The 1,153,433-nt window shown below is 40.6% G+C and overlaps 3 protein-coding genes across 18 annotated transcripts in view; 2 read left to right on the top strand and 1 right to left on the bottom strand.

Annotated features, from left to right (window-relative positions):
* Positions 1-1,749, top strand: part of DMRTA2 (DMRT like family A2) — a 3,282-nt gene extending 1,533 nt beyond the window's left edge. Inside the window, exon 2 of the mRNA XM_071436705.1 lies at positions 1-1,749. This exon is cut by the window's left edge and continues 13 nt beyond it. Within this exon, the coding sequence (XP_071292806.1) occupies positions 1-871 (871 nt within the window). The 3' untranslated portion in view covers positions 872-1,749.
* Positions 1,750-163,786: 162,037 nt separating this feature from the next.
* On the bottom strand, positions 163,787-228,755 carry ELAVL4 (ELAV like RNA binding protein 4). Of its 7 annotated transcripts, none has more exons than XM_071436699.1 (7): positions 228,630-228,755; positions 206,221-206,461; positions 183,688-183,791; positions 173,526-173,679; positions 172,937-173,162; positions 171,509-171,547; positions 163,787-167,270 (listed from the first exon to the last, which is right to left on the bottom strand). In XM_071436699.1, exons 1-7 carry the CDS (start codon positions 228,675-228,677, stop codon positions 166,943-166,945), a joined length of 1,140 nt encoding a protein of 379 aa, XP_071292800.1. In that variant the 5' UTR covers positions 228,678-228,755; the 3' UTR covers positions 163,787-166,942. The 7 variants fall into 7 exon arrangements, with proteins under 7 accessions (XP_071292800.1, XP_071292798.1, XP_071292805.1 ...); XM_071436697.1 differs by lacking the exon at positions 228,630-228,755 and adding an exon at positions 228,196-228,331; XM_071436704.1 differs by lacking the exon at positions 228,630-228,755 and adding an exon at positions 226,161-226,256.
* A 35,488-nt stretch (positions 228,756-264,243) lies between these two features.
* LOC139594494 (BEN domain-containing protein 5-like) lies at positions 264,244-1,150,116 on the top strand. Of its 10 annotated transcripts, none has more exons than XM_071436694.1 (13): positions 281,254-281,477; positions 310,935-311,059; positions 311,210-311,263; positions 483,930-484,024; positions 618,297-618,513; positions 732,199-732,235; positions 944,131-944,220; positions 968,781-968,895; positions 1,004,759-1,004,870; positions 1,055,641-1,055,793; positions 1,069,636-1,069,798; positions 1,136,264-1,136,360; positions 1,147,747-1,150,116. In XM_071436694.1, the coding sequence occupies exons 1-13, from the start codon at positions 281,297-281,299 to the stop codon at positions 1,147,868-1,147,870; spliced, it is 1,563 nt and encodes a 520-aa protein (XP_071292795.1). In that variant the 5' UTR covers positions 281,254-281,296; the 3' UTR covers positions 1,147,871-1,150,116. The 10 variants fall into 10 exon arrangements, with proteins under 10 accessions (XP_071292791.1, XP_071292795.1, XP_071292793.1 ...); XM_071436692.1 differs by having other exon boundaries at positions 732,196-732,235; XM_071436690.1 differs by lacking the exons at positions 944,131-944,220; positions 968,781-968,895; positions 1,004,759-1,004,870; ... (2 more) ...; positions 1,136,264-1,136,360; positions 1,147,747-1,150,116 and adding exons at positions 264,244-264,366; positions 807,760-807,893; positions 809,530-809,905; ... (1 more) ...; positions 820,611-820,824; positions 824,615-824,813 and having other exon boundaries at positions 281,355-281,477; positions 732,196-732,235.
* The last annotated feature ends 3,317 nt before the right edge of the window (positions 1,150,117-1,153,433 follow it).

Raw genomic sequence — 1,153,433 nt, 5'->3', positions numbered from 1 at the left:
GAAGTTCGAGCTGTTCCCCAAGACGCTGCTGCCGAGCCGCGCCGTCACCCCGCAGCAGGCGGGCGGGAAGCCCCTCTCCCCGGACGGCGAGTCCGTGCCCGGCACCTCCTCCCCAGATGCTCGCCACGGCTCGGGCTCGGAGAACGGGGACGGCGAGTCCTTCCTGAGCTCCCCCGTCTCCAAGGGCCCGAAGGAGGGGGAGGAGAGCCCGGGCTCCATCAGCCCGCTGGGCTCGGACTCGGGCTCAGAGGCGGACAAGGACGAGCAGGACCCGTCGCCCTCGGCCGGCGGCCGGCAGCGGACTCCCATCGACATCCTGACGCGCGTCTTCCCGGCGCACAAGCGCAGCGTGCTGGAGCTGGTGCTGCAGGGCTGCGGCGGGGACGTGGTACAGGCCATCGAGCAGATCCTCAACAACCGCGGCCCGGAGAAGGGCCCCGAGGAGGGCTGGGCCCGGGACGGCGCCTTGCAGGGCCTGCCGCCCACCCCCGCCGCCGCCGCCGCCGCCGCCCACCACCGGCCCTTGATCGCCGGCGCCATGGCCCCGGCCATCGGCACGCTGGGCAGCCGCTCCGCCTTCTCCCCGCTGCAGCCCAACGCCACGCACTTCGGGGCCGAGGCGGGCGCCTACCCCCTGGGCACGCACCTGGGACTGAACCCGCTGCGCCTCGCCTACTCGGCGCACAGCCGGGGACTGGCCTTCATGACCCCCTACTCCACGGCCGGGCTGATGCCCACGCTGGGGTTCCGGCCGCCCGTGGACTACGCCTTCAGCGACCTGATGCGGGACCGCTCCGCCGTGCACAAGGAGCAGGTGTACTCCGGAGGGCTCTACGGGCCCATGGTCAACAACACCCCCGAGAAGCAATAGCGGCTTCCTAAAGCTCGTCTGTGTAGAGGTAGCTAGGTAGGCACGGGTGGACGGACACGGGGGGCTTGCTCTCCCCCCGTGCAGGCGGTGGTTGCGTGCAGAGCCCGGCGCGGACAGGCGTAGGTGTGTTAAGGTGATACAGGTGCACTTTCATTGTCCAGACATGAGTCGCTCTTTGTTGCTTATGGCCATAAGCATGGATCTCCTCGGCGCGTCGTGGGGTGTGCACACACGCGAGCGCTTTTTTCCACAAACACATACATATATATATATATGTATACTAGCAAGTGTATAATGTTATAAAATGGAAATCTAAGTTATTAATGTAACTCGTAGGTGAACTCGGTATTAACGTTAAGCTAAAGGTTAGGCAGCGCATTGTAATACTTACCAGGCATATAGATGAAACATTGTCAAACTGAAAACCTTTTCCTTCCCGCCCCCAGAAACGTTGCGGTCTGTATATAACATTGGAAAGTAGATATATTTGTAACTGTCCGTAGGACCCTGGCGCCAATGGTGTATGATGGTTTAATAAGCCTCCTTCATTTGTGATCTGCAAGAAAATTGCTTTCTTGTTCCGATGTAGCAAACTTCTTGCTGTTTCTAACAGGTAATTCTGTGTTTCCATTTCATAGAAATAAATGTTATTTTCTATTAAAAAAAAAAACAGTCTTATGAATGGCAAGTGGTATTTTATGAGACGATGGAAGTGTGTTTTGGGAAATTCATTTGACAAGTACATTCAATATTTAAAGGAGTTTATGCAAATAGTACAAACATGTTTACTACATTTTTATCATGGTCAAACTAGATATTCTTCAGATAAATTTATAAATAAAAATGAAGCATACAAGCAAGAGCAAATTCCTTATCAACTGAAATTGTCAAATACGTTTATTTCTGGTTCTGATCTTTTTCTTATTTCTGCCTGAGGAAAAAATCCCCAACAAACCCTACAGAGGTGTAAATTTAAGCAGGATTTCTCACTCCAATATCTGATGTTTTTTGTCATATTTAGGAAATTTGGAAGTGTTGCAAAGAGAGCCCTGGTTAAATCAAATCCCACCTTGCGACCCGCGGGTTGTGTAGCAGCACTGAGGTTTTACCCCTCGTATCTGAAATGGGATTGTGCCTTTCCGTTGTTTTTGTGTCAAAATAAGCAAAGGGATCTATAATAATGACGTTTTTTCAGATTGTAAAGGTGTGTTTGCGGCAGAGGTGGATGAGTTAAGATCAGTGCAGGGAAGGTTTCAGAGCTGTTTTCGGAGCTGTGTGTCCTTCACTCTCATCCGAGGGTAAAGGCTACTCGCGTGGCTTTTTTCTTTCTTTTTTTCCCTCTCTCTCTTTTTTTTTTTTTTTTTTTTTTTTTTTTTTGGCAACGGTGCCCAAATGTTCTCGGAGATCAAAAAGTCTGAAAGGCTTTCCTGCCTCTATTTATTTCTGCACTGGGACGAGCGGGGGGCAGCGGGCGTGCCCCCGTGCATCCCGAGAGGCGATCCCGCCCAAGGCCGGAGCGTGACTTTCCTGCCAGGCCTGGGAGTGTTTGGCCCAGGAAAACTATTACTCACAAAGAACAAGTTCAGTGCATGGTTGAATTAAGACTGTAAAAGCTCCTAAAGTTGGTTGGTATGGAAACCTAATCCCAGCGAACCGCTCCGTGGCACAGCTGGACTGTTTACTTTCTCACTTCAAATATAACTGTGTAAACATTGGCTGGGAGCTGCCAGCGCGGCTCCTACCAACCAGTTAATGTACTGGTGGGGCTGGGAGCACAGCGCTCCCGCCGCAGCTCCGGAGGGAAGCTCCTGGGTAAAACCAAATTGCATCAAAACGCAATTCTTCCATCCCGCATGCCATTGATCAACTTGGATACAATTTTACAATTTTCTTTAAAAAAAAAAACCAACCCAAAACTCAAAACCAAACCCAAAACAAAACCCCAACAAAAAAGTAAGTGAATATTGCAGATTACACCTAGGCAAATACTTTTGACCCCGGTCCATCCTGGGAGCAGCCAAATCAATATCGCAAGGGAAACTTTTTAAAGTCTCGTGTTCCAAGAGCGGGTGAAACTTAATATTACTACAATAAAACGGTTTAATAAAGAAGGGCTTTAATAGTGAGCTAATTTGATTGAGTTTCCTAATTCCACTTTAATTGGAAAAGGAGTTGTCTGTTTGGTTATAAAGTGCTAGGGTTATGTTAGACTAGGGAAAAAAAAAAGATGGACCTTGAGCATCTGAATAAACTTTTTTTTCCTATTTTTTTCCCTTTTTTGGTTGGCAGCTGACTTTGTGCAGGATGGGTTTCCATATCTAGGATTATGAACGGGCTACAAAGAGCTGCTACTTAAAGAAATCAGGTCGCCACATTTCTCCTATTCTAGCCCTGTTGAGAAGGGTTTAGGAGCTGTTGATTTAACTCAGCTCCCCTTTTAATTATAAAAGCCATTCTTGTGTAGTTGGGCGAGCAGGACAATTTATCAGAATTGTTGCCGTGTCTTGGAGGTTGGCTTGAGCTTGGATTTATACGGCCGACAATGGGGATCACGACGATTAACTTTCGTGTGGGTAGTTTAGGCAGTTGGATTGGGGGGGAGTAGGAGGAGAGAGAGGGGGGTGAGAGTTTCTGATAAATTATCGTACTGAAGTAATTCCCATAGATTAAAAAAAAAAAAAAAAGAAAAAATCCCTTGGGTTTGGAGCTGCCTCGGAGAGGTTCGTATACAGAAGCCTCTGGCAGAACATAAAATATTCAGGTCCCTTTTAGAGTAAAATAAAATGCTGTCACTTGAATAAAAATCGGCGGAACGGAGTATAAATTATTTGTGAAGCAGAGAGGCTGCGGGCGAGCGCTCGCAAACTTCCCTGTTAATTAAATCTTAATCCACGGGTCGCAGGAAGCGGCGGAGCTGCAGCAGCGGCTGCTGTACATACAGCGGGACACGTTCCAGAGTTATATTAACTGCACTCGTGTTTAATATGAATCAGTCCTAATCCACAGCATAATAAAGATCAAATTAGACTAACCATTTAGTAGCGAAATGACATTCCTTCACCTAAAATGAACCTCCCCGCGCCGTGCTCGCTGCGCGGCAGCCTGGGCAGCGCGGGGCCCGGCCCGGGCTGAGCCCAGCGCCCGGGGAGGGCTTTTCCAGGCCGGCCGCTTTGGTTTCCAGCCTGAGGGGGGAACCCCCGCTACCCTCCCACGCTTCCCAGAGCCGCCTCTTCCCCACCCCTCCGCATTCCCGGCCCGCTGCGGAGGCCCCGGGATGGAGCAGGCTCGGAGCGGGCTGGTGCCGCCGGCCCGGAGCGTCCCCGCTCCGCGGCTGGGGCCAGGGGAGCACCCACGGCAGGGAAGGGCGGTGGTTCTGCTTCCAGGCGGAGCCCCGGGCAGCCAGGGCCGGGCTGTGTTACTGGAGACCGAGGGGCGAGTCCCGACTCTCGCTCCCTCTTTCCCGCGGCCACGGGAGCGCTGTCGCGGCTGTCCCGGGACTCGCCCCCCGTTTCCCAGGCTGGAAACCACCCCGCATCCCGAGGATGGATGGGATGGGATGGGATGGGATGGGATGGGATGGTGCGGCCTTTTGTGCCGGCGCTGAGCAAACACAGCTGCCGCCGGTGGCACCGACGGAGGGAGCGCGGCTCTCACCGTCCCACCCCTCGCCCGCTCCCGGCCGTGCTCCTTTGGGCGGGGGTGACACCGGGTACCCCGCGGCTCCCGGGCCGATCGCAGCGCCGGTGTCAGGCGCACGAACTTCCACGTCCCACCTCTGCCTCTTCTCACGGGGCGGGCATCCCCCCCTCCCCGTGTTGTCATAACGTCCCCATGGCAACTGCGGCAATTACTCCTATGCCGGAACAACAATGGGAAAGTATTTAATATATTTAAATGTGATTAAGCAGGTGGAAGAAACGAGGAGGAGCAGCTCCGTAGGAAGAGCCGGCGGAGGCTTCCAGGGAGCCCCGGGGGCTGCAGCTCTCCCGGGGCAGCAGCGGCGCGTCTGGAACTCAACAGATGGAAGCGGGCGAGGGACGCGGAGTTACACCGGGAGAGGAACGGAGCGTTCCACCCTTTTCTGCTGCCTTTAACACCAATTGAGGCACGTGAAAATTCATTCCGATTTCCATCTCTCGGAATTTCGACCGAAATGCTAACACACCGTTGCAAAAAAATATTTTCCCCCTGTTACTAATCCTTTCCAGTTTTCTCTTTATCTTTCTCTACCTTATTTATTAGGAAGAAAACCAAAAAAGCCCCAGAAACCCGCTGTTAGCCATAAGTTCGGAAAATAAAAGGCACGGGAAAAAAACCCCGAAACTGCACAAAGCTGGGTTGTATCCCATCTCCAAAACGCGCTTACTAGGAATAAAAGTACACTTAGGAAACACCACTAGGAAAAAAAAAAAAAAAAAAGAAAAAAAAAAGAGAAAAAGATAGAATTAATTTAGACACACACTTTAACCTGAAAATTATTCATTTTCAGCCACCACCCCTGATTTCTACATAATTAGGGAATCTATAACCAACGGAAGAGATGCTGCTGACCCAGGGAGCCACGGCCGCTGCCGGGGTGGCGGATGGTGAACAGCGAGAGCCGCTGCCGCCCTTCCCCGGGAGCGGCCGGCAGAGCCGGGCAATCCCCCTTGGCCTTGGATTCACGGTTAATTCGTGTGCCCGGCTGCGGGTTCGGTGCTGGTGCGGGGGAGGCGCTGTGAATGCGAGGGACCTGCCCCGGGGCAGGAAGAGGTTAAAGGGTGCGGGGATGAGCTGCCTCACCCTGGCTAACAGCGATGCGAGCTGAAAGAGCTGGAGAAGATATATTGGCAAGAAATTCTGGCGCTGGACAATGCCTAAAGGTAAGAGAAGGGTGGAGAGGAGGGAAGGGGTGAATTCCAGAAGAGAAGATCAGGGCAAGGGACTGATGGGGTCTTAGGCTCACAAGAGCTGATGGAGAACTGGGATGCAGTATTAAGAGCTGTGGAAATATTTAGGACTCACTAAAATAAGATCTTGTGTCTGTGTTACAAGAATAAGATGAAAATGTGTCAGCTGCTGTGCATTATCTAAAATAATAATATATATAATATCTATATATATCTGCCATTCCTGAGGGAGACTTTAAGGCTTGATTATGCTCTGGGTAAGGTGGCCCTGTGTGGTGGGATTTATATTTTAAAGGAGAAGATGGAAAGTCCCTGATTTCAGATGAATGTTCCCAGGTGCTTTCAGAGGTCAGGAGGCTCCATTACAGGAGCACTCAAACCCTGAGCGAGGGGCTGCTGGTGTAGAACAGTGCTGGGTGCTCTCACAGTGACTCCCTGATTGCTCATGTGGAAGCAAGAACATCCAGAGAGATGAAAATGCTGAAAGACCAGGCTATTACTGATAGCTTTAACTGCAAGTGGCTGTTTGGTAAACATTTCTAACCATAAATAAATAAATAAAGTCTGGTCTGAGGCCTGTTCAATCCAAGATCTGGCATAAGCACGTGTTCCTCTTCACTCCAGGTATGAATTTGGCAGAAGTGGACAAGGGCATGATGAGACACCTGCCTGGGGGATAATTCTGTTTGGAATGCTGTTTTTTGCAGTATTGGATTTACCTGTATGTGGGAGCTAAAGTCTTATCTTAGGTTTTATCTTAAATCCTTGCTAACTCTAAACTACAGGGGGAGAAGCATTGCTTCCTGAAAGCCCTGTTTTGATGGCCTGGAAGAGCAAAATCTTGTCATATACTGGTTTGTGGATTAATTTTCTGTAAGAGATGGTGCTATGTGGTTCCTGACTTCACGCAGAAGCTCTGTAATGCAGATCTGTGAGGGGTAAGGGTGAATCCTTTGGCATGTTCTCAATGTGAATGTTTTTGCAGCTAATACGAATTCAGACAGGTTTTTTATTTTCTGTTTTATATTCCCTCCTTTCTTGTTTTGGATCTTATTAATGTGCTGTGAGGTTTATAAAAATTATGCTTCTAAAAACTTATTTTTTCCCCTCAATACATGAACAGATAAAAAATAAGTGGATAAAACCATAGATAAATTTCAGAAAAAAGATATAGAAATCCCTTGAAAGCAGGTCACCCAAAGTCTTATTACCCATCAATAGTTACAGATCTGCCCTACATATCCTCAGAAAGTATTTGCCTGTTTAACTGGGAAAATATAATAGATGGGCAGGATCTGTGCAAATTTTAGTAGGTTTGTGAGAGCAGGGCAGGCTCCTGGGGGAAGAAGGAAGTGGAAAGGAAACCAGAAACAGAGAGTGGATCTTTTCGTGTGGTCTGACAGGCAGATGGAAAGCATGAATTACAGAGGCTTTCAAAAAGATCTGCTTGGGGTTTATGTTTACAGAGAGATTTAACAAGACTGGCTGGCCTTGAAATGCTGAGGTTGTTGCTGAAATCAGATGTTTGGAAGTGAAGTGGGGTACTAGCCCTGGACCAGAATATCGGAGAGGTTCGCAGGAATTCAACGAGACAGAGGCAGGGCCCCTATAAACCATTCAGCACATCCTGAAAGGGGCTTAAAGGTCAGCAAAAAGGACCTGGAGTCAGGGGAAGGAGGGGACCCCTGCTAAGGGGAGCTGGATCCAGACAGAGACCACGAGCTTCTAAGCAGGAGGAGCAGCAGCAGCAGGAGGAGACAGCGAGAAGGAGCTGGGATTTGTGCAGGTGGGACTCAGCAGTGAAACAGCTTTACAGGGAACAAAGGTAGCAAAACACTGCCTAGCTTCCTTGTAAGGGGGATATGGGATATTGATTTCCTCTCATGGCTTGGGGAAGCCCATGGTTTACCTTGCGTAGGACCTATGGATTTCCTGAGATTTCTAAATCTCCTGCTTGCAAGGTTAGCCATAGATATTTACAGCTAAATGAATGGGGCAAGTAGTGGAGATTATAACTTTGGAGAGCCTTTGCTTTGTAAGGGGAGAGAAGGATATCTTATTCTGGCAGGAGAATCTAATTAAGGGCCTGTTCAATAGGAGTAAATGTCAAATGATCAGGCACACAGGACTAAAATTGCAATGCTCTGTCCAGTGTGCTAGAATGTGTGCTAGGAGATGCCTGGCTTTTTTTCCTGCTTAGAGGGATGAATTATGTTTGATTTCTCTAATCATTCTTTTTATCCACATTATTGAAGCTTTACTTTGACACAGAGAAAGCAATCTTGATGCACTGGGGCCAAGAGTAGGAAAATTGCTCCAGCAGATTTGGCAAGGAACACAGGGCTCCAGCCTCTCACAAAAACCCCTGCCCTTCTCCATGAGAGCTTCATGTGCACCAGAGGGGATCAGAAAGGGGTTCTCAGGGCCTCTTTTCTACAATAATTATATTATAATGCTCTTCCTGTTCAATGGGTGAAAAGGGCATCAAAACACTAATTGAATTTCTGTTTTCAGATCCACAGGAAAATATCTGGGCACATAAGAATGGGTGGTAGCTGGGTTTGGGGGAAAATTAGCCCATCACGTGGTTTGCAAACATAATCTGTTGGCCAAAGCTCACCAGATGAAGGAGTTAACCCAGCTCTAGTTTACTGGGAGTGTAACCATTTCAAAATGCTCACACTCACACTCACCCCAGGCTCCTGGAGAAGCTGGCAAAGGCACTGCCATGTGTGTCACCATTACTGAGGCACTTCCTGAGGGTTACATGGAAGCTCTCTGGACTCTGCTGCCAGACTGAAAGGTTACCTTGCCCTGTCCACATTTCACTTTGGCCTCCTAATCTCCCTCCTGGGAGAGGGCTCAGCTAGTTTTCAGTACCTTGGTCACTGAAAGAAGAAATTGTGTTGTCTTGGCAAGCAAGGAGACTCAGCTCTTGAGAGGGAAATGGCTCTGCTAAGCTGCAGGTCTGTGGTGATGGAGGTGATAAATGATAGGTGTGCTCTTAAAAACAGGGCCAAAAGTGAAGCTAAAGCTGTTCAGGGAGCCTCACAACCTTTTTATTTTACTCCTCATCACTGAAATGTCCAAGGGAAGTAAGTCCTGATAAATTGGGCTGAACTGAACAACAGCAAATGATGTTCTGTAAACTGTGAAAAGCTGAGACTGACCTGGTGAAGTCACTGGTAAAATGTCTGGTTTTCCTGGAAGCCTCAGCAGGGTTGATTCTGCATCTGATGGACATTGATGATATTGGGCAGAGGCACCCTCATTAAGAAATTGCCTGCTGGAACTCCCTCCAGCCATCTGGCATCCAAAATGCAACAGCAAAAGGGATCATGTTGGTGATTTTCAGTAAATGTTTTGCACAGAGCCATCTTTGTTGACTGTCTCTATTGTTTTGCAGATGTTTATGGTATCATGAATCTTTTTTTCAGCCTTAATTGAAAGACATGCTCCCCCAGTTCAAGGGTTAACTTAGTTATAACAGAAAGGAAATTAGTATGAAATTTTTATCCTTAAGAAGGTCTTTGGACAAATCCTCAGATCATATGTTAAATTTGAAATATTTGAAAACTTTTGACTCTCAGGCTGCTATCATGCCTTCATTTTTTCTTTTTCTTTTTTTTTTTTTTTTGCTTTTAAATTTTCATACAAATGTCTGCTTCTACAGTTTTGGTGTCTGAGTTCTGAGCATTGCTCATCAGTTTTGGAAAAACGAGTTGTAGCTGATTTTCTTAAAGGTTTTGAAGGTTTTATGAGCAACAATAACCATGAAAATGTTAGTGGGTATCACTCTGGTTGGTGCTATTTGGGTTTTATTTTCACACATATGTCAATGAACAGAGAGTCTCCTTTCCTCTCAGTTCAGTTTGAGGTGTGGGTGGGGCTCTCAGATGTTACACTCAGATTCTGGACTCCCTTGGGCAGAAGCTGCCTTTGTTTTTTGATAGTCCCAAGCAGAGAATATTGTCTGGAAGCAGGATGCACACAACCAAAGTGCTTCCTGAGGTGGCAGAATGCTGCTGGTGCTCAGTGGGTGTGAGCTCTGGGTCAGTTCTGAGATTAACCTGAAAATGAGATGATTTTGAAGCAGGTAGAACTGATGCTTCAGCTGAGTGTGCCACACTGAAAGTCAAGCATGCTAACTTCTTATCTCCAGTCTTTTGAAAGGTACAATTATCCTTTATTTTGCAGGTTGGTTTGTTTAACTTTCACTGGATTATTCTCATGGAATAAGAATGAGATATTGCTATTTCAGAGCACCACTGGCACCTTGCAAATGCATGAAGCTGTAAGGTTTTGTAGTGAAAACTGCACATGGGTCTCTGAAGATTTGGTTTGTGTACTAAATTCTGCTGCTGATTTACCAACACTGGGTGACCTTGAGCTACACAAAACAATTTATTATTTTTTAAAAAGTGACTATTAATATTGACAGTCTCCAGTTTCACTATGAGACGCTTGAGACTTGAATTGCAGACTTTTGTACTACTTGAGTATTTATTTTTAATAAGGGTCCTAATTAAGTGTGCAATCTCTGTAGCAGGAAAGCTCTCCTGGACTCTGTCCTCATTCATTAAAATGTGTCAAATTCCTCAGAGTTTAGAGCAGAGCTCTAACAATGGCAAAAGAGACCCTGTGTCCTGAATATATACGAACATGTGCCAAAGATGTTTGTTAATAAGTACTTGTGCAGTGACAAAGCCCAGCAAACAAGGGGTACACATTTCCTCACTTTCTGCTTCCCAAGCAGAGCCCCTGACTTCACTCAGGAAGCTGCACTGTTGTGAGACATGGAAAAGTAAAATACCCTCTGCTTTATAATAAGTCATTTCAGCTCTGTCTAATTAACACTTCTTAGTGTTAATTGTAACCCCCTGTTCTGTGTTTTTCAGGGATGATATTTCCCAAGCAGTGCTGATGAAATGTCAGGCAGAGGTAGTAATTTTGTTTTCCTTGCTATTATAACATTGTGCCATAGATATAGTTATATACAGAGATACGTGCCAATCAACCAACAGAGCAAACAAGATGGAGAAGTAAAAATCTGCTCCTTAGAGAATTTCTTAGGCAGACAATGAATTATGAGCTCTTCTCTGCCTAGACAACTTGCAGTGAGAGCAGCTATTCCTACTGGCATTCCTTGCTGTGATTAAAAAAAAAAAAAGAATAATTTTAGATGACTTCTTTTATTAAATCAATAGACTTAACAGGATGGAGAGGTGGAGTATATACATAATACAAATACAAAATATTTTTAATATAATCTGCAGAATCCTGTAGGCTTCTAATATTAATGCTACAGAAATACCATTGGCCAGTATTTGCAGAACAACATTTAATGAACAATAAAGACATTCATGTAGTTGGAAAGGGGAAAATCCTGTTGACATTCTAGCAAACCCATCCACCTTGGCTTTGTAGCCTGGAGGAAATGAGAGGGTGGTGTTAGAAAGAGGAAACATGAAAGTCACTGTTAAAACATCACCCTGGTGCTGACAGCACTGCAAAACTATTGCAAAAGATAATGGTAATGATGATATTGGACTGTTGTGTGTCACTGGTGTTTAAGCTGGATTTCTCCTTTGGAATTCCACTCAAAAATTGAAGGTGGAATTTGCTCTGTGACAAGAGAATGTAGAGAAATTGTGGTCTCATCCAAAAACTCCTGAGTCTGATGGCAGCCAGGAAAGTGTCTGTGATGGCTCCACATTTTATGAGCAGGTAAAACTGAGAGAGAAAGCTGACTGAAAATAAAGCCCAACCAACCAACCAACCAACCTCTCATGATGAAACATGGAAAAGAAAAAAGGCTAGTATGTGAGTGCCAGCTGTAGAGCTGAAAATACAATTTCCAATAACTTCTGTCACATCCTGTACAATTAACTTAATAAGCATTTCACCCTCTTTTTTTTAAATTAGGAATAGTAATGTTCTTCAAACATTACAAATTTCTCCATGCCATCCATGTAACACTTGACCTTGCCAAAGACTTCATGGCCCAGTTCAAATGCTAGGAGTGCTTGGACAAGTTACTTTTAGGAAACCACTGATGTTTATAGCCTTGTGGCTATTTTTTAGGGACTTGTGCTATATTTCTAAACACTGGGGAGGAGAAAGGCTGAAATTCTCTTTCCCTGGATTGATTGTGTTCAATATAACGAAGGAAAAAAATCCAAAACAATGTTTCCCGCCTATATTGAGGTGTAATGAATTGCTGTTGTAGTAGAGATTACTTTAAGGGATGGCAAAACCCCCTCCACTTTTTGACTAAGCCACATGGCAGCTGTTCAATCATTTCAGGCTTTTGCTTTATGTCTAAAGAAATTAACTATTAACAAATGGTCAATTCACAGATCTGTGTTTGAAGATGTGGCTGAGTTCAGTGACATAATCTGTGTGTGTGTGTACACCCACATATATATGTCAGTGTGTGCACATATTTCTATCTATATCCATCCATCCATCCATCCATCCATCCATCTCTCTCTCTCCCCTACCCTTGTGAGTTCATTTACCATTTGTAGTTTCTTTACCAATTAAATTTCCCAACCCAGCAGCTCCCTCTGCATCATGTCATGCATGCTGACTATGTGCTGATTTCAGGTTGAGGATAATTTAGCAGGGCTGCTGATTATGGCAAACTTATTCTCAGGAGATCAATGAGAAATGGGTGTTTTGTGAGGAAGTTTGTTTTGTGTAGATTACAAAGATAATGATACGGACACGGATTAGAATGGGACATTAAAACCAAAACCATTGTGTGTGAGCTCTGTGAAATCCACACTGCAAAGATAGGATGGGAAGTCAGGGAGTAGAACATGTGGTTCTGGGTCTGAGATCCACTTTTAAACTTGAAATACCTGAGCTGGACCTGACCTTGAGAACCCCTGTGTTATTTCATGCACATGAATGTTCTCAGTGACTTTCATACTGACATGTTTCCCATATTTAAACATTTTGCAGCCTATGCAATACAAAACATTTTTTTCCTGTGTGCCTTGGACAGCTCCAAGTATTCACCAAATATTCAGTAATAATGAATTACAATTCCCTTTGTTTCATGTTGATGGTGAAAAGCAGGTGAGTATTAGCATAGTAGCGATGCTGCTTGAACATGGAAAGGTTGTTGTAATCTCAGTGCAGTAGAATTTCTGGTCAAGCATAAATTAATTATAATTAAGAGAAATATGGCTGAAAAAAAAAGATGTGGGGTCTTTTCTTTCCATGAAATAATCTTTCCTGGGAATCTCATGTTGTTTTACTGACCTTGAGGAAGACCTGAGTACCATGCAGCAAAAGTCACTATTCTCAATTTCCTTCCATCCTTCATCCAGCTCTTACTTAGGACCAAGCAGGTTTATACAAGTGTAAGCTATGAATTTGTTATCCTTCTAGAAATTCACCCCAGCTTATAAGGACTTGCAGAAGGGATGCAAAATATGCATATTGAATTTTATCTTATGAGCTGGAACTCTGTCAAAATGAGAGCTGACCTATTTGGGGGGAAGCATTCCTCACTGAGGAAATGTTCTGACAGATCATATAATACAAGTGTCAGGGTTTTCTACCAATAACATGAAAAAGACATGTGGTCATGAATAGTATAAAATTAAGGTATTTGGCATATCTGGTCCCTATAATTTATCTGTTCTGAGTTAAGTAGAAGTTAAAAAGTCAGCTTGGATCATTTTTCCTCCCTCTTTCCATTACACTTTTATTGTTTAGAAGTAATTTTATTTTTTTTAAAACAAGTAAATTGCATATTTTTCCCTTTCTGAAAGAATCACAAAATTAGCAAATTGCATTCTCAGAAAATACCATTTAAAAAACAAGGCAAAAATAAAAGAAAAAAAAATCCTTGAATCAGAATGGCTTGGGTTGGAAGGGACCTTTAAAAATCATCTATTCCAACCCTCTCCCTGCAACAAGCAGGGACATTTTCAATTAGATCAGGCTGCTCTCCATCCATGTAGATAGGCATCTCCAACCTCTTTGGGCAACCTGCTTTGGTGTTTCATCATCCTCACAGTAAAAAAATTACTCCCTATATCCAGTCTGAATCTACCTTCTTTCAGTTTAAAATTGCTACTATAGATCCTATTAAGAAGCCTGTCCCCATCTTTCTTATGAGCCCCCTTTAAAATTTCTTTATATATATATATATATATATAAAATGGAATATTATAGTTGTAATCCAGTGTTTAGTACTGTATGTAAAAATCATTGTCATGAGAATGTTCTAGCCTGAAACTGTATGCCATGTTCTGGGCAGAAGGCTTTTAATGAGTATTTCACAATCTCACCAAAAAAGGATTTAATTTTTGTCCTCCTACAGCAATATTATTTTCTCCTCCACCTATTTTGTACTTTAATTGGCACATCCATTTTTAACAGAATCTCTTCATCAACTCTGTCCTTTGCTCTGGCTCCCAAACCTGCAGCCCTTCTCTCTAAGTTGGGAGCAGATTCCTGTGGCTGCACGTGAGACACTTTTCAAAGTGGTTTCTACCTCATTGCCATTAAAATCCCTTTGGCAAAAGTCCTACCAGGCACAGCCTGCTGTGTCCTGAGATCCAGACACCAGGCAGTGTTGCAGGGTGCTTGGAAGGGCTCAGGAAGCAGCTTCTCTCCTGAGAGGGACCTAAAGAGATGACCAGGAGAATGCAGGGGCTTGGTAACAGTGGTGGTGTCTCCTAATGCTCTTTGTTTTAACAATCACCTCTAAAACTTTAAAGGTGCCTGCTGAGCTCTTGTTCCAGTGCCAGCAGTGGAAGTGCAGAGGTTGAGGGGTGTCTCCTTTGCAAGGAAATGCAGAAGGAAATGTGGTTTGGGCACCTCATTGTGGCTGAGGCAGGCTGGGCTTAAATTTCCTGTGCTGCACGGAGCTCCTATGGGCACAGGGGGAGTTACCTGGGGCACAGCTGTGCTGGGATGTGTGCAGGTGTGCTGGGATGTGTACAGGTGTGCTGGGATGTGTGCTGGGATGTGTGCAGGTGTGCTGGGATGTGTACAGGTGTGCTGGGATGTGTGCTGGGATGTGTGCAGGTGTGCTGGGATGTGTGCAGCTGTGCTGGGTCCTTCTCAGCCCAAACTTCCCTCCCATGCAAGGGAACTCCCAGCTGGAGTTTGAAAGAGAGGAAGGAGAACAATTACTGCACTTAGCAAACCTGAGCTGTGAGTGCTGGCTGAACTTGGTGACTCACTGAAAATCTTTAGTACTGAAAGGATTTTTGTCATCTGAATCCCAGAGTCCTGGAATTCCTCAAGAACCTTAAACCCAAACTTTTGGCCACCTAGCTGAGGAAGAGAAAGCCATCAAGTCTAAAGGTTTGATGAAATGAAGGGAATGACATAGCTATTAAAATATTATGTTTGGAGCAGTCCAAGACCAGTTCTGATTTGTTGTTCAGGAGTCCAGGCTGGCAGCACCAGAAGACAGGCTCTTGCCAACTATCAGCAACTGGAGGCAGCCTGTGTCTCTCAATGGCTTCCAGGATCCAAAGTCTTAAATTTAAATAATTCATGTGGTTAATGAATAATAAATTTAATAGTAATGATTAAGGCAGATGACTCTCTGTTCAGTTAAATGGTCACAGCCAACTGATAAATCTGTGTGGTGCATTCATGCTGCTCTCCTCCCCTGAGTTTGCAGCATTTAGCCCCTGACAAGTTTGTTTAATGCTGTGGATGATTCCCTGTGCTCTCAGACTGTGCTTCCCCCTTTCCCACCCCACACCTGGCTGCAGCAGTGCACCTGCCTTACAGAAGGACAGTTTGTTAATTTATGGTGTTTTGTGCAGAATTTTCCTTCCAGCTGCTGTGGGGGTGCTGTGCTGTTCCTGCTGGTGCTGCAGTTGCTGCTGCTCTGTGGCTCTTTCCAAGGCCAGGCTCCTGCTGGCCCCAGAGCCCATCCCAGGGGAGTCAGGACAGCCCAGCAGGGTGGGAGAGAGGGCAGGGCAGGCTTTGGAGCAGGGTCCCTGCAGGGGTCTGCAACAAGGGGGAAAATTCCCCATCTCTTATCTTGCTCCTCCCTCCCACCCCCACCGTTCAGCCCATTTCCTCAAAGAGGATTTGTGGAGTGTGCAGACCACAGAGCTTTTTTCTTCTTCCTCCTCCTCACCCTGCTCCTCCATTCCATGTGCTGTTTGTTTTCCTGTGCTGCCTCCTGTTTGCTCCATTTGAGCACTGTGAGAGTCTTGCACTGGGTGTTTTCACCAGAGGATGCTGCGGGTGCAGCCTGGGGAGAAGCCACATCAGCTTTTGCTCTCCTGCCCTGGCTGAGGTGTCTCAGGCTGAGAGCTTTGCACAGAGGGAACCCCATTCCATGGGATATCACCCCATGATGGCAGGGAGGAGGAGCTGGGCTTCCTTTCTTCTGCTGACAGCCAGGAATGGGATGGGGCTGACTTTGCTCCTTTGCCATTCCGAGCTGGCTTGTTCATCCCACTGGCTGAGAGTGGCATAAACAAAAGCATTCAGACACTGGCAGTGCTGTTCCTGAATTACTCATGGCAGTGGGAAGCAGATCAAACCCTCTTTTCATGCCTGTTGTTATTTTTTATTAATTAATTAATCAATAATTTTACTTCTGTTGACTGAGCAAAACTCCCACTGAACTGCCTTTTGCAATTAATGGGCTGGAACCATTTGCTCCAGAACGTTGCTTGGAGGTTCCAGCACAATGCTGACAGGATTTGCTGCCTGCTGCATTTAACCTCAGCCTCTTCACCCTCTCCTGGAGCTCTTTGAGGTCAGTCAGTGGCAGGGCTGGTCCTTGGGTGCACCTTTCAGTCAGGCTCCAAACACACAGTGGCTCTTTCCAGCAAAATGAGGTTTTGCCTCAAGCTGGAACGGGCAAATCGAGCCCTCAAACTTCGGGAAATTCTCTACAACTTCCAGTTCTGTATCTCATCTGTTTTTACAGAGCTGTTTCCCTGTTTGCTGCTGTGGCAGGTTGGATCCGGGGCTTGTCTTAGCAGTGTCTTGGTTCTGCTGCCACTGTGTGGTCAAAGCTGGGCTGGTGTTTCAGGTATTCCTGCTCCTCACCCTGGTTTGTGTGGAGCCAGCAGAGTCCTGGCATCCCACACGGGATTCTCCTCCATGCCCCTGTAAACAGTGAGCAGTGACTGAATTTGATGGATTCTTTATTTGTGTTGGAGCAGCAACCAGGGACACCTGTGGCAATAAAGGTCCCTTGGGCTGGGTGGGTCTCAGGCTGGGAAAAAACAACAAACAGCCCCAAAGTCAGCTCTTAATTTGATACTATGCCTGTATGTAACAGGTAAATAAAAGTGACAGGGCAGGGATAAATCTCCAGCAGCTGCTGCTGACAGACCTGGTTGAAATGCAAGCAGAAGGGAAAACTGTTCAGTGGGATTCCATTAATCTCACTTGTGGTAATTTCCAGACACACCCCAAGATGGTGGGGGTGAGTGAGTTCTGCAGACCTGGGTTTTTCAGGTTAAAGAGTCACAGATCTCTTGCAGTCTGCCTCACATGCTGTTGAGGTTTCAAGCAAACCACAGAAGCTTTGCTCTCTCACTGCAACAACTAATAAAATACAGGTGTACTTAACAAGAAAAAAAAGCTTCCATTAGGTTTTCTTGTCAGAAAATCATGCAGTAATCATTTATGTTTTGCCAGTTTGGTAATATCCAGGAGGTTCCTCAGTCATTAACTCACTTGAGTGAATTAGGAAAGTTTTATTGTAGTAATAAACAGTGATATGTCTGTTCAGGGACTTTCAAAGCAAGTGAAATAGAAAGCATAAATTACTCTGTGGTTTGCTTCTGCATTCCTTGTACATTCAGGATTTTCACTGGCTTTGAGGAATGCAGGAGCAAGCCCCAAATATTTGTAAAGAAATCAGGGTGAAAAAAAATTTGCCTTGAGCCCAAAGATTAGAAAAAAGTAAAATGTCAGCACCAGAAATTCACAGAGGGAGGAAATTCTAGCTACTAAGGGAACAGCAGCTGAGAATGTCATGCAATACTTTTATTAACACAGTATGAAAGGCAATTTAAATAAATAAAAAGGCCCATTTCTGCCATTTCCCAAAGCCCTTATTTAATTTAGGTAAAAACAAATATGCCACAAATGTTAAACCCATTTGCAATCATCTGATGACCTCAGATGCAGTCTCAGCTTTGTATTCCACAGTGAGTGACTCTCTCCTGTCTCCACTTTCTGTGCTGCTCCAACCCCAGTGCCTTGGGGAAGGGATCCTTCCTGTGGGTCTGTGCAGAGGCAGAGCCAGCTGGGACTGCTGCCTGCTGCTGGGTGTCACTGAGCACACCCAGGCCCTTCACACCCCCATTGTCACATCTTGTTTCTTGCTGACCCGTTCACAAACTGGTAAATTTGATTATTGATTTTTCTATTAAAAAAAAAAAAAATTATTTATTTATTTTGCACTGGTCTGGCTTGTGGAGTGAAGCATGCAGTGGGCTGCAGATCCTTGCTGGAAACTTGACTGAACTTGGTTGCTCTGACACAGACAAAAGGAGGGGTCAGCAGTAAATCCTGCAGCCTTCTGTGCTGGTCTTAAAGTTGGTTAGAAGCACTTCCAGGGAATTTTTCTGCTATTAGACTTGCTAAATGAACCAAGTTCCAGTGCATTTCCATAATTTATGAGACTTAGGCAACAGGTGGCTGTTTAGGCAGGGTAGTGATAGTAGGATTGTGGTGCAGATGACTGACACACAACATTTGCACGTACTATGATTGCAGAAACCTCATTTCCTTTGGAAGCTGGGCTAAAAATAGAAACCCTTTCCAGTGCCAAACTTTCCTGTCATAACTAGTGGAGGCTTTTTGCCCATTCATGAGTGTGTTGAGCTGCTCATGCTGCCTCTGTGCCAATATGTTTACTTAGCACTCTGGTTATACTTCCACTCAATTGTGTGAAATGCTTTCAATTTATGGTGGCCATGAGGAATATAGGGAATAGAAAAGTGAGTTTATCATGTGGATCACTTTAGCTTGGGTGGTTTTGGTTGTGGTGGTTTTGGTTTTTGTCCTGAAGAAAGCTTTGGTTGTGTAATATTTTCCATTTCACGGTTGTTTAGTGTAAGCAATAAAATATTGTCACCCAGTGGAGGTGACACAGGCCTAAGGCACTGCATGATCAAGGTGGGTCTGTGTGTGCAGGCTCAAAATAATTGGTGGCGACCTTGCACAAGTTTCTCCATGGAATCTCTGTGCCTTTCCCCCTCTGATCCTATCCAGGAACGCAGGCCCAAGGGGGGAGAAGAGGGAACCTGTTCTTTGGGACTTTGCAAACCACCCTGCAGGGCTGAGCTCTGCTGCTGTCACTGCAGCACGGGGGGATTTGGGCTTTGCTTTTTGCAGCCCCGTGATGTGACAGCGTGATGTGACAGCGTGATGTGACACCGGCATCCCGCTGGGCTGGGCGCACCATGGTCGATCTAAACCACTGCAGAACTAACGAAATGTTTCATTCACGCATTGCCCAGGGAGGTGTTTAGGGACGGGATTTCCCAGGGAGATGTTTAGGGACGGGATTTCCCAGAGAGATGTTTAGGGACGGGATTTCCCAGGGAGATGTTTAGGGACGGGATTTCCCAGGGAAGTGTTTAGGGACGGGATTTCCCAGGGAAGTGTTTAGGGACGGGATTTCCCAGAGAGATGTTTAGGGACGGGATTTCCCAGGGAAGTGTTTAGGGACGGGATTTCCCAGGGAGATGTTTAGGGACGGGATTTCCCAGGGAAGTGTTTAGGGACGGGATTTCCCAGGGAAGTGTTTGGGGACGGGATTTCCCAGGGAGCTGGGGCAGCCCTGGAGCGGTGCGGGCTCCGCCGCGCTCGGCCACGAGAGGGCAGCAGAGACTGCGGAGCGGCCGGGCTGGACCCGAGGGTGCCCGGGCTGGCCCTGGGCTGTCCCCGCAGAGCCGCTGCTGTCCCCGGGCTGTCCCCTTTGGGGTCACTGCTGTCCCTGGGATGTCCCCTTTGGGGTCACTGCTGTCCCCTTTGGGGTCACTTCTGTCCCTGGGATGTCCCCTTGTCCCCTTTGGGGTTACTGCTGTCCCCTGGGCTGTCCCCTTTGGGGGTCATCACTGTCCCCTTTGGGGTCACTGCTGTCCCCTGGGATGTCCCCTTTTGGGGTCCCCCCTGTCCCCTGGACTGTCCCCTTTTGAGATCACTCCTGTCCCCTTTCAGGGTCACTCCTGTCCCCCTTCGGGGTCACTCCTGTGACCTTTTGGGGTCACTGCTATCCCCCAGGCTGTCCCACTGTCCCCTTTTGGAGGTCTCTGCTGTCCCCCTGGCTGTCCCACTGGGGCCACACCCGTTCCCCTGGGCTTTCAGCCTTTGTGGTTGAGAACCCAAACCCGGTTTCTGAAATGCGGCCCTTTATTAGAAGTGATTTTTATTTTTTTTTCCTCCTGTGGTGGTGGCCAGTCCGTCCCTGCAGTGAGTCTGTGGTGACATCTCGAGGATTTGTGTCCTTTCTGCTGACTGTGCAAAGAGCAGAATGGAAGAGCTGGAAAGGAGCACATCTGTCTGCACCTGTAAATGGCTGTCACTGTGATTGCAGGGGCTGCCAGTGGCACCAAGCACTAAACAAGAGGCAGCAGGTAGATGAAACAGGCAGGAGATGGGAAATCATCCCATGGGAAACCATCCCGTGTCTGGCATGGTGTGGGCACTGAAAGAGAAGATGGAGTTAATTTCTGACCCCAGTCCGGCAGAGGTCACTGTGCAAGCAACAAACTCCTTTATCTTATTCCTCAGAGTGTGAGAGAAGGAGGAGAAAAGCACTGGCAGATTATGGCTTGTGTGGAAGAACTGATCCCAGCTGGAGTGGGTTTTGGTGGAGCAAGAGAGATTATAGTGGGTGGATTGATTAAATTTTGGACAGTATTAAGGATAAGTAGTAGTGTGGCAATGCAGAAATTCTGAAGGTTTGTGGATAATGAGTCATGGTGATTATTCCCACAGACAGTGCATTGCTCAGCCCTGTACCCAGCATTATCAAAGCACTTCTGTACACAGAAAACACATCACAGACAACATAATCTGCTAAAGGTGACACAACAACAATATGTGTTCACAGTTCTCATACTCTGAGGATTAGTTTGTAACTTCCCTTGGTTCAGTGGGAGTAGGTGTCCTGGTGTTTCTGAAAATCTCTGTGAGTCTTTGTACTTTCACCACTTAAGAACCTCAAAAATCTGCCCCTGGTATCTTCTAACTGGAGATGTTTATATTTCAGTTTGGGAGAGAACCAGCTCTGAATTCTGCAGAAGGGAACAGTGGCAGCATTATTATTGGTGGCATTTATTCTCGCTGAGAAGCTTCAGATTACATTATTTAATATCTGTTTTATCTGTGTTTCAGAACTGATTTTGGTGTTACAACAAAGGCAGACTTGTCTTATGAGAATCAAAATTATACTTAATTGGATTCTGCTTTGGGAGTTTCTGTCAATCACAGAGCTGTGTGAATTGGAAAAGACACAGGATTGCAACAATGATTAACTTCTCCAGAGCCTCTCTGAGTGCTGGGGATCACATTTCATAAAGAGATGTAGTATCTTCAGAATAATTGTATTGTTCTAAAGGGTATCTTCTGAATACCAAAAATAACTTAATTTTCTGTGAAGGCACACATGAGGAGGAGACATTCTTAGACTGAAGGTTGTGAATATTTCTGTATCAGACTTCTCCACCTGAAGCAGCCTTGACTGCCTTTCTCCATGTGTAATTCCTAAGAAAAACATAAACATAAATGGAGAATTCCCTGTCCAGAGAACAGCCTGCCTTTGATGCCAGCCTGCATGTGAACGACCTGTGCATCATCTAGAGGAGGCAGGTGGTAAATTAGCAGCAGGTACAGACTGCTAATGAGTGAATGTTTGTGGTGCTGGAATATTTGAGCTACTGATTGTCAGTACATAGCAATGCTGTGAGCTTTCCCATGTTTATGTAGCCACAGAAAGGAAGCCAGATCCATTTTGCTATTCTATTACTGGTTTATTTTTCTGAGTTGAAGTTTAATCTTCCTTTATTCCTGGCTCTTACAACTGGGTGACAGGAAATACAGACCACTTCTACTTCAGAATATGAGACTTTAAAAGAGCTTTGAGTACTCCAACATATATATGTATATATGTGTGTGTGTGTGTGTATAAAATTTACCTTAAGATTTGTAACTTACCAATTTAACTTTTTGAAATATTGGAAGATTACATTTAAAGAACAGGGTTAGTTCAAAATTCACTGCACTAAAGATCTCTAACCTTGAAGGGCAGACAATAGGAGTTTTTTTTGCACCCCTGTAGACTGTTAGCCAAAGTTAATATTCCCTTTGCTTTTATCTCTAAATTGCATCAACTGTCTCCAGTGACATTTAACTTACATATGTGAAGGGTTTGGCATTTTTAGATTGTCAGGGTGTTATTGGATGAAAAAACTGATTTTGTCATGGGACATCTGTTTTATTGTTAATTAGATGAAATAGGAAAGACATCAGAAGAGTACACACAGAAACTATTTCATAGTTCCTGCTTAAAATCTTACTCTGATCCCTTGAAATTAATGATGCTTTACGGATTTTCACATTTTGATGTGAGTTTCATTTAGGAAGTTTCGGGAACAAATGACAGAGAGTTGTTATCCATCTGTGCCTCTGTCTTTACAATTCAATTATGCTCTGCCATTGTACAGTCTCTCCTTTCAGAACTATCACAAGAGAGAAAACAACCAAGGAGTTCATTTATCATTTAAAAAACCCAATCTAACCATAATAACTTATCATCACAGCTCATGTTTTGTACTCATCAAGGTAAGAAGTGCCCTGTCACAGTGAGTTGATCTTTTTGACAGTTGTGAACTTGTTGATGTTAAGATCCTATATTCTGATGATGACCTGGCTTTCCCCCCTCATTCTTTTTTTTTTTTTTTTTTGTCACATCGTAGTACAAAGGCTCAGGTAGACCAGATCCAGATTTTCTCTGTTTTTAGTCATTCTTAAGGATTTGTCCTGGTGAGAAGGCAGGTATAAAATACACTTCCCAGGGGAGACAGAGAAATTGTAGATTGTGATAACTGGTGATAATATGTCATATTATTTCAGGATGAAGGCAAATGAGATCTCCCATGGGAATAAGAGAGAATAAAGCATTAAAAGCATTATTCATACTGGTGTAATATTGCAATGGTATGGATCATGAGATGAGGGCAGACACCAGATTGAGGTGGCTGCATCTTTCTCACAATAATGCATCTGTAACTTGGGAATGGAGAGCTGGAGAGATTCACAGGAGCAGTGGGGTGTGTGGGGAACTGTTTCAATCCTTCCTGCTCCCTTTGCTCTTGAGCCCTTTGCCAGGGCCCTGACACAGCCTGGAGCAGAATTTGGTGATGGAGAAGCAAAAGATGCACACTGGATTTGGCACAGCCATGCTGGGGAACCCTTCCAGATGGAAAAGGGGGAAAAGCTCTTCTGCAGCTCCTGTCTGGAGAAATGTGAGCTAAAGAATACACAGAGACTTCACAGCAACTCATGGCTGTGGAGCTGGCATTAGGCTATAGCCAAGCTCACTGAATGCTGGTGGGAGAGGGAGATAAGGATGAAACTGGGAAAGTAGAATTTGATTTGGGGAGGGAGAATGGTTTTTAAGCCCCTGAAGTGATGTTAGCAGGGAAGTGAAGGGACTTCAAAAATGCAGTCCTCAGCTGAGTGCAGACAGCTCCTTTTCCATCCTTGGAAATAAAGGCCTGATCTCCTGAAGCAGTTTAGAGGGGCCTTTCCCCCCTGTGTCTGGGGATGTGGCTGCTGCTCAGTGGAAGCTGCACGTCCTGAGCAGCCCTGTGAGATGAGATCTATCCAGTCAGGGCAGGGCTTTGTGGTGAGTGTCAGCAGTGGTTGTTCTGGGGGAATGCAAGAGGAATTCTGAAGAGGAATGCTGGAGTTACCTCTGTCTCCCGGCTTTGATGCTATAAAACCCTTTCAATAATGGAACAAAATCCCTCACCCCTCCCCAAGAGCTTCACAGATCTGGTCAGATGTGGTCTACACTGACCTTGTGAACAGAGATAATGGAAATTATCTGTGCCCTTTAGAGTGAAGGTCCTGGCCCTCCCCTTCACTCAGAGGTGGATGTTGTTATCCTATTCCCAGCCCCAAAACATTATTAGTTTTTCTAATACGTAAATCCATTAGCTAAAAATATCCATCCATTATTCTCAGTGCTGTACCCCCTTCTTCCCCTACTTTTTGTTGTGGAATTCATGCTAGGGATAAACTTGGCAAAACACTTTCATTAGTGTGACTAAGGGAAGCTTACAACTTGTTTCATTAAAATGGGAGCAAGATTGATACCCTTTATTAGCGAGCTGGAGCAATCCCTGCCTTTCCTTCTCAAATGCTCCATATCTGCTTGGTTCTGGAGTGCACAATCTTGATGAATTGTGAGTTAACTTAATGGAGAAGAAAATGTGTGTAGAGCTGGGTGAGGGCAGAAGGGAAAAATACAGATGAGAATCAATGAAAGAGAGAAGAGGCTTGATGGAAAATGAAATGGCACCTTCCCAAAAAAGTTGATGAAGAGAAAATAAACAGGTGGCAAGCAGGCACAGAGAATGGCAAGCAGGCTCAGAAAGGGAGTGTAGGAAGGTACACAACAGTGCTGGGGGACAGATGGATCACAGGCACAAGGTCAGATTTTGATTTTTGAAGAATAGATTGTATGGGAATGTATGGATCAAGGACCTTTGTTCTGACCCACCTTTGCTTAAATTAAGTAAGAAAAGCTCCAAGTGAAAAAATTCTTCTCTTTCCCTGAGGCATAGGATCTAAAATAAACACTAGAAATTTAACTCTATTAGCAAAATATCTCAGACAACTGTTGAACTATAGCACCTTTTCCTGTGATTCCAGACTCAAAAGCAATTGCTCCTGAATGGAAAGATTTTCAGTCTGTGGATTTCTGCTACCTGGGAATGGTCAGAGCTCCATTTTGTTACTCTGCTGACTAAATCAGTGCTATTACTTCTGCCAGGACTGTAGTGACAGTCCAGACTGGCCTGATGGCTTATTAGCTAACCTCTGATTTCACAGTCTGCTGCTGCTCCTGTGTCAGCCAGAAAAGACCTGGCCTGGCTTTCTGAGTTAGAAATTACCAGGAGTGGCTGTTGGGGGTGAGGGGGGAAACACTTGAAAATTGAGCTGCCCTCATGAGGAAATCACTGAGAGACAGAGCAAGAGAGCAGGACCCAAAATACCAACGTGGTTTTGCATGAGAGAGTCAAAGAGCCCTCAGCTCCAGGAGCACTGTGCTGGAAAAGGCATTCCTAGGCCATCCTATTGCTGTTCCTGCATCTTTCTGCTCCTAGGCCATCCTATTGCTGCTCCTGCATCTTTCTGACCTGGAAACCCCATAAAATTTGATTTGGGTTAGGGTTAGATTCAATAAATAAGCCTCACTTGCCTATTTTTATAAAAAGTTAGAGGAAACTACAGTAAACTGAGCACAAGAGCAACACCCACATGACATTGAATGCCAGCGTGCCTGTAATGAGCATTAACACCCAATTTTCAGTGTTCATGTAATGAGCATTAGCAGCTAATTCCATGTTACACATGGAAGTTGTGCACCTCGGGGTGATGTATATTTTTTTGTATAAAGATAAATATTTGTCAAGGAGTTGTGCTGGGACAGATGTTGGTGTAAAGCTGGGGCAGCTCTGTTCCTGAATCAGGATTTTGAGCACTCAAGCCCATGACAAGCTCTGTGTTTGCATCCAGTGCTGGCTGGGGTGTCTAACTTATAAAAGATTAGAAGCTATGTAACAGTTCTTGAGGTTGACCTTAACAAATAAATAGTGGTTTATGTTGGGGTTTTATTTATTTATTCGTTCCTCTTTTGAAAAATAATTTTTTGATATTTTTCTGGACTTCTAAGGCATCCTTATACCTCTCTTCCACATTTTTTACTTCTCTTTACAACCTGGGAACTAGAAATTGCATGTGGTGAGATTCTCATGCAAATATTGTGTTTGAGTACCTGGGAATTCAGGGAAAATACCAAATACCCCAAAGCCATGATAAAATCAATCAGTACTCAAATCAACTAAGAAAAGGTGCAAAAGTTTTAAAAAAAGAGGTGGAAAAGGAAAAAAAAAACATTCCAACCTCCCCAAAGCAGCTGAAGTGGGACTAAATCTTTAATGATGGAGTCTTAGATAAAAGACTAAAATATTTATATCACCTTTTTAACCTGAATTTTATAGCAATGAAGTTTAACATATATCTTCTATTACCTTTGTCAAGTTTATGACTAGCTCTCATTTATGGATCCCTTAAATATGTATAAGACAGTTTTAGTTATCTTGTTTACATGGGTTTTCTCTTTGGGCATTTGTCTCCATCACTGCATAGCATGTTTATGGTAATTTACTATAATACATGTATATCAGAGGCAGTTTAAATGACACTTAGCCTTGAATATATTTAAGATTTTTTTCCTTGTAGCCACTAGGAAGTCAAAAGATATATGAAAAGCTATTAATTTTCAGATGATAGTAACATAAACAATATTAAAACTTGTATTTGCTCTTGGAACAGTGTGAGGGAGAAACATATAACAAATGGGGCATCACACAGGCAGTTATTAAAGAAGTAAATTAATAAACTCAACATTCAATCTTTTCCTTTCACATGTCAGGGATAATGTGGACAGCAGTTTGATGATTAGAAGGAACAAACTGCATCTGATTATTTGGGCTGGCTTTAATCACAGACTTTGTTTAAGACTCCTCATAAACATCTGCTTTCAGTGGGTTTCCTTTCCAGCCCTATGGAAAGGGATTCCCCACGTGTTTTCCTCTGTTACTTCCTGTGCCCAAAGGATCTGAGGGAATTGCCTCTGCCAGGGGGGGCTGATGCTGTGCTGGTACCGTGGGTTTTGCTGCAGATATTCTGGGAGCAGACACAGAAGGAAAAATCCCCAAAGGTGGGAGGCTGTGGATTGAGACCCAGAATTTTCCCAGCTGGTGCCTGAGCTGCAGCAGAGCACAGGTACTGTGTAAAGCTGGGCTGGGCTTTACCTGGCAATCTACATTACTTTCAGCCCCATGGAAAGGGATGACCTGGCCTGAAGGTCACTGGGGGGAATGAACTGCACTTCTGGTTTTTGGGTTTGGGTCCAGTTCATTCCTGATTGTGAGTGCACAAGTAACTTGTATCTATCTCTACATTCAGGCATTGCTGTATGTTTCATCATGGTAGCTGAATTTCCTGAAATACCTTGAAAATGCTGCTGCATTTCTTACCTGCTCTCTTTTTGGTGCTGGAAAACCTTTAAAAATCTGCTCCCTAATCTTACTAATCTAAAAAATACTGCTATTATGGATAGACTATTAAAAGCTGACAACTTGTTGAGAAATCAAGCTCTGGGGCCTTTGATGAAGCGATTGAGGAAGACTTGCAGACATTAGGGAATACCAGAAAGCCCAGCTATTAATAATAATGGAGGCAGAAATCCCTCAGAAATTTCACAAAGACGTGTAGCACTTCCCCTCCACCCCAGCCCACCTGTGTGTACTGTGATGCTGACAAGAGAACATTCACTCTTAGAAATGGTTTCCTTTGAATGCATGTTTAGAGAGAAGTCTTTGAACTCATAAAATTCATTTTTGTTGTTTGTCAGTAAAGGTGGATGCAGCATCCCTGCTGCACGCATGGGAATGTGTAATTGGAGTCATTGAAATTTGCTGTATTGCAAATGCAGAGGGAGCCATCCTGTTAAAGCAACATTTCAGAGGAGGAAGCAAGGAATGAAATTCCTTTTATGAATAAACCCCAATGGCATGATGGTGCATGTACTTTTGTGTTTGCTTTCTCTCTTTGTTCTTTGTTCTTCCTTCAGTGATGCATTTGCATGCAGGCTGCTGGTGATCAGCATGCAGAGCTCCCTACAGCTGAGCTGTGTGCTGGCATTGATCTAGTGCTCTGTGCCAGCTCAGTGGTGCAAGATTTACTTTAATTTCCTCTTCCCTTTGTTCTTCTGCCTCTGTGCTTTAAAGAAAGGCTTTTGTTTTATTACTTCCAGAAATTTTGAGAAGTCCTAGCCATTTTGTACCCAAATAACCGTGGCACATTTCTCTGGGATGGATAATTGCAGAGCTCCCGATCTGGTGGGTTCCACACTTAGGTACCTCTGAAATCCTCAGTTATTAACTTTGGGGAAGTGTGATTTTTGGTTAGATTAAATGGAAAATGAGCATTTTAAAGCAGCTGGAGATTATGTGAAGAAACTTCTGACATGATTTTAATAGAAGGTCTGGAGCAGAAGCATGCACTCTTAGACATCAGAGTTGATCAGGATCATGGAGGGAGGAGAGTGTATGGAAAGGCCCTAGAGAATGGTGTAACATTTGCAACTTGGCCATCCTCTCTTTTTGCACAGTTAACTTTGAGTAGACAAATAATGACAGCAAAAAAACCTCTATGAGTTGGTTTGTCTCCTGTACCCACAAAGAGGTAGAGGTTGCCTTGCCCTTACTAGTTTTCCTTGCCAGAAGCAGCACAGATGTCTTCAAAAAGGAGAAAAACCTCATAAGTGCTGCTGTCATTGGAGTGGTTTTGGAATCTTTTCTGTCTGTGCTATAATTTTGTAGATGTTCAGTGATTCGAGGTATTTTTACATGGGTTGATCCAGGGTCAGGGGTTTCAGCCTTTTTGCCTGCCCTAGACATGGCTTTCTCCAGTGAACTTATTAGGATTAGATCCTCTTAAAGAATTAGCAGAAGTCATTAGTTTCTATTCTTTAACTTCCTTTCTCAACATATATTCTCTGCAGGAGCAGAATTCTGCAGGAATTATGCTTTAATTCATTTGTTCTCCAGCTTGATTTCACAGAGACTATTTTCAAGGCTGCTTTAGAGAAAACTCATGTAGGAAAATTTGTGAAGAATATATTCTTAGGTTGTGTGTTATTTTTGTTCCATTCCCCTCCCACCCAAGTTGTAAACCTTGGCTATCTTTGGGCTTATCCTTATATCACCACTTTGCTTTATTTTGAGATGCTGACAAGCTATTTTAATACCCTTGTGGAGGAAGCCATTCCAGTTGCTCTGCAGGTGTGCAGCAGCTCAGCGAGCAGGGATGCACATAAACCATCCTCCCAGCTTTCTGGAAGGTGCCTTCCACTTTCAGAAGCAGCTCCAGGTGCTGGTGGCCTCACCAGGGACTTGGAGATTTCTGACCTCCTGCTCTGCAGCTGGAGTTCCTAAGCTGTCACCTGGCTTTGGGGGGGGAGTGGGGGAAGCAGGTTCCTTTCCAGTTTGGTTAGCACAGAAACCAGGGTCTCCTGGCACAGCATCCTCCTCCCAGCCTGCAGACCAGGCTTGCAGAGTTCTGCCAGGGCTGCAGCTGTGGGAGCTGCCCAAGCCATCCCTCCCCTTGCTGCAGGATCTGATGAGGACACAGTGGACCATGACCAGAGCTGTGCATCTCAAGGTGAGCACAGCAAGGAAGGTTATTTGCTGGGCAGAGTCTGCAGCACAGGGGGAAGAATGCTGCTTTTAATGAAGAAACTGAGCAGAATTACAAGCAGCAGATTAATTGCTTTCCTCAAAAGGAAAATGTGCTTAGTTTCAAACTGGTTGTTTCAGTGAGCCTTGTATTGTATAACACTCACCTGAGACAGAGGCTGACAGGTTGTCCCAACCTTTAATTGACTAATTAATAGTTATTAATTAGTATTCCCTGCAGCTGTAGTCTCAACCATGAGTTAATTGATTCTGATGGGGAATTAAATGTCCCATGTCAGAGATGAGTGCCCATAACAACATCTGAGGCAGTTATTTTGTGTAATAGACTAAAACAAACCTGCTCTGTGTGTGTGTACATTGGTACTAAATGGCACAAACCTTTGGTTTTGTTTATTTAAACCTATTGCTCCGTGCCTCTTGGATGGTGGGGTTTGTGAACATTTAATGGAGCCACTTCTTCTTACATAACTGGGAGAGAGGGAAGGTTGTTTCCAAACTCTCTTTTCTGATGTGGGATCTGCTTCTCTCTCAAAACTGCCATAAAAACATCTGCCTCTCCAATTCACTTTTGTCACGAGTTAAAATTCTCTGGAGAGGAGAACTAACTGGTAGATTTGATAGTTAAGTATTCCAGCACTGACAGGCTGCAGTATTTCATAGCAGCCATAAGTACCATGGTGTCTGTTCAGTTTATTACGTTAAGAGATTTTGGAAAACAACCTTTAATGGGCGGCATGATTTGATAGGCAGGTGCAGCTGACAGAGCAAACATTAGTTTTTCTGTTCAATTTATGCTGTTTTCTGCAGTGGAGCCCCTGCCAGGCTGGAGCAGCTGGATGACACTGACTTTGGTTAGCCACTGTTGTGCTGTCCAAATCTTGTGGTGCAGTAAAACTTGTGAAGCTGAAGGAAGCCTTACTCAAGGCTTTTCAGCAGAGTCATCCATAGGCTTGTCACTACTCAAATTCAGGCTGTCAGGTTTTATGATAGGATGAGAGCTCCTGGCATCTCTTGGTTCAAAATATAAACATAGTAAATATACATGAATGTATTAAAGGGCACTATCCAAACTCTGATGCAGTGGGGCATTATAGGCAGTGCAGGATAAAATCCTGATTCTGTCAGCGTTGATGGGTATTTGCTAAGCAGTAGAACCAAGATATCTCCAAGGGTGTACAAAGAACATCTGACAGCCAGTCTGCAGGAGGTGGAACTGGCTTGGATGTGGAGCTCCCTGACTGCTGCCATTTTACAATTGTAGAGCAGAATCCAGGTTTTCTCACGGTGCCTGTGATTTGCAAACCCAGAAATGAAATTGCGCAGGTCATCTCCAAAGAGCACAGACAAAATCTTCCTGTCACCTGCCCATGGGATACTTTACACCATTTAACATCCTTGGTTATTGAGGAGAAGTGTGGATGGAGGAGAACCAAAGACAGTTCCATCTTCTCTACAGTGATGATTGAGAGGTGATTGGGGGTGAAGGGAGGTGAGGGAAACTGATAAATGGTTCTGAATTTAATACAATTTAATACTTTAGGCTAAGCCACCAAATGCCTATTTAACATTTAAAAGGAAGAGAGTTGCCCTGCAGGTGAGAAAAAGGGATGCTAAATTATTTTGAAAAATTCAGGTGTCAGGCAAGAATGGGGAAGATTTACATGTTAATGGGATCCTCAGCAGGAGAAGAAACCTTGGTCTGGTGATGGCAGGCAAATAGATGCACCCATCTGCACCTTCAAATATTATCACCTGAGTTTGAATAGTACCACGATTTTTTTTTTTTTTTTTTTTGCAAAAATAAAAATGAGGAAAGATTTGTGTTTGGAAGAGACACCCTGTGAAAGAGCCTCATGTCACTCTGGAAACCTTTCAGTAGCTCACGCCTTCCCACCTGGCCAGACAACAAAGCTGTTTAAGGTATAACCTTGCCTGGTTGAATGCATGCTGGGTTTGGGGACTGACAGCTCAGAGCTGGGCACTGGGGAGGGCCCTGGTTCCTGTGAACTTGAAAAGAAGTGACAGAGACCAAGAGCATTTCTGATGGGACCTGACACACACAGCTGAGCCCAGCTGAGATCGCTGTAACTAAATTGCAGGAGAGTGCTTTGTCTGGTTAGGCTTTATTTTAGACCTTAAACCAGATGGTATTTTCCCCCTTCTCATATTGTATGTTTTTCTTTCTAATTTTTGTACAATTTTTTTCAGTTAGAACTCTTCAGAGTGAGGCAGGTGTCACAGAGAACCAGTGCAGCTTGCCCATCCCATGGCTTGAGAAGATATTCCAGTGTCTGAAGGGGCCTGCAGGGAAGCTGGAGAGGGGTTCTTTATCAGGAAATGTAGCAATAGGACAAGAAGTAATGGGTACAAGCTGAAAGAGAGGAAAATTAGCTTAGCTGTTAGGAGCAAATTCTTTACTGTGAGAGTGGTGAGGCCCTGGCACAGGCTGCCCAGGGAGGCTGTGGATATCCCATCCCTGGCAGTGTTCAAGGCCAGGTGGGATGGAGCCTTGAGGAACCTGGTCTAGTGGGGGGTGTCCCTGCCCATGGAGGGAGGTTGAGATTAAATGACCTCTGAGTTCCATTCCAACCCCTTAACTCTGTGAGTCTCCACCATGTCCTGAAGTACCCTTTCATGGGAATGTATAAAATAATTGTATTTTATAAGTTCATTAAATTTCTGACTCCCATTTACTTCAATAAACTTTGAATTAAACTGAGACTGATGACAGAAGCAAATAGCAATAAGGCAGTCTGCTGTCATCTTTTTACTGAAAAATATTTTACATGCAGGATTCAATAGCCGTGGCAAAAGGTTTTTTTCCCCCTCTGTGTTAATATGCAAAGGCCTAATAAGCTTGCTAAACATTTCCTGCAGAATTATCTGCTACAGCTAATTCAGGCTAGGCAAGGCGCTTGGGCCTGCGGGGAAGCTCTTAGAGGTGTCAAGCATTTTCTGAATCAGATGATTCTCCTTGGTCAGCCAGTGGAAGCCGTGGAGATGCAGTTTCTGGGAGGATTGCACTCCCCAGTTGAGATGTTCAACTTTGTTTCCTTTCAGGAGCGCCGCGAGTCAGCTCCAGGCGGAGCTCAGCGTTACGGCGGAACTAAAACAAACACAAAGCGGAACCAATCCTAAATATATTTGCATCTAGATGTTGGCAGACGTTGTTACGGCTTTCTGTATTTTATGTGCCTTTTTCATTTCCCTGTGAAATATTTTTTGGTGCACTTATAAGGTTTTTAAACTACTTTAAGTTGTTGACTCTTCCACTTATGCTAATGACGCCTCTTGCTCCGCTGCTTTAGTTTTAAGGAGAAAGAATGACTTAAAGCTTTGCCTCTGCCTTGCCTAGGCATGTGCTAGAAAGAATTTGTGCTCTTGGGAGTGCAAAACACCAAGGAAAGAAAGAAAAAAAATGGCTGAGGAACGTTTTTCTTAGTCTGTGGGGGATGTACAACACCGAATTGAGGTTTTGGAGTGACCCAAGAGTTCTGTGATCAAAGTTTAGCTTCACTGTGAGACAGGTTCCTAGCTGAAAACAGAAACCTACCCTTGCCTTGTGCACCTTACTGCAAAAAAAAAACAACAAAGAAAATAAAAATTAAATTGCAGGAGCAGATCCAGTTTGTACACATGACATTATAGACATTAATTCTAAAGTGAATCAAGATAGCTGAAATGCTCTGATCTCATCTTCCTCCTCCTTCAGCTGCCCCAGCAGCACAGACAGAAAACTCAATCCATGGATGGGGTTTTAAATGAGTTTGAACTGACACTAAATTGAGCCTAACCTTTGAATAAGCCCAGAGCTGGTAGGAAGAGCTCCATTCTGTCTGCATTGATGAGTCTAAATGTTTCAGATTTTTGTTAGAATGGTTTAGGCAGTGACAGTGTGGCTAAATAATGTACTTTTACTTCTAGCCAACCTTTTCAGGTCACACTCTTTTCTTTCAAGTTGTGATAGCTACAAGACAGCATTTAACCAATGCAAAGAAAATGGCTAAAATTCTCCCACTCTGCTCTTAAAATAAAGGGGTACCAGGCTTTTTGGCTTATGTGGAATAGTTTGCAATTTCTGGGAAGGGTGCATAAAGAACACTGATTTGGTCATCTGAGTAGGAATGTAAAACATCAAATCTACTCCTGTGATGATGAAATGGTTTCTTGGCAGACTGTTTTTCTTACAGCTTTTAAGGTCAAGTTTAATTAAAAGTTCCAGGTACTACCAGTTAAGGCTTTTTATTCCTTCAGTTTTTGGAGATATGTTCCTAGCCAGAATTCTCATACAATTTGAAAAATGTTAATAATGACTATACAACAAAAATCTGATTTTTTTATTCTTGAAAACCCATTTATAAAATAGCTGAATAATTTGTCATCCATTATTTGCTTGCTTTATTGTATTTCAAACCAAAAGAAATGCTGGTTATTTTTAGTCAGTACTTAGATCAGCTTTTCAGTCCTACAAGAATTAGATGCACAGTACAGATATTTGATGAATACTCTTGTTTGACTTTTTGGCCCTACTTGTATGAGTAAAGTTCCTTGTGCTTGCATACTTCCAGTGTAAGGAGAACAGAGAAATGTTGCTAATTTATAGCAAGCCTGCTGCAGAGATATCTAGCATGCAAGGAAAATATTTCTCTACTAGATAAAGGAGTAAGAGCCAAGGAAACACTTCAGTTACAGCTGGCCAGTGACAAAAAAATTCAGGAAATATTTTAATATAATCCTATTATTAGAAATAACCATGTGAATAATTGGTGATTTTCTAAAAGAAAACAAAACTTTGGGACTTTAATCCTCATATTGAGTTACAGAAGTCTGCAAAAAATTCTGAAAAGATGCAGTTACCTAAGAATCTTAGTGTTTTCAGTCAGAGAGGCTCAGGAAAACTGAGCATTTACTCCATTGGTATGAAGATTTCTGTTTTTAAGGTTAGAGCTGGGAATGCAGATCCCACAGTGTTCACCACTGAATGCCTCCTGGGAGGCAGCAGTTGACAAGTATACCATGATAAAAATTCAGAGGTGCTCGATCTACATGCATACAAAGGCACATCTGAACATCTTGCTGTGATTTCCTCTCATTATAATACATAATATTCAGTTTCATGCTGCTAATAAAGTTCTTCCTTAGATAAAACTATTGTGAACATACCAGGTATGATCCTTACCACAATGCCTCTTTTTACCAATTCTGCAATATCAACAGATAAGACTAAATGTAGGTTATTTGTACTCAGTATAGATTCATTTATGTTGCTAGAAAAGTGCAAAGAAGCTGATATAAATGATAATTCAAGTCTAACGTAGTTTTTTCTTTTATATTAGAGAAGCTTTTTGTTCAATAGAAAAAGTTCTTTATGAACAGGAAAGCTTTATTATTAAATATGCTCTATTTTGGTGCTAATTTATTATTTTTGACATCTTAATTATATCTTGTCCCATAAAGTGCTGATTGGTAGTGTCAAGATTCCTAATCTGTGTCCATAAAATATGTTTCCCATTTTTTTTTTTTTGACTCAATTTGATTTTTGTGAGAGGAGGGTCCCATCCACCCTTCCATCTGCCAGGAGGTGCTGAGCAGAGGAATAAAGTGAAAACCTTAAAAAGGACTCAGCCTTCCAAACAAATTCCTGGGAAAAGGCAGAAACAGCACCTTGCCCCCTTTTCAGAGGTGTGGGGAATAAATTGTGTACAAAGTCATAAGAAATTCTGTACAAAAGGAAGTGCTGTTAGGTGCTAGTTCAGCCATGTCTGGAGTTCTGCTTTATGCCCCAGTGAAAAGTCCTTTACATCCATGAAAATGTGTTTCAGAATAAGGGGAGGACAATAAAAATGAGCTTATTCGTTTCTAAAAGGCTCTATCCCAAAGCAAAGAAAGGTTTTTAAAGAATTTGGCTTGTTCCTGTAAAGAAACTGTTCTACTGAAGTTTCGCAGATCAAATGTACCAGTCTACAGCTGTACAAATTCTCTTTCACAGAGTATGAATGTTGCAATTTGCTAATGTACATTTTGCTTTTCATAATATTCACAAAACCAGTTTATGGTTCAGAACATTCACAAAGCTGCCATTTTTAAACTTTGCTTTTGAACACATGGCATGGTTTTCCCACTTTTAAAAGTAGGGGTGGGTGGGTTTTGTTTCTTTTTTTTTTTTCCTTTGCAGGTGTCTTTTAAATAAGCAGAACACTCTTCAGCCTCAATTAAAGTAAAAGTTTGAAGGGATTATTCAAGCCCTGAATTCCCTGGCCAGGATGCCAAACATTTTTTCTTGTTTTGTTTGTTTTATTCAATATTTCTGGATGCTTCCAAGGCTGTATTTACTGTAACTTTATATCTTCTATGTCACTGTATGTTCTAGTGCACCTGACAGAGTAAATGAGGGATGTAGTAGATAACATCCCAACACTGAGCAAGCATTTCTAGTGTCTCCCCAGGACCTGGTGGTCCCTGTGAGGACCAAGAGTTCAGTGCTGGTTTGCACTTGCACTCACCAGTGCCAAGTGTAGAAAACCCTTTACCACGTTGTGAAAATAACTGCAATGGAGCTGTGTGAAAGCACAGATGAAATATTCACTCTAAACCTGCTCTTGTCACCAGAAAAGATGAACAGCACCTCTCTGCCAATGCCTGGCAAAAGATGGTGGAGCTTTTGAAGCCTTTTACCTTTATTGCTGCTGCTAACAGCAGTAAGGAACCACTGCACCTTTTCCCAGCTCATCCCTTAGAGGAAGATGGCTCAGAGGAGCCTGACTGAGGCACAGGAAACACCTCTAAAGCAGATGCTGCAATAGCAGCTGGGTGGATGCCCCATTGCAGGAACCAGTGTGCTGTTTTAGTGGGCTCAGGGTTTGGATGCAGTTCTCTGAAGCACACGCTTGGGCTGTTTGCTACACTGCTGCCAAGGCCTGGTGCATCGGGATATTGTGATGGAGGGGGGGAAACACATTGCCACAGATGCAGTGGAGTTTCTTTATTTTATTTTATTTTGTCTGCCTGTATTGACTCAGCACCATGGCAGCTGTTCTCTTTTCAAATAGCTTTGTTTTCCTGAGGCATAGTCTATACTTATTCCAGGAAGTTGTAGAGGAAGGCGAGCAAGTAGAGGACTGCAGATGAATTTCTGAGCACAACCATTCTCACACTATTTAGAAGTAAATTTTATATCCATGCATGCTTTTGCAGATGGCCTGGAAAGAAATGGGAAATGGAACATTTTAAGACAGAACAGTGTTGTGACAGAATGGGGTACTGGTATTTCTAACAGTGTTAGTGAATGTGTGAATTAGGCCCTGAGGTGGGATATGCCAAGGGCAAGTGCCCATTTTACAGGTGACAAGTAGAGGTGTAGCAAGTGGTCTGCCCACTGTTTCAGAAAGCCTGACAAAGCTGAAAATAGGATAGACTCAGCCTTGTCCCTAATAGAGAATTTCCAGGGAATGTGAGCTGCACTGGGCTGAGACCTGAATGATTCCATTTCTAAGCCTGAGGCCCCTGAGTGAGGTTTGCTGGGTCTGCTGTAGTGATTTGCACTCTCTTGGCTGTTTGCTTCTCTCTTCCCAAAGTGTAGTAACTTCCTTGCTGAGCTAAATGAATGCAAACCTTGTTGAAAACTAGTAGGAAAGGTCCTTAATACTGGAAAGGTACTTCCTCATCTGCGTGCTACATGCTCCAAAGAAAAGAACCTATGGTATCTAATTAAAGGTTGTTTTCTTATATGAGATTTTCTTTCTCTTTGTAATTTTTTTTTGCTGTTCAGTATTTTCCTTTTTTTTTTTTTTCCTTTTCTGTATGAATGCAGAATTCCAAGAACTTGCTCTTCCTCCTGCTGTGAGAATATATCCCCTCTTGGGGTGAATGGTGAATGTCTACTTGGCACTGAGTTAACTTGCCTCCTGTACAGATGTCACCAACAGACACCTAGTTTGTTAAATACGTGTAGAAGTTGAACATCTTACTGAATCAGGGAAGTGTCAGGCAAATTCCAAACCACTGTTGCTGAGCCCTTAGTTTGAAAGTGGGGAGAAACGTTATGGAGCCTTTCTCAGGTGATTTGTATTCAGTGGATTCTCCCTCAATGTCCTGTTCCATTAATCCTGAGACACTTGTCACCAGTCAGCCAAAGGATTAAGAGAGAAAACTTTGAGTTGCTCAGACTTTCCTAGCCATATGCTTGGCCTTAAAGGATGTGTTGAGTATGAGGTGATTCAAAGTGAAAAGCTCAGCAGCTTTATAATCTCCTGGTCTCTGAAGTCACTTCAGCTGTGGATGCCAGAAGCAGAAGCTCCCAGCCTGGATCATTGCTCTGTGTGTTTGGTACATCTTGCCTCCGCAGCTTTAGGGGTAAAGAGCCAAAACCAAAAGCTCTCAGCTATTTCTTTCCTGTCACAGTGTAAGTACCTGAAAATAATTATATCTCTTTACTGGAAATATTTGGCACAGAGCTATGGCTCCACCATTTAAATTTTCTACAGTTTCATTCCAGACTGCCAGTTCTTTTTTATTACTGCCTTGTTAGCATGAAGAAGTGATGACAATCTTCTATCCTTGCCGTGGATGCAGCCAAATGGCAGAAGAACATTTGTCTGCAAAACCAACTGAATAAAAGTCTGAAAAAACCAATTAATAACAGTACATACCTGACATTACCTGTGGAGCCTGGCCATGCATGCAGCACACTCTCTCAAGGTTTTGTACATTGAGACTAAGGAGATATCTTCTATTTTAACTAAATCCAAATACAATTTTCCAAAATACCATTTATTTCTTAAGGCCTCCCTCTTCATCCCTTTCCAAAATTTCTAGCAGTTCTGCTTTTGTCTTTAGCAAGAGCATCTGTGCTTAATGGGCCTGTGGACAGAGGACAATCTATCTAATTAAAGGCTGATCTTAAGCCATATTCTCTTACTGGCATCACAGAATCACACAGCAAATAGCCTGAAATTTGGATGTGCTTGAATCAAACTCTTGGACAATGCAAGTCTGGATTTTACTTTTTACAGCTGGTCTTTTATCTGTATATTGTTTTTACTCATAAATTCTAAATTGATCTTGACTTTGGGAAAGTCTGTGTCTACTTCATCTTGGGCTTTTTTTGTCTACTCAGACTAGTCCTGAGTGACTGAACATCTCAATTAGCATGGCTGTATGTCTCTGAACTGCCTGAATCCACAGGTAAACAAAAAGCCACAATGATATTGAAACACTGTCATGAAATAAAATGTAGTTTTACCATCTAAAATGACTACTCCCATACCTTTCCCTCCTCTGTGGCCAACTTGCTTTTTTGATCAAAAGCCTCTGGGTTTGTAATGTGATCAGGCATCTCAGGCATTTCTTTGTCCTTCTATTTGCTCAATGTTATCCCATTCTTTATTTTGCTTTACCACAGAAATTAAAAAAACCCCAAACATTCAAAAGGTGTATGGCTTGCCTTGATAATACCTCTCAACATTTGTTTGCTCTCTTGTTTTTCTGTATCTCCCCTCATGTTCTAGATCCATCCAATTTAAGCTGCATGCCCTTAGGGCAGGGCACACCTCGGTGTGGATGAATTAATGTTTGAACTTTTCTATTCACTGCAGCATGTCAAGCACATCCTCTACGGGCTGGCTGAGACCTGATGAGTAGCAGGAAGGTTATAAAGCACTGTTTGAAATGGGTCTCTGTGTGGTCATTAAAGTGCATTCATTGTCTATCTGCCTATCTCTTACTGTTTTTAACTTCAGTTCTCCTTGACCCAAAATCACATTCTCATTTTCCATCAATTTTCAGTTCTCTTTACCTGGCCAGCTTCCTAATTCAATTCTGCAAGAAAATGTTCAGACACTTTAACATTCCTATCTTGAAGAGAGCCTAGTTCTCTAGAGGGCCAGTGCTGACCCTACCGTTTCTTCATTTTATCGGCCTGTGGATGTAAGAAAAAATGGATGGATTCTTGTGCTAGTTTCTCTCATTTGTAGTAACTTTGCATAGTGATTGCTTCTGTCCTGCAGGTCCTCTCTTGAAGGCTTTCTTCTGAAAAAGAGAGTTAAGGCTGCTGACCACAGCCCTTCACATTCCTGCTGTTGGTAAAGTACTGAGAGCTGACTTGGGAAGCCACTGCCCTGCATCTCTGTGATCAGCATCTGACATGCCAGAGCTTCCTTCCTCCTCTCCAGCATCTATTTGCACATCTTGCTCTGTGTGGGATTTTGGTTATTCTGTTTGTGTTTTCCAGCCATCCCACGCCCTGCTGCATTCCTGCTGCTGGCAGGTGCTTTCCTGTTTTCCTACATTAATGCACTATCTCAAGAGTTTCTTCAAAGTGTTGAAAACTACAGCAGTGAAAACTATTTTTCTGTGTCTCAAATTGCATTTTTGAAAGGCTGCATGAAATTAAGGATTTTGTAAATGTGAAGCAATAGCTGCATTATGCAGAGCAGATCTGTGTTATAATTTGTGATGAGGAAAAAGAACCCATGGAAAAAGAAGTCCAGCTTTGCTACCTGATACTTATTGTTATCCAGGTCTGCTAGAACATTTTGATGTTAGCCTACTTAAATGTTATCACTGAAGCCTGTGGGCTTTCACTGTGTTTCTTGGAGCAGGGTGATGTTTTAATTGCCCTTGTGCTTGTCTGATGCTTTGGCCAGGTACTGGCAATGAGAGGAAAGGTACTGATTTGCCAGTGGTGATGCAGTTGACAGCAGTACAATTCTGGATGTCTGCAGAAGAAGTAGAAATTGGGTTTGCTGCCCTTAGGAGTATAAAAAGAGAAAGTTTGTTTTGAGATAAAACCTTAGGATTTGGCATAGGAAGTTGTCCTAGTTTTACTGCCTGCTAAATGGGCTGCTCTTGACCTGTGTCTCCAAATGCCCTCAGGTACCTGTCTGCCTCTCTAATTGCCACAGTTTTCCATCTAAGAAACATTTTCAAAGTGGTCAGAGTTGCTTTCTGGCCTTATGAATGTCTCCAGTTTCTCAAGCTGGCATCTGCAGAGCTGCCTGTAATGCCATCCTACCACTACCAAGCTGTTCCTGCTCCAGCCAAAGCCCCAGAGCCCCTGAACTGGATCTCTGGAACCCAGCATGCAAAAGTCTCTCTGGTGTGCCACTCCAGAAGGGTGCTCAGAGCTGTGCCTGCTGTTCCCTGCTCCAGAAAGAGTAAGGAGAAGTCATGAATAAATACAGAGGTGGGATAAGAGGGGTTTTGTGTGTGCTAAGCCACAGCCACCTGCTGCAGCTGACCTGGCTCGGTGTTGAATTAGAGGGTGGGTGCTGAGTGCATGATCCCAAGGAAGGGGTGGGGGGAACAGGTCTGTTTAGAGCCCCACAGTGTGAAATACCAAATCACTTACTGGAGAACTTCAACCCCTCTCCTCTCCTCCACCCCTTTCCCAAACCTTTGGCACCCAGGCATTGCAGGGAGAGCTGGAGTGCCCAGTGTGGCACTCGAGCATCTGAGCAGCAGCCCCAAGGTCCAGAAATACAGCCCTGGGTGGGAGCTGGGTCTCTGTTGAGAAGGGGGAGGATGAGGATGTTAATCCTGTGTTGCATCAGATCTGCAGAATTGCTTGTGGATTTTCAGCACAAACTGTGAGGGGTTTGTGTTGTACTGGGTGGAGCAGCCTCATACGACAGCCAAATGCTCCCTGTGGTTTTCAAGCTCAAAAAATTGTTGGTGCCTAGCAGATATAATTCTAGACACTCATGTCTGCCAGAAAGCATAGAGAGGAGATGAACTGCTAAATGGGAGAGAATGGGTTTATTTCTGCTTATTTCAACAGAATTGCCTTTTCTGCCATCAACCGAGAAAGAAGTCAGAGCCATTAGATTTTATTTGAAAGGAAAAACTGTAATTTGAGTATTTTATAATTTGAACCAGTAGATGTCAGCAATTCCTTTTGAAATGGACCTGGAAATGCAGCAATAAATGAACTGACTTGTTCACATCCAAACTTCTGTGTGATATAAAAACCTTTGCCAAAAAAATCAGGAACTGTATAAAATACAGCCAACAGATGAGAATGGACAGTGTCCCCGAAGTTCTTGGCAAGAGTGGCGTGAAAAAAAGCTGAAAATCATGGTTTTGCTAGTAATAATAAAATATTAAATTTGGTCTATTTTAAATATGTAGTCTTGTAATATTGGGCCACTCCATGACATGCCTTTCACATTTGTGGAAGCCTGCTATAGCCTTTAAAATGTGAGGGATGTAAAAAATGTGGTTTTTTAAATTTCTTTTTTAGCTTAGGTGGTACAGGAGTACAGATATTACAACTGATCAAAGAGGTTGCTGGTGTCTGACTGGAGCTGGGCATATATTGTTTCAAGTGCTCATGTCTAGGGTGAAAGGTAGCACATGTTCTCCTACCAATTTGATTTTTAATCTGTTACTTGGTGCGTGTTTTTTAGAGGCATAAAGATTGCATCAAATGGTTTTAATCTATTAGTCTGCAAATTGAGCAGTATCACTGAAATCTGAATTGGTAGCCACTGTAAAAGTCCCCCAGTGGTAACAAAATAAAACACATAATGTCCTTATTGCCAGTTTTTCTTCTGTGATGCTAGTGAGGCTAAAATTCATGTCCTTATAGCAGTCCACTCCTTTGACCTTGAGCCAATATCAAAAGTGTTTGCAAAAGCATCTGAAGACGATTCATTTGTTTGAGCTCGAGAGTCAGCAGGGGGAGCTCACAGCCGTGTGCTTCAACCCGGCAAATTCTGGTTATTAAAGACATTTTAAACTAGGCCATTTTATTTACACACATGCACACACTCACCCTCTTAGAAATGGGTATGGCATTCCTGGAGTTTATGATCTATAGCTTGTCAGGCTCTTTGAAAAGTCTCACTCTCGCATCCTCATGCAGACATTCCATAAACAGAGGGGTGAAATGAAAGAATGTTTAGAAACAATCCCAAAATATGATTTTCTTTTGCTTCTTATCTCAAAGCAAAGGGAGGGAACTAATGTGCCCCTACGTCCTGTGGGCAGGAACTGATGCTCAGTTAAGGGATGCAGGATGTTAGCCTGGAGCTCTAAGAATGCTGGATGCTTTGGGAGTCTGGTCATTAAGAAAGACATTTAAATCAGGCTGTTGTCAATATTTTAGCATGAGATTAGTGAATTTAATTTCGTTCTTAATTTGATTGTGGAAAGGTACATTCTGATTCATCTGATTGGATTCATGCTAAGATGCTTCCTTTTTGTTTCATGTGAATAAAAATTAGACTTTTACTGCAGGTCCACAGTGTTTTCTGGAAGGTCATTTGGGTGAGTTAGTGCAAGTCAGACACAGAGTCTGAGATCTTTTCTTCTGCTACAGCCTTGTGTTAAATGGCTGTGCATTATAATATTGAGCATATACATTTGATGTTTAGAGAATTATTAAGAGAAATACAATTTCTTCATAGAGATCTTGAGCCCCTTAGGTAAAGAAGCATTCTTGCTTTGTTCTGGCAGGGGACAGCAAAGTGACTTGCCCAAGATCACAAAGAGACATTGCTGGGAATGGACACCCCATCTCCTCAAGTTTCTCTGTAGGGCTCATCTACAGTTCCATGTCACTGCCTTTGGCAAACAAAGAGATTTTCTCTTTTCTTATGGTCTTTAAGCTTTCAGATGTTTCTTAAAGTATCATGCACTGTTTCCTCAGATGCAGTTTCATTGTAAGTGAGAATGTTTTAACCTGTTGATTGTATTGATTTTTGATGTGGAAATAGGAGGCCGCTCCATTTCAAACTAAATTTCAAGGGCACAAAGATTGTTAGAATGGAAAAGCCACTTAGCTCAACAGAGTTGTTTCTTTTATTTTTATCTTAGTCAGGTATAGAAAGTGTCAGAGAGGTCCTAGCCCTATTTTCTCTGTTCTGGGTGGAATCACAATTGCTTTAGATGCTGGCAGAATTGGGATGAGAGAGCAAAGCTGTATGTGGAGATGTGTGTGCTGTGCCTGTGCTGGGGATGTCTGAGGACATGGCACGTGCCTGCAGTGTCCCTGCCTTTGTGCTGTCCTGCCTGGGTGCTGCTGCTGCTGCTCTGAGCCAGTGACAAACGGGGTCTGTCCACCTGAGGGTCCAGCTGCTACCCTGGAAAGCAGCACCATCCTTAGGTGATTTGTATTCTGCTCTCTGAATGCATTTCTGTCTCCTGTCTCCCAACACACTTTTCTTTTCTTTTTTTTTTTTTTTTTTTCTTATTTAATTGCATCCCCAAGCTAGGATTATGGCTTTTAGGAATTGTCCCTAAGTCCTTTCCTTTGGCTGCATGCTGCATAATTTTTCCATTTAATATGGATTTCTCGCTTTGGTCAATTGCTCCTAGTCCCATTACTTCATAGCAATCTGCATTTGATGCACATTTCCTTTTACAGGCCCAGCCATCTCTCTCAGAAAGTCATTCCCTGAGCCAGCACTCACTGGACTCTGTGGCAATATTCCCATTGTTCAGAGGGAATCTGAAAGCTGAAGCTAAGGATGAAACCCCTAGTCAGCATCACAGGTTAGTGAAATGGATTCCTGCAGAACGTGGGGATGTGGGGGGAGGAAAGAACACTTTGTTTCTGGGCATTTCTGTATCAGAGTTTGTAATTTCTGGAAGAAGCTGCAACTCTTTTATTCCCTGCCCCCAGCAGTCCCGAGGCTTTTGCAGTTGCCTGTCTATACATCCCTTTTGGAGCCCACAGGGAGAGCCAATGAAACAGAGGTGTTCCCTGCATTCTCCCTGGTTATTGTGGCATTCTGCTGTGCCTCAGGAGTTCTCCACCTGTGGAGTGCAGCTCCAGGTTGGTGAAGAGGTGAACCCTGGAGGCAGAGGGTTTCAAGCTGGTAACTGGCAGCAGGTCCTGCCCATCTCCAGCTGCTTCCAGTGACCTCAGCTCTGCCCATGTGAGAAAGACAAAGCCTTATTTTATGATTTTAGGCTATTGAGAGTACAGGAGCAATGGGAGAAAAAGCAACTGTAGCTAGTATAGGCATATCTCCCAATATTAAAAAAATATTCCTGTAATTTTAACGTTTACCCTGTGGCATTTTGAAATACAGAGTAAACCCCCCATGTTCTGTGTGTGCTATCCCCCCTCTGCCTTCCCATAGAAAGTTTTTAAACCCCTGAGTCTCTGGCAGCTGCAGCCTGACAAAATGAGGCTGTTTAGGGTAGCTCCCTCTTTGGCACAGGCTGGAATGAAATGAAATTGGGGAAGGCATCAAATTAAAAAGGGCTCGTTCAAAACCGAGTGCTGATTACCCACTTCCATAAATACATTGGAGCACAAAAAATTTATTGCACTTGCACATACATGCAATCTGCTTTTTGGAAATGGATACAAATACACCCTGAATAATACACTTTTGTGCCTTGACTGGTGGACAATCTGTCTCTAATTCTGCTGAAAAGCAACCTCTGATGGATTTTTCCTTAGGGTGGATGTCCAAGCCTAGTTTTCATTCTTTCCATGGTGGTTAAGAAAATTCAGAAGGTACAAGAGAACTTGACAGAGAGAATCTACTGTAAAATGTAAAATCATAGTGCTCTACAACAAATGAGAAGTGTAAAAGTCATTGGTCTGGGTGCTAAATCACAGAGCAAACTAAATTTTCATAAACAGTATGATGAGTTAAAAAATATAGCAATGCAGAACTGAAATACTTGACATGAAAATTTCTTCTTGACTGTGGTACTGTTATACCAAGGAAATAGGTGTCTATAAAACAAAGACATTCCAAACCTCTTTTCTACAAGCACTAGAAAACTGCTTCTAGTTCTAGGACTGATGACATGGGGGCAATCCAGAGTTCTAAGCAAAGATACCAAGATCTTGGCGAGAAAAAAACACAGTGGGAGAAGTCTGTGCACTTTGTGTCTGTGTGGTTTTTAAATTTTCCCCAAAAGTGACACTGCTTTTTATGAATGTACCAAGCAGAATTTGACAACAGCAGGAAATTAAAGAAGTTATCTCTGAATAGTACATATGAAATATTCTAAAAGAAAGGAAGAAAACAGAAGCCAAATTACAGTGAGACATTGAGCTTTCTAATATCACAGAGAAGATGATATTTAAAAAAAACCCACCAAAGCCCTACAAAATCTTACACAAGTCTATGAAAGACCTCATTGTAGTCTGAAAATTTGTGATTTAATTGCTTCCAGAGCAGGACTAAAATCCCCAAACTTAGGCTTAGCCATACCATATTATATCTGGTTACTTGATGGAAAGAACACTAAAATCTGTTTTCTAAGTAATACACTGCATTTCTTTTCATACTTTAAAAAATTTGTATGGAAAGTATCAAGACAGGAATGATAATTTCTATTGTGTCTGAAAATTTAGTGTAGTCTGTATGGGCTTGCTGTACATTGCTAACAGGGATCTGTGAATGAGGGCAAAAATGGCTGAATATTAAGGACAAAGTCACCAGGCAGTGACAGAACTGGGAACAGGACAAGGGAAATGGCCAAGTCCTTTCACACTTGGAACAAACTGTTCCACTTAAAGGCAAGGGAAGAATAAGCCACTTAAGTGAATTACTGGGTGTGCTATAGGTTCTTTAGTGCAAGTTGGTAACAGCAGAGAAACTTGTTTTGCCTATCCCTGTGTGAAGAGGTTTTACCTGGTATCATCCTCTTTGATTTAATCTCTCTCTCACTGTTGCATTGGGAAGCAAGGGTGGGAATGATGCAATGATTTGTCTGATAGCTGCTGTCACCGTGAAATAAAATTCATTTATTCAGAGGAGCAGCTACCTTTGGAAAGTTCTGTTGAAGTACAGAAGCAGAAAAAATACATTTCTACCTGATTCAAGGATGTTAGCTGATATTTATTAATGGCTTTAAAAATTTCCTTCTTCCTCTGAGTGATTTAAAATATTTGCACAATTGAAGTTTTAAAATTTGTTCTAAATCTTCTGCAAATTATGACTCCATCAGCAAATTTGTTTTCAATTTGACCTGTAATGTCAGGTATCACTGCACTGATTCATGTTCTGCATCCAAGCAAGAAGACAAACTCTGGCTCCTTATTTTTCATTGACATTGTTTAAATGTAATAATTTCCAGCAGCCTGATGCTGCTGTTTGTAATACTGGATGATATTTGAAAGATAATTCAGCTGAGTATCTCACATCCTGCTGGAACCCTCGTGAATTAAATAGTTTCACACTGTAGCCCAAAGAAACTTAATATTGACATGATGGTCTATACAAAAATCCAAGAGAAAACTGCAGTTTCACCAGCTTCCTGTGGATGTAGATATCCATGTTATGCAGACAGAGAAACCATGGCAGATAGTGGTTATTTGTTGATGATCACATTAAATTAGCCCCAAGGGCCAGAAAAGAGCCCCAATCCCTTAATGCTTCCTCCAAAAATTGATACGTGTAGATTTTTAAGAGTTTGCATTGGCAAATGACCATTCCCAATCTCACCATGGATTAATCACTGATCTTGGAGACTGGAATTCAGTGTCTTATTCCTCATTATGCCTTTGGCAGCCTGTTTGGCATGTGACAGAGCACTTTAGTTCTCTAGCAGTCATTTTTTTTTTCTGACTGTAACAAACTGCAGTTAATAATGGTTACTCAGTGTCTTGACATGTTTGAATTACATGGAAAAAAATCTGAAAGAAATACCAGTTGGTATTACTAATTGTTAGGCTTTTATTTTAATTATTGTTTGGATATTGGTAGAAAGTACTTCAAGCTAGAGGAAAAAACCCTTCTGTTAGCAGAATGAAGCAAATGGAAAATGTGACAGACTAAAAGGTGCATTGCTAACAAGGTGTGGTATCTTGAAGACAGCACATTAGTGCTGCTTAGAAAGGATGTTAAGGTATGTCTATATAGGAGACAACAGCACAGAAACATTTGATTTCATATGATTTACATAAAATCTTCCATTTAAACAATAATGAGACTAAAGCAGGAAAAAAATACAGATTTCCTGGTTTCCTTACATCTACAAGGAAACCTGGGCAACAGTAAGAGCTACGAGCTACAAAAACTGTTGTGTAGTATCAGTTATATCATATAATATTGAAGAGATTAGAGAACAGAGAAAAATGATTCCTTGCTGAAGGGTAAATAGACTTTTGATCTGCCAGAGAGTGCTTGAGCAGCTTTCTAGCCTTAGGAAATGACCCCTGATAGGTGAAATAATTTTTTTTTTTTAAACCCATTCCCACATGATGGACTGTGCCCTGTGTATGATCTATTGTATTAGTGATTAAACTCATCAGCATTCTGACACTTCTGGAAGAAGCAGGAGAATAGGACCTGGGAATTGAACTGGAATATTCAGGTCACCTCAACAGCATGCCAGGACCTACACAGTGAGGCTGTTATTTATGAGTACTTGTTTGTGTTGCTATTTATGGGTATTTATTTCATGAGTTCTGGTACAGGTAGTGATTTCATTGCATGAAAGAAAAATCATGTGTAAAAGTTCATTAATCCAGGGAAATTTGCATGCCCAAATCTCATTTGATTTGAATGTAGATCATTGGTACATAGGCTTTTTTTTTAAGGCACTGCATTGATCAAGTGACACAGGACTTTGAAAAATTGAAAAATATATTCACTCATATGCCGGAACCAATGTGCTGCAATGATGAGGTAACTTGTAGTGTCTTTTGCCAAAGTAGTTTCTGGGTGAAAAAGAAGGCTTTTCTCACCTTTATAGAAACATTTGCCTTTTTCTTCCTTTCTTGATGGTGATGCCTGTACACTGGAGAGGATGCTGAGGACACTGGGGAAGTTCTACCAGAAGAAGTTGTTCAGTCAGAGGGCAGAGCACCAGTGGACTTATTGATTTCTACAGTGAGCATAAACAGAAATGAACCCCTGACAGTAATTTGAGAGGGATGTTTAATGTTTCTGGTGATGGTGTGAGACTGGACTCACCAATGTTGTAATTGTGTGACTCTGACTTGTTTCTGTATTATTTTCCAAATGTTCCTTAAGGATAACTGGGGTAACTTGCCATGTCTCTGTTCTGCTGGAAGCTTCTGTGAAATACTTTCTTGGTGAAAGTTTGAAGTTCCTTATCTATTCTGCCATTGTCTAGAGTGCTGACTGTATCTAGGACAGTGCACAGATCTAAAATAAAACCTAAGAAAAGAGGAAGATTGAATGCTTCAGTGAGGGCAGCCTTTCTTAGTGAGGAGAGTGAGGGACAGATAGCCAAAAAGAGCAGTAGAAAAGAGAAGGCAGGAAAAATAGTCAGATATGGAACATTTGAGTAGAAAAGTCTCAGTCTGAACTTTGAAGACGGTCAAAGAAGGGGCTTTGCTGAACACATGGGATTTCATAGTCAGGGCCCTCAGCTGAAAAGTCCCTGCTCTCAGCTTTGCCTTAACCAGTCTGAATTTCCTTTTACACAATTAGCAAGATAGAAACACATCTGAAGAGATGACAGCAGTGGCCTGTGTCTGGTATTTGATACTGGGGTCCAGTGCTAGGATGAATGTCTGCCTGAGTTATCAGTCCCAGAAGTTTAGAATTTCTGAAAGCAGCTTTAACTTGCCTTTTGCTCTTTTATCTACATATTTATGTGTGTATATATGTATTTAGCTATGGATGCATACTAGTTCACCAAAATATGCATCCATCCAACCTGGGCATTGTGCTTTCCTTGTGGTTGTGGATTTCCCCCTCCACCTCTTTGCACCATTTATTGTAGAAAGCTCCTTTGAGACTGAATTCACCTTGCTCATGAAAGATTCCTCTTCCTGCTGCTCTTCGTGCTTGGAGGGGAGTTCACTGGACAGGTTTTATTTCACCTACTTCCCATAGTAATTAATGTATGTTATAAATGACACATTGTAATGCTAGTTTAAGCAAATTTCTATTAAAATATACTGGTGGGGGAAAAATGGGGAAAATAATCCATGTACTGTACAATCCAAAATGAACCCTCCTCTATTTCAAATGCCTTTGATGTGGTTGATGGTAGTGTTTCAAAGGCAGTAGTTGTTAGCAAAAGGGAAGAAAAGTAACAGTGAATTAAAGATTTGAAGAGATAAAAATGGTAATTTATAAGTGAGAAAGACTGATTAGAGATGTTGTTACTTTTTAGTTAATGAAATGACCTATCTAGTCAAATTGGATAATTCCCATAGTGAGATATTTTTTCTTTATTGTCAGTTTAGCAGAATCTCTCTCTTTCCTTAGTGAAAACGAAATGGCAATTTTAGCATTCTTAATTGGTTTGGTTCTTTTCCATGGTAGCAAGTGAACTGAAAAAATACAGCTTATGAACAGGTTATGAACTTCAGTCTAAAGCCTGTGCAATGTCAAGATCAAATAAAAGGTGGCTAATGAAACAGTCTTCAGTTTCTAATTTCACAGAGGGCTGAGGTTGCTTTAAGGTGTAGTTCCTGCATGGAATTCATGCAGTGAATGAATATTAGCAATGAGAAGCAGAGATAATTTGGGGTTGAATGGGGTGTCTGTACTCAGAATGGCACAATGTATAGCCAAAACTATATATTATACCAAATACCATTGAAAGCAATAGTAAAAGTGTAGAGAAACGTTACAATTACTTCTTTTAAATAATCTTTTTGTTCCCAGATAAATCTGCAGGTGAATTAAAGCTAAAGTATAGCACACTTGCAATGATTCATAAGAAAGGTATGCATTTGAGAGGAACAGAAAATATTAAGAGCAAGTTTTTAATGTAGTGACTTTACCTGTGGTCAGAGAGGTGAATTAAGTAAATTTTGCTGTAGATTTTATTGAAGAACAGATAAGTCTGTCTAAAATAAAAGCTAAGATATTGGCAGCCCAGCTGTTCATCTTGGTAACAAGTACTGGTGTCTTTGGTCAGACTTCTGTGAGTTTTTCTTTGTGGCTGTTTTGGCACGTAGCTCATTTCTCTCTGATGTATTAAAAAATTCATAGTAGAAATGATCTCCTCCATCATCTGGAATACTTTGCTCTTGATGGGCTTTTCCTCTCTGCATGTGATACTGAAGTTTAAACCTTTTATTTTTCTTGTCACACCTGGTATCACTGCCTCTGTCCATTATGCCATTCTTTTAAATTCATATAATGGTCTCATAGCTTTGTATTCCAATTTTCTTCCTTCTCCCTTCCCCACACTTCATTTATGACAACCCTTTAAGTTAATTTCTCATCTCATCCAAGAATATGGCACTGCTAGCAACCAGGTTGCTCCATACACTGCCTTTTCTTAGGAGTTTTACAAAGGTCAACAAAGGATTAAACAATTACACTCAAATACAGAAATTGATTCTGGAAACTCAGAAGGGCAACATATTTTTTTGGTGCACATGTGTAACTGATGTTCTCTGGGTCACAATTTTTTTTTTTTAAGATTTTTTTTCTTTCTCTGGAAAGAGAACATTTGAATTTGAGGTGCTTTTGTCACATAATGTTTTCTCCCAATGGTTTGTTCTCAAAACTACCCAATTCACTGTAATTGAGAGTTCTCCACAGCTCATTTTGTAGGGAGCTATCTTGTGGATTCTGAAAAATGAATTGAGTTTCTGTCAACAGGAGGAATAAATGTGCATCTGTGCAGGTAGCCCTGCATTGCTGCATTGTCATAAGCCATTATGGCAATGCTGATCTGGTAAACTTGAGAGAAAGAGCTGTCACCAGGAGCTGCAGAAAATCAGACAGAGAGCAAGCAGTCACCAGCCATCTATTGTCTGTAGTGCTGTGACAGGCGGGCACCTTTAGACTGTGGAAGGAAACTACACTTTTCTAACCTTCACTTTTCTAACCTGCACTTATCTAACCTCCAAGTGCAGGTAGGGCAGCTAAAAAGGCAGATTGTTTCTTTCCCAGTGGTAGAGTCAGCTACGTATGCCTGGCTCTGCCAGTCTCTCACTATAAGACTCAGCAATGCTGTTTCTTTATCCTTTTGGTTTTGATAAAAAAGGAATAGATTGATAATACTGTTTATTTTGAAATGTGTTCCTTGCAGTATTAAAGAAGATTAATTCTACCTTCTTGTTGCCTCAAATACTCATATAGCCATGGGAACTGAAAAGAAAATACCATTTGTATCAATCGGATTTTTTGTAAATGGATTTGTTTTTCGTGTTATGATTTGGCAGAGAGGTGTTGTCAAGATATCTGATTTATGTGTTTTAGTAACCTAGGGAAGGCTCATCACTTCCCTAATTTAACCAGCTGAGAAAAAGTTGATCTGTTTGCTGAAGAGTAGGGGGTTATTTGCAGGTTGGTTTTATTTTATTTTATTTTTTTGGCATGAATATCTGAAAGCACTGCAGCTTTTATAGGGACTGGGTGATAAAGTGTTCTGCACAGTGTAGTATTAACAGAGAAGAAAGGAACTTACACATCCTTTAAAAGACAATTGTTCTTGCTCTTCATTCTGAGTCTCTCTTGGCTGTACATATGAGTGAGGGCAGCTCAGGACCTTTCCTATAAAGGGGCTTTAACTGATGGATGTTAAAAATAACCCTTCTGTAGAACTGTGCTGAAATTCTTACAGATAATTCTTTTATTTTTATCCTTTTTTTTACATGAGAAATCAGATTAAAATCTATTAAAATGTGTTCAAGGGTCTTTTTGTGCTGTCTGATGCTACATCAGCCCCCACCTCAGATACAGAATCAAGAGCTGTGCTTGGTCTGCAAATCATACGAGGCAAGACAGACTTGGAGCGCAAAAAAATATTCTCTTTTTGTCTGTTCAGTGTTACTCCTGACTTCAGGTTCCACTGTGGATCCTAGTAAATAACCCAAGTATTTTTTCATTGCTTAACTTGCCAGAAGTGTAAAAGTATTTAAACAGAAATATTTGAAAAGGTATCTCTGTGTTTTTTTCATGTCTGAGAACTGCAGTTTTTAGAAGCTTTGAGGAAATCAAGCAAATCTGCATAATATGTGTAAAAATGTCTTCTATCTCAGGGCCAAACTGAGACCCACAAAATAAATGACTTTCAGAGTCATGCTGTGACTGGCAAATAAAGTTTTTGGAAAGCCTTGATTACTACTTAGTTGTTTGGTTGGGTTTTTTTAAATGGAAAAACCTAGTAAATGGAGTTCAACATATTAAGAACTGAGCACCTTGGGTTGCTCTGATCCAAAATATTTCCTCTGTCTCTTCAGTGTATAACACTCTGGCATGTCTCTTTCTCCTGCTTTTCTTGTGTTCCTTTAGATTAGCTGCTCATTTGGGAAATGCTGCTTCTACCTGTGTTTGAACAGCAGCTAAAACAGAGCCAGGATCCTGCGTGTGGCATTGATGGATTGGTGCAACAGAAAATCTTACAAAGGTGATAACAGCAGCTGAGGGATTTCTCCTGTGATATTCTTGCAGACTTCTCTCTAGTTTTGATTTACAGGGGCAAACTATTGCCTGATTGCAGTTTGGTGGCTTTGGGGACTCAGTGCTGGGACCAGCAGGGGTTGTGGTGTTGGGGCAGGGGACACCAGCGCTGTCCCCAGGCACCATTTGCCTGCACTAAATTTGCTGCTGAAAGAATGAAGCCATTATTGATCTGTGTGGGTCTTCTCTGCATCCAAGGAATGCTCCTTGCAGCCTCCTCACCATGGCAATGATTGGTGGTGAGGGGCAAAGAGAGAACAGCGTGAAGGATGCCTGAGCCTCAGAAGAACCCAACTGCATCAACATTAGTTTTCCTCCTGTTGTCTTGCCTGACCTGCAGGCCCATTATGGTAGTGACTGATGTCTGTGAACTCGGATTTTTAGCTAAGTCATGGTGTCTGTTCAGTGTGAAGGATTAAGTCATGACCTTCACAGGTAGCAGGGCCTCTTGTTTACACTGCCTCTCTACCCTGGCTGCATTGTCAGGCATCTCAGTCAGGCAGGCCTCACCTCAAAACACAATAAATCATATCTTTACGATATTTGTATTGAATAATATTACATAAAATGTTTTGCTTTTTTTATGGTTTTTGGGAAAAAAACCCATCAAATCCAAAACAAACCCCCAGACCTCAGCAACACACAGCAATTGGTAAAGAAAAATAACAATTAAAACTTCATGGGAAAAAACCAGTCAGAATGTGACCTTGTTGCCTTTGACATTTCTGTTGAGAACAGAAAGAATCTGTGAGCAGTGTGTCATTTATACAGAGAGATGACACCCTGACTTAAACAGGCATGGATGCTACTGTGAGGTGGTTTGGTCAGTCATGTTCCAGAGTATAGAAAATACTCTTTTTTTTTTTTTTAATTTTCAACTTTCTATTTGGATATATATTTTTTTGGCTTGGATAAGAAGAGGATTGCTATGAATATTTATAACAAATCACTCCTATCAGAGGACACATTAAGTCTTGCAGCATAACAAAACTGAATTACCATGAAATAAACTTTCTTAATTAAACCAATTAAATTTCTTCCCAGCATGTAATTTAGAAACTCTGATAAACCCTGGTTGAAAAGGTTTGTTCTAGCCTTAAGCTGGCCTAAGAAAGAGTGAACATCTGGCCTGTATATGAAAGGCCTATTTAGGCCTTAGGCAGTGAGCAAAACATGAGCTGCTGTCCACGGCACTGAACACTTTGTGTGGCCCCAGGGCTTTGCTAAAGGACAGTGCTATCATTAGGGCACAATCAGGTTCATGGAATATGCTGTAACTCAGATAAGTGAGCCCTCAGACTTCTGCCACAGCTCTTGTAGCTGAACGAGAAGTATTTCTGCTTTTTCACATTTTTGTTGTAGTTCTACCAAAACAGATGTGCCTCTTTCTTTTTTTTTAAATTGAATTTACACTTTCTAAATGTTGATATGGGCAAGCAGCCTGAGTTATTAAGAAAGAAGGAAAAGAAAAGACAATCAGAGAAAGCAAAGCCCTTTAGAAAGGACTTATCACCCCCAAGTTCACAATTTCTTGCTTGTTTGGGAGCAACTTTTTGTCAAGAGAGAGGAAACTTTGAAGTAAATGCAGGGACACTTGAAAAATATGCTGTCATCTAAGATTGAAACATAATGTGACAACCAGTATCCTGCTGCCTTAGGAAGAAGCTGAATGTCTTCAATGAGGAGATGCAGTGCCTCAAAAAAGGAATACTTGTACATGGCAAACACAGTGTTCACAATTTATTCACAGAAGAGTCACATACATGTGCACAAAACCTTGTGGTAAGTGAGAGAAGCAGCTCTTACAGCAGGCTGGAGTCTTGCTCATTAGGATGCAATAGTGCTGGGAAAAAAGTCTGTCAGCATGCCAGGAACATTTCAGAGGAGAACTGCTACAATGGTCGGCTCTTCCCTAATCACGAGATGGAAGGGTGAAAATCCTTCTCCTGGTAAATCCGTGCTACATTTGATGAGGAAAGAGGCTGGTTTCTATAAACTCACCTTCTGCTGTTCTTAGAACCATGGAGGTATTGAAATGCAAAATGCCTGGCACTGCCAAGGCTGATGAATGATTTACAAGTATCTTTCATTAATTTCCATCTCCCGGCTTACACTGAGAAATACTGTCTCTCTCACTGTTTCTCAGGATGGGAAAATCATCCTCTTGCTCAGAAACAAACACAGGCTTTTTGAAGAAAATAAGAAATAAATCTTAACGACTCTACTGTTGTCTATTTCAGCTTGTTAAGTTTAGCAAATGCCTGAGACCAAATATGGTTGCATAGTCCAAAACTACTCCTGATGTAGCTTGACATGTCTTAATATAAAAACATTTTGTGTTTTAACACTCTATCTTTTCCCCATGAAATGTTGTCAATGATTTTATTCAGCAAAACCAAGGTCAGTCCTTTGTTGTGGTTTTTTTTTTCCTTATTTAAGAAAGGCTAGTCCTGCTTTGAAGCAAGCTGAAGTAAATACATCACAAACCATTCTGTAGTTTATGGATTCCTGGGCAGCTGTATTTGAAAGCCTTGTATTTATTACTGGTTGGGTCATAATGCTGTTTAAACATTATGGAAGAGGTGGTTTCTCATGGAAAGAAAAAATCTAACATATACTTTGTTTCACTGACCGAATTATTGCAGGAAACCTCATGGATCATAAAATAATTGTAAACTGTCTAATTAAGTCAGCTTTATTAGTTATGGCGGCTTTTGACTCTCCCTCCTGATCTCTTTCTTTTTCCTTAAGGCTGTTGTGAAACACCTTCCATAGAGGAGCTAAGGTACATGCAGGCATCTTGAAATAGAGGCAGATACCTGAAATGACAGTAATTGTAATTTCTATCAAAGATATCTTGAAGAGCACAGGAAATGGTGAAAGGGGGCCACACAGGTAATACTAACAGATGCACAGTAACGTGGCCCAAGCCCCAAGTGCTCCTTGTCCATGTTGGGTGCTCCTGACAATTCTCTCTACCCCTTCTCCCCACTGCCTTGGCTGTGTCTTTGCTTCCCCTCCTTTCTCATTTCTGGCTGCTATTGACTTCTGTGCCCATCATCAGGAAATGTGTCCTTAACCATTCTCCTGAAATGCTTTCACACATCTCAGACCTTTCTATGGGTCCAGTACTGTCTCCCCTGCTAACCTGTACAGAACTACCATGCAGGAAACAATTATTATGTCAGTCATGTGGAAATGGGGGAGTTCAGACAGAGAGAACAGGTGAATCCTCTGATCTACCCAGTAGCCTAAGTCCCACCAAGGTGCAGTTTGAGAAGGCCACAGCATAGTCAGGAACTGTTGTTGTGAATTTTTCTCCTGCAGTTACATCCTGGCTTGGGGTTGAGTTCTGCTGGGCTTTTACCAAGTCTCAAGCAATGGTTTATTGGCCAGACTGCCATCTCCAGCCTTCTTGATCTTTCTGCTTAGTTCTTAAGTCTTCTCAACATTCCAGCTTCCCTTGGCTCTTACTTCATGCTTTCCCCATCCCTACTTAGCAGCTCTTTTCTTCCTTAGTCCCCCCTTTTTCCCGTTTTTCTGTTTTATTTATTTTACCATTTTAAAATTTTGCTGGCTTTCTCTCCAGCTGATGTTGTCCAGTTGTATAATTTCACCTGCTATCCTTACCCAACTGAGACACAGCTCTATTTCTCTGCTCCTGACTGCTCTGCATCCAATTCCATCTCCTTGTTTCTCTCTCTGACAATTGCTTCTGGGTATCATGCCATCAGCTTAGACTTAATTGTGTGCCTTTCTTTCTCCATCTTCTCCTTGCACGTCGACAATGACAATATTGGCACCATCACGGTGACTTACAACCTGAGGCAGGTTGTTTTTTTAAATTGTTTTCTTCCTTGCTGCAGTAGACAAGTCCTGTGTAAAAACATTTACAATTAACTATTGAATACATGAAATTGTGTGAAAAGGGGAGTGAACTGACATGGTGTAGCAGAGGATAGTGCTGTCATGCCACTTAAATTCAGGAGATTATGCCTATGGCAGATGTGGTCAAAGAATTGAAAATGTGTTAAGTATGAGAACTTTAGATATGGACATTATTTAATTTAAGACTTTGGGAGGACAAAGTCAAGTGGTTTGATGTTGCACACAGTGTGGCTCTAAATTAAGCAACATGTAATAATAGAAGAACAGGTATGAATTTGATTCCAGTAGTTCTTGTCCTTGCTAATTGATTCTGAGCATTACATTAGAAAGGTTGTTTTGTTTGTTTTTTCTAGACTTGATCTTCATTTTTTTGAACACAAGCTAATTTCAAATAACTTAAGTTCTAAGCTGTACCTCTGAACACACTCCTCCAGCCTCAACGAGCTGGGTATGTGTTGATAACAAGAACTGAATTTGTCTTGACATCTTGTTTGGAATATTTCTAATCAAATATTAACATTAGCACTGCTACATGTCTCTGTTATTTCCTTTATCTTTTCACTTAGTCCCACAAGCCTTCTCTAGATAAGAATAACACTAATGCATTACTTAAGAGGGTTTTTTTTTTCTTTTTTTTTCCTGGAAAGCTTAAATAATATAGAGCCCAGTGTGAACATACTCTTGTGAAAGAAACATCCTTAAAATGTTCCCAAAAGAGACAGATCCCACGGAGGCTGACTTCACTGGATTACGTATTTGTGTGTCAGCAGTGATACAGGAAGGACTCAGCACTGACAAATAACTTTAACACATACAGCTAAATCACTGTTTTATTGGGATTATGTGACAAAATTGAAAGTAAAGCAGAATGTTTGATGTTGCCATAAATCTTTAATGAATGCTCCATGTTTTTGTGATGTGTCAGACAGCCAAATGCAGGCCTCCTTTCCTTATACTAATAAGGAAGCAGAGATGAATCTCGCATTTAAACTGTGGGCAAAAAAGAGAAAAAAAATCGGAGTTAATTTAGCTTTTCATGCACAGGGAGAGGGCTACAGTGCAGATGGAAGCTGTGAAGGTAACAGGGCTGCAGAGCTGTCTGGGAGCCTGTGGCTGCAGCCTGAGCCCAAGGTGTGTGTGCTGAGCAGCACGGGGCTGCGTGCCTTCACCGCTGCCCTCGCCTCCACTGGGAGGGTTGTGTGCGAGACAGGAGAGCAAAACATTCCCCGTGTCCTCAGACTCTCCCTTCGTCCTCATTTGAATGGATGCAGTGGTGAATTATTTACTGTTTGCCTGCCTGTTTTTGGAGTGCGCGGGCCTGGCTCTGCTTTCTGTCCGTGCCGTGCCCCATCCCATTTTCTGCCTCCTGCAGGAGCCCTGGTCAGGGCTCTGTGGCATCCTGGGGGCTCAGCTGATAAATCTGGGCCTGTGCTGGTGGCTGTGCTGCAGTACAACAGGAGCCTGCAGCCTGGCATGGTCTGTGGAATTTATGGCTGAAACGTCTCAGATATTTCTGCTGACAAGGGAAATGCTCGATGTTTCCTGCAAATGCTCTGGTCCACTAATTCTAGATGTGTGTTTGGCCTGTTGGGAGTTGAACTCAATGATCTTTATGGGTCCTTTCCAATTTGAGGGGTTCTGTGATCTCTCTCCTTTCCCATTTCTGCCATCCACCCAGTCACTCACAGCTGCCAAGGCTCTTTTACCTCTGCTGCCCCATTTATTTAGCAGTGAGAGTAACTGCATGCCTGCAAGAGCTTGCCCGGAAACAAAATAGACTCTCTGATTATAAGGATTGGTGCCCTTCTGAAAGTGATGAGATCATCCAACCTCACAGGACCAGGTATGACTCAGAAGCCACTAAGTGGAATCCTCTGGCCCACATTGTGTAGGAAACTTGACTGAGGAGTGGATGTGGTCCTTGCATCCTCTCACTTTTCTCCTCAGATGTAACAATTTTTGTTCTCTGTTTTTAGAAGCTGTGTATTTCTCCTGCCTTGCATTTTTCCAATTATTTAATTAATGCATTAATTTCAAACACCCTTTGTAAAAATATTGATTTGAAACATCTTTCCAATATAGAGTGTAATTATTTAAAAAAAATTTGGTCATACAAAAGATGTTTTCTTGCATTGTTCTAGCAACATATAAAAGGAGTGGGTTGAATTGAATACGCAGTGGTTTTCACTAGATATTATTTTATTCTTTCAAACAGTGCCCGGCAATATGTAATTTTTAAAAAATGAAAATATTACATGATTTTAACCTTTTAAAGAGATTGTTCTAAGAATGACTATGCCACAATAGATGGAGCAAACCAGGCAAGCATTATACAAATATTTGATAGTCTTTTCTGAGTAAATTTTGTTTGTCTTTTAAACTAAGATAAAGAATACTCTATGTAAGGCTTGGTTGTGCAGGCACCTTAATCTCCTTTTCTTTCAAATTGCATATTACTAATAAGTCCCAAATTTTTTACTGGTAGGTTTTTTAAATTTTATTTGCTTGTACTTGCCAATGCTTTAATGGATTAATAAAATACAAATCCTCATTGCAGTTTAACCATCAGTCATGTGTACAAAAATCCTTTAATGTTACCCTGCCTAGATGCTAAAATAAGGAGGAAATTACATATTTAAAACCAAAACAAGCCAACAGGATTCAAAATTGCATCAGCCTCCATTTGTTTATATGAGCATGAAAGAGAAGAGGGGGAGACTTATCCTTTGGGACTGTAAATGGCACCTCCTGCTGCGGTATTAAATTTACCATTTGCAACCTCCTGTGCTGCTCTGGGGGTAGAGGGTGGTGCCTGACTTCTTGGCGCCAGCGAGTCAGCAAAGGTGTCTGAGAGCTGCAGACAGGAGCTGGGGGTGCTGGCTTAACCTTGCTGCAGCCCAGCCCCACCAGGGACAGCCAGCTGATCCCCCCAGCCCCACCCAGCAGAGCCAGGAGGCTCCACAAGCAGTTTATGGCTTCAATAATTTACATATCCTCAGTTCTTCTCCCTTACCAGTAGCCAATTCGTTGGGGAACATTCATAGTGCTTTGATATATATATATATATATACTGATCAATTAGAGGGGAAGTAATGCGGTCATAGGATGGCAGGTGTGACTATTAACCTTTGTTCTTGAGTTGGATACTTCTGCAAATATTTCTGAGGACAAAAAAATACAGAGCAGAAAGTGGCTGGGTTTTTTTTGCTGTTTTTTGATGCTGGCTTGCATTTCCATAAGCTTTTAGCCAAACACCTGATATTTTGATCATCAAGACTCTGACCCTACAAGCATGTGTTTAAGAGGGTTGAAACGGGACTGTTCATGTGAGTAAACTTATTCACAGACATAAATCTTTGCAGGATTGGGGTACTTAATGATTTAGGACAAAGCACCAGTGAGAAAAAAATGTTTATTCTGTTGCACCTGCATGATGCAGCAGATATTGTGAGAGCACCATTAGCTACTTAACGTACCAGCTAATGACTGGCAGCCTTGGAGGAATGTCTGGGAGTTCTGGGCAGCCTGGTCCATGTGGGTTAATGATTCCAAATGGCTTAGACACTCCAAGGGAGCACTGGAGACAGCTTTGCAGCCAAGCAGAGCTTAAATAGCCCCATATCACAACACCATAGACACTGGAATGACATGAGGAGAATTGTTGGCTTACCCTTGAATTGATATTAATGCAAGGAAAGGAAAAATATCTTGTCTAGCACATGAAAGGCTTTTTTTCCTCCCTCTAAGCACATAACCACAGTGAATCTGCATGTGTTCTGGTGGGTTAATAGTGATATATTCCTACTGCCCATCTAACCCTCCTTTGCATAATTATATTCTTTCTCCCAAATGAGAAGAGAAAACCTATGAAATCTATCACCATGTCACCCACTAGTATGAAAGAGAAGTCAAGATAAGAGTGTCTGTAAGAAACTGCTGCTGTGCCAGATTTTTCTTTAGGGTGTAGCCACAGAAAAATAGGGTGAGAGGAGAAAAGCAAAGGATAGAAAACAAAAATGATCCCGGAATACATCAAAGATACAGCAGAGAAACAAAGAACAGAAGGAAATACTTAAAAAAATTAAGATCAAATGCCAAGTCTAGTTTTTACCACAAAGCACCAAGCTGATTTCTCATAAAATAAAAGAAGTCCCTGAATTGAGAAATATGTGTCTCTCTTAGATTGGATTGTGCAGTGAACAGTATCAAGAACTAAGCAATAATAAATCATCAGGCTGTATGTCAGAGTGAGCACTACAAGATAAACCCCTGTTGGAATTGTCATGAAGGTGACCTTATGAGCAACTATAGAAATACTAAAAAATAAAATAAAACAAACCAACCAACCAACCAAACAAAAAAATTTCAATCTTTCCCTTTAAAACTCTGAAGCAAATCTATTCATGCTTTGTCTTTCACTACATTTGCTATTTTAATTTGCTGTTTATTAAATGAAATATTGGTCTATCTAGGGAACACTGCATGATAAAATTATTGAAGATGCTGCTGGTGCAAAGCTATTTGTAGCAAATGAAACCCTGCTGTGTGCAATTCAGAAGATCATATTGAACAGTCCAGATAGCAGCATCTGTGGATAGCTCTTAAGACTTTAGACTTGCCTTAGTTAGCTTGTTTGTTTTTATCCTGTGCTATTGATCTGAGCTTCATCATATGTGTGTGTGGGGAATGGCTTTTCTGATGCCAGGAGCATATTTGGAGGCAGGTCAAGTGAATTGAAGAGAGGCATAAAATCTGCTGATTCCTAGAAGATGTCAACACATGACAGAAAGAGCCTAGAGAGTGGGAGACCTCTTAAACGGGTATTGACATTGCCCAGGAATTTGCAGCATAAAAGGGGGAAGAGCAGCCCTGTCTGAGGAACAAAGCTTGCACTCTCAGCAATGCCTTTGTGAGCTTTGACAAATAACAGGCTACCCTTGCATGTGCTCTGAAAGGTGCAGTCACTGGGAGTTTTTGAACACTGCAGTTAGGGCTGCAGGATAAATAATGCTGCAAGTACAGAATGTTTTACTCATTACACATGTCAAAACTATAACAAAAAATAAATTCCCACACTGCCAGATAACGTGTCATTCAGACTGATTCAGTACCCTCTGGACTGTGCTGAAAAAGGGATGTAAAAAAAAGGAAAATAAAGAAAGAACCATTTTAGCTGTTGAGGAGAAACAGGAATACTGAGCAATACCCTATTTCTCTGCTACAGGTCTCTTGTGTGACCTTGGGCAAATCATTTATCTCCCTGTACCTCAGTCACTCATCTATGATAAAATAGAAGTAGCAGTCACTTCTCCTCTAATAGGGATTTGGATCCCCAGGATAAATGGACAAGCCTGGATAGCACAGTCATCATGGGACACCGTAAAGAGGATATTTCAGATGCCAAAGTGGCTCCCATCCACTCAGGAGAGCCTCATCTGGCTCTGTGAAGAGCAACTTTGGGTATTTCTGCATTTGAGCCGTGCCTTATCTATAAAGTGGATAAACTGTGTATGGTTTAATTGATCATTGGCTGCAGTATTTTAGCATCTCCAGGGCTGCTTAGAGGCTTGATTAATATTTAAAAAGCTCTTTAGGATCTTGAGATGGAAAGCTTTTATTGAAATAGAAAGAACTCATTGCTACCACTCCTTGAAGGTATTGTTTTCAAGGTTTGCTTTGATATATCTGCAACTAAAGTGTCTTATCAGGAGCCTTGCATCATTGCAGGATAGACTGCAGTCTAAAACCCTTGTAGCATGACATTTTTTTCATCCTTATATTCAATAATAAATGGTTACATGACAAAAACGTCCTAATCAGGACAAACCAAGCTGTGTAGTCTTAATAGAGACACTGTTAAGAGTGAGCTGCTCTTGCACAAATAGCTATTCAGTTTGTACATGTGGGATCTGAGGGAAACCTGTGCTACTGCAGTGTGCTCTGTGCCACATCTGAGCTAACGCCGTGGTATTGTCAAGGACTGATTTAAGGCCTCCCCTGAATTTCTCTGTTCACCTCTCCAAAGAGCCTTGTGAAATGGCTGGCACAGGGTAGGTTGCATGAATCCTACTGTAGCACTTATCTAGTGGCTTTAAACTGTAAGAGGGCAGGTTTGGATGAGATGCTGGGGAGAGATTCTTCCCTGTGAGTGTGGTGAGACACTGGAACAGGATTCCCAGAGAAGCTGTGGCTGCCCCATCCATGGACGTGCTCAAGGCCAGGTTGGATGGGGCCATGAGCAGCCTGGTCTTGTGGAAGGTGATCCTGAGCATGGCAGGGGGATTGCAATGAGATCTTTAAGGTCCCTTCCAACCCAAACTGTTCTATGATCTTTTCAATGTGTCCACAGGATAAGTCTGTTGTTTGACAGGAACTGAGGAATTTTATGTATTTGTCAAATCCTGTGCATTTTTTCTAAAAAGAATTTTTCTCACAGAGTTTAAATAAATGACTTAGACAGTGCATTTGTTGGTATAAATCAATGCAACTGTGACTTTGCAGGCTTTACAAATATAGTTAATATATTATGAGATTTTTCTGTTCAAATAGTAAATGAGTGACAATTTTTGTAAGTGAAATGCCCTTTTCTTCAGTCCAGCTGCAGAATAGACATATCTTCTGCTGGGCTTCTTCCCCACTAGCTACTGATCTCACTTCTAATAAATACTGTCAGGATAGGGGTTTTTTGTTTTAGCTTAGTGAAATAGGTTCTCTTCAAGACCAACTCATTTAGCACTGGACCCACAGAAAATGAATAGAACAGAACAACTGATTTAGATTTATTGTAGCTAAACACTGGGACCTTGGGTGTGGAGAGCCAATGCATCAAGGTTATGGCAACAAAACAGTACATCAAAAAACCAGTCCCAGAGTCTTCTGAAAAAACATCATAATCTGATCCTGGTGGGTGATCTGAGTTTGAAAAGCCAGGCACTGTTTGTTATATATTGGCTGTCTACAGGTTTAGCCTAGTGCAAGGATGGCAAGCAAGTTTCTCCCTGGCTTGTACACCTGTATTCCTTCCCCATGGAGACTATAACATGCAGACAGCGAGGGACAGCATTTTCCATCTGGTTTGCATTGAGTCAGGGGTGAATGAAACATTGAATGGGACTGAAGAACTTGGAAGGGCTCCCAGGTCCCACAGTTTGTGCATAGCCACGTATAAGCATTGATCTTGTCCATTTTTGTCCTGATCTCATTGATAATGTAGCTGGAATTGCTCACTCAGTCTGAAATTCCAATGGAAAAACACATTTTGCAATTCAGGAAGGCAGAAGTTTGCAAGTGTCCATGCAAGGCTGGGAGAGACCACAAATATTTCATAAAAATCTGCACAGTCATCTCTTTCCATGGCTGGGCAGAGATAACTCTTGCATGTTTCTCCTGTGTGTGTGTTTCTCCTGCCTGCAGAACATCTGGCTGAGATGCAGCTGTGCAGCTGAGAGCAGCTGGGGTGTCTGAGATGGGCTCAGTGCCCCCCTCAGCCCCTGTGTCACTGCTGGAGCTTTCTGCAAGCCTCTTCTCAAGGGTCTCTGCTGGGGGAAGCCTCAGAGCCTGCCCTGAGGACCATATTCCAGTGCTGCATTGCCCTTTTCTCCAGGGTGTGTTTTCCCTTGGTCTAACTTCTGCTTGCTGCATTAGCTGTGTGCCTCTTGTTCCCAAGGACATGGGGCATAAATTGGTCTTTTCCTGTATGCAAGATTTATTAATTTATTTATTTATTTACACAGGAATGGCGCTTGCACCCCTTCTCAGGTATCTCCTCTATAGACACAATCAGAATTCTTTCTATATTTTCTAACTGGTCCCATTTTTGAGTTTGCTCTCTGACATTGTGATGCAGTGGGCTCTGCTGTGGATTCCTGTCTGCACCTTTCTGAAGCAGATGGTGACAGTGTGGCAAAGAGAGCAGAATCATTTTGGAATTGTCTTTACAGGCCCGACTCTCTATGTTTCCTTTTGTGAAACAGCATGTTACTATTAATTCATCTTCAGCTCAAATAATTTAAAATTCTAACTATTTTTTTTTCAATTAGAGTTTAAGTTCTTAACTACTTAGTGATTTTACACTCCATGCATCTACAGCTGGTATTTCACAGGTACCATATCTCAAATTGTTTACCCCATTTTTCTGAGCATTTTTCCAGGTTGCCACAATCACTATGAAATCTGTTTCTGTTTTCCTGATAAACTGTCAATCTTTCCAAGTTTCTTGTCATCTGAAGGTGACAGCTACATACTCTGTGATGGTACCATTACAGAAAGTATTGAGCCTAGCAACATTTAGGACAAATCCTTTGCAGAAACCATGCTGTGATCTTGTCCAAGTATGGAAAAATGACAGAGGTAATTTCTCTTTGAGCATGATAATCCAAAGAGTTGTGTACCCAACCTGCAGCAGTTTAATTCATGCCATTGTTGGGCTATCATCTAAGATCACATGGTAAATGTTATTAGATTCAAGGTACAATATTATTAACAGTTCCTCCCTTATCCACAGAGCCCATTATCTTGTTAACAAATAAATGATGGTTTCTTGGCAAGATGACTTCCTGACAGAATCTTTGTTGGGTGTAACCCATTTCCTTATTATCTTGCAGGCACTTATAATATGGTTGATTATTTAATTTGAGAACTTTTCCAGGAAATGAAGCTAATTAATAATATGCCAACTTATTTTAAAAGAATGGAAAATATAATAAAAATCTAATCCTTTCTTCTACTGCAAGTCTACCATTAATTTCCTTGGCTAACCTTTAATCTGAGATCTCCTCTCTGAGAGATCTGAGCTCTGAGATCCCTTCTAACATGGGTTTAAGCAGCCTAGGATAACAGGAGACCTGAATTTATAAACTCCTAACTTACCAGAAACCAAACCAGTGGTTGATGTGATGTATGATTGTATGGCTATCCCAAATTATTTTTAAATACTTATGAGCTCCTGAGTACAACTAGCAGTCAGGCCAGCTGGAAGAGCTTTGCCAGGCTGGTAAGCCCTTCCTAATTCTCTTCAACTCCCTTTTTTATAGCAGTGATCAGTTATTCCCTTGTTTCTTCCAAGGTGACTGGGTGCTGATGGTGTACCAACTTGGTAGATCAAGGAAAAAATATTATCTAGTAATACTTCAAAGCTACTATGCAGATCAAGAATTTACTAGGGGCAGGAAGGGAGCTGACCAAATAACAGATTTTCCAGGCTTTATGTATCAGCCTTTTCCCCATGACACACATGCTGGAAAGGCACAGGGCTGGGCACAGATTCTCCTGGGAAAATGCATCACTGTGGCACTGCTGGAGCCAGACTGAGCTTTAGGAGCTGAACACAGTGGGTTTGCTGTCCTTACTCATGTCTGACTTGACTGCTATCAGAAACTTACTTTTTTTCTGGTAACTTTTTTTTCAGTGAATTTTATCTTCAGAAAAACAATGCAGGGACCTGTCTTGCATTGGCTGCTGCTAACAGTACTTTCTCTGTGTTTTAATAACTTCCTTCTGCTATCTCTCCTCCAATAACTGAGCATCTTCTGATCTATTTCTATTCACTTGGTATAAACATAGTAATGATGCCCATGTATCTTCTTAGTCAAGAGCATTATATACCTTTTACATACATAGAAAACAAATTTTCCAGAAAGGCAGTGATAAGGGTCGTTTTGTGCTGTATGCTATTTAATCTTCCCCATGTCAGCTCTGACCCTTGCCGAGGAATTGAAAAGATGTAAAACAGCAAAAAGTAATTTACCTTCCATTGTTTAGTCCATTCAGCTTTCAGAATCAGATCTAAATGGTTTGCATTAATTACTGTGAAACCTCATGAGGTTTGGAGATCTATCTTTACAGGGTTGCAAAAGATAGAGGCTGTCTCAGCAGAATAAGGGTAGGTTTATTATTTGCCTTTTGGTTACAAACCTTCTCTATTCAAATATTATAAGTAAAACTTTTTTTTTTCCAATCAGCAAAAATTGTTTGAAGTTGCCATAGAGGAAAAAAAAGAAAAGTGTATTTGAAGCTGTAGCCTAGTTCTGGTGAACTTCGCAAGGGTTTAGTGGTTAAAATATGGAATTTTTATGTATCTCTATGTATCTGCACAGAGAAATTTTATTTCAAGAGAAGTCATGGATTGAACACTGATTTCTGCTTCTAAGCTATACTCAATGTGTTTACAGCTCCATATTTTGGGAAAGTTTTCTGAAGACTAATAAAACTGGCAAGCAGTTCAGCATTGGCAAAGTGATTACATTTTAAATGAAATGGACTTTCAGTGACATACTGCTCAAAGTTAGTGGAGACAACTGGCAAATTGAGGGTGGGAGAAGATCAATACATAGAATCTACAGAACTTTGAATCCGTTTTCCGAATTATTGATTGAGTGGAGAATTAAAGCAGAGATGCAGTGAGTTTAATTCTGCTGTGTGACAGGTGGAAAATGGGTACATTAATTAGGGAGCCCCAGCAGGAACGTTCTCAGCAGGACTTGTGGTTGCTCCAGGGAATCCTTTAGTAATTCTGCCTCATTTTGTGTTGTGTTTGATGATGTCATTCTAAAGTCTCATTTTTCTGTGCACTGCACTTTTTAATCTTTAAACATTCTGCCTTGCAGAGCCAGACAATAATCTGTATAGTGGACACGAGCAGGGAATCTGGGCAGAACACTTCTGGGTGTTTTAGGATGGTTCTGTCACATTTCATTCTTCAGAAACCACGTATTTTGATAAAAGCAAACTGCTACCATTTGCTGTGCTTAACAAGCAACAGGCAATCTCTTCTGTAAGTCCTTTTTATTGCAATTCAGAGTTGTCTGGCTTTCCCTCTTACCCGGCAATTCACTTTGCGTTCACTTATAAAACCTTTGCCACTCTCTTGATTTATTGCTTTCTTAATCTGAAATAAATATAACCACTTAAAATAGCCTGTTGCTTTTTTTGGCTAAGGCAAAATATAGCAGATTGAGTGAATGACTACAGGACTCAGGAATGGGAAGTGACAGAACAAGTGCAGCCCATTACCCAAATGTATCTCAAAGATCCAAGTGCTATATTGTGATTTCTCTCCTCCCTGGCACAGATTACCCAGAGGTTCTGGCATGAAGCACGCCCTCTGGGCCTGTGGCAAGTGCTGGGGCTCTTGATGGAAGACAGAAATACTCTGTCCAGCACCAATTCCCATTGGTTTCCAACAGAACTGCTAAGGCAGCTCTGGCTTAAGGAGAATTTGGTCCTAACTGTGACAAGAAATGCAAACAAAAATGAAAATTAACACCTAACGCTGTCATGTAATACAAAACTGCCAGAACCAATCCTAAACCCATCAGAATTTACATTCATTTGGCCTATTTTGAGCATTTTGTGGACATTTTTCCCTTGATTACATTCTTGGTTTCAGTCAGTAAGATTGGTGTCCCAGTTAGAAGACAGGGAGAGGTAAACATAGAGACCTTTGAAGTAAATTACTCCCCTGATTTATTTCTGTCTCACCTCTGCAGGAAGTAACGTTGCTTCAATTTTTCATCATGATGTTTGAAACATTAAAGCCTTAAAGTAGGCATTTAGCTCCCTATTTTCAAAACATTTACTCACAGAGGACTGGGGATTCATGTTTCTTGCCTGAACAACGAGGTGCCTTTCATGAGCTGCAACAAGAGAGGGGCTGAAAATTCCCTGCCACTCTCAGGGCAGCTCTCAGGTTGGGTGTCCCAGTGTCCATGGCTGATGGAAATATTTTGTATTTGATACAGGAGGAGTGGGCTGCCCACATCCAGAGGTGCTTTCATGTCCTGCAGCTTCAGGCTGGCTGCTCTGAAGCTGTGAATGCTGTGGCATTCTGCTCAGACCTTGTCTCTTAAGGTTCAAGGACTCTGTGCAGAACAAGCTTTCCAAGGCTACAGATCTGTGTTTTAGTTTTTAACTTGTCCTAGAGCCACACACATTGCAAATGCTATGGCCACAGCTCGTGGGGTTGAGCTGAGCAATCCACACTGGGGCTGATCTAAGCAGTCTCCACAGTGGGGTAGGGGTGCTGCAAGGTTGGGGTGCTCACAGCTCTAGCACAGCCTTCCAGAGCTGCCAGGGACTCTCCTGCAGCATCATCTGAAACAGGGAGCATGAAAACATCATCTAAAACAGGGAGTATGAAAGCTCTGCCTAGGAAGCAGCCTTGTGAGCTGTGACCTGCAGCCTGGGGTCTGGAGTCCTTTGAGATGCTCCCAGGCTGCAGTCTCAGAGCAGCTTGTTCAGCTTTTTCATCATGATCAGTGCACCTTGAACTTCACTTTGGGACCAACTGAAGTGAGCCCAGGAAACCTTTCCCAAACCAGAGGGCTGTGAGCACACTGAATAGAATGAGACTGAGCAGGACCAAGGGCCATTCTTTCCCCCTTCATGTTGCTGTTTCCTGTGGATTTTTCCCAGTCAATCTGATAAATAGCATGTTTCAGTCCTTTCAAAATGCAATTTTTTTTGAAAGTCTCAAATATTAATCTCAATTCAGTTTGGAACAAAACCTTAAAAGATTTTTTTTCCTTTTTTTTTTTGGCCAAGTGGCCTTTCTTTATATCGGTTAGCTCTATTAATTGTAGCAAATGATCCATAGCACTGCAGTATATCCAGGTAGGTGCCATATGCTGCCTAAAAGGAGCCACTCTGGTGTGTCTCTATTATTTCAAGTTCATAAACAATGTGCTCCTACAGACTTGTAATAGGTGCAGGAGCTCTTTAACAAAAGCTTTGTGAAGTGTGGCTGTAAACATCAAATGCTGTGTAAAGAGAGAGTAACTGTTTTCAGATTTCAATGCAAACTTTAGAAAGACAGGCACAAAAGAAATTTATAACTGCAATGTCTCTAAATAGGAAAAAAAATGGAAGAAAAAGTCCTGCAAGTAAGGAGAGGAGAATGATTAGTATTAAATCCTGCTATTAATATTAGTCTTGTTCATTCAGACTAATATATTCCTAGCAATCCCTTCTGATTTGTACAACATAGGCTGGTATTTATTGCATTGAAATGGTGAAGATATTTTAACTGATCACAAATTAGCATGAATGATCATCTGAGTACACACAGGGCAATGACATTCCATCAGCAAAGTACAGCAAAAGTCAACAACAAAGTCAGAGTCACTTCAGCTTCCAAGGCTTTTCTTATATGGCCATTGTAGTAGGCCATGTTTTCAAATGTATTTCAGTAAAAAGAATTAATTAATTTTGAAAAAAGGCTTATACCTCCAGTATTGCCATCAGAGTGATGTGATTTTTGTCATGCATGCTACAACCTAGTCCTACAAGATGTCAGTATTTCTGTGTCCAATTAGGTAATGTGGTGTTGTGATGGGATTAGTGACTTTACCCATTTTGTTCTAAATATTTTGGTTGAAAAGTTACTGTTTCTTTTGGAACAGTTTTTGTCTCTATGTTTTATATATTTGTGTGGCAATTCTGTACATGAATCACTTTATGAAGAGAGTAAAACTGAATTACATTACATGTGACCCAAGTACAAAGGTTCAAATCAGATTTTCCTTAAACATTGCATTTATGATTATGTTCATGATTATACAGTCTTTTAATAAAATGAAATGACAGGGATATGACATAGTTGAAGCAGGGGTCAGACAATTAATTCACACATCAGACTGTTTTCTCTTGCAGCTTTCTAAAATTCTTCAGAGTCTGGTATGTCTCTCTAATTCAGTGTAACCTGCACATTTGTGAAATGGTATTCATTATGTCTTAATTCTTGTATCCTGTCACAGAGATTATTTTCCTGGCTATATGCACTATAGATTATGTATTTAGCCATGTCTGTCTCCATTCATCATCTGTGGATTGATTCTTTTTTGTGATATATGTGGATGAACCTCAGGACATGTGATAGACACTAAAATTTTGCTTATAATTTTTCCAGAGTATTTATTACAGTTTTTGTTACGTGGTCAGTTGAGGAAACTTCTCCTGAGGATCAGGAAAGAACGAGTAGAAAATTAGAGCAAGTAGAAAAGACAGGATTAAATTCAAAAGGTCTGTGGATAAAAAATTAAGAGAAGGTGTCAAGGAACAATGGATCCAACTTTCCTCTACAGTTTAGGGCATCTACAGAGCCCCTTGCTTGAAGAGGAGGGCAATGGAATCTTCAGGTAGCCAACAAAGGACCAATAAATCAAGGACAAATAAATGCAAGTCCAAGCAGAGGTCTGCTTGCCACAGTGGGTGTCTAGGGCCATCATGAAGAGGGCCCCAAGGCAATTGGGTATTAGGCATGATATATAAATAATAAGGTGATATATTGTAGCCAGAGTTATTAGATAGGCTTTTATTAGGAGAAAAAATTACTTCCTTGAAGTGATGTGACTATAATAAGTAGAGAGATCATGTGGTCTTTGGTGATCAGATCTGCTCTGAATATTGAAAATATTAAGAAATAATTTTATGAGAAACTGGGGGTCAGTCCAGTTTGGAGATCATTCTTAAACGTGGTCTTCTGTGTAGTTTGGTGCTCATTACAGTTCAAATAGGAAAAGCAAACCATACAAACATCTGAAGAACTAAAGTATGCAAAGAATTCACTGACTTTTGACCTTCTTTCTTCTGCAAATGAATACTTTCACTTGCAATTGAAAGCCTGCCAGTGTAGCCTGCTCTATGATTAGCAATGCATTCTGCTGTCAGGGAACTGGCAGCTTTCACCCTCCAAACAAGGGCTTGTAACAACAGAGTAAGGGCACATGCTCATGTTGTTTTGATGGAGCTTCTATTTTTTCTCTGGTGTGTATTGTATCAGTCTCTCTCATCCTTGTCTTACTAATATCATCCTGGTAGTGTCTGTACATTTCTGCAATTGCCTATCCATGCTTACTCTCTTTATGGTGGTTAAAATCCTGGCAGAACCCTATTCATAACAACCCACTTGAGCTGTTCTTGATGGGCACATCAAGGTCTTCTGTTCTTCTACCACATTTTTGCTTTTTTATTACCTTGGATGAGATTCATATAAAAATTTTTAAAAGGCCTTTCTTCGCCTGTGTTAAAACTCAATGAAATATTCCCTTCTGGTCCATTGACCATGTTGCTATGAGTGGACACAATGCCACCAATGAATACTGAATCCTTTATCTCTAATGCTTCAGCATTAAACTTTCTCTGTGTGTGGAAAGGTGCTGTCTCCCTTTCTGCTAACTGTTCACCAGCCATTAGTTTTTCTAATACATTAGGCACAGTTTGGAAGGTTTAGACTCCCTCCTTCTCTTGTCCTGGTGCTGCATATTCATTTCATAATGTTCTCTGCAGAAATCATGACTTAAATGGACTTTGCTTAAGCCCCAGCTCATTTGTACCCTCCTGTATATGAATAGAAATTTTTTCCAATACCATCACCAAATCTTCTCCTTCCTTCTCTCCACCCATTTGTTGGTTTGATTTTGCTCTCTTTCAGGTATATGTAATTTTCAGAAGAGAATGACTTTAATGATAAGTACAAAAATAACACTACCAGTATGTTACAGGAGATTAAGATGGAAAGAAACTTTCTCATAAGACATAAACTTTTTTTCTTAATTTTTTAAAATTTGGAATGGTGCCTTTAAAATGATTTCAATTTTAGTTCCTATGACTCTCTGCACTTTATTCTACCTGCAGATAATAACATGAATCAGAGTATTCTCTAGGGCAATTGATAATCACTGTTTTCCATCTGTCAAAGATGTTCTCCTCTACCTTGTAAGGCCTAAATGAAAGTAAAAATGTTTTCTGATAGAGTTGTGGGGCCAAACACTCCTGGTGGGCACCTGGCCCAAAATACAATTAGCAAAACTACAAGTGTACCAATATAAGACAAGATTATATTAGCAGTGTAAGTTAATAAAAAATGTAAAAAATAAATAAAAAAAAACCATGGAGTTTTCTGGAATTAGAAATGGTACAGCACAGGTAAAAAGTTTCTGCCCTAGACCTGATTTGAGGTAAAATGGAGGATTCACCACCGGCTGTGGGTAATTACAGTGGAAACAGAAATTCCTCTTTGTATTTCTCAAAAAGCTGATCAAGGCTCCCTATGCTCCTCCCTTAGTTCTGTCTCTATCAGATCAGTTCTTTCCTACTTCCCCTTCCAACTTTTTGCCTCCTTCATTTCACCTAAATGGATGAAGAATAAATTGTCCAATAAGGGAATAAACTGAACAGAATTTGTTACAAAAATTCCCCAAAGACATACCATGGCTCCACTTTCTTCATTCACACCTGCAAATCCTGATTTTCTTTGATGGTGCTGAGGAGGGACTGAATCTGACCCTGCCTTTTCATACTCACCTTTTTCAGCATTTCCTTCCTTTCTGGTAATGTAGAGAGCTCAGTTGGACATCTCTGCACAGCTTAGTCTTTCTTGCATTTGTAGTGATATCACGGTTAGCTTCTTCATTTTTTTTGTCATGTACATCCTATCAAATCCTGTCAGGGAGTCTGAAATATCTCTTCCCAATCTCCTTCCTCAGCCCTAGAAAGCCAACAGCAGTAAGGTTTTCAGGGATAAAAAAAGTAACTTAGAGACCTGTCCTCATTCAGGTCTGTTCTGCTGCAGGCCCCACGATCATGGGCAAATAAATTGGACACTTAGTGACATTTCTCATCTCCAAGGGGTACAGATCTGTTAAAGACGCTCTGAGTCTGTAGGATGGCAAAAGTATAAGGTGCAATGAAGATATGAGTTTCAAGGGGTATTATGAAGAAAAAAAAACATTATCAGAGCTTTGCAGTACATCTGCAGTCAGCAAGAAACAGTTAATACATTTCCTGAATCCTGACATTACGAACTTTAAACTTTTATCTTTAGACAACAAAGTATCCAGGTTTTTTATTTACCCCTATCACTTTAGGTTTATGACAGTGCATCGGTGAAAATAAAAAAAAAAAACCTGCAGAGATTATGAGGAAAAGTAAACAATGCTTGGTAATTTCTTGGATTAATGTTCCTGTTACAGGCGTGACTTTTCTTGTGTACAGGATTTTTTAAAAAAGCAGAAGTCACAACATGTACTAAGCATCCATGCAATTAAAGAGTATTCTGTGCCATGAGATAGAATTTTCTTTGTGATATTTTTATATAGCTGGAGTTAATGCTGAATATAATCTACATCCAATCAATGGTATTGTGCATCATCAGATGAAAAACATATTCAACATAACTGCTGTTAGTTCCTGTTTAAAGCTCTAATCAGAGTCTATGCCAACATGTAATCACATTGCAGAATAAATTGTTATAATATAAAGTACGTGGAATAGATAGCAAGACACGCTAAAAGACTGCTTTCCATCTCCAGAAATAATTGCTGAGAGGTTTCCTTGGAAATGCCTCAAACCACATGACCAAATGACTACAGCAGCTATTACAGAGTGCAGGGTAAGGACCTGGCCAGCTCAGGAGCCAGTGAATACAGGCAGGGGAAGGTGCCCAGGAGGTTGGTCCCACCTAATTCTCTCAAGCAGAATCCACCATAAAATTCAGGTACCTCGACACGTTTAAGGATGACTGAAGGATGCAGAGATTCCCAGCTGAGTTCTCTGCAGGTACCTAAACTCTGGACTAGAGAAATATTTTCAGTGATAATGTTTATTTGTGCTATGTGTCTCCTTGATTGTGAATGGTTTATCCCAGGAAATCTGTGTCGTTGGAAAAGACCCTTTTGATGCACAATAATACTCTCCCTGCTTCACTCTCATTCTGCACACTAATGTCCTGTGGTGAGTCCAGCAGCCACCCTTGGCTCAGGGCAGTGTTCCAAGTCTCTCTCCTCTCACCCCCAACCAGAGCTAAGCAGCACAGCAGCCTTTTTATGGCATTTGGTTCCTCCACTCCAGGTTCTGATCCGTCCATCCAGGTGTACAAGAATCCCACTGTCCTCACATGTGCTCTCCTCATTGAAGATGTGCCAGTCTCAAGAGTTTCTCTTTGCCACACAGCCCAGCTTGTCTGAAGTGGGTTGGTTAGCACATCTCAGCTAGCCTGGCTCTCTGTTGGGCTGAAATAGCAGCCAAGCTGACAAAGTAGAGAAGGCAGTAATGTGTGGCAGGGGGTGTGGAGGGCCTGTGAACCAAGCCAGGAGGGTGTGCAGCCAGCTGGGGATGCACCTCGTGGTATGGAGCAGGAGATGGAATGCTCTGCAGCTCCTGTGGCACCAGTGTGGGAAGAGAGGTTTCCTTCTAGTGCACAGCTTTGTGAGCTCCAGTGACAGCTGCGGGACAAGGGGGTGATTTACAAAAAGGCTGAGTTAATTTTATGTGTTTCTAATCTGTTCCCTTTCTCTTGTGCCTCTCCTAAATCTCCACTGCTCCAAAAGCTCATTCTGGGGGAGACCTTTGTAAGAGCCCAGAAGGCATTAAGCCTGGGAGGCAGTCAAGACAATGAGTGTCACAAACTCCTTCTCAAGGCCTGGCTGTTCATACATGCAAACATCTGCCTCCTGCATTTAAAGGCTCTGTGAATGATACTGCTAAACAGAACTATTACGTGGGGATTCTTTAAAAGAGATGAAAAGAGGCAATTTTCCTCTTTACTGTTGCTGTTACCTAATAGCCAGGGGCTTGCTGCTCCCAGTGGGTGCCAGGGTGGGTCACTGCTGGGTTATCCTGTCCTGGGGCTGTGGTTCTGGAGCCGGGTACCACTGTCAGGCAGTGATTTCTCCCCATTCTATGCAAGATGCTGGGGATTTCTGTCAGGCAGTGATTTCTCCCCATTCTGTACAAGAGGCTGGGGATTTCTCCCCATTCTGTCCTTAAGGCCAGCACAGCAGGTGACCTGGTGAGGCACAATGTGTCCTAGGACTGTTGTCCCCTACTGCACCGAGGATCTTTTCCTCACTGTCTTCTCGTCCTTTCCTATCATGTTCTGGTTGGCTCAGCTCTACGAAATTGGAGATGTATGGATCTGTCTTGCTTTTCCCAGAAAGTCTCTGCCCTGCTTTAGAGAGAGCTATCAAGCATGTCCAGTGACTGTCACTCTCCCTTGTCTGCCAGAGCCTCTGGACCCATCTAATTAAGATGCTGTGCTTTGCTCTTGGTGTGTGTGCACACAGAGCACTCAACACAAAAGAAATCTGTCTTCCCTTCACTGCCTCTCTCCTGTTTGGACAAAATGAAAATCAAACTCTGCAGTAAAAACATGAGGGTTACAAAAGTGTTTCTTGCTTCTTTGGATGTTGTTACTATGGAACATATAGACCAATAACAGAATTATGATTTAAACACTCTCCCCACCATGAATCTGCTATTGCACAGTTTTTAATAAAATAATTTGCAGCCGCTCCCAATCAGTTGTGTCAGCAGATTTAGTTCATCTTTGAGGCCCAGCAGGGATGACAGTCTATTTGTTATTAGAGTAATAAATAAACAAGGAACTTGTCAGAGGCAAAACTGCTATGTGTGCCTTTGTAAAATAAATGCTGCCTTTGAATAGACAAATATTTACGGTTTTACAGACCAAAATTGTCATCCTAGCTGAAGGCCTTGTATTATGAAATCAAAGAAAAAAAGATTATGATTTCTAGATCTTTCCAGTGAAGGCAAAGATGGCTCTACCTAATGAAAATAGATCAATAGATTTCATGATAATGAGCAGGCCATTTTAGTAAAGCTGTAGCCCTGTAGTCCTGTATCTTTCTACAGAGAAATTTATGTTGGGTATTCATGTCAGCATGCTATTGGTATAGCAAATATAAACATTTTTTTAACATCACCTTCCATTTCATGTCCCTGAGACTGCACTACATATGTTTTCTGAGGCTTTTTGCAGGAGGTTTTCTGAAACGCTTTAGAGGAATTAGGAGAAAGGATTTACTGAAAATCAATGTGATTCCTGATTCGAGTGCTGTAGAGCCTTTGAAAATCTTCAGAGGAGAATGCAGGAGGCTGGTTTGTTTATTCCAGCCAAGCCTATATGAAGTTGAATGTTCGGGGAATTACTGTATTCTATACAGAACTGGAAAGAAATGTTAAGTTTAAAGTTTATTACACAGCAAGTGATCTTCTATATGACTATTCTTCCGTGGTGGTAAACCAGTCACTGCATCAACAGACAGAAAGAAATACAGAGTTGAGGGGTCAAAACAAGATTGGCAAGGCTCTTAAGAATGAAAAGATGTGAAGCGTGAAAGCAAAAGGATGCCAGCTGTTATCAACTTTTAGGAGTTAAAGTTCCTGCATTTCATTAAAAATCAGGGAGGAAATAAAAGATTCATCAAAGTGAAGTGAAAATTCTGCTTCTCCTAAAAGAATTCCCAGGAGTTCTCAGAAACTCCCAAGATGAGTTAACACCTCTCAGACCAGGCATTATTGTACATTTAATTCAGTCTTAGACAGAACACATTATGTGCAGGCTGCTCCTTGTGGTGCTCAGATCCATCACTGTGTTTATTTGTTTCAGTAAAATATGTCAACCGTGGGCAGAAACGTTGAAATTTGGACAGTTCCAGTTTGAAGTGTAGCTACAGCTCCCAAGTTCTTGATACAAATGCATAGTTTAGTTGAAAGCAGGAAATTAAATGAAAAATGGCATTGCTAGTCATGAATGGTGCTGCTTTTCTGGGGTGATGTGTGTTAGACAGGCGATGCTGAGGGATGAAGAGGTACCAGTGTTACCTGTCCTTGTGCTTTGATATAAGGAATCTCTAACTCTAGCCAGCATGTTCCTTTAGAAAATTATGATTCTCTTAACTTATGCTACCTCTAATGATCTTCATGCTACAATTATATATTTAAAAAAGTGTTCAGAGGGAAGTCACAGCTGGGGGTTGACTTCAAGTTACTTCGTGAGCTGCATCAAATCTCATTTAGAAGCAGGTGAGGCTGACTCAGAGTTTCTCTTCAGGCAAAACTTTGATTCCTGTCCTGTGTTGTTACAGTGGGAGGACAGCCTGAATCTAAGTCCAGGCCTGATCTCACTTGCCTTAATTTGTCAGTGTGACTATCACATTTACCTTGTTTATAAGCATGTAACTGAAATAAGAATTGTTCCTTTTGCATCTCACAGGAACTAAAATGCAGAACTTACTGCTATTAGTTTAGTAGTATTTTTATAAGCTGGATCCATCTTCTGGTGCTGTCATTATAACAGAGTTTATTATGATCTGCAAGCTAAATAGCCTAAGCAGCAATAAGAAGCAAATTAAAAACCCCAGAGCAGTATGATTTCATTCTTCTTCACTGTGATCTAACTGTAATGTAAAGCTTGCTGGGGTTTTTTTTGTTTTAAGGGGAAATAAAATTTGCTCTTCTGTCACCTCGTTTCTCTTTTAAGAGACTACCTCATTGCCCAATTCACCAAAAATAATTTCCTGAGCCCATTCTTTGTGCTGTATCCTGGTGTACACACAATTTGCTGAGATCATTTTTTCTGAGTGTCATCCAGCAAGCCACACTACAACTGTGCTTGTGCCCCACATGGGACACAGAGAAGCAAGATTAACCACCATCTAATTTCTACTTTTGTCATAAATGTTGCCTGTAACACATGGCAGACAAAGTGTGCTCTCTGAGGAGTTTGACACAGCCACTGTCTGGCAGTCTGGGTGGTAGAGAATATATTATTTATCATACTCAATGGGATGAGGCGGGCACTGAAGCTACTTATTGGAGCAGCTGTGAACCCCCAATCTCCTTAATTTTCAAAACAGGTAATTAACTGGAAAGTCATTTATAATAACTACTGACATCTCCAGAAACCACAGAATGGGTTGTTAACTTTGTAGCTTTATTGTACTGATATTTTTGTTGACAGTTCTGTACTGAAGTCTGTCAGGAAAGCACATATTCTTTATACTGAAGGAGAAATATATCTGAACATTTCTGACATGTCAATATTAGCCTTGGACTCACCAGAAGAAATGGTTGCAAGCTGGGTGATTTGGAGGACAGAGCAGAGGGACGTTCTCAGCTGTGCTTATTTTTCAACCACTGTGTGGAAAAATGACCAGAATCTGAGCAACTAGCATTTAATGTAGTCAGAATCTTTCCACGTGCTCTCTTTGGATGCTGAATTGAGTCCTAAAATAAAAATATGCATTTGTGTAAAGGCTGACATGCTGGGAAGGGCAGGGGAGCAGCGGGCATAAGGCTGCTGCAAATAAAAATCTGCTCTGCTTCTCTCCAGCTTAAGGAGAGGGCCAAGGTCCAGGACACTGTGAAGAATGAATTGGTTCTAACAGGGCTGTCATTCCAGATAAGCAATCAGATATTTAAAGTGGTAATGTGGAGAATCATCCTATGAGTCCGTGTATCAAAACTGACTGGTAAATGGAGTCAGTTGTGGCATCCAGGTGCAGAGATAAGGGTCTGGCAAATGCATTAGACAGATGAGAGGCATCAGATCTGTGTCCTTACTTTATACTCTGCTTGACTGTGATAAAAACTTCCATCTTCAGATGGCTATCAGGGAGACTTAGGCTGAATTTTCTGCTCTTCTCAGGAAGGTTGCTCAGGGTGAAAGGCATCTGATTTAAGCAAAAGGTTCTGTTGAACATTTCTGAGCTGTGAGGTGTCTTTATTTTTTGTTTGATTCCTGTGAACAGAAAGCAGAATTCAGCAGAAACCTGAGCATCATTTGTCAAAATACACTTGATATTAATAAACAAACCCCCAACATGTGGCAGTGAGCAGCAATGCAGGCCATCTATCAGGAGATGTTTTTCTTCTAAACTTGGCAGCATTGTTCTGGAGTTTGGGTTTATCTTAGAAAACTACTGTCTGTGGCTGTTAGAGAGCAAGAGAAGTTCTTTGTAACCTCACAAACCACAGATTTATGACACCTCTAGTAATAACAGCAGCTTGTTGGTAAGAGTGATAACAGAAACCAGGACTGTGCAGAAATTTAAAAAAACACTCAGCAATGCCCTATTCTGTGTCCATTGAAGTGGGTCCTGGGAACAGGGTTAGGCAAAGGGGGAATACTTGGAAAAATCCATCCCATTGCAGAAGGCATATGTATGGAGCAAGCATGTTGAGGTGGTGTTTTGTGAGCAGTACTCTCCAAATGCTTATTTTGTGGTCTTAATTTAAAGACATTCAAAGCTGAAAAAGAGAAGCTGAAATAATAATAAGTCAGGACAAAGAAAATAAATCGTTTTCATGAAACATTTAATTGAGAAGTTGAATCTTTGAGGCAGATTCTCCTGCCAACATCCCCCATTCTTAATACACAATAAATGCTGTTCCTCAGAATTTCTGACTCATTTTGTGGGGGCTGTGAACGTGGAGTGGACAACAGAATTCGACTCAGAGATTTTATTTACTAAGTGAAATTCTGTTTCTGTGTTTCTAAGTTTGCCTAATCTAATTGGGTTTTGCCTATTGTAGTGGGAAGCACATCTTCCTTCTTTGCTGAACATAAAATTAGCTTTCATTGGCGATTTGGGTTTGTTTGTATCTATATAAGCTTTTTCTCTAAATGAGTTTGTTCTTTCTAAAGCAAATATCACTCATATTTTGGAGGTGCAGAAAATTCGTAATCTTGTTTCTTCATTTTCCTTATTATGTTGTGTTAATTTATGTATACATTAACATGTATTTGCATGATTTATTCATTTATAGCTGAACATGTTTATTTGAAAAGGAACTCAAAGAACTTTATCACAAAAATGCTAAATTCAACACCATTGACAGAGTGTGTGTTTTTGGACTTTAGCCACGAGAGTAAAACATGGATCTATCATTTCATTTGATTAAAAAAAACTTTCTGAAGAGGGATTTTCTATTATTTAAGTTACTGAGGGTGAAATTCTTCAAGAAAGATGAGGATTTAGGAGAAGGTGTTGAGTTTGAAGGCTCTGCTGCACAAGACATTTTCTGGAGTATTTTCTTCCGGTCCTTGTGTAGGTCTGGCAGATTTAGGGGAGGCAACAGTAGATTAGTACAGACCTAATGAGTGTAAAGTGTAAGGAAGCATTAACTGCTGTGAAACAGAATTCACAAAATCCATCTGCAGCAAACCAGGAAAATAGATTTCTTCTCTAAAAAAGTTGATAAAAATTGAAAATATCTTCATTAAATTAAACATAACATTTGTGAATGTTCAAAAACCTGAAGTTCCTTTCCATTATCCTTAACAATGGAACCAATCTCAAGGGAAAAAAGTAAACTTTCAGGAAATTGTCAGATGGCCAGACCAAAGTCAAAGGAAAGCATTAACTCTTTCTGGGATCCCTCCTGGGATCCAGTCTCCACTGCTCATCAGAGCTCTGACCTTGGCCTGGCAATCAAGAAATCTTCAAGATGTAGCATTTGCTACCATCAAGAGAGAAAGCAGTCCTGGGGTCTCAAATTTGCCACCTTGTCACAAGAACAGAACTATGTAAGAAACTTGTATTTGTAACATAAAAAAGGCACCCTGTCCATTGCAGTATAACACAGCTCTGCCTTGGATTTTCTGTTGTGAATATTGACATTCCCTAAGTTAAAATCAAAGTCAGCAAGACAATGGTGCATCTTTATTATTATTTTTTTTTTAATAGGATTCCTTTTGCTGTAATAGTTGGGCCTTTTCAATTCTTTTTTGCCAAAAAAGATTAAATCACCAATTCAGCCTCTTGTTTCAAATAGTTGAAAAATAAACTAAACTAAAATAATAAAAAATTATGTAGAGAAGCTGAGTGGAAAATTGAAAAATCTGTAGCAGTTCATGGTGCTGTGTAAAATAATTGGCATTAATTGCTGTTTGGAGCAGGAAATAAATGATTTTCGGTTGATATTACATAGAAAATAACTTAATGACAGTGGCTATTAAATGGGTAAAATTGTAAAAAGGTAGTCAATGAAAAATATTGAGCATGGAAAATTTTTCTATTAGGAAAATTTTTCATTAAGTGCCTTGGTATTCAGCATATGGACCATTTATCCATAGTCATCTCCCATTTCCTGATAGGTCATCTCAGCCTGATTGCAGAGCACTGTTAGGGCACTCCTGCACTGTGGGGCTGCATTAAGGTGCTCTGCTGAGACAGAGCCCCTGGGGCTCATGGTGCTCAGGGTCCTTTCCCCAGCCTCACCCCCTGGTCACGCTGCACTTCTTATCCAAAAACGCCCTCCTATTTCAGTTTTGAGATTTCCGGCCTGTACTTGTTCTGAGATGCCATAATAATTATTCACTGCAAAGCTAATACAGGCCTTGCTGGGAAGAAAGAGCATCTAACATCTTTATGTTTTTCTCTCCAAGCCACAGCGCTTCTCTGACCACCCATTATTCTAGGCAGGCATTAGAAGGGAGGCTTTCAAATCCCTGGATTTGCAGAAGCCAGCAGAGCCAGACAGGATCAGCTGCATGGGGCTGTCAACTTCAGAGACATTTCTCTGCGCAGTCCTTGCCACAGCTTCTGAAATAGAGTGGGCAAGATGTGTAGGCAGGGGTGATCAGACTGATTGCAGATAGTGCAGATACAAAGGTTACCCCTGCAGCTATAGGGCTGCAGAGCAGAATGATGTTTCTTGTGTCCTTTGCCTTGGGAGAGAGCAACCTGTGCCTATAAATAGAATCTGCTCCTTTTTTCCAACAGTTGAAGATCCCATCCTTTTCAAAATCAGTTTTCTCTGCTTTACCTCGAGGTCAGGATTCAGTCCTGAACAATTTTGAACAGGAAAAGAGTGTTTTTTGCTCAAGCAATCCAATTTTAAGCTGCTCAGTCTGCAGTTCTTTTCACACATACCCACTCTTCACATGCTCTTGATGATCTGCAAATAAACAAACAAAAAAATCAACAGCCACCAGTTGTGAGTTGGCCAGCCCACTCTGTTGGATTGCACTGGAATTGTGTAGGCACAGGGATATTAAAAGAACTGTGTTGAAAAGGTTTTGTGTATAAGGCTGAACCTCATACAGAAAACGTATGTGATTGTTATTGCACAGAACTGGATTACACAATTAGCTGAGACAGAAATAACAGAGCCTTAAAAAAATTCACTTCAGTCTCATTTACTTTATTCTATGAATCAGAGAGATCCAAGGCCACATAATGAAAATAGGAAAGAAATATCTTATTCCTGTGATGAGCACTAGGCAGCTCAAATTCCTGTCACCAGACAGAGCTCCTCACTGGCTCAGAGGCAGAACAGAAACCTGTAACCTGAAGGTTTGAAATTCCAGGAACAAATTAGAGGCCAGATCCCAGATCCTGCTGTGATCTTGGCTTAGCCTTATTGCTTTTGGAAATCTTGAGTTCTTACAGCATTATGGCATGAAGCTCCAGCAAAAATTGCAGCACAGATGTTGATGTGTAGAGGTGAATTCAGATTAGATTTGGACTGGGATCAGAATTCAGACTTTGTGGGGCTGAAGTATGTAAGGGACCTGTGTTGTGGGTTTGGCCTTCTCTGCTCATGAAAGTCATATTTTTGGATTGTAGCTTTCCTGGATAGGCATCCAAATCAATGTGCACATGAATGATGTACAAAACATGAAAGGCAGCTTTTCTAAAGAGCTCCACAGCCACATTTTGAATGGTGCTGGTGTCAGTAGCTGCCTAACCAGAATTACAGAAGTGCCTGGCCACTCTCTTCTGATTTCCACTGAGCTTTTGGAATTTCATTAAATGTTAGCAGACTTGTTCAGGTTGCTAGAGGACTTCAAAAACAGGCCCTGGCTTGAGCTGGGAGGGCAAGTCTCACCCATCTGTACTGGGCATAAATCTGTGAGTCAGATCTTTCTGCAAATCTTCTGCGTGGGATTTCCTGGGGGAGATCTCTGCGCAGTGTTTGTGGCAGCTCTGGAGCTGCCTCACTGCAAGGGAGGGTGAAGCTGGAAACAGCAGAGTTTAGTGAATGAGTCTGTTGTGTGGGTCACATACAGGCTTGGGGCAAGGTTAACCTTGGAATTGCTGGTGCACGTTGTGATGAGGAGCAGTGTGGGTATCTCTTTAGGAGAGTGGTGGTGTCAATAATCTGATAAAGTCCCTCAAGAAGGCTGGTGCTTGCTGCACTTTGAGCAGGGCAGAGATTCTGAGAAATAAACCTTGTGATCTTTCTGCTTTCCAGCTGCTCCTTTCCACTATATGGTGGAAGGCTGGGCAGTTTCTGGTTTTATTGGGGGCCATTCACCTGTCCTTGGGAGCTGCTGCTGATTAATTTGAATGTGGCTAAGTTAGCTGGCAGACTGATTTCTTTTCTTTCCTATTTCATTTTTTCTGCATTTTCATGGGGTGCAGTATCACTGTAATTCACATGTGAATGTTAGTTTGAATGGTGTTATTGTTGCAAAAAAAGTTTAAGAGGAGCCTGAGGGTGTAGAATATTATTGAAATGAAAGTTTTTTTGAAACTCGTATTTCAGAGCTCATTAACTTACACAGTACTGTGGGGGGTAGGGATCAGTAAATGAACAGTGATTATCTATAATCTCTGTGCTGGTGTCTGCCTTAGCTTCCTGTCTAGCTCTCTATCTAGATAGAAAACCATTTATATAATTGTACATATGGTACCGAGAGAGAATTAATCTATGGAACTCATTGTTTAACACTGGGCAAAAATGCAAGGTCAAAAGATGACTGGACATGTAATCTTTGACTTGAACTCAAAGTCAGAGTGAGAACCAAGAGAGTCAAAACTCATGAGCTAGGCTCCATGGGGAACCAGCAAGGCCAATTTTCAGTTCAGAATTCATCTTTCTTGGGTGGTTGGTTTGGTTCCACATCTGTTTAAAGAACCGCTAAAGGATGGATTTCTTTTTTCTTCTTGTAGATAAATACAAGAAGAAACATACATTTCTTTCTGCCTTTTCATAGAAGAACTTTGATAATTTCTACTGAAGTTTTCCAGCCTTAGAAAACAGAAACTCTAAAGAGTAAAGTTTGAGAAAATTGGTTAGATGAAAAATAGGAAATTTGCCTGCTCCTGTTCCAGGAGTAGCTGTTCAGTTTAGCTCTAACCTGTGGTGGACACAGTATAGGAACCTGTTCAATACTATACAAAGACACCGAAGGACACCTAGACAGAGCAGACTGTGACTCTCAACACCATGAGCAGTATCTCAAGTGATTTGTGGCTTTTCTTCAGCTCTGACATATGGAAAAGGCTGTTTTAGAAAGTGTTCCTGATTGTAAACTTCATTTTGTAAATTATTAGACATAACCTCCCCTCCAACTCACTGCATTTACATTATTCTCCTTTTCCTGCAGTTTTGGTTCCAGCATTCCCAAAGCTATCTGCAGATTTGGGCCTGTGGCTCTGCCACTCTGGGCTCTGCTATGCCTCACCTCTCTTGCTACTCTGTTCTCCCATAAGGCTTTTCCCTCCACTGCTGTTCTGCTTCCTTAACCCAGAATCTCTTCCTCTGATGTTTTGCTCTCCTTGCTCCCTTGGAATTCATCATCTTCTTGTCCTACAGGACCTCTGCTCCCGTTATTTTACCCTGAAGATTTCCTTGTCCTCACTCCAACTCCTGGCAGGATTAGGGAGCACTGTCTGCAAGAGTGACTTCCATCTGCAAGTTTCAGCACTGTATGCCCAAGGCAGGAGGGAAGGGATTGGTTTTTATTTTAAAACACTATTTGGGAGTAATAAGAATTCCCGATTAAGTTTTTCAAATAAAAACTAAGAGTTGTTACAGGGATAACCCTAGGGTTTCATAATTTCTCTTTTTTTTAACATACAGTATTTCACAGTGAAGATATTGGCTCCATTTACACTTCACATTCCCACTCCAAGACTCCCAGAATATGGAATTCCATCCAGTCCTGCAGCATCTGCAGTGCCCACACAGATCACTCTCTGCTGGAGGAGCCACTGCCAGGGCTGGGAAGGACAGGGCTGGCTTTGAGATGGGGCTGGAATCTTTTCTTTTCTCTGACATCCCAGTCAGGCAATGATGATACAGGCTGTTTCTGTGGATTTCTTGTGGAATTGGGACAATTCATTGAAGACATTGGAGGCTGCAAGGGCTGGCAGAATTTGCTCTCTTGAGTGCCCTGATGTCAGCAGTAGCACTGTACATACAAGTGGCACTCAACGTGCTGGTAACTGCGTCTGTCCTCTAACAACAACAAACTGAACTAGTTCCTCTCTTTTTCTTCTTGACCCTTTGACCACTCCAGGCTTTCTGGGTTTTTTCCCTTCCCTTTTCTCATTTTCTTTCCACTGCTGCTGGAAATGTAACAAGAAAATTTCCTTTCTCTGGTTTCGTAGCCAACCCTAGTTCTTTCAATTGCTTTTACTCAGGGCTATCACAACTCCTCACTTTGAATTTTTATTAAAAATGTTGAAAGTGGGATGGGGAGTTTATACTCCTGAGCTAAATTTTGAAAATAAACCTGTGGCAGTTCAAAGCCAGGACAGCTGCTGGTAGCTGCCATTCAGAACTCTGGCTGCCAGTCTGATTTTTAAAATGACTTCTTCCTCTTCCCCTCCCACTGTAATAGCTTCACATTCCACATTGAACCTCAAAGCTGTGATGTCACCTGGGGGCTGTATGTATAGCAAGAGCCAACTTAAACATTACTAGGCTTTTAAAACTGAAAAAAAAGGAAAAATAAGTTCCTTCTTACTTCTTTGCCAGTGAGACAGCAACAGCAGGGCTAAAAAAGAAGACCTGCTTGCTGTCAAATCAATGCCAAGGATGTGAAAATAGGGCCTCCTGTTTTTTTTTTTTTTTTTTGTTTATTTGTTTGGCTTTTGTTTGTTTGTTTTGCTCAAGTTTCTGGTCTGCTTAAAACCAATGTAATAAATTCAGATCCAGTCTGAGTCAAATGTTGGGGCTGGTGCAAGCTCACCAATTGCTGTAGGATGGGCACTCAGATCTGGGGCTGGGAAGGGAAAAACCTCTCCAGCCTTTGTGTACTATTTGCATGCATCTGTTCATACATATCAGGTGCCAAAAATTGCCAAAGCTTACCAACTCCAGGCCTGCTCTCTTACTGGTGAGCTTAGCAGTGCTGCAGTATTTTGAATAATCTCCTTGATGTATAGTTTGCTTAATAGATTTGGTCAGGAATGCAAGCCTCAGATCAGGCTCAGATTTCCTCAGACGTGATGTTGGAGGGTGACAGTGATTAAAAGTAATACTGGAAGTTTCCTTTGAAGTTTTGGTCTGCAGCAGCCTGCAATGCTCATGACCTTGGGCAGCCCTGAAACTTCCATCTTCACAGGGTCAGCCCTTGCCTAGAGGTAATGGCATTGCTCTCCTTGCACATGCAGTGATGAATGAACAGGACTTTGGTGATATTTAAAGCGAGTTTCTCACCCAAGTTCTTGAAGAAAAAAGGGAGTTGCCTTCCTCTGAGATAGTCATAGAATGGTTTGGGTTGGAAGGGACTTTTAAGATTGCTTGATGAAAGGGTAAATAATATTTTTTTGTTTGTTTTCTGAGTCCCCGAACGTAGCTGCTGTTGCAATTATAAAGCCAAATAGTCTCCTTTTGGAGAACTATTAACCATGGCATAAAGAACCAATTCATCAGGAGCCACAGTGTCAACTTGAGTTTGGTAGTGCAAAACAAACAGAAAACTGAGATGCTGTTTTGGGGAGAGGAAAGAACTGCTGTGGGGAAGGCATTACATTATGGGCACCTTTTTCTTTCAACAATAACATTTAATAGCCTTTAAAAGAGCATTTTCCCCATTCCCCCAAGTAATTTCTTGGCAGGGAGTTAAGTGAAAGGAAGGAGTTTTTTTTTCTAAGGGCTTTTATATGATACTAAATAAATCCAGCGGCCTTCTGAACAAGAAACCCCTCCCCTGTGCTGCCCAGACTGTCTCTTACCAGCAGCCCTGGAGTGGCCTGATGGTGTCTGACTGGTAAGTGCTGAAAGCATTTCCAAGCCACACTGAGGGCTGAGCTCTCCGGCGGATGCCAGATGGAACCGGCATCAAGTAATTATTATTATTATTTATTAATTATCCACCTCACTAATGTGCAGAGCAATTTAACGCTGTTAAAAGGCACATTATGAGTGGAAAACAGGAGGCCTTGTCTTGAAGACTGTGTCTATTCTCCAGGGGCAGACACTTCCTTCTAAAGAGAGAAGTTTCTCCTGAGTCGAGGCAGAAAGAGATGGACTTCTGGTCACCTCGAGAGTGCCTCTTCTGCTCCCCCTCTTTCTACAGTGACCTTACAAGCCCTGCTGTCACACATGGTGCAGGGATGGTCTATTGAGTCTGCCCTGCTCTTTTTAAAATCGTATCCCACATGTACAAGGGTCCCTCACTTGCATTTCTCCCTGGATTCCCTTGGTGCCTTCAGGGGAGCAGGTAGAATTTCTCCCTGAATATGGAATCTGGTTCAGCAGCTGAAAGGAGGTGGTAGAACCTGGAGCTGCAGATCAACACTGTGCATTTTTAGAATCATATCCAAGGAAGGAATAAATATAAGCAGCTGTTCACAGAGTGACTGAGAGGTGACATAAAGAGAAAAGACCTTTTCTGGCAACCAAAGGTAGCATCATCTCACAGGGGTCAAGATGTGGGTCCTTTTTCCTTCCTCTGTCCTGTTGTGGCTGATGTAGCTGCATAATTTGGGATTTCTGATAGTGTGAGGCTTAATATTGCTTGCCTCCAATGTCAGTTTTCCCTACAAGCTAGAAGTGTTCATTAGAGCACAAAATAAGTAATGGTTACAGGGGGAGCTGGGATGAGGAACAAGCCATGTTGGGAATTGGAAGGAATCAGATCAGAGAAACAAGTGACAGCAAAAATGTGGAACCTCTCCTGACCCCCTCCTCACACATTTTTTTCCTGAAAACTTCCACTCTGCTCTTTATTCCCCCTGCCCCCACAGGTGCTGAGGGATTTGCAAGGATCTCCCAGTGTCTGGTTTGCAGCAGAACAGCCAATGCTGAGGTTTGAGGAGCTGTTAGCTGCAGCTTTGGGAAACAGGAGGAAGAAGTCAGAAATAAAGAAATAAATCTACTTGTCTGCTCAACATCAGTCTTGGTGTGACAGAGGGCTTTATACTCCCTGACCCAACTGAGACTGACCCTGGTTTGGCTCCTGGGGTAGGGGGCATTTCTTACTGTTTTGGCCTAAACTGTTAGCTTCTCTCAGGGACATTTTTGATTGAGTTTAAAAAATAAACAACAGCACCTAATACTGTATTCAGCCTGTGAACTGGACTGAATATTGTGCTGACGATCCAGTTCTTGACATTTGCATGCCAAGGAGCTATGTAGTGCAATGTGATATTTATTATTCATGCTCTCATGTACCTCATTTTCACTCTGTGTGACAGCACTTCTAGGATCAAGGTTCAGCACACTTCAGTGGACCTGGAGGCTTTATGGTTCTGATGCCTGGAAGCAAAACAGAAAAGAAACATTTGGGAAGTGAGGTGTCTTTTGCCCAATGGGTTTTCTGTGCCAGTTAAGCAGGTCTTTGGTCAGCACGCAAATAGGCACTGTCCTGGGCTCAAGCATGCACCTTAATTAAAAGGATTCAATTAATGCAGACTAATTTAAGATTCAATTTAAAAAGACCTTAGTTAAAGCAATGTGGATAGCTGTGTAGACACTTTGATCTTTCTAAACTAGAGTTTTTTAGCTGAGTTTAAGACATTTAGGCCAATGTGAAACAAGATGCTCACCAATTAGTAACAGGGGCTTAGCTCATCCTGGATAAACTGCTTTAAGTAAATCAGAATAAGCTTGTGGGCAGATAAGGACTAAATAGGTCAGAGACAACTGGTGTTGACTTAATAGATTTGCATTTCCCTCTGAGTTAGTTTAGAGCTGATGCCCTCACACTGTAGGGTGTCTTTGCTGATAGTGCTGTTTTTCAGAGGAGCTATTAAGATGAGTTCCTGACCAACTATAAAACCCCACAAAATAATCTTTCCTCTTTATTTTGGTCTGCTTCTACTTCAAATATAATTTGTGTTTAGGATGTCTAAATTTTAAACCAGTGGCTCTGATGCCTGGTGTTGATCAACAAGTGCACATGAACATCCTCATCCTCATTAGGAGGACAAATCTGCTTTAAGGGAGGAGCTGTGCCAATTCCATTGTCCATTACAGTCCTTCTCTAGCAAATGATGCCTCTTTATCCTGGCTGTGGGACTGGCCCCACCCACTGAAATTGCAGAATATGCCAGGAAAGGCCTGGACTGACAGTCACTGGGGGCATTGCATGGTGTTGATACTCATGAGCTGGAGATATTTTTGTGGGGTTAAATCACAGTGGGTGACAGAGATTCAAATCACATTTTTTCATTTTCTTTTTATATCAAGTAGGCATTTTGCTGTTCTTTTTTAAGCAGATTCTGGAATGGCTGTTTCAGTCGTGAGATGGACCATGGAGTTACACTGCTGCCCAAATATCAGCTAATCTGATAAGACTTCTCCAAAGCAATGGTATGCCCTTATCCTCATTATGTACATGAGGAAATGGAGATGGAGAGAATCTATATCATTTGTCTAAATCTGTACATTAAGTATTTGTCAGCCAGGGCTGTAAACTTGGATCTGCCAGAGCAGGAGACCATGACCTGCCTCAGTCCATTTTTTTTCTGTTGAAAAGGTTATTTGACATTTGCATTCAGCCTGCAAAACGCTTTGGTTCCCGGCAGACATTAGGCAGAATGTAAAACATTGGGCTGAGATGTAAACAAGAGGAATTAAAACCACACACCCAGGGCCAAAATGGGCTAATCTATGTGGGCAAAATTAGATGCTGCAAGCAATCAAATCAAACTCTTGCTTTTTGGAGACACTGGCTTCTTATGTAAGAGAAGAGCATCTGGGTCTGTAGAGTTTAGACAGATTTGGGCTTACTCCTTTCTGACATTGTAATCCCTATATTGTGATTCTTTGTAGACGTCCATGAAGATGGAAAGCTACACCCAGAGATCATTTTTAATTAAGAATAGTTGCTGTTATTTAGCATAGTGACATGGCCAGCGTATCAAGGGAATTTCTAACTTTGTAAGATAGACAGAATTGATGGCAGAAGCCTTTCCTGAAAGCTAATTGTTTTGAGTGTATCCAAAGTTGTTCTTGCTTTGCCCGTGCTGTTAACCAGAGGGTGGAAGCTGGGGAAGCAGGAAGCACTGAGTGCAGCACAAAGGGTTCCAGGGGCACACTGCTCTGCCCACACTGGATTTGCTGCACTTTTGGGCAGGAGCTGAAGTAGCCACAAGATTTCACTCTGCTCGGAAGCAGCTGCCATCAGTATCCCAGGGTCAAGGGAGCAGTCCCAAGACATTGGCTCTGCCAGATCCCTTTCCTGTTTGTCCCAGAATTGTTCCCTGAAGATCCCTGACAACCCCCATGGGGTTCTCCAATAGTGGGGCATTTGGTTAATGGGGTGCCTTTGTGCAGGAGGCAGCATTTCTGTAGGTCACTTTGTTGTGATGATGATTTACAGAGGAAACACTGTTGGGTATTTATCCTTGTTATTCTGAATTTTCAGTCCTGCCATGGCCTGAGATGGGGCTGTGGGTTGGTTATGTCTGATCCCAGTGAACCACTGGGCTTTCACACTGAGATGTAACTCTTAATTGCAATGTAACTCTTAATTTTCTCCTGTTTATATCTATTGCAATTTTTTTTTGTATGTAAGTTTTAAGTTCTCTGCAAGTCCCATGTCCTTATCATGCTTAGGATGAAAGGATTTATATTTTTGAATAAGATTATAGAATGTAAAATAATAATAGTAAAAAGCAACAACAGTAACAATTCTTGTGAGAGTCTGGGCCATGTTGGTAGTCCTGTCACAGGATGAAATTGAAAATTAAGTTCTTCCTTTTTTTTTTTTCCTTTTTTCCTTTCATTCATAAGGAGTATTGGAGCATTTCTAGGGATAAAGAAAAGAAACCCATGTCAATGAGGGGTTAAAAATATTGACTTTTGGTTCTTATAATAGGAAGACTTTCCTTAGTTCTGCAGGCAGGCTCGTATCAACTTTGAATTCAATTTAGGGATTGAATTTAACATGCGTAACCCACTGGGTTTGAAACTATAAAGGGACTTAAAAATGTACAACAGATAGGACCTTAGAAGTCTAAAGGATCCTTCACAAGATGAAAAGTATTTTATGTTGTTTGAGATACAGTAGTCTCTGAATTACACTTCAAAAAGCTTAACACATCCTTAAAATACATTCACAAGGGAAGATAATAATGTACAGTTTTAAATTTAGGCAGTGCATGTTCACCAATAAGGTTTCATCATCTTGAATAATTTAAGCTAGTGTGGATATTATCATTGAACTTACAGAGAAAACTGAAAAATGTGGAGACCCCTGCGTAGTGCTGATGACTGTGTAATGCTGTGAATGGTTGTAAATTCTTTGGGGAATCCACTGATGCATTCTTCTTGTATATTTATAACAAAACTCTGGTATTAAAGTTTCATTTTCTTCTGTTTTAAACTAAGCTAAAACAGGAGTATAAAAGCCATTGAGGAATGCAGAAGTATTACTAATGTTTCAGAAAATGGAATTATTAACCATAACACAATAATGCTCAAGGCCTGCTAGATGTTGCCTACTGATCAGCCCGCCTTGAAATTATGTTTATTTGCTTAAGTGAGTTTTTGGTTTATATTCTGTGAAAACATTTTTTTTTTCCCCCCTGTGCATGAACCCAAAATTGCTTAGTCTGTGTCCTTTTCCCTTGGATGTGATACCATAGCAGCAGCAGCAGCAGCACACGCAGTTGCTAGCTAGGTAGCTTATTATTATGGTCACACTCCAGCACACAGCATACTTGTTGGAAGTTTCCAGAAATATTGCACTGCAGTCATTTTCCTTGCCGTTATGCTAATGGAATCAGGAAAATCAATTGTCCTTAAGGAACAGGGGAATGAGATGTGCTGTAAATGCCACAGGATGAGTGATTGGTTGATTGCAGGGATGGTGATTCAAACACGCCTCATCTCTACATTATCCTGATGAATTTTTATGGCCCTGCCTTTTTTTCTTCTATAGCTGTGGAGGAAGGTTTATGGCTTGCAGCTTTTTAGTTGATTGAATGCAGCTGGCATTGTTGCAGTGCAGAACAAATAGGTACTTTTTCTTTACAGCCTTAAAAGTAGATTGAAGAAATTGCACACCAACATTTTTGCAACAAAAGCATTCTTAAAAATGCAGATATTTTATGAAATTACTTTGCTCTCCTTCTCTACTGTCAGTAATCTTTCTATCAGAATAAAGGACAAAAATTGCTTGAGATTCTAGAGGAACATAGCTCCAATTTTTTATTCTTATCACAAAGAAAGCTAACTAAGGAGTTTCATTAGTATTCATTTTAGCCCAATGTAATTTTCTCCTTCCTAGTAACAAAAAAAGAAAAAAATGTATGCCTGTAACACCACTGAACCAAAGAAGGTCATCCTAAGTATATCAGCATTTTCTGTAACTCTTTCAGATTGTATTCACAAGGTAGTAAAGATAACTGCTTCAGCTCAAATTATAATAGTTCTAGTTACAGAATATAGAACACTATAATATAAAGGGTCTTATTTGATTGAATAAAACAACACCCATGATCAGCTCTGAGTGCTGAGCTGCTGACAGCTAAAGCCAAACACATAACAGCATTCTATTTATATCCAATTAATTTGCTGATAATTTATTCTCCCACTATACAATTTCCACATTACAGACAACGTTGATATGACGTAGGGAACCTTTTTTGGAGGGTATTTTTTAAAGATGGAAACTCAGCTTGTTTTTTCCCCTTTGAATTAGCAATCCTTAAGAGGCAGTAAGATTGGGGTTACAGTATTTCCATATGGAGTTATGTTGTTATGTTATGATGACATTTTGACTATTTTGCCACTACATTTGGCATGTATTTAATATTTTCAAGCCCAAGAGGTCTGTAACAGCTATGCACTGTGACATCTTACTGGCACAGCCATGCCTGTGCATTTTGAGCCTGATTTATAAAACTTTCTCCTTCTTGGGCTGCTCCTGAGCGGTGCCTCTCAGCCACAGGATTACCTGGTGATAGTTACAGGAATCCATGAGAATTCAAGATGAGCTTAAAACATTATTACCCCCCTGCCTAGATCTGGCGATGGTATCTATAGGTGAAAATATGAGCTGTTATTTTAAATACAGGAGGCCTGATTCACCACTGTGTTTAATCTCATATAATAAATTGCATCTGTGCCAAGTGGGTGCAAAATACCACAGCTGATGTGATTGGGGAATTGTGATTTGATCGCCTTTTACACTCAGTTTGCACAGGTGTTAATATCAGCATGTGAGGAGCACTAAAATGAAAAAAAAGTCCTTCTGTATGGAAAATTAAATCCAAACACATGGTATTGTAAGGTTTTGCTTTTACACCTGCATCACTGAAAAGATATTTGGATTGATATTTGGATCAAAATAATTTAAAACCAAGTATCAATGATCAAAAGAAGTGTTTAGGTGTAACAGATTATAGCACACACCCTGAGTAAATGTAGGCTTAAGTAGGACAGAGGTAACACACAGCCCTTGTCCTGTGAATTTCACCTACTGACAGCATTATAACAAGAAGCAGAGGTGCCAGATCGCTGGGCTAACCTGAACAGAGGAAATGAAATATGATTTTTTTAGCATTGTGATGACTCTGTTCACAGATGTCATGGATATTGATGACACTGTGCTTTAGTTTTTGCCGCCAGTTACTGGAAGCAATTTTATTTTTATTCTTTTCATCCTGTTACCTCTGTTATCAACACTTCTCTACAAAATCTTCCCTTGTCTTTTCTTCTTGTTTCAGATACATACACAGATAAAATTATTGTGAATTGTAAATGCTCATTATTGGAAATATATACTTTCCCTGTCTATTGTCTGTCAGATAGATTTGCCAAAATTTAATTTTATACACATAAGATTGTTCTTTCCAGTGTCCTGGTTTCACAATGAAGCAATTTCCACAAAATAATTTATTGGCAATTCACTAATGTGAAATGATAATGCTCAAGTTACTTGTTAGCGTTGATTCTTTTTTAATCCAAAATACGTAAACATAGTCCTGTTAACACATTTGTAGCTGAAATTGCAGAAGTTATTAATCTTCCCTCTGGTCATAATGGCTTTGATGTGATCTGTGTCAGCCATGGTGAAGCAGAAGAGCAGTGGCTGCGTCATGAGGGTTCACCAGGACAGATTCACGTTTTCCACGGCGTGTGTGGATTTCAAGACGGTTTTCATTGATAACGCTCTAAGAATGGCTTATTATCATAGTTACACAGGCAGCCAGCCAGAGTCAGCCTTCCCTGGCTAGCATCAATGGTCTTTCCTGTTTATGTTCTGGTCAACCATCTCAGGGGCTGCAAGGAAGCAGAAAGAAACCATTTTGAATGTTAATGAATGAGGGAAAATCACGGCTCATCAGATTACAGAGCCCATGCTTGCTCATTCTGGTGGGCAGCAGGCAGGAGATGCTCCCACTCTGCCTAGCCAGTGGATGCATATCCCTAGTGGAAGTAAGAGGGCTCTGACAGTCCTGCCTCCTGTGGATGTTTGCATTCTCAGTGCATTTATTTACATTAGGGTTGTTTGTGCTGTATTATGCCTGATTGAACCAAAGTCTCTTGGAGAGCAAAGTGCTTTTATTTTGACATTTTCACGTGGAAGTCAGCCATCACCTCTATAAGGAGAGTAAGCAAGATTTATGATGGGAATATTGATTTCCTTTATACTCTGGTATAAAATATATCTAAGCACAAAAGATAAGCTAGATCTCTTTGTTTGCTCCTTCTTGCCATCCGATGTCAGGACTTGTTGGAAGTGCCGTGATATTTTAAATCCTAATGCAGTGAGGAAGGCAATTTGGGATTGTCTGTACATCTTTATATGTGTAGTTAAAACCCTTAGAGGGTGAGAGCTTCAGCAAGACTGGACAGACCTGCCTGGGGGAAGGGGCAAATGCCTTCCAGCAGCCCAGTGGCACCTGTTCCTACAGCAGCTCTTTGATCTGCCCTTGATGGGCTGTGCAGGCCAGGCAGGCACCTCCAGAGAAGGGAAAATTGTCTGTGCTCCTCTGCTCCACTTCAGCAATGGCCAGGTTGAGGTTTAAGGACAGGTTTATGCCTCTCTCTTTCTGTGTCTGCCATGAGGAAGCTGCAGCAAGGATGGAGCTCCCAGCTGCTGCTACCAGCCCTGTGTCCTATCTAGATACTGCTGGTCTGAGCACAACATTTGGGCCTGATTTTCCAAAAGCTTTCTGTCCATGGTTTGTGTGCAGTGTTAGTCCTGGCCACGCTGAATCTGTGAGCTGTGGCTGACAAACAGCTCTCTTTGCAATGAGAGCACAATCAGCTCAACAGCAAAAAAAAAAACAAAACAAAAAAAATCCAGGATTTGAGTCCTGGCAATTTGGTTCCTTCACCCTTTGCTTCATTCATTATGGGGCTGATTTTTTTTTCCAGGTAAGTTCACCGAGGTAGGAGCAACGTGGACACAAAGTCAAATAATGATGTTAACAATACTGTGACTTTTTGCCATTTGCCAATTTGCAAAAACTTATTGGACGCATTGGAGATAGCTGGCATTAATAATGCACCAACTCCACATTTTCTCCTCCTCTCTTTGGATCTCTCCTTATTACACGTATTGCTTGACCTTAAAAAGAGAATGAGTAATTTTTCCCTGGAATAGAAAATCTTTCTACTCTGGGTTTAAACTGAAAATAGAACCCAGCTCACAAACCAGAAATTCATGATTATATCAAACGTTTATGTATCACAGGGTGCTCTGTGCCTTACTATTCCTTATTGGAAACCACCAACAAAAGAGAGAAATGTCAGTTAACCTTGAAGTAAATTAATTTGGGAACCTAAGTACATCCTTTTTTGACTCCCCTTAGTTAACGTGTACTATGAATAGAGAAATAACAAAACCGTGAGGATCTGATTACTCTAAATAATCCCACTAGGGGGTGCAACAGAGTAAATTATTTCTTTCATGCAAATGTGTTAAACTTGCTGAGAATCAGAATTATTCCTTGTAACCGAGCCAGCTCCAGGAGTGACTGAAGCTCGAAATGTGAAGTATTGTCTGCCTGCTACTCCTCGGTCATCAAGGCAAAGGCATCAAGGCAATTCTGCTGGTAACCAGGCTCTACCTGAGGCAGGGAGCTTTCTGCTGAATTGTTCTCTTGACAAGTCTGTGCTCTGTGCGACAAGGGGAGGACAGAATTGTCCCTGTTTGCTCTGGAATTAGATATGTATATAGTTTTCATATGGAAATATCTGATATGTCTATTTTTCTGAAACAGACATGGCCCTTGTATTTTTTTTTTAATTTTGTGATGCTATGAATGGCAGAAATATCAAGTAAGAGCCATTTGATGTTTCAGTTTTCTTGCTGCTATGTATTTATCATGCTCGATTTCTATGCTGTGCTTTGATGCTGTGCACCCATTTTTTGGCTATAAATGCAGATTTCACATATTGTGTGTGTTCCAACAGAGAAAGAAAGATTTACTGGTATCCTATGCAAAAAAAAAAAAAAAAAAAAAAAAAGGAATTAAAAAATCCAGATATAATTATGCAGTGGCATTCTATTTTAATGAAAGTTACAGATGGATACAGCTTCTGCTATCCAATAACAGCTGATGTGCAGCCAAGGTGTACACTGTACCAACGGGCTAACAGTGCTGAATGATTTCTGTAAAAATTGTCTTTTTTTTTTTTCCCCTGCAGCATTTATCTGTAAAGGAAGTCTTTCTGTTTCTCCTTTTGTTACTGGATAAAAAAAAAATCCCTCAAAGGCCTGTTTATAAATGAAGTGACTTGCAATTTCTTGCTGGATTGATGAAATTATTGACTCATTTTAATGGTGCAGCATGAGTCAAATTCAGGTGCTTTGGCCGAATGTTTGCTTCCAGGATTTCCTTGGTCAAGGGCTGCAGAGGGGTTGTGTGTGGAAAAGAGCAGTTCCTGCAGGTCTTTCTGAAGACAAATATTCAATGAGAGATTGTGCAGATAATTTGGCAGTGCAATAATTGCTTGGTGCGTGTATGTGCCCCTGTTTGTGAGTGCCACTCTCTGAGCCCCTGGCTTTGTATGCCATCAGAGGAAAGATAAGTTGAAATAATGTAAGGGTCTGGCGTAAATTGAAGAAATGTAGGAAATTCAGTTAAAGGCTGAAATGTCATCTTCAATTCACCCCTGCTGTATTTAGTTATTGCAGCACACTTGGTACAGAAGGTCACCCACTGCTCAGAGAAGGCACTATTAGCTCTGATGTGCAGGTACCAGAAGATAAGTGAAGGATGATGTTTTGGCCCAACTTTGGAGTTTTCCTGATTTTTTTCACTTTAAATCAGCCTTTTAATGAAACCTTGACAGGTTTGTCCTATAATTGAGTCTCTCCCTTCTGGACTTTTTTTTGTTTGTTTACAGTAGTTTGCAAGCTGTTTATTTTGCATGTTTGTTACTTCCATGTATTTACGAGTCTGGGTTATCAGGGTCATTCTGGTGGTCATGATGACCATCCCTAAGTGCTACAGAGGTGCTGTTTTTTCCCTGAAGTACTTTAACAAAGATTTGGAATAACCATGGGCCAGTGTTTAACATGGAGCTGGGGTTCCACTGTCATTTGAATGGATATTTATTATTTTTAGAAGGATTCCTTTATTGTGCAGAGCTGAATTCAAGTAATATTAGCTTCTCTGGTGTTCACTTTGTGAAGATGCCTTGCAGCCTGCTCTGTTCAGGGGCTCCAAAGCCGAGCAGGATGCAGTCTTAAGGGAGAACTTTTATCTACCACTGCAAAACATCTGGCTGGGCCAAAGCCCTCTGATCAGTTATGGTGCTTGGAGATCCTGATTTCATCCCAAATCCTCTCATATGCAAATTCCCTCCTAACTGTTTTAGGGAAGACTTTAAATAACCTTTGTCCTCTGGTTCTGGAGGCTCTGAGTGATGGGCAGTTCTGCTTTAAAGGCCAGACTGGGGTGGCTGACCTTGCTTCTCTCAATCAATGAGAAAGGAAAGGCCAGGAGCTGGGATAAATGCCTTGCCCTTGCTCAGGGCAGAAATGAGAAGCCAGGAGCAGCAGTGGAAAGCCCAGCAGCAGCACTTCATACGTGGATGCAGAACATCTGTGCTCAACACTGGGGCTGTTAAACGATGGCTGCTTTATCGTTTATCAATTTCACACTCGGTAATTAGTTTATCTTTCCATTGCTGTTTTAAGAAAGCCTGGCCTCCCACGTTCCTGGCAGCCTTTGCTCACTCCTGCCCTTCCCTGCCCTCTCCCCATCACCTTCAGCCAGGGCAGGGTCAGGGAGGCAGGCTTGGTGTGCCACACATCTGAGGAGCTACAAGAGGGTAACATCAGGAGGGGAGTGAGAAGGTCCTAAAATAGATCTGCTGCCAGTGAAACACAACCTTTTTTCCTTTGTGACCATCATTTTGGGGCTCTTACTCCCTCTTAAGCTTTGCTAGTTCAGCTGCATGTGGGCTGTACAAAACAGGGACAGAAGCAAAACAAACCCAAACAAAATAATATAATTGCCGCTTTCCCAGGCTGGTCACAGGTTATGCTTACAACATGAAATTAATACCTCTGCTCTGTAGTATAAAAAGGGATCTCGTAGGCTTGTCATTTCTGCTTGTTGGGGTAGAGCCAAAGAGTCATTTTTCAGAGGAAGTCACAGAGATTTGTGATTTTGAACTACCTGGTACTCCAAGTTTTCAAACATCTCTTGTCTCAGATGGCATATTGCTGTGCAGCTCATGGTCAGGGCTAAAAAAAAAAATCATCTTGAAAGCTCTTCCAGCTTTTGGCACCTAAATCCTTTGGCATGTGGATTTATTCAGAATAAATTGACAGTCAGAGCAGCAGACCCAATATGTGCTTCATTAAGTGTTTGACAAAGACATGTTAGGCAGTAATCAGTGCATGAGGCTGTTGATGTTTCCTTAGTGGTAAGCAGTGTGGCACTGGGCACCCCAAAAGGTTGACATCTGCCATGAGTGTGCAGAATAACCTGCTGGAGAAGTTGGAGAGGCAGCTGCATCATCTCTGCTGTGGCCATGCAGTAGCCAAGGGCGTAAACTTAATTTTCAGTAGAGATCCTTGGAACACAATGGTGTGGCAAGGAGCCAGCGTGATTTTTGTGGAGCTGTATTCCAGTTATAAGAATGGTACTCTGTCCTTCTGTAGAAGATGGACACAAATATCCTGGCACATATCTCAAATTGCTTTGCTTGTCCATGGGAGGATTTTTCTTTATGCAAATAGCCACGGAGGTGACTGGGAGCCTGTTTGCATGTGGTCTGGTTATGTACCCTGGGGATTTGACCTTTCCACATCAGTCTGACCTGGGAAGAGTTCACTTCACAGTGGAAATGCAGGATCCAAAACATCTTTTAGTGGGTAAGCAAATCCCACTGTGGCCAGGGACAGATAATGATTATACATCTTTGCCAGTAACTAAAACCACCCATATTTGGAAGGCAATGCCCGGGCAAGTGTTTTCTCAGTAATTTTTAATAAAATTAAGAAATGGGCATAGACTGAATTCTGTCAATGTGCGAGCTGCACAGGCTGTACTGTAGATCTGCTGGGACATTCTCTGAGCAGGATGCTCACTTGCAGCTGTGACCTTGGCTGTCACTCCTAGGCAGTGTGTTCACCTCCTAAGGAAGGAAATCTGAACTAGATGTTGGGTGAAGTATTCTGTAAACACCAAATACACATCAGCAAGTGGGTGCATTGATAGGCCACTGTTTAGACAGAGTCCTCTGAGATCCACTTCTGTGCTGAAACTGCACATGGTATCACTGAAGGACAGGGAAGGGCTATTTATTAGATGTGTAGCATCTAAATAAGAAAACATTGACATTTTGAAGATCAGTGCCTTGTGCTGCTATGATTTGTAGGACAAAGCCAAGGCACAGATGGAAGATAGACTTGCAGAAAAATTTTCAGGAAGGAGAAGCCAGCTTTGTCTTGAACAAACTGCATGAAATTCTGTTTCCTTTGAGATAACGTCTGGGACCAAACCTGCTTTGCACATCTGAGAAAGCCTAATTTACTTGCATCACAAAATTCTGATACTATTTAGGATTATTATTAATAGATTTTTAAAAATAAGAAAACCTAGAAGATTTTTGTAGGTGAAGAACTCAGCTGTAGTAACTGGCAGTGGAAACTCTTCATTAATTAGCAGATTTTTTTTAATTCTTATGTTCCTAAGTATAGTATCAATTTTCAGGGAACACATGGCAATCACTTGTATGTTGACATTTCCTAGAAAAATCAGTTGGATACAGTGTAAAAGGAACATTGTCTAATATGCAGAAAATTATTTGTGATTCTCTAAAATTTTAGCTGATTCTCCTAGTGCCCAATCTTTCGTCACACTTTTTCATTTTTCTTAAAAACACAGTTTAAAATAGTTTATGGGGTCTGTGATAGCACAAAAAATACAAATCTTCCCATTGTGTCCATCTTTTGTAGTCCCCCCTGGGAAAGTGGCAGAATTGTTATCTCCACTGTGCAAATGTTCTGGATAAATTGTGTGGCTTGGGTTCCTGACATGCTTGCAACAAGTGATGGGAACCTCATGGCACACCTGTGTGCAAACAATCCTGTGAATTGGTGCTCAATAGTATCTAAATATCAGTTTGGTCTGCCAGAAGTGCAGCATGAATTGGCAGGTTGAGAGAAGCAGAGGATGATTAAATATCTGAATGGGAACACACTGATTGACTTAGAAAATCTGGCTTAGTTCAGGGAAATAATTGGCAGGTGTTTTACCCTGTTTGCTGACTTCAGAAATTTAAGAAATACTGGGAATTTGTGAGATACCTGTAAAAAAATCTGTATGTCACAGACTACAGCACGAGTGCTCAATTCAAAGGCCAAGATGAAAATGGCTTAGGCAGAAGAGTTTGTACAAATTAAGGGGCTTGTTAAGGAATAAAAGTAACTCATGATGGGAGGAAAAAATGGAAGAAGAAAATGTGAGTGTGTGCTTGAATACACAAAGATGAGATCAGATGAAATGCCATGTGAACATTTGCAGGGTGACTGAAGCCCCATTCAGTCAGGAGTGGCAAGGAGGCTTTGTTCAGTGCCAAGTTCACTTGTTGAAAACTGTGCTGTGGGGAAATGAAAATGAAGAAGACATGAAGAGATGTTTTGGCCTTGTGATGACAATATGCACATTTTAATTGTTTGAAAAATCTCATGTAAATCAAGAGCAGTGAAAGGGGTGTAGGCTCAGTTTCAAAAATAATCTGCCTTTGAAAATTAGGTCTTCACACCCAGAAATAGAAATCTGAGGCAGAGCCCATGGAAGCCAGTGCACAGGCTGTCAGCCCCGTCGTTCCATTTGGACCGTTCCATTTTGAAAACAGGAAAATTATGGTGGAGAAGAAATAAAGAGCTCAGTTATCTGCTGCCTTTCACTTTGTCTTGTTGCCTACACAGATGCAGAATGCCAAATTTCTGCTGTTTCTCTGGCAGTGGCTTGCGTGGGCGCTCCCAGAGCTTCCTTTTCCTTAGGAGACCGCGGGACAGAGGAGAATCAGGTCCATGGCCACTCCTGGGGTGTGCAGAGCACAGAGGATGCCATGCAGCAAGCAGAGAGGTAAGTTACCAACAGGCACTGCCTGGGGGTCTGCAGAGCTGGGTGCTGTAGCAGAGAAGGCCTCGTCAAATCAAGGATTTTGTTAAGCAGGAGTGTTAAGTGAGCCAAAAGCTACAAGAACGTTGCTGTGGGCCCCATCTGGGAAAATGCCACAGATGAGATATTGTGGGAGTATGTAAGAGGATAAGTGGTAGGAAAAATGATATCTCAACATATATAAATCCTCAAAAATACATGAGGGTATAAAGTCTTAATATTAATTTCAGCGATATTCAGGGGATTTTTTTAAAGTGGTACCTCTAGGGGTTGAAGTAAATAGTCCCCCTTAGTATAAACATTTGATTGAATTCCCAGTGTGCCAGAGTCATTGGGTATCACTAGTAGTCTGGAGTTACATGAACTGAAATAATGATTTCAGTGTAATCGAATCCAGCTCAGTGCTCCAAGGCAGGAACTGATCATTTGTGGACATTGGGAAGGAAATTTTCCATCCCTGTGCAGAGCTGCTTAGTGGGTGAGGTGCACCATGAAAAATGCTTGTTTGGTTTAATTTGAATTTCTTCCACAGATCACTCATTGGTGATTACCAAGTCCTGGACTCATCTGTTGAGGGAGTCCTTACAAACAATACTCTGGAGATCTTGCTAACAAAATATTAGTGAAAGAAGGTGAGAAAATCTCACCTGTGTTAGTTTTCTAAAAACGAACAGCAATACTGTGGGTCAGACTTTATCCTGGCCAAGGGAACAGGAATAAACCAGGACCTATCTTACACATCTGCATGGAGTATGGGTACACCAAAATCTGGGAATGACATGGGCTGTTCACACACCTTGGAGGACTAGAGGGGACCTGGGTGGAAACCTCTTCCCACCTGAGGCCATTGGCAACAGAGAAACATTCAAGGGAAACTGGGGAAAGGGGACTATGGTTCTGAGGGACTGAAATTTTAAATTAATACAATAATTGCATTAATCTGTTCAGGGGAGCTAGGCTGTAGTGCATCACTCACAGAGTGGTGACTTTTCGTGTTGCTCAGGAAGGGCAATTCCACTGGAGCCACTGAGTGCATTAAGAGCAGCCATAGAGGGAGATTGTGGCCAGCTAATGTATGATCACATCATGCCTTCCTTTTTACTGATTTTCTCAGAGGGCAAAACCTCGGAAGCTAGTCTTGGAAATGCTGTAGACAGCTCAAGATGCTGACCCAACATGAGAGGTATTTCCTCAGGGTATCATAAAGAAAAAAATAAAACCCTCTCTGAAAGCCTTGGCAAAGAGAGGGAGAAAGATCTGAGAGAAATGTAGTTCGAATGGTCCCTAATTTTAACACTGGAGTGTCAGATGCATAATCCAGAAGGACATCTCTTCTACCCAAAAGGGCTTCACATTCCTCCTTTTTTAAAGTCGCATTCTTAGGTGGGTTATTTACAGCATTTGCCTCCCTGAGTGACAATATTCATAAATTCCATGGCCACTGCATGTAAGGAATGTGCAAATTAAGAGGAACGTTTTACACTGAGTCATGGAAAAAATATGAAACCTTTTCACCCCCTCTTTTTTTAAGCCAGAGGTACAGAAATCCTCAGGCACAGGCCTTCACTAGAAATCTTCCAGCCTGGGCCTCTTTACATGGACCATTACTGCATTACTGTAAAATCTCCCATTGATTTCAGCCATTGTGATTTGCTGGGAAGAATACCCTGCTCAGGGTTGTAAACAGCTGTAACCTCCAGGCAGCCTGGAAAGGGACATGGAGCTGGTGAAGAAGGCAGATCCTTCCCCTGAAATGATCCCATGAGTGCATGGATCTACCCTGGTGGGTGGACAGCTCTGTTCCCATGTGGGAATGCCTTTGGGGCAGGGCAGAAGGGGTTGGATGGAGTTTGCTCCCAAGCCAGCTGGAGATCCACGTTCCAGGAGAGCCCCAGCTTGCTAGCCCAAGAGGATTGCTGCTCTGGCTCTTCTGAGAGCAGTCTCAGAAGTGGGTACATTTTAGAAAGTGGCTTGTGCTCTTCCCTGAGCCTGTAATGAGAGCAATCAGGAAAGCAAGATGACTCCTCAGAAACACGTTCTGCTGGATACTGAAGGAACAAATCTAAGCCTTGCATTTATTAATCTCAGTTACATGAGACAGACTAATGGATTAAATGTATTTGTAATGTAGTTGCAGTTAAATTTTTCACTGACCCTGAAGATGATATGCAATTTTCCAAATCTCCCTTGTTTAAATGTATCTTTAAATCAAATATGTTATCTCAGAGACACAAGGAACTGGAGACAGATGTGTGTTTATATCATTGCTCATTATGCAGATGCTGAAGAGTTTTCCAGCAGTGAAACCTTTGAGATGGAGGGTAGAAAACAGTACCCTCAGCACTGTAAAGTGTGCTGTGAAGGAGAGGGGTGTTGTGTGTGGCTGGCCTCAGCTCTCAGCAAGAGCTTTTCTCAAGGAGTTTTGGTGTGTGCTTCACAGATTGCAGCTGTCAAGGAGCACACATCACAAAGCCATGCATTATGGATGTGTCTGTCTTCCGACTCGAGGTGCAGGAGAAGCACAGAGATAAATTAGGTCCTCCCTAAATGAAGGAATGGGTGAGTTTCTGAAGTCACACCAGACAAATTTCAGGCATCCAAAGCACAGGAAAAACCTCTGGTAAAAGGCATGTGGCTTTGGTCTCTACATGGGCACATCTGGAAATTCATGGAGTGCTGCTGCAGATGTTTCTGCAGCCTTGATTGCTAAGTTTTTATAGAGGGTAGAAGTGGGGCTCTTGCCCTTCTGATTGATGAAAGACACCCAGAACACATTAATGCTCTGGAATGAGTCCAGAACCCAAGATCCAGCTGCAAGTTGCCTTTGGCTGATGCAGCCTTAGTGTGAGCACACTGCTGATTGAAACTACCAGCTGGAGCAGATCTGGGAGCAAAGGTGTGAGGAGCACTAACACATCCCCACAAAACAGCAGCTAATCAGCTGACTGTGGCTCCTGCAACTTCTGGTTGTACTTAACCTGTCACAGCCTTACGAGCCTTTCTCTTTCTGGGAGGTGACAAGGCCATCACCCCTGCAGGAATTCCAGTGCCTTGATTTCTGAGGGAGTTATGTGGCTCAACGCTTTTGAGACTCTGAGTTCCTTCAGTTATTGGATTTCAGCTGCAGAACTTCTTGTCAGCTGTGAATCAGATGATAGTGTTGGTATTGGTTAGGAACAGAACACCTCGTGTTGGTCAAAACCAAAGCTTTTCTTCATGTTTAATATCTCTAAAATCTACTTGTATCTTGTTTCAGTTCTCTTACAGTAATAGAAATTATTTCTTCTGTACTGCAGGGCTTGTCACATGGAGAAACATCCCCTTTTCTATTAGTGGTGATGAGAAGTAGTTAGTTCTACAGGGTGGCACCATTTTTGTGGGATTTTCTTGCAAGCCTAGCAAAATGGTGAAATATATTTTCCTCTCTAGGCTCAGAACAGGGCCTAGAAATCAGGTAAACACTCAGATTTCAAAAGCATTCACCTTTTCTTAAACTCAGATACTGCATCAGTTTTAATAAGGTATGTGCAAGCCTAAAATTAAAGTAATATGAGTGTGATTGTTGGCTTTTGTTTAAATCTCTGTGGAACCCCTTTAGATGTAGAAAGATTCTCTTGTAGTAAAGGACATGTCAGACATCATGTTGGAAGTGGTACTGACTGGAGCCCATGTACAAACAAAGGTGAACCTCTCTAATGAGCTCTGTTTTGAAGCTAAGGGAAAAACAAAAATAAGACAGATAATATGTTAATATTTTATTTTCATGATCAAAATCTTATGCACAACTGATTTAAAAATAAATGTAGATGTAAAAATAAATGCATCACTCTTAACTGTCTCCCTTTGTTTTTCTATGGCTTTTCTACCATTTGTAGGATGGAGAGAATTTTTTCCTGTGCACGTGTGGCAAAACCACAATGTAATGTTAGTCTGTGATTAAAGCTGTTGTATGTGATGATAATTTAAATAAAAACATTAATCTATTTCTCACCGTGTACACAAGTGGATCACTATATGCTCTATCATGTTAGCAAAGGTGACAACTTTTCATTCCCAAATTTTAGTGAAGATGCCTTTAAAGTAGAAGTAAACAAAGATATAATATTTTCTGTGTAGCTACAAGGTTTATTTATACACCAGAAACCTTACTGATGTTTAATATTTGCTCAAAAGCCTTCAATCCTAATTTCTACCAGCTAAAACCCCTCAATTGAGAAGGAGTAAAAGTGAACTCAGCCAACAGGCCCACCAGGCAATTTATGACTCTGTTCTGTGTTGCTGCTTTCTATGGGTAACAGCAAATGTCAGCTTGGATGCACTCAGGAAACTCATCTCTTGACCCCAGAAAGAATTCTGACCTGTCCCTTAATGGAAACCCTCTCCTTGCTGCTGAGAAGCGATTCAAGAAGTCTCTGGACTTCATCCTGACATTTCAAATGCATTTACCTTTGCTCAAATGGCCAGGCTGGGGCTGCCAGGAGCCTCCACGCAGTGCTGCGCCCAACACATTAGAGGGGGGTGGTGTGGTGTTTGTTCCTTGGGTAAGGAAGAATAAAACTCTTCTGGTAGCAGAGGAGTGGAGGCTGCTCAGTCTCATGAACAACTTAGCAGGGCACAAGGAAGGATCAAAATAATGTGGCTTCACTGAAGTGAGAGTGCCCCTGATAGCTCCTGCTGCCAGCTGATGCTGCCAGGCCCCAGGCAAGGAGAAAATTCATAAAATAATGTAAATTGGATCTCTCAGAATATTCAAGCATTTAACTTGCTGCCTGTGCTGTTCAAAGTCACAGGTTTAGGCAAGGGCTGCTGAACTGCTGCTTGAAAACACTTTTACATAAAACCAGTGTAACGAGAGATTGCTTGTTGAGGACCTGAGTCTTGTCTGTGAGCTTGGTCTGCATGGATCTATTCAGAATCAGGACTGGCTTTAAGCATCCTTCCAGGGGCAAGAGATAAAAGCTAGAGTTGAGTTTTAAGTGAGGTAGGCAGTGTTATTTATGAATAGAAGTTGTTCTAAGCTGTTTGGAGGAGTTGCAGGGAGTTCAAGAAGGGTGCAGCTGTTTGCATGCATGTTATTGAGGCAGGATTATGTAGTTCTTGAATGACTGGTTGCTTTCCTCTCATGTTCTTTTGCTTGTATTTTCAGAGAACAGAAAAAAAAATCCTTTATAAAAGTTAGCCTAATATTTCTTACAACATTTTTTAACTTGGGCTTTTTCTGTATTTGAACTTCAAAAACAGTGCACTGAACTATCATTTGGTTATAAACTTCACTGTATCACTTCAGTACCATAAGAAAAAACTCCCAACACATGAATACCAATTAGTCCACAGCTGTTTATGAAATGCATAATGGCTGTAACAGATCAATACATTTAACAAATAAATGAACCACAAGGCAACCTGGCAAATATGGGATAAAGAAAATATGACAGCTTAGATTCTTTATAGAGGCATAAACCCCAACTCCCACCAAGAGAATAATAAATAATAAACTTTTCATTTGAATAAAAGTATGGGTTTGGAGAGATAAGAAAATATATGAATTTATGTTAACGCTGCTTGTACCAGACATCACTATGAATATTGAGAAAGTGCAGCTTATATTTTAATCACAGTTATAACTTACATTCACAAAGTATTTGGTTCCCTATGGTCAATTAGGAGGGTAAACATTTTACTTTAATTTTTCTAAATAGATAACTGTAATGAAATATGTTTTTAAATTGCTGTGCTGTTTGTAAATTACTGCAGGGCTGCACCTCTCACTCAAATCCTGCTTTTGAAGAGAGCATTTCTGCCTCAGGAAGGGCAGGAGGGAGATGAAAACCTTATAAAACCTGATCTCTGAATCTTCACTGGATCTGCACTGAAATCTTGACAGTCAGTTTGGCACTGACTGGCTGTCAGCAGGAGCAGCACATCTGAAAATGGGAGAGTCCAGCTCCTCACAAGGGGTGGAGGGAGTTGTACTGAGGCATCTCCCATGAAACTATATAAAAAGTGTTATGAATTCAATCTAAACCTGTTTTTAGCCAAAATCTGCGTTGCATTGTAATGGGATGAACACAAAGATCCAGTTCAACTAACTACAGGATGAACACAAAGATCCAGTTCAACTAATACAGGATGTCTATGAAGTCCTTGCTGACCAAGTAATTGTTCATTCTTGCAAGGAAATCCTCGTGAAGTTGGCTGCTGGTCCAGAAGATGAAAGCTTGTGCTCTCCTTCCCTTCATGCCTATGAATCTAGAATCTTAGTTTGATTTTTACTTGGGGAAAGAAAAGAAAAGCTAACTGCCAAAAGATAACTGCCAATCTACTGTGCACTGCATCTTTTTAGGTTCACTTCATCTCCTTCTGTGTTTCTGACCCACTAAAACAAGCTAATGCCAAGTATTACAGAATGTTCAACACCAGACAAGAAGAACGTGTGCACCACACTGATTGTATACTCTCTGTGATTTAAACATATGCTTAAGCACTGCTGAATTTTGACTTAAATATTTACTCATGCACTAATTGAAATAATTTTTATAAATGGATGCTTTAATCACTATACTGCAGCACAATTCTCTGCCCATGCCAAACAATATGTCATTATTATGATATAATGGATTAGAATTTTACCTTCCCCAATTTAAATGTTCCTTCATTAGGCTGTTAGGAGGAAGGAGATAGGGTTACTTAATTACTGTTTTGAAGAAGTCTTTTTTTTTTCATAGCTATTTTGTGAAAGAAAAATTCATAACACCAGTCTGTCAATTTTTTTTTAGAGGTCAAGCTGTCCCCAGGTGAACCTGGCAGGGACATGCTTCCCTGGGACTAGAGCTATGTCTGGGGTAGGAAATAGATGGTTCTTAGGCTGCAGATTCATGAATCCAGGACAAAACCACGCCAGACTTATGGGATAGATTCCAAAACCAGCTAGGGTTCTTGGTGCTTGGACTAAAAACTGGGTTCTTAGCTGTGGGATTAGAGTGAAAAAGTAAAAGTCATGTGCTTGAGATTTCTGTACAGGGGCTAAAGAGAGTGAAGCCAACAAACATAGCAATGGGAGGGAACTTAAACTAGGCAATAGGCAGTGCAAGTGGAAACATCCAAAACTCTGGCTCTTTTGTATTTAAGGAGTTCTTTGAGGTCTGCAGTCAGTGAACTCTCTGAACAAGGTACAAAGACAGTAATACTTCCTATGCTTAAAATGCACAAGGGGCATGGGAAAGAACAGGACAAAGCAGCAAAAGCTTGTGATGAGAATGTTCTCAGAGTGAAGGAATTCAGGTTAAATTTTGCTCCAGCTGAGGAGATTCAAACATCCACGTCCAACCTTCAATGAGAACATTCTTCCTACCTGCAAATTGGCTATTTTACAGTGCTAGCAAGGGATACCTTCCACATCTCCAACTGAAAGTGGGCCAATGTAAAACCAATTATGCAAGAGTCATGGGGACAGAGAGGGAACAAGCACAGGGAAGTCTGTGACCTAATGGATAGAACTGAAAAACAAGAGTGTGAGGACAATACCAGAGTTGGAAAACGTGGCCACAGATATGCAACACCTTTGACAAGCAGATGCCTAAAACTTTGCATTTTTAGAGTCAAATAAAATTCAGAAAGTATCAGGGTTTGAGGATGCAGTAAATGAAGTCATCCAGGCATAGCAGAGTTATATTATTATAGTGATTAGTTTTCTGGACATCAAAAGAGACAACAGTAGAGCACAACCAAGGGGACTTTATTAACACAAATCTGCAAACATCTCCATAGGAGCACTATGCTCCAGAGTTCTCAACAACCCTAAATATGTATCAAGTAAGTCAAACCCATGCTTTCTCTGTGCCAGGGGAAGTCCAAAAGTTCCTGACCTCATTGCTGGAAGCAAGAACAAATAGGCACTGATTAGACCCAAGTTAAGTGTATTTCACCTGAGGGCTCATTAACTATAGGAGAAAGGGAATTCATATGCCTTTTGAATGTAATAAAACACTGTGCTGGTGCTGTGAAAAAATACTGCCTTGGTGGCAAAAAACTGTATATAATGAGTTTTGTGCTAAAATTATACAGTTTAAGAAACAAATTTCCAACAAATAACAAGTAACAACTATGAGAGCTTACATTATGAAAGTTTGCCATTGCTAATATGGATACCAGAAAACATAGAACAAAGAAAAATGTAGCATAGGGCTAACCTATAGTTTAAAGTTTTGCTCTAATTTGGTACAATGTTCAATATAATCAGAAGTCTGATTAGGAGACATGGAGATACAAGAAAAACCCCCTACAAGCATAATGAAGAGATACCACCAAGTAAAGCTTAATATTGCTATTAAATATAGCAGAAATCAGGAAAAGAGATTTTAAAAATGGAGCAAAAGCAATCAATTAAAAATACCCTTTTTTAAACAGAAAAGAACCCAAACAAAACCAAACCTCAGTAAAGCACAAATCAAAAGCAGTAAAACACAGAAATGTGGGCAGTGACTCATCAGGAAGCTCACCTGAAGGAAAAAATTGATGGCACCAAAAACTATAAGGAGTTCACTATAGAAGTGTTTTGCAGCCATTAAAAACTGTGGTTTTATTAATGCCTGTACAAGTAGCATTGGACTGTAAAAGTTTTAAACCAGATGCAGAAAGAAGATGAGTTTGTCACTGATGTTTACCCATATAAAATTTTAGTGTTTGATTAGTGCTTGCAGCAGCTCTGGATTCACAGATAATTGTTTCTGCATCAGCCCAGCCCAGGATACACAAACAAGTCTTCCAGCAGCTTCACTGAAAAAGCTTAAATGTTGGAATCAGTTTATAAACCCCAGAGTTGATGGACTCAGGAAGATTTCTATGACTTAACAGAATATATTTATTTCTCTGAATCTCTCAAAATACATACTCCAGGTGATTTAATTTTGATATCAAGAAGTCTATTATGTGAGATTCTCAGTATTATAATAAGAACAGCAGTATCTCTGACTGTGCATTGGTATTCATAAAAATAAAGTCCATGTCAGAGGAAAAGAGGGAGATTAAGTAGCACTGAAAGAAAGTGTGAATAAACCAGAAAATCACACAATAATTATATGCTGGGAAATCTCTTACAGAATTTATCTTCAGAATCCTAGGAAGGGGCCTTTAAAGCAATTATAAAGGGATATATGTTTACTTGCATAGTGGATTTAGGAAAAACATGAGATAGACACAAACATGTAGACTCAGAGTAACAAGTTTGTGCTTTGCAGGAGCCATAATGAGAAAGATTTTCATGAGAGGAAAAGAGTGAAACATCCAGACAGAGCCACTACTGATATAAACAAGAGCCAAAGCCCAGAAAGAACTATTTGCAAACCACTAGCCTTTGGCATTTTTCTTCTCCATAGGGAAGAAGTTGGGCACATTAGCAGCCAGATTTAATTTTAATAGATGATCTAAGACAGCTACAAGAACAAGGAGTGCTCAGAAACAAGGTCAAGCAAGATGAAGAGATTTGTAAAATGCAGGTGTTATGACTCTGCACAAATGCATATTAATAAATATGGAAACAGGGAGGGTCAGCTGATCTATTGCAGGGTTTCTAAACATCTGAAGAACGTGATACAGGTACATTAAAAATAGGGAAGAGTCATGATCTACTGGATGCCTCTCCATGGAAATATTTGGGACACAAGTTCCTTCCTTCTTACAGAGAACTCTTTTCTCCATGGAAATTGAATACTTAGCTGACAACTTTCCCCCCTTAAAAACAGTTTAGAAACTCTTTCCAAACCAGGATGAGCCTGATCAACCTCCCTCCTGAGCCAAAGGTTTTCCACTAAGTCTTGGTGGAGATAGAGACAAGAAAGCTTCTGCTGATGCAAACCAATCCGTGTTTTAGGAAAGAATTCCCTTAGGTAAGTGCAAGAAATTCTTGTGAGACGTTTAGCCCATCACAGATTCTGAAAACGAGGCTTTTTCACAATATATAGGTCCAGAGAAAGTGTTCTGTTTTTCTTGGTAGGATCTCTGTGTTTAATTGGGATGTTGGAGAAACATGAAAAATGCTTTCAGAATTGAATTAGCATGTGAAACGACTTTCCTTGTGCATTGGGTTCAAGTGCTTCAAAAACAAGGAACAAGAGAAGACTGTTCATTATAATTTGTTTAATTATTGAACCATTAGTGCCAAAGATTAGGGACACTGAAGAAGTTTAGTAAATAAATGTACTGGGAATAGATATCATATGCTGATTACTTCATGCTGGCTATACAAAATACCAATTTAATGTAATGGAAACCTTCACATGGGAACTAGTTTAGAGGCAATGCCTAAGTTTCAAGTGCCTCCTGAAAGCAATGTCAAAAGGCTTGGATATGGAAGTATAAATACCAAAATGGAAGAGCGGTGTAAGTTATCATATTAGGTTTATGTTTCCAAATTTATCTGTAATGATGTAAACAGATGAAGTTGCCATAGATAGAATGAACATATTTTACCTTAAGAATTGCCTCCTTTTTTAGTAAAAAAAAAAAAAAAAAATTAAGATGTTAATAATTTTTTTTCTATGTTCAACTTGAAAAACGACAGGGACATTGGAATTGCATAGACCATTAATCGATCAATCTGGAGCTATAATGCATTTTTCCTGGGAAAAAATCTATTACAGATTAAAGCAGAATAAAGATGGTCATATATTTCATGCTAGAATTATGTATCAGGCTTTATCCCAAAATTATGGTCCCAAGGAATTGCATTTAATAATTAGGCCATCATAAGGTATAATGAAAAAAGAATCCTTTGCTGAAAAAAAGAACATTTAGACTACTAAAATAAATAGAAAGATCTCTTCAGGGATGAATGATGCTGAAAATAATGTATATCACATTAAAATGTGTACACAATAAGTTAATACAGATTACTTGCTTAATTGAAATGCTTCTGGAAGAAAATAGCAACAGTAACTGCATAAAAAGCACTTCAGACAGAGGATAGCATTTTTGTAATTAAGATTATGTCTAGACCATCTAGTTATGACTGTTTTTTTCAGAGGTAAATCACATTAAGATATTTAGTTATGAAGTGCAGATTGTAAATATGAAACAACAGGGAAAGAATAAAATGCAAAAACTGAAATGAGCAGAAGTAGGTGATAAATATTGGCTTTGCTACTAATCAGGTAGTATAAGTTCTGTGCTGCCTGGTTCACAGAATATTTTTCTCTCTGTATAATAAAGTACATTTTGTTGTGTTGGATGTCTGTCTAAAATGCCAAACAAACTGTCTTTCAGAAAAATTATATGGCACTGTTGCATTTCAATGTGTACTGGAAATCTGACAGGAATAATAAAAAAACCCTGAGACAGGCAACTCAGCTAGGTCTTAAAAGTATGCAGTGGGAATTGGAGTGCTAACAAGATTTCATCTGCTCTTTGTATATGACCTCTTTTAAGACTGAACCTGTGTCTTTTATTAATATTTTTTACAATCCACTTAGAGAAAAAAATAAAGTATCTAATAAGAGGCACTTCCAATTGTTTGGGTATTAAAAAGAAGAATAAAAGGAATAATATATCTTGTCCTGGAAAACATGGCATTATCAGAGGAAGGAATTAAGAAGATGTTAAGGGCTGGTGCTTAGAACAAAAATGGTAGGAAGAAATGCCCTTGTAAGGGAAGAAATGTCCATCTGTAGCTGTCTGTACTTCTGTTCCAAATGTCCTGCTCTGTCTTGCTGAAATGTTCATCTTTTCCTTGAAATCATCATACAATGAAAAGATTATCTGTACAAATAAGCTGTATTCTTTCAATTTATAAAAACCTTAATGGATTTTCTCTGACCATAGAAGATCAATATAAAACATTTTTCTGGAGAAGTCCCAGTCACAGGAGGCTCCATCATAGTTTCTGCCAAAGAGGCAGCATTGGAGACTGTCTGAACTTGCCAGCACAAGGAAAGGGCAGGGTAAACAAAGGTTCCATGGAATCAAGTGTTCATTCAGACCATGGATTTACTGATTCTAGGGAGGTCAAAATTTGACTTCTGCCTACATTGGCAGTATCTTTTTAATATCCAGCTGCAAGCGTCTTTCCAGCACTAAAATTATCTTTAATGTAATGTTTCCTACCCTGGATGAAAATAGTTTTTATAATCTAAAGTGGGACTTGAGCCCAGTATCCCAATATATAAAGCCATTACATTAACCAGCTGAGATGCTCCGTCATAAAAAGATAACTACCTTTACATAAATAACTCCTGACTATGCAAGCAGGGCTCGTCTTTGAAGGTGAGAGAGAACATTGTGGTTTATTATATTATAGGAATGATAAAAATGGTATTTATAGACCAGACTACAATGACCCTCGTGATGAGCATTGAGAGATGTACACTTTAAGGGGAAAAGAACTTTTTAAAGAACTGACATCATCATCAAACAATTTGTGTTTCTCGGTGAATCCACAAGCTGAGAGTGGTGTTTTAATGACTAAAAATCATGAATATTAAACTGGAGAAAAGTTGACAGTATTTAAATGAGCATCATTAAGAGACACATAAATTAACAGGATTTTTAGTTCTTGTGGAACCGCCGTTTCAATGTTAATTAAACAACTGGAGTGCTCTTGTGCATTCCCAGCAAACTGTCCCTAATGTGTTCTGCTGAATATCATTATGGGTGGCTGCCTTGCTGTTTAATTATTTTCAAGCTGATTTTTTTTTCCCCGTTGCTGCAGTGGTTTTATGCTTGTCTTGCATTCAGAAGGCGATGGGGCTTAATCCCAAAGGAGTCTGTCAGTTTGATCTACATGTGGTGCTTATACTGAAATACCCATTTTTGTAACTAATAAAACATGCACATATAGTGTTGCTGCCTAACCCTGCTGAAAAAGCCTCACTATTGACTGCATTATCTTTGTACATAACAACCATTTGATGACTTACTGGGATTTTAGCAGTAGTTCTCTATCACAGTGGTAATCATTATTTATTCCATTCTGCACACGCAGGTGGTAAAGAATATGAATTTAGATATAGAGAAGGGAAGGGAAATAAGCATGAGATCTAGTTATTTTCTAAATGTGAGGAGGAATGCTGCACTGTGTGCTGTATCTGTTCAGCAAATTCACTCCTCAGCTGCTCCTTTCCTGCTACCTGCATTATGCACAGCAGGAATTAAAGCAGGGCTTCTTTTCTAGCTTGGACATTCACCTGCCCCTCTTGGTCCCAGATCTGCAGGGAGAGCAGGCTCTGTTTGACTGTCCTTCAGCAGACCTTGCCTTGTCAATCTCTCTAAGTGGCTCCGCATCCTTCCCCTCCCGAGCAGCTGGACTCCGCCTGGCTCGCCTGGCTCGCAGGCATCCCTGCTCCGTGTGGGGAGGAGACACTCCCCAGATTTCCACATGGATCCAGACTCCATGCTGGGCTGCCTGCTCACCCAGAGCCTGGCCACAAGGCTGGAGGGAGTCTGGCATCCATGGCTACCTCTGCTGCTTCGGTGCTTGTCCCTGTTGCCTCTGCTCTTGCCAGGCGATGCCCCAGCAGGTTCCTGCACCCAGCACACACAGGCAAACACCCCAGGTGAGCTCAATGCTGGTTACATTGCAGCTGTGCCCTCCAGCTGTGGTGTAATGCCATGCCAGGTGTCTACACAGGCTCCACACAAAGGCCCCACTGAGGATGCTCCAGCCTACACAGGAGGAGGATGTGGCTGATTTCTGCCCTTCCTGCCCGGGCAGAACAGCACAAAGACTCCAAATATTCAATGAATGTGTGCTAAGTCATCTGCTGCTGCCCTGCTTCCCTCCCTGCTGCTCTGTGGCACCATTAGAAGCAGAGCACACTGTCTCCAAGTTGTCGCCACGTATTTCTGAAACCCACCCAATCTAAATCTTTCCTTGGAGGCTCTTGATGCATTCCTGCACCGTTGAACCTCACCTGACCAGCAGCCCTCAGATGGCAACATGGCCAACTGCTGGCTGGCCAGCCTGAGAACCACAAAAGGTCTCTGTATATTTTTTAGTCAAGAGAGGAAAAAAACCCAACAGGGTTTTCTGTCTAAGAGGACCCAGACTCAGCAGTTGGTGGTACTTCAATTATTATTAATCTGCAACTATGTAAGGCCAAGGAGTGCAAGTGTTAAAAAAGTTCTACCACCCTACACATCAAACACCCTTCTTCTTCATAAGTTTAAGTAGTATTTTATAATGAAACAAAAATGTCCTCATTGCGGACTTTGAATAATTAATTATTAAGTTAAAAATAAAAATAATGTAAGTATCATTTTTTAATTAAATAGTTTAACCTTAAAAAACCTTATAACAAAAAATAGTTAGCCATTTTATACCTTATTAATAAAAAACTACAAAACTGACTACTGTAAAACTATAATATAAATTAAAAAAATGAAACATTTAAACCACAAGTTCTCATCTCAAACACCTGGTATCCCAACAGCAACAAAAATACAAAAATAACCAACAAAACCTAACATTAATTGGTGAATACACAGCTCTTACTGCTGGGGACAGTGGATTTCTCTGTGGAGCTCAGCAAGCCTTAGAGATAATATTCTTGGTGTTAATGTGTTGAAGTGATGAGAAACAAAGTAGATGGAAATCAAAATTCTGACAGGTTCCTCAGATTTAGGATTATTTTTCACACCAATTTTCTAAGAAATGTGACGGAACATTTGTTGATGGGGGAAAAGTATTTTGCATCCAGACCTCAATTTAATTAACTAAAAGTTGGTTTTGAATGTTATTCCATCCTACCTACTTACTCACAGTTGCCTGTATTAATAGAAACCGTTGATAGATGTCTTTAGGGGAACTTCCTATCTAATTAGTGGATTTTTTATGCTGCATCTTGCCAATAAAAACAAAATTAAAATAACTAAACAAAGCTAATTATGTGGTGCTTTGAAATACCTGTCACAAAGCTGAATATACATTTCCTCCTTCCCCCACTGTACATTACATCAGCTAATAGGTATTCATATATCAGGTATTTCACTTTTTGCTGGATTGCTGTTTTGACATACTTGTTTAGAAGGTGGTACCCAGGTCCTTAGTGAACTGTTCCTGACTGAAGCAACAGGAAACGAGGTAGCTGCAGTTCACGGAACGAGTAATTGTGTGATGCAAACAGTTCTTGGCTTTATTTGTTTAGACTTTTGTCTTTGGAGATCCTCTCCCTGCCCCAAATCTCCAAATAGTTGATGATTAGAGATGTGAGTATTGAATGTTGCTATGAAATAGCACAGAGGTCTGGCTGTGAGATCCAACCTGGGCTACATTTGGTGCCTGATTTAGCATTATTTTGGTTTGAGACCTTGAGAAATGGTGCTCTTCACATGCCTTCTCTTCCATAATGTAAAATAGTCCTTGGTTTGGGACTTTGGTACAAATTTATTAAGATAGATTTCCTGTATTATCTCCAGATTTCTTTCAGATGTAATTCTAAATTTAAGATAATGTGATATTTTTCCAATTTGGCTCAAGTTAGTAACAGCATTTATTTGGAGGTGGATCAGCTCTTCAATGAGTCACCAGTTTAAAGAGTTTGTACTGACTGACCATTCACTGAGGATTTCCAGACTGCAGGGAGGTGGTCAGAGGCCCAGGTGTGTGTGCACATGGATCCTCCTCTGCACTGGCTGTGACAAAACTCATGGAATGCATACTGGGTGTAGCTGCCAGAGTGGGTCACTACATTTCAGCAGTCTGCATATTTTCAGATTATATACCCCAGGAAGCTGGCAGAAATGCAAACAGTTCTGTGTTCTACTCTTTGGAAATACTTGGGTGTGTTGGTTCCTAGGACTGCTTGCACCAGTGGAAGGCTGTAAGTGCCAGCAGCAAGTGCAGGCTGGTGCTGGTGCAAAGGCAAACACAACTGCCCTGGATCAAAATCTTGGCCGCAGATTTTGCAAAGGAGAATGACAAACCTAACCAAAAACCAAAACTCCCATCAGGTCAGCCAGCCAGCAAAACCCAAAGTAATTTAGTATATCAAAATAGGAGGCAGCCTTTCCTTTACACAGAAATCTGTAGGAGGAAAAATAAAGTCCATAATGGAAAACAATATCTCAAGAGTCATGACACAAGCACAGATTTGTGTCCCTGTTGAAGGCTGCACCTTGTATTGAATGATCTGATTCATTTGTGTGTTACAATGGTTACTCTGATGACTCGGAGTCATTTATTCAGTTTTTTTACCTTTGCCTCGTTTTCTGAATTTCTTGGAAATATCTGGTACAGTCTATAAGTTCCTGACTTTCTTTTGTATGAATGAAGAAATACGAACTTTCAAAAAGCCATTCATGATGAAGCAACTGTGTCATCTTATTTTTCTCTGCATTTAACTTCCCTAGTAAATACCATGGAGCACAAAGTGTTATTCCAGCACAAGGCTTTATAAAAAGCAGTTATTTCGTGTTGCTGGGTCCATAGCATGGGATCAAGTACTGTTGTTTCATTGCTAAATATTTTGGAGTGTTTCTGTGTCATTTAAGCACTGCAAATTGCAAACATTTTCTTGTCAATAGGGTCTTATACAGGTGAATGGCCTTGTAAAAGTCACCTCAATGACAAAAACATTTACATGCCTATGTCTGTGTCCCTGTTTTGGATTTCTTCTTTGCTGTCTTTGAATCTTCAATTTACCACCTGCACCCTAAGATGGCTCTGAAGATGCCTGCAGGTTTTCCAGTGGAATCCCATATCCTAATTCTTGCATCTGCAAAGTAAGCCCACACACTTTTCTATCATTTTTCATTCAGTCAATGATATCTTTGCTATCTGTAATCTCTAGACATTAAAAACTACGGACAGTTTGAAAATATATTTTCTTTGTACATAGGAAGTCTGCTGAGCTTTTTGGCTCTGTGAGTAAAATGGACCCTGTAAATGGGTCCTGTGTTCAAAATCTGAGTGCTGTTACATATAGTCTAGTAGATGTGATCAGTAGATGAATCCCCTGAGTAGCATTTAAAACTGGCCTGCTTGCTTGCCCCAGCTGCTGATGCAAATTTTTGGTTACTGAATAGGGGAAATCTGGGTTAGATTATCAGCCCAGTGCATCTGTTCATTTATAACAATATAAATTCTGTACTGGGTCCCATTTTAAACTTTCCATTGAGGTTTCAGTGTTTTAACAAGCAGGGAATGTCCCAAAGAAAGAAGCCAGCTAATAACACAAGGACAGTCTGAGGAATAGGGAATGTTCTGTGGACAGGTAAGCAGGCAGAAGCTGAAGCCTTGCTTTAGTGCTTGGTTTTGCTGATCTTTACTTTTGGACATGAAGATTCTGGGACTAGATGCAAGCCCAACTTAACTGAAATAAAATCAAACCAAACCTGTTTGAGAAAAAAGCTCCTGGGTAGGAGGGTATAGCCAGCTCCCTATCCATTGAAATTCAGGATTTCAACCAGCAGCAATCTGATACTTTTTGCTTCTGCAACTCTGAGCTGCTCCAGCACAAACATCAGAGCTGCACACACAAAATCAGACATAAACCAACTTTTCAAAAATCTTTCTTTGTTCAGAGCTTTTTATGTTTATTTTTCTTGTATACAATGACGATTTTAGTTAAAATAACACTGCGTCGTTTGGCTCAGGTTACTGGATAATTGGGGAGTCTTTAAAGCAGATTTTCAAGTTGAGAGTAATGGAGACAATTTATAGTAGAACAGATGGTTGGCCTTCATTTGCCTGTTGACAGGTAGCGTGTTGTCAGCACTTCAGGTTGTTATCATACAGAGAACAGCAGTTCAGAATCTTAATTGGGACCCAAAAGGATATACTCTACAGTTTTTCTGGGCATTTACAGGCACAGGAAGATATACAAAAGAAAATGGGGGGGAGGAAAAAAGCTGATGTCTACGTATGATTCAAACACGTTGAGTTTGTGCACATTGATTTCAGTGTACACATCTTTTGATGAGAATACAAAAATGGAGAGGCTGCAAGAGGTCAGGAGAGTATTGCTTCCCATGCCAGGGAGTTCATTTCCTCACACCAGTGCTTCCTGTTGTAGCAACAAGAAACAGTTCATTAAAGCATGCAGAATACACCGTGACCAGCTATGCAAACACCTGGAAGAAATTTGTGAATATTGAGAGATTTCTGATTGAAATTTTTTCCACTGTGATTCGGATGTTCACTTTATTGAGCAGGAAGCAGCTGAAATCACGTTCTCTGAGGCAGCAAAATTGTGATTACTTACAAAGTACTTGTCCTAGCAGGAAGAGTGTACAACAAAATCTGCAGCACTTTTCAAACAGCAAGGTTTGCGTAGGTATTGCTAATCAGTCTCTGGCTTTGTTACCTTCATATTTTATTTTATTATGCTTAATTACTTTATTTTATTTGGAGTGCTAAACTCCTCCTGGGAGTATGTGCTTTCAAAAGGTCTATGGCTCCAAAGGGTTTGAAGAAGAAATGCTGGTTTGGTAATGGCTGGGAAAATAAAGTAGGTGCAGGCTGGCACTGGGGTCTGTGGGGAACAAATTCCTCTCATACATGCTGCTTAGAGAGATTCCCTGAAATAATGCCATTATCCCTGAGAATATTGTGAACCTTTGCTCTTCAAATATTCTTTATCTCGTACATCCAGTTATGAACTCCTTTCACACTCATTATTATTATTGAGGGCTAACACTGTGCTTGGCCTGAGCGAGCAATACATAAATCCTGCTCAAAGGGCTAACAAACCGAGGTGGGCTGCTTTCTTGCAGAAATGAAATCAAAGTCTAGATCCATAGCATGGGATTTGAAGCAGGTCACATCCCAGCTGTGATATTTTCCCAAGGAAAGCAGCTTGGTTAAGCATGCAGCCAAACTGTGATCTCCATCTGAGAGGCACATGATGCTGTATTATTTAGGAGTGGAGCATTTTAAAAACTGAAAATCGATCTCTTGCAGCTGCCTTTTTAAATCTTGACACAAAAATGAAAGAAAGCAAACACTTCTAACACAACATTGTTTTTTTGTTTTTAGGAGTAATGAGACATCTGAGGAGATGGTGTTATAAAGCTATTTAAGATTCCATACAGGAGTACAACAAACACCTATTGCCACAGAAAATTCAGGAACATGTGGGAGATGCACACAGGCTGGATTAGAAATAGAACGTCCTCTAGCAAGCTCCATTTTTTTTTTTAATTTTTGTTTTTATTTTTTTTTAGCAAGCTACAAATGCTACTTTCATCCTCAAAAAGAGGAGAGGAAGAGAACTCTGCACTGGCTGAGAAAATGTGAGAAATTCACCCCACTGTACCTTCCCTTGTGGATAACCAGATGAGCTCTGCCTTCAGCACCCAGCCCTGCCCCAGCTGCACTTCTGACAGATTCATTCTGCAGCAAGGCTTGGACACTCACTGTTTCACCCTTGCTAGAGATTATTTTGGCCAAATCATGATTAAAAGGATATTTTTAGCTGGCTTCTGCAGACAAAAATGTCAGAGGATTTGTTTCTGAGTCAGAGATAGAACTTTTGTTTAGAGAGTTTTTCTGGAGCACTCCCTGCAATATTACAGCGTGGAGCTGCTGAGTTTACTGTTTTTGGCTGGTGATTAAGTGGCTGTTAATACTGGATTGAGAGCCACAGCATCCATGCATGGGATCAGTGACACTCAGCTTTAGGCAGAGGAGATGCACCATGAAATTAGCAGGCTTGCTCCCTCTGGAAGCTGTGCTTGCTTGGAAAGATTGGAACCAAAGCTGGGCTTTGATGCCCTGTACAGGTGTAGCACAGGTAACAACACTAACAACTGGCCTGCTTCTCTCCACTGCTGCACTTGTGTGTGCACCTGGAAGGTCATGAGCAGGATAAAAACACCATTTATTGGCTCTCTTTGCTCATTCAGATCTTGGGGACTTTGCTGACCCTGAACTACAGAAATGAGCTGAGCTCAGGTGATAGGAGCAGGTTCTCATGAGGAAGCAAACCAAAGCCTAATGCCATGTCTGTGAAAAATTGGGTTGAGATGAATTTCAAAAGTGCTGTTGATTTTAGGGCTTTTATTGGCCTCTGTGCCATGACTGCTCTCATTGGGTGTGCCTGATATTATTAACCTCCTACACAGTCCTCCCCATCTGACAGAAAAGTGCCTACCTTGCAATCTTTGCCAAAAACTAGTTTAATCTTCGGCAGCTCTAACAACTCTGTGCACAATGTGATGAGGTGAACAGCTGTAGAAGTGAGAGATGTGGGAAATAGACTAATTTCTCTTTTATGGCCAAGAATAGGATGAAGGATCTGTGCTAATTCTAAACATGGTTATACTAAAACTCTGTCTGCTTTGGCTGCTCTTAAGCAATTATTCTCTATCTGATGTTTTATCCTTTGAATTAATCTGCCTCAGCTGCAGAGGTATGAGCAGGTGCTTGAAGAATACCTTGCTGAGAGGGCTGAAAACACAGAGATGGTGATATTTGACAGATATTTCACGTTTAGCTTGCCAGGAGTGTACCATATTCATTTGCAGCTGAACCTTAGGGATACAGTGGAGCTCACAGGTCTTTCAGAGGGGTGGGATCACAACTCCCCATCTGTGACCTGCCAGCCCCTCCTGGCCATGCACAAGGGCCCCTGGCTCCCCCCTTCCTTGGGGAGCAATGTCTGGCATCTGCAGGGATGAGTGGGGTCAGAGAGCCAAAGGCAATGCTTCCCATGCCCTTGTTTCCCACCCTGCACTCCAGGGGAAGCAGCAACACTCTGCCCCTAATTATCCCCAGATAATAATTAAATGTTTTGTTAGTTTCTTTTTTTTTCCCCCCTTTCTTTAAAGGTTTCTCTTTCCCTTCCATTTTCTTTCCTTACTGTAACGTTTTCTTGTAGTACTGGAAAGCATTTCTTCATTGTTTGGATTTATTTCCAAACAGATTAAAAACTGTTGTAGCAGTCAAGCTTCAGTTCCTTCGTTTATTAGATTCAGAAGACAGCAAATTCCTTAAAACACAGATATAAACAATTATGGTAATGCATTCTGATTTTATAATTAGTTTTCATCACAGGAAACATATAAGTTTGGGCTTCAAATTTTTTAGGACACTCCTCCCATCTTTGACTTTGAAGCTCATGCATTTCTGTTCCCAGCCTTGTTCCCAGCCCTTGGTGAGCAGGGACAGAAATTAAACTCTCAGAGGCACCAAAATATGAGAGAAGGTCACAGAAGGACATGGACCTGCTGGAGTGAGTCCAGAGGATGCCACAGACATCACCAGAGGGCTGGAGCACCTCTGCTATGGAGACAGCCTGAGTTGGAAAAGAGAAAGCTCCAGGGAGATCTTGGAGCACCTTCCTGTGCCTAAAGTGGCTACAAGAGACTGGGAGAGGGGCTTTGGAGAAAGGTCTGGAGGGACAAGACAAGTGGCAATGGCTCTAAATTGAAAATGGTGGATTTGCATTAGATATTGGGAATAAATTCTTCCCTGTGAGGGTGGGGAGGCCCTGGCACAGGGTGCCCAGAGAAGCTGTGGATTTCCCATCCCTGGAAATGTTCACTGCCAGGCTGGATGGGGCTTTCAGCATCCTGGTCTTTAGGGTCCCTTCCAACCCAAAGCATTCTGTGATTCTATGAGATTTTTCAATGACGTTTTTGGGCACAGAACCAAGCTGCAGGAGCTCTGCTGAAAACTGAGCTTGGACCCTTGTTGTTTTTATAGACAACAAGAGCTTCTTAATTTTTGTTTTAATTACTTTTGTCTTGCATATCCAGAAGGATAGGAAATGAATTTTATTAATACATAGAGAGTGTAATGATCATTAAAGAATAAAGAAAGGATTATAGTATTCTGGTGCAGTCCTCCCACACGGAACCCTGAAACCTAATTGTAGCCCTTGAGGGTTTGAGCATTGCCCTGCTTAATGATAATTTGTGTCACTGCTCCAAAAAAAGAAGTGGCTGTTAGGGCAGGAAAAAAGCTCTGATGAACAATGGGAGAGATTAAATTAACATGAATGGGCAGAAGCCCCATATGTGGTCACAGGATCCATTAAGACAGGTATTTCCAGGAGAAAGAGGGAATTATTAGGACCATTGTACAAAACACTGATGAGTTCAGGACAATCTCACCCTTATAATTCTCATAATTTTCCTTCAAGGAAAACAAAGTCAAGCTGAAACAGGTGCTGGAAAGGACAGAGGGTGACAAGGGGGAGAGCCTGCCTGACAAGTGGGGATGTGTCTATTCTGTGTATTGAAGTACAGCAAAGAAAGCCTTGAGCTAGCACCTGCCCAAGCTCCTACATCCAGATGGTGCACTCAAATCTGGAAATAGCAGCCTTAGTGTGGCCCTGAAGCTCCACTGAAGCACCCTGCAGTGCATAAATACTTTGCTCAGGTGGAATGATGTGCTGAAGCACCTTTACAGCTTTCTAGAACCAGAGCTGGCTTGCACAGCTCTTCTCCTCAGGCCATAAAACCCAGCCTAAGATCTTGCTGAGCCTGCTCAAGTCAAGACCAGATGAGTATAATTTTTTTCTCTTCATAAGGATAGACACTGAATTGTGTGCATGCTTATTTTGGGAAGGATGAGTGAAGGAGGAAAAGAACCAGTTAAACATGAGGCAAGAAAAGATGTACTTAAACTGGTCATGAAAACAGTGGCAGAGGAGCAGTTTTGCTTTTCATTAGGAATATTGAACCTGGTTTGTAGGAGATGTTTGTTGCCTTGACTAGCAAGTTAAAAGACACCACAGAATTACCAGCTGAACTTGTTCAGCCCCTTGTGGATGAGCACTTGAGTGGCAGCAGATTTACAGCACATGGTTACCTCAGCAAAGCCTGGACATGGGAAGTGAAAATCTGCCTGAAACTACAGAGTGTTTTGGAGACCAAGTTCTAGTCAGCAGGTTGGGGTTCTGTGGTACAGAGGCTGCTTCACAGTCGATGTATATGGCAAAAAGTACAGTGTGGAATTCTTTGTTGGACTCTCCCAGTGCATGATGCTGCCACTGGCTGATGTCTGCTGATGCCCTGAGATCTGTGCTGGAGCACTGGTTTGGTATGAACCAAAGAACTCCTGCATGAATGTGAGCTGACCTCCCACCTCCCAGGCTCTCACCAGTCCTACACATGATCCTGATTCATTTGTGATGGCTCTAAATGAAATTCCTACAGCACAGAACATGATGGCTCCTTGTCTGTGGCAGGAGACAGCCCTGCACAGGAGGCTGCTAGCATTGCACAGAAAGGAAACTCAGCTGGTAGGAAGAATTCTCCTGTGCTGGTGTGTGTGGGGCAGTGAGGGGCTGTGGGGCAGGACCCACCCAAGCACAGTTCAGATGTGCTGAATCTCGGCTCCCTGTGCTTAAACTGCACCAAAGGTAGCAGAGATGCATTTATTTATGTCCCTCTTCAAGGCAATTTATGCAGACCAGAAGAGACAGAGACCACGGAGGTTAAATATTCAGGGTGGGGATTTAGCTGTGTGGATCCTACCAAGGTTAATGGAAGTTGTACCATTAAGTCCCTTCATGTCACTGGGTGAACAGTCAGGAGCCCTTGTACCGTGAGCCTTAACAAGAGTTAGTCACAAGCAGCAGCAGCACTAGAAATAAAACTCATTTGATGGACTAAATGAAACTATTAATTTAAGAACAGCAAGTATTGTTGTAGTTGCTGTTGTGTTCAGAAACTGAGGAAAACAAAGAGTTAAGGAAGAGATCAAGATTTTGTAAGAGGTGATTTCTGTTTTCCTATCTGACATCCGTTTCTGAGCCTTATGATGCAACAGTTTTCAGTATTATCCCTGTGAAGGTGTCACCAAATTCTCTCTTTATCTGCACTTAGAGGTAAGCATGCTGAGCTGTTGGCACAAACTGGGTGTAGTTGAACTGCAGTCAAAACATGATTTTAACCTTGGCTGTAGCATTCCCAGGTGTTCTACCTGAGCTGCTGTTTCTGCAATATCCAGGTGCACAATTCTGACACGTTGGAGCATTGCACCCTGGATTGTTGGATTTCTTTGTGGTGCACCACACTAGAAACAGGAGGGCAGGAAGCTCTTTTATACAAAAAATCATATCTCACTGGGATGTAATGAAGTTCCAGACACCTCACTTGGGCCAATTTGGATCCCTCAAATCTGGAGGATCCTCCAGGAGTGCCTGTAATTGTCCTGAAAATGCTTTTCATTATAAAACCTTTGCCTCTTCAAAAGTGGCTTTTGAGGTCAAGTTTTCCAACAACTCTCTTCTCCTGTGGCAAGATAAAGGTTAAAAAGCCTTTCTACCTCTAGGAGAAAACAGTAGATTATCAGCCTTATCCTCCTCAGAAACATCCAGATAGAGGTCAGCTGAACCTTTATGTGAGTCAGGACTCATTTTCTCTAATATAATCATATGTTTGGTGATGGATTCAAAGAAAATTGCCCAGTACTTGCAGGGTTAAATCACTAATAATGATGTTAGTAGTGATCTGGCTGGCAAAGTATAATTCCCTTGAGATCACTTTCTCAAAAAATGGCAGCAGTGTGCTGTGGTGGTTTTTGAGCAGGCATTATACCCTGGGCTCCATGTGGATTAGGTGACCACTTTCTCATCTAACCCTTTTCTGACACTTAAAGCTCATGTGGTTTATCAGTGAGGTGACAAGAGGGTGACATTCACTGTAGTCTGACCATCCTTTGTCTTTATTTGTCTTCATTACCAGTTTTTGGTAACCTTGGAGGAAGAAGTTACAGGAACTATCAGAACTACCAGGTGACAAATTTGCCAGCAGGCCAGGGTGAGAGCTGAAGAATCTGATCCCAGGTGAGTCCCTGCTCCTCTTGAGTAATGCCCCTTTGCAGGCTTCACTCTTCAGGATGATTTGGGGAAGCAAAAAGGTGCGAAACGGGGAAATCCAGACCCAGGTAATTCAGCTCACGTTTAAAAGGAGGTTTTGCTTGTTGATTAGGTAATCCTTCTCTAGGAAATGCACGGCACCAACTGCTTTTCATGCTAGATTAGTGCTCCTGTGGTCAATTTGCTTTTACTAATGTCAGGGCCCCACGGAGCAGGTTCATCTGTCGCATAGCAACTGCTTCAGCAGCAGTGGAGGTAGCCATGCATAAAAGATTACACATGATGGCAGGGCACAAGTGTGAAGATTTTCAAAATTAGATACAATCTCAGCATGAATATGAACTGCAGAATTGACATGGAAGGATTTTTTCAACTCATCATGTTTCCATATTTATCAGAAAAAGTGATTTAACAGCAGCGCATGTAAAATGAAGGAAATGCAGAGGGCAGTAATTTAGAAAAAAGCAGCAAACAAGCCAGTGTCTGTACACAAATAAATGTAAACAGAAAGCCCCACACACTTTCTGCCAACTGTGAGGCCACCTTCAGTTTCATGCTACAGATGCCCTCAGGAGAGGAGACGATCTCCAGTATTTTATGTACATTTCAAAAGGTCACACTCTGAAATGTCCCACAGTCACTGGTAGGGGCAGGTGAGATGCTTTATGTGGCTTCATTTGCAGAGCACCTCGACAGCCCGTGGGCTCCCACACCCTGCCCCAGGACTCTGCCACTTTTCCTACATTTTCCAGAAGAGCAGAGATATTTTCAGCTTTTACTGTTTGCTTTAGGTCTGGCTTTTGCTTTGTCACACAGATGAGCTTTCTTGGACATTTCTTTTCAAACTACATTCAATCTTCTCTCTTAAAGGAAGGACAGAGGAAGGGAGAGATTGATCGATTAGGCATTTTAAAAGCCATGTGTCTCAAGGACTGTGTTTTGTTGCTAAATAAGGCTTTTCTCCTCTGTCTCTTAAATAGAGCAGAAGTGAGGATTTGAAGATCTTTGTATTTGAAATGCCCTGCTAATTTGACAGGCTACTTTTGCAGGGAAGGTTTGTTTTTGTTTTGTACTTTATTCCCTCTTACTGGAAGGACAAAAGGCTCGGCTCATGCTGCAGAGTTCTGTGGCTGATCCTTTTGTATGCAAGACTAACAGACTTGCCTGAAACAGGAACCTTGGAGGTAAATCAGGCTAATGAAGCAGCTCAGAGAGGCAATGTGCATTATTTTGTATCCCACAATGATTTTAAAGTCAACACTAGTAAGTATTTTGTAGCCTAAGACACTTGTAGGAGATCCAAGGGAAAGCTGTTCATCCAATTTCCTCCATGCTTTCATTTAACTGATAGCAATTAACTCTCTCTTTTTTTTTTTTTTTTTTTTCATAGCAAGCAATGCAGGAACCATTTTATTCTCTGGATAAATTTTATCTAGGCAAGAAATTGTATTATGACAGTTGCTATCCATGACACTAAAATGCTTTTATTAGGACAATTACAGCTCTTTTTACTCTAGGCTGAAAGAGAAAGTGAAGAGCAAGCTTTGCTAGGGAGAAAGCAGTTTGTTAGGAATCGCCTTTTGCTGCAAAGAGATCAGGGTCTTCTGGATTAATCTTTGGATTATATAGATTTTCCAAGGATAAGACAGCTAAGTCATCCTCCGTCTCTAAGGAAGACAGCATTGTAGCTGCTTTGGCTAATCCAAGACAACAGCTTTTCCCTTAGAGGGTGTCAGTAATCCAAAAGATTGGTAGATAAAATAATTGAAGTTCTCAGGGGTTAAGTTTAGAGACTGCAGCCATTTTTGCAAGAGCAGCAGCTTATTAAACTGACAAAGCCACACTTCAGTACCCACTGGCCCTTCCTTAGCTGCCATCACAGCGTTATGTCCTCACCATGTGTTTGGGGCATTCTGAGAGGAAAGCAAAGTGGGAGGAAAAGGCTAAGGCCTTTTAACAGCCCAGGTTCTTCTTTGCCATTTTAAGACTGATAATGCTGTGCAGTTCATCTGGGTTTACCTCTGAGATATCAGAACACACTCTAGGCTGTAAGGGTGAGGGTTATCCTACACTACACAACAGAAAGGCTTTGCTGTCCTCATTTGCAAGTGGGAAACAGGCACAGTGTTTAGCTGGCATCCTTCTCTTATGCTGTACATTCATGGCATAGGAGGGTAGAGAACCTCCAAAACTCGCCCATGGACCCAAGGGCCTCCATCCCTCTGTGTGAAGGAGCTGCAGAGCCCTGCAGGTCACAGCAGCATTTCAGGAGATGTCTCCAGTATCCATGTCCCCTCACATGCTCCTCCTGAAGGCACAGAGCAAATGGGCTGAGCAACCAAAAACTGTTGTTACACCAACACCTCGTTCACATTTGGTCCTGTGAAAGATAAGAGTCTGTCCCAGGGCCCACACAGCCATGAGTCTGTGTTTTGGAAGCACCCTGTTATTAGCCTCCACTCTTTGCAGACACCTACCATATTCAGAGTTCAGTTTTTATAAAATACATGAAATAATTTTCAGCCTCTCCTTACATGATATTGCCAAGGCTTCATTTCCTATATTGCACTTGGACTGGCAGTTTTATCAGACCAATCCTAGCTTTACTCAGAGCACAGCTGGCAACCACTATTCCACTATTTTTCCAAGCAGTCAAGTCCTTCCCTGTCAGTGTGTGAGCAGAAACATGCTGCCATTTTCTGGAGCTATTAAAAGGAGCCAGTTCATCATCCTTCTTCTCTGATAGGAAGGTGAAAGTAAGGATAGGAGTCATATCTTTCTGTCTAGATGTTTTTAAGTTCATAATAATTATGTTTCCACAGCAAAACCCATGGGTTTCTTAAATGTGCGTACATTGTACAAACACACGCGTAAGTGCAATTTTAGAGCTTGAAATACGGATGGATTCTTTCCCTCTTCTTTAAGATGTCCTTTATTCTCTTCAAAAAAAAAAAAACCACACACAAAGAAGAAGATTTGACTGCCCATTTTGACTCAGAGGGATTTGCATTGTCCAATCCTTTAACAACAATCCATGACAGTTCCTGCAGGCAGAGGTGCAATTACGGGATAACTGTGGCCATCATCCTTTCCTACCAGTCCTGAGAGGTGAAGGATGGTGCAGATTCTGAAGCAAAGTGCTTCAAAACCATTTAAAAGAAGGAAAAAAAAAAAAGAATTATCTTGTGCACACTGCCTATTTGCTGCAGTTTACCTTCAGAGTCTTGGTGAGGTAGTAGTACCAGAGTTATCAAGTTAATGTTTTGAATTTGCAACTGTTCAGTCTCATTGTGTTTCCCTTGTACTTCTGGAAGGACAAAAACAATCACAAGGAACTGAGCAGGGCTGTTAAACGGCTTTTTTGACTTTTATCATAACCTCTCAGTCTTTTTTTTAGTGTAAATAGTTCCAATATCTGCAATTTCTCTTCACATTCAGTTTATGTTTCCTCTCAGTAAAATAAAACCATTTTATGTTACCTTAAAAAAAAATCAATAGATTTGGTATGGTGCAGACACTAATGTTAATGTTTGTTCCCAGTATTTGTGACTACTCCTGTTTATCTGTGATTTTATGCTTCAGCAAAACTGTATGCAGCTTCCAAACTCTTCAGCTGCAATCTGGTGGGCTCTGATGGAATTAATTTTGATTTTATCATCTTTACCTGCTCTTAAATATTTACCAGTACACTGTAATCTCTTTTCTGTCCAACACTTTGTTCAAGACATTTTTAAAATTTATTCTATATTTGTTTAGAGTCTGACTGTAATAACAGCATTACATGATGTCACTGCCTTTTCCTTACAAATATTTCAGGTCTAATGGTATGATCACTGAATTTTAATTTTGTGTTTTATTGCTCAGCTTTGTTCATTTTTGGAAACAAAGTCCAGGGCAATTATGATCCCCTTGCCTCCCAGGCAGGTGGGGTATAAACCCAACAGAGTCTGAAATAGAGAGAGTCCATCAGAAATTATGGTTTTGCTACTGTTTTTTCCCTCCCAATTATTGCTAACATAGTTTTCAAATGGTGAAATTGGTAATCCTGCTTGATAATTTTTTTATCTTTAAGTCTATCTACACATTTATGTTCTGTTTTGAAGATTTTCTTATACATATAACTCACTTTCTAGCTCTTCCTTCTTATGTTCCCCTTCTCCTGCTTATACCACTGCTGTGAAATCTACAGAATTTTTTTCTGTATTACTGGATTTCCATGATTTACTCAAGTCTATATTATTTTGGAAATTAATATTATCCATTTTTGGGCGTCTTAATGCAAAAATATAATTCAAGCATTATACATACTGTATAAAATTTGTTCCAATATAGAAAAAATAGGCTTCACTTAATTTTTTTATTGATAATAACATTTTCTTGCTGGAAGGAACAATCAGCCTTTCCATTTTCCCTTACTCTGTTTTTCTCATTATACCTTTTCAGATTAATAGTATTTTGCTATCACCTACTTCCACCTGAGATTCAATGTTTCCATTCCACTGTATATCCAGTCCTACAATTAGCATTTGCTAATTAAAACCACCATCTTTCACTGTTAATAGCCACTGTGTCCTCTTCATTTCTTTGTTCATGTGCAGTTTATTTTTCTTAGTCTGCATTGTTTAAGTACCATGTCAGGACTACCTCAATGCAGATCCAGAGCCTTCATCCATCAGTGACAAACTGAACTGTTTGTTCATCAAAAATTTTTGCTTAACTCCCAGATTCCTGAATGACTATAAGTGAGCTTGAACTCTTTACCTCTCCTCATCACCTCCCTCACCTCTCCCTGGGGACTTAAATCTTGTTTTCAATGCCATCTACCTAAATTCTGGCCCCCACTTCTCAGTAGTCTCTGTTTTTTTCTGTGTGCTCATGGACTCTTCTCTCCATGCTAGCTCAGAAGCATCATGGCAATGGTTGCCAAAAAGGTGCCTAGCACTGGGATTCCAGCCTGGTTCCATGTGAGGCTGCCAGCAGAGACAATGGAAAGAGAAAGACACCTCCAGAGAGCAATTAATGCTACCTGTCTTAGGCACCTGCCTTAGGACAGGCAGGGAGCTCTGCACTGGCAGTGCAGGGAATTCACAGAATCACAGAATCAGAGAATCACACAATCACAGGGTTGGAAGAGACCTTCAAGATCATTGAGTCCAACCCAGCCCCAACACCTCAACTAAACCCTGGCACCCAGTGCCACATCCAGGCTTTTTTAAACACATCCAGGGATGGGGACTCCTCCACCTCCCCGGACAGGCCATTATCACCCTTTCTGTAAAAATTTTTTCCTAATATCCAACCTCTCTTTCCCTTGATGCAGTTTAAGGCTGTGTCCTCTGGTTCTGTCAGTTGCTGCTTGGAGAAAGGGACCAACCCCACCTGACCACACCCACCTTTCAGGAGATGTGAAGAGTGATAAGGTCACCCCTGAGTCTCCTTTTCTCCAGGCTAAACACCCCCAAATCCTCCAGTTCCTCACAGGGCTTGTGTTCCCATCCCCTCAGCTGCTCTTCTTCCCTCCAGGGCCTGCAATTAGCTCAGGTGACCAGCTCTAAGTCAGTGCCTTGCCCTGCCCTGGGTGGCCAAAGGTGGCTGGGATGAATCCCCCCCATTGGGTTCAGAGAATCCATCCAATGATGCAGAGTGTGTTACCCCATGAACCAGTCCTGTTGGCAGGGAGCTGACTGCTCCCTTTGGGATCCAGGCTTTTAGCCACTCTGCAGGTGTGGAAAGGAGCAGGCAGCCCCAGTCCCCATGGACATGGCCTGCCCTGAGCAATCTCACTGCCCAGAGGGGAGTTTGCTGCTGATGCTGTCACTGACTGAGCCTTCCTCTCCCACCAGAAATGCCGGGTTGTTCAAAGGCCCCGTGTGCCCACACGTTGGAGCACAAAGCCTGAGCTGCAGTGTCCACATGTTGGCGTCTCATGCAGCCAATGTGTGTACCCCAGTGGCCTGTGAGGACATTAATTTAATGTGTATTTAATCCTGCCTCCCTTATTTCTAGTCTGTCAAAAAATTTCAAATTCACCTTCAAGCTTAATTTTATAATAACCCATAGGTAGTTTAAATATTTCAGTCAGTTCACCTCCTAATCACCTTTCCTTGAGGCTAAATAATTCCCATTTCATCATTCTCTCAGCTACTCTGCCAGCATTCTCCAGTACATTAATCATGTTGGTTGCCCTCTGCTGTACTTTCTCCATTTTATTTACATCTGTCTTCCACTCTCATGACCAAAATTGGACATTATATTCCAGATTTGGTCTACCACCACAGGGTCTTACATAGTAAAAATGTAATTTTACTGGCTTTGTTACAGATATACCTTTCTTAATGTGTGCTAGCATCTTACCAACCTTCACTGCTGCTGCCTGTTGAACTGAGAGCATGAGCTGGATCAGCCAAATACACCCAGGGCTTTTTCCTCTTCATGTTAACTACTTCATTACCAACTCTTTTTTTTTTTTTTAATGTAGTGCATCTCTGTTAATACCAACATTATTTACATTTTTTTCCTCTTCATGTTAACTACTTCATTACCAACTCATCCTTTTTAGTTTAGTGCATCTGTGCATCTCTATTAATACCAACATTATTTACTGTGCATGCACTAGTTTTCTGTGAAGAGAAAAGAAGAGGATATTGTAATAGGAAGTGAGATATTGAAACTAATCAGTGAATTTTTTTTTTAAACCTGGATGATTTAATTGGAATTTGTCTTCTCTTCTGCTTTATATTTCATGCTTCTTTATGCCCTTCACATTTACATTAGTGCTATGAAAGCTGCCCTATAAACATAAATCTCTCAGAGTTTCAATGACCAGACCTATTTTAGCATTATTTGTATTATTCAATAAATACAGAGAAAATTATTGAAAGGGAAAGCCTGAGGATAGCAGAATAAGAATGTAGAGAATGTTAAAAATCCTGACTAAATTGCTGGTCTGATTTTCTCAGAGGTACAAGCTCTTATTTTTCCTAAAATACCCAAAGAAAATACTAGCAAAACAAACAAATCAACCAACCAACAACCCCCACAATTCATGTGTAATGTGGACAAAGTTTCTGTCCAGGTAAATATGGATGATCCTATTTTCTGGGCAAAGCTAAGACTAATTTTCTTCCCTCAAACATTTTGGCATGTAATCTTCCTAGGATTTCTTGGAACCTTGTATTTAGACAGATTCAGAACTGTGAACCTTATCATAAAACAAGACACTTTGTTCTTAAAAATTTATAAGATACTGATCCAGAGTAAAGAAACAGAATCAAACACCATAGTAGGTAAGTAGAGAGGAGGATGGGTAGAGCGTACCAATTTCTTCTAAATTTCTTATTATTTTAGTGACAGATGATTCCAGTAGTTGTCAGGTTGGGACTTAGGAAATTTGAGTTCAGTTTGAGTTCAATTGAGTTCAGTTTCAGGGCAAGTCATGTAATTTATCTTTGCCTCAGTTTCTCCCTGATGACAGGTTCCCTGTAAATGCTGAGTGCCCTGGATACCACGTTCATGGAGACCATATAACAAAATAAAGGGCTGGGATGACAAGCTCATTGGAATCCCATTTTACTGGAAGTAAGGGCAATGCTTTCATGCAGCAGTTAGACTTAAGTTGCTGATGACCAAATCTGAGACATGGCCAGGAGACCTGCCTGGGTTTAAATAAGCTGGAGGTTAGGACAGAGGTGATTTCTGGAGCAGCCTCCACATCATTAGACCACTTTGCCTCCCCATCATTAAACCAGTTTGCCTCCTGCACTTACTGGTAAAAAAATGTGACTTCCACATTTCTCATGAATCCTTGTAAACAAGTGCAGCCAGAAAGGTATGAAGAGGATTTACAAGGGCTAAAAACATGGGCCAGAATTCCCTGGAGGTTTTCAATTGTAACTAGACATTGAATTCAGAAAAAATATTCTGTGTTCTCTGAGAACAAAGCTACTATGAAGACTTTCAGGAGAAAGTATGCCTTTTGACTGGAAATATTCCAGGTTGTTTGGATAGCTTGCTCTCTTAGAAAAATAGAGAAGGTATGCATATAAAGTTTTTCAGAAACCATCTAGAGTCATCTACTCCTTTCTGCTGCTCAGACTTCACATTCTGTCTTCTGTCCCTGGGTACTGACAGGGTGCCATTGAGGGATATATTTAAGGTACATTTAATAGTTATAGATTTTTAATTGTTTTAGATATTTAATAGTTATGGACAAATTGTTGAAATATGATGCTTAACTGCATTCAGGTGGTAAAGAAAATATCCGAGGAGTCCTGAATTTCTCTGCCTACACTAGGAGCCAATATTTCAATAGCTGTAAACAAATGAAGTAGATGCCACTTTCTGTACATCTGACAAAGCTCTGCTAATTTAGCTCACATGAGGACTTGACTCCAGAGTTTAGACAGAATACATATGATGGTATTTATTTCTGCCCAGAAGGCAATCAGAGGTAGGATTTCAAAACACAAATTGTACTGGCATAATCCATTTAGCTGGGATTTAAGGATTAAAAAAGAGAGTAAGAGAATGACTTGGATGCTCATGATGTAAATAAGATTAGATAATGAATCATTTCCTCATGTGTTGAGAAAATAAGATTAGATTGTTGGTGGTCATGTGAACAGTTTTTCACTGATGACCAAATCCAAACCCTCTGAAAATAATCCTTTGCTTGTCCTCATCTCTCACATTGTATCGTGTTCCTGTTGCTGATAATTTTAGACATCAGGAGTGAATACTGCAGTTTTGTGTGACTTTAGGACATGAGATTACAGAGAATTGGCAGTCCACAGTTTACCACCATTTCTGTTGCTCAATTTTTGCCATTACAGTGAGTTTATGAAGATTGGAAGCAAGCTGAGAACATGGGAAATAATGGAGCTCTGCCACCACTTTCATCACAGCCAGAGTTTATTTGGGGGTTTTTATGTAGTTTTTCTTTCCACCATATGAGGAGCTGAACTCAACCAATTTGTTATGGGATAATAACTAATAGTCCTGGAAAACAACACTTGTTTAGCCATCAGCTAAACCTGGAAAGCAGAAGGAGCAAATGCTTTAGTCATTGAACCTCCATCTTTTATACTTTTCAGTTTTCAGCTATCATTAAACTTTTTTACCAAAGTAGTTTTAAATTACCACATTTATTTCAAAATCCAGCTGAGTTCCTTGGTAAGTGAACCATCAGTATCTGAAAGAATTAAAGTTGATTCACTAAGAGCTCTCAACTTACTACATCAAAGGAACATCACAATTTTCACTATTCATTATATTCTTACAGCAGAGATTCAAAAATTTATTGAGCTGCTTACATTAGGGATTCATGTAAAACATTATAAAAGTATTGCTGATTTTTTTTCCTTTTCTTTTGTAACAATTTTTCTTCCCATACATACATATGGGGCCAGTATGCCATGGCAGATGCATATTCAGCTGCTGTAAATCAGTACAACTCTATTGACCTCCTCCAAGCTACTCCAGTTCTTAGGGATCTGACCTATTAAAAATCTTTATTTCTGCTTTTGCATGCTTATATCCTAGTCAATTTTCAGTGATGGGAAAGGTTGAGATGAAGGAGTAGATCAATGTGAGACCAATTGTTAGAATTTTAACTGTGTTCATTTGTAGAAATAATGTGTTACTGTGAGGTTTATGTAACATAAAACAGTGGGGTCCATTTATGAGATGAGCTCTTATGTGCCACCACAACACAAATAAAACTCTTGCTTTTCTCATCTAGCAGTGGCAGGTAATAAAGGTGAAAGAATAACTGTACAGGAGAGAAGGCAAGCAAAGGGTTTGGAGAATTGTTTACCCAAATCCTCAGTACTGTGGTGATGTGCTTGCATCAGCTCTTTTTTGTTGATTACTTTGTATTTGTAATGGAGTTTTGATGTAGTTGGAAGGAACTGTATTTGCCAAAATCAAAAGTATATTCTACTGAGTAAACAGCAGGAAAATCTTAGTATAGTCTTGTTTTGTAAATGAAATGAAACAATTCCCTTCAAAATGGTGTTTCCTAGTGCACTGAGCCTCCTGTTAAACTGAAAGTTGGGAAATTGTGCTCAGATCTAGTGAGCAGTTTTCAGGGAATTCTGATTTTATGTTTGACATGGTGAAGTGACTTCACCAAAATAACACAATCACTGTACTGCCTGTCACACTCCACTCTAATAGAGCTTTCCTGTCAGAGAGCAGATGGGAGATACCAGTCCCAGAGATAGCCTAGAGGCTCCAGGCTGTGAAGATATTGGTTTAGAACTCTGAATATCCCTTTTCATAGCATGTCATAGTGAGCAACTATGGCTTGTTCCAGTCTTTATTGGTAGCCTGTTCCATATGAATCATTCCTGTGCTTCTGAAAACCATGGCTTACGGGGACTTTGTCAGAGAATAGGTTTGGAGTTTATCTTTCCTGAAGAAATTCTTCTCTTGGACATTTTCATGGAAAGAGATTTTTGGTTCAAACATTTCCAAAAGCAGATCAATATCTGCAAAAGCAATAAAACACCTCAGCTGAAGGACAGCAAGAGCAATTCCAGAGCAATTTTCCCCTTCCAGGAGAGCCTTGGGCAGCAGGAAGCTTGGTGAGGAGCAGTGGATCACAGCAGCACCAACAGAGCAGGAACAGGGCATAGGGAAGGGTAAGAGGCCTGATTGCAAAGAAAAGACAGCTCTAGAGGAAAAGAGTTGTTAAAGCAGGAGTTGATGAATGACATGAGCTGTATGTTTTCTGTAGGGAACTCATTGCTCATGTTCTCCAGGGCAGCTCCTCATGCTGGCAAAGGAAAGGCTTGGAAGGGCTCATGGACACAGTGGGCAGTCCTTCACCCAGCTGGCCCCTGGATCACCAGAATAATCTAGAGGGTATTTCACCTTCTAGAAGAACTTTCCTAATTGTCCCCAGCAGTGCTGTACAACAACTACTCCCAGGTGCTGACAAGTTCTTCCTAAAATCAGGGACGTACAGGAGTCAGAATGTTTTTACAGCAATGTACCACTGCACTTTCAGATAAGATATCTACATGCAGGCAGTGTATCAATGTGTTAATATTCCCTGGAAGAGAAGGCTCTGGGGGATTTGTTTAACTACTCAGTGCCTCTGGGTGCATCACGTACCATTTGGGTGCTTTGTGTGTTCTGGCAGTGACTGGGATATAAACTCAGAAAAACTTTCAGCTGTGACAGCAGCATTTGCTACTTTGCCCCCATGAATAACAGAAAGGAAATATGCCAAGGGTGTCAGAACCTGCTTTTAGAGAAATTATCAAAGAGCTTTTTGGGATGTTCAGGGGCTATGGAGTTGTTCTGTCACAGCGTTTTCTGTGGGGAAGTCACATTGTGCAGCAGGTGTGTTGCTATTGTTATATTATACATTTCTGGTTATCCAGAGTTAGATTAGCAGGGCTGATTTAGGAATCCATTGAAATGAGCTTGCACCTTCCATAAAGGTTAACTTTGACTTGTAAAAATGCATTAAAGATGAACAGTCTTCAGTACTATGCTCCTCAGAATTTTATAGTGAACGAGCTACATGTCATTGATTATTTACAGAGCACTCCACACCATAGTAATTGCAAAGTAATATCAAGATATATGTATCCTGAAGATTGTTGGAATGGAAAAAACGTTACCAGTGGTATTTTGTAAAATAAGTACAGTATAAAGGTCATTGTGGGGAGGTGTAAAATTACGGGATATCTTGACCATGAAATTCACTTGAAATAAGTTCAGAAATTATTAATCTGTCCTTAGAGTGAAATGATGCATTGGCAAATCTGCAGTGAACTGAATTTCACTTAGGTTTTTGTTTCAAGTGGAAAACTGAAGGGAAGAGAAACCCCAGCTGCACAAAGATTTTCGATTTCACCATGTTCCCACAGAAGAACTGCAGTTTTGACAGGGCTTCAGCTTCAACTGGCAGCACGTCCCACAAGAGATTTTTTTCCTTTCCTTTCTTATACAAAGACAGTGTTTAGTATTGTATCTCTGTGTGTTTGCCTGGAGCAATCTAAGGTACTATGGCTTTTCTAATAGCAAATCACATTTGATTTTCATACTGTGGCTGTTCAAGGTTTGCAGTAGTGTTTTAGTTTTAATTTGACAGAAATTAATAAGTTTAAGGAGAAAGATATCATACATCAGTGCTGTACAGCAGTATTGTCACACTTCCTAATTCGTTAGACAATAAGAATAATCTACCACTTCCAATTTAGACTCAGTAAAATAAACACATGTATATTAATGATTTTAAAATATTTTTGTTCAGTCAAGCATGTCTTCTTTATGCAGAATAGCATCAGATCAATAATTAGTTGCCATGCATTTTAATAACAAGAGTTTTTGGTTAGGATTGTTTTTCATAATTTTGCATTTATGTTTGACAAGTTCAGGAACTTGTCTTATTTGAAAGAAAAATATTAATGCAGAAATTACTTCTCATTGTATTATTGCTTGCCAAATCTAATATGTAAATACCCAGTAGAACTCATGCTTATGTTAATGGAGAGAGGATCATAGAAATCTTGTAGACAGAGTCTATTTGTCCCACTTTGTTCCACACATCAGTATTCTCCATGGTACTTAATTATTCAGCGTTTTAATTTTAAATTAAAAATAAATACTGTACACGAATGATAATTTGAGTGAAATGATAGGAAAACATTGTCACAGTGAAATGCAAGATAAGTTTCCTTATGCTGTTCTTCTGGTCAAAAAAAGTGTCATGAAGAACCACTCCTTATATTTCCTGAATTTAACTCTTTGTCATCATTATGGATCTAAAGAACACATATCAGTGACTGGTTATAATGTGGAAAAGAAAAGCAGTTGAAACCATTGTATAGCCAAAGGCACAGTGAAATTATTATTTAATGCTGGATTTATTACCTCTGTGTACATTTTGTGCAGTAGGAGGATTACCACTTTTAGTTAGAAAATTCACACCTGGCATAGGACGATTTTATATATGGATTCTAATTTTTCCTAATAAACATAATAATTAAATGTAATTAATTATCAACAAGCTCATAGCTGGAAATTTTGCCAAGATTTGACTGACCTAGAAGGTTTTTCTGGCTGTAGTTGTTAGGTGTGCTGCAATACCTGTCTGAAACAAGAGGAAACTTTTAATTCCTGCATGGCCATGTCTGCAGAAGTGACCTTCCCCTAGAAAATGGCTTTTCATTTACACTAAATGCAGATATTGACATCAGACACAGTTTTCTAGGGAAAAAAATGCTATGGATATGTGAAAGACCTAAAAACTGACTCCTTTGACTTGATACCAGGATGGATATGAAGCTTGATCACAGAAATAAGCAGCCAGAAGCATCTGGCAGTCTTATTGGCTGAATTTCCAATTCACTTTGAATTTTTGGTGTGATCAACAATGGCAGATGATGGTGATCACTACCATGAGGCTGTCACAACCATATACCCCTCCTAATTATCTCAGAGACAAACTTCCTTATTTTCCATACCAATATGAGAGAAGTAGTGTCTTTTCCATGGATTTAGGTCGTTGTAGCCTTCCATGTAACACTGAAAACAATATTGATTTGTGTCACCTTTCACTTAGAAATTATTTTTTTTAAATTGTTGAAAATGATTTTTTAAAGTAATAAGTATACTATGGTGGGAATGTAGATTAATGCAAGCAGGTGTTAAATTTTATGGAAATATATTTAGTCACTTGCCTCTAGGTTTCAGAACATGTCAAAAGAATCTTATCATAGAAATAAGGCTAGAACTAGAAGGATCTTAATGGGTCACTTTCAGGATTTCAAAATCTTCAGCAGTAAATTTTGAAGGTAAATACAGGTGCTGACTCCTCTTCAGAGTTAGCACGTGCTTGTTCTTCAAAGCCCCACTTGTGTTTAGGTGACTGTGCTGCTACCCAAGTTAGAGAGCCACCAGCAAGGATCCAGATGTTAAAACTCTTGCTTCCATTCTCCCTCAGCCTGCAAACCTATCCTGATTTGTAGAAGCAAACCTAATTTCAGAATTCCTTTACCTCCCTTCTCCCTGTCAGGTACCTGATTTCACTTGTGGGCTTCACCTGCAGAGGAGTGTTTTGTGACCAGGGACCTCCCTCCTTCTCAGCCCAGTTCTGGGATGGTTCCTCTGCAGGGCTCTCTGTCTTCCCTCTTGGTTATGTGTGAGGACAGTTTTCTTTGCTCTCTTTACCTCTCAGATTTTGATTTGCTGTGCTTTGCCACCTTTGCTTTTCCAGACAAGTTTGGACCTGGACCTGAACCTGGACTAAGCTGTGATCCAGTGACTTTCCATCTCATTCCTTTTCAACACATTCCACTTCAACCACATTTTCAAGCTCACCAGCTCGTTAGCTGCTTTTGCACTCCTTGCATTTCCTTTGGGGAGTTTGGAAGATGACCGGAGCTCCAGCAATACACAAACCATAAAATTGCACATTGTTATTGATAATACATGTCAAGAAAAGTCTGATTGTTGCATTGTTAATTCACAATGGAAACAAGCAGGAAGTCAAACCCCCAGTTGTTACTGGTGCTCAAATCACATAATCCTGAACATTTATATTGAGTTCCATCTTGCAGGTAGTTGGGCTTTCTTTTGTTGCACTACTCTTATGGAAGTCTCTTCTAGAACAACTTCTCTCTTATGATTAGAAACCTTCTCCTTAAGTTATCCCATTTTTACTTTTTGCTTTAGTGCCAACAACCATCTGTAGCAGAGATTTTTTTTCCTGTCTAAGGCTTTTTTCCATGTTAAACTGTTCATCCCTTTTTCTCTTCCTTTCACCTGCAATCATGGGGGAGCCTGGGCTGGTAAATCCAGCAGCTACTGTGAGCAAGCTGGGCAAATGCTGCTTGTGCATGAAGGATGTGAATATTTTCTTGCAATAAATCAACACTTAAATCTTCACTTTGAAAAAAGTATCTGTCAGTTCTAATTGGTAAATTTTAATAGTTTGTAGGCTATAATTTAATAATGAAGGGCTGGGAATTCTAAATGAAACAGAAGACAAGTATCAAAGCAAAATTCATGATAGAAAAAAGTTACTGCTAAAAGTCACATTATCCATTTATTATATATGGCCTTGTGGTTATCTGAATAAATATTCTTCTTTGTGTGACAGTGAACAAAATGGAAAGGTTTACTTGAAATTTTGAAGCATGAAAGAATATATTATTTTTTGCCATCTTGTTAATGGAAGCAAGATAATTTTCAGTACAGGGGAGCCAGCTTTCTTCACTTAGAGGACAATTCAATAAAGAAAGGGATAGAAATAAGTCACTTACCTTAGCAACATATTCCTGTTAAGTGGGGCAGCAAATCAATACCACAGGACCAGAGGTATAGGACATTAATCATCTTTTTTAGATGTTACAACAAGAATAGCCTTTTCAGTGGTACCAAGTCCAGGATATAGCTGTGTACTAATAGGACATACTTAAGATTGGAGACATGTTTAATAATTAATTCCTACTTCACAGAGAAACTATAATCTGATTTATGAAGCAGGGTAGGATTTCAGTTAGTTTTGAAATGAGTTACAGACATATCTCACATTAAAGTGAGCTGACCATGTGCATGAGGCTGAAATGGTGGATTCAGTTTTGACTTGGCAGCTATATCTCAGTCCTGCCATTCGATAAATCATTGAATCTGAAACATTGAATATGTTTCCATTCCTATACATGAATCCTGCTAGAAGGTACTTACAGTTACAATCAAGCATTCCTGAGCTTATCTAAGATACCAAATACTAGGAATATTAAAAAAAAAATAAAATTGAAACACATCTGCTTCTCTATGAAACACAATCACTACTGTGGCCAAGAGCACTTGAAATTTTTTATTCTAGGTTTTGATTTGATAGAAATAAGCTATGGATTAATGGGATTGCTTTGGAGACTAAACTGTGCTGTGGGAACAGCAGTGTGGAGCTTTGTGCGTTGCAGAGACATTTCCACTCCTCAAACCTGCAAAGCTCCAGGGCTGTGCACCTTGCTGGTGGTGCCTAGCCCAGAGAAAGGGCTCTGCAAATGTGGAGCCTTGTGTTTAACCTGGAAGTCTGACAAGTGCCTATTCTAGAGAGTTGTTTTTCCCTCTGTCAACACAACCTCCATTAGACTCCACAGTTCAGTTTTAAACTCACAGCCCTACAAAGTCAAAATTACCATGGAGAATGGATGGATTGCCACATCCCTTCTGCAGTTCCAATCAAAGGGCCTGATCCTCAAACGAGCTCACACTTGGAGCTTTGCAGTGGGTCCTGAGCTGTCATTCCTCTGCTAAACCAGCCTGGTGCTGGTGATGAGGGAGGAGGAAATAAAGGCAGGGTTTAACTGCAGACCTAAAAGTGACATTTCAAAGGTGACATTAGAGAAACCCTCTTTTGACTTGCAAGCTTAACACAGAGACAGAGAAGGATTAAATCCAGGAGCTTTGTTCTGATGGGGGACATTTCCAGCTGCAATGACACCTTGCATGGGTGGGTTTAGCTGGATGGATGGGCCATACAGAGCCCTGGTCCAACTGCTCACAGCAGCAGAAGTTTGCTTTCCAATCAACATTCAGCTTCAGTGAATCTGCTGTTCTGAATGTGAGGAGCAATGCTTCCAAATATAAGACATTATTGAAGTCAATAAATAGAAGGAAATTGTGTTACACTGTAAAAAGGATAATAACAAATTTTGGCAATGACTTAGAATATTATGTTTTTCTGATATTGTTCCATTGCAGGTATTTTTACTCAGAGGAAATTATGAAATTTCAAAATGGTAAAGTCTCCCAGGAATGGAAACAGTGATCAACAGGAAGTGTAAGATCCAGAATCACAGAGGTAAAATGGGAATTGAAGTCAACCCAAAAGTAGCAAAAGAAATTAAAAAAAAAAACCCAAACAGTGGGGTTTCCAGCAATCAAAATTAGATGACAGTAAGGAAAGTAACAGTGAGGTTGGCTTGAGGGAGGATGGGTTTAAAGTTGACATAGTTGCTTTCCAAAACTGAGATGGTTTTGTGGCTCTGTGTTCAATTTGGATAAAGGCTCTGAGCTTGGATGGAAGAAAACTGGCTTTATGGGAGTGAGTTTGGAAGGGTGAAAATGATGCCTTTGAGGTGGAAGTAAAATTCAAGGAGTGGTTTCCAAGCATCTGTGTCCCAGCTGTCTGAAGGAGCTGGCATTCAAAACTGCACTTCTGCTTGAAGGGTATTTAGAACTGTGTTAAAGTAGGAGTGGCAAGAGAAATTTCAAATATGATTCCTGTATTCCAAATAGGAAAAAATTGTGTTCTAGTTAAATGTAGGCATATTAACATGGCATCAGTAGCACACAAGGCATTAGAGTGCTTTTGGAAAGCAGAGGAATAGAGAGCATAGCAAATGGCAGAAGTAGGATAACACACAGAATAGGTTTACTGAAAGCAGATTTACGAGATTAACTTGATAATCTTTAGATTATCCTGATCTTTTTAGACAAAGAAAACGGCAATAGATGAGATGTGTATACACTGAGAGAGAAACATCTGACACAGAGCTACATGGGGAATTGTTTGATTGGGAATGATGAAGATTAGGCCCAGGATTGTAAAATAAATAGAAACTGGCTAAAGGAGATAATAACAGATGATGCTGAAAGAGGAAATACCAAGCTGGAGAGAGCTAAAAGTGGAGTTTCTGAAGGCACAGTCTGGGGAATAATATCACTTAATATTTTCATTAATCAACTAGGAACAAAAAGAACCTGCTAGAGAAATGCTGATGGCTGGAGGTGGGAGGGTTTGTCAATAGCAAGGAGGCTGACAGCATACAGAAAACCAGAATATCCTCAGGGACCAGGAAGATATAAATGGGATTACACTGAACAGTTCAAGTGGCAAGGTCAGGTAGCTGGGAACTAATGACAATTTCTAATATAAGGTAAGGCTTGTTGGTTGGACAGATGCAGAAGAATGGGGCATATATTTGGCACTATATCAAAAGAAGCATTTCCAGTCAAGCTGGGAAAAAAATGAATACCTTTTAGAAAGCCATAGTAAGGCTTTTTCAGGAATGTAGTGACCAGTTGTAACCACCTGTGTTTGAAAGAAAGAAATTCAGCCTGGGGAGGAGCAGTGAATAGTTCAATGGGAGAAGACTGATTGTGCCTTAGCAGACTAAAGCCTGCAGAGAATCATCCATAAACATGAGAGGGATGAAGGGGATTGTTTTAAGATTAGACAATATTGATACATAAATAACTGTAAGCTAGTCATCAGTAAGCGACCCTGTATTTTAGCAGAAGGTTTCTAATGAAAGATGGGAGTTTCTGGAAAAGCCTTCCACATCAGCACAGGGGAGAACCCCTGTCAGTATTTCAGTGAGGGAGGTGGGTGTGTGTCTGGGGGATGCAGCAGATGTCTGTCTGCTGTGCACTGGGCTCTGTGACCACTGGACTCTGTCCCATCCTCCTGTTCTCTTTCATTCTGGTCCCATATTCACAGAAATCCAACTCAGCTTTTACCCCTGAATCCCCTCAGGTGAGCCCCAGCACCCCTGGTACAGAGCAGGGTCACAGCAGTTCTGCAGCTTTGGCACACAGGGGTAGCAGGGAGATTCTACAGCCTTAGGAAATTGGGGAAAGGAAAATGTTTTGCCTGTATCCACCTCTTTGACAGTGAGAAATGTGGGAGTTGGGAGGGTGGGAAGCAGTCAACTTTACTGCATAAATATCTGAAATAGAGCTCCTCATAAATGAGAGGTAGGTTTGTCCAGTTATTATTTTGCCTAGTCAGGTCATCACCATTTTAATCCAAAATATTCAGCTGGAAATATCAGCTTCTCATTGACAAAATGCATACTGTCCCCTTCCCCTGCCATCAGAGTTCCTGGGTTTCTGCTAATATCCTTTCCATTGCCCATATTTAATTTGTCTAGCAGAATGAAATCAAAACACGCTGACATTTTCAAGGAAATCAGATACTTCGCCTGAAAGTTTTGATGGAAAATTTTCAAAGAGCCCTGAGGCTCAGGAGCTGCTTGCATCGGGGTGTGGCCAGCTAAATCTGCTGCCTGAATCAGTGGGGGCGACGCCTGAGCATCTCTCAGCCCCTCCGGACCCGCAGGTGATTAGGAGGGAATTTTTAGGTGTTTTTCTCGGAGGAAAAGCTCTTTTCTGGCACACCACGTGCTCCGGGTGGCTCCGGCTCTGCTCTCGCAGCAGTTCTGCCTGACCTTGATGCGAGTGGTGCAGAACGCGGAGCCTCCCCTCCCCTTCCTCCCCCTCGCACTGCGGAGGCACAGGGAAAACTGACCACAGCCTAGCCCTAAACGCTTTATTTTTAACTTTTGCCAGACAACACGTGTACGCGAGGCCAAACAGAAAGAGCCCGAGAATGGGGTGTAAGTGCTTGTCAGTGTCAGCCGCAATCATTGTCAAAGAGGGGCTGGATCCTGCAGCGCGCTGCGCGCACGGCTCGGGATGCTCGGTGCTGCTCCGGAGCCACGGCCATGGATGCCTAGAGAGATGGGAAAAGGCAGACAGACACAGATACAGACTGACAGAATCAACCCCCAGATGGATGTTGCTTGAATTTACCAGAAATTAAGATGCTGAACTGCTTAAGAAAGAGTTCCATGATCTAATTAAGTCGCTTTTATGTCTCCCTTTCTGGTTTATCTTCCACCCTCTTACAAAAAAAGTACTTTTTGTTATTTGCAGATTGAAATTGGCTACGCACTAAATAAAATGTTTCCATTCTTTTGTGCTAGCATTGAAGGTGGTTTTTTTTAAAGAAGAAGAAAAAGCAGTAGGACATAATAATGTCATACATTCTAACTTGCTCTTGCAAATCAGGATGTCATGATATTTTCCTTTTCAATAAAAATGCTATTTATCATTATCAAATGAAGGGTTAATGGAATCAACTCAAACACAAACTCATGCATATATATCTATATAAATAAATACAATATATACATAAAAAAATTCCTCGCTGCTGAGAATGATCAAGCACCTTGTCAGCAATCCATATTATATTCGTTAATTTGATTCCTGCCAAAAAATCACTTAAGTGAGACCTTCTGATTTCTTTCTTTAACGCTTGAAGCTTCTTTCATCTAAGCAATGTTTATTAACCTATTTCTGAAAATCAGCATAAGCACAAGCTATATTTAATTTGTTCTTTTCTTGTGGCTTGGGTTTGGTTGTTTTTTGGTCGGTTGCTTTTTATTTTCCAAATGTGGTTTTATTTATTTTTTTTTTATTCCAGTGTAAGAATCAGAAATTGAGCATTGGTCAGTACTACAATAACCCACTGGTTCAGAATGTAACAGCTGAGAGGACAAAAAGTAAGGTTTATTATATTCTTTTATATTCTTTAGGGGAGACTAATTTTAGTTTAATCCCAGGACTAATAGTAGTGACAGCAAGAAAAGTCTCCTGAAGAATAACACTGTGACCTGATGACTGCAGCGTAGGGCACAGCTTCACACTCTCTGCTCTCTCCCTGTCTTGCCAGTGTCCCCCTTCTGCTATCCTGAATAGCAGCTCTCACTGGGTTCCCATCAGAAGGTGGGTGCAAATCTCCTGAGCTCCTCAGCCAATTTGAAAGATGCATATTAAACGTGACGTAGGGCTAGATAATCTTGTTCATACTTTCACACCAAAAAAATGATGTAAACACCCAGTAATCAATAAACTCTGCAGCAAATCCAGAACAAGTCTGGAGACAAGCAGCCATTATAATTTTCCAGACCTGGCAGACCTGGCAGATGCACCTATCCCTGCATGGAAAAGTGCTGATCCCATTCCTGTGGCAGGGGTTTTGCCGCTGAGGTGAACGTGTCCAGGCTTTCACTCACACTCTGCAGCACCGGGGCTCAAACAAGGCAGACTGAACAAGGCAAACTCACCCCCGTGTCCAGCAGGGCTTGTCCTTCTCCCAGCTCTGCAGCCAAAGGAAAAACGCTTGCCAAAAATAAATTATCTCTTGTAGAATTTACCTGAGGTGAGGTTGTGGCTACAGATTGGTATAGGAAGGAGCTGTCCTCTCTGGACACCCCCAGTATTCCTACCAGGAAGGGTAAATGCGTTTTCCAAGTTGCTGTGAGAAGATGATTGTGGTAGTGAGTTAGTCCTTATAAAAATGATCTGAGAGCTGGAGCAGAGAGATATCCAATAGGAGCAGGTAAGAAAAAGTTTTTTTATTTTTTGACCCTGTTTATTTAGAGAAGCGGATGGCCCTCAGTCAGGGCTTGACATTGCATCCCTCAGAGGAAGTCCTTCACCTTCCTCATCTGGCAGGCAGGGAAATCAATGGGATAACTTGAAGAAATTCAGAGACTGAATCAACCTCAATTTTTCTGAGAACCCAAAATAAATAGGCTTTGCCCCAGCCCCTCAGTTCAAACACATGCCCAAAAGATGTTATACCTCACAAGTATCACTTGCATTTGTATACAGTGGGAAATAGAGTGGGTAATAAATCTTCTTACTATTTATTGCTCTGCCAATATGTATCTTGGCAATATGAAAATATATGCATGCATGCTTATGAATTTTATTTCTCTTCAAAGGAACCAGCTCCTTGTACTAACAACCACAGCTCTGACTTGATAGACTCCTCTTTACCTGGCATGCCTATAGAAATCTCTGGAGAATTAGAATTCTCATTAAGTGCACTGGAAAGCAGAATTTAATCAAATGTACGCCGAAGCTCGCTGTTAAAAATATGCAACTATAAATTGCATTTCTGTAGAAGTTGTTGCAGTCCTACAGTGACCACTGAAGGATTTTTATTTATTGTACCATGAATACAGAATAGATAAAATTAAATTCCCCATAATCAATGGCTTCAATTTACATGTGTTGCTTGTCAAAGTGACATTCTCCAGTCCCCACAAAATGCTATATAGTGTGACATCTCACAAGTCTTCAGGAACATCCTAAGATGAATCTGAAAGATAAATATTGCAGTTGTGAGTCTTTCTGTCATGACTCAAATAATTTTAAAATTGAAGAGATATATTCCTCTAACAATGTTAAAATTGTTCTAATGCAGGAGGATAAAATTGTAGTTTTATTCTCTGTAATTTTTATAGCAGCTTGTAATTTCCATGCACTTGTTACAATTCTCAGATCAGGAAAAATTACAGAAGAAAATGTTTTCAATGGAAAATGTGGTCTGCTGCTCATCTTCCCTGTGAAGAATGCACCCAATCTTTAGAATCCAGGAAGGCTTTTATGAGTTGCTTGATGCTGTGTCAAAGACAGACCATTTGATTTGGATTAGCTTCATTCCTGGAGTCTGAAAAGGGATAAGTATGAGCCCACCTCCTGGTTTCTCCCCAAAACCTGCTTGTCCAAGTACTGATGAACTCATTCAATCTCTTCTGTTTGGGCCACTCACCAGCAGGCTTTGAGAACCATAAAAACTCAGAGTGGAAAATCTGTGTCCTTTGGTTCTGCTCTGAATTGGTTTTAAGTTCCCCAAATGAGATGATTATTCTATGATTACCCCAGGAGAGGTTTTAGAACAAGCACTTGAGCAGTAAAACCCCTGGAAATGCAGGTACCTGAGGTCTGCTGGAGAGCTGGTGATGTGTCACTGTCCCTGAACAGACTGCACTGGGACGTGGGGCTGGTGTGGGGATTTGTACCTCAGTGGCCCTTTCAGGTGCCCATGAAGGTTCATGCTGCCCCAGGCTGCACAGACAGGCACAGATCCACGTTTTCCTTTGGACTGAAATACTGGGGATGCACTCTGGAGGGGTACAAGGCAGCCCAGGGGAGCCCCTGCATGGCTGGTCTGGTGCACGTGGAGGGTGGTGTTACCCCAGGCAGAGCTTAGGGGAGGGTTTGTGCACCTGAGGAGATGTCACAACATTCTGAGTTTATGGGAAAAGGAAAATCATCTGCCTGATGCTAGGCCAGCATCCCCCTGCCTTTCTGTGTACCTTTGGGAATACTCTGAATTCCCTGGCTGCTGAAGGGTCAGTTATTCTTTATGTCAGTGGTTGGTAAAGAACTGCCTGCATCCCTACCCCATCCCCACAACAGCTGGGAAAATAACCCTGCACTTAGGACAAAGAAGTTGTCCACAAAGCAAAGAGAGCAGACTCCCCAGGGTAGGATAAGGGACCAAAATGGCACATCCTGTCCTAAATCCATCAGGCTGGAATTAAGGGGAGGTACAATATCACTGGCAGTACCTGGCTGGAGGGAATTGGAACTGGGGAGAGAGACGTTTTAAGGGGATGAATAAATAACACTAATTGCTTGTGTTTGACACTGAGAAACATTTTGTAACTCTGAAGCAGATTTTGAGAGACCTTTTTTTGAGACCTGTTCTTTTCCTCTTACAGTTAGTGCACAGCCTGTGTGCTAAACCCTGGAGGCTGGTGGGAGACGGGGTCAGGACCAGACTCTCTGTGCAGTCTTTGGTCCTTTCTCATTCTCCGGCTGCCAGGACTGTCTCTGAGACACGGCCCTAAATCACAAACCTAGAGAGGAACAAACCTGGCCTAATGCTGCCTGTGCTTTTGCATCCTCAACGTTATTTGAATCAGAACCCAAATAAACACCTTCATTTTTCAAAGGGAAACTGCTGAAGCACCAGTGCTGTAGCACCTCAGAAGCACTGAGTGCTCAGTGCTAAACCCAGCCTTTCTGGATCAAATCACATCTTTTTAGCTCATTCTCCTCACTCGTAATGGCTGAAATTCTATAATTACAAATTAAGACAAGTGGGCAATGCAGACTTTCAGCTAGAAACTGATAAAAACTCCCTCTTCTCTTAAAATATATTTTGTTCTCATAAAGAGCTGTTGGATACAGCATCACCTCAATTATAATGAAACAGCAATGAAATTCCACATTGGGAAAGGTTTTCTGAGGGTATATTCTCAGTTACTGCTGAAGATTAAAAATAACCTTCTCAAGCAATAAATTGGTTGAGACAGTAACAGGACCAAAATCATAGTGAAATCTAGTAATGAAATATTAATGCTAGCATGTTAAACTGGGAAAATAATAAAAATTCCTTTTGCAGAGCTGTGTGGATCATATTAGTGGTGTCCTGAGCAAGCTTGATTTTCATGTGCAGGGCTTTCTACCCGTGTGCCCTTCCTATGTACAATTCCTCAATTCCTATGAGCAGGAAAGATGACCAAGCTCTTAAGTCACGTAACTGCTTCAGGAAAGCAAAGAAACCCTGTTGGAGTACATGGCAGCAGCTCTCTGGAATTAGAAGGCATGGTGGGAGTGACACAAAAAGAGCTGTCAAGTACCTGGTGCTTTGCTTTACTGCTCCACTAAATGGCCATTGTAGAGCTGTGCCAGACATGTGGGGAAATTTCATTTCTAGGGCAACATTATTTTGCGTGAAACTGAAATAAGATAAAAACTAAGCGTAAAGGTATGTTTGAATTTCAGATTGTGCTTGATCTTTGTGTGCCAGGAGGACCTCCCTTGGATCCTCAGCCTAGCTGCAGGCTTTCTTTCAGGTCCTGGAACCTGCAGCTTTCAGAAGTCAGGCCAATTTAAATTGTGTAGACTGTGCTGCTTTACATAACCCATTTGAATTTAAAAACCTGCAAGGTAAATAGGTACATTCTGCACACGCCTGTCCTACTGGCTCAGGGGCGGCTTTAATGTCACACAATTAAGCAAAGTGGGGAGAGGAAGCCCAGCAAGGTCCAGCCATGTGCCCAGTGCTCTCTGCAGCAGCAGTGGTGGCTGGTGTGGGCCCAGCTGAGGCGACTCCATTCCATCAGTGCCCCTCATCTTCCAGCTCCAGGGCCTCTTGACCCCACAGGGTACCCCAGGTGTTGTTAGCAGTGGTTATTTCCCAGCTGTAGGTGTCTGAATTGAGCTCATGGGTGTAACAGGAGTGTATTTGTTACTCTGTACAGCAGGATCTCCAGGAAGCCAATGCTGGGAGCAAGGCTGAGCCTGAGATGGTCTCCACAGGGGCAAAACCCACAGGGACAGACATAAAGGCCCTGTAACCAATCCACTCTCAGGGAAAGGGATGTAAATATGGATTGAGGCTTTTCAGAAGGGGGAATGGCTTTAAACTGGGAGAGAGCAGGTATAGATTTGCTGTTAGGAAGGAATTGCTTCTTGTGAGGTGGGCAGGGCCTGGCACAGGTTGCCCAGAGAAGCTGTGGCTGTGCCATCCATGAAGTGTCCAAGGCCAGGTTGGATGTGGCTCTAAGCACCCTGGGACAGTGGAAGGTGTCCCTGCCCATGGCAGGGGGTGGAATGAGGTGATTTCTAAGGTGCCTTCCGACCCAAACTGTTTTGTGAGTTTATGACTTTGTGAAATACCACAGGCTTGTTCCAAAGGCCTTCAGAAATCCTGCTCCAGCCTCCAGACCGGGGTCTCTCCTGCTGCCTGGCAGCCACTGAGTTTCAAGGCTGAATTGGCTCCAGGACATCACCACTGTGCATTTTTTTTGCCTCCCTAGGGCCTGAATACTACAGGGGATTGCTGCCCTTGAAGCCTCAGTCAAACCAAACACTGAGCTGCTTTGCTGCCTGTGTGTCAAGGATAAGAAAGCTGAAAAACCATCACAGCAGCCCCCTGGACAGCTTCCTGCCCCTGAGCATTCCTGGAGAGCATTCCTGCCTGTTAACATCACCTGGCAGCCGGGTCCCTCGGGGACAGCCCCCTGGCCTGGATTTGCCCTGTCCCTTTGAGCTGAGCCTGGAAGCCCTTTGAGGGGACACTCCAGGGTGACTCTGCAGAGCGTGGGTGTGCCCTGGGGCAGAGCCCAGGCAGGGTGATCCCAGGGGATGAGGACAGAAATGGAGCACAGAGCATAATCTGTTTTAATGGATCCTTCTGCTGCTGCTGAATAACTCCCCAGTTTGGATTACTTTTACTGCAGGCACGATTAGTTAGCAATTGACAGGGCAGGGGGTATCAGTGGGGAGTCTGCAGCTAGCTAAGAATATGAGCCAAACAAACATTATTTTCCAGCTTATTGGGAGAAATGCCTGCAGAGAGCAGAAAGTTTGTCCCTCACTGTTTTCCTGGGTAGGGGTGCAGTCTTGAAAGTGATGAGACAAACACTTGAGGATGGCTGATAGCACTGGAGTGCAGAAAAAACAAGGAAATGATACTGGATCCCAAGGTGTAGGAAAAAAAAAAAACCACCTGCAAAAGGCAGCTCAATATGAGAGGAAAAGCTTCCTGAAGCCATGTGAAGTCACTAAAACAAGTCTCTGAAATGCTTCAGCACAAATGGTTCTCACCTCCTTCCACCTGAAAGAGCCAGGCATGTTCACAACATGTTTCTTCAGTGTTAGCCTTTGCAAAATGAAACAAAATATACTGGTCAGTGAAGTTAAGGCACCAAGAGTAAATCAGTTCTGTTTCCATCAGGAAAGCAGGCTGGAATAGCCTGTACCACTGAAGCCATCTGTAGCTCCCACATCGATTTTCCTCTCTGCGGCACTGAACATACAAAATCAGCAGGTGCCTTTGAGTGCTCTCTCAGCCACATGGAGAAAATAGATAAAAGCCCTCTGGGCCTCCTGTGTGTCTGTGTGCAACCTCACCTGTGTGACACCTGGCTGTGCCCAGCACAGAAATCAGCACAGGCAGGCTTGGCAGCCTGCTGAATCCGCATGTTTGTGCTGGAGGAGAAAGTGCTGCCAGGAAGCAGTGACCTGCCTCTCTGCAATGATGATGTGCAGAGTCCCAACAGGAGCAGCCTTGTCGTGTGCCAAGCACCTCTGAGACAGAGGAGGGTGTGCCAAATTTGGTAGAAATAAAGCTCAAACTTCTTTTGTTGTTTCCTGTTCTTATGGAAACTGTTTCCCCCGATCCATTGCAAAATGCTGTTTTGTTGTTTTCACATTTCAAATTTCACAACTAGAGTGGTGGCCTTTTCAAGAGAAAATGCCTTTTTAAATGTGTCTGAGGACATGGCAGCTTCTTCACTGCCCCTAATGTTCCATTCACCTGCCCCTGCCTTGCCCAGGCAATGGCAGAGTGCTGGTTCCATCTGAGGCAGTTCCTGGCATGTTCAGTGCCTGGAAAACCCAGTGGCTCCATTTTCTCAATGGCTGAGCACTGGCAGTTCCTGTGTCCCTCCTTTAATTAGACACTCTAAAAACTGAGAACACCATCAAACAAGGTGAGGTCCCACTATTACTAACTAGCAAGTGACTGTATATTTAGATACTAAGAAAAATCCAAGTAAAAACCCGTGAGCTTAAGATCAGAGACAAAAAAAAACCCTTTTATCTTTCTGAGCTCATTTGAGCTCTCAAGTCAGGGAATGAGCCCACTTCCCAAGACCTCAGAGCCAGAGCAGCCTCTGACCTCTGCATTCAGCACTGCTGCCACTGGGCACAGCACAAGCAGCAGAGACCTTGGCAGCCACTATCTGCCCACCCTGCAGTGCAAGGGCTCCCCTGGAAATTTCCTTTTTTTGTGCACCCAGGACATGGCACCAAACCCATGGGAACCCTGGGTGCCTGCAAAGCAGCAGCAGAGGAGCAGGTGCCCCCTCTTTCCCAGGGTGTTTGCTGTGCTGGTTGGTGTGGGGAGCAGGGCAGCACTGAGCCCTGTGTCCTGCAGAAAGCCACAAATGCCAGAGGAGCATGATGAAGCATGAATTCAAAGGTTAGGCTATTTTTTGCCCCTAAGCTCTAAAGGAGGGAATCACTACCTTCTGAGATGGATAGTGTCATTAATCAGGCACTGGGAGTTCAGTCCCTTGTAGGATGCCAAAATCATCTGGACTTTTATCTTCCCATCCCTGCACAGAAGACAAATCCAGGCCTGCTAGTGCTTGGGAAGGGGGTGGGGAAGATGTTATTAGGAGAAAAATTTTTGAAGCATAAACAAAATTTCAGCGAAAGGTTGTTCCCGCCATGACACGATTATAAATGAGATGATCAGCCAGAGAGAACACTTTTTTTTTTGTGGCTTTAGCAAAATTCTGTTTCTGTTCTAATGGTAGGAGTAAAATATTTAAAGGGAGAAGGAGAGGACTCCTTTAAAAATTCCAGATATTTTAATTAATGCCAATAGCATTAAAATATTATGGCTTGAGATTCTTATGAAAAGTCTCTTTTATTCATTAAATTTTCCAGACCAAACATGATTAGAATTCTTAACATTCATGATCTCTCAGCATTGGCTTCCAAAATTAATGGTCTGAGTAATTTCTTACAGGAGATGAACTGAGTTTCAAAATAAATATATTGCAGTAGTAAACATCAGCTTTCTGTAAAGGAAGGATGTGCCACTCAAAGACAACTCTCACGAAAGAAAGCGCCCTCCATTTTCTCTCTCCTGGATTTCCATATTCAAAGGGCATAATGATTGCATTCCTGGAGTAAAAATTCAGGGAATCCATGAACAGAAGCCTCCTGTACCCTTGTGTGTGATTTTGGTGTCACACCTTCCCTCTGCCCCCCTGGGTGCAGGAGGGGCCGCTGCCCAGGATGGCTTTGGGAGCACAGGTGAGTCAGGGATGCTTTTCCCACAGGTGCCTGCTTTGTTTGCAGTGGATTTGGGAGCGCTCTGGGAATGCAGCTGGGCACGGGAGGCTGTCCCCGTTCAGCTGCCTGGATGGACCTGCCAAAAGCTCTGTGGGCCTGGGAAGGGTATTTAACCCAGCCTTCTGCATGGGGTTGCTAAATGTTTGCTGCTCATTTTGGCACCTGATTTCCAGAGTGTGGAGCACTTCCAGCTGCAGTTCCTGCTGGTGGGCTGTGAACCCAGGAGCTGTAAAAGCTGCCGCTTCCCAGCGGGCACAGTGGGATCTCACAGCACTTCCTGGCAGCCTCCTGATGCTGAGACTCAGGATCCTGGATCCCATCCCCTGCCCTGGAAAGCCAGCAGCTCTGGTGGGTGCAAATCACTCTGCCTGCTCCCCTCCATCTCCTCCTTGTTCCAGTTCTGCCTTTTCTCTCCCCATCTCTTTGCCTTTGGGATGGGCTACTCCCTTCTGCACGAGCTGGAGGGCAAGATGAGCCCAGCAGAACAAGATCCTCAGAGCTTTTAGGATTTTCAATGAAAGAAAAGTGTTTGCTGAAGAAGTCAGGTTGGAATTTTTCCAAATGCTTTCACTTGGCCACACTTGCATAGATTTTCATGGCAGTAACAAAAAGGCACATCCTTAATACAAAGGTCACAGATCGACTAAATTTCTACTCCCCTATCCAAACTGTGAGGCCTCGTGGTGCATCTTAAAGAAGAGGATGTCAGTTCTTTTTCTCTTTTACAATTACAAAACAGTGCATTGTTCCCTGGCCTTGCCCTTGGGAATAGCTATATTGTTTTGGCTGAAGCTTTCCAAAAAAAATTCAGCCTGGGGCAGATGCCCAGGATGGAAAAATGACAAGTTACTGGTCAAAATATGACAGTTATAAGCAGCTGAAAATAGAGTCTTGTAATTGGAGATGTCAGACGGTCTTGACAGTAGGCAGAGCTACCAGCCCTCCAACCCTGGGACGTTTGCTCGGGGTTTCATGTGTAGGTAGAGGCAGCGTGTGCACCTCCCAGTAGTCTTGGTAATATTATAAGTGGCAAAAAAAGGAATAGCAAAGTTTTCTGGGTGTCAAAGCATGGCATGAACAGCATTCCTGATGCTGGCAGCTTTGCTGTCTGTTTGCACAGAAGCTGGAGAGCTGCTGTGCCAGCTTAGCACAACCCCAATGCTATCTCCTGGCTCTGGGGCCAGGGGTGGCATCATGCACGCCCCAGCTTCCCTGAGGCTGTGCTTTGAGAGCAGAGCTGGATTCCCTGGCATTTGAGTTGCTGAACTGGAGGTTTCTGGGGCAATTTTGCAGGGAGGGAGGGGAGATCCCTGTGCCCCAGCCCCTGTGAGCAGAGATCCTGCCCCCAGCACCCTTGTGTGGTGTGTTGGGAGAGTATTGGACCTGCTCTGTGTTTGCAGTCAGTTCTTGGTCTGGTGTGTCTGCAGAGACTGGGTGTGATTCTCACAGCTTTCCAGCTTTAGCCACCCATTAGGCTTTAGAAAGCCATTTGACTTCTGTGAAGTTTAGAAGGCTCCAGCCAGAGCTTGCACTTGAACCAGCCTGCCTTTCAGACACTTTCCCAGGAGGGAAATTCACCTTTCCCTGGTGCAGGGGCAACCAGCCAGCCCTGTAGTCAGTCACAGCAGTTTCATTAAGTTTTATATTTAACTTCCCCTCAGCACCTGGGACCAGAAGGAGTGTGTTAGTGTCTTGGAGCTGGAACACTACATTGAATTACCTTGTGGGTTTATCTGGTCATAATAGCAAGAGAGATCCCAGTGCTCCAGTTAAGAGTCTGTCAGCATTTCCATTATAAACCCCTTCGTCTCAAGAGGTTTTAACTTAGCTTTAAAAATCTGTTCCATTGCACAAACTTGGTTTATAACATGGCAAAGAGCAGTATTTTATCTCTTAATATTGAAAATACACACAGAGTCAGTTCATATTGAAATATATATGTGTGTAGCCAAAGATACACTGGGTTTAGGCAGTGATCAACCTGACTGGTGTCTTCTCTGCTTTTTAATTCAGCTGACATGATATTATTGCTCTGGCTATTTTAATAGATAAGGTACTGTGGTTTCACAATCTCTTCCATTACTGGCACACAACGCCTCTAATATATGTTAATATGATTATTCACAAGTGCAGCAGAGTCACACTGGAGGAAGCATAAGAGGTTTGGCACAAAGGGTGCTTGCCCTCCTTTTCCTTTTATTCCAGACACTCATTCAAGGACACTTAACTTACCCTCTGAAAAAGCAAAGCTAAAGCCTCGACCAGCTGCCTGGCAGTAAAGATTTGGCAAATGTGTTTCTTTAAACAAAAAGTTTCTTGATTTCCTAACAGAAAGCAGCTGGGGCAGGGTCCTTCAGAGGAGCAGTGGCTGTTTGTCTCACCTGAAGATCCAACCAAAGGATAATGTCTCTGGATGGGAGGGTTTGAACTCCAAGACAAAAAGCACCATTCCCATCTGACATGGCCAGACAGCAGGGCTGCTGCACATGGTCCCTGTAGGGCTCAGTGAATTGTTTCCAAGGTGGTTTTTTTCTCTTTTTTCCAGACACAGGCTGGCACAGAAAGGAAGCTCCTTCTCCCAAAGGCCCCAGCTGTCCTGAGAGCAGGTGAAGCTTGCTAGACCCTGGGCAGGGTAAGCCTTGCAAGGAGCCTCCACAAGGAGTGTCAAATAAAACATATCCCCTAGACATTTATCTTTTTTACTTCTGGACAAATTGCTCTTTATGTGTTAAGGAAAAATTTTTTTCCCCAGCCTCTCTGACTTCTGAAAGCCCAAGGCAAGGCAGCTCATGCCCAGGAGACCCATTTTCCTGGTATGGTTGCACTGGTGCTACATCTTGGCTACTTTTGCTTTCCATCCCCACCCATATCACACATCCCTCACTTCTTCCTGCTTTTCCCTGATGGGGCTGCTGAGTTTCAGACAGGGTTTGCTCGAGCTGGGATACACCTGCAGCTGCTGCCTCTGGCTGTGCTTCCAGGTGGAGTCAGGACTTTCCTGCTCACAGCTTTCCTCTCTCTTCCCCTGAGCTCCACTTCCCTTTTGCCACTGGTGGTTGGAGCCCTTTCTCACACACGCACTCCCACCCCTTTGACACGGCTTTTTTTCAGGCCTGAAATGTTTAAGATTCTATTTCTCATAAAAAAACGCTGGCAAAAGGCCACACAGGTCTGCGGGCAAGCTGATAGGGATTAATCCCAGTCCCAGGCTGCCAGTTTCCCATCGATAGCCAGGGTTAGGCAGGCAGGGCTGCAAGCCCATGATTCAGCAACTTCCCCTGATTAATCGAGTCACTTGATTTTTTATGCATGCGAGTGTGCCCAAGGCAGCTGCGATAAGTCGGCTTCCAGGCAGAGTGTTAGCAGTGCTGGGGATGTCAAAGGGTTGGTGATATTGATATAAATATATAGAGAGGCGTAGTATTCTGATTAGGTTGTGGTTTTAAATAGTCCTCGGCAGCATTCGTTCCGTTGATAGGATCCTTTCCGCGAATTTCCCCGCTCCTTGCACCTCTGATGCTGCAGTTCTTAATTATGGATACACTTTATCTGAATTAAACATGTAGCAGGCCCCTCAGCATAAATTATACTCGGGGAGTGTGTGCTGAGAGCACTTCCCAGGTGTGTGAGAGGATAAGTGTGTGCTAAGGCAGCACATGCATCTCAGAAAAGGTTTAGGAAATCTTTTCATTTTCAGAAAAACCCCACCCTGCTAAAATCCCTGAGAACACCAACCCAGAGCAATTTTTGTCCGTGGCAGGGGAATGCTGTATATTGTATTTCCTTCCCTGTGGTTTGGGGATGTGCAGGTAGAACTCCAGATGCTGATGGGCTTGGTGGCATAAGTGTGTGCTGTGAGACAGCGTTTATAGCTCTGTTATTGACACAATCAAGGAGTAACCAGGGAAAACGCCAGTGTGCTTTCCCAGCATCCCATTAAAAAAGAAAAGAGAAGGGCACCTGCATTTCAGACATCACTGTCACAGCTTGGTCATCCTAATGCTGGAAAAGACAGCTTTTTTGAGGTGCACAGCTGGTGAGAGTGTGAGGAGCAGGTCCCAGGCTCATTTACAGCCCAGGAGTGCCCAGCAGACCCGGGGGTCAAAGCCAAACACAAAAAAGGCAGAGAAGCAAAGAGTTTGGCTTCCAGGCTGCTCCAGCCTCCTCCTCACACCCACCCCTGTGTTTCACTGGTGTTCCCAGGTCCAGAGGCTTCGCTGCCTTTCTTGGCCAGCAAGGTTTCAGAGCCACTTCCTCAGTGCAGGAGACCAGCAGATGTGACTTAGTCTCAGGTGGTTCTGCCAGGTGTAAAAAAAATGAAGAGCAGTGTGTCAGAAGAACATGGGAGGCAAAATCAGAGAATGAAGGTTTGGCTCCAGGAGGCTCAAAGGGATGCAGCTATTTGTGCTTGTCAGAATTTTTTCATGGCAGCAGTAATTGTTGATGTTTATTTTTCCTCACTTCAGTGGAACAGTGTTTGTTAATAAATCTAATAATAAAACATCCACAACAATTGCCAGATTTGCCAATATTTTTTTTCTTCAATAAACTGACTATGAAAAAAAAGGAATTTTGTTTTCTGTTTTGTTTTGTTTTTCCTCTCTGTAAGAATAGAAAACCTGGGGTAAAGTCATGGGATGTGTAAGGGGCACCTCCAAGAGTGACTTTTCTTGGCCAGGAGAGCTCAAATATAGTTTATACATCTTGCATTGTGAGCTGCAGCATTTATTGCAAATGCACCACTATAAAAAAACAAAACAAAACCCCAACCCTGCTAGAGCTGACTCACAGATGGACAAATTTGTTATTGTTTTCATGATCTTTTGCAATGTGTTTGCAGGTTTCCACAGCCTTGTTTAAATTCAAGGCAAGGACCTTTTTGCACCAACTTTGCAGGATTTAATTTGTGAGTTGTACATTTAATTCTCCACAGCAGATGGTGATGTGTGGGTGTACTGCTGTATATTTGCAACAGATTCCTTATCTTACAAAATTAATTGTCTCATGTGCTGATGTAAAATCAGAATTGTATTGTTCGTAAAAAGCTAATTCTTGCATAAAATTTTGTTGGGACCTCTGCAATTCCAACAAAATGCAAGGAAGAAAAGTCTAAGTGCTGCTTTAAAACAAATGGATTGTGGCAGCCCTAGTCAGTCCTGATGTTCAGACTGAGGAGGTAATGACTGTGTGTGTTTAAAAGTCACTAAATAAAATTTAGCATTTTGGGACTGCCAGGTGCTGCTCTTGGTTTCTAAGGTTTCTGGGGCAGTCCAGCCACACTCAGTGGCACACACGGTGATACCCCAGCACAGCCAAGGCTCCAAACTCAACCCCTTTCCCTTTGCCCAGGAATTTTTCCTAAGCAGGGATTTATTTGTAAATAACTGCTCTTCCAATGGCATTGCTTATGTTACTTTTCAGAGTTTAGGGGATTTTTGTTTCCTCTAATTTGATAAACCCTTGTGTCGTTATGAAAAACCCGTGCTCTGGCCATGCAGCATCCCAGGCTCCTGCCTGGCTTTGGAGGAGAAAGAGAACTTGGAGCATTTCAGGGGAGGTCAGGCACTCAGCAGCCCCATGGCACCCTGTGCTTGGGCAGCCTTGGGTGGCACCAAAAACGTGGCTTTGTCTAGGACAGGGTCACACTGGTGGCCTTGGAAAGGGGGGAACCCAGGGCCTGAATGGCTGTGGTGTTAAGCAGAGGTTCAGGATGGACAAAATAAGGCCAGAGGTGGTGGTTCACCCGCTCCTCCTCCTGTGTGACGGCTACTGGGCCACTGGGATGGCTTGTCAGAAATGGAATTTAGGGAATTTGGTTATTTTCAGTGATTCAGCGGGCGCTGTGGGCCTGCAGGGAGAGTCCCAGTGTGGGGGACCCTGTGCCATGGGGTGGATTGGCAGAGAAGTAAATCCTGTCCCCTCTGTCCTTCAGACTCCAGAGCAAGGCTGGCTCACCCCAAGGATGCCCCAGTGGCAGGATGAGGATGTCACACCTGACAGGGGCCTGGGGGTCTCAGCAGCACGAGGCTGGTGGCTGGGCTGGAGGGCTTGGGGACAAGAGGTGTGGTTCTGGTGACAAAAACAAGCTTCTGGACTTGTTGACAGAGCAGTGCTCCCCTAAGCACATGGGTTAGCTTGCTCTCTGGGACAGGGAATATGAACCTGCTTCAGCTTGTGTTTGCCTGTAAGCAGCAGTAGCTGGGTCTCATTTGCTGGCAGCTCCAAACCCCAGCGATGTGAGACAGGAGGTTTATTGTGGAATGAATAGAATAGAGGGTTTAGGGTTTTATTTTTTGCTACTGCACAAGAAAAAATTTGCAGCTCTGTAATATTTAAAATCTCAGTGAAATTTTAGATGAAGTATTTTAAAATATGCTGGACTGGCATTTAAAAATATCAGTGATACCTTAGGAGTGTGGCAAGCAAAACTTCCAACTGTGTCTGAAAAGCAGCTGTTGCGTGTGTGTGTGTATCCATCTTCCCAGTTATTTCTACTGTGAGTAGAAAGAGTATTTCAGAAAAGTGCTAATCTGGAAGAACCAGTCTGATTTCTTGTCTTTGTGGGTGAGTTAAATCAGGGTGCCTTTGTATGAGCCCTCCTTTTGGGCACTTTTCTTCTTACAGCCCTTTCTAATGCTCAGCTCTGGAAGATTTACAGGAACAGGCTTTTAAAAACACGGGTTTTGTGTTTATAGGAGGTAGAAACAATTCAAGCTTGGTGACTCTTCAGAGTTTCTGTTCTCCTGATCACTCTGGTGCCATTCTGCACGTGATCCCACTGGAATTTCTCAAGCACACCAGTGGCACACAGCATTTCTTGGAGAGGTCTCAGAAGTGCCTCTTGCAGCAGCACCACCACCCCCCATGGCACTGAAGGTACCCCCAAAGCACCTGGGATGAAGGCAGGGTGCTGAGCATGGGCTGCACTGCAGCAATGCCCAGTGCAGCATGCCACAGGCTTTGTGTCTGTGTGTGGCTGGCGTTTCCCTCCTGCAGCAGCCCCTGCTTGTGCCCGGGTGATGTGTCCCCTGTGAGCTACCGAGGCTCAGCTGGAGTGGCTCCATCCCATCTCCTGGGTTTAGGAAGTCAGGTACTTTTAAAAGAGAGATACTGTATTATTCTGAGATGTCAGGGCTTTTGTGAAGTTATGCTGGATTTGATCTTTCATTTTGCTCTGTATGCACAATGAATTACTTCTGTGCAGGGAGCTCAGTCTGCAAGATCTCCGGGGCAGGGAGCGAATCTTTGCTGTCACCACCCTCTGACCTCATCTCTCTGTAGCCACGTCAGTGAGATGGGCAAGGTAACAGCCTTGCCTGGCTTCTGGTGATGGAGAAAGGGTTTCCTGGAGTAGCCCTGGGTGTGCCTCTCCCCTCAGTGATCCTGAGGCGGATCCAAGAACCCAGGCAGCCACCTCTGCCTGATGCAGTGCATCCAGACCCCCCTACCCACCCTTCCCACTGGAAAGGAGGAGCACCAGAGTCCTTGTGTGTTTGGCTGCCACAACCCAGGGGCACCAGGAAAGCTGAATGGCCTCAGTATGGATTTAAGGGTAGCTCACTGCTCCCTTGGAGCTGTCAGATGTTTTTTCCCAACACATGTTCCTCTCTCAGTGTCTAAGGTAAGCTGAAGTGGAACACAAAGTGAATGCACTTGAAAACACCCTCCCCCAGGTGGTTTTCCATTTATGCAGCAGGCTCACTAATTGCAGAAAGAGTGATTACCCTTTCAAGAAGGAAATAGAAACCTTGATTACTTTGAATGTGTGTTAGTGAAATGTGGTTCTGATCCCAGCTGGGCAGAAACTGTGGTTCAGTAAAACTTTCTGAAAATGCTCCCATAGGAGCAGCACGGGGAACCTGTCTGAGACTGTTTTTATCCTGTTCCCATTTGTGATACCCTCAAAAGGGGACTGAACTTTGCATCCCAGATCCCTAAAGGGAGCAGAGTCCTTTCTCTCGTGTTACTGGTGTGCTTCAGCTCACAGGAGCTCAACAAGCTGCTGAATGGGGAAAAAGGTTCTGTGGGAGATGTAAAGACAAGGAGCCAACCCTTAAGTGAAAGTGTGGAGATAATCAAAACTGGCTCCAGTGCCAGCTGTGTTCTGTCTAAAGAGCATCCAGACCATACAGTGGTTTTGGTCTCACTACTTTCTGAAGAAAGGACTGCAGAAAAATTAGGTGACAACCCTAACAAATGCTATAAAGCAGATAGAACCATAGTAAATAGTGCTGGTTATAAAATATCACTTTCTTAAATGGAAAGTGCAGGGGTTGTTTTCTTCTTAATGGGCTGATGCGTGTTGTAAAGTGTATATATGTATATGATCAAAATATGTGTATATACATATATAGGTAGATGGAAGGATGATGTTTTTCAGAGCCAAGTCTTGAAACAGACCAAATTAACCACTTCTGCTTTTTACTATGGCATGGTGAGGTGGATTTAAGGATGAATTGAGCAAGCTGTAAATTTAAGAACAAACTCATTTGTGGCTTGAAATTAATTATTATAACCAACATGGTAACTTAATCTCACAAAAACACGAGTTTATTAATAGGTGAAGGAGCTGAAGAACCACACAGTCCATCCAGCCCTCTGATAGAGTTTCCTAATCTCAGTTACGAAATTCAATGCTGCAGTTTTACAAGGTACATATTCTCAATTAGTGAATGTTACAGAACATAAACATGAAGTGAATATTTGTATTAATGAGATTCAAACAAGTCAACTGAAAGAAGTATCAACTCTAGTTATAACACATGGTGAAAAGAATCAAATTTGGAATGTGATCATATATACTGTTGTACATCAGACAATATGTACACTGTTTCATATTGCATGACATTCATAGCATATTCATAGAAAAGTCAAACTAAATGATGGCTTAAAAACTGTTATCACTGAAATTTGCTCACTATGATTTAAAGTGTTGATATTGACTGAGTTAATATTTTCATTGTGTAAAAATACTGTATATAGTAGAAACCCTTCAGCATCTTCCACATTCAAATAAATGAAAGTTACAGTTTGGTATTTGGTGTTCAACATCTTAAATTAAACGGCCGATTCTTTCTGGCCCTCGGAAGGAAAAACAAATCATGAATATGCTCAATCTGGTTTGACTAGAACGTTTCTCTCTTGAAGACCTTGCTTCTGGAATCAGAGACTAAACCTCGACCTCGGCTGAGGTGCGGCTGGGAACACTAAAACATCTGAACACACTTAAAAAGGTGGAAAGTCCATAGCCATTCTACACACTTTCATTTATTGTCTGGACAATTAAAGTACAAATAATTCAAACACAACAAGGTTATGAAAAAAACATTTACAATACTTTCCCTCAGAAATGATCTAAACTAGCAAGGTTAACATGAAGTCATTCATTATAACTAAAGTATACAACTGCCTGGTCCTAAGAAAGATTTTTTAAATTATTATTATTATTCAGATAGTAAAACACATCGTAGAGAAAAGATTCTGACATGCCTTCCCCACTAATGCTTAGCAAATGCATCAAAACTTTCCCAGCAAACTGCGCTCATTCATAGCAGATGATGTATAAAGGTTTCCCTGAACATTGAATGAGTGTTCCTTTAAACTAAAATCTAACATTGTTAAAGTAAAAAACTGATAAAATTATGATGCAGCCTTTGCTTTTAGTTATTTGTCTACTACAAAAGTTTGCCTCTTCAGTGTGAAAAAACAATACTTAGTCTACATGCAGTTAGTGGGTATAGCATGGAAAAAATGCACAAAATAAGCACAAGTTATAAATAACCATAACGTTTTATTACCATTAAGACTAAACTTGTATTGAAAAGATTTTATATAACAAGACAAGAAAAGCAATAGCAAATTTAACTATCAACTAGATTATGCATAGCGAGTAACTGTTTCTAGTACTCAGGGAAGAGCATGACCCTTTTTTGTTTTAAATATATAACCGTACAAAGCACAAACATACTAAAATGATCAGTGCACTGGACATGGGAGAGCACCCCCTCAGTCATTTTGTTCCCTTAGCTCTGTTTTCCCCAATCTGAATTACATTAAAATAAAGACCCAGTTGTTTTCTTTTCTACTGTGCAGTAAGAAAAAATATTCACAACAAACATGACAATATATCAAACAATATTTCTACACAAGTTACCTTGATACCTCTGTCACTTAAGTATCATAAGAAAACATTTTAAGACATATACAAACAAAACTAGCAAAGTGTTACAACTTATAATAAATTAACCAAAAGAAAAAATAACTTTATATATATATATATTTATATTATATATACACATACACACACAACAAAATGACACAATAATATGCTTCTTCCCATAGTTTAAGTAAACAAATAAGTAGACTAGCCAAACTAGCTATATTTGATTTTGGCCATATGCATCACATCGGCAATTAAATAAATAAGTGTTTCAAGCAACATAAACAGTGTTCCAAATGTGCCAACACAGCCCAATTATATTAGCTTGGGCTATAAAGTGAATTTGAAAATTCTTAACAAATTTAAAGCAAATGTATTTTTTTCTAAACACATTACATTTAACTATGATACTAAGATATGTAAATAATTTTGTAGCACCTACTGCTCAAACCAAGGAAGTTTTTGATCAAAAAATTAATTTTTTTAACTTTTGTTCTGCTGATATCCCATACTGATGACTTAAAGAAAAACCGTCTTGCAACTCATCTCCTTGCTTTTGGGTTTTGACTGTGGGTAACTGCGTGCCTGGGAAGAACACTCTCCCGTACTGTATTTAATATTTTTATTACATGCTATGAAAAGATACGAAGATCATCTGTTTGTAGCCCATCCTTCAAAAAACAATCTACTAATCCAGTTTAAAACACACATCTTGATCTCTAAAAAGTTACCAGTGCAGTATGAACATGACAAAGTTGTCAATTTCCCCTAAATTAGCCAGTCAAAATATTTTTTCTCAAATCCAGATTCTCTTGTAAAAATTCTTTATATTTTATAAAAATAGATTTTTCTTGAAACCCATTTTCAGCAAAGAGACCACCTCTTTGGCAACATTGTTAATGTTATTTAAATTGTTATGTCATCAGGTATCCCCCGTTACCCCATTCCCTAACAGAAGACTGTTTAGTTCACATGATACAAAAGAAAAAAGGAAAAATAAAAAAAGTTGCAAAATTATGTTCTTCTTTTTGCAATTTTTATTGTTCCTCTTTAATTTGTGTGGGGGGTTTACCAATCTGATTCAATCAATGTTTTGAAAAAACAGAAAAGAAAACAAAAATCTTTTTTTTTTCTCGCTTTTAATCCCATTAGTTCGTAAAAATTGTTTTTTGTTTTATTATTTTTTCAAATGAGTGAATGGTCATCTTAAAAAGACCCACCTTCAAGGAAGGTAGTAAAACTAGCTGGCCGGGTAAAAATCCCTGCACATTGTTATCTATGTATATTATATTCAACAACGACAGCTATGAAAGAACATTCAATGCATCAAAGGTTTTTTTTTTTTTCTAAGCATTATAAAATCCTTTCCTGTTCCTCACAGGATATCCAATGTTTTAATACTTAGGCAACACTGGCTTATAAAGTCCATGGTTGAATATAAGCCTTGAAGAGTTTTTTTTTTTTGTTTTGTTTTGTTCGTATATATATTTATATATATATATTTTAGTAAGTAAGGATATGAAATTCAGGATTTGTGGGTTTTATTGGTTTTAAAGGAAACTTGCAATACTCTGTCTCCTAAACGGTATCCATTAAGGCTGGCAATGGCCATGGCAGCTTCGTCGTAGTTGGTCATGGTGACAAAGCCAAATCCCTTGCACTTGTTGGTGTTGAAATCACGGATCACCTTGACATTATTGACCGCTCCAAAGGGACCAAACAACTGCCACAGCACGCTCTCATCCGAGTCGGGGGACAAGTTGTAGACGAAGATGCACCATCCAGTCCCGGTGTGACCAGGGATATTCATTCCCACAAGGCTCGTCATACCATCAATTGTGATCGGAGAAAACCTACCGAGCAAAAAGAGGGGTCTATTCTAAATATATCTCTTGGCACGAGCTATAGGGCTCCAAGACTTTAAAGTAAATAAGCCAATGGTACTGAAGGTTCTGGATCCTGTCCCTGGAAGATGACCACAGAGCCACCCTCGCTCTCTAACTCCTGCTGAAGCGGAGGGGAGCTGTGCTAAATAAATAAAATCGCCAAATCTGGGCATAAATGCATCTCCCTCCAAGGATAAGCCCTGCTTGGATGTGTACAAAGACCTCAGAAAAGAAATGCTTGAGGACAATCTGAGTCAGAGAGGGCCTGCACATACTGTGATAAACAACAGCTCGTAAAAAGGGCCTGTAGAAATTTGCCACTTATTTCCAGCACTGATATAAGTTTCAGGACAACAGAGATCTAATGCTTCATCTCATACTAGTCTGCAGAGAAAAAAATCCAAGCAAGCTTCAAGACCTATTTTAAAGATTAATAAGAAATGCCTTTGTCAGGATTCAGCGGTAACGGTAACTTCTTCAGCTAAAAATACTATTAGAGAGATGTCTTTAAGTGGTAGATTTTATTTCTCCTCCTAACATGGTCCTTAATTGACATACACTGGGGAAAAAATCCAGGTGATAAAGAGTCCTAAAGCCAGCCACATATGAAAGAAGGTTTATGCAGCAATTGTAGAATAAGTAGAACATAAATACAATTAATGAGCACATCACTGATACCTTCATACTCTGAAGCTTCATTTCCATGACAGGCTTTAGGTTCTTCAAAAAGTCAATGCAAGGACTAACTTCCAGAATTCAATAGAGCACCCTACTGTTTCTCCTTCACTGTCCTTTAGGACTTTACCTCGAATATCCCAAGAGAGCAGATAAAGCCAGGAGTTTAGGAACACAGATCCATCATGGGATAACAAAAGCTGGGCAGGATCTATGGAGATCATCTGGATCAGCCTCCTGCTCCAAGCAAGGCAAACTTCCCAAATGAGACCAGCTGGTCATGGCCCTGCAGAGGGAAGCTTAGGAAATCTCCAAAGACAGTAACTCCACTCCTGCAGCCCCTGCTGCAGGGTTTCATCCTCAGTGCGAATGAGTTTCCCTTATGCTCAAGTGGAATTTCCCCTGCTGCAGCCTGTCACTGCTGATTCTTGTCCTCCTGCGTCCGACCTCTGTGGAAAACTTGGCTTCACCTTCTTTCTAAAGCCCCTTGTAGGCAGCTGAAGGCAGCAGTCAGGAGCTAAACTCTACATTTGCCTTTCCCCAATTTCAGCGTGTTCCTGCAGCTTCCCAAGGTCTCCCCAGTGGCAGCCATGGCCAGCAGCAGTGACAGCCCCTGCTCCTCACCAATTTAGTGTCACCCGCTAATGCGAGGAGGGCGCAGCGCAGCCCATGACTCAGGTTATTAATGAAGATGTTAAGCAGCATCAGCCCTCAGGATCAACATAATTTTCCTTTCATCAGTGTGGAAAAAAAAATTGACATGCTTTCTGAAGCTACACTTTGGGATATGTTTTAAAATAACAACTGCACAGAGGAAATGTCTTAAAAATCCAGTTTCACGTGTACCTTCAATATGATGAGTTTCAATACCAGAATGGAATAATAATTCCTCAGGATTTTCTGAGCGATGATTGAAGGAGCAGAGGGAGATACTCTGTTGCTGAGCGAGTTCTTGAGCTCTCCAAAACTTTTTACACTTGTAATAATTTCCACATTTCACAATCTGCACAATATTATGCAGTGTATATTAAATAACCATAAAGGAAACTGCACACTTGATGGTTGCTCACTGTTCTGTTGACGCCTGACGGCACTTTTTATGTATATTCAGGGAGAAAGAAGACACTTGGAATATACATCTTAAGCTGAAGATCATCACTGGGGTGTAGCTGTGCTGTAAATGAGCAGTTCACAAATGCTCACAGCATCAGATCCTCAGGAAGGTTTGCAGACAGTTTATTAAAAATCCATGGCAATTTTCCAACTCAACTTCACTTTTGCAAATCCTTATCTCGACACATTTTAGTTTCTCTCCCACACAGTGAAACCAGTGACATTATCAGAACAGTTCAGCACAGAAAGGCTGGACAAGGCAAATTTCTACTGCTCTTTCCACTGCAGGTGGAAATAAGCATTGGAAATAAGGCACAGCCAGGGCTTGTACAAGGCAACAGATTCAGCTCATTTTGGAATCTGGAAGATGGGACTTCAAGCCCATTGCTGGCCAGTGCTGACTGTGCCAGTAACATACATAAGCCAGCAAACACTGGTTTTCTGGAATGTTTAAATTTAACACTCAGTGAAATACAACACTGAGGACACACCATGCTCTAAGTAAGGATGAAATAAAACCCATACAATGCAAAGCTGTGCGTGTCACAACGCATTATAAGGATTTTGCATTTTAAAGAAATGCTGCCCTGATGCAAAGGGTTAAAGTTTCCTACAGTTCACTGGAGAGCAGCTTTCCCTGGAAACCTTTAGGAGCTATGCAGCTTTCAACTATTTATGTGCCATGAGCACAGCAGCTACTGTAAATCCAACAAAACATGCATGAAACTGGTGCAAGTGTATTGACACAAATACAAGATCACCTATCACATAAGGAGCTTTGCTTCTAGCAAGTGATCTGAAATTAGCCTCAATAAAACCTTTTTTCCACATCAGCATGTCTCTTTTTCCATCAGTACCACACAGTTAGCACAGGGAGAGCCAATCTCCTGTTTCTGAAGCAGCTTCAGAAATTATCAGTGTGGTATTTTTTGTCACCCTGCACCTATAAATTCAGGTTTTGCCAGTGCAGGTACAATTGCCAAGGTTTGCTGAGAGGAGATAAGAACTAATTTAAGATGCCTGCAAAATGACTTTGAACACTGCTGTGTTTTTAGAGTAACACTGCAGACAATGTTGAGAAAGCAGATGTATAACCTATAAAGGCAGGTAACTGCTCTTTTCCCTCTGCTCAGGCTGAGCCTATCCTGCACCACACGCCAGCCCAATTCCAGCAAAGGAGCAACAGCAGCAAAAACCCAGGGAAACCTCCCAGAACAAACCCATCCTTCTGACACTGACCTGCACCTCGACAGACACTCGACTGGGAGTGTTTCCATGTTTCTGATGAGATTTAAAGAGCAAATAAGGTGGGAGAGCACAGGAGAAGAGCTGTATGGCAAAATCAGGCAGGGGTTCTGACTCACCGCATCCCCACCGCCACTAAGGATATCCCAGCACAACCAACGCGCCCAGCAACACCAGCACTGCTGCTGCTGGGGAGAAGCTCTGGTTTGACTTTGCTCTTGTGAGTACTCAAGAGTTCAGAGCTGTACTGAGTTTCTGAGGGGTTAAAAACCCCACCTTACTGTCTGCTACTAGCTGCTGTACAGATATACTTACCATACCTTTTTAGAGGATGAGCCTCAAACAAAAGCTCAAGTAATTTTCAAGTGTGGTGAGTAGAAGATTTCAGAAGATTAAGTAGTACTTTCTCATCTTAATCTGGACATCTTAGGGCAACATCAGGAATAAGACTACACCTTGGTTTTGCTGCAAGGATCGCTTATGCTGATGTTGCCATTAAAAGAAACACTAACAACACATCATCTCAATTTTAGCTACCAAACATACTCATGGAACAGCAGAAATGTTGACAGATCAGCTGAGCTTTCACACATGCGTGCACATACAAACACACAGCTATTTTAAACAAACAAAAAAATAAATTTCAAGGACTGAAAAAAAAAATTTCAAAGTATTAAACCTGTAACAAAAGAAACTTTGGGCTGATTGAGGTGCACACAGCTGTATTTTCAAGTCAAATTTATGATGTCAAATGAGGGAGAAAGATGGTCTAAACTGTAGAGACCACAGCAGCCTAATTCTGATTTTTGACTTAAATTTTCCATTACCGGATCAGAGATTTGTTAAAAAAAATCAAGTTAATAGTTTTGATTCTGGAAAAAGCACCACTTACTTAGCAGAGCAACTGCAATTTCAATGCTTGTAGCTGTGGCACCTAAACCATTTGAGAAGCCCACCTGTAAATAAAAAAAGGTTGAAAAACCCCACAGAACTTGTGCGTGAGGCCTTTAAAGTAACAAAACCAACTGAAGTCCAAACTTAAAAAGAATTTGACATGCTGGTGGAAGAAAAGAAGGGATAAAAAAAATAAAGTTAGTGAATTAAAAAAAAATAAATTGTAGCACCAATCTGTGCCAACACGGACATCTGGCAATCTGTGGAATTCTAATTACCTCTTTACGCCATAGGCCATATTAAGCAAATTGTCCAGCCTGAAAAGAGAAGGAGGGTCTTTGGGTTAATGTCTCACAGATGGCAAGATCGCTCAATGGAACTATTATTAATAGTGTTCCATTTTCAAAGAAGAAACGTTCAACAAGTTTCCCACACATCTAAGGAGCCTAACAACTCCCGGCCTGCTTTGTTAAGTCTGAGGTTGTGCTTAAATTTCCACCAGAGCATTTAAAAGCCTTTTTTAAACTTGTCTACAGTCTAGAGAAAAGCTTAACCTTCATAGCTTGGTTTTAAAAAATGCACTTAGGATTTGTCTTTTTTTTTTTAATAATTCAACTTTTTTTGGTAATTTAACTGCTCACCTTATATTTACAGTTAATTTAAAAATAAAATATTAAGTCCAAAACTGCTGGAACTGGAAAACTTCTTGATAAGCTGCTTTAGTATAATACATTCTCCCCATTTTATTACATATATTTAGCATTAATCCTTCATGACAATCTAAATTGACCACCAAATTTTGCAGAATATAATCATCTGCTTTCCATGGCAGCACAATAAAGTCCTTCTGTCCATGGAATGATTCAGTGATAACCTCAATGGACACAGCTGCATGCCAAAGACACAAAAACAAGTGTAAATTTAATGTATCCAATGACTGACTTTTTATGATCTTTAATTCATTAGCACTTTTCATCACTGACAAACTAAAATTACTTCTGAATAATTCTCTAAAGCCAGTGTGCAACTCAGTTATGCAAATATGTCCAAGTTTTCTTTCTTGAAGGCAGACTTTTTTATTTGAAAGCTGGGTTGCCTGAGAACCATTAAGTATGAAAGTAATAGGAACATCACATACTGCTAACTCTGCCTTATGCATCAGATGGAAACAGTATATTCAGAATGCAAAGCATAAAACATCCCCAAAAGCATCTGAAGACTCACACCAAAGACTAATACAAGGTCTCTTTATACTAAGAGCAGATATCTCAGGCTAATAAATTTAATGATACTCCTGCTGACTGGGACAGACTCAGCTTTTTTCCTGCTACCAATCCACTGTCATTAACATCAAAGTCTAAGCTGCATCAAAACTGTAGTAATATAGCAGAAAATAAAAGCATTACCCAAAAAGAGAGAAAGAACAGGACAGTCACTGCTCATTTGATTACCAGAGTAACTCTATTCTGTCCTCCCTTTTTTCTATGAGCCTTCATGAGATCTGATTGTACAGTACTTCAGCTGTTTTAGTAAATACAACCTGACTACTGCTGTCAGCAGATTTTCCTCCTCATTCTCCAGGAAAGAATATTTAATTTTACAAACAAAATCAGGTCAGCCTACGCAACTAAAGCATATTTTCCTGCACAGCACCTGCCCCACATTGTTGTCACTGGTGGAACCTCAGTTCTTTTCCAGGTTATTACCTGAATCTCTGAGCCTGGTGGTGAAGTGGTCCAGGGTAGCGTCTGTTGGGAGACTGATACAGCTGTGAAAGGAGTGCCTGGCTTGTTTTCTGGCTGGGGTTATTGGCAAACTTCACAGTAATTGGTTCTGTAGCACCACTAGGCTTCTGGCCATTTAGTCCCTTTATGGCTTCTTCTGCCTCTATTCTCTTATCAAAACGGATAAATCCCACACCTCGAGAAACCCCTGGGAAGTAAAAACATGTGAAGAGATGAATATTTGTAGGAACAGCCTCATTTACGCAACGCGCAAACTGAACAGTGGGTTCGACTTCACACAATAGGTGGTTTGCAAATTAAGAGAAGTCCTGTAAAGAAAAATCCTCTTCCTAATCCCAATGATTTTAAGTAAACAATATTCTGTATTTTGATAGTCCCTCATTAAAGAGGCAGCAGTTATACCTCTAGTTACATTTATAAGGAAACAGGCACTGCATTTTACACTATGAATCAAAAAAGCCCAGACGCAGACATTTGCGATTTTGCCACTTCAAAAAAAAAAAAAAAAACAACAAACCCATGCACTTATCAAGAAAAGTTTTCTTTTAACCTGTGACTTGATCAACCAGAATCCGTGAGGTGATGATGCGCCCATATTGTGAGAATAACTGCTCTAATTCTTTCTGGGTCATGGTTTTGGGAAGGCCGCTGACATACAAGTTCGCATCCCGGATGGAGGCTGAACTTGGACGGGCATACGACACCTACGGAGAGAAAAGGAGAGGAGTGTTAGTGAGCTACAGCCACCCTGGGCATTTTGGACAGACAATGTTCCCTTCTTTCACAAGACACAACCCTGCAGTTCAGACAGGACCTGTTCTGCCAAACCAGCAGAGCCAGGAATGGCTGGAGGAACAAAGGAAGAGCTGCAGAGACTTTAAAACAGACACAAGGGTTCTGAAGCGCAGTGATAAAACCCCATTGTTCAGAGGTGGATTAATGTGCACCTTCCCACGCACGGCTCTGTGAATTTGCCCCCACAGGTGTGGGTGTGTGGATGATTTGCCGTAGCCAGCCCCGCACGCTGAAGTTCCCTCATGTTTTTCTTTTCCCCCTCCAAGTGTCTGAAACAGATCAGGTTATTTGCAGAGCGATCTTTTGTGCTCTCTCTTTGTGTTTGCATCCTGAGCTGGCAAGATCTGTTCTGGATGAACAGTAAAGTACTGGTGAAATTAGACTAAATGAACATCTGCTCAGGGAGCTGTAGACTGACACTCATTGTCGGATCTGCAATTTATCACGAGAAGTTCCCTTGCATTATAAAGCCCAGAATCAGACCATAAAATATTATGACCAAGCAAACAAGAAAATCTAGCTGAGGCTCTGCATGTGTGCTGTTGGAAAATTACTAATTCAAGCCTCTTAGCTGCTCTTCTACCTATGAATCAGATTTATAATTATAATAGGTATAAAGGCATAAAAAGCCTTCTGCACTTTTAAAATAATATATACATTTAGAATAAACACATTTAACATAATAAAAACACTTCCTGGATAAAGCCTAATGGCAAATTTTCAGCACAGATCATGAATTACTTTGCAGCACATCTGAAAAAGCATTGGAAACCAAGCTGAATATCCTGCACTTCATTTTGATTTATTTCAATATAAACAGATCAGTACTCTCCTGCATTATGTCTTAAAATGTGTCTAGGAAGGAAGTGGGGGGGGGGGTTCCCATCACGAATACAATACATTCAGCAATTGTATTCCCTTTTTCCTGAGCCTCAGCCTGAACACAGATGATGTCAAATGCATGTCTATGTGTTTTATGTGTCAAAGAGTTGTCTTTATGCACTCCACACCTAAAAATAGATGTTGACTCAACACAGAAAATTATGTTAATGACTAATATTTGCTTCCACAGTCTTCTCTGCATAATAGCAGACAAACTCTAAAGATGCTAGATTTTAAGGTTTTTGGCAATTTCTTTATAACTTACATGTTTGTCCATAACCTTTTAAATCTAACATTTACAGAGAAGGCTGGGGAGAGGAGGTGGAAAATTCAGGGAAAGAAATATGAAATAAGGGTTAGATAAAACATTTGCATCAATAGAGGGAAGCTCAGGCACAAAGCACAAACGCTCAAGCAGAACATGAGGAGAAACCTTCAGGTGCTGAAAGGAAGAAGGATATTGGGGTAGAAATTATTCTGTGCCACAACCCATGAGCTCTTGATGGGGTGCAGCATTTCCATCACTTCCCTGCTGGTTCTGAACACCCCTCTGATGGACCCAGGACCAGAACACACACGGATGGCACCACTCGGCTTTTATGTAACAAGGCTCAATCCAGACCCTGGGGACACCAGGGATAATCACATGGTGCTTTTGCCTACAGCTTGGTTTGGTGCTGGGGCATTTGGAAAAGCAGACTCTCCCTCCCCACTCTGCAAATACCTCACCTTGAGAGGGCACTGTAAGAGTTCAGGCATCTACAGTTTAACCTACTTTAGGAACAACAGCTTAAAAAACATTTGAGAGCCTCTCTGGGAGTGAGGGTAGGGATCTTACCTATTCCTCAAAACTGAGAACAGCAAAATGAATAAAGTTCCTGGGCAAACAGCCAGGGGTTTCCTTTGGGTTTCTCACTCTGGCACATTCATTAACCAAATGCCACGTTACAGGGAAGATGAAAAGTATTGGGATATGCAAAAAACACTACTTCCCAGAGCAATGAGTGCCTGACATTTTATATATATATACAGTTCTACTTACAGAAGGCTCTCTGCTCTTGTGCGCCTTGCAGGCAGGCAGAGCAAGGAGAAGCTGCTCACACTCCCAACCCTCCACTCACAGCACATGTGAACACCTATTGCTGCTCAGGTCTAGGTTTTATTTCCTCCTGCAATCAAACATTCAGGCTGCAGGGGAGCCTGAGCCAAAGAAAGAAGCTGCCAAAAGCAACTCAGCCGTCTTTAATATCAAGGAGAAAAGGTTGCAGAGCTGAATGGACTCAAGGCTAGTAATGTCAATTATTTATCTGCTTTTGAATCTTTTTCATCTTCCCTCTGAGGTCAGCCAATGACAAATCGATTGGTTAGAGTGTGCCATCCTGCTTTCAAGCTATTATTCAGTTAGTGCTGAGGACGGGATGTCTTCCTGTGTGTGAGCTATCAAAGGAAGAAATCGCCCACCCTGACCCTCCATCACACCAGAAGCTCCTTATGCCGTGTGAGTTAAAATGGGAGCAAAAACCAGCTCCCATTTTATCCCTGCAAACCGCAAAGCGCTGCGTGAGGACGCTGCATTAATTCTTTATATTCACACTCAAAAATGATTTTTTTTTTCCCTTCCTTTGCTCACGGCAGTGTTAGCACCCTGTAATGAAACAGAGCGTTGAAAAAGAAAAGAGTATGAATTCCTTGTGGTGGCTAGGATTCCAAATAATGAGCTAGAGAACACCAAGCTACTGTTTGACCCAGGCATTTCTCAGCATTAAAATGTTTGTCCGTTCGTACAACGGTTGAAGGTCGAACCATGGTGCTGGATTTCGCTGCAGAAGATCATTTAGGAGTTCTGCGGTCAAATTTGCAAGGAAGATAATAAAATATTGTAGAATTCATTTAATGGCTTGCTGGCCTCAGATGTTAGTTTCTATAAATACATATATAATAACTATGAAAAACATTTAATAGGACATTTCTCATCTGACATTGAGCATTAGCCAGTGTAAGGGCTTCTCTTCATAATAAACAGCTATCTCCAGAGGCTGCACCACTGTTTCCCAATACCACTGCAGCATCAGAAGGTCCAGCATTTCATATCTTCCATGGCAAAGCACATTTTTCTTCAGGTGCACAGAAAATATCTCCAAGTAATTATCTTCCCTATTGATTTCCTACCTGCTTTCCCATATAGAAAACTTTTTGAAGAATTACTAACCTCGAGACTCTTCAGAACATAAATTGAAGTGGCCTGGCCTTCCCAAGCCAGAGCCCACAGCAAAGGCACCAGAGGCATGAACACATCCCATTTGTCTTCTGGAACAAGCAACAGCAGCCATTTGAATGCTGCCATTTAACCACTTTGCTGCTGCTCCCTGTAAGAGAAGCCTTCAACTCCTGTGCTAATCCTGGACTTCTCAAATGTCCAAGTCCATTTCTAGAAGCCTCCTTGTAAAATTCAACTCTGGTCTGCTATGAAGAGGAGCTGCATCATCCTTTCCTGGAATGACATGCTCTGCCAGCACAGCCACCCTGCCCTGGACACACCTGAGCAGCAACCAAGCAGCTAATTCTGCAGATGCCAACCTTCTCTGAGATGTGTCTTGCTCTGCATCTACCATTCCTCACCTGGAGAATGGAAACCATGCAGGAACCTTGAATGAGGATGCAGCACAGGCACCCAAGGACCACCAAGTCACCCACCCAGGGCACTTGCAGTCCCCAGAACACCTCTCCAACCATGGGCAGCTAAGGGGCAGTCAGTGTTAAGTGACTCTCTGGGCAGCTTTCAAAAAGTCTGTGTAACATTTAAAAATATCAGACTTCTTGGTGACCTTATTACAGAGACTTTGCTTTGTCCTTTTGTGACCCCCCGAGATACAGGATTTCTTGTGTGATTTTTGGGGTGAGTCACTTGGCTTTCTTCTGCTTCAAGTCCAGTTTAAAATGGGGACAACCCTTCCCTCATTTGCTGCCCCTTATCCCACTAGTACAAACTGGAAGAGCTTTAACACAACCACTCAAAAGCCTCACACACAAATAAAGCACAGTCTCACTTGCTTAATGCACATCCAGAACTAGAGGTAAAATCATCTTAGCACCAGTGAACAGGCTATGGCAAAAAGACATTTCCTCGCAACCACTTCCAGACCCTCAACTGTGTCCTAATTTTGTGCAAAACCAGATTTGAGACCCCCTCCTGTGAAAGCTCTGTGCTTTGTCAGAACAAGCAAACACAAAAGCCCTCTGGTCCACAGGCTGAAGACCAGGATCTGGAACACTTTCACATCTGATGCTTGCACTGCTCTGTCCTTTCTCTTCCCTAAGCCCTTGGCTGGGGGATGGAAGGGAGTGACGATGCACTTTACTGTTGAGCGATTCAATACCATTCTACAGAGATTAATTATAATTGCAGGTACAATGGTCTATCCCAACATTTCAGGAAAGACATCCATAGATAATAACCTAGGAACACTCTTGGCTGTATCAAGAGCAAGGCTAAGAGAAATAATTGCTCTGGCTCGGTGGAGTGAAAAGGACTCACTGGCAAAACCAAGGCAGTAAAAAGAAAAATCCCGATTAAGAGAAGATGCATGAAATTAAGAGGCAGAGACTCTCTGGTGCCTGCTGAAAGCAGCAGAACCAAAGCTGAACCTTCAAATGCAGCACTGAAAGGTCCTTGGAGCACCAGTATCATTGCAGGCACAAAGAGTGGAGGAAGGTTTGTTTGTTAACAAGCACTATGAAGTCCAAAGGGTTACACTGACAGAGGCTCCTAAAGAGCAAACCAGGAGTCAACTTCGTTTAGGCTTTCCAGGTCTGTAGCATCTTTCAAGTTTCTGGTCCAAGACTTTGTCTTGGGGAGCAGCAGCCACAGCAAATGACCCCTCTTTGACTAACTGTGAGCTACCATAAAAGAGAACAAGCAGTTAATTTTAGGTGGAGCCATAAAATAGCTACATCCCAAATCTGCAGTTTGTGCCTGTAATGCGAATTTTCAGGAAAGGGGAAAAAAGGGGGTCCAATGCACACAAGACACTCAAAAATGCAAATCCCTCCTTGCTGCAGTCCAACATACTCAGCTACTCCCAGCACCTTCCAACATCCAAACCTTCCATCCCTTCCTCCTTGCAGAGCATCCAAGCTCCTCCTGTACCTTGCCCAGATCTCTCTGTACACCCTCTCCTTACCAGCCAGCCTTGCACAACATCCCATTTCTTCAGAGGGATAGGAGGCTGCAGGCAGTGCCCAGCAGGCTCAGTGGCCCTGGGGAAGCTGTGGAAGAACATGGCTGGAGAACATGGGGTTGTGGCTGAGCATTGCACCAAGGGCACCAGCACCAGAGCTCTGCTACCATCACTGTCAGCAGTCCAGAGCTTTCTGGCTGCCACCCAAATTGTGTTGAGCTCCCCCCACTCCTCCCCAGGAGTCTAGGATGGGGTGCAGGAGATGCAGTCTCTTCCCCAGCACTCCCTGCTGCAACCCCTCCTCCGCGCAGCACGGCTGGAAGGCAATCTTTGTGACAAATGACTTTGTAGGACAGAGAAGTCTGAGGCTGCTGTTATTTGGTTACCCTACAGTGACAGGATGCTTTGTAGTTTTGTGGACAATTACAAGAATTAACATGGACAGATTTAGAGCCCGACAGATTTAGTTTTGTGGAAATAGCTGGCATTTTGAAAAATGCCACAGAAACCAAGATAAATAGGAAGATCTTTCAGCAGTAATGTTACTACTTTATTTTCAGAAAAAGCAGCATTACTTTCTCCCACAGCCTTACTTACTGTATTTTAAACTAGGACCATCCAGACCTATTGATCAAAACAACAGAATATAGCAGAAATACAAAATTTCATGCTATTTACTCAGTTTAACTGAAAATTAAAATAACTAGAAAAAGCCTCTGAGCACAGACGAATCACCTTATCCGTTTGGTATTTTACCATTGGATAGATATGATAGATTTAAAAACTGGAGGTCATCCAGTTGTTTTAAAGGCTCAGAGAACCCAGATTCCTTCTCTCCTCTCTGGGGACATCTCCCTTTGCTCCAGCAGTGTCACAGCATGTACCTGCTCCTGTGAGGGAAGGAAGAAGCAAACCTATTTCTCAGGCAACAGAGAAAAAGGAAGAGAGGGGTGCACAAGACTGCACTTCAGGGGGTCACTGGCTCTTTTTAGATTTCAAACTTCCTTTCAAAACTGTTCTGCCCTTGTTCCAATGAGGCCAGGTCACCTGAATCCCCAAGTAAATTGTAAAACACTTCCTTTGCATCCTTTCAGACGTTGTCCTTTTTTCAGGGCAAAGCAGCAGTTTAAACAATCTGTACCCCATGCATCACACATCTTATTTTCCTTCTGATATTTGATGCAACTGAATTGCCAGGCAATCTTCAACAGCAGCAGTGACCTTTCATATGCTTTTATGGATGGGCAAATTTAATTTCTAAAAATAGATTCAATTTCTGGAATATATATTTATTTCAACACACACTGTCTCTTCCCTCACTCTAAACTGTTTTGCAGAATTATGTCAAGCTTTAGCTGTAAAAATAAAGTGAAGCTTTTCTCTCTCACAAGAAGATGATGCTGCTATGAAATGGCGTAAATAAAATATGCACTATGATCAGCTGAGGAGGAACAAAATGTGTATAACCTATTACCACCAAACAACTCCCTCCAATGCTTTTCCCCAACAGATATTCTGTAAATCGTCACCTCTCAACTTTGACTTGAAAGGGCATCATTGACTTAAATAAAATGCACATAAATATTTTAGCTGCTGGAGTGAAAAGGGATTATTTATCATAACAATGACAGAATAAAAAGAACATTTCTTCAGTTATTTTAGTCCACACATCAGAGTCGACTGTGCCTGGCTGTTCTGCTGATCCTGCTATTAAGCCAGTTCCTCCTGTGACTGCATGGCTGTTTTGCAAAGCATCAGGAGAGAGAGAACATTAAGCTGCCACAAAAATGTTACAGAAGTGAAAAGGACAGCATCTCGGGCCACATGCATAAAATACATATATTATTTTTAAACAGGAATTAAGCCTTGTGGGGTCAAAAAATGAGTGCAAATGCAACTCCCCAGAGCCACCTCATGTTCAGTCTAGGTGCAAGGAACAGCAGAGCCCACGACACAGATGGGACAAAGCCAGCAGGACCACAGTGACCTTGGCAAGTAGAAGTAATTTGCCACTGTAGAAGGCTTTCACAGATTACTCATTTCAACTTGCTTTCCATCAAAACAGCTTCCAAAAGGCAGCCAGAGAAATTCCACCTGGAGGACTGCAGCTACCCAACATACATGGACAGGAGTCAAGGTTCAGCCCATCCATCAATAAGATATTTACAGATTGATTCCGAAGCAAAAAAACCAGCCACATTCATGAAGAAAGCAGAACAAAGTAATTTTCAGTACTTTTCCAGCTCAATGTTGTCCTACTAAATATTTTTTAGTCTACAAAGCTATGTGCTACCAAATTCATTTCTAGATGTTCTCTTGAGAGAGGTTTTTTAATGCACCAATGGTGCATTTTTAGTAACTGTAAAGGGCAACTGCAGCTAAAGTAATTGGGTCTGATAATTAAATATAATATTTCCACATGTTTAAATACTTCAGCCTTACAAAGAACGACAGTGAGATGCTGGAAAGCAGCATGTGGGGGCAATGGGCAAGCGAGGAGGTTCAGCAGTGCTGAGTTCTGCTCCTCAGCACCTTGAAGCCCTTTGGAAACCAGAGATCTCTCCAGCAACACAAATGCCACTGGCAGCACTAAATGCACCTGATTTATCCCTCAGCATGAACACTGGGAAAGCTCCATCCCCACTGCACAGTACTAGGCAAAGCAGACCTAATTTATCAGGATTTCCAGAAGTAAAACATAATTAAAAATATAAAAAAGGCAAGGAGGTAAAGGTAAGGTAATCACATGTGATTCTGCAATGAAAAACTGGGTTGGAAACTACTGATTAGATGTCCCTGGGGCCAAAACTTTGGCTGTTGGCATAGGAGGCTCCCTTGGGTTCGTTTTAGGCAACTGCATAACCCCAACTTTATTTAAAAAAATCCCAAACCCTATGCTTCCTCCCAGCCATAGAAGAACTCATGCAGCTCCTGTGCATGTAGATTAGATCAATCTCTTTGCTTATTATTAAATTTTAACCGCTTTCAAAAGCCTCCCCATGTCCTTTTATTCTATGCTAGTTTACAAGCTATTAATAAACATGCCAACCCCAAAACAAACCACTGAATTTCTAAAATTTATACTGAATTAAAAAAAAGTACCACGAATAAGATTTTACATAGTAAATTCCCAGATAACAAAAGTCTTACTACAGATGATAACAAGGCATAATGGTTTAATTTTGCATGTGAGAAATGTATAATAATAATAATTGGTGTGGGTTCCAGTTTCTGGAGGCCTTTTACTGCATGAGTTTCCTGTAACCTTGAAATATTATGAATGTAATAGCATTGCTCTGGTTCACAAAAAAGAAAAACAGGCAAAGCAGCAGAGGTACTTAGGGACAAGAAATGCAGCTCTTTCCTACGGCTGAATAATGTTCAAAATATACATGTGCTGCATGAAAAACTGATGTAGATTTTTCAAGTTCTACTGAATTCTTAATAAGCATTTTCAAAATATTTTTTCCCCGATAATATGCCTTTAAAAGCAATTTGGAGAGCAACTTTTCACTGCAAGTGGAAACTGCTGAGTCCAAGCCTGCATTTCCACCTGCAGCAGTTGATAAGATGGTAGATTTTGCTGCCTTGCCTTACATATTCCTGTAAGTGTTTCCATTAGCTCTACAAAACCAGGCTGTGAGCATTTTGAGGTATGGCCCACATGCCTGTCTGTGGGCTGGTATCTGGATGGTCTGAGGGAGGTTTGGAAGCAGCCCTTCCTAAGAAATCCATGCAGCTGCTCCACCACTTTCATAACCCTCAGCTCAGCACTTCTGCTCTTCACTGATCAAACATCAGGGGAAAAACTTGCTTGAAACAATCCTTAGAAATACACCAGAATCCAAGAAATATTTTAACTTCAGGGAATACCACTTTGTCCAAACCACAATCTTTAGCCAGACTGCCAAAACCCACAGTACTGGCTACATTACATCGTATCTTTTTTTTGCAAGACACAACATCACTGATATTACTTGTACCAATATTCAGTACAGTAAAAATTCTATTTTTATATTAACACTTTTAGCTTTGAAATACAAATTAACTACAGAAGAAAAATTAAGAAAATGGTGCAAATCAAAAGCCAGCATTCAAAAAAATGATCAAAGGAGTTTCAGATAATTTGAATCTGATCTGCTGTTTGCTCCTGTTCAATTTTTTGATTCACATCCCTTAAGCTGTATTATTTGTCAGAATTTGGGGTGTGGAAATCTTCTGTAAGCTGTTCCAGAACAGCTTTATCAGCCATGCAGCAAAAACGGTGACAGTGTAGAAGCTTGCTTTTCTTGTGAGACCACTTAAGAAGGTCATTGAATAACTAATGGTCTATTACAAACAATGAAATAAGAGACTTCGGTGGGAAGCCTCCAGCTTTTAAAAAAATAAATCAAATTAAGGATGTGGAAATTGAGAAAAAATTTTTTGTTGAGAACAACATATTCTAACTTGTGAGAAACGTGCTTTCAACACCTGATAAGGACAGAAGTGTCACTAAAGGAGAACTCTGTGACAAAGTATTTCCTTTGAAAACATAAGGAAACATGTAACTTGTGAATACACCATCAGGTACTTCACCTGTTTATGGATAATGGTATCACTCTGGCTGTTCTATTCTACATTTAAGCCTCACTGTCATGCTTTAAAGAGCTTCCTGTTACTTTCCCCTCTCTTTAACAATAGCAGCAATTTCGGAGACAAGAGATTTCATCTTCTGCATGTCCGTTCATTGTTCCAAGGAGGAGCTCGTTAACCCCCTTACAATGGAGAATAAAATAGTGATGAAATTGCCAGAAACAGTTCCAACTACTTTCTCCTGTTCCTGAATTGAGCAAAAGGCATTTTATATTGTCTTACCTTTATGGTTTTGGTCTGGAGTCTGAGTCCATTTAAAGTGTTAATGGCTTTCTCTGCATCCTTTGGATCAATGTAGTTAACGAATCCATACCCTAAACTCTGCCCTGTTGAAACACAAGAAATAAAGAAAAAAGGATTCAGTATTTTTCAGCACAGGAACAACTTCCAAGAGTGGAAGCACAATATTCTTAGGCAGTTCATTTCATTCCTGCTTTCCCTTAGAGGCTCTATGCTGTTTTTCACCATTTCTTTATCTCCTTAATACAGGGGGAGCCATCATAACTTTAAACTGCTCCTCTTGAGAGCCTTCTGTAAGAACGAGAAGCAGCAACTCCTCACCCTGCCTTCCCCAGGAGTTTACTGCTAAGCATGTATGAGACTTGACAGCAACAGAACTGTGTAATAGTTTTGTGCTGAGCTCCTAATAAATATAACTGGCTGACCTGCCAGTAACAAGGCCACCTCTTAAAATTAAATAAACACACATGTATAATTTTGCTGCTGTTTGTAAACAAGTCTTGAAGTATTTAAACCACAAAATTAGGAAACTGCATTTTTACACTAACCTTGAAGGAGCTGAGGAACAGAAAACCACCTTTACATCTCTTTTTACTGCTCAGTGAGCAGCCAGTAAATAGGAGAAGGGACAGCCCAAATTGCAGCCGGGCGAGGGACCACATTAGAGCTCCCCTCGGAGCATTCAGGATGACAGCAAACCCAAACAGTGCAACAACTGCTGCTGTGCACGGGATGGCAGGAGGCCACTGCAGCAGCCAAAAGCCTTTCAACAGCTTCTGCCTGCCCAGCCAGACCCGTGTGTGTGTCTGCAGCAGGAACAGAGCCGGTTAATACCTGGGCTAAGTGACACGGGGCTGGAGAGGCCGTGCTGTGGGCACTGCAGGGATCACACACACACACGGGGCTGTGGGGCTGCACAGGGCTGGGAGAACCTGCTCCACAGGGATCTTCTCCCAATTCCCAAGCAGCAGCTTTGCAGCACCGATTCTATTAATGCAACGTGACAGACAGCCGCTTCCAGATCCCTTCCTTCCAGCATCCTACTGAACTTATTTTGCATGTTTGGAAAACACAGCTTTTTTTTTTTTTTTTTTTTAAGGCACATGAACTCAAACACGCACAGATAATCACATTTCAAGAATCAGTAAGCCCAAGCAGGCAGGTGAACCATCCTGTCAGGCTCCCTCTCATACACCCTTCTGTGTATCTGGGCACAGCATGCCAAAAAACCACCTGTCCCTCGGCACTGATGTGCAGGGGATCAAAATGCTGCTGCTCACAGGCAGTGAGAAAGGAAACATGTGAAAATCCCTCCCCAGGAGAGGAGCAGCATTTGTGGAGATTTCTAGCCACGGGAGCAGCAAACAGCGACCCAGCTCCTGCTCACCAGGAGGAAGGGGAGGTTGGGAAGGCAGCTGCACACCAAGTGCCTTGATGTCCCCTGGAGGCACAGATCCTGCCTCCCAGCACAAAGCTTTGTTTCTTTGTCTCCTGGACTACAAAAAAGCATCTGTGTGTTTCTCAAAGTCAGACGCCACCAAAAATACAGCGTTTGCTGTAACACAAATATAGGGAGCGCTTCTGTCTTACAAAATCAGATCAAAGCCCTAAAAGCTGCTAACTATGCAATGGAAGACTTTAAAAATCCATGGAAACACTGCAGTTCATGCCTGAAATGCCCACATGCAGGCGAAGGAGAAGAAATGGCTGTTTTAACATGCAATACAGCCAGGGAGCAATTCCGTCCCATCAATTTAACTTCAGAAAAAAGTATAAAAACATACTCGGTCTTCCTGGAGAGCTGAACTAATCTCAGCAAAAATATTCTTACCCAAGTTACATGACATTAACCAAGAATGACCTGAAGTCTGGCTGAGCACAAAGCCTGGAGCAAAAATACTGTAAAGATACTTTCCCTGCCATGCCTTCTTCTGCTTGCTTACCTGAGGTATTTTATACAGCCCAAATCCCTGTGCCTCTGAACACATCAAATCTTTGATATGTTTAATCCTAAACAATCCTAGGGAGAGGAAAGCCATTCTCTAGGAAACAAACATCTTTTTATGGGGGGAAGGAGACTCAAGGATCAGAGATGGATAACCTGTGTTTGTATCCTTTCCCTATTAATCATCTCTGGGCTTCAAAGGCACATGGAAAGCAGGAGTAGCTGATGTGAGACTGGGATTAATGGCCAATGTCTGATCCTGGGCTTCCATGTCCACCCACTGCTATTGTCAAGGCACACGGACTGACCAACCTCTACAATGTATACACTGCTTTTCAACAATCTCCCATACAAACATTCTCACTTCTGCAAGTACTTACACAAGAGAGACCATGGACAGTAAACCCACAGACAGCACTAGCAGTAGGAAAGGAAACTGAATGGCAATACAAGAAAACAATGAGATCACAATTACATTTTTTTTTTGAGTCCCCCAGTAACATTCAAGTTATTTAGATACCATCATCTCTCTCTACCAAGTGGCAATGGCTAAATGTATTTTCTCCAAGGTAAAGGATAACAAATACCAAAACAAATAAAGTTGGTCTCGTCTTCATGCAGGACTGCAGAACCTGGCTTAATGAAAACTATCACACTGTCATACCATTTTTCTTTCAAACAACAGGTCTGCAGAAACAAGATTTCTTCTTGTTAGTGTATATACTCCTGGACATCAAGAAATATATGAAATTTGTAACAGGATAGCAGGCCTGTTACTCAGAAGCATTTGGTTATGAATTCATATCCCACTGATTGCTATATTAGCTGTACTGTATTCTCACAAAAAGGGTGAATGCTCAGAATTTTGAGCACTGAATTTCTGTTAATTCAATGAATGCCCTTTTATCTTAAAAACTCAAACTCCACACCCTTCACAGCCCATTGAAAGCTCAGTGCAGTTGTTTCCATCAGCAAATTCCTTCTGCTGTGTTCTGGCATAGACCTCACTGTACCAGTGAAGCTGAAAGGAAAAAAAACTTCCCATTAAGAGCTTTCCACTTCAAGGGTCTATTTTGTTTGGTTATTTTGTATTTTCAACAATCTTGCCTAAATATTATCATGTGTTTAAAAATTGACACAAACACCCCAGTCTCAAAAAATTGAAAAAAACCCCATCAGATTAGTTTTTTGTCTGCGAAAAGCTTTATGATGACTGTGGAAAACATCATTAAGTTTTACTGTGCTAAACATTTACAGTTAAGAAGCCAAAAAAATTTATACATGCAGCTAAAAACATGAGTTTCAAATTCCTCTCAAGAGCAATGTACCTTATGTCAGACAAAACAGACTCCAGATACGCAGGAACTAAAAATTGTTACAGGTGAAGAAAGGAAAGGATTTCTTCCAAAATACAGTAAACAGTATGAACTTCCCTATTTTTTTCATCATGTGCTCTTCCTGCATGTACTCCAAAAGGGTAACACTTCTTTGGACACAATCTGGCAGCACAAAGCAAGCAGCTGGACCTCTCAGTGGGATCCCACACAGACACTGTAGTTCATTCCCATGCTACACTTCCCAGGAACAGCACCGTAAATAGTAAATATTTTCTGTGATTTGGAATCCAATAGTTCATCACATGCTGTGATTCAGTAGGTCAGGCAAGAGATATTTCTAGATGATCCTAAAACAACACCTTGTTATCTTGCTATTCCCACTGCTCTTTCCGAATGTTTTCTCTAGCAGCAGAAAATGGACAGTGGACCTCCCAGAATCTGGTAAGGAATAGGTCTAAAAATGAGCAGTAACAGGGCTAGAAGTTACCAAGAACTTGACAGTCTTAAAAAATCAAAACAGGCAAAGCCAAACCCAAACTGGAAATGTACATGTTTTGCATTTGAGAAAGTCCCATTTCAGAGCTGAAACTTACACTTAAAACAAGTAATGAGAAAGAAGATAGGAAAAAAAAAAATCAATTCACCCTGTATAATCTTTAACCATACATCCAAAAACCTGCAACTGTTAAAAAGGCAGTGTCAAAGACCTGCACCTTCCTTTACTTCCTCTGTAAGTCAGTCTACATTGGCCAATTCCATATATATGTTAAAGGTAAAGGGAAAACACCTAGAAAAACCCCTGTAAGTTAGAACAAAAATATAATAGAAAACCAATTAAAAGAAAGGCATAAAACCCCTCTAGTAAAGGTTGGAATAACAAAATACTTTTTTTTTTTAGGTTACTGAAAAAAGATCCCTTAACACTCATCCTGACTCACCAGAAGATACTAATAGTAACAGTACAGAGACAAGAGGCATTATGTACACCTGAAGAAGTATGTGAAGATATACCCAGGTGAATGCTAAACAGGAGCTTCTGAAGTTATACATGTTTAAATTAAATGATCTGGATTATTTGCAGAGAACAGACTCCAAAAAAAGGGGCTAATGGCTCTCTTTTGTGATCAAGAAATTCCAGAAGCCTGGAGGAAAAATGTTTGCACTGGAATTCAAAGAGGGAGGACAGGAGAGCCCATGTACTTACAGGTCCAGCAGTCTAATGCTGAGCAAGGCAAATTTACAGAATATTCAATACTGGACTTCCATAATAAAGAATTAGTGAGGGGGTAATAAAATCAATGTCAATCAAATTAAGTCTATGGAAAACAGATTCTGTCAAACTGAACTGACAACCTTCTTGATGAGATTACAAGTTTGACCTATAAATTTTAAGAATGCCATTTAATCAACATTGATATACTTGGTCTTCTCTAAAGGACTTGATTTGGTACTGCTTATTAATTGACTAAAATAAAATTAACAGGGTACACATTAAACGGATTAAAGAAGCCAACAGATCTCTTACTGGGACTTGTGAACAGGAAATCACGATGAAGACCTGTAGGAAAGCATCTATCTCAGGAAACAGATCTTGGCCCTAAATTGTTTATTTCCACCAGTAAGTGGAAAAAACCCAAACTCCTTGCTTGAGAAAATTGACTGCAGAAAGACAGGAGGAGGAGAGGATAAGTACAAAGAGGACAGAGGGAAAGCACAAAGCAATTTAAGCTCCTCAGTAAACCACAAATACACACATTTGCACAGCACAAAGATTACATCCTGCCAAACCAAGTTAACTGTGCCATACTTTAGGAACGCTGAAATGAAAAGACTGACACAGGCTACATCAAGCTTGCACCACTGACACAAGAGTTAAAACTATTTTTGCCATACAAGTCACAGAATCAGAAATGGAAGGAAAAATTGCTGCTTCTGATCTGCCTGTGCTTTGCTGAGGAAGAGCCCAGTCCTGGTGCATGTGCTCCAAGCAAGACACTGATGCCTTGGTGATGGGGCCATGAGAATTGACCACAGCACAAGAACTCCTTCAGTAGAGATAAGGGGGTCAATCTGCCTACCTGATCAAAAAGTTGTGATAGTGCTTTGAATGAAGCTGGACCTGAACATTACTACATTAGTATTCACCTGAAGCACAAATTGTTGTTTCTTACTAATGTTTACCCACAGAGTTATGTACCCCAAATCCCACTGTTTGGCAAGTGAAACCAGACTAGAAACAATACAGCAAATGCTGTTTTCCTGTGGAAGCCATTTGCTCTGCTTTTTTGACATGGAAGGTAACACAAATTTAAGTACCTACCAACCATTTTGTCAGTTCTACCACTGGAAATTCTGAAGGCTTGATTTTTTTCTGAAAGCTATGCTCTAGCTCAAGCAGAAATTAATCCAGGGAACGTTTTGGCAGGATGTGTTAAGTGCTCAATAACCTCTTCTACTCTGAAGCTCTACAAATACACTGTTCCTGCTGGTTCTATGAAGAACAATCATTGCCACAAGCAAAGCAGAAGCAAACTACATCCTCAGAAAGTCTGAAGCCTTCCTACTGCAGGAAACTATTCTAAGAGCAACTGTGAGATGAGCACAACTTTTAATTGCCCACCTGTGACCAGGTAAGTTAAAAAAATGGTTAGAAACATCTTTTTTATTTGGAAATAAATTACTGTGGAATTAAAGAACTATGGTCCCCACTATAAGCAGCCAGTCACGAGAACAAGGACAGAATGGGACAGCAGTGATCTGAACTGCCTCAAATTGTGGTTTTGTTGTCCCCTGCCCAAATGAAAAGCCTAATTAAAGCTGCCCTCCCTACAGAGAGGCATACCGCGAGCGCCGACACCATCCCTCCCTTCGGAAGTAGGGCACGTCTGACAGCTCATCTCGCATCAGCCAGGCAGGAGTCAGACAGCAACAGCCTTCAGTCACTCTGCCTTGGGGACCAAAAGATAAATAATGCTCACCACCAATTCTCCACATCTCCCCAGATCCATTTTTGCCTGTTCAAACCTCGGTGAAATTCAGGGAAGGAACTGGTCGCAGGGTGAGCTCCTCTCTGTCACAAAAGCTCAGCTCAACTTGCTGTCCACCTGCGGCTCTTCCAAGCAAACCTGCACATAACTCTCCCACTTTTCCCAGTGTTTCTCAAGATTGAGATGCTTGTAATAAATAGAACCTATGGATGGATGGCAGGGAGATTGCTTTCTGTCTTTTAAGCAAGAGAAACCAAAGAGAATTCTGATGTTCAAGGCAATCCTGGCTCCAGCAGGCAGGCCCATTTCAGAACACCACCCTGTGAGCCTTCAAACCAATTCAGAAGTCTTTTAAACATATTCCCGGGATGAAAAGGAATGACTGCATCTCATACAAAAAGCTGTATGAAGTAGAGGATTTTGGAGAAGGTTACATAAATATCCTTGAGATGATATATTCATAATGTGCAAAGAGGGTCAAGTGAAATGACTTTCATGTTTTTTTCTTGTTGTTTCCACAACAGTCACCAACAAATAGAGCTGTTCACCTCAAAAAGGAGGTAAGCTATAGAGAGAAAATTCAGATCAAGAGAAAAGGAGATCTGATCATGAGCCCAGTTCAAAACCTGCTCCTTGTCTGACGCTTTTTTATACCAGTAAATGTCAGCCCCATTCATCCTCCACCACTTTACCAAGGAGAATCACCTGCTGTCACCCCAGCAATGCACACTGCAGTCTCAGGAGAACCAAACCAGAAGGGAAGCATCTTCTGCACACAGTGCTCCTAGAACCAAACAATTAAGCTAAGGCTGTCATTGTCACAATTCACTGCAACCCATCTATGAAGGGTAACTTGTTCTGTGCTTAGTGCAGCTCTATCACAGCACCCATTTAGTCTATAGCTTATTTACAATACAGACTCCTTATGTTTGTACAAATTAGGATTCATTCAATACACATTGTCCATGAACAGCAAGAAAACATTCTCACCCTATTAACTCACTTTTGTAAGAATTTAGGGAAAAATGCACAATCTTTCTCAAAGCAAAAACCAGACAGGCAAGCATGAGTGATAAATCATTTGTTTTTTGCTTTTTGCAGGAAGGCATCTGGGTACAAGATGGAACCTTCCATCAAATTACTATACTTGAATTATCCTTACTTCTTTTGAGACAATCCCACCCCTATACATTAGGAAATGTCAGCTGTATTTAAAAGCAATCCAATCTAGAGCCCCAGATATGCTGTGATGCTACAGTGCACCTACAATTAAGAAGCATGACTTGTCCTTGGCTAAAAACAACCACAGCACTATCCAAGTTCTGTAGATCCTTAAAATACAACTGGAGAGCAAAGCCATGTTGCAGACTAACAGTGAAATGCACTTTGAAAAGATCCCCTCCTAAGAAACATGCCCATAGCTTCACAAAAAAATAAAAAAAGTAAAGCTAACCCCAAACCTCTGGGAAAAATCCTCTATGTTCCACAGCTAGAGCACCTGCAAAGGCTACACAATGACAAAGATCCTCAGAGGGGACAGGATCCCTCAAGCAAACTCTCCTCCCAAGGCATCAGAGCCCTGATACCCAAACAGCTATAGCACTCCCCATCAGGTATCTGCAGAGAGAAAATTCCTATCACTGCCTAAATGCCAGAGAGACTCAACTAAAAGCTCATTCATGCAGGAGAGAGACCTTTTTGGGGAGCTCGAGGGGAGACACAGTGAGGTCCCACGGGAGCCCTGTGCTCACAGGATTTAATAAACTCCAGCCCAAGTGGAAGGGGCTCCTTTGCACCAGGCCTTCCCCAGCAGAGACGCTGCTACGTGATTAAAAAATCCCCCAAAGGAAGCCCTTGCAAACAGTGTGCTACATCCCACGTAAAACTCTCCCTCAGGGAGAGGATAAGAGAGGGAAAATGAACCAGACATACAGACACCACTCACTCAATTTTAATATCTGAATGGGAAGTGCCAGATACCATGACAACAAGCCTAGAAAAATAAAAGGGGAATAAAAAGAAGCGTTGCCCAAAATGTGAAACAAATCCTATAAATGTAGCTAAAGCAAATTATTAGTGCTGGTGAGGTAACTGCAAGCCCTGGACTTTCACATGTCTCTGGGAGGGAGCCACGAGGACCTGGACACAGTGACCTCAAAATCAAAGCAAGACTCCCCAAACCCATCTGCAAGCTCCCCATAACAGAAGGAAACATCATTGATCCAGCATCTTGAGTTAGAAAGCTTGATTTGGCCAGGCAGTGCCAGAGCAGATTACATGAGTTTTGTCTTCTTCTGTAGTTCTGACAAATCTTTTAATGCAAGATGGTGTAATTTAATGTCTTGATTTTCAGAGATGCTGAAGCAGTAGCAGGTCTTGTCTAAATTAAATACCAATTGACAGTAACTGCCATTTTCCAAAATTAGATACAGTAATTATTTTCACTTTAGAATGGCCCCATATATCCAACTCCCAGCACAGAACAAGATGGAGCACCCTTTGACAGCCTGCTGCTGCCCAGCACCACCAGATCCTGCCAAAAAATCCTACCTCCCCAAAAACTTCAAGAAGGCTTCCAAAACCATGCAACTACTCCATTTTACACTTGACCAGCAAGGTAAGACACACCTGCTCGTGAAAATTGTGCCTTACAGACTCCTAAAGGCTTCTATCATTTCAGATGTTCTGCATCTCACCTGAAACAAGGCTTTGCTCTCACGTGCAGACTACAGAGTCCACCCAAGTCAGCTGTGCCACTGCTGTGCTTGAGGACATGGACTAATCTGCCTGCAAAGTTTAAGTGGCACTTGGAGACAGATGCTGCTGACTTGGCTGGAGTCTTCCATGGTTCCCATTACCTTAGCATGGAAGCATTTTACCTCTGAAACACACCTTTCTTCACAAACACCACTGTGGAAAGCACTTTTATTCCTGTTTTGGAAAAGAAAAAACTGAAAGCATCACAATTTCCAGGGTGAACTTGGACAGAGTAACACAGCCACTATAAGAAGGAGCTAAAACTGCAGCTCCCCCCCTCTAAGACTGGAACCTTATCACTGGTCCATTGAGAGTTGTGCTGGGCTAGAGATATCTTGTAAACAACACACACATTTCATGTTCTGTAGAATATATTATCCTCCTTTTTCTTTTTTGTTTGCTTGCTTTTATCAAGTTTCTCTAAATGCAAAACTGAATTTTCAGCATGGGTGTGTTCGTACTACTGCAAGCAACTGATTAAATAGGTTTTGAAAAGCTATTGCTCCTGACATACACAAGACAAGTGAGTTCCATTTCTGAGCAAATATTTGGATTTTGCTCCCCTCAGTTGACATCTCTTGCTTCCCCTTCTTTTCATCTTCTCCTCCCCCTTCCTTCAAGGAGCACACAGCCTCTGAATTAGCAGCTGTTCTGAGAAGAGCAAGGCTGCACTCCTCCCTGCTTTGTCCCAGAACAGAACAGGGACTGTACTATAAAAATCCAGTGTTCTGGGGACAGGCATGAATGGACAAGAAACAGCCATGACTTGTCTATCCTGAACAGTAAATTCAATGCTGAAGAGACGACTTAAACACAAGAATGCAGACATTAGAAACAAACAGGCTAAGTGAAAACAAGATTCACTGAGAAAAAGTGAAAACAAATAGAACCAGGGAAAAAAACTCCTGAATGATGTAGCAGCACATAAAAATGGTTATCAGCAGTGTGAAAAAAAAATCTGCAAAAAGAATTAAAGAAGTCACTGCATTATACTAAGCATGCACTATGCTGTGGGAAGCAGTCCTCATCCCAAACAGGGGATGTCACACTGGGGAGAAAGGACACAGCATCACTGGACAAGCAGTACACAAAGAATGGTAAAGACCACACAACTCCAACAAGGAATGTATGCACCAGAGAAAAGGAAGGCAATGAACTGAAGGCAAATATCTGCAGTCATTACATTTTAAAAATAAGACCTAAGGCTCAAGAGTGACTTAAGATACAAGCTTAGAAATGCTCAGTGCTAAAACACTAAAATATGGTATCCTTTGATGAAATCTGACCAAAGTGAGATACAAAAGCCTATAGATACTTCAAATGTGTAAAGACTATGACTGAAGATGAAATATTGGAAGTGCTGCTTTTAATATTGTTATTCAAAAAAAGATGAAATTACAAGAGGGTAGAAAGAATTACTGTCTGGAACCAAAGAGAAAAGGCACTCCAAGAACATCAGCCAGCAGGTCACAGAAGAGGCACATGCTTCATTAGAGCAGATGTATCTTCCCTCCTGCATATCACCCCAAATGCTGGCACTTCTGAAATTTAGATGAAAGCAGAATGCAACTAAAAATTTAATACTGAACAATGGACCAGAAGCTGAAGGCAAACCAAAAGAAAGAGTGATTATTCACTGTTCAATAATTAGGCTTCAACCAAAGGCACAGTAAGTTCATAGTACAGGGAGCCCATACCATACCATATACACAGTTTTGGTGCAAATGTGCCAAACTTGTATGAGAAAGGGCAATGCCAGACACCTAGAGTCAAAGCTTATGAGAAGCTCCACTAGAAAATTATGGCAGTGAGTGGTAGAAGAAAGGCAAAAGGACAGAACCAGGACAGAGCCTGCACACAGACCAAGGTTCCTACTTTCATGAAGTGTCCGAGAACTGCAGAGTGGAAAGTCCTGGCACAACAAAAATCTTGCTTCATATGCTAGAGATTTTAATAAAAAGGCCAAAAACATACTCTATCAATAAGAAGGAAGCAAGCAGAGAACATGGGAAAGACACAGCCAAGATCTGGAAAAGCCAGTGCATCAGCAAACTTGGAATAATTTCATGTAGAAATGGTGGCAGTAATGCTTCCATTCTAGAGGAAATGGGAAAGGAACATAGAACTGGAAAAAACCAAGACTATGTTTTGCAAAACAAGCATATTAAGCTGGACATAATATTATACTGCAACATCAATATCTGAAACCTGTTTGACTGCAAACTCAAAAGGCCCTGGTAATTTTGTCATGAAATGATTTAATTCAGCAACATTTAAGGTTTTGTACCTCAGCCTCTGTCAAACAGCAAAAAACAAAAGCCATAACAATACTAACAAATTTCACAGTAATTCAGAACAATGACTCTCAATACCTGTTTTCTGTCTCATCAACAGCCTACTAATTAAACTCTGAGCTCTACTAACCACTTTTTCCAATGCACAGAGGCAAGTAATTTATTACAGATTGAAATACAAAATTTAATATTAACAACACAACTCGTGACTGCAGCATTTTTAATCTGATCAGCAGAAACATAAATAAAAGCTGCAACCTGACAGCTAAGAAGGTTAATCTGTAATAGTTAGATTTGCGTAGATGACTTTACACGGCATCTGGAAAGATGCTGAGAAAGGTAAAGCTACTTCATCATATTCCAAAACATGCTACCTATAGAAATTTTGCTATGCACTGAGATACAGACTGCAGGGAGCCTCACCATAAATTTGTTCCAGCTTTAAGACAGAACTTGCAAAATTTTAAAGCAAGAGCAGGAATTTCAGTTGGGTTTCAAATGTTTAAAATATTCCTTTTAGGTACCTGCAGGTAACAAAAGCAATGAAAACCACTTCAAGGAGAAAATATTATGACTTTGTGTGCACATACTACTTAGTTCTATCACTTAATCTCGGTAATTTTTTTGAGCAGAATATTAGCATGAATATGCGCCTCAGTAAATTTTCTCCAGCATAAAAATTCTGCTCTTTTCAAGATGGCAGATTTCTGCCATTGTTGGCTATCCACCACTAAAACCAGTGCAATTTCTGTGATACACTACTCTTATAAAAGGCTTTTCTCAATATTAAAGCAGGAAGGTGGTCAATAAACTTCTTCCTTTCCTTTCCAGTTTGGCAAAATACCTAACCTGGAGCAAGTGAGTACCATGATACTACCAACATCCAAAATGAAGGCACCAGAGCAGCTATTCCAATGCAGCAGAAAGCATAAGGGAAAAATATGTCACCAGTCAAGCTCCCAAAGCTGTTCATCTTTGGGGCTGGGTTTTTGGTTTTTTTTTTTTTCTTTTGGTTAACACAAAGTGGCTTCCAGAGCAGGAAAATGTTTAAAGAAACAGAGAACTGGGCAAAGATATGCACTGGTAAATAGAAATGACACAGATACAGCAAGTAGGAGAACAGAGGAGTCTAAAAAAGGAACTGCTGGAGAATACTTCTTGTTACATGTCCTATCTTCTCATGCCCTACCTACCATCCTCACAGCCAGGAAAGTGAATACACCCCCTCCATCCAGCCAACAGCTTCCCAGGGAAGGAGGAGGCAGCCTCATTTTTTGGGTCCTAGAATTCTGCAGCAGGAGGAGGGAAGCCTGTTGATACCTAACTTAAGGTGCTTCCAAATGTGTGTGAGCACAATTATCTGGAATAGGGCAGCAGGGAGATTAGAGCTTGTACTGCAGGAACAGCAGTCCCTCTAGTACAGCAACAATTAATCACACTGGCAATGCTGCCATTTGTTTGCTTGCAGGTGAGTATGACGCAGCTTTTTGTCCATCTGCTTTTGCAACACCCCTTGAAAACCATCTAACTGGAAAAAAAAAAAGACAGTTTAGGCTCTTGTGAATAAAAGTAGTAAGTGTTCAGCTTTTTGCCCCTCAAGCTGATATATTCCACTGATTAAACAGATGCTGAGAGTCATAAGAACAGCAGTACTGTGTCAGAGCAGAGATCTGCCTGGTCCAATATTCTGCCTCCAGCAGCACCTGCAAGTCAGTTACTTGCACTGAAATTCCTAGCAGGGACAAGCAGCAACATCTGCAAAGTCAGTGATGGATCCTGCTCAGGAATCCAACAACATGCAGCAGTGAGTCAGCCAAAGCAGTGCCAGTGAGCAAAGCCAAATAAATGGACTGGCCATGATGCTTGCTTTCTCTCTTCTCTTTTCATAGAATGAGAATTTCACAGGAATGAGAGTGGAGAGTGACCATTAGATTGTGGCATCACAGAAATGGCAAACATGGTACCTGAGCAAAACATTTCTTAATAGATGTGGAAAGATTCAGAAGGGGCCAAAACAAAACTCGGACTGTATCACAAACAGTTTGAAAAGTCAGAGGCTGCAGTACCCTATCAATGACTATTCCAGGAATGAAGCACAGGACATGAAGAGAATGCTGATGCAATCCAGAGATTTGTTGGCAAAGACTGCACATCAGAGCAACTTCCAATAGCCCAGATTCCCGAGATGGTTATCTGTGCTGACTCTAAGCACAGGACTGCCAGTGAGCTGCACACAAAGGCTGCTGGACTCCCAGCTCAGGCAGCAAGAGAAACCATGTTTTATGCAGGAGAAAAGAAGTGGTGAGCAGTGTTAGGGGTGTAGAAAACGCCCTCTCCATATATCCTTGTGTTTAACAGCAAAATTAGAAGTTAAGAAGTTTTAACTGTAAGTCAGTTTAAAATGGTGGCCTAAGTTTCCAAGCAGTGAGATTGAACTTCTGAAGTTTTCTGAAAGCAAATAAGGAAAATAAAGGATTTAAGGCCGGGCAAGACCTCCATGGAGTAAATATTCCAAAAGGAACTTTGCCCTTGACAAATTGCATATCATTTGACAAATAGAAAAGAGGTTGGCTTGATTATGTAAATGGATCTTTCCTCAAGTCACAGTTAGAGTAACCCCAAAAGCAAAAATCTGAAGGATGTATTCTGAGAGGATGGAAACTGAATGATGACTTTGATCAGTTTAGGGACTGCACATGAACTGAGGTGGTAGAAAACAGAAGAGAGGCAGGAATGCTGAGGACATTCAGACTCCTAGGAGCAGGGGATCCCAGTACCTGAAGGGCTCACATGGACCATTCCCAGAAGCCAAGGTGAAGATCGCCTTGGCAGAACTCTTCTGGCTGAAGAGAAAACAAACAGCCTGCTAGGGGGAACTCAACTGATGATGGATCAGCTCTGCAAGACAGAAGGGACAAGGACTCCCTGGCTCACTGATTCAGAGAATGAGCTACTGCAGGCAGGTCAAGTAACCCCAGTCACGAGTTTACTGAACACCCTCTGAAAGTCAAGAAGAAACTCCAAATGCAGTGTTGGTGGAAATAAGCCTTGTGAAAAGGGAGAGCAGGAGGCAGACCACTTTGCAAAGCATTTGGAGTGGTTTTACGCAGGTCACTGCTGTTCCTGGACAAGCTGTGCAGCAAAGCACAGGGGAAGCAGGCAGAGGTGACAGCCACAGTACAGCCCATAGGTATGGCTGGAGGGCAGCAGGGAATGGAGAAACATTAGGAAAATCAGCCTTGGAGGCCTGACAGGCACCTGGGTGTGCTGTCTGCTGCTGCCCCACAGGATCCTGCCTCAGCTGGGAGTGCCTTGCTAGTGGCTGACAGTCTCCCAGAGCTTTCCTGGCACTCACATTGCTTTCCTCCCCTTTCTCCTTGGGCTAAAAGGAAAGAAAAAGTTACGGAGAGAAGCGGCTGTGCCAAGTGCTGAAGGACAGGGTCCGGGCTTCTGGAGGAGAGGGCAGAATGATCCAAGAAGGAGAGAGAACACCAGAAGTGAAGGGTGGAATGCCACCAAGAGAGGGCTGCACCAGAGCCATTTCACTGGCTGTCCCCTGGCAGACAGCTTCTCTTCAACACAGGTGATAGGAGGGATGGAAAAAAGGCTCAGAGCAGGAGGTAAGCAGACACACCGGGAAGCCTCACAAGTAACCTTGTATCAGGAGGTCATGAGCTCAGAGATGCAGGCCTGCTTGGGCTGGTGAGGAAAATCACCCTGGTAATCCTTCCACACTGGGCTTGATGGGAAGGTGATGGTATTTACTCAAACCAAGCAGCAAAAACTGAAGAATATTCTAAATATGCATTAGAGGCATTTAATACGCTGCAGAAGCAGCTCAGGATTGAAACCAGTGAAGTTAATTAGAAAGCTCTTTTGCAGCACAAGGGCCATATGCCTCCTTGCTCTCTGCCTATTTGCCCCAACACTCATCTCAATTGCTTTTTTCCAATAATCAAGAAATCAAAATTCTTTTGTTCGCCGGCACAGAGTCTGTACCAGGCGACTGCAGAGAAGTGATAAAGAAAATGATGGATGCTAATTTGACCATTTTCCTCAGTGTTCAGCACTGACATCAAACCACACAAAAAAACATTTTAGAGATCCAGCACTGAGACACTCGCTACCATTTCTGTGTCTCCTCCCCCACAGTGCTAAGTTCAGATACTTAATGCAAATGTTCATTAAAATAATCAATATTTGGGGATTGTCTTGAATCTGCAGCCCTTAAAATAGGATATGCAACATGGAAATTACGCTTATCTCTGCTCCAGAACAGAATATACTTCAGGAAATAAGCTGTAAAAATAACCAGGCTATGAAATTAAGATCAATTTATCAAAGGTCTTTAATAACATTCAGAGCCATATATTTAGTCCTTTAAAAATAATTCTAGATTTCAAATTTAAAAGACTCTGAAACATGTCTGGTTTTCCACATATCTTGTAATATTTCATTCTCTGCATAAAATGAAAAAATAAAGCATAGTCTGTATTCCATCTGATGAGCAGAAAGAGTTTTTTCTTTTCAGTTCCAAACTACATTATCTCAGACTTCTGCTTCTCCGGGCACTTGACTTTCAGCTGCACTAACACTGCTCTGACCACTCTTTCTTCACTGCATTTGTCTATGCATTCAACACAAAGAAGTAACTTCCATACAAATCTCCTTTACCTAATAAATACAGTGGGGCCAACGTACAGTCACTTCCTGAAAAACCTAAGGCAATTCACCTAATTTGGTATTATTTTTTCAGACAAAAGAACCCTAGCTGAGTACTTTGCTGTATAAATATTTTTCCTATTTCAGCAAATACCAAGTCTTTTGCTTTCAAGGAAGTCAAATGCAAAACTTCACAGCTTCTTACAGAGATTCCCTATACAATCAATTTGAGGGGCACTACTAAATATGACCTTTAAATGCAATCAAGCCAAATGCCAGAAATATATATTCAATTTATGGTGAACACCACTGCATGAAGCATTTTCCCCCTGTTCTGAAGGACTGTATTAATTCTCCTCTTCTACCAGAGCAATGAAATTGCTGCTAACACTCAGTCTAAGGCAACAAGATCTGTGCCAAATAAATGATCAGAGATTAGTGACTGGTTACCACTGCTTTGCAGAGAATTACTAAAACCCCCTTCCACATCAACAAGGGAATAAACTACCTCTACAAGGTATTTTTCTCCTAAACCCTGTTATTAGGTGGGCTTATGCTATGAGGCATGAGTGTTTACATACTTTCTAAAGAGTTTATAAGTCTTATCTAACATAATCCTTGCATTCCATAATCCTATCTGTTTAATGCATTTTACGTGGGGAAAACCGCTGGAACCAGTAATATCTCAAAATGGAAGGCACTTCCAAAGCACAATCAGTGAATGGACATCAAATGCAGAAGTAGTTTATGCTCAGGTTAGACTTTCATTTATCTCAGATCAGGTACCTTAATGCTGGGTTTCACTGTAAATGATATTAATCTGCATATGGAGCTGGTTTTTTTTCTTTCCACAGGACACTTCTGGCACACCATTTCACAAAATTATTAAAGATAGATGAAACACTGCCAGCCTTTGTATGTGAATTTTTCAGTGAATACATGTTCTATCTGCAGTGTCTAAGCATAAATAGCTGTGAACTATTTCCCTTAAATAAAAATAAATCTTTTCTCCCCTTGACAAAGCAACACAATTTCACTAATATCTCTGCAATTTCCAGCTTAAGTGTTTCACCTGCAAGACTTAACCATGCAATAGTTACCTATTGTCACAAACTGCCTTACCAAAGGCCCATTCCCTAGAACTAAATTTAGCCATTAGTCCCATTTTCACTTTGTCTCTTTACATTATTATGAGATTCCAGAGTCCTCCTTTGACTCCAACCCAGATGGACCCACTGGGACCTCCTGGTTATCTACTCTGCCATGCCTCAAAACCTCCAAATAAAATACATAAAACTTGGCTGCTGCCAACACTGGGCCAATACTAGGTGATGTCTGCTTACCAGGGAAAGCATTCCTGCTGCTGCACATCTGCCATTAGACCCCAGAAATTCTCTCCTGGAGAACATGACCATTCCCACCTGCCTTCTCTCCTGCCTCCCTGGGCATCAGCAGTGTGCAATAAATGGCTTCTGCTCCTGAGGATACAGACCTTCTCCATCCCTTGCTTTCCAAATGCAGATGCTGAAATTAAGGCTGCTTAATTAAGCTCCAAATTTCAGCAAACTGCAAACTTGCAGCTCTGAACAGCATGTTCTAGATAGAAACACACTAGTTCCCCATCATTTGGTTAAATAAAATCTGGGTCTTTGCTTTTTACGGCAGCAGCTTTTCAATATGGGCTTCTTATTTTACAGGAAAGTTGGAAACATTTTTTTCTAGATGGCACACAATACCAACTCAGTGTGGACAAACTTCAGGACTGAAGGAGCAGAACAGCCTTCCCAGGTCAACAATTTATTGGTTTCCACAGAGGAATCAGCACTGCACAGTCCTCATGTGAAAGATACCTTCCTGTACTCTCATAATACTGCATGACTTCTGGTTCTGCCATTTTAGTAGGTTTTGGTTCTTGGATCCTATGCTTGAACATCCCAAGGAGTAAGGAGCAGACAATCCATAACTTCTAGAGAAGGCTGCAGGTAATGCAGTCAGTACTTCCATCTCCCCTTTTCACTCATTGATATTTAAATTATACTTACAATGCCATGATTATTTCTGAACTTCAGTTTTAATCTAAAACTTCAGTTTTAAAACTTCAGTTTTAATCTAATCTAAATCTAAATCTTTTGCATCAGGAATATTATAAATACCTGAAACTAAAGTGAAAGGCTTCAGTCTTTGTACATAATCTTAAAGGAATTGCAAATTCAAAAAAGAACAATTAAAAAAACCCAAAACCAACAGAGTTAACATTCTGGGCAGAGGAACAACAAAGTTCCTGATTATACATGCAAAGAACATAAAATTGTACCACACAGTAGAATTATGCAAACCCTGCCATAACTTAAGGGATGCAAGAACTCTTGTATCAATAAATATTCTGCTTTACAGTGTTCCTGGATCATTTGAAGATGCAAAAGATTTGCAAGCCAAAGATTTTTGGATACAAATCATCTGAAGATTCAAAGAGGTAAGCTCCTGGGTAAGTTACAGAGAAAGAAAAAAAAAAGGAAAAAAAGCTACCAAATGAATTAAAAAAATTAGTAACAAACATCCCCTTCTCCCACACACAAACTATGTCAACAAGGACAACTCAGAGGGCCAGCAGCTCTTACAGTATCTGACGGACACTACACTGACTGGATCTTTTGTTTGCAAACACAGGACAAAACAAGTTCAGCATTTCTTCTCTGAAAATTCCCATGAATTCAAGCCCTCTCCCTCAAGCGATGAAGATATTTGTCACTGGTTTTCTTCAGACAAAATAAGAAATAAAGAGCATCTGCAACGCTCTCTACCTTAGCATTTCTGGTTAGTGCTGAGCCTCACTCACATCCATCTGAAGCCATAGGTTTCCTCCCTGAAGTCACCTCCTCTCATCTAATGCTGTTCTAAAATGTTTATGCCATTTAGCTGGGTTTTTTTTTAACCCAAGTTCCTTCTCATTTTTTGAGCGCAGCTGATTAAACCTGAACAACTGGGTTGTTGGACGAAATATGCTGTAGCTATGAAATGGTACAGCAGGGACCAGTTTCACTGTTAATTTAAAATGCTAGAATTAATTAGGTAGTGTAAATGAAGAATTTAATAAGCACACTTTACAACCACAAGTTCTGCTTTTATTAAACACCCCTGCCAAATGAAGGCAACTATCTTCAGTCTTGTTTTTCCTTGTCTCATTCCCTTAAAATCTCTGCAGTGGAAAAAAAAAAAAAACCCAAACCATTTTTGCTATTGCAACCCCTCCCCCATAATTAAAATGTATGCCTGACTTCCATCTCCTCTCTCAAGTCATTAGCATCTTTAAAAAATGCTACTGTATATCCTGCCTGTTCTGAGAAGCTACCAAACAAAACCCAAGTTTACGATTTTGGTTTTGAATACCAAATTAAAGGCTGTCTTAGAAGCTGTCATTCCTATTCCACTCAGTGCGGTGTACTACCAAATTAGCATAGTTTTTTAGTAAAGGAATATGCTTGTTTTAACATGTGCCTTCCCAAAGCGAGGGGGCAACTTCATAAACCAATTTTATTAAAAACTCCTACTACTGTTCTAAGGCTGCAAAAAGACTTGGAGCAGATGACTGTTCCTGTCATTGTTTAACCAAATTTAAAATGAATAAGAGTTCAGGTAATGAATTTTATTGGAGAGATCCAGTATGTTTAAAAAGATTTTCTATACCTTTTAACTCCTTGGAAAAAAAACATTTCAGAAGACTCAACATTATCCTAAAAAAAAAACCCCACCAACTTTTCAGCTCCTTGACAAGGGAAATAGAATCTTTTACATGAGCCAATTCAATGCTACCTAGCTTCAGAAATACATTTGAGATTTTCTACTATGGTTTTGCCAGGAGAACTATTTAATCATGATTTGGTTTATGACCTTTTCTATTTTTCTTGAAGCAAGCTCTCCCTACAGCTTTTTATTCTGACTTTTTTTTGATTTGCCAGATAATTCAGCCCAGCAAGAAGGAAGCAAACTTACAATATATGAAGACAAACCAGACTTTTAACAGAAAGAACAGCATGTTTTTTTAAAGGCATAACGAAACAGAGCATGCTTAGCTTAGATTTATTAAAGCCACAAAATTTTCAACAGAAACAATGAGAAGTCTAAAAGCAGGCAAAATCTAAACTGCTTCACATCTTCACTGCTAAAGCAATAGCTTAAGAATTCACTGGGTTTTTTTTTTCAATATAGCTTTCACTGTCAGAAAAAAATACTTCTATTGATTTTTAATAAGGAAAAAGCAAAGAACCCCTGAAAAGCCAGTCATTCCTCTTGCAGCCTACTGGCATACCTCCACCCTCCCCTCCCAAAAAAACAGTCCAGGAGCCTAATGAAGGACATGCTTACATGATGATCCAGAAAGATGAGCTGGGGATGACCTCAGTGCATTTCCATTTTGTTACTCTCCATGTTCTAAGAACCTTAAAAACACGAACTGCTTCTGGCAGAGGACTGAATTTGATTTACTAACTCTGAATTCAATGTGAGGAATGAATATGCATCCTCAAATTCACTAATGTTGCACAATGCCTTGATAACAGGCCTGAAAACCTTGGCAGATGAAAATTCTGTTTTCAAAAACAGCACAGATAATTTGGAGCACAATTTTTTTTTTTTGCAAATATGGCTCTTTTGTACTTGTATCACCTCTTAAAACAACACGTAGGGGTGATGTCCTCAAGGCATCTGCGCAAGTTTTTTTTAAAGAATGGTTCCTTTAAAGTATTTTAGTGATCAAAGATTTATGCACCTTGTATGGAAAGAAAAAGCATAGGCAAAAAAAACTACCCAAGAATGTGTCAGAAGATCATATAGCAAATTTCTCATATCTTCAAACAGAAAGACAAAAGCCTGGAGATGGAATGAAACAAAAAGAACACTGTTCCTTGCTGATGAAGTAATGGCTCTCTGTCCAAAGACATTCCCTATGAAAACAACACTGAATATCTTAAGTCTTGAAAATATATTGTAAGAACATCATCGTGAATTTGAGGGATAGACTAAGTAGTAAAAGCTCATCAAACACAAGATGAAAATTCAAGCTAGGCACCCAAGACTCGTGTAGAGGAAGGTTTTGCTCCTGCCTGAAATAACTGAACTAACCTGCAGTTAAATTTTTCAGATTATTTTCAGCCTAGAAGAAAAACAAAGGTCCGTAGAAAAAAAAAACCCAAAGTAAATAAAAGTCAATTCCATTTTTCAATCTTCTTTTCAGAACACCCGAAGCTGTGGCCAAATCAGATTTACTGCAATAGATACATCATGGTCAACGTGCTAAAGAAAGCTCTGCTGGACTACACTTGAGAGGACTCAAGCTGCCCTGCAGCTACTGCCATTTGTTATGTGCCTTGTGTTCAACCAGAGCATTGCTGTGTGTCGGGAAGTAAACAAAAAAGCAACATTGCATGTTGAAAAGCACTAAGCAGATCATGCTAATGCTGCCAGTACAATGGCTGCCAGGATGTTATAGAAGCAGGTATGAAGATTTGCATTTTAATTCCTCATCTTCCCATGGTGCCTCTTCCCACAGAGCACACCCCCAAGTTGCCAGGAGAGCCTCTGAGGGGAGCTGACTCCTTTTTTGGAACCCTTTCCCTCCCAAGGCTGCTGCTCTCTGTGCTAAACATAACAGCACTGGTGATGCACTGAACAGCAGTGAAATTTCAGCTGCTCCCACCTACGGTGTGAGTAGACACACAACCTAGAAAACTAACCTATAAAAGCTGATTGTTCATCCCATCTTGTGCACCAGTGGATTCCTGGCTGCAGCAGCAAGGATGTGGATTAGGCCAGGTGCATCTGCACCCATCCACACCTCCTCTAGTGACAGCACAGACCTCTCCTTGTTGAGGCAGCATCTGCCATGGGAGGCGTTTATTCTGAAGGAACCGACCAATGGGTGCTACTTCATATGAAAAAGGATCACTGCAAACGAAAATGTTTTCGGGGACCAGAGTTAATTAACTATTATCTATTATCTACAGATGTGTGAATGAAATCCAGAGCAGTGTGCTTCAAGTATAGCCCACTGCTGTTCCAGAACACCATGGTCAATAAGCTGTGATGGACATGCAGAACCACCTCACTTTAGAATGTTCTTAAACAGGCTGAAATTAATGAGGGTTTGGTGAAGCTCAAATGGAAGAGTCAGAATTAGGAACCGTCAGCTGGCTCAAGCCATTCAGACGAGTCCATGTTAAATAAAAATGAGAATGAAGAGGAAAGCAAGGCCACTGTCTAAGCTCTCCTGCAAGAAGCTGCACCGTGTGTAACACACATGCAGACTGGCAATGTTCAGATTTCTCCCCCAGATCTGTAGAGGCTGACAGACAAGGGGCTTCTCAGCTGTTCTAGATCCAGTGTGCAGCACTGAAAACAAAAGGCTTGCCCCTGAAGTTAAGCACTGTATCTGCTGCATTCCCTGTGTTAGCACTTGCAAGACAGCAGCACCAAGGTTCTGCTGACCCCAAGCACAAGCTGACCCTTACCAGGCAGAACCCACAACACAAAGCGCTTACCTGTGATTTTGTCTCTCACGAGCTTGCAGGATTCGATTTCACCAATGCTCCCAAAGAGACTCCTGAACTCCTCCTGGGTCATGTTCTGGGGTAAATAGTTGACTATGAGGTTGGTTTTGCTGTCATCTGTAGCAGCCCCTGTCTGCATGGGGGAAGGGCAGTTTCTACTGTTGCTGGAGGGTCCATTGGTTGTATTGGAAGTAGGGCCATTCGACACCTGAGGCTCCATGGTGCTAATTATCTACAGCAAAATAAGAGAAAGGGGAAAAAAACCACCCTTAAGTTTCATAGATACAATAGCTATTTTTAAAGATACTCACAAACGAATGAGTAGGTAGCATTCATGGCCAATTTAGATACTTCAACAAAAAAACCCGGCTTGATTCCTCTGTTATTGTTGCAAAGTAGGTCATGCTAGTCTTTGGCTGTGAGCATATACTAAGATGCAGTTAAAAAAAACCTTTTTTTGTTAATGCGAAGCTGATTTCTGCTTTCATCACGCAGCCATTTTCACAAATGTAAATTTAAACCACATAAATTTAATTATAATTTAAGGTAATAATCATAATTAAAATTATAGTTCCATTAAATCAGATGAAGTAAGTGTATGGCTCTATATGAAAAGGTAAAATATTTTACCTATTTAATAACTGTATCACAGAGTGCAATGACAACAACATTAACCAGGCACAGTCAATCTGCACCATGTCATCACTCAGCTTGCCTTCAATTAATAAACTTGGTGTCCCAAGACATACCATTGACTGGTTCCAGTGATGACCTATATTCTCCACCTGTATTTTCCACTAACGAACTGACACCTCTTTAAATAATAGAGCCCTGGATTCGCAATCTTCACAGATATAAAGGTCTTCAGATATTTACTATAATCAAAAAGGTTTAATCAAAGAAAGGCTTATCAGGCACAGGTGAAGGCTGCAATTATAACAAGCACATCTATCTTGAAACACAAATCTCCAGCTTTCACAGAAGAGACTTAAATAGACCTTTCCAAAAAACGACAAATAAGAATCCAGCTTAACAAAGTGTGTTGCAGGACAGTAGCCCCATTGTCACCAGTGTCACCCGTCACGTGAGCAAAGCTGCCTGCATGTTTATCTGCAGAACACAAGTTTTCATCCCAAAACTGCACAGGCAGACAAAGGAAGCAGAAAAGCCTTGGTACTTCGAGCTTTTTCTATATAATTTGCCTCTACTGTGGGTTCTAGCCCATCTTCGCTGTCCCCAGTGCTGCCAAAGGGAGGGACAGCTTAGCCTCAATCCTGGATAAATTAAAGCAATACAAATGGTGGCTTTTGCTGCCTGCTGTGAGGTTTGTGATGTGCAGCTTCACTGGAATTGAAGATCGTCCCTCAGATGGGCTCAGCTTCCCTCCACCAGACACTCAGTGATGCAAACTGCTGCCCCAGGCAGGAGATTCCACTGCCCAGGGACAGGGACAAGCACGGGAGAACAGAGGGCTAAGGCATCACACACTCTGAACCTGGTATTCTGCTGATCCTGTAATTATTATAATTACTCAAGACTTAATTTGCTATCTTTTTTTAATCCAGGGAGGTACATATTGTGACAAATCAGGCCCGTAATTCAGGAGGATGGGGACACACACCCCCCCAAAAAAGGGTGTCTATTCTAAAATTAACTGCATGAGGGTGGCTCAGAGTCTAAATAGGTTATATTCTGGCCATGTCTTTTTTTAATTGAAATGCTTCAGTGTTAGTTTAATGCCTCATTTAGGAAATAACCCTCTTTTTTATCAATGGAAATAAGTTTTGAATTACCATTATTTTTATTATCAAGCCCAGGAATAGCTACTTGGTTTAACAGCTTTTAAATAAAAAGAAGCCTTGCCACATTGTGCTTAACAGAAATGCCTTAAAACCACACAGCAGAATCATTTTGAAAATAAACTGCACAAAAATAGTCACTTCTTGAAAGACATGGGCACATCCAAACCAGAATCCCCCTGCCAATTTTACCAGCCACGTGGCACCAAGTACTGCTGGCATCCTTGGCCAAGCTGTGCCAGCCCCACACACTCTTCCTTCAAGATTCCCCGTTCTACCCGGCACCGGCCATACTTCCGTCCCTTCTCCAAGCTAATTCCACCCATGTATTTACTCACACGTACTACTTAAACGCTTCAGATGCTGCTAAATCTGTTTAGCTCGGGATTCCAGCTGGAAGATCATCCTTTGATCTCCGCACCTCCGCGACCCCACGGCTCCGAGCTCCGCCAGCAGCTGCTGCGGGGCCGGGGTTCGCACCCCAAGGCGGCCGCGCTCCTGCTCAGCGCAGCCTGCTCCTACAGCCTGCACCCGCAGCCACCCAGCTGAAATTTGGGGGAAAAAATCCCAGTTCCGACGCCAAGGCACAGTCAGAGGATGAGTGAAGCAGCTGACATGGTTAACGGCAGCTTCCCGCCTGCCTTTACATCACCGGACCATATTCTTCCCAATGTAAAACCCCACAAGATAAGCTGCAGTTTTAGGGACTGATCCTGCCCCCCTGGAGCCAGCAGGGACACCACACCTCTGGTTTCAGTTTCAGCAGAAGCAGGACTTCAGCACAACATAGCGAGGAAGGTACAGCATCTATTATTAGCAACAGACTCAAAAGCTATCTATAGTTCCCCGCGGTAGACAATAACCCTGGATCTTTTAAAATCTGTGAAAGAAAACAAAATTCCTAACTGGATGGTGTCCTACTTAGGCATTTTGCAAAAGCTTTTTAGTTAAATTTTCAGCATTCATACTTTCCCCACCAAGCAAAGGAACAGAATTCAACCCAAGACATTTAACACATTCAGAACATTAAGAGTAAGCTGCTCGGTAAAAATCTGTTCCTGAACGAGTACATTTCCTCATATACTTCAAAGTACCTTGGCATAAACTAATTTTGCACCAGGTGCCAGGTTTTCTTCCTAGTTACTCTCAACTCCAATTAGGTTTTCCTGATTTTTTTAATAGTAGAACGGAAAACTAAGGCACTTATTTGCCCTTCAAATTATTGCCAAGTCATAGGTTACTGAAAATCCATTTGCTATATACATATTAAAAAAAAGATAATGGATGGAGAGAAATGTTGAAGAATTATAAAAAGCATTTCTGATAAAGGACTTCAGATTTTTTTTTTTTTTTACTGCATAATTTTAACTCCATTTACAGAGTGATTTCTGTGCAAAAGCAGTTCTGTAGCAGAGCTGGCATTCGAAGCTCTCACAGGCACAAAGGAATAAAACACTTTAGGTGTGCATACTGACTCCTGCCATGAGTGGAAACTCACATTATTAATGGTAACCAAAAGGGAAGCCCTGGCTCTCCTTCCCAGACATTTGGTCCTGTCCCCGACGTGCCCGAAGCTCAATCCCCAGGCAGAGTTCAGTGTGCATGCACTGGGATGTTTATTGCCAAGCACTGGTTTTAATATTAAGTAGCTGTTGATTCCACATCAGTCAGCATATTACATAAGAGGACTATTATTTATTCAAATAGATTTCAACATGACAGTTCCTGTATGTTTTTTTTTCCTCTATCCACAACACCACGATTTAAATTTTTAATTCAATACCTGTATCACAATATGAATATTTTTTAAATCAATACTCCAGTTTCTAGGGCACACAGTTAACTTACTGTGTTTTAATTACTGGTAATAACTTTTTTTAAGTACAGAAAAGTATTGGGCTGCAATTAAATTCTACCAAAATATCAAAGAAAGCTCTAAGTCTGCCTAACTCATCAAGGACTTATCTGGATATAGGCAAAACAAATGATGAAAATTCAAGAGTGACTTAACACCTATGTTAATTTTTTAAAAACAAAATACGCTGTTATCCCTGAAGGTACTCTTAAAGCTCCATAAGCAAGTAAATTTAGCAATATCAGTGCTCTGAGCAACATCTCTTTTTGTAGACCTTTTCTGACCCAATTTAGGCAGTTACTACCGGTCCTGAAATATTACAGTGCAAATGTCATGTGTGATGACATTCACATGCTACTGGTACAAAGAAGCATTTTATTTTTTGGGGGCAATAACTTGCCAAACTCCCAATACATCAATATGATGCTCTATATATAGGGTAATAGCATCTTTGAGGAATAAACTGCAGTTATTGCTAATAGACATTTGATCATTTAGCCACCAATAATCTCAATATTCTAACGCTGACAAATACTATCTGTGATAGAATTTCAACACTAATTTTCTAAGTCACATGTTTCAAATTGTGCACGTATTTCATCAGACTGCTGCTTTAAAAAAAATGACCATTTCCTGGTGTACTACTTTTCTCGCTATGGTAATGTATCAGCAAAGTATGAGGTATTTTAGTTTGACAGATTTCACAAATAAATGCTTTGGGGAAGACAACATAAGCTTTGCCAGTGTTTTGCAAAACACTGCTTACCAAAACGCTTGGTATAAACCTCTCCCACAGAGTATCTGCCACAAATACCCATTAGAGCTACTCCTACATTACTAATGTTTCAGAAATACTTCCATCACATCTTCATTGTTTTTTCAATTAATTCAACTAATTTCAATTTATTCCTGCTAAAATATTAGCTCCAACAATAACGCAAAAAATACCTGTATGTATAAACAGAACTATTACAATTACCAACTATTACAAGCTGGAGTAACTGACACTAATCTTCACTTATTACAGTAAATGTGTGACATCCATCTACCATTACAAAGCACAGTTAATGAATCATTTGGAAAACTACCCACAGACTAAGACAGCCTTATCTCCCTACTGCATGCATAAGCAATAGCCAATGGCTCGGTAAATGTAAATATACATTTTTTTATATTTACAAAATTCCTTCTCAGCAGTCTAAAAGAAGGTCTGCATGTTGAACTAAGGCTTTCACATATGTACAGCAAAAGGAGCTTGCATTCAGCAAATATTCAGCATCCATTCCTGCTATCTGAATTATGTATACTCCACTGACCATAGTCCACAATAAACAAACTAATTTGGTACGTTTTAAAAAAAAAAATCACGATTAAAAATCTTAAGAATAAGTGTTATTTATAGGCACTAAAGAGAAGTGTTTCTAAACACACCAGAAACAATCTTTTCCTGAAATCAAAATCTGAAAAAAATTCTAAACCCCAGAAAATTCATGCAGACATATCCATTTTGAGGACTCAGAAGTCAAAAAAGTTAGCTATGAATAATGAACTGTTCACAGCACCTAAATGCCAAGAAAAAAGATCATGGCAAATTACACCTCATGAAGAATTCATGAGGTCTAATTTTATATTATTTCTAAATGTTCATTAATGAACAAACTCAGAACATTCTCCCATAAAAAAGAGTTTAGATAAATAATGCAAAGCTCTTACTTTATCTAAAAAAGCTCTTTAATTAGCATTGCAAGTTGTTTGCTTTTACAAGTGAAAACAAATGGTGCCATGGCAGAGGTCCCACAGCCATCTCGTGAAAAACGATGACAAAAGAAGAAACAAACAAAACCTCTCAAAGAAAATAAATGTAGATTCACAAAGGTTTCCCTCATACAATGAGGAACAGGCTTTAACTCCCTGCATATCTGCTCTTTTGAATAGAAGTCAGCACAGTACAAGTCTGTTCCCCCAGAACTTTTCTGCAGGTGAGAAATTCCCCATTTACAGGGGCTGCCTGACCAGTCCATGCACAGCCTTGCCATCTGCTGAGCCATGAACAGCCATGCCAAAGCCAGGAGGTTGATCCATGGGCATGGAGCAGAACACACAAACACATCCAGGTCCCTCAGCCCTGCTCCAGCCCAGGAACCCCAGCCCAGTTTAAAATGCACCAAAACTGCTACTTGCTCCATAGGGATTTAGCACATTTTTTTGCAGAATGAGGCACTGGATCACAGAATGTTCAGGACACATCATGCCACCTTCCCATCAGAGTGTTAAAGGAAAGGAACATAAAGTGATTTTAAGCCTTCCTTGGTTCAAAACCACAACTGCAGCCAGAGCAAGAAGCAGGTGCACCTGGACCACACATGGGCTTTTTCTGAAGTGACCTCAGGAGCAGCAAATGATGCTCTGTGTGCAGCTCCAGTACAGATTCTCTTAACTGTAACAACTGTCAAATTTCACTGTCAATTACATTTTTATTAAAGCTTATGTACTGATCAACTAGACTTTGCTATTATTTACCTAATAAATACATCATGAACATGAAATAAAGGAGGAAAATGAAGCTTTTTAGTCTATCTGCCTGGAGGCAAATCCAATACCCCAGAAACAAATCATTATCTAACCCTCCGTATTTTGACATGTTCCCCACTCACACACACTTCTACATGCTACATCTTTACCTTCCTTGGAGTAAAAGTCACATTTAATATTTTAAATATAGAAACAGCTGAAAGTCTCAGCTCAGAAAACTGGCAATCTCTGGCTCTCATGGCACAGATACAGCCGTCTTAACTTGCTTTCAGAGTGAGCTGCACTCAGGTTGAAATGGCGTTCAAACATTTTCAGCAAATTCACATTTATGGGTGCCACGATAATTGTACAGAGCACAGAAGTGATCCAAATGGAGAAGACAAAAATGTGTTCCTTTTAAGATGCAAGCCTCAGTTCAAATAAAGGAGAAATTTTTTTTCTTTAATAGCTAAATTTATCCTGAACCAGTCCATTATAGGCTTTTGCATGAATTTACTAAACCAAAATATTCTGTCCTCAATCTGCAGTGAAATGAATGCAAAGTTTACTGGCAATATTTCTCGTTATCACTGCAGTGCCTGAAGGACATAACCCACAGCAGCACCAAGTTGTGCTCTACAAATGGGCAGTAAGGCAGGGACTGCTGCTCTACCAACACAGTGACAAAAAGCAGGCAAAAACCTGTTACTTTTTATTCGAGATTTCACAGAAGTGAAATAAAAAAAACAGATGAAAGTATCTAGGCAAACTGCTGAAGTTACACAGGAAGCTGTGACAGCCTTGTAATGCACCACCCTACCGTCAAACCTGGCCCACTGATAAGGAACAACTCCTGACAACCTTTTCAAAAACAAAAAGTATAATAATGATGCACCCAACAACAGGTTTTCTGAGAGTTTCAGATAAATGTCTTCCGTTCCCACAAAGTATGGGCTCTACAGTTTTGTATTTTATTTAAAGAGCAAAAGGGAATGAGTAGGGAGCAAAAAGTAGACACCAAAATAAGTTGCAACTACTTCAACATCAATCGCTACTAGTTGAGCAGTAGGGGAAAACACTCTTGGAACTACACATCCAGTAACTACACTAAAGATAGGAACAAAGGCACCATATCCCATCCTTTGCATAATCTCTTACTGTTCCTGCAGGTACTCTGGGGGTAAGAAATTGGAGGAGGAGAACTACAATTATCATTCATAGAGCTCAGCACTCTGCAAAGCTCAGAGGAAACACACAGGACCGGGGAGCAGGTGCACAGACAAGCACTCCATGCACAGCAGTTTCTGGGAAGCACGGCACATTTATAAGGACAACAATATTTGTCCAGAAGCAGAATATAATTATAATTCTGTGTTGTGTCCTGTCTCAGCTCACAAAATGTGAGATGCTTTATGAACTTCTACTGAGCTTTACCTTCAACTATTTCCAGCTTTTTCTTTGCCTCTTGCAAAAATTATCAGCAACTATGCTGTTGGAAACCTCAGAGGTGTTTGGCTCTATTCTTCAGTGTTCTCCCAGTATCCTGTTGAAGCCCACAGCAACAGCACTTGGAAGGTGGTAGGGAAGAAAGTGGTGTAATAGGTGATGAGCAGAGAAGTTCCCTTCTGTGTCTGGATCAGAATTATCCTTGTCATTAAGACAAACTGACTCTTGGAATGCTAGCCAGTTACCCCCTCATTTATTTAAAATGGTTTCACCAGAGTTTATGATAATTTCTACCATTAAATGCAATTCAGACATGAAGAAATGAGGAAACACAGCCTTGATTTCACAGCATTCAAACACCACTACGGAACACAGCTTTGGGGAAAGGCATCACCAAAAACACCAGGAGAGGAAAATGGATGTGTCCTGTCTATTAGACAGGGGACCCAACATGCTCAGGTTAAAAACCCTTCCAACCACTTGGATCCCACAGACTGCAAGAGAGGCTGGTGAAAGGGATGTGTCCTACTTCTGTCCTGGGACAGGCCACCAGTGGCTCCTGCCCACCCGTGTCTCCGGGGGTCACCCGCCGCCTCTGCTCAAAGGGCTGCACTATTTTTGGACTGAAATAAAGACAACACGGTCAGGCTTTCACTTCTGAAGGAACATCTATTTCTTCTTCAATCGCACTTCTACTTCTGCCAAATTCATACCAGGCAACCCTGTGCCTAAAATTTTACACGGGCTTTATTTTAGTAATTTCATCATTCCAGATTGCTTCTTATTCCCTCCTGTCTTTTCACTGAGGCTACTACTTGCTCTCTCAAGATGCATATGAAGGCTAAAGGAATAAAAAAAAAAAATCAAGTCTCAGCAAAAAGAGCTCTTTGATTGACACTCCAAGCCAAAATTTGATGAAACCATCTTCTTCCATGGGCTGCAGAGTTTATTAGATACCACAAAGGCAAGAAGTCTCCCCATGACTGCATTGTCCCTCTTGAAAAAGAGACTGTGACTAACAGAAACCATATTTGAAATCTGTGTTAACAGGGTGCTAAAAAAACAGATATACCACCAAAAACATTAAGGACATGAGGGAAACTGAAATACAGAAGAGGGTCTCTCAAAAGCCTACATATTAGACAGTAAGAACATGGTAGAGATCAACACTTAAGACGGATTCTCAGTCTAAAGGACATGCAGCCTAAAAATACACTGAAATGAAAGCAAAGGAAATTGAGAGTCTTTTTATATTTCTGGTTACTATCTGAATTTTATTTTTAGCTCAGTTTTGTTTCCTAATCACTACTTACTTGTTTGGTTTACTGACTCTATTACTGAGTTAAATATTGCTAATCTGTAACTGAATTCTATTACTGACTTGGGAATATGTATGTAGCACTGCGTACTGACGCACAGATTCCCACGGGGACGTACACGTTCATGAAAGAAGCAGACAGCTGCAAGTCTTCAGCTGCTGTAGACCTGTCACAATTCCACTTTATGCTTTTTTCCCTTTAAGAAAATAATCTAGAATCATTTGCAACCCCAGAGTTTAGTCAGTGAAACCTGTGTTATGAGCCATACTGAAGCCTAAAAGCATCTACTTACCAGAAGGCAAAGCAAAGCAAGGACAGTGCAGGCTCTCCGTGAAGCCTAGGAACATCCAACCCCCCACTGCTGTTATTTCTACTGAAGTTCTAGAAACAAAAAGCTACAATTTTCAGGAGCCCTTAAGCAATTTAATATTCATTAAAGTTCACTGCAATAGGATTTCAGCTCCTAAGCCATAAGCTCTTCTGAAAATGTTGCCCATGTATTTTTCATGCAAAGCCAGGCTTATGTTAGGCAGGAATGGATGGCTTAGTGAAACACACAACCCAACCAAGATGTTTTAAGGCTCTGTCCTCAACAGGATGTTAATGAAGACACACTGCTAAATGCAATTAGGAAACACTAATCAACATGTGTACATCTCAACTGCTGGCAACAGCATCTCTATGGATACTGCAGCTTGCAGGTCTAAGCGAGACAGACCCCAAAATAGAAACTATGATGTTCAGCTAAGTCCTATCTCCATCATTAGAAATCTTTGCCTGCTGAAAGCTATCAGTATTTCTCTTAAAACTTAACCAGATTAAAAATAAAAAATAAATTTACATCTTTACCACAATTCACCTGCTAGTCTACAGCTCTCTATCACACTAACATTGCTAATGGAAATAACCTTCTCATAAAACATAAGCATTCTAACTTCTGTAACATACCCATGGTAGACAAAGTTACCATGAATTACTGAAAATAATACGCCATCACCATCTTAAAGAAAGTGAGTGGATAATAGAAATTCTAAGTTTGAGAAGCTTCTGGGAGCAAAATAACCAGAAATCACCTTTGAGAGAACAGAGGTAGCTGTTTACTCGGTCTCACAAAACTACCTACAAAATGGCTTAAATGAGTATAAGTTTTAAAGTACTGCATGGCATAAATATCTCAGTAATGCTTAAATTCAAACAATCTCATGCATGAAAGCATCTATGCTAAACTCAAAGACTTATTAGAGATTAGGAATATATTCTTCATCAATAAAGGACAAAATATCAAGGACATATCTGTCACAGGTCAGGCTAACAGATCCTTATGTTCTATCCTAGACAAACTATTAATCTCTGTACTACAGAAGAGAAGCATGCCACGGGCCAAACCAAACACCTTCCTTAATAAATGTAAGTTAACAAACATACCCTGAACAGCAAGAAATTAAAAATGCACCAAAACTCCTCTTCAAAAGCTGAGGAGACCTTATGGATAACAATCCCCTGGTTCAAACAATTCTGCTCAAGCACTCAATGGGAGCCCTGCCAAGCTCAGTCCCTGTTCAGGTGCTAGGGGACAGGGGGGAAGACAGACCACCCCAGCTGTCCTGACTCCAAGCCCCACAAATGACATTTCACTTAGATGTCAAAAAGTAACTGGAAATACAACATCCACTATTAGAGATCAGCAGGGGGAAATATCCTAAGAGCCTAAACACACATGAACTAATGGTTAAGTATTAAAAAAGCCAAAGGAACCAAGTTACTGTCCTCTATTGGCTGTGCTTTCCTTAAAACACACAGCGGCCACAGGCAGGCGCTTTAAAGCTGGAGCTGGATCCACTTCCATCCATTTCACCTCAAACAGGCTGGTGACAGAAGTCACACTGTCACTATTAAAACTACTACCTCACCTAAGCACCCTGGCCATGGAGGCACTCAGCCCAAGTGTCCTGGTCCAGCCTGGTGCTGAAATGCTGGAGGAGAACGTGGCTCCTCCAGCAGCCGCATCAGCTACATACGGCTGCAAAGCTCCTTGATCACCTCAGAGAACATCACACAAGTAATATTCACTTTTGCACTTAGCAAAGACTAACGATGGAAATTAAACTCAATTTCTATCTGAGCATTTACATTTGCGAGCACTTCTTTCAGTAGTTGGGTGATGACAAGCACAGACAATAAAAAAAGGATTCTAAAAATATACTACTCTTTTTCCCTGGATTAGTATGTCTACAGTTAAATATAAACTGTGCTCTATAAATTATCAAACACAATGTCAAATTCTGAAGTGCTCTCCGGAATCTCTCACAGAGCACACGAAATACAGAATGATAATTCTGTCCTGGCCCAGTTAGGCTAAAGAACAATATGCTACTGTGCTGGATCACAGAGTTAGCTCCTATCAACGGCCACACTAAAAATGGCCACAGCCACCACTGTAGCTGCACACTGAATTTTTCAGGACCTCCGCATCAAGCAAAGAGTTTAATTCCCTGAACAGCTGCTCTCACAGGAAGGGAATCGACAGCAACATTGTCACAGTATAGCTGGCACAGGCATATTAGGAAGAATTTCCAGCATTCATGCTTTCTGCTAAAAATCAACTTCCCCCTACTCATCTACTGCCAGTAACTTCATTTGGAACAAAGATATATTAGAACTATTTTTATTTAAGAAGCATTTATTTACATACATTATTACTTCTATGGAGTCGTGACTGTGCCTTCTGCTTTACAGAAATAACATCTTTGCCCACAAGATCTTCTGCACATAGTAAAGGAAAAAGTCACCGACCACCATTAAAAGATTAAGAAGGACCAACAGAAGATTAATACAAGTACTGCAATTAACAGTCACATTTATAAGCCCTTCAAGCAGGCAGAAAAGCCAAATACCCCAAATACCTCTGATCCCCAAAGCGGAAAGTGTTAACACTCCGCCACAGTGTAGTGACTTAAATATGGGTTATTTCATGCCGTTGAGTCATGAATTTCATGTTATCTAACATTAAACTGCTGCTGACTATGGGTGTCTATGTATCAGCTGAAGGGGACCGAAAAAAGGCCTGGCCTCCCCTCCAGATTAGCATTCAACTCTTTAAAAAGGTTTGTTAGTATTTTGCCCATGTAGTTTTTTATGACCCTCTCTAATCAGAACTACTAGAACCAGGTTGACTTCCACACACGCCAAGCACTTCATAGACATCAAGAGTCTTTTAATTAATCCATGTATTAACCAAAAAAATCCTCACTGTCAAACCTTCCAATGAACTTCTGTCTAGCAATAATAATTCTCAAACTCAAACAAACAAACACCAGTTTTGCTGTTAAGAACAGTAGGGAAACAAGGACTTCCAGCAACTGTCCTGACCAGCAGTAGCAGAAACTCCATGTCCTTGCTGGGCAATTAGACATAACATTACAAGAGGAGGCAGCTCTCCTTCAATTCTAAATTGTGAGTAAATTGTTGTCTTTGCTAGTTTTCTAGAATGCAACCATGAGAGATTCTTAAAAGGAAGAAAAACAAGAAGGACATGCGTCCTTCATCCCTCATGTCTCTACAAAGGCTTTTCAACAGCACTCAGCCTGGCAGAAAATACTTGGAAGTGCTCAGGAAACCACTCAGCCTCTCCAAAGGGGAGCGCATGCAACTACAGGCCAACAGGTAGGACCGGGGCACAGTTACCTGCTCCAGCAGCAACCTTTAGGGGCCTCTACATGGAGATCAGGTGGGACCTCCTCACCGAGCGTCCCTCAGGAAGCGAAAACCCGGGGAAGCGGTTTGGGTTTCCGTGCGCGGCTCGGCGAGCGCCACCAGGTGCGCGGCAGAGCGGCTGGAGCTGAAGGGCCGGCGCTACTGGAAAGGCTCCAGTGGCGCTGCTGCCCTCTGCCAACACCAACATCACTTACGTGGGCACGGACGCGTTACGTGAGGAACCTTCTCGAAGCACTGCAAGCGAGAGCCACCTCCCATAGTCACGGGCGTCTGCTTTGAAACAAACACACGTTATCGCGCCACCTTCAGCTCCAAGGGTCCCCAGCGCTCCAAAGCTACCAAATGTCACCGCCCTGACGCCGAGAACATGCTGGCGCACGTCTGCAGACTGGGAAGACTACCAGCAGCAGTATATGGAATTTTATAGCAATTAGAGAAGTTTAAAATTAAAGGAATAAAATAAATGAAAGCTTATTTTTCCCCCAGAATTCAAGGACGAATAATTTCCCATCACAACAGCATTGCTGACGCAACTGCGCGTGCCTTAGCAACGAAGGCGTACTACAGCATTTTCTATACATCGTGCCTCTAAATATTGTCAAAGCCAGGTTTGCATCTTACACGGTGCAACTACATTTCCAGAGAGGACACACAAAGGTTTAGCTATCCTTTGTTTTAAATATTTTCTTACTATTCTGTCTTTTCTCCCCATTTAATTAATTAATTCCTAACTGGTTCTCAGCATTTCCTGGCTTGTACAGATTTTCTTAGCCATTGAGGTGAAAGTCCTCATGTAAGGCACTGTCAAGGGTAGAACAATAGGTAAGATGGGCTCTCCACTTCCTCCCTACTTTTTGGGGCTCTAAATAAGCAATAACGCATCAGGAGCTCCATTAGGGCACGCAGATTTTCACTACATAAAATAAAGCTCAGCCTAATATTGCTGAGCTAATTCTTAATGAATTCATGCAAGCAATGTAAATGCTACAAATAAGACAATGTTAGGCAGTTCCAAGAATTAACTGCACTCTTACTATAATCTCATCTGAGAGTATGTAATTTCTAACACTGATGTTCCAATGCTATTGCAAACTCTGAATATTTAAATGAGTAAACAACAAACAAAAGGTCTCATCTTCAGTGCCCCAAGCTATCATCCAAAACTAGTTATAATTAAAGGTGTGAACAACGGAGTAACAAACCTGCAAAGTCAAGGTTCTGAGAAATTAATGGGCATCACACCACTGCACCAGTTCAAATTTATCACTCATTATCTCCCTGACTAGCACAGTGCTGTTTCACATATTAGTGCCTCCTTCTTTCCTGCAAGCCTTTCCTGCCTTTTCTAGATGGCTAATTTTATACAATTACTGCCTCTGACACACTGAGACCTTTTCTCCCCCCCTTTCTTCTTCTTGCTGTAAAGCTAGTGACCTACAAAAGCCCCTTGCACCTAAAATATTCCAGTATTTAAAAAAGTAAAGACTGATCATTTGAGGGGAAAAGCAAGCAAGGAGTCTCTAAGTATCTGTTTCTCCAACATCTTCCCTTTACATTATCTCAAATGGTTAAACGTACCCAAAGGCTAAGGCAAGGTACAGGCACCCTTTAAACACGTTTTATTAGGATTTAATCTATCAATCATACTTGTTGAACTGCAACACCGCCCTCCTCTTCACAAAGTTCCTTAGAAAATTAAAAATGTGCCTTCTTTTAAAGTTGCTCCAAGTCCTACACCGCTGGTAACTGGACATTTACAGAAACGGTTGGGAAGTGTTACATTGCACATATGTCCTTTCCCTCCTCGTGCAAATCCCAGCATTTTCTTTAACATCCATTCAATTGGGAAAGGAAGATGCACATGCACAAAACACAGACACAAATACACACGTACCCATCTCTTCCTCCACCCTACACAGAAAGGAAAAGAGCAAGAGAAGAGGAGTGCAAGGGGGAGGGGTGACTTTCCATCACAGATTAGTGAATTTTGCAAAATCTGGCCTATGCCTTACAGAGGTACCATGCTTTTTAACATCTACTCGCTTATAGTAAAACTGTTTGTGCCCACTTCTCCCCCAAAACCCCAATGACATTGAAAAAATACTGCATTGCAGTATTTGCCAGTGCATCGGAGTGTATCCAGTTAGCTGTCCCACAGACAAACAAATGTACATTTTAATGTGTCCAGGCATGTAAATGAAGTGTGCAGAGGACACAGATTGCCAAAATGGACAAGTGGATTTGTCAAGTTATCTGCATCTCTCTCACCATAATATTCTCTGCCACTGTCCATTTCTTGCCTGGGCTGTTTGCTGAAATTGTTTCCAAAGTCCAAGCTCCCAAAGAAGACACCAAATTCCCCTGCCAGAATATGGGATGCAATCATACCTTATTTCTTCCGAAAAACCTCAGGGTTTAGAGTGGCTCTAGGTTATGTACCAATAGTATGACAATTACTCACAGAAAATAACCTGCATTTAATTAGTACACTCCCAGCATACCAAATACGAAGGCTGAGGAAAAAAAAAACCCATTCCCTGCAAGTTAGAAGATATTATTTAAAAAAAATTAATCCATTAAATATATGTAAGTTTAATGCAACTAGATTTTCTTTCAATAGAGTCACAATATTTAACAGGACCAAATAAAGATGATGAAGACTATTTCAAACCCATTCAAATGGGATTTTTAAGTATACCCCTTCCAGCTCATTGTAACCATCCTTTGTCACAACAGCTCGGGCTCACTTTGAGAGAGCTCAAAAAGGTAAAATTAATAAAGAAGAAGAAAGCAAAGGAGGCAACCAAGCCAGTCACCAGTGGAGAGGCATCCCTGTATCTAACATGGGAACTTGATTATGCTAAGTACATGAGGATAGGATTTTAAACTGATGGCTGGTATTTACATTGCATCAATATCCAATTGCAAGATTGCCTCCTTTCTGACTAGTACACCAAGACAACAGTTTTTAAAAAAAGGAAAATGTCATGTCTAAGGACAACTACATTTTCTGTATCTTTTTGTCTCAACAGAAAGGTTTTACATTTTCATCGTTTAGCATTACTAGCAATCTTAATTCTATTTCACTAACTTAACAGCTATTTTTTCTATAGGAAGATTTACAATGCAATCTTTTACATGCAGAAAGAAAATGTCACTATGTACATGCAGGCTGTATTCATTAATATAATCTTAAAACAAAGAAAAGAGGAAGATCAGGGCAGGAACACGTGCACCGTAAAACAACCATTGCATTATTTTTAAATCTTTGTAGAAACACGAAATTGAACAGAAAATGAAAATGTAACTACTAGCTGATGACTCTTAAAACAAACAATGCAGCTGTGTATAATAAAAGGCACCCTTATTTATTGTCATGACTAAGTTAACAGATTTAGAACACAGTATCTCTGTTTTGGACAGAAGAAAAATTATTTTACTCTCACGTACAACTACAATGCATGTCAGAATGCATCTCTGCACATGCACAGACTGTAAAATACGGAATTTTACACACGCACACACCCCCTCAAGATTTTTTCTCCCCCTCTACATTGTAAAGCAGTGCAGTTTTCAGAGGGCCATTCAATCACTTTTTCACAGAAAGGACTGCAGCAGAAGCAATACTTAAAACAAATTAAAAAGGGTATTTAATTTTTAAAATTCCTACTTCAACCAAGCACTACTATCCCTGCATGAATTCACATTCAAAGTAACCCTGCACCAAAGAAAGGAATAAAGTAAAAATATCTACAAATCCGAAGACAGAAAGAAAGGCGTGTTCTATATTCCTGCTTTGCTTCTTATGCCTCCTGATGTGTGATAGATGAACGTTTTCTGGGCAACCACATTTTTATATCTTTTACGCTACCGTCTATCACTTACTAGTCTACTACGCTTTTTTAACACTTCTAGCACCAACAGCTATTTCCCATTATTGTTTGCCACTACAATTAAGAGACCATCACGATTAACAAAATATTCAGCCATGGTTTAAAAAGTAGAGTTGCCACAAGGAGCCCGACACTGGAAGTGGATATTGCTCCAGCAGATAGAGAACAGACTGTGGCTAAAGGTGGGGCCGGAGACGAAGAGAAGAATAATTTCAGTATTTTTGTCAATTCCTCTCAGTGCCTAAACCCTAAAACATGGTGAACTCCCCTGAACCGATTATTCTGCCATATAACCATCTGATTTTGTAAAATTACCAATATCACTTAACACAAAATCACTGCTTAGGGTAAATTCATTCTACCTACTGTTCTCATAGGGACATTTGCTGGAAAATTCTAAGAAATGATTTGCAGAAGCTATCAGCTGTGGGAGTTCACTATTATATCTCTGTCAACTTCATTCAATATAATTTACATTTTTTTTTATACTGCCTCACAGGATTCCTTGCAATTTTTTGCACGTACAATTTCACAGCAGGGAGGGGGAAGAAAAAAAAAAAGATAACCCTCTTTTGCAAAGGAGAAAGAACAGATGCTTAAAACCAGATTTCTAGAAATCACTGTAAGCCTGAGCCAGAAATGTAATTAACACCTATTTATAAAGAATAATTAAAGTTGTGACTGCCACAAAGAAGAGCAGAGATAATCGAGGTAGCCCCTGCTTCTTTTTTTTTTTTAGGTTTTTTTTTTTACACTGTTTGCAGTATTCCCACATGATTGCCACCTGCTCCCCCACTCAGCTTCCCCTATGCTCGTTTCCCCGGCAACCTTTCATTGGCTTTTCCTCCCAGCTATCGCTTTCAGTTCGGCTGCTCAGTCTAATCTTATTTGTTTTACACCCATCAAAACAAGCAGCTAGACAAAGACAATCCTGTAAGAATGGGAAAAGACCGTCGCTTTGTTTCCCCGGTTATAATAAATATCCGCGGCAAAAGTCTGCAAAACGTTAAATTAGGGGGGAAAGGGGGGGGTCCCCGCGCCCCCCCATCCCGGGGCTGGCAGGAGGGCCGGGTATTGTGCGGGCGGCCCCAGCCCCCACCCGGGTCGCCCCGCTCGGCGCAGCCCCGGTGCCCGCAGTTGTGTGTCTGATCATGCCATTTTGCACAATCTGTAAGGAAAAGCACAAAAGAGGGGACGAGATGAGCACGTCCGGGCTCCTCCGCCAGGAGAATACGGGCTAAAAATAGAAATACTATTTTTCACATAAATGGCTTTTGACTTCTCCCGGCATTTAAAAAAGCACAAAACAACACGGCTCTCCCCCAACCCCCCCAACCCCAGCCCCCACCCCGACACAAAAAAAACACACCCTTGCTTCCATCCATCCATCCATCCACCCATCCATCCATCCATCCTCGACAGCACCGGCTCCATGGGAAACGCGATACCTGGATTTTTAGAGGCGATTATTAGGTTTGTATTTAAGGCTGGTGTAATAGGAACGGAGATTAAAAGGCATCATCGGCCGCCCGCTCCGCCAGGCACACGCGGTACCATGACACCGTGACTGTCAGCAGAGACCATCCGCGCTCAACTGAAACGCAACGTTCAATGGAAACGCTGTGGAGTGCCATCGCAGCTAGGCACGGTAAATGGATGTACAGATACATATGCACACGCACAGGCAGACATATCCCACCGAAAAAAAAAAAAAAAAGAAAATAAACAAGGCTCTCTAATTTTATTTTATGACTCACGATCCGCCGCCCTGAACAAAAGAAATTCGCGAGGCACACGAGAAACGAGACAAAACCCCACGAGCAGGCTCTCCCCGTTCACTTACCATTTTCAAGCCATTCCACTCCATCTGTGATCACAAAGATGGACCCTTACAGCCCCTCACAGAGTCAAAAGCAAAAAGAGCGTTATGTAAAAGCTGACATTCCTTCTTACAGCGCTGCTGCCCAACGATGCAACAAAATCGACATATACTAGGCACTGCAACACATACAAGCCTCCTCCTCTTTTTATGAGGTCACGACAGGAAACTCTTTGAAATACAATATGCAGCATTTACTGAAGCTCATATAAATCACCCTCTTTTAAAATTACCATACCTATTGCGCAGTCCACCAAAAACAAAATTACCAATCTCGAGGCTTTTTTTTTTTAAACATTTCCCCCCCCCCCCCCAAGGATTTTGCTCTGCATTTGTATCTCCAAAATGTCAATGTGGAAATTAACTCTCCCCCACCCTTAAAAAAAAAAAGCCTCTTCTTCCTTTTGCATTTCAGTTAGCCACATACCAGCCTTGCATTAGAAATGAGCTTTTCTCTTTATTCTGAGAGAAATCGCAATTACCTTAAAATGACAAAGTACATCCTTTATTAAAGGATACGCAGACATTAAATATGAAAGAGAGAGAGCGAGAGAGAGGGGGAAAGAGAAAGGGAGGGGGGGAAAGGGAGAGATCATGTACAAACAGATCAGTAGCAGAAAACTAAATTCATGGGAAAACACAGACTGAGAATGATGCAGATTCGGGGAAAACCTGTATGTTAGCTTCTATATCTACCTCTATATAAACCCGCTACGATCAGATTTTAAAACTACTAATACCTACCATAACCATTCTTAATGGCAAATATTGGGTGTCTTGAAAGGCTTCAACTCTTCTAACGGTTTTGCTAAGGTTTCAGGGAATTATTTTATTATTATTATTCTCTCTTTTTTTTTTTTGAAGAGCCACAAAGCACACTGCTAGACGTTTGTGCAGCGAGAAATTATTATCGATAATAAAAAAATAATAGCGGCAGCGATAATAATAATAATAAATAATAAATAATAATAGCTAAGTATATTATCTCGTTGTCTCAGTGTGGTGCTGCGGCGGGAGGGCGGCGGCGCCGGCGGCGGGCGGAGCGCGGAGCGGCGCGGGGCGGGACGCGCGGAGCGGAGCGCGCGGAGCGGCGCGGGCCCTGCTGCGACTGGCGGCCGCCGTCGCCCCTTTACCGCCATTTATGGGACCATCTGTCAGCGGCGCCGCGCGCTGATTGGCCGAGCGCGCCGCGCGCGCGGGGGGGGCCGGCAGCGGGGAGGGAGGGTGTGTGTGTGGTGTGTGTGGGGGGGGAGGCGTTGCGACATCAGGTGCTATTGAAATTAGCCGCTGCCAGATTGACAATGTTAATGATGCGGTGACCTCTACAACAACAGAGACCAGATTTCTGAACTGCTGCTTGTGTCTAGTAATTAAGGCCCGGTTGAAGAAACAACACGCAGCCCCGTTTTTTTTTAAATTTTTTTCTTTTTTTTTTTTTTTTGGTTCCCCCTGTTCCCACCCCTGGGCCCGGCGGTGCCATACCTCGGCCATGCTCCAGTGCCTACATCTCCTTACCTCCTGCGCGCCCCGCTCCCAGGTCCGGCGTATTTTAACCACCTTATCTTTTTCGACAGTTGCTTTCCGGAGAAATGCATATTTAATGATCTGCCTCTAGGCTTAAAGGCACAACAAAAGCACTTTGACGTGCATTTAAAGCTGCATTTATTTTCAGGTACTATTGATTTTAATAATCAACCCATCTCTCCTTCCTTCCGCCCGGTGAGGTTTTTTAAAATACGTATTTTTAAAGGACTGGATTTGATGTTGCTGCCACTTGACAATGTCTAAGGCACAGCAGACACCTCTTTATCGGGCGCTCCCCCCGAACGACAGTAGTATTTCAGAATTATTTTGCCACCTCACTTCATTATTCTTCAGCTCGACAGGAAATAAAACAACAGCAAACTTGGAGCATTTAAAAGAATTTTCTTTTCCAGCCTTCGAGAAACGTGCTTAACTTAACAATGCACACTCATTAATCCTCCCCTTGCTGCCACTGACAAACTAACAAAACTTCACTTCCAACAGCAATATTTTACCCCCTTCCGACCACGGCAAGTTCTGTAAGAATTCTCACAAGTTAGGATGCATTCATTTCTTTCTCTTTACTTGAGAGGTATTTTCCTAAAGCATGTTCTGTACTAAGTAACCAGGCATAGCACTCTGTAATTACAACAAACCTTGAATTTACATTTATCTCAACTAAAGCAACCGAGTATTACCCTACTAATACACATAGGATTGTTTAGTTTCACCATCCACAGATTCATTTCAACAACTAAATACTTTAAAAAAAATTAAAAAAATCAGTACCATTGAAAGCGTTTTTATATGTAAGAGCTGAAAACCGAGAAAGCTAGGATGGGCCACATTATAAGCTCACTTAGCTCTTTCCTAGAGAAAGAAAACCTGACTACAAACCACCAAAACCATTTTCAAAACACATAAATCAAATCATTGTTCTACAAGTTTCATCTTTCTAAAAGTATAAATATTCCCTTCACACTGCTAAGCTGGGGACTGACATTCAGTACATTTTAAATTTCTTTAAACCATAGATACGCTCAAACACACACAGAGACTAAACACACCAATAAAACGTATGAAATGTAGTAAAGCTCATAAAATCCAGCTATACACAAACCAAGCAAGGAGAAAAATCACATTTAAAAAACATCATACAATCTATTTGTGGAATGAGCACTGAATTCAATTAAAATATGAACAATGTGAAAGGCTGCAGAGGATTTCTCTCACCACGCATCTCTCTGAGCACATTTGTAGCTTAGTAAAAACTAACATAGATTAAAGGAGCCTGTAAGATACATTTCCTAACTCAAATTTAGGTGACCCATTAGACTGAACACACAGACATCAAAATGCTACAACAGCTAGTATATTACCACAGATTCCTGTACAAACATACATCAAATATTAAAGTTAGATCTGTAATGCATATTTTTTACTTAAGGTCTCTTCAGGGGTTAATAACACCAGAGAAGGCACCCAGAAATTATTTTTAAGTCTTTTCAACTTCAGCCTACTTCGTTACTATAAATTCGTTGTGCATATCAAGATTCAGCCATTTTTCTGAAACAATAATCGCTCGCTGCTCCTCTCAAAAATTAGCTAATCTTATCCATCTATAAATCCAGGTACTCTGCACACTGACCGCTTTCCCAAAAAGCGCCCCACACACGCAGCCTTCCCGAGAAACACTAAAACAAATGCTCAAACATCCTCAGAGGCCTCTCTCTGGAAAGACAAAGGCAGAATCCTATTGTTGAAAAAGTCAACCTTATTCTCGTGTTTCCAATAGTACCATTTATCTTTCAGGGAAAGGGACTGACCACCGCATCACGGTGGTGACATTTGTAAAGCATCAGATTCTCTATACAGTCTCTCCAGCATCAGCCAGCAAGCCCCTGAGCAAAGCATATTTTTAGTGCAATCTTCCATCCCCACAAAAAGAAACTTGTCTTAAACAGCTAATCCAATATCAAAATGAAATCACAGGGTTGTTTCCCAGCCCCCCCCTCCCTCTCCTTACCATAAATGAGCAGTTTCTTGACTCATTAATGACAGTTTCCCTTAAAAGAAGTGATCTCATATCACTGAGCCCCTCTCCACCACGCATACATCCCAAAGGTTGCGGGTATCTTAGCATCAGTAGCCGCTAGCAAGCTCTCTCATACAGAGCCCAGATGGACTATACCAGAAGCCAATTCAGCGTTAATAACTACCTACTCTGTGCAGTTTAGAAGCCTTACGTGGCATAATGTCCTAGGCAACAGCAGCCGATTGAAACCGCAAATAAAAGACAACCCAATTCTCCAAAAGCATCAAAAGGAAAAAAATAATAAATTGAAGAATGATTTTTTAAAAAAAAATCTCTTACTTGCATAAGATTAAACTGAATCCTTCACCAACATATGAAAAAGGAGAAAAAACAGATGCTGCCCAGAAAAAGTGACAAAATATTACCTCATTATTTAACAAAGCAGCATTAAGCGTCCTGCTGATTTCAAACATCTTGCCACAGATTTTGGTTAAGAGAAACAGAAAGAATCCTTTGCAAGCCCTCTGTCTGCAAAGGGTTCTTCAATTTTCTTGCGCACAACAGAATAGTCAATATGTTATTTCCCTAGAGTTCGCACATTAAAACATCTAGTCAGTGAGCTGAATTTTCCCCTTATCACACTGTAGACTCCTGTTATATGTACTGCTCTCTTTGCAAGATTAGCCTGCCCCAAACATGGCTGTTGTTTAAACTATTCTTTAAAGTAACAGTTCACTCCATAACCACCAGGTGGGCAGTGTACACAGATCCAAGTAACCATCTTAAAGATTTTTCTTGGAATAGCTGCTGGTTGTGATATACAACGTAAATCCCCCCTACACTTATCAAGCAGGAGGAAAAAAAATTGTCACTGTTTTATGCCCTTTCCTCCCCAGCAGCAAGCCCATGAACAAAACCCTAAAATCACTTAGCTTTTAACGCAGATTTTTTTTTTTTTTAAAGGGACCTTAAAATTTATAGAGGAGCTTTCCATTCAGCAAAAGTGGTAAAATCCAATCAGTTTTGAGAACAAAGTATAATTTAAAGGGAAAGCACACCCAACTAACTGGTTTGTATTACAGAAGAACAAAAAATCAGCACTACATTCACAAGAGGGTTCTTTCATGGGAAGACAAAATTCAGCATGTAAATAATTCTGCTAGAAAATATGAACTATACCTTCAAGCAAATTGAAGACAACTTGATAAGATACTGCTATGACTTACTGTGGCTTAAATTCATTTACTAAACCACTGTTGCACGCATCAGAGCACAAGACTGAAATACGTGGAAAGGATCCAGTGTTCAATAGCACCTAAGACTCCCAAGGTATCAAACTGTCCCTATTCCATCATGTCTGCAAGCTATTTAAGTATTTTTTTGCCACTTCATTTAAGGTCAAATACCTCAAGAAATACTTCCATTACTATAAAAAGTACCAATTCACTAAACGCTCTACAGCAACACCCAGAGGCATGAATGAGATTGGGATCTTTGTGTTAGGTGCTGTACAAACACATTTGAAAAGTCATTTCATACCGAAGGATTTACAAACAACATTTACAAGACTGAAAGCACAAAGCAGAGGTGTGAGAAAGAACAATAAAAGAGCATCACAAAATGTCTTTACCAGCTGGGAAGAATTGCTGGAGGAACCAAGGCAATTCTTCCCAGCTGCAACCTGTGCTAAAGCAGAACCCAAAAGGTTATTTGCTGAGGTTAAAGAATAAATGCATTAGATGGACAAAGGCTTCTTTAGATTTGCCACCTACAAAGCGCCATCACCTATTTCCTTTCATTTATAGCAATCCATGCTGAGTAAGTATATGCAGAGTAGTGATTTTCTTTGCTGGCCTTTAACTAATATTAAAGTGATGCAGTAATGACTTAACCTTCTTGAATATGTATTGAGTTTCAAGTCATCTCTTTTTATATGAGAAAGGTTATTTGCATCGATTTCTGTTTGCATGAAATAAGCTTATTTTCTCATTCACCATATGCCTTGAACACTAATTAAAAGTGTCACTTTCTTCTAATGTAAAAACGTAATCACTTAGTAAATAAGTATTCTTGGCTTTTTGGTCTTTGTGATAATCTATTTAAGGACTTTTTATTTCCACGTAACTTCAGTGCTTTGATTACCACACACCCCACTCATGTAAAGAGAGGTGTCTTACAAATGCACATTTTTGTTGGATTTTTTTTTTTCAAATAAAAAGAAAAAAAAAACTCTAGAATTACATCTTTAAGGACCCATACTCCTATTACCCCGAGGCAAATCCATCCAATCAATATGAAACCATTCACATGCCACCATCTGCCAAGCTGTAGAGCAATGTGGCTGGAACAGACCTCTTATAAAGCAGCAGTGGTCTCATTTTCAGTCTATTAGGCAAGCACCAGAGCTCTCGTGTGCAAGGACACAACACTCCAAGTCAGACCTCCTCACACCACTGTCTCCCTGCACTCCTGAACTCCTGTAATTTTTGCTGCTTGAGTTTTCACACTAATCATCAAAGCAAGAGGGAGGAGAAAATGATCAGTAACAGTCCTATTCCACTGCAGCACAAAATAAAGAACTCAATTTAATTCTATCCTAATATGATTATAGCAAACCATTTAAATGCTGCTGCCTGTGAACTACAACCTGGCATTTTCCATCACCTCATTTTCTACTCTTCTGGAGATCTAAGCATTTATCTCTGGAACAGTTTTACTCTTTTCCAAGACATTCCTCTCATAAAATTAACATTTAATTCTTATCAAAGAGTTATTTTGTTATTTGACAGATGGGAGGGTGCAGGTGGATGAGGAACCAAGGAGAGGCATGTGTGAGCAAGAGATGGATCTCGTGTACAAAATGATTTAATAAAGATAACGGGCAGGGAAAGGACATTACACAATGCAAGCACTCGGCTTTGTCCTATGCAGTAATTCAAGAACCTCTGTGGAAACAGCCTCCAGTTCAAGATACCACATCAACACTGTCTTCAGCAACACTGAGCTCACACAGTGCTTTCATCAGAACATCTCATAATAATTTAAAATATCCTCCACCACCTATAACCCCATGCAAATGCACTGCATAACTAACTAAAAAAGTGCACTAGGAGAAAACAGGAACACGAAGGTGTGCAAACCCCTTATAAATATACACAGAAGAAATTAACTAATTTTAAACCCTCCGTGAAATTACAAGAAACTGAAAAGCTAAACATGTAATTCATGTGATGCTGACAGTCACAAACTCAGATGAGAAAGCTAGAGCTGAATTGTTCATGGCATCTAACCCAAAGCCAGATTTCAGCAAAGAGAACAGGAAAGAAAAAAAGAAACCAGCTCAATTAAGCTGACTGCCCTTTGCTGTACATGTGTACAGGAGGTGGCAGGGACTAGGGGGAAGAGGGAAAACCAATGGCTAAACAGGTTATTTACTCACATAACAAGGGGGCTTTTTCCACTGTTACTTGAACAGCTAACAGTTAAGAGTATACATACATAATTTATCTACTGAGTAATTTAAAAAAGAACCAGCAAAATAAAACACCTTACCAACTGCCCTGTGGAAATCAAGCAGGAGTGGGTGATTGAGACTAACCTTGCATGACATTGAAAATGTTTTTCAGGCTCTTAAAGGTTAGTGAATGAAGGTATTTCATGAAACAGAGTTAAATTTTTAAGGCTTCACTGCAAAATATGTAAGTCATGATAATTGAACACTAGCCATATTAAAAAAAAACCCCACAAAATTTCTGAGAAAACACTAGTTGAAAAAGATGACTGACATGGTCCTGAGCTTTTATTAGCTTTTATTAGATGATCCACTCAGAAACACAGGAACCTGTCCCTGCCTCCTACCCTGCCCCTGCTGTGGAACCCACTGACAAGCTGTACAAGCTCTGCTGCCGATGCCATGTTCTGTGTGGTGCAATGAAATTCCTCCTGATGCCGAGGAGATGAAATATAACACACAGGTACCTGGAAAAACTATCACCTTTTGGATCTGAACCCAGAAAAGAGAGAAAGGAAAAAAAAAAAAACCAACCCAGAAGAAGAATCAAGAGTAGTCAGAGCTCTAGCTCCTTAAAGAGCTAGACACTAGATACAAAACAAGACAGAAAGCCTTCCTAAATACTTACAACCCTAAATGAGGAATTTAGATGCACAAAGCTTAGGCAAGTAGTCACAGTTCCCACAGAAATCACACTTCAGCTGCTTTTGCACAAATATGCTATTTAATGTTGCTTGCCCACTTTCTTTTTCATGCCTTATGAGATGTGTAATTTGGATACTGCATAGCTGCTCTAAGTATCACATGCCAATTTTCCAAAGATGTGTGTATTTGCAAACCCCACTGTGGATACTTATGTTTGAACGCCAGGAGACTGGAACAAAACTCTCCAGGGCACAGCAGAGCACAGAGGTAACAAAATGAATAGATGTAAATAGCACTGATGGTGAGAGAAGCCTTAGTAGTGATAGGAACCACATCCTCAGTGCCACAGCTGGAAGCTGGGCAGCCACACAGATTTAGGCACACGTGTGTGGCAGTGAATAACCTCAGCAGAGGATTCCTGGGACTGTCAGGGCACAGGCCAGCCAGGGAAGGGGGCCAGCAGCTCTGCTGCAGTGCAAGAAGGCTTTGGAGAAGATGATTCAGCACCTTCCCAGCAAGTCTGAAGGCCAGCAATGTCCTTGGCCCCACACTCCCAGCTCTGAATTGCTGCTCTGCAACACACAGCGTCTACTTGGTCCCACTATGTCCTGCCTGGCCAATTTTCAACACGTTTTAAAGAACCCACTGTCAGCACCACAAGGTGAAAAGCAAAAGGCAGCATACACTGCAGGTAAACATGTTAACACAGCAGTAAGAATTACTGGTACCTTTCTCCCTCTTCCAGTTCTTTCACTTTTGGCTCAGGAATAGAGATTTTAATGCCTTCAGTCCCCTGATTTTGTTTTCCTCCTTTTAAATTCAGAGATACTAAAAGTTGCATGCGACAGACATCCTAAATCCTACAGCTTGCTTTCCTATCACTACAAGCAGAACTCAATCCTACCTACAGGGAGAGTTAAAACATTTCTACATTGCTGTCAATTTTGTATAATACAGTTAGCAAAGTTTCAACTGAGCACAAATGAAGATGTTTTCAAAGATTTATGACTGCATTTTTAAAATGTATTTACTTGTAAATAATGAAAGGACCTAGACACTGAAGAACTCCAGACTTGCCAGGGAGATTTACATGAGTTCAGCCATTTTTAATGTGCCTATGTATAAGCACAAAAACCTTCATAAAAAATGTGAACAGGGTCTTGCAACCAGCATTGCCTAATTTTAGAACAGTTGATGGATTTGCTTTAAGCCCATCTGTAATACAGTGTGCTATACACCTTGCACTCAGGCCAAATAATATCAATAACAAGAACAAAGATAAAAACCTGAAAGGGGATTAATGTGCTGATGTTTCCAAGCTTTGAGACAGTGATCAGAAAGAGATCTGGGGATGAGTGCGAGGTGGCTGGATCAGAACAGAGGTACAGGAGGAATCAAAGGAGACCTGTGAGCAGCATGCAGAAGGGTTATGTCTCCTGCAACTTGCAATTACACAGGAAGGATGCAGAAGCAGGGAAGATACAAAAGAGAATGAAGACAACAAAAAGCATCAAGAGCTATTAATTGTCCAAATTACTTCTCGTTAAGGCAGCTGGCACTTACACAGAGTATTTTAGTAGCAGCAGGCAGAAGGTAAATAAGTATTACAATTTCATACATTAAAAAAAACCAATCCTCAGTAATTTTTGGGTAGACCCTTTTGTGCAACCTATTCTCAAACCAAGGATGCTGGAAAGGAGAAGAAGTTTAAAATGGCTTTACTAAGCTTACACAAGTGCCAGGACTTTCAAGAAGCTTCCTGGGTACATCTGTTTTATTTTACCCCTTAAGAAATAAAGGTTAGGTAAGCTGCCTAAATAAGGTACCCAAATCTCAGGGATAAACAGCTCCCTCATGAATATGGCTAACACAAGTCTTTAGTGTATAATTTAGATTACAGAAATGACAAATTGATAATAAGGAAGACAAGTTGAAATACAGAGAAGGCAATGGGTATGAAACCCAGAACTGATGCAGTATTCTCTCTTTAAGAGAAGAGCAATGCCAACACTGAACTTTCCATACTGACACAAAATCAGGGAGAGGCTAAAGAAAGACAACTGAAAGAAATCATCTGCAGCTCCTCTTTTTGCCCTCTAGAGTTTCTGGAGCTCATCTCTTGGGACGAGGATGACTATAGCTTTCCTACCCAGGTCTCAGATTTTCATGCAGACCTATGGTTTTCTTTAAACTTTGTCTTTGCAAAGTGTGACATACCTTAGCATGGTATGATTTTTAGCTTCCTTTAAAGTAGGGCAGATGAACAATGGGTATTTTTAATACTGTCCTTTTTAAAAAAAATAAAAATATGCTAGTAGGTATAAGAGTTGCTCTGGTGCCTAACCTTCCTAATAAATAACTTTATGTTACAGTTACCTAGCAATAGATATTTGGTGCTAGGGCTTCAAGGGATTTGTGCAGCCCAGCTGGAGAAGCTGGCAGGTTGGCACCCAAGAGTGAATTCACTTCTGTGCTGAACTGTCTCTTCCACAGCCACAGCTGATTTGTTTTTTCATTGACCAGGCAGGTAGAAGATGAGGCAGCAGCCAGGCTGCTTGTGGTTTCTCCAGTCTGTGGAGAAAAGCTGCATGTGAGAGGATGGGCTTTACCAGTCCTAGAAGCCAGTGTGGATGAATTTACCTCACCTGAGGTTACCCATCTGCTGGGCAGCGACTCTCCCCAGCCCTTTGTACAGGAGGTTCTTAGGAAATGGGCACTTCCAAGGCACCGTTCATCTGTCCTGTTCTACAGATTTCTGAGAGGAAGATAAAGCAAGCTCTTCTTCACTGGCTGCACACTAGGGAGGTCTCCAATGATCACCAGGGGAGCCTTGCTCCAGCAGGAAGTCCACCTTTGGTCAGCCCAGTCCCACCATGGGTTTACCAGGTGACCAAAGCTGATGGTCTCCAGCTGACCCTCACCTAAAGAACTTTGGCCACACTAGGGTCTCAACTCCACAGTGCAATCCTTGATTTAACTCAGCACAGCTGTTCATAAGGACAAATAAGTACTTCAGTGAGTAGCAATTCAAGCAAGGCAAGTTTAGCACAGACACAGACCCACACCAAGGCCAACACTCAGTGCACCCATAACAGCTACACAAAGCAAATCCTGCAAGACTACATTGGTCTGTACACAGAAAAAGCCTAACATCTTTGGAAGCATGTAAACAACTCATCAAAAGGAAAAAAAAACCCAGCAAAGTTAATTTCATGAACTCTAGGCTAGATAATCTCGCTTTCATAACAAAAGCTTTGATTCTGGACCTCCGAACAGCAAAGCCTTAAGAAAAAAAAGGGTTCTAGTACATCCAATTTATGACTGCTGGGAAAAGCAACAATCACATCAAAACAGCTGCTCTGAAAACCTATCCAGCTACAGGCCATCACCCTGCAGTTTAAGAATATTTCACTCCATTGCCTGAACACATTTATATTCTTCCAGGCAGTTTTCCTCATGTTTTATAAGGATTCCCCAATGCAACAACAAACGATCTTTCTTTTAATAGTATCACTGGATGCGTTGTAACCTGCACCTAGGGACACCCTGCTCTGCTCAGATAAAACTTAATTGTTCTTCTGACATCGTACAATGAAGGAACTTTAAACTCACATAATAAACAGAACAGTCCTCTATTTTGAACATTTTCCATAGTTCCATGCCTAAGAAAATTCACTTAAAATGTTCCAAGCAAGCACAGATAACCAACATAGAACTAGTGTACAAAAAAATACGTTTACTTTTTTTTTAAAGGTGTTAAAGGACAAGATTTTATTCTGCTGTGGTGGAGGGTCCTACTTCTGTGGGTAAAGGAAAGCCAGACATCAGTGATGCTGTGGAACATTTGACAAAGAATTTCAACTGCTGGCAACAAACTGCAAAATCACTCCAGCATATTGGTGCCGTGTCTTTCTCCAGACTACTTCCATAATTTTGTGCTTTCTGCCAAAGTAACAGGGCAGTATAGGTGCACACCATAAAATTCTGTGGTTTGGTAGTGGAAATTTCAGCTCATGACCTTTGAGGTTAATGGTGCTATTTAAATTTAAGACACAATGAAGCTATTAACCAATTACTCCCACTGACCTCACTGTTAACTGGAAGACTGTCAACACAGAAAACGCGGCCAATTATTTAGGAGCAATCATCTGTTCAGGAAGCCACCCTCTTCGGCTGGTTGGGAGACTATCCCAGGCTGGAGGATGATGACATGGCTCTATCCATTCCTGCTGCTGTCACTTCTCAGCTGCCACATGGGCACAAAGACTTGGATGCTCAGGAAACTCCTACTAGCACAGAACATTCCTTAGCAACCTGGATGACTTGAGACACACAAAGGTTTTCTTTGCTCTTTCCACTGGCATCAGTCAGGTCTTAGTATGTTCAAGACTCCCCAACACACAGGGCCTGTGCCCACAGCACCAGGTATGAGCACTGCCATGATAAGGACTGCAGCTCTGCACATGCTGCTGACAGATGCAGAATTCCCTCCAGTAATGAACTCCCTGAATTTCATCATTTGCTGTTCCATGTGGAAAGCAGAGCCAACCTCTCCTTCTGTATCATTAGGATCATAACAGTAATTTATTAAAAAAATCTGTCAAAACTAGATGCTATTGCACATTTCATAAGCTTTTAAGTAATGAATGAAGGAAAAAAACATCTCACAGATACAGTCACATCAACTATGCAAACCAAAATAAGACCAGATACTAAAAATGAATGTTGGGAAAAAAACAACATGTAAGTGTATACAGTAAAATCTTGCTCCAAATGCTTCCACAAGACCCAGATAGAAATAATTTTAAAAACACTGCAATCAAGCTTAATGGAGTCTTCACTTGATTCATCTATTTAAGAATCCAGAAAAAAAACCCCTCACAATTTCTACACAAGACACTGCTTGTAAGATTCAGATTAAGATGAACAGGCCAGATGCTCCAGTGTACCAAATTTGCTCCTCAGCATTTTCCTATCCTGCCCACCAACTCAACCTCACCATTCTGTGACAGGGCAAATGCTGAGCATCAGAGCTGACAGGTTAACAGGACAGAGGAAAAAAAAGCACATCAGCCAATGACATTCCCATACTACAAGAAGATCCCAAATGTGTTGTTCAACACTACAAAAAGCAACATAACCTGGCAAAATTTCAAACAGGTTTCCAGTGGAGTGACCTGCAGAGAGCAACATGAGACTCTGGGAGTGAGGAAAGGAAGAAGAGCTGGGAGCATGGCACTGCCATGCACTCCCAGGGTTGAGTGCCCTGATGGGTCCCACCTGCAGCCTCCACCACCAGCCCAGCCCAGGTGCTCCATTTAAGCTCAGGGCTTGGGGACAGAGGGCACAACTCTGAGTTTTCAGTTTCTAAGTAGACCATTTTACCATTGAGAAAGTGGATGGAAAAACAGACAATAGGCAGCATAACTCCAGCTCTTATCTCCAATACTGTATTGCAGGTTGGGATTTTCATCAGACATTTGCAGGGTAAGATGCACAGAGAGGCACACAAGAAGTGAGTGTCTGTGCCACACAGAGCATCCCAGTAGTACAGATGATTGAACCCCGTGGTTCCATGAAGTGTAGTTAGTTCTGGGTGTTAATAACCCTGACTCAGAACTGTTCAGCAATGTACTCTCATTAGCCAGACCATCTGTGTAAAGGGAACAACCTACCCTGTCACAGCACACGGAGCCTGGGGCTGACCTTAATATCTTCCCCCACATACCAGCAGAGGACAAGTGGAGAGAGAGAAATCTGGCATCAGTTTGTCTTTACTGCTGCCAGAGGAAGATATCTGGGCTGGAGAGGAAGTTTCTCACCTCTCCAGTCACTCTGCCAGCTGTGGCAAATGCAAACTGGCAACTGCTCTTCCTCCTAAGGTCCCACTGGTGAAGTGGGAAATTTGGCTGTCCTATTATGACAGGGTAAGTCCAGTTCAGATATCACAGGACTCTGACTTACTGGGAAAGAGAGGCTTCACAGATCATGTGAAACAGTGAAACCTCCTGACATTATTCAGTCAGTGTAAATTATCTGATGGACTGAAAATGCCCAGCATGACATGGAATTATATTCCAAATATCAAGTATTTGTTGCTTCTTGCTCCTTCCTCTGTATCACATATCTGCTAAGACAAGCTGCCTGGTGGACATTCCTGGAGGTTTTTCCTACCTGCACAAAAGTCTGAGATCCTTGAGCTGGCTCCAACAGGAGCAACTTACACAGAAAATTGATGCAGATCAGAGGGAGTACAGGACAGTAAGGATACAGCCCATCCCTGAGTGAAACATGCAGCAACCATCTTTAAGCATGCTGAGGTTTAGTCCTCTCTTTCTAGGCACATAATTCTTCCAGAATCTGCTTTTCTGGCCAACAAACATCATGCTTCCTCCTCAGAACAGAAAAAAGGCAAAACAAACCAATCAGACCCAATCTGCTTAATGTGCTACTTACTTCCAAAAATGCCATTTTTTCCTTCTCTACCAATCTCTTTTCATCTTTGATTCCTTCCCTGCTTTCATCTGTTGTGTTTATTAACTTCCTCTGGCTGGTGCCACATCCAAGGAGAGCTGCAGAGAGCAATCCTGGTGCTATTGCGTGCTCCCTGCTGCTGAGAAGAGCCCCAGTGAGCCCAGGACAAACCACAGTGTGCAGCCCTGAGTGACAGAATTTGAACAACTCTTCCAAGACATAATTAAAGCTGATGTTTTCTTTAGAGCAGTGGAATTCAGCAATGAGTACATTACCAGAAAGCTTGGTATTGTGAACACCAACAAGCATCTCAATTCAAGCAAAAGTAAATTGTCTGGATTATGAGATGTTACCTAGGATGCCAGTAAGGGTATACAAAGTGTTTTATCTCTTCTCATGATGGCATGGCAGAAATCATGTCCCACACATTAAGGCTGCTATCAGGAACCTTGTCCTGTGGAAACAATGCTTTTCTAAGGCTACAGCATCCAGTCTTGCTGCTGTGCAATTCCCAAAGAGATGAGAGTAAATTAAGACCCTTTTTGGACGTTTGATTTTGCAAAACCTAAGGTAGTTTAGCATCTTTGAAAATTCCACCTTTCTGATATCTGTTGAAGACTTGCCAGTGGGTTAGAAATCCATTAAGCAGGGAATACATGAACAACAGACAAGCAGGGTAGAGAAAGGACTTCTCTTGAAAAGCTAGGAGCATAACAAGACAGAAGTGATCCAAAACCAGAAATACTTGAATGAGGAAGAACAATTAAAACTGTTGGCAAGCGTTAGACTTGGATACAGGAGTCTGTATCAGACCAGCTTTGTATCACATCATAATAGGAAAGCTTCCTTTTTGACATACAAAACTCCTCCCATAAAAGTTACTTCTTTTAAGCAATATCCATTTTTATATACCTTTGACAATCTGAGGTTCTGCATAAGCAATGAGCAACAGCTTGGCAAAAGTTGACTTTACATGGGCTACTGCAACTAAAGAAACTGGCAAGGTGTCAAAAATGCATGAATTGAACTATTACAACTCATTAAAAGACATTTAGAATTATGCATCTGTAAGAAGTAAATACAAAAGGATATATAGCAGACATGATAGTTGGGAAGCTCAAGAAATCCACTGTTAATATACTGGACAAAAGAAAACATTGCTATGTAGGTATTTTACTGCAAGTGACTGTTCCAAACTGAAAAAGTCCTAAAAAAAAAAAAAGGAAAAACTAACAGCAGCAAGATGCAATGACTTCAGCTACACAAAGACTCTTTAGCTATACATTGCATGAAAATATGGAGGACAATGGTTCAAATAAAGTCAACTGTGTTGGAAATAGTGCATGAAATCCCAGAAGTGATAGAACTACTAGTCAGTGAAGAAAATGAAAGGAACCAAGTGGAAGAAATCAATCAAGAAGAAAAAATAAGCTTTTTTTATAAAGGCAGGCAAGGGGCCAGGTAACATAGATGGACACACATGCAAAAAAAAAAAAAAACCCACAGAAAAGTAGCTCTCTCTCTAAGTACAGCAAGTGATAAATTCGATAAACTACAAACCTCCAAACTATGGAATGACAGCAAGCAGTGAGGGGTGAAAACCATTTTTCTTGTGCTGTAAAAAAAAAAAACCACCTTCTAATGCAAATGGATGAGCTGATTAACAAAGCTTGCAGAGCCTGTTGTGAAAGACGGGTGAATGGAGAGAACCCGAGGGAGACACTAAGAGCATGTAAACCAAATCAGGGAGCAGCTGACTGCATTCAGAGGGAAGAGGCTGCAGGAGCGCTCAGAAACACGAAAACAAGAATATGACCTAGGCTGCATGAAGCACCAGTAAACACTCTGAAGTGGAGGGCAACAGGAGGCATCTGTTCAATGTGTTCTTCGACTGCTGAAGTGTCAGCAGTTTTACAAATACCACCATTTATTATTAGTAGTTTTTATAACCAGGGGGAAGCACCAGAATGCTTCTTTTTAATGAAGTCACACAAACCCACAGAGAAACTACACTTGTTTTTCAGTACTAAAAACCCAACTGTTGAAAGGTGAGAACTCCCCTTAATTTATGGAAATCCCAAACCCAATCTCCCATGCATTAACTTTAAATCTTTATGGAAACAAAGGCTGCATATTTTGTCTATTGTAAGGATACTGAAGTACCTTTTTTTCTAAAATAGTTTACTATGTCAATGAAATTGCAGATGCTTCTGTGCACTTCAGGGACTTCAAACATTGCATCAATTATCTGAATAAGTAATGAAAAGACATTGTGAATAAAATGGTTCACCAAGCCTGGTTCACAAGTCAATTGCTTTCTGAATCCAGTTATAGACTGTAATATTTTACATGTTATTTCTTTTTGCAAGAGGTTAAGAGTTTTCTATGCTTCTATGCTATACTTGCTGTAAGAGTTTGGAGAGGAAAAAACCCAACAAAACACAAAAGACTGCAGGAAGGACAACACACACTTAGATTCTCCACTACAACCCTCTTTTCACACAAAACACAACAAAGAAGGTTACTGAAACCAGAACTTTGAAGTCCAACCAAGGCAGAAACATGAAAATCCCCTAGCAGATTGCTTATCATTATAGCCCAATCTAATACTTTAAAATTCCACCTTTGACAAACTGGACTAGGTGATGGTACAACACAAAATGTCTGTTTGTTGAGCTCCTGTTTCCAGAGAGTCTCTTTCTGGCACCTGGAAACAGAGCAAGCATAAGGCTGATTATCATTTCCATAACCCCCAAGGAAAACTATCGTGCAAGATGTTTGAGTAAGAGCAGTGCTGTTCGAAGGCAGCATTCATAAACAGAACAAAGACTAAACAAAAGGCTAAACAAGTACATCATAATTAACAACTACCACCAAACTTTTAATTAAGATATGTAAGAAAAATCAAGGGGAGCTAATTAAAAAAACACCAGCATATATACTTTCTTAGAAAAATCTGAATTGGTACCATGAAATAAACAGGCTAATTAGAAGTGACCACAATTATTTTGTCACTGTTTCTGAGTTTAGTCATGATTTTTCAGCTTGCTCTTTACTCCTACACCTTGTTTGAACTCCACTGTTGTTTGAATGCAGGATTCTTCCATCAATTTATTCAAAAACTAAGCAAAAGTGACTAAAATAACACCGAGCTTTAACTCTGTATGGCAGGCATGTTTTGTCATTAGTTTTGAGACACACTCTTCTCTGCCTAGACAGTATCATTCTTGCAGGGCCAGAATTATAATTATTATACACTCCCCCCATTAATGCTGAACAAATCCACAGTTACTACAAATGGAGCCTGATAAAACTGCCACATCAATAATGCTACACTCCACATTTTCCTTTTATCCAGGCAGCTAGACCAGTATAAGAATATGATGCTGTTTCACACAGATTTTACTGTTAGAGGTATCTACTTCCCTTAGGGCCAGAAAGCAGTTACAGATAATAGGAATCTAACTGGCAATATTAAGGTTTTACTTCTCTGCTCTTATATACTACCCTTTTGTGAAAATACATCCATTCTCATTACTTTTGCCATTCTTCAAAACTGTTACTAGGCTGATTTGAACAGTAACAGTTAATGCTGATAGAAACAAGCAAAGAAAAATGCTGACACAACCTGGAGTTATTTAAGAACTTATTTGCTACACATCTATTTCCAGAAAATTAATAAAAAGTTGCTGACTCCCAGCTGTAAAAACCCCAAGTATACCTAGGGAAAAAAAAAAAAAACCCAGAAAACCTGGGTAAAAAAGGAATTCCCAGCCCAGAATGCAAACAGCAAAGTGACTTGCAATTAACAACTTCTGCCTCTCCCCTACAGTGTTGGCACAAAAACCAACACTCCATTGGGATACATGTTAACTCTTTGTGATTACCAAACTCAGGAACCATCTTCCAGGTTATTTCTGCACCTCCACAGAAGCCAAATTTGACTTTTCAAAAAATATACTCTTACATTTAAGAGAAGTCCATGGCCTCCTAAAATTCTGTTCTAATGTATTACCTTACTAATAAGATTACCCTTAAACTATCCAGGAAGAATTGTCTGCCCACAACAGCACGTTTCTCATTCCCACGTTTAAAGTTCCAGACAATGCTGTTCTGCCTGTAGCTTTCTGACTTACAGCTGTAGGGTGTCACCTTTTCCCCCTTTCACAAAACTACTAAATATATAAAGCAGCCTTCTCTTAACTAATGACACAGTACACATCTTCCTTGAAAGTCATTCATTTTAAACTTGTAAATTTCAGGTGTTTCCTCCATATTGAGACAAAAATAACAAGTCCTTCCTGCATATGGCTAAAAAAAGTTAACTGTGTTTCAAACCCCCTTTAAAATTTAGATTAAAATAAACATGCCTGTGCCAGGTAACTCACCAGCAGTGCTGAAATGGAATGCAATCTCCATTTCCTCAGACTATTTCCAGGCTTCTCTACTGCCAAAGCTAGACAAGCACTTTCTCCCTAGTCTACACTTTTCTGTTCAATAGGTGGAATAAAGTAAAAGGCTTATTTCTGTGCAAAGGCTTCTTCCTCTGCATAGCAATAAGCCTCACACTGTAATTGATTTTTTTAAAGTGTCATTTAAATTATTTTGGTATGATTTATCTTTCCTTACTTTTTCCTAAAACACCTCAGAATATTAACAAGGAAATAAATGTAGTAATACTCTAACATCTTCAAACATTATCTAATTTAAAAATCTAATTTACTTTCCATCATTTGGGCTTCCTTACTATTTCAGATGTCACTCAGTGTGGATAGTAAAATTAGACTATCAATTTCATTTTCGCTTTGAATGTGTTGCAGGCTCTGCTTCTCAACCACTAGAACTTCCTTGTTTAAGGCTTCCAATACTGTTCTGGAATTTTTGAATTAAAAAACAGGAGGAACTATTGCTTTGTTTTTATTAAAAGAATTCTCAACTGCTTTCTCTGACCTTTCTTACAAGAAAAGGCCGAGTGCTGGCACAAAACCAAACCTCCAATATACCTGTTAAATAATATTCTGTGGTCCTCTATTAATACAAGGAGATAATAAAAGTCTTAAATAGCACTGAGGGTGCCACTGGATACAACAACCTTCCAATGACGCCAGTGGGAGACCTACTTAAGAACCAATAAACAAATTGAGCAAGTGATGCAATATGAGCTGTCCTGCTCTTGCTTTGGTGAAATTTAAAGGATGATTTATCACCGTAGGCAGCCTTACTGCCAGCCAGCCTCCACAGCCAGTGAGTCTTACTCAAAGCATGCCACTGCACTGGAAAAGAACTCAGAGAAAATATTTAGGGAAATCTATATTCTTTAACACAAATGTTCATTGATAGAATTTCCTTTTGGTTTTGATTTTATGTATGGCATAACAGATGAACAGAAGTTTAAACTCTATCCATGCCAACCTTTTAACACCTGGGAATACTTCATATACCATCAGCCTGCTACAGGAAAAAAAAAAATAATGCCATCAGCATAAAAACAGCACTAACTTCCAGAGTAACTATTAGGCAATTAAAACTACAGTCATGGGTAATGACTTTAATTAAAAACACCTTAATTGTACTCATCACAGTGAAGGGGACTGAGCCTGCAACTTGCATATGCGTCACAGAGTAACACAGGTAGAGAAACAAGGAGAAGCCAGTGGAAGGTGAAGAGGTACAGACAGAGGGAGAAGCCACCCACAGGCAGGGATACCGGGGAGGCCACCGGGAGTGCCCGGCCACGGCCCCCAGGAGCGGCCACGGGGCGCGGCCGCGTCGCCGCCCCGGCGGATCCCCCCCGGTCCCAGAGGCCGCACCCCGCAAGCCCTCGATGGATCAATTTTCATTCTAAAACCTCTAATTTAGGAAACACAGTGCAAAATTACTTTTTTGTCGTTAAAAACAAACAAACAAACAAAAATAAGCCTTTTGTTTAGAGCGGAATGAACCCCAAGCCTTTCGTTTAGGCGGCATCACCCAAACCGGTCCGAGCGCGGCGGGCCCGCTCCGGGCGGCACGGGAAAGGGGAAAGGGTGGTTTAACCTCCGTTCTCCGGGAGCGCTGGCCGGCAGGAGAAGGGAGAAGGCGATTAGGCCGCTGCGCCCCGTCCCCACCGCCACCCGCCCCGGGCTCCGCTCTCTCACCGCGCTCCGGCCGCGCATCTTCCGCCGCCGCGGGACGGCCTCGAGGGGGGCGCGCGGCCGCACGTGGCGCTGGCGCCTACGGGGTCTCCCGCGCAGGCCGGCGGGGCGCTAGGCAGCGGCGTGAGGCGGCACCGGCACCGCCGCCATAGTCCGCTGGCAGCGCTCGGGGGCCGCGCTGAGCGCCGCGGGGACGGCTCTTATGGCACACGGAACCCGCGGCAGCTGTGCGGGCTGAGGGGGCAAACCCCGGCCGCGGAGAGGGAACACGTGTGGGGGGCGGGAGGGAAGAGCCAGAGCTGGGGTTAAGCAGCCAGGAGGGTCCCAACAGCTCCGCTCCCTCGCAGGTGCCTCCCGGTGTGGGAATGGAAATTAATGAAGCGCAGCGGGCAGGGTGAGGTTTGTGTTGATCTCCACCATGCAGGTGCTTTCCCCCTGTTTCTGACTGGGTCCGTGACCCCTGGCTGTAAAGATGTATGAGGAAGAATTTTCAGTAGGTTAAAAAGCCTCTTTTTCAATCAAGGAAAGGATAAGATGATGTGACACAAATGTATGATCGTGTGCCACAAATAGAACATTGTGGGAAGCTTTTCCTTAGACATAAGCTTTGTCCTATATTTTTTCAAACAGTTTATTTTCTTGCTGTGTAGGTCATCCTTAACATTAGGCTAAATTTAGATGAAGATGCACCAGCAGTGAAGACAGTCTGAAGAAGAAGAGCTGGACCTACAGCCTCAGCTGTGGCCTGGTCAGGAACCTGGGGGTGAAATTATTTACCTTTTTACTGACTTCTTTTGTTTCAGGTAGCATGGTTAAAAGTACTGAAATCTCAGATGTTTAAATAAAATAGCTGGAGTCTAAAAGAACAAGGGGCTTCTAGCTTGCCTGCTTTACTTCAGTGCTGCAGGCCATATATACAACTAGCATTAATTTCAAGGGTATTTCTACCACGAAGTGAGGTAAAACTGAACATCTTGGGCCTTTTGAAGATCTGTACCTGAAACTTCAAAACGGGGTCCAATCTCCGCTTCCAGTACGGATGGCAGAATTTGTACTTGTTTATGCACTTTGATTTTCAGTTCTTTGTGTATAAATTTAGCTGTGGGTGGAGTATCCTGAGCCAGATTCATCCCTATATGCTATACATACAAGATTGCAGAAAGGCAGACATGATTCTGTGTTAGATTGACAAGGAATTGCATTTCCCAGCAAATGCTGGATCACAGCCATCTGTTTCAGAAATTAGCATAGCAGCAATTTGTTTGTTTGGCTTCATCTGTCTATTAGTTTGGTCCAAATTCTCTTGTTTTAGAGACATGCTATCACATAGGGAAAAGATCTGTGATACACTCTGTGCAGGCAACCCCTAAAATACATGAATTATTCTAAACAGAGGAGATAGGAAATGTCATTGTCAGGAATCCAGACAAAGCTAAAGTAAGATTATTTGTTTTCCTGTAAACAAGCTTGACTTTCTCACAGCACTCTTATATTAAATCATCTGCCCCTTCCCAGTGTCCTGGTCTCAGAGTGCTTCTCTCCCACCCAAAGTAGTGTTGCTGTACTTTTAGGTGCGCTGGATATTTTCCTTGTGTTTATTTTGACAGAATGATGGAAAATCCTTCCTGACTTACAGCCTCTACAACTTTTGAAGAGGTATTGATACTCTTAAAAACTCAGAAGTCTAGCTGCAAACAACAGTCAGGAAAAGGGCATCAATCCATTAAATGATAAGGAATCACCACATTAGACAACAGCTTTTCTAAAAGCGTTTTACTTTGAACGCTGTATACCCAAGAAAATGACATCTCTTACACAGCTTTTTTTATTTGTGGCATACCCAGGCTGCACTATTCAGGATTTCAGTTATTTACCTAGAAGTTTTAGGTCTCAAGAAAAAAAAATAAATTACTTAATACTCCAAAACTGTGCATCTATTATTTTATAGTTCCTACTGGATCTGGTTACAGTGCAAATGTTTCTCCACAGGTGTAGAGGAAGGTCTACACTGTTGTACAACTAATGATCATTTTCTGGCATTGGCTTGATGATGCAAGTTTGGATTCAGAGGATATTCCTACCAACTCTTTAAAAATGGAACCAAAAATAGTCATAGAAAAGCCTTCTGTACCCTTGAGAAGGGTAAAGACCAATGTAGGTACTATGGAAAGAATATTCTAGGTAATCTGCTCAAATAGGAAGCAATTGTGACTGTTTCTTATAACTGAATGCTGCTAATGCATGATTTAGAGACTACACAAAGTAAAAGATTTAGTTCATTTTCATGCTGCTTCATTTCTTAGTTACATGGTGAAACCACCAACAAAAACACCTTCTAAAATAAGAACTTACTTTTCTCCTTCAGAAAAATGAGTCGTGTGTTGTAGGCAGTGAAAGTGAGGTGAAGTCTCAGCTCAGAGGACGTGAGTTCTCATTCTGCACCTGCGCTAGAGATCACCTGTGTTGCTCTATGTGTCTGTCTCTACCTGAGCACCCTGCTCACCATTCTCCTCCCACAGCCCGCCCCGTTCCTTTGTCTCCTCGGAGCCACCAACAACGGGATCCGCTGGAGCTGGGAAGCCTGGGCCAGATGGAGGGCGGGAGCTGCCAGTGAGAAACGCTTACCCAGGTCACTGCTACAATCACAGCACCCAGGGCAGAGCTGTGCTCGCATCCTCGCCCAGGTCACTGCTACAATCACAGCACCCAGGGCAGAGCTGTGCTCGCATCCTCGCCCAGGTCGCTGCTACAATCACAGCACCCAGGACAGAGCTGTGCTCGCATCACCTGATGATGAAACGGCAGCAGCAGCCGAAGTCAGACGGTGACAACATCTGGTGGCTTCTCTGTGCTGTCAGAGCAGGGTGAGGAAATTGCCCGTTCAGAGGCTGCTTTGTGAATCGATACACGGGTAATGCACACCGCGGTGTTTAGAACAAATAGCAAGTGTCAGAAGTAAATAGTTCTGTATTTTAAGCAATGGAAAGAGAGTGTAAGTGCTTTTTCAGGGTAAGTGTAGAAAGCCATTACAAAGCTTATCTTTGCAACTGACCTATAAAAGCTATAAACACATCAAAGGCTTTGAGGACATCAGATACAAACTTTAATTCTTCCCACAGTCAAAACTCCCATGAAGTCAATGTCCCAGGATCACGACTCTTGAGTATGTTCAGTAATGCTAATGGAACTCAGACTTCCATGGGCAGCTTCATTCACAATTGTAATTTAATTCAGGTTGCAATTTTTTAAATAGTGATTTCTTGTAATGATTTTTCCTCTAAATCGCTCGATGTAAGGCAACACAATTTTTTAGAATAGAATTTCTTGGAGGTTTTATTATTACAGAATAAAAAAATTTAAAATGTAGCAGAAGTACTTTTTATTCAAGACAACAGCCTTTTGTTTACTTTTAGCAGGTTAAGAGGTTATATTTGTGTCACAACTAAAGGCAGGCAAAATTTCTTCCAGGTAAAGAGTCTAGATTTTCATAGCAATCTCAGATCTTAGCAGCAAACAGCTTTTCTTATATTTTTGTCCATCTCTAACCATAATGCATTTACTCAGTCATAGAACCATGAATTTCAGTAATGGTGGCTTTTTGATTTTCTAAAATGGTATGCAAAGATGTCCTTTACTGTAAATACTTAATGACTTAACCTGATATCATAAACTACCAATACAGAGGGGATGAAAATGCCAGTGGATCCCTCTGAATGTTTTAGCCTTAAGGCTCCTGCAGGTTTTATTCGGATTCACAACAGGAATGGGAAGGAGGAGATAAATAAAACATTTGTTTCAGAAAGTAGGTGACTTTGACAGAACACTGATGTAAACCATGAAGCCTTGCAGATCAGAGGAATATTGTTAAGAAGGGAGGCTGGTGAAGAACACTCAACACCAGCCCCCGAGTGGTGCTGATCAGAACAGTTCTGCTTTGCTTTGCTTTTAAGTATTATTGCACCTTCTCTGCTATTCTGTAAAGAATTCAGTTGGTGACTCCCACTGATGTATCACAGTCACTCAAAGATGTTTTTACACCACTCATTGGGTATTTTGGTAAAGGTCTAATCTCATTTGGATTTATTACGATTTATCTTGGATTAAGCATTTATCTGCTAAGGATTATGACCCATACTATGAGGTACTGATGAACCATCAGAGTTCAGGAATGTCTAAGCACATTAGAATGAATCAGCAATATTATTTTTGACACAGTTTTCACACATTATCTTTTTTCAATCAACTTTGGAACATTCATACAGATAAGTATCTAATTTTCCTTTAATACGGGCAGTAACCTGGAAAGCTCTTAACATCCAGTAAGAGCAAAGCTGCATTTAATTAGGAGCAGCTTAAAAGATCAGGCCTCAGAGCCACATGACTTCGTATTCACTCTGCCTTCAACTGTCAGTATAACTATTGATTTTTTTCATACCCATTTAAATATTTTTTCTTAGTTTGGAAATGTATTTTGGTGAGTCTTCCACTGCTATCACAACCTTCTACTTTTTTCTAGTTTGCATAGCCAGGAGTGAAAAAAGGAACAAGGATAAAGAAGAAGAGTATGTTGTTTATATCTTTCTGGACTTTTAAGATATTTTTTTCTGTTTGAAAGTGTTTAAACTGCTTCCACTATTGATATACATGGTACCGCACCTCAGGAAAAGTGTTGGACTTCTCATGGGTTTAAAAGAAGTTAATTTGGCTTCAGTTTGTGGCAAAGCCACCAATGTATGCTATAGTTGCCCCAAAAAGCCTTCTGGTTATTTTCATGCTTAATCATTTTGTATATATATTATATCTTAGAAATTCCATTTTATGTGGTTTTAATTGCACAAATTTGGAAAATTTCAGTTGCCACTTTAAATCTGTATGTTTGGAAGTTTTCCTTATAATTCAGATTTTTTTTCTTTATGATGATACACACAAAGAAGGTTTAAATACTTCCTGGCAGTGTTTTATAATGCTGAAAATAAGACCTTGGATATGAAACTGCACAACTTAATGTGTTTAACCACTCTTAATAAAGGAATTAGGGAGAAAATATATGGTTCATTTCCAGTATACATTTCTACTATTTGCTAAATAGTGTCACATTTAGAATGTGCAGTTCTGTGACAAATGACTACACTGCAGTGTTACTGTTCATTTTGAGGATTGCCGGCAATGCCTGGTTTGCTAAGCAGGGAGTTTGCAGTATGAATGTAGCTGTGAAGAGATGAAACCTCTGAAAGGTTGTAAGGGACACCCATTTCAGTGTGTTTGACTTCACTGCATGGAGTAATGGAATTAAATTTTGGATTTCACAAGAACAGTGCAAAACTCCCATTTCTTTACAGTGTTGGGATATAGCATGCCCTTTTACCAATTTGTATCACAGTTTCTTTTCCAATTAATGTTTAGAGCTATGGACACAGTGATGCGTGTGAAGCCTTAGCTCTCATTTCAGTTAAATAAGGAAAAGACTCAGCTGATGAAAAATTAGATGAAACAAAAGAGAAATGGATGAGCACAGAAAAGAATTGATCTACCATAACCAAAAACATTGATGAATAAGCTGTAAAGAGACATAATCAAAGACAAAATTGTTTTTCAGTACCTTTTCTGAAAAACATTGAATAGAAAATCATCTGGATTCAGAAGAGAAAGGTTCTTTACCCACTTTCACATGAATACGTGTGCAAGGAGAGAAAAATAGTGAGTGAGAAGGGTATTTTCTGCTAATGGGATACATTAACGTTGCCATGGAATTTGGGATCAGCATGCACAGGGTATTGATCTTAAACCTGCTTCTTAGCTACAAGGATGAGGAGGACATGTTAATTTACTTACTTTTGACATCAGCCCAGAACTACACATGTATAGGGAAAACCTAAGGATAGGATGGATGGCAAAGGTGAACTTTGAAAATCCTCTTTCTCAGAACCATAGAATCATTCAGTTGGAACAGACTTTAGGAGGTTTTCTAGTGCAAACTGCTGAGATCAGGGTTGACACTGAAATCAGTTGGTAGAGGACATGATAGAGGCTGCTGTGGGGACCATGCTGAAAGCCTTGCTGAAGGCAAGGTAGGCAACATCTACAGCTCTGCCTTTGTCTGCACATCTTCCAGGGTATCACAGAAGGTCATTAGGCTTGGTCAGGTTGGGCAAACCTTGGAAAAGCCATGCTGGATACTATTTCTAATCACGTTTCTTTCTTCAGGAATGGTTCCTGCAGACTTGCAGCATTATTGTCCCAGAGGACAAGCAGTAGTTCCCTGGATCATCATTCTTGCATTTCTTAGCATGATGGGCTTTTGGATAGATTTAAGTGAAACCAGGCTTAAACTTCACAGTTAAAAGATCTGACATAGTCCACAGTGATACCCTCCTTATACACTGGGACTAAAAAGTCTGTAAACAATTATTGATCTCCACATGCTACTGGGGAAATTTTCCAAGATCAGTGACAGCTGGGAAATCACTGGCATTTTGAAGTTATATATCAGTGATTCACTTTTTTGGCATTTACAGTATTGCATTATGGCAATGAACATACTAGATGTGTATTTAAAAAACCAAACTGCCTTTAGCATTTTAGTATTTTTTGTTTGAGCTGTATTACAGATGAAAATTTCTTGATACAATTCAAAATAATGGGTTTGTTTATTGAATATATATACCCATTAAGAAGAAGTTAGAATGAGGAAAATGCTTCTTTGTGTGAAAATAATTCTACTTTCTCAACAACAGCATCTCCTGAGTTTCTTTGATTCATACCTGATTAATGACTAAACTAGATTTTAACTCCTGTAAACACTGTAGAATGCAGAGAGCTATAGAAAAGTAAAATGTATTTTGCCCTCCTAAATCATTGTTTACACAGCCCTCAGTTACATTTTATTCTGGAATTATTTGCAAGAGAGAGGTTTGGTTTCAAGTCATTGTCCCATAGAAGATTGCCAAAGCCTCTGATCAGTCACTGAGCTGTCATAATTTAAGAGGAGGAGCTGAGTGCTTGCCCACAAAAGGGCACAGCTACATGAAAGGAAAATGTTTATTAGGTAAAACAATGCTAAAATCACCTCTTTGCTGGCAAATAAAAAACGTGTGGTGATCCCAAGCTTGTTCTGTGCTGCTGGGCAGGAAGGACTTCACATTACCACAGTGATTCCTCTGGCTGCTGAGGGATCTGCTGTGACGCATTCCGAAGGATGCTGCATATGCCTTGGCTGGGAAAATGATGTTTTCTTTGTACTGGTCGAGGCTAGAAAAGAAGGGGAAATGGTGGGAGTGGTGACTCGGGTGATCTTTAGAGAAAAAATAATGCAAATAAGAATTGAAGATGAGCTCTGCATACTTCCAGGTTTGAAAATAATTAGTCACAGAGTTCGTAGTCCACTGTCTCAGCTTTCTGCACTGCAAAAATACATTTTAATATAGATTTAAAAATTGGCTAATGAGATTAGCTGGCTAATGTTTTAATGTAAAAGGTATGTCATAGAAAATGACAATCTGAATTGGGAGAGGAAAACATAACAAGCAATAAGCTGATTTGAGCTAAGAACTTTGAACAGAGAATACATTGTTCAAGATATAAATGATTTTATTTTAATTCCATGATAGCATCATTTCATCCACTGTCTGTCTTGACATGAGTCCTGTAAAGGTTTGTATTTTGCCTTCTCAGCATGTTTTAGGGAATGATTTGTGATTAGGAGTAAAGAGACTATTTCAAATGCCTCTTAAAATATGTGGTATTGCAAACAACGGATATAAAATGAGATTCACACACATAGCTTTGCTGGTGGCCAAGAACTGCGTTGCAATATGCCGGAAATCCAAACATCCTCCTACTCCCAGAGCCTTGCTGACAGATCTACAACAACTTCTTTCTCTTGAAAAAGCTACTTACAGAATCAGAATAAGACAGAGAGAAGCCTGCTAATTCTGAGAAACTAATGTAATACATAAAATGGGAGGTTAAAGATTCCTCATCAATATGAAAATCACATTTTTCTTGAAAATTTTACGATTTCAGGTAACATCTAGACTATCTAAAATCCTCACAAAAACCAGAGAGGGGAACGTCATGTCATCTCTGAAAAAGCAACAACAGCAAGCCTTTAGGATTGGTGTCATTGTTGTCTTGTCTAGCCTTTTAGAGCTGCAAATCATTGGTCTTCTGCCTTAGTACAGGGGTGTGTATCAATGGAACTTGGTACAGAAATAGAACCTCAGCTCAGCAGATCCTCCTTTCTTGAAAAACCATTTAAAAAAGCAAACACAAGGGAATAGAAAAACAAGTAACTTTTCCAGGGATGTGTATTTTTAACAGCATGTTTTGCAAGAAAAGCTGTTGTTAGATGCTACATATTTTAATTAGCTGTTTAGAAAATCAGGTTGACAATGTCCTTTAATTAGTAGACATTGACTTATTCCACGTGTATTATGGCACAGTGAATCTTATTAAGATAAATGTTTCTCTCTGAAGAGATGAAAAAAAAATCCACTATCATTTGTTTGCTTACCAGATTGCTCACCATCAATACGGCTGCTATTTAAAATGATGAATTTTAGTCACATATTTAATTAGCTAATAGCTGATCTCACTGTTGGGTCTTGATCCTCCTTACATGTGTTCTTTCATCCTTAAAAAGTCTTTGGTTATATCTTGTTTTTGAAGTTTTCGTTTGAAATTGTCCTTGCAACTTTCAAACCTAAAATGCAATAAATTAAATTATTAAAAGTAAAAATTATTGTGAAAACATTTAAGGTTTTGAGTATAGTTTTATACCTACTGCTCATTTTAATATCTTGCTAGAGGCTGTGAACTTAAAAAAAATTACAAGTTTTTAATGTTAGATTTTCCACTTGCTGCAGGTGTTTAGTTTGTGAGAAGATTATGTGCACTTTAAAAGGCTATAAACTAAGTTAAGATGTCAATGCATTTGTCTGTCACTGCTCAGTCTGCAGCCTTCTCACAGAATTCACATTGTTTGGGGGCCACAGTTGGAAAGAGGCCCATATGCCGTGTAGCCCATACAGTGTCATGATAACTATTAAAAAGAAAGCCTTAATTGTGTTTGCTTAAAAGACATAAAGCTCCTGTGGGTGTCACTGGTTTGGACAAGGGCTCTTCATGGTAGATTCTCTACTTCAGTTGTTCACTGTGTGTGACAAATGGTGCTTCTTAATGCCACAGATTATGTTAGCACCTAGAATGCCATTCAAGGGCAAACATCCCTCCCTCTTCACAGAATATGACATTCTGAGTCACATGGACTGGGAGTCATGCAAGGAGCAGGGAGTTGGCCTTGATGATCCTTATGGTACCTTCCAGCTTGAGATGTTCTATGTTCTGGATGATTTTCCTCCAAACCTCTCATTTTCTTCCCATTTGCAGCATTAGGTCATTCCAACTGCACAAGGAAGATAAGCAAGAAGAACACTAATAAATCAGAATTTTCTTTGTTATAGAGACTTTGAAGGGATTGCTATGGCAGATATTATGTTGCCAAGGAGAAAGGAAGCTGGAGATGCTGTAGAAGGTCCAGGCTGGCCTGTGAATAACCTGGAGGCAGCCTGGGAGGGGTGAGGGAAATCAGGCTGCACTCATTGCAGAAGGTCTGAAGAAGTTCTGCAATATGGGTTTGCAATATGAATTTGTAGCTACACAGGCATGTACCTGCCATGGAATTTGCATTAATTCAAACTTTATATCTATCACCAAAAATTATGAGTGAACTTTCTTTGAAAGGACATTTTGAAATAATACGTGGTCAATGATATGAGTTCCTAGAGGAACTGTTATGGGCCACACAGCTCAAAATAAAGAGAATTTGTTTGCTGAAACCAAAGGGCATGAGGGTGCCTAGAGCTTGGTGGTGCTGGTCACATAAGACACCACCAGACAGGGCTGGACATCCATCAGGCTTGTTTTGCCACTGCTACTTTCCTCACAAACACTGAACAGTAATTAAGTGTCAATATCTATCAAAAACTGGCTATGTTACTTAAAGACCAAGTATTCTCTGACCTCTGGAGCATGTCATTACAAAAAGAAGGGCATAATTGACTTTTTGGATATGCAATTATTTGTTCTCACAGTTGTCCCATAACAGCATGGATTATAAACCTTACATCTTAGTCAGGCAGGCAAAACTCAGTTACCTTAGCCCTGCTGTTTAATTAGTGTTTGCAACTGGACATTGTTTATATCCCAATAAATGTTGCCTGAGTGAAGACTTCCCCTTAACCAATTATACCAGATGCTTTTCTGTGAAGGTCCTAATTAAATAGCATCTATTCTTATGTTTCCTTTAGTCGTGCCTCTTGTGTGGATCTCTGTCAGAGTGCCATGCCACACTGGGACATTTTACCCACATTTCTGTCACTTTCAGGCTCACTGGCTGGCTGCAGCTGCTCCCCTTAAAAGCTCTTGCTTTCTGTATGGGAGGAAGGTCCTGGTGGGCAAGGCTGGTACTTTGGAATCCAAATCAGTTTCTTGCACTACAGTAGAATCCTTAAGTGATTGCTAAGTCACACATGACCCCATCAGGAGGGTGTAACTTCAGGTGGCTGATGGGGTCACTGCTGTAGTGTCCAATCCTGCAGACTCCAGCACAGAATTTTAAGAAAGCTGGAATTTACTTGGAAGCCCTCCTCTACAGAAATTGTCCAGGTGCAGAAACTGTGCCTGGCTTGTGAACAGCTCTGCCCCTCATTACAATTGTGGCACAGTTTCAGGAATGGTCAAGATCACCTGTCCTGGACAGTGCTGTGCCCTCTCCTTAATCAGACCCTCAGTATTGAGCTTCCCTTCTCTTGTATAATGGAACATTTTTTTCTGGCAGGTAAGATTTTAAGAGCTTTTCTATTCTAGGTCCTTTTTCTAAGAGCTGATTCCTAAGTTGCTACCACTTTTATGTGTGCTCAAAATATGAAAAGGAAATCAGTTTCCATTCTCTGGTACAGCAGCCGCTCTCCTAAGTGAGTCAATGAGCTCCCAAATGTAGTATTTCAATGCCACGTGGAAAAGTATGGAGTGAGAGATGTGTTAGTGGGAACACTGTCTCAGTGCCAATCCTTATGGGTCAGAGGATTACAAAATAATGTAGCCCATCTGTGCTTCACCAAATATCTTCATTTAGAAGATAAACATGGTAATGTAACTACATTTTTTACTGTGTACTTCCTTCATCCAAACTTCAAGTGATTCTAATTTCATCCTAATGCCTTAATTTTTAAATTGTCCTTGATTTCAAGATGGATTAGCTAGTAATTACATTAAATTATTTCTGCAGATTCTGATCAGATACATATATACTCATTCATTTCCTTAAGATCTTAATTTGAAGAATTTTTTATCATCTATAGGGTCAGGTTGCAGTGAGGAGCAGAAAGTTTGCAGGCTGGAAGGGTCACTGAATGCAGAAAATATTATGGATACAAACCTTGAAAAGTTTATGTGAGTTTTTCTACAGACTCTAGGTTCAAGGTCGGGGACAGATAATTGGGTGTGATTATGTCTTACTGGATATTCACTTCTCAGCACTGTTATCATAACAAGGGAAACAATTTTGGTAATCATGGTGTTCAGAAATATCTAGAATTTTGTGTTACTTGGATGACATAGAGAGATTAAAGAGAAGATGCTATGTGTTTCATGTGTTTCTCCAAACACATAAAATAGTGATTTTAAAATGTTACTGAGGATGTGGCCTTGGCGTACTGATTCTCTAGCACCACCAAAGCCAGGTCTCTGCCTATCTCACCACAGTCAGGCTGGAGTTTGTGTGGGGAGCGCTAGTCCCTGACCATCTCGTGGACCATCATCAGAAATTACATTTTCCTTAGGGGCATAATGATCGTTTTCTCTTGAGTTCTCATTATTTTGCCATAGCAGGTAGTATTTAGGACTAGATTCACTGAACAACTCTTGTTTTTGTATTCCTGAGGGAATGTTGTTGGCCTCGGTCGGTCCCATATTTTGCTTTACTCTGTACCCTGGATTCCACAGAGAATGTGTCTAACATGTTCTTATCCCTTTCCTGAGCTGATGGAGTGCTGCTATGGGCTTGAGTTTTCCTTACTGTACTATTGTTAAAGGCAAATGTTGATAATATTTTGCACTGCAAGGACTTGTTTTGGTGGCACTGAAGGGCTTGTGGAGTAACTGGGAGTGCAGCAATGTTCCACAGAAGGTGAAAGGTGAACCAGGACCTCAAAGGCTGAAAGTCTCGAGTCCTCACAACAACTTAGCAACGAAAGGCAATCAGCCTGCAGCCCCTGAGTTCACTCCTTGGATTCCTAAAAGGAATAAACCCATCATTGTTCATCTGTGTGGCTGACATTGGCACAGATCTCCTCCACTCCTATCTGAGTACTTGTAAGACTTGTATATGATAGGAGCAAAAGAGAGTTCCTTGCCACTTAGTGTGAGAAAAAAATGCTAGGGAAGACAAGTGCATACTAGGGTGAGCCAACTGTTTACCATGATCTGCTAACAAATGTGAAAACTAAAAATGGCCTTTCTGCACTGGGATTTTATCGTGTATTAGTTGCCATGTGTTAGTGAACATAAGCTTATTGCAGTCTCAAGTAAATTCCTGCCATTTCAGTTTACCTCCTCTTTCCCAGCTGCTACATGTAGTGATTGTCTCTCAGAGATTTGCTGCTCCTTTTTCTGTGCCACTGGAACCTTAAGAAACCATGAATTTATTTTATAAGTATGGAATTTAACATGGTTCCTAAATTAATTATGAATTCTTCTTTTCTCTAAAGAATTAAATTTTAGTTGAGGGCCAAATAATCAGTTTCAAAACAGCAAACAATTGTTAATCCAAAATTAAGTTCTCCTTGTACCTCTCTCATTTTTCCAGATGTTCATTGGCTACATTAAAAGAATTTTATCACAGTAGATACTGAAAAGGACTAAAAGACAGCAGAGAACTGTAAAGTTTATAGATGATTAAAATGCAATGCATAAAATGTGTCTGTAAATATAGACACAGAACTGAGTCTGGACAATGTCCATAATAATATTGAAATATTAATGAAAAACTAATACTTGGATATTAAATATTTCCAGTAAGTATATTAAAACATCACACAAGCATATATTTTAATTTCTAAGTATAGGTATAGTAATCTTTGCCACTGGGACTGGACCAGGATCCTGTAGACCCTTTGGGAACACCTGTCAAGTCACAGACCATGTTTAGCAGCTCCACAATTAGACCCCCCTGGAAAGCTCTTTCCCCACTGAGGGCTTCCAGGGAATTCCAGGGTTCCACTGCAGAAGAGTTCTTTGGGCTCCTCCTCTGAGTGGCACAGAATTCTAGCTTAGCATTATTCTTTGGGTTTGAAATCCTAAACCATCTTGATCCACATGCTCAAATCCCAGGAGAACTGACTTAGCCCTTCACCTTTCCCAGATAAAGTGCACTTTTATCACGTACCTGTGTATACCTTTCTGATGGGAACTTAAAAATGAAGGTTATTTCCTGAAAAGAATTTCAAAGGCTCATTTTTGTACCAGCAAGAGTTTACTCGTGGCCTTGGGTAACATCTCTTTTTCCATTCTGTACCCAGGTGGCTGGCACTGACCTTCCTTCCCTTTCCTAGTCAAATGCAGGGCAAAGTGCACGCTGGCAGCCAAGCCCTTGTCAGCCCTGCCTGGCTTAGAGGGACACTGAAAGAGCAAGGACGTGCACCTGAGAGAGCTCTACACCTTGGTGATCCCTGGCTTTTACAAGCCCAGAAGTGCTTGTGGAAGAGAGGAAAAGCAAGGCAGCATTCCATATCCTGGAGGCACAGGTTGTTCACCTTCCCTGCAGCACAGTCGTCGTTTGCAGCCTGGGTTCCTTTGGGCCGACAGTGTCTCTGTGTAATTACACAATATTGATGCACATCTGTGGCAACAAACCGTTAGGAACAAACAGTTCAAAATATCTATAAAACATAGAATTAAAAAAAATATTTTCAGGTGTGAAATGAGATGATGATTCGCCTGCATGGGCACAAATTGATCCGAGTTTTGTGATGATAGTGTCACTGGTTTCATATCAGTTATCTCAGCATAACTTTTTGATTATTTCTGAAATCATGCACAGAATGAGGGGAGATTCAGTTTGACCTTTCCAGACTTGCTGCATTTTAATTTTTCCTATGCTTAGAAATAATACAGAAAAAAAAGCAGCAGGTAATATTATTTTTGTATAAAGCTCTCTAATTATACTAGGCATGTTCAGAATACATTAAAGGTACTGTCCTGACACAAAAAAATTTACAGTGTGCTTTTAGATATTACATAACTAATGAGAGCAATAAATGCTGGGAGAACGAATGGATCGAGGTTACAATTATAAGATTATAGGATTCCTCCACTATGTGTGCATCGTTTAAAATTCACTTCAATTTTGCTACCTCAGTCTGGGCTTTGGTTTTCATTTTGGCTTTTTCTTTCTTTATCAGATTTAATTTTATCTCTGAGTCCACCGGACCATAACAACCTGGCAAAAAACTGACCAGACTTTTGCTTTTCTTTCTTTTTTTCCTGCTTTTTAAAATTGGGTTGTGCCTGCTCTGCTTGCACAGCCACCATGGATGCCCTGTTTGCATCAGAACCATTTCTATGGCCTTTTCTCTGACAGTAGTCACAGTTGAAATATACTTGAATGCCTGCACTACTTTATTCTATGTGGGGAAAGGGATACAAAAAAGAGTAATTATGTGATTTCTACACAATTACACCTGGATTCTTAGATCCCCACCTTGAAGACCCACAACATGCACCATGCATGTGGTGTGTGAAACAGATGCAAAACTCGTGCTAATGCTCCATCTTCTCCTTCTCATCCAGCCTTAACAGTCACTTACAAATGATTTGTGAAAAATCAATAACGCACCTTACTGGCTTTTTTGTAATGTATAAGAAAGGGCATTTTTTTGCCAATTTTTTAAACACTGAAAATATCAGGATTGTAAAATTGGATTTTTACTGATTTTCTTTGGGGTTTCGACAGACATGTATTGACAGCAGCCACCTCTAGCTGAATCAGAAGTGTTGAATGTATAAGACAAATCATTCGATCTTCAACATATTTGAATTATCCTCATGTTGAAAAAAAAGTGATCAGGAATCTTTTTTCCTTTCAAGTCTTTGCTCCTATGTTATTATTCTCTCTTATATTCTTTAATCACCACAGCCTTGCAGGCTGCAAACGAAAGATAAACAAACAATGGAATATCTAATGTTTCAAATACAAACACAGAGAAAAAAAGTAAAGCATACTCCTCAAGTCCTTATAGATTAAAAATAAGTAGAAAAATGGCACAAATCTGTATTTAGAAAAATAATTTATTTCTCAATATTTGCAATGAAAGGAGTTGTCAGTCACATTAATTTTAATGTAAATTTACCTAAGCTGATGAATCATAACTGAAATATTGTCTAATCTTCCTGATTTTGGCCAGCATTTCCATTTGCATTGCCTCAATTTATTTCTGTTTGCTTATATAACGAGTTTTAAGGGCCCATCCCAGGACCCATAATGAGCAGAGTGGAAAGAGGGGCTGCCTCCAGGCACTGCCAGTCCCACACAAGCAGTGGCTGCCCAGCACATCAGACCAGTCCCCATGACAGACACTCAGCTTGGCACACAGCTGACGATTCATTATCATTCCTTCGGTAGACATCACAGCAGAGGAGATTTTTAGGGAGGGATTTGAAGGAGGAAAATTAAGTGAGTGGGAGTGCGAAGCAGCAGCGAGGGAAAGCATGAAGGTGCTGGTTTGAAAATGTAACAAGTAGAGAGTTATTACTGAATGAAATGTGTGGGGGGAAGCCGTTGGTTTCTCCATAGGCTATTAAAAGATGGTGGGGTGGGAATAAGCTGCAAAGAGCCACAGAAGTGAGGCAGCTTCTGCTTGCCAAGATGCAGAAGGGGGAGGAGGGACATGCTGGAACAAGGAATAGGGCTGAAGCAGCAAATGTGAGGATAACCAGGGCACCAGTGTCTTGCAACAGTGTTCTGTTATTTGTTGTTTTGTAATGTCCAAAATCAGACTGTTAGGGCCAAAGGCCTCTTTGTACTAATGACAACCCCAACATATTCTCAGGTACTCTAAAAATGCACAAATAAAAATAAGCAACTGCCTCTCCTGAAAACCATTTCCCTCATTCTTCAGCCCATAATCGAATTACACCATCCAGTTATCTTTCTATTTCCAAAAGAACTTTCTATATGAACTTTGCAGTCCTCTCTTGTCAAATTATCTTACTGTTTTTGGAAAGACTGCATATCATCTATATTTAACACCACTTCAGCTTGGTGAGGTGACTATAACATAGCATTAAACTCAGACTAAAAAAATGAGTGTGGCATTTCTAGGTTTTTCAAGTGTGTTAACTCAGAAGAGATAATTTGAATGGAAAAAGTGCTTTCCCCCAAATGTCTCTGATTTCAATAGAACTTCTTGCAGGTATTTCAGTTGAGTTAATCGGCTGGCAATTAGATGCAAAAGGCCTTTGGATTAGTATTTGTGGTCACCATAGAAGCGAGTCTCAGAGAAATGTGAATAAAGAGGTCACCCGAAGAACAGATATGGAAAGTCTCTCCACAGGCACTTAATTCTTAGAAATTTACAGATGAAAAATGCTATATGGGTAATAATAGATAGAAATGAAATATGGATGAGGGGACACTAAAGCTGGAATAGCAAGTAGAACAAAGGGAATAAGGGGATGTGGGGACATGGTAAGAAACCAGACTAGAGCTGCAAACTTGGACAGAACTGTTTAAGACCTAGAAATAGGAAAAAAAAATCTCAAATAAAGGAATGAAGTGATCAGGACTATGAGAAATTATTTGAAGGATAGTTGGGATGGGACATGACTATCAGGGAACACAAAAGAAAGAGGAGAAAGATCAGAGTATATGCGGCATATTCTGAAGAGGGAAGTCCCAGGATCATTTACCCAGCAATAGATAAGGAAAAGCAGAAGGCCTGGGTGATTTGCTGGCCTGGAGCAAGGCTGTAAGGAAAAGAATGTGTCTGTGGGGGTGTGTGCACTTAGTGTAGCTCACTGTCAGCAGCGAGACAAATCCACCTTTTTAGTATGCAAGTGACCACCTATAGTTTATAAAGACTGCAGAGAGGAAAGTCTAGAAAATATTTTTGCAGAGCTTGGATCTAGATGACCTTCAACATTCTTCTGTGCCAGGGTGTATCTTCCAAGCGCATCACAAAGCCCCCTTGGTACACCACTTCAGACAGGTATTTCATCATGGAACAGGAATGTGGCTGAAGAAATGTTCAATTAGCTTATGTAATACTAAAGTAAGATACTGAGAGAGAAGAGGAATAGATAAAGGAAAGAGGCCTAAGTGCCACTGAAAAATAAAGGAAACAGTAAAGGAAGTGAAACCACAAAAATAAATGCTGCAAAAATAACCAGAGAACTATGAACTGAAAGAAGAATGAACAAGGCTGCAAAAAGGAGCAGGCTTTCTCTTTTTCAGGGAGAAAGCTAGCAAGTGACCCACAGAAAAATCTAAGTATGTAGAACCTGTAGGTATTGTCCACCTGAGTGTTGTTAAGAGGAGCTGAACTGGAGCAGAAAAGGCACATACTAGGTAGGAAGACAAAGAGGTAAAGTGATGTTTAAATAACAGAACTTAGATGGAGAAAGATACAACTTTACATGCCTTAATTTTTAATCTTGGATTGTTTCCCTGACTAGGAGTCACTAGGAAATGGTTACATTAATTTACTAAGGTCTAAGGAAGCAAACACCTGAGTGCATTACCATAACCACAGTCCTGCCTGTTTCCATTGCTCAGCACTGCTCGTGTACTCCCTGTTCCAGAGTTTTAAGAGCCGCCTGGTTCGGGGTGCATTCAGCCCCACGTCTGCCTGTGTATGCACATAAACACGAGCCTTGATGCTTGTACTTGTAACCCTGCCCTCGTCCCGCGGTCAGCCTCGCTTCCCAGAGGCTGGAGCTGTCTGCGGGGAGGATGCACAATGGAGCTTGCGCCTCAGCATTAGCGAGACACGCATGATCACACCCAGGCTGCCGGGTCCCCCGGGACTCACACACATAATTAGCCCCAGTACACCAGAGCCTTCATGGCCGTGTTCGCCACATGGTGAGTGTCACCCAGCGGGCCCGCGAACACGCGCACACAGGAGCCCTCCCGTCCCCAGCACTGCATTTGCCATATGGTCAGGCTCACCTGCTGGGGCTGGGGCAAGGAGACAGACGGGCAACACTCACACGCATAATGAAGCTCCCCACTGGGCTGCCTTAAGAAATTAAAAAAAAAAAAAAAAAAAAGTTGACATAACTGCCACATGACCAGACTCACCTGCTGAGTCGTGGGGCAGGGTGGGGCAGTCATGCACACATGCATTGGCCATCTCTGCTGGTGCTGCACCTCAGTGCATGGGGCTGGAATCGGAGCAGGAGGGATGTGCTCGCTTCCCCTGGCCCGACAAGAGACCCCGAACCCACACAGGCCGCCGGCCCCTCTGCCCCCTGCTGCTCTGAGCTGTGTGGAGGGGGACATGTAACACCAGGACATCGGACAATAGGAAGATTTCTTCACAGAAAGGGTGATTAGACGTGGGAATGGACTGCACAGGGAGGGGATGGAGTCGCCTGCAGGTGTTGAAGAAGGACTGGACGTGGCACTTGGTGCCATGGTCTAGGTGACATAGTGGTGTTGGGTCTTAGATTGGACTTGATGACCTCAGAGGTCTTTTCCAACCTAACTGATACTCTGTGATAACGAGCCTCTCCTCCTCAGCGCCCTGTGCGCACCTCAGGCCCACACCGACTCCCACGGGCAGGCAGGAGCCCCGAGAGAAGCTCCGGTACCGGCACAGCTCCATCCTCCGGGGCTCAGTGACGGCAATTGCCGGAGTGGCGGGCAGCCACCAGGGAGCAGAAAACGAGCCCTCCTTTCCTCGTCCGACCAGCGCCGGTAAACAGCGGCCGGGGGCGGGGCGGGGCGGGGCGGGCGCGGCCGTGCGGGAGGGAGCCGTGCTGCGTGAGGGGCGGGCGGCCGGCGGTGCTCCCCTCACGCCCCGCCCGCCATCACCGCGGCGGCCGCCGGGCTGGGCGAGGATGGAAGCGGACGCTGCTTCCCGCGCGGGCTGTTCCCGGGCAGGCACTCCTAGGGAAGGCTCTCTCCGGGCAGGATGAGCCCGGGAAGCCGCTCGCAGGGAAGGCTGTCCCCGGGCAGGCTGTCCCCGGGGAGGGCCGTCAGCCCCGCCGCCATGTCGGGGGGGCGCGGGGCTCCCCCATGGCGCTGACGCGCGTTGCCATGGTGACGGCCGGGCGGCGTTGGGGGGGGTGGCGGGATGACAACAAATATGGCGGAGAGGAGCAGGACGGCAGAGACGGGTCAGTGCCAGCCGCAGGCGCCTGGGCGGGGGGAGAGGGGGAGCCCCCCCTTCTCCAGGGGCTTCTGGCGGTAGAGGGGGCCCGGCTCGTAGCGGAGTGCGGAGACGGAGCCCTTGTCCTGGGGGAGACGCGGGGGGGAGCACCTCTGGCCGAGGGCACTGAGGTGGTGAAGGGACCGCGGCAGAGGCTCCTGCCCAAGGAGCTGTGACGAAGGGCAAAGCCCTTTCCCTTGGGGGAAGAGGAGAGTCTTCCCAGGGACAAGGTGGTCGTGGGGAAAGCTCCTTCAGGCAGGTAGACAGGGAAGAGCCCGCCTCGTTCCAGGCCTGCCTGAGCGGGACTGACCCGCTGTGGCGTGGAAGGTGTGAGGGCCACAGGCCGGCTCACCCGGCCGGCGCTGCGGGGCCGAGCCCCGGCGGGGCAGAGGAGGAGGCTGATGGTGGGGCAGCCTGCACCCTGCCCCATCCCCATCCTCCCGCACCCTGCTCCATCCTCCCGCACCCTGCTCCATCCTCCCGCGCAGGGGCAAAGGTGGCGGTGGCGAAGAGCAGAGTAAACCGGCGGTGCAGAGGAGCTCCCCTTACACAAGAAACGACCGCCTGCGTGAATTAGCATGAAAAAAAGAATACATGAAGACACAGGTCTGGGACTGAAACTGCAGCACAAGGCTGGTAGCTTGCGGGTTGACCTGCAGATGCTGCTTGACCTGTCTGGGAGGTGTAAAGTACCCGGAGGCTGCAGAGGGACAGCGAGCAGCACACCTGACAGCTCCCCTCCCTTACACTGTTACTGAAGATTTCTTTAAGGAAGGTGCCAAATGTTATTCTTCCTGTTCAGGATGTATTAACAATGGCTTTAACTGCGTATGTGAGATAAGTTTGTCTGTGAAACTGAAGCTTTGTGTCTCCTCATAAATTATAAGGACCCTCTAGGTACAGGGGTCTTTCCTGTGGTAATGAAACACAGTTAAGGTCTTTTCCAGCCCACGTGAAAACAAAAGCACTCAAAATATATTATGAAAATTAGAGATACTAACATTTGGAAGATGGAACAAAGATGACAGTATTCCTGAATATTTAATCTCCCATAGTACCATACATAAATTATCTGGGTTCCTGAACCAGGAGTTCATTTTCTCAGCCTGCTGTGTTAGCTGCTGCACCTCCACTGTTCAGCCTCAGAAGTGGCTCCAAATAAATATGCATTACCCATAGAACTGATCTTGGATTTGTAGCCATTTAAGGTGAAAAAAAGGGATAAGTATGTCAAATGCTGTTGTGTTCTGGGAAATGATACTACAGAGTCTGCATCTAAGTGGATTGTCCACATGGATCTTGAACTCTGTGTTCAGCCATACTGTTTATGAGCCCATGGAAAAACACTGTGAAGTTTATTGTGTGTTGAACTTGTCCATGAAGCAGGTGATTATTTCCATCTGCACTCTGTAACACTGCCAACACAGGTGATCAGCTCTGCCTGAGCTGTGAATTGGGGAACAGATCCCTGGTGGCCATTGGACTTTGTCAGCTTTCCTGCCTACCCCCTGTACCTGTGCCCTTGTCAGTAACTTCCACATGGAATGTAAATTTCCTGCTACTTCCAGGTTAATTTACATTGTGTTCTCTGCTGTATTGCTTAAACCTGCAGCACCACAGTATTTGTTTTTTAATTTCAGCCTCGCCCAGAACTTTTCCCACTTCTGACCACTAGCTGACTAACCAATGATTTTCTCATAAATGTTGTGTTCCAGCTTGTGCTGAATTCATGTCTAGTTGCATATCCTGGTCCATGTCTGCTTGAGTTATACAGTGCTTGTCTGGCCACTTTGCAAGTTTAATTTGCAGGTCATTCTGTTTTGGAGAAGCCAGATAAGGAATTAAAAATGCAAATAAACACAAAGATAGGAAAAAGACCCAAAATCCTCAGAGAAAAGGAAGCAATCTTGTGATCTTGGCCCACTTTTAAGAAAGGTCATGGAAAGTAGACTGTGAGAAAAAAAGGTGAGATGTTTTGGATTTTTTCTGACTGTCAGCTGACACTAAGTCGACAGGCAGGTTCTTTCCATGGCAAATCCCTCAAAGAATCTCTTTTTTCCTCCCCTTTACTTCTGGGTGACACTGACAGTGTTGTTGAACACATAATTGGGGAATGTTCCTGCTGCATCCTCACTGCTTAGTGTATCTTCATCATGTGTGAGATCTTGAGCAGTCTTTAGGAGATACAGGAATGTAGCTCTGGAACCTGCATTTTGCACAAATGCAAGGAAAATAAAGCCATTACAGAAGGACTGAACATTGTTCAGACAATTTAGCTAGTGTGAGTATGTGATACTTGCTGGATGGTTTTTGTTTTGTTTTGTTTTTTTTTATTTTTTTAACAGCAACATCATGTTTTTGTCAAGGATCAGAACACAAGTAATAACTCTCATCATCTCATCTTCTCATCTTGAAATACTTGCCATTTTTGCATAAGGAAACTGTGTTACAGAGAAATGGATGGTAACTTATTCATGGTTTATAGCAGCACAGATTGCTGTGATGGACCATTCTTTACTGATTTAGTTCAGAACCCAGGTTTGACAAGAGTTGATGTCAGGAAAAATATACTGTGCACTTAGAGATAAGGGATTATAAAAATTAGGTTTCTTCCTAAAGGTTATCTGACAGAGAATTATGCACATCTAGGATGCTTATGACCCCTCTAAACTCTTAGATTTGAAAATACACTGTGTCAAGACATTTTGTAAATTAATTATACTTTATGGAAAATACATATTTTTTATAAAGCAAGAATTTTTTCTTTCAGTTTTATTAGTATCTCTTCCTGTTATAGGGAAGTAAATATATTAATCTATTTTATACTGGTAATTATTTGTACTCTTTCCTTATATACAAACATTTTCATATTCCATTCCTTTTCCCTGTAGAAGATTTTTTGTTGCTGTTTTTGCAAATTTTTAACCTTTTTAATTCTTTTTATTGGGGAGGGGGATTAGGACACACAGAATTGGACAAAGCATTTCAGGAGAGGGATTTCCATCAGTTTTTAGTCTACTGTTATGCCCAGCATTGTTCTCTACATCATGGTTTCAGTGCAATTTCATGTAAAATTGAGACTTAATATGGAAGGTAGATTATCTCACACCTGTCTTGTACAGAGTTCATATTCTGCTGCTATCCTCACTGGACTAGGCAGACATCTGCTCTAATCCATTAAAATAGTTTCTGTATTCTGATGTTTGGTTAGAGTGCTGCAAATCAGCTCATTTTATTCTGAATTAATCATTTTACCATTGTAGTTAGCTCCTTAGTCCTACCTGCTTTCTTGAAAGTGTTTAAATCAGCCTTTTGCAGTAAAGTCTAAATTTGTATGCCCCCTGTTTGGTTTTCCAGGTTGAAACCTTCATGTCTCAAACTGGGAATCCAACATAAAAGCAACGTAAACCTTCACAAATGAAGTTTGCAGGAGGATGAAAACGATTGAGTGCAGTTAGTTACTCTCAGGAGTTTCTTGGTTTGATTTCCAGTTGTTCTGCTCGGCTCATCTTGTTGTCATAAACCTCTGGAAGATACAGGATACAGGAAAAGAACCAGTTTAGTTAAGTTTCTTCAAAACCAGATGAATGTTCTTTTTCCAGTTCTGGAGCAAAGAGGACATTTTAGCTTCAGTAAGGAAGGTTTAGAGTAGGTCATAGTGAGTACAGAGTGCCTGTATCTGTTAAAGTTTTTGACCCATGAACCAGATGAAAGTGTTTTCCAATTTAGAATTTCACTAGTTATCTCATTCTCCCCAGGTTTCTGTTCAAGGCATCTGTATTACCTTCAGAGGACTTGCATCTGGAGACCTGAATGATCAAAGGGTGCAGGTTATCTCTGAGTTCTGTAATAGTTTTCTATCTGAGGCAACTGCATATTAGCCTGGATTGACAGTTCTAATATGTGTTATTCCACAATTGCTGGTCATTTTGTGGATATTAGTATTTCTGGTATTTCATTGTGTCATCATCACTGAAATCATAGTGAAAGCAAGGAAAGGCATGTACTCACAGTACTGGACAGGATATAAATAAATGTCTTTAGACCAAAAATCCTGGTTATCAGAATAAACAGGCTTCCCAGCTGAACGTGGAGTTTTTAATGTTTATTTACATGTCACAGTCGGTACCTTGCAGAGTGGTGTTGGGTCACATTTCATGTTAAGAATGGTTGGAATTTTCAAAGTGTTCACAGCAGTGCTGTGACCTGGCTTCAGGGAGGAAATCTGCAAACCTCTGCTGAATGCTCAAGCCCCACCCAAAGTTTGTGTAGTAATTAGTGTTCCTAAAGCAATTGGTGTTCAGCTCATTTTATTTTAGAGATCTGCATGTGAAGGGGCCAATAGAACAGCTGTGTAAATGCTGCAGTGTTTTCTAATTGATTTCAGTATGATTGTGCTGAGCTGGATTGTTTTGAAGATAGCTTTTCATTATTCTTTCAGAAAAGAAAAGTTATTCTTTTAAAAATATTTAATCATATGTGATATGACAACATTCTAGTATCAGACACATAACTGCTTTCTTTTCAGTGGCCTTAATTATTAAATAAAAAGCCAAACTAAATAAGAAAATAATTGATTTGTCTTTAAATATAGGCTTTTTTGATAACTAATTCACCAGCTTTATCATGAGGAAATTTAAAATAGGAGAGATCAGCTAATTACTTTAACAATAGTACTTAATCTTGGTCATTAAAATAACACTGTACATCAGTGGTACTTCTGATTCTCCAGGTAAACTTAATTTCTTCAATTGAATTAACTTTCCCTAAATGATTTCTGAACTTTAAAGTGTATACAAACAACAGAGCTTATTTTGTAATGTAGACAAGTAACCTGTGGGCATAGCAGAATTCCAGTGTTTGGGTAAAGACACTGCAGCCTTCATGCTGGATGGGATCTGCCCACTGTATCCTCCTATCAACACGAGGAGGCTTCAGGAGTCACTGGAAAACTGTGTGGGGACTGGGCCCAGCCCTGCAGATGTTCACACAGCAGAAAGAGCTGTTTGCAGTTGTTTATAAAATGCTGCAGGATAGATTTGTAAACAAATCTAAAATGGGTTTTGTTCAATAAAGACATTTGCCAGAATTTACTGATTGCATTGGTACATTTCAGCCAGAGCAGTTGGAAGTCCAGGGGACATTAGAGAAAGGTTTCTTAGTAAATCTGAGCTCTTTGTAAGACTGTTAACTATTTCACTTTTAACTGTATAAGGTGAAATATTCATTGAAGTTCTATACAGAAATTAACTCTAGTTGCTGCAGAAAGGTATTATAGTGATCATTAGACTCTGTTGCCAGTAGGCTGCTGTTCAAGTAATTTCCAACGTTTTTCAGTTATCTAGTGGAAAAAAAAAACACCCACTAGAAAAATTCATTGAAGAAGAGCTGCTAATGTATATTTGGTACTTGAAGCTTTGATCATATTTTTGTTACATAATTTGCCATATAAGGAGACCTGAGAAATACTAATGAAGGCTTTATACAGCCAGAAGATATAATTTCAGAAAAAGAAAGAAACAGGAATGTGTTAGGCATTCCAGCTGCCATTTTTGAATGGTTTACCATTTCCTAGCCATATTTCATACATTTTTTTCTTTGACGAATAATCAAAGCTTTGAAAAGTTACTTACCTCAAGCCTCCCAACATTTTTTCTTTCAGTGAAGTTCAAAGCACCCTATTAATTACTAGCACTTGTGAGAGGAGGCTTTTGAATTCGTAAAAAGTAAAATGAGACACATGGAGAATTTTAATAGGTTTTATACTGAAATTTGTAAAACAGAAGTTTCTGCAAGTTTCTTTAGTGTGGCTGTCACTACTTTTAGTAGGCTAAAGTCTCATGCAAAAGACCAGATCAACCTCAGAATGCAGTTATGTGCCCTACATAGCTTTTCTGTTTTTGGAAGAGGAGTTATATAGATTTAATGCTGAATAAAATAGGTTTTTAGAGTCATGTCCCTGTGTTACAACAGAACCAGCTTGATCTCCACATGGGGCCCCTACCAGGACTGGGACACTGAGATCTGCAGCACCAGCCCACCCTCCAGGTGGGACACCTCACACAGTAGCTGTCAGCTGCCCCAGGAGGGATGAACAACTTGTCTACGCTGGGAAATTTTCCTTCCTCCTCTTCCCTGCACAACACCTGCTTAGGGACAGAAGGAAATGGCTGAATAGTCATCGTTACCTTTTTTAAAGTTTTTTTAATGAAGATGTCTGATAACTTGGCAACAGAAAGCAGCAGCCCTTGGATAAAGGAGGTGCTGGAGGACAGGGAGGGCAGTTTGTGCAGCTGTTTCCTGCTGATGTCACCGAGATGCAGCCGTGCTGCTTTGCTCACAGCAGTGCTGCTGATGCAGAGCAGCTCCAGCACAGCCACCTGGGTGTGTGCATCGGGCTCCATCACTCTTGTTTCTGGAGGATTGATCGTGCTGCCCTTTTCCAGAACGATGGGAATCTGTAGAAACCAGCTTAGATTTCTCAAGTGATGCCCGAAGGTTATTGGCAGAGCCTTGATGCAGAATTGCCATGTTTAGATTGCACTGTACCTGAGATAATGAGTTCTTCTGGGCTCAAGCTGTGTCTGGCATTAATCTATAATAGAGGTAAACCAATTTACAATGAATTGAAGTTGGTTATGGGTACACATCAATGTATCCTGTATCCCAGCTTCCTTGTCACATTGTCCCCACAACCAATTTTCTTGACTTTGCCACAGAGGCCAAGACTGCCATTTAAGAAGTACTGTATTTGTTAACTTTGGATTTTTACATAAGTTTCTTGAAGTAATTTTACTATTTGTATGTTGAAATGGTTTGGAAAACTGCTCTACCAAAATAATAATGACTTCCATTTCATTTTGTCACAGACTCTCAAACTCAGAATGTGGACTTCAGTATTAAATCTAGGGCTCTCATCCTGCAAATGTTTGGCAATGAATTTGATGTATTTGTGTATAGTAAATGCTTTTCGTGACTGGTTCTATTTTAGGATAAGTAATGTATAAACGTTAGAGACTAAAACTTCTATGTTTTGATACATATATTTTCTAATATACATATTTATCCCTGTTCTCTCAGAATGGTAAACTAGCTGATTTCATAGTTGCATTATGTCAAAAATCAAGCATAGAAAAGGGAATGGAGGAAAAAGTAGTTGTCTTAAATTATTATTATTAGATTAATAAGCTCTCTAATGATTCCATTTTACTGCTAATTCACAGAGCTGCTTACTTAGCAGTGGATCTCACAATCATGAGTGAAAACTGGCAAGATTTTCCTTTTACATTTTGTTTCATAAGCACCTTGAAAAATGTGTTGAATTTCAATCTCCACTAAAGCAAGTGGAACATCAGTTCCCGTGAATCACCAGAGCAGAGCAGCAGGAATCCATCGCAAAGGGAGCCCGTTTGGATTCATTGCAGCTCTGCTGATGTGTTTTCATTTGCAATAAGCAGCAGAGGCACTTTGCCATTACAGACAACTTCAGTGCTGGGAAGCCTGGCAAGTGACTATCAGGTTTTCATGCATATAAAATGCAGATGAGGTAGTATGGTGTGTTTGATTAATGAAAAATTCCTCAAATAACCTATACAAATCCAAAAGCAGCAGCATTATTTCATGGGAGCTGTCCATGTGAAGTAGGACTGTGAGATAAACTTGGCTCTGTACTACTTACCTACACCCAAAGCCTGTGGTGCTCCAGAACAGCAGATGTTTTGTAACTAGGCACAATACCACTATATCTGCTGGTTATTTTATTTCTGAGCGGTACAAATAAACAGTAATTTGATCTCAGAGCTTTCTCTGTGTAAGCCTTCTTGAAGGTGGAATTTTTGGCTTGTGTTCTGAATATTTGAAGTATTTTGTATGCATTTCATATTCCCATAAATATTGTATCAACTTAGTATTTGCTTAGTTAAAAAAACTGCTGAATATGCTGTATTAGTTAGTAGCGTTCTCTGTAGTTTTATTCCTGTTCTGTTGCTGATGCAAGACAGTTAATAGATCGTTTGTTTTTGCTGACATTTTTTATGTTAGAAAATGGGAATTCTGAAAGAATATTTAATATTTTTCTATACGGTGCTTTGTGAATAAAATAAAACTTCAATGATCAAATTGTTTGGAATGAAATACTAAATTATGTTTTTAAATAAAGGGAATGTGAGTGGAAAATGCTTGGATCAAAGAAATTCTCAATAGTTTAAAATACTACTTTTTGGAATGGACTTTTGGAAAGTAGGGAGAAAGGCTCTTTAAACAAAGAAGTTAAAGGAGTTGTTTCAGTGATTACTATGGCAGTAATTAATAATGTAATTGATTTCAGCAACCTGGGGGAACAAATTATTTCAGAAGTAGTACTAAAATTCCAAAATTATTTTAAATATGCAATAGTGAATAAGAGTCTAACTCAAAAGTGAAGAAACTATGGCTGAAACTACTGCTGGCTTAAGTTTTAACTGGCAGAAGACATCCCTACATCCCTAAACAGCAGGTGAATAGGAAGCAAGAGCCAAGGGAAACAGCGGTTTAACCCAAAGAAGAATACAGGAATGGTGTGTAATAACCAGGACGGAAGCTGTCCGTGCGCCGAGGCTGCCCAAGTTTCATTTACCACACTCAGGATGGCAGCCCAAGCAGCTGCAGTGGCCACCTTTGTTCCAGTCACTTGGGAAATACAAGGTCTTGAACAGAGAGATGGTGCTGTGCAAAGCTGCTGATGTGTTTCCCCACAGGATTTTCTGCCTGCCCTGGAGCCCTCATGGAATGCCCAGTTTCCCATGGATAAAGATTTATTATCACCATAATGATGTTAGTGGTTGAGTCAGAAATTGAACTGAAGTCTCCTGAACACTTGAATTAGTGATAATCAAATATTTAAAAAAAATTTGGACATGTGCATCTGCAAGAAATTTACAGTAGTTGCACTTTAGGTATGAAAAAATTTAAATAGCTGTTAATAGTGGGTTTGGTGTAGTGCCACAGCTGACCTGTGTTGAGGCTCACCAGGCTGATTGCTTGTGAAGAATAGCTGAGAATGAGATAAAAGCCCTATCCAAATTAGAAAGCACAGCTGTATTCCCTCAGTGTAACCCTGGAATAATGTCCACGATCCAGCTTGCCAGCTCAGCATCACGGCCATGCTGCCTGCCTTTGGCCTTCCTGGGATTCAGCAGATAACCTCATGCTCCCACACTGCAGCATAGACATCTCTTTAAACATAAATTTGGCACGTTCCTGTTCAATCAGCAGACATAGTAAGCCATGAAAAGTGCTAGGATTTTGGCATGAGCAGGCTAATTTTCATGAACAGAAAAAGTGCTGTTTATATGCTCCATACTTGACCTTGCTGATATTCTTGAAAGGCTTCCATAGTACTTCATACCTGGTATTTTTACAAGATGTCTTTTGTGGACAAACATTTTGAATGTGATAGTCAGGGCTGAGGAATCTGAAAAGTAGGACAAGAAATAAAGCCTTGGCCTTTTGCAAAAGCTGAAATCAACCTACTTCTTTGTTATATCAAGAATATTTATTACCTATTGAGTCTTTTTTCAGTTTCCCAGCTGAGAATCAGTTGTTCCCCAAGCAAGGAGACACACAAAGTTGTTAACTTGGAGAGATTAAACTTTGTTAGTAACTAAAGGCTATATAATCTTGGGTCAGGGTCACTGCATTGGTTGCTACATCAAAGATGCTTTATTTACATTTAGCTTGCCTCAATGTGAGCTATCTTTAGTTTAGAAATTTATTTTCTCATGACTTCTTCCAGTTATGCTGTCAAGTTTAAGCAAGATAATGTGCTTTTGTTAAATCAGTGCCTCACACCCAGGGCAGCTGAAACATGGGTGTATACATATTATCCAGGAGTATATATGGATTTATACACAGCATATATCCATGAATCTCTCCCTTTCCTTCCACTTCTTCTATGCTCCCTCACATATAACACAAACCCAGGTATATAAAAGCTGATTTGTTTCAGTATTAAATAGCATGGGAAATATTTACAGCATTTTAGGGTGGCATCAGCAAATACTAGTGAGTAACTTCAACCACTACCATCTTTTTCCAGTTTTGTGAGTAATATCGGGTTTTGCCCTTACCTGAAATTTCCTCCACTACAATTCCAAACCCTGCAATTGCCTGCCTGCTTGACTCAGTATTTTTTGCAGGTCACACACCCTCCTTGTCTTTGGGAAATCAGTTGCATACAAATTTCAGAAATATATGGGATGCTATGGAAGAGTTTTGCTTCTCAAAGTTCTGTGGTACCACACAAGGAATTGGCTTTAACTCTTCAGTTCTTTTCCTGCCTCAGAATCCCTAGACAGATTTTCAGATTTTTTCAGATTTTTTCCTACCATTCCAGGTAGGAACATCCCCAAATTTTTTTTTCTTCACCCAGAACTTGAATTCCTGTACTCTTTGCTGGTGTTTCAGCATCTCCTCTCATTCACATGCAGAGCTAATTCTCTGAGCCATCCCTTATTTCCCAGAAAGGGTGGACTTGCTGATACTTTTTTGTGGATGCAACTCTGAGGACTAGTTCAACTCAATAGCTATTATCTTCTCTTTTTTCTGCTAGTTGGTGTTGCATATTATGTACTATAATTTTGTTTACTGTTTATATGTTTTATGCTTTTGTTTGATGTGGGTTTTTTTACTTAAGTATTGCTACTATAGCAACTGTTGCATCATGTGATACCTTTGATGTTATCAAGATACCAAATACTTGTTAAAAATAAATCTATATATCATGAAATTCACTGATCCTTATAATGTTTTTAAATAAACATATTTTCAGTTTATGTATTCAATACAACTGTATTTTCATTCTTTTTTTTCATTTGTGGTAGAATTTTAGTTTAGAGCTTATAAGTGCAGTAAAAAGAGTAATGGATTTTTTTTTTTTTTTTTTTTTTTTTTGCTTGCTGAGTTCAAAGCATTAATTGCTTTTTTGCTTTTTAAAATTTTCAGTAGAAAAATCTGTTCATACCTTCTTGGACACTTTGGATTTCACTGAAGTGATAAAAAAAATTTCATTGCCATTTGTCTCTAACAGAAAGGTATATCCTTGAGGATAGCCCACACTGAGATAATAAATGAGTAGTCTTGAAGTAAAGCTTTTAGGTTGAAGAATGGAAACAAATTTCACATATGAAATAAGTGCAACCCCACACAAGCTGACTTTTCTTCTTTTTTCTATAAACTCATAAGAGAATGCCAGCCCCTGAGAGTGAGGAGTCATTGGGCAGAGCAGTATCTATCTGTCTGCCAAATATCTCCAGTTGAATGTTCCTCATTGGATTTTGGATAGCAGCTATAATTGACCTTGGATTGACAGTTGTATCTCTGCGTGGATCTGGTCTTTTTGAAAGGACCATGCAGTGGAAATTTCTCATCACCTTTTCACACTTGACCAGCCTGGTAGTCAGTGCTTTGTTTTAGGCTAAGCACCTTGTGTACCTTTTTGTCCCTACTTGCCCTGGGCTTTCTGCTCAGCGTGTTGCAGGCAAAGTCCTCTTTGTGGTGCCACTGAGGCTTTTGTAGGCACCCCATGTGTCGCCACCTTTAGTGGTCATTTTGCTTTACATATTCACACATAAGAACGAGATTTTCCACCCTGAGCTTTGCCTCAGACACCAATTCCACACCTTCTGCTACAGTGAAGGAGTTTGAGTCTGTGCAGCTAAAGAGGCATGAGGTATTTATATCTACTTTAGCTTCTAGCCCAAAATAAAAATTAATGGTGGGTTAGCTAAGGAGTTGTGTTAGGAAAGTTGAAAGGTAATATTGTCTGGTAGCCTCTGAAGAAAGAGTAACTTGTGCAATAAATTAAAGACCCAAACCATAAATTTTGTTTCCTTCCTACTATGCGACCAACCACAAGCTCGCTCAAGTCCCTGGCAGTAAGATGGAGTTTATTTCTACTGACTACTTTCAGAACCTGTGAATCTGTACAGATCTCAGAATTTGTCTGATCTCTGCTAAACTACAGTTCATCTTTACTTTGCTTGTTTTCTTGAATATGTATATCATCTCACAGTTTGGAGACAGAATTGACAAGCAGTCTGTTGGTCAAACCGTAGGAGGAAAGTAATTGAAGAGACAATTGCTGCAAAGCTGCTTTATCTCAAATTTGGTTTTTAAATGACAACACAATATTACTATTTTTTAGAACTAGACCAAGCTATATGACAATGCCTTCTTGTGGTAACCAGTGTTTTCCTTGCTGGACTTTTGAAATAGGTAATGATGACAGAATGGGCTCAGTACCCCAGTGTGAGGAGCAGGTGTGGCTGCTGCCATGCCAGGCATTATCTCAAACCCTGGGATTTGTAGTCTAAATACATTTTTCCCCTTTCTTTTCAGATCACAGTGCCTGTGATTTAAGTACATTTCAGATTGACAGCACTCTGTAGTATGTTTAGATTCTCCGGGTCATGCCCAAGCCTTGCTTCGGGATACATGGCTGTGAAGATCAAAATGACAGTTGTGTTTTCTTCTTTTTCTTAGCATTTTTAAGTCAATGGAGCTGGAATTCCAAGTTCCTGACTGCTGCTGCCTGTAGGATTTTTAGAATGGCTACAGAGCATTCAGAATTCATAGCAGAAATAGCTTGTCTTCCTGAATATCAGTGTTTCTGAAGCCTAGGGATAATGATATAAAGCTTTTATTAAAAAAAAAAAAAGTCAAAGAATAAGAGAACATAATCAGCTATTGAGAATGTGGACTTGTACTAAATTCTATCATTTGAAAGAATTTTGCTAAAATGACATTGTTTTCAGGTTTGTGGAGCAGACACTGTTATTGGCATAACTTCCATTAGTGCTGCTTAGCCTAAGTGTGAGTTGAGCAGTGTTCATCTGGAGACGTAGAATGTTTTGGAGCTAATAGGAGTTGCTGTTGGTCATCTGATTTTTTTTTTTTTAATTGCAAACTGTACTGAGAGTTCAGATTCACTTCTTTGTGTGGGTTTCTATTAAAAGTACTGCGCAAGGCTGATGGAGCTTATCTGGGATACCTGGAGACTTTTCCTAGCCCCCGGATGATAGGGATCTGGTTATTAGATCTTTATACCATGGATGTTTCCAGCAGCAAAATGTACTCTAATTTTATTCTAAAATAAGGATCTCATAAGAGAATGCAGGGTGTCTTGATGCCATTTGTAATTAAAGAAAGACTTCCACAAAGGTTCCTTGCAGTTGTTGTAGGTTTTTGTGTTACCTCACCTTTCTAATTGGCTCTCATTGTTAGACAGTGTGATTAGAAGAAAGATGCAGGTTTTCCAGGCAAATTCTCGCTATATTTTTCCATGTCTGTTTTAATGTAGCTGTGCTCTCCTGCCTAATGTAGCATGAGGGTAGCTGCTGGCTGCTTGCTCCCTGGGTTTTCGTGTTTGGCACTTCTGGAAGCTGGGCTTGTTGTTTACCCAATCCAGAGTCCCTGTTACTTTCTAAAGAGGTACCTACCTCTGGAAACTACAGTGTTTAAAGAAAATGTACTTAAATTTGCATGATGTTTATTGTAGCAAATACTGATTTCATCTTTTCCTAAATGAAAAAAAAAAGAAAAAGTTGGCTTTACCCTTTGAATTTAAGAAGGGCAAAGAAACTCTGGAAATTTCCAAACTCTCCCTCCCACGAATCCCAGTCTCCTGGAACTGATTCTATTCATTTTCACTAGTTTGATGTGAAATATATCCACAATGACAATAGTGATGAATGCAGATACCAGAAGACTCTGCCCAGGTTTTATTTTAAAGCCTTATATACTTACAGAGATTTCAGGCGCCCACAGATTTTATACCTGATAGAAAATTACCATTAAAGTTTAATACTGCAGTAAAAGTAAATCCTAGGGATTTGCTGGAGCCTCCTGGAGTTTAAGCTATGAAGAATTAGAATAAAATAGCTATGTGTCTTACAACCCATAAGAAAAATAATTGACAAAATAAGAACTACATTCTGAGACAATTTCTTTGCTCGGTTTTGCCTTTGCTTGTCTTATCTAACCTTTTTTTTCAAAGGAGACTCTGGTCTCCTTAAGTGGAATGCGCAGGATGTACTTCAGTTAATTCTCTTCTTTCCCTTTCAGTTTGTTTCAGATCGAAGAGCCATTTCCCTTCCCCACTAGGTTCTGTCATACATCTTTGCCTCCAGGCAGGAAAATCTGCTGAGGGCTCCCCGGTCGGGAGGACAGGATCTCAGGATTGTCCAGAGGAGCCCAGGGTAGCTGTTCCCTCCATCTGAGGGTGGTGATGTGTTCCCAGCCCCACTCTCTGCATCTGCTGAGCGCACAGGCGTGAAGCCATGGTTTATCATGGACTCACACAGGCTCCTTTTCAGGCAGTGCTCTGGCCTTTTCTCTATCACCCAAGGAGAACATGCCAGAAGGGACGTGGTGCTGTTGTGCTGCTGAATAATGTGGAGTTCAAAGACAGCAGTTTTGCATGTTTAGAGATTAAAGATAATATAACTCAAAATATAGCAACAGTGGGTTCTGAATATTGTAATTACCGTGGAATAAAGAACATGCTAGGAGAGTAATATTGTTAAATGACTATGAATTGCAGGCTATTTGATGATTTTATTCTCATTCCTGGAGGGCTACATTAGGTCAGGAGGAGCAGATGGAAACTTTTTGCTGGGACACAGTTACTTGACAGCTTCCTTCTGCATTGTGTAAAGTCTCCATTGGCAGATTTTCTAAATTGCCAGGGAGATGTAACTCTCTCTTCTGCCTCCTTTTCCTCCACTGTCTTATGGTGTTAGTGCTATGAATGTAATCCTTTCTAGTTTCTTCAGCTTTTTCCCAGTTATCTTCTATAATTTCTAAGAGGTCTGTTACTTTTAGCTGAGACTCAAAAGGAACATTTACCAAGAGGAATCCAGTCTTCAAACATCTCTACTCAGGTGACTCCCTGCTTCCCATTCTTTCAGTTTGGTCCCTGGCAGCTCAGGCACTCATGGTGATTTGCAGGTTTTCCACTAATTTTTTTTGTATCCTTAATTCCACAATGTTTCATTGCACATTTGCAATCTTAACTGTAAGAGGTAAGTATTGATCCAACTCAGGTGAAACTGAGGAAGGGTTTTCCTCTGGCTCCTGCTCTGCACTGGAGCTTGCTCAATGCAGAGGGGTGAATTTTATCAAGGGACAGGATCATAGCCATGCAAATTCACAGATGCCCCTTCCAGGCCTCAGTTTGTCGCTACTGTTCCCAGGCTTTAAGCAAATTGTATCAGCACGCTGGTAAAAAACATCCAGTTAAAATATCCTATGTATCAATTATACACTTAAAGAAAAGAATTTAAATGCCACAGATTGCTGTCTGTGGGTAATATTTCAGTCTAAAACAAATAACCCAGAGGTTACAAATAACAATTTTGCTAAAAAATACTATTATGCATTATTAAATATCTACAATTCTAGATTATGCTAAAGTAAGAAAAGGTCTAAATTCTGTTTGTTCTGTTGTAGTACTTCCCAAAGAGAGTAAGTTCCAAATTTCTTCCAGGGGAAGACTGAGGATTCATATGCCAGATATTAACCTGGATTTGCATATTTTTTAATGTGGGATTTATGTACCTGGGAAAATATGGGTATATGATAGAAAGCCTGACAGACCCTTTAACTATGGTGTCATAATACATTGATATAATTTGTTACCTCAGCTAAGGTGTTTTGCCTCAAGAGGTGGAAGACTTTTATGTATGGAAAGGTCACTTTTAATTAATAAGCTGTTTTCCTCATTCAGGGACAATATGAATTGCTTGTAACATTTGTGTGAAATACTTTTCAATATAAAAATAAAACAAATTGAGCTTTATGTCACATTTATCATTCCCCATAACCCATTTAAATGTCAAAAAAATCAGTGCAGACCAAAAGTCTATTTCTAGAAGCCCTATTTATCAGAGTGAAATAAGATATTATCATCCCATTATCCCATCCCATGCCTTCTGCACTTGAAGCCATACCATTTCTTCATTTTCTATAATACAGAAGATAGTTTTTCTATTGTTAAATATTTCTTGTCCAAGCTGTAAGTAGTGAAGAAAGTACTGAATGTTTCTTACACTATAATATAAATGTATGATATAATATACAATTATTTGCTTGATTTGTTGTACATATCTCAAATGGAAAAAAAAATAGTGTTCTTCTATCCCTATTTGGAAACAAATATTTTGCAGACTACAATTTGTTATGATAATTTTACCGTAAGGATAAAGCTTTCAGTGTATTCAGTACTGATATATTTTGACAAAAGTCATGCCATTGTATGGAAACTTACATCCTTCTATATTTTACCATGAAACAATGCCTCATTAAAAAATATAATTATTCAGGTTCTTTTTCTGAGTTTTGTTTCCTGACAAGGAGGGCTCAGTCACATGGCTCTATGGGTGGGTGTCTCTTCCTTCTAATAATTCTAAAATTTCAAATTTGAGTGAGACTGAACAGTGTGAAAGGTTCTAAGTTCATTTAAGATGCATGAAAATAGGTATCAGGATAGAGGAAGAAGATCCCATTAATGCTGATAGAGAGGAAGATGCTTCTGAGGGTTGTGATAAAGAACCTGATGAGGAATTTAATTCTAGGGAATCCAGCAGGATCTAGAGCTAGAGAATTCCTGTTGAAAGAAGTAGATCCAGCTGAATATTAGACTAATACATACGAGAGGGCTCAGCCACAGGTCATAAACATGCATGAAACCAGCTGGGTGATTTGTTCCTTAGAGAGGCTTTAACAGGTTATGCCATTATTATGTCAAAATTCTTATATACACTTTGAAAAGAAAGAGTTAATTTACTGGTGCAGATGTTAAATGGTGAAAAATTTATTTTATGTAGAAATGTGTGGGGAAGTAGCCTTCTACTGGTTATTATATGTTAAATATATTGTGTTTTATGCTAATGGTTTTTTTTTTCACTTTTACTGCAACAGGCAGTGCCATGGGAAGCGATGATATCATAGCAGGGAACGTGAGCAAGTACATTGTTCTCCCAGCTGGTTACTGTGGACAGCCCAAAAAAGGACATCTTATATTTGATGCCTGCTTTGAAAGTGGTGAGTATTTTCATCATTATGTTACCCAGTTGTAAATATATTAACATTTTAAACTCCATCACTCATCTTTTTATGAAGCGTCTTAATTATAAAGAAGACTTACATTAAATACTACTTAACAAATTCAGCTGATTCCCTTCAGTCACGTTTGACTTCAAGTCAGTCTTCAAATGTCAAAAAAGTTTTGAGGTTTGCTGTTGCCTACAATAAAAATTTCATCAGGTCCATCTTTAACCACAGGTGGACACATAACAGGATTTTATTCTGTCATTATTTATGTGTAGTATTTATGTATTTATGATGTTGTATTTAAAATATGCTATTTCAAATTTTAATTTAGAAGTTTACTGGGGCAGTTAACCCAGTAAAGTGCCAAGCCCATCCTTGCATAATTAAAGAATTTTGAAAATCTGTATGTGCTGTCTTTAAATATATTACTTTGGGTTTCCTGTGGCCTGATCCTATATTGCTGAGGCTAATGGAAGTTCTGCCTCTGATGTCAATAGGAGAATTAAACTTTAGCAAGCTACTGCAAAGTGAAACTGTTTTTACAGGCGTTATAGTTAGCACATTAATTTAAAGAGTAATTTTAATTGCTTATATGCATGTGGGCTATGTAGGTAAATATATCCATGAAAATGTAGCATTGTTTAAATTTTTGTGTTACATACATGTGTGCTACCAGATTTTTAGCTTAAATCTATTATTACTGGCTTTCAGACCTACAGAGCACTGTTAAACACCATATGTAGAAAAGGCATTTGGCAGGATAAACTATAGTTTTCTGCATGGTTTATGTGAGAGGTGATGGTAATGCCAAAACTGCTCCAGTGTCTTGTAAAATGAGCTTTTCATAAAGAGTTACATCCCTTAGGGTAGAATACTGGCTGCCAGTTCCTGGATAAATATTAAATTGAGTTATTTAAGTCCTGTGATTACATTATGTAAAAAGTGCAAATGATGCAGTGAATAATAAAGAGTATTTTTTTAAGGTGTGTCTCTGAAGGTTCAGACAATAGTTCTGTATTTTTAAAAATACTTTGACTGCTATTTTATAATACTTATGTGGGGTTTTTGCATTTTTGTATCAGAAAACAGCTTAAGAAATGAATCATGGCCAAGCTGGGAAATTTACTTTATTGTGCTAAATTTCTCTGCAATGAAAAAAGATCAGTAGCAGTCATCAAATTATTTGTGAAGTATTGTGAGTCATTGCATGATGGTTTAATTCCAGTTTTTGAACAATGGAATTAATTGTATTTTTAAATTAAAATGTTTATTCCGTTCAAAGGTAATGTTCATACTTTACATACTTTGGCAATAATAGAATATGATAGAAGCAGGTGCTATTTGAAATACTGTATTTATTTACATTCTAACATGATGAGGCTGTGATGTTCCTTTGTATATTCAGACACTTCCAAAACACAAGTGTGAATGAAATTAATACCTTCATTTACTTTCTCATGATGACAATGTATTAGCAAGAGTGAGAGTAATATTGTGTACACTTCATATGTAAATTCACTTCATCTTTTGTTCTATGTCAGCCAAGTAATTGCTTGGAGTACCTTTACTGGTCAAAGCAAATTAACTGATCTTGGATAACTTATGAAATTGTTGTTAATAATGAAATCTATCCCACCCTGTTGTCCACACAGTAGGATACAACATTCATAAGATTGTTTTGATGCTCTTTGAGTACCACCTTAAATATAATATCCTATTGAAATTGCCCTTTTCAAAGAACAGATGGTAAAACTGACCCCACCTGCAGTACTGCCCCTATCTCTGGGTTCCCCACAACAAGAAATACAGGAACCTGCTGGAGGGGCCCCGAGGAGGCCACAAAGATGCTGCAGGGGCTGGGGCTCCTTCCCTATGGACACAGGCTGGGAATACTGGGCTCACCTGGCCTGGAGGAGAGAAAGTTCTGAGGAGACTTTTGTGGCCTCTCAGTATGTAAAGGGGGCCTGTAAAAAAGGTGGAGGAAGACTTTTTACCAAGGTCTGTGGGGACAGGGCAGAGAGAAAAGGGTTTAACCTGAGATTTAGGTTGGCTGTGAGGAAGCAATTGTTTACAATGAGGCTGGTGAAGCGCAGGATGCCCAGAGAAGCTGTGGCAGCCCCATCCCTGGAAGTGTTCAAGGCCAGGTTGGATGGGGCTCTGAGCACCCTGGGACAGTGGAAGGTGGCTCTGCCCACAATAGGGGAGGTTGGAACAAAATTATATTTATGATCCTTGCAACCCCAGCCAGTCTATGATTCTAAAACAGAAGTTGTGTTAAATGTAATTCTATGAGTGGCTTTTCTTCTTTTGGCTGCATTCTCTGCTTTCTTGAAAGGTCTGGTTGATAGAAAATACCTATTTTTCAATGACTGTTTTATATTGTGGAAATGGAAGTAAACAGATTTCAGAATAGAGAAGGGGTATTAAACTTGTAGAAATCAGGAAAAAATTTTAAGACATGGAAAAGAAATGCTATTTAATGTGGTTTCATTTTTGTAATTGCTATCATTATTGTATTAAATAACATTGAAAAGTATGAATTTGTTTGAGACAGAGGTGTGTTTTTATGTAGTCTGAAAACCAATGTCCAACTTGCTGTTTTGAAGTGCCATGCTTTCAAAAATTCATAAAAAATAGAATTGGGCACTGAGATTTCTTTTTAGTCCATTCTGTTGTTGAGAGGCAAATAAACTATTTTTGCCATTTCTGACAGATATTTATCTTTTTCAGAGACTTTCAGTGAGTTTCAATGAGAAAGCAGCAATCCATTCTAACACTGCAATTTGCTCAGTATAAGAAACATTTTCTTTCTATGTAGAAATGTTCTTACAAAAAAGGCATTAATTCTTGTCCAGTCCTATGGGCACAGAAAGCAGATTATTCCTTTTTTCTTTGACTTAATGGAAAGCTGCTATCATATCTTTCCTTGGCCTTTTCCTCCTCAGGTTAAATAACTGCTATTTTTTTCAATGGTTCCTTAGTGCTCACATTTTCCGAATTTTCTCTCATTCTTTATTTCCTTTGGCCTATCTCCAGCTGTTTTTATTTCCTCTGGCCTATCTCCAGCTGTTTTCTGCCTTTCTTGATTGGCAGTGGTCCAAGGTGAGCATGATACTCAGATAAGCTGGTGCCAATCCTATGTAGAGTTTATTACATGACATGCCTTGCAATCTATTTACTTCTGCAATGTGACAGTCCAATCTTTTTCACAATAGCATGGTACTGTTGACTTCTATAAAACTTGTGAACCCTTATACTGTCCAGGTCCTTTTCTGAAGGAGCTAAACCAGTGCAGCTGGTGCCTTGCACTTTACTTACCCTTAATGAATCTATTACTAGGGAAAAAATCATTGCTGTGAAATAAATGCAATTACTGCAAATGAAGAAAGGTGCCTCAGCCCTTTATCATATTAATAACTGACAGAGGAGTAAAGAAGATGGAGAATTATCAACTTGCAAGTATGTGAGGAATTTGTGTTTCCCATAGTTCAAGTTCCCATAGTTAATGTTCTGCCTGTAATCTTCCTTGTTATCTTTATTATTATTTAAGAATCTATACAGCCAAAAGAAACTTTTTACATTGATTTATCATTAGCATGAAAGAAACTGATAAAAATTCAGATTTCTTGCATAGCACACCATACTTTTTAGATAATTTCAGTTTTCACGAGAAACATGAGTTAGTTAGTTTCAGGGAAAGATGGAAGCACAGCTACCTATGCATAGTACAAATTTAAAGGAAATAAATGCCACATCTAAAATGTCTACATTTTGTCAGTTGTAATTCTGTTTCCTAATATTCATTAATGCATTAAATTATTAACACAGTTTCAGTTTAGCAGCAATGCACAACTGTACAAATGTTTACCTCTCATCCCACCCACTGTTCTGTCAAAATGGGAATTTTGCACATTATAGTGCTCTGGGTAAAAGGATGTATTGATTTCTGCCATGCAAAGAAGTCCTTCCTGATTAAAGAGGGCCCAGATTTTGATATGAATGTGTCCTTCAGGGAATCTGACATTTCATACTCAAGGTGAGTTGGTATTTCAGACATTTTATCTAAAGGACTTCAAAGTCTAGTTCAGCCAGCTGCCCCTACTGTCTTGTGTTGCCTTCGTGCTTCTGATTTCTGATGGCATCCATTAAGTCAGCAGCCTATTCTGTATTGTGGCTAAGAGCTGTTTTATCTGCTTAGTCATTTTAACTGTAAGAGATGTTTTTGGAGATGATACCTCCAGAGCTGGCAGCCACTTGTTTTTCTGGGAGCTTACATATCTGCAATAGCTTTGCTTCTGCACGAGGTCACAAATTTTTAGTGAATTTAACATGATGCATGAGAAGCTTTTTCTATTTATTTTTCAAAGTGAACAAAGAAAACACAAACTGAATTACTCAGCTCTTAAAAAGCCCCACCTTTCTTCTCATTGTGCCAAGGCTGTTTGCAGGGTGTAGCCACCAGTTGCATTCCTGGCTCCATCACAGAGTGATTCTGCGGTGGGCTCTGGTTGTTCTCCAGCTTTTGCCTCCCTGGGATCTCCATGGAGAGAACTGGCAGATGAAAAACTTGGGCTGACACTGCCAGGGGTGGCTTTGCTGCAGAAGAATGCTGGGGAGGTTCACATGTTCCTTTTGCCTGGTGTCACTGGGCTGCAGTCCCCAGGGATGGGTTGGTTGGTGGCTCTGGCATGCTCGGGGCTGCCCCCCAGTCCTGCCTGGCCTGGGATGGACAGGGAATATGGCAGGGAGCTGGAGTCAGGCTGCAGGCTCTGATGTGTTGTGAGCATGGTTAAAAACCCCAAGCTCGACAGTTTCTGCTGCTTGTGGCTCAAATTGCTTGTTTTATAATTACTCTTGAGAATTGAAGGAGCAGTGTTGGCTCACAGAGGTTTGTAAATCTCAGCATTTACACTGTTAAATACAGGGGCTTTTAATAAGGCTTTGAAAATATATATTTTGGCTTGTTAATCAAATATAATGCTGTTTAACTGTTAAAAAATACTGTGTTTCTTGAAATTAGAAATGAAGCTGCTGTCTGCTTTTATTCTCATTTCAACCAAAAAGTGGAACTCCGCCAAGAGTCATTAAATCTTCTATCCTTTGGATGAATTCTTATTTTTTTTATGAAAAAATGTTATGATTGGGTAATTTCTGTATTGTGGTTTATGTTCAAAAGATTGTAATTAAAGTTTTGTAAAATTTTAGATTCAATCTCAATTACTGTAAGCCTCAAATTATGTTAACTGCTGTACCACCACCTTGCAATGAAAACGATTCACAAACATTAGTTTGTCTTTTCCTGCAGCAGGTTTGTAAAATATTTTGCATTAGAAACCTGATAAAAAATTCAGGGCTGACAGATTGCAAATGATATTAATCAGTTGGAAAAAGTTAAAACTTACAATGTATTAAGAGATCTCATATGACTGAGAAGTACCCTTGTATCATTTTTGTTAAGGTTTTAAATATCCTCCTATATTTCAAAAATAGGATAATGTACTTATAAAACACTTTGCACAACACTCAAAATTGCAATAAGTGATTGTAATTCCGCTGATCTCATTGTAACCACTTAGAGGCGTGAAATAGGCCATTGAGCTTTACCATGAAAGATATCTTCTGAACAAAAGCACAGATAATATAGGATGGATTGCCCTTTGGGGCTGCTTCTGTCCCAGTTGTTAAGACTTGACATGTAACTTTAGAGAGCTAAAATTAGGGGTGATTATTCTTAGATGTGATTAGTGAAATATAGTAAAATTTGATTTGCAAAGCATTTTCTGAAATTGACATTTTTGTTTGTAAAAATTTAAAAATGAAAACTACAACAACACAGATGATGATACTGTTATGTGTCATGCTCAAAGAAGAACTGAAATCCAACCTAGGAAATAGTTGTGTTTTTGCCATCTAACATAGAATTGTAATGTACTTGCAAAATTATTAAACAATCTGACTCTCTGTGTGTCTGTGTTTAAATGAACAGAAAAACCCTTCTTCCCCCTCATTTCAGTAGCACTGTGATGGTATCCTAGAAGAGGAATAAAGCAATACAGGCAAGTGTCATAAAGCCACATCAGTAGAAATAGAAAGTGCAAAAGCTGTGTAAGGATACTTTCTGCCAATGCAAACACTTTTAGTAGTAGGCTAAACTGTGTTTTGGAGCAAAAAATAGTTGATATTCCAAATTTCCTGTATTATAATCTCTCATGTATATCTAGAATCACTAAGTCAGGTGGAACTGTTTTGTCTTTCACTTCTACAAGGATGCTCATCTGTAAAGTAGAAACAAAGGAATGAAAGTCTCTGTGTTATTTCAGTAATGATGTCTGTTTTCAGCCTGCTTTTGGGGCTTCAAGGTGTGTCTGATTAATGAAACATTTTAGTTATTTCCTTATTTTTTGACAGTAATTTATGTCACATTTCAAAGGAAGGCATGAAGTGGTTATTTCTGCCAGTAGGGATAATTTAGCAAATGTTTCCCATTTCTGAACATGTCTCTTCCCTGTTCAGAGCAGTTTTACTCTAGCAGAGTATCAATACCTTTGGACTACTGCAAGTTAAAAGTCAGAAAAATAGTAAGAGCCAAAGATTGATTTTAATTTTTTGTGTGTTTTAATGATGACACTAGGCATAGATTAATGGATGTAGCATGCACAGAGTGCTATCAGTTAACATATATGACATTACTCAGATGTCTCAAACTCCGGAAAAAGCACGTGAATGATTTATGGAATTGATATTAATCTCTTTCCAGTAAATGCATTACTAAAGTTACATGGGAAATTGATGTTACTGCTGTAATGCCAAATTAATTTCTTTCTTGCTAGGTCAGCATTGCAAATGGAACTAAATATTAACCTTTTAAATATCTAAACAGATATAGTATGGAATGCATTTTTACAAATGGAGAGTGCTTGGTGTCAATGTGATGCCAGCCAACACATATGGCATTAGTCAGATAGCATAACTTGTGGAAAATGGATATTAATGACCTATGGAACTAAAGAAAATGCAGGAAGTATTGCTGTAACAACAAGAGTAAAGAATTAGGATGATAATTGCAGTTGTTGTGACAATTATGATTTTTACAGTCAGTTTACCATCTGATTCTCACACTACCTTCTTCAGGACCAATCCTCTCCTCCCTCTTCCCATGTGTTTGTATCTCCTCAGCTGGTATGAAGGCACATGTGTTGATTTGCTCTTTGACTGACCTGAAAGGGACCAGAATAAGCAACTGGAAACAAAAGCAGAAATGTCTGTGATCAGATATTGTAAGCTCACAGCAGATTTACAACAGTCTCAGTATCAGAAACAACTAAATACAGTATGGATCCCTAGTCTGGAAAAAAGGCAACTGAGAAGTAATATGATAAAGGTCTGTAAAATTATGATTTGTAGTTAAAATATCAGTGTTTCCCTGTCTGTTCTCTTTGTACAAAAAACTAAGGGCCATCAAATGAAACTAGCAGTTAATATGTTGAAAGCAAACAAAGGAGAATGATTCCTTACATGTTGTTTAATTAAGCTGTGGAACTTCTTCCTGCAGAACATTGTGGATGCTAAAACTTGACATGTGTCATGCTTTCAATAAAAAAACCAACTGATGAGCCCAGGAAAGAAAGATCAGTTGAGAGCTACTAAATACTGACACCATTTCTGGCTCAGAAGGTTCATAAACTGTGCCTTGTAAATTAGGGAATTATACTGGGAGGTGTCTTCCAATGGTTGTTGTTTTTCTTATACTCCTTTGTAGGGATCCATTTCTGGCAGTTACTGAGCTGGACCTTGATCTCACCTGATAGAAACATCTGATTAAATGGTTAATCACTGTTAGTACATTTAATAATGTTGTGTTATTTTGTAAAAAAAGATTTGAGGTCATAGTGCAAGCCAAAATTAACATCATGCAAAATGATACCTTGATCAAATAATAGGAAGGAAAATCTTACAGTTCTTGTTTCTATTCAAACTGTTTTCTAAGGAGGACAGTGGCTGAAGGTGGTCCAGCAACAGACCTGATGCAGATCTATTAAGATTTTGCACATTCCTGATACTAGATTTCCATCAGATTTAAAAGTTTTCATGGGATTTTTGTAAGCTTCTTCTGTGACAGAGAAGGAATTAAAAAAACCCCTCAACAACAAAGATACTTTATATAAAGATGGCTAAGTAATTTTTGAGAATAAGAAAAAGTATTTTCCTACATATCAGGTTCTGAGATAAATTTTCTAGTTTTCATTTTTCTGGCTCTGTTCAAAAATTTCCATCTGGAAAAATGATAGAGGGAAATACAAGAAAGAATAGCAATGTCCCTGCCAGTGTGAAGGAACATTACATTACACTGAACAAATATCCTTATCTGAATGTACAATCACTGAAATAAATGCAGCTGTGTTTATTTCAGCATAATCAGATATATTTGAATATAAAATCATTGACATAAATGCAGCTGTGTTTATTTCAAACTGCACATGTTAATATGAACATGAATGTGACATCAGGAATCAGGAATGTATAGAGGTATGTATATATAGTGACACAATAGAAGCCTGGGGCAGTTAAAAGTATGAAGGAAAAATGTCTAGATGAGTTTGTGCTGTACCTAAAGATTTTTTAACACCATTGGAAGTCACTAATGAGGAGATGCAAAATTCTTCTCATATACAATCCCTGGATTTGAATAAATCTGTGGTTATTCTATAGAATAACAGGTGACCTCTGCCTCAGTTACTGACTAAGGAAATAATTGCTTTGAATAATTGCTTCTTAAAATAGAGAATCGTGTTAGTTTTGAGTGATTGGTAGGTCCAGGTCAATCTCTTCTGATGGGTGCAGTGCAGACCTTAACTGTACCTTAGGTTTTTATCTGATTTTGAGCCTTTAAAAGAACTGTCAGCCACCCTTCCCAAATTTCATCTTGCTGGGTTCTAAAACCCAGGGAAAATACAATGTAGTGCAGAGCCAGTGGAAAAATTCTGGAGTTGTTTATTTTGCCAGGAATGCTATTTCCTTGCTATTTCCTGAAAGTAGTAAAGTATTCTGCCTTCACTGTCCTGCTTATATGCTTAACCTCTGTCTTTTGAAATCAGAGCCCTTCAGAACTAGAAGAAGTTGAAGTGTTCTTTACTCTGCTTATGCAGATGGTGCTATATAGACTATCACAAGGAGTGGCTGTACTCAGAATAAAAGGGAAAGTAGCATCAGAACAGTAAATATTTGGGAGCTAAGAGGTATTGGAAAGGCTTTATTTTCATCTTGGGAGCACATTGAAATATTCTGCTTGACTAAATAGTGGTATTTTGTTCAGTTAGTTCAGTAACCTGTAATATTATCCCTGTTTTGCAGAAGACAGGAACACAAAAGCCCTGGTTCTTGTCTGCCTAGTGCCTTTTGTAGTGAATTTCAGCTGTGTGAAATGAATGCAAAATGGCTGAGAAACGTTGAGAGTGCTTTGCATCAGATCCATGTGAGCCAAATTCAGACTGAAATGTAGGAAATTTCATATCTTGTACTATGTCTACTAGATTTGATCAAACAGGGATGCTATAAAGAATAGGGGAACAGAAGGAAGGGGACTAAAGCAGAGAAGAACCATTGGAAATGTTCATGTGAGCCCCTGCCCTGGAAGGGCTCCTGCCATGGGCACAGCGGTGCTGAGCTGCTGCTTCTCTGCCCCTGTGTGACCCAACATGTGGTGCTGCTCTTGGCTCAGGACAGGGCTCAGGCAGCACCAGCTGGGAGAACAATGATCCCTGTGCTTCTTTCTCAGCCCCAGATACAGGAATACCTTGCACAGAATCCCAGGATGGTGGGAAGGGACCGCAGTGGGTCACCTTGTCCCACCTTCCTGCTCAAGCACGTGGCACAGGGTTGTGTGCACACAGTTCTGGAATATTTCCAGTGAGGGAGATTGCACACCCTGTCTGGGCATCCTTTTCCAGTGCTCAGTCACTGCACAGGAAGATTCTTCCTCATGTCCAGGTGCAATTTCCTGTGCATCAGTTTCTGCCTGATCCTCTTGTGTCATTGCTGGGCACCACTGAGCAGAGCCTGGTCCTTGCTCTGATCCCTCCCTGCAGACACTGACAGACAGATGAGGGCCCCTCTCAGTTATGTCTTGCCAGGGTTGAACAGGCCCATCTCCCTCAGTCCTTTCTCATTAATCCTACCCTTTGTGTGGTCATGTTTGATTTTTTTCCCAGTGGGCTGAAGACACTGGCACAGGGTGCCCAGAGGGGCTGTGGAGTCTCCATCCACAGAGGCGTTCAGAACCTGGGCAGATGCAGTTCAGGGCAGCCTCCTCATGCTGACCCTCTTGTAGGACTAGACCATCTCCAGAAATCCCTAAGAGATCACTTACAATATTAACACTTCTCTTTTTTTTTGCCCTGAAATTACAATACACTTCAGATAGATTCTGTTCTTGTTCTTTAAATCACTTAAAAATTCTCAACTGCCTGCTGTTCCAAAGTTAACAAGCCAAATTAAGATCTTTGCTTGTTTGAGCTGCCACTCTAATGCAAGAAGAGACAAAACGCTGTGAAATAAACAGTGGTCTGTACTTTTGAAAGAATACTGGCTGGAAAACATACTTCAGAAGAGGTGTTTCATAAACAAAAAGTGTTTTTTATTCTTGGATGGATACTATCTGATTTCAGGAGAAACTATTTTGGAATTTTTTGCTCAGCCTAACAGAATTTGGATACAAGTTATTAAGTGGGAAGCACATTGTTTTGGATACATGCAGAGCTTCATTTTGCATTTATCGATGCTGTTTAGTAACCTAATTGCCTTCTAGGTTCAGCCTTTAGCATGCTAATTTTGATTTAGTGTTTGTATTTCTGAAAACAAACTGGGAACAAACCATAAATTATCACTGTGTGTTCTTTAGACAGCTACTGGAATTCCAGTATCTACTACAATAACATAATGTGAAGGTAAATTACCATAATATATTAAGGGTTATTATTATGTTCTAACAGTTTCTGGTAGAATCACATCTCTTTTTCCTCATCTGAAACTGTAGCTTTTTCATAAGAAGAATAATTTATTCTGTTTAAAAAAAAATTTGGTTTGAATGTTTATTGTTGCTACTGTATTATGTTATGAATAATTCATTTTAGTAGCCTTTTTTAGGATTGTAAGTGAATGTCATATTTCTGATGTGAAAAACTTTTAAGCCTTTATCATGAATGCAATATAAAATATGGAGAGCTAAGGAATAATACATCTAGGTTTTTTTCCTTTTCCTTTTAGCAGTTTGGTGGTCAGCTTAAGAAATTATGTTCACAGTGAGTTTTTTGAATGATTGACTAAGAATTCTTTTTGACACTTCTGTTCCTTTTTGGTCTTTCTTCTCACTTGCAGTTTTTATTATATTAGGATCCAATTATATAGGCTTTACATATATATTTCATATGATGTTAACTTGTATAATGAAACACCTTCAATGCAACATAAAACTGCCCAGGTACCTGCACTGGGCTGATGGTCTCTTGTGTAGGTACAGTTAAATCAGATTGTTTAGCAGTGTTAGCACAGCCCAAAATGTCTTTAGATTGGAGGGTGAGTTCACTCTGGAATTTTGTGCTGTTACAGATCCATTGCTGTCAGAACACCAGAGCTTTGTGCCTGAGCTCTCTGGGGTGATGGATGGTAGCTGTGCTCCTTACTAAAAGTAAAGTTAGGAGGAGGAATGGGGCAGCAATGTTATAATTAATTTATGCTTTTGTCTGAGAAATAAAAGCTGATAGCAAGTTGGAACTTGACTTCTGGTTATTACTGTGTGTATTTCAGGGGCCCTTCTGTTTCAGTAGCTTCAGGGCAATTCTCACTCATCTCAGACACTTCTCATCCTCTTACTTGATTATCTCTATGCTGTCCTGCCTGTTAGTTCTCTTTACTCTCTGCATTTGTGTAAATGTTATTGCTGAAGTATCTTCTTTTGTATGTTGAGAGAATGTTGAGCCTCACTCCTGGAGCCTGTACATTAACTGCTGTATCAAATTGAATCTTGCTGTTATCACATCTAGGACTCCATGTTATTGGTCTGCCATTAGCATTTGTTTTGTTTTTTATTATTCCCATCTGTGTGCTCTTCTTTATCCTTTTGGATTTAGTGATCAATTTATTTCCTTCCCTCATATTTGAATTTCATTTTCATCAGCAAACATTTTATCCATTTTATTTTAGTTAAGGTTGCCCATTTTTACAATTTCCTCTACCAGTATCCCTCCTTGAAAGATTTTTGTAAATCTGCCTTTCCAAAATGCTTCCTATTTTTTTTCTTCTTAAATGTCTTAATTTATATTTATACATATTTAACATTCAAAAGAACTGGGATCCAGAGCTATTGTCCTGATGTTTGTCCTTATTCAGTCTGCATGCTCTTTTGGACATGAAATGTTTCTTGCCCAAAACTCCAGCTGTGCACTCTAAATATTTTCTCTAGCATGGGGGATCTATGTTGACAGATACCAAATCTTCAGTGCCTGGTCCAGGGCAGAAATCTGAGGAAAAATTTCTGCATAACTAGTTGCTGTTGGTTTTGGGTCAGGCCATAAGCTTGTGAAACTTTCTATGAAAGTTTCATGCGGCAAGGGGGCAAATGCTCTGTCACTCAATTGGCCACAGATCAGTGAGCGTGGATGCCAAAGGAGTCAGAAGTGATTGGATGGCAGGAAAAGGAGAACATCCTCAGTGATTATGAGGAGTTCAATTAAAAGTGTCTGTCCCATGTATCTGCAGTGTCACAATGACATCTAGATACTTCTTAGGATGTAAATACGTTGATTTTATTTTCTGTTTAGAATGTTAGCCTAGTTAATAATAACTTTTGCTTATACTTACAGTCCTTTACAGCAAGAGATCACTGTGTGCTCTTCAAGGTACTTTTGTTTTCATTTTATAGTTCCAGAAATCCAAGGCTCCCAGAAGTTTAGAGCTTCAGTGTTACATGGTAGAATCACCATTTGAAGCATTTTGACATTACCTTCTTTGAAGCACACTAATTGGATTTAAGCCCACACCTTTGATTACTCCTTAAAACTGAACAAAGTATGTGTCATCCTGAATCACGGTGGCTAAGATGGACTTTCCTTTGTAGGGATGCTATTTTATAATAGTCTGCCATGCTTCAACAGGTATCAGGAATAATAGATACTATTTCAGATAGAATGTAACAATAACTGATATTATTTCAGCAGCACGGGGAAACTTAAATACTGTTGGAAAAATTGTGTTAGGTTATCTTCTCTGAGTCAGACTAATGAAGAATGAATCAGCTGAGTAAAGAAAGAGGAGGGAGAACAAGCATTATCTTTTGCAACCTATTCAGTTTTGGCTGATTTAACCTAGATGAGGAGAAAAGCAATATTGTGTTCTTTGACAGTTCTGTAACAAGCTTTGCTAACTGATAATAATAACTGGAAGACATATGTTAAATTGTTGGTTCTTCTGAGAAAGGAAGAATGCTGAAGTCAGAAAGTTGTATTATTGTAATTTGATAATTGTGATTTGGTCTTCTTTATCTACATGACTTCATAGTAAGAGCAAATATAAGCTACTATATTCTAACAACATAAAATTCTACAGGCTATGAAGTAGAAAATGTGGGGAAAATTGAGTAGAAATGTGGAGAAAGTTTTGGCTAATTAATATGCAATCCAATGTCATTTTACTGTGGATGTTACATTGAAAAGATAATGTTTGTGAATTATTTCCCATCTTGCAGAAGGATTTCAACACCAAGAAAATCTTACCAAATGAAATAAACTTGTTTATTAATAGTATTCTTAATTAACCTGTCTAGTTCTATAAAATTATCTTGCCCCCTAAAAATTGTTAGCCAGTCATTCCTCCATGATTATTATTGTTTGGTGGATGATACTGGAGGAATGTCCTGGAGTGGTTTTGGTGTCAGATGCCGTGCAGAGGAAGGTGGGGGCTCAGTTCAGTGTGAGAGCAGTGGGCAGTGTCACTGCCCCAGGTGTGACACTCACAGGTGGGGCCACCTTGGACCACGCCCTTGCTGTGCAGCGTGCTCAGGGTGGATCTGGGGCCATGGGTTCATTCCAGGCTGTTCCAGGCCTTGATGAGCAGGAAAATGCAGCAGCAAATGTAAAAATAATGAGAGAAAGGGGAAGAAAGACGCAAATATCCATGTGACCCTGGAATACCTTGTTCTGTACACTGAGGGCAAATCCCTCAATGCTTGTAGAACTGATTTTTGCAGGTGAAATTTTATATGAGCTTAAAAAAATCACTTTGCTAACAACGAAAAATTATGGTTTTTTTTAAATGAAAATATAGCTGCTAGGCCCTGATATCCCCTATTTATATACTTATTAGTAAAAGAGTTTATAAATTGAAATATACAACACCTCTGCCATCCTAGTAATTGTAATAAGCTGCCCAGCTGTTCAGAATTGGAAGTCTTTTAGATTCTAATTATAATTCCCAAAGTATAAACTATTTCCATCTTTAGAGGGGACAGTGGGAGTGCCATGTTTCCTGTGAGTCTGGAATGTTCTAAAGCCAAAGGTGCCTCTGTTGCTGACTGCCTTCACATCAGCAGTGTGACAGAAAGTCATCTCTCAGTTACAGAGATGATGTTTTCCTGTCAGTGTGGTAAAAATATGAACATGAACAGACAGACTTTTATAAAGTTCCTGGTTTTGAAGACTGGCTTTTGAAATAGCAGGTCTATTTGGTTAAAGTTAGTGACATTTGTTAACTTCTTTATTTGAAAGTTTTTCACTATGGATAGCAACATGTAAAATTTTTTTTTACTAACATATTAAATATCTGATTTTTTACTTCCAAGTAAATAAACTAAAGAAATACAGGTTATTGAGGTTAAAGTAGCAGAATGTTATTAAAATGAGGAACCACAAATAATTACTTGCTTCTTGATATGGTAATTGTTTTGTTATGTGAGTTCTTGTCCAGTGTTTCATAATGTATTAAAACTTTCCAATGCATTTAATAACACAAAGATTTTTGTATGGCATAATGAATGAATGTGTTGTAAAGCACATACATATAGATTCAAACTGAAAATTGGAATTAACCATGGATATATTTAAAAAGTAATTTTAATTAACTCTTTAATCTCATAGTTAATGTCCATTATGTTCTAAAGAGCTCATATTATATCAGCAGCTTCTTATATTGTTGGGGTGTACTATTAGAAGTATAACATAATATGTAAAAAAAAAAGCGTGTTTTGTTGTTGTTTTTAACTGAAAATTTTGATATTTCTTTAAATTCTTATGTAGAGGTAAATTGGCACCCCTCTTGAGAATTTCAGCCTAATTTTCAATAGAAATAGTACTGGAAATTGTGTGTAAGTCCCTGCCTTTGAAGAGTCAAAAGCAACATAGGATCTGTATAATTGATCAAGGTCACTTCATGCCCATGAGACACAATAATACAGCTCAACAATCACTGAAAGGTTATTTAAGTACTAATTGCTTTAGGATTACTGATTTTTTTTTTCATAAAATAATTGCTGAGAAAATTTTGACTATTTTGAAAATCTACATATTTCCCTTTTTTTAGATATTTTTTTTTCTTTTTGGAAAAATATGTTCCTACCAAACTCAAACCCAGTGAGAAAAAAAAGAAATTGGAGATACAGTCAAATAAAAAAAAAAATTTGCTCCACTTAATTGGAATCCTAAATCAAGCTTAAGTGGGCGTCTTTGTAGGCTAGAAACTTCTGGATATCAAAGAATTATCACAGAAAAAGTGAGTATATGATGTGATTTGCTTTAAAATCATAGTTTCCTCCACATTTTTTGAGATTCAGATAAAGGTGAAAAGTAATAGCACAGTGGGCAAGAGAGTTCTGTTTTGATTTTTGTTCCTTCATACTTTGTCATTTTGAGTTTTCTGTATTTAAAAGCCAATTAATCTAACTTATTATATGGCAAAAAAAGGCCTGCTTTTTGTTTAAAAGCTTTATTGGCTTTTTGGAATACTCACTTATAAGAAAAAGATCTAGGCAGTTCAATTTCAATAATATGTCTGACTCAGATTCTCATCCCATCCATCTTAAATCCATTTTCTTTCTCTAATCACCTGCACGCCCTCGTCACAGTTCCCAGGCTTGCTTTGCTTGTATGGGAGTTTGCAAATTGCACTTTTGGGACACCTGTATGTCTGAGAGACAAGGGAAATTACATTTCTTTTGTGCCTAAAGCACAGGGGGGCTGTGTCCAGGAGGAAACCAAGGTGCTCCCTACCTGAGCCAACGTGAGAAGCTCCGTGGTAGCAAACTGAAGCGTGAGACTGTAGGAGGATGGAGAAAGGCAGTGCTCTCTTTTTGTCACACTGATCTCTTCAGGCTGTTGCTTAGCAGACCAATTCCACGTCTCCAAATATGTGGAATTGAATTACTTGTGATCATTATATAATTATTGTAACGTGGAATTTTGGGAACGTGTGACGGATGTGCAAGCAACCACACCCTCCAAAAATGGCATTCCTTTGGAAGTCGTTTGCTGTTTGCATGGCTAGAGACAGAACATTAATAGCTTGGCTCTGCAAAAAAATTGCAGAAATAGCTTGGTTCTGCAGAGAAAATATTGCTAAAACCCAAAATCTCATAAAGGAAAGTTACACAATTTTAATGGACATAGAAATGTATTTCAAGGTAGAGCCATACAAATGTCTTCACATATATGTATACTTTATAGATGTGAATGTGAATTTTCATGAAAGTTCCTGTTTGTATGGATGTAGCTTCTTTAAAAGTACTCTCATCTGATTGAAAATTAAGATTAGCATTTAATGGTAACATAATACATGGAATTATAAAAGGTGTATCTATTGTAGAGTACAAATTTTCATTGCTGGCTGCCACTTATAGCAGTCTTCCCTTCGACTTCCTACCTTGCCCTCTCCTTGCCCTTCTCTCTCCCCATGTTTTAGGCATCATTTTCTGATGAAATCCTCATTTTGTGTTAACATGAGGAGTAAAATAATATGTTGATGGCTTGGATATCTGTTGGTGTTCTTATGATCCCTGAGTAGAGAGAGTGATGTGCTGTCACTCTCTCCATAACTCTCCAAGGTTGAGAATTCTATTACATCTTTCAAAATGTCTTTTTACTTTCATCTGAAAATGAAAATAAGTTGAATAAAATCCAGTTTACATTTGAGCTGGGCTGCATACTCACTGCTGTGTATAAAATCAAATTTGATTTCCTAAGGAGTTTTTTCTGTTAATACAACTTTTTTCCTACTTTATGACAATTATCATATATGGTGGGTTTTTTTTTTTTTTTTTTTGTTTTACTGCCACAGTTTGAAGTGAGAGCATTAAGTTAAATTAATTTGACTTTGCTTGGCAAATGGTGATAGTAGCACTTTAACAGCTGTTTGCTTTCCTGGATTGTCCTTGGTGCTGAAATTGCTTTTGTATCTAAACAGCAAAATGTGTTTATAGGGCTACAGAATATGGAGATAAATTTAGCCTGTCAAACAGATATTATTGGGGCTTTTTTTGTGCTGTGTTTCTGGGAGTGGATCCTGACTGCAGTGCTTTAATTCCAGGCTCTGTGTGCCTTTGGACATCTTACAGGAATGTTGTGGAGCTTTTCCCTTTGATTTATGACCTTGCCTGTATGGACTTCTGATCAGATTTTATTCTCATTTAGTGCAAGAGGGGCTAATTATGAAAGTGACAAAGATTCTTTCGTTGTGCTAAAGCTTTTTGAATGACAAAAGGGGGCTTTAAATTAAAATGAACTTTAACAAGGCATTTTCACATTGAAGTGATACACACTCTACCACTGATAGAGTAATTCATTTTCAACCCTTTCTGATTCTATAAACACATTGTCTCACAAGATCAGTAATTTTTTACCTCTCAGGCTAATGAAGAGTGGATGGTAGACCAATGAATTCTCTTTTTGCAGAACTGTTTTGACATTCTTAATTTTTTCTTAAATATCAAAGAAAGGACAAAGAGCTGTGATTTTATTGCATTAATATTAGTAATCATTTATCTGCCAGAAAAACATTTAAATATCACTTGACATTTGCAGAGAAAGATTAATGTTTAATTTACTACAAACATAGAAATACTTTGAAGTAAAAGGAAACGCTTCTGGATTCAGCAAAATAAAAAAAAAAACCACAACAAAACACCCAAACCCCAACAAAATTAAGACAGACATTCAGATATAAAAAAAACCATTGTAACCATGCAGAAATCAAAAACATGTTGGTGCCATCTAAAATGTCAATATTTAAATTATCACTTCTGATTGAAAAAATAACATCAACTAGATAGTTCTTTAAGGTTTAATTTAAGCTTTAGCTAAACAAAGATAAATGAGGGAAAGCAGTTTTCTGTTACATCCATGTGGGTACAGTTACAAAAGCCTGTATAAATTCTAGCATCATTATAAAACCAAATCAACATAATGTAGTTATATTATGAACAGTATTGGCATTTCATAAATATTGGTAAATCTGAAAGTCAAGGGGAACTTCCAGAACAGGCTGGTGTCTGGAGAAAAGGAAAATAGCAAGACACAGGAGTCAGAAAATTGTATAAGTGAAAATACAGGAGTAAGTTCCATTACCTACAGAAGGATCAAAATGCTGTATAATAAAGAGAAAAGTAGAGAAATCACCTTGTTCTACAAAAGAATGCCAGAGTAAGAGCAACAGAGGAGGAGGAGGAGGAGATGAACAGAAAAGTTGTGTATCAGTCTAATCTGATGAAATGGCTAAAAATGTACCCAGACTGCAGGAAAGTCTGTGAATTTTGTCATGGAGATTGTATGGTAAGATACCACTTTTAGGCAATGAAATGATGGGATTAATGTATTGAATGAGAATAACATTTCTAGCCCTCAAACTGTTTTTGTGACTAGATTGATAATGGCACAGAGAATCAAATTCAGTTTTATAATAAACTAAAATAAGACTGTTTCTCGTGCAAAAGCTCTATGTAGGACACACGTTATTCACATTCAGTATTTGTGTGGAACGCCTATCCTTGCAGTACCTTTTTCCAAGGATTTTTTTTTATAAGATAAAGAAAGTTTCAACTATAAATCCAGTAATTTATTATTTAAAGAAGGTTCTTATGCAGGAAAACAAGGTTCTTTTATAGGGCAATACCTGGAACCTTTCCATTAATATTCTTTAATAAAAACTTCTGATTTTATTTACAGCTCTGGTGACTTTTGAGAAGTCTTTGAGAATATAATATAACTGTAGGTCTCTGATTAAGGTTTCCATCTATTAATTTTTATTCAAGTGTCAGTGTGTAGTTGTACTTTGGAAGGATTCCCCTGGAAAAATTGTGATTCTGTGTATAAGGTACCAAACTAGGCCAAATGCAGAATTACAGCATTACTGTGCAGTAATAAATCAACAGGAATATCCTCTCTTGTAGGATGAAAGAACTTCCTTGTCTTTTGCATTACAAGAATTCTCAGGGTCTTTGCAAAATGATGAATATATTGAGTAGGAAGCATTACATAAGTAGCACTGCTGTGATGTACGAAAGAATAAAGAATATGCAGCTTTAAATTTTTTTAACCATTTCTAATACATTTTTGGCACACTTGTGCTGTTAGGTAATATGAGAATGTTTTACATCAGAGGCTGCAGAGAGCAACAGATTTCAGTGGTGTGCACTGAGCATCAGGCCCTAAAAACTCAGAATTTGGGACATGTTTCTGTCTGTGGCACCAGTGATGGTACATCCCACTGTGGTCCTGCAGTTCCTGCTCCCTCATCTGCCTTGGCTGGTGGTTGCTTCCATGGTTAAGGCTGCAGACGTCGTTATAATTTATTTATTAACTCATTCATTATTTATTTAGGATAGCACCCATTATATGCTAAGTGACTTCCAAACAGAAATTTCCCCAAATGCTTTTCCTTTAAGAGCTCTGCTCTGAAAGATGTGGTACAAGCCCAGCCGTGAGAGACTCATTTTGGGAGCGCACGCTTTGTTAAAGAAAGCTGAGTTTCGTGACACTAATGCAAAACCTCTTTGTATTCTGATTTTCCTCTAACAAAGGTTCACTGCCGTGGCTAAATAACTGCCCATCTGTCATTGGAGGCCTTTGGGGAGTTGATAAAGAGGGAGCTGAGAAATCTGTTTTTCTGGGGATTTGGTGGATTTGGTGTAGTGGGTGTGGGATGGCCATCTTAGGGCACAGGCCTCTGATTTTTAAGCACTCTTGACACTCCCTACTAAGTTGCAGCTTTACCACTGCCAGTTGGTGTGTTTACATGATTTTGTAACTTTTTGGAGCATTTTTTCCTGCAGTCTTGGGCTCTGCTGATATTTCTGTAATTTATAAGACTCTCACAGATGTAGGAGAATGAGTCAAGAGCCTGACTCCATTTTATTCATCCTTTACAATTTCCCTACTCGGTGAACATTGACATTTTATTCTTTGCAGCACCAGGTTTTTTAGGTCCTTTAACTGAAAGCATTAGTTTTTATTGAAAAGGGCAATTTTGAAATAAGGCTCTTTGGCTGCAAGTGATTAAATATCAATCTCATTTTATCAAAACTATTGAATTCTTACAGCAAGATTGTATTGTATAATTTCTTAATACATATGTGAGCCTCCTGTTTACACAATGGTTTTTGTAGTATTTTGGGATATCTGTTACTTGTATTTTGTGCTACTTTGCTCATAGTGGTTCTTGAGCAGTCATGATCACTAAATATTCAGGAATACTTGTTGCTGTTTTTGACTGTGCTCTAAACTGGCATCAGCAATAAGACTGCTCTACTTAATGAACCTAAAAAGACAGAAAATATTCCAGTTCTAGCTGCTTGTGTTGTCTCTAAATGTCATTGTTTGCTCTCCTGGTCCATAAAAGAAAGTTGCAAGTGATGTCAGTAGGTGGCCTTTGGCATCAACACATGCTAGGACTTTACAGTTATTTTATAATGTGAAGTCTCTGTAACTGTATCCTCATTGCAGGAGGAACCTCAAGCCTACTTAATAAATTTTAATCCCTCTATTGCCCCTTCCCCTTTGCCCAGACATCATTCAAACACTTGTGACCAAGAAAAATATTTTTTCTGAAAGGAAGAATTCATCCTAAATCTATCCATTGGCAGCACTGCCTGGACTCCTAGAACATGAGAATCTTTTTGTAACTGTTTTTAGTAAAATAATTCATGGCATTGGCCACCTCACCCCTCCTTGTTTTATATTCAATGAATAGGTTTAAGATCAATTATGATTCTCTCATTTTTCAACCAGTTCTTCTTTCTTAAAGGTTTTGAGTTCTCTTAATTTTCTGTGTGGAAGACAATTCTGCCTCCTACTCTAATTCAGATAAAAGTTTTAATTTATAAAACTCCTGTGGGTGTTTTAGTCTAGGCCACACATGATTAATATTTCTGCAATTTAACTCAATACAAAGGAATTAAAGATTTGTTCATTACACTCGTTGGGAACCACTGAGGAGCAGTAACTGTGTTCCCAGGCCTATGGGCCAAATGCCCCCAGGGAATGGATCCAGTGCACCTTACTTGTGTCACCTGGGAGGAAGAGTATTGGAGACAGTGGAACTCTGAATGTGATCCTGAAAAGCGGTGGAAAAGCAGATCAGGCTCTCATTGTTATGAATTAAGATCAACACCAAAAAAACCAAATAAACCAGCAGATATCCATAATTATATACCCCCCCCCCCCCCCCCCCCCCCAATCAATACATTTTATTTTAATGCTTTTTACATAGATAAACAAGAAAAGTGTAAAGCTAGAATTTTCATGTGCTCTCAGTCACAATTAGATTTTATCACATGCTCTGCTTACAATAAAAGCTCAATCGGAGTTTCTCGGCCTCTGTGAGCTCTACATCCTGATCTACCCTTTGCAGAGATGGAACCTGGCCTTCTACCAGCTGCTGCTAAGACCTAAGTCATTGTTCCCATACAATATTTTTCACAAAAACTACTGATCCACTGCTATTTGGATGTCACTATTGATAAAAACATAAAACATGATGGAAACAACAATTTCAACTTATTTAATTGAGGAGGGAAGATAGAAAAGAGACTTCAAGTCTGAAGCATCCAGCTTTTTGAGCCATGTACTTTTGAAATGCTTTGCCAATTTGATATTCTTGACAATTTTTCAAAGGAAATCTGGATTTTTGACCAAAAGAGGAGTCATAAGCATTGCTTTGTTTTTAACAGAAACATCAGGTTTTTAAAAGAATGCTATATTGGTGAAGAGTACGCAGGGATTATCTGCAGAGCATTGATTTAACTGTGGTAGTGAAGATAATATTTTGCATTGCAGAGCTTGATATGTGCAATTTGAATAATTTAAACTATAATTTACAGGTGTTGTATATGTGGTTTTTATGGTATTGTTTTTTTTTTTGAAATCATGCTTTGTGGTTTCAAGTATCTTGAGCTGACATTGCTCTGGGCATGATGCAAAAACTGTCATGGGTTTTCAGATATCATTAGATTTTTTTTTTCCTATTTAGAAATCAAATACTGTTTAGAAGTTCTTTAGGACTTATTGCCAAACTATTTTTTTATGAACTCTTTTCACAGGCAAAGACCATAAAGCAAGTGGGAATTTACATCTGATATTCCTAGATGCACTCCTTTCAGAAGATATCTAATCTTTCACTAGAGTGAAGTTTTTACAGATCTCAGTCCCTGTAGTTCCTGTTCCATTTAGAACATATCAATAAAATTTCTTTGCATTATCATCTCAATGTGTTTTATGATCTGTAAGGATGAATTTCATAGAGGTTATTCCATATTCAACATTTTACCTTATTCTGGGAAATGTGGAGTTGCATGAAATATAGATTAATACTGTTTGGCTATCTTGGACTTGATCCCAGGTTCAACTGGTGAAAATGATGTATATTCCAATCTGTTCCTTGGTTGTTTTTGTTTAAAAAATTTGTATAGATTGAAATGCAGCTGCAAGTGTATTAGTGATTTTCTATTGCTTACTTGTCAAGATTTTTATTGTGTGGATGAAAAATAGCATTTCAAAACCTGGCAGCATATTGACAAAAACAGAAGAGCACTTTGTGTAATTCTCTTTTGAAAAACTACCTCTTTTAGAGACAGAGATTGCCTCAGCTACTTCCATTCATATGTATCTTGATCAATAGATTTATTGATAGCTTTTAGCCAAGATTTAATTCTTTTTTTCTCCTCAGTTCACCATGGTGCTCACTTTTCTGAATTAAGAAACTAGAATTAGGCTCCTATAAGCAAGACATACAATATGCAAGTGCTCTAGGTGTAAAAGGAGGCATTTGACCTTTTGTTGCTAATCTGTGACAGGTGCAGGCTATTTTCTTCCAAATGGTGTTAATTTTCATGTGCAAATCCACCCCCTGAAACCTGCATTCTATATATCCACCACAGGGGAATTGGTGGTCATCATGAGTACTGTAATGGACAGCTGAGAGGGATAATCACTGATATTTCAGCACATTTGTGCTCGCGACTCAGTCGGCTTTAGTGCACTTCTGTTTTCACTGCTTATTAGGGAGGCTGAAGTTAGTTATTCATGGCCGGACAAAAAAAAAAAAAGTGTCTGAGAAAGTTCATGTGCCGGGAACAGCACATTGTTACAAATTAGTTTCCTTTACCATTTCTGGCAAACTCATTACAAAGTAATCGCGCCCTGCGCTGAAGTGCACTTCCTCTGGGACCAATAACTGTAAATAAGCAGGGCTGCAAGCTGGCTGATAAGTTGTTGTTCTGAAGATAACGGTCCTTTTTAGCAGAGTGTTTGACCTTTTTCTTTATATTGCCTCAGGCTTGTCTAAGACCCTCAAGGTCTATTTTTCATCTTAAAAATTCTCTGTAGGCAAGCACAATGTGCGGTTTAAGAAGATTTTAGGATTGCTTAACATATCTATATTTTCTTTTCTAGCATTTTTATGATAATTGTTAGAATGTTTAGTAACTTTAGCTAGCATTTTCTTCAGCAGGTTTTCTTTCTTTGTGTAAAGTACACTTTTTATTGATGTAGGAAGCAATAACATTAATATTTTATGAGGACTAAGTGTGTGTTGCATGATTAATAAAATAGCATCATTGGGCTTTTTTCTGACTTTTAAAGAAACTTGAAACATGCTATTGACCCCTTTCACTATTCACATTTTGAGAGCCTTGCACTAAACATTACTCTGTGAAGTAATTTAAGCAAATATAATTAAGAATGTCAGCTCGAATGATTAAAGGAAAGTATGTCTCCTCTTTTCTCAGTATGCTAAGAGTATTGAACAGAACTGTGACTGAAAATTGAGCATGCCTTAAAAACAAACCCCAAGGCTAACTGAAAGTCAGTTTATAGACATTTGGGAATTTGATTTGTTCACATCTTCCCATCAGTTTAAAAAGATCCATGCTAATATTTCTGTAAAGTAAAATAATAATAGAAAAAAAACCCCCTAAAACTAATTTCAGAGTGCATAGGAGAGAAAATACAAAACATTTTGCAAAGTGCTGGCTATCCTAATAAATTACTTGTTTTACTTTTAAGATGTAGTCTGACAGTCATTTGCATACAGATGTGCACCCACATTATTAAAAAGAAATTTAACAAGAATGCCAACCAGTTCAGATTTTATTGCTCATAATGTTGTTGGTTTTTTTTTTCCCCTTGCAGGTCTCATTAATCAGTTTATTAATCATACATGTACCTTAAATAACATTAATATCTTGTGTTGTATAATCTTAACCCCCAAATATAGTGCTAATCACTAGATATGGAGTGATGAGGCTTTGAAGAATGCTGTATACTCTCATATATACAACTTCTGTATTTATGGAATGGAGTGGTGATGAGTTCACATGGGCATGAACTCAAAGTGAAGTAAAGCAAAGCTGATGTTTCAGTAGTGTGAGACTTTTTCTCTGATTTTAGAAGATACTCAACCAATGAGGTTGTGAACAGACTCTCTCTGATACCACAAGTGACCAGAATAGCAATGCACACAGAATAAGAACTGTGCACACAGGGGTCATACAGTAGTTGTACCATGACTGAAAACTGTTGGTAGGTTCATTTCACAAAATTGGTGCTATCTGGCTTTTTCTTACATTTGTCACAATTTCAGCACAGAAACTGTTGGCTGCAGGTGCTGCAAAGTACAGTGTATGCATTGTGGAATTGCACAGAAATTCCTGGGACACAGAAGGAACTTGCTGTCTACCCACTTATTAAATTGTTTTCTCTCTTGCTATATATTTAGCAAAAAATCGGTTTAGAGGTGATTTGCACTTAAGAAAAAAGTTGTTTATTTTCAGTGTTAAAATGTTCAAATGGCTTAATATCTAAATGGAATGCTGTAATCAATGTTTTAATTCCTGTTCCATAGTTTCTAATGCATGTCACTGTGGGACCTGTGGTATTGGAATATAATTGTCATCCATTAGAATAAATGCATTTCCCATGATTACAGCACTCTGAAGGCAAGACAAAAACTGTGCAGTTTTTTTATGAGATTAACACTGGGAAGTTTAAATCCTTGCTTGGACACCAAGAAATGTTTTTCGGTGGCATTATCAGTTTTCTACAAAGCATCTCTTAAAGTGAGGAGGTGTTTTGTTCCTACAGTTCTTGGCTTCTTTGTACCAAAACTGCTGTCTTGTTTAATGACATTGCTATGTGGGCTGAAATTAGGCTGACAGATTGTGAGCAAAGGCTGTGATATTACAAACAATAGTCTATTGAGCATGAGGAACTTGTTGAATTAGTTACCGGAGGCATTAGTGCTCAGTCCAGCCTCTTTAGCATCTGGAAGACAGAGAAGAAATAGTGGGCTAATGAAATGTCCAAATGACACCAAACTGCAGAGGGCTGCAGGTGACAATGGCAGCTGATGTGTGCCTGGTAAGAGGCAAAAACTAATAATAAACCAATAAACTCACAAAAGGAAAAAAAACCCCAGTGCATTAGCAGGGAAAGGAGTATTCAAATCAAGAGAGAAAACCATGTTGGGGCTCCTGAGGAGTCAAGCACACAGATGATTACATTTTAAGGGTTCTGCTGGATTTGAGATGGGTTTTCCAGAGCAGACTGGATGGCAGTGGCTTCAGCACACCAGCTCTTCACCATCCCTTATTCCCTTGACATCAGTACAATTCTCCAGTGCTAGTTTAGGGATCCTGAGGACCCTGTAAAGCAGTTCTGAGTGGGTCATCTGTTCCCTATCCAGTTCAAGTTAGCTTGATGTTGAAAAAGAAACTGAAATGTGCAAAAGGTCAAAATCAAGGTCTCATTTTGCTCTGTTTTAATTATTCACTTAATAATCTTTTAGTTTCTTATGCCTTGCAGTACAAGTTTTTAATGGTCTTTGAACTTTAAGTATGAATTTAATTGCTTCTGTCTCCTTCTTTGGGAGTACCATCAAAATTTGCACCTCTGCTCTGTGCTGCAGATAACGCAATCCGTATCTGGAATTTCTGGGATTGCTGGGAGGCATGTATAGTAGTTTATTAGTTGACAAGATGGACCTAGCCCACCATCTGTGTTCATGCAGCCTGCTGCCTTAACCCTAGAGAATCTGCCAGGATCACATGCACAGCTCAGGCTCAAGTGAATTCACACACCAAACTTTGTCCGGAGAGATCTAAACCTGTCACCTGTGACACAACTGGAATCTAAACTTTTGGGATGAATACCTTGGACTACCTAAATCCTGAAATATCCAAGGAATATTATTATGCCAGCTATGTCATTTATGCATTAAATTTAATGAAAAATAAACCAAGGAGCAGTGGTGGGTTGGCTTTGCCCACCCAGTGTTTTCTCTCCCCCACTCCTCACCAGGACAGAGATGAAAATGGGTGGAGGTGCAGACAGGGAGACTCATTTATTGCCAGTTAAAATAGGTTTGCATAGTGAAATTCAAAGAGAAACTAAACCAGTGCCTTGTCCCTGCCCTTCCCTGTTTCCCAGGATCATCTTCCTCACACAAGGAGCTGTGCAAGGGGCGAGGGCTGATCCTTCTTTGCTCCCCTCCTCCGCCCTGGGCCTTTTCCCTTCCCAGGGCTGCAGTCATGTCAGGAGCACCTGCTCCAGCCTGGGTCCTCTGTGGGTCACTGCTCCTCCAGGAGACACCAACCTGCTCCAGCCTGGGTCCTCTGTGGGTCACTGCTCCTCCAGGAAACACCAGCCTTCTCCAGCCTGGGTCCTCTGTGGGTCACTGCTCCTCCAGGAAACACCAGCCTTCTCCAGCCTGGGTCCTCTGTGGGTCACTGCTCCTCCAGGAGACACCAACCTGCTCCAGCCTGGGTCCTCTGTGGGTCACTGCTCCTCCAGGAAACACCAGCCTTCTCCAGCCTGGGTCCTCTGTGGGTCACTGCTCCTCCAGGAGACACCAACCTGCTCCAGCCTGGGTCCTCTGTGGGTCACTGCTCCTCCGGGAAACACCAACCTGCTCCAGCCTGGGTCCTTTGTGGATCAATGCTGCTCCAGGAGACACCAACCTGCTCCAGCTGGGTCATCTGTGGGTCTCTGCTTGTCCAGGAGACACCAACCTGCTCTGGCCTGGATCATCTGTGGGTCAATGCTGCTCCAGGAGACACCAACCTGCTCCAGCTGGATCATCTGTGGGTCAATGCTGCTCCAGGAGACACCAACCTGCTCCAGCCTCTCCCCACAGGACACAGGACTCTCTGTCCTGGCTCCCAGAGCATCCCCTTCTCTCCTCTTCCTCAGCTCTCCTCAGGCTCCTTCACCCCTCTGCCTGTGTAGGATTTTGGCTTTCACTGGACACATTTTCACCACCTGGGCTGAGGTCTGGGCTGTGCCATGGGTGAGGCTTTCTGGAGCCATCTGGGAGTGTCAGGAACGAGCTGGAAGGGAAGGGGCAGCACAGCCTCCCCAAGAGCCAGGCCTGCAGCCCATTCCAGCACCTGGGCACGGGCACCCACCATGGCAGGTGACATTATTTGTGTTTGGCAGAGGCATTCTGGCTTTGCAATAGAGCTGTTTTTTCAAATATTTCCAATGCCAAGTGTCTCCTTGAGGCAAGCCCTCAGGAACAGATTGAGAGCGTGGAGCAGGTCTCTGCAGAGGGAAGCAGTGGAGAGAATTTTCTTCTGAAAAGAAGGATGTGGGTAGGAAAGTAGAGGATAACATTAAAAATAGAGAAGATTAAGCATGTTCCATTAGTAAAGCCAGAAACAATTTAGGATAAGGTAGAAATCCTGGAACTGTATTGATAAACAGAATTTAAAATGTCTTTTTCCCTCTTCTTTTCCAGCCCAGAGCAGCAGATCAGCTGAATTTTGCTGCTCATGCTGGTATTGAGCAATGTGTTGCCAGAGAGCAGTCCTATTGACTGCAGTGGGACTTGCTGAAGAGGGAATCATTTAGCTCAAATAACCTTATAAATACACATTAGAACCCAACAGTATATTTCCAACCCAAGAAGATATATCTAGCCCCAGAAATATATCTGAAACCATAAACCCAGGTTTTCAGTGCTACTTTAAAAAAAGAAATATAATTTAGCATGTGAGCTAAAACATGGCCCTGTCTTACGAGATGAGATGGGTTTTGGATTGGATCAGGAAAATGTAAAGTCTTATTTTTGTAGTGGATAAATGAAATGGACAGTCTAAACCCTGTCTCTAAAAATCTTGGCACACTTCAAAGGAAAAATGCCATTTTAGCAATTTAAAAGCACTTAGTGGGTTTTTCCAGTGCTGAACTTCATTTCTATAGCTGGTGTGGTTGCCTGCTGAATAATGCCATAGGGGACAATGTAGCTCTGACTATATTTAAAAATACTATTCCATGAAATTCACTGGGAGCAAGCTGAAGCAAAATCTCATTTGTGTCTTTGGAAGGAAGTGATAGTGGCTGTAAATGGTGAAGGAAAGGGATTGAGATGGTTTTTGAATCACAGAAGAGATGAAGGCTGGACCATCTGTGGGGAGAGAGGGATGCTTAGAGCAACAGCCAGAGGGGCCAGGCAGAAATCTGGGGACTCTTTAATGTTACAGGGACTTGAACTTGAGCAACAGTTGGAAGGAAAGAAGTCCTCACAGGTGGGGACTAAAAGATGTGCTGCGACATCAGTAGAAAAGTGAAAAAAGAATGAAGGAAACAATTAAAAGGATGTTAGAACACATAATTGGAATATTCAGATAAGAGGAGACAAAAGGTCAATTTGATTGAATAATAAAAATCTGTGTTGTCTTCTTTTTGGTGTATTCATATGCATGTAGCTTACTGGTACATATTTTATTTTATGACTACAATGAAGCTTTTAACAATAATTCTGAACTACTTTTAACAATAATTGTGAAGTCTTGCAAGGCCTATTTTACTTGTATATTTTAACCAATGGAGGTAGAAGTTTTAAAAACTTTTTTCAGTGTTGTTCCTGGAGAGTTGATCAGGCATTCATTAAAACTCATCCTGTTTCATCTGTTCTTGGTAGGGAACCTTGGCCGTGTGGACCATGTCACAGAGTTTGAGTATGACCTCTTCATCAGGCCAGACACCTGCAACCCACGCTTCCGAGTCTGGTTCAACTTCACTGTGGAAAATGTGAAGGAATCACAGGTAAGTGATAATAAATTAGATGGTATGATAGCTTCAAAAATTGCTTACTTCAGAACATGTTTACTTAACAAAAAAGATGACACCCCAGGTTTGCAACTAAAAATTTCTTTAAAATGTATCTTTGTTCTTTGAATTTTTTATAAACAAAAGCAGATATCAGCAGGAGTGGGTATGACCATGCTTTTCGGCTATCCAAGACAGGAGGTAATTGCAAAGACATTATAATTTTTGCCAACTAACAGAACTGGTATTAATAATGGCTGCCATGTATTTGTGCTTTTGCATTCTAACCAAATATGTGTGTTAATATATGAAAAAGAAGTCCATCATAGCTGTTCAAATATTATCACTCAAGCCTTCGTTTAATACCTGTAGAACAATGGGGTAGCTGTGCAAACAGGCATTTCCCCAGTGACTTGCAGCAGAGGAGTTGCTTGCCAACGTGTCCCTTGTGAAAGAGGAGGTTTAAATGTGAAGCAAATTGATAGGCAACTGTTTCACTTACTTTTAAAGAATGTTTTTTGCAGTAAAGATGCCCCTTGAGAAAGAAACATCCTTGCTCTATTTTATCACTAATAAAAGTTATATACTAACTTTCACATGGAAAAACAATAATAAAAAAAATTTCATTTCACTTTTCACATGCGCCTTGAATTTTGTTCTGGTGGCCTGCCTTAGTTTATCAGAATCAGTCTGTCATTTTTACTTAATGGAAATAAAGCATATTTAGTAAGAGAAAATGCAGAGGCTTGATAGTTGTATTCCTACGAGACTAATATCTTAATATCCAGCACTGTATCATTCCTGTTACAACTGGAAATCATGAAATTGTTTATCTATCGTCTTGGAGCCTGATACTTTATCAGACAGACCCTTTCCCCTGCTGTGCCTTACTCAACTATGATCAAATTATATAGTCATGAGATGAATGGGAATCTGTCTCAAGGAGGCAAAGAGATCGGGTAGAAAGATACAATATATATCTCGTGCTTACAGGATATTTGTTTTCATGGTTGTCTACATGAAAGAGAATGGTTCCACTATTAAGTTTGACTTGTGAGGTCTGTTTTTATAATGTGTGCTCCTATAATCTTTTTCTCATCTCTCCAATTTCCGTTAAAATGAGACCTGCCTGGACCTAATCTAGTCTGGAACCTTTTTTAGGTCTTTGTACTACAGGCCATGGGCAGCATTAGTCATTGCAGCTCAGCTATATTAAATGAAAGTTAGAAGTTGCTGCATCAAACGTACTGTGTAATGTAATTTGTTTTCTGCATTTTGATTATTTTATGTTTTACTAGAAAACAGTAACAAGGAAGCCCAATCTATTCGGTATTGCTTCAAAATGTTGCACTAATACAAATACAGAGGACCTTTGATCACATTATGTATAAAAGTAGATATTTAATAGCTCTCTATAAATCATTACCGGGGTAATATTGCATTTATTTTTGATATATTATATAAGTAACGTGTGAAGAAGGCACATCAATACACCTATATATATGAGGTCTGGTTTCAGCCTTTTGGATAAAGACTCACAAAGAGTAAGTATTTTTGTTTTTTATATTATCTGTTAGTGCAGAATTTTGTGTTATTAATCTACTGATAAATGAAAAGAAAGACCAGTTAGACATTCCAGCTAATCTTACCATCCATGCATTATTCTATAAGAAAACAGGTTCTTTGCTTTCTTCTGGTTTTAATTTTCTTAAGCCATGGAGCTTCCATTTCCTATGTCTCAAAACTGTTTTATGGACTCCTCTCACTTACAGTGTTGCTTGATTTTTAGCCTAAAGCTTTCCTTTATTTAATCCCACAATTCCCAGTTGCAATTCTGCTTAGTAATAACTCCTCTTGGTACGAATAAATCCTCATCATCCCTGACTAACATTTATATTTCTGTGAATTATAACATTCCTCATCATTTGTGTGTCAACCTAGCTATCATGTTTGGTTCTTTCAGCCCTATGTCCAATAGACCACTTTACCTTTTAAGTATTTTTCCGCTTTGGGGCCTTTGGACTTTCATCAAAGTGAATGTTTCAGTCCTTTGATAATTATCCCAGTTTCCCAAGGAAGTAAGCTTATATGATCACACTGTCTACTTGCTAGCCTAGGTGTTTGTATGGCTGCTGATCCCCTCTCCTCTCTTTTCTCCTTCAATAGCTTCTTAACTCTGGGCCAGTTTCAGCATCACTGGACAGGAATTCCTGTAAGTTTTGGGAAAGCAGGCTGCCAGATGGGCAAGAGACCCATTAGTGTTCCCACTGGCAGACAGGCTATAGTATGAGATCATTTCTTATTAAACATCAGAGAATCCACAGAGGAGATGAATAGGAGAAAGTATTCATTGGAATTTGCATTTTTAAGATACCAGAGAATCCAACCATGAAATCCAAATCCATAGCATTTAGTAATTTTGCTTCTTGCAGAACTTCTTGTTTTTATTATTATTCTTCCTCTTCCAGTTCCTTCAATATTTTCTTTATAGTGCGGAACTAAAATTTAATGGATAATTCTGAGTATGCTAATCCCAATTTACAGAGAAGGGGCTCGAGTCCCTTTGCTCTGTTACTGCCTCGCTGTAGACAGCTGGAAATTGCAGCAGCCTTTTGTTGCTGCATCACTATGGAAACTCAGGCCTAATTTGTTTTTCCCTATCATACAGAAGTCTTTTTTAGAGTGATTGCTTCCTTGCTTCTGTTACGTATGTTTGAGGTTACTGTTGTGCTTCATAGGTAATAGAGCTAAGCTCTGTGCCATGCCAGTGACAGCCCTAATATTTCCAGAATTATTTTTAGAATTTTATTATAAACTTGGTTTATTTGATGTTCACTTCCTGACATTGAAGTCGAACCAACAGACTTTTTTTTTTAAAGTTGGATGTTGATAAATTAATTTCTTCCTCCTTATAATCTGGGCTTCTACTTCATTTTGGGCATCTACATCAACAGACATTTTTTGTTGTCAGTTTTATTTGTACTTTTTTTAACAAGGTAAAAAAGATTTTTAAAAAAGGCTAATGCCATATATTTATGGGAGAAAATGAGCCATCATGTAAGATACCTGCAAGATGTAAAATTTGGTCTTTTGGTCTCCTTACATGGTTTCTGACTTGGTACTCAGTTGGTCTGAAAAGATGTGAGCTATGATTCTTTTTTGTTACTTGTTTGGTGAATTCAATTAACACCAATATTGGAAAAGAAAAAAAGAAACTGATATGTTATATGTAAAGAAAATACATAGACTTTTATGATTTACACATATCCATGAAAGGGAGAGTGAAGGAAATAGGATTTGCTGTGGAACACACGGTCTCATGGGCAAAGCCTCCAATTTCTCTAATTATATACGTGTCACAGGCTGCTCTCTATTCCTGATAATGCTCTTTACTGGGCAGGGGTTGCTTCCTATTCACTTCAGCCATGGCCCTTCAAACACCATCTACGATTTTGCTAAATTTCTTCTCTGCACAGTCGGAAATTGGATGAACAAATTTCATCTCCCAATTGCATTTCAAGTATTTTAAATACACAGTGCTTCAGGTGCAAGATTACCTCTGAGCTAGAATGGCTTTAATGCTATTACTAGCAACAGTGATTCATTTGAGCTTTTTGGGAAAAAAAAAAAATGTGTGTACGTGTGATAAATTATAAAAAATATGCTGGTATACCGATATTGGAGGATTTTACAGGTGAAAAGAATGATTATTGTTTTTGAGGGCCATAGTCAGAAATTCTTCTCAAGTGCTTGACACTCACTGTTCCAGATACTGTAACTACACTGGAAAAATATGATCTTTGTCCTAGAAAATTTTCTTTTGAGCAATTTGAGAAGAGATAAGAGTTAAATACAAGAAAGCAATGAAAGGATTAAAAATATTTGAGGATTTTTGATTTAACACTCAGCAGCCATATTATACCACTAACTAATGCACATCTAGGCCTCATGACAAATTCTGTGTGTGTGTGTACCCTGAGGAGCTCTGCTGTTGGATGAATCATGTTGAGAAATGGTATTTTCACTGAGATTAAAAAAAGAATTTCCAACAGAAGGGGTTTCCTAATAGTGCCAAATTTTGTTCTGTAAGTGTTGATAAACACATTTGGAGTTCTTCATCACAAAGGTACTGACAAAATATACCAAGAAGGATAGAGAGAAGAATGGATATTTGGCAGCTAGGACTTGATCATTACTTACAGTTAATAAATCAATCCAGATTGAGGTTAAAATCAAAGAACCAAATGTTATTTACTTCAAAGGCGTTTTCTCTGTTACTTCAGTTGCTGTTGGACTGAAACTAGAATTTTGACTCATGAATTTTTTTTGGGTTTTTTATGTGTGAGTATGGACCAGGAAAAAGGATAGCCTGCTCTTCAGAATTTTAAACAGGATGCCCAGGTAAGACAGACATTATCATAGCTGGACATTATTATGAATGCATGGAACTGTCACTGTAGAATTTTATGGGTTTTTGTCCTACACTGTTTTGTAAAATAGAAAAGGCTGTAAGATCTCTGTTATCTTTAATTGATTAGATATTCAGGAAATATTTGTTATTGACAGTGGATTTTATAATATGTTCAGGCCTCTTTTCACTGTCCTAAAACAACTCAATGATCCTTAGCAGACAACTGCTTCTTTATGATGCTACAGCTGTGATTGTTTAAAGATATGAGTGATACGTGTATAGGGAGAGATAATGTCTCTCTTTATACCAACTGACACATTTTGGAGAAGCAGGGAGGAAAAAAAGAAAAGCAGGCATAATTTGAGGTACTCAACCTTTTTTTCTGACCTAAGAACTCATTCTGTGCAGTTAATTCCTGCAGAAGCTGCATCCAAAGTAAGATGGAGTGAATATGACATCAAAAGCAGGCTAAAGTTGGAAACAGGCTACCTTTTCACTTTCTTCTTCTTAAGCAGACATGCTTTGCTCTACTGTCACTTGGGGATTTAGTTGCTGGTATCAAGATGCTTTATAACATCTTATACTCTTTCCAGCTTCTCATTTGAGAAGACAGATATTTTCTTTACTGTGTATTAAAGGCTATATTGCATTTACCTAGCTTTGGAAAATGCATATGTAAAAGGGCAGGCTTTTATGAAAGAGTAAAAGAAAGTATGAAAGATTTGAAATTTTCAAGCAAATACATTTGAAGTGAATGAATAAAGCATTTTTTGCAACAATTCCTAACCCATCTTAAATGCATAATTTCTTTAGTGTGTTTCATTGCTTATACCTTCCTAATAAATTAGGTATACATTACTCATTTATTAATAATTTACATTATAATTTATTAATCCTCTTCTGGTCAGCTACTGTAATCTATCCAAATAGCTGTTTATAATAATTTGCAAGGAAAATCACTGGATTATTTGAATTTTCCCTGTTTAGGAAGCTTTCAGCTGCTCCCCATCTTTATGTACACTTATGTGAATTTTTAGCACTCTAGGAAAAGATGTCCAACTCTTCCTGTATTTTGGTATTTTAGTCACCGTTTACACAGGTAGGCAAAACCTGATGTTTTTCACATCCCAGTTTTCTTTTGTCATATGAATTTATTTTGTTTCCTTAGTTCTGATACTTTTCTTGAAAACCATCTATATTTAAGAGGTTAAATGGACATCAGTAACCCAGCTGACACTACCAGCTCACATTCCCATTTTGACTTCAAGGTGTAACTGTGAGTAGCATCACTGCTATAACTTTTCATTTCCTGCTTACTGTAGTGTTAGTATTGATTTAGTTAGAGCAGTATCAAATTTTTATTTGTTTCATATGTGAGTGAAGTTTTTCCTTTTCTCTTAGCTATCAAATAGTGGATTTCAGTTCTTGTGGCTGAACTTGGTTAAAATTTAAACTTTGGCATGCATCTAAGGCTGCTGGGTTTGCCAGTCATTATCATTCATCATTATCATGTCATATCATATCATGATTTATTTTCCCTTGGAGAAAAGCAAATACTGCATAAAGGTTGAAATTATAATCAGTTTTGTAAGATTAAAAAGGAGCCAAAGATGTCTTGAAACATTTTCATCAGGAAAAATCAAGTAAAGAAAATTAATCTCAGAGAACGATTTCAGTGAAAATTCTTTGGTGTTCACTAGCAAATATGACAACAGTTGAGCAAAATCAGGTATGTGTTTGTATCCTTTGGGATTCCTTTTAGAATTTAGAAGCAGCAAAAGTCTGGACTTTAAGTTGGTTTTTGTTTAATCCGATGGCATCCCTGTGTATGACAATGTTGCACTGCATATCCTGCACTGGCCAAGTTCCTTAAAGCTGTGTTTGTGTGCATATGTATATTTTATTTATAAACATGTGCACAGATCTACACCTACCTGCCTAGAAAACACAGGAGGCTGAGGTGAGTGCATTTGGATAATAACTTTTTAGTGACAGCTTTTCTACAGGGTAAGATTATTTATTTGAGTAGCACATGCCCTTCAACTTGGAAAAAAAAAGGGAAAAGAAGGATGGAGGCAGAGTCATGATGCAAATTTTGTAAGACCTTGTGGTACCATAGCACCTGGTAATATGAGCCTGTTACTTTTTGTTAGGGAAGGGCTTGAATTATCTGAAATTCGTATTAAAAATTAAAATGGATTATTTCAAAGGAGCCTTTGTATTTTTAAAAGTAGTTTTACTGATCCCTGGGTTGGAAAGTGGTACAATTTTATCATAAGTCAAAAGTTGCACGGGGTTAGATGATACCTATAGCAGTTGAGGTAATCATTTACTTACTGAGGAAGCCATATGAAATGATAGTTAAATAAGAAACAAAGTGATGACATTTAAAATAGATTGCATGTGTGTCTCAACATTTAAAAAAAGAAAAATCTATTGAACATGGTGCAGTTTTGAAGAAAAATAATGTTACCATTTTGGAAACTTGTGCCTATATTGGTCATGTATAAAATTAGATTTATAAATGATGATTCTTCCAAGTTGGAATCCTTTCAAGTACGTATAATTTTATTTTGGATCGATAATTCAGTTGTGCTTGGAATAGATAGAGGGTGCATGTGAAACTTTGGTAAGTGCAATATAGTGTGCATATCCATGAAATGATGAAAAGCTGTCATGACAGGTATCATCCTTTAAAAGTAATGAATGCAGGTGGGTTGGTAAACAGGGGAAACAGTCAGCATTACCAGAACAACCTCTGTCCTGGTGAAATATTCACTCTTGGCAAGGCAGTGTTAAATTCATAAACTTTCTCTGTTCCAGGTGTCTGTAAGAACATTTCAGATTCCAGTGTTCAGTAATTATTGCACACCTACTGTACTCTTCAGATTTAACACTGCCTTTTGCCTCCAGGAAACTAATGGCCAGGTGTGTTTAATTTCCTATGGTGGTGGCATCTGTCACTCAAAATGTCAAAAATACATTATAGATGTCATCAACAAAATCAGCGCTCTGATGATCTTGATGTCAGTGATGTGACATGCTTACTTTTCTTTCAGTTTAAAACCTTTTTGATTTCTGATTAAATACTCCCTTTTTTAGTTCCAGAGTGAATTGTCTTCCATGCAAATTTGGTTTCATTTTCCTTTTATTACTGAAAAGTCTTTATATCAGAATGTAGAAGCATACATTGAAGAAGTGAAGATGAAATGTTTTTAACTTTCCTGCTTTTAGATTTTTTTTATCTTTTAAATTCAGAATAATTTTTAATTTTTTAAAAATTCGGAATAATCTAGGTTTCCCATTGATTTCCAAGGGAACAAAGTTCCTACAGTGCTAAATGCTGCAGAAAAATTCCATCCTCATCTCAATTAAATATTTTGTTCCTTTGCTTTACTGCTCACAAGTATATGCTTAGTTTATAAAACTCTGGAGCTATCAAACATTAAGATAAGCACTTTCAATTTTTTAGGGAGCAAAATTAAAATGCCATGATTTGTAGATACTTTCCTTTTTGTTTGTTTGTTTGTTTGTTTTTACTGTTAATTGTAACTGGAAAACTGTATCGGTTACCTGAGATATTACATTATATATAATAAAATTATTAAGTTTCTTCCAGCAAAATATATTTTAATTTATCTATTGAAGAAGCTGTGAAATACTCTGTAAAATTACTGTGCATTTTTATCTACTTTGAGAAATTAAGGAAAATTAACACTGGATTTATAAGATGACTCTTAACATAGAGCTGCTGTATTTTACATACAGAACGCTGAATAATCAGCTGAGTGATTCTGATGATTGAGTACAGTTCCCCCAGTTTAGAATCTGACCTGTGCACCCTGGATAGGCAACATCTGCTGTTACACCACAGCTCAGGATGGCTCTGGTAATTTTTTTTGTGATTTGAGAAGCTCCATGGAAGCTTCTAATTTTCATAGTAGCACTACCATGATGAACTGAGGCTCATTACTGTAAACTGATGGCAGCTGTTAATACTATTACAGGCAGAGACTTTTTATTTAAGGGAAACATTAGCCAGTAACTGGTAGATTTCTGACACTGTATTACATAAGGCTTCCTGTTAGGAAGGAGAGCAAAGAGAAATGGATTTGAACCCATTAGTATCAGAATTACGTGTCAAAAAGCTAGAGCAGAGTTCAATTTATTTCTGCAATAAAGTGTAAGCTGGAGATTGACTTGACAATTATTTTACCTTACATTGCTCTGGTTGTTCTGAGATGACTATTCCAACATCAAATCATCTTGTTTGGACATCTTTTACAGAATAACATGATAGTCTAAATATGCATTATGTTATGTAGGAACTAAAACTAGGCAGGTTTTTTCAAGTAGAAATGAGTTTTTTATTACTCCTTTTACTAGAGGATGTATATACAGTGGAACACATTCAGCATAGATTTAAAACAACTGCATGTATTTTCTGCTAAATCTAGTGCATGTTGTTGAATGGCGTTTACATTGTAATAGAAAGGATAATCTTTCTGAAGCTTTTAGTGGCTTGGCATAAGGAATACAAATAATCTGCCCAAAATATTTGTTTTCTTTAAGCCAGTCACTGAGCAGGGTTGTGGCTCCTGTTTACCACTCTCTTTTTTCCCTAATAATTTTCCAAGATAAGAAACAACAAATTGGACAACCACTTCCTAATTATAATTTTCAACTTTGAGAAGAGCAGTGCTACCAAAATTTTTGCCCGCTTAATATATGTATTGTCCTACTAAACACCAAAATGCATGAATTCAGAGCCTCAACCTTGAACATTGTAACAAGCTTTTATTGGAATGGCAATTTTTTCCTGTCTTGAACTGATGGTGCTCTACAGAACACTTATTTAATTTTCTAATTGTGCAGTATAATTTTTGGAGGGTGTTGTGTTAATTGTCCCTCTGAAAATTCTCATGAAGCTTCGCAGAAATGTTTATTAAAACCTTTATAAAAATAGCATTACACCAATGTGCAGATTCTCCCAGCAGGTTTTCCTTTCCCTTTGCATGGTTTCATGCAGGACCGTGTTGTACTCAGGGGTGATGCAGGGAAAGCAGAATTGCAGCTTTGCAGTTTATTGTGTGTTCCTGTTCTGATCTTCTGTGAACTCTGTGGGCAAAACTAATCCCACAATCAGAGCCCTACAGAGTCTTGTGGGGTCCATGGCAGGGCATTCCCTGGCCCTGCAAATTTGACAGTGATGCTGAGTACCTCCAGTGTTAGGTTTAGAATCACCTCAATTGTTAGATTAAACCGCATATCCTTCCTGGCAGGCATGTGGAATGGCAATTCCATGGCTTTGGAATATCCAGGATGAAACTACAATAGCTGTTCCTTGTGGGTTGTCTCTTCCCTATGGCTGCAGAAGGATTTCTTTGAGCCAGAGTTTAGTATAGCTACCTACCTAGGTTATTTAACATGGAGTTATATATATTTATTTTATTGATTTAAAGCCGGTTCATTATAAAAATCAGCCTATAAAAAGAGATGGCATGTATGCAGGGAGATAATTTCTTTTTTTTTGCCAGGAATTTCTCATGCATAGATACAAATGAATTTTCTAAATGTAAATGTTTGGCTAGATTATTCTTCAGAGACACATATTGATTTCTGTTGTCACCCTTCAGTGAGAGTGAGTGTAGGTTACTGGGAAATCCTTTCCAAGCACATACTGAAAAAAATGTAAAATATGATTTCCTTGACAGTTAGTGAAAAGAGACAGAGTAGACGTTAACAAATTAACTGTGTTTATTCCATCCTCACCAGTTTCAGTCTTTCAGCTTCTAAAAAATCAGCTCGTTTGGTGCTTGGAGAACACGGGTCCATATTGCACTGGGTGAGCTGGAAAGCACATTTTGAAATTCATAGCTTAGCAAAAGGGAATCTTTGCATTTCCTCATTTTCCTTTGCAGGTCTAAATGTGGAGTTGTGGCTCTCTCGCCAGAGTGGGAAGTACTGCATAATTTTGCAGTTTAGGCTATTCTATAATGCAAGTAGTATGAGCCTCATGGAAAACTGTGTGTGATGGCCAAGCTTAATCCTAAAATGTGCTTCATTCAGCTTTCTAATAAACCTGAAATTCATAAATTTCTGTGTCTTATAGTGAGTTTGATAATTATGGATTATAATAATTTTACACTTCAGTGCTTAAACCTAAATATTGTTCTACAAATACTTTTTCTTTTTTCTTTTGCTTTTTTCTTTGTTATTTAGAGAGTACAAAATGCCTTCGCGAATACCAGAGTGCAACCTATGAAGAATTTGTTTTTATAACAATATAATTTTTTGCCTATCTAAACAAGTTATTTTAAAACCTAGATAATATTTATATGTCTTACAAGGACAATTAGATAGAAGTGTTGAATAGCTTGTTATGTTTCAGTCATGATAAACGTCAAGTTCACCTAAAAATTAATAAAAAATTATTATTTCAACAGCTATGAAATCTGATCAATTTTTGCTTTCTTGGCATTGCGGTATTGTTAACTTCCATTAATTTTCTTTGTAAATGGTTTAAAAACTATTAGTGTCGTGTCAGGTATAAAGTACGGTCAAGAAATGTTTGATTTTAAAAATACATGTTAATAGATAGGAGATGAGACTACAATGTTGCAGTAAATTACTGTATTTTATAACATTTAAATCATAATTTCTATGTACTCCTTTGCTTGTTTTGTAGATAATATATGTACAGAGTTGGATGGAAAACTCAGCTTCTGTTGTTTCAAGGGAACAGTGATGCTTGGGTTTGTATGTGATTAGTAGTGAAGCTACAAATATTAAAGTTATAAAATGATGTAGTTGTATTTTCTCAAAACATTTGGGAGCATTTTGAATTCCAAGGTTTTTTATGATCTCTCTCTGATGTACTTCAAGGAAGAAAAGCAGAAAGAATTTTGGAAAAAAATTAATCTTTGTGGTAAAACTGGCTTTATAAAAAGCCAAACAAGCAGAGGCATTTTAACATAATTTTCTCCTGACTTAAACAATCTTAATTTTATCACTTTGCCAAACTGTGTTCCTTTGCATGAAGTATGTGCAGGAGATACTTCTGAATTTGCATTTTCATTAGATTTAGCATTCAGCACCTAATGCCATAAATTTGTTTTTGAAACTCTTTAATTCCCCTGAGTGTTCCAACATATTGAATGCTATTTGCTTTGTATTATGTTGGCAGCAAATCTGCAGTGAAAATGCTGTCAATATATATTCATAGCTAACATTGTTAACTAAAAGCAATATTGTTTTTCTATTGTAAGCTGTCACGAATGTTTGGCACCCTGTTGTGTAAGCCAAAAAAATGTCAAAGAAAGAAAAGAATATTTATGAAGAAAAGTGCAGTGATAGTGTCAAGTTTTCTGTATTAAAATACATTCCTTGTTTGTACAGACCTTTACAATTTATGAAATTGTGTTTTGTAGTAATGTAAAGTTAGAATATTGTGAGAAGATGCAGGCTGTTACAGATATTAACTGAGAGGAGCACAGTAAATGATACAGCCATTTTACTTTGTATGTAATGCAATGCTTATCAGGCTGTAAAATGTATTCTACTACACTACAGATTATTTTATTAATAGATGTGCTATATATATGTGGAAAATTAATGAAAAATATTTTGAATTTTTTTCCTGGTTTTGAAGATAAAGAGTATAATTAACAAGAACAAATGCAAACTTTTCAACATTCTCCTAGGGAGTATCCTTATCTTTATGCAAGAAACAGTGATTTTGTTTATTTAAATAGTGTATTCCTTTTCCCAATAATTCATTCTTTTCTAATGAAACTTATATTTTTTGTATCTGCATGCTATTATAAGAATGTCTTAGAACAGAATATTTTAGAGAACTTCTGTGGGGAGAAATGAAAAAAAGAAAAATTCTGTCTGCCATGCAAATAACCATGTTAGTGCTAATACATAACAAATACCCATAAGCTAAAATAAGACAAGTGGCATCTTTTGTGCTACTCTTGCAAGTGTTTTAACCCAGAGAACTTGAAACCTAAACCATGTAAATGGAAACTTCTGAATAAGGTATTTGAAGCATGACCTGGCCACAGGCTGGGTTACTCTGGAATCAGCAGACTTCAGTTGGTGGCAATGGAGAGCTCTGACAAAAATCAGCGTTTCAGCCCCACAGGTGGCTCTCAATGATGCACCAGATTTCCATTACTCTCATCTCACCAAGGTAACATTTTGCTATGTCCACCTAGGTGAAAATAATAATCCCTGTACAGTGAAGTACTGGCAGCCCCAGAAATGTTGGCATTCATGACACTTTGTGTCATTCTCTAGAAAACCTGTTTTCTTTGGGAAACTTTTTTTGGTAAAACTTTAATAGATTTGGACGTTGGTCAATGTAGTTTAAAAAAACCCCAACCTTAAATATTCTGATCTACCATTCAAGAACAATCCTTGGTGAGTTTGTTTGAACACTCTTTTTCATACAGCAGTGTGTTGGTGACACATATTAACGTGTGTCATCTTCTGTGGTCCTGGCCCATGCTGTGAATACATACTGATCATGCTACATGATGCCAGTTATGAATCCTTTTTTTCCTTGCAGCTGATTTCACCCCTCAACTTCAAAATAACCTCTGCTTTCTGTACTGATATTTGCTCTGCTAGGGGAATACAGGTGCCACAAGTGATTTCACGAGGTCCCTGTTATGGACTTGCTATTTTCAAACATTTTCTAAGAAGTGCAAAATAACCAGAGTTTCCATTGACTTTAGTGACATTTCAGTACTATTAGCACCTTGGAAAATTGGCCTTTATATTTCTTGGCACCAATCTCTATAAATTCTCTCATGTGCTTTCAAGTAAAATTATATAAGCCTTCAGAGCTAAGTCTCCCACTACTGTCCAAATTATTTTTTTTCCTGCTTTTTTGCTTCCAATATTCTTTCCTAATTTTCCCAAAGAAAAGGAATCCAAACTAAAAACATGGAATACATTTGATGTATGGAATTGTTCTCTGGGTCTTTGACTGGCATTATATAACAAGGTCAGAGATGTTTATTAATGTTCTAGGTGAATGTCCAGCACATTCAGGTTTAAGAGAGAACATGTCTTGCCCCTCTATTCATTATATTCCAGATTATTCCAAGAACTTGCACATGACTGGGTCTAATGTGTATCTAGAGAGGCAATATACTTGGACAATTATATTCACAGGTGAATAATATTTTTTAAACACAATAAAAAACTTCAACAGTTTCTTAAATGGCTCACTAGATAGGGATTGCTGTTTCAGAACAGGAGGCAGAACTGCATCCTGCAGACAATTGACAAAATGGACTAGCAGTTTTCATCCTTAATTTAATTCTTTCTCCTCAGTGGCAGAGAGATGCACAGTCTTTCTTACATTGTTTATCTTATTTTGGCATAACAGATTTAATCATGACTATATCCATTTTCCACAAAGTGTCTTGTGTCTTGAATCATAGAACGTTTAAATCTTTTACAGGTGTGGGATAACTGTGCAGCTCATCCTACTGGAAAGCTTTGGATTTCTGTGCATTGTGGAAGAATGTGCCTTTCCCCAGTTTTCAGAAATGTTTATGAACCTTTAGAAAGTGCTGTATCTTCTGTCTGGCAGTTAGATTTCTATCACTTCTTGCTATTGTTAGGGTTCCTTTTTATTACTTACTTTATTATGTATTGTACAGGGGGACCTGCTTTGCCATTTTACTTTTTTTACTGTTGTTTTGTTAGGCATAAATTTGATGCTGAAGGAGGAATGAAGATGTGCAAACCCAGTTATTAATCATGCTCAAATCTTTTCCACATGTGTGTCTTGAAACACTTCTTTTCCTTCTATTACCCTTATATGAAATAAAATTGTATTTTTCTTTTTTATGCTTGAGAGTTTTGACTTGATAAAAATGAAGGCTGTTGCTTGCTCCCCTTTGGCAGAAGTGATGTCACAAAAAAAGGAGCAGGACTTTCCTAACTTTTTCTCCTAGCCTGAATTAAGCTCATCCCTGCTGAGGAATTTAGGTGGAGGACTCCTCCAAGATGTGTTACCTGCTTTTTCTTCTAGCAGGGGTGACTCAGAATTCTCTTGAGGATAGCTATTGCAACAACAGTGGAGCACAAAGAGATAGAAATTAATAAAGTAAATAGGAAAGGCAGTAAATATAGACCAGACCATCCTCATTTACTGTTAGAAATAAGAGAGGAACAGTATTAAGGTACATAGATGAGACAAACCAGCACTTATCCATGGTGAAATCTATAAAATGTCTTCGATTGCTCATGGGATCTTTAGATATAGCATTATTTTCTCTATCTTATGGATGACTTGACCACCTTCACTATGAATTTTTCATGATTTTCCTGACCCAGCAGCTCTTGCCTGTGGAGAGAGTAATACAGTATTGATTTGGGTGTTAGGTTTCTGCCTTTTTTGCCATAACAGGATTTTTGTAGCCTAGAAACCTCAATCCCTGATTACTCATTAGTGACTTGAACAACTTTTCTTAGATCTGGAATGTAAAAGAATAATCACTTGGTTACTTTTGTCATAGGTAGCCTTTGTAGTGGAATTTCAGCTCATCTTGGTAATGAGTGCTGTTATTAAGCTTTCCTGATTGAATGGGCTCTACTAGGCCTTCAGATTGTAAAAATACTGTTGCCTGTTAACAATTAGTGTGTTTGCAGCAGAATAACACTGGTGAATGTGTTTATTTAGCAGCATACTGCAAACCAGTGGGATAAGTAGGGGTCTGTCCTTCTGCATTATTCCTGGCATTGATGTCTTGGTGACTTATTTTCTGTGCCTCTTGGGCATATTAGGAAATTGAAAGGAGGCCATGATGTTGCTATTTCTCATTTAAACTGTTGTGGGTTTTTTTTTTTTTTTTAATAAAAAATCCATATCTTATATCCTCAGCATTGCCATGGAAACAAGATTTTTAAAAGGGACTTAACTGAAATTTAGCAGCAGTTTTTATTTCTTTGTGATTCATACTTCATAAAAATGCAAATGTCACGCTAATACATGTTTTACCTTAATATTTTATATTACCATTTTGTCTTAATTGGTCTAATGTTTTTCCTAATTAAATTTTGAGCTTCTTTGAATGATTTTAAAACTGTTCTGTGGACCTATCAAGCTTTAAATTTTGACTATGTGACACACAATTTAAGACACTGTCATAGAGGAAAATCAATCATTTCAACCTGTAGTCACAGGCACAACAAAAGATTTAAAAGATTTAAAAAGCCTTTTGTCCTGACTGGAAATTTCTTGCCCTCTATAATCTTCATTTCTAGTGAAGTATCACAGCAAATAGCTTTTAATCATTTATATTCCTTTGTTTTTCACTTTATTCCCTCTAACTGTGTGAAGTTGTTTAGAGGATAAATTACTGCTGTGCTAAATAAAGCTTTTATTCATAGTTCCCTTAAGAGGAGTGTTCTGTTTATGCAAAGCTACAGTGTGCCCGTTGGTTTACATACATACTTGCATCAACCTGTGTAAATAAACTACATTAATTTAACATTTTATTTGTGTCTAAACATGCAGCAGTCGATAATGTTAGTTCAAACATGAAAGGATATCTGACATTCTCTTCTGAGTGCCTGTTTGGTCAGGCCTCACAGATCATACAACATTTTGCCTTTTAAAAATGAAAGTTAATATGATTAGAGTAGGGATCCTGGTGATCAAGACTGAAACCATAGAACTGTGAAATTGTTTGGGTTGGAAAAGACCTTTAGGATCATCAATTCCAGCCATTAACCCAGCACTGCCAAGCCCACCACTAACCCATGTCCCTGAGCACCACATCTACACCTCTTTTAATTAACTCCAGGGATGGTGACCCTACCACTTCCCTTGGCAGCCAGTCCCAGGGCTGACAACCCTTTCAGCAAAGAATTTTCTTTCTAATATCCAATCTGAACCTCCCCTGGTGCAATCGGTGTTCTGTCACTTGTTGTGGGGAGAAGAGAGCGACCCCCACCTGGCTCCAGCCTCTGTCCATGGAGCTGTGGTCAGAGATAAGTGATCAGTGACAGTGATAGTGACAGTGATAGTGACAGTGACAGGGACAGTGATAGTGACAGTGATAGTGACAGTGACAGTGAGCAGTGACAGTGATAGTGACAGTGATAGTGACAGTGATAGTGACAGTGATCAGTGACAGTGATAGTGACAGTGATAGTGACCAGTGACAGTGATAGTGACAGTGAGCAGTGACAGTGATAGTGACAGTGATCAGTGACAGTGACAGTGACAGTGATAGTGACAGTGATAGTGACAGTGACAGTGACAGTGATAGTGACAGTGATCAGTGACAGTGATCAGTGACAGTGACAGTGACAGTGATAGTGACTGATCAGTGACAGTGATCAGTGACAGTGATAGTGACAGTGAGCAGTGACAGTGATCAGTGACAGTGACAGTGACAGTGATAGTGACAGTGACAGTGACAGTGATCAGTGACAGTGATAGTGACAGTGATCAGTGACAGTGACAGTGACAGTGATAGTGACAGTGATCAGTGACAGTGATAGTGACAGGGATCAGTGACAGTGACAGTGATAGTGACAGTGAGCAGTGACAGTGATAGTGACTGATCAGTGACAGTGATAGTGACATGATAGTGACAGTGATCAGTGACAGTGAGCAGTGACAGTGATAGTGACAGTGAGCAGTGACAGTGAGCAGTGACAGTGACAGTGATAGTGACAGTGATCAGTGACAGTGAGCAGTGACAGTGACAGTGACAGTGATAGTGACAGTGACAGTGACAGTGACAGTGATCAGTGACAGTGACCAGTGACAGTGATAGTGACAGTGACAGTGATAGTAACAGTGATCAGTGACAGTGACAGTGACAGTGATAGTAACAGTGATCAGTGACAGTGACAGTGACAGTGATAGTGACAGTGATCAGTGACAGTGATCAGTGACAGTGATCAGTGACAGTGACAGTGACAGTGATAGTGACAGTGATCAGTGACAGTGACAGTGACAGTGATCTCCCCTGACCCCCCTGTTCTCCAGGCTGAGCCCCCCAGCTCCCTCAGCTGCTCCTCACCAGAGCTGTGCTCCAGACCCTGCCCATCCCTGCTGCCCTTCCCTGGGCTCGCTCCAGCCCCTCAATGTCACTCTTGGCATGAGGGGCCCAGAGCTGGGCACAGCACTCGAGGTGTGGCCCCACAGTGCCCAGGACAGGGGCACAGTCACTGCCCTGCTCCTGCTGCCACCCCATTGCTGGGACAAGCCAGGTGCCCCTGGCCTTCCTGCCCACCTGGGCACAGCTGGCTCATGTTCAGCCCCTGTTGAGAGCACCCCCAGGGCATTTTCCCATGTTCTGCCCTCAGCCTGTAGCACTGCTGGGTATTGTTGTGATCCAAGTGCAGGATCTGGCACTTTGTCTTATTGAACCTCATGCAGTTCCCTCATCCCAATGATCCAGCCTGTCCAGATCCCTCTGCAGAGCCTTCCTGCCCTCCAGCAGATCAACACTCCTGCCTGACTTGGTGTCACCTGTGAACTGAGGGTGCACCCAATCCCCTTGTCCAGATCGTCAAAGAAGAGATGAAACAGAGCTGATTTCCCCTTGGGGGAAACCACTTGTGAGCTGGATGTAACCCCATTCACCACCCTCCTCTGGGCTTTCAACAGGGACATCCAGTTAAAGCCAGTGTGTTTTCCACAATTCTCTCGTCTATGAAGCTGCTGAACCTTGTGATGTTAGAAAGAAGAGAAAATGGTGTGCACCATGTACGCTACTGGCCTCACTTAGAAATTGTTATTACTCACAGCTCGAGCAGTATGGATCACAGATCCCTCAGTGCTGAGCTGTAAATGAATTGTATTGCCTCCTTTTATTGCATTTTTATGAATGTTTTCAACAGGTAAACCAAACAGAAGGAGATTCACGTGAGGTTATCATTTACTGTAGGAAAAAAAAGTGTAGTCACAGGGAAAATACAGAACCATTGGAAGGCTTCTGCCTTGACAATTTTTTTTTTTTTAATTAAAAAGCTGTAGCCAAATAACTTTATACCCCTTAGCCTAAGATTTTCTTTGTACATGCTGAATATTTATTGTTGTGTGTATTGTCCACATTTTACAAGTACCTTATTCTGATTAAAGGCATCATGGATGCACATTGAATGATGAAGAGTCTGAAACTGTATTTGAAGCTCAGTTGCATGCAAATTTTCACTGACATTATACAATACTAAGTATTTATAATAAGTTTTGTGTAAGAAGTAAATTAGCTCATGAGGCAGTGGTTGCATGTATTTGGCCCAACAGTAAAATCCATAAAAAGTTATTTTAGATATATTTGTAGTGCTTAGAGCAAATGAAAAAAAATATTTTTATCATTGAACTTGCCAATTATTTAAATACATTAACCTATTAAATGAATGTATCATCATTGCCTATGCTACAAATGCATTTAAAAGCCTGGAAACATATTGGTCAGGTTCCCAAGGCTGCCCACTCAGATTTAGCTGAGTGTGTATAGAAGCTTTCCTTTGTAAACATACCGAGTCCTGCAGTTTGAGCAGTGTGTTTGCCCATTTTTGCATGCTCAACTTCATGCAGCCTTCTGAAGAATAATGCTTGACATTCTGGATAGGTGGTACTTAACAGGAGAGGAGACAAAATTCTTCAAAATATCATAATATTGAGGGGCATGCATACACAAATGTACTTACAGAAATAGTGGAGTGTCAAATGAATGCATTTGAAAAGTAATTACATCTGACTTTTATACTGAAACAAACAAACACAATTGTTCAACAATGTCTTTCTCCACAGAATCAGTTGCCAGTGTATTAATAATCCCACCTAATTGACACTATCTCTATTTATAATATGTGTACTGTACTATTTCCAATCTTCAGTTTTTCCTTTTTTAAGTAACTGTTGTATCTGCCTCTCTCTGAAGATGAGCAATATCTTTTTCAAGTTAATGAGATTCCTGTTTTACTTAAACAAGATGCATATTCACTATCTTTCTGTTGTTTTAAAATATAATTGCTATGAATATGTTCAACAGTTTGACTTGGTTTCTTCAAATTGAGTGAATTAATTAAAAATTGGTGTTTGCCCATAAAAGAGTGAATGAGCACACTCAGTGCTTGATGTCAGAAATCAGACTGTAAATGAACATAATTATGTTTCACCTTCCTATTTAGTCATTTGTGTGGGCATAAGCATTTAGTTGTTTGCAATGTTATTTCTTAAACAGTTTCATTTACACTTTGGTTTTTGAAGGAGAGAGGGAGGGTAAAAGAAAAGTTAATGACTAGATAATGATTTCTTTCTGAAAGGCTGAGCATCACTTCTAATCCTCAATTTGCAGAACATCAGGGTAGAAAATACTTCTCTGTTGGTATTTTGCTAAGTGTATATTATTTAGAGAGAAATTCTCACCACAGAATGCGAGAGATCATTTTGGCTCCAGGTGCCAGAGTGTTATTCCTACACACATTTATGGTATGGTGTAAGCAACATGATATATACTCTATCTGTATTATAGAATATACTGCTTGAAATATACTGCAGACACTGGTGATGGCTGCCATTTTGTTTAAAATAATCCATATTATGGAGTCAAAACAGCATGGCTTTTTCCCTTAAATTTACATACCAAACACAATAGTCTTTTTCTATTTTGACTGCTTACTGAATGGAAAATGAAATGCAGTTCAGCCAGCACATTGCTTGTTATAATTTTGCTTTTTGTGGGATTGTTTTTCTTGTCCCTAGAGAAACCTAGCATTATATTCATGATTTGGATAGGCTTATTTAACAGTAAGCAGTTGCTTTGTCTCCATGAAGGATTCCATGACCCAACAGCACAGTCAGATAGGAGAATAATTTGGCATTTCTATACAGGAATATTGTCTTGCTACTGAATCAAAAAACCCCTGTGATTATTGTGTGGTTTTATATATATATATCAAATAAAAAAGTACTAAGTGTGGAGTAGGATGTTAAATCAGTTCCTTCTAAACTGAAAAAAATTAAATAGGATGATGAACAAAAAAATCTGCAATTGAAGATTTCAATTTTAAAAGGTTAAAATTGGAGAAAGGACAGAATGTGGGACATAATGAGAACTTAGTGGTTAGTGGCTGAATATCCCTCTGCCACCCTGTCTGCTATGTGAAATATCCAGAAATAATACAATGCTGGACAGGAAGAGAGTTTCTATTGTAGACAGTTGAATACCCTGCTATTATAAATTCCTTAATTTGGCCAGCTATCCTTTAAAATAAAGTATTCCTTTAGCAAACATGTTTGAGATGTTAGTCCTCTGAAAGTTTGAGGCCCTCTAATTTCTCAACTCATTAATAACCACATAAGACTCATTTGTTCTTTTGACAATATTATTCTTAAAACTAACCATCAATTCTGCCTCCCGGGTGTTCATTCCTGTTAGAACTTACGCAGAACAGTCTTTTCCATTTCCCTCTGAAAGTGAGGGATGTTTTTGTGAGAGTATCCAAACAGTCACCAGAGTTTCCCAGTTCAAGTTCATGTGCCTGCATTTACTGGCTCATGTAAAATACCAGGTGCAAATTTTCAGCTTCTTTTACAGCAATGGAATTCTACCTCGGGGTTGAAATAACAGTGTCAGGACTGCACAAAGAATCCTCTGTGCCAAACATGCTCTTTGATCAATACACGAATTCTCTACTTCCATTAATATCAACTGTAATCTCAAAAACATAAGATATAAAGAAGAAAGTAATGAGTATAAACTGTGACCTCTTATTTTCCTTGGAAAGCCCCTGAGCAGTAAAGCACTGGAAGAAATATATCTGTAAGGCTGGTTACCACAGAAGTGTTTTTTCAGGTTTCAGGTTATTCCTCAGCAGGAATTTTATCAAATATGGGAAATCAGTGGAATGTTTTTCTTTCTCGTAATACTGTTTCAATTGACAAAACAGAGGCATTTTAAGCATTGATAACTATTCTTGATCATCTACTAAAATTCCTGAAAGTCTCCCTTTTACACTGTAGTGCAATGCAAGTAGAACTGTTTTGTTCCTGCACAAAGGTGACCTCAGGAACTCATAAAAGGTTGAGTGTGATAATTTTGTAACAACTACCAGAATTCTCCATTTACTGGTCAATGACTTGTCATGGATTAATAAGTAGAATATTGATAGTTGAAGGTACATCTGAGAAAAAAATGCATGAATAGTAAATAAAAATAGTGCAGTGCTTGTTTAGCTGCCATCTTAGACTATGAAAAGCTATTTTTTTAATGACATGAGACACAAATCACAAAATGTAAGATACCACAGCCTGAAAACTGGTATTTCTGTCCACCTTGCAATCATAAAGGCTGTATGACCTCAAGATCAGTTCAAAAGATAAAGAGCTTTTAAAGATAGTTACCTTGTGAATATCTGTTCTGCTGCCCAAGGATACAATTTGAAATTCAATTTGTATATATGGTGTGCTTGGGAAAGGATGAATCAATTATGTGCTAAAGGAAAAAACTTGACTGCACAAAATTGTTGACTAAATTTTACCTGTGTTCTAGTAATAAAGAAAATTTAAAATTTTCATATAAATGTAGCTGCTATTTACATAACCTTCAGGGCTTTTATAGAAATGCAATAACCAAAGGTGCAAAAGTCAGAGCCAAACACACCTATAACAAAAGAGATTCAAAATTGGAGAGAAAACTCCAGTTTGTGCAGCACCAGATCTAAATAATAGAGCTTGATAATAGCATTTGATAATGTTAATCACAACTTGATGATAACGAGTAGTATCTTACACCACACTGAAATGTTGCATATTTCTGGTATCATCCATCCTTTTCCCTCCAAGACTGAAAGTCAGTTTAATGATAGTGTTCAGTGATAAAGTGATAATTATTTTGCCATATTTTGCCAGGTTTATATTTTTTTAGTGGTAGAGGTCAGAAATACCACAATTTGCACTGCAAAGGAAAATATTACCTTAGCTAGAGCTTCAGTGGTGAAAAATAGGTGTTCTGCAATAATGAATTGTATTGAGATTATTTGAAATCTACATTTTTGTTTTTTTAAAGTAATTCCTTTGATGTGATACTTATTGAATGATTTAAATTTCAAATAAATTTCTTTTGCAATATTAATGGTGGGAACTCCCTCAAATTCACAGGATCTTCAGGGTTTTAGACCATAGAAATCATTCAGGTCTCATTTTGTCATATGAAAAGTGTGACAGGTACCCTTTAATGGTTACAGACTTTCCACATAGAAGAAAGGAATTTTTCAGGATCGTGACTTAAATCCAGAAATTTATGCTAGTTGGACACAGCACTATTAATGGCAATTAATGAATTTATTTTTTAAATTTTAGTTTCTTTTTTTTTTTTTTTTCCTAAAAAAACCTCCCCAACTGTCAGAAAAGTACCAGAAAATATGAAAATGCAAACTTTATAAATAGAGTAATTAAGTAAGGGTGAGAGAATTATCTTGGAAAGCCTTATGGAATAATGAGACAAAGTCTAAGGAGACAGTGAGGAAACAGGGACCAGTAGGTTTATGCACTTCCTCATGAACATGTGTAACTACCTTTGAGTTCCTGTTAGAATAATTAGCAGCAAAAGCAGCAACACCAACAATAACTAAAGAGAAAGAAAATGCAATAAAACACTCTACTAGGTGGCTTCCTAATATTAATTATTTCTTCAGATTTTTATATAGGCATAAAGCAATCTATGTAATGTGGTACATAGAAATTCCAAAATGAAAAGGGAAAAAAATTATGATTTCCACTGGGTAAAATGTAAGAGTTGCTATAATTTGTGAGAAGTAGAATGAAAAATCACTGAATATACACAAACAAAAAATAATTACAACCAAGATGAAACTGCTCATTAAAGGACTGCCAGGTTTGGTGATAAGTCTAATTTTATTTGACAATTTCGTAAATGATGTGGGGGAGGAATAGACCTTGAATTACATTCTTAGATTGCACTAAATTGGAAAGTGCTGTATATTAATGAGGACAATAATACTTCAAAGGTACTGGAAGGTTTTAGAAATGTGAATATAAGGTAATAGCATTATTTCAGTTTAGGTAGAAAATGAGAGTATAAAAAGGAGAAGCCCTGAAAAGAAAATTAAACCATAAAGAAAACGTTGACCATATTTTTAAAAACTGAAAAATAGAGACTTTAGAAACAAACAGCAAGTGATGATGCTTTTGCTGAACTAAAGCTATTGGTGATTTAAAAGAGGTTTATTACTTTTCAAAATTGCATTTCTTTTGAAAGTCTTCTTGCAATGTAAAAATACTGACTTAGATAACTCTCACTGTGTTCCATGGTGCAAATTACAAATATATATGTGTGTGTGACATTACAGAGTGATTTTTTCTCCAAATTTGAGGGGTTGTTTATATCTGCAGAAATATATTTGCAGACAAGATACTATCCTGACTTACATTCTGCAGAGATTTGTACCTTGATTAATTTCACAATGAATAAGTGTACTCCAGGTAAATAATACAAAGTTATGAAGTATGTATGCCTTTGTAGGATTGTCTGCAAACTGCTGTCTGCAAAAATAGACTGATAATTTGTCTGCAAATATGTTAATGCAGAATTTTAAGTATTAGTGCCTTCATGCATGAACTTTTCCAATATTTCTTTTAGAAAGTTAAAAAAGAGTGGGCAGACTGCGGGGTGACATTGTAGAATCCTATAACACCCTTGTTATAAAAAATAAAGCAATTTTTATTATGGTATGAGCTGATTTATGAAGCTTGCCATTCAGTCCTGTGTTACATAAGTAATAATTTAAGAAATCATTAAAAATTTAAAAAAATTAAAGAAAACTAGCTAAGGGATTAAATAATACCAAATTGCATACTACATTTCAATTTACCCAATTAAAATAGAATATCACATTCTGCTTTTATTAAAGGAATGCATATATTATTGGTTTACTTCTTTTATTGTTCTGAACATTTACTTCTCTAAAGACATTATCTTACTAAAAAATATTCTCTTATATCTGTTTCTCATTTTCTTGTTACATTTTGCTGCTGCTGAGTTCCTATTTGCTGCCTCCCAACAGTGTTACATATTTTAATCCAGCTCGCATACTGCAGTGATGTTCTGAAGTCACACGAATTTTGCTTAGAGATCTTGATCCTGCAAAAAATTAGGGATGTGTTTGGCTCAAGGATGAGAGATTCCTAGTTAATGTAATAATTGGTGCACTAGGTAACCTCAGTCAAGCTCTAGAGACACCAACTTTAACTCCCAGTCTTTACAGGCTGCATCCTGGTAGACTCCCTGCTTTATTTTCCCACCTTATGCCCATGGAGACTTTTCAGTCTGTTCTCCATCTGTCCATCCCTCGGCCTCATGTAAACACAGATGTGAGTCCCTTGTTTTATGAAGGGACAGTGGAAAAGGGCCTTGTCAGTCTACAACAATTATATTCTATTCAGCAAACCATTTCACAGAATCATGGAATCATAGAGAATTTTAAGGATTACAAGAGACCTTAAAGATCCTGCAGCCCCAGCTGCCCTGCCATGGGCAGGGATGCCTCCCACTATGAGAGGTGCTCCATCCAACACGGGCCTTGAAGAATTTCTTCCTAATATCAAACCTAAATTCCCCCTACTTCAATTTTTACTCAATACTCCTTGTTCTATCACTGCAGTCCCTGACCAAGAGCCCCTGTCTGGCTTCTCTTTAGTTCCCCTTCAATCTCAGCAGCCACTGGAGCAAGGTGTGTCATTCAGGTCCCAGGTCTGCCTATCTGTGGGTGTCAATATGATGTCAGTCCTGTTTTCTCTTGTTGATTCTGGGGTATTCTAGGTTTCCTTTTGTTTGCATTAGAAAAAACATCTGACCAACCATTCAGCAGTTTCCTCTGTGGAACACAGCTTTCATCTGCTTCTTGGTAACATCAGAAGGAGTTTTCTCATAATTGGATCACACCCATGAAACAACATGACAATGGGAAGTGTGGCTATTAAAAGCAAGGGTCAGGCTAGCTTATATTTATCCCATAGGGAACTTCAGCAGCACAATTGAAGTAAGGTAAGACAGTGTGAACTGTAAGATTTAGTGGTTAATCACATGAAACTGTCACAAAGAGGACTCCACTAATTGCAAAACACAAAGGGTGAGAAATGGTTGAGTGTATGTGCTGATCAGCTGTGGCTGTGAGACATCAATAGAATGTATTTATGAAAATAATATTGAATATACATTAAGTGAATGTAACAGTAGTATCACTGAAGGCATCAGTAGGACCTACGGTCTCCAGTTCATGGAGTGTTAAACGGAATTTAGAGAAGAACCAGTACAGATAAAGCTTGTTACAATTACTGATAAGTGCAAAGCCTGTTGTACAAGTAATGACTGATGCTTACTTTACCTAACATCCATAAATTGTGAAAAAATTGTCCCAGTTGTTGTTTTAGTTGCTAATTATCTTCATTAGCAAGATATTCCTTATTTCTTGTGTGTATTTGTGGAGTTCCAGCTTCAAAGCAGTGGGTATCATTATGCCTTTTTCTCTTAGAGAAAATAGCTGTTTATAACTTTCTGGCATTTTCTACTAAACTTCAGCCACATCATCCATTTGGTTTAATAAAAATGAAATTGCTTAAATATCTTTTTAATTATTTTTCCTTGTTTGATTAGTGAAGGAAGATGGATAACTTGCTGCTCATATTATGCTGTCAAAATTGCAGAAGGATTCCAATCCCTATGCAAGAATTGTGGCTGTGTAGCTACACTTCTGACTTTTGAAAATAGAAATGCATGTTTGCTTTCATGCATTTGGGCATGTTTACTGAGTCCTTAAATTCTGGGCAGAGAGCATACAGTGCCTTTATAACTTTATAACAAAATATTATGGTCTCGAAGTTTTGGGTCATATTTATATTACATGACCTAAACTTTAAGGGAAGATGTTAAAATACAATTATATTCTCATTTACATATTAAGCATGTTTACAGTTATCTATATTGTTTTTCCCACCAAATGGCACTAAAGTTAACATGGCTTAGTGTATTGGGATTTTAGAATTGCAGGACTATTCATTCCAAAGCAGTTTTGTGTGAATTCCCTTATATTCCAGCTCAAGTCAGTAAATCAGTGGATTGTTCTTTAATTAGTGATGCCAGAAGGACTGCTGATGGAGATGTTATTCTCTGAAGGTGCAGATAAACTCGAGATCCTGATCTCTGGTGAACATTAAAGCTTCTGGGACCCTTTTCAAAGATAAAAGTATTGACTAAATATATTGACTAGATTTCGTTTTGGTTTTTGTTTCTCATCTCATGGTTTCCTACTGTTAGATAAGGTAGGTTGTGTTTCATGTGCTGAGCACATGCATTAGTAATGGTGCACTACTACAGTTGGAAAGTTAGGCTCAAAATACATGTCAGTCAAAGAGACTTTTTTATAAAACAGCTTAATTTTGTGATGCTTAAGTAGATTCCTGTGTTTCACATTACAGAGTTATATCCTACAGCATTTTATCCAGGACAGTGGAAGATGAAATCCCCTTCCAACCATATTTGGAATACTTCCTTAATTGTATGTCTTTCTTGTCTGAGTATTTTTCTACAATACTACCATCCACATTAATTTCACAGGGAAAAGACTTTCCCGTTAAAAGTCACTCTGATTCTGCTCCAACATATTATGGAAAGCTTACACATATGAAATGCAAAGTTACAGAAGCTTTGGTTCCAAAAAAGATGAAGAAAAAAGGAAAATACGTTCTAATAATGCAAATCTCCAGAAAAACAAGGTTTACTTTTTGTATTAAGTAGTTTAACTCCAGGGATATATGTGCCTGTAAATATATAGGAGCAGAGAACTACATCTTTACCTATAATCAGAGTGTGGAATAAAAAAGGAAAGTGCAGAAAATTTACTCTTCACAAAAAAGTTTTATGTCTTTAACTTTCTCAGCAACAATTTCTTTTAAAATGCTGGTATGCTGTGGTGATTTCACAGAATATTCTCAGGTGGTAGCAAAATGGGTGGAAAATTTCCCATGGAAAAGAAGCCCACCCAAAAGCCAGGTCTTTGCCACCACCAGAGACTGGTCTTCAAGGCTGCTATACTTAAATTAGTGAGGAAGTGCACATTAAAAAAGTGTGAATAAAAATACTCAAGGTAAAAATTCCTGGCAGAGCAAGAGCTGTTTGCATTTGTCTGTGTATACCAGTCACAGAAATACGAACTGCACAAAGGTAGCTTGGGATATGGGAGCAGTCCATGTGTTTCAGGCAGCTGGTGTGGTGTCCCTTCACTGTAAACAGGCACACAGGGAAGTAGAGGAAGTCCTTTATCACTCCACTAAGTGTGTCCAACACTGAAGCTGAAAACTTTTCCTTTATGTAGCAGAAATAGCAACTCACCTGGTCTTTTTAGGCCAGCATCTGTTAGAAGAAACCAAATAATGCTGTCATGGTCACAAAGCCAGTGCTAGGGTATCTAGCATCCACAGGACAGGAAATTCCATAATTCAAGACTTCAGGAGGGCTTCACCCCCACCCCAACCCTAATTTTATCCTATTTCCACGGTCATCTGGTTCCAAAGATAACTTTAAACAAACACCAAAGAAGAAGGTGAGCAATATTTATATTTCATATGTATATCTTTCCTGTGCTGGGCAGGAAGTCTTGCAGATACATGGATTAACCTCCTCTCCAAATGTGTAGGTGACTGGGTTTATGCAGCTTTGGATGAGAGAAAACTTTAAATTGTTGAAACTTCCATCCTTCTGCGTAGATCAAAATAAAGAGTGGTAGAAACATTTAAAAACCTCAGCACGTCCAGAAAGAAAATGAATCTTTTGGCTGAATATTAGAATTTATTTAGCTGCCTCTTTGAGGAGGGTGGCTCCAAGGGGCAATTCCAGCATGACAAAGGACAGCTGAAGGTCACAGCTCAGGGAAGTTATCTCCCACACTGGACATAGAAAACTGAAGAACAGAAGTGGTTACACTTTACTTGCTCTTGTATAACACATTAAATTTATTTTTTATAATCATTACAAGAAAAGCTTTTTAAACTTTGGGTCATGATTGGGAAGTGTGTACACTTCAGTAAAATGGGACAAGACAATGGGTTACTTCTAAGGATGCTGGCTTGCTTGTAACTTGAATAACTTCTTTTTTCCAGTGTGGCTGTTCTAACTTCAGTGTGGCTGTTCTAACTTCATCAGACAGAATAATGCAGAAGTTACTGAGCAGAAATTCTGAACTGAGGACAAGCAGACCCACCCTCAAGTCTGACAGAAAAACATAAGATCAAAATAAGTGACCATAACAGATACTTTTCTCACTTTGCTTGAAACATCAAAAAAGACTTAAATTTCTTTAAGTAGAATTTGGCTGACAATATGATCAGAAGAATGAAGATTGTATATACTTGCTATGGTTACTCTGCTAAAGGAACAGAGAAGGAAAAAAATATTTCTCCCAATTAAGTATTTATAAGATTCCCTGGAAATGACAAACTACTAGCTGTGAACATGGAGGATGTCCATGAGGCTTGCCAGGCAGAGCCAACATGGCAGTGGGGTTTCTTTGGAGGTTAGACTCTGGAAAGCTCCTGGAGAGATTTGTGCTTGTAGCATCACACACTTTGAGTATTCCCACTGAAGTCAATATAGAGGCATCCCAGTGCCAGAGGACAACAGGATAATAAGAGTTTGCATAGTCTGTAGTGATAATTAAATATCTAAACCTCTGATTGACTTTGTATTTAAGAACTTTATAAATGTAAGAAAAGAAATGAGGGGGCTGGAACATGGCATAGTTGTATAGTTCATAGATGCTTAGTCATACTTCTTTTACCTTTCTAAAACCCTTTTGTTCTTCTTTAGCATTTCCTGTTTAAATAATCCTTTTTGTTTGCTCTTTTCTGTTTGCAGTGTAATCCATTTCATTTTCACTTTTCTTCCCTCAAGCATTTGTGAGCTCTCTTCTACCTTTTCCCTCTTTGACCTGGTCTAACAACTGTGTCCTAGCCTATTTCTCAGCTAAGTGAGGCTCAAGGGTATATGAATTCAATTTGGGGCCATCTCTACTCTGACAACAGTGTTGCTCAAGTAATACCATTAGGTCGCTAAGATACTGTACGAGGCAACAGGACATGGCTAATAAATTTTATTTTTTTTTCTGGACAAAGTAACTGTGCATTGGTGTAGCTGATGTTCAAGGAAAGTACTCTGTTATTTATACAATCCAAGCACTGTGTGATGTTCTGCAAAATGCTCATTTGACTGTTCTTTTTCAAAATTGATCCCCTATAAGAGAAGAACCTTTTTTTTTTTTTTTCTCCATGATTCATTTAAACTTGACACATCTTGTGAATGCTGAAGCACTAGGGAGGGTATTTTTTCCCCATCTCTGTTCTTACCAGACATCTTCTGCTTGTCTCTGAAGATGAAAGATTCCCCACAGTAAACTGTAAAAGCAATGTGATTCTTTTTGTTTAACAGAGGAGAGTTAGTGTTAGAATGCTTTTAAGTTTTGCTTGTGGTTAGGAGGTAGATAGGTGGGTTAATTTTGCCATTTTTATAAAACAATTCTGAAGCAAAACAGTTCTGTGAAATCAAATAGATACTGAAGTATAAATTCAACAACAAAATCTGTACAGTTTTAAAACAGGAAGATTTTATAAGTTTTATGGTTGGAGAAGAAATGGCAGGTGCAGAAGGACTTTGTCCTTGTTACTAATAGTATTATCATTAACAAATGATATCATTAGCAAAATGTGTGTATAGATGAGACTATGTTATAGCTGATACAATATTTCTTTGAAAGCTTATCCAGAGAATTGTGTAGTGGCTCACAGTCAAAGCTGTGAAAAAAACCTATTGGGTGGGACTCAGTGGAATTCTATTCCTCATTAGACTTAGATGATGGAATTAAATTTCTATGTGTTGACAACATTCTAGGACAGATTTTTAAGACAAAAAATTAGAATTCAAAATGATCTTTCACTTGGAGAGAGGAAAAAGTATTCTGGACGTAGAAGCAGAAGCCTAGCTTAGAACACGTGTGGAGTAATTTTTTAGCTTTTCCCAGCATGAGCAAGGACAAACTGCATCCTGTTTTGCATAATTCACTTCCAGGAAACTGTGGGCTGGATGGAGGCAACTGAAAGAAGAGTGGAAATGATGATCAGAAGTTGTAGGTGATCTGTAATGAAAAATGGAAGAACTTCAGCTTATTAGAGGGAATATTGAGATGGAACATTACAATTTTGAGTATGTGTGGTCTCTTGTGATTTGGGCAGTAACTAACAAACTTTAACTGTTGTAGCACATTGGAAGTGCTGAAGGAGAATTCAGAGTAGATATTAGGTAGAGGCATTTTGCTGTAAAGGCAGAGAATCCCTGAAATGATATTCCTAGGAAAGATATGGTCTCCGTCATTAGATATCTACAACATGGATTAGACAGGAAGCTGCCCAGAGTGCCAAATTATTTTGTGTGTTAGTGAGATGAAGGAAATGACATCTGAGGCCATTTGCCTTAGAACTATGCCTGTTTTGTTGGTAAATCAAACTTTAATTCATGTTACATTTGTACTAGCTGGAAAAGAGCAGAATCTAGATTTATATCTTGATTACATCCTTTACCTTCTCATTACCTGGGGGAAATTAAATAGTTTGCATTAGAATTGGTTTGCATATAGAACAATGTAAAATATTGACAATGAAATATGTACAAACAGGATAGTGCAACCGTACTTGCATTCAAATTAGCATCCTTTCACATGCTCCTTTTGATAAATGACAATAATAGGGATTAGTTTATAAACCTTAATTCACAGGTGGAAACCTGTTTTACCCAAGAAGTTGAATTAAACAACTTGCTTTTGGGATAAGGAATAAGTTCCAGGATTAGGATAGTTTGGGAGGAGTTCTGCTGAACTCTGTAAATGCTACCTAGCAGTGAACACCAGCTGATATTTAACTAGGTGTGCCCATTGCCAGTGTAAGTCTTGTTGGAAGGGATGAGTGTGCTTTACTGGATAGAGGCCAGGGTAGGCCTCATCCTGCTTGGACTCCATCCTATTTGGTCAAAAGCTTCATTTGTTATTTTATAGGTCTGAAAATTATGATGTATGATCAGCTTTGAGATGATCAAAGCATAATTATGACTTGAAATTAATGGTGCGAGCCATGTGAGCCCAAAAGTTGGGAAGAAGGAAATTGTGTGCTCAGATTCCTTCTTTACCCTCTCTCAAGGACTCCCTAAAACTTTACTCCAGTTTCCCTAATTAGTAAAAGACAGTAGGACATACTGTATTCTGTAAGTACTGTAGACATGCATATAAAATACTGCATTCATCATAGATATTGCTATTAATATTTGTTAAATTACTTTTTCTTACTTATTATTTATCTTGCACAAGCACCTCCAGTTTGGAACTGTTAGTGCTGCTTGTCTCTGATTAGATTTGAGATAATAACTGCAATGATGTAAAATGCCTAAATGCTGGTAGGGTTTTTAGTAAAATTAACAACTTCATAGAAGTTGGCTGCATATAACATAAAAGAAAAAGAATAGCCTATAAAATCCTTATGACTATGGGCATCTAAATTAAGGCTGTTGGCAGAAAGATGAAGTTTGAGTACATATATGTATATCTAGTGATTTAAATGGGTCTTACTGCCAAGGCATTACAAATGAGATTGTCAGTGTTGCAGCAGAGTAAATCAGCAGTATCAGGCAGAGCAAGGAGACTGGGACAAAATTACTAATGGATAAATCTCAAAGAGCTAATTTAAGTCAGTTTTCTTTCAGTGTTAAATAAGAAAGAAGTGTAACCTTTAAGTGTGAGTAAACATGATATATTACTTTTAAACTATCACTAAAAATGAATCAAATTTGGGGAACACCTCTCTTGGGTAAATATGTTGCTATTACATAGATTTTTTTTCAAGTGTCTTCTGGGGGTCTCTTTGCCAAAAGTATGAGTCATATGTAAAGTATTCTATAAGAAATGTGTTTGTCCAACTCAGAGTAACATCTGTGTCTTTACCTTCAGTTTCTTATGCCTATTTCCCTTTCTTTCTCAGTGTTTTCAGGACTTGTCTTCTATCAATCCTTCTAGATTCAAACATCTCTTTTCCTTTCTCTCTTTCTCTTTGATTTTAGATCACTTTTATTCTCTCTCTCCTTTTCCCCCACTGCTCCAGGTTATATATATATATTAAGTATCAGTGCCATAAAACCTAATTGCTTTCTATTTAAGGGAAAAGGGAAAAAAAGAAAAAAAGAGAAAAAATCTGAAACCAATCTACTAGCCTTGAAATAGTTTTCAGAAAAATGCAGCTGTTATGTTTTTAACCACACAATAACACACAAACTTTCATTACTGTAAATTCTCAGGACTGTACTTGAACTGTTTTTGTGAACTGGGTTTTTATCTTTAGACTTTTTTTCCCCTTTAAAAATGGGATTTTGCTCTCAGTTGATGAGATTGGAAATATTAAAGTACAGTTGTCCTTGATTCCTTTTGCTGCTTCTTCATAGTCCAAATTGCCCTTCATGCAGAGCTGAGCTTGTAATATGTACTCTAGATGCTGAGTAAATGCTTTCCCTGACTGTCCCTGGCTTACTCACTCAGCCACTCTGAGTCACCTTCAAAACATCAAGATTATGTGTGTATACACTGTAATAAATAACCACCTGCACTGAGGTAATGCAAATTGAATTTGTTGAAATATGGTCTATTATATTAAAATTTATGTTTCTATTATAATTTTTATTGTACGAAAAAATTTGTCCTGTGTAAAATTACTGAGAAATAAGAACTGTATCCATATATAGGAAGGCTTATCTTTTCTTGGGAACTATTTAATAATGGATTCTTACCCTACACATGTCTACTGCATCCTCTTAAGAACACAGAGCTGGATTTTGTCATTCCTAAAACAAGCCAAGTAACTTAATAATGATGTACTCTTTGTAAATATCTAAAAGAGATAAGAAGAGATCTGGTTTCTTTTTATACTTTAACAATATAATATTTCTTATATTTAACCATATAATATTCTGAATATTTAACCATAATAATATTTCTTAATATTATCAACAGATAGAAAATACACTAATTGGAGGGATCTCAAGAAAAAAATCCACCTGTTGGGTCATTTTAGTTTGGAATCTGTGCAAATGGTGACATGGTGGGAATGAAGGTGAGATGTAGTAAGAACAGAAGGACTTTTTTAATACACAGTTCTGGAGCTGACACCACTCTGGTGCTTTTATTGGGCTGAAACAAGTTAATGACCTGTATAACAAATAGTTATTTTCCTGAATGAAAAAAAAACATTAAAGAAGAAAATTTGAAATCAATTGATAAGTATGCAGGCACTAAATTAGCCTTATTTCATGCTAATTCAGCTTTATTGAATTCATATCACCATCCATAAAAGCTGCCTCTGCTGTTCAAAGTAATACCCAGTATATCTCAATTAGCAATGTGTTAACCTTTCATCCAAACTGGCTAGCAGAGTGAAACTAAATAGATTAACTATCAAAAAAAGGAAATAAAAATCTAAGAACATAAAGAGAAGTTAAAAATATTTTTATTTTTGATTGTAACTTAAAAAATGCCAGTAGAACGGACAAAAAGACATTAAACCATGAGTATGCCTAAGTTTGATAGAATATGCATTTATTTTTTAATGGTTGAAACTAATAATGAATATTTGAAGAACTTGAAATATGTTTGTAATAAAAATGGGCCATACCTGTTGCTAACCACTGAAAGGAATTAGAGCCTATGGCCTCAGCCTTCATTCCCTATAGCTGTAGAAACATTTCTTGGTGTAGTTAAAATTCAAATTCAAATAATAAATTATATTATAAAAAGAATAATTCAAATAGCATAGTTTGTAAAAGAGAGGACTAAAGGTAATGGTCACTTGTATTTTTGTCTTTTAATTGCAATATTTAATCTTTTGGGACAGGACACTAACTCTCTGTATTTTAACTCTCTTCTGTATTTTGTGAGATAATCAGTTCAATACTGAGACATTCTTCTTAATTAATTGATTTTGGCTCAATTTAAATGTAAGAGGCTATGTGGCATTATTTTTTTAATCACATGTAAAAGCACAATAAGAAAGACAGTCCTTGAGGTTTGAACAACATATGCAACAGATGCTTATTGTAGTGTATTTAAACGTGAATTTCTTTTTTAAACATAGCCTAATATCTGCACTGAGTATTGTAGAAGTTAATGGACTAAAAATGCACTATAAATCCTCCAGGGTGGGTGATGTTTCAGAGTTATTGTCTCCATTGATACCTTCATTCTTGAATCCCAAATTTTGTTTCAGGCTTTTTCTGCTGCAGTCTAATTATGACATTAACATTTTTTTTTCTCCTTTACTCACTAATAGAAATTGTGACTATCATGAATGGAGGGACCATATGCTGCTTTGAAAAGGCAGCAGGGACCATGGAGGCAGCTCATAAATGATCTGAGTAAGAAATGAACAGAGACCAATTAAGCTGGTTAGGAGGCCGAAGGTTTTGGAAAGCGAGGATACTAAATTTGGGTCCCTTCAAAAATGATAGAAGATAGAATTAAAAATTAGTGCAATTATTTTCTGTCTTTTTGCTTAATAATTCCTTTGTCACTTGCCACAACATGGCATGGTTTCTTTTCTCTTGTTAATGTGGGACACAGATTTTAACACTGGAAGTTGTTGTGTGTGAGTGAAATTACCAGGATGGGACTGGTGGCCACTCACAATATGGCTTTTGTCACTGAGGAAAGTCTGTGCACCAAATAATGCATGCACAATTACCACATTAATCAGGCTGATCAAAACAGGTGATCCAGTGAATATCTTTGTGCCCACTGCCATTTAATGCTATTCACCCATGTATCTATTATAACTTTTCATTTAACACCACAGGTGTGCTCAGTGCTTTGCAGATATCATGGAGAGGAAGGTTCCTTTCTTACAGAATTTAAATTCAATGTATCCAGTATTGGATGGCAATAAAATGCAGGAAAATCTGAGTGCGTTTTTTTTTAACCACACTTTAGTTAAATTTTTGATCTTTATTTAGCTTTGGAGAGATATTTTGGGAATATATTTTAAGCTTTTTTTTTGAGTCTCTGGAAAGTATCCAATTAGTGAGAAAAGAGGATGTAGCCAAGGAAGGGTTTCCAGATGTAAAGGGTGGAATGAAAAAGTGCCACAGAAGAGAGCAAAGGAACAATTTAAATACCAAAAGCCTGCAGGTAAAACAGTGCAAATGGCTTATTATAATTACATTTCATTTGTAAATGCCAAAAAAGAAATAGTAAATTCAGTATTAATTATATATAGAGACACGAATGGGAAAGATAGAGCACTGACTTAAATGCAAAGGGGAAAATCATATTTACAGTTGGGAAGACATCTGTTTTGAAATAAGGAAAACTCCAGAAAAGAGTTTTCAAAAAAAAAAAAAAAAAGAAAGGAAGATTCTTCCAGGGAACATCTAAATTCTATTAGAAAATCTCAGAGGTTCACACATAGCAAATATGTTTAAAAAGAAAGAAAAGTTTTGGTTCCACTGACAACTGCCTCAAACTTCACACTTGAATGCATGAAGGGGTGTGAACTGGGGTCATTATTTAGTTTATTGCTTTGTGGTTACAGTTATGAAAATAACCCATTATTCTCTTTTCCTCTCTTGTAAAACTGTTTTTTCCCCCTTGGCACAGATGATGAGGCAATGTGACCAGAAATCTGTGCGTGACCACAGTGGCTGGGGCTGGCCAACACTTTTATTTGTGCTTTCCCACGTGTCTGCCTTGATCTTAATGTTTAAAACTCCTTCAACCAACACCATTTCTTCCCCAGATTAAAAAACCAAAACTGGACAAGGCCTGAAACTCCCAAACATGAGGATAATATCAGCAGCACACAACAGTGGCAAAATAATGAAGAAGAGCAGAGATTTCTGCTCTGCCTGGGTAAATGAGACAACGTAACATGGTGTATCTGAATGTACTGCATATCTGAGTATCTCAAAACACTCCACGGATTACAGTGATTCATTGTAATTGCATCATGATATTGCCATTATGTTGCAGTCATGTTATCATTTCCGTAATAAACATTTATCTTAGGAATGCTTGTGTGCACCACTTAATTAGTTCTGGAATAAAGAGTGCCAAACATGAGGTGTGATTCATTAGGAGAATGATAGAATTTGATTTTTAAATTCTAACAATTTATTTTAACTGTTACTTGTTGAAAGTGAAAACAAACTCAAGTTCTATTAATTGAAAAACTGATACAAAACAAGCTTAATTAATGATTGAAAGCTAATACGTATTTAAATATTAGCACAATTAGTTATTGTTGAGTTTTTCATTTCATGTCACTGTAAAATTTAATTGCTAGGCCTGCTCTATTTATGATTTCAAGTTGAACAGTTTGATCTAGAATCTTAACTAAGAAAACACTTTATTTATCAAAATATAGCCAGGAATAACAATTTCACCCAATACCTTATTGCCTGAATTTGACTGTATCACTCCAAAAGAAGTCTGGCTCTAAATTATTAATAAAAATAATTTTAGAAAATCTATTCTGCTATTGAGATGCCAGCCATACAAGAGGAAGCAGGAAAAAAATATTTTTTTAAAAAAATCACTTTAGCTTAAAAGCAAAATATACTCAGTTGCAAGCTAATCACTTATTTATTCCATTCTGCACAACTTTTGCCTTCTGAGGTTTGTCTGCATAAGCCAGTGATCTAACTCTAACTTAATTAGCTTGGTTAGTAGAAGAACTATGGTCATATTAGCTCCAAATATGTTTATAGAGCACTGAGTTATGTGTGAGAACAGTACCCAGAGCTTCTGAGAATTGGGGTGTTGTTCAATTCTTGTAAGGATGATATATAAACCCAAACCAAACAAGCAAACAAAATCCACAAATCCTTATGAGAAGTAAATGAGAACTATTTGGCTTCCTTTGCTCCCAGTCCCTGAGAACCTCAGAAGATATCACATAATGTGATCATAGTGATGCAGGATCACAGGCATGTAGTGTAGAAACTTTTGTTTCCAGACTAGACAATGAATAACTCTCAAACATTAGTCCTATAAAAATAAGAACAGTAGGATGAAGAACCACTTTTCTTATAAACAAGCATAAATGAGCAGCTGTTTTTATGGAAGTGTGTTGGTGATTCCACAAAAGGTCAAAAACTTTTCAAAATAACACAGTGTACCTAGTTTATTTTTGAAGCTTAGGTCTATTTATTTAGATCCAAATTCTTTTCAGACATATACCCAGGACAAGGAGCAGCCACAAGATTCCCTCAATACTATTGATAGACTACTCTGCCTAAAACAAAAAAGGGAGCAAAATCCGTAGAATTTCAGTGTTTCAGACCAGCTACGTAATTTCATATTAATCCAGGAGAACAGCTTGTTCTTAACTCACACACCAATTTCTTCTTTGGGATCTGAAAGTGTTAGATGTGTCATTTTTGTGATCTCAGGTGTTTGAGATCAGTGCAACTGAGGGTAGATTGAACAAACTAATTGACATGCCTTTTCCCCTGGCAGCCTTTGGCAGTCTATTTTTGAATACTGTGAAAGTTGAAGCGTTTTTACTCTTTGGTTACCTGTGTAATGTCCTATTTGGTATGTTTTTACTGAGCTGTCCAAATTTCATAGCAGCTTGCAATTGCTCCTAACTGTGATTACATAATGTTTTCCATCGATAAGAATATTTCAGAGCAAGGGGAGCAGCAAATATTTATATATATATATCATATTCTGTTAATTTTTGTGGAATTATCTAAGTTTTTGATTTTGTGATTTTTTCCCTAGACTATTATTTTTTCAAGTTCTCATGGTATGCAGAACAAAATTTTTTTTTAAAGGTAATTTGATAAGGAAAGAAATTTTAAGGTTAAACCTTAAGTTCAAGGTAAGGTTATTTTGAAGAAGATGTACTCTTGTTATTAGTGGGGTTTGTGTGGTTGGATTGTGTACAAAAAGATGAAATCCCAAGAGAGTTAATTAGACAGTAGATAGGCATGGTATAAGCACAGTATCTAGTGTGATGGAGTCTAAGAAATGTTTCAATAATGCTGTTACATTTATACATTAGAAAGATTCTTTCAACTCTGAATTACTGTGTATGCACCAATATACACACACTAATATATAGTGTATATGCCCATATATATGCTAATTGCTGATATATATAGTTAAGAAAGATATATATGTAGCATTTAGATTAGTTTGCACTTGGGAGAAGATTTCTGTAGATGGTGAATCACAACTGAGCTTCATTCCCTTCTGCCTGATCAAAATATAACTCCTGTAACGAGCACATTTCTCAGTATGCACAGGAAAAATGATAGCTTGTGTTTATGAAGACTTTTAAGGACAGAAAGGATCTATGGGGAATGCAAGGAAATGACCTAGTTACTTTCAACACCTACAAAAGGCATCAAATAATGGCCAGGCTTTTGCAAAGAATGTTCTTTTCAAAATTAACACCTATCAGCAACAATATTTTTCTAGAGTGCATGTAGTTATTGTAGTTTCTGCCTGTAGGTTTTAAAAGTAGTCAAAACTGAGTGCTCTGTGCCTTTATAGGAAAAATAACTATCAGCTCCTTACCAATGATTATAGTTTAGTCACATTAGAACGGAATAAACATTAGAAATCTGATCAGGAAGTGACCTATCCAAGTGTTTTTTGTCTGAGTGTAAGTCTACCCTGTACTCAAGTTAAGGCTCTGCCCATTTTTTTCTGAAAAGACTAGATCATATATTCTTCAAAGTGATAAATGGCTGTTTACTATAGGTAACAGCAGGCTTTATTTCTTAGAGTATTTTTAACATAGAATGACACATGGTCATAATGCCAACCGTCTAATTTTTCAAAGCTTTTCAATGTTATTTTCTCTAAATAAATCACTAAAGCATTTAAAATGAAATGCTAACAGTTTATTTTCATGGTTTTCAAAGGAGTCCAACACTTAAGGCTGAACTTTAATTATTATGTAGGTGCTTAAGTACCATAGGAAATTTGGGTTTAGTACAAAATTATTTTACCATTGTTCTAGGCAGAGCCGTTTCCAATTAATCTTCTGATTTGAAGTCCTGGGCCTTGATATGATAACTTAGATAGTTTCAGCATATTTTGCTATAGGATGTAACTGCTACCAATCTGAACTCTATGCAATTAATTTAAACAATTCTTTTGTTGTTAATGTAAGTGAAAGCTTAGTTCCAGTCCAATCCTTGACAGAGAAGAGCATTCCCAAAAGCATCTGCACTTACTTCAGCCTCATGCACTTGGAAAACAGAGGGACAGAGTGTGTGTCTTGTCCAGATGAGTATTCCCATTTCCTTTGGTCCATGTAAATCACATTTTCTCTATCCTTCTTGTCTTAATTCATGGTATCTGCTTTTATGCAGACAGGAGAGAATAAGGGGCAAAGACTTGAGAACACTCTGTGTCAGTCAAAATAACTAGATTTGATATAAAGGAAGGGAAATGCCACAATTCCTATGGAACAATTTCAGATTTTGATTTATTTAAATTTAGAGAATTGTGGAAACTGTGAAAAAAGGTGTCTGAATCATCTAATTGGCAGGGAATAAGATATAATCATCAATGGCCAATATGTGTTTATCAAAATCTGACTGGAGAGTCCAGGGTCAGAATTAGATCAGAATTAGACCTACAAATTTTCATTATAAAAGAGAATAAACCAATGAAATTAATAGAAACTGGTTTTGGACAATGTCAGACTAGTAAATGCTTTGGCATCTTTGTAAGATGATATAATTTTTGTAAAAAAGCAGTTATTATTACTTATTGTACCACAGTAGTCATATCGGGTGATGATAAAGCTTGATAGGTTGAAGTTTGAAGTCAGGTGCTACTTGTCCTGTGCATTTTCCTCCTTTTAAAATTTTTTTTAAGGTAAGAAGAAAATACTCTCATCTTTGGTATTGGTGTCTGAATCTGAATATTTTTTTCACCAAGGAAATTTTTACTGAGATGTGAGTGACTCACTGGAAGTAGTACTCAAATCTTTGAATATAGGACTTAATTTTTTTTTTTTTTATTTGTGTATGTTTGCATGATGTCAGCAAAGAACATCTTTCTTCAGTGGCAGGTAGTTTTTGAGCATTTAGATCGACAATGCTTGAGATCATTACCATGATTTGAATGAAATTTTAAACACAGGAAGATCAGTGATGAAGAGCTGAGCAAGTAAATAATGGAAGGGATAGGTGTTCATGTCCATCCAGATGAAGGAACTTTGGCATAGGAAAAGGGACCTTGAAAAAACAAGACATTGACTCAAGTCGCTTCATTGATTGTATAAGGTAAAGAAAATATAAGGTCTAGCTAAATTAGAAATGCTCTACAGAAGAGCCACAAGATTGAGAAAAAATTAGGAAACAAAACTTTGAAAATGGGATTTTCAATTAAGTAAATAAAAGTATAAATAGAATGACTGGAAATTGAAGCTGACATTATTTATAACCGTTAGGTTAATTAATGTTGGAATGATTTACCATAGGCCGGTTCACTCTTCATAAATGGCAACTGATGGATATTTTCACCCTAAAATATATACTTTAATTCAAAAGAGAATTAGTACATGCCTTTATTACATAAAGGTTAGATTAGATCATCACCATGATCCCCTCAGGCCTTTAATCTATAAATTTGTGAAATTCTCAAGCTGCTTTGGTTGCTCTGATGCACTGAGACCCTGTTGATGGTCACTGCATATAAATGCATTTCAGTATGGCCACACTGATGTGAAACTATTGAAACATATATCTAGAGCTTATCTCTATTATAAACTCTGGGTTTAATTGTTTTTTCCCACAAAATACACAAAAATGCTAATTTCAGGATCTCACCTTCCCCCCAGATACAAATACTCTCACACACTGAAGATGAAGTGAGCATCCTGGGGATTCTGAGAAGTCATTCACCAAACCCAGCTTGTGTGCCTGCCTGAGATGAAGCACCTGTATGAATAGAAAGTCTATCCTAGACAAACGCCAAAAATAAAATTGTGTTGTTGTATGAATAGAATGGAAGTGAAGTTTTCAGGACTATAAACTCTCAAAATTGAGAATTTAGTAATATTTAATTAGATGTAAGAAGACTGTTAGGTTCCTTTTCTTCAATATTCCTCTCTAGCTACTTCCACAGGAATGTTTAATGTATTTGTTTAATGTAAAATTTTCCAGACATGTTAATTTTGTTATAGGCAACTCCAAAGCTGGTTGAAGGCCATTAGAACTCCTTTATTAACAGCATTACTACCTATCCCACCCATGTATCAATGTATTAGAAAAACTTTATTCTCATTCTTGACAAAATGCTGAAACTATTCAGAAAAACAGTTTGCTTCGAATTCATTACTATTATTAGTTCATTACTATTATTATTAATAACTTAAGCTAAGAGCTGCTCCAGTGTGGTGCTGGGTATCTGATAACGGTGGTTTGTTGTTGTTGTTGTCACTTGCATTCAGCAATGCCACATTGTACTCTCAGATTTGCAGTTCTTTCAAGAGCAGTGCTGCTGTAGAAGGTTCCTCAGTCTTTATTTGTTGCCAGTCAGCCAGGGAATAAATCAGCCTCATTTTCCCAGAACTAGAACTCTCCTTTCTGGAGTCTGTTCAGCTCTTCTACCTGAGTTATGCTTTGCAGTTTCATTCAGCAGAGACTGAAGTGTTGGAGAGTAGTTTTCCATGAAAGGAAACAAAAGATCTTACATGGATCTTTCAGGTAGATGTTCACATATATACCTTCTCACACACAAACACTTTTATGGTATTTAAAACTACTTAGAGGAATTCCTATTACAATAAAGGTTAGGGTTTATTTGTATCGCTATGCAGATGAAGAAATTTAAACAGCTGATTTTAGATTCTTTGGTGCCCTTACTTGTGACTTAATTTGAACCTGTGTGGGAAAGTTGATGTGAGAATGCACCAGCCCAGACATAAATTCACTCATCAGCATTTGACCATAATGATTGATGATAATAGACAAGACTAATGATAATTTACTTCCTTGTCAAAAGAATTTCTCACTCCAGACAGTGGGCAATTAAGACTTTGCAAGGCTGATTTAAGGTTAGTTATTGTGGATTCTTTCACTTAATGTTCTGTTATAATCTTTGTCTTATTTTTAAACAACCAATGTTTGCAACAATTGCTGCATTTGAAAATTGCTTTTCTCTGTAGCTGTTTTTATCTTTTGAATGGAAGCTATTGACTTCTGTATTAATGTCCTATTGAACATATTAAGAATATTTTTCAAGACTATTCAAGTTGCTAGGAAAATATCCATGGAAAATGGATAACTTCTTTTTAACACTCCCCTGTGCATAAATTTTTTTAAAACCTCTATTTTTATTTTGTAAGTAATTTGATACAACAGGGTCTGGTGAAGAGAAAACTTATGGCTGATATAGCTCATCTCTTGGTAATGGCTGCAATATCAAAGTATTACTAGTGTATTAGCAGAAAGTTACATTCTGAAAATTTGGACCTGAGTTTATTGCCATGTGATGAAATTGTGATTCATCACAGGCTCACTGGCATGAAAATGATCAAAATGTTTTCATGCCTTCTTTCTGCAAAGATTTAATTTTCAAACAGTTTTATTTCATAACTAGTGTGAAATATCCATAGTAGTGGTTGGTGGTGTCTGGACTAAAAATACCAGTTCTGACTGGGGAAATGCACCAGACAAATTTGCTTGGATCTTTTGATGAAATGTCCTTGTTAATCCTAAAATTCATTTCACTTAAATGTCACAGTTCAAAGTTTAGATCTCCAGTCTAGATTAGGTGTCTAAACTCCCTGCATGCTTCTCACCCCACTCAAGTCACTCTGAAAGGCTTTTCATCCCATTTTAAAGCAGTCTGTGAGAGGCAGTGGGGTGATGGATGGCTCTGTAGAAGTGCTTGCCTCTTTCCATTCCTCCAGTCCTGGGCTTTTGTTCAGCTCATGTCCAAGCCTTGCCAATTCTTCCCATGCATCTGTCACAGACATTACCTCCTCTCTAGACATGCTCCTAGAACTCTCATTCCACGCTTCTTCCAACATTTGGGGATATGGGAGATGAAGGCTGAATTTAAGAACCCACACTGTTCTCTGCACAAGCCCTACACGAGTTCATGTGACCAAGAGCCTCACTGAACCAAGTGGATGCACTGCTCCATGGAGATTCCCATATCCTCTGCCCTAGGACAGACCATGCCAGTGTTCTGCTTTTCCTTCTGCCACTGGTTTGTGTTTAATCCCAGTGAGGAGTTAAACTCCTCTTCCCTGAGCCACTTTTGCAATAGGCTGCCCACATCTTAGCCAATAAGAAAAAGCTTTTATTTATAAGCCTGGTGCCAGCATCTGAACAACTTGGAAGGATTAAAATATCTCCTCAAAGCCTCAGATACAAATCGTGCAACAATAAAAAATTCCCCAAAGTATGAAGTTAGTCATTTTGCTATTAAGTGCTATATATGTAAAGGACAGACTTTCTGGAAGGACTAACATCTTCTTGACAGATACAATTGGCTGAGTTTGTCTATTCCCTACCTTAATGGATGACACCTGTAAAAAAAAGTAAATCTATTTTTAATGGGATAGTCCCTAAATGACCCAATTTCAGGAAGAGTGCACTTTCATGAATATTTATTTAATATGAAAACACTAAAGTAAACAAGAAACTACATGCTATAAATAAAAAGAGCCCAGAGGGTCAAACAGTGATAGACTGTATGATATGAAAGCTAATTTTGTATTGCTTTATGCACTATGTTAGCAAAACAGATCCCAGTGTGTGGCTGCTGCTGACGATGGCAGCCAGGAGGTCTTTGCTACCTTTGCACAGGCAGCTTCTGTGCACTGGGAAGGGCTTGAAGCAGATACCATGTTTTAAACATATATTCTTGTGTGTTTTCTGTAAAAAAAAAACCCTCCAATTTTCTTCTGTCCTTCTTTAAAATTCTTATTTGTTGTCAGTATGGGTTGCCATTCCAATTTAGAATGTGTTTATTTGGGAGGTGCTTTGGAGAGGCCATGCAGAGACAGGTCCCTGGTTATCCTCCAGATTCTTGTAGGTTAATTTAATTCCATCTAGGTCTTCCTACTCAGTGCAGACTTTTTTTTTCCTGTGGCACAGCAATAGCTGGTGTTCTATAGGGTGTCCTTAGGAGGTGAAACTAATAGCACTGGACAGCATTTGGGGATATGCAATTATTATGTTCCAAACACTTTTAAATGTATTGACAGAATAATTGGCAGAGTGTATCTGGTCTTATTCAACTCTCGCCCCCATCAGATGAATTATGTAGGCCCACAGTGCCATGTTTATATTTTCTTAGGCTGGACATTTTTGTGTGCAGTTTATTTCTAAATATATTGTATCACTAGGGTCTGAAGGTGAAAAGGACCTCAAAGTAGGCCACTAAGTGCTGTCATATACACTAGAACTGGATATTCGCTGTGTGTATACTGTGCTTGCCCTGGACAGGAAGTGGTGTAGGTAATGAGAAGAGCAGCACTGGTGCAGAATGAAAAATCCCACTTGGATATTCATGCCTTTTTCAAAGGCAAGTTCAGAATAATTTAAAATAACAGTTATTTTATCAAGCTTTATCATAAAACTGTATTGTATCCAGAAAGCCAACATAACTAACCTCTTCATCTTTTCTTGAATTATAAGCAATTCTATTTGAGAGATTGCTATAAAATATTATAAGTTTTAATGTAAATTCAGCTCCTTTTTATGTATCTAAGTGCCAATATACCTCATACATGACCATTGTTTAATATAAAGCTTTATTCATTCAATCACATGTAGTTAATGTTTCTGTTTTCTTAATAAGAATAATATACCTTCATTTATGGAATACTCAGCATTTGAAGCTGGGCAACATGAGATATCACTTTCTTTTTTTTTTTTTAAGCAGCACCAAATCATCACTCCTGTGGATTTAAAAAATACCAGTTTGAATGACAACATTTATAGGAAGTGTGTGAGAACTGCTTTCCTACACAGAGACAAGCTATAGCCAAACCATCTGGTTCCAGTGAGACAGTAACTTGTGAACCCACTAAATTCTTGTAGGTTCCCTGTAGCTGCCTGTCCTGTGAGACTTCCCTTGCAGTAAACAAGATATTGCCAATTAGGGTATCACTGGTAACCTACTGCATGCAAGCCAAAGATCTCCACAGTGTTTGTGGGAAGCCACTCTCCACAGGCTCTGGCTGGAGCCACTCCTGGGAGATGGTTTTCTCCTTGTTGAGGACCAGTTCCTAGTCCAGGTTATTTTAGTAACCACATAAAGCAGCAAACGTTGTCATTTTTTTCTTACCTTGAGGACAGAGAGTGTTTTACATGCTATTCTCCACATTTTTAAAATTGCAGGACGTGCAGGAAGAAGACACATTTTAAGAGCTGGAGAAATTGCTTTGTAGTGGGAGATTTAAATAGCTCAATCTGTTTATCTTATCAAAAGAAGATTGATAGGTAACATGATTACAGTGTGCAAGTAAATTCACAGGAAGAAAATATGGGGTATTAAAAAGCTTTTTTTATTCATGCACAGAACCTTGGTAGAAACTAATGCTGGAATCTTAAACCAGATAAAACAAGTTGGAGTGAAGTGCAAATTACCGATCAGAATCATTGTCTGCTGGAGTAAACTCTGAAATTGAGACTCCATGTCTGGTGGTACCTTTGAAAAGGGACTCTGTGCCCTGGCTAAAACCATGCCATTGTGCTAAATAAGAGGGTGAGTGGCACATTTAATGACCTATGAGCTGCAGGAAGCTGTCCTAAACATTTTATGAATACTTCTGTCCTTCCCCTTTATTAAAACTACGAAATGCCAAAATTCTCTTCTGTTGGAGACATATTGAGCCCAAATGCTGAGTTTGTAAAAAACACTTATGCACATGCTGAACCTTAATGGATTCCAAGATGCTCAAAAAAAAACCAAAAAAAAAAAAGGAATTAGGGAATTTATTATTTGCCAGGCCTTTTAATCTAATTTTCACATGACATTTTACAGCTAGAATTCTTGTGCCTGAGTTCACTGCTAGTCAGCTCACTTCTTGCAGCTGGGCATTTGCAGAGAGCCTTGTTTCTTTGTTTTCCCCTAGCAACATGCTTTAAAAGAAAAGACAAAATACTCTTTGACTTCCCTGAAGTCAAAGGCAAAACTCCAACAAGCTATGACAGGGCAAGGATTTCACCTTAATATTTAGCTAATACTTTTGCTTGATATGCACAATGCTTGTACTTCTCACAAAGATTTTAAGATTTTCTAGCTTTGCAGATGGAAGGCCTTGGACTGCACAGTTGTGAATGAAAGAAAGGGCAGATTATGAGATTATCTTCATGACTACAAGATGGATTGCTATGAAAAATATTATGGGATTTTGTTTTGCAGTATCAGAGATTATACTTATTGTCATTTTATTGTCGTAAGGTCAAGGTAGCGCATTAAAATGTAGGACCACAGAGGAATAAAATTTACATTGGAGCATTTGCTATGTCTCCATGCACATTATGAATATTTTTATTTTAAAAAAATCAGCAAAATAAGAGAATTACTTTCTTATTTTACCAGTGTACAACTTTTTCCTAGACTACTGGCAGTTTTTTCATTTTCAAGTCCCTTTTCCCCATCCTTTCTGTCATACATGCTAATCCCCCTTTTTATAACACTGTCTCTGAGTGATTCATTTGTGACAGTCACAGAAGCATGCACTCCAACACCCACACGCAGGTAAATCTGCTGCGGTGATATATTTTAATTACAGATTTAGTCAGAAGTAATTAAGGTTTTATGTCACAGTGATAGCGGAGAGTTTTAAAAATTCATGTGGTTTCAGTCTTTGTGAGCGTGCAGTTTGTGACACAATAGCTTGCAAAACAGGAACGATCCCTTAGTGCTGTTAGATTAATTAATAGAAAGAGAATAAACTTAATGGGGCTAGAAAAGTGCAAAAAATTGTGGTTTTTCCACTGTATATCACACAGATGGAATGGTCGTCCTGGGATTGCGGCGGGGGACAGTAATTGCATTTTAATTACAGTGCTGATGGCTTCTGCTTCCTACCAGATGGAAGGCCCTTTTAAAATAGAGGCACAATAGCAAGCCTCTGCTTATTTTCTCTTCTGATGCTGGCTAACATATAGTGACACAAGACAAAAGCTATTATGGTATGGTTTGATCAGAAAGACTTTATTCAGTGCTATAGTACTTCATAGTAGGAAGAAAATCCATTCTCTGCCAATATTAAAAAGGCTTTTCTTCTGTCTAGAAACTAAAATGGAAATATGCAGGGAACTACCTACTACTTTTATTAGTAACAATCATAGTTAATCACGTTGTTGCTAGGTTGACAATATTTATAGAAGGAAAGAGAGATAACGGAGACTTCCTTTGTTTAGAATGCTTAGCTAAGATGGTTCTCAGGATGGCACTATGCAGAATAGGCACAGGTTAGACTGAAGTTAAAAGATGCAAAGATCACTCTGTGATGTCCTTTATTTTACAGATATTATTGGGAGTTAGCAAACATAAAAGTGCTGATTATTGAGAAACTGATGTTGCAGAGAAGGGTCAGATCTGTAAATAGTGTGAAAATTACATTCAAAGCCATTAAATTACATGAAGAAGCATACCTTTGTAGATGCACATACAGTATTCATAAGTGAATAAATGAATTATATTTAATAATATTTCACCTTTTTGTCATAGTTTAACTGCTTCATATATTAGTTTACTTCAGCAAGAGGCCCTTCCACTGTCATTGCATCTTTGAGAGAATAGCCTCTGGTTTGTTTTTTTTTATTGTAAAGATATATATCAGAATCTTTTGTCTGTGCTTTGAATCTTAAAAAAATGCAGGTACCAATAAATAAATTTCCTTCACAGTTAATGTATAACTGATTTATTAAGCAACTTCTTTGTGCTTGGGTCACTCTCTGTAATTTTTATGGAAGAAATGAAGTAGTTGCCATCCTTTAATGGTACTATTATTTAATACTCATAATTATTAATAAAAACTAGCACATTGTTGCTCAGAAATATGTGACTTCTAGTGCTATGCTGCCAGCAACTCAGCTGCCTGTGGGGCAGTTTCCAATTAACCCACTGGAGCCATCTCTGCGTTGTCAAGGATGTGCTGAAAAAGCCTCTGAGCTGGCAGCTCAAGGTTCATCCTTGGAGAGCGGGGAGATGGAGGGACCTTGGAAGGGCCCAGACAAAGGATTTGGGATGTCCATTCTCTGACTCTCTGGAATCTGAATACTGGTAATAGTGGAATGTCTCCAGCTGGATTATTCTTCATTAAAATTTATTTGCATAGGCATTTATGCAAACAGTATTTTTGCAGGCCATTAACACACCCATACATTTCTTTCATAACAAATTTGTCTATTTTTTTACTGCTACAGTCCAAAAGGTCACTTTGATTATTATTACATTAAAGGTTCAAAAAAATGAATTAAAAAACCGAAGAAGTGAAAACCCAAGTGAAATATTTAGTGATTTCCTTGCTTGGGTTTTCATGAGATTGTAATCAGTTAATATTTTGTAATCAGTTAAAGTGGGAGGGCCTGCAAACCCATTGAGAAAAGGTCTAAGTATTCTGAGTGATCTTGACAGAACTGCAGGAATGATCCAGTAACGAGGAGACCAAAGTGTTATTTTTTAGGAAGGAAAAATAAACCTTGAGTACAAAATATAAAGTCACTGATTAGGGAGTTGCACTATCTGACAGTAGGAGGGCAATAGTGAAGTAAAAACTGAATTTGAATTATTGCAATTGAATGGCAAAACAAGACATATTTTTCTGTGATATGTAATTAGGAGTGTTGTGTTTAAGACATGAGATAATTATTACAATTTCCCTCAGTCTGGTGGTGTTGAAATGGATAACATCTTCAGGATTTATCCATCTTGAAATGGATAAGTCCCTTGAAGTAGGATTTACTTCGAGAAAGATACAGGTAACTTGAAATTTTGGGGGAGGGAAATCTAAAGATACAGTTAACAGTGGTTTGTCATATCTTCATGTCATAGAATTTTACCCACAGCAAAAGATTTAAATTAGATTATAAAGAGCTTTTCTAACTACAGAGTTAGTGAATGGAACATTCTGGGTTGTGAAGCCTCTTTCATTAGAGACTAGATAAAACTATCCTCATAGAAAGGGATGTATGATCAAGATGAAATCACAGGGGTGTGAATGGTAAATATCTGAGTAGTTTTGGTCTTTGTCAGTGTTTATCATAATTTTCTCTTATGGTCCTGCAATTACCCCTCATGGTTCCTTTCAGCTCTTCTTTCCTACGGTTCTTGGATGTTTGGTCTTGTGGACTTCCTCTAATTACCTCAGTATTTTTAAATTTCTGTAAAAATGTAGACCAACAACAGCAAAAGCAAGTTTCATATGGGACAAAACCCATTCTTAAAATCAGATATGAAGTTTGCAAGTACTGAAAATTAGGTTTTCATTGAGAATTTGTAAAAATGTTATAAAGTGTGAGTTTCATGTTGGAGTTTAAAGGGTGTATACAAAATTTTTTGTACTTCACATTCAATTCAGAAAAGCGCTTGTTTGTTGAAGTCAAGAGAAAAACTGCAAAAGTAATAAAGAGATGGCAAATAATTCTGTAAGGCTGTGGTGCAGCAAGAGAAAATGCCTGCTGAAAGGTATAAATAGGCGTGCTGACATCAAATTTAGTGAATTGTTTGTTAAATGCTCCCCTGGGTAAGAATTGATTAAATAATACCTAAGATTGGGAAAGGTACATGGTGATGCCCTGTAAATATTTAAAAGTAAGGGAGAGTATTTTGAGACAATATGGGAAACTATTAAAAACTAATGGAGGGAAATAAAATACTGCCATAGTGCAATTTCAGGAAGTTAAAATATCCAAATACACTAGAGGATGAAGATTTGATAATGAGATCAATACACTTTGCAATAGTTTTCCAAGACTAGTGGTGCATAAAAACATAAAGGTCATAGAACCAGGTCAGAAAAAATGTCTATTACAATCTCTGGTGGTGGGCACCAGCAGATGCTTAAATTACAAAATAAAAGTAGGTGTGACTAAACAGCAGCTACACTAATTAACATTTAAAAAACAGAAACAAATATTAGTAGAAGGTACCCTTGTAAAAACAATGCTGCACTAATTATTTGAATAGGGAACATGAGATGTTTTTTTCCTTCTCCAATTTCAAAACATCTGTCTTAGGAAATGTGATTTCATCATGATGAAAAATCATCAAAATTATCTGGAGTGGCTAAGAACTTACCAGCATCAAGTATTCCCTCCTTATTTAAGGAGGGTTTTACAGGTATATTAGTTCAGGCATTAGAATTACAAAATTTCTCTCACTCTTATTCACAGTCTAGAGAGATGAAGACAGCTTTAAACCTGCAAGAATTAATATGCAATTATTTGTGTGAACTTTGCTATTGGCCATCACAGCACTTGTAAACACTTCATACAATAAATGTCTGATGTTTTCAGTACTTCTGGGCTGAAAATAATTATCATAATATGGCCTCTAATTTTCAATATATAAAATGATATTTCCTGTTATTCTAAGGTAGAGTGCTCTAGCACAAGAAATATTTAAAACCCAAAGGACCATGGCAACATTTGCAGAGGTACTGGACATTTATATGAAATATCTATTTTCATTGTTTTATTGTGTTTCAAATAATAAATAACAGAAGATTCATCTATGTAGCCTAGTAATAGGTGCTAAAGAAATAAGTAAAAAGAAACAAATATTTGACATGTGTATATCCATATTTAGGCAAATTGATGATTTTTGGCACTGTAATAAAATTCTACACTGTAGGGAAAGTTTGCCAGCATGGAACAGAAGGAGTATTGACTTTTTACTATAATGACATTTCTGTCAAATTAATTATAAACTTGGGAAATATTAATCTAATTGAAATAATACTGCTAAAGGAAAAATCATTTAGGTTTTTTTTTCCTGACAGTTCAGTGGTTCACAAAACTTGAAGGACATGAATACAAGAGTATTAGAGAAAATAATTGCTAGTATTATAATCATTTGCATGAATACTATTGAAAAGTAATAAAATGTCTATTCATGTCTTTTAAATATCTATTCATGTCTATTAAAACTCCAACTGAGAGCAATGGAAGAAATTTATCTCTTAATAAAGAATAATAAATAAAGAATTAATTAAAATAATAAAGAAAATGAGCAAAGCAGTAATAAAGAAATATTTATATGATCCTTATTAATTTATTATCAAATATATATTTATCAGCAGTCTATAATATTGTAAATTTTTCATGACACAAAAAATTGCAATAACCAAATTAAAAGGAGGTTCATGCCTAGCATGTGTGTTTTTGTCAAACCAAAGAAAGTGTTCTAAAATAGATTACATCATTTAAATCAAAGAAAATACGAAATACTGTAGGATCCTATATGGTGTTGCACTACAGGAAGGATGGACACTCTTTGCCAGGTTAGTGAATGCTGAAGGCAGATGCACAAACCCAACTCATGCTCTGCTGGGCTGGGTTTAATCCAGGCTGGAAGCCAAAACCTGAGGGAAAGCATTTATTGAGCACAGGATTTAAGTTTAGAGTGGCATAAATGAGCACTTCTGTTAAAGCACAATAGACACACAGAAATTGGAGGACTTTGACAAAAAGTCAGTGACAACACCTTGTTTGTACCTTTGTGCCTTTAGTGAAGGCAATGAGCTAAAAACTCTGAACTGGGTTCTTGATGCTGTTTTCTTTGCAGGTGCAGAAATTAAATTTGGTGCATCTAAAAAGTGTAACAAGGAGAGCTCTTGAACCAAAAAGGTTCCTTTGAGTATTCATGGCATCTTCTGGTTTACATGTGAACACTGACTTAGCAGGCCCTGGAAGTGGATAAAGCAGTCTTTGTCACTTTATTTTGTGTTGATTGTCTAAGTAATGGCCTCATAGGCACTGGGAAAGGATGTTTTTTAGACTGAGTTTAATAAGTGGTTGATTTTTGAAACAACCAGATATTTTACTTAATCACCACACTTGGTGAATAAAAGAGATCCACACTTGGATCTTTCAAAGAGTTCTTGACTGGATTATATGACACAATACAAACATCTATGACTGAATTATTACCTGAGGGACACCATCTCCTTCTTTTGCCCAATGCTGTGGAGGGATAGAATGTAAGAAAATAGTGCAGAAGGTAATCTCACACCTGAGGAGTTGCAGCTATACTCATCACCAAAGTTTAGGAACAGGCCTGCCCTTAACAGGCCAGAGCTGTGTCCAATAAGGAGAGGAGTGCTACAAAAGAGTGGGTTAGCTGGGTGAGGAGAGAGTTGGAGTTTGTTTGTACTGGGAAGAAAAAGGAGTCAGTGCTGCAAGGTGCTGCCCATGAGAAATCACCAGGAAGGTGTGGGACTTTTGAAAAAAGATGACAACACAATGCTGTGCACAATTTACTGGTGGTTTCTTGGGGGACAGACTGAAACCTTTCTGTGCACCACGAGAAAACCACAGAGCTCCTCAGTGCCTGTCACTGCATATTCATTTCCATGCAAGCTATGCATAAGTTAGGTTTCACTTCTGCAAGAGGACTGACTGCCTTGTGTGCTGCAGAGCTCAGTGTCAGCCCCAGCACTGCTCCTCTTGGGTTATCTTCATTATGGGACACTCCCAAGGAAAAGAGAGGGGCAAAGGAAGGAAACCTCTGGGAAGCCACAGGGTCAGCACAACAGGGCTTCCAGACCTGGATTGTTCTGCATCAGGGCACCTTTGGTTCTGTGGAAAGGGACATGGATTTCATTCCAAACAGATGCTGGATGTGGTAAGCATTAACAGTTCATACTTTTCTTGACAAGTGATCTGAAAATGGTTTGAAGTGTAATGTCTTAATGTGTAAACAATCCTGATGGGTCCTGTTGTTGGCTCAAGGCTGCTTTGGCCCTAATAAACTGGTTGGCTGACTTTAATATTAAAATGGGTTTTCTATGCTGCAGGTCTATTAGATTTAGGGAGGGTTGAGGTATCTAGAACCTGACTTGTTTCTCTGCAGGTTCTGTATCTCACCATGTGAAAAAAATTGTGCCACTAGTGCAACCAGCATGAAGCTTGTTTTTCATTAGATTTACAAGATGGAAAATAATTGGTGCTGCTTTAGTATTAACAACTTTCTCATAAGAGACAGTATTCACAGGAAAAAATTGCTTTTTCTGCCTTTGAGTAGGTGGGTAATACTAAAGCAATTTAAGTCTGGTTGTTAACCAGGGAATAAAATTAACCTCACTTTAAAATCTTTGCCATGTTCCAGAGTTGGATGTTGGAAGCAGAGCTCTTTTGCAGCAGTGGCATACTGTGACTGACATTGGCACTCACCCTTACCACAAGTCTTGTTAATCTGGGCCTTCTAAAAATATGAATGTGCTTGATTACCTGTCCCTGTTCAGCCTTATATTTCTGCAGTCTTTCCTAAATTGCAGCTCTTGCTCTGGAAGGGCTTTGTCTGTGTAAAAACCACTGCAAAGTGGTTTGGAATGGAATGGTTTTAAATGTTAGTGATACCTCTGGATGACACATTATGGAGAGCTGTATTCCAGTTGTGTGGCAGTATTAACTCCACACTAGGATCAAACACCTGCTTGTTTGGCATAAAATTTGGTTACCAACTTGGTTTTCTCATTGCCTGCATAAAATGTATGGCTGTGCTATGACTACGTGTTGTTCATGTCCTTCATCACATAGTTCAGATAGTTTAAGAGTTACTCAGAAACTTCTCTCTTTTCTACAAATGTATTTATTTAGGTGTTCATTTGCAAGTTCTCTGTATGTTGATCCGTCACTGAAGCAGGCAACCCTTGTGTAAATGCAGCCTACATAAATAATCCTGTAAATATATAAACCACATTTGTCAGAGAGTAGCTAAATGAACCCTGCATAATAAGAAAATTATAAACTACTTTGTATTAATTGCTAAAATCAGTGATTCTATTTGACAGAGCACTGAACTGAAACTTAGGAGATCATATTCACTGGCCAGAGCAATTTGCCTATCAGCTTGCTTCATTTTCCACATCTATATAATGGGGAAAATGTTATTGACTTCCTTTTTAAAGCAGTTTCAGGATTTAATACTGAATAAAGCCATATGTGAGAGATGCATTGTTTATAATCTACTGAACAGAGCAATGCAAACCCAAAGTGACACTTTGTCTCTAGAAGCTATTTGGAGTGAGGATTTGCAAGCCTTCAGGAGAGAGAATTCCAGATTTATGGCCTTCAAAAAGCACTGATAAAATGTGATGTGTCTAAATGGGGAAATCAACAACAACAGGGACAACACAGGAGTGATTTCCATGATAAGACAAAGAGAGAGGACTGGAGCTCTGCACCCGAGTTGCTTTTGATTTATTTTTCAGTCCGCACAAGAAGTGTTCCATTACATAAATCACATTAAATGTCCATACAGCTTTTGGAAATTTTAATTGTTGACTATATTCTGATTTACCTGTGGCAGATAATTCCAGTGTGCATGTTTTTATTGCAAACACAGGGGTTATATTGCTCTTTTTGGAAACAGAGTGGTCTATTCTGCACAGATTTAGTTCCAAACCCAGGTGTTTCCTGGACTGTACCTCAGTTCCCTACTACTCAAGGGTGCTTCTTTAGCCATCTTCCACAGCACATCTCAGTGGGCTTGATGAACACAAAATGGAAATTATGGTTATGGAAGGCCATGTAATTTTTCCTTCCTGCCTAAAACAGCTTCCTTATGCTTTGACACTTCCTGTTTGAATTCTGCTCTTAGTTTCCCAAGGCCCTTTATACACAAATCCATCATATCAACAGTTTTCTGGTGTGATTGAGTGAAAATCTATTCATGTAGGTCAGCTTCTTGAAATACAGAATACAAGGAGTAGAAATAAAATGAAGCCTGATTACAGTTCCTCTTAAACCCAAATAACCTTCTCTCTACAGTTTCTCCAGAGTATGTGCCTCTTTCAGTTTTTGTTATGGCTGATTAATCAATATTTTCTAAGAAAATTTTTAAGGCAATTTGCTTTTTTAAAAACAATTCTTAAGGAAAATGGTTTAATGATTCTTTATAGAGAAGCCTCTATTCAGTCACACTTTTTTGGGCATAGACCTCTTTTTATCTCAAAGACTGCAGATGCATTTACACTTCATGGCCAGAGTGTTTCTTTATGGACTGTTTCTCTTCTTGAATGTGTCATCTTCCCACTAAATAATATTTGTTACCATGAATGCTTGTAGAGGAGCTTTTCAACTGTGAGGAGTGTCTAAGGAAAGAGAAGCAAAAAAGTTACTATTATTATTACAATACAAATGACAATTATTCAATGCACATCCATAATAAAGTGTGTAAAGAAAGGTGACTTTTTTTGTGTGTGAGGAGCAGTCTACAAACTTAGCCTTCATTACATCATCAGGTCTACAACAATGTTGCAGGAAGATGTCCATTTAGTGTTTATGCAGAAAAAAATAAATTACCAATTAAGTTGTAGCCAGGATCAGTGAGATGAAAGAAAAATGTGAGAGAAATACTTAGTATTAAATAGAAGTTTTAAGCACAAGTCTACGGTTTTGTCACAGTTCAGCTTGCATTTAATTTCTTCCCCTCTTAGTTTTGGAATAGTAAATTATTTGATTCCAGTTACCTTGGTTCATGTCCTATATCCAAATACATCAACACTTCTTTCCTGGCATTTGACATAGTTCTGGAATCCAAGAGTGAACCTCAGTATTTCAGCATTTATTAGGGATTACTCTGTGTGTGTGATGAATTTTGTCTTGCTGGATAGAGTGATGAATATTTGAGTCAATATGCATATGAGATAGGTTATTCATATGCACTGGTTCATATGCAGAACTATAATTTCAAGCTCATTTCTTGGCTTCACTGCATTAAAATTCTCAACCACAGTGTTTCATTAATGGGTTTATTGCCCTAATAAGTTTCCATGAACCCCAGAAAAAGAATAGAAACTGTCATAAGTAGATTTTAAAAGTTTAGGTATAAAAATATGTAGTTAAAATATCTAATTACTGTAGTATTGTGTGCATTGAAGACACTAAGGGGTGTAGAGAAGTGAATTTAAGCTAGTGCTGCTGATATTCCCTTCATAGAGGTTCCAAGTGATACATCCATTATTATTAGAAATAGGTTGGATTCAAATTTCCAGAGCAGTCTAGCTCATCAAGGGCTGAGAAAAAAATAATCTATATCTTATTTCTGAGTACAATTAACACATCCTTACTCATTATTGGCAAAGTGAAGTCTGGAAGAGAGAGGAAACAGAAATCTAAAATGACCTCTTAGACTTCATAAGGGCAGACTTTTGTTTGTTTAGGGACCTGGCTGGAAAAAATCCCATGGGTTATAGCCCTGGAGGAAAGAGGGGTCCTGGAGAGATGGTTGGTTTTAAAGGAATCATCTATCCTGATGAGATAGAAATCAGATAAAGACAACAGGAGTCCTGCATGGGTGGACAGGTTGGTCCTGAAAAAGGTCAAATGTGAAAAGAAAATGTACAAGAGATGGAAGAAGAGTAGGTGACCTGGAAAAAGTAGAGAGACTGTTTGAACATTCAGGGATAGGGTTAAGAAAGCCAAAGCCCAGCTGGGTTTGGATTTGTCCAGGGACTTGGAAGGAAAGAAGTAACCTATCTGTAAAAGGAAGACAAGAGAAATGGTGGGCTCACTGCCAAGGGAGAGATGCAGTGTGGTGATACAAGACACAGGGAAGGAGTAGGAATTTTGACCAACTGCTCAGTGTTTGTTGGTCAGACTGCTTTTCAAGGCTCTCAGCTCCCTGAGGCCAATGTAAAGTCTGGAGCATGGAAGGCTTACCCTTGATGGAGGAGGATGAAATGAAGGAAAACCTAAACCTAAAGTAGATTGTCAGGGAAGTGGATCTAATCAGTGAGCATAAATATCCTTTGGGAGCTGGTGTTGAGGAGCACAGCTGGTGCAGGTCAGTTTGAGGATTGGGGTTCAGACTGAGCTCTGGGTGGAGCCCCAGGCAAGAGGCCATGACCTTGAACTTGATGGTGACACCAGCCCTGAGAGGTGAGCGAGCCCTGAGAGCCATGGCAGGAGCAGGGGACTCAGGAGGAGTGTGGGACTATGAGGGTATAATTTTTTAAACATTTTTTTACTCTAAGTCTGATGGAACACTGAAACTACTTGCCCTGAGAGGGTATGGACTGTCTGTCTCTGAAGATATTAAAAACTTGTCGGGACATGGTCCTTGACAGCCTGCTTTAGTTCACACTGCTCAGGCAAGAGCGTTGGACAAGGCAACCTGCAGAGATCTCTACCAATCTCAACTTTTCTGTGATTTTGTGAATATAAAAGAAAGTACTTTTTTTGCATCACAAAGAGCAGTATTTAAGCGTTTCCCAACTAACAAATCCCTTAATCAAAGAAAATGGACTATTATTCTTTTGTAAATGCTCACCCAGAATAAGAAAGAGGACTGTGCTTAAGAACATTAACTGATGACCTCTTCTTTCTTTATTGTAATTTGTGATAATATGGGATGGTGTTAATGCCTTGAAAATGACAGTGCATTGTGAAAATGCTTTGCATAATTTTATACTTTAAGCAGTAGTGGAGATTTTGTTTCAGTCACTCACATACAGAATTTGCATGAATGTTATGAAATAAATACCACTAAATACTAAATATATTCTTCCCCTGCTCTTCAAGGCATGGCTTCCCTTAAGTACATGCTCTACCTAGCATGTCATCTTTTCCTAGAAACACTATTAATGTGAACAAAAATTTGATATGATCAGGAATCACAATCAATTATTTGATTAGTCTGTAATATAGTTTACATTTAAGAGTCATGTATGGTTGCATTTCCAATAATAAACATTTATAGCAATTATTTACATGAAATATCCATACTGCGTTCCCATACTGCATTTTTCATTAGGTTCCCCACAGAGATGAGACAGTAAACATAAAATTCAAAAATTCATAACATTTTTTTATTAGAAAGCATTCAAGGACCTTCAGCATTTTGACTATGTTAAAACACTCTGTCAGTTCTCTGTGAGGTTACTAAGATTAATTGCCTTTTCTGTGATTCAAAGAGCTTCAAATGTACTCAGTCTGAATGTGAATTTTCTGTATGTTCATACTCGTTGCACAGCAGTAAAATATAAGCTCTTTTGTCCACTGTGCATAAATTTCAAAGTTTATTATAAATCCTAATGTTTTCATATCTCCTTAAATAAAAGCTGAGGACAGGGAGTAAAACAGGGAAGTCAGTGGATGGTGAGGGAGTCTAATTTCCTCTTCCTTTTTTCCTGAGGTTCATATGGTAGTTTCTTTCTGTAACTGTGGATCTGAGAAATTGGATGTGAACAGTTCTGCTGAGAGGAGGGGTCTCTATGTTGGTCCTGATGCCAATTTCACCATACAGAAACTGAAGACAGAATATTTGCTTTGCTTGTATTGGTTGCAGGCATCTAACTTACGTGTTTTACAAGTTGAAGAAATATGTGCATGAATCTAGAATTCTAGAAGACATTAATATTTTTTAATTCATCTCACTTAAAAATCTTTTTTTTTTTACATTTTTACAAATATTTACACATTAAAAATCTTTTGGCACACTGTTTCAGGGTCATTTTGCTTCTTGACTCATTGAAATAAGTGGGAATGAGAAAGTCAGCAAGTCTTTGCAAAGCTAACTTTAAATCCTCAATAATTCTTGTATGGTAGGATAAAAAAAATAACTTCAGAAAGTAAAACAGCCAGGTCCAAATGCTGCTTTTATTTGACTCCTGTGCAGTAAAATTGAAGAAATTGGATAGTGGTCAAGCTTTTAATTATTTTAAGTCATAAAAAGTACATGAGCTGATGAAGATCTTGCAGAAAAATTCCAGTGTGTAGTTGTATTATAATTGACTGAATCCCAGGCCTTGTGCTTGAATCATTGGTCATATTGCCTCCTTCAAATTATGGAAGTACTGTGATTAATTAAATCAATTACTTGGCATCTCAGTCTGGAGGCTGGGAACAAGGGAGCCTCAGCTGAGTCTGTGGATGCCACTGCTGAATTGCCAAAAAAGTTTTTGCCATTTCCTTTTCTTGAGGCCTGATGAGTTAATGCTTCTACTCTCTTGAGAGCGTGTAATCAGTAACAGGCCAATGTTTTAGTGTATAAACAGCATGGATTGGGCAATGTGTGTTTGTGTATTGCTGCACATAACCCCGGGCCATGCAGAGTCCTGCAGTATTTGCTGCTAAGAGTCACCAATTACTCCTGGCTATTCCACAGTGCAATATTTTCCCTCTGTACTTGGTTTAGGCACTGAGAACAAGATTGCATTTCTGTCAGGAGCTGGTGGGTGATTCACTAGAGATAGAGGCAAGGGAGAAGCTTTCCTCTCTTTTCAGAGGCAGTACATGTGATCATGTTAGTATCCGAGCAGGGTTTAATCTCAGCCCTAGTTAGGCCAAGCAGTGCAGTCTCCACAAATATGTGAAAGTGAGCCTGGCTGTATTTCTGGCAGTGTATCTCAGAGAAAAGTATTAGTTAGTTCATCTACAAACTGTTTTTTGCTGTTCCAAACGTAGGCAGGAAGAGTCCAGCTTGCCATTCAAACACAAGGCCGTGTTTACATGGCCAGCAGTAAGACTGATTATCACTTTAATAATAATTTAAACAACTAGATATGGATGTTGCAGAAAGAAAATAAACATGGAGATCTATAACATTATATTTGCCACCCCTTTCTACTGTGTGGTGGATAGATATCCTCAGATCCAGCAGAAGATGGCTTATGGTAGTCAAGGGTTACTCTTCACATTGTAAAACACTGGAGAAAAAATTTAAGGCAAAGTTATTTCTTTGAAACATAGTGGGAGTGCAAAGGAGGAAACTTCCTGTTGTGCTGAGATGCTGTGAAATGCATCACATTTCAAAACACTACCATCTTTCCTATACTTTAAACCCACCATACTTACTAAAAAAAGAATGCAAAAGTTTCAGTATCTCACATGTATAAGTTAGGCTGCCTGCAGTTTTAATTTAACTGTATGATGGGATTCTGCTTTTTCCCATCAGGGAAGAAAAGGTTAAACAGTTGGTTTTGAGCCATGATTATTTGAAAGTCATAACAGGACTGGGAGAGCAGGGATTTACAACCAGATGATACAAATAAAGGGTGGGGAAGGCAGAGGATTAGAAGCGTGGTGTGTTCTTTTACAGCTTTTAGAGTCAAGGTTTAGTGACTTTTTTGAGACTGTGAGGGCTTGGGGATGGTGGGAGCTCTTGCAGATTTAAGACAATATTCTGTCTTGTTAATGGTGACTCACTTGAGGATTTTGAATAAAAACCCATAATTGATAAAAGGAAAAATATGCAAAGTGTAGGTAGGACAAGCACTGGATACAGACTGCACCTCTGAAAAGTGTGAGGACTGGTTCTGGGCTGCCCAAGCAGCCTGCCTTGTGAGCATGCCCTGCTCTACAATCTTTAAATATGTAATCTCACATTGCTCTCACAGAAGAGATAAGAATTTAATGAGCAGTGATCCAGTATTTTGTTTTATCGTGTTCAGTGTGTGGTCCCAGGCTGCAGTATAGGCTGTTTACTATACACTATTTAAATGCTGTGCTGAAGGCAGAATAATTAACTTCCTCATGGGCTTTTCTATAGCACTCATTGTGGTGAGATTGGAGTGTCTTACAATGTGAAATAAATTGCCACCTTAATGCATGTTTGTTGAGGAGAGACTATTTCTGCTCTCAAGCACAGACAAATGTCAGGCATATTGTATGTGCCCAGTTTGAAACATCTGAGACTTGATTTTTGTGCCTACTCACCAGTGCACAATACTTCATTTGATGTACAGCTCCTCTTTGCTGCAGTTGCAGCTGAGGCCATTCAACCATTCCACAACTCTCCAATGGAAAAGCTGAAATAAATAGGGAGCACCTGTGAGAATCTCCCCTTTGAGTTGCTTTCAGTGTGTTTGGAATTTCTGCTGGAGAAAAGCATTCTGTGTAGCTGTGCTCTTATTATGAGTGGGATCTTGTGTGGTCCTGCTGTCAGGTTTGGACTTGGATGCAGTGGTTTACAATGCTCTGAGGAGCCAAATGTTTGGAATTGTTTATCATCTTTACTAAGCTGGGACAGGTGAGTAAAATGATAGAAAAACTTTCAAAATTGCTCAACAATGTAGACTTCCATTTTCAAAAGCACATAACTTGTTTATGAGCTTAGGTGCTTTCAGAAAATTGCTTTCTCTTTTATTCCATAATAAAGATGATGAAATAATAACTTTATCACTGTTATAGGACAAGAAGTCTAATTTGAAAGTGCTCTGCATGTAACTTTTAACAATACTCCAAAATTTAGTTGAAAGCTGTTAAAGAAGCATATCTGAATTAAATAAATGCAATATATCTGCCTTGTGAGCAATGTATGATGGTAATTTATCTATTATGTAACTAAACGGAATCTTTAGAGGAAAGGAAGGTTTCTTGAGAAAACATCATTAACTTTATTGCTGCTAGCAGCACCAGAAATCTTCACTCTTATATTCTCACCTAGAACATTCAAGCAAATCAGCTTTTCTCAGAGAGGAGAACACTTGAGTGAGAAAAATAAGTTTATGACTTGAAAGTGAGTGTTTCACACCATTTTAAACTCTGCATTGAATATATACTACAGAGTGAAGACCTAATAATACAGGCCACCAGGAGTATGGCAACACTGTAGTGTTTAAAACTGATTATTTCTTAAATTGCTGTGTGTAATCGAGTGTATTAACATTGATTACTGCTGACAGCCTAATAGAAAGAAGATATAAAAAAGTGCTTCAAAAAGATGCCTAGCAAAGGATAAAATAGTACAGGCAATACCACTTGTGAAGCTGAAGAACATTTTCATAATTAGTGACTAATTTGTATGATGCATAATGTAAAAATGTGCTTGATTTTAATTCTCTTTATATAGTTTCTTTTTATTTATTCCTAATTTCATGTGCTTGTCATTGCCCTTAAACACTTCTATTTGCTGTGATACTTCTCTGAGGTATTTGAAGAATATGCTAATATAAATTGTAATGTTTTATCATGAAATAAATAAATTACATTAGCATAATGCTCAGTTTGAACCAGCTTTTGACTGTGAACTGACCTGAGATCTCCAAATTCACTTTTGCAGCATCTTTCAGAGGCTGTGGTACTGATCTGACTATCCTTTGTACTTATAGTCTCCTAAACTTTTGAAATGCAATCAGTAACTTGGCTGTACAGTGTAGTTGCAATTAAAGCCTTTCAGAAAAATATAATTCATCTGCTTTATTACATGCTATCAGTCTTGCATTTTATCTGTTAACAATAAACTGTGTTTAATCAAAATATATCCCCTGCAAACATATCTGATCATCATTCAAAGATCTCAATCAATGGGGAAAAGAATTGCTAAACTCAGTAAGTTCTTCCAACCTTTGCTTTTTAATTAAAAAAATTAGCAGTACAGGTTCTTAAGAGCTGGTTCCATGTTTAAAAAGCACTTAGAACAAGGTATTTGTTGTCCTTTGGAAAGGTTTAACATACTGCATTTCAGTCACTCCTCTGCCCTTGCCTGCACTGGCAAAGCTGTGTGTGAAATTTCATCATGAAGCAGCAGCAGCTCCTTGAGAGCTGTGGGTGAGACAGGTCCTTGTCCTTATGCTGGTTTGGTAGTGGAAGAATCTCCCTTGGATAAAGGCCAGAGGATAATTTAAAACTGTTTGTATAGAGAGCTAATGCACTGTAATTCATACTCTGTGAAATGACTTTAACACTGTGGTAACTTCTTGGACTATGCCTGTGTTTAGCCTTTTATTTTTTTTTTTTTAATTAAAGGCACTGAGCTCCAGCAGTTTTGCTGTAAGGTACTTTTAAATCACTTTGGGAATTCACTTTTCAACAACCACTTTAAAACAGAAACGCTGGAACGATGTACAGCCCAAATGTCAGGCTTTCCAGGGTCTTAAGTAGAATTAATGTTGTAGTTCTTATTTTATTCTTTATTTTCTTGTTTAGGCATTCAGGAGTCCAATTTACCCCTTTGCAGCACTCTGGGGAGTCCCAATGTTTAATTACTCATCCAGTATGAACTTGGCATTTCCTACATCTCCTGTTTCTGATACTACACTTAGCAAAAAGTTTGTTCCTTATCAGTTTTTTTTTACAGGTTAAAAAAACAAATTGTAATTTAACATATACACATAAGGCAAAATAGGTGTTTCAGTTCACTTCTCTTATCTGCCCATCCTCTGCATTTACTTGCAGGTTTTATTAGAAACCTGAATTCTTCCATTCAGATGAACATGTTCCCTGTCCAGCTGTACATTAATCCCTCCAATGCTGTTCTAAAACAGCTGATGAGTTTCACAGAGTAGTTTCCAGTGGGGAATCACATCCAAGTTAGCTGGCTCCTGGTACACCTAATATGTGCTTTGCTGATATTTTGTAAAGCCAATCTGTAAATTACTTGCATGCAGTATGGATTGCAATACTTTTAAAAACTATATTACATGTGAGATTAACACAATCAACCTCCCTTTAAAATAATAAAGCAACTTTTTATGAGTCCTATTTTCCATAAAATCATTTTGATTGACTTTTTAAATGTTTTCTCCTTTAATTCTTTATCAATTGAATCTCCTGTCAGCTTTTTCCTCCACCCTCCTGATGGGGTGAACTGGGGTAATCTGCCTTGCCCTTTATTAATATTTTCATGGCCTTCTAAGACTGTAAGAAACTATTTCCCCCTCCCAGAACTTTGTTAAAAGCAGCAACCAGTGGCAGATCACTCCAGCATCTCTTTAGTCCACTGGCCACAAGTTTTTTTAAGAGTAACTGCTTAAAAAGAAAATTATCCAGAGTTACTATAGTTCAACACTAAAGCACAAAAGGTCTGAATAATTCAGATAGATTTAAGCAAAACTGTACAAAATCCCACACTGGTCTCAGATTGCCTGGCCATTGTGGGTTGTGCTGTGTTTTTTCAGCAGTGTCCTCTGTGACATTCAGGACTGGTTCCAGCCCTGAATTTCCTTATGGTTTTCTCTGCTGCTGGAAAATCGAGTGTTTTCCAGAAACTCCATCCAAGATAGCAAATGCCTGTCATGTGTTCTGCTATCTCTAAATCTGCATTTACAAGATTTATAAGAGGCAATTGTTAATTTTGTTTGCTGCAACCAGCTTGCTGAAGAGAAATGGACAAGAAAGGAAATAAATTCAGTATTTGTTGCAGAGTAAAGAAAGTGCAGGAAAGTACATTTTCACCAGTCTTTTATCATTGGGTCTGCTGTGCTCTGGCCTCAGCATCATTTATTCCTGTCCTGGCAGTGATCAGTCTTCTTTTTGGACACCATTAAATTCATTGTCTCTTTTGCTCCTTGCAGACCATTAGGAAATTGCTACAGAATTGCAGTTTATAATATTACTTACCCATGCAATCCCTGCTAAAAAGTTATCTTCATACACAGAGAGAACGTCTTGACTCCGAGTTAATGGCAAAATCATAATTCCATTTAGGTAGTGAAAGGATTTTTCTATAAATCTTAATTCGTTGTCAGGCCCTTGAGTTTTCGAGGAAGAGGAGAAGATGGTTCCCTAATGAAACTGAATTGGCTTTTTTTTTTTTTTTTTTCTGGTTCAGATGGAAATTGTAATTGCCACTGGCCGCTCTTGAAAGTATTTGTTGTTTTTTTTCTGAAATATTCACAATTACAGTGAGAAAAGGATTGCTGCAGCAGCACTGTGTTTCCCAAAGGCTGGTTTAGGGAGTCAGCCTGCCAAGGAAGCTGAACAGGAATTTTAGCCCTAACTCTTGACTTTTCCCCCTTGTGACTCCTCCTTTCTTTTGTGTTTATACCGGTGTTGAGAGAGTATTGATCCAGTCTGTTAGCCCAGGGCAGGGGGCAGGTTTCAGTAAGATGTGGAATTCATTGAAGGAGAGAGGGAGGGATGTGTGGGGAAAAAAATCACAGCAGCAGTTTTGCATTCTTAGATTTTTGCCATATAAAATTTAAATATCAGTAGGTGGCAATTCATATTCTCACTGGAAAAAAAAGTTGAGTTTATTAAATTATCTCAGGTGTAATCACTGATTTCTCATTACAGCTGGCATATTACACTCTCAGGGCCTGAAGCACTAGTCCTTTATCTCTGTTCTCTGAAAATATATTGTTTTTTAAGAAAAAAATATGTGTATCCCATATTAAGGTCTGGGCATATAGTACACTTATAATAGAACAGAATTTTATTTTAAATGTGCCTCTCTTAAAACAGTTTTGGAGAGCCTGAATGAGTCAAACGCTGCAGTTCAGTGCTGCACAAAATCTCTGAGTCACTTTGTGTATTCCTGACAAGAGCCCAAGCAGGATGCTGATTGTCAGAACTGCTCTGGGAAGGGGATGCATTTCCATGCTCAGAGTTTCATCTCCTGCTCCCAGTTAAAGATGCTGAGCTGTTCTTGAGCCCACCTGAGGCGTCACCTGCTGGGGCTGGCACTGCAACGAGCCCAGCCTGGTTCTAATGACACAAGTGCTTTTCCTGGCACTTCTTTCCCCCCACTTTCCCCCTCTGCATGTTTCTGTTTTATTTTGGCACTGATCCTGCAGCTCTGCTCAGACACAGGAGCCCACACAATGTGAGGTAGGTGCAGCAAATTGCGCAATCAGGTCCATTAAATAGAATTGCACTTCCATAACAAAATATGACAGCTGTCATTTAAAGCTGAGAATTCCCTTCCCCAGCAAGCATATTTTATTCTGAGGCAACAGCAAAGAAGATGTTCTCCAATCAAAAAAGACAGAAAGATAGAAACTATAATGGGGGTTATTTAAATCTAGCTTCATCATCGGAGCAAATAAATGGCTTGGAGATGAACTGATTTGTGTGGTTGGTGCCACAAAGGAAGGACAGAAAGTTCCTAACAACTGATCCATGCTTTTGTGGCATTGAATTTGTAAAGTAAAATGGACTTTAGGATTTTTTAAAATTTTAATTATTCCATCTGGTTCCTACAGAAACTCTTCTAGACTGAAAACTCTGTGCAGCATAGGCTTAAATTTCTATGTGACCATTTGTGCTGTGTTTGGATTTTTGGGACATGTTCCAGAACTGACCTGTGCCTGATTATCTGCCAGAAAATCTAAAACAATCATAGGTAGAACATAGAAAGTGAACTTTACTCTGGGTTTTGGACTTAGCATACAGACTGCAAATAAAGCAATTCTGCTACTCATACAGCAAAACTCATAAGCAGAGTTCTAGGAATAGCTTTCATTCCTTCATGTGTCCTTGAATAACCATTGTGAATTGCAGATTATACAGATAATTCTGCATATATGTGTATGATTTTGATGGAAGGCAGCAGGCCAAAATTTGGCTAGCAAGATAAATTCTTAATAGTCAGACAATGCAAAAGAAATTAATATGTGTATAACTCTGGCAAGTTTGATAAGTGTGATAATACGGTAGGCCAAAGGGATATATGGTTGCAAATTGTTTCAAGTATAAAAGCCTCAAGTACAACTTGTTCAAATGGAAGCAGAAAACTTGTCAAGTGCTCTGTAGAGTGAGAAATATTTGCCTGAGACTTCTTAATTCTTCAGAGCTCTCACTGGATTAAGCTTTTGGTGGTGTTCTATAAAAAAAGAGATTTTTTTCCATTCTTCAAAATTGACCTCAAAATCATCAAGTAAAACTCTTCTAATTGAATTGTATAACTTCATGGGACCTTTGCCTGAGTGAGAACTGTGCTGCACAAAGATTGCTTCTGCTGATAGAAGGAAATTACTTATTCCTATGGATACTTTCAGCATCATAATGGGCTTCAATGTGTATTTGAATCTCTCTGAACAAAAGAAAAGGTGCCTGTGTTACTGATGCACCATAATCCATCTATTTAAGAGCTGTGTTTTACTCTGGTCCTCTGTGCTGGGGTCATTTTTGCCTGAGTAGAGAAAAAAGTTTTTGATAGGTGATAGAAAGAACTTGCTCAAAATGGGAGCTTTCATATCCTGGGAGGCCACACTCTGATATGGAAATTGGAATATGAATTGACAACTGTTAGGAGAGAAATACCCAAGGTACAGAACTTAAGGAACCTTGAGCTTTGTTAAAAAAGAATTTATTTAATAATGCAACATTGACTGTCTGAGATTAAGAAGAGCCATTTTGATGTAGTTTATTTTTTAAGATATTCACTTCATACAGCTGCATATTTGTTCCTGTCACTCTCTCCAATATTAAATTTCATGGCTCTAAATGGTATGAGTTTGTTTTATTTTCCTCAGTCAGAGACTTTAATGCTTATTTTATTGATTCATGCTAAAAAAAGGAAACAATGAGGGGCTTCTTCAGGATACTTGAAATCTGATCAATTTTTTTTCTTTTAAATTGGAAATATAATATACCTCTTACTCCAGGATATGTGTCTCTAAGTGCAAGTGGTTGCAGCATACATATTAATTTCCTGTTGTATTTGAATGTACAGGCTCAGCATCCATATTTTATAAATGCTGACACCCTAAAGTTAAGTAGGCTAACATGGCAGTTTTGAAGTAGCAATTTACGTTGCAAGTAAGGCATTATTGAAGTCAAATAAGTGTTTCACAATTTGTGTTATCATGCACATATTTCAGCTACTTGGTGCAATATTTGTAAGTACAGCACCAGGACATGACAGGAGTTTTTAGAGCAGGGGCTGAATTCCTGTCACTTTCTGTCCAATACTGATTTTAACCTTGTACATAAGATTAATATGCACATAATTAATAGATGAGTGACAAAACAAGGTTGAGAAGGCAAACAGAAAGGGATTTCCTTAGATACTGTCTTAGGGTTGTTGGAACATATTTCTACCTTTGTTTTGATTTAATTTTAGTCATTAGGAGAAAGAACATTCAAAAATAAAAGAGATCTTTATTATGTGTCATGGGTAATAAACTAGGGAGGAATATTAGATCAATAGAGAAGGACTCTACTCTAAATTTTTGCCTCTTACATTTGTTTCTGTAAGGTGGAATGAGATATGCTTGTTTTCTGTTGCAAAGTAATTTCTATTTTATACTGAAAGCACTAAAAGAAAGCCAGAAAGGTTTTATGAGGGTTGAAAAAGATATTTAGATTTCAGTTAATTTTTTTGAATAACAGACTGAATGCACATGTAGAACTAGGAGTTACAAATGAGCGAGGGGAGAATTGAGAAGTTCACAAGTGCCACAATTCACAGTTGTTTCTGCCTGCCTGGATGTAGAAGGTAGGTGGGATTTTCCTAAAATGACCTCCTGTGAGCAGCTAAGAACTGAAAGCTGTTGTGACTTTGGAAGGGTCCTGGTTCCCCTCATTTGGTTGCAGTTTCTGGCTGGTGCTTCAGGAGGGGAGGGTGTGGGGTGCCACCCCAGGGAGGGTGGTCAGGCTGAGGGGGAAACACTGGGGTCTTGCTAAATTTAGGTGGCCCAGAAGTAGGGGAGAGGGTGTCAAGGCTGTGTCATGCAAAGGAGATATTCCAGAGAAAGAGTCCCTGGAAATTCCATATAATGGACTCCTAAGTGTCTACCATTGGGACATTTCTACTAGGGAAATGGGATTACATAATAGGATATAGATCTATAATCTTGACTTTTAAGGACTGTTATGCAAAAGCTGCTGTTTAATGCTTTGTTTTTTTCTTCTTGTAGGCTGCATCTTGGTTCTGAGAGTCCCACTTTTTACAGATTGCTACCAAGGCTGCATTCTAAAAGGGTCATAGTTTGAGAATGTTCAAAGTATAATGTAAATGAGAAAAAGAATGTATATCATTCATTGTATCACAAGGCCAGGGTGCTTTTTATTGCATATTCCTACTCACTCTATAAATTCCTGCAGAACTTTTTTTTACCAGCTTCCTTTATGTGTTTCCACACAGCTGCCCACCTTCTCTCATCCTGTTCCCTGTGCTTGTTTCATACTCCTCCTCTCCCCCATTAACTCCCTCCAGACAGGTGCTCTAGGTCAAGAAATGACACAGACCCTGCTGGTGAAATCTGTACTTGTTCCTGGGAGCTGGACAGCCACAGTGCTTCCTTTGTTAATAGGGATTTATAACCACTTCAGCAATAAAAAGTACTTTTAATTTTCTTTTAAAATACAACAGCCATAAATAATTAAAGGTTAAGTAAAGAAATTATTTTTAGACAGGTTCTTCATCATGCAGGACCAAGAGTTCTTTATTCATATCAATTAATGTCAGTATTAGTACGTAAAAAGGAGTAAAGACTATAGTGTCCTATTCTGTTTTTGGTTCTAAAATACCATCCAACTATTGCAAGATGAGCACAGAGATGAATGACTAAGAGTCACACTCTTAGAGCACTTCTCTTATTAAACTTTTAATAAGAACATCAGTAATTTGCACTAATGACTTCTATTTGTATTAGAGAAGACCAAACTATAAATTAGGAAGTAAATTAATATATGGAATAAATATCTCAGACATACTGCATTATGTTGTGTACTTTATTCTTTAATTGAAAATGGTGTTTTAATTTAATTAATAATGATGATCATGCCACAGAATGTGCTTTGGAGTCTGCCTTATAAAAGAAAATAAATTCAAACAATGAGATAGTAACTGTCCTTCAGCACAAAGGGACAGGGCAAGGACCATTTTTTGACCTTTGTGCCTTTCAGCACTTGATGCTATCAATTTGTTCCTGTAAGTGGAGAGATTTCCTAGAAACACAGCAGACATTTTTTTTCTGTGGAATAAGTGTAATTCTGTCAAACTGTTGTAAAAAATTCTGTTTGCAATCCACAGAAATACCCAAGGAATATTTTTTTAAAGCAAATAATTTGTTCTTCTGTATTTTCTATTTCACACTCTTTTGCATAATCTTTTAAATTCTAAAACATTGTGTTTTCTTACTGTTAGAAGACAAAGCATAGTAATAGAATTGCAACTGTCAGGAATACACTTATTGGCAGGAATAGTAAACAGTTAAATTTTTTTCAAAATTTTCCTTCTGAGAGATAGCATTTCTAAGTCCCACAACATTGTTTCAGCTTCTTGCCATGTGGCTGATACAATGAGCCTTACTAAGATTAAGAAAAGCTCTAAAAAACACTGGAGGCTTTTCTTTGTTTTGTGTTTGTATTTTGAATAATAGGTGGCAAGACATGTTTGACATAAGACTGCAGAATGATTAAACCAAGGATTTGGACTGCAGCTGCGCTGATGATATTTGGCAGCTTTATTGACACATTGTATTGCCTCAGGCTCATGGTTTTTGCAGTTTTTCAGTCATTTCTTGCAGTCTGTTTAGGCAGAAAGCACTTAGGCCTGCTTATGAGCTGGGTTTGTCTCCAGCCTGTGTCTCTCCCAAGCTGCAGTGATGAACCAGAGCAAATGGCTCTGCTGGAGAGGAGGAGCACCAGAGTCCAAACTGGGCCTCTTCTCAATGCTTTGCATTAATCTAAATTCTTGTTAGATCAAATATTTCTCTATGAAATGGCCAGATTTTAATTTCAGTTAATCTGATTATTTTCCTTCCCAATTCTTCTCCAAATTTCATTGAAACTCGATTTAAACGCATATTTCAGCTGTAAAAATGGCGTTGCTCTGCCAAGATGTGATTATTGGGGTCATTGCCCTAAAATTCTTGTAACATTTGCAGATCAAATTGTGTTGGAGTCCATCAGAGGTGTGACTTGCCTGGACAGTTCCAGGACAGTGCTCCCTGCACTGCTGTTCCATGGCTTTCCTCAGGTGCCACCTAACACAGTCTGTGCTGCTGCTTCCCACTGTGCCCATGGTCAGGTCCCTCTTCCTGGTCACAGCAGGAATCATATTTAAGTAATAAGAGTATTTGCTATGAAAAAAAAAAGGTTTGATGTGCTAATAATTGTTTTTCTGGCTGCCTTGTCCACATGAAAAGGTTTTTCACAGAGAGTGATGAAGTTGTGGAATGGGCTGCCTGGGGAGGTGGTGGAGTCACCATCCCTGGGTGTGTTTAACAAAAGGAAGGATGTGGCACTCAGTGCCATGGCTTAGTTGAGGTCTTGATGCTGGGTTGGACACAATGATCTTTAAGGGCTCTTCCAACCCTGTGATTCTGTGAATCTTGTGATCCAGACTGTGCTTGCTACTTGAGATCTTTATGGGGTGGGAAGCAGCCCTGAGTGTTTGCATTTCTGACACCTGTGGCTCTGCTGATCACAAGGCCAGTACTGAACCATGGAGGCCACTTTTAAAAATAGCTGTTTTATGCCATGAGGCACAGGCATGTGACATGTCCAATAGAAATCACAACAACTCGGAAAACTGCTGGTGCTGCAAGATATGCAACTGATCCTGAGGTGAGGTTGTGTCATTAGATATATAATTCATAATAAACATCTCATCATTGCTGCTCTACAAAATGGTTTTTACTCAGTGGTTACAAATAAAAATGTCAGCCAGGCAGGTGATTGAAGCTTTTTTCATTTCCTTGGCTTTGCACCGCTTAAACTAAATGCTCATTCTGGTGTCCTGGCTTTATGAGTGATTTTGAGGCCATTTGCTCTGATCTGAATTTTAGAAAGGCAGCTGTTCACTGCTGAGTGGCAATTCTCACTGAGCTTCCCTGTCTCCCTGAAATGTTCAGATCTTTAATGTCTATAACTGTGCAGTCACCTGCCACTGAACCTTTACCTTTTCCTCTTCATTGGCATGTGGGTTATCCCTCAGATGGACAATAATTACACTGAAGGTAACTTTGTGTTCCTGCATCTAAGTCTTGATGTTTGAAGACTTTTAGGGAGTTTTTACTGGCTCAGACCTTTGGGATAATTTCTTGAGGTGAATCTGAGCATACTTTGCCTAATCTCAAAACTTCTTTTTGTGGAACATTCAAAGTATCAAACTATCTTTCAGAAATATTTCTAATCTGTAATTCAAGATGTGAATTCATGTGTAAAGTTTCCTTAAGGATTTTTTTTTTAAATGAAAGTTTTCATTGTTATGAGTATCTTCCAGAGTGGAATGAAAAGAATAAAAATAGTGAGTTTTTTGCATCCACTTGTAGCCTATTAAAAAAATTCACATGCTCTGGATCACAAAGGGAAGTGTGTTGTCAATACCAATGAAGGTTTAAAATTTTTAAAGTTCCTGAAAACACAGATTACATTGGATAGTTTAAACTTGCCTGACAACTTTTAAAAAAGATCTCAAAATGTTTGTACTTCAATCAGAAGGTTTCCATATTTCCTAGATTTATTTAAGATTTTTCTTTGTTTTATATCCTTGCCCACAGTTAAATACTAAGGATTTGGAAGTATTTCCTGCAGAGCATTTTGTCACTTTTATAGTTATATAGCTGATTTTAACATGCAAAGAAAAGTTAGGTGACTTTTTGGACATCATTTGTCCCTCAAACTGCAAAGAAACAGTTCATACTCTTTACTGCCTGATAAAAAAACCCCAGATCAACAAAACCAAATAATCCTCCCTCTTCCCTAACCCAGAAAAAAAAATGCTCAAGTGAAGTATAATAGAAGAAAGCATAAAATCAATTTTCAAATCAGAAATGAACTTTTTGGTCAAATGGCATTTCTTACGTTCCTCTGTATTAAAGCATGAAAGCTCTGCCTCAGTTTTTTCCACATCTGATTGAAATCTGAGTTTGTGGCAATACCCTCACCATGAACTTTCTCTACAGTCACTCTGCTTGGAGGAACTAGATGTGAGATTAATTAGATTTAAGTTTAAGAAACTACCTAGTATAAGGCATTCCCAGTGCAGAAACCTGCAATTCTATAGAACAGATTAATTTAAACAATTTTACTTTATTTGGGAGAAACACACCCCCCCAAAAAAAAAAAAAAAAGAAAAACCACCACCCACAACCATTTTTTTGGAATAAATTTATTTCAGCACTTAAAGAAATGGGAATTATTATTTGAAGAAATAATTATTAGTCCATATCAAAACTTGAGAAGGTATAACTCAAATTTCTTATGTAACAGGATTATCTATGAACTGAAATGTAATCCCTATAATTATTTTCCTTTTCATTTCTAATATCCCTTCCTGAATTATTTAACATGTGAAGTGCCATGGACATTTGTGCTTTTTCAGAACTAAAACAAAACCTTTATTTACTCTAACTATAGTATGTCTTTTAATGAGTTTGGAATATTTGAACTTTTTGAAATCATTAAAATTATATCTTCAAATAAGTAGCTAAATATGAAATCCCACCAAACAGAATGAAATCAAGTCTTTTTAATACAACACAAAATATTGGTTAACTTGAAAATAGTAATCTGATCCAATCACAAACTGTTGACCAAACTGAGAAGAGAGATTTTTTTTGTTTACCATTGGAAAGATGGTTGTGTTACAGCCATTGTAATTGTAGACTGTAACTAAAACTGTTCTGAGATTTGGAACTGTTTTTTGTTAAGATTGAGTGTGCAGAACTAGGGAAATAGTTTATACAAGCTCTAACACACTTTGACAACAGTGGAAGCTTTAAGAACTGTGTTCTTTGCTGACAGGAGTGAAAACCTCACAGGTATATGTTCCACAACATCCTATATTGCTGATGTTTTGACCAGTTAATTGTATTTTTAAAATTATTTCACATGTTTAGTTAAGATAAATACCCTTAATTTAAAATCTTCAGTCAGTTCTGTGCTCTGATCCTTCAGAGCACTGTGAGTGGTGTACCTCATAAATACTTTCCTGTGCTTCCACAGTGAAATTATTGGTAATTTCTGGTTTCATATTTCTTTCATGGGACAAAATGAGCATTGCAAACATGCTTTTTCAGAGATTAATGCTTTTACTCAATAATGTCTGTATCCTCATGAGTCCTCAGCAACCAAGACAGAAGAAAGGGAAAGGCTGAGGTTTGTTTGCTGTGTGGTTGCATAATTATTGTGTGACTAATGGGAAGAATTGTGCTCAGTAGGAGTCATTTCACAAAAATTGGACTTTTGTACAATTTGTTTACTCAGACTGAATTAACTTGCCCTGACTTTAATGTTTGCCTGAAAAGCTATTATTTCTCCTCTTAGTACTGCCAGTTACTGTATTACAGTTATTACAATGTGTGCCTTATGTATTTTCCTGGTGTCAGTCAATGTTTTGGGAAGTTATCTGGAAAGATTTTGAAACCTAGAGCATTCTGCCTGAGGGACTGAAGGAAGACTGATGGCCATGTCTTTGGAAGGTCATTAAGAGGATTTCAAGGATTAAAGCCCTTCTTTTTGTCTGGCTGGAGATTAGTGGAGGAACCTGCACCAGTGGGCATTTGGTGTAATCAGACCTGACTGTGGAGCTCCCTTTGTGCTCTGGAGGCAGCTGGACAAAAGGGGGCTTAGTGCTGAGCCAGAATAGGCTGTGTGCAGGCAGGACTGATGAATTCTGAAAAAAACCAGAGGGCAGGCCTCGGGGAGGAAAGTCTGTGGTCAAGCAAGAGACAAAAGGAGACTTTGTTATGTGCAGATATTGAATCTGTGAGGATGGGCAGAGAACAAACAGAGAGAGTAAAAATAGCACTGGTTTAGTTCATTTTCAAGTGAGATGCTCATCTGTAGCCTTCCCACTTTGCAAATCTAGGTATTATGTAAACAGGACAGTGTGTGCTGCAATGGTGTGAACAGCACAGGAGAAATCACAGGAGCAAATGAGATGCTCTGGTTCTTCTGGTTATTGCCTCAGTAACGACTGAAGTGCAAAGGGCATCTGTGGTGGCTGGGGAGAGGGAGAACTTTTGCCAGATCAGGAGTTTCATACAGGAAACTATGGAAAGAAATGCTGGAAGGTCATGGGAAGGCCTTTAAAATCAGAATAATCTGGAAATAAGAGGTCGGCTGTGGTGCTGAACACAAATGGTTGAACATGACTGCAGAATCACTGAGTGGTTGAGGTTGGAAGGGACCCTTAGAGATGATCTAACTCCAAGCCCCTGCCATGGGCAGGGACACCTTCCAGCAGATGATGTTGCTCCTCTCCAGTGGTGGGGGCTAAGCAGAGAGAGGCTCAGCCTGTTGGGATGCTCTGCAGTGCCTGTGCTCCCACAGGTGGGTGTTGGAGTTCTCTTTTGGTTCTCCTTGTGGTCTCTGCCTGTTGGTGAGCATATGTACAAGAGAAAAAAGGAGAAGCACCTCTCCTGTCTGAGGCAGCTTCCCCAAACTGCAGCTATGTACAGTTTCTGCACAAAACAATCCATTTCAGAAAAAAGGTTGAGTATCTCAAGTTTTTCTCTGGTACAAGCTAGCTTGAAATATCTTCCTCTTCAGTCACTCGACCCTCTACAAATTGACTTGAAACAGTTTTAGAAGTGTTTATTTAACATCCTAGTAAAAGGATTTTTAAAGTTTGTTGTTCATTGTGAATTTAACACTGAAGGTCATTAAGATTTCTGTATCTGGGGAATTCTGGCATATCTGGATTACGGGGACAGTGATATAACTCCCAACAAGTGTGTTGACTCCTTTGTCAACATATTTAGCATGTCAGCTGCTGCTGCACCTTTACCTAAAGCTTAGACACAGCCTAAAAAAGACAATATTTTAACTGGAATGTGTCTTCATTTCCTGCTGAAGCTGGACCAGGGGATTTGTGGTGCTGGGAATTTGGCTGAAGGTCACAGTCGAGAGTCTAAGGAATGTGGTTTGTAGGTTTGTCTTTCTAGGCTGTCCAGAGCAGATTAGCCTGGGCTTTGTGTTCTGACATGGAATTAAAGCTCTAGAAAATTTGGTGTGGAATTCTACAGAATTCATGTCTGTGAAGGAGTTCTTAATTATCTTCTACCTAGAAATGTTTTTCTTTTAATTTTATTTTAATATATTGTAAAAAAAAAAAAAAACCAAACCCCCTCACTTTGAGAGAACTATTTTATGATAATACTGGTAACCTAACTGATAAACATAACTGATACTGGTAGTAGTAGCTGCTAATGCTTAACACCGTTAAAAATAAATTCATCTGTCTTCAGAATAAATGTGCTTTTTCACTTGAGTATTGTCTCTAATAATATGTGCAGTTTTGGCTCATAATGCAACAATCAAAGTTCCAGTGAAAGGTTATCAAGGGTGACAGATCTATTCACATGATTTTCTAATTGAAATCAATATAATCTGTTTGTGTGCCCTCAGTTATGTTCAGTGTAAAATATCCCCAGCCTTAGGTTGGACAAGTAAATAACTAAGTTTTTCAAACATTTATCATTTTAGAGGATGTGTTTTTCCTTGTTTGCTTAAGACCAAAATCTATCAGCTAAATAATCATTCCAAACAGATGCTGTTTATTTATTCTTTCTTTTTCTACTGTTTTCTCATACTTATCTATAAGAAGCTTTACTACTATCTAAAAACTCATAATCTATGAAACCAATGAGAATGGAAAAATTCTCAAGGGGTAGAAAAAGCTACTGTAACAGAAATAACATTTGTGTCATTTTGGAATTCAGCATCCAAATTCACTGCCATCATATTTCAATAAAAGTGAATTTGTATAAGATGTGAAATATAAAATATTTTCATAATCAGAAATTAGTGAACTATTAGCCATAACTCTGATTTAAACTGGATGAAGATATAAAAGGGTGAATATTTCTTCTTCACATACCAGAATTTTTTTATATTCAATATAAAAAAATATGTAATGGTTGTTTCCTGAAAAGGCTTTCAATGGAGCATAGGAACATTGAAAAGGGAACAATTGTTTCATCTGTGCCAGTCCTGCATTTCAGCAGGTGCCTGGTGGGGCAGTAAGTTCTTAAACTTCATCTTAAAACTGGTTATTTTGCTTTGCCACCATGCTTCTATTGGAACACTGTCCCAGAGCTTGTTTGAAAATTAGAACTTCTGAAAAGTTTATGATGATGAAAGGTTTAACTTAATATATTCTTAAGTATTCCTGATTAAATCCTGTGGTTTATGGATGAACAGAATTATAAAGGTGGGGTTCCTCTGAGAACCGGGCTCCTGCCCAAAACAGGGCCCACTTAAAAGTTGGTTCAAATTGTTCATGGCCTTGCCACAGATGTTAGATGAGGCTTTAGTTTGATACTTCCTCTGCCACTGTAAGTTGTCAGACTTATTTCAGCTGCACTAATACTTGTAGGATGTGATACAAAACTCCCCTGATTATGACACACAGACTGACTGGGTTTTCAAGAAATGTTTTCTCTCCCCATTATACCTCTCTTAATCTGGCTTTCTAGAATAGCAATTTGTGTGTGTGTGTTTTGCTATTAAAAGTCTTGAAGGGTGGGGTTTTTTTCTCTAATTACTAAAGCTTTGGGTTTTCCTTATGCATCTGAAAGAGCAGTTTGACTTTGAGCTAGCTCACCAAACAAAAATCTAGATATGTTGCACAACCTATACTGAGGTTTTTGACACTAATTAATTGTCTGAAACATCCATAAACTTGGTGAGAGTTTCAGACAGAATTGGTGCAGGACTATTGTTTTGCAATGATGCTTTGACAAGCAGCCTAGAAAACATAATGGATTTTAGAAAAATCATAGTCTGTTCCATTGCCTGATGTATTGATTTTATTTATTATTATTTTTCTGAGGCATTTTTTAATGTATATATTGAGTGGAGGTAAAGTAGTGTCAATGAAATTAGTATTACTTTAGCCAGAGTATTTTACTTTAAATACCAGGGAAACAAATGTCTTTCATGCATTTGGATTACACCAAAGTGCTTGCTGGAAGAACGATAGAATTTGAGATGTAATTGAAAAATAAAATGAAAGATACTTTCCATAGAATAGATAGGAAATAATGTTCATGACTTTGGAGTATACAAAGCAATAAAAGGCTTTCACGGGTGATTAAATGCTGAAATGAAGCTAAGATGTTTGATCACTGTGCAAGTAATTTATTTCAACACTATGAAACATGATTCCTATTATAAGACAAGATAAAAGAAGATACAACAATATTTGTCTTCTCTTGTGAAGGTCGGGTAGAACAATTAATAATGGAGGGACCAGATGGCTCAAGGGACAGGCAGTGGGCTTAAGATTGTTCTTTTAAATGTGGAACATATCAGTAGTAAATAACCTTTGGTATCTTCTGTTTTCCTACCATATGCAAACTAAGGCAGTTTTATCAGTCCCTTTCTCTTGGAAAGTGTTTGCAGCCTCGAAAGTCTCTCTCATGGCTGGCACACTTGATCCTCTTTCGGCAAAAAGACTAAAGAATACATTGACAGTGTCAACTGGGAGTGAAGGAAATGAATTTATGAACTCAGATTTGTGGAATTAGGTGTGCACAGTTGCCCATATATATTTGCAGACTAACAGACCATGTGTAAACACAGATGTATTCCAGGCTTCGGTTCATCTCACTTAAAATTTTTTTGGCTCACATCCTGCTTTCTTTTGGGGATTTAACTGTTTGAAAGTAGTCTTTTATACAACTGGGTATCCAAATACCTGAGTGGTGAAATACAATATCAGTGTGAAGCCACCACCATAAATCACGTGGGTTGGTTGGCAGAAGGACAAATAGCTTTACAAGTAAGCATATTTTGGGGGGGGTTGTAAATCAAACAATAGAAAAGTTAAAATTTCAAAGCCTCTTGTCATTATAGATGCTGGCAATAGTTTAAGAAATATTTTAATAGTGTCTATTTTAGACAATTTCTACTACTAAAGGACTCTCTTGTTGAACTTTCCAAGTCATAAGAATCTCTCCCATGTCAGTAATCAGGACTGTGTGTGGAATCTTAATGGGCAGTTTTGTACACACTCATATTACTCCTGTACTGTTAATTATTCTGTTATATTTGCATGCATAAATATCTCGGTAAAAATGTTCATTTGCAAGAAAATGAATCAGAAGGCCTAACACATTTCCTTCACCTAATACTTTAATGGGGCAAAGAAAAAGTTTTGCTTGGTTTTGTGCAGTTTATCATATTTTAGTTTGCTTTCACTTTCAATGCAGACGTCCTCAGGTTATAAATGTTGTGTTTCTGTGACTTTTCTTATCTGTTGAAGAGCAAATTTTGCATGTCAAAACCAACCTCTTTTATTTTAAAAAGGAGGATTTTCTCCAAAGCAACAGGCCTTGACACTGACAGTAAGAAGCATTTAACCAAGAAAATGATTGCTTAGTCCAGAAGACTTTATTGTGCAGATTATAATGTCTTGTTATAATGGGAAAGAGGAGTTTTGCTTAACCCAGAGTTCTGTGTTTGGAGCAGCTTCCACTTTCTTCATCTGCCTATCCTGGTAACTATCAGAGCCCAAACTGCTGTAAATAATTCCATGTTTCTTGTATATTCCAAACCTTGGATTTGTTTAAAACTGATGCTGCCATAGCATTGGCTGTTCTAGGTGAGTCATGGAGTAAAAAACTTTGAGGTGGAATAAACCCAGCTTCTGTGCACGAGATCTCAAGATCTATTCCCTCCTAAAAAATTCCAAATGCAAGAAAGTTCATGGGTCAGTCTTAACCTTGGCAGGACAAAGTGATTTATTTTGTGCCTTTTCAGGTCTACCTGGTGCTCTTAGTTGTGTTTGTATATTTCTTAATTTTCTGCCACCTCTGACTTTGGCAAATGATCTGTACATTGTGCAGCAGTGACACGTTCTCTTGTTGGATGACTGATGTATTTTACCTTATTGTATCTCAATGATTTAAAATTTTTTTCCATGTTAAATTGCTTTGAGTGAAGGATGGCAGAGTGAAATGTTGGAGTAGTGAATGTAGGCTTACCTCTGGTATGCAGCAATATTGCTAAATTCTACTGCCATTTTCTAAGTGTGCAGCTCTGGCATTCAGTACAAAGCACTACCTATGAAATATTGAGCAAACTTAGCCATATGAAAATATTCAAAATGCCTGCAACAACTTTACTGAAAGGTTAAACCCCATCTTTAATGCAGTTCTCACTTTTCCTGAAGGCTGAGATAAAAGAAGAAAGGGCAGTTTTCTTGATTCAGTTCACATGGCAACATGTTTATAAACACTTGCTTCTGAACAGAAACAATTATATTTGAAAAAAAAAAATTATTGTTGTGTACCCTTTGGCAAAAAAAAAAAAAAAATCTGTTGCTTAATAACCAGAACCATAATTTTCTTAGGAAAATGCAGAGTGTCTAACAATAGATGGAGGTGAATAATCATACACCTGATATAATAATACCTCAAAGGGAATCTGGGTGATGGGATCCGTGTTTCCTTCCTGCTAGTTTTGCATGAAAGTGTTATCTGGTGATCTACCCAAAGTACCTTTCAGAGCAGCAAATTATGGTAGAGAAATTACCACACAGGCAGCTGGTTCTTGATTGGGAAGGTGGATTTGCATCCCCTGCACAGAGGTTTTGTGGCATTTGCACAAAAACCTTGGAAAGAGCAGCCACTCGCTCTTAACCACTTGCAAGAAATCCCTCAGGTCCAAACTTTCTCGTGGTCCTGAAGCATCAGAGCAGAGATTGTAGGAGAAGGAAATGCTCACTGGTAAAATATTAGCGAGAAGGGAAAATCTGAAGGCTGTATGCAGCATTTGATGGTTTGATTGTGTTGGATTGGCAGTTGCTAGGCTCTGATTTCCCCTGGGAATCTCAGCACTGCCAGGGACCACCACAGGCAGCCTGTGGCTTTCAGGGAAACAGAGTCCTGGAATGTTCTTTTGCAACAATTCTAATTTAGCCACTTTGAGGTCTAATGCCACATTCAGGTTCCTGTGGTAGATGAGGATTTCAGCTAATTTTAGTGCTCAAGGACATCTCTGCTTTCAGTTCTTCCTTCCAGCCTCTAAACAAAGATGACATTCATACTCGGGGAGTTCTGACATTCAGATTTATTCTGAATTTCTAATTGGAAACGACTGTTTCTCAAGGAAAAGTAAAATCCACAAAAGAAGTAAGTAAAGAGGATAATAGTGCAGCGCTGTGATGGTTTAATTAATGTTAGGCTAAGCTTAGGATGTCGCAAATGTCATTTTCTGTTGGCTGCATTGGGACTGAGCTGGGTTTTAGCCCAGAGCAATGTGTGGGCTGTGGGTGGGCAGAGCACTCAGAGTGTTCTGCCTGAGGATCCTGCTGCAGTTCTCCAGTGCCTCCTTCTTCTTTTCCCAACACCCTGTGGCTCAACAGACATTTTATTTTCTTCCTTTTCTACTCTTGCTGTTTCCCAGTAGTTGCCCATGGCTAATCCAGAGGCTGACACTGGCATGGAGACAAGTTTGAGTACCTGATAGAAATATGTGTGTTTAATTAGAATATCTTGGTTAGCTAGTGTTAGTTTTTTGGTGTGATTTTTTTTTTAAATTTTACAGATTTCTTTGCATGTATCTTATACCTAATAATAATTCTTAGCACTTTTACATCATTTGCAATTTCCACAACACTGTACAAATATTGTTTGATTTATCCTACCTGTCTGCTGCAATGCACATATTGAAGTGGCAGCTCACAAGAAAGCTTGGATCCTCTGGGCCTTCCTTTATGCTTTGCCCCTTGCCCTCAGAGATCTATATTTACCACAATCCCCCAAAAATGTTAATTCCTCTCTTTAAAAAAATTGCTGAGGAAGAAAACTGAGCTCATGCACAAATATTTTAATTTTCCCATCTTTATCCTGCTGTTTTACATGCTTTACAAAGTGCTTTTCCTCCCATCTCTATTTCTGATGTGTTTTCTTCCCACGTGAAACCCAAACCTAGTCTCTGATACTGAAAATAGGTATTGCACCTCTTCAAACTTCAACTGTAAACTCTGAGTTAATGCAAAAAACCTGCTCAATATTTCTTCTGGTGCCTCTAAGACATGGGGAGGATGACAAGGCATTCTTTTCTTTTTTTTATTTTTTTTTTCTGGGGGAAGGCAAGCTGCCACAAGAATCTCTGTGGATCAATAAAGCACAATTTATGTAAATCGCAGCAGCTGTCTCCCTTAAATTAAACAAATGGAGCTGGTCCAGCACGCAGTACTTCAGTGGCCCTTTCCATTTTGGGCTTGCTCAAAGTTTCCCTGAGCAACTGAGAACTCTTGCTTCACCTTGGGACTCTGGCAAGTTAAGAAGTGCAATTGCCTGGTTTTTTCTCATTATCTGCAGCTTAGGTCGGAGAGTACCTTCTGCACTATCATTTAGATTAATTAATTCACATTTTCCTGCCCTGTTTTGCCATTCTGTCCATAAAACCAGGTCTCCAAACTACTGTAAAGATAATACAATATGCATGTCATTTCACTTCCATTACTCTTAGGGTCCCTACTAGGCACTGACATCACATTTGCAGCTCTTATTCGTATGTTCAGTTGGAAATCTCATATTTGATTTTAAGATAATCATATTTTCATGAAAGTGCACACAACTTCAGTTCCATCTTAGCTCAGTAAAATTATTTATCATACTGTTATTGGAGTAGAAATTATTGGAACAGCACTGGAAACTTGCCAGCTAACACACACACTGAAGCTTTGAGGTATTCAGTCATTTTACATAATGTGCTGAGGTAAATTTATGTCGACTTTTCTTGCAAATTGTAGTAGTTTTCCAATTATTTTCCCCCCAAGTGAAGATGTTTGAGGAAAAGATTTAAATGTTTTTATGGAATGCTAAAAAAGAATTTAATGTGGAAAGAGAATAAATTTAAAGGCTCACTTTACTGTTCCTTAGATAAATGAGTGGAATACAAAGGAGAATATCTGTGATATGGCTGGAGAAAATAATTTTTCTGAGCATTTCCAGGCTCCAAGTGACTGTTTTGGCTTTTCTGGATCCCAATCCTCCCCTGTATTTTTTTTTTTGTTTCCTTCCCACCTGCTGATGCCTTTCTGTATCAGATTGCTTCTAAGGATGCTCTTTATAGATAAACTAAACACTGCTTTCACTACCTTATACACGAGGTCGTTCTTGGGGTCCCTTTGGACAGTTAATTTTTGTGTTTGAGACACTAAAGAGACTTGAAATTTGTTAGCCTGACCTTACAATCTTGAGCTGGTCATGCCCAACTCAACTTGCAAATCTCTGGTCACAGTTCTGAGCCCAGATTGCAGGATGTGAGATAAACCTTTCCATGTGCCCACCCTTTCCTGCCCTGGGGCCAAGACCCCCTGGTTACAAATGCAGTGGGGAGCAGGAACAGCTTTGCTGCTCCTGCCTGAGGCAGATCATTCCTGGCAAGCACTGGGGATGGTTTTTGTCTGTAGATTCCAATAAATGCATTGACAAGGAGGGATGGATGGCTCATGTCCAAGAGTGACCTCCAAAGTCAGCCTTAACTGACACTGTAGGCATTGATTAAAATAACTAAGGAATATGTAACAAAACACGTGAAACCTAATGTCTTGAAAACAACATTCATAGATGCAACAACGTAAGAACAAAAGGAAGATGGGATGCACAAGTCTTAGAATCTAGGGCCCCACTATAGCAGAAAACATCATAAAGGTCCTTTTAGTTTAACTTCCATCTTAAAATAAACTTAGATCTTTCTAATAATTGCTTTGAGTGATTATATTCTCTTTTCTTTCAGAACAGAATCATGAATAATGAAATAGAAATGTGTGGAAATATTATTAAAACTAACAGTGAAATTGCATTTCTGTTTAATATAAATGTATGTAGCCAACAAAGGGAAAAACATTGATTATTCTTATACAATCTTAAGTAGTTATTTAGGTGCTGAACCTTTTAATAAAGAACTAGATTATTTTTAGAGTGAACGCAAAGTAACAAAACCCCTTTAACAAATTATCCTTAGGAGATTGTTAGAGTTTTAATCGGTTTCTTGTACTTAAACTCATTTTCCCAGCATGATGTACCCTATCTGTGGGAGCTTTTCATAAGAAATTCACACTATGATTAAGGCACCAGCTATTTCAAGTGAAAACATTGTGAAATGTTACTATTGTTTGGGCAGTTGGAACTGAAATGATTGAGTGAAGGATGATAGTTATGCTGCAGGCTAATTACATGGCTAATGTCTTTGCTTTACATATGAATAGATGCTTCTAGAGATGAGCAATAACTGAGACTCCATTATCAATCCAATACAATGCACTTAAATTAGCCACCATTTATGAATACTATTAAAATAAGAGCTGGCTACTGCTTAGTGATGTTGCACTTGACATGTTTTTTGTTATCAGTCTCTAGATGCTGGATATGGTATACAGGGGAGTTTTGACATAGTCAGAGAAGATGTTTTTACAACATTTTGCTCTTAACTACGTATTGATTAAAATCACAGGATTTTTCAATGGGGTAAGAGATCAAAAAAGGCCATCAGAACAAAGGAAAAATGGCATTAGAGGTAATTGTTGCCTTTGCAAATGCAGTATAAATTAAGCATCATTGGTGAGAGGTTTCATAGCCAAACAATGAAGTTCAGTGGAGCAATGCTAATGGATGCTCTGTCTCAACTTTTGATACAGAATATTTCAAGCTGACCGAATTTTCAGCTTTAAAGTCAAAATGAAAGGCATCATCCCATGTCTGAAAGTGCTTGCCATGGGTTTTCATGGATACTTAAGGAGTTATTGTACTTTGTGAAAGGCTTAACACAGATTTTGTGTTAAGCAAGATATTGTCTCCTTGGCATTGCCTCCGAGTTCAGTGTGTGTGGGAAAAACCACAGGAATGTCATGCAGGCAGCACATGGATTAAAAAGAATTAGGTTTTGCTGACAATATGCCTCTTCTAAGTGGCAGCTTAACTGTTTAAAAGCAAAGATTAAAAAGGTGGGATTAATTATTAATTCCTACTAATCACAGAGCTCTTATTAGGCTGCTGTCCCCTTCTCTGCATTTGGGCAGCATGGTGCTCCTCATGTGGGACCCTTCCCATCTTCTGGCAGTAATGCTGGAGCCTGGTGATCTGCAGAGCTGATTGCTGTCTGGTGACAGCAGGCTTTTGTCACCTACTTACACAGCATCCATTCTCCAATAATGTACAATTTATGGACCAAGCTATCAGTCTTCAATACAAACATAATTTATGCAGTGCTGTATAGCTGTGTAAGCTGGAAAGAACACAAAGTGTACAGTCAAATTTCAAATTCTTTATGGAGAAAATGCTCAGGAAAATATTATCTAATTAAACGGAATCAGTTTGTAGCAAGGGCTGAAATTCAGTAGACTTCAACTCCTTGCCTTAGTAGTTAAAAAAACCAAAAAATGGAAGCATCTCAGATATGTTTGAAGCATGAGGCCTGAGTGTGTTCCTTGTTGCCCCTGGCACTGGGCAGAAAAATGTGCCCATAAGAAAAACCAATCAAAATAATTGCTCTATGAAATGGCACAAAGCAAGGAAAGATGCACTGGTGGCATACACAAATGATAGACAAGAACTGTGAGCCTTTCGTTGAGAAAAGAGCTGCTGAACATATAGTTTATACTTTATTTTTTAACTGAAATCTTCATTTAAGGCTGGTGGAAGACAATGATGATTAAATTATCTTTTTAATGTTTATTAGATTAATTGTAGCATTGTGTTTTTGCTTTTTACAGTGAGGCTTAGATGTGTTAAACACATCCTGTTACAATCATCTTGTTTCACTTATGGGAGTTGATATCAATATCAACTGATTTAATTCTGGTTTTTTCCCATCAGTTGTTTTGTTTTTAATCAGTTTTGTGTCGTACTTATAGATAAATATGGCTTGTGAATGTAAGCTTGCTTGCTGTCTGGGATGCCTAGACCACAGCAGCTCCTCTAGAACACAAAGTTGCAAGCACAGGATGCATCCCTTACATCGTGCCTGAGTCTCAGGTAGCAGGTGAATGTGAATAACCTGTGGTATAAATTTCAATGTAGGAGTAAACACAGAAATATTCCCTAACCACCTGCATTTTCTAGGCACACAACTGCTTGCATGAGTTACTCTTCTGTTTTGCCTAGAAATCTATGCAAAGGCAAAGCTTACTATTTTTATTTGACTGGTCAAGAAGGACAGAGCAAATTTGATCCCCTATGACTGCATTCCTAGGAAAGATTATCCATACATTTTTTCCAATAGTTCATGTAGAAAACAAACATTCCAGTGTACTTCAAAGTCCTGCCTTAAGTGCAGATAAGTATTTTCTCCATTTCCATGTAGCATAGTTTAAACCAAATAATATCTTATTTCAGTTTGCAGATAAGTCTCACCTCAACACTGAAAGATGTTCCTTCTTTAATGGATGCCAAACTTGCTGTTATTTTATTTCTTTTCTCAAATGGCAATACAGCCTGTACTGATCATCTCTAAAACCTGTACAGATTTTCTTTGCTCATGAAATTAGAATATATGGGAGTAAATGACCTCTACAATCTTCTGGATGTGGAGGTGCCTCATGCTAGTTAAATGTGATTATTGCTTCTCTTTGTTTATCCAGTAAGGTCACCAACTTCTGTTAAATCAACAGCAAAAATATTTGTGGCTACTGTTTTGTCATGTGCTTCACAACCTTTGTTATCTACATTCACTTTCTTCTCTCAGTTTTCCTAGTAAAATTAATTACTGATGGCCTCCAGGATCCTCTCTTGAAAGGTTTCATGTTTTTACTTCATCATGGATGCAGCAGTGAATGTGACAGTGAAATGCATATTAAAGTTTCAAATAATTTTAAAGCTGGTAGCATTGTGCACATAGTCAGGATAATTGAGCAGAAATATATCTATTTGGCTATCTAATGCACTCCACATATATAGGTTTTCTTTTCCTGTGCCCATTACATTTACAATTGCATTCTTTTGTATCCTTTCCTGCACTTAAGGAAATTGTCCCCACCACATGTTATGCAGCTGTGAATAAATTCCTGGCATGGACAAGCATTTTGGATTATCTGAAATATTTTTGAAAAGTAATGAATTCAATACGAAGCTTAAATTTGTCTGGATTGATTTTCTGACAGCATTGCCAATGATGTGCATTATATAAGTTTTTAGTTATCATTTTGTTATTGTCATTTCCATGTGACCCATATGTGGAGAGAATTATTGTTGGTTCTCTGGTAAGCAATTGTTGGTGCTCATTTTCCTTCAGTTCTCATCTCTTTTATAGGGGATATTTTAAGTTCAAGGACACAATAAATTTTGCACAGACAAAAACGTCACGTGCTGCATTATAGTCTTCGGATATTCCCATCAAATCTATGAAGAACAAACATGGATAATGATATCCTTATTCCATGTGTATAGGTAAAAATTCTTCATATTCATGGAAGAAGCAGTCATGTTGTTCCAGCTCAGATGCGGCTATACTTAGGTCAGATAATTTGCTGATTTTGTGAAGAGCTGCCCAGATATCAGAATTCTACTTAGTCTACTAGCTTTGAGGATCGCTTATCTATATTTTTTTATATTGCCCCTGGACAGCATAAAATTACTTTAGCCAGTAGCAGAATATCCATCCCAACAAACCAACCCAAGGGATGTTCCCTGGATGGTTTCCTGTGAGAAGAGGTTCAGTCTTTGCTGTGTGACAGAGCAGTGGAGAAAGCTCCTGGCCATTGCTGGCTAAAGCATCCATTTAATGACAGACACCAGCAGAGCAGTGCTTTGCATGAACAAGCAAGGAAGTGTCACAGCAGCTCCTTAATGCAAAGGGGTGATTTGTCTGGGGAGCTGGTGTGTTTTCCTACAGAATCACAATATCTGTGATTCATCTCCTCTGCTTCAGAAATACATTCACAGGTCCTATTGGCAAACATTTCTCACAAAGTCTGGAGTGGACAGGCAAGGGTTTGATCTTTGTGCCTGCACTGGATCAATGGAATTGGCTATTCAAATGCCATAAGGTCTTCCTTGCATTTCCTACATTGTAATGCTCCAGAGCAAGACAAACTATGTAGGCTTTTATGGAAATACTTCTCAGCAGAATTAGGATCTGTCAAGGCATGGCTCTTGCCAAGGTTAGCTGCAGTTTTTGACTGCCAGTGTTTGTACTCACTGCTCTCAGCCCTCTAAGCTGAGCAAATCCAAGACCCTCGACATTTCTTTGTATTTTAACTTTTCAAACACCTTAATCATTGTGGTGGCCTCCTACTGCATCACTGGCAGGTTTTCAGTGTCTGTCATGACCTGGGAAGGACCAAAACTAGAAATCTTACTGCTGAACAAGTAATCTTACTGTCTGAACAAGTGCTGAGCAGAATGGGGTGTTTATTTCTCATTTAATTACACATTTTAAAGAATCTTGTTTATTACCTAAAGCTATGTACTGTTGTTGTTGCCTAAGTATTAACTGACACGTTCTAATGCGAACACTTCTTGTGAGTAGATATTGAAGGTCTTTATTGTGTCATGAGAAATATTTTGCCACCTTACAGATGGGGAGCTGAGCCATTCCATGGCAAAGTGATTTTTGAAAGGTCATCTCACACACTGAGTCTGGGAAGCATTCAGGTATTGGCTCTCCCTTTACTGTCATACAGAAAAGGTGCTAAATCACGTGAGAAATCAACCATGCTTTTGATTCATTATTAAAAAAATATAATTTAAAACTATTTGACAGATCCACGTGGTAGAATGGCCTGAGATCTCAAGTTGATCCTTTTGTTTCTGGTGCAGGTTACTACATGAGTTCCTCTCATACCAGATTGACTTTATCTTGTTCTTGTGCTTATAAACCAAATACTTAAAAAAATCATAATATCCAAGTATCATCCTTGTCAGAACACCTTATTCTAGTATCTAAGAAATCAACTGTGACAATTGAACAGTTGCTGCCAGCCTTGCCTGGATCTTAAGGGTGTATAGAGTGTATTCCCAAAACTGCATTGGTTCAAGATTAACTCCTGCTTTTATAATATACGGAGATACACAAAAAATACCAAAGAGAAAGAAAGAAATCTCCCCACACAGTACTTCCTGTGACTGACTGTAAAACTTTAGTTGGAATTATCAGTGTCAGTTTGGTGAATTACTCCACTTAAAATAGAAACAGGTCACATGGATTATAATAAGATTCTAAATGCTTTGGAGACAAGTGCTGAATGGAGCTTCATCCTACAGAAATACACTTGTCTACCAAGAAATAATTAGTTTCAGATTGACCAGAACTCCTGGGCTGCAGCACTGTGCAAAGGAGGGTGGAACATGCCAAACACTTTGGGTGCAGCTCTACAGCACGTTTAACCTTTCTGGCCTGGTTTTGTGGGCTGCAGCCCCATTCTGCTGCTCCCTGAAATGATGAAATACAAGCACCAAGCCTGGTGTTGGACCTGCCTTGCCCTTTTCTCCCCACTGCACAATTCCAGTGCAGCATAAATCATTTACAGTGGTGATTTGGGGGAGTGGCTGTAGTTCACAGGACTCTTTTAGAAATCTTTCCCTAGGTCTTCTCTCTGTATTTTTTGTCTCCCCCCACAAGCTCTGATGGGCAAAAGGCATAAAATGTCCACTGAGTTCCATTTTTAATCTGAGCCACATTTTCTGATACACATATAATTTAGTCATCATCATCAAGAGGAGCTCTTCTTCTCAGAAAAGAAATTGCCATTTTACTGGAAAAAGTCCTGTAAGTGTGGTGAGAGACCACAGCCATCATGCACAGAGGGACAAATTACTACTTGCTTAAGTAAGTTGAACAGAATTTAGATTAAGGAGAGGAGAATAACAACAGGAAATTACTATTGAGAGTGATCACATGAGGAAAAATACTTGGTGAAAATTATTTCCATTAAATAAATGTGTTAGACTCAGCAAGATGTATATAACGCTTCCCAAACAAAGTCAGCTTGCAATGACTGAACCAAATAAATATATATTAGTATGCATTTCTGATTAATTTAATTTAAATGCAAACTAAATAGCCATAAAAATGAATGCTTTTTAGAAATCTCCACTCTGAAAGTTTTATCTGACCAGGCTACAGACTTAGGAAATATGGTTTCAAAATATATAAGTATTAATATTTATATTTTATATAAATTTATATAATATTTTATTATAATATTTTTTGCATTTCAAATTTATTGAAGCTGCTTGCTGGAGGAAAAATATTTTTTGGCCATTTTTTGTAACTTCACTCCAAACCAATCAGTTGATTTTCAGTGCATGAAAGTCAGAGGGAGCACTGAGGGAAGGATTTGAGATGCCCCTTGTTGAGCTGTGTTAGGGTCCTGTTAAAGTCTTATTTGTCATGGAGAATCAATCTTCTAAGAAGGTTAGGGATTGTGAGCAGTAGTTTGTCTTCTATTTTTTCTTTTTTTTTTTTTAACAGATGTACTGATGATAAAATTAGTGTAGGAGGAAACAAACAAGATATTAAGCATGGAAGTGTTTTGGGGGTCAAAAACTTGCCAGTGTCCCACCCAGTACCCCACTTGGCTGAATAAGAGATGCCAACTCTTTTTTCAGGGTCCTCTTACAGAACCAGCACCAGAGCAGCCCTAGGGATGTGCTCTCTGTGCCTTCTGCCCTAGCTGGAATCATAGATTCTTAGCTGGAACCATAGAATAGTTTCAAATCATTAAGTGGGTTGATTTAATCATGTGAATTACAGAATTCCTGTGGTAAGCCCTGACTCCCCCACTGCTGTCCCAGGGCAAAGGCTGAGGCAGCCACCCCTTACTCAAATGTAACAATATCACTTCTGTTTTTACAGCATTACCTCAAATCTCCAAATTCTCTTTAGACTTATCTGAAAATATTCTCAGCACAAGCACCACGTGTATGTCCAGTGCCAGCTATTATTAGGAATTTATTATAATAACAATCATATCAATAAATAATGGCTTTCTTTAGTCACAGTCATAAGATCTGAGCATGACAGTTCTGTTTACCAGATCAGGGGAAGTGAGCTGCCCTCTCAGTATTTAAGGGGAGTCCCAACCCTCTGATTTATTATATTTTGGTTGCCAGAGGCAGCCCTGAGGGCAACATCACCTCCCCAGACAGATCATATTTACCTCTAATCTCAGGCTTTAGCCCAAGATTGGGGTGTTGGTGCAGCTACTAGTGCAGTTGCTTCTTCTGAAGAAGTGATGCTAAGTAGATGGAAGGAGGACTATGGAGACAGGTTTTCTGTGGGCAGGTTGCAAAATGACAGAATCATTGACAGAATGTGCCAAAGGTATTATTTTCTTCATTTAGAAAAAAAAAAAAAAAAAAAAGAAAAAAATCAGCCCAATGCTGTCTTCAAAAAGAAGTGCAGAGATTAAAGGAGAAAGAATCAATGTTTCCATTTTGCCATTACAGAGATATATGCAACAAATTGTTTTGTCAGGAAGCAGGTATTATATTTTGTGTGTTGTTACAGGTGTCTATGTGTTAGAGGAAAATTGTGTGGCTCTCATACTCAAAGCAGGAATATAATCATGGGCTAACAGTCATATTTCTACACTCCTAAAACTTTCTAAAAATCTCTACTCTATGAATATTTTTAGACTGGGTGAAGCTGTAATATAATTATTGAATTGTCTCTTTGCAGCTATTTATAATATCCTGTCTTTCAGCCTGAAAAATCCATGTGTTTGAAGGGATTTAGGTCTTCAGGGATGTCAGCTGTGACTGGGGCTTAGAGAGATATCTATCTGTGTTTAATTGCTCTACTCCTAGACTTGCACAGATGAGTACTGTGGGACAGGACACTGAGTTATTTCTTTCCATAGGTAAGAAGAACAAGGCATTGAGATATTTTGGGGTTTGTTTTCCCCAAGAATAGACAAAAGATAAACATTTCCACAGAACAGCACAGAAGAGAGGCAGGGGGAAGGATGTAGCACTAAACATGGTGCTTGGTAGCAGCATTTGTCATTAGTTCCTGCTGAGTGTGCTTAGTGCTTTAATATCAATTATAATGTTTTCTATTGTAGGGCTGATGAGTTTTGTATTAAGAAATTGCTTTTCATCCAGCATTTCATAGTACTTTACAGAGTTGGGAAATATACTTTCTTTCCACAGATGTTGTGTTTAGAGCTGGGGGCTCTGTTCACTCAAAGTTGCACTGATAATGAATGGATGGTAAATTAGGAAGAGTCTCACTTGAGTGCTGCTTATCTATTTTTTTACAACAGAGATACTTTCTTAATATATTTGTGTATTGTAACATGCAATAACCTACTTTTAAGGCATATTACAACTTCAAAACCTGCACAAGCTGATGAGAGCACTTAGAAAGCATTTATATCTTGCTTTTTTTAGGTAGTTTTGATAAATCTTTCCAGGAAAGTCCCATCTTTTTGTGCTCAGAGAGGGCTTTAAGGCATAATGTTACAAAATTTTTTCATTATTAAAATAGTGCTGCCCACTGCTATAGTAAACTATGAAATAAAATAAGTTCCAATTGAATGTCTTCAACTACAGAGTGCATTCCTTAGTTGCTTTTTTTCAGTTTTCATCTATATGTTCAGTAGTGTTTAAAAACAAAGAGGTTGCATTTATGGTACACTTTAAGGCATGGAAAGCTTTCCTAAGAGGGAAGACAGTTCTGTAATGAACAGCATAACTCCCAAATGCTTAAAATAGTCCTGTGTTTAATGTCTGATCTGACGCGCGTGTATAAAATTAATAATTGCTTGAATTTTGAACAATGAAAATACAGGGGAAATTGCAACATAACAAAGGCAAACTATGCAAGTGAAAGTATCAGCTGGAAGAATAATAGCTTTATTTGACAGTGTTTTGACATCATTGATGTACTGTTGTCACTGGAGACTTTCCTTTCTGTGTTTGTGATATACTATTTCAATCCATATTATCCCAACAGAATCACAAACATTGAAAAGATCTGATGTGTGATAGTCTCTTACTAATATGTGAGTTGACATGTTGATTGCTCTTTCATATCTGGGACTTGTGAGAATTCTGTTTAAAACCAATTCACCAATACCTAATAAAAGATGCACAGTCGACAAAGGGGATACAGGTGTTTTGAAAGTGATTAGCATGTTAAAAAGTAAAGTGACTTCTCCACTCAATTTTGTGGAAAGCAAAAGTAAAAAGTAAAAGTAAACCAAGTGCATGATTGATGATATCTACAGCAGTTCCTGTGTTAAGTTAATGACAAGTTTATTATCCTCATTGAATAGACCAAAAACGCAAATCTGGATGCAAGAGACCTCTTGAAATTTAAAACTTTAAGGTTTCTATTTTTGGAAAAGGTACATAATGGATATAATTATTCCTAGTTTTTATGCATCTCTATCAGTGGGTGTTTTTTTCCCTGATGGGCAGACACTCATCAGGACAAGCAGGTCTGGGGGAAAGGGGAAACACAAAAGCAGTGGGAAAATATTCCTCAGGAAAAATTAAAAAATTAACACTTGCAACTCTCAGCCAAATGGACTGACCTGTCCAGGAAATGTCTGTGCAAGCCCACAGGTCCAACCTGACAGTGTTTGGTGTCTGCTGTGCTCCCAAGTGAGGAAGGAATCCTTCTCTACTGTTTTGCCACTTGCATTTTTCTCTCCCTTGTTGCTTGTGTGAAGCACAATTTCCCCACCACAGCAGCCAGGCTGGGGCATGTGTACAGCTGTATCAGGCTTGTTAGGATTTCTCTAACCATAGTCAATAAATTTTTATGTTTAGACCTGGGTACAGTGATGTGGAGAAGGTCCCTTGGAGAAACATGGGATGAACAGAACTTCCAAGACCAGGTCTGCTTCCACTCAGGTGCCCCTTATGAAAGCAATGAGAAGAAGGAAATATTGGTAGAAGAATTTGGTGCAGAACAGCCACCTGATGACAGCCTATTACTCTTTTGCTAATCTGTCCTGCTGTCACCTTCAATCTCATCTCAGGAGCACAAAAGTGCTGTGATGTGATAAAGCAGGAAGGAAAGATGAAGTGTTCTCTCTTTCCCACAAAGCCTGGTGAGTAAGGACTCTTCAGGTTTTTTATACAACGTTGGTAGAATGTGAGAAAACATGATTTTGAGTTTGAGAAGAACACACTGAAAGGAATTTCCATATGCAGTGATAAAATGTTCAGGATTTTTTTTTTTGTGCAATGGATGTGTATGTCTAGGTCATAAAGAAAGAGTCTTCTTAAAGCTGCTTCCCTTTTTGTTGCCTTTGTTCATCCCTGCCAAAACCTGCTCCTTTGTCTTCCCAGTATGGATTAGAGGTATCAGTGCATCTATCTGAAGATGAACAAGATGATCTGGTTTGCTCTCTACATATTGTCTCTGGAAAATGGGCTCCATTTCTTCATTTAGTTCACTAGTTACTATGTTTCTGGTAAATATTTCAATCCTAGGCATAAAGCAGCAGATGGGAATAAAAATTGTGGGTGCCAGGATGTGTGGGAGAGGAAAGGACTGTTAAATTATGAAAGGGAACGCAGCATTCAAAGAGAATGGTCTTTGTGGGAAAAGGGGTGGACTGGACAAAGTCAAGGGCAGGGCTTAGAATGCACAGTGAGAGTGAAGAAAGATAAAATAAGTGTGAAGAGAGAGGGAACAGATTCCAAAAGCCATTTATATAAAGTTGTCTGTGATGCTGTGGAGGAAAGAGGAAGCGCAGCGCAGACGAGAAAGCAAACAGTGGGTGGGGAGCTGTGCTAATGCTCCTGAGCTGCTCTCGTGTCCTTGGCTGTTCCCAGTGAGTTTGGATCTCTGTGAGGGGATCCCACTCTTCCACGGAGCTGTGCACACCATGTTTTCTGCAGTCTGAGCCTCACAGATTAGGGTGGGTTAGTTATTAACCCAGCACTCATAGTAAGACAGGTTTCTACAACTTCACTTCTCAGATGGTCAGAAATAGCCAACGAATTCTCAGTCTAAATTTAATCATGGCTGTTCTCTTACTCTTGCTTGGGGTTTTCTTTAGTATTAATACTTTTTTTTCCTTCCTTAAATGACAGCTTCCCTGATACATTTTGTATGTACAGGTTTTAATTCTGCCTTTTCCTGGTCTAAGGAGCCCCCAGTGCAGCCTGAGTGGGGGAGGTTGTGCTCAGCCCCACAATCCTGTGGCTGCCCCACAAGGGCTCCCTGGTGGCCAGCAGTGTGTGTTCACTGCAGCATCCACCCAGTCAATCCACTGCCTTTCCATGGCTGGTCCCTTGGTAAAACTCCTCCTCTTGACAGTTCCTGCCATCCTCTATATAATGGAAATAAAACAGGAGCTGACAGTTTCCAGCATTATAAATAAATACCTCATACTGTGAGTGATACACAAATGTTGTATTCCTTTCAGTGGTAGAAGATAAGGCTTTTAGAGTATGTTACCACTGGCATTTTTCCCTGCAACAAAGGGGCTCAGACTGCAGGCTAGGGAATGTTAAATAAATTTCTCAAGCTCTAATGCCATCTATTTTTTTAAACAATGTTGAATTGGAACTGGTGACCTTGTCATTGCAGAAATAGAAAATTTTATTTTACAGTTTCTTCTAGATGTATTAGCAAAAAGTATGTTGTGAAAATGGGCAAAAAAATGCACCCATGTTAAATGCATGGTTTTTTATGCCCAGTCTAATGAAGATACCTCCAGCAATCAGGAGCCACTTAAGTGACAATAAACAAAACAATATCTGATGCCTTTCTGTTCATTCACATCAGTGAAGTTATATCATATTAAAGAAGTAACAAGTAGAACTACCTATGCAGAATAATTCTAGTTTGCAATCCCAAAATTTTCCTCTGCCTTTTTTTTTAATGACAACCTCTTATTCTTCTGAGTATTATTGCAAGCTGCTTTAAGCACCCTATCATTAATCCTGAAATATGTATATATCTTCCTGCATTGTTAGTCAGATGAATGTGCTGTAGCTCTTATGATCACCTGAAGAAAATTACAACTCTGTGAGAAATATTTATATTGTAAATTTTCAAAATATTACATGCTCTCAAGTCCAAATATATAATTGCCTTCTATTACAGATAGAAAGGAGGTGATTTAAAAAGAAAAGTACTTCCAGGAACTGGCAAGCAAATGGTGTCTAAATTTCACGTAATTTATGGGATCTTTTAAATCCTTCAAGCCTTCAGATGTCTGAAGTCTGGTAGATACCTGAGATTTTGTCTCTAGTGTTCTTTCTGTGTCTTTAATCCATTGCCTGCCAGAGCTTCCAAAGTCATTCCTGGCCATCCTAAGCACAACCCATGCTCTGGAGAGAAGAGCTCAGCCCATGATTCTTTAATTTAATTGATAATGGAGGGAGTCTCTCCTCTCAGGTGGTCCTAGGCTGGTGTTTCATGTCTGTTCTTGTTCCTGAGCTCTCCTGCTTTCAGGGGCCTCCCCAAGGGTTCTCCCTGCTGGGAATTGCTGAAGGCCTTTTCCAAGATTATTTTAGGGAATTTTTTCTTGCGCCTGAGGTTCATGTCCCTGCTCCTTAGCTGTGACAAGCTTTGTCTCAGGGCCAAAATCTCTTGGTGGTCCCACACAATGATTGCCTTTTAAATTACAGGGGAAAATGTGTGCCCAGCTTTTCTAGGTGTCCTCCAGCATCCAGACATCACAACAGACACTCCTGGACAGTGGCTGCATCCAGCAGTGCTTCATGTTTGTAGCTGCTAAACTGAACTAGAAAACACCATTGCAATTGTACTCTGTACTCTCCAAAAATCCCTTTTCTGCATGGACAGATGGTAAAATGGTTCTGTTGCTCTCTTATAAACTGCCCTTAATCTCTCCTGTAAATGATAAATAAAACTTCTATCTGAAAATTTTCCTTGGCACATGAAAAAGTTCCCAAACTTGTAACCAAAAATTAAATAAGCAAATGCTCTGATATTAGTCTACAGGATATTACAAGATGTAGTGATGATATTTGAACTAATCTGATAAAAAAAACTTAATGGGAAAAAAGGAAACATTACAGTTTTAGCTTTTCTCTGATGTAATAGATCTGTTCAACTCTAGCAGGTTTTTTATACTTTTTATTGAGACAAATCCTGAAATCCTTGTTCTTTCCTTCCTTAGGACAATCTCCTTTTAACTTCAGTGAGATAATAAGGCTTATGCTGCTTTGTAAAGTACTTTGAGATCTATGCTGAACAAGATTTAAATATTATTGAAAGGGAAATTTGATTGAGTTAAAATTAAATAAGGAACTTCAGGATTCAGTTTATGGAGATTGCTCTTTTTTTTTTCTTTTTTTTTTTTCCTTTTTTTTTAACCACATGGTTCTTTATGCATTCATAACTTCAGACTTTGGTTGCAGTAGTGAATGCTCTGCCTCGTAGGAGGGTGTAGGAGGGACACTTGTGGCTGGCCTTGGAGCAGGGCTATATTCCTGCTCTTGTACACAATCTGCCACTTCATGGATACATTTGCCAGCAGAATTACTTGTTTAAATAATTTACTTTGACATGTGGCTGCACCATTACGAGGAAAATACAGATGCTTTATTTCAGCTTAAGTAAAACCTGCCTCACACCAGAGTTTGTTCTATTAGGTGGGGCCACCAGGGTCAGAACTTTAATGTAGGAGCCCATAAGGTAGATTGCAAGTAATTTTAGTTTCTGAACTTGGTCAAATTCATGGAACATGAATAATGTTGCTTATAGAAATGAAATTTTGTGAAGAGAAAGGCATGTGTTTTGAGAGAAAATGATAAATGAAGCGGAAGTAAAAATGGAAAAAGTGTAATCATATCAGTTTCCTATTGACTTTTATTGAATTAGTCATATCTGCTACTTAAGTGTTTTGTAATCTACTAAAAATGCTTTTATAGTGTAGAAATTTCATTTTATGAGTTTCACATAATGCAATCAAAACATTTGGACTAACATCTTCATGGTAAGAAATTCCATCCACATATTATTTTGCAATTCTTTTTGATGAAAAGTAATGTGTCTAATGTTACACGGAAGTATCTTGACAGAAAATGCAAGAGTTATGTAGTAGCATGGAATTCATCGTTTGCCAGTGTTCTGGGATGAGAAAATAAACTTGTGAAAGAAGTGCTAAGTTTAATCTAACATTGGAATGTAGCTTGACACCAAGAGGATCTACTGCCACGTCCCTTGAAGCTCATGGAAATCCTGTTGTTGACTTAAAGTAAAATCTGCTTGACACTGAAACAAATTCTGTGAGTTTTTCATGCTTCTCAATGCAAAAAGGAAGAGGGAGCTAGAGGAGCGAGGCCACCCAGATCTGGATTATAGAAATGTTGATAGTGCCAGTTGTTTGGAAGAGGAGGAGGAGGAGTGTGGGTGTATCGAGTGCAGTAGCCAAAGAGCTCTGTTGTAACTTGGGAGGCAAAGTGTGCACAGGTAACCCAGTGATGTGGGACTTCTGTCCTAACCCCATTTTCTCACATTGGTGAGGGATTTCCTCCTGTAGCCCAAGTCAATAGAATTTCTTTTCTGTCTCCTGCCATACTGGTGCTGCACTGTCAGCTGATTACTGTGCTGCCATGTCAGACTGAATGAGGGGGACTCACTCAAAAGGAAAAAAATGAATTCACTTGGAAAAGGTTGTCTTCAGTGTTGCCCTAATGTAAAAATAGTTAAATTTAATAAGTGATGAGACTAGATTTCATTGGGTTACACAGACCCAAGCTGGAGGGCAATTGGAAATGAGTTTGCACCTGCCCGCCTGTTGGAAGAAGCCTTCCATTTCTCTAGCACAGCTCTTTTGGGGAGTGGTGGTCTGAAGACTTGGGCTTTGAGGTACAATAATTCTTGCAAATGAATATTTGAAAATTTCCAGGCACTTAATGTGTCTGAGCATTTCAAGCTGTTCTTTGCAATGTTTGTGGAGGCTGCAGCTCAAACTATCCTGGATTCCTGCATGCTCGTTTGCCAGGATTTGACCAAGGATTGCTGCAAAGCCTGAATTGCAGGCAGGCAAATTACATAAGACACTTTATTTGTCTGTCACTGTATCCATCACAGACATGGTTGACTGGGTCAGAATTCCTCCTCTAGGCAGTGGCAGAGGAGGCTGCTGGGTTTGGCTGCGACAGCAGATCTCAGTGGACTGACTTCCTAAGCCACCACGTCCCAGTTGTGCCTTCCATGTAGGGAAAAACATCTGGTTTCTTAAAATGTTCTGGGCCCAGAAGTTGTGTAATGACTCTTTGGAGGACAGGTACATGTATCAAGGAGATCTTTCCTCTTGTTTTTGTGGTGTTGTGGTTTGGGTTTGTTTTGTTTTTTTGAATATCTGCTTTGAATGAAGCAAAAGGTGCAAGATGTCAATATTTAATGAAAGAAAAAAAAAAAGGAACTTGTTAGTATTGTCAAAAAACAACATTTTTTTTCAAAGGGAAAAATGTGGTTTCATGGGTAAATGTCACCTCTTTTAGGTTTGCAGGATGTGGTGACAGTGAGAACTTTGCATGGTGGTACTTAATATTTGCATGAGGGAAAGCTTGGTTTGTGAAGTCTCTGTGCATGACTTGAGCCACTTGAGGTCAAAATAGGAAACAGATCATCTGAAACAGATAGAATTAGAATGATCCTCCATATTTTTGTGAGTACGACCAGAAGCAAAGACATTGTTCCAGAACTAAGGCTAATATAACTTCTTGAGGGCTGTTCTACATTTTATTCCAAAGTAACGCTTCTCCCTATCTTTAATTAATATCTATTTAAACACTATATTTAAATATTTAAATACTGTATTTAAATGTAATAATTAAGATATTTGAATAAATTGAAATCCAAGTATTTAATGTACTTAAATAATACCTTTATTTGCTGAAAGCAGGTTTTATCTCAAATTTTAGGGAATCCATTTAGCCCACAAGAAACTAATTTCTTATTTCTCAAAGTCTTCCCTCTGGAATGAATGCAAATAGGAAGACATCTTGAAATGAGAAAAGGTTTACCTTTGTGTACCCAAAGCAATGGGTATTTTATGCTCAAATGGAATTTTTTCAATCCACAAAGCAGGGAGCTGAGTGTACCCATGAGCACTTAAACTTCTGAATAGACTTTAGGAAACCAGCTGCTGTGTTGAATTCCTGGAGTGCAAAGTTTTAACACGTCAACACACACCAACTAAACACATCTTTTACAGTTTTGTTTAGTTTTTCAACTGATGAGGTTTGGTGCAGTTGTAGTGCTAATATACAAAAAGATTCCAAATGTAAAACCACATAAACTTTATTCCAGGACTTGTTCAAACTAGAAAGAGCATTTTCATTGACTTGGATGGACACTGGATTGAACACAGAATGGATATTTTTGTTTAAATAAACAAGAAACATATGGCAGACAGCTGATTCTCTTTCTGTTGTTTGTTCAGTTAACAGCTTCTTGAGAATCACTACATTTGTTATTAGGATATAGATTAGGGATGAGATTAAATAGTCTTCAAATTGCCCACCCAAGTTTGTTCAATTCTCGGAGGCAAACTGAGTAAATTAAACCCTGAGATTGGAGACCAAGATATCTTAATTCAGAATATTTCTCCTTCCACATCTAAGCTGCTTTCCAGAGACTGGGGCTTTTTTCCCCCCAGTTAGTTAATTCAGCTACTGAATCATTAGAGGTGTTTGAAAAGAACAGCTGAAAACAAAAATAAAATGCATATTATGTATTATTTAGCAAATATTTATTTAGCTCCTGCTAATACAATTCCTTTTATTCACATTGTTTGCTGCAGGTGCAATACATCTCTTTTTCTTGTATCTGCAAAACATTAAAGACTTCTCCCTGTGAAGAATACTTATTATTTTTTTACTATTTTCTTGCCTTTGGCTGCTATTACAATATGGCATCGGTGGCTGATTGTCTTCTGCAGGAATACATTGTGGTTTGCTGCCATATTTTGGTGTCTCCTGGAGCCTGTGCTCCCTGGCTGAGCAGCGGTGCTGGCTGTAGGCGAGCGCTGCGTGGTGACCGAGCGCCGTTCTAGGTGGGTGTTTCAGCAGAGCAGCAGCAGCTGTTATCTCCCTCCAACCTGGTGCAGCATATTAACTATGCCAGCAGTAAACTGAGGCCTGCCTTTAACCATTTTTATTCACAGTTTGTCCCCATTTTGCATTTGTGCTGTCGGGAGATTTTTGTTTTGTTTCTAGAACGACTTCATATCTCAGTCAGCTTTGCTTTCTTTTCTCTTGTGTTCTCTTGATGTTTTTCATGTTGTTTATTCTTTTCCCCTCCCTCAATCATTTCTTTTTATTGTCCTTTTCATTCCTGCAGCTCAGTGCTGTTGAGGAAGAGGCAGTACCTTTTGTCTTGCTGTATGTGTCAAGCCAGCTTAACCTACTGCCGTTTGACTTCTGCATCTTCAGTTTGCTGTCACGCTCTGCTCTCCCTCCAAACTTCCATCGTTCTCCTCCTCCCGAGCAGCCTCTTGGACATGCTGTTTCTGGCTGAGTATTCCATGTGCAGGGAGCAGGCTCTGCCTGCCACAGCTCCCAGCATCACCTGCCTCATCTTTTGTGGTGCTTCAGAGCACCAAGCCTCTTTGATGTACCAGAGGGAAGGGGGGAAGTTTTACACAAGTTTTACACACAGACCTCCTCTCTGCCTTCCATCACTGCTATTTATCATATTGCTGACGCATGGATGGGAGCATTTCCTTTTTATGTTAAGCCTGGTCAATGCAAAGGCACTGGAAAGCAATTTATACACTGCTGCAGCTTGTGGACTGGTATTTTTACAAGTTTGAGACATTACCACAGTTAAATAAACCAGGGTAGCGATGAGGAGGAAAAAAGCGAAAGTGGCTGTAGCAGCTGCACATTTCTGGTAGGGAGAAAGATAATATGGGAATTATGACTTACAGCTTTCTGGGGTAAAATGTGTATAGCTGCAATACCTGAGGTCACAGCTGGGTGTGGACATCATGGTGCACTGCTTTGAAGTGTAGAAATTTATTGACCTGGGGAGGGTCTTTGTCTTTGTCTTTGCCTTGTCCAAGTCATCTGTGACATGTAGCTGCATAAAGAAGTTTTAGATAGGAATAATGCATAGGAAGCTGGGGAAACCTGTTCCAAATAGTCAAGTTAAACCTGCTTAAAGTTTGGTTCTACCCTTCAGTATGGCTTCAGGAATGATATTTATGGCAGCAGGATGATTTGTGCTGATATCACTTCAGTCTGAGGCAAGATGAGGAGCCTGTTCTGATAGCAGAAATGTGAATGTGTATAATTTGGTTTGTGGTTTTTAGTTGGTTTGTAAATATATTAATCATTCAGCGAATCCATTGTGACTGAAAATGAAGATTTGAACACATAGATTCCTCCCAGCAGCCACAGTTTGTTTGCATCTGTGAAGTGTACACCCCTGGCTTGGACTTGTGATAATTGTTTCTTTTTTAAAATGCTTCTCAGAGTGGAATGTAAATGCTAATTGAAATACTTATTCTACTTTGTTTTTATCCTAAAATTGCATCCACTTAGAGAGGAGTTAGGCTTTAATTGTTTAAAATCTGCTATATCAAGCAGTGTAAATTTTTTTAAGGATGTATGTTTTGCTTTTCACTATGAAAGGCAACTTATTAAGTTTACCAGAATGTAGATAATCTGAAGAGATGGGGGGGAGTGTATTTCTCTCCCTCCTATCCATATTGATTTTTTGGAGCTATAATTACTCTTATTTTCTTTTGTAAAAATTACAAACTCCATTTTGTCTGTGTGTAGCTTCCCTGTTACTGCTATGCTCAGAGTCTCCAGCAGGAGTTCTGTGCAGACTGAGGTGAAATTTAGCCTGATGTGTTGGCATATACTACAGTATATTAAACCTTACTGCTTACATCATCATCATAATCAATATTATTTGGTCATTTCACCATTTTTTTGACTGAAAGAGTGGTTTAGGTCTGAATTTCAAGTAGTGTCTTTGTTAACAACAGTAAAAGAGGTATAAATCTTGCATTCAAGCAAGTGCACACTCTTGTATACATTATAAAACATGCTAAAATGTTTATAAAACTCCAAGATGGTGTTTAAATGACTTTATGTGACTTTATCAGGAAGTAGAGCTTCTCCAAGTGAAGGCAGTAGTTGTAATGTTTTTGATTTTTACTACATGTTTTTATTCAGAGAGAACCTCAGAGCCCGGAGAGAAGAAAAGGAGAGCTCAAATTAGAAAGTAAAAATAAATGGCAAATCACTGATCTATTCCAGTGGCTTAGGAGAGTTGCATCTCCCTAAAACCCTTCTTTTCTGTGATGCCTGTTTAAAACTGGACAACAGTGTTCTTCTGCTCTGACTCCTGCCTGGAGCAGTGATCACAAGCATCCTGTCACCTTCCATCCCTCTCCATCTGTCCGTGCTCCCCTTGTCTTGCAGATGGCGAGCTGTCTAGGGCAGGAGCTGGGGTTTTGTTCTCTGCTAACGCAGCACTTAGTGAACAGCACTTGGCACCATGGAGTCCTGGTCAATGACAAAAACTCTGAAGTTTTGTGATGATGAAGCAAGTAAAATTGTCAACTTCATATCCGTTAGAAACTTTGGTTATGTAAATAACTGGTTTCCCCCAGAGTTTTTTTCAAATATTTTACGTTGCTAAATTATTTACGGTAAACACGTTGTCCTACTACTCAGCATAAATTTAAAAGATAATTTTAGCATGGAAAGAAAATATTCATGAAGAGATAGCAGAGGAAGAAAAAAAAGTGATAAATTAATGAAAATACACTGATAATGGCAATGATCCAGATGAGAAATATCTCTCATCTGAGAGTTCATTTGGTACTGTAAGGATGATTTTGCACCTGTATGTATTATGTGCTGCATTTTCCCACCTTTGTGATCCATGCACAGCTCGGGAATAGCGGAGGACAAGGGCATTCTGGAAAGATTTTGGGAAAAGAATTACCTTGAAATGCAGTAGGCAGTGAGGAGCAGGAATGCAGTAGTGCTCCTGGGAGGTCTTAACACCATTGGAGTTTCACTGGGAGCTGTCAGAGCAAGGGGGAAGAAACCAGGGGCATTTGGGGTGCAATAACAATGGATAACCTTTAAAGAATTGTTACCAGATAGAGGCAGCAGGAGCAGACAGGAGAACCCATGGCCCCGAAGCAAGAGGCTGTTCATAGCAAGGTGTGCCATTTTTGACTGCAGAAAACTATAGGCTTGCCTCAGGGAGAGGTCCCTCATGGAACAGGGAAAGGTTGTAACAAGATCTTTCCATACTGTAAATATCACATGTCACCTCCACACTGGGTCTTTTCTCTGCTAGTTTATGTAGACTGAAATGTCAACAACATGCTTCTGCTCAGTTCCATGTCACTTGTACAAAATCAACTGTTGCTAAGAAAAACTGGATTATGGGTGTTTGCCTAAAGATAATCCAGGAGATGATGGCTCTGACCATGGCCCCAGAATCTATTATTCAATGCAGATATAATTTTAACACTTTTAATAGTTTCAACATTTTAGAAAGACAAGAAACTTTAGCATTTTGCAAAAAAAAAAAAAAAAAAAAGGCAGAAATCGTATATTCATTATAAATTCATTATATACTCATAGAAATATATATTCATATATAATCATTATATAATGTATACTCATAATGTAATAGTTTGGGAATTAATATTTATTCCTACAGGAACAGAGACAAAGATGTATTGGCCAAGTAGAAGACATGGATAATGTGTTTGTGCAAATCCTGAGGAGTTTTCAATAAGCTGAAAAATGCTGTCAGTGTGAGCACTCAACAACAGCTCTGCTGTTTTGTTCTATACAGCACCAAAATCCAATATCCTCCCAGAGTCTGACAAGTGTTCTTGCATTTATATCATTATCCTGGATTCTTGCATGAGTATTCTGTTTACTCTGACAGTAATTATAACAAAGTAAGAGGTGGCAGCTCTGACTGTGGTCATGAAGGCTTTCTGTTCCAAAGGATGTTTTCCAAGAGGCAGGATTATCCTTAGTCTCTGTAGGGATACAGCAGTTGTTTCTGTCTTGCTCCAGGGGCATGGAAGCCTTCAGAGAATTCCCACCCTCATGGCACCATTCCCCCATGCTCTGCAAATCTGGCTGGAGCTGAGAGTGTTTATATTTGTGTGTGTTTGTGATTCTGTCCTCCACCTAAGAGTTCAAGTACCCAGAGAAAACATCTGCCTCTGGAAACAAATGAAAAAGATCATCTGTGCTGTGTTAGTCATAGAAATATCTTTTTCTTTGGTTGCTGGACAAAATTCTTTACTGAGCAATGTCAAGGATTGAAGTTATTGAGTTTACTGAATTTCCAATGAAATTTGCTTTTGATCTTGGTGAGGTACAGCCCTTACTTTTATGCAATCAAATATTCCTTAAAATGAGTGCAATGGATGTGTTTTAGTTTCATAAAATTGGTTTCAGGAGGTTTCTGCACAATTGCACTATCAAGACAGATACATGAATGCTAGTTTGTTTGTTTGTTTGTTTGTTTGTTTTTCTCCTTCTTTCCCAGTGATCTGGTAGCATAATTTTGGCCCAGATGAAATATCAGGAATTTTGACTGTCCAAATGGCAAATTATCACTCTCATGTGAGACCCTCTGTGCTGTAAGTGTTGCGTGATGCCTTTAGAGACTGCAGAGAGCAGTTTCACCTCTGCACACTTGGAGGCCAGGAATTTTGCTGTCCTGCAGTCCTTTCATCCCTGGTGACTGCAAATCCTGGGTGTGCACGGGTTGTCAGTGGCACCCAGGCTTGGGAAAATGGAATATGGGACTGGCTGAGTGTGGTGTCAAATTTCGTGGTCTGCCATCAGCACAGTGAGGCAATAGTTCTGTTCCAGCCTTGCTCTCCAGAAAAGCAGGTGCAGATAAAACAATGTGACATCAAAACCTCCCAGCAAATTCTGCTGCTCTGGCAATATCTTCTCTTACCTTGTAGCTTCCTGGTCTTCTTACACATCCAGGATATTTTGGGCATGCTTTGGAGAAACCTGACAAAAGCCTTTGCATGTACAGAGAAAGAGCAGTGAACCTTAATAAAGGTGTGTAGAAGGGAAATTTTGGATTTGTAGAGTTGCTGTCCTCTCTGTTGGGAACTGCAGCCAAGGACAATCTCATCTCTTCATGCCCCTAAACCTGAAAGCAGAAGTGAGACTACACCACAGAAATGGCAGATTAAAGCCACTGCCATGAGTACAGGGGGCACATGTGTGACACATGGAGCTACCAGTGTGCTGTGAACATTGCCCTGATTTCTCAGGGAGCCTCTTATGCTGCCCCTTCATGTACAGAAACAAAGGAATCTCCATGAGGAGATTTAAACTACAATTTACACTAATAGGAGAGCAGAAGGATTTTTAATATTAGTCTGTGGAGGTATTTAGGTTTTAGGTATGATTGCAGACTGCTGTGGATTTTGTTGCTGGTTCATGGGAATCTCAGTTGTTACAAGGGGCTGCTGAAGAATTCACAGGCTATTGTTTTTTTTCTTGTAGGTCTTAAATATTTGCCCTTTAAATTAAAAAATGAGAGAAGGCATTACTCTCATGCTTTGCTTTTTCCTTCAGTGAACTGTGGAAGTTCCAAAATGGAAGTGTACCTATTTTGTGTCTGGGAATATTTGTTTAAAAGCTGTGTTATAGTTAATATAAATGATCTATACCATTCCTCTCTTGGTTACAAACTGTTCACAGGTTTTCAGAATCAAAGAAACTGGAAACAATGGATCAGTAAGATTATTACCTTTATTTTTGGGCTATACTTACCTATACTACCTTTCCCAAAGTATCTTTACGGCTGGAGACAGAGATCTGGAGAAGACAAAGTTCTTTGGAACTAAAAGAGTAGGTTCTGTTCAAGATGACACTTGATCTGGAGTTCTTGGGTTCCTCCTGCTTTTATCTATCCTCCAAAATAAGGAGGTTAAATTTTGTTAGATTTATGGGAAGATATCAGCTCCATATGGAGATATCTCTTTTCCTCTAATGCTCTGCCAAGCAATGCCAAAGGGATGCATCCATCATTAGGCACTAAGAAATGTTTTTGGATCATCATCAGGTGAAAGACTTGGAGGAACCTGGGAATACACTGAAGGTCAGAGCTCAAATATTTGTGTAACTTTACAGTTGACTTGAAGATAGATTAATCCAATGGTAACAAGCAGCACTATATGCCAAATTTATAAAGGAAAGAATATGCACAGTCACTCTCCCCACTGTGAAGAAGCAGCTCATCTATGAAAGCAGCAGATTTAGCAATGTATAGCTCATATTTCAACTCTCTGGAAGATGCATTGCTATTTTTGGATTATATGAGGAAACAGTATTTTCAACAGTTCCCAAACTGATGGTGAAAGGAATTAAGTTCAGGTGAATATTCAAGTAGTTATATGAAGCACCCAAGTGGACATTAGAGGAATGGGGTCATCCATCATTAACCCATTTGCATTAGAGAAACAGAAAAATTTTCGTTGTTTGGGGCCTCTTTTGCACACTCACATATCCAGAAATATGACCAGAATTCTGGGTCTTTTTCTACATAGGCTGATTAATTTACCAGCTCGATTCACAGCCAGTTGCTGGCCGTGAGCCACTAATAATGGATTGCCTATGCAGTAGCCTTCAAAGAGAAAACAAAAATAAATTTTTATTACCACAGCAATTTTGGCTCTGCTATGAAAATGCATTTTACAATCTTTTGTTCTGTGCTGGAGCAGAATGCTTTGTCATCAGGAGGTTATGGCAATAAAGATGTGGTGGGCAAGTGGGACTGCTCTGGGGTTTTAACTGCTCTGGGGTTTTACCCCCCTGGATATGACATCCTCTCTCTGGGTGTTGAGGCCCAAAAGCCTCTGAAGTAAAAATATGAAGTACTCATGTTACTTTATGGGAGGGAGGTGATTAATGTCTCACAAAAAATAGGTAAAATTGCCCACAAAGAGGATGACACATGGATACCTTGAATAAATCTCTTCACATCCTTTCCTCCTTCTTCTCAGCCCCTGATGAATATTCAACATAAAATCTACCTAGAACAGCCTGTTCACATGATATCAAACCAACAAATCAGTAGATCAGACAATATCTATGTTATTTCTAAGTTACTAATCCTCAGTGGTTTCTTTTTTGTTCAAACTTTGCATAGAAAACAAAATAATTTGTAGTTTTTCATATATAATTACCTACGAGTTATCCTGAAAGTGATGCTGAGATTAAATTTCCAAAATATTTTCTTTTTCTGTTCCTGACAACGGTTAATAAGAAACAACTATTAATGGGAAATCTGAGTCCAAACTGGGACCACAGGTGAGTGCTCTCCCTCACTTGTAACACTCTGCTCACTAAGGCAAAGCTCTTTAATTGGTTCCTAAGCACCTAATTTTTATGAGTGGGGCCTAAGTGCTGAAATACAGGAAAGCACGTTTCCTTGTGCTTGCTATCAGCACGCAGGAATATAAATGTAGTTCAAAGAAAATCCTAGAAAGCGTCCTAAATTATTCTTTCTTTGGAAAATGGAAAGCATTATCCTGTAATCTTTATTTTTATCGGAGAACAAAGGGGTTTTCTTTGGGAAAAGCACAGTACTCATTTCTGGTTACTATTAGTGGGAGTTTCACAGAGGGGTAAAGGAAGAAGATGTGACTTCCTTTTTTGGTGGGGGAAAGCTTTGACATTAATGCTACAAATCTCAGAGATATGAGTGCTATGGTGTAAAACACAGTGATGCTTCTTACTGATGTGACAAACTGAACTTGGTATTGTGTCCCTGTCATCTCTATCCTGTTGATTTGGAATCTTTGTAATCAGAGATTCTGATTGAGTTGCATGCAAAGCTGCAAAGTGTTTCTGTAAGGTAAAGCAAAGCAGTAATTTACAAACACCTGGCAACAAACAAGAATATTAAACAATAGCACTGTACTTTTGTCCCTCAGGCAAGATTTATGGTCTTTACAGGTTTATTCTGATGAGTCTTTTTTACCTCTCTTTGAATGAACATTGAAATAAAAGGAATGTTTTTCTAGTTAGTCCATTGTCTTTAGGAAGCAACATAAACTAAAGTTGTGTCTCTGATTGTTCTCTCTTGACATGCAAGACTTCTATGAATTCTTTATTCTGGTCTCTCATGTTTGTATCTTATTTTCATAAAAACAATCATTTGCAGTATTCTGATGATGGTAGGTGTTTATAAAAGTCAAATTACACCAGAATGATATGGATAAAGTCTAAAAAATACCATAAAAGATGGAAGATATCACTTAATTGAACAGTGTCATTACAATTTTTATTTCTAAATAGGAAAAAAAGGGTAAATTGGAATGCCTAGATAAAAAAATTAGTTTAGCTCTTATATTTATTATGGCTATTACATTAAAAATCTATCAATGAAGATTTTATTTAATGATTATAATGGTTTAACATCATATCCTGGCCCATGGTTCAGGGTTGGTGGCATGACTGCAGCAGATACTTGTAGTAAAAATAATCAAAGTTGTAGAAGGCATCATTTAAAAGAAATCCCACTTTATAAATGAGGTGGAATAAGTGATAGAAATAAAGTATTTCACTTACATTTCTCATTTGTACCTGTGTTTTGATGTTTTAGGGTTCTTTTTTTTATCTTTTAAATATATTTGACATGACTCTTATGCGATGCTTTGTTAGTGGTTACCTTTAAAAGATGAAGATATTTGCATTACAGGTTCAAACACGTGCTTTGTATATTGAAATCAAATGGGAGATGTTTCCATCTACCAATGATGGGAAATGGTGCCTTGATGTCCTCGCCCCTGGCAGTTGAGATAAAGAGGAGTTTATGGCTTGTAATAAAAGCTTATGCTAATGAATGAACTTCAGTACTCGAAGGTGCTAAATCCACTTGCCAAAAAAGGTGTCATAAAACTCTTCTTTTTCCAGCCAAGGAGAAATGATAGAACAACTAAAAAATTAACCATAGCTTTAAAAAGCACTTTAACTGCACACACTACAAATAAAAATTCCAACACAAGTCATTTAAATGTTTTATCTATTAAATGGTTATGTATCTAAGGCACAGTTTCTTTCTAAAAAGCTTGAAAAGCCCAAAACCTTTGGCAAGGTATTTTAGGTCTTGATTCTCTCTCTTATGGTATGTAGTTTAATCTGCCTCAAAGGTCTTCTTCACTTCAGTGTGTGCTATGAATTATTCTCTTCCTGTGTGCTGTGTACATGCCATGTCTGACCCTCCCAGCAGAAGGGAAAAAGCATCCAGCAGCACTATTGTCTTAAAAATTGTGATTTTCATGTTTTAGGCACCAAAAAATGCTATAATACCTTATGAATAACGTGATTTTTTTTTTTTTCCTGGCAATTTTAAAAGAGAAAGCAAAGTAAACTCTGGGTGCCATCTGGTAGGATATAGGAGCTGCAGGTAAGCACACTAATAATACTTAATGCTGCTGCAACATGCTGTGTTTTCAGCACTGTAGGCATCAAGTGATGAATTCTCAGAACATTTCCTGTGCTCAAGGTAAATGTTACTAATCTCTTTAAGGAATCTTCTTGGTCTTGCTGAGAATAATACCTATGTGCTTGCCAGCCCTGGAACCCCTAAAATCGGCTTAATATTGTGTTTGTGTTTGCTGAAGTTTGTTCTTTCTCTGGCCAGCCCTTCTTTTTCCTGCCCTTTTCAGCAGCTCAGACTCTGCTTCTTCAGAGAATGCCCGGTGAAAAAAAAAAACCAGACAAAATTAGTTTGGTTTTTTTTTTTTTGGTTTTTTTTTTCCTGATATCTGAGAACCCAGGGAAGTGTTGACCTACTGTCATGGTATAAAGAAAGGCAGATTTCCTTCCTACTGTCCAGACATTGCCCCACAGAAACAATAAATACTGTTCTGTGCATATTTTTATTACAGTAAATATGCAGACATATTTGCCAGGCTGGAATCCCTGCATGTTGCTAAGTTCATATTAGCTAAAAGAGACAGGCAGCAGTAAGTGTAATATATTGTCACAATTAATGTTCTAGCCTGTGACCATGTTTAATTAATTATTTTTATCACACTAGCAGTATGTTTAGTGTATAATTAATTAGCCCAGAAGCACAAGAGTAAAGAAGAACGACTTGAAAACTGATGGTGAAAAGGTTCCTGGCATATCATAGTCAGGCTTGTTCTTTCTGTCTTTCTTCACAGTGGAAGCCCTTGCAGTGTTTTTGCTTTAAAGTAAACAAAATGGATCCCTATGTATTTGCTAAGGAAATTAATGTATCATTTGCTCTGTGTGGGCCAAGGCATTAGTCTCAAGTCAGTGCAAGATGTGTAAGACAAGTGCATGAATTTTTTTTTGGTCTCTGTGTTACCTCTTAGGCAGGAAAAGCATCAGCTCCTATTCAGTATCTGTCAATGCTCCAAGTGGATGTGTTACATTTTTCTCACTTCCCAACATGACAGACATTGGGACTGTGGCTGTGTCTTGGTCTTTCTGGTTCTGGCAGCTGAATTCTAATACTTGCTCGGGGCTCTCTGTGACAAGCACACTCCTTGGTGAGGATGTGAGGAGCTTCCTCTGCCTTGGCACTTCAAAGCGCCGCAGAGGCAGCTCTGCTGCTGCTCCCTGGGGCAGGTGGACAGGGGAGCAGGCCATGCCCTTGCCTCTGTCTCTCCCCCTTGACCTTTGTGTCAGTCTGCTGGAGCTGCTGGAACTGGGGGAGCAGGCTGCACCCTTTCCAGAGCCATCAGCCAGGGCACAGCCTTAAGGACCCGAGGGGGAATCAGCACAGCAGGGCACTGACACCTCCCCCAGGAGTGCTGAGCACAGGTGCCTGCTGAGCTTTAGGGCTGTAATGTGGGAAAACAGACCCTTGTGGATGTAGATTCTGAAGATGTAGAATGCAAAATGCAAGTTGAAACATAAATACAAGTTGAAAACATAAATACTTGAATATCCGCTCACGGTCTGGCACACCAGGAGCGCTGGAATCAAGGGAAATCACCACTTTACAATGTGCTGTGAAAGTTTTTGCTCTGTTAACAATTGGGCCCAAGAAAATGAAATGCTGATTTCACTCTTTCCATTGTGTTTCACTGGGTTTAACTGGCTTTCAAATTGGAGTCACCACTGGATGAGCGAGTCTGTGGTGGTGCCAAATAGCTGCACAGGCATGAAATGTGACATCAGAACGATGCAGTGCCTAAGGTTCCCACTGCAAATGCCACCTGGATTTGTAATTTCCTCCATGCTTCTGAAATCACAACAATAGCATTAACAATTCAAGTCAGGCAGAAGTTTTTCTGTCTCTGAATAGAGATCACTACAATGCTTACACTCTCTAAATGCAGATAATTAGAGGCTGTGGCATAATTCTCTTCTTCCTCGACCTAAAAGCAGTCACAAGTAAAGTCACTGCAGCAATTGGTTACTGTCTCAGAGAGCTAACAGAATGCATTGTGCCTACAGTGAGATCTTGACTTGCATTAATTTGGGTGGCATGATCTTTACATTACTTTTTTTTTTCTTCAATTGCACAGTCTCATGGCAACTGTTATTTGGAGGTGAACATCAGCAGATGTAGGGAACAGTTGTGATAATGTCTAAACAGTAGGCAGGAGTGGAACAGGAATGCCAAATTTTAAGAATTTTCTCTTTTTTTTAGTGTTTGGGGAATAAAGGAATCTATGCTATCTACTTTGCTTATAATTCACTAAAATGGGTCAATGCTTGAGCTAGCAGTTGCTCTGAAATTACAATGACTGACTGTAATTAAGAACTAATTTGTAGTCATAAAAAAGCCAGATAAGGGGCTATCCACTTCATGAGAAATGAATATAATCAGGATAACTGGCACAGCTGGTGGCCATACTCTGTCCTCAGTGAGCACACACAATTCCCATAATTCATAATAGGACGTATGTATCTGCCTCAGAAAGTGGTTACTTAAGAAAATTTCTTTTAGATTTGAAACATGAGAACGTACAGAGTGTGGGGACAGGGCTTGGGGAACAAGGTGCAACCATTTATTAACTATACAACATTAGCATTTTGATAGGTGTCGTGTGAATGAATTGGGTAGATTTCTTTTGGTTTGCCAGAAAATGTCAGGTTTGTTTCAGAGGAGTTGTATTGAAGCTGAATGTGCCATTTTATAAATGTGAGCAGGAATTGACTTCAACTGAAGCCATTCCTTAGTTGTATTTGAATTTGTGGACTTCTTTCCCTTGATATCACAGGCAGAGCTAGCAGCACTACCCTGTAACCTTTTCATTTGTGATATTCAACTAACTTCTGTATGAAAACAATCAGCTTTAGCTTTACTGCAGAATATATATCTATAAAACCCTGTTAACTGTTTTCCATATGCAAAACAGCAATTATGACCTCTTTGACTTAGCACTTATTCTACAGAAATAAGCAATTGCCATTTGGCTCTATTCATTTTGTACTTTGTTTCACACTTTCTTAAGATGTATCAGCAGACTTTTAATTATCCTGCAAATGATTCTATTAAGCATTCTCCTTGCATATTAAATGCAGAAGACATTGTTTTGAGCTTCCTTTTCCTCCTGTGAATAGAATGTGGGCAGACATAGAAAAATCAAATTATTTTACTAAATGAAAACAACCTGAGCAGAAGAAATCATTTTGAATAATGACAGCTTGGGTGAGAGTGTCACCATTTTCTATCAGTTTGCTCTGCATCAAATAGGAGCTCACTTGATGGAATGTTAAAAAAAGATGTGTCTAGTAAAAATAAGCTGTGACAGTCTCTAAGTAAATGTAATAAATCAGGAGGATTTTCAAAGGGAATAAAAAGTGTCATTTATGATGGTTACAGCTTATACGCCCACTATGATTCCTGTACTGGTACAGTTTATACTCTCCCATGGTAGATAAAATTATTACTTGATCTGTCAAAATGGAGTGACAAAATTTTTGTGGGTAGACAGCTTATTTAAGAATAGTAAAGTTCTATTGTGTGTTTGCTATCCTAACTCAAAGTACTGTAAAAAACAAGAAATGAGGGAAAGCAATCATTGTTCAGAAAGTTGAAATAAAATTGGGGAAAAAAAGGTTAGCAGCAAAAGTCTTAATGTTTTATCCCTAGGAATCTGAAGAAATAGTAAACATTCTGTCATCTGAGAACTGATTATTTCAGTACCCTGTGAGACCTAAATTCAAGCAGATTTCCTGTGCTAGAGTGAATTGATAATTCTCAGAAAAAGTCTTTGCTCTGCTGGAAGTGGACTGGATTAATCACTCAGTTCCAGGTGTTCTCTGGAATGGGATTAATTCTGAGAATTGACTGTGGTTCCATAGTGCTGGCTCAGATTTGCCAGACACCCATATGTGACCAGGAAATTCAGAGACATGGAATATTTATGCCGCCTCAAGCACTGAATCATTGTCATTTACAGAAGTTCTGTTTCTCTACTTTTTGAGCACATAATCGAGAAGCTGCCAAGTCATGATGTGTAACTGCTCATGTAGGTAAAGGCATCTAATACTGGAAAGCTTTTAAAACTAGCTGAAAATGTCTCATGGCCAGAATTAAAGTCAGCAAGGTGTCAGAAGTAAATAAAGTGCATATGTTCTGACAGTAAGAAGGAATACTCAGCCTTTGGGATGGGTTGTGCAGGAATGTATTGAATCTGTCATTACTTAAAGACTTTAAATTTTGATTCAGAATACTTCCAACTCCCTAAACTCACCATGAGCTACTGCTGAAACCTGAATAAAGGCCAGGCATACTCTTCTGTACCCTTTTTTCTCTGCTTGCACATTTTGAAAGAAATGTTGTGGAGTTACACTTGCAGTGCTAAATGTGGAGTTGGAGTTCTGTGCTCTGTTAGAAATGGCATTTAGAAGATGAATGCATTTGCATATTTTCTGAAGAAGTGATCACAGTTGAAGGCAAAGGATGATTCCAACATAAGGAATAAGTCCCATATTTCAAAATTGCTACTAATTCCCACTAACCAGATCATACCAGTTCCCACTAGGCAGCTGAAACCCCAAGTGCTTTGGAAGGAGCATGGCTCTAAAAATTTTAGGCTGATCTATAGTGAACTCACTTCACTGACAGAACAACTCCATTCTCTCTGTTATGGCTATTTCTTTAAGGCATTTTCTACTCAGAAAATGCCTTAAAGAAATTTCTACAGCTTCCTAGAGCATTCATTAATTTTGGTAAAGGAAAAGGGGAGTTGTGGGAGAGGAAGCAATCAAAATTGGGAAACTACTCCCTCCTCTTCAGATAAAGGACAAGCTGTAAAGTGACTGTCTGGATTTTCCAAAATGCTCAGTGAGATGCTGCTTTGGGTCTAGCCTTAGTGAAGATAAGCTGGTTTTCATGGGCATCGGCTTGCTCCTACTGCTCATAGAGCTGAAAGAGTGGTTGTGGCAAGTGGAGTTAAACTGGACTTCTTCCCCCAGAAAATGGACATTTCAGGAAAATAAAGCATTCCCTTGCACCAATGGAAAAGTCAGCATAGTGTAGTCTCACTAGGTGGACAGCAAAATTCATGACAAAAATAAGCTGGGGACATCAAACACACCATAGAGTTTTTTTTTTTTTTCCAAGAGCAGAGTCTTCTAAATATAGATTATAGTAATTTACTTTCAAACAACTCATTTTCAGCATCTGACATGTTCATTAACCCCAGGTAGAAAAATTATTGTGGTGCATTAATTTTTTACCAATGAAGACATTAGTCATATTTGCAAGTATCATTAGTGTCTGCCACCGAGGTGGAAAAGTCTTACTGTCTCTCTCCAAATGGAGGATGCATTAGAATGTTAACTAGGGTCTGCTGAGTTCTGTGGGTTATCAGCCCTTGCACGCTTTTATGCATTGAATTTTAATTAGACTTTTCTAAAAGTACATCATTAAAAGACATGTTTTATATGTGAATGGGAGAGGTACGTAATCCTTTGGTAAAATAAGGCAAAATGTACAAGGATTTAGTGTAAGTATTCTGATAGTTCTTCTGACAATATGAAAGGTACAAGTTCGTATATTAAACTGTGTGTGTGCTCAGCAATTATAAGAAGGAAATGAGATCAGAGGTATTAGAGTCCACTGGGGGGGAAGGGAAGGTTTCAGAGGTGCCAGCAACAGCAGGTAGGTGAGGTCAGGGAGACTTGGGCGCTTTTCTTCCCACTGTGTCACGATAAATCCCTTACACAGTGCATTCCTAAAATAAAGGCTGAGTATGGAAAAATGTCTCTGAACGATTGCCTCCTATCTTAGATGCTTTTCTGTAGGTTATTTCTACTAGATGCTCACAAAGTCTTTCATTTTATCAAATCTTTATTTAAATAGTTTTGCTTTGCATTTATCTATGACCTATTTTTTTAATCCTTCAGGGAATAGTCCTTCTAGCTTTTGTTAAAGATGTGATGAAAAGGAGAAAAAGTTGAAACAATGTTGCTCTAGTTAAATTTTTTCACATTTAAAAAATGTTCAAATTTTATTCCCTGAAGAATAAGGCTGTATATTTGCACAGTGGATAATATTTTAGAACATTATTTTTTTAGCTAGAAGGATGAAGGTGTGTCTTACTGATGAATATGACTAAATTTTGGTCAGGAGCCAAGGGAAACTGACATTCCCTTTAGTAGTTCTTGTAAAACTTGTAATCAATTACTCCCTATTTCCCCAGTTCCATCCCCTTTTACTTTCAATGTCCAATTTCTACTTAAATGAAAGAAGGCATGAATGAGCTCTATGCAGAACCTGCTGAGAACAGTCAACAAGTTCACTAATGGGAGTAACATAATGTGGTGGGAGACATACCTGATTCTCTTCTTCCCCCAGACCAGTTTGGTTGGGTTTCTTTCCTGATACTTTTTGGTATAATAAAGGCAACAGTCTGGCAAAAAAAGAGAAACCATTTATAATTCAAAGTTATTTTCTAACTAATCTGTCCATTATTAGTACAGCTGGGCTGGGTCTTGTCTTGCATTGCTCTAAAATTAGGTGTATTGTCTAACTGTGTCTCTTCTCCATTGGAGAAAAGTGGAACAGGAGTCAGTGGAAAGGATCAGTCACTTCCAATGACAATGCTCATTTTCCAGAGTCACAGAAGGCACCCAGATTCCTGGGCACAGGATTCCATCAGGAGCATGACCAGGGTGGGATGTGGTGCATCTCTGGAGCTGCCCATCTCCATGCTGGGCCTGGAACAGTGATGGGTTTTAAATGTTTGGTTTACAGTTATTGTTAGAACAGACTGTCCAGTGGTGTCTGGAGAGTCCTTTCACTGCGTCCTTTCACACACCAAAACCACAGGCATCACCAAGTGGTGTATCAACAGAGCTCCTTAAGTAGGAAATAATTTATTTTTCCCTAATCAGAGGATTGCCCGGTTAGAGTGTGAGAGTGTCCATAGTTGCCTCCACTGCAGGAAAAGAGTGGAATATTAATTGTCCTGGTTTAGGGCATTCCTAAATGAATTCTTAGCTGGTGAATGTTTGGATTATCATGAGGAATGCCTAAATGTTAAATGATGTAGCATTTAGGAATCTGATGGTGTATGAAGCTGATGGCAAACTGTGACACCAGATATAAACCTTGTCTTCAAGAGGAGAATAAATTGTGGATTCATCCTCTCTTAATAAAGACCTCTGTTATTAGGTTTGTAACTTACTAACTTTTTACCACTTTTGTAAAGTATGTTAGATCTTTCTGATTAAAAAGATTTTTTTTTTCATTTTCTTGGTAGTGTAGGTGGTAGCATACAATGTGAAATTCCATGAGATTCTCCAGGGAGATGAAATATTAGAATTGGTAATGCAGTTTGAAAATGAAGACAGGAATGCCCTTTGAGCTTCATGTATCAAAATAAAAGTAAACTTATTAAAACTTTGTTGCATTACTCATGGACTTGCCTTGATTGTAAAAACTTTGTTTAACCAGTATTTAATTTAGTTGTACTACCTAATTTTTTTAAAATAAAGGTAGTAAGTTCTCGTTACTGATTATATTAGTAGTGGAAACTTTAGTTCATGCATCTATTAATCATTGAACATTTGAGTGATTATTTGATCACATCACAATATGAGTAGTTGAATAGGTACAGATGTTGCTTGCTTCATTTCAGTGTTATAATTCAGATTTTTTGAATACAATAATAAGTCCATTTATGAAGCCTTTGTGTAACCATTCTTTTCAGTAGAGTTTTCCTACGGTAGAAGTTTCTAGGAACTGGAAAGCTCACCGAATATTTAACCATTGTACAATTTAATGGCACCTAATATTACATTTCTGGCATTTACACAATACAAAAGCTATTTGTTGCATTTTCATTTGTTTGCCTTTGAGCTCAGCCATAGAGAGTTATTTTCATCTTGAGATAGTTGTATTATTTAAGTACTTTTTGTTTTGATGGAAATTACTTTTGTAGGCAGAAATTTACCGCTTTGACTGCGATCAGGGCCACAGCTCAGTCTGTAACATTCACTGCTGACATGCCTATTTCCTACCTGTCAGAATGAAATACTAATGGTATGTCCTATGAATTCTGACATTGCTTTCTTATTTTTTATAACCAAGGTCACTTTGCTTCAAGTTTACATTTGGCATGCAAATAGCAATGAAACTGTAAAAAGGTTTATTTTATTTTTTTTCTTGCAGAAAATTTGTGCTGATTGTGTCCTATTTTAATATTTTTTCATTTCAAAGAGTAAAACATTGGAGAAATTTAGGTTGATAGATAAGACATTTACTTGTTGGAAAGCAGAAAAAGGTGGTTTTTCATCTTTATTAAATACACATGCTAAATCAGACTGGCTAATCAGCTGGTTCTTTTCTCAGCGTCTATATTACTGCATTCATGTTTAAATGAAACATTTGAAAGGTGTTTAAGGACTATTGTCTAACCCTTACAACATTTCTGTTCACAAAGAGTCTAAAGGAAGCTTTAGTCTCTGTAGGAAAGGATGGTCTCTTAGGGTAAAAGACATTGCATTTCCCTTGAACACACCAAGGCAGGCTTGCATTCCAATTCCCAGGGCCGATTTTCCACCGAATCTTTGTTCTTTAATCATAATTTTCACTATTGTCTGCCGAGAATAATTTCTTTTCTTTCAATACTCAGGAGCAAGAAGCCTTGTTTATGGCTCTGAAGTGGGGAACAATTGCACCCCGGGAAAGCAGAGCCCTTGTTTTGTTTCCCTGCTTGGGTGCAGGGCAGGCAAAGCTTCTCCCATGGCTGCCCTGCATGGAATCTCTCTGGGTAGCCCAGGAGAAGTGACTCAGCTTAAAGTTGGCATTTCTGGGGAGGACTTTCTGGCTGTGACATGTTTTCAATTGCAATTCTCATGATCTTACCACGAGATCAATCTGTTACACTGAGATAATTTTGTGTCTGTTTGGTTTTGTTTTATTCTGGGGTGATTTTTTTGGGTTTCTTTAGCCAGCTGGAATAAGGTTTTTTTTTAGCACTGCTCTGACAAAAACATTCTTGTAAGTTGGGACAATAGGCAGGTTCTGTGTAACAATCTTTTTATTTATTCCAAAACTATGAAACATTGTATTTCCATTGTTCAGAAATGCCAATAAAAGGAGGAGTCATTTTCATGGTATAGAAGGAGCTGCTCTTGTGATGGAAACTCAGCAGCACAGTGCCTAGAATTAGGGTCTCTGGAGCATCAAAATACACCTTAATAAGCAGACTCCTAGGTAGTTTTCAAAAGTCAAGGGTGTGATCTCAAGACTTCCTTGCAGTGCACTCAATTTCAGATCTATTCCATTTTGCAGCAGTAAATTGATGGAATAATGCAGAACACCACTCTCTTTGGCATATCCAGAAAGAAACAAGAGGCTCTTTATACTGATGTGTGACATAATTTTTTGTAATTTTATCCTTATTGGAGAAATTCCCTTTTTATATTTTGAATTGTTAGATTTTATTTTGGTTAGTATCAAAGGATATTTCATGAACTGGAGGAGGCATAGCAAGAAGATCCTGTTACTGTCATCCCTTTCCTTTTGGCAGTCACTGGGACTTTGTGCTGCTTTACAGAATCAGCTCTGCAATACTCTACAAGCTTGGTTACTGAGCCAGGCAGGGTTTTTCAGCAGTCATCTTGGTCTGGGAAATAGCTTGGTTGCTTCAAAATCAAAATTTGCTTTGGTAGATTGAGATTTCCCTGCTGTCAGCAATGGGGGGAAGTATTTGTGGTGGCAGAGCTCAAAGTTGAAGGACACAGACTCTGAGATTTGTCCTCAAATTTGCAGCTGGTGTTTGAACAGCCTTCAGCAAGATCCTGAGTGTCTCCCCTCACAAAGTTTATTTTGTAGGTATTTTTTGTAGTGTTGGAAGACACTGAAGTCCTGCAATAGGATGTACAAAGTGGTATTTTGTTTCCCAGAAAAATTTTTAAAGCCCACAGTCTTTATGTGCTATTTCTTTGTGCACAAGGAATTTTTTTCATCATATCTGATTTCTGTTTCCCTGAATTCAGAGTCTCCATCCAGTTAAATCTAAAAATAAGTAAGAAGCTGAAAGTAAAGAAAAAGTAAGCCTTCTGGACTGTACTTACCTCTGTTATCTAGCCAGAAGTGTAGTTATTAGATTTATTTCCATGTCTGTGTATGATGTGGTTAAGTCTATTGCACATCTATATTTTTAGAATGCCACCTCTCCTGAAGGAAAGCTATCTTTTTTCTTGTCTTTCTTAATTTTCTTTTCTCTTTTTTTTTTCTTTTCTTTTTTGGAGTGTGAGGAAAGTCTGAGCTCAGTGTCATTCAATGGCAGTAGCCTTGCAAGGTGAGAAAATCCATTAAAGGCATATAAATAACCACTTTCCTTTATTTTTTTTGTTTTTTTTGGTTAAAGAAAAAGTCTCCACTTATTTGCCTTTGGAGTAATAATGCAAAAGCTTCTATTGTAATCTGTGTGCCCAGCACTGTATCTTTTCCCTCTCAGACAGAAAGAAATGGATTTATTTTTCTAATCTGCCAATCTAACCTCTGCAATTCTGATGTAGACATTTACCAGAGGTCTGAGCCCTGTTTGTGCTGCTCTGATTTATAGAGAGTTCTCACTGATATATGGCCTTGATGTTCCTCCTCTTCTGTATTTTAGCTGTTGGTGGCTGTTCTTTGATTGTTATTTGTTAAGTCTTGTTACTGCACTGCTCTAATTATAGCTCCCATTATTTTTAGGGAAATGCTGAAATACAAGCTCAAAAGGGGCTTTAGAAGTGCTCAGATAAGAATTGGAGATGTGATAAGTGCTCGTCAACAGGCTACTGGGGCTTTTCATTTGCCATCATTCAAATAATAATTAGAATATTTAGATGTTAAATACATATCTGAGGGAGAAAATCAAATGGAAATGGTTGGGGCTTTAAAATGTATATATATAAATAGAATATAATGCAGATCTTCACTTGTGTGGACTGACACACAGTGTAGAGTTATGTGTATTTTGTCTTTGTTTTGCGGAGCTGTTCTTTACAGGAAGTACTGCAGGCTTTTTATAGTAAATGAAACTGCTAAATATGGATTATGTAGGAGCAGAATTGGTAAAAGACCTGCAGAATGGCTCTGTACTTAAATGCAAAAAGAGAAAGGCACAGTCTAAATTCTCTTAGTGTGGACAGTCTAAGTCATTGCTTCAACCTGGTTTTGATCATAAACAATTGTCAGAAGAACTTTTTGAAAGAGACAACACAAAAGAAAGGAAACTTAGTAATGAAAATGGGGCGACTATAACACTAAATAAATAGTAAATAGAGAATAAAATGAAACATGTACTAGAAATACCTGGAAAAGTAATCATTAAGTGTATGCCAGAATCCATGTGAAGGCATTCCCAGCTTGCCATGTTTCAGGATTGGGAAGGCTGCCTGGGAGCCATACAGCTATCTGTGGTTGCAAAATGTCTAACTTTGCAAGGATGACTCCAATTTCTTTGCCATTTCTTCACAAGCATTGGAAGCAACAGAGATGGCTCTTCTACACTGGTAGTAAGACCAACGATTTGCTATGTTTTAAATGCCTATCTTACAAAACATTTTGCTTTTGTAGCTGAAGCCTTGCTCTCTTGTGACTATTGACTCTCCATGAAGCTCATTCTGCAGTAAATATTTTTTCCTTTACCAATGTAAACGTTCCTGATTTCTTATGCATCTCACCCCCCTCTCTCTATGCCTGGTGATCTTCCCTATAGATCCCTTCTGTTTGGATAACTGTGTGCATCAGATGGCAAATGGTTGACTGCTGGTTTGCATGTTGCTGGGATCAATCCTTCACTGATAGGGCAATGGACTGGATGACCTAAGATATGTCTTTCATCTCTATTTTATCACTGCAAAATGCAAGTGGGCGTGCAAATCCCAGCTCTTTGCCAAAGCCATCTGCTCAAAAATATTATACAAACAGACAAGGAGGGTTTAAACTAATTACAACTTTTGTCTGGTTATGAAAATTATTCTTTGCTACTGCAATCATGTATCTGGGCTTCCTCTAGTTGTGTCTTTTTTAAAATCAGAAAATCTCCTCTGAGCACAAGATGAAGGCTTTGGGTATTTTTCAGAGATTTTTGGATGTCCCCAGTCCACTTTCTCTGGAAGCTGGCAGTTTCTCTGATTGCCAATCAGTTCAATGCACTCATTGTACAAAGACTGCTCATATTTTCCCCTACAATATCAAAGACAGCAATAGGAAAGGCCTAAGCTAGGTTTTCTATTAAATTGTTGCCTTTTTCAGGCTTTTTCACCTTGAAAGGCCTGTCTCTTGGGAAGAGCTAGGATTCACATCAATATAAATTTTGTCTTTGGTGTTGGAAACTCTTTGCTTGCATGAGATGGTGTATTTTGCCTGTGTTGAGAGGAACTTCATTTCACGTGGGCTGGAGAAACTGGACTGAACATAACCTACTTCTAGAGCCTCCAGCAAACCAGAGAATGGTTCCTCTGAACTTCCATGGTCTCCTCTTTCTCTCAGAGCTCGCTGCGCCCATTTCCTATTTCCCGATTTGATCAAGAAATGCTTCCAGGGTGACGTGGGCTGTTTCCCCAGCTGGGATGAGTTGTCCCCTGTTTTGTGTGCCCAGCTGTCCTGGGCAGCCCTTCTGCATGCTGAGCTGTGCAGCAGCCAGATGAGGAGTGAATCCTCCCCCGTGCAGCGGGTCACTGAGCTCAGCTCCGAGGCTGTGCCGCGCTGCCGCCGGCTTTTCGGGTGACAGATGGAAAGCCATAAGCTTTGTCACTAAGTGTTGCCTGAGCCAGTAACAGTTGTATGTGCAGTTCAGGGTGCTGGTGTATTCAAAGTTTTATTTGTGTGTTTTGGTTGTGTTTGTGTGATATTGTAAAAAAGAAAAAAAAAAAAAAAAACGATTAATCTCTTGGCTGGTTAAAGGGAGCTCCCCTTAAAAATAGTAGGGAGGAAAAGGAAAGCTGTTTATGTTAATTTTTAATAGGATTTTTCAGCTTGTTTGGTTTTTTCCCCTTCTTTTTCTTTTGGCCAACCCTTTATGTTTTTTACCTTTTCAAGTAGTAACTAAGAATATTTTTAGCCCTGTATTGTTTCAGAGGCATCAGCTCCAGAGAAACTCTGCATCTAAATAAAAGGCTCACTGTTGTCTCAATCAACGTAAGCTGAGTTTGATCACACTTTTAACACTCTCCAAAGTAATTGCATTATTTTTCTGTTCCATGAGTCTGTATTTCAACACATAGAAATCTTTTGCTATTAAAAGTTCTTTTGGAATGGTTAAATTACTTGTGGTGATTATGTGTATCTGTGCTGCCATTGACTCAGTCTCAGAGAGGCTGAACAGTGCTAAAATCTGACCTTAGAGCAGGATATGTGGATATTTGCTTAGAATGTGCGAGGTTGGTTCATCAGAGAAAACAACCAACGTATTTAGCTAAGTATTGGACAATTTTTAGCATTGTATTAGTACATAATTAACAGTTTTGCAACTAGCTTAATAAACAAACAACAATTAAACTTCCACATATGGCTTACTTTGCAAAGTTACACCGCCATGCAGAACTAATGGGTTTGCCACCACATGTTAGGAACAATTCTGTTATAGTTTAATGAAACTGGTGGTTTGTCTGTTGCAGGAATGGCTTTACATTCTTATCAATATCAAATAAAGTATAGGATGTGGGTTGCATTTTATTGCCTATTACCAGACACCTTGCATTGGGATTTGCAGAGAATTTTAGGGTCAGCGAGAACTTTTGTCTTATGTTTTAATGAGGAAAATTAACTGAATTTGAAGAGGAGTCACTGCACTGTTTGGCATCTTAGTGATAATAATGAGATACGATCCTTATCTTCTGCAGGCTCCATGCCAGTCAAATATTACTCAGCTTGGACATCCTAAAGGTCAAGGAAGCAATCCAGGTTTTCATGGCTGGAAACTGAAGAGCAGCAGGGTAATGTGGCTGGAATGGCACGAGGGGCAGGGCTGTTGGTACCCAAAATGTGAATGAGGCCAGCCTTGTTCCCAAGCACAGGGAGTGTTTTCTGCTTGCACTGCTCATAATTCAAGTGAGAATGGCCAGGTAGGTGGGGCTGAGGGAGGGGCAGAGTTTTCCCTCACTAAAGCCATTGCAGGAAAAAACGAAATACTGCACAGGTTTCTCATGAGCTGCTGCTACCAGGGGTCCTGTCCCTTTGTGGGACACGTTATAAGGCTGCACACACTGCTCTGGAAACCAGCACAGGCAGTTTTTGCTGTTAATGTGTTTTCCCCAAAGTTGCAGCTCTGGTTGGAGATTGCAGCTGCTGAGATTGCAGGTCAGGGCCATGCCCTGCAATGCTGCAGTGGCAGCCTTGTGAAGCTGCATTTGTGTGCAATTCATACCAGTGGCATTAAGGGTTGCTGCACCAAAACCCCTGAAATTCAGGAATTTCTGTGTCTTTATTCCCTTTTTAGTCATAAGTAAATAAAATCAGGAATTTGTGTAGATACACAGACTTTAATGCATTTGAAATGCTTTTTGATGGATTTTTCCTTAATAAACCAATGACAATCACTTGCTTCTCCCATTTGCTGTTCTTAAACAAGTTGAATTATTTTGAAAATGGAAACTTGTCATGAAGGGAGATTTGGTTTGTATTGTTTCATGTGCAAACTTCAGCTTTACCTTTACAACTTCCTTTACTGTTTTATGCCTTATGACATTTGTGTCAGATCTACTTTTGTTTCACAATGTAAGCTATATTCTTTTACTGAATGTCATCCCTCTGCATGAAAGAGAGCTGGACAGAGGTTAGGATATTATCTTTTTGAGGCTAATTAAATTCCAGCATAATCATTACACCTTGCCTATATTTTCTTGTTGAATATAAAACTTGCTTTGAGCAGGAGCTTGGCTGAGATAACCTCCCAAATTTGCTTCTGACCTGAATTACTCTGATTCTATAAAAACAACAGTCGAAGGTGTGTGTTTATTGTAGAAAGAGATGTTTCATTGCCTAAAATTCTGTTTTTGAGAAGTCAGAGTTCATTGTAGAACATTCTGACTTGTGGTAATAGAAAATGAGATTTCCCAGAAGAAAACTGTAACTCTAACATGGACACAGCTAAATACATTCTTCAAATTTCCATCCTCCAGCCTCTAGGTCCTGCATCCTGCTGAAAATACCTGTTCTTCTCAAGGCCATGTAGCTCACAGAAGGCAAACATGTTTTTCTAAAACAGAGGCTTTGCCTTTTAAGAAAAAGGATTGAAATGAAGTGGAAGACTATAATTTAAAAACAAAGGTCTCCACAGTTTCAGGTTGTGGAGAACTCATGCTGTATAAATTTTTTAGAACACCAATATTTCAGTTGCTGAGTTGATGGATGAACTTGGCAGCCTGTCCTCAAACGATCTGGGATTTTTAAAAAAACAAAAACCAGCACCCTTAATGCCAGGCTTTAAACTGTATTTAATAAAAAATAGAGCTGTGTGCAATGTGCTTATTTTGCTTTTTTAGCTATGAGGCCTGTTGCTGCATTCAGCCATTAACTTCTACCTCATTCTGTCAATATCCAGGATTGCAGATACAATAAGCCACCCTGGCTGCCTTCAGGAGGATGCAAACTGAGGGGAGAAAAACAGCCACAACTTAGCCATGCCTCTCTTAACTCTTTCTTCTCTGATCATGTTTATTCTCTCATTTGATCTTCAGAAACTAAAAACTAATTTAAACATGATCCAGGCTCCCTCATGGGACAAGAGCACAGTGAGCACAGTGCTCACAGTCACTGAGGAAGACATATGAGCTTACATCTGGGGTGGGTAAAAGGTCCCTGGGTTTTGTATGCTTAAACTTCTCTGTGTGAAGTCAAAATAGATAATCCCAGAGAAGCAGGCGGGAAGGGCAAGGGAATACGAGTAGGATATGAAGAGATCATGGCCTCTGTTCTCCACAGAATCATTTCCATTTCATTTTCTAAAGCCTCCAAAGAAACAGGTCATCTGGCCTCTATATCTGACAGAATACATATAGAAGGGCTCTGCCTCCAAATCCAAGCCCTTGCCCACTATTTGTTGTTTTCTGTTCATGAGATTCCACAGACCTGCTTATATGCAAATAATTAAAGGTCTGTCTAAAAATGAATGATGCTAATTAGGATAAAATTATAATTATTGAACTTCACTGTATCTTTTGCAGTTTCTATTGCCTTTAAGACTGGGATATGCAAGGGAAAAGTGCAGCAAGCAATGCTTTGGTAAATATGCAGGAAATTTAAAATCAGTAAACTGGTCCTTGATTGTGAATCCAGCTGTGCAATAGTTTCTTTCTTTCTTAAGTTGTTCTGAGTCACAGGCAGTTTCAGTATAAAAATATACACATCAGGCTAAAAATCCACATGCTTTCTTTGCTGCACCAAGTTCTAATATGTCAAATTTTGTGCAGTCAGTCAAGCTACATAACTTTATTTACTGGAGAATACTGAAAGCTAGCTCTCCATGTCAGTAGTCAGAAATAATTAAACAAAAAATAGTTTCACAGAGGGTTTGGGTAAGAAGAAAGCAATTTAATTTCTTTCCAGCTTAGGTTTCATGCTCAGTTAATTACAGAATCGTGGAATCACAGAATAATTGAGGTTGGAAAGAACCTCAGGAGATCTCTAGTCCAGCCTCCTTCTCAAAGCAGAGCCAGCTGTGAAATCAGACCAAGTTGCTCAGGGCTTTATCCAGTCAGATCTTGAAAGCCTCCAAGGATAGCAATGGCACAACCTCTCTGCGCTGTCCTCATGGGAAACAAGTTTCTCCTTCTGTGCCGTCAGATCTGCTCTAATTTCAATTTGTATCAGTTGCTGCTCGTCCTGCTGGGATGCAGCACTGTGGAGAGCCTGGTCCCTCCTCTGTGGAACCCTTTGGAGGCTCTGGGGTCTCTTCTCCAGACGGAGCCAGGCCTGCCCCTCCAGCCCCAGAGAAGTGCTTCACCCCACAGCCATCCCAGCGCTGATCTTGCTCCAGGTGATCAACGCCTCTCTTGTATCTGGAGGGGAAAATCTAGACAAGGGCTGAGCAGAGAGGAATAATTGCTTTGCTACATCCCCTGGCCATGCTCCTGTTCAGATATCCAAGGGTGCTGCTGTCCTTCTTTGCTGCTAGGGAACATGGTTGGCTCGATTGAAACTTCCCAGCCCTCTGTCATGGCAAGGGCTTGCGGGATTTTGCATTTCTCCTTGCTGAGTTTCATTAGGTTCCTGCCTGCCCTTTTCTCCAGCCTGGGTGGCAGCCCTGCCCTTGGACATGCTGACTGATCCCCCAGGTCTGGTCCTCTCCATTTACAAAATACTGCCATGCATTTCTAGTAGAGCCATATCTGCTGCATTTATTATAGTAGAAATAAAACAACACAGTTTAGACTCAGTGTTTTGACAGTATGAATTTTTGTTTATATCATAGCTGTAAAGTTGTGGAACAGAAAGCTTTGTAAAACTTAACTAAATCATACTGATAGTTAAAATACATAAAAAAAATCTGTGTGCCAAATACCTATTTTACTTGGGTTTGATTTTAATTCATATGTCATGCTGTCCACATTCAATTACATTTGGACCCTCTGGGTTGGACTTGTTCTTGGAAAAAGGTAGATGCACTCCTGTCTGCTTCCTGAGTGTGCTAATATGTCATTACATTGGCTGCAAAATGCATGGTGATATCCATTTGTAAAATAGAAATGGAAACTCTAAAAAACAGTGGCTTGGTGCAGTGTCCCGTGGGGCTGGAAAAAGAAGCCAAATCACAAGTCCCATTCCACTGCCCAGGCGTTAGATTAATACCCTTTCTGGCAGCTATTTAATTCAGAATAGATTTAGATCAGAACTTTTGTTTGAACACAGTGGCCATTTAATCATGCCAAAATGTTTCCACTGTTCCCATTTTTTCTTTCATTACATTGTGTGCTAAAGAAATTATAATCAGCAAAGCACTAGAATTATCACCTGGCTATCCTGAATCATAATGAAGTACTGTGTGGCATTTTACTGTTCCAATTCCTGACTTGTGGTTAAATTTGATATGCAGCATACTGAATTCACATTATTGTGTAAATATTCTCATTATAAGCTATAATTTGCTTTTGATCTGAAAAGGTCATAAACATGCCATCAGTTATTTCATAGTAGTATAGAATGATTCGTTGGGATTTTTCTCCACTCAGAATGGGAGGTATCTGCAGGAACTGTATGGTAATGCCTGGCAAATGTTGACTTTTATCAATGGCTTGTGTTTGCTTCACGCCTTCAACTCCTACATATTATAGCAGTGATTGCTGTTTCTGTTTTATTCTATGGTGGTTTAGTATTATGCTGGATATACTACTTTGCATAATGTTATCAAATTCCTACTATTAGGCCTTGGAAAATATTCAGCTCATATTCCAAACTGTTCTGAAATAATGGTAAGTTTAAATCTAATTTGTATTCAATAATTCAAGGTCCATAAATGATTGTCAACCATCAATTTAATGCATCTTTAATTCTGTTTTGAAAAACAAACATTTGAATTTTATCTTTTCCAAGTCCCATCTGAAGCTGTTGTTTTTTTTTTTTTTTTTTGTTTTGACTATTTCTTGCCTTACTATTCCTTCTGGTCCTGTCACAATCTCTCCATGAAATCAGAGTAATGACTGTGGTGCAGCAGCTTTTCTGAGAAAGCACCTTAGCATCTTATGGGACTTTGGGGAGGAATTTATACTCACACTGAGCCAGAAAGGAAAAGATGTGACTTCTTTCTCGCATAAAGTCTTGGTGTTAAGGGAGGTGGCAAGTCAGCAAGAACAGGAAACAGCATTTTTATTATTTCAGTCCAGGTTATTGCAAATTGTAGGTGGCTGCTGCTTGGAATTGTCCCAAATCTGAATGGGTGCTTTATAATAAAGTAGAAATGCAGTACAGGAAGAGTTATTAAATGTAGATGATCTCTGGGGCATGGCAGAGGCATGGATCCTTTGTTTGGATTGCAGACTTCAGTTTAAGTAGTCACCAACATTGCATTTCTATGCATGGAGATTAAACTGTAAGATTAAACAAAAATTGGCCACTTCCAAGGGCTGCCAAAAGCTACCAACAATTAAGGATTTGGCAAAACTGACAAGAAATCTGTATTCCACCCTTTGGGCTCATGGAGGGGAAAGACAGGGACTGTGGGCTCTTCCTTGTGGGAACAGAAATACCAGGTAGCACAGAACTGAACTCATCCAGAGAATTCCTGATGGAAAGTTGTGAGGGGTTCAACGATGGAAAGTTGTGAGGGGTTCAGTGATGGAAAATTGTGAGGGGTTCAGCCATGGAAAATTGTGAGGGGTTCAGTGATGGAAAGTTGTGAGGGGTTCAGTGATGGAAAGTTGTGAGGGGTTCAGTGATGGAAAGTTGTGAGGGTTCAACAATGGAAAGTTGTGAGGGTTCAACGATGGAAAGTTGTGAGGGTTCAACGATGGAAAGTTGTGAGGGTTCAATGACGGAAAGTTGTGAGGGGTTCAACGATGGAAAGTTGTGAGGGGTTCAACGATGGAAAGTTGTGAGGGGTTCCGTGATGGAAAGTTGTGAGGGGTTCCGTGATGGAAAGTTGTGAGGGTTCAGCCATGGAAAGTTGTGAGGGTTCAGTGATGGAAAGTTGTGAGGGGTTCCGTGATGGAAAGTTGTGAGGGTTCAGTGATGGAAAGTTGTGAGGGGTTCCGTGATGGAAAGTTGTGAGGGTTCCGTGATGGAAAGTTGTGAGGGTTCAGTGATGGAAAGTTGTGAGGGGTTCCGTGATGGAAAGTTGTGAGGGGTTCCGTGATGGAAAGTTGTGAGGGTTCAGTGATGGAAAGTTGTGAGGGGTTCAACAATGGAAAGTTGTGAGGGTTCAACGATGGAAAGTTGTGAGGGTTCAGCGATGGAAAGTTGTGAGGGTTCAGTGATGGAAAGTTGTGAGGGTTCCGTGATGGAAAGTTGTGAGGGTTCAGCCATGGAAAGTTGTGAGGGTTCAGTGATGGAAAGTTGTGAGGGGTTCAGCCATGGAAAGTTGTGAGGGGTTCCGTGATGGAAAGTTGTGAGGGTTCAGCCATGGAAAGTTGTGAGGGTTCAGTGATGGAAAGTTGTGAGGGGTTCCGTGATGGAAAGTTGTGAGGGGTTCAGCCATGGAAAGTTGTGAGGGTTCCGTGATGCCACTTCCCAAGCTGGGATGGGAACCTCAGCCCCAGTGTTTGCATTAAACAACACCCCTGAGTCAAACATCTCAGCCAGGCTCTACAACTTGTTTACTGGTGGGTTTTGGGGCTGCATGGTAGCTGACAATCTTTGGGCTTGTTGCTTGTACTTTGTTGGAGCAAACTGTAGGAAAACTCAGAATTATTAATAATCCAGGATTACGAAGTTCGGTGATGCAGTTTTATTTTGTGACTTTGCTGTCTGTCTGGTGAGGAACATTTTCTGTATTTAAGGAGTTTTTCTGAAGACCATCACATAATATGGATTGAATTAGTTTGCATATAGCAACATTAATAAACCCAAATCATACATGAGGAATGACCATTCTGGTGTCTGAAGTCAGTGTCCCAAATTCACATGAATTGTCAGGTTAGCTGAATACACAGGTGCCGTCTTACAAATTTTCTACTCAGACATTTCTCATTGCATGCCCTTGAAAATGTACAGAGAGGTGATGAGCAAGGATTTGAGCGTTACCTGAACCCTCTCCATGCACGGCAGCAATTGACTGATGCCCTTTTTTCCTACCATTATATACACAAAGGAGCAACACTTTCCTCTTCCAGAGTATGTTGAAAAGCATTTTTGGTGTCTTAAGATAGCTACTTTCATGCAAGTTTTCCCTACAACCTCAGATTTTTGATGGAATCTTGGAGGGTGTTCTGTAGATTTAATCTCACCAACACTGAATTTACTCCAGCCAAAAGTGTTTTAAAAATCAAAAGCAAATACATATCTAAGAAAAGTGCCTCACTGTTTCTCCCTCAATTGCAGCACATATTCAAGATTTCCTTTACTGGGATTCTCAGTCTTTTGATGGTAAGGGAGTAGATTTGCTCACTACAGAAGTCACAGCTGAAATTCCAAGGCTGTATTTGCTGTGTGTAGTCCAGGATTTTAGTAATAATGGAGATCAATCAGAGAAAGCCCAAATTTTTCTGGCAGACTTCCTTGGCATAATTTTGTCTGGAAAATCTTCATATGGCTCATAAAAATTCATTTATTTCCACTACTGCCTCATGTGATAGAAAAAACCCACATAAAATCCTTATCCTCAGATGTTTGCTATATATATGGGTAAGAAAGTCTTATAGTTCCCCTGCCTGTTGTTCATTATTTTAGCCTCAACACAGAAATCAGTTAACAAAGAACAGTAACTTTTCATTTTCCTACTTTTATTCAGAAAAAGAAACAAATTATCTCCCTCATTTACATTTATATTTAATCCATGAGGCATCTTGTCTTTTTTTTCCTGAGGAGCAGGGAACAGATTTGTGTCCAGATAGATAGTTTACCAGGATCTGCCTTTGAAGGCCTATTAATTAAAATGTGGATATCTGCCTTCCTGAGTCTGTTTAAATATGCCTTAAATATGTCTTAGCCTTAAATCTGTCTCAGAAGATTTACACTTTTGCTTTTATAAAAATAGCATTAAAAATAATAAAAATAATCATTTGAAAGACCATTTTTATGATAAAGGAAATTATTTTTGTATAATCAACAATGTAGGAACTATCAATTTTTATAACTTTTTCCTGTGAGTGCTTTTTAGCAATTTCATAGCACTGAAGAGAAGGATATTAGTAAAATGCATTGTTGTTGGTTTTTCTCTATGTCTTTTCAGTTATAGATCTGGATGTAGAAGTCCTTAGTATGTCAAACTCTTTCTAAACCAGGTGCATGCTTTTGCTGAAAAGACTCATGATGGCAAGAACTGAGGAGCAGAATCGTGTCAAAACATCCCAAAGTCAGCAGGAAATTCTTTTCTAGTTAGAGGGCCTGCACAAAGCTCAACATTTCAATAGTGCCTCATTTAATTCAGGATGCAAATGAGGATTAAATACTGCCTAGGACTACACGTGGAGCTTGCAAAGTCCAAGAAGAGGGAGAAACTGAAAAAAGAGGTTTTATATAGGCACAAAATGAAGCTGGGAGTAAGTTGCCCAACGTTTAGGATAAAACAAGGTGGTAAAATTTGTTACAAGCAGCCCCCTTTCTTTCTGTTTAAACATGCTGGTAAATATTCCAGCCTGACTGAAGGCAGGAACAAGATCCCAGTGACAGCAGTGGAGCCAGGATTTCCCTCTCTGGCTGAGGGAAGGCATAGATCTTCTTTATTTCTCCCTTTCTTCAGAAATCAGGCTCCAAGGAGCTATTTGCTTTGCATTTGACTTTGCCCATGGGACATCTGATTTTCCCTTCAGCAGGTGGAGATCGGTCCCTTCCTGGCAAGAAGCTTGGAGCTTCCCCTGAGTGTGTGTGTGGGAGTGCCCAAAATAAGTGTGATTTTTCCCTACTATTCTTTGTGATTATGTCAAGGGAAGATGTTTATGAATGTGCTATTTTTATGTGGGGTTTTGTTAAGGATGTGATGTTCTGAATCAATTTATCCCTTTTGACATCAGCCACCAAACTGCAGATTGTTCTGCCAAGGGGCAGAGCCCAGCAGAAACCACCCATGCAGGGAGCCTGTGGTGGACACTGTGCACAAGCCACAGAGGAAAGTGGTGTGGGAGCAAAACTTGTTAGGTTTTGGTTAATTCTTATATTAGCAATTCTTTTAAAAAAATATAATTTGTGGGGGTTAACTCCCTCAAAGTGTTAAAGAAATCTAAGTTCCTTTAAAGGCAATACTTATCCTATTATCAAAAATAAAACTGTGCTTTTCAAACTTACCTTTTGTTAATTTTTTGCTCTTTCCCTTTCCATCCCTTCTTGATCTTCTTCACAATGGCAATTTTAATCTTTTTCTTTTTTTTTTTTTTTTCAGTTCCTCATTTAGCATTTGGGTTGTGCATGATGTTGCCTTTCTGTTTAGGAAATATGAAGCAGTCAGTATTCCACAGCTGCAAAGTTACTGCTGTCTTGAGGCTGACACAGAAACAGACACAGAGCTTTAGTCTGTTTAAATGGAGATTAAAATTTTATGTAGCAATTAATGGTTAACTGGGGGTAAATGATCCAAAATTACCCAGCAGGGTCTTTGTTGAACAGAAACACTGCTTAATGTGCCTTGTTTACTAACAATCTGATGATGAGTGAGAAGACATTTCTACTTGTGCTCTGTCAGGTCTGCAGAGAAGCCAGGCTGTGCTCCTGTGGAACAGCTCAATAGGGACCTGACAAAGCTGTGCCAGTTGCAATAAGATGTGGCATTCAAAAAGGTCAGCTCCTGACTTCAGGACATGACAGGGGATGTGGGGAGAACCAGGTATTTGCTTGCCAGTTTGAGCACTCAGGACTTTCCTGTGCACAAAAGCAGTTTTCATTCACGTTCTGGGCACCAAAAGCAGTGCTGGTGCTGGTTTAAAGCTGCAAGGTTGGGAATGAAACTGCCAGTTTGGGGGAAAAATTTCTTTTGACACTCCCTCCTTGTCTATGGGTTTCAGGCTGAGCAAGATAAGTCCAGAGGCTGCGTCCTGGTGCTGCAGCTGTGGGAATGAAAGAAAATATGGGAAAAGGATGGGAAGGTGTCAACAGGCTGCAACCTCCTGAAGGTGGGATGAGGGAGAGAAGGGGGATTTTGAGAAGTGTTTTTCCAAGCAAACCGTTTTGTTTGGAAAAGTTTGTATTAATGGACATTCAGACTTGAGATTATTGTAGATATCTGACTGTATTTCAGTTCAGACACCTTTCTAAGGACACAATTTCCTATAAAGTCTGTGGATATAAATAGTGGTACTGTAAATATTGGAAGAGGTGAGTTTTGCCAGGAAGTGGTCCAGATCCCCTAAGTCAAATGCTTAAATTTAGAGATGGTGATGAGCTGGTTGTCAATTACTATTTCCTCTAAATAGGAGGTATTTTCTTCCCCTCTTAAGCTAAAATACAGTCCTGTGACTTTAGTACAGCATATGAAATTGTAGAATTTCCCTCCCAACACACACTTTCCACAGCAATCCTCCAAAGTTATCCACAATGAAAGGCTCCAAGCAAATAAGAGTAGGAGTTAAGTCATCTGCTATGCATTAAATGTACAAATACTGAAAATTAAAATCCTATTTGCAGCATGCATCCCAAAAGGTTTAAAGATTGTTCTGTAAGGAAGAGTGGGAAGGCAAATGTCTCTCAATGCATTTTATATATGCTACCTGTGACAAATGTTTCACAGACTTGAGGAATGGAAGGGAAAAGAATCCTAGGGAGGGAAGCAAATTGCTGCTTGGTTTCCAGCACTTGTAGATCTACTTAAAAATTTAAACGGGGAATATATGATATAAGCACTTTAGCTTACGTGATAATAACTACCAGAAATTTTCTGTGAAAATTAAGTGCATAATGTGCACAAGTACCCTGAAAATCCTGGTAAAAAGTTGCAAATAGCCACTGGTACAGAAGCCGAGCGTGGGCAGATTAAACTGCAAGGCGACGAGCCATTTTGCATTTGCTGGCAGGAGCTGGCATCTGTTTTTAGATGTAACATCCTCAGTGTAGCTGAAGAGCCTCTCAGAAAGAATGTTGCTGGGAAGAGCTCCAAGCAAAGACAAAGCCAGGTTTGCAAGATGTGGAAGTAAGCTGGTGTTAGACTTGCACCACTCAGCAAGACCTGCTCTGTGAGGAGCGAGCTCAACGAGGTGCAGGGCTGGCTCAGATTTGGCAGAAACAAGAGTCACTTGAGTTTGAGGTTGTCATGAGCTTTTCCAAATAGCTCATTACGTTTGCAGCTTCCAGGTGGGCTGGATGATAATCTTTGGTCTTTATTATTGCTTCTTGGATGGCTGGGATTTTCCCCTGATGTTCCTCAGCTTGACTGTGCGTGGCAGTTCTGGCATTGTCTTGGGGAAATGGAGAACTGGCAGAGAAGTGCCTGAGCTAAGGAATCAGAACTCATTCTACATGGTGCCTTCACTGACACCACACTGTTAAACAGCTCAGAAAGACAAGATAACACTTCCTTTTTTTTGGCCTCGTTGCCTTGATCCAGTACTCACATGCTGAGGGGGGACTGTCAGAGCCCTGACAGCTGGCATGATGACACACATACACACATCTCCAGAGCTTATTTTTCAAACTAACTCCTCAAAGGGCTTGAGGATGTGAATGACAGTGTCTGCCAGGCTCCACTGTACCTGAGTCAGCACCAGCTGTCTCCAGCCAGAGAGCTGTCCATGATTGTTTATTCTTCTGCAGGCTTTTCTGTATGCAGCGTGTGGTTCACCTTGTGCCTGTGCCCTGGCAGAGCCAGCTCATGAAAAGGCAGTTTGGAATAAAATGGGTAGTGTATTTATAGTTGCTGAGTATTCAGCTGGTAATAAACCTGTCTTAATCCTTGAGAGATATTTCAGTGAGATGACTCTTTGGAACCATCTTGTTTAAACAATGCATCATTCATACAGATGCAAAAGGTGTGGAGAAGCCTCCTCTCTAATCCCATTGGAGTCTGCAGCTACTTACAGCAAGAGCAGAGCACTGACAAGGTCCTCCCTGCCAGCCACAAACCATTCTCTCATTTGGCAAATGGTCATTATTATTATTTTAACATGTCCAGGAAGCTGTGGCCAGCTGCTGAAGGCCTGGGCATGCACAACCCAGGCCTTGAAAAGTAGGTGAGCGAAAAAAACCCCATGAGTTTTGGTCTTAAAAGACCACACACATGATAGGAGTTATTTTCTGCTTTTAGCATGACTACTGCTCATGGGAAACTTTTTCTGGGATGATGGCATTTAAAATCAGAAGATGTGGGAATATTTTCTGTGGGAAGGGTGATATTGAAACTCTACTAAGCACATCACTGACCTGGAGTTCAGACATTCCGCTGGAGATATTTGTGACTTCTCAGCTGGTGCAGTTTCTCTTTGGGAGAGAAGGTTTCTGATGGTGCCTGTTGTATCTAACCTCCAGGGTCTTCCAGCTTTTGCAGAGCTCTCAATATGGTTGATTTGAAAGCCTGGCTACGCTGTGACCTTAATCTTTGATACTCCTATAAGCTTCCACAGATGCAGTTTCAGCTTATTTATTTTTCTGGCTGATACACACTAACAAAATACAACATTTCTTTCAGAAATGCAAATTTTCTGGGGGGTTTTGCAGCCATTTCTTGTAATGTGAGTAAAGTGAGGGGTCTCCCCTCCCTTTTTATTTTTTCCTCTTGGACATCGTCTGGCAAGGTGCAAAGGGAGGCATATCTCATGCAAGTAAGATTTTTGCCATTACAGTAATTAAGAAGAGACTGTAACTAAAAAGCATTGATCAGTTGGGTCATCTCAGTGATAGGGGACTGGGACTCCTACACACTAAGACTTCAGTATCCAGATAGTAAAAAACCAGTTTAGAATGAAAGGCTTTACAGAAAATAAAAGTGTTTGGTTTTTTTTTTTTGGTTTTTTTTTTTTTGGGGGGTCAATTCATATTCTTGTGAAGCATTAGTATCTTTTCTTATAAAAATTACATCTTGAATGTAATATCTCCTTTTATTCTATAGCATGTGATGTAGGTATTTTGTAATTGCTGTGTAGTGGGACTTTATTGAAGTAAATCCACTGCGTCTTGTATCCCACTTACTTTTATTCTAAATGCATTTCCAAAGAGTACTTTTTTAAAAAGTCACTTAAAAGCAGGTGATCAATATTTCTTTGATTCTAACTGCCTGGTACTGATTTAGGTAGTTATTTTTATCTAAAACTCTTCAATCTGCCCATACAACCTAGAAAAATGGCATTTGTGATCGGGGAGTTTCACCTTGGAAAATAAAAAGAAGTCTACAACAGTACTGGAAACACATTTGCTGAGCTGCAAGAATTCTTTCCTGGCTATAGACTGTCCATAAAGAAAGTACCTAATTGTACTAGACACACTTTGGAAACTTTCCCAGAGGAGTAATAGATAAGTTAACGGAGCACTTTTTAATTTTGCAAAGTGCACTCTTCCTTATAATTTACTTAATATAGAAATTTAATGTACTGCAGTTTACTGAACAAATTACATTTAAAGTATTTCAGAGTTAAGTTGAAAGCTCTGCTTTGGTAGCCAGTTGGACTTTATTATTTGATTATCCAGATAAGGACAAGCAGTAACAAAGTTCTCTGTCTTAAGTGGTTCCAGGGATTATCTCTCAACCATTACCACTGTTAAATGCAGATTTTAAATTCCCAGGAAAAAAACCCCACAAAACAACAAAAAAGATACAGTAGTCCTTTCCTGCCTCTGCACTAGCTAATGTTTAGTTTTTGTTTGACTTAAGTCTGAGAGGATTTTGCATCTGTTCCATAACAGCTTTCATAAATGGACTAAAACTTCATTAAATAAAACCCTAAAGTTATAGGAAAACACAAGGATATTAGAAATTAGTATGGGCAGAACCAAATGTCCTCTTTGTGTGTTACTGCAGCCCAGCTAACTGAGGTTCTTTTCCATTTATTTGCCTGAAACATGACAAAAAGCACAATCCTGGATTAGAAGTAACAGCATATATTTTCATTAAGCCATTGCCACAGACCCATGATTCATCATGAGTGATACTTCTGTCCTGCCCTCCTGTAGGGAAATCATGTAATGTAACCCCCTCCCCCTGCATTTGTTCTTCAAATTATGTTAGGGTTTTGTTATCAGTCAACAGGTCAAATGAGTGTTTGTACTTGGAATGACATAGACTGTGGCATAAATTATCCCAGGCTCCAAAGCAGCTCATTAAAAAATTTCATCTAGTACATGGTGGAGCTCTACCCATCTTCTGTGTCAGAAGTAGACTTGTGATCAAAAAATCCTTTTCATGGAGGCTTTTTCACTGGGATGGGCACATAGATCACTTGAAGGAGAGAATTATTTAAACTTTAGGGGAAGCTGATGCAGAGACTAGAAATCAGAACTGTTCTTGAAAATCTTGGTGGCTGAGGAGATGCACTGTACTTCGCTGTTTAAATTTTCCTATGAACAGTTTCTCTGTCAGGAGGAGTTGTAAGAAAACAGGACACCAAAGAAAAGGAAGTATCCCTGAACCTTATGGTGTCTGCTGCTGGTGTGTTCTGCAGATGGGAGTTTGAAGAACTTGATGGCCTGTGGGAGAGGGTGGGATGAGGGAAATACATGGCAGCAGACTGCAGCAGCAGACATCAATAAAACCAGACCATCACATTAAGCATGGAACAATTTCTAGCCAAATTGCCAGGCAGTTCACAGCTTCTGCACTGAGGTGGAGTCTGAGAATCACCAGACTGGAGAATGGCTCAGACATTCCCAGCTGGGAGCTTCCAAAAAAGCCTGCACTGCAATGGCAATGCCTCAAAATATCACCTGCTCTCAGAGGGTCTCACCAGTGCTGTTCCTCTGTGTAGTTTCAGCAGTTCACTGGTGGTTAACCTGATGATCTCGGCTTAACACAGAGCCAATCTGGATGAAAAGAATGTTTCTGCAACTGAAATGTGGAGAGGTTGTGTAGTGCTTCATATCTGCCCTGTGCATGTGTCCCTCCAGGCAAGACATGGGGTCTCTGAAGGGATTTTAGTAGACATCCCTTCCTGTGGTGTACCAGAAAATTCTAGAGATGAAATCTATGGCATGCTGCTGTGGTCCAGGGGGACTAAAGGTAAGCAAATGCCCTCTGTCAACAAAAAACTGAACAATGTTAGGGCAACCTCTATTCCTAATCATTGCTGCAATCCACATTGTGCTAATGGAAGATGTTCAAATCAGTCGAGCTTTAGGCAGCCTTTGTGACAACAAAGCTTGGAGTTGGATGGTAATTGACTTTGTTTTATCAAGGTAGGTAAGGAAGGTGAAAGAGAATTCACTATTAGACAATCTATTGCATTCTTGAAGAAGAAAGAAAATGTCAAATTGGGCCAAAGGAGGATTTGTCACTCCTACGTCTCTTTTACCAGCTGGGAAAACAGAGATGAAATGGCTAAGAATTGGACAATCAATATTTTTTTGATGAAAACCTTTTGAATTCTTGAAGTGAAATCACCTGGTATCCTGGCTGGTGGAGGGACATGGCTTGTGTGTTAATGAGGATTCCAAATGATCATGGGAGCAGGTAGGCAGGATTTTCTTGGTACCTGGATCTGGGCAGTGCTGCTGTCTGTGGATAGACTGATGATGCATCTCAGAGTTTGAATAGCTCTTTGGTGTGAGGCTTGATGGCTGGAGGTGAAGAATGAACTTTGCTTCATCTGGAACATAGCCTCAAGATAACATCATAAAAATATTTTAAGCCTCTGCTTCTTTTAAAAGCGTATATGTGCCGTTGGCTTTTAGTGAAAACACATGAATGGATAAATGGGTAAATGGCTTCATGAGATTAACGTTCAATTAATGGATGATTTCTGCTATACAAAGATTTTTATTAGCATTGTGATTACTGAGAGTAATTAGTCATAGAAGTCTATACTATCATCAAGTTGAAGAACATGACTGGATCTAATTAAAGCTAATGTGAAGAATTGGATATTGCATTTCGACTGGGATGGCAATGCAAAATCCCATGCTCCTGTGAAGCATGAGCTTCAGTGACATCCTGTGGTCAGGACTCACTTTGTTGCATTGAAAGAAGGCATTTTCAAAACCTAGGGATGAAGACATCCTTCTTTCTGCAAACCACATGTGAGGTGTGAGTGTGTGTGGTGGTGGCGCCTTGTCCACAGTGACCTCACTGGGAACCTCAGGGTGACAAACTCAGCTTCCTCCTGGGTCACCTGGTGGTTCTTCAAGGAGAAACAAAAGCTCTTCTGCAAGACCAGGGAGTAGCCAGCTGGAGAAAAGCAGCAGCCAGTGTTCTGACAGGTCCTCAGAAATAGGATTTTATTATTGGAATACTGGAGGTAATTTCTGCCTACAGGTGTGGATTGAGGTAGAAACATAGCTAGATACAGCAAGTTGTTATTATTCACAGACGTGAAGAAGATATTTAAGGTAAAGATCATCATTAATTTCCCTGTAATGACTAATGCTTTATATTCCCAGAGGCCTACCCCTTCTTTGATGAAATACCTGCCAAGCTTTGGCTCACACAGGGTTTTCTGCCTTCTCAATGAAGCTCTGCTTCTACATCCTTCAGAAAAAAAAGATCTGGTGATGTTGATACAATGCATGTGAAGGTGCTAGAACAGAAGTGAGATGAGCAGGTACACAGATCATTCAGATAAAATCATTATCTACAACTGAAATTAAATTATTTTTTTAGGTTAGAAACACTTAAGTCAGAGTTTTATTGTAATTTTTTACCTCTAGCAAAATGTTTTAAAAGACAGTCTCCTGCCTGTTGGGAAGAAATAAGTAAAATTCATAGGGAATTAACTCACAAATAAGGCAATATGTAGATTAAGTGGGCAGATTGACTTTTTGTTTAATAACTCCTATTCCAAGCCATTATCACCAATGAATTTGCAAGGGAAAGGAAATTCCTATATCTTGGTTATGGTGATATAAAAATAATAATTTAAAAAAATGGCTTAGTGTTTGTTGCTTCTTTCATTTTTTTTTTCTTTGATATGCACATAGTTGATACAAACTATCAATGGTTTTGTAGGTGAATAGTGGAAGTCACTTAATGAAACCAGCTTTAATAATCTTCCAAAGATAATCACATGTGCATTCAAAGAAGATTGACTTCTGCCTTTAACATTTACATGAACATTTTTCTTTACATTTCAAGAATACAATGTTGGGACTGGCAATTTGAAAGAATTTTCTATCATTTTGTGTAGGTTGTTACTGCTGCTGAGTGTTAGCAAGTGCATCTCTAATATGCATTTAGAAGTTTTGAGAAACAGAATTTTTAAACATTTTGTCTCTTTTCTAAACAACAATTGTTGCCATCAGCTATTTTTTCTCCCATGCTTTTCTCACAGATCTCCAAGAAAAAAAAAAAAATTTCAACTTCTGTGTATGAAGACAGAAAGGTCTTAAAGACAGACTTGGATATCTAGAAATACCACTCATCTCATGACTATTTGGTATTAAAATCTATGTGAAAGTGGTGGAATGCAGGGTGAACAGATTTGAAGGCTCACAACCCAGCAAATTCTAAAAATCTGCTTGTTCTTTGTTTAGATGGAAATTTCAGAGACTTGATAACACATCAACTACGAGATAAGCTGGAGGTGTGAAACAGCTCAGTCTCTCTACCTCCTTTTCTTTTTTTGTTACAACTCTTCCTTATTTTATTCAGGTGCATTTGCAGTCAGAAGACTCTTATCATATGTGTGCTTATAGTTGAGAATGACACACCTGCCCAGTATCTATGGTAACAAAGGCTCTCTTCAATCTCAGACTTCTTGGTTCTCTTTTCTGCCTTTTCATCCTCTGCAAGAATAGATAATAAAAAAAAATATTTGTGACAGTTTGTTTTAATTTCTCTTACCATTTATAAATTTTCTGTAATAATCCAAGCATCTTGTTACTATAAGCTTTTCTCCATGATTGCAGAGGGTTGATCTTTTGTGGTAATGCATGGTTTCTGTTTTTCTCCTTGGTAATATGATTAAAAATGCAAGAAATAGTAAAATGAACATTGCCTTTATAGAAAAGAATGACAATGAGAGAGTTATGTATAACACGTAGAATACCTATAACTGCGTCAGAGAACTCTGTTTCTAACATAAGAAACTGCAGATCTACAGGGAAATTAATCAAAATGATAAATAAACTCTAGTCCATGTTTTATTATGGAGAGCTGATCCAATGTACTAAGCTCTTTTCTGCTATTGATGAAAAGGCAACATACAATATCAGTTAGCTTGGATCACTCTGCAGTGAATAAATACTTCACAGAAAATAATTGGATTAATAACTTTCTCTTTATTTATAGGCCCTGACAATTAAAAAAAAAAAAAAAGAAGAAAACATAAGGTCTGTTTTTCTTCTTAAACCTCTCGCTCTTTCCAGACTTATAAGTACAGCCAGTATTAGCTAAAGGAAAGGGCTTCAGTACCATCTGTTTTGCCTTGTTCTGAGATTCTTTCAGTGAAATCAGAAGACAGCCTGAGCATATTTTAAGTGGTATTGTTTGTACGTTCTTTTAAATCAAGGTGAAGAGACAAGTCCCCCCGTGGAGTTCAAGAATCACTTAGCAAACCAGATCCTTGTCAGAAAACATAACAATATTCTTTCTTTATAGTGCACTCTATTCAAGGCTGCCTTTCATAGACTACCCATGACATAAGGCTGCTATTCTTCAGTTCCTCCTGCTCTCCTATTTCTCATTTGACAAGCACCTTCCAACAAGTGCAAAACCCTTCACTTCTAAGAACAGGCTTTCTATTAAAATGTGATGTAATCCTCGCTCTGCCCTACTTACAAAACCTCACAGGCCTAATACACTTCCCAAAGGTCTGTGGGTCGGATTTTGTCCCCAGAACATCTGTGTAAATCTCAGTGAGTTGATGGAGTTACTATAGATTTACACTGGTGTAGCAGAGCAGTGCTCTGCTCTATTCAGTATATAATTCCTTAACCACTGCATCATTTTAATATGATGGTTAGGAACGTGATAATTTACTATTTTGTTCTCATTACAACTCATCAAATTTGGATATACAGTATGCTGGGATTTGTGTGAGGGCTTAAGGAGAGAAACAAAATTACTGAAATGCATGTTTTGATCTGAGCCTGTAAAGAGTTTTGCAAATGAAGGTGAATAACTTGGATACAGCTGTGAAAACAAATGTGTACAGGGATTTAAAGACTAATATGGCCAAAGCAACTGACTTGGGAGAACAAACTTTTTCTAGCAGTTTCTTGAACAGCTCTGATCAAAGCAAGGGCACAAACATTCAGAGATGACCTGATAAGGGATGTTGTGACATTAGAAATGCAAAATAATGTTGAGAAGATTCAAATCTGCAGAAACCTTTTAACCTAGAGGCTGAAACACTCGCCTCAGTGGCAGAAAGAAAATTTGGAATCCCTTCCCTGTTTGACCACAAGGCAGTGGCCATATCCAGTGGAGATTTTCCTGAGATTTCCCAGGTTCTAGGACCTAGTTCTAATGGATTTCAGTTAGTTAGTTTCTTAAGGCTAAAGAAAAATACTTTGAAAACATCAGACCCCCTAACCTGATGAAATTTTTGTTCAGCTTTCTGGCTGGGAAATCAGTTATTTTCACATCTGTGTTGCACAAATTATGTCTTTTATTTCTCTCCCACCAGCTAAATCAGCCTTTCCCACTGCAGTTTATTTTCCAGGTGTGTGCAGTGACTCTGGGGAAAGGGTTAGGGCAGGACTGTGCCTCTGTGGGGTTGGGTGTGCTTGGACACCTCTCAGCTGGACCTGCTGGGGGGAATCCACTGCAGACAGGCAGAAGTGAGAGTTGACAGTGTCAGGGCTGGAGCACTGTCTCAGGTGATGCTGCTCTTCTCTCCCTGGAGAGAAATTTACCTCACACAGAGGCTGTTGGAGGCAGAATGGGTGAGGCAGGACAGCATGAAATTTTGTTTGCCACCTGTGAGGAAAACTCCCTTTTCTTCTGTTCAGCCTGTTCTTCAGATGTGACCAACACTGATCACCACCTGATGCTCAATGTCTGGGATTTGCTGACCTTTAAATGGTCAGCCTTCATGTGCTGGTTGACCTTCAGGGCTGAAGAGCAGAGGTTTGTGCATTTAGTTGTAGGTGAACCTGATATGTAAATATATAAAAATATAGAGAAAATATACAAACACTCTCCTTTAATTTCTTTAATTTCTACTTTTGCACTACAGAGTCCATAGAGGGTAGTGATAGCAGGGAGCAGAGGTCGAAAATATTAATAGGATCATTTAATGTTCTAAAAGAGTTCTGGTTTTCAAGGTTATTCTAATATCCTAGTCAATAGTAATATCATCACAGTGTCTTCACGTAATCAAGTTATGCTTAATAAAATATAGTGCTGAATTCTCAAATTTCAAATGAAGATGGAACAGGAGGGGAAGATTGTGATAAAGAAAGTTGTCATCATCATTTTATCAAATAACTTCTACTGAACAATAGTGAGGCTCCACATAGGTTCAGTGGCCTTGTTGCACAGAGGTCACCCAGAGATAACTTGTCCTTCCCTATCACTATTTCAATTATTCCAATTGTTTCCATTTCCTTGCAGAGCTGGCAAGCATTTTAGAATCCATGGGACTTGCTGCTCGGGGGAGAAGAATTCTCTTTATTCAAAGTACAAAATCACAGAATAGCCCAGTTTGGAAGGGAGCTTGATGGGAACCATTTTGTGAGCAATGAGTTTAGACGAGATTATTTAGCACTCTGACCAATTGTATCTTGAAAACTTCCAGAGAGGGGGGACTCTGCCATGTCCTGGGGAGGAGATGGAACATGAAGAGCTATCCAGTTTTCCCCAGCTCTGAAATGTGGGTGTAAAAACTCTCTCTTAGAAAAGCTGTTGGGAGAAACTCCTCCTCTCTTACAAGAAAATTTGTATAGAAGAGGAAAATGAGTGGGGAAGAAGCCGAAGGCTGGAGAACAAAGGAAATGATTATTTCTAAGGGGAAGAGAATGTGATTGCTCAGGAAATAATTACACTTGTTACTTAATAAATAGTGTTCTATTTATTATGTAGCTAGAACTTGTTTGGTGTCTATGAGGAAATAATTGATTTGACTTTTAACACACACTTAATGAGTTATAGAATAGCTCAGAAATCTTCACACTGTGAATGGAATTGTTTTCACAGCAGATTTGTGAAATTCATGAAGATTGGCCCAGAGTTCAAACCCAAAAGTGAACTCCACCCACACTGAAGGTTTATTTGGATCATTCCTCATGCTCAGCCCATTGATAACAATTGGATTCAACCTCCAAGAGGAAATTTTTCTTTCTAAGCTTAGGGGTGTTTGAGGCTGAGGTGCTGTTGTGAGGTTCCCTTTGAAATTTTGTTTTACAACTGGTTTCATGGTGATTGGCAATATCACATCCTATCACAAAGGAGAAAATGAGGGCACTCCAATTGCAGTTTTGTTCTAACTAAATTCCTGATAGATGCACTCAGATATGATTCTATGATTTTATCTTGGTTTAATATGCAAAAGCACATAGAGTGGTTTTGGGTTATTTTTAATTGCTTGGAAACTTCAGCATGCACTGAGTACTTTTGCTGCATTTCTACTCCTCTTTCAGCCCTGTCACTTTAAACAGAAGGGGTAAAAAACAGTCTCATTTGTAGTCTTAAGGGCCTTAAACTTATTGGAGAAAAATGTGACTGTGGTCAGTTACCAGATTGTGAGTAAATGCTGATTCATTTAAAAGTAAAAGAAAATAATCTTTTCTTCTTAACTTCAAATGTGAGGGAAAAACTGGATATGGAGACTTTAAAGTAAAAGGTGCTTTTTATTCTCCCCCTGCCCCCTAGCTGATTCAAGGCTGATTTGTAACTGATAGTCTGTAAATTTTGGGAAATATCTATAAAGACTGAGGTTGCTTTTGCAGCATTTGATAAGAGCCTCTGTGGGAAACAGATAAACAAGAAAATTATTTTTTTCTATCTTGATTGAGTATTAATATGTTGCACAATTTCATAGATGTAACGTGTCTCCATAAGTAAATACTTTCAATCACAAGACCAGATTGTGCCAATAAAAAGAAACCTCATTTTAATGGAACTAATAGTTTGAAATTCTGGGGGTTTTGTTCCCTTCATTTTAAATGAAGCCAAATATAATCCAAGTGGGGGATACAGAGAGTTGGGGAGATTGACTGAAGGAACCAGTGTTTTCAGCATATGGCTACTATAAATACCATAAATGCCATTTTTACCTGCTTCCTGGGATTTTCCTTTGTTGTTTTAGCGCTGGAGGACGTGCAGACCATTGTGCCCACACTGCTCAGACACTGGGTAGGGACAGCTCACATTTCCTGTCTCCAAAGGTGTGGGATTATCCAGTTAGTGGGAACAAATCCAGGCCACAGAAAGGCACCACACATTTGCAGCAGTGGGGGACATTCAACATTTTCAACCAACTTAGGAAATAATGGACTTGTCCATCACTTGGAATCTTTAATCAGCCTGATATCTTTTGTAGAAATACATTATTGCATCAAAAATTTTAGGTTTGATGAGGATTATGGGGTGGTGATATATGCACTGTGGAGGCTAGGCAATAATTTAAAATGCAAAAGCAAAGCTACTCCTTGTATTCACAATCTCAATATATCACCCTTCTGTAACTGTTTTTTTCTTCAGAACAACCAAAATATTCTTTTGGGTAGGATGAGGGCCAGAAAGGAATGCAGTAGTCCAGCTGGTGGGTAACAGATAACAAGATCATAAAAATTAAAGTTATACTTTGGGTAATTAGGAAGTTTGCTTATTCTATCATTAATTGTGCAGCTGTTTAATTTAAATATAATCTGATTCAGAGTGTTAAAGTTTACTCCAAGCTGAATGTTACTGTTTTCCCTGCAGTCTGCAGCATTTTGCAAGGGAAATATAAAATCTGGGAATAAAAGGAAAACAGTATTTTTTGTTTGCAAAATTACATGTTATGCCTATCTATAATTTTTTTTTTTAATAAAAGGAACTTGAAGTAATGCAATTATTTCTACTGGGAAAACCTCTCAGGAGCAAGTTGTACACAGTAATTATGATTTTAGACTGAGCTGACATCTTTACTAAGTTCTGTGTTATCTTACCCTATATTAAGTATGTTCGTTTTTTGAAGTGGGTGTTTCAAATGTCTACTCTTAATTATCACTGTAACTGAAGAGAAGTACAAACTCACAGCCCCATAAATGTGAAGACTGTTTTGATTTGGTTTGTTTTGATATTGTTTTTCACATATAAATCATATGGGCACATCTGCCACTGAAATGGAGATAAACCTCCTGGTGTTATCTTATTTCTTAATTGTAGGCTCTCAGTTTCCAGGGAGAGTGTTGACTTGGTCCTTCCCTTATCATGCCCTCCTCTGCTGTTTACTTGCTTATTTACTGGCAAAGCTGCTTATATTTTAAACCTATCTAGGCAGAGCAAGCTTTAGAAATACACGTCAGATTCGTTTTAATTCAGAAACCATTTTGTTCAGCAGCACATGTGGGCTTGCTCCAATTTTCTATTTCCTTTTTTCCTATTTCACACTAGAGTCATAGAAATGCCTCCTCCAGATAACAGAAGGAGGCAGGTGTTATTGAGAATAGTTTTTTTTTTGTGGAAAAGTGGAACCATTATTAAAAATACTTTCAGATAAATGTCAGTCTTTATACTTGCTGATATTTAACGCACATTTCAACTTTTCCAACTTGGGTATCTCTGGTGTGAGATACTCTTTGAAATGAGGCAGTCAGATACAAGCCAGAGCTGCTTCTTCTGGGATGCTGCTAGTGCTGAAGTCCCAGGCTGAGAAAGGCTCACAGGATTTTGGATCTAAGCTCATATTTTTCATCTGGCTACAATATTATTAGGGATAAAATCCTGTTGCACTGCCTGTGGTTGGATGCTCTTTCACCTTGGCACTTCGTAGTTATTTGGAGCTTCCCACTTGATCATTGCACAGTGGCCTGGGCCACTTCATTTGCAAATATACTTCCAATCTTATGAAGTACATGCAGGTTTTTGTCCACTGGTGGAAAAGCTGAAAATTGGAGTGCTGGAAGCAGGAAGGACTGATGAGGTAGGATAACAATAGGAGAAAGCTGCATTGGCAATCAAGGTTCTCTTTCCTCTCTTTTTCTATCCTGTTTGTCCATTATCAGGGACAAGTAACTGTCCTTATAAATAGTGTTTAATTTGAGGTTGCAGCTTTCAGATATTAGTTAAGACTAATTAACGAAGGGAAGACAGGTTAGTGCTGCCATTTTAGTGCTGATGATGGAAAAGTGGGGCCCACAGATGTCTTATGATTACAAAATGTGCCAGTGTCAGACCCAGGGCTGTGAGATGGGATTGAGCAGCACTCCTGTGAAAATGCCCAGTGCCCAGCCAGCCACAAATTGTCTCAAATTTGAGAAAAAATTGTCTCAGGTTTGAGAAAACATTTTCCCTGCCATAGTATCCTGATTCATTGAGTCCTGCTTAGTGTTATGGGTGGGAACAGCATCCCTGAGTCCTGGTATCCCTTTTTGTGAGTGTTTTAAAGGTTGTCTTCTCCATTTTCCACAGCTGTTATATCCTGTCACAGTTATTTCATGAGTGAGTAGAAAGTGTATTTTGCATCTCGTTTAAATGTGCCAGATAAAATGGGGAAATGAGAAATACAGGTGGATTAAAAAGCAAAGGTTTAACCTTGCAGACAGTGCTGAAGAGAATCTTCCAGATGTGATAAATCCGTGTCGTTAGATGATTTATGTTGCAGTTAGCTGTGCATCCAGGCAGAGAAAAATTAATAGAACAGAACCTGAAAGTTTTGGAAAACAAACAGGAGATAAAAGTATTTGGAAACATCGAAACTGTTTTTTACCACAACAGTAATTTTCAACAATTCGGTCCTGGTAATCAAAAGTGTTCTGAGAAGGAAAAGCAAATTCAGAAGACTCCAGACCTCCAGAAGCAGCAGGAATTTTCAGAGGTTTAAAAGGACCACTTTCCTCAACTACTGCTGAATAAATTTCTAGATAAATTTATAGTAAATGATGCATTTTGCTGAAATTTCTCTCAACTTATATATAGGACAAGTGGAAGAGTGAAATAAGAATAATCTCATCTGTGAGTTTCTGAAGAACCTAAAAATATGCTCTTAGAGGATAAATAGATATTTCAGAAATAGAAGTCAGAGTACAGTGCTTTCCATTTTTAAGGCAGATGTCTGTGACACAGACACTAAATTCAGAGATCCATTCTGTCTGATTTCAGAAACACTTAGGAGCATCTTGTGGCTGTGTATCTGCTAGACCAACTGCAGCAAATAAGTAACAAAGAATTCTGTGTTATGTTGGATACTGGGATTTTTTCCCATTTCTTCTTGCAACTGCAAAGTTATTTAGTATTTGTTTTACTGTAATTTTCAATTACATTCAGACACCCCAAATTATTTAGATTTATTCTGATCTGATTCTTTAGAAGTTTTGATTTGTCAAATGTTTAGGGAATTAAAAAAAAAAGACTGGACAATGTGCAAAGAATTTTCTAGTTTACTGAGGATTTTTTCTCCCTAGTAACGTCCTCTTCCTTAATTTATTTATATTTTATATTTGTCTTTCTAATTAAAGTAGATAAAAAAATTAAACCAAACATTTCCCAAATGGGTAGAAATAATAGACTAGCATAATTAATTTTAAGCATTTAGGTATATTCTTTGCATACAGCCTTCTCTGTCAGTAGCTGTGGTCACTCCATATGGTTTGCACTGTGAAGACCACAGTTTAAAAGTGTTCTAATAAAACCCCATTTCAATTGAAAGTTATTTTCATTGTCTGATATTTTTAATGTGCTCTCCAGTAGGCCAGTTTGCCTGAAATTTTAGTCCTTTTTTAAAGTTTGTATGAAAAAAGAGACAATGTCCCAGGGGAAACAGGATGGCTAAAGTAAGACTTAATAAGAATTAGCAATCACCTCTCAGAGCCTTCTTGTGCAAGGCAGATGACTGCAGGCAGAACACTCCATGCAGAGTGGGGTTACTCTTCCCTCCTCCTGAACCCCAAAATTCTGTGACTCAAACTGCCTCACTTCTCTTGTCCAGACAGAGTTTTACCTGGCTTTATTCAAGGAGCTTTTCCTCAAGCCTCCTGGTGCCTATAGCAATGATGCTCTGGAGCCTGCAGCCATACAGAATCTGTAAAAAAAAAAGATGAGACAGTAGGTATGGTCCTGGGAATTTCCCACACTCTAAAGCACACAGGCAGGAAAGTGTAGACCCTGGAGAAAACACTTCTGCAGATGAATCCTACAGGCTTGGTGCCACTGCACTCAAAAAATGCCTTTCCAGTGGGAATAACACTGCAACTGGTATTTCCACCCAGACTGGGAGCCACTGTTTAAAGTGTTATTGTGCATCCTTTTTCTTAGTAGCACCTCGAGCTATTTATATTTCATTGAATTTAATAGTTTGTTTTCATGCTGCAGCAGATTTGCCAAACAGTTCATTAAAAAAGTATTAAAAAAAGTTGCTGGGGTTGAGGAAGCATTGTGGAAGATGGATTCTTCCTGGCTTGAAGAAATGTAATGTTGTTTTTTGACTATAAGGCAGAATTGATGCATGTTTGTGCTAAAATTACCCACAGTGAAGCAGTTAATAATAGTAACATCAGAGAGATAAAAAGTGCAGTTCACACAGTTTAGAGTTATCACCTCTACCTGTTCGTAGGAGGATATAACACTGCGTTGGATTATATTCTCTTGTTAGGTTGTTAAAAGTCACAAAGGAGGAATACTTTAATGGGATCATTCTGGGTTTTCAGTGAAGTGAAAGAATCACAAAGTGCTTAAATGCCAAGATTAGGGAAAAAAACAACAGAGTGAGATAACTGGATTAAACCCCAGCCTATAGCACAGAGACAATTCTAACTGCAACCTTTTCCTTTAACGTTTCCCTTCTCCCTACTTCTTTCTGGATGGCTTTAGGAGAGTAATTTTAAGATAACTTAGAAATATGCCCAAGTCCATCCTTTCTGAACTCAAAGTTTTGCAGCACCTCATGCAGCACTGGACCACCCACCCTGGGATTCCCATTTTCATCTTTGCATTGTTTTACAGATAGGACTAAACCTGTTTTTTCAGTAATTAGCTTGTAAGCTTTTGTGGCAGGGACCAACTCATTGTTATGTCTCTGTGCAGTGCTGAGTCCAATGGGATCATTGCTTATTATTCAGATCAGAGGCAGCTTAAGGCTTGTCAGCAGTGTAGGCAAAATTGAATTTTGCTGCCCCTGGGAAGGCTGGCGTGGGCAGTAGGGTTTTTCCAGGGGATATGGCAGAGGGGACATGGAGGACTTTCAGTGTTGGGAGTGTCAATATATTTGAAATTACTGCGAGATGTGTGGGGATGCTGCAGAATAAACTATGTTAGCTCCTTTCTCCAGATGGGGAAAAAAATAATTAAAAGCTTGGTTGAAAAGGTACATTCTTCTCCATGGCTCCTGAGATTTCAAAACTACAATATCAATTTTTAAAATAGTTTTTTAGCCTTATATGTCTATTTGATTACTTTGAAGAAGGAAGTGAAAGTGGCTCAGAAATATCAGGTCACCTGCAAGGTAGGGTGTGACCAAGCATTTGAACTCTGAGAGCATGTTATCTTTTGCATCTGATAATACTGTTCACTTACAGAGGCACTAGACTAAATATGAATAACTATGAAAAAAATATGAGTAACGAATCAATTTTAGTTATTTTCCTTATTAGGCATAATATAAAAATATAATATTTAATTGCAGGCATATAACAGGGGTCCTGATCATTTCTTATTGAAATATTACTGATATCTCAGTTGATCAACCTTTAAAACATGATAAGGGTGAGACGTGGCCATGAGATAAATATCTTTATATCCTGTAGAAGTAAAGGTCTTAAAAATGTTCTATCTACAAAATTTTTAGTTGAATATCCAGTGAAGATTGCCCAATTTTAGTCTTATAGTTCTGTGAAAATACAAAAGATGGTCGTGACTCAGAGTTGGCTGGATGTTACTTAGGTTTCTCCCACAGTGCTTCAAAACTTATCCTGTTTCTGATGCTGTCTGAAATCTGATCATTCCTCAGCTTTGAAATAATTCCTTGATTAATGGATAGGTTACACTGTTACATTTTCAACAAGTTCTGTCAAAAATTCAACTCACCTGAAAACAAATCATGAAAGAACTGAAAGGAAGAAAAAGGATTTATTCAGGAAAATGTATTTAATTTCTGAGAACTACCATGGCCTATAGATCTCCATGCATACTTCTGGAGTCTTCAGCTAGGAAATGGCCAATGTTGAAATCCTTTTCTTCTCCATTACCCAAATTTTGCAGAATTTTTATCTCTTTTTCATTTTCAAATACATCAAGGGAAAAGATAGTTCACTGAGGAATGTACAAAAAGGGCTTTGTGGGTTTATTAAAGAAAAGATGGACGTGAAAGTTTAAAAAACTCACAAAAATCTGATCTAAGTAACATATTCAAGCTTCAAAAAACTAAATTTGAAACCTGATAACAGTAGAATCACAAATCTTAGAGAAGAACATGATGTGCCATGCTGTGTACCTGAATGATGAATTACAAAGATTTTTTCTTGTGTCTGCCTCAAGGTACCACGAAGAGGGTGAGGGAGACCTCTCCTTACATAGAAACCTCCCTATTTCTGTGCAGCCCAAACTGGGACCTCCCTTTGTGGCATTGCTCCCCACAAACTGGGATTCCAGTTGGCCTAGTTGTTCAGCTGTCACTCCTTGTTTGTTTTTATAAGCATGAGCCAACATTTCCCAAGCCATGCCCTTGTGCAAAATGGTGCCAGAGAGCCCCTGGTCACGTAGGAGAACAACCCATTTTGGGGTGGTAAGAGTTATAGAAAATGTTCTCTTTCTGATAAAAAGAAGAAAGCTTAGAGAGGAGTGGAGAATGACAGAGAAAAGATGACCTTTTCCAAAGGCACACACTCTCATCTCGCAAAATTGAGAACACAATAAGTGTATTCAAATGATTTCTGGTTCATAAACTTGGGAGGGAGAAGTGTTTTGATTTCTACTTAATACATGGGGTATGTATGTTACACAGAATATAATCACAGGAAATTGATAAATGTGAGCCTTTTGCCTGGCTAGAGCATAATGATGGGTTGGAGGGAAAATATGCTGTACTTGAAATTTTGGGGAAATGGAAATTATTTGGCTTTAGTTTCATATGGTTTCCTTGAAAGACTGTTCATGAAGTACTTTGTGCATAAACGTCTTGTGGAGTGGTAAGGGCTTTTCTTTTCTTTTTGGAAATTCCTTTTAAACTCATTCTTGCTGCAGATAGTAATTATCAATATTTAATAGATTACATACGTGAAGAAGAATATACTTCTTTTACTCTCTTATTGCCTCTTAGATTTTTAATATAATATGGGCAGATATCCACATATAAGATATTTTTTCAAACAGCTACCGATAAAGGCATTCTTACAAGCTGGAAGATAACAATATTAGAATCATGTTACAAAATGATAAAAAAGGGTTCATGCCACATTAATTTATACACATATCTGGATACTTTTGGTATAAGAAAAATAAATGGATGCATTGAAGGTAAAGTAATATTTAATTTAATATGGTTCCAACTTTTCTGTTGAGAGGGTGATTCTCTTGATAGTGAGATTTAAACTCTTATCTCTGCTCTCTGGCTTTGGACATTGCCTTCTATTTGGCAGCAAATGAGAAATTTCAGAGTAAACAGCTACAAGCAAGCAAATATTGTAGACAAACTCAGTTGCTACTGCAGTTCTTCTGTGTAAAAGCTTCTGAGATATGATTAAAGTTGAAATCTAAATGGAGATAAAACAAATAGGCCTAAGCTAAGTCCAAAAGGTAAAGCAGAAGAGGTTTATTTATTTTTAGGTAATGAGATTACAGTTTAAATTGCATTTCATCTCATTAAGGGACTGTTAACGTCTGTTACCTCTTTTTCTGACATTAAGTTACCATATACCACTGATTCCAGCTAATGACTTTTTGAGGGAGACATTTAGGACATTTCCTAGGAGAGGTTAAATTCATTTTTCTACTCCAGGAAAAGATTGAAAATTTTTTTAAACATACCAGGGAGTTAATTTATCTGATTAAAGATTAATTGTGATAATACAGTCCCACTGATTAGGTACCTTCAATGTAAAATTTGACTCCATATATTACAGATTTCTAGATTAAAGATCCTGATAGTCTTTGACCTGGTAGTGACCCCATGTTTGAAAGCAATTTTTTTTAGTAAGGTGGGGACAATTCCATTCATGACCAAGTTCTGAAACTTCAGTTTGGGCTAATTTGATTTTTGTTTCAATCAATTTTTTTTTCTGTAAAATGAATATAACTTCTGGTTCACCATAATGGTGATCCAATCCCTGTATGCAAGTGTTGTACTGAAAAGCACATTCTGGTCACAGGTCAAAGCTGCTTGATTTTCTAAAACCTAGGAGAAGTCAACTTTTACATATTGAAGTTCAGAAATATTAAACTGATATTTTTTGTGGGAGTGAACCATGCAGTTTAAACAGTTATTAATGCCTTTGAAAGTGCTATGACAGAATTCTGTCACAACAGGCCAAAGCATGAAGGTAATTTACTGTTAATACCAGCTAAATCCATCCCTGGTTTCCTGGTGAGTACTTCTGTACAGTGAACATTAAAATAAAAACACATAACAAAGGACAGGACCTTCCACAGGTTCTGGTGAATCCAGGGGTGGTAGCAGGATGTCATACAGAGGCACTGAGCTGAATTTTGCCATCATTCCTCAGATTTTGTTTTTCTAACTGGCAGAGTTTCTATTTTTCTGTAGTCTGTATCCTTTCATTTGGATTTACTCATGGAGAATGATCCCATAATAAAATGGTTATCCATTAGTGAGGCTGAGGGAAACGAGGGAATGCTGAGACAATTGCAAATTAGTTCATAACCCCACCAAACCTGTATTAATGTCTGAGAGTGCAACACTTGCTATTTAAAAGAAACAGAACACAACATAAAAAGGGAATTTGAAATAAAAAAGGTCAAGGAGGAAATCTTTGTGTGAATATTACTCCATTTGTGTGCATCCACTTTCGTACTTGGTAAATTCTAAACCACAAAAATGTTTCCTGCCTCATAATAGGAACTTAGGAGGGACAAACTTTTATTTCTACCTCCCATGTATTTCATGTGATGAGATAGATCAGTGTCAGCCTTTGGCCTGCTGGGGCATATTTAGGGAAAATCTTTCTGCATTATTTAGGATTTTTGGAAAGTGTTCTGGTTTTGTTTGAATCTGATGTTGAAGACAACGATGAGGATATCTGATAATGGTTTCCTTGGGGGTGCTGAATCTGTTTTTCAGCCTTGTCCATGGAACAGGCTCCATCTCACTGTGTGTGTGCAGCCCTGTGTAGTGAGCTGAGCAGATCTGATGTGTAATTGAAAGGAACAGCTTTGTGACTGAGAGTAATGGAGATTAATTAATGTATTGTTATTGCTAGAGAGCTGTTTGTGAGGAAGTTTGCACTTATTTTGAATACAATAGAAATATGGGAGACTGGATTATAATTTGCATGGGTTTGAAGGAGGTTCCAGTTTATTTTCTCTCACTGTTGCATTTTTCCTCCCAAAATTGTTCATTTTTCTGGGCTGGATATTTCTTTCTGTATTTAGTTTTAGTACATTGTTTAAATTCTTGACATCAAATTCTGTCAGCAATTTTTCAGTAATTTTTCCCCTATATATGCAAGGACTGGAATGGCTGGCCAAACAGGATTTGTTCAAGCAAGGATTTCAACCTGGACAAATAATGTAGCTTTAGTATATTCCCCAACAAAATCCCATTATCCTTAAATTATTCTCTTTAGTCAGCTTTGATTGTGTTATAAATACTACACAGATTGAAATACTAGTATAGTAATAATGTCCTATATTAGTAATAATGTCCTATATTAGTAATAATGTCCTATATTAAAATTAGAATTTTTCAGTGATCAGTTCAATTTTTAATTTAAAATATTAAGAGAAAAAAACAGTGGGGGTTTTTATTTTGAACAAATTGCATGTAAAGCATGACTGCAGCAATAGTAGTAAAAGGCAGGAAGCTATATCATTGCTAATCAATCTAGAGAGCTCTGTCTCTTACAGATGTCAATACAAAGTTAAGTGCTAAAATAATTGTAGTGTAGGCTTCCTCATAATTACTGTTGTTCATTTGGTGTGTTGTGCAAAAAAAAGGGAAAAGAGGAATTTGCTTTGCAGTCAGCAGCCGCAAATCTCTAAGGAGAAAGAAAAAGATAGCAGAAGGCTGATAGTCATCCATCATTCCTGACAATTTCACAGCCTAGAATAACTTGACAGAGACCCAGAACAAAATGTTGTTGAGAATTGAATGCTGCTAAGCTGAGTGAATTGACTTTCTGATGTCAAAGCAGGACCTGCTTGAAGTGGCTGATGATTTTCCTTTTCTGACTTCAGAAACACTGACACTGAAAATGCCTGGTGGTGGGAATAGGCAAATTTGGAACCTGAGGAACTGTTTGAAAACTTTCTAGGTGCTTTTAAAAAATTTATAAGGTGATTCTGGTCAGCAAGTGTGTGGGGGAGTAGCACACCTACTCTTAAAGAGTATTTGATCATTACATTCCTCAGAAAGCAGGAATAAGGAGTCAGAATTTTCCCCAATTGTCCTGAAACACAGAATTTTTTCAAGACCTGGCTCATTTCATCTAAATTTGTCTTTGGTGCAGTGCCAGTCTCTCTTTTACAAGCCTTGGGAAGGTAGGCTTAGTTTGTGTCTGCAGAACATGAGGTTAAATTTCCTATATTCGAACCCACATATTTATTTCTTATTTTAGGTTTAAAAATTCTTGCATTTTGTTTAGAATAGGTGCAAAAAATCTTATGATAACATTAAAATGATGTAAGTTGTTACACAGTCTTTATTTAAATATTATTGTTATATGAAGGAGATAATTTTTGCAGCTATTTATTTGGGAAAAAACATATATTGGAAATCTTCCTAAATTATCATAATTAGGGCATTTATTTACCAATAAATATTGCCAGTTTTATCTACTATTCAAAGACTAACCTTCTAAATTGCTTACAGCCATTAAATTGTATGAAGAACACAAACTGCAGGGTTTAAATGGAAAGAGCTCTTGTTTTGTAAAAGACACACTATATTTTAGAAGTGTAAAAGAAATAGAATGTAAATAGGACATGTGGGTTAAGCATGCCATCCCTGATCAATAATGCAAAAGGTTTAGCAGGTTTATTTGTAAACCTAGCAGCACAGATTTAGTCAGAATGGAGCCTTGTACAGTACATGCAGGTATTTAAAGGTTAGGAATGAGGAATTTCATTATTCTGGCAAATCCTCTGCTGTCATTCCCCAATCTCTTTGAATTATTTCCAAATGTATTCTCACTTGTTTTTTTAACTTTTTTTTTTTTTTTACTAATGGCAGTGTTACTACTACAGAGCTTTAGTGCTAATTTAACTCCATCACAAATTGGCACAAGGAGCAAAGATTTTCAAAGTGCCTTGATTCCCAGTAATGATATTATAGCAGCTATCTTTATGTTAATGTAGTTATGGCTGGTATAAAAAGGTTACAATATCAAGCCTGCTAGTCTACAACATTTTATCTGTGTTTCCAGTTTGCTTAAAAAAAAGCAAAGCATGATGTCTGATAGACTGAGGCATAGATCTGGTATTTTACAGCATCCACTGCAACCTGAAAGCAGCACTGAGGGACATAAACCTGAAAATTGGTTGAAAAAACAACTTTTAGTGCATCTTTGTGCTAAAATAAAAACCCAAAGAAACATCCCTCAGACCTTTTGTAGCAGAGCGTGGTCCCTTCCCTCTCCTTCCTCTCTGCCTTCCCTTTCCACCATCACAATGAGAAAAGAAAACCTTAGGCTTTGCTAAGAGTTAAAGAATAATGTATTAATGGAGCAAAAAGGCAGACATTCTCCCATTTGAAATGTACAATTGTTTTCTGCGTGTGCACAGAGGTCTTACCTAAAATATAGACTATCCAAAAAGAGGTTTCTAGGCATAAAATAGCTTTCATTGTCATTTACTGCTCAAAAGTTATTTCTTCAAATGACATAAAATATTTTGCCTCTCATTTATTCTGTTCTTTTTCAATAAATCAAATATGAGAGCTTTGTTGAAGGCAGTGTTCAGTCGAGCTCTTGTATCCTTTTCCTGACAGCTCTGTTGTGTGACTGGGTAGTTATGTACATTTCTGTGGTGTAGAAACATGCAGGGGTCTTTTTTTTATACAGGGACTAAATGTTTAAAAGAATGGAGATATTTGAATTTTCATATCAATGTCAAAAAAAGAATATTTGCAGTTTTAATAATTCATTGTTTTCATGTATTTTTTAGTTTTAGGTTGTAAAACAGAAGTTTGTTTGCAGATTGCAGAGTTTCTACAAATGCTTTTCAAGTGATCTGAGGTTGTCATCTGTCTGACAAAGACATTTTGTGTGAGATATTCATAATTTTGTGACGTTTGTGTTTTGTTTACATTGCTTCAGTAATTCACTTCTGGGACTAAAACTTGCTTTTGAGGTTTAGGCACACTGCAGGATGCCAAAAAAGCATCAGATTCTTCTGTATTTGAAAGCTTTTGGGCCATCAAGAGATCAAAAGCTGCCAGAATCAAACCTGAGATCTGCCATTATAAATAAGGCACTGACAATTCTTATTGTGAGAGGTCCTCCCAGGGGTGAAAGAAGCAAAGAGAAATGAATTGCCCTGACTTTTTCCTAAGAAAAATCTGGCTATGCAATGGTATCTTTCTTTGAGAAACTTATGTGTATATTAGAAAATGGAGTCTGCCATAACATGTTCTGGTGCTGAAATAACCAGTTTTACTCAATTAAAAATCTATTAAGGTTAAAATAAATCTTACAATCCTTTTGTGGTCAGCAATACCAAATTCTGGGGACCAGAGCTGTCCTGGTTTCAAGCTATAATTTACTCTGCTAACCTTGTATTTATATACAGAAACTTACAAAATGCAAAGAAAACATTTCTATAAACATCAAAACAGATTTTTTCAATTTACCAGACCATTTCTCTGGTTTACATTTCATGCATATATAAAGGGTCATGATTCTTTACCAATTCTATTCTATTACTCAAGTCTCAGCAGAAGTAACTAACTAGACTAATTCAACATATTCAACATTGTGTTTGTAATGAAACTTTTTTCTTTTACCAGCTGTGTTTTAGCAATTTTTAAAAAAATAATAAACATGCTGTTAATGTGATTAAACCCTTGAAGCTATTTACAAGAGACTTCATATATGTTTATATCTGAATGTCTTTCCATTCTTCTGCTTGTTTGCTGTTGGTAAGGGCATAATGCAGAACTGCTGTAGTTATCACATTGGAACTCAGCAATAAGATCACCCAAGCAAACATCTAGAACAATGTTGTTTCAAAGCGATCTATAAGAATTGTTCAATAAAGAAAATGTTCCTTATATGTATAGTTCAGCTTTATCTTTATTGATTTGTTCATATTTTTAATAGGTTTTAGAATTGTCAGTGTTCTAGTAAAATATCCTATAATCTGCTTTATTGTTAGGGTAATAGAGTTACAAACTTGGACAAAATTTTAATCTATCCTGCAAGGCAGTTGTTATTTTTTTTTCCTATTGGCATGCTTTTAAAAGTCAATTCCTTGAGGAAGAAAAGGCTCAAAGCATGTGCTGTGAGGAACAATATGAGAAGAGGAATTGTCCTTTCCAAAAGAGGGAACCTGACTCTTTTTTTTGACCCAACTAATTTTTGGAAGATGGGCATTTTTTAACATGGAGAATTCTTCATGGTCATATTTTTTATTTCAGCATTCCATAGGGGCTGGCATGGTACAGGCAAATAAACAGCACTGTTAGAACTGCCTTAAAACACAGGGAAAACACAAGGGCTTGAAGGAGTGAAATAAAAAGCACAAGGGAGTGAAGTAAAAATTTCCCCTTTTTTATGTCTATGTTCTTTCTTACCAGGGCTCTGGTTCATGATGAGCTGTAACCTTTCCTTTAGCAAGCAGTACAAAATACTTGTATATTTACAGAAATGAGCTCCAGGAGGGGATTTAGCAGCTTTTTCCTTCCCAAACCACAGACTCTTACAACAACAACTTCTGTTTGCTTTTCTCTGCTTTTCCTATTTTCTTTTTACCCCTCTTAGACTGGATAATTGAGTCTTTCCACAGTCTGAGTTGCAGTGATTAATTCTGAAGCTTCTCTTTTTTCTTTTGTATAATTTTTTACTTGTATGTGACTTTCTCAGGACGCTTTATTAATTTTTTTGTATTATTATTTTTTTAGAGGCAAGGTTTTTACGTGGTGATGTGGGACTGTACTCTGCAAGTTTATTTGTACTGGAGTCACAGACAAAAGGAGAGGAGATTTGAAATTTTGATGTGAGGGGCCTGTTTATCTCCAGGCTCTGATCTGGGGCTGTGCTGTCACAGGTTACCAGTGCAGTGCTGGCACTGTCATCACTGTCACATTGTCACGTGGAAAGCAGGAAGGTGCCATCTGGGGGAGCCTTGGGTGGCTAAATGTTGCTATAGGACACAAAGTAAAACAATGCAGACACTGGAATCTCCAAGGTAAAAAGGAGAAAGTTTAATTTCTGACTCCAACATTTATAGATTTTCAAAATGACAGTGGATTGGAGGATGACAGTGCCACCTCTCCAACGACACTGGACATCAAATGAACAGTCTGTCAAATTTCTCCTCCTCCAGAAAAGAATGCAAAACAATAAGTTTTTACAGAAAAGCAAGTGAGAAAGTTCCTTACAAGAATGTAAACATCAGAAAGCTTAGAAGAACTCAAAAACCAGGGTGACAGAAAGTTTGCAGTCAGTGCTGCCACAGAGCGTGGATGACTCAGCTCTCCCACCCCAGGGATCTCGGCAGCTGGGCTGGGCTGGACTGTTTAGATTTCTTTGATTTATGCCCAGGAAATCCCTAATGATCCAGAACTAGGACAGTGCTAAGCCGTGTATTTCACCCTCCTGAGACACCCAGTGTGCTGCTCTTGCAGCTGACATCCCAAATCTGAATCACCATTTTATTTCTCACAGTCACGTTTACAGCTTCAATCTTTATTCCTGGCATAACTAAAATTCCTGTTGAATCCAGTGTCAAGCACATAAGGACCACAGAGAAGCATTCTCCCATGCAATGGGAATTTGTGCTTTGGTGACAGAGCACTGTTTCAATTTTGTGGGAAAGTCCTCATTATTTTTAAGGTCATATTAGCATTTTTTGTTTATTGAAAGTCCTCTGCTCCTGCCACTGCATGCACTTTTTTTGTTTGTATTTTCCTGCCTCCCTAGTGATAAGTGGGCTCCTTCCCCTCCCCAGGCTTGGCCACCAAAATAGTGTTTGCAGATTTTGCCTGTGTGATACGTGGTTATAGGCTGGCTGTCAGAGCAGTGTTCATGAGGTGATGTAACTATAGATATAAGTAAAATCAAGGGAGAACTTATCATATGCATTGCAGTAAAAATATGTAAACTGCATTAGTGTTCTGGAAAGCTCAGGGCTTAAATGATACTCTGGAAAATGAGAGATGATCAGCTGTGATTACTTTGTAAGGGAACTGAGGGATGTCTTGGATCTTTGATTACGAATTTTTTTCTTTGCTAATAATTTGTATCTTGTGCTGTTACAATTTTAAAATTCTAGGAAATCTGAAAGGAATTATATTTACATATGGTTTCCAAAAAAAACTTGAGTCTTTTCCAAAATGAAAAAATTGAACAACATAAAGTGTGAAAGATCTTTTTGCAGCATTACGGTTAATATTGAGATGTTGTATTAAAATACTGAGTTATGAGAAGCAATGTTATCAATTTTCACATTTCCCCAGAAGGGTTTTCAGCAACTTTGAATATTCCATCAACCTGGCATATTAAAAGTGCAGAATTTACCTGTTAAAATGCACGGAGCATTCATAGTAGCCTCATAGCAGCCTGCTGTTACTGTTGCTTTGCAGAAGAATAAGCAACCATTTAGAGATGATGTTTTCTCTACCAGGAGGGCACTTCACAGCAGATTTCTACTCTACCTTTTGGAAGGGATCTGAAGGAAAATCAAATCTGTATCATATTGAAAGGGGCTTTGGCTGTACATGATACAATTTTTTTTTAGAAAGATGTTCAGCCCTGTACCATATTTATATCTTTTTGGAGCCTTGTTTTTGATGGAAAATTACCAGAATTTGTGCTGAGACTTGCTTAGTATCTGAGCAATGGTTCTTATAACTCAATATAATATAATAGTTTCAGCAAAGTACCAAATACTCAGTACTTCAAAGCCAATAAAGATGAGCAATCCATTTCCAAATTCCTTTTATTCATACAGCAGATTGATTTACATAAACTAACAAAACAATATTACACTTAAAGTTGATCTGTAACAGTAATAAAAATGTTGCTGCATCACAAAGCTGCAGAAACGTCACTTCCAATCTACAGTGATCACTTAGTAAGGATAAATGGTGCCTATGGGATTTTTGGCAAACCCAGCATCTTTTTCCCATAATTCTAGGCTGCCTTAAATCCTGAATCAGAAATCCACCCATGTTCAGCAAGAAAGTGTGAATGTTTGCTTAACTTTAAGCCTCTAGGAACACTTAAAGTGGAGCTAAATATTTATGTGATTGAGAGCTGTTCTGAACACAGATTTTTTTTATCTGCATTTTAAACTCAGGCAGGGCAAAATGAAGTTTTACCTCTGGCATTTGAAAGCAAAAGGACCTGACTGACTGGACTGCAGTCATACTGCTCACCCCAGTAATGAGAATTTGCCATTTCTGGGTGTTTTTTTCCCCTTTCCAGTGCCAGGGAGGAATGCCAGAAGGGAATGACACCCATGTTACACAAATACAGCACAGGGCAGCTTGCTTTAAGACACTTAACTTTCCTGTTGAAATCCTCCCTGCTCCTTTTGTTTAGCTGTTCTGTTCATGACACTGCCAAAACATGTTTATTCCACATGCTGTGAATCACCTTTGCAAACAGACAGAGACCAGCATTTGAATCTAACGTTCAGCATTTCAGCTCCAGAATGGGATTTTCAAAGCTTTGAGTACAGTTCATGTTATCCCCTTACTATTAGGGTTGGTTAAGGCAGTTCTGAGGTCTTATTCTAAATGTCAAATAGGTACACAAAAACTAGCAGGAATTAGATCAGATTTCCTTCTACTTACCCTTGGGTTTTCTTTTGAAGCACAAAACTTTGAATAGTCTGTTAGTACATGAGTTAGACTCTTGGAGTAGAATTCTAAGCAGTGAAAATTGAAAATACAAGAAATAGTGCTGAAGAACTGTAGAAATCATGAGCATTTTTTTTCAAATCAATACTGCAAGCTCCTGGTTGTCAATGCTAAGATTCCAATGTGCACTAACACATCGATTGCATTTTCTTATAGAAATCAGTGAATTGTGTGAATGTTGCAGTATTGCAAAAGGATTCAGCTAGAAAGAGCAGAAAAAAACCCCAGTATTTGAACACTGTTATATAGAAATAGAATGGATTATTAATTTTGCAAAGGAAAACTAGAGGGTACATGCTATAATAATATCCCTTATTTTCATGAAATTGATAGCATATAGTTTATATTTTCCCTCAAAAAGGGTTTTTTTTTTTTTTTCATCAGTGCTGCAGCTACTCCAGTAAGGATCCAATTCAAATTCTGTCTAAATATAAAGGAGCTGTACAATATGGGAAACCTTTATTCTATTACTATTCAGAGCCATGCATGGAAGAACATAGAAGGTTCAAAGGTTTCATTGTAATAGCTTCTAAAATGCTTGAATTAAAGAAAATAAAGGAAAACCAAGGACCTCCATGAATAACCTGGACACAAAGCCCATCTGTGCTTAGTTGCTGGAGAAGTAAATAGAGAGGGTTTATGTTTGCAAGGCTATGATCATAGTAACATGACCAAGACCACTGGCAGTAATGACCAGGGGCTGTACACATCAAAATGTCATTGTTTTCTAACCCAGCAGAGAACACTGAGGAAAAATACATTGGTGCTGGTTTTTGAGCTCTCCCATGTGTTTTGAGCTCTCTTCTATGTGTTATCATCTCCTTCTTTTCCCCCACAGAATTTTCCCACAAGCTCCAGACAAACATTAGCTTTTAACTGTGAAAAATGCCAGCTGCAAAAATACAAAGTAAACAATTGCTGGAAAAGCTTCATCCAAATCTCTCCCTTAACAGGGTTTTCTTTATCTTCCTCACAAGGGCCTACACTTGAAAAGGCTTTTTCATTCTCATCTTCCAGCCTGGGTATCAGATTCTGTTTGCATGCTATTTAAACTGAGATTGTTACCTTCTGTGTGTTTAGGGATTGAGCAAAGTCATGATCCATGCAAGTATCAGTGCCACTCTGTCATTGTTAGTGCCACTGTCACCTGCTGCCTTGCAGTGTTTTGGGTGAGTGTTCAGCACTCCACCTGCATGCTTTCAGCTCTGCATCCCTTTGGTGTCCGTCACCAGGGTGTGATTTGTAGGGAAGTGCATCCCTTGTTGGTAAGGGAGGCTTTCATTCTGGATCATGGGCTGATTTGCACTTTATGAGGGGCTCAGAGAAGCAGTCTGTGCAGAGTGTGCAGAATGCTCCCATATGAACCAAGTGCCACTTCATGCTCTGCTCTTCAGGACAAACTTTATGCCAGTGCTTATAACCATGGGCTTTTGGTTCTTGCCGTAGTTTCCATATGTGGAAACTTTTTCTGGCCCTTTCCCTTTTCCAAACTGCTCTCATTGTTTTGAAGCCTCCTGTGGGGCCTGCACCATGAAGGGGATATGGACTAGAAAACATTTCATTGATAGCATTATCTTTTTGTACCACCAAGATGTTACTATTATAACCATTTCAAATCCTACAAAACCTTGTAGCATTTCTTCTCACTGGCTAAATAATTTCTATTAGGAAAAGGAAAATGTAAGTCTTTTCAGCTGCTTCCTCTTGAGGGATGTAAGATATCCGCAAATTTTGCTAACACGTTCCAGAACAGCCAGCTGTTACTATCCACCTGCAGCCATAATATTGATTGAAAAGAATATAGAACCTAAACATGGATAGCTTCTGTAATTATGCAGAATGAGTTTAATACATGATGCTACTTCAAATGTCATCTGGCAGTGGCTGCAATGTGGCATGGAATCTATTAGGAAATAATTCAGCTGGTTGAGAAAGTCTCAAAGAAAGACTATGCACTGTTTTCTTGTATTGCTGATTCCTGAAAATATTCATGGATGTGGAAAAAGGCAATGGCAAGACCAACAGGGCTCAGGCACCTGTCAGTTAGCAAATAAAAAGTTGCTCTCACATCCCTGTAGCTCTGCAATTTCCCAGCAATGGAACTAGAAGCCTCTCCTTTGCCAAAGTCTGCATATATATTAAGAGATAGGAAATAATAGAAGTACTTGTTTTTTCCCCCCAAGCTAATTAAATAAAGATGCCTTTGTTATTTTTGCAAAAACTTTGACCTTTTGCTACAAAAAATGGAAAAAAAAATGGCAGGAAGCTTTCAGCTTCAAACCTGTTTTAAATAACTCTGTAGCCTGGTTATATGCCCTGTCAGGACTTGTGCTATTTTCTTTTTGATGAATCAACACAATTCAATATATGTCTTGTGACACATTTGCAATTCTATTGGAGATTTTGGCCCAAGGGAGCAAGGAACAGGAGTCAGTCTAATTACTCAAGTGCTGGCTTTCCAAATGGACATTTCTGAGTTTTCAATTGAAAGTGTCAGATTATTGATGTTCAGATGAAAAGTTAGAACAGAAAGCTGACTTATGATTGCAAGAGAACAGTACTGTTATTCTGTTCATTGAAAAAGTTGCTGTTTTCCAAAAAAAAGTTGAGTTGAGAAAACTTGGTCTCGTAATTTTTAAGTCCAACAGGTCACACAGAGAAGCCAGGTTAGTGGTCATTCCACAGCATGGGATTACACAGGGAGTAGAAATTCCTCTGAAAATCCTTTTGAAAACTTTCTGCTGGAAGAGGAGTTTCCCCCTGCTATAGAATTAGTGAAACCACTCATACAGCTCAAGGGTGCTGGGCTGGCACCAGACCCAAGGATATCTCCCACACACAGACAAATACCACAATAAAGGCTAAACTAATTTAATAGTTACCAAAGCATTATATCAGAGGTGTTGTTGTATTAAAATCCTTTGGGTCTCTTTTTAATGTTGCTCTTTGCAACATCCCAGACTCCAGCATTCCTCTCTTTCAAGTAACTAAATGAAGATCTCTACCAAGGGGAAAACACTAATAATTCACAATCTGTAATACATTTGCTGCGTCACTTTCCTAAAATTTTGTTGTGTTGTAAAGATGCTACAGTTTCCACTTAACAAGACACAGGTGCAGCTGATGAGCAAGGCTGGTGGAGCTCTCAGGGGTCCCCAGCATCCTCCCCCCTCTGAAAGTGAGAATTTATGTTCCCCTCCTGAGCATCAGCAGGTTTTGAAAGCTCCTTAGCTGAAGAGAAAAAGGCTAAATGCTGTCAATATTAAAAACTTTTCCATTTGAAAGGACAAGTGTTCCTACAAAGGGAAAAGAAAAGCATGGCTTATTTTAAAATGTTAGCAGTAATGAATGATTTAAATTTGAAAAGGTCAGAAAAACGCTATTTGTAAGTTCTCATTGGGGATTTTGCAAAGACCTGACTGTTATATTACTTGTTTTCTTCAGCATTGATAACAGTTGCAGGTGACACTTTTTTCTTGCCATTTGGAAGTCCCTCCAGTGTAATTTATTTTTGTACAGCTTTGTATAAGGTGCTTTGTCAGAAAAGATCCTAAAGACCTTCTGACTCAAATACCAAAATGCAGCACTATTTTTGGTGAGCAGGCAGCAATCCCGTGTTGCCACTTTCTCACATTCACAAATGGTGTCTCAAAATCTCACAAGTCATGATTTGGTTCATTTTTCTTTCTTTGTGGTTTTTTTTTGGTTTTTTTTTTTTTTCCTTCTCTCCTTCTGAAGTAGATCTGCCCTTTAAAGGGATGAAAACTTACATCTTTACCTTTTTTTAAAAAAAAGAAGGAAAGGATAACCAAGAATCTAGCCAAGGCAAGAACCCAACTCAAAAAAAGGTGCAGGTTTCAGGAATTCACAAAACACTGTAATATCTAAAGAATCTACAGGAGAGGAAAGCAAGATCAAAGCAGCATAAACGAGGCGGAGCCCCATGGTATCCACCAGCTTTGGATTTTAATGTTCATTCAAAGAAAAGAAGCTCAGCTTAATTTCAGCTGAAAGGTCTTACTTAGTGCCCAGTTGTCTTATTTTGGCTGGTTAAATGAAGAAATTGTTCATGACTGACTTCAAACAATTGGTCCCCAGGTACTTTGATAGCTCATACTGGTAGCATTCAGCACTGTCCACTGAATTGAAATTGTTATGCTATTAATATTAAATATATTATATACATTTAAATATTTAATATATGTATGTTACATCAGTATTAAGAAGCCTGACACTTCCTACTGCAAACCCTATTTTCAGTTAGTTAAAACTTCTCATACTTGTAATGATTTGACACAAAATTTTCTGTGCCAGGTGTCTGCCTCAGGCAGAATTTTGTGGTGTTCTATGGTGTGTTTGTTTTTTTTTTTCCCTTTTAATGTCAGCCAGAGCTGCACATTTATTTCTGTGAGCAGCCAGCCAGGGAAAACCGTGCAAAATAAACCTGGAAGCCTTTTTGAAGGGACCTAATGTGTCCTGATCCTGGGGGAAGGCACTTAACCTTTGTCAAAAGTGTGACTTTCTTTTGGAAACCTCCTGGGAGCTGGGTGAACCCTGTGCTCCCACCAGCCTGTTGGAATATGATCCTCAATGCAGCCATCCCCTCTCAGTGCCTTCAGCTCCAAACCCAAACCACCCTGCTGTGTGCTTGCTCCCCAAACAGCCAGCAGCTCCTTCCAGCACCAGTCAGGAAAACTGCTGGCAACAAGAGGAAAATGTGATGTATTTCAGCCACCTTTCCTCCTTTTATTCATGGCTCATCTTTGTCTTGCTCACCTTAAATATACTGAGCATCCCTTTATACCTGATTGTGCTTTAATTCCTGATGTAAGTTTGCAAAGGACTATAAGGAAAACTAGACATAAATTCAATTTCTATGTAAATTTTAAGGCTAAAGGAGGTACCAAGCTTTTCCTTTGTTTTCTGTCCCAGTGGTTTTGTGAGCAAGATACCTTCAATTTCATACTTATTGCCCATGTTATGGAAAGAGGTCCTCCTCCTCCTTCTCTCAGTAGGCAGAACTTGCCTGCCTTGTCTCATGTTCTCCAACATCTGTCTCAGATTTGGCAGCCCAAGCCCAGAGCCTGAGACTGCAGCAGTTGTCTTCCCTCATGCTGTGAAGCCACAACACATCCCCAGGAGCATGGTTTGACTCGGTGCTCTCCTGAGAGGCTTTTCTGCATCATGCCTCTTCCACCTACCCAAAAATTGCAGATCAGTTTGTGAAAATAATGCAATATACTTAAGATTTTATCCAAAATCTGAAGTGAAAGCAAAGAATTATTATTTCTGGTACAGCATCAGTTTGAACATTGCCTCTTTTAGTGGTATTCATACACTCCCAAATACCCAAGAAGTATTTTTATTGTATAAATTTGCACCATTTTTCTCTGTATTGATGCTCTGGAGACCAGAAAAATTTCTAGGGAATTCTATTCTATTTAATCTAATTTTATTTTCTTGACATTTCTTAAATTCTTGAATACTCATTTTGGAGTATCTCAATTATATTGCTTATAAGAGGACAATCTTCTACATCTCTATAACTGATTTAATAATTCAGAATAGTGATAATTTTCTTGCAAAAGAGTGTTTTAACGTGCTCAGTTTGTTTCTATTCCTTTTGCTCTTTACACTGCATAACTGGTGTGTTAAAGGATTATAAGTATAGACAGAAATTAGACTAAAAATTAGAATGTGCTCAGTTTGTTTCTATTCCTTTTGCTCTTTACGCTTCATAACTGGTGTGTTAAAGGATATAAGTATAGACAGAAATTAGACTAAAAATTAGATCTGTTCAGCAAAACTTTGATTGCTGTATCACAGCCTTTTATGGCAGCATTCAGTTCAAAGCTGTTTGCATACCTTATTGAGCAAGCTGCATATTTTTCCAGCATGTGTATCCAGTGTGCATCCTGTAGTCATTACATTTTTGCACACTCCACTGGCTGAGCTGCATGGACTATTTTAACCATCACCAGGAACACTTGACGGAGTTCAGCTGCTCATTTGAGTGCTTCGGTTTGTGTGCTTTATGACTTCAGTGGTGTGTGTGTGTTGATAAAGTTCTGCTCTGTGCTGTTAAATCTTTGGTTCTGCCAATCTAGCTCGGTGCCATGCTGGGGGAATTGCACGCGTTGCTGAGCGCTCGCTCCGCGCTCGGAGCGCAATAATCGGCAGTGTTTTGTTAAATGAGCTGCATATTTTTGTTTTTATATACATTGCTTACCCAGTTGTGTACATTTGCCCAACTCATTATACAAAATAAGCTTGATTGGAATAAGAACATTCTCTACCAGCTGTCTGCTCTGAGTCAGTATGTAACAAAATTAGCAACTTTCCCTTTCCAACAGTGACATGATTGCATCCAAAGTTTAAGGCAATTGGTTTGGAGATCTTGTTTGTTTCATTCACTCCCTGCAAACATCAAGATTAACAAACCAATTTGTTGCAACTTAATTTGTTTTCAAAAATATGAACAGAGTTAAGTAACAGAGAAAAATCTGAGCATTCTAATAGAGGGAAATGTTTCTATGTAGAGCATAAAGCATGTAGAGACCTGAATACCATTCTGTAACTTAAAGCCATCCATTATAAACATTAGATGGAAAATAACTGGAGACCTCTCAAAGTGGATATTTCATCAGATAAGCAATAGCCTAAATACCTAAAATTACAGACATAACATTCTGTAAATTTAAGTGCATTTTTTTATCCAGAGTTATAAAAATAAGTTCATCTCATGACCACTAGAAAATATCAAAATCAAAATACATGAAAACTCTTGTGCAGGGATATGTAGTTTCCCTACTGCCTTTGGTGCAAAATTGAATTACCACCTTCAAAAAAGTGATTTTCTCAACTTTCTAGTTTTTCATGTCAGTTCTAGTCAAACCTACAGGTTATTTTTAGCTTTTGCTTTTACTGATTGGCAGAATTTGCAGCATAGATGTATGTGCTCCCATTCACAAAACCTTCAGCACCACCTTACCTCAAAAAAACTTAATTTTTCTTGAGTACAGAGCCACTTAGGACTATGCAGTTTACCTGGCCTCCTACCTATACCATATGAAAAGATAAATGTGCCTGGTTCCTGTTTGTGTCCCACTGCTGATTCCTTTCACTTTAATATTCTCACTCCCTATTGCCTGAGCAGACTGCCTGGAAGGTCAAGATTTGTTTTTGCAAAGTTTTACATATGAAAGCTTATTGTTTTTGTCAAAAATTGTTTGATTTTTAAACAGTGATCAATCAGTTCTCAGGCTTCTTGTGGACCATTATGAAGGGTGCCAATGTTATAATTGTTTGCTCTAAAAGAAAAGTGTGAATATAATTTTTAGTGGTTTGTCTTCACTTCTACCTTTAAAAAAAACAAATTTAAAGAGAGATACAAATTGAATGCATTAGTATATTGTGGACTGTTTTATAAAAACTAATTTAGACTTCATATTTTGTTTTCTTGGAATACATCAACATTGGGTATCAAAAGAGTACAACAAATGAGGGATACTGCATTTGCCATCTGAAAAGTCAGTGTTCTCCATGAGATGAGCTAGATCCAATTTAGATTTTCTTAACAGAGACAGAATAAGTAATTTTGTATGAAATGACTTGAAGCAGACAGATGGTAAAGAAAAAGGTTTTGTCTCTGTTTTCTCTTGTCTTCTCCCTGCATTAATTTCCTTTTAGTATCAGTCCATTACCCTTAAAGATCTAAATTCTAGTCTTCCCTTGACCTATTAAATATCATCTTCAGTTTCCCCAAAGTTATAGTTTAAACTAAGATCAGATTTAGAATATTTTTTTCTTCATATTCAAACAACTGATGGCTATGTGCAATATCTGGGTAGGTATCCTGTACACTTCTTGCAAAGGAAAATTCTTCCTTTTGCCAGGGGAAGAGAAATATTCCTATCTTTGGGAAAAAAAAAATCAGAAAACTTTTTTTTTTTTTTTTTTTTTTTTTGCTGCTGCTGCATGAGGGCTAAGAAGGGTGGGGAGCCAAGTGTACCCTTGTCAGTTTGCAGATGACACCAACTTGGATTGGAGTGTTGATGTGCTGGAATGCAGGAAGGCTCTGCAGAGGGGTCTGGACAGGATGGGTTGATCAACCAAGGCAAATTGTATGAAGTTCAAAAAGGCCAAGTGTCAGGTCCAGCCTTTGGCCACAACAATCCCTGTGGTGGCTGGAAAACTGCCTGTGGAAAAATGTTCTGAGGGTGCTGCTCAGCAGGGGCTGAACATGAGCCAGCTGTGCCCAGGTGGGCAGGAAGGCCAGTGGCACCTGGCTTGTCCCAGCAATGGGGTGGCAGCAGGAGCAGGGCAGTGACTGTGCCCCTGTCCTGGGCACTGTGGGGCCACACCTCGAGTGCTGTGCCCAGCTCTGGGCCCCTCATGCCAAGAGTGACATTGAGGGGCTGGAGCGAGCCCAGGGAAGGGCAGCGGGGCTGGGCAGGGTCTGGAGCACAGCTCTGGTGAGGAACAGCTGAGGGAGCTGGGGGGCTCAGCCTGGAGAACAGGGGGGTCAGAGGTGACCTTACAACTACCTGGAAGGAGGTTGTAGCAGGGTGGGGGTCAGTCTCTTCTCCCAGATAACAAACAATAGGACAAGAGGTTTTATCAGAGGTTTTAGATTGTATATTGGGGAAAAAAAATCTTCACTGAAAGGGATGTGAAGGATTGGAACTGTCCACTAAGGGAAGTGATCACCTTCTCCAGAGGGATGTGGATGTGGTGCTCAGGGACATGGTTCAGCAATGGACTTGGCAGTGCTGGATTAATAGTTGGACTTGATCTTGGAAGTCTTTTCCAACTTCAGCAATTCTATATTTCTATCCTATGATTCTTTGAAGCAGTTAGAAGGTTTTCACAAGGAATGCTACCCCATCTCCCAGGTTTCCATCCATCTCTGTAATGTTAACTGCAGCACACTGGACTAGCTCTGCTCGTTTTTTTGTCTGGCTAAAATTCCTACTGAAAAATCAGCGTGCTAAATTAAAAACATATATTTCACATGTATCAATGCAGTGTGAAACAACATGGACATTTTAAATACTTCGAACAGACAGGATATCCATTATCTGAGTCTATGGAGAATACCAATAATTCATAAGCTACACATCTATTGTATATGTTATCTGTGTATATTTTTATGCATCTGGTATAGACAGCACATGTAGGAAGTCTTTCAGAATTTATACCTGATCTCTCTTCCTTTTTTTCCCTTCCAGAGAGTAATTTTCAATGTTGTCAACTTCAGTAAAACAAAAAGCCTCTACAGAGATGGGATGGCTCCAATGGTGAAATCCACAAGCCGACCAAAATGGTGAGTTTTTCCCTTAAAGAATTAATGAGATAAATGTGTTTTACTTGGCACTTGGACCAAAGACCCCATGGTTGAGGGGCACTTTTACCTGAGAGTATGAGAACCTTGATGCAGCAGTGCTGTGAGGACAAGTTCTCTTTGGAACAGATGTGAATTTGAATTCTGGGGGCCTCTGTAGTGCCTTGTTTCAAGTGCCATGACTGAAGGGATGTTCATTTGAGCAAACTGAGCAGTCAGGGCTTGGGACAGATTGTTTTACAGAAACTGTCCAGTTCTTGAGAGAGCAATTGTACCATTTTTTGCCTGCATTAATGTCCCAAAAAAACCCTGCAAATATTATGGGACATGGACTGGGGTCGGTCTGGTTTTGAAAAGCTGCTTGGAATTGTTCTGCCTTTTTTGGGGTGGCTGGAGTTTGGTGGGGGAATGTGAGCTCTGAGCTCTGCCACGTGAGTTGACCTCATGTGAATGAGCAGTGCCTGGTCTAAGGCAGAGGGAGGCCAAACAACCTCATCATCAGCTACATAAAATGTACAAAACGAGAACTCATGTGCATATTAAACATGTGAATACCCATATAGATTGTACATTTTCTCAAAGCAAATGTAATGAAACATCTACTGTGAATAATAATATGTAAATCTAGTGAGTCTGAATGCATGCAAGACTCCCAAGAATTATTTGATTTGCCTTTGCCAGGAGACTTGTTTGAATATGGATAGTGAGGTTAGGCCAGAGGTGTACAGTAAGTTATTCTTGTCAGCCTCCACAGCTGCTACTTTTTATTGGTTAATTAGCAATACATTTGATCAAGCTGGACATTATCTGGGCTTTATGAATATATCTTTCTTAAATGCTTCAACTGTCACAAATTTTCCACTCACAAGATGGAAATGGTGGTCATAAGATTGTTCTCATTGTGTGGCTTCCTCTTCATATGACCAACAGAATGGATATTTGGCTTTTTGTCTAGATGGCAAGGTCATATGGACAAAAGAACTGACTCACAGTACAGTTAGTGGATTGAGTCAATTCCAGCTCAATAGGAACATGTAATAACATTGAAAATTAATTTAAAAAATCCATTGCATTTAGTGTTTTTGTAGCAAAAGCCATGTTAATTGTGTTTACTATTTAACTTCAGAAAAATCTTTTGGGGCATTTCAGGGCCACATTTATCAAGCATATTTTAATCATCTTTCAAAACCTTAGGCTTCTCTCACTGCGGTCTGGTATTTGCAGCTGAGTGTATTGTGTTTTAAGTTTATCTATAAATCAGATATTGCTTTCATACAAATTTTATGCCTTACTTTGGTTTCAAATTAAAGTGTAAATCTTACAAAACAATGCAAAATGGACTTATTTTTTTAGAACATAGAGGCTCCTTCACTATTTTTAAAACCGATTTCTCTTCAATTTCCCTGGAGATCTATTTATTTTTGTGTTTTATATTTTTAGAGGATGTATTTTGCTCCCATGAAAGTGAGGAATGAATAACATTGCCTGAAGCCAGGCACAGTGTAGGCAGCAGGTGCTGAGCAGCTTCCTTTTACAGGGCTACTACCACACTTTAATCCTGTTTCAAAAATTCAAGATGTAATTTTTTTCTTTAAAAAGATGATTATTCTATTAAGATATTTTTATTTTTTTCTAATAGTCTGCATATGAAAACATCTTGCTCTGCTTTGAAGGTGCACATTAATTCATACTGTTATCAGGGACCTTGGTGATATTGGGGTCTACTCAGTATAATTTTCTGTCTTGATGTTAATAGGATTTATGCATGTGTTTGCCAAGTGGGAAAACATATATATTATTTTTGGATATATGAGCTCTATCAGGGCTGTCTTCCATTTGGATTATGCCTTTCACAGTTACCTCTGTATCTGTTTCCATGGCATTCTAGTGCAACCTATAAACAAAATTTTCTCTTTCTCTGTTTGCTGAAATAGGATTTAGCAGCAGTGGCAGCTGCTGTTGCAGCACACAGGTGGCTGTGGTCCTTGAACACGAGCAGGGCAATATCCAGCTGCATTGATTGGATCCTGTTTGATGTTTTGTATGTATTACTCTTCTAAGCAGTACTGGATCATTCAACGCTGCAAAAGTGCTGAGCTCTACATGAGGGGAGGAAGGTGTGGAAGGAGACTATTGGAACTCTCCACCTCATATTAGGGTTTTTGTCAGCATAGCAGTTTTTGTGGGCACAATGTAATTAAATTAGAAAATGGTATATTAATTAAAAAAAGCTGAAGAAATGCTAAAGGTTTTAAAATCCAGTTAAAGGGAAGATTACCAGTAGCCATGGGCTACAAATACTCTGTAGCTCAGGCTTCATCTCTGAACTCCTCTTTATGAAATATTTGAGGAATTAATCATTATTGTGCCTGCATTTGTTCTGTACCAAAATTCACCCAACTTCCTCTGACCCCACTGATAGGCACAACCATGTGTCACACATAACTATTCCACTCCCTTTTTAGATGATCAATTTTTACTTTTAGATGATAAATTGCCTGTTTTCCTTTTTGCATTTGAGAGATATAGGTACATTATCCCTCTTAATAAAAGATGTTCAGGCCTGAGTTAAGGCTTTTTTGATTTAAATGAAAACTCCTTCTGTATTCAGGCTAGAATTTGACTGTACTGCTCACAAACCCCTGCATATCAAAAGTAGATTGGCCTCCAGAGACTGTGAATTTTAATATTTGTTTTGAATGTGGTTATGCAAACATGGCTCCGAGCTTTGCAACACTTTGTGAGTTTGATTCTTGACTCTGGAACAAATTGCTGCCAAGTGCTCTTGAAGTAGAGAGTGTGTCAAACAGAGATCAACGTTTTTGACCTGTATTCTCTTGCCCTGTGGGGTAAGATCTTTAAATGCAGACAGCATCAAGGTTCAGCTCAGTGTTACTGATGTAAATGGAGTATATCACTGTCATCAAAGCACTCTATGTGGACACAGATGTTCTGGTGTTGACATATTCTTCTCTTTTGAAGCAAGGCCAAACATTTCCAGTAATGAGCTACTGGAAAAGAGGAAGCAGTAGGGATATCCTTGAGGGATAAGGAAAAATATAGGTTTCACTGTAAAGAAAAAGATTTCTTAAAAAAAAATATTAAAGCCTGGAAAAAAATTCTGATTAAAATGATGCATATGTTTTCCCCACATTTGGTCATGGACACTAAATAGTAAGGGATTATATCAGTTGTATTAAATTCACTGCATTGAAGCATGGCTCACATATAGAAATACAGCAATGTGTCACACCTTGTGACATCAGTTGCGTACTGGACAAGATAAAACTCAAGATTTTATTACAAACCAAGGAAATAGACTGTGTCACTTTAACATTTTGCTTAAAATTTACTATTGCACCAAGATTTTAGAGAATTGGAGGGTATTTTAAAATCAAAAATTGCTATATATAAATTTTTTAATATAAAACCTTAGTATCATAGAGACCTGTTCTGATTTGCCTGTGTCTGTTTTTCCTGTTTAGTGGATGTGAAGAATTTGAAGGGAGATGGATTTGAGGAAATTGAATTTTTGCTGTGTGTTGTGGACTTTGTGCTGTAATCCTATTTTTCTTTGCTGCTTGATTTAAGTATGACATTATTTTGTTGCAGTTTCTTAATAATGTTTTACACTGAGAGCTCTGTCTTTGGAAGTAAAGGTAGTAAAAAAGCCTGCCATGTGGGCATAGCAGTAGAAGACCATCTAAGTACATATACTGTACTAATTTATTGATTGCACAAAGTTTTACAAGTTTCTCAAAGTTAAATAGAAGAGTGAATTGTTCGAGAGGCAGCAGATTTTCCAAATGATGAAGTGAGCAAATATTCCCTTTGGGCAGAGAACAGCTATAACTCTTGATTATTCAGTGTGAGCATTGCCTCATTGGGGACATTAGTTTTTCAAATTGTGCTAATCTTTTAAAAGTAACAACTGGCCACTCATCACCTTAGGTATTTCAGCAAGATCATGTGCAAAACTCTAATTAGTATTTATAGAACAGCAACTCCTCCCAGTAGAATAGTAGCAGTAGCTGGCAAATATCTGGTTGACACCTGTTAAGTCTTTAGACATCCATTGTATTTTATTCTGCATTTCAAATGAGTAGAGAGCAGTAGGTGAAGTCCCCATAATTAAGGGATAAAGGATAATAAATAACATGGCTCTTGAGTGGATGAACACAAGGTTAAAGGCTGTTCTGCAGTTTTGATGCTGTATCTCAGGAACTGTTTGTTTGTAAGTAATAATGCTAGCTAAAATATTATTGAGCCTTCAGCATACGGAGGATTTATGTCTAGATCTAAATGTGTTTTGTTTATAATGTCAGATTTCAAACTGCTTCTTGGCAAAGCAGCTGCTTTCTTCCCTTTTATCTCACTCAGCAGCGATGGCTTTTAACTGGGTAGGCCCCTTCCCCAGCAAGCACTCTGCTACCTCTGCTGCTAAAACATCTACTGCTAAATGCTCACAACACATTGCTTCTGAAGTGCTTTTCTTTTCCAGCAAACCTGGAAGAACAGAAAAACTTCTGGGTAATTAATTCAAATTTGAATCTTTATGTATCTTGGTAAATATTGTCATGATGAGGAATTTTGGTAGACATCAAGAAAAGCAATGTAAGTTTTATGAACAATACTCCCATATGTTCCATTCATCAGAAGGGGACAAGTCTGAGAAAATCTGAATTTTGAGTAGCTAAAATGTGTTGCTTCTTGCCAAGTTTCTTTAACATTTGTGTCTACAATGCAGTGTTACAATCACTACCATGTCTACCAGGCTGCATTATACATTCTGAGACTTTCAGCAGCATTTTTAGTATGTATTTATATATCTTTAGCCATAAGATAAGCTGTTTGTGAAATGAGCTGTCATTTGTGGTGAAACAGTTTGAGAATAAAGCACTAAATATATATATAGCTTGCTAATCTGAAAGACTAAAACTGCTTACTATAAAATATGTGGCAGGCTGGGGCTAGTGATAACATCACCTGAATTTAGGTGAGGAAGATGAACAAGCTGTTAGCATTACCTGCTTCCTTCCTTGGCCTATTTTACAACTTTGGCTACTCTTGGAGGTTTGTTCTTTTGCCAGCTCTGTGATGTCACGTGTGCTTGCTCCTGCTTTCCCGAGGGATGTGGTGAGAATGCTTTTGGAGGCTCAGGAATGTGTCCCGTGGCACAGGTGGGTGTTGGTGCAGCCCCTGCCAGGGGCAGCTCCAGCTCCTCCCTCATCCTGCACAGCTCTGCACAGGAGCACCAGGCTGGGAGTGGGCCCAGGGTAAAACCAAGATTTCAAGGAAGAGAAAGAGGATTTAGCCTTGGTCTGGGTCATGGCACAGATCCAAAATCAGCTGTACAGCTCCAGCCACAGGAGCAGTAAGGGAGTTGGGAACCAGTGGCTGAAGCAGGGACGAAGGATTGGGATAGCAGCTCCCACAGAAATGCCTTGGGAACTGTCTGGGGAACCACAGCCTTAATTTCAATAACTTGTAGCATTTTATTTGGAGAGCATAGGGGGAAAGGCATTTCAGTATCAACCTTTTGATATCCCAATTTGAGTGAAAAGCAGAAGCTTTGTCTTGGTCTTAGTGCAGCTCTTTGGCAGAAAATAAGATCTTTTTAGACAGGTTTCAGGTTGCCATGTATATTAAAGTGAAATAACTGCCAATCCCTGGGTAAATTAATGTTTGTGTGAATCTTGCAAAATAACAAAAGAAACAGTTCCAACCTCTCTACAAACCTGTAAAAGAAACACAGTCATTTCCTCTTTCCCAGCTTAGCAAAGGTGGTTTTTCCTGGATGTAGAGAGGAGATTCCATGGCACTGTTATTAACAACAACTTTTGTGGAAATAGAGGAGATATTATATTCTCCTGAAACAATGTTTGAGTCAGATCCCAAAATTAATTGTTTATTGTGTAGATTAATGGGATTAAATTTGTGTCAAGAAAGTAAGTTACATTTTATTGGAGGGATACTTCATTGAAAATTTAAGATGGAATTATGTTGGAGAAAACTAATAACAAAGAAATTAATATAAAGAAAGGCAAATGAGTTTTAGGATTCAAAGAGAAAATGAAGAAGTTCCAAAGGCTGCTATGCCATCATGAAAAACCCCAGCTGTTTTATATGTATGTGTGTGTTTCCTCATCATTTATCTAACTGATCTCCTATAAATCAATTTATTTAGATTACAGCAGAGTCAAAAGGCCCCAGCCAGGATCAAGACTTATTGTGCTTAGTGTTGTGGAAACATATAAACAGACAAAGTCCTTTTTTAAAGTTGTGAAAATTTTATGATTGATTTCAGTAAGAGCAAAGTTAGGCCAATACTGAGCACTTCTGAAAACTCCATCCTTAAAGATTTATTCCAAGCAGTAACTGTTTAAAAAATGACATACTGCTTACATAAGAGTCTAAATATTTGATGGTTATAGTATTTACATCTAAAACACCAGAGGCTATGTGCTTTAATACCTCAATCTGTTTCCCATATTCTCTGTCAACATGAGTTCCCTGCATTGATTGAGGGCACTCTGTGATCCCTAAGGTTGTATTCATGAAAGGTTACCCTTGGCACTACTTTATTCATGAAAGGTTTGAAGCCCATAGGAAACAAATGAGTTTGTTCCTGTTAGGTGCATTTTTGTCATCTATAAATACTTAATTACTGGGGTTCTGATGAGAACTTCAAAAAAATCTTAAAAGCATACAGCTGTGTGAAAATAGCTCCCCCATCACCGGTGCAAACCACAATGAAATTTGCAGTTGGGAGATTTTGTGGCAGTTTGAAACAACTGAATTGTAGGTTTTTCACACTACAGTCCATGGTATTGAGTTTAATAGCTGCAAAATATGACCAGAGCTGTGCATTATATCCCATCCTGAAACAGGTCATTCTCTCTCCTCAGGTGATGGGCATTTGGTGGAACTGATTGCATGAAAAGTGTTCACAGAACTGGGTCCCTAACCTTGGCAGGTTTAACAAAAAGTACATAAAATTGAAGCTTTTTTCTCCCTGAAATGAGTCTGTAAGTTAGATAAATATGGGCAGCACTGAGCTCAAAGTAGAGTCAAACTACCAAGAGGACATTGCAGCTTTTCATTGCAATTTTATACTTTGGACTAATGGAGTGAAGCAGAATGAAAATCACCTCTGTTAAGAATGGCATTTATCAGCTGTAAGTACTTAGTAGTAAGAGCTCTACACAGACAAAGCTAAGTGTCACCAAGAAATGTACTTGAAAATCAGACTGTTAACACAAGACTACACAAATAAGAGCCAAAAACTGTAATCAGAAAATGTAACATCTCTTTAAGAATCTTTTAATGGTCTGAAGAGTGCTAGACAAGTTGAATTTAACAAGATGTAATAACCTATGACATAATATAATTGAGAATGCACCAGGACGCAGCACAGGCAGGTTAAATTTTGGCTTTCCTTCACTTAGCCTTGCAACTTTAAAGATCTTTCAACACAGGGTTTTAAAAATACATAGTCCTGTTTAAATTTACATATGACATAAAAGCATAGAATGTGAAATACATCAGAAATACAATTCTAAGCAAAGTTAGGGCTGAAACATCCAGCCTAATATTTTTAAATGTTTGTTTGAATCATTAACAACAAAGTTTTTTATTCATTTGCTGTGAAGAAACAATGTTTAGTGCAGAGGAAAAGGTGTGAACTTCTGATAAAAGTGAGACCCTTATTGGGCACTTGCCTTATATTTGAGGTGGTAAAAGTCAAAGCAATGAGTTCAATTTCTCTTTTAATAGAAAATAAAATAGAAGACAAAACCATTTTGCTGTACTGTGGAAATTGAGAACTGTAGAGAAAATAAGCAGTAAATAAATATGGCAAGTGATAATACAGGATCAGAACATTAAAGTAATAGGTGCTGTATATTGAACTTGGAATCATGGGATTCAACAGTTGTATACAAACCCAAAAGATAAAAACCTGGGTTTTATGCTGTGATTACTAGGGATAAGTTATGAATTAACTTCTGTATGATATGGCACTGGTTTGAGAGAATTAAAATTTAATGATAATACAATAGGGATAAGATCTTTCCTGTATCTTTAGATGCTGAGGCAGTGCTTAAAGTTTGTTTTTTAAAACTGCTTCAAGTAGGATTATTGAATTCCAGCTTGAAAGTGAAACTTTGTCTTCCTGCTTCACTATATTAAGCATCTTTGAGATTGAAAACCTAGCAAGAGCTCTCCTAGTGTGATTAGAATGTATCCAATATTTTTTGGCAGCAAATACTAATTCCAATCATTCTGTCTAGTACTGCTCAGGCAGCACGAGGATAACTGGCTGTCAGATGTTTTGGGTAATGGAAAGGTGAGGCTCCAGGCTCTCAGGGGAAAGCTGGCAGCTTTGCTGACAGTTCCCTGCCTCTGGAAAATCAGAGTGCTGCTGGGGAGGGGATGGGCTGTGCTGGGTGAGTGGTCTGGGCAGGGCTGGTTCTTGGCTGGAACAGAATCCCTGTGGAAACCACGGATCTTTGGCAGAGGGCTGAACCACACAGAGCCTTCATTACCACCCTCAGGTTTCCTTACAGCTTTCCCTGCCTTCTGCTGAGCTCCTCTGGCTGGGATGCAGGGCTGGTTTACCATTATGGGCTCCTGGGGTATTGGGAAGCTGGTCTGGGACATTTCCTGGTACCTGGGGTGGCATTCTCCGGCTGGACATGCCCACAGCTGGGCTGTGCAGGTGGGTGGGGTGAGCCATGAAGGTGGGTGAAGGAGAGACATGCAGGTGGGCAGTGCAGGTGAGCAGTGCAGGTGGGTGAACAGTGCAGGTGGGTGGGCAGTGCAGGTGGGCTGTGCAGGTGGGTGAGCAGTACAGGTGAGCAGTGCAGGTGGGTGAGCAGTGCAGGTGAGCAGTGCAGGTGGGTGAGCAGTGCAGTGGCCACCCTCAGGGCTGTACCTGCTGCAGATGATTCAAAGCAGCCCCTTGGGGAGAACAGGGGCTCTGAGGCAGGAGGGGAGCCCTGCACGCCCCGGCCAGGGAGGGATTCCTCAGCTCCTACACCACAGCAGCGTGTGAGCCCTTATCTGATTTTGTCTTTTAACAATGATGGGTGTGTGGGAAGTGTTAAAAATGTTGACAAAGAAGCCATAAAGTGTTTATTTTAGCTGGACTGCTCTGATGGAAAGAAAGTGCCCCGCGTGTGGCTGGGCTGCGGCCTACCTTGGGGCACCTCCCTTAGGGGCTGCCTTGTGCCCTTTTCTAGGCCTATTCTCAGCTTTTTCCCCATTCTGTGCCCTTGCACAGACACTGCCAAGCTCCATGAGAGGCTGGCATCCCTGGTGAGTGGCTGTGGGACTTGCTGGCACAGCCTGTCCCATCAGAGGTACCTGTGGGTGTGTGAGCAGGGTGTGTGTGCTCACTCTGCTGCCATCTGCCCCAAAACGTGTGGCCAAAGGAACTGTGTCCTGAGAAGCACAATCATGAGCAGAAAGTGTCCTCTCAGCAGCTCAAGGATTAGACTTTCATTAAGGATTGGCTGTTAATTTATTAGGGACTTGTAGCAGGTAACTGGACCTGTAGTAAAATGACATGAAATGGTAAAATTAGTAACTTCCCTAACAGGGAATTGCTGTTGGGATTGGGGAAGAAAATGGTGTTTCTGTTTGTTTTTTGTTTGAAAACATCACTGTTTTTTATCCTTTCTGAGGTGCTGCTGTAAAAATGCTGAATTCATTCTGTGGAGAATTCTTTTGGAATTGTTTATTGGAAATACGTGATACCATTTACAAAATTTATAGGCAGGGACATTTCAGCTCAAGATAAAGAGATTCAACTTAAAAGGATAGATTTACCAAAGAAAGAAACTGAGGAATATCCAAGTTAAAATAACATACTCTGCCTTTTAATATGTGATAAAATCCTCTCCTGATATTTTTCCTAGTGGAATTAAAAAACACCAGTACCCCATGGCTTCACAACCAGAAGTGATATAATGATTTAGCTTTGATAAGAAAAAGAAGTTTTCCCTGTCTGCTATGGTACTGGATACTTTAATGTTCTTATGGTTGTTTTTTAAATGTCATTCAGTCAATGAAGGGGAGTCATGTAGCATGTGTATTTTTCTGTGTAGTTTTTTATTAAACATAATTCCCTGAGCTCTCCTGAGGGACTGTCTCTATCCTGGGGGTACTGGTGGAAAGGATTGTGATGCCAATCCTGCCCAGGAAGTGTTTGGCTTGTTTCAACTCTGTGAACTTGAGGAATGACTCAGCCAGGGGAAAAGTGCTGCTGCATGTGCAGTCAGAAGGGCTTTACCTTCAGGAGCAGCTTCTGTAGCTAAAAGCAAAGATAAGTAGGGAAGGAAACACATTCAGATTCACTGAGTGTTAACCCCTGCAGGGGAAAAGCTGATTCTTGCTTTGAAAGGAGAAAAAAGAAAAAAAAAAAGAGAAATACTGTGTGTGTACCTGGTGAAATGAAGGGTTATTGATTTAGGTGGGAATGATGGATATAAATAGACTTTTCTGTATAAGTTAAAAAAACAAACAAGCTACAAGCCCTGTGCTGTGTGTCACGCTCTTCAAGAATACATGTTTATGTTAACTGTTACATTCCTGCCTGAAATCTGGGGGTTTTAAAACCAGAAAATTATTTACAATCAGAGAGTGTTCACCTGGAGGAAATTTCCAAAAGAGTGGAAATTTCCCAGCTGATGTGAGGAACTTTTAAATCAGAAGTTGACATCTGTGATCTGTGTGGCTGCAGTCTTTGAAAAGACTCTCAGAGTACAGGGAAGTGAACAGAGCATTCTGGATTTGTCATTTCTAATACTCATCAACTTGTTTCTGTGTGCTATGGAAGTACAGAAACCAATAACCCAGATGAATCATAAATGTCTGGGGTGGGTGTGCTGGTATTTTTGTGTAGGGATGCTCCTTCAGCTTGTGTCCCTTTTCTTTTGGCAAAGAATTCCAAGTTTTCACTAAGGAACTGGGCTTTACAAACATATCTGGGTAGAGGAAGTGAAGGAGTGGATACAAAGGGCAAGAAAATAGTAGCCTGGAGTGAAATGTGACTGTGCCTGGGGCCTCTGGATACTAAAATTAAAAAGGGAAATAAATTACATGTTGACTGCATGTTCTTCTATATAGAAAAGAAACAGCCAGTTTAGCCATAAGCAAGGCTGGAAAACTGTATTTTAGTTGTTAGCAGCTGCTGCACAACAGAACAGAGTGTTTGCATTCACAGTACTGCCACTGTGTGGTTTCCCCTGAAATTCTGCAGGTAAGGAAAGCTCTTCTCCAGCAAATTATCAACATACTCCAAGCAGCAGCAGGTGTGGGAAGGAGAGTGATGGCAGTGAAAATGGCATGGTGCATTTCCAAAGGTTTGCTTTTTTAGTTTTAGTTTTGATTTCAGTTTGCCTTCCTTGAAGGAGGGATTTCATGCTTGAAAACTTTCTGCCTTCCAAATATAGGTGTTCAGCACAACCTGATATTTCAATACCCTCATATTTACAGTTGAAACTGAAGGTTTCCTTTTGTTCTTTGTTTCAAAGGTTGGTATACAATTTTAGGTCCAAACCAAACTTGTTATTAGAGTTTCTTTTGAAGGTTTCAGTTCTTGGAAAGTATAGTGCAATGAAATAAAGATATCCCTTGACAGAATCTTGTGCTAACATAAATAAAGGCTGTTTGTAGCTTTAATTTAACATGTAATTAATAAAAGCTATCTCTCTTGAAGCCACCAAAAATGTGAATTAATGTTTAGAAAACCTTCTGGTAAGTGAAGCTGAGATACTTTCTAGCAGATGCACAACATTTACAAGTATCACTAATATGATCTGCCTGACAGCATGAGCCACATGCATGAGAGCTTAATGATCACTAATGCCTCAGTAAAAGCTATTTATTGGAGTATATTTTCTAAGATATACCTTTAAGTAGAGATACTTGATATTTTGAGTTCTAGTGTGCTTCTGTACTAGTTTCTCATGTTGGTATTCTACCATTTTTGCATTGGTAGGGAATTAAAAACACTTTAAAAATATAAAAAAGGCCTTCTGACCCTAAGTGACACAATACAGATATTGTAGTCAAGGTCAAAAAAATATAATTTAGGTTGATTTTATTAAAATATAGATACATAAAATATATCCTGTTACTGTTCTAGTGGTAAATCAGACTTGAATCTGGAGAGTTTTTGAAAAGTACTAATTTTTTACCTTCGCTTTGTGCAAGATTCTGCTGGATATCTTCCATCTTAATTTCATATAAAACAGTTGTAGTTTTGAAATGCTGGTCAACTACTCTTTTTTTCCTATCTACAAGACTGCAACATAGTAAAATGTCTCTTAATTTTTCCTGTTATATCTAAATGCAACAATATATGCCAGAGTTAGAAAATCTGGAAGCTAATTGTGAACGGCAGTGTCTCTGAAATTGTTTTACTTCTCCTGTCCTTCTCCTGTTTAATACTGGATTGCCTTGAGTGTGAGATGTGAACTTCACAAAGCTGGGCCTTGGAAACAAGGATGTTACAGCTGTGAAAATCCAGTAGTGTTCAGAAGCTGGTCATGGATTCAGTTACAGCACAGTAACAATAAAATAAAATAATTGTGATGCTCTTTTTTTTTTGTTTGTTTGTTTTGCAAAGGAGCAAAGTTTTTATTCCGTGAGGATGACAGCTGTAAGAAATAGAGAATGGAAAAAAACCACAGTTCTTGAAATGATGGCACCAGACATGGGCTGCACAACAGAGCTGAACCTGCTCCCCAGTCCAATGGCTAAGAGCTGCCTTGGATAGAGATGAAACCAATTGACTTGGATGGATAAAAGGAAAGTCAGCTGAGGTGGAAGGAGAGCTTTAAATGTAACTCACAGTGACTCATTAGGTTTTGAAGAGTTAGGGTGATTCTGGTTATGTTTTTGGGGTTATAGACTGTGAGGCTGACTTTGGAAACTCAGCCAGCAAAAGCAAAGTGGTTGTAAATTTTTGCTGTTGTGTGCTCAGAGTCCCATCCCAAGATCGAATATCTAACTAGTATTTATTATCACATTTTACAGGAGGAGAGATAAAGGCAAAAGATAATGGATTTTTTTTCAAGGTCATTGTAAGGAGCAGCTTAGGCGCAACCTCAGAATTTTTTCATTTTATTTGTTTCTCAGTTCAGTGATCTGCAAGCAGTAAAAATCCAGTACCAAATTTACTACATTATACTGTTACATTATTACCTTAAAATTTCATGCCCTACATAGGTAGCTGTAAGCAGGTCCAGCTTGGGTTCTGGGGCTTACTTATTTTGGTTTTTTTTCTGGAGATTTATTTGTTTAAACTCCCAGGGAAAGCTTGAAAATTTCCAGGATTTCAGACTTCAGAAAGTGATTTGCTCTTGTTTCAGAAGCATACTACTGATCCTAGCAGATTTATCACACCTTATTAGTTATAAAGGAATATTTATACTCATAATCTGAGAGCTAGAATTTTCCTCTCACAATATTTACATTAAAGTTATCTCTTGCTAGATTACTGAAAAAGAAATCACCCTTCATCACCTCAGAATACTTGCTATTTTTTTTTTTTTTTTTTTATGTTTCAAAGCTGTCTAAAAATACATCCAGACACTCCAAGCTAAGCAACAGAAAGGCTTCCCATAAGTTCCAGAACAATTAAACTCAGTGCTCCCTTCTAAATAAACCATGTGCTGGGTGAGGAGAGGCAGCCTCTTTAGCCCCGAATGTTTGCAAAATGTTCTGCTGGAGCCCTGCACAGGTTTGAACTTTTTCTCAGGTCTAACTGCCAAAAAATCCCCCTGTACTTGGTTTTAAATTTAGCTTTTAGAAGTTTTTCCAGCTAAGTTTGAACTGCTGAAATGAAGGTTCATAACACAAAGGTTGTCATACCCTTTGTGCAAATGGTGCCCTTATAATGTGGCATATTAAATATTTAACATAGTTTGCAGCAGATAAAAAGCAATTTTGTTTAATTTTTCCTAAATATTAATGCTATCAGGCATCTTAATCCTTTCATTATAACAAAAATTTGTTCAAGCTCATTCTTATTAAACATTTTCTAATTTATAATGATATGGATGTTTTTCTTCTGATCCTAATAATTAAGGCCAAAATGCCATTTAAAAGGAAAAAAATGTGAGAGCTGGGAGGGGGAATCTTCATTGGTATATTGGGAAGAATTGCAGGCTAGAAAAATAGCTTTATTTTACCCAAGGATACCAAAGACAATGCCTATCTCTCAAGTAATCCAGCTCAAAGTTTTGGGTCAGTTGCCAAGGAATGAAATAGAATACCTGCAAAATGCTCAGTGAAATGACCTGGAAAATAATGTATAAAGAGGTTGCCAGTCACTTCTGAGTGAGGACCATTCTTCCATCTCTATCTCTGAACTGCAGAAAAAGAAATAAAATTCCTGAATTGGAATTAGTTTCAAATCAACTTTTCTCTGCATCCCAGAACAAAAATGTAGTCAGCAATTATTTATAATGCTAATTAAAGACCTGTTCTAACAGGGTTACTGGAGGCTGAAAGCCCTTGATATGACAGCAAATGTTTTCCATAACCACCCATTGGCATTCAAAGACAGTATAAAGGTAGGGAAAGGATAGGAACAATGAGAAAGAAACAATTGTAAGGAAATATTGTTTAGAAATTGAATATATTTAGGTGATGTTATACTTTAAGCAGACCGATGTGGCTTCACTAATTGCAGTAAAACTACAGCTGAAAAAAAGGGGGACTGCGGCTCATTTTTGTAGTGGATCCAATATCTCTGGGTTGTTTTAAAAAAAAATTATGTTTATACTTGGTTTCCTTCTTTCTCCCATCTAATTTTCATTTATGCACTCTCACAAAAGGATGTTTATAACTATATTTTTTTATAATTATGCAGCTTTTCTTTTCTCATGGAATGACTTTTTAATTTTCAATGTCCACAGCTTTTCAGCTGAACGGAAGAAATATTGCTAATTTGCTTGTATGCAAAGAACTTTATTGCTTTTTTTGGTGGATGCACTTTTTAAAAAAAATTGTTTCTTTTAAATAGTAAGCTGCTTAAAACAGTCTTTGCATAATTCTTGGGTCTGCTGAATCCCATGTTAGTTGATTTTCTGAGCCAATATTACTCATGCATAGGATAATTATATAGATATTTCTGTTGAGAAAGTAAAGAATGAACTTACAAGATAAAGAACTGAGTGTGGTGGCTGTGGGCTTTGTGAATACTATAGGTATTTTCACATCAGGGAAAATCTGGAGAAACCTCTGGATTTAGCTGGGGTAATTTTTAGATTTAAATCAGTGTAATGTAGGCTCCTTTCCTCCATCATATTGTAGGATTTTGTGGTCTCAGGTGAAGCATTCACTTTATTTTGAGAGTTTGCTTGAAGTCAAAGCGGAGCACATTTTTAAGTGCCTTGATGGATGCAGACTTCTCCCAAATGCCAGAAATGCACAGGTGGCCATCAGCCATAAACCCCACTTGCTGCTGTTCCTAAGGAGTGTGTCCCAAACATCCTTTGCCTGGCTGGGATCTGCACCCATGTGTGAGGAGCAGCTGGCTGAGATCCACCTAAAGGCAGAGAGGGATGGGGTTGTAGCTAAAGTCAAACTCTCCAAGGATGGGAAAGCTCTTTTTTTTAGAAAATGGTTCTGGATCACGTGCTGCCTGGGGAAAATTGTGGTTCATATAAAAGTTCCCTTTAATTCACTTCCTTCAGTGGACAGCTGGAACACTCTATTCTCTTCCTGGTAAGATATGTTGTGAACACACCTGCAGCATTTCTTCAGCTGCACCAGCTACTGAAGATTCTGTTGTTCTGCCTTCCTGGTGACCTCAGAAACACTGGCAAGTTCCAGGTATGGTCTCACAGCTTATATTTGTACTAGAAGCTGCCATGCATCTTGGCCTAGGATAACAAACAGAGACAGCCTTGGTCATGAGTGCTGAAATTCAAGGTGAAAGAAGGCAGCTCCCCAGCAGGGTTTGCATTGCAGTCTCTTTTACCAGAACAGATTGGAGGAGTGAGGAGTTTTACCGTCCTCCATAAAGAAATGGAAAACTTCTCTCAGAAATGTGTTGAAAACCAGTAATAAACAAGAGGAGAGAAAGAACAGAAAGTAAAAGGAAGAGATTTGTAATAGTATGAGAAGCTCTAAGGAAAAGAAGGAAATATGCTAATAAATCACCAGTCCTAAGAGAATCATGATGCAAACCAGAACTGTGAAACTGCATGTGTATTGTACAGGATCCAGACCATGTTCTGTGTAGTCACAGCAGAGACAGAAATTCATATTTTCTTCAAGGCAAGTGAAGATTTAGGTCTAAAGGTGAAATAAGGATTTTTTGTTTTTAAATGGCCTAACTAAATAATTATAGTATGCTATTTTATTTTTTTTTTTGGCACTAGTAGATGGACCTCTATACAAGAGGTTGAATCTGGTAAATCGCAGTGGCTTCCGACTGTCAGACTGTACCTGGCAAGCTTAGAGGAAAAAAATTATAGTAAAGGGGAAGGAATAAGTCGACATTAATGTTACATGCCCACATACTAACTTGGCTTAAAGTAGATATGGAAATTGAGGTCTAAAATATCTCTCAATATCGTTAGAAGAGACAGATTTTTAATGTTTTTCAAATAAAAAAGGTTCTTTCAGTTCATGAAGATCTATAAAAGTGTAACTGTACTCTTCATGTAATTGAAACGTTAATTTCCCCAACCTTTCCATGGAATGCTTGAATGTCTCTTATATGCGTGTCTCTCTTCACAAATATCAAGTTTAAAGGAATTTTTCTTGAACCTGTGAAGGATTCTTGAGTTGCAGAAAAACAGGTTGTTACGAAACCCACAGCTCTGTACATGAAAAATATTGTAGTTCTATTTTAAGTATTACTTGGCATATCAAAACCTTTACACTGGTAATTGCATTGTCAATCATGTAGTGTCCCATTACCAAAGAAATAGGTACAAATCCAGCCATTCTTTATTTTCCAATGGCTAAAAAAATGAGCTTTATAATGAGAAAATAATACAAATTATTCCCTTCAAGAACTACCCAGTGTATATTGCTCAATAAAATTATCATAAGCAACAGTTACATCATGAATTATGCTTGAAATATCTGCATCTTCCAGCTTCCTACAGTCTTTTTAAAAACCCTTTGAGCTGTGCTAATGCCCACTGCGTATCGCTTGAAACCTGCGGAAGGTTTGTAGTCAGTACGAGCTGATGTGCTGTTGATCTCTGTTTGCAAGCTGTTTAATGTTAAAAGTTCTGCTGAAGCTGTCAGTAGAAAGACTATGAATAATTTCAAAGACCCTCCCAGGCTTATCTGTTCTGTTGCTTCCAGCATGCTGCTTTTAGTAATGAAACTATAGGTGCTGCCTGGCTGCGGGAAAAGTGACTTTGAAGCAGTTTCACCACAGCTGTGCAAAACTGAGATGGTGCCTGCACTTCTGGATCAATTACCACTCGTTCCTTGTAGCAGTGATACTCGTTTTTCACCAGACAGTGGTGGAAAAAATATTCATATGCATGAAAAATATGAATATTGTTGTATATATGATCATTAATGTCATCCAACTTTTCTTCCTGGAGACCACAGGACTTGTAGGGTTGGTACTTCCTGCAGGGTGTGTTTCCAGTGCTTCTAGGTATGATGTATATGGGTGCTGTTTTAAAAAGTCTGATTCCCTCTGGAGCATGTAAAAGCCATTATTTGATGGAAATTTTGAAATACCTGTTGACCTCATAAGATATTTGCCAGTATCTTGCAAAAATCCTTCTGCTTTTAGTAATCTGGTCTCATCTAAGCTTGAAATAGATAAATTTGTTCTGTTGTTGATGAGAGTCTAGCAAGAAATAGGAGTGTGGTGATTCGGAGTCTGCATTTCCCATAACCACCCATTACATATCTGGTATTCAAATCTGTGGGGAGTTTTTTGTCATTTTGGTTGGTGGTTTCTCTGAGATTTAATTTTTCTCCTCTTTTTTTTTGTTTGTTTCTTTTGTGGATGGGGTTTTTTGTATTTTTTTGGGGGGGGGGTTCTATTATTTTTTTCTTTCTAAAATAACTTTGTTAGGAATTTTCTTACTCAATGGAAGACTTCAAATAAAAAAAAAAGTTTAAACTGTGAAGGGCAAATATTTTAGAAAGCTCTTGGGGCTGTTAGGTAATAGTTCAGTAAAAAAAAAAAATAAATAAAAGAAGCAGTACTGAGGTGGATTGCTTCCTTTTCAGTGAAAGGGTAGTGCAGTAAAAGGTGATCTACTGTTGGAGAGTCTCTACTCGTACTTATTATGGTACCATGGTAACATCAGAATAAGCCACGGAAAATGGGGTAAGCAGCCTGGTAGAACATAATCAAGAGCACACAAACAATGTGTTACAGGGAATCTATAGCAGAAATTACTGACAAATATTGTAGGGTTCTGGGAAGGAACATTGCAGAGCTATTTGGGGAACAGCTGGAGTAGAGGATCCGTCTGTAGTAAATGTGGAAGCTGTTGAAAGAACGCATTGTCTGGGCTGGTGAGAGGAGCAGGGAACATGACCCTGCTGCTACAAAGGGGTGGAGGCATTCTAGGTTGGGAAGAAGTAGAGACCAGTCAGCTTTTGGAATCTGTGAGAGGTGTGATTTCTTCTAGACTTAAAGAAACAATAATTCACTACTGCTCTGCCTGTGTGCTCAACCAGCAGGGCCATAATTAGGTCCTTTCAGTGATTTTTGTGTCTGTCTAAAAGCAGAGTGTAAGATTGTGTGTTGTAGGGGTTTTTTAGGGTAATCAGCTGTCCAGACTGACTCTGCAGTCCCCACAGAAGACAGAGGCAGTCACAAGCATTGCTGGCAGTGCAGGAAGGCACAGGTAGTGTGGCTTCGAGTCTGTAATTGTGAGGGATAAAACTACAGTACGGGGAATATTTGATCCCAAATCAAAAACATCTGACAGGTCAGTATTCCTGTCTGAGAATTCAGCAGTCCCAGATTACAAACCTGGGACCAAGGGAAATGAATGCAAAATCATGGGCATGACTGCATGTGAGACATTAAATAGTGTAGATCACAGCAGACTGTTGTATTTTCATTTTTGACTGCTTTTGTTTCTCACAGGAGGTGTTTATGCACATTGTTTCAAAGGGTTTGTGTACACATTGTGAATTTACTACAACAATGTTGTTGATTTTTGTTCCCCAGCTGCTATGGGTAACATGGGTGTCTTTGTACCACCTGTGCAGCAGGAGGTCCTTCCTTCCTTCAGCTGATTGCAGATTACAGGTTTGGATGTTATCAAATTAACCTTATGAACTGCTTTGGTTATTCTCAAATCAACCTTTTGACCCGCATGTCAAAACTGTTGCAGCTGAACGTGTATGAGCATGTGAGGATTAAGGTGATGGCAAGGCTATCCCACCATTTCGTATCAAAGCCAGCCTGGAAGACATTGCTTATGAAATTGATTGATCTTTCTGTTGTGAGGAAATGATAAGGTTGTGAGACACAGAGAGCATAAGAAATGTTTTGTGCAGAGCAAATACATTAAGTGCAGTGCCCACTCTCACAGTGGTTATTGCATTGCTGGTGTGACAGATTGAAGGACAAGACTGTAGGAGCTCGTTCCCTCCAGGGCCACGGAGGAACATGAGCAGCATCCAAGGTGCTCAGGGGGCTGGCTGATGTTCTCTGCCATTGTTTGTTGCCTTGGAACAGAAATGGAAACAGGGAGAGTTTCCTGTTGACTGGAGGAAGACAAATTTTGTCCTTATTTTCAAAATGGCCAAGAGGTCAGCTGGGGGAGGCACAGGGTAGATGAACTCACTTTGGGCCCTGTTTGGAGCAGGTTCTCTTGGAAGATATCTCTGGGCTGTGAAGAGGAAGGCATTTGGATGCTTAATCTACCTGATTGCCTTCTATTGCCTTTGCAGATGACACATGGGAAAGTGGTTATTTACCTCAACTTTAACAAGGCTTTTGGTATGGCCCTTGAGGATATTTTTGTGAGTTGTGTTGGTCTGAGCGCATGGACAATTAAACAGTCCTCAGGTATCAACTCAGGTATCTAAATGTAAAAAGAGACTCCCAAAATATCTAAGGGAATTCAGTTAGGAGTCTTCAGAGAATGATTCAAAATTATTCAGAATGTTTTCAAGTGATAAAGTCAACTACTGTTTGCAAGGCTGCAAAGTATAAACACTACTTGAATCTTATTTATTAGGAAGGCCATACAATCTCTTTTTTTACACATAGAGCTCAACCCAACAGAAGATAATGAAGAGTATGCATTAAAACTACAGTAATTGTGTTTGTTTAATAGTAATACAGTAACATTAAAACTCCTACTTGTTATCCCTCTTTATTAATAAATAATTACTGCTTTCATTGTTCATTGTTGGTAGTACCAGGCTGTGAACTGGGAGGGCTGGAGGGGAAGGAACATGTTCTGTCCTCCTCAAGGAAGTGGGCAGTGGCCACTGGGAAGGTGACAGACACTGATGGTCTGGGCAGGTTTCCTCCCTTCCTGTACAGTGGCTCAGCAAACATGCCAGGAATTCACTTTCTGCTCAAGGTTTCTGCCACATCAGTCTGCTCCAACCAGATGCTTCAGGTAAACTGTGTAGCACAGGGATGAGGGTCAAGTCAAACACCAAAACAGCTTCTTTGTCACCTTTTCCTGGAGTTGTGGGTGCAGTTCATCATTAAATGGCATTAACAGCACTCTAAAGCTGACATTCCAGCATGTTTACAGCAGCACACACGTTGGTTTGGCAAACGCTTAGAAGCAGGGTTTGGAATGTGGGAATTTGTAATATTGCCTTTATTTCTTCCTTCCATTTTTCCTCATACTTATGGGACCACTGGTGATGAGAGAAACTTGGGATGGATTTACAGTGTGAAATAGTGATGTACTTGTGCTTTGCAAGTCATTGCACTTGTGTCATAGAGGATGTAACAGTGAGCAGAAAGTGGCCTTTCTTAAGGCAATACTTCTTGGAGAGCTGCACTGAAAGCAGTTTCGTTTAAATGAAGACATGGGTGGATCCAGTTAAGAAGTAACTGGTAACTGATTTAGATGAATAAAATAACACCTGGTTCTCTGGACTTGAAAAAAAGAAAATTGGTGAATATTGTAATATCTTTCCTTAAAAAGCAAAAGCAGGGGGATGTAATGGTGAAAAGAGCAGGCAGTGATTAAAAGGATTGAAAGTCTCCAGGAGATTACAGTGAACCATTCTGGAATGTGTGTGTATGTGCTGAGTCACTGGCAGAGAAGCTGATGAACGCTCCTGCCCACCCCAGGGGCTGATCCAGCCACCGCCAGAGCTGTCCCCAGCCCTGGGGCTGTCAGTCACCCAAGCCACAAACCCTGCCCTGCTCACTGTGCTTGCTGGTGGTTCACAGCTGCTCAGCACAGCGTGTGGAATCAGCACCTGACAAGTGCAAACATCCATGCTTGGCTGGCAGGGCCTGGGGATGTGGTGGGAGATTGTATCCTCATTATGTAAACTGTGTTTTCTCTTCTTGCACATACCCAGGGCTGTTTCTTAGCTTCCTGTCAGGTTGGTTTCTTTTTCTCTTTTTCCCTTTTTTTTTTTTTTTTATTAAAAGTTTAAGTTTGGATGTGTTTTGAGATGTTTTGGCATGAAAGATCCAGCATAAATACAGAACTTTAAAATGAAAAGCTGCATGAATATAAGCTATTACAATACTATAAATGATTTATTTTGAAATACACCCAGAAAAAAGATGTGATAGAGCCAAAGCATATAATATCAATGAAAAGGCAATCCCTACCTCTGCATCTCTCTGAGCTGTTGCAATTTGATTTTTCTCTTTTTCCTTTAAATTGCATTAGCAATTCCAGATAGACACTCAGTCTCCGAAAGAAAGGCCCTTGACATTAAGTGTACTGAAAGGTCGTTGAGCAGTCATAGCTTTCTTTTAATTTTAAATGCATTTATCCAAGAAAACGCAGGACTGATACAACATCTGCTTTTCAAAGGGACTCTGTCTTTTAGCTGAGCTGACTGAGGCTTACAGAGGTCAATTGAAATGCCTAAGGTCACTCAGAGTGTCAGAGTAAGGGATGAGTATCTGGAAAACACACTAAAACAGCAACATACATTTTTTTTTCCCAGAAATTGCAGGATTCTCCTTTAAACTTCTGGGTAAACAGCAGTATGGTTCTGGAAAAAAAAATAAAATAGAAATGTTAAAGATGGTGACTCCTGCTGTGCTGATTACTATTGATACTGTGGGTTATTTGTAGAGGATTCTAAAAATTCCTGTCTAGAAAAATGATCAAGTTACATATTGCAAAAGCAACAAATACTCTGAAGGCAGAAAGCTGTGAGAGGGTTTACTGCATTGTTGCCACATACACGCTGCTTTTTCAAACTTGTTTTTTAATAATTTTTCTGTGATTGACTTCAATTAGATGGCACTGTCTAAACTGGCTGATGAGCACACTTATAAGATCAGAGCTATTTTGGGAATGAAAGATCCTTTCCCCCCGTCATTGAGCAGTGAAGTAGGATGCAGTGATGACTGTGATTAGCAGAATACATGCACTCGCACGAGGGAAAATGCTACACTGAGCATGAAGTACAATTTTAGCTTTGGAAATGTGCACAAAAGTGTCTGCAATGTTGTAGTGATATCTTTCACTTCTGTGGCTTTTAACCCTCTGACTGTAGAAATTTTGTGAAGTTTCGCCCAATTTAGTAAATGCTGCCGTAAGTAAAGGGAAAAAATACAAGGATTTGTTTTAGATGGGTGTTGTGCAGAAGTAAATTCTGTTGAGGAAATGTATAGCCTGTCAACACATTTGTGTAAAAATCTCTGAAGAATTACTATGAATTAGAAGTAATTTATGAACAGGGCTTGTAATTCTGCCTTTGTACCTGCCTCGATCTCCCATTGACTTACATTAGCAAGGATGCTTGAGATGTACAAGGAATGCAAGTTGTAAAACTCAGTTGTCAAAAAGAAAGGCAGCTGTGGGATAAGTCATGGGAAGCAATCTTAACGATTAACAAATTTATTTAAAGATTGCTGGGGGCAAAAGCAAGGAACTCTCTTCCAAGTAGTACAGTTGAAAGATAGCATGACTATCTTTCACCTTCATTGCTGACAAAAAGAGCATTACTGTGCTCTGATGGCAAAATAGGAATTCATAGAGGCTAACTTTGTAAGGTCAGCTGGGAAGGGAGAACATGAAGAGGAATACATGGGAAGTACAACTATGCTTCTATTATTACAGCATATTGAAGAATGATCAAAAGAAATGTGACCTTTTCTGAAGGTGACTGATGCATTCATTGCTGGCTTTAACTTTTTCTGCCAATATTCTGATGTTTCATTTGCCATTTGATTCCCCAAAAGGCTTATTTTTCACAGAAAATAGAGTGGATGTTGAAAATCTCGTTTGGGGTTCATCACCCACCCCACCCTCTCAACTACTCAGGAAACAACCTGGCTACTGGGCAAGAAAAACTCAAATCATTATTTCTCAGAGGGATTCTAATGTTATTTGGTGGGACACTTTGTAATCTTGTTGAACATTGCAGTTTTCTGTATTGACTTTACTTTGTCCAGTAAAAGCTCTGGCTGGAATATTTTTCTTCTGCTCCCAAACTGCATGTACTGTGTGTGAAAAATGATTTTGCTGAAGTAAAATACAAACTGATCAATCACACAAACAAGACAAAACTCCCACAGAGCACATGGGAAAAAGAACAATGATTATTTTTGTCTGTCTAGTTAGAATTTTGCATATGCTTGAATGTATCTGACAGGTTGTTTGTGCCTTTTAGAAGATTAAAAAAATATAAATAAATATATGGAGAGAGTTCTAATAAGTACAATAGCAGTTTTGTTTTTCAGACATTTGGGGTGCTGAAACAAATCACAAGGGGCAAAGCAGACCAAGTTGTCTTATGTTGTTCCCTGCAAATGAAGATAAATGCCTTGTTCTTTATCACTCTGGGTTACATTCCTGAGAGAAGGATTTTTAAAATGGATTTTTAACTTTCTATTCATTTTTTTCCTTAGTTATATATGTATTTAAATTATAAAGGAAGTATTTTTAAATTATAAAGGAAGTATTTGAGGGTTGCTGTTAAAGCTGGGCTCCAGCTATGTTAGGCCCTGAAATATTGTGGCTATCCTGAAAAAGACAAAAAAGAGAAAAAATTATGCTAATCCTTCTAGATTATGCTAGTCCTTCTAGGACTAGCATCCTTCTAGTCCCAATAGGTAGACCTATTGGGACTGTAAAATTGCAGAATGTGATTGTAACATGTTTATTGGAGCAAAAACCATAAAAGGATTTATCCCTTTTTTGCTGTAGTTAAGAATTGTAAGAAAATAGAAAATAAGTTTCAGTACCTTATTCCCCATATGGACCTGCACTGCTGTTTTTCTCTTGTCTCCACTGAAATGATACCTCCTTTAGTAGTGAACTTCCTTGTGTTTGATTCCCATGTTTTCTTACAAACATTTCAAGACATCTATGTCTTTGCTTGAAGGGGCATCCATTAAAAGCAGTGGCAAATTTCAAGCAAGTCCGAAAAAATATTGAGTGGGGCTCTAGGGACAGCTAAAATACATGAATCTGCCTGAGTAGCTGTGAAAATCCACCCTGAATGACTATGCAAAGTTCAAACCATCTCTATAAAAAAACCCCAACCAAACAACCAACCTCAACAACTGTCTAGACAAGGTTCTGCTTCTCTGTCCTTCCACCTCTGCCTGGATCTGAGAAACACTTCACACTGGATTTGAACCCTGGAAGTAAATATAGTTTAAAGAACAGAATAACTCTAAAGATGGAAAGTAGGAATGAGGTGAGAGATGTGTCCTTTCCATTGAGATGTGGCCACAGTGTGGACTCTGAGTGAGGCTTCACTAGGGGAATTTATCCAGACAGCTCCAAACCAGGGCCTGGCAGGGTGGTCTTTGGAGAAAGGAGAGCAGATCCACTCAGTTAACAGGGAGGATCTAAGGTGGGATGGAAGAGATGTCATGCCCTGGTCTCAGATATGGAAGGATGGCATGAAGAAAGCTGTGTGGAAGCACAAAAATGTTTTGTGGTGGAAGGCATTTATGAGACAACTTGCATGTGTGTTTGAACTCTTGTGGGTGTTAACTCCAAACCTCAAATGTGTTCAGGAATGCCTAACAAAATGAGTTTTGGATTCAAAAAATTGTTCAGACTTGTTAATATTTGATGGTAGAATTCATCTGTGTCTCCATTCATGTGTGACCCACTTTGTATCCTTTTGGGAAATACATATGGGAAGGCCAAGAAATTGCACATGGTTCTTCTCGTTAGTGTATACACTGAAAATCTGCAGCTTGGGAAAATATATATTTTTTTTTCTTCTCTGTAGACTGCAGGGACATAGCCTTTAAAACTTTCTGCTTCTCTGAGATTTGTGTACATCCAAACATCTGACAAAGTCAGTAAGTGTCAGTAAGTGTCCCTGTGCCCTCGCTGTAACTGCACAAGTTCTGCCTCTCCCTGCCCCAAGGGGTGACTTGCAGTACCAGGTGCTTCCAGCTTGTTTAGTTTCCAGAGTGCTCTTCAGAGAATTTGCAGTGAAGATAAAAAAAAACACAACCAAATACTACTTGTGGAAGTGTTCATCCTCCTCTGGCTGGAGGAGGGAATGTTTGGCAGCCTACCTGTCCTGTGCCCATGGCCAAGCTCCTCCCAGCTGCAAATCTCCAGCCCTGCAGAGAAGCTTCTGCAGAGCCCAGTGGCTGAGCCCCAGGGCAGCTCCCTTCTGCTCCCAAGCAGGGATGGAGAGGAGGTTTCTGCAGATCCCTGTGATTTACAACCAGCACAGCCAAGAAGTGACTCTCCATACAATAACCTTTGGTTTTGTAGAGCTGGCTAAAACACAGTCAATTGAATGTGAAAGAAGCTAATTAAGAAACAGTAGACCAAAGTAGTCATCATTGTAATTTCTTTGGCTTCGGTGAGCTTATTGCATGGATGAGTTTTATTGGAGACGTTATTACTAATACAGAAAGTATGTGCAAAGTTAAGAGTTATGAAGTCAAAGCTGTAATTCACCTGGGAATACTGTTCTTCATTTTCAAAGAAGGCTGAAAAGAGTTAAACATAAAACTTCTACTTTATTTCTCTTGAATCTGGGCAGTTAATCTTGAACTTTTAAAAATATCCTACCTAGTGAGCCAGTTGCTTAGCTTCTGTGAAGAGGAGTTCCCAGAGTGCTAGGTGGCATGCCAAGGAAGCTCTTGCATTAGTATTTCTCTGAATGTAAGTAGTCTGAATTTTTAGCATACTTGCTCAGTCAGAAAAGGATGGAAGAAGCTGCTTTGTGCAACTGTTTCTATTCCTGCACTTTCCATTTAAGTGGCACAGGAGATTTTGTACCCTTTTCACACTGAGAAGGCAGAGTTCTTCATTACAGAACTGCTTTCTCTCTTTTGGTTTTCTGTCTAACTAAATTCATTTATGGTATTCCAGAAATGTATTTTATGGGTGCCTCAAACAGAGCATTGAACTCTGCCCAAGAGCTGCTGTTCTGTGCTGTGAGCCTGAAGGGCATCTTGGCTTCTCAGAGTTTTTGCTTTATTGAGAGGAGCCTCAAGTGCATGGGGGTGATGCATCCCTGCCATAATCTTCACCAAATTTAGTCTCCTATAATGACATATACCTGGATAGAAAGAATAGTCTTGGTGTTCACAGCTTTGGCTCAGATCAGACCTGGAAATTTTAATTAGGGTTTAGATCTGCTTAGGTTTGGAAACTGAAACGACATTGAAGTCTTTGGAAATTTGGTGTCTAATTACCTCTTGGGGTTCTGGGACTGAGTGATTTACTTAAGGTCACAAATGGAGTAGAAACAGAAACTGAGCAGAGAATTCCCAAATCCCAGTCCTTCGCCATTTATCCTTGACTAATCTGGTATCTTGTGATCTAGGTTTCACTTCAGCCAGCTGCCTTCATCAAGTCCTTGGTGTCATCCTACCCTGGGACAGCTGGCTGGAGCTTAATGCAGGAGGAAGTGTCATCTGCAGGTCCTTGTTTATAGCCATGGCAGTATGGGATGCCTGCTGGCAGCTCGGCACAGACATGGACTATAAACTGGGAAAGGACAGCGTCTGTGGATCTCCAAGGAAAACAGAAAGTTTCTGATCAGAGATTTCAGAGTCTGAAACATAGAATCAAACCTGCCAGAATTAAGTGCTGTTTATTTAGATAATAAATGTAGGAGCCAGGAAATTTAATCTCACAAAAACATCTGCATTTCAGTGGTATACATGCAATGGAAATATCTAGGAGAATGAATTAAGAACATGTCCACAGGTTTCTGTGCCATTCCTTGCCTTTTTTTTTTCCTGCATGGCTAAGGGAGACTTGGAATGATTTGCAAGGAAATACTTTTTAAGAAATATAAGTAATGAAATGTAAAAAAAAAAAAATACAAAGTATTGAAAGAATGACTTTTCAGTATTTAAAATCCAATCCTGATATTTGAAAAGAAAATGCTAAGTAATAAAGGGGATGAATTTCCACACAGCATACTGCACAGGAAATTTGCACATGCAACCTTTTATTTGTTTAATGGATTTTCTGTGAACATCTCCCATTAAATGTTTGTAAAACTTCAGCCCAAGAAATTTAGTTATGGAAGCGAAAGCATTTATATTCATTAAATGAGCGCAGACTTTTTGCTCATGATTTGGGTGGAATTTAAAATGATTAATGCAGCTTAAAGTAGTTAGGTGATAGGAATTTTCTAAAACATTTTATCTGTATCTAATAAGCCCTCTTGGGGATACAAGAGCTTATGATGCATATAAGGAAATTTAGAATCAGTTTACTAAAAACACATTTCCAGTTACTTTGTTGGTGTTCTTCCATTGTATCTAAAGGCTTCCAGGTGTTTTACTATCTAGTGAAGCCAGTCCATAGAGAATAGAATCATATAAACACCTATACATGAGAGGCCCAGCCTTTTATTGTAGACCTGGGAGTTGCAGCTGACAAAGGGTAAAAAGAATCCAGGAATATGTTTTAGCTGAAGTTCAGAAAATCCTTCACAGAAACTGAAAATATCTTTAAGTGAATTTGTCTAGTGAGGAGCTCTTAAGCAACATTCTGTAAAATCTTAAAAGTAAATAAAAGCATTCCAGTCAGATTGTGGTCTCAAATCAATCCTTTTAAGGGGCTTTATGATAAGATAACACAAAAAATACTGAATGTAGCTATTTATTCAAATTTTCCAGAGAAGGGAAATTCAGATTTGCCTGAAATTCAATTAAGGACTTTTCCAAGTTTTTGACTGACTTTTAGTGATGGAGAAATCAGTGCGGATGACAGTAATAAATCATTTACTGCATTCATGGTGCAAATTAAAAGTGATACACTTGGTGCTTTAGATTCCTGGTAAATCAGCCTCTGCAAAGTCACCATTGGCAGTATTCAAAGCCAAGCCCCTCTTGGATGGAAAATCAGTGCAGTGGTGTCTGAATTATCCCAGGGCAGACTCTGCAGGTGATGGATGGGAACCAGGCTGCAGGTCCTGAGACACTCAGTCCTGCCTGCGATGAGTCAGTCTGGTGCTGCTGTGAGCAGTGATGATACCAGCTCTGCTGATGGCTGGGGAGCTCTGATTCAGCACTGTCACTGACCTCTCTGTGCACCATTTTTTCCTCCTCTGTCCTCCTGCAGCCTGATTTACAGGGGAAGAAATACTGTAGGCAGTAAGGTGGCAAGTTAAGCATTTGTTAATCCAGTTTGTTGAATACCTGTCATGTTTGTTGTGCATTTCTGACTGCCAGGTATCATTTCTCTGAATTTCTTTGAAGAATTGATTTTAATGAGTTAGAGAAGCCAAAGTTTTAGAGTTGGAGGATAAAAAGCATGAATGAAATGAATAGCTATTCCACAGAAGTAGAAACATGTATCAGTCTCTGGATTCATGTATGAGGTCTATGCCTGTAGCAGAAACTCTTTCCCAGGATAACATTATGATGGAGTTGCTGCAGTTTATGCTGGTCAGTAGATTTAGATTATGAGCATTTGAGTGAACTCTTCCAGTGGCAGGGATTTAACTGGTACTTATCCCCAGTCATTGCAGTGATGCTGGCAGAAATCTGTAGCCTTGACACAGCCTGAAACTCTGTTCACCTCAATTCTTCCAGCCAGTCTCCCTCTCCTCACAAGGACTCACTTTAATGCAGCTATAAATTTTTTAAAGGAACATTCTGAACTGAATGCCACTGCAAATAAACCATTGTGATAGCACACAGCGATGCTTCATTTCTCAAGGAATGATGAAAAAATAGAGTAATTTTCTCTTTGTTAATATGCACTCTATGCTCAAAACAGGAAAAAACAACTGATATGTTTAGCTCTCCGGTTTTACTGCTGGGTACATTAGGAAAGAACAGGACAGAATTGGCAAGGTGGCAGGATTCTTGTTGCCTTGTTTCAAGCCTTACTGACTCAGGGAAGCAGCAAGGTGCTGCCCACCTGGCTGTTTGAGGCGGTGTTCAGCCTCTGCTGTGTTGGCTGCCCAGGTGGCAGGGCAGGGTGTGTGCAGAGTCAGTTGTGCGGGCTGATTTTGGGAGGTGACAGTGAAGTCTCAAATTCTCCTGGACTGTCATGACATGGATGGATGTTTATAAATAGGGTAAACAGAAAATTTAAACTCCTGGAGGCAGGGCAGGAGAGACAGGCTCTGAATACTCGAGGAAGTACTCTTCGATTATTCAGTCAAAACACAGAAATAACAAATTTCAGGTAATTCCTTCTTAGTTGCTATTTGTTTGTGTTTGGTGGCCTACTTTAGGCATAGCATATGTTTAACAGATAATCCTATGCAGAACAGAATTTTTCTACACTTAAATTCAAGGTCACAGAGGTGTTTGTTTCTAAAGATTTATTGAAAGGCCATCCACTCTTTGGGCAGAGAAATTTCTACCCCCTTTTCTGCTGTTAAACGGTGTGATTCTAAATGTCTTCTTGAAATACACACTGCCTATTTCTTTGTAGGTACAGATACTTTTAAAAGATGTCTTAAAATAGGTGCAGGGTGAAGAAATTGTCTGCCATCAGATGAGTAAGACTTGGCGGGGCTTCTCTCTTCCTTTCATCTACATATGCACACCTCTACAGTGATAAAAATATCCTTCTTAAAACCTGCAAGGATCTACTGCTACTCTCAGAAATGTATGGGGCAGTTGTGACTCTTCGTAGCAGTGTAGGGTATAACGTGTGTAGTTCTGCTTCTGTGGGAATGTCTCTGCTGGCAGACTAAACAGTAAAGACTGAACCAAAATTAATCCATGTTAATCTCCCACCATGCTGGACACAAGGACATTGCTGAGGTTTGATTGATGAATTCTGATCCTTGCTTATGAAGTTACAGGAAATAGAATATGCTGGCTTGAAGAAGAGTGATGAATCCATAGGAGTAGAAACAATATGCCCCATACTAGACTCATATTCCCAACTCCAAATGCTCCTTTTCTTTGCATTCCAACATCCCAGATGGCAGATCTCCTTAGCACAGTTTAAAATTTTCAGCTTACTGAAAGTGGTTTATTTTTTTTTTTGTCTTCTTTTCACCATCTTGTCACTTAAGACCCTTCATTTAATGAGTATCTCCAGGGTCACGTTGGGGAATGAGCTGACAGGATGAATGACAGTGTACAAGGACAGGGTGAGAGATTCCACTTCAGTTTACAACCTTGTTGGCACACAGTCCAGAGCATCTCTAATAAAAAGGATTCATAGCTCTCTGGATTTTTCAATTATTGTTTTAATTTCTTTGCTCTCTTCAGTATTTCATCACATGGGATGTTACTCTGATTATCTTTGTTGTAGCATTTTAATAATAAAAAACAATGCCCTAAATTCTGTTCTGTAGAACAGTTAAAACAGCCAAAGGGAAGAAGTTTACTCATCATGGACTTTGACTTTTTCCTGGTCATCTGGACTCAAATAGAACAAGCTGACAGTCATTTCAGGTGTTCTAATACCCACCAATCTATGACCCTTTTCCTCAGATAAAAGGATTGTAATTTTTTAGTCTAGAGACATTATTAGTGATTTCATCGAATCTAATGAAAAGCAGGCATTTATTTTAACTGAGTAGTGATTTAGCTGAACCCTACAAACACAGGCATAGCTGCTGCAATTTACTTTCAGGAACACTTGAGGCTGAGGTCAATGGTGTCCTGCATTATTTCTTGGCAAGTCAGCAATGTGTGCAACCTCTTTTACTAAAAAGAGTAGTCTTATAGAGTAGTATAATGTCTTAGTATTCCACTTCCATCCTTCCAAAAATTTCCCCCTAAGTTCCAATTAATTGTCATCTTCCCTTCCTCTTCTGAAGAGCTGTCACGTTGTGTTGTTTCTGTGAAATGCCTGATAGCCACTTCAGATGTAGGACTCTGTGTTTTGCTTGGGAAGGAAGCCTTGCTGTGGATAAAGGGTCAGATCCACCACCAGCATGTGTCAGCGTGATGTGCTGATTATAGGGAAGGTATTTTAAATATAGCAGGGATGAAACTGAGTCTAAATATTCATGCTTAGGCTATGAAATGAGGCGTGAGTTTTCCTTCCTTTCACCATATATCTGGGGTATTCTGCACTCTGAAAGCTCTGTTCTTATACCTTAGTCATTGTGCCCAGTGTCTTTCCCTCCTAACAGGAGGGAAAAGCAGGGAAAAAGCTTCTATGGTAAGGTAATGATACCAGCACATATATTGCTCACAGAATTAAAAAAGAGGGTTGGACTAAAGTGCATGTCTCCAATTGAGTTATACTGATGTTGCCAAGATTCCTGTTGTTGGCTGCTGTTGAAATGGAAGCTTTTAAAAAGTCAATAAGAAGAGTGCTTTCATTTTTCTTTAGAGAAATGGATAAAACACTTCTGTTTAAAAAAAAATAAATCAGAAGTTTGGTATTCTAGCTATTTTAAAATCCTTCAAAATGGAGCTTTGGAAGAGATATTAGATAGATTTTTTAAGGAATATTGCAAATATTTTCCTTGCCATTTGGTTTATAACCATAGCTTCTTCCAAAGGATTACAAAATATGAGTGACAGAGATGATCAAAATACCTGGATGCTGGAAATTCTGTGTAGCTTTAGGAAATTACTTCACAGAATCAACATTGCATTGTGTTGATAATGTGCTGGAAAGTGAGTCACCATCTTGAATTTCAAATGTAGGAAGAGTAAATTATAAAATCAGGGTTTATTATAGATGTATCCTTTTTTCCACAAACCACAACTTGAGGTGCAGATCCTTTCAAAATGCTGATATATTAAATAGGTATCATTTCTTTTCATGTTAGTGCTTTCCTGAGCAATACTTTGTGACATGAGAATACATTTAGTTGAAGGAAAGAGTGGAGAAGAGAGGTTGTAGTGGGAGATACTCTCTTCTCTGTCTTTCACCTGCATATTGATAAGCTGGCTTTGAGGTATGTTTCCTGTTTGTTTGCAATTGCGAATTCTTACTAAATTGCAGTAGAACATCTTGTCTGCATTTTATAAATTCACAGCCACTCTACTTAAATACAGTTCTCACCCACACAGAGTTTCATTTGCACAAAAGTCATAGCAGCAGAATATCAGCAATTCCCACAGAAATGACAGCCTAAGCCTTTAGTTCATAATATTGAAAAATTTCCCTAACTTGCAACGTTTCCTGAGGGAATGTCAGAGTTGGCATACATTTCTGCTGCTTTTCTCTAATTTTTAACCTCTTATTACAAATGAAAGCTTGTAGGGCTTTTTAACAGGTGGTTTTTGCCTGGGAGTACATGACAGAAGTAGAAAGCCAGAGAACTGTGATAAAAATTAAACTCGGCAAATCTAACTAGTTCTAGTGAGAATGCAGTAGGGAGTTACAAATCCTCAGTGAAAAGAGCTAAAGATTTCTTAATTAAACAGGGATGCAGAATTAGATTTAACTTTAAACTTGAAATTTAAATGAATTTCTTTGGTGAGGAAACAGTGACTTCTTGAATGTCTTCCTAGAATTTAAATCAGAGTAGTTGCTTATTTCACACAGAAGATTTCAAAATCCCAGAGAATAGGCTTTTATCACTATATTTATAAATTGTCTATAAAGAAATATTAAGTGATGATTAGAGACTATAACCCAGGATAAAAACCCAAAAGAAAAGGAATTTACATTTTTGTGGGCTGTGAGTACTTAGTGGCTGCACTGACTTGAACAGGAAACATTTAACATACACCAGGTTTTTAAAACCTCGTGTAACAGGAGATTTCACAGAAGATCTTGAATCTTGGAATCTGCGACCAAAGATTTATAAACACCAGTTAAAAGCAGTGGAAATACTATTAGGAAAGCAGGCAGAGGTAAATTAGTCTTGAAAAAAGGTTTTGGGCAAGTATCTGAAAATAAATTTGGTGTTACCTGTCCAATGGGTTGCATTTATGATTTGTTGCTTCCTTTGCAACTCAGAAGCTGTAGGTTCCCCTACAAATGATACTTCTACCTGTTACCTTTTAGTTATCTGGTAGACTTCTGAAATGGATCAAATGGCATTAATTAAATTTCAAGGAATAAGTAATTGACTTTATAGTTAACCCCCAGAAGTTGTATGGTGGGTACAAGTTAGGCAGGACTGATTCAGCTTTGAGTATCTTGCCACTGTCACCCGAGCGTCTTGGACAATTTTCACCTGTCCAGATTTTTATTAATGTAAATCTCTGCCTTGTTTTCATCAAAGACTGTGACAAAAAGTTTTAAGGCGTTGGGCTTCATGGTTTCAGAGGTCCTTGGCAAAGATCTTCCAGCAAAGGGCCCTGAGGCACTTTATCTAAAAATGCAAAAGTGATGCTGACTGGGGATGTGGCAAGGCCAAGGTGCCTTAGGGAAATGATGGTTCAGTGCTTCAGCAGGACAGCTTCCCTTGGATGATGCCAATTAAGCTGTAGCTGTCATTTAAAGTTGCTGTCTTCTGGATCGCACCTCCTGTGCACAAGCAGGAATCAATCAGTCTCTGGTGCTGTGTTATAAATAAAAATGAAGGTTCATGGTTTTGTAAATGTAAAAAAAAGGTCCCCAAAATGACACGTACCCAAATGTTGCTCATTTCCAATAGTGGCAATTATTTCTTGGGCTCTTTCAGGAGGTACTGGAGTCTGTCATCTCAGAAGTTTCATGTACCAGATGAATTAAACTAAAGCCACCACTTAAACACCTTTATAAGGCTGTGAATTATTTTTAAATTCAGGCAGTGTTATATCAATAAACAAGCATGTAAAAAGCTATAGTGTAATCAGGTTTATTGTTTCATAATAGGTTTATACAAATTATGAATACCAGAGTTTTATTAATTGGACTTTTAATTATCTACTATAGTGAAGAGTGATGTAAAATTACTAATAGCTCTGCTAATTAATATGGGGATTCAATGGTTGTTAATTAAGGGCAAATGGGACAGGGCTAACACAATCCCCTTTTGACTATGATGAATAAAAAGTCAAACCAATAGCTTATTTCCAAATTAACATGATTGATAAAAAGTCAACTCTGAGCACAAGTCATTCATCCTAAGTGAGCTGCAATTTTAATGTTTAGAAGGTACAAAAAAGAGAACATGTCTACAGGCCTTGAAACAAAGGGAAAAGCTGCAAAAAGCTTCAAAAGGCTAAACCACAGATTTTTAAACTTGCTTTTAAATATGTAACTTTGTGCACAGTGAGGCTTTTCAGATCACTTTCATTCCTCACAGATTTAAATAAAGCTGACACATGAATGACTAGCCATCTGTAATATATTCCAGGAAAATTATCATTATTTGACTTTCTTTTCTGTTGATCAGATATTCTGAACATCACTTTACACACTTAAAAAAAGAAGAAGGTGGTGTTGAGGGAAGAGAAGCACCTTGCCAGCAGCTGGTTTATCAGCCTGTCTCTGTGATCATTGCAGTCTGTCCCCTTCTCATTGCTGCCTGCTCATTACTTGCTTTCCTGCGTGTGGCTAAACATTTGAAACTTGTGTTTAAAATATTCATGAAGTCAAATCTGGGTGTGTATCTCTAGAAAAACCTCCAAGACAGAATCCAGAGCATTTGGTGATGTGCTTATGTGACAAATACTGTGGGATGTATTGAGAGTTTTCATGTAGTATGTGAGGTCTTGAGTTTGGCTTCCCCTTTGTGAAGGAGGTTAAAACTTGCATTTCCCATGATGAATGAGTACCAAGGTAAAGAATGCTTTGTTTTGGGATTGTTTCTGCTTCTTCTGCTGCAGAAATGTTGTGTAACAGGAGCAATGAGTACCTAGGACATGAAGTCAGATGTCTAAATGTGGTTTCATGAGCAAATATTTAAGGCAAGTTTGAGCCTATTAGGAAAAACAAAAATTCAAAACATTGAAAGCTACAATTGAGACATGCTGAAACTAGAGGAAAAACAGGAAAACATTTTGATCTTTATGAGAGAGAGATGTATGTATTCTGTTTGACATAGAGTGAGTGTAATTTGCATAGTTGAATATGAATTTAAAAACTTGGGATTGGAAGGAATCTCCTGAAACCATATTGCTTGGTCTTCTTCTATCACAGGCAATTATTTCACATAAAATTTTCACAATCTATCACATTCCAAGTTAAAAGAAGCATCTTTTTCTACCTTTGGATGCTGAGTCTGTGCTTTGGTTCTCTGATAGTTAGAAGCCTCCTAATCCCTAGGCTAAATTTATTCATGACTGGTTTATTCTGATTTTGTTCATGACCATTTGTTTCTGTTCCAGCTCTGATTTTTAGCTTGATTTTCCCTCTTGAAAAAATATTTCTATATACAGGCTTTTTTGACTTCCCAGATGAGGCAATTCATATTGGGCTCTTTTATTTGATAGTTTGGCCCTTCCTAATTCCTGTGTTTTACTTCCCTGCATCTTTTGCAACTCCCTCCTGTACACAGGAACCCAGGCAGGGCCTTGTCAGTGCTTTAAGCAGTCCTGGGAGGATTTTATTTTAAGCTCTTTGGGAAATGAACTGATTGATGTATTCTATCTGTGATCATATTTGCCTTTTTTTTTTAAAGTTTATACATACCATCCTATATATCTTTTTCTTCCTCCCCTTTTCAGTGTCCTGTAGCTCAGGTTCATAATTTTTAGTCTCCACTTACATACCCTTCACTGCACTGAATTTCATCCTACCTCTATTACTTTACACCTCAAGGTTTTTCTTTATATGTGATATCCCAATCTTTTATGTTGACATTGTCTCATTTTTTTTTAATTAGGAAATTTCATTTTATGCTTACATTTTTTGATTATTATTATGAAAATATTGATCTACTAACTTTCATTTTGATAAGGCTAGAGCTTCTTTTTAATGTAAGAATTTGGTAAAAAAATATCTGTGGGGAGTAGTCTTCCCCCTGCTTTGTATTTCAGTAATATCATAATAAGTTACATTTCTAGAGTGAATATTTACTGTGTTATTGTGAAAAGATATTTTTCATGAAACAGGGCAGGAACTATGTCATGTGCAGTTTGGATTTTTGAATGTTTAGCTTTTATAACTGCCAATACATAACAGTACATATATGAAAAGCTATATTAGCAATAACATTTTCTTTAATTAATTTTTCCATGAATGAATTCCTATTAGAAATTCATTCTTACTACACTGTATTATGTTGTGATGCACTTTGGTGAAATTAACTCAAAGAGCTGCTCTTTGCAATTTTAATATTCCGCTGGGTTTTCCATTCTAGAAAACTCATTATTATACATGTACAAAGCTGAAAAGAAACAAGAGAGAGGCATATTGTGTGAATAACAGTCAGGGAAAAGAGACAGCTGGCATGATAATTTTCTAATAAAGCTTAGAAAAGGCTGCTGTGTCTTGAAAAAAATGAGAGTTTTAATTTGAGTATTCCTTTTGTTTGGATTTGCTTTGTACTAAAAAGTTCTGAATCCTATTCACACCTTTTATGAATATTAACTGAAAAACAAATATATCTTGTCAAGCCCTTCTACTTGGTAGGTGCAAAAGAATCAGTGGTGTGTATCCAGCGGGGGATGGTATTTCTTGTTCTTCTTATCCACTTATTCTCCCCCAACCAGACTGTGCAGTTTGGATCTTGGTAAATAGAGATTTTTCTGAATCATGGACAACTTATTAACACATGGAGCCTTTAACCATCTGTGTGCCAACCTGCAGCCTCTAAGAAATGTTTGTATCTTTCTTAATTCCTATCACATGTAAGATCCTGACCTTTGGAGGCTGTGCCTAAAAGCCCACTAGTGGGAGGCTAGGAAGATTCTAGACAACAGTCATAGAAATTAAACATTTCACTTCTGACCTTTGAAGTCTTGTTATTTGTAAGTAAAGCTTTAGGTTTTTTTCAGATATGACATTTTTAAAGACTACGTGCTACTTTCTTAGAGAATTTAAACCAGATTATTTTAAAAAATGTACTAAGTATTTACATTTAATTAGAAAACTCAAACACACAGCTTAGAGAGGCAAATTAAGGTGAAATTTAAATTAGCATGAGGGAGAAAAGTTAATCCCTTAAAAGTGAAAATTGAAACACCAAATTCTGTGCTTGCTGCTACGTTTCAGCAGAGGATGGCCAAGACATCAGGTACCCTTCCCTAATCTGCATTTCTGACTGCTTCCTTGCATTTTGTAAGGCTTTTAGAAAGGTAACAAATGCAGTTTTGAACACATTATTATAGCAGTGTTTTAAAAATGTATTAGTCCTTTAAAATGTTTTCTGTTATTCCTTGGCTTGATGTATTGTTCTAATGTGTTGCCCTGATATTAGATTATCCTAACTCGTCTCTATTTTCATCCATTCATCCTTTTTATACAATATAATGTTATTTGCATTAATGAAGTTACTGCTAATTTATGTCACAGTGAGAAAGGAATCAGGCTTGTTATATCTGGTATCACAGTTCATGAGAGAATCAGTTAATTGCATTCCATTAGTAATTAACATAGAGGAATATGAAATACTAATGTTTTGTAAACTGCACATGTAATAGCCCTTATTCTCAGTAACCACAGGGCTGCAGGTGGCAGAGGAACAAAGGTCTGCACCTATAGGTGGGACCTCTGCTGCTCTTAAATGAAAACCACTGACAATGGTTTTCTGAAACCACTGCATATAGCCATGGACCATGTGCCACTGCTACCAAACTGGAGACATTTATCTGACATTTGGTTTAATTATTAAACAAGTTATTAATTGGTCCCTTTTTTTCTCTCTAGGTTGAGGTTAGTTAATTTAATATTTTTAAATTTTTGTCAGCTTTTGCAGCACTTGAAACATTTTAACTAATTTATTTGTTCAACCTTGTCTTGTGAACTGTGTGTATCACAGTGGGTTGCTGTCACTGGGTTTGGGTTCTCAGAACCTTACCCATACCCAGGGTTGTTTCATCAGGTTCAGTGCTGCAGGTGGGAGGTTATAGCAGAAGGGTCAATTTTAACCATGCTCCTGCTCCACTGGAGGCAGAGATTGAGTGACCCAGCAGGAAGAAATCCTCATGGTAAAGTCAAGGGAGTTCAGGTTAAGAAATCTTTCAATTTAAATTAAACAGTGTGGGCTCTGTTCTGTTAGGAGTGTTTGGAAGCTCCCTGCTAAGAGCCAAAACCACAGGTACATGAGGTAAACAAACACTGGAGCTTCTTTCCCACTTCTTGGTCTGTAGAATTGATGCATATGGCTTCCCCACATAGACAAAGAACTTTTCTTCACATTTCTAAATGCCATTCACAAGTATTTTAAATTTGTTTAGGCATATCTATTCCTTCATTTCATTTAGTCTACTGGAACAAAGATTTTAATTGGGCTGTGATGATGCCAGGTCTTATGGCATTGTGAAAGACTTGAGTTTCATGTGGAAGAGCACTGGGAGTTGGAACACAAGCTGCTAATGGAGTGGCTTTGCTGTTTACAGAGCCATGCCTGGATGTCTTCAGGAGAATTTTTTTGTATGCTCATTGTTTCAGTAGTGTTTATCTGTGAACCTGCTTTGTGGCTGGTCTTGGATAGGTATTTCTTCCCTTCACTGGATGTTGAGATGTCTCTCTCAGGCCTAGGTCCATCCCCATATCCATCCTTTTTCTTGGTCTCTCCTTCTCAGCCATTTCCTCATTGCTGCACAATACAAATCCCGAGACATTTTGTGTGTATTGCAAATGGATTCACTTAATAGATGTTACTGTTTTAAAATACAGTGTGTACAGTCTAGCTGGGAAATGGGAAGTGTTTTGCAAAAGCAGTGAGCAATTAAATTTCAGTTCTTTGCTGGTGGGGACTATGTAGAAGTCCTTTGAATGTCAGAAGACATTAAAAAAAATATCAGCAGCCTCTAGAAGGATCCAGTCCACTCGATCAAGATGTAACAAATTAAATCAGTCTCAGTTTCATTTCCTGCTGTTGTAAATGGCATTGTGTCATCTCCTATGGATAGGTCTGATGAACTCCATACATGGGAAGGCTGAGACCACAGTAGGTATCAAAGTTTGCTGCCAGAGCTGGTTCTGGAATCAGTTGAGTTTTTACTGCCATTTTCATGACCAGAGCAGTGAGGGATCTTGGCTGTTGCATACTTGAAATATGGGGGACTCAGAACTGTCCTCTTCAGGATTTCTTATCTGGGAAATATCTTTATGTAAAATAAGCATAAGCTCTCCTCCCATGTCCTCCTTCAGTGACAGTGGGTGAGGCTGGGCCAAAAATGAGAAGTCCTGGCTGAATATTGAATTGTGCTTAACACTTCAGAGAAAGCACTTGTGGCTGCAGCAATGGTGCACCCAGTGTATTTCCTCACCACTTCATGGCTTCACTGTGTGCTGCTACTGTAAAATCTGGGTGTGAAGTGTGTATTTAAACAGTGTTTCTTTATTTTCCCCAACTAATTTTAGTCTTTGACTTTGAATGACAGTTTATTTGTAAATTAGGAATAAGTGTGAGCAGGAAGGAATGGATAGCCCAGGTGATAGGTAACAGATAGAGAGCCTTTCATTTGTAGCTTGCCAGTTCAAATTTGGCTCGGGTCTGTATTGACAGAAATTCATTATCATCTGATGGTTGTTTGGGAGTCTGTGTGAAAGGAACTGATGGTATTCACATTCAAAAAAACAACAACAAAAAACAAAACCTGTCACAATTACATTCTTTTTGGCAGCTTCTGTGAGCATGAGGATGAACTTCCCTCTGACATCTTAAAGCAGTCTTTCCAGATAAGGCTTCAGGCGAATTGGCAGGACGATGTGAAATTTGCAGACACTGTCCAAGTTTTATCTATCCTTTGTCTAATCAAGGGATCCTAAGCCTGGAAATTATGAGAAACAAAAGTGGCTTCTATGTGACCTCTATCTTTTGCTCTTTCAGGTGCCCAATATGCAATTGCTGCCCTCTGATTGCCAGAGAATACCAAGCATCCCCAGCAGCTGAAAAGAGATAATTTGGATGAGCCACTCTAGCTTTAAAAATATTCATCTGAGAGATTTGCCCTTGGTCAAATGTAAGTCTGCCAGACAGTCAGAAATATAATGGAGGCATTTTTGTCCCTTAGTCTTGTCTGCAGTTTGGCAAAATTAACTACTAAATGCCAACAAACTGCCAAAATCCTGTAGCAAAGGTAGACACCAAATCTCTCAGCAGAGCATTTTCTGAGTGTGGTGATATTTAACTTAATTGGGAAAGTGCAGTATGTCAATATGAACTTTTCCCACCCCCCTATCTGTCTCGCTCTGAGGCAGTCATACAATTTCATTTTAGCAATACAGAAACCTTCAACCACCAAAGGATGTGCCAGCCAAAAAACATCACTGCCAACAATTATATGCTAGATGTGTGTGGGCAATAACATATGCACTTAAAAGGACTGAAAAAGAAGGTATGCATGGTTCTTAGCATTTAATCTTATCTTGAGTTTCAGTGTCTCCCTAAAATTAGAATTAATTTCAAACAGCAAAAAGTCTCTGGAAACAGAACATGTAGGAGCCCTGTGATGAGACAGGAGATTTTCATACCACAGTTTTCTTACTTTCACAAGGGTAAGCAGAACTGTCTCCATCACTCTTTTAAATAATAAAGGCTTTCAGTTTATTCCAGCATTGATTATCTGACCAGTTAGAGTAGAGTACCTTATGGTAATTTTTAAATTTCTACTTGAAATCTCTAATAACCCAAGCATATGTTGATTCCCACGTAGGTACAAAAGTAGGATTTTAGTGGTGACTGGAGTGTGACATGACTCATCTCCAACATATAAAAAATAGGCAAGATGTATTATAAAGGCAGACTTAATGCAAAAAACAAAAAATAGCAAATGTGCAGGATACTTCTATGCATATATAGGGAAGAAAGTGAGGAGATTCAAAAGGTCCTTGATCTACTGGGGCATTTTCTATTGCATTTCTAAATATATTTCACTGTTGATTCAGCATTAACTGGATTCCCTTCTGTCTGTTGAAAGTCAAACTCGGGCCAATTTATATTTTTGGTCATTCAAGATCTAGTTAAAATGTATTTTTAATACCTCCCACTTCAGCCTTCTTAGACAATTAGACAGTCATCCTATAAATTAGTGCTGGGCCAGGATAGGAGAAATGAAATAACACAGGCCCAGTTTTTACTTTATGCAAATAAAAAGGCTTCTTATCTACACCTGTACACCTCTTAGTGTGGCTTTTGTGGATCAGATGGCTGTCTCATTTTATGGAACTATTAATACTGTACCCAATGAAGAAGGTGGACTGATGGCTTGGAGTTACTCATACAGAGAATGTAAATTTATTCGTGTGTGCCTTGTCTTTCTCTTCTGAGTACTCAAAAAGTCATTCTCTGGGCTGAGCTGGGGTATACCACATATTTATTAAATCCAAAGGATACTCTGTAGAGTACTGTGTATATTTTTTATCATCTATTTTCATAAAAGGTACCTTGGCACAGATACAGAGAAGGCCAAGGAAAAAGCAATCATACAGAAGATTTTTTTTTTGTTTATTCCAGTAAAGTGAAGTCAGAGAAAGGTTTTAAAATTTACCCTAGTAATACAATCTAGGATTGATATCCAAGAGGAAAAGTTGGCATTAAACTAAAACCACATGGGTAACACTGTCAATGAATAAATTTAGACTGGAAATTAAAAGATTTCTGAATACTGGAGGAGGGGGATTTTGAAACAGCTGTCCAACAACAGGAAAAATAATTCTACCTCATATTTTGAGACAGTTACAAAATTACATAAATAATGTGTCACCTTTAGTCATTAGAAAATAATGAGTCAAAAGCTATTTCTAGTATAAGCCCAAGACAGGAGAAACAGAAGTTCTTGCTCCTGAATTCTTACCCCTATCTTCTGGATGAACAGCTTAATCAACAGGTGGATATTTTTTTTCTTGTATGGGTCTTTCACAGTAGAATAAGAATTATCCAGGAAAAATGTTTGAGATCTTGTCACAAGAAAGGTTCCTGACAGCCTCAGTTGTTCTGTGGGCAGAGACAGCATTTGTTATCTTGTTCTGGCTGTGCCTGTGCTTGAGTTCCCCAACTGCAGAGCTTGGGAGCAGGTTTCCTTCAGGAGATCACAGATTCTGGCACCTGAGCATCAGGAGCACCAGAGGAACTATTGGCCACTTGTTTGTTGTTGTGTGAGAGGTGTAGGCATGGCCATTCTGTCTGTATTTCCTTCTCGCTATGGTATTGTAATCAAACATAGATATGCTGTAAAAATAACACACTGTTTGCCTGAGTTTAGCTCTGGTTTTAATGCCAGAGTAATTTTTAGCTACAAGCATAGTGCAGAATCCAAATTAATAATCAGCGTTCAAATGCTATGTAATTATCCATGATGTTTAAAGGTTTAGCTTGTGCTGTCAATGGTTTTACATTTTTAAATGTGATGGTTTTTGCGCTCAGTTACTTCTGCTTCCTCAGTTTGTTTTGTTTTGTTTTTTTGGATGCTGCTAGTACATGCAAAATGGAGATTTTACATTTTAAATTTGCTTTTATTCTACAGTTGATTTGTGCTTTCAAAAGTAAAGTTTACCTTTCTAACTTATAGAACTAATAAACTTCATATAGTGCTTACTATCACAGCTATAATTAAAGCCAAATTATATTCAGGTTGTGTTTATGTATTGTGGTTTGAGAGAATCTCTATGCCAAAGACTTTACAAATTCTGCAATTTGTTCTGTTACTAGTAAAACTCCAGCTACAAATATATTCCTTCAGCATTTGACTTTTAATCCTAGTCTATTAAAAGGTTTGTTAGCCTCATGCCTGAGTAACACTGAGCACCAGTCACATAACTGAGTTATTGATAAATGTCTAAACCTGTAAATAAAATGTGCCTGCTGTTCTACTCTGCTGGCTTTGATTGCAGATGCAGCATTTCCCCAGGTGTTTCACACACTCACAAGCTCACCAGTATTCTTTTGTGGTGAACAAACCATAAATGTTTGAAAATAGCTCTAGCAAAATGTCAGCGCTATCACAGTCACGGTATTCATCAGAAAACTAATGTTTACATGTCTGCCACTGTATGCAAAACTCATTTTAAACGATGGATCTGATCAGTGATCCTTTTATCACCTCCATCTTCATCATCAGGGTTGCATATGGTGCTTAACTGGAAAACAGTGAGTTCTGGTTTGCTTCACCTGGTTCCTTATCAACACAAGCCCTGCTGCAAGTGCTGATGATATGAACATCTCTCATCCCTCTGGTCCCTGAAAAGCAGAGCTCTGCCAGCTGAGTAGGGCAGGGTTTGCCCAGTGCCCAGCCCCGTGAGAGGAGAGGGGCAGTGATGGCAGGCTGTGCTGCAGGTAGGGAGCCCTGGGCCTCCCTCTGGCTCTGTGGCTTTCTCTGCTGCCCAAGGTGAGCAGTTGTCCCAGGGCCACTGCAGATGGCTGAAGAATCAGCTTAGCTGTCCGTGGTTTGTGCTCTTGATTGTGCATTCCAGCTTGACGAAGTTCTGTAATTCTTTATTGGAATGTAGTTAGCCAAAAGTATTGAATTAATTTTGTTTAGTTTTATACTGACCACAAGGTCACGGGCAGCACAACAGACAAGTCAGCAAAGTTCATTCTTCCCAGTCATAGCCAAATGTGTTAGAATTTTGTAGTTAAACAAATCTGAGTAGAGTGAAAGGGAAGATCATGCCTACACTTCCATTCCATGGGGACCCTTTAGTCCTTTGTCCTGCTGGTTTCTATTTTGAAAATAAATTGGAAAAATCTTTTAGAGGAAAGACTTTAGAATATAAAGCCTTTGGGACTTTCCAGTTTGAGAGAGAAGCGTAGCTTTATTTGCCTTTAAATGATAAAGTTTATTTTTTTGTGTTTAAGTATTTATAACAACTGAGACTGGGGTTTACAGTATGCAGTGAGGAATTCCATTTTCCAGAATGCCCTGTTACTTTTTAATTGCTTTATGTTTTTAAAAAGTAATAATATAAAGTGCCTAATCATTCAGATTAATGAAACAATCTATGTAGAATGGGCAACTACTTTCTATGAAGTTTGGTTTATATGCTATATATCTGAGTAGCAGCTTTACATCCCATGGCCAACCTTTTACTCTGAAAATTGAAGAGGAAAATAAAATCTTTTTTATCTAAAGAAATGCCCTATACTTGCCCTGAATTTTTACAATCGTGCTTTCCTCCTTGTGTGTTAATGTTTCTGAATTCTTCAGTATTGAAAACACTTTTTCATTGACTGTATTTCTTTGTATTAATCTGGCAGTCCCAAAGCAATTCATTAACTTTAATTAAATTTTTATATTACCTAAAAAGTGACTTTTGGAAAATGGTGTTGGGGGAATACAGGAACCAAGAGGTCATTTCACAAGATTATTACTACCCTGAAGTGCTGCTGAGATTTAGCTTTTGGTTCCTCTACCTTTGGTTTAAATTTAACAGATGAAAAGAAACAATTTGAAATGTCAGAAATCAAAATATGTCACTAGAGCTAGCAGAGTTCAGAAGTACAATAATATATTTGCAATCTCAAAGAGCATTGCAGTGATTTGATTTTTAAAGAAGTATTATACTGAAATGCCCAAAACAATTAAGATTTTCCAGGATCAGTACCTGGAGTTGCTTTGCTTATGAACAGATGTGTAAATCTGTTTGGCCATTGGGCAATTGTTGATAAAAATAAGCCCCAAAATATTGGAAATAACATAGGTGAATCTTGGGTTCAAGTGATTTCCTCACATAACAGTGGTGTATAAGCATTGGAAAGCAAAAAAATAAATTGGAGAGAGGTTGCATAGAATGAGCAGCATTCTGGATACAGAGTACTTCAGCTTTTTTTGTTAGTCTGGCTCAATTTCCTTTCCTCTGTTGTTTCTCTAATAGTGAAGCTGGAATCACAGCTCCAGTTTCTCTCTAAAGCCAGTGTCTGTGCAGTCTGGATAATCATAGAGTATTGCTCATGACTCATCAGTGTTTTAATGCAAAGGTGATTATTGATGAGATCTTGGTGCTCTTGGCTAGTAATTTCCTTAAAGCTTACGTGTTACGCACATTCCCATCTTCGTGACTAGACCCCAAAAATATTTTTGCTGGCAGCTTAAGCCAGGCTCTGATTTAATATTGCACTGGTGCTATGTGTGTGGGGTTAAATTTAAAAACATATCTCTGATGGATGATACACAGGAAAACCAAATCAATGTCAGTATGAATGTTGATTTAACTCATTGAGTTGCCTGATCTCCACCCTGGACTCCAGAGCAAATTGATGGGCATTACCTTTCTGAGCTGATAAATAATTTTGTGACCATTTTAATGCAGATTTCCCATTTTAAAGGGGGATGATTCCCACCTGTATTGCTTTTTTTTTTTTTTTTTTTCTGCAGTGAGAAAGTGAAGGGTGCCAGAAGGCACTAAGGTGTGGGGTTGCCACTCATCCTGATGATCAGCATCTGTTTAGCTCCTTGTCCTTGCTGAGCTCGGGTTTTGGTGGCAGTCACAAAGTGGGCACTGCTAACTCCCAGATATGCTACATCTCCCTGCTGCTGTTCAGTGTCTGACACGGCTGTGTGGGCCAGGGGCTGCTCACCCCTCGTCTAAAACCCGCTGCACTCCTCGTCAGTGCTTTGCGCACAGAGCATCCGGAACCTTTCCAAACCTCAGCCCGCAGCTCGCGAGGGAAAGGACTCTCTCCAAGGCCTCGTTTTGTTAATGTTTGTCCTTTATAAAAAAAAAAATAATAAATAAATAAAGGATGCCGCCTTGATTAGCATTCAGTTCCAAAGGGAGCGGGGCCCCGAGCAGAACGGGAACACAGAGTGATTCAGCCGCACGGAGCGGGCGCGGCGTGGGGAGGCTTTCGCAGCGCCTGCCTGCAGCCGGGAGAGGAGCCTCGCTGCAGAGAGAACAGATGCATTTCACAGTCGCCCGCCAAAGGGAGTATATTATGCTCCCTTTTTAAACTTTCCCAAACACACACCATCTGTTTCACACTAGATACTTACAGCGTTTGATCAAATTAGAAGTCATACTGAAAGGAAAAACTAAGGTTAGCATGGACAGCTTTCTTAAAGCTACAGAAGTCGCAGTTCTGTTCCATTAAAGCCTGAGTGTTAACCTCTGTGAGCTGGATTGAAACATTGCTGCTTAGTGGCACTGCCGATTTCATTTGTTCACTTATCTAGTCTCAATCAGAGTAGTACTCGCAAAAGCAAAATTGAGAAAATATCCTATAAAATGACAGCAGGAGAAAACAAGAATGGTGGACATGGAGTGGCTGATAAAATTGAGTTAAAAGTACTGAAACAGATGTTGGCTGCTTCAGAATAGCTACCATTAGCTATGCCTGACTGCAGAAACAACCTCTGCAAACACTGGAGTTCAAAAATCTTCTGGCACAGGATGGAAGGAGCTAGTTCCTAAATCTGGACTGGGGAAATCACTCAGTGCATACAGTAATTGTATGACAGTGATACAAATGAAACTGAGACAAGTAGAGGAACTAACATATTGTGATAGGATGAGAATAGTTTTAGTGGTCAGAAAGGAAGGTTAAAAAAAAAAAAGACAGAGGCTTAAAGATCTCACAGGTTTTGTCCCTATTTCAGTTCTGAGGTTGTGATTTGCAAAGGTATTTAGTTCTTGTTTCAGCATGGCAAAATGTGGCTTGCATAGCTAAGGCACTGAGGCTCCAGGAAAATCCATCACATCTGAACACAAAATTTAGGCTATTTGGGGTATGTCTCTTTTTAATAGCTGTGCCTGAGGTTTGGTTTAAGATCTCAGAGTAAAGTGGTTTGAGCCAAATCCAAAGGAATTTTCCTGCCTGTCCTTAACCCTGCTCTGTGCTCCTTGGCAGGGCTGGGTGCCAGTTTTACCTCTACTGCAATTTTTATACAAAAACTGCTGTGATGCCATAGACTGAGGATAAACCAGGTGGGCACTGCTAAGCTGGGGGAGCCCTGCCCAGATCCCGGGCCTCAGCTGCTGGCAGTGAAATGTTGTACAGGTCATCTCCTTGTCCTGAGACAAAACAGTGGGAAAACTGAGATATGAATGTGAAGAAATCCTTATCAAAAAACTTTGCTTTAGCTGTGTCAAAATTGTTGTAGTTAAATCTGAGGCATAGTCACAAAGAACATATGTCACAAATTATCTTGTTTTGTTAAGTGTTGTTTGGCTTATTTGAGACAATTCTAAAATAGAAATATAGACATATAAAACACTTCAAAAATAATGCCAGAATGCCATGGAAAAGGCTGTGTTGAAGACATTTCTAAGACACTTTGCAGCCTGAAGTAGAGGAGGAATCTTTTTTTTTTTAGCATCCAAGATCCAGTTATTTCACAGATGTTCATCTTACTTCAAAGTAAAATCTTTTTATGATGATGCTGTATTAACTGCCAGATGTGGATAATTGTTTAAGCCAAACATCCAAACTCTGTAAAGTTCATTCATAACTTCTCATAGCAACCATTCATTTAATGTCTATTTTAGTGAGAGGAGCCCTAATTTAGGGTGTGGTTTTAAGTCATAAATGTTTGTAAAGGCCCCTTGGCCATGAGTGGGACAGATTTGGTGGGCAAATTTGAAATATCTTGATTTGTTACTCTGTAAGAATATTACCTACTTCTTTCTTCTAAAAATAGACAGGCACAAGACATCTTACTAGTTTGGGGTTTTCTTTTAATTATATATGTAGACCTTGACATAAAACCGACAGATACAAAGGAGATTGTTCTCCTCTTCACTACCCTTCTGAAACCAGGAGGCATTGCAATTTCCCATGTGACATCTTGATTACATTCCTTTGGAAGATAGCATTTTTCTAAAAATTAATTTGCTTTTTAAAGATCATTTCACAAGCCTACACTGACATTCCACATGAGCGGAATGCGATACTGCCAAACCAGATAATCTATACCACAAAGTCTTGACAATATCTGCTCGGAGGACTTTGAAAGCACAGAGCTGTGGGGGTTACTCGTGGCCTGTGGGCTAAGGGAATTTAGACCAGCCATGTTGCCAGGATACTCTTTGCTGATTAGGAATTAATTTCAGATCCTTGCTCCCATGATAAATTTTGTACACTTCCACATAGGTATGATCTAGAATATATAAATACTGCAGTGACACCGTGGAAAAGGGGATTGGCGAAAGAACCGTGCACATCTGTCAAATTTTTATCTTTACCTTGAATTATTTTTGAATTAACCTTTCTTTTAATCTACAAGCTTCTTGCTTGAGGCAAAACAGTCTTTACTTCACAAAACCATCTGCCTGGTTTCAAGACTTTCATGTTAGTGGACAGACCTAGAATAAGGCACCATGTAGCGGTAGGCAATTTGACAGGAGCTTTGACAAATTGGAGATAAATTACATGAACATAAAGAACATACCATTGAGTGCTGAGTGATATACTAATTATATTTTTTGTGCTTTATGAGTGAGAGACAGCTAAAACTGAAGGCAAAGTCACCAGTCCCACTAGCTGGGAGGTGCATTGAGAGCATTGCATACTTCATCAGACAAGCTGGAAGTTTGAGTTTAAGGCTTTCAGAAAAAGAAAGAGGCATGTATCAAGGTAAAATTTTGTCTTCAATTTTTGCATATCACAAACCAAGGAAATGAGTTGAGAGTAAAGAAGGTTCTCTATCAGGCAGTGGCATCTGCATAACAAATAGTCTACTCCCATTGTTAATAGTGTTACCACTTTTTTAGTACCATTAAAACTAAAGTCAGCTAGCCTTGTGCAGCAGTGAAACCCAACCTTAAATCTAGTGCAAAAAATGTCAATTATTCTAACATTTTTCATAGAATCATGAAATATCCTGAGTTGGAAAGAACCCACAAGGATCACTGAAGTCCACCTCCTGGCCCTGCACACGTCAGCCCCAAGAACCCCACCATGTGTCTGAGAGTGTTGTCCAAACACTGAATGTCTTGGGAGGGTGTGCTCTAGAATTTCTGGAGGTTAGGGAAGAAAAAACAATGTTTGCAATGTTTATGGATTTTTATCAGAGCTAAATAGCAGACAACTCCTCCTACTCTTTTTCCAGAGCAAGTGTGGCATTAGTGACATCAAACCCAGTATGAGATGTCATGGTAGTGCTTGGGAATTCAGTGGGACATCAGAAACAACTGGTAATGGACAGGAGGTGTCTGAACTGAAAAATAAAGGTTACAATACAACTGTAAACAGAACATATTTATAATATTCACATCATGCATCCTTTCCAGCTGGGCAAGTTTCTGTAATATTTGTACTGCACCTTGCACAGTGAGGCCTTAGTCTGTAATAGGAGCTTCTAAGCACACATAAATAACAGTGTTTCTGTTGCTCACTGAGCAAATTTAACTAAGAATGCTTTCTTCAGAAATGCAATATGGGGTGAACAGACCATGAAAACTGTCACTGGGCTTTTTTTCTATAATCTATCAGGTTTTATGGGCTGTTCCTGTAGTACTGGGTTTAGCTGTAACGTCTCACAGGGGCACTTTTCAAAGATACACCCTGTTTTTATTTGCAATTAGAGCTGTTATCACTCTCCTTAAATAATGCATTTCATAATTTAAAGCAGACAGGGAAAGCTACACAAACATGAACTTAAGTGTATCTCTACAACACTCCTGCAAGGAAGTTCAAAATTATGATATTGTTGTTACTTTCATTGCTAAATCAATGTACCAAATACAGTAATCAAATTTTAGACAGGGGTTGCTAAAGGAGTTTTCACTGAAAATTGCTTGCAGTGTTTGGCATTATGAGTTTGTTTATTATCTAGTAAGCAGTTGGCAAACATTAAAGGTACACCTATTTTTACGACATCTTCCAAGTAGAACATTTCTATGAGATCTTTAAATTTCACAAGCCACTGCTATTAATTTATGAGAAAAGATAACAATGGAGTAAAATGAAAAGAAAATGAAGACTCACTCCTAAGTATACCTGCAGTCCACATGGTATACAGGTCCTTTTCCAAAGGTTGCTAGGGACAAGGAGAATTCTTTCACTGTTTTCACAGAGATTTGGATTTTATCCACCGAGAAAAGTTAGAAACTCTGTATTTAGAAATGTCACAAGGTCCTGCAAGGGATCAAAGGAGAAAAGAATTAGTTGGAATCCTATCTTGTCTCCTTGACACAATGAGGACCTTTAAAAAAATCATTACATTCAAGTGCCAAAAACTTCTGAGGAAGTGCAAATCTGGATGTAAATAGTTTGAAGTGCTTCTCACCTATCTTGGTGGCAATTCCAGGTATAACCTTCACTTAGAGAGGAGAGAATACAAACACCAGAATTATTAAAACATAAATAAAATATCAAAGTCTTGACTCTTCATCTGTTCACAAGTGTCTCATCTTTGTTTTAAAGAATTTACATTTATTCAAATATATATTTTATAATGTATTGATTCAGGGTCAAATTTTGTAATGCTTACCTGAACCTCATTTCCATGCTCAATGTTTAGCAATGCTAAGCAGGGTGTTTTTATTTATTTATTTATTTACTTAAAAAATATTTGGTGTTTGGCTTGGAACTTTCTTCCTAGGGCTGTATGAAATACATTGAACTGGTCAGTGCTCCCTTAAGGCAATATTTCAAATACTATTTTAGAAAGTATCCATAGCAGCAGACAGACCACACACATTTCAGTTCACATAATTTATTGGTTTCCTTCCTTAGTAATTGCCCCTTGGATCTTACAGCTTCAGTGTAAAATCCTAAGGCCCTCTAATAGAGGTCACTCAGTGATTTCCATAGACTTCAGCTAAGATAGCTTAAGCTATGTGTACCTATTTTGCAAACAAATTATATACTGCTCAGTGCATATTTATCTGCACTCACAGAAATGGATCAATTAATGGAATAAGACTTCCCAGAATTCCTGTTTCTCGGGAAAATGTTTCCTGACTTGTTGAGATATTCCTAGATTCTCAGCAACCAAAGCAGTTTAATCAGGCAAATGAGCAAAACTCCCTTCAAGAGTAGGACAAAAGGAGTTGAAACAGAATTTGGGCAAAATTCATACTGAAATTAGTGACCTTTATTTTAGTAGCTGCTAAGTAACAAGGGTGAGGGAAAAGGAGCCTAGAAGTCAATTCCATATGTGACAGAAAAAATTGTGTTTAATTACCATATTCAACTATTGCATTGCTATCAAATCTGGAATGGAGTGTATGGGACTGGTAAACACCTGCCTGGTATTTAAGCTTTTTAAAATTACTTCCCTTTCACTCTTTTAGTGATCACAGTGTTCTTATTTGCCATGGCAGCAGCATTGCCATGCAGACCTGCTGTGGCCTGTAGTGGGGAGTGAGTTTCTTTGCACTGCCCTTCATCCTGTCACAGAGCTGGGAGCTGCTCTGGCCCTTCATTAGGCGAACCTGGCATCTGCTGGCCCCAGATGCCGATCACTGGGAGCATTTTTTTCTCAAGGTAACATATGGACTTTAGCATCCCTGTGTGCTTTACTTGCTCCTTTCTGTGTCTCTCTACTTCTCCACAAGAAGCTGAGACAGTACTAATGTTATTTTCTCAGTGACTTCTTGTCCTGCTTTGTCTCGTTTTATGTGTACCCATCCACGCTTTATTTATGAATACATGGAGAGTTCTTTAGTAGTTGGAAGTGTTCTAGCAAAAGTAAACCATGCCTGGTAAAGCATGTTACTCCTCTCTTACAGCATCCTGGGATATTGAATATGGCAAAATAGAGCACTCTCATCTCTTTGTCATTGCATCAGTTTTTGCTGGGTATGATGTGCCCTGGAGAAAGCAGATGCAAGCAACAGCTGAGGATAGCTAGGTGGGCATAGAGACAAGGCAGATCACAAAGAATTGATGTAAAGGCTGCTCTACTGATCTGAGAATAGCCCAGCTAATATGCTGCTACATTTGTGGGGTCATAGTAGAAGAGTATGGGACACCTGTAAAAAGGTATCATTGATTTATACTGAAATAGGCTAGAGGGAAATTTTTCTGGAATTATTTGTTTGTTGGAAAGTTATGCTGAGTTCAGACTAATTCCTTTGGAACTGCCATCACTGCTGTATTTTAACAATTCTCACTTTTGTTACAGCTGTGAACCTTTCATAGTTTCTTTGTCCTTAGGATGTCAGACATGAAAGGGAGGCAGTGTCATGCTGTTCATGAATTCTAGGTGCCTTGATCCTTGATCACTTTGTTAAATCATTAGAGGGAGGTCCCTCTGGGAATTATCAAAAGTCTCTGAAGAGTCACTTATGAAAATGAATGTACCTCTCACATAACATATATCACTTCCAATCCTGTCTTGAGCCTGGCTTCTCTCTGAAATGTTTCTGAATGTTAATCAGTAATCAGGGCACAGATTGGCACATGCTGCTGGGCTTTGAAGCTGTTCCTATCGTATGATTTGTCACATCCTTAGGAGTACTTTGCATGATTTACATACATATCCTATTAGACTTCCTTGCTTTTAAGGACTGTAGATTTCAGCAAAATACTTGACAGCACCCAACTGTTGGACATTCTTGAAGAGTTTCACATTAGCCAAGTACAAGGTGCCACTTGACAGCTCCAATTGACTAGAGGATTGAGAAGTGGGTTATGTTGCTCATCTCTGTTGTAGCATCACTGCTGGAGAGCTTTTCCAAATGTCAGGGCATATCTGTGCTTCCCAGGCTGGATGCTGTGAGACTGCACCCCAGCTATCCTTCCCATTTGCTTGACAGGAGACATCCCAATATTATTTGCTGTGGAGACTTCAGCACAGCTGCTCCCCCAGGGTGGGCAACTAGTTTTATTATAATGTAAATTTTCTTCTCTCAGAGAAAGGGTGTAAATCACAGGAATGGTTTGTTGTTAGTTGATGTTTCTGTGTAAGCACCGCTTGGCAAAAACTAAAACATACCTGTGCTATCAAAACTGTTTTCAGCAAAACCCAAAATATAGCTCCATACTGGCTGCTATGAAAAAAACTACTCTGTCACAGTCAAAACCAGCACAGTATATTTTAAACTCCTTAAGGAAATGCTTAAATACCTTTGAAATTAGAGAAATCCCTTTCTGTGGTCTAGTTATCTTCATTCATCCAGGGCAGAATCTCTGCAGGTGGTTTTCCTTTTTTTGGTTTGGTTGAGATTTGGGTTTTTTGGGCTTTTTTTTTTTTGATTTGTTGCCTTTTTTTTGTTGTTGTTGTGGTTGAGATTTTTTTTGGTTGGTTGGGGTTTTTGTGTGTGTATGTTTTTTTAATTAGTTTTGTTTTTGAGATTTTTTGTTGTTTTGGTTTTTGTGGTTTATTTGTGGTTTTTGTCTGGGGTTGTGGTTTTTTTCCTCTTTTTTTTTTTATTTGTTTGTTTGGGGTTTTATTTGTGGGCCTTTATGGCTTTAAATTGACAGATGGTAGGTTTAGACTGGATAGTAGGAAAAAATTCTTCAGAGGGCAGGCTCTGAGCAACCTGGTTTAATGTAAGATGTCACTGCCCATGGCAGGAGGGTTGGTGATGATCTTCAAGGCCTTTTCCAACATAAACCATTCTATGACATAAGAAATAAGCTGCAATTCAGAAAATATTAAGGAAGGGAAAAAAAAAAATCTTGTCCTATTTTCAGCAGGGTATTTTTGAAATTTCAATTTTAATTTTCACATTTGTTTTAGACTTTTATACCCATCTTTAATCACTACGAGTGAAGGAACAGTTGAGACTACCAGCTGTAGATTAGTGTTTGTGATGATTTTAACATAACTGAGAAATCAAATTAGTTTTTAGCAAAGTCTAAATTTTAGCAGTTTTTCATTATGTTTACAGCAACTATTTACTCTCACTTCCTGTGTGTATGTATGCATAGGGTTTCAAAATATTTCTAGAACAGAAACTGAACTTTTTGTTATTAATATGACTGCCTGAAGGAAATTAAAAATATCTTTATGAAGTGGTGGGGAAAACATTAAGTGTTGATTAGATAGTGTTTGATTTTTTTTAAGTTTGGGCTGGTGGGGGGAAGAGTCAAAAAGTGAAAATTATTTTGAATTAATTACTGTATCTGTTCTAATATCAATCGTGTCACTTGTGCCTACTGTTAAAACATCTGGAGAATTTCTTAACATTTTAAATCAGTTTTTATTGTGGTCTACATTTACTGACCACTAAACAGATCAGACCTAGCATAGCCTAAATAATTCTCCTCCTTTTGCTGGGAAAACCCTCTGGTAGGTGCCCTTCTAGTCATCCCCTGCAGGAATGTGAACAAATAATATAGAAAGAGGAAATACAGAAGCTCCTGCAGTGGGGTTAGCTGAGCTCCTACTGAGGAGAGCAGTTGCTTTATTTTTGTGCTGGGCCAGCCAGAAAGTGAAAAGGGAATGTGTGCTACCATTTCCTATCACAGCTGGATAAGAAGAATGCCTTCCACAGTTGGGCAAGAGGCATTTACTGAAGAAATTATTCTGTAAGGAAATAAATAATGGGAAACAGACCTGCAGTGGGCATAAGAAATATCTAAAGAGGCTCTTGGGAGGAACTTTCAGCTAGGCAATGTTAGCAGATACAATTATAGGGGATTGTGGAACCACATCTGCCAACTGAAATAACTGGCAGTGAACAAAAGATGATGAGTGAAAGAAAATAACCATTGGCATGGTTGTGAAATGCATTATCTAGTCATTTCCAGCATCTGTAACAGAAAGCACACTCCTATTTTATTTGTGGAAGCACAAGGAAGGTTCAAATCTGATGGTACAGCAGTGAATGAATTTGTAAAATCTGATATTATAACTTTACTATATTGTAAGACATTTGAAAATCAGGTGTATTTGTGTAGTGTCTAGAGTTGCAAAGAAAGAAGATTTGTATACTCAGGAACAGGTTTTCATTTCCCTTTCATTCCCTGGAGTATATATTGAAGAATGATGACTGGTGCATAATTTTATGTCACTGGCTAAGTCTGACCTGACCCTGTCAAACCATCAGGGTCACTTTCTCTACTTGAAGAACCAGTTTCCTCAAAAATAAATATAACAGCACACAAACCTTCCAGTAAGATCTTACCTTTGAGCACAGTAGTTTTCTTTCTGTCATAAATGACATGCAGTAGTCTCAGGTGAATGGAAGCACTGGTGGTACAGGTCTTCAAGAAGTATTTATGGAGAGAGGGGCCATCCAGAGGTGTGAATGATGGCAAAACCAACTTAATTTGCTTGGAAATGCAGTGACCTCCATGGGCTGTATTGGAGCAGCACATGTAGAACAATAAGAACTGAGGAAGGTCAAATTAGTTGATGAACCAGGAAGTATCTCCAAGAATGGGACAACTTCCCTGAATATTCTACCCGCAAATGAGCCACCTTCTGCGAACTGCTTGCCACCAACAGGCTGGCCAAGTCAGGATTTAAACATAATTTATGACATCAGAAGCAAATGTGTGCTAGGAAAAACAGGTTCTCTGCCAGGCTAGAGCTTAATCTCATGAGCGTGTCTCTTTCACAGAGAAGTGAAACACATGAGCAAGCTTTCCTAAATTACACACTAATCTACTTTTCAGTGACTTTAAAATTTATTACTGAAAATACAAATAGCTGCCAGCTTGGAACTAATTAAAATGTTAGGATTAACCTAAGGTGTACTGTTGCCCAGGCTTTCAGCAAATGAGAAAGGCATAGAAAAAAAATTAATGGATGTTTAACTGGTACTGTCATAGAACAGAGTTCTCAATGTAAGTGAAATGTCTGATGACTTCAGTGAAGGAATGGATTTCTTAGCAACAATTAGAAGTTTGAAGAAGTTAGGTGAGTCATGTAACGTACCACATTACCTGATGTAATGATGATTTTAAGAGCTGGACTGGGAATCTGATTATTCTGATTTATAAAAGCAAATGCAATTTATAATGTACCATTTCTTACCAGCTGTGGTAGCTGAGGATCCCTTCACCCCTAATATAATTATTTAATATAGTGGACTATATGTAAAAATACAACCACACAGCAATCTATAAAACCAGAGGAATTACTAGGCCAGCCCAGTTGCCTCCATGTACACACTCAGAGGTGTGGACGTTGCATAGCCTTGATTTGTACACAGGCAAAACACCAGAGTTTGTGTTTGTGCATGGCTCCTGGGCAGATCAGAGGCACTTTCAGCTGGCTGCAGCACACTGCTCCTGGGGCAGGCTTTGTGAAGTCTGGGAATACCCTGCTTGAGACAAGGGTGTGCAGGGGCTGAAATTGCAGAGCCATTCTGGCATCTGGCTGCAAACCCAGCTCTGGTATTTCCAGTGCAGTCAATAAACCACTAGGAACAAATCCCATCTTCTAAAAGCTTCTTGGCCACTTGATCTGCTTTTCTTTTTTTCCTTCTTTAATTCCTTTGGTTTAGATCTTCTACTTTCAAAAGGCTTCCTCCACAGAGCTTCTTCATGGGGAAGACAGAAATCAGGAGTATGGGAGGAATCTGGCTTATTTTCCAGATCAGCAACTGAACCTAAGAGGAAAACATGGTGACTGCTACAAATCAAAGGATGAATTTTGGGGGAATTTAGTTGGAATTTTACAAACTTGTACAGAGAGGAGCAAATTGTGATGATATGAGAGTTTTTGATCTGGACAGAGTTCATGCAACAGTCAAAGGAACATCTAAGTCCAAAGATTCAGTGTGGGAAGCTTTGGCTTAAATCATGAGAGTCATCATAATTTCAACAAGTGAAAACCATTCTTAGTGAGTTATGATTCAGAAAGCTTGAAAAGAAGAAGCTGTCAATCATATCTTTAATTCAGCTAGTTTTGTAGCTAGGGGAAAACTAGCACAGAGCCTTTTAAAATCAATTATTGCTTTCATTTGATGATTTGGCCCCATTGGCAGTTCATTGCTTTTACCTCTGCAACATGTGGCTATCACATTTTGCTTATGTTAGACCAATATTTTTATATTTTAATTTTGAAAACATTAAATGTTTATTCTCTGTTTCTGCCTTGAAGCCACCATGCTTCATTGATGACATAATTTCTATGGAGAAAAATGAGTAAAACATAATGGTTTCAGATGAAGACAAAAACAGAGAAACAAATGAAATTGCTAAAAATCAAAGGACGTGCAGAAAATTTACCCAAGAAAACAGAAGAATCCAGGGTTTATATAGAGAAGCATTTTAACTAAAATCCTTCTCAAAGTTTTCCATTAAGTGTGAGTCTTAAATTTCATGTACTAACTGCCTGGATGCATGTGGCAAAAAAGTAATTGGGTAATAACTTACGAGCATCTGCAATGCATTTGATAAAACAAGTCAGTCCTTGTTGGTCTGAGGGCACTGTGAACAAAGTGAAAGTTCTACATTTTGTCTGGAAAGATGGGCAGTTGAACTTCACTTTCTGCTATTGTATTATTGCCACAATGGAACTATCAATCAGCCAGCCAGACACATTAACCAAGCAAGCCATAAATTCCACAAGATCTTGCAATTGTATTTTTCAGCTTTTTTACTTCTTTTAGCATTCCTGAAAGTTATTGCTCTTTCCCTGGCATCTTCCCACATATATAAAGGTTCTGGCAGCTTTGACCTTCACCATGGACTTTTACCAGGTGCCTTCTATCACTGTCTGAAGTTGCTCTGCATATGTACTGTGGAGCCATCATCAATCAACTTGTGTCACCCTGCACCATTCCCATCTACTGCCTGGTCTCATCCTGGCACTGAAGATTTCAAAAAATACATATTTGACTTCTACTGACCTGAGTTTTAAATCCACACATAGAGAAGTGACCTCCCATTATAAATTATCCATTGTGATAGTTGGCATCTCTGTGACAGGATGGACTTTGTCACCCCTAGCCACTCCCCCTCCTCTGCTTTTGGGAAGTGATGAGCCTCTTGACCAAATGGACCCTACAGCCAGTGCTTAGTGCTTCATCATGTTCCCACATCTGCTGCCTTGTCACTTCTGTGAGCTCTGTCACAAGGCTGGGGAAGGAGGGCTGTTGTGGGCCTTCAGGAAATGTGAAACAATTGATTCCCTTTACTGTGCTACATGGCTATGACTTCTAAGCAGTTTCCTAAAAGGGCAACATAAGAGATATTAATATTAAAGCAGGCAAATGTGCTCTGCCCTTATTGCCAGTCCTGGTGTGCATGGGTCAGGAGTCAGTCCATCAAAAAAAAAAAAAAACCCACAATATTGACTGAAAAGTCATGAGACTGAAACACCAATAATTCTATGAAGAAGAATTAGGGAAATTCTTAGGGGAAAGTGGGAATATGGAGATCTCAAAGGGAGGCACAACTTCCAGATAGACAGGGTGCCTTCCCACTAGATCCCAAACACTCAAGTTCTCCTGTGGGTCTCCTCAAAATCCCATTAGCTCCCCTTTTTCTTCCTTACTCTTTGCAAAGTGAAGGGAATGAGTAATTTAAATTCAGCTTAAAGGGCTTAGTACCTTCCTCAGTGCCCTGGGAGTGTGTCCTTTCATTGAAACCTTGCAATGAGAAGCTGTGCTGAATTTGGGTTCTGAATACCTGTTTCCACCCCCCAAAACTACTGCTGTCCTTCCTTCTGCACAGCTCTTATGCAGTCATGTAGTGTTAGAGCCTTTCTCAAGTGTGGGACACCTGGCTTCAGCTCCTGTTTTTATCAAAATCAGGGTCTCATTCCTTAACTGGGTGTCCAGTCTAGAGGCTGCTTGGGAAGGGAAGGAAAGGGAGAATAATCTCAGCTATCACAGCTTCTCACACAGTGAGACTGAATGTCTGATGGTAGCCTTGCTGCTCTCTGTTGTCACAGAGCAGCAGAATAGCCTGGTTTCCAATGATTTTGGTTTCCAATGATTTTGTTCTAATTTAATCATACTTTAGTGTGAAAAGTAAACTACTTTTTGGGAGCATATAGTGAGATGAAGACTCCGGCTACAAGTGAGTGTTTTCTGATGATTGGGGCTGACAAACTTTGGCTCTTGTTCCTTTTCTCCCTCTTGCAGCCAAATCAACAGAGAGAGCTGAAAGCCTCTTCTCCCATTTCTGTTACCCTTTAACATAAGTGGCTAAAGTGCTTTGAGGCCTTTGCAGCTGAAGTGAACAACTTGTGCAGCTGTGTTCTGCTACCCAGATACTCATCTGAGCCCTCCTGGAGCAGAGTGTGAGTTTGGAACACATGCATAAGCAATAATGCATTAACTATTGCTTAATAACTTCTTAGAGCCTGGCTTCTGTGGAGACACCAGGGAAAAGCTACAGCCAATTAGTTGTAAGAGGGTGGTGGAACAAAGTTAAACTTTAAATTACTGCTGGAAAGGTGAGCTGATAAACTTGAGACTAAACTAGTGTATCAGCACTACAATGGAACTATCAGCTTTGTATAAAACATTAGTATGACAAATTAGTGCTTTGATCGTGCTAGATATAACCATATTCATTTGTTTAATTAAACAATCTAGGCTTCTCTTGGTGTGGGTCATTTAAAAAAAATGTTAAAAATAAAATGAAACACATAATTAAGCTGACAACAGATAAAGACCCTTGTGCAGCAAGTTGAAGGCAGTTAATTTATAAGGAGCCTGGTCCCTGAAGGCTGTGTAGTTTATTAAAGTTACTGAGGCAGAGATGTGATAAAATATTTTATGTAGTGCTTTAAAGGCTAAATTGCTCTGACACTTTTAAAGTCCATGGGATATAGTCAATTAGGATGTCTTGTTATCATGTTTTTACTCATAAAGTAATCTAAACAAAATCCATGGTTATACTAATAATTTCTTAAAGTTCCTAGATTGACCTTTTCTCAAATACTTCACTGTGGTGTGTGCAATGGCCTTCACTGTTCACCCTGGTCATAATGAGACTCATCTGAAACATCACCTCTCTCCCAAAATGCTGAGGTAGAGGTTGCTGGGGATTTAGGTTGGAAACTTGGTCCAAATCTAAAAAAAACCCCACCTGGTCCTGCAGCTCTCCAGGTACAAGGTCTGTAAAGTTCCTGTATGAAGGGAAAATGCTAGTATTGCCTTAGGTATCTGGAGCTGGAGGAATTCTGGTTAGGTATTTTCCAGTACCTTCGTCTGGATTTGAAAATAAAGCACACCAAAATACCTGTGACAAAAGGTGCAGTAGATAATTAAATAAGCACTTGCCTTTACAACCTGCTCTCTTGAAAGATTAGAAATATGTTTGAAAAGGTAATTGCAGTACTGAAATTGTTGTTTTCCATGTTTGGGAGTATGCAAATGTGTCAGCTTTATTTCTGATGTTTCTGAGGGCTGAAGGAGTTATTTCTCCTGTATTTTAAAATGAGATATTTCCAATTTTTTTTTGCTACTGCCTTTTAGCAGTGTTAAATCAAGTCTATCCTTGATCTTTATCAAGGTCACAAGGGCAGCTACTAAATTTCTGTTGGACTTCAAAGAGTTTTTTATGTAACCCTCAGGCTTCTAAAACAAACAGAAAGAGGGGGAAAACCAAAGGATAACAAGCCCTATTCAGGAGAAAGCTAAGGAAAGGCACAATAGGATGAAGGAAAAGGGACTTAACCCAAAACTTATAAAATCTCCTTGTTTTAAATGGACAGAGATTTTGAAAAGGATGTATTACTTTGTACAAGAGACTGGGTGAGGTCAGTCCCTGGCTTTCATACTCCTGGTCATCTCTCTTCCTCAAAATATTTCTTTTCCATTTGACAAAGTTTCTCTGAGCCCTGTGTTTGTCATGCAGTGCTGTGTGATGGAGTTGGAATGCAGTCCCCACTTAAAATTTACTGAAGCATGGGACATGATTACATTTAGCTGTTTCACAAATAGCCAAACCTCCCCCCAAGTATACTTTCAATCACCTTCATAGAAAATATCTGATCAAACAGATATTTTTCCCTGGGTTTTGCACTGTCGTGTGTTTCAGAAGCACGATTTAAATTGAAGTTCTAAATTTCTGGGTTGTCTGTGGCACTGAGGTTTGCAGCTGTCAAAGCCATGTTGAAGGACTGCAGCCAAATGCTCCCTTACAAAATATCCTTATCCAGTGACAGGGGCTGGCTGCTCAGAGATGGGTGACTGTTTGTTCTGCAAGCAATCTATAACTTTACATATTTTTTCTTTTTTTTTTTCCTGAAACTTTTCACCCATCATATTTTAAAATTTATACCAAGTCAACTGTGCCTAAAACTTCACTACTACTCAGAGTTTCAATATTTGCTTCTTACACATGTTTTAGGGCAGGCCTATCCAACACTGAAAAGAGAATGGGAGACACAGATTCGGTGCTAATCTTTTAAGGGAAACAAGATGACATGTGAATGCATTGACAATATTAATGTAGATCTCCTGCCAGGCCTTATAGCCTGTCTCCTTCCAGATTTTGGAGATCTGCATTGCAGATCTGAGGGCCAGCCTCAGATCATAGAAAAATAGCTAGCAATAAGTGATTCCCAAATGAATTTTTGCTATGTCTGCACATTATTCAGCTTTCTAAACTTCTATTACTTCTGACTTTAGGTCAGTTTTGATTTATCATTTCAACTATAGTAACTATGTGATTATAAAAGGAATAAGAAATTTTCCTCTTTGTTATTTCAGTGTGATCAGGAAAAGCTCCTTTTAACTGAAACTTTTTCACAAGTTAATTATATTCAAATATTCTGTGGGGTTGTATCTACTAACCCATAAACATAATATTTGAGAAAAAAGATTAATATACCATGGTTTCAATTTTGTATGCAGGACCAACAAATTATTATAAGTAAATTTCCTTTTGTTTAGCACAGAGATTTTGGAAGCATTGGAAGTTCATGCTTGAATGCTTTTGTGTTTTTTCATAAAAATTACTTTTGCAGATGAAAGTAAATATTCAGTGTCTGAAAGTAAAGGGAGAAATTTGGTTCACTGTGGGATAATGAAAACTGAAAAACAATTATGTTGCTGCAATCAAGATCTCAGCTACAAATAACTAATTTCAGTTCTCTTCCACTGCTCCAAAATATACTGCTTATTGTTCTTAAAATATTTATATGCCTTTGAATTATTTACTGAGCAAAGGATGCTTGCACTCTTTTAACATAGAAGGAGATGGAAGATTATTTCGTGTCAACATAACAGAAGACAATAATAAATCCATAATGTAAATAGTATGCCTGGGAAAAGAGCTGTGTATTATTAGTGTGTGTGTGACTAGATTGCACCTGGGCTTTACTTATGGAAATACCTTTTCTAGCAGTGTGGAAACACTTGGTTTGAGTGAACAAAGTAATCAGGAAAAACTCTTCTGCAGTTGGCTCCTTTTAGAAAGATACTTGAGTAGTCACCTTGTACTAGTTTTAGATTTGATTGCTCAGAAGACTCGAGGATATGGAAACCAGCAAACAATGAATTAATTTCAATTTGTTTCCCATTTCTGTAGAGGTGGATTTGCAATATTAATGTGAGCAGTGTGAGTTCTGACCTTTTCTGTCGTTGTGTTTAGGAATGAGGTGTTAGGGAGAAATTCTTTACTGTGAGAGCAGAGAGACACTGGCAGAGGCTGCCCAGAGGAAATGTGGCTGTGCCATCCCTGGAAGTGTTCCAGGCCAGGCTGGATGGGGCTCTGAGCAACCTGGGATAGTGGGTGGTGACCCTGTCCATGGCAGGGGTTGGGAGTGGATGGTGTTTAAGATATCTTCCAACCCAGCCCATTCCAGGAATAGTGTCTCAGCTTTTCCATTCCTGTCTGGCCATGGGCCCTTGTCTGCTCTATTTCAAATATACTGAAAAAAACCACACCCAAACAACAATTAAAAGCATCCATATAGGAAAAAAATTAGATAGAAGCAGGATAATTTTATGTTTTTCACTTATACCTAAAACATTTTTGCCTTTTCCATGTTTTTCCTTCCCTTGTTTCCTTCATGAAAACATCACCCTGTTAATCTAACACTTTGCATCTTCAGGCTCATGTATAAAAGAATTAGATATATTTTTAATGCAAAGCACAAGTATAATTCTGTACATCTTTCCAAAAAATGGGCAGTATCCAACATAGAATTTGACACTCTGGAACAGAGCAGGAGTCTTGCCAGCCAGCAGTCTCTGAGAGGTGACAGTTTAAAATAATTCAAAGGTGCCCAAGAAATACATTTCCCACATGGCAGTTTCTTTCTAGCCCCAGCAATTATGTCTGACTACTAAAATTTTGAAATGTGGGGCAAAAGGAAAAGAAAGGATAAATGATAAAAGAGGGAGGGGATAATGGCCACAAAAGTTCTCCTTGTGTTTCCTTCAGAAAGGCACATGAATGGAGCCTCAGAACGTTTCCTGCTGCCATTGAAACCAATTAGATTTTTTGCATTAACTTCAGTAAGAGCAAATGCAGGCCCCTGGAGATAAATATTTCTGTCAATATAGCAAAAAATCTGTTTCATTTCAGGTTGTAATGTAGACAGAAATATGATTTTGTCTTCTAATCTGGTGTAGGATTTATATAATTGAAGGAGAAAGGCACTTTAATCCTTGGGTTAAAATGATTATATTTTGTCTTCTAAAAAAAAAATCACACAGGAATTGTTCTGTTATAAAACTATTGAGATTCTTTCCTCTACTAAAAGAACAATCATCTGATCTTTGCAATTACTGATTTGTGTAGTCAAAGAGTCGCTGAAGCATATTCTGTTGTTTCTATTTTAGGAGGAACAGATATCTTCATGATGCTGCCAAAAATTTTTCACTTTTTTTGGGATCTAAAATTTGAAATGCAATAGACCTCTACTGCAATGCTTCATCATTCAAGTTGCCCTTTTAGATCAATGAGAGTAAAGATCATCTCCAAGAATTAGAGTACAAGGCATAGATCTGTGAGGAAAGGTCTCTTTAAGAATTGAGAAGTTTAGTAGTTTGGGATTTTCTGCTCTGAAAACAGATGTTTTGAATTTCCAATATAGATGAAGATTTTTCATCAATAAATGCTACTTAGTTTTAGATGAAAATATGTTCTAGAAATATTTAAATTTGTGATTTTTGTTTGTTTGTTTCATTTTTCTGCCACTCCTCTGCATGGGAATTTAAACTATGCTTGAATTGTTGATTTATTTATTTTTAATGGCAAGCCATCAAACAGCTGATTATTCAAGTGTAAAAGTTTTCACATGGCAGTGGAAGAATTCATTAGGGAATTGGAAAGTGTATTTGGATAGTAATTTTTTTCCTCTGGAGAAACAGTTGCCAATATGAACATATAAATAAATTATTTCCCCACTGAAATAAATCTGAAGTCTTAATTCTGTCTATTGACAATTTAATAGATTTGATTTTAGATATCCTCCTGATGATGTGATTTGTTAAATAATGAACATCCTTAACATCTGTGAAATTGAACAAAAAAGTCATCTGAAGGTGGCAGAAATCTAAACAAATTTTTTCCCTTTCAATGAACAACTTGTGCTTGGTCGACGTTTTGGAAAAAATATCTGTGAAAAAGTTCTTCTCAACTGGGTGCAAAATCAGAAAATATGAAAGCAAGACCAAACCCACAGCATACTTATGCAAATATTTGTTTTTTAAAATCCTGCATTGTTTTCCTTATCAAAGACAATCCAGATTTTTTCCAAGGGGAAATAGGTAATATGCAGCAAAGCCTTGGAAATTCCTTGTAACTGTGGGCAGAAGGTAACACAATTCCCATTGGTTCTGTTTGCCTGCTAATAAATAACACCAGGGCAACTGATCAGTTTACTAAAACAATTCCTTCAACTATAAAAATACCTGGAAACATTTGGCAGCTTTTTTGTTCAGCTGCCAGAGTTTCCAAGACCCAAAGAGGCTGCCACAAGACCTGTATCTAGAAACTGGCTCCAGAGAGGCTGGGAGCTGGGGTGACCAGGGAATACCACAGCACTGCTGACCTGGGAGCAACCAGGAGCTTAAAACCAGTCTTTGAGCTGGGAGGCACAGGCAAGAGTCCTCCAGGATTATGCCTGAGGTTTGCTGAATGTTTAGAAATAGGACTATTTCTGCAAGGTGTCTTTATTTCAGTATTCAGCTAAGAACATGTCTGAGATTGTCCGAGCAGCTTTGTGTGGATGTATTCAGAGGTCTAAGTGGGGGTGTGGCACAGTGAACCCTCCAGGAAGATATTATTTTTATGAAGTAAACTGGAATAAATCCATGCTGTGACCTCTTTGGACAGATGGGGCAAATATCTTAACAAATGCAGGAGCAATTTCTATCATTCAAAGTTGATGGGACAAATAGCCCACTCTAAAAATGTGTCTAGAGGATGCTGATGTACACACAGATAATCTGCCTTGTTTTGCTTGACAAATGAAAAACAGATAGTGTGAGTGTCTGCAGAATAAAATAAAATAGCAGATAAATTCAGTGTAGGTAAATGTCAGGTGATGCACATGAGGAAAAAAAAATTCCATACTGCCTAGATGTGTGATGATGTCTTGTGATGTTATCCTCTCTGTTCTGGGGTAAGATATTCCACTGACAGTAGGCAAGTCCCTGAGTCAGTTCAGTGCTCAGTAATGGTTAGATAACGAATAAAATGTTAGAAATAATTAGAAAAAATAATAATAAAAAAGAAATGAAGAATATAATTATTGTGAAAATCCATGATCTGCCTCCAACTAGACACTGAGAAGTTTTTGCCACCCCTACAGACCTCCCTCCTCCCCAATCTCCAGAAGGCTGCAGTAGAACTGAGGAGGGCTCCATGAAAGGTCTAAAAGATAAGCAAAGAATGGAAGAGCTTCTGTATTAGGAATGATTAAATAAATGAGGATCTTTCAGTCTGGAAAAGAGAGGGCTGATGGAGACTGTGATAGCAGTCTATAAAATCATAAAGTGCTGATAAGGCTCAGTTGTTCACATTCTCTTCACAGTATCTTGTCCAAGAGCCAGGGGAAATCAAATGAAGGTAGCAGGAGCCAGATTTAAAAGAACTAAAAAGACACAGATCTCATGTGTTGGCTAGGTGATCTTGCCAAAAGATTGATGGGTGCTAAAATTCTCTATTGGTCTAAGGGGAGAATGGTCAAGTTCATGGAGGAGAAATTCACTGAGGTTCAGCTGAACACATGGTTATCGTGTCTGGTTCAGGGAGTCTCTAAGTTGAGAACAAGTGAAACCTGGTGAATATTAGGAGAAATAATGATTTATACTTTTCCTGTTTTTGTACTTTTCCTTACTTATCCACTTATGGCTGTTGTTGGAAATGTAATACTGTGCAAGAGGGGTTTCTGGGCTCAGTATGGCTGTTTTTATGTTCTCAACTGCTTTTCAAGTTTACCTGAATTTGAGGAATTGTATACTCTGTGTGTGTCTAAAAAAAAAAAAAACAGGTCAGACTCGGAATCTGAAGTTTGAGTCTAAAATGCAATTCCTGACCTTGATTTGAACTTTTAAATCTGGATGGGAACAGAAAATCCCCAATGGTAAATATATCATTATAATTAAATAAACACTGTGCCTGAAGGTGCAAAATACAGGAATATAACCCCAAACAACTCAACCCTGATTTCCCTTTGCATTTCCTGCTTGTTTGCAATGCTTTTTCAAGAACTCTATACAGAATGAAGTAAAGGGACAGAATTCTCTACACAGAATGAAGTAAAGCATTTAGTTCAAAATTATCCTGAAAAGAAGTAAGAAAAATGCACTGTAGATTAATGAGCATATAGCCAGCAATTTATGCCAATAATCTGTCAAGTCTCCATCAATAGGTACATGTAAGCAAACAAATTTCACCATATCAGATGGGTCAGGTGCCCATAGGAGAAATTAATTGAAACTTTTGAATGGGGCACTGCTCCCTTTAACTTTACTGCTTCCTGCTCTGGCACATTTATTTTCATTTTTCTATTAAAAAGCTTTAGGAGAAATGCATTCAGAAATGCTTACAAAAGTAAATTCAGAACTCAACTTTATTCTTATGATTTGACAAAAAGTCTGGGGGAGCAGAAATGTTGGTAATAATCTTTGTGGCATGTTTTATGAACTGGTTATGCTTGTTTTGTAATTGCATTGCATGAAGTTCAGAAACGATTCTTATAACTATTTGAGAACTTGAAAATTACAGTGAGGACTGTGTGAATGTTAAGCAATATATGCAACTGTGATCAGGAAAGTGAAAATTCCAAATAAATCTTTCCCAAAAGCTTTCCCAAAGCTGCTTTATTACTGAAACAAAGGATGTGGAAGGCACAGCGTTTCTCTGTCATTGTCACCATGTGCAGTGCATCAGTGGCACACTGGATGTAGCCAGTGTGTGTGACAGCAGAGCTGATCATGCAGCCACACAAGTCCTGCTGAGTTCTTCCAGGGGTTTGCCCAGCTGGAGATTCCTGGTGTGATTCTCAGCAGTAGCTGCAAGTGGTGTTTAGGGAGCTGGTCATGGCCCTTCTCTATCAGCCCATCTCTTCTGGCCACTAAATGCTCTTAAGCACAGTCTTAAAAACGAGTGCAGGGACAGAGCTGTTTTTCTCTGGAAGTGAGTGCAACATATTCTGCAAGAATGATATGGGCTACAAAGAGGAGAAAGGGAAAATATATGTGGTCATGAATGGAGCTGGCTGTGAAACAACCTCTCCTAGCAACATAACTTCCCTTTCTTAAGGCACCAGGCTCCAATTCATGGAACAACCACTGGCACTTGGCAGAATATCAGGGGCAGATACCACACAGACTGTCTGCTCCTGCTTGGCCACTCGGGTGAGACCAGGCTCTCTGATAAGACAGACCTGTGTGGGAGCCTTCATACTAAATCTGGGAGTGTTTTGTGGAAGAAAAGGTGGCACAGTCTACAGTTCATGTTGCAGGTTTTTGTAGAAACTGCTATGCCAGGAAATACAACTATAAATATTTCCAGCGCCTTTAATCCACAGCCTGCTACTTATTTCTCTATTATCCTATGATGCTGGATGATCATAAGGTAAAGAATCACTATATAATCCTATTATATCCACACTCTCTTTCAACATTCACTGCTTTAGACAATTGTGTAATTACTTTTCATTCATTTCCACCACTTATTATGGAAACCTTTTCTTTCTACATCCTTGAAGCATTGCATCCCATAGGTATGATGGGATATCTTGTGCTAAGAATAATTTTCCCCTGTAAAGCTTTTGAAGCATTATAGAATCTCATTTTTTCTAATCAGCACTCTAGTTTCTTGTGGGCTAAAATTAGGCTTCCTGTCTCTGGCATGCGAGGCGTCAGCGTGTGTGACCTTCAAGCTGCCATCCGGCCTTGAAGTGCAATTTTTGCATCGGGAAATCTAGAGGCAGCAGCTTTACCCTTTTTTGCAGCAGCAGCAAGATCATCAGAAACAGTCAACTGAGCAGCAAGAGCAGGGATATCACTCCCGGGAAGGGAAGCCATGTTACGGTGATGCACAGAGAGCTCTCTCCAGAGCTGAGGCACCGGCGGAAAACGGGGCTGATCCTCCACCGCTCTGTGCCTCCCTGCAAGGTGACCAGCCCCGAGGGTTTGCATGAATATTAATGGCTAAGCTATAGAATGATGAAGAATCAATACTTTAATCTGCATAAGGATAATGTGCGTTCCTTATGCATTGTAAAGCTGCTGCACCACAGTGTCTGAATTTTGCTCGTACGCTGAACTCATCTGCAAGCTCTCTCTCCTTCTGAATTATGCATACATTCCATAGCCTGTTGCCTACAACAGATTTATGACAATCTCATTGCACCTATGCAAATCTTTTTTGGTTTTAAGCATCAAGCACTTAATGTCTTTACTGAGGGAGAAAAAATCATTGCACAGGAGTGGATGCAAAAAGGTTTTATTGCTCACGCTGTATGCTGCTCTTCCTAACTTAGGTATTAGTTCCACATTGTATCTGGTCAGTTAAATGACCATTTTTGCCATGCTCTCAGCACTTTGTTCACTGCAGCTACAGCACAATATTCTTTGTCCTCTTTTTCTCTCACGTACTGAGCACAGCAGCTGATAATAACAGAACCGAAGTTACAGCTTGGAAATCACCGTTTTAGGTGATTTTAATTATGATGGATGAAGGAGAAAAATGGCAAAAACATGCTTTCAGTAGTACTGAGCAAATATGACATGGAACTGATACACAGAGCTTATATTACAGATCTGTCAAATTACCCAAGGATAATTTGGGTGGCTGGCGGATTCCCAGCTCATCAGTTCAGTAGCACAGGCAACACATGCTGGTTAGTTTTGCTTGGGCTTGACATATAAATTTCTGACCATCACCAGAGCAGCTTTAATTGATAATGGACATCTAATTCAAAAATAGGTGTGTTCCCCTTTAAACGGTAGCTGTCACATCACATCACGTCACCTCACATATGTCACGTCATGTCCCATTAAATCACATTATATGCTGGCATGATGCAGGATAGCATGATGAGGGGCTAATGGAACGTGACAGCTAATACCTGCTAACAATTTGAGTGGTGGGTATCAGGTCTGAAGGGGTGCCAGACTTCAGCTGGGTGTTTGTGAGACAGAGCACAGTCTTTGCCCAAAGATCGAGCTTTTCCTCCAAGGGTAACTTTAGCAGCTGCCCAGCTCCAAATTTAAAACCAGTAGTGGTGTATCTTATCTTTTTATATAGTGACTTATGACACCTTAAGGGACATGATAGGGAAGAGATTAAGGTCTGTCAGAATACATGCAGAAATTTGACATACATGGCTTTAATTTCTCAGCTCCTGGCTGATTTTAGGTGCCAAAGTACTGTGGGGATTTGCCTAATATGAAAAATTATTTTATGAATTGGACGAAGCCCTGCTTAACGCAAGAAAGTTCAGCTGAGTGATCTACTGGAAAACACTCAATAATCAGCAAAATCTGTGATACTGTTTTAATGATGGGGTTAAGTTTCCACACGGTGTTTGTACAGCCCCCTCTGGGATCTCCACAGGTTAAATTACAGTATATGCAAGAGTGAGTTATGACTTGAGTAAAGGCAACGGGGAAAGCACAGTATGTGCAGCTTCCATTTTTCATTGCTTGCACTACATTTGCAGCAATGTCAGTAACACAGACCTTGGGGAATCGGAGTCATTGCCAAATCACAGGGGAAATTTCTCATGTAGCTCTTCCCAAATATTGATTGTTAGGCAATCTTTGAAACCTGCTATGTAAAGAATTTTTTTGCTTGTAGACTGCAGGGATGCAAAGGTTTCTAAGCTAAACATAAAGCGAGATAAAACGTCTCCTAATTGGGGAGGTTTTGCCTCAGGATTTTTGTTGTTGCTTTCTGCACTAAGTCTCATTAAAACCCTGAATAATTCCTGTGTCCTGTGTTATCTATTTAAAGAACTGATTGAGTTGTGGGGTGGCTTTCTCTCCAGTACTTTCTCTTTGAATCTTAATTTAATGGGAAAAGAAGACCAGTCCTTTTCTGGAATTGCTATGGCATAATCATTTACACTGTAATTTTAAAATCTGGAAAAGTCTGCATCAATCACACATGTAGAGTAGCGGCTGGGATAACTGTTTCAGGCTGCTTAATTATTATGAAACATTAGGATTGTGTGTCTGTTTGTAATCTTTCTGATAGCCTTTTATTCCCTGCACCTTATCTGTCATATCCTTCACTTCATGGAGTGCATCAGTCTCTCAACAGGTAAGTCCTTCTGAATGCTCTTAAATCCTGGTGTCCTTGGGACTTTGGGAACAGTTAGAGTGGTCATTATACTGAGAATAACCATTTTTCAACTAATTAAATTGATTATGATAACTCTCAAAATGTCAAGGCTTCAGCTTTCTGGAATCGCTCATGGGAGATGCTAAATTGACAGTGATCATTAATTATAGATTTTCCCCTCTTGCTGGGGTTTACTGTAATGGGGTCTGTTTAAGATTACTTTTGGAGAGTTACTTGGATCTGCAGCATGTGCAGGGAGCAGCAGGACCAGCTTCCTGCTGTAGGGTAGGGTAGGGTAGATGTGTTTCAGTCTTTATGCAAAATTTCAGAGATGCTGAAATTTTGTGTGTTCTTTTCCTTGTAGGCTGTGTAGGATTAGGCTCACAGTTTGCTGATTTTAGATTTAATGAAGTCTAGTCTTTCTTAAAGTCAATGTGACTTGAAGGGACAGTGGGAGGAGGGGTGATTCAGGTGCTGCCTGGGCACAGGGTGAGAATGGCATTGATGTTTTAGGACATTGGTGTGCCAGAAACCAAGGCTTCCTTCCTGCATCGTTGAAAAGATGGGCATCAGTGCAGGGGCCACCTTGCTGATCTATTCAGATGGGTAAATTCTTCTTCAGCCTCTGGATCTTGTGTTTCCATTTGACTTACCCTCCTTGGCAGCTGGAGCCAGCCAAGATAAAATTTCAGGTGCAGTGGCTGGGATGGAGTTTGGGCTACCTGCAGAGAGCACCAGATGTAGGTGCCCGAGAAGGCTGAGTATTTTTGGTAAAACCTGTACACCTCTCACCTTTTGGTGACCTGCCAAGGTCTGTGCACTGCACAAGGTACCTGGTTTGGATTGGACACTTTATCAGTGGTTCATCACTTCAGAGGTTTCTCTTCTATTGACAGTGGCTTCTCTAATTTGTTAATGTAATGCAGTTATTTATTTATTTTCATTTTTAATTTGTTGTGTTCCTAGAGACTGTGGTTTGTGGATGCATCAGATCACTGAAAATATGTTATCACAGCTGTTGTGTTACAGCATAAACAAAGAATGAGAGAATAGTGACTCGTTATTTTTAATATATAATAATTTTTAATATATTGGATTTAAAATATTTGATTAACGTAAATACTGATAAATTCTTTCCAGGCTGTAATGCAGATGTGGAGACTGTATAATATTTGAGTTTGCCAGTGGAAATACTGACATACTGTTCTGGTTTCTATCACCAGCTCTATTTTATCTGTCCAGTGCTTGGTACATATTTTTTCTTAGTCACCACAACTCTACGAAAGCTTGCCATCCCTCATCTCCACTCTTATCTGCTACTGTACAACTAAATCCTGCTCCTTGCTGTGAATCAGATTTGTCTGTCCCATCAGCCTTCACTGCAGACACTGAAACAACTGGTTTAGGATTGTCACTTCACTTCTGGCTTTTGTGCTTTTCCTATTTGAATGGACTTCTCACTGATCTCCACATTCTAATTCTGCTATTAAAATAGGGGGAGTCATCTGAATTTGTTATTTTCTTTCAATCTTTACTGGGCCCTCCACAATTCATTGCTGTTTTTTCTTATTCTACAAATGAGTTTACATTGAATATAGATAAAGGCACAAGATATATATTAATATACGGAACTTAACCACTGAATGAATAATTTTTAGGCAGCTATTTCTATTGTATGGTGATTTAAAGACTTGTAAGTCATTTACCAGGCAAATCCTCCTGCCGCTGGCACTCATGCAAAATAATAATGCAAAATAATTATCTTAATTTCAGTGGCATTACAGTAGTCTGTTGGTAAGGAGAGCTGAAGCTGGCCTGCTGAATCATTTTAATTGAATTGTTTTATAGATGGTTTTGTCTGCTTGAAGGTCAGCAGTCTGTAAGAGGCCCCATTTCCCCTCTTATCTGGCTTCTCTGTGGCATCTTTGTTATTTTGTCTTACTTGTTTTGAGTCCCTACAGCAGCTTGGGATCCAGTTCAAAAAGGAGGGTTGTGTTTTGGGTTTTTTTTTGCCAGTCTCTATGTTGAGATAAGTACTCAGAAAGTGAGGATTTGGGGCCAAATGGCCTTTTTCTGTTCTGATGCAAATTCATGTTCTCCATCTAAATTACGGCGGGTCCTATGGCGATAACTGCGTGCGAAGGATCGCAGGAGCAGTGGGGTGGTGAGGAATGCCAAGGCTGCCAGTAGTAAAAGCCCCGGGTGATGGGGATTTGTGCAGCATGCAAGGGTTTTGTTTCTGCACTCCTGCCAGTGATCATCAGCAGCTCAGGTGCTTTTGCTGTGGCTGGCTACAACGGCAAAATTATTAGCAAGAGAGTGTGATATGTAAGCTGTGCTATCATTTTAACTACTTTTGTAGTTCAGTTTTAAACTACAAAATATTGGTGTTTTCTTTCATAGTTTGCTACGCTGTCTTTTGTGATGTTTTTTTTTCCTACTTCAGATATATAAGGTCATAAATGAGTTACAAAACTGTTGTTCTAAAATTGAAGGGATTGATGTGTCTGTTCAGCAACTTAGGGGGTTCTGTTCCAGCAGCATCAGTATGATATCAGGTTTTATCATGAAGTGTATAATTTCATCATAAAGGGCCTAATTCCTAAGTGTGAAATAGCTTCCAGTATTGGTTTCAATTTACTCTACAAAAGCGTTTTCAGAGTTGGATGAAGGCTCAGTAAGAGGAGAGAAATAACCCCAGAATGATGCATCAAATTACAGTATAATTAACTGAAAAAAGGAGTTGTGCAATGTGCTTTATATTTTGTATACCTTCCGGAAGTGCCACTGGTTTTAACTATGGAAAACCTCAACATAAATACTTTTAATTTTCCCTTAATACAAGACTTTTATTTGAACAGCATTAACAAATGTAATCTATGAGTATCCTAGAACTTCAGATTTTTTGGTGTAAATTCCCCACAGAATGCATAAGGATTTGTGTTTTGACATCTTGACAGAAAGGATCATTATTTATTTTACTTTGAAAAACCGGTGGTTCTGCATTTTCTACGTGTCCCAGACAGTGCTACTATCTTGCTTGTCTCCTACCCCTGGGGGAATGTTTGCCATCACTGCACTGAGAGCAAGGAGTGTCATCCACCACTCTTGGTGGGTGTGACAAGGGAACAACTGGGAATAATGGCTCTATCAAAGGACTCACTGGGAACTGTGGTTCCACCTGCGCTGGAGCTGGGGATTCAGGGAAGCCCCAGCTTTGCCCACATAGCCCAAGGTGGGGAAGTTGCACTTCTCCAGTCAGGAGGAACAGCTCCTGTTTTACCTCAGCTTGTCCTCACAGAATGCAGTGAAGCTGCTCTGAATGTAACCCTGGAAAAGTGTGGGAACCAGGGAATACAACCCAAATGACTGCCTGTGATCAGCCCATGCACTGATTTGCTGATTGTCCCTTCTGCAGAGTGTGCAGTAAGTCAGGAGGCCACATATTGAGCACTGAAGAGAAAGCAAAGTATAGAGCAGCTGCACGTCAATAACTGTGGCCTGCCTTTTGTTTCCTCAATATTGCTTGAATTCCATGGGAAGTACAGGCAATGAAGATTTCGCTATGCAATGAAAAATTCATTATTTTGCATATGCAGGAAGGGTATAGGTCAAGATTTAAAAATTAATCTATTTAATTTTGCAGACTAGCTGCTATTTTGACATGCCCTTTATTTTTCTACCCATTGTGCTTGTCCATGCTTTCCCGTGTGCTATGTATGGTACAAGTGCTGACCAGAATGTTACTGGGCATCTGTGCAAAACTGCAGACACTTAAACACAGCTGCTGGAGTTTTTCCAATTTCTATTGTTGGTCACATGCAGAGAATGACAGTAGGAGGCAGAACGCCTCATGCAATCTTGTGTTGATTCACACATTTGTGCATTAAAAATTTGTCTTTAAATGCTGAGGTTTTGTTGACTGGAACAGAATCGTCATCCTAGAATTATGTATCTGTAGTCACAAACAAGAACATCCTGAAAATTAGCGATTTATTCCTGTGCTCCTTTTTATGTTTCAGCTGTAACACTCTGGCTATGATGCTAATGCTTGTACACGTGTCACGGTGCAACATGGAATTGCTGTAACATGTTCTGTCAGTTTAAGTTGTTTAAATTAGCTGGTAGTAGTGACTGCACAGTCAGCTGATCCCAGAAAAACTGAAAGTATAAACACAGTCAAGTTTAAGAACATTTCTTACGTTGCCTACTTGGCAATATAGTGCAGTATATATATGAACATGTGTTCTTCCATGCACGAAACTTGTAAGAAGAAGTGATTAAAAATCCAAGTTTATAATGAGAGTTGAGAACTGCTCCTCTATGGGGGATGTCAAGGAAATGGTCTGCTTTTAGAATGAAGTACACAAAAAGTATGTCTAGAGAGGAATTCTTGGCAATTCTGCTGCCACCTCTTGATCATATCCTGTAGTTACAAGTAGTGGTTGAAAATTTCATCCAAAATACCAAATCTAAAAATGGTGTAGATATATATACATCTAGAGAAGAGCAATTATTTAATGTATTGATGCTATAATTTTAGCTGAGCAGGTGGCCATCTTAGGCTCTGCAGTTGATGTACGGTTTTCTTAAGCAGTTTTGTTCAAACTGTATAATAACTTATTCATTTGAAATGAGAAGAATGATAAAAATGATAAATAACTAATGAATTGCAGCTATGTTCTATTAATTTTCTCAGCTTATCAGGTCTTTAATGCAATGCATTTTTATTAAATGTAGCTTAAATCAGGGCTGCTGACCTTCTCTGTCATTAAACTCACCTGGCTGTCTTGCTCTCTGCTCCTCCTTCCCAAGGGGTTGCTTGGAGATTCCCCAAGTGTCTGCAGGTCATCTCTTGGGACTGAAATGTCAGCATCTCCTCTGGGTGTGAGCATTTACGAACGCCTCCTGTATCAAGGTGGCATGTGTGTGTCAGGTTGTGTGATGGGGGCTCCTTTTTGGCTGAACACACCTCCTGGTAGAGGAGTAATGTCTCATTCTTAAGCAGATGCCGTGCACTTCCAAGCATATGATAGTGTGTGGTACTCATATGCTGTGCTGAAGCTTTAGATAGCTCACCCACACCAGACATTTGAGCAGTGGCCTGCTTGGTTTGTGAGAGCATCCTGTGAGGGTGGACATGGTGCCCACTGGAGTGTGGGTTGGTTTTTTGGGTTTTTTAGGCATCTAAATAACAGATTATGGACTTGAACTGGGGTGGAAAGTATGATTGCCAGGTCTTGTGCTCATTCCTTGGTTATCTTCCTAAATTTCCAATCCATAAAGCATAGCCTGCTGTGCCAAAAATATGTTTTAGAATTAGTTCTTCAGGGACCAAATAGACTAATGCTATGCTGTGGCAGCCACATAAATAGCTATAATAAAAAAAAAAAACCTTTAAAAATGTTGGTTCTAAGAATAACCTGAATATTTGAATCTGTTGCCAGTATCGAGATATTAAATTATTATATTATGAAGATAATTTTGTAACAAATGAACAATCTTCTTCACAGTGAAATTTCTTATTATGAGAATATGAATCTATGCTTTACTGGCATAAATCACAGGCCAAACTTGCTGCTGCCATGGGAGAGTGTTACCCAATACAGATGTTTAAAGTGGCTAGAGAGCTACTATGTATTTTTCAAGTTTACATTTATGTAGGATTGGATCAGTGAAGGGGTTAACTTTGAGATTGTTGATTTTCTTGGCCTTAATTAGTGTTTAGAGGGGAGGGTGGCTGGGAGCCACAGCTGGTTCAGAGCAGTGTGGTTACAGGAGAGGGGGACAATGTTTGAGTCAATGACCCACACTTGGGATGTTTGTTGGCATGTCAACAGGCAGAAATGAATATTTTCCAATCCTGCTAAGAATGAGAAGTAAGAACCTTGGAGTGCTGGAATCTATTGTTCAGGAGTGATCAGCAAGAGCCATGACTTTATGGGAAAATCATTTGAGAAGAAAGACATGGTCCCTATGGAGGCAGGCCAACTCTGGAACACTGCAGCAGCAGGGACACTGGAGTGGTTGTACAGAGCCCAAAATTCCTCACTGTGGTCAGCATTATGGATAAGGAGTCTTAATATTAACATTAAACTCTTGTCAAAGCCAAGGGCTGGAAGCAGGGGTGAAATGCAGGGAGGGACTTCTAGAACAAGCTGGAGCAATCTGAGAACAAGAGCTGGAATCTGGTTTGGATGGCCTTTTGTTTTCAGGGCAAATTTTTCCACAGTACATGAGAAATCAGGTTTGTAATTTGCAATAATGGCTGATGCACCTGACTGGTAATAGTCCAAGCAAAAACATAATGAACAGAAGTACTCAATTATTTCATAAGACTGCCTTGTGAACAGATTTTGCTCATTTGCAGCTGAGTTGTTTGTGCTTCTGTTTATCTCAGATACCCATTACACTTCCATTTATAGTGTGACAGTGTTTGGCTATATCTGATTCTCACCAACTCAAGGCAATTAAAACTGCTGGCCCAGTGTCACTTGTCTCAAAACATGCTCAAGCATAGTATGATTACTACAGCTTTCCTCTAAGACTGAAATGTGTGCATTTAATAGCTTCAGCATCAGTATGGAATAGGCTGATTAATAAAAACATTGGGTAAGTGGGATTGTTGGAAAGAAGATGAAAAATTACCCATGGTGTTATCACCTTTGTGTGATGATACCTGCATGGAGTGAAACAATACAGAGCTCATTATGGCAGAGAGTTGACCAAGTGATGTATGTGCACCAATTTCACCCAAAATATTCCCCCCATGGTAGTTGTCCCCTATAAAAAATCAAACACCTTAAAAGACAGCAAGGTAAACTGCTAAAATTCATAGCTACCAGCTACTAGTCTGTAAATGCACAGAGATTTGTTGTTTATCACAGAGGGAAGGCGAGTTGGAATGTGAGTGATGAAGCTGAGACACAAATGTATAGAGCTTGGATTTTTTTTTTTTATTATTTTTATAGAAGAATAGTGTGTCTCTGTGTGAGAAATGAATTACACAGCCCAGAAACGTTGGCTGCTTCAAGGTGAAGTAGGTCAGCTGGGAGAAACCCTGATCATGAACAAATCTGTCAACTCTGGGGAGGCACCTATCACCACATCCTTCTGGACTTTTTTTTTTTATGTCTTATGTCCTTCTGACCATTTCCTGCTATCGACCCTTTTCTCACACACTAATTTAGTTGTGGCAGGTCTGAAGAGCTCAAACCAGTTGTGAGGGGGAGATGGAACAGGCTCCCCAAGGAAGTGGTGGAGTCACTGAAGTGTTCAAAAGATGAGCAGATGTGGCACCTTGCAATATGGTTTAATGGGCACAGTTGCATTTTCTTGAAGGCTGGACTTGATGATCTTGCAGGTCTTTTGCATCCTTAATGCCTCCATGATCCTGTCACATTGTGCCTGGGCCCTCTGATAGAGCAGAACTGTGAGATCTACCAGCGGGGTAATGGCACCCCAAAAGTTTGTCTGCAGTAGTTGAATTGAGTTGTGATCTATAATCTCCATAAGAACATGCAGAGCAAGGTTTGTCTTATCTGCTTCAAAACGACAGCTGCCTGCACACAAGAAACAAACAGTGTTATTCATTAAGTGTGGTAATGGTGGACCTTGTTGGTGTCTGGTGCCAAATATATTTTGCTTTCTAACTGATTATCGTTGGTGCTGGCCCAATTTGGCACCTACTCCAAATGTTTTCCTATAGCTAGGAAAGGTAAAAGTCAATAACTTGGAAGTGTGACATAAGTGTTGACATCTCCTAATTTTATAGCCACAACTATTAATAAATTGTACTTTTCAGAATATTTCCTTGAAGCACCTGTTCAGCAAAACCTGTAGGAATATGGTCAACTTTATCAATTTCAATGTGATTTAGGTGCTTGTGTGTTTTGTTGTTGAGTTGGATTGAATAGAGTTGTGTCTTTTGTTATGGAGGCTCAATGTAGCTAAACACCCACATGGGCAAAGAGCAAGTGCCTGGCCTGGGCTTGCACTTTAACAGCTGCCCAAAAATAATGATTTGGGACATTCCAACCTCTAGCATTTGATACAAATTTCACATACCAGTGAGAACAGACTGGACTGATGACAAAACAGCCTGGCCTAAAATTGTCTGGCTTTAATGGAACAATCAGAACTCTTATTTGTGGCAAAGATTCTGGTTTTGTCTAATGGGTAAATGTGTCCACTAAAGTACCTCATTATGGTAGCTCTCACTTGCGACCTTTCATTCTTCCAAATATGAAGATGAACTAGACAGGGGGGTAGATGCACTGCCTGAACAAACTTTTTACTCTCTTTGGAACTTTTTTTCCCTCCACATCTATATTTAATACCAAAATCTTCCTCCTTGTTATTTAATATTATTACATATCATTTGTTTTTATTCTGCAGCCAATTTTTTGCCCCACCTGTCTTTATGCACTAACATTAGGCATGTTTTTCCCACATGTTCATTAATGAAAGGTCTCAGAGCCTTCACATTCAAATAATTCAGTTCAGTAGATGATGACTCAGATGTATAAACAACTTGTTTCTTTTCTCACAGTTACCCAGCTGCCAGGCCATAATAGGATTATTCTCTTGGATGTTTCATCTGAGCTTACACCCCACTCTGGCAAAGCAGTCATATCATTTACACTATACTTAATTTCTGAGAATGCAGTTGCTACATGAGTCATTATAAACTGAAACTCTTGCTTTAGGACATCTATTACTGTTGCCATATCTTTTTTTGGGGATGTGAGTGTGTGTGTGTGATCCAGTGAGGCAATATGTCAGCTGCTTCAGATGATGAAACCACCTCAAGGTTAAGGCTGAGCTTTTGATTCCTTTTTTTCAGCATGGAATTTCTTTTTATTATGAAGTATTAGCAAAGGCTCAGAGTGAAAGTCTCCTCTGACTGCATTGTTGTTGAGAGAAGGGCAGCACAGCCTGGGTCACATCCGATGTTCCCAATCACATCAGTCACACTTGTCATCAGTCACCTCCACCAGCTCCTTCTCAGAAGGAATAATGAAGTCTGCAATCTTGGTAACAGAGACATCTTTCTCAACTCAGGGAAGAGTGGAGAGGAGCCTCTCTCTCCACTTTGTCACCCTCTAAGAAACCTCTCCCAGATTCAGCCCTACTCTGTCTGCCTGCTCCATTACCAAGCAAGCAGGAGGTCTCAGCTGTATTCTGCAAATTGCATGCTTATTCCCAAGGGCCCAGTGTTCTCTTACAAAGCTTCATTTCCAAGTGCCAAAGACAAAAGTGGGTATTCTGAGGCAACTGTGCCCCAAAGCCCACTGGCTAATTAGGTAGTGCAGACACTTGTAATGGAAGCTGCCTCTCCAATATCCCTTAGCAGAGTAATGTGATTCTGCTGAAGCTTTGAGTTGTCGCTTTTTTGGGAGGAGATCAGATATTCTTGCTGGATGAGATGTGATCAAAATATTTTGTTTCTCTTACTCTAGTAATCTAATTCTTGAAATGTAATGTGATCCTTTTTTGTGGAGTATCACATCCAAATTGGCATAATCTGTCTGAATAGAAGCTACCAGTTATTTCACAAAAAGCACGAAGAACTTATGATTCCACTTTTATTGATTAGAGAGATAAATATCTACTTTAACATGTTTTTGGAAATTTTTTTTGAATGGTAAGCTTTGCAATCCAGCATTGTGTTTTTACCAAGTTTAACTACTCATTAACCCATAGAGAAATGCAGAAGTATTTGGACATTATTCTCAAATGTCCCTGCAAATTTTCACATATAATAAGGGCAAGAGATCTGTGATTTCTATATAGTTTGTCTGGTGCTTGTATATGAAAAAATTAAGATAAATTAAGAAGTCCTGGATTCTTAATTTTCTGTTGTAGATTACATGAAGAATATATTTAAATAAAGAACTATAAGGGGAAAAGATGAAATATTTTAATGCTCTGTTATCCCCCTCCCAGGCTCAGGGAGCAGCAGTGAAGTGTCCCCTGGTTTAGACAAAGCAGAATGCCAGAGCAGGGAACAACCCCCAGGAAGCTGGGCCTTACAAAGCCTGACTCAATACAGTGAGATAAGTTTTCCTGGGAATGGCTTGAGGTGATCTATTGTGGTTCCAGAGTGCTGAACTGGAAAAGGAGCATACCTTCTGCTTAACACAAAGAATTAGCACTGGCCATAGGTGATGGAGAACATCTCAGTCTCTAAAAGGAGCTAACTGGAACCTGATGTATCCCAGATTTATTTCACATGATTTTGGTATTGTGGTATTAACAAGTGAATTATCATTGCTGTTGTGATAGAAGTGTGTGAGCAGTCAACATCCCTGATGAGCTGCATTTTCAGGACACAAATTCATGCCTGAAATAAAAATTGGCACAATTCTACAGTTGGATACTTGAAATTATATTGGGTTCCAGCATCATCATTTGTAGTTTGCTCACAGCAAGCAGTGGATAAAACCAGGATTACCTATATCTTGGCAAAAGATGAAATCCTGACCAGCTGCATCTCCATTTGCAGGGGTGACTTCTGAACAAGGAATGATTGGGAAAACCAGCAGCTCCTAGGGCTGGCCACATGGCTGAAATAGCTGTGGGAAGGCACTGGAGGAGTGTGTGTGGATGGGTCACACAGGTGTGAGAGCACATTCTCCAGCTGTTAGCACACACTCAAGGTGCACCATCTGCCTTCTGTAGGTGCGCAGCCAAGGGTGCTGGCACAGCTCTGAGAAGAACACGGGTACATGGGGAGGGTTCATGTGCAGGTTGTGCAGCTCCTGCTGCTCGTGTGCATGTCACGTGTGAGGAGTCGCTGAAGGGGAGGTGTACCCCAGCAAGAAGGTGTGGATGCCTCTGTGCAACAAATTAGTTTGACCTCACCCTTGCTGCTTGCTGACCAGCTCCAGTGTAGGGGTTTGAGCACTGGTCAGACATCCTGGGTAGATTTCTGTTCCTATTTTCGGGTCATTTTATGTTTTGTTAAAACAAAGCCTTAAAGCATCAGCTCCTGCCCCTTCTGAAGCAGTAAAAGTATGCACTGCAAGGAAGTGTGTTGTGAAAGAAACTCAGTAACTCAGTATTTCTTCCTCATAAGTGTCAGGGTTTATCCCCAACAACTAAGAACCATACAGCTGCTTGTTCATATTCCCCAGTGGGATGGGGAAGAGAATTGGAAAGATGAAGTAAGAAAACTTGTGGGTTGAGGTAAGAACAGTTTAATAATTTAAATAATAATTATATAATTGATATACCAAAAATAAAATATAAAAAGCATAGAAGCCTAAAAGTCCTTGACAAGTGTAAATACTGCTCAATAGCAACTGAAACCTCAGTGTTTGCATTATTGTTCTTATCCTAAATCCAAACCACAGCACTATAGCAGCTACTAGGAATAAAATTAACTCTATCCCACCCAAACCCAGCACAAACACTAATGATTGTTGCTGTAATTAAGAAAATGGTATAGACTGTTGCTGTACAACAGCAATCTCCTGCTGCTACATAAGTGTAGAAGAATTTATTTTCCAAGCAGGAGACGTTGATCCTGTGGCAGTGTTTTGTTGCCTTAACATTGTTTAAATAAAAAAGGAAAAATGATTGATGTAATCATTTAATTTATGGTGCCAAGAAGTGTCAGTTGCTCACTCCAGCAGTATTGATCTAAGGCGTTCTGACTGCCTTATGCATCAGGCCTTTCAAAGTTTTGGATAATTGGAGACCAAAGTAAAAGTACACTTTGATAAGCATGATGTTTCCCAATTACTGCTGTGCCATTGATTGCACTCTCCCATAAAATGGCATGACCAGTGAGTGACTACTTGTTATGAAATTACAGTTTTTACGAGGCATCACAAGCTGTAAGAAAGCAGCTTTAAAAAAAACACATATAAAATATAATACCAGGGTGTTTGAGTACGATTCCTCCTGACAATTCTTTTAAATTGGTTGTGCTTGCTTTCACTTTAGTTGCAAATATCCACCTGGGAGGATGAATATTCAGAAATATGATCTTAGGGCAGCAAATCTGGGGAAGGGTCTGGGGCACAAGTCCTGTGAGGAGCAACTGGGGATGTTTATCCTGGAGGAAAGGAGGCTCAGGAGGGACCTCATCACCCTCCACAGCTCCTCAAAGGAGGTTGTAGTGAGGTGAGGGTTGGTCTCTTCTCCCAGTTAAGAAGAGACAGGATGAGAGGAAATGGCCTCAAGCTGCACCAGGGGAAGTGTGGGTTAGACATTACACACCAAAAAAAAATCTCAGAAAGGGCTGCCAAGCATTAGAACAGGTTACCTGGAAAAGTAGTGGAGTTGCAATCCCTGGAAGTGTTAAAAAATTGTGTAGATATGGAACTTGAGGACATGATTTAATGGTGAACATGGTGACTGTTGGACACGATGATCTTAAAAGCCTTTTCCAACCTTAACAATTCTGTTATTCTATGAGTGTGGTAATTTCCTTTTTTTTTAACCTTTTAGTTCATATATATGTTTTTATAAATATAATCAAGGTCTTTTCTTGAGGCTACAAAGATATCCATAATATATCAAGAAAGAAAAATAATTAACATTAAAAGAATATGCAATATTATAATAAGTGAGAATTTTAAAACATGAAAAAGAAAGTGTAAACCTTTTTAAGGGTTTCAAAGTAGTCTTTAGTATTTGTAAATTTAAATTAGTGGGATCTAAAATTATTGAAAACACCCTTCAGATAAAGTTTGTGCTTGAATGCAGATGTGTGGGAGCATTAACCTTCACAAAGTTTTAAATATATTTAAAAAGAAAACCCACCAAAACTAATTATACACCATTTTACTTCCCACCAGTTTCCCTGAAGAATGAAGAAATTGCCCTCTTTAGGTCCTTTTCTACAGTTTATACCATTAAAAATAGATCTTTCTTCTGCACAACAGGAAACACTGGAAGCCTGGTTTAAATTTTCAGGGAACTCCTTTTATTTTTGATCCTTTGAAATTGTAATGTTAATACATTTTCAATTAAATAGGAACAACTCTCCATGCATCTCAGCATGAAACACAAAGGGATTTTGGGACCCTTCCAATTACTAGGGCTTGAAGATTTTCTTAATTATTTAACTTTTTACAGTATTTCTTTTTATTTAAAATAGAAGTTCTGTTGTGGGGCTCTTCTAAGATGGAAAGGAATATGACAGCATTCTGTTTGCCCTTTCAAGTAATTTGTTATATAAAGTCTGAATTTTAAGACAGATCTTTTTCTGTAATGTTCTTTTGCTTTTACCATCTGCATTGCTGTCCAAGATGAAAGCTTTTGTTTGTTCCTGCAGGAAAGACGAGGACTGAATCAAAACTACGATAAATCTATGTTCAGTTATTTCATCTGTGAATAAATATGTTCATTTGATTGCCACAAAATGGCTTTGACATCTCACCAACCAATTTGGCTAGTCAGGGTCCTTTGTGCAATATCCTCTCTCTGACACTGTAATACAAAGTGTTGATGAGTGAGAAAAAGGTGGTTTGCGTGTTGCCATGTCTAAATATGCCTTCAGGTGACAAAAGTTCAGAGATAACCTGGGGCTGACAGACAGGGGCTGAGTGTTCCCTGGCTGTGAATAGCAGAGCACGGGGAGAGCAGCCAACGCTCAAATGCAGGTGACAGCATCACTAACAAATCGTTATATTTGACTGATACCGTTTAGCAGCTCCTGCTTTCCATCACTCTCATGGAGGACACAATGCACTAATAACACCCAGGATGGAGTTTTCACTTGGTGCTCTTAAAATGCTGTTTCATTAAATAGCTGCCACCCACTCAGCTGAGTAAAGCTGGAGGTTCAGGGTGCTGGACTCACCTGGCTCCTCAGGTTGCGGCAGGAATTGCAAAGTGCTGGATTGTGCATATTCCTTCCTCCCATTTTTTGAATAATTTTCCTACAAATTTTCCTGCAATTTTCCTACAAATGGGAAAACAAAATGTTTTAACTCTCCTTGTGTTGTTCCCTCAACTTGAACATATTCTGTTGTGTTACAGAGATAACGAGAACTCAGTTGTAGTCATCATGGTGACAAGTGTGTCCCTGTCTCTGAAAATGGTATCTGTTGCTGCAACCTCAAAGCAAGACAGCATGCAAATTAGTTTTATATCTCATAAAAAAATGTCTGAGAGGTTTTATTTATCATCTCCTCATATGTTAATTTAAAAAAAATCCCCCAAACTGAAGCAAACCAGAACCATAAAGCAGTGAAATCTACTGTTGCTCACAATAGCATTCATCCCCACTTTGTTTTCCATAGCAATGTGTCCCAGGGGCTCCTGGGTCTGTGTCATCTTCTTAACCATTCCTTAATTAAGAATATAGATAACTTGTCTCCAAACTTGGGTTTCTAAACTGTTACTTTAAATCTACATGTACAGCCAGTAGCAAGGAGTTTGATTTTCAATTGCAAAGCTGCACTACCTCCAGCAAAATCAGTATTCAAAAATCTGTAGGTGCTCTATAATGGAATTATCCTTCTGGCCTTGGACAACTTGGAGTGAAAATCATGATAGTAGTTTGAAGCTTTGACATTTTTCGGGCTGTGTAATTGATATCAATGGTTTTAGGGATTCTCAGTATGGAAGTTAATGTTTATCATGTTTAGTAGTAAAGTTTATCATGGTGTATGTCCCATTCTCCACTCAGAGCAAGGAAAATACCATAGATGCACTTCACAAAGACAAATGTTCCTGATATTTTAAAACAACCCCACTTTCTTTCCTGGAATGAAAAATGCTGGTGAAATTTGGAATTCAGGGCTTTTTTGTTTTTTCTGTGTTTAGCAGCACGTTTCACATATTCTTTTAAATAAATTAAAGTGGCAGTATCTGAATTATGGGGTAGCAGATTGTGGAGTGTGTGGATTTTGTGGTCAGATATTCTGTCTTGACCAGATCTGTAGCCTGCTCCCATCACTGAGCATTTCAGGTTCCAGCCAAGTATAAAAACTTGTTAAGTGTGATTGGCATCTCAAGTAAAATTTCTTTCACACCTGTTTTCTTCCTCTGTTTCAATTTGTGGGAATAAAAATCAGTTTCTTCCTTCATAATGGTGGTGTTGTGTCAAGCAGTTTTGGATGCCTTCATTCCTTACTCAAATGTGGCATTCATACATCATTTGTGCAATGTGTTTTTCTTGCCCTCATAGAAATACCTGAAAAGATATATGTGTCTGGGCATTACACTAATTATATGGAAATACAATCTGTGGTATTTTGTATTTGTTTTTATGTTCAACTCAACAACAATAATTTGTTTTTCTAGAGGTTTATATTATTTTGTGGTTTGAGGTTTTTTTTTTCTTTTGGCCAATGAAGACATAATTTTTGAAGCTAAACTTCAAATAAACGTCAAATAAAAAAGATTGACGTCATTTGGAAGATGAGAATAGACAAAAATAATTGTTAAATACAAATGCATTGTGAAGACTATGGTCTTTAATAAAAATTTTTACCCTAAACAGTTTTTTTTAAAGATGGGTTACTGTACCCTTATAGATCATATGTACTGAATATCCTTGAGTTACTCCTGAGAGCTTTCACTGATGACAGTTTGGTTTAATTTAGCTACTACTACAAAGAGATTAGGTTGTCAAGAAGATTCTATTGGCGGTTTAGGGATTGCTGAAATCCTTCTGAAATGAAAAGTAATATACACTGTAACTTTCTTTGATAGTTCTTTCATGAAGAAACTGGATGAAAATCAACCACAAGGGAACTTTTTTATTTTTCTGGACAAAAGAGAGAAAAAAAAATCTTCTCATGTTTAGCAGTTAATGAAAACTAAAAAATAAAAAGGGCCCCAGACCCCCCAACCTAAAAGAAAAAAGGGACTTTTATTTATTTCTTCACTATAATAGGCCATCTAAACTTCTGACACTGATAGTTGAAGCTATCCTCCTATCTAAACATAATTTTGCTTTTTGTTCTGTCTACACATATGGGATCCCTCAGGTCTTTGCTCAGTTTATTTCAATGCAGTCATAGATATAAAGTCAAGCCTGAACCACAGAAGCATATTTTTTAAGAAAAAGGTGTTTGTCAAATGTTAATGGAAAATCCTGCTGGATTTGAAACTTTCTCTAATTTTATCAGTGCTATATAGTTCTGTTTAATACTTTCACAGAATGACTGGGTTGGAAGAGACCTTCAAGATCACTGAGTCCAGCTCAGCCCCAGCACCTCAACTAAACCCTGGCACCCAGTGCCACATGCAGGCTTTGTTAAACACATCCAGGAATGGTGACTCCACCACCTCCCTGAGAAGACCATTCCAGGACATTATCACTCTTTCCATAAAAATTTTTTCCTAATTTCCAACCTGTATTTCCCTTGGCACAGCTTAAGGCTGTGTCCTCTGGTTCTGTCAGTGCTGCCTGGAGAAAGAGCCCAACCCCACCTGACCACAACCACCTTTTAGGAATTTGTAGAGAGCAATAAGGTTACCCCTGAGTCTCCTTTTCTCCAGGCTAAACACCCCCAGCTCCCTCAGTGGTTCCTCACAGGGTTTGTGTTCCCAGCCCCTCACCAGCCTCATTCCCCTCCTCTGGATGCACTCAAGCATACACTATATTCATTACTGTAAAATAATTTTAAAAACATTAATGTCATATTTCGGAGGCAAAGTGTTTTATTTTTTGCTATTTCTAGGCAGAATAATAGTAAATAATAAGTCTGGCTGAATTTTTACCTTTTAGTTTTATTTTTGCTGCTTAAATTTGTGTGAAGAAATCTGAGTCATTTTCCCAGTGCTAAAATAAGCATAATTCTTGATGTCCCATAAGGAGACTTTGATTCAGAGTAATCTATTATACTTTGTTTGCAATTAACTAATCCTCCACGAAATAGTTTATTCTGTTCTTCTATTTCAAATGTCATTTTATTGTGCTGGATATGAATTCAGATTAGCTGCAATTTTGCAATATGCAAACCTTTACAAGAGACAGTTGTAATTAATTTGACCTCCCAGGTTGGCCTTGCACTCGGACTGTCTTTGGAAGTTGCAAATATGGAAACCGAGCTCATTGCCCATGTAAATAGATTTTATTTTCTTTTAACACAATTGTAGAAAGACACTGCCAAGTTGGAGGGTTATTGAAAGCATGAACTTGCAATTTCTGGCAATTTTTTATAGCCTCTAGTGTTTTATCTGGTTTGGGCAGTGTTTGGAAAGCTATTTCATAGAAAATTGTTTACAGCACTTTGTCTCTTTTCCCCTGAATAGCTGTGAATCTTTAGCTGTATGTGCTGTTAGCCATCTTGTGCACTGAGTTGCATTACCTTGTAAACATTTTGCTTTATCCTGTGAATTTTGGCAGATTGGTCTCAAACAGCTATAATTCAGTTGGCATATTTTCAAGAAAACTGAATCATAAATGGCTACAGAGAGTTTTCATTTTATGTAGGAATGTGTGGAATTTGTCCACATAATCCCCAATAACCTAATCTCCTTGTGCCATGGTTCTCCTGCTCCCTTGTCTCAAATGGAGCTCATATGCTGATAAAAGGCAACAAAAAAGGACAGCAGTTCTAGGCAATCATGGTAGAGGGGAAGTTCTCTGTGTCTTTCAGTTTTACAATTCTTTTCCTGTGATTAGTTCTGAGATTATTGTGTTTTGGTCATATTCAGAAACTGATTTAGGTTGGGAATTTATTTATGGTTTCCAGAGTAAGAACAGGCAAGTGCTGGACTTCCAGGTTGTACCAAACATTCCTCCTGGTAAGAAACTGCACTTCATGTGAGTTTACAGATCAAAGACAAGCATCAGAATGTTGGTTAGTTTAAAAGTAGCAGCAGCATCATCAGGCCTGAAAAAATAAACTCAACCCATCACAGAGCTACATTTCTGGTTTTCTCACTGGCTATTTGCTGTGAAGTGGAACAGTCTGTAAGTTTCCTAACCCATAAAATGGCATGAGGTACTTTAAGCCTATGTTTTCTAGCACAATATTTGACCTTGATCTGTTCAGTCTGAGCAGCAGCAGCATTTGAAGCCTTTGCAGGTTGCAGTTTGGGGTGCTGGAGGAAGCATTGTAGTATTCAGTGGCTGATGTGAGAGCTGTCTCTGATTTAAACCCCTAAATGACACAGGAGATGCTTGAAAAATTCTTTATTGTAACTGGAACATAAAATGAGCTTTCTTCCTACACAGGGCAAATCCCAAATCTCTCTGGAACTGTAATTGACTCAGAATGTGATTAATGTAACTTAATTGTCTTGACTGTACATACATCAAGCACATCACCACCATCTGAGTCCAGGGTGCATTGAATCGCTGTCTAATTTCCAAAGGCACTTTAAAGGATGTCATCCTCTTTGTCTAGACACTGACACCTTTTAAGATGAGGAATACCATGTTCTGAAGTCCGTGTTGCACCTTGTTTATACCAAAGATCTGATTGCTGCCTACAATACATTAGGCACATCAGAATGGCATTTTCATTCATCAGCTCCTATCTGAACTGTCACTAGCAGAAAAATTGAGGAGTCTGACAAAACCTTCTTCCTTTTCAACCTGAAATGAAAAAATATATTAAAAATATTGTCTGTTAATGGACAGCAGCACATGACAATAAATTGCAAAGCTGCTCTCTGATACAATCTCAAAGAATAAGGCAGAAGTGCTGTCGATTCACTTAGTATTTCTGTGGGTAAGCTCAGCCAGAAAGTTTGAAACTAAAAAGCCATTTTTATATAACTGGTGATTTAGCTGCCTGTCCCTCCCTCTTCCAGGTCATTAAGTAGGTGGTGCTGTGTTTTTTCTGGTTTTAATATGTCTGTGCAATAAAAATATAATAGATTTCAATTTTTTTATCCATTTGCTCCTGAAACGGAGTATAAATGAATTGCACCATGAGGTGCAGAACAGTATAGGGATTCAAAGAGGTGACAATATCAGCATATGAATTCAAATGTATACACATGTATACATTTAAAAGGACATCTCAATTTTGACAGAAAGCATTAAAGACATGAAATTCATGGCTACAACTGAAATGTACCATATGTCCTCCAGCACTTAGACACAAAGAGCACATTAGCAGAGTAATTAAAGGGCACCCTGTTGTGGCTAGGTGGTGGAAGACATATGGTGTAGCATGAGTAACCATGAATTTTTAAGTTCATATTGTTTTTGATCATAACCTTGTTCTTTGTATTTAATATACTGTATTATTTATGCATTACTACATGCTTCACTTGTGTTGGAGGTCTCAATTTCAGCACAGAGATCTAAATCTGCCAGCCTAAATAATGTTTTTTTGTGAATGTTTTTTTTTGTGAATTTTGTATTTTAACATAAAATGACTTAAAATATTGAAGTCACAGACTTCATGATAAAGGGGGCAGCACATGTGTTCATAGCTTTCTTCTCTTTCACACTTTCACTTCCTTCTCACAAGTGCAAAGGACCCCACGAGACATGGAGACTCTTGAAAAACATAGATTGTTGCAGCCAGATTGTGCAGATTCCACCTCCTCTTGAAAACAGAGCAATTCTTTTGCCTCTTTCTCTTTGTCACTGATAGCAAATGTGATGCTGCCAAAAATTCAAGCTGAGAGTTTTTGCTGGTGATGTAAAATGTAAGATAGGATCCACTTTGCATGGCTTCAGGTGAAAGATTTCCAGCTGGAACAGAGCAAACCCATTGATTTATCTGTAAACGTGTTATTCAGGGACCCAGAGCTGTGTAAGTCACTTTATTTACATAGATGAATTTCTAAACATAGCCATCCTCTGGAAATGCAAGTATCTGGTAGGGATATAAAATCAGAGTATAAATAAGCCGTTTGTCTTTAGGCAAACAGAACATCTCTGAAAGTTTTGTTCCAAGGCAGCGAAATTAAATAGCAGCCTCAGCACGAGCTGTTAGTTGAAACCAGGCTTTGGCCGTGTTTTTCACCGGGATGCAGCTGATCAATGTGAAACTTGAGGCTGACCTTGGGGAAGCAGCAATGAGGTGATGAGCACCTGTCTGGATTTGGGTCTACCAAGATGCAGTTCTAAGGATGGTCTTTGCAGCTGAGATCCCTGAAACTCCCGGGCATGGTGGGGGCACTAATCCAGTTCAACAGCGACATTCCCTGGCAACCCAAGCTGTGGATGTACGTGCATGAACACTGAGCCAGATCTGTGCCAATTGCACATCAAATTTGGCAGATATCCTCAAACCACTTCTAGCATTATTTTTCTCCCTTTTATTCTGAGGAATTAAAGCTTTCACTTGGAGTGCAGAGTCCTTCACAGATCTTTGAAGTCCAAGAAAGTAATATATTTTTGAAACAGTTCAACTTTTCATCAATACTAAAAAATTCGTAGTACCATTTACATCAGGTGACCCACAATGCTTCTTTTTTATCCAGTGTAGATCTCTTGTAAAAATATATGTACATTGCAGGGAGTGGAGCGTGGAAACTCACTTAGAGTCATCAGGCTGGAGGCAGGGATTTAGTCATTCTCCCAGGACATGGAAAATACAAATTTGGTTCCATCAGACTGTTCAGAGATTTAAATCCACTGCCTCCTACTCCCAGAGTGAGTAATCCAACCATCACGCTGCTACAAAAAAGTGAGGCATCAGCACCAGAGAGTATAGTCCTGACCAAATTTGACTGTTCAAGTGCCTCTGGGAGGCTTTAGAGAGGTTGTTTTGTGCTAAAATCAGATCGTGGAGGCTCAGCTCAGGAAATTAGGGCCTAACTCCAGAGCTTTTGAGTTCTTACACAGTTTTTTGTGTCTTCAAGGTTAGGTTGCCCTAAAATCAGTGGGTTGGTGGGCTTCAGATGCATCAGTGGACCAGGTTCAAGTTTCATGGGCCAATTTCTTCCTGCTCCAATTGGACAGAGCTCTTAGCATTCATTGCAGCAGGGAATGAGAGCAGCTCACCCAAAAAAAGGATAGCTTACATCTTGAGAGGTGGAAAATTTTAACTGAGATGCACTTGGGTAGAGGAGCTAATTGAACAAGTGCTTGGCACTCCACAGTAGTGCTCAGCCCTCAGCTCCAGTGAAGGTGGAACTTGGTTTTTTAATTTCATTTCAGTCTTGACCATTCTTGTGTTAGGTGCCCAATTCCAGACTGTGTCTAACCAGTGCTGCATTAATTGTTCAGAAACAAAAGAGGAGAGAGAGATTTCCTGTATTTCTCAGACAATAAACCAATTTTCTCTATACAACATCCTTCTGCATGTGGTAGTGCTGTGAGCTTCAAGCTGAGTATTGTAATGGAAGTGGAACTAGCAAAAGTTTTCTAACTGTTATGCTGCTATTCATTCAGTTACCTTTTCTGACTTCTTTTTCTTTTCTTTTGAGTGGGTGTTTATCTCACTATCTCAAATAGATAAATGTTTAATTTAACTGTGAGGTATTTTTTTTTGTAGAAATTAAACACTCACATGGTCCTAGAACAATTACAGTCTGTAATGTCTGGGTAATGCAATGTAGCCAACTGTAACCTTTAATTAGGTTTGCCTTCAGAACATTGCCAAGTGAGAATCTGAATTCAAACAAATGTCCAGATCTCCTTCTTGGCATCTACTTTTAATATCTGTGAGAGCTTATTTTTAGCTTGTTATGCTGTTAGCCCTACACGCTCCATTACTGTTAGAAGTTGTACAGGAAGAGTTTCATTTCTAAAGGGTTGTTTTACAAACTGACTTTTCTGGAATCAGAATCCCATCTTTTGTCAATTTCTATTCATTTAATTTTCAATGCTAATAAAAAGATATGTGCACATTAACAAAGGAAAAGTTACAATCATTTAGCCTTCTAAATGAGAAGAGACTTTTCTTGGGCTTTTTTGTCTCATTCTTGTGTTCTCAGATACAAAGATTTAAATGTAAGCTCTTCTGGGCTTGGAGTCTTTTTTCTCTCTGTGCAGCACTTCACTGTGTTTGTCTGGTCAGAGTATGCCTTGAAAGAAAAGAACTATCAAGAAGTGTTTTAACTAAATGAAGTGTTTGAAAAATGGAAAAGAATGGACTTTTTTTCTTTTTTAACAAATATTTCTTCAGGTTTCACTGGCTAACAATTTCCTAGGTTCAGGGTGGAGTTTTGGTGAGATTCATGAAGTTGTTGAAGATGTGTAAGGCCCTGGCTCAAGTAGTTTTTTGGCTTTGCCACAGCTACAGCCTTGAACCAGAGCCTGTTTTACCACATGCAGGAGCACCCATTGCCAGGCTCTTGGCTCCTATGAGAATGCCTTGTGCTCATTTCCTGGACTGGATTTAATTAAATAAGTATTAATTTGGTGGAAGTGTTGCTTTAGTCTCTCTGCATTTTCTAGCCATTGATCAATGATCTTCTCCTGTGGGTTTGTTGATTACCCCACCACACCTTTATTTTCTGTAAAAAGTAATTTTGAAATGTTTTGACCCATGCATAGGTATAATGGAAAAGTGCAGCATTTCAAGTCAAAAAACAGTTTTTCATAATTCATCATAGGAAACAACCTCTTAAGATGTTTGTCTTTATGTCAGACTACCTGCCTTTTACTCCTTAGTGATTCATAGCTCTCCTCAGCAGTGAATTTTCTTTTTCCTACTATTTTTATATTACATTGAGCTTGATTTGTGCACAGGAATATATTCTTGATAATCAATATTCTTCTGATCCAGGAATTACCTGGGATATATCTCTGTTTTGTACTTTTCATCATAATCTGATCTTGAGCAGAAACCCTCTGGCTTCAGCTGTTGTCCTGTTCTCTTGCTCCTTCTGGTTGTTTCTCCTGCTTACTCAAGATTGTACTGAATTTTTGGAAAGATCTTTTTTCTTTTTGGCCGATTTTTCCTTTTTTTCTTTTTCTTTTCTTTTCTTTTTCTTTTTTTTTTTTTTTTGAATTAGTCACTGAAAACCAGCAGTTTGTAAATAATTTGTGTCTAAACACATAAAAATAGAAAAGCTAAAATAGATAACTCCAGGGATAATGCAATGTAAACCCTCAGGTCCCTGTTGAATGTAAGGCAGTGGTCAAGGTTATATTAGTTGCATATTTTGCTGATCCCGTGGTATAGCCAGGCAGAAATAAAGCACAAGGATATCTTCAGGATGTCCCTTTGGTTTAATGAAGAAATATGCTGATGCTCTGCAATGTTTCATCTTTAATATTTAATCAAGGACATGAAATCTGAAAAACAAGAAATGTTTTGTTCAGGGAAGTTTATTTTAGAAGCTACGTTTTTGCTTTAAAAAGCCCATTTTTTCTCCTTCTACTTTTTTTTCTGATTGAAAATTATTGTGGGGGTGAGTCAGAATCTTATGGGAAAAATAATCATGCTGAAATGACAACAAAGCCTACTTTGTCTTGTAGTGGTGGCAAATTTCAGCACTGCTGAATTCTAATGCTGACTTTACCATTTTCCTGATCTCCATTTAAAGAAGTATAAAAGCTTACTTTCATTTAGTAATGAGATGGGATTGAAAAACGTATCCTTGTTAGATTATCATCACTGAGAGATAAAAAAAAAAAAAAAAAATTAGTGCAAGTATTCATATCTTTCATTTCTTTTGATGCAGTTATTCAGTTGCAGTATTCAACCTACTTGCAAATGTGAGGAAATGTATGTCAGAAGATTCAAACCTTTCACACACCAGTTCATTTTCCTCCACTGCTGTTTGATTTAAATCAATGTCTGAAGGATACTTTTAAGTCCTTTGTATCCTTTGGAGTAATGATGTAAGCTGTCAGGGACCCACCAACATTAAAGAAGCAAAATAACTCCTGCTTTAAACAGAATCCCAGAAATCCAACAGCAACTTTACAATTGGCATTAAGGATTCAAATGCAATTGTTTAATGAAGATGTTAGCAGGTGATTTTTTTAAAGCAACATGTCACTTTAATGTTCTTCTTAGGGCAGCTGTTTTTACAAAAAAAAAAGGGGGGAAAAAGCATTGTAAATCAAAGTATGTTTGGCAATTTGTGGGTCACTGGGAATTGAGGACACACAGGTGAAAAGTTTGCAGCTCAGGTGCCTGAACTCTTTCTTAGGGCTGTATTCTTTAAAAAGGATGAATCTATTCCCATAGATACAGAAGTTGCATCAGGGGTGCTCTGGAAGGTGTCCAGTCTCATCTGCTGTCCAGTGCCCACCATATTTGCCTTCTTCTTTTGCAGTTCAGACAGTTCCCAGGGAGGAAGAATAGCTGAACAGCTATAATTTTACTTTATGCTTATGATTTCTTCTGCCTTTTTGAAAGTGCAAGGGGGAGAAGTGGTGATAAATAAATAGTTTTAATTATCCTGTAGAACAGAGCTGTGGTCCTGTGATGTGTGTTTCATATTTAGTATTTAAATTTTATAGACACCAAAATACGAAGCATTGTTAAGGGGATACCTGTGGGAATGTATTTAACACTGGAGGGGATATAGAATCCTCAGCTGGGCTTACACTAATGCAGGGTGGTTCACCCAATCTGTGTGTTTGGGTTTGCTCTTTGAAGGTGCAAATGGTGTTTCCAGCTCCTTTCCATTTCCATTTGGGCACCAAACCACACCTCTGTGAAGGTGGGGCTGTGTGGCCAGACCCCAGCACACCACACTGGCACTGCCAGAGTGGGGCACAAGGAGTGGCAGTAATGTCCTCTCATTCCTTCCTCTCCCATCCTGACACCCCTGGCTCACATTAAACCTTCATTTGTGGGCTCCCATCATCTATCTAAGATGTTTTATCCCAGCAAATGAAGCTCAAAGTCAGTGTATGTTGTCAATAGGATGCTGATAGGCTTTGTAGAGAAAGGACTTGGAAATTGTTTTCAGTGTGTATTGAAGACCTGGGCAGCATTTAAGAAAGCTCTGAGTCCAGCCAGTGTTCAACTTTAATTTCAGTCTAAGATTGAAATTTTTGCCCTCCAAGTCAGCTCTAAATACGAATTTCCTTAGATGTATTTAGGAAGCAAGTCAGATACTGTAAGTGAGCAGTAACGGTAAAATATTGGAACAAGAGCAATATACTGTGGGTTTTTTTAAAACATCTATTTATAGAATGCTTTCTGCTCTAAGGATTAGGGGAATAGAAGCTGGGATTTTTCTGCTCCTTGATGAGTGTTAGTGAAGCATATTTGCTAACACGGTTTGACATACAATATATTTCAGTGCTTATGGTACCTTATGGTATGGTACTCCTGGTACAGTACCTTATGGCATTTTATTTAGTGTTTGTGAGGTTTTCTGATTGCTTCCCAGATAATTTATTTTTATTGGCAGCTAGCTTTGTGCCCTTGTATGGAAAGAAAGCTGAAGCAGAGTGGTTTTTAGCATCTACAGAATTTCTGAAGCAGTTTAAAATAATAATACCTTGTTTAGCTGTTTTGGCTAAGAGATTTGCCTCTGATCACTTGAAAAGTAGGGAAATTCTTATCTTGAATACTTATGTGCTATGAAATTAAGATATAACCAATCAGATACCATAGAAATTTTCTTAGCTTGGAATTTTAAGAATCTAATGCTCCCACAGTCATTTCCAGTCTGTCTGCATGGATCCAAAAAACCATTTTTTTCTGTTTAAGCCATGAAGGATGGACTCATCTCTCAGCTCAAGATATAAATGCTCTTTCTTGCTGAGCATTGATAAAATGTTTCATAGTTATCTTCCTGCCTTTTGTTTATATGCTGTAGCATACACTTCTCCCCTATAGTTCCCATTTGTTTGCTGCCAAGTATAATTGCAAATCCCAGAGACTTCAGCAGCTCTGGCTTTATAGAGCCCTATTTTAATCATGGTTAAAATCTAGTATGAAAGAACATCCATATTGTATTTTCTTTATGTAGCATTATGTCTTTTTTGATGATAAAAGAGAGATGACTTCTCAGATAAAGACAATATGGAAGGTCATTTCCTATATAAAAATACACCACAGTTATCCCTATTTTAGTTTAGAAAATACTTGCAACATCACAAATCGGACTATTAAGATTTTCCTTTCACTGAAAACATACTATAAATTTGTAAAGCCAAATAAAGACCTTTTCTTCAGCAGATGTTTTGCTGTTTAATCACTGATTTTAATTAAAAAGCATGCGCCTACTATTGTGTTTTGTACGGTCCAGTCACGTATCCGGGTCACTTTTTAAACTCCTTCATGCCTGAGGAGCAGATGGTTTGAAAAGCAAGCAACAAAATCCAACATCTCCCTGCTTTCATTGTTCAGAGCCCTGCTCTTGTTTCTTGTGCTTGCTCCCTCGTGCTCCTCCCAGCCAACTTTTAATTTGCTCAAATGGGCTCATTTCTTTTGCTTGTCTTGGAGAAGCTCTGTTGGAAACCATATCAAACCAGCTTAGCTCTACTCTATAATATTGCTTCATTTTCATGATTATTTTTTCCTGTTTTTCTTTTGCTATGCACAAAGTGAAAAATTCCCTAATAATTCTCAGTTTTACTCACTGCATCCCAAATTATTGGCCAGATTCATAATGGGTCTGAAGAGAGATGAAAGTAGGTAAATACAGGTGAACAGACAGGAAAAACAAAAATGGGAAACTGAAATGATTAATCCCCAAAGTAATAAAATCTGCATTTTGGAAACAATGGGTTAAATGTTGGAACAAAAAGAGGTCTTTTATGTTTCTCTCATTCTAAATATACTTTAAATGCCAAAATAGTCTTCTGTTCTGTCCTTAAAAATTGATTCCAATTTGTTAGTCAAAGACTGTAATGAAATGACTCAAACCATAGTCTTGTTCCACTAAGCAGTTTGCTACAGCTTTTTTTTATTAATTATATTCAGACTGCAAGAACCGTCAGAATGTTAAAATTCCTAAGGATAGTTTGCCAACATCTATCACTAGATTAGAAACAGCTCTGCAAAACCTTCAACAAAGCAAATAATATTCCATCATAAAATCAATACAACTAAGCATTGTCAGCACAGTGCTGACAGTTCCAGCTAAAACAATTTATAATTTTTGAAGAAGATATGTTGTAAATAGAAGCTAAGAGGTCTGTGAAAGATGTGACCAGTAAACAGAACCCAGATGTAAACATTTTACTGCTGGTATGTGTGTGTCAGCTCTGCTTGGCCTCTCTCTTTACCCAAATTATCCCTACCACAAATTCTGAGCTGCATGGATCAAGTTTATCTTTCATGGAAGTTCAGCACCCTGTACCTTGCTGATTCCATTGCCTGTGCACTAGGAAGAGTCCAAGGGCCTCTTTCCTCTCCCTTGGTGGAATACCTGCTTCTAGGAACACTGAAAAAGCCATGGGGAATAAACCAGTGTCTGCACTCATAAGAAAGCAGAGAGCAGTACTCACCTGGCTGCTAAGAATGTCATGTACCACCGTGGTGATCTGGGGCTGCTTCTCGCAGAGAACAGACTTGAGAGTAATACTCATAAATTCTGCAGTGAGCTCAAAATGTTACAGTGTGTCTCCCAGAAAATCTACTTTTGATTTATGGATGTCAGGTAATAGAGGGCGATTAACAGAATCTTTTAAGATTTATTTTTATTTTTTTTATTTTAGATGATCAATAATCCTCCTGTTTGAAAATGCACACGCTGTTCTTAGTTTGAAATACTTCAGTTTCAGCTTTCAGTCTTGGGCCTTCACTAGCCCTATTTCAGCTGAGGTTACAAATGTTTCTGCCTTCTAAATGTCACCCACAAACCTGGGCAGCTTTTAGGCTGTTCCAGCTGCCCGAGCATGACTGTGCCCTCTCCCAGCCTGCAGTGCCCATCTGAGTGTAACCACACTCTGCAGCCTCAGCAGAGGCTCCACGGCACACATGCCCTTTCAGTGAGCCACAGATGAAATATGATTCTCTTCCAAACTTTTCCATTATTACAACTTGTTTTTTTTTTTTTTTTCTCTCTTGAAGTGTTTCTATCAAAACTTTATTCTGCCTGATGGTGCAGACCAGAACTCATTGCATGTGTGTGGTCTGTATTTGTTTCTGCTGTTCCATGTTTGTCCATTGAAGGTATAATTACCACACATCAGTGTTTCATCCTACCCAGTGTCTCCTTATTCTAAAGTAAAATAATTGCTGAGTGATTTGCTGTCTGTTTTTAGGTTGTGTCCTGCAGAACTTGTATTTGCCAAATGCAGAGACAGTTTTGAGTTAGATGGACCACTGACCTAACCCAAGATGACATTCCTTATATTAAAATATATCACCCCAGTGATTTATCCATGTCATTATTCTCAAAATGTATTCTGCATATGTCACCCACCATATCACCATGTTTTCTTTTCTTTATTCATAAAACTGCCAGAAAAGGGTAAATTTACAAAGGTCCCACACTAGAAATATTTCATGGAGTGATTCCTCATGTTCAGAAGCCTTTCTGGCTCCATCAATGTAGTCAATTTAATTAAAGAAAATGGAGGTTCATGACATTTGGATAGTGCTGTTTTCATTCCAAATATTATGAGAGAGGAAGCCAAATACTTTGTGAAGCCTGAAGCAGGGGATGTTGATAGAGTGCCTGTCATTGCCCTGCAAAGGAGAGATCCTCACCCCAGGGTGTACCCAGCTTGCCACAGAAGTGAGAACTGTGCAGTTGCTTCCCTGTGATCCTCTCCCTCACCTCTAGCCTTCCTGAGAAGTGGGAAATATTCTGTTGGAGGTGTCAGTGCTGTGATAAGGCACATTTCCAGGACTCAAGTTAGGATCTCTGTAGCCTTATTGTTTCCTCAGCAATCTCTTAGATGGGATAACTTTGTTTTGTATAGCTGCCCTGTTATCTTTATGAGACTCTAATCTTATTTGTTTGAAATTACCTATGCTCTGCAAATCCTAATGCTTGTTAGTAATTATCATCTGTTTTCCTTCCTGCCTGATTTTTTGCATATCTCTACATTTGTCTGTGGATTGTACATGAGATGAAAAGGTCATATTTGAATCTTTTTGCACTTTAACTCATTTCATAATACCTGCACTGGTGTTGTTATATTTATCCTCAGAACCTATTTGTGTTCTTTATTAGTCATTGGACATCCATTTGGATGAATCTTTGATGTGTCCTAATGCAGCAGTTTTTACACAAACACACCTAGTCTGTGTATTTTTTTCCCCCTGGTAATTCATGCCATTGGGCATGCATCCTCTTCTGGAAGACTAAATATTTGCAAAGGTGTTACACCTTGAAGGTTCATCCAGATTCTAGGAAGAAGTGTGATGAGTTCCTCCGTGAGAAATCCATGCTCCTGTTTGGATTTTGAGAGTAGCTGTGTGCAGTTGTAATATTTTTCTTCTGAAACTTAAAGGCTTGTTTTTCAAAGTGTCTTTGAACAAACAGTTGGGAGCAATGATTTGCCAAACTGTAATTAAAAGGAAATAGACTAATTCTGAGAAGTGTAAACAATGTGCTGAAGATAACAAAAATAGGGCCCTTAAAGTGATCTGTGGTGAGCCCAGAACAGGACTTGAGATTGTGAAGGATTTAATTGCTGGGGTGAGACCCAGCATCTTGCAGGACTATGCATTTAGTGTCCTGCAGTAACATGTGCAGTTTCTATGGGTTTGCCAACAAATTCATGGAATTTTTTGTCCTCAGATGCATCAGCTCCCTGTTGCTCGTTAACATACTTTGCCAGGAAATTCATGGCATTTTTAGGTCTTCAGCTGTGCATTAATCAACTCCCTGTTGCTAGCTAGCATACCTTCTTTTTCCTCTCTGTGATAACAGTTTTTTGCTTTACAAATAAAATCTGAAAGTAAAAGCTTGACCTACCTAAAACTAATGTCAAAACATCCTTTTTCTTAGAAGCAAAGCATGTGGATTTCTTACAACACTGTTCTCAGAACTACTCTGCTTTATATAGAAGCTGTTACATAGAATCTGAGAACTGTGGGGCCATATTTCCATACTGAACCCTCATCTCATTTTTTAAGCTGTTGCCTTTTATCTTAATTTTTTTATTAACAACTTCCAGTGGTTTACTGTGTTTTCATTAATTTGAGAAAGCCCATGAGATGCCAGAAGTGGAAGCAGGGAAGCTTTAGTGGAAGGATGAAGGACAGGATCCTCCTTTTCCCTTGAGTGCTGCTGGGACACATCTGGAATGCTGTGCCCAGTTCTCTCCAGCAGCAGACAGACATGGAGAGCTCATTCTCACAAAGCTGGCTCAAGGACTGGAGCATCTCTCACATGGGAAGGTGCTGACACAGCTGACTCTTGAGCATGGAGGAGAGGAGGCTCAGGGGGAATATTATCAGTGCCTTTAAATAGGACATCTGTGGCAGGATGAGGCAAAGGACACCAATGGAAATGCAGGAAATTCCATTTAAATGTAGGAAAAAGCTTTTTTAATGATAAGGGTGATCAGACAGGTCACTCAGAGAGATTGTAGAGTGTCCATTCATGGAGTTATTTATGCCCCACTGAGAAGATTCTTGAAGAACCTGCAGGAGCTGACCCTGCTCCAAGGCAGGGCTTGGGCTAAACAATCTCCAGAGGTCCCTTCCAACCTCAAGCATTCTGTGTTTCCTAAAAATCTGTGAAGAAAAATGACTGAGAAGCATAAGATTTTCTTGCTTAGACTAACAGCTTGCTATTTATCTTAAAATATGTAGAGTCACTTTTGTCTGAGTCACTTTTATAATTATTTTGATATATTTTGTCATGTATTATCATTTTGAAATATTGGCTCATTCAGAGACAATTTTTTTTTTGTTTCAAAAATGTGTCTTTTTGTTATATTTCTAGGATGTGTAATGAAAACATGAAAGAGAAAATTTGCCTGTGTAGTTTCTAAATATCTTTTATATTTCTTTACACTATGAAAGAAATCTAATTATCTTATAACGAAATACCTATCAATAAGTTATTTTTTTTCTGAGTAAAACAGTCAGATACCTATAAAATGTTACTCTCATAATTTATCTCAGTGTTTAATTTTCTTTTTATACATTTGTTAAACATGAGTGCTGGGTTCTACAGGATTTTTAAAAATTCAAATGCATTAATGTAGTACTATAAAAAAATGAGACTGATTTTAGGCACACTTTTGGCATAAAGGTAGTAGGGATTTTTAATAAGAGTTTCTGCAGGTTATTACAAAAACTGTATACTTTTGCCTGGAAATGTAATTTTTGTGGTCAGTTGCTGGATAGGCACAGGTATAGCTTAAAACTGGATTTCTGTTTGTGAGCAGGTTCTTTTAGCCATTCCCCATCTTCCTGTTTCCTTGCTGCATCTATTTCTATTTCTGCATCTTTTTTACAGCTCAAGTTATAAACTGACAAGTGAGGTGGTTTAAGGGCTGTGGGGTATTTTTAAGTCTTTTTTCAAAAGCCTTTAGATGACTTGACTGGTTAGTTTAGGGTCCAATCCTAGAAACCCATGGAGTAAAGGTGTCCTTGGAACACCTCATTTGATCATGTAGGCTGATAAGTCATGGATCACACTTTTGTGTGAATTTTTTCTATTTTCCTGTAAACTGTGCGGCTCTGTATACATGTGAGCCTGTGTAGATCTCTCAGTAATCTGATCTGAAGGAGAAAAAAATGTATTTCAATAATTCATTTTCTATTAATGCCCAGAAATCCATCATTCATGTCCAAGTCTGCAATTTGTTAGCCATGTTGAGTCCAAGTGACCATGGAGAGTGCTAGGACATGGTCAAGCCTCATTAAAGGGAAGAAGTTTAGCACCCTGTGTAATGACACCCTTTATTCAGTAAATGGCTTTTCCCATTTATTTCTATATTCTTGTTTCTGTCTGTCAGTGGTGGTAAAACTACTTGAAATTCCTTCTGTAGCACAGTTCTTTTTTGCTTCAGTAAAAATTGGATATTTTTTCTGCAGTCAAAAAGAAAAATTTGCACACTTGCTGGCTGGGAAACATGTAAGTCAAGGTATGCTCACACTCTGGTATCCACTCAAGATAAAATTTGCTTTTTCTACATCACCATATTTTGAGAGAACATAGCACTTTTTTTACTTTTGACATTTCTGATTTAGAATTTGTGGGGGCCTTTTTATTTTTTCATTTTAATCTGAAATTTTGTTTCAACTTCTTTCTAAAAAAAGAAGACAAATCCAAGTTAAGATATGAACCTTTTTAATTAATAGTGATGTTCTCACAGATTTATTACTGACTGTATAATCGAAACAGTGTCAAAACCTGACAAGAGAAATGATCTGACCAACAAAGAGCTCCCCTTGTGCTCCCCTTGTAAAGGTTTTTGTCTCGTGAAGAGAAAAGGCCACTCAGGGCATTTTTTTTCTCTTTTTGTATTTATCTATTTAGAAACTCTAAATGGCACTGCTTGCAGGCCAGCTTTAGGATTTGGTGGATTTGGTTTATAAACCTTGTTGTGTCAAGGTTTGCTGTATTTTGGTGGGGGGAAAATGCAGGTTTGGCAAAGAGTGATGATACCAACTTACCAATCACAGTGTTATAGAAATCGCAGAATTTAAGTTTCTTTTGCTTATAATGCAGTAATTGCTTATCTTGCTCTGAGGCACTGTGTGCCAAATGTGTCTGCAGCACACAAAACTTTCCAGGGAAGAATTCCTTGGAGAGGGAAAGGTCCAGCTAGAGGGAGGATTTGCTTTCTGCCTTAGACTGTGAAGCATTTTGTTCTGTAACAGAATAGTGTTGGTGTGAAGATGGTATTTCTGAAAGTATTGGCTGGACTAAGTTTTATCACCTTATTTCAGACCTTTGGAAATGCATAAAGTAACAAATATTACATCTTTGATGTACGTGTATCCTAACCCCTTGGAACTACATTCTCCTCCAGGCTGAGCACAACCACGACGTCCACAATCTCCATTTCCAGGGAAATACTGGCAAAAGAAAGAGAAATTATAACATCTACCATTATTTCTGATTATTGTTATTCACACCTGCAAGCTTTCTGGGCTTGTGAAGGTGACCTAAGGGGGAGTGCAGTAATTTTTGGAGTGTAATAATGGGGAGTATTGCTACCTCTATTCTTTTTCCAGGTCACTGTCTAAGCCATTCCAAATACCTTCAGAATGTCTGGATTTGCCTACTAATTAGTCTGAATCAAATATTCATCACATCCCTGTTGATGGGATTGGTTGGAGATCTGATTAACCTTCAAGTGGCTCAGTGACTAAACACAGGTTCTTGTCTAGCTGGTGGGATAATTTCCCTGCCACATATATTTCTTGTTCCTCCAACATGAAATTATTGCAAAGAGATGCCCAACCCGAGCCTTCTTTGACCTTAGTTAGGCACAATATAAAAATCTAAAAGAGAGCAAAGCTATCATTTTATTAATAGAAGAAAGAATAAGCCCTATTATTAAATGAAAGGAAGATTTCTTTTGAGGGAAAAGATGAGGCTGTGAAAATGCTGGAGGTGTTTTCACGTCTTATTCTTATAAACCCATTACTATGGTTCACCAAGATTCATCTTTGAAGGTTATGATCAGGTTATAATAGAAAGAAAGCTGTGTGGAAATAAAAGTGAGTTTCCACGTGGTGTGGGGGGAGCAGGTTGTTCCCATTAACCCTTCTGAGACCATCCTGAGACAGTCACTGCATTGCAGTCAGGCCTTTCCCTAAAATCCATGACCAAGGCTGCTGCAGAGCTCCCTTCAAATATCCAAATCTGGAAAAAAAGTGTAAGGTTGTGCATAAAATCTCTTGTACGTTCCTGAGCAGATCTGAATTCTATAAAGCTGAGCAAAACCCAAGCAGCAATGCACAGTCTGTTCAATAAAATCTTTACAAATGTTGTAGAAGTGTAGCAGCAGCATGCACTTATCAAGAAGATGCTCCTAAAACAATAAGTTGCTTTCAATAAACCAGTCTTTAATATCTCTGAGCATTAGAATATATAATTTCAATTTTGGTGTTGTGATGGGGAAGGTAAATTAACTTGTAAAATTAATCATTTTATTTTTAATGAAAAAATATAAATACAGAAGCAATTTTCTATCTATAGTATGACTTGAGGGGATGAGGGTTTATATTTAAAATACTATTCTCCTGGAATTTCTGCTACTATTTGAGATAATTTAATTTGTGTCATTTGCATATGAAAATATGCATTGAGCTAGCAGCAAAATAACCTTTACACAATTCTATAATAGCATAAAATACAGTACATTACACTTTCAGTTATTAAGAATAAAAATACTCCATCCAATTTTGCAAAGAAAATACTTCACAAAGCTAAAAACCCACACAGAACTTGTATCAGATCTTTGCAATTTGTCTTGCTTTGTTATCAGCCAAAGATCTGAATTAGCTAAAGGTATTTCCACGTATTTTATCTTGCTTTTTCTATTTAATTAGCTTCCTGAGGCAGAGCTGCATCCTGTATTTTGCATGCTTCCCAGTAAGGTCATCTCCACAATAGCTCACAGAGCCTGCCAGGGATGGGCAGCACAGAAGGGCTTGGACCTGAGTGTGGTGCTCCCATTACCTGTTATTATTCTCCCACTGAATGGGCATTTTCTCCAACAATAGTTCTTCCCTGGGATAGGAATATCTCGCTAATAAATCAACAGTGAGCATTCCTCATTAATGCCTGGTCCATTACTGACATTGAAGACTCATCAATAGCTGATTAGTGCCATTAGCTGCAGGAGGGCTGGGCTCTGCTTCTTTCCCATCTTTATTTTGTCTCTGCTAGAGGTACAGCCATTGTGGTAATTGGATTCAGAGCAGTAAAATTTCCCTGGAATGGGCCAAGATGAGGAGATTATCCAAAATACATTGCTGAAAATAGTGAGGAATATCTTTTCCTGCCTGACCCTTGTATGATTAGGGAATGTTGTGTAGATTTATAAATACCATTAACAATTTTTCCATAACTTCTTCCAAATTCATCCCTACTTTAATGTATTACATAAAGAGTGAGGGTTTTTAAATGTATTCCAGTCTGCCCTTTCATCTCTGGTGGGTTAAGCCAACAATCCCAGGTCACCAGAAGTGCACTTTGGCATTCTGTCCAAAGTGCCATTTCCCCTCTTACTCTTTTAATTTATTTCCATTTAAAATTATTTCTGCCTTCTGATAGCCAGCTTCTCTAGTCATTCCTTATCATACTCCTTGTTTTCTCTAGTTGCTGCCCTGATAACAAAAGCCAGACCTACCCAGATCCTACCATGGCTGGATCTTCCCCCTCCATCCCCAGAAAGCAGCTGCAGGTTTCTGACTCCACTCAGCAGTCTGCCATGCAGCCCTTCTCCATCATTTTTATTAAAAACACCCACTTTCCACAGAGCTGGCACACTCCACCTGTGTTTACAGAAATTTTCCCTGAGCATTTGGCCTACATTTTAATTGGCTTCTGGAAGGTTATTTTTTTTATACATCTTTCTGAGGTACTCTAGCAGCATCTCTTCCTTAGTGACAGCAGGGAAATTTTGGTGAAGGCCAAGAAGCAGCAGTGTGAGACGAGGAATTACTTCCTGCTCCTCTGGCTCTGAGTGGGACAGGCTCCAGACACGAAGCCCAAAGCAGCAGAGGAGAATTTCCTCCTTATTTAACCCCACTGCCTGTGGGGGCTGGCACAGGGTGAGCTTTGGCTGCTGCTGATTTCCTGAGATGGCTCTGAGTTACCATGGAAAGATGGAGCTGCCCCTCCATCACTGCCTGTGCTCCTTGCAGAAACTTCTTTATTCTATTTAAATTTAATTAATTATTTTAAAAAAATTGTTTTCCCTTTAGGTTTGCTTTTTTCCCCTCTACACACTTTATAATCCTGAACTGGCTTCATTCTTCCTTTCACCCCTCCTCTGGAGGTGCTGAGGGCTCACATGCAATATTTGTGATCTCTGAGAGTGTCAAGCTGGGTATTCTCAGAGAGCCACTGGTCTTCAGCGTCCTCTAAGGCTGCCCAGTGCTGTAGGAAATAGAGCTTTGTGCACAATTTCATTCATGTTGCTTATTTTTAAAATTCTTATGTTTTCTTTTTAGCTACTTATGTCTTTTGCAAATTAAATCTTTATACATTTCAAAATGAGTTTGGTTTTTTTAGGACATTTTATTCTGAGTAAGTCAAAACAAGGTGCTTCTTCTGTGATAATTGGTCTTTTTTTTTTTTCTTCTGGATCTGGTATTTTGAATAGTTTCACTCATTCTGAAGTTGCACTTTTACATATACACTCTTGCAGTCCAACTGTAAATGAAAATTGTAAGATTCTAGTTGAGTGCCTCATAACTGTTAATAAACACACCTGTTCTCTCTATTCTGTAATTCTGTAAGTTCTTCTACACAGTAGAATGAAGAATAACATTCAAGAAGGAAGCAGCATAGACTCAAGAGTTTATTTAAAAGAGATCTTGAAAGACTGAACAGACACATGCAGATCAGTATAATTACAATAAAAAGTAGTACTTTTTTCTCCCCACTATCAAGATAAAATGCAAAAGGATGCTAACTCTATTCTGATGTTCATTTTATCTTACAGAAGTGTTTAATTTTATGGCAAGGACAGTTGAGCTCTGCAAAGAGAAATGGATCAAGCAACCTACTTCATTCTCAGTTGTGGACAAAAAATCCCACCAAAACAAAAAGATCTATTAAAAGACTGATTAGCTTGATTTTCCTCTCTTTTATACAAATAAACATACACATCTCAAAAAATGCTTTATCTCTTTAAAGAATTATTTTTCAAAGGGATGTTATTCTTTCAAAAATAAAAATTTAAGTACCATCTTCTGTACTTTATAGAAAGAGCTAGACTTTCCCTGCACAAGTAATGCAGGTCTGTGTGGGATCTGTGCTGTCACTGTAGATAGTAAAGGAAATCTTGTGTTATAAAATAAAGATTTTCTACAGCAAAAAATTTCTTCAATGGGTCAGCCATCCCACAGTAACTGAGATTCCCCTCTGAGTGACTTGTATCAATTTTACAGGTTAACTGGGGGTGAGGGCAGAAAATTCCCATTGAAAGGGCCTGGCTAAGACAAAAACCTCTTTCCATCTTCATGTGCCGTGCCTTTAGTGAAACCTGAACTAGCTTGAATAGTTTAGAAATCAGAAAAGCCTGCCAAGAATAATGAGTAGTTTTACAACCAGTCACAAATTTGCCACCTCTTGAGAAAACTCTCAGAGCCAGCTGCCCCTTGTGTCCTTCTCATCTCCTGATTTTCAACAGGTTTGGGGTCAAAGACTTTTTTTCCATCTTGGGCAGGTGGCCTTTGCAGGGCCCATGATGGCCACAAGCATTGTCTCTAAAGAGATTAGAAATCAAAATTATTTGTTTGTCTCTGAGTTGTCCTACTTTGTTCATTGCCTTATAGGCCTGGCCTGCAGTTTCATAGATTTATTGGTCAGGGTGTACAAAACTGTGTGTGATTGCCAAATGCAACACCTGAGAGTTCTCTTTTTTTATCCGAAAGGCTTACCTGTTCTTTCTTCTTCTTCATGCCTCAGGTATCAAATTTCCTTCTCATCTAAGTCTTATGGATTGCTGTAAGATATGTGTTTTGTTTTAATACTTACTGTGAATCTCTTTTGTGCATTGATCTTTATATCTTTATGTGTATGGTTTGGAATTATTGTGACTAGCAGATTTCCTGAGGACAAAAACTGAAATCCAGGTTTATATACCAGCATCATAGCATTGGCCTCCAGAGTGTAAGCACACTTTTATGTGAACTGCATCAGGGCCCAGGGATCTCACTGTAATACAACTTTTTGAAAGATCCTACACAGTCAGATGAAGGAGAGTGGGCCCTTTTTGATAAAGGTACAAAAAAACCACATGTAGCTTCTTGAGTGAGAATATCAGCAAACCAAGGCATTTTTTTCACCCTTGTTTCCTTCAAGAATGGCATCAGGATGAAGGATTCAACAAGGTTGCCAATAGTTCTGGAATAATTTCCATCTGTGGCCCTTCTTTAGTGGCCAGGTGTTGATGGCCAGAGCAGTGTGGTGGGGAATACGGAATGTTCTCTGTGTTTTAGTGACAGTGGAGCTGTTTGAGAAGAGATGACAAAACAGAACTGGTGCATACTGAAAGACTTGCATCAGACAGATACTTTCAGTGTCACATACCTGGCATTTACTGGAATACCTATTCTAATGGATGTCACTCACCAGCCAGTGCATGTGTCACCGAGCGATGCCACTCCTGATGCCAGTTCTGTTCCAAAAGCTGCTGCTCTATTCTGGGTGATGGTAGGAGAGAGAGAACATTTTAATGTACTGAAAAGTACAATTATTTTTTCCATGGGATGGTATTTATTGCTATAGAAATTCCAGGTAGATCAAATCCTTCAAAATCCTGATGGCAGGCCAAATCTGCTGCTTGTTTCCTGTTCAAATAGAGGTTATGCAGGAATTTTATGCTACCTGAGGAGTGGGCCACCAAGCCCACTCTCATGAGCACTGGTGGGATGAACAGGCCAGGTGAAGGTACCATGGTGAGTCAGTTTACCAAACACCTAAGACTCAAAGAGCAGAAACTGAGAGTGTGAGAATCCTTTATAGTATGCTGGTGCTTGAATTTTCTGCGTAAAAATGCTACACGTGCTCCTCATCAGTGCAGGAAAGCACAGATCAGAAGATAAAAAGGAGTTTTTCCAGTGGAAAAACTGCATTTATTGTTTGAGGCTCTTGAGGAGAGTCACCAAAGCAGTAGTTCCAGTCCTGCCCATGTCCCCGCTGGCAATGCCACCTTTGTGCAGCCTCAGTCCTTCCAGCCAAATAAATGAATCTGGCCATCTGTATTTACACTCATTGTCTCACCAGCTCCCAGAAAGCTCCTTTATTGCTTATGTATACAGTACTTTAATGATATGGAAATTCGCTAGTCACAACTTTAATGAACAACTTTTCTTGTATTCAAATGAATAAGATGCTGATGGCTGTTTCTTTGTACACAGCAAATGGTACTTCTATAAAAGCCACAGTAAATCAACAGCATAAGCTGATTTAATTACTAATTTGTTGCAATGGCTATTCCCATACCTAGCATAACTGTGTATTCAATTATCTTTCACCCTAATGCAGGTATGCTTTTGGGTTACATCTCTAAATAGGAAAACAGTTTTTGAATTTTTCTGTTTGGTTTTTCTTTTGTTGCTTTTATTTTTGTTGTTTCTGTTGTTTGTGGGGGGCTGTAGTTCTTTCCCTTTCCCTTTTTTCTTTGCAGCTGGTAAAACTAGCAGCAACTAGCATGTGTCTAGTGATTAAGACTTTTTCTCTTTGTAATTGTCAGATTGATTGGGACAATTGAATGATAATGAAAAACAGCTTGTTCCCTCATTTCCAGAGGTGACACTTTCTGCATAATACTCCGAAATATAACAAAAGGGTTTTCTTGGACGCTGCTTAAAGTTAATTGACAGCATCTGTTGTTTGGAACAACGGAGAGAAATAGCATTCCCTCGGCTCTTGGTCACGTTACTCAGGATTAGGCACTGTCACGCCAGCTGATATCTGAATACACTGTATCTATCCACAGGGTCTTAGCTGGGCTTGCCGATGCATCAAGGTTCCCCTTTGTACACAGCTGAGTTAAAAAAAAAATAGTTGTAGCTCATTAAATTAATGATAAACTTCCTGGAAAATCTGTGGTCTTTATTAACAAGAAAAAAAAAAAAAAGAGTCAAATTACAATAAACAGGGATATGGAAATAATGGGATAGTTATGAACTTTTAATTTTATTTTTTTTTAAGTGTCTTTTACTTTAAAAATCTAACAACATCTTTCCACTGCTATTTTATATCTTCTAGGGGTCTATATGTCTATAACAGCAGTAAACACTGCAGGCACAGGGATTGCTTATTTTGCTAGATAAAATTCTAAATAGTTTTGAGAGGATGTCAAAGAAATTTTTATTCTACAATTCTCACAAAAAAAAAAAAAGGATAGATCTTAATTGTGCTCTTAGAGTGGCTGTCTGTGTCCTGAGAGTCTGACTGTCATTAAATATGCACATCCTTTTATCTTTTGGCAAACTTTTGCTTTCATTGCTGCTCTTTAGTCAGATGTGCATTTTTCTTTATGAGATTTAATATTTCTCTTTTAGAACATTGATCAGTGTCCAAAGTCACTTAAGACCAGCAGAAAAATCAATAGTGGGTGTGGATTGGCTGATTTGGAGCTGCTGCTGCAGCTGATCACCAAGAAAGCAGGGATTTGATTTGATTTTGCATTTTCAAGTCATTCTCCTGCTCTGTACTGTCTGTCAGTAAACTTCGAAATCGCTGATTTGAAAATAAATGAACACATGTTACTGCTTGAATCCATTCTTTTACTTTTCTTTTTTTTGGTCCTTAACACAAAATGGCAAACACAAATATTAGCATTATTGTTGCTTAGATGGCTGCAGGTGTGTGGCGAGCTCCCAGCTGAACTCAAGGTCAGATACTTTATGATGTAAACTCTTGAAGTTAAGATCTGTATTTACATGGAGGGCTCATCAAGCAGCATATTTTAATGAGCCAGTTTTGTCTTGTTATTCTGGCAAGTAATTTGACATTTTGCTGTAATACTCTTATATTGAGCTCAGTATCATTGACAGTCAGATATTGAACTGATTGTAATCAGGACCAAGAAAATATTTCATTTCTGTGCTGTAATGTACAATATGTTATAATGTAAGATTTTCTCTATAGTGTAAAATGTAACAAATTGCTTTATTTCTTATTCTGAACTCTTTAGATATTGATACAATTACTGAATTGAAACAGAAATAGATTTTTGCTGGAGTTTATTCTTCTATTTAAGTTTGATAATGCACTGCATTATATTGTTTGTGTTTATAAATAATGCTTTGGAGAGAAAAGGCACCAAAAATTCCCCTTGTTATAATAAAATTCAGAATAGTCATACTGTGTTAAATTAGCTGTGTTTAAATTATGCTTATGACTTTAAAATATTTCTGAGTTTATATATTTATTTATGTATATATGTGGCTATTGCTGCATTGTATTTATAATGATTCTTATATTAATGCCTATTTCATATTTATTACTAAGAGCAGATATACCAAACCTCTGTTTCAGAGCTAAGCAAAGGATCATGTTCTTTTTAATATCAACATGTAAGGATCATGTTCTTTTTAATATCAACTGATTTTTAACACTTGTCATAATATAGCTGATGCAATATCCACTTCTCTGTGCTCACACCTCAGCAACAGATCTAAATTATGTTTTAAAGAGAAGCTGTAAAGATTTTAAATAGTCATACTACATTGGTGATGCTACTACAATACTGAGAAACCTAGATTCAGAATTATATAATTTGAAAGTCCTTAATGTAATTGAAAAATATCTCGATACCATAAATACCGGTATGAAAGTTCAGGAAATGTGTTTTTTCCTACTTTCTCTTCTCTTTTGGACTGGTTAGGGCTGATCTCAGCAGTGTCAGTAATTATTATTCTGATGACTTGCCCCTGAAAGGCACTGGCTTGTACCTGTGGGGACAGAGAATCCATTTGCCTGGCGCCGGGGAGTCGGAGGCACAGGCTGGCGCCAGCCAAGAGAAGGGAAAGATGATTAATATGTCTTATAGATTCACTGTCTCTTCACTTGTCCTAGACCTGCCAGTAATTCCACTCCCCTGTGGTTCCACCTTGATCACAGATAATGGAGGCAGATTGAAAGTTTGAAGACACAAGTCTTTCTCTCCTCCTGATCTGACATTGCTCACCCAGGCTAAATGAGCTGTACAACCACCGGCACCTGCCTATGGGAAGGCATCTCAGTGCACTTAGCAGTAATGCTGCAATAAAGCAGCAACTGTACTCTAATTAACCAGGTTCCCTTTCTTCCCTTTTTTCCTTTCTTCCTTTTTTTTCCTTTTTCTTTTTACCTGCGCAGCAGGCTGCCATTAGCAAAGCTATGATATTGCAATGGAAACAGTAACATAAGTATTTCTTCACCTCTGAAATATATTATAACTTACCTTTCCCTTTTTATTTCTTTGCAGAAATAGTATAATGCAAGGTTATTTTGTACCAGCAAGGTAGCTGTTGCATTCTAAGAAGTGGAATTGTGAATGGAAAAATAACCCTGTGAAGAACATCTGTTAAAAATTTTCTTACATAGGTGTATCTTTTTAAAGTTAAACCCCTGTTATTTACCCATTTTTTTCCAAGCTAAACTGGACTTCATAGTACAAATGTCAAAGGATAATCTCACAAGACCATCTTTGCAAAACTTCTAGCAGAAGTCTGTACACGTGTATTGGTACAAAAATTTATTTCACAGACAATACAGCAAAAGCAGAAAACAGAGTAGTCACTTTCAAGGGGTGTTTTAGGTGATGTCACAGCACACAGTAAATTACAAGATCCATTTGTATATGCCCAGTTTATACCTTCCTTTTAGATGAATGCTTTATTCTGAATCAGACTGTTAGAGAGAAAATGTCCTTTTTTCTTTCCAAAATCAGACCGAGCAGAACATATAAAAAGGTTTTACAGTGGGAAAAGACAATGTCTTATACAGTCTCCAGAGAGATAAGTCATAACAACAACCTCTGAACAGGAGCTTTTTTTTTTTGTGTGTGCCCATGAAGTATTTTGCCCTATAGTTCTCTGTGAGGGATTGAGCATTTAAAAAAAGATATCTGGTATTTTTAAGCGTCTTTGATTTCTTGGGAGAAAGCCTGACAATCCTTGGTGGACACAGTAAGTTTTATATACCTTTGGCTTGTTTTGATTTTGAAGGTTTGTAAAAGCAGATTTATATTTTTTGGGCAGTGCATAAGTAACTCTTTAAATTAAGTTAAGCCCTGTGTTGTATATAATTGCACTTCTAATAGGGATACTCCAAGAATCTGTACATAGTGAAATGTATTCTGGTTAAAATAACAGATCTGTATCTTCTGAATATTAAAGAAGACTAGGTCTAGCTAGAGAGCTAAATTCCAAAAATTGGCAGACAGCCCACTTTCAGATAAGAAAAGTGATACCATTTTTAGGTATCTAGGGTATTATTATGAGTAAGGAAGAGAAGAGGAATAAATAAACAGAGTAGCCTAAAATATTTTCAAATGCAATATGACCAGGAGTATAAATCTTAAGAGTCATGTTCCTTTAGCAGAAAAACTCTGGGTACTGTATAAAATAGGAAATGTTTACATGCTGTGAAGTCATAGGGAGTAATTTTGTCAGCAGCAAAGGGTGCTAGATTTATTTAAAAAAAATAAGAAATTCTCTGTGTCATTGCTCACCTCATGTTGCCACTGGGGAGATATTGGGGGTGACCTTTGAACTCCCAATTCCTGGTCCTGCTAGCTGCCTTCTTGAAGGGATTAGCTAATGCAGCACCAGGGGCAACCATATTAACAAGGAGAGAGAATTGGGGTTATTGTGAGAAAAAACATGACTCATTCAAATGGAAATTCTGGGCTCAGAAATTGTAAAGGTCTCCAGGCTGGTTATGGGTAAAGGCTGATTTATCATAACAAATAATGGGGAAAAGTTTTGATGATCTTTCAAGGGAAAAATCCTAATTTTAGAGTAAAGAAAAAAAGCCTTAGCATATTGGAATTTCATAATTCAGTCCATGATCCATTAAAACCTTCATAGTCATGATACGTAAGGAACTGTCAGACAGGTTTAAGTCAACTTTTAACTGCTCTCCTAGGATCAAGGATTTTTTGTCCTAAGGATTTGCACTAGAGTTTATGATAAATTACAGAACCTGTGAAAGAGGCTGGTATCTTTAAAAAAAAATAGAAAAAAAGAAAAAAAAAGATACCTGAATGTATCAAGATTTTTCAGCGGGGTATTTTTGTTTTTATTTTTGGTTTTGTTTGTTTGTTTTTGTTTTTTGTTCTTTTAAAATGAAGTTAATTCTAAAATGTCATAAAGCAGCAGATGAGTAGACCTCAAGGCAGAAAGCAGGTCTTCTACAGCCCATTCTGTGACTTCAGCTGTGGAAGTGCCCCGTGTTTTCAGCAGGATCAGCTGGTGACAGGTGTGTTCACTGATTTGCAAGAGTCCCCGTGCAAACCCTTGCGGGCTATCAAGAAACAACTTGTACTCTGCTTGTCCTATTGGGTGTAGAGCCTTGTGTGAAGATGTTTTCCTTTCAACAAGGGATTTTAAGCCCTAGAAAGTATGTAGAAGAGTAGGCTACATGTCTGCATGCTACTCTAACATCATTTACTCGTGGTCAAAAAAACCTGCAGGATGGAACAATAAACTGTGCAGTGCAGATAATTTATTTCATACAGCATTGGAGTAACAGACTTCCATTTCCTCATTGAATCTGTATAGACCATGTGTAAAAAAATGAAAAGCCAAATATGTTTTCAGCATCTACGTCATTTTTCACAGTATAGTTTGGCATCTTATTACTGCTATAGCTGGAAAAATCATAGCACGACATTTGTTGGGCTGGCAACTATAAACTCTTACTTGTGGGCATAATGCTTACTGCCAGGAGTAGTCTCTCTGATTTACTATTTACCACTCTGATTTAGAGCAGTGCTGCTAATGATAGCAAGCATTACACCTGCTGGTAAATGATTTCAGATTTGGCATTTTTAATACTGGGTGTTGGAAGACTAGATGTTGAGTTTAGATGTATAATTTTGTACACAGTGCCACCTGGAGAATTTGGGAATAAGGTTTTGAATATTGATTTTTTTTCCTTTGGTTTTGCTTCATATTTGTTTTAGCTCTGTGGGACTATTAATGAGCTTTCTTGAGGTCTGCTGTGTTTTGGTACTGCTGCCATTTGGTATTGTAATATTCTGCCAGTTGCCTGGTCTAGAAGATGGATCTTCACAAGAACTTGGTTAGAATTGAGCCTGGTTCCAGTTATTGAAACCCAAGTATAGATGTGAAGTTGTAAAGTCCCTGCAGAGCTGCTGTCTAGATTTGTAAGTTCACAAATATTTTTGGTCTCTAAGTTCCTATGTTTTGACTTATGAATTTCTAGGATGCATCCATACATTTGTCAGTTGTAATAATGTCAGGAGCCCAGTCCTAATCTTTGGCTTCTGCCAAGACTTGTAAATTTGGAATTCTTCAGCCTGTTCTGGGCTTATCCTGATGGCTGGGATCAAGACACAGAGAACTTTCCAGGTTTTGTAGAAAACGAGCATATATAAGATAGGTGGAGAAAGTATCTTTGCTGGGCTGCTGAAAGTTTTCTTATCCAAGAAATCTTTGAATTCCCCTCATCTAAAATGGACCATGTGTGTAAGAACAGAGGAATTTCCTGTCTGAGCCAAGCCAGCAGCAGACTGGTTAGTCCCTGCCCTGAGGGGACAACTCTTAGGCAGAGGTGAGAGTCATGGCAGGTCTCCTTCAAGCTGGGCAGGTGTCCTGAGCGCTGTTAATTGCTGATAGAGTGTCTAACAAAAGACACTGCCACTGTCACCAGGGTCTGCATGACCTGACCGGATAAACCTCTTGAAAAACCTGGTCTGATCTCAGAGCTGACCCTGACTTGAGAAGGAAGTTGGATTTGATGACCTCTTGAGGTCCCTTCCAACCTGAATTATCCTGTGATCACAGAGCAGATGAAATTGTCCTAGTCCTGGGCATTTCCTGCTGCCTCACATTCAGAGGTGTCTGACTCTTGGCTTGTATTGGACAGGCAGCAGATGCACTTTATTTAGACTTGAGAATCTGCTGAAAATTTAGCTCTAAACTACCAGCCAATGCTCTAAGGCATTGGCTGGTAGTTTAGCCAATGCTTCCCCTCCAAAGAACCTTTGGTCTTTCAGCTGCACAAAGTACAGTGGAAGATGAAGCAATGGCAAGTTTTCCTGCCTCATTTCAACTCTTATGGAAGCCTTCAAGCAAATCTGTCCCGACACTTAGCAAACATGGGCCTGGATTTTAGGGAAGTCTTGTTCAGTTTATGGTTTACATCAAGGTCATAAGAAAATTTTAGGCTATGAATATTTTCATAGTGAATCATCATGGTTTTGAACAAGTGTTGTTTTAAGAGCTTGACTTTATAGTTTTACAAATGCTTTGTAGTGGTGAGAGTCTCAGGATAAAATCTCTAATTTCGGAAGAATATTATGGTAAACATAAAACCGCAATAAACAAATACAAAGCACTATGAAAAATTAATGGGTTTCGTATTTTCGATCATTTTCCCCCCTAATTTAAAATACAATTTTGAAAGGTTCTGCAGGAGATTGACTCTCACTCTGTAAACAAGGTACTCAAATAGAGAATTTTCATATTCTTAGCATGTATCATCTTGATATTCGACTTTGTCCAAAGATCTTATCATTCCTCAAGAGCACTCTACAATTGAGCTAAGTTGGTGAAGCTTTTATAACACAGTACTATCATCAGATGATCCTATTTTTAAACACAATTGAAATCAAAGAGCTGGTAGATGACCTGGTGTTTAAAAAGCACGAATCTTAGTCAGTATAATGCATACTTTCAAAGATGATCAAATGCACCAAAGGCTATTTTCATTCATCACTGGAGCAAGTTTGGGCATTTTTTTTTTTTGGGTCTCTAGAATCCCGGCACAACAGGATTCCATAACCATGGATCAGTAGGTTTCAAAATAATTATATGGGAACTAAATTACCTTTTGTGAATTTTCATATCTAGCTGAAATGTCGAGCTGGTATGAGGGTTTTGCAATTGCCTTTTTTTTTTTTAATGTTTTCTCTACAAAGAAATAAAAGGTTTAATTCACTTATAGGTTTTCCAAGGTGTAGTAAGAGACGGAGATTCTTCTTCAGAGTTTCTCCAGCCCTACTATCCCTTCCTATCTGCCTCCTCACAGAGGAACTGGACTGATAAGCACTGCTCAGTAAAAGGGCTCAGCTGTTACTTCAGAAATGAGCTTCCTTCATCTTCCAGCATTGCCAACTTCTATTATGCCGACATAATTTCTCTTGGAAGAACATTCTGCTTGTGGGAACCTCTCACAACGAGGTTTCTTCTCATCATTTCTGTGATGTGTGGCAAGAAGAGGAAAAGAGAAGAGTGGTCAGAAATTAGCATTCCCTCTTTCTCACCCTGCAGTTGTATTATGGGGCAAGGTAGAATTTACCTGAATTTATAATCACTGTGTGGCTCTAGGACTCATTCATTTCTGCCCATGATTTTTTTATGCAGAAGGGGAACATATGGTCCTAACTCCCTCACTTGTTCCGAGGAGAATGGCAAAGCAGAAAATCTAAACTGCTTCAAGTCAAAGCCTTTCATAAATTAAGGCTTTTATATTCTTACCTCTTCTCTGAATGGCTCAGAATTTTCCTTCCTGTGTGATGTTTTGGTGTGTTTAGTGGCTACATGTGAGCACAGTGACATTTATGTGAAGTGAATCTATTAAATTCTTTATAATGAATAGCATGTAACTGTAAAACATGTACAGTTTTCTCATTTTGCCCTCCTCTGGGGGACTACGACAACATTTTGGCAAGTAGGAGTAAACAGCTTTGTGTTGGCATGCAGTAAATTAAACTGAGTAATTAAAATCAATAGCAAAACACTAGCTAGGCAGAAAGGTCATATAACACAACAGAAAACTGTTGGGTAGCATATTGCAGGAAATCAAAATAAATTTCTGAACTTTTCATTATTCTTTACATGCCTAAAACTGGTCTTAAAAGGCTGGTGAGATACAGTGAGGAATTGATAGAGACAGGATCATTCTCTGAGATGGAATAAAAGGTTTTAATACTAATACATGAGATTTTGCAGGGTAAAAGGCTGCAAGACACAGTGGAAAATAGAAGACAGGACTTAAATTTAACTGTAACATATTTTTTTTTTTTTTGTTTAGATTGGCTTAATGTATTACATAATAATGCCTGCAAGTACTGAAGTCAGATATGCCAGTCACTCATCTCTGTCAGTGCAGGTGTCATTTGTAAGTTTAATGTTAATGTTTCCCTGGTCAGCTTGGATGTGGCCTAGCAATTTAGGGGATAGTCCAGGTTTTAAGCTACACATAAAGTCTTTACTCTGATTATCAGGTTCAACTGACAGATAACAATTCTGATTTTTGAATACTGTTCTAAATCATTGTACTTCTCTTATGACCATGGCTTCTCAAAGGAAGTCTGTGGTGGGTTTTTGCATTTTTTTGCTGATGAAATGTGTTACAGTGGTGGAAGAAGGTGGGAGGAAATCATGAGACACGATTCCAGGAAAAGTGGAGATGTAGGATGAGTCACTTAGGGTGTTTGCTTGGGAGAGACCGAAAAGGAATCAAAGGCACAACTAACCTGTAACAAGTATGCTCAGTCATGAAGTGGATATGAGCTAAAGGTAGAATGTTTTATGAAATGAGCTGGCTGAATTCAGAAAAGCAGAAAGGTTTAAGGCCCATGAGCTCTTCTGGCTGGATGTGTTTGCTTTTCCCGGTTCAATCTGTTGTTCTAATAGGCACAGCTACTGTGCCTTTCTTATCTCTCTTGAATTTGCCAGCTCCATTAGCTCTCTCTCAGACAACTGCCAGAGAGATCTTGTGTCATCATTCAGGAGGTATGAAATGTTGCATTTTCAAGCCTTTCTTTAGGTGGTCGTTTCTGGATTTGCAGCATTTCTCCTGCACGGTTTTGAAGAGCTTTTCCTGACTGTGCAAATCCTGGGACACTCTGTGGCTGTAACAGCTCTCGGCTGATCAGGGGGTTTTGGGGGGGTAAATGATGAGTTACAGCGTGTTTATCTGGCAGATTAGAGGCTTCAGACAGTCAGGCACTGGAGAGACAGTTGTGAAACAAAAGCACTGGGTTATGGTTTGTGTGTGCTCTTCCCATTTTTTCCTGAGGTCATTTAACTTCCCTTCTGATATTTGTAATTTCAATTTAAGAAAATAATTTTTTTTAATGTTTCCATTTACATTGTCTGTTTTGAATTTAATAGTGGCAATTTTAAAATAATAACAGTGATAGGCAGTTTTGGTGCTGGCTGTCTGCAATAGCAGTGTCTTTTCACTTAAAGCCACGCTGCGCTCTTACAGTCGAGTGCTAGGAACAGGCTGAGAGCAGCAACAGCACAAAGTGATCTGTCAGGGAAAGTTGGGCTCAGATTTGGTTTGCTTGAGTTATGAAAATGCCTTGGCCTTTTAGCCTGTTCCCCTGGGAGTTTGATGTGTCCACACGCCGCAGCAGCATGGGGCAAACACAATCCAGGCATCTCCTGATGGAGACCCCAGCAGTGAGTGCAGCAGGAGCACTGCAGGGCCACATTATCTGCACCAGCACTGCTGGGTGGGACATGGATTATGTCTGGGGTAAGTGGTTTAACCAGCCAGGCCCTCGTGGTTAATGGACATCAAGTTTAATGATTCTGAGACAGAGATTCATAAAGGAATATGAGCATGATCACATCCAGTTGAAAATGCTATAAGCCATGATATCTTTTTTTCTCCCGGTTCCAATCCAGGTAAATAAAGCTAAAGAACTTTTGGAGGTTTTATATTTTCATTTTTAGTGCTGTGGGACTGAATATATACCTATGTTTTTACATATACAAATAGTGTACAAAATGACACAGAAATAGTTTTTGTTCTTCTGTTTTCATGTTTTAATGTAATATATGGCTTCCGTTTTTAAAGTCAGCTGTTAACTTTTAAGACCTTTCAGCACATATTTTTCTTGTGCTTGAATTTTTATAGTCATTAATGGAATAGGAAATGGCATCTACCTTCCTGCCTCTTAATGCTAAACCCTAATTTATGAATCTTACTTAAAACTGTGGTTCATATTCAGCAGGTCTCTGCTTAAAGCTAAGCTAATGTACAGCTGTGAGAAAATGAGACAGATGCAAAGCCTTCCACAAAGATTTCAAACCAGTGGGCTACGTAATAGCTTGATGTATTTTTTTTTTTATTAATTGCACATGTATGTGTATTGAATTTTCCCAACTATTTCAGTGAAAATACCATACCTTTTATCTTCAGTATTACATGGTTAAATTTCCTAAGATGCTGGCCATAATAGTTAACACACACCTGTGTTTGGATATACAACACCTCTGTGCCTTCTGGTCCCATTTAAATACCAGAGGGACAATGTTTAATACATGGTGTTGCCTGGAAAAGCAACAGATAAGAAATTGTGACTCCTACTTGAAAGCCTTTAAGTATTTAATGTTATTACAAGCTAAATTTTCACCATTTGTGTGTTTAAACTGAGAGCTGTGTATATTATTTTTCAAGTATTCTTACAAAAATTTCCTACAAGTATTTTGACAAATGTCCTGTCATTCTCCTGGAAATACACAATATATGGAGCATTTTGAAGATGATTTGCTTATAAAAGTTTTTGTATCCCATATGTTGCTTTCTCTTATTTTCTCTTATTTAGGCATAAATATTACAGCTTCCTGACACTGTTTGGAAGATTTTTAGATGCTTTGTTTCAACACCTCATCCTTACTGCAGTAAAGACTGCTGTTTTTAACAAACGTGCCAGTCCTATACAGCCTTACTTGTCCAAAATGAAAGATAATATTTGGACCAAACCTTTAGATATGTGAAACAGATGAGATCCTGGGAGAAATGTAAAATAATCCCCAGAAAACCTTACATCAAATACAAATAAAATGCAGTGATAGTCCTACTGGCTTTTCTGTAGGTGCTAATGTTTTCATGCAGGGTGGTCTAACATGGTGAAGGTAAGGGTAACTCATCATGGTGATGCAGGGTAAAAACCTGAAAGAAACTGAGGAGCATTACTGCTACTTGCTAATATTTCATTTGGAAAACAGAATGACAAAGTGGATGCAATTGATCATATTTTGCTTTACATAAAGTTTTCACATCCTTCCATGTATGATTTCACAGTTAAATTGCATTTTACAGTTGTTGATGCTGATCAGTTCAGGAAATACTGAGAAATATAGAAGGATACCCCATCATCTTGGGATCTTTTCTGTTTTCCTGTTTTTAATTTTATCATTGGAGTCTGTGACCTAAGACCTTTGTTTAGGGTTTTCTCTGCCCACGTTTTCCTCATCTGAAATCTACAAGCACTACATATATTTCACTAGGAATCTGTGGTGATTGGTCTGGACTAGCAACTAGTGCAGCACCTGCTTAGATTATCTCATTGATTAGGCCCTGGAAGTGCAAACATTTGAACAATGATTTTAAGAGTAACCAACCTCTCTGCAGCTTTACAGTGTGTGCCTAGAAATCATCGGAGGCATGGTTTTTACAGGTACATGTCTGTCACTTGGAACTCAAACTGTCATAAACCTCCATTCCTCTTCCCAGAGCTTCCTGAAGATTTAGCTCAGAGAATCTTTGAGGGGTGAAGAGTGAGGAGAGTCTCCTCTATTTTGATGACATTTCCTGAGACCACAGAAAAAAATACTTGTGTTGATCGGATATCAAATTCTGCACTGCAGCATTGGCGATCACTGGCTTGTAGACAACTACCTGATATACAACTCAGGGTATCAGCCTCCCTGCTGACTTAGGAGCAGTGTGTGCATTCTCTCACCAAGTTTTATAACAGTCTAAAGAGGAAGGAAAAGTGGAAAGTGTCTAGAACTTTGTCAGCTGCAGGAGAATGTGAAGAGTCTTTCAAGGCTAAATGAAACTTGGTGTAATTTAACGAATTGTATCCTACCTTTCCCTTCCCTTTGCCATCATGTCTAGTTATGTTGCAGAAGAGGGTAAAGGAGGTAATGCTCTTGTAGTCTAAACAAACTCAGCATGGTGAAATGGGGCAGTACTTTTAAATATGCATAAGGATTGCAGTTGCTCCATTTTGTGACACTGACTGTTCAGGTAGAGGAAAAAAAGCAAAGCAACAAACCACAGAGTTTTCCCAAAATGAATATTTTTTAAAGGGCTATCAAGAAAAATGATGCTGTAACTATTATTGTGAAAAATTGGAGTGGCCTGGGTGATATCACGCATACAGTTTGGAAAAACAAGATTAGTGTAACACACCATTTTTCAATTTCTCCTGTCTTCCACGGCTCCAACCATTGCAGCATCTCATTTTTTTAACTTTGTGTCTGGGATGAGAAATCCCATGTGTGTACAATGGTTTCTGACTGCCCGGGCCCCCTGCTCCCAGCTTTTTCCCTCTGCTCCCATGTTTCCATGTGCATTGTAAATAAGGAGAGACTGAGAGAGCAGGATGTTTAGTCCCTCTTAGATCAATACTGCTGTGGGTGTCAGCAGCTAGGAATGTTGGAAAAGAGGAGAGGAGGGAATTGTCTTTTATTTCCTCTGCAGACTGAGCACCTTTACATTGGGTCCATCTCTGTTAGCTGGGGAAGAAAGCCTGCTCAGGTTATTTCTGAACCAGCACCAGCAGGCAAAAAGACCAATGCGAATAAGATGGCAAAGGATTTGAGTAGCAAGAAAATATTGGAATTTTTTTTCCCTCACTAAAATAAGGATTTTGTTCTCTAGGTGGCCATCTAGGTGGTGTTTTTTCTTAGGGCTGGGCTCAGTGGGGAGAGGGATCAAGGTCAGCATTTGCTGGAGTTGGGAGGCCTGGGGTGTTTGTGAAGCAGTAGCTCTTGGTCTGTGAGCCAGAGTATTGAAGTCCTGTTTCATTCACTTTCATCTTTCGTGTTTGTTGCTCCCTTCTGACTGGGAAAACTGAGGCTTTTCCTTCCAGACTTTTTTTTTTTTTTTTCTGCTGTGTGTTTAATGTGATAGCTCTGAGTTCTGTCTCCAGAAGGGATAACTAAAGGACACAAAAGGCAGGGCTGCCCGCCAGAATGCATGTTTAGTCCTGAAAATGCAGTATTGCCATTGCTAACAGGCCACATGCTGGCACAGGGGATAAATGGCAGACCTACAGCCTCTACTTGTCGTAGAGAAATGCAAGCACCCTTGGAGATGGGTACTCTGCAACACTCTCAAGAGTAGGAGGATGTCATAAAGTAGTTTTTCTATGGAGGGAGGTGAAAGGAGGGAATTTGAAGGAGCTTACAGAGGAGCATGGAGAATAAAATTTGTGTACATGCAAGATGTGTAGCCTGGGGAAGAAATAAAATTTTTTCGATGCTGAATCTAAATTATTTTGCTCTCACATTGTCATGTCTTGTACATGTTTTAAAATTATGTGTTTTCACGCAGAAACAATCAGGAGTTCTACAGCATAAGTCAGTCTTTATGGCGAACTAGGAGGTACCTATCTTAGACCTGCTCTTTTCTGGGAATAAAGATGAGGCACTATCAGAGATTGAGAAGATGGAGCAAATTGATTAATTAAAAAGTAGTAAATCATCAGTCCCACATGATTTATGTATAAAAGAATTCTGAGGAAGATTAAGAATGAATTAGGTGAACTGCTAACAAAGATATGCACTCTCATTAAAACCAAGCTCTTTTCCAGAGGGTTGGCAAGTATCTGGGGTTTATCCTATATTTAAACCAGTAAGCATTACATCTGCACATTGCAAATGGTCAAAAGAGGAATTTAAAAGGGAATAATAAAACACCTGGAAGATCATGATGTGAGAGACTTTAATGAGAACAGCTTCAGCAAAGGAAAACCAACTCTGTGGATGTGCCCATAAATAGGAATTAGAATGATCATCCTGGATCAGACCAAAATTCCCTCTAGCCCAGCGTCCTGCCTCTCTCAGTGCCCTGTCACAGCCACACAGGAAAGAGAGAGGAATAAAAAGATTTAGATAACCCTTTTCCCTTGGACTTGATTGACAGCAACAAAGGCCATGTCTGAATTTCAGGGGGTCATCTGCTGACATGCTGACATCATCCCTTTCCCAGAAACAAGTCCTGAACTCATTGCTGCTCAGAGAGAGAATTTCCCCCACTGGCAAAAAGGAGTTAGGTGGTAAAATAAGCAATGTTAGACCACCCTTTTCAGTTTTCCTGAAAAGGATCAGAGAGGACTCCAACAGCTTGGATGTTCAGACTAGCAATAACCAGCTCCAAGGTATAACTGTACCAGCAGTATTTTCATCTAGTGAGGCCACTGTGTTGTTTTGTTGGCTCTGCACTCCCCCAGCCAAGCATTTCCTGGCAGGCCTCACCTGGAGCTTCTGCTGGCCACACCTCTGGGTGCTCTGCAGTCCATGGTGCTCTCACCCACTGTTCCATCAGCTCCCACCCCTCTGCTGACTCGTTTTGTTGTTTCAGCCCTTGGAAAAGTAAGCGCAGTGCTGAGAACCAGGCACAGGCTCCCACTTCTTAAGTGAGGCTTAAACAGCTTCTAGGACTAGCATGTCTTGCAGAAGGCTTTAAGACAAGTCTCCTTTTTACCCCCCACCCCCTTTTTTTACCTTTTTTTTTTTTTTATTAAGGTGAAACCTTTGTATTTTGCTGCTTTATACTCTTCCTGGATTGACTCACTTGGACAGTCAGTTGACGTGGTCTTTTCCACATTTTCTCCTTGTGATGAAGTAACTCCCTTCATAACCGAAAAAATATAATTTTACTTAGCTGTATAGTTGCAGTATGTGCCAAAGAAAGGTGTTTCTGGCTTTCCCACCAACCTTTCCAGTTTATCTCCCTTGGATTGCATTGGATGCCAAGGTGCACTTTCCCCCTGGGAATTCCTGGGAATGTTTCCTCGCCTTTGGGTTTCAGCTCCCAGGCTTATGAGAGATGAGCTGCCTGACATAATGTATTTTGACTTTTTAAAAGCATGTGACAAAGTCTGTCACCAGACACTGCTGCAAAGGCTAAGTAGTCACATATGGTGACAGGGCAAGTATCCCCATAGATCAAAACCCGACAAGGAAACAAAAAGGCAGAGGGCTAAGTGGTCAGTTTTCATCCCACTAAAAGGCCAGCAGCTGTGTTTCTTAAAGTTAACTATCAGGTCACATGCTAAATCTCTTTATTAATGATCCTGGGAGAGAGAGGTGAAGGATTAGGTGGTAACATTTACAAATGACGTGTAATTACTTAAGTAATTTAAGCCTGTAGCACACTGTTGCAAACTTCTGGGTGATCTAGCAAGAAGGTTCATTCCTGATAAATGAGAAGTTAGTCTGTGGAAGAAACCACACAAAAACGTTATCCTCTGACTAAAGGGAAAAACCCTGAAGATTGCTGTTGGCAGTTCCACAGCAGAAGTCATTTGAGATGCTGTTATGGTAGAAAAAGTGAACAAGGTGCTAGAAGGCGTAAGAAATGGGGCATTAAAAATGAATTACTGAACTCAGTCTTCATTGTGTGTAGACAGATGAGAGGATAAAGCAAAATATTATGGGGAAGTTTCCCCAGCTAACAAAGTCTGATCCATGATGACAATTTCCTGTTTTCTTTTGTCTTTATCCTGCTCATACATCATCTACTATCAGAGATGCACTGATCTTTATCAGGAATAATATACTTTGGGAAGGCAAAGGCTTCCAGAGGGTTTGAGATCTTGCTAAGGACAGTTCAGTATCAACCAAGCTACAATTGGCAAAAACCTCTTTCCTATCCATTCTCCTTCCTTTGGTAGTTACTTAAAATTCACATCTAAATGATATAAATTAAAAATCTCAACTTTGTATTTAGACTGTTGAGATCATCAACATTTTCAGCATGGATTTCAGAATTCATATGTTACTGAAAAGCTTCTTCAAGTTGGGGCTCTTATGAGACTTATAAATTATTCTTGCATAGAGAAGTCACCTGAGACTAACCTAAATGAAGTTAACATAGATTTTAAAAATTATTCTTGCAGAAGAACAGGGAGGGGTGGGAATATATGAACAGATGGGAAAGGGAGAAGAGGAGACTGAAGAAAAGGCTAATTAGGTAATTGAGGCTAAGAGGCTATTAGAGCTGACCCAGTGGTCTACTGGTAATGCAGTTCAGGGACTTGAATTTGGGATTGAGGTTGGTCCCTCATTCCCAGGCCAACACATGCTCCAAACATCATAAGGACTCCGTTTCACAGCCTGTATCATCCTGTATGTATTTTCCAGTCAACATAATCTGGAGGGATTGTATGTCAGATTATAGTGGAGGCAGGAAAGAATTATGGAGTAAAATGCTGAATTTGGTCATGAAGATGTTAAATTATTATGCTAATGGATAAATTGTTCGGTGAAATTCTTTGGGATTCATCTGAATGTCTGTTGAAAAAAAAATTGAAATAAATGTGTTTTGAAGAGATTCTTAGTAAGAATTAACTATTTCTCACCAAACAGCCTTTCCTAAAATTTGTCCAGATCATGATTCTCTCAAGCATGATTTTTCTTTCCAGAGACTGTAGACAAAGCAAAGACCTAAAAGGGCATTTATTGTAAGTCATCCCATTACCTTGTTTCTGGCCAATTTGTAGCTGGTGTGCTCGTGCTGTGCCAATCTTGTCCCCTTCTCTCTGTCTCCTGACCTACCTTCTTTCCCAATGCAGTCAGTGATACACATTCTTCTGGATTTTATTTGCTTATTTGCTCCCTGATGTCAGGATATGCAAACTGTATTCTGAAGTTGTCAGGAGCTTTGCTCTTTTGTGGCCAGAGAGTCTGGTACAGGTCAAAGCCAGGACAGGCATTGTGCTGAGGTAGAACATTTTTTGTCCTCACCTTTTTTTGGTACAACATTATTTATGCTGACTTTATTTTTTAAATTTTTCCACTTATTTACAGCATTTGTGGCTACCCTTTCTCAATTTCTTCAAAATCCTTTTGTTTTTCTTTTCTACACTGCAAACTTTGGAACTACAGTGGCGTGTCACTCCTTTACTTCCCTTGTACCTTACCTTATTCAGTGATTCTTATCACAGATTTAAGTATTTTTAAATTTTATTTTTAATCCGTTTTTTTTTTCTCCTGCTAGCTGCATTTTAGGACATAAATGCTGGCCCTTGCATCCTTCTCTTGCACTCATGATATCTTCAGAGGATCACAACACATGTATGGCTAACTAGTATTTTTGTGGAAAGTTGTCTTTTCTCCTTCTCTTTCTTTTTTGTCATTTACAAACACTGCATAGAGATATTTCTATTGAAACAATCTATGGCTGGAGTACCTGTGGTCAGTAGGCAAATCATATTTTGACTGAAGAAAAAATCAGCACCATTCATTATCCCTGCAGTTTAAAAGAGAGTTTCCGTAGAATAATTGCAGTGTTGGAGCTGCTGCTCCAACAGAGGAAAGTCACTGCAGTTTGAGATTTAGCAACTGGACAGAATAAACAAAAGATGGAGGGGGGAGTGTGGCTCTGGCTCTGAAGGTAGGCAGGAGGGAGGAAGGAGGGGAATTGGCTGCTTGTGCACTGGAAATCCCACTTGTACCTGCTGCTGGCAGAAGATTTTGGATTTTGTTATCAGCTGACAGCTGCTCTTAGACATATTGAAGTGTTTTGTCAAGAGTGATAAATTTTGACCTTTGTGGACAGATTTCATGTTTAGGGGAGATAGACACGTGGGAAGTTATAGAAGCATTGAATGAAGCCTCCTCCCACAAAACCAAATAGAGGTTTGGAGAAACTGAACCAACACTTTTCTCCATTCGAGGGATTGAGTGTTGCCCTATCTGATATGAAGTTGCCTAAAATTAATTCAGTAATTTTAAAAATTATTTCTTGCCAGTTTACACTTTATCAGCCCTCCCTTTCATTGTCCTAATTTTGGCAAACTGAAGGATGGTGACTTCATTTCTGCCAGAAGAACCTGGGAACAGGTTTGCAGCATAGCTTCATATCCTGCAATCATGACCCTTTCCTGCTTCTTCCCTGCTTTTTCTCTCAAAAAGGAAAAAAAAAGCTTAATGATTAATGGAATTTAGAGAAAAAAATGGTTAAAAATGCAGTGTTTTCTCCTTGAAGTTGTAAAGAATGAAGAGACTTTACATGCAATTTTTGTGCAGTTCATTATTATTTGAATTCCCTAACAGTTTTGATAGAGGTTGCTTAATTATTTCAATTGAAATGAAAGCTGCATGCTTAATGTGTAGAGTTTCTGATTTTTATTAAATTGAATTACACAATATTTTGATTTTTATACTTAAGAAGAAGAAACCAGGTACTGTTAGAGGTGGAAAACCTTGAGGTCTTAAGTTATGAATATATTTGGGGAACATTGTAATACACAGTAGGAAGAAAGAAAGCAGGACTTGTTTCACAGTGTCTGAAACTGAGTTAGCTGTGCCAAAACCCATTCAGTTGTCTGCAAAAAATATTTAACACCATCTGACATATTCACTGTCACTCCATGCTCTGTGAATCAAATATAAAATTATGTGCAAGAAAAAAACCCTACAAACTTATTTTGTCACAAGTAAGCTAAGAATTTTGAAGATGGTCAGCTCCACTTGTCAACAAGAATAAGCAAGAAGAAAAATAATGGCTTAGACTAACAGGGAAAGAAGTCAGGAAGGAAAGGGCTGCCTTCCAGAAGAGGAGTTTGCAGCACAAGATTTACATCCTTAGATTTTGTCCAGGGTTTGTTGGATTTCTTAATAACTGGGGACATCCAGCTCTAGGACGAAAATCTAAGCACTCAGAAAGAGTAGCCACATCTAGGATTCAGGACAACATCAATAAATACCTGGAGGTTATTTTTCAAAGTTGAATCAGAATCAAGTTTTGGGTCAGTAGGCTTAATTTTCTCTGAGATTGTGACTCAGGCCCACCCCTTGGAGTCCTATAGCAGGCTTGGAAATTTGTGAATTTGTTCAGTGGTATCCCTCCCCGTGCAAAGTGATGGCAATTGGAAATGCTCACCACAGTGTGTCACCACAGCTAATGCTGCACCACAACTTGAGCGTTTCTCTACAAGCCAGATCCAGGAATTTTTATTTTGGCCATTGATTTTTTACAGCACCTGCAGTTTTTTGTTTTTGCTCCAAAGATCATCATCTTCCTTTGAAGTCTCCTGACTGGGTTATGTCTAACCTGATCCTGTGGAGGCAAGGGACTGAATAATTACTTTATGAGTGCCATATTAAAAGCAGTCCAAAGACTATTTATGCTGCTCATTAAAGTCATTGGGAATTTGGCTGGGCCATAGCTCCCTGCTTTGGTCATGCAATAGGGAGAGGAAAGCGTTCCAAAAATTGTTATTTTGTAATTACTTGTGCTGTGGTGCCACAAGAGGATTTGATTATCACCCTTCCATGTTTAAAACTGAGATTCCACAAAGCAGTACCATCAGTACCCTCAGTGTTTGTCCTCCAAAGCATTGATTAACTCCCAATTTTCAAATGGAAATAAGCAGAAGGTAGCAGAAAAAAAAAAAGAAAAAAAGAAAAAAGCAGGAGATATAATAAAAGGTTTGCTTTTAAAGTCAAAATTCTTAGTTGAAGTTAAAATTATGTTTGAATTAGAAGTATAGTTAGAATAAAGTTTTCGAAGTTCTGAATTTATACCCCTTACTGCCTCTTGCAGTACCAAGGAGCAAAATCTTAGGGCCTCGAAAGTCAACAGGTTTTTGGTACTGGATAAGGACTAAAATTTTTATTTTTATTTTTTGTACACTGACAAATTTCATCCTACTGCACACTACCAAAACAGAGCAAATGTCCTGACTCCAGACTGCCCTGCTGCCAACAGAGGAACAGGAAAGCTCATGGCCACTCACACTTGGAACATCAAATCCACTGGGTTGGGTGTGCTGCCTTGTCAGACAGGAGGAGAAGACACTCAAAGGCTCAAGTTTTGGCACTGGATTGTTAGCATCAAAATAGAGAGAAAGTCTCCATTTCTGTGCCTCCTTCTTCCTTGGACAGAAAGATTTTTGTGTTTATCTTCGAGACTAGGCATTCTGAATTTGTGTCAAACTGATGTATGATATCAAGCTCCATTTCTTTAAATACATGTAGAAAACAGAGTGGAAATGAGTTGTTTGCACGTTATTCTGTGGCTGCGCTTGGAATGGGGGTGATTCTCCTTTAAAGAACCACTCAGGAGCTCACATCCGGGCAGTTGTGCATCAATTAGCAGGATGCATTGCTGAGTCTGAGCTGCCTGGAAATGCAAAGGGACAAATGAGAGCACTGAGGTTTCCATCATCATTTTGCCTTCCTGCCTCTAACTACAAATCAGCTTCATTGTGACTCACAGCATAAGAAGTTGGTGCATTTCTGCAGATCCGTGATAAGATATTTTTCTTTAGTAAGAAATGCAGTTAGACTCTGCATTCTGAATCTGTTCCTGCCAGGCCCTAGATGCATTAGTATTCCACTGGCAGCTGCCTGTAGGTAGGAATATTGTTTTTGTCCATAACCAGAGGGAACAATCAGACTAAGCCGTTCCCCAGCTATAAACCAGCCAAAGTAATTGGGTTTAATTTTAATTTTTGTAATAGCTTTAAATTAATAGGAGCAGCTGCTGCCACAGTGTGTGGGTGTCCTTTTCCAGAAGGCATAGAACAAAAAAGGGAAAGAGTAAACAATAGTGTGTCTAGGACACAAAGGTTAATTCAAGAACTGAGCAATGTCTTTTCGTTATCAAAAACTCAGTTGGTGATATCTAGCACTTTGTCTCTTTTCTTTCCTTTTCTTTCCCTTTTTTCTTTTCTTCTTTAATTCCCTGATAAGATCTCAATCTGATTAAGCTCCTGTGTGTAAAGATGTGTTGTTGGTATCTAAATGCTAACTTTCTTTCTCTGTATGACTCACAAATAGATTAGCAGTGACAAAGTGCTAGGAGAGATAAAAATAGATTAGCAGTGACAGGAGTACTATTATAATTATTTTTGGAAGATATGGCTTGAATTAAGAGTTTGGGCACTTTTTGCCCTGAGAGGGTGAATTTAAACCTAGGAGCTGAGGATGGTTTCTGCTGTTGTGTCAGACACCAGATAGTGAAATGTCAATACCAGATGTCCTAGACATCAAGATTAGCCATAATAGCCAAATGCAGCCATAAAGTGATGTGTCAAAGTGGATAATAAAACAGATGCTTAGCTTTTATAATGAAGGGGAAAGGGAATGAAATATCAAAAGTGCCTTTAATACATTAACAAAGTTGTCTTCAACTTGCTTAAAAGTAGAAAGTTATTGAACCAAGGAGAACTATGTGTCATTTAAACATTAACTATCGGCAGATGAATTTCAATTAGCATTAGCCTTTCTAAAATCCTGAATTTCGTCCTATTGGTCTCATTTTACATGAAATTTTTATAGCACAAAGTGAGGCTTGTCCTTTATTATTTTCCCCATGCTAATTTGGAAACAAATAAAGTTCAACAACTCAGCAACACACTGTTTAAACTTGCATTACGGTTTGAGGACTGGGAGCTGGAATACATTTACCCACTGCCATATCATCTGCTTGATTTGAGATCAAATGAGGGATGTCCTATAGCACTCCAGAGTAAGGGAGAATGATAGAAATATGTTAAGATACTGAAGAAAACCATTAGGTAAGAGGGCTGCATGCAGATGGCTGGTGGCATTTTTTCCCTACTGATACTTTGTAAAAAAGAATAAAAGGTTTGTTTTTCTGTCTTTTATACTTGTGTGTTAAATAGAATTTCCAGATCTTAGTGGTGAACAAATGTCTTATTTAACAAAAAAAAAAATCTTTGAATCATAGATTTCATTAGGTTGGAAAAGTCCTTTAATATCGAGTCCAAATTTATCCTGGCACTGCTAATGCTGCCCCCAAAATACATCCCCAGGTGCACATCTACACATCCTTTAAATACCTCCAGGAATGGTGACTCCACCACATGCTCTGACAGCCTCTTCCAACGCTTGACAACCCTTCCACTGAAGAAATATTTCCTTATATCCAATATAAATTTGATTGTGTGGCCCCACAGTGCCCAGGACCGGGGCACAGTAACTGCCCTGCTCCTGCTGCCACGCCATTGCTGGGACAAGCCAGGTGCCACTGGCCTTCCTGCCCACCTGGGCACAGCTGGCTCATGTTCAGTCATGATGGTGAAGTTATTGAGGTCCTGAATGTTCAAGAAGCAGGGCGTTAAAAATGGCAGCAGATAAATTCTTTTTCTGAGTGTAATTAACTGCATCACCGGTTCTTTATCTTGCTTTCTCAAGAAGATCTCAGTTCTTTTCTGTTTCTTTTTGTAGACCCTGAGTCTTGCTGGTCAGACTCGTTAACTGATGCTAATTGGCAAACGAGTACCTGTGTATAATGAGAGGGTTTTGTCCTCTAATTCAGATTAGCAATGAGAGGCCAAAACTGAGGCTCTGCAGCAGACCAGCTTCTCGGAATGATTACAAAGACACACATTACTGGTGCTATGTCTGTAAATCTTGTTATGCTTCTACCTCACCATGATCCCAGTTTAGCTGAGATCTGCTTCAATCATTAGAAGAGACCTGTTTATAAGGTTGTGTAATTGAATCAGGTAGTCTGCAGGACCATAGCATTTTGTTGCCAAACATGACTGGTAAGTTACTTACATCAAATTACAAGTGCATGGCATGATTGGAGACTATTCCTGTCTAAATGAAGCTGGAAATTCCACCTAAGAAATGAACAAGGCATACAAGCAGAAATAGTGAACATCTCCCATCCATAGAACAAGTTTTTGCCCCACCTCTGAAATATTACTTATTTATCTTGAAAAGTAAGAAAATAACAGGAGTCGTGTGAGAGATTGCAGGCAGATATTTGTTGCTCCTCAAAGAGATGCCACCTTGATAACAATGACATAAATGTCTTTATTATAATTATTTACTATCATGTACATTCATTTCTATCTTGTCAGATAAACCAGAAATGTTGAGGAGAGCAGCAGTCCAATTTGGAATGGGAACAAATACAACAAAAGAATTCTCCTTTGCTTTCTGTTTTAAGAGCTGGTTATTTTCCATACCTGAAGTTTTCTTGTATGATTTTCAGGTTGTTTGTTGTTTGTTTGTTTTTTAACCTCAAGAATTTATCTTTTGTTCCATTCATTGGCTATATGTTGATATGTATGCTGACTATTAAGGATATCTATATAAAAAGATGTTGTGAATTTCAGGGTTGGTTTTGTCAGTGTTGCCTTATGCTGACATTCCTTCATTAGCTGTGCCTCCTCTCTGTGCTGGTGAACTGATAGAAAGGGTGAAGGTTTGGCTGGAGCCTGTCTATGAGTTATGAGCAGTGTGAGGTGGCAGCAGCCTGATAGTGAGGTAGAGGATATTTAGACAGCCTGTGCATCCTTTTCACTTTGTGGGAATGGCTTTCCCTGGTTCTGTGGTACTCTCCCTGCTCTGGTGACTCTGCCAGCCTGGGCACCTGGGCAGAGCTGCAGTCCCAGTGGTGACAGTGGCACTGGAGCAGTCACAGCCCTGGTCTGCACAGGTGCTCCCAAACACAAGCTCTGGGATCTCCTCACCAGCTCCTGAGCTGCTCAAGCTGCTCCACTTCATTTACTTTGGAGGGAATCTGAATCTCACACAGATCAGATCTCTTATGTCCGTGCTGATATGCATCAATTAATACATATTGAGATTCCTATGGTGGCATAAAACTTGGAGGAAAAAATTAACTTACAGACACGTTTTTGTTTGTTTTTGTTTTTCAGGCAAAGAATCCCCTCCAAAAACGTGTATTACTACCGCTGCCCAGACCACAGGAAGAACTATGTCATGTCCTTTGCATTCTGCTTCGACCGAGAGGACGACACTTACCAGTTTGCCTACTGCTACCCCTACACCTACACCCGCCTTCAGCACTACCTGGACAACCTCCAGAGGAGGAACATGGACTACTTCTGCAGGGAATTGCTGGGGCTCAGCGTGGTAAGTACCAGCAGGCTTCCCTATGGATGTCTATCTACCCTTAAATGCTTCCAGAGTATCATTAATCGTCCTTGCTGAAGCACCCACATACACAGATTTGTTTTCTTGCTATCAATGACACAGGATGAAGTGTACCTGAATGGTGAAGTATAGGTAAATGCTAATTTAATTTCACGTAAAATGTTTCATTTGATATAGTCAAGCCAATGCTAGATTCCTGTGTAGGATCAGTTCACCTCTAAAGACATTAAAAGATGAAACTGAAACGGCTTTATTGAAGAAATGTGATTTTTAGAGTACTCTGACTGTTTGTCTTTCTGGAAGTGCTTTTCTGTTCAGAAAGAAATATGGGGTTTTTGACCCAGAAGACAACTTTTCTTGATAAAATAATGCAAAACATGCACAAACCAGCTATTTTCTTTTCTCTTAAAAATTTGTGCTTTGGTCATTTGCAATTAGAAGGGATTTAGTGGTCTCTGTGTAGATCCTAATGGCCACATAAAATGAAGTGTCATAGTTCTTCTAGAGCAGGAAAGAGAGTTAATGGTAAGGCTGAACTTCTGTTCACTTTGCTATAATCTTCTTCTGAAATGTTGCTTGTCCAGGGGGTTTGGCAAGCATGACTCAGCCACTCCCATGTCAACTCAGAAATCATCAGATTGAAAAATAATAGCTCAAATATCTTTTGTCTTTTTTTTTTTAACTTTTGCTTTCTCGAACTTTATAATGCACTTGTACCACACTCTTAATCTTTTATCTGAGATTTGATTTGGTTGAAACTTGTAGTGTGTCTTTCAGAATCAGAAAGTTGTGAAGGCTGCTGATACCAGCAGCAGGGGCTTTGAAAAGAAACCCAGCATATATTGTGAACATCAAAATGAAATCATATATATACCCTGCACTGAAACAAATGAAAGGCTTCAATCATTAAAGCAGGTCATTGAAATTCCTATGGTGGCATAAAACTTGGAGAAAAAATTAACTTACTGACAAGAGTAAAAGACAGAATTAAAAAGAAGTAATTTTTTAACCCTTTTTGTAGGTTAACTACAGTTCTTGTTCTAAAGATGACTATTGCATATCCATGAACTGGCATTAATTATTAATCATTCCAATTAGGGGGACAAACAATTATAAGGGAGAGGGGTATTAAAAAATAGAAAAGTAAAATCTGCAGAGGCTGGGCAGAAAGAGCACTATCATCTTAATGTGTGTAGGGCTTTAATTATTAATCTTAGAGGACAGAGCTGTCATTAATTCTATAATGAAACTGAATTTGTTTCCTTTCACTCTGAAACTAGTGTATAAACAGTCTCATTTGCATATTCATCAAACCTCTGATCTGACTGATTAAAATACAGAGATTGAAGGATTTGTCTTTTATCTGCATTTTGACAGACAGAGCTATACTCTTAAATCTTGTTAACATTGTGTTACCAGTAGTTGCTAAATATTATTTTTCATATTTCAGCATGCTAAACAAACAGATGCCACTCAAAATGTGGCAGGAAATGTGCTGTGTATAAGTCCTGCTTTTATATCTATATGTACACACACAGTATGTTTTGCAGAAATTGATATGGTAACATTTTGCAGCTCCCCAAGCTGTATAAAAAAGCTTCTGAATCAGGCTCATGCTGTAATCTTTGTGAGCAACATTACAATCTCAGAGCATTTCTGGCTTTTCTCCACACACAACTGTCCTAGAACAGCTTGGTAATTTAATGTCTTTGCTGAGCTTGAATAGACAATTTCCATAAGTTCTCTGCGAGTTAAATATTTTAACATAGAGCTTTGTTGCTATCATACATCTTTAAATGGTGAAAAACAGGATCCTTCATTCTTCACTGCACAGTGCTCCATAAAAGCAGAAGCTGGCTGTACTTTGGAGGATTGCGTGCCATATAGGATAGATTTAGAGCTAAGAAAGAGAGCTCTGTCCCTGCCCTGGCCCCTTATGTAAGATAAGAGGAATCAGATTGGCATAAAGAGGCCCTCAGAAGCTCTATTCCTGGCCAAGGGACGATACCCCTGGCAGCACATGGTGAAAGGTATTTTAAAGGTGCCATCTGAGGACAAACTCTGTTTGATTCCTCATGCTGGGCACAGGCTGAGGAGGGAGAACATGGAAGGGGGAGGCTGCAGCACATCTGTCCAGCTGCCACGCAGCTGCTGGTCCCCTCGGGTTCATGCCAGGGGAATCTCACAGCCCCCCACTGCAGTCTGTGATTGGGAGGATGGGGAAGTGTTTGTAATTTCACTTCTCCTGGTTTAGGTGGTTTTGAGCTGTGTCTCTTGGAGATGGCAGAATCTCACCACAGATCTTTGGAGCTGTTTTGGTTTTGTTTTTTTTTTTTTCCTTTGCTGTGAAAAAGTAAAACTCAAGTCACAAGAAGCCATGCCTAGAGGATTACTCCTGGAGGCTTTCTGAGTGCACATTTTGCTGCATATAATGTTTTCAAGGCAATCTAATTTCTAATCTAATTTCATATCTTCTCTTAAGAAAGTACTCTGCCTCTGTTAACTCCTGAAATACTATCACTAATTCTATGAAAATTGAAAGTGAAATATCGGTATGGGACATGTAATTGTCATTAGGATGGAGAATGACAAAATGGTTCAGAGCCAAATGGCAAAGTTTCCCATTCCCATTTAAATGGATAACTTAGCTGTACTATTTCTGACCTTTTAATGCTTATATTCTTTACTTCAGAGAGCTATCTCACATTCTAGATGTGCCAAATGTTCTTGAAAATAGTCTCTCCTGCAAGTGAGCTGAGATGGTCACCCAGGTACCATTTAAGCTGCTATTTTCATTCTGCTGTTATTGGCCTTGGGTAACTTCAGATTTTCTTGTTTGCCCCTACAGATCAGAAGTTCAAAATCTGTGAGCACTTTTTTGAATTGTGGAATTACTTTTTTGCATATTATTGATGTGTCTCTCCTCTCAGCAAATATAATACAATATTTCACAGTACAACATAATTTAAAACATTTTTTATATTTCTGTGAAAATATAAGCACAGGCACATTTTACATTTACAGTACATATTTTGTGCAGTCTCACGTGCAATAGCTATATGTGTAGCATTATAACCAATTTTTAAGAGTTGTCAAAATTTTGGAGTGTGTTGTCATTTGAGGCTGGTGGTTCAAATTGCCTGTGTGTGCTTGAAGTGTGTGGACAATTGATGGGACCTGTACCTCCACTGGTATTCCATGGACATGCATAATAAATTAAATGAGTTTGGACAGCCTGGCTCAACTTCTACAGCCCACTTTACAAATTGACACTGGCTGGGCATTATTTTCATTACTCACTCCAAAGAGAACCAGGATTAATCAGAGCCAGATACTTCCTTTCACTCCATTAGGCAATGGTGCTTCCAAATTACACTTGAGGAGAATTGTGACTGCACATACAAACCACGAGCCTCAAAGGGACTCCCACAGTACACAGAGACTAGAATATGGAGTTCTGTTAAATTAAATATTAAACACACATATTTTAAAACAAGAAGGCAATATGTCTAATGTAGGGCTCTGTAAATGAGCCCATCTCTTAAGTCAGATATGGAACACTGAAAGACTCAGACTGGGACACAGAGTGCTTCCTCCTGACTCCACACCACTTTGGGGTGTGCTTTTAATTTACATGAGTTACTCCTGATTGATGCTGGTACCAGAGAGAAGCAGAATGATGCCCTAAGACTGTGAAACTGCACACCAGATGTCACATTGCCGCTTCGTTGACCAAATTTCCTTTATTTACTGACTAAATGACTTCGTACCCCAGTAAAAATTCTTGATTGGTTCTGCCGTTTTCTACTGGTCCATTTTTAACTGCTCAGTTATGAACGTTTTAAAGCATGAAGCAAAGAAAATAGGCAGTTTTTCTAAGGTTAAAATTCCCATTTCTGCATTCAACTCTGGGTTATGTAATAACAGCTCTGTAAAAGAAAAGTATACTCTTGGTCTTTGGAAAAAAATAGAAGTTACAGGCTTCTGTGTAATGTAATGTACCTCTGAAATCCTGTTGGTGTCAGATACTGTATTTTCCAATGGATTTGACTGTAACTAGGTTGAAATGTCATGTAAATGTAATTTGTGGCAATTTACTTGGCCTGAAAAAGGCCACAGAAATCGTGCTTAGGAAAAGTAAATCCCCTTTCTCATTTCTCAGTAGTTTAAAAGAGCAGCTATGTATATGTTCAGGACACATTATCTTTATGCAGTGGTGTACTTTTTACTCCTATAGTGCTGCTGTTCCCAAAACATTCGTAATGTGGATGTCATCCCAACACTGTATGTGAGATTTTAAATGTTCCTACAGCTATTTTCTTAGCTGGATTGGATATCAGCAGAAGTAGAGTTAGACCTAAAAATAACACCACCAGCAGTTCTTTCCAAAATAAAATAGGATTTATAGCACATAATAGCACAGTGTGCTACGAGGGAAATTATATAAATAACATGAAAAATTACAGGGGACTATTCTATACCGTCAGTTTTAAGGAAAATGTCTTTTTTACAATTTTAAAGGAGTTCTGGGAGATAACCTGGCCTGTGGGAATCACAGAGTAGGATGGATAGGTGAAATGATCTTACTATTGAGTGTTGCCCTCTTTCTGTTGGATATATACAAGGGTTCATGGTGAAAACAAGAAATACTTTGGTGTAAGTTGGCAGCAGTATATAGTTTTTGAAAAAAAACAAACAATGAAACCATAATTTGCAGCTAATATCATGGAAGGTTACTAAATACATAAGCTGGTTATTTCTTAAATTACAGAAAGAACACTGTTTGATAAAGTAAAATAATTTCTAGAAGGATTTGCATTAACTGCTCTTTATCTAATTATGAGTAAAAAAATCTTAAATTGTGAAGAAGGATTCAAATCTTAAGTCCATTTTGCAGCTCACATTTTATAACTACCATTCTCCATTTAATAAAAAGAACTCTTGGAAAAAGCACTTCACCAAAATGAAGCTTTGAGCACAAAAAGCCCATTGAGGTAAGAAATCATCTGAAGAAAAAAAAATGTTATGATCTATTTTATTAAGAAGAAACTTCCTGAAAGAAATGACAGCAAATGAATTGTGTGTGGCAAAGTTAGTCCATGCAATCTGTTTTCTTGCACAGGTCCCAAGCTTTACCCTTTCATCTTGTAGTCACTCAGGGAAACCTTTGGAAAGTCAGTGACTTTTCTGAAGTTTTCACTGGACTTTTTGTAGCTGTTCAGGTTGGCCTTTTGCTTCATGGCTCTTCCCATTTCCAAGTCAGACTCTTCATCTCACCTTTACTCCACACTTGTCCTTCATCTGGCCTGCCCTTTCTTTACCTCAGATCTAACCTTCCCTTTTCTTTCCATTTAGTTTGTACTCTCCTAAGCTAGCTAGAAGAAAGAAGCTGTGGTATTTGTTTTCTGCTCTTATGTTACTTATCCTGCTTTGTTCTTTCCTATTCATTCCCCTTATCTCTTTGAGTTGTGAAGGGCAAATCCAAAATAGCTGTGAGGTCTTTTAAATACCAGGACTGCACAAGGTAGTCGTGTTCTCCTCTATGCACTCGATAGCCCCACCTCAGTGCCATTTCACATGACTTCATATCCTGCTCTAGGACTTGTCTTCCTTGCCCTTCTGTCTTTTCTGTTCCCTATTTGCTCCATCCCTTAATATGTACTCCTGCATTTCCAGAAATGCTGGAATAATATGTTGCTTGTCCAGGCTTCAACCTGGAAAGGGAACACTAATGATCTAGTCAGATGTCCTGAAATGGCTGAGCTCACAGCCAGGTGCAGGAAGGCGTTTCAGGGTCTGGCTCCTTTTCTCAGGGCAATGGAAAATTTCAAGTAAAAGGCAGGTTTTACTCATTCCTGTCTTCAGCACTTTGTCCTACTTGCTTGAGTGCCACAAAGGGGTAATTTTAATCCCAGTGGGAAACCTACTGGTTTTGTCCACACAGAGAGTTGAACTTCAGATCTATGCAGTTGCCTTTAGTTACTGCACCCTAAGCTTCTGGGAACACAAAGAACCTATTTTTACTTTCCATGTTCAGTGCTGACTAGAATCCCTGTTTTTTAGTTGGTGCTTGGGAAATAACATGGCACAACCAATTAATATAATCTCATAAAAACCCCTCAGTCTGAGGTCCTGTGTGTACACCAACATAAAGCTTTTTCATGTTTTTAAAATCTATTTAGTTGCCCTGCAAAACATGAGTTTGTTTTGAGGTTGTGTAGGGCCCTGAGAAAACCCTAGAATGCCTTCAGTCTTCTTGCAGTTCCATTTCCAGAAATGTGTTTTCCCAGCTTTGCAGCACAGCACTAAGCAATAATTACCATGTTGATAGTGATGCTGGATGTGCTGGCGTGGAGAGGAAATCGTGCTATGTGGAGCTATTAACTACATTTGCCCCATAGCACTTCACTGCATTGATTCTGCTGGGATTTTGGCTGTCTTTGAGTTGGTTTCTGTTTAGATCTCCCAAGTGGTGGCTGTGTAATGCATCTGTGGGGCTGGAGCAGTTTTTTAATCTTTATTCTTTGACTGTAGACCCAAAAGATGGTTAGCCTGGCTTGCATTACCTGTAGGGCTGAAATCTTGGGATTGAAGGCTTATTTAACAATTGCAAAGTCTGCTCAGTCCAAATGATTTGGATTTATGCCTTTTACTTTAACCAAAGAAAGAACTATTTATTGATTTTTTTAACTTTATACCAGTTCTAGAATGTAAGTATAATATATTAAAATCTCTAAATACCTCAGGCAAAATCTTGTTCATATAATTTATGTAAACTGAGCATTGTGGCTCTGATCCAGCAAAACACTTAAGTGTAGATTTAAACTCGTTAAATATGTTAAATAGACATGCTGAAGACACTGGCACAGTTCATGACATCAAGTTTCATGTGTATAAAATGTCCTTAAGCTCCAAGGTCAAAACAATCAGCATTTAGGCCTGGTGCCCTAATGTTTTGTTGTGAACTTGTACTACCACTGTGACAACATGACTACAGGCAAAAAATAATAATAAAACCACCCTTTTTGCACTTTTCTACAAATATGCTAAATGTCTGTGTGTAAAGTGAATCCCATCATTGCTCAGCAATCTTTATTTTTTAGTAGTGTATGAGTAAGGTTTGCATTTGAGGCCTTCTGCATAAGAGATTTGTGCTAATCCTGGAGTTCTTTGTCCTTGCCATGCACATGTTCAGTAAGACTTTATCTCTTTTGTCCTTAAGCCTTGAAAGCTAAGAGCTGCCTCTAAGAAGACTTCTGCCTGTATGTCAGAAGGGATTTGGGGAGATATCATATAGAAATGAGAAAATAAAGACATAAGAACATATTTTGATGCAGATTATAAGATAGTAGAGATGAAGTCAATGTTGCTCCTGTGGCCCCAGCTGGCTGAGTGCATCCTTACTGTTGACCCAAGTATTTGAAGATAGGTACTTGAAGAGAGGAAGTAAGGCTCATGAAAATATAGCACATACAAGGAAGCACAGCTGAGAGATGTTATGTGTAGCCTGTGATCTGTGGTTGATTTCAGTGGGATTTTAATGACCCTTACTTTTCTGCACTGTTAGCAAAGTATTTTTGAATCAAAGAACAGTGCAATGATGAAGCACATCAAACACATGTGAAGGAGGCCAGTACCATACTTATTTTAAGACATCATGTTGCATTCAAACATATTTTATTTTACAAGACTATCATATTCCTGGAAAAGATTAAAAAAGAGTGTTTTTGTAGAAAATGTTGCTGCTGTTGAAGTGCTGCTATTATCCACAAATACTGAAAGCAATATTTATCTTTGTTTTGAAGACAAAATGACACACAAATAACATGAGAAGACAGAAGCTTTTTAATGTAAAGCAGTAGGTACTTAATTGAAAATAGTTTTTTTTTCACTTCTTAGGAAATATAAGGTACAGCTTAAAGCCTTTTTAATACTCTTTAAAAGAGATCTTACATGGCAACCAGTCATATTGGTACATGAAAAGAACTGCAGTCTCTGATAAAGATCCTCTTTTTCATGTTTTCAAACAGCAGCTGAGCACCATACTGTGGCAGCAGAGAACAATCTGAGAAAATGAACACGGATTGAAAAGGCCCCAGTTACATTACATTTCCAGTGGAAGAAAAAAAGAGCCAGCCTTAGGCCCACAGTCAAATATTTTCACTCAGAATTCCCTAGAATTGTGGACATACCTTTCTACAGAAAGTGTGTTTTTCTGAACCGCCTTTTCTGATGTTCTAATAAATGTGTGACATGGAGGAAGACAAAGGAGAGGTACCATCCACTTCAGGAGTTTTCATGAGTATGCATGAAAGAAAAATCTGTTTTAGAAATAATTTCCCTCCCATTTATTTTTAATTTCTCATTAATTGCATCCAATTCTGCACTTAGTCCTAATTAGTTAAAATTTAAGGCAACTATTACTTTCTCAAAATCTGACAACTTCAGGATTTTATAATACATACTTTTTTTTCTCCTGCATTATGGAGGTTTATAATAATGCATTAATATCCATAATTCTATTTTTAATCAGCTTCTAAATTCATTAGTAACAGCTGCATATTGTTAAATGTTGTTTGTTTTTCCTTCCCCCCCTTTTTTAAAAACATCTATGTTGCTTAAAATTAAAATATTAACTAGTCTTTCCATATGTATGAGTGCTGCACTGTTCTGAGCATGGAATAAGGGAAAATCGCATGCCTGTCTTTAAAGAAAACTTCTTTTTTTTGAACTTTTGCTCTGACAGCCTCCAAAATATTGCATAAATATCAGTAAGTTAAGGTTCATAACATTCTTCTGACTGCAGTGTCATTTTATGGGAAAGGAGACTATTGCAGAAACCTGGACTGCTTGGAATCAGCCTGTGGGAAAGCCTTTGGTGTTCATTTTGAGAAGTCAGCCATAGCAACCTGATAATTTAGATGGAGCTCAGGGCAGGATCGAGTCCTCCCGTCCTTATCAGGACCCTGGACAGCGCAGCCCATCGCGCTTCCCGAGGCGCTCCCAGCACCTTTTCAGTTTCACTTCACACAAACTTCTCTTTTCAGAGCTCCTGATGCACAAAACTGAGCCCCAACTGCTGACATTTACACCCCCAAAATAAGTTTGTGTTTTGCAAACCAGGCCCTATTTTTGTAGCTGCTGAGCTCCTCAAATTATGGCTGTGGTTTTCAGGAAAAGAGCTGGAAATGCAGTCTGCTATTTTGCACAGTTTATGTGATTCAAGACCTCAAGTCTGTTTTTCTTATTTGCCTTCTAAGAATGAAAAATAGCCTGTAATGTGTTATGTCTGATGGGAAATTTATAGGAATGTCAGAGATGACTGATTAAGGGCACTTTATAGATTAACAGATGATGACTAAAACAGAGGTTGATGGTACTGTGGTGAAAAAAGAGGAGGTATTTTGGCAATACAGTGAGATCCATCAAGACTTGTCTGAGACCTAGACATAGATATTAATCCAAACAATGAATATTTCAAAATCTGAAAGGTACTATGTAGAACAAGAATAGTGTTGCTGCACACAACAGGGTGCTCAGCAGCATTGCATTTTCTTTGTCTCCTGTGAATGGATATAATATACTCTCCTTCTTGCCTTAGTCTGTCTTCCTCTCTTAAGCTTAAGGAAATGCTCCAAATCTGTGGCAAGGTCTAGGTAATCAAGTTATCACCATAAATTACTTTGCTATCTTCTGTGTGGGGACCATCTATCTCTTAGGGGAATTAATGATATAGAGGTTCCTACAGAATTTATAAAAGGTTTTGAGGTGGGTTGTTTCTTGTTTTAGTTTTTCATTTAAATTGTAGTGGCCTCTTTATGGAGAGTCCAGACAATTTATGTCCTTGCTCTCAAGGGAACAAACTGCTCAGAATGTGAATTCAGGAAAACAGAATATGTGTTCCAAAGGTGTACCTTACTGCTGTTGTAATCATCCTTACAAGATACTGTGGCAGCACCAGATTTGCCCTCAGCTCCAGCTGATTTTGAAAACCTTCAGAGCTTTAGGAATAAAACTGCACATATCCTCTAGATTTCTTTTATAGAAATAGATAAGCTTTTGTAACAGCAAATAACACTGCAGAGCTGAACAAAATTGTCCTCCTATAAGTGAGACTTGGATGCACTCAGACCAAATAAGATTGTAGACTCATACCACACAGAGTCATAGGAAAACAGAGGAAAAGGTATTATATTCCCCATGGTCAAACAGAATCCTTGTCCATCGCAGCTGAAACTCCCATTAGCCATGGCAACCAAGGAGGGAAATACACAGCAACAGATAACATTGAATTTAATGCTGACAAAGAGGTGGGATGCATTGATCTGTTTGGAAGAAAACTTCATTCTTTTTCATTCCTATAATTCAGATTTTCTCATTACTGGACACAGATGGCAAAATATAATTTTATTAACTATGACCATTTGTTTTGTGGTTCATCAATTAAATTGCAGAGATTACAGAGACTGGTTCATGCCAGCCATTAACAGAAACAAGTTAGTAGCTAGAGCTATACTGCAAATGGCTATAGATGTTGCATACAGTGCTTCAAGATCATTTGTTGCTATGACAATAATGGAGCAAAATGACTGTGGTCTCTGAAATCTCAGATTTTTCATCTTCCCAGAGAAATATAGACAAATACAATCTCTTCTTTTAGAAATCTGGACTTCCTTTAGAACTACAATGAATTTATGTATGTTGCAATACAATGAATTTATGTATGCTGGTCTCTCTCTGCTCATTGGAAAGTTAAATCAGAAAAAAAGGAAAATCAATTTATTGCAAAGCTCCTGGACAGCAATCACTTCCCCTTCTACGTAGTGCAAAATCAGTATGAGCCATCAGGTGGTACCAAGGAAAGTAAACTGATGGTTCCTGTAGCAGCTATCTGCAGAATCTCCTGCACCAGCCAAGCAAATTTTTGGTAGAAGTGAATGAGAGCTGTATGTCAAAGCCTTTCCTGTCCTCATCTGTCTTTCCTTATTTGATAGGAACTGCACCTGTGTTCATTTTTTAACAAACTGGGTTCTAGAAATTATTTCCACCCCAGTTTCATGTGTTTACACATAATAGCACAAATTTCCTGACACGCTCAATCTGAAAACTTACTCAGAAAGAAAGAAGTTCTCGCCTGCAAATGGGGACCACAGAGTAATTGGTCCTTAATCCCTTTTTTAAGATAACCTAGGGGAGTGACCCTTTTTTATATTTATGTATTTTTTGAAATGCAGATAAGCTCTCTTTTCTTTCATACAGTCACAAGTTATTATCTTTACATGCAATAGTGCTGAATCACAACAAGAGGTTTAGAAAGACCTTGGACTGATGATGATTAGCATCCATAAAATACTAATTCACAAAAGACACCTTTGATTAGCTTCAGAAGTTGCTCCATGTGCTAGAAAGTAGGATAGCCTGTACTCTGGCAGCAGGACACACTACATGATTTATTGGAAAACGTCAACAGGAGATAACACATGGGCTTTAACACAACAGGGAGCCCATGTGCACAGAGTTCAGAACATTGGACTTTTCTGGGAATTGTATTGCACAGAAATTTACTAGAAATCACAAAGGTGTTTCAACATATTCTTTCTCTGATTTAAAAAAACCCATAATGATGATAAGGCAAGGATCACAGCCGACTGCATAACAGCAATGTGTTGTGGTGGTAAACCTCTGGATCAGACCTCCCTGGCTGCACTTAGCACTGGTGGCAGATGTATTTCAGCAATGATCATGGATAGAATTCCTTACAGCAGCTTCATGCCACCTCCTGTGTGCTGGGAATACCCATCTGCACCTCTGGCTGCAGCCAATATGAGCACAATATTTTACAATTTTTGTTCCAGGGACAGTCCATGTTTAATCTCTCTGGGAGACACCTTCACCCTATCAGAGTTGTGTAAACTGATTGTTACTCAAATGATCCCAGATTCTGAAAGCCTGGAACAATTCTGTTAATAGCTAACTTACAGCCAAGATTGCTTTTTTTTCAGAAGTCCATTGCATCTCAAAGCATTATGTGTGGATATATCCTGATTTCAAAAGGTCATATTCATTACAAGTGGAAACATCATAACTACCAATAAACTGGAATCTATCTGAATGGCATTAATTTCTATAAGGAAACTTGATAATTCTCACATTTCCTGTCTTCTGATCAATACCATTTGAAATATTTAATGTTTTAATGTTGCTAATTTTGGACAGCCTCTCCTTTCCACTTTTTTCTTTTTTTCTTCCTTTTTCATTTTTAATCGACAGAGCATCTGAAAGTGCCACAGTCAAGCTGAGTATTTCATAATGCTGCATTCAGTTTCTATAGAACTGGGTAAAGGCCTTTTTTTTTTTTTTTTTTTTTTTACTATTATCAAAACCGCTTTCATCGTTCCCCTCATTTTTCATGGCACCTGCGCTGGAGCATTGGTCAGAACCTCCTTACACTCCCCCTGTCCAAGCTGCCTTCCTTTGGAGTGCAGTGTCAGTGACAGAGGCAGCAGGACAACATCTGAAACCTGACTTCTCCTGAGCTGTGCCTCATTACCATAAAGGTTCTCCTAGATTACCTCTAGATGATTTGTTTGCTGTTTCAGAATTAACCAAATTATTATCTCTGCCTTTTCCTAAGCTTCCTGTTTTGAGGATATAATTGATTTCTAAAATTCCAGGGGATCTTTAGAGATCTACTTTCACACAGCTAAATTATTCAGGAATCATCTTGATTCATTGGCTGTTTAGGCAGTTTTAACACAGGTCTCCACTCTCAAAACAATCAAAGAACCCAAAAAAAAACCACAGACATGAAGTTATTCAGTAGTACCTTGTAGACACATTCTGACTGTTGTGTAAATCAGTGAGGGACCTATTGGAGTATTTAACATCCTTTATGTGGCAAGGGTTGTCTTGTGGTTTGGATTTCTTTGCATAGAACATTTCTGACATAGTTTCTTCTTCAGCAGAACAAGGATTAATTTGTTTAATTTGCTGTTTGGGAGTTTCTCACTGTGGCATGCACACAGAGGCAAGCATGCATAAGAAATATTCAAGTTATGTACAAAGAAATGTAAAATCCTGTAAAATCACCTTGCACCTTCTTGCACCATGTGTTTATAAAATTTAAGATGGCAGAGAAGACAGGAGCTCCAGAGCCATGGACAGCAGTGACAGCAGGGAAGAACAAGACAATTCTTTGAGAAAAACAGATGAGATCATGGGGTTACCATGAGATCCATGTGGATGTTTTCAGTGGCTCTTTGTCTTTGTGTCACAGCTCAGCCTGTGGTGACACACAGCCTTTGTGCTTGTTTAACATTCAGAAGATATTTATGACAAATAAGGTCATGTAATGATGATGCCTTACCAGATTTGGGAATATGTATTGCTGCCATTACTTCAGAGGTCAGTTTTAGGTTTTTTCAATTTAGGGTGCAGTCATCTTCAATCACACTGTAAATTTTGGGAAAATGTTTGTGATGAAATTTGGGAAATGTCTGTGAAAAATGTGCAGAACCATTTGCTGGGTTTTTTTCATATATGGGTAGTGTTTGAGGTAAGGTTGTTTCTTTTCTTTATGTATTACAAATTAATGCAAAACACAAGAGCCTTGGAGCAACTGTGCAAATCAAAGAACTTGGATGTGTCTATGTTTGTGTTAAACAGGATAGAAATGCACAATACCTTCCTTGATTCTGAGAATAGTTGCTAATGTGGGTCATGGCAATAGTTTCAAAGGCAATTTTTAATATTTTAGTGTCTATAATCCTCTGCAAGTGAGCCAAGAAATGCACTCAGGAGTGTCATCATTCTGCTTGAAGTCATCCTCAAGCTCCTACTACACTCACTGAGCTTTCACAAGGAAGGTGGTGCTTCAGAAACTGTAAAATTTATATATAGTGTTCCATTTTCAGCATGGATATCCAGCCCCTACTTATCTGCAGTTTATTAATTTAAGACATCTCTTTTAATAAGTCCCCAAATAGGATTATTTCCCTCATCTGTTTTGGAGACCTCTGAGCACTTTTTGGAAGAGATGAAATGGTAAAGAGCAGCTGTTGGAATTTGGTGATGCTAGAAAGGGGATAAATCTTACAGTCACATAATCCAAATATCTAAAAAGAACTTGCTTAAATCTATCTGCCATTGTTAAAATTCTGTGTTCCTTGTAAGAGCCTACTTGTTCAGGAAGGAGAAGTGTGTGCATTTGGTTTTGTCCATCAGAGAGCTCAGAGACAGAATAATGTTCAATCATGATGTTAATCCCAGCACAACAGTTTCTACTGAAGTGACTCTATAGAGGATTTATTCTCCCATCTATGCAGGTGAACAAAGAATTCTTTTAATGGGTGGTGCATATACTGTTGTAGAAGAATAGACCCCTTTGTATTAAAATTACATGCCTGGGATTTTAACATAAAAACTGAAAAATCCCACTGTGTAAAACTGACTTAAACTCAATTTCCCTCTCCTCCTTTTACAATGTCAAGATGCCTGAGTGCTCAAGTGACTGAATAAGTACTAAATATTTAATGCATGGAGGTTACATTAACTGAGTCTTTGATCTGAAACTTCTTAAAAACATCTTAAAAGCCCTTCAAAAACCGGTTAGTATTTCATTACAGTCACTTAAAATAGATTTATTTTATCAAAACATCCTGTCAGAAACCCCAGAGCTGTGATTAATAACCTGCAGCATTTTGACTAAAGCATCTCCTAATACTGGTTTCATAGTGTATCAACAGATTGCCTGTTGTGGGTAAGAAATCACCAGCCCGATTGCCTCTGTCAGGCTCTTGCAGGTGTTCAGTGTGTCTGCTGAGACTTTGAGCATGTATGCACAATGGGATCCATGCTGGGATTCTGCATGCTTGCTGCTACTCAAACAGAATGTCTCTCCTGTAATTCTGAGATTAAATTAACTTTTCTTTTTCTTCGCGGAATAAATTTATTAGGGCAGTTTGCTACAGATGTTTTTGTGTAGTAACATTTACAAGCGTTTGGGCAACATGAGAAATGGGATAGATCAATAATTTATATCGTCCTGGGAAGCTCCTGCACGTTTTTAATCTGTGCAGCATAATTTGAGAGCATCTCTGGCTGTGTGAAGGCTCTGCCCTTTGCATTGTTTTTATTGTTCAAGGGTAACAGACTGCAGAGTGAGCCTGTGTGAGTATCTGCTGGGTCTGTAGAAGATGGAAGCATGCACAGCAGCAGGTTTCTGTATAATTCATTTCTACTGCATCCAGCAGACCTTCTGTGCAAGAGCTTGTCCCACCCAAACCCATCCTTACCCTTTGTTGTGGATTTCCTTCTCATTGGCTTTGTGCACCTCCAGATCCCACTCTGAAATTCCCACTGTTGTTTTCATAACACAAGATGTTGTGTCCTAACATAACATGAACACGAAACTTGGGATCTTAAATGATTAATCACAGACCACCTGGTCACTCTGGTGCTGAATCTTGAAATGTGCTTCTGCACATTACCTCGTGCCCATCATTTCTACTTCTTAATTTATACCTGCTTAACCAGTGGGAAGAAACTGAAACAAACAGTCTGGTAATTGTTCTGTTTCCTTCTCCTCAGCAATCAGTAGATTAAAGCAAACCATTCTATTCTAGGATAATAAAGGGAATTAACCACTAGGTTCTTAGCTCACTGTATTTGCACAGGGAGTTACTTGCCATTATTTTCTCAAAACAAGAGTTAAGGATTTCTTCTCGAGTCTCCCACAATATTAGCAAAAGGCACGTGGCTGAAGGCTCATGAACCACTTTGAAAACACATTCCTTGTTTCTTCAGGGAAATGTGCTTTTGTCACTGCATACCTTGTGTAGAAGATGTTTTGCATATAAAAACCACGTGGAGATTGAATGCTGTTATATAAAGCAAAGCTGGCTTTCTGTGGAGTTCTTTGTAGTACCAACATTAAAAGGGTTGTTATAAATAAGAGTGGAATATAATTATAAATGCCCTTCTGAGGAAAAAAAAATCCTTGATTACCTTTGAATTCTTTTGCCCTTTAAAAAGGTTATATTTAACTGGTTCAGTTTCTTACTTGATGTTTCAGTTTCCCAAGGGAAATCAACCTCCAGAACGAACTGTTTCAATTGGGTTACATGACTTTACTTTGTGTCTTGCATTTGTTAACAGACAGGTTATATAACACTGCAGGCTAAATACACATTGCTCTGTTTTCAGCTACCTCTGGTACTCCTGTGCTCAGAGGGATGACCAGAGAAGTGGGAAGTGGCTTTCAAAAGTTCTGCTGGAATTAACCCCTCCTGCTAATAGCATAAACTGCATGGAAGTAGAGACTTCATGAGCAGTGTGAGGCTATAAATCTTAAACTATAAAATCATATTAAATATTTTGATGTGCTACCTATCATCCTTCATAGTTTTTTATGACCAAAAAGAAGTGGGTCAAATTCTGCCCTTTTTCCCAATGGCATATAATCTCTGGAAGCACTATTGACTGGAACTTGAGAATTTCCTTGAGTTACTGATGTTGTAACAGAGAAAGTAATTGGAGTGCATGTGTGCTGCTTCACTGGGAAGCAGGAGGCTCAATTCTAGGGGGATGTTTTCCATTTCTAGGTAGTTTGGTGTTGAACAGCTTTAGATTCATTATTCTTGTATTTCCATCCAGTAATGCTTTCCTGGTAGAGGAGAAGATGAAAGGACCTTTTAAAAAAATATCAATAACAAAAAAAAGAAAGGAAAGAAAAAGGAGTTTCATCCTGCCTTTTTTTCTTCAGTCACTGATCAATAGCAGCATGAGAGAGCTGTATTTAGAGAAGAAAGGCAAGCAGGCAAGAATCTTAACTAACTAGCAGGAAGTTGATTGTAGCATGCTGGTGTTCAGGCAACTGATAAGAGGGGAGGAAACATTTATGCTGAGAATCAGCAAAAACAGGAACATGTTTTACCACATTGCCTATTTCATTTCACAAGTCCAACATGCTGCACATAAGCTCTGGAGATAAATTTAGAGTAGTTTTGTTAATTGCATGGCATTAAATTTGGAATGGGATGAACAATGAGCTATGGCAAATGATATTTTGATTCAGAGTACAACAGTGTTTGTATTTGAGATTTATGGCAGAAGTAAGGATCAATTACTGTATAGATTGGCCCCAATCCCTCTGTTCCCTGTGGTGTGGGATGGCACACTGGGGGTATCCCCCAGTCCTTGTCCTAGCAGCCAATTCCTTGCAGTAGGATTGATGGATTCAGTGCCATCATTTTTACCTGCAGAAATTCAGAGAGCTCAGTCCAAGCTTGCTGCTGTTTCATTGTTGTGCTGTCTATAGATGGCTGAAAAAGGAACTGGGCTAAGACAATGCTTGCATTTCAGAGCAGAAAAAAAACTTTATGGCCTTTTTTTCTGCGTTGAATTGATTTTTTTCCCCTTTTTTTTTAGTATTTATTAAAAATGCATATTCTACCCAGAATGATTCCTAGAGTTTTTTGGAGCACTGCTGAGTAAGCCAAACTAAATATATATTTCTTTAGAGGCATCAGTGCTCCTGGCAGACACCATTATTTTTGCAGTCACTCACTGATTGGATTTTTTAAATAAAGCTTTTGTGTTCCTTTTAGTGTTAGGTTAAAAAACAATTACTTTGAATTTCAATATGTAATAAAAGAACATAATTTAAAAAGAATATTTATGGAACACTTTTTTTCAGTCCTCCCCTCTCCAACTTTATTCCTTTTATTCACTCTGAGCATGTCTTCCCTTGCCTTAAGTTTATTTAAAGTTGTTTAAGAGGCAGAAATAAATCCACCTCTACCTTCTCCATTCTGGTTTCCTCTGTGCCTGAATTTATTCTATGTTCAGTGAAGTCAGACTTCTAAGAGAGTTGGGAATTTTGAATTATATTTGCAGTTCTGGAGTGGTTGTATGTATTTTTAGCAAAATGCTGGCATGCTTTATAGGATTTTTCTTTTCCTGTGGTTCTGTTAATATTTGCACAGGAAGTTTGAATTAGAATGATGAAATATTCACTCTGATGCATAATGATTTGATCCCCTTCACTGCCACATTCTTCACAGCTGGGTTTTTTTGCTCATGCTATTTTGCATATGAACATTTATCATGCAATAAATTGATTTTCCTGTCTACTATTCTCATCTCCTTAAACCTGCACATTCCTGCAGTGTTGATTCTGCTGTTCCTTACTTGTCCTATGCATAATTTCTTAGTCACGACTAACTTCAGTTATGACACATTTTGTAATTCTTACAAAATTATTGTAACATTTTAAAATGTGCTTGCTCAATGCCCCTTCTTTAGATAAGCTGTTGATTACTTTTTACCATTGGGAAGTTATTTTAGCTCTTTAGGTTCTGAGCAATTTATTTTTTTATTCAAAAAACTGTTGTAACAGCTGTGGTTTTGCCCAAGAAACCTTTCAGTACTTAAAAGACTGACCTGTAATCTTTCATAAAAGAAAAAGATTTACTGAAGTATGGTAAGACTGTGACCACAAAACCTTGGCTGGCAATTAATTCCTTGCATGTGCCATCCCTGTGTGGCTGATGCTGTGGATTGCACTTGATCCTGTTTCCTTCTCAGCTGAGAGGGGTGAGTGGGAACCTGCCTTGACAAAAATCCTCCTCTGCCTTGCTTTTTGCCCAGCTGTTATTTGAGTCAGTATCAGAGCAGTAATTCAGTGTGATTAAGGCTTTCTCTCTTTGCATCAGCCTCTGAGGACAATTCCCTGTGTTCAGCAGGTGCTCTGAAGGTCTGCAGCAGCAGCAGCAGTGTCTCTTTATTGCCTCCAGCTTCTCCCCCAGCCCTTCCTGCTGTGTCAGCCCCAGCATTTACAGCCTCCCCTCTCTCCTGTTCAGCATCACCCAAAATCAATCTTGGCCTCCCCTTCCCCACTTTGATTTGCTGTCTTAGCACACACCCTGTACCCTGGTATGCAAATTGCTTCTTCAGTTTTTATCAGGCTTTTTGGTGTTTGGAAGCAAAACTCTGTAATTTATTTCAGAAGTCACTGGTATGATTTGCTTTTGTTTGACTTTGCCTAAAATTATTTGCTGTCACAAATAATTCAGGGCAATAAGTTGGGAGCAGGAGCTCTTAACCATTTTTATTCTACATCATCATTAATGTTGCTCTAACATTCAGCCTGCAGCCAGAGCAGTAGCATGTGTACTCTGTGGTTGTAGTGCACTTTGCACCAATGTTACCTCTGCATGTGTGCAGAGAAGATCCCCTAAACCTCCTAATGCAAAATAATTCTATTTGTGGGCATATGGGAGTTAAACTTTCTTTCCCTTACCATTTTCATTAGACAGAGGCTTACTGGTACCATGGCAGAATGCTCAAATAAGAATTTTAATGTTGAATAAAGGTCAACACACTGGAATTTGAAACCATTAATCCTTTTGCTCTTAAAGCAGGCAGAACTTTTACAGACTAAATAAGGCATTAAATAGTACATTCTTAAAGTTCTGAAAAGGAGAAACATATCACAAATTACCTATTTAGATTTCTAGAACCTTTCATTTTCTGCTGTTTGAGCAAAATATGTTTTGAGCTGTTGGGGGGGAAAAGTGTTTTTTAGATATAATGTTTTTCATTTTCCAGCTTTCTGTTGGGAAAGGATATTTCTGAGTTCACAGGGCTGTGGAAAAGAAGCCCAGTGTATAAAAATACCACATAGCAGAGGAGACAATGCCATTTCAGGTTGCAACACCAGTCTCTGGGTGTAGGGACCCTCCTGTTCAGATGAAAAGAAGTTCAGGCTCACTTTAAATTAATTCCTGGACTTTGAACAATTGTGGGATCCCTCTAGGACATCACAGTCTGTTAAATTAAACCTGTATTGCCTTGGGTTGAACTTTTAACCTACGTATGACTGAAGTCTGTCTTTTGGGAAAGCATCCAGTCTTGATTTCAAGGCATCAGGAAGCAGAGTATCTACTGCTTCCTTTGGTAATTTGTTCCAGTGTCTGATTACTTTCACTGTTAAAAACATAAATCTAATTTTTGAGTCGAATTAATCTTGGATTATATAATTTTTTTTCCCTCTGGTAGCTAATTTTTTGCTACAAGATTAAGAAATCATTTGCTTCTGTGGGGGGGATAGAGATGGGAAGTTAATGGTAATTGTAATGCAGCACATTGTAGTACTTGAGTCTCCTGTCAAGATATATTCACCCCTTAAGTATTTCCTGTGGCTTCTTGTTGAGTCTTTCAGTTTCTCAACATCGTTTTAAAAAAATACAGGTTCTAAATTTTCATCATTTCATTCAGCTTTATAAAATACTTTATTTGGAAAAATATAGATATTTAATTTTGCTCACTGCTCCCAAACATCACGGGCAAGGATCTCATTTCTGGAACATTTCAGTAGGGCTCATGGAATCACACCAGTGGGAAGGACCTTTGGGTAACCTGGATCACCCTTTTAGTGTGGCAAGATCCACATTTATTTTGGAAGGATTTCTGTGTTATTTCTGACAGCTTTTTCCAGGAGTATTCCAGAACTTCCACAGGCAATCTTTCTTCTCTACTGTTTATTGCTTTTTACTGCCTGACAGTTTTTTTCCTAAAATCTAGCCTCAGTCTCCCTGGCTGCTCTTTAAGTCTTTTTTGCCTTGCCCTATCTAACATCAGCACAAAGAGCTGTTTACCAGTTTTGTGGTTTGGGGCTTTTTTCCTTTCTTTTTAATTTTTCCCCCCTTAATTTTTTTTTTTTTGTTGGTTTGTTTTTATTTTTTTAGTTTTTTAGCAGCATTTTACTTATATCTGTACTTGTTTTTTGGTTTTTTTTTAGCAACCTCAATTCTTGTGTTTCCTAAATCATAAATTTCTTCTGGGTTATCACAAGTTGGTCCTCACTTTTTGGAGCTACAGTTCTTCATACTGGATCAACTAAAATGCAGCTGCAGCTTTCCTGGTGCTGAGTAGAAAGATTCTTCTGTGTCAAGCAAAGTAGAACTAATTTATCCATTGCAGTAGGACATTCATCTTTACTGGAGCAGCATGATATTGTTGATGGATTATCCAGCTTGTGATCCACAGTAAGTTTTAATTTTCTACAGAATGGCTACCAATGGCAGTGGTTCTCCATCCCAAGTAGTTGATTTTTCTTGGCTTGGTGAAGTACTTTGCATTTATCCCTACTAAACAAGCACTGTGGCCTCTGAATCAGATCTTTAAATTCATCAAGTTTTCTCTGAATTCTGGTCATTATAAATCCAGTTTGTTTTTAATGCCTCTGAGAAGGATATTGTCACAGCAAGTGTGTATGTGATGCTATTTTCCAGGTCATTAATCAAAATCCTAAATGTTACCAGACTTAGGAGGGCCTCATCCAGATTGTCACTTGAGGTAAATTTTCATGTCAATAGGAACACTGCTAATCACACCCCAAGCATGTTTTTTCTGAATCAGTGTTGCAGCCACTTTGTAGTATTTTCATCTGAATCATGCTTCCATGGTTTGCTTAGAAGATTGATATGTGGAAGGGGATCAAAAAAGAGTCCAGAGTACAAATGACATCTGATGCTTTCCCTCTGTCCACAAGGCCTGTTACCTTATCAGGGAAGAAAATTAGATTGCTCTGACATGATTGCTCTTGACAAATCCATGTTGGATGTTATACATGTTCTCATTACCTTCCAGGCACTCACAAAGAGTTGGGCTCTTTGTTTCAGTATTTTTCCATGAATTGAAGATAAGCTGATTGGTTTACAATTGTCAGGCTTGCCTTTTTCTTTAAAATACTTTGTAAAGGTAGACATCACACTGGCCCTTTTCTAGGACTTCCAGTTTATCCACTGTCCTTTTTAAGTTCTCAGAAATAAGCCCTGCTGACTTTGAGATTCCCATTTAGCTCTGTAAGTACTGGTGGATGAAGTTCATTAGACTCAGCCTGTTTAAAAACATCCACCTTATCTAAGTGCTCTGAATATTGTACCTTCTCTATTTGAGGCTCAAGTCTGGCCCTTTGTCAGTGAAATTAATTGTGATAGATGCATGATTGTGATTGACCTTATAGTAAAGATTGAGGTGAAAAAAATAGGTATTCATTAGTCTTTTGGCATCATCCATCATGTTTCACTTCTTCCTTAAGGAGTAGAGTAGTCTTTTCCTTGATATCCCTCTTACTGAAGTATCTATAGAGTGGTTTTTGTTACCCTTGATGTCTCTTTATGTATGTGTCTCATGTACACACTTATTTGGATTTTTTACTTTTATCCCTACCAGATGGGTAGTTCCTTTGTTCTGTAGGTATTTTTATTCATAAATGTATACTTCCATATTTCCTTGCATCTAGACCACAGACTTTGAAGTAGTCCAAATAACACAGTGACCAGTTTTGTATGATTAACCTGCTCTTCATCATCTGTCACCTCTCCAGCTCTCTGTTGGCCACATATGATGGCTGTGGTACATCCACCTTTTCTTTTAGATCCTCAATTCAGAGATTGGACACTGTTAGGTAATACCTATTTTTCGTATTTCCATCAAAAACATCTTCATCACATGTTCATTCTTTAATTACTACTTCTGGGGAATTTTCTTCAATTAGCACTTCATGCACTGAACTTATACTTTATTGAATTAATGGAATTATCTATTTTTAAATTCTAGTGACAATTGGAAGTAAGTCAAAAGCTCCATGAAATTATTGCTGCAGACATCAGTTACATTTCCTGTCTGTACTGAGATTTTTAATTTTATAGAAATGGTAGTTACCTTTCCAGAAGCAGAAGCTGGGAAAAGGAAAGGTGGGATGGAAAAGGTGCATTAGGATGAGTAAATGGGTAATAAGGAGATACACAAAACAATCTATCTTATCCGTAACAAATTTTATTTATGGCATGGGGGAAACCCAAAGACAGGACAAGAAAATACCCATCTCTGTGCAGCTTCCTTCCAGCAGTAGAAGTCCCAAATATCTGCTCTGCTGGTTTTTCCTATTCCTCTAGGCTGCTCTGATGCAGGCGTGCAAAGTTCCACCAAATTGATATTGCTGCACTTATACCCACAGTTTGCCACAGGGAGACCCCTTAGGCTTGCTCCTAGCCTTGGATCTGCTCAGTGCTTTGGAAGGAGGCTCCATTGTTTCTGAGATCACACTTTATAACACAGTGCTATTGCTTCTGACGTTTATATTGACTGAGGGGCAGCTTCACCCAGGCCTGGGATTGCTCATAGATCAAAGACAGATTTGCCAGCTGTCACCAGCCCTGCCCAATGTAATGAGATGCATTGGCAATTATGATACTAAATGCACTGTGATTGTTTATAGATCATTTTTTGATTTAACCAATTGAAGAAGCTATAGTATCACTGTGATATAGCAAATATAAAGAGGGAATAAAAGATTTGATTAATATTGTGAACTAATGAGATAGGCTATTTGCTCACAAGGAAACCTGAAGGTTAGTCATTCATACTCCAACAAAAATCAGACTTTGTGAGATCATATTATAGTTAATTGAAGAAGGCAAATTCTAAGGATGATGCCATGTGTAGCCCTGTTTATTATATGAGTGGAGCTAATTTGACAGTTTGGATTTCCTCGTGTAGAAATGTATTTCTCCCCATATTTGGAGGATGGCAGTGAATGTGGCTCTGTCACATTTCATTACTGTAGACTTTACTCTGTTTCATTTCAGTCTGCAGCAGAACTGCCTCTGAAATGGGATTATTGACCCCTGCCATTGATCACACTGCCCCAGCGTGTGCGTGTGTGTGTGCACAGTTAGCACTACTATCAAAATATGTACATCTGAAGGTAAAAATAATACATTATCTGCAGGGTAAACAATATCTGTGCATCTTCCCATTCTCTTTCTTTTTTACCCCCTCCTTTTTTTCTGAGGCTAGCTTAGTCCATCAGTAGGATGAAAGGAAAAATTGCTACACTTGTGTTAAATTTCCCCTGGGAAAGTAAATTATGGACAAGCCTCCAAGGACAACCCAGAAGGAAAGGGATAAGATATTGATGTACACTGTACCTCTCACTCTTTCTTCCTTGTCCCACAATTGAGCACTCCTTCAATGAAAAGTTACGAGTTCCTTGTTAAATTGAATTTCTCTTCTCCTTGTCTCACAATTTATTGTGATGCTGAAAATTTTATAACTTGTTGAAAACTGGCAGCAGCCCCATTTGTCCCCACAAAAGGCTGTCCAGGTTTGAATAGGTTTTGAAACAGAGCTATGAATGCTCACACTTAAAGACAGATAGTCATGCCAGTTCCCAGCTTATTATGGGAACTTTTTTAGTTACTGTATTTTTTCATCCAGTTTAAGTGTTATATTTCCGGGAGTGTTCAGGGAAAGAAGGGAGGGGGATGGATGGACTATCAGCATGGAAGAGGAAAATTTGGAATGGTGAGTGAGTACCCTTGTGGCAGCATCACTGCAAGCATCACCTGCTGGTTTCTTTAAAGAAACACTGATAAACCCTGTCTCCTAAATTTCATGCTGTAACATTTTGGTGGTCACCAAAACCTCAGGGGTCAGTTCTAAAGTGAGACTTCAAAGATTCATTTCTAAGCCTGTTCATGGATGCTTTGGGTTTGATTCCCAGGTTGGTAAGAATTCTGCTTGGTTTTACTCCACCAAGTAAAATCTGTGTCTTTTTCTCAGTATGTATTTTAATAAAGGACAAGAGATATAGAATACTTTAGATTTAAACTTTGCTGGATTTCATCATGATGTCTCTTTTCCTGGATACACAATGTATGGCACCTCTTGTATCAAACCTAAATGTTGAAAAGAAATTGCCTTTTCCCCCAGCAGCTTTCTCTGCAGTCATGCAGGGTGCTTAATTCTGGTGAAAGGGAAAGCAGGAAGACTGACATGCTACATGACATTCCAGTTATGGAAGAGGAAAAAAAAGTTAGCAGATTGACAGGCCAATAAAAATACACAGAAGGTTTTTCTCCTTTCCAAGGATGGATGTGTGGGAATGTGAGAGAGGAGAAGGCTGGGGAGGGGGAAATGTAATTACATATAGGCACACACATATAAGCCTATATGTACAGGCAAACATTAATTCAACAGGTAATGATGTCTGTTCATTTTGTCATTTTCAAACCTTTTGTCTTAATGTTGGCCAAAATGGTGCAATTTTCAGTGGTCATCATCCTACCTTAAACTGAGCCTGCCACTGGTGTGACAAATTGGGAAGAGCTTCTTCTGTGTAAGTTGCTGCAAAACAGTTAAATGATAGAATATTTTTTTGCATTTCAGGTTTGATGTGTTGTTCAGAGCTTATCACATCAAAAAGGCAGGGGTGGCTTGGATGAGCTGACCTTCCTGAGGATGACTGCTAGTCTGAAGGTGCAGAGATTTAAGAAAATTATACCAGTCTCAAGTTAAGCTGTAGCTTCCTTTCATATGGGAGAAGATTAAGGATTGGGTTATTTTGTTCCCCACAAATGTCTTTCCTCCATTTGAAAAATCCCAAAGGCTCATTTGTAGTCCTGGGAGTAATGTGATATTTACCTGCAGACAATGGACAGAAGAGGAGGGGTGAATAGCAGAGTGCTGCTGGGGGCATTTGGGGTGCCAGAGGCATTTTTGAAACTAGTAAAAGTGGAGTGGGTGATGGGATAAGGATTGGAATAACCAGGTTTAAGAGAGGTAAAAATGGCAACATGTGTGCATTGTGAGAGAGACAAGGCACAGCTGTTAGACAGAAGAATTTTGAGAACAGTGCCTTAAATTATTAGAAATAACACTTCTGCTTGGAGTCTGTAAATAATACCAGGACAATCTTTAAAATTGCTGAATACACTGTCCAAATATTCCTTCCAAACGTGCTTGGAAATGTTGGACTGCCAATAACAAATAATAAATAGCCCTAGTGATGCATTCCTTATGATTGCTTCTTCCAGTTAAAGAGTACACTCATCTTTACATGAAGGAGATGAAAGTTTTAGCTATTACAGTATAACACTATACATTGCATATTAGATACATTAGACAGTGACATTTGTAGCTAGTATGTCTATATAAGCATTTTGCTGTGAATAAAGAGAAAAGAAGTGTTTGAATTCTACTGCCATATGTTTAGGGTTTGTCTCTGGGGTGTTTTTTTTTCATTTGTTTGGTGTTTTGTGTGGTTTTTGTTTGTGTTTTTGTTTTGTTTTGTTTTATTGTTCAGTTTGCAAGGCTGTGGTTCATTCTTTTACTACAACTGTTTTGTTGAAATGTTGGTAGTTTATCGAGGAAGATGGTGTATTTTATGTTCATATGTACTTGTATGTATGCAACCAAAAACTTGGGAATTAATAATTCCTTCCCTGCTTAGAACCTGCAAAGTCCCCATGACCAGGTGGAGCAAGGATCACCTGAGTCTGCTGCTACCTCAGTTTCTTACCTGGGCTTGGAAGAACTTCTGTTTACTCCCTCTTCTTTGCAACTTTTGGGAGAGCAATTCCTCCTGGCTTTATTCAGCTTGTGTGGTTAGTCAAGGAATGACATTTAGTCTATAGCAGTGTTTAACATTCCCTGCTCTGTGAGGGATCTACGTGCAAAAGCTTAAAGGAGAGAGAAATCTAACAGTTCTTGCATAAATGGTGTTGTTCCTACCTGCCTTTCCAGCCCTTTTTCCTCGTGCCTCTCCCTCAGAACTCTTGGTGGATTTCCAGGGAGGTGAAGGTTGAGAGGAGGTGATGCTGTGCCATGTGCAATTTTCCTTTATGGAGATAAGACTTGCTTATTTTGGGTTATTTCTACACCTTGTCAAAGATCTCAGGGGCTGCTTTTCAGGTTTTGAACACTTGCAGAATTGTGTTTATCTGAACGCTACAACTCAGAGAGAAGCAGTTAAAGAACCCTTTTGTGTGTGCTCTCTTGCACTGTTAAAGTGAATAAATTTTGTCATTGCTTTCAAAGCATTTCCAGATATCAGCTTCCAGACTTGTCTATGGGTGATGACCATGAGATTTATTTTTCTTCACAGATACTCTCTGTGACAAAGTTCTAAGGAAATACCAAATGTTATGTTTTTCCATATTATTCTGCTGGCACGAAGTATAAAATTGCTGTGAGAGTTTGTCAAATTATCAGACATTCTCAGTTCTACTGAACTTTCACAGGAACTGCAGGTATTTAGCACCACCAGACCTGGAGACAATTGTCACCAGTAATCTCCTGAAAGATGAGAAAATAGTGACAAAGTTTGAGTACTATGTGAATGCAGTTTTGCTCTTGGTTTCTAAGTTCCTATATCTGAAAAAATCTATGTAGGCACAAAGTTGGATTTTGTGCACTGCACCAGTGTGTTCCAGGAAGTGACTGGAGATCCATCATAGTACAGATGGAATGTCATCCAGGGCTACTTTAGCAGAAAAGTTAATGTGCTCTACCATTGTGTGCATAGAAAAACCAAGGTCTGAAATGCAATGGTCAGGCCATTCTGTACCTCTGCTAATGATTGGAATTACTCTATTTCAGCAAATCAAAAAAATGTATTTAATTCTCCAAAAACTATTTTCTTTGTCATCAGCAATGCCAAGTCTCCTTTTGCCTGACTGGGTTAAGAGCCAAACTGCTCAGCTCTGTCAAAACTCAGGCAATTCTGAGTGGGTGCCAAAGCAGAACTTGCTAGTCTCTAGTCAGCTTTACAGCCACAAAATGCTGAATGAATGGGATACAAGTGGCAGCTGAGGTTCACAACTCAGGATCGCAGCTCTGGGTTTCTCTACCAAAATTCCTCCTGATTTCAATTTTATGCCTTCAAGTCCTTTTTTTAGACAGAGTCCCAAGTGATATAGCTGACATTCCTGTCAGAATATAAGCTCTATCGAGGCGAAATTGTTTCTTTCCTCACTTAAAATGGCATACACATATCTGACTGAAAAGTCTGAACAGATTATTTCTGTGAGGGCATTCTTGGGGGCCAATATGATCATTCATCTTTTAAACAATAACAGTGTGAATATTTATTCTCGAAGGATTTCTTCACTGTGCAGCAATCACACAGTTCTGTTTTCGGATCAAATCTGAAGTCGATGTGCAATAGACTTCCATAATGTAATTTACATTCAGTATCCAACTGTGATCTTAGAGCCAACTTCTGAGCATCTCTGTGCTTCATTGTCCCATGGCACATACTCTCTGTGACAAATCCTTTGTTGGCTTGCAGTCTCTTAGGCTGCACAATTTGGCAGCCTGGGTATACACAATAGAAGAGGAATATCTAGGTGAGTTACCTGGCTTGTGTCTGCATTCCCTGCTGCAGAGTGTAGCTGTACACTAAATATTCTCAATGCAGTGGCTTGAGAGGCTGCCAGCAGCTGAGCCAGACCCATGGTGAGTCCCAGGATTGTTGTTCTAAGAGTAACAGAGAGTCCAGAAGGTGCTGTCCTCTTCTCTCATTGCCAGGTGAGTTGTACATGCCTCTGTCACATCTCGAAAATACCCATTTACATCTTAGTCACCAAATCAAGTGGATGTGGCTGTAATCAGCTCTGTGTTTACCCCAAACAATGTGTGTCCTTATTAGTGCCTTTCCAGTCCCCTCAGACATGCTGATATTGATTGAATAAACACGGACAATAATCTCCATTAGCAACAAGCCATGATATGCACACATCCTGTAACCTTGCTGCTACTGTCAAAAATGCTGCAAGATTCCATTTGCAGTCATTGCTTGGGTGGAAACCTCACAGGGTGGTTCCCTCAATCTGTCTCTCAAATATCTCCTTGAGTGTTCTGATCTGGTTCCTTCAGCCTGGAGTCAGGGACCTGTCCTTTGTGTTTCTGTTGTGCTTTCCACTAAAGTATCTCAAAGTGGCATTATAATAAACATCAACCAGAACAGCAGCCATTGAGCCACACACAGCCTCAGCTCCCTGGTCAGGGCAGGACAGACTGAGTTCCATATCCAAAAGAAATTGCAGGAGCAAGCTGGGACAGGGAGAAAGTACCAGACTGGGAATTTGGCTGGGACACATTCCATTACAACAGGAATGGATAACTTAAATACAAGGATGGTCAGGACAGTGATTCTTGCACTGCAGATGAAGGATCAAGTCTTGTACTTTCTAACACCATTTCACAGAATTAGTTCTGACTCACCTAGTGATTGGAAAATCATGACCTGCTGAGTCATAAATGTCTTAAGAGAAAGGTTTGTTTACTTGTATTTTTCAGTTCCATGATGTTCATATTACTCTATCAGTAGGCAGTGTGTGAACAAATAAGATTTCAGGTTTGGCCAAAAAATGTTGGAAATGGCTCAAATAAAGTGCCTCCATACAATTTTTTCTTCCATATATATGTATTTTTTTTTTCTTTTTCTGGAATAGTACACAAAATACCCACCCATAAAATTCTGAACTGAGCATGCGAGCTCTGTTCAGTTCTTCCTCATGTGAGAAGCACTTCCATCCATAAATGACCAGTTAGATGGTTAAGGAAGAATGACAGAGCAAACATAATCTGTTTTCTTTGACTTCACTGTTTGCTATCTGCCTGCCTTTCATGGTTTCTTCATGCAAGTAAAATATTTTCTGAAGCATAAAGCCCTGTGGCAAATCCTAATCTAACCAACAATCAAGAGAATAATTGTATTGCAGGGAATATTCTCATTCTGTATTAGAGAACAAAAGCCTTGCAATTAAGACAACAGAGTATTAATAACACACATTTATCATTCTATATGAGCTTATTATTTCCATTCCTTTGCAAATAGTTCTAATTTATATACCATTCCTTACAAAGCTGTATGTTAATGTGATCTGCATTGCTAGGTTAGTATCTAGAAATATATTTAGCATCTTGCCCTATAAACTTCTCTGGATTCTTTGAAGGAGAGTGAACAACCTTGAAATTCATTAAAAACACCCTTAACTTAGCCTTCCTAACCTGATACTCTCTACTACCCTCTTCCTTGAAGTCCAAGAGCTGGATTATATTTTCATTCTAAACCAAACCAAATCCCTTCATTTTCCACTTGGTGTTTCTTCTTCTTCCTACCCAGCTCATTTTGCCCTTCATTCTCAGACATTTTTTGCTCTCAGCTGGCTGTTTATGCTTAGCTGTTCTGGCAGTGCCATGCTCCTACAGGAGAATCTGTGCCTTTTCCTACACCACCCCATATGTCTGGGCTATTTTTCCTTTCTTGGTCAATCCAGATAAGTTTCCATGCTTGGTTCTCATGCATAATTCCAATGTTACACTCTCCTTTGCTCCCTGAGACAGATGAATTTACTGGGAATGAAGCCACGGCTTCATACTGGTGTCTGTCGGTTAAAGAACCACTGGCTGAATTCAGAGGGGAGAATAACTTGCATATGTTAAAGGGCCATCACTGTTACTCTGCAGATGTGAGTGCTTCACACAGAATTCTTACCAAAAAAGGTGGCTTTGCTCCATTTTAGCCACAGTCCATATGCTTTCCATATGCACCATTCCCCCAATATGTATTTTGTGTGTAGAAAGCTGAGTGGGGGTTGAATGGTTCAAGTACTAGTGGAATTTACTCTTAACAATCTTTTTAGAAATGTATAATTTTTGTTTTGTAAATACTGAGGACTTGAGGGTCAGAAGAGTATTTAAAAATATTGTAAAATCATAGATATGAATGTGGCTTGTTTATAACTAATTTTTTGTCTTTCTGTGGCTCTTGCAGTCTAATGCAATTCTCTTGCTAAGATTAAGGGAGTGAGCATGTGAATAAATTAGTGATATTTAAACAGAGGTGTTAATTTGCAATGCATAAGCTGCTCCATAGTAACTGCTTATATGTGTGCTCTGACCTCATGATAAATGGAAGATGCTGTCAGCTTATACCAGTTAAAGTTAGTCCAAAGAGAACAACTCTTCTTCAGAATGACTTGTCTTTTCCTCTTAGAGGGTATTTTCAGAGAGCTGATCATGAAAGAGTGCTGCTACAGACAATGTAAAAGATAATCAAAGATAGAAAATGGAGTCAGAAGCGTGAGAAAAATATTTGCTTGTTGGATGTAGAATACCATTCATCATAAATTAAATGGGAGAATTTTCCCAGCATGGTTATCAGTTTTGGAGAGTAGAAAGTGTGTAACATCTTTGACATCCAGCCCTTTTATTTGATCTTCCTTCCACTTGTTTAGCTCCAGTTTGCTGGCATTGTTTGAGACAGGATTTGGTTGTTCAGAAGGCTTCCTAGGACTGCTTTAGGTACCCTTGAGTAGCTGAGGCTTTCACACTGGCACAGCAAATAGGGCAGAGACCCCCAGGAGACCAACACCAATCCAAAATGGCAGAGGGAGGCTCTTGAAGTTACACTGAGTAACATATGAAATATATGGACTTGTATCAGAAAGTTCTATTGGAAAATTTTCATTTCTAAGTTGTTTTGTTTGGTTATATCTGAAGAATTCGCTACTTTTCTTAAGAAATATTTGTCAGCCATCTCTGGACTGAGAATGCAGGCAATTTTCTACTAGAAACAGTTATTAAAGTATAAAGGACTTTTTAGCAATCACTAATAACTATGTTTTAAATATTTATTGTTCTAACTTGGATTCCCAGACTAACTTTATCTAACTTCAGCCCCTGTGTAAACCCCTGTGTCTTTACCAGGGTGCAGGGTGAATTTCAGGTGGGTCATTAGACTTTCCTTCACAATTAGAATTATTTATGCAGCTGTCCTGTCCCAGTTTTCATCACTTATCACTAACTATGCAAATATTCATTATTTCCTACATTCCTACAGTAAAAGAATGTGGAGGTTAGATATAGGCCCACAACAGAAATTGCGAAGAATGAAGATATGCAAGGGAAAGTCAAAGACTTCAGAATATGATATTAATTTTTTATCAATATAACCACTTGGAGGAAAAAAAATTAACTCAAGGAATAAAGGGTTATGCCTCTAGAGACTCAAATACTGTATCAATATAGAGGATGAAGGAGAAGGACAGAAGTAAGGGGTATATATGTTTTTGTTTCATTTCTTGGGAGATTTTTGTACCTTGAAGACTGAGTTCAAATTTGGGTTTGACTGAGACAAATATAGCAAATATATTTTTGACTTTTCCTCTCCCAAACCAAAACAAATGTTTTGCTCCAGGGTATTTTTGGAATGTACAATAAATCAGTAGAAAAAGGGAAAAAATTTAAACACTATCAAAGTGTTCTTAAACATCCATTTTCAGAGAATAATGATATTCTAATCCTGCCACATAATGTAAAAGGAAAATAGGACACTTAGGGAAAGTAGCTTTTGAGATAAATTTGAAGTATTTATTTTGGAAGGAAGAGAGAGGATCATATGAGATTGTTTTATTTTATTAATTTGAATTTATGAGAGCTAATAATTTCTGCACCATTATAGGAATGTGACACAGCAGTTATTTTTTTGTGCCCCTCAGAAGTAGATGGTAAAACTTGGGTGGAGTCAGACCCTTCCTCCATTGAACCCCCCAAGGGCAGGGGTTTGCAGATGAGGCAATGAGATTTTAGCCCCCTTTTTTGGTTGGTTTGTTTGTTTTTTGTTTAGAGCAGCTCCAAGAGCTCATTAGACAACTGTGTGTCCTTTCATTCAGGCCCCATGCTAGTCTAACCAAAGTGTGTGAGAAATGTGTATTTTTCCATCACATCTTTTATCTGCAAAAATAGTTTTTTACATTGCAGGCACATTGGTGATTTGGTCTGTTGTTATAACCATCACATTTCTGGTTAAAGGAAACAGAACAGGCTTCAGTAGGAGCTCTCACACTGTTGGGATCTGGAATAATTGCAAATTAAATGGTGTTATGTAAGTTTGCCCTTCAGAAATTTGCTTTGGGAATTTCTAAATCCAAATAAAAAAGTCCTTTGTTGCCAGTTAATGGAAAAGTTGCCACCAAATGATATAAAGTACATGCTGTTAGGTATTAGTGCACAGGCTCCACAATGTTACTAGGGGGCTAGAAAAGCTGGATTAGCTATCTTTTGGGAATTAATTTGTTTATATCACTAAGTACGTGGTCAGCCATACAGCAGTGTGATTAGCTGCCATGGATTTCTGTTGGCACAGGATCGCTTTTACTCTGTCATGTAATTATTGTATTTTAGACAGGTTAGCAAAGGAGAATTCTTAGCCTCTAGTTACTTACTCTCCACTATCTTTTAGGGGAAAAAAAAAAAAAAAAGTAATACCTCTTTCCACTTTTATAATCTCCCATTAGAGCAAGTGTTCTCTATCTCAGAAAATATATAAAGACCAGATTTTGCCCTCTGGACACCTGCAACTTAGTGGTCAATCTGTAAAGCTCCTCTTAAGTAACAGAGTTCTCAGTATTTTTTTGTCCTTCATCTCTGTTCCATTTTAAGGATAAGGATCTAAGTATCTGAGTAGAAGCAAAATGAACTACAAAATGAGCCATAGCTGATACTTTTGTTCTCTGAAGTCTGGATTAGTATAACTTTGTTTGGTTTTCTCACGTATTATGGGCAATTTGTCAAGTAGATAACATTAGTAGAATTGTAGTTTTAAAACACTTCTGATCACAATCTATTTGTCTGCAATAGGAATGTGAAAAAAGTTGTAAATTGGTTATTACCCTGAGTGCAATTTCAATACAAAAAAATTCCTCTTAAAGGGAGACAGAAAAATGAGAACTTAAATCAATGAGAAGGTGTGAGCTGACTATTACAAACATAAGGTCCTGTTGGTTTCTGCGTTATTTTCTGTGGAGGATAAGAAGGATCACAGCTCATTCTCTTGCTAAATAATAGGTCCTGAATTACTGAGCCTGCTCTATCCCAGTGTATGAGCTGCTGCAGTAGCCTGGGGCTTGTTTCCTGCAGCAGGAGGAGGGAAAGCAAGGACAAAATTGTTATTGATGATTGGCCAAACTCTCATGCCTAACAACACAGTGTCAGGGACACCATGTTGGAGACTAAAGCTTTATATATGTCTAATTTGACCTTGCCATGTGTTGTGCACAAAACCAGGTCCTCCTGGGTGTGAATTGTAATCCTCTTTAAAAGGACAAGGTGAAGTCTGAAGAACAAAGATATGGATGTTAATGTAGGACCTACACATTGAATCATTTGTTTATTACTGAGCACAGTGGAGTATCCTGAATATATGATGTCCAGGGCTGCCTGAATCCTATAGCATATTGTGTGTACAGTATTCTGCACAGCCTGGCAAATGTTAGTGAATTCAGTAGCACTTCTGTGGCAGTAATGACATGTAACCATCTGTGATTTCGCACCTGCAGAAGCCAGTGTCAGCTGTTGAAGTTCAGCAGCCCTGGCTTTGCATGAATTTATTGCCAAAAAACCTCGCTCATTTACTAGCCATGGAATTCAGATAATCCTTTCAGTGATCTTAAAGCTCTTGTTATGTGGCAAAACAACAGTTCAGAGAGAAAATCTCTACCAGGGAGCCTTTCTCAGTGCATACTGTTGGTACACTGCAGTGCTTTTATAGAGTAAATAAGGAGTTTACATAAAACTGGTAGTGCTGCTGGTCCTGGGACACTGCTTGGTGCTCTCATTGCTACTGTGGCCTTTTCATGCAGGCACTGGATGAATGTACCCAGGGAGAAAAGCTCCCTTCTGAAATGTAGAAAAGGGAAAAGGTAAACAGAGGCACAGAGCAGTGAGCTGGCATTACAGGCTGTACTGCAGCACCATGGGGAATTCAAGATTAAAATCTCTCTCTCCATTTTCCCACCAGTGCCTTAAACACTACTTTATACCATCTGTCATGAAAATGAACAGGATTGGCTGCTTTCTTCAGATTCTGCTAGCAGGCACTCACATGAAATGATTTTATATAACTAACTGCAGAATAAATAAAAACTTTGTTTATTCTACTAGCAAGAGTAGTTCTATTAAATGGGAACAGATATCAGCTGTTTCTTACCAGAATGTGTGCTGAGCTTGGTATTTCTCACATGACTACCCAGATTCATCACAGATGTCATTGTATTACTTTCTATATCCTTTTACAAAAGATTTTTGTGGAGATATGCAGACTTTATGGCAGGCAAAAACACCATCATCCTTTTCACTTCAGTCCTACTGCATAAGCAAAATATGCAATGAGGGGATGACAAGGACTGTGGGATGATGGAACACGACACGTGGCAGATCATTCAGTCTCTATGCCACACTTATGGGGCAAGTGCCTTAGATTTTAAGGTGTCTAAAAAAGAAAAAGTATTTTAGTATCTTGCTAACATTTCCCATCTTCAAAACCTGTTTGTTTTGTCTAGAAAAGTTTTTTGCTGGGTGGAACACGAAGGGGTTATTTTAAACCAATTTTTTTTTTTTAAGTCACATCAGATACAGTCCAAAGTATTCTTTTTCCAGTGGGACAATTAAAAAGGTTCAAAGACAACTATAATTTTTGAGTAGTGAATGAATCAGAAAATATTAGTTGCAAAAATTGGCCTAATGTAATGGCAGTTTCCTACATGATGACAAATGTAATAGCTTTGCCCAACTTACTGACATCAGATAAATGATCATTTTTCCTAATTCCTGCTATTATGTGATTTAAAGAAGAAACATAGATTTCCAAGAACACACAAAATGAATGAATGATTTTCTTTATCGTAGGGACTGGGGGGAAATCAATTTGTTTAATAATAGTTGGGTAAAAAATGATAATGGTTTAAATGATAGTCACAGCCTTTGAAGCTGTGCTATTTCAGCTGCAGAACAGGAAATGATCTATGGCCTTTGGAGGAGCAGACAATGTAGAAGTGAAGAGCCAAGAGGAAGCCACATCATGCTGGGAAAACGCCAGGAGAACTCATGGAAAGTTAATTATAAAGAATCCACAGTAACTTATTTAAATCTGTATCTGTTCCTTTAGCCCTAATTAGGTTGTTTGCAGTGTGAGATCTTACATGTAGAACTATTTAAAATATAAAGAGTTTTGTAAACCTGTCAAAAGGGGAACAGCCCCTTAGCTTTTAGAATTAGGAAAATAAATCCCTTATCTTGTGTGCTAGAGTATCAATGCATTTAGAGAGAGTATGCTAATAGACCACGAGCTTGGAGGCTTAATTAGTAGCTAACTCTGTTGATGAAAAGACTCATTACTAACACCTAAGAAATGGATCCTATTGACAATTTGTTTCTAGTACCATAAGTTATAACTAAAACTTTTTTTTGTAGTTATTACAGAGCTTCCTCTTCACTTCTCAAAGTAAAGATCCTAATGGATGTAATGAGTATTTACAGCTTAAACAATAACAGTGCATAACCTCTAGAATCAATATAATTAAGGCAAATCAATAAAACAGCAAAATCTCAATGTGTCAGCATTTAACCAGGAGCTGGTAGGGCCAGTTCCATGCAATATGTCTTAAACAGAATTTTTCCTGTGCTTGTGGTATGGTGGCCATTGTTTTACAGGTGGCTATAAGGTAAAATGAAAACCATGCTATAAATGCTGTGAATGCATTTATTTGGTAGAAATAACTTTATGGCTTTCCATACTGCATTTATTGTATTAAAACTGTCCAAGAGCCAAAGATCTCTGCTGAGGGAAGTCAAAGGGCTGTGTAGCTTGCATTCTGAACACAACTTTCTTATAATAATTGAACTTTTTCAGGAAGGTTGGAACAATATGGTTTTAAATACTTCAGCAATCTTAATGTTTGCTGCTAGTTTTTCTTCTGTATGTAATACTGAGCAATTTGTTCTTGATCTAGCTCTACTGTTATTGAATTTAGAAAATGTTCCTATAGGGAATTTTCTGGACCTGCTTGCTGCATCTCACTTTGTGTCCTGGCCTTTTTATTTCTTTCTATTCTACAAAGTCTACTTCTTAACTTTTGTAATGCATATTTTTCATGTTCTGTGCCATTTCTCACTGAAGAGCTTGGGATTTCCCCAAGTTTGTCTCTCACTAAAATGAGCACACTTCTTGCATGCTGCCATGACTTGTATTTGTGTCATTAAGAGTTTTATAGTTGCTTCCTGTGCTATCTAACCCTGCAGCTCACTGAGGTTATTGGTCTTGAAAGTAGGCCTTTATTTCTCTTTATTTTACTCTTCTCTGCCTTTCCCTTCTCAAAAGATGTCATCTGATCAATGCCTCCTTTCACTGCTCTCTTCCTTTCTGTAGGGTTTAATCAGACCCCAGACACCTTTCTACACATAATTTCTCCAAGTCTTGCTGCTAAAAAAAAGCTGTGGTGAGGTTCTTATTAGTTGTTTAACACATCCTGTTCCTCCTGTTTATTTCCTACAAGCCTTGCATTAGCATACACATTCATCTCACACCTACTGTTGTTTTTTGGCTTGGACCTAATGAGATTCCTGCAAAGAAAACCACCAACTTCTTTCTGGTAGTTCCTAGAATTTCATGTCAATCTACATGATTACACAATTGGACAAGGCCAGGCAAAAAAGGATAAACTTGGAAGTTATTCTTTTTCATGAGTAATGTACACAGTAATCGAGGTAATCTAATTGAGATGGATAAAAAAGAAATTACATGGTACTATTTTTTTTAGAGGCAGATAAAACCCCCTTATTTGCTGTTGCCTGTGTAGGCATTGACTTTTAGAAGTAACTAAGTAGTAATGTCATCCCTTCTTCCTCTTGTGTCTTGAACAATGGCTTTTGTGTAACAAGATGGAGGGTTAAGTTGAATCAATTATCACCCACTTTTTGTCCTTTCCTTAAATACTTCTTAGTCACTTGCTCTGAAAAGGAAGTCAAGAGGCAAACAGCTGAATTTATTCCTAGGTGCCATGAAACAATTGGAGGGTAAATCCTTTCCTCATATTTTAAGCTTTCCCCAGTCCTTTACCAGAAGAGAGCATTGTGGTTGCTCTCCAAGTCATAGTTATTTGCGATGAATAGTGCTCAAACAGGATATAAAAATAACACTCTGCCAGATAATGAGGTAATCGGAAAAAGTTAATGCAATGCAGTTGAAACAAGTGATCCAAGAAAATTGGACAAAATTGTTTCTTGATATGACTCATGTAACTCATCAGACTGCTAAATATCCAGGTTTTCTTTTAAACATCTTCAGTATTTACAGAAATAAAATTAATATACTTTTAACTAACACTTAAGCATTATTAATATAAAACAGATCAAGCACAATAAATCCAGTGGGCCAATTGCAGGGCAGAACCACAATTACCTTGTATTTATTACCTACACAAGTATTTAACATAACTTCTAAATAAGATTATATCAAGTTTTCAACAAGAAGGTACAATGAGAGATACAACCCAAAAAAAGACTTTCTTCATAACACTGTCAACATGCACTCTAAATGGGCACCAAAATAAATAGTTTCACGAAACCTTTCAATATTTTAATAAGTCAAAATACACTTTTCTGACAGTATAATTGCTTTTCATACTGGGCCTTAAATCTCCACTACTATAAAAGAATAATGCTACAGTAGATCATTTGTGAAAACTTAATGAAAACTGAGTTAGTGAACCTCGGAGCCAGTAGACCTTGAAATTCACTTTCAAAAACTAATTTGCAGTAAATGTATGAGAAACATATTTAGACATGATAAACTTTCAGTTCTCTGTTAGCTAGGTGTAGAAGTTTATCTTGATTAACTATTTTTTCTTTTAATTAATCATTCATAGAGGTAGACAAAATGTTGTGGGTTACATGTCCACTAGTGACACTCATCCAGCAAGAGCAAATTTATATTTCTTTTCTTAGCTTGCATAAATAATGTAATATACCAAATTGTGGTGCTTCAGTAGCCTTTGATTTCTGTATCTCATTAATTACTGAAGATCCATAGGGTATCTTGATTATAACTTCTACAAGTCAAAAAATATAAATTGTGCTGGAAAATAGTAATATTTTAGGAGCTCTAAGCACTAATTTCATGTGGACATAAATGCTTCACACTGCCATCAGTCTGTATATGAAATTGTAACAAACACAGTCAAGAGATCTTTCACATTCTTGCTTCAACATTCTGCTTCCTCTGGAGCCATTGTGTTGGAGAGAAATTAGAAGGGAGTTTCTATGGGATATCCATTGATAAAGGATAGCACATGATTGCATTGCACCAACCTATTTTCCATTAAACAAGAACAGGTTATCTCGGAAATGTTTGTGCTCATGAGTTCTGCAGTAATGCACCCTCTTAAATGAGCCTCCTACCTCTGAAAGTGAACTGCATTTTATTAGGAAAAAAAAATTATGAAATGTGCAATTTCAACTCTTATCTCGATTTTCTAGGGCTCAAGGTGAAATAACTCTAGCCAGGAGATGTCTGACTCTCTGACTGGCAACTGGGCACACATTTTCTGTGTTCCCTTCTAACTGCTAATTCCTCAGCTCCTTCCAGGACTTGCCTCAGCAGCCCCTGCAAATTGCAGAGCATGGAGTGAAGGTTTTCCTGGTGTCAGAGGGATTAATCTCTGGTTCACTGGGAATGGGTTGCAGATGGGTTATATGGGGTTTAACACAGTAAAGTTCCTGTTCTTGGAATAAAAAAATGATGCTTAGAAGATGCCACTGTGATTAACTACTTACATCAGCTTTCAAAATCTCTTTTGTAGTATATGAGAAAAAAATTAAAGTCAAAAGACCCTGGAAGTCCAGGTTTACAGTCCAATAGGTTTCCATGGCAAACTTTCTGCACATTTGCTTTTTCAATAGCTATTCTAAATGTAGGAGGATTCAATCATTGGATTACCTGAGGAAGAGAAGGAAAGCACAGTTTTGTTACAAGAAAATCAAGTTCTGTTTAGCTTGGCTCACTGATAAACAGAAATTATTAGATTTTATTGTCTGATCCATTGCAAAGCTTTCAGTTCTGATAATAATAAATAATGGTGAACAGTTACACAGCCATTGCCATCAATAACTCAGCCCTGCCTAAAGATGAATAATATATATTTAGCCCGATTTTAAAGATGGAGTAAACAAGATGAATGCTTTTCCCATGGTCACAGAGGAAGATAATATAAAGAGTAAGTTGTTTCTCAGACCCATTCTTCTTCCACAAAGTCTTCATTAGTTTCTTGGTTAAAGCTGAAATATGCTCCAAGGTACTTTGGCATACCCAGGTGCAATAGGTGATTTCTTGTTCTGCTGTAAATCATTGCATCTGTATCAGTTAACTTGAAATCCACTGATAACACCTAAACTTTTTGAACAATCTACTTAGTATTGTGGCTTAAATGTCTACTGAGAAATTTCTTTTTGAATGACATCTGGCAGCTCTTCCACCAGTCAGTGCAGGAGCACACTGATCAGAGAGTCTTGTGTCCCTGTTTCATTACAGTGCTGGCATGGGGTGTTTTGTAGCCCAGTGGTCCATTCCTGTTCCCACTGAACTCAGTGAAAAAATCCCATTGTACTGAGAGGCAGCAAGACCTGACCTCTGGGTCCAGGCCAAAAATATATGTGAATATGTGAATATGTTTACCTTTATCATCAAGTTCCTCCTCCCTATCCCTGCATGCCTTTAAGGAGGTGAATAAAAGCTGGTTTGGTGAAATGAAGATGAACCATCTCTGAGTAAAGTGCTTAATATTTACAACAATAAAGCGTTGTGGGTCCAAGTCATTGCTTTGTAATAATAAAGGGAAAAAAAAGTGCACACAAATGCATTACTTGCCAAATCATCCAAGGCTGGAGTGTTCCTTTCTCTTTCTTAATTGGATAGATAATGCCCTAATCTGTTTGGTATTGTTTCACTTCTATCTATCAGTTGCTTAAAAATACTGAAACAAGGTTATCACAAAACTCCAGATTTGCCCAGCTTTGTAGTCCAAATGGAAATAATTTACAGAGAATGCTTTTCCAATCACTGTTCTTTAATTGGCTCAAGTGGAAATAAATGACACAGATCAGTTGCAGTTTTTGTGAAACTTTGCAGTGTGGGGTATGCCATGGTGATAAAGTGGGTATAATTGAGTAGGATGTGTTTTAAATAAGGTATCAGCAGGATGCTATGGTGGCCTCCCTCCTCAGGCTTCCCTGGAACTCTCCTGTCAGCTTTTGCCCACTGCTGCTCACAATCACCAGCGTGAACCAAAATTATTTGTCCCGTGAACTTCTTTGGGTGAACTTAAGAGTTTTCTTATTTTTTTTAAATGGTTTATAAAAATATATGTAAAATAGGTTAGACAGAAAGCTTTCTTTACTTTTGAAAAGTCTGATAACAGAAGAAGAACTTCCTTCTCACAAACCAGAGTTAAGTATGTGGAAAAAAAAAAATGAAGCTAAAATCCTTATAGAAGACTGATTTATCTAAAAATACTTTTTAGAAAAATGCTTCCCAATTATAAGCATTTCTCAAGTAAAAAAAAAATCAAATCAATCAAACATCTACAACCATTTGAGTTTTACAAAATTGAAGACATTCCAGTGGCTTTTTATTTCCCATCTCTTGCACTTGGGTGGTTGCTGCTGCACTCGGCAAGAATCCTGGGTCTCAATCCAAGCAAAGAACCAGGATTTGACCTCATTGTTCTTGGTTTCTGGAAGGATGTGGAAGAAAGACCTTCTCAGCATGCACAAAGTAAAACAAATTAAAACCACAATGGGATTAAAGTAATGCCTCTTACTGATTTCACCTATTTAAGTACAGATCCAAAATAAAAAATGGAAATAGTTTAATTATTTGGTCAGCAATCCGTCACAACAAAGAAATGGGATTTTATGCTTAATCATAGAGATATTTGCTGTCAAGAGTAGGTGTAAACTGCAAAAGGTGAGGTGAAGAATGAGGGCTTTTCTGTGAGGAATATTGGTTGGCACATTCCTTGGTGGCACAGGAGAGGGATAATGCAATATATATTGCTTTTTAATCTTTTCATTTCTAAAAGAGCAACAATCCTGGCATTTGTACAGAGCCATTAAATTGCATTTTCAGAGCTTATCAAACAGTTGAATATGCAAAGCATCATTTTATGGTTATCTGCTTCTCCTGCTCTCAGGTTTAGAGTTATTGACAAGCCTCCTGACATGCAGGGCATTTCTCCTCGGTTCTTTGACACGTCTAATACTGACACATCCTGGAAATCCTTCCGGACAGCATCAGCCATGACATGCAAAGCTGGCCTTTAGCTGGTTTCTCTTGCTATTTGACCTGGGATTTAAAGCCTTTAGACGTGGCATATCTCAGATTTAGAATAAGAGACCAGGGTAGGACTCAGTGTGACTGGCAACAGGGAGGAAAGCAGTGCCTGCACTTGGATCCAAACTGTGTCAGTGTGATTCTGGATACAAAAAAATTTCAGTCCTAACTTAAGCTGTCTGAATCATCCTTCCAGATCCAGGAGCATGGTTTGCAGGTGTGGAAATTAGGCAGCTTGGTTCTTAAAATAAGATGTGTGAATATGGCCTAAGTGCCTTAAAGGCAACTCATTTTTGTTCATCACTGCTAATTGCTAAGTGAATTTCAAGGTTCTTCATTGTGCTAATTACAGGATAGCAAGAAATCCCGGAATGAATCTCTGTGAATTCAGAGAGCAGTGCTGTCACTGTACGCCTCAGTCTTTAATTATGATAAAATTACAATGGGATTGCCTAATTTTGAAAGTTCAGATTTTAAGGGGGAAGAAATTAGACCCAGTTCCTGTCCCTTATGTAGCAGTAAGGAAAACTACTGTTGTGTGCCAGCCTGGTACCAGGCTGACTCATCCTTCAGATGATCAGCTTCATTACAGATGAGGACAGATGAATCCAGTGTGGAGGTGGTGTTTGGCTCACATAAGAGTTCCACACCTCTGCAAATCTTCTTCTCTCTGTGGCCTACATCCACTGATGCACATAAATAGATGGGTAATTCTTATTCCAGGATTAGTTCTAGTGAGGGTGGAAAACACAAAGCATTCAGTTTTCTCTGCTGAAAGAAGCACACACTGAAGAGCAGTTTTGGAAAACAACCTGCTTTGCATTAGAATGGGGGGAATAATAAATTTTGATTGCTGGGGAGAAAACATTTCCAAGAATTCAAAGAAATGATCTGTGGCCATTGGTTCCTGCAGGCACATGTACAAACACAATTGAGTAAGGTAAATAAAATACTGACCACAGACATTGCAAATTATTTTTTTCTAATTTGTTCAGGGACCTTTTATTTATAGGAAGTCTCAGCTACATTTCTCAGTAAGTCAGTAGCCTGTGGGTCAATTAAAGTTATGCCATTAGGTTAATGTGGCAAAGAGAAAGAATCACTGCAAAAATAAAGTAGATTCTAACATATTCTGTGATAATAATGAGGCCTGATCTATATTCCCTGTTTTGAGCAGCTGAGTAATAAACCTTGTTGAGACTTTGCTTGATTGATAGATGGCTTCTATCCAGTGACTCCAGATAAGACAGTAGGGAAAAAGCAGCACAAAAACAAAAGGGAAAAAAATAAAACTGATCTCAGACTGTTATGGTCTGATGGCTCAACGTGCTACTGGTGTCTGCCAGCATATTGATTCTTCACATTTGATAGCACTAAACTGGCACTTTTACCAGCTGAAAGGATGGGATCAGGAAAGACAGAGCAGAGGGAGTCAGTGCCTAGTTTCTGTAGCTTCAGGGCAAACAAATTGCATGGCAACGATTTACTTTTGATAGGGATAAAGGAACCCAGTGAAGTTGACCGTTGGTTACTAACCTCGTGTTTTACAGGAAAATCTTTGAATGATTTTCTGCTTGCTGTTGTTACTCAGATTTACAGAGATATTATAATTCAGAATGAACTCACAGGGTTTCTGTGTGAGTGTTATCAGCAAGTTTACCAGATGTGTGTGTTCATGTGGTATTGCTTGGGCAGAGAAAAGTGTTGTAAATCAGTATTTTCATATATACACGAAACGCAATCAACAGTATGCTCTACACAAAGTACTGGCTGTGTTTGAAAGAACTGCACAACAAAAATGGTTAATGGTTTAAGCAGACCTCACAAATAATTTACAGGAGGAATTTTGTTCACATTTCTACTAGATTAATTTGGATTCCATCTCTCTATACATATAAACTCCATTAATTAATTTAGATTCCATCTCCCTAAACATATAAACTCCTCTTCATAGCATTGAGTGTCCTATGCATGGAGAAAGAACAGAGTACTGCTGAGAGTATCTGCTGTGTAAATGGCACATTGGTTTATATTCAGGAGCTGTAGTAGATATGAATGAAACTCTTTAAACCACATTAATTTGTATTGGGATTTTTTTGGTGTGATTTTAATTGGGTGAATGTTTGGAAAATGTGTTTAGATGCCTTGTACTGTGTTATTTGGAAGGGGTCATTCCTGTTCCTGGATTTTAAAAGGAAGTATCTTTGTCCTCCAGTTATACATCATAGTTAGCATTCACACTGAAGATCTTTGAATTCTTCCCAGCTTTCCCCACAAATTGTTTAGTTTGCTGCTCAGGAATGTATTATACTCTTGGATGTGTAGTTTAGGAAGATGTAATCAGGTCAGAGATACATAAACATATCTGAAAAAAGCCATTTGGACAACATTCCTCAGATGTTGCCAATAGTCAGATTTTACTATAAATGAGCAGTATCTAGCAGTGTGCAGGGAGTAATATGGGAATGTTACAGAAGGCTGTATTTCCTGTGTGTGGGTTAAAGATTTAATCCTTTATGTAAGATGAAAGGCACGGTAGGTTTCTGAAAGGGTATATGCATTCACTGAGCCAGAGAATAATTATAGCACAGTGAGTTATAAAATTGATGTTTCTATGTTCAGTTTCATTGTCTTGTTGTAGCCTGTGTCTTAATGGAATAATTATCCCTCCATTAGCATGTTTACTCTGGGAGGTGGAGTAGTACCTGCTTTCATTTATCTGACTTGTTTTTTAACTCTTTTATGAAACTTGCGTTTTATGAAATCATTTGATTGTGAAATTTCCATTTCCTAGATGAACAAAAGGTGAGGGGAAGAAGGAATACGTACTTCAGATGTGATTTGTATCCAGTTTTTATTTGATCTATTCAGGATTCAGATTTTTGTAGTGTTGCCAATGTGGGTATTTAAGGGTAAAATTTTAATTTATAACATTAAACTACATATTTAAATTGGTCTATTTTTTTTATAAACACTAGCTTGTTCGTCTTGCCACACACATTCTCTCAGTGACTCAGTCACCCAATGTTCCTTGACCAGGTGCTGGGTTGTGTGGTGTCCATCTCAGCAATTGGTATCTGATGTTTCAATCTCTTTCTGCCTTGGAAACCTTTGAGGGCTTGGACCTTGTTGAGATGATTGCCCTCTTCCCTTTGTCCATCCTTCCAGGAGAAATACCACCAGAGTGAGATTGTCAAAACAGCTGCCTGAGTGTTGATTCAAGGAATAGAGGTAAGGTTTTAAATGAGCTGTAAGAACAGCAGATCTAAAAGGCTGGAGCATTGGTCTGCTTGTCCAGCAGCTCCAGCTCCACTCCTTTTTCCCTATAAGTATGCTTGATGAAAAGATGCAAAGAATTCTAACCTCATTCCAGCTTCTTACAGATTTCTTCCATTTCTTTGTACCTGCTCTTTCTGTTCCTTATTTCTGGCTGCTGGTTATATTTAGTGTTGGTGTCACAGCCAGTCTGTGAATCCTACAGGAATGAAAATTTCCCTTCCTGCATGGAATGAAATAAAGACTCACAATAAGCTCGTGCTGTACCAGTTGCTCTAAACCAACTCTAGGTTTTTTGCACGCAGTTCTAACACACTGCACTGACAACTTTATTAATATTGACATTAATTTTGCAGATTTCAGTTGCGTGCTAAGATGAGGGGTTTGATGTGAGACTAGATCATGTAAGGGAAGGTTACACAAGGGGAAACATTGATTGCTTTTACAAGCATTCATTTCTGCCAGAGAGTGAGTCTTTGGTACCTGCTATACATCAGAAGCAGCATTCCTTGCCCTGCTGGTAGAAAATGTCCACAGCATCGTTTACTGTGGGACTGGAAGAGCACAGATGAGTGATGCCTCTCACTCTTTTCAAGGCACTCTTTGGAGGAGCACAGAGGTGAGCTGGGCTCCCTCCTGGGACTTTTCCCTTCTTTGCACATCCACCATTCTGCAGATACAACAGTGCACAGTGTGAAGGAGGCTTAAATACAGTATTTGATTTAATTACATATCATTATACCTCCTTTAAAATAGGCAGGGTGTTGATAAAGAAAGAAGCACACATTCCATTATTTCTTTAAATAACAAGAATGAACTCTTTAGCACAAGTGAAAGCAGACCATATGCCTTCCCTTTGGGTATCCCTTGGCACTGAGGTTCTGGCATCACAGTCCTTCGTGTAGAAGCCAGCAAAAGATGTTTAATGGCTTTCAGACTCCGAAATGAGTTCTGCGGCCATGTGTGTCCCTCTCCAGTTGTCTGAGGAGATGAGCTTGAATTACAGCTCAGCCACTGCTGCCAAGTACTTTCCATTATTCCAGCAGACCAGGTTGCCAAGCAGGATTTATGGTCCTTTTAACTCAATATCAGGCGATGGAGCAGCATTGTGTGATACAGGCTGTATACCAGATATTCTTATCAATGCAACAGGACTCTCTAGAATCAGGGAGATAATCAACTCTGTAACTCTCACATTGGTAATTGGCACCACTCAGAACACAGTTAAATATAAAAATACAAACGAGGAGCGCACAAGAAATGACTTTGTTTTTGCTGTTGATTAAGTTACTATGCAGATCATACAAATTGCTTTCACATTAAGATTTTCTAACCTCCTTCCTTGCCCTCTGTCTGTGAAGTTCTGAATATGCCTGCAATACAGCAGCTCTTTTGATTGGGTACAATTTTGATAATTACAATTGAATATTATTTTTAATCAGTTGTGATCTGAGACAAAGCTGGGTTTTGTGTTGCTAATAGCAGTGAAACTCTGAATATATTAATCTTTATTTTTCATTCCTATGAACAAAGAGATAGTTATGATATAGAAGTAAACATTTACATTCAGATGTAAAAGAACAATTTTTCTTCTGTGATATTCATAGTTTAAGACTCAGTTTTAGCACAAACCAGAAACCTATCTTTCCAGTTATTTATAGCCAGAGAAAAAAAGAGGCAAATCATTTTAAAGTGGTCTACATATATTTGCAGAAAAGATAAGCTATATAATGCCTGTGCTCTTGTATCTCTACTAATTTGAATATAATGAGCAAACTCTCACCTCACAAAAATTGGGTCCTGGGGGTTAACATATTAGCTTTTAATCTCCAATGCTATAAAAAATGTCATTGCCTTGCAGCTAATTATATTAAATAGTTACAGATATAAAATACATTGGAATAGTAGTTTAATAAGTAGACAAAAATAAATGGCATTGCAGCTATAATTTTCTTGATTCTGTTTTTCCCGAATATTACTGATTTATAAGATGTTTTGAATGTCCTTGACAGGGATACAAGCAGCCCTGCTGACCTTTAGTGTAAGCTCGAAAACAACAGCTGTAAACCACAGGTAAATTAGAACATGGGTTATGTCAGTGTGATTTCAGTACCTTTGATTAGCCAAATAAAAATAAGAAACAACAAAACAAAGAGCAACATTTGCTCTTTACTGTTCACCATGAAGTATTCAAGTATTGGAGCAAATTACTCTTCTGTGATAAATAACTGCTGGTGGATTTTACTGGGTGTTGGACTTGGCTTCCAGAAAGAGTTTGTGCAGTGAATCCCTTAAAAATCTATTTCTTTTCCTTTTCTGTGCTAGAAAAAAGCTTCAATATCCTTTACGCTATATATGAACCTTCTCAGATAGAAAAAAAATCCCTTTAATGGCATATCTGGTGCTCACCATCATGAATTCATGTATGTTTTTCCTCCTCTATTTCATCGTATTGCTTAAGAAGAAAGGCATTGCATTTATGTTATGAGGCAATCTAACTAATGGCTAAATTAGTGGTATTCAGAGGATACCAACTAAAGCTAAATTTTTATTGATATTTACAGTTTCCATTAGATTTCTAGATTACTAAAGAAACCAGTTATTAAGCTGATATAATGAGACCTGATACCCTTATGTAATTCTACCATCTCAGATTGTGCTGAAAGAAGCCATCTCAAGTCCTGAAAAAAAAAAATCCACAGAAAATACACTCCCAACTGTACTAAACTCTTAGATAAATAAAACATGACTTTAGCAAACCTTTACTGGAAGCTCAAGTGCTTTCTCACAGTGGTGTCAGTCTTCATAGTGTGTTCATGGTTTGCTAGTGACTCCATTTTCAAATCTGTTCCTTTGGTTAGCTTTGGCTGTGTTTGAACTTAAAGAAACCCTAAAATAACCCACAAAGAAAGACTATTTCTTTTTCACTTTATTAGGAAGGGCCCCAGAGCTGCTGCTTTCTCTCTGCCTCTTTCTCTGCACCAGTGGTGAGCTGCATCTGTAAGGTTCCATTAGGTGTTTGCCACCATGGCTGTGGGGAGTGAATGCCTCAGACATTTTCTGTGGAGTGTCTTTGTTTGTCCTAAATTGCATCCATTTGACTTATTTGCTGTATTTTTATTTGAAGCAGTAAAAATACATGGTTCTGGTAACTTACACTGAAAAGGGCTGAGAAGGACAGTTTTCAGTGAGGAAGTTTTTTGGGGATTTTCCTGTTTGGAGGAACCAGGATCTATTCCTCTATGGCAGCACTCAGAAATGTAGGATTTCATTTCTCAGTTCCATGGAGCCATTTTGGACTTTTTTGTCAGCTTCAATTTCCCTTCCAGAGAAGTTTTAGTGGTTAAAGAATGTCCTGTTAAAGGTGATCAGGTGGAGGTTATATGACCTGCCTGCAGATTTTGGAAACTGTTATGAATTTCTCCCTGGTGGCTTTCTTCATTTGCCTCCTCTGCCTTCTGCAGATGGATTGCAACTTCCTGGAGCACCTGTGAGTGCCTGGAGGACAGGCATTCCATGTTGGGCACTGCAGGGGTGGGATCATCTCCATCCTGGTGCCCATTCACAGGTAGAGATCCTTATGTGAATGGATTGGCATGCCCACCATGGGCAGGTCTGTGGGAAGACTGGGCCTGTGGAGATCTCTGCCTTTGTGCACCCTGTTCATTGTGCTCCTTTGACACAAGGGCTGCTTTGGTTTGTGTAATTTTACAAGCTACTGAAGCAGGACCTATTGATATTTAAAAAATAATTAAAGCAGTCAGAGTATTGAGTATTAAAATGCTGCCTTTATGCAGTATCTACTTTTTATATTACAGCATAAGATTTTCACTCTACTTTTGCTATTATGAATCCATTACATGTAAATGAATGAATACTATTGTTAATAACCATTTACAGCATACAGTGTTAAAGCTCCAAAGGAGCTATTAGAGTTTACTGTATGCTGTGAATATATATGAAGAACAATACACAGACCTCAGCTAAACCATAATGAGTGCATTGACATATCAGCTCTGAAAAGAATCTAGGACTCCATAGCCTGTGAATGGCAAAACAAATAAATTTAAGGTCCAGAGTCCTCTTCTTTAATCACCCAGCTGCAGTGTTGTGTGATGGGCATCATTGCTGGCAGCAGTTGTGCAGTGCTGCTGGCAATTGAGTGTGCCATGATTACCTGTGGTAGGGTTCAGCTCACTGCGTCACCTCCCGAGCTGCTGGGATGGGCCCCCACATTTGGGATTTCCTGCATATCAGCATGCTGAGTGTACAGGGACATTCATAGCTTGTCTGGTTTGGAATGTTTTAGGTAAAACAGCCTAAGTTTTGTGTACATAGGTGTATTTTTCTCACAAGAGTGTGATGTGGCTCTGTAGCAAAGTTAAAAGTTTGGTAACACTTTCAGTACAGATGCAGATCTAAATAGGTCCTAACACATAATAGGCTTACTTCAAACCACTGCAATATGAATTCCTTCTGCTTCTTAAGACAAATCTAGAGACAATTTCTTGAGAGGTGAGGTACCTTTTGACTCTTTGTTGATTTGTTTCTGACACTCCAGTGACAAACTTTGTGATACTGTCTCATTACCAGAGTGGTAGGGAACAGCTCAGAGGGAGCAACAAGAGCTCACAAATTGCTTCACTTCTTACATCCATTAGCCTGACCAAGGACTTCCAGTTCCATTTTTTCAATTATGTTTTGTGTTTTAGTTTATTGCTTTTGATTGCAGCATTAATCTGTTCTGGAGGAAATGGACTGAAATTCTTCATGTTCTTTGACCACAATTAGGAATTACTGGAAATGGAAACTTAAATGGCTGTCCAAATTTGGTGCTAATTTCAATACCCTTGGCTTTTTACATTCATTTTTAAAACTTTTCTCCTTGGTGATGTTTTACTGACTTCCCAAAATATGAACCAGATTATTGCTAGCTGGCACAGACTTTCATGATGAAGGTCACTAAGGTCATCCTTTAATTTTAGATTCCTCTGAGCCAGTTGAAGCTTCTGAAAGTTTCCCGAGGGCCAGGAGCACTATCTAACAAGCAATCTTTGTGAAGTTAGAATTCTTGTTTTTCAGAAATGCAGGTGGAAGGCAAGCAGAAAGCAAAGTTTTGATCTTTGGAATCCAGACACAATTCTCAAAACACAAACAGCTCCAGAGGGTAATGTTGCCTAGAATTTTCTGACTGTCCACAGCTGTGTCCTGCAGAACTCAAGTCCTGAGCTCCAGTGGCTTGGTAAAGGCAATGGTGACACAACATTTGAAGTTTTAAGAACTGATTTTCTGTCACATGGAAAAAGCAAAATTCCTCCTCTCATGATGTTAGAAAATGAATTAAACTGGTTAAGCCAAAGAAAGGATAACAAAATGCCCATATGAATTAAAAAAAAAAAAAAAAGAAAAAGGAATATCCCTCTGATGTCAGATATAAACTTTTGCAGGCCAGAACATGAATTAAATGGAGAGACCCTGCAGCAAAGCTACTTTTCTGATTAAGCATTAGTTGAAATAAAAAGGAAACAAATGTGCAGACAGAGACTTGCCATATTGGCCATGTATTTTTAATCAATAAAACATCTAAATAGTAAATTCATGGTAAGTCTGTTCTGTGCATTTTTCCTCAGCTGTATTGAAGGCGATCAATTAAAACCTCTCCTCCCTGTAGTGCATATTTCTGGTGGAGCAGGGTGTGCTCAGTCCTCCATGAAGAGTTTGTAAGGAGAACTTTTCTGAAACACACAGAGCCATCGAGGGCGCTGTCAGAGACCAGCAGCCTCACCAGCCCTGGTACCCACAGAGTTCTAACAAACCTGCCTGAAAACCTCAAAAAATAAACACCCTGAAATTCATACTTTCTCTTCATGGTTCATCTCTAGTCCAAAAGCAGTGTCTGTCATTTTGCTATCTGTTTTCTAAGCACGTCTCCTTTAATTAGGTCCTGTGCTCTTCTCAGATTTGTTTCTTTGCCAATATTAAACAGTTTTCTGTATAGAGAGCAGATTCCAAGGCAGATGTCCAATCTTTTTGGATTTTGCTCACTGATTGTAATAAATTTATTACTTCTTCCATGCAAACATAGAGCAAAATTCTTTTGTTGAGCAACAGACCTTCACTGTGTATCTGTAAAACCACATCAACGCAGCAGGAGCTCGGAAGCATTAGTGGTAATAACTTCTGCTGTGGCATTCCCATGCATTTTACTTCAGGTTTCTGGGCTTTTTCTCTCTTCCATTTCTTTGGCCAAGAATTTGGCTCAAACTAAAACTTCATGCTATATGCACTCCATTCAAAAATGTTCAAGGAAACTTGTTCAGGAGACTCCTCCAAAAACTCAATACCCAAGCTACTCACAGTTTAGAGTGTAAATAAAGTATATATGAATAAAAAGTTAGAACTAGCAAAGGGCAGACTTAGTCGGATTAAGTCTGGTTATTGGAGAGTATTTTTTCAACAGATTTATTATTAGATAGACACAGAAGCAGATTTTGTTTCAGACACCAAAAACCTCAAACATGCTCAGGGAAAGACCAGAATGAGGTTAAGCAGGAAGGATCAGGCTCTTGACTGTTATTCTGCTCTCTTTACCTTCAAAAAGGTAAGCAGAGAATAAGTACACAATTCTATTTGAAGTTGGTGTCATCTGAAGAAATGGGTTCCCAGGGGTGCATGCTGCACATCTGTACCTTGAAGAAGTCTCTGCAGACCCATCAGCCAGGGCTGCACCTGTCAGCTCTCTGTACTGTACCTGGTTTTTACATATTATAAGGTCATTTTATGTAAAAGACGTGTGAGAAAAAAATCCTGAACTATTATTGGAGGAACCTGTTTTTCTAAATAGAACCATTGTGAAAATCAGCTTCAATTTGTGCCTCATTTATGCATCTATGAATCTTTTGCATCATGAATCCATACTGAGTGCATCAGACCTACTGGCCACACGTGGGGTCATTCCCAGTGTATGTGCTGTGGTTTGACTGGCTTTGTTTCCAGGCTGAAGAGCCTTTGGAGCACCACCATTCCCAGGGCCACCACTCTCCTGAGCACTGACCATGCTCAAAGGGCCCATTGTGCAAACCCACAGATTCAATGAGCCTGCCTGAATGCATGAAGTTACACATGGGCTGAGCATTCAGGACCCTACTGAGCTCAACCAGGTTGTGTTGCTGCCAGGCAATTAACTTCCCAAAAGAAAGTAAATGGAAATGTGTCATTTAGGCCATTCTGTGCATTGTTTGTCCACACTGGAAAGGGGAGCAAAGTACGTGCTCTTAACAGCTAACAGGAAGAGTATTTGTTTGTTTTCTCTTTGTCCCTGTTAAGGCACTCTCAACATGCCAGAGCTGAGAACCTTTAATTTATCACCTTCCTGTGCTCGGGGCTTTATTGCACTCATTGCTTAAGCTAATGCAGGTGGCTGTGCCCTGCTTTGCAGCTGCTTTTACTGTTCCTGATGGTTGCAGTTCAGGCTTTTTTGCTCTGCTCCTGTTTCTTAGACATAGAAATTGATGCTTCAGTTTATTCCATTTACATTAATCAGTCTTTTATCATTTTATTGCCACTTCTCTGCTGTGACTCTTAAAGAAGAACAATGTTTATTCCCTCTGCCCAGCAAGGTTTAACACTGATTCTCTGTGCTACAGTTGTTCTTTGTTTCTTTATAATGAGGCTTCATCTATTGTTTACAGTGTATTTATGAGCAGCAGAGACTTGATGCCTTTTAGAACGAAATGCCTTCATTCTTTCTAAAAATCTCCTTGTGTTTTTGTAAAGCATTAAGTATCCTGGTGGTGTTCAAAAAAGGGTCATGATTATGAGCACAACAGAGAGGAAGAAAATGGTTAGTCTAAAAATGGCTCCTCTTACTCAGCAAATCTCCTCTCTCTGGATTCCGAGCTGTTGGATGGTAGTGACACAGAAAGCTTCTGGTAATCTTTATTGCCCCTGTTCACACAGCACAGTCAATATAACTCTGAGGGCTTAAACTGGATTGCACTTTGATCAGATGTGTTGGTATCTATAGCTCCAATCTGGAAAGGAACTGCTGCACCTAGAGTACAATATTAATTATCAATTAAGTAATCTAGGGGCTCAGTTCTATTTTCAGACATTATTTAGGTACCTCAGGAACCAAAATCCCTTGGCAATTCTACAGCAGCAGGATTTTACAGAGATTTTTTTGAAGGTAGTGATTTCAGTCATGTGGTGAAAGCATTTTGTTTACAAATAACTTATGTGGGGCTGGATATCCACATAACAGAAATTGTGTAGTGGTCATTAACAGGAAGGACTATGGTTATATTTATGTTAAATTACACTGAGGAAAGTAATACCAAATTCCAGCCATTCCCATGCAAATAGATGAAGGGTGAAATTAAAATTTTGCTGAAAATAATATGCTAATACGGAAATTAAAGTCATTAAATGAAAGAGAGTATGAAGAAACAAAACAATCAACTTGATAATATTTTTTTTAATACTAAAAGTTACAGCTTGAACACTCAAAGGGCTTTTCAGACATGGAATATGAACTGCTTGCATTTTCATGAGGCTAACTTTAAAATAATGTCCTTCCTGATTAGCACAGTGAGCATCATTGCATTTAATTGGGTAATGACCTCTGCTTAGTGAATGTTATAAACTAGGGTGAAATTTGAAAAGAGGTACAATAGCAAGCTGCAGTAATCATGTTTCTATTGGTATTGCCAATTGAAGATCATGAATGATAAACATTAAACCACAACATGTAAACAGTTTTTTCCCTGCAGAATTTAGGCTCAGACTGATCACTTGTCTCTCTTAATATGATTTGTCCTGGCTATTGAAAACAAGGACTCCTCCCTCCCCCGATATCTCTTCTAATGTAATTAGCATCTAGTCAATAATGTTCAGCATTTCATTTTACCGCTTTAATTAACAAATTCAATTTGTTCAAACCGCTGTGAAAACAAATTAAAAGCCCAGTGAATAAAAACCTTAGTGCCAGAGATGTGTCTAAGGTGTTCACCAACCCTTCCTCTGCTAAAAGATCATCTTCTGTGGTTTCTTTCACCCTGTGAAGATGATGGGGGTATTCAAAACTTGGTCTGATTTTTTTCCACTGGATCAAGTACAGATTCATTGTGGCAGGGTTTATCTGGATTTTTAATTCTCACAGAGATGGTTTCACACCAAAATGCCAACTCCAAGAAACACAGCAAGGCTGTCTGGTCATGGTGTAAATGTTGAACATTTAAGCATTTCCAAAGGTTCATCACCTTGGCTCTTGCTATGCCTCTCCCAGTCTGCACCAAGTACAAGAGAGATTTTTGGTGCAAATGCAGCAGAGTCTGTCCAGCCACAGCTGCCTCCATAGCAGCTTGTATGTAACCAGGACAGAGCTGCTGCTTTCTGCCTCAGCTTTGAGCAAGTGGAGTCTCCTGAGCCTGCAGCACTGGCCAGCCCCCGTGTTGGTCTCAGCCTCTCCTGTTCCCACCTGGGAAGCCACCAAGGCTGTGACAGCCTCTCTGTCCCATATGATCACGCTTTCCTTTTAGTTTTTTCCCCCAGTTTCTTTTGTAGATGACAGCATTTATTGTACAAACATTGTCAGAGCTCTGGAAAGATTGAAACAATACAGATTGAGTTTAATAACTACTGTAAATGTCCCACAAACTTGGTCAACAGACCAGCGTGTATTTATATGCACAATAAACACAAACACAGGCAACCCCCATACGGCTGTTTGGAGGTCGGCCTTCCCTTCCCAAAGAAGGTCACTGGCAACTGTGGGCTTTCTGCCAACATGCAGCATTTAGCTTTGCAATATTCATGCAATGGCTTTTTAATATTTACAGCTTTAGATTTGACACAGCTCTCTGTACGTATTTTGATTGCTTTGGCTTTTTCCAAGACCTTCCTGAGGTGGCTGTTTGAGAAACACATTTAAGAGAGTAAATGTTAGCTACTGAGCAGTGCTGGGGTTGGGAATTGTGGCTGCTGAGGTAAGTGTTGCACCTCCACCAGCCAGAGGGGCTCAGGAAAATTTGTTGGTTTGGATTTATTTTGCAGATCAACATGGAAGCAGTGGACAGTGGACACAGGCTCCTTGTGTCACTGCTTTGTGTGGCAGCTGTGCTCTGTAATGCACCATGAAGTTTAGGCTGTGAGTTTTTTCTCAGCTGTGGATCTATTTTGAGTATCTCTCCTTTATTTACCCATGTGTAACCTGTCTAACTGCAATATCACAGAATCAAAGTCACAGAGTGGTTTGGGTGGGAAGGGATCTTAGAGATCACCTTGTCCCCACATTCCTTCATGGGTAGGGGCACCTTCCACTAGGGCAATTTCCTCACAGCCCCATCCAACCTGGTCTTGGACATTGCCAGGGATGCAGCATCCCCAGCTTCACTGGGCAACCCATTCCTGTGCCTAAACCAGCCAATATCCATATATCAATCAGGTGTCTTTGAGAGATTTAACAACAATTGGCTAGTGGGTGCAGTGATGGTAGAGAAGACTGAAAAATTATTAGGGATTTTTACATAAACTGAGTTCTTCAGGAAGCCAGGCTGAAAAACACCTTCCATTTGCTGTGTTTCCCTTTGCAGTGCCCTTTAGATGATTTGTTATTTCTCAGTTTTGGAATGTGTAGCATTTACTACTCCATTGAGCTCATCTTCACTTTTATGTGCTCTGAAGTTCATTACACTGCAACTGACCATCATATTTTGGATTTTTTTTTAATATGATCACTCCTAAAATTGATCTAGTATTAGCTAGAACTTTACCTGTTTGTTGCTGTACAAGAAAAATGGTGATATTTGCTGCAAGCTGAAGTCTGGAGGAAGTGAACCACTGAAGCCTGGTACCTTGTGATGAGTAAGAATATGAAGTGAAAAGCATGATCACGTATTAATGTAAACAAACAGATGCAAGAGCTTTCTGAAATCTTCAGATGGGAGTGTTTAGAAAATAAATGTTCATATTGTCCCCTCTAGTTTCTCCTCAGTGGAGTCACCAGTCCCTCTCTTCCATTTAAAATTGCCATTATAATATTTAGCGACACACACTGGTGGTGTTGCCTGAGCAGATCTGTGTCTAGTGATTGCCTCTCTGCTCGGTTATGTATAGCTCATGCCTCTCTGTCTCTCTCGGTTTCCTTTATTTTCTCTTCTCTTTTTTTTTTCAAATGTAACCTCATGCCAAATGGTATAAATTATCTAACCATCTGTCCCCCTTCTTCAAAACCCTGAGGGAAAATAGATCTGAAGTGTAGCTCATTTTCGCCAAAAAATGCCAGTTGTAATAGATCCTGACTTTTGTGTCCACTCATCTTGTAACTGGTGGGAAATCCCATAGCCTTGAATTTTTTGGTAGCTATGTCAGACCCTTTAATTAGCAGGTGGCCAGTATTGCCCCAGCTCAGTGATGACAGCAGCTCCTGGACCTTCTGGTTTTCATCTCACCTGTGACCAGTAGAGGAGCTCCCCCTGCCTGTTACTTCTACAGCATTTTCAAGTGGATGAACCATTCACATTTTCCAGATATTTTCTTTGAGGTTTAAATAATTTCATGTAGTTATATATCTGCCCCCCCGCCCCTTAATTTTCTGTCTTGTAAAACAATAATAAGGAAACTGATTTTGCTGCATGAGTCAATTTGCAAATCAAGCAGCCTTTACATTATTTCCCTGTCTGCTGAGTTTCTGTGCCATGTTTTGCTGTCTCGTGTTCAGCTTTCCCCTACTCTGTCTTTCTGACTTGTCAGCTGAAGCTGAAATGCTAATTGAAATCGGATGGGCCTGTCAACTGTGCTGCTCTCCCCCGGTGTGCTGAGCTGGTGTGCTCACTAACTGGGAGAATCCAGAGCTCAGGGAAAATGCTCTTCTTCCCCATGGCATCGCATGCTGCGATGAGCCAAACTTGTGGTCCTGTGTAAACTTCCTGTACTGGAGGCATCCTCCAAAGCCATGTCTATAAACCAATCTTCCCCTTCCAAAATGAGTGTGAGTGAAGGCAGCTGACCTTGGGACAATCTCGAAGTCCTGGAAATTTCTTCTTTTTAGCCTGAGTCGTTAAATGGGGAGCTCATCAGCTATGCTTCCACCTTGCTCTCTCATATATTGCCTCGTCTTCTGATTGAAGAGATAAAGAGAATCAGATCTGAGATTAGGAGAGCTTCAAATGTAGAGATCCTTCAAAGATACCTAGCCCTGGTGGCATGATGATTTATATATTATCACTAGAGCTCTGCAGCTGAGGTGAACTGAACTACGTGGTCTTCCATACCTCATACATAAAAACCTTTTATCTTGCAAAGAGATCCATATGAGTCTTACACCAGTCTTCAAAATCTATACAAGGTGTAAAGGAGCCCATGTTACATTGGGGAACATGAAGGAAGAGCTAAAGCACATAATTTATTTCTCCTCATTAATAATGGCCCTCATATTAGGTGAGAGCTTTATTGCTGGGATTGTAGCCAATATTTCCTCACCGTTGTGTTAATTTTATGTAGTGCTACATGAATAATACACCATCAACAGTACACTCCCAGAATTTGCTGTGGTCAGTAAGATCTGTCCTGGCTGAACCCAAGGGTCTTAATAATAAACCATGTAATTCTGGCCCATCCCCAGGATATGCATCTCAAAACAGTTTTCATCAGTTTGAACCTCACCTATTCACACTGCTGTGCCAGTGCTTTTATGCCTTCAGTCATCCAGTGAAGTATTATTGCAGTTGTGCCCAGGAACACATACTTAGATGATTTTTGACTTTCACTTCTGTTAGGCTGACACTGTGATAGGTGCCCAGTCATGATAAACACAAGTATATAAGCAAGCACGGAGAAATTCGTATGCGTTTTGGTATGTGAACCTCTGGTATCCTTTGAAAATATTTCCTTTGACTCTGTAGAAAGTAGGTTAGCTGGAACTGTTTACCTTGCTACAGAAAGAATTTCCAGATAGCAATTTTTAGTAAAACAAATTTTTAGTCCTTGAGCTTATCTCAGTGTGACAGCTCTTCCATTTCAGACAGATTAAGATCTTTTCCAAAGTACTCTGGATTGGTGGCTATCCAGGCATATGTCATTAGGCAAAAATGAAGGATAGATATTGAAAGATGTGTTTTAGCACTCAGGTGTTTGATGTTTTTTTTCCTAAAGGGACTGGTTTCTGAAATAAATTTTATTTTTTAACTAAGCACACATAGACATTCTTTTAGCAGAACTGTTAACTCTGGTATCCCATAGATCTGTTTACTGTGTCCCCTAGCCCCAAAACCATCCCACCTCTTCCCTTTTGCACAAGATGTGCGCCAGGAGATCCTCTGGGTGGAAGGAAACAAACCATGGCTTGTCTTGAGTTTTATGTTCATGTTGGCTATCAGGTATTGTTGCCAAATAAAAGGTCTGGAAAATGTAGACCTTGATGCCAGAGGGACACTATGTTGGATCATTGCCTTTGCTTGCCTCCAGACTTCAGGAGGAAATTACCAATTATTGACTTCAGTTCTTTCAAATGTCACTGACCATCAGGTTCAAAAGCAATTTCATATGATCTGGATTATACCAACAGATGAACTGATAATTCTGCCTTGCTTCCACAGAAGGCCAGCATTTCCTGCAAAGACTGTATTTAATGCTTGCTCCAAGTGTTAATCTAGCAAGATGTGTAGAATCTGTTTGCCTTTAGTTTAATATCTGTAAAACAAAGATAATGGTTCACCTCAAAGATGAAGTGTCAAGATTAATCCATTAATTTTTATAAAGTTACTTTCAGCTTCTGAGATAGAAGGCTCTAAAACAATGCAAAGTATTATTCATACTATTATTATTTTATGAGTCATAACAAGACATTTTTTCCTCTCCATAAGAATTCCAATAAGATCTCTTTTCTTTATCAAACTGAGACAATGTTTTAAGTTCTCCTATTTCCTCAGAAACAAACTGCAGTTGCTGGAGTTGTCAGTACATTTTTAAAAAAAATGGCTCAATGTCCAATTCCTTCTTTGTTCTTAACTGTGTTGATTTATAACCCTAATCTGACAGACACCCAAAGATTGATACCTTCCAATTACCTGTGGTTTGTAATGTCAACTTAATAATCTTGCAATTTCTATAAGCTCGGGTTGATAACCACCATGCTGAAGCTGGATAATTCCAGCTTTGGAGAGATCCATAATAATGCATTAAAAAAAAAAAAGAAAAAAAAAAAAAAGGAGAGAGAACTGATTACATCTAATTGATGTTTTATGAAGGTATCTGGCCTAATAACTTCAACCAGTGTAGGAAACAACACAAGTGTGTTAAATGCATTAAAAGGTACAGATGCGGAGTTCCACACGCAAGATGATCATTCCAAATCACATGCATTAGCATAAATGCAGAAATCTTAGCTTGCTGCTTGCCTAACCAGTGCCAGATTGGAGTGACTTATAGCTATCACTCAGAGGCAGAGGAAGGTGTTAAGAACATGTTTAAATGAGAAGATGATGGCAGCTCTACAAATTTTGACAGTCAGTTTATCTGAGGCACAAGTTCCTTGCTCTTTGTTCTTCACCAGTTCCCGAGGGGCTTGATTTTGAGGAGTGCTGAGCACTTGCAGCTTCTATTGACTTCAAGTGGAGTTTTAAGTGTTCTGCACTTGTGAAAATCATGCCCAACTGGATTAACACAAAGAGGTTTTTCTTTCAACATCGGCCAGAAATCTCTTTTCTTCCTAACTGACGTTTTCAGCAAAACACACTTACCATTTCCTAGCAGGCAAAATTGTGTTATTTTGTTACGTATTTCAGTTCCTTGGTGTCTTAGTGAATATATTTTAGACTTTATTATGCATTTGTACCATTTCTCACAGAGTCAGAGATGTAAGAGATGGAAAAGGCCTGCTAGGTCAGCTGCTCCATGTCTGCAGTAGTACAGCATTGTTCCTTTCAATAAGTTTTCTTGTGTTTTGTCCTTTCTAAATACAGGACACATATTTGTTTGTTTTGTTGTGGGTTTTTTTTTAACAGTGAAAAAAAGACTGCACAAGAGTTTATTTTTCCTTCAAAAATAATACCTGTATTTGTAAAGAAAAGAAAGAAGAGTATTTTTAATCTTCCCTGCAAATTGAGAAAGGTATTTCTTTTGATTTGACAGGCAGTGGCAGTTGCTGTCATTATAAATAGGGGTGTAAATGCAGGATGCCTTGCAGATTATATTTTGATTTAAAAAAACCCCAAACCCATGACTGCATAACAAGAGAGGTCTTTGTCTTCCTTAATTTCTGCTCTTTTGCTGTTTCATGTCCTCTGTCTGTCATGATTTCTGGATGTTTCTCCACTTTGGCTTGTGACCAGGGAGGCAAAATCCCCCAAAGAATACATTCAACAATGTGCTTTAGTTCCACATTCAAATATACATCTTTGGTCACCCTCTTCCGGAGAAGTCATTGCAATAGACATAATGGGCCATAATTCTGCCATTAATTCCAGCCTGATGATAGGAAGAAGTGTAGTCATTCCAGTAATAAAACTGACTGCCCAGTACAATATGGGCTTTCTCCCTCCCCATCTGCATTAAATATAATTATTGGAAGAACAATCTCTGGATGCATTTCAATAAAAAATACTTTCTTATAGTGGTGTTTTCTAGGGCAAAATAATTTGTTGTCTGTGCTAAATGCCCTTATGAGAAAAACTGTCTTGTGAATTTTTTATTTAGAGGATGAATCTCTCTAAAGCTTTCTGATATGAAGATGATATTAATTTTCTTTAAATTTCCATTGTTATATCTATTAATATATAGTACTTGAAGATTTCTGCTTTTATTATTATTATTATTATTAAAATGACTGACTAAAAACTGAAGGAGGAAGATAACCTTTAATTTATACTCCTTCTGAAGAAGAGGTCTTTTTATAGTTACATTCAGGTCATTTTTTTTTCCTGTGGATCATCTATACTATTAAATGGGGTTTTATTCCAATTCGGGAGACACTTCATCTTTAAACCTGTACTTACATTAACTTTTGTACATGGTTGCCCAGGCAACAATGTAATTGCATGAAACAATGGCATTCTCTTATTTACCATTTATGGCAAGTTTGCATTTGAAAAAACTTCTTGTCTTATCATCTAAGCAGAATTTGTAGCCCTCTGACAGCTGAAGGAATGTTCAGGGCCCTTGATTCATATTCATTTTCCCTTGTAATTTTAATGGGCACCATCACCTTTCGTTTTCAGGGTGTTTCTTTTTCCCCCCCCTATGATAGTCAGCATTTTAAATGAAAATTCTAGAGCAAGCAAAAGAGACTGGTTATAAAACAGCTCCCAGAAAAGGCTGCAGGTACCATTCTTCCAGCTTGTAGCCTGTGAAATTGCCACTGTTTAATTGATCTCCTATAAGCTTATCTTTCCAGTGAGATGTACCATTATTGTGCATTAATCAGTGCCTCCAGACATTATCACTGAGGTAACCAAGAGCTAATCAAGCAGGAATGGAGCTGGCAGACGCCAGGATGTCACGGGTGCCTTGCTGTGTACGAAGTCTGTCAGAGTTGCAGCTTCCAGAGGAACCTGTTTCCACAGAGCTGCAGACTTTGTGTAACCTTGTCATAGCAATGGAAGAAGGGGCAAAGCATCCTGAATATCAAATAGTTGGGCCATGCACAGAGCCAGAGCTCCTGAAATCCTCTGGATGGCAAAAAAAAACAAAGTTACTCTCCACTAATAACAACAGCAAAAACAATGATGCTATTTAAGAATAAACAAAATGTTGACAAGTTGATTCATTTTTAAATAGTTTCCTAGGGAATTGAATCAAGCTGAGCAGATTTATGGTGGAAAAATATTCAAAAGATATTAATCAGTCATTGCAAAGTGCCACTAGAAATTGCATTCCTGCTTTTTAATTGATTTTTTTTTTTTTTAAACTTGCTCATCTAGGAAAAAAAAGACCCAAAACAAACAAAAGCCACTGAATTTTCCTGATCGTAATTCCTGGCAGCTAAATACCATATTATGAAAATAACAGATCAGAAAAACAATGTAGAAGTGTACCAGATTCATTTAATCAATTTACAAAACTATGCTCATTCTTGCTGAAATATCTGTGCGATGCTTTTTTGTCAGTTGACAAAATCTGCAATTTGGGATAGGATGGAGCCTAAATTGCGTAGGGAAGTAGCAGAATCTTTGTGGCATAGGTTCTGTCATGTGAGACAAGTTCCAACTGATGGAATGTCAGTGCTGATTCTTTCTTGCTGGCACATTGATGCCTCTATGCCATCCTTCAAAAATTTCCTCCTTCCTTCTTGCTGGGGGTAGTAGAGAAGCCACTCCAGAGCGGCATTGGCACTGGTGCAGGGCTGACATTAATTTCTGGGGTCAGCCCCAAAGATATCCAAGGATTTGGGACCAACAAGTGCACCCTGATTGTATCCCTTCCTAGATTCACTAGAAACCAGAAAATAGAGTGAGAACAAGGCTTTTCCCTTAAACAGAGGGTAAAAACCAGAGCCTGTGGTTGGTTACCTGGAACTTCCAAGCTTGGTGTTTCTGATGCCCTTTTCTGCAGCCTGAAGCAGCAGCCAGGTTTTCTCCCCACACTTTTGTATTTTCATGTGACCTCCAGTTGCATTGGAGGAAGAGAACTGTTTTTGGCAGACATAGCAAACAAAGTCACTGCCATACAGTTTGACTTGTGCAGCTTTTTTCCTTCAGATTTTGAGAAATCACTATATTTTGCATGCTTTATTTTCTTCCCAGCTCCCAAGAAATTGTAAATTAAAGAAATACAGTGTGAAAGCATTAATAAGCAGATTTTGCACAGTTTTCACTTTGCAATTCCACTGACTTTTGTTGATGTGCTCCAAATATAAACAGGTAACAGATCAAACTTTGCCCACTGAATACATATACAGTAAATGTAAAACACTGAACCAAATTGCCTGCTGGCGTATGTCCATTGACAAAAAGGAGTTTTGCCAGAAGGTAGTTTGGCTCATTATAGCTAGTAATTTGAGTATTAATAAGTGGAAAAATATTACTAATCATTGCTAAGCTTTATTGATGACGTTCTCAAAACTCTATTACCTCCCTAAGGTGAACCTGTCAGTGCTGCCTTCCACCTCTCTTGGATTTCAGTGAGGATTGTACACTGCTGATGGTTTGCAAGGCCAAGGTCATTAATGAAGATGTTTTCTGTTGTGTGGGAGGGAAGGATTGGTTTTGTTTAATTAAAAAACCCCATGAAATAGAAATACTGCAGAGGGATAAATGTTTCCCTTCCTGAATATAAACATCTTGGCATCACCTCACTGTTTATTTTCAAAAACTGCCTAAGTTTTGCTTCCATATTTATCTAACAGCAGGGGATCATTATCCTGTGACAAAGTTCTATTCCACTGACATTATCTCTTAATTAGAATTCATCCTTTTCTAGTTCTACGTAGTCAGCCTGTAGTTCCCACAAGTCCCATAAAGCAAGGTACATTTTTGGAGGCAGAGGGAAGAGGGAAGGTCTCACAGACCATTAAGAGCTGTTTAATAAGCAGCCTGGTGTGGAGAAGGCTGCTTTTATTCTACATGGGCATAACTATGCAGAATTGCTGATGAGGGCCAGTCTCTGCCCGCCCTTACATCACACCAAGTGACTTGGAGTGATGTGCCAGGCCAGGAAGGAGGGCACTGCTACAGAGGAGAAAATAAATTGCTTGTCTTCCTTAGGAGACAAGGAGAGGAATGGGCTCAGGGCTGTAATCACGCCGCTCTTGGAAGGCTGTGGTGCTGATGGAGGTAGAGAGCAGTGCTGTAAGGTGCTCTGCAGTGCATTGGGAATGTGCTCTGGGATCACAGTCATAAATGGCATCGCTCCTATTGCCAGGGAAGGTCACTCTGCTGTCCCATGACTCCTTTTAGAGAGATGAAGGCACTGCAGCTCCTAAGGCATCTTTCCCTTCTCTCAGGAAGCGTGAGCAGCATCATTCTGTGAGTCCCTTCACAACAGCAGATAAGCAGCCTGACACCAGAACTATGTGTTTGGGTGTGTAAAACAAAAAAAAAATCATGAAAATATTAAGGTAGAGATGTTAAGGCCCTTGCTCCTGCAACGTGACTTGTGGCAATCTATTGCAGTTACTTCACTAAAAACATTTTCATGTTTGAGCAGAAAGCACTGAGTGAGAACACTAAAGCAGAAATTGCAAATAGAAATTCACAGCTCTATTTCCATGTCCTCTGTTTCAGTGGGTAGAGATGTGAGTAGTCCTTCCTACTGCCTCTCCTGAACTAATTAGCTTCTCATATCCTGGGTGTGCCTGTATGAGTGAGAGCTGCAAAGCTTGGCAAAGGTGATGGAACACTCAGCAGCTGCTATATTGTGTCTTTACATAGTGCATTACAACAAAAATCACAGCAAACAGACCAAAATCTACGAAAAACAATGGTAATCCACAGGGTGGCAAGAATAGTGCCTGCTGCTGGAGTAGTACCAGGAAAAAATCCACTGTGGAACTGTTAGACACCAGGTGTAACAGAAACCAAAAATACAGAAACATTCCCCTAAGATCAGCTCCTTGAGTGCTTATAAAGAAAAGCTGGAGTTCTAATTGCCTAACAAGTTTCCCATAATATTAAAGCATATGCTTCAGCATTAAATTATTTCATTTTAGCAATTGTGAGGAGACCAAAGGGAGTAACCTTACAGCTGTGTGCAGCAAGGCTGTGGGGCTTTTTCACATTTTCTTCCAAAATACAAGCTATTAGACATTGTTGAGGAAAGAACAATGGGGAAGATCGGTCCATGAGATTCATTAATTGTGGCAATTCCTAAGCTGGCATGATTTTTTGAAATGGTTTCCTGATAATGTTTTGCTATGAAGTAGCTCAGGAGGATAAAAGAAATTTCCCTTAAGAGTCCCTAGTCTGTAAATTAGCCCATGTACAATTTCACTTAATGTTTTAAAGTGATTTTCCCAGTTCTGCTTTTCACATTATTGTCATCTTCACTTAGACCCTGTAAACTTGCTCAGATGTTCAAACTCTCTCTTTGTCCAGAGATGCAAAAAAGAAAAACCACACAAGATAGAAAAGCAAACTCATCACAAGTTTATTACATCTAGAACATGGCATCAAATTGAAAAGTTTGCTAAATTTATTTAATGATGGGGTACTTCTGAAAGATGTTTTAACTTCACTGCATTGAATTTTGCAGTATGATAGTCCATTGCCAAATATTTCCTTTATCCTCATTAAGGCTATGATTCATGAGAACATTACATCATTTAGACAAGTTTCTGAAGCAGTGTTATATTATTATTTGTTAATTTATGAAGCATAGTTTCACTGCATCCTCATACTTTATAACAATGAAGAAGGACAGAATATTAAACAACAAAATGCACCAGATAGTTAGGGATAAGTCAGTTTATAGGAGACAGCATGTGCAAGGAGACAAAGGAGATGGATTACATGCTGTTCAGGAACATCTGACAGTTCCTAAATGGAGCCTCTCCTTTTACATGGGCTCACATTCCTTTCAGCTCTTTGTCCCTGTGTTGTTAGGTATTCAATGGGAGGGTTTGCATTTCTTGCAGAATCCTTTGATTCTGCAAACTTCAAGAAATCTTCAGCCATCCTGGGTCTTTTCTGTGGTTTATAGAATCATAGAATAATGGAATAGTTTGGGTAGAAAAGCCCTTAAAGCTCAGCTGGCCCCAAGCCCCCTGCCATGGGCCGGGGTGGCACTCTCTGGATCGGGTTTGTAGGGGCTGATCCAGCCTGGCCCCGAAGCCCGAACTCAACTTCTGCTCCCTAGAGAATCTCTGCTGGACCATCCAAATTAACCCAGTGTGGATGTGGCCAGGGCATTTCTCTGTTTGCAGAATGGGGACCCAGCAGGGCAGGGTGAAAATGTTGGATGGGGAGAGAAAGGACAGTGAGATTTGTGGCTGCTCCTCGTCTGGTATGACTGACCTCACTGGGAAAGGCCCTCCAAGCTCCTGCTGGAGACACTCCTGGGGAGCCTAAAGTTTCTCTGCCAATTCTTTATTTTGTGGATGAGGAAGCAGTTTGGAGTGCAAAACTATTTAGTTAAAGTTTGGTGCCTTTCCTGTGATTCCTGAAGAAAGGTATGAATTTCCTGACTGCAAATAGAGAGGAAGTCACTTGCCCTCCTCTGCATGTGTGTTTCTCTATTTTCTCACTGAATTTAAATCAAGATATATTTTTGAGGAAACATAATTGCAGAACAATGTGAATTTAGTCTTTTTTTCAATTAAAAATAAAAATCTTACAGATGGAAGGAACCAGCTGATCTGAACCTGAATGCCTCAGTGTCGTAGAAATCTTCATACTAAATTCACAAATTTAAAATATTTATTGAAATAATATATGAAGTAGCACAAAAATAATTTTCACATATAGAGACTTAATGGATCTTTCAAGAAAGGAGCTGCACTAGCTTCGATCTAGTATAATGCATTTTTCTTTTAGTTAAGGGAGGGAAATCTAAGTTTCTCAGCAAGTATTGAGGTCTGTGACTGTGTATTCATTACACAATGCCAAACAGCAAAGTGCTTACAAAAAGTACTGCACTGAACACAGCAATATTTGTCTCCTTTCAAACACTGGCTGCTCCTAAATTTTTCCAATTCCATTTGTTATGAAAGAGAAGTATTAAAAGCCCAGATTTTGGTTTTTTCTGTTTTCAAGTTCCCCATTAATGGTCATTATTTTCCTGCTTTTGTCCTTTTTTTCCCCCTTGCAATTTTGCTGTGAGTGATTCTCTCTGTCATCTTGCCGTAAATTGATTAATACTGCCCACTGATGCAGTGCACCACATGGCTAATATATCAGTTAAATGGAAACAGCAAACACCACCTGCTCCTTCAGGCAAATGGCACTTTGGAAAATGGAATGTGTAATCAATAGAATTAAACCTTAAGCAAAGCACTGCAAACAAATCCAGGGGCAAGGTCTTTGTAACTCTGTGGTATGAAAGGTTTCTCCCTTTTTTTCTCTCTTTTTTCTTTTTTTTTTTTTTTTTAATTATCTCTTTGGCTTCCTTTCAGTTCATCAATTATTCTCCATGTGATATACAGTATTATCACTATAACTGTTGTCATACAGTTTGATACTGCTTGGATCAAAGGTGATTTTTCTTATATGAGAAGTTTTAGATGGGTCTGCTTCCCATTGTGTGTTGGAGATACACAGGACCCATTCTTGTCAGTGGCAGTAATAGGTAATAGGATAAATCCTTCCCATTGATGGTGAGATAAATGCTGCTTGAATTTAACTTTCAAATCTGCTAGAGACTGCTTAGCATTAAGGCATTTTCCTCGTTGTGAGCACTTTAAAGATTAAGGATTTGAAGAGCAGATACAAAAGGCACACAGAAGCTTTCAGTTGATGTTAGAATGATCTTCCCCTAATAAATATTTTTAGAAACAGCAGCACTGCTCAGCTTTACTTCCCCAATGGAAGAATGAAATTTTAAGACGGGTTTTTATAGGGAAGGGCAATAAATACGGAGAATGAAATAAGAACTTGTGCAATTTGCACGCAAGGAGAGAAAAGGATGATCTGTGCCTGAGATCATTTGAAAGTAACATTCAACTCCTTTGGGAAAGCAATCATCACTTGGGAGACTTTGGGCTGCCTAACAGTGTCTAATAACTGTTTTAGTTCAGCAAAGAAATAAGGAAAATGAACTCTGCCCTTCTGGGTAGCCTCCCACAGATCAGAGCAGGCTCCCAGCCCACCTTCCACATCCAAGCAGTAAGCGTCTACATCCATGGCTGCAGACACTTCACAAACCCGTAGATGAAAGCTCAGGCAGAGATCCTCTCACACTACATCCCACACCTGTAAATTGCTACTGTGTTTGTTTAGAGATGCATTTTGTCTCAGACCAAGCCCGTCAGAACCGCGAGTCCGGCCGATCATTAGCGTGCGCACCGCCCGACAGACCCGCGGCCAGCTCCAGCAGGAAACCAGTCCAGGCCCATCTCACTGCTGCTTCCAACAACTCACAGCAGACTCCATCCATCCCTCCATCCATCCATCCATCCATCCATCCATCCATCCATCCATCCATCCATCCCTCCATCCTTCCCTGCTCTGTTTGTGGAGCAGCAGTAATTACGTTCTCGCTGGCAGCGCCTCGCCTTTGGTTGCCAGGGCCCGGGCGGCGCGTAGCAAGTGTTTTGGTAATGAATAAAGACGGCAATCAGCAGCAACCTGAGAGCTCGCTGAATGAGACAATCTGGCGGGCACTGAGGGGGTCCTGCTGGCTTGCTCAGATGGGCAGCAGGCAGGGATGAGATAATTGATAGGAAAGGGTAATGAAAGGAAAGGAAGTGGGGGGCGGGGGGGAGAGCAGGGAACAGATTTAGAAAATAGACAAAGACTTTGACCTTAAAGCTAATAGGCTACTTAGGATATTATTTTATAAAGACCAGGATAAAATGAGCTGGCAGCTGAATGTCAGTATAAAATAATCCTTTGTGTGCTTGTGTGTGTGTGTGTGTGTGTGCACATGTGGTGGACTGGGGAGGCAGGAATCCCCATGTATAGATCTCAGATGATTTCTAGGAAATAATTGAAGTGATAGGAATGGTGATCCATAGGATCCATAGGATTGCAATGTCCTCTTACCTACACAGCCCTGCTGGGACATTTTGAAGTCAGGGAAAAATTCAAGGCAAGGGAGAGATACGACCTGGACAAATTCATGTAAATATGGAAGGGTTTCATATTTCAGAAAATCCTCATTTGAGACATATCACATTTAATAAAAGAGTTTCCCAGATTTTTAAAGACCTTGAACTGTCCTTTGAAAAACCATGTGAATATTTGTCTTGCCATCATCAAAATTATGAAAGGCATATTAAAAAAACCCAGCAGTTTTTCAATTGTATGATCTGGAAAAGGAGAAATAGTAAGATTAACAAATGAAGCTGTATACACCTTTCTTTGCAAATAAATACTTTTCTTAAGCTGAACTCTTGCAATATAATTATTCATTTAACATTCACAGGCACAGGAAAAAAATAATAATACCCAGAAAAAATCCATAGTCACACTAATCAAACTCCTCCCAAGACACAAGAGACAGATTTGTTTTCTGAGAGATCTTTCCCTGTAATTTTGCATCCTTATGACATCAGGCATGCTTCCTCCCAGCTTTGTGGGCATAGGAAAAAAATCTCATTTTTGTATTGTTGTTTGCCTGAAGATAGGCAGATAGATAGATAGAGAGATAGATGATAGATAGATAGATAGATAGATAGATAGATAGAGAGATAGATGATAGATAGATAGATAGATAGATAGATGATTGATAGATAGATAGATAGATAGATATTTTAAGAATGGGCACAGAGTTCAAGAAAGGCAAGGTAAGAAAAGGGCAGTCTGAACCAAAAGGAAATATTTTATACTTGGTAATAGGTCTTTGTTTTCATCCTCTCCTTACTTTAGGCACATATTTTTGCTTAATATTGACAAGCCTGTCAAATCCAGGCCCTAGAAGATTTCCTCTTCCGCAATCTATCTGTTTCTTTGCTTCTTTTTTTTTTTAATTATTGTTTAAACACATTATGACTTTTAGGCCATCTTCCCTAGATACTCAGGTAAGATTACAGGAAGGTTTTCGATATTTTACTGACTGTTAAATAACACAGGAGTGTGGGATTTGCTGTGTCACATGGACTGGAATCTCTTCAGTTCTCATAATTCAGATCATCTTGATCTGAGGCAGTGCTTTGATAGGAAACCTTGGGATTGGACATGGATTTCGAAGGGCATATTCCTGGTGATTCAGTGACTGATGCTCCTCTTCTGAACTTACTCTAAAAAAGTTGTTACAAAGTGCACAGCTGTGCTGGATGTTGTTGGCTTTGGACAGAAGCAAGCAGCACTTCAGGATGTTTGCTATTGAAAATGTACTGTGCTAGTGAGAACTTACCCCTAAATGCAGATTGCCCTGCCCAAATTTCAAACAGAAATGGTATTCTTCCCTTTCTGGGATTATGAGAAATTTCATGCTGTGCTGCTGTGTAGAGTTCATCAGTGCACTGCTTTCTCAGAAATACGGGAATGTATTAGTGATAAAAGAAATTAGTTCACGTAGAGTTTTACAAAATGCTCTGGGATCCTTTTGATAAAAGATATTATATCAGACATTATGATAGGTAGTACTTATTAATATCTGTCATATTGTGACTTTCTCAATCACTTTTATTCTGCTTGGAGCAGCCTTAGGAAACTGTTTTACCCAATTTACCATAATTGTGATGTGACCCATATTGTACCCTTCTCCTTCCCAAGACCTTTGGAAATATGTTATAGATGCTCTCCATGACCTTTCCTAAAAGCTTTTTAATTGAAATGTTGTCATGCAGCTTCCATATTTAAGGTAATTTCATATTTTGATGACCTTCAAGCGTAAGATGAAGGAATATTGCAAAGAGGAGTTGGTTTTTATGTGAGCCCCATTTAGGGCTTTGTGATCCTGCCAGAATGCTGCATGGTCTAAAACACATGCCAGATTCATCTCCAGCTTTTAGTTTTACCAAATAAACACCAAGGTGCACAGACGTCCTGCAAACCCAAATTGTACACAGAGAGAAGATGACTTGTTGCAGTACAGTATCATAAAGTGTATTTGCTTTTACTGCTCCATCTTTTCCTCTCTGGAGTGTAAGAGAGGTTGTGACAGGACTTCTGTATTATTATTTTTGTAACTCTCACCTTGGCTGGCATTTGTGCAGTGCTTAACTTAAAAATATTCCTGTTTTCTTGTTAGGACATTTATGGTACTATAAATTATTATTGTTAAAAAGGGTAATATTTTGGCTTGGAAAAATGAGTTCTATGACTTGATTAAAATTATTGTCCAAATGTTTATATCTGGTTGACTGAATGCCTGTGTGGAGGCTTTTGATCTCTACAAACACTAATGTTACAGACTTGTAATCTGTAAGGTAGTTCAAATATATTTTCTTAGGAATGTGGATCCAAAAATATTGGCCAGGGCTCTAGACTGGGTAAGTCATATTCAAACAAGAGGAGAGAAAGCTACATATTTAGCAGTGCTTCATTTAAAAATAAACATTTGAGCCTATTTCCTTTTTTACATAACACAGTAGACTATAAAAATCAGGAAAAAAAGTAGGCAGAAGAGAACTTCCCCCCTTTCCTGTAGGCGGGGATTGGTTGGATAGTAAATTATGCTATTGTTCCATCACAAGAAAAGTCAGACCATCACAAAATTCAGAAAAGAATTTTATTTATTATAGTAGGGCAAAATGCTGTTTTACAGTCCAGAACTGAATTTATTCATGGTACAGCCTTTGTTGTATTGGGGTTTCCAGCAGTTTCATCTAATGACCTTCCACAGGTGAAGAACCACAGAATATGCAGAAAAGATCAGTCACTGCAGATAAAAAATTCTGCAGCGTTGCTTGGACTAAAGAATTATTCATTGGGCCAGATTCTCTGTTGTGTAGTTTTCCTTAGCTGTATTGAGTTCATTGACTGATTTTTATTGACCTTATTTCTTTGACTTCGTCGTGGATATTCTGATTTACATCAGCTCAGGATCTGGCTCTTGGTACTTAATGTGCACAGAAAATTTCAGAAAGTCTTTTGAAATGGAATCTGCAGTGTAGCTAATGAGAGCTGATGCTCAAGGCTGGATCCTTTCCCAATAGCCTGTTATGTGGCACTAAACATTATGGGCCAAGTACCGATTTCACATTTTTAGCCAAATTCCTATTGACCCCAACAGGAGTTTCACGTGAGGAATGATAGCAGGATATATCCTGTTATTTCCTGAGAAGGTCAGTGTTCTGATAAAAGTGGATGAAGCTGTCTTTTTCATAGCTGTCAAGCAACTTGGCTTAATGCAGTGATGGAATCTCACCATGATAATAGAAAGCTGGCACGCCTGCCTTGGTGCACCACATTGTAGCTGACCGTGAGTCCTTGTCCTTGCTTTATGGGATGGCTGAAATTCAGCCCTTCTGAATGAGATATTAGTTACTGGAAGTGTGAGCAGCTCCAGTCAGAGGAAAATGTATGCCTCTCACACCAGCATTTATATTTATAGTTGTATTAATCCTTTGCTCAGTTTTTACTCCTGTGTTTCTTGTTCTGCGCATAATGAAGGAAAACCTTGAGTAGATTTTTGTAACTCAGGTAATAGTAGCATAATAATTACAATTCAGACTCTGAACAGCATTAGCTGACAGAGAAAAATCAATCCATTGCTGGCCACTCAACATTTGTTCTACCTCTGGCAAAGAATAAACAAAATATCCTCTGAATTTGCTATAGCTGTTATTTATCATCTTACAGTTCTGTGGCACCTCCAGTTTCAGTCTGTCAGTTTTGTCTGCCTCTTGATCTCCCAATTTGCTTGAAGTGTGTTTGGACAGTACTGCTTTCACTGTTTTGTGTCACCATGCAAAGAGACTGCTTGTCCACATAAACCACCAGAGGAGGGTAGAAGAGTACAAAATCAGAGCCATTCATGCCACTTTTTCCCTGCAGGGTGGCTCAGTGTGCTGCTCCAAGCTGGAAGAGCATCACCCCCATGAGCTCTTTGGATGTCTCTCTCCTTTCTTCCCTCCCAGGCTTCCCATTTTCCCTTCTCTCATTGCTGCTTCTCCCTGCTGCTGTGCATCTGCAGCTTGGCCTCTTGCCTCAGAGGGTAGAGGCTCAGGCACATTTGTCCCTATTTGGTGTCTTTTTGGCCCAATCTTTATAATGTATAAAAGCCTGGTTGTTTTTCCAAACCACTTTTCCAAGTCACTTTTTCAAGGACTTAGATGCATTTCATATGCTCCTTCTAAAGGGGCAGAAGATTCAGATGCCTTTGTCCTGATGGTTCTTGCTCTCCTTTAATTTGTATTTCAGCTTCTAAAATTCTCTGTCAAGAGAACCCTTCATGAAGGTTGACACACATGTGGGGAAACGGCTGTGGAATGCCTTCTGTGGCAATGAAAATTCCTTCCTTTCCTTAGCAAAACTCAAAAGGAGCTTGACCGCACTGTGTCTTGTTACCCAGAAAGACAGGAAAGGTCAGTAATTAGTATTTAAATTTTGGTTTTTTTAGTATGTATTTTGGGATGCCACATATCACTTCTGGGCAAAAATGTCATTAATCTTGGTATCTCAGTTTGAGAACTGAAGAAGTGATGGCCAGTTTTGTATTATTTTCTCCTGAACAGAATTGACACTAATTGTTGTTATGTGTGTGAACAGCTGGCACATGCTAAGAGCACAACTTCCCTAATGCAAGTGGTGGATGAGGAGCACCATCCTCATCATCAGGGCCTTGGATCAGGCTCATCTTGTCCACTTCACCACCAACACCATTGAGGCCAGAACGTTGTATATATAATATATTTCTCTATTTACATATATGAATAGAAATATAAATGTGAAATATATAAATATATATAGAAATATATGACTAGAACATATATGAATAGAAATGGCTAAAGGGGACCCTTCCCCTTGTGCCATTGGGGAATGGAAGAAGGCAGGTGAGTTTAGGTCAGTTTTGTCCCTCATTTTCACTGATGATCCAAAGTTCTTTGCATGCTTTGTCTTTCTTTATAGAACGAGGAGTTTTCTGTAGAGAAGGCTGGTGTAAAATGGGAGTAGCTGTTAGTGAGCTGTGATAGCTACTGCCTGTCTGGTTTGGATTAAGGTATTTGCCTGCCTCTGCAGATGTCTACAGCCCTAACTGATCCTTTTTTTAGCATTTTGCTGAGATTTGCTCTAAGCTAGGAGCTTGATCTGGGGCTTTCTTGGTAATCAGTGAAGAAAAAGGCACTTCCATAGTGAATTTGATCTTAGGTTGGCTCAAATGCTTTCTGGAGGTGTCTGTCTCTCTCCCTTAGCTGTTTAGGTTGCTTAGGGTGACTTAACTCCTAAATAAGGTGTATCAATTCGGTTACAAAGGAGTGTGACCTCCTTAACCTAATCCAGGGATGAATGGATCTAAAGCACTGTGAAAGAGAGGGCACCAGCTTTTCTTTCCTGGAAATGAGCCCTGGTTTTGGGAAGTACTTCCAAAGTACTCTGGATTTTTTGTTTTTTACCCATTTGAGATGTGTGCTTTAAGGCCGTAGTGTGTCCCCAGGCTTTCTTAGGAAGAGGGGAATGGCAGGGATGTTTGAGGAGTGGTCCTGTATGGGTAAGACCTGATTTCTCACAAGCCTTGTGTTGCTTTATTATTTTAAAAGAAGGCTGGTGAAGTGAATAGCACAGAGGGTTCTGTACAGGCTTCCTTTTTGGGAAACAATGATCCCATCAGATTGCCAGCATGACTCATGCTGGGTGTTTGAATCATTTTTATTGCACTGCTGATGATGGCTTGGAAAAGGCAAGTTTTGGTCATCAATTCATTCTACATCTTTTATATTGACTGACTTGTATATCAGAAACATGGTCAGTTAGACACTTTTATGAGTCCAAGGAAAGATGTTCTGTGTAAATAACATATAGTCAAGAATAAAAAGCCAAATGTGCACATAGGACCTGATAATGGGAAAGTATGAAGGCTTTAAAGCTGTGTTTTGTTTGTACTATACTAAATCAGAGAACTGGATAAAGAGGTTGCTCAGCTGACAGAAATAAACATTATGTTAAAGGATTGAAAAGTTTGAATATTACACAGAACCACCGAGGTTCTGAAACAACTGACAGCAGAAAATATCAGGGCAAAAAATATTAAAAACTCACCAAAAAAACCCTAACCCAAGTACTAAACCTCTCCTTCCCTCTTTATTTTTTTCTGTCCTGAAATGTTTTCCAAATTTTTCCAAATTTTTCCATCCTGGTTGTACAGAAGGTTGGAGTGGAGAGGTAGGGAATCAATTATATTATTTTAAAGTTGGTTTTTAATAGCCTAGCAAAGGTTATACTGCTTAGGCAGCAGCATAGGTTTGCTGTACTTCCCAAGATTTATTTTTCACTTTATAGCTCTTTCTTTGCCCATATTGCAACTATTTAACACCTCTCTCTACAAGTCTCCCACCTGATTTCTTTTATAAGTCTCAGCTACCCTTTACAACTTATATTTTCTTTACCTTGAAGGCTCGACCGAGAAGGTTTGAGAATATCAGGCGAGAATGGGTTTGGGAGCTGAGATAAAACAAAAGGAGTGATTTCCCCCCACAGTTCTGCAGAAGCTGTGTGACCTGTCAGGGATATAGGGCAAAGGGAACTCCGTGTGGGATGAGCACCAGGAAAACTAATGAGGGAACTGATGAAGTGTCCTTTTCCTCATGACCATTCTGATTTACAATTAATTCTGTTGAGAAGCAGGAAGTGGTTAAATCTGTGGGTTTAGACCTGAAAGATCACAGGGCTTTTGCAAAAGGATACTAAAATATATTCTATTTAAACACCTCAAATGCCTATATATAAATACTATATTTGAGGCTTTTTATCTCAACAGAAGCTAAATATCAGAATGATTGCACTTTCCAATGAAGAAGATGTTTTTTTCCACTTTGGTGGTACTTTCAGCACTACATTAGACAGTGTTTTAAAATCTCAGTAACAAGCCTCGAGAAATGCTCCAAGAAAACCCTGCAGCAGAGTCTGAGTGTGTTTATCTCATTTCACATTAGTTAAGGGTAAGGCTTGATGTAGTCCCATTATAATCAGTGGGATTACTCCCATTAGTATGGCAAGCAGGATTTGGCCCTTTGTTTGTGATTACACATTCTCTGCCTGGTCTGTTAGACTGAAGGGTATAATAAAATTAAACTATTGGATTAGAATGGTAATTTCAAAACACAAATCAGCAAGGGAACATGATTACATTTGCTTTTGGAGGATAAAGGGAAACATTCCTATTTCTCTCTTGGTGTATCTAGGCTGCCTAATGGAAGTAATTGTCTGTATCCAGAACAAGAATGTGAAAAACTGCAGAAATATGGAGAAAGAAATGTGCTCTTAAAAAGAAGCAGAAAAACCCCCACAAATTCTTCTGATTCTTCTTGATGTGTAGATCAGCAAACATTTCTAAAAGCTACCAAAATCATTAAGGGCTGCTCCTGAACAGATTTTATTTCTACAGGACTAAGAATAGTTTTTCAGTTTAAATAGCTCTCTTTATCCTAAAAAAGAAGTCACCTTTTTGTTTTCTTGATGGTCTAGGATGGTAACTACAACATGGTATGCTCTGGAAGGGGAAATTACTTCCAGTTTCATTCAGTGTTAGGAACTTAAAAGTTCATCCATCCCTGTTTTCCTCCAGAAGATGATGAGAGCATGGTTTGCAAAACAAACGCTCTCATTGAGCAGCTTGCTGCTAAACCTGGTGTGCAGTGCTAAGAGCTGGCTTCCACAGGGCATCTTGGAAATTATTGAAAATTGCCTTATTGAATTATGCACATTTTGGATCCATCTCCAAGCAATTTGCATTTAAGCTTCTACAAAATTCTTTGAAACATAACAAATTAAGCTTCTGTGTTTTCTGTCAGGATAAATAGCATAAACCTCATTTAACAGACAAGCAGAACTAAGGCCACAAATGATTCATGCTCTCCCATCTGCATGTGGGTATCCACCACCCTTTCAGCCCTAAGAAAACAACTTTCCTATTGTACTTTTGATTTCCATTCCTCTCACCACTGGTCCCTAACACTTCAGATTCTTTTTTCACTGTAATAGACTCCAGTCTCCTTCCTCTGTAACCCCCTAAAAACATGTCATATTACATTTTTTGCTCAACTTATCTCTTTTTATTTTTAAACCTACCATGTACAGGTGCAATCTGCACATCTTTCAGAGAACATTCACTTTTGCAGAGCAATATAGAAACATCAGAAAGGCCCTGCTGAGGCAGGCAGGGGTCTGTCTAACTCAGGGCTCTGTTTCCCACAGTGGCAGCAAGAGATGCTCAACAAAGGAGGTGGATCAGGCTGGCCACTGCTTGCAGTGCCTTCCCTTCTCAACCTCTCAGCAGCCACCAGCATTGGATTAGGGATATTAAAAACTACATCCTCGCCTATTCACTTTAGGATCTGTTTGTGGACCTGATGTCCCTGGAGTTCTTTTTAAATTTGTCAGTGCTATCTGTCTCCATGACCTCCTATGGCTACAAATTCCAGAAGTTCAGTCTGTGCTATTTAAACACTATAATTTTGTCTGGTTTAACCCTCTGTTTCACTGGTTTCAGTAAGAATAGTGGCACCTGGTTGTAATTGGTAGATTTGGTGAGTAACAACTCTATTTTCTGTTTTCATATTATCCACAAGCTCCAGGATTTTGTAACCCTCTATCCCATCTTACAGACTTCTCTGCAAGCTGAAAAAACCCAGCATTTTCAAAGTCTCCTCATTAGGCAGTTTCTTCATTATCTTACTCATTTGTAACCCTTCTTTGTACCCTCTCTCCTTGTGCTATGTCCTAGAGTCATAGAAAAAATTCATTGTGCTATGTCATAGATTCATAGAAATGTAGAATCACACAATGATTTGGGTTGGAAGGGACCTTTAAAAGACATCTGCAATGAATAGGGAGATCTTTAATTAGATCAGGCTATTTAGAGCCCTGTCCAACCTCACCCTGATTGTTTCCAGGGATGGGGCATCCATGACCTCTGTGGGCAACTTGTGTCAGTGTTTTACCACCCTCACTGTAAAAAAAAGTCATCCTTATATCTATTTTGAATTTATTCTTTTTTAGTTGCAATCTTTTCCCTTTTGGTTTCCCCCTTGTCCTACTGTTACAGGCCCTGCCAAAAGGTCTGTCCCCATCTTCCTTACAGGCCCCCAGTAATACTGAAAGCACAAGAGCTTTCACTTCTCCGGGCTGACCAACATCAACTCTCTCAGCCTTTCCTCACAGGAGAGGTGATCCACTCTCCTGATCATCTTTGTGTTCTTCTCAGACTGGTCCACATCCTCCTCATGGCCCAGAGCTGGATGCAGTACCCCACGTGTCCTTCCTAGAATGCAGGAACCAAACACAAGGTTCAAAACATTCACGTTCACAAGGGTGTGCATAGCGGTAAAATCATCCTGGCTTGTATGCAACAGCTTTCCTGGTGGTTCCCAACATCCTGTCAGGGATTTTTTGGCTGCCATTGTAGCAAATACAAGTGGGCAGTGAATATTTGACATGGTTTTTCTTTCTTAACACAGAGGGGGAGGAATGGAAAGAAGTAGTTTACTTAAGCTTTAAATTTTTCAGGATGGAGTCTTTAAATAATCATTTGAACACAAGCTACAAACTGAGCCATTTGACATTTTTCTAGTTTTTTTACAGGTCAGGGATTTTCTCTGCTCACAGTTTAGGAAAGCGACAGAAATGTAGCTCCAATGGTGATTAGGATGGTTTATGGTTAATGCCAGAGGTTTATGGGTAGGAATGTCCAATACAGTAGGTTATCTTTGGTCTGCCTAAAGCAGCTTCTGTGTACTTTATTCTCGTTGTTTTTCAAATTAACTGGTACTGAAATGGGACCAAGATTTAAGGAAGTGAACAGAGAACAGGTAGAAAATGTCTACTCCATTAAAATGATACTCAAATATTTTAAAGGCTCTGTCATTCCAGTGGCCCGTGGAAGGCACATCAAACTCTTTGCAGGCCAAACAAAATGATAAATATCTTCCCTTTGCCTGATCTGCTTGCAGCTGTTGCAGCCTTTTGGTGTGATTTACTTACCACACAAGGCATTTTGTTAAGGCAGAGAGACAGAGTAAGGACTGCAGGATTAACCTGAGATGTGGGTGGAGCAAAGGGGACCCTGCACCAGCCCCTCCCCAGACCCACAGTGTCCAGGATGTGCCCCTGGGATGTGCCTGGAGAGGCAAGAAGAGATCTGAGCTCCTTTGCAGAGAGCTGGCCTTCCCACAGCAAATGAAAATCGTGTTTTGCTTCACCCTGCTGGGAGCCCTGCATAATTCGCTCATGGTTCTTGCCTGACCTAAGCAAGCAGGACTAAGTGCAGAACAAACACAGACCAAAAAGACTAAATGTTGTCTCTCAGTAGTTTACAGGGCATGTTAAATGGGATGGCCATATTTTTCAGCCTCTCAGATGACCAAAATCAGAATTGCCCAGAGATCCACATTCTACCTTAATGGAGCTGTACATGTAGCAAGGAGGACTGGGAGTTAGGTAGAAAAGAATATTCCAATCTCTGTTCAAAACTGAGTAAAGTAAATTTTATGGTGATTTTTTTAATATAAAGAACTCTGGAAGCACATTTTAATAATCTAATATGTTGCTGAGAAAATAAAAGAGGACTGCTCAAAAATATATTTATTCTCATGGCAACCCCTTTGAGACTGTCAAGTGTCCTCAGGTGAAGCTGTATGACAAAGACACACAATTGTCTCCCCTACTGGCTAACGACTGCCAGTGATATCCATCCTTCAATTTCTTTGTCACCAAGAGAAGTAGGTAGTTAGTAATTAAACACATGGAAAAAAAGAAAATGAGCAGAAAATATTAATTAAGGATTAGGTACAGCTTGCTTAACTGAACACATGCAAATTCTGTAGGAAGGAAACGTGGAGCTGCTATGCAGAAAACGACCTACAGAGTTTGCTCTGCTAAAGATTCCCAAGGAATCATCATGAAGGAAATGAACACAGCCTTTAGAAACTGGTGGGGCTTGTTCCCATTAGGTCTCTGGAATTTGTAGTAATGTCTTTTTAAACTCAGAATGGTGAAACTTTACGTTTCCATGCCCTGTGTTATGTTGGAAAGATATATCATTATTTTCAGAAAATGGAAGAGAGAGCTTGAAAGTCTTTTAAAACCAAAATGGGACAACATTTTGGTGTTGTATAAAACAGCAATTCAAGCAAAGGCAACTGATTCAAGCAAGATATAAACCAATCTTACCTTGCTATAACCCATAGCATTCCTTAAGTTCTTCTGGAAAGAGAGCCAATAGTAAAGGAAATAATTTTCTTTTTATGATACCTGATATAAACAAATTTAGAAAGCTCACAGTAAAAGCCTATCTGCAAAATCTTCAAATTTCATGAAGTTTCAAGGAAGGCAATGCCCTCTGAGCCAGGAGTGGGTGGTTAGTGGCAGCATGAGGCACTACCTCGTGCTCATGTACAAAAAATAATAATTGCTCAGCTCTATCTGACAAACAGACCTGAATATGAAAACTGCCACGACACTTCAGTCCAGCCAGGCATCAGTGGAGTTAATGCATTTCAGCTGCATAAACTGCAAATATATATAACATGACATGTATGGAAAGGCCACTGAATCTTTAAAAGGAAACAGGCAGAGCTAATAGGTTTCTTTGAATATAAACATCAGTATATATTTTCGTGACTCAACTCAGCATATTCTATATGGGTTGTAATTTTAAAATTAGTGGTTGAAGGGAGAGATAAGCACCATCAATAAATTAAACTGTAACCCAGCGGTTTAGTCATGAAAGGTTAAAATAAACTTGCTTGATTGATTATGAATTTTAAACAGTTTTTCTTCAATGTAATCAGTGCTCTACCAATGTCATTGCTCATTAAAGAAAAGATTTTCATTCCAACATTTGATTGAGGATGTTTTTTCTCATTTGCATTTTGCTTTCTACCGAGTAAGCATCTTGCCTTCAGAATTATTAGATTTTTTTCCCCCCTTGTCTGTCCATAAAAGCCGTAAAGTGGGATGGAGCAGTGATTTAGAGGGATACTACATAAAGATTGAATGAAGATATTGACTACAGGCCCTAATGCAAACAGGACTGTCTGATGGACTGCCTTTGACAGGATGATGGAAGGGAGCCTTGTGGCCTACTTAGCTGCCCTTCTAATTGGCCTTTATGAATATTTAATGAAATCAAGATGAAATTCAATCAGAGCTTTTACCTGCTGAATCTTAGGGAAAAAAGCAGGATATTATTAGATTTTCCTAGCCCTTGTATACAATAAAACTGTACTGAAATGTCTGTGTGTTAGTCAGGTGGCTGAGATATGCTTTTTATCCAGGGACTTGGTTTCTTCCAAAGGAATTAACCTTTTTACCACAAAAAGCAGCACGATTTTCCATTTGCATGCATCACTGGTATTTTATTACTGGCATAGTATAATGTTTAAGCCATGAACAAGCAACAGCTATTCCCTTTGAAAACATACCCTTAGCAAATTCTTAGTCTATGCCAATTTGAAGCCTTTTAGGGAACTTTGAGGTCATATAATAGTTTCAGAACTACATAACGCTGTAGCCTAATATTTTGTGCCACATTGGTTGATTTATGAGAGAGAATTTGCACGATCTCATTTCTCAAACATAATCTAGGTTGCATCAATAACATTAAATTATAGCAATGAGGTATAAAACAGTCTGACAGGCTCCTGCTGTAGTACACTCTTACATTCATTTAAATGTAGATTTTGTTTTTCTGAGTAGAATGCCAGAAAAGCTTTTCATAGAAACACAATGGACAGATTAATCTATAAATGGTAAATTCAACAGTGAAGGAGGTTTCCCCCATTTTTAGTTTTGTGAATTTTATCTTTCTCCCCCAAGATAAGCTGTTTATTCACAGTATGTTGCTTTTATGCATTTTCAGTATCATTTTTTTGGACAGAAAGGAGTTTGGTACTTAGAGATAAACACAGCATGTTAATACCTAGCAATGCCTGAGTAAAACCTTACAGATGCAACTAAATAAGAACATTTCAGTATTGTTATTTAAAGGCTGATTTCTCTAAATAAAACTGGTTTTGTGGGCACCAGGGATGCTCCCTTGGGTCACTAATGCTGATGTCACCACGTATAGAACACAAAATTGAAAATCAGACAGGTGCAGGTGAATGGATGAATGGACACCTGGCTTCCTGCAGTTTGTAGGTATTTTTAACACTCCCTGAACACATATACAAATGGTAAAGTTTTTTTTGGGTTATTTTCACAGGGCTGTGCATGAGGACAGCGTGGTCAGCTCACAGGTTTTGTGAGAAGCTTCTAGCATGGTGCTTTGACATCCATGTGACTGGGCAAATATCAGGAATAATAATAAATAATGAAATATTGGGGGATACCATAGAATGAATGTTATTTCCTTATTTACTATTATTAAGCTGCATTCCAGCTTCTTAATGGTAGTGCTCAGTAGCCAATACTCAGGAGAAAGTTACCAGAGTGGATCCCTGATCCTCCTGAACTTCCAGCACTGATCCCTGTTCCAGTGTGCCCCATGGGGCAGAGCATCCTGAGAGCCCTCACTGGGACTCTGTGAGCTGCTGTGGGAGCTACAGATAGTCAGAACATAAAAAAACTAGGAAAAAAAAGGTGTTAAATGTTACAAGGAAACTGAAGAGAGGGGCAGCACTGGTGTCTCTGTTGGCATCTCCCTGAGCTGCCCCTGGAGGTGCAAACACCTGAGTCTTGCTCTGCTCTGTGACCTGGGCTGACACCAAACACTCCTGGCCACAAGGAAGCAGCTACAAAAGCATGGGGATAACAGAGATGTGCCAGCACTTTCCTGTTCAGCTCTCATACTGGTGCATACTTTATCTTCTAATTGCATTTTTTCTTGTCCCCTTCAGTGGTGTATGAGCTGTGAATCCTGGGAGTTGGGAATTCAAAAGCAGGATGTGAATTCACAGAGAAAAAGCAGCTCTCCCCAAAGCCCCATTCCTTCAGGTAGCTCTTTACCCAGGGGATAGTCATCCAGTGTAAACAGCAGCCTACACCCTGATGACTATAACCATCTTAGAAGCAAACTAAATGAAGTTATATCAGCATATTTTGCTTTCTGAGTCTTCTTAGTGTATACAAAAAAACTGAAGGATGGATAAGAGGGTGAATGCTTATGCATGTATCTGCATGCATGAATGCTGAGCTAAGGAAAATAAACCTGACAGTCTTTCAGAGGCTAAAGACTTTGTACAAAGGCAAGAATGGAACTGGCAATCCAGAGCATAAGGCTCTCCACATCAGCCTTAATTTGGATTTCTGTCAACTGTACACATGGATGTGATATTTCAGCCCACTGCTAAGAGTAATTTGTTCTTTGCATCTTATTGTCCAAAGCCTTTTTTTAATCTCTCCATATAGAAGGTGTAGGCAGCAATTATCTTTTCAAACATCTGAGAAGAGAGAATTCACCAGACACAGTACCTTCTGCAGTGCTTCTCAGTAACCACTCAAATTATTTTGTGAAGCTTTGTTTAAATGGACTGTGAATATTCATGTCACAGAATTACTTTCAGTAGATTGAACACATCAGTTTGTCTTCAGATCAAACAGATATGCAGTGGATTTTCACACAGAGATTGGATTGCTTATTTAAACATGTTGTAGTGGTGATAATTAAAGAGAAAATAGGGTTTTGCATAAAGATGGTCAAAACAAAGTAAATTTTGATGCATACACAGAGCAGTGCTTAGAAAGAGAAGTCTACTTGCTTTTTCAGAAATGAGATGCCAGTAGCCTTTGGACCATGAAAGCCATGACAATGAACGATCATTTTTTTGAATGTTTTAGAGCTGCTTCTGTTAAATTCAAAATCCACATCCCTTTGTAACATCTCACTAGTCTGCACTTGATGTATTGGACTTTCATCCAACTTTCAGTCTTTTTTGATCCCCTGGCAGTGACCTCAGCAGGACTTAAGGCAGGATGTAGTTTACCAAGTGATTTATATGCTCTGAGGCTGATAATTAAGTTTATGTTCAAGTTAAACTCAGCTCTTCACAGGGGATGCATTCCTTCCTGATGTTGATCAGAAATGAAACCAGATGCTTTAGATTTGGGGAAGATTGCTGGCAGTAGTGGAAGTGACATGAAGGTGCTAAAGTACATCAGTACCTCTCAAAAAGTCTGAGATGAGTGAAGTGTGTCCTGCTTTAGGCTTAACAGAAATCACATAGAAAATTAATTTGTGATGTATCTCTAGGAATTTCTTTTCTCATTACTTCCTGGCAGAAACTTCAGTTACTTGAGAAACCAGTGGTATCTAGAAATGATGGATTTGATCTGAATCTTTTCACCCAGAGCAGAAGTTCAAGTTGCTAATTATTTTGTGGCTAGTTACCAGTGTATGAACAGGCAATAGAAATCATTATTTCTATAGGGGCATTAACTGGTGTTATAGAAAAATTAATGTTTAGTAACACATCTGAAATCCTACAGATTTTAAAGAAATTGGTATTACTTGCTTCTTCAGCTATAGATTTAGAGACTGAGTAGCACTGGGGAGTTGCTTTAGAGGCCTTGGCAAGGTGCTTGCAGTTACAGCATCATTCATGGTCGCTTCCAACCCAAACCATTCTGTGGTTCCTCTTCCTCTCTGCCCATCCTGGACCTGGGCAAGATGTTCTAGGGGTCAGGAGAGGTGCAGGTGGAGTCACCAGAGAGCCAAGGGTGATGCATTTCCCAGCACAGGAGCAGCAGCAGCAGTGCAGAGGTTGCAGAAGGCAAATTTCAGTGTGCCTTAACACATTTCAGTGTGCACATTTCAGTACCCACTGCAAGAACCAGATTTGCTTTAACTCCTTGTTTTACTGAATGAGCCTAAACCAATTCCAGCACTGTTTCATCTGCAAAAGGAATAGAATATTACTTTGTCTCAGGGTTTAAAATATGATATGTGCATACAGATAATAAATGTCTCATGCTTCCAAAGTTAATGTGCCTTTTTTCACTCTTTAAGAGGTCTTTGTTCCTTTATTTACAAAACTGAGAAGTGAGTAGTGTCAACTTAGCTGTTGGAGCTGGGATTCAGCCTCTTGGGATCTGCTCCCAGTTGTGTCACTGATTTTCTCTGTCACCTCAGGTAAATCACTCTTACCTCACCCCAAGCATTTGTAAAAGAGTAACCAGACACCAAATCAGATCAATGAGCAGCTTCATCCTGTAACCAGTAATGAGCTGTAACAAGCACATCATTGAGAGTTCCTAAAGTGGGCAGCCATGAAATTACATATTATGGCCTGATTTCTTCTTAAAATACCAGAAAATGGTTAAAGTCTTACTCTAAGCAAAGAGCTAATTCCTTTACTTCTTTCTACTCAAAAGTACCCCCGAATATTCTCATTAGATGTGCAGAAATCAAATAATTCTTAAATCATACTAAATCTTTCTTTACTGGATTGTGCTAGAGCGTTTCAGAGATTAGCTATGCATATTTTAAGAATTATTCATATAATGTTTCAAATGTTCAGCCCTTCTGTTTCATTAAACTGTCCTTGTCTCCTGCCACTTAATAGTGGTAAATGTCAGTCAGATTAATTCTTTTGCACCATTACTTACTGTCTGTGTCCTTTGTTCCCTCCAAATGAGGAGGCCCCAGCCTTTGCTATGTGCTCTCAGCTGTGTGCCCACAGCACTTATTTCATCTGTTTCCAAGAGTTAACACTCTTTGAGATACAGTGACCAGGATTTACTGCAGCAGGTAAAGAAATATTTTTGAGGTCTGTAGTACTAATGCTGTCTGATAATCAACTCCAATCTTTATGCTTTACTGAACTGCTGTGCAGTTCACTCCATGTAATACATTTTCAGATCATTTGAGGGTAGATACTGCCCAGAAGCAAGGGACTGTGAGAGTATTATCTGGTGCTTTGTATGCCCAAGAAGTGAATTCCATTTCCTGGATCAGACAGAAATGAAACCAATATCCAAGGCACTGTATTATCTATACACAAATTCAGAATGCTCTGATCTCTCACCCTAAGAACACGACACAAGATCTTTCCTTAACTGTTGTGGTATTAAGTTGATTAAAGATATTTTATCTGAGACTATCTCTGGACTCCAAAGCTCAGCAGTTAGAGCTTTTGCCCAATTTCATTTACTGTAATCCTGCTGTTCCAACAGAACTTCAGCAGAGGGTCTTCTCTTTCTCCCATTTTGTAGAAAAGAGAGCTGAGCTGTAAAACAGCATTTTATCCCAGCAATACAAGCCCAGTCCAATTTGTTTGATTCCAGTCAGAATTGCATTGAACAGTGATCAGCAAACATTTCTCAAAACCAAGCAGTAAGCAGCAAACACAGCATGAAGCCAATAAAGAGAATTTTTTCCCTGTGCATTGAGTCAGAGATTTTTGAAGAATTTAACTTTGTGAGTAGGTTCCTCACCTACACCTTTCTTCACAGCCACCTTTCTTCAGCAAACAAGGACTGAAAGAAAGGGTTTGACAACTGCACAAACAGAGCTGATCAAGTTGAAGAATTATCACAACAGTCTGAGAACTGAAGTGAAACACAGTTTGAAATGAGATATGAGACCTTCAGCTGGTATAAATCAGCTAATGCTATAACACCTGAAGAGTTGGCCAAACATCCTTGGACTAGGATAGGATAAAAAATTTTGTGCAGAATTTCCAGCAAACTGGATTTCCTCACAGAAACTATTATTATGAAAAGAAAAGGACAATTAAAGTGGAGGAGTGGCATGTTAATATTAATAATGTAATATAATAGGATAAATATAAATTAATCCCAGAGTATGGGCTATAAATGTTTCATTGCCATGAATTTAAGAAGTAGGATCCATTTCAACTGGAATGCATAGGAAAAACAATTACACAGATGCATGTACATTATTGCATTGCAAGGCAGTAAATGAAAACCTTAAATTGTTACTAAATAGCTACAATTCTTCTCCCCCCCCCCCCCCCCCCTTTTTTTTTGTTTTGTCAGGAATAATGACTATGTTTATGTCCCAAAGGAAGGCAAATATGTATTAGTCAGACTGCTGGTTCAGGACTGAAGCCTATGACAGTATTTTTAATAAAATACAGAGTATTTAATATCCGCTTTTTTGTGTCTGCACAACTTATAATTATTGCCAGCAGGCAAAAAAAAAAAAAAAAAAAAAAAAAAAGGAACAGTAGGGGAAAAGAAAACAGTGAAAAAATCTTTCCTGATCACTAAAAAATGGTGTGAAAAGATAGGCATGACATATTAGAGACAGTGCTTGCATGCAAGTAACCTGGGTGAATTGCACATGCACTGTGAGACAATTAAACCTTGAAAAAGTCTTAAAAAACCAGCATTACCTCACAGGAGATGGAGCGTTTGTAAGTTCTAAAACCAAAACCAGTTTCAGCCTGCAGGCCCCTTTGGAGCCTGGGCTGTGCAATTACAGGTGCTGCAGATGGTGGAAAGCTGAAGGCACTATTTATTTTTTGGTGGCAGACCAAAAGTACTCACATGGATTTTTTTTTAAAAAAAAGCTCCTCTTATTTGCTTTGGTCTCTGTGTGCCCTCCACAGCACATTCTGTGGTCGCTTGGAAATGGACAGGATTTCAGAAAACTGACTCCAGGCTCAAGGGCCAAATTCTCTGTTGGCACAACTCCACCAACACTAATGGTGTTAAGCCAGCAGAAAATCTGGCTCCAGATGCTGTCTGATCAACTGGTCTGTCCATGGACTCCAAGAAGCCCAGAAATTTTCAGCATGGTTTGACTCAGGGTAGCTAGAATGGAGTGTGGGCTGTGGTTTTCATTGTATAATCAAGATTAGAGATGCTGCAGGGCATGGAGTAGAAACACATTTATCTGTGTTTCTAAGCATTCCCTGTTGGAGAACTTGGCTCAAATTTGTAGGAGCTATGGAGTCAGGAGTTTAGTAGCCAAATTCTATTTCTATTCCCTTAAAATAGAACCCAGAAAATCCCAGTCCCAGGAGCTCCTTATGCACTGTGGAAGTCTCCTCACATGGTATTCCCAGTTACCCAAAACCAAGGCACACTGAGAGCTGTGGTAGGGTGAGCAATGTGCAGGAGTGCCCTTTCCATTTCAGGTTGTATTGCCAGACTCATTTATTTCAGAAATGCTGCTTCACTTTTTTCAGGGTTTTTAAGGAAAATGCTTGTTGGCTCTCAATTCTGATAGATGATTCAACAATTGGTATTTGTCACTTCAGGGTGCATTTTGTTTCCTTTCAGATAGGTTTAATGAGATGGGTTAGCTTCTGTTTTAATTTGATGATCATAAAATGTACTTCTTACATAATTAAAATAAGAATTGACAAATATATTTAAAAATGGCCATTTACAGATTTATAGACAGTAACTGGAACCAGTTTAATTGGCTGGCAGTGCCTGCTTTATTTTGCTGGATACAAATGGATGTGAACCTCCTTAATGTAGAGTAAACAAGTCCTCCAATATAACTGACATTAGATATTTACTTGGAGAGACATTCTGATTTCAAAATCATTCTCAACAAATACAGTTGTTTCCAGATAATTGAGACTGCAAGTTGCCACCCATACTGTTTATTTTGTTCTGCCTACAAGTTCCTCATTCAAGAATATTTATTGCCTATCTAGATTGATAATCTTGTCCCAGACCTTTTAGAAAAATCCTGTTTCCTTTCCTGGCTTCAGTGTTTCCCAGCTTTTCAGTTCTATCTACCATTTCTATGAAACATCTTACCTCAGTTTTCACAGAGGCAGAATAAAGATTTTTTTTTTTTTGGTAGTTTAGGTTTTTGGTTTTGTTTTTTGTTTTTGTTTTTTTTGTTTGTTTGTTTGGTTTGGTTTGGTTTGGTTTGATTTTTTGGGGTTTTTTTGGGTTTTGTTTTTGTGGAGTTTTTTTTTAGGGTTTTTTTTGGGTTTTTTTGTTTGGTTTGGTTTGGTTTTTTTTTCTTTTGTTTTGGTTTTGTTCTTTTCGGGGGTTTTTTGGGGGTTTTGGGTTTTTTTTGTAGATGTGTTTTTTTTTGGTGTTTTTTAAATTTTTTTTTTTTAGTTTTTGGGGTTTTTTTACTGCCACAACCACAGGCTTAGAACATAATTTATGGAAGCATTGGTAACCCTCTCTCCAGCTAAAAGCAGGCACTGATTCCCTCACAGTGCTCATGCCGATGTGGGCATAAACTCCAAAGGCTCTTTAGTAGAAGGACTGATGTGAGAAAAGAAAACTCAGTGGTTTTCACAAGCAAGCCAGAGCTGGCACGCTCCCAACAAATGCTTTCACTGGCACTGGTGCCCCATAAACACTGAATTCGTTTTCTCATACCAGGCTATTTATGATTCTCATGTGAGGCATGACAGCCATTCATCTTTCTCACAGGACAAGCAAACAGGGCAAGAGCAGTGCTAACACTGAGCATGTTGTTACCATTACTCAGAAGTAGATTTATTGGCATTGTATCTTTCAAAGTAACAGGAGGTAGCTCAAAGCCTTCCTCTACAGCAGCTGTTTAATAAAACTACTCTGCTCCAGTTGCTTTCATATTTTAATCCCAAATCAACTAGAGTAGGGTGAAAGAGGAGAAGCAGCACTACAGGGAATCCAGAGCTGCATGGACAGCACTGAGATGGAGAGCTGATTTCATACCTTTCAGCTACAGCCAATTTTGTTGACACTCTGTCTAGCACTATAGGGATCCAATTCTGCATTCCCTCCCTCAGCCAAGGCTGCTCTTTATTTCTGAAACATATCTGTGACTCCAGGAGAACATGCTAATGTGTTGTCTTACTGGGGACAGTTATTCTTGTCTGACCTTATCAATTAGAGTTGGATTTCTTCAGGAATAGATGAAGACAAAAAAACCCCACAGATCTCCAGGGCACTGTGCTCCATCCTGAGCTTGTTGTTTACAATAGATGAGACTAACAGTTCTTTGGAGGGGCCTGTTTCTCTTATTTTAATAAAATCCCAGTTGACCAATTCAGCTTTGATGCATATCCTGTAAAGATAAGTGAGATGGATCCCACATAGTGTGATTTGTCAGACTGCCATTTTCAAAACATGTCTATACAGAGAAAGTTCTTCTGCAAACTTGAGTGAATATAGATGGTCCAGAAATACAAAAACCCTACTGACTTTAGGAGAGCAAAAATCCTCAATTTGTATGGTTTCCCTTCAGGTGTTTATCTATCTTCACTTCCAGCTACACAAATCGCAATTAATTTTGTGCTAACATTTCTTTTTACTAGTAGCGAGTATCCCTGAGCTTATTTTCCTAAAATTTCTTCTTTTTAGTATAATGACACAGCAGAAGCTAATATCAGTTTCTGCACTAGAACTCCATGAGGGAGATACTGAACTTTGGGTGAAAATGAGAGAATGCTTTTGCCCCAAATTAGCTGAAACTCCTGTTCAGTACAACAAAGTCACTTCATCCCTGGATTTCTTGCAGGGGCTTAATTTGCAGAGCAGCCTCCCCACCCCAGCCATTATATGAAAAAAGAAAATAACATTGTGCCCATCATTGCTCACAAGCTGCTTCCAAGCAGCTAATTTTCTTCATATATAAGTGCAAGCATGGCTGACATCAGGCACACTTAATTCCACTAGCTGAGTCATGGTCTGGGATTTATCAGTTTCTGGAAGCTGGATATATCCCTGAGTCTATGTATTTGCTTGATTTTATGGTGTACCTCTCTCCTGGGTCAATCCTGACTTTTCAGTGGGATGGAGCTGTTCTCTTTTACCTTTTTACTTGTTCTTGTGAAAGCAGAGCAACCTGTGAGGCTCACGTTGAGATGGACCTGTTGGAAGGTTGCAGCTCATCCTGGCAGAGTTTACTCCTCTCTCTTGCTCTCCACTGTGACTGAGTGTTTTGCCCTCAAAGCTGCATCATGACAGATCCACTTTCATCCACCTTTGTCAAAAGTTTTTGCTAGTTACTGAGCTCACAAACTTATGCAGTGTTTGCAGCACACCTATCTTCCAGAACACTAGCTTGGGTTTTCCTTTCTTTTGGGGGGAGCTTTTTCCTTTTTTTTTTTTTTTAATCACTAACAGATTGTTTGTGCAAGATCTGCTTATGCATCTCAACTTTTCTTTTTGCCTGTGCATCCAAGGAGCACAAATGAGCCCCTAACCCCAGTGCTGAGCAGGTGCCACACAGCAATTGTTAGATGCTGGTGCTAATGAATACAGGTATCTGGCACAGGCAGCAGTGCTGGATTTCAAGCTGCTGGAGGTGATGACTTTAGAGGCACAGAAAGAAGATCAGAAATTACAAAAATACCTCCATTCCGGACTGTTGGGAAGAGCTCTTGTTTCTTTCATGCCTAATTCAAAGAATTTACCCTGTTGGATGTGTGGCAATGTTTGTATCAAGAGTTCTTCCTGTTCCTTCAGGAGTCAATCCCTTATGTTTCTTCAGATGTGTTCTTCAAGCTTTGTCTTCTCAAATACCTGAAGTTAATTGGATTTCAGAGAATAAACAGAGCAAAATGTTCAACCCTTAACCTCCTTTCGTTTTGTTATCTCTCACAGAAGTTATGTCCATTAATGCTAACTGGCTCTCTGATTCAGAAAATCAGCCTTCTAGAATGGTATTATTTACAAGGTTATATTTAGTACCATTTGAAATTCATCTGACTTGTTTTGCTTGTTAGTTCTGCTTATGTAATGTGGTTTAAGTATTTCAAAACTCCTTTCCCTATTTTTAGATTTTTCTTACTCTATAGTATCTCTTGCGAAAGGTACTTAAACTAGAAATGGAAGTTTCTGCCTCCTTTCTTTACAACTGTATTGAGAATCTTCCTACAAAGATTAAGTTTAAAAAACCTAACCCAGAAAGAAGCATCAGCAGCTGGATGGCTCAGGGAAGTTGCTGTCCTCATGTGCCTTCCAGTCTTTACAAACTTTAGGGTGAAATTAATTTCATCTGATGACAAACCTTAGTTAAGACCTTGTTTGAGCTGCCAATTTGGGCTCTTTCTAAATTGCTGGTGTGTGCAAGGAAACTAAAAGATGAGTCACTCTCCCCTAGGACATTTATCCAAGAGAAGTAAAAAAGATTCATCCTATAGAAGGGATTTAATCCATCCATTGATATTAAAGACAGACAAGATAACTATCTTGCACTAGATGGTTTCTAAATATCCAAGGCTGTGAACTTCAGTCAGCTTATGGCACATGGGACATCCACATACAATATTACAAAAGTTGCTCACAATGCAAATGTGTGCACCATTATGCAAATCAGTGCACCAAATTGTTTCTGAGCAAGAAATACAGCTCAGCCTCACTTGGGCTGCCTCAATCTCACCGAGTTTCAGCGGCTTTGGCATGGCAGCAACTTTGAGGGAGAAGTTCGAGATGTGCCCTTATCCCAATCCCAGGAGCTTTGGTCTCCAGTGGACATTTATTACCTGCTGAGCATGGTTTTCTACATGTGTAGAATTCACTGTAAAGATGAACAGAAAAAAAAAAAAATATTGTTTCCTGAACAATGCTGAAAAATCTTGGCACTTAAATTTGCTTGTAGTTTACAATGTAGGGGTACAGATGTTGAGATCTTGTGGGTCTTGCTTCTGGACACTTTCTGAAGATGCAGGTCTAGAACCATTTATGTCAAGTGAGTATTTCTCCTGAAGTCTTTAAAGAAGTATAAGGACAATTTATAAAATGGTTATTAAAAGCAGGTGCTTTTTTTCCCTTCTCATGCCCAAGAAAATTCTTATTGTTCAATCTCTTTGAGTAAGTATTTTAAAAATAGCCTGGTTGTAATATATTCTATGTGTACTTGGGATCAAATGCAATTTCTTCTTGGAGATTTATATGTAATTATTTTATCCAGTCTCCTTCCCCCTTTAGCAATCTTAACGGTGCCCAAGGTTACTTTAGACCAACATTGATAAAATTCATTCTCTGATTAAAAAATAGTCTGATATCAAAACTCTATGTACACTGTAGGCTTCCATTGTTATAGAGTCCTTATTGTCTTGGGTTCATAGGCTGCAGTCTTTGGAATATTGCATTACTATACAGCTTTCTGTATTCTCTTTCCCTCTCTGCATTTTAAAGAGTGTCCATAAACCATCGTTTTATTGATGCCATTTGAATACGAAAAAAATTGCAAATTCTTCTAACAGCAGTGGATACCAGCAATACAGCCATTGCTCAAAGGCTTCCTTTAAGGTTCTCTGGTTGTTAGCAAAGAAAAATTAAAAAAAAATCAATCAAACAAACAAAAAAAACCCGACCAAACAAAAAACCCCCCTAGTATTTTATAATTTTCTCTCCTTTAAAACACTTAAAAATATCCTGCTATCTGTTCTTGCTATTCTATTTATTAAGGAAACCATATAATGTCCAGAACAGGTAGAGCACAGCGTGAAGTTAATTCCTTTAGATGGTAAACTAGTAACTTGCTGAAGATTACACAAGAAATTTATGGCAAACCCAATAACAGATAACTGATATTTTAGACATGGTATCATCTACTGCTGATATAATGAGCCCAAAGTGTCCTGTGAGAGAAGACGGGTATAGTTCTACAGTGAGAAGAAATAAAAAGCAAGGACTGATTCTGTTATTTTCTGTCACTAAATCAGGATTCTATTCAAGCTGCATTGTTATTAAATTTGAATGAAACTAATTATTAAAAACTGAGAGGTTTTTTTCTTGGAATTTCATGTATCATCACTTAACCAGCCCAGCCAACAAAAGAACAACCACTGTTTTTATTGGGAAGGAAGCAGTCAAATGATATTACAGATTTAAAGTATTGAAATTGCAGGTCTGGACTTATAGCAGACTTCAGCACCACTAATACATTTACTGGGATTTAATGTGTGAGTACACTAGAGACAGAATGTGCAAAAGAATAATTCTGTCCCAGAGAAAAGGACCAAACAAAAATTATCAAAAAGTTGTCGAATTTCTTAAAGGGCCAGTGTGTGCTGAGCTCCCTGTTGAATGGGTGAAGGTCATAAAGAATTTCCTTCCTACAACAGTGCTCATACCCAGGGATCTGAAAACTTGTGTCAAAGTGTTTTGTTGCCACTGAACAGATCCGTGGAGGGGGCATTAAATGTTGGATTCATTGAGAAAGGGCCTGGATGCTCCCCCAGCAGGGCAGTGCTGCCAGCTGGGCCATTCCCAGCATCTCTGCTTGTGCAGCAGGGTCTCCCCAAGCCCTCGGGAGCAAAGCTCTTTCCAGGAATTGAGGAGGGTGTCAGCAAGAAGGGGGTGCTGGAAAATCACTGGCAGCAATTTCTAGCAGGCAGAAGGGCTGAGGACAGCAGGCAGCTATTGTTAGAGAAAGGAGCAGCACAGCCAGCAGGAGACTGAGCAGCACTAATCACTGCTAAATCACTGGAAGATGTCCCCACTAAACAGAATTGCCACCCCTGCTAACCAGCAGCCATTGACATTAAATATTGTGGAGCTGAGCTCGGCTCTCTCAGAGGCATGCTGATTAAAAATGCCCTGATGAAATGGTGTGTACAGTAAGAAGTGGTACTTAGTGTTTTGTCTTCATAATGCTTTAAATTGCTCTGTATCCCCACAAGGTATTTTGCCATTCTCCATTAAAAAATGGGCAACTGAGTTTCAGAGCCACAGAGCTACTGGAGGACTCCACAGACTTAATTTTGGATTTGAGGATGCTCAGATTAATTTTTGAAAGGGCCTGAGTTTATACCCTGTTTGATAGGCAATAGTGAATTCTTTTTCTTTATCATACCTGTTTACAAACTCTCACAGTGTCTCTAAGTTACTTTTAATACTTCTTGCTTAACATAGATTAGAAGTTATATAAAAGACCAGAAACTGTTCCTCCCACATCCGTGCAAAATATTATGGTTCATTGTTTTGCCCATGCTGATTTATGATTTCACAGCAGTAGCTCTATAAAGCTCTAGAAAGGATTTTCACATCATAAAAGCACACTGTTTTGAAATTCTTTGTACTTTAGGACGATTTAATGAAGTAGTTAAAAATTATTCCAGACTGAAAATGTTTTCTTCAATCAAGAAAAAAAAAAATCTGGTACAATATAGGAAAGCAATTAAAAAAAAAAGAAAAAAAAAAAACAAAGAAAGAAATCAAAACAGCTCACTCCTGATCATAGAATGACGCTTCTGAAAAAGAGGTGCTCAGTGGGAGAGTTTTTCTTTTTCTTTCCTACTCTCCCAAATGCTTGTGATATGCCCTGCAGTAATGCCACTTTCTTTGTACATTGGGGAACTTTTAGGGGAAATTGAAAAATAAATAAATAATGCTCTTTTTATTACTGAAGAAGGTCACATTTTGATTTTGCCTGGCAAATATTTTGAAATAGTGTGGGCCAGGGACAGTCCTTTATCCCAGATATTTTAGGGCTTTTATCTAACACTGCAGTATCCAGAAATCTTTCATGCGAAGTGAATGTCTGCAGCAATAGCCATAACTTATTTGATAGAAATGGAAATTTTCCCTTTTAAGCAACAAGAAGCCTGCCTGGGCTAAGATGCCAGGGAATGGTCTTTTTTGTTTGTTCCTTTTATTTTCATTAATATCTTAGATTTGGAGAAGCTTGTGGAGTCCACGTGGTGAAGGGGACATCCAGAGCCTGGTCCAAAACTTCTCCTTTGAATGGTCCCAGAGAAACCCCTCAGACCCAAAGCAGCAGTGCCAGTCCTAAGAAGGAGCTGTCTCTCTTCAAAGCCACATGTGTTTTGTTTCTCTTGAATCTGTAAAGAACTCCCTGAGGCCTCAAAAGAGAGGCAGGGTAGGGGAAAACATCCCTCATCCTCCCCATCACTTGACTCCTCACAATGTTACAGAGAAGCTGCCTGGGGAAGAGCAGTGCTGGAAATCAATATTTGATCAGATCTGCTTGTGTTTATTGACATAAAAGAATATTTCATAGAATCACTGAGGTTGGAAGGGACCTTGGGAGATCATCTAATGGATGCTTAATGCCAATAAGTGTTTTCTAATTGAATTGGTCCTTCTCCATATCCAGGAAGGGTAACTGTGGCTGCAGGCAGTGACAGGGCTGCTGAGCAGCCTCTGACAGCTGCTCCCAGTGATGCTGGGACACCAGCACTGGTTGGCAAGCTCAGCACCCACACTGCCACTGGAACAACTGGGTTTAGAGCTCATTTTCCTGGATTTTACATGATATTCACCTGAGGTGCACAGCAAAATTCTTCTGCTCCAATACCGGGGTTTGTCCTGGTGATTGGCAATGCAGAGAGCAACTCCATGTAATGGCTCGAGGTGAAAGATGGCATTGCAGCCATGATCAGTGAAATCCTGGCAAAATGGGCACTCATCTTCAAGGTGGTTATTATCACATTGCCTTAGTCAGGCCTGTCTCCAGCTCTGGAATTCTTGTGCAGCTGTTGCCAAATTTCACAGCTCACAAACACCCAGTTCAGTACCTGGACGTTTGAAAAACACATTTTACTCTTGCATAAACCCCTCTTTTCGTTAATTATTTATTATTACTAAATGGAGATCCTGCTCCAAGAAAGAGATGCAGATGCCCACCCCCTGCCATGATTTTGCTATTTTGAGAGCTTGTTGATAGGCACTTTGCAGGTGGCTCAGAAGGTGACTCATGTAGAGTGTTTCTTCCATCTCCAGAAAAGGCCAGTGGCTTCTGACCAGGTTTTGGCTGCATCCCTCACACAGCTGCTCAGCCCCATTGTTGCTCCAGTATGACCCAAATTCCAGAGTAACCATTTATTTTATTAATTTTTGTCTTGCAAACCCACTCATTATTATTTGCTTCTACTTGGAGTAATGCTCTGTATTTTGAGACAATACTTGGGACCATTTGTAAACAATGAAAATACATAATTAGAATTTTTTGTTGTTTTTAGGGATTAATAGTGTTTCTTTTGACTGTGTTTATATTTGCTTGCAAGTAATTATTACAGTAGATTGTAATAGTGCTCCTGTAGTACTTATTCATATTCTAGGTATATTTCTATAAGTACATTACACATTATTGTCTGAATATATCTTCTCTGCAGTTAAAGCTGCATTGCCAACTTGGGTAGAAAAATCCAGCCTGGCTTCAAACTTTCTTGAGTACATGGGGGAGTAGCTGGAGCAGAATGGATCTCAGAATGGGCTGGAAAACTCACTAATACCAGGATAGCATTTCCTCCAACAGGTTACAAATTATACTGTTCTGATGCTGTTGAGAATGGGGAATAATTCATCTCTCAGAGCTATCACTGCATATTTGTTATCATGTATTGCTATAGATAGGTGATTTCCATAACCCTATTCATACCCCATGGAGTGGAAACGAGTTTATCAAGGCATCTGTAATGAATATGTGAATGCTGTGGGGAGGGGTGAGGCAGGACAGTGCTGAAAACAAAGGAAAAAAAGACAAATACTCTAAGCTTTGGATGGTAAAATGCCAAACAGAATATTACATGTTTTGTTACCAGAGGTTTTCTATGAGTTGCTTAATATTGGGGAAGGGAATAGATAAGCACATGTGAGGGAGCTGGGACGACGAGCAATAAAGCAGAAAATAAAAAAAGAAAAGGTTTGAAGAAGCAGAAAGTTGCTTGAAAGCTGATTTTATAAAACATGTACAGACACCTTAAGAGATCAAAATGGCTGTTGAAAGCAAAGCTGCAAACAGGAACCTTTCAGGGAGGTTTTCCTGCACGCCCAGATTCTCGTGGCTGCTTTCCCATGGCTCAGGGAAAGGCTGCTGGTGTCGGGACACTCAGACAGGGCTGCTGAGCCTGCACAGTAAATCCAAAATGTCTGACGTGCTCTGCTCGGGCTGCAGGGAAATAACTGTACATTACAGCCTGCTTGGGAGGATGGCATTGCTTTTCTTCCAATTCATTGAACAAATGTGTTAAAAGAACTAAAATGTGATGCTTTTGTGTTTTACCAAAACTGCAGGGGAATCACTTTTTTTTTTCCCCTTTCTTGTCATCAACATATTTTCTTTATTCATGTAACAGTAGGTGTCATTTTTTCTTTAATTATGCCCAGCTATCATATGTTGCTTTTATTTGTTGAGGATGTTAGTTTCAGGGAAAATAATTTAGACAGTTCCATTTTTCAGGCAACAATACACTAAATCCTGTGCTTACAAATTGCAATTAGATAAGAATTCTTCTTTCCACAATCAAATGTGGCAGTTTCTTACTGGAAAGTAATGATGAATCAAACTTATAGTGTAAAATGGGAAGATCAAAGCATTCAACGAAAATGTAATGAAGAAAATACACTTTTATGGCTTGGCATTTGAAATGTCCTCTGTTATATATCACCGTGGCAGCACACAATGGTATAAGTCTTTCTTTAGGAATGAATACAGATTAACACAGCCCCATTTTCTCTGCCAGAATTTCCTTCCTCTGATGATGATATTTCTCTTCCCCCCACCTCCCCCTGCATACATACCCCTCTCTTCCCACCCTAAAAGTATTTTAAACATGTTTAGCCTGTCAACAAGCCTTTGCTAAAGGTTTTTGTAGCCTTTGGTAATGACTTCTAATTTACGTGACTAATTATCCTGGGATAAATAGAGATGAGGTGCTTTAGGATAAGGCTAATCTGCCTGTCTGCTGGAAGCTTGAATGGTGCATTTTATGAAGATACAAAACTCAGCAACTCAGTGAAATTAAGGTTGTGACAAAAGGCAGGCAAATTCAAAATGAAGGCAAACACTTCTCTTCCTGAGCTGCTGCATTGGGTGCAAGAAAGGCACTACTGATGGCTTTTAATGAAAAGAAGCATCACTCCAGATTCAGGTAGCCTGGACAGCTTTTGCCCAAACTGATTGCACAGATACACTTTCATACAGAATTGCATCATCATTTGCCTGTCTTCACCATGCATGTTTTTGCATTTCTGTTGCCTTTATTCTTTAAACCTTTGTGGTCACCCATCTGAGCCCACCTCGCTCCACGTGACAACCAGGCAGTGATGTATGTAATTGTGTGTACAACAAAGAAAAATCTGCACAAAAAACTTAGTCTAACACCCCAACACTGCGTGATGTTCTCCCAGATAGGGCAAACTGATGCTGGTTAAGGAGGGAAAGAACAAAAGAAAGGAAATGCAGCAGCCTTCTTGCTTAGCTGAGCAGTTCGGTTTCCCGAAGAGCTCTTGAATTTAGAGCTTGACCTCCACAACACCATGCAGAGTAATGCACAAGTACTTTAGGTGGTCTAGTCTCATTTTCAGAAGTGATTTGAGGTGTCAGAGGATGCTTTTCAAAGCCAGTTGCAGGCAGGTCCAGTGCTGGTTTTGCACATTTCAGAGCTCTCAGCAGCTCCTGCCCAGCCTCACATTTTACAGCCAGGGCCGGTTCTCACCTGCCAGGTTAGAGATGGGCAATGTTTGATTGTTTTGGATCATGTGGCCAAGCCTCCCATCCTTACTGGCCACCTTGTTGAGCTCCTTGAACCTCTTAGTCCAGGATGTTAGAAAAGGCCACCATTGCAGATGTGCAAAATGTAAAAAAATACGTCTTTTATTTAGGAATGTACCCAAAATGCTGCCTTGCTTGCTGAAATTGCTTTTGGAAACATGATGTCTAACTCTTTTAAGAGCCTACAATGCAATGCTTAAGACATCCAGAGCTAAGTTGCCCAGAGCAGGGAGAATGACAGATTACTCAATTCCCTTTTCAATTACTTAACCACAGGATCATCATTCTACTTCACTCAAATTGTGGTATATTGATTTCTGTTGTGACTCAAAAGATTTTAATTTTTAATAAAAAGTTAGCATGATATTCTCTTTATGTGTATAAATCCAGAATAATCTGCCTTTTGCAGACAGGGTATTTAAATTGAAAGACCCCATAATATCTGTCATGTTTATAAGGAGCTCTCCCTGAGTTCACAAAACCAGCACCCCATTGCTCAATTCCCCACAGGACAGCAGTAACACAAAAGCCTTTGAGGCCTGGATGAGACAATTATAACATAATGAACTTTTAAATTTCAATAACCCTTACTAACAGTTGCTAAAAAGCTCCCCTTGTAAAAAAATCAGAGTTTCAGAATATCAGGTGATGTAAATTACAGAGAAGCCAAAGGAAAAAGTTATCCAAATCCTTTCCTATCTTTTATTAAATATAAATATATATAAATATATGTCTGTAAGGCCAAATTAATATGAATGGGTCTGGGGTTTTAGTACAATACTAAAGAATTTGCCTTAACTTGCCTGTAGGTTGTGCATACTGACCCCAAACTCCATTTTACTGAGAAATGTAGGAACAGCTCAGGTGAACAGATTTTCCTTCCTTGCACATCCCAGCCTCCAGATAAGTGACAAATTCAGGTGTAGCAGGCCCTGCCCCTTCCCAAGCCATCTCCAAGCAGCTTCCCAAGCAGCTCTTAGAAACCCTGTGTAAAATCCAGGTAAAAATCTTCTGTACCAGCAGTCCCAATAGTGATAAAAAATTTCGAGATGTTTTTCCATTTGACAGCTTCTGTGGAAAAGCTGCACAGTGAAACTTAGCCTGAGGAAATTTCTTGGGGACCTTCTGTACTTTCTGGCACACTTCCCAGGAAGGGACTAATCAGAAAAAGCCATTTTTCACACTTGTTCTTTGGCCTGTCCTCTGTGACCTATTTTCTTGACTAATCCTGTGATTTTTATCCCAGCCAATGCCAAATTGCTTTTGTTTCTGCCTGCTCCTGGCCAGTCCTATAACTCTTAGCTCCCAGCAAGATTTTGCTCCCAGCAAAATGTGGAATTTTGAGTGGTTCCTCTTGCTCCAAGTAATCTTCAGAATCAAGGGACGGTGTCAGTAACTCCAAAATTCAAGGGCAGCAGCACTTTTTTTATGGCTAAATGAAGACTTTTGGGCAGCTGAGGTCTTCCCTAGAAGATAAAATACAGCCAGGCCATGTGTGATGTGAGGTTTGTACTCCTGGAAGCAAAGAACCCCTTGTGAAAAGCTTTTCATGATGATCTGTGAAGCTTTTATTTTGTTGCCAAAAGAGGGAGCCCTGACAGAATTCTCTCTGCTCTAGCAATAGTTTTGCTTTTGGGATCTGCTCTTTTTAAAAAAGCTCTGAATTTTGTTTTTCTTTCAAAATTTGAGACCTTTTAAGTTTAGAATAAGTTTATGGCACAGATAATGTGAGCTGTGAGTTTTGCCCTCTTAGGTTTCAATGACTTCAGGGTACAAAGAGAGAAAATAAGCTTTTAATTTTCAGAATTATTCAGCTGGCTATCATGAAGTACACAATGCAGCTTCATTAAATACCATATTTTAGCATTCCAGAGTTAGAAATAATAATCCTGCTAAACAGGACAATTCTTGCTGGGCACAGAATTTGTTTTAAATGCTATATACAATTTTGTGTGTTGCAGTTTGGGCTCCACATTACCTTCTGTTTATGTGAGATGGAATTGTCAAAACTGGTACCTGATTCACCTCTCAGCCACACGAGAATGATATTTTTATTCTGAAATACTGAATTCATTCTGAAATTCTGAATGTTTGAGATGGGTGAATAGGATATCTCCAATTTCCCTGAAGATATAAAGGGTAAATTAGTGCTGGGGTTTTTTTGTAATCACTTGTAGAACATAATCCAATCAATTTTGGAGGGGTTTTAAGAATTATGCAGCTTGCTACTGATTTTTACCCATGGATTAGATTTGAGGCAGAAAGAGAAAATACAGGCACTTTTAGTAGTGTTTATCTGCAGAGGGAAAGCCTTTGTCTTGAGTTCTGCAAGAGACTGCAACAACAAATAATAAGTTTACCAGAGAGACTCAGTGAGTGTTGATTCATGGTTCACCCTTACCTCCTTCTGAGCTTGAACTGGTTAAAGGAAACTCTGTCATGAGAAATTGCAAGTATTTTAGCTGATCTCTGCCATCTTTCCTGAACCTGTACTGTTCCCCAGACTAGTTGCCATTTGAAGAATTTATTTTCAATGCAATGGTTGCTCTGGCTCTGTGGCTCCAAAGCCCCATTTGGTATTTTCTCTGTTTTGCAACTCTCTCTTCCTTTGGGATGTGGTCTGAGTGGCTGTGGCAGTCCAGCCTTTCTTATCTCCCCCAAATCAAAGCCGAACTTGCAAAGCAAAGCAGATAATTGGCCAGTAGAATTTTAAAAAATACTTTTATTTGATGATTTAAGATGTAACCTTGCTATTTTTTGATGCAAAATTAGAGGCTCCAATCTGACCTGTTTTGGTGAGATTTTGATGCTTAGAATCATTCTCAAAAATACATCACTGCCTAAAAATTATTTGGGTGTCTAATTCACTCTGAGATCAGTTGTTGAAAAATGTCACATCCTTTCTCTTGGCAAGACCTGGAGTGTGATATAGCAGGATTGTTAAATCAGAGCAAAATCCCGTTTTAAATGCATATTTCTGATTTGTTGTTAATCAATACTGTGTTAGAGTTGCTGAGGGATTATTGTACCCTAATGCTGGTGAGATTCAGAATAAGTGCAAGGAGAAGATTGGCTGAGATAGGAAGGACAACATTTAGATGATCACTTATTTTTCTCTTTTCCATTAAGTTCTTGTTATTTTGAACACTATTAACATTCCCAGTATACAGAAACACAGGGGAGACTTAGGGCAGGAGATAAGTTGATTGCAATCAAATTACATGACAAAACAGAAAAAATAAACCCAGAAATAATTTTAGGCTTTTTATTTTTAAAAAAGAACATCCAGAGTTAAGATTGAAATAGCCAAAATGGGTGTTTCTGACATTTTATGGATGCTCTGCATAGGTAGTGTGCCTCCAAATATTGGATGCTCTGAAATACCATATGGGCTGCAATTCCTAAGCAATACAGCAGATGTTTTAGGTGATCAATTCAGAACTCACTGGCTTTGTTTAGCTCTCCTCATTCCCAATTTTATATGATGTGAATGTGCCTGTCATCATAAGTAGAGGAACAGATCCGTATTTAAAAATCCGTGCATAATTCAAAGTTGACACAGTAGCAATACTAAAACACTCTCCAACCTAGAAAATCTCATGTTCCTCAGAGTCCAAAACACCTAGTTAGGGAAAGCTATGGCCAGCAAAATTAGCTCTGTGTGGCTTGAATCAAAACTTAACTATTCTTTTGAGTTTAGGTTTATTGTGCGAGGCAGATGAAAGCTGACAGTTCTGATTTCTTTGCTGATCAGAGGGCTGGGGGAGCTGGTTTGTTTGCTTATTTGGTTTTAAGAAAAATTTCATCTTATTTCTATGTAATTTGCTCCAAAGCCATCTTCCTAATGGCACCTTTTTATCTTCAGTTCTCTTAACACTTTCTTCTCTGCTGCCCCTTGCTTTGCCAGTTCCTTGTATGCAAAGTGCATTTTCTGCCCTAAGATCAATTTCTCTTTCTTTTCCTTTTTCCTTTTTTCTTTTTTCTTTTTTTTTTTTTCAAGGAGCTTTTTAACAGTAATCCCTGATGATTTTACTTAGTTTTCTGCTCATGTGGGCTGGAAATCTATTCAGCCTTCATTAAAAAGCTCATTTGAAAATACTGATTCTATTGTATTGTCTAAACCATTTAGTTTATTTATTTGGGGATATAAAAGACGTGAACTCTCATATTTATATTTTTTTCCCAGCTGTAAATTAGCACAGATATATTTCTGGTGGCTGAAATAGCAGAGACAGTTTCTTCTGGAGTGGTCTGTGGGGAGTAAAGTTTTCCCTGGGGAGGCTGGGACTGGAGAGGGCAAAGCTGAGCTGCGCTCCTGCATCTCCTCCATAACCCAAACCCACAGGACCGTGGCAAAGGGAGCCACATTTCAGAAGGAAAAATGTTCTCTGTCTCCAATGCCCACAAGAAAAATTTAAGCTCACTGAAAACAAGAATGAATCTGACACCTAATTTTGCCACTATAAATTAGAACATTTACATTTGTGTTGGTCTTTCAAAAAATTTTTTTGAAAAACCACACTGAAATATTGCTGTCTGACACAATGGAGTTCAGGCTAAGAACAAGGATAAATTTTCCTGGCATTTTCACCTGTGGAAACTCTGTTCACCTTTCCTGCAACTGTGAAATTGATTTGAAATGATGGACTGATGCTTCCCCCTGAGTTATTATTGACATACCACAGCTTTTTTTGCTAACTGAAAAATAGGTACTCTTTGGGGGAAGCAAATTGCTTTTCCTAACACAGTGTGTAAATGTTGTTGCAAACATCTAGATAATTAATTTTTGAGGTTAATGCTCAATGGATGTTTGGAAACCTCTTGGATTTCTTCTAAAAAATGAAGAATGTAAATAAGGGCAATGGTAGCAGTTAAAATACAGAACTATCTATTTCTAAAAAAAAAAAAATTGGAAACTTCAGAGTGACTTACAAATCATAGCTAAACATCCACATTTCAAATTACCCAGAGAAACATATTTTCTGTGCAGCCCAAAGGACAACTGCTTCGTCTCATGACAGAATTGCCATGTCCTTGGTTAAATGTTTGTTACCTGTGAGCAAATCTCAGTTTCTGTCTGGTGGGGATCTGGTTCTGAGGGGCACAACCTGCCCCTAGTGCCTCACCAGGGGGAGCTGGGGAAATTCAGCCTTTGGCTGGGCTGGGCCCTGAAGCATCTCCACATTTCTGATGCAAAAAATGAGCAGTTTCATGTTAAGATTGGTTAAATCAGCATTTGGGTCCCTTCCCTCTCCCAGTAGGTCCTCCTGCTCAAAGTGGTGCCCAGATTTTTCACCAGTGTGTGCTCTGGGTTTTTCAAGCACCATGAGATGTACATCAGGTAGCAGGTCCCCAGTGAATTGCTTAAGGAACAACTGTAAAAGAGAGATAATTTGAACCAGTTAGCAATGAGGCTAATGAAATGAGGGTTTCAGACCTCTTATCTCTCTTCAGCTGACAGGACAAATGTTGTCCCCTGTTTTATTAGTCAGAATAACCTGACATGGACTGAGGAGAGGAGCAAACTTGTAATATCTGGATGGCCTCATTTTCTTACACAACTCCCCATTGATGCTGCTCTCAGGCAAACTAATTCAGCTCAGTGATTCTGATGAACCAAGCTTTTTTTTTTTTTCTCCTTTAATATAGCATAACATATTATTTACAACACATATAACTCTCTTCAACTGCTGTGAATAAAAATTCCCCTGGAATCCTTTTCACAGTTTAAAGCACCTGGTTGAAGGATTTGGGCTTAAAATGCCAAATTTAAAAACTAAGATGAAACTGTCCCAGTTGAAATGTATAGAGTGAAATGCTGCCTTGGCTGCAGTAGCCTCTATTTGGCTTTTTTATTAAACAATTGTAGGGACACCACCCATTGATTAAACACGAATTACAGTAGACAGTGTACAAAGGCAGAGTGACCCTGGGAGTGGCTGTGGGGAGTCCCAGAGCTGCCCTGGTAGTCCTGAGGAATTTTGATAGCAGTTGCAGCCTGGCTGTACCTTGCTCCACAAGCTTGGTGCCTCAGCTGCAGGAATTAGTGATGATTTTAGCACATTTCATAGGAAAGCACGACAACATGACTTCAGAAACAAATGAGAAAGTGATGGCTCTGTTTGGAAAGCCAGATTGTTCCTTTTACCCTCAGAAAAGCCCATGCTCATTTGTGCCATTTGACTTCTCCAGACAGTGCTGTCATGGGCTGTAATTAAATAGGCAGGTTTTGGGAGAATAAAGATTGGGATGCTCTGAATCATTTGTTGAAGTGAATATGACAAGCAGTGGTCTGGTTTGGAAAAAAAATAGGAAAACAAACTCACTGCCATGGATTGTGAAAGGAAACATACTCAAACTGAAATTAGATGAAAAGCTTGAAATTAGATGAGACCAAAATAGTTGAGCATATAAATTTATATATTTGTCCATACATAACAGATTCTAATTTAACTTTTTGAAGAAATTTTTATCATGTTGCCTTAACTTATATACAGTAATTAAGAGACATTACACAATATCTGGGGGTTGAGGGGGGGATTTGCAACAATCCTCCTAGTTTAAATGTGAAAGCACAGAGTTATTCCCCCTTCCCTCCTGCCTGTCCCTATTGCAGAAAAATCTGTGGCTGTAGTGGTGCCTGAGCAGAGCTTGGAGGGCTGCAGTCAGTCACTCTTTCAGCGAAAAATTCTCATGTTTCAGAAATTTTCCCAACATCTTCAGAATCTGAGGCGTTTTTGGTTTTTTTTTTTTCCTCTTCTCCTAGAATTCCCTTTTTTTGCAAACCAGTAATTCCTTTGAATCTAAGCCAGCCTCCTCCCCAGCAGTGTCCTGCCTATTCTGGCATGATGACAGTTTATTAAACTTAGTATTAGTTGACATGAAGAGAATAGAAAACTGCTACTAAACTGCTACTAGCTGGTACCTAAGCTGCTTGGGTCAGACATGAATTTTGGAACTTAAGTACCAATTTAAATAAATATTAATTTAGGCATAGAGAGCAAAAGAATGTTTGGGGTAAACCATCTGTGGGTTCAGAACTCAATTTCAGGGTCCAGATAGGGGCCATGAACCTCTGAATTTGTCTCTCCCTTATGATGTAATCACAGGCTCCTATAGTAGAGGAAATGTATTTGAATATGTGTATAGAGGCTTTGCCCCAGAGGTCCTGGTTGCCCTTGATGGGCTGCAGCTGCGATGTCCTTAATTGGGCTGCAGCTGTAACTGATGAAGATGACCGGGATAAAAGGGGGTGGGTAAACCAGTCAGGGAGAGCCTTGGAGGAGCCCTGGCCTGAGAGAGAACAGCGTGCAGAAGAAGGAGTCTGTGAAGAGCTGCAGCCATGAGAATACACCCAAGAGGTATGGACTTTAGAAATCTAATAACAACAATATGGGACTCTGGAAATAATAGAAGAACAACAAGTGGTGATCCCGACGTGATAGTTAGCAGAGCATAAGACAGCCGAGAGCTGTGGCGGCCAAGAGCTGCGACGGAACAGCCAAGAGCTGCGGTGGTTGCTAGCAGAAGATAAGACAGCCGAGAGCTGTGGCGGCCAAGAGCTGCGACACATAAGACAGCCGAGAGCTGTGGCGGCCAAGAGCTGCGACGGAACATAGCCTTTGGGTCAGGGAGCTGTGAAAGAGTATGGCCTTTGAGCAAGGAGCTATGTGGGTTGTACATGGCCTGCGAGTCATGGAGAAATGTGTGTGTTGTGCATGGCCTGTGAGTCATGGAGAAATGTATGTATGTATTGTAATTGAATATCTGTATAACTGTTAACTTAAGTAAAAGCAAAGGGGGAAATATAGTAGAGGAAATGTATTTGAATATGTGTATAGAGGCTTTGCCCCAGAGGTCCTGGTTGCCCTTGATGGGCTGCAGCTGTGATGTCCTTAATTGGGCTGCAGCTGTAACTGATGAAGATGACCGGGATAAAAGGGGGTGGGTAAGCCAGTCAGGGAGAGCCGTGGAGGAGCTCGTGGAGGAGCTCGTGGAGGAGCTCGTGGAGGAGCTCGTGGAGGAGCTCGTGGAGGAGCTCGTGGAGGAGCTCGTGGAGGAGCTCGTGGAGGAGCTCGTGGAGGAGCTCGTGGAGGAGCTCGTGGAGGAGCTCGTGGAGGAGCTCGTGGAGGAGCTCGTGGAGGAGCTCGTGGAGGAGCTCGTGGAGGAGCTCGTGGAGGAGCTCGTGGAGGAGCTCGTGGAGGAGCTCGTGGAGGAGCTCCCTCTTCCTCTTCTCGAGGACGTGCACTGGAAGAATGAGTAAAGTAGCTGAAAGGTTTGGCACTGTCTTTCATTATTTGGGCTTGGTTTTGATTCTAAACCAGAATCGAGTTACCACACATTGCAGCAATCAAATACCTGCAGAGGTCACTGTCAAAATGGTTTAAAATGCTCATTATAGTCCTTAGCATGAACAACAACTTATCCCAAACCACTTTATAAATGTTCTTCCTCACCTATATTATCAATAATTGATTCCACAGGGTAGGCTACAGCAGATGCAATTTGCTAAAATCCCAGTCAAGTGTCAACAAGCTGACTGGTTCATTTTATCATTATACCAGGAAACTTTAGCAGCTATTCATAAAGGAAGTACAGAATGTGAGATCTTGTTTCATAATGTGAACAAAAGTCTGTGATTTTAGGATGGAAAGAAAACATTATTGCTCAGAATCATGTGGGGGGAAAAAAAGACATCTTTAAATCACCAAATTATCCATTTTTGTGGGATTTGAATTAGTACTTTTTTGGTATCATTACTTAAATCAAGAGTTTCTCTTTGGAGGTAACTCTTGCACTCTGAAGGGAAGGAGGTACAAGCAGTGAAACTTCATTTGAGGAATTAGGAACTGGGCAGACATGAATGTTCACTTTTTCCCCAGCACCTTCCTTCATCGAAGCCTTCCTTAAAAAATTTATCCAGATGTTGATCAGCCCTGAATATTTCTTAACCTGTCCAACAGCAGGTGGCAACAAGGAAGGGTGGGATAGAGCCTTTAACCTGCCCCTCCTGCACATTTTCCCTCCACGTTGTGCCACCCACCTGTGCCAAGCTGCACACTTTGGATCTCCTTTATCCTTTTCTGAACTCCTGGGTTCCTTCATGCTGTAATGTGAAAGGACAGATTTCCAAAGCATTGACATTACAGATTGGGGCAATCATAAAGGCTACAGAAATGTGAAATGCACCCTTCAGTACATCCTCAGCTTTATTTGTGATAAGATACACTGGTTTCAATTACTCTTGTGCCAACACAGTTTACAGAAAAGAAACGCTTGTTTTGAAGTCAAAAAGAAAAGGTGCTGCTAGTGACAACTTGTGGCAAAGTTTCCAGGAAAAAAAAAATAACATTGTGCAATTCATTTCAATCTTAAACCCTCTGCACAGTAAATTGAAGGTGGTGAGGGACAGACACATGTTCAAAACACACTCAAATTAGGGGGAAGAAATCAATATCATAGACCAGGCTGGGTAAAATAAGAAGACAAAGTCCTTGTGAGGTCCCAGAGAGTCAATGGCAGATTCCTGTGAGGGGGCAGTGGCAGGAGCTGTCAGTGAGTGGGCAGCCTGGTTTTGGGTTCACAGCTGCAGCAAAAACTGCCCACAGAGTGGAGGCAGTGAAAGGCACAAAGCCAAGAGGAGTTTCTAGGGCTGGAGTTGATCTCAGCTCTGGGCTTAGGAATTTTATATGGAGCAAGGCAGGAATAGATGGCCTTGCTGTTTAGAAATACCTCTGCTGGCTCCTGGGATGTGGATGGCTGGGAAGCTGGAGGAGCTTCCAGCATCATGTGTGGAATAGATCCCTGAGTAGCTGCTGCCAGCTCCATCCCCCCTTACCTGCACTGCTGGGTGCAGGGGCCCTGGAGATGATGTGCTGGGACAGAAGGCAGGGATAAGGATATTTTTTTGGATCATGGCTGGAGAAAGAGTAGGAAGATGACTTTATAATTGCTTTTTTATCACTCTTTCTGACTATATTGACTTAATACTTGACACAGCTTTGGCTGGCAAGGAAGGCCCAGATACATTCAGAATTAGATATGACGAGGCTCATTCTTACATGAGAAGAAAATCATCGGTTGCTACAGAAACAGCTCCATATCAGTCTCGTGGGGCATCTTTGCATCTGGCTTTTTTTCCCTTCTCTTTTGCTAATCTGTAGATAAGAGTCAAAGCAAGTGCAGCACATCCCACATCTATATAAAAGGTTGGAGGAACTCTGCAGAGAGCAAAGTGTGAAAGAACATCTCATAGATAAGCTAAACTTAAATGAATGAGTTAATTTACACTCCCCCTGCAATTTTTTCCTAGTTTTGCAACTCTTGCTAAGTTAATTGAGGTAAAAATTAAATGACACCAGTCAGCAAATATTTTAAAGACCTCCAAAACCAAGGAAGATAAAGGAGGTACTTAAAAAAGGAGCTACTAAGAAACAGGAAAAAATCTGAAGGGTGAGTTAGAATCTGTATTGAGAAAATTGCATCTTGCAATGGAATAATAATCCAGACTCACTTTCAGGGAAGTTGTTTGACTTGATAAATTCAGGAATTAGTTAAAAGTAAGTGTATATTATGGGTGAACAGGGACCATTCTGCACACTGCAGACCAGCTCACCAGCAACGTTCTTCAACCGGTTTCCTAAAATGTAATGAATTCTTGATGCTTAGCAGATTAATATTTATTGAGTGAATCAATGCTTAATTTATTAAAAAATTGCCTTCCTTGTATTTTAATATGATTTATTACTCATCAGTGCTTATTGCATTAATTAAGGATTGTGTTAATTTTGTGGAAGTGAGCACGATCTGGTGCAGGTTAGCTCCGAGCCCCGGTACACTGGAGGGACTGTGCCTCTGGGTAGTGCCAGAGATGGAAACTGCTCCAGGTGGGATGAGGATGAATCACCAGTGGCCTCTTCCTGCCCTTGGGATCTCAAACATTCAGCAGAGTGGAAAGAGGATGCTGCCCCTTAAGGGCAGGACAGGATTACAGCAGCAGCAGCAGCGATACTGGGATGATGCAGGGAATATTTCTGTTTGCCTCTTATAAATTATGGCTGATGCTGTGGGGATCATTTTTGTGTCTCTTGTGGAATGCCCTTTTGTCAACGTGGGTGAAATCCAGCCTTAGAGACATGGGAAGCTGTCACCACCTTCCCAGCCAGGGACAACACTCATCACATTTCAGTGCTCAGATTGTAAGAAATTCTTGGGACAGTGGGTTGCCTGAAGATTGGGATGGTCCCAAGCATCTCAGCAGGGGCAGGTGTTTGAGAAGTGGAAAATTCCTAAAGGCAGAACAAAAAAAGCCAGACATCTTGTGAGCTGAGTCTTTCAAGAAATCTGTCAAAACAGGGAGAGGGTGATCATGCTGGAGGGGGGCCACAGCTGCAATTTGCATCTTTCAGCACTGAAGAAAGAAGCAAATACATAAAGCCCCACAGCCACGATTCTTCTGATGAAATTATTTTAATAATGGGTGTGACATTTGTAATGTCTCTCTCTTTAAATTCAAATACTGCTGTTTTTATAGCTGCTCATAAGTGAGTCTGTCTGGATTTTTTGTTTTTTTTTCAAATCCATCTAGTTACTAGGCTGCCTGCATCCAGCTGAGCCCTGGAAACGGCAGAGCTAGCCCTGAGATCTGAGAGCAGGCAGGAATTTCCTGAAAGTGATTGTGTCCATAATTAGGGCATCTTTGCATGTTTAAATGCACGATTCTGGAATGCACTCTGCTGTTTGCTTCTCTCCAGGGCTGGGGTGAGTGTACACAAACTTCCCTTGAGGAGCTAAATCAGAGAAACCTCTTCAAGGTCCAGTGAAGGTCAGAGCTGAGAATTTTTTCCTCCCTCTGTCACCAGGCAGGCAGGAATCACCGAGCTCCAGCCTGGAGCACTTGGGTGGGGCCAGTGCCAAGAACCTGGTGGCATTTCAAATCCCTTGCAGCAGTTAGGTGTTAGATGCAAAAGATCAGTGCTGCTCCACTTGAAGTCAGAGAAATAACTTCAGCTTAAAGTTCAACATATACACAAAGATTTCCTGGATCTGGAGTTAATTTGTTTTTTCCAAGGTCAGCTTGAAGGCAGCAGTCAAACTGGAAAAAAGTTACAAACTGAACATTTGACTTGTAATAATTTCATTTTATTTCCCATTTGTTTGACCTGTCCTATATGCTTTTGTTTTCATGATGCATCAAGCTAAGCTATTTTGGTTTTTCATTTAATGTTTATTTTTACCCCATTTAACAGACTCAAGTCAGGACTGGGGCCCAGTTGGGCTGCATGCCTTTCTCTCTGTTCCATATCTTTACATTTTCCAACTTTCTTTGATGCAGGATATTTATATTCCACCTTTTTTCCTAGTAGAGAGGCTTTCACGGAGTATAGGCTTCAGATATATATTTTCTGCTCTGGCTGCTCGTTAGATATACAGCATTTGGAGTTCCAGTTGTGCTGAGAAATGTAAGCAAAGCTTTTGGCCCAGTGGGGGCTAAGCTCTGGCATTTCACAGCTTTGTACATATGAATCAGGATTAAAGGTGCAGGATCTATATAAAATTTAGCTCATTAGGAGATGTTTTGTCTCACAGCTCCCCTTGGGAAGGTGGGTCCTCTGCTCACACACAGGATTTCTTACTCTGCTTTGCTGCTCCCAGGAAAGGAGGAGGGTGAGCGGGTGACACAAGGCAGCAGCAGGGTTTTCTGCTCCCTTTTACCCTGGCACACCTGGAAAAAAGGTTTGGCCCCAGTATTTTAGACTAAAGCAAATATACTCGAGCACACAGCTAAGGTCATGCTTGGAATGATTTAGCAGAGTTAAGAGAACAAGGAGCACTTCTGGAAAAAGAGATAGGAATTTTCTCTCAAATATATTTTGTGTTGTGCCAGAGGTAAGGAACTGAAGGCCAAGAAGGTTTCAGAAAATGTGTTTTTTCCATCCTGATGCCCCACTTGACCTTCCAGCAGGCCAAATTTGCTGTTGTGCCCAGCACAGCTCAAGTGTATTCAGTGGATGACCAATGCTGCCCATGCACTTCAGCCTGTGAAGGTTTACCACAGGGAAATGATGGGTTTGGAAAGGACTTTCATCAGTCATGATTTCCAAGGAAGAGCACTCAGGGTAGGGAATACCAAGTCAATGTTTCCTCCTCAAGGACTTTCAGCTGTCACATAGGGAATACAGTGAGTGCAGTGATGAGAATTAGATTGGAAGATCAATAGGGCTGACAATAAATGAAAGTAACACAGACATTATTGAGCAAATTAGGAGAGAGAAATTAAACTGGACAGTACAATCTTCAATACCTGCTAGACACACTGATGTTGGGCAAAGTTAGGAAGAAGACAGGAAGTTGGAAAGCACTATGACGAAGGGGCAGTAGCAGTCTGCCTGCGAGATGGGGAAAGCCCTGCTTGTGACAGAAAGCTCTCAGCCCACAGAAAAGTGGAAAAAGATGATAATGGTCCAGGAGCACCTGGATTTAAGTGGCAAGCCACAGAGAGATAGTGGTGGAGAAATCACCTGAGACTGGGAACATGGAGTAGGTAACAGCTCTGGTTACGTGTTACGGGAAAAGGGAACCTCAGATGCACCCACCATCACAAAGGCCTTGGTGGGATTTTTGGCTTGTTCCAGGCCAAACATTTTCCTAACTTTCTCATAGTAAGGGTTTGTTCATCCTGTGAAGTTTTGTAGCCTTTCTACAAACCAGTCCTCTGTGTAAACTTGATTATTTGCCATAATGACTGCCTGTATTTTGCTGTCTGTACACATATCCAGTGATGATCAAGTCTGGCAAGCTTTTGGGATGAGAGATATCTGGTGGCAACAAGATCCATGGGCTGACTGCAGTCAGCATGCACAGAAGCTTTCCTTTTATCAGTTCTGAGTTTGTCTAGATCCTCCTGCATGTCTTTGAAAGGTTCACCCCAAGGCAATATAATTGTGTTTGATCACATACAGGCATTGAGTCAATGATTGATATGAATAAAGAATTTAGAGTTGCTTGTCCTGGTTCCATGTCTTCTTCCCTGTGGAATCAGAAATCACTTTTATAAATATATCGGTCCATCTGTGCTTCCAGCTATCCATTTCAAGTATATGTTCCAAAAAAGAAATAGTAACACTTTATAAGGGCAAATAAATACACATTAAAAGGACTGAGGAAGGGGATTTTTCTCCCTCATAAAGTATATGTGGATCCCTTCCAAAGGAGTTACAGTGAGCCATGTAACTTGTAATTAATCCTGCTGTAAATGTCAGAACACTTACTTTGCAGGTCTAAGATGACCCACTAAAATTAGTCCCCTTTTAACAATTCCTTTATAATTTGTTTTTCAGCAGAAGCGGCGGCTTGACCTCCTGACAATAACCAGCCCTGGTAAGTGAGCTCTGCTGTGCCGCTCTCTTCTCTTTTCTTAAAGAGATGGTTGTCTAAATGTGTTTTTTCCCCTGTCTCTGACATGCAAAATGAAAAACACTGTTCCCCAGAAAATCTTTCACCTAATAACAAGTGACAGCTATATTGTGCTCGGCAAAGCCCCGGGCAGTTATCCGTTCACAGAGCTGCCTCTTCAGACCTTTACTCTATGAATTGGAGTGCTGATATTTCTTTAAGCCTCCTGGGGTTACAGTTAGTGGTATATCTGCAGGGCAGATGCCCTCAAATTCACAAAGTGTGTTCAAGTATCACAGAAATGCAAGCTTGACTTTCCTTGATGGCAAACGGGAGCAGCTTGGGGAGTCGGGAGATGATGGCACTCGACATGTGGAAGGAGACACAAGGTCCAGGCTCAGGGCTGAGAGCCCCAAAGTGGGGCAGGAAATATTTAGGTGGAATTAAAATGCTTTAAACCATCTGCTTCATGATGGCTTTTGTCATTTACCTGTCAAGGAGATAAACCAAAATTTGTTCTTATTGGGAAAGTGTGGGGCTGTGGCAAGAGTGAGTTTTGAAGGTCTCAGCACCGTGGTGGAAATGCAGGTTGGTTCACTTGTGCTCTTCTGTGATCTCAGCCCTTAAGGCTGGGTGGCTTTTAATTTATTCCTATTTGCCTGGCTCACTTTCTTTCCATTAGCTGCTACAGAAATTTGCCGCCCACCAGCTTCAGTTGAAGCCCATCTCAAATAGTGCTAAATTTTGGTTAACTTTGTTCATTTTTCAGATGTGTGTATGAATTAAGCTTTCAGGTGGGCTTTGACTGGGACTAATGAATTCTGGCCTTAACTGGTAATAATGTGCTAGCAGAATGAACAGGTGTTATGGGAAGTGAACAAAATGTGACACACATTTGCTTGGATAACAATTTTGCATCAATAATTGTTCTGACACTCTGAATGTAGATATAATCTGTGACATGGTTTCTCCTTCACTAACCTTGTTAAAATAATAAGAATTAAAATAAGGAGGAGGAACACTTTGTTGGGACAGATGTTTGAGGCTATTGGCAATTGCATCACATTTTTGCATGTTCACTTTTCACGCAGTTTGCAATTATGTTAATGTATGCTCAGGGCACTTGCTGATAAAAGCAACAATACAGTGTGATACAGCTATTGTCACTATTCTAACTGTAACTTCAAGGACAAACATGGCACATTTTTCATTTTCCGTATCTTCAGCATTCCCTGTTTCTAGAGGAAAAAGAAAAAAAAAAAAGCTGTCTGAAGGTCCTAATCATAGCACACACTCAGATCTTGGATAAGGGCACCAAACTCTACAAGCACTTTTTCAATAAGAGAAAAGAGGGTTGGGGACCAGAATGACTTAATATGAGACTTTTCTGTAAAACAAACTTATGATACTTTTCTCATAATTTCTGACACAGTATTCAGTGTAAAAGGGTTGATTGGGTTGAGTTGGTGCGTAGATGTGATCAGTAAATAGCTGATCAGGTCTCTGTTTAATAAAGCAATCTACTAAATGAGCACAGCAATTAGAAGGATCTTCAATAACTGTGTAGGTAAGCATGCTGCACTAAAAGTAGGGGAAAAGCTTTCTATAACATGTGCCTCTTCTGAAATGCAAGTTTTACCCTTTGATATTTAACCAGAAATCTACCATAACTGTATACAGAGGGGAAAAAATAATATTTGTTCACGATTACATAATAAAGTGCCTGTAGTTTTTCCTTCAGAAGAGGCATTTTCAAAAGAAGCTTGGTGCTGGATCAGGCCAAACTTACCAAAGAGCATAAAGCTGAGATTTTTCAAAGGGGTTGAAAAAGTTAGGCACTCAATTCCCAGTAGGATTGGAAAATGTCAGCCTGTGGATTAAAGGGTCTAGTTTCAACCCTACAAATACAAAAATAAAATAAAATAAATCATAGCCTTGGGGCTTTTGTCTGTCTTTGGAGACTGATACTTTAAAATATTTAATTCTTTGAGTCCTAGTTCTAAGATCTGACATTGACAGTCTGCTTTTACAAAGTCGTGATATCAGTTATGATGGCTGAGATCAGCCATAATCACCGTCAACCCTTAATTTGCTGATTCAAATGAGGGGCTGAGCTGTTTAGTTGCACCTGCCAATCCCCTGGGACTTGTTTCTGTTCTCCACCTTGCCGCAGGCAGGCAGCCTTTGCTTTTGGCAGAGGTCACACAGCTTTAGCTGGAGTTGTGAAAGTCCTCTGTGTGCCACAAGGGGTGTCGGCCACCAAAACCCTATTGCTTAATTGTAAGAGTAGACAAAGGGCTTCAAAAGAAAAGGTGACCTCTGAGATTTGCACTTCTGTCACAATGAATATCATCTCTCTTTCTTGTGTGCGTATGTGAAGCTCTTGAACCAGTTTTTCTACCTTTAGTCAAGAATTGATGGTGATCCCTCTCAGATAGTACAACAGCTGTTCTCCATGTGCTACTATAACAATTTCCAAAAACTGATCAGCCAGTTAATGAGATTAATTGCAAAGTAAAATAATGCCATTAATGTAAGTTAAGTGTTGTTGAGACTTAGGCACCAAAACATTTAAAGAGAGTTTGTGGAATCACAGAAACCTTAACGTTGTCTCATGGCAGTCACACTGCTCCTCATGGCCATGGCTGTTGCATGATGCCCCAGAAATCACCCCCAGAAGGGTCAGAATTTGTGGCTGTTTTTTGTTCCCTGAACCTCACCCCTGCCCGTGCTGTTCTGAACCCACACCGAGAGTGACCCAGCGCTGCCTCTTGCCCTGCTCCATGTTGCTTCCAACCCCCAAGCAGTGGGTGCTTGGCTTCCTGAAACCTGCCTGAACAGGTTCTGGGCTTAAAAGCACATCTGTATGCTAAACTGAACAGGTATAGACCATTAATCTATACCCTGGACTGAAACAAGCCTGGGCAAAAGTGAAAAAAATAAAAGGAACAGGAATACAGATGGCTGGAGCTGCAGCTCCAACTACACCGTTTGTATGCAACATGCAGGGCTCACCTCTTCCAGCACCCTATTAAAACAGGTATGGCAAGCTCCACACTGTGTCCCAAACTGGAGGAAGTCTTTGCTTTGCTGTGGATCTCCAGAAACAGCCAGACACAAATGTTGCATAAGCTGGGAGCAAGCCAGGCTCCCTTGTGCTCAAATATATTCCTTTGAAGTAACTGACACCCCTGTAAAATGTGGAGGGGAGTTCTCTGCTCTGCCTTGCTGCTGAGGAGCTGGAGGAATGTTAAGTTAAATTTATCAATGCTCTCACCACACTCCTTTCTTCTTGCCCCTTGACATGTGAGGTACAATTAGAGTGCTGCTGTACAGTTCAGGGTGCCCGAGTCAGAGCTGGTGTGCGCAGTGGGGTGCGGGAAGGATGTTAAAAATTCATTAGGAGCTGGCAGGGACATGCTGGCAGGGAGTGGGACATAATGAGATTTAAGTTTTGGTGATTTAAATTTTCTTTAAACCCAGCTTTACCTCTGAATTGGATCCAAAACATTTCCTTAACGCTATTCTAGTTGTCTTTGAGGTTTAGGACCAAAGCTTGAGGTGGTTTAATTTGGCCTTGTTGCACAAAGGAGATGAGGATCTGCCCTTCATTTCTCTGTGATCATGCTCTAGTAGCACTTTGAACACGCACATGCAATCACATCACATTTCGTGGTAACCACTCAATAGCTGCAAATAAGATACCCCTGTTTCCATAGCTTTTCCATGGAGACACAGCTTTTTGCATCTCCTGTGTTTATGATAATAACACAGCTTTCCAATTTCTCTTCTCAGTAAGGTAAGTTCCTCTCCCACTGAAGTATTTTTTAATTATTGATACCATAAATGGAAGTGTGTTGGAAACTATTGGCTTTGAAAATAGCTAACATGTGATATTATCCAAGAACCATCAGGAAAATTCTTTTGAAATTCTCTTTGATTCAGCCATCCTCAGGGCTTTATCCTTCTCTACCAGTCTCTCTACTGCCAATTTAAAATAACATTCTCTTGAAATCAGTGCAATGTCAGGAGAAATTCATCAGCACCGTAGGTGCATGTTTCCCAGATGTATATAAACCAACTACATTTGGAAGCAGTAAATTGATTGCATTTAAAAAACCTGGGGTAGTTGAATATTCTGTAGTGTCCAGCTTGGCTACAACACGGAATATAAAGTAATTTTTTTAAGTTTCTTTCAGCTCTGTTTTAGATGAAAAGATGTAAGTGCTGACTCTGTAATTCCTGGCTTTTGATTTACTCAGATTTTCCTAATGTGTAAACCACATCAGAGCTTTACAGACAAGGACAAAGGAAAATAATCCTAATCTCTATTGAGATTTGGTCAGACGTGTTAATGGCTTCTACGTGCTTCCTCCTAACATTCAAGATCTTACACTTTCAAACAGAGAAAAATGCTTGATTTTAAAAGTATTTATCAGTCTGATCTATGTGGTGAAATATTCGCCCCCCTTTAATATCATCAGTGCTGCATGCTCTAAAAATGTCTCCATTTCATTAATTTGTGATATACTGCTACCCTGAATTCTTTTAAGGTGGCTTTAGCTTCTGCCATACATATTTTACTGCTTTAAATTATAGATATAGGACTGTTGCCTAGTTAATTTCCTCTGGTTAGGAAAATATATTTCTGCTCTCCTGGCATTGCATAAAGTGATATGTGGGATTTGCTATATTTTTTAGCTGATTAAGTTTTGCATTTCTACATATTACTGTTTATGAGACCTCAAGTAAAAGTGCGTAAAGGAAGGAGAAGTTTTATAGTATATTTCAAAGTTTCATTTAACTATAAATTTCACCACTAAGCCCTGCTACAAGACTTTTCCATTACCTTCCAGGATAGTCTGGCTATCAACTTCTTTCTAATTGAAGCATGAAAATAATATGAACTCAAAGTCATGAAGCTATAAGACAGGTATTAGTAAAAATGATACCAACTAATAAAATGTGACAGAAAGTTGTTTGCTGCTAAAACTCAGGGACTTTTTTTTTTTTTTGCAAGTCCTTATTAATTAATAGCACATTGATTTTGGTCTAAGTATGTGTCAAAGGATGGCATTGAAGATTTTATACAGCCTAACTTAACCACTGCTCATGTTTGTTAGTGAAGCTTCACACGCTCTTTTACTTGCAAAGCTGGTGGAGAAAAGAAATTACTTAAAATTCCAGTAATAATTGAGTCTTTTAATGCTCAGTGAATTATTTCCCATATCACTGGGTATTAATCCACCCCTCTGCCCACAATAATATGAGATAACTGGGGGAGTCAGAATCTCACTGCTCAGCAAGGCAATGGTTTGTCTGAACCCACAGTACAAGAATTTCCCTACCATAAAAATAAAATACAAATGCTAGAATCTCTGCTCAAAGTGAAATTCTCGTGTTGTCTGTCTTAGCTGAACCATAAAGCCACAGGAAGGAGTTTTTTCCAGACCTGATGAAACTTTAGCAAGATAATTGTACTAACAGGGAGCAGAAGGAAGATGTGGACTCTTTTTATTTTTTTGTGTCATTAGGTTGGCTTCAGCTGTCCTGGGGCTAATTAGGAAATTTTACTATATCCAATTTCTCATCTGAAGAGCTGTAAGAATTTCCATTTGCTGTGATAAGAAGAAATAATATTGTTGCTTGTAATTACTCTTTCATGCAGATCAGTACCTTCCTAATTCTCAGTTATACCTCTGCATTTGCCAGAATAATAATTGCAGAGATGCTTCCTACTGCAGTGTCTTTTCCCTTCCCTCACACCATGTCCCAAAAGAAAAAATCCTCCCTGATCTTTCTGCCTGCCCCTCACCTATTTCCACCTGTGTTCCCCACCATCACCCACGTCCATGTCCAACATCCCTGTTTTGAGTTCTACTGAAATGACACTTTTTGGATTCAATAATGAAACCAGAACTTTATCCCCATTTGGTTGCAGAATGTTTACTTTGAGTAAGGCTGTTTCATCCCCACCTTTGCATTTAAAAAAGTGACCTTTTTTTTGGATACATGTAGAAGAAGTGATATTTGCGAAGTCAAAATAAGACTGCAGAGAAGATATTCTAAAGGCTAATCCATTACTTTTGAAGAAAAATATCAGGCTTTACCACAATTCCTTATTATTATTCTGGGTCACCATGGTGTTTCCATGCACCTTGGCATGTCCCTTTAATTGGTTCCTTACATGGGAAGGTCCGGCACAGTTGCATTGAAAGCTGACATTTCTAACTAACTGACCTTTTCAGGCCCAGTGACACTCCTATAATGATTATCCTCTAGCATTGTTTGGACACAATACCACATACTTCACAGCACATAAAGAATATGTTCTTTGAGAACTATTCAAAATGCCCAATCTCAAGTTAGCAAAATGAGAAAATTGGGTGCAAACATTCATCAGAGTGTTATTGTGCAGGTATCGATTTGAATGCCCTTTCATTTCTCTGGGAAAAAGTGTTGTATTATAGAGCTCTAAATTAACTTCTGTTCTGTTTTTTTCCCCCAGTAAGTATAAAAAGGTCAAATTCATTCATAAGGCTGAATAGATTTGCAGGATATAAGCAATAAGATAGCAATCAACCTTCAAATAACCTTTAAAGAGACAGTATCTTTTCTTATGAACAGTAATTGATCTGCTCATTAAGTCACTGTGTACTCTTTGGGGCTCACCTGGGCAAAAATGTGTAAGACCTGTGAGGAAAGGATGTCAGCTACAGCAAAACAGGAACAAATCCTCACGTGGAAATCTAAATATTTCACTGGTTTTGAGGGGTGTAAAGCTGATGAGAGGATTGATATTGCAACATGAATTCCTTGACTTTGCTGTTATAAGGGTGGGTGGGAAAGATGTAGAAAAGACCTCAAAGTGTGAATTTGGTATTTGTGAGGACAACAATCAGAGCATGTTCATACCTGCCTGAAACCTGGATACATCCTCAACTTGCCTTTTGGATTTAGTGGCCAATATGGGAGGGTGACCACTGCCTCTGGTCAGTCCAAGTACAGGGGGTGCACATAGAGGGGCCCTGTGCTACACATGGGATAGGGCTGGGCACTGTTCCTCTGTTAAATTCAGCCAGATTGTCAAATGAAGCCTTTCCATGCACCATGAGGGCTTTGGGGATGTGTGTGGGGGCTCATCATCTCTGCCTGCATGGACATGAAACCCATGTCCAGGCTGTTGCAGCCCTGACTCCCTGGGAGCTGCCTCCTGTCACCTCCAGCCCTGGGCTGTGGCTCTGGTGTGAGCAGGAGCTGCTGAAGGACTGCTGGAAATCTCTTTAAGGGAACAGTGTCTAGCCAGGGACCTGCTCAAAGTGCCAGGACTGCCAATTTAAGATAGCAATCAGAAGATTAGTGTTCTGACCATGTCCATATTTCATTTCTGCATGTAAATCCACGTTATGTTTTTAGTGTTATTTTTATGAATTGCACATAGGCTGAGGACTATCTGTGCATAATTGATTACAGTGAGTTGTCTTGGTTCTTATCTTTGATCAGAATTTTCAGGAGCAGCAAGTATCCCAGGTGACAAGGCTTTTTATGCTGTAAATGTTTGCACATAATACTTTCTGTTTTATTTCACAATGAGCATCTCACTCTTTTAGAGGGACTGAAAATCAGCAAGTCTGTGCACAGGTGTATTGTGATCCTCTTCTTGTGTAAGCTCAGGGAAAACTTAAAATAGAAACTTTTTTTCTCATAAACCCCTTATTTCTTCAGTATCAGATGGAAAGGATGGAAAACATTCTTCCTTTTTAATGAAATTTTAATTCTCAAGGTCACCTGTCACTCTTCACTTAGGCACATTTCTCCTCGCTGAGTGACCTGAACAAGACTAAGTGGAAATCATTGTATTAAATATCTAGAAGACAGCAGAGGATTATATTGACACTAGAGAATAGAACACAGTGCAGAAATGCATGGGCCAGCAGAGCCCTGAACAGCAGAGCTGTGCTGCAGCCTCACCAGTGTGAGGACAGCTGCCTCCAAGCCCTGTTCCTTGGGTGCTATGCCCGAGACAGATAAGCCCCAAGTCCTTTTCTCACTGGCTTGAGGGTGCTGTTATCCCAGTGCAGCTGAATTGCACCTGGGACTGAATCTTAGCTTGTGTCTTTTTTTTTTTTAACCTAGCCAGGCACATGCAGCAACTGTGCTTCATTTCTATTTTAGCAGCATCCATGTACCCCAGTCCACAGGGGTGTCATCCTGCTGGATGCAGTGACACCAAACTGCTCCTGAATAATTGGCAACTTAAGCAGACAAAGATCAGGGCAGTGGATGGAAAACATGGAAAGAGAATGTCAAAAATAAAATGTTATTTTCATAGAACTGTGCCTCTTTTCTCCCCCTTTCCTCCAATCTCTGATGTAACAGAAAATGGCAAAAACAGTGGTGATTATACAGCAACAATGAGTGGGACTGAGGAAGAGGGGAGCAGGAACTGCACAAAGCTCTTTTCCTAAGCTCATTTGTTTCTAAGGATTGCCAGTGGGCTCATTTTTTTATGTATGCAGAACATTTCTGTTAAAGCAGTCAGCCAAGGTCACAGGGAATCCACAAGAAAGGATAACCCAGAGCCCTTATTATTATTTTGAGCTTGTAACAAAGGAATTTTTAGTAGAGATTTGAATGGGGAAGGTGTGCTGGTTCTGTGAATTCAGACTGTAAGTGCAGCATGAGCCATGGTGGAAAAGAGACTTGTTCATCACACAGCTCAGTGCAGTTTTGGAGGGAGTCATTTGAGCTGCTATAAATGAGGTAACGTGAGGACTGTTAGAGTAGCAGCACTGCAGTGTCCTTAGGAAGCAGTAAAAGGAAGGTGAAACTCTGTTTGAACACCAGGCTCTGCTCCTGACGTTGCACAAGACCCTGCTGTGAGTGCCAGGACAGAGAGTGCTGCCAGAGGAGCCAGGCACAGGAGGGGAAGGGCCACAAGGCAGCAGAAACCAGAGTCACATTTCTGGGCCATATGCATCAAAATGAAAATAACTGTTTTCCAAATACCTAGGAGATAGCAGGAGATTGTGTTACTCATGATGCTTTATTTTATTACCTGCCCTGTTGCACAGCTGCATCCCTTGTCCTTATCCTCTGGGGATGGATGGATGGAAGGAAGGAAGGAAGGTAGGTAGGTAGGTGGGTGTTATCTGTAGAGACCCTGATTTATCTGCCCATCCTCCAGGGAGCCTCACAGTGATGCAAATTCCTGTTGTGCTGCTGCCTATGCCCTGTGCTGAACCCACCTTCCTTCCAGGGACTGTGAGGGTGTAGGGCCTGTGGCTGGATGCAAAAGGAACCCTCACTTAGACCTGCTGCACGTTTGCTTTGGGATCTGATCCAGAGCACTTAAATTGCAGCTGACTTGGACCAAACCCCTAATTCTTGTTGGAGGTTGGACAAACCCAACATCGAGAGCGATTTCATGCTGATCCTGAGCTGAGCCCCCTCACTCCAGGGGATGGGCTGGAGTTTTGTTATCCAAACACTCAAATATCTTTCCACAGACTGGGAAACTTTCCTAAATGTCTCGTTTGGGCTCTGGGCTGAATCACCAGCAGCAGCACAGCCAAGCAAGGCATTCCCACCTCTGGGGGACAGCTCTGCCAGGGCGCTGGTGCTCACTGAGTGGCCGCTTGTGGCATCCCAAAAATGCCTCTGGAAGCACCCAGCATGGGCAGGGCTGGCAGGCAGCAGTGCTGCTGCTCATAAATACCAACCCTGGAGATGCCAGGCTGCCCTGGGAGTGAGCTCTCCCTGCAGCCTGGGCAGCCTGGCCGTGGAGCTGAGGAATTAACTGCAGGGTATTACTCTCTTAAGGCTTCGTGTTATAGTTCTGTTTTCTTCACCTTCAACCCCACAATGGATTATGGCCATACTTTCTCCTATAACTAAATGCTCTTCTGTCCTTTGACAAAACAGATTTGTGTCTTTTCATAGCTTTCTGTAGAGGGCTAATAATACACGGGAAAGCTTTACTGCCCACAGGAGACTTTGCCTGGCCGTAATAATAAGAAATGCTGTTGAAAAGTCATGATCAATGTTAATTCAGTTATTTTTCATTTTCTCTTTTTTTATAATGAAATCTTCTACTTTATGCATTTTATCCAGTGCTACCCCATGAATTGCTTGTTGGAGAGAGGGGTCATTGGTTATAAAAATGAGTTCTTGCTGTTTGTCCTCATATGAAAATAACAGCAATATTTTGAAATGATGAATTTAAGGGAGGAAAAAAAAAGGTGGAATCTTGGATGTACAAAAGATGTAAATATTGTTTTCCAGGTTTTATGGTTCCCCGATGCCTCCTCTAATTGCATAGCTAACCCTGAGTTTATTAAGTTATTTTCCAGAGTCAAACTCATTTGTAAACATGTCAGAATAAAAACTAAATCTAAAAAACAAAACCTTTGGATTAGAATTCTGGAGTGATAAACAAACTAATTTAGAATGTATTTGCATGTAATTTACATGTGCCAAAATAGGATTGCATGTGGTTTGTAAATACAGTTCTTGAATCTATTTAACATTACAGAATAGCACAGAAGAAATTAATAGCAGCACCAAAACAAAAAAAAAAAGGTTAAAATAATAAAAATATGGCTTCAAATGGCCCATGTTTGAATGTGATTCAGTGTGCAGAAACTGGTGAGGAGAGATAAGCACACAGGGAAAACTGTAAATTCTAGCAGCAACATCTGTAGTAGTTAGAATACCATGTTTTATAGCAATTCCTTACCTCCCCCCATGGACATTACTATGGCACACAGCATATTTATTATTCACTTTCTGCAAGAGATGTTTGCCTAGCACAGCCTTAAAGATAAAGTCTGCTTCCTTTCTTTTAATGTTCACTCACTCAAAGATGATGTGAGCTTCCATTTGAAGCCTCTGGGCCAGTTTGACCTGTAGGCTCTGGCTCTAGATAACAATTTGTAATTATCTGGGTTATTGCAGTGGTGCCAAAGGATCCATCAGCAGGTAAATCCTTTGCTGGGTGCAGTCCCCATCTGGAAAAGAGCTCAATCCTTCATGTTTTTCCCACCTGAAATGCATCATAGAATCCTAGAATGGCTTGCACTGGAAGGGATGGTAAAAATCATCATGTTCCACCCCCTGCCATGTGCAGGGAGGATTCCCCTCCCCTAAATCAGGTTCCTCAGGGCTCCGTGCATGTCAAAAGTCAGGGTGGGGCACACGGTACCACCCCATCTCTGCCTGCTGTTTCCAAAATATGCAGGCTGGAGGGAAACATCACCTGTGCAGACCTGGGGCAGAGGGAGGGAGTGACAGCAGCCTCGAGACTTGGCAGGTCTGCCTTTGGCTCCTTGGCCTCTGCTCCTGCTGCCAGGGCTGAAATGTGGCTTATTCTGGGCCTGGGGATTAAAGCAGCTGTGTTTGGAGGGAAGAGGAAATGCTCTCTGGATAGAAAGGGATTGAGTAAAGGCAAATGTAAGCACGGAGTTTAACAGCACTGGATTGCATTGCTGGAGCTATGGGGAAAGAATGCTTTATTTACCATATTAAATATATGTAATGCATGTTTTCAGGCTTGTCTTCAAATGCCATGGAATATCCCTTCCTATATTCACAGCAGAGCAGCCTGGAGCTTAAAAGTGGCAGCAAAGTGGCCCTGCAATCTTTGCTGTAAGAGGGTCTGTAAAGCTGGTCAGTGTTCAACCTCACTCTTTTCCAGACCTTGCTGAGAATAAGTAGAAATTTAAGGATTTCTCCTCTGAATCCTGGGATATTTTTTTCTTCACTGGATTAATTTCATATATTTTACTTAATTTTTATACAAAGGGGAGGAAAAAAATAGTAGGGAGAAGCAGACTTTATGGGATAGGAGGCAGAGCTTTGTGGTGTATTTGTTATTCAGCATTTTGTTTGAGCATCATGGAAGAATATTATCAAGGAGGACCAGATGTCAGGAACCTTTCCATACATTTTTCAGGTCATAATAATTGTATTTCAATGAGCAGAAAAATGTTGCTAAATATTTTCTTGTACTTCTTATCATTTCATCTCTGGAAGAAATTAATTGTAGCTTGAAGAAAAGGGTTTATTTCCCACTTGGCTGTGAGCCATTTTGTATATCTGCTTTAAATGTTAATTATTAATTAGGATATAATCTATTTAAATCTATTTAGCTGTCCATTTCTTCCAAAGAAGGCAGCTGGATGAAACAAGAAGCATGCATCATTACAGAGATGATAAATTAGGCTCTTATCCCAGGAGAAGACAGTTCCTCAACACCAAGGTTGAGATGTACCAGGGAGGGGAGGAGCCTCCCAGCCTTGCCCACTTGGTGCTGGATACAGAGAATGAGGATACCAAGATGGATTTTATAATTCAGTTATTGGTAGTAAGGGACCATCATTCCTATAACATTCATTCTAATGGAGTTTTGTTGCTGGGGAATGACTTTGGGGAAGGTTGAGTATTTTTAAGTTGTATTGGAAAGTGAGGAGCTGGAAAACCAACAGCAGGTGATAAAAAAAGAGGAAAAAAAATCCAACAAGTAATAAAACTCTTTTGCATGTATCCCAAGTGAGGCAGATCCCTTCCATGAGCAGTGCAGCATTTGCATGTCTTACAAAATCTGAATGAATTTGCTATTTTGAGAGAGTGAAGTTGGGACATATATCGTTATAGACATGAATGGCTTCTTGACAGAAAATATGTCATGGCTACCTTAATCAACTGAGTCCTGAAGAGGAAATGTGAGCCTGGCAATTGGCACCAATGACCAGATGTGAAAACAGGAGTTTCTCTCATTTATTTTAATTATATTTTTGTTCAAATATTTACATATTTTATCTTCTATTTACTGCAAACTTTATATCAACAGCAGAGACGCTTTGGATTAAATTTTGTGTATTTGTGTGTTTAGGTCTTTATTTGCCAAGTCAAATGCAAAACAGAGCCCTTGTTTATATGAACAGTATCTATATGGAATTATCTATAGGAACAGTTGAAAAAGCTGGGCACTAGATTGCACAGCTCATCAGTGTAGCTTCAGAGCTTTCCCAGCAAACAGCTGAGGGACTTTGGAAATGTGCAGTGTGTTCCTGAAACTTTATACAACACCATTGTGTTACCTGAGGCAGCTCCGTGGGTCACAGATCAGTGCCTGGGAAAGGCAGAACATTTTCTCCTGTGTTTTATCTGTATCCATTGTTCATAGATGATCAGTTCCAGAAAGAAACACCCTGTCCATGCTGGTATTACCTTCAAAAAATTGCCCCACTGGAGCACAGACACACAGCCCAGCTCAGAGGAATGAACAGATGCTGTGGAGTTGCAAATATGTTTGTGGTACAATAATATGGCAATAATATGACTTTTACAAATTTTTTTATTGTAACTGAAAGTGTTGTGTGCTCTTGTGACACAGAGGAGACAGACACAACTGAACTTTTGTTCTGTGCAGGACTTGGGCAGGCAGCTCAGGCAGATGGTCCATTTAGGATTCAGAGCCAGGATACTGGCATATTCCTGATTTCCTTCATATGTGGTTGGCAGGATTTTCTTCAAATGTGGCTGGTAATTCAGCTGTGATGGACCTACCTTGGACAAGGGAATCCAGAAAGGCTCTCCCTGCTCACGGGACTGCATTTCATAGTACGGGAGCTGAAAGAACCTTAAGATAAAACGGATGCTGTGCCCCAAATTCCTGTGCACTTCTCTTTACCTGAGGAGTTCTTACCCCTCAGGAGTGACATCCCAGAGCCTCTGCAAACATCTGCTCAGAGCACAAAAGCAGTCAAAAATGCAGAGTGTTTGATACCAGCAAAATTAAAGAATAAATTAGATGTAACGATGCACGGCTCAAAAAATAGGTGGCAGAGCCATCAGAGGTACTCTGAAAGACAATGAAGATGATCAGCAAAATGACTTATTCTGAAAAGAAATCAAGTAGAACTGTGATTTTTTTTTTTTTTCCTGTAGGATCTGCCACTATGGAGTGGGGCTTGAACTGAGCTTCTAAAGTTTATGGGGTTTTTTATTAGTTAAAGATGCTGCATCCTGTATTTTGAGCCGCATGATTATGGACAAATACAACAGTAAATATAAGTTACTACTGGCCCAATGATCATAGCAAGTTTATATTCATTAAGGGAAAAGAGAAGGGTGTACTATGGTGTGCTTGAGAAGGACTAAATTCCCACAGCTGTACAAATTTCTTAGCAAATATTTATTTTTCTTAGCAAAAATACTTTTCTGGTTTTTTTCTGTGTGGGTTTTTTGGGTTTTTCTTTTGGTAAGAAAATATATTAATTGCATATCTCCAAAGCCACATCCCTTGACATGAAAGAAAACAAATTTAGCTAAAAAATCCATTATGGTTCAGTGACACAATGAAGAAAGCATTTAAAATTAATAGCAAATGTTTAGCCTTAATGGGAATAGGGGACATAAATAACTTTCAAGAATAAATAGGAAAAGGGGAAGAAATGAAGGGGGAAGAAGAAAATAAAAGACATGAAGAAAAAATCCATGTGGGCAAAACAAAAAGTTCTAGTTTAGTTTATTTTCTGGGATCTCTTTAATTCTAAATAAACTAAACCTCAGGTTTTAGTTCAAAATTATGATTTTCAAAAGGCCCATGAGTCTGGTAAGATTTTCTTTTAATTTCTGTCACCTTGGGGTAAAATGCTTTCAAGTCCGGCAATAACAGAGAGGGATTTTGTTGGGGATAAACACTCTTAAACCAGGAGTACAGGAGTCCTAGAGGAGCTGGGATCACCTCAGACCCAATGCTCTGCTAAATGAATGTGTCCTGGAAATGGGAGGGTTGTCTTTGCCATTTTATTGTGCAAATACTCAGGAAGGCAGCTCGTGTGACCCAGGTAAGCACAGACTGGTATTTTGACAACAACCCCCAGGAAACTAATTAAAAGGCTGATGAAGGTTTAGTTAGCAAAAGTTAAATACTAATGAAAGGCAATCAGTGTTTGGAGAGAAAAAGGATTTGTCAAACAATTCTTTTTGGCCTTTGAGTATATCACATATATGTTGACAAAGCTGCATAAACTTTTTAAGGTGTTTGATTTAGTGCCTTACAACCTTTTTAAAATATAGAATGCATCAAACAGGTTAAAGTTCAGTGAACTGACACATCTCACACATCACTCACCATGGGGGAGCCTCACTTGAATGGGGCTCTCTTTAATGGGTTCCTTTCACGGTAGTGGGCCCAATGAGACCTCTAATGATGATTTGTCAGTGATTAAAACATCGCTGTTGAGTGGTAAAGAAAGATGTAGAAAGGTTTGTCACACAGTACAACCTTGATCTCCTGACTGGCTGGATCCTTCACACAATATAATGCATTTCAGCATAGAAAAAAAAACAAAACAAACTAGATTTCTGCTTCTTAAAGCCAGGAATGCAGCCAGAGCCTGTTTGATGGAGCAGTATTGATCAAAAGAATTTGGGATTGTGTTTGTCTAGTAATTAAGTTGGATGAAGCCTGAAAAGACATATATTCAAACCATTTTTTTTTCTTTTTACATGTAATATACACAGGGACACAGAATGGATCAGAATGTCAAACCTGGATCTCAGAATATTTTATACTTCAATATATACTTCAATATATACTTCAAGTGTTATTCTTGTTTCCACTTACAAAGAAAAGGCACTGAAGTATCAGAAGTTGAGAAACCAGTTTAAATTATAAGGCTTTAAATTCAGTTTAGGACAAAAGTGAGACAGGGAGATGCTGTAAAACACATTTGAAGGTAGGCTCTGAGCCTACTGATAGCATGTGTGTACTTGCTTTTTAAAAAAGCAACTTCCAAATCACATATGTAATTTGCCTTTGTGGAGAAGCCCTTTGTGGGTGTGCCTGTTTGTGCTACACGAATGGGAGAGCCACAATCCAAAGTTTTAATGGTAATTACGTCCCTGGGCACACACAAAATAAGAGGTCAATTTACAACAGGAACATATTTACAGCAAAGAACTGTCGAAAGGTATTTTGTCTATCTCTTACAATCAGGAGCAGAATCCCATGGCAACAGGCAAAGGTCTTTTGTACAGCCTGGTATGAAATTTAAAGCAGAGTATTTCCAGTAATATTAACTGAACTGGGTGGGGCATGAGCTGGACTGGTGTTCTCCAAGGCTGCCTGAAATTATATGGACTTGCTGTGGAGGGATGAAATCATTGCTTGCCTGGGTTTAGAATCAAGTAGGTAAATAATTTACAGCTTTGTTTTGCTCAGAATCCCTCTGTGGTGCTCAGACAGTGTCGAAACAGGCAGAGCATCAGAGATGGATTTCTGAGAAGATCTGCCCTTTAGTCAGAAGAAATAAACATATCCAAGTGCTACCAGGGTGTGATCACAGCCAAGAGTTATGCCAGTGCAGAGCTCTAGAGTCAGAAAAGCTACCAAGGAGAAGTGGCAACAGTCAGAGTTTAATAGAATATGTGAAGTTTTAGAATAGAGTCTATGTAGTTCCAACACAAGAGCAGAGCTCACAAGTCAGCTCTCAAACACTCAGTGCTTTTTCTCCTGACTTCAAGGTGACCAATTACACCATGTAAACAGTTGAAGTGTTTCATGCTGTGCTAAGCAAGAAACACATAGACAGGAGAAAAGGGGAGTAAAGCACAATATTCTGCTGAAATACTCTGAAGTTAATGGATCTACATGGACAAATGAGATGATGCTTAAAAACACCCAAAATGGCTGGATCAGGCACAGCATTGAACAGTCTACCAAAAATGACATTTCTGTTGTACTTCTTCCTCTTCCACTTTGAGTGTCCAGTGTGATGAACTACCTCTGGAAATCTTTGGGCTAATTTGCAGTGTCCCAGAAAAGCAAAAGCTGTTGGAAACATGGAGAATAAGGAGTGAACAGAGCAGATCTGCTTCTGGAAAAAAAACCCCAAATATTACTCTTATTTCATACGTGCAACTCTGAGAGTCTCACAAAAGTTAAAGATCAAACTGGAAGGGAGCTCACATTGCTAAAATAATAACACAGAAAAAAATCACTTGCATGGGGTTGAACATTGCTTTTCCACTTACCTTTCTATTTGGGTGGTTGGAAGTTTGTGTTTCCCCTTAACAAGGCAAAAGAATTTAATGGCTTTATATTGTTTGGAGTGGAGTGAGTGCCTGCAGGCTTGCTTGATGAGCAAAGTGACATCCTGAGGAAACGTACAGCAAATTGCAAACAAAATCCTTATTAGTAGTGGCAGTTACCTCCTGGAGTAGGATTGATTTGAAATCCCTGTAAGGATAGTGCTCTCCTCGCTCAGCCAACTTGACAAATAAGAGCATTTCTTCGGAGTTCATATTCAAGTTGTGGTGGAGGTAATAGAATTTAACTTTCAGATTCCAAACAATTAGAGCAATGTACTGAACATCAATGTGCCTGAGAGATTTATTTTAAAAGTTACACGTACAGCCCTTTTCTATTCCAAATGCAATAAAAAAGCTGGGGTTTTTTTCTGCAAATCTTTAATGTGGTTATGAAGAGCAACTGGAATTCAAAGACTGGGGATGCTCCCAAAGAACAAGAGTATTCATTGTGGGAATCCATGTTTTTTTCTCAGCTCAGAAACCCAGAAAATCATTTTGATCATTCCTCTGCCATACTCTGGAATATGACAGGAAGAATGTTGAGATAGTCTGGACTATTTGACAACAGCAATGTGAAGCACCAGACATGTTATTTTGCAAAGTGGTTTTTTAGAAAAAAAAAAGTCATATGTGAACAGTGTAATAACAGCCTTGACAGGAATCAAAACAATCTGCAGTATTTGTTTTATTTCCCATCAGCCACTACTTATGTCACTGCAACAAGAAGTGAAAAGAACCAAAATGTTCATTCCTCTTTGCCCCATGCAACTGAAATATCTGAAAACATTTACATTGAACATGCAAAGAAACTCTGGAGTGGAGACAATTGAGATAAATACTCAGAGTTAATCCCAACTCCTGTTGCTCAAGCTGTGTTTAGATTAACAAATTGTATGGACTGACAGAATTGGATTTTTGGAGCAGAACATTTGGCACTGAACACATGACCATACCTACTGTGTGCATTCCTGAGGTTTTCCCATTGGATCAGCTCTAGTCTGCTCCTGTGGCTGGAATGCCTGCTGGTGATTAGGGCACATCTTCTAATTAAATTTCATCCATTTTGTGTGCTCCAGGATTGCTCTGTGATGTGAACCAAAGCATGAGGAGATGCGCAGATATGCAGAAAGCAGGCTTCAAAACTTAAAATGCTTAGGATGTGATATGGAGGAAATAAATGTTTCATTAACTTACTAGTTGTCAAACATGTTTATCCCAAATTATTTTTAATTCAGGGTACAACCAAAATGCATTCAAATTGGTTTGGGTATTGTTTAATTTAGTGAGAGAAAAATCACAGTTAACAAAGTAAAATAGCAGCTGTTATTGTAATGCATCATGTGGAAAGGCAAGGCAAGCATCTAAGTATTTGCTGGTTTATGTTTTGAACAATATTTATTAGTTATTATCTTTACTGCTGGAAGGTTGGACTTCTGCATTTGATAAGCAAAATGATGTTGCCATTGAATGTGAAACCATTCAGAAAAGCTAATTAATACTTCTCTTAATGAAATATGTGCTCATTTCCTGAATTCTTTTGCCTGGAAGTATATTTTACTATTTTACCATTTTAAAAAGGCCAATAGTGATCAGAATGGATCAAATGAGAATAACAGGCTCACTAGCCTTCTAAGAATTTACATGTTGCTACCCTGAAATTTGGCTGCAAGCCTTGAAAGTTGCATGCAATATTTAAGGCTTCAGCCTGCCATGAGAAAAAAAAGCCTGTTGTGGGTGGATTCTTGAGCAGGTAAAAGCCTGTTGTGGGTGTATCCTTGAGCATCCAGAAACAGTCTCTCCTCTTAAAACTGGCAAAACAAGACTCTAAGTTGTTGGGGTTTTTTCAGTTTTCTGTTTTGAATTAATATCACAGTTTTATATGCTGTATTTGCTATAGCCTAGTATGAAAACCTTGAAGAATTGTCACATTTCATGCAGCAGGGCCTGATAAACAGTGTCCCAGGATACAACAACTGCAAAATTGCCAAATGCATTTTTCCTCTTGCAAAAGGATTGACATGGGTTGGTGCTGGAAAGGAGGCAGGAGGTGGAGTCTGTTCCCAAATGTTAATGCTCTGTTTTTGTGGAACTCACAGGAATCAGTTGATCTCACTTCAAGGATGATTTGAGAAGTATTCTTGATACTATCTTGGCTTCTTCTCTGTGAATTACTTTTAGAGGTTTCCCTTTTATGAAGCATTTTTTTCTCTTCTCCCCTTAAACCTGTAGGAATTCTTACTGAACAGTGGGAAGGTTTTTTTTTTGTTTTGCCTGCAATGGGGGAAATGGTCAGAAATTTGGCCAGGGAGTGGATTGCATACAATGAAAAGTGGAGGGTTTTACACTGTGTTATTCATTCCTCTGTTTAGTTTTGATTCCCAAAATGGTCTGTAAGGAGAGCATCTATTTGACAGAAGCCTGAAGTAAAGCCAAATTTGGGATGGATTTACCCCAGAAATACTGCTCTGTTTAGCAGATTTGTTTGTATGACTTTTCACTTGGTAGCAGTCTTTTGCTAGTTGGTATAAACAAGGTCCAACTTCCAGGGTTAATCTGTGTTTGCGTAAGGGCTCTACACTTTTGCACACTGGATATCAGCTTTTAGAGTGTGAAAGACTTCATTCAATGACACACCAAAGTCACTGTCTTCTGGAAAAGCTGGTACATTAAAAATCTCTGAGAACATTTCTTCAGTTTCATCACAGCATTGGTCTCTTCTTCTCAGTGGCAGACTTGAAAAATTTGACAGGGTAACCTAACACTTCCAGCACGGTGTTAGAAGAAAAATGCTCCTGTGCATAAGAAATAGAAATAACATTACATAAACCATACCTCTTATCCCTAATTCTTGTGGGGTCTGGGTTATTCTTTGAATTTTAATGGAGAGTATACTGAATGCTGACAAACAATTAAATTATGGCTACCTTTGTAATGTCTCTTCTAGGCTGTGTTTGTAAAATACGCCCTCTGGTTCTTCTCTTATTATCGAATGGATTTGCAGACAGCCAGGCAGTCCAGAAATTTCCAGCAGTGGAGTTTGGTGTGTTCATGCCCAGAACAGACACTACGAGGTCCTGGCAGGCCAGGCATGTCCCAGTGTGCCTCCACTCCTCCCCTCAAGGAGACAAGCTGGAGGAGGAAGAGGCCAAGCCAGCCTTTGTGCCCATTCAGCCCCTGGCCTTTTCCCCCAAGGCTGTCAGCAAGGGTGTTAATTAGTGTCAATTGTGACAGCCAGCAATGGCACCTGTGCCACAAAAGCGTTTGCTAAACTACTCTGCCAGCAAGCAGCCCACAGATGGACACGACTTTCATTCACCACCAGCCTGGGCTCTGAAGTCATGGCAGACCTGAAAAAGTTGTCTAATTTGTGGCAATTCCCCGTGGACTCTGCACCCCTCCTATATTCCTTTGTTTTAGAAGAATAGAGGAAGGCTGAAGTTCAAATGTTTCATTTTCCAGCCTCAGTCCTTTCCCTCCCTGTGGCAGACTGCTCTGCAAGTGCTTCAGTATTGATGAGGATATTTTCTCAAAGGCATCTGAGGCTTCTCTTTTTCAGGGATCAAAGGAAGGAATAATCTGGATTTTTCCAAATGGATACATGACAACATTGATGTCATATCATCAGTGAATTGTAGAGTTAATGTGCTTCATCTGCTTCAGAGGCTATTCTAATACTAATGTGCTTTTACGCCTTAAAAAAGTCCATGACCTAAATACAAATAGGAAATACACTATGATTTTGCTATTTTGTTGTTGAGAGATGCAAGGTTTTCTGGCCTACCCTGGATTTTCATGTCCTAGTTTAGCTTCACTCTTGTCCATTTTTTTTTCTCTTTACTGTTTTCTGCAATCTCGGGCACTATCATTTCAATCCATTGATTCTTTGGGATCACCAGATACTGAGGTCTCATTTGTACTCCTCTCCACCTGTTTGAATGGCAATCAGAGACCCCAGCTGCCAAGCTCTGCAATATTCTGCTCAGTTGAGGATTGTGGCTGGCATCAATGCAGATTTCATTTAGTTATGCTGGCAGCTTTCACACTACTGCTGGGCTTGCTATAGGTGCAGACACAAGTGTTTTGGTCATTTATTCCTTTTGCATAGTCTAAAAACATGTAAAAAATATGCCCAGGCAAGTTGCTCCTCCATCCAAATTTCCTTTATTAAAAAGGCATGCAATTTCAAGGTGGAGGCATGCAATCCTGCTCCTCACTTGGCATCAAGTCCCCGTGCTGGCAGAGAGGTTTGTGCTGCCCTTGGCATTCCTGAGCTCTGTTTTTCTCCATCACTCTTGGGGTGGCTCTGGCAGCTGCACGGGCCAGATGCAGAGCTCTTGCCTCTTTTCCAGCAGAGGCATGTGAGGTCTGTGTAAAAAGCTTTCTGGCACAGGCTCTGCATTTTGCCTGGCTCTGCTGTGCCTCCCCAAGATTTTCTCCTCGCCCTCTCTTCGTGTACCATCTTCTGATCCACAAACAAGTGTGAGGAACTCAACTGCGCAGGCTGGGAGAAAGCAGCTCACCTCAGGCACACAAAGAGCCCTGTTAGTGCCCGTGTCTGCTCCATTTCTGATGTATAAACAGTTACTTTGACATTTAATGAATTTGTCATCTTATATCTTGGAAGCACAGCAGCACCATGCACTTCTTTAGAATAAGCAGTTCTCTTAGCAGAAAGATTAATAATGCCTGCTTGCAAGTATGGGTTTCCTGGTCTTTAATAAGTAGTGAGCTCATACTACAAATTTTCCCCTGATGAAGACACTTTAATAGTCTCTTTCTCCTTGAATGGTCTGCCTGTTTTCATTAAAAGTGAAGGAGCCTCTGATTTTGCAGGCTACTACCCTTTGTCTAAGAGCTTGAAATTGTTCAACAGGTTCAAGAGTTACTGTAAGCGTGCATATCCTGGGCAAAAAAACCCAACAAAAACCTATTAAAAAATGCAGTTTTCTTTAATCTGTCAAAATAGTCAGGAATAATTCAAACAGGAATGCTATTTCTGAGCTCTGCCAAGCTGACACTGTCCTAAAGCATTTGTGCTGGCAAAAAGCAATACCCTTCATGATTTCTCTCCAATATCAGTTATTGCTAAATCTTACTCTTGTTAACAAATAATAAAGATCCTCCTTCAGAAGATTTTGACAAAGTTAGTGGATTTGGCAGCCCAACATTTTATTTTAGGATATTTTACTTAAATAACCATGAAAAGTGCTGTCTTCACTTACTGTACCTGTGAAACGTTATGTTCCCACTAGAATTCAGGACTTAAAAGTTCAGTTATAAAGATGTAGTGGCAAAGGAGATGTAGCTGGCCAGCAGGTCCCCCATCCTTGCATGGGGAGAGCATTTGGAAAAGTGGGGAATTTTCTGCAACCTGATGGTTGTTTATCTCTTGAGCATAAGAAAGACTTGATGGTTGTTCTTTTCTATCTGTAAAATGACTTCTTGTTTTGACAAGAAAATTTGAGAAAATATCCTCATCAATAGTTGGGATTTGGGTTGTTGGAAATCTTTTCATGTTTAAGTTGATGCTAATGGTGGTGATATTAGCAGTGTGGTTTTTAGCTTGTCACTTCATGATCTCAGTCTTTATGTAAGAATTGGGGATTTTTCATCTCCTATGATTATCTGGCAGATACACAGCTCCCATGATGTCACTCAGTGTCACATTCAGGAACAGGCTGTGGGAGTCATGGCCTCTGTCCCAGCAAACTGTGTCACAGGAGTGCATTTCTGCTCTTCCCACTTCCATTTTTGTAAAGATTTTTGCTCCACCTTATCTGCTGCATTTTGTAGTTGCAGACATTTATAAGCCCATCACAGAAGCATTCAAGTGTCACAGCATTAAATGAAAGGCAAAACCTTAACTCTAAATAAATGGTGCTTACTCATCACCATCTGCTTTGCAGTTGGAATTGTTGCTCATGCTGAAGTTTTGATGAAAAACTGTTTGGTTTTTCATCAGGAATCAAGAAGATTCCTGATGGGATCAAAAGTGCTGTCGCAGAAAGATCAGATCCAGGATGCTGGCCAGGAAGATGATCTGGGGGACCATTGGGTACAGCAGTGCATCCAGAGTGTCAGAAACCTCCACCAGTTGCATCAGAAAGCTGCCACAGGGGATGCTGGGCAGTTGGATTGGTTGGTGATCAAGAACCATTTCATTTAGGATGGTTCTTTTAACTGCTCATAAAGATCACAGGAAAATCGAGCCGTGGTGTTTGACGTTCTGAGGTCGCTGAGTTGCTACATCACCAAGGACTTCATGGTTAATAACCAGCACTTCAGCTTGCACCTGGAACGAGACTGGCAGCCAGCAGGAGCCCAAGAGCAGGTGCAACATGCTCTTGTCCATTGACTCATCCTCTGTGGCAGGCAGCCACCTCCTGCACCAGCTGAAGCTGCCAGATGTCCTTGGGGTCAGGCCCACATCACACTCATTGCAGCAGTCAAGAGTTTTACTTGCTGCTTGCTTTTGTTGACTGTTCCTGCCAGGGTCACTACCTGAGCCTGTCAGTAAAAAACTCCCTGTGTAATTCCTTGTGCCTCCTAGGGAATGCCCTCAGAATAAAGGGCACTTGTTTTGAGATTGAAGTCTCCTATTCCATGTTAAATTTTTCTTTTTCTCCATCGGATGAGACAGCACATTAACTATCATTGATGTCTTTTTAGATTATTATCTTTAGTGCATCGTTTGCTCCTCCTGCATTTTATCCATAGGGACAGTAAACTTCCTTTTGTCAAGGAGGGAATTTCCCTTAAGTCCCTTCAAAATGATATGTTACATTCTGTAATTATTAACTTCTTCTCTTTGTGTTAACCACCAAGCCCAGCAGTGCTCCCTTCCCAGCTGAATTGGCAGAACTCTATTGTCATTCAGCTCAGGTGTTTTCCCTAATGGCAGCAGTAAGCTCAGGTAACATTCCAGCCCCAGCTGCCTGTACTCACAGGTTACAATTTCCTGAGATGACCTCACATTGTGGTGTTTGCCCACTTCAGGAGACAGTGAAGAACATCAAACATGTCTTCATAAGCATCATAAATGTCTATTTAAAATTCTAAATGAGGTATATGTTTAAATGTTTTGTGGGCAGGAAGCAGTATTGATCACTGGTTGACCTTTTAAGAAAAACTATTACTGCAAGTTGAAATTGGCCACTCTTCTTACGCCAAGCAAATTGGAATAATGTCTGTTTATAAGAAACAAAGGAAAGAATGGAGACTATTGAGTGACCCATTTTGTATTAATATTTTATGGTGTTTGCAGTATTTTTCACAGTAATCCCAAATACCCTGATTTCTAGCAATTTTCCTCTTTTATTTTGACTCTTTTTCAAATTGCTGCTGAAAGGGTAGAGTTAAGGTTGCCTTGTGTGCTGTGTAATTCTCTACTAGCTCCCAGCCTTAATTTGTGTTTTTCAGGCCTTTTAGTTGATTTTTGCAGTGAAGTTTCGTTTTGTTTGGTTTTTGTTTGTTTCCTTTAATTATTTAGAGGTTTGTTTTGTTTTTTCTTTTAATAGCTGTGCAAATTGTTGCAGGGTTTGTTTGCCCTCAAACTCTCAAACTCTACTTATTTTTTTTTTCTCTGTGATAATATGAAGTGTTTTCTCTGATGGCAACAATGCCCCTTTTCGTGCAGTCTCAGGTTTAAAGTGTATCAGGCTCGAGTGTATTTGTACTTTAATAATATGCACATCCCCTCTGTGCCAATGCTGCTGTTTCCCTGATGGCAACCAACAGTGCCGTGAATCCTCATTCACCAATCCTTCTCTCCTCTTAAATGTCACAGCTGTCAGCAAAGGAGTGATGTAAAAAAATATTAGAACAACATTTTCTAGATTCTTCTATGATGTGCTGCTGCTTTCTCTCGCGCAGCAAGCGATGGGAATCATTCAGCAGGGACAGCTTAGAAAATGAAAGCAGCTGGGTAAATCTGACTCGTAGAACTAAATATCATGGATCAAATGGGCTTGTGCCAAACTTTCCCACTGGACTTACTGCAAGACTCTGACCCTTGTAGTATTACAAAAGTGGGTCAAATTTTCTGTGCTTGTACAGTAGGTCTTTTGACATTTTACCAATGCACTACCAAAGGTTTTATCATCAGTTGCCAAAGAGATAACTACAAGTTTTGAATTCCAATAAAGAGTGTAATTGGATGTCCTGCACCTCAAGGAAATAACAGGGGAATGGATCACAGTGCATGTTATACCTCTGTGCTGCCACGAGGAATTTGACACTGAGACTTGGCTGGAATCTAGATGGAAAAGGTGAAAACATCCAAGACAAGAGAATTTTATCCTTGTGGATTAGGGCACATTTCAGTTTCCTCTCAGACCTCTGTACCACCAGTCTGAAGCTGTGTTGTTGTGTCCAGGAGGTGCAGGTGGGCCTCACTGTAAACACGGAATGTGACTCAAAAGGGAGCTTTTCTTCTCTCTTTTCTCCCCTCAAGTATTAGTAGCCTAGTCCTGATCTTGGCCATTCACCTCTCACCCTTACTCCCCTAATTTAGATTACAGAGATTTTGTGATCCTTCTGTTTCTTTCCTTTTTATTGGTTGGTTGTAGTCCCCAGTCCTGAAGATTCAATGCCCATTTTTCTCAAAGGAGTAATGGTTCTCTTCTCCTCAGCTCCTCTAGTGAGGCACAGCTGAGGAAATTTGTATTGCTGCAGTCTGGCTTTCACCTGACCATGAGCCTGCATCTTTCCATCTTTGCCATCTTGTCCACTCTGCTCTGTCTCAGAGGTTCCACAAGTTTGAGAACCTGGAGTTCTCAGCACAGTCACTTTTCCCCCTTCCCACATTAGTGGCATGACAGCTTGTCATCAGAGAAGTATTTATAGCCTTGTGAACTGCTTCACAGCCTCAGGTAGGGGACAGGAATACCAAGAGCTAAGGACAGACCTGTGCTGGGTGTCCATCACCCACTGCAGGTCTCAGTTCATCCAAGGCAAGGGTCAAGCGATGCCAGGGCAGCTCAGTGGTGTGACAGCCAATGTTGCAATTGTAGAAGCTTGACTTTTTTCCAAAATGAAACAAAATCGAGTCTTCTAAAATGGCGATAATGCTCCTTACATTACCAGGGTGATACTGGAGGGATCATTTTTCTGCAGGTGTGCAGTATAACCTCAGACTGGTTGCACACCAGACCCAGCCTCCCTTCCAGTTCTTATAACTCTTAATTCTGGCAGCACAGAAGTTAATAGTTTAGGAAAATTTTGCTTTTTTAATAATTAAGTCTGTAGAAGGTAGAAATCAACAGTACAGTGCGTTTTCCCAGCAGAGACCGTAAATTAATTAGGAGCAATTTGCTGTCAGAAACAATTTCCATAATTTTAAGTAAAAAAGCAGAAAACCCGTTTTTATCCTGAAGTGATTTAGCTCCTGTGATGATGAATTATGTGAAATTGCAATTTACCTGCTCCTGGCTCCTGGTACCCAGAATGAAGTGGGTGAGAATCAGGTGGTGGTTTCTACTGCTGGGGCAGAATTTCTGAGAGTGATGCTCTCTCTCCCCACCGTTCAGATCTTGACCTTTTCATAACAGAATTGTCTTTGACACTTGCAAATTCCTGTCAGGAGATAATGAACAAATTGCAGTGCTAATCGAACACAGGCCTTTTGTAGGCTTTTGCCTGATAGTCACGCACCAAAGGTCACAGTCTAACTAATGAGGGCTTTGGGTGATACCTACACAATATGTGGGCCTTTCTGAAAGGCCAAAATTTATGGGTGCCACTTGGGGACAATTCAGCTATCACAAGCATCTTAGAAGTACAGGAAAGGATGATCCATCCATCACTAAAACCCCATTATTGGACTTAAACACTCAGCCTAATATGCATAATTGCCAGACCTTGGGCTCCTCAAAAAGGCCCCAGTGTCATTATGATAGATCCTCCTCCCTGTTTACCAGGAAGAATGAACATGAGATGGTCCATTGTGGCATTTAGAATTTCAGGCCATCAGGATTTTAGGGTGATTTGCAGATATAAAGTCACTGGGATGCTGATTTAAATGACGGGAACATTTGCAGAATCATAAATTTGTCCTGTGAAGTCTATTATGTGGATACCTTTCTGCAGCTGATAAGCATTAAAAAATTTACTGCTTCGCACTTGCATTTTCTCCCCCTCTTTTTTTTTTCTTTTTTTTTTTTTTAATTTTTTTGGTGGCCTTTTCAGGTGTGAATACATCCATTAGTCCTTTCATTCTTTGCTGTTGTACAATTAAAGCAGTCTGACCTCTAGCTGCCAAAGGTTTCACCAAAATGCATCACGGAAACAGTGCCTTCCAGAGCAATGGAATCTGCTTTATCATTAGTTCTTGCTTAAAAGTGACATGTGCACTTGATTACAACTGCTCCAAAATATAGGGGAATTGAAAAGGCACTGGAAGATAAATTAGGGCACTAAGCTCAAAATCTGCGAGTCACCTGCAGAATTTTAAGCCAGCCTGGAACGCGTTAAGGCAGCGATGCTGCTCAGCCCTTTCTCTGGGTGCTGGCACCAGATCTCAGCCTCAGCACTGGTATTTGGGCTGGTCTCCCTGCGTTCCCATTGCACACAGCTTGCACGGTGCCATTCCCTGTCACACAAAGGTCTGGGGCATTGCCACGTGCATCTCCACAGCTGCTGCGTTGGGTGAAGCCATCCCTGCATGGAGTTGATCTCTGTTTGGCTCGCACTCCGGGATTCTGTGGGATGGAAGGTGTGACAGAAATGGATGCTATATAAATATTTTTGAGTTCTAGAAATACAGGCTACAGAAAAAGCTCAGCTTAGAACTGACAGCGTAATCAGAATCTGCATTTCACACCCCAGCGACGGCGCCTTGTGTGACACAGTCTGCTTAGCACTACCCAGCACCACTGTAGCCTTCCAGATCTTCAAAGCAACCATGAGGTTTGAAGGTTTGTTAGTCTGCATATTCCTATTCTTTCATATGTGCTGAAAAATAGCTTTTCTTTTTTTTTCCCGTTGAATGATTACCTTGAAATTGTTTACCTACTGATTCAAACTCCCACCGGATGAGAATTTCTGTTTCTGCACTGCAATTCCTGCTAGATGTCTGGGTAAAACTGCTGAAAGGTATTGAAGACACCCTTTCCTGGTCATCCACTGAATGCACTAATTTATTTTTAAATGAGCTTGCAAGTCCTGTTTGTGTTATGTGTGTGTTTATTTAAGGGTACGTTTGGAAATTAGTGCTCATTTGAAGTTAGAGTCCGAGCCAGTGACGTGAGACATCTCTTTCAAATTATCTCAGCACGTGCATCAGATGCCAGGTCAAGGTAAGTTGTGCTGGATATGATAAGTTTGGACACATTGGTCCATGCAGTGAGAAACATCTTGTGTAACAGGCTTTGCACATTGCCACCAAGATAAAAAGCTGAATGACTCCAGGGCCTATCTGTCCTTAAAGCTTTCTTTGTGTTGGGATTTTTTTGTCAGCCAGTCTGTCAGTGAGTTTTTGTTCTGAATCACTTTGCTATCTCCCCTCCAAGTAAATCCTGCAGCCACTGCTTGTCCTGCTCACAGTGACAGCACCTGAAAGACCAGATGTGAGATATGTTGAACGACAGGCATGAGTCAGTTGCAGCAGGAGGCATGAGAAAAAATCAGAGATATTTTTGCACTTTGCTTCACATCTTCTACTTTGTGGAATCTTGCACTTTTGAGGGAAATTGCCTGCTATGAACTATACAGCCCTTTTCAAAACACACAGTCAGCTCTTTCCCATATAATATCCAGTATAAACCCTCAGATTTCCCCTTGTGCATATAACTTGAGTCAAAGAGAATCAAGTACTATTTTGGAAAGGTATGCACTGGCCAGGATGTGATCTTGTTTCAAAATAAATAAATAAAATCAGCATGAAATCAGGAAGAATCTGTCCATCTGTCACACAGAGCATAGGTTCATTAGGCATTACAAAACCTCTCAGAGAATATATACACTATTTAAAAATAAATGTACAAAGTGTTGGGCATTGGGGGGGTGTTTTGATGCATCCTAATCTGGATATAGTCTTGACATAATGTTCCTGCAGCCTTTTAGTAAAAACTGCTAAAGAATTTCAGAAGAAACCTTTAGGAAGTTTGCCACGGCACAGTCCTGAGACTGCTGATGAGCAGCTTGGGTAAATCACTCTTAAAACTCCTCATTAACATGCCAAGATAATAATAAACACATTGTCTTCACAGTTGTTAATTCTCTTTGTGGAAGGTGGGGGTTTTGTTGGGGTTTTTGTTTTGTTTGTTACCTTCTTCTACATAAGTCTTACTTGCATCACACCTCAGGCCACCAGGAACACACTGATCTGTGATGCAGAGGTACAGGACAAAATGTGTGAACTCCTGCAACATGAAATGTTAAACTTTATCAAATGGACTCTCCTGTAACCTCTTGGAGACCATCATTACAGAAATAATTTCCATCTGAATTTTCAAGTGGTTGCTCCAGTGGGATTTAAGCAGTAGGGCCCTGTGATGGCTCCATCTGAATTTGCCTGGAAACATCAGGTGGATTTCCTATATGGACTGTGCAATTGTGCACAATAACGTTAAATATTAAGTGTTCTTAGCCTTGTCATAAAACTAAGAATGGAATTTAGTTAAAGTAATTCCCAGACTGGGAAGATCATTGGAACTAGCATTTCTGTGGCCAGGAGAGAGAAAGAGAAGGCAAATCATGGACTTAGCAGTGTCCTATATATTAAATGTTTTGTAAAAGATTGGAGCTAGGGGAACAAATAATCCAAGTAAATGAGTAAAATTCCTTGTGTTGCTGGGCGGGGGGGAGCAGGGGGAGGAGAGGAGATATTATTTGGCTTGGATCCAAGAAAGTGTTTAAAGCATGTTAAACTTTAATGAGGTAAATAGTCTCATCTCTGTGGTGCAGAACGTTTAGGCTTAATTCTAGGCACATGCTTAAATTCTTTGCCAAATTGGGGTCTAAAAAAGAGTTATGCTTTTGCATTTGAGAAGCAGGGATGATATCACATGACTTCTATATTTAATCACAACTACTGAAGGCAGCTGGGATTTTGAATACAGAATACTTAAAGCAAACTGTTCTTGATCAATCCATAGAGAAATACTCAGAGGGAGAAAAAATATATACAGTAAATTTGAATAATGAACAGTTTTGAGGAAATTGCAATCTGCTTGCAGACATTTGGAGAGCAGAAAAGAAGCTAAATTTGTTGAGTAAGTTACTTGCTGTGATCTATTCTCTTGGCTCTAATTAGAGAGAAGTGAGCAGTAAGGGAACCCAGAAAATGAGACTGCTGTGGACTGAAGTGCCCAAAGAGAAGAGTTTCAGTTGGAAGGGTTTTTTTAAGTGGATTATTTTCCCCCAAGTATTCTTTAAATAGGAGGGGAAAACGTATAAACAATCAGCTTTGATGCTTGACAAATAGGACAGAAAACATTTGTGTTTTCTTTGGAATTCAAATCTTTAAGTTGACTATAGGAGTTAACTGTGTCAATTAACAGCTGACAACTTGGTAATTTTTTAGTCTTACTGTCCATTATGATATCACCAAAGTCTCTTCACTGGCTACTTCAGATCAGGCTTGCTCATTAGCAGCATTTAGGTCACAATGCAGCAAATCATTCTATCCTTGAAGACCTTACATGACTGATGGCTGCCCTGTGAAAGACTAAAATATGACTACTGTCACTATTGTTTCTTCCAAACAAAGCTTCCAGACATCAGATGGAAGGTCATATCCAGAAACTTTAAATTCAAACTCTTCCCTGATCAGGCTGCCCCTTACTTTGTAGCAGGTCCACAGTGACAGTCTCTCCACACAACAAAACTCACTCTTTGCAGTAATAGGAAGCTCGTTTGTGCAGGGCAGAACTTTCTCAGGCTGGTGGTGAAACAAATCCATAGGAGCACAAGACGATCACATCTTAGGTCACATTTATTTAGCCCTGATTTCTGCAATACAAAATATAAAGTGGCAGAGATTTTTATTAAAAACAAAAAAAACCCCAAAAATACCAAAAAAACCAAAACAACAAAAACCCAAACCCCCCAAACCAATCACTCTGCAAAGTAATTAAGGAAGTAAAAGGAATTTCTTTTCTCTTATCACCAGTATTGTGGGGGTTGGAACTAGATGTTCATTTAGGTCCCTTCCACTCTAAGATTTTATGATTAGCAACCTATTGAACCCATGGAAAGTCAGCTTTTGGATCATTTTGTAATGTCTCTTGTATTAGGGAGGAGAGTTAGGAGCTCCTAGTCTGAAAATGGGATTGCTTCTTAATTTCACTTCTTAAAAAGCAAAAAATATTTTTACAGTATTTTTAATATTTCCTGTGCACTTGAAGCATGCATAGTGGGCTGAGTCCTGTTTAACTGTTTCCATATCTGCTTTTGAACATTGCTTCCATTCCAAATTTATATAGTTTGTAGTCTTTCTATTCATGATTACTGCATCACCATTTGGAATTCTCACACATAAGTTCTTATAAACAATTCTTTTGGACATGATTGCAGTACATGTGTTCTTAATACTGCAGCTGGGTAAAAATACAGCTGAAACAGCTTCTCCCCCATGCATTTATAACACAAAAATCCTCTGCCTGGAATTCCTAGAGTTCCTTCAGGTTTGTCACAAGCAGAGGAAGTGGTGACCACTCCAGATTGAACAGTCTGAGGCAGTGAATGGCAGCACCTCATCCCTTCCTATTTTCTCTCTCTACCAATGACATCCTTGTTCGTGCCACTCAGATCCATGTTTTTTTCCCCTTGATTTCATTCATTCTATTGTAGCCTTGCAGGATTGTTCTCAGGGTACAACAGCTTGTTGAGAGGTGTTTATAATAACAATTACACCTACTCCAATCACTAAAGTGTAATCTTTATCTTAATCAAAAAAAAAAAGGAAAAAGAAAAGGACAGGGGAGGGCAGAAGAAAAAAATATACATCACAAACTACTCCAAAGTTCTGCTTGAGTTATTTTTCAATTACAGCAGGTGAAGCAGAATGAAATTGTTACAGCCATTTATTGATTGTCTTACTATCCATTAAGGTACAACAGAAGAAGTCCATCATATTGTGTAACAACTTAACTATTTAAAATAACAAAGGCTTCCTATTGTTTCCCTTTTTGGCCATTATCCTGACAAATACATTCCACTTCCATGCTGGAAATCAAATTCAGGAATCATAATGAAGAAATTCCGTATTCAAGGTGACATTATTTCTTCTCCTAGCTATTGAAATTCTTCAGCTTTTCCATCGAAAAATAACTGAAGCAGAACAAAGGTAATGAAATATATTAATTATATTAATGATGTTTTACTGGAACTAGCTGCTTCCTAAAGAGAGGGCATATATAACCGTGAGGAGAGATTCTATCAGTGGGTAGACAATTAACAGGTAATGCTGTCACAGGAGGAATTTTAGCTGCTATGAACTATTCAGCCACCTGAATGACAAACCCTTTTGAAGTTTGGTGGTGAAGAGCAGAGTTTATCATCTCTTCTAAGGTGGTGGTTGCTGGGGAGGGAGCCAGTGGAGTGGTGCAATGAGGGCAGATTTAGTGAGTGATGTTGTAGATGTTGGTGAGAGCAGGCTGGACGTGGGCTCTCTGTTGGTGACACTGCAGCTAAAAAGCTGATGTACTGTGTCTGATGAAGAACCACATGGTCTTGAGCTGCTAAAATTTCCCTTGAAAGACTCTCTGTGTGTTTTCTGGACCTCCTAGGGATTGTGGTGAAAATGGAGCTGCACAGAGCAGGGAAGTTATTCCTGTGCCAAGGAGAAATCCTGTCCCTGGCAATTCCAAATGGCACTGCTCAGGGAGAGGGATGGGAGAGCAGGGCTGGGCATTGTCACTTCTCCTTGCAGGCTCTAGCAGCTTGTGCTGCACAGGATCAAACCACAGACATGTGGGGTGTTCAGTTTGTTTCATGTTTATTTTCATGAGTCCTTGCTTTCACCCACGCACCAGCTTAAATTTCCTACTCAAAAAAGAAACAAAATCTTAGGAAAATGAAGATGACAGATAAGATCCCTATTCTACTTCCACCAGTGCTAGCAAAGAAATTACTGAGACAGGAGCCAGAGCCCTTTTCTCCATAGTATTGACCATGCCTTAACCTTGCTGCCACTTCTCTTCCCTTTTTCAGTTGTCAGATCACTCTTTGCCAGCACTGATAATCTCGTGGTGTTGCAGCAACTGCTAACATGAAATGCCCACTGCCTGTTGCTGTAACCACAACTTCTCTCTTTGAACCTATTCGCTACACATAATCTTCAAGTTTCTTGCAGCTACACATAATCTTCAAGTTCTGCAGCTTTCCTAAGCAAATTCGACTTTATATTTTGAATACCCATTTAAAGACAAAGCAAGGCTGGCATTCATCGCTTTCTTGCACAGTTTTTTCTAACCTAAAATCCCTAATGAACATTTTTGAGATTTCAAATCACTGTAAAGTTTTGTGGCCTGTTCCTGTGTCCTGCCCCACTGTCACTGCGGGTTTGGGCTCTTGCATCTCTCAGATGTCTTTTATTTGACTTGTACAGTAAATACCTGTCAGACCCCTGAAGTTGTTTCATCAAACAAACCCCTTGATCTCCATAATTGATGCTGAAATGCTCAATATGAATCCCAGTTGTGTGTGTCAGGGTGTTTTAGGATTGGCTTGAGCAGTGTTTTTGTAGGGTAGTGCTTCCACCCTTATGCAGTGAGACAGAGCACAAAAGGAGCTGCACATCAGAACTGGGTTAACATTCACTGCCCTTTGAGCTTTCAGATGTCTGGGGCATTTCCTCTTTATATAAAGAGATTGAAAATAAATATAAAACACCTTAAAACATTACCGTGCACATATGTTATTTCTTAATATAGCCCTAGAGCTGAGGCAAAAAAAGGGCACCTGTCCAGCCATCCTTGGGTCTCCCTGAGTGCAGTGCAGGTATTTCTGAGTCACCTGGTGATGAAGCAATATGCATGGAGATCTTTGTTTCACTGAACAAGCAGCTCCCACACGACTGGGCTGTGTGGTTGCATGTCAGGGGTTAATTTTGTTCTCCAAGCACATTTGGGAGTGTGTTCAGGCAGCACACAAAGTGAAGGCTGGGAATCAAAGCAAGCAGGCTATCTCCTCCCACAGATCTCGCAGCAGAATTTAGGAGCTGAACGATGCAACATGTGCATAAAAGCTTGATAATGTTTTTAAAACATATCACTTGAAATATGTTAACGCATATGTTCCGTCATTTAGAACTCTTTCATAATACATAATTTGGCCCTTTAGTTTTACACCCAGCTCATTATGGCTCATGTGCAAAGAGAAACATTCTCAAAAATTTCTCCTGGTCTTTCCCCAACACTAGCATGACCTTTCTTTCTCACCTTGTGCAATCCCTTTTTTCTCTTGGCATCTCACTTTCCAGCTCTTTCTGAGCCATTTCCAGTCTGGTGGCAGTTTATCCCATCAGTGTTTCAAGGGAGGCTGAAAGCTGCAGCCTGCCTAAAGGAGGATTCAGCTTCCTCTCATTTCAAAAGTTTAAAGGTTTCCCACAGTTCAAATTTGCCTGGTTGTCTGTCTGTGAATAATTGGCTCTTTTGAAGCATCAGGTTGTTTTTGGTTGGGTTTTTTATTTTTTTATTTGTATCGAGAATAGATAAACAGGATAACAGAACTCCATTGTTACATGAATTGTTGTGAAACAGGCAAATTTCATATTAGTTTTACAAAAAGGTTTAAATTCAGGAAAGAGTTTACAGGCACATACACAAGACCTATGTGTCATTTTATTTTCTCAGTCCTGGTAAGATAATAAGCCAATAGGCAGAATAGCATTTTAATTTAAAAACTGCAGGAGAAGCAGACAAATCATTGCACAGAAGTTCCTTGGATGAGGCAAGGTAATGCTTTTCGTACCATATTTTCAGTTAAATAAAATATGTCCTTTATACAGGGCTGTAAATTGGCCTTGAGCACAGCTCCAGGTGGAATTTCCCCCTCTTCCCAAGGATCACACACTGCAGGCTGCCACCCACCCAGCCCTTCCTGTGGGCACACAAATTACAATGCTGATTTTGTAAAGTTGCCAGTTACTCAGATGTATGGATTCCTCAAAATCAGGCTCTTTCCTGACTTCTGAATTTCATAAAATTTTGCTCTCAAGAGTTCTCTTTCAAGGTCAAAAGCAATTTCTGCACTTCTAGGAATGTTCTACTTGCAGGGATTTTTGATGTTCCTACAGTTCATGATTTTTACTAGAAATTCATTTGTCTCAGCAGATGGGGGGTGATCAGATGATGCTGAGCAATACCCACAGGGAGCTGCCTTCCTGATCTGTCTCGTTTTGTGTAAAGCAGGATAGAAACTTCTGGTTTAATTGTGGCTGACTTCCCTCTGCACAAGGGTCCTGAAGCCTGAGTCAGGAGATTTTAAAATACCAGCCACTGATCACAGGCAGAAGAACTGAGGGGCTCAGTTACTCTCCTGAACATCTGAGAGTTGCCTGTTGTTGTTGCCTGGTACAGAAATATGAGAACCCAGGGAAGAGAGAACAATGGTACCCCATGGAACGAACTGGTAGCATTGAAAAGCTGAAAACTGGATTGAAATGGGAAAGAAGCTTCCACATGAAAACTTTATTTTCTTGTGGTTAGCAGTCTGTTTTCAGAGTTTGGGCCTTTCTGGGTTTGCCTTTCATTTTGTTTCCAGATCAACAATATCAATGTGTTGGATTTTTTTAGAATTTATTTCCATTTCCCTTTCCCCACTTTCCTTTCTTGGTCCCCACCTCTAGTCGCTGCATATTGTAAGGGTATGTGAACAGCCAGAAAATGCAAATGGAACTCAGAATGGTAAACCTATAATTTTTTAGAAGTTTTATGTTTAAATAGCTCAAAAAAATCTGCCTCACAATACCTTCTCTACTCTGTTTAAGGTAAAAGATAGAAAATACCTCAATTCTTGAAGTAAATGAAGTTTGTATTTTGGGAAGCCAGTAAGCACATCAGCTTATTCTTCTTTTTCTTTTCTTTTTCCCCACAACATATGGGGTTTTCTGTTTATTGCGTTTCCCTAATTTTCAGTATTTTTCTTTGAGCTTTTGTCAGCAAAGGCACACGCTCCCCTCTGCGGTTTGCACTCCTTCAGAAAAGCAGCAGGTGAATTTGAGTGATTTCCCCTCGCGAGAATGAATTCGGTTTGAGAGTTTAGGTGAATTATATTCTGCTGATTAGCGAGGCAAGTGCTGTGCTCCATCTGCTAGAGGATGGCAATGGGATATTTATAACGTGATGGATGTTCCTGTTGGGTGGGTTTGCAGGGCTCCAGAGTGACTGAGCCCGGGCTCTGGGCTGCTCCCTCTGGTTCCTGTCAAACTGGGCACAGGCAGTGCTGCTGCAGGGCTCTGTGCAAGGACCACAGCTCACCTGCAACAGCAGCCAAGCCAAGGGACACTACCTTTTCCAACAGGAAATTCAGGAAAAGAAATGATTGCTCAGTTATAATGTAACTATTCAATGTTAGGTTATTATTTTCCTCCCCTCTCAAAGCAATTAGAGAATGTGCATATGAAATTTCTTCTGCATTCATTGTGCGCTGCCTAACAGGATGTTTCTATTGTCCTATTTGCTCTGAATTGCACATCTATACTTGTATAAATCCTCTAGATTTTACACTTCTCCCCATCCCAGGAATGAGTGGGTGTTTCAGTGCTGCAGAAATGCTGGGTGCTGTTGTTAGGGCACCTTTACCAAATGCATCCTTCATTTCACTATGTGGAATGAACACTTGAAAACACTGCTGTTCACTGATTAACACACTCTCCCTTCCAGTATGACCAGAGCAACAACTTCTTAGCTCACAGAGACAACATAGTTAAAATAAACTGAGAAGCCCCAAAAAGCCCCCCAAACTCGGAATTAATTACAGTGGAATTGCACAAGGATGTCTTGGTACTGAACCATGTTGAAATGTGCTGCTCTTTACAAGTCGAAGGGACATATCCTGCTCTGAAGTAAGGCACTTGTTTTTCTTAAGGTCATACAAAACAAAGCATATTATTTGAACAAATGTCAGAATAATGTGTGTAATGAAATATACTATTTACTTTCTTTCAGCATTTGAACTGTGACAAATCTGGGAAGGAAATCAACAGTTACTGCTCTTGTTAAATAGTCCTTTTAATATTACAAGTAAGCTTACACTGCTGGGCCCATGTGTACTTTAATGATTCCTGGAAGTACGATGACTTGGCCCAGAGGAAAGCACAAACCTAATACTTTATTTTGGGTGAATTAAATGCAGCTAATTAAAGCGTAGGAAAATTAAAAATAATTAGGCAAAATAAAAGCACTACTGTAAAGCTTTTATTAAACACTTATACAGTGCATAAAGAATGTGCAGGAAAAAATGAGCCACTGATTCATTTCTGAGAGCTGCTGACTGCAGCCTCCTGGCTGGGGACTGGGGCACCATCTTTCATGTCTTACCTATCCCTGAGTCAGAGCTCACACAGGTTTGGCCCCCTGGGCATTCAGAAAGGTGCTGTGTATGAAATGATCCAGTCTGAAAGGGGGATTCCAATTGGCACACAACAGAATGACCCCCTGCACGGGTGGAACAAGTCACCTACTGACAGTGTTATGGATAATGCAGGTGCTCTGCCACTTGGGCTGTGTAAATGAACATTTGCTTTCTTCTCAGTGGAAGTTAACATCTCATAACCCACCTAGATGCCACTGAGGTGAGGGGAAACAGGAATAGATCCTACATGGGAATAATAAATCAGGATACACAATGCCAGAGAATTTCATGGTGATTAAATTTCCAAGCAGAGGAGGTTACACTTCACTCACCCTGAATTTTCAAAACACGTTTGCCTCCATCATTTATTTCTCTGGACTTACACTGATGTGCTTTCTTGGAAAAGCATTTTTAAGAAGTCATTTGCATGAAGGATGTGTGGGTAGAGTTATGCTCAGATTAAGGGCTGGCAAGGATCTGAGGGACAGATGTGCCTGGGGAGAACGAGAAGACAGCGAGCTCCTGGATTAGAGGAGCAGGTTGGGTGCTGTGCTGGGAGTCAAACACCCCAGCTTGATTTGGGTGGCAAGGAACTGCATTCAGAAGTCAGGTGTTACCTAAAAACCTGGAGAGGCTCTTTGTTTTCATGGAAGTGTGAGACCAAAAGCTCCAAGATGACGATACCTGGGTAAACTCGAGGCAAAGAACATTGATGTTGAAGGCCTTGTGGCATTTCAGATGGACAGCTGATTTCAGAGTAGTTACTGGGAAAGACAGAGAGAAAAATGTATTTAAACTTTCTACCATCTGTTCCTCTGAGAAACAGGAAAAGTGAGAGAGGACACAGCAGGATCTCAGGAAACTGTATTAAAAAACAAAGCAAATAAATATGGGAAGAGGAGTTAAAGTTCATAAACCAAAGCTGACTGGATGAAGTTGAGAGAAAAGGTGGAATGATGCTAAGTTTGAAATATTTTTTTTATGATATAAGACCTATATATTTCAGGTTTTGAAAAAAATCTGGTATTATTGTCTTTTAACTTCTTTAATTTTTATTTTTCTCATTTGTTTGTTGCAACTTGGAAATAAAATTCTTGCAATGCCAATGCTTCAAATGCTATGGGAATCCTGGATGGCATCCAGCTTTTGCTGCTTTTATTGTACCATGGGTCCCACAGAAGGGCTATATTGCTCTTCCAACACAGTATGGGTTTTATGAACAAAAATTCCATCTCCTGGCTTTGTTAGTGAGTTGGGAGTTTTCCCTAAGTGTTTGGCTGTTTTGTACACACCCAGCAGAGCTCATCATGAGGATGACCACTCCAAAGAGGGCTAATGCCAGGGATAACAATGTCCAAGAGTGGGCTTGGTATTCACAGTGAAATACACACCAAGAAATATCACACAATGCACTAGTTTTATATATTTAGGTTCATTTTCTCTTCTTGCTTATGCCTTCATATCTCTTATTTTCAGGTCATTTAAATAGGAGACATGTGGTGGGACTCTATCATTTAAGCAAAATTGGTATTCTGCCATCCATGAAATTGCATGGACACCTTCAACTTATCCCAAAGTGCAAATTATGTGTATTTCTCTCCCTTAAAAAGTCAATGTGAATAAATGCTTAAAAATATAGGTCACAAAAAAAAAAAACAAACCAAAAAACCATTTAAAAGGTTATTTTTTTTCCCCTTCAGAGTTCATCTTGGTTTTGCCAGCTTTTCTTTTCCTCCTTCACAGCAAATAAAATGAGTTGGATAGTTGTTGACTAAATAAAAGGAATAGTGGACAGATGTGACAGCAATTTATTGTTTCAGTCCACATGGTTATATTCCTCCTGTTTGCTCCTGCTGAAGCAGCCTCTCCTTCATGAGGTACCCCTGCACTTCCCACGGGAGCAAGCCTGGGATGCATTTCCAGGCTGTGACTGGTGTGACCACATTGCTGAGTAGTCTTTAGCTGCCCTGCCTGCAGAGTCCAGAGGAGCCTGTTGAACCCCTCTGCCCCATGGTTGTGTGCCAACACCCTCCCCTGCTGCAGGATGTGCACGTGGCACTGCCGTGCAGTTGGGTTTGCTGCAGGCAAAGAGCAGGAGCAAACATCTCTCTGCCATACTTTTGGTCTCCCCTGAAATGCCAGGTGTCTGGGCTCAGGAGTACGCAGTGTAATTCTGGAATTTTGCAAGAGCTGTTTCCTTTGGGTTAGCACCCTGACGTTATCCTAAGCAGAGATGGTGTCACAAAGTGTTGGACAGTTGTCCCAGGAGATTCCTGGAGAGTCATCTGGCCCAACCCAAGCCAAGGAAACACACACCATGCCAGGGGGATGTTTCTGTCACCTCGAGGGACAGAGACTCCCCATCCCCATCCTGCAGTCTCAGCTCAGAGCAGTCTGCTGATGTCTGAACTAAACTGACCCTGCTGAACTAAAAAGTCCATTGCTTCTACCCCTTCCACAATACAGAATAAATCATTCCTTTCCTTTTCCACAACAGACTTTCAAATACCTCAAGTTTGCTTTTTTGAAGACCAAACAATCTCACTCCTTCCAGCCATTTCCCCTGTGTCACCTCTGTACAAGTCCTTGCTCTGCCCAGGGCTCCCTGCACAACAATTTCTCCACTGCTCCAGCTCAGGCTGTATAACAGCTGAACAGAGCAGGCAGATCAAATCCTGTATTTCATATTTGCCTCATTTGTAAAGTCTGATGCTGTTGACTTGGGTTGTGTTTCTGATTTAATATATGTCACAGTTTCTTGCAAAATCTCTCTCTCAGGTTGTCTTCTAGCTTGTATTTGTTCAGTTAGGTATTCCTTATGTATAACCTTGTCCTTATTGATCTCTCACCATTTTTTCATCAGGCTCTTTCTTCAAGTTGTCATGCTCATTCTGAATTTTAATCCTGTCCTATAATATTTTTTTTGTGGTATTTTCAAGTCAATACCAGTGAAAGAATCCCTGAAAATGATGAAGGGGGAGGAACAGGACACTCAGTCTGGATAACTTATTTCCTAATTCTGTAATTTATTATGAGTTGTTTGGTCTCTATGAAAGGCTGTTAGTAAGCTGATGCCTATACTATCAGTAAGATGTATGTATACCTATTATTTCCTAAGGCACATTGTTTATGAAGTATTGAACTGTTATGAAAAATTACAAAACATTGAGGCTGAAGATGGCAAAAGTTGGCAAAACACCAGTATGGATAGACATCCAGGGTTCAGCAGTGTGAGGAATCAGAATAACACTGGCTGTTTGCAGGCCTGGAGAGCAGAGAGAGCAGTTAAAGCTTACAGAAAGGCTAGTCCCCAACTTCAAATTCACATTACTATTTGAAAGATGGTGAACATTTGCATTTTAATCTGGAGTAACAGCAGCTTGTCTCCCCAAGATAAGCAGATAGTGATTCAATTAGTTAATGTGTGTGGCTCCACTTAGAAACACTAGCCTGGCTTTTAATGATGTAACACCTTCCTTCATTTCTTCATGTAAGGTGACTTGCAGACTTGTTTCTGCCTGCAGGGTTAAGATGTAAAATGGGATCTTTTAATAATCCCAGAAGGCAGGACCTGCCTGCTCGATGCCATCGAGGAAAGCTTGATTTGCTCTTCTGGGCCTGCTCCAGGTCTTGAAGATGGTGCAAGCTGGATTAGATTTTAACAAGGTGGAATAAGATGAATACATAACAAGACCTGGTCCCGTCCTTATGTCGATTGAATGTGCTGTAGTTGTTCCAAGCCTCCTTGCTTCACCAGCTTTTCAAACTGCTGTTCACATACTGTTGGCTAAAAATGAATGAGGAAAAATACATTTCCTTACTGCTTGTGCCTGAATTTATGACTACTGAGCCTCCAACTTCCAGTTATGATCTGTCTCATATATGTAATAACACATTTTCTGCAGGTGATGAGGTTGCTGTAACTTGTGATGAAGTGCAGGCAGCAGTTTGGTTTATTTTGTAATGCTTCTTTGTGTGTACCTGAAAATGGGTCATTTTTCTCCTGCAAGAATCACAACAGGTATCTCTGCAGGGGGACAGGCAGCAGCTGAACTGCACAGGGAAGGAAGGATGCTGCCGTTAGCTTCACTCCGATTAAACTATTGCTGCAGCTGGAATAAAACTACCCAGATGCAGGCTCCAGGCTCACCAGGTGGAAATTGTTCCCAGGAATAAATAAAAATAGTGATGATGAAGATTGCCTCTTTAACACACACAGAGGGGGAATTGAAATTTGTCACTTATGGGTTCTGCTTTGGGGACGGCAGAGATTGTTTCCTTGCGTGACCTTTATAACAAGAAGTGTCAGACTTCATCCTGTATGTATCAGACTAGTGTGACATTGGATATTAATCCTGATGGAAAAGGATTATGTGATTTTCACAGGCACTCAGATAGATTATCCTTTCTGGCCTAGCTGGAAGGTGGCAGGAGTCCCTCTCTGCAGATGCTGGCTGGGAGCAGAGTGTTCCCCAGAGAGCAGTACCAGAATAACCAAGCAAGGGCAGCAACTCTGGCTACTGAACTTTCTTTTCACTTTCCATTCATTTCTGCTGTTCAAATGTGTTGCTTTGAGGACTTGCTCCTTTGAGCAGGGGCAGTGGCATGGATGGAAATGGTGCAGACTTTGAGAAGTCTTTCTGTTAACAAGCTCTTTGAAGCACATTAAAAATACCTGAAGGAACTTCTGGAGTAACATCACATTTAAAAAGATGTCCTTTTGTTTCTCGATGACCATTCTTACATTGAAGTTTTGCCCAATATTTTGACAAATAATGTTTTGTCCTTAGGTCTGGGCACAACTGATAATTTTGATGTTTCACAGTATCATGTTAAGGCCTGAAATCTCTGCTGGGTTTCACACTGGATAATAAGAGAACCAGTCATGTTCTGTCTTGTTTGCTACTCACTTCCCACAGCATCTCTCCCAGGGACCATGTCCCTGCCTTTCACCCCCCAAGTTACCTCGCTGAACTTCCCACAGAAAATGTTCCTTCCAGGAAGGGGGTGGAATGTCTGCTCTTGCTTGCAAGAAAAAAAATCAGATTGCTGCTGCTATCAAGTATTATGGCACTATTGCTTCTGGGGCTGAGGGGTCCTGGCCACCTGTGTGAAGGGTGTGTGCTGTAGGAGAGCTGTTCCCCAGCTTCTTCAGGGAAAAAGCAGGGCTTTGGGTAAAGGATTCAAGGGTTGGGCTCTGCTCACCAGCTGCACCAGGCTGTACTGCAACAGTGACATGGGACAGAACTGCATGGGTGTCACTTCAGCCCCTTCCTGGGGTATCAATTTACAGCAGCTGAATAACCTGAAATACATATCTATTGGGGTCCAGTTTTTTGTTTTGTTTTAAATTACAATAAAAGCTGCAGTTGTACAAAAACCTTTTGGGGAAGTGGCTAAAGCCATAGGCTTACACTGGGACACGGCAGCCTGCAACCACTTGCTGAAGGCTTTATAATTTACATCACTTTCTTTTTCTTCTTTGGTGTTTATAGACTCAAGCATTAAAAAATACATGAGCAAATCTATATTTTAAGCTCTTCTATATTTGCCTCCTGACTGTTGAGAAATTTCATACAGACAGTATTTTCCCAGACCTTCCAGAATCATTCTCTTTCCTGAAGTAAGTAAGGTCAGCTTCTACTCAGAAATATACATTTTTCCCTGGTGCCTTGGCAGGAACCTCACAGACTGGACACCTGGCTTTCAGACAAGCCAAGGAAAGAAAAATGAGAAAAAAATCCCTCTCCTGTGATGTGAAAGCAGAACCATTTGCACACTATGTCAGGAGCTTCTGCTCGTTAGACCTGCAAACTTTCCAGTGAAAAATGATCTGAAAATAAATGTGCAGTGAGTCATTTTTTTTCCTTCCCTGAGTTATACCTTTAATTAATCTCAATCAGTTTACAAAATCCATTTTTACTCAGATTTAAAAAGCGTGCACTCTGACAAATAAATCTTGTACCGAGTCACAGTGTTTGTGATTGTTCCTGCTCAAGACCTGTCAGCAAATGTATCATTACTAATTGCCCAAGTTCCAACAAATCAAAGCACTCTAGTTTTATGTTAAGAAAGAAATTGAGTCCTTAAATTTTTGTATCTGTTAAAGCTTTAAACTGCTTTAGTGCATCACATAGGGGCAAGTCAGCTTCAATTCAGAAGTAATAATCCAAAGAGTTGTCAATAATTGAGGACAGTATAGATAGGCTTATTTATTTTAGTCCAGTTAGGCTTGTTCTCTTGATTTGATTTGGGTTTATATTTTCCTTTATCCTCAAATCCCTTTTGGACCTAAGAGACCAGTATATAAGCAGCAGGTGAAGGTCATTTAAAAAATTAGTCTATTTACCTCAATGAAACCCAGGCTCAACTCAGGATATTTCATGCAAATTACAAACAAAACAAGAAAACAATCTGATGATAGAAATATGAATCAGATGATGTGTTTTATCAAGAAAAGTGCAGCTATTCCACCTGCCTTGTCTCTGCAGGAGGGCTTTATATTTCCTGATCCAGACTTGCTGTGAGCACTCCCCATTGTAGCCTCATTGTGTTCTGACCTATTGCCAGTCCTAGGTTTGTACCTGTCATCCCATGTTTATGGAAGTTCATGTTCTGCAAACTGAAGAGTAATAACCCTTTAGCTGCAGTGTTACAATTGTTCTGAACTACCCTCAGATCTCAATCCCTTTCTCATTTGGTTTATTCTTTAAAAAGCAAAATAGAAGACAAGTGTTCGTTCCTTCTTTTGTGTTTGTGGCTTCAAGCTGTATTTTGAAGTAATTTAAAAATATTCTGCTCCTTGTTGTTTTTACATCTTTGCCAGACATACTTCTGTTTGGCATGTCATCCCAAAGTTGCTGTACATAGACTGTGTAATCCCAAAGACCTCCACCTCTCAAGTACTAATAGCCTTTAAAAAAATCACTTTGGGAAGTATAAGATTTTCAGAATAATGTTGCCAATATTTACATAGTCTGTGATTGAAGGTATATATTTAATATTCAACAGGCTGGAATTTATTATGAAAAGCTAAGGTAAAGCCAGCCCTGTGTGGTGTCACAGTGTTGGGAAAGCTCTCATTCCCACTGGGCATACCAAGAGCCTTAACACAAACCTGAGAATAGTCAGCAGCCCCTTTCTCAGTTACACTGTGCTGCAAAAATAGTCACCCAGACCAGCCACCAGAAATTTGACCTTATAATGCTCTACACTAAAGCTAATCATTGTTACACTAATCTTGCTTTCTTACTTTATTCTGTCCCTGGATCGTTGCATGCTAATGGTGATTTTTAAGGGGCATTTGTGGGAGAATATGAGTTGGTCAACACCAGGCACTGTAGCAAGAACTCTCCCTAAACTCAGGCCTTCACTAATACAGGGCATAGGAGGAGAGAGAATTGCTTTGTTTTGGGTGGGGACGAAAAGAGATTGATTTTAATATTGTGGATGTTTATCAGCAGAAATGATTTTTAACATGTCTTAGAATTCTTACCTGTCCATGATATAGAATAGGCATAAAGTAAATAAAAGGTAATAAATATTCAGGCCATGCTATTGCTGAGTGACAGCTGATGCTTTCAGTGGATTTTATGTATCCATCAGTGATAACCTGCAAATAATTCATTACAGTGTGCCTTCTGAAATGATGAGGCTTTGTTAAGCAACATTCAGCTAATGAAATAGCACACCTTAGGCAAAACACCTCCAACATGTGCCACTCATCGCTGCCAAAGACTAAAATCACTCTCTCCAAACGAGACAAGTGAAAGGCAGGTGTTGTGCCAAGGAACAGCATATTCCTTTCAATTCAAGGGCATTCCATCTCGGGGTGCTCGCTCCATGAGCTGCTCTCACACGGTGTTTGTGAGGTTGCCTCATTGCATGACTCACCCCAGAGCCTCGCCTGCCAGACCGGCACAGGATCAGGAACCCAACTCCGTGCCCTGCTCAGGGAGTTTTATGAGACTTTCTGTGGACAACACCTTCTGCATGCTGCCTTTGAGCAACAGCTACTGCCAAAGTGCAATGCATTGGCTAAGAATCACTTCTCCTGCTGCTCACAACTAAGCCTCTTGCTCTTTGAATCCTTTTATTGCTTCCCCATCTTTTCAATATTAGCGCTGAGCCTTCTGTTCCTGCTGGCTAAATCCCACCTAATCCAAATCTTGTCTTTAGTACATCTCTGCTATTATCTCCTGTATCCCTTCCACGTCATGTACCCCTCCCATCTCAACTTCATCATCATTACAAGATAAATACCTGACACAGCTTCCCAAATTTTGTCTTCCTTCTCTCAATATATTTCTGAGGGCACCCACCACCTGCTCTTGCACCTCCTGCCTGCGTCATCTCCCAGCCAGACTGCTGTCCCAGACTGATTCTCAAGTCTGAAAGCGTCAGCCCCCTAAATCTCAATCTGCAAAAGCATAATCAGACAGAAAATGTTGTGGCCTGAACACCTTTGTTAGTCATATATGTGAATCAGAGCTTTTTGTCTGGCCATGTGAGTTTCTGGTAGCTTCAGTGGGCTTACTCATGATAGCAAATGCTACATTCAATAGTAGGCATTTGCAGGATCATCCTCTGTGATTGTAATCCCTTTTAGATGGGGAATGTGTCAGCATTTTATAAAGGGATGTAAAGATGCATGTGGCCTGTACAAAGTCTCCATAATTAATGTTGCTCCATCAGTTGATTACAGGAATTTACAGGATGCACTATTATAATACAATAGCCTGTTGGAGTTTGATGTTTATGAAGAAAGGATAGAAGGAAAGAAGGGGGAAATCAGTGCAAGTGTTCCTTGATGTGGTAGCTGCTTCTGTGGATATAATGTCTATCTGTTCAGGGGTGCTGCTAGCAATAGACAGATATCCCTGTGGAGGTTTTTTTTCCCTAAATTCTAACTTGCAAAGCCTGAGACAGGCTGTGTGTATGGTGTTTGGGATTTATAAGCTGTTTCTCTGTGAACTTTGTGTGAGCATCACATTGTTGAACTGTTTGACAGACTGAAAGAAACCGAGAACGAAGCTCAAAGGACAACAATTCTCCCTTACGCAATCTAGAAAACAATTCTCTAAAATATTACATCAGCTGCTGGCAGCTGCAGGTTTGCCTGCCTGCTAATTTACTATCACAAGTGTTCCAGAATCCTTTGTAATCCAGCCATTGCTATTTATAATCGTAATGATTTATTTAAGGTCTCTGTACATGTCAGCATAAAGTCATCAAAAAAAGCAAAACGAAGATTAGTTGGCTGGAAGCACACAGAATGGAGAAGAATAACCCAACAATGGATTTGAGATAAAGCTTAGACACAGTAAATAACTAAAAAAAAATAAAGGGCAATCACTTTATTTTCAACTCATCATACAGGAGCCAGAGCCTGTGATTTTGGCACCAGGCAGTTCCCATCACAGGCTATTAGGAGCAGGGAAACAGGTGTCTGGTGGCCAGGGAAGGAAATGAGAAGCCGTGACACCTGAATTGAGATCATAGACCTGCTCCTGCCTTTGTGCCTAGGGAAAAGGCATTAACTGCTTGATGGCTCAGCTCCTCAGCAGGCTGTAGTGGCACCCAATTCTCAGCCGTTAAAACTTTTTACTTATTTATGAGATTTTTTTTTTTCTACAGAGAACTGTAATGATGCAAGGCAACTTTATTATGTTCAGTGAAAAATGCAAAGTTGAGAAAAAACGCTGAAGGATTGTGTAGTGGAGCGCAACACTTTTTAGAGCTGAGTCTCTAGGTCATTCTGAGGCAGGGATTTGAGTGGTGTCCCTTAGGATTTGCTGTTATATATGCTGAAATGATCAATCAAGGATAAAAAATGGACTGTTCTCATCTCATAGATCATTTCACAGTGAAACAGTTAAACTCCTGGCTGCTTTCTGAAAAACAGAGATCTGCATTAATAAGGTGACCTTATCAGAGCCACCCCTGGGGGAAAGGGGGGGAGAAAAAAGGTTGTAGAAAGAAAGCGAATCCTATTGTTAATCTTTTTTTTCAGGGAGACTTGGATACCTGAATGCAAATTACTTTATATTTAAATTGTGTGGAAGCACAAAAGGTTTGTGTCTACAACTGACAGTTATTTCATTAGCTGACTTGTGCAGCCTTGCAAATGGTTTCTAGTGTTAACTTTCCTTGGATTTGTTTTCTTTGTTCTTTGCAGATCTTGCAACGGTGATCATTTTGATTAATGTATTCAGTGCTCTGTTTTACTCCTGATTCATGTTTTTTGCAGCAGTCGGTGTTCTGGCCTGGGTAAGGTGAGACTGTGAGGTGGCTTTAGTTTTCCTCCAGCAGTGCTGATCTGATGGGCTGTTCTCCAGCTGCAGAGGAGCATGGAGGCTGCTGTAATGCATTTTGCATGGTAGCGACCCCAAACACGAGTCAGAGCAGGTTTTAATCATCACATGTGGGATTGTTGCAGCCACATCCTGCTGTGACAGCAGATGGGCTCTGTGCATGGGCTCTGTGGGGTTGGAAGTCATCTTTGTGTCTCTGCGAGCCTCTCAGGATTAGATACGCTGGCTCTGGGCCTCTGTTCACACAGGTTTGTGGTTCAGAGTGTGGTTCACTACATCCCGAAATTAAGAGTTTCTGTTCTGGTCTGTTTACAAAAGCTACCACACAAGCTGAGGTATTAATCTTGGAGGGAAGGAGAAGGTGAAGGTTATACCTTACCCCATATCGCTTCAGCCACACCAACACCATGAGTCCAGTCTATGCTCCATATTTGAGGTACCAATAATCACTTCAGGAGAGAATGGTCCTTCATACTCCTAAATTGATGGGTGATCTCTCATCTGGAGGTGCTGGCCTTCCATTGATCCAAAAGACGAGCTTCATCAAGCCACTCAAGTTTCAGTAAAGTTGATTTTTAGGATAGATCCTGTCAATCCAACCTGTAGATCTGGACTGAAGAGCATCATCACGGTTTGCACACCAGTGTAAAAAGCCAGGCATAGGAATTGCTCGATTAATTGTCCCCGATGCACATCGATCTGCAGGCAAGTTGCTGGAAGGCGTGCAAGCTCTTACTACCCTTTCCCTCTTTTCTTCTTTATTTCTTTTACTCAGACTACATTTTTCTTCTTTGCAGAACTTTTTGGCATTAGTTATTGCAATCAATCTGCCATTCCCTGCTGATGCCTCTTATTGCATTGGTTTTTCAAACTCTTTCAGTGGTGCCTGAAGCATTTACATCACTCTTCAATCTGCACCAGGCTCCAAGCCCTAAAACACAAACACCTCGGGGACCTGGGCCTGAGCTTCCTCACAAGCCACTCGTCTCCATTACCCTCCCTGAGAGTCACAGCTTCAGGAATCACAGCCAGATCCCAGGACAAAACACTTGAGACACAAAGGCGGGGCTTCAACAGCAAAATCAGAAAGCAGGCCCAGCCACCTCTATAAAACATCACTTTGAAACTGCTCTTCATGTGCAGAGGAAGTGAACTCATCGGAACAGCTTTTACTTCCTCATGAATATTTTCAAGCTATTTCCCATTTTTACAAGAAATCAAACATACAAAGGGTTTTCTGAGAACTCTTTGTGAAAATAGGAAACTTGGGGTTTTTTGGGTTCAGAGCCTTGAATTTTTTTATCTTGATTTTACATGGTCACCTACAGAAAAAAGAAAGGAAAGGATTTTATGGGTCTATAAAGGAGGCTCTGAGAGAAAGCAGTGGAAAGGTAGATTATTTTTTGCTTCACAAGTCCAAGTATTTTCCCTGCACTCTCTTCTGCTTCACAGCAATAAATATAATAGGATTTTTTCAGCCTTTATTCTTGGACTCACTTTTTAGTAGATGTTTAATTTTAAAAAGTGAAAGACAAAAGCGGGGATAGAAGGGAATGAGTATCAGGGAAGAACAGGGACACTTGAAACTCAAGGGAAAGGGAAAAACAGAATAGCTCAAGTTAGGTCAAGATTTGTTCATTTTCTTTTAAACCATACTTGGAAGAAAAAATCTTTAGACAAATATTTGTAGATAAAATTCCATCTAACTGCTTTTTCACACAAGAGTCTCACAAATCATTAGTCTGGTCCATATCTGGACAGCTCTTCCAGCTGATTTAGCAAAAAATATTCTGATCTCTTTGTCTGTGATAACACTGAAATCAAATAGCTGGTCAACATGCAAAATATTAGAGAAACAAATACCTTCTTCTGCCTAATTTTGCTTTACATAGTTTTTATGCTAAATAGTAGACTTTCTGAACACTGTGACAGAGAGCTGTTATTTCTGAACACCAATTTCAATGTTTTGGGTTGAAACTTAGCTTAATGTATGAAACCCACGTCCTTGCTGTCACGAAATCTCCATTTTCCCACTTTTACAATATTGTTGGCAGATGTCTCCAGCTGTCTGTTGCTGACACAGAATTGCTTGTGATTATCTGATGCTGAGCTGTTCTGCTCTGTTTTTGTGGTTTTAATCTCTCCAACAATACCTGAACACGCTGTGCAGATCGTGATTATTGGGGCAGAATACAGTTGTCTCTGAAATTTATTGTCCCACACAGAAAATTGGAAATCCTTAGGATCTTTATATCTGGATTGAATGTGAACTGCACTTCTTTCTGATTTCATAATTTAACATTGCAGACTGTTGACTTATTGACTACAGCGTTAGCATTTTCCAGATTGGCAGACAAATTGCCTTGTAGGAGTGTCTATGCATATTTATACATAATCCAAAGGTTAAACGATAGAATATATTTTAATTGCCTAGAGATAACTTTGCAAATTATATCGCTGGTATCAAAACTTCTAAACTTAAAAGATGAAAGTTAAGCACTGAAACCCATATTTTTTTCCAAGTAAATAAACCACTCAGCAGTACTGATTACTGACAGTCTTTCACTGATGTTAATTAAATAGCATCTCAAAGACATAGCTGCCATTTTAGGCAAAATTTTAAGACAGAGGGAATTCTGGTTTTTTCTTGGTCTTCCTAAGCATGGCATTTATATTGGTCTTGCTATTTGAGAAAGAACCACAAGCAAATAAACCCCAAAATGTTAAAACAATTAAAGCAAGGTATGTAAGAATTTTTTCCACTTCCATTTGCCTTAAAATCTGAAGGTATAAAAAACTAACTCCCCAAAGAAGCTAAAACATGTCATGTGCTGCAAGAGCACTGAATACACTCACTGAGAATATTTTTCAGAGAAAACATAACCTTGGAGCTATTTGAGTATTTAAGAGAAAATCTAATTGCTACTTACATTTTTTACTTCCCACTTCAGCAATACTTTTCTCTTTAGAATACAGACCCCTAAAGAAATTACTCAGGAATAACAAGTGTTCTGCAAATTTGCTGATTTACAGTGACTGCTCTTATATATGAGCTCTTAAAATAAGGTTCTGCACATGGATTGGGGCAATCCAAGTCACAAATACAGGCTGGGCAGAGAATGGATTAAGAGCAGCCCTAAGGAGAAGGACTTGAGGATGCTGGTTAATGAGAAGCTCAACATGACCCGGCCATGTGTGCCTGCAGCCCTGAAAGCCAAACCTATCAAGAGCAGTGCAGTCAGCAGGTCAAGGGAGGTGATTTTAGATAATGTTTAAGGTCCCTTCAAACCCAAACCATTTTATGATTCTATGAATGTAAGTAAATTCAAAGTGGTTTGCTCTCAAGTGACCCTGCAGTAGCTTAGTCACTTACTGTGCTTTTGCCTTTAAAAGTGATCAGTAAAAGCTCATCTGGAGTGTAATGCATTGAGCAGGAGACTAGGAGACAGATGCATCCCTCTCCTGGGGGCTTTGACTAGAGGAAATTATATGTGCTTAGGTGAAGAAAAGGATTTTACAAGTGGAGGTGCAGACTGGGAGGGCTGGACCCCTTCAGGAAGATGGGGGAACCAAAACCAGGCACCTCACTTCCAGACAAGGAGCCCAGCAAGGAGCTTATCAATTAAAGATAGGAGACATCACTGTGGTGATCTCCTGGTCTTGTTGGTGGATTTTGAAATAAATCTCCCTTAGTCTAGTTTTGAAAGGAACTTTGTATCTGCACCTGCCAGGGGTTAGAATTTTAGGCTGTTAAAGTAAGAGGATGGAGGTGTCTTTTTTTCTTCACTCTTTGCTCCAGAGCAAGATGGGAGTTACAACACTCTGTGCTCCCTGTTTCTGTGGATGGGGTTTTGGCAGCTTCCACACTGAGCACAGATGGTATTTGAAATCTTGTACTGAGACAGCCCTGCAGGGAAAGCAATAACTCTGTCAGTTTTCCTGGGTTGTAAAGCTGCAGATAGATATCCGAGGTCCACCACAGTCTTTGCTACATCCAACCTCTGAGTTCATTTTGTTACGTGATGTGAGGGCAAGAATGGCTACTATCCTTGTTCTTTTGGTTAACAGAGTCAAAAAAAACCCCAAAACAAATGAAACCCATGAGAGCTGCCAGGAGTGATCTTAGTGAGTTTTGGAGAGACTGTAAAAATACCCTTGAGGTGATGGTCAACATGAGCCAGCTGTGCCCAGGTGGGCAGGAAGGCCAGGGGCACCTGGCTTGTCCCAGCAATGGTGTGGCAGCAGGAGCAGGGCAGTGACTGTGCCCCTGTCCTGGGCACTGTGGGGCCACACCTCGAGTGCTGTGCCCAGCTCTGGGCCCCTCATGCCAAGAGTGACATTGAGGGGCTGGAGCGAGCCCAGGGAAGGGCAGCGGGGCTGGGCAGGGTCTGGAGCACAGCTCTGGTGAGGAGCAGCTGAGGGAGCTGGGGGGCTCAGCCTGGAGAACAGGGGGGCCAGGGGAGATCACTGTCACTGTCACTGTCACTGATCACTGTCACTATCACTGTCACTATCACTGTCACTGATCACTGTCACTGATCACTGTCACTGTCACTGTCACTGATCACTGTCACTGATCACTGTCACTATCACTGTCACTATCACTGTCACTGTCACTGTCACTGATCACTGTCACTATCACTGTCACTGATCACTGTCACTGATCACTGTCACTATCACTGTCACTATCACTGTCACTGTCACTGTCACTGATCACTGTCACTATCACTGTCACTATCACTGTCACTGATCACTGTCACTGATCACTGTCACTGTCACTGTCACTGATCACTGTCACTATCACTGTCACTATCACTGTCACTGATCACTGTCACTGTCACTGATCACTGTCACTATCACTGTCACTATCACTGTCACTATCACTGTCACTATCATTGTCACTATCACTGATCACTGTCACTATCACTGTCACTATCACTGTCACTGCTCACTGTCACTATCACTGTCACTGATCACTTATCTCTGACCACAGCTCCATGGACAGAGGCTGGAGCCAGGTGGGGGTCGCTCTCTTCTCCCCACAACAAGTGACAGAACACCGATTGCACCAGGGCAGGTTCAGATTGGATATTAGAAAGAAAATTCTTTGCTGAAAGGGTTGTCAAGCCCTGGGACTGGCTGCCAAGGGAAGTGGTAGGGTCACCATCCCTGGAGTTAATTAAAAGAGGTGTAGATGTGGTGCTCAGGGACATGGGTTAGTGGTGGGCTTGGCAGTGCTGGGTTAATGGCTGGAATTGATGATCCTAAAGGCCTTTTCCAACCTAAATGATTCCATGATTCTGTGATTCTAGATCATGCCTCCATGTCAGAGGCAGGACAGATAAGGGTGTCTACTGAACTGTCATTAGTTCTTAAGAAATGTGACAATTCCTCACTTCTCATCAGTGAAAATTTATCTAAAGCATTATTAGCTTACTTCCCAATCAGTTAACTATTGAAGCAGAATTTTGAGCTACTGCACTGGGCTGATTCCTTAAACAAAATTCAGATTTCCTTTGCTTTGTGGTCTTTTCTCTTGTGTTTTTGGATAAAAGCTGAAGGTATACCTTATATTTATGTTCCCTAAATACTGTGATATATTCTCAGTAGTGCCCCCTTTTGCTTCTAATTAAATCCCCACCTATCTTATCTTTTCTATTTTATTAACTCTTATATGTACTGGTAAATAATAAGAGAGGGAATTTGGAAAAGAAAATCTATGTGTATCACATCAGAGAATTTGAAAGTTTAGAGAAATATTTACAGCTCCCAAAGAGTCAATTTTTAGTCCAAGATTTAATAAAGGAATGGACACGAGCCCTGTTTGCTCTCGCTGTTCTGGAAGGACTGGGTTTGCAATATTTTCTGTCTTCAGAACAGTAAAACTACTTCTGATGAATTTAGCAAAGTTTGTATGCAGCAGTGCCCCAGACACTTTCTTATTTTCCTTGACATTATTTTTTCATCAGTTTGGATGGTGTAGTATCTGCAGACAGTGCATGTTCCAAATATTGGATTGCTGTGTTTTTGCATACAAACCTTGTAAAGGAAAAGAAATACCACACTATGTGTACAAGCATCAAAATCTGATTATATGCAGGATTCTAATCTTAATATCACACCATCCTCACTGAAAAGCATTGCAACAATATTCCAATTCATATTCTGAATGGTGTGTTTCTCTGCAGTCATCTTGCAGAATTCTTATTCCTACCAGGAGAAAATCAGTACACTGAACTGAATAAAAATGTATACATTAAATTGCTTATTCAAATGTCCACCTTTGATGTTTGCAGATGAATTCAAGCAGGAAGCAGTATAACCTGAGCTTTGTTCTATTGATACAAGAGGCTAATGTGAGTTACAAAACAGGAAAGAATGAGAAGTTGCTTAATACACTGGAAATGTGGAAAAAAAATGCAGATTTCAGTTATTAGCTTTCACAGCTGTATTTGCATAGAAATATACTAATGGCTGGGTGACATTTCATGCATGAACTTGATAGAGCATCCTTAAAAATATTCATGTTAGAAGAGTACTTAAAGGGAACTTCGAATTTGAACATTCCTGTCTTTGTTTAAAAAAACCCCAAACCCTGGTTTCCCTAGGGTATTCCAGTGCAAGGTATTTCTTTATGAAACAAAGCCTTCTTTGTTATGAGGAATTCTGCGACAGCCTAGGAAAGGCCCTTTTTTCTGATCACACTTTAAAAAATATTCTGATTCCCCTGAATGTTAAATATTATTGAACAATAGATGTTGCTCAGGCTTTTGTGGAAAATACCAGCAAAGCAAGAAGACCCTTGAGGTTTCAAACACCTCTTGGATTATCAGTTTCCTATGCCATTTTCTATTTTGAGGGAACACCTTCCTTGTAAGTGGGACAAAGATGAATGCCAATCATCTACACTGTGTGAGATAAAAGGAGTCACTCTGCTTTGAAAAACTAGAACAATTCTTGGAGGGGTCTACCACAGTTACCCCCTTGTATGAATTTTTGAGAGCTGGGTCACAGCAATTCCTTCCAATTCACATTTACTTGCTGTGCGTTGTTTTGTTTTTTTTTTAATTCACCTACTAGAGCAGACCAGGTGCAGCTTCATTTGGAACTCATAAATGATAAATATGTCTGGTTTTATTTAGAGTGGAGAGGTTCAGAGAGCATAGTGAAGGATTTTAGATTAGGGAGCACTTTCACTTGCCAGAAGTTTCAGCTTTCATTTTCTGTCCTTTTAATTTAAACATGATTATTAACAATGCACAGCTGAGGAAGGCACTTTCCTGAAATATTCCAAGGATTATTCCTGCTCTGTTATCTCCCTTTCACCTTCCACAACAGAATTTTAAGTGCTCACATTAGTTGATGTTCTTCAGAAGAGCAGCTGGTCCATCTCTGATTGTGACTTTCATCAGAAGTAGAAAACTCTACCCTCTGAAGTAGTGAGATGTGAGCACTAAGTCCTGGGAACATTTTCTAAAAACTCAACTCACTTTGTAATGAAATATAAACCAGTCTTGAAAGGGATTAGAAGGAATATGACAGGAGTATAAATTAAAAAAGCACTGCGTTGTGAAAACATCTATTTAAGCAGTTTTGACTCTGCCTTCACTCAATCCAATTCCTGCAGCTGCTGGTTGTCCAGAAGCTTCCAAAACAGCAAGAACCATCTCTGGAGCCTGTCCATGCTCTTGCTATAATCAGATTTCTAAAGGAAAGTGGGAGTATGTGGAGGTACCTTTTTGGAAAAAATGCGGTCCTGCATTTTTAGTAGCTGACCTCCTTTCCTTCTGTGTCTGTCCTACACTGTATGAACCTCTCAAGCAGAATAGGTCTCTGCAGAAACGGGCTGCAGGATCATTTTCCCTGTCAGTATGAGACATAACTGCTCATTCAAGACAGAACAGTGCTGCAGAGATGTGAAAATAGAAAACCAAAATGAAAATATTATGAAAAACGGTCATTAATATAATCTTAGAGGATCTGTCTAAACTATAACATAATCACAGGCAATGTCTAGTAATGTTATTTTACACTGAAGACCAAAAGTTACAAAAAGACTTTAGTCTTTGCCAAAAGAAAGTCACTTTTTCATCTGAAGTGCAGAAGGAATCAAATTCTTGCAGTGGTGCAAAATCTATGCATGCAAAGATATTTTTAGAGTCATATTAGTAAAATGCCTGTCAAAAGTCAGGGGAAAGTCTGGTTTATAATAGGAAAGGGCAAATCTCAAATAAAATTTCCAGTTAGAGTGAAAATATATAGGCTGAAGCCATCAGTGGATGGTAGTAGCAATAAAGATCATTTGGGCTGCAAGAGCAATATCGCCTCCAGAGCAGTTTTTGCAGACGGTGGCAATGGCACCTGAAGGACGCGTTTTACAGGTGAGTCCGTGCACGAGTCAGCTCACACAGAGCCCTCCCTGCCTTCCCTGCAGGAAAGGAGTTTATCACACGGAAAACAGCATTTTACCTGAGTGCAAAAGATGGCAATTAGCAAGATTTGGAACGGTACATGAGGGTAGGAGCTGAAAGACAGGACGTTTGCAGCTCCCAGAGAGGGCTGGGTGAGGGTGGCGGAATTGCTGCTCTCACCAAGGAGAGATGGTGCCGACTGGCAGCGTCTCCTGGTTCCTGTTGACTTTCTGTGGGCACGTTTAACCTGTAATTTGGAAGAGGAAAATACAGTCTGGCACACATTCCTGAAGGGTTGCCAGTCCCAGATCTATCCATTGCATAGCCTGCCAGAATTGGAAAGATAAGTGCCTTACCAACCAGTATCCACAGCAACAGACACCGGAATTTTATATTTTTAATACATATAAAGACCCAAAGACAATAATTACTTTTTTATTTTCCAATTTTATAATAGTAATAATGACCTTTAGGTCAGGAATTTTCAGCAGTTAATGACTGTCTGGCTTTTTCTTTGGTCCTTGGTTTCTCCAGCCAGTCATTAACAGTGAGAAAAGTGCCTTCTCCTGTGGACACTTTGGCTTAATCGTTACCTTTTCATGTTACAGAATGCACCAGCTGGGAAATAAGTGTCTCCTATGCGAATGGGTCCATGAAGTGTGCCTTGGGTTTCATTTCTTTGAAAGAATATTCTGTGAGGGTGTGAGAGTTTACTGTAAAAGATGATTGACTAGTATCCACAGCTCTGAGAAAAGTTAGATCACTCTGAGGAATTGGAACTGAGGATGGTTTAAGGCCATAGATCTCAAAAGATTAAATCTTCAGAATTTATCTGTGTAATCTAGGTTCCCTTACTCTTGGTAACGGAGTGCTTTAGAATTATATATGGACACAAATATTTTCTCATCCATCTTCTAGGATCACACAGGAAAGGACCTTTTTTTGTTTGTTTGTATTTTTATATGTAATCGTTGTGATGCTGAAAGCACAGTATGGTGACAGTGTTTCAAGAGTTAAAATTTATTTTAAAATACAAAGCAACCCTCTGGAATGCTTACCCTGCTCCACCTGGATAGTAGATTCCCTCCTTCCAACCACCCTCTCTTTCAAAACACCTAGAAGCTGTACCTGACTTTGTTCGGAGGAAAATACATTTATATATGAAAATGACTTTGTCTTGCACTCTATTGTATGATAAAAAATGCAAACCATGGAATGGAAGTATCTTCTGACCACTCTACCGATCATATTCTTCATAAAAATTAGCCAGACTGTGAGTATATTGCGTGCCTGAACTTATATAAACCTTTGAACATCTTCAGTTCTTGTGCCTGTTAGCTGAGCTCTTCTTTAACTTGTATAACTTTTAATGCCATTGTTCCAATACAGTGTTACCCAAAAAAAATTGTGAATATATCTTTCCTTCAAGGTACATTTGAGCTTGAAAACAATTGTGTAAGAAATGCACTACCTGGAGGACAAATAAATCCACAAGAAAACAACAGTTTTCTAAACCACATATTCAATGTGTAGGGACTCCTAGTTGTAGTCCAATGTATGATTACTGCTGAAGAGTCAGGTTACTGCTGAAGCACCTCCACTGGGACAGTAAAAGAAAATGGGAATTTCTTCTTTAGCAGATTAAAAGGCAATAGGGTGTCCTTTGAGAATTTGGTACTAAATATGCAATAATGTGAATGATGAGCCTAATTTTAATGTTTTGCTGGGAAAAGAAATTTGGCACCTGCATAACTTTTATTGGAACTATTAGCTTTTCATTTTGTATCTTTAAGTGAAAACACAGAGTGCACATGAAAGCTGTGGACATCCGCTTTTGCTTGAACGCTTTTTTTACTTTTCAAGAAAAATAACACCAGCAAAATATAAGTAGTGTTCCAAGAAAGAGCTACTCAGGAGTCCCATAAGGGCTGGGACTGTGTTTTGTGGTTTTTCCACTCTTGGAGTGACAGTATTACTTTCTCAGCTGAGGCTTCATTTGCATTTTGAAAGTACAACAATTTACTTCTCAGCAGGGCTGTGCTGTTTCTAAAAGGCTGGACTGGCTCAGGGATTTAAATCCAGTAAGGTTCCAGTAATTCCCTTTACAATGAGTTTTAAAATCTACACCTTTAAAATAGCTCTGCACCTTCAAACTTCAAGCTCAACTCCGTATTAAAGCAGCTGGCTAACCATTAGTAGAAATGGGAAAGGTCCAAAAGACAGGAGTAACAAGTGACTTGTGTTTCATTCGCTGCTTTAATGGATTTTTCCTCAGCTTCGCAGCTAACCAGTGCAGATTATTTATAGATTTTAAAGCCAGAAATTAACACTCTTCCTTGTAGGCAGAAGAAAAAATGTATGCAATCATTATTAATTCTTTAGCATTATAATGCCTTCTGGCTCAACGTGTGTGCAAGGGACCAAGGGTAAACATGCATTTATCATCCCGACCCTTATCTGTTCTCAAAAACGTCCTTCAGTGGAGAACTGTGAAACAGCCTGCCTAAAGGATTTGAGACCTTTTATTTTTTTGCTGCTGATGCAAAAATCTTTACAGTCTTTGCTGTAATTGAACATTCAAACATAAAATATTGTAAACACCAGATTAGAGTGTTCCTTTTCCCCAAATGCCCCAACCAACCAACCAACAAACCCACTATGATGCTAGCTGCCTTCACATGAAGCCTTTTGGCTTCCTTTCATTGGGACAAATTATCCAGGCATCCTTGGATACCCAAAGAGATCTCTCCCCTTCCAACTCAAACTAATTTTTGAGTCCTGACCCTCTCTTTGTTTCCTTTTATTTCCAGTTTTACCATTGCTCTGAGTTCCTATTCCCTAATAGAATTCAGCTGTGGAGGGAATACAATCCTGGCAGGAGGCAGCCTACCCAATCCCTCACTGGCCACTGAACTCAGTAGAACAAAATTGTCCTTCACATCATTTTACCAGTGTTCATGGAGTAATTCCAGCAATCAGCCTGTCCTGTCATCTCTCTGCAGCTCCCTGTGCCCCACTGTAACACGAGGTAGAGGAGACAGCAGGGATACAGCAGCTGGTATTGTTTGATCAGCGACACAATCCTTGCTGGAATTTCATTTCCCTTGCAGACTTGCTACTAGAATACATTTGTCATCCATACTTTGTAGCAGAGTTATATTTGCCTGTAATTACGCACGAGTCTGGCAATACTTTATTGTTAACATAAAGTACTGCCATTTAAATCCCCAATCTTAAACTGGAGTATTTGCAAAACTCTGTAATTGCTAAAATAACAAAGCTGCCGTTACTGTATGGGAAGTTTGCAGCTTGTTGGAGAAATACTTAAATTGGCTTCACTACACCTGTATAGATTCCTTATGTTTGCAGGTGCTGTTTAGGACAGATTTCTGCTGGGCACAACCAAAAGTTTCTGGCACTGTCACAGAATGGCTGAGGTTGGGAGAGGCCTCAGGAGCTCACCTAATCCAGCCCCTGCTCAAGGGGTGGCCCAAGACCATGCCCAGATGGTTTTGAGTTACCTCCAAAGATGGAAACTCCGCCAGCTCTCTGGGAACCTGTGCCAGTGCTCAGTCAAAACTGAACTCCATGTTTTCCAGCTTGTGGTCTAACTCCATGTAGGAGGAAGTTTATAAAAGAAAAACAAGTGCAGTGTGGTTTTACTCAGTGCAATGGGCACAGATAGTACTGCAAATGCCCAGGGATATGAAAACCCACAAAGGCAATATATTTTGGTTTCATTTTGTGTTGGTGTTTTGTAAACAAAAATGGTGATGCCCTTCTCTCATACTCATTCTGTGATTTTTTTTTCTTTTTTTTCTATTTTTACATTACATAGTTCTCCCCATGTGATTGTTCTGTTCCTAAGTCTGGTTGGATAAAACAGATCTCAGGACTAACAACAGCAGTATGAATTTGCTCTGAACCATAAGCAATTTTGCCACATTACCCTTTTCATACTTGAACCTCAAAACATCCATACTTTGTATCTAAGAGCCTCCAAAATTTGGTAATTCGTGATAAAACGTGTGCCGTCTCTAAGCCTCATTCTGACACCCCTGCACAGCGTTTCTCAGCTCTCTGTAATCTTTTGGGAGAGGATGGGGGAGCTTTGTGCTCCTCCAGCAACCACCAGGGCATGGAATGATGGAGTGCAGGTGGTTCTGCATTCCCATGAGGACCTCCATGTAAAAGCTGATGCTCCAGTGCCATTGCCAAGTGGCAGATGAGTACAGGGTTCTGTTGTCTGGCCAGGAAGGATCCACTCCTCACACAGGTTCCCTCCTGCCCCTTTTCCCTGCACTCACTGGCTCTGCCCTGGCCGTTAAAACAAATCCCACCATGTGTCACTCCTCTGTTTCTCCTCCAAAGGTGATCAGAGCGATGGAGTGATGGAGCACCTCTCCAAGGAGGAAAGACTGAGAGATTCAGGATTGTTCAGCCTGGAGAAGGCTTCAGGGTGACCTTACCATGGCCTTGAAAGAGACTATAGCACCTGAAAGAGACTTAAGAGGAGAGATGAGGAGAGACTTATTACAAGAGCGTGTAGTGACAGGACAAGGGGGAAGAGGCTCGAAATGAAAGAGTGCAGGTTTACATTGGCTAGCAGGAAAAAATTCTTTAGTGTGGTCAGGCTGCTGAGGCCCTGGTACAGGCTGTCCAGGGAAGTCACGGATGCCCCATCCCTGGAAGAGTTCAAGGCCAGGCTGGATGGCGCTTGGAGACCCTGGTCTCCAGTGGAAGCTGTCCCTGCCCGGGGCAGCAGGGCTGGAACGAGACGATCTTTAAGGCCTCTTCCAGCACAAACCACTCCATGATTCTCTGGAACAAAGCCTCCTTCTGCGGCACACGTGTACTGAGTTCTCAACCTGGGGGCAAAAACACCTTCCCGAGGCCCGAGATCGGCCGAGGGTGGGGACAGGGGAGGCGGGACCCGTGTCCCCGGCGGAGGTGCCGGGGCAGGGCGGGCCTGCAGGGTGGCGGCAGGCAGGGCGGGGGCCGTGAGGGGCCGCGGGCGGGGCGCTGTTTGTGTGCGGCGGGCACCGAGCGGGCCGGGGCCGTACGGGGCTGTGTGGGGCGCTGTTTGCAGCGGGCACCGAGCGGGGCCGGGGCCGTAGGGGACTGTGTACGGGGCTGTTTGCGGCGGGCACCGAGCGGGGCCGGGGCCCTACGGGGCTGTGTGCGGCGCTGTTTGCGGCGGGCACCGAGCGGGGCCGGGGCCGGGGCCCTTCGGGGCTGTGTACGGGGCTGTGTGCGGCGCTGTTTGCGGCGGGCACCGAGCGGGGCCGCGGCCGCTCCCGCTGCCCCCGCCCGGGCCCGCCCCGCTCGCGTCGCTCCGCGCTGGATTGCTCGCGCCTGGCCGGCGCCGTCTGGGGCCCGGCGGGCGGCGCGGCCAGGCCCGCTCAGCCGAGCGCAGAGGCGGCCGCAGGAACAATACGGCGGCGGGCGCGGAGCCGCGCGGCCGCCCCGCACCATGTACGCGTTCGTGCGGTTCCTGGAGGACAACGTGTGCTACGCGCTGCCCGTGTCCCGCGTGCGGGACTTCAGCCCCACCTCCCAGCAGGACTTCGACAACCAGAAGGTCTACACCGTGTACCGCAACCCCGAGGAGGCGGCGGACGAGGACGACGAGAGCCCCGGCGAGTGGGGCGACCGGCTGCTGCTGCACAAGGCCCAGATCCTGGCGCTGGCAGGTGAGGGCGGACCGGGCCGCGGGCGGGGGGCGATGCCGCCCCCTCCCCGCTGAGGGAGGGAGGGAGGGAGGGTGGGGGGCGAGGGCCGGGGGTGGGGAGGGGCAGCTCCGAGCGGCCCCGGGCACGGGGAGGGGGCCCAAGGCTCGGTTTCCAAAATAGCCGCGACCCCCCCCGTGATGCCCCCCGCGGTACCCGGGGAGGGGGGCGGTGGAGACTGAAAAAAAAAAAGAAAAGAAAAAAGAAAAAAAAGTTTAGGTTTTCGTCTACGGCTTATTTATAGTGCATGGAGTCATTTGTATACCTTTGCAGTTGTTGCCAGTTTTGAGGGTGCTGTTTTATGTCCGCTTTGTTAGTTTAAGTGACTTCACCAATAGTGGAACCAGACCTCCAGGTACTGCTCTTGTTAAGCGTGGGCTTGCTGCGTTTGGTTTGTTTCGTGTTCAAAGATAACAAATGTCTCCAAGCTAAGGGGACCAGTTCAAGCGTATGCTAGGAAATAACCCCGTGTCTTGGCCATTTGAAGGTGTTCGGCCCTGGTGAGATAGTGCTGTCAGTACATTGCCCCCAGATAGTGACTGTGGCAGAGTGTTTCCTTGAAGACTTTGTGTAAGTTTCCTCGCTGCCATAGTTGACATAGAAAGGAAGTTTGGTGGTTGTAGCAAATTGCTGGTTAGTGTGGACTTGCCCAATAGGCTTTTGAAAGACTTTAATGACCATTTGAAATGTCAGTCTGGGCAGCAAAGGGGACGCTGGGTTGTTATCCTGACTTTTTCAGTTTGGGCAAAATACTGGTTATGTCTATTTCCCCAACTATGGAATTAAAAAACTCTTTTGTTTAGTCTTGAGCTCTTAGAAGGCAGTGCTGAGCTTTGATGTCTAAAGAGAGTAACTTGGTGTTAAAGTCACCTAAAACTGGTAATTTTCTAATTTTAGCTTTAGAAGTTGGCCGTTCCTGAGCCAGTTTAGACTGGTGGTGGCCCAGTTTGTTCCTGGCTCAGCAGTGACTTTCGCCATTATCCTGTTTCTAGTATTGCTATAAACAAATACCTCAAAAGAACCAGGAACAGCTAAACATGAGTTCCCTGCAAAGGTTTTCCAGTTTCTGAGTATTTCCAACACCTGAAGTTCAGGAGAACTAGTTAGGCCATCTAGCAGAGGTGTGGATTCTCCTGCTAAGTTTTTGTTGTCCTGTGGCAGCCCATGTTTTGGCTGCCCTGTCTGTGGCAGAGGAGTGTATGTGTAGTGTTTCTTGCAGGTTCACTATCAGATCCATGGAAGACAATCCCAGTGTCCAGGGTTGGCATGGCCTCTTCCCACAGGCAGCATCCCAATGCACTTCACCTTCCTCTGTCCCACTGGGGACCTGCAGCAGCAGTGCCCTTTCAGTTCTTCCTCTCTGTCTCAACACGGCTAAAGTGCTCCAGAGAAATATTTAGAAATTATATTTGGATATATTAGACCTTTGCTCACATGTTGGGCCCACCAGGTTGCCTCAGTTTTCCAGCAGCAAGTGCTTATCTTTGCCAGTTTCCTTGTTCCAGGCAGAGCCTGTGTCTGCCCAAGATGTGCCCTCCTGAATTTTTCTGTACAGTTTCTCTTTGTTTCATGTATCTTGAGCCAGAACAAACCAATATACACTGTTTCCTTCAGAGAACAGGACTTATTACCTGTATTAGTGATTTGCACTAATTGCTCTCCAGAGGTTCTAATTTCTACAGGAAATTCTCCTGTTGAGCCAGGAACACAAGGAAACACACAGCTGTCTTTATTACAGCTCTCACATCTCAATATATTCTGACTAGATCTGTGTTTTGCATTCTTGGAAAACTTCTCACTTGAACACCAAATGAGTCTTTACTTCTCTACTTCTTTCCAGCCTGTACCATGTAAGAATACCTTAGGTGAATTCAACAGAAGTCGTATACCAAGGGTCACTTCTAAAGTTGTCATTTCTCTCCAAAATGTTAATATTGGTTTTTGGTTTTATTGTGGTTAAAAACCTTGGAGAGAAAACTTGGTCTTCATGAAGACATCATAGCACAATTCTTGCTTTATAGTGGCCAACTCAGATTATGACAAGTTTTTGTGGCAAACTTGGCAAGTGTCATGTTATACAAACTGCTTATTTAGTTAAAAATAATTTTGCAAGTCTGCAGTAACATTTCACATACCAGTACAGAACTTTTAATTCCAAAGGTTTTCAGCCTATCTTAGTAATAAGGTAAACTATGTGTATCAAGTTGCTTTTATATTGAAAATATACATGGTTGATTTTGAATTTTTTGGAAGGAACCCTTCCAAAAAACCATACATCACAAACCATACATCAATGACTATAAGGGTTTACTGCTTTGGCCCAAGAATTCCCCATTAGAAAGAGGTTTCAGGATCAAAGTTATGCTACAGATATTAAATTAAACAGACAACAGAAGAGAGTAAGAGGGGCAAATGTGGTTTTTTGAGCCTGCAAAGTGTTCTTTTACAGTTTGAATGGTGACTAGTTTTCTTGCATGTAAAGCTGCTCAAGTAAACAAAGTTCCAGCTTTTTATATATATTTTTCTCATCAAACACTGTCCATGCAGTGGAAATTAGTCATAGTTTAATAAACAGATCCATTTGTTTTTCCTTTCTGGCAACTTGAAGAAAAGAAGGAAAGAAAGAATACAGATACAAGACACATATTAATGGTTTTTTTTCCTTTTGAAAAGAGTTTTCCTTTCCTATTATTCCTTTCTAAAGAAATTTAGATACCTTTCAAACATCTACCCTTGTAATGTAGGAATTCACACAGGCCTAAATACAGGTTTATGCCCACAATGCAAAGCTTTATTGTAGCACTGGTTTTGTGAAGGGTTCATAAAACAATTGTCCTCTTTTGAGAGAGTCCAGAAGGAATTCTTTGATCCTTTGTGCTGAGGTTGGATGGTTGGAAGCCAATGCACTTGTGAGGGATATTGTTTCTACAGAGCTGAGAGCACTGCTGTAAAGGCATCATAAGTTCAAAAATGGAAAAAGAAAAGAGGGAAGTGTGTGGGGACATGCTCAGATCATCAGGTAATTGTGAGAGACTTGGTATGTTGTGGAGATAAATGCTGCTGTCTTTTATTCTGTGGTGAGTAGTGTGATAGAGAAGAGCTGTAGATGAACTCTGAGCAGCTGTGCCTCCCTTTGTGTCCCTGTGTGCATGGTTGGGAACTGCTGAGACTGCTGGGATGTGTTGGCCTGGGAACCTTCCACTTTATCAAACATTAGCCAAGGACTGGGGCTCAAACCAGAAAGGTTGGCCTGACTCAGATGGTTACAGACCTTCCAGCCACAGAAGGCATGTTAAAGTCAATGTCCCTTGCCTTGCCTTAACAAGTTCACCATTTGGCCAGCAGCAGCTGATGCCATGTACTAATAAAGGAGTAATTTTCCTCGCCTCTTGAATGGAAGATGGAACTCAGCAGCCTGGACTACAGAGCAGCCTTGAGGTGACGTTAGCTGGTCTGTCTTGTTGAGAATACAAAAATAGCAGACAGCTTTTCAGGAAGAGCTTAGGTCTGTCTTTCTGATCATCCACATCCTTCAGCTTTCTTCTTTTCTGTCCTCTCCTCAAAATGCTCCAGAGCTGTTTTTTCTGGTCCCTCTCCTTGACACACATATGCCACTTGCAGCTTTTCCACACTTGTTTAATAGTCACTAGCAGAATGTTATCTCTGAGCATATGCATCTTATAGCAGCATGATCTTTAGATGACTCCATTGGAGCTTTTTCTTTCTTTTCTAGGTGATGAATATTAGGTGGAATGAATTGAGTTTCTGAGACTTCTAAAAGTTCCCTACTTCAGGCTATGTTTGTTAGCAAGTTAATCATGACTGTCTTCTCCTAGGAGGTGTTCTTTCCTGACTACAGCAAATAATTGTGCTCTCTAGCTGCTGCCCTCAACATTTCCCACCCACACTTTCATAGCAGACATATCTCCGTCAGATTCTCACAGCAATTCCTTAGCTGCCCCAGCAAATATGTTAATACCTGGTGCATGCCTATCTTTTCTTGCCCCTTTTAATAAAATGTTAGCTCCACTTTTTATTGGAGTAGGTTATGTGAATTTTTTTTGTTTCAAGAGCCTGTGCAGCTCATGGTGAGATGTTACTATGTATTTCAGAAGGATGTAAAATATCTGTTCATAGAAAGATTTTAAATTGGATGATTCTAGGACTGAGTTTTGAAAGTAAGGTTGAGAGTGTTTCAACTTCTTAGTGTGAATCCAAGCTTCTTTGCTGTAGAAAGTTCATGGAGGAAAGACCCTTTGTCAAATTCTGGAACACATGAAAAATTTTCAATAAAAGATTTTAGATTATATTAAGAATATACAAAATTTAGGTCAGGAAGTTGTCTTGATGTGTAATATTTAAATCCAAGCTTTTATTGGTATTCCTGTAGTCTTGGGCTTCTCTGAGGATTTTCCTCCTTGCCTCATTCAGCTTGGGGAGTACCTAAAGCAGGTCCTGGCTGTGGCCACTGTCTCCACGCTCCATCCTATGTTCCTGCATGCTCCATATGTCCCATTTCCTTTCCCAGGGCAGTCAGTGGGGTGAATGAACCATTGTGGTAGGGACAGCTGACTCTTTGTTCCCAGGAATCTCTGGGCCTGTCCCCTGCTGGGGTGCATGGCTTGGATGGTGTGTGACAGACCTGGGGAGAAATGGCACCAGGAAAAATGTCAAAGCACCTGCAGATGCTTCTCAGGTGATCCCAAGGGTTGTTCTCATTAAAGAAGTACCAGGAAGAGGTTGTAGGAGACCTCCCAGTACTGGTAGTGGTTCCTCACAGGCTCTTTTTAATGGGCTTGATTTTTCCTGGCTAGTTTGGGAGTACTTGGGATGAGCTGTTGTGTCACTGCCCTTGAGCAGCGAGTCCAGCTGTCCCTAATGGTGGTGTCACCTCCTGTGCCTGTGCAGGTCTTGCCCTGCCAAGAGCCCACTCCAGTCTTTGGGAGAAACTAAGCCCAGCAGTTCAGCCAGTGCTGAATTAACCTTGTTCAGAATAGCTTTTTTTTTCATTTTTTAAATTTTTACTGTGATATTTGATGTGCATGGCCTACTTTGTCACCATTAGCTGACGTGCTACTGCTGTGTTTTACCTTTTCAGCAGGTAAAAGCTGGCTGTATGCAGAGGTTCAGCAAATCATTTTCTCTAACAGAGTAACCAACTACTTCACACTCCTAAATATAGTCCTGAACACAAGTGTGGCAGTACTCATGAAAAATATTTAAAGCTAAATTTCACACTCATTTTGTATTTGATCCATTTCTGGTTTATTTTTAACTCATGTAAGATGAAGAGTGGAGGAATTTTTTCCCTTTTTCTAAATTCTAGTGTAGGACCATCTCTGAGATACAAAGGACTTCCACAAAGGCACAGTTTTGTGGGGTCTTTTTGGTGTTATTTGTTCAGTGTTGAAGCCTTATTATGGCACATTGACACAAAGCTAAATGGCAGCAGCAAAAAAAATTTGGAACTTTTAAAACTGTAACTGCTAAGTAGGGGTTTGGTGTAACCCTAATGAGAGTGGTGATGTCATCAGCAGGCTACAATGCCTGTAAAAATTGATTAAAAAGCTGGGATTTATCTGTGCAAGAAGATTTTGCACTTATATTTAATTTCCTCATTTCCTGTATTACCCTGCTTATTCTGAATATACATTTTTTTGTTTGTTTGTCTTTAACCCTTCTCAACTGACCTGCTTGTTCCTCAGTCATGTTTCCTTTTTGCTGTACCTTAATAGTCAGAAATAATCTAATTTATTTTTGTAACATAAAAACATACAGGTGACCTACACTGTTGTTGATTCTCGTGGTCTTAGTGTTATGTTGCACCACTTAACATCACTTATACTTGTTGTATAAGCTCAGCAAGCATACTGTAAAAATATGAAATTCAGGATTTTAATAAAATTGACTTCAAAGATAGTATGGTTATGGTAGCTATGGTAACTAAAACTAATTAAAATATGCTAAAATTTGCAAGGGAGTGAAAAGGGAGAAAATGTAACTTAATGTTTTTCTTTTCATAATTAACAGTAAGACATTTCTTCCAGTGTATTGCCCAAGTGCCAGTCAGTCGATTATTTGTGTTTTTTAAAGAGTTCCTTTAAAAATAGTAGAGGCTGAAGCACATTGTCATTTTTTGTGTGGAAACTGAAAAAATGCATGAATCTACCCTCTATTTCCATAGTGAGCTTATTCCTTGGGCAGGGATGTTGTGGAGGCTTCCTGGAGTGTTCTCTGTAGGCTGCTGCTTTACCTGCTGGACAGCTTGTGGGCAGCATCTCCATGGCTTTGTGTGGCCATCAAATCATCACAGGGTTTGTTCCCAGTATAATTGTACAGTCCAATACAGATGGACTGGTGAGGGCAGCCAGATTGACAAATTATAGCTGTCATTGGGATTGATGGTCTCTTTAAATGAGCTTTTGAACTTCTAAAGAAATACATAGCTTTTGTTATAAATATTTTTTGTAAAATATTTATCGTGTTTCAATTTTTGAAAAGTAATGCCCATATTTGAGTTTCATGTGTAGGTGCAGAGGAAAGATGTAATGGATGGCATTTTCACATCCTGCTTGTTTTCAGGGTTTTCTTTAAATGTAATGGTAATGCTGTATTAGTGTACTTGTTTCAGAAAGGATTATGAGAGTTGTTCTGTAATAGCTGTAATCCTTTGTGTTTGACATGTGCAGAGTATTGTACAAATATTAACAAATCTGTACAACACTTCAGTGAGCTAGATGGGGACAGTAAGATGAAAAGTTTGAATTATTCAAGGTCAGTATTTAAGTAAATATTGGATCCAGGATTAAAACTATCCTCAGTGTTGTAGAGAGCCTGATTTCCTGTTTCTCAGAGTAGTCTTTTCATGACTTGATTGTCCAGCTCCATGTGTTTGTACTGCAGCCAAGTTCTGGTATCACTGAAAGTTAAATGAAAGGGAGAGTTTCACTGACAAAGAATAATGGCTGTTTTTAGTTGTATTAGTTTGAGCTGTGTTGCCTCTGGTTAATTATTTTTGATGAGACTTTGTGTTCACTTCAGAACTGAAAAATAGATTTTCTATTTATAATGGAAATTAAGGAAGAAAATACATGTAGGTTTTTATTGCAGCAAATATCTGGGCTGATACTCAAGACTGTAGATCTGAACAATCTGCTGCTAAGTGAGCACATGCAAAAGGAGAATGTAACAAAATGCTTGATTGTCCTCATGTGCATTAGAAATTTGACTACAAATAGGTAGCCATATCAATAACCGTCACTCCTACCAGAATTAGACTGGGTATCTCAGTTGTTCCACTGGAAGAAAAATTGCATTGAGACCTCAACATTATTTGCTTCAATAGCTGGCATGGTAGGTTGTTTTTTTAGTTTTAGTTTGTTTTGAATTTTGTGAGAACAGCAGCAGGTCCATGCTCTGTGCATTTACTTGTGTTACTGTATTAAATATTAATGAGCAAGAGCCAGACTTGATGTAGGACTTCAGAGAGGATTTAAGAGGTTTATATAATCTGTGCTCTTCTTCTGTAGGATTTTTGCTCCTTAATCTTTCTCTCCCTTCTTTAGTGCCTTTGTACGAAGCAGGTGTGGTTTTCTCTCCATCATCAGTGAGCAGTCCTGGTTCAGGCTCCTGGCACATCATCCTTCTTACCCATCATCTCTAAACCTGTCAAGCAGTGGTTTAAGACCTTTCTATCTTGCCTTCCCCCAGTTTGATTAAGAATTATTTTCACCCTGTTTCCTATTCTTCAGACTTTATTGAAATTCACTTCACAAGATTTAGCAGCCTTTTGGGCCAGTTCCTCAAGTGCGTGTCTTCACCTTCCTGTGCTTATCAGCCCTGCCTGTCACAGTGCTGCTTGATGTGTTGTTCTTCCCTGACTTCTTTGCTCACTCTTCTTTGTGCTCTGAAGACAACCTTCCAGTCACTCATTTGTGTGTTGCTGTCATTTTCTCTTTCTGGTGAAGTGCTGCAGAACAACTTAGTTCTTAAAATTTTGGGAGTGATACAAGCCCAGATGATGGCATCTCTCAGCTCTGCCTTTTTATTGCTAACTTTTCTCACATTTTCTGTCAGCTTCCCTTTCTGACACCCTTAGCAGAAATCTTTTTCAGCTTATGCTTAGGATGTCCCAATGTATTTTCCTACAGTTTTTGTCCATTTGTCTTGAACTTGGAGTCTAGAGGAGGAATAATCTTGTTTGTTGTTCCCAACCCAAAATCTTGCTGTCTCTTACATACTCCTCATCTGCTTTGTTGCTTACACTCAGCTCTACCTTTATGTCCAACTAAATATACTTCTGAAGTGCTTTCACTGTGCCTGGTGTTTATTTCTGGAATATTTTTCTCTGTCCTTCCAACAATAAAGTAAATTTTACTATCTAAATCCTGAATTGACTGTGCCAGCACCTGGTTGACCCCACTTTTGCACACTCCTCCCTTTTTTAGCTGCATTGATTTTGATGGCACCTGTCCTCTTCAAATAACTTCTGCATTTCTGCTGCTGTCTGTTGGCCTGTGTTTGTTACTGTCATTCTCAGTTTCTTCTTTTGTACTGGTCATAATCTCAGTGTACTCCTGTGAGGCACATTTCTTTTTGCTTTGTATCGTGAATATCTCCTGCAGGATCATTACATTTTCTGAAATCTCATCTCTTCTTCTTCTTCCAGTCCTCCTTTAATGTTTGCATTAAATTAGCTAAGAAAGTAATTTATAGTTCTTTTTTTTTTCCAGCTTCAAATAAGCTAGGTGGCTTTTTAAAAAAATTATTATTATTATCATGCTGTTTTCCTTCTCAGTCACAGCAGTACTGAAAATTGTTTATTTGTATGTAAGTGGCACTTAGGAATCCATGCCCTGTTGTGCTTGGTGTGTTTGCTCTGGTTCTTGTGCATCTTTTGCTTTTCCTCATCTGTAACCAGTGCACAGCCTGCCCAGGCAGGTGATCTTACCTTCCCTGTAGAAGCAACCTGGCTGAATCAGTACCAAACCAGTTCAGTGCAGCAGTGTGTGGGGAATCTGGTGCAGGTGTTGTCCATATGTGCTGGGTACATGCCTGGAAATGAGAAGGCTGATGGTAAGTTTTTTCATCTGTCAGCATATCATTTTTCACAAGGAGTGGAATTTTTTTGAAGGCTTAGGGGAAGGACGAATTCTGTTCAAGGTTCTTTCATTTTATTACTGTAAGATTTATGGCATTGCCAAGCCCCTTCTTTGGACTGATACCAGACTTGCCATCCCTCATCCATTTGGAGTGCAGAGCTCTCTTCCTTTATTTTTCCAGCTTTCATTCCAAAGATGGAAAAAAATCAGCATTTGAACTCTTTTTTGAAGGGATTAGTTTGTTCAGTCCTTATTTCTAAATTAGAAAGTAAGGAATGCTTTAAGGGAACTTTGAGATTTTCATAGTTTTATTTTACATCCCACAATAGGGTTTTCAGTTTTAGAGCACTAACTTATTTCTCCTTGCATTTAACCCACTCCCTGCCCTGTTGAAGTTGCTTTCTCTGCCTCAGTTCCCTTCCCCTCTAGACTTGAAGCTGTTACCTTTTGGCTTGGATCCACCCATGCTGACACTGAAATGAGGGCCTCATTGAAGTAAGCATTCCAGGAACAGTTTATCCTTTGCTAGTTGATAGAGATTTTTAAATGCAGAGTTGCTTCTTTGGCTTTTCTTTCTTTGAGCACTGAGCTGGGGCCAAGTGTGTTCCCAGGCACTCTGGAATTCCTCAGCAGTTCCCTTTTTCCTGACTGCCTGTTCCCAAAGGCTGGATGGGGAGAGACGCTGTCATGTGCCCTGGCTCTTGAGCCCTGTGCCTCAGTACCAGGAGGAGTTGGCTGCCAAGATCTCTCCAAGTCTGACCTTTTCTTGGAGCATGGTTATTTCAGCATGCTTTGCTCTTTATCTTGAATCACAGAATACCAGGTTCTCCGTGAACAAAACCAATTTTTCCTAATTTACATGTGTCTTTCAGAATGTCCCTTCCTAAAGAACAGAGGGAATCCATTCTTGTATTGTGCATTCCACCCTGCATATTTTGTTACAAGTGCCTAATTAAGTATGTTAAGTGCTAGTTCTCAGTAATTGATAGCACTGAACCACTCATTGCATATCTAGGGGAAAACAACAGACACAACTTTATAACAAGCTGATCATAGCCACCTAGGGGAAGGTGTAATTTTTAACTTCTAGCAAGGTTTAAATGACTGGGAACAAAGTCCAGACAGATTCTTTAGGTTGTTACAAAATGAGACTCTGAGTTGCAATGCTTTTAGGCTGCCCTCCTCTCTCGTATGTAGCCTCAGGCACTGAATTGGAGCTTGTACATATATTTGGTTCCTATCCTGGTTTTCTTCTGGCTCAAAATCACATGTGTTGTTTTTTGCTGGAGTGTTGTTTTGTACCTGTCTTTTGTTTGCTGCCACAACAAGAGACAGAGAATCCTAAGGAGAGCTGCTATAAATGCATATTCATGTTTCTTCTACCCTTCCCCCAGTCTCCACTCTCTCCCTCCCACCCCTTCCCAAATTCCATTAATATTTACAGAACAAGAGCCAGAACTCCAACATTAATCTCAAATTCAGAGTGAGATTTTTCTGGCTCTATCTGCAGCTAATGCAGAAGACAACAGAGGTTAGAAATGCACTTTAAAAAAAAGAAAAAGAACAAAAGGCCTTTTCATATTCAACACACTGGATGGATTGTGTTAGGTAAAAATAAGCTTTCAAAGGCCAGAGCATATGTAAAAAAATATTACATGTATTGTTGTTGGAAGGCAGAGGAACATTTATTTGCTTACTGAATGCGTTGAAAGTTCCTGAGCTTTAACTTATATAAACTCATTGTTTCTTCAAATTTTGTGTGTGGAGAAAACAGTTCCTTTGTTCGTCTTACTGGTTCTTGTACAGATAAGCAGTAAAACCAAAAAGTCAAATGAACAGAAAGAGAACTGTGTTGATAGTTACATGCCAGCAATGTACAAACTAAGCATTTGTAAGGAGATGTCTAAACAAACTTCAAAACCAGTGAAGTTTTGCAAACATAAAGTTCATAAACAAACTGAAATTGAGTGGAGTGAAGAGAATGAAGAATTCAGATAATTTGCATTCGTTCTCTTTGACCCCTAACTAAATATTTTCTTTCATTTTCATTGTTAAGTGCATAGAATGTGTTACTAACCATTTTGAATTGACTTTAAAAGCCAAAATCAAAGATAAATATTACTGTTCTTCTAAATTGTTTTTGTTTCAATGTTGGTTTATTCATTGGAAAGTATTTGCTGACTTCTGTAGTCTGCACAGGCACTTACTCCTCTGTGACCCCTGTCCTTGATTGTTTCAAGAGTCACTTTTCCCTGCCATGGGGAGGATACCTTGTGTCCCTGACAGTTGCTGTGTGCTTCTGGCTTCTGGTGACCTCAGTGAGTTGTCAGCAGACAAATTTTGTTAACTGTGTCAAGTAAGGGATTGTGTCCATCTGGTTGTGAGGCCAAGGGTTATTTCAGAGGACAGAAGCTGATCTGAATTCTTTAAATGAAGAAGGAGGTCATCTGCATGTGCTATGCAAGATGGTAAAGCAGTCTGGAGAAGCTGGCTCTGCAGTATCCATGTGCTGTTCTTCCTCCAAGGAATTGAGAGACATATTTTAGCAAAGGATTCCTCAATCTATCCAATACCCCAAAATACATAAACACAGAAAATGTTGGTGGTTTTCTTTTTTTGCCCTTTTCAATATGGATTCATTTATTAAATTCCAAGATAATACCAATACCCATCAGTCTATCCTTTAGTCTGGAAGTTTGTATTATTTGTTTTTTTTGGGAAGGGCTCCCATATTTTCTTCTCATCTCTCTGGCATTAGAATTGGCTTATCTCACTTTTCTGATGAACCTACATTTTCCAGATAAATGAAAACATAGGGGTTTATTTTTCAAAAGTGAAACAGTTGGATTGCCTTTTTGTTTCACTGGGATAAGCATCCACGATGCTCTGGGGAATGGAGAATGATCTAAAATAAGCCTAGCTGTTTTTTGTTGTTTATCTGTTTCTTTTTGCATCTGTCTTAGTATTTATTGCTACCATCTGCGTTTCATTTCAGGTTGTCTAATGTCTCATTCTGCATGTTCTTTGCCTATTCTTTTTACATAGCCTTGGGCTGTAATATCACCATTTGCCTACAAGAGATCCATTTCTATCTGGAACAAAATGAATTGCATTCATCTGTGTAATTCATTTCTAATGAATGCCTTGCTCCTCATTAAACAGTGATTTACCTTTGTTTCCCTTTCCTACACTGTCAACACGAACCATTTTGAGGTCCTGTGGAGAGATGCTAATTTGAGAAAGCAAAAGTCAATGCAACTAAGCACTCATAGGGGCCATCCTCCTTGGCACTTTCAAAAATATTCACGGGACATGTTGCAGAATAAAATTTGCAGGTGGATAAGAAGACTCAAAATATTTTCCTGTTCATAAGCTCTCAGTGTACGAAGGCAATGCTTGACAGTTTAAATGCAGTTCTCCTTGACACTGCCAGGAGCAAATGAATCTTCTCAGACTTGTCTGTTCTGCAAGAATTTTACCTATCACAGGCACATTTTGGGAGACTGTATTCTTGGTTCACTGTCCCCTCTCTACCTTTTCAGGAATATTAAAATATTTTGAATGTATTTTCAGATTAATATTTTTAAATACCTAATTTTGAGGTACATCAAAATGTTACAGACTTGAAAATACTTTATTTCAAATTTTTAATGAGATGCAAAGATTCATGTAAATATTTATTGCCTTTGCCAATAGTATCTAAAGGAAAAGGATGAAATCCATTAATTAATGAAATAGGGTTGTGGAGTAATTTTGTTACAGATTTGGTTCTTATGCAACTTTTGTGTAATGCACTTTGAAGCTCTCCAGCAACATTCCCTTTTCCAGCCCTGCACTTTGCAGAACAGCAGAATCTGCCATGTGTGCAAATAGATCCGTGCTGCTGACAGATGATGGTTAGAGTATGGGATGAATTACCAAGTTTATTTTCACTTTAACCCTAAGCAGATTTTGAACTGCAGCAATGGATTATGAATATGAAAGTACCATTGGTAAACATAATTTAGAGCAATGCAGGAAGTTTTATTTACAGCCTCTTCAGCTCTTACTTTGGTGATAGTACAAGCCACTCAGCAACACTTTTGATCACTTGAATTTAGCTTGGCATTTTTCTGTATTTATTTGTGTGTTGGGCCAGCCTGATCCCCAGTTGAAACTCTAGAATTGCCAGTGGGCATCAGTGGATTTACACCATGGACTAATTTGATCATGGTATTATGAGGGGATTGGAGTATGGGAGGTTGGGTTTTTGTAACTGGTCTTGCCTAAGTCTTGTAGTATTTGGAAGTAAGAACACTGATTAATGTAACAAAACCTTATTTTTAATATACATTTTAGAGGACAAAACTGACCTTGAGAACAGTGTGATGCAGAAGAAAATTAAAATCCCCAAACTCTCTCTCAATCACATAGAAGAAGCTGGGGAAGTTACAGATTATGGGGAAGAAGATGTGGAGCTTAGACACAGTAAGGTACTGAAGTCTTTCTGTTTTTTTTTTTCACTCCTCTCCTTTTTTTATCTTTTTTTGTAAGTGCTTGGGGCATATATGAACATCCTAGCTTAAGAATTCCAGGCTTGCTTTTGATCCCCTTAAAACAGTGTGTTTGGTGAAATTGGGTCACATTGTGTGTGGAGGTGGGGTATGGGTTTTCAAAACCTGATTTAAGTGCAATCAGACGTTTTCCTGTGTATACTGTCTGCACAGTGTAAGTGCCACCTGGGACTGATGCAACAATGCTCTTCCACTTTGGCTCAAAATGCCTTAAAAGTGACCAGTACCCAGCTGTACCAGCTGTTCTTGGTGGCAGTGGGGACAGATTGCTCACTGCTTGTTTGGAATTGGGAAGGGTGCTCCGAGACTGCCCAACTACAGTGATTGAGAAGAAGAATTGACAGGAGTGTATCCCTCCATAATAACTCCCAGTTGCCTTTTTAGGTTCAAATGCCAGAAACCCACTATGGAAATGTATTTATTTTTTAATATCAAATCATTTCTTTAAAAGTCTGCCAACCTTCAGAATAAGATACTCCTTGATGGTTTCATGTGTTTTGCAGCTGCAAGAGTGATATTAGTCTATTTCCTTGTGGTGGGCCAACTTTTTTTTAATTGTTAGTTTTTTTAGAAAATGAATGCTGCAGGTGTAACATCAAATAATTTTGTTTTCTACCACGTTACTTATGGATAGTGTGGTATGGGAATTTGATAGTGTCAGTTTCTCACCTCTACTTTGTGAGCTGCATTTGCTTTCCTTGCAGTTGCTTGGAAATTCAAACACCTTTTCTTATTTGGCCAGCAAAACTTAGTGACTTTACATATTAGTGTACTGTCACATATTAATCCCACTATCCAGGCCCCAGGAAAGTGGTGTGATTTAATTTGTAGGGTTTGTGCAGATGACTGAAGGTAAAATTCCACTGAGAGTTCCCAGGTCCTGAAGCCTCTGCAATGCAGTACTAATATAGAAGGAATCAGTTGATAAGGAAGATGAAGCTGGATGATATATTCTGTCTCCAGCTTCAGTGTTTTCAAATCCCTTTCAGTGTTTGCTGATAATGTTAACTCAGTCACTCGCATCAGGCAGTTGGATGAACGTGCTGTAGGGATACTCAGTGAAGGTTTTGTCTCTCAAAGTGTGGGAAGGACAAGCCCTGAGCTCACAGAACAGCTTTGTGCCTGTGCTGCTTTCACCTCTGATGTCGTCACAGGTGACAAATGGAGAACACAGTTCGTTCTTTCTCTTGCTTATCAGAAAATCAATTGCTGTCAGAAATCTGAATGTTAAGGGTAAACTTTAAAGAAAAAGAGATCTAGATCAACTTTTTCAAAAAGAAATTAATGATACGGAATCAAGTGACCTGTATACACTGCCTGTATACACTTTGTAAGTGTTGCACAAATGTGGGAAGGCCTTAAACTGCCTCAGAAGTTTGTACCTGCATGTAGCTGAGTTACAGCTGCATGTTAGTTGTGCTGCATATTAGATCCATAAGAACCTGTTAGGCAAAATATTTTTGCAGACTGGCTTTGTCTTAGTCTTTTGGAAGACAAGAATATTACCAGTTCCCAAGACTCTCCTAATTTATTTGTTTTCTATTGTAACGTGCAGAGACAAGATGGGAGGAAACAAAGTGAAGGTACACACAAAAGCATTGAAGCAGTTGTTGCTCGCCTTGAGAAACAGAACGGGATGAGTCTCAGTAATACTTCCAGCCCTGAGGAGGCTTTTATGGAGGCTACAGAAGGCATGAACAATATGGACGATGCTGTAGTTCCTCGGATTCTCTATGAGGAATTGCTGAGGAGTTACCAGCAGCAACAGGAAGAGATGAGACACATTCAACAGGAGCTTGAGAGAACGCGGAGACAGCTTGTGCAACAGGCAAAGAAGCTAAAGGAGTATGGGGCACTCGTGTCAGAAATGAAAGAGCTCAGAGACTTGAACAGGAGGCTCCAGGATGTACTGCTCCTAAGACTAGGTAGTGGTAAGTGCCGGACTTAAGTGGGACTAGTTTGAATGAATTTTGCAGGTGTGATCAATAGTCATGGAAATGTATTTGAAGAATAGCAGTGGTTGTTAAACTGGACATTGAATGTTAAAAGGGTTTTCTGCTGTGGCTGTACAATATGTGTCGAATTTGTATGCTATGTACGTCTGCGGCTTTCTTTAAAAACTAGAGGTCTTTGTGCTGGTATGGCTGAATCAGAGTTCCATTTTAAGCAGCTGTATTATAAAGAGTCTCTGACCTTCCAATATATGCTGAAAAAGTTAATAAAGCATCATCTGCAAAATATACCAATATGTTCCAGTTTAAAAAAAAAAAAAGTAACGAAAAGACGCTGGAATGAATAGTTGGGCTAAAACTAATTTATCCTTTGCAGTTAGGGATTTTGTTTGTTGTTATGTGACTGTTACCTTCCATTTTCTGACCCCTCTTCCCTTTAGCAGCTTATTAGAATGTGATATATTCCTGAAGTTTTAGCAGTGGCTTTAAACAGCCATGCTATTTGAAAAACAATGGATTGTTAAAAGCATAATTAAAAAGGCTTTATATTAGTGTCCCGTTTATCAACACTTGTTGCAAAATGCAGGTTTTTGTAATTTGGATTTCAGTTTTTAAATATCTTGGGTCAATTGCTCCTTTGTTTGGGTTTATAACAATCATTTAAGCATTATGTTGGAATAAATGGGAAAAAAGACAAAATAAAAAGTTCATCCTTTTCATTGAAGATGGTACCCTTGGAATACCTTCAAAAATTGGACTAATTACATTTATTTGCAATTAGAATGTGGTACTGCTGTGTTGAAGATTTGCTCGGTGACTGAAACTTGGTTGAAATCTATGCATCCAAACTTAGCATGCCGTTCTTATGTCTGCCTTTGTGTATCTGGAAACTTAATTTCTGCATGTGAGTTGGATATTGGCTCTTCTCCTGGACTGGAACGAGTGCATGCAATTTGCATGTGGGTCTGAGTCCTCACGTACAGAGCTGGATCTGGGAGAGCATGTGCCTGTGCTGTAGCATGTGTTCAGGTGTGCCCACACCCTTGGAGCCAGGTTCTTGGAGCGTCCCACAACCTAAACTGGGTGTCTGATTGTGAATGCTCATCATTGTTACACTGTGCACAATTAAAATGTCGTTACTCACCATAAACATTCTAGTTAACTTTCTAAATAAAACTAAATAGGCAAGGTTGCCGCAGCCTGAAAAAGACGATGTGGTTGGCAGGAGATTCCACTGAGCTTTCTAAAATTTTCCTTGGATGGAAAGATGTTTCTTCATCTGCAAGTAGTTAGCTGGAATTTATGGGAATGGAGCACGAGCCAGATGTTGGTAGGCAATGGGGCTGAACAGCGTAAAGTACCAATTTAGTTGGTAGACTTGACAGCAGTTGGAGTGGTGAGACCGGCAGTGAAATGAAGACAGCTACTGAATTCTATCTCTTTTCTTTCACTTTAAGAAAAAGAAGATGCATTTTTTTGCTTCAGCCAAATAAAGAAACCTTAGGAGAAAAAGAGAAAAAAGGAAAAAAAAAAAAAAGAAAGAGGAAAAGGAACCCTGGGAAAAAAATACTGAATCTTCTCTAAATATTGGGCATGCATTTCTATTGTATGTATCAGTGTGACAACTGAAAACAAATCCCAATTACGTTGAAGACGAGTTCTTTAAATTTAATCACATACCTGGAAAAATATCAGCTATATGACACTTCCAAAAAAAATTCCTTGTTAATATTACTTGTAAGGAACATTGGATGGTAAAGGTGGAATTTGGCTGTGCTGGCTTTGTCCTTCACAGGGTTTGAATTTCCTAAGACTCAGTGTATTAACTGTTGCTTACTCTGTTGTTTTTCCTTTTAGCCTCATTCACAGCAGAGAAACAACCATGTTCTAGAAAGATCAATACAAAACTTATGAATAATTAGCAAGGGAGACATCTTCAGCATGTTCTAAATTAGAGAGTCTGATGACAGTATGAAAAAGTACTACTTTTAATCAAGAATAGATACATAAAGACTTTTTTAGTCTTCCTTACTTTTCCAGCTTATAAATGAGGTATGTTTGGGTATGTGAATAATCTCTGAAAATTGTTCTGAAAATAAATTACATCCTGAATTCATCTGCAGTTGCAGTGATCTCTTAAACCTAGAGTTTCAAATTACATGTAATTTATGTTACACTGCACTTCTAGCAGGCTGGACTTAATGCAAACTAATTGCATTTCTGTTTCACCTTAGAGACTTGTGATTTCTTTGCATGAGACGACAGCTGGTTTGTGCTGATGAATTGCAGCTGTGGGAAATGCTTGCCTGTTGCCATTTTAAACTTGCAGATCAAATATAGAACAGTCTCTTGAGCTAACGTGCAGTCAAGTAGTCAGTCTCCTAATTTCCCATCAACGTGTTGAATTCAGTGAGGAGCTGGAAGTCAATGCATTGTACTTGAGACTTAGGCCTTCAGCTCTGCTGCTAAACTGGAGCCACTTTTGTGGCAGGAGTGAGGAGGTTCACCTTCCTCATGGTGACACCAAATTGTTCTTTGTCACAAAAGAGCCTTGGAGGCAGCTGTGGCAAGCTACAGCAGTGAAATCAGTACTGATCCATGGAGAAATGCTTAATATCATCTTTATGATTTTAGTATATTATTTCCAGGCACATCCCTTCACGGAGGAGGCAGGCATTTCACCAGGGCTGTAGGGACCAGAGCAGTGGAAAAATGGGATGACTGTTGTGGAAAAGGTTGTGGTGTCCCTCTTGAGCTCCTGGAATAATGTGTGCAGCCTCTTGCATTGCCCATGTAGGGAGCTGGAAGCCCTGCAGGTGTAGGCCTTTGCAGTTTGTTTTCTTACACCTGAAAACACACCTAATTTGCCCTCTTTTTGTCAGTAGAGAGTAAGATAATTTAAAGAATTAAATAACTGACTCTCCCCTGTAGGGACTTTAAATAGCCCTTGGATTGCAAAAGAAGAATTTCAATAACTTCCTAAAAAAAATAGCTTTCTCCTGGGCAAGATCTGTGCCATTTCCTGTAGCTGGAAATATGGCCAGAAGTACTGAAGTTCTATTGGGATAATGCTTGGGTGTTTTTAGCTCCCTGATAATTTCTTCAATTTCATGTTAGATTTCTGAGAATTAGTGTTGCTCCAAAGTCAGGTGGTATATTCACATTCATTCAGAAACATTGATTCATCAGCATGTGCACACAGACCCCCAAGGTTTTATTTTTAATCCCAGTTTAATTTCAGTGATCCAGTTTACAGTGTCTTGGGACTGACACCAGAGTAGGGAGAATGAAATGGGATTTGTGTCTTACCACATGTCAGGTATTAGTGTTTTCAGCTTTTCTACATTTGTTTGGCTTTTTGATGTTTTTAAAAAAAAAAGGCCCAAGGTTTCTTTCAAGTACAGAAAGTACCTATATTACCACTTCTCAGACTTGTGTTGTTTTGCTTCAAATTCTAGCAGACCATGTGCAAAAACTTTCTGCTTACAAATGTATGCTGACCACTTTATCAGTCAATTTGTTTTTATTTTCTTCCTAATTTCAGGAGTAGCATGTAGCCTAAGATGCATTTTTGAGGAAAAGGGATGGTAAAGGGAAGCCTTCTACCTCTTCATCCTGATTTGAGTTTGCTGGCCTCTTGGATATTCTAAAAAAACAGCAGTCAGGAGAAAGATTTTGCAATAAAACGTTTGTTTCCTTCTTGCATTCGTCTTTTTTTGTTTTTCCCTGATCCTTATTATGTAAGTGCTGTCATTGTTAAGCCTTTAGATGGAGGTATATATTTTTGTATGTCCCATTCATCATCTTTAAAATAAGATGCAGAGAGGGGGAGCTTGGAGTGTGGTGAATGGGGCACACCACTCTGGCAGGCAGGCAGGAGTGCAGGCTGCATGTGCAATTCCCAGCCTGCAGGGTTGAAAATGCAGAGTTTAGTGGTTGTGGAAGTGGCTGTGGAGACTGCCTGGTTAGAGGCAGGTTTCTGTTTGGGAATCAAAAATCAGGATATAAAAAAGAGATTTTAAAGGCTTTCTTTTGGTGACTTCTAAGCAAGTGGTTAAAGCATGAATTGGAGCAGAGGTAATTCTGACCTGTGAGAGCTGTGGTTGTTGTGGACTTTAATCAGCTTTTTCCTTGGGGAAGCTCTGGAAACCAAATTCCAGCTGTGTCAATATATGGCTAAAAACAGTAAAAGACTTCTAAATAGGGAGTAGTAAAAGTGTTTAAAGGGAAAGAAATGTTTCCTGCAAGGAAGAAGGTGGTTATACTTAGGCGTCTCTCTCAAAGTGACTTTCAAAGTATAAGAAAATAGCCCTTTGTTGAAGAATGTGAAGTAACAGCTTCAGAGATGACTTCTTAAGGTCACACTGGCAATTACATCCCTGCACCTGCTTGTTCAGCTGTGCCCATGCTGAGGGCAGGCTTTGGGTGCTTTAACCAGTCCAGGTCTTCCCCCAGTCTCAATCAGCTTTACAGTCTCAAGTTTAGGAAGTTCAGTTTGTCTTGGCTGTACTGTTGTATATTCATGGTACTAGAGGTGTTTACTAAGATCACTATGAAATTATAATGCAAATGGGATGTTTTGTGATTTCTCTGTTTGTGCCATGCTTGCACTGGGGCTGGCTCTTAAGACCCTCTTGTTGGTGGCACTGCAGCGTAGGATTGTCTGAGTTGCCAAGACAACTTTTAGTCATTGGTGAGCGTGGAGTGGCAGCCAGCTGAGAACATTGAGCTGGCTCTGTAGGTGTAGGATAAGCTATAGGATAAATGTCAAATGCTGACAACGGAGGAAGCACTGCTATTGCTGTATAATAATCTCTAAATGAAACTGCACAAAGTAGGAGGGATGAATGCTGTGCTTGTTCCAGGCACAGGAACTATTTAAGATGCGTGACTAAGACCTGAGCTGTGGTGCCAGCGTGACTTGCAGAGTTGGATCAGCTCAGGGCTGGGTCTGTGTGCACAAACACTGAGCAGGGAGCTGAGGGGTGACCTGATGATCGATGGCTGAAGATGTCAGGGTTGGGCTGCAGAGTGCTGCAGTGCTCTCAGCACCAGCCTGGGACAATCTAGCACTGACAAGTGGGTGAGTTTATCCTTAGAGTTCTGGACAAGGTGGTATTTCCATGGTGTCCAGAGTCTAACCTTGCTGTGCTGTGGAGCCACTGGCCCTGCATGGAACTTCAGTGCCTGCTGGAGCTTCTTGGGATCCTAGAGCCACACATCAAGGGACACTGATGGGCTTGGGGCCATAGCCTAGACTCCTGGTGGAACCCCTGCAATGAATGGAGTCAGGAAATCCAGTTCACAAATCACTTTTAGTTTGTTCTTCTGTCCTTTTAGGAACATTTTATATCTTCGATCTGGAAAAGAAAAGTTGATGACTAACAAAATAACTAATCCACTTTTAAGTCTCAAACATATGCTTAGTAGTATTCCGTTGTTTAATTTGTGCATTATTTTTGTTGATTAAAAATAAGAATCAGTGTTGGATGAATTGGACAATCAAAATTCTAATTTATGTGGGGTTTTTTAACCTTTGATATTCTTTCTGTGCATGATACTTCAGCATAAGGAGCCTGAGTCTGTTTCCTTCATAGCATTTCTGCAGATCCTCCCTATTTTTATAACACCTCTGTTATATCTAAAGAGATTTTGGATTTCTATAATATTTGTAATTCTGTGTGGATAATTTATGTAATTATCACAGTAAATTATGCAGGTTCCTATGCAACTATATGGCAATTCTTATTTGAAGAATTACTATTGTTGCTTTTGCTTTATAATTTCAGTGTCATTTTAACATAAATTCCTTAGTGTGAAGAAATCTTACCCATATCTGTAATTGTCCTTATGCTTTAGGAATAAAATTTAACACTTAAATTAAAATTAAACATTTTAATGTTTATAAAGCAGGAATACTTATCCTGCTTTTAGTTACTGATGTTCAGAAGTAGGATTTTGGTTTAGATTACTTCTAACATTAAAATGAACATGACTAATATGTTATTTTATGCTAATCATGGGTGATGAAGGGATTGATTTCATGTTCTCTGGGATAGCAGACAGCTCTCTTTTCTTAACTGTCTAGGACCTGCCATTGAGGTTGAAAAAGTAAAACCTGAATCAATTGAGCCCGAGCCTGAGGTACAGAAGACCTTCAGTGAGGAAGCAAATACATCAACGTACTACCCTGCCCCTGTTCCAGTAATGGACAAGTATATTCTCGAGAATGGAAAGGTATTTTATATTAAATATAGCATGAGTCATTTTTAAATGTCCATCTGGTGATGTTCGTGTGGAATTTTCATTGATCGTGGGGGTGTTGCATGGTAGTGGCTTGTAGAAGCTTCCTCAGTTTTCATGAAGGTGTGCTGTTATGCTGAGGAGAATTGTGAAGTTACACAGATATGAAGAGCATAGAAAAATATTCTCAGTGGTGAGAGCATTGAATGATGTGCAACATGAGGAATATAGATATTAAATAAATATTCATGCACAGTCAAATTGACATAGTATTCAGTTGGTGGCATCCATAAATACACCAAATATTGACCGAAGTCAGTAACCCACGTTATAAAGTTACATGAATCTGTTTAACCAAAATACTTTTCCTAAAGGGTTTTTAATGTTTATAATATGCTGTAGTCATATTGCAGAGAAGCCCTCATGTTTAGGTTGGAGTGCAGGAGGTAGTTATGAACCCTGGAAGGAAAATGGGCTCCCTTGCTGCTGGTAGGAGCATTGCCACTGAATTGAGCTGATGTAGTGCTACTTTCCAGAGACTCTGTGAAGTTGCTGAAATACCATCTAGCTCTAGTTTGCCAGGACCTGACTGAGGGCCTTTCAGACTTCAGCCTGTTTAACACATTAACTGCTCATCTACCTAGGCCTGCTTTTACAGCTGTTTTCATTATCATTAAATAAGTGTGATGTTTCTTATACAAAACTGTAATTCCTTCAGAATTGCCTGTGCAGATCCTGTTTCTTGCTGTATAGAGATGCATTTGGTACCCTAATCTGAGAATCTTTAGGGAGGAGCCATTTATTCCAGCTTTGCTGTGCAGTGGAATTACTGAAGGAATATAGCATGAAACTGCGTTTTCAGATTGGTGTTCAAAGATTGACTGCACAATGTCTGTCCCTCTTGAGGAGGAATTCAACATAATCACTGGGGACAGAATGTACGTGAAAAATAGTAGAATCTTGACAGTTTGACAGGTATTTGGTTCAGATGGCTTTTCTTGCCTAATATATTTAAATATGTCATTTCCTTGATTATTTTGTGTAAATTTGTGCGATGAGTACTTAGGGTGTATTACTGTGCGAGTTTCCTCTACCTCCTTCTCTTCCACTTAAGGTCTGTGGGATAGGGCACATCCTTTAGTATTTGTATGCAGCTTTTCCTGCACCCTTTTTTCATCTGTCAGCTTCTTGGCACTTCTTTTGCTGAAGTTTTCTGTCTTTACAGATATTAGTATCTCTTTAATTTTCTTTTTGTAATTTTGCTTCTTGGTTTGCCTATTTAATAGGTCTACAGCCAGCTCAGATGCCAAAAATGTGAACTAATAATGTATTTGGAGTGTTGGAGGGTAGTTTTCTTCAGTTTTCCTTGTTTATGGCTTTATTTCAGAATTCCTTTATTGATATGCACCACTAGAGTAGTTGAAGTACTTTTTTTCCAAATCTTACCCTTTGTGGCACCAGATTTGATCTTAGTAGGATTCTTTCAGAACAGATAAATCTCTTCCCTCCAGAGGGAAAACGGAGTCACTGAAAAAGAGCCTATGACATTCATTTAAAGAAAAGAAAGAAGAAGAAAGAAAGGAAAAAAAAGGGTTCATCTTCTGAGACACGTTTTAGATCTGTTGCAGATGTTAGCACAGGCACGCTGGTGAGCGTCGCTTTGAATTCGCTGCCGTCTCTGTTGCGTTGTGCTTGAAGGTTGATCCCACAGTTGCTGAAATTGGGAGTAAATTTCCCATTGATTTCATCAAGACAAGAGTCTGGCTCATGGGGCAGCTCTTCCAGCAAGAGGGGAATGTCTTAATGTGGAGTTCACTAAGCTTCCCAGAGCTTTGGGGCTGATAGGAAACAGTAGGGCCTGTTGTAGAGAGGTAAACTGAGACACAGGCAGATTGAATTCCTCACCCTAACAGTGCTAGAAATAGAAAATGGAGATGTAAGATTGCTGTGGCTGTGGCTGTCTGTCACATAGTTGTTGTTGCCATAGGTGTTTCATACCAGCAAATGCTGTTTTAATAAATGAAGCATGTTAAAAGAAGAGATGATGTCTGAAGCATAAATATTAGAAATACTTCCTGTAACTTGTTCTTTTCTTTTGAGTAACTTCAAGCTAATGAATAATGTAGTAGCTTTAGAGACTAAATAATCTTTGGCAAAGGCAAACCCTAATTTTGGCAGAGAAGAATTGGATTTTTGATGAAATACAGCGATCCCTACCACTAATGTAATACAAACACCCAAAATTTGCTATGCCACAACATTTCTAATCTTAGTTATTTTCTAGGTAACTTTCCGACATTTTCCTGAAGAAGTTTTCCAGGATCTAACCAGAAATAACTGAATTAAAAAATGAAATTATTTTTTGAGCACAGACTGCTCACTGCTCATTGAAGTTGCCTAACAAAATATGTAGAGAGCACCAAAAAGAGTGTGCCTTTTTAAAAACCATTTATGAAGAGGCTCAACAACAGAGAAAAAGGAAAAAAAAAAGAGGGTGTTTGTGTTGCGGTTGTTACTAGTTTAATTTCTGTCCATGCAGACTTGTGAAAAGCTTCCTAGAATCCCTTTAGTGTAGGAGATTCTGCAGGAGAGGCAGCTTGCTGCATGGTGTTATGCTTTAAGGAAGGTAGAGTTTTCTTTTTTTTTAATATAACATAGCTTGTAGTCAAACCAGTCATATTACTCTATTTAAGTTTTTAAACATCTAGTTGCTTTTGAAGGATGCCGTTGTAACAAGAAATTTCTTGGGGTTATAGTCCTCATTAATAATTAAAGCAGGTTTCCATTTACAGGAAAAAGGGTATTCAGTTGAATACAGGCAACAAAATGTTGGGTATATAAAATTTTACAGTAGCTTTGTCCAATTTTCATTGCATTTAATGGGACTTCTGTGATACTGCTCGGATTTGTGTGGGTAGCAGGCACAGTTTATGTAAAGCCATATGAAATGAGTAAAACCACAGAAAACTAACAGCAGAGCAGTTAAGACAAACAGTCTTCTAATGCAGTTTTGCTGTAGGATTTTGTTGATAGCATTTTTTTTAATCATAAGGTCAAAAGTTAGTTTTAAGTGTTAATGTCGCAGAAAGAACCCCCATTGGACCAGACCTAATCAAAGCTAGATTTTGGCTATGTAGCAATCCAATTGTTTGGTATGTTGCACTCGTCCACATTGTCTGAAGGTGAGTGCAGTGAGCTCTGATCAGCAGCTGGGAGCTGTAGGTCACACCTTAGCTTGTTATGATGAGAGCAAGTGTGTGTCCCAGTGAGTAAAGTCCATCACCACATGAACAAAGCTCTGTGTGCAGAGGTAGTTGAGGAGTCTGCACTGTACTCCAGGAGCTGGAGCATGGACAGACAGGGTGCAAAGTGTTTGTGGTTCCGTGCAGGGCCAGCGTGTGTGTCCTGGTTGCACTTGTGTCAGGTTTGTGCTGGTTACTCATGGAGTTACCTCTGTGCTGGTGCTGGAAGGTGTCCTGAGGGTCAGGGCTGTCAGCTCAAACACGTAGTGGCAGTCTAAGGATGGTGCTTGGATTCTTGTATGGCATTTGTCCTAAGACTGGAGCACTGAGAATCTTGGGTTGGAGACATAGGGTAGCCCTGTGGGAGACAACCGAGCACAGTCTGTGCTGAGCAAGGCTAATAAGCAAAACCAGACTTGAGCATCTTCCTTATGGAGACTCTCCAGGGGCTTCACACTGTGTTTTCCAGTACCCATATTATCCTGCTTTACTACTTCAGTGAAATACCTCGACTTCCCATTGTTCAGATAATGGAAAGTTTATGATGTTGCTGCAATGGGTCATTGCCTAACCACAAAACAGTATTCATGTGGTGCATTTACATTGATCGTGCATGATAGACACACTTTGTGTTAGAACTGGAAGTTTTACAAAGCTTCCCAACTCTCCTGGCTTATATTGAAATTGGAGCTCTCCAAGTCCTTTCTCCCCTTCCACTTACTTCAAACAATCAGTCTGGCTCTTGCCAACAGGTACAGAATACAACTTAGGAAGTAATTCTGTCTCTACTGCCTCTGAAATATGCTTTGGGTAAAGTCTCTTTTAGCCAAAGGGAAGTGTTTCATCTTGCTCCTGAATTAGGCTGGTGCAACTGCTTGGTTTATATGCTCTGCATAATTATATAATACTGGATGTGTTCACTGTTTCCTTCTTTAATCTCTGTTCCTGACCACAGTCTTTCAGGAGAGAGGTTCTGTGGGGGGGAAAAGTAGGGATTACTAAAAGGAACTATATTATATATTGAGGTTGACTTGAACTCCCTGACCCCCGAAGTTGGAAGAGTTTCAGAGTTAGGCAAAATGGATTTGTTCAGCCCTAATTACTGTTATTTTAGTTCCTAATATTAATGTTCCTACAGCACTTGGATACTGTTGTGTGCTACATACCATAGATAAGTTGTTATTATTACTACCTTCTAGGTCCATCTTGGCAGTGGAATTTGGGTAGATGAGGAGAAATGGCACCAGCTGCAAGTAACACAAGGAGATTCAAAGTATACAAAAAATCTAGCGGTTATGATTTGGGGAACAGATGTTCTCAAGAACAGAAGTGTCACAGGAGTTGCAACCAAAAAAAAGAAAGATGCCGTTCCCAAGCCACCTCTCTCACCTCACAAATTAAGCATTGTCAGAGGTAGGTTATTTGAAAACTTTTGCTTCCTGCTTTGGAGTTTAACCATTAATCACCGAGTTGAAAGATGCTTCTTTTCAGCTCATTTAAAATTAACTGATTAAAAACTGTAATTCAGATTGCTATTGCATTGTGAAGTGCATACGTACCCAGGAACAGTAAAACACATTGCAATAGCTGTGCACAGTGCAGGCCTCCACAGCTGAAGAGTTGTACATTGACTTCAGTAAGGTTTGAAAATCATCACTTTAGACCATGTGCAGGGCAGGACTCTGAGCCTGGAGAGCAACATGTTGTTCTAGAATTCATTTGTAACATGCTGATTTTTTTAAAGTGCATATATTCCTTTAAACAAGACTGAGAGTAGCTTTACGACATTCTTTTATCCAGACATAACCAGCTCTGGCATGAGGCACAGAAACCATTATAGCTGTGACTATAAAAATACGCATACCTTCAAAGGCAAGAAAGAATAGTTCTACCCTTTTAAGTGAAGAAATGGAAATAGTAAAAATTAATTGTTGCACTTGAATTGGAATTTGGACAGGAAGTGTAAATCGCTGACCTCATCTGGTAGGGAAAATTGCAATGACACTTTCAGTAACTGCAAGCCTGAGTCCATGTGTGTAGTACTTTGAGAGAGAGGAGGCTTTCTCCTTTATTTGAACTGAATGGTGAATTTCAGTCCCTTTGTATCATCATGCCTGTGTTGCATCATTTCTGTCTCTCTTGGTATTTCAGGCTTCTTTTTAAGTCAGAACTGAGTTGTTTCCTCATGGAATGCATACTGAAATTGGATTTTTAGGTTGTGTGTCCATACTAAATTGCAGTAGGGCTGAAAGAAACCTCCCCATTGGTAGAGATTCATTATTCTGCATTTCCTGTTCTTAGTTGCTATGTGCTCTTAACTGTGAACTCATTAATAGGTGGTGTAATTGGCTATGAAAGTACCATGTTTTGGAGTAAGAAATACGGTTCCTCTCTGAGTGTGTGCGTGTGTCTGTGTCTGTGTTGTGTGGGGAGAAATTGGAAACTTATCTCCATACTGTCATCTTTCTTAGTTTATAAGAAATGAGGAAAGGACGTGGGGTTTTTTTTCACCAAGCTGCTTCAGGATTATACGTGGAAGTGGAAGCTGTTCCATGCTGATTTTCTAGTTCTGTCTGGGGTCTTTAGGTACAATCCTTACACATGTAGCTGAGCAGTGACGTACTGGCCACATAAGGAATCCACTCTGTGGCAGTGGCTCTCCCAAAGGGGAAGCAGAATTGGTTGCCCTGGTGTGCGTTTACAAGCACGCAGCACAAGGGGGTTATTTTCCACTGGCCCATTGCAATGTGGTTTCCAGTTTCCCTGCTGGAGGATTTTGCTCCTCAGTGCTGCTGGTAAGGTTGTTTCTGTGAGAATTTCCTCTTCTACTGTTGTCAGGGATACTCTAATGGCTCAAGCCATTTAAATGACAGCTTTCTTCTAACTCCCCTTGTTTTGGCTACAGTGAGTTTGGGAGTCTGCTCCAACAGGTACATGATGAGAGGCAGATGGGGCCCTTCCCTTTCTTCTCTTCCATACCTTTACACTCACCAGCAATTCAGCTCTTCCCTATTTCCTCGTTTTTCTGTTTTCTGTCATACTTCTGCTTCAAGCCTCAACCCTCATTTGAATTCTACTGTTACATGCCCTGGTTTTCTATGTTCCTCTTTTTAGTGTTTCTTTCACCTTGTCTCTGATTTCCCTTTTGTTAAGACTCCAGCCTGTACAATCTCCTCTTGAACCAGTTAATCTGCATGGCCAATGTTGGAGGTGTCAGGCTGCCTGTATCAGTGGGACTGGGTAGTTCATAACCATGATTTTCCATGTTGTCGTGTCCTTTGCGTCAGTGTTAGCAGGTTCTTGCCCCACCATGGAGAAGAAAGCAAAACAAAACAAACTAATGACCAGCAAGGGGACAAATAGTTGAGATTTGAGGGAGTTTTCCGTAGCCAGTGATTTGGATCAGGCATCACAAAAAGTAGTGAAGCTCCTGGTTAGCCTTTGAGGTCTACTTGAATCTCTGGTATTCAGCAGTATGAAGGGGTGTCTCTGTGCTCCTGTAAAGCCCAAAAACAAGGGAGCAGAACCTCCAAATTACTCTATGAAGCCCTAAGCCAGTATCCTTATGCAAGTACCAAACTACTATTTCTGCACCCCCTCACAAAATGGAAGAGATGGAGTGGAAAAACTGTGATCAAAGATCTGTCTGATTCACACCAACTTTTAAAATTACAGCTTTTGAATGAGTTCTGTTAAGTGATTCTTTGCTTGGCTTTGTGGCTAAATGAACAACACAGCCTGTCTTTCACTGGGAGTTCACCTTACTGGGTGGATCTGCCTGGGGGTGTTCTGACACTCTTGTAGGGCCAGCTTATGTCCTGCAAACACACTGCCTTTCTTCAGGCTCCCAGTGATGTGCCTCTTCTTAGGTGTTGTATTTCCAATTGTAGTTTATGGATGATCAGCATTTCAGCTATCAGGCTGCATGCTGGTTAATTTCATTTATTTTATATTCAGTACGTCTTACAACATAAAATTCACATTGCTTTAGATGTTCTCATCATTCTGTGGACACAGACTAACTTATTTAAAATAGATTTTTGAATGACAACATTAGCTCTTAATGTGTCTGATATCTCTATAGCTTCTTAAAAATCCCCACTGTGTAGTATGTAATAAAGAAATGATAAAAAGTATGATGGATGTGCACTGTTATAAACCTTGTTAATGCAAAATAACCTTTTATAAAACTTCTCAGAGGTTTCTAAATGAACAACAAAACATGCATAGTACTTAATTTTCATAACTTTTTAATATGGTGCATTAGAAATGTTGTAAAGCACATTAATTAAGCAATAATCTCTATGGCTTTCTGTATATGAAGCAATAAACAGCTAATGGAATAGATCACTAGGCAAAGCAGAACAGAATTTGTTTAACCAGTCTGGGAAGCCTACACAACAAAATACATTGGTCTGTTTATAAAAGCTAAAAAAACCCAAACCTGCCTGTCACTAAGAAGTTATGTGTGTTGCACCACTTCAGATTTCAGTAACTTCTGCAGGATTCTGGCACCAAACTTCCAAATCTGGGAAGAAATTCACTGCCTGCATTACTTTTGCAGTTATTGCTATCACTTGCTTTTTGTATTCCAGATAATGTGTATTTCAGAAAGTGTATTGATCAAACATGCAAGGAGATGGCACTTGTCCTGAATATCCACCAGTAAAAGTGAAATAAGCCCGGGGACAGGGCAGCTGATAAAGACATGAACATTAATATACAAGAGATACAAAAAATGAAATAAATGAGTTAAGGTGTTCTCCTGCTGGTTACTGCTTCTCTTCCTGAGCATTGTCATTTCCATACCCTCCTGAAGGGGTGAAGGTGGGAGTGACTCACTGTGGATACAGCTCTGGTGGGGACACTTCACCTGGGAAGAGACTAAATCTGTCGTGGAGATTCAGACAGATGCAGGAGACGGGCAGGCAAGGCTGGCACTTGGGTTTAGCCTTGTTTCTGTATGGAAAGCCTATTAATGTAGTCACAGCATAACTGGAAGTTGGTCATGCCACTGATTCAAGCCTGGTGACAAATTTTGACTTAAACAAGATAGACAGTGAATCAAGGAAAGCTTCTCTTGTCTTGCAACAAATATACACAGTACTTACTCACTGCTGTCTCTTGAGTAGTCAGCACAACTCAGGGCTATTGTGTTTTCTAAAAATATCCTAATGACTCTTTCCTTTTTTTTTCTCCCCAGAATGTTTGTATGATAGAATAGCACAAGAAACTGTGGATGAAACTGAAATTGCACAGAGACTCTCCAAAGTCAACAAGTACATCTGTGAAAAAATCATGGATATCAATAAATCATGTAAAAATGAAGAAAGGAGGGAAATTGCAAAGTACAATTTGCAATAAATTTTGGATTTTTAATAAAGTCTTAGTGTTTTACTTAAGTGTTGGTTTTTGATTTGTGTGGCATTTTTGCTGATGGGAGAAGCTGAATCGAAGCGTTGCTCTCTTCCTATAACTGATTCGTTTTTTTTAGCGGTTCTGTCATGGTGTAAACTGCTTTTAACTAATGTAAGATATATTGTAAGTTCACTCCCAATGAAAACTGAAGTTTCCAAGGTTTCTCCAGCGAGTTGCTGTTTGTTACCTGCGGTTGTACGTTGGTTGTGGTTCTGCGGACACCGACCCGTTTGCCCTGCGTTGAGTTTTGCTGGAGTTAGTGGATCTCAGCTGCAGTAAAACATCTGCTTAGAAGGAAGAACTGTACAAAATTCACTTTGCTATTGAAAAGGATTTTATTGTATTTTACAAAGTGTTTTTTTCCTGAAATGAAGTTTCAGTCGTTTGTTTTTATAAATCTTTGTTTTGATCTCTAACAATATATTTGATCAAAAATACACAAAGAACGTTTCTTTTTCAATTATCTTGTAGGCAGATCACTATTACCATCTCAGTTAAAAAAAAAAAAAACAAAAACTAAACAATGAACAACAAAGAACCCAAAGGTGTAAGTTGTAAAATCATGATAATTCATTTTAATAAATAAATCTAAAACCAGTTCTTTTACAGGGACCAAGACACTTCAAATTTCTGGTTGTGGTATAAAGCTCCTCAGTGTGTCCATACTGTTGTTCTTGAAATATTACCTTTTTAGTGTATTTGTACTTTCAAACAATTTAAGAATTGCCACACTATGGCAAGAGTATGTACAGTAGAAAATTTAGTACAGTTTTGTTTGGGTCCATAATTTAACAATGGACACTTTTAGCACAAATTTTAATTACAAATAAAAATAATTTTCTACATTGAAGTTAGACTTGCGATGCAAAGTTTTTAGAAATAATTTGTCATCTGAACTATATGTTATTGTCTGTAAGTGAAGCAAAGTATTCTCTTTTCATGAAGGATTTAGAGATAACTTGAGGTCTGGATTGATGAATTTTAAGGGTTTGTGATCTCACTTAACCTTCCATTTATTTTGTGCTCACAGCTGTGATTGTCTGCCTTTCAGTCTGCCTGTTCCCGAGCATCAGCATTTGTTTCTTTACCACTGCAATTCTGTTTCCTGTAGGCTTGAAAAACTTCCCATTTCTTATCACCTTCCTGTAGCACTGGTTCACCCTGAGGTGAAGCCTTTTTCAGTGTCCTGTAAATGTGGATAATGTGGAAAGGAACAGGCTGCTGGGGTGGGCTTGCCATGCCTGGAAGTGTTTAAATGATAAAAGATATAGATGTGGCACTTGGGGACATGGGGTAGTGGCGGGATTGGCAGTGCTGGGTGAGTGCCTGGACTTGATGATCTTAAAGATAATTTCCAACCTAAATGATTACATAATTCTTTAATGTTGAGGGCTAGAATGTAAGAGAATAGTGCAGAAGGTAGTCTACACCTGAAGAGTTGCAGCTGTACTCATCACCAAAGATTAAGAACAGCCCTGAGCTTAATAGGCCAGAGCTGTGTCCAATAAGGAGATGAGTGCTACAAAAGAGTGGGTTAGCTGGGTGAGAAGAGAGTTGGAGTTTGTTGGTTGTGCTGTGAAGAGAGATGGAGTTTGTTGGTTGTGCTGTGAGGGGAACTGCAGTTTCTTGGCTGTGCTGTGGAGAAGACGGAGTCAGGGCTGTGAGGAGCTGCCCATGAGAAATCACCGAGAAGGTATGGGAGCTTTGAAATAAGATGACAACACTTTAAAGGGCTGGGTGAGTGTTAGAAAAAGAGGAGGGCAGGAGGAGGTGTGCTAGACCTGCCCTGCCTCTCTTGGAAGAGATGAGACAAACAACAGGTTGTTTCTCCCTGTACTTCACCTGTGTGTAATTAATGTCTTAACTCATAACTAAGTGCTTGCTTTATGCTTTCTAAAGTCACTTTTGTGGTTGCCTTGCACCAACCTCATGCTGTGCTGCCAAACAGGAACACCAAATTTTCACCACTGGTGCACCTGCATTCCTGTGCCTTCCCTTAACCCCACAGGTGTAACTGAACAGGTGTATCAGATCCCACTGATTTCCAGGGTTCATTTCTCAGCAGCTGCTTCCCATAGGATGGAGCCAGAGCTGTTGTGGTGAGGGGTGGAAAGAGCAGGAGTGTGTTTTTCCAGTGTCTTATGTGTGCCCTGAAGTTTCTTTGAACAGCCTCCCTTGTCTCCTGCTAATATCAAAAGTGTTCTTAGGTAGTGTTTAATGAAGTGCATAAATGTTTATGTCTCCTAATTTGGGATGATAAATAGCAGATTAGTGTTTAAAATGTCAGTGCATGTATCCTTTTATTAATTAAAAAGAACAAATAGAGATAACATTGAAAAACCATTTAAACAGCAATTTTCCCCTTTTCAAGCAGACTTGTGAATGTACAAAGTTGGGGTTTTTTAAGTGATACTAAGGCAACCCACTATTTTGGGGAAAATGTCCATAATTTCCTCAGTCTTTTATGGTTTTAGTACTAATGTGTTTCCATTGTAACACATTCTTTAATGAGAAGATCAAGCTGTACTTCTTAGAAGATAAGCCTATTTTATGAAAACTGGAAAAAGCAGCTTAGAATTTAATTAGAGTTAGGACTCCAGCCTGGCCCCAAAAATCAGAGGTGTTAATTCCTTCTGCAAAACCAGCATCACTTTTCTAGGGCTTCTCCTTGACATACTCATCCCATCAGATGCTAATACTGCATTTTGCTGAAGAATTGAAATGTTCTCCTTGGGCACAGTATCTATGGAAGGCTTCATTAAGTTTTTCCTGGAGATTTCATCAACCCAGGTTAGTTTTCATTTGAGTTCAACAAGGGTGTTTGGGTGGCACAAAAAAGTTCAGTTCCCTTTGAAACTTAGTGTCAATGGGAGCTAAGAAATGTGTCCATTGGACTGGGCAAGTGGTGTTTAATGCGCCACTCGAAACTTTGTTGAGTCATGTTAAAGAAGTAGCATATATTAAAAGTAGAACATTGTATTTCAACTTGAACTAAATCTTTGGATACTGGAAATAAGTTTTTTGCTAATAATAAGCCATTTCTGCACACTGTGTTGTATGGCAGCATGCTGGGGGCTCTGCAGGGAGTAATGGGTGTGTGAATAACATTTTATACTTGTATTTGGTCATTACTCTTGTCTTCTCCCTCCCCATGAGCCAGTATCAAGGTTGTCCAATTGTTTCCCAGTGTGTCTGTTTGAAGTAGGGAAATAGGCTGCGGTTCCGTGTTCCAGCAATACCCAAGAAAAATAGGAACTTTAATGGGGTGTGCTTTTCTGCATTGCAAAACCGATGTATAAATTAACTGTGAGTTTCATTTCATTTTCCTGCACTGCATTTATGGCCAGGGCTGTTCTTGTTGGTACATTAATTTTTCCATAATTGTGCCTGCCTGTACATAGTTTGCTTTGTTCATTTTGTGTCTGCTGTGAATCTACCATAGGAAACTTTATAGAAAATAGTCCCTACTAACTTTTTCCTCTAGGGTAACTTCTTACCTGTACATCATGAGAAACAGGAGAGAGTTTTGACAGAAAATGAAGTAGGTTTTATTACACCCTGTAATACCCCTCGTTCGTCATTCTAAGATTTGTGCCAGGCCATTACCTCATACTGTAAACCTGAATTTGTAAGGATCAGAAAGACATGGATTTAAGAGGAAGTGACAGTTTACTTTTTTTTAATCAAAGTAGGAAGGAGGTATTGCTGTTATATGAATAATCTGATCTTCTGTTATCACGCATTGCTGCAGTAATTTGTGATATTCACAATCTGATCCATATTAAAGTGCCTCTGGCACACTTGCAAGGAAGCAAGATTAGAGTTAACAAAAAGGGCTTTATTTTCTATTAGTGATTTTATAAGGGATATGAGCTGTTGTGTTAAAGGAAAGAATCCTACCAGGGACTTTAATACCTGAGTCAGGAAATCTAGCCACTCAATTAAAAAAAGAAAACTAGTATTTATTAGAGAGGGGAAAAATGTGTTTGTTTCTGCTGTTCCAGAACAGGTTTGGATTTACTGGTGCTTTATAGAGATGGGAGGGTTTTTTAAAAAAATAGTAAAATACTTATGTCAAAGTTGAACTCTTAAGTAGGAATTCAAGGTTGCATTGGTTAGCTGTTGTTGGCTGTCAAAAGCAGGTGCATTCTCCCTGTGGGAGGTCACTTCTTTGCACCTTACCTTTGATGTTGTATCTGAGAGATTACTGTGATGGCTGCTTTGTTGTCTTAAGCAGAGATTATTGTCCTCTTGGAGGTTTTAAGTAGCAATAAATTGAACTTTTGGGATTTACTGAAATTGTAAAGATAATTCTACTTCACACTTCCAGAATCTATAGACTTTTAAAAATTAAGGCTAAGTGCAGGTTATTGTTAAAATGATACAATCTTGATGCAGAAGCTCAGAGAATTGTGTGAATTGGGAGCATTGTGTATTAGCTGTAGTTTCACTGTGTATGAGCTGTGTTCATACCTCTTGAGAACACCAATTCTGGCTGGTTTCAAAAAGGGAAAGCAAGGTTGTGTCACATGGAGCTGCACTGAGGATCATTTCAATATTTCATCTTTCTGACATGAGATTTCTCTTCTGAAAGAGACAAAGACACAACTTGTGCCTCCTCAGAATGAGGTGGTTGCTTTCTCCATACTCTTGAAAATATTTGTCATTCTGTGTGTGCCTTTAGTCTCGGATTGATGAAGTCATAACATCAATTGCTCAGACTTTATTGGTGTCATTTTTTTAATCATAACAGTGTGGAACTCTGAAGTGATTCATACAACACCGAGGCAATAAAAGCATTATGAAGTGCAATCATTGCACATTTCATGCTCAATAGCTAATTTTTAATTTCACCATCTTGGATATTTTTTCATCCCCTCAGGGTTCCTAAATAGGGAAAGAGAATCATTTGGACTTGGACAACAGGAGCAGTGACTCAAGAAGGAATTAATTTATGTGGTTGTTCATCTGTTTTACTTTTGCAATTATTTCTCCTGTTTATGTTTGAACAATAACTTTCATTCCATGCGTCAGATACCCTCCTGTCATGCACTGAAATCATGGTCCTGTGGTTGTGAGATCATATGTTTACCATAAAGAGGAAAATACCTCACAGCATCAGATGAAGTTGCATTATGGCTGGATCAGAGCAAAGGTGAAAGTGAGCCTGGGAGGGGAGGAAGAAGCTGAGCCTAAAGGATTTTTTTCTGTACTGCCTTCTGGCTAGAAAACTTCTTCCTACAAAGAAAATTGTTTCCTCCACATTTAGCAGGATATCAACTTTATGTTCCTTGTTTATTGATAGTAAAGCCTTAATGGAACTGAAGTCTTTATGAATATATATGTTCATTGCATCAGGCTACCTACTGTTATGCTGAATTTTGGTCTTTAGTGATTTGAAATTAAAGAGTCACAGAAAATTTTCTGAACAATCCAAGAGAGGCATAGGCTGGGGGTGATTTAGCTTTTATTGTAACATAACAATTGCTAAAAGTTCTGTGAAATAGAAGATAAGAAATGATGTGTGTTGGTGCTTGTGTATCCTTTATAGTTGGCCTGAGCTTTCATGCTTTTGGCGTGGAGAGGGGTGCAGGTTTCATGGGACAGGCTGATCATTAGAATTGGCTGTGAACACCCTTTGGTGTCCACCCTGCTGAGTGTGAGTGATGTCCTGGGACAGCAGCAGAGGGAATGTGCCTTGATGGTGCCATATCACACTGGTGCCAGCCCCTTCCACAGGAGACTCAGATGAAAATGCTTTTATGGGAGCTTCATATCCTTTATACTCAAATATATCTTTAATGTCAGCCCAAATGTTTATTTAAATCTTACTGAATTGTAGTTTAGTTTTTTTAAAAAATGTACTTTGATGTGTTTCTCATTTTTCTTGTAATTAACCGAGTATCATTATGGGAGATGTCTTTCTCCATGTTTCAGTTGGGGTATTAAGCCACTGATACTTGAAAATAGTCCATTTGGACATTCTGTATTTGTGAGCCAGATGAACTATGACTTTACCTTTCCTTATGGAGTCCTTTGCAGGATTTATGGAAGTACCTTTAGAGAATAATTCTCAAAATGTGTAGGATGGAAGGTGGATGGGTCAGAGCATTGCCTCCAAGTTAATGTTCTGTGTTTTCATTTCTTTAAGAGTCTTAGCTTATGAAAAACTAAAACTCTGTAAAGTAGGATTTTGCTTTCTTTTCCTGCACTGTATATTAAAATTCTTTGAGACTCGTTGGTTTTCTTGGCGTTTGCAAGGACACTTTCATCTCTCAGGACCACGTTCTTCTTTCTGCTGTAGATCCTTACAGGAATAAGCAATCAAGGGTGTGCCTTTTGGGATTAAACAAAGCTGAAGGTGCTGTTGTAGGATGATCTCTCCTTTGGAGGACAATACAAGGAGCCACCCTCCTTGCTAGGATTGGGAAGGACACCCTTGAGAGTTGGCTTCTCTTTAGGTATTGTCCCCTAATGCAGCTCATCCAAGAAATGTTGTTTATTGCCACATTGGTGGGTATGGGCAACTTCCACTCTGTGGCTTTCCTGAACTTTCAGAGTAACTGAGATTCACTCATCCAGCCTGATGTGGAGGAGCATCCCAGTCTGGTGGTGCAGGAAGGCAAAGAAGAGGTGGTAGAAGGGTCACATAGGCCTTTCCCCCTTTTCTACAGAGAGTTAGTTTGTGCAATTGAGGGGAAGTCAGTACCCAAACAGCAAAATCCCAAGCAGTTTAACTGGCATTTAAGGTTTCAATCAGTGAAAAGTTTTATTAATAGGAAAAAAAAAATCCAATCACTCTTAAAGCTCACAGAATTTAACCTTTAGGAAGTGGCAAAATCAGCATTTTCTTCTGCAGCCAGGGACCTCTCTCTATTGCACATACACAGCTGTATAAGTACAGGTGTGATGTGCCATTATTCTGTGTAAATCTGCCTGTGCCATGTAAATCCACAGCTGATAATGTTCCTGATGGTCCCCAGCCCTGCCTGTTTTCCTGGTCTTCCCTTTTCCATGCTGTTCCTTCTGCAGATGGGAGTCTGTGCTCTGTGCTTGCCTCAGAGGGACAAGGCAGGAGCATTTCATGATTCCTGCCTTGCAAATTGTCAGCAGGGCTCTGAAGTGAAATACCTGCTTGTTGTTCCTGGGGGTGACTGACACAGAACTAGAGCATTTCCTTGGGAGATCTGGTAGTGCTGCTGTCACTGTAAGGCAGACTTTGCCATTCAGGGACTTCACACAGCAGCATTTTCTTGTTGGTTTGTTTTATTTTATTCCCCCCACCCCGCCCTGCCAAAGCCTATTTTGTAGCAAAGGAAATTTCATTCTCACGTGGAGGTCTTTAAGTGATAACATGGAATAAGTAAATCTTTCAGCAGTATCTCTTAAAAACATTCATTTCTCAGAGGTTCCCCTGCTTTTGCAGAGGGTCAGTGGCCTGGAAGTTTCACACCTAATGGCAGTGCCCAGGTGAGTGTGCTGGAAAACATTGGGCACCTTGACAGATTCATTCTGATCTATGGCTTTAATTTGCCCTCTGTTAGTTCCTTTTCCCAGCTGCTGTGTGAGAACAGCCACCTGGTGAACTGGGGAAGAAAGAGCCATTTCCAATTCTGTGATCTAAGGGTGGTTCTTGATAAGGCTGTTTTTAGCTGTGCCTGGAGGTGTGCAGGCTGTGGTGGCTGCTGGGCTATTCCATGAGCTGGTGTGGCTCCCTGCAGAACACATCACAAGGCTTCACTCAGCTGCTCCCTTGAAAAGAAACCTTGGCTGGACCACAGCAGTGCTGTTCAGAAAATAAAGCATTCTTGAGAATCCATCAAAGTGTGAAATCCATCTTTTCCTTGAGTGGTTTATTCCAGTGCTTAGTGCTGCCCTCGCTGCTCAACTTGTGCCTTATTTCTCTGTGAGTCTTTCTGGCTTAACTTCTTATTCCTAGCTCTTAATTTGCCTGTCTTAATATCTTCCCCCAGTATTTCTGCAGCTCACAAACACCTCAATAGACTGACTGAGTGCCTTCACTCTCCTTCCACCACAGATTTTCTAGGTCATGACTGACTCATTTTTGAAATGCTTTTCCTTTATGACTACCCAAACTCATTTGAGTTTTATGGAAATTCTTTCTATAGGAGTGTTTGGTTTAGTTAATGTGATACAATCTGGTGGGTTAGGGCACATCACTTTGTATTAAAATGTGATATACAATACTAATTTCATTTTGTGGGCCAACCTTAATTTGATTTTGAAGAAAAAAAAAAACCCTGATATAATTTGATACTTAACCAATTGATGTCCCAGTGTATTTTTACTCTATTACTAAGTGTAGCTCTGTCCTGGAAATGTTGTTCTTCAAATGAGTGTTTATCTCTGCTCCACTTTCCTCTTTGATTCTGTGCCACTCACATGCCAGTGAGGAGACAGAGCATGTTCCTCCTGCTTTCCAGCTGCTTTTTCCTGCCCTCACAGCTGGGCCAGGCAGGTGGGTGATGGGGCCCAGCTGGGCTGTGAAGGGCAGCAGGTGAACAGAGTTTCACAGAAAATAGGACACTGAAGAGGTAAAACTTGGAAGAAAGGGAAGCCAGAGCCATTTTACTCCTGTGGAATGTGCCTTCAGGATACCTGCAGGGTTTCCTTGGATGAAGATGGCTTTGAATTGCCAAAGGATGGGGAAAAGTTATCATCATTATGTTGTGATGTGTTCTCAGAACTGGGTAGAATATCCTTAGGGAGAAACTTCAACTTTTGTGGGATGACTCCACTCTCCAGCCAAGTCCCAAGAAGGAATCTGACCTGACAGAAGAGCTTGCTGTGCATCAGCCCTTGCTGTGTCTGCTATGATAAATTAAAGGCTGCTTTGGATAGGACTTATACACATTTTGTTTGACCATTCCTGCTAAATACTCAATATCCTCTCTTAACCTCAGAGATGAGATGAGGATCTGCCAAGTTCCTCCACTGAGATGGTTTAATGAAAATTGTTCTTTGCCAGAATTTTGAAGGTCAAAACCAGCTTAAATATGTAAACAGATATTCTATCATGGTAAAGTAAAAAACTTACAATTAATCTCTTCTAAGAAGTCACTTCCTTCCTTTGAGAATTTTGAATTATGCTAGACAAGGTTCTTCTAAATTTCCTTCATCATCTCTCTGAAGATTCCCTGTTAATTAACTTAGTCATTTATAAACGTTATGAAATCATGTTATTGACTTATTTCTATTTGTAAAGGCACCAGGAAATTTGTGTACTGCACCCTTTGAAAAGTAATTAATGTTTCGCTCCTAAATGCCTATTGATATTTTTGTGCTTCCTATTGATTTGAAATTAATATCTCTGCCAATTTAAAGCTCACATGCTGGTTTGTCCAGCTTCCAAAGAATGGACAGGACATCATTGCTGAGCTGATCTAGTTAAAATGATGGCCCTCGTCTGATGACCTCAAGAAAAGAAGGACTGGCAAAGTTCTGCCTGGTCTGGGCTCCCTCCCTCCCTGGGGTTGGTGGAAGGTGACCCTTTCCCACGTGCTTTGGGAGGGGCTGGGTAGGTTTTAACTAGCTAGTGGCTTAATGATGGGAGGAGTTAGATCAGTGCAGTTTAAGTGCATGTTGTAATACCAAGGGCAGAAACCAGCTGATGCCCTTACCCCAGTGCTGCAGGATTATTAAACACTCTGGGCAAGGCCTTGGTGATGTTTTGCAGGGTTATGGGTGGTGCAGAAGTTGCTCTCGAGGTCTCCTTGCTTGTCCGACTAATCCGATTTCCTGTTTGGGAGCTCAGGTAGAACCTGTACCTGAGAGAGGTTTCACCTTTGTGGTGCAAGATCTTGCTGGATTTTCACCCTCTGTGTGTGAGAGATTTCTCATCAATACCTGACCTGTGGTGAGATGCAGAGAGTCCCACAGGCTGCAGAGTTTGCCAAATGCATTTAGGGTGGGTGGTGCTTTGTGTGCCCTGGCCCACTGCTCAGGGAACCTGCATGGCATTCTCCTCCTTGAGCCAGGGCTACACAGGCAGTTCCACAGAAATTTGGGATCTTTTATTTTATTGCTGGGCAACAAACTCTTTTCTGGTCTGGGAAATGAACTTTAGTGGAGCTTTTTTAGCAGAGGGATGGTTTGTTGGTCAGTATTGCCTCTGCTCTGCATGTGAAAATCTCCCATTTGTACTGTCAGGTACCCCAAATGTAATTACTGGAAGAATCAGATATGGTATGATGAAAGGGATTCATATTTGTTATTCAAGGTGTTTGTTATTCTCTGTATTAAATACTTCAGCAAAATTTCAGTAACCAGTTGACCTCTTTTGAGAAGTGACTCATGGCAAAATTTCAGTGACCTCTTTTGAGAAGTGACTCATTGCATTTTAAAGCCTTTATAACCAAGCCTTCCCTTCTTGTCAGGGACACGGGAGATGAATAGATCGTTCCTGTCTGCGATTTCCACTCTCAGGGGAAGTCCCTTTTCACTGCCTGTGGTGATGCTCAGCTGCATCACTGCTTTTAATTGCCTGCAGGCTCCTGCAGGACTGCCTGTGTCCCCTCTGGCATGACCTACATCCTTGCAGAGCCACGAATCCCTTGGCACTGGTTAGTGGAGCCTGAGCACAGGACAGAAAGTCCTGTTGTTGCTAATCCCTCGCTGACTCCCAGGGCTGGAAGCTATGTGACAATCCCTTCTTTGCCTAAATTCATCTGGCATTGCCTTGCCTGTAGGAGGATACAAATGAATTATCTGTTTTAAAGATGATGGTAAAAGATGTGGGTGGTGTCTGAAGCATTATGGATACTGGGTGTGTCCACAATGAAACCCAGGGAAGGATGTATTAAAAAGAGCACAGGAATTCCATTCTGTATATGTGGCTTTTCTTGAAAGAGGGAATAAATAGTGAAATAATCATGCTAGCTGTAGCCTGAATTGCCTTGCTGCAGGTCACATCAAACTGTATGGATGTGTCAGATAGTTCAGTTTAATTGGAAGGCTTGGGCTTGTGGAGGAGTAAGATTATATTTTGGGTGACTTAAAGTAAACATTACAGTCTGCTATGGAAAGGAAGAATTTAGAAGATGTCAGGGTCTTCTTGCTCATTTTGGAAAGTTCTCCAAGAGTATCTGTTCCACTCTTCTGTAGCACTGGAAGTGTCTGGACCTGCTGCTGGGCCTGTAACACAGGACTGAAGTTACTGGTCCTGTGCTGTTGAAGTCCCACTGTTCCACAGGTTCATCTGTTCAAGTTTGGCTTTTTCTATGCTCAGGGCAGATAAACTGAGGACATTGTTCTCCAGGACTTGATTATTTTGTTTCCCCCACCCAGCTTCCAGTCTGATTTTACTCACCAGCAGCAGTCTATTTGTTTGTTCCTGAGTTGCTGTCAAGTTTGAGCAGCTTTTTTTCCCTGTCTCTGAAGAGTTTATGAGAGATCATATCCACTTTACCTTTGCTAGGCTGACCTGCCTTTTAAATTTTTCTTGGGAGATGATACATTCACCAATTCATCTGCTCTTATCCTACTCAGTGTCTCCTGCACTTGCCTGATCTCTCCCCATCAGTGATGCTTTTGTGCTGGGTTTTATCTTGGGTGGTAACAGTACATTTTAGAGACATTATCTTTCCAGAAATGCCTTTCTCTAGAAATATCTTCATGGCTTTGTCATGCTGAGGGCTCATAATTCAGCTGCAATCAATGCCTCTGCTGAGGTTGTTATCCTTCCTTTGAGTTAATGTATAGCAGACTTCCTATCACTGTAGGAATTTGCTGTCAAACTCAATCTCACCTCCATTATTCCACTTCTGAAAGTCATCTGGAGGGATCTCTACTTCCCATCTGATATTTCTCTGTTGCCACATCATACTGATATTACCTCCCAGTATGGTGCCATTAGTTTGTCTCTCTAGAGTTTGTCCTTAGCCAGTGCATAAATGAAAACTGCCTTTGCTTTTATGTAGAGTTTTACCCATTCTAAAACTGTTTGTAAACATTTAATGAAGCCTCAAATTGTCCCAGGGGAGAAAATAGTTTTCCTTCCAGTAAATGACTGAAACAGGGAGCTGGTGACTTGTTCAGCATCACACCTCGAGTCAGAAATGAGCACGGATGACACAATCCCAAGCCCTCTGTTCTAAAAGTCATAAAATAACACTGTATGATCTTTATCAGAAAACTATCAAAAAGCTTTTATAAAATGGGGAATGTCAGTGCAAACTTGAGGCTGGGATCTGGAAAGCCATCTGGAAGGTAAATTTAATGGGAGCTGTGTTTTCAAGGTTCTTGGGTAGCTTCAGGTAGTGATGCTTGGATATTTCAGCCATTTTTGGATATTTTGATGGCTCTGATTTCTGGGGTGCTGTACCTGCATTTCCCCATGGTACTGTTGCAATATCAGGCTGAGCTCCACCATTGCTTTTCTTTATATATTTATGAAACATGAGTAGCTCAGGTGAGCTGATGGTTTGTAGTGCCACACTCCTCTGTATTTGCTTGCCTCGAGGACTTGTGGCAAGATTCATTTTGAACTCTCCAACTCTTGAGCTGCATGCGTAATATCCCTAAAAAAAACCCACCCGAATGTTCACGTTGCTCCCTGATGCCCCCAATTCTAGTAGCTGTTGTTGTGTTTATTGTGCAGATTAATCTTTAAGCACGGAGTGATTGTGAGCTTAAGCAATAATGTGGAGTGAAATCTCCTCAGCAGCCGAGTTAGGAGGGAGTGCATTCCTGAGAAAGCGAACGCTAAGCTCCGCATCCGCCTGTGTAACCTGGCACCTCCCTTGGAGCTGGGATTAGTCTAATTCCCTCTGCTGCCTCAGCACTGCCTGGCCTTGCTTCACTCCCCCAGCATCCCAAACACCACACACCTCCCCACAGAAGTTGCCACTTTGGGATTTGCACAGTTTTACCTGCCCATTCTCTGCAGCCGCCCCCCTGTCTCTGAGCCGGGGAGGAAACTCCAGCTGAAAGCTTCTTAGAAAAAAAACCAAAAAACAAACAAACAACAAAAAAACAAACAAACAAAAACCCAACCAACCAAAAAAAAAAAAACTAAAACCCAAAAAACCCCACAAAACCAAACAAAAAACCACCCAAAAACCCAGCCAAAAAACCCCACCAAATAACCTGGGCATATTACCTTTTGCTGTTAGTTTTGGGTACAGGGTAAGAGTATACCAGCTGTGTACAAAGGTTGAGAAGGGCATTTAGTCCCAGGTAGTATAATCTTCTGATGACAAATGTTCAAATTTGTCATTAAATTGCTGCAGTTTAGCAAACTATAGCTTTGTGTTTGTGTGTGAGAGCAACTGCTCTACAGTGGCTACAAGCCTAAACCCTCTCTCTGTGAGCCAAAAGAAGCCAAACTACTTCAGGGTTTTGCTGTGGAAGTGCACAGGAGGGGGGTCACGTTGGTTCCCACATGGCCAGAACAGGAGTCTGGGTGCTGCTGTGGCTGAGCTGGATTCCAGGGTTTAGAGCGAATTGTTTTGTTGGTCTTCCGCTATCAAAAAATGGGGTTTTTTCCTTCATTTCCCTTTGTTTCTCTTGCAACCAGAAAAACCCCAAATTAGCTTTGTTTGTGGGAATATGCAGAATCACGGAGTTGTGCTGGCTCACAGGTCCAAGGGCAACAAAAAGAGGGTGCATCTTTTGTTTTTAACTCTGTGGATACCATTCCAAAGGCGTAGTGGAATCCTGAAGCCCCAGCCTGAGGATCTTGTTGTGTGCACGGCTTTGTGCATGCTCTCTGTGGCCCTGGCCAGCCCTGGGCATGGGACGTGATGCAGAGAGGCTCTGAATTCCTATTAGAGGCAATGGAACCTTTCCAATGGTCACAAACCAAGCCCACAGGGAAGGAATCTGCCCTCTGCACAGTAGCAGCCCCATTGCTCAAGCTCAGGGCGGGTACAGCCAGTGCGAGGCGGCCTTGAGAGGAAGTGTCTCTGGTGAGATGTCCTAGTATGGGGTTGTTTGCATAGCTGGGCATTGTAAAAAGGATTTCTTAGGAGCAGCTTTTAATCTTTGCCGAAGTGGAGTTGTGCAAACACCGTTCTGACATCAGTCGTGCTGGTGGCACATGTACACAGAGCAGCAGTCACTCCTTAAATATGGGAATCACAAATACGTGTTGACAGAAAAATATATTTAAGCAGTTTCCAGTGCGTGCTGTAATAAGGAAACCAGCCATTGTGTTCCACAGAGCTGCATGCTTTAAATGCCTAACAGTAGAGAACAACCCAAAGTGAATCACAGTAATAGAAAAGGAAGCGTTTACATCTCTCAAAACCTTCTGTACGATAATCATTCCTTCTTTACAAATTTGATTTCAGCAAATTTGAATCCAAATGTGATGAAGTTTCAAACGCAGGCTTTCATGGCAAGGTACAGCTCGGTGTGTAATCTTTTGCAGGTGGCTGTTACTCATTTATTGTTTGTATTTCCATATTGCTTAGCAACCCCTGTCCTGGACCAGGACCTCACTGCTGCGAGTGCTCTGCTGACACTGGTGGAATGGATGGCTGCTGCCTGGGAGAATGCACTGTTTTGTAGGGAAGCCAAAAGTAAACTAATGGTTTCTCATTCTGTCCTCTCCGAATGAGAACTGATGAGGCCCAGCTGATATTTAGCCATGGGATTAGAACTCTTGAATTACTGAGTCAACACAAATATTTGGGGGCCCTGTCAAGCACGCAGGCTCAAGTGGGTGTAGTTTTCCCAGGTTTTGCATCCTGATGGCCAAAGCAGGGAGCTCAGGCTCCGAGTGTGGGGCAGGCTGGGTTGCGGCTCCCTGCATCACCATTTATTGAAGGAGTTGCTCGGGCAAGCAAATAACCACTCATGCTTTGTGCATCCCTGCAATTAAAGAGGTGCAGCCTACCCTGCATTGCTGAGCACTCATTAATCCCTCCTCTGCCAGTGGCACAGCACCTGGATCCCTCAGACAGCCCCTGCACTCCACGCTCCCTGCTCTGGCTGGGGAGGTTATGTAAGTCAACGTTTGCGGAGCTGTGCCCGAGTCCCCGGCTCACCTCTGAAGCAGAGATGTCCTGATGTTTCAAGGGTTTGTAGAAAGCAGTAATATCTCAGTTTGAGAGCTGGAAAGTTGGAAAAAGTAGACTAACTTTTAGTCTCAAAGTCCTTTCATCAGCAAATTCCACGCAGCTCCGGCACAGCTGTGCCTGAGCACTTTGGAGTAGGGATTTGCTGCTGCAGAGCAGCCACTGATCACTGGCAGCTTGTGTTTGATAATCATGGCCAAGCTCTTAAATAGTGAACTTCATGCCTGTGTTTCAAACCCTCTCTTCACCCTGCAGCGGCCCTGCCTGCCTTGGACAGTGGGCAGGATGCAGTGCAGTCCCCCTTTAGACAGGAAACCTGATTGCCTGGCACTGGAAAGGGGTTTGGGTGCTAAACTGGTGAAAACTAAAACTTGAATGGTATTTAAATACTCCCAGATCCTTTGGAGCTGTTTCTGGTGCTGTACTAGGGTGTGTTTGGCTCAGAAGGGGTGAGAATAATATTCTGCTCAGTGACAGTGCCCAGATGCTACCCAGGCCATGGCCAGGGCTCTGCACAGCTGTCTCAGGATGCTGGTGGTTTGTGCATGGTGGTGTTTTTTAATAGCAGATCCTTGTGCCCAGAGGTCACACAGGGGAACCATGTGAAAGGCCTTTGCTTTGAGAGGTTAAAAACAACTTGTGTTAATTCTGGACTCCAACCAAAGCTGCCCAGCTGTTTAGCTGGGTCTGGGAGCTGACAGACCAAAAAAAGGGCACACACAATTAAAATGTCACTCTCTGGAGAGACAGAGAGAGACAAGGGGGTAGCCATCATTGAAACCAAAGTGATGCAGGCCTGACTGCAGGGAATGGTGTGGGAGGAGTGTGAACACTGTGGGCATGTGCTCAGTTTCCCCCAGGTGCCCTGGGAGATGAGACAAACCTTCCTGTGATGTGCATGGGGTGGGTGCTCGTGCTAGCAAAGGACACCCTGAGCTTTAGTTGCTGGAGTTGTGTGGCTGCAGGGTCACTAGCTGAACCTTTATTGGTGACTAAGGATGACAAATACCTCATGTAGAGGTTGCAGGGAAGCAGTGGAATGCAAAAACTTTTTTTTAAAATGTTCCCTTTATGTTGGTTCCCAAAGCCATGAGTTTCTATATTCCATTTCTCATTATCTGGTACTGATTGACTTGTCTGTGACTGACATTTTGTACACAGCACTTGTGAATTTCTAAATAGTGTCCTGTTCACAGGGCAATTATTGCTCTGTAAATGCCGAATGTTTGGACTCTGAATGCAATGGCCCATGCTTCTAGTTTGACTTTCTCCAGTGTTATCCTCCTTCCCTCCTTTCTGCCCACAAAACTCACATTGCTGCATGGGAGCACGTTTTGTTGTGTACTTCCCCTTGCAGTGCTTTAACAGGTTGAGCAAACTTGCTGAGCAAACTCTCCAGCCAAATACAAAGAAATTCATCTTTAAACTTTCCCAGCAGAAAGATGGAAACTGGTGAAATATCCCTTTGGATCAGCCTCCTCTGTCAATGGATGGTTCCAATGCCCAGCTCCTTCTGCAGTTTTTTTCACAGCAGCTGTGACACAAATGCTGCCCTAAAAAAATTTACATCTTCTTAACCTTGATGTCATTGCCAGTGGTTGAAAATGCAAACCACCTATTTTTATGAGTTTGTCTGACTTTGTTCTACCTGACATGACACTGACAGTGTTATGTTTGGCTGGAATGCAAATGAAATGGTGTCATGGGCAAACCAGTCCAAAAGGCCAAAGAAAGGAAAGTTTAATATCAGTTTAGGGGAAAAAAAACAACAAACATAATTTTCTATCTTTATAGGCCTCCAGATCATCTATGATAGTGATGTAAGCCAGCAGACATCAATATTTTCCCTAATAAAAAGAAGCATAGGTTGTCAAAAGTAATTTACCTCTTAAAGGATCCTGAAGTGTGAAAACATAAGTACTTTACAGAGGAATAGAGATGAACAAAAGGTAGGAAATACTTTTCATAGATGCCTGGTGAAGTCTGATTATTTGTGGCCTCATCAGATTTTTTTAATGAGAAAAGAACGGTAATTTCAAGCTCCAAATCCAGCTTAGCTGTGAAATGAGGCAAAAAAAAAAAAAAAAAAGTTGTATATTTTTCTGAATGAAGGGGGAAAATTATCTTCCTGAAAAATAATCTAAAAGTGCTGCTTATTCTGTGCTTGTGTGCTCACAGAACCCTTTCACAAAAGAGCCTGCCTTCCTTTCACCAGTGACCTGGAAACAGAGAAGTTGTGTGGCAAAGGTTTCTTAACCTTGTTGCCTTGGTTTCTTCCAGAGCTGTGAACCCTATTCCTCCTTCCTCCCAGTGTAGTTTTCTCTCCACTGGACAAACCTGCTCTGTTATATACATCACTCTTCTACCCTACCTGAAATGCAAAGTTAAAGCAAATTTCTGTTTGTTGCCAGTTTGGGTTTTGGTTTGTTTTTTTGGTTTGTTGTTTTTTGTTTGTTTGTTTGTTTGTTTTTTGCCCCTCAGTAGTATTATTTTTATTATTAATAAATAAAGGATTAGCTCCAGGTTTAAAGTTTTTTTTCCCCAACAAACTTCTATTTTGCCCAAAGCTTTCCCCTACTGTAAGATTAAAAACATCCCCATGAAGCTTCTGTTACTGCCATTTGTGGAGATTTCTGTTTTTCTGCACGTTTGGAATTGTCAGGGACAGACATTTCTACCTTTGTGTGTACAAGAGCAAATGACAGGAGTCAGAAGCTGATCTACCTAATGCCCTCTGACAATGGGTGTGTGGATTTTACAGCACTGAAATCAGTGAATTATTTAAAGTTTTTGCACCAGATTAGAGCTTGCAAAGCCAAAAGAGAATGGTGGAAGCTGGGACATGCCTGTGCTGGCTCTGGTGCCACTTTTCCCAGGCATAGCTGAGGTAGCCCCTCTGTCCTGCACAGCTGGCTGTCCCCTCAAGTGCTGCTTGGAAAATGCAGTAACCTGGTTTGCTCCTGTAGAGAAAAACTTCTTTGCCTTTCATTCCCTGTGTGGCCTTTTGATATTAATAGCTGACAGATTTCCACTTCTTTGCATTTTTTTAATCTGCTTTGTATATGCCATTTGTTATCTCTTTTGTATATGACAACAGTGTAAGGCTTTTGTTGTACACATTTTTAATAAAAAAAAGCCAAAATATTTGAAAGCTGAAGCGGATATTACTTCTCCCATGGAGTATGCAACCTTTGATAGCCCAGACCTTTGATAAAAGTGTGTTGTAATCCAGGCACTGTATTCAGAAAGTATTTAAATGTTTGGTGGTGGGTCTGGTTCTTTGGAGCAGATGAGCATTTTGCTCTCAGAAGAGTAAACATAGTAAGAGACAGAGTGAGTAAACATAGTGGGAAAGAGTTATAATTACAGACAGTGCTGGCACACGACATTCAGCCTTTGATCCAGTCCTGAGCTCTTTCAGAGCCCCACTGCTTGGGCCTGGTGCCTCCTTCCTCCTGTCAGAGGGGCAGATGGGGCATGGGAGATGTGAAGGTGTGGCTGTGGGGGAGCTCTGGGACAGGGGGGAGCCCCATCCTTTATCCCAGACCCTGCTGGGCTGGGGGCTGAGAAAAACCCTCCTGCCAGAGGCTCTGCATCTGCTTGTGAGGCAGGGCCTGAGAGGCAGAGGAAGGAAGCTCCTCCAGCAGGAAGGGACGGGGTTACCTGGGCTCAAAGCCCACAGTGCAGCGCCAGGCAAAGCCCTGGCACCGTTCTCAGAGGTCTCCTGACAATTTGGAGAGGCTTTGAAGGTGGAGGCAGGACCCCAGTGTTTGATGCTGTGGGGAAGGGCAGGCCCAGGCAGCGTGGATGAGCCCTGAACTCTGGTGAACTCCTCTTTCTCACTCTGATGTTTGTCTTAGAGGCCCTGGGCTAGAACATTGCTGTGGCATTTCACCTCCTGGCCTGCAGCCCATCGATGCTGCTGCCTCCCCTTGCATCACTGAGCCTTGTTATGAATGGCTGGAGAAAGTGCCAGCACAGATCTGCTGCTGCTGGGGGCACTCCCCAAAACGGCCCACAAAAACACCCTGGGTCGAAAAAAAAGCAGGCCCTTGGTGTGCTGATGTTACAGCAAGATTTGGTGCTGCACATGACCCACTTAGGGCCTGGGAATGTTTTCAGCTTTGCTTTTTGTCACCTAGAGATCCTCGCTTTGCCCTGTGCTGTGCATTTTTAAAAAGGAAAGAAACTAAAAAGACACAACAAGAAGGCTTCTCTATAGCTGTGGCTTACATCCTTGCATAAACCATTATGATTTTCCCATTGTGTGTCTTTGTTACTTTGCCTTTTTGTGGAGTATTCCCAGTTCTCGCACTGCCTGCCCTTAGCAGCTGAGGTGAATCTTATGCACACCCACCCACCCCTTTCCCTGTTTCCTTACTGATGATCTTCAGGAAAGTGCCTTTATTTTACAGACAGGACGTAATGAACAGGGAGGAAATAATGAGCTTGAAAGGAGAAGTGTTGAAACTGCTCATAGTGAAAGTTTTCCCAGTGGCGTGGCTCAGGTTGAGCCAGGGTGACAGGAAGGACCTGCCAGTGGCAGAGCTAGAAAGTGATCTTGTTTTGTAAACAAACTGCTGGAACTCCTCCTGCAATGTGTTTGTGCCCTCTGTGACAGAAAGGCATCTGCCCACGCAGCCCTTGGCACTGATCAGAGGATCTGGATCTGCTTATCAGCTGTGCTCTGGGAAGGCTGGGAGGGAGCAGAGCTCAGTGTGCTGAGAGGCACTCGATGAGAGCATCCAGAGCTGCCCCTGGGTGTGCTGAGGGCATCCAGAGCTGCCCCTGGGTGTGCTGAGGGCATCCAGAGCTGCACCTGGGTGTGCTGAGGGCATCCAGAGCTTCACCTGGGTGAGCTGAGCTCATCCAGAGCTTCACCTGGGTGTGCTGAGCTGCCCCTGGATGTGCTGAGGGCATCCAGAGCTGCCCCTGGGTGTGCTGAGCTCATCCAGAGCTGCACTTGGGCGTGCTGAGCACATTGAGGGCTTCACTTGGGTGAGCTGAGGGCATCCAGAGCTGCACCTGTGTGAGCTAAGGGCATCCAGAGTCTCACCTGTGTGAGCTGAGGGTATCCACAGTTTCACCCAGGTGTACTGAGATTCACCTGGGTGTGCTGAGGGCATCCAGAGCTGCCCCTGGGTGTGCTGAGCTGTACCTGGGTGTGCTGAGCATATCCAGAGCTGCCCCTGGGTGTGCTGAGCTGCCCCTGTGTGCCCTGCCCGAGCCCTGTGCTCAGGGCAGTGTGGGTGCCCTGCCCAGCCCAGCAGTGGCAGCAGGTATGGATGGGCAGCTCCAAGGAGCTGGCAGCAGCCCCGTGCTGGATCCAGTGTGAGAGCTGCATTCAGCCCCCACTTAGTGAGTCCCTCTTATCTCATGGCACTGCTCCTGAACAGAATGATGCACTGCTGAAACACTCCCCTACAATGCACCTTTTCTCTGCAGGATGCCCATTTTTTTGCATTTTTTAAGCTTCAGGTAGTACAGGTTGTCAAGATTTAGCACATGCATCACCTGTGCTGAATGACTTAGAGCCCAGCTGTAATCTAATACTGCACCTCAAGTTATGGATCTGCTAACCAGCACCTCTCCTTGGCATAGGCTGCTGGTTAGAGAGGAAATCCCATACCCTTTCTGCCTGGAGTTGCTCTTTAAACAGGGATGCTAATCTTGGTGGACCCTGATGGTTGTGCTGTGCTGATTTGCTAGTTAATATTTTCAAAGCACTTTGAAGATGAAAAATGCTGAGTGTTATTGGCCTTTTATCTAAAAAAGACATTTTAAAACATGGAGCTAGGGAAAGATCTGCATAAATTAACACATGTTGATTATGCTCTATCTTTCCTTTTCATCTGAATGTATTAAGTAGCAAGAGAACTGTGAGAATTTGTATCTTTCCTTTTCATCTGAATTTATTAAACAGTAAAAAGGACTCTGTGAATTAGTAATCTAATTTGAACATCAAACCAAAAGCAAAATTCTTCCTAATCCATCTTGCAGATCTCTCACCAGCAGCAGAGTTTTCTTCCATATCTCAGGTTAAGAATGAAGTTTCAGGCTCAGGTCTTGATACTTTCTGGATTGACAAGAACTGAAATACAGATTTATTTTTTCAGTTCAGCCTGGAGGGTCAGTAACAATTCCACTTTGCAGTGAAAAAAATGCTGAGCATCAGTCAAGTCCAAGTTGCTCACCCAGATCAGTAATGTTGAACCAGGCAGTTTTCACTGATTTGGGAGCAAGCTCTGCTTTAGAAACTCCTGAGATTTTTTTGCCCTTTAACAGAGTAACATCAGTTCAGTCATTTGAATGTTTTCAGTAAATGTACATGATAATGATAACTTTTTGTACTTCATGAAATTTTATTCATTCTTGCAAGATCTTTTCAATTGTGAAGGGCAAGATAATATATTACATTGTGATCTGTTAATTTTTTTTGCTTCAAAAATCAGATATTGCTAATTTTAATAGAGGCTATATAGCACAAAACCCAGCGAGGGATTCTGTCTTGGCTTCATGATTTGAGACAGGTTGCAGCTGAAAAATCTTTTTTTCCCCTTTCCAATTTCCAATGCCAGGGTGAAGGGAGTTACAGATATTTGGTGAAAACCTTTGAGAATTTTAAACCTTTTCAATGATAAACTACAGCAAGATGTGGGGAAAGGAGACAGGCCCCTGATGAGCCGGGAGAGGAAAGACAAAAATTCCAGCTACTTAGGGAGAAACTTCAGAAGTCAGGATCTCTCCAGCTTGATGCTGATTTCAGCAGCAGATAGATATTTCATTTTATGCAGTCCACCAGGTGAAATGAGGAAAAAAAATGAAAATGTAGTTTGCTGCTTTTGTTTTGAAGTGTGACAGATCTTAAAAAAAAAAAAAAAGAGGGCGTAAAAACCCAACCCACCAACAGAGAATAAAAAATTTAACCTCTGAAATGGTAGAACCTTCATTTAGCAATAACCCTTTAACCAGACACTATTGCCACTGGTCTCCCCAGAGCCAGGAATGGTCCCCATGGTGGTCCCTTAGGATGAGTGGCTGGAACAAGCAGCCAGAACATCATTCCAGAGTTCCCATCCCAGTTTTCCTGCATCTGAGACCTTGAGGTGGCACCACCACCCCTGATCTCCTGTTAGCAATGAGATATTTCTCTGGCAGTGACACCCAGAAGGATATGTGTGTACATTTGCTGGTATATGTGTACATTCTACTGGAGAAAAGTGCTGTGCAGTTCTTTGGTTTTTAGTTTTAAAATAATTTCCTCTTTGTGAGTTGTTCTGGATGGAGGTACCTCCATACTGTGGAATAAAAATTAAGCCTCATCTTTTCAGCAGAAATGAAAGTCCTTGGTAGTCACTGGAGTAGCTCTGGAGCTCATCTGCCAGTCTAGCTTGGTGTTGAAGTAATTAAAGAGGTCAGGCACAAAAATATTGTGCACCTGGAGCTTTGCCAGCCTCCTTCCTCTTTCTCCCATCTCTTATCACACCCGTCCATTTGGGATTCTTCCACAAGCTTTGTTATATTCATCGTGTAGATTAGTGGTCTGCAACTATTAGCAACAAACTTTGATGCTACAGAGTGGGAATTGCTTGAATAAACAATTTCACAAGTAAATGGAGTCACAGCTCTGAACCAAGAGAGCTCCAAACTTGTTTTAATTTACAAAGGTCAAAAAGTAAATGGGATTGTTGCTTGGGGAGGTAACTTGAGGAGAACATGCAGTGTTCCCTCACAACAAAGGGATGAAGGGCAAAAAATTTGATTGACTTCTGGAGTTTGGTTTTAATTGGCTTTATTCCTACCATCGCCAGCACAGCAAGAACCCTTGTGAGCAGAAGGATGCTGGTTGGTAAAGGTGCATTTTTTTTTTTTTTTTTTGCAATTTTTACCTTTTCAGAGCAGTTCAGTACAAATTTTCCTCAAGGCATAAGCAAGAGAGTTTGCTCCAGAAAAGAGGAGACAGTGGGGCAGGAACTGCCAAAGGAGCAAGTCTGGGTCACTGTTTCTGCTTGGGTTTCCTGAACATCTTTTTTCCAGATGCCTCACAGCTGCTTCTGAGAAAGCAATTTTATTTTGTTTATTTGCTTGTAGTCTGGATTATTTGTGCAGAGGAGTGGAGAGCCATTTCCTGGCATTTTTAATTGCAGAAGACTGTCACTTGCAGTGTGCAGGCAGTAGGGTTTACTGAGCATTTCCTGAGAGATTTAGCAGGATATTGGGAGATCAGTTAAGTGTCTGTAAAACATCTGACTGCTCACTCTGGATTTACCCACAGCCATCCTCAGCTGCCAGTGGTGCCTGCCAGGGTATTTCTGCTCATTTCCCAGCCCCTTCCCTGCTGCCCCAGCTGCCCCTGGGTGGTGGGATGGGGTGGGCAGGTGGAGGGACTGGGCAATAGTTTGGAAGTTTGATGGGAATGTCACAGAGCAGTTGGGATTGCTGGAGGGGCACAAGGGAGCAAGCACAGACCAAGCTCCCTTAGAGCTCAGCTGCTGGTGGGATCAATTAATCCCAGGATTACTTTTGCTCAGAGCTGTTGGGAATGATGGGGAAGTCAATCACTGGCTTTCCTCCTAACCCAGCCAGCTTCCCACCAATTCATCCAACCTCAACGCAAGTCAGCACTCAGAAACTTTCCTCCAGCAGAATTCCTGACAGTGTTGCAGAAAGCTGCTCCTGATCTGCATCCTCCCCTCTTCATCCTCTCATAGCTCTGCCTCCAGCAGCTGGCCCAGGGTGTTAATGGGAGCAGCCAGCAGCTCCCGGGGCAGGTGCAGATGCCAGGCATGGAGCCTTGGGGGGGTCTCACTTGTGGGTTTCTCTGGGTCTGGATTAAAGGCATGTGAGACAGTAATTCATGTTCAGACTCAAGTGTTTATCATATCTTTTCAGTAAAACAGTCTCACTACTGTGAGTTCAGAAGCTTTTCATTAGAAGGCATAAAATGGCCAACACTCTCTTGTTACAAAGTCTTTTAAGACTAAACTATCCAATTAAGAACTGACACCTAGATTATTTTCCCTTTTGACCCAATAACTCATCCCAAAAGCCCACAATGCAGACTTTTCTGCCCAGTTACAAAATGCCCCCCAAACCCATGAAGAAGAAAGAAGAAGAAGAAGCATGAAGAAGAAACCCAGGACAACAGACACCCTGTGCCATCCATCTTGCTTCCATCCACAACACACTAAAAATCCCAAAACCAAAATTTCTCACCAAGTGATACACCTACACTGCTCTCTATAACCTCTTTCACACTTTTGTGGATTCCAGTCTATCTTGAAGTCTGGGAAACTTTCTCCATGAATGAGGGTCAGAGTCAGTGCTCCCCTGGGGGTCAGGGCACCCCAGAGCAAACAGAGAAAGAGCCTCAGCTATCCTTGCCCAAGGAGAGGTGTCACAGACATGCTTTATGAAAATCCTTTCCTTAGAATTTTTCTCCTGAGAAGCTGAAAGGCCTCAGAAACAAAATGTAAACAATGGTTATCTGCTGCTGTGGAATGCAACAGGTGGATCTGTGATTGGTCTCATGTGGTTGTTTCTAATTAATGGCCAATCACAGTCTGGCTGTTTCAGACTTGCTGGTTGGTCACAGGATTTTGTTATCATTCCATTCCTTTGCTTGCAAGCTTCCTGGTGAAATCCTTTCTTCTATTCTTTTAGCATAGTTTTAGTATAGTTTTAATATAATATATATCATAAAATAATAAATCAAGCCTTCTGAAACATGGAGTCAGATCCTCATCTCCTCCCTCATCCTGGGACCCCTGCGAGCGCCACCCTAGAGAGGCTGTGCCTGTCCCCACCTCCCCGGGCACCGCACGTGGCCCTGACTCCCTGGAGCACAAGACGAGCTCCAGGACGCATGGCCTGCCCTGGTGGCCCCTCTGTGGCTCCTGCAGGAGCTGTGGGATGTGGTGTGGGCACCTCCCGTGGATAATTAAAGGCAGCACCGACGGCGGTGCCCGCGATGCTGCCCGTAAGTCGCAGCACGCAGCAGAAAATGAAGCGATGCTTTGAGGTGGTGGCACGTGTAGCTTCAGGTGTTTGTTTAATATTCAGTGTTCATGCTCAGTGAGAGCTGGGATGGGAGCTTTCAAATGCTGCTCCATGGCTGTGCATCACTGCGCTATTTTTTTTTTTCTTGTTTTTCCTTTTCAGGGCCTGACAGATGGTGATGTTTAGGTTAAAAGTAATTTCTTTATTAAGCCAACACCCGTGTTCTCAGTGATTTTTAACGGGAGCTTCATTTGTCGAAACAAGGCTGTTGTGCAGCTAAAGTGTCTGCAAAGGAGGGAGGGCTTTAGAAAGACACTGAAGAAAAATTCAGTGTCTGAAGAGCCAGCAGTGATAGTCACACCAGGGGCTGGCAGATCCACATTCTGTGTCTTTGGTGTTGTGAGGGAGACCTCAGGGGCACCATGAAGCCTTCCCTTCCAAAGTGCTCTGATTTTTGCATTCCTAAACGAGGGAAATGATCCAGAAATTATGAGTGGGCATTCTGGACAGATTAAAAATTGGCTGGTTTTCCTATCCTGCTTTCCAGGCAGGTGTCCCACTGTACTGACCATGGATGTGTGAGAGGGGTGCTAGGGGCACCTGTGTGAGGAGGAAAGGCCAGACCACTCAAGTATCCAGCTTCCATCTCAGAGCTGGAGCAGCTTCTGACCCGTGGGCCTCCCAAGGAGGGATTTCACCCTAAATCATGTCCCTCAGCAGCCAGGGTGGGCAGGAGGAGACAATCAGAGACAGGAATGGGGGTTTGCTCTCGGTTGGAGTGCAATCCAAAACCTGTGGAGGAAGTGTCAGCCTGTATGGAGCCGTGGATATGGTCCTGTGGGTCACTCCTGCTTGGTTCCCTGCAATCCCATGTGTCGCAGACATCTTTCATGAAAAATCCTTTCTTAGGATTTTTCCTTGTGAGAAGCTGCAGTTTCAGCAACCAAAAGTAAACAATGGTTATCTGCTGCTGTGGAATGCAACAGGTAGACCTGTGATTGGTCTCCTGTGGATGCTTGGATTTCCTGACCACTCATGGCAGAGCTGGCTCTTGCTCTCTGTCTGAGACACAGATCTTTGTTATTCATTCTTGTCTATTCTTAGCTTAGCTAGCTTCTGAAGAAACCTTTTCCTTTCTATTTCTTTTTAGTATAGTCTTAATGTAACATATATCATAAAATAATAAATCAAGCCTTCTGATCATGGAGTCAACATTCTCGTCTCTTCTTCATCCTGAAAACCCTTGTGACCATGGTCACACCCATGTTCATATCTAATAGTTCTCAGGTAGTTTCTGGAGGAAATCAAAATTCCCTGCAGGTCCTGTGGTGGTTCTCTGTCACAGGGAGCCTCCTGTCACAGCCTGGGGCTCAGGGCTGGGTTTCTGTACAAATGATGGATTCTGGGACCGTTTGTAACATCAGAGCCATTTTATGGGCTAAAAACATGGTAACTAGTTAGTTAGCTTGAAGTTTTCCACTCAGCACAGTGCTGTAGCATGGTCTTCTTGGGAATAAAAATGTCAGTCAAAGGAAACCAAATTTTAATTCTGCCATTGAAAGCTGTATATTTTTTTTTCTTCTAAGTTCCTATGGGAAGGTAGATAAACCTTCAAAAAATGAAAATGCACTCTCACTAAAATTATTCTGCTTTTGGGGTCACATTTTAATCAAAACCATACCTGCCTTCAGGAAAAAAAAAAAGTAAAACTGATTGATTTTAATAACTAAAGGAACATAAACTGTCTGCTTTGAAATGTATAATCTCACATGACATTTATTTCATAATGTGATCAAATCATATATGTTGTTATGGGGACAGTCTTTATTAAAAATGCCATTTATTTTAACAAGTGCAATAAAAAGAAACCCATATTTTTTATTGTGGTAGAGGAAAAAATTGCTATTAGTATGCTTTCAGCTAAATGAAAACATCTTTCAAGATTTGTTCAAAAATATTTAAATAAAGTGCTGTGGAATTTATTCATTTGCTGCCTTCCAGCATGAATTAAATTATCTTAAATACAATAAATGATATAGAAGAATTTGTTTTGGTTAGGGGTATCCTTTGCTGATGAAGAATGAGATCATTTAAATATAACATTTTAATATAGGGCTGTAATTATGTCATTGAAAGCCCAGTTTGCTCTTAGTGAAGCACAGAGTGAGCTCTGCAGCTGCAGACAGAGCTTCCAGAAGGCACCAGAGGGGAGCTGCTGGGACATGTCCTCGTTAAACAGGGAGGGACTGGGACACCACAGAGCACATCTGGTTCCAGTGAGGTCAAATTCATGGCCTGACCCCATGCAGGGAGTCAGGGCAGGGCTGGATTCCTCCCCCCACGGTGGGATGGGGGTGAGGAGGAGGAGGAGGATGAGCACAGCTCCTGTTCTTCACAGGAGCTCATGAGCAGGTGCCTCACTGTGCAGAGGCAGCCAGATGTGCCCAAACCATGGGGATGCTCTGCTTGTGCATCCCTCCACAGCCCCTGCAGCAGAGCTGTCAGGACCCAGGACATCCCTCTGGCCAGAGGGGGCTCAGAGACCCTGGCACAGAGCCCAAAACACCTGTGGCTTCAATTATGACCTGTGGAGCAAATTACCAACCTTATATGAAGATCTGCAAGCCACAACAGTTTAGGTAGAATAATAGTGAAGTTATCATGGGGTGAAAAAGTAGATTTTGGGGTTTCTAGAATGGGGATCCAGGGGGCAAGATGGAGGGATCTGGGCATGTCCAGCCTTTCTCCTTCTGCTTCTTGGCCTCCACCTTCTACTGTGGTGTTGGCACTTTTAGATTGGTTTAGAGTAGAAGCTCACTGCCTAACATAGGTGATAGGTATTGGAAAGTAATTGTAAACATTGTGCATGTAGCTTTTAGTATAAAGGGATAACACTGCCCCAGGGGCAGGCAGAGTGCCTGGAACTGTCCTGCTGGATGGACCTCGGCAGGGCAGGAGAAAATTTTTTATAGATAAGACACAATAAACAACCTTGAGACCGAGAACTGAAGAACTCTGACTCCTTCTTCACGTGCTGGGCTGGGAAAAGAGACTTTCTAACTTTTCTCAGGGTTACTCTGACAAGCTAAAAATCCTGACACAGAGCCTTTCCATGGCTCCATCCTTCTGGCTCTGTGCCATGGCCTCCCTGCAGTCTGTATCCCCTGATTCCCCACTCCCCTGCCCCAAAACCCACACCACAGTGTCTGGAACATCTGATCTGGGATGTGAGGAAGGATGGGACCGGGTTAGCCCTCAGCTCTGGGAGCTCCTGGGAGCACTGGGGCTGCCTCCCCTTGTGCTGTGCAGCTGGCAGCCCCAGGTCTCTGCCCTACAGACTGGCTCTTCCCAGCCTGAATGACACCTGCACCAGGGGAAATGTACTGTATTGCTTTATTGCAGATAAAACCTGGCTGGATGTGGTCTTCTATTAATTAAAGTTCCAGAAGCCAGACTAGAAGATAATAAATGTAACTTGTGTGGGAGCAATGCTCACCTGAAAACATTGAAGATGCTCCTGTTGCCAACCTTGCTGGACTTTATTAGGAAGTAGGGCAGGACCATTAAGCAGTTAGATTTCATTCACCACCTCACAACTTGGAGCCCTAAAGAGTTGATAATTAGCCTAATGCCATGAGAAGCACTGAGAAGCTAAAATGTGTGTATCAATTTAATGTGAGGAAGTGCCTTTGTTACAAGCTGGACAATGCAGGTTCCTTCTGCTTTTCAAATTCTGTGGGGAAAAAAACCCTATTAGCCACAATTTCTGCAGCTTTTTTATGCTTTTCCCTTAAGTAACCATGGCAAGACCTGGAAAAAGTCAGTTTAATTGCAAACAAAATTACACTTATGGTATATGGAAAGTGGAAGATAATCTGTGGATGCGCTTTATCTGTGATGTTTCCTTGCAGGAGTATTTGAAGTTTCTAGCCATGTAACTTGTAGCTATACAGCTTGTGCCATACAGCTGTTAAAGATCCTGCTGATCCCTTCTAGGTCATGTTATTTGACCATTATTAACCTCAAGCACCCACCACAGCAGGCTGTTTCCCTCCCCCCGAGGCTTCCCTGGAAGTGTATGTTTGTGTTTTGTTTGCCTGTGTGGTTTTTTGCTTGTTTGGTGGGGTTTTTTTTAATTTGTTTTGTGGCTGCTTTACCCACTGTGGTGTTTATACTGTCCCAAAAGCAACAGAGCTCAGCTTGGCTTTCCACTGACTTCCTGGGGTTTCTCTAGCAGTGTCCTGTGAGGTTTGCTCTGGCAGTCCCTGCAGTCTGCTGGAGCACAGAGAGACATGGATTGACTTGATTCTTGGCAAAGAAATTAATACTGGATGGGATTAGAGACTTCAGGATGAAATGCTGCAACCAAGCTTCTTTCTGAAGTACCCAAGAAAATGCTGAACTGTAGTTTGGGTCTGAAAGTCAATGAACACTTAATGCAGTTCCATGGCAGCAAGTGATGTTTAGGTCAAGAGTGTTCAACTAAACAAAAATGTGACTCTCTCATCTGAAAATCCAGAGGTTTAAGTATCAGTCTTAGCTAAGTAGAGCTCCCAGTGTTGTTTACTCCATACCTAACTAGCATAGATCTGTCATAGGTGGAGAACTAGGTCTAGATACGATAAACAAATTGGTGGTTACAAACAAATTGGTGGTTACCAGAGCTTTTCCTGTTTCCCAAAAGGAAATAAGATTATTAGTCATCAAAGGGGCTGCATTTAGCACATTTCATCTATATAAATCTGCTTCAAGAAATGAAAAGCATGGTAGAAACACTCTTTGAAAGCACACGAGTACCAGCGATGCAGAGTGATGCCCTGGAGTGGAAGTGTTTTAAAGTGAATCATGCTTGTGGAACTGGTTTACCTGAGCTCATTTGAAATCAGCAGAGTGACAGGCCCAGCACATTAAGTGAGGAAGGATTGCTCCGTGACGCCGTTCGAGGCACCGCGCTGGACTCTGTGCAATCATTTCCTTCTAAATTGGTTGTAGTCCCCTTTCAAATTGTCAGAGTAGTTTTCTTCTGCTTGGTTGCACTTGAGAGGCAGGTGGACAGCAAGCTGCTCGGGCTGGTTTGATCCACGTGCTGCTGTTCAGTGGAGAGAGCAAATCAAGCTGGAAGAGATTTCTGGTGGGGCTGTTCCGTGGCTGGATTAACAACAGGGAGCTGCTGCAACCCAGGCAGGAGGACATCTCTAATTCTGCCTTTCCTAGGGCAGATTAAAGAAGACAGTGATAAATTTAGCTCCTCAGTGCCAAGAATGGCAAGTGTCAGTGTGACACTTGAATGCAAAATGTATAAAGTCAGCCATCTCTGCATGAAACATCGATTTGTTGGTTTTGAGTGCTCTAGTTCTTGAAGTACAGGAGATTTCATTTGATCTAGCTCCCAAATCACTTTGGGAGTTTCCCCAGGCCTGCCTTCCTATCAGCCATCCCTCAGGTTCCCCCACCTGAGAAAGGAGGGGAAAGAACAACTTGGCAAGGCTGTGTGGCACAATTCACAGAAATCTGCAGAGTATTTTTGGTTTCTTGCACGCAGAATGAGGGGCACACATCACTTCTGTCAAGGTGTTCCTGTGCTCTCTTGCTGCACTGGGCAATAACACAAAAGATGCCAATGTGCTCTCTGTGTTTGTTTCCTTCAGAGGTTCCCTTGCAAGGACGAGCTCTGGCTTATTTGAAAATTCACCTGAGGTTTAGGCCACAGGTTGTGAAACAAAATGAGAATGGGAAGAGAACATTTCTCGTCAAATGGATTTGTGTTCTCTCATAATGAGAAATCAGCATCCTGCAAAATGAATTTGCAGAGAAATTCCTTGGAGCTGTTCCTTACCTTGATCCCAGTGAAAGCTTAGCCTGATTTAAGGAAAGGGCACCCAGGCAGTAATTTGAGCAGCACCTCTGCAAAGCTTTGTCCATCACTGAGTCTTACAGGGCACTGCACGAGCTGTACAGAGCATCCAGGTGCACCAAGTGTGGTCACACAGAGTGAGTGCTGGTATCTTTGAGGCTTTTCACTTGTCTCAGCGACAGCTTTGGTGCAGAGTAAACTCTCCCACCTTTGAAGGAACCTTGGCTCCTGGTGCAGCCAGGTTCTAGAGAAGATGTGCACATCACTGATGGACCTCTTCATCTCCTCTTTCTGTGTAGCAACTTGGCAGAAAATATTTCTTGAACATCTTTGTGAGACCAGTAGGCTGGGTTAACTTAAATGCATATACATAATATTTGGATTTTTTTTTTTTTTTTGCAAACTGCATGACAGTGCCAGCTTAGGGAGCCTTCCACTGCTCTGCAGCACCAGATTTTCTTAGGGTGTTCCCTGCTAGTGGCCTTCCCTGGTGAGGCTTCCTTTCTCTCACACTTTATACAAATATAAAATGTGGGAAAGAAACAAAATGACACATAATTCTTGACAAAGAATAAAATAGGGCTGGATTTTCCTTTAAAATCCCTCTACCCACAGATTCTGTGAATTGCAATGGCACAAAATTGTTAAATTGCTTTACATTTGGGAAAACTCAGTTCATAAAAAATTGCTAACAATTTATTTTTGTACTACATGGTTGACATCCTTCTCTCTCTCTCTTTCTCTCTCTCTTTTTTCTCTTCTCCTCACACTCTCTGCTGGTAATATGTTTTTTTTTCTCTGCATGTCTGCTGAGATTCCAAGAAAAACCCAAGTGTGTCATACAACATTGCTTTCTGATTTGCAAGTTAAGTAGTTTACATAGGCAAAAATGTGGAGCAATTGGAATATTCCCTACCCAAACACTTAGGGACTCAAACTGCACATTTTAGCCTGGCAGGCCTCCACTGATATTTTTAGCTAGGAAAAAAAAAAAAAAACCAAAAACATTCTGAAGTAACAAGGAAAGACAGATCAGATCTAGGAAAAAAGAAAAAAAGTAAAAGCACTATTGGACATGTTTTGTTGCAGTGTTGGTGTTAGTTTACACCTTGCCCTGTGTGCTCAGGAGTGCAGCACATGGAGTCTCTGAAAGTTGAGGCCCTTCTGAAATGCCTGTTCCCACGATGGGGTTAGCCTTCTTGCTGATTGATTTAGTCTTTTGGAAACAGGCAAACCATCAGGAGCTTTCTGCTCAGAGAGATTAGCATTCATAGCCTGCTGTTTTTTAATTAAAAAAGCCATTTAAATACAAGGGTTGGGGTTTCTGCCAGCAACCATTAAAAATACTTGTTTTGTAATTATCCCCCAACCCCTTTTTCTATTTAATTCTTTTTTTTTTTTTCCCTTTTTTGTTTCTCTGAAGTCCTTGACAGATTCCTCCTGTTCCATCTACCTGCTCCTGTGGCACTGCACCTCCCACCAAGGTGAGCAGCTGCCAGCAGCTGGCAGGAGGTGTGGGAAGGATGTGTTCAACATCCCTTTTCCAGCGGCTGAGCTCATCCCCTGCCTCCTGCAGGGAGGATTGGGGGCACAGAGCCCAGCTTTGTCACCACTGCAGGACCTCGGGGGCATTGTCCCACCCCTGGCTCTGTTTGCACACACAGGGAGGGACCTGCTGGGGCTGGCACAGAGCCTTGAAAGGGTCTTAGCTGGTCTGCCAGGGGGTAAACGTGGTGTAGCTGTGCCCCTGTGTGTGGCCCTGCTTGTCTCTGGTGTGTGGGAGCTGTCCAGGCATCCCTGCCAAAGTGGTCTCTTCATGGGGGTTTTCTGTCAAAGGTTGGAGATGATGATCTTGGAGGTCTTCTCCAAAGCTGATGATTTGCTGTAAGGGCTTGGCTGAATATTCTGTATCACTGGGTTCTACAGCCACTCTGGGTTTCTCCAGGTGTTATGCCTGTGCTAGATTTGCAGCTGTAGATATATAATATATATGTATTCAGGCATATGTATGCTCACTAAAAATGTGGTGACCAACCTGAGTCATGGCTGCATTTTCATTGCTTCTGAGGAGTTTGCATCTAATGATTTTTGTCTTCTTAATCTTCTTGGACTATGGCCTTGGGCTAGTGCAGAAACCCTGACCCACAATATGAGCATCATAATTCAGCAGCAGTGTTTGCACACAAAACCCCTGATATTTTTACAGCTCTGGGGCCATATAATTTGATGGAGGGAAGAGACAATTCCTGTTTTGGCATCTGACAGGTGATGCCGAGTTTTCAGTTCTTTTCATAAGGGTCTCACTTGTGGAGTTTCAGCCTGCTCTGATCCTGTTTTGTCCCTTCTGCTCCCTCATCCCATTGCCATCTTCAGCTCCATCTCCTCCCCCTGCAATTTCAACCTCCTTAGAGGGTATTTCATCACTGATACCCCCATGTAGTCCTTCAAACTGCTCAAACCATGGAGGCAGGATTGTGTGTGGCTGCCTTCCTTTGCTGCTGCAAAATGGGGTGGGAAAGTTCAGTTTTGGTCACCCCTGGTATAAACAAAAGGTGCTCTCTTGGCTGCTGCCTTGGTCTCCTGGCTGGTGCAAGCTCCCTTTTCCTTCTGATTTTTGCTGCCCTTTCACTGCCTTTTCCTCTCCCCAGCTGCAGTTCTCTGCTTTAGTGTTACTGGTTTGAAAATAGCATGTGATGATGGTGATTTTGACAAAACATTCTGCAGTTAGGAACAATTCCTTGGGGCAGACTGCTGGTATTAGGTTGAAGGCCTAACTTCCTCCAGCAAATATTTAACACCAGAATGATCTCAATTTCATCTGGCTGAAAACATCCCACTGTGGTCCTAGGATCACAAGAAATTTTTTCCCCCAACAAATTCAGACAGTTGTATTCTACACAAATTGGTAGCCAAATAAAAGACCAGCCCCTCATCTGCTTCTAAATGCACACTTCTAGATTTTTCCCTTAGTTTCTGATGGCAGTTCTCAGCAGTATTCTCCAGATAAAAATGATCCACGTGCTATTTTACAAATATGCAAATACCACTCTCATCTGACTTACAGACTGCACAAAAGCTTAGTGAAAAGTGTTGGAGAAATATTGAGGCTCTTAAATGTCTCTATTCAAATCAGTGCTTAAAATTGTCTTCAATTTGGGGTGGAAATAAGACTAGAGCAGAATACTTTTGAAATCCCACTTGAGGTGATTATGTAAGTTATGACATATCTACTATCCAGTGTAAAGCCCATGGAGATGTTTTCATTCCAGGGGGGCTTTTTTTGAACCATTATTTCCCCTGCCCTGGTAGGCCAGTGATAGCAAACACCATCTTGCATTTGCAGTGTAAATGTTAGCAAAATAACTTGTTAAAAAAACCCCCAAATATCGATTTTCTTGTTTGCATTTTCATTTTCTTTGACAGACACCAAGTGAATGAGTGCAAACTCTTAGCCTGAGGGCTACAGAGGCATTAGAGCAGTGGCAGGGAGGACCAAGCAAGGCAGGTGGCATTTGCCTGGTCCCTGTGTGGTGCCAGGCTGGCAGGGAGCACTGGAGGGGAGCAGTGTCTGCATCCAGTGACTTCCCACAGGAGAAGCTGCAGGGGGAAGGGATTCACCTCAGTCTCAGACCAAAACTGTCACCATCGTATTTTCTGAAAAATCCCTTCACCAGGATTTCTTCTCCTGGGAAGCTGAGAAGCCTCAGAGAAAAATGAAAACAATCATTATCTGATTCGCTTCTCCTGTGTTTTGCTGCTTTGGAATGTGGTTGGAGATTGTTTATCCAACCTGTGAATTGTTTTTACTTAATGACCAATCACGGTCAGGCTGTGTTGGGACTCTGGAGAGAGTCACGGGTTTTTCATTAGTATCTTGTTAAGCCTTCTGTAAGTATCATTTCCCTATTCTTTAGTGTAGTTTTAGGATAGCATAATATGATATGATATGATATAATATAATAATAAATTAGCCTTCCATTGCCCTCCATTTCCAGCTGGCCCATGGCATGCTGTCACTGTCATATTTTCTGAAAAATCCCTTTGCCAAGATTTCTTCTCCTGGGAAGCTGAGAAGCCTCAGAGTAAAATGAAAACAATCATTATCTGATTGCTTCTCCTGTGTTTTGCTGCTTTGGAATGTGGTTTGGACATTGTTTACCAACTGGTCATTGTTTGGTTTCATGTGAATTGTTTTGACTTAATGACCAATCACAGTCTAGCTGCGTCGGGACTCTGGGAGGAGTCACGAGTTTTCATTATTATCTTTTAGCCTTTCTCTATTCTTTAGTATAGTTTTAGTATAGCATAATATCATATCATATCATATCAATTAGCCTTCTAAGAACATGGAGTCAGATTCATCTTTCCTCGCCACGCTGGGGGACCCCAAAAATACCACAGCATGCCACCACAGCAGCCTGTGCCTGCCCACCCAGCCCTGAGGTGACAGTCTGGGCTTGGCTGGGGACATCCAAACCATCAAACAATGACACAGGGGGGACTCCAGCAGTGTCCTGGGCTCTGTGCCCATCCACAGAGAGTGGCCATTCCCACATTCACCCAAAAGGCCCTGTGCAGGTCATGGATCTGCAAAATGCCACATACACACGGACAGCATTTTCTTCTTCAACACCCAGCCAGCAGATTTTCCAAGTGACTCATTCCCCGTGCCAGGCCAAACTTTCTGGTGCCCAAGAGACAGAGAGCAAAAGTTTCCTCCTGTCCTAGCAGAGGTTGGTGCTGCTCTTGGTGTTCCTGCAACAAGGAATGAAATCTGCATTTGGACAACAAAGGCCAGAAGTAACCAGACCATGAAGGGGAGATTTTGACTCACGATTCAGAGTTTACAGAAGTGGCTGTGCCTGCCAGATCACACCTGTTTAAAGCAGCTGGAATGGGTCTTAAGGTTCTTTATTCTTAGTACTATTTTGCTGTCAGGAAACAGCCATGAAAGCCAATAGCAAAGCATGTGTCTGATCTCATCTCCTTTCAGAGCTGATTCTCAGATAGGATGAAGGCTTTTTTGCTGCTTTTGGTTACTAGATAAGCTCACATGCTGAGAGCTCTAGGTGGATCTGAAGGATCAAACCCTGTTTATAATTCATCTGTGCTCAAGGTGAGGCTATGTGATAGAATTTCCATTTTTATAAGTTTGCTTTCTTTAAAAAAAAAGAAAGAAAGAAAAGAAGAAATGGAAATACACCAAAGAGATTTGTTCAAAGAGCCCCACCTTAGGAAATGGCAGAATGAAGTTGGTTTTGGTCTCTTTTCTGAACTCTGCCAGGATGGTGTTAATAACCTTCTTTTAATGTAGATTTTGAGCATGCAGTACCTGCAGAGAGGGGAGTGTACTGTGTTTAACATGTCTGTAAATGCCAGATCTTACAAAGCACAAAAGTCAGACTTATGTGGGCTGACAATGGCTAAAATTCTCTGCTTTCTTTGTGTCAGTTATATTTGGAGTTCAGGGGATTTGTACAGAATTTCAGACGTTGGTTGAAGATGCTCGTTGCAGGGGGCTGGACCAGGTGACCTTTAAAGGTCCCTTCCAACCCAAACTGGGCTGTGATCCTATGAGTCCATGTTTGCAGAAGTGCTTTATTAATTTTGTCATGCAAAAGGCAAAGTCGATCATTATATGAAAAGTGCCATTTGAAGGGGACCTCTGGTTGGGCCAAGAGAAGGAGCAGTTTGTGAGAGGTTGCCAATGTTTTCTCTCTTAGTCTGGGGTACCCCAGACCCCAAAACATTATGGGATTTCCATTTAGGCCTATAAGGAGTGAGAGGTAGTGCAGCTTCATGTCTTACCATGAAGAACAGAAGATGCTCATGAAAAATAATGCACTGGTGCCAGATCTTAGCACCTTGTGGAAGATCCTGTCACCACCCAAGTGATTTTCCTGCATAACAAAAGTCTGGGGAAAGTTGCCAGTGCCTGTTACATTGAGCAATGTAATTTATGCACTTTTTTTTTTCTCACTGCAAACATTTTTGTGCAACGCGGGATGCCGATCTGTCTGAAAGCCATTGATGGGTTCTGTGCCACTCTCATGGGAAGAGTGAGGCAGTGTTTTAAGTGATATAGTCATATAATATCTTTGTTTAAAAACACAAAAATCTAACTGCCTTAACACTCCAGCACACAGTTCCGCAGGACATGTGAAGCACGGCACGCTGCAGCACTTACTCTGTGAAGGATTCCCCTGTCACTGTCAAAATTGTTTTAGAAGTCTAAATTAATGCATAGCACTGCATTTATTAAAATGAGAAATAATCATAAATTTTTCATTCTTTGTACACTTAAGCTAATTTTCACATAAATGAAGCACTTGGCAGTTGAAATTCCACATATGGTTGACAGTGATGTTTGATGTCAGAACAATGCCCTGAGCTCCATGCAAATTAAACATATTTTAATTATTCGGGATATCCATTCTTCTTTTACAGTGTGTCTAAGCAGAATATTAAAAGGAATTTTAAGTGTAATGTATTGTCAGCAGCTGACTCCATCTGCCAGGGTGAATCCTCTTGCCTCTTCTGCTGCTGGAAGGGAAGTGACCCAAAGTGAAAATCAGAAAAAGCACAAGAGAAAGTAAAACTTTTCTCCAGCTTCAGACACTGTCTGGTTTGTAGGGAACAGTCTGAGACTCCCGCTCCAGCAGTGACCTCTGTGGCCACGGGACAGAGCAGAGGAGGGAGCTGAGCCAGAGGCACATGTTGCTTTTGGAATGGGAACTCTGGAATGGGAACTCTGGAATGGGAACTGGAGCTCTCACTGTTGCTTCCCAGGCACCAGGTTTCAGTTCCCTGTGACAAAACCACGGGGTTTCCATGACAGTGGTGATGTCATTGCTTGGGCAATGCCATGGCTGGCAGTCATTGCAATCCCAACCACGCTCCTGGCATGCTGGGCAAGGGGCTGGGGTGATCTGGAGCTGTGCATTTTTCTCACTGTTTTACAAAGATATTTAAGAGATAAAGATCTGGGCATCCCTGAATTTCAGTTTCTCCTTTAGCCACTGTCCTGTTATGGGATCAATATCTTCGTGCCAAATGTTTTTACAGCTGTCTAAAGGCAGACAACTGTACCCCAAATTTCATGGGTGTGTTTAGGTGTCTTTATTTTCCTTCAAGAGAATGAAAGGCATTCAGTTATCCTAAAAATGTCGCTTTCCATGTCAGTTTAAAAATGTTTATACATTAATTGGAAGAAGAGAAGAGAAGAGAAGAGAAGAGAAGAGAAGAGAAGAGAAGAGAAGAGAAGAGAAGAGAAGAGAAGAGAAGAGAAGAGAAGAGAAGAGAAGAGAAGAGAAGAGAAGAGAAATCCAGCCTGGCATCTCTAGGGCACAGTTTGAAGGGTTCCCCAGGCCTTTTCTCCCATTGAAACTGAGGGGTGTTGGCCTCAGCTCCCAGTTAAATATCAGATTTCTAAGTAACAGAAATTTATATTTTTGTCACTTTTAGCAGACAAAAATAAACAAAAGCCTACTAGGCTCCAGTTTAAGCGAATGAAATTTTTTTAACTTTGGCTAAGTGCTACCACACAACCTGGAGTGGAGAGATTTTCTGAAAAGTGGGATCATGCATACCCCAGGGTCTTGTGCAGAGGGTTTGGGTCAACTCTTTGTAGTGATCTGAACTCCTAAGTCAGTACAAGCAATAGTTAATTGTTTATCACATCTGTTGTTGTAGGGTTGCTTATAAACACTGACTATTGTTTAGGAGCATTACTCTGCTAGGCTGCTTAGAATTTATTTGCAATTTTAGTAGCACTTGTGATTATTTTTATACATAAGTACATTGGTCTTAAGAAGCTGAAAGCAAATAAACATGTAGTAAGTGAGGAATTATGGTCTTTGATTATAAATTCTTCAAAAAAAGAAAAAACTTAGTTTGAAATAGAAAAAAAAAATCACCCCCAGTGGAAATTAAAAGGGATATTCCAAAATGCCAAGGATGTTTTGCTGAATTTTAGCAGAAGCCATTGATTCTGTCCTGTACTTATTTACTAAAGTGGATGACTTGAAAAATTCATCAGACTTCTACTTTCCTTAGGATTACTTTCCCTTTTGCATAAAAGAAAGACCATTTTGCTAACTATAACCTGTGTAAAATGTTACCATTGTGTTCAGATTGTGCTTTGTTTTTCTGAAGGTGGGAGGATCCCGTGGTCACGATCACAGGCATTTGACTCAGTTCTTGTTCTTGAAACAAAGACAAAGCCTTCAATCTCACTTGTTTCTGGGTGGTTGGGTGTTTGGTGTGTTTTTTTAATCATCTGTCCTCTGGGTAAATTTAAATCTCTGACCCCCTCTAGCTGCTGTATCAAAGAGCTCATTGACTCCTTGCCTTCCTCCCCTCCACTGCAGGGATGAAGGGTGAAGTTCTGAGAAGGTTGGGGCAGGAAAGCCAAGGAAGATTTTTGGCCCAGAGGAAGAGGAGATGAGAATGAAGGCATGGAGCCAGTAAACCTTGATGGCTCAAGAGTCAGAAAGTAGCTAATAAGCTTCTAGGTTACATGGGAGAGACACTTCATGCAGCTTTTCAATCAACTCATTTTCTGTGGAAAGGCTTTGGGTTTTGAAATGGGGATGTGAGCACTCCAGTAAGTTCTGGCTCCCTAGCCTTGCTCCCAAGGGTGTCATGTGGAGGATCAGCTATTAAAAATGTACAGAGGCACCGTTCAAGATGAGAAATAAAAAATTCCAACACTTTAAAAGTATTTTTTTTCCCTCTTAACTTTTCCTGTTTCAGCTTGAGGAATGAAAGCTTCAGTGCACTTATTAGCTTCCCAGTTAATGAGATCTTGAAACAGGAGTGTTTTGCTTTGCTTTCCCCTGGCTCATCACTCTGCCTTCTCTTTGGAGAGTGGCCACAGAGTGAAGATGAGAAAAGAAGAGTGCAAGACTCATTTATGTGCTTGTTGGTTGTTGTGAGCAGATAGATCCTGAACTGGCTTTTTTTCAGCTCAGTCCTTCCCCTGTGTGCGTTCCAAGTTTTGCTTTTCTGGCACCTTCAGACGTGGTGGGTAGTGTGCTGTTCACAGGCAAAATGTGCTTGCAAACTTTTGTCAGGCACCTCAAAATGCAGATATAAACCTCTCAGAGATTGTCTCTGTTCCCTTTCTTGTTCTAAGAACCTCTGCCACCTTCTCTATTCATGTTCCTACAATGAGGCAGACCTAGGAAATAATGTGGACCATCAGATCAGGTTCCAGCAAGAAGTTTGCAGTTAAATAATGTTGACAAGTGCCACATATAGGACATGAGAGCTGCAGCTAAAGGAGAACACTTGTTTCTTGTTTCTCCCTGTGGAGTTTGCAATAGGGGATGAGACTGGACTAGAAGGCAGAGGAAAAACAGCCTCTGTTTTAGCAGGAAGGTGAGAGTTAAAGGCATTCAGACAGAGAAACTGGTCTTGCTTAAACTGTCAAAAGAGAAATACTTCAGAATACCTGAGCACTGCACAAAGCTGCAGAAATACTGAGTAGCCCTCTCTTCTCAGTAGGGTATTTCATATATTCTCATTTATAAAGAGAGCCATTCCTCAAGTAGCCATCAGCCCCTTAGAATTAGATGTGGATTAGGTTGGTTTGTGTGTGTGTGCATGCGTATTCTTCTTTTTCAAGCTGCTGAGCATGAATCTGCTTTCAGAGAGAAGGTGATCCAAGGTAGTGTGGGAAAACAGGGACAGCTTCATAAAAGAGGTGGCAGAAAGGCAACCAAAGAATTGTGAATTTGTCTAAGTTTTAGCAGAAGTTAAAGACGTGGTTTGGCTACAGTGCACATAAATGTAGAGCTCTGAAGGAGAGGGAGGTGAGCTGGTTTATTTGTAGATGAAAGGGCAAAGTGAAGCCAAACAGAACATCTGCACAGAGCAGCAGGACCCATGGAAACAGAACTCCTCCATCCATCTCCTCTGAAAAAAGCCCAGCTGAACCTGGCACTTGCTCAGGTGATGAGACAGAGCCCCTTGGGCTGTTCTCCCAGGGCTGGTGCTCCCACCACACTCCTCGTCATTCAATCCAAAGCAGATGTTCCAGCAAATGAGCAGCCCTTTTGCTGTGCCTAAAGGTTAATAAGGTTAGTGCTGGGAAGCAGTGAGGGCTGAGCAAATTGGTTCTGCACTGACTTGTGAGGTTTAACAAGCTGCTCAGTGGGGACAGGCTGGGGCTGTTATTGAAGAGATTGCACCAGCCTAATGAATTGGTGCTCACAGCAGATATTGGTGGGGATGTGGCATCTAAAGATGGATGGGATTGCATCCCTAGGCTTTCCTGGCTTCACTTGTGTTCCTCCTCTTGCTGCTGCTGCTGCACATCACTAATCATTCCATTAAAGTTCAAGAACAATGTCCTGAAATTAAAGAAAGGCCTGTAAATGTGGCAGGATAACTCAAAGTCCCCCTTAGCTCCTCACTTACAGTAACAACTGCTCAAGTGGTCTGGAGAAGATTTCAAGTATTGAGTGGGGAATTCCTCTTTTTCTGCTGCTTTTCTTGCATCTAGGAGGGGTGAAAAGGAATAAGAAGGACGTCAGGATGTGTAGGCATAGTGCACAAAAGTTTTCATAGCATATTCTCATCAGCTGAAATGTGACCTCCTGTACTGACTGGTTGAAAAGCTGTGTGAAAAAGAGCCTTTAACTGTTCCCTTGTGAACATTTGCACAGGAAGAGAGGGATTTTTTTCTTACCTAGGAGAAAAAAAGGAAAACAGAATAGAAAAGAAAAAAGGAAGCAGCATGAGCCAAAAGGACCATTTATCATCTTTAAAAATACATTTTCATTTTTACACAAAACTTAGCAAAGCACTTTTGTTGCCTTAATAGGAAAACAAACAAGATCCTGGATGTTGCATTCTTGGAGTAGGCAGTGGCAGCAACAGGGACTGCTGCAGTGACAGTTACCCTCCAAAAACAGGCAAAAGGCCTTCAAAAAAGGCAAAAGGCATGTCTTTTGGTTTTGTCAAACCCACCACTGCTTGGCTAAAATGAGTGGAATTCCTCCCTTGGTGGGCTTCTGACTGCTGCTCAATAGGATTAAATTAGAACTGGGATTCTTCTGAGAAAAGGTCTGGAATCAATTGCAGTATTGATGCTATTCCAGAAAAGAGAGAGCCAGCATGAATTCAATAAGGCTCAAATAATGCCCAGTGCCTTTCACTGCTAAATGGTTTCTGAAAAAAAAAGTTTTTTTTTTTCCTTGTCTAGGTCTTTAATTAATCTTTCTTCTTGTAGTCTTTTGTCATCTCCAGAACAGTTAAATGTATTGCATGACTGACTCATTCTGTCCTGTTGCATGGATTAAGAGTTTGGCATATCCAGACAATATTTGCAAATATGGAGGACTGAGCCAGGTAAAGCAATTCAACTGTCTAAAAATGCTGGTGAGTTTTTGTCAAACTTTCAAAGGCTCTAACATGGCTGAGTTAATTAGTAGGAATTAGACCTCTTGAAAAAATCTCCTTTGGTCCCTTGTCTGTACCCTTAGGTCTGTGAGAAGTAATAAATGTTTTAAGATCTGGACCAAAAGGTCTGTGGAAGCCTAAAGAAAATAGCCACTGACTTCTGTGTCTTGGACCAGACTTGGGTAACTGGAGAAGGAGCTGGGAAGCACATGTGTGTGGGAAAGGATGTGCTGCACATCCATCATCTGGGTTAATGAATATTGAACCAGAATACAGGGCGAAACCAGAACCTGAATCCAGCACAGGGAAGTGAAAACTTTAATGTTTGGTGTACAGGGTTAGGATGAGTTGGCTGAGAGACAGAATTAAATGGGCTGAGAGCATTCCAAGACCTTGCTGTTTCCCCACTGTATTGATACTGAAATTCCTTGCACCACTCTGGTTTTCTTACCATCACTAATGTTGATGTAGGACAATTTACAGTGCCTTTCAGGATGGCAATTAAAGAAGCCAACAACCACACAGTCAATTAGTGGGGAAACAACAATCAATAGAACATACAATGAGCCCTAACTAGCAGGAAGACAATTAAGACACTGGAGATAAAACAGTGACCAGTGACAAGTGCTAAATCTCTTGCCAGGCGTGTAGGTGAGAGGAATACTCTTGGTCCCTAGGGATTCTAGGTTCTTCCCTCAGCCTTGCTACTGACACACCCATTGCCTTTGCCATATCTATGAAGTCCTGAATGATCTGTGCCATAGTACAAGTCTTCAGCTCCTTCAGGAACCAAAGTAGCAGCAGGAATTTGAGCCTTCACATTTCTGTGAGCTCCATTTTGATGTTTGCAGGTGCTGCCTGGTCAGCCATAACCTCCTGGTGCCAGGGGTTGTTCTCACCTGCCCTCAGGGCCATTCAGAACCCAGGAGGTGAACTTCAAAAACCACAGAGCTGATTTTTCAGGGTGTGAAGGTCTTTGGACTCTTTGCTTTGGCCCAGTTTATCAGCATCAGTTCACTGTGAGTTCTATTGTGGAACTGTTAAGGAAAGCCATTGCTCCAAATTCCATTGGGTTTGCAAAGAGCAAGAGAAATGCCTTTGGGCCTCCATGGCCATGCAGAGAGGTGCTGCCTGTTGAATCTGACAATGCTCAGGAGGGTTTGCTGAGACAGGAATCATACAGCAAATTGCATGAGTATTGCCAAGACAAAAAGATTTAATGTGCTACGTGTCTGCCAAAGGCATCCCAGGCCCAGCGGGGTGGTGATGCTCTGAGGGCTGATCTTTTAACAGCAGTATCCATGTCTGCCTGACTGATCTGCTGTGGTCTTGAAGAGCAATAGATGGGTTTAATGTGCAACAGCAGCAGAGCTGTGTTTCCTTTCTCTTTGGTGCATTAGTAGTGTCATTCATAAGTGTTCCTGAGTTACCCTGCCATGCTGTACGAGTGAAAAGTGCACAAGTTCATGAATAAGTTATAACCTGAACCCTATTAATAGACCCACTGATGATGTGTTATGGCAATCCTCTGGCTTCTCCCCCACCCTCCAGCTTAACTCTTACTCTGCCTGTCAGGAGCTGGGCTGTGGAAATCCTTCCCAGCAGCACTGAGAGCTGACTGCCCTTCTGTGGGTGCTGGTGAGCTGCAGACCCTGAGCGAGACTGCTCTGCTCTCCTTCAAAGGAAACAATCCCTAGATGTTGTCAGAGCCACTGGTCTCCATTCAGAGTCACTGAAGCTGGGATTTTCCAGGGCAGAACCTCCATGTTTCATTCCTGTTGCTGCTGAGGGGCAGCTGGTGCCAGGTTTGCTCCCTCCCGGCCGGGGTGGCACTGGTGTTTGCTAAGGCTGGTGTTTAAAGCCATTGGGATCAATGGGAGGCATCAGGGGGCGTTGCTGGAGCATGGCTGAGACAACTTCATCCAAGAGACAGCAGAATAGGACACTGCCACAAAACCATCCATCTTCTGGCTTCAAAATATTTGTTATTAAGGATGAGATAGGTTGGAAAAATGCTACCTGGGCTCACAGAAGGGCTCTCCTTGAGATTACAGGGGGCTTTCATTCTATAATTCCAGTGACATGTACAAGCTATTCTTTGCTGCTCCTGAGCTGAGCAAGTCTCTACCTTTCTCCAGACCATAACAAACACCTCCCCACTCCTATTCCAGCAAAGCCCTTCCTCATTCCCTCTGCAGGCACTGGCTTTACTCCTCCATCCCTGGTCCATCTGCACCCTTTATTTCCTCCATTCCATCTCCAAGAGCAAACTCTTGACACGAGCCAAGAGTAAGGCTTTTTAAATGATTGCAAACTGGATCTTCATATTTACCCACATCAGGGTAATTCCATGGAGCTGGAGAGTAAATTTGTCAGGTGCTACTTCATCTTTGCCAGCCTCAGCCCAAGTGCATGGCCAGGCCAGCAGGACTATGCTTGAGTTGGTTACAACCAAAGTAATTCAGCAAAATAGGCACATATTGGTATTACTGGTTTTGAGCTTGAACAGCTTTGCAAACTTTTAGAAAAAATAGTTTTGAAGACCACTCTCAGAGGTAGGGAATGAAAATTTCCATATGCCACATGCACCTGTGCAACTCAGAAATCTTCAGCAGCTGAAAAATGATCCTTAATGCCATTAGTGAAGAGAACACCTGCACTAAGGTGAGCCTGTGCCATGCTGGAACCTGCTGAGAAGAACAGAGAGATTTGCAAATTAGGCCACCAGTGAACTGATATGTCATAAGAAATTGTTCATGGAAGAGTTTATGAAAGTGTGATGATCCCAAACTATCAAAACCCTCTAAAAAATCAGGTTAGAATACCTTTCTAAGTACTTTCTATATGTAACCTCAGACTTCCCAACTGTATGTGTTGTGTGAACAAAATTGAACTTTGTTCCTTCCTTATTAACCTAAAAAAGGATTAATTCTAATGTTATGGGAGAACAAGAGATTGTTCATTACTGATAAAGGTTGCATTAAAGCTCTATCTAGACTTACAGAAGGGAAAGTGGGGAATTTATCCAATATTTTAAAACACATGCCCCACAGATTTTCCAGCACCATGGAGAAAAGCTTTATAAACCAGCTCAGATAGATGGAAGGCTGTGATAGGTCTTCAGCTGAAGGCATTGCTGAGATATTACAGTGATAGTCATGTTAGAAAAGATGATAGATTAGATGCAGCCCCACTGGAGGGGGCATGTGTGCCCTGACTGCTGAATGCTCTGTGCACAGAGAGATACAGCTCTGGAGCCATCACTTAGCAGCTCTGAAATGTCTGTACAATTTTTTATGCTGTAATTTTGTATTGTTCATAAATATTCATAGGTACTGCTGCTTTTCTTGATCTCATTTTAGTGAAGCAGCACAGTCTGTTGGTTAGGGAAGGAAGCTTGGAGGCACTCAGAGCTCCAGACTTCTGCCCAAATGCCACTGGATTCCTGGGTGGCTGTAAACCAGGCACTTAACCTCATCATGCTCCAGTTTTCCTATCTGCAGATTAGCTATCACACAAATAAGTGCCCTCCTCGCAGGGGAGTGGGAGGCATTAATTAATGCCTGCAGAATGACTGGAGCCCCTCCACTGAAAGGTGCTCCAGAAGTGCAAATGGATTATTGTTATTATGATGCTTATCCATACTGAGCCATATTGAAGGGAAATGCTCTGCTTTTATTACCTATCCTGGGGCTGGATCGGCATCAGCGGGGACACATCTCTGCTTTTGGGAAGCGTTGCTCCCATTCACTGCATTTTGGGCAGGTCCCACCTTGTAAAGCCCAGCAAAGGTGGGGATCAGAGCATCAACTGGTTAAAGTGATGGGGGGAAGGGCAGGAAGAGTGAAAGTCCCATGCTTTTGAGGAAAATCGGCATTGAAGTCCTGGGGACATTATGTTAATGGCATTACTCAATTTCTGGAAGCAATGCTGATTAAATATTCATTGACTTTGATTATACTGAAATTAGGACTAAAGCGTGAACTCAAATTGAGTGGAATAATGGCAGTGTAAATAATGCATACTTTCTAAATTGAAAACACCAGCTTGTGCTCTGCTCCCCCTCTCCCCGCCCCCTCGGTTTGTCATTGTGCCATTTGTTTAGGAGACGATTATACTGATGTGTGCATATCCAGCTATCATTTTTACCAGCTGGGAAAAAAAAGTGAAATTAAAGGTTTTCTACATTGTTTGCTTTTCCCTACTCTTGGAAAACAGAAGTAAATACAGTGCAACAAAGACTAAGCTTGTTTCAGGAGAAGGGGTTAGAGGCTGCTGCTCAGCCTTAGTCCTCTGCATCTCTCCTAAAGGATGAGAAATACTGATGGCAATTGGGCCCTTGGAGAAAGAGGCCAGGAAAAAATCACTGTGGGAGATACAGGGCACAAGGGGAATAGGGTTGGTCTGGCTGTAGAGGTACAGATGGTGCCTTGGATCAGTGCTCTGGTCCACTGGAGACTCCACGTGTGACCTGGGGGACATCTGTGCTGACCTGGGTGTGTGCTGGAGCCCAAATCCTGAATGCTCATGGAGAGCACTTGCTGAGGGGGCTTTGGGCAGGGATGGCAGGCAGTGAGGAGTCTCCTCCCTGCACATCCCACCCAGCTGCTGCCCTTTTCCCTGGCTGAAGCTGGGTCTTGCAGAGCCCCCCAGTTCTGGTGCAGTGTGTGCATTGCACTGGAGAACATTCAGCACTGCCCGGCGAGCAGCTGTGCAAGGTCACCCTCCCTTGCACTGCATCCTCCCATCCCTCCTGTCCTCTCTCTAGAGAGGGGTAAGAACAAAGCCAGGCCTGATCCTCCATTCCCACTGGCTCTGAAGGATCCTTTACTCCCACCCTGAACCTCTCTGGTTCCTGAGGATCCCATCTGACTCTGGGTCTACAGTGCTCACCTGGGCCAAACTCCCTCGTTCCAGACTCTGTTCTTTTCTCACATTTCTGCTACTAAAAATGCATCTTTTTCAGCTTTTATCAAGGTGATGCTCCGATGGCATATTTTTAAAAACTCTTTTTAAAATCAGCAGCACATTATTTTTACTACAATACAGGATGCAGAAATTGCAGGGAGGCTCTCTTGGCAGGGTTGCCAATCAGGCTGGTGGAGCGTGGGGGGAGCAGCGAGCTGCGTGGGTTCCATGGGCTCAGGGCTGCACACTCTGGAAACCAAACCAGCAGTTTTTCAAAGTTCACATGCTGATTGCAAAGAAAAAGCCCATTAAAGAGCAAATCGTTTAAGGCACAGCCTTCCTTCAAGCCCCAGGGAACTTGCTTTCTGTGACAGCGTGATGGAAGGGTTTCTCAGTCACACTCAGCTTTTCCCTGCACAGCAGGGCTCATTGCTACCTGAGATTTACTCTATTGTGAAGTCCTCACCAGAAAATAGCGGAGGCAGGAGCTCTGTCTAGATCTGCCTTTGCTCCTGGCAGGCAGAGAGGTGCCAGCTCCCAGCCCATCCTGCTGCAGGAGAGCAGGCAGAGGGAGCAGGGCTGCCTGGCCATGGGAGATGCTGCTGCAGTGCTCACGGGGCTGCAGCACGGCTGCAAACACCACGGGCACTTGGGCCCATTCCAGAGTGATTCTGCTATCTATCCATGACTATTTCTGCTATCCATCCATGAGTGTTTCTGCTATCTATCCATGACTATTTCTGCTATCCATCCATGAGTATTTCTGCTATCCATCCATGAGTATTTCTGCTATCTATCCATGAGTGTTTCTGCTATCTATCCATGACTATTTCTGCTATCCATCCATGAGTGTTTCTGCTATCTATCCATGAGTATTTCTGCTATCCATCCATGAGTATTTCTGCTATCCATCCATGAGTATTTCTGCTATCTATCCATGAGTGTTTCTGCTATCTATCCATGACTATTTCTGCTATCCATCCATGAGTATTTCTGCTATCCATCCATGAGTATTTCTGCTATCCATCCATGAGTATTTCTGCTATCCATCCATGAGTATTTCTGCTATCTATCCATGAGTATTTCTGCTATCCATCCATGAGTATTTCTGCTATCCATCCATGAGTATTTCTGCTATCCATCCATGAGTATTTCTGCTATCTATCCATGAGTATTTCTGCTATCCATCCATGAGTATTTCTGCTATCTATCCATGACTATTTCTGCTATCCATCCATGAGTATTTCTGCTATCTATCCATGAGTATTTCTGCTATCTATCCATGAGTGTTTCTGCTTTCCATCCACAAGTATTTCTGCTTTCCCTCTGGCGTGTGTCACCTTCCCCAGCACCCAAGGCTGTGAAGGTACCGAGGCTGTTGCAGTTCCCAGATACACGAATCTGCCCCATTCTGGCTCCTTTCCCAGAGTGTCTGGTTTCCTTTTAGGTCTTGGAGAAGATGGTTTATCCTTGGTCCATGTTTCTGCTACCTTTGATTTGGATCTAGGCTCTTTCTGTGGCTTGGAATAACTCCACTGCTAAGCTATGACCTTTATGAGCTGTGTGATACATGCACGTTTCTGTTCCCAAATCTCCTCCTCTTCTGGAGCTGTTGTTCATGCAGGCCTGGGCTGTCACCCCTGGGAGCTGCAAGGGTGGCACATCCCTATTCCAGCAGCAGGGATTAGGAAGGGTGTCTCATATCTCTCTGTCCTCCAGCCACTTGGAGGGCATCCCATGGAAACAGGGCAGGGACCCTTCCCTGCACTGCCACTGCACAGCCCATGATCCAGCAGCCTGCTGGATGCCTTCAGCTGCCTGGTCTTGCTGGGGGAAGGAGGAGTGCCCTCCATCTTTTATGGTAAATTTATGCCTGAAGTGATTTACTTAATCCACCTGCAATACCATGAAAGCTGATGTGAGAGGGAGCTGCGTGCCCTGCTAAGGCTCATGGACTCCTGCTTTTGCTCCCTCCTAACCTATGAGGGGTGGTGGGATTTTAGAGTCATTCTAATTAGATTTTATATTTTCTAGCCCTTTTTTTTCCAAGGATTCTTTTTTTTTCCCCCCTTTCCTCTGACCTCTCACTCACGTTTTTACAGCTGCAGATGAGGTAAGTAGTGATAGTTCTGCTTTGGCTTTTTTTAATGACCAGAAATTCCAGTCAGAGGAGGAGACTGTGGGGCATTTTGCACTAGAGATTCTTCTGTTCTGTGAAATATCTTTTATTAAAACTGTTATTCACAAATCAAAGCAAAGTCACCACCTGATTAAAACTTGATAGGATTAATTTCTTTCCAGGCTGAATTAATTTAATGACATAAGCATAAAGATTTGTCTTTTTCCTCCTTAGGAGTTTCCTCTCATTAATTTTACCACTGCACCACAACACCATTTCATAGAAATATCTGGATTTGCAGAAAGTTAGCAAAGTGCTTTTTGGTAGGGAGAATGATAAACAAATGGGGAGGAATTTGCACAGGTGTTAAACAGAGATTTGTGTTTCCAGCTGAATGGTTGTGCAGTGGCCATGGTTTTCAGTTTTCTGCAAAGGGCAGAATTTTATCTGTGGCCTTAAGAGTGTCTTAAGCTAATTTGAATTTTTTTTTGATGAAATATTGAAAATGAGATCATCCCACCTGAATAGCTGGCCAGGCTCAATGTTGCCATTTAGCAATAATTATCTGACATGTCTGTTAAAGTATATTGGGGCAAATCTCCAAGAATTACTTGATCTTAGGAAAATATGGTACATTTTAGACAGCTGTTGGAGGATTTTAAACTAAAAAGAGGGGAAATGTGTGCTTCCACCAGAGTACTGTCTACTTGAGGAACTCATGGCCATGCTTTGAAATGGGTTGGGTAGATGGTAATGTCTGTCCCTGAAGTCTTGATTGTCCCTAAATTTTCTCCTGATTCCAGTTAGCACCTTTGGGACATGTTACATGGGGGACAGGTGAACAGTCACTGCAAAACAACCTCATTTTGTTTCCCACTCCTCTGAGGCATTTGGTTGGGCTTATGGCTGAACACAGCTTTCCTGGATGGATGTGTTGGCATCAGTGTTCTCTCTCCCCACACCAAACTGGGGAGTCACAACATTACCTGTAGTGTCCTGGATCAAATCTGTGCTCTGCACCAATGTCCCAAGAGCCTAAATGCAAATTGCTGGATCACAGGATATCAAAGCACTTGGATGATTGTTTCCAAAAAAAAAAAAGTTTAGAGTCTCTTTCTTCCCTTTTCTTTTTAAAAAATCTCTTTGCAGCCTGGCGCAGCGCACACGTACTTAATAATCTATGCTTGTCTCTATGTAAATAATTAATCAGAAAAGGAAAATAATATAAATCCTAGCTATCATATTGCTATTAAAATTGCAGAAGCATTAGTGCATCCAATAAGTATTGTTTCTGTAATTAGATAACCTTTCTGGGCTGTATCAGCACTCAGAACAGGGAACATGTGAACATCTGCTTGGAGGCACCATGGAAGGAAGGAGGAAGCTTTGTTTTACTTGGAGACGTGGATTTCCTTGCAGAGGGAAGGAATTAGCCCGGCACAGGAGATAATTTCTGCCTCTCTCATTTCTCTGAGGGCTGCCTGAGCACGTTGGTTGAGGTCTAATCCAAGGTCAGGATCAGCAGGATCCACGTCAGCCCTGGTCACACACTCTGGGTGTGACATCCCCCAGGTTTGAGCCCTTTCCACAGCCTGGAGAGGTGGGACAGGGGGATGAACAGCTGAGCTGGACAGCTGGGGACCTGCCAAACCTCTCCCCTGTATTTCGGGGGGTTTTGCCTTGCTGGCAGAGCTTTCAGTCTGTGAGGAGATGGGCAGGAGAGGGAGCACACTGCCATCACTGGACTCCTGCCTGTGACTGAAACCCAAGTTCTGTAGGGCAAAGATGGGCAAATACTCACTCTGTCCCCACTGTGCCACCTGCATCACTCCTGTCAGACCAAAGGCGCCTATTAGCAGCACCTTAACATTGGAAGAACACAAATTCAAAACCATGAGGTGTTTTTTTCTTCTAAATTATACAATTTTTTTTTTTCTGAGATGCTGATAAAACCCCATCAAGACACCACTGAATTTCTCTAAGAGTGGCATTCTCAGTAATACCAAATAATCAGGTTTTTCCTTGCAGTTTGAAGTCTTAGTGCTCATGGCAGACAACCAAGCTTTTGTATTTGGGTACAACTATAAAATAATTATGCAGATAATTCATCCTTTTGAAGGCCCTGTGTGAGAGTTTTTTCAGTGTGTTTGCTAGGCAACTTGGGCTCTCCCTGCAGGACATACATGGGCTGTACCTGGCTTTTTCTCCTCTGGAGAGACTGTCATTCTCTAGATTACATATGGGAAGAAATCTGGCTCTGTCACCACTCTCATCACTGCATATTCTTTTCCATATGGCAAAGCTAACATATGGTTAGTGGAAATTAGGGGATTTCTATTGCCCAAGTCCAGAACTGGATTAGAATGGATGGTGTTGTCCAGGGCAGAGACATATGGACAGATGCTTTAGGAGCATCTTATTTAGCACTCATCAGATTTATGCAGTGCAAGAGTAAATTCTACTAACTGGAAAGTACAAAGCTTCTCCACTGATTAATTTAAACTGGATTTTTCCAAGGAGCCTGAACAGATTAGGTATCAATCCTGTTACATTTTAATGGGAACTGGACACTTTTCATTAATAGGTCCTTTTGAAAATCTATCACTTAGAGATCAATCAGTGGAATAATTGAAATTGGACCATATCTTAGTTAACAATTAGTTGAGGTTTGGGGCTTTTTTTCCCCAGTATCTAAATCACTTTTAAATGATTTGGAAAACCCCTCTGTGTGTGCTGGCACAGCCTCTGTTCTCATTACACAATACTGCTGGACACAATTAAAATCCCAGATAAACTAAACCCCAGCAGGACAATGATTGCAAAATTCTGCAGTGCTTTGAAGGATATTCCTAAACCAGCCAAACCCTCAATGCTGGTGGAGAGGATGGTCCATATCTCACCTCTTCCTTCACTGCTGTGTCAAAGTCTGGGACCTGTAGTTCTGCATGTCTTGTGTCCATGCCCAGCCCTTTGCAAGGTTTCATCCACGTGCAGATGGATTTTTGCTGTTGCAAATGAAGACTGAAAAAATTTTTTCCTTTCCTGTAGGGGAAAAAAAAAAAGGAAGGGGAAAAAAATCTGCCTACAGTAATGTTTCTAGAGTGGCTTCATTTTCCTTTGAAACATCTGATGGATGAAGCTGGTCAATCACCAAGAAGCTAGTTAATGTTATTATACAGGATGAGGACTCCAAATCAAAAATAAATTACCCTGCAGCTGCTCCTGAGTTCTCCTGCATGTCCTATCACAAGGATGCTCCTCGTGCAAATGTTTCTATGGGCACATGTGCTGTTCTGATAGCACTCATTAGCTCTCTGCACTGCAAGCTCAGAGCTCTGCAGTCAGGTTAATGCTGAGTTATGGAGAATTTCCTTTCCTGCAGGGGCACTGCACTGGGTAGCCTGGCCTGGGGGATGCAGATTTCCCACTTGCACATCCCTCCATCTCTGCCACATTAGGAGCAGTTACATGTGCATTTTGTGGGAATATGTGCTGGATGTGAACCATTGGGATTATTTACTCATCCGTTCGTATTAGCTGCTGAGCTGATTTTCAGCTCAGAAATCCATATATGTGTGGGATTTTATTTGCTGTTGGTAAATGTTTCCTCTATATTGATGTTTAAAATAAAATTAATACTAATATTGGATGGAGGTGATAATGATTTAATTGCTCCTTGATTGAATTGTTACAAGAGGAAATGAACTGTGGTGTGTAATGTGTTGAAGTTAAAATAGAGTAGTACGAGTTAATTTTGTATTGCTATCAATTTTGTAACTGTAATGTATCTTTCCAAATTGCTCTTTTCAATGATTCTTGATTCCTAACCTGAAAAAATTCATTTTTTCCTTTCTTGATCTTGTGTCTATTGTCTTCTTGCCTTCTGAGTTCTACACTTTTCCTTATTTTCCCCAGTCATAATTCAGAAGTGAATGGTTTTTAGCTGATTACAAGAAGCTAATCATAAAATACACATTTAAAATATTCTTAAGATTTATAATTCATATATCTCAGGAGTAAAGGGAGCTGTAAGCAAACCCTATCCTGTAAAGAAGGTGGATTTGCCACACCTGTGACTCAGCAGCACGCGCTGCCAATTTCCATTTTGCTCTGCCAATCCACTCGATGACTTAAACCTGTAGCTGGAGGCTGTGTCTGCAAAGAGGGGCAGGAAGAGGGTAAAGGGCTGGATTAGGGAGCGTGGGATGAGTTTGCAGCAGGAATACAATGTTATCTATGCTGCCATTCCAAGTGTGAGGCTGTAGGGTGTTAAGAGGAGCGCTCCAGGCTTGGCTGTTGAGCTGCGAGGTTGGGACTGTGCCCTGTGAGCAGAGACATCCTTAAAACCCCTCTGCCAGTGGGGAGCTCTGGCTCTGATGCTGGCCCTGGAAGGTCTTCTGGGGGCAGAGAACATCCCCTGTTCAGGGCTGGTGTATTTGTGGCACCCTGGTTTGAGCAGAGAGAGCAGCACATCCTCCAGGTAGGCGCAGGACCGTCGCACTGCGAGATGGGGTCTTGCTGATGAGCAAATCTGCATTTTCCTGACTCCCATTCCCTGATAAGTCTATTAGCCTTGAACCTCTCTCTCCCTCATCCCTCCCCTTTCCTGCTGTACGGTGCAGGCAGTCCTTCCTCGTGGCACTGAGAATTATTTTCTTGTTTTAAATCTCAGTTTGAAAATGTCAAAGTTCAGGTTTTGGAGAGAGCAGCCTGGGTGCTAAAAGCAAGAATGTTCTTTTTAATTAGAGTTATGCCCTCGAGCAGTGAGAAACCATTATGTTTTTATTCTTCCTCTGTACTTGTTCCAAAACCTCTTACATGATCAGACTAAAAGGTAAGTGCAAATGAGTAAGCAGATAAAGGAGTAAAGCAGATTCATAAAAAAACCCAGCCACAACGGCAGGTCTTGCTAGTTTGTATTTATGAAATAACTGACACTTTAGATTATGCTGTTTCTGGAGACAAGATATTGGAAAAGAGCATTTCCCTAGCAGAACGTTGTACTTCAGGGGTGTGTGTGGAGCTGAGCTCTGTTTGTAGGACGTTTTAGAGCATTATCAGGTACTTGGTAAGAGAGGTGACCTGATGCTTCAGCCAGGGGGGCTGAGGAAGATGCAGCTGTGCTTTTCCAGGGCTGGTATAGCTCTGTGAGCATCTGTGGATGTCCAGGGGTTCTCCCTTTCCACTGTAGCATTACAGAGAGGAATCATTTACTCCTTGTCTCCGTTTACTGCTGAGTGGGCTTTAAACCTTAATGATCATAATGAATTTTGGGAATGAGGACATTATATTACTGGTGTAAGTAACTGGAATTCAAAATAAATGAGGCATTTGGGAAGGGGGGCAATGGGTATTGAAAAGAAGAAACAAACCAAACCCAAACCTTGAGGCTTTTTTTTTTTTCCTTTCTTTTTCCCCTTTTTCCTTCTAGTGAGAGGGTAAAAAATGTATTTGTGTTTTGGCACATGCCTGGCCTGGATATGCCAGGAGTTATCTCATGCTTGGAGCTGCTGAGTTGCAGCTGAGGGTGGCAGTCACCACTTGTGAGCTCCTGTCCCCAAGCCCAGCTCGTGTCACACAGTTGTGTGGTTCCTTCCTTCTCAAACTGTCTGTGCTCTGCCTGGCTCTAGAAAACTGACTGAGCTTTCCCCCATCATCACCTAACCCAGCTATCCACACAGGCTCTGTGCAAGCTGTGCCCTCACAGAGGTGCCCCTAAGCACAGAGCCCCCTAACACAGGCACTTGGAGATGCATTCCTGCATAAATTATATTCATGTATTACATGAAAGGCACATCAGCCAATGTGTGAAACCCTGACAGGCAGGAAACTTTGAGATAAGAAAGGGGGAAAAAAATCATCTCACCTTTCCTGTCTTATGTTTTCCCTGATAAATTTTCTTGCTGGGAGTGTTATAAAGGAGGATGTTATTTAATACAAGATACAAAAATAGGAAGGTGTTATCATGGAGAGGAAGGCACTTTGTTTACCCTGTTCTGCCTTTGCCACAAGGTTGTTCTCTGTCTGGAAGGGTGTGGGGAGAAAAGGCCTGATTTTCAGAGGTGTCTGGGGCTTTATTTTCTTTCTAAGGTGTGTGTTTTAACATGGAACAGTGCAAGGCTCTGAATGGAGCTGCCTTGTGGGGCTGTAACCCTCAGGCTGGGAGTGGAGCCCACTGCTAAATTATTCTGCAAATCCCAAAATAGAGGAGGAGGAGGGAGCTGCAGCTGTGTGCTTATCTCTCAGTGCACTGGGTGGTGAGGATCCAGGTCCAGGGCTGGTATCCTTGAACATGGCTTAAATGCATGGCAGAGCCTGTGCACCCAAGAGCCAGCAGGCAGCAGAAGTGCTGGGACACCTGGGGCAGCAGGAGTGAGTGCCTGGCCCTGGCAGCTGGGGACAGCTGGGACAGCTGCCTCTGGACAGCTCTGTGGGTGCAGTGTGATGGGAACAGGGGGAATTCTTGCTGGAATTCCTGCTTGCAGAGCCAAACTGACTGGAGGCTGCCAGCACAGCCCAGTCAGAAAGCAAAATTCTGCTGTTGGGGATTCCCCCTGACATTAAGGGGACCTGCAGGCTGTCCCTGCTGAACACAGGCTGCATTTCCAGTCACCCCTGGGCTCTCTTTGTGCCCATGGGAGGGTGGTGCTGGTGCTGGAGGGGATGGACCCAGCCCTGGCAGCACCTCTGGCTCCCTGGCTGGGGCAGCCAGCAGCTGAGATGAGGCTTCTGGGTTGTGGTAGCTGCTTTTCCAGCATCCACTCAGCTAAATCATCTCATTAGAGGGATGCCTGGAAAAGAAACATCATGGCTGGAGTTCTGCTCTGGGCCTGAGGTCTGAACAACAGATGTGCCTTGTATCCAGAAGCCTGCATGTGTCCGAGAGCAGATTTTCCTTATGGGTGAGAACTCAGGAGGATGAAAGGGACCAGGAGGAAAGTCATTTAATGGAGCACTGATAAAGTCTGACTAAAGAAAACAGACTTCTGTTGAGTTTTGTTTTTCCTCTTGCTTTTGCTGGTTCATTAAAAAGTGTTTTATTTACTTTAAAGGTTTTGTATTTATTCCCACCACAGAGGATGGAGTGAGGGAGGGCAGAGAAATCAAAAAGAAACATTTTGATAGCAGTTGCTGTCTGTCTAGATGCCAGCTTTCTTCAGGGAAAATCTTAACTGGCATGCTAGCTTGTTGAGTATTGAATAATAAATAATGAAGTGCAAGGTGGACAGATGGGTGATGGATGAATTGTGCAAGGCTTAAAGAGAGGAGAGTTTCCTTTTACTGTTTATTTTTAAGCCTGATTAAAACAAAACAGAAATAGATTATCAGCTGGAAAAAAAAAATCTACGTTCTCCCATTTTAATGGAGTTTCATTTCAAATATGTTGAGGAAAACAAAGTTTGTCTTATTTAATGTAATTGTGTCTTCAGGCACAGGATGCCAGGGATCCTTGAGCTACTCTAGTGGGCCAGGTTTGTGTTCTTTTCTCAGGTGTTAAAACATGAAGCAGAGACTGTTCGCTCAAGGTGCTCTCCCTTGGTGACTCTCTCTTCATTTCCTTTTTTATCCTCCTCAGTAATGAACCATTTGAGTCTGGAAATAAGTCTTGGGCTGTGCATGGCAGTGCAGTAATAAGTGGGAATGTGCACCTGTTTATTTTGACAGGGACCATTTCTGGTGAAGGTGTTTATTGTAGTTCCTGTTTCCCAGGGTGCTGGCAGATGCCTCTGCTCTCTGTGATGCATGTAGACACCACCAGGATTTTATGGCCTGGATTTTTGCATACCCCATCTTGGAAATGATTGAAAATTGACTCCAGATCAGTCTGTGAAGAGCTGTGGGTGTTTTCTGTGACATAGAAAACTGGGAAGATGTGTTGTACCTGTGTTGGGGTGGGTGGGTGTCCCTGCATCCCACCCACAGGTGTTTCCCTGCTGCTCCCTGCCAGGATGTGGGGCAGCTGGACTGAGAGGGGGATGCAGCAGGATGAAGCTCCTTTCTTTTCTGCTGGGAGACATCTCCTGGCTCTTTTCCACTGGGCAGCAATGCTGGAGTGTTTGCTGTTTCCCTGGGGGGGGGTTACAGGAGTCAGAGCTCAGTTACATGAATGAGATGTGATGGCCTAAATAGGAGCTCAAGGTGCACGATCACAGTCCCACTGATGATGCTGCCAAGGTGCCCTCTCCACTGAAGTCTCTCCCTCCCTGGGCAGGAGATGCAGCTGCTGTCTCCTTGGAAAGCCTCCCTGGAGGCATCAGCCCTGGCCCTTGGGCTGGGCTCAGTCCCAGGCTGGGCTGCTTTAATCTGTGCTCTCATTTGTGAGCTGCTCCCACTGTGCTGACCCCAGGGAGCCTGAGGCACTGGGGGGTGAAAGGGAAGAACTCTGGTGTCACAGACATATTTTATGAAAATCTTTTCCCTAGGATTTTTCTCCTGAGGAGCTGAGAGGCCTCAGAAGAGAAATGTAAACAATGCTGCTGTGGAATGTGACAGGTGCATCTGTGATTGGTCTCATGTGGTTGTATCTACTTGATGACCAATCACAGGTCCAGCTGTGTCAGACTTTCTGGTCAGTCACAAGATTTTATTATCATTCTTCTTTGCTAGTCTTCTGATGTCTCCTTTCTCTTTCTTTAGTGTAGTTTTAGTATATAATTTTATTTTAACATTATATATATCATAAAATAATAAATCAGCCTTCTGAAACATGGAGTCAAGATTCTCATCTCTCCCCTCATCCTAGGGAGGCACAAACACCACCACACTCTGGTCTGGGGGGTTTTGTGCAGCCCAACAGGCCCTGAGGGGCACTGAATTGAGATGGGGATGCTTGATCAAACCCTTTGCTTTGTCCTGCTGGGGACAGCCCTGAGCTCTCCCCTTGCTGCTGGCACCTGCCAGTTCCACCCCTGGAGTTATCCGAGCACGGACCTTGGGTGACCTCTCTGAAATGCTGTGTTTCCTGCAAACTGCATAAGAGAACTTCTAATCTTTCAATTAAAAAGCCAACTATAGAAGAGGCTGTGTCAGCTGCTCTGCCTTGATAAGAAGGGAAAGCTTTACAACTTGCTGTCAAGTCATAACTCCTTCGTGCACACTCGGGTCTGCTCTGCCAAAAGCAGGCAGAAATGCAGAAAGAAAACCTCCCATCAGTTTCATCTCTTTATTGAAAACTATCGTGTGTGACAGTGAGTCTTTTGAAGATAGATGTTTTCCACCTGTAGAACTCACCTAGGACTGTCAGCATCCCATCCCTGTTGCCTGAGGACTTCCCTGCATTCCCTCATTGAGTCTTGCAGTCTGAGATTCCCTCTCTGCTTCTGCCTATTGAAGTATGAAAAATAAAATAAAAACCAGGCCTTAAGAGAACAGGTCTGGCTGTTAATCACAAATTTATTGGTGCTTAGGCACCAACAGCTTAATGAGCCACTATTTCTCCATTGCTGGGAGAACACAGTGTTTAAGTTGATGGCAACAGAAGAATTCCTACAAGTGTTTCTCCACTTGTGAACATTTAGTATGAAGGGAAGTAACTGCCTTGGACTTGTGGGTTACTGATCAGGAATTTCTATTATTTGAACAATGCTTCTAATCAGCTGAAATAGCAAGTGCTGTGTCAGAGGATTATTCTAGGAAATGAGTATTACGTTTGATTATAACATTGATTTCACACTTATTAAATCCTAGCCAAAGAAGGTGTTAAAGAATATTATTTCTGCCCAAAAGTGTTTTGTTACAGGCAGCACTTGTGCCTGCTAAGCCTTTTCTTAAGCTGGTGGTTATCCATTAAGAACAGTGCTCATTGCCTGAAGGGAGGACTCTTCCCTTCCCTGGTATGTTTTGCTGAAACAAGGGGAGCCCAGACATTTCAAACAGCTTTTCTGTGCTTCCTCGAGGTGCCTGTGTAGAGGGACACAGAATCATAGGATCACTTAGGTTGGGAAAGGTTTTTTAAGTCCAACTGCTAACTCAGCACTGCCAGGTCTACCACTAAACCATGACCCTGGACTAAACCATAAACCTAGCACCACATTTACATGTCTTTTAAATCTCTCCAGTGATGGTGACTCCACCACTTTCCTGAGTAGCCTGTTCCAATGCTTGACAACACTTTCACTGAAGATGTTTTCCTGTTATCCAGCCTAAACCTTCCCTGGCACAACTTGAGGCCACCTCCTCTTGTCCTGTCACTTGAGAGAGGACATTGAGCCCCACCTTTCAGGGAGGTGTAGGGAGTGATAAGGTCCTCCCTGAGCCTCTCCTTCTCCAGGCTAAACACCCCCAGCTGCTCCTCACAGGATGTGTGTTCCACACCTCACTGGCTTTGCTGTACTTCATGTGCACAGCTGCCCGTGATGGGGATGGTGTTCCTGCCTGCCCAGTGGCAAGAAACACTTTAATTTTTATTTTTTTTTTACAGTTGTTTGGAGCTTTGGAAGACCTCTGTAATTATTTACTGGGGGAGTTTGGCCTTTTGATGTGTTTGGGCCTGGGGGCCTGAGCCAGGCTCAGGGGATGGGAGGGGAAGTGTGCTCCCAAAGGAACAGGGAAAAGAAATCAGTAATCCTGGGTCAAGTAAGCAGCTAGACACTGTTTCTTTTATATTATTAGTAGAAATGTGGTATAGTTAATATTGAGGTTATTTAGGTTGTGAGTCTCCTTTTTATCACTCCTGTGAATGTCACTTGGTACCTCCTAATTCACTGTACCACCAAACCTGTGAAATCCTGGACACTAAGAGGTTAACTAGCTCCTGCCTACCCACCAGCTAAAGGCTATGTACTGCAAAAAAGGGACACCAGGAACCTGGAATGTGGTGGTCTCCTTCTGAGTCAGCTAATCAATAAGCATTAATCTATTATGCCAATTAAATGCTTAGAGAAGGTGAAGCACTATGTAAGTGCCAGGTGTTGTGGGAAGCCTGGGGTCACTGCAATGCCAAAGGTGCTGTCTGATGGATGGGAGATTAAACAGAAGTCTCCACTACAACTGCTCATTAATGATTCTGTAGCATTTTTCATGACAGAAATCTTCCCTGGGAATTAAAGGTGAACTGATCAAAATCTGAACTTTTTTTTTTTTTTTAGCTTCTGGTCAGTTAAAATTGGATGCAATGCTGAAAAGCAGTATGAGCTATGAGAAACACTAACCTGAAGGTAACAGATGGTAAAAGAATAATGATGGATCCAGTCAACAATAATTTCCTGTCCTATAATTTTTTCTGGCTGGGGCAGTACAGTGCATGCTGAAAGGCTGAGCTAATTTCCGGACTGTGCCGAGGGCTTTCTGCACGATGAGATCAGATCATGAGGGCCCACACTCCTCATTTGGGATGCCTGGATTGACTCCCCTGGGAAGATTTTGAGCTGCTTGTTCTTCCAGCACTTGCACTGAGTGTGCTTGGGGCTGGACCTGGTCCCCAGGGCTTGCAGAGAGCTTGCAGCTCCGTGTGCCAGCAGCCTGCTCAGCACTGCTGGCAGCCCCCAAGTGCTCTGGAGGTTGGATCCTGTGTGGTTTGGCCATCACAGAGAGGGAGCCTGAGCCAAATCCTCCTCTAGGTCTAACCTAGTCCTTAGCCAGAGAGGGATACTTCCAACCAAACCACTGCTGAGCCCCTGAAAGCGAAGTCATCCAGAGTTAAAGCTCTTTGTAGGCTGGAGAAGGAATGAAAACCCCACCTCCTTTGCAGCTGCAGAATATGGCCAAGTTCATTAGCACTTATTAGGTAATGATGAGCTGTACTGTTGAAAGGCCTGTAAATAAGCAAACCATCTACAGATGGCCACTTAATAGGCTCTGCTTCCAGGTTGTGGTACCTGACCCCACGCACAGATGTTCCTTTCCTCGAGCAGCTGTGCCCTGCAGCTCTGCTTCCTGCCAAGGAAACCTCCCCTACCTGCTCCAGTTCCTTTTCAGCTCCTCCAAACCCGCGTGCTCCCTCCTCCCCGCCTCAGCCCTGCTCCCAAGGCGTTGTCACTTGCCCAGTTTGCTGTTTGGAGGAGCAGGCTGTGGTGCCTGTCATCCTTTGTGTGCGCTTTGTCTGTGTGCCAGCTCGCATCCCGAGGAGCTGCAAAGTGGCACCCGCGCTCCCTGTCTCACAGCAGGCGTGTTTTGCATTTCCTGACACATGGGGAGTGACTGACTAATACTAACATGAAAACAATTCTGACAGAACAAGGGCTTGATGCAGGGAGGGGGGGGGAAAGAAAAAAATATATCCAGGAAAACGGAGCGTGTTCAGCATGTGCTATTGCTTTCGCCAGTTCAATAAATATTTATTGTATTTCTTATAATTGAGTTTCTCCACTGTAAACCTAAATGGGAGAGAGTGTAAGAAGTTTAGGCAGATGGCCTTGAGAAAAAAATAAACCAAGATTCCCTACCCAAGCACACCAGCAGAGGTTTCTTACAATATAAATGAGAAAATATTCCAAAAGAAATTTCTCCCAGGAGTGAAGAGAAGGGGAGGGAGAAAAACAACAATAGAAAAAGCGGAGGAAATGCAACCCCCCAGCCTTCTCTCTGCCTTGGCTTGGGACTTGGGGTGTGAGTGTACATGAGAGACTTCATCCAGCAAATCTTGATATCAGATGAAGCCTTTCATCACCAGAGCTTTTAAACACTTATAAAAAAATAAATCTGTGGTTAGGAAAAGGCAGCAACCAGGGTCATAGTAATAGACAGTCTGAATCCATTAAAGATGAGATGGTAGAAAAACTACTTGATCTGGTGGGAATAAATCTGAAAATCCATAGGTCTCATGTTGGCTCGTTGTTCTGCTGGATAGCTTTTCCCTGGTCACCTCTCCTTCATTTCCACAGCTGACTGTTGGATGTGATTTTTTTTTGTCTACCCACTCTGCTTGCCTTGGTTGAGCTGTTAAAGCCTTGGATTTAACGAGAATGTTCAGGCTGTTTGGAATTTGTCATTTTTAATGCTACTTTTTGGCAGAAGCATCCATGTTCTGTGACATTTCCCTTTAATTTAGAGCCACTTTGGAGCATCTGTAAATGGTCATGAGATAGGAATTTTAATTGTTTTAATTATATTTCTATCTTCCCCAGCCCCCTCTCTCCAGTGGACCTTTTTTACACTGCATCAGGGAGAATTTTCTTCCCCCCAATACATTTTTCAGATACTGACACCAGGAGACATTCATCAAAGAATAACTTCTACTAGAAACCAAAAATCCATTAATGAAGCTGGAACTATTTGCATAGTAGAAATTATACTTAATAACCTTTAAGGGGAGAACTCCTGTGATTGATGTAGAATACAATTATAGTTAATGGTCAGGGTGCAGGGGTGTTCAGGGCTGTTGTTTTTCATATCTGCTCTCCATCTGTGGCACGCTGGGGCCAGTGCCCTTCGCAGGGCAGGGGAGCTGGAGGAGGGGGCTGTTCCCAGTGACCCCACTGAAGGGCATCCTCTGGGGTGCACATGCCCCCTCAAAGCTCTCCTGATGAGGGGGAGAGGCACTGAACATGCACAGAGGGAAAAAAGGCATCAGTAAGGACTGCTGTGCTAGGAAAGGACAAAAGTGTAAGGTTTGCCTCAGGTGTGAGGCTCTAAAACCAGCTGCTCTTGCTTCCTTCTATGTGTAGGATGCAGGGAAAACTCCAGGAGGAAAATGTTGCCTTAGTGGCCATGGATATGAGAGGTTTCTTGGAAAGGTCAGGTATTTTGTGTGTTCTGCAAAGATGGGTTAATAGAGCTGGCAGACAAAGAGCCCTGGAGGGAGCAGGGACGCACGGAGGTGACATGGATGCTGAGGGGACCCAGGGTGAGTCAGGGCGGCTCTGTGAAAAGGAGGAGGTAGCTGGGAATGGGAGCTGTGTGCCCTCCTCCTGCCCTGTGCCCCAGAAAGGAGCTTGGCTGGCTCCCCATGCTGCTGCCCCATCCCACCTGGAGCAGGTGAGCCCAGCTGGGGAAGGGCAGCACCCAGCACGGAGCTGGGTGATGAGGGGATGGCTTGGAAAGTCTCCAGTGGCACTGGTGCGCCTGAGTGATCAAGTGAGCAGGTTGCACTCTGGAGCTGTGGCAGGTTTTGATCCTTTGTGATGAAGTTGGGAATATTTCTGCAATTTGGAGTTCATTGCATCCAGTGCAAAGCAGTGCTGGGGCTGTTGTTCCCATATCCAAGCAGGGTTAGTGCTGAGGTCTTCCAGCCCTTTCAAGAACTATCTCAGGACATCTCATTATGCTGCTGCTGAGCTGCCCCTTTGCAATCTCTTCTCTTTCTGCTCTTCAGTACTGCTCATTGTGTTTTCATTCTCCAGCACTTGGGTCTTGGCCTTTGGCCAGAGAAACAAAAAAAAAATTAATTCCAATTCAACATAAAGGTAAAGGTGTAGTGTTATCTCCTGTGTTCGAGGTGAAGGCAAAGGGCTGAGCTCTGGGGAAGCAGGTGGATATCGCAGAGTCTCTGTCTACTAGGAGCAAAACAGAGTGTGCAGAAAAACAAGCCTGTATAGAGGAATCTGAGCTATTTAGGGGACCTCCTGTTTGGTACAGCTGGCTACTCAACCATCTCCATTCCTGCCTGGGAAACATCAGCCTGAAATTCTGCTTTTGTTAAAATGTGCAAAATGGCGAGCAAGCCGTGAGGGTGGATGTGCTCTGGGAGCAGCACTGAAGAACAAATTCTTCCCCCAGGCACATCAGGCCCAGAAGGGAGCAGAGACCTCTGTGCTGGACCCTGGGCTGCCTGGCCCAAGGCCCAGACCCCTGCTCCCCACAGCTGCAGCAAATGTGCTGCATAGGGGGATGCTGCAGTTCCATATTCCCCCAAGGATTTCCGGATTACAGAGTTTGTTTTTCTGTTTTTAAAGGGATCAAAGTTTCTAAGCTGATTTTTCATTCAGATGTCTAACTGATAGCTGTGACAGTGGAGGAAATCAAAGGAGGGAATTATTGTCTGTGCATCTCAGTTAGTCATTCTCGTGGCTGCCTTTATCTGCCAGAACATTTCTGTTCCTTAAAGCCACACTTAACATAAACATAAAACCTTTTTGGCAGGTGGGCTCTGTGCTGGTACTTGGATTTTTGGATTTCTCTGTGACAGATGGAGTCTTTGTCCCTTTCAGATCTGGGGCTTTGCACTTACATTCTGTTTTCAACTGCTTCTTTATTTATTACTCATCAAAGGGAAACAGCATAAAGGAAGCAGGAAAAAAGGAATATTTAGTATTTTTTGAGGGGGAAAAAAATACATTGAGACCTTCCATCAATACTTTGTGAGCTTGGGGCAGTATCAGTATGTTTTTCTTAAGCTGATTTTCTTGAACCAAAGCATGATTCACTCTATATGTATATATATGTGTGTGTATGTGTGTGTGTGTGTGTGTATATATATATGTATATGTATATATATATATATATATATATATATATATACACACATGTATATATATATATATATATATATATATATATACACACATGTATATATATATATATATATATATATGTGATGCCTACAGGTAGGCTTGCAGTTTAGAGCTGCAGGATTCTGTGTACTGAAGAATTTGCCCTGAGAAACTACTGGTAGATAGAGGAAAATGACTTTGCATCCTCATAGGTGGTGACCACCATATTTAAAATTTTAGCTCTGCCAATCCTTATCTATCCATAATATAACCTGATAAGATGTCCTGGTACAGACTTGCCCAAGCTGAAGAGTGTTTCAAAGGGAAAGGGCTTCTTGCTGTACAGTCTGTTAGCCAGTGCCTGTAATTGAACTGTGAGCACTCTCTGTGCTGGTCTTGCCAGCCTCAGATGAATGTGAGGCCTGGAGGGGCCACTTGACATCCAGACTCTTCATAACTATGGAAATTCAGGCTTGACATTTAGGGCATGGCCTGGGCTTCTGTGGGAGGCAGCTGCGGAGAGCCAGGCCATGCCTGCAGCTCTGGCAGAATCAAAAGGTGTGAAAAAGGCAGGGCCCAGATCTTCCCTCTGCTCCCCCTCCCTCTGTGCTTCAGAGCTGATTCCATATTCCAGACATCCCCGCACCTGGTGCCTCCATGGTGTGGGTGGGAGTTTTTTGCAGGAGGCAGAGCGCGCCCAGCTCGGACAGCAGAGCAGCCCCTCCTTCCCAGCCCCTGCTGGGCTGCTTCCATGAGCCACCCCCCCAGAAAACAAACACAGCTCAGCCTGCTGCCCAGTGCAGCCAGATCCCCCCCTCAGCTCACCTGCTGAAAGCTGATGGGGGAGAGGAAACAAGGTGCCAAAATCAAGATGCTATTCAAAGCGGAGCCTGTGCATGATTGTTCTTTGTCTTACTGCTCCTGGAGGATGTTTAGAGGACGTTAATGACTTGTCTTTCACTCAGAGAGATCCCAGAGCAAATTTTACATTGCACTCAGTGTGATAAACCTATTCTGCAGTCAAAGGCGTGCCTGGGCCAGTCTGAGGCATGTTTCATTTGTACCACAGTGCCATTAGGTGGCATGAAAAATAATAATTTGTCAAGCTCCCCCTTTAGCACTGTGCTTGAGCTAACCCACGAGCCCAGGACAGCTGCTGGCCTTCCCCTGTTCAGCTGAGGCTGGGGGCTTGTGTGGAGCTCAGGAACTCCCCCAGCCAGGGGTGGGTCTGTGCCAGTGAGAATTAAGTCTGGATTTGTGATGCTGGGGTGCACTTGTTCCACCCAATGCTGAAAGGCAGCTATTTCCAGGGAAAATGTGTTTGCCTTTAACCAAACTGCTCAGGATTCATATTTGCTTAGGCAAATAAGTTGAGATTTGGTAGATATTAGCAAAGATAAATTAGAAGTGCTCAGCAGTTATTCTCCAGAATAACTTCTTGCAAAGTTCTGGAAATAACTGATTAAGGCTTCCTGGAAATAACTGATTAAGGCTCTGTGGTCTTGAGTTTTCTCCAGAATCCTATTATTTCTTCTCTGCCTTTTCACTTTCAGTCTGATCAGAGGAGTGGGCTGTGAAGTGGTGCTGGTGAAGAGAACCAGCAGCACTGTTTATCCTGGGTCCAAGTCTGAATTCCATTGACTGTCTCCAGTTGTTAAGACTGACCCAGCCAGAGGGCCCAGCCTGGGAGCTCTGATGGGATCACAGGCAGAGACTGTGAGAGGAACAAATGGATGGAGCATTAAGGATTTCCTCAAAACAGATCTCACTACCACAGATAATTGAATAGATCTTCTCTGTGCATATTCCAGTTTTGTGAACTCAAGAGGCACACTTTAACGTGCTTCATTTTGCCACCAATTAACTTTAATGCATCTTTTCTTGAGCTCTTGAGAATGGAACCCATGCCAGATTGGTTGTCTTAGTTTCTTTAAAAATTTTTTTTAAGAAAGGGAAAAAAGAGAGAGAGAGAGAGAAAATGTGAGGTTCACACTGATTGCACCAAATCCTTTAAAATAAGAGCATTCAAGTGAACTACTACATGTTCACCTCTATGGAAATAAGGCTCTATGTGTGAAGTGGAGAGCCTGACAAGTGATTATTACTTTCTGTGCAATGTAATTGCCTTGAAGTAACTTAGGGAAAAAAAATCCGAAATCCTCTCCCTTCAAGTCATTCATTTGGAAGGGTCTGAGTAATATTAAATGGTCCTACCAGAAAAACACATTCTGGGGGTAAGCCACTGCCATTCCACTTTGCATTGAGACTAGGATGCAGTAGATATGACTGCAATTGTTTTTGTCCACAGAAGCATAAACTCCCTTTGGAGTGAAAAGAGTGGAAGGAAATAGTGATTTGTGTGGGTCTGAAGTTGGCCTGAGTGATGCCATTTTGCACAGACGCTCCATTTCATAGGAGGGATTAGTTTGCATGCACCTTTTTTTTTTCCTTGCTCCCCCCCCTTTTCAAGACACAGGGATGCCCATTTGCTCAGAGCTTTGGCTGCTTCACTGAGCTTCTGTGGGCAGGGGAGGCTGAGACATCAGACAAGGGAATAATGCTGAATAAAAACAAGAAACAAGATGCTGCAGGTAGAAAGCTTCTCAGGGATGCAGTTAAAATAGACAGAAAAACCTGTTGGACTTGGATTCTTCCAACATGAGAGCATTGAAGCATAATCAGCTGAGCAGTTTTGCAGTCTGGGGGTACAAGTGTGGCAAAACTGAGCATAAGCAAGGTGAAAATTGGATAACCAGTACAGAAGTGTCCCTTGTCTTTGGCTGAAGTTGTTTTGCCAGCAAAAAGTTATTCATATTGCCTTGTAGCTCTTTAACCTGGCAATAAAGTCTCCCATCTAACAAGAACACTTATTATTACTGCCTGATCACCTAAAATTGCTGTGCAACAGGAGAACACCTAATAGCCAGTGTTATCCCCATGGAAGGAAATGATCCATTAGCAAAATGCTATAAACTGGCAGGCAGGAGGGCAGCTAAGCATTTTGACCCTATTAGCCTGGAGATAGCAAACCTAGTAATCCTAAATGTGATTGCCTCAGAGATAAGTTTAATTACTGAAAATGCTAGAACTGCAGAAAGCCTGCAAAAATCTGTCTTTCTTTGGGAGCAAAAGGAAGCAATGAGTTAGTCTAGCAGCTAGGAAAGGGGACAAAGAGCCCAATAGTTAGTCCATTCCATCCTCATGTAATGCTAAAGCATAAAATATACCAACTCTCTCCAAGGGGTTATGGGATGCCCTCTTGAATAAGTTACTTCTTCTGCATTTTCCTTTCCTTTTTCCTCTATCATCTGGATGAGGCCCTCAGCTCTGAATCTGTGAGATTTGTTGTGTCTCATCCTACCAGTTATAGGGTGCAGAGAAAGTGTGGTCACAGAGCCATGGAAAGCCACAGAAAAGTGAATTCCATGAGCAAAACTCCACAGTGCTATTAGCTGTGGCTGGAGATCATGGAAGGGACGTTGTGTGAGGTGGGAAACTTCTCAGAAACCAAGGTGTTGTCCTTCAGAAAGTCTTAGTACCAAGCATAATAACTATTAATTTAATCAAGCATCCAAGTGGGGATGTGAAATATGATATGGGTGGTTTGTGACATTCCTCTGACAGCTGATCCTTCTGGGAATGAAGGCCAAAGCAGGCAGTTCATGCTGCAGCTGAGGTCTGGAGGCAGCAGTTCTGAGGGATGGGCAGTTTGCTGTCCAAGCCTTGTGTCCTCAGATCTGGTTCAATGCTTCAGGGGCACTGAAGAGAGTAGCTCAACCATTTGACTACACAAATCATGAATAACTATGCCTATAGCCAGCTGGAGACTTATGGAATGTTTTTTTTCACAGCACTGTCTCTCTTTCTGTGGAAGCAGAAGTAGTAATATTCCAGGTTATCATCCATTTAGGTCCTTGCTGGTGGTAGTTGACTGGTAGCTGATGGCTAAGTAAATAAAATAAATAAAAAGCTATTCACATTGCATGAACTTGTTATAGAAAATCCCATTATTAACAGCTAAGAGAAATGCTTTGGCTGTCCTGGGACGGCCAAAAGCTTTGCTCAGTGGCAGTCCAAGCAGTGGCACATCTTGTATTTATGGTGACAATACACCTTTGGCATGACTGCCTGCTTTTAGCATGTGGCTGATTAAGTGGCTCTGCTGTAGAACAGTCAGAGTTATCTCAGTGAAGTCTTAATAATCTCCAGCATGTCTCCAAAGAGAAACCTCATTCTAGGAGATAGCCATGGACAGAGGTAGAAAGAAACTGTTGGCATCAAGCAGAGGTGAAGTTTAAGGTAGTGATTCCTGCCTTTTTTTCCTCATCTTTCTCAGGGATAAAATTAAGACCTAAAATTCAGAAGTCAGATGCATCAAATAACGTCCTGTTCAGTGCCAGTTGCACTCTGCTGTGCTCTGGGAAATAATAATCTCTTTCCTGGAAGGGGTTGGCACATTCTGTGTGGGCCCCATGTGTTCCCCTGCTGGTATGAGCAGAGATGGATATCAGCTTTCTGAGAGTACCTGTTGTGTGAGAGCCCTGAGTGCAGGTGTTTGTATCTATTATGGTATGTCAGAGTGTCAATCCAGGGAAGCAGCCCAGCAGAAGTTCCACAGATGTGTCCTTGGAGCCTTGTTTAATGCTTAAAACCTTTCCAGCCCATCCAGGGGAAACAAAGCACAACTGAATCTACAGGTGGGGACTCAGGCAGCCCAAGGCAGGGCCAGACAATGTTCCCTCCCTGGGGGAAGATGTAGGGAGACCCTGGAAACCACCTCTCCAGTCTCAGGGGCTGGAAACAAATCCAGCTCTCCTGCTTAGCCGAGAGCCACTGAGGACCTGGCAGCTGTTATTTAAACATGCTCAGAGGGGCAGGAAAAGTTAAACTTCAGGCCACTGTTGAGCACGTTATCTGACCTGAATGGTTTGCCAAACAGTCTCTATGACTGAGGAGAAATAATTGTGCTCCTTAGCAGCTCAATAGCAGAGTAGATCAATCATGAGGGAAACCCCCCTACCCTACCCACTAATTGGAGCAGGAGTTGATTAGCGGCGGGCGCAGCACCCGCTGCCGTGGCAGGGAAATGAAAGGGCTGTTAAGGAATCACTTGGAAAGGACTGGCATTGCTGATGAGCTGGAGGAAGAGCCATGCCCTGGTGTCCCTGCAGGAGATGGGCTGATGAGCTGACACTAAAAGGGGTGACCCCCGCTGCTGGTGGAGAGGCAGCAGCCTCCACCAGTGGTTTGCTTTCCCCTTCCCAGGCTCTGGAGTGCTCTTGCATGGGGCTGCTTGGGAAAAGCCTCCAGCAAGTCTGAGATTTCAAAAGACCAGATGTGAGAATTTTGTTTTAATGCACTGACACTAAGCTCAGGGTCATTGGTAATATCTTGAAGAAATAACAAGTGATTGTGTAAATATGTGTCCCCCAGCCGTCTGCTTCTGTTAGACAGTGCTGGGTATTTTATCACAGATTAATCATGCATTCTGACAGTAGCTGGAGTGGCATTTTCTGCTAAACTTATCCCTTTAATTAAATGTAGATGCTCCATCTTCAGGCTGACAGTCTCAGGACACCTGTTTAATTTTTTAATTGGGGCCAGTGCTTTGCCTTTTCGTTGTGCTTTTTCCTTTTTGCATCTCCTCATCCCAACACGTGCTCATGAAAGGCACCAGGCAGAGCTGCAGATATTGAACAGGACAGGCTGGGCTGACAGCTAAGGTCACTCCAGCAAAGAACCAGAGTGCTTGTGTGCTTGAACTGAGAGGGCTGCTGTGTCTCCTAAATGCAGATTGACAGAAGTGTCCAAGGGACAAACTTTCTTTTCCATAGGAAGCATTTAATTACTGCTCTGCATTCTGTGGAAATGCTCACAGGTTTCTGCACTCAGATCTCCCCGAATCGTGATGCGTCTGATCACAATTTTCTTTCTTTTCCATCCAGCCTGCCTGAAATGTGTTTGAGAGAGATTTTTGTGAGGGATTTGGAGAATTAAAATGGCCTTTTTGATCCTCTTAGAATACCAAAATAACGAGTGGGTGAGCTGCTCTTTTCTTGTGAGAATCTAGATATGTGTGCCTTTGCTCTGTGCAGTTTCAAAAGGCTGGCTTGGAAATATTGTCTTGTTTACTGATTATGTCCTGAAGTGTTTTATGCCTCATTCCTCCAAATGCAGGATTTTGGCATTTTCTTTACTTTTCTTTGGATTCATAGAGCTTTTCTGAAGTCTAGGAAGATATGTATATATATTATTATTGCTTTAAAGAATACACTTTGCATTTTTAACACCTTTGCATCTACAGATCTCACAAATGAGCAGTTTGGTAGTGGGTGACCATGGTGGGGGAAGAGTTTGGAACAAGATGATCTTTAAGGCCCCTTCCAACTCAAACCATTCTACTAATCCATGATTGTAATTAAGCTATACATCATTTCAGGTCTGGTTTGCTACAGGGCTGCCTTGCTTTGTAGAAGAAACTGAAGGGCCTTCCAGTCTTTCCTGCCCTCTGAAAACATCATTCTTAGTAACCATCTTTTCTGGGTGCTCCATTTCAGTAAGGAAGGGAAGCATAGCTCTTTCTGCTCATTTTGCACCTGTTTTTACAGAGCAATTTGTGAGGTAGCAGCTGTCAGATGGCTTCTTGTGGAAATGAGGTCTGGAATAATACACCACTTATTCAATTGCCTTGGGTCAGGGTAGACCAGGGCTGTTTGTACAGCTAATTCCCATTGCTGTGCCTTGCACCCCTCTCGTGTGGCTGATGTTTGGGGCTTTGGCAGGAAATCCTTTCTGGAACAGAGGAGCTTCACAGTGCTGGTGTTCTGTATGATAGAAGAGGTGCTCAGAATCCTTCCCCATTACCTCATTTGTGGCAGTCTGCCAGCCTGCAGTCCCATCCTGTGTGGTTCTCCTGTTCCTGTGCTCATGGGCTGCCCCACAGGTACCTTAATGATGACACATTTCTGTCCTGGTGCTGGCAGTAAGACAGAGGTGTCACTCTGCTTCTTATTTGTGACAAATAGCTGGGAACTGCAGGAACACCTGTATTTTGCAAGGCTCTGGTGGACTTACTCTGTTGAAGCACTTTGACTCACCTAGGCTGGACTCGCTGGTACAGCAGGATTTCTCCAAAGTCAGAAATCTGTTCCTAAAATGGTGCACAAAAGATGCATTTTGGGCACATGCAGCCCTAACTCAGGCTGGAGAGATGGGAAATATTTCAGAGGACAGGACTGGGCTGTTGCAGAGGAGATCTATCATGCTGCAGGAAGGGAGAGACTTCCAGGCACTCTGTTGTGAGATGGAGGCTGGGATGGGGGATGCTAAGGGTCCTCTTGGGGTTATTCTCAATTTTGGGAAACATTCTGCTTCCTAAATACAGCAATAGGTGAAGGGTTGACAGTGGGGGAAAGGCTCTCCCTCACTGCTCCTCTCTTGTCCCCATGGTGTTTTAAATGACACTCCCAGGAGCACAGGGCTGCTATTGGCACAGCAGCACAGTGCCTGGAGACACTTTTCCCAGATGTACTTAAGCTCTGTGGGGTTCCTGGGGGAGCAGACTTTGTGATCAGTACCCTATCAAGGTCAGGGTTTATTTATTTATATATTACATGTGTAAATTATATATAATTTATTACATATTTATTATGTAAACACATATAATTTATTACATGTTTATTTACAGAATTACTATTATTATTATTATTAGTAGTATTTCTATTAGTATTAGTACTTTGCTGGTCTAGATAGTTTTGAAACAGCTGTACTTGAGGATGTTTGAGCTTTTTCTCTTTGTATTAATGTCCTCCCTTCCTCCAAGAAGAAGGCTTGACAGGAAAGAGAAATTTGGCTTCTTTCACAGAAACATACCTTAACAAATAGCAGTGGGACACTAATCCTGTCTTTGGATCCTTTTTGGGTTGTTTTTGTAGCTTTATTTTTTCCTGGAACATGCAGCACACAGAGTAAACTCGATGGGGACTTAGAGGGGGGACCAAGAGAGAGGCAGTGGGTGCTGCATACTGATTGAGCAAGGCTCAGAGCATGCACTGAGCATCTGAATGTGAACAGTTAGGAACCAGAATGAAGTCCTGAAGGTGAAATACAAAACCTGACAAATGGTGATTCTTGTTTAAAGCACTGACAGCCTCCTCCAGGTGCTGTGCTGACAGGGCTCCAAAGCAAAGCAAACTCATTAGGTATGGCTGTCTGGGTCTTGCTCATGCACCTTCCTCTCCAGGGCTGGACTCTTTGCTGGTGTCGACACATCACAGCAATTAAAAGGAGTCTTGCTCTGGCTCTGGATCTTTCTACTCTGATTCAGACCACTGAACCAGTGCAGAGCACTGTGTGAACATTGCTCCCCAGTCTGGCCCTCATGGCAGGATTTGCTGTGGAAGTTCCTACTAAAACCCTGCTGTTTAAGAAATACTTCACCTTTTACCCCTCTCCTCTGGGATTTGCCCAGAAATGGCTGGTGTTTGATGGCCTGATAGCATTTGTGAATGAGTTGGTCACAGTCCAATCCTTAATAGCCATCTGTATTTCCCTGCACCAGACCACGATCCAGCTCGGTTGGTCTGATTAGCAAAGCCCCAGAGAGGCCCCTGGCTAAATATCACAGTGAGCAAACCTCAGCCTCCAGCTCTGGGCTGGGTCCATCACACCAAGAGGAAAAGGCATGGTTTTTTTTTCTTTTTTTATCCAGTGATGGTGGTGTTTTGTCAGAGTCTCTGTTTCTCATCCAAATTGTTTTGGGCCTGGTTCTGATTCCCTCGAGTCTGGCTTCACTGTAGCTTAGTTTGCCCGTAGCCATACCAGTGAAAATAATTAAAGAGTAAAGGATTACTTGGTGTGAAGAAAGGTGGAAGAATTGGGCCCTTGATTAAAGCACTAAAAATAGCAAAATAGAGTTTCAAAGAAGATGTAATTACTTCTTTTATCTGCCCAGCTCTTATCATTTGTGACAGTTACTGGATGTTTCTTGGTGTGTTTTCAGACCTGTGCCTTGATTGCATATTGCAGAGTCTTTTATGCAGCTCCTGAACATTGCAGCAATCTCTGCTTAAACAAATGTAACAATGGCAGTCAGGTACCCATTGCACTTGCTATTTTTGCCCTGTCAACTCATCCTTTCAAAAGACACAATCTGAAATCAGTTTCTTCCATATTTATTCTCCATCAGTGAACTCCCAGATCAGATTTGCTCAGGTTTAAAGCCAAAACAAGGTTTCTGTGCTGAATGCTCAGCCTGGCATCTAAAGCTCAAGCTGTGTTCTTCCTGCCGTGCACGTCGCCGTGTCAGCAGCCGCGGGGCTGGAACCAGCCCTTCCCTGGCAATTTTGCTGGAGGTGCAGGACGTGGAAAAAACATAAAATTTGCTCTCTGGTCTACGCAAATTTTGTTATCAGAAAACTGAATATGTATTAAGCCAGACTTCTCTTTTTATTTTGCAACGGGTGAACTCCAATGTTTTTGGGGATGCTTCAGGATTGTGCAGGTGCTGTAGAGGGGAGCGTGGGACCATGGACCCGGGAAAGGCAGCAGTGGGTGCTACCACAGCATCCTTTAACTGATGTTGCCCTTCTGTTTAAGAGCAAACAAAGAAACACCTCCTTCAGTGTTGAGGCTGTATTGTTTCCTGGTGCAGCCCATTACAGAGACAAATGGGTGTACAGCAGTCCCCAGCACTGTCCCATGTGCTGTGGCTGAGAGACAAATGACAGCTTGACAATTTCCTGTGTGTTTTCTCAGCAAGGCTCTTTTTAATTGTTAGAAGGTTTTCTCTTCTTCCATTAGTGTGATGTCATTAGACTGCAGCTCATGGGATTTTACACTAAATTTTTCATGCTGGGAAGCAGAAGTGGTTCTGGGTTGTTTTTTTTTTTTTTTTTTTTGGTTGGGTTTTTTTTTTTCCCCGCTTGTCATGGTTTTGATTAGGAATTCAACTGATCTCTGTCCAGAAGAGCCTTTATCAAAATGCAGCTAGGGAATTAATAAGTAAAAAGTACACGAAAACTTTTTGTCAGAGTTAGAACAATAAGCATTCCTAAAGCTTCTTAGTCTTCTGTTTGTCTGTCAGCCCTCTTAGCTTGAACAGGGAGATAAATTAATATTCTATTAAGAAAGTTTTGCTTTCTTCTTGTTGAGTTGATTTTGGCTTGAATGACCTGCTGTGTGCATGGGAAGTTGTCAGGCATCTTGTGAGGAATAAACTGTGCTTTGGTACTCAGGAATATTCTCTGTTCATTGTAGTACCTTTGTTTCTCCTCAAGTTTCAGTATTTTGGATCTAGCTGGAAGACCTTTGGCAGAGGCAGGATGACAGTTAGTTAGAAAGTCAGTTCAATTTTCTGAAAATATAAAAAGTCCAAATGTCAGTGTAGTTTCTGTGTGTTCTTACAACTGAGCCAGTTGAGTAATCTAATTTTTTTTTTCCCCTTCTAAATTTAAATCAAACTATGCTTATTTATTTCGAAGGACAAACCTTCCCCCCAGTTCCTTTCTCTGGGGCTGGACTTGAAGTGTGCAATCTATGGGAGGCCATCTGCCAGCGCAAGGAACGTGAGCAGAAATCTCTTTCCCTTAATAAAGGAGTTTACTTGCCATTAATATTGTTGATTGGTTTCCTGACAAAATATTGCCGTGCTCAACAGAGAGCTGCCTTGTCTTCCATCCAGGAGCTGCTTATCAGCGCTGACAAAACAAGCTACTTCATTGTAAGTTTTCAGAGGATTGTGAAATTTCTTAAAGCAAGTGGCAAAAGGTGATTTCTTTTTTTTCCCCTTTGTTTCTTCAAGTCTATGCATGCCAAAGTCTTGACAAGGTGAAGCCCTGTGCAGTGTATTTGTTGGCATATTTCCTTGCCCTTCTGAAAGTCTGTTTTGATTGTGTTGGTTTTCTGCTTTGTACCTCCGAGCAGCAACTCAACTTTAACAATGCATGTGAGAAACTCCACAAAGAGTTACTTTTATGTGATGGCTGGCTTGGAAACAACTCTTTTCTGTGACTTACATCCCTACTCCAGCTGCCAGCTGAGATATATAGTGCTTACTCCACTGGATAGCAGTTATACAGGTTGTACTTGTGTGGGCAGCACCTGTCAAATCTTAAACTTAAGTACTCGACTTGGAGCCCTTAAGACTTTATTCCCATGATTTGTTTTTATTCCTCCTTTCTGCAGTGTGTCATCATAACTTCTGGAGCCACTGATTGCTATCAGCTAACCAAATCTGACAGGAAAATGGTAGCCTCAAAGGTGAACCTCTAAAATCTTTGTGGAAGATGGCTCATGGGGCACTTCTGCGACAGAGTCCTCTGCCCAGATTGAAAATATCAGGGAGGACTTAGCTGCTCTTAGAGAAAGAACAGCTTTCTCTTAGAGAAAAGACCTGCATGGAGAGCTTTTGGGCAGGCTTGGCTGCAGGAGGGATTTTGGAGGAAGGTTATGCCATCTTGTCTGGCTGTTTCAGTCAGTGATGGGGTGGGAGTCTGATGGGATGGAGGCTTCATCCTGTGCCTGCAGAGGTCCTGATGTGACCTGCAGGCTGCAGACTCTGCCCTGTCAGGTGTAAGTCCAGCTGCTGAGGTGCTCCTGTGAGGGTGGTGGGCTTGCTCAGACTTTTCATGGGGCTTTGACTTGGCTCTTCCCTCTTCAAGTGCCCCAGTCCAAATTTCTCATGCAGGATTTTTTGGGAGCACCGGGCAAAGGTTGACGGCCTTGGAAGGTTCATTCAGCTGCCACTCAGTCCTAATTCAAGCCCCACTCAGCTTTTCCATGAGCAGAATTGGGCTGGGATCTGTGGGGTTGATGGGCTCTTTGGTGTGTGTTTGCCAGCCCCTAAAGCTGTACCCTAAACCAGGGAGCAAGAACTGCTGAGCCAAGGACTTGAGAAGGGCAAGAGGAGAGCAGAGATTTTCCCAAATCCCTAAAGTTTCCATTGAGGGCTGGTTCTCAACTGTTTGTCTGTCTTTCTTCTTGCATTTAAGACCTAAAACGTTGGGAAATGGTGGTGTTTTGCTTTTGGAATGGCAATTTTACTCTCCCGTAATCCCCAGCTGTGATGTCTCAGTGACAGTAACAGGAATCTGGAAGAAGCTGTGGTTTGATGCCAGGGTGAGAGGGGTTTGTCTTGCCTTCCCAAGGAATTTAGGAATTGCTGTACTACATCATCCCTCCTGATTACAAAAGCTTTTACTGTCCTTCAAAATAAGCCTTGTTCTCTTCTCCCTGTCACCCCAATCTGCGTCTTCTCTGTGCTGGACTATGCCCAGATCAATATTCTCCAAACCCTTTGATTCTCACGTGTGCTATGAAATCTGTGGCCTCTTCACTGTTTGGGTGTAATTAGAGAGACCTCATGTGATGGCTCACCTGCTTGTGGCTGTTACAGAGCACATTTCCTTGCTCTCTGTCTTGGCATGTCCCCCATACTTTGTTGGATACTCAGAGATGGAATCTGGTTTTCACTTCATTAAGTGACTCTGAAACATGGCCACAAACCAAAGCCCAGGCAGATGACAGGCTTGATTGTGCTATGTATGTTTTTTCACTTCTCTGAGTGGATGAGTTTGTAGCTTTCATAATGATGTTTGGCTGGTGTCTGAATGGGCTGAGATGGCTGATTGCCCACAGTGTTGTGACTGATCTAGAATGAGCTGGGAGCCTCCACATCCTGGGGAAAGAGGGACTTGGCAGGCACCATGTCCCATCTCCTAATGTCCTTGGCTCCAGGAATTTCTCATTTCTTTAGCAGAGAAGCCCAGTCAGGCCCAGCATGCCGTGAAACAAATCTGCTGCAGATGAAAATGACATTCTTGTTTCTTTGCAGATCCCATTTAAATGGCAGCATGAGCCTGGAGATCATCTGCTGTGGGCACTCTTTGCTCTGAGCTCGTACACACGGGTGATTTGCATGGCCATCATTTCCAAAAGTGTCATCTGCCTCAGACCAGATGTTCACCCTTCCTCCACTGAGACTCTGCACTTTTCTTCTTGTTCCTTATTCTTGCGATAAATCTCTTGTAGACATTATTGTGCAGACTGAAAGTAGACATTCTCCCTTTGAGTGACACACATCCAGCTAGTACCAGGGTAGTTAATCTTGCTGAACCATCCCCAGCACAACCTCTGCTGTTCTGGCCTCCAGTCCCTCCCAACATCCTTTTTTCAGGCCTTTGCACACCCAGGTGGAAGGGCCACCACAACCTGTTGACCCCCAGCTAGAGGAGCACTTAAAGCCTCAATGTGAAGGTTGGTGTCCTGCAGGAATTATTCTTTCCTGTAGGGGGATAGAATATAAGTAAATAAAGGTAGTATAGAAAGTAATCTTACCCCCTAAAGAGTTGCAGCTGGGTTAATTATTAAATTATTAAAGATTAGGACTTTAACAGCCCACAGCTGTAGCCAATAAGAAGAGTGTTATAAAAGAGTGGATTGTATGGTTGAGGGGAACTGGAGTCTGCTGTGAGAAGAAAGAAGAGTCAGTGCTTAGAGGAGCTGCCATGAGAAACATCAAGGAGGTGTGAAACTCTTGCACAAGGGACACAGCAATATGAAACCTTTGCAATATAATGACAACACTTTCCCCCTGTCAGATCAGCAGGGATGCTTGCAAAGGTCAGCTGCAGGTTGACTAGGGGGGCTGGGGACAGCAGCAGCCCCCACCAAGGGTCTGGCTGTGGTGTTATGGGATCATGTAAACACCAGTATGACCATCCTCCGTGAGTCTGAGACTAGAACATGGTCTATTTTATATCACAACATACAAAAAGAAGTTCCTGGCTATGTAAAATCTTTTTACCAGCTACCCTGGTACCATGAAAGCATCTCCAGTTTGTTTTGTTGCTTAAGTTTCTTTTCCTGCATTTAATTCTGCCTCTGAAGTTCCTAATTCTTCCTGCAAAAAGTGAAACCAGCAATCACACGCTGGGAAAAGACTCTGAGATCTTGAGTTGCTAAAAATCTACGTAGTGTTGCACAGTAAAAGGAAAACTTCCTGTCCTTTCTGTTCCCCTCTCTTTCCTTCCCCTACACCCACCAAGCATTTTTATAATGTAAAGATAACGTGGACAGAAATTTCTATTCTAAATTTCCTTTTTCTGACTGAATAGGGCATGTCATCTCTACAGTAGGATTACTTTCAGTTATGATGCTGTCTTGGAATCTTTGAAGATTTATTGTTCTTTAAATATTTCTTGGATGCTACATTTAAATTTGATCCCCTTTTTTTTTTTTTTTCCCAAATAGCATGAATCCTGTGCATTGCTTTTGTGCCTTTCTTTCTGTAACATGAGTCAAATGATGCAACTAATTATAAGGAAATGAAAGGTTGTCTGGTGTTTATTAGGCCTTGACAGTGTGGTCTGTGCCTTGTGGAACAGGAAATCACAATCCCTGCTTCAGTGCTCTCATGAGCTGAGCAGGGCAGTGAGTATCACATCCAAGACAAGCAAGGTCTGGTGAATCAGACCACCAAAGCTTGGTCTTCAGGCTGTTTGTTACAATTTGTTGGTGAATTTGTTTGAAAGGTCTCACCAAAGCAATGTTTTCTGCAGGGGCACAAATGGAGGGAGTGTGGTCAGGCACGTAAGAAATCGCAGATTTAATGCATGGGTGGAAGGTGAGACTTCCACAAGAGTGAGCAAAAGAGAGAAGCTGCTTAGGAGCCTGGAAGGGAGCACAGGGAGTAAAGGGGGAGGATGAGTTGTTGGGAAGATGTGAGTGGGAGGCAGGAAGCTTGGGTTTGGAGTGGTAGGTGAAATGCAGCCAGTGGTGTGACTGAAAAATGGGATTGGGCACAAGTACATGAGGAAAAAGCAGAATTGCAGAGGGAGTGCATTGGGCAGACAGAAAGCAAGTGAAAAGCAAAAAGCACCAAGGTGGACTGTGGATGGATGTGAGTTAGATCAGTCCTGGATTCCTGAAAACAAAGCTTGAGGTTTCACTGAGCAAATAAGAAGTGAGCAAAAGCAGATGGCAGAGTGGTTTGAGTCCCTGAAGATAAACAGGAGAGTTCAATGCTTAGCGACTTTAATGTTCCTGACAAAACATTAAATAAGTCCTTCAAACTAGTTTGGTTTTGCCTTTGTTTGTTTTGGGGTTTGTTTTTCTTTTTTTTTGTTTGTTTTTTTTTGTTTTGTTTTTTGTTTGTTTTGTCTCTTTATTTTCTTTCGTTTGTAGTGCAGAGCATGGCTGAGTTTAGAAGCCATGGTGGATTTGGACCTGACCTGGGAGGTGGAGCTGGGCCAGGATGGTTGGCCCAGTTTAAGGTGCTGGGCAGAGTGTGCTGTTCCAAAGCATGGATTTGGACTCTCCCTTAGATCCCCTTCCCTCAGTCCTTAGGGACCTGCCCTTAATGCAGGCAATGAAGACTAAACAAAACAGCAGTAGAGGCAGAGGGAGAGCCAGTGCAAAGCCTTCAGCCTGCTTTGCAGGCACTGGGATGTAACTCCTGTATGGAGCTGGCAGCTGGGGCTGCACTTGACAGAGCAGGGCCTGCCAAGATTGCAGCTTCTTCTTTCCTAGTTGTGTTTTTCTCAGAGGCTGATTTACATAATGTAATGCAGTGATGGGGTGCTGACATGTGGCACGGCTGAATTCAACTCTGGGATGGCTTATTTGCATTAATGCCCATCAGCTGGTGCTGGCAACTGCATTTTTTATTTAAAAAGGGAATCTCCCAAGTCTCCTTGCCATACCTGCCCGCTCATCAGCAGGAGATGGGACATCAGATCCCTGACTCTCCTCACAGTGTCCCTGGATTAAGACTTGGAGGAGACAATGCTCAGGAGAGACAGACACTGCAACCCAGCTGGATAATTTCCCTGAGCTGCTGGTGGATGTGTTTTTCAAATGGCTGCAGTGTCAATGGAGTGAGCTGATGCATGTGCCAAGTTCCTATTGAACTTGTCCTGCTCTTGCTCCCTAGCAGACATTCCCACCCCCGTGCTGTGTCAATGGGTCCCTTTGCTAACACAGTTCTTCCCTGCAGTGCTGACACACTGCTGCTTGCTGAGATGGTTCCGTGGGTTTCCCAAACCCCTCACAGCTGAGGGAGTTGGTGTCCTGGCCCTTCTGGCCCCTGCAGGGAGGGTCTCCAGGGCTGAGTGCACGCTGGCATTCCCTGGATGAGCAGTGGTGGGTGGCACATTCAGCTGTAGCTGTGAAAAACTTAGGGAGTAGCGCTGGCTGCCAAGCCCAGAGAGGATTTTTTTGAGCAACTGGAGTGTAGAGCTTAGGCTTGCAGAGCTGGGAGTGCCAGGTGAACTATGAATTAATGTGTAAAAAGCCCTGGGAAAGTTCACAATTGTGTATGTTATGAAGTCAATACCCAAGTTATGTTGGGTCTATTGAGCTGGATACATTTCCTGATCCTTGGATTGCCCTTGAAGCTTTCCTTCCCCTCTAGCGTGACTTTCTGGTTTTTCTCTACCCCCTCGTCCTCCAGCACAGTAACAACACCTTGATGTGTTTCTTCACTCACTGCAAGCTAAACAGGGACAAATTTTACAGATGCTGAGATTAAATGGGGTCTTCTGGAGTGTTTCAAGAGGGACCAGGCCCCTTGAGCAGGCTAGAAAGGGTCCAGGATTGCATATGGGCAGCAGACTTGGAGGGGTGAGCAGTTCCTCCATGTGTCAGCTGCCTGCAAGTGGTTGTTAAATAAACCACCACAGAATGGGAAAATGTTGCAGACATATGGAATAATTTATTTGGCTACCTTTAAGCTAGGAAAAAAAAAAAAATCTGGGTAATTTACCCAAAGCGTGTGTGTAGGATACAGTGTCATTTTTTGGTGAGCTCTTTTAGTGTTTGGTGTTAAGGAAGGATGGGTTTGCTAGGAGCCTTTTCAGAGCTGGCAGGAGGTGAAGCTCCTGCTAGTTTCTGTACCCCCAAGGTGACTGGAATGAGGTAAATAATCTGTTGCTTGGGACTCAAATATTGTGGGTTGTTTGGCTTTGCTCTGAGAAGGAAGGACAGCAAAAAAATTAGAAGATGCAGTAGGTTATTACAGACAAACAGTCACACTTTGATCACTTGCTGGCCAAGCACTGCCTTGAACCTGGCTGCATCAGGTTGGGATTTTCCACGGTGAAACTGCTGGGCTTTGTTGCCTAAAAGGTGTGGCTGTGGCAGCCTGTGGCTCTGCAGGTGGTGCTGAAGGTGGTCTCCTTCCCCTTGGGCTGCATTGCCCAGAGTCAGGACCGTGGGTGAGAGCTTTCCCTGTCTGTACTGGAGCTGGAAGATGAAACGTCCTTTGGGAAGGTCAAAAGAAGGGCTAGAGAGAAAAGTGGGGAAGCAGACATCATTAAGTGCCTCTTTGATCCTGGCTTTTCTTCCATGATTGTCTGCAGTGGGGAGGGAACCAATCCAAGTAATCTTTTCCAGCCCTTGACCGGCGCTTGCTCACTCACAATTGCTTTTTACAGTTGACATTTTAAAATGAATATTTGCATAAACAGGCATGAGCTGGACCAAAACAATCACAAAAGAAAAGCTGGTTGGAAGCTGTTTCTAGTAGCACTGTCTGCAAACAAAACAAGATGTGCAGCACAAAACCTATTAACTCGATTTGCTATATTTATGCTTTGTGTGTTCAGGAACAGCATGTTGCTATGGGCCATCATGTAATCCAAATTGCCTTGCAGGGGCTCAGAGGTTTAAACCATTCCAGAAGTTTCTTCCCTCCAGAGGCCACCTGGCAGCACTGCAGATTTCCACATGTGATTTTCATCTAAGGTCTTCCCTAGCTATACATAAATCATGGCAGTGAAATCATCTGAGGATGCTAGGAACTCTGAAAAAAGCCCTTTGGGGCTGGGATGTAAACAGGCCTTTCCTGATGGGATTTCATTTATGTTTCATTGAGGCTAAATTCTTCCCTTGGCTACACTAGGCTGTTCTTAAAATAAATGGCTTAAAACTGGGTTTGGGTCTGGTTTTTGGGGGTTTTTTTGCCTTTTTTTTTTTTTTTTTTTTTTCTATAAAAGCTCTTTCATGTCAGAGCTACAGCGGGTCAGCTCTGCCTGAAAAATTGAGGCTCTATTTCAGGTACTATCAGAAAGTATCTTGGTGTTTTGTCCATGACATGAGTGCCTGGGAAGCCTTCATGTGATTGCCCTGAGAAGGGAGAAATGGTGCCTTGGGGGAACTTTTTATTTGTAGCAGGACTTTGGAGTCACCCACCACATTGGTAAGTGTCCAGCAGTGGGGTGCTGGGTGCAACTGCTTTTGAGTACATTTGGATCAGCAGGAAAAATAATGGAAGTGTGGTGTTGCTTTCATTTATTTAATTTTTTTTAGCTATAAGTTAGAGTCAGCAACTTCTGCTGCCATGGCAAACCATGTGTTATTACTCCAGCTGACAGAATAGGTGCATGTGCAATTAGTCCCGAGTTAAAACATGAGACAAGTGTTTTGTTAGCATTGGCTCAGATGTTGTAGGCCAGGAACTCACACACATTCAGCAGAATTTGGCATGACTGCATGGGTTTTGGCCCAAACCTTGTAATCCATTACCTCAGGGCTCTGGAGAAACCTTTCAGTAGTCACCTATTCCTAATACCCAGTACCAAAGACTGGTTGCTGATCAAAGGTGTGGGATGTTTTGTTTTTCCTTCAAATACTAAAAACTAGTTTTATTTTTGGTGCCTGATCTCAGCGGTGGGTAGAAGGGATTAATTCCTTCTGAACTAAGTGGGCTTTAAAAAAAAAAAATGCAGCAGGTATATGATGTAGTGCTGCTACAGCTCTCCTTTAATGTAGGAGAGTGGAATGTAATTGCATCAAGTAGTGGTTTTGAAATATCAGATGTCCATTAGTGCATAATTAGGGAGTTAATGATGTGTTGCCAAACAGTGGTGACCTCTTTTTCTCCGCCAGACTTGGAGACACTGTTGCTTATTGCATTAGTTTCTTGGAAAATGTGCCCCACTGGATGTATCTGCTGGGCCTGTCTCTGAGAGCTCCTGGAAGTGGACTGAAGCTCTTTGTGATGCTGAGTGTGCCTGAAAATGTTATCCCAAGTTCATCTGGGCCCAGCAGGTCTGGGCTACCTTGAAACACAAAGAGTAGAAAAGCAAAAAATCAAAATGGAAGAGCAGAAGGGAAATTTGGAGCACTCCATGGATAGAAGTGAGTCAAATTGGCACAAAACTGTCTCCAGTGGGATGTAAGGACCCAGCACCCAGTCCTTCCAATGCTTTTCTGTGTACATACAGAGTACATGATTGTCTGAGGGAATGGTTACAGACTGTCCTTCATCTTCTATTCACCCAACACTGACCTGCTTAGGGAAGCCAGATTATTCACCAAAGTCAGTCTCTTGCAATAATCCTGAATCCAAATGTGGACATTTTAATTGAAAATGGTTGTTGATAAGAAAGGAATGGTCCTTTGTTCATTTCTGACATGGTATATTATGTTAGGTCAAGTTCCTTTCTGGTTTGTATTAATGAGATGTCTGCACTGATGATTAAAAATAATAATTAAAAGATTGTTCCCTTTAGCTACAAAATCTCTATCTGTTTGGACAGCAAGTGTTGTCCAGGGTGAGCAATTGCACGTTCTGTCAGACCCAATTTGGGTGTTTGGTTATGGGCTGACAAATAGCTTTGTGCACATTGTAATGTTATTCTGGGAATGATACTGAACTTGGAAATGCTTCATGCTAAGTGAAAGATGCAGTACAGACCTCAGTGGGTGAAGTAAAACTGACCTACAAATTTTCTTATGATTTGGGAGCTGCAGTTTAGGGTGTTTTTAGGATAGCCAGGTGAACTTTTGGATGAAAGGATTTTTGTCTCAAATCAGTCTTGGATAACCTTGACCTGTAAGTGTGTGGCATATCTTTGTACTGCTGAGTTCCTTGTCTTTGTCACATTCAAGTATTCTGCTTGTAACTTCTCCCTTTGTTTCCATCGCAAACTCTCATTGTCCTGTTTTCTTCCATGGTAGCTTTCACACAGATCTGCCTCTGTCTCCTGGAAGATTAAATTATCTATGTCTCCCTTTTCCTGTCCTTTTTGGATTTAGTGTGTTTCCCCCATGAAAAATGATGCTTGCTTGCTAATAAAGATGAGTTGTGTTATGTCCTGCTCTGGATGTTCTTACAGTGTTACTTTTAAAAAAGCTGCCTTTGCTGGAGCAGAGTTAAGGTTTACAGCTATACAAGAAATATGTCTTGCTTTGCTCAGTCTGAAGGGTCCTGAGTTGTGGCATGCTGCAAAGGCCACTGCTCACGTTAAATATCTATTGGGCCCAATCCTTGGCTTGCATGATTCTGCAAGCTCTGTATGGTGATGCTTGCTTGGACCATGTTCTTGTTTGCTTCAGCTTATTGCTCACAGCATCAAACTGTAAGTCAAGTTTTAGACTGACTCAGAATTCTTCAGTTTGCAGAGGAAATCAGGATTATATCTGATTTCACCACCTCTGAAATTCACTCTTGGTGCTGAGCATAATATAATCATAGAAAAATACAAGAAAAAGCTTTGCCAGTCCTCCTTCACTTGAGGTTTGAGGGGCAGGGGAAGATCTATTAAAAATTAGAGGTTATAAAACAAAATGGTGCCCCATTCCAGAGGAACACAGAAATACTTGGGAATTAGGAAGTGATATCTTCTTTGCAATGGCAACAATAAATATTTGATAAAGATAAGGGAAAAGAGAAGAAAATCTTCTTGTCCCAGTTTGCTGGATGTTTATCTGTTGAAGAATTTATTTTAGAAAATTGTGATTGGTTTGTGTGGAAGAATTGGCTGCTGTGAGGTTGCCAAGGTTCTCAGGACCTGTTGGGCCTTGCAGGGGGAAATGTAAATCCCACAGTTTGGCTCTGCCTGGGGATCAGCTGTGCTGTGTGCAAGGGAATGGAACACCTTGACTTAACTACATTCAGTTTTGAGTTTAGTCCTCCTAAAGTAGAGTGTTGGAGTAGAAAATCCAGAAGATGTTTTTTCTATCTGAATTTTTCTGTGATTCCTCTACCAGTTTGAGAAGGAAATACAAGTTTTCTCCAGTGATGCTGGCCTGTGTGAGTTGTGTTCTGTTCTGAACAAATGTCTTTGCTGGGAGAGTGGATTTTTTTTTTATGTTCTCCTTTTGTTTATTTGAGGCGGTCAAGAGGGCAGACAGAATGTCAGGAATTGATGAATTTAAAAAAAGCTAAAAGAATAATAATTAAAGTAGGCAGAAAGTCATCATTTGACATCAAATGGTGTCACCATTTGACAATTTAAGACCTTAAAAATCTTTCCCATTTTGCGACCATAAACAATCAGACTTGTTTTGGTTGAGCTGGGCAAGGGAGGATTTTCTGTATCTTTGTTTGAGAACAAGTCAACTAAAACATGCCTTTTTTTAAATTTCTAACTCTATCTCCCTTTCCCCACTTTAACTGTGAGCCAGTGAAATAGAAAATGCAGATAAGGTAGGCATGAACAACAGGTAGGAGACTTGGGAAGACTGCCTTAACTTTGAAATTCAAATTGTGTTAAAATTAATCCTTTCCAGCAAAACACTCATTTGAATTAATTGGTGTGTTACTTAATTTTATTTTCCCACGTAATACAATTTATTTTAAGCTTCCTATTTGTTTAAAGATCTTATCTTTGATTGATGGCTGGGATATTCCGTAAGTAAGCAGGGTTTTTTCCTGAAATGAAAGTGTAGTAAATGAAGTCAAGGAATCATACCATCATACCTTTGCTGCTCTTTAAAAAACTATTTTTAATCTTGACATCCTAAATAACTGTTTAAATCATCTGCAAGAAGAAATATATCAATACCATGATCTTATATTAAAAAAACCCACCAGATGTGACTGGCAGAGTATGTGTATTTATAGCTTCTCTATTGCTGCTGTAATCTACATTCATTTCTCTGTGACTCCAGAGTTGTACAAGCAAGACTGCATCTCTTAAAAGCATTTGAATGATTACTTGTTCATGTCAGTGTGTGTAGTGATGCAAGGGAAAATTCTTTTCCTTTCCTCCATTAATATACCCTGTAAATAAATGCTTGTTTATTCTTCATCGTGCATATTAATTCTGTAGAAAATCTGTGACCTCTTATGGCCTTGGATGAACTGTCTTTTTTTATTATTATTTTTCCTAGATGCCTTTTTAGAAATGGAAAAAGCACTTTAAGTTTTTTTGTAGCAAAAGATGCTGCCAAGGGTTACAAGCAGTTCAATTAAAATATGCTTATTTTAGAAGGCTGCTTAAAAGAGACTTAACAGTAGGAAAAATTGGTGCAAACTCTGCTTTTTAGAAGTGGTGCACCTGGGTTCTGATACATTATGCTCATGTGAAGAGGACAGGACTGGGTCTTTTTGGAGCACCCATTTAGCTGTCGGCAAGTGATTAAGTGGCACTCGAGTAGGTGCTGCAATATGTGGAAAAGTCTGATCTTTGGCTTCTTAAACTAGAAACTGCAAAGTAATAATGAAGGAAAGAAATATGTGGAATGCAGTTAATCGTATTTTGGGTTTGCAATTTTCCCACTCATTTTATTTTAGACTGAAAACAAACTGCGTCCGTAGTGAGTCGGAATCATCAGCTACCTAGAGATATTTCCATTAAAGGTTTCTACTGCAGTATCTTTTTAGAAACACTTTTTTAGTTTTCTTTAGAATGAAAATGTGCTGACAGTCACGGAGTTTAAAAAAAAAAATCCTTTCCCCACTATATTTTTCCCAGAGGATTATTTTTATTACCGATGTGCATGAATTACAGTAGGATGCAGTAGCTGGATCAGGCATTAATACAACCCTTCAGTGTAACATTTCAGCCCTAAGATTAATCTAAATCTACCCAGGCATCTAAAAGCAAATGAGAGGAAGTAGGAAATGAAGGCAGGGAAGAAAAGAAGAGGAAGAAGAGATCTATCTTGGGACCATGATTTATATAGTTTTCCAGGATTATTCTGCAATCTGTGAGCACTGAAATAGTCTCTGGATTCTGTAGAAATACAACCCAAAACTTCAAGTGCCAAAAAAGCCTTTTCAGCCAGCCCTGTGGGGCCTGTGTTCCACAAAAGCAGGACAGTGACTTGTTTGTTCTTCATCCCCTTTTCCACAGCACATTGATGATGTGCTAGGCAAGGCTGGGCATTGCAGTTTTTCTTGGGGCAGGAAGATTTGGGGACCTCTCATTGAAATCTGAAGAGACAATGGGGAAGGACAAGATGCCAAGGTCACTAAAACTTGACTTTTCTTCTTGTCTTATTAATTGTCAGAGCCCAAATCCTTGTCTCTCAGTTTTCCCCTTCTCCTTCATCTGTGAGCCTTTTAAAACGCATGGAAAACCAGAACTAATTTTAGGGGCTTTTGGTGGTTTAGAGGACTATTATAGTCTGGGCCCTGGGAACCCTGAGGCAGACTCCTCCTGCTCTGAGCTCTTTCTTTCCCCTGGAGTGCTGAGATGGCAGGGAGTGCTGCCACTGCCTGTTCCCACACAAATGTGCAGTGCCTAATGTGGCGGTGTCCCACCCGCATGGGGGCCTCCAGACAAAAATTAATAAAGAATGAAGGTGATAACGGTTTTATTTTGAAGAGTCACAGCTGATCAAATAAACTCCTGCCATGCTTAAAAATTAACAACAACCACAACAAAAAGTCCATTTGGAAGGCAGAATTGGGCACGCAGCACCTGCCCTGATTTTTTTTTTTTCATATTCTAAAGTAGCACATCTCTTTGCTGACGCTTGACTGCAGTGACTCATCATGGGAGGCTAAATCAGCCATGTAGAGTAATGCAGCGTGACTGATTTAGCCAGCTCTGATGCAGCATGATGAGAGTAACTTTAACCAGGAATTTCAGCTCTTTTCCCCTCCTCTCTCAGCCCATGAACAAAGGGAAAGTTAAGCATCTTTCCAGCAGTCAAGTATCTTGCTTCAGGGCAAAGCTTTTTGTTTGTTTTCTGTCAACTGAGAGTCTTGTGTGTAAGAAATAAACATCAAGATCTTGAAGCAGAACTGTGGAGGGATGTGCAGGCAGAGCTTGTTAAAAAACATCTGAGTATAACAAGTGCCTCCTTCATCTAGGACACTTACCCAAATGTGTGGTGAGGGTTTTTGAGGGCAATCCCTTAAAATATTGCATTCTGTGGTGTAATACACAAAGAATACAGCCAGGTTTTATAAGCACACACAGAAGGAGTGCTGGCAAAGTGTGCCTGACCTTATGAGACCTGACCAAATTCCATCTGCCCATCCAGTTATGCAGCATCAGCTGAGCCCTGCTGGCTGCCTCTGGCCACTTCTCGTGCCCTTCTGAGCAGAAGCATCATCCTGCCCCAACACCTTTGGCTGAGATTTGAGCACAGAGAATTTGTTTCACAAATTGAGCACATTGAACCACAGGACTTATCCCAGGTGAGAGGCTTCTCAGGACTGAGAAATTTTATCATGGGTCTGAGCTTTTGTTCTTGGATGCTCTGCACATTTTTGCTGAGGCAAAGGAAGTTGGCTTTGTACCCCAGGCACTGGAATTCAGACCAGAGCACAGTGCAGAATGTCAACCAAACGGTGCATTTTGAGATGAAATGGAGGAGGACTAGGCTTAGAGGGGGAATGAGGCCATGTGGTCTCATTTTTAGAAAAATCAAGTGGATTCAAGTTCGGCTGAACAGGAGTGGCCGTATTTTGCAGAGGGGAAATCATCCTGTTCAAGAATATAATTGGCCTGTTCGAAATAACCAGCATCACTTGAAAGTGGATCCTAAAATGGAAGAACAGAAAATAGAAAGGTAGGAAGAAGGAGCTTTTCTAAACACTTGTTTCTCCAGATGTTTGGCTGAATCACGTCAGTGAAGTAAGTGTGAGTAGCTTTTACTGTTCTTTCCAAATTTAGATATTAGGGTAATGATGAGGAACTCTGCTTACACAGTCTTTTCTCCCTTGAATATGGTCCCTTGCATCTCTTCTTGCTGATTATCAGTGATTCAGGAGTCTTGCAACAAAGCCTTTTTGCAGGTAATCTTTAAATCTGAAGTGCTGGCCTGTGTATACATACATATATATACAGTGGTATAAAAATGTCTATTCTTTTCCTTTTAAGACAAAAGGTACACTAAAGAAAATGGGTTTAACTTCACAATTGCCTTAAATCCTACCTGGGATCAGCTTCTGAGCCTAGAAAAATCAATTGTCAACCCTTAGTCCAATGGAACATCTTGAGAAATGACATCTGATTTAACGTTTTTTTTTACTATTTCCAAGAGTTTTGATATGAAAGAAAAAAATTTAGCCTTTGAATTCCATAACTAACCTCCTCCAACTGCATGTGCAAAGGAAGAATTCATGATAGTATATACAGATACTTTTTTCTCCCTGATTGCTGTTCTGTGGGGTGTAGATGAGTGGTGACACCTGTTCCTGCACAGTAAATGCTGGTTCAAATCCCTCTCCTGTGCTGGTTCCCATGTGCTGGTTTTGAAATGCCTACTGATTGCATCTTTTCTCAGTGTTTGTTGCACAATACCACCTGAAGATTTTTAGATATTAATGAGATAATGATTGTGAGCTACACATTGCTCTGCAGCCTGAAGAATGTCAATGCAGAACCAGAAAGTCTTCAACTGAGCTGCATCTTGTTAGACACAGTGGTTGTCAGCACAGCTCATTGGAGATTGTGCTGTAGGGCCCAAAATGTGTCATTTTGGAGATAATTTTGTATAAGATGTATGATTTTAGTTCCTTAAGTGACCTAGAAGAAAAAAATGAAACAACATCAGAAATTCTGATTTTTTTTTTTTTTTTTTTTTGCTCTTGTATGATCAAAGTAAGTGGGAAGCACAATTGTGTGGTGAGCAGTGAGGAACAGAGGCATATTACCCCTTCACTTGGAGTCAGTCTTTGTTAGGCTTCCTGACCAACCACCACAGAAATCTACATTGAATCCAGAAGAAATACCTGAGACTGCCTCTTTGTGCTGAAGGCTAGAGTGCAATTACTGTGTTTAATAGCAAGGCATGAACTCCAGGCAGGAAAACAGGATGGCATAACCAATGCAGGGGCAGAGAGGGCAGCAGAGGTGAGGGATTCGTGTGTGGGCTGGGATTCTGCAGATGGGACAGGGAGGTTTGTGGACACAGGATGAGAAAAATGTTACATATAGCAGGGCAGATGTTCAGGAAAATTGCAAGACTTCAGCAATTTGCTTATCAAACATAATATTTGAATAAGCTGCAATGATTTTTTTAATTCAATTAATATTTTCTATATTTCCTTCAGTTTGTATTTTTGTGCATACTTAATGTTACTCCCCTATACAGCTGCTTTAAAATATGGTTTATCTCAGATTTTAACTGTTTTACTCCTGTTTTGTTTTAAAGTTTAAACAGCATTTTATTAAGCAATTCACTTTTCTTCATCATCGCCTACAGAAATTTGTAGTATTTTTTCATATTTATATTGTATTTCTCCCCATACCTGCTGGCTACTTAACAAGCATCCTTAGTTCACGAGAATTAAGTGAAATGTTAAACACAGATTTAAGAAATGGTTGCTCTGTGCAAGTTCTGTGCTGGTTTTTTCCTAGTATTGAGCTCAGTTGTTTTGCCTCAGTCAAAGGCTGCAGCCCACAAACCCTGAGTCCATGTTCCCACTGCAGTCCTTCCACCACTGAGAAGTCAGAGGTGAGCAGTGCTCTTCATTGTGCTCCTCCCCAGTGCAACTCCCGTTATTTGTGCTTGTTCCCCGGGGCCTGGGCTTAGGTCTGGGGTTTAACTCTATTGGGAGGTGATAGATGATCTGTTGTTGTCTCCAGCAAGAGCCAATTTCAGGCTGAAACCCTTGTCAGGCCCACTTTCCCCAGCCTCCTCCAACACAATGTCTTTCCAGCCTGAGGCCATCTTCCTGCCCTCTGCTGCTCCTACAGGATGTATGAGCTTTATTTTGAAGCCCATGATGATTGTCTTTAATAACTGAAGGTGTTTATAAGGCTATTCTGAGTGAGGGGTGGTGTGTTTGTGCAGCATTGCAGGGAATATCATGGGTTGGAGGTGTACTCTGGAGATCACATCCCCTGCCAGGGCTGGGCTTGGTTTCCAGCTCCTCAGCTCAGGAACTCTGTGTCCTTGGATAAGCTGCTGAGCACTCTGTGTCCTCCTGTGTCTGTGAGAATGCTTATCTCACAGGTAGGGCTTAATCAGTGTTTGAAAAGTAATTTGAGATCCTTGATGAAAAGCACTGTGCAGGAAGAAAATATGTGACCACACAGGAGCATCTTGGAGATTGTGATCGCCCCCATTTCCTTTCCTGAGCTTAAGGGAAAAAGTGGTGAGAGGGTTTTTAAAGCAGGGGGAAGCATGCTTCTGATTGTGTGTTTCTTTGCAGCACAAAGCAGCAGCTACCCCTAAACCCAGGGTGTGTTTATCTTGCTTGTGTTGCTCTGTGGTTTCAGTTATCTTTGCAGGAAAATGACTGCTCTGGCTCCCGAGACCTCTTTAAGCGATTATGACCTGAGTTAGTTCACAACCACCATCCTTTACAGGGCTTAATCAATAAGCCCTGAAAGCAAACTAATCTTCATTTACTTTTGGAGGCCACTGCAGGAAAAGAAGAATTGTCAGATAAATGCTGGGGATCAGCATTCCTACCTCAAGGCCAAGGGTCAGATATTGGTACACAGGGAGATTGTAAATACAGTTTGGTCCAACAGATGCTAAAATGAGTATGCTGGAAAATTACACCTCCAGGGGACATCATTTTAATGCATGCAATCACTGATAAGAAGCTTCTTTATCACCAAAAGAATGAATTTAAAAACTATATATATATAAAATATATAATTTCACTTCATGCTTAAGGGAGTGAGGGAAGAGAGTGGACTATTAGGTGGCTCAGTGGAATGTTGTATTCATACTGGGCTGTTTACTAAAGGATGGGAGGCAGGCTGTCCCAGGTAAAATACAAATCTGATGGAGTTTTAGCATGGTTTTCTTCCTATTAAGGAAAGTTTTCTCTGTACAAACTTGGTTCCCAGTATGGAGTTATTAGCAGTTAAATGTGGAAGGGGGAGTGGATACCACAGAGATTCTGCATCATGGATTGCTACACTGTGTGATGTAAATGAGCAAAACTCTGTAGGTGCCTTCCCAGCTTCATTGCAGAATATGTCTCCTAGCTTTAGAAATGTGATTTTTGAAGTATACACATCATCTCCACATGAAAAAACAGGCTTGGCATGCTGGAGGGTCTGCCTTTGAAAAATAAACCTTGTACATGTTCACTATAAACAGAGGGCTAATGGTATTGGCAGGATTTTATGTGGTAATCAGTCTTAACCCCACTGTGTTTGATGACTCCTCTTAGACCTCAACTTTTCTTAATTTTGTTGTTCTTCTCCTTTTAAAACGTGAAGCATTTGAATGAGGAAACAATATTGTAACTGCGTCTGTTCTCATATGCCTGGTCTCTAGGATAATAAATATGGGGTTTCCTGTTAAAAGAAAGAAGTCAATTTATTAGTTTCTTCCCTATTTTTATTATTTTCAGTTTTAAATCAATGAAGGTGATGGTGGATATGCATTACCTTAGTGTTGGAAGAGAGAGGATGCTGCTTATTTAGCCAGAAATCAGGTGAATCCTGAAATGGACATTTGCTACATATGTTTCTAAAAGTAGAATCAGAATTTCTTTGCTGTACTCAGCATGTGTGTTCTGTATGTTTGTGTTGAAGTAAATGCCTAAATTTTCAATTATTGTGCTTGAATGTTACAATATTTTGGCAATCTTAAGAGCAGAGCCTTCTGATTTTGTTTGAGACAGATGTGTATGGCCTTGCCTTGTACACATTACTTTTGAATATTGAGGATAGACTCCTCGTTAATTATGAGAAAAATCTACATGGTGAAATTGATGATTCAATAGTAATTTAATTTTGTCCATGTATAATTTTGAATGTGCTGCCTGCAAATGTCCCATTTTGTCCACCATCTTCTTTGACTGGAGCATCACTTCATTAGGAATACCTGCCAGGAAAAATCATGATATGGAGGCCTTCCTGTAGCTTTTTGTTGGGTGAATAATTGAGTTCCTAGAGGACCTATCTGATTTGAAGGCCAAAACTTTCTTGTAATGCAGACTATGTAAAAGTAGTATAAATCACAGTGAGAGATGAAACGAGGCATTTAAATGTACTTCTAAGATAGAAAGAAGCTGCAGGGTAGTCAAGTCTTTTGATTGTTCACCAGCCAATTACCCATGTTATTTAGGAATCATCTTGATATTAATCTTTTGAAAACCCTTTTGCACATTGATGATCTCACCCTACTTCTAAATTCACCTTTCAAAAATATACATCTTAAAAACAGTGAGTAATTTATTGAATTTAAATGGGCTTTACCTTATCAATTTCTTTTGCTGAGCCAACTTTATTTCCCCTTCTCATGCCAACACTGTGGATAATTGACAATTGATGATAAGCTTTACAGAGGAGATTAGGATAACATTATGTTTCATTAGTTTGGAGTAATGCAGAAGTGCCTAACCATGGATAAAAGACAATGGTACAGCTCTTGGCCTGCAGAATGTGCCTTGTGTGAGGTGAACAAAAGGTTACACATAAAAGCAGAATCATAGCTGTATTTATGTAGGATTACAGAACTATAAATTACTTCCAACTTTTTCTCCATCGGTTTTCCCAACCTGATAAAACTTGTCTTTTGCTGATGTACAGAAACTGATCCCCATATCTTCCTTATTTTCCTTTCCTATTCCTTCCTTTCCTATCTCCTCTGTCATGAACATGTTATTCTAACAGCAGACTAGAGAATATTGGTGTTTTATGTGCAGTTATTTCAGGAAAAATTGTCTTGAAAACAAGAAAAGAAATAGATGAAGACTTGAGAAGCAAAATGTAAATGAGATGAAGAGTTGAGAAATAGTGAGATGAAGAGTTGAGCAGCAAAAAATCTTCCTCAGACAGAGATTTGTTAGTAATTCTTAAAGTCTTTGTTTCTGGATGTTTAATGTCTCTATATCTACCTGAATTTACCAGATTTTAGGTTTAGATTGTTAAGGGCCAGTTTTAGTCTTTGCACACTGTAATCTTTTAAAGGCCATTAATATAGGCCATCCTGTTTGATTCAAACAGTTCAAAGGAGAAAACAGTTAAGATCTTCATGTTTAACTCTTGATTTTCTGGAGGCTGATGATCAGTACCTGAGGCCTTGACTGCTGTTGCAAGTTCTGTAAATATTTGTTGTGACTTTTTTATGTTGCTCTTAACAATGCACAATTGGTAATTACATGTTTTATCATTCTGAGCCATTCAAGCAATTCATACTTAAAAACGAACAAACAAAGCACATCAACAACCCCACCCAAACCCCTGAAAACAAACCCCAGCAACCTGAAAAGAAATATGAAACATGAGGATTAAATAAGGAAAGGCTTTTTGAGTATAGCAGTTGAGGCAGTGAAAGAATGAAAACATGTCATGAGCAGGCAGATGTATCTAAATGCCCTCTAGTCATTGTCATGGGAACTTCAGCAGGTTTTGGCCTTAAAAGCTAAAGATGGCTTGCATTTATCTCATTTCTCTGGATGCAAATTGAGTTTCTGACAGTTTGAAATCTCTGCAAAAAGCCTTGAAGGGCAAAAGTGGTTTATCACAGTAAAAGTTAACGTGAGAACCCTTTGGATTTCTGCTGGTGCAGATCCTGAAATGGGTGTGAGTTCTTGAGTCAAGAGCCCTTTGCCTACAGGTTTTGGGTTGGGGCTGTTCATTTGGATTTTTGTAATTACTATTTTATTTTTGAGCTGGTACCGAGGCTACAATGGGTGGTTGTTCTTTGGGGAGCCAATTGCTTTGGAGCTCCTGCATAAGTGGAAGAATTTCTCCCTCCTGAAACTGTCCTGGAAATAAGGGTTTTTTTTTCCTGTGACCAGCTTCAGAAAGTTGATTATCCAGGTTCTGCCACTGTGGAATCAACCTTGGGAAGAGCTTATGAAGTTATAATTAGGTTTCTGTCTGCTAAGCTTCAAAATGTACAATTTCCATGAATATATTTGCAGTACTTTTTGCCTGGTTTCTGACTCCTGCCAAGTTCTTGCCTGGAATTTAAGACATCTGTAGGTAGAAAGAGACAGCAGAGCACTTTAGCTTAGATGGACAGAAACTTATTGTGGGAGACATATTTCTGCTGTCAAAAGCTCAGCCACCAGTCATCTGTAAACAGATTCCCCTTGCTCACCGCGGGGCAAGGGCAGCACACCTTACTAATGGAGACAGGCAGGGAGGGGTGGCTTTTTTGTTGTTGTTAGTCTTATTCTTAGTGGGTTTTCCTCCTAATTTAAGTTTCTTAAAAGGACAGAATGACCCAAGAAAGCATTCATGGGAGCTCAGTGCATTGATGAACTGGATTTTCACCCACGGAGACCCATCTTCAAATCCTGGTGTGACTTTGGGATGAAAATGAGCTCTTACCTGTCTGCTCTAGTGCTGGATTTTGCTCCTTTGTTTAAAAAGCTGCAAGTTTTGCCTTGACTGGCTGCTGGCAGGTTTACAAAAGGAGACTTACTGCTCCTCAGGTGTTTGCAGTGATGGATGCTGTGCCAGTTCTGCAGGAGCCCGTGGTCAGGAGAAAGGTGAAATGTCAGAATCAATCTGGTTTAAAAAAAAGACACTTTCTGAGGGAGGCTGGCTCGCGCTGAATTTTTAACAACACATTCTTCTTTCCTTTCCTTATATGTGTCTAAACATAACTTTATTCAGCTAGGAGAGATCCTCTTGTCTCCCTCCCCCTTAATGCAGGGTTGGAATTCAACAGCAGGCAAACTGGTGTTTACCATGGCAGCCCTTGCCATGTTGACAGTGCTGAGTGATTCTTAAGTGTTCAGTAAATCAGTGAAATTTTCTGAACAGTGGGAAGTTTTGATGTCATTAACAAAAGATGCATGTTAACTAGCAGCTGCAAATTAATTAGAAAAATAAATTAGAAGTTGCTTTTTTTTTTTTTTCTCCTTTCTGCTTCACGCTGTGTGAACCAACCAGTCTAAAGAAAGGATATCCAATGAACCCAAATGTCCAGAGCTTTTAGGATCTGAATATTCCAGTTTTCCAAACATTCAGTTTTATGTCCTGCACTGGCTGCTTCTAGAATATTATGGGTCAGGGCATTGCCTGTCCTACAGTGGTTTTCACTGTCAGTTTTCCTAATGTGCTCATCTGGGCAATGTCTGAACCCCTGGCAGTTCTGTGCCAGCCAGGACCAGCTCATGTCCATCTGAGCAGGGTCCAGCCTTGCCAAATGGGCCTCACTGTGCTGAGGATCCCATCCAAAACCAGGCAAATGGCATTGGGGAGGGCAAGGCAAGAGCACTAAACGTGCAATGATACCAATTAATGAGTGCTTGCCTCGTGTTTTGGAATACAGGGATTCATTTCATAAACCTGTTAGGGTTGTGTTTAAAGCAATAACATCCTACTTTCTTTTAAAGGGAAACAACCTTACTTTTTTTCCATTTGCTGCTTCTAGCAGTGTCAGCTTCTTTAATTATTGCTATTTAATTATGTCTTAGCATTTGAACTCTCCTCATTAACCTTCATCAGACTGAGACACCTAGGATAATGCAATGGCAAAGCTAACATCTTGTGAAATTTTTTTCCTTCCCTCCACCCCCTTCCCAAATCTCTGGAATTCATTAATTGAATGTTAGAGCGTCTGGGCCACTTGAGTATTCGAATCATGCAGGAACATGGGTAGTGTTAGCCTGCTATGGCTCAATAAACCTCTCATTCTCTTCTTCACGCTTCATTTGAATTTTGCAGAAAACTCCGGGGAAAAAAAAAAAAAAAGATGAGGCATTCAAATAAAAATGGTGCAGATAATGGTAGGAGGAGATGAGGAACTCAGACAAATGTTTACCCCAAGTACTGCGTGTATGTGGCACTGTCATCCCTTTAATTGAAAAAGAGAATGGGCTGCAGAGCCCACAAGCCAGGCTCTATTCCTGTGTGACCTTCAGCTGTCAGTGGAGCTGTCCTCTCTATCTGAAAGCAGAGTTTTTATTTTATGCTGCTAAAGTAGCAGAGCCTAATTTCTCATTTGACAAGTGCTCTAAGATCCTGTGAGGAAAGGTATAATAAAAGTGCAAAATAAAACTATATGTGGCAGTATTACTCCTGATTCTAATGGATTTTAGTAGGATCTTTAATCCCTTTATCTACCATGAATAGATGCATTGTCTATAAAAGAAGCTTTAAGCTCTTTCACTTCACTTTGGTAACACCTTGGCAATGCAAATATGCCTTTGGAGTGTGCCTCATGATACTGGAAAATGAAAGTGCAGGAATAAAGTGTAATGACTGTGAAGGGGGTTCTTTAATGTGACTGCTGGACCTAAGCAAGACTTCTGCATTCTCCCCCCCCCATTTCTTTGCTCTCCACACCACACAGACAAGGTTTTGCTGCCTTTTCTCCCAACACAGGGTATTCCCAGGTCCTGGCTTGGACTAGGCAGTCACAGAATAGAATACAGGCTGTGTCCCACCTCACAGAATTGTTTCTCAGACCTGAGCTTTTCCTCAGATCCCTGGGCTGCAGAACTCCTGTGTGAAGAAGAAGCAGGATGAAGCCTTCAGGCTGAGAATTGCCTGTGGTAGGTATGGATGTGCTTGTGACAGGAGAGGGCTGACCTTTATTTCACAGAGGGAGAAGCAGGGAGAGGCTAAACTCTAGATTTGTCACAACTAAGTATGAGCATTTATCTGAGCTGCCCAGGCTGGAGGCTCCACACTCCCCTGGCAGTCAGTGCAAGAGGACTGCAAGCTCCAAAGGGTGCCTGCTCCCACTAAGGCTTGCTTTGCTCTCTGGAGGTGCTTGGCTCATTGCTTAAATGCTGAAAGCCAGGTGGGCTGAATCCTGGTTGAAAGCCAAGGTACAGGAAGGCACTTAGGGGTCTGATTCCTCCTTATCGTCTCAATCCCGTGGATTCAAAAGGACAGAGCTTTTTTGAATATCCTCCTGGATGTGTTCCTGCCTAATCTCTTCCCTGCAGCCTCTGTACTTCCTTTGTCAGCCTTTGCTCTCCTGTACTTTTCCAGGGAGCCAGAGAAACTCGCCCTCCCTCTGCCCAAGGCTACAAGTGACCTTTTTTTACCATTTTTTACCATATTTTTACCTTTTTTTTAACCTTTTTTTTTTACCTTTTTTTTTACCTTTTCTTTTACCTTTTTTTTTACCTTGTTTTACCTTTTTTTACCTTTTTTTAGCCTTTTTTACATTTTTTCCCTTTTTTCCTCTTTTTCCTTTTTTCCTTTTTTACTTTTTTTTACCTTTTTTACCTTTTTTTACCTTTTATACCATTTTTTACCTTTTTTCCTTTTTTACCTTTTTTTACCTTTTCTTTTACCTTTTTCTTTTACCTTTTTTTACCTTTTTTTACCTTTTTTTACCTTTTTTTAACCTTCTTTTTAACCTTTTTTTACCTTTTTTCCTTTTTTCCTTTTTTACCTTTTTTTACTTTTTTTACCTTTTTTACCTTTTTTTACCTTTTATACCATTTTTTACCTTTTTTCCTTTTTTACCTTTTTTTACCTTTTCTTTTACCTTTTTCTTTTACCTTTTTTTACCTTTTTTAACCTTCTTTTTAACCTTTTTTTACCTTTTTTCCTTTTTTACCTTTTTTTTACCTTTTTTTACCTTTTTTTACCTTTTTTTACCTTTTTTTACCTTTTTTTACCTTTTTAACCTTTTTTTAAACTTTTTTAACCTTTTTTTAACCTTCTTTTTAACCTTTTTTTACCTTTTTTATGTTTTTCCTCTTTTGCCTTTTTTTACCTTTTTCTACCTTTTTTTACCTTTTTTTTACCTTTTTTTTTACCCTTTTTTTTACTTTTTTTTTTTTTTACCCCTTTTTTTTTATCCTTTTTTCCCCTTTTTTTTTTTTTCCCATGTAACACTTGTTGCTACTGCTGGCAAAGGAGCTCTCCCACCAGCCTGGCTCTGTAACTGAGGTACAAATCCTGCCACTGTCAGCCCAGCAAAGGGATCCAAGGCTTCCACCTCCAGTGGGAGAGTAGAGCTCTCCTCCTTTGAGCTCAGGACCTGAGTGGCTGTGCCTGGCCCAGATAAGGCTGGGCTTTGCTCAGCCAGGCACTGGCACTTCAGGGAAAGGGCTGTGCTGTGCCTTGTCACCATTGGGTGACAGCCCAGTGGTCACATTGGGCTGTCACCACTCGAGTGTCACTGTGCTGGCACTCCAGCAGTTCCTATCTGCTGCAGGAGCAGCATCCCCACTGGGGCTGTCACTGCTTCCTTTGGGCAGCTTTGTTATTTCTGGCTGAATTAGAAACGCTTTGGATTTTGTAAGGGCTGGTTCTTCCTCTCCCAGTCCTTCATAGCAGAAGTCTGGAATAGATACTTATTTTTCTCTCCTCTCTTCCTCTGTCTTCTTCTCTTCTTCTCCTCTCATTGGTTGAGCTTCAGTTACAGTCTGTCTCCATCCACATAAAATCGAGTGAAACCTCCTCCCTAGAAACCATTGACCTTGTGTCTTTATAGAGATCCTGATTACCCCAAACAAGGTGTCCAAAACCAGGCTGTTTTACTGCTTTCCTTGTGTTAAGAGCTTGGTAATTCTTTTGCCCTTCATGCAGAAGTAGTTTTCTTTACCCTTCTTGTCCTTTTTTACCTCTTTCCTTGTCTGAAGCTGAAGTGGAAAAAGAGGAGTGGAAGAGCCATAAACAGTGCAGAGAAAATGACAGGCTGCTCTGTGTCACTGACTCTGCAGAACAGGTCACCAGGCAGAGACATCAGCCTCCTATTGCCTATGCTCAGTGTTTCATATTTTTTATTTGTCTTTACTGCTATGTATCTGATGTAGAGACATGCATTTTTTGGACAATGACCAGCCAATAAGTCCACATTTGTCAAAGAGAAAATGAGATAATCATCATGTGGCCTGGTATTACTGGGAGGGCAGATTAGATTTGCTCGGAAAAGGTGGCATTTTATGGTTACTTTTATGCTCTGTAAATACAGGAAGAGACAGATTGAAGAGATTACCTTACAAAAAATTCCATTTCAAGTCACTGGGGAAGCAGGTAACCTTCAGATCTGAGCTTTGCATAAGAATGCAGTGGAAGAGGGGGATTTCTATTAACAGTGCCAGCTGCTTAAAAAAAAAAACAAAACCAAAACAACCCTGTCTGCTGCTCTACATCAACCTTTTCTCCCTGCTTGTTTTCTCCTTTCCACCCACCCTGTCCCCTGGCAGTGCCATTAGAGATGAGACTTGGGGCCAGTCCTGAGCTGAGGCAGGGAGTCACATTTCCACTGGCTCCAGCAGAGCAGGAGCCGTTTGTGCTGGCTGAAGGATGGTCCCTGGTGGCTTGAGCCTTACCCAGAAGGTCTGTTTGTTTTTTTGGTTTTTTTGTTTTTGTTGAGTTTCCTGAGGTGACAGAGGTCACTTGTAAAGTTTGCACCTGTGTCCAAAGTCTGAGGCTGTTCATGACTGGAGCATTTTTCAGAATTGTTCCGAATCAAAAGTTGGGTAGGCTGGTTTAGGAAGACAGGTAAGCTTCTGATTGAAAAATCTACTGATGTTTTAAAATAAACTAACTAGATGGACTTTCATATCATCCAGCTCATGTGCTATCAAATCAGGTTTTTATTCTCCTGTTTATGCTTAGATTGTGGAACAATGGAACTAATCTGCCACTTTTGTGATGGCCTTTGAGGTAGGACTGTAGATTTATGCAGGGCATAACCCAGTGCATCTCCTGTTTCTTTAGTAAGGAAACAACAGAGCCGCTGTAAAAATGTTTTAATAATATTGATTTCTTTCACACAAAACCAAAAAGGAGTCTGTTGTATAATAACTGTTTGCAAATTTTTGGGTGACACTTGAGTAGAAATAGAAAGTTCTGGATATTTGTTAATCCAAGCATCAACACTGTGTCAGTCTTTGCCCTTGAGCTGTGCACCTGCATGGGACTATTTAAGGAGCAATAAATGAAATCAGAGTGTGGTCCATCAGGCTACCCACAATAAAAAAATAAATGAAGCCAATTAGAATAAAATAGTTGTGTATCTAGCTCAGATGTGTAGCTATCCAAATATGCACCAAACAATATGATTATTTAATAAAGATTCAAGGATGATCTTTGACCACTGTTTTAATTAGGCTTAAATGAAAATTAATTTTATGTTCCATCTGTGACTCTGGTGCATTTATTTTTCCAGCTACTTCAGGTGATTGACCACATTCCCAGATTTGTCACATTTGACTTTTTAACCTTGTGAAATGAAGCATGAGGTCCTTTGGCACAGCTCACAAACCTGATGCAGGAAGCCACATGAAATCCCAACTTTGGCTTTCCCTGGGCAGTCACAGAAACCCCAAGCAGTGAAAGACTCATGGCTGTACTGGCTGAGCACACGGGGGAATCGTGGATCTATTGAGGTCAATGGCACAATTGTCTTTTTGTCCACAATTTCATGCTTGGGAGAAATATTACTTACCTGAAAGGGCTGAGGACGTTGAACAGAGAACATGGGCAGCTAAATCTGGGAAAGGGAACTGTGAGATTCAGCAGACTCTTGTTTGGGCTGTAGGTCTGGTGAAACCTACAGCAACTCCTTCCACTGCTTATGAGGAATCAGACCTTCAGACTCCCTTTGCACTGAGGTTGTCTCACTTCAGAAGCAGGAGATGACCCTTTTTCTTGTTTGTGGTGGTGTCTGGGTACTCTGTTATCTGCACCTCCTTGCAGAAATAACCTCTCTGCAGAGCTGGCTGTCCAAATAAGAGATAAGCAGGAGATCTCATGAGAAGTCAGGTATTTATATCTGCTCTACCCTCTCCTGCTGTCACAGTACTTTTTCATGTAACTCCTGGGCCCAGCTGTTGTTGTAGTAGATGACTTGTAAGGTTTGCATTGCTGTAACTCAGTGATCAGCTTGTTTCCTAAGTAAGGAAAAAAAAAAAAAAAGCTTTTTCTTTTTTTTTTTTTTAAATGGAGGAAATTCAACTTGGTGGAGGCTCTGCACACAAATAGAACAACTGCTATTGAGCTTGTCAGCCCTGGCAGTGTCCTGTTGAGAGGCCTCCTGGTGTCAAGTGCACTTGCCTTCTCAATATGAAAAGGAATTTATACTTGTAATGAATATTCATACGAGAAAGGCATGGGCGATCTGCAGATAAAACAAAGATTTTAGCCTCACAAAAGCAGCACTGTGAGAATTAGTATGGAGGGAATCTTAAATGACACATTCAGCCCAGTCCATCACAGGAGCCAATGGGTGCAATTCTGCCCAAATTGATGGAGTGGCTTTCATTTACCCCAACAGTGAATTTGTTACCCACCCAGCCAGACCTAATACCTTTTGACACGAACAGATGAGAGGATCAGTCTATTAATGCAGAAGATTTCGTACTATTTGGTGAGTTTTTCCCATCTTTGACATTTCAAAATGGAGCTTAATGATGCAGCAGTTTAGCACAAACAACCTGGCTGCATGGGGACATTTCTTTTCCTCTCTGTCTGCTGCCTTTTCCAGGCTTGGCATTCTCAGTGTGGATGACTTGGGACAGTAGGGTCCCTTTTCAAGTGCACCTACAGGCTTTGCCACAGCTGTTAAGCTTCCTTTGTGAAGCAGGAGTTCTACAAGGGCACAGGTTAGTCAGTTTTTCAGAGCTTAAAATAATCCTGTTTCCGTGGTTTCTCAGAAGATGTTGTGTTGAGAAAAAAAATAAAATAAAAAAAAAATTACACACTTTAATAGAAATACTTTTCCTTCATTAAATTAAATCTCTAAAGCCCAATAGCATTTTCAGTGCTTATATGAAAATGCCAGTGGGGATTTGAGATTAAAAGGGGTATTTTTGTACAAGTCAATGAAGATCTCAATAGGAAAGAACACTCTTCAAATATAAATTCCTCCAGTATCGAGAAAGACAGATTTTCTGCTTAGGTCCTTGATAATACTTTTCCCAACCTTGTTATGAAACTCTGTTTTCACATATCTGATATAAGGCTGTTACATATTAGCTCCCCATTTAATGAAATCTTATTAATAGTTCCTTTTTTATTATAGAGATATGCCAAGCTACTCAGATTTAATTCATGTTTAACAGTAAACATGAGGTACTGTATCCCATTTATATGCAGCTCAGGTTCTCTTTTTCTATCAAAAAAGTGATTGAATGGCATATTAAAAATTGAACTAAAATATATCTACTATTGATTTATATTGGTATAATCATGGATGTATGTTGCCATGAAAGGCCACTTACATATGTGACCCACAGCTAGAGGAGTAGGAAAGGAATACAACAAAAAAAAAAAATTCCCAGGAAAGGTTTGTTGGTTGTTTGTTTTGGGATTTTTTTCTCCTTCTTCTGATGTCTTCTATCCATTCAAGGAAAAAAAAGAAAACACCCTAAAACCTGAGATCTGCATTTTTGTAGATAAAATAGTGCATGATCAAGGTGCAGATTTTTGGGAAAGTGCTTTCCAGATTGTTTTACAGGGAACAGAAGAAACAGGCACAATTTGGCTTTAGTAATAAATGCAAAGAGATGTGAAGGTTTTATTTGATTTGAGGATCTCAAAGCAATGTGTAAAACCAGATAATCATTACTAGTGCTTTCAAAATGGAGGAAAATAGAGCAAGAGCTGTGAAAACAGACATAAAAAAAAAAAAAAAAAAAAAAAAAAAAAAAAAAAAAAAAAGAAGCAGGGCAGTTATACACAGTCCCTGCACCAATTTTCTTCATAGAATGGTGTGGGTTGGAAAGGAAAGACCTTAAAGATCATCTCATTCCAGCCCCCTGCCATGGGCAGAGACACCTTCCACAGGGCCAGGTTGCCTGTCCAGCCTGGCCTTGAACAATTCCAAGGATGGGACATCCACAGCTTCTCTGGGCAACCTGTGCCTCCCTCACCACTCTCAGTCTGGAAGGTTCCTGATCTGCTGCTTAAAATAACCATCAGTTTTTCTGTAGTCATCTGTGCTCCCAGAAAAAGCCCAAAATAAGGTTTAAACAAGCCCAGTTAACTCAAGGCAGTGAAGTAGAGTGTACTCAAGGACAGTCCTTGGATTCTGTCCCTGTTTTCAATTCACATCCTCTGTCGGCACTGGGAAGGTCCTCTCACCCTGGCATCCCTCCTGAAGTTACACAGACAAGCCAGGGGACAGTTGGGATAGGGAAACAATATTTTTAACACACCCCTGTCATTTTAGGTTTTCCAAACTGTGTTATAAATTTGAGCTTTCAGAGAATCCCAGTCTTCATGCTTTGGGGATGGGAAGAGGTGCTTCTATCTTCATGCTGAAGCTACTTTGTCACCTAAGCCAATATTCACTGGATTAGCTGTTGGGCAAGAGCAATCAGGATCCTGTAATCTTCTGCTCAGGGTGTCAATGTGGAAGGAGGGAGAACAGGTTTCTGCTTCATGTGCTATTTAATGCTATGCACGTTAAAAAAAGAAAAAAAATCTCCAGTCGAACGTGTTTAGGATATTCCTGGAAGCTCAAATGTGGTTTCAGGTGTCTTCAGCCTAAAGAAGGGGTTTTGCCTGGAGACTTGCCTAATGCTGGGCAAGTCTTAGCCTATGAGTGTTGAAAACTTGGAGATTGTTGCCACTACTTTTTTACCTCTGTGATTTTTGTGGTGCTCTTCCCTTAGGTACAATTTGGAAATATCTATTAAAAGTAGCAGGAGAGGCAGAGGTATACGGATTTCTGGGAGACTTGGCCAAAGGAAGAGCTCTAGTTGCCTATGGATACTGACATCTCCTGAACTAGGTGACAGCTGAATGCAGTTTTTGAAGATCTAAACTATGGACTTAAATGGGATTTAGGCTACTTTAGTGGCTAAATCTGTTTGCGGATTTATTCCTGAATGTCTTTTGAAAGGTTACTCATCAGTTCGGTGGAAGAGCAACAGAAAGAACACAGGATTTTTGACTTTTCTCCTCGTATTCAGACAGTGCTATGTTATGTGTTTGATAGAGGACAATGACCTTCAGAAAGTTTTCCATCATTTTAGAAGCTTTCTCAAAACTAGGACAGTGGTCTGGGCTCAGCCCTGACAACTTCTGAAAAGCCTCTCCAGGGTTCAGTCCTAAATATCATCATTGTGGACATGTCTGGTTTGAAAGCTTAAAGTCTGCAATGATGAGAAAAATCTGCTTGAATTTAATGGCATGGAAGCTCTCTTTTTACTTTCTGTGCCTTGGAAATGTGCAGGGCAACATTAAACCACCACTGGAAACAAAACCTCTTAAATCCACTCTGGCTTTTGCATGTGCTCTGTATGGTAATAACTGTGGCTAATGGGAAGATAGCTTCCACAATTATTATAATCAATAGATTGGGAATGCAAAGATAAAGCAAATTAGGACTAATCTGTTCTCTGTTTCTCCTAAATCAGTTCATAAACTGAGAAGACAAGCCAGTGCTGACTTAGATTTTCATTCAAATCGAGCTTTTGTGTCACATATTCCCAAGGACAGCAGGGTGACGTCTTGTTTTCCCACTTGTCTGGAGTGTCCCTGTTAGTTTTTCTTTCATCTGAAAAAGCTCCAAATCTCTCAAATATTTTTTGACTGGAGAACAGTGTGGTTGAGTAACACACTGATTTCATCAGAGGTCTGGGTAAGACAAGGGAGTGTCCCCCCAGCCAGGGTGGTGTGGGGAGTTGGGTACAGATGTTTTGCTGGTGGCTGTGCCAACCACTCAGCAGTCTGTGCTGGATGAGCTGGTTAAGCCATATTGCTTCAAGGATTCATCACTGGAATGGGCTTGAAATTGCTTTTCTCTTACTGACAAAGTGCTGCCTGAAAAATACCTTTTCTACAGCCTGGGGGGTATTTGGGAAGAATTACCAACTCCTGTACAAGTGGGGGACCCTTAGCACAAACTGGGATGTGTGTGGTCATGTTGTACTCACTGATTCTCAGCTCCATGAGGAACCCCAAGGTTGACTGTTGGCTCTGAAGCCTACCTTGGATAAAGGGAAGTGCTGCTGGATTCAGCTGAAGGCCATTAGCATTCTCCTGCTGTATTACATGCAGATTTTCTTGGCTCACAAGAATAGCATTACATGAAGTATGCATCCTATATCAGCAAAAGAAATGCATGCATGCAGAGATATAGCCAGGGTTTATAGGCTTATTAGAAGACTTATAAACAGTCCTCTCCTCCACCTCCTCTGTCCTTATTTCCCACTGACATTCCCCCTGGCTGTGTTTTCCCTTCTTCACCCTTAGGTACTTTCAGCAGATTGGGGTGAGAAGGTTTGTTTTTACTTTAAATAACTTAAAATCAGCAGCAGAGTCTTTGATCTATCACCACCCTGTATTGGCTGACCCTTGGGTGCACAGAGAGTGTTGGGAGTAAATACAAATTCAGTCGTGTATCCTTGGCTCAGGAATTCAAATTCCAGGTGGCAGAATTCCTTATAGTGAGGGGATGTCAATGCAGTCCTCCCTCAAACAGGAAGGGTTGAGCAGCCAAAATTGTATTAAATGATGTAGGCATGCATATTGAAATTCTCCCTACACTTCAGGAATTTTTGTACCATACTGAATATGTATACAGAGCCCTGCTGGCACCAGGGTGATAGGGGATACCACATAGGGTGGGGAAGTTGGGGAACTTGGAAAAATGGATTGATCTTTTCCACTTCCCCTTTAATTAGCCTGTTTTTTCTATTTAAATCAGGATGGATGTGGAGGTGGGGAAAACAGCACTGCTTCTGCAGATGTGGCAAGATGCCTGCAGAGGAAAGGCCTTTGGAAAAGATGAGAGAAGTGCATTTTCTGCTGCAGGCCTTGGGAAGGGGTGGTAGCCAGCAGCCTGCACTAAAGGGGCCCCTGGGTGCTGTGTCCTGATGAAGCTGGGTGCGTGGCCAGGGAGCCTCTGTGGCTCTGGAGACGTTTCCACTGCAGTCATTGCTCCTTTACCTGGAAAAGCTGCTGCAGGCTCAAACCCCCTTGGGTGCTGCCCTTCTGCTCCAAAGTGCATCAAGGGAACAGAAATCGAGAGTAAGAAGCTTAGAGATGCCTTGCTGAGTACTGGAATGTTCTGAGGACAGTGATAAGCAGTGCTGTATGGTCCATGGTCATCTTCTTCCATGAATCTTTCTTTGGAGAAAGGTAGTGAGATGCACAGGTGCTGTGTGAAGGTTGACATGGGTGAAATGCCAGTGGACTCAAGGAGGCAGGAAGATGCTGGTGGCCAGGGATTTTACTTCTTTCCCATGAAGTGATTTTCTTGCTTGTTTTGCCATTTTCATAGATGTTGTAGGGCATGTGTAGCACTTGCAGCTGGCATTTTTGATCTGGATGGAGAAACAAACCCTGAGTTGCAAGTGGCAAAGTCCTGGGCTTTCTTCTGGCACTGAGTAGCTCCTCAAGTTCAAGCCATTTAATTAAACTCAACATACTTATTTAAAGTTACTTAATTAAAGTCAACAATGTGTCAATGCTGATGGAAACAATGACACCATCTCAGGTATCCCTCTGTGATCTGTGATGTCAGCTGCTGTCTGAAAATTTTATTTGCTCCTTAATTTCTTTTTTTTTTGGTAAATACGCCCATTGTGCACACTGACTCACTTTTTATTAATGAGAAATGTAAGGCTTTAAAAAAACAATTGCACTGTAGCCTCATTACTATGAAAAATCCATTACGTGGAAGCCATTTGTCAAAGACAATTGTTTAGTTGCTGTAATTTACATATTTATCAAGTTTGATTGGAATGTAATGACTTTGACTTTCTTCATTTTTTTTAACCTTTCTAACCCTCTTTCCATGAAAAGGGTGTTTTGGTTTGTTTTATGGGAAAGGGCAAAACATAATTCAATTTACATTGACTATCAAATATACTTATTAATAGTTTGAATAATTGAAGTTCTTTTTCCTACATTGGAAATGAATTGTATTTCCAGGCTTTTACATGGAAACTAATGTGGGGTCTTATTAATCCATGAAGTTTTTGTTTCTACCAAGGGACCTAGCTGGAAAATTGATAGCACAGGACTCTCTAAATAAGATAATGAGTGTCAAGATAGTCAATATTTGATCTCCATATTCCTTGTAGTTGAAGGCTGTGAGTGGATGAGTTTCCAGTACAATCACATGATTATTATGGGTGATTAATTTGCATGTGGTGCTGGGGATGTTTTGACACAGCCCCAGCTACAAGCATTACATTCCCTTGGCCACAGGCTGGTAGCCAGGAGGCTGCTGAGGACACTGATCCACACAAGCCTCTTACACTCCACTGAGCTGTAACAATAGATGGTGAGAAGTTGCTCCAGCAGCTGATACTGGGAGTTGCTAAAGTTAAGAAATGTGGCACTGCTTGTTTGCAACTGGTCCAGAGTGAAGAAATCTTGCCTGTGCCATGGAAAAGGCTGTAAGGTGTGATTTGGTGGCTGCAAAAACGACAGGTGAAGAGCAGGATGCCAGCTCTCCTCTGAGCTCTGGAACATGAGAATTGACCAGATCTGTGGTTTGCTGCCTGTAGAAGTTCATCTGGAGAGGTCAGGCAGTTCCTCTGGAGTAGTCCATGGCCCAAACAAAAGCTAGAATGATGCATAAAAAATTAAGTAATTTAAAAAAATATATAAACACCAAGGAAAGAAGCAAGTGACAAATAGAATGAAATTCAGCAAAAGAAACTGCTGGCTAAATACCAAGAAAAATTCCCTCAGGTTGGGAGAAAGGAATAATTTTCTGCAGAAATTGGGTGCTGACCAGATAAGGATGCTCCAGATGAGCTAAAAGGTCCTCCCCAGCTCAACTGTGAAAGGGCACACAGATATTTCAGTGCCTAACTTTGAGAGCTAGTGAATATCAAGCAGCAGGTGGCCAGCCACAAGTATAACCTAAGTGACAAAAAATGATCTGCTACAGAAGCTGTGGCATGCAGTTCATCAGCCCCTCTTCTGTCCTCTGCTGCTTCACAGCATCTCCCACTTGACATTCCCATCTTTGACGTGTCCCATCCTTTAAATAAATGATGACTGAGAGTGATCCCCTTGAGCTTCAACTTGGAGCGTGTTTTTATTAATTTATTTCTCGCTGTGCTAGATTTCTCTCCCTCCACTTTTAAAGGCTCCTTTGACTTTAATTAAAATTCTCCATAGGCTTATTGCCTTGAGAGAGGGAATGTGAGTGTGTATAAATTGGTTTTAACAGTTTGCTGACTAGATAGGTTTTGCAAAGCTCTCACAGCCTTGCAGTGTGTGTCTAGTGCAGGCAACAAAATGTGTTTTCCCTTATGGCCCGTGCTGTATTGATTGACTGTGCCTCTGGAGTTTATTGCTAACTAACGATGGGACAAAAAGGACAATTAGGATCGGTGGACACTTGCGTGCACATGAAGTTAATGTGGTGCTTACAGGGAGCTTTGAGAGGGATCACGTCTGTGAGAGGAGCTGCTCTCAGTTTGTTGCCAGGCAGGGGACTGAGGCAGCAGGTTGGCTGGGGAAGGAGAAGGTTTTATGTGACCAGGTGGAATGTAAACGTCTTTGCGATAATTGTTTTTGCAACGGAGGGGAAAATGCCATAAGCAGCATCTGAATAAGAATGGCAGCTTGCTTAATTGTTGGCCCTAAACGAGAATGGAAAGTGCCCTGCCTCCAGGCATGTATCTCACTGCTTCCTTTTGAAGGAAAGGACAAGGGTGTGACAGGACTTTGTCCTGCCAGACTCTGGGATTTATGAGTTATGTCCAGTATTCCTGGTGCACTTCTGTCTGAGGCCGTGTCTGTGGCACCTGCTGTGCTGGAGTCAGTTGCCAGTGAATGGAGTGCACACACCTAAGCAAAGCTGATTTAGGGCTGTCAACTCCTCCCAAGCCAGAGATTCCCTGACATCGTGTCCCTGTGATTAAAATCTGAGAAGAATCAATGAACAAAAGCAGGGGCCTGTGAGAAGGGGGCCTTTTCCACCCCATCTCTGCCATCCTGCTTACATTCAGAACAGGTTTCTTACCCTGATTTGAAGCCAATGTCTAATATGACAGTAAAGAAAGATTTGCTCCTGGCTGCCTTAGGGGTGTGTGTACTTCAGCCCTGAGGGTAGTCTGTAATCCCCACCTTGCTGAAGTATTTCAAAATTTGAATTTGGTGTGTAAGACCCTCTACTGAGCATCTCAATTCTTGGTGCCATGGGTTCGGGGCCGAATTCTGATTTCAGGCAAGTGGTGAATATGAAAAGAGAAACAATTCAGTGGTGTCTCTTTCTTGCCTGTGGGCTCAAGCCTCTCTCCAAACAGTGCTGGTGCTTCCCAGTGAGGTCAGTGTCACATTCTGAGGAGCATGCCTCTTCATGAATCTCATTTCAGCAGGTTGCTTTTTATTGACCACTAGCTCAGCTACTGAAGAGCTCACAGTCATAGTTCAGTGAAGGCCAAAACCCCTTGCAAGAACACCCTGCACTTCTTGCTTGGGATCACTGCTCTCAAGGTTTTGTACACTGAAGGTTTTATTCTTCCTAACCCTGTCAGTCCTTGTCCTTCTGCCCAGGGAGGGTCTGATGCAACACATAAATCAAAAAAAAATAATCATCTCCTGTGTCCTGTAATTGATCATGTCCCCACCTCTTTTCAATGGGTGTTCAGGAAGAATAAGAGAGAGCAGAGTTCATGTTGTGAACAAAAAGGTGGAGCACAGGAGATGAATTGGTGACAGTGTTGGTTGTGGTGCTTCACTGCTCCCCCAGCTCTGAGACCTTAGCCCAGCAGGCTGAAACTTTGGTTGCTTTTCAGTTCTTTTCCTCACAGAAGGAGACCTGAGTAGGTCTCCAGTTTTGTCCACTATTTCAGGCCACACCAAGCTTTTCTTTTTTCCTAATTCTCCTCCTGTTATACTTTTTGCCTGTTTCTTAAGTGAATAATACAAGACCTAGCCCCAGAGAATGGAGATTTTCTGGTTACAGCTTCCCAGAAACATCTTTCCCAATTTTTGCATGTTCTGTCGCAGCTTGTTCCTTCCCTAATTTTTTATCCTTTGGCCCTGAGAGGTTAGAGATGCTGGACTGACAGATTCTGGAGTTGTATCTTATGGCAGCTATAAATGTCATTTTCAGCGCTGCCTTCCTTGGAAAAATCCATGAAGAGCACAAGGATGTGGCTGTGCATCTCAAAGAAATTAGAAGAGTTTTGAGAATAGCTGTACAGGGACTGACTCTCAGTTCTGTTCTGAAGTGCACATGGTTTTTCTCAGTTTTTCTATGGGAAAGTCTGAGCACTAAAGTTAATCTCAGGCAAAACCACAGCAAAACTGGAAAAAAAACCCAAAACAGATCAAAGGTGTCCTGGCTGCTCCTGTAACTGCTGGACTACTTTGTGAGGGGGTGGTAATTCCCTCTTTTCTACCTTGGCTGAAATTCTGCCATAAATTATTCTCTTATCTTTAAGTCCATGCATACTTATAGCAAACAAACACAGCTGTAGCCCTCTCCACTGGAGAGAGCTGATAGAGAATTGCTTTTTAAGAGGTCCTAGCATCATGTTCTGAATCCCTGGATTTTAAAGACAAACTGAAAAAGTACCCATGTAATGTAGTATTTCAGGTGGAAATGTCTTGCATCTGAATATTTTATTTCCATCCCTCTGTAAAAAGTGAAGGCTACTGGGATGGTGAGAATTCCAGAGGGATGATAGCTCTGAACAGAGAGAGCAAGAAAGATACCAGTTAGTATTGATTCCTTCCCAAAGGATGAGGTCTGCTTCCTCTGGGGCAGCAGGCAGCTCCTGAGTGTTTCCATCTCCTCCTCACTGGTGAGGGGCTGTGGAGCCCAGTCAAGAGAGCCCTCTGGAATGGCTGAAGATCATTCCTGCTGTCACTGGAGAAGTGCTGCTGTATATGTAAGACACTGCATTTCTATCCGATGTAAGATTTTTACAGAGAGACAAATAGGACGTTTGGTTTATTCCATTTGTAGTTCATTGTCAACCACTGCAAGGAAAAATAAAGTGAGTACTGTAGATCAGAGTTCATGTTTTCAAGTACAGATGGGTGAGTTCTGAGTCAATGGCATTTAAGGAAATGGCACTGAAAGACACTCAAGTAAAATGAAGACTTGAGCAAATCGTGTCTAGAATGTTTTTGTCTTGGTGTTTTTATTCTTTTCCCTGCAGGTAAACTTTACTTTCTTGTTCTATATCATCTGAAGGACACATGCATTTTCTGGGATTTTGGGAATGATTTCTGGGGTTCTGGGATTAGACATCAAATTTAACAAGATGATGTATAGCTTTGAGGAGACACATTTGATGTACCACTTAGCCTTCCCATAATTTACTGCATGCTTCTGGTCTCTGGAGGGCAAGGGGTTGATCTACACTCCAACCTGACTTTATAAATAGCAAAGCAGAAAAGGGAAAAAGAAAGCAGGCTGGGGACCTGCCTGCTAAACTGTTATGATATGACAGTGATGCAGGTAGGTGACATTAAATGCTACTGTCTGCATCCTTAATTGTGAGTTGTCATCACCTTGGCCATTTGAGGACGAATAATGTGCTGCTCATATTCCAGATTTCTATTCTTATTCATAGAACTGTGTGTTCCAATGTTCAAATGCATATGTATAATTTAAAAACAAAACCTCAGGTTTTTAGGAGTGTTTTTTGGAGGCTTTTTTTTTTAGTGGAGATGAGGAGGAAGGGAAGATGTGAGTGTATCTTGAATGGTTTTGCGTGCATTTAATTTTCCTGCCTCAAAAGCGTAGTGAGCTGCCAGTATCAGAAAGCCCAAATGGAAAAATGGTTGCTTACAAGATGTAATGAAGATTAAAAACAAGCAAATGTGGCTGGGAGGTAAGGGGGCTCTTGCTCTGTAGGCATTTGCCATTTCTGATTTTGCAAATAGCTCTGCAGCGTCATTCGATCTGTGCTTCAGCATAATTTTACCAGGAGATATTTCTGGCCTTTTGCTTCACAGTCAGATCCTTTTGCTGGGCTATTATGTTGAAAATGCAGTTTTAACATCAAAACTGTTTATGTAACCTCCCACCACATGGAACCCGTCCAGAACACCCTGCAACTGAGGCAGGGGAAGGGGAAGGGGAAGGAGGGGATGAAAACCAAGAGCTGGGTGGAAATAGTGCCTGCTCTGAGATGTAGATAGGCCAATTCCTTTCAATAAATAGAAGTTAGGCTGCTGGTATAAGCCTGTCTACTGAAACTGTAGTGGAAGTTCACTCAGCTGCATTCCAGCAGAGCTCCAGGCTGTGAGGGAGGCACAGGGCATTGCTACAGAGGACTGAGAGGGAAGGGGAGGGAGGGACACAGCCAAATCCAGGAAGAACATCACACAGCTGCTGGGCTTTCAGATTCCTGGTGGCACTGACAAGTGTTGATAACTCTGTCAGCATCTGCCTGCAGAACACTGAGTCCCACTTTGCTGCCTGCCCCTGTTTGTCCCAATAGGATGCTCACACATGGCAAAAGTCTAAAGGTTCTTTTTTGCTATTTTCTGCTGAAATATATTTAATTTGCTTTGAACAAGAGCAAACCCAAATCCCAGGGCCTCTGAATAAGGGGGAGTTATGGAGGGGGAATACAATTAATGTCTTAATCCTGTGTCACCCTTTCTTTGAGACACTGTGCTACATTAAATTGATTTTGCAAATGAAAGCTAAAAGCTAAGCAAAAGCCACCAATCTATTTTGCCTAAAGATGATTTTAGTGCTCTTTATGTTCCCCTAAATGACAAACCAATTTGTTACCTGCCTACATAAACATTTGCCTATATTAGCCCCAGAAATGTTTTATTTTTATTAGCCCAAACTTTATCTTTTTATGAAGACAGAGGGGCCCAATAAAATTAGTGTGCAAATATAATACCCAATTTGCATTTTTCCATGGTCAGCAGAAAAGCTGAGTAAAATCAATTTGATATTAGGTCAGCATATACATCAATAAAGCATACGCTCACACAGGACCATTGTAATGGTTCCTGTAATTTCTATGCTGCCAGAGTAAAGAGATTAAATAATATTAAATGCTCCAAAATAGCTTCGCTTTTAAGAGGAATGTAAAAAGAAAGGGAGACTTTGGCATAAAACGAGCAATAAAGGATAATAGTTGCACAATCTCCAACTTTAAAACATTGTGACAATGATCTCAGAGGCAGGCTTCCTGCAAAATGGCCCCAACTCAGCTCTCATGCCAAAATTATGGTTAAGCACATTTTTGAGTACTATGCAAGTCCGTCCAACAAATCATGTACTTAAGCACCTGACAGAATCAAGGACAGAGCCTGAATGAACACCCAAAACTTGGAAGGTTTTGGATGCAGTTTTAAGCATTACATGCAGGACCATTGCTGAGGAGATGGTCCTGGCACAAAGGAGGCTTTGCTGAGAAAACTCCAGGCAGGACAGAGTGAAGGTGATGGGAGGTGAGGGCAGTCCACGAGCAGTGAGGGTCCCCTGTAGCAATGCCACCCCATCACAGACTTGGCCTTCCATGGCTTTTGCATGGGATACAAAATTCTGCTGCCTCCCATTTTGGGTAAAACTGCATAGGAATGGGTGTCTGACTTCCAGAACCTCTATCCCAGTCTTTGCTCATCACTCTGTAGTACAAATGGCATCATTTCTACCTTCTGTCCCTCCTAGTTTCTTTGTGCTGCTCAAGCCAACTATAAGAAGGTGAGAAAGAAAGTCCGACCTCACCAAGTCCAGTGGATTCACTAGTGACCAAAATTGCTGTTCCTTTGCACTCTTGCATTGCTGAGATGCATGCTCTTACCTGAAATGGCATTTGTGGACAGAAGGAGCAAAAATAAATGGGATTAGGTGCTGATCTGGTCTCTTAGGAAAAACCAGAGTACAGCAAATGCTGCTTGGATTTGATTTGCTGGAGCAGGTTAATGTGGTGTGGATGAGGCTCTTGGGGCAGCGCTCGCTTTCGACACAGATGTTCCAGCTCTGCTGGGCACTGACAAGCTGGGGTGGCACACAGGAGGGGAATGCAATAGAGCTGCTTTGATTTCCTCTGTGGAGTCTTTAACTCGCAGGGTTTTGAATAAAAACAAGCTGACATCAGCCCACCTCGTACTGCAAAGTACCTGAGACAGGAACTTGGCAATATGGAATTCATTTGCAGGGGATAACATTCCATTAAATACGTGGGTATTTAAATAAAATTGTTATTTGGCCATATGTTTGTAGGATGATGGATTCCCATGGATTGGAGCCTTCTGGTCTTGCAGAGATGACAAGGTTTTTCTAGTACCTTTCTCAACTTTGAAGTCCTCTGCAAAGGAGTGAAATTCACTCCCAAGATCTCCTGATGGGCACCAGCCTCACGGCTTTCTGAACCCAACTTCCAGGGTCAGACCTCTCATCCTGAGTGCTGATTTGTGAATTTGAATCATAAACTACATCATGACTGCAAGACCTAAAGAAACCACAAATCTGCAGTCTGATTCTGGTCTGACAAGGCAGCAGAAAAGATCCTGGAGGTTGAGGAGTGATGTTCTCCCTCAGTTCTGTTATAGTACTTCATCTTGGTGGTGCAAATGCAATTCCATAAATTTAATATTTCTGCTTGAATGTTCTAGATACCTGCCATTAAGCTGCTATATACAAATACTATCATTTTCATGTTTTTATAGTAGCATAAAAATGAAAATTGAATGAAAATGGCTAAGTGAATTTCTTGCCTTCCCATGAAGGTTTAGAATTCGATCTGACTCTCTCTTTGTAAGTAGAAAATGTTTTCTGTGCGAGCCTGCTTTAGCTGCAGCAGCACAATAAGCAACCAGGAGTAGAAATTGCTGTTTCCTGGGTGAGAGCTGAGGGAGTGCTGCCAGTGGGGTTAAGTGACTGGCCTGACCTGCCAAAGCTTTAGAGGAGAAGGAACATGGGTTGAGGGCCAAGCAGCACAAGTGATGTTCAGAATGAGAGATCTGAGCTGCTTGCTTGCAGTTCATTGAGTTTCTTTTCACTATGAAATTTGCTTGGTGTTTACCACTGCTGTGGTTGCTGGGGAGCCAGAGTAGATGTTGAGGTTAGTGTTGATTGTTCTGAATAGCATCTCTGATCTCCACAGCTTTGCTCTGGGGAATTCTCCTCTGAGCAGGGGCAGGATGGCAGTGGGTGAGGAGCAGGACACCGGGGTCTAACACACAGTGACAGATTATTTAGGTCTCTCGTAAGTCAAGGCAAGTATTACCCACAATAATGATAGTGGTAGCCTTCAAAGGGAAGAGAAAATATTCATTTAAATCTTCAATATATGTTCCAGAAAAGAAAATGGAAAAGGAGCTATTCCAGACATGTCTACTTTCCTCTCTTTCCAAAAAAAACAGTTTTGCAAAGGAGTTTTGTTTCTAAGATTCACTGCTATGGTGTTCAGAAGGGTAAAAGTGGTACCACAACAGATTTCTCTGCATTTCCACAAGTCTCAAAGCTGTGGCTAAATGGAGTGTGCCTTTCTGTCATTTTGCTTAAGCGCTTTTGGCATCTACTAAGCAAAGCTATACACTTCTAATCTTCTTAATTTTGATTGATCTTTTCAATCCTGAAGTAGAAAATAGGATGTATTTCTAATGTAACATTTAATTTAAAAAATGAAATGGTGTTTTGTAGTTTTTTAGTGGGTTAACCTTGGTTAGCAGCCAGATGCCCACACAGCTGCTCCCTCTTCTCCAGGACCGGGGGAGGAAATAAAAAGGAAAGGCTCATGGGTCAGAGAAAGACAAGGATATCATTTACTGATTGCATTGGGGGGAAAGCAGACTTGACTTGTGGGGATTTTAATTCATTGCCAATTAAAATAGACTTGCAGAGTGAAAGTTATTGATCATAATAATGATTCTAATAAGTGTTATGAAGCATAAATAACAACAATTTTGTAATTGAAAACAAAGCCAAAGCCACAAAATACCCCAAAGCAATCCTCTTTCCAAAAGATTCCTGACCAGTGCTGATCCAGACCCAAAGCAGCCATGGTGCTGAGCATCACATCTGTGCTGTGCCACAGTCCCTTTAATGCAATGCTGGTTTTCCAACAGGGAAAGAAAACTCATCTCCTCTTGCTAAAGTGATCCCAGCCTTCTCCTTTTGTTCCTTAAAGTTGCTTTGGTGATTTATCTCCTTCCTCCCACTCTACTTAATGCAAATGATGTGGGATGGTGATCGACTCCGAGCTGATGGGGTTGTGCTCCTTTTTGTTGCCTCCCACTTTTCTTCTGCTGAGAGAATTGACCCCACCAGCTGCAGGGTTTGGCAGACACTTTCTTTCTTATATTTCTTTGCCTCTGGAGTTCAAAACATCAGAGAATGGTGAAGCTGGTGTAAGAGAGAACAAATGAACGGCTGAGTTATAGGGAGAGCAGCAGCAGGACTTTGAGATGCTAAGGAAATAAAAGAAGAAACCTGCTGCAATTGTCTCCTGAGAACAGCAAAAAATGTATTGATTATTCCTATGGTTCTGTAAGGTGTGATTTGCCCTAGGGAAAATGGAGCACTTCTAAGAATTTGGGAAATGAAAAAAAATTAACTAAGGTATGGTCTTGAGGACTCTCACACATCTTTGAAAATAAAAGTCTGACTTTGGATATGTGTGCAGTACATCTACCTAATTAAAAGAGGAAAAAAAAACCCCAAAACAAAAAACCAATAACTTGGATTTAGATTCCAGTCTGTAAACTTTTTACTTCAAAACAAAGATTTAAACTGTCTCTAGCAATTGGAGCCTGCTGTGTTTAGCATTACCCCTGCTGTGTGTGTTCAGGTTGAGATAAGCCATCTAACTGAGGTCCTGACCTCTTATAGTCTTTAAAATTCCCAGAACCCATTTTGCAAGAGCAGGATTTTCATCTGCTGTTTATGAAATGCAGTCACAGCACAAACAAAGGAAGGATCCTGGTTGACCCGTGTAGTTTATGGCTGAAGCAGGTGGCCAAAGTGGTGTGGTTTCAAAACTGAGGGATTAACCCATGTTAAAGTCAGCATAGTTGGGATCTAAATCTGTCTTCCACCTATCTGCAATTTGAAGGGGAAATGGCACATTTTCATGCCCTCACTGGAGAAGGTTCCTGGATTTAATCTTGGTCTCTTTTCTATACTTTTTTTTTTAAACTTTTCTTTCAGTTAGAGCAGGTGCAGTTCCAAACACTTAACAGATTTTTAAAAAATCACCTCTAAATCCTCCAGAGCAAAGCCTAATAAATATAATTTGTAGCACTTTGCCACTGCCTGGCACTGTTAGGGCTTGGACCAAGTGTAATGCAGGGTGCAATTGGCTTCACCATGACTGGAGCCCCAGTGCTATTCCTGTGGCCCAGGGGGTCATTTGTCACGAGTGAGAGCACAATCACAGTGCAGTTAAACTCTCTGCAGTAAATCCTGGGGTTTAAAAGGAGACCTAAACTCATTGTTGCAGGTTTGGCTGCATGTCATTAGTCTTGCAGCCCTTGTGCAGTCTGGGGAGGAGACCTGGTGACTCTGTCCCTTTGGTCAGGGATTGTGCTTGTTTATAATGTGTGACCAATTCTAATGAAAGGGTGTGTTTTAGAAACTAACAGTTGTTTGCTTCTACATCTGGGGCACAGTTTAATGATCTTAATTTCTCTTTTTCTTTCCCCCCACTCTGTCCCCTGCCCCTTTCTGCTGCAGCAAACCTGCATCCAGGGGCTGAACAGAAAGTGGTGTTCATCACAGCACGGGTCCATCCTGGGGAAACTCCCTCTTCCTTCGTCTGCCAAGGTGAGTGTCTGCTCCAAGGTGGCAGATCTGATCTGGGATCTGATCTCCTCCTGCTGCTGCACGTGCTTGGTGGGGAGAGCTTTGGCTCTGCAAGGGGACGTGACAGATTTTTCCACAGTGGAAATCAGCATATCAGGACATCAGCAGAGTCTCTCATCTAATACCCAGCTGCTCATCTTCCTTCAGGCTGTAGGAATAGCTTGGCTCCAAGTCTCGTGAAGGTTTTCTGAACTTGGTCAGGATTGGACAGGATTGGGCTCTGAAGCTGTTTGGGAGGAATGAGACAGTCACACTTGTGTGCAATATATTTGTGTAAAGGTCCTTTTTTTAGAGCTTTTCCAGCCCATTTTTCTGGGGTTTATTCTGTTAACTGCTTTTTTTTTTTTCTTGCTGTGTACCATCTCCAGCTTCTTTTCCAACACAAAGCAGTGACCCTACCTCTCCAGTTGAATTCTAAGAGGCCTCTCTTTGTCTGAAGCTGCTGCTCAGAGGAACACAGCTCCCAGTGGCTGACAGCTGTTTCCTGCACAAAGCATTCCTGCTAAAAATAGAAAGCAAATTGCCCAGCTTGTATTTATAAAGAGTTGTAAATCTCTTGGCTCGTGGGTACAAATAAATAAATAACCCTGGCACGCCTTCATATAACTTCATTGTACAGGTCTGAAATATTGTACTTATGCATGTGACTGTCTGCAGCAGTGAAGTGTTGATGGTGTAAATCAAAGCAGCTCCCCTGGAGCCAGGGCAATTTGGTAATTCACTGCAGCAGCTTGGACCTGGCCCTGCTGAGCCCACGAGCTGCATCAATCAAGCATATGCAGAGTTTATGATGTTGTCTGCTCATGGTGCCACAGGCTCCATTGCCATGGGCCCTGCTGGTGCCCAAAGACCTCGGTGGGGAGGGTCTGGCTCAGATTCATGCTCTTCTCTCTGTGTGCTCCTCATCCTGGCAAGGGGCTGTGTCTGGCATCACTGAGGGAAAAGGTGCTGCCCCCTCTGCTGCCCCAGCCCCCTGGGCTTGCAGGACACTCTCCTTGCTGGCCTGGAGCAGCAAAGGTAAAACCCTTCCTCTAATAAAACAATGCTTCAGACTGAGAGCAGGAAAACTCAGCGAGTTTCCCACCTCCTGCCGTGCCACAGTCAATGCAGGGCATTATAGCACACATGATGTTTGTTAATGAATATGGATTTTTAATTGGCTGCTTTGATTCTGTTTGTGGCTGCTGGCATAGCCCTGTGAAATGAAAGCTGAGGCATGCTGCTGAGGTGGTGCTTTGTAAATGATGTTATTTTATTTTGATAATGGAGAGTTTATTCAAAAGGGAAATAATCAGAAAAAAAAAAAAGGATGTGTAAAAGCGTGTGGCATGCTTAGCCTGATGAAACAGCTAGATAGAAGTCATGCTCTGATTGTCTCATGGAAACTTTATGCTTTGTAAGAAAAAAAGCAAAAAACAAACAAAGAAAACCCAAACAAATAAGCAAAAAAAAAAAAAAAAAGGCAGGAAGTACAAGAAAAATAACAAGGAGATATCAAGATATGAGTTTTGGAGAAGCACATATAAGATATGAGTTTTGGAGAAACTTGCTTTGGCTGAGTCACAGCTCCTGATTCACTCCCGGCCCCAGAGGCTCTGGGCTCTGCACTGAGCCCCTGCCCCATGCAGGCAGAGCTGCCTCCTGTGCAGAATCAGCATCCAGACAAGTGGAAATGTCAAACATTTCAAGGCCATTGCAGAGTTGTTTCTAACACTGCCAAATGTGAAACTGGGTGCTTGCTCCATCTTTGGAAACTTTTGTGTGGGAGGATCAAAAGAAGGGAAAAAAAAGATTCCTCTGGCAGTCAAGTTGAGGGCACACTTAGGAATTTTATTTCTGGAGTCTCAGGAAGGTTTTTGGCATAGTTAGGTGTTGCAGATTTTATATCCAGATGCCAGCTCAGTGCATATGGAACATGTCAGGACTATTTTTTTTCTTGGTGGAGAGATTTCTTCTTGAATGTTTGATGATGCTCACCACCTGGAGCATTAAGGTCTGGAAACTGATCCCAAAGATTCCCCAGGAGCAAGCAGCATGTCATGGATGGAAGACCAGAGCTGTGACTGCCCAAGCTTGGAGAATCAGTCCATAGGGGAACAGAGAATGAGCAAAAAGCTTTATATTTTTTGGTTTTCATATTTTCCCATTGATCTTTGGTTTTAATTAGTTCAGTCACTGTCTTCTTTAATGTCTGAACATAATATAATATCTGACTCCTTACTCACTTTTATATCCTGTCTTTGAGCTGACCAGTTCCCTGGTTTTTGCTGAGGGATTTTTAGCTGTATACTCCAAACAGGAGTTTCCTGAAGCCTGGCAGAAACTACCTATTACAGGCCCCATTTGTATGAGTTTTTTGTTTTGTTTGGTTGGTTTTGGGTTTTTTGTTTTTGTTTTTTTTGGTGTGTGTGTGCATGGTTTTTTGGTTTTTTTTGTTTGTTTTTTTTTTTTTTTGTTTGTTTGGGGTTTTTTGGTTTTGACTAGTCAAGGCCCCTGAGAAGCAAGTTTTCTAGCTTTAATACATCAGGAGATGCTTGTGCCTGTCTTTTGATCCCTTGTTCTCCACTTACCCACATGTTATGAATCTAAGCAAGGATTTCGTATTCCTGCGGGAATAAAAAAATCTTGTCATCTCTCTGTTCAAAATTGTTTCTCTGTCATTCTTCTTCATATTCTACTGTAAAGAATGCACTGAAAACTGAGTTTTGGATACAAATGCCCTTCATCCCTGCAAATGTGCAGGTATTTTAAATTTGGATGGACATTTGTGTCACCTTCCAGCTGTGGAGTGCTTGCAGCAGTAGCCAGACCTCCTTAGAATCATCAGGCACCTCATCCAGCAGTTACAAAGAAATGCTGTAATATTTCACACATGCTGCAGCTGCCACAAAACCCTGGAGGGCCTCTTCATAGAAAGATGGATTAAGAACCTTTTGTTTCTGTTTTGGTCTTTCAAGCGTTAGTACAACGGTTCTCCTTTTTAGGAAGTTTTCCTGGTGGTTCTTAACTGCTTGTGGTGGAGCTCAGGGCTGGAAATGGAGACCCAGACATCAGAGAGGATATTCAGAGTATTCACATGAGTACCTTTCAATCCAAGGGTAGGGTGATATTCTCCTCCTCAGATGGTGATGGCCACCATGAGCATTGATGTTTGCACCACTTCTAGGGATGAATAAGTAGGAGTAGGGTCCAGGATTAAGAGGATTTGTTTTCATTTTGCTATTATAGACCATTTTTTAACCAACTGCTGGAATCACTGCTGCTCCTGGAGGGCTTTTGTAGTGAGCACAAAGAAGTGCAAATTCATCTTACAGCCTGAACTCGTCTCTCTTGGGCTGCTCAGATTTCTGAGGGATTTTTCTGAAGTTGTGGGTTTAGATTATTTTCCTTTCTTAGATATTTTCCCTCCTTTCTCTCCCCCTCAGTATTTTCCTTTAAGAAAATGTGTGCTGTTTTCTCTTCCATACTTTACTGTGAAGGCAAATAAATGTCAGGTAACAGTGTGCACTAATAATGAGTGCAAGCCTCTACCCTCTAAACACTGGCCATAAGGCAGCTTTCAAAAGGCTTGGATTTTATCCAAGGCTTGGCAATAGGGGTACTTTTAGCCCCCAATATTCTCAGAGTCTTATTTTACTTCTTATGTTTGCTAGATTTTATATTTTTTGTGGGAGAAAAGCAACTGTCCCTCACTATTCACATCCACAGAGAGTTGTAGGAGATGCTCCTAGGTTTAAGTTTATCCTGTATGCTCTGACTTTTGCCAGCAGTCAGTAATTCCAAGGTTAAGCATGTCTAGCTGTACCAAGACATATGTTTTACCCACTGATTTTGCAGGTTCTATTAGTAGGATGTCATTTGTTGATTTGCCACTGTGGCAACCACTGTGCCATCTAAATGCAGAAATGAAAATTTGTACCCCCAAGCCTCTCATAGGGATTTCCAGGCTGGGATGCCAGAATGGAAGCTCAGTGCAATGCAGGAGGGAGAGGAATCCCACAGCTGGGTTTGAAGCTGCTGAGCATCTCAGGCTCAGTGTAATTTGACCTGGAGCTGACCTTGAATCTTATGGGCTGAAAAGGGAACAGCCATTAAAAAGAAAATATAAGAAAAACAGACACCTGTGACTCTTTTCCATAAGAAACGGAGAAAAAAATTACTTTTCAATCAATCTTTTTTTTTTCTTTATAGCTGCTTAAATGAATGCTCCCCCTTGCTTCACCTTAAATCAGATGATATGAAATGAAGGAACAGATTGCACTGGGCAAGGTCTCTTGATTTTCTGTTTGCATTCTTTGTCTGTGTTTTTAACCCTCACCCTCTCGCCAGCAGAGGGCAGGGGAAAAAAAAATCTGAAAACTTGTACAAATTTTAATTCTAAGTTTAAAGCACGGAATAGCAGACAACAGACTGCCTGAAAACAAGTCTCCCAGCAGCTGGGTCTCAAGTTCTGGTGTTGCACTATAATTCACTGGGCCAGTGGGTAATTGAACTTGCTCTCTATGTCACCAGGATGCTTCAGGTGCTATGAAGGATTTAACTCCTGGACAGATTCCAAAGTGGCCTCTTAAAACTGTTTTCTAGTTCATTTTGTGGAGGCAGTGCCTTCAAATCCTTTGAATTTGATCCTGCAGGAAACCTGAGGGAATTGGTAGGAGAGTGAAGTTGCTAAAATACAATAAATGTGACTTGGATGGGGTTTTTTTGGTTGTGTTATGGGGTTTGTTTTGTTTTGTTACGTGTTTGGGATTTGTGGTTTTTATTTCTTGTGGGAAACAGAGTCTTAAGCGTGAGAAGGGTCCTTGTGAAGCCTGTTTCTTCTACTTGGAATTTTACCCAAACTCTGTCTTTTCTTATGAAGAAAGAGGAGGAATATACTGTCAGGGTTAAAAGCTGCTTTTCTGTTTCTTTTATTAAGCATAAATCTTTTGAGCATTAGGACATGAGTTGACAGTAACTGAAGGCCAGGACATGTTTTATATACAAGTGCAAATTCAGCCTTTACCTGTGAAAAGAGCCTTTCTGAAGGAGCAGAGGGGATGACCTTGCTTAGCTGTCTCCAGGGTATAAATTTCTGCTAAGGGAAAGAAACTGAGTTCTGTAGCCATTGGTACAAGAAGCTTTTGGGAAGAGCAGCTGCGCTGGAGAAGAAAGCAGTGCCCCTAGAAATTGCTGTGGTGGCAATGACTGGGTCCTCAGAAGCTTGGGGACATCATCTGCCAGATTTCCCATCAGACTGAATGTGCATCTGAATAAATGCATGGCTTGCATTTCACTTGATCTGTTTTACTCTTCTGTCTAGCAAGCCAATTCATCTTCATTTCCAAGCTATGTTTCTTACCAGAGGGGGAAAGAAAATATCATTCCATAGGGAATAGGAATCCTGTAATTGCATGTTTGTTGTATTACTGTCAAGTCTCACTTCTGCCTTCTCTGCCAAATGAAAGAGAATGGAAGCAAACACTTCTGCTGTCCTGGCTACTTCTAGGCTCCAAGTGAATGGAATGCATATGCATAAAGGCTTAGTCTGCAATTCCTCTTTGGATGTGTTGGTAAGGCATCTCTGGGTGCAGGAGGGGGCTCTGCCATGGCCAGGCAGCCAAGGAGTGACTGCTCTCTGGTTCAGGAAGGACTTTTTTGGGAGCCTTTTCCAGTGCTTCTCTTTGTGGGCTGCATTGCTAAGACTGAAGAGAACTGAGCAACACAGAAGCTCCACTTTAAGGGTATTCTTTTATACTCTCTTGCCACCCTTTAAGGTATAAAGACACAAAGCTTCTATTCCCTTTCAATATTTATGGTATCCTATGAAAATCTTTTTTCTGGCTGCAGTCCATAGGAAAGTGCATCCCCTGGAGCAGAGTTCCACCCTAGAGGTGACTGCTCTTGGTCAAAAGAAGAATAGAATCTTTCCATGAATGAATGGTGTTCTGTATCCAGATAATGGCATGCACAAGTTGTGTCAGGAGAGGATGGGAATGGGAACCCTCCTGTGCTTTCAGGAGCAGCTCAGCACTTAGGAGCAGTGAGGGAACATGGGGAGCAGGAGCTGCAGTTCATGGGCTCCTTTACAGGAGTTCAGGAAACCAAATGATGAGAAGCAAACAAAGCCAACAGAATTCAGCAGCTCAACCATAAAACAAGCTTCAGGGATCTCTTAAAGTTGTTAAATTGCATTCACCCTTCCCACTAAGATTTTTTTCAAGTGCATAGCTCCTAAGCTTTAATACAAAGGGAAACACACTCTCCCTGGCTTCTAAAGCAACATGAAAACCACTATTGTCTGTCCCTTGTAAATCTCCTGGATGAGATTTTAGTGTGAAGTATCCCAGGAGAGAGAGGTTGTTCTGAGAATACTAAAGCATCCATATTGGAGTAATGGAAATAAAATGGAAATAAAAGCTCCTTTTAAAGTTGTGTTGATGCAAACAGACTGTGAGAGGGATTCCTGCTCCCCAGTGTGGCACTGGCTGTTACAAGGTACCACAGCCTTTGAATCCATTCACTGTGTGTGGTGTCAGGCAGGTACAAGAGGTCATACACCCAGGTTCCTGAGCTGGAGGAAATTTATGATGATTTAAATCCCTCAGGCTGTAGAGTCATGTGATTTACACCCTTACAAGGTGTGTTCTCTGGAACTCCTGCACAGAAGAGAAGGTGTGATGGTGGCAGGCTGTGGAGGTGGACCATGCATGAGCTGGGTGCTGCTGTTTGCAAACCCAGAATTCTGGAAAGCTGAGCTGTCCCTGAGGGAAGAGCTGTGTCACCTGTGGCTGAGACATCTCTGCTCTCCCACCTCTTCTGCTCAATCTGCAGTGGCAGGAACAGAAATCTGGTCTGCTCAGGCAGGCTCACCCCTCTCCTGCCCACCCCTGTGTGCTCATCTCCCTGCTCCCAGTGACTCCTCAGCCCTGGGACAGCAAGGTCAGCTGTGCCTGTGCAGCTCAGAAATGTCAAGTGGCTTTGTTTGGTTCGGTTTGCCCTTTGCCCAGAGCAGGCCTTTGACTGGCTCTGCTTAACTAATCCTCTTTGGGATAATCACAGAGCTAAAGGAGCCCTTGGTCTTCAAGGGGGAGCATTGAGAGAGGCTTTCACTGCAGAACAACAGGCAAATTTATTTTGTCTCCATGTGATATTGCCCAATTAATCTCTTGAACATCCTGGTTTTGCAATGTTTCTTGACTGCTTATACTTTTGGATAACATGGGCTTAAAGATAATTTCCTCCCAGCCCTACCAACCTCCCTCTAGGACAAAGCACATCATATTTGTACACACTGGGCCACGTTGCTGATGTCTGAGAATAGGATAAAGAGAAAATGTTGATTACCTGGGCATCATGATCACTTGGCTTTCCTTAATATGGTCTGGTTTTCCCACTAAAAATTGCAGTCTGAGTGGATTCTGAAGGTGTTTATCCATGTCTGCCCAGCTATCAGGGTCCTTTTCAGTGCTTATTGCTCTGTGAGGCCATGGGCAGCAAGTCCTGCACTTTTAGGGAGCAGCATTACCCCCAGGAACCAGATCTTCTCTGGGCCAAGGCAGGAAATAAATATGCAAAACTCAGGACAAAGATGAAAAAACCAGAGCAAGTTTGGGGTTGTCTTTAGATCTACTTTGCATGGCTCTGTTGATGGCAAAGAAAGGGCTCTGATAAATGAACATCATTGCCATCAAGGAATCAAGGCTGAGATGAGCCCTTTCAGTCAGTGCAGCAGTGTGTGAGAGCTGTGCTGATCAAGCTGCAGGGCAGGATTCACAATTAGGAATCTCTCCTAGTTTTTATAATTTAAGCCCTTTCCATTGGCCTTCAGCAGTGCCCCAGCTCTTCCTCACAACTGATACTCATCTTGTTGGTCTATTGTTTCCAGCTTTGTCTTCTGACCCTTTGTTCTTTGCCTGCCCTGGCTTGGTTCAGCTGAATTGATTTTTTTTTTTTGGGTTCTTTTCATTTTGTTTTCAGTCCTTTTGTCCCAAGGTGCCCTGCACTTACCTTCCTGCTCCTCCTGCTTTGCTCTGAGGAGCCAGCACTGATGAGTGACTGGGACTTGGCTGCTGCCAGCTTTCCTTTGACACCAGGGCACTGGGATTAAACTTTCCCTCTGCCCCTGCACAGATTGCTCACAAGCTCCTCGGGTGCCTGTTGCATTGTGCACATATTTATGAGAGCCATGACTTCTCCAGCTTACAGAGAGAAGGGTGCACAGCTTGTCTGGAGGGCAAGAAGAAGGGACTTGGGATGGAAGCAGGATTCTGCCCCAGACTGCAGCCCTGCAGAGCTTGGCTTTGCTCTTTCAGTGCAGTCTGAGGCTTCTCTGCACTCTGAGGATGGGAGGAAAGGGTAATGGGGCCCATTCATTACCAGTTCTGCTTATTTTTACCTAAGAAGAGATGCAGGCACACATTGCTTTGCTAGGACCCTAATGCAGGGGCAAACTTCTATTAAACACTTTGTAGGCAGGAAGGGTAAATTTAGGGGAGTTTTGAACAATGGCAAAGGGCTCTGTAAAATATCACTCTGGCCAGGAAGGTTGGTTCCCTAGTGACTGATGTCACCCCTAAGTGGCAATTTCCAGATGTGCCCTATAGTGTTAGTTCAAGGGTCAAATTACTTATTACATGTTCCACAAATGGTAACACACTCCTGGTGTCTGTGCTCTGATTTGGAGGTTATGGCTTTAGTCTCTGCTGCTGCTAAATGTACAAGATAATTGGAGATGGATGAAAAATAATTAATTTGTATTTTTTTTCTAATGCCACAGGTTTACAAAGAGTGCTTTATTATAAATTTCATACAAGCTCACTTATTTTTCTCCTATTTTCCCTTTGTCTCTTTATTTTTTTTTTGTTTCTCTATTTTTTTGTCACTTTATCACTGATGGAAAAAATGTGGTGGGGAAGGGATAGAACAAAGAAAGGCAAAGATCTGTGGTCAGTTAAAAGAAGAGGAAAGGAGAAGTCTGCAGGTCTCCTTATGTGAAATTTTGTTTGAAATTATAAAAGTTTACTTCAGAATTTTTAGCCAGTGGCACAGTGTGTAGGCAAAATGTTAAAAAGATGGATATGTTTTATATTATTGGCAAGTACAAGCCAAATCTTTGGGTGACTACAGAACAGGTGTGACACAGACAATGACAACAGGGCAGGTTCTGGTTCACCACAACCTCCACCTACCCAAAAGGAGCACCACTGAGAGTTTTTAATTTTTGTAATGATTGAAATTTGACTGCTGTGATGATTTTAGTACAACACCGATCAGCTTCATGTCCTGTGACACTTGTGCTTGGTGTCATAACTGCAAAGCGAGAGCAGGAGGGTGCCTGATTCCAGGTACAGGAGAAGCCATTCAGCCTCAGAGAGCTTCACCTGCCTCCATCAAATGGGACACGATGTGTCAGAGAGTCAAGAGTAGAACTGGAAAATGCTGTGACCCAGCCTTGGCCCAGGTGCCACCTTCCAGAGGCTGGGTGTGCTGCACATTCCTTGGGAGAGGCAGAGAACAGAGCTGGAAACCTCTTGGAACTGCAGGAATTCCCTGCAGGAATTCCCTGCCCTGGGGACAGCAGATCGCTGGGGTCTCAGCCTGTTCTGTGGCACCTCTCCCTTCTGAATTCTGGCTTCTTCATGCAGCAAAAGGGGCTGTTTATTAAAGTTAAGTTTACCTTTAAGACCTTAAAATTCAATCTGACTGTTCAAGGTAGAAAGTTAGACACTCCTCGCCCCTGGTTACACGTGAACTCTGATTTTGCTTCCTGGCAATGCTCCTAATGGCCAAGGATATGAGGGAAGGAGCATCTTGACATCAGCTGCTGTGGTCACAGTGCTGCCAGAGTTTAAACCCCTCCTTGCAAAGTGCTTGGGGAGAGCTTCTGTCTGGAGCTTGCTGGCACTTGAGATTTCATTTGCATCTGAGGCAGACTGTAAATGTAGAGTGCATCAGAACATTTCCACAGCAATTCTTATTCTGGAATGAGAGCATCTTATGCCTTCTTAGTTTAATATGCTTCAAAGTTGATTTTGCAATAAGACTGTCTCTAAACAGAATTCTTTAGGAAATAGTGTGGGTTTTTTAGCTGCTTCTTCCTAAAACAGCAACAACAAACCCCCTCAACCCTTGGAGGCCTCCTGAAAGTTATATCCCTCTGACTTTTCTCCCTCATGCTCCTCAGATGGAAACATGTACTTTTTATACCCTCCTGGAGAATTTCACTTCTTCACAAGGAGAGATGCTTGTGGTGGCCCTACTCATGTGAGGAAATGCTGCTGATTATTCCCTTTCCAGTGCTAATTGCCATCACCTTTAGGATCTGCAATGCCTCTTCATTTTCACAGCAAAATTTTCTCTGGAGTGGAGGCAGGGGCTTGTGCCATACTCTGTTGCTTAACAGCCAGGAGCACACCTGCACTGACAGAGAGTGACCCTCATTTATTTCTGTGGAGCTTTTTCTTGCCTGGATGTCATGCAGTGTAAATAAAAGAACAGATCCATCTCCAGCGACGAGGGGCAGAGCAGAGCTTTTGCAATTTCTTTCTTCATGTAGAGACACGGTCATTACTTTTTTTTTTATTCTTCTATAAGACAAAAAAATAAACCACAGGGAAAAAAGCTTTTTCCTGCTGGAGCCCAGTGCAAGCAGCTACCAAACAAGTCCCCTCCAGTACCACTGAAAGCAACTTGCAGATACACAACTTTCATCTCTGAGTCAAGGGGAGCAAGTTCAGATGCAGCCAGCATTTTCTTGGCCATCAGATCTTCCCTGAGGATTAGGTTTTTGTTTAATAAATCACTCCTTTTTTTCCTTCTTTTTTTTTCTTTTCCCCAGAAATAGTTCAGGTGTTACCTACAGTCCCTGCTTTATTTGCCTGTCAAAACTGAAGCTCCAGACTTTGCTGTGCAAATCAACTTCCATGTTTCCATTCAGTTTTGACTGTCCTTTGGCACTGATTAGAGCAGCACAGCCTCTACTGCCTTGATACCATCTGTCAGGGAGGAGATGGACACAGATCTGCTTTAGTCTGCTTTTGCTTATGTGGAACTTTTGGATGTCTTTGAGGGGCAAACCCAGAGCAGGCAGGGAGCTTCCTCTGGCTTCAGGGGACAGGCAGCCAACTCTGAGGAAGCTGATGCCATTCTTGCCTTTCTCATACCCAGAAATAACCACAGGAGAGTGTAAAACAGCTCTCCATCAACGGGATTCTCTCTCTTTCTGATTCTGGTTGTCCATTTTAGAGCTGCTGCCTTGCTGGTGACACCAGCCTTGCAGTGCCTGCAGACTTTGTGCCCTGCTCTGCCACTGGAGCCTTGCAGCTGCCTCTGCCTCCCTGCAAGGGAAGAAACTGCCTTGTGCCTTTTCAGTCCATCTGAAGGGAAGGACAGGAAAATCCTGTAACAGTGAAGCAGTGTAACCTGCAAACCCAGTAAAGTGGAAATCAATGAAGCAGCCAAAAGGTGCCATTACAGCTGGTTTAGTGTAAGTTCTGTGTATCAGGAGTTACAAAGTGATCTGGTTGTTCATCCCCACAGGGGAAAGGAGGGAAATGGCTGTGCAGGTTCCTGCCAGGCCAAGCTGCCAGTGTTTGTGCCACATGTGAATGGCAAAGCCACATCTCCAGCAGAAGTGAACAGCTGGGGTTCAGTCCTGAGGAGGGGACACCTCAGCTCTTCTCCTTAGCTGAGTGGATTAAAGTTCTGGGCTGAAGCACAGGAAAGAGTTCCTTTCCCACATCCCAGTTTTCTCCTGTACCTGTGTCCTCTGGAGATCCAGAGCATTAGGGCACCACATCACCCCCGGGGGCACCAGTGTGCTCCTGCTCCTTCCCAGCAATTTGGGTTCCACTTTCATCCCAGCACCAGGAGTCAGTCTGGCTGAGGAGCCCTCTTGTGATGTTCCCACTAGCATATGTCTACAGCTCATTGAAGATAAAGGCAAATTAAAAGAGATACCTCCAATACTCTCCCAACACCCTAGAGCTGAAGGGAACTTGGTGTGAATGAGTGATGTTCTGCAGGGCCCCTCTGGTCTGTGTGTGTGCCTGCCTGACCCAAACCTGTTGCCTCAGGGTCTTTGCTTGGCTGAGCAACATGTTTGCAGATGCTGGAAACCGTTTTTAGAATGTGTTTAAAAATACATATTTTTCATTTCTTGCCTCACATTATTTATGTAATGCCCTTTTCCTTTTTCACTGTGTATTAGATTTTCATATGTAAATGTATTCTCTGTCTGCCTCCAGAGAAATCCACCTTTTGCCTTCTCAGCTTACAGCACATTCTTTGCTTGGGCTAATCTATCCATCTTCAGGTTTCTGCAGCTCTTGTTGTGGCCACAGTTAATTCTGTAAGAGCTCAGTGTAGCTGCTGCTTTGTTCACTGGGCCTGCAGAACAGCACTCTGTGACAGGCCCAGAGGGAAAACTGGGTAAAACTGGGTGAAATTGGGTAAAACTGGGTGAAACTGGGTGAAACTGGGTGAAACTGGGTAAAACTGGGTGAAACTGGGTAAAACTAGTCCAGCCTCTGCTCCCAGTGCCCACCTTTGTTCCACCAAGCACACTGAAATCCCAAATGTTCCTGATTCCCAAGAAAGGCACCTGCTGCCAGGTTGTGAAAAGGTGACTCTGGCCATATGGGAAGTGCTCTGAGTCTGGGGAGACAACTCAACAAAAGGCCTGAAAGGAGCAGGTTCATCCTCTTTGCCTATTCCTTGCAATTTTAGTGGTTTCCCAAGTAGAACTAAGTCTGCTTAGTCCTCCCTGTGTCCATCAAAGTTTATTTTTATCACTTTTATAGCTCTGCTGGGAATCTTTTCCCCAGTGCAGGCAACTTTGGAGAATTTACACTTGTGGTGCAGTCTTCTTGCCAGCCCTGGAAAGGTTTCTGACCTCCACATCTGCAGTTGTCATGATGGGGAGGAAAGCAGTCATCTTCCAGGCTCTGGGGAGCTCAGCCTGCTCCTGGGTAAAGCAGCAGCACTCTGATAATGATGCAGTTTCTCTGTTTCCCCTGCAAGACCCTTACAGCTCTAAATAGCAAACTGGAGAATGAAGTGATTTTCAGGTCCTGGTTTTTCTTTTTCCCTCCTTGCTGGTGCTCTGTGAGCTGTTGGTGGACAGGTGAAACTCCCCTTCAGGGCCATGGTGAAAACTCTGGTGTTTTGTGAGTTGATAAGGATAGCAGGAAACAGTGCCTGAGTTAATTCTGCCAGCTTGACTCTGGCTCATGCATTCTGGATTTTACTCCCCTTATGTTTATTTTCCCCTCTTTGCAATCAAGCCTCTATTCTGGTTTGTCTCTTGTCTTGCACATCAGAGAAGGTGGAATCTTCTGCATATTTCTGTTCAACTCTAGCTGGATTTAACATTAGTTAGTGCTGTAAAAATTGAGGGCCATAATGCAGTGAATATTTTTTGAGCTGACTGGGGGACTCACACTCATGGGAAGGACATACTTTGAATAATAATGACCAAGCACATCATATTCTTGAGGTAACATCTTGAGAATGATTCTGATAAATCCCAAGTAATTCATTAATGAAACAAGATCATCTAATCCTTGCAGTGCTTCTCCAGGAACCCTTTTGTTTTTCCCCAGGAGGAAAAGAGGCATTATCCAGGGGGTATTGGTAGGCTCATTTTGATGCAAGGAGAACTCCAAGCTCCTTACAGCATATTAAGAAAATTAAAGAAAGGAAAGCCAGCCAAGGAAGCCACCCACTCAGTCTGTGCTGTGCACTGAATTTAGGAACCCTTCAGGCAATCCTGAAGCAGGAGCTGTGTGCTCCTGCCAATACCTCCTCTCTTTGTCAGCCTGACAGGTTCTTTCAAGTCACAGGTCTTTGCTGTTGCATCAGTCCTGCTGGAGAGCTGCACAAGTGCCCCTGGGCCTGGGGAGATTAGTTTGTGGTTAAGCAAGCAACATCAGCCATCAGGGTAAGGAAGGGGCTGAGATTTGAGTTCATCTCTGTGCAGGGCAGACAGTCTGCTGCCCTCCGTGCAGGTTCGCGCTTCTCACCAGACAAATCCAGCCCTGGCCTCATTCTGCTCTCCTAAATTAGTCTGCTCCCTTGAAGCTTGTGGCTATCCCACTGCTGCAAGGAAGAGGGAAGGCAGAGACCATGAAATGGTGGGAGGGATTAGCCTGGTGCTCCACCTGGGCTGGTGGTGCTGCTGGAGAGAGCGCGAGTCCCTGCACCCAGAGCTGCAGTGGGATGGGGGAGATGGTGCCACCAACACCCCACTGCTGCTCTGATCAAGTGCTCAAGCACCCAAGCTTCAATGTAGTGGGTTTTTTCCTCATTGCATTCCTATTCTAAAGGCTGAAAAGATGCACAGTCCAAAGATGCTCTTTTCTCTTCTTCCAAACAAGTAAGCACAGAAAGGAGCAGACAAAGTGTTCCACAAACTACAGCTGGTTCTGTGCACAAGATGCACAATTTAATGGCATCCAAATGAGTCCTGAGGCCATAAATTGCTGCATCCAACAAGTAGGAAAGGGTCAAAGTGTTTGGTTCCTTGGGGTTTCCAGCTGTTAAAGTTTCCAAACTTTGGGGTTTCCAAAGCATCAGAGCAAGTCTTAAGGCATGTTAGAAGACAGTTTTATCAGAACAAGATTACATGAATGTATGTTCTAATAATTACATGAATTATATGACCTAGGGCATCTTTTGTAGCAAGATCATTTGTGTGGTCTCATCATCTACTCAAGTCTGTTTAGTAATGTTAATTTTTTTGGCTTTTCAGGCTGGATCAGGCTTTAGGTAGCATAAAGTATCTAGAGAATTTTAAAGTAGGAACTAGACTTGTCCTTGCAAAATGCTTAATTGTCTTTTTTTTTTTTTTGGCTGAAAATTTGCTTTTTTTTTTTTTTTTGGCTGAAAATTTTTACAGGCAAAATTAAATGCCAGATTTCCCCCTCTCCAGGTAATCCTGTGAGGTTCTGAGAAACAGCTATAGTTTGTGGAACATTTGCGTGCTCCTTTCTGTGCTTACTTGTTTGGAAGGAAAGGAAAGGAAAGGAAAGGAAAGGAAAGGAAAGGAAAGGAAAGGAAAGGAAAGGAAAGAAAAGAAAAGAAAAGAAAAGAAAAGAAAAGAAAAGAAAAGAGAGTGAGAGTATTCAGGGCTGCAGTTTTGAAGTGACCAGTGACACTGGTTGTCTCTGTCACCAAAAGTCTGTCCACCTTGACCTCTACAGGGCTGATTCTCAGAAAGTGCTTACCTTTAGGGAAGAGTGGGCTGGGGATGGACTGCCAGTGGCTCAGATCTCACTAGTGACAGCTGAGTAAGAGCAGAAAAGTTTCAGAATTTTACTCAACACCTAGCATTTTGTGGCCACTTGCCATGTTTCCAACTACAGTCAGCTCCAATGAGCTTTCATGAGTTTGTTTGGAAAATCCATCTGCTGGTTTTGGCCACAGAGATGCCAGTTTTGCTGCCCTGCAAATCTGGCCATTGCTATCTCAAGTTGAACACACTAAGATAGCAGACTCTGGTAGCAACTTGCCAAAAATCAGCAGTGCTAGAGACTAAGATCTGGCATTTTGGCTCCTGGCCCCACATCCCAGTCACTGGGAATGCCAACTTTAATTATGTTTTGCTGGCAATGCATATCTATATCTTTTCAGCACTGAACTGGGGTGTTGTGCTCCAGCCAAGCAGCAGCAGCCACATATCCTTCAAAGCAGATGTGAATCTTTTTATGAGGAAAGAGCAACAGCTCATAAAAATACATAGGAAATCCCAAACACTCATCACTTAGCAACTTTCTACACTGAACTGATTGTACTTGTAGACTGCTGATTTGTGACTGACTATTCCAGTCACATCCATTTCACTGTGTATTCTCCCTGTTTGAAATGAATCTGGAGTGTCAGGGTCTGGAACTCTTTGGTGTTCTGAGGCCTTGTTTGCACAGTCTAAATGTAGGAGTCTCTCAAAAATAGTAGGATAGTGCACATGAAAGGCAGTGGTGTAAATGTGCCTCCTTTATGTGGAATATCCATGATGAATTTAAAGGTTTCCATCCCAGTCAGTCCTGTCCAGTCAGCAGACACATTAAAATGGGAAACAAGGTCTGCCTCGTGGTATCATATGGTCCATTTCCTTTTCCAGGAGTCCCAGAATGTTTTACTATGGCACAATTTTCCCAAATCTTCATTGAACTTGCAATCTGAATAGATGCCAAATGTCAATTGAGGCTGTGATGGCAGAAATGTCTCCTGTACCCTTACAGTGGTGTGAGAAGGATTTTTGTGCCTATGTAACTGTGGAAAGCAGTTGAAATGCTCGGGTACAGTTGACATGGTCAGTCATTTCATCACAGAGCTGTGCTGCAGGAGCACAATGGGCGCTCACTGTCCCCACACCCTGGGATCTGCTGGTGTGTTTGGAGAGGGCTGTCACACACTTGTGGCCCTGCACCAGAGACTTCAGTCCCATCAGTTGGATCATTACACGTAAAAGAAGATATCTGGGAAGCCTGGAGGGGTGGAGGTGCTGGCTGGGATGCCCTGACTTGGGTCAGCCACTGACAGAGCAGTTTCTCTCTCAGACTGACAAAACCCAGCTGGGAGGTTCCAGGCAGCTGCTCCCATTGCTTTCCATGGATTTGTGTTCCAGCCACACCAAGTTCCAGATTAATTATTTGTGAAACCCTGGGCTAGCTGGAGGAGGAAGGGAGGGAATGGTCAGGAATGATGGGTTTTTAAAATCTTCTTTAAATCAATTACTGTCTGTGCTTACCACGCACATTAAAATTGGAGAAAATCCACAGTGCCTTGCTCTGCCATTTGAAGTATTTGTTGCCAGTCATTCTCAATTCCTTTGCAGCAGCCCCTCCAGCAGAAGCGTGGTTTTCTCTGGAGCTGACATTAGCACTGTTCCACTAGGTTGGCAAAATGCAGTGAGGACTGTGTTCCCTGGGAGACTGGCTGTTTTCCATTTATTTCACTGCTCTGGAAACAGGCCTAGCTGTAATGGCCTAACATATCTTAGAACAGGAAAATTACTAATTCAAGTCAGTGAGCATATTTTCATTTTAAAAGAGTAACAAATTAAATAAACTCCCTGCATTTTACATTTGAGACCTCAGTGTTTCATCTGCTGTAATCTAATTCACCCATTCATTTCCTGCACATTCATTTTATCCTATTATTTGAGATTTCCTTTGCTTTTAATCCTGTGTTTTGAAGAGACCAAGAGCTACAGAAGAGAATAGATGAGAGACTAAATGGTAAATAAAAGAACAAACATGCCATAATATAGCTTGATGTGTTTCTAATCAATCTGCTTATTGCAGCTGGATCCTTAGTTAGGTGGGCAACTTTTCTGTCTCAGGTTGATTAAAACTTCTTTAAAAATAGGTGAAGTGGGGCTCTGTGCACAATGCACCAGTACTAACTGTTGGTTTGGTTTTTTTGGGTTTTTTTTACAACAGCAATGATGGTTGCAGGTTTAAAAAACTTGAAATAACCATGGGAACCTACAGACTTTTTCTGGGCTGCTTTTAACCAACAAACTCATGCAACGAGATCCTAGCACTGAAATATTTACCTGTCTAGCTGGGGACAAACTGCTGTGTGATCAAAAGGTTTGATACTCCAAGAGAATCAATGAGCTTTTTCCTTTCTGTACCCTTCAGAAATAATGTAACCAGGGATGTCCTTCCTAGAGCTGTCTCACCTGCCTTGGTTGGCTCTGATGTGTTCTGCCATGGGCAGTTGTTGTTTGGGTTGTCTCCCTCGAGACCCTCCTGTCCACAGGAACCACTGGGGAAAATGGTTCACTTCTCTGCATTTTCAAACACCTGGATTGTTTTTCATCATGTGCCACCCTCAGGCCTGTGCAGGTCCCCTCTGAGCCTTTCCTGGGGGAAGTCTAAATGAAGTCTGAACGTCAGCAGAGGAAGCAGGAGAAGAGTCTGGCCTGAGAAGTGGGGTCTGAGGGATGCTCACTGGGGTTTTGTGCAGGTGTAAGGTGCTGCATCCCTCTGAGAGCATCCTGCCCTCCCTTGCCTTGCTGCTGAGTGTGCTGAGGATGGCCAGAGAGGGGCTCAGGGAAGGCAGACACTGCTCTGCATCTTCCCAGTCTCAGTCCCAGAAACTACTGACAGAGAGGCATATGGATGCAGATGAACAGCAGTTTGGGCATGTGGGAACTGGTGACATAATTCAGATGTCAAATTTTCATTCATCTAACACCATAAGCAGGTGCCTGTTTTGGTTTTGCAGTGCTTCTTCACCAGCCATATTAGCTTTTGTAATTTTGATGAGATAAACCTTGGTTTTGCCATGGATTCCAAAGGGACCTTTGGAAAGATAAGGGAACCTACTAATAAAGCATTCAAAATCCATAGATTCTTTCTGGATTGATGTCAGCATCAGCATTCTTCACCCCTTCCCCTGCACAAGAACCACGTTTCTAAAAAAGTGTGTAATACTACAAACAAAACACACTGGAGTTTGTCAATCTGTTTTTCCACATTAGGAGGAGGAGCAGAACTGTAAGAAGGGGCAGAGTCAGCATCTGTGATGATCTTGTGCATATGGACCCCTCTGTGATGATCTTTTGTAGGAACAATTTTGGTGACAGCATGATGTGAGATCATGTCAGTAACCTCACTATGAGTCAGCCCTGCTCCTTTATCACCCTTCACACGCTTTTATCTTTGTTCTTGTGTTGTGCTGAACACTGAAGCACTTCAGAATAAGGCATTTTGGGACCATTTCTGCCTGTAGGGCTCTGCTGGGGGCTGCACTGAAGGAGCAGCTGTGTGTTCTCTGGAGCCCACCCTGGCACAGCATTGCTGTGACCTGTGCTGGGCAGGGTGCAGTGGGAGTGTGACACCTTTCCCACCATGCTGGGGTGGAGAAGAGGGTCCATCTGTCTTTTTCATGTTTTGGTTTTTTTTGGTTTGGTTTATAGGGTTTTTTTTCCTGCAGTGCCATGAGACAGGGCAAAGGCTGAACAGAGGAAGGCCCTGTTGCAGAAGGAGAAACACTTCTCAGGCAAATGGTGGCACAGTGGTAGCTTGGTGTCATTTATTCTGTGTATTATACTTGTTTTTTGGAGGCAGAATATTGTAAGTGCTTGGCCACTATCACCTGGTTTGGTTTTTTGTTTTTTTTTAAACTGTCACATTAAAAAAAACCTCTCCAAAAAGCCCAACCCCGTATTTTTGCTTTCTTACTCTCCACTGAAACATAACTACGGTGTTATTCACATTGGATTCAGTCTCTTTTAACTGTGTATTTCAACAGTTTCATGTAAGCATAAGTATTTGGGACTCCTTTACATTTATTTTCCAGTGGATAGATCCTATGGCTGTTGGAGCCCAATTGTCACATTCTCTTTAACCTGCAGGCTGTGGTGATCTGACTGAAGGGTACCAGCAGCTACCCAGCATTAGGAAATGGGTTTGAAAACATAAATCACTTCTTTCTTGGCATATACTAGATACAGTGCAGGGTATGTTTGCATTAGCAGTTGCCATATTGCATTAGGATCTGTGCTGATTAGATTTTCACTAATAGGAGTAGGGCAAATGTATTATATAGCTGCACAATTAAATATATTGTCAGACAGGGTGAAAGGATGGAGTAATGGAAAAAGCAGGGGATAAGGCTGGCTTTTCTTTGGAAGGAGCAAATGTGGAGAGGTCATGTTAGAGCCAGCAGGAAGTTTAAACAGAGTTTAAGGAGGTTGGTTGAGGAAATATCTTGACAGAACAGTGGAAATGACACGTTGTGCATGATTAACTTGCTTGAGAACAACCAGCAGATAATTTGGGCTGGGCAGAAAGTTGCCACAGGACCTAACACTGGAGCAGATGAGAGGTGCTGAGATGCAGAAGGCAGGAGAAATTTGAAAAAGTGCATTCAGCCTTGAGAAAGAATAGTAATAAGGAAGTGACTAAGAGTAGAAGAGGCTTGGTCCACATTTAGTGCAGTTTCAGTGAAACTGGGTTTACCAAGAAATCAGTTTTTTAACAATCTGACATTTTTAAGTCAATGTGGCTGTGTCTCTAATGCTGGCAGTTGTGAGTATTGTTTTCCCTTTCCTTTGTTTTAAATTCTTTATTCCCTTTTGCTTGCAACTACGAAAATCTCCTGGAAGTTGATGTAAAGACTTTGGTGGATTTTTAGTGGACTATGAATAAGCCTCTTCCTGTGTCATGGCTGAATGCTGATTTCTGAGCTGTTCTGGTTCCAGGCAGCATCTATAATTGCACATAATTATTTGAAATATAAAGATTTTAACTGCTTTCCAGAAAGCTTGAGAGGAAAATAACCCGTATTGTTTTGCTTCTTCTAATTGGAGAACTTTTCCACACTGTAATGTGCCTCGGTAGGCCCATTCCATCACATTCTCTATTTCATTTTGAAGTCTCTTGAAGAGTTACTACTTCATTATTTGGCTATTTTCCTTGATCTCCAGCCACAGAGGTTTGTGTTTTTAAATAATGCTTGTCTTATTTTTCATAGCTGATGTGACTGGTTCAGATTGGATTATTTCCTTTGACCCAAACTGGGGCTACAGTTCGAAGATCCAACCAATCTGTGGGCAGCCCTTTTTTTTCTTTAATAGCAGACTAATTGGCAGACCAATTAATCTGCTCATCTGTGAAAAGAAAATTTATGGCAATAAGTAGTTCTATTTCCAGAAGTCATTCTCTAAAGTAACATTACAGTGGCCTTGTTTACTTCATGCCCTGCAACACGATCCAGTGCTTCAACAGTACCACAGGTCAATTAGTGGACAATTTAAGCAATTATTAGCCACTAACAAGGGTGACTGGCATCATTACCCTTCCTGTTTACCAGCAAACTGTTATTTTAATACAAAGATCAACAAATAAATTAGGGCATCTGTTGTATTGCCATGTCTGCCTTGAAGTAAATGATATTAAATGGGCTTTGGTTGCTGCCAAATTCTTAACCCTGGCCTAATGAGATACACTGATATGTCTCTTGCTGATTACAGGAGCTGTAAAATTTAGTTTGTATTGATTTATTAACAGGAGGACCAAGTTCTCGGCAATGGTATTTTTTGTTTAATACTCTGATATCTGTCTTTTTATTTAAAATATTATTGATCTGGACTATTTCAGGCAGTCCAGAACTATTGGGCTCCTCTGAAGGACAAAGCTATTTCCTAGTTAGATTGATTCTTTGGATACTTACAATAATTTTAGAGTGAGGATTGTATATGTAAATGTATGTTTTTGTCTCCTGCTTTTCTCATGCCCCTTAGAACTGCCTCTACTTCCAGGTTAGAATTCTGAGAGTTATTTTTAACTCTTCCTTGGTATTTTTGCCATGGGGTAGGGCTTCTTCAGGCTTAACTGACCATCTGCTAAGTAAGAAAATCAAGTCAATCTCTTTTTGATGGGTAACTTGGCTGCAGCAGCCTGAGCAGATTGGGGTGCCTGGGGAGATGCTGGGTCGTGTTTGACACCAAGCTCTGGGTGCCCAAGATCCTTTAGTTGGATGCAGTGAATCAGGCACAGCTGACCCTCACCCACTGCAGTTTATGTGCAGCCTCCCACACCACTGCATGCTCCTTCTTGGGGAGCAGTAATTGCCTGCTAAAGCTGAGAACTGCAGCTTCCAGTTGCCAAGATGCTCCTGCCAAACTCTGAGTGAGGCTGCATCAGTAACAGGGGGGAACCTGTCGGAACCCAGGATATTCCTCTGACTGCCCTGGAGGGCTCAAGACCCTGGCAGGGGGCTCAGAGACCCTGGCACAGAGTCAAAGACACCTGTGCCCTTGATTTTAACCCATGGAAGCAATTACCAACTTTGTGCAAAGATGTACAAGCCACAAGGGTTTGAATAGAATGATAGTGAATTTATCACAGGGTGAAAATGTAGAATTTTGGGGTTTTTAGAATGGGGGTTTGAGAGGCGAGATGGGAATCTGGGCATGTCTTGTCTTTCTCCTTCTCCTTCTTTTTCTCCATCTTCTGCTGGGATAGTGGCACTTTTGGATTGGTTTAGAGTAGAGGCAGACTGTCTAACATAAGTGATAAGTATTGGAAAATTATTGTAAATAAAGTACATGTGGTTTTTACTATAAAAAATAACAGCATCCTGAGGGTGGCCAGTGTGCCTCAACCCGACCTGCTGGACAGACCTCAGTGGGCCAGAGAAAGAATGTTATAGACAAGAAAAAATAAATAACCTTGGAAAGCAGAACTGACACATCTCAGCTTCTTCTTCGGTCTCAGGGCTGGGAAAAAGAGACTTTCTAACACCTTGGGGTGATCTCAACACCAGAGCCCCCGTCAGGAAATGAGCAGAACCTGGACAAGCCTCTCCACAGCACCATGGCAGCCACAGCCCTGAGAGTTTGGGCTCTTGTGTCACCTCCTGAAAGAAAAGCAATGATCCACAATTCACATGATGCAATATTTGTGCTGGTTTGATTTCTACTTGAAGGGTCTTATCTAACCTGGGATAAAACTTGTTCTGGACACGCTGATTTCTGAGTGGTTAACTCCTCCAAGTGTTTTAGAAAATACAAACTGATGAGTTTGAGTCTAGTTGAGTCAAGTTGCAAGCTCTTTAAAACTAAAACCAGCACAGGGTCTTGAGAAACCAAGGACTAAGTGAGGGGTTGTTTCCCTTTAAGTGATTTTGAGCCCTCCAGGTGTGAGTGCTGTGGATTATGTTTCAGACACTGCCAGGAAACAGTCAGAGCAGCAGTTTAACATAGCTAAGCTTTTTGTGTTTGCATACAGTTAGGAAATCTGGTTATTCAGGATCCAACTGTGTCCCCGTCGTTCCTTCGTGTTCTTGCTGTTGGATAATGAACAAAAGTCACAACAGCAGCCAAAAAGCAGATCAATGTTCAGTTTCCTTCATCAAGAGGAGGTAATTGCAGGGACATTTCCTGAGAAATATAATTATGTATATGCTCATTTGCCTCAGAAATTCAGGTTTAGTTTCTTCTCGAGTGGAAGACCTGGTTACAGAAAGTTCTTCTCTCCTCTTCAGGATTCATCACTGAGACATGAAAAAATTGCTGATGTTTAGAGTCAACTATGCCTTGATGATCTCAGACATTTCAGAAGCTTAATTTTTCTCCATATGCCCCAGAAAATTCGAATTCATTCCAACAGCAGCCTAGGTTCAGACTTTCTGGTGTTTGAAATACAAAGCGGGCTTTAAGAAATTAGCTAAATGAAGGAGTCATGCAGAATGTGAGATTTTGGTCTCATCTTTAATGCATGTTTCAGCCAAGCTGTAAACAAGTGAGTTTAACCTGGCATGAACATGGGGTTTAAGGGCTTTTTTTAACTCTTTGATTGAATCACAAAAAATCAGGTCTGAAGTCAGCTAGTTAGCCCAGGCCATCCCTTCTATGCTGAATTATTGCTTATTATAGCTATTCCCTGAGGCTTTACCCTGCCCAGTGTTAAATGTTTCTGATGATGGGATTCCACTCTTACCCTGGAGAGACAATTCCACACTCTAATAGAGCTCACCATTACTGAAATTTTACTGATGAGCAGCCTTAATTTTTCTCTGCTTAATTTTACCCTGTTACTAGACCGTAGTGATTGATTTATTCTGGGGAAATTCAGTAAATGGTTCCTGCTTCACAGGATGGACCTTACAATAAATAGCAAATTGTCATGACCTATCTGTGGGTGTCCTGAGATTACACAGGAACTCAATTTATCTCAGCATTAATTCCCTGGAAGCTATTTCTGTCAGTACCAACTCAGCAGTGAATTTAGCTGCTAGGTTCCTTCTCCTGCCCCAGCACCAGCCCTGGGCTGAGGCAATGGCTCCCCAAGCACCAGGCCAAGAGGAAGGAGCTCCTGCAGGCTCTGGTGCTGTGATGTGCCCAAAGGAAGGGCATTTAGGGTCTGCTTCCCCATCACTTGCCAGGGTTCCACACTAAAGGAGCTGATGAAGTGGAGTTACTCCTGTTTTTTAGGAGTATAAAAGAAGTGAAAGATATGGCTGCATAAATTCCAGTCCACCAGTGGCACAATATCCCTGTGCCCAGTGCACATATTGTGCAACTCTCCCAGTTTTTGTGAGGCATTTTACACCCCTTCATACATGCAGCTGATCTGAAATCTGTGTTCGTATGCAGTGGGTAGGTCTGGGTGTATGCTGAAATGAGTTTGAGATGGCTCATCTCAACAAATTTCCACTCACAAGGTGAGCTCTGAGCAGGCTGGGTATGAGGGGTATCTCAGTTTCTCCTTTCTATTATTGTGGCTCAGCTGATGAGCAGTAACCTCTCCCTCTGTGGAAACTCAACAGTGTCTGGTAATGCAGCCATGGTGTACTTGCATTATGAGGACAGATTCAGGTATTTCTACTTAAAGTTCTTGCAGTTTTAAGCAGGTGCTGTGTGATTGCAAGTGGTTTGTTCTGTTGGAAGCAGGAGCAGTGCCAGGAGCCAGGAGGAATCATCATTCTAATCTTTTATATGTGAAATTTCAAGTAGAGATCTGGAAATCATTGATGTCACAGACACCCCTCTTCAAACTCCTTTTTAATTCTTTTTTCCTCAGGTATAATTGATTTCCTTGTGAGCCACCATCCAATTGCAAAAGTACTGAGAGACCACCTGGTGTTCAAGATTGCTCCCATGCTCAATCCTGATGGAGTTTACCTAGGAAATTACAGGTATGGTGTGGGGGATGAACCCATTTATTGTTATATTTGCCTTATACACTTTGCACTGTTTTGGCATTTAATCTTATTTGACTTGTTTCAATTAATTCCTCTTCAACTGGAGATTCTCACATGGCCATGTGCTTCCTGAAATTCCCACCTAGGAAAGGGGAAAATAGGGAATTTGTTTGCTCCAGGAGGTAGAGAGCAACTCCCCAAGAGTATCTGCTGTACAGGGCTCCTCTGGGTGTGGGAGTTAATGTCAGCTTAGAGTTAGACCTTAGCTGTGTTTTATGAATGCACTCATTATGCTGCTCATCAGCCCCTATGTAAATGTGTCAGTCAATCACAGCTCCCTTAAACTACCCAGATCATCCATTAAAGTCACAGATTTCACTCTGTTATTGTACTGTAATAGATAGGGATACATGGAATGGAATAATCATTCCACCCTATGCTAATTTTGCTCCATTTTAGTATCTGAATTACTACTTTACCACCTCCTCTGCTGAGATCGTATTCAGATAATCTTTTGTTTTCCCTAAAATTGTTTGCTCTTAATGCATTTATTTACAAAATAAATGTGCTGCTGGAGGTGATAATGAAAAGCAGTTGATTAGTTGATGATTTGTTTGTGGGGGCAATTACATGTACCACACAGTTCTCTGGAGAAGCCCCTGAGAAATGAAATATACTGCATGTGGTTTTGCTTACAGTGCAAGACTAAATAACACAATTCACTTTGTAGCCAGGCTACCTTGAGCTCTGATCTAATTAGGTGTTGCATTGCTAAGCAGAACAAGGCTGGGTTATTGTATGGGTGAGAAGACCACTGAGGAGGTGGAAGATAGAAGGTGCAGAAAATGGGGCTGCTGGCAGCTCTTTGTTGAGGAAACAGCCTCAAGTTGTGCCAGGGGAGTTTTAGATTAAATATTAGGAAAAAAAAATCTTTACTGAAAAGGTGATCAGGCATTGGAACCAAGGCAGTGGTGGAATTACTCTCCCTGGAAGTGTTAAAAAATGTGTGGGTGTGGTGCTTAGGGACATGGATTAGCTGTGCTGGGTTAATGGCTGGGCTCAGTGGTTTTAGAGGTCTTTTCCAGCATTTATGGTCCTGTGATCTGTGCTCCTTATCGCTCCTTTTCTTTGCTCATTGTTAAGCTGAAGCAGCAGGGAGTGGTGGGGGTGATTTCCACAGTGGTTCTGTGTGTTCTGAGCGAAACTTCACAGAACAGGTGGCTCCTTGCAGCTGCAGTGATGCTCACCCAGCTCTTGGCAAATCCCAAACCAGTCAGTGACACTGCAGGGGTGGCATCAGACAGCACCAGGAATTTATCAGAATGTGTCACTATAAAGGAAAAAAAAAACCAAAATGGCTCTAGAATCTGGTATTACATCACTTTCCTTTCTTCCAGGTGCCGTGCACATAAGCAAACTCCACTTGCAATTAAGCAGCTTTTGTTTTCCCCCTAAGTTCACTTGCCCTGTAGGGTTTTTCCCCTGCTCTGTTATTTATAGTTTTTGAAAGACATGCAGCTTTTTATAGGCATTCATATGGCTCAGAACTTGAAAAGCCTTTTGGGAACCCAGGTAGAGGGAAAGGGCATGTGAATTAATTTGGAATTGCTGAGCTTGATGGTGTCCTCTTGGTTTAACTTTCCATGATATGCAGGATTTTCAGCCCTCCTGAACTAAAGAGAATTTTAATGAGCTAGTTGAAAAAAAAATTTGATTTTCTTGCAATTCTTCACTGTATTTACAAATGGCCTAATGTAACTAATAACTTAAAAATGAGGATAATAAGCAAAATGCTACCTGTTATCTTGAGAAGAATATTAAAAAGCCTAGTAATGTGCCAGCATTGCAGTTAACTAGTGCTGAGTGAATAATTTGCAGCAAACACTTTATTTCATGCTCATACAAAATCCACAAGCACATCACAATTTATTTACTTGAATTTACTGGATGAATGTCTAAAAAAATCTCTAAGGATCACTTGCTTGTGTTTGAAAATTTAACTCTGAGGCTTCTCAGTGATTGGCTAGATAACTCTGCTTCATCTCTTTTGGTCTTTGTTCAGATTAGCACATAAATAGGACTTTCAGAAGTTTTCCACATAGTGGGGTCCAACACAGATCTGTTGGCTGGGGATAACCTCCAAGGGGTGCCACATGCAGCAAGAGCAGTTCTAGGCATTTGAACTTCTTCCTGTTATCTCCCTCCTTCTCAAAGCAGCAGCTGGTGACTATTTCTTTGGTTCATTGAAGGTTCACATTCAGACTATGCAAGCTAAGATAATGAAATGGGTAATTAAACCTCATGCTTGAGTTTGTAAATTGATCTCCTGCCAGTGTGAGAGAGGATTTTCTTTTACCCCACCAGTGCACAGCCTTGCACAACCTGCAAAGTGCACTGTTGGATGCACTTGGCTGTCCTCTGGAATCCCAGGCACCATGAGGAGCCTGAGAGTGTCAGCAGCTCTGGGAGGAGGGATGGGATGGGATGGGATGGGATGGGATGGGATGCGATGCGATGCGATGGGATGCGATGGGATGCGATGGGATGGGATGATGGGATGGGATGGGATGGGATGGGATGGGATGGGATGGGATGGGATGGACTTGTTCTCCTGGCATCGGGACAGGAACCAACCACTCACCAAGCCAGGGTGATATAATAACAGCTAATCTGGTGAGATTTTTCTTCATTGCTGTTTTTGGGGATGCAGGACTGACTGAGGGTGTGAGTCCTGTGCTCTCATCCAAAATCCTTCTTCCTTTGTTGTTGTGAACTGAGGTTTAGTAGTTTAGGCCACTTCTGCAACAATGCCACCAAGAATTGCCTGTTTTCCACAAATAGTTGCTCATTCTCAACAGACAAAATGGGTTGTGACTCTGACTTGGATGTGGTGAAATTTTCATCACCAGCAGCAAATGAGTTTGGGACTGCAACTGTAAAGCACAGACTCACCTGTGAGGAAGCTGTTTATATGTTGCAGGTATATTCAGGTGGCTCTAAAAGAAATGGTCTTGGAAATGAATGTCAGAGCTCAGTGTATCAGGATGCATGGAAATGGGATGCTAGACTTTACTGATTTATTCAAGTTTATGCAAGAGTTTAAAAAATTTCATTCCTATACAATAAGTAATGAAAAGAAATGTGGGATGTACAGGGGTGATTAAGCAGCTCCTTTAATTCAGAATGTTTAGGAAGTCTATACACAATCTGAATGCAAGTTTTTGTGGTTCTCTGTTTGGTTGGGGTTTTTTATTGTTTTTTTTTGCTTGTTTGTTGTTTTTTAATTCTCTTTTCAGTAGAAAAAATACCCTCCAAGTCCTTTTCTTGCTGCATGATTATACCCAGCTGCTCCTGAAATACAGAATAATGACAGGTTCCTGCTGTTTGCTTGTGGCCAAGGATGTAGAGTCTTTCCCAAAACAGGAAGACAGGCTTCTCCCTTTTCTTGAAGTCTTTAAAGCCTGGTATCATTACACTTCTAAGTGTAACTGGTTTTGCAGCTACAGTGCATGGATGATGTTATGCTGCATGAGCTTATTAATTAAATTGCCCAGGAAGATGCCATTGTTTGACCCAGCTAAAATAGAGAATCTTCAGCATGATTTCCCCTCATTTCTAGCTGACAACTTGTCCTCAGCTCTCACCTGAATAGAAGGACTCCTTTTGCTGGGGGTAGTGCATGACTTGATCTTTAGCTTTAGTTTAAAAAAAATGTGGCACAAAAATAAAAATATTTGTGAGTTTCTCCATAACACTAATCTCACCCTCTCTGATGGATTAAACTGTGAAACAGCTTTAGGAAATGAAGGAAAACTAGTGCAGTGAAGAGAGATTTCTCAACTTTTCTCCCTCTATTTGCAGTACAGCATTATCATATTGCCTTCCCCAGGGAGGAGGGGGTAGACTAAGGGGAGAAAAAAAAAGTGTTCTTGATTTAAAAGTCGTGCATCCCCAGGCTTGGCCTGAACTTTCCTTTATCAAGAGCTTGTTCTTAAGCTGGCATTCTGCAGCTGAATGCTGAAATGTGTCCCTGCAGGCGAGATGACTGTACCACACTGCCTTAGATTAGTTCCAATTTGTCAGCCTCACCTTTCAGAGGCAAAATCCTACACTGGCACCAAAAGGGATGTGTTGCTTAGTCTGGGAAGCTCTTCACTGAGGTACCCCAGAAATGCCATGGCAAGGCAGATGAAATAACCTGACCATTCTCTGAAGGCTCTGTGGCATGGCCCAGTGAGTGTTCCCATTCCTTTTCTCTGCTCCTTCTCTGGGGGAGCTGTGGCAGCATCAGCCTTCAGTAAATTACAGCCATGAATCAGCTGAAATGGTCTGAAATCCCACCACTGCTGTGTCCTTCTAGTCAGACTGTAGGGACTGCAAGAATCTGTGGGAATGGGGAGGAGAGGGCACACACCAATTCCAATCCTTTCTCATTTCATTGTCAGTGACAATATTTTTGAACCCAATATAGTCCTTACCTCTTGTTTGTGTGAAGAGTTAACAAATTAATTTGTTGGACAGAAAGGAGGCCAGCCCTACCCAGACTGGAAAACCAAATTCACCATAAACAGTGTCAGTGTCCATGTGAAAGCTGTGTTGGGATTTCATGTTTTGAGCAAATGGTATATTTGTGTCTCAGAAATGCAGTTTTGTAAAGACTTTAATAGTTTGTAAAAGGGAGTTGAATGTAGCAAACTGTTTCCAGTAAAAAAAAGAGGGAAGGCTTGAGAAACATTTTAAATCATTCATACCAGCATTTTATAAAGGACAATCTTATTTATTTTTCGTTTGTTAATGGCATGATTTGTTTAAAAACTGACCTTTTCTAAACATTCATTTTGAAAGGTCTGAAATACAATCAGAAAACTAGGCTTTGGATCAGGTGAAATATTTCAGATTTATCATGAACATGTTTTTCTGGACTTTATTTCTGTGACTGAAGAAATAGTAAAAAAATTCATGCTCACATGTAATTCGTAATTTTTTTTTTTATCAGTAAAGGCACATGTAGACTTTATGCAAATTATTTTATTATTTATGTCCCTTTTGGGGGGACTGGATATGTCAGGTGGCTTTTACTATCACTTATTCAGTTGTAAGACACAGCTCCACACATGCAGACTATCATTTGTTTGTCTCTTCATTACTTTTCACTTTTTTTTCTGGCAGAGAAGGGTTTTTTTTCCCCTTAACTTCATTTAATAGACGTGAAATTCATGCATTTTCTTAAATTGAAAAACAGAGTATCCATCTCAGATGACAAGATGAAGCTCTCAATGGAGTTTATTTTTCCTAATTAGGTGTTTGTCATTGTGTATTCTATATAGAAACGTATAAGTAAACAATCATGGACCTTTTGAATAAATTTATTGGTTTTATTTATGTTACTGGGCATAAAAAAATCTATAATTACCAGGTACAGCAGCAATATAACTGGTATTTAATGACAATTACTTTTTGTTACCATAGAAATGAGTCCAAAGTAGTTACCTATAATTTCTCATTTCCAAACCTCACACATGTTGTATTGCAGTATTACCATAGTAATTGCCTATTAGTCATCATAAAATAAGCAGTTACCCAGAAGATATCAGGATAGTGTGAAATTTCTCATCTTACTCAAAACTTGCAGCACATGCCGCTTCTCATATTCCTTCAGTGGGATTTTTGCCTGGGTGACAAGAATGTCCCTTGCACTTTAACCCAAGGGAAGGAGGGATGTGGCTGAGAGGGGATTGTACTCTATAAACACACTGGGTCAGGAAAAGTGTGCTCCCTCCTTGGAAAACACAGAACTGTTTCTCATTATTGAAAAACAGGGATTCCTCCAGCCCTTGAAATGGGGGTTCATTCCTCGCCTTGTGTTTCCTATTTATATTTTTTTTTCCAATTCAGTTGTGACCAAAGCAGAGGCTGCATGCCCTGGGGAGGTGTGGGAGCCCAGCTCTGTGTGCCAGACCCCACAAGCCCATGATGCACTAATGCAGGATGCTTCCTGCACTTCTCCTCACCTTGCTTGACTTTTTAATTAGGATTGTGTGGTGGTGTTCACAGGGGTCCCAGGACAAGGGAAGATATGAGAATCTTGACTCCCTGTTTCAGAAGGCTGATTTATTATTTTATGATAATATATTATATTAAAACTATGCTAAAAGAATAGAAGAAAGAATTTCATCAGAAGGCTTGCAAAGAAAGAAGTGGAATGATAACAAAAGCTCTTGACTCTCAGAGAGTCCGAGACAGCTGGACTGTGATTGGCAATTAATTAAGAACAACCACATGAGACCAATCAAAGATGCACCTGTTGCATCCCACAGCAGCAGATAACCATTGTTTTTTCCTCTGAGGCTTCTCAGCTCCTCAGGAGAAAAATCCTGGCAAAAGGATTTTTCAGAAAATGTCATGGCTACAGGACTGCATGTTATTGAGGCCAGTGAGTCTCTCTCTGAGCCCACCCAGATCTGATTTCAACTGGGAATCGCCATTTCCTGGTTCACCTTCTCCCAGGTGGCTGAAGGAGAGGAAAGGCAGAAGATTTCTCCTCCCCCAGCTCTTGCTTGGCATTGAGGATGGGTAAGGAATCTTCTCTTGTGTCCTTGTCACATCCAGCATGTCCCAGCCCATGCGTGTGCCAGGCTGGGGCTCTGGGGAGCAAACTCAGGGGTGGGTGCACAGCTGTGACCCAGGTGTGCTCTGGGCAGCAGCAATGGAAGAGCCCAAGGAGCAGCAGAGTTATCTGTGACCCTCACACCCACCTGGCTCGTGGCATTGCCATTCCCTTCCCATCTGGATGCCTTCTGTCCATCGTGGCTTTCATTGCCCAGAGAGTGCTGTCACCACAGGACAGCTACAGGGCTTGCTGTTTTGCTCACCATTACTTAAAAAAATCTCCCTTGTAAAAAAAAATAAAAAAAATAAAAGTTGTCAAGCTTTATCTTAAAACAAATGCTAGGTTTGCAAAAGGGTTCCTATCTATTGCCGTTGAAATGCTCTTTATATTGATGTGGTAACTGCTCATTTAAACCATATTACAGCTCCTGAGTATTTTTCAGTTGCTATTGATGTGACAAATTCTCTTGCACAGAGGACTGCACCAATCAATAGAGTCACTATATGTGCTTTAACAACAAAGCCACATGCCTTGGGGTTCCAGTTGAATCTGAACGTTTTACCAGCATTAAATAAAGCTATATTTATTTTGCTTTTGGTGCAAGGAAAAAAAAAATCCCAACCCAACCTAATTTAATACAACTTGTTGGAAAGGTTTGAAGGCAGCATTATGGGCCATTTCCACATGTGATGAATACCTAACTAGTGTCAGAGCTGCTATTTTGTTTTTGTAAGCGAATTCTTCTCTTTTAGTTAGATTGATCTGGAGCTACAGAGTAGCCTTTTATTTTTAGACGAGCGAGGAGAGAAGTCATAACAAGAAATACTGAAATCATAGCTTTTTTTATAGCTGCTACTATTCCACTGAGAATGAGACATGATGTCCTTAAAGAGACAGGGCTATTTATTTTCCATTTAAATAGAACCATTTGTGATTATTACCTTTGAGCCATTATGCAGAGAATAAGCACCCAGCTCATGAATCCCAGCCAAGTGAATCAAAGTTTTGTGCCTAAGTGCCATTTATGTCTGTAAGCTGCTGTAGGAGCCTATTCTTGACCTTCACTGACTTTATTTCTTTTGCTTATCTTTATCTTCCAGAATGTATTTGTAATTAACAGAGGTGTTAAAGTCAGTTTGGATGAAATATTTGTTTCTCTTTTTTCTCTCCTGAATAGCTGATCTTAGGCCTGAATAATCCCATCTGGGTTTCTTAGATTTACTTTCAGTTAAGTAACTAAACATATTTGGCTTTCTTCTCTTTTTTTTTAATTTCCTCTATAAATCTGGCTTGTATCTCTGGTGGTTGGAGTTCTTAGTTCTGTTCATAGCAGCAAACAAAGGACTCAATTCTCCAGTGATTTTTTTTCTTTGGGTTGACTGCCTTGCTTTTGTGTTTTATTTGGGGTTATTATTGTGTTGGTTTTTCTTTTTTAATTATGTGAACAACAGTAAACTTCTGCCAGTGTGCTGTGGATCTTTGTTTTTGGTTTTGCAAACCAGAGGGGAGTGCCAGTGCAGTGGCAAAGGGCAGCAGAGAGGCCCTTTGGGTGCTTTGGGTCCCAAGAGGAGATGGCCTGGGATGAGGTGTAGGTGTCACCAGTGGGGACAATCCCCATTCCAATTCCTGTTTGTCTCCTCCATTCCCCCAAACAAGGTTTGTGCTGCTCTGGTTTTGCTGCAGGTCTGGCTCAGGGAGGTGCCCAGGATGAGCTCTGTGACTCAGGAGCTTGAGTTGGTTCTCTCTGGGCTTTCTCCCCCTGCTGCCCTTGCCCCTGTTTGGTTTTCCCTCTAACACAGTTCCTGGGTTGGGTTGTTCCCTAAGTAGTCTCCTCCATTCTACCCCATCTTCAGGAGTTACTTTGGAAGAGATTTCTCTGTCCTGGCTGCTGGTGAGGAGTACAGGACCATTGTAGTACTTGGCAGAACTTCCTGAATTCCTGGAGAAGGCTCCAGGGAGACCTCATTGCTGCCTTTCAACGCTTCAAGGGGGCTTACAAAAAGCCTTTTTAGCAGGGCCTGTAGCAACAAAACAAACAGCTGGTCATGGTTTTAAAATAAAGGAAAGTAGATTCAGACTAAATATAATGGAAAAAATGTTTAGGGTGAGGGTGGTCAGACACAGGCAGAGGTTGCCCAAAGAGGGGGTAAAAGCCTGGTCCCTGAAAACTTCCAAGGTTGGATGGGGGTCTGAGCAACCTGATCTAGTTACAGATCTCCCTGCTCTGGGGGTCTGAGCAACCTGATCTAGTTACAGATCTCCCTGCTCTTTGTGGGGCAGATGGGCCAGATGGCCTTTAAATGTCCTTTCCAAGCTGAACTATTCTATGATTCTGTGACTCTCAGAGAACTGGGGCCCCTCTCTCAGCTGGTGCATGGAGCAGAACCAGGCTACTTCTGTATTTTAGCTTTACAGGTTACACTCCAGTACTGGTTTGTGCCAGCGGGGATTGTCTAGGCAACAATTAAGTGAAAAATGGAAATTGCAAGTCAAGGGGGGAAATTTTTCCCTTAACTCTAGAAATTACCAATTAGAGGTCAAATTCTGCCTTCATGAGAGCACCTACAGTTCCTTTTGAGTGAACAGCCTAAAGAGGGAGAGTGAGGAAGGTGTTTTGCCTGTAGTCTGTGAACAGAAAAAGGCCCAGCTTGTAATTTGAGTGCATCCCAGTTTCAGACTCTTCCACCCCAAGCATCATCTCATCTTTTTCAGTCTTTTCTCACTTCCACTGTCCCATTTCAGCCACATCTGTTCACCTGCACAGATTCACCAGCTGCCAGGGCAGGCTGTACAGGGATTAACTTTTCTTGAAGACCCCTCTGGACAGACATCCAGGAACTTTTTGAAGTTGTAACCATTTACATGAGATCACCAGCAACTACTGGTCACTCCCATGATCTCTGCTAGAGCCTCTTTCCTTGTAGTTATAATTATATATAATACAGTTATGATGCTTTACAAGGGAGGGGTTTAATTCTTTAAATTGGGAAAGAATTTATCAACTGGCAATAGAAAAGTCCAGTCTTCCTATTCCAACTGCTGCTGTGTGGGTGGGGATGGTGAAATACCATCCAAGCTATTAGGAAAACAATAGCAGCCTAAGGGAATGTTTGTTTAGGTTCTACTTTTGTGGTTTTCTTTTCCTGGGTGACAGCTGTTCTTTTATTTTTTTTATTTTTAAAATTGCAGCACTTAAAATGATGGCAGCTTGCTGTTTAATTTATAATATTGGTCCTAAGGGCAGTGTCATGTAATGTCAAAACAATCCTGAGACAAAGCTAAATAATAAGCATTCGTTATCTAAACCAATATTGTATTAATGAAACAAGATTAAAGAATTTGAGGATGTGCATCGCTTCTGAGGAGTGTAGAGGCAGACACCTGCCCAAAGCTTCCACTCACGTGTCTTGGTCAGCACATTGACCCCCAGACACTGGAATCTCTTGTGATTTGGAAGTGCCTTGTGAGGCACCTCTAAGTGGTTCAGAGTTGTGATGTTTCATTTTCTGTTTGAAGGAAAAAAAAACATTTTGCTTGGCTTAATTCTCGTAAGGGAATTGTCCCAAAAGAAACATGTTTAAATATTGAGTTTAAGGAGCTTGCAAGGCATCAAGCTCTTAAAAACTAGTCCTGGTGCTCATTTGAAAATTTAGTTTGTGGTTGTAAGGGAAACTTTATTTAGCTACTAGTACACATCCCTTTTCTGCTGAAGCACAGAGAGATGGGAGACTGCTGTTCCACAGCTGCTTTAAGCTCAGGAAAATGTGTTCTGGGTACCCAGAGGAGCAGTTCAGCTCTGTTTTCCCTCCTGGCTGTGCATCCCTGCCATCTCCTTTTTGCAAGGACTGGTGCTTGTGTGGCAGTGCTGTGAGCTAGAAAAATACTGATCCCACAGAAAACCAGCCTGACAAAACAGTTCTCACTTGTCTCCCAGTGCAGCCAGAAAAGTGGGACCCAGACAGAAGAGAGGAATGAGAAGAGAGGGATCCCTTTTTCATGGCAGATTGGGTGGGATGGACATAAAGCAATTCTGAATCCAGAGCATAAATTGTAGTTGGCTGTTGTGCAGTGATTCTGGGGGTCTTGGAAATGAAATACAGTGGCAGCCAGTGATTTGTTGGATGGGTTTTGGTGTGCTCAAAAGCAGCCATGCCCATGTGATCTCATTTTTAGGATTATTGTTTCCTAACAGCAGCAAACGATTATTTATACTATTTGGTAATAAATTGGCTGACTTGGCACATCCATTTAAGAAAACAGGGGCTTTTTGGTGCCAGAATCTGGAAATGAGCTGTTCCATGCTCCTGGTATACCCCATTATGTACCTGTGGCAAAAAACTGCCCACAAACCCCTTTTCTCTCTGCTCCCTCTAAATACAGTAGCCATCCTAGCTGTGCTGACCTGGCACAGGGAGCAATTAATCTCATAGCAGATTATTTCTCTGCTGCCCCTGGCGCCAGGCAGAGGGGGGATGTCAGGGCAGGCTGGGAGGAGGGAGATGTGACAGCTGATGGCCTTGCCTGGTTGGTGCCCAGGAGCTGGAGGAAGAGCTCTCTGCCAGCTTGGAGGAGCTGGGATCAGAAAGGGGATGTGGGATTTCTGGACATGCAGTTTCTGGCCACAAAAGCCTTGTGTGTGTCTCTGCCTGTGTGAGAGGGACAGGGATTGTGGCTCTTTGTCCCCTCCCAGGCTGGGGAGGATGGACATTCCTGGAGGTTTAGGTGACTTCAGGGCACCTCCTGGGTGTCCCCCAGCAGTGCTGATCTTGGGCTGCACAGATCATAAACCTGCTGCTCCTGTGCTGCCCGTGCCTGCAATGCTAATGCAGCCCTGGAGCTGATGTGCTGGAGAGATTAGACCATGATAATGGATGGGGAAGGGGAGCTTTGTCTGTCTCTTTGACCAAAACAGGAACAGTAAATCCTGTCAGTTTGCAGAGAACAGCTGGGTTTCTAACAGCACTGGAATGCTGTGGTGGGTGGGGGTGGGTTTGGCTGCCCCCTCCCTTTATCATTGCCATTCAGGCCTTCAAATGCTGGGAAAATGACTGGAGCTTCCCAGAACACCATGCAGCATTTATCCTGGGACTCTGCCAGCTCTGTTGGAGCTTGGAAAAGCCTCACCCCTCTAAGGTGCCTCTACATCATGGCCAGGGGAAGAAAAGGATGCAGGGGTTTTTCCTTTGGTTCTCCAAGTAACAGCTGAATGACAGAACCTGTTTTTCTTGTTTACAAGACCAATCTCTGCTCATAGAGTAGGCTGAGCTGTGATTTGATTCTCTGCAAAGCAGTGAGTGAGGCGCATCATGGAAGGGCTCACAGTAAGGCTGTATCTTTGGGACTCCAAGAACTGAAAGAAGGATGTCACAGAAGAGGCCAAAGCCTCTCAGACTGGCTGTATTTTGTATTGTTAATAACAAATTTTGTACATTAGTTTGAACAGGAGGAGGTCAGTGAGGGAGCCTGAATGTTGAGATGGTCAATAATGCCTTGACACTGCCGTGCTGACCAGAAGCCAAGATCTTGTCCTGCTAGGTGTTATACAAGTGTATCACAAATGATCCTCACTTTCCCAAGGGCTTTCAGAGCTAAAAGAGTATGGCACAGCAGGGGGACAAGGCAATCAAGCAAGCTGTTACAGCAGGGGAAGACAGAGCACTAAATATAATAGGATGAATAGTGGTAGGTTTTTTCCTCTCTTTCACGTGTCCTTTCCCTCCCTCCAGTTGGTGGAAGGGAACACAATAGCAAACTACACAATCAGGCTGAATAACCTTCATATATCCACTGAGAGTAGGACTACTCTAAATTTGGTGAACCCAGGGAAGGAGCTTTCAGTGACAAAATACATTTGAAAAGGATGGTTGACCCAAAAGGTGTGTTTCTTCAGAATAAATTACTTTTAGAGGTTCTCCTCTTCTTTACTCCTTGGGCAAATCTGTGGAGCTCTACTCAGCTCCCAGTTCAATCATCAAGTACATTCTAGCACCAGGATTGCTGTTATTCTGCTGCAGCTGAGCAGTGTAATGGTTCTACCCATTGTTTTACATCTGGATTAAAGTGTCGTTCTGTGCATCTGGAGGTAGGTTTGTTCAGTAGGTTTTGAAAATCCACAGATGTTCAAGGCCCAGTCAATCTTTTGGCAGTGCTTGCCAGTGAGGAAGCTGCACATTGAGAATATCTATCCCACAAAAGCACTCCCAGCAAGTTTTATACCCCAGCAGTTGTCCTTGGGTCTTCTGCCTGCTCTTCCAAGTCTGAAAAGAATCAATTTACAGATTGCCTGTCACCCTTCACCCTCCTCAGCTTTCTGCTGTGCCTTTGCTAATCTTCTGTACTTTTTCAGCTGGGAACAACCTTTGGTTTTAATTCTTCCAGCAGGATTTACTTTTGCTCCTGCTCTTGATGTGCAGGGAGAGCTGATGCTGGCATGGGTTTGCTCCTGACATCTCCATCGTGCTGCTGCTGGGCTAACTTGTGTGGGAGAGCGACAGGCCACGAGCAGGAGATAAGGCTGTTATCAGTGTGGGGGCGAGGGAGTGCAATCCTGGCAGGCAGCTCTTTCTCCTTACATTGGTCACCTTTTCAATTACAGATCTGATCTGCTAAAGTTTTGTCATTCTCATTCTAGTTTCTGTTAATGAAATGCATTTAACTGTCAGCTCTTGTTAACAGTAACAACACAGCTGAGGATTCATAAATTCCCATGGAAGTCAAATGACTGCTACCTTAGAGGAACTGAGTCAGGAACTGAGGTGGATTTTTTTTTTTTTTTTAAATCTTGAAGCTGGAGAAGGAGACAACCACAGCTTGCTTGATCAGAAAATCAAAATATTTTGAACAATCAATCTACCTCAGACTTTTATTTCTGATTCATGTATGAAAAAATACTCTGTTTCTTGGAATCCTGGGGGTTTGAGTCCATTTCATCATTCAGTTTTCCTCTGTGTTTCTTGGATCTATATCAAACCACCCAGAACGTTTGGAAATTCAGCTTTCCAAAAGCCACTTAGACAAGTGCATTGATGTGTAAACAGTTGTGCTTGGCACAGGTTTGACCTGTTCTAAAGACCAGGAAGAACAGTTTTAGAAAAGCTGTTCTACGACAAGGCAGTCCCGGAGCTTTGTTTGTTCAGTTTAGCAGAGAGCAGGCACGGGAATGAATAATCTGGGGCCAATATGTGGGGACCCAGTGGTCTTTGATCTGAGCATGTACATAAGGAGCATAAACATGGAGTTACAGGAAGGGTTCCTTTCACCATATTAAGGGAGGGAAAGACAGAGCTGAATGTCTTGACACAGCTTCTCAAGAAAAGAAGATTCAAGTCTTTAAGGGGACTTGGTATGTTTTCCCTGATGGACTGCTTTTGTTTGAAATAAAAATATTTTCTTAAAATATATGTTTGGGATTTTGTTTGTTTTCTGGTTGTTTTTTATTGGTTTTGGGTTTGTTTTTTTTTTTTGGTGGGGTGGTTCATTTTTTTGTGAATGAGAATGGCTTCAAAAAAGGTCTTTGTGTGTGAATGGTAGGTCAGCAAAGATGATCACAGTAACCTCTTTCTGGATTGAAAATGGATGATTTTCAAACTATTGTGTAGTGCTCATAGTTTTCTTTTGCAATAAGCCCATATACCAAATGATTTCTTGGTCTTTCTCAGAGTTAAAGGACTGTTTGACTGGAAAAATTTGACATAGTGCCTACAAACTAAGTCATTCCATCTAATTGAAGTATTCTATGAGTTCTGGAGAGAATTTCTTCATTTCAAATGACAAATTCCATTAGAATCAATGGAAGCTAGAGGCTTTTCCTTTCAACTTTGCAAATGCAGAGAGGGGTTTGTGGTTTGGTATCATGTAAGCTTAAAAGGGTAAGGAAGAAACATCACAAAATAAAATGTTGTACTTCCTCAGAAAATCTATTTAACTTTGCTGATGCCTCCCTGAACATTTGCCTTAAGCAGAAGCTGAAGCTGTGTGAGCCCTATAGAGGTTCCAGGTCTGCAGAAGCAAGGGGAAAGTCAGCTTTGACCATTTGACCATTGCTGGCATGAGCAGAAATAGTTTGTGCCTGCCTGTTCCCTGGTGACAAGTTCATTATAGACATGGTGCTTTATTTAAGGTCAAACATGAAAAATAGATTTTTAAAATTATTATTATTATAAAGATACAATCTCCAACCTGTAAAATAAAAGGCTGATACATGGAATTTGGAACAATTATTTAAGTTGGATGCAGGCCATGACTGAGGGCTGTCGTGAGCAAAGAAAAGAATGTGGCCACATCCTTAATAATGGGTATCTCAGTCCACATCTTTTTTCTCTAGTCTTGGAAACAATAAAGTATTTTCCTATATCATTAGATTATAAATTGTATTAAACTCTGAGAGCTTAAATGGTCTCAATGTGACTTTCACCAGTGGTGAAGGTGAAGGTTAGTACTGAGTTCTGTCAATAACAGAATATTTTGCTTTTGGTCATCTTAACTAAAGTGGCCACCTAAATTTCTCTCTCTCTATGTGTTTATCATACTCTATAGCTGAAGAAGTTACTTTGCAAATTAGAATTAGTGCCAGTGACAAAATACAGTAAAAATGCCAAGTGGTCATTTACATGGTTGGAATTACTTTAATATAACTGGCTGGTAGTAAGAGCTTTGTTTTATACCAGTCCATGTCTGTTAAATCAGTACTTTCAGAACACCTCAGGGAAAATGCAGTCTGGACATCAGTTCTGTGCTCTTCCCAAGCTCCTGTGCCCTCCTCACTCCATCCTGCTGGAGCTGGATGTGGCTCAGGTACCTGGCTGTGCCTCCTGCTCTACTCTTGAGGAAAGCCTTAGATTTCTGCCCTGGATTTGGGGGCTTGTGGTTTTTATTAGCAATTTGTAGTCCTCAGGTGCTGAAGTTGAGGTTACTGAGCCCAAGACATCTCAAAGGCTTCTGGAGTGCAGATGAAGATTGTTTAGTAGCCTTTAATATTCCAGGTCCTTTATAGCACCTCTCAAATCAGAGAGTGAAATAGTCTCGCAATGCTTGGCTTTGGAATTCAGAGTGTGGCACCTCACTGGTGCCATGGAAAGGCTCCACAGTTATTTGTCCTGTAAATGAAATAGAGGGGCAAGTGGATTTTTAGATGGATGACATTTCCTCTCCTAATTGCAGTCTTACAGCTTGTTTCCATTCAAACATGTTGGTGGCCTGTTTGGCATTCCTCATCTCCCACAGCCCCTGTCACTGGATTTTGTTCCTTTGCATGTGTGAGCCTAAGAGGAGGAGTGGGTGTAAACCAGCTGCAAGTGGAATTTCCCAAGGGATTGCCTGCAGGCCTAGATGCACCAGTGTTGGGACCAGAGCAGATGCCTCTGTCCTGTTAGCTGAGGATCTGGTTTGGGGCAGGATGGGGCATCTCAGGATACACAAAATATGGGGAATGGAACTTCACGAAGTGTGTTCAGCTGCAGGAGACAATTATGTCTTGCTGTACTATCTCTCTCTTTTTTTTTTTTTTTCTATTTTCTCTTGAGACTGTTACAATTCTCCCAAGAACTTTATGGAATCCTGGGTTTCTAGGGCTGTTTGATGAAAAAAGAAAAAATAAAAAGGCAGAAATATTTGGTATATATAGTTTAAGATGGTTCCCTTTGTTTAAAAAATTGTTTGCTACATAGGACTTTTATGCAGATTATCAATTAAAAGAATCCAAAATATCAGCTTTCTGGTAAGGTCAGGTTTCTATAACTAGCTCTGTAATTCTTCTTCAGCACATGGATGTAGTTCTACATGAGGTTGCATTTCTGGACACAGTTGATGCTACAGCAAGTAGGATCCAGAGTGTCTGCAAGAAATTCTTAGATCTGTAAATAACAAGAATGTAACAGCTGCACGTTTTTAGGCTGCACTGGAGACTCTTTCTAGTTGTCCTAAAAGATCTACAATCTGAGTTCCCTTTTTAGATCTTGCTTTATCAATCTGAGTTCAAAAAAAGCTCATTAATATGTGCAATTCATGCACACAGCAAAAGACCACTGAAAATGAAACCAAGTGGCTTGTGCCTTCCTACAGCACCTAAATCACTGAAATAGCAAAAGGTGTCAGAACCTGAGGGTTCTCAAACCCTCTTTATCAATCCCTTTTTAAAATTTGCTTTATCCTGACTTAAAATAAGAAAGAAAAAAAAAAAAAAACCTTCACAGATGGTTTAATGAAATGGGCATTTGCCTTATAACACACCTCTGTAACTACAGTGTGCGGGAGACACAGTCTTCTAATCTCCTAAAAAAGCTGCAGAAGAGGCCTTTTGGATATAGACCTGAACAGGAGGAAGAAAGTGCTGTCATTTGCTTTTTTTTATCTCTAAAATACTGAATCCTCTGCCCAGAGATTAGGAGTGAAGGCCTGGCTTTAGTGCTGTAATACCTAATTGAATCACGAGCCTTGGTGTAGTCCTGAGAGAGGACTTAGCACAAATTCTCATACTGATTTTGGCATTTCAATTACCTTTCAAGCAATGACACTTGCTTTAATTTGAGTACCTGGACTGCAGCTGCTCTGGGACATATTTTTAAAGGTAACTTGTGCCTAATTCCCCTTTATTCCAGCAACTTTTCATGGGACTGAATCTGCTAACAAGAAATTAAGAGTTTGGTGCCCTATGGCTGGGGACAGGACGTGGTGTCTGTCACACGCATGCCAAGATTATCATTGGTGAGAGCTTCTATGGCAATCCTTGGCTTGAGAGGGGACAGAGCTCAAGAGAACAGAGCCATAATGACATTTGATACTCTGGGCATGAGCAGAGCCAGAGTGAAGGAGCTGAAACCTGCTCTGAGTGTGGCTGAGAAGGAGAGGGGCTTTCTCTCTCTCCTTGCTCATTAGTCAGTGTTGGGGTGGTTTCTGTACTGATTTCTTGTCCCTGGATGATGTGCCACTGCTGTGTTTGCCACCATTTGATGTGGAAATGCAGAGTGGAGTGAATGTTAGATACCTTTTATTTATGTGACACCCTCCTGAGCACTGAGGACTACACTCAGATAGTGGAACAGCTTGTTGGGGCCACTGGGCTCCCACCTAGACAATAAACCTTGCTGCACTGGCTCTGCTTTGGGAGGCTTAAAATTGGGATGTGAGAGAGAGATGCAAAGATCTGCCTGAGGTCTGGAAAACCTGCCTTGTAGGACAAGATAAAGGAGATAATTTTGTTTAATGCAGGAAGCTGACCCACCACCGTGGCTCAGTCAGAGGGGCAAGGCAGGTGATGACAACTTTAGCAGAGGAGGATATGGCAAAAATATTCGGCTTTCATACAGGAAAGTTAATGTTTCAAATGGGGAAAGAAGCTGCCAGTGCAAATGACAGAGTGTCACCTCATGAGGACTGCAGGTGGAGACCAAACTTTTTCCTACCTTGTCGGGGTGACTGTAGAAGTTTGTTGGTATAATATAATCTCTTGTTTTAAAAAGTCAGTTTAGGTAAAAAAAAGGTTTCCCCTGACTTCATAGTATGTGGATATTCTGAAGTTCATCACAATTTTCTGGGCCACTTGAAGTATAGTGTTCTGGTCCAGTTCTGCATAACTGTATAAAAATCTCCTCCAGGAGTGTGCTGTACTCCCCAGAAGGTAATTGTATTGTGCAGTACTTGGTACTCTGATGACCAGGGCTTCCTCCAGTACAAACCCACATTAACAGAAATAGAAAACTTATGGGAAGAATGATACAAAGCTTCAGGTGTAATAATTATACTCCCTTTTGCCAGAGTACTGTTATAACAAGAAATAAAAATGGAACAACATTTACTTTATCCTTTCTCAGGGGCCAATAATGTGGCCATATTAAAAAATAATCTCTGGTTTAATGTTCCATATTACCTTCATTAGCTTTCTTTACATTTCTTATTTTATACACCTTTAAATTGAAGGTGGGGCAGGGGAAAAGGAAAAGAATGAAACATTTTGGAGGAAAAAGAGCAGAGGAAAGTTTTCTCCCAAGCATTATGCATTCCTCTACAACATTAATAATGCTGCTGCCACTCCATATTGGTGGAGCACTCCATGCTCCTTGGATTGCATGTAAATCTTTGGTTGAAGAGCTTTTCACACAAAGTTTTTCTTTGGAAGCCTCATTTCATCCAATTAACTTTTCTGTATCTTTAAGTTCAGCCAAGATCAGTAAGACAGTGGCTGCTTCCTCCTAGGAAGTGACATAAGTAGCACAGAAGTCATATAGGGTAACAAAGCTCTTTTATTTTTTATTTAACTGTAAAAGGGGGAGGGAGGGTTTGAGAACCCTCAGGTTCTGACACCTTTTGCTATTTCAGTGATTTAGGTGCTGTAGGAAGGCACAAGCCACTTGGTTTCATTTTCAGTGGTCTTTTGCTGTGTGCATGAATTGCACATATTAATGAGCTTTTTTCGATTTATTCACTCTGCAGCGGTGCTTTGCACGCTTGCATTTTTAAAAGAGATGAAAGGATCCCTGTATACAAATATCTCAGACACAGAGCACTATGCAGTGGAGAACAGAAAAGATGGGTCAGTGAGCCAAAGCTGCTATTGTCTTCCCCAAAGGGTAGAATCCCAAAAGTTAACCTAATTATGGAGGGCACTGAGGCCGTGGGGTTAACAGCTGTTCAGGAAGCAGCAGAGAGCTCCTCTAGGAGCTGAGGTTAGATGTTGGAAATAGTTCCTCGTGGGAGTATACAGGGAAATTGCTGTGCACATGTGCATGTGTGTGCGCAGAATTCAGAACGAGGGGTTTAGACACAGCAGCTCCAAGGATGGAAATAGGTCAGTGGTTTAGTGCTCTCTACGTGTTCCTCCTCTGTGACAGCTCTGAGTAGCAGTTGGAAGGCAGCCTGGGATTTCATTTAGAAGCATGAACCAGAAGAAAAGGAAAAAGAGAAAGGAGGGGGTCATTTTGCTTGTTTTGATGCCCATGTGTCCCATTTTCAATTATCCCTCTCATCCACTCTCACTGGGATACAGTGAGATGCCTACAAATGAGCCATGAGAGAATTTCAAAGGTTTGCATGCTCCATTCGTAAAAACTCAGTGGAAAAAACTGTGTACCTCATTGGGTTGTAAAACTTGACTTGAAATTGGTTGAGGACAAAATTTCCCTTGGGATTTTAGTATTTTGAAAAGCCTGAAAGATTTTGTGTACCTGATTAGGGGATTGTTGTCTTCTTGCTGTCAGATCTTGCCCTGTCGATTCTGGATTTTGCTAGGTATAACACCACCTACACTTTAAATGCATTTTTGAATGAGCAGGTTGGATTAGTTTTGTTTAGGCTTGGCCATCAAAAAGTTAGGTGTTCTGGACTGGTAGAGCTGGCTGTGGTCAGTGGGGTGTTCCCAGAAAGTGATTTGTGTCATCCATGGTCAGTGGGATAAGCTGCCATTTGAACAGATTTCTGTCACCCTGTTAACTTGGGGCTGGGGTTAGAGTGAGATTTATCCTGCCTCTCTTGAGCTGTTTAAAAAGAGTCAGGAGATCTGACTCAAATCTCAAATTTACTGATATCCACGCATCCGATTGTCAACACTTGTACTAATTTATACTGACTGTGGATCAGCACTCTGGATTTTTTAAAAAAATTATTCTTCTAAGAAAGTATAATCATACTGGATGTAGGTATCTAGGATCTAATTCTGGCTCAGTATCTATACATGAATGGTCAGTCTGATTAGCAGTGTTCAAGAACATGGGAACTGCTACAAAGGACTAAACCAACATTCTTACATTGGTTACTGATCTGCTGCTCTTTTATATCTTCCTCCTTTCCCCCTGTCCCCTTGTGGTGTTAATCCAACTCTTTTGCTGTCATTTGTGTCTACAAGTGTCATGCAGACATTTGCCTTTTGGCCAGGGCTGCTCTATGTAGAACTCCTTCTAACCTCGTGCATTTAAAAGTTTCTCAACTTTTTGTCATCCCCTCAAACATAAGCTCAGGCAGCATGGCACAGTGGAGCAAACGGGGCTAAAGAGGTTTTTTTATGTCAGATTTTTACTCAAAAGTTAATGATCCTCCTTTGCTGATCACTGTGACCACAGCAATGACTGCAGGGAATGTTTAGTGCCAATGCAGAAAGGGCCTGTGTTGGCAAAATAGTCTTGACTTATAATTCAGGGGTTGGAGGGAAGTCAGAAGAGGTATGAACACAAATTTGGAGAGAGGGAGGGTTTTTTTTGTTTAAGAATTGTCACAATTCTTTTGCTGATCACTTCAGGTAAGCCACCTTTCAGTTTTCAGTGATATGCTTGTGTATTGTTCATTACTGGAAAGCAGTTTCAAATTTTTCTGAAGGAGCAAAGAGTTGTTAATTGGCCTTTTTTTTTTGCTTTACATCTTCTCTGAACCTCTGTCTGATAGTCATCTTGTCAAAACCGTCAGGAGAAGTAAAAAGCAAACAGACTTTTTAGCCCAAATAATGTATCTGTAAGAGTTTTTCAGTTAAGCTTGGATGTTGCATTCTGTGGAGTGGAGAGGTGTCTGTTGTGCTTTGGGCAAGCAGAGCTCTCTGGGTTTGCCTATTTACCTCCCCACACAGACCAGTTAAGCTCTTCTGCTACACTGGAAAGAGAATCAACACTAATTTTTTTCCTTAGCTTGGCTAAACTTGCCTGTCCCAGCATAAGGCAAGTTGTTTTTTCATATCTGAAGGTAATTTTGCTAACCAGGCAATCTCTGTCTGCTTGGCCAGTATCATTTACTGTTTAGCTCTTCCTCCATAATTACCTGTGAGGAGACAGGGCTAAATTTGGAACTGGGCTCTTTTTCAACAAATAAGGCTTATTATTTGTTGAAATCCTTATACCAGTATCTTGGATCTTAAATATTCATATTTATATTTATTTCTTTTGAGGATTTGTACACAAAATTGATGGCTAAAGGTCTGCCTGGACTTGCTGCAGGAGTGACCTTGCTCAGAACAATGATGTTTCCTTTCCTGACTGTAACCCAGTAAGGATGCATGCAGTCAAAAATAACCAAAGATTTTGTTGTATATTCCAGGGAGGGAGGTTGTATTTACTTTTTTTGGAATCCTGATTTCTGACTCTGTCAGACAAAAGCAGAGTGATCTTGGCTGATTCACTCAATCCCCCTCTGCTCCTTGGTCTTAGTTGCAAAGTGAAACTAATTCTGTGCACCTGCCTCACTGAACCATTGGAGGACATTCCATTAATGCTTGTGAAATGCCCCAAGAAACTCCCTGAAAAGCAACCAGAGATGTCTGAATTTTAGGGGGTTTGATTCAGCTCTTGAGGCACAAAGTCTCTGATTCTGGAAGTGAAGAAAACTGTGTAGAATTGCAACGTCTGAATGTGAAATCTCCATCCCTAGTCACAGGTTATGTGGATTTGTTCACAGTTTGACCTCTATTAACGTTGGATGCCTAGAAAAAACCAAATCTCCCTGTCACAGTGTGAAACAGTCTGTCTGTTTGATCAGGTATTGCATCCTTGGGGCCTGAGGGGAGCATAGCACATCAGTACATCTGTTAGCTACAGTGGGTATCTCCACAAGGGTGGGGAAAATGGGCAGCCCAAGCTGCTGGACATGATTACAATAGCCAGGATAGTGGGGATGCAGGCATTTGTGCTTTCTACCTGGTTGGGATTTAGTACGCAGTTAATTACTCTATAGGTAATTTTGACTTTTTTAGATGCATTTAATCTCTTCTTTTCTTTCCCACCCCTTCCCTACAGACAAATGTTTCTTCAGGGTTTGGGGTTTTTTGTGCTGTTTGCTAGAACATGTTCTTTTTGCCTCTGGCGCTGGCATATGGATTTTCTATTTGTGTGACAAACAAGATAGCAGTTTACTTAGGAATTCTTGTTCCACCTGTTGCTCAAGATCCCCAGCTTTAAATCTCCCTCTTTGGTTGGAAATGTTTTCAGGCATCCACTGTGACACTTGATGATGTTACAAGAAATGTAAGAATTCAACCTGTGAGCTACATAATTTCAAGAGGCTGTCCAGATAGCAGATCTTTCTTTTCTGTGGATTTTCCTATCACCTTGCATTGTGCTAAACAATAATGCTAATCCATTCAATCACCTTGAATATTTTGCTAATCTGTACTTATCCTGTGAAACTATCTTCAGTAGTTAGATAGGAAATGCAAGCTGAGACCAGGCAAATACAAAGTGATTGTGATATTCTTTTTCTTTTGAAGGAAGCATTTGATGCCATCTCTCTTAATGCACATGCTTTCTGATTTGATCTCATGTTATTGATAATCACAGGCTATTTTTGTGCCCTGCTTTTGTTTAGGAGCCATCACAAATCAGTCTCATGAATCTTGCTTCCTGTCCTGTGGCATTGGCATTAGCACATTTCTCTGCTCTGTGGCAATGACATTTGCATGTTATTCTTGTATTTAATCTGCTTTGTTGGGTATTTTGCTCAGAATGTTTTGTGGTGTTTTAACCTGTGGAGTTTATAGGATTTTATGGTGTTATTTATCTCAGTTCATGTATCTTTCATTCTATCATTAGCATATGTTTAGGAAGAAGGTACAATAAATGGAAGAAGGCAACTGTGTCCTTCATTTGAATAAAACATAGGTTTGCATAAGAAGTTAATAAGAAATCATGTAGGGACATGGCCTAATTTTTGAAAGAATGGTTTGGAAAAAAATTGAGCTATCTTCCTCTGTCTGGATTTTCATCTGCCCTCTCATCATTTTTAATCCTGTTGCCAAAGCTGCTTTCTCAACTTTAAAATCTTTCTGGAATTAAGTGGCTTCTGGATCTTGACAATGCAACATTTTGATGCATGTGTTTGTCACATCCTGATTAGATTGGTATAACTCCTACTCTCCCAGGTCCCTCTCAAAACTCAATTCATAAACCAGAGTTTCATACAAGATGCTTCCACTAGGGTGATGAAACAGAGAAATTCAATCATACCACGCATAGGTTATCCATTTTCCAGAGGCTGATGGGAGAGATTGGATTTTCAGAGCTCTTCTGGGCTGTTTTGTTTTGTTTTCTTTTGTTTTCTTTGCTTCTGTTCTTGTCTTCAAGGCTTCAATAAATTCTCTTTTAAAGTGGAGAAAGTAATTTCCGTCTCTTCCTGGCCATGAAACTGCTCTTTCCATGGGCTTTGACTGCAGGTGAACCATTTAAATTTTTGTCATCCTCGGATTTGTTTACCTCCACAATCTTTTTCAAGCCCATGCATGGACAGAGTGACCCATATTTGGTTTATTTTATTAGTTCTGCCTTGTAAGTTTTGCATAGAGATACCACAACTTTCTTGGTAGACATTTAGGTCAAGCCAGTGCAGAGGAATTGTTTGATTCTGAAGGTAAGGAATTGCTCTTTTCCCTACATGCTTCCAATAATCACATTTTGAGAACCTTACAAGCATGGGGGCCCTGCATTTTTCTGTCAGGAGGCAACAAGAACCAACTTCTGAACAACTCCAAGGTTTTTGGAGCGCTGGCTACCAAAATCAAAGAACTAAATGTGTGCACAGTGGAAACCACAGCACTCAGCTCTTAGTCCTGCCTTGAACAACCCAGGTAACAGTTCTGCTGAAGAGATTCCTTTCATGCCTGCCAAACACTGAACTAATTTTCAGGGTGGAATCTGACTGGAGGGATTGGTTTCTGAGCCCTGTCAGGAGGATGACATTGTGCTAAAACAGCCAGAACCTGCACAGTTAATCACTGTTGTATGGTTGTATGGTGTGGGATACAACAAGCTAATGGATAGATCCGCTGGGAAGATGAACTTTCTTCCTTTGTCCATTTACAGCTCAAATGAATGTTTACAAGAGCCTGTAACAGAAGCAAACCATCTCCCTAATCACTTCATATTCACCTCCAGATCACTGCACTCCCTGTTGCTAAAAGGTGTAGAAATGGGGCACCATCCCAGATGAGGGCTTTGAGTTTTACTCCTGTATCAGCTTCGATGCAGGCAGAGGATGAATTTATGAAAAATAAAAGAGAGGAAAATATAAAATTTAAATAGACTTTGCAGGCTCATAAAGAGAATTAGCTCAGTGTGAGTTCTTTAGAAGCTATTTCTGCATCTTTCTCTAGAAAGTTATTAGACTGTTCTTATTTTTTCAAAATCTGTTCACCCATCCCAAATTTTGACGGATATTTTAAAAGCTCATTTTTGTTAAGAAGAAAACAACATTTGACAGAGCTGGCTTATTTTTGACAGTCTGGGGGCTGGCAGTGGATGAAGAGAATTGTTTTTGCAGACCCACTGAATGAATCAGGAAAGTTTCATCTTTGCTTCAAACTTTCCCAAGACTTTAAAGAGTTTTTGAAATGTTCTCTTCGCTCCAGGCTCCCTCATTCTCAGTCTCCCTGTGTGTCTTGAGGACACTGTCAGTATCCCCCTCCCACCCCTATATTTTGAGGATGAATTGTTTCATGTTTGTTTATGCTAAGCCATGAAAGCTTGAAATTGAAATTTGTTTGCTCCTCTGCTCCCCATTCATATATGTTCCCATTCATTGTACATTTTTGCTATAGGATTTTATCTCGAGGGTGCTGAACTGTGTGAGGCTGCAAATATGCAGGAAAAAAAAAAAAAAAGTAATTCTGTGAGCCTGTGAAGTCGCCTGTCCCACAGCAGGGTTCTCTGGTGTCCACCGAGGTATGAGCAGCAGGTGAAACTTTCACTGTGCCTGAGACTTTAAAAGAATTATAAAGAAAAAGTGTTTAGTGTAGCCCTCTGGAGGTCTTCAGCCCATTCTCAAAGCAGGGCTTACTTCAGTGTTGTGTTGGTTACTTAGGGTATTTACAGGCAAGATTTGAAAATCTCCATGGATAAAAAAGTCATAATGTGGGAGGGTTTTCCCCTCATTTGAATTCTCTGTTGCCTAATTAAAATTGACTTCATCATATAATCTTTTCAATGGAGGTTGAAAGCTGTGGATGTTCCATCCCCAAAATTGCTCAAGGATGGATGGAGCTTTGAGAAACCTGGTCTAGTGAAAGGTGTCCCTGCCCCTGGCAGGGGGTGGAACTAAATGGTCTTTAATATCTCTTCCAACCCAAATCCTTCCATGATCAACTTCCTCCTGAACGGTTTCCTGGTCTTTCTGTATAACAATTACCAGAAGATTTCATCTTCCCTGGTGTTTCATCCTCATCTCTTTTCTTGAACAGTTACATGCCTTTAGTAATTGTTGCATTCTTTTATACATCTCAGAAAAGGGATAATAATAAATTTTTTCTGACAATTTTACACCCATTTGCACCTATTTTTGAGGCATAACAGAAAAAAGAAAAACCCAACAAACAAACAAACAAACCCCCCCCCAAACAAAAGAACCACCTCTGAATCCCTGAAGGTTTTAATTTTTCAGTTTTAACATTCTCATCAGGATTCCCAAACTAATCTATCATTGCACCATTATTCATTGCAATAAGATGTTTCAGTGCTCAGGAACCAAAATGTGTAGTTTCAGCTTGGCTTGGTATCAAATCACATTCTGCTGGTGTGTTGCAGTGATGGATAGAAGCCACACTTTGATAGAAGCCACACTTTGATAGAAGCCACACTTTGATAGAAGCCACACTTTGAGTGCTTTACATTCCTGTTCCTCTGCATCCAATGAGCATCCAAATCAGACAAGTGACCCATGTCCCATGGGATGGCACCAAATCCCTCTCATGTGGCTTTGAGTTAGGAAGAGGAGGGGTCATGGAGCATCGTGAGAAATGTCTCTTTGCCAGGCCTCTTCCCCTCTGGGGTGGACAGTGTGCCCAACTGCTGGCACTGTGGACAATTTAAAGCCTAAGTGATTTGAGGTAGGAATTGGAAATGGACCAGAGACCACCATGCTGTCAAATGGTTCCTCGTTCTCTGGGTTGTTTGGGCTGAGGCAGCACCACACAGAGAAGCTCAGGTGGTAAAACTCTGCCCTTTAAATTAACAAGTGATTGGGAAAAATCTCAGCCTGATTTAACTCCCTTCTGAAGCATCTGGGCTTTTTATTGATTGCAATCAGAGACAGAGCAGGACTTTACAGCTTCTTTGCCATCTTCTGAAATGTTATGTGACAAACATAACACTGGTATTATTTCTGCTTTGAAATGTTAGTTTATTATGGTAGTGATTCTGGGAAGAACATTTGCAACATTCTCAGTTTCTGGTGGACTTTCCAAAAATGAAATAATCTGGAGGTTTTGGTGTGGTATTTTGTTTGGGTTTAGATTTTTTGATAGGAGTTTTGTCAACTGATTTGGTCACATTGGCCCTTTGCTAAAGCAGAGTAGTCACCTGGCAGGTGTTAAAATAATCTAATAGAATAGGGTTAATCTTCTCTCTTTAATTGGACAGCCATATGTAACACACCCAGTGGGCCAGATAACCTTGAAATTTAAAGTGAGAATAAAGACAGATTTGAGAGGAAAATATCTTTAGTTACAGGTGGTAAGGGGTAGAAGAAACAGGAGGGAATGTTCACTGAAACAACAGCACAACCCTACACAATCCCTTTTCTCCATCCAAACCCTTAGAGAATGCTTCTCAAAAGCTGGACCGGGATATCTCATGCTTATCTTATCCTATATGCTCTTATAGGCATTGCAGGATTGTTTGTTAGGTACAAACTTGTGCAATCTTGTTGGAAATGAACCTCAACAAAATTCAGGGCCTGTCAGAAAACCTTTCTTTGATTCCATAGATCACTTAATCTCCATCTGGAGAACCTATTAAAACCCTGTTGCATATAAAACATTAAGGGAAGGCCTTGTAAAACCCTGGCTCAGGCCTAGTACTTTGGCTAAGCAGAAAGGGACTGTGGGAAAGGGGCTCAGCTGAATTAGGGGTAGAAAAACATGTTATGTAACCATTGTGTGTTCACATTCTGGTGTGTGGTGGTTGGTTGAATGATGTTTGCTGTGATTTAAAACTGTGGAGCTGATAACAAGGCTTTAAAAGGCCTGGTTTTTGGAATAAAGGTCTCTCCTTTGCAGCTGCCTGGGCACCCTGGGTCACTATGGACCCTCACCTACATATCCCCATCACTGTATCACCAAAACACTCCATAACCCTTCATGCACTTCCCTCTCCAAACACCATGGAGGGATTACAATTATTTTTACAAGTGAAGAACTGAGGCATTGCAGTTGTGCCCTAGGTTAGATAAGAGGCAGTGACAGGACAGTCTCACGGTGTCACCCTGAGTGAACCTCTGTGTCACTTGTCCCTCTCCTGTGTTGTGACAACTGGGATTTTGTTCAGGGCTTGCACACAACTGTAAAACTTCCAGTTAGTTGTGGTAAAGGGAGTGTTTGGCAAATGGGGATGTGCCTGGCTCTAACTCCTGATGACATTTATTCCTGCTGGCCCATGCAGCTGGAGAAGGCTGCTTGCAGACCAGAGCACAGGGAGAGTCAAATAGGCCTTTCCTCCCACCAACCCAAAATAAATGCATCCTTATAAATGCAAAAAGTCACTTTCAAGCTGAACAATTTGTAGATGCAGCAAGACTATGCAGGAATACAATTAATATTCTGGCTATGTATGGGAGTGAGAAGTACCTAAGTGTGTCAGAGCGTGTTAGCAAACATTATAAAAGGGATCCAGCAGCCGTGCTCTGGTGCTGGGGAGTTAAACTTTGCTTGTTAGGGTTCAGCCAGCAGTTTGCCAGCCCTGTGCTGCTTCCCTGAGGGCCAGCACACACCTTCTTGTCAGTTTGGGATCAGGCCAAACCCTTCCTTTAGGATATCCAAGATGAAAAGGCCTTTGTGATGATGGAGATGGATGATTTCTGGCTGAGTTCTGGCATGGCCTATGAGGATGTCCTGGGTTGAAGTAGTCTGGTACCCTGTAATGCAGCAAAGTAATCATTTAAATCTATTCAGGAGAATAAAAGAAATCTCAGGTACAGTACTAACTCTAACCACCACATATTACAGCAGGTTCTCAGACACAGCTGAATGCAGCAGTATCAAGATATAAAGCCAAGAAAAATGGCTGAATTAAGGTATAACTGAAACCCACCCAAAGCCCATTCATGATCCAGTAATACCTTACCATTTTCTAGTGATCTCTGACAAAATTCACAGTTTCTAATATTCTGTCCACTGACAGTGCCATTTTTGTCAGATATGGAGAAGCCTTGTATATGAATACAGTCAGCTTCAGCTCAAATCAGGGTTAGGTGCTGGACGAGTAACATGCTATGTAAACCCAAATTCTCCTAAAAAAAGTCCTGTCCTGTCTCTCAGATAGAATGGTTCAAATTAGTGTCTGTCTCTTATGTAAGCCAATTTTTGTCCCAGTTGCTCTTTTATGAACTGGGGACAATGTGGTCCCCTCTTGTACCAGTGCTGTTGGGAAAATTAGTCCATCAGTGCTTATAAAGCAGCTGTCTCCTGCAGTGCTGAGCACTTTAGAAAAGCCATGAAGAGCTGAATAGCTCTGTCCTTGAAGCAGGCTTTGAGTAGCATGCAGTAAGCAGCAGCCTAGGGTTGCATTTTGAACAATAAGGAAAAGCCAAAATACTGAATAACTCATGAATGACCCGTGAGGATCCTGTGACAGAATAAAGTGAGAGCCTGTGGAAAAGCACCCTGTGCTCCTGCAGTTAAAGGCTGTGCCACAACAGTGACAAGCACAGGGCTGAAGGAAGGCTCTGTGGACCTGTGCAATGTCCTAAGTTTAAGAGCTCAGCGTTGTGTGGCTCCTTTGAGGGCAGCTCTCTGTGTGTAATGGGTCTGGTGGTAAGAGCTGAACCATCTTCTGGGGGTGTTCCCCTCATGCTGGACTGCAGGGAGCAGGATGTGTCTTTCCTAGAAGTGAGTAGAATTCCAGATTTGTGTGCCAGGCAGGACAGGAGATGTGTAATATGGAGTTATACCATCCTATAACAGCTGGAGTATTCCCTAACAATTCTGAGATGTGTTGTGTGTCTGTTTGCACAGCCTGAGGAAGGCCAGAAGTGGGAACAAGAGCACAATTCAAGAGCAGCCATGTCTCCAGAAGTGAACCACTGTGATGATGAAACACTTATTTTCACCCAACCTGCCCCTCCAGGAATGTAGATAGACCAACAAAAAATACAAATGTTTTAAAGAAGGGTTGCTTATCTGAAGGGAAACATTTGTTAGGACATTGTGAGGAAGTCAAGTAGATAGGACAGGAGGGCCTAGAGGAGTTTGACTTGTTCACAGGGTGGGAGTCCAGTAAATTAAGCACATGTTAAAATTCTTTTTCTCAGTGATCCATGAGCAAGTTGCTTTTGGACAACATCAGAAAAGTTTATGTAATACTGCATTATGGGCTACATATGTGAGAGCTCTGAAGGCCCTGTGCCTACAGTGGAAATATTTTGGGATCCAAAAGTTGGAAAAAAACCTGTCTCCTGTGTCATTAAGTCAGTGATGTGTTTGGTTTTGAAAAGGCCAAACAATGAATCAGGCTTTAAAATGGAAGCACTGTAGGTGTTGCCATCAACTTGTTTAAAACACCTGAGTGCCCAAGATTGGCATGGCAGTGACTCAGATCCAGCTGGGAGCAGGAGCCTGAGAAAGCCCTCCCAGGGCAGGGCAGATGGGACTGGCTCCTGCAGGGTCATTGGGAGAGATCCACACATGGGCACAGGCTCTTCCTAGGGGAGAGCTTTGCTAAGCTGGGCTTGCATCCCAAGGAAAGTGCTGGAAACCTTGTACCACAGAAAATTGGGCTGGGCACGATGCAGATGTGAAAATACAGAGTCCTGGGACAGCTGCTGGGGTGAGCTGCTCTAGGGAGGGGATCTCACCCTCTGACACACCAGGCACACTCACAGGGTGGAGTTCTCCTACCTGCAGGATGGGTTTTTATTTCCAGCACGCTGCTTTGTGCCCATGAATCCTTCTGGCATTACCTGGTGTGTGTAAGGAGGGTTAATGCAAGAATTGAGACATATCCTGAAGATCAGAGTGTGCCTGTGTCAGAAGGGGACGTGTGTCTTCCTTGGTGTGTGTGCCTGTGACACCTCTTACCAGCCCTGAAAAATGCATGTATTCATCAGAAGGAGAAAATATCCCTTTGTGTTTATTCTTATTTAACATTGTTTACACAGAAAATGGAGAAACACATCTTTAACCGTCATGTACGATTTAAAATTATGTCAGTACACCCGGCAGAGCTCATTCTGCAAACATCTACTCCACCGTGTGGTCTCTGCCAGCTAATGCTGCTCTCTGCCTGGAGCACACTGCAGTGCCTCTGTTAAATAGCCTTTGTGAAGGTTTCCAGAGCTCGAAATTAAAAATGCAGAAAGCTGGGGAGGAGGAGAGAGTTTTCAGAGCAGGGGTTCTCTGTAGCTGGAGCGTTAGGATGTCTTGCTACCTAATTGCTTTAGAATATGTGGGCTTGAGTGAGTCCTTTTTAATGAATAATAGGCAAATGCAAAAATGGCAAACCCCAAGCACCCAGACGGTGAAACACACACTAATGAAGACCTGACTTGGCTGGCAGGTGTGGAGCTGATTTGTAAAACAGACCATACCAGTTTTGAGGTGATATCTGTGAAAAGAAGCAAACCCTGTGCGTGCTGCCCTCGCCTTTGCTCCCTGCTCCTGCCATCCCTGCTGCAGCCCCATGGCAGTGCCTGCTGCCACGGCCTGTAAGGGACAGCAGCCAGAGGGACCAGCTGCCCCCTGTCTGCCCTCCCAGTGCACTGGCAGGGAGGAAAACAGCGCTCCCCCTTCCTCTCTGCCCTCCCAGCCCCAAACCCTAACCCTGCTGGTGGTGCCACGAGTGGGCTGGAGCTCCCTGGCTTTGTGAGTGTGGAGATTATCTGGAGATTCACCCGGCGCTGATCCAATGAACCAACGCAGCCTCACAAAGCTGGAGGGAAGGGTGCGCAGTTCTCTTTGCAATAAATCACATGGCGTGAAAAAGGATTTCTTTAGCTCCTTTTCTCCATTATTCTCCGTATCTCACCTTGTGGAAATGGGTCTGTAAGGGAGAGATTTAGGCTCACATGGCAGGAAAAACGAGCAGGGCAGGGGGAACTGAAGGTAAAGGAAGGCAGAGTTCCTGGAGGTTTCTATAACTTGGAGATTCCAGGAAGAAGAGATTCTTTCTTCTTCCTGAAAGAATAGGAAGAAGCCCTGAAAAATAAACCCAGCATGGGCCTTGGTACTAAATCCTTCCTCAGGATGTTGTCACTAAAGCAGCTGCATAAGAAATCCTTAAAAGCAGTGATGAGTCCAGTCCCAGAGAGGGTTTCTGTCCAGAGAACTGCCCAGCAAGCTGGGTGCTGGTCTGAACATCTTTGGTTTTACTGAGTTGAGCTGGTAACCTCTTCAGATCTGGCTGCCTCCCAAGTAGGGAGGGATGAATACTGCAAAATGTTTCAGTTTCCAGTGCAATTTTGAAACTCATTTGCTTTGACTGAATTTGCACTGTGTTTATGTAAATTTATAAACACTGTAATAAATTTATCTACTTACAGAAAAGAGAAATTTTAGGAAAAGGCTGCAAAACATTGGTGAAACACAAATTCTAATTCAACAAGAATATTCACAGAACCTGATTTAAATGAACATTCAGTCACGAAGCAGAAGCACAGCATGTGGTCTGTATATCTAGCAAACTATGGCAAGCATAATCCAAAATTCAAACAATGGTTATCAGCTTAAATGCTTTAAATTAAATACATGTCATTGTTTCCTGCAATGACTATGTGACCAAATCCTAGGTTTTTACAGTGGGAATGAAGACCAAGATCAGGTAATAGGTGCAGGTTGCTGGTTTGCTTGTAGCTATCTATTCTGACTGTGTTTTTTCCTAACCTGGGAGGGTCTGTGCCAGCACCTCATTCTCATCAGGCTCTGTGGGATTGTGACCTGCCACATTCATAAGAGCATTCATGGGCATGGTCAGTAATGCTCTTGGATTGGGATATCCTCTAGTGCCCTTGGTCCAACCCTCACTAATTTGGAAGCTGGTTTTGTCTTCCTTTGTACCTCTTGGAGTCTGTAATGTTTCCTGATTTTTTGTCTTCTGGGTCCCCCTTCTAAGAGCATCCTTAAGCAGTTCTTTGATATAATTTAGGTTTTTTTCCCCCTTGTTAATTTTATACTGAACACATTAGTTTATTTACAGCACAAAATAAATCTAATCTGCATAGGGCAGATTTGGAGGCACTTTCTATATTAGGGAAACACTTACAGCCATGTGAGGAAGTTCATTGACACAAATGACAACTCTTGCCCCCTGAGCAAAAGAACTGGTCTCAAATATTGAGAGATTATGTATTATTTTAGGACACACTTGTTTCCCACCATGGAGATGCTCTTCCCAGAGCATATCTGTATTTCTACTTTGCCTACCCAGTGTTTGAAGCTGCAGGCAAAGAGTTAAGCAGTGGAACCAGCAGCAAAGTGCTCCAGAAATTAGCTGGTTTAAGACAGGGAGGACGAATTAAAAAACAGTGCAAGATGCAATTTTAAAGTTATCCTGTTGAAGCTCTTGCATTGGAGGCATTAGCCATGAGGGAGATGACATCAGCTGGGAGCAAGATAATAAAATGAATGCAGGATCTGTAATGGGCACGTGGGAGACGCTCGCCGTGTGTTTTGGCCATGTCCTGATATACGTGAGCTCTGGGAGACAGCTCTACATGTAATGGAGTCAATAATCAAATCTGAAGTACCAAGGAACACAACTTGATGTTTCCTTAGAGAGGCCACAAGTTTGCAGCAGATGAATAAAGAGAGGCTGCGGTAGATACAAATTTGTCTTTAGGCAAAAAGGAAAGAAAAAAGACTTGAAAAGTGGAGGCGGGGAGGAAATATTACACTGTTTCCAGACTGGAGAGAAATAGTAATGCCTACATCAGAAAGTTAATTAATTGTTGTTACATTGATAAATATGTGATATACCACATCAAAGACTAGCTAAATGATATTTGGAAATTAATTTGGATTCCTATTAAACAGAGCTCAGAGGAGCTTCCCAAATGAATAACTTGTTTGTTAAGCATTGCTTCCTTCTGTTTATAAAGTCTTTTCAAGTAAAGACAACTATTTTCAACTGTTCTTGTTGTTTTAAATGAACTATGAGATTCATCTCTTACCAGACATTCCTGACACATCCAAATACTGCAAATTGCAATGTCTTACTTAAGATCTTATAAAAATTAGGTATTGCTTACCTCTTTTCTCTATGGGGATGACTTAGATAAAGTTATCCCAAAAGTCCCAACCCCCAAATTTAATATTGATGGTGTGCTCATTTTCTCTAGTGTTAAATATTATTAAAAGAAAATGTAAATGTGACACATTAACTATATAAATATAGATTCAGATTCTGAGCTCTTAAGAAAGTTTGTCTACAGTAAGGATGTTGTTTTCTTGGAAACTGTGCCAAAATACAGTAAAACTCGTGGCAGTTTCTGCTTTTATTAAATGAAAAACTCATTCTTCTCATTCTGCTCTTCTGCCAGTCTTATCCTGGTCTAATTCCACCTACGTCTCTGGAAGTACTTCAGGTTTTTATTAATGTCTATGAGTTCAAAAGCAGATAGGATTTAGGAGAGCTGAGTGCAGAGAGTTTACATGCAGACAAAGAGAAGAGAGAGAGAGAAATCTGACACAATATGCTGTACAGTGGGATGGCAGCAACTTTCTGAGTTGTCTGTGGAATTGTAATTGTTTAAAATGTCCAGGAAAAAAAATCCGTCTGGTTTCTATACGAGCAGAGAAGTGGCTACCACGACAAGGAGGTGGCTTCTGCACCCCAGCAAGCCCCCAGGGCAGCAGTGATGGAGCTGCAGAGCTGCACTTGGGTGTTTGAGCTCCCAGAGAGCTGATGGGTGGGTTGTGTCAGCCCAAGGAGCAAAGCAGCTCCTGCTTGCTTAGATACCCATAGGAATTTTTACAAAAGAATGTCACATTAATTTTGTATCCTTTGGTTCATAGGAAAACATTTATTCATCAGGTTTGGAAATGAATTTCATCCTCTGGTTTACTCCCCTCACTTTTTTAAGTATTTCACCTCTGTTAGTTTTATTTTCCTTTCTCTTTGCCAATTAAACCTATATTTTGGGTCTTCAGATTCTTAGATTTTTTTTTTTTTTGTCAGGGGATAGCACTGCAGGAGTGAATCTCTTGTTTGCATAGGTGTGTTTAAAAGATTAAGGCTGAACAGACATTCTTGTAATAGACATGGGATCAATGAAAGCTCTTCTTTTCTCAAGAAGCTTTAAGGCTTAGCAGCAAGGTTGATTTTTTTGTTTGTTTGTTTTAACTGTAGAAGAAGTTGCATCTCTACCTGGGCTTCTATTATTTGTATGATCTTCTACAGAATTCCTGAGCAAGAATTTACCCAACTCATCCCAAGCTTAGCTGGAGATGACACAGTTCTCTTCCTGCCTGTATCAGTAGCCAAATGTTTTCTAGGTGATCTTTGCAGCAGGCAAGGGACCTGATTTCCTCCTTCTCCTACTTGTGCCACTTCCAGCTTTCTAATTTCTTTTTCAAATTTCAAATTTTCAGTTTTAGTGCTCACTCTTATTGGCAGCCTCCTGAGTTTCAGTGAGGCCTCACAAAGAATTTGGATGGTACTCTTTGGGGCTGTGAGCAGGAGAATCCAAGTCAGGACAGTGTCCTGGGAAGGAGAAGCCAAGGTGGCATCCATGCTCCAATGCCTACAGGGTGTGATGGCCAATCAGCATTTTAACTTGTTGGTTTGGTTGGCTAGCTTTTGTGTAGGCACTTGCAGGAGGGGAAGAGACAGAGGCCCTGGGTTAGTGGAACAATGACATTCATGCTTTAAATCCCTTAAGCACAAACCTAATGGCCATTGATTACAACGCTCTGAAGAGCCCTGCTGAGTCAGAGCCTGGCTGAGGACAGGCTGAAGGTCCAGTTTGGTGGTGCAGTGTGTGAATCACCTTCACAGCTGCACACCCTCAGCCAGAGCTCCAAAGAGAAGGGAACCCCAAGGTCAGGCAAGGCTGCTCCAGGGCCAGCCTGCCAGACTGGGAAAAGGCAAAGGATGCAGTGAGCACAGGCTGTGGAGGGGAAGGAGGCTGCATGGCCAGAGCTGTTCCTGTTGATAGTCTGCTGGCCATGTTGTTTCTGAAAGGTGCCATTGCTGCAGGCTCTCCTCAGGGGAGGGTTTGCTTTGTTTCCCCCATGAGAACAACATTTAACTACTTCAGCCACAGAATATAACCCTAATTCTGCAGCAGATCTGAGGAAAGGCCACAGCCCTGCCAAGTCTATGTCTGGTTCTTTAGTGTCTGTTTTTTGTGTGTGTGTGTGTGCAGGTGCTCCCTGCTGGGCTTCGATCTGAACCGGCACTGGGCCAATCCCTCTCCGTGGGCTCACCCCACCCTGCACGGAGTGAAGGAGCTCATCATCGACATGTACAACAACCCGGTGAGTGGGCACAGAGCTGCTGAGCCCCCCTTGTGCTGGGGGAGCCACCCCTCCACTGCAGGAGATCAGGGAACAGCCGGGCCTTTGCCACAGGAAGCACCAGAAGTGGGGAAAGCGCGCGGAATGATGTTCAGCTCAGATTAACTATGAAATAATTCTGAAAGCTGGGCCTGAATTCAGTTGAGCTGCTCTGAGCAGGATTCAAAACAGCAGGCCCCCCAAATTGAATTAGGGAATGGCAGCAAGGCTTAATCCGGGGCTCTGGTGGTGGTGGCTGTGTGGTGTGCAGGGCAGGAGCGGGAGAATGTTTGCAAATATTATATAAAGACACATGAACACACTCATGCTCACTCAGAGAGGCAGAGGTGTTCTTGAAGGTGAAATCTTAGCTAATCAGAGGAGATGGATTGAGGAGAATATGGAGAAGAGGAGTGGGAGGGAGGCAGACAGCTATTGAATGTTTGACATCAAAGCGCGGAAGGATTATTGAACGTGGCACCTAAGAAAAACTGCTGGGAAAAAAAAATGGATATGGGTAGGAAAAAATCACTACCAAAAAATAAGAGGAGATTTTATAGATTATTATTTTTTTCATTATAGGATTCCTGGTATTTGTTTTTTCTTTTTGCTTCTCACAATGGAGAGGGAATTTGAATCTTTAGGTCCCTGAAGTTTTGCTAATTTTTCCTTTTGTTTTTTCTTTCTTTCCTTTTTGTTTCTGGGAAAAAGAACCTGGCTACCCTTGCTAATAAAGAAAGAGGATTCTTACCCCTGGCTACATCATGTAGAGGATAAGACCTCCTTTAATTTAACTCCTGGCTTTCCCAATACATCTTAATTAGACTTTTTATCTTCCAGTAATACCTGTACAGAGGAGTTTTTAGGTACAAGGAAGATAGGTTAATAGATAAGATCGTTACATATGGACTGGAATCCAATTGCATGAAAAATATTTTTCTTAGCCCACTAATTGTTTGGCACAGAATTTGTCTTTCTATTCAGTTTCTGCAGCACCTTGCACTGTGCATTGTGCCTCTGACCAAGGCTCCTGAGCTCTATTAAAGCGATGATGATAATGATGGAAAGGCCCAGAAAGGAGCTTTGGAGCCAGCCTGGTCTTTCCTCTGTTTTCTACCCCAAACAGCAAGATAATTTTTGTTCTAGATAATGGAGTGAGCATGCAGATTGCTTTAAGAAGAGTTTTTTTCCAAGAATGAAGAGGTCTTTAAACATTACAAGAAAGCTGGATGTAGGGAAGTGCTTGTAGCCAGTAAGGCAACAAATCCTGGCAATATTAAAAGTCACTGTCAGTAAAGTAAAGCTATTCTTGGATACAGGGGGAAGTTCTTTTCAGCTTCATCCCATTCTAAGGAATCTTTGAAAATTCTGGTAGCTTCCAGCTGTCCTGTGTGTGAAGAATGAATTAATTTGCTTTGGTGACTAAAATGAAAAATCAAAAGAATTGTTTGGTGAGAGCTGATCTGAAATGGAAATTATTTTTTTTTCCTCCATCTTTCTGACTCCCACTCTCCCCAGTGATCAACCTGAGATGAACCAGTTCCAGTTCATTTCTTTATGAGGGAAAGAAAAGGGACCCTTTTAACCATTTAATTTTCAAGGTTATTTAATTTTTTTAAGTACTTTTTTAGATTTTTTTTTTATTAAAGTCACAGCAAAGTTCAGGTTGCTGTTCAGAATTCCATTTCTTAGTGAATTAGCTACCCACCAAAAAAACCTTCTTGTCTGGCCTTGTCAACACCAGCCTTCCTGGCAGTATCAGGAATGCTCAGCAATACAATGCAGTATATGGGATTACTGTTATTTTCAGGAAATATCAGATTCTTAGTCCCTGTGATCCCAGTAATATTGGTATGAAAAGACCATACCCAAAGTGCTGGGACAAAAGGGGGAGGGAGACAAGCCAGGTGCCATGGGACTGTCCATGCACCATCCCATTTAGCAGTGACTGCTCTTATTAAGACAGAGTGCCAGAATAAAACCTGCTTTGAGTCCCTTCAGGCAGCTAAAAATTTTAGGTGCTTTTCAGGGGTAGAATGTTACTTTGAGATGACTATTACATGATGGATGGCTGGCTGCATGCACAGGTGACCTGCTGCAGGAGAGCTGGTGTCAAACTGTATCACATCAGGCATTTTGTGTTTGAACACATCTGTCCTGCCACCCTCTACCCATCTAAAGTCTTCCCACACTGGGGAAAATGAAGTGAAATGCAAAACCCAATTCCCTGAGAAATTATGTAATAAAAAAATAAAAACCTTCATCCCTCCCATTGCAGACAAGATCTGCTGTGAAGGGCTGTCCACAGAAGACTGGATTGTTTAAAGCAAGGGGAAGTTTGGCTTCATGTTGGCATTGCAGAACAGCTCAGTGCAGGACTTTTAGATGTATTCATTCCCTTAAATCACTTAAGGAAAATTAGCTGCCATAAGACCATAAAACCATGTTTTAAATATTGCTGCATAGGAGGATTTTTCCTCAGCTCTGCAGTATGGGAGATAAGCTCTTTCCTTTGAAAAAAAGTTCATTCTGGAGCAGGGAGGATGAGTGACACAGAAATAAGTGAAGTGGGTATGAGGCACATGCACAATGCCACAGCTACAGTGATTCCAGCACTGAGTGTTCCAAGGCCGAGTGTTTGCTGTAGGTACTGTATAAAAATAATCCAAAGCACTTGTGGTTCACTGTTCTTCTGGGTTTTACAAAGTGTGCTTATTTTATTTTCTTTTTAAAGTGTTTCAGATTCCTTAAGGACCATATTGCCCTTGGGAGGGAATGAGAAATGAGAAACAATAGGAAGCTTTTGATCTCCATTCCACTGATTTTGACCCAGTAACTCTGATGATCAGTGCCATCATGTTGACCTGCATGGAGTGAGGGGATGTTCTCAGCTGTTTCTAGTGGTATCAGTCTTGCAGATGAGACTGAAGTGATAGTCTCCTCTAGATATGTGCTGCTGGCTGGGGATATTTCTGTTCCCAAGCCCTTTGCCTGCCCATACACGAGCAAGCAATGTCTTCCCACCACTCCACCAGATGATACCTGTTGATGGTTTCCCTGTCTGTGCTGGAGCAGGTAGCAGAATGATCTCAGAGCATGAATATATTGTTTAAACCAACATGTTTGCAGTTTGTTAAAGCATGTTCATGTGAGCCATTCCAGCACCCTTTAAAAACAGATTTAGTGAGTGCACTTACTGCCAGCTCAGCCCCCTTGCCATGAGCATTGTGATATGGCCTTTTCTCTCAGGGGCTGCTGTTATTCTCCCTTCTAGACCTCTCCCTCACCAAGTTCTCCAAAGGAAAACTCCCACACACTAAGCAGCTACTCAGTGTTTTACCTTCAGTGTTCATTGTGCAGCCTTGTCCTGTGTTTACTGTGCCCTGTGCAGATCCTGCTCTGAAGATGGAACTGTTCATCTCCTCGTAGGCTCTTTTGTTCTGCTCACTGCTATACCCTGGGAGCACTACAGAACTGTGGATTATTTTGGGGGAGGGACCCCTGTGAGAGACAAATGTTTCATCCTTGTGTGGATAGGAAGCAGTTATGATCACACCTACTCATTGTGATAGATGGTTTAAGGTGCCTGGGATCAGATTTGTTTCCTGTCATTCAGCAAAGACTGATACCTTCACTGTCTGGTATCTACCCCTTGCTTCTGCAAGGAAGATTGGGATAGACAGTTTCTGTCCTTTGGTCCTCCTAGGACCTAAGAGACGAGGAATAGGCTGTGACTGACCATTTGGGATGAATCTGCTTCAAGTAATTTGCTCCTCCCAAGTGAAAATGCAGACACAGGGCTCCCAGGCACTCTCACTGCAACACTGGACTTTGTGTTCTTTCTTCTGTATTTCTTCTGTTCTGCCTGTTGAATTGAAGCTGGAGTCCTACAAGCAAATGATTCCTTTGCTAGATGCTGTTCACCTTGTGCCCTGAGTGAGCCAGAGACCCATCCAAAACTGAAAAAAACCAACTTGCCACTTAAGGGATGTGCCCCTTAATTAGCATCTCTTTTGTCATGAACATATGTACTAAAATTTAAATTATTTCTGCAAAGCTGACATTTCTTTATCCATCCCTGACTTTGGAGTGCTTGATGTCGCATACTTTTAATACTATTCTGGGTGAAAGTTTTCTATGCAAAATGAAAGTCCCAGCATGCTAAACTCTTGAGTCATCTGCTGGGCTGCAACCTTTAGATCCACCACACAGACATCTGCCACAAGGGCTGATGAATTAGCTGATAGAGGATGGCAATCTGCAATTGCTGAGGACAGGAAAGAGGGAGGGAAGGAACCTGTGGGCTTTGGGGGTACCTGCTGACAGCAGCATTAGTAATAAGACAGGATGAGTAAACACAATACTGTAGGCATGGGGAGGGTTGCTATTTGAGGGTGACTGACAACTTTTATGTTTTTGAGGATTTTTTTTTTAAGATCCTGTGTGCAGGCTCAGATTTGAACAAAATCATCATTTTCCAATCTTCCTGTGTCTCTGAGGAGGCCCAGCTTTTGATCCAGGTAGGTTTGAGTGGGCAAGCAGTACAGGGGAATTAGGCTGGTAAGTCAATGTAACTGGATTCTTCAGCAGATGATGGTGTTCCTCTTCAGAAAGAGAATATATTTGCTTTCTTCCAAAGTTATTAAACATACAGACCTCTGGGTTTGTGTTACCAGCTCTCCTCAGACCCTTCTTTAGAGGCTGATGGGTGTCCTCCTAGGGCTGAATACCCTCAGAACATCCCGCACCTCACTGCTGCAGGAAGACAGCAGAGAGAGCTTGTTCTGGGGAGAAAGGCCTGATCTCTGAGTTCCAGCTTGTGGCTGACAAGCCCTGATAACAGCAAACAGGTGAAGGTTGAGTGCTGTGTGGAGCAGGTGAGCTCCCAGATGAAGGGAACCACATTGTCTCCCTCGTCAGGGCTGCCTGTACTGTCCAGCCCAGCCAGGGTTTCTCTAGGTTTTCCCACTGCCAAGGAGTACAATCTTTTTCCCCTGGCTGTGCTCACAGATTTCCTTTCCACGTCCTGGTTCTGCCATTCTGGTTCTGTGTTTTCATTGCTGTCAGAAGGTTCAGCAGGTGTTTTTACCATCCAGGTCACTTCCCAGCTGTTTCCAAGATGCAGTTTGGGTGTTGGTGTTGATGAAGTCCCTCCATCAGTGCCCATCTTCGTGCTGCTCTGTTTCAGGCACCATTTAAGCCACCCACTGCCAATGCTCTTGTTCAGCATACATCTTTTCTAGACCTCCAGTAGCATCATTTGGAGTGTACAGTCAGGGAGAGGAGTTGTGACTGTGCAGGAGCCATGGTGTTGTGGGACAGCTCCACATGCAGCACATCCAACCCCCCACTTTCCCCATTATCCTCAACTTTTGCAGTGAAACAAGTCAGGATTTTTTTGGTTTTTCTCTTATCCCTGCCATATTTTGAGAGAGACATTCTGTTTTTATGGAAAACTAAGTCACAAAATACGGGCTTAGAATCCTGGAACTCATACTTTGCAGGTTGCAACTATCCCCAATGGCAGCATTGCTTTAGTGGCCTCACGTCCTCTCTGCCTTGGGCAGTGCCACATTCTTCACCAGACAATTCCACATTTAGAAATATGCAGCTGGTCTCCAAGATGTGTGTGCTTTGCTTGGAGAGTGACATAAGTTTTATTTTTGTCAGTCCTGTAAAGTGTGTCAATCTCAGAGGCTCTGCTTCCACTCATCTCCTGAAATGATGTTGTTAGTATTACCATCAATGTGATACTGGATATTTGACAAGTAAAGTACAACAACAGATTTTGCAAGGTTTTCACATCAAAACTGTACATTTAGGCTTCTTATGCTATAAGCCCTCGAGTAGCATTTTCTAATCTAACATTTGAATGACTGCAAGCAATTGTTTTCTCTTCAAAAACTCTTCCCTCATCATCTCCCCTGATCCTGTTATAAATCAGAGCAGCAAACTGGAAAATATTTTACTGGAAAATTATAAGCTCGTTCTCATTCTAGCTGAAGCCAGTTTGGATGTTAATAAATGTTTGGAAAGGCTGTGGGTTGGGGTTTGGTGTTGCTCAGAACTCACTTGGAGCCAAACAGATCAGCTGAGGTCTGCATCATCTGGTGTGGGGAGTCAGAGCAGATTAACACAGGGTAATGAGCTCTGTACCATCACACACTACCTGGCTCCATTTTGCTGTTAGCAGAGCTCTTGCACTTCTTTCTCCTGCTAAACAACTCAGTAGTAGTGGATAATCATTTTTAACTCAATCTTGAATTTTAACAACCCACTAGGAAGTGATACTCAGAGAGTATCAGACATCCTGGGCTGTCATTTGTACCTGATGGTTTTCACTCCAACATCAAAACAGCCATTGCCAGGCATCATATCTGCCAACAACCCTTGGGATAATATAGTATATGCTACTCTGAGTTCTTCTCAGGCACAATGGCCAACATGCTGCCTCTTATTTCTCTCCTCCTGAAACTGGAGGAGGGATGCCCTCTGCTCATGCAGTGTGTGTTCAGCTGTGATAGCCTGTGTCCATTGCTATGGCAATGCTCCTGTTGGTACCATTTGTTGGTGTTGCAGGAGTGCCCTGTACCACTTCTCTCTTGCAAGTCCCTGTTGAATGAAGTGTAAATTTCAGCATTTTGAAAATATCATTCTTATTTTGGTTCTTTGTTGAACAGTAGCAGGGACAGCCTTTCTCTCAGTGCTGTAATTTAGCAGTCTGATGTACCCACCAAAAGCTTGTGGATTTTGACTATTTCACACCTTCCTGTTGGACCAGCATAATCAGAGTTACTGATGCTCTAGCTAACATTCCTCTTCATATAGGCTGCATAGAAGTATTCCCATTAAAATCCACTCATTGTTAAATAAGGATAAATTTGGTATCTGCTGACAGAAGCAAAGGTGGTGTGCACAATTATTTTTCTGATAAGCAATCTTACCTATGAGAGTTCAGAAGAACTCCTCAGTTCCTTTCATGAAATTTTAACAATTTTACTTCCTGGAGTAAACATTCTCTCTTGATCTAGTAATATGTTCTATGTTTATACCTGGTGAAGCAGCTTCTGATCTCAGCAACTTTCTTCCCACAGTCCTTTAAACACACACAACATTCAAAGAAACTTGCAAATAGCAGAGCTGGTTTTACACTAGAACAGATTATTTGCAGGAGATGCTGAATCTTTGCCACTGGAGGGTTTTATGACAGGTATTTATTGGAAAAAGGTTAAGATAGAGTTAATTCCCTTTTGAGGCAGTTGAATACACTCAATAAACTCTACAGATTTCCTTCTCATCTCCAATTAATCTATGATTTTTATCCCTTCCCTTTGATTTGTTTTCAACATGTAAATCTTCATAAATATAAATGTATATATAAAAGTGAATATATAATTTCTCTGGTAACTTTTAGGAATCATTAACACTGTTAGATGAAGTTCCACCTGTAACTGTGAACTCCTTGTTAAAGTGATAGTCAAGGAAGGGAGTGCTTTTCAGGCCAACCAGTGCTAATAGTCTTATTTTTTGCTGAGTAAAATTTCTTTATTTTGAAATTATAAATCACATTTCATCTAAACTAGACAGGCTTTTTGGCTGGTTTTGTTTTGTTTTGATCACACTTGCATGTTCACAGTCTAGCTCTGGATGATGCTCCACTGTATTTTTGTCAAATACTCCAGAGTCTCCAGGAAACAAGTCTGAAATGTGTCTACAGCTACCAAATTTCCCTCTGTTTGTACTCAGTCATTGTGCTAATCATTTCATAGTGGTAATCTCTGACACTGGTTGTAGTTTCTCTGGTTGACTGGAGTTTTTTTACTATCCCTTTTGGAAATTTTTTTATCTAGAATAGGAACAGTTTCAGGTAAAACCAATAACACAAAGAAGAATGAAATGTTGTAATCCCAGTGACTAAAATCTTCTTTTTTTCAACACAGTAATGGCCAGTTCTCATTTGTACCTGACACATCTGAGCTGTTCTCCATGATACTCAGACACCTGCATGAAGCACTGCAGACAAATTAATGTGTGGTTCACTGTCATATCTCTAGATAAGTGTCCCTTTGCTCAACTCTGACATTCTCACAGGTTGTGTTAATTCCTGCATTCTGTGGCGTGGGGTGTCTGTGTTTAGTACCTCTGGTACTGCTCTAAACCAGTTTTGGGTGTTTTTTCGGGAGTTTGGCACTCTGAGGAATCTCTGTGCTGCTGCTGTGGGTTTGGGGCAGGCATGTTAGTTATGACCTGCACTTTGCAGTGATCTACTGTACCCCTTATCTTCTCTTCCAGGTGTTTTATTGCTATTACATGGAACTTATGGTGTTGCTTTCTTAGTTTTAGCTCAGCATCTCAGCCTCTTTCCATGGCTCTTTAGGGCCTTTAGTCAAACTCCTCTCTTTTACCTTGGATCAAAATATTATCCATCAAAGCTTTAGTATCCTCTCTACCATCAAAACATGGTTGTATTTTCCTGGCATGTGCCTAGGGGGCTGAACACAACTCAAATATCCCTCTGAGGAAATAGTGTCTCCTAAAATAGTTTTTTGAAGACGTAGAGCCATGTTCTCTATTTTTCTGGGGGCATCTGCCAGCCCCCTGCTGATGAATCAGAGCCATCTCTTCAAAGAATTTACCCCTTGCCAATGGAGGAAAACATTCCCTCTATATAATACATGTATTTTTTTCTTGGACTGAGTGTACAAGAGGGGTTCAGCATGGATTCTTTTCTCCTTCTGTTGCATCCTCTTCCTGCTTATACATTCTCTAATTCTTACAGATGTGATGCTATTGAATTCCTCTTATCATCTGCATTGGGGAGAGAGGGTTTTGGATTTTTTAATTTTAAGTAGCATTAATCAGGGAGTGGCTGACATGTTCAGTGCTGCATTGAGAGTTTCCTCGGGTCTGGGAGATATCATTAAGCTCCTCCTCAGTAATTCTGGTTTCATGTTTCTCCTCCCCTTCTCAGTTTTTCAGCGAGACACGGGAGTTTATTTTTTTTTAGCCACTTATGAAAAACTCCCCCTTTGCTTCTGCTCCTTCCCCAAGTGCTTCTATAAAGTGGGTCAGAGCCAAGGTCACTGCCAAATCTGCTTCAGTGCCTGCATTTGAACTGCTGAGCACTGAGGAGAATGAGCTCCTGCACAATGCAGCACTCAATTCCAGCTGCCTCTTGCCAGAGCTTCTTAGAGTCAGGGCTCCTCACAGGATGCAAGTGGAAACGCCTGGAATGAGCTGATCCATTTTATTTTCCCCACTTCAGAAGGTGTTGGGACCATGCCCTTTGTTCAGTTTTCCTGGGATTGCATTTGCCTTTTAAGACACAGGGGCAAAGTCACTGCCAGGGCTTTTTTATTTAATACAAAAGAGCTCTTAGTATTCAAAAATGATTTAGAGACAGCTGGCCAAGTGTTTGACCTAACTATGTCTGTTCATGCTATTCTACTGGTGTGAGATAGCAGTAATAGAGCCAGTGGACAATTAGCCCAGTGCATGCAATGAAGATGGGTAAAGTGAAATGCTGATTTTAAATGAGAATATTGACATAATAGCATCTCAATCAGGCAGCACTGGAATAGCAGTGTAAAATTATACACTAATAACAGAGGAAACCAAGCCAGCAGAGGAGTGACATTACAGTTCAAAGAAAGATCAGAAGCAAAAAGGAGAAAAGAAAAGAAGGAAAAAAAAAAGGCAGGGAGTGGAATTGTATCAACAAGTACTGAAAAATCCCACAATCTCTGTGCATTAAAATTTCACACCAAAATGGAATGGTAGCACTAAGCAACTTTACTGTCATGCTCAGAATTGCCACAGAAGCAATGAAGACTCAAAGAATGTAATGGCAGAGTCTAATTAAGGGTCATGATTAAAATTGATGTAGAAACCACATTTATAGACTTTAAAAATGACATCTTCTGGAAGCAAGAAATCAAAGAGCCTGAAAGAGAAGAGCAATTTTTTTTTTTAATTTGTCCCTCAGTGAGAATTAAGTCTTGATTGAAGATGCACCTGTCATAGAGACATTCTGTAATAATAAATATTAACATGCTCAAATTCATCATTCCTGGTGGAATATGAAACCAAAAAGACCTTAGAATGGCACATACTTCTGAAAGGAGGCCAACATAAAATGGAAAAGAAATCTAAAAACAGTAGCTAAAAGGGCAAAACAGAACAAAATAACACTTTGGGGTGACATGGCAGCTATATAAAATCACCATTGTAGGATGCATTTTTGTAGCTTTACCTTTATAGAGTGTGTTACCCCCTATTTGAAAAACTCCAGAACTCATAAAACGTTACATGAGAAGTCAGCAAAGGGGATTATTAGACTGAAGAAGGTCATTAGCTTTAAAGGACACCCTTTGAAGTCTTGCCCAAATGAACTAAGGAAAAAAAAACCCACAGTACACTCTGGTAAGTTAAATGCAAACCCATAATAATAGCAGACAAAAACAATTTTGAAGAATAACTTGCTAAAGGCATAAAAACTAATAATAAAAACTTTTTCAAACACATCAGAGGCAAGAAGCCTGCCTGAAGGTCTATAAGGTTGATAGATGATCAAGATGTAAAAGAAGTGCTCAAGGAAAATAAGGTCTTTCCAGAAAAGCTAAATGAGTTATTTGCTTTGGTGTTCACAGTGAGGAGCCTAAAGGGAATTCCCAAATTAGAGCTGCTCTTTATGGGGGACAAGTCAGATAACATGGATAACAGTGGCTTAATGGGAGTTTTCATTTTTGAAAGTGGAATTTATGCATCTGCTAGCCTTTTTTGGGGGGTTTGATGAGCATGAAGATAAAGGCAATCAACCTGTTGCCTATTTTGAATTTCTGAAAAGCACTGGTAAATTTTTAACCAAATTATTTTAAGGAAGTGAAGAATCCAAGTTGTCTTGGATGATCAGAGCTTTTTGTGCTCATTTTTGATCTTTGTTGCATTGTTTCCTTAAACACCCTGTGCTGCCCATATCCAGGGATCTGTGTGGCTGCTCTTTCATGAGCATGTGCATGGCAAAGAAAGCACAGCTCCTCTGACACAGCCTCTTGTACTATTCCCTGATTAAAGTAGATGTTTGATGGCTGGATTGGCACTATCAGGTTTGTGAACAATCAATAGTGTTTGTTCTGCCTAAAAGAGGGCTCTGTTCTGTCCTGTGTACCTTGGGTACCTCTGCATTCCTCTAATTCTGGTGCCTGGGGACATCTGAATTTTAGTGGAGGTACTTTGCAGTGGCATACAAAAAAAAAACCACCCAAAAAAAAAAAAAAACAAAAAAACCAAAAAAACCAAAAAAAAAACCAAGAAAAAACACCAAAAAAAAGAGGAAAAAAAGAGTGAAACTGTGTTTTGATGGGAAACGTTCCCATACCATATGATTTCCCTGGATAAAAGATCATTATCCTCAGGGGAGGCCATTAAATTGTGACAATACACTGAGGTATAGGATAGGCCCACTGATTTCTTGGCATATGCCATTCCAAAATAGTAATCCCAGATAATCCTGTAGACAGGATTCTCCACTGCTTGTTTTCAGTTTGTGCCTGGTTTATTGTGTCAACCAGAGCCCATGCCTGAGAACAGGAATCCTGTGAGAAAAACAGAGCAACTGCCTCACAGCTGAAAGGAAGGTAACTAATGGAGCCAGTGGGGATATTTAGGCAGATAGGTTTTAGTTACAGAGTGAGTGACTCGAGCTGAACGGATAATTCTGTTTCCCTTCTGCAAAGTATAATAGATACCCTTTATGATTTCAAGTTGCCAGAATCTTTTCCTTTTGCAAACTCATCCTGTGAGGATTGTAACGAAGCAGAGCTGCTTCCAGAGTTGCTATTTTCCTTAAACCTGAAAAACTGCTCTTTTAGTTTCATAGGCATCAAAAAATGGCTTAATGCTGGTAGCATTACTAGCTGGCTTTTGCAGGCAGCAACCCTGCAGTTTTGCATATGTTTTCTTGATCTAGAGCCCATTTTCAGCTGTTGAATGGGGTCTGTGTCTCTAATGTTCCCTAAGTGCAATTATGAAAAGAAATTGCTTATTTGAATCATTAATCAGTCTCTGGATGGCTGCAAGTTCTTATATTTCATGGCTGGTTTCCATGATGTATATGACCTATTCCTAGCATTGCTCAAGCTGCACTTGAACAAGACTTAATTCCTACTCTTGTTAAAGCTTTTTTACTGTCTTCCTTCACTAGTTTATGCTTAGAAACTCTCCCAAACCCAGAGGACCAGTATATGCAAACCTGCTGGAAAGGCTCCTCAGACAAGAAAACTGAATTAATAACTTAAATCTTTCAAGTTAGTGTTACACGACAGACCAATGTTTCCTATGTGGGTGCATTCAGTCATTTCTTCAGAATCTGATTACTATATGCCTTGTGAAAAATCCAATTAAAATTAATGTATTAATTAACAGAAGTTTAATTTTCTTCTTGTCAGGAGATACATCATGATGTTGGAATTTTACCACATCAAAGTTAGCAATAGTCCCCATCTTAAAAGTATTTTGAAAGCTTCTGCTTGCTGTCTTCTGCAGTGCTGACACCAGTGGATCAATAGGTTTTTAAAAGCAGACAGGAATCACCGTGATAATCTAGTCTGACTTACAAAGTACTAAATATCATCCATCATGGTTTTCCTAAATGGGCATCAAAGTCTGAGCTTCCCCAACTTCTGGTGGTTTAGCTGTTAGAGAAAATGACTGATCTAAAAGAGCTTAGAGGATTTATCTCACAAGAGCATCTGGAATATCAAATCTTTCTCCAAATATCTTCAAAACTCCATTCCTGCTCTGGTAAGGTGGTTTTCTTTAAACGAATTCTTTTCTTTAAAAAAAAAAAATTTAAAAAAATTCTTTTTCTCTTCAGTGCATCTACCTTCTGAGAACTGATATATAGGAAACTGCAGTGTAGAGCTGGATTACTGAGCTGGGTCATTTTGCTGGCCTGAGCTGCAGAATCTGACCATCCTTTATGTGATAAATCTGCCTGAGCATGCTGAAAGCCAGGGATACTCCAACGTGCGAGCTGCCTCCTTCCTTTCTGTGGGGCTTGTTTGTGTTCCAGGGTGATTCCTTCAGAGACAATACTGAAAATTATTTCATTTTTTCTCAAGACATAGGAGGGATCATATTACAAAGACTAATAATCCTTGATTCCCATAAATGTATATCTGGGAGATTCAGAGAGTTGTTTGAGCATAAAAAGCAAAATTTAAGTTAACACACACCATGGAGCATATGAGCAGGAAGGAAAAATCAGCAATGTGTTTGATACTGCTGAAAAAGGAGCTCAGCAAAATAATGTGTGTGCCAAGTTTGCTCCCTCCTTCACCCTGGTGTTTGTGTTTGGTTCATAGAATCACAGGACACTTGGGTTTGGGAAGGACCTCCAGAGATCATCCAGCCCCCTCCAAGGCAGGGTCACCTGGAGCAGGTTACACAGGAACAAATCCAGGTGCTTGGATATCTCCAGGAAAGGATTTCCATAACCTCCCTGCTTAGCCTGTCCCAGTGCTCTGTCCTGCTCAGTGGGCAGAATTCCTTCTTTGTGTTGAAGCTCACCCCACTGGCCCTCCTTGGCCACAAGGACACTGCCAGCTCCTAGTCAAGGCAGACAACAACCCTTTATATGTGTTGATATATAGAATTTAATGGGGGTTTTTGGTAGTTTTGGTGCTTTTGCCCAATTATCAACACTGCATAATATGTAATGCTACTAGGATTATCATGTGATTTTTTAAATAGGTTGTTGCTTTAAATCTTTCTATTGACGGGCTGACCCCTCAAAGTTCCATGTTTAACTGTGAGACTATCTTGAATTTAGGTTTTGATTTTCAACAGCACCCTCTGAAATAGGATCCTGTCCTGTCTCATTATATCAAGAAGACAAACCTGTGAAGTTTAAATGCAAGTTAGGAATCAGTTTATGCCCTACTGAAATGTAGTCACCTCTGGAAAAGACCCCATCAGCAGAGCACTATTTGAAGGCTGTTTACTTAGATGTGCATCAAGAAAAATCTATTTCTGTTCTGAGTCCAGCTATTCTATTGTTTTGTATTTTTTGAAAATAAACTGCCTTCATCTCAGTATTGGTCTTCTGCTAGGGAATTTGTGGTGGTTTATGACTTCCCCCAAGAAGGGTTCACTGTAGAATTAAATCTCAGCAGGAGTAGATTTAATCCTCCCCAATGACTTGTAGTCTATGGAAACGTTATTGCCTGTGCTTGGTTGGTGAGTCTGCCCTTCAGGAACTGGATGTTCTCCTCTTGCTGCAGTTAACTCATGCAATAGAGACAGCCTTTTATTCTGTTTATGTCCCTTGATAATGGCTGTATTGATCTGGCCTGATGTAAGCAAAGGTTCACAGTTTGCCCAATGTTGCTAAGGGTACCAGACTATTACTGCCACCAGCAGACACATTCCATCATCCCTCAGCCACAGTGTGTGAAAGCTGGAGCAGCAGGATGCCACATATTGGTGACTCAGGAAAATGGCATGTGTCAGAATCTGGCATATGTCACACTTGGATGCTGCTAAAATTAGAGTATATTTTTTTGTCATTTTTGTTTTGACTGCCAGGCAATGCAGGAAGGTTTAAAGGTTAGCCTAATTTTCACTTGTTTGGAAACATATGTCACAGTGACAACGGTGCGCAAAACCACCTACGAATTCTGTTTTCAAATAACTGAGCATTCATTTCTTCTAAAAAATTATCAAAGTGGCTAAAGCTGCCCTGAGCCAGGAGTAAGAAGGGTGAGGAAGGTAGGATGTTGTCCAGCCTGACAGCTCTGGGCAAATTACTTCATCATCTCCTTGCTTGTTCAGTTCAGCAAGGAATTTTCACTAGAAAGCAAAAGCCAGGAGAAAAGGTTTTGATCCTGAGTTTTTACTTGCAGCAACTCCAAGCAGAGCTGCAGGAGTGGGAACTGCTGAATCTCCTAATACTGCTGGGGGGAAGTTGGCTTTTTGTTTAGAAAACAATTTAAGTCTGTGTACTTGATTTTCCTAGCACAAACCCCCAGCTCCCTTGAAATAAGAAATAATATTCTAGCTCTGCAATGATGAATATGTCTCACCATGACAGAATACTTGGACCTGTTTTAGTCTGTTTTAAAAGCCTGACACCATAGCTGGGAAGGGGTGGTGGTGAGAGAAGAGGATTAACTACGAGATCAGGATATTTTGGGTTTTTTCCCCCAGAGTCCAAGGTGGAGGATTGATTAGCTGATTTAAAGTGAAAACTGTTTTCATCTTTTTTCCTTCTCCTTAAGAGCTGGAAAATGCTGGTTGCTTGATCCCATCTCATCCTGGTTGTAGCCTGTTAATTCCATTCTCCAAGTGGTGTGGTTACCCTCTAACAAGATTAGGGGAAGGGAGGCAGTAAATGCTCATTGTCCTCTAGAGACCCTTGGAAAGGGGGATCTGGAGTGGGTTGCCAGGAGAAGTGGTGCAACCAGCCCCTCCAACCCAGCCTATTTACAGTGGATTGTTCTCTGCAAAACCAAGTATTTAGCAGTTACTGTGTGTTAGTCAATCTAGATATACCCCTGTTGTATAAATTGGGATTCTGGACAGAGTGTTTGCAAATGAATTTGTTGATTTCAGTAGTGTTGTAATAGGAAAGGGCAATGAAAATGGATATCAGACATTGTGATTTTATGTTATTAGTGAAAATAACTTCAAATGCAGCTTGCTAGATCTGAAACACCAAAATCCATCCAAGTGCAGCATTATTTTAGTTTTCAGTCTTGTTTTGAGAGTGCTAGTATCTTTGACTGAAGTCAGTGGAAGCTGTAAATGATCACTGTGACTGCTTTTAGCCATGCAGATTGATTTATCACCTGAACCATTAATATCTGTGCACTGAGAGCAGTGGGGAAAGCATTATGTGTATGTCTCTATACATATATTGCACCTATAGGATGTTTTATGCATGGTTTTCCTGTTGATTATGCATTTTGCAAAGGAATTTATCTGCATCTCTTCCCCGTGGAGTTCAGAAGTATGATTGGATCTAGTTGTGCTGCAGTTCAGGGAGATGGCTGGAGCATTTGAAATAAAGCTTGGGAGCCATTTGCCAGGCCATTCCAAAAGCTGTGGTCTGCACTGGGTATACCCAGGCCCAAAATGCCAGGGAGGAGCAGCCATCTGGCTTTGCAGGCTGGCCAGCATCAGGAGGGTCTGTGCTAACTGGAGCACAGCCCCTCAGTCAGCTGTGGGGAGCCATCCTGCAGGAGCCTGCACACTCACTGCAAGGGCTGGTAGGAATTCTCCTGCTCTGGCTTGTGTGATGCAGGCCTGGATGGAGGGCACTGCCAGCTGCCACCCTCGCTCAGCGACCTGTAGAGAGAACAAATAAATAAATGCACTTGGGCTCACTGGCTCTGTAGCCCAGCTAATTTTGTTAATAACCAAGTCAATGTCCTCCTGAACCACACTAGGACTTGATGGGGTATTTTAGGATTTTTATGCTTTGGACTGGAAATGACAGAACAGACTGCAGGCAGGGCATATTGGATTATCTCCTCCTAAGTGCAGATTTCACCTCACCATGGATTTCTTCAGCTTAGTAGAGTTGTTGTAGTAATGCACAGGTGAAGCTATTTGACTGTACGAAGGCTGTCACGTTAATAAACAAAATAACTAGTTCTGGTAAGCAAGCAAGTGAATGCTCTTTAGATGTCCCTGAGCTTTATTATTTTAGTACCAGTAAATTCCTTTTATTTTAACTTTACTCTGCTCATTTGAACTGATTGTGTAGCCTAAGCTTTTCTCACAGTGCTACTCAGTCCTTTTGCATTAAAATTAAAGGAGAGGAGGAGGGTGAGATACAGAAATTCAGAAGGCAAAGTGACTTATGTTTAAAAACTAAGAATGTGGAAAGAGCCAATTTGGCTGTAACAGTTTGACATCAGAAATTGTATTTGCAAAAGGAAGATACTTTTAAGATGATCTACTTTTTTTCTCCCTGTTCTCAATACCTTTAAAAATGCATCTGGTAATGGCTTTCAGAAACAGCTCTTTCAAGACAGGATATGTATGAAAAACCTTGCTGAAATTTTGCTGAAGGTACAAAAGGACAAATATTCAGCCAGACAAATGGAGACAGAAGGGCACAGGGAGGATGTTAGCTTTCCCCTGAACTTCTTGTAGCAGTAAGCATTTTAAAGTCATTTTGAATAACCTCATGGAATATGAGTGAAAACAGCTTTACTGTACATTGGGCAATAACTGAGCAGGCTTGACATATTTTGTGAGTTGACACCCTTGAATGTAATAAAGTGCATGGATTGAATTTAGGAGCAAAATAAATAACACACAGGTTATTAAACTCCCTGTGTTATTCGTGACCATCTTGCATTTAGCAAAACTTTCCTTTCTGCAGTCTGCTGCAAGCTGCCATGGGAAATCTGGTCTGTCCTGGGGGAGCAATGCAGGAGCCCAGGGAATGCCACAGCAGGCACAAGGCTGGTTTTAGAGCATACAGAGCCTTGCTGAGGCATTAAGGTGGTGTGCTAAGAGCACAAAACCTTCTAAGAAATAGCTCATTACACTCATGGGAGCTGCTGATTATTCCTATGATATTATAGGAGGGGATGACCAGTCTTCTCTGCAATGTCCAGCCATATGAGGTTGGAATCTTGAGACAAAAAACTCCACTTGTCTGTCTTTAAAAGTGTGTCAGGCAGAAAAATTAGTGACAAATTTTGCTTGAGGGGCTGCCTGGTGCCAAGTGGCCTCCAGGTATTCAGTCACCTGGCAGCAGCACTTCACTGCTTGAAGGGATCTTAGAGGTATGTGTGAGGGATAGATAAGGGTGCTTGGGAAGAAATGGCATTTATTCTGAATAAAGATGGTTCTGCAGCCTCCCTACTGGCATGTAATCCTTGCAGTCCTGGGGTTATTTCAATCAGCCTTAGGAGATCTCCTCTTAAATCTGGCTGTCATTCAAATGGATTTGGCCACTGCAGCGGTGCCAGGGCCACAGCCAGCTGTGGGGACACTGCTGTCCCCACCACAGAACATGAGGCATCAGTTCCTGTGTTAAGCTGTACCTACAGAGCCAAAGGGAGCAGGGAGGTGAGCCTACCTTGATGGGAGTGGAGGGGAGCAGTCCTGATCCAAATAAAGCATGTTCCTCTGCTAGAAGTACTGGGCATGTCGTGGGTGGCCGAGTCTGTGCAAGGAAAAATAATTACTGTTGTGGCCAAACCTGCCTATTTTGGATTTTGGTCAGATTCTGTCCCCTTGTTAACTGTATGTAAACTTCAAAGCTTGTAGCTGACACATTTGGGCAGGTAGAACATTCCAGCTCCCCACTTAATCCTTTCTAATCAATCAGTGCTTCAAAATTTAGTCCAAAGTTCCCCATCCATCTCACTCTGGACCAGGTGCTGGGTTCAGCCACCCAAGGGCAGTTTGTAAGCCCTGACAGCAGGAAGAGGATCTTGCTTTCCTCCTTGTGAAGAGCATCCTTTGGCAAAGGAAGGAGCTGATCTCTTCTGCTGTAGGTGGTCCACAGACTTGAAAATGTCTTTTCACTGGTGCAACAAATGTTTTGCTTTGTGCCAGGAACTGGCTTGTCCCTTTGGACATGGGATGAGCAGATGCCTAATTAGCCTATTATTTACCATGGTTGAGATTGCTGAATTTTGATGAAAGAGGCTTTACTTTAATCACTGATTCATGACACAGATGCTCATATCATGCATTAGGCTGTTTAACCTTCCACAGATATAGTTGTCCCATGCACCCTTTCATAAATATCCTGGCAACTGCCCTCTCTTCCTGCATTCTCTGTGAGGGGGAAGCTTGGGAGCTCCCAAATTGGTCCTTAGTGCTGATAATGTGAATATTGAATGCAAGCAGCAGCCACTGAATGGCACCAGGGCACTGGGTGGCTCAGGCATGTCCTGATGGCTTTTAGGGAAGGAAGAGATCCCTGTGCTGAGGTGAAAGGGGCTTGCTCTGAATCCTGCCATGCTCTGTCAGCCGGGAAAGCTGAGCTGGGGCATCCCAGGGAGCAGGTCTCTCAGGTGATCCCTGAATTTTTTTGGGCAGTATTGCAGCTGTAAACACAGGAGATCATTTAGATGGAGATAAGGTTATTCCTTTCTATGGTTCCCAGTGTGGTTGTGTCAGACCCCAGCACCCTGACTCGTTTATTTTCTTCTCTGGAACGAGTCCTGGAGAAGGGGCAGTGCTGCTCTGATCACTGGCTTTGAGGAGGGTGGATTCTCACATGGAAATAGCTGCTCCCCATATTCTCTTTCTTCTTTTTGTCTCCACTTCTGGACTGACTATCAGAAAGTCTGAGGATAAAATGAGAGATTTCCATGTCAGAGGGAAATTCATCTGTGGTGATGAGCAGGGCTGTGACCTTATGGGCTGGGCTGCTCCCTTCACTGCATCCATCCAGGAGGCTTTCACAGCTGGGGGGATCCTTCAAAACTGTTCAAATCTGATGTATGCAGCTGCCAGACTTCTGCAGAAAGTGTAGCAGAACAATTCCCTGATGCTATCTGAAGGCCTGAAACTTTCAAAGAATCCTCTTCCTCAGTAATGCCAGGCTTCCCCAGATATGATCCTGAATTCAGGGGTGGATTGTCACAAATACCCTTCAATAGGTGTCAGTAGGAAAGCAGACCCTTTTTAAAAGGCCTTTCCAATTGCATTTTTAACCCACCCCTTGGCACCCATCTCCCCAAGACACATGGGTTCTCATGAGCTCCCTGCTCCATCAGTTTCCTGCTGTACATCCAGAGCTTGGAGAGAGAGGAGCCCAAAGAGGCAGAGCTGTAAGAAGGAGCTGGATAAACATCGATTTTGTTTTAAAATCTGAATAATTGTTGGGTCTGTACAGCTGGGAAGAGAAAAGGAGTTAAAGATTTGCTCTCTGTTTGGTGTGATAAATGGCAAATTCTGTGTAATACCAATGATGGATGTAGCCTGAAAGGTCAGGGGAATTCCCAGCACAGGGGCTGACCTTTATTTTACTCAGTTCTCTGCACTGAGTTTAGAATAAATTCAGCAGTTAGAAAGAATCTACCACTGGAGGTTTTATCTTTGTGTTTTATTTTTGAATGAGCTCTTTAAATTCTTCTCAGGGATTTTTATTTTTGTGTGTGTGTGTGTGTGTTTTGTTTTTTTATTGTTGTTGGTTTGGGTTTGTGGTTTCTGTGTTTTTTTTTTTTTTTTAGTTGCAGGAGGAGGTGAAGAGAAGGGAACATATTTTTAAAATTATTTGGAAGATTTGAGAGGCCAAACAAAGAAGAGACACTTTCTTTTTTGGAGCTTTGAGATTAGTCATGCTGCTGCCTGTTTTGGGAAAGTGTTGATATAATAGAGAGCCCAATCTTGTGCTAATATGTATGGACTGATATAGCTTTCTCTATGCTGCATAAATCCTTCCAACTGTAATAAATTGGAAACATTTTATTCTGAGAAGAGCAATTATCAGAATTCAGCATATTTCTCCCCCTCCCTGTCACCTAACTCTGTGCTCTCTTCCAGATCTTTTTTGACTTGCATAAGCCCCAAAGAGAAAAGGATTTATTTAGTGTTGACCAAAGGTTTAGCAGAATAAGTTTACAGAAATAAGTTAAGGGGAAAACTTCCCTTAGTATGGGGGTTTTTTAGACTTCTGGAGTAGTCTTCCAATTAAATTGGAAAATTTGACTCATTTTTCTAAATGCCTGAAAACTGGCACAGAGAAATCCTTTGGGTATTTGCTGTCAGGACCATGGCCACTATTCAGTTCTGTGGGGATCCCTAGGAGGGTATTTCTAGTAGAAGACCCTAAATGAGGGGCTGTGCAGTGCTGGAGGATGTGTTACTGGAGCAGCCCAGGTACTTCATGGGCGCTGCTGGGCCCAGCCTGCAGTGGTACCCACCGTGGCTGGATCTCAGTGCTTGTAATTCAGCTTGTTTGTAATTCAGCTTGCCTTGGAAGCTCTGCTGGATCCTCTGGAACTGATGCACAGCAGCAGCTGAAGTCACCAAGAGAGGACAGAAAGGCAGCATGAAGCTGGAAATGTTTCTTATCCAGGAGAATGATTGTGACTGTGTGGGTTGAATTAAGAGCAGCCCTTTCCCAGGCCATCAAGGGTGCCCTGCACACCATTGCACAGCAGCGCCTGTGTGCAGCTCTGCAGGCTCTGCAGGTGAAATCACCTCACAAAAACACAGAAAAGATTTTCTGGACTGTGCAGTGAGGCCTTTGGGAGATGTTAAGGCGTTCTTGTGGGATGAGGTACGATGTTCCTGTGGCTGCCACGGTTTCAGAACAGAAAACCCCCAAGGTTTTTAGGAGAAGAGGCAATAATTTTCCTTTGCCCAGCTGGTATAGTTGGAGAAGTAAGACAAGTTTGTCATTGCTTTGTGATGCAGACACTCTGCCAGGAAGTCACATCTTATGAATCACATCTGGTCCCTGGAGACCCGGGCTGGATTTTCACCTGGGAAAAACAGATTCCCAAAATTCTATTTAAATTATGTGTATTCTGGTTTTATAACCAGGTGTTGATAACAATTTGTTCCACAGTTTTGGGGACTACTGAGTGCAACTTACATCTTTCCCATATAGTTTGGTGCTTGTGAAATAGGATGAAGGGACCATTTTTCTTTTCAAAAAGAAGTCCCATAGGTGGCAAAGATGAAGAGCCCATAACATCTGCTGGACTTTATTGGCTTTTGTCCTTGGACAGATCCTTGAATCCCCTGAGATATCTGTGGTTTCTCTGCCCCAGTCTTACCCTAAGGATTTTCTAATAATTCAAAGTCTCTGAACATACTGAACACACCCAGAAGAGCAACCCAGCCCTAGAGAACCCAACAGCCTTACCCGTTTGGAAGCAGCCATGATGAAGAACTTTCTTTTTTCTAGATTTAAATTTCAGTTTTCTATAACTGGGTGTTAACTCTTTGCATACTCAGGAGAGTTTGTGTCTCAGGAGAAATCCACAACATAATCCCACTGCAAAGCATCTGGAAACCAGGAGGTATTGCAAAACAGCCCCTTCCCTTTTCTGTTGATTAATATCTCACTTATCTTTCAAATTACTTCAAAAACACCCATCTGAGCACTGCAGAAGATACCACTTTCAGTTTGTACCATGCAACAGACATCATTCCCAGAAAACACCGGGTTGGCCTGTGAAAGAAAAGAAAACTATGTTGAAAACATGATAGAAGAAATATTAAAAATTAAAAAAAAAAAAAAACCAAACCAAAACAAATGAATGCAACAAAGCAAATGAATGAATTCCTGCTTTTTGCATATGGCAATTCCTGGAAAGAATTAACTTTGACCAGTTAATCAGCACTAACATTTATTACTCAAAATGTTTTTCCTTTTGATTTGACAGGATTGTTTTGGATAATTTGTCAAAGATGACAAAAAGGCTCATATGTCTCTCGTTCATTTTGACCTTTCTTACTATTAGGAAATTAATTTCAGAACTGAAACAAATGTATTAGTGTTGTCATTTAAAAAAAAAAAAAGAAAAGAAAAAAAAAGATGAATACCTTGTCTTCAAGCTGTTTCTTCATATTAATCCATCACACTGTAACATGATCGCTTTTTGACACATAACATCTTACCAAGATACTTTCGACATTCACACCAGCTCTTATTAAATACTGCACATAAATTCCAAGTGCTGGAAGTTATTGATGAAAAAGGGTGAATAATAGGGAGCATACATATGGGAAGCACAGGGAGGAGAGAACAGTTTTCTTTAGTTAAAAGGTTTGTCTGAACATGTGGTTTTATGATTGTCAAGGGTAAAAACAAGCAAATAGTCAGTTTCTCCCTTGATAGGGTTTTGTTTTGAAACTCACAGAAGGAATAAATAAAAACTTCCAATCAGTAGGATTTTTTTACTTAGAAATGTTAGGTTTTCTTTTGGTTTCGCTTAGTGGAAACAAGTTTTAATCCAGTCAGGTTTAAAAAAAAAAACCCAACAAACCTGATTTTTCCTTGTTGTTGTTGCTGTGGTTGCAACATTTGTTTTCCTCTATTTTATTGTAATATTTGCTGCTGTTTACCCATAATTCCCACCACATCTTCCCCCTAAATTGCCTGTAGCTCTTGGAAACATGTTGGTAGGTACCTCATTGAAAAACAGTCGTGAGTGATTCCTTTGATCCTTTCAGTTATATATCAAAGCAAGCATTTGAGCTATATGGACAAATTAAATGATGCACTACTCCAAGACATAAAGAACTACAGACTTGCTAAGCACTGGTGGCTGTCAAGCAGAGTCACTGGGTAATGTTGGATTGGAGTCACAGTTGTTAATGAGGGCTCAAGCCTGGCTGGGGTTGAAGTCCAGGCGAAATCTGAATAAACACTCAAACATGTGGATGTATGTTCAGAAGAAATTATATTTAGTTGTGCTCTTTGTATTGGTAAGTCTGTAAATCTGGGTTTCACAGCTTTGGAAAACTTTGGTAAGGGTCAAGATACAGGAAAGAATGGGGATCACACTAAGATATTGTTGAGATTCCTTTTTATCTAACATACTTAGCATGCAATGGGCTCTGGCTTTACATTCATCATGTAACCCTATTATTGAACCTTAACAGCCTCTTTGATTTGTGAATTCCAGCTTTCCAACAAATCCACTTAATGTGTGGAGTTTAAATCTATGGTTCATGGGTAGACTGGAGCAAAAGGGTCACATCAGCCACATTTTAAATACCATGTGGGTAAATCAATCAAGAATTATCACATCAGACCAGCCACATCTATTATTTTGCAGAGATGAGTTCAGCAAAGTTATGCTCTGTGGACATTTATGTTTATACAGCCATCAGCAGCTGCTGCCTCCCATTTCCATGGTTTAAATGGAAGGCAGACTCCTGAAACTAAAGGACACATTTTATTACCATTGGTGCTGCTGTTCTCTTGCACTGCGAGGTCAGAGTGAGGAAAATGTTGGGAATGATTTTTAGTGAAGGGTGTAAAACCTTGATAAGGGGAAGGGGGTTGCACAGGAGTGGAACATCTGTTTGCACAGGGACATTGTGGCATTTGCAAGGCAAGGTGGGGATGCCAGGCTCTTTCAGCTCCCATGGCCACTCCCTGTCATGTATGTGTGTGTGTGTGTGTGTCCCACCAGCCCCAGCCTCATAATCTGGCATTTGTCTTGAATCCTGGCATTGTTTTGGTCATGCAGAGGAAGGAAAGACCGTGTGCCATGAAGAACTGATCATTTTTCTGTCTGTGTGAATCAGTCAAAGGCATGTCTTGGATACATGTAGAGCACTGGAGCCAGGAATAGTCCCCTGGCTGGGCACTTCTCTTTCCTGAGAATGTACTGTTGGAAAATTTGCTGGTGGTTTCCTGTAAGACCAAAAGCATTGATCCCTGTGCATTTTCTGGAAGACAAAGTCAGTCTGAGTTGTGGGTACGTGTTGCTTTCTGAAACTGAACCCCATCCCCAGTCCACATCACTGCAATCACAATGGGAAATGCAGATAATTGTGAGTCACCTGGGCTGGATTTTGGGTAGATTTGTCATTTCTGTAGCAACTTGGAAGGCAGGAACAGGAACACTCTGTTAGATTAGCCAGTCCACCCCCATAGCCACCCAAGTTGTTTCTTACCCTACTGTGTTTTTGGCCTTTTTTAATAAAAATCCACTTTGCTCTGTTCTAACAGCTATTTCCTGTACTCTCATGAGGAAACCCACTATCACATTGATATTCACTCAAATATTCAATGGTCACAAAGGTACAATTCTGTGCAGCATGCTCAATGCTCTGCAGCACAAACACATACATGAAAATGGCCATGTTAAAACAATATATGGAGAGTTCTGGTCCTAAAGTTTTTCCTCTTTGTAGAGCTTCTGCCACACATACTTTAGTTTTTATTAAAATAAATTATCTGTGTGATATTTAGCTTCAGCAGAGTGTAAGGATTTATTTTGGTAGCATATAAGAACAGAAAAATGTATTTTTGCATAAAATATTCACTTCTAGACAAAAGGTTTTTCATTTATTTTTCTTACCATGGGCTTTTCATCCAGCAGCACTCAAGGAGTGTGTGTGGGTGTGTGGTACTCCTTGAGAGTTCTTGGACAGGGCCTGTGACTCTCTCCCCAGTGCCTCCTCAAGTCACTTCTGATTATCCTGGAGAGGTGAAGCCCCAAAATAACATCCTCCCTGCCTTCCCCAGCAGCATAAAGCTGAGGAAAACTGAGGTTGGAGTCCAGACCCAAACTCCTTGCTCAGACCCTTGTATGCTGAACAGAAATAGAAGATATTACTCAATTATTTCCCCAGCTGTGCACGCATCCTTCATGCAGGTGGTTTCTCCACTTGCACTGAGCAAGCAGCTGCAATGTTCAGCCCCCCAAGCCAGAGAAAATGCTAACTGTTCCTTTAAAACATCTGTACAGTGACTTTCCTTTTCCCTTGATCCTGCTTCTTGCTGCCATCTTCCTAACAAGGGAGTTGTTACCCAAAGACTTGTTATCCCTCTCTCTGCTGATGACTCGCTTGACAGCTCTGTCTGTATGTAAATTAACTTTTTATTTTGCTTTATTTTTTATCCAGAGGCATCTTGGTTTTGGCAGTCTCATCAAAAAAGCATATTCTGTTTTAAATTACCCCCAGTTCTCTAAAATGTCTCCCCCACCACACTTAAAAATCATTCTTTCTTCTTCTGATTGGGAATTTCGGCAACACTTAAGTCTTAAAATAAATGGCTTGTTTGTGGTTGAATGCTTCCCTTATGCAACACCTTTTGTTATTAATATCTGCACATCTGTTTGTTTAATTATTTGATCTCCTGCATGAAACCAAAAGTCATAATTTTTTTAGAAGTTGGTGCAAGCTGATCAAAGAAAATCTTCTCATTTGGGGTCACAGCAGCTTTCATTCCTTCGCCTTTTGGGCACTGTTCCAATGTCAGTCACTTATCATAAATAATCAGTTTCATCAGGTTGCTGCAGAGATTCAGCCCGTTGCAGACAACGCAGAGGGTAAATCTGGCCTTAACTCCAGGCTGAAAGTGGCCTTTCAAAATTAATTTGGGGATTTACAAAACGACAGACAGGCTCTCCTCACCAGCCGAGCTGCTGCTCCTTGTTGTTGCTGGTTGGGTGTTTTTTTTTAATTGCCTAGTTAATATAATCTGACACACTTCTAATGGCCCGCTGGTGAGTTCAATAGGGTAGTGGTTTTCATCAGGTGCTGGTAATAGTGTAAAGGAGCTTGGTTTAAAACCTGTTAAGGATGCAGCAATCTTTTTTAAAAGCTCACTGTTAGCAGCTCTTCTGGAGCCTGTGCTAAAGGATATTAATGTCAGGAGCTGCTTTGCTACCAGAGGCTCCAGCTGAGTCCTGCCTGCTCTTGTGTCCCTTTGGTAAGTAGGAAACTGCCAGCCCTCGTGACAGGTTCTGAGCTGGGGCTTTGGGATGTAGAATTTCCAGCTGAGTCTGGGGCAGAATAAACTGAGTTCCAGAGGAGAAGCCCCACAGAATAACACAGAAACACTGATGGGTTTGGTGTGGGAAGATCAGCTCCCAGCCTGAGAGCAGGGATGGATGTCTTTGGGGAGGAGGAAGAGAATCTCCAGCTGTAGAGAGCATGCCAGAAAGGTGAAAGAACCAGTAGGTTGTGTGTTTGGAAGGTCAGGTAGGAACTAATCAAGTGTACTCTGTCCTCTTGAGCCCAGGTCACGATGACCATGACCATTTAGGGTATTGAAAAGTTTGCTGCTTCTCCTGTTGGAGAGCTATTTAAACAGTAGTGCAAAGAAATGACCATTTTTAATTCCCCAAATACCCCCAGCAGCCACTCTTGGCTTTATTTCTGATCAAGGAAGAGCCTGTAATGATGGGTGAAAAGTTTAAAGTCCCAGTGAAGAGGAAGGGTTTTCTTAACCTATGTTTTCTCGTAGAAATATATTGCTTCTTCCAAAATGTTACACAGAATGCCAGACCTGGGGTGGTTTCCCATTTGTGCACAATCCTAATTTCCTGTTCTGCATTTTGGCTCAATTCTTATGGTGGTTTTGCTTAAGAAATTTAAGCATTCATTGAAATTTCTTCTGCTCAGCAGTCCTGGCTTGGAGTGAAAACCTGCAATAATTCTGCTTTTCCCTAGGATGTGAACTTGCCTTCTCACATACCTGAAGGGAGGCAAACATCACAAGCTGTCAGCCCTTCTTTGCCTTTGCAAATAGGGATGGATCAAAGCTGTGGTTTCTTTAGTTTCAAAATATATACAGTTTGGCTGCAGACTGGTTTGTGGGCTTTGAAGCACAAGCTCATTTCTAATTGCTCTCTATTTTTATTGAAGCGGTCAGCGTTTTTTCAACAGGGTCTTTTGACTTTCATGGTTTCTTGGCACAAGTACTAATAACTGAACCACTACAAGTGCCCTGATCCATGCCTTTTTTCTATGGTCTCTACTTTTTTTCCCTGAGGGGCATCATGAGGTGATGACCCCATAGCATGAGGTATGATGTGGAGTTTAGCCCTCTGTGTTTTTACTGCAGATGCCCCACACATTCTACATATCAAGTTTTACCCACATAATGACCTCGGGGGCAAAAGAAAAATAGAAATAGTGAGAACTCTGGTTTCCAAAGGGTAGAAGGAGTGAGGACATTTGAACTGGCTGTTTCACAAATATTTCTGCATGGGTGTGTTGCTGTGTCCATCAGTGTCACAGCAACAGGTATGCTGTGAGGGGCACCAGAGCGATGCTTTCATTTTGCCAGGAGAGTGGGGAGTGGGAATACCCGAAGGTGCTTGTGCACACAGTGACCCTTAGGGCTGTCCTGTCTGTTTGGGGACAGCTGAGCTCCAAGAACAAAGACACCAATTTCCCTCCATACTGAGGATGCATCTCTTCCCTCTTTGTGCCGAGGCAGGGCAGCCCTGCTCGTGCCCTCGTATCAGATCGCTCTCCCTTTTATTTTCTCTGTGATCACCGCTGGAAATTTTGCCCGATTAGAAGAAACTTTTACCTCCATTAAGCCCCCGAATCTCCATCAGGCATCTGATAGACTGGGCCCTAACGGCAGCCGCTTTACTCCTGCTCAGGCCCCATCCATCAGGCTGACAGTGACTGCCGATGGGCCAGTCATATTGTCTATATTTCATACACAAACATCAGGCCTGCTGACAGCACTTTGCACACTCGGAAATTGCTTTTGCTGTGAGCTGAATTTCAACTAGAGCTTTTTTGCTGGCTCCATCTCTCAGTGTTTATGACCCTCAGGAGCAGAGGAACTGCTGTGAATAGATAATGCTGAAAGCGGTCTTGTAGCACAGAAGGTTTCATGTCTGAAGTATTTAATGTTTACACCAAATTTGGTGTTTGTTAATTTGCATTTTTATTCTTTCCTTAAAGAACTGTCACCTTATTCTTCCGCCTGTCCTTTGTACAGATGTGTGGCAATTTGTGCTGGGGGAGCAACGCTGATGGGGTGGGGGGAAAGAGGAGAGGAGGTGTTAAGGGGTGGGAAGAAGGCTGGGTAGAGTTACAAAGTGTTCCGTGGCTTAGGCAGCAGTTCTGATTAATGCTGCTTCAGAGGATGGGGAGGGAAGGGCTTACAAGCTGTGTGGAGCTACTCCTTTGCTCTACACTGAAATAACTTTGACAGACTACCCATCATCAGCTTAAAAATCAAACACATTAGCATACAGGAAAAAGACTTTAACCTGGAACGAATGGTATGTGCTGGTCCTTTTAGAGAACAGAAAAATTATTTTCATTAGTGGAAAGGACAGATCCCTGTTAATAAAAAGCCCCTCTCAGCAGCTGGATTGTATTTCTTGTGGGCATACGAATACCTCTGCTGGAGCACAATCATTGTGTTTGCACATTTACGTGGTTTTGCACTGGGGCTGATACACAAGGGACTGTGAGTGTGAGTGGGCAGCCTTGAGTCTCTATCTACACCACTGCAAATGTTTTCCCAGGAAGAAATGTGTGTTTATGCTCACCTCTGTGTTTGATCCATCTATCCTTGAGAAAGTGTGTGCTGGGAGTCACTCAGAGATGGAGGAGGAAATAAAGATGGCCCTTTAGAAAGTTGTGCAGCAGTTTCAGATGAACTATGGAGGTCACATAGATTAACCTACCCCTACCAAAAGTTCCCCAGGCAATGAGTGCTCTGGCTGGCCAGGCAGTTTTATAAGGACTGTAAAGAATGTACAGAGACATCCCTGTAAAACCAGCTCTTACCTGGAAGCTCAACGAGCCATCAAATTCAGGAGAAGAGCAACCATTTCTTGGGAAAATGTAATGTTAAGTGTTTCAAAATTAAACTCCAAGCCAGTATATTTTGGTGTGTAGGTAGAGTAACCTGTGTTCAAGTAACATTAAAGATAAATTGTCAGAGTAAAAACCTCACATTAAAAGGAAAAGAAAAAACATCCAACCCTCAGACTTTCCCCAGTATCAGGAACACCTTATTATATGTACTTGAAACAGAAAGGTTTTTCAAGTGTTACTTTTTCTTTCAGTTGTTCTGATGTTTTGTTGTTTCTTTTTCCTTTGGGTATTTTTTCCAGCCTGGAGAGAGCTAGAGATTTGACTGACTAGTTTGCATACATGCAATAGATTTTATTGTCATGCTCTAGATCAGTGATCTTCTCTTTGGGTTGCAAACTATAAAGCGTAACATTTAATCTCTGTGTTCCTTTTTGCCAGGCCTGAATGACATTTGTGTTAGTGATTTTTGGGGCATTTTTTTTGCCCTACCCTTTTACACTCTGATTTTTAAATGGAAACTGAACGTTGTGTCTCTAACTTCCTGTCAGGGTTAAAGAATGGCACTTCTATTTCAAAAATAATTTGACTATCTGAAAACTGATTTTCAAGAGACAGTATTTTATTGATGATATGCTGTATGACCTTTTGCATCATTATTGTTGAGATACAAGAATAGAAGGAGAATTTTCTGCATTGATTGAACCTTAGATATGAAATATTAAATACAAAGTAGGGGTAATTTCTTAAGTAAACAGCACCTTTTGAACTAACATTTTTTCTGGATGTTCCTTTTACCAGTAATTCTTGCACTTCCACCCTGGAGCACAAGAAAAGGGTGCAGTGTTTAGGTGTGTGTAATGGCAGGCTATATATGGTACAGCAGCTCCTGTTCTGATCAGCATCCCATTGAATTTGCACTACTGGGCACTATGGAAAAGTGTCTTTCACAAGGAGGTGGTGATTTATGGAGATTTAACAAGCTGGTTTCTGTAATGCCCATTATAAGAGTGAGAGCTGGGGGGAACTGGGTGATTTGTTGAAGGTCAAATGCCAAGCCCATGTCAGAACTGAGGAATCAATGCACATGTCACTGCATGAGATGGAAGCTTCTGCCCCTTTTGTTTCTGCTGGCTTGGGAACCGTGGAGGCAGGGCCTCCTGAAGTATTCCCTGTAGCAGAAGTACTAGGAAACAACAGTCCTCAATGTGTGATAAATGAGCACAGTGACTTGGGACCCAACCAGAGGAATCCAAAAAAATATCAGAGCACTGGGAGCTATGTTCCCAGGCAGCTGACACTGCATCCTTATCTCCAGTCGAGTGGAACAGAGACAAAATTATGCCTTCGTGTTGGAATACTTCTTTATATCTCTGCCCCAAACTGAAGGAAATAAGGTTCCCAGTGTAAAGTGCAGCAAACAGCAAGGTCTTCAAATAGTTTCCCTGAAAACCCACTTCTGTTTCCTTTGCCTGCACTGATCAGTGGTAGAAGCTGCATTGACTATGAAGCTTCCTGTCCCCCCTAAACAAAATACTTACCCAGAAGAGGAAGAAGAGAAAGAGATGAGTGACCTCCCATCTCCCTTTCATTTTTGTATTACAACCTCCACCTTCACTCTGCTTGAAAACAGGGTCTACTATGGAAAAGGTTTCAGTTCAGCACCTGGAGCCTTTCCCTAGCCCTCCAAAACAAGAGCAGCAGCATAATGGACAGAAATCAAAAGCACTGGCTGGCTTTTCCTCACAGCCTGGGTGACCTTGGGCAGGTTGTTTTCCCCCTGTGCTTTGGTTGCTGGGCTGCACTGTGACCCTGCCCACTGAGACAATTCATTAAGTGTTTTCAGACTGGCTAGAAAGTGGCACAGGGAGCACAGGCACGTTGGACAGCAGCCATGGGTGTCTGGGATGCCAACTGAGCCTTGCCCCACTGAGGGTGTATCACAGACATCTTTTATGAAAAATCCTTTCCTTAGGATTTTTCCTCCTGAGAAGCTGAGAGGCCTCAGGAACAAAATGTAAACAATGGTTATCTGCTGCTGTGGAATGCAACAGGTGGATCTGTGATTGGTCTCATGTGGTTGTTTCTAATTAATGGCCAATCACAGTCAGCTGGCTCGGACAGAGAGTCCCAGCCACAAGCCTTTGTTATCATTCCTTCTTTTCTATTCTTAGCCAGCCTTCTGATGAAATCCTTTCTTCTATTCTTTTAGTATAGTTTTAATGCAATATATATAATAAAATAATAAATCAAGCCTTCTGAAACATGGAGTCAGATCCTCATCCTAAGACCTCTGTGAACATGGTCACAGGGGTGGCTTGTAGCACATGGAACATGGATTGGGAACCTACCATGGGAGCAACTCTGTGATTTCACTACAGGAAATCTGACAGTGTTCCTGAGCTTCCTCTAGCTGCAGTGTGAAGGAAGGGGAAGGATGGACAGTGATTAGACCATGTAAGTTATGATGGGCCTGACTGAGGAAGGCAGAGATGCAACCAGCTCTGTCTGATAAACCTGCACACAGCTGTTAGAATACAAGTGTTTGTGAAGCAGCAAAACAAGGCCTTGATTATGGGTTTTATCAGCTTCCAAGCTCCTCAGAGAGCAATATGTGACTTTTGGGGGTCATGGGGACTTTCAGATGTGGCTTTCTACCACACTAGGCAGCGTGGTAGTCAAAGGCAATAGAATATCCTCCAGAGCCCTTTTGATGTAGAGGATGTGTGGCAGGTTCCACCTTGGCAGGGAATCTCATTAGCTGTTGCTGGGAGGAAGCAACACAGTCAAGGAGCTACTCAAGCTCCCTCTTTTCCCTCTCATCATGTTAGCCATTGGGAGGCAATTTTCTTTTGTTGTTTTATGATCCTTAGAGAGGAGTCGATGATCACAGCTTTGTTTTCTGAGTAAGAAGAAAAAAAGGGTTTGAGAGGTGTCTCCCCCTCCTTTCCTGGTATTTGAAAACTATTTTCCTAGGCCCTGTTTTGATAATACCAATATCTATAATATTTATCTGAAATACTGTGATGACCTAAACAAGCTGTGTTCTGTTTATGAACACTGGAACTTCATGGCTCCTCTTCCCCTTCAAACATTTGTGTGTATACAGTTTATCTTTAGCATTAAAAATACCATTTCAAATCTCCTGAGAAAATTTCAGTAATGCTTTTTATGTCATTCACTGCAATGCTTCCATTTTAATTGAATCACTCCTAATCAGTTGAGATTGCTGAGCAAATAACATGTGAGAGATCTTTTTTCCCCATAGATAAAATAAGACTTTATTTCCATGTCAAGAGGGTTAAGTAAATTTTGCCACGTCATTATTAGTCTTTATATTTTCTTGATGATTCTACAACTTCTGAGAATAAGATGGTTATGGAAGGGAGATCTTAAAGGTGTGCAGTTCCCCTGGTTTTTTCCCCTGGAGCATTCCTCATTATTGATACATTCATACAGTTAAGATTTACATCATTGATTAGTGTGATTTAGAGTGTCACAGCTTCACGTTTTTTCAGCCTTTCTAGCAAAGCAAGCAATTTAAAGGCATTGCGTGTGGTACAAGATTTCAAAGCAGTAATTCAGCTGCAGCTTTATGTTTGATCCAGTGTTTACTGCTGTAACAACTAGCCATTTATAAACTTAGAGATTAAAATGATGAGAGACCTCAAAACTCACATAAACCCTAGAGAAGAAGCAGTGTGTGCATACCTGTGACTGTTTTGTGCAGATTTTTCAGCATGCTCAGGTATTTGGGGGTGTTCATTGCTGTGTGCCCAGCCCATAAAGTGTAGACCAACTATCCAGGGAGAGTTCAGAGTTGGAGGGTTTGTTCATGTCTGTCTCCTGGATTATTTTTTGCAATCTGAGTATCTGCCTATCTGCAGTACATCTCTGCTCAAAGTGTGAAAGTGAGCTGCAGTTTTTATTTCCTCCAAGCCTGATAGTTATTTAGATTATCACTGGGTGTCATATCATGTAGGGCTTAACAGTGCCACAACACATCACCATCAGAAACAAGACACTGCAGTGGATGGACTTTAGGTCAGACTATGTCAAGCAATCTTTAAATCCCTAATCATGTCCATGCCATTCAGGAACTGGATTCGATCTTTTTGATTCTGCCACTGGACTCACCTATTTCCTAGCCCCAAATTGCCATAGTAGAAGTTTTTAAAGTTTGTCTCAGCTGGCTTATCAGATATTACATTACTGCTGTTCCCAGAGAACTAAAATTTCCCCAGGTCCTTCCATGCAGCCTATCTGTAACATACCTGCTGACATGCAAACAGAAGTTTAAAAAATGTAATTCATAAGGAAAGTCTAATTATTTGTGACATTTCATCCATCATGTCCTAAGCTTCTCCAGAGGAAAGTAGTAACATTTCGTCTCCTTGACAGCAAACAACACACTGACGAACTGAAAAATGTTCTGCTATATTTCAAGCTGTAGTAAACTGAGTAAAGAGCAAGTACAAAATAAATAGCATGAGTAAAGAGCAGAACCCACATAAGTAGGGGGCAGAAGCTTGGCGAGCTTCCTAAAACATTTCTCTTAGGTTAAGAAACAAAACAATCCTTCAGAAATAACCAGAACATTTCAGGGTAAGCTATAGCAGTGCCACTGGGCCCAGTCTGCATTGACTTTGATTGGGAGGAGCTGCCTGGGGCTGCTGTGGCAGCACAGGGCAGTTCATGCTCCTGCAGCACCTGAGTGAAGACAGCTTGACACAGGTTTTTAGGATATCCCCCAACTGCCCACCTCCAGCTTTTCAGGACTGCAAAAGGAGAGCTTCTGTTATCTAAAGGGAAGAGCAAGTCTAGGAAGCCTGGCCTCCTAATTGTTTTATTTTGAAGATGAAGCCTAAGCTCCTGAAGAATATGTGCCAGGCCATACCCAAACTGGCTCTGCCTCTGAAGGCTCTCTCTGGGACATGCCAGGTCCCCCACACTTTCTTTCTCCCTCCCCCATTAGGCTTTGATCAAGTTTTGGTGACCGTGTGTTCATGGACGACCCATCTCTTTTTTCATGGTTCCTGTGGCTTGCTTACACATCTAGATGTCTCTGCTCCACAACCTGCAGGTCTCTCCTGCCTCAGCAAAAAGAGAATTTCTGTCAGTAACCCAGATTCCTACACATTTGGGTATTTATTGGGTATTATTATTTGGGTATTGTTTTCCTGGGAACTCAGAGATCTGGTGTCTGTGAGACACGCAGGTTCCACCCACTGATGGAGTGGGAAGGTCACCTGTGCTGGCACATCCAGATCCTCAGCTGCTTTCCAAACCCTTATTGGTGTCCCCTTGGCAGATCTCACATTCTTTGTCATTTAAACAAAGAAACTAGCAACATCCCAAAATAGGATATCAATCAAGTCTTCCATCTGAGAAGTCCAATGATGAATAATAATGTGTTAGAGAATTTGGAAGTAGTTTGGATGTTATGTTTTGATCTTTTCTTTTGGAAGAAATCCTTACATGCAGAAGCTCCAGCACAGAACTTTTCCTTTTATCTCTGAAAGGCTGAGATTGTTCTTTAAGGAAAAGACAAGTTCATGCAGCCATTCCTAGTCTTTCACAGGGTGGAGGCCCTTTCATTTCCATTCTTTTTCTCCTTTTTCCTTTTCTGTTATACACACACATACACAAACTCAGGAGTACATCATGAGCCAAGCTGTATTTTCTGTTTATTGCAACCAGGTTAATAACAGTAATGGTGCGAGGAGAAAATGAAGTGTTATGTAAAATCCTGCATTGCAGATTTTGGTGCTGATGCAAAGAGCTCAATAAAGTGTAACACTTTAATCATGGAGATAAAAATCACACAGCAGCTTCACAGTCTTCCAAGATGCAGAGCCTTAAGACAAAATAGAAGCAAGAGAGAAAGAGAAACTGACAATATTATTGAGTCCCAGAAAACTTAGGCAAGAAAAAAAAGCCCACTTTATTTTGATGCTTTGATTCAGTCTTTGTATTCACAAGAAAAAAAAACTGAAAAATGTGTGCATATTAATTTTCTAGTATTAGAGAATAAAATGCCACAGCTTTATACACAACCCAGTGTCATTTACTGGAACCTGGAGAGCCCTTGAAAACAAAGCAAAAAATGGCCTCACCAGAAGAAAAAAAGACAAAAAGAAAACAAAACAAAACCAAAAAAACCCCAAACAAGACAACAAAAAACAAAATAAACCAAACTGAAAAAAAGAAAGAAACATCACTGTGTATTGGTTTTTCCAGGTAGGTGAGCAGCCCAGCACAGTTTTAGCTATGGTGGTTTGAGTATGAATTCATCATGTTGGCACACAAGAGGAATCAGGCTTGAATGGTGCTTTGCTTCTCTTCACTGGTACTGTCCTTTGTGTCTCTGCTTGCCAGCTGCAGATTAAGACTGTAATGTTGTCAAATTACTGCACATAAAGCTGTAGATTCTTGGCTTGTGGGGTTATTTTGGGGTGGGTGGAGGAAAAGGAAGAGTTATGTGACGAAGATCTCTCCTGTGCAGGGAAATTTGTGGATGTAAAGACAGACTCTGCTAAAAAGTTAGGATGGTACTAATGACTGTGTACCTTCAGCCTGGATCACTTTCCATGAGGGACCTGACTGCAGTTGTGTGCTGAGCTTATTCTTCTTTGAATAATATTTCTAAAAGCCCTTTTCTCCACAAATTGGTTATTGAAAAGAATACAAAAATTTTTTGCTGCAACAACTACAAGAAATTCAGGAATACCTGGATTAAATAAAAGTGCTTCAGGTAGCTCAGAGAAGTGTCACATAGACCCAGTGGCCACCCAGCCAGCCCAGAAGATGCTTCTTCAGAGCAGAGAAGCCATTCTAGAGATGTTAGGTATTCAGCATGAGATGTAACTCTGCTTTAGTTGGTGTCTGGCCCTTTGAGGAGCAGAGCAGCTCCTGTCCAGCCCTCAGCAGGATAAGCAGGAGGAAAGGGTCAGCATTTTCCTTTTATTGGCCCTGTTGTGTCCCAAAGCTCACACTCTGCAGCCAGTTAGCACTGCCTGTTTCAATACATTGCACAGCTCTTCCCTTGGGTAAGATTCAAGGTTGATTCTAGGTTAATTCAAGGCCATGCTAATTCTTGCTAGGGCTTGAAGGTAACCCAGAAGTTTTTTCATGTTTCCACCTGCTGTGATAACCATGTGCCAAATGTGGGACCACTGATGGAAAAACTCCTGCAGAGGCAGAGTCAGGAGAATGTTTTAGTGGCCTTTAGTATCTGATAAACTCTGTCATCGCTGCTTACCTATGATATGCCCATCATAAAGAGTGCCTCATTACATGGCTGGCTTTAGCCAGAGAACATGAAAGCTGACATTTTATATTACTTTATATCCTCTTGACCAGCTGAGTTCACTTGTGTGGAATTAACAGATGTCAGATTTGGATGTTGTGGGCATGGATGGCACAAGAAATGTGTAAATAAACCAACCTTTGTGTAGTATTGTTAGAACAGGTCATGGTAGGAAATGGCAATGAACGAGAATATCACAGGATCCAATGAAACATTTTCAGGACAACTCAGGGTTGAATTAAGCTGATAATATCACTTGGAGGCCAAAATCTTATCCTGAGGGTTGCCTGAAGTAAAAGCCTCCTGCTTTTTGGCTGTGAAAATTCTGTGTCCAGAAACAGCATTGCAGCAGCTGCAGTGATGGCAGAGTGATCTCAGCACTACCTTAAAGCTCTGCTTCATATTTGGGGTAAAGGAACCACAGGGATGGACACAGCTGTGCAGAGGTGTGCTTGGGAAAGGAGTCATTGCTCATCTATTTCTGAGGCAGACTCCTCAGACTGTTTGGATTAGTACCACATGGATACCAGTCAAGTCAGTGCTCCAGATACAACCAAATACTCCCAGATGCTCCTGGTTGTTTGAGGAGAAAACCAGGACACACGTTCTTCATATATTGTGATGTCTGTCCTGCTGGCTCAGTTAAAATCCTTTTAATCTCAGGATAAGACTTAAATTCAGAATCAATTGATTAACTATATTCTATTCTCTTGGTTTTTTTGGTTTTTTTTCTTAATGGTTTTAAGTTGGGAACTGCCAGAAAATCTGGTAGCATTTGTTGCTTAAACAATGGATTCTTTTGTGGTTTGTGAGAGTGGCAGAAAGGAAAACTCTCCAGAGACAGAGGGACCAATGAGATGATGGATGAACAACAGAATACATGTCCCAGAAGGAATGTGATTGGGATAGCTTCTGGTCCTGGGAGTCTAGAAACACTGTTTGCAACTTTTTTAAAAGAGTGAGTCAGTAATTTCCTACTGCTGGGTACGGAGTGATAGTGCATTTGCCTCCCAGGCATTTAGATTTTGTGTCTGTGTCTTTTCCAAACAGTTACTATTCCTGGGTTTTTTGTGTTTTTGTGGGGTTTTTTGGTTTTTTTTTTTTTTTGTTGGTTGGTTGGTTGGTGGGGTTTTTTTGGTGTTTTTTTTTTTTGTTGTTGTTGTTTTGTCTAGTTTGGTTTGCTTTTTTGGTTTTTTTTGGTGGAGGGAGTTTGGTTTTGGGGTTTTTTTTGGCAGGGCAGATGGAGATGGTTTGGGGGGATTTTTGGTTTGTTGGTGGAGGTTTTATAGATGCATTTCACTCAGTATAAGACATGAGAAACTGTTAAAAGCATTTAAAATCAGACCCTACAAAGGGCTGGTTGGATCTGTGGTTAACCCTTGTTCTAAAAAACGTGAAGTTACCATTTGGCTTGTGTGTCCTTTTAACACTGTGGATCAGCTCTATGTTAGCAAAAGGCAGAGAGGAGAAATGCAGCCCAGAATTGAATGAGCTGCTACTGCACCTTCCCATGGGGCTAAGATGGAATTATCTGAGCACGTTGCTTGCACTTGTACCTGTTTGATAGACTCCCTGCTTAAAATCAGTAATTATTTTCCTGGCCAGGAAGTAAACAAGAAAAAAGGAAAGAAAAAAAGAAAAATTAAAGGAAGGTAATTGGTAGTAAGCTTTAAGGGTCAGCACAGTATTTGCATCCACTTTGATATTTTACAATGGCTTTAATGCCATGCAATCATGGACTTGTTTTAAGTCTTCTCATTTTCTCTTACAAGCAGACCACCTCACATTTTAAACATCTGCAGTAGTTCTGGCAATGAAACCAGGGCTATTGTAGCACTGCAATCTCTGAAATTGCAGCGATTTTCGCTTGGATAGTGATCCACTGTACATCTGGAAATGTAGGTGTTGCTGTACATGGCATAATTTCCCCCTTGGGAACAGGACACAATGGGATCACAGCTTCTCCTGGTCTCAGCTGTTGAGCAAATCTGTGTCAGGCCTAGTAGCCAGTGCTCTTTTCCCCTTGATCAGCTGGGCTTTGGTCTTTTGCTGAGTTGAACATTGTTCACTAAATGAATAGCTCTCAGAATGCAAAGTTCACCTGTTATCCGTCCATTTAGGAAAATTGAGAGTTTTTAATCTTTTGTACTCTGCATTCAAGAGATGAGAGAGAGGAAAAAAAACCCAGCTAAATGTCTCCATTTAAATGTAAATTTTGACTTTTCAAGTCTGACAAAATAGGGTGTTTGTTTTTATAAACAATATATATATATAAATAAAAGCCATGGAATTGAAAGAACAAAACCCTGCTCTTGTTGATATTTTTCCCACAGAGTAATCTTTGCTCTCATCATGCTACATACTACTTCTTTTTTTGTTGTTTCTCTTTGCTTTAAAACTAATTTTGCTGTGAGAACAAGAACAGAAGATCATTAGGAGGAAATACTCTGGCACTGGCTTGTGCAGAAAAAACATGCCATCTGCCTAATGTGCTTCATCTTGTGTCAGTCTAAGATGTGTTGTTTGGGTTTAACATGCCAGTCACTAGCCTAGAAAGAGAGCAGGCAGCAGCTCTGCCACATATTCCAGCCAGGGCTCAAAATCCTTCCTGCTTTTCAGGGATATGGGGATATATCCCTACGATATAGGCCACAAAAATTTGGGCAGAAGATTCATCACCCACCATGTCCTCACATGAGGGTCCAAGGGGCATTTGTGCAAAGTACAGAAGTAGTTTGGGTTGTGTTTTTCAGCCTTCATGTGAAAAATACATATATCACAGAAAAATACTCATATCACTGTCCAAGAGGCAAAAGCAAAGACCCAGCCTCAAAGTGGGGTTTTTTGGGGGTCTGGCTGGTGCACCATCAGTGGCCAGGTTCAGGTATAGGGTAGATAACACCTCCTTTAGCAGATGTTTCCTCTTCCAGTGACAGCAATCCTTTCTGATAGATGGATGGTGCATGTCTCAGCTGGGTGAATGTAGCTGGTCATATTTTGTTACACAGTGTGTAATAAAGACTTTAGCTTATTTTTTTATTAAGAAAAGACATTGGCAGACAGCTTTAAATGTCTGCCTAAGGACAAAATGAACTGAGTTTTGTAGATAGCTGTTTTTTTCTCCTTAATAAATAAATAAATGGAAAGATTTTTATGTTGATAATAAAAATAACTAATGCAGAGCTTCTTCCACTAGTGCCTGGAGACATGGACAGATGTGGGATTTTGAAGGGATAAAGAATTGAAATCTGTTGGCAGGTAGTTGCTATAAAAATGCCTATCCTTCCTGCTTCTTATTACAGACCAATATTCAGCAAATGAAGAGTCTCTGTGAAATTTAATGATGACAGGATCAGGTTCCAACCATCAGAGATAGCAGCAACCTCCTTCCTTCTGAGAAATCCAAAGTTAAAGTACAGCTCTGGACTTTCTGCAGCTCTCAGTGTGGTGTGTGGGAGTGTGGAGGGGAGGAAACTGTCGGGGAAACTATGGAAAAACACAGCAAGTTCACCAAAAGTTTGCTTTGCCCACGAGTTGTCTGCCAAAGTTTTGTGCAAGACTTTGCTGCTTGGAGTGGAGTTGGTTTCTGCCTTGCTGTGTGGTCTGTGGTTGGAATAGGAGAGCAAACCTTGTTTTCTCACTTTTATCCTCCTGGTTCTCCTCTCCAGTCCACTGCAGAGGGAGTGAGTGGCTCTGTGGGGTTTATCTGCCTGAGAGGGTTAAATCACAATATTTTTGTTCACCATGCTCAACCTGAAAACCATCAGGGATGATGCAAAGTTTAAGAGAGCAAGGATTAAATGTTGGTCTGATTTATTTACATTTCAGAGAAAATTGCTTTGTAGTCCATTACAGGCAGCTGTAACAGATACAGAGGAGGAGGATGAAAACAAGTTCAAAATATTTGTACTTAAAGATGCATTTTTACTCACTGGCATCCTTATAAAGTTGAATATATACATATAGAGAGGAAAAAGCATGCAGAAACTGCCTAAATCTCTAAGTCAACCATTGATCTTGTGGGTCAGCTGCTGCTGTCTAGGGTGGGAAATATTCTTCTTAGTCCTCCCAATCCTTTGTTAGGTATGCCCTGGTGGGTCCTCTTGAGATTGCCACTTATTTTCTAGAGCACTGTGCTGAATCTTGAGTCCCCTCATCTTCTGCAAGAACTGAATATTCTTTCTGTTTGAAATAATAAAAAATAGTAGTCCCCAGGATGTGCTTGCAGGGGAGACATTGTCTTTGAGATGTTGTGACTTTATTTATAGTCACAGTCCTGCTGTTTGGTCTGAGAGGAGGAGCACAAGGTGGCATTATTGCCTGCAGTAACACCACAGAACCACAGAATGCTTTGGGTTGAAAGGAACCTTAAAAATCACCTTGTTCCTGTACCCTGCCATGGGCAGGGACACCTTCCACTGCACCAGGTTGCTCAGGGCCCCATCCAGCCTGGTCTTGGACACTCCCAGGGATGGGGCATCCACAGCATCTCTGGGCAACCTGCGCCAGGGCCTCACTACCCTAACAGTAAATAATTTTTATCCAGTATCTAATCAAAACCCAATTATCTGGTATCTAATCAAAACCTGCCCTCTAAGTCTGAGCCATTCTCCCTTGTCCCTGCACTACATGTCCTTGTCAAAAGTCCCTCTCCAGCTTTCTTGTCACCCTAGGGAGGTACTGGAAGGTGCTCTAAGTCCTCTCTGCAGGAGGACTTATACTTCCCTGGAGAAGAACTTTCCTTCTCCAGGCTAAGCAACCCCAGCTCTCTCAGCCTGTCTTCATGAGAGCTACTCCATCTCTCTGAGCATCTTCATGGTCTCCTCTGGACCTGGTCCAGCAGTTCCGTGTCATTTTTATACTGGGGGCCCCAGAACTGTACAGAGCACTCCAGGTGAGGTGTCAAGAGCAGGGTACAGGGGAAGAACCACCTCCCTTGACTGCTGGCCTGATGCAGCCCAGAACACCTCTTGGCCAAGTAGGAATAGGGGAATTTTGGAGAAAAAAGTTTCATATACAACTGATGCTGACAAAATGCCCTGGGAAAGGCATGATATGTTGTGCTTTCAGTTGTAGTGGCAGGCCCTTCCAAAATGTGCATTACATTTTAGCTTTTATAGCACTGTGCAGACCATAAATACTGCTAGATGTAAAGCTCAGAGAAAACATCCCACAGTTTGGTACAAAATGTTATGCTCAGCTGTCTCTGAGTAGGACAAAGCCAAGAAAACCTGTTCTTCCCATTGTGGATGAATCATGGGTGAGCATGACAGCACTAGGGTCAGTTCTGTTTGGTATTTGCATGCTGTCCCTCCCCTCAGCATTTATGTCTGCTGTAGAGTCCCTAATCTCTTTTGGTGTCCTTGTGTTCCTGTTTATCAGCTTTCACTTTTATCTCTTCCTCGATGTGCTGGCTGCTCACCCTGAGCATGAGGAAGGAGCAGAAAGGCTCAGCCTGCCAGGGAGCAGAGTCAGAATCATCACCATGGACAGTTCCTGCCTGTGGCCAGGCTGGGCCAGGAGGGCGAGCAGAAAGAGCTGGTTTGGCTTTCAGCTGCCAGTGCCCTGGTAAAGCATGTGCACAACGCCCATGCACAGCCCTCTTGTCTTCTCAAGCAAATGGAGGCCCACCCAACCTCTGAATGACACAGGCAGTGCTGTTTCCTCCCATCTGGCTGAGCAGGTTTGCAGTTCCCATCCAGGTATGGCTTTTTGCTTCGTATTCCACACAAATCTATGTAAAATAAAAGCAACCCTTACAGATCCTCTACAAAGTCCAACTAATCCAGTTTCCTGGATAGGTGGGAAAATCTGGGGGCCTCTAAAATATTTTCCATCTGTAAAATGGACCTTTACCTTTGATGTCTACTTATAGTTGTCATTGTTTTAGGGTTTGTCGAGCTGAAAGCTTTACATAGATCGGGATCTAGCTTAGAGTCATTTGTCTAATCTCGTTTTAGAGATTTAGTTTAAACTAAATGTAAATGTATGTGTAGAAATGCACATACTTTTCACCACCAATCAACACTTTACCTTTTTAAGAACTACAGAAGTCTCATTCTGCAGCATAAATTAAGGTGTAATTGGAAAATAAGACAGTGATGCTGCATCAAACCCAAGGTCTATTTGGCTCAGAATTTTATTGCAGATACTAAGGGGTAAACTAAAAAGAGAGCAAGGCTACTGATAATGTGTAATTTGGGATTTAATGTTCAAGGAGTTGTCTTCACTGCTTGGAGTGTAATAACATAATTTTTCTTTGAATTTATCTAATTGATCTTTCTGTTCACCTGTGTTTTGGCCAAAATCTGGTGGCAGTGAGTGCTGCAGTATAAGCTAATTTAAAAAACACTTCATTTTGTTTGCCTTTGGTCTTCTGCCTGATGACTTTATATTCTGCCAGCTGCTACTTATTTAGTAAGAAATAGTGAATAATGATATATATTATTTGAGAGACTATAGAGAAACTGGTAGTTAAAGAGCTTGATTTGCCTACACACAATTTGTCCAACTGCAAGAGTTCCTAGGAAATTAGGGGACAGGGAGCCATAACTCCTAGCCATTGTTTTTAGTCTACTACTCTTTGCCTTTGTAATTAGAGGAGAAGCAGGCAATGTCTTTGGGCCTTATTTATGTACTTGTAAAGTCTGTGCTCCTTGGTTCGAGGGTTCTGCAGAGGTATAATTAAAAGTTAGTGGTAAAACACAAAGCTATTAATACTGCTATGAAGTGAATAGTTGAACAGGAATTCTTGACCTTAATATAGTTGCAGGCGTATAAACAGCAATTAATGATGCCTGAAGATATTAAATGGCTTGTGTATTGTCACACAGCAAGCAAGTTGCTGTCTAAGGAACAGCACCAAGGCATGCTAAAACCTTCAGCACAGCCACTGGGAGCATTTCAGCTGGGAGAACCTTCACAACCAGACCAGAGCTAAATTTAATTATCCAGTGAAAACATGGTCATTTAGATATTTCTGTTTCATAACCTAATTTTCTTGCTTTAATTATAAGAGAATAAGTAACAGTTACTGCCTCATCTTCTCTCTGCCTTTTCTTTACTCTCTCTTTCCCTCTTGCTTGCTTTCTTTTATTCTCTCTTTTATTCTCTTTTATAGTAGGATTTCTTCCCTCTTCTAAAAAGCTCTTGATTCTTTTGCCACTTTTCTTTTCTGAAGAGCCCTTTTTCTGTAGAGCCAATGCTGTTCAGTAGCAGAGGAGTGAGCAAGGTAGAATTTCTAAAGCATTTTCTGATTGTTCTGTTTCTAATTCTAATTTCTAAATTGTTCTGTGGGTCATCTGCTGGTGACACACAAGTGGGCAGAGATGGGCAGAGCCCAGTAAAACCAGCAAAATTTGGGGTGAGGTAATGCCCCAAGACCCTGTTCAGTCCCACTGCTTTTTTTTTTTTTTCCTAATAATTCAGGCAAGGATTAATAATTCAGAAATTGTGAAGGTCAAAAAACAATGGTGCTGAGTGTATGTGCACATTTGCTTCATATGAGAGAGAGAGGAAGGAGGAGACAGAGCAAGCACTGTCCTTCTTCAGACTCACACTTCTAGTTTTGGCTTGAGGTCAGACCCTAAATCCATAACAGTATATTTTCTGGTCATAATCATTTAGGGTAAAAATTATACAAGAATTGTCCATACAGCCGAGCCAAAAGTCTTGCCTAAACTTGATCTGGGTCTTAACACTGTCTCTTTGGAGCCTCTCTAATTTAATATGCATTTGAACAGCAGTGGCTTCTTGATAGAGCCTTTCACCTCCAGGTCACCCTTTCAAATCCAATTCAGGCCTGTCATGACCAAATGTTGCTGCCATCTGACGGCTCTTGTGTGTCCTGTGTGAATTGCTGGCTGCAGTCCAGGGGCTGGTGGACAGGTGCCTGAATGCAAAACCTGCCAGAGCTGACATTAACTGGACGTCTCTGCAGAGGGGTCAGAGCGAACCGGCCCCGCAGAGGAATTAACACTTCACTCGCACACACTGTGATGCTTTATATCTTCAAAGTGCTTTCCAAACGTCAGCTAATCCTCAGGAGGTGTTGTTATCTGCACTGGCAGGTGAGAGAAGCGAGCAGATAACAAGCCAGGATGAGAATATGCATGTTGCTGACCTCCCACTCTGAGGCCAGCACTCTGAGTTTAGCTCCTTTTGGGGCGACTGATGGGCACACCAGAGTAGGGTTCAGGTTCCTGCTCTTCTGTGGATAAAAGCATCCCTTACTTTTTCAGGCAGGCAGGAAAGCAGTACTGATGGGCTTCCATCCTTTTGCTGAACCATAGACAAACAGAAGTCTCTTCTCCATCCACTTTGAGCCTCTAGGGAGTCATGCCAGGTAACCCCTACCATCAAGAGGTATCATTATTTATCATTATTTGCCACGAAACAGGGTTGGTAAATAGTAACTTATGAATAGCAATTGGGTTGGAGTGGTTCATTCTGAGAGAAAACAGCTCCTGGAATGTCATTGAAATGTTCTGAAAAAAATGCTTGAAGTGTTATGAAGAGTTGCTGGAAGGTCATGCAGAGTTAGTGGCACATCAGTGTTGGCAAGCTGCTTCTGCAGGGACACTTTAAAAGACATTGTCAGACTCTAAAGGTGTCTACAGAAAAAGCAAAATTGTCTTTTGTGTTTCACACCAGTGAGAACAAGAGTGGCTCTAAACTGGCATGTTCCTTTCTCTGGAAGCAAGATGAGGAAACCATTTTTTCTTAAGGTTGTTAAAAATAGCAACTCCCTTTCCAACTATTAATTTCTTGTGTAAATAATTGCTGTTGTTGCCATGGTGTTTACAGAGGTGAATGAGCAGGTGGTCCGTGAGATGATGAATGGAAGGAGAAAGATGTTGTCCCTATGGTTACAAAAGGGGAGTGGTATTAATCTGAAATAGTGCCTCTGATAAGCTGTGGCTTGCATTGTCTGAAAAAACTGAGAATGATTCCATAGGACTAACTTGTCAAAGGTTAGCAGAGGAAAATGTGGAAGAATTTAATGTTTTTTGGGGTGGGAGGGGAAATATGGGGAGAAGGTAGAGCTAAGAAAAGTAATTTGGTTAAAATCCATCTTACCAGGCATCCAAATGCAGGCATTTCAAGCTTGAAAATGTGTGTACCATATCCAGGCAGTTTGAACCCCACCTCATGCTCCCTTGGAAAGCCAGAAGGAGACAAGTGTCTCACATCTCCAAGGAGCAATTCAAAGCACTGGGCACGATTCAGTTGGGCTGAAAGGGGAAGAAATGCTGCTTTGTAGCTGAATGTGGACTGCTGGCCATGTGATGCTGAATGCTCAGTTTTCCTTCATTTTCCTTAGGAGCACGCTGTGTTTTCTGGTGTCACCACTGTAAGCATTGCCAAAATAGCTAATCCTGAGGTAACAATGTGCTTATGTCAAAAGGGATGTCTTAGAGACACATGCAAAATTTTCTTTTAAAGGGATTCTTTTGAGGAATTTTGCTTTGGAGAGATACCTGAGGCAGCATCAAAGGAGCTATTCTGCTGGGAATTTCTGAATGAAAAGGGTCAAACTCCATCTGCTGAGCCAGCTGTTGAATGTCCATTTACTCCAAACAGTGGTTTAGTAGCAAGAGCACAAATTCTGCCTGGAGGCTGCTCCCTTCTTTGCAACAAATGACGGTCCATGGTTTTAGTAGCTTGTATAAAACATTGCAAGGAGTTTATCCCATCCCCTATATGAAATATTGGAGTGGAGAAGGATTTTGGATGCCTCTCTCTCTAAACCAATTGCTATGCCCAAGAATTAATAAAATCCATATTGAAGTGACAGCTGGTGGACAGGGCTGGCTTCTTCCTGCATCACTTGTCTCTCTAGTGGCTCATGTTCTGGGCTCAATGCACATTTATCCTTTTATTACAGCATTTACTGACTTCTATTTATTTATTTATTAAACCTCTGTTTTCTTAAGACTCATAATTGCACTCTTCAAAGTCTAAGTTTGGTCACATCAGCACTGGCTATTAACATAGTTCTTTCCTTTCACTCTTTAATTACTGACCTTCCAAAAGGCATTCAGTGAAGGAAATAAAAATGCAGACAAGTGAGGATATATTTTCTCAAAACTTTCTGTGCCATCATGAACTAGCTTCTATACTACTTTAACTATTTCCTCTCTTGACAATGATAGTTCTTTTTCTTAATTCATGATTTCTTTCATTTTCACCACCCTCTAATTTATATGTACATTTCTGAAGCTGACAGAATCTTCAGACTGACTCAGCAGGAAAATGCATGTCACAACAGTAGGGATTCAAATGAACTTTGGAGCAGAAATTCGTTTGCTTGTTAATTTATGCTAGGTTTATATGGTAAGTGGCAAGAAGAGATAAAAACCATTCTTTTAAAGGGAGAGAATATTTTCTTTCCAAAGAAGTGGGGTTCAGTCATGGTCTCTGTCAGTCTAGTAAGTGATTTCTCTTTTGAGACTCAGAGAAAAGAAAGACCAAGTCTGCCTTTGTTTTCTGGAGCTCTGTAACCTGGGTCATCCAGGTAATTACAGCTTTACTTAAGAAACAGTGTGAGAGAGGAAAACTCTGCCATTGCTTGTAAGCACAAAGAAAAGACACTTGAGAGAATTAAATTGCATGATGACTTTTATAAGGCATCTGAATCATTTTGCATTCTACCTCTAAAGCAGAAAATGATGAGTTTAATATCATATTGTAGGATGTAACTGGTAAGTCTCTCAGAAGGCAGCTGTGGCATCCAGAGCCATTTGAGCCTAGTTATTCATTATTTTCTGCATAAAGAAAATGTGAACGTGAGACTTTGAACCATGTCTGAATTTATTCCCCCTCTCCCTTGCAGGTGCTGCAGCAAGAGAAGCCCTGATGGGGTGGGTTGTGGTGTGTGGATATTGGCAGGTACCCCTGGGGTATGGCAGCAGAGAGCAGTGGGTTAAGCGTGTTTGCATGGGCTCATGTAAATGCAAACATGTATTTATTTACTTCATTCTCCCACTAAAGTTCTCCTATCTCCAAGAGCAACAATTCAGGAGGTCACCTCTCTGCTGACTTTGCTGAAATTGCCATCAGTAGGTGACATTATATATTCCATAAAATGTTAATTCTGTGATCCTACCTGAATTGCTGGAGATTAGTAATTATGTCAAAATCTTCCAGAGAACCTCAACTGAAATATAAAACTTTATTCCCCTGCCTAAATTTGCTGTGTGGCAGTGGGGGAAACAGTTCCTACATGTAAAGCACCTATGAATATCTATGACTCTGAAGAGGAAGAAGAAATATCATTGTTGTTCAGGAGCATAGCACAATTCTTGTGAAGCTTTAGTGCCAACAAATTGTCTGCTGCTTGGTTTACCACTTGAGGCATGAGGTGGCAAACTTTTAATGTCCCAGTGGCTGTTATTGTCCATTTTAAGGCTGCAATAACTTTGTGTCTGGGAATAAAAGGACTTTTTCCATTAGAAACTCATGTGTTATACCAACAATGCACTGAATTATTTTGCTCTGTAATGGAGAATGCTGAACATGTTTCCCTTTGATAAAGTAATGAATGTGAGGAGAAGAAATGTGAACCACTGAAATGCTGTTCTGCTCACACACAGCAGTGTCTGGAAGTAGTACATCTAACTGGCAATTACTCTAGCAATGTTTAAAAACATGCTGAATAGGATGGGCAGTTGCAAGTTTGGACTAAATTTAGTGCACAGGATTATGTGAAATAGAGATTTCTATATGTTCAGTTGGAGGCTAAGGAACAAAAACTAGAAAAAAAAATACTCCAGTTGAATAGTCATTGTGGGCTAACTTAAGAAATTACTTTTTAATTAACTTGAAATGGATGACTTGAAAAATGTTTTTGAACCCTTGTTTGGGTGATGAGCTACCTGTTTAATGGCACAGCTTCCAAATAAGGGATCTAGAAGCTTAAACTGTAGGTGAAGGGGACATCTGTGAAGGACACCGTTCCCTCACAAATAACCATTGCAACCAGATTATTTGAAAATGGTTTTGGTGAACAAAAAAGATCTTCAAGGAAATTTCAGCACACCAGGAGACTTTCTAATATTCTCTGTGACATTTCTACCAACAATTTTTTTGAGTGAAGGTCCTGGGAGAGTTTAGAAAATACTCCAGTGACACTGTGTTAGACTGGATAACTTGATAATTGAATACTAAGCTGAGGCTCAAGTCGTGTTCTGCAGGTGAATTTCTTGCTGGATAGCCTGTGGAAAATTATCTTAGTAATCTGTGCCTCTGCATCTCTGTTTGTGGCCACCTTCTTTTGGAAACAACTTGAAAACTGTGAATGAATAAGTACACCATGACATACCACAAATCCTGCAGTTTACACCAGCAATTTTATTTCTCTTAACTCACAAATTATTCTAGTCTATTGTTATATTTCTCACTGTGCTTCTCGATTATTTTATGTTAGTAACTATGTTCCTATAAAGAATTCTGTCTGGTTGTTCTAGAATGAGTATGACTTAGGTCACTGACTTCTGTGTGAAGGACATTCATGCTTTACAAACACCCAGTTTAACTAGATTATCTGCTCACTTCATCAAATCACTGTTTTGAGACTCTACAAGATGTTCTGTTTTATGGTGATATGCCAGTGTGCATCTGATCTCATCAAATTCTGTTTGTGATGGGGAAATTATCTCATGAAAATAGTATTACTTAATCTTGGTTTTTAATTTCTGTATGCTTGGAGAGGAAGAAAATCCTGTGTGGTGTTTCATCCTGTCAATGCTAATCTTTCTGCTCAGTGCTGTATCTCCAAATAGCAGATGTGTGCTTTATTGCAGGGCTGGTCCTCTATAGCACAGCAGAATGTTTTGGCAGGAGCAAACAATTTATTGTATTAGAGTCAAACACAAGCAAATGTTCCCTTTCCTATGAAGCATGGTCAGATATTGATATTGCATTAGCTAACATTTTAATATAGCAGAGGCTTAATAAGATGCATTATTACTCTCTCTAGGTTGTTTAATTAAACCAAACAGTTGCTGTGTATTATACACTGGTTTTCTGCCAGGGGGAAAGTAAATCTGTATTATATTAGTGTCACATACCAAATGATGCTCTCCCCCCATCAGAGGCTCTAGAAGAGCTGGCACTGCTGTCACATGAACGGCCCAACCCAACCTGCCTTCCTGTCACACTGGGGTGTCCCAAAGCTCAGTGTTCTCCAGCAAACTTGGTGTGCAGGAGAGACCTGGGGCTGCAGAGCTCCCTGATGTATTTCAGTACAGGGAGAAGCTTCATGAGCACCATGCTGCCAGCAGAGCTCTCCTCCATCCCTTTGTTGAGGCAGGGACATGTGAGATCTAGGCATCAGGACAGCCCCAGTGGCCCCATGCTGGCCAGGTGACAGGGATGGGCTTCTGTTCAGGTCCAGAAGTTGTAAGAATTTGGGGAATCGTGGTTATTCAGTGGCATCTACTCTGGTATCACTCTTTAGTGCTGGACAGTGCTGCTGATGGCACTGTATGGAGGGATCCAGGTGAACATTCCCTCTTTCCCACTGGTGCCATGGGAAGGGTGTGGGCAGAGCAGGCACTTCTGTGCTAGAGGGTCCTGCTGTCTTCTTTTAAAGCAAGAATTGGTGCAGAATCCTGCACAAGCAGAGGGGTATTCCAGGCAATTGCTTTGGAGAGTTTTTCTGTTGAGTTACTGCTAGAAAGGAGAGGAAGACAAAATATTTGCAGTATTTTCTCCTTATACACAAGAACTAAACTGCACAGGAAATACTGGAGTCTTTTTTACACAATTTTGAGCCTGTTTCACCTGGCAGAAGGGAACATCTGTGTAATTCAATGCAGAACTGTGCAGAGATGGCAAAGCTATGCCCAAGTAATGGTGCTCTAGAACTGGAAGGTGCATATTTTTATCACTGGCAGTAAGCCCTGTATCACAATGAATTATGGTTTTTTGCACAATGTCCTGTGCAGAATGTTCCAATACCCTCAAAAAAGGTAAAGAAATGTCTGTCATGGTCCTTTGTTGTATTTCACATGCCCCCACAGAGAGGCAGGAAGGTTGTGTGCATCACAATGAGATCTTCAGTGTGGCTCCCTGCTGCTGGCACCATGGATGGGCTCAAGAATGGCAGAACTGGATTTATGGGAGGCTTCACCTGCATAACTCAGTTATGATTTATCTCGTGCTGAATGTTTTGCTGTTGTTGTTTTCCCTCAACAGAAGATTAACCTGGAGTTCTATATCGACATCCATGCCCACTCCACCATGATGAATGGCTTCATGTATGGGAACATCTTTGAGGATGAGGAAAGATTTCAGAGACAGGCTGTTTTTCCCAAGCTACTCTGTCAGAATGCTGAAGACTTTTCTTATGTAAGTCAGTGTTTCTTAATTATCTTTTCCTAGTTTTTCTTTTTTTTTTTTGGCCTTTATGATAAATCTCTGGCTTTATTTGATTGAGTGAATTTTATTTCAGTATGAATAAAATCCTACTTAAAATTTTTATTATTAGCTACCATCTTCCCTCTTAAACTGACTTTATCCAGCAGTGGTAGGTTGTGATCTTATATATGTCATCAGACACATGAACAAAAGCAGGTCTCTCATCTTCTGTTTAATAACCTTTGGTTCTGAATTACTGGCACACCATGTCAGATCTTTTGTCTTTTGATCAAATGGGTCAACTTTATTGTTCCAATGCTTATATTAATTTGTCAAAGATTTTACTTGTATACTCTAAATAATAATATGCTAGCAAATAGAAATAAAATTACGTAGCTTGAAAGAAAAGGTTAGATAACATCTGTTGAAAGTTGTGGCAAAGGGAATGTATAATTTTGAAATTCTATGATATTACCATAGAAAACTGTTCTGCAAGAGGATTTTCAATTGCCCAATACTTACAGCTTGGAGAGTGGGAAAGGGGAAGTTGGGTTCAAGGAACAGCTTGTTCTTACCCTCAGTGATTGAATTTCTGGTGTGCACCTGGTTGTTTCAAAAACACATTAGGGGTGAGGGGCATTCACAGATCATAGCAATGAAAATCTGCAGTTGATAGGAGTTTAGAGATTCTGTGCTCAAGTGTGGGATTTCTCTCTGCTACTGTGGGAGATTAAGTGTTCCTCTTAGCACAAGCCTTGCTTGACAAAGGGAAAATCCTTGAGAAGATGATGTAGGAAATAGAAGCCAATAGCTAAATAAACAGCACAGTCTCTCCCTTTTGACTCTCGAGCAGAGTTCCACCCAGGTGCTACTGGCACTGGGTGCATTGAGGCTGGAAGCTCTTCCCCTGACATCCCTCCAGGCCATTCTTCCCAGGGCAGCTGAGCAGACAGAAGTGTTGGAAAAAGGGACAGCCATGAAGTGTCTGGCATGTGTGAAGTGAAAACGTGTCCCCAAGTAGGAAGGTCTGTTTTCTTGTTTCCAGCCTCCAGCCATGTGGGTTATGTGACTCGTTGAAAATATCAGGTGAAGAGAGGAAAGGAATCCAAAATGGGGGGGGAACATGTGCTGAAGGTTTAAAAGGGTGTATGTAAATATGCCCTACTGCCTGCTCAAAGGGAAGGGGGGAAGTGCATCGTTAACATTACCAGGCTGGTGTTTGAAAGTGTGGGAATGGACCACTGTTGTTACTAATGAATTTTCCAAAGCTTCAGGAGGTCTCATTTACATTGTATGCTGCTGTGGCCATTTGTTGGGATTATAATACTTCAACAGCAGCACTTCAAGTGAAAACTGGCGGCTGCATGAAGTGTTGTCCATAATTGACTAGCTCCATGTCTTCACACAGCACAGAGACAATGTTCCATTATGTTATCCATTGACAGTATCATTGAAAAGATTACTCTCCTTAAAGCATCTGTCAACCTTGATTGATTTACAAGGGACAAAGCGCTGAAAAGGTTTGAAGTGCGGGTACAATTTTTGCCACCGTTTAGCATACATAATGGTTCTCCTTTGATGTCAAAAGCTCATCTTCTATTAATAATGCAGAGGGCTTTTGAATGCAGGCTACTTGTATGGAGTTCCACACTAATAACCTACTTGCTGTGAAATGGGATTCACTTTGGAGAAGCAGTCATTTGGGTTTTACATGTTCGGAATGAATCCCAACTCAAAGGGATTTCTTTCAGCGCTCTGCGTGATTGCAGCTGAGCCCGGCATGGGTTAGGGAAGGCAGGCAAATCCTCCTCTGCTCTTCCAGCCAAGAATCTGGCAGGAATCACACAGCCAGATGCAAAGGAGCATGAACAACAAGGCTGAGATGATGCGATCAAATGCCTTGTACCGTTTCGTCTGGCAACCTTCTATTAATATACTTTAGAGTGCATTTCATGCCTGGGCTGCTTTCTTCACCTGTCATTTCCAATAGGCCTTTTTATTGAAATGACAGTATCCAAGGGAGGTTGGTGATTAAAGTAGGGGATGGATAGGGGATTTGTACCCACATGCCTGTTATAGGACCAAAGGAGAGTCACCCAGTGCCTCTGTGCCCTGTCTGTTGGGCAGAACTCATGACCCCACAGCTCTCTGGAAGGCTGACTGTGGTTCAGAGGCATAAGTTGGGAAAGGGACCAGAAATTCCTCATTTGTACATGACTTCAGAAAAAAGAGGCCTTCCTTTGGTTTAGCTGTCAGCATGAGAAAAGGAAAGTGGAAGAAGAGCTAGGATGTTTTGCTCCCAAATAAACACGTGAGACATTCTTGTGCAGCTGCCTGGGCAAAAGGGACAAAATCTGTAAGGAAAACATTTTATATTTTCAATGTTTAAGAAGGATATTTTTAAACGCTGCAGAGTAAATGTAATCCATATGAAAGCTCTAACAGTGAAAGCTGGCATGCTCTTTTGAAAGGCTGACTCACTGTGTTTCAGGAGCAGTTGTTGACACCATGTCTGAGTGCATTACACATCAGCCATGGCTTGGAGTAGTTGCAGTTTTTGTAGGGATGTTCTTCATTTGACCTTTCTTGTTTGGGAGAGTGGATTAGTCATAAGGACCAGACATGAGCATTTGAGCATTTCAAGAACCTGCTAGTCTTAGAGGTGGCTAAGTTTGACCCCTGTGACAGTATGAGGGGAGACCATCTGTTCTCTCTGGTTCGTTTAAAAGAAACAACTGCAGCCATTCTTGGGTGGCTTTATCACTTTGCAAAGATTGCTTTTCTTTTCAGTTAAAGGATAAAGACCAGCAAGAGGTATTTGGCCTGATCCAGTCTGTTTGGTTTCTTTTTTTTTTTTTTTCCTTTAGACTGTGAACTGGTGGCACTTGGGATACGTTTGAGTTCTCATTTAATTTTCTTGTATTCAGCCTCACAGCAGAGAACCTTCCTTATAAACACTGCTTGACCTTTATGTGCTAGGGTTAGCCAAAGACCCTGACAAAAACTTGGTGTCCCATTATGCTGAGTAACTGCTGAGGAAGTTAGGCACAATCCTAAAAGCTTCCAACCATTCTGAGAAAGAGATAACAAGTGGGTGAGAAATAATTTTCTTGAAGAAATTGGAGAATAAAACTTGGATGTCCCAAGTGCCAGTCTTGTTTCTTTGTCAGCAGTTCCCTGTTTTATATCATGCTCACAATCAAGAGTGAAGTCTCTAGACAGCAACCCACCAAGTTTCCTTTAGGGAAGCATGTTGCTAGCTCCAATGCCATAACACTGTCACCTAAAACATATTTTAGAGACTATCATTGTCTCAGCAATATGAGAAGATGCAGATATGGAATGATTTGCACTAGTACTTTCTGTGGTGGTGTTTTGTTCAGTTGTTTTTGGTTTTTTTTAGTTTGGATTTCAACCACAGAGCAACAAAGAAAAACATTTTGATCTCTTTATATCTTCTGCTGACTTTCTTTGATCCACAAACTCCAGGTCTGCTGTTCTCATATTTACAGCATCTCCCCATCCAAGCTTTCTTAGGGAACATGTGTTTGTTCCAGCAAACCTCCTCCATTCTACCTATGGCAGCTTCTCTGGGCTGTTATGATTTACCCTGGCTGGACACCTCCCTCTGAAGGCAGTGGTGGTGCAAGTGCTTGAGGCAGTAATATGAACACTGAATTATCAAATCCCTATAATCTGTTCTGAAATAACAAGAACCCCAGCTTGTATATGGCTCAGCAAGGAAGAGGAAGCAGTAGAAAAGTTGCCTGGAATTTATCCTGAAGTAAAATCCATACTCACTTGCATCACCACCTCCTAAGAGCCTCTCTGCTGTTTTAGTAAAAAAAAAAAAAGACTCTTCTCCCAGAAAGGCAAAAGCTGCTGTGTTCAGGTAGGTTTTGTTAACAACATGCAAGCTTAACAGATCTACTCAGAAATCTCTTAAAACCTGAGCACAACAAATGATCCTGCCTCCTTTTTTTGTCTTGTACCAAGGCATATCCAGGAAGACAAATACAGCTATTATATGCTTTAGCACCCCTCTGGGATGCATTTCTGCTTGCTGCTTCTTGGACGTGTTGCTCCATAAATTTATTTATTTATTTATTTATTTATTTATTTATTTATTTATTTATTTATTCTGGGGGCTGGGTGAGCCAAGACAGGAAATGTGTTTCTGGTGTAAAGTCTGTCCTTCTCAGTGTTACAGGCTTTGGTCTCACAAGGACTCTGCCTTTTGGAGAGTCTCAGTGAAACAAAAATGTTCCATTATGTTGTGCTGCACCAGTTCACCCCTCCTTGTACACAGAGGATTGAATTTGTATTGAAAAGAAAAGGAGGGTGGGGGAAGTGTTGGAACAAATGGATTTTCTTTCAGTACCTCCTTGCCTTGTTGTTTGTGCGTATAGGAGTCGACAGCCCCTTCTCCATCCCCACGCAGGTAGAAATTTAGAATGTACACAGAAGAAACAAGTTTTCATAGCAATTTCATGGTTTATTTTCAAAGACCAACATTACTCTTACCTAATGTCAACCTGCTGGGAGCAGGTGACAGCTTCCCAGAGCAGCAGCAATGAAAGGAGCTGCTGTGGGTTCTCCTGCAAGCTGCCCCTCGTGCAGAGCACCACAAATTCCCTCAGATGGGACAAACTGTGCTGTGAAGGAGGGACAGGAAGGTAGTTAAGAACTGGACACCCATCCCCCTGACGGGATATCTTTTTGGGTGTTATCTTCTTAACCACATGGTATTTTAATGTATGTAGAATACACCTCTAGCTCAGAGAACTGTCCTGGACCAGTGAGAGAGCCAAGAAGGAGTGTGAGCAATGAGCTGCACTGGGTTGCTCTGGAAGCAGCATCCTGTCCCACCTTAGGAAGGTTGTGGTCCCCTGATTTAGGCCTGCAAGTGAGGAGAACTCTGCCATGGAGAAAAACACTTTTTCTGCAAACTACTCAAAGCAACTGGGTGCATGATGGCTGCATTTTCCTTTTTGCTTCTCATTGTCCTAGTTTTCTGTCATTTGTATAAATGATTATGAAAACACTCCCAGGAGACCACGCTCATGCTCATAAAAGTATTGTAAAGGGAAGCATTGCAGGCTATTGCTAGAGGCTATTTTATTGTATATTTTGAGGAAATGTCTCGTTTTCTACTGACAAATGGAGAAAGTGAGAACTCCAGAGACTTGAGTTATTTTCTAAACAGTGTGATTATTCTGTAGAGCTTAGCCTAGGAAATGCCACCATTGGCATGTTTGGGGGAGGAGGTGCTCTGAGAAGCAGAGGCTGCTGTTAGTAAAAAAAAAACACAGGGGGAAAAGCAGGCCTTTCCTTCATTATTAACCTGACACATTTTCAGATCCCCTGTCTGTGTGCATCACTGGTCACAGCTTGGGAGGGCTCTTAGAAGGGAGAGAAGTTCCAGCCTGACTCTGGGTAATGGGTGACAGGGTAATGTTTGAGTATGTGACATTGTCACTTGTGGTTAAGTGAACTTGAGGTGATGGGGAGATGCAGGCTCACTAAAGGAGGAGCAGAGAGGACCTGAGGAAGGATGTTTTGGGATATACACTCTGGGGGTGTGCGTGTTCAGGATGGCAGATCCAGCTACAAGGAACCCTGAGGTTTGCTTTGGGGATGGGATGGAATGTGCTTCCTCCTCTTGTTCTTTCCAGGTAGGCTGTGATGGGCTGCCCATCTCTGTAGGAAAACCCTTGCCTGGCTCTGTGAAGGTCTCAGGCCATCTCCACCCTGCAGGTGCTGTTTAAGGAGCTGTCCCTCAGGAGAGCTGCTGGTGTGATTTGGATTCCATCGTGTTAGCTGCTGTGCTGAACCCAGCAGACTCAATAAACAACTTCAGATCTGTAGCACTGGGAGAGGTGGGAGCTGGGAGAACAACCAGTTTAGGGCCACATGGGGAAGGATTCTGGGGAATGGGAAATGCAGGCCCAAAACCCCTGCACTGCTGCTGGTTCAAGGTGCAGAGCACAGGTATTAATGAGCAGTAAAAAGTGCAGCTATTGTACTTCTCACAGGTGAACAGCTGAAACCCTGAAGCCTGAGAGCCAGTTTCTTTTCCAACTGCAGAATATCTTTAAAAAAAAAAAGAACTAATTTGGTACTTTTGGTCTTGAGGCATAAACTGAGAGCTTATAAAGCTCCTTCCTTCCAACCTCTCTCCTAATGACCATGCAAATATGTGTTTTTATCAGGAAACTTAAGCAGGCATGACTGAAGGACACTTGGGAGGGGGGAAGATCTGGTATTCCTGCACTGCACATTAGAGGGATAATGAAGCCCCTCAGGGAGCAGATGTGTGTGTGGTGACAATGTACCTTTAAACTGTTATTTCTCTGAGGAGAATTGCACTTTAAAGCCTGAGAATGTGGTGTGTTGTGTTCATGGCACTCCTACAACAGTGATGCTACCTCTAAAAAAGGGTGATTGCTTTCCACTGAAGAAGGCAAAAAGAAACAGGGAGGAGAATTATTAAAAATCTTTTGGGACTCAAGGTTCTTTGGTCTTCAAGTTTCAGTTTTAGGTGCTCTCACATTCATGGTGAAGCTAAAACTGTTCCAGGTCTCCTCAGACTTCTGCAAATCAAACTCTAGGTCAGAGAATATTCCCCAGCTAAACCCAAACTTTTCTGCCCACCTCAGTGTTTCCTACCAGGTACACAGAAGTTATGGAAATACTGTCAGCTGCAGAGCCTTCTGTGAGAGTGAGTGAGCCCCAGGAATTATCAGTCCAAGGTTCCTAAGGGACCTGGAAAAGCTTCAAACAATGGAATTCCTCTTTGAAAGGATCCTGAACTTTTCTAAACCTCCTCTTCCCAGATTTCAGTAGTCACAATTGGTTTTGAGATGAAATAAGTTTTCTTCATGTGCATCAGAAACACAGCTAAGCTGCAAGGTGAGATGAATTGTGGAGTAATTTTGAGCTCTGTTCCATTCCATCACACCTCTGCTCCCAGAATCCTTCCTCTTTGCCTGCTCCCTCCTTCAGATCAGCTGTCTGCTTTGGGGATTGATGCTGACTGCAGCTTGTTAAATAAATTGGAAGAAGCCTGCCTGGTAGCAGCCTCCCAAATGCCATGATTTCCAAGTCTCCAGACCCAGCTGGCATGGAGTTGATGATAGCCTATCACAAAAACTGCCAAAACAAATACCCAAAAAACCCCAAACCACACCAACACATCTACTTTACCATCTAGAAGAGAGTTAAGAGAGTTAAGTTGGCTTTTGAAGTGAGACGTTTGCTCAGTGCTTCCAGAGAAGTAAGGAGGTTAAGTTTTGTTTGTAGGACAGTTTGGCAGGGTCAAAGCAGTGACAACTGGACACTCCATGGCAGGAATCAGCTCTGTCTGTGGCAAAGATTCCAAGGCCAGTGCATTTCTGTGCCCTTTCTCAAACTTTTTTAGACTTCAATAAAGCCTTCTAGAAAATGAGAGTGAGTGAGTTATAGCTGATACTGTAAAACTGCTCTCTGAGATGGATTTGACACTGCCTGGGCTCCAGTCCATTTCCCAATGGCATGTCTATTCTTCCTTCATGACAAGTGTGCCATTCCTTTCTTTCTAGAGCACTAACTTTTTTATTATCTTTTTTTTTTTTTTTTTTTTTTTTTTTTTTTTTTTTTTGGCCACACCTGGCACTGAGTTGAGGGCTCATAGAGGTCAGACCTGCTTTGGGAAAAAAAACCTTTCTCTTCATCTATAAGAGCAGCATCAGCAGCCAGCAGCTCTGGTGATGCTGTAAATCAGTCCTGATTACACCTAGCCATTGCTGGTGGTGGTCACTGAGGAACATGAAACAACTTCTATGCATAATCCCAGTTTACCCCAGTAGGTGTGGTGTTTATTTCTTAACTGTAGAATGAGTAAAATGTGGCAGATTTACTGGGCTTGGAATGGGGTGTTTTAGGAGTAGTTAGGCTCAGCTGTGAAACACAGCTATGGAAATGACATAGGCTGACCCAGCATATTTTTAATTGTGTGTTGCAATATGAAATCATTCTCTAATTATTAATCTTCTTAGTGTTTTTGTCTCTGCTTTTCTCCAGGAAAGATTCCTAACATAATTTTATGATTTTTGAGCATGCAGTTGTACATGTTTTGTAGAACACTTCCTGGACCTACATTGTCTATATATATAAGAAACTTTAGGGAAGATCTCTTTATTCTGAATTTCATGTAGATACTTTGTTTGTGAGGAGAAGTGATCATCTGGGAATCATTCATGTGCACACCAGAGCTCAGATTTTTGAAGATATATGCAGTTTGCTACTTCCTTCCACAGGCACATCCATAATCAGTTGTGTTGCAGGAGATGTGAACAGCTGGTAAAAATCTCTCTCAAATTTCAGGAACCTCCCTGGACCTTGCTATGCCAGAATTTTATCTTCTGCATTCTGTCAAAGCCTGTGACCAGATTTCTGCCTGGTTGGCATTCTTCTGAATGCTTTGTACTTTTTTTTTTCTATTCTTGCTGGGTCGGGGAAACACCTTAGCATTGGTCAGAAATGATGTGCAGTCCATACCCTGGATCCCATGTTGGGAACCTGGCAATGTCTGACTTACACTGTGGTCATACCTTGCTCCTTTCTTCTTAATGTGTTGAGCAATTTCAGAAGATGACAAAGATTCATTCCCCAAAAAAGTTCTGGATGAGAAGGTCCCTTTGTCCTGCCATCAGTGAAGGGTGGAATGAAGCTTCCATCCATCACTGGCTGGACACAGCTTGCTTTACATTTCATCCCTTTGTGTTATCCCTTCTTCTACTCAAGATTGGATCCAGTTTTACTGGTGTTTGCCTCCAATTTCTCCTTTTGTGCAGCCTGAGGTGCTCAGGTGCTGAAGCAGGCCCAGTCCCCTCTGAGGCCACACTGGGGAGGAGGCCCTGCCAGCCAACGCTCCTGCCATGCAGGGCCACTCAGAATCCAAGCCCATCAGGGCTGAAAAGGGTAGATGGGGCAAATTCAGTCTCAGATGTGTGACAAATGTCCCTCTTTGCCTTTTGGAGACACTTTTGTGACTGCCAGAGGCACACAGAGGCAATCAGCACACTTGTAAACATGGACTGCCCAGTGTGTTCATTCCAGTTGTGACCGTGTTCACAGGGGTCCGAGGATAAGGGAAGAGACGAGGATCTGACTCCATGTTTCAGAAGGCTTGATTTATTATTTTATGATCTATATTATATTAAAACTATACTAAAAGAATAGAATAAAGGATTGCATCAGAAGGCTGGCTAAGAATAGAAAAAGAAAGAATGACAACAAAAGCTTGTGTCTTGGACAGAGAGTTCGAGCCAGCTGACTGTGATTGGCCATTAGTTAGAAACAACCACATGAGACCAATCACAGATCCACCTATTGCATTCCACAGCAGCAGATAATCATTGTTTACATTTTGTTCCTGAGGCCTCTCAGCTTCTCAGGAGAAAAAATCCTAAAGAAACAGTTTTTCATAAATGTGTCTGTGACACTGGTCACTGTTAGTGGGAAGGTGGAGCAGTGCTGAGGAGCCAAGAGCATCCCTCAGGCCTGGGGGAGCTGCCCAGGCTCTGGAGCTCACAAACTGCCTCCCAGGGGGCTGAATTCACTGAGGAGACACACTGTGGGGCACCAGCCTCACTGGACCACTGAGTGTCCTTATCCCAGGGATTCTGGCACTTCAACAGGTCTGACCAAGGGCCAGGATTCTTTTCTGTTTGAAATCACTCCAAAAAGAATTTGCATGCATTTTTTTTTTTGTCTTTCTTATTTCCTTCCACACATCTTTGTCTGCTGCAATGCCTGAATAAGGTTCAGTTGGCACTCAGCACAGCATGGGAGGAGGAATGAAGTCTGGTAGGGAGGCCTGGGGAAGCTGCCACTAATGCCTGATGTGTAGAGAGACAGTCAGCACACCTTGAGGCTCCCAAATGTGTTTGAAATCTGTTTTTTCTGGTGAGTTTTCTTCCACCAGAAAGTAAGGGAATCCTTCGCCCTTCCTTCTCTGCTCTTTTTACACTGGATTTCTTGGCAGCTTTTAGTTCTGTGGATAGTTTTTATTCACTGAATTTCCTCACACCAGCTGGGAAGCAAAGTCCTTCTGTGAGCTTTAATGTATCTGTGTGTTTTAATAATGCATTACTGTTGATTTTATACAAATATCACTATTTAAGAACTTCAAAGTCTTTGGTGTTCCCCCCACCCTGCAGACTGTGCTTCTCACTGCTGCTGTTGTTAACACTCCCATGCGTTTCAGCCTTGGAGAAATAAATATTTGTTTAGCTGTTCTCCTGCTGTGCCTGCTCAGTGCATTTGTTTAATGATGACTTCAGTTTGGCTTTGCAAAGGGGTTTAGGGAAATAGATTCTCCCAGAAAAGCAAGAGACTCATTTGCAGACAACTTTCCCTGTATTTGTGCCCTCCTCTTGCCACCCCCAGCCCTTTTTTCCCCAGATTAGGGTTTCATTAAATAAATGTGCATGGGCAAAACTTCAAGATCAGCTGTGGTGAGGAATCAAAGTTTTGCCAGTTGTTGCTTTTTTTTTCCCTACTCCCTTTATCTTGAGCTAAAACAGTGAGTAGAAGGTCAGACTCAGCAAGTACCTGCTGCTCTTTCTTGTCATTACCTAATTTTTCTTTTATCTGTAGTCTTCTTTTTCTCCTATAAAATATCAAATCATATTTTGGCTTATAACACTCTCTCTAGAGCCAGGCCCAAGCTGCTGTTTCAAAACATGCATTTGTCATGTTCTACCCCAACCTTGAATCAAATGAGAGGTTTTATCTTTTACCCAAGCTGGCCTATGCCATCAAATTTTGGTTTTTTTTTTTCAAAATGAGGACAATTATAACCAGAAAAATCTACATTTGGGTACCTAAATGAAGGATCAGTTTTTATTCCTGGAAATTCAGTAACACTTGGCAAAGAAATAACAGAGGATTTTTTTTATTAATGCCTTTGTATTTCAAGTAATTTTGTACAGCTGAAACTGAAACTCTTCTTTTAAACAAACACTCACAAACAGAAAAAAAAAGGAACACAGCCCCCCACCCTCCCAAAATAAAACCCAAAGCCCTAAGCTCCATGAAATAGCGTTATAAAAATTCAAACTCTGAAAATTTGCTAATTTTGGTGGGGGTTTTTGTTTATTTGTTTTTTACCATTTATGTAACTGTCTTGATAATGTTTAAACTACTTATGCTTCACTTTTGAAACACAGCAAATATAATTTTGCCAATAACTAGATTCAACTTCTGCTAGAAAGCAAAAACCACTTCAATGAAGTAACACATCAGACTCTCTCTTCATATATTTCCAGCTGACAAGGTTTTAGCCTCTTGCAGATTTTTTTTTTTTTTATTATGCTTTAGTGCATGACCAGGCACTTGTGTGGCTGAGTTTCATCTGACTACAATCACTCTGGCCCTCAAAGTCATCCCACTGCTTTTTTATTTGTATGATATTCAGAACCTCCTCCATAATGATGATTCATTCCACAGTGTGTCATCAGCAAATTTTGTTGGCATGCTCCTCCTTTACCGTGCCAAGAACTGTGATGAAAATATTATGTAAGATTCATCTCAAGAATCATCTATTAGGAATTCTACTCATAACTTTCTTTTAGCCTAATTAAGATAATGGGAAATAGGAGAAGGATTTCATGTGCAAACTGTATCCCAAAACCACCAACTGTACTCAGCAGATACTTGTACAATTTGTTTTCAACTTAGTTGATGAGATTCCATAATCTTCTCAAATGTTCCATATCAGTAACTGTCTCCTACTCACTGAAGTACTTCTATCCCTAATGTCTTCCCTGAGTCACCTCCTCCCACATTTTCCTTGTTTTTCCTGTGCCAAATACAGCCTCAGAACTACCTTAGTCCCTTTGTGAGTGATGCTCTTGCACACAAAGCCCAATATCCTGTCCTGAGCCATTTGTTTTCCTGTTCCTTTGTTTCCATCAGCAGCTGATGCTCTCATGCATTAAAAGTTCCACTGCAGGCATTTGTCTGAACATGAAGGACCTTCCCCTGAAGTTGGTGCTCACTTGGCTCAGGAAGAAATGCCCCGAGCATGATCATCTTCCTCTTTTTCTGAAATTTAACTGAGGCCAAAGCTTCCCTCTGTCGCAGGATCTCAGTAGCCTTTTGAAGGTTTATTTTGCAGGGAGCCAGAGAATATTCCCTCTTGTAGACCTCTTTAAGTATTTTACCCCATATATCAAATTAACAGTTAATTTTCCCAGCATTCCTTATGAGTGCTTTACTCCTTGTCCCACAGGTATTCAGAATATCCTGCAGGCTTCTGCTATGTAATTTGGCAGAAATTATATGATATCTACATAGGAGAATGCATTCTGTGTACAAATTACCGCAAAGTTAAATATTATGTTACCAAAAAGACAACAAGTTGCATTTGGAAACATCTATATATAATGCTAATAAGAAACCCAATTCCATTTTATTCTAATTAAACTGGAAAACCTTCCTTTTCACAACATGAGAGAGACTTCAAGACATTCAAAATGTTAATAAACCCACAGGTATTTCTGCTTTTTTATATCTCCTGCTATACAGTATTTATCAAGAACTGTTGCTCATTTCAGTATTAACCTGATTTTCTCAGTCTAGAGAAGTTCAGTATTTTGAACCATTGCATCCCATTTCTTAAATACAAAGGAAATTTTATTTTCCCCAGTTTTGGTGAGAAAAGGATTTCATAAATATTCACATTGTGTTGGCTGGAAAAGGTAGCAGCCCTAAGGCTTCATAGGAGGACACTGGACAGCTCAAAGAATTCACCATGGGCACAATGACTGAACATTGAGCTGTGTTAAGGGTTCTTTGTGTTTCACTGGCAACATAAAATTCTTCCAGCGGGAGATGTAATGACCTTTTATACAACAGATCCAAGCTGGATCGTTTTTTTGTGGTTGTCACTAGCTTGTGCTGAGCCCAGATTGGCTCAGTCTAATGGTTATGAGGTTTCTGAATAGAGTCTGAAAATCAAAATGAAATCAGAATCCATTTTTCTGTCTAGTTGGTAGGAACAAGCACTGAGACTTCAATCAACCTGAAGATGAGCTGCCCTTTAGTCTCCAGATGTCATGCCTTCAAAGGAGAGCTAAAACTCATTTATGGAAATGCTTGTAGTCCTCCCCTCCACCCCTCAAATGAATAGTCATAAAGCTGTAGGGTTCTTAAAGCCAGATCTTCAGTAATTCCACAAAATACTGCCTTTTATACTGTGCTGCCAGTGCTGTAGAATAGTGAGGTAGATTTTTCCACCCAGAGAGCAACACCCCTTTAACATTTAAGTTAGTGAAGTGGAAATTTCTGTGACCTAATTTAAGAACCAGTCAAATGTCCTAGGTGAGAAAGTTTCACCAAAACATAAATGCCACTGTATTTCTGCTTTGATTAAGAGCCCAGGTGAAGGGGTGGGGGGAATGGTGATGATACAGGGGAATGCAGTGGAGACAAAGGAATCCAATATCCAGGTAATGGGGCAGCTTAGCTCCTGAGCAAGGGGGATCTGGAAGGCTCACTTTCAACTCCTGCGTATGACAGCCTTGCTTTGTGTTATCTGAGAGGGAGAAGGAAAAGCTGATATTAATGGTGAGCCCAGATGAATTTTGTGAGGGTCTGCCAGGCATCATTTATAGCCCGTGTGCCAGAATCGTGCTTCCCCTCCAGGCCGTGATCAAAACCCAGAGCAGTCTATAGAGTGCAAATGAGATCTGGCAATGTGAGTGAAGCTGCTCTATCCTCTCAGACACTCCTTCCCTTGCTGCACTCCTGAGCTCTCCTGGTGTCCCTGTGTTCTTGCTCCTGCAGTCCAGCACGTCGTTCAACAGGGACGCTGTGAAAGCTGGGACAGGCCGGCGCTTCCTTGGCGGGCTCCTCAATGACACATCCTACTGCTACACCCTGGAGGTCTCCTTCTACAGCTACATCCTGGGTGGAGCTGCTCCTGCTGTGCCCTACACTGAGGAAGCCTGTATCCTTTTGAAATCCGTCCTCTGGCAGCACACGTGAACCAGGCACTTAAGGTAAATACTTCTGTCTCCATAAGAGTTTGCTGAGATAGAAACACACACAAGTGGAAATGTGAGTCTGCTCCTGATGCTTTAATTTCCCTCATATTGATTCTCCATACTGTGGAAATTCAAGAAGAGAAAGACATTAGATCAAATAAGCCATTTCCCTCTTGTAGGAGATTGTCTCACACACTTGTTATAGGAGCTAGTCCTGGAGAGTCTGTGATCCATTCCCTTCCACAGCCTTCCATTTCTTTCTTCATTTCTCTCCTTATTCCCTCATTAGCCCTGTGTTTGTGTTATTGTTTTAATAGCAAGTTGAGAGTGCATCTTTGGTACTGAGTAAAATATCTTCTCTGCCTTTGAACTGCAGCCAAAAGGATCCATTAGGTTCTGCAGCTGCCTCAAGGACAAATCTTCAATGCCAGCTGACAAAGAAATAGAAGTCAAATTGTGAAAACAAAACCATCAAAGTTGTTGGCCTTTTTGAGTGCTCAAATAGAAGCGGTGTCTCATTCCTCAAAAAACACATATCCATCTGGCTATCTCAATGTATCAGCAATTTGTGGAATTGTTCTGACTGGTCTTATGATCTGCTTTTATGTTTTTCTTTTTCTTTTTGTCACCATGCTCAATCAAACAGCCAGTGCCCATACTTCAGCGCTGGGTGTGTTATTTCATTTTGTCATTCTATCATGGCAGCTTTTGAAATTTTCACAGGTTTAGAAACACTGCAGAGGGAGAGAGATTAGCTGTGATTGCCTATTTACCTCTCCACTGCATTTTGGAAGTTGGGGATAGCAAGGGAGAAATTTTCATATGAGATATAATTCTTCACCATCCATGTATACGGGCTCTCAGTGTGGGAATAAGAGCAAGAAACAGGGAGCAGGGAAAGGAATTGTTTGTCATTTGGGCTTTTCTGGTTTGACTTCTCCACTGAAAGTGAAATTTGGAGGAAGGAGGGAGATGAATATATTAAAAGTGATTTACCAGACTTGAGCATTTGGAATAGAAGCTCTTTTTTGCCCAGTAAAGTTAACTGAAGGAAAAGCTCCTTGCAACATGCACAAATGTAGTATATCTTGCCACTGTGGAAGAAAATGTTGTTACTCTTAGGTTTAGGTATTTATTTTCTTAAGTTGGTATTTTGGTGTTTCAAGAACCCGTCCCTTAGTTTTACCTTTAATTTTCTTCCTCACTTTCTGCTCATGCTGAAAACTACTTATTTCTCTTCCTTATTTATTAAGAACAGTTTTTACAGTGAGGAATGGAAAGAGCCCCTATACACACGAGATCATGATTCCCTTGGAAATGTTTTCCTTCATGACTGGTAGATCAGACTGGCTCAGTCTCCTTTTCTGCAAAGATTTCTGGTCTATGGCAGAAGTTTCACCTGTGGGGTCCAACACCTCCATTTGCTTGGCTTGCCTTGCCTGCTGCAGGCAGAGGTGCTCCATTCCCTTTTCTATTCCCTGTTCATTCCATCAGCAGCTGGGGCACAGAAAACAGGATCCAGAGCAGAGAACCTTCTTGGAGCTGGCACAGGGAAAGCTCAAGCAGCAGCTTGGTTTCTGCAGTTGGGGTTTCACCCAGCTGAGTGGAAAAGGAGGAGAAGCAGGTTTTGGTTGGCCTGGCAGACAGCAAGCAGAGGGAGGCTCTTTGCCCATGGAGTATGCTCCACTGGCATTTTGCCCTGGAAGGTTTTATTATTTCCTTTTCAATGTAGGAATTCTATCCAGAGTACTGCCTGTGAGGTCTTTTCCTCACGTGTGCAGTTTTCTAGTTAGTGGAAGCAATGGAGCGGCTTGGAATAGTCTCTAGACTGGTCTGATCCAACACAGGAGTAGCCACTGGATTTATGCACATCCTGTCCTGGCAGGGGAGGAAGTTTCACATCACTGAAGTGCCTGTGACTGAAAGTAAAACAATTGCAGAACATTCCAATTTAGCCTGGAATGGGCTATTTGCAAGTCAGTGATTAATTAATGCTCGGATTTTTTAATGGACCTGAACCAAAGACACAGGCAGTCAGCTCATATTGGCCTCCAAGGACAGGGCTGCTTCTATTAGCTATCTACTCACATGCAGGCAGCAACTCAAGCAAATAAAGGAAGAAAATACAGCGAGCCCAAGAACTGAATTGATAGTGCAAGTATTCTGGAAATCTGCCTTTCAAGATGTATTAGAACTTTGTTCATGCCACTGTGATGTTATTTGGTTGTGTGAGTCTTTTTTCCTTTCCCTTCCCTTTTTCCCTTTCCCTTTTTCCCCTTCTCTTTCCCTTTTCCCATTTCCCTTTCCTTTCAATGGAAACAGGATCAGGAGGCTAGGATTGTTCAAAGCTTCTACTGTTGGATTAAGAAGTGCAGACTGAGATTCAGCCTCAAATTCAGGTCACCCATGACCATGAAAAGAGACTACAAAGTGGATCACACATCCAGAACTAGCCATACTGCTCCTTTTAGAGAACAAAACCAATTAGGATCTCCAGATTCTGCAAAATATTAATTTAGCCTGATGTTGTTCCTGTTGACAGGTGGAAAAACTGAACAAACTCTGAATAGACTTGTGTTTGCACTGGTGACAAGTAATGATAGCTGTCAGTTTCTTTTCTTTACAGCATTTGTGGCAAATAAGATCACAGTACTCTCCCTTTCATGCCATTATATAAGTGGATTAGGTGTGTTGGTGGGTTTTTATCTCTTTGTGTTCTCCAGGTTTTACATGCTAAGTCTGTGATCCATACAAACCTCCATGTGGCAGTAATAGATATGTTTTAACATTAGGTGAGATTATCCATTTTTTTCAGATTTGTGTGACTGACTGAAATATACTTTGTAATTTTTGAGATAAGTGGATACCTTACATGCATGAAAATGGAAGACAGACTTTCAGTCTAAGTGTTTGAATTCTTACCATTAGTGTGGACAGTAACTTTTTTCAATAAGATAAGTAAGAAAAAAAGAATGGGAAGGTATCATTAGAAGTGGAAATCAGTTTCAAATTACTCCAGTTAGTATGTCTGAATGTTCTAAATGAACTGGTCCAGAATTTAGAGGATGACACCTGGAACGATCTAAAAACAAATTGGCTACTGAGGCTGCAATGTTTAAATGAAATCCAGGAGGGAAGGGTCTTCCTCCAGCCTGTGCAGGGTGTTTATGTTTGGGGCATATCTGGTGGGATAACATCATGCAGAGTGTTGAGTTTCTGGCCTTTTCTAACACACAGAATTAACATGACTGCATCAATGTCTCAGGCCTTGATTGGCATGGTATCCCTAATGGCTACTGCTGGAGCTCCTCTTGCATTTTCACTCAGCAAACAAAGCACTTAGACATTGCTGCAGAGCTGTGTCTGTGCCTGCTAGGTCTGTGTCTAACAGATACATACCTGGAGTGTGAGAAACATTAGGGACATGTTCTGTATCCCTTTCTGTAAGCTCTGCAGAAAACCCCACGATAACACGTGCTGCAGATAACAGTGAATGGACTCTGTTTCAAAGGCATAATAAGAGGATTGTAGGCTTGTCTGTTACTCTCCTGGAAGTGGACAGAGAAACGTTTAAAACCCTTCTCACACATGCACACATTTGGTGGTAACTGATTAAAAAAGGCAGCACAACAACAGTTAGCTCAGCACCAGGTGAAGGAGCTTTAAAATGAGCCGATACGCTTCCATTAAATTCCATGTTTTACTAGGCATTTACAGGGCTTATGACATGAGGCTTGTAAACTGCTCTGCAGCACTCACAGGCAGCAGCTGAGCTGCTGAGCTGTCTCGATTCTCACCAGCCTCAGAGCTGGGCAGGGAACAAGGGATAAAGAGGGGGAGGCAGAGGAGTGCCCAGCTGCAGGGCTGAGCCCTGCTCTGACAGCACACCCAGAGCTGGTGCTCTCCAGGATCCCACTATGGCTCTGAAGAGCAGCCATGGCAGCCTGACCTGAGAGCAGCCAGCAAAGGACTCTCACATCAACAGCTCCAAAATCTATTTGGTTCATTGTTTAGAGTGTTTGAACTGGATGCTTGCTGCAACGGAGGCAGTCCATAACAGAGAATAAAAGGATTTTACTCTCCCACAGCCCAGCCATGAGGCAGGAAGGCAGGAATGATGGAGAACTGGCAGGAACTGGTATGACCATAGCTGCAGGGGAGAATGATCATCGAGATGGGTGGGCATCACAATTGTCAGCATGTCCATAGCTTTTTTTGCGTATTTTTATCTTAATTGCAAGCTTCCTCCAGGTGGAGAAGGACCCCATGCAAAATGCACTGTTGAACTCTCTCTTGTTTGTGGGCATAAAGATGTATTTATGTGGTTACAGCCATAAAATGAAGGCTTGGATTGACTAGAATCTCTTCAAACACCTAACAGGAGCTCACATCCTGGACTCTTGACACAGAGACCACTGGGTTCATTCTTATTCTTAACTTCAAGCAAAATATCTGCCTGCTGCTTGACTGGGAACTTGAGAAGTTAAATCCCCGGAGGAAACAGTCATTTGTTACATCCAGATTCCTTTTAAAGAGTACTTGGATCTCAGTAAATGCCTGTCCTGGGGAAAAGGAATCTGTATGCAAACTACAATTCCAGTAAAAGCATCTATAACTTTTAGAGCTTCATGTACCTGCCAGTCCCCTAGGGCAAATGTACTTGGTTATTTTAGGCTTTTTTACATTTCTTTTTTTGGCAACTGCCTGTCCTGATCCTCCTATCTCTGTTAGTGATATCCTTAAGAGAAGATCCTTATGAGACAGATTATGGCCCTTGCAGGTTCATTCCCAGCCAGTAAAGGCAACATTACTAGCAGAAGCCAATGAGGTATGAAAAGCTGTGCTGATAAAGCTGAGGGAGCTCTGCAGAGGTTATCCAGCGTGGCTTAGGTTTGAACTTCAGTTAGAGGTTCTTGCCAAGATGATTTCAAAGTAAATCAGGCACATATTCAGGGAAAGGAATCCAGAGGTCTACTTCTTTTGCTGAGGGCCTAGAAACAGGCTCCTTTCTGTGTGTTGCAAAACGTGGCATTAATCCTAATCCTGCAGATTTTTCTGAGTGACCTCCTTGCATGTCTTGTTTGTTTCTCGGTACCACGTTTAGGGCTGGTTTGGAGGAGAGGAAACAAAATCCTCTTTTCAGCTCTCCAGTCTGTGTGAAAGTGTCAAGGTTTACAGCCACAATTTCAAATGCTCTTAATATTACTGGAAGCATAGAGTTAAATTATAGAGTTGTAAAGTTACTTTATAGTGATAATGCTGTCAAGCATCAATATCTCTGCCCCAGGGCACCATGGAAACTCAGTTAATGATATAAGAAGCTGATATTTTTCAGGGTTGCAGCTGTTGGCTCATACCCAGAAGGAATCTGTGTGTTTGTTCATATTGGGTATATACAGTGGAACCTGCTCAAAGAAAATTAAGAAACAGTGAAAGTCTGTTTAATGAAGTGCAGTGGAGTGAAAGTACAAGGCAGTACAAGATGCTGCAGTATGCACACCTCAAAGGACTCAATGGAGTGGACAGTGCTGCACAAAAATACTTCTGTAGGGGAGGCTGTTTGTGGGGAAGAGTTTATATTTATGTAGATTTGTTCATCTGGTTGCCTGTAGCACTGACTGCGTCAGTCTGTCTGGGAGTGTCAGTAGAGAAATGGAAATTTGGGGAAGTGACTACAGTCAACTTAGGAATATGCATAATTTTTGTAATGGATTTCTTAGGATCTGTACCTCAAAGTGCTTTGATAGCCTCAGATGAAAGATGCTATAAAAGTAGAAAGTGTACAAAGGTGCTTTTTTATTTTAAAGAAGGATTTTTTTTTTTTTTTTTTTTTTTTTTTGCTTAAATGTAGACTATCAGTCTTGGAAGACATCTTCAAAATGATTCAATTTAACCATATGATTCCAGTTACCTTTTCTTTCCTCTTGTGTATGCATATTTTCTTTCCCAGGGATACCAAGGTACAGGGGAGAGAACAGATGGTGGCTGTGGGATGAGAATGTAAGCAGGATGCATATTCAGACTTACAGAAATGCCCTCAAGTCAGTTTTAAACACGAATACAGGAGTTTGCCTTCTTTGAAGAGCAGGAAGACTTGAGTAGCTGTGAGCCTGGACTAGGGAATTTGGACAGGTTGATTTGGGAACCACCAATATTTATAACTGTATTCAGCAACTGGGACCTTGTGGACAGCTGAGCATCTTAGAGACACACGTGCAAATACCACCCCTGCATCCCAGCAGCTGTCCTCAACTCAGGGCTGGCTCAGGATGTGCTCCCCAGCCCAGGCAGGGCTGTATCCAGTGGCAGGGGAGGACTGATCCTCATATGCCCAGCTCCAGATATGGTATCATCCAATGCAGCCCTTGGGGTCCCTGCTGAGACACTCAGTGCTGCTGGTGCCAAGCTGTCATTGAGGTTTTGCTGACTGTAAGCCTCACTGGTGCTTTCCACTCAAGCTCTCAATGATTCTTGGTCTGCAAGCACAAAACTCTCTAGTTCAAAAAGGTTTTGATGGTAGTATATTTTTAAAACCCCATAAAATTTGCCAGCTAATAATATGGATCAATAACAATATTATAATAATAACCATAATAATAATCATAATTTTTTTCTATTAGTATTTCTTTTGTACACGGGAAAAAATAACTTAGACCAAGCACAAGTTAAGCTTTTGCTGAAAGGTTGGAAGGTGAAGTTGATCACATGAGTGATTGCAGGTTTGTGGATAATGTAAAGAAGGGAAAGCTCTTTCCAGACACTGCTGCTATCCTTCTTGGAAATGGCTTTCCTCGATTTGAATGCCTCTGCTATGAACTTTCTTTTCCTTAAACATGTATTTTTCCTTTTTCTTAGAAGCAACTTAGACAAAACTAAGCATATAGAACTGATATGAGGCTCTTGGGTGCTCAGAACACCATACAAATGCTATTAGATCCGTAGTTAAAATAATTCTTTGGTAAATGTTAAATTCCTATTAGTAACACTTGCTAAACTTAAGTGCAAAGGAAAGGGCAAGGCTAATCTGAAAGGCAATGGAGAGCAGGGCTTAAAATATATTAACAATTTGTTGGAAATGTCTGAGGGGAGTGGTTATTATTAGTGTCTGTGAGTTGGAGACTTAGGTTAGGAAAGGGCTTTAGACAGTGCTGTGCTTTGAAGCTTTCCCAAATGTCATTGGGATTGAAGAGGGAAAAAAGCCATTCAGAACAAGGTGTTTTTCAGAAAGCAATAAACAGCCAAATTGCAGTGTCTCTGGGAGAGGTCTCTCCTTTTCTGCCAGCCTGTGGTGGTGTTTGTGTGTCTCCATATTTCTGTTCTTTTTCCTCTTCTCTGTGTCTCTTCAAATCTGGCTGAGTTTTCTCCCCTGTGCCTGTCCTGTCTGTATTCTCACCATCTCGTTGGCATTTAGGTCATTAGCCCTACCCCAGGACCTTCTGTCAACCCATGGGGCTTTTTCCAGGAGGTGTTTCACTAATCAGACCCTCCCAATCTGGTGGTTTTGTTCACTTTTTACTGCCTTTCACCCAAACTACTCCTTCTTGCTTTCATATTTTGCTACTATCAGCTTGGTTACTGTTGATTAAAGGGAATTCTAGGGCAGGAGCAGAAGCTTTTTCATGACAACTACTTCTTTAGTCTCAAATACCAACATTCTGAAAGAATATCAGAGATGATTTTTAGGAAACTGTGAAGAAACAAGTGTCTTTCTGTCTGTGTGTCTTCCTCAGCTGCTTGACCAATTGCAACTGAATTTGACAGTGATGAAGGTCTCAGAGATATTACATTCCTATGAGTTTCATGAAAAATAGCTGGCTGAATGAGCAGAGAGACCACAATTAATCTCTCCAGTGGGGACAGCTGCATGTCTATTGTTAGAAACCAGAGGAGGACAGTAGGCATGAAAGTCACAGGAAACAGATCCAACATCTCCTTTTCTTTCTGAGCATGCCCACGGTGAGTGGAGACTTCACTTTTTTCTCTCTACACTCCAACCCCTAACCCCTGTGAAAACCCTAACAAAGGATATCTTGTGGCATTCTGGAAAGCAGATTGCACCTACCCCATCAAACCTCTGCTGAAAAAGGCCAGAAACCTGTCAGGGGTCAGTTCACAGGTGATGAGAATAGCCATCCAAGCCAAGGCCAGTACAGGCCCACCCTAAGCCAGCTGTGTTTCTTGTCACCTAGAGGGGAAACTTTGCCCACAGTTCAGAAAAACAAAGCCTGAACATGTCTCAGGCAGAAACTAAAGATAACCTGCAGCTTTGATCTAGTGCTCAGAAACCTTTGTGTTTTGATAAGAGCAAGGGTAGGTCTGATTCCTTCATGTCTCATCTCTTAAGAAGACAACAGCCAAATCAACTCAGACCAAAACCAGTCCTCTGCAGTGTCTTGACTGACAGAGGTCAAAATAAGGTGCCTGAGAAGAATTTAAAAACAGAATAAGCATGTAACTATTTTCCCAGTATTCTTTGGTTTCCAGCAATTAGTGGATTGGGGATCCCAGAGCCAGAGTTATTGGATTCATGAAATCATTTAGGCTGGGACAGACCTCTAAGATCTTCAAGTCCAACCAGTAACCCAGCACTGCCAAGCCCACCACTAAACCATGTCTCCAGGTGCCACATCCATGTGTCCTTTAAATCCTTCCAGGTATAGTGACTCCATCACTTCCTTACAACCCTTCCTGTGAAGAAATGTTTCCTAATGTCCAAGCTGAACCTCCCCTGGCACCACTTGAGGACATTTTCTCTAGTCCTATCACTCGTTACTTGGGAGAAAAGACCAAAACCCACATGTTGATTATATCTGAGATAACAGTCAGTGGATGTGTCTCCCATGAACCTGTATACATTTTTAGCATCCACAACTTTCCTTGTTATGGATTTCCAGAGCTTACTAACGACTTGTTTGTTTTAAGCCTACCACCAGGAAGCTTTATTTTGTCATTCCTACCTGTTAGCCTGGGAGCAGCATTGACCATCAACCACCTGTATTCCACATTTGAAATTTCACAGCTTACTTAGTTATTTGCTGCACACTTACCCTCTACATCATAAGCAGAAAAATATTACCAGATCAGGTAACCATGTCTAGAGCTGGTTTGTCATCTTACAGTTTTTCTCTGGTTATACACAACTGTTTGAGTTGCCAAGTAATGGAGAATCAACTCCAGTGACTCCAGTGGCATTTGTTGTGTGATTTTTATTTGCATTCAGGATAAATGGCATTCTGGTCACATGAGCAGCAGGTATAAGAACCAAATGAAGAATAAAGCTTTCAGTTTCAGAGTAGAGACTGTAAACATCATGTGTTCAGTTCCTGATGCACTTAACACTGTGCTTGCTCTCCTGTCCTCGTTTTTTTCCTGGTACTTAGGAGGGATTCTAAACTTCTTAAACTAACTGAATTCCTGTTCAGCAAAGCAACTTCCAGATAGCATGCTACCACAGTCAGGTTGCATTCATGATTCTGGCTGGTTATTTCTTTTTCTGAAATTAAGCAATCCTTATTAAACCAGCAATTGTCATCTGGTGCCATAAAAGATCAAGTGATAGGGGACAATCCATTCATCTTTTCTCCATCATCCAGTCCCTCAAGAAATCCAGTATGAATGTTAGCTGCTCAAGCCCTCTCATGCAGCAAGGAGGATCTGCAGGGCAGAGTGTCATGTGTAGCCAAAGCTCACACTGGACTGGCTTCTCTGGACATTTGGCTGGAGCAATATGGGGGGGATATGTGAGGAGTGAGATCTCTTCCCACCACACCAATTCATGACAAATCTCAGTATTGCTTTCAATAAATCCTTAAATATGCTGTTCAAATGGAATGCAGCTGGTTTAGTCAAGATAGGGAATGGAAATGGCTCAGAGGCTCCAATTGTCTTCCCAGTGTCCTTCTAGGAGAGAGGCAGCTGGACAGCCAACACTCTACATGGAGTCAGGACTGCATGATGCTGCCAGCCCAAGGGGAGAGAATTTCCAGTCCTTCAGTCCCCTTGTTTTCAAGCCTTTTGATCTCTGTGTTTCTGTGAATTTCTTCAGGGTCTGCTGAGTGGCTGGCTCTGTTGGCAGAACACAGCTTCAGGCTCTTTGTCTCTTCCTGTGCAGCAGTGATACCTCCACTTGAGAAGATGCCCATGACTGTGCCTGTTAGCACTCCCACAATCTCATATTCTTGCTGTAATACTGTGAAGATTTGAGGCTGGGCTATTTCTGGGCCAACAGGGTTATCATCCTGGTGTTCCTTCTTCCTTACTTAATGATTCTTCTTTGCGCCACATCCCTCACGTTTCTGCCAAGCAGATTTCTTTGCATTGACTTTCTTTCCAAAGCCTGCCCAGAAGGACAGCTTTCCTTCAGCCAGGACACAGAAAGGGCCTGTGTCTCTAGAACCATCAATATTTTTCTTGAGATGATAAATGAGCTGCCAATAAACCGAGGCAGCTGCCAGATCCATCTGAGAAACAGACCTTCAGACCGATTTATCCGTGCTTGGTTTATTCATGTGTCTGGAAACTTTTGGGATGCAAACAGAGGGCTAAACCACTCTGAGGCAGCCACTTAGAATTAGATGGTATAGATTGATGCAGTGGGAGTTTATGGGCTGGTTCAGATACATTAGCTATTACTTTGTGCTCACCTATCTCAAACAAGAAAATGGCTTCATATTTGTCATAGGGAACACCACTGAAAAAGAACAAATCTTTCAAAACAACACCTAAATTGCCATATTTGCTGTATCATTCAGTTTGTTTTTCTTCATCTCCTCTGGCCTTTTTTGCCTTTAATTCAGGGTTTTGCATAATCTGTGAAATTTTGTTGTCAGGAGTTTTCTAAGGAGATGAGGCATGGCTGATTACGTTGTGCCTGGAGGGATGGGAGCAGGTTTTGTGCTTCAGTGAGTAAGGTGTGTAGGGAGAGCAGTCTGGTTTTGAACCAGATGACACAGCTGGGAAAAGCAGGCAGTCTCTGTGTTTAGGATGCCTTGCTGGGCAGCAGTCTTTTGTGTGTTTGATACACATTCACCCCAAAACTTCTGACCTTATTTTTTTTGGTTTCTACCAACAAGAGTTCTCATGAGTATTAAGTTTGGGCAAGTTTGATGAGAAGAGGCAGTTGAGCAAAGGAAAGGGACTCATGAAATACTTCTGCTGGGGGCAAGACTGGAGGGAGTGTAAATGCTACTGCACTCCAGAGGGTCTGTCTGGGAAAGTGACCACAAAAAGCTCCAGGAAGGAGAGATTTCAGCGGGCACATTGTCCATATAGCTGGAGAAAACCAGGTTAGGGACCTGTGTGAGGCAGGAGCTCCATCTTTGCCCACAAGGGGACTGGAGGAAGCCCCGAGGCAGGAGAACAGCGAGGAGGGCGCTCGGTGCCGCTCTCGGGAGCAGCATCCCGGTCCTTTGCGCATCCCGGTCCTTTGCGCATCCCCGGTGCCCTCTCAGGAGCAGCATCCCGGTCCTTTGGGCATCCCGGTCCTTTGCGCATCCCCGGTGCCCTCTCAGGAGCAGCATCCCGGTCCTTTGCGCATCCCCGGTGCCGCTCTCGGGAGCAGCATCCCGGTCCTTTGCGCATCCCCGGTGCCGCTCTCGGGAGCAGCATCCCGGTCCTTTGCGCATCCCCGGTGCCGCGGCGCAGGCGGGGCTGGTCCAGCCCGAGCCCTGCCGCGCATCTCCGGCTTGCTGGAGCTCAAGTGCCCTCTTCTGGCACCGACCGTGCCGTCCCCCCGTGGCAGCCGGCTGAGAGCAGGGCATGTGCTCCTGATGGTTGCTAAAATCAGGAACAAAGCAGGGTTTTTCTCGCTTTGCTTCCCCCGTGTGTCCGGACTGCCCCGCCGGCGGTAGCGGACTGCTCTGGCAGGATACGGAGCATCCCTGTTGCAGCATCCTGGCCAGGTCCAAGCTTTCCTGTGACACAGGGCTGTGAGGAGATTGTGTTTGCATCCAAGCTCATTAAATAAGGATAATTTTATTCTCTTTTGTCTTTTTTCCCCTGCCTTCTCTGTTGTAAATCTGTAACTATCTTGGTTTGCAGTGGCTGAGATTGGGGTGGCCTTTTCCTGCTCATGTTCTCTCTGTTGTACAAATCCTCTCTTGGCTATTCCTGACCTGTTGATGGCAATAGTTTTCACCGTGAATCCCAATGGGATCTAGATTTGACCTCTATTGACTACCAAGAGAGAGTTGGGCATGAAATGAGGGGAGAGGGGAATGTCAGAGGAGTCCCCATCCTGTTGGAAAAGGAAAGTTTGGATACACTTGTTAATGTCAGTTCAAGGTTAGCACTGCACAGCACAGCAACTGCATCTGTCTGCAGAGGCACTGAGAATCAGCCTTAAGAAAAAGGAGTTTCCTGCACTGCTTTATCATATCATTTACCATCAGAGGCCTTTGCATGTGCTTTGGATTTTTCTCTATGTTTAAGGAACATTTCAAGCCATAATTGATTATAGCTGAATTTGTGTTACAAAGTAGGGAACAGCAGGTCAGGACATTTATGCTATGAGACAAGGCTGAGCCTGATTCCCATGTAGATGCTTTAAGGCAGAAGGGTGGTGGTTTTTTCCCCTGGTTACAAGCAGTGTCTCAGCTATCGAGTGCAACGCTGTATTAATAATTCTGTACTTACCGTAAGCCCTCTGAATGCAAATCCCTCACACGCCAGCTGGATTGGCATGAAACACTTTGGGAAGCACACACACAATTTATACTGCCCTCCACTGCCTTTATGTGGAGTAAAAGGAGCTGGAGTCAAGATTGCCAGGTTTTGCAAAGTGCCGAGCTGAAAGTGAAAATCCAGCTTCTCCCTTCAAGGTGAAAAGGACAGAGGAGATCCTGGTGGTTTTGGTCTGCCTGAGGATCTTCCTGCAGTGATCCCTGCTCTGGTCTATGCACTTTTAAACTGTCATATGCTGACATTGTTTTTTCCTGATCATTTCACCATTCGTTTAGTAAGGTCTCAGAACTGAGGCTCGGGAAATGTGACTGCTAATAATGTGATTTTATTTAAACTTTGTGCCTGTGTTTCACCTCGCTTTACTTCTCAGTGCTGGGTGCTTAGATGGAATTTAGGCAGAGATGGCCTGTGGCTGCAGATAAGTGCAGCACCTTGCAGTGCTGTCAACCAAACCCAGGAGTGCAGGGACAGGTAAGTCCATGTGCCAGGAAATGAGATGAGACAATCCAAGAGTTTCCAGCTAATACAAGCTGAGATATTAAAGCAGTTAATATGAACAGACATAACTGAAAAACACAGACAATACTCAAAATTTACCTGATGACTTTCAAAGTGATTACCTGAAATATGACATAAGGATAAAGTGAATATAGTCATCTTCCAACATTTCACTTTAAGGCTGCTGCTCTGCATAGGAAAATTTACATGTGTGAGTGTATGCATACATTAGATATGCACATATAGCAGAACTTTTTTTCTGAAGTACATTCTCAAGATTCATGAAGGAAATGAATGATGACAGCAAGAGAAACTTGCAGGCCTCCCTTTGTGTGGGGAAGTTCCAAGCCAGTGAACAAAGATGCCCCTCTATCAGGCCTCTGCAGACAGAGCTGGAACTGGAGCAGCCCACAGCCATGGTGCTGAGAAGCTGGTACAATAACCAGGCAGAGCAAAGCAGAGCCTAACAGGATGACAGCACAAGGCACCAAAAATAGGTGGCTTTTGTATGACTATAATAGCACCACCTGCTTTCAGAACGTTAGCAATCCTGTAAATGTGTCCATTCCAGTGAATATCCTTCAGGGAGTTGACACAGAAATCCATAGAAACAAGGCACTGAGTCTGAGCAGAGAAAAGGGAGAGGAGCAGGGATGCGTGAGGAGGAGCTGCTGGCAGGGGGAAGGAGCAGCCTGGGATTGTGTGTGTGGGTGTGCAAGGGGTAGCAGAGAAGTTTGCATGCTCTTGAAGGGAAGAATTTGTTTCTTCCTCATCAAACCCCAGCCCCTGCTGCTTTCTTTGATTTTTCTCTAGCGTGGCCAATCTAGGCACTCAGTGATGATAAATAACCCGGCATCACAAGGTGACATGCACAGTGACACGATAATATGCAGAGAAAGAGAAGAACCCAGAGGGACATTGTTTCTGTCATTTATTTCCCCAGTGTGCTCTGCAGCTCAGGCACTTTGGGAACCCCATCCCAGGGCTCCATCCGCAGCCTGGCGAGGGGAACCAGGCAAACCTCACTGGCATAGGCAGGCCCTGAAAATGCTGTGTTTTTCCTGTGAGCTTTGTTTGCACTGACCTTGCTAGGATGCTTCAGCCCTGTTTTGATTGAGGGCCTTTTGGGACCTTGTGCATGACCTGAGGTGAAGGGGTTGCCCTGCATGTCACCATGTCACGATACCTGCTGTGACTGGGGGTGGTCACACCACCTCCCTCCCTCCTGCCCTCCCTGCCTTTCCCAGTTGGCAGCTTTCAGCTCTGCCATCCTGACAGGGTTTGTTTATTTGCTTTTTGTTGTTAACATTGCATTTCTGTGCCATTTCCTGGATTTTGTCACAGCAAACCGAGAGCAGAAGTGGTGTTGTGCTGACATGAGCAGAGCATCGGCAGGGCTGAGCCCTGGGCTCCCTGAGCAGGGTGCTGTGCTTGGGCTCACAGAACAGCACCTTGTCCTTCTCTGTTGGACCAAAATAAGGAAAGAAAAAAGGGAACCTTTTACCAGAGGGTTTTCTGGCCATTTGCTGATGCCTAGGGATGTTGAGATGTGGGGATGTGAATCTGGTTGTGGCTCTGTAAAGTGCTTTGTAGCCTCAGTGCCTGTCCTTTCCTCTCCCAGTTTTTTCTTGGATGAAAATGCAGGACAGGAGAAATGGCGTTGTCTAGACAATGACACAGTGCGAGGACACAGTCTAGTGAGATAAAAGGAAAATGGAACAGGCATACAGAGCAAAGTGATTTGCCTAAATCTGCACAACCAGATCTCCTGACTCCTTCACTCTCCCTCCTGTGGCTTCTCCTTAGGAGATGAAGTTGATTGATTGAAATTGCCCTTTTTACTGATTACCATTTTAATAATCTAACCAGTTATGTCAGAAATCCAGCGTGAGGGGTGTTTTTCTTGATGCAATCTGTTTGTTACTTGCATTTCTCACAGGTGGGCACCAAAATCAGACTAGTTGGGTACTCTTTTTATTTACATTTAGGTTTGTGTCCTTGTCATTCAGGTATAGTGTGGTGTTATTGCTGCAGCTGCATTCTCACATGACAGGGGAGTATTCTTGTTACAAGGAAATGAAAATTAAAAACAAAAATGTCCCACTCTCCACCTATCCCAGGGGGAAAAAACCCTGAGCACAACATCAACAAAAAGCCCAACAAACCAATCCTCAAAAATAAATCTTGATCTCATAGGTCTTGGGTAAAGTCTCTTTGCATATGCGTGCATGCTTCATCTCCTTGGCAATTGTCATGCTGTGTACAATTCCTGTTTTCTGAGTGTAGGATGGGAACTATTGCTGTCTTCTGCTTTGACATTTCTGTCTCCTCACCGCCCTCTTTGCCTTTTGTTAGTTGCTTCTCCTGCCACATCTGACTGGTTTTCAGTGCTGATAGGGAGTCTTTGCCTTGGAGTTTTACATGACTTAGGCTTAACTGACCACCCCATTCCTTCGAGGTTTTAAATAGGTGAATAACAACCCAGCTTCATGCCCCAGGGTACTGATTCTTGATGGGTTTTCCCACATGCTGTCAACCTGAAAATAAATAATACCTGCAAGAAAAAGGGACTAAAATCATACTAAATCTGCTCTTTTTGCTGAGAGCCAAACAGACCAGTGGCTGGAATGCAAGAAGAAAGGATATTCCTATTCCCTGCTCATTTGGCTGACAGCGTAATCACTCAGAGTAATAAATCTTCATTGGAAACTTAGATGAAAATGGAAAAGGAATGAGAGTGCTTTCAGAGAAGAAGCTGGGAGGGGGCTTTTGTCTCTGCTGAAGCACAGCCTCGGAGGGGGAGAAAAAGGGCTGCAGAAGCTCCTGCTGCTGGATGCAGAGTGGCCCTTAGTGCCCAGGGCTGTGCCCCTCGGCTTGTCCCCCTCAGCCCCAGGCATCCCCCCAGTCCTGACCTGTGCCCTGTGCTCCCTGTAGCCCCAGGTCTGGGCAGCAGGGCTGTCTGTCTGCCAAATGCACCTGAGCAGCACGAAGGGGCACAAATATGGGCCGGGAATAAATGGTAGAGAGCTAGAGCAGCTGGCTACCTGCTGTGCTTGCTCTGTAACCCTTCAGGAGCCAGCACTTTCCCTCAGCCTCATGAGCAAACAAGGACAAAAAAAAGCAACCACAGAGCTGAAACATTTTATTTCCCCTGCTGGGCCTGCCAATTAACCCTGTCAGGAGCTGGAAACCCACAGTGGGCGCATCAGCAGACAAGGAGCTGCAGAGGGGGAGTGCTGCAGGAAGGCAGTGCAGGGATCCAGCCCTGGAAGAGCTGAGCTGTGGTGCAGGGACACTGGGAGCCAGTTTGCAGGCACCTTCTGGCTTCAGAAACCACTGCAGGGCAAACAGAGATGCCAAGCACCAGCTCCTGGTGGGATTCTGTCTCCTCACTCTCTGGCTGCTGCTTGTCTGTCTCTGCAAATGCCACTGTTCGTGCTCATTCTCATCCTCCAGCTGTGTAATCTGTGCTGGCTTTGCAATATGTTTGGGGAGGTTGAAGGGGCTGGAAGGAAGAAGGAGGCAGCAACCACTTTCCCCTCTACCAAATCTCTCTGTCTGTCACTCATACTGCTCCTGATGTGCTTTGGTGCTGGGATCTTTGTGTTTGGGCAAGCTGATTGCCTCTTCCTTTGCTCCAGGGAGTGGAAAGCTTGAGCTGGACTTACAGTAGTGCTAGCTGTGTGAGCTGGATGAAGCACAGGCCACACAGGATGTATTTTGTTTGCTCCCTTTGTCAGCTGCACGGGGGATGTGTAAAGAGCTGGGTCAAGATGAGAGACAGTGAGCAGAGCAGGGCATCCTTCATGGTGAGGATGATGAAGGGGTGACTATATGTGGGGGCTGTTTGGCACCTTGGTGCAAGTTTGTTGAAGTTACTTGGCTAATTTCCTCCTGCATCACCTGTTATGTTTCTACTGAAATCATCAAAGTGACACCAAAGATGAGATCTGTCCCACAGTCACCTCTGTAGCTTTTGGATCAATGCTGGCAACAAAGCAGAGAGGAAGGCTTGGTGCTTAATTAGCATTGCTTTTATTCCTTTCTGCAGAAAGCAATCTTTCTTGCCACTTGTTACTTTCTTTGGGAATAAAAATCAGGTGTTACCCCATCTGCTGTGGGATTGGCACAATGCTCCTGCTCGTGGCTACAGGTGACTCCAGCCCTGTGAGCCCTCTGGTCTCCCTGGCCTCACACCTCATCCCACACACTTCCCAGCTCCATAATCCTCTCTCTGCTAATTGCCTTCCTAGTGCATTTGGGCAGTGGTGGCTGTGAGGAGCAGCACACATGGAAAAAGAGGGGCTGCTTTGGAGCTGAGTGATGCACAGTTAATATTCTGGCTCTCAGGCCAGGAAATCGATCTTCCAGGTGAATTTGTGATCTCTTGAATTCATTTTGGGCACAACACACACCTCAAATGGAACAGGCTGCAGCTCTTGACGTCAGTAAATGCTTTCTGCCCTGCAAAAGAGCACAGCTTGGGTTTCATCTTGTTTTTACACCTTCACTTCTCCTTGTAAGGCTCATTGTCACCAACGGGTCTGGTGTCATCCAACTGTGGCAGTGAGACCAACACTCTGTGCTGCAGAAATTCCCAGAGCACAACACTCAGCAGCTGCCAGAGCTTTCTGCTGGCACCTGCTCAAGGCAAGAGAGAGAGAAATATCACTTTGTGTGCCTCCTTTTATTGCTGCCCACCAGGAGCCAGCAGGGACAGCACTTTGCTCCTCTGCTTGAGAGACACATAGGTGAGATGAGTGAGGCAGACACCTTGAGCCTTTGCAGCCTTTTTCCCAGCCAGATTGTGGCTGCCCCATATCACTGTTCCCTGGAAGGCTGGCATAGAATGGCATTTTGCTGTGCTTTTCTTCTGCTGTTTCTCACCTGCCAAAGTCCTTCATTTAAATGTCACAAGTCTAATTATTTTGGGTATGAGAGTTGGCGATGGCTGCATTTGGGCAAACAACAAAAGGATTCTTTCAGCAAGGCAGGAAGGAAGATTAGATGTTTCTGGTGGTTCTGGGGACAAATCTCCTCTCACCAACTCTCTTTATGCAGCTTCATTCCCTTCGAATTCATGGGTGTTTGCTGTCTCCTTGTCTTTCCATCTAAACTGAGATAACAAATATACTAAATCCCTTCTTTATGGAAGAAATTTTGCAAGTTTGAGGATATCAGCTCTTGTGCCTCTCCTTTTCCAGCCAGCTCAGCCCTGAGCAGTGGAGCAGACAGTGTGTGTGACGAGAGGAGGCATCCTTAATGCAGATACTACACAAAGAGCATGTGGGGGCAAGAGTGAATGCAGTGCTTGGCACAGCCCTGCAATGAGCAGCACAAGCTGCCTGCAAGGCACAGAGTGCAGGGACCACGTTCTGCTGGTCCTTGCCTACCTGGAGCTAAGCAGGGCCTTTCTCTGAAACTGCCAGCCAGGGCTGGGTGTGTTTGTACCTGCCTGGTGCTGCTGTGGTGGGTGCTGTGCTGCCTTGGGCACCTGACACGGGCACGCAGTGTGTGTAAAGTTCCCTGCCTAACAAGGTCATCCTTTCCCTGGTTATCCAACAAGCAGCAGGAGCAGGATTGTACCCAGCCTGCAAAGCTGGCTGTGAGGGCTTCCCCTTCCTCCTGCAGCAGCAAATTGTCAGGGTGACCTGAGAAAGGCATGGAGGCCCATGTGCTGTGAGTGAGGTGTGCGGCCTCTCATCCATCTTCCCTCAAACCTGCTGGGTCCTTCTTCTCATTCCCTGCTGCTCATCCCACGTTCTACCCTGGTCCACAGGCTAAACAATGTTTCTGTGCTCTGGCTCTGCCACATCCTCTCTTTTGAATGCTGTCAAGTTCTTAATTTCCTCGATTTTGGGCAGCAAGGAGCTCCCCAGATCACCAGTGTATGTGGGGAAGCAATCCCTGGGCAAGACCTCCATGAAAGGTCTAGTCCTGCCTCCTCTGGGCTCTCTATAGCACTATATGCTCTGGCAAAGCTTCAGCTTAACTGAACAGATATGAAACTGAATTAAACTGGGAGGTGTATAACTTCATCACCACAAAATGGCTTTACAATGCCTAGATTTAGGATGAAGAAATATTTTGTTATATTTATTTTAATTGTGTTAGGGAAAAGATCTTTCCCTCCTAGGAAAGTGGTGGAGGCAGTATAGAAATGGGAAATAAATGTTCTTTTCCAGGGCAGAGAATGTAGCCACACCAGACAGCTGGTATGCAGCAGAAAATTCAGGCAATGAAACCACCCAAACTTGTTTCCATGTCCCACTAGGATGAAATGCACAAAAACGTAATAAAAGGAATCATGATTTAGTAGTTAAGAGTGAATCAGATAAAAACCCTCTTTCTTCCTAGTGCTATTTGCTGCACAAGGCAGAATGCATCGAGGTTAATTATATTTCCAAGTTGGTGCTCTTTAGGGATGGGCCAGTTTATTAGGAGAGGCTGGAATTGTTAAAGACAGATTTTCTATGCATCAAAACAGTTCATATGAGGCTCAAGGCTTGGCTGGTCTGACCTCAGGCAACACTATGCACTTTGATAAAGCTTTTAGTGGCAATAAAGTTTTACTGAATAGTGCTAAAGATGAATCAAACCGGGAGACATAAGGCAGAGGAAATTCTGAAGTGTTCACACAGGTTTTGCCATCAGGACATCAAGAACTTTCTGATCCAGAGGATGCATCAGGCTATCTTTAATAGCCACAGATCTGTTTGTGATTCCCAATTTAGTATCTAAATGTTGGTTACAGTGTTGACTCAAAGGTTAGGAATCTCTACAAACATAAAAATGTAAGATGATACAAGAGCTTAAAAGGAAATAAACTACAAGAGTATTTTTTCACTAGGTCATTCTGTAAGAGAGGGCAAGAAATAAACGTATAAGCAAAAAAAGGAACAATATTTTTTGACCAGTATTTTCTTGACCTCATATGGCAGGCTCGCTTGGTAAAAGGAACACCCAGGATTTGGAATGCCACTGGATGGCCAGTGCCTCCCACCTTGGACTACCTCTTTGTGGGGGCATTTTCCAGGTTCTGCATGCCCTGCAGTAGAGGAATGTGCATCCTCCCCTTGTGACAAAATGTGCGACACTGCTTCAAGAAATGTTGAGTAATTTGCAAAATGAGAAGCATCTTTTATGAATTTACATTTGGAAATGACTGGGAGCTGCTTTAATCAGGATAGTGTGGAGAGGTGGGGACTCTGATAGACTTGTTTGTGTGGCCCTAGGAATGATAATGTTAGGATACATTGGTTAACTAATGGCAAAATACAATGCTTGACATCCATTATTTTCCCTTTTTTTCTGATGTGGTCTTGCTTGCTGTTTTATGATTGAATTGTTTTAGGGAGAAAAGGTTTCCATCCTCTCTGGACGTCTCCCTAGCTGTGAGACACATTTCTGTGCAAATCATTTTAGCTGCTTTCTAAATTTCGGGGAGTAGAAGGCTCTGACAGTGGAAGGGGGACACTGGTACCATTCTGCAGGTCCTGTGGGCCCGAGGTATTTAGTCTGGGGTAAGAAACATAATGGCTTGTTGGCTGTTGGGCTCAAGGAGATGGCATTCATACAAAGATTCAAAATGGAGTTCAGCTGCACAATTGCAGCACCTTGACAATGCTGCTAGCATTTAACTTAGAGTAGCTAATAAAATGCTGTTACACATAGTTGGTGATTGATAGACTACCCCAAAAAGGGGCTGATAAGGAGTTCTCACCATGTACATAGTGTTCTGTTGTTCCTGGGCTGATGCAATGTGCATTGAAGTGAGGAACAAAATTACTATGAGCTGAACATTGAAAGATCAAACCTTTTTGAAGATTAGATCCTAAGTCTACACTGACTAAACCTTGCTTTTTATTGTCTCTGAAAGTTGTATAATCTCAGGGAAGAAGATAGGAATGGCTCTGAATTCCTATTTTTGTCCATTTTATGATTGCTTGCTCTGAACTGAGGGAAAAAATGAAACATGTTTCCTTGACTACCGCACTTGTGATGTCATCTGTGTTGTATTTTTTATTCCCTCTCTTTTAGGTTCCTTTCTGAACTCACCCCCTTTATAGCCTACAGTAGTCCTATAGCTTTTCCTGCTGCTCATTTCACTATTACAGCATGGATCACTTCTCTGTATCTAGGTCAGCCATGGCTGTGTAGTATATTTGCCAAAGCATTGTGCAGTCTGCTCTTAATGTCTGAACTATAGTACTCCAAAAGGTTACTTTCTACTGCTTTTATGAAGATGGAAGACAGTCTGGGAAGTTTTGTTTATAAAATAAGTTCATTCTGCCTCTTTTTCAGATTTAGGCTTGATCCCTATAGCCTGCCCTGTGCTGCAGTGGGATCACTTGGCTATGCAGGCATGGGCAGGGGTAGAACTGGTGTGATAGCTCTCCCTCAAAACTGGCCTCTCACTGCCTTATCTGCTGACGCCTCTCAAGCCCTGATCATTTGGAAAAGCCTTCCTTGCAACACATTTGGGTATGACTAGAATCAATCTTGAGTCAATGACAAAAACAGCTTCTCTCTAAGGCTTGGCTTTTGTTTTGGATGTTGTCATTTCTGTACTCTGGGGCTGCTCATGTAACACAAGAGTGAAATTTCTAAGCAGGACTTGCCAGAAGTAACTCAGAAGTCACCCAGAATTAGCTGTAGCTCCTTTCCATCTGGCTCACACAAAGGTTACTGCATTCACTTATAGCAAGGTCTTACCTGTGCTTAGGCTTTGCAGAGTATCAGCTATGCAAGTGTTTTTGCCAGCTAAAGACTTTTCTGTAGAGATGTAATAATAAATGCAGGTCCATTTTGCTGATTTGGGGGGTTATCTTTAGGCAACCTGAATGTGTTTTGTTTTGTTTTTTTTTTCTTTCCCTTCACCTTGACTTCTTTCCTAGCTTAAAAATGTATTATATGGCTGTGCCACTTGGCTTCTGTGTGAAAAAGGCTGCTGACTTCCTGCTGTAGCCATTTTAGCCTCCCCTTGCTAAAGTTGGAGGCAATTCCCATTTTGTCCTGAGGTCTTGCAAATAAATTGTATTGCTTTTGCATTTGTCAACATTAGGAGCTATTTGCTGCACCTTGTCCAAATTATCCAGCAAAGCTAAGGACCCTGTAGAATTTCTTTGCTTGCTTGCTCCTTCCCTCTCCATGTCCACTTCCCCAATTCTGTGTTGTCAGCAGGCTTAACCAGTTTGCAGTCAGCTTCTCAGAGCCATTTATATAAATTAGGCCTAGCAGGGGTTCTGAGGATCGTGGGGTGATGAACATTACTTTGCATTTGTTGACTTTAATTCTCTTCTGCCGTATGTTGACCCAGTTCTAGAGCAGATCTAAATTGTTGGGTGTTTCTTGGTCGTGTTTCTCACGTCCATTACACGGCCCCACTGGCAACCACAGGAACTCTGAAAATGACCTGGCTTGGAGTCATTTGCACAGCCTAAAACTGGGGCAGGAAGGGGCATATTCACTGACCTAATTCACTGGGCCTCATCGTTTAGGTCTCTTAATTAACAGTGACTCTGCTCTGCTGTTCTGTAGCCTGATCACTATCTGTTCTCATTTGCTACGCCAACTCCTTGCAAAATTTCTGCTGAATTTGCAGCTTTCTGTGGAGTATTTAGCCAGGCTGCCTAAATAAGCCACGATAAATTGTAGGATGTACACCTCGCTCTTTGATTTACTCCCCTCTCCTTCCCAGCCAAGGAATCTTTTAAAAGTTTTTTGTCATCACTTCTCAACCTTAAAAAATTAAAGCGCTTGGAGGGAGATCAAAAGCCTGCACTTGTCTTCAAGGTACTTGGTAGTGATTCTCTAGTAGCCAGAAATACTTTAGCCCATGCTCTCTAGGATCCCATGTGGAGATCCATGTCTCTAGGACCAGCTCTCTGTGATGGCAGCAGCCCATGGGCACCACTGGGTCCTCTGGAACCCTCTCTGGACTGGGAAGAATCCACAACCCCTCATTTCACCTCATCTGGTTTTCTGAATGGGTTCAAGAAGGCTACAGGGAGCCTGGCACAAATTGACCTCTGCCTCTCATTTCCCTGCCCAAAAGGAGAAAGATGATCATTAAAACGATTTCTTTTAGGGCTCATTTAGCCCATTGTTTGCAACACGTGCTGTGGTGCTGCTGGCTGCTCCAAGCTGTATCTAGCAGAGCTCCCAGGAGAGAGAGAAAATCATGGATGTGCCCCCAGGTCTGCTAAATTTGACTGAGTTGATCATGTCTCTGTTTTTTACAGCTTGTCCAGGACTTTTAATGTTTTAACTTAATAGGAATGGACTGGTCCTATTCTCTCAGCTTCAGGGCCTTTGCTCACTATCACTTTGGAGCAGCTGCATTTATTTGCTTCTGGGTTTAAGGGAGAGAAAACCCCTCTTGGAGCTCTCCATGGGATTGAATATTTCCATGTAAATTGTGTCTGAGGGCATTTTTTGGCCCAGTAATTTTAAGGACAGTATGCTGAAATTAGGCTGGCATGATGTTTTTAGAAAGGCTTTTAGAAACTACAGCATCCTTCCATGCTGCCTCCCTGTTCCAGCTGTTGAGCAGGCAGGAGACTGAAGCAAGTGAGATCCCTGCTTTTTGACGGAGACGGCATTTTCTATCCAATGGATGCCACAGCATCCAGCTACTGTTTGCCAGCCTGCCATGTCACCAGTACAGATTTGTAATCTCTGCACAACTCAAGCAAAGCAAGAGAGCTGCAGAATTTGTTTTGCTGCAGTGTTGGAATAAACACAGTAGAATTGTGCTTTTGTCCATCCAGCATCTGAAAACAAGAATCCCACCCTTGTTCTTCCAAGAAAATGGTTCAGGTAGGTCCATTGCCTTCTCCAAGGCACCCCTGGATTGGCAAGGCAAGGCTTCCTCCTATCCCCCAAGACTGAGTTTCCAGTGAGACAATCAGCATGCTTCATCCCTTCAGGGAAAAGACAGCCAGGGCTGTATTTCTGTGCACTGGGAGCCTCTTGAAAAGGTGAGGCCCCTTCTGTTAGTGCCATAATGGAAGTGAAGCCTAAAGAGAAGAAATGTGATCATTTCAGGGGCACAAAGTCATTGCATTTCTGCTGTTACATTCTGGGAACAAAAATAGCAGGGACAGGTCCCAGCTGCCGGCCACAGCATGTTTGAAAAGGTTATCAAGACATTATAGCATGTAAACAGCAGAGCTATTAGCTCTGGGCTGTGAAAAGTTTCTAACCTTCACCGCGAAAACCTTAAATTATTTTTGAAGTGTTAATGAAAGTCAGCTCGCCAAAGATGGATGTGGAGCATGGAATTGCATTAGACAAATGGCAGGAACACTTTAATAGTTATTGCTTTGAGAGCCCCCCCTCTGAGAGAATCCAAGGGGGTTGCAGACCAGACACTTTCATGAGCCTTTTTTTTCACGGGGGTAAACAATGTGTGGTTTATATCGAGCAATTTACAGAAGCACACAGACATTGTGGGTTTGTTTAGCACATGTCTGGGAATTTTCCTTATCTCCTTCAAAATCTTGGAAGTCCCCAGCAGCTCAAGGGTGTTTGGCATGGCTTTAAATGTCCAGCTACTCTGTTCAGCAAGAGAGTCTCAGTCTGACCCTGCAGGTGATGGTATGTAGGTGCAGGCTGCCCTGTCATGGAACTGCCTCTGGAATGGCTGGGAAACAGCCACAGGCAGAGCCTGGGTGCCATTCAAACAAATTAGCAAACCCCCATCCAGTTCAGCAAGGGCAAAGTTCCTCCTGTGTCTTTATTTTATGTGTACGTGCTACTGAGCAGATTGTATATGGAGGTATAGATATATATAGATATATCTATATATATTTACATAGGCACCCTAGTGCATAGTACTTATCTGTGTCTATGCATATGTGTTTTGTGCAATTGTATATAATTCAATTACTTAATTGCTAATTAACTCTAATAGGCACTTGGAGAGAAAAGCTGCTCAGAGTGTGCCCCTCATCCAGAAGTGCCTGTGTGAGCTGCCCCCTTTCAACTGCACATGCAGCCAGAGTTTGACACAGCAGCATCGCCCCCAGTCTGCCTCAAAGAGCACAAAATGCAGCCCAAACCACAGGTATTCCATGGGGAATGCTTAAGCTGGGACAGATGAGCCTCTAAAGATCAAGGTGTCTTCACCTGCTACAAAGGTTTTCTTCTATCTTTAGTCATATTGTGACTGTGTGCATATATTTTCCCAATTTAGTTTCCATTAGGAAAGCTGGGTCTTGCTGAGGCCTTTTGATTCCATGAGGAATTTTTAAAAATGCTCACTTGGGCCACAGGGGTATTGTAAGTGCATAATTCTCTGCAGGATTGGAGCCAGGGGAGCCCTGTCTTGTGTTGGCACAACTGTGTTGTGCCCTGGAGTATCTGCTAATGTCTCACGTTGGAAGATCAAGAAAAGAGGTGAATGTGCAGACTGCATCTGTGTTTAAACACTGGGTTAACTGTGAGCAAAGAGAGATTTCAGCTGTCTCCTGCACTGAGCAGCACCAGGCCTGGGTGAGGTTCTTATCTCATTATTTGGGCTCCTTCTCTGAGATCCATTTGAGGTTTTTTGCTACTCTTACACAATTTTGCAGATCGAGCCAATTTTATATGAAACACTTATCTTTCTTCCAGTCACTTTTTATTGTCAGGTCAGATATTTCCCCTCTCCTCCCCTTCTTTGCAACAAGGGGGAGAAACAACCCTTTCACCAGCTCCATAACCATTTCATGCATAATAACGTTTTAGGCTTTTATTACTCTGTTGAGACAAAGCAGGCTCTGATGAATTTCAATTCAGCACAGAATCGACCATGCCACAGTACCCAGTCACACAGAGAAGAAAACCTCTCTCCAATTCTGAAACAGGTTGAAAGACCAGAAACTGTGATTGTAATACCAGAGTCAATAAAGCTTAAAGCTCTGTCTGGCTTCCCCACTAAGGAAGGTGGAACAAAATCTTCCTACCCCCTACAAATCAATTTTGAAGCCAGTGCACGGTGATGACGTTCATCAGCATTTTCATTGCATAAATGTGGACTCATTTCTGGGCTGAGTGTGTTCAGTTAAAGGGACCCCAGCAGCCCAGGCAGGCTTTGTAAATGAGTTAATTTCTGGCACTGTGTCTTCTCCTAATTCTTGCTTCAATGTTTTTGAACCTTCACAGTTATGTGTTCCTCTTCATTATTTTGGTTTAATTCTCTCCCCGGTTTCTCTGTGCTTGCAAGAAAAGCTTGAAGTGAAGGGAATGCACAAGTGAAGCTGGAATCTAGAACTGCCAGGTGTATTTGGGAGTATTTTCAATCTTTTTGAGTCTATTTTTAGGTCTGCATACAGTTGCATTATTAAGCTTTTCTCTCCAACTGTGAAGCCTACAATTGCATTTTTAAATGAATGCTGGGGAAATCTCAAGTAATCATACAGCTCCCAGAGCCTTGACTTCTACAGGGGATACCATAGACCTGAAAAACCCTGCAATTCTTTGTAAGCCTGGCTTCATAGAGACCTGAGGAAACCTGCAATTCTTTGTAACCCTGGTTTCATAGCCTGGGAGGAAGAGGAGGTGGATGAGAGGGTAGATCTCTTTCAGATCTGCGTGAGTTGTCAAATTTCTGACCCAAGCTGGTGAGGTCCCAGCTGCACAGGTCCTCTCATGGACTCTGTCACCAGCAGCTCCCACATGCCAGGTTGTCAGGACACATGGAGGGGGGTGGCTGGGGACAGGACCTCCAGCCAGGTGTGGGTATTTCAGAAAGGACAGTGATGACTTTAGGTACCTCACTCATATTTTTCATTTCTCATTTAAGCAAAAGAAAAGGAGTGACTTTGGTTCTCAAGGTAACTCCTCTAAATGTGTGCCTGTTGGTGACTGCAGAACAGACATTTTACTGATTCTCTGAATGGTGCAGCTGTTTATGGAGTGTGAGGAGATGGCAACCAGCTGGGAGAAGCCACCTTAGCCTTCAGGATCTCTTTCTGCAGAGGACTTTTTCCAGCCCATACCTGGACTTTGTCCCACCCTTCAGTGATGGATGGTTTTGCACCTTGCTGATCCCTCATGTACTCTCACTGTTCCACTGCATTTTCCTTCTCTGCACCAGTTTGCCAGTGTAGCTCTGTGAAGTCAGATATGTGCAGAGCCTGCTTTGATCAGCCAGGCATTAAATGTACATCCAGGCAAAACAAAACCCTCCCTGTAATTATACCTGGAATTTGAAGTTAAGGTAACATCCTTCTAAATAAAGTGGCATGGAAAACCTTTGTACAAGTGACTCAGGCAGCCGGCAGCAACAGCTTTGAGTTTGATTTGCCTGGAAAGATTCCTAAAGCTACTTGGAGTATCACACAAGCTTCCAAGGAGAAAAATTCGGGGGAAATTCAGTGGAGGCTTCATATTTTTCTTTAGACAGCAGCTAAATGGAAACAGTTTTCTTAAAACATTTTCTTACTTCGAGCCTTTTTCCTGTGAAATGCTACCATGGTTAGCATGGGATGAGTTCTCCTCCTCACCCATAGTTATGTAAGGAGTTTTCTGCCCCTTGGACCTCTCCTGAGAGTTGACTAATGTATTTCAGGAAATGTCATAGCACACTTCTGAGGCAAGGGATGATGCTTATTACTGTACTTAAAATAGATGAACTGAGGCAAAAGACGGGTGAAGGTTTTTAGAGGCATTTAAAATACAGATAAGTCTCTCCCAAGACTTTATAAAACACCTAGGGTTTGAACCTATTTTAATTCCAGCAGTGTCCTAGGAATTCTGATTGCTTTTTAACTGCTTGTGGAGGTTTTAGCTCTGTTTTTGCATCTAGCCCAAAGGATTCCATGGGACAACATTTCAGGTTCAAAAAACCCATGGGGGTGACCCAGACATCTGGGTCACAAATCTATTGCTTTGTGTACTGGTGGATGCTAGGAAGCTTTCCCTTGTTTTGGGCCATGAAAAGGGGGGGCAGCAGGATGATGGCCCTCAGAGCAGGAATGCCCTCTGTTGCAAGGAAAAGTTGCTTTTCACAAGGCAAGCACTTGATTCAGCACCTCGTGCAGGCACCTTGTCAGTTCAAATTGAGCTTAGAGCATCTCAGCTGAGGAGAATTTGGCACCACCACGTCTCCTTCCAATGCAACATTTCATGGTTTCTGTTTGGAGTGGGGAGAGAAAGAGATTGTAAGAAATTAAATTAAAGGAATAATAAAATTACATAAAAGTTTCCTAAAGGGTTTAAATGTGCTCCTCTTGGCAATATAGCTTCATTTGCTGTATAATCCTTGCTTTACAGCTTTTGCAAGGGGTAAAATCTGTTCTGCAGGGTAAATTTTCCACCCCACTTGTATCCAAACCTCTTGACTCTATTGACATTCATGTCTTCAATTCAAGCCCAAATTACAGTGTCATAAGCCTCCATTTAGTGATGGTGAAGCTAAAAAGGTTTTGGGATTTGGTTTAGCTTAGCTGAAATATATCAAACCTTTTCCCAAATGATTTGTTCTGGAGCAACTCAGGAGAAAATGGTTTCTTAAGGAGTGCTTATGGCACTGTGTTTTTATTAATATCAGAAATGCCTTGAGTCCCTCCCCATCTCTTTTTGTGGTTTCCTTTTATCTTTGTTTTCTCTCATCAGCATGGATGTGCAAAGTCACTTTGCTAAATATGAAACATAAGTGAGTGTTTTCAGGCTTGGTAATTCTTGTGAGAAAAATAAATAAATAAAGGACAAAATGAGAATAAAGGAGCTGTTCTGATTATGAAGCCAAAGCAACCCTAGCAAAGGATGCTCCTGAACTTGTTTTTTTTGGCAGAGCCAAACACTACAACATTGAGAGAGGAGGGAAAATGGTCTGTGGATTTGAGCTGGTTTAGTGAGCTCTCAGGATGGCTGGTTCTCCTCTCCCAGCTGTTTGGCTGGAGTCAGACAGGTCTGTGCTGGCTTGGGTCAGCCTGAGGAATCGATGCTGCTCAAAGACAGAGTTGGTCTTTCAGCATGGAGTGTTGCCACAGATCTGTTTACCAGTGTGATTTGTTCTGGAACACTGGAGAACCCAATGAAACTGTGCTGCTGAAACACTCAGAGGGCTGGGAAGGGGCCTGAGGACAAATGTGGGCTCAGCAGAGCCACGCTGTGATTGTGTCATATTGACATCACTACCAATATCATTTGGTCTCAGCCTTGACCCAGCAGCTTGTGATTTTGTGCAGTGCTCTTCCTATTACCTTCGTACTTTCCTTGCCTATTTCTGCTACCACACTGCAGAGTCCAAGACTTTGGAGGAACAGCCTGTGCTTGGCAGCATTCCACCATATTCCCTGACCCCCACCTCCTTCCTTAGGATCACCAGGTAATACCAGCATGCATTAGAATCATTAAGGTATTAATATTTAACAGGATTAGAGCTGGAATCAAAAACACCACTGGGCTGCAGTGGGCAATAAATCATCATCAGCCTCTTTGTTTGTGTTTCCATAGAGAGATTGGAGCATCACGAAAACAAATTCCAAAACTTTCATTAGTTTTTATTTCATATGCTAGGGACTTGCCTGCATTGATGCAGTGGGAGATCCCCAATGCAATCAGAAAGCCTCACTGAGTCCAGGAGGGGGTGTGCTTACAAGCCACCATAATCCAGAGGAAGCCTGGAGTGTTCCAGATATTACAGCAGCACTTGGTGTGTCTGCGTCTGCTGCTCTCCGTGGATAGAAGGAATGGCACAGCAGAAATTGCTCTGGAAAGTAATTATTAAACAGTTTCTGCTGATCCATCTGAACAGCACCGTTTACTCCAAGGCAGGCAGAGTGGTGGGACTAACTCAGTGGTTAACTTTCCTGTCAAGCAGAGATTCCCTGCAAGTGTGGTGTCCTGGCCACCCTTCCCATGGTGGGCGCCCAGAGCTGCCCGTGTCACTCTGCCCATCCAGCCTGGCTCTGTGTCTCAGTCCAGGATGTCTCACCCCATCTTCCCAGGAGAAGATGTGCTTCTCACACACAGGGAATTTGAAATCTGGGAGGTATCCTGGAAATGAAAAACACTTTGTGCCTTTCCCTGCTCCGTGACAATGGCAGCTGTGACTTTGCTCTAATCAGAGCAGTTTTTTTCTGGCTGGCAGTGTGAAAGCACCAAGCTGTCTGTCTAGCCATCACTCCGAGCCTGGTTAAATTAATATTAGCTCTGAGAAATAGGTAATTATTTTCCTTGTTTATTTGGTTGCACCTATAATTATTGCTTTACCTGGTGGGAGCCATAAGCTGTTGTAATTATGCTTCGTTAAAATGCTGATTAATAACGGCTTGCTTCTGAAAGGTGTGCTGGGGGACCTACTTTTCCCTGGCCACACTTATTAATTGTAATGTAGATCTATGTACCTATCTATTAACTCTGAGCTAATATACATAGAAATGATGCTAAGATCATATTTCAGCACCTGACTTAGACTCACTAGCACTAGGAAGTCCATACCTCAAAATATTTTTCCTGGTCAAACAAAGACTTGCTGCCTGTGAATCTACTGCACATTTCCAAACAGTTCTAGAAACAACAAGGTGAAATAAATTGTGTAAATGTGCCCTACATAAAGAGAAGTATTTCAGAGCTCCTAAACAATAACCTTTATGCTTATGAATTTCAGACTGCTCTAGAGAGGAAAGCAAATATTCTTTCAATTTCGTACATTAGGAACGTGAGTTTTGGAAAATGATCTACTGGAGTACTTGATACATAGATTATATGTGTTTATTTATGAGTACAGCTTTATTGTGTTTTAATTAGCCAAGCCTTACTGCTCAAGCTTCAGGCTGAGAAGCACGACTTCACCAGCCACCTGGTAACTTTTGCAGTGTTATTTTAAGATACCTGCTCCTACCATTGCATTCTCTTTTGTCCATGAGCTCTGTTATCAAGCTGGAGCAGGACGTGAAAAACCTTGAACCATCTTGATCAAAATATCACTTTCTCCTTTGAGGCAGAACCAGAATGTGCCTTTAATCACTTGATAGCAACTGTTCTTTATACAACAGAACAACAGTTAAAGTGTCACATAATTTGAATAATTGAATTTTGTCACCCGTATGCATATGTGCTGCAGAGAATGTCCTGCCTTAGTGTCAGCTAAGCTAAATTGTACAGAGATTTAGGATATGTTTGGCTGGGGGGAGAAATAAGGATAGGTATCCCTTATGCTATTGAGTGGTTTGTTGACTCTGAGATTCAGTATTTTAAAAGAAATAATATAAATGTTTCTATGATATCCTTTTTCCTAAGGAAACCTGCCCTTGAGGTTTGAATCCTGCAAGGCTGGTAAGCATCCTGACTGTTGCCAACCAGAAATGAATATAGATTCTTTCTTTCTCTTTTTTAACACCTGTTCCATTGTGAAAATAATGCAGGCAGACTTTGATCTGAGAATTCCTCGGTCCCAAAACAGTGAAGGAATTCATAGATAAGGTTCCCATTTGGGCCATTTCTAATAACATGCATTAATCAACTATACTGTTCAGAGATTTTTTTTGCATTGTCTGGTTTTCCTAAAGGTCTTCTTTCTCCTAATTTTTCTTGAGTGCATGGTAATAGCTCAACCCAACCAGTACTGTGTCCAGTCACAGCCAAGCAGCCTTTAATAATTATCCATTCTTTAGACTTCATATCAAAACCTGCAGCATATGAGGAGCCCTGTCTGTACAGAAAAAAGGAGCTGTTGATGCCAATGAGTGTGTTAAGGATGATTGAGTGGGCGAGACCAGCCAGAGCTTAATATAAGTGAGGCAGAGATTCAGTCTATAAGTCCATGAGATTGAGTCTATACATCTTCATTAGCGCTTTATGCCTTAAAACATGGTCGTGGTTTCAAGAGTGAACACTGTATTTGTGCATTAACTTTTTTCACCTCTGGACACCTTTTTTATACCTACTTTGCCTTGACCAGAACTGATACTGGGATCATTTACTGGGCTCATGTAGACAGTGGTCCCAGCTTTTGTATGTTCCCTGTTCTTGACTTCAGTTAGGTTTGGCCATGCCCTTACCTCATTACAGAGCCCGTTCTGCTAATGGGTTGTCTCATTCAATGCAATCTTATTAACTGCAGTTGTATGGCAGGTTTGATACAGGAGCTAGAAATTAGGATTGGAGAGGGCAAAGGTTCCCTCCTGTCATAAATAATCCATTTTCCATCAGCTTGGTTGTGTTTTGATTCAAGTCCATTTGCCTTCAGGATTTCTCTTTTTTCTCAGACTCGAAGAAAGGATACCATGGGTAGAACCAAGTGCTTTGTAGTGAGTGTTTTTACCCTAAGCACAGACTTATTTTTGTGACACCCAGAGCAGTGAAGCCCTCAGGTACCTCTGTGGTAGAAATGCTGATGGTTTCGAAGTCAGCTCTGTACCCAAGAGGAAATGGAGCTGAAGGGCCCTGTGGTGGGGAGGTGTGGGGCAGTGTGTGCACATATTGGGAAGAAAAAGCTTTGTTTTTAGATTTGGAACACTCCTTCCAGGTGTGAGCTGTACTGAGCAGCTCAGCTCTGCATAGAGGCTGCTTAAAGTCAATCAGTGATTTACCACCATTATTATGAAATGTCATCTTTGTCATAATCCTCTCATCTTGTCATGCTGACAGAAGATGATGGTTTGATTCCAGAGCTCTGGCACTTCTTTGGGTTGTTTTGATCAGAAACTAGGTTTGAGGTGATCTAGAACTTAGAGAGAAACATGGCAAATGAAGAGGAAGTTTGTGTTGAACTTGGATCTTGCTCATTTCCCAGAGGACTTAACCCCTAAAACAGAGCTGATGCATGATCTCAATGAGTAGAGGGTATGGCAGATACACCTTCAATGCTTAATTTGATGAATTCTGTAGTCAAGACAAAAAAACTGATGCCAGCAGTGAGGCATTCCTACCCACTGGAAGAAGGGGGTTTTCAGAAGTGGGAAGGATGAGATAAGATACATGGTAAACTTTGGCATTGCCAGGAGGTTTTGGGGTAAAATCACTGGATAATGTGCAAGAAACTGTGATGTAAGAGTGTCTGTTTGTTAAGACTCTTGACATTTTTGTGTGTCCTGCATAAAGGGAAGGGCAGTAAGAAAGGGATCTTTTCATTTCCCTTTCTAAGAAAATGTTCATATCAGCCAGCACATCTAATTGCAGGCCAGCTGATGTCACTTCTGGGCCTGGCTTTACTTTTCCTATTAATCTCTTAAAAACTAGCAAAAGCCCTTCCACCTGCTCGCTCATTTTGGGAAGGATGTGGTGCTACTCACAATCATTTCCAGCTATGGTATATATTATTCAGAAAAACTGATGCTGCACATTCTAAGGGGCTAGATTTTTCTGTTCCTTCTTGTCCCTCCTCCCCCCACTCCACCAAGGTTTTTTTAGGTTCTGATTATACAAATGAATCATGTAAGTGAGTGTTCCCTGCAATGCCACTAATTGATGGGATGCTATACAATTGCATTGCAATAACAAAACACTTTCAGCCTCTGAGAGATTAGTTGCATTGGCCTGGGATTAAGAAACCTTTGAAATCCTGAATCTAAATTACCATTCTTTTGACTGCTGTTTGTGACGCTAATTAGCTGTGTTAATTGGATGTTTTGATACTTGAAGAGCAGAGCAATCCAAATTTTTTCTCTTTGGTTTTTTGGGTTTTTTTTGAAAGCCAAAATTATTAATGACTTTGGCAAGGGAGCCAGAGTTTATTTTAATGCTGCATACTTTCATATTCCCCTTTTTGTTTTAGGTTGGTGTTTTTGTTGGTTTTTAATGTTGCTATTATTTTTTTTAAGCACTCTGAGTGAGTAATCAGCGTAGGAGAGAATAGTAAATGTTTGAATGTGCTTTCCAACTGAGAGCTCTGATGCATCGCTGTCTCCAAATTATTGAACTGCTGGAGAGAAAATAGGTCCAAGCCAACATAATTTGTATTGTTGGAGAAGTGGGGCAATAAAGGGGGAAGAGTGTGAAACAGATGAGGAAAATTAATGTGAAGCCATTTGGATAGAGGAGCTTCATTATAATGGCATGGCAGGTGATCTAAAAGAAGCTCCACTTTACTTTCTCCTGGATTGTTGTGTACTCACTTGGTGCTCTGGTGTCAGGAGCCATTCTGGCTCCCCAAGCTCTGGACCCAGAAAGGAATTTGTGTAAATAATCTCATGGGTGTTCAGGAAGGGTTAGAAATCCTTCACCTCATAGGACCAAAACTCAGTATTTGCCTTCAACCACCCTTCCTATCTACATGACTTTGTGGTCTTGATTCAGCTCTCACAGAGAGAACTTGGCAATGGCCTCCTCTTGTTTCTAAGTTTAAAAGAAATAAAAAAGTCAGACCAAACCAATAACAATGTAAAGGAATTAGAGGAACTGTGTTGTGCTTTTCTTTGAACCCAGGCCATGCTGGCTTGGTGTTTTGGAAGCACAGACATTTGTGCTTCACCCTTACAGTTCAGGTGAGGGGTGGTGGGGTCATATCCTGACCCTTGGGTGCCACCAGGGCTCCAGCCACCACCCAGGTCAGCTCTGAATGCCTCTTATGGAGGCATTTAAGGCATTTGCCTCTTTTCTCCTGCCCCCTCACAGCCATATCTCTTACACAGGCACAGAATTCACTCAGAATTCCATTTTTTGTTGTTGTTGTTGGGTTTTTAGTTTCAAAAGTGTTGTCTCAAGATTTGCATCCAGTTGGAGCACCATCTGGATGGGACAGGATGGAGAGACTCAGCTGCCTCTAAAAAAAAAAAAAAAAAAAAACCCTGGAAAACATTCCAAACCTTAATGTGTAATTACAGTGTGAAACAACAAAACCCGGGCTGCACCAGCTTCTTGGCAGCTCTGTGCTTTGGCCCTAAGGAAATTCACCCTCCAGGGGGATTCAGGGAGGCAGCTCCTGGGTGAGCAAGAGGAGCGAGACGTGGTGGGAAGCTGAAGGATTTGATCTCGAGGGCAGGGCTGTTTTTCTCATGGCTTTCAGTCTCCATCTGTCAGAGGATTCATGTGCTGACACTGACAACTGCTTTGGAGGAAGCAGCACCTCCTGGCTTGGTGGCAGCCTGCTGGTGGGAGGGCAGAGGACAGGGCTGCAAGCGTGTGAGATGTCTCCAGGGGAGGCTGGAAGCCATGCAGAAGTGAAATGGAGCCAGGTTCAGGCGTCTGCAGCCAAAACACTTCCAAAGCAGGATAAACAATACAACATTTCAGCTTTTCACCACGAAGAATAATCTGCATTTTGTTTCTAAACAGTTTCCTAAAAACAACACCAATGCAGGAAGGGCATCGAAACTGTTCTACAAATGTTGAGCTCACATTATTTAGCTGCTTGAGGGACTCTTGATCTGTCTGGCATTCCTAACCCCTTTTGATCCCAAAGGAAGTCCCCCTAATAACATCAGTGTGATTTAAGGGGGTGCAATTGTCAATTGCAGACCTTACAAAGACAGTCCAAGTTGCTCTTTCCCCAGCATCAGTGCAGACCAGGTTTGGCCACACGCGCCAAGGCAGTGTAGGATCCCAATTCTGAATGATTTTACAGCTCAGCTTGGGTTCCCAGATGGCAGCTTGAGGGTCTGAAGTGTTTCAGAGGGCTCACCCTTGCAGACATTGTGGGCCTTGCTTCTGACATTTGGTATTTTGGGTGAATCCGTCACCTACAATTCACAAAGGAAGAACTGACAGCATCTGAAACCCTGTCCTCCTTTGCTTGTCTGGAGAAATGTCCTGTGCAGGACTTTGAAAATGATGCCCTCCAGTGCACACACATTTTCAATCAGACCTTGCTTTGCAAATGGTGCTACGTCTCTTAAATCCATGGAATGTGCTCGATGCAAACATTTGCAAGCCTAGCTTTCTCCTGAGAAGAATGTGCCTTCCTCCTAATTAAGGCTAGTCTACCCAGCTATTCCCACTGCTGGCTGCCAGCAATAATGCCCATTGTAGTGTGGGTGGAAAATATGCAGTTTTCAAATCTCATTTATTCCATATAGTATTAGATTCTCTCATGAACAGGCTGCTCATTCTCTGTGAAAAAAACAAGCCAAAATGCTCTGGGAACAGTGTGGTCTCTGCCCACACTTATGGATGAGATGAGGGGACATTTACCTCAGCATCCCTTCTCCTCTCCAGTCAAGCTCTGCTGCTTCTGATCCCACAGCCTGCACCTTTTCTCCTAATAGTTTCCCTACCCCTGGTCATCCCACCACATCTGATTTGGTGGATTATTTGACTGTGTGGGTTATCTGAGGATTTATTTTCCCAGACTGGTACTCTTAAATGGGTGTGAATTATCTGATATGGGGATTATAGACGTGAACATAAAGTAGAGGCTGACATGGGGCATCCCAGCCCACCCTGAAATGCTGTCTGTACACATGATGATTATTAGCAACTCATTTCACAGTAGCCCCTTCCAGCCATCACCATTGATTCGAACTAATGATCTAAGAAGGAGTGTCACTGGCATTTCCTGGGGCCAGCCAGGCCCAGCAGTGGCTGAGGTTTTCATACAAAACCTCTGAACATCATTTAGCAGACCCATGTCTGTCACTGTTGCTTGGTGAGACTGGGATCATTTGGTGAGAAAGAAGGACCAGAACACCCAGCTTCAAAATTTCAAGTGATTGATTGTTACCCTAAGTGCCTGGCTAAGTCTTACACCTAACTGGTGTTTGAAATGCTGCTTAATTTTTCCTCTAAGCCTTAATGTGCTAGAAGGAGTTGGCAGAGATTCCTGCTCAGACAGATCCAGAGGCTGGACTGCAACTGCAGTTGGTTTGACTGATTTAAAAGGGGCATCAGGACTGCTAAAATATGGGATTCTAATAAGAGAAGATCCTTCACTAAGAAGCCATTCTTTCTGGTGTTTTACACCACTGCACTGGTTGTGGATATCATAGGGATATTGTTGTTTTCTGGGAAAGCAGATGACAAAAGCTGTGTCATAACCTTAGCTCTGACTAGAGAGGAACACACACTTCAGGAACAGCCACAAAAGCTGTAGGCTGGGAATAATCAATAATTGCTCTTTTGGCAAATAGATGACCCTGTGGACTCACAACAAAGATTTATGGAAGGCAATGTGTTTTTCTTATGAAAAAGAACAATAAGGGATTAAATGGCTGCTCCAGAACTGTCCTCAGTATATAACAGTGGCTGATTTACACTGAAATTCTGTCCTTTCCTTGTGGTCTATTCACATTGAGTATGATGAAAGGCAGGCTGGATGGGCTGTGGAAAGAGTTTGTGTGAACCCTCTCACACAACAGGTCTGGTGATGCTGCCAGTGGATCCCATTTTCAGTATGTGCAGGCACATCAGCTGCTAATGAGGGAAAATTAACTCAGGGGCTGTAAAGAGAGGAATGGATATTAGGCATAAGGTAGCAGAAGGCCCTCATGATGGGAGGCTGGACCTTTCTTCAGACCAAGAAGGGCACAGAAGGCTAAAAATAAGTAACTCTGCTCTGGAAACACTAAACAGGTCCCTCTGAGAAGAAGGGAAGTTTCCAGTTTTTGTTTGGTATTGAATTCCAAAGTTGGCTGTCCCAACAGATACAGCTGAGCAGGGGGAATCATCTGGTGCTATTCCCCAGCTGAAAATGTTAGACAACCTATTTGCAGTGAACACTGAAATGCTGTGGCTTTTGAACCACAAAATGTGGGTGACTTGAACACACACAACTACTGAAGGTGGCTGAAAACGGCCAAAGCAGAAGCTTGTAAAATGTGAACAAATATTCATGGGCATTTGTTTGCATTACTCTCTAACCTCTGTGAAGAAGCCCTTTAAATTTCATTTTGAAATCCTCTGGCAGTGTGAATATCTGTGCTTTAGTTTAGTTTGCTCTAGCTCCCAGGAAGCTCCATTTCCAATAGTGATTTGAACTCCAAATCCTAGCCTGACTGATCTTGTCTCACCTGACAAGTCACAGGTGCTTTAGTACCTGGCTTGGTGCCCCAAAATGTACCTGTTTGTACAGGGGTATGACTTGCCCTACTACTAAATGAAGCTCTACAAATAATAACAGTAATAGTTTTCACTCTGAAAGAGCTTTATGGCCATCTCTGATTCCAGCCTCACGCTGGCTCTGTGCAGGACTTATTGGCCAGGATTTATTTCTTTGGTCCATGTTGAAAGGCCAAGATTTTCCTGTGTGAATTGGAGCCCCACCTGTGCTAAGGATGGTGCTGGTGCTTAGGGATGGAGTCTGAGATGCAGCACAAACAAAGAAGGGACAAAACAGGGTTTAATCACAGTGAGACTTGGCAAATAAACCACCTGTGAGCTGAAGTGACCCTCATTTACACTCCTTCTACAGAAAAGTGGTGGATTATACAATATCTCTGCTTCCTTCTGCATTGCCACACACACAGATACAGCAAAATTTAATGTATTGTGGGGATGACTCTGGCTAGCTGAGTATGCTGTAGCTGAGGGGATGACACCAAGCTTGGGATTTTCTGCCTCTGCACCCTGTGCACAGCCCTGTTTGGCAGCCAGGCCCTGTGTGACATGCCCAAGGTCACCTGGTGGCAATGGCAGGAACCAAACCTGACTTACCCAAGTGTTACTGACCTGTCCCAGCACTGCTTTCTGTTCTGAGGGTGATCTCCTGACCAGAGATGGGAAAGAAATGTGTTCTCATCTATTTATTTATACCAACATAATCCAAAACATATTTAGCATGTGTAAAACTTGAAATAGTAATGCTATTCCACACAGGAGTGTATTGATTTGCAGGGAGGGAATGGTACTGTCGGAATATGGAGCTTTTATCCCATGGACTTATTTTCTGCAAGATGTCAGGCTGTGTAATCCTGCAAAGCTATGAGCCTGGCAGCCATTGGAGAAGGCTGACAGTTTTTCAGTGTTTTTTTTAAGATCTACCATCCCCCATGAGCATTTGTTCTCTCTGTGTGTAGGTGGATTGATTGCTAGGTAGCTCAGTAAATAGGTTGGGAAAATAATACTTAATTGACTTGATATTACAGGTGACTTGAAGGAGTTGGGAAAACAATGTCAATTAAACAGTGCAAACATATATATATATATGTATGTCTGAGGATAATGCTTTTAAGTGCTTTTGTAGGCAGAAACTCCTTTAATTTGAAATGCTATTCAGCTCAGTAATGTATTTAATTGTTTGTGTATGTGTGTGTAAGTGGTAAACGGAACTAAAGCTGTGGTTTAATCAATAGCTGTTCCATAAATCTCATCTGAAACAGAACCCATCTCAGCAGATGTTGATGGCTGAATTTCTAAGACGGAAAGAGACCTCTGTCAGATGTTACCTGTGATTCTGGACCTCTTGTGTGCTCAGATTTCTGTAAGGAACAGCTCACAGATGAATACAGCAAAGTGTGCTCTCTAATACCAGCAGTGCTTCGGATCACTTCAGCTGATTGAATATTGCATGAGGCAGCTCCTGGGCATCTTTATAGCATTTCCTTAGAACTGCCTGGGCTGCAGTAGAAACTCTGCAATCCAAATAACGTGGCAGCCTGGCTGTCCACAAAACATCTATCATTTGCTCCTTACTAAATATGTATTTGTGTTAATTTAGCATTCATGGCATCCCATAACAGAGCAGGATCCCGACTGTGCTAAGTGTTGTATGAACGCCGAGCCAAATCCGTGCCCTGCAGAGCCCGCGGCCCCAGCCTCCATTAGCACCACTGAAGATGCCTCTGCTGCTGACAGCAAACTGAGTGTGCCCATTTCTTTTCAGCAGAGTTTGTGCAGCAGCGCTGGCTCCCAGGTTTTGTTAGCAAATCACTCGTAAATGCACGCTCACTTGTTGTTTATCAGCGTTTGCCGAGTGCTCCGGACAAAAAAATTACCAACATCCAGCTTGTTAGAGAGCTGCTCACAGTTGACTCTTTGTTGTGTAATGGAGCAAAATAGTCATATGAGGTATCTGTTCTCCCATCTGCACAGTCTTAGTTCCATTACAGACTTATTTTAGGCAGAATAATCAGGCTTTCTGCTCATCTTAATTGCCTGAATTACAATACTGCTCAGGACTCCAGAGGAAACAGGAGCCCTATTGAGTGATGCCAGATACAAACAGTAAGAGAAAGACCATCCTTGCTGGGAAGGCTGTTCAATTTGGGTGGACAAATGTATTATGGGAGAAGGAAAAGGCAGGTGCAAAGTGAGATAGGAAATAAATTGCACAGCTAAAACAGAACTATGTTTCATGCCTGCCAAGTCAGTGCCATTTCCTCCCAGCCACTGTCTGGAATTTGAAATCTCAGCTGCATCACTGAGGAATGCACTGTCCCTATATATTATAATAATAACAAAATAAATAAATAAAGAAAAACTCCTAGTAAGCTAGCAAAAATAACCTGAAACTTTCATTTGAGAACATAATAACAATTCAGATTTGTTGGTATTTCAGTTAACTCTACCTGGTAACTAAATTACTGATGGAATAACTAAAAAATAATAACTCCTTTGGTAGTTCTAGGACCAACTACTGCCCATAACTCATGGAGGGCCTGAACCCTTCTGTTATTTTAAAACATTTCTTCACCTCTGGCCCTGCTGCTGCCTTTTCTTTTCTGAGGTTTTCAGAAGGAGGTAAAAGGCCTGACATGAGAACAAATGCATCTGTAAGAGGTCCCTCAGACAGTATCCATGTATAATTATGCATGTTTAGATTAAACATGTGTTTTTGGGGGAAGCCTACCTGATTAATCAATGTCTTTCATATCACCTGAGTTCCTGTCACCTCCAGGAGCACAACACATTCTTTACAAAAGCATCAGCTCTTTTGTGGAAATCAAAATAGCAAGTAGTATTTTCCCAGCAGACCACACAGTGATGAGTTGCATTTGCCCATTGCTTATTAAATGGTAAAGCTTCAAGCTGGCCCAAGTTATCCCACCTGCTCCTTGGTATAAATCAACACTGCAATAAGCTACTCTCACACTGATAAAAAAATGTCCCCGCTTCTGAGGCCTCTCTGAATGAAAGTATTGGCTCTGAAAATGGCTGGTTACAATCAGATTGAGTGAAAATTGGAGTATAATAAAATACTGAAATTACATCTTCCTTGCTTCCTTTTATGCATGTCAGGAGCGAGTCAACAGACTGCATTTGCTGGGTGCTTTTCCTGTCCCTGTCAGCACAGTGATATGTTAGAGAGATGAGGACACAGAGATTTTTAGCTTCCATGCAGTATAAAGCCACTGAAATAGCACAAGAAATGTTTCCCTGAGTGCCTACACCAAGCAGGAGAAATAAATACCAGTTAAAATTGCTCCAAGGGCCATTGGCTTTGTATTTCCCCCAGGGTAAACCAAATGTTTTCTTGGGTTCAAAATATCTGCAAAACATGTTCTTTTTGCTCTCTTTATTTCGTATTCTGGTAGAAACCAGAAGTAAGAATGACCATAAATATCAAAGAAAACCCCACCTCTGCCCCTAGAGAAGTGGGACATTGCAGCAGTTGCCATGGGAGTTTCCATGAATCCAAAACATTGAGAGAAGACCATCCTTTCTCTTCCCCAGATCCCTCCACTAAGCTGTTCTGACCACATAGAATTAAGTTTATGCTTGCATTGAAATAATTCACTGGTGTTTTTTTTTTATTTTTGCTGGGGGTTTGTTTGTTTGTTTGTTTTTACAATTCATACACCCTTGGATTACATCGTGTGTCATACCAAAAGCTGACATTAGTGTTTGGTGTTCTGGCAGACACCTCTCTTAGCCAAACTGTGATGCAGATGTGATGATCTTTTTCCTCTCTGAACTTCTCATGCAGACTTATTGCTTGTCTTAAAGTTCTTCTCTTAAAGGGGTTTTACTTTGTGTTAATGTATACTGCTAAGTAATTGCTCATGTTTTTATGCAGAGGTAGCCCCTTATTAGTCATGAGTAAAACATTTTGGATCACTTGAGGAAAGAAGTGTTAGTGCCTTTTGTAAGATTAAGTCAGTTCATATGTTTTTCTTGGAGGAGTAAGGGTGTAAAATATAAGGTGTGGCATTTCAAAAAACGCTATGAAATTTAGAGGCATCACCTGCCTCAAAGGAAAACGTGTCTAAATCCCTGTACCAAATCCTTAGCACTCTGTTGTTAGGCTATTGAGAGACTTGTTTAAGCCCAAAGATAGAGGCATCTAAATGAAGAAATGTAAAAATTAGAAAAACCTATCAGACAAAATATTGTTTGGGTTTTTTTCCTTGTTTATTTTTGGTTTTGGGCCAAAATACAGCTATTTTTCTAAAATCCATTGGCATTTCTTAAAAGAATTTACTGTCTCTTTCCCTCCAAATTTTCTTGCTTAGTGGCACTTCTGTCTCTCTTCTACAAAAGAAATAATGTTTTGACCTTCTACCTAAGGGGTTAAACACCAAGAGGAGCAGCTCAGGTCTGTTCACTGGTGGCCTCCCACTTAGAATAGTTTTTATTTAGCCAGTAAAATTCTGGATGCAGCATCACAGAGGTCTGAGCAGTGTCAGAAAGTGGGAATTGTCTTGAAGGGTTCTCCCAGTCTGTCCCAGTCTGGCAGGGATGTGTCCTGAGGGCTCTGCTGACCATCCTAATTCATGCACTCACTCTGAGACATCCATCCACACATTGCACAGAAATTTAAACAGAGCTTTACTTTGTCTCTCATTCACCCCTGATCAAGCACAAAACCCTGAGCAAGAGGTGCCTTTCCTCTCCCTTTTGGATTCACAGCTCTTTGTGCATGATAGCAGCAGACAGGCAGGAGCATGAGTGGGGAGTTCCTGACCATATTTTTCTCATGGACATTCTCTGCAGTTGTGCTTTTCTTCTCTGTGATTAGAATTAATTGTAGCTGCTTCCCCTCTGCAGTGTGAAAGAGAGGAAAGCTGAAGGTATCTGTCAGTGGGGATTGAAAACAAAATGAGAAAACATGGAAAAGAGGACAGAATTGGTTTCAGAGGCCAATGGATGTTGAGTGAATAGTTGTGCTACTTGCTAAAGAAGTTTCTGTCAGTTCTGTGTGTCCCCCTCCCCCTGAAATCAATAACACATCAAGCAGTCAGTCCCCTGAGCTGCACAGTGTGCACACAGCATGGAGATAAAAGCAGATAAGAAACTACTTTTGCATGGAAAGTAAATGTCTCCACATAGGACGTTTTTGATATATTTGTAAATTCAATCCCATTTGCTTACTTTATTTATTTATTTATGTATTTACTTTGTATTTTTACTTTTGGTATGTATTAGTTTTCCTTTTTCCCAGATTGCTTCAGCATGCCATACAGCACAGTGCCACTTGTGTCCCAGTGAGCTGCTATTTCCATATAAAAAGTAGAGTGTTTTACAGTCAAGCAGATATTTTTAACACTGGGGAATTTAAACTGCACCATGTATTTGTAGAGGCTGCTCAGTGCAAGCGCTTCCACTTGAGAAGATCAAACAAATTGGAGAAATGTTCAGAAAAAAAATGAAAGAGAGGAAGGATGCAATTCAGTGAAAGCAAAGCAGGAATTTATACACAAGCAGGAGGAATTGGCTCTATGGATTGAGGCAGGAGGCAAACTAGTGATGAAAAGGATTTGGGAACTATCACCAGCATGAAATAAATTCTGTTGTGGGGGGAAACCAGCATTTTCTCATGGAAATAGGTGCTGGAATGAGCCCTCTGCTTTCCTCAGCATTTGTGAGGTCACAGCCAGGGCACAGAGGTTAGTTTGGAGTGTGGATTTTATTTTTTTTTTATCGCCACCCCCAAAAATGTGGGTCAGGAGGAGAAAAACTGCAGAGACAACTGGAGATCTGGAAAACAGGATTTGAGAAGAAAGGTCAGTAGAACTCAGGGCCATTTAGCATGGGGACAAATCAGACAGAGGGGGAGAGCATGATTAAGTGCCAGGTGTCCTGGGTCATGGGATAGGCTCAGGACCAGCAGAGAGGGGAGAGAGCTGCTTGCTGAAATCCCAGCTGCACCTTGCACAAGAGCTCACTGGCCCTGAGCTTTCCCATGCAGCTCCAAACTAGGCAAGGCTCTGCCTCATGCCTAAGAGCTGATAGATCCACAGCCCCAATTGTTGGCTGTGTTTATCTCTCTGAGTGTGGTGCAAATCCTAGTTATTAAAAATCAAGAACAGAAAATCCAATTCTAGATGTAATATCAGTCCAGGCCCAATTTTGAGTAGGTGAAATAAACTAACTTCAGACACCAACAGATAGTTGACTGCTGCACAGTAAAACAACACAATTTAGTACAATTTTCCACAGTTGACATATGTTGATCGATACAGGGCTCAGAATTTAACAGGCATAGAATTTCAATTAAACTGAATTACCGAAGAGTAGAGTCATCACCGTGCTGGGGAAGAGGTGCTTTAGCAAATGAGACAGACAACCAGACTTTTTGCATAGAATCAGAATTATTTGGGCTGGAAGGGACCCTAAAGACCACCTTGTGCCAACCCCCTTTAGCCTAGAGCAGGTTGCTCAGAGCCCCATCCAGCCTGACCTTGCCATGCCATTCTGAATTAAAAAGTGGGTGTTAGCTTTCACAATTAACTGTTAACAAAACCATATCATTCATTTCTTTTTAATTTCATCTTTCCTCCTCCTTTTCCATCCCTCTTGGGGCTTTGTAAAGGTTAAGCACTGATTGTTTCTAAACTGACAGGTGCTTTGTTCCACAAGTGGGCATGGAGCGAGATAAGCAAGCACAAGCCCAGGTGGGCAAATTCCATCCTGCTCACCTTGGTGAGCAGCTCAGCCGAGCCAGGGGAGGGCACAGGCAGGTGGAGCCCATGGATGAAAGGGCTGGTGGGGATGCAGAACAGCCCTGCTGCTCACTGAAATGCCCTTATGCCAGTGTGCACCCCTCAGATTCCCTGCTGGTGTTGCTCTTCGTGCCAGCACTGATGTCCTGAGTTCAGACCTCACTTCATGGTCTCGTTTGCCCCAGTGCCACTGACAGAGGGAATCCCCCTGTGGTCACTTGGAGGTGCTTACATTCTTTACAGAGAACAACAATGTGTTTCAGTGAGGCCCATGAGTGGATTTTGACTGAGGTTAAGAGGCAGGAGTAGATCAACACAGCTACAAGTGCCTAAATTCTGAGCTTGGGAAACTTGCATCATCAACAGCATCCTCCAGCCATGGCAGAAGTGTTTGCCCAAGCTGAATGAGAACTGGAGATCTGGAAAACAGGGTTTGCAGCACAGCAAGAGAGAGAGAGAGAGATTGCTGTTTACCCTGCTGCAGCTGGCTGTTTCAGGAGGATTCCTGAAGGTTTAGGTTTCCCTGAAGGAGCAGGTGCTTTCAGCTGCCTCTAGCTTGTTTTGCTCTGCAGAGCTGCTGAGTGCAGGCTGTGTTTTTGAGAGCACAATACTCTCAAATGTAATCGGTGTGAGACAGCTTCTGGGTTTCTGGGCTCTTCACTGAAACATCCATTACCAGCCAGGTCACCAGGGTGCAGGGAAAGGCTCTAACTGTGCATTCAGAGGTGACCCAGTGTCTCCAAGTCTCAGCAGGTCTGACTGTGCTGTATTTGAAAGCTCCAGAGAGATACTGTGAATGGTGTGACATATACAAGGAATTGCTTTTATATCTTCTGATGAGAATGCTTCCCATGTGTGTGAATTTAGTGCTGAATTAACAGCCCCAAAAAACTGTATCCACGGGAGAGCTTACCCATGCCACTGTGCCTCAGCCCTCATCTGGTGGAACCAGATTTAGAGGTGAAAAGTAAAGACATCTCAATAGCCTACTGAGTGCCTTTTTATTCTGTGAAAATATGCAACAAGGCTGCCAACCCCTTCAGCAGGTTTTGTCTTGTGGACACATTTCCACTGGCAAATGGACCTAAGACCACCACATTCCCTTCAGCTGCATGCTGCACGTGGTGGATTTGTTTTTCCCAACAATATCTGCTCCAAGCTGAGTTTTTCCAGGATTTTGTAGTGCCCACCTGACCTTCTTGTCCCCTCTAGAGCCCAGGCCCATCCAGACATATTTATCAGCTTCTTGTTCATCTCCATTTGGAGACAGAGCATCTTCACCTGCTGCCCTGGGTGTTATAGAGAGAAAGGTTTGAGTTTGTCTCTGCATGCAGCTGAGCCTTCTGCTGCTCATTTTGCAGACTGCCCATAAACAGTACTGTTAGGTTGGCTTTGGATCCTCTTGGTTTGGTTTGGTTTGGTTTGGGTTTTTTTAATTATTCTTTCAGGAATTAGTATTAGTTCTTTTGCTGTCACTAACACTTCCATCTGTGTGAAATAAATCGAGAGGAAACACAGTCACTCTGAACAGCATTGCTCTTTTCCTGCTTTCTGCAGTACCTGCTAATTAAATGGTTGGTTTGTTACATTTCCCCTGTTGTTTGGAATGTATTTGTGGGAAAAAAAAAAAAAGGGAGAAAGCCCAGCCTGGCCAAAAAGATGCAAAGCCTTGCTTAGAGAGTCAGAGCCATGTGGCCCATTGGAAGTTTCATCTTCTGGGTTTCAAATTTAAGATTTTTCATGCCCACAGGAGTGCAAACCCAGTCTTACCCAGTACCTGAGTTGGAGATGCCGACCCCAAAAATGATGCTGTAAGGCAGGGAAGGAGCAGAGGTGCTGGCAGACCAGAGCAGGGTTAACACTTGTGGATGTTAACCCTGGATGGATGATGGATGGATGGATGGATGGATGGATGATCCTCTGCCCTGTGCTAGCCCCAAAGATTACAACAGCTCTTTCTTTTCAAGTAATTCCTGCCTGGGCAGAAGGTGATCCAGGGCCTGCTGGACACAGAGGGAAGCTTCCCACTGGGCTGGGACTTGGATTCCCTCATCCTTCTGCTTCTGGGTTTCTGTTAATGGAGCACTCAGGAAAAAAGGAGGCTGATTTCCAGGTGGCAAATAGAGAAACTGCCAGTTGTTGGCCTTCAGGCACCTGTGAGGATAGAGCTGTGTAGGGGCAGCAAAAGTTAACTCTTGTTGACATCCAGCAGCCCTGGAAATGGGTGTTGGTAATGCTGGGGATAGCCAAGAAGGCTGGCCAGGTCATGACAGGTCAGCACACCAGGAATGGGTATTGCTGCTTTGGTCTGAAGACTGACAGTAAATAACAAGGAGGTTTGACTTCTAAAGGGAATGTTAAAGCAGAATTGGATGGCAGCCCTGTACGAATTTTGTGTTTGCTCACATTTGGCAAAGCCAAAGGTTGAGCCCTGAGGTCACTGCACACTGATGAGAGGGGGGCCTGCCTTGGGGAGCACTTCTCCATTCCTGCATTTACAGAAATCCATGGATGAGGTGAAAGGAAAGGATAAAACATGTTTGTGCTTAAATCTGTGGTCCTTGAGTGAAGGTTATGTAAACATCTCAGAGTATAGAAGTAGAGAGTGCTCACTGAAATAGATAAAAGGGGAAACAGTTTTGTGTGAAGAGGCTGAATATTTCAGACAAACCTATATTCTGCCTAACAATATCATCCACTCTCTTCTAAATGCTATTGTTGGAAAAGCTTTGCCTCGAAATCCTTCAGAAATGTACCCCCAGGAATCTCTCCCTGGAAACCTGCCCTGCACTCCTGGAAGCACCAGGCTGTTCTTTCTGTCTTTTGCAATGGACTAAGAGAAAAGAAGGGTCCAGTATCTGCCTGACACCTTCATCCAACCTGAGGATACCCTTGGACATAACTGGGTTTTGAAACATTTTGATCATAAAAATTAAATGAAGGTGGGGGCTAAATCTTATTTCCCACTGCTGCTGCTCTGGCTCATCTCTGACACCAGTATTTGATGTATCTAATCAGCTGATCTTGCTGGAAAGGTTAGAAGTGAAGGATGTTCCTGTCTCTTACAGATTAGCAAAATGTTAGAGTAGCTTTGGCTTTATGAGACTTGAGGTAAATTGGCTTAGCCCAGCTAAGTGCAAACTCCAGTTTGTTGGAGAGCTGCAGCTGTGGATGGAGAAGTTTCTTTTGGATCAAGTTTTGCTCTATAGGCTTGAACTAAAGCACAGGGTATATTTTAAACTGAATAGTGCCAAAATATCTTTAGGTTTTGGCAAGTAATCTGGCAAAATCAAGATACTTTACAGGATTTCTGATATCTTGCACTGCAGAAATCATATATGACTGCATATTCTGTCTGGTTTTTTCTCAATCCATAGCACCCAGGTACAGAATTAAGCTGAAGGCTGATTTTAGTGCTAGGATCTTGTTGGCCATGGATACAATGGAAATCAGAGGCTTGTGCCTCCTGCAGATTGAATCCAGACCTTTTCCTTCCTTCTCCTCAGGAGCCCCATCTCTTTTCCTTGCACAGCTGAACCAGACTGTCAAAAAGAAATGCTCATAATCTTCCTCAAACTGTGGACTGTGCCCTTTTCTTTTCCCATTTATTACTTCTTTTGTAAGACATAAATGTGATTTTGCCCAGGGGTGTGTTCAGTTTCTCCAGGCAACTTGGATACACAGAATCTGTCTGTCAGGATTTGAGGGTCAAATGCTGTGTGCCATTTCAGAGGTGGTTTCTCCTGTGTTGCCATCTGTCTCCAGATTGGTCTTGCTGGGCCTCCAGCTGCAGATGGATTGACCCAACACACCTCAGAAACTTGTGCTTTTCCCTCAGCACACTCCTGTGCTGAAAGCCACCTCTCAGCACAAAGAACAGGTTTTACTAACCAAGAAACAGACCTTAAGGAGGTTGTCACAAGCAGGAAGAATTCACCTAACCAGCCTTCTAGGTTCAGCTGATTGACTTGCTTTTACCAATTCCATTTCATTCCTCCTATGAAATCCATCCCTTATCCCTTCATCCTAATTTCAGTCTCCATAATCTCCACTACACCCTTTGGGGTAAGATTCCCAGATGAGTTAGAGGATGGGAAGAGAAGCAGATTTTTTTCCTGGGAGTAAATGTTCTGGTAATATCCTTTCAGCCTGAGAGACATAACAGAGCTGCCAGCAGTTCCTGATGATGAGAGGCAGATTCACCATCAAACTGGCCTATCACTATTACCATGGGGAAACTGAGTCAGAGACATCACAGCCAATATTTTACCTGAAAAACACTTCTGACCTTTTAACCCTGTTAAAGGGTCATGTGCCATATCTAAATAATTTGGTTCCTCTGTCCTCACTTGATACCAAGCTGGACATAGAAGGATGTTCTCTCTCCCAGTTCTGTGCTTTGGCAGCCGCAATGCCTCCAATCTCAGGAGATTTCATGGAAATCACCCTTCTCCACCATGCCTCAGTTTCCCTGTTTGTAAAAGAGGGAGCCTCCTCTGTTTGGAAAGAAGGTGCAGGAGCAGTGAGTAACTTAAGCCTTAAAAGCGGAACAGGAAAACGTGGGGGTACCCCTAGTTAGTGGCTGGGAAGCCTGTGTGACCTTTGCTTTTAGCTGTGCTACAGTACATGTCCCTTTGCAAAGCCCCAGAGGGTCTCCTGCAAAGCTTTCTATCACCTGGACCCTGTGAGAGCTGATCTGTCTCCATGCAAGATCCTCATCACTCATCGAGCTTTTAATTCCTTGGAGAGGCAGGAGAGACAATATTCAGCAGCTGGTTATTTCTTCCTTTGCCTCAGTCCCTCACACTGAGTGTCAGTTTAAAAAAAAAAATTGCAGAGAACTGGCCATTAGCAAGGAAAACAGTTTAGGGAAGAGACGAAATAAAAATGCAATCAATTATCTCTCACCGTGCCCAGGTGTGTGGGTGCAGTCAATTTTCAAAGTCATCGAGAATTTTAGATGAGAAAAGGGAAGCTGTTCATGGCAAATTGCAAGTGTTGGGGGAAGGGGGGGAGGGAGAAGGAGAGAGAAAGCAGAGAGGGGAGAGAAGGAGAGATTAATTTCCCTCTTGAGTGAGAAGTGTGTTTGAGACAGACAGATGGGCTGTAAATACTCCGAACCAAGGACAGGAGCTGAGACAAGGGAAAGGCTGGTGATTGAAGTGTGACTGTGATGGAAGTGGTGTATTTCCCAACCAAGGTGACTGGTTTTGTTCTGAAAGGGGGAGATTTCTGAGACGTGGCTGCCGCTCTTCACATCAACCTGGACCAGGACAGCATATTTAGACTTGATAAGTGATATCAGGTCCCGGTGGGGCTTTCCTGAAGGGTCAGCTTCAACTGCCTGCCTTGTAAGGGAAGTCTAAAAGGGGAGAAGGGAGGGGAGGGAAGAAAGAAAAGAGGGAAAGGGGGGGGGAAGGGAGGAAGGAAGAAAGGAAGGAAGAAAGACAGGAAGAAAGGGAAAGACAGTCTTCTTTCCTCGTTAAAATTATTGAGCTGTCTACAAGTGGTGAGTGAGGGGAGCATGTGACCGGCAGTTAATCACATTGCTGTGAAATGTGACTGCTGCTGATAATAGGATCTTCCCTTCACTAGAATTTCTGTTTCAGAAGTAGTGATTTTCACAAAGAAAAGAGGTTGAGCGAGATATCATTTCAGATCTAGCAGAGCCCGTGTACATTTCCTTTAGGGAGAAAAACCTCCTTTTTCCCTTTCTGCTATCATCAGCAAATTTTCATTTTCACAGCCCAAACTCATGGAGGACAAATGTAGCCCAGCTCCAGTTTGCCTGCTAGCAGATTAGTTCCCATTTAGTTAACCAACCTTGTTCCAATCAATTAATCCCTAGAACCCTTAATTTATTGATGCCCCAGTCTATGCTAGCTGTCGAAAAGATGAACATCTTGTTTCAAAATGAACTGGTCTCCCTTTCTTCCCAGATGCAGGAATTATAGGAGGATGGTAGTAAATAAGCATTTAGAAATCCCTTCTGTACAATCAAAGGCAACAGCAGCTCAGAGGAGAATAAAGGGGATTTTAGCATCCATGAAAAACACTGCAATAAAGGAATCGGGCTCTTGGGACAGGAATAGCAGGCTCTGGAGCCACTGTAGGCTTGGCTGAGTTGGCTCCTTCCATCATAAATTCATCTCATGTTCATCAGGTTACTGCAAGAGATAAAGAGAAATAAAAGGGTGGTGGATCTAGACACTTTTGCTCTTTCAGAATTTCCTTGCTAGAATCCCTTCATTCCTTTTTGGGGAGCCTGAATTAATTTCACCCTTGTTCTCTGGGTTTTTGACTGAATTTACTGGTTAATCCAATGTGAAGCTTCTACAAAGCACACTGAAATAAGTAGAAGTCTTTCTGTTGGATTCCTTGGCTTGTAGATCCAGGTGTTGCTAAAGCAGATGCTTTAGTCAGAACTAATTAGAGTTTATCTGGTTGCCTCAAAGAGACAATATTGTAGCATTGAAATAATTTAAATGCTGAGGTTGCCTCCACTGGAAAGGTCCTAGTTTTTGTTTTCTCTCCATATTTTAAATAGTAGTTGATACTAACATATGCTCTTTTTTGGAAACACGTTTTTTGGAAAACAAAAAACACAGTCATTTTGATATTAAAAATAAAATAAACAAAAAAAAAAACCCCAGAATTGCAGTCAGCTCAAGTGTTTCTTCTGAGCAGTCTGGCATACTCTGACAAATGATCTGCAAATAGACCCACATTTTCTCAGCTACATCAGCTCAAAATTACTTTGCCAAGCAGTTCTTGGGTGGCCGCTCAGTTGCTGGCTGTTCTTCACGAGAGCCATGCTTTGACAGGGGATCTGCTTCCAGTGGGATCTCTCTCCTCTCCCTTGCTTTGTTTCCTTGTGCAGCTGCTGAACCTGAGTGAGGCATCACCCCATGGCTGTGCGAGCTGAGCCAGCACTGCACTGATTTCCTGAGATCTCTGAGGAAGGCAGTGCACAGCAAGTACAAATGGAGATGGGCCAAAGGCATTTTCTCCCTGAAAATCTTGGTGGAAATGTTTTTGATGCTAGTCCCTGGTCTTCTCTCCAGACAATGTGTCTGCACTGTCTCCCCTGGTGCAAGCATCAGTTTGACCAAGGACAGGCACGTTCTCATGGACCAAGTGAGGATAGGGCTCCTTTTTCTGTTTGTGCTGCTCCATTTTCCTTCATGGTTGCAAACATCACATCCCCTTTTGCACTTTGGTTTTAATCTATGTCAGATGGAGGAGCCCAGCAGCTTTTGAAAGGTTTCTGCTATTGGCAGGTATTGTTTTATTTGTTGTGGTGACCAGCTTTCTATGCCCCTTAAGTTCTAGATTAATTTTTGCTTTGGGAACAGCACTTTAAAGGATGTGCTACCTGATGGATTCCCGGCTCAGGACTTGAAATTGTGCCTGTGTGGTGTTCCATGAGGTCTTGATAGGCTTTCCAGAAATTGGTTCTGAAAAGGGCTGAGCCATGTTTGTCCTGGTCAGTGCCCAAGGAACTGGGGGCAGTTTAACTTATCTGCTCAGCTCAGGGACAGCTCCTTGCTGCAGGAGCAAGACTGCTCCTCACACAGGGAGAAAGGGCTCATCCCTTGGTGTAAATCTTATAATTCTTCCTCTGGACACTGGCTGGTGACAAAGACAGGCTGTTGGAGTAGGTCAGGCTTGGTCTGAACCGGCTTGGTATTTCTTGGGAAAGAATCTTTTATTCCTGCTCTCTCTGTGGATTTTTTTCTAGACAGCCCAGAAACTCACTGTCCTTTTTGTGCTTTCTCTGCTCTTTGTCTGCTAGAATAGCTGAGGTATATTTCTCTTTTAGCTGCTTCAGTCCCTGCAAAGCCATGTACAGAGCAAGGACTGATTTCCTGCACCATCTCACCAAATGAATGGTTGGTTATTCAACCAGAACACAATCCCAAAAATACCAACTCCCCCAGCCACTGCCAGGCTGCCCTTGCAGTGTGATCCAGCTGCCTGTCCTTCACATTTCCACCATGCTCAAGGTAGATCTGGGGGGTCCTGTTTGCATGCAGGTCAAGACATGTAGTTCTGCCTCATTTCCAGCCTCACTAGCTCCTTCCCAGCCTGTCATCCCTTGTCCCCTATTCCTTGTCCCCTATTCCTGGCCCTGCACCCACTTGCAGATGCTCCTTGCTCCCCTTGTTTGCTTTAAGGAGTTTCTCCCTGTGCCCTACCAGCTTGTTTTCACAGGCAGTGCATTTATTGCTGGCTGGCACACGCCAGCACTTGGACATACATTCAATTATCTTTGAACAATTTCCATTTACTCTGGTTTTGCTCTTTTCCCTTTCAGTTTCACTGAACACTGCCTGTATTTTCTCAGAGCATTTTCAACTGCAACAAAGTCTGTTTGTGTTCTTGTTGCTTGCTTTCTTTCTTTCTTTTTTTTTTCTTTCCACATTTTCCATGTTTTCATTAAGCTCCCTCACTAAACTCTGGTGACCATTCCTTCACTGCTGTCCTCTCTGTAAATTTGCACTGAAAAGGGTCCAAGTTTCAGTCCTCAGTGTGTTAAATGCTCCTTTCACCTGGAAGGAAATCCATGGTACAGGCAGATTGGGGTTTTACCTACTCTCCCACACAAAAATGTATTTGTTTTTGATGTACAGCAGTCTCCCCCTTTCTTGTGGTTTTACTCTAAACTGGTTTTCCAGTAAAACTTTTATGCCAATGGAGTGCACTATGGGGATGATAAGGGTCATTTCTGCTTACTGCCAGGTATGGAATCTTCCCTGAGACCATGCCTACAATTCAGACTTGCTGCTTTCTATTGCTCGTTCTTCCTTCCCTCTTGCTGGTAAAACATGACTGTATTTGGACCAACTCTTTCATAAAATCCCCTATATTTTTGTAAGGGAGACATTTGGATTTGCTATCCACAAGGAGATGGAATATTGCTAGAAAGGAAGGGTTTTGATTGTCCATCTGTGGAATCATCCAGACTGGATGACTCTGTTGAAAAAATGACTTTTAGTAAAAATCTTCAAGAGCAGGGAAGTATCTGCAGCACAGAGGGACTCAAGCTATTTTTAAAGAAGCTGGTTTGGGCACAGGAGAAACAGCATGAAGTGCAGGGGCACGTGAGGCTGGAGTTTGAGTGCTTCTCATGACAGTTCAAGTGTCCCTGTAACACACCATGGGTACTTCTGTGACTGCAGCACAGGCCACACAGCAAAGGGCTCCTCACCCCCAGTGGAGGCTCTCTGCACTGGCATCCCTTGCTTTGACCAAATTCTGGTCATCTGGATGAGAACCTGTGGAGATGAAATTTAGGAAAGAAGATGGCAGAGGGTGATCCACCACCATGAGAACAGGAGCCACTTGTCTGGGCTGTCTCCTTCACAACTCCATCAGCAGTAGGTGGTGGTGTGAGCTATCACAGGGGTACTTTCTTTAAATGCTTTTCTTCCACCCACCCACCACCAGTGTGTGTGAGCACAGCCACCAGGCAGAGACCTTCAGCCTCTCTCCTGCGGGTACCTGGCTATTGCTTACTTAGCGGGCACGGAGCTAATTGAAGGGTGGTTAATGCCATCAAGCATTGGGATGTATTTATATTTTTAACTACACATAAGTGATTATCAACATTATAAATAATTACAGTCTGCCTCCCAGCCCCTCTGCTCCATTCCACCCTGCTAATTGCAGCGCTTAGATCTCAATGAGCTCATTATGCTTTGTCGATATTCAGCTCTTTGGCTCGCTCACTTCGGAGGGACCGGGGGGGACACAAATGGGAGCTAAAGATTGGAAATGCCAAGCTCCCAGGGATTTGAGTTAGTGATCATCTCTGCTTCATCTCTATGCACAATTTATTCAGCACTCCACCTTCCCTAATAAATTATAGATCCCTCAAAGGGAAGCTTTGCCAAGAGATGGGCAATCGCCTTGCTGGCGGGGGAGCCCGTTCTGTGAGGTATTGAGCATCTCTGACATCTGCTCCTCGCAGGATTGGATCCCTCCTGCCCTTCCCTCCACCCATCTCTCCCACCCCTTTTGGGAAGCATTAACCTTTTCACTGTGATGTATGCGAAAGGGCGACAGTCAGCAGTGGCAGCTCCTAATGGATTCTGTTTGTCTGGTTGTTTGTTTGTCTGAACTGCCTGCAATGCTGTCCAGACCTCTTGGAAAAGCGAGCCCAGAGTGCAACCAATGTTTTAATTATCAGCAAAAGGCAGAGAGGCTTTTAAAGAAGAGCAGTGTTTGAATTCAGAAGAGCAGATGAATGTGGGACAGGGGACTTGGGATTCCATCCAGCTGAAGACAGTGGTGCCCTTGAAGAGGAGCTGAATTTTCAGTCTCAGGGCAGGTGGTGAATGATGAGCTGGTTAGAGTGATCTTTTGGGACTTGTGGGCTACCAAGTGGTGATTTTGTGCCCCTTACTCTTCTTCCTGGACATGCAAAAGGAGCAGAGGCTTGTCATAATTGCCTTACTAAGGTCCAAGAAAAACCTGGTGGAGAGTGCTCCTATACAGCAAGATCTGATCCCAAGGAACTGAGTTATAGGGCAACCCTTTGCTGACCCCTCCATCCTCAAAAACGTTCAACTCTCCTTTCCTCTGGCCTCATAGCTATTTTCCCTAATTCTGTCTTAAGATGCAGATGTCACTCCCTCTCCAGGAGATATTTTTCTTGTGCCCCACTAGTCTTGTCACTGGAAAGCTTCCTTCTAAGTCTAATCTTAATATGTTTTACTGTAAATTAAGGCCATTGCTTCTTGTCCCATCACCAGCAGATGCTGAAAAGTTTATCCTATTCAACAGCAGCCTTAACTTACTTGTACATTTTCTATCACTATTCCATGGCCCAAAGTCCAGAAATCTTTTCAGCTTTTCTTCCTTGGACTTTCTGTCCTCCTGATCAGCCTTTTTTTATGTCCTTGAAGCATCCAGACAATGAAGCTGAAATTAAACCAGCTTCAGGAGCTTTGTGTCCCTACAGCAGGCAAACACTGCTTCCAACAAGAGCCTGGGATGCAGTTGGGAGCTCTCCATGCAGCTTTGCAGGGACCAGAGGTGCTGCTCACTGAAAACACAGTCCCAGCCCTCTGCACCAGGGCCACAGCTGCAGCAAACATCCTTGGCCCCCGTGGGTGGATATTGCCCAGTGATTCCATGTGAACACCAGAGCCAGGTGTGGCTCTGAGAGGGAGGAGCTGCTGTGTCACCCGAGCTGGGCACCACTGAGACTCCTCCAGGATGATACTGGAACTTGGGAATAGAGGCAAACAGTGCTCCTGGAATTATTCCTTGTTGGTAATATGGAAATAGAGATAGGCAACATAAGCAGAGAGTGAGACTGTGCCAATAGCAAAATAGGATAGGTTTAAATTGAAGAGTCACATAAAATAATTTAACCAGAGGCTGCTGATTCAGTTACAGTCACAAACACGCTGCTGTGAACCCCATTTCACCAAGGATGGCAGTGGCTATAAAGCTGCCCCACCACTCAATGCTCAATTCCCTCACAAGAACTTCCTCTGAGATGCCCCTTTTAAAATTCAAGGGCCACTCCTTCACTGACATACAGCAGGACACTGCCAGCTGTTCCAGGAAAGCTGGTGTTGTGACAATGATAGGAGATGGTGGGTCTGAAGTTTGGCAATGGCTCATTCCCATCAGAGAAACACAGGGAAGAGACAGGCAGGGGAGAAGGGGAGAGCTGCAGACCTTTCCAGTATCCTTCTGTGGACACAGCCAGCAGCCCTTCCCCAGGGACATGATGGAGGAAAACAGCCCAGCCTGAGTGAGAAGCTGTTTTAGCAAGGGCTTTGTGACAGCAGTCAGAGGAGTGTTATTTGTGGCAGGGACTATATATAACTATATTTGTGTGTGTGTAGATTAAATATATACATATACATATATATATATATATGCATAGTGCCTTATCACTGCATTCCAGCTTGAATGTGGAACACAAAGGAAAAATCAAAGGGTTTAGAAAAAGCTAAATTTATCTGGGAATGGGAATTATATTAGCAAAGAGGCAATTAACTTAGGAGTGGTGGAGATTATAGTAATATTTTACTTCCCTAAAACGACAAAAATATCATTAGTTCCTCTACCTACCAGTAGTAGCCCTAATCCTCCTCTTACCTTCCAGCACCACCTCTCTGTTGTGGCCACCCGTGGTGAGGTGTGTCCAGCTGATGTGGGGAGAGCTCTGGCCCAGCTCATGTGTGTCCCTGATTTGGGGAGGAAGCCCCCCCTAGTGCAGACAACCCAAGAGTGGGATGGGCCCTTCAGTCTCAGGGAGCAGTGAGGGCAGAAATGAGGTCTTGGCATTCATGGCCTGGGGCCCCTTCCTTCCAGCATTAATTCATTTGGCTCTGGTTGTCCTCTCAGCCTTCAGTGCCACCCCCAAGGAGCCTTTGAGCACTTCCACCCCTTGCTCTGGAGCCTCTCTGCCCCCCAGCCCAGCCTGGTCCATGCAGAGGGGGCAGGAGCCCTGTCTCTGCTTTGGCCAGGGGTAGTTCCCATTGCAATGCCCCCCTCCCCCATTTTTTTTTTCTTCTTTCTTCCCTTCTTCCACAGAATAAAATTTTTGTTTTTTCTCCCCCCATCTTCATCTCTATGATCTGCCCTTAGTACAGCTCCAGACTCTTGAATTATTTCACAGTTTTCAATAAAACATTAAATCTTTTTTAAAAACTGCTTGTTTTAATTGAAAAAAAAATTTCAATCAATCAATTCACCCCTTCTCTACCCTCTTGCCTTGCTCCCCTCCCCCAAACAGACCCATTTGCAGTAAATAATCTGTAGCCAGACTTTCTGCTCTAAAGAAATAAATAATTCTGAATTTGCTGAATCCCGCCTGATCTCCCAGCTTTAAATCACTGCACTTTGTACTGAGCTCAGCTGAAATGCTGAACACACTGAAGCATGACTATTACTTGGAGACTGAAAGTGTTTTTAAAGGCACAGCCTCTGAGGCCATGGTCCTTCTTCCTTGCAGGATAGATTGAGAGAGGAGCTAACCTAATTCCAGAGGAAAAGTGGTCCCTTCCCTGCACTTGGCCCACTACAAATGCAGATGGTGCCTTGTTTTGACTTAACAAAGACTGACTAAAAGCAGAATAAATCCAATGTTTCTCTGAGCAAGCTATTAAGAGGCATCTTGACTTAGACAATCCAATAACCACTGAACTGAGTCCTTTTTCAGCTGGGTGACCTCAGGTAGGTTTCAGGAGGTCATCTACATCTGCTCAGACACTGGAGAGCAGATGCAGCTGCAGAACCTGTGCTATCCCAGACAGGGAAGGAAGGTTCCCTAAAATCCCAGTGAATCCTGCAATCACTGCCAGCACTCTTCAGTTCTCTTTACTCAAAAACTTTAAACCCAGCTACACACAGGCTTCTGTTTCTTAGTCCCTCATGTTTCTCAGTTCCTCATATTTCTTAGTCAATCCCATTTCTTAATTTCTTCTTTGTAGGATTGCTCTTGTCAACGCTATTGACTATGCCCTGTCTGAGAGTGGAAGCTGCAGCTGAAGAGGGAAAATGCAGCACACAACAGATTACTGATGCCTGCTTGTGATTTATACAACTCATGAGCTTCCAGCAATTTAGAGATGAGAAATGGTTTATCCACGCTTTGGTGTGTCGAAACACTCTTTCTACCATTTATCTTGAAACTGATTTTGTTTGGGTGGTAGTAAATGTTATGCCCAAAGCAGTGGGTGGAATGTCTAATGGGAACTTCCAGACCTGGAGCAACAGGGATTGTCATGTTTGTGAGCTGAGACGTGAGGGACTCAGAGGATCCCCAAAGAGTTCAGCTTATGATTTTCCAATGTATTTTTGGGGAGGGTTGAATTACAATTGGAGAGTACTGCACTGTTCTTGCATTTCCAACCAAGCTGAAAACAACTGTTAAGGCTTTGTTTTTCATGCTGTTTTTTCCCCCGTGCATTTGAGAATATTCATCAGTGATAGAAGGTTGTGAATGCTGGATTTTCACTTGGAAATTTCTTCCCCTGTCCTCATCCCTTCTCAGTACATCAGAGAGAATCAGCTCTGTAATTTTCATTGACTGTGTAAAGAGCTGAGGTCAGCTAATCCACAAGGGCTCCTTCCCAGAGCTGGCAAGTAACCAGAATTAAACAATAGCAAAGATCAGAAATGTTAAAATCACAAAAGAGACTTATCCTATGTTTTCCTGCTACTCTTATTAAAGATCCATCAGACATTAATATGAGACCAGTAAATTCAGGCCCAAATTAATTTTGGGACAGTTTGATAGAAGCTGTTACAATCAGGTTTTAAATGCATAATTTTACAGTATACCAATTTACGAAGTGATGCTGCTGCAATATTTTAATGAAATAAAATGTAATGATGCTGAAATTCATTCTTTCAGGGTTTTTCCTTTTTCAGCTGTGATCTTGGCTCTGACCTCTGTCCCTGAGAAAACCTCATCAGGAGTCAGCAATGCCAAGATATTTAATAAACCATTTTCTTTGGTCATTTTATAGTTTAGGCCAGATTACCATTTAGAGGAGGGCCCATTTCCATCTCCCACTGGTGTAGAGAGACCGTAAGATGGGCAAAATGTCACTTGCATGGAGCAATGTGAAGATGGTGTGAGGACAATGGAGCAGCAGTCAGAGGTGTCCCTGTTAAACCATGCTCACAGCTCTGGGGAAGGCACGTGGATGCAGAGGTACAATGGGCTGTGGCCCTGAGGTGTTCCCAGTGAGAGATCTCAGCCCTCACTGCTCTGTGTCTGTTCAGACACCCTGAATTCCCTGTATCTGTCTGTGTGTCTCGAATCTTTGTTGAGCCAGGTGCTCCCTTCTCATGGCCACACGTGTGGCAGCCACTCTGCAGCTCAGTGTCACGGGCAGGTTCCCATCAGCAGCAGAATGGGTTCAGCTGGGCACCTCCTTCACCGTGCCCAGACTCACAGGCTGCAGAGTTGGGGCACACTGCTGCTCCCCCACACTCTGCTCCCCTCCTGCCTTGGCTGCCCCTCAGTGCAGCTCCCCAGCAGGGCCAGGAGCCCTTGGCTTGTCCAGCCACAGGTGTAAGAGCCAAAATGAGGGATGCAGGACTCCAGGCATCTCTCCAAAATGCAGTTTATTCCATCCAAGGGGTTACAGAAGTCCAGGGTCATGGGTGACAGAGCCTGTGCCTTCACCTGTCAGCCCCAGCTGCAGGCAGGCCTGGAGACCTTTTGGTTTTGGTTCCATTGCATTATATGCTTTTCTTTGCTGAGCATCTTAATACAGTAGAACCAATCTATACCTTAACTATTATCTACAGCCTATCATAACTACTATAATTACCATATTCATGTTACTATTCTCCAATCACTAAAAGTTAGTACATTACAGTTTAAGCTAGAAGTTGTTTTTCAGTTTTCTTGCAGTGGAAAGTTCTGAGACCTTTTATCTACTTGCAACTTTGCTGACTTGTTTGCCTGTGCCATCTTTCTGCTTGGTAAAAACATCTTGTTTGAGGTGGGTTCATCCTTTGCTCTAAGCCATAAAAATCCCTTCTAATTAACACACTCTTTGCCTCCTTGGTTAGCCAGTAAGACTGGCTCAGCAATTCTTTTCTTCTATATCAAAACTTGCTTCTATCTCTATTCCTTCATCAGATACAACATTTAAAAATCTTTCTGCTAAGCATACACATCTGTGAGACTTTCTTGTCAAACTTTCATCCTTCCCAACACACAGGCTCCTGTGCAGCACCACCACCTTCTCTGTTCTCAATGTCCAGAGGTTAGGTGGGATCTGCCTGTTTCAGGTCAGCTCAGGAGGACAAAAGAAATGGCTGATGTTGAAATAAGTTCATGGGACACGCGGCGTGGTCCTTGAGCACAGCCCCTCCAGCACAGATAAAACAGCGCTCTCCAAGGTACCTGTTCTCCAATCTCCTCTTTCAGAGCAGGAGAGAAAATTACATGCCTCTGATTACTCAGGGAGAAGAGCATACAGCTCCCATCTTGGTAATTTCTTCCACCACAATCAAGCATTTCAGGAAAAGGGCCTGAAAGCCTGAAATAGTCGGTCAGGGATCTTTCCGCCTGGTTCCTCCCCTGATAACACACAAGAAGAATAAAAATGAAGGCTTGTCATTGCTGTTACCTTTGGCTTCCAAAAGCGTCTGTCCCATCTGGGATCAGGAGCTGGGGCTGTTGGGAATGAAAATGCTCTCCTTGGGGAAAGTCCCTTTGCTATTTCCAGGTTGGCAGTTCAGGGCTTTTATGGAGTTTAAGGCTGCATGGTCTGGCTGAGTTTCTCGAGTTTGACCTGCTGAGTACCAGGAGAGGGTATCCCCAGTAATTCCCACTCTGAGCCTGGTTCTTACACTGGAGCTATGGAAAGCCCAATCTCCTCCCCAAACTCCCATTTTAGAAGCTTCCTCCTTCTTTGATAAAGATTTTGAAATATGTAACAGCTGTGCTAGGAATTGGGGACATTTTTTCCTTGGAGTGAGTCCCAGGAAAGGATGCATCATCAGCACCCAGACTTGCACCATATTAAATGCTGGTGAAAAGCCTTTGAATAGCCCCTCTTCCCACCCTCCTTCACCACAGAGTCTCTATTTTGCCCCAGTCACACTTTGCTTGGGGTGGGCCCCCCATGAGATGAGACTGGGGCAGCATCTGTTTATTAGAGAGCAGTGTCAGCACTGTGAAACAAAATAGGCAAGTAACTGGTGAAAACAGCTCTCCTAAAATAGAGGACTAGCTCTGATCAGGCTTGGAATGATATAACATGGTGGTTTAAAGCCCTGTAATGCCATTTTCCATTAGAGCTCTTGTTCGAGTCAGGAAGGGGTTTGATCCATTGATGGAAGCTGTTATAAGCAGATGAGAAAACCTCATCCATATTTCTCTTGAGATTGTGTGAAGCTGACAGTGTGCTCACTGACCACAGTCATCTGGGACTCTCCCAAACAAAATAACCCTCTTTTCATAAATAACAGGATCGTTGTTGTGGTGGACTGAGATTTGCTGTAAAATTCAGTTGTGTCAAACAAAGAGCTTCTTCTGGTTTTTAATTTGAGCTATTAAAAAGATTCATTTTTCTCTTTGTTCTCATTTTCCTTACCCTCTTTCTCCCTTTCCTTTTTTTTTTTTTTTCTTCCTCTCTGTCTGTCTTTAGGATAACTTAAAGCTGTTAGTCTGAAACAAAAGACTTGCGTGGGTCTGGCCAGCGGTGCCTCTGGACTGAATGGTCACATTTCAAATCCTACTTAGGATTAAACTTGGATGAATTCCATAAGTTAATAACCCAGTGCAGTGTTTCAAATTGATGGAGGTGCCGTCCTCTAGATGAGACATAAAACCAGAGATCCAATCTGCTTGGCAGAGACCCCACAGGACTTATCAAAGATGAGTGGGGGCTGCTAACTGTTTTGCCCTTGTCAAATCCTTACCACCATCACAGTTTCTCTTCCTGTTCCAAAGCAATGACACTGGACCTTATGAAAATGAGATGGTGAATTTGAAGGAGCCATCCTTTTTTTCTAATTATTTAAAGCAGTTTGCTGTGTCTGGCAGAAGGAGGAAAGAGAGATAATCCACTCACTTGAAAGTGGAATGACCCTGAATTTCAAAAAGCAAAACAAAAGCGAGCGAATGGTGCCACCATGCTCTGCAGCAGTGACATTATTAAAGGATCAGTGAGCTATTAAAGCAGCAACATTTAGTACCTCCCCTAATGACTTGTACTGCTAACTGGTTTCCAAATTGAGATTTTTATTGCCTCCATGCACAGACAGAACAAGGTTCTGTCTGCGCTTCCAGAGGCTGGAGCTTAAGCAGACTGTTCACAATAGGCTCAATGAATCGTGTCAGCTGAAAACTAGTAATGGCTTGTGAGAGTCCCCACTCCTCTGTGCTCCTTTCTCACCAGGGCTGGAAGCTTTGGGCTGTGGGGCATGGTAGGGATCATAAACGTGCGGGGTTTTGCAGAGAGCCCAGCACGATTCTTGAACCTCCGAACATCTGTGAAATTTGGCAGAGCTGGGCATAAACAGACTGTCCTGAAATCTCCCCAAATCTGCTGATGCCATTCACAGAGTGAATGCTGTGAGAAGGGCATTTGCAGGAGGGACACTGGTTTCCACTTCCAAGTAGAAATATGGAGTATGGAGGAATGAGTCTGTGGAGGAAGAAGAGAGACCAGAGGGAGCTGCAGATGCTAGTGAAGGTAAGGACACACCCAGCTGTTTCCAACATGACTCTCACAAATACATTTTGATTGTCCTGTATGAGCTGAGCTCCCATGATGGGAATAGCTGGGAAATGGCCTTCTGTCAAGTGCAGCTCAGGCTAGGAAGGGAGTTCCTGTGGGCACACAGCACGTGTGACTGCAGAAAGGAAGCTGGTTAAAAACCAACCAACCGACCAAAGCACCCAGTAGAAGTGGGCTTGGGTTGCAGTATCTGTTATTTACGTGCTCAGGATACTCTATAAGCCAAAGTGGAGCTTGAGCCTTCCGTGCACCACAGATAAATGCAAATGTTATTGCTTTAATTTGTTTTCCTCTACCAGTTCTGCACACACGTGCTGCTGGCACTCACTGAGGGAGCCATGCCAGCTCTTGCCCAGACTGGACAGTCACAGGGAGAGACCAATGCTCTGCCCCTGGTTTTATGTATCAGGTGCCTGATTTCCATGACAGAAACCGCTCATCCCTTGCAGAAGTGACAGGCAGAGCAGAGGGGGCAGGATGGCTGGAGAGACTAGTATTAGAACATGCACATTTTTTATCCCATGCTGGTTTGAGTCTCTTTTCATCATTGCTGACTGCAAGTTATTCTCATTTTGTGACTTTTCAGTGAATGCATGTGGCACTGCATTTCCAGTTTCTTCACGCTCTCCAGCTGTGTCCATGCTCTGCAAAATGCCCTTACCTTTCTTGGCAATCTTAGCAAACAGGTCTCTATGTGGGGTGCAAAATATGTTCAGAACTGTAGGAAAATGGGGTGAAGTGGCCTGAGAGGCCTTTTTATGTTTCCTTATCCAAATTTCATGCAGCACCAGTTACACCTAAACCATTCATGTCTGCTCTGGGTTCAGCCTGTTCTTGAAGAGCTCTGGTCTGGAGATTTCCTGACATGCTAAGGCAGGTTATTCCAGTGGTTAGCTGTCCTTAACCTCAGAAAGCTGTTCCTAAGATCTGAGCTCAGCAGTGGAACTGGATTCCTGCAGGTTAAGGCAGGGTGGTAAGGCAGGAGCTGCTGGAGCCACCTCCTGGGCTGCACCCACTGCCATCCAAGGGCTTCCTCCCCCAGGACAGCAGGCCAGGTGCTTCCCACCATGCAAACAAAAGCAGTGCAGAGAGACAGAGAAAAGGGCAGCAGGGCCTCTTCTGGCAGAGGAGCTTTCTGAGATTGCCACTGACAAAATGTCCTCGAGACTTTACTGAGTCCAATTACCACTTTATGTCTTTAAAGTGACAAGTAAATGAAAGAAACTACAAGATCAAGCCATGTTAGTCTTCTCAATCCCTTAAGTGTCTGACAGCCTTCTCCCCTTCTTCCTCTCTTCCTCAGACTACTCTGAACTCTTAACCTTCACCACCGCTTTGAGTCCACATCCGCAGCAACCAGGCTGCCCCCAGCCATCCCCAAATTCCAGAAACAATCACCAAACACTTTCAGAGCAACACTGCCCTCCCTTGAATTGCTAAAGTTCAGGCTGTCTCCAACTTTCTGAGCCTCCCTGCATGCAGGGCTTGCCCAGCAGTCCTGGTAGGCTGCGAGGGGAGCTGGCTGGGCACTGCCACAGCTGGGGAACAGCTGGGGAACAGCTGGTGCTGATCCACACAGCCTGTGCTGGTCCACAGAGCTGCCTCTCCCTGTCCATGCAGGCAACATCTGGGAGCACCAGCTGCTCCAGCTCTGCCCTGCTGCTGGCCAGGAGAACAGAGGTGCCCACAGCACTTGTGGTATTAGGATCAGGAGTGTGTCAGGATAGACCCTCAGGAGGGACAGATCCATGGAACCATCCCCAGCACAGCAGTGGGAGCTGGAAAAGCAGGATAAGATCATTGGAGAGAAAAGCAGCGTCAGGAGTCATCCTCAGCCACTAGACCTGACTGCAGCACTAGCAGAGCTGGTGTCTGGATTTTTGCAGAAGTAAAGACTGTCAAGTCGGCATGACCTTCCTTATAAATAAAGAAATAAACGATAAAGAGAGCTCACAGTGCTGTGTGCACCTGATGTCTCAGGCCCACTTGTTTGGATGTGTCTAATGTAAGTGGGCGGGTAATAAAAACTTCATTTAGGAGCCAGTGTCTTCAGTGGTGCTGCTGGAAGCCCCTGGGATGCTGCATTTCTGGAATTTTCCTCTAGTGGCAACATCAGCAGATAACAGCTGATAAAGCAGAGCATGCATACACGCACACAAAACACCCCAGCAATGGTTTATCCTCCTGGACTGCTGGGTGTTGGATGCAGAGATCCCTTCAGACTCCCCAGGTGCTGTACACACCTCAGCTGCTGCAGCAGCCCTGCTGAAATGCTCCTCACCACCACCCTCTGGGGCAGTGCCCTGGAGCACCCTGAGGTTACTGCAGCCTGGGTAGGCATCAGCTCAAAACAGGCAAATAAAGGAGCCTCCAGCCCCCACAACACAGCTGTGGATAATGTCTGGATATGTCCCAGCTGGACATCACCCCGTGGATGATAAGGAGATGCTGCTCTGTAACAGGCAGGCTTAATGCTGCCTTCTCACATGAGCAGCAGGTTCACCCCACAGATGTGTTGTCTGGGATATTGTTTTTCAATGCAATCCACAGGTTATTCAACTCTTTGTAAGCAGCTGAGTCTTTGGGAAGGTCTGGTTCCTGTGCCCCTGAGGTCTCCATGGCAGCTTTGATGTTCAGTGCCTGCCTAATGCTGGGTTTAGGGGTCAGCTGAAGGAGAAGTCGTGGCTAGTAAGAAGAAACACCAGAGTTACTGCTGAACTTGTTAAGGTAACCTACTGTCCTTCCAGGTCGGTGCTAAAATCACCATTTCAGGTCCTGAATACAACACAGGGAAAGAACAGTGAATGCTCCCACAACACCCTGGGTGTCAGAGCTAAAGGTGTGGAGGGCTTCAGCATTAATCCCAACCTTCAGTACACTGGTCCATGGCAGGTTCACACCGTGGTGTAGCTGACCTTGTATCCTGGATACAGAAACACTGCCTGTATCCAAGCATTTTAAGGTAATTATTCTCCCTGAATGTGGAAATTGGAGGGCCCCTTTTGTTTAGTGTATTATTTCATGAGAACCACAGGGATCTGCAGCCAGACGTGGGGGAAAAGGGAGATTGTTTCCTCCTGTCTGTGTTTTTATGCAGCATCTGCCTGTGAAAACAAGAAGCAAACAAGATGACCCCCACCTTATCTGCCAGTGTAAGTCATTTTTGCCTGGAGACTGAACTCTGTGGGATGGTTAATGTAAATCTTGCTCTTGAATTAAATAGCAATAACTTACCTTTAGAGTCTGCTCTTTTTTTTTTTTTAATTATTATTATTACTATTACACTTAATGATTAAGAAAATGCTCCTTAATTAAAAACTCACAGATATGAAGCTTGGAAGAAATGTGGCCAGGACATTCTTGGATTACTACAGGCTGAACTCCTTGGTGGAGGGACCACTAGCACCTACTCCTAAAACTCGGTAGGTCAGAAAGCAATTTCTCTTGCTTTAGCTGGGCTGCTCTTTTAATACCTTTCCTGACTAAACTTCAGTGCTACTGCATTACAGCTTTATAACATGTGCTAGTCTAACTGTGCTTATTTTATTGAAATTCCATTTGGAAATAAAGCATTTGTGATCAGGAAAGATACCTGGTTTATGTCTGAAAAAATATTCAGAGGATTTTGGAGATATCGATATCTTTCCTGAATTCTGTCTGCTGTGCACCAATCTCACACCAGTATCTTTAATGCACTTACCCTTCATTTATCTCCTGAGAGCGAATCAGAACCGCTTTTATTTCGCAAAGTTTTAATTCTGGAAGTGAAAACTTTTTCAGTGCTTCAGGAAGCTACTGGCAAGCCTGTGCTGAGGCAGAGCTCTCCCCCTGCCCTCGGAGCTGCTGCTGCAGTGCTGGCAGCCAGAGGCAGGCTCCTGCTGCCAGCCCAGCTGGACACTCTGCCCAGGGATCCCCTCTCTCTCTGAGCCCCTACTCCAGCTCCACACCCAGCTCAGGGGGTGCTAGTCCAAAAGGAAGTGGGGTGTGAAGTCAGGCCCTGGTGAGCAAGGCACAAAGGCATGAAATGCCCAGGCTCGGCTCCCTGCAGCACTGCTGGTCCTTCTCTGGTGCTGGCCAGCTGCATCCTTTCAGCATCCCTTAGCTTGTGTGAGGAGCAGGGGAGATACCACTGAGCTGTTTATGGAGAATCAGCATTCCTTGAGCTGGAAAAGCTGTGGAACAACATCCAGAGGGGAGCAGAGCAGGAACCTGTGCAACTGTTTCATGGGAACTGTTTCATACTCACTATTTGCCTCTGTTCTGAGAAAACAGCAATAATGCCTCCAAACTGAAAAATTTCAATTAAATGCATTTGGACCAATTGGAGTGTTTCATTTGGGTTTCAGCTCTTAACAGCACAACCAATATATATAGTTTATATTTTGCAATGGAAAAGGCAATTCCAAATCGGCAAGGGAGGCAGCTGAGCCTTGAGATTTTCCTTCTTTTTTCCTCCCTTAAAAGAGTAGCTGTGGGAATGTTCCTTGTTTGCACAGTAACACTTTCCTACTGAAGATTTTCTAGTGATGTGTAAGATGGATGCTACAAATATCAGCCCAGACCAGAGAGCAATTGCTGGAGTTCCTTCTGCAGCCTTCAAAAATCCTCTCATTGCAGCCATTCTGGCAGCTCCTTATATATGTGGTCAGAGCCAGGCTGCCTGTGTTGGGCCTGCTTTGAGCCCATCTCCCTTTCCTGTTTGTGATCTCGACACCACAGTTTAGGCTGGCTCAAGGAGGATTGTCAGCACTGCAGTTCTGAATGCTCTTATCTGCAGAGACCTGCAGGGTTAGCAGAGAACAGCATCCAGCATCTTCCTCTCCTCCGGAAATTGAATGTATCATTTCTCTCAGACTCCCAGGGGCCACAGCCTCCAAGGCTAAAAACCCACAACTATTACTGAACCTAATTACCACCTGACAGCAAAGTGCTTTTCCATAGCATCATCCAGTTACCTCATCAAAAGGAATGGTTGTTTGCTTTCTTCATTTTAAATTAAAGAACCACTGACAGTGGTAACTGAAGCATTTTAATCTCATCAAATATCCATGTCCATCTCTATAGAGACAGCCACGCCAGCAGGGAAAGATACACATCTCTAATCAGGTTGCACAGAGCAAATTCTTCTTGTCCCCCCCACCAGAGCCTAATGCAGTGAGGGATCTTTTGTTTGGGAGGTGCTTCCTCACAGTAAAATCCTAAATACGGTCAATGTTCAGCCCTAAGCCAACAGATGTTTAAGGAATGGATTTTTAAAGATTCATGTTGTTAATTTTCTGATGGATTTCAAATACCAGCTTTTCCCTGTAAGTAGATAAATGCCTTCTATTTGTATCCTGGGCTTTGTCACCTCACATTCGATCAGAGCCTACATATATATATATATATATATATATGTATATATATATATATATATGCCTTTAATATATGCACCTAAATTGCACACCAGTGAAATGAAATTGTTCTTTGAAGCTGCTGTGTTAACTGCAATCCTCTCCAAAAGGAATTGCTGCAAACTGCTGGGAAACAGAAGGGAGATGGCTGTAGCTTTAAATATGCCTTGGCTAGGCAGTGGCACTAGGAAAGGACTGGAATATGTAAAATGATACTAAATATCTGTGTAATCAGGACTAATTATATGGCACGGTTATTAGCGGAAACAGGACATGTTGTGCCCACAGTTTATGAAAATATATTTAAACATTACTGGATTTCACATAGTCATTGAAAGAAAGCTGCAGAGTTAATAGACGTGTAAGGGACAGCTAATTGCCTGCTTTGTCCCAGACTAGGACAGGCAGAACAATTTCTGTTTGAGGGAATTAGTGCAGCCAAAATGTGTTAGAATGACAGGCCTGGAAATAGCAACAACCTGCAACACTTCCAGAGCACGTCTGACCACAAGGAAGGAAATGTTTGTGTTGGAATCACCATGTTTTGGAGAAGGAAATTGAGGCACGTAAAGGGAGAGGTGGAGCTGAGGGTCAGAAATAGGGCTGGTACCCAAATTCAGGCACCTTTACTAGAGCTTTGTCCTTGCAGTCAGGCTGTCAGAGAGCAGCCATCCTACAGCACAGGCAATGCAGGCAGCTCCGTGGGAATGGGATCAGGATCATCTGGAGTAGGAGGCAACAATTGATGCAACAGCTCTGGTTACAGAACAAGACTGAGGCTGGAGGTGGGGCACCCTCCACTACCCAAAATGCAGCTTATTTCAAGGTCACAAGAAATAACTGTATCTGTATTCTGTGTATAATGCCATTATGTGCCTGTAAGTTAGTCCAACTGGTTGGCTGGACCTGGGGTTAAATTCCACTTGTCCTTGCCTACAGGAGCCCAAATGCCACCTGTAGATCAACATATCACAGAATCACAGATTAGTCTGGGTTGGAAGGGACTTTAATCATCCAGTTCCATCCCCTACATGGTGGACCTTCCACTAGACCAGGTTGCTTGAAGCCCCATCCAACCTGGCCTTGAACACTTCCAGGGATGTGGAGTCCACAGCTTTTCTGGGCAACCTCTTCCAGTGATGGAGCCCAGCACAGCTCATCCAGCTCCTCCTAGAACCCTTCAGCCCTTTCCTCCTACTGAGCTCCCTCCAGCATCCCCCAGCTCCCCTTGGAGTGAGCACAGATTTTCCCACAGCCTGTAAAGGAAGGTCAGGTTTGAAGCAGTAACCCCAGTGTGTCCTGCAGTCCTCGTGGCAGGGAGACCCTGTGATCCCAAACAAACACCCAGATCACAAAGATAATGTCTGCTGTTAACTGCATGCTAAGTAATTATTTTCCTGAAGGTGATGTGTCTGCAGCGAGGTAGGAAAGCATCACTGACTCAGCTGAGGGGGGCAAGAAGGTTAGAATATTTTCCTCTGTGAGCTAATGAATTAAAAGCCTTGCTGAAAATGCTGGATGCTCTTTGGAGTGACAAGCCAGCAGGCCCATGAATTTCTAGCAGGGCACAAGAGAGCTCTGTGCTGCCTGCAGAAGCTGCTGGAGAAGAGAGCACTGCCACTTAGCTGTGCTTGAGAGAGGCTCAGAGAGCATGTCCTGGACACCCAGACAGCTCTCTGAGGGTGGGTGAAGTGGGCACAGAGCAGGAGAGAGCAGTGCAGAAAGGGGCTGTTGGACAGCAATGAAGGTTCATGCCCTTCCTCTCCTCTTGTTCCTTTTCTAAGCTGTTCAGTGACCAGAGAGTTCCACTCCCAGTGCGCTCACTGGAAACCATTTGAGTGGGGCTCCTTTTGATGCTGCCAGTGGCACAGGGAGCTCTTGCTCTTACAGAGTCTCTGTCCTGCTCTCACCTCTTTCTACTTGTGCTAGAGGAAAGGTTAAGATTTCTTGGGTTGAAAGTGTGAAATGTCCTCCTCTGAAAGGAGGTTGGTAAAAGGTGAAAAATTTTTAAGAGATTAAGAGACAGCAGAGTACAGCTGTTACATAGAATGACTAAGGTGGAAAAGCAGAACTTTTGGTGAAAAATTCACAAATGCCAGTCAGCTTGCACTGCCTGAAGCTCATCCCTTTGCCCATATCAGCATTTCTCTGTTCTTTCACTCTGGCTCCCTGGCTGTGACAGAGCCTTGCACAGCATCAGCAGAGGAGATCTTTCCTCTTTAGACCACTGACATTTTCTCTCTGAGATCCACTAGGTCCGTGTTACTCATATTCTGGGCACACTGAATTTCAAATTCTAGATGTCCTGAGTGTTTAAATAGCTCTGGCAGAGGTTAGGGAAGATGGGCTTTGAACAGAGACAGTGTGGGTATCCTGAGAAATCCCACCTGGGCCTTGCTGGTGGAGCATTCTGCAGCTCATGTCTGCCCCATATTTTCCTGTAGGTAAAACCCAGGTGTTCTGCTCACAGAAATGCTGGAAAAGAAATTCTTTCCTATGTGGGAACCTCACAATTGCTACACTGATACACATGAGAGAAAAGCTCAGAAGAAGATGAATAATTCTAAGAGCAGGGATTTGATGGCATGTGGCAAATAGTGCCGGGGGCCACACACTGAATGAAAAAAGGACAGAACAAAATATTGACTGGCCCTTCATTAATTGCTGTCTGTCCATCGTGCCCTGAATAAAGCAGCAGCCTTGTTGAAGAAAAAGTAGGCTGTGATGAGGTAATTAAAGACCCCATCAGAAGGCATATCTGCCAGGAGGTTGAATTAAAATTGCTCTGACAGCCTTTATTCTGGCAATTCCTCCTTTTGCTGCTTGACTTTGCAGCTCTAATGATGATGTATGAGAGCACAGCTGTGTCTCCAGCAGGCTGGATGTGCCCACAGGACTGTCCCACCATCCAGAGGCCATGGGCACTGTCTGCTGCACCACCAAGAGCTGTCTTAGTGCTCTGTGCCCACTTAACCCACCTTGGAGAGCTGGGGATGGGGAAAGGCTTTGTGTGTGGGCACAGCCTGGCCAAAGGTAGGTCCTTCTGCCTGGACAGCTCATTTTGAGCCCCATCTCAACACTAAGCAGCTGTGCCCAGAGGTTGTGTGGGCTGACAGGCTCTGACACCTTCCCAGGGCTGTGCTGCTCTGTGGCACGTGCTGAGTGCAGGTCCTTCTACCCCACCGCGTCTGGAATGTTCTCCTGAGTTCACTCTACCTGTGTTCCAGAAAAACTCCTCTCTACACTTTCAGGCTCAGGATTTTTGAGGTTTCACCTACATCTGGTTGTGCTTTCTTTGACCTGGCCATGACTGATGTGAGAGCTGGGAGTGAAGCCACCTCCCTGCTTTATTCCTGAGAGGCTCTGTTTCCATCCCCAGCTCACTTGTCCCAAACTTAAATTGTTGTCTTGTTGTCTTGTCTCCCACCATTTTCAGTGGCTAAGAGGAGAGCAGAGTGTAATAAACAGGAAAAATGTTCTAGACCAAACAAATGAAAGGTCAGCAAAACCTCTTACAATTTGCAGAGGAGGGAGGAAATGGAATGAGGACAGCAAAACAGAACAACTTCAGTTTGATTTCCAGCTCTGTAAATTGTATTAGTAATGGGAGCAATACTAAGGTTTAAAGGCAAATTATATGTTTTGCCTAAAAAAATAATTTTTGGGGGGTTTTCCCCCCTTCTTTATTGGTAATTATAATCCAGCTTGCTCCCACACATGTCTGCACATTTTATGCAACTCTTGATACTTGTAGCTGTCACTAAAGAACACCTTCCAGGTTTTGAACGGTGACATTTGCGTGGGTTCAGTGAAAAGGATTCATTTACAGAGTTTAGAGATGTGCAGTGCTTGGCCAGCTCCCAGCAGAGGCTTCACCAAAATTCCTCATTACAACAATTAGCTTCTCAAACACTTGGGAACGAGGCTGCCAGCTGCAGGGATATTACCCTGGATTTGAGCACGTGCACACTCAAGCACATTCAAACACCCAAATACATGTCCAGCTTGGTCCTGCTCTTGGAGACTCCCTGACCAGAGTGTAAAAATACTTCAGGATGGGGAGCTGATGTGCCTGATGGGGGGCCTAGCAGGCAAAAATAATCTGCATTACTGTATGAAGTAGTCAGGGTCCATGTTAACAATCCTTTTCAAAGTGAAGGTGCTGTCGGCTGTTTTAATTTAATTTACTACAGTTTTAATTTCCTTTTTGGAAATGAGCTAAATGAATAAATTGAATTATGGCTACTTTGACTCCAAAGGAGTATATCACATGAGAGCTTGCTGTGGTTTCACTGATCAGCTTTGCATTTAAACCCTAAATGTATTTAGATTAGCTCTCACAGGCATCCTCACATAGCTATGCCTGCAGGTACCCACCTGCTTTCCTTCTCCTTCCCTGACCTTGCTGCTCTGAGGAAGCCAGGGCTCAATAAGCAGATTTACAGTGTTTGTGTTACTTCATGCATCACCCTGGCCTGGGATTTTGAAAGCAGAGACAGGGGCCTGTGTGAGGAGTGAGTTGATGTGGATAATGTCTGATGTACACAGGATGTTAATCCCAATATCCTGCTGGTAACTTGAACGAGCTCAAGAAACTGCCATTTTCTGCTACATCTCCTCAGGTGAGTGCAATCCATTATTGTCCTGCTGCTCCTTAGGAAATGGGAGGACAGGAGCCAAGACAAAACCCATTCCTGTGCTCTCTTCAGCTCCAGCTCCAGGGTCAGCAGAGATGCACAAGGGGGGCTGCGTGTGAGCCACGTGAGTTGCTTGTAATTGTGGCTCCTTCTCTTATGTGATAGTGTGGCTCCAGCTATGAACTAATTATTCCTGCCTCTAGGCACTGTCTCCTGGACAAAGCAGGTGTGTCTTGCTGCACTGAGCTGGGGAGGGAGGCCAGGGATGGATGGCAAGCAGCAGGATCCCTTCTGTGGTGGAGGGAGAGACGTGCACACCCTCGAACCTCTGCCTTCTCTATGAGCAGCACTGCACTACCAGCCCCTGCACTCAGGAGGGCAGAGCCATAGGACAGGGACCTGATGGGATTTCCAGGTAGTGCTGGGATTCTCTGCACGCTGCTTTAGTGGGGTTTGTATGGCCCAGAGGTCACAATGTGCTGTAATGGATGGGTGGGCACCTGGCAAACACGACTACATGCTCACTTACTGGAAATAGGTGCTGGTGACCGCTTGAGAAAAAGAAAAATCAAGCCTGTGGTAATGGCTGAGCATTTCTGACCTTTGCTCTAACATTTCAAATTTGTTTTTATTGCTTCTAATTGGCCTTGCTTTGGAGCATGCACATTATCTAACTGTCAGGGCACAGGCTGTCATTATCTGCTGGGTCATTTGGTTTGTGTTCTTTATGATTGAAACTTGTCAGGCATTCCCAGAAAATACTGTGCTCCCCTTGCAGTGTCAAACATGGAGCTGGTTAATTGTGCATCCCTGAGAGTGAAGCATTGGGACTGATCAGGCATTGATTGTTTAGCTGAGATGGACACAATGGAAACGTGTCTCCTCTGTTTGGAGGGGAAAGTGCAAAAATTAGATCAGCAGCAACACAACAGCAGCCAGATTTCTTAGTCTCAAGGATCAGAGGTTACCCATTTTCCAGCCTTGATGACTCATTTTTGATCCCACTCACATGGCTTAGATAACTTTATTTTTACCTCTGTTTGCAATTTAAACACCAATTCTCTTCTATTTTGACTTTCTTTAATACACCAGCTGCAAAGTCACTAGTTCAAATCTCCCCACCTTGCCTTGCTTCACGAGATGGAAACAAAAGTCAAGAAATGTGTGTGTGAAAGAGCTCAAAATGCCACAGCAGCACAAATGTGCCCCCACTGGTGGCTCTGCAAACCTCAACTTGTCCAAAACATCAGCCCAATTTGTAGGTCTGCTAATTCATTTCAAGGCCTTTAAGATTTGCAAACAATTAGAAATCCAGGTGCTGTTATTTTGGATGTGAACACTACATTCAGAGTAGGGCTTGTCCTGTTGATGGGCTGGGAGAGCTGCAGGCAGCAACAGCAACATCCCCAGTTTTGCAGAGTAAAAACAAGCTTTGCTGGGAACACCAGGATGTTACACCTCAGTGTGAATTATGCATCTGCTGTATTTAGATAGAAGCAATTTTCCTGTTGAAATCAGAGGTTGGCATTTTTTTTCCCATGGGGTTCTGTAACTCAAAATTGTGTTGAGATCAAGCATGTAGCAAAGGCTTTTTTAGCTGTAAAGGTGAATGTATTCAGATTATTCAAGTGGTGATTTTTTGGATGTACAATTAGTTGAGTGAGAGATGTGGTATAAATTTGGTATTGTAATTGCTATGCCTCTGAGATTTCAATTTGCAAACCAGTTTGCACGGCTGCACGATTAACTGTTGTCAGTGCAATGAACATGCAGCAGAGCTGTGCTTTGATTGTGACTGTCAATTGGCTGTATGTCCAAAAAAAACCACTTTGCCACAAGTCCCTGATGTGAACCAAGTGGTTGATTCTCATGATGCTTCAGTTCAGTGGACAGCTGAAAAAGGCCAGTGTCTAAAAATCTCACCTCTAAGTGCTGGTGGCATGACAGGATTTCCTTTTCCTATGTTAACCAAATCAGGAAAAAGGAAGTTTAGGACCCATTTTTGTCCTCTTTTCATATTTTGCATTATATTTTTTCCTTCACTTGCATAGAGCAGTGTGGGAATGACACTCAGCAGTGCTGCTGGGTGACTGGAGTGGGTGCAGAGAAAAGGGGACCAGGAGCTGAGCCCTGCCTGCCCACCCAGTGCTGGCTGTGCCCTGGGAGAGGGCAGGAAGGCTGTCAGCAGTGACATGGGCAGTGCTGATGCAGCCCCAGGGCAAGGGATGGGCTGCCAGGCTGGCTTTCTGATGTTTTTCGTGAGTCTCCATTTAGATCACAGCTGCTGCTGTGTTTGGGTCTCCAGTGTTGTCTAGGAACATGTCAATGTAATTAGACACAGAACCAGAGAAAATGCTTGTTCTCACTTCACTGTGCCTTTCAGGTCTCCCTCCCAGGGTCCTAATTTATTTATTTTTGTCTCAATGTTTATCTCTTCAAAATACCACTATGCCTTAGGTTGGTGATTGAACTGTAGAGATGCAGTAAATGCTGAACTGGTGGCAGCTGTGAGAGTGGGGAGGGAAGGGCTGGTGGAGGTAAAGCCCTCTAAGCCCTGGGCCCCATCAGCAACTTCATTATTACAATTTTTTAAAATGTATATTAAAACATCCTTGTGCAAATAAAAGCAGAAGTATTGAAAACCACACACTTGTGTGGCAAGGAAGGCAGGTTTCTCTGTGTCACTACAGAGGAGCCCAATTCCTTGGGGTGAGTCAGGGTGCAGGGATCAAGAAAAGTGGGGTTCCATTAGCTCTTTTTAGCTCTTCCCAGGTCTGCAGCGTGGCCTTTGGCAGGTCACTTCACTTGTGACACGTGACATGGGTGTGTGACACGGATGTGTGACACAGCTCCTCTCCCTCCCGGTGCCTGAGGCTCAGCAGGGCTTGGTACAGCACCAGCACCAGCACCAGCCTGGCCAGGCTCAGCAGCTGCCCTGGGGAATACAAACACTGACCTCAGAGGGAGCAGATTGAGAGCTCAAAGAGCATACCAGGCACAAGGAGAGAATCTTCTCGTCTGTGTCTTGCCACAAATAAGCAAAGCTGGCAAAGCATGGCAGAGGGGCCCAAGAGTTCCCTGAGGGAGCACCCTGAAGGGTGACTGGAGCCCCTTGGCTGGTGTGAGCAACACTGACAGCACAGCTTGATTATCTTCCTTGGGATGGGAATGGATAGTTGGGTTTGCTGCTTGTACAAAGGAGAAGCTGTCTGAAGGTCTGTCTGCAGGGGTTGGTGATGGCTGCTCAGAGGTGGTGTTGCTCTAGGGTGGGTGTGGAGGGACCCCACTCTCCAATGGAATCCCACAGGCAGGCTTATAGGGCCTGCCAAAGATGGTTCCTCTGGCTCCTGGTGGCAGTGTGTGACTCAGAGACAGCTTTTCAGTCCCACTGAGAGCCACCAGTGCTGGCAGGGGCTGTGAAGGGAAGGTCCCTGCTCTGGGACACCCCAGTGCTGGCTGAGCCTCCCTGGATGAGGATGGTGCTGCAGGACCCACACCCTCTGCAATTCAGCCTCTCATCAAGCAAGGCCTCTGGACATAATGGTGTGAGTTATGACCCCTTTTCCCCAGGCCTGGCTCTGCCCAGACAGACAGACAGACAGACCAGGGCTGAGGTTGTCTGGTCACTTGTGCCCATCTTGCTGTGAGCAGTGTGCCAGGACCCAGAGGGAAGAGGGGCAGTGAGAGTGGCAGGCTGTAAGATGGAGGATTTTAATTACAACCTCCAAGCAAAATGGCTCTATAAGTAAACAGAACAGAAATGTTGCAGAATTAACTGTTAACAGAGATTTATTTTTCCTTAAAGTAGCAAAAATTCATCATGCACACTGTAAACACATACACAGAGGAGTGTTTGCCTGGGAAAGGAGTAATGAGACTTAGTTCCTTATCAGGAACTGAAGTGTTACAAAGCAAGTCTTTCCACCAGATAAGCTGTGGGAAGCTGGGGAGCTGGTTCTGTGGTGCTGGGCTGTGAAAAGCTCAGTTCTTACCCTGTGAACTCCTGGGGCATCACTGCAAAAAGCACTTTGTATTTATCACAACCCTGCTCCTTTGGAGGCCAGTTATAGAACTCCCACAGCTCTGCTGGGGCTGCAGCCTGAAAGGGGCACTGGAAACTCCAAACTATACTGACAACTGAAATTTGGCATGAAATTTGGTTAGATAATTGGAGTTAGATAATTGGAGTTAGAAAATTGGAGTTATGGGCCCAGTAGCAGTATCACATCCTTGTGGGCCCTTTGAAGGCACTGGTCTGGATGCTGGAAGAGCTGGCATCATGAGCTGGGTGTTCCCTGGCCACACAATCAGTCTGTCCCCAAAGACTCTGACCCAGCTGTGAACACCCCTGGCAGTGGGGGCAATCCAGCTGTGAGCAGATGTGTGAACCCAGCCATCCTGGGAATGGTACATGCCCCAGAAGGAAATATTCACAGTGAGAGGAGGGCTGTTCATGAGCACAAATGAAGGAGAAAACAGTGGGAAGGGCTTCACCCAAAGAGAAGTGATGGGATCCTTCTCTTGGAGAGCTCAGAGCTAGCACAAAGCCCTTGAAACCTCCTGGAAGGACTAACCCTGCTCTGGCCAGAGAGGGATGGCACCAGCTGGTCTTTAACACCTTTAATTTGTCTCGAGCTGCCAAAGCCTTCCTCACAGATGCATTTCACTGTGAGACTTCACACACAGCTTCTCCTCAGAGCTCACCCCACTCACGCTGACCTGCTGATGGAGCACTGCAGTGGCTGACAGCCCCTGTCCTCTCTCTCTTCCCTTGGCAGGAAGGACAACGTGCCACCCTATAAATGCACTGCCCAGCGGGGCCCAGGGAACAGCCACGCTGGAGGAAAACCTGACAGGAGGAGCCAGGCACATCTCAAGGATTCGTCTGTGTCCACACGCTGAGAGAGGAGAGGAGAGGAGAGGAGAGGAGAGGAGAGGAGAGGAGAGGAGAGGAGAGGAGAGGAGAGGAGAGGAGAGGAGAGGAGAGGAGAGGAGAGGAGAGGAGAGGAGAGGAGAGGAGAGGAGAGGAGAGGAGAGGAGAGGAGAGGAGAGGAGAGGAGAGGAGAGGAGAGGAGAGGAGAGGAGGAGAGCTGTAGGGCAAGGTGGAGGAACACGTCGCAGTCAGGAATCGATGATGTTTCTCTTTTTTTTTCCCTCAGACAAATATTTCTAAGATAACAAATAGTCCAAGGAGCAAAGAGGGAGAGGGAAATTAGCTAGAAATTTTACTATTGATTCTTTTTTATTTATAGATGGTGAATCAATTTCAGGGCTTTTTTTTTTTTTTTTTCCCCTATCTGTGAGGGGAAAAAAAAAAGAGTGAACTGATAGATTTGCAGAAATCATTTGTGGTGTCTGAAAAGCTATTTATTAAAATGAAAAAGCCTCTCCTTCCTCCATCAGTCCCCTTCTCTCTCTTTAAAGGGGTAATCCATACGATGAGCTAATGAGGGAGTCCTGGCTTCTCTACTGTACCATCTGATGTCTCCCCTTTTAGTGTTGGGCCCTTATGCCCACTGCATGTGCTAGTCCTGTTAGCTTGCATTAAGAGAGCCTGATAAATAGCTTCTGGGAGCCAGGCAGGTGCTCCTCAGTGTGCAGTTTATCATCCACTGCATGGCTGGGTTTTTTTCTCTTCTATCAGATCATTTGAGGAGAGGGGTCATGTGAGAAATGGGACTGTCAGGCTGCAGGTATGAAACTTGCTGTGAGACCTGTCCAACAGGCACAGACAGTGGTCCTCCATCAAAAACTGTTTGGGGTCTAGAAAGACCAGACTTGCCAACAGATGTATGACTGAGCCAGAGTGAGTCAGGAGTAGTGCTGAAAGGGGGGAACAAACAGTGTTGTGTAAGAAACCCCAAGCAAAACCTCAGCACCTCCCCGTTGGATGGACAGCATGCAAAATGTCTGCTCAAAAGCCACTGTCACCAAGTCTTGTCTCCTGCAATGTGTGACCCTCTGAAATATCTGGCCTTGATTCTCAGACTGGAGACAAAAAGAGGATGACCCAGAGTGGAGTGTGAATGTCTCCCAGGGGATAGAAGGGGAGAATGCACTTAGAAGTGCTTCTTCTCAACCCATCAGGAGCCTTGGGAAGAAGCTTCTCTACAGCCTTCTGCCAGGAGCTGGGCTGGAATGGTGGCTGGAGGCAGAGAAGGTGCCAAGACCCAGCAGGAAAGAGAGGGAAAGGATGAATGAGACTGAGGGTGAAAAAAGATGAGTGAAACATGACTGAATGAGCTCCTCTTGGTGTGGGGTGGCCCTGAAGAAGTACTAACCCCAGACAGTGTTCTCTAGTAAAAGAAATGTGTAGGTTGTCCCTCTCCTCTTTCCCAGGACAGGAGTGCCATGATCCAGGAACAGAGTCAGGCTGAGCTGGCTCCCACATCCCAGTGGACCTCCTGGGAGCCACTGGCGAATGGTTTCCATCCAGTTTGCATTACTGCAGCCAGAACGAGTGAGCAGTGACAAAAGCTTGGTTCTGCATGCCTCTGAAGAAGGACAAGCTACTCAGGATCTGCCAAAACTTGAGCTGAATGCACCTGTGTATAAGCCATCCATTAGCTGGACTTTCCTTAGTTGCTGTCTGACAAGAGGAACTCACTTGAAAGCAAGAAGGAGGTATCCCACTGTAAGGAAAATGATTTAAAACACCAAGCAAACCTGCTACCATCAGTATTTCAAGGTGAGGGGGTTAAACTGTGTACATTTTTGGGGAGAATAAAATGCCTTCATGTGATGAATTCCAAGGCATCCAAAAGGCACAGTGCTGGCTCTCTGTCTCCAAAAGCAGAGTAATGAATAGCAGTGACAGTGTGATAATTAAAATGACCTCTTGGAGATATGGATTAGAAGGTACGCAGGGGGGCAATAAGTTCTCCTTTGAATTAATCTAGTGCTAATTTATGACTATCATTGGGTTTTATAGGGTTTTAGTGGAAGACTTTCTAAGTTGGTTTACTGGAGTTAAAATGTTCTTTCGCATGTTCATTGCAAAAACACTTGGAGAATTCCTCACTATTTATTTTTGGATGTTACTATTTATACATACATACATACATATATATATATATATGAGAGAGTTTCAATATTTGCTTAGCTGCTAAAAAGACTACTCTAGAAATATGAATAAAGTGATAAAAGCAGCTGTGGAATGAGCGTGTTGTTTCATTTCCATTTCTTCCTCCTCACAGGCTCCCAGATCACTTCAAAACCAAGACAGCTGGATTCTGGGAAGCCCTTGTGCTGCCCTGCTATCAGCTGTCAAAGGCTCCCTCTGTCAGACTTGCAAAAGTCAATATTTTAAGTTTAATAACTGGATTTTCCTGAAAATCACTGTTTCCACTTCTTCCTTGTCTTGTGCACAGGTATCTGCCCCACAGCCTGAAATCTGTAGGTCTTAGGACAGACCTAAAGTAGTTTGCTCATCTCTGCCAGAGATGCTGCCTTTCTGCTGAGATATTCCAACCTTCCAGTGGCACAGGAAGCACAGATTGGAGACAGCTACCCATATGGGGAATGATGACATCCCATTTGTCAAGTCCCATGGTGCTAACCTTCCCATCCTCTCCACCTGCCCAGCAATGCTGTAACATCCAAACAGAAGGTTATCTGCCAAGAGCATCTGCCTTGCTCTTCAGCCAGGCAGCACGCCCGTCCTGGAACCCATCCTCGTTCCAGAATGTCTTGTTCAAGCTCTTTGCTCTTGCCTCCCTTTTCATTCCTCTTTCAGTTTGTCTCTGGCACTTTCTGGCTGAGCCACAGTTGCCAGTACCCAATTTTTCCATGCTGAGATCCCAGTCACATCTCCCCTGAACCCCATAGGCAGAGCTGACTTTATGGTGCTTTCCTCAGAGACCCATGGCTGCTTTCAGGGATCTCCAATAAACCGTGCTTCTTGAAAGCTCTCCCTGACCATCTGGGGATGGGAGCCTGAGCCTTTCTTTCACCAAGGGGTCTCTGCTAGTTTGCCTGAGGGTTTACATATCCCATTTTTTGGGGAGACTAGCATGGGAGGTTAAAATAGGAGACCTTTTGTTCCCAGCCTCTAGGTCCCTTTTCCTCCCATGTGAGTGCTGAAGTTCTCTTCCTCCACCTGAGCAGGCAGATCCTGCTTCAGAGCCTCCTTCTGGCTTGCCATTAGCCTCTTCTTCCTGGAGATGATCCGTGTCTCAGATGTAAGTAATGCATGCTGAACTCCCAACAGGAATTCCTTATTAGTCACTTGTGTCAGGACCAAGGTAAGGTGACACCAGGGATGCTGACAGGTTCAGAAGCCAATATGGGTCCAAAGCTAGGCTTTTATTTGGACAGAATGGTATTTACTCTTAAGGACAAAGGCACATGTTTATCTGAACACAAGTGGAGGGCTTTTCTTGTGAGGGGACCAGTGGCCCATTGCAAAGCCCTGCCTGCCTCTTCACATTCCCTGCTCTGGGGAGCTGCAGGGCTCTCCCTTGGAGCAGTAGCAATGTATTTGCCTCCCTTCATACAGGACTGGATGATGAATATTAAAGTGCTGAAATTAACTTGTTTTCCATGCATTCTGCTCTCCTGACAAGAAAATCCCACTACAAACCCCTGCATGGGCAGTCTAACTGCACTGAAGTAGACCCTCACTGTGAGGGGATTATATATTCTGATTGGGGCTGAGTTTGCAATTATTCTCTCTGCCACACCAAAGACCTTTACTGCAGAGCTGCAAACCAGTTATAGGAACATGAAATGCTTTGACTTCTTCACTAGGGAAACATTAATCCAATCACAGGTTATGTCCATTACAGACTATGGCAATACTGTATACAGGAATTCCCAGGAGAAGGTTCTACAAAAATTGGAATCTCTCTATAACCATGTTATGAAATTTACTGGTGTGGATAAAATGGGCAGAGTTAAAATTACCAGGCTGGCTATCTCTAAAAGACAGGTGAAGTCCGCTGGCTATCATTGCTTCGCAATATTACAAATGGAAAAGCCCTGAAGTAATTGAATAACACATCTGCTGAAAAAACCTGTGAACTGCTATAACCTAAAGATAGACTGCAAGGAAACAATGTAGGTACAGCACCCAGTTAAAAGGAAAAAGATGCTTTCCTTACCTGGTGCAGGAAGATATCGCAAATGCAGGTACAGATTCTCTCTTTGCCTCCTAGATTGCGTGTGTCTATGTGTGTGTGCTCTATATATTTGTATGTGTGTGTTCGTGTCTACCTACCTCTTTCTTTGCACATAAAAATGAGTTAAACCAGGTTCCTCAGCAGCCAGGGGAATGGTGCTGGATGGGAATGATACATAAGCAGAGCTCACTATGTTTCTTTTCCCACTGGAGGCTGCAGAAAACAATTGGCATGGCTGGCAAAGGAGCTGGTTTCCATCCCCTAAAATCTCTCTGTCCTTGTGCAGAAAAAAGATTTCAAAGCACTTTACCAGAGTTGATGGAGGTCTTCCCTGTGCTTTAGTATCAGTATTCAGTGATCTATAACCACATTTTAACAGCAAAGAGCAAGTTCCCTGGCTCCCTGCAAACCCAGGGCTCCAAGGATGGACTGCTGTGGCTGGGGCAGCACACAGCCCCTGAGGGGAGGATGGGCACAGCCTGGCCACTGCCTCCACATCACCCTGTGAGTGCAGCCACATCACCTCCAGGCATGGACAGCACAGCCAGAGCAGCAGAGTGACTCTCAGCAGCAGAGTGACCACCATGGCCTCGTCCCTTCTCTGCAGGTGAGTGCTCTGGGCACTGGGCGTTCGTGGCGTGAGAGGGGATTTCAGGACAGGCCAAGACCCCTCCTGTGCCTCTGCCTGGCATGGAGGAGCTCCTCTCATGACTCATCTTCCTCCCCATCTGGTGGCTCTGAGCAGAGATCCAAGGGCAGCTGACGTGGCTGTCAGGGGCTGTCACAGCTGCCCAGTATGGGGAGGTGTGATTTATTTCACATCTCATGCACCCCTCCATGGCAGAGCAGCACACGTGGAAGGATGAAATACTTTGGAGTGCCTCTGGAGGGCTCTGAATCCTCCTGTGGAAGGAACACAGGGGAGACTGGGAGCATCAGGACTGATGGGCATGGATGTAACAGATATTTTTCTTTTTCATTAAGTCTTTCATCAAAAAAGTTGTTTATTTTCAAAAATGTTTTAAAGAATCCAAATTTGTGAAGTATAAAAATGCTGCTTTTTCAGTAAAGCGTGAAATTTACTGTCTGGAAGCAATGGGAACAGAAACCAGACAATTCAAACTGCACTACCAATAGCCTGTGTATCTGAAGGAAGGTTTTATTTGGTTTGGAAGAAAAGAGTACTAGAGCAAGTTATGCCATTGGGGATGAAGTCTTTCTCACAGCCATAAGGGAGTCAATATCCTACTGTGATTCTCTGTTATGTACACAAAATTACCCTGGCTATAAAGAGCCCCCTGTTCATTTTGCACTTTTAGGCTTGTTACCCCTGATACTTTCAACCA

Source organism: Agelaius tricolor, unplaced genomic scaffold, assembly GCF_023055355.1.
Source record: "Agelaius tricolor isolate 1412-34295 unplaced genomic scaffold, bAgeTri1.0.p SCAF_11, whole genome shotgun sequence".
Classification (NCBI taxonomy): Eukaryota; Metazoa; Chordata; class Aves; order Passeriformes; family Icteridae; genus Agelaius; species Agelaius tricolor.
Note: the sequence above shows the minus strand (reverse complement) of the source record. Positions and strands in the feature narration are given on the sequence as shown.

What these genes read in the sequence shown, in the direction of transcription:
- ELAVL4 (XM_071436697.1), bottom strand. Translation starts at nt 228,312, where the DNA reads ATGCTAAGATACCCGCAACCTTTGGGATGTATGCGTGGTGGAGAGGGG. An exon ending in CAAGAAACTGCTCATTTATG is followed by an intron (nt 206,462 to 228,195) that starts GTAAGGAGAGGG and finishes ATTTTGCTGTAG; the next exon opens with ATAATTAGCACCATGGAGCC. An exon ending in CACCAGGCTCAGAGATTCAG is followed by an intron (nt 171,548 to 172,936) that starts GTAATAACCTGG and finishes TTCTCTTTTCAG; the next exon opens with GCTGGACAATTTGCTTAATA.
- LOC139594494 (XM_071436687.1), top strand. Translation starts at nt 281,297, where the DNA reads ATGTTAAATATATTGTGTTTTATGCTAATGGTTTTTTTTTTCACTTTT. An exon ending in AAAATGTGAAGGAATCACAG is followed by an intron (nt 311,060 to 311,209) that starts GTAAGTGATAAT and finishes TATAAACAAAAG; the next exon opens with CAGATATCAGCAGGAGTGGG. An exon ending in TCGGCTATCCAAGACAGGAG is followed by an intron (nt 311,264 to 483,929) that starts GTAATTGCAAAG and finishes TTTCCCTTCCAG; the next exon opens with AGAGTAATTTTCAATGTTGT.